General features: G+C 40.3%; 9 protein-coding genes, 1 non-coding gene and 1 pseudogene across 33 annotated transcripts; 6 read left to right on the top strand and 5 right to left on the bottom strand.

Annotated features, from left to right (window-relative positions):
- Positions 1 to 109,687: 109,687 nt before the first annotated feature.
- On the bottom strand, positions 109,688 to 134,284 carry HSPH1 (heat shock protein family H (Hsp110) member 1). 3 transcript variants are annotated; one of them, XM_069467380.1, is made up of 19 exons: positions 133,968 to 134,147; positions 131,201 to 131,258; positions 128,871 to 129,011; positions 127,981 to 128,103; positions 126,138 to 126,237; positions 124,717 to 124,850; positions 124,019 to 124,263; positions 123,132 to 123,360; positions 121,532 to 121,638; positions 121,151 to 121,284; positions 118,769 to 118,977; positions 116,941 to 117,072; positions 114,318 to 114,455; positions 113,624 to 113,749; positions 112,001 to 112,108; positions 111,789 to 111,908; positions 111,412 to 111,573; positions 110,398 to 110,554; positions 109,688 to 110,147 (listed from the first exon to the last, which is right to left on the bottom strand). In XM_069467380.1, exons 1-19 carry the CDS (start codon positions 134,072 to 134,074, stop codon positions 110,119 to 110,121), a joined length of 2,559 nt encoding a protein of 852 aa, XP_069323481.1. In that variant the 5' UTR covers positions 134,075 to 134,147; the 3' UTR covers positions 109,688 to 110,118. The 3 variants fall into 3 exon arrangements, with proteins under 3 accessions (XP_069323481.1, XP_069323484.1, XP_069323482.1); XM_069467383.1 differs by having other exon boundaries at positions 109,688 to 110,554; positions 133,968 to 134,284; XM_069467381.1 differs by lacking the exon at positions 116,941 to 117,072 and having other exon boundaries at positions 109,688 to 110,554.
- A 26,395-nt stretch (positions 134,285 to 160,679) lies between these two features.
- B3GLCT (beta 3-glucosyltransferase) lies at positions 160,680 to 255,858 on the top strand. Its single transcript, XM_069466956.1, has 16 exons — positions 160,680 to 160,751; positions 162,993 to 163,497; positions 176,494 to 176,543; positions 181,611 to 181,653; positions 187,422 to 187,531; positions 200,640 to 200,716; positions 201,201 to 201,312; positions 208,007 to 208,143; positions 215,145 to 215,208; positions 219,813 to 219,932; positions 221,490 to 221,559; positions 228,231 to 228,344; positions 230,214 to 230,313; positions 242,505 to 242,624; positions 250,464 to 250,608; positions 254,694 to 255,858. The coding sequence occupies exons 1-16, from the start codon at positions 160,680 to 160,682 to the stop codon at positions 254,859 to 254,861; spliced, it is 2,007 nt and encodes a 668-aa protein (XP_069323057.1). The 3' UTR covers positions 254,862 to 255,858.
- A 111,042-nt stretch (positions 255,859 to 366,900) lies between these two features.
- Positions 366,901 to 535,874, top strand: RXFP2 (relaxin family peptide receptor 2). Its single transcript, XM_069466955.1, has 20 exons — positions 366,901 to 367,145; positions 367,424 to 367,508; positions 480,236 to 480,305; positions 497,143 to 497,289; positions 499,759 to 499,836; positions 502,654 to 502,759; positions 503,550 to 503,621; positions 512,018 to 512,089; positions 512,660 to 512,731; positions 514,573 to 514,644; positions 515,861 to 515,932; positions 518,673 to 518,744; positions 519,708 to 519,779; positions 521,345 to 521,416; positions 521,525 to 521,596; positions 524,042 to 524,113; positions 526,794 to 527,023; positions 527,645 to 528,055; positions 531,477 to 531,695; positions 535,615 to 535,874. The coding sequence occupies exons 1-20, from the start codon at positions 366,901 to 366,903 to the stop codon at positions 535,872 to 535,874; spliced, it is 2,571 nt and encodes an 856-aa protein (XP_069323056.1).
- Positions 535,875 to 565,605: 29,731 nt separating this feature from the next.
- Positions 565,606 to 964,342, top strand: FRY (FRY microtubule binding protein). 3 transcript variants are annotated; one of them, XM_069467740.1, is made up of 62 exons: positions 565,606 to 565,788; positions 663,609 to 663,781; positions 777,165 to 777,364; positions 796,902 to 796,955; positions 810,975 to 811,114; positions 814,730 to 814,820; positions 815,043 to 815,122; positions 815,240 to 815,320; positions 821,876 to 822,044; positions 824,728 to 824,820; positions 824,912 to 825,010; positions 826,679 to 826,780; positions 836,902 to 837,005; positions 837,460 to 837,568; positions 839,223 to 839,309; positions 844,954 to 845,125; positions 846,577 to 846,709; positions 850,148 to 850,255; positions 859,573 to 859,831; positions 861,129 to 861,311; positions 863,224 to 863,310; positions 865,515 to 865,774; positions 866,460 to 866,649; positions 867,255 to 867,379; positions 869,585 to 869,642; positions 870,513 to 870,604; positions 870,898 to 871,070; positions 872,139 to 872,299; positions 873,849 to 873,959; positions 876,118 to 876,272; positions 884,128 to 884,227; positions 884,542 to 884,713; positions 890,088 to 890,344; positions 890,829 to 890,975; positions 892,084 to 892,252; positions 893,211 to 893,301; positions 898,561 to 898,643; positions 902,281 to 902,431; positions 902,990 to 903,093; positions 903,822 to 904,007; positions 906,103 to 906,301; positions 907,749 to 907,870; positions 910,649 to 910,836; positions 911,852 to 911,946; positions 913,147 to 913,754; positions 914,655 to 914,752; positions 915,114 to 915,284; positions 917,888 to 918,028; positions 920,830 to 921,009; positions 922,778 to 922,939; positions 925,219 to 925,293; positions 927,896 to 928,066; positions 934,613 to 934,813; positions 935,400 to 935,561; positions 938,322 to 938,488; positions 939,688 to 939,877; positions 944,561 to 944,710; positions 945,834 to 945,932; positions 947,897 to 947,980; positions 955,003 to 955,113; positions 960,570 to 960,772; positions 961,259 to 964,342. In XM_069467740.1, the coding sequence occupies exons 3-62, from the start codon at positions 777,245 to 777,247 to the stop codon at positions 961,515 to 961,517; spliced, it is 8,892 nt and encodes a 2,963-aa protein (XP_069323841.1). In that variant the 5' UTR covers positions 565,606 to 565,788; positions 663,609 to 663,781; positions 777,165 to 777,244; the 3' UTR covers positions 961,518 to 964,342. The 3 variants fall into 3 exon arrangements, with proteins under 3 accessions (XP_069323841.1, XP_069323838.1, XP_069323840.1); XM_069467737.1 differs by lacking the exons at positions 565,606 to 565,788; positions 663,609 to 663,781 and adding exons at positions 733,952 to 734,464; positions 931,592 to 931,600; XM_069467739.1 differs by lacking the exons at positions 565,606 to 565,788; positions 663,609 to 663,781 and adding an exon at positions 733,952 to 734,464.
- A 4,359-nt stretch (positions 964,343 to 968,701) lies between these two features.
- ZAR1L (zygote arrest 1 like) lies at positions 968,702 to 975,052 on the bottom strand. The gene is given in 4 exon segments (XM_069467379.1): positions 968,702 to 968,845; positions 972,129 to 972,203; positions 973,818 to 973,910; positions 974,411 to 975,052. Coding segments are annotated over 4 exon segments (954 nt in total).
- A 3,558-nt stretch (positions 975,053 to 978,610) lies between these two features.
- BRCA2 (BRCA2 DNA repair associated) lies at positions 978,611 to 1,030,858 on the top strand. The gene is made up of 22 exons (XM_069467378.1): positions 978,611 to 978,677; positions 981,187 to 981,435; positions 982,363 to 982,471; positions 983,087 to 983,133; positions 983,224 to 983,264; positions 983,480 to 983,591; positions 985,264 to 985,313; positions 986,945 to 987,056; positions 987,875 to 988,993; positions 989,913 to 994,886; positions 997,058 to 997,153; positions 1,002,500 to 1,002,569; positions 1,010,003 to 1,010,433; positions 1,010,940 to 1,011,121; positions 1,012,881 to 1,013,068; positions 1,014,784 to 1,014,954; positions 1,015,443 to 1,015,797; positions 1,020,729 to 1,020,884; positions 1,020,995 to 1,021,139; positions 1,027,797 to 1,027,918; positions 1,030,367 to 1,030,571; positions 1,030,821 to 1,030,858. Exons 1-22 carry the CDS (start codon positions 978,611 to 978,613, stop codon positions 1,030,856 to 1,030,858), a joined length of 9,039 nt encoding a protein of 3,012 aa, XP_069323479.1.
- Positions 1,022,131 to 1,022,447, top strand: LOC138382765 (small ribosomal subunit protein eS27-like). Its single transcript, XM_069467376.1, has one exon. It carries the CDS (start codon positions 1,022,146 to 1,022,148, stop codon positions 1,022,392 to 1,022,394), a length of 249 nt encoding a protein of 82 aa, XP_069323477.1. The 5' UTR covers positions 1,022,131 to 1,022,145; the 3' UTR covers positions 1,022,395 to 1,022,447.
- Positions 1,030,859 to 1,040,935: 10,077 nt separating the features above from the next.
- On the bottom strand, positions 1,040,936 to 1,065,350 carry LOC138382990 (NEDD4-binding protein 2-like 1). Of its 8 annotated transcripts, XM_069467730.1 has the most exons (6): positions 1,065,001 to 1,065,350; positions 1,055,629 to 1,055,699; positions 1,047,192 to 1,047,319; positions 1,046,795 to 1,046,883; positions 1,044,536 to 1,044,612; positions 1,040,936 to 1,043,445 (listed from the first exon to the last, which is right to left on the bottom strand). In XM_069467730.1, the coding sequence occupies exons 2-6, from the start codon at positions 1,055,637 to 1,055,639 to the stop codon at positions 1,043,187 to 1,043,189; spliced, it is 564 nt and encodes a 187-aa protein (XP_069323831.1). In that variant the 5' UTR covers positions 1,055,640 to 1,055,699; positions 1,065,001 to 1,065,350; the 3' UTR covers positions 1,040,936 to 1,043,186. The 8 variants fall into 8 exon arrangements, with proteins under 8 accessions (XP_069323831.1, XP_069323830.1, XP_069323832.1 ...); XM_069467729.1 differs by lacking the exon at positions 1,055,629 to 1,055,699 and having other exon boundaries at positions 1,040,941 to 1,043,445; XM_069467731.1 differs by lacking the exon at positions 1,065,001 to 1,065,350 and having other exon boundaries at positions 1,040,941 to 1,043,445; positions 1,055,629 to 1,055,716.
- LOC138383098 (small nucleolar RNA SNORA16B/SNORA16A family) lies at positions 1,057,139 to 1,057,272 on the bottom strand. The gene has a single exon (XR_011233543.1). It is a non-coding gene; the product is annotated as a small nucleolar RNA SNORA16B/SNORA16A family (small nucleolar RNA).
- A 2,959-nt stretch (positions 1,065,351 to 1,068,309) lies between the features above and the next one.
- On the top strand, positions 1,068,310 to 1,068,358 carry LOC138383092 (U7 small nuclear RNA; annotated as a pseudogene).
- LOC138382764 (NEDD4-binding protein 2-like 2) lies at positions 1,068,350 to 1,141,239 on the bottom strand. Of its 13 annotated transcripts, none has more exons than XM_069467362.1 (10): positions 1,141,061 to 1,141,239; positions 1,138,777 to 1,140,026; positions 1,129,666 to 1,129,790; positions 1,125,217 to 1,125,305; positions 1,124,747 to 1,124,823; positions 1,121,808 to 1,121,954; positions 1,075,412 to 1,077,174; positions 1,072,664 to 1,072,749; positions 1,071,145 to 1,071,189; positions 1,068,350 to 1,068,657 (listed from the first exon to the last, which is right to left on the bottom strand). In XM_069467362.1, the coding sequence occupies exons 2-9, from the start codon at positions 1,140,024 to 1,140,026 to the stop codon at positions 1,071,166 to 1,071,168; spliced, it is 3,561 nt and encodes a 1,186-aa protein (XP_069323463.1). In that variant the 5' UTR covers positions 1,141,061 to 1,141,239; the 3' UTR covers positions 1,068,350 to 1,068,657; positions 1,071,145 to 1,071,165. The 13 variants fall into 13 exon arrangements, with proteins under 13 accessions (XP_069323463.1, XP_069323464.1, XP_069323472.1 ...); XM_069467363.1 differs by having other exon boundaries at positions 1,141,126 to 1,141,239; XM_069467371.1 differs by having other exon boundaries at positions 1,129,716 to 1,129,790; positions 1,141,126 to 1,141,239.
- Between the last annotated feature and the right edge of the window lie 12,194 nt (positions 1,141,240 to 1,153,433).

The raw sequence follows: 1,153,433 nt of genomic DNA, 5'->3' as shown, positions 1-1,153,433 counted from the left end.
CTCTATTTATGTGGGTTTGTATTTGAACTCTATTCCATTGATCTATGTTGTATCCGTTCGCCAATACCACATTATCTTGATTACTGTAATTTTAGAAGTTTTGAAATCAGACAGTATGAATCCTCTAACTTTGTTCTTTTTCAAAATTGTTTTTGCTCTCCTAGTTTCTTTTCTCTTACATATAAATTTTTGAATTAGCTAGTTGATATCTACCAGAAAAACCAGACTTCTGTGATTTTTATTGAGATTATACTGAATCTATAGATCAAATGAGGGAAGAACTGCCTCATAATTTTTTGTTGAAAGCTGGACATCATGTGTAGGATGGTAGAGACTGAGACAGTTTTCATGCCTGAGAATGGACATGTTTTTTTTCTTCTGGGCAGAATTTCATGCTCCTGCTACAGTAGCTGCTGTCCCCAAGGCCTCTACTAAGAAAGATGCTTTCTGCTAAAGTTTACAAATCCCTTTTGTGAGCTCCTGTCAGAGACTGGGGGGGCAGGAGTCTATGAAAAAAAATCTGCAAGAAGGTGTGAACTCTCCCAATGTCTGCAGCCCCATTGAGTCCACACCCTCTTGCCAGCTTATACTCAGCCTCTATCCAATTATTAAGTATTCTCGCTGAATTCTTCTTTCTGGAGTCCAGCCATTTCTGTCCCAGGTAAGCAAATGATAGTTGCTCATGTTGCCCTGCAGATACCTGTGTTGCTCTAGATTTGATTGCTCTGTAACTCCAGCGCTCTGATGGGCACAAGAAAAGATGTGAATGTGCAATGTGTCCAGTTTTCTCTTGTTGTCCTCGTAAGGTGGGAATCACACCTCTTCTGGAGCTCTAGATTCCTGAGCGGTTTGAAATTGAAAGTCAGAAGTAAGGTTTTTATTTAAAATCATCTGTCTTTTAACAATTACCAACTAATTCAAAATTTTTAAATGTGCAAATCAAAACACATCTTGGATATGGAATGACTCGCAGGTGTCCTTTGTGACCTCTGTTCCCAGGGTCCTGCTACATACCAATTTGTGCCAGTTTGGGGCCAAGGTGATTCTCTACACCTGTTTAGCCATATTAAAGGTGTAAGTCTTGCAACAGAAGTCTTTTATTTACTAACTTTTAATAATTAATTGATGGTTATAAATTGGTTAATCAGTCATCAGTTATTAACTAATTTTTATTTTTTGATTTTATTTTGTTATTTTGTTTAATTTCTATTATTTTTATAGTAGCTATAAATGCCCATAAAATACTTTGAATAACATTTAGATGGAAATGTATAGGACCCCTATGAGGAAAACCCATAAAACTCACTGGGGAACATAAAGTAAATCTTGAGTAAATGAAGAGCCATCGCAGTCTTATAAAGGAAGAGGGAATAGCATATTCAAAGACTCTGAAACAGGAAAGAACCTCTTAAAAAGAGAAAAAAATGGAGAATCCTGAGTTCCTCTCCTGTCTCAGATGTGGCCTCGGGAAGGAGATGCCGCTGCCATCTTGCAACCAGGATGAATGTGAGGACAAAGGCCCAAACAGCGAGGATAGAAAGGATATTTGATTTAAATTACACCTTGAATTAACTGACTTTGGAGAGTGCTCTACCACCAAGTTTATGTTGTAAGGTAATTAATTTTCTAAATGTTTCGCACTGTAGATCTTTTACGATTTGTAGCCAAAAGCATCTTAACTGGTACTCCTGGTTTCACAAGACCAGAAGGTGGAGCTTAACCCATAACTTAATGGTTTCTTTCACCTTATTTGGAGAAATAGCAATTACCCAATCTTTCAAGTGTATTGTTTGTCAATCTTAACACTAACTTAATATGTTTACAATTTGTTTCTTTCAACAGTCAAAAAACAAATTCTTCTGCCAAGCTAAAAGCATATTTTATCGTAGTCACCTAAGAAGAAACAGATCACTTAATTATGACATTTCATCAACACTTGGCAAGTAGGAAGGATGGGTTGAAAGACTGCATTGGAAATATTCTTGAGCTTATTTTTCTGCTAACATGGAAAAGAAAAGATTTATGACAGGGCAAGGTGAGAAGAAAAAACAGATACCTAATGGTCAGGAGAATGAGAAATTAGACAGAAACTTAAATATAAAGTACTCTACAGTCAAAATGTTTGAAATGAAGCTTGGTACCTTAATTAACCAGATTTTGAGATAATGAGTCTGTATCTTCAAATGGTTCGTTCGGCTGTCCTTACAGCTCTTTGAATAGGGTTATCTTTATTCAATTAATGCTTCTAAAGAAGCTTTAATTTTACATTAATCAAAAGCCCTCATGATATTCTCAAGATTTACGCAAATTCAAGGGTTTTTTTTTTTTTTTAAGTGCAATTAAGTTATCGAGGCAGAGGCTCTGATTACAGGGACCAAATTCCATGGCAACAGCCCATTAAACATGCCAAGGCTGATGCATGGCTGTACATCCTTGTTTGCACCAGGCCTGGGGGGCAGGGAGTGGTCAGGCCCTGCAATGAATGGGACTGACCTCCCTCTACCTTCCTCCTCAGTAGCAAAGCCTGCTTCCTTGACAACATAAACAGTTGCCTTACACTACCTGTTTGTAGCAAACAGCTTTCTGCTTGAACCCCAAGCTAATGGAATTCTAGAAAATTCTATGAGCTTAAAAAAAAAAAGCAAGGAATGAAGATAAGCTTTCTTTACCTGTTAACATGAGATGTTTCTAACCTTCCCAAAGCAGAACTTGTTCTTCTCCCTCTCCAGTTCACGATACAAGACAGCAAACCCTCCTAGGTATTCCTTTACTGATTGGAATCATATCCAGTCGGCCCTCTGGAGCAATCAGAATGACCAGAGAGATGCCTCGTGAAGAAAGGCGTGCTGTTTTCTTGCTGGGAGCAGCCAATGCTGATGAAGTCTCCTCGCGGTGGAGGCACTGTCTGTGCCAGGACTCCTAACCGGAGTACGTGGTAGGCTCCTCCTGGCTCCACCCCCCAGGTATGCCAATCCCATCACGCGTGAGGTTGTGGGGAGGGGAGGAAATGTCAGGGAGTGAACAAAGAGGAAAATAACTCTGGAGTTAAAGAACTCTCTCATCATCTTGCCCAGCTCGGGTGCCGTCTGCCATCCAAGATGCAACCCTTGAACACCCCGTCCCACTCCTTCCCCCTTCCCATCTCAGATGGCAACACCATTCTTCTCTTTCTCGCAGACACACAGCAAGTCCTGTCGGCTCTATCTCGACAGTGTAGCCATTCGGAATCCAGCCCTCACTTTCTCCCCGGGAACCTCCCAGCCCGCCGCTGGTGTCTCTCATGTGGACCTTGCAGTAGCCTCCTAATGGTCTCCCTCTTTCCAGTTCTGTCTCCCTGCATGTCCTGCGTAGAGAGTGATCTTTTTAAAGCAGCAGTTGGATAACGTCAATCCTCCACTCAAAACCCTGCCATGCTTCTCATCTCATTCTAAGTAAAATCCAAACTCAGAGACACCCACGGTCTGCACCTCTGCCTGTCTGCCCTCACCGCTACCACTCTCCCTCGCTTCTCTGGGACCACATCGACCCGCTCATAGAACATGCAGGGTTCCTGCACTTGCTCCCTCTGCCCAGGTAGCCACAGGATTGTCCCCTCCTTCCTCACTTCCACCAGGAATGAGCACGATGCTATCTTGCAGAGAGGCCCTCTCCAACTACCCTACCTAAAACAGCAACCCCCAGGCCTCCCTCTCCCCTTAGCCTGCTGTATTTTTCTTCATACTCCTGAATTCAACAGTGAATATATATTTACATGGCAAAACTATATGAAATACATACTTGTATTATATGCATTTTATGTTTTTCTTTATACTACTGTACTTGTCATTATATCATACATTAATTAGTTAATCAATCATCTGTCTTCAGTATACAAGCTCCATAAATGTGAATTGATCTCTTTCCTGATGAACCCCAGCACGTAGAACCGTGACTCGTGCAATTGAAGAATGAATGAATGGCCCTTCCCAGTTTGCCAGTTGCTTCCAAATACTTCACTTACTTAATCCTCCTACAACCCCTGAAGTGTTGTGATCCCACTTACACAGGAAGAAGAAAGTCCAGATAGGACGTGACTCACCTGACAGTTCACAGTACGGGATACAGCCATGTCTGCTCTGAGATGGGCCAGCCCGGCCCTCTGCCCTGACACGCAGGGGTCTTTGAACTTCACCACAGCTCTGTCACCTGTGCCCTCTCCTAACTTTTATAGGAAGCGTGGAGACGTACATGTGAGATATACCCACTATAGAACTCTGACATCAGTTCTCTGTGGTGGGCATCTGTGCAGCTTTGTTTTGGTTTGTTTGTTTGTTTTGCCCCAATAGCTGCATTACCCCTGTTTGGCACACAGGAACTCTCTCCTGTTATTCGCTCTGCTTCCTCCTCCTCCTCTAAACATCAGGGTTCCTCAGGACTCAGCCTGGGCTCTCTTCTCCATGTGTGCTCTCTGGGTAGGAAATCTTGCCCAGGCTCCCGTCTCGTGTTTTTAAATGCCATCCACATGCTGGCAACCCTCCAAACGGATAGCTTTAGCCCCGACCTCTCCTCTGAGCGCCACTTCTGGACATCTAACTGCCCATTTGACATCTCTGTTTTCATGTCTCAGAAGCATCTCAAATGTGACATGCCCCAAACAGAACTTTTCATATTCTCCCAAAGCAGCCGGTCCCCAGGCATTCCCATCTTAGAGAATGGAACCTCCACCTGCCTGGTTGCTTAGGACCTGCCCAGAGTCTGTCTGGACTCCCACCTGCTGTAACTACCCAGCCCAACCACTTTTCTTCTGTTCAACATGGTATCTCGCATGACATTCCAAGGCCCAGCCCATAATAGGTGCTCAATAAATATTTGTTGGAAGTTGATTGAACATACTTGTACAGTACAAAACTTGCCTGAAGAGTGGAAACATGAAAGTTAGAAAGAGCATGAGGCGTACACTGTGTAGCATTCTGATAAAGGTGTTCATCCTGGTACGGGCTGGAGGTAACATTTACAATACTTTGTGAAAGGTATAATGCCATTCTTTCTCCTCAATTCAGACATAATATCACCCATCTTTGGACAGGACTTCCACGGGCACTAAAAGAATGATGGAGATAGAGTCTTGGAATTTACTTGGGGCTTCTCACAGATACATTGGCCTCCAGAATGCTCCTGGTGGCAGTGCCGTGTTTGGTGGTGCAGGGCACAGGGAGAGGCCACCGTGAGTTGAAATTGTAATGCATGACCTGGATTTTCTTGCAATAAGGCCTGTGATCAGTGACTGCTGCAATGGACAGCTGAGGGATGTTGTTCTTCTCTTTTCTATCATCAAGAATGCTGACTGCCTTGATGTTGGAAAGATAGGGGGTTATATTAGTCAGCTACTGCTGCATAACAAGCACCTGCAAAATCTTAGTGGCATAGCAATGAGCATTTATTTCACATGCATCTGCAGCTTGGCTGGAGTGGCTCATTTAGGCTGAGGTAATTCTTCAAGCTATTGATCTGGCCAGGTTTGACACAGGTAACACTGTCCCACATGTATTTATTGAGGTCACAGCTGAAGGGGAAGCAGCTACCCAAGGCAGGTTCTTCTCACTGTGATGACAAAAGCACAGGAGGGAAAGTGGAAACTCTTGAAGTCTTTTTAAGCTTAGGCTCAGAACTAGCACATTGCCACTTCTGCCAATTAGTCCAAGCAAGCTGCAGGACTAAGCCCAAGGTCAAGGGTAATACACGATGCCTTTTGTGGGAGGATCCACAGAGTTATCCAGGGATGGTGGGGAATTGTGGCAATACTTCAACCTGCCTGAGTATATACTACACATGGAAGAAAACAAAAGGGAAATCTTGGGCTCAAGTGAACTGATCTAGTCCAGGGTAGAGCTGCATTTCCTTTATTCTTGGCTGCATCTCACTGTAATTCAAACTATACATTCTGGTCCCTTTGGAATAGACACCCAGATATAGGTTCCATCCCTCCCAAATCCATTTATTTATTCAGTAATGCCTGAACTACTTTCCAGGCTGGTGCCCTAGATGTTGATTCCTCTAGTATGGTTGTTATGGGAAATATTTCATTTCACATCTGCTGACACAATTTGCTGTCTCTCTCTCTAAAAAAAAAAAAAAGATAGAAAGAGGCTCATATTCTGATGGCTGTAAAGGATAATGAGTAATTTATTCAGAGCTATATACAAATCAGACTATCGTCTCCCAGACAGAATCAATAATATAATTTTAAGCCCACACACATTTACAAATGCTAACACTCCAGTGCAGCTGGGTTGCCATGGGCAACCAGGGCATGCCAGCTCGTGATCTGAAACAGGCCGATGTCTCCCAGCCTTGTAGGCGCTCTGCAGACAGAATTGGCAGAATCCAAGGGAGCCGAGGATGTTAGAGTCGGCTCTGATCTGGCCGCCACACAAATGCACCCCTGTGATGGTCCGGATCAGCTCTTATCTGAACTGCTTAGCTTTATTGAAACTCCTGTTTGCACAGGACTGCCTCAAGATCCCTTTTGTGTCTGTGTTGAAGCAGACAGAAGTGGGGAAAACAGCCAAGGGCAGGCTCCAGTCCACAGGGGGTAGATCAGAGAGGTGGGCCCAGTGGATCTTCCCAGTAAGAGGGCTGGTGGGGTGTTGGCAGCTGACTGGGAAGGCAAGAGCATGAAACAGGAAGGCAGGAAGGGGAGGAGAGGGTAGCCTGGTACATACAAACACTGGGAGAGGGTGGGGGTGGGGAGGGTGCACAGGAATGACCCACCATGGTTCCTCTGATTTTTTCTATCAACCTTTGTGCACAGTCTCCTCTGAGGTACTAACTAACCTTGACCAGCACTGCCAGACGCTTGATTCCTTGTGCACAGGGACTTCAGCAACACTGACATTCCTAAGTGAGAACGTGACACTTCCCCCACCCCCAATCTGTCCCGAGGGACCCCTTCTCTGAGCAGCCCCACCCCACGATGTCCCCCATGGCTCTCCTGAGCTCCAGACCTAGATTTCCAGGTGCCCAGTGGACCTCTCTACCTACATATCTCAAAAGGGGCTTCAGTTTCCCCTTAATTAAGAGAAATTATCTTAAACTGCGTACTTTTCTCATTCCCCTTGTTGTTCTAATAGCCTCTCCCCATTTATGTCAGCCAGAACCCTAGGGCCACCTTTTGTGTCCCCCAGCCCACACACTCACAGAAGCCTGCTGTCGCTCATGTCTGTCCCCACTGCCTTGTCTCGGTCTCCCCGCCCCACCGCCATTCTGCCTGAACTGCCGCAGATGACCTCTGTCCCTGCCAACCTCTCCTTCCTGCCACAGAGGAAATGGTCTTTCTAAGATGTCTCACTGAGATGGCTCTTCATTTTCTTAAGGATGATGAAATCTAACCTCCTTACTATGACATGCATTTCCTTTCAGGATCTGACCCTTCGAATTTCTTCTCTCTTCCCCGTCCCTGGCTGGCAGCACGATTTCCCCCACACTCGCCCACTAGCAGCCCCGTGACTACATCCAGCAGCAGCTCACCGTGGCCTTGGCACTGCTTCACGTGCTCCTTCTCTTCCCGGAAGGCACAGCCCCTCTTGTCTGCCTGGAACACTCGAACTTATCCTTCCACCGGCCTCTCCTTTGGGAGGTGGCTGCCCACCCCGACCTCGCCAGCCAGAGTTAAGCGCTTCTTCTCGGTGTGGTTTCAGGGCGCCCTCTGACATAGCACTTACTGCAGTGTAAAATTATTGGCCCACCTCTCTGCCCTCTGTCTTGTCTTCGCCATCTCAGCATCTAGCACAAGCTCTGGTACCGGTTACGTATTTAACAAATGCTGGTCAAAGTGAGAGAATGCATGAAGAAATGAGCCTAGAGTCCCAGCCATGCTCCATCACTGTGCCCACCCCGAAGAAGATTTACCTCTTCGGATAAATCAGATTCATGCTAGTGTGTTAGGATATAAATGAATTCCAATAACCCATTTCACTTGATTTCAATTTGGCAAATATTTATGGAGCAATACCATGTACTGAACCCTAAAGAAATACCAAACGTAACAAAGTGTAGCTCTCCAAGACTTGACACAGCTAGCACAGTTTTTCCTCAAAGGAGATGTCTTTAGGTGGTACGTGATGAGATTTTAAAAATTTTAATAATGGTATGTTTACATTCATGTGCACTAGGAATATAACAAGCACATGAAATCCATGATTTCGTGATTATTCTTGTTTAGAATGAGGCTAAAGTAGGTACTATGTAAAATAAGTCAGGCTATTTAAAGAAAAGTATTCCATAAATAGCACAGAAATGGCAAAATCTGTGCAGATGATGGACACAAGGCTAATTTGTAGAGAGCAGGAATTCAGTAGGGGAGGAAGATGTAGCCCAAAGACATATGTTCCTAATGGAAAGACAGGGAGGGGAAAATTACTTCTGACTTTGGGGACAAGTAAGGCTTCATGGAGGAGGTGGCATGAAGCTGGGCCTTGAAGGATGGTGGAAATAGAACTAATGCTGAGCAGTGAGGTTGGAAATGGATTGTGAGAAGTTAAGACCTGGGTTTGTTCTTTTTGCCTTAGTGACCTGTGCAGATAATACATCAAAAGGATCTTGCCCAAAGGCAGGGATCTTCATACTGTGGGTGAGATCAGTGGGTTAGGCAACTGATTTGCAGGGATATGACTGGCATCTAAAATAATGACAGATGACAGCTACGATTAGAGTACATGTTCCAGCGTGAGCATAAGCCGCATGAAACTGTGGTTTTCTAAGTAAGCATTGAGTCAGGATGTGAAATGGGTCGCAGTTAGGAAAGCCTGAAACCCGCTGCCCTCGTGGGATGTCCCCTTCAGCCCCAGTGGAACCTGACCGGGAGTCTATTTCTGGTCACTCTCCCGTCGGGGCATACAGAAGTCTCCGTGTAGGTTCTACTGCATCCTTCCCGTTGCCCAGCAACGTTTTTCTCAGTCAGCTGGGACTACGTGAGGAAGTTCTGGTAACTGTCAGAGGATGGCAGAGCTTGGTGGGGCATTTCATGGTTGAGGGTGAGTTTTTAACTGACTGCAGCCAGCCTGGGTTTTTATTGAGGTAAATTGATATGCAATAAACTGCACATATTTAATGTAGACAATCTGGACATAAATATTGCCGATGAAACCATCACCACAATCAAGGTAACAGACATATCCAACAACCTCCAAAAGTTTCCTTGTGTCTGCGTGTGTCTGCGTGTGTGCGTGTGTGTGTGCGCGCGCGCGCGCGCGCGTGTGTGTGAGACCGTGTGCAGTAGGAGCACTGAACATGAGATCTACCCTATTACATTTTCAAGTGCATGATACAGTATTGTTGACTACAGGCAAGTTTCTGTGCAGCAGATAACTAGAACTAACTCATCTCGCATAACTGAAGCTTTAAGGAGGTTCCTCAAAAAATTAAAAATAGAGCTCCCATACACGATCCAGCAATCCCACTTCTGAGCATATACCCAAAAGAATTGAAATCAGGATTTTAAAGACATATCTGCATACCGTGTTCATAGCAGAACTATTCACAATAGCCAAGATATGAAAATAACTCACCTGGTTTTGATCCATTGCTAATCGGGTTAGCCAGCCAGGAGACTGCAGTTTCCCAAGCCATATTGCTTGTGGCCGGACTGGGTTTGGCAGGGTGCCTCTGAGGCCCGAGGCTCCTCGTTGCCATCGCGCAATAGTGACAGGATCTGAAGCTCCCAGCATGAGGCGTGTGTGGGCTGGTGCAGGGCCCAGGCTGTGCGGGAGGACGTCCGGATGAAGCAACTTCAAAGTAAAAGGGATGGCTCGGCGGCACATATTTAAATTCACTGCAGGAAAGTAGGCACGCAGCAGCTATTTTGAATTTGTGTTAGAACACACGAGAGCCAAGGTTGCTCACTGAGTAGAATACTGGCTGTGGATCCAGGAGATGAAGATGTTCGCAGCTCCACCACTCACTTCTTTGCCCACAACCGTGGGACAGAGCCCAGGGAAGACAGCAGGTGGCACGACTGGCCCAAGTGCGAGCTGGTACGAGTTTATCATCAGCGTCTCCGAACTTCTTTCATCTCTGTGGACCCCAGACTTGTTCCCCCACCACCCTAGGTCAGCTCCTTCATATAGTACTCCTCCCTCTCTCAAGGTTCTGCTCCCAGGAAAAGTTCTAGAAGTTTCTTTCTCAATCTGGTGTAAAAGACTGATCATAACTCACATTTACCTATGTAGACATTTTTGTATTTCAGCAAGGCTGAATTCCTTAATGCCACGGAGTTACACTCCAGCTGGACTGTCTGGGGACAGCCCCTGTGAGGGGAGGGGACTTCCTTGACACAGCAATGTGCAGCGCGAAGTAGCTCGTCATTCCACCCGTGCGGGCGGTCAGCGTTGGTTGATGCTGCTTAGAATTAGATTTTTAAAGCTGGAAAGAACCTGGTCAAATGTCCTTCCCTTAGAGACAAAGAAACAAACCTGGAGGCCTGGTGTCACTTCAGTTCAGTCCAACAGGTATGTTGTGAGCACCTGCTGTGTGCCAGACACCGTGCCCGACCTCAGAGACACAATGAGTAACACGATGTGGCACCTGCCCTGTGTCTCCCCCCGCACACGGTCGGCATTCCCGCTTCTGCGGCTGGGGCCCGTCACCGAGAGTGGGCAGACAGGCCACCAGTGTGGGCAGTGCTGGAAATGATTCTTTAATTTGACAGAACCATGAAAGTGACTCATAAAGCACTCCCTGAAGGATACGGTCATTGTCAGGTCCCTGAAATCTTGGGAGATAAAGTTAGAACCACGGGGCAGGGATTTGAGACACAAACCCAGGACATTTGTAGCTGTAACCTTCTCTCAATTCAGTTGAATTCAACAAACGTTTGTTGAGTGTCTATTTGTGCCCATTACTGAGAAGGGTACCAAGAGCACAAGGATGAATGAGACCCAGCTGCTAACATAAGAAAGTCTCACAGCGAAGCACGCTGTACTTTTCAAACTGCAGGTCTCAGCCCACAAGCAAGTCATGAAATCGGTTTAGTGGACGATAAGCACAACTTAAGAGGAGAAAAAGAGAAAGAACAGAATAGAATAGAAAATAAGCACACATTACACATGTTAAAGGACAGGAGTGTTTTACAAAATGTGTGTGTATATATGATCTATCACATGCATGGATATATAAATTTAACAGATTCTTACTGAGCACTGCGATATAAAAGAAAAATTGAAAGTCATGATTTACAGTATATACCACTGGGAGGGGTGATGTTTCAGGCTTAGGTGGCTGCAGTAGAACCAACTAGTGTGTAAGGTAATAGACAGTAATTCCGAATAACAGATAGCCACGAAACCTCAGCAGGAGACAACAGTGTTCACAACCAGGTTTCTTGGGTGCCTGCAAGTCAGCTGGAGAGCACTGTCCACCGAGTTGGTGGCTCACGTGTCTCAACACCCGCAGGCTACCAGCTGATCTAAGATGAGCTTGGCTGGGGCGACCAGGGCAGCCTGGCCACACTGTGTGTCTCCCCTCTCCTAGCAGACCAGCCTAGGCACGTTCTCATGGCAATGGCATGAGAGGACATGCCCAATTCTGCAAACACGTCTCACGCCTCTGTTTACATCACGTTTTCTAATTTTCCATTGACCAAAGTCACATGGCCAAGCCCAGAGTCAGGGTTGGGGGAGCATTGTTCATCACGTGGCGAAGAGTGTGGCCACTTTCACAGTTTACCACAACACTGAGCAATGAAATTGGATTTGCTCTGATTGATCCTGTCCCCAGGCTACTGGCCCTCCCTTCTCTGATCTTGGTTTCCACATCTGGTGCTTCGACCTCCAGAGGGTACAGCTACAGCCTTTGTCCCCTTGGCAGCCTAACAGGTGGAGGAGTTACAGCCTTGAAAGGGGACATAGGACAGGACTGTAGGGACCTGGCCTCTCCTGGCAGGGCAGGGCTGGGGTGCAGAGCAGTCAGGAGGGAGGCTGTGAGGGAACCTGCAGGAGGACCCTGGCAACAACTGGGAACATCTCTGTTCTTCCCAGTTCTGTCCTCGGTTCGAGGGGGAGTTTCAATCAACTTGTTACAGAAAGAGGATGAGTTAGTCCCATTTCTCACGTAGAAAGAAACAAGGCTTCCATTCTTGCTACTAATCTGTGATGTGACCTTAGGCAGGTCACTTGGGCCTCAGTTTCCCCCACTGTAAAGAAAGGGGAAAGAAGCCTCCTTCCAGCTCAGGTCCTCTCTGTCCCGTTCCCCACTGCCTTGCTGATGGTACCGACTCGGTGCCTGAAGCCCCACCCCTCCCTCCAGTGCTCAGGACAGAGAGAGCTAAACCGCAGTGGCACTTCCCCACCGAGTGTGAGTATTGCCTCAGATTCCTTCTCAACATCCTCCACTAGCACAGTTAGCAGTGCACATATGCACGGTGAGCCCTGCCATACTTATTTGGTAAGGCAGGAGAAAACACCTCTCTTTCTCTCTCTCTCTTTTTTTTTTTTAAGTCAGTAAAAGGCCATGGAATGTACCCACGCAGCTGGAAAAGCAGCAATGTATTTATTTTAGAATAATTTAGAGAAGCAAGCTGGGAGACGCTTTGGCTGTTCCTTGCAACAAATTTGGATCCTCTTAAAAGCTTACATCAGCTGTGAACTATCCTGATGGTGGGAAGTCTTTAATACTCACTGGGGGAAGGGGAAGGATGGGACTCTTCAAAGGTCACCATGACTTTTAACTATTTTAAAAGAATAACAAAGGAAGAATACCTTCAAGTAAAGGAATTGAGGTTCACTTTTAGGAGACCAGCAACTTGGGTTGGAACAATCCACTCTGATTTTCAGACTGTCTGGATGAGAAGAGACACAAGTGATAGTGGAATTAGAGACTTGCAGGTCCACACCCTCTACCTCTGCTCATCCACCTGCGTTCTCCTTGAAGCTGGCATGGGAGCCAGCCTAGGACCTCAGGCAAAGGCCAGAGAGCAAGAAGGAGAGCTGGGCTTGAGTGACCTGTGAACAGTGCAGATCGCCTGTGCTGGGATCCTAGTTCCAGTACATACTAGCTGTGGGAAGCCCAGCAAGTTCATTAACCTCTCTGTGCCTCAGTTTCCTGATCTATAAAATGGGGACAATAACTATATCTCCCTTGCAGGGTCGCAAAACTTCATAGATATGTGCATGTAAAATACTCAGTGCCTGGCATATATTAAGCTTAATAAAGGTTGTAACATGGCTAAAAAGACAACCTCCCTGTAAGCCTCAGCTTTGGGGGGTTTGAAGGTTCCTGGCACGATCACCCCCGTCCTTTTTTGCTCCTCTTCCCTTGGCTGAGCAATACCTGGTCTCCATGTGGACACAGAGGCTTTCACAGTCTAAGTTCACTGAAGAACTCCCTATCGCCTCCCCCATTTCCTCTTCCTCCTGACAATCTGCTGGGGAATCCTCTGGATTTCAACCTGGAGAACCCCCAAACCTTCTGGAGTTACTTTGTCTTTTAGAATCTTAAGACCACTGGGTCGTATCTGTCTGTTTTCCGAAGCTGTAGAGACAGCCACTCAAGAAACAGATTTTCAAAAGGGTACTTTATGCTATGAATTAGTCAATTCCCTTGTCGTAGACGTGAAATTATCCCTAAACCACCCTGACAGAGGAGACTCTTACAGAGAGAAGCAAAGAGATTCTGGGTTGTAACAATAGGAGAGCTCATTTGTAATGCAAATGAGCAACCAGCAGGCAAATGAACCCTTATGGGAAAACCACTCTAATCATAAAACCCGCTTGCTTTGGGGAAACTGCAGTGTAAGGACAAGCAAAATCATAGTTCCGTGAATCCCCTCTAATATAGGATATTTGGGAATTATCCAGGTAGTTTTCTATGAAATTGCATTTGAACGAAACGAAATGCACTGCTGGTCAGTAGATAATATCTTTAAAAATTGAATCCACAATTGTGGACTGAATTATTTATGGTTGTCACTATAGCTATGATAGTTTGGATATGAAATAGGCTTTTCCCTCTGTTTTTATTTGTAGGAAAACAAGTCATTCAAGCTTTTTAGTGATACAATGTGACTTGCTGTCGATGGCAGTTACGAATTTTCGAGCCCTGCCAAGCACAGGAGTACCCAGAAGGGACATATGTTTTCTCTGCTTTGTGTTCCAAATTTGCCTTAAAAACATGCAATTATGTGAAGGCCTGATTTATATTTTCAAGGAAAAAGCACAATAATGGCCCTGTTTTGTAGCTGTGTTTCTCCAAAACGTATTTATATTGCTGCCTTTAAAAAAGAAGTTGGCTAATGATCATTGGATTTTCGCTTTCCGTGGTGACATATGAAAATTTGATGAGGTCTGTGAGATTTAAGAACTGTTTTCTTAAGTGCAAGGGAAATTTAGTTAACATAGTTTTGTGCTGTGAGCCTGACAGATCTTCTGTAGTTACCTTTCATCCATTTCCTCATTTTTGTGGCGGGTGGGAGAAGGCAGGCGGGAAGTGTTAGTGCATGTAGCCAAGAAGCAAGGATGGATGGGTAGAATGGCCCAGAGGGCAAAGAGTGACCCGGGGCTGGCTCTGGAGGCTGCGGGCGTGTCCTGCTTGTATGTTGGAGGTGGGGCCGGCTGGGATATTTGTTGGAGCCGGAGAGATGTTTGTTTGGCTCTGGGGAGAAGAAGTTGTAAAGGGAGAAAGTGAGGCTTTTTGGTCTCATTTTATGCTTAAATGAAAATTACTGTAAAGCCCTTTATAAATTATATAATCGTGCTCCCCTTAGATTTCATACCCTTCACCACTATTATTAACGACGGCTTTCACTCCACTCCCGGCAGCATTTCCAGGCAATTTATTGAAAGAAGACAAGTTAGTCTCTCTCTGGATTGGGGAGCCCCCTCCTGGGAGGCAGGACAGTTTTGGTTTTTTTTTTTTTCCTGTTGTTTGTTCTTTTTCAGTAATGCAAGTAGAGAAAATTGAAAGGCCAGTTCCACATAATGAGGTAGTTAGTGGACAAGTAATTGCTGCAGTATAAAATTTCAGGAAATACTGAAGCTAAGAGAAAAACATATTCGGGTGCAGTGGAAAGATGGAAGTTTGCAGTAGGGATAACATATTTACTATATGCAATATGTTTTGATTGCTTTGTACAAAGCTACAAAATATGCTTTCTTTAACTTATGGACTAATAAAGTATTTATATTGCACATTTAGAATCATAAAGGCTTAGAAAAATATTTAATACTATGTGAAAATGTGAGATAATAGCATGTCTTCCCTATAATTTTCTAATCTTAAGGGAAATAATTTTCAAATCCTTAAAACATTGTTTCACCTCCTGGAATTCACATCTAGGGTTCAGGATGAGGCATCACACACATGCTCTTAGAGGCATGATCTATTGCTAAAGCTCAGACCAAGTACATCTTTCTCACAGGTGCTTTATGTGAGCCTGGGAAATTCTCACCTGCTTTTTTGGATTCCAGAGAAGATTTGGTCAAAGGACAATTTGAATTCACTCAGTGGTAATGTCTTTTGTCTGATAAGGGAAATGGCCCTCAGTTTGATGGAATAACTTTTGCATGTATTTAAATACCATGAGATCTTTCTCTCAGGCTTTTGAATATTACCTCCTAGGTTCAGGTCTTGCCAGAAGAGCCCTATTGGGAAATTTTAAGCAGAACCTTCAGTCTGAGTGTTTCTCCATTCTAGAGTTGGGTTTTCAATTTTGTTCCTCCCTGAAGCAAATTAAAAAGTAATTGTGAGGTCATTCAAGACCAAAGTTGAAAGGTGCTTCAATTTTACAAGACTGTGGAATAAATGGTAGATCTCCCGATAGCTACGGTGTCAGTGTGAGTTTTATGGCAAGGCTGGTATGCAGAGATTTTGGAAGATGATCCTATTGGGGAAAAAGCCTATTTCCACCTATGCTGTCTTCCTCAGGCCTCATGAGATGGTGCAAGAACATCAGAGCTTGACTTGGCTATACCCACCGGTGACGGTTTATTCATTCTAGGCCAGAAGTTTGGGGGTTTTCATTTATAAAAGCCGAATTGTTGAGATAGTACCTAAGAGACTGATGGTAAGGAGGAGATGTCCTCTGATGGTCTGTTTACTGAGCTAAGGACAAGAGACTAAAAGAGAACCAGTTTCCCTAACACCAGAGTAGCACCTGCCTCTGGCCACATCTTCCGAATATTTACCCCAGAAAAAAAGAGAGGACAGGTCAGTCCCCCAAGGCCTCCCCTGGCTGAGCACAGGGTGAGATGGGTGGGGGGGCAGGGGGTGCTCTAAGCCACTGCTGCCCTTCCCTCTGCAAGGGGGACAGTCCCTCTCCAGAGAGACAGTCTCTGGAATTTGAAATGGCAAAATAATTGCAGATTTATTTTTCTCATTCATCCTAGTTCTTCTTTCCTCTCCCAAGTCAAAGCCTAGCTACCTTATCTCCCTCTCCTCCCGTCACCTCTCCCCCTCCTCCTCCCTTCAGCCAACCCTGCCACAGAATTTGGGGTTGAGGAATTAATTGCAATCGAGTGGGGGTTGGAATATCCTGTTACTTGCTTAGCTATCTCATTGGCCTCATAAAGAGAAAATATGGGTTTCCAAAAATTGTATTCTATGGGCATTACTATTAGCCTTATCCATTTTTAATTTATTTTCTTTTTGTTTTGCTGAGATCGAACATCAAGTGACCCTTGAAGAGCTACAAAACTTAAGTGCACTCTTTCAGGAAGGAACTGACCAGGTGAATTTTCAAAATCTTCATCTGGGTAAGTTGATTCTCTTTCTGAAGGTTGATTTTTCAGGGAAAAGTATAATCCCTTTAATTTCTATACAATATCAGCTGGGTGTGGTGGCTCATGCCTGTAATCCTAGCACTCTGGGAGGCCGAGGCAGGAGGATCACTTGAGGTCAGGAGTTCGAGACCAGCCTTAGCAAGATCAAGACTCCGTCTCTACTAAAAAAAAAAAAAAAGGAAGAAAGAAAGAAAGAAAAAAAGAAATTAGCTGGACAACTAAAAATATATAGAAAAAAATTAGCCGGGCATGGTGGTGCATGCAAGTAGTCCCAGCTACTCGGGAGGCTGAGGCAGGAGGATTGCTTGAGCCCAGGAGTTTGAGGTTGCTGTGAGCTAGGCTGACGCCACAGCACTCACTCTAGCCTGGGCAACAGAGCAAGACTTTGTCTCAAAAAAAAAAAAAAAAAAAAATTTATACCATATCAATGAAGATTAAATTATTTTTAAATTGTCAGTCCTTAATGGAATTAGAAATAAATAGTGAATGCATCAGAGAGAAATGAACAAATGAGATACAGGTTAGAAGTTGACAGAGTTTAGGTAAGTCTAATTAGACATTCAATTCTTTGGACACTTGCTCCTAGACTAAACAAAATGCAGCTCTGTTCATAGCTTGTTATTCATTTTTGCTTCTAGGAGTATGAAAAGAGAGGAAGATAGCTGCTGGATCTGGAAACTTTCAAATGTGTAATGAAACAGAGTATGAGGTCACAGAATAAAGTAAATGGGTCTTATAAATAAATGTTGGATCGTTGAAACCACAGTTAAAGCTTTAACCATATGAACCAATTAGGCTTGATGATCTATCTATAAGATCACTCTCCACTCTAAACTATAATTTCTACTAAGACCCATTTGATTTACTGAACAATTTATATGGGAAAATATTTTTAAATTACTTAGTGCATGAGACCAATAAAACATTTAGAGACTTTTCTTGAAAAGGACAAAAAGACTCCTTTTAGATCATTGGTTATTTGTATATGTGTTTTTTTCCCTAAAGAGTTTGGGCACTCCCCCCTGACCCCCAACAATCTGCTGGAATTAAGTATTTTAAACATTCTCTTTGCTAACATCTTGGTTAGCCCGGCTGTTAGCCCAGAATATGAAATCTTACTACATAAGGTTGTACTCATATCATAAAATGCACGTTACAAAGGGTCAGGCTGTTTAAGCGCTGTTTGTTAAGGTTTCATGATTATGTCTCAAATTATAGAAAAAAAAAGTATTCAAGGTAAAGCTCTATGATCTTGTCCCTGGAGTTTGGACAAAAACACAACCTTGCCAAACCGCAGGCTGACGAAGTTCCCCGCTGCCCTTCCAAGTGCCACGCCCAGATCTGATGGCTGCCGTGAAAGTTTGGGCATCTTTACAGCTTCACCTGCTGTGGGAAGAGAACATTAAATAACACCTATTTTTTAAAAAATCTCCTCACCTGTCTTGGTCTATTCAGGCTGCCATAACAAAACACCTTGCTTCCCGGCTCCCGGACAGTGCCTTCTCCCTGTGTCCTTGCACGGGGGAAGGGACGAGGCTCTCTCCGGGCCTCTTTGGTAAGGGAACTAATCTCACTCATCAGGGATCTGCCCTCACGGCCTAACCACCTCCCATCAACCATCACAACGGCGGTTAGGATTTCAACATACGAATCTGGGGGGAACACAAACATTCAGACCATACCAGCTTCATTTGTCTAAAACTAAACAAATAACTCCTGTTGGGAAAAGAGAAGAGTGTTTTAAATGGACAAATTATTAGGTGTTTTAACAATATCTCAGATCTTTTGAACTAAGGCGGTATAATTACCTATATTTTTAGAATGCCCGCCTGGTCATCTACTCAATTCCCTCATTCCTTTCTCCCTTTCCTCCCTCCCGTCTCCCTCCCTCCCTCCTTCCTTCCTTCCTGTCTTCCTTCCTTCCTTCAGTAAATATTTACTAGTTCCTGTGGTGCAAAGTAGGTCAAACATGGTCCCTGCCCTTGGGGAGATCAGAGATGCCACAGAATTGAGCACCTGTGGGAGCACCTACCCCAGATCAGGGAGTCAGGAAGCCTCCTGCAGGGTGACCCTGGGGCTGAGTTTTGAGGGATGAAAGGAATTGCTCTTTATGGAGGGAGAGAGAGGCAAGGCCTTCCAGGCAGAAGGAACGGTATTTGCAGAAGCTCAGAGGCAGTACTGCCAATTCCACACGTCCAGGAGAATTTGTCCAAGGAGAGACGGTGAGGGACCAGGACAGACATCATATTATCTGGAGTCATTTGTACTAAGCAAAATTTTACCCAGCATATCACTAAGGAGCTATGAAACCATTTCTTTCTTCATTTATTTATCAAAGTTATTGATTTCAGACCGTGTGCCTACACTGCCTTAGGATCTTTATATATTTTAGTTCATCAGTCTCCAGAATATCAGAATAGCCCTGTTCAGAAGACATTCTTCTTCCTGTTTTGTAGCTGAAAAGACAGTGGTGTACAGAATCTGAGTAACTTGCCTGAAACCCCTCAACCACTAAGGAATAGATTTGGGATTCAAACTTGGATCTGCCTCAAAAGTTCATTATATCGGTTAGGATTAGGTTTAACTGCAGGTGACAGAAAACCCTCAACTTCCAAGCCTAAGTGAAATAGAAGCTTTTTCCTCTCTCATGTACAAATTCAGAGGTGAGTGGCTTCATGAAATTGTCAGGGACCAGACTCCTTCTACTCTGCTGCTCTGCCGTCCTCTGCATAACGAGCCTCCTTATGGCCCAGGATGGCTGCTCAGGCTCCAGCCACCATGTTCTCATTCCAGCCAGCAGGAAGGGGGATGTGGCAAGGAAAGATTCACCTCCTCCCTTTAAAGACAACTCCCAAAAGCTGCCCATGACACTTGCATTTCCAACATTTTAGTCAGAATTTAATCATATGTCACATCTAGCTGCAAAGGAAGCAGGCAAAAAGTGGTCTTTATTCTGGCAAAGCATGGATAAAAGTTCAAAGTTGGGTATTCTTTTAGTAAGGAAGAATGTCTAAGGGGAACAACTAACACCTCATGTACTCTGCACCATTCTAGAGTTTCTTATTCTGGTACCTGCTAAGAACCAGGAAGTATGTCCTTTGTTCTTTCTATGAAATACTTAGTAAAAATTCCATGCCAAAAGGTGGGGGATGCTCAGAATACATTCAAGAAGGGCATAATGTATAGGATGAAAACTTCAGACATAGGTGGCATCTAGAGGAGTGGTGGACTCAGCCTAGAAGCATACCAAGCCCCGTGGCCCCCTTGGGAAGCCAAGAAGGTATCCTAACTTTCCTGGAAATGTTGTACGTGCATGCTCCTCCTTTTAATCTGACAGCGGTCTGCAGTTACCTGTGGCACAGAATTCATCATTTTGCATTACATCCTTGGTTTGCATGTCTGTGACCTTACTAGACAATGCCACTAAAACATACCTTTCAGCTCTGAAGCCTCAGCATTTGGCAGTGCTTGGCATACCACTGGTGCTCAATTTGTGTTTCTTCAGTGAGGGAACCACTGTGTGGAGCAGTGCTCAATGTCCCTCAGTGTCCCTCTGAACCACGTCCCTTCATGCAGAAACACACCTCGTCAGCTCTGGGCTGCGCGGAGGGAGCCGGGTCTGCCCAGCGCAGCCACAGTGCTGCAGGGCCCGGGAGAGCCCCGCTAATGGCCCTCACCTGCTGCCACCTTGTCCAGAGCTGCAGGGTGCCCAGGGGTACGCAGGCTCTCCCAGGCTGTGCCTCATGGTCACAGGGGTGGCCTTGGGGCCAGCCTGAGTCCTGTGTGTGATTGTGCTCATCCTGAGTTTTTCTGTTTTCTTTTCCATCTCTGACCCTAGGCTCTTGCTGACACCATACCTCCAGGTGTTTTGGTTTGTTTGGACATTTATTCCATTTTTTTTTTCCTGGTCAAGTGAAGCAGTGGGAGTGCATCCTCGTCCTTTGAACTTGCTTTGCTCTTTATCTCAAAGTGGGGCCCCCAAAACGCAGTCCAGTCTTTTGGCTGGAGCTGACCCGAACCGAGTGGGACTTCTCAGGAGCACAAGCACTGAGGAACACACAGCTCCTCCTGCTAATGAGGGCTGGATTTCAAAAATACAAGTTCTAGGAGCCCGGGTCTCTCACTGGGGAAGAGTTTTGGTGTCAGTGTGCTGAATTCTGATTATCAGTCCTATTAATGTTTTGGAGCAAACATTCCAGAGAGTAGTAAGCATTTTGAATATGAAATTCATAGGTTGGAAAAATGAAGATTCCCCTCTCCTTCTTCATCCCTTGCCCCAACAATCTAGTGAAGTCTACAAACAGATTTATTTTTTCCTCTCTGGAGTATTGAGTAAATAGAACAACTTTTCATGAAAGTATGAAGCAGTGAGCAGAATTCAGTGGGTAAGTTGGATTGTATTTTGTGAATCAGATTTGAAGTGTGAAGAAACGTGCACAACATCTTCAGTTCCAAGCCTGTTCCTTTCTGGAGGACTCTTTGACCTTTAGTACCTTTGCCAATTTGAGGTTGACTGAAGGGGACGTGCTTGGTCATAATTTTCAAATTCTTATAATATCAGGCTATACTTGGAGTAGATAAACCAGGAATTTCAGTAGCTGATCAAGCTCCAGGAAGGGTATTCTAAAGCCAAGGATTGAAGGACACATCTACCACTTCACCCAAAAGCAGAAGTGAGCAAGAAATCCCATGGGAAGATGACACCTGATGACAATCAAATCAGTGAATCCATGTACGGTGTTTAGGACAGGGACTGTCACAGAATAAATCCTCAGCAAATATTACCGTCATTATTGTTACTTTCCAATTCAGGTCGTATAATAATGGGAGGCTGAGACATCCGCTTTTAACATTCTCGGCCATCATGTCTGTCCGTGCCCTTCCATTGTTCTAGGAGGGATTAAGTTCTAAAATGACAGGTTGAGCATTAAGATTCCTCTATCCAGAGCTTTGAGATACAGGTGGTCTCACTGTCATCTGCTTTGAAGAGGAACATTCAAGATTCCAAGCATGAGAGGGAAGCTTCCAGTGCAGTAAAGCTTTGGGGGAACAGGAGAGATTTCCCAGGCCTGAAATATCCCCTCCCCCTGCCCTCTGACTGCAGAATGCTTTTCGGTGGGCATGCTGCCAAGATTTTAAATCGGCTCCTATCCTGGCAGGTAGGAACCGTGGAGTCGGACCAATGGGGACCCACCTCTGGCCAGCCACTTGTTAGTGGTTTGATCGTAGGCAAGTTATTTAAGCTCTGTAAGCTTGAGTTTCCCAATTTGCAAAATCAGGTGAGCAATAGAACCCATCTGCCTCAGTTATCTGGAGAATTGAGATGAAGGTCTACGTTGCATGGAACGCGGTATACTCTCAGTCGTCACTGTCACCATCTTTAGAAGAAGACACTGGCAGGAGAAGTAAACTGAGCAGCTGGGTGACAGACTTCCGGGCCCAGCTGAATAGGCACACCCCGTTATTACCCCCAAGTGTGGGGCAGCCAAGTTCATGTGCTAATAATTATGTCATGTCCAAATAAGGGGTTATCCATTCCCTGATGGTAAAGAGAATTTTCGAAAGGCCGAAAGACAGTGGGTATTTAATGAATTGCCCTTTCTCCTCCAGGCTGGCTTCTGCACGTATCTGCAGGTAGAGTATCTGGGGCGAGCGAATGCTTTGGCCCGACAGAAAGAGGCTTCCTTCCCGCTGCCCGCTGGGCTGCAGAGACTGTCGTACGGGTGTCCTGTGCTGCGCGTTCTCTGTATGCCTGACGACACCTTAATCATGATCAGAGAAGATGGAGCTATTTATTTCTGGTCCCTGCAGCTGAAGTTGAAAAGAAGAAAGCTGGTTTTTGTATGTGATTTTCATTTGATAAGGATGCTGAGTGCTACAGTTTGATTTTATTTGCTATTTTAAACTGCTCCTTAAGTGGCGTGATTACATAAATTGTGTCCTTGAATATAATATATTCATGTTGGGTTTTGCTAGTCTATGGAATGCAAATAAAATATGATCTCTCTATGTAGTACAAGATAAAGCTTCATTTTGCTTCTAAAATCAGGTGGAGTGATGAATTACATGTGATTCCATCATGTAATTTATCATGTCTTAATGAATGACAAATGGAAATGAATTTTCGCTTTTCCCTCTGCTAATGGTTATATCAGTTTAGGCAGCTATGCCAGGGTTTCTCTTCAGAGAACTTACTGAATCACAAAATCTGAAATTCAGAAGACAAAAAGCATCTGGGTGTCTTCAAAACAGTATTGCATTAAAAAAAAGGCATTTGGGAAGTACACTTAGGAATAACAACGCCTGACCCATTCCAGGATGTATTCTATCTTTAAAGTCATTCTTTTTTTTTTTCATTCAACAGACATTTGAGCCCCTGTGCTCAAAAGAGTCCAGGCTCTGTGCTGGGTGCTGAGGATACAGAAACCCAGTCTCTGCCCTCAGGAAACTGCAATCTACTCTAGAAGTCACAGCTGTCCGAAACCCCTCAGGCTGCAGAATCAGCCCCCCCCCCACCCCAGACAGAGGGAATAAAGTTAGTTCTCCAAATCTATGAAAAAAGTTCTTTCTGCTAGAAGGAGAAAATAAACTAAGGAAAACTCTATGATGTTAAGCATGCATATTATTAGCAAGAATGGCGTGAGACAACTGAAATTGTACTCAGAAGGCATATTCGTGTTCATCTCCACCCTTCAACCCTTTAGGACAGGTCCACAGCCAGAAACCCAGGTGGCTGATGGGTGTCATCAGCATGCCACACTGCAGGAGCTGATCACTGGGACCAAGTGAGTGACAGCAGCTCTTCGACCCAGGAGTGAAAGATCACTGTGTTAGGGAATCCATTTCCATGTGTGAGTTCACACAAACACAGCCAGGTCTGCGTTGTGAGGATAAAGTCATGAGACTATTTCCGAAAAATGCTATAACTCATCTATCAGTAAAAGCTGCTGTGCAACGTTATTGCCTTGTTTGGCCTATTGCAGTGACGTTGTCATTGCCTCCGGCACAGACCGGCTCTCCTTTGGGGATGACTTCCGGAGCCAAGGTATGAGCCAGTAGAGAAAAACATCAGCCTTGGTACTTTTTAGTACGCCTTATTTTAAATTCAGAATAGTATTCCTATTTTATTACCTACCAAAATTCAGTCTCAAGCGCTCAGGACTGCTTCGAAAAATAAAATCCGCAGTAAAAACATGATTATACTCACTGCTGAAGCGGAAGAGCGGGTCTCAGGCTGGGAAGGGAGGTCCTGAAGGTTCTGATTAGTGGCAACATCGTGGAAACGAACGTGCGGAGTCCCGGGCGATGCTTGGTTGACCTCAGTCATGGGCCAGGGCAAAGGGGGTGCGGCTTGGTGGGAAGGAAGTTTGGAAAACTTCAAGGCTGAAGCAAAAACAATTGCAACACTAAGAGGTGAACCATGATCCTGGTGGGCCTAGAGGGAGGAATTAGGCTGTTTAGGGTTGGAGTCTGGGGGCGTGGCTACAGGAGGGGGCGGGGCTTGTGACTTCCTCTCAGCCCCGCCCACTGGAACGCCCCCCAGATTCCTTGGAAGCTCAGCCCCTTGCAAGGGTTTTCTCCTCTCCACCTTGTCTCTTCTGGAAGTCGCCGAATCTCTAGATTTTAGTCACTTTAATGAACAATTAATCCAACCTCAGCCCATCCAGACTATTAAATATAATTAATTTTAATGTTATGTTTAATAAATTATATATCGGTTAATATAATGTTTAAATAATTAATGTGTTTATTAATACACAAATATAACTAATGCAATAAATATCAACTATTTCAAAAGCAACAAATTTGAATTTGTAAATTCAGCCCAGTTTGATTTTTAAAAGTACACTCAACTTTATCATGTGTTTTACCCACACCGAAGTTCAGAGATTGAAACAGCAGCTTAGTAGAGACTCTCTGAGCTGTCAACAGGAAGCTGAGACAAGGCAGGTGCCACTGGAGGCAGGGAACCACGTTTGAACGGCATGACAGGTGAAAAGGAAATGGGGAAAAAAGCATTTAACACTGAGGTAAAGGCTGTGGAACTGAGATGACCCATGTGTGTTCCATGGGAACAAGTCGAAGCAGTAAGTTGTTTTTCTCTCACCCACAAAATTGTTCTTCTCTCGATCAGCTCCAAAGGAGACCGGCTAGAGCAGGAGGGAAGGGGTCCATGGCACAGGTTAGGAAGGGGGGAAGTCGGGAGACACCAGGTTAACCCTTTAGTGTATAGAAAAAGGCCTTCAACCCTCCAGTTGGCAGAGCTAATTATCCCTATATCGCCAACACCAAACAAGAGTGCATATGTTGAGTACTTAGCAAGTCCCAGGTATTGGACTGAGCACCTCTCACACATCATCTCATTTAATCCCCATCATTCGCCTATAAAACAGGAACTGTTGTGATCCCATTTTACAGATGAGGGCACTGAGTGGTGAGCTGGGATCTGACCCCACTGCTGGAACCCAGAGCCCGGGTTGTTGAAAGCCGTGGCAGCCGCCTGCTGGGGAAGGACCAGCCCTGTGGCCAGGTTTAGAACTGGGCCAAAGAGATGCTCCCAAAGGGGGGAGCTGGGAAGGATCCCCAAGCTCAGCTGGAGGGTGCTTGCGAGGGCAGGCACTTCACAGGCCAGCTGCCTCCGTTTTGTGGGACGTGTGGAATATAAAATGTTTCTACAGAAGTGAAGTGTGCTTCACTCCAAGTGTGCTTGATTTTTGAACGGAAACCGTGAAATCCAGCGGTATGAACTCTCTAACTTGGAGCCTTCCTGTCAGCTCGGCGGCCTGGAAGCTGCTCCTCCGAAACTGCACTACTGGCCAGACGGGGCCGCCTCCAGGGCAGGAAGGCCAGGCTGTGGGCAGCTGTCACCGGGGTGTTGGAACCTCCCTGCCTCTCTCCTGGGGCAACCGTGCTCAATCCGTGAATGTCAGGGTTCCATGCAGCCTGTCACAACCACTGACACACAGCAGAGAGGGAGCTTCCTGCATCTGGAAAGGAGAGGGAAGCCCGAGAGGTGAAATGATTTTTAGAGTCACGCAGTTATGAATTAATCTATGTCTTAAATGTGGCTGGATTAACTTTCCTGTAGCTCAACTCTAATCACGTTACTCTGCTTCTTAACGCTCGCCAAGTCCCTCTCCAATATGGTAATACCCGCACTCTCTGATGGCATTCGAGTCCCCTCTGCCTTTCCAGCTGTCACCCTGCTGTGCCTACAGGCCAGGGAAGCACCGACCTCACTGACCTAACTGGACCAGATTGCTCAGGCACTGTCACCCCACGCTGTCCCGGTGCTGCTCGTTACCCAGCCAGCCATCCATGATGCTTATTGAGCACTTACTGTGTGCTGCTGCGGTTGGACGCAGGGGATGCGCCCACGGATAAGGCCTGGTTCCCAGCGAGTCATTCAGTCCACATCTTGCTAACTCTCCACTCTTTACAGCTCAAGTGTTATGGTGAAGATTGCCGGAATCTCCTTCACACCCAGAAGCAAGCGCCCCCGGGAGCTTCCCCAGCCTGTAGCTGTGTGCAGGCCTCAGTCACTCAAGGTGGCACGAATGCCTTAGGCTTTGCTGTCTACTCTCTGGCCCCTACACACCGAACGGCACATAGTAGGTGCTCAAGAAACCTTTGTGAAGTGACCAAGTTTGAAATCTCTTACTAAAGTGGGCAAAGGCAGGGTCCAGTTTCATTTTGCCTTTTCCTCCCCCTCTGCCTCCTTTTCCAGATAAAAGTCTCTCTTAGCCGCTCAACAATTGCAGTGAAATAGTTCTTTCATTCCTCTCTTTCCTATCAATCATTTTGCCTATTGACAAGTGTAGAGAAAAGTTGATGGATTTAGAAGGAAGTGATTGAAAAGCAAAATTGTCACGGAGTGGATTCTCAGAGAAGAAAAGCGTGGGAGAGCCCACCTGTCCTGCCCAGCCCAGCCCAGGCACCTCTCAGGAAGTGCAGGGAGCGCTTCCTCCTCCGGCCCCTGCCCCCTCAGCCCAGCTCCTCCCCACCCCCTCTGATTCCCGATGATTCCTGCCCTGAAGGTGAGGCCACCTGTGCTCCATGACAAGGGCTGGGATGGCCCTGCAGCCTCTCCCTGCGCTGCAGGTTCAGACAGGGCCTTACTGAGTGCAGGAGTTGATGGGCTTTTGCCCAAGCTGACTCCAACAGTTCCCGAAAATGATAGCGTGTTATCACATCATCAGCCTGGGGGCTCTGGGAAGGCGGGACTGGGTGACGTGAACGCAGCCTCCGAAGCCTGAGTGATCTGGCTCATTTCTCAGCCCTTTTACTCATCTCGGGGGACCTGACCAAATCATTGTCAACCGCAGGTGTCTCAACTGCAAAGCAGAGATTATAAGACTCGCCTTACTGAGCAGTGAAGATGAAACGTGCGTAGATAAGGCCCCTAACACAGCACTCAGCTGCAGGCACTCCGCACACGGAACGCCCCCTCCCTATTTTTTAGTTGTTTTTTTTTTTGAGACAGGGTCTCATGCTGTCACCCCGGCTAGAGTGCAGTGATATCATCACAGCTCGCGGAAACTTCAAACTCCTGGGCTCAAGCCATCCTCCTGCCTCAGCCTCCTGAGTAGCTGGAACTACAGGCATGTGCCACCACACCTGGCTAATCTTTCTATTTTGTGTAGAGACAGGGGTCTCAAACTCCTAAACTCCAGCGATCCTCCTGCCTGGGCCTCCCAGAGTGCTAAGATCACAGGCATGAGCCTCCGTGCTGGCCTTCTCCTCCCCTTCTAATCCTACATGCTGTGAAGGCCAAGAACACTGTTTGATGGCCCTCAGGGCTTCTGTCCCCCTCACCTTGCCTTCAAAGCCACCCAGACCCCTCCCTCCCTGACTTGGGAGCTCTAGCTGCTCTGGCCTCATTCAGCAACTCAGACTCGCTCAGCTCTTTCCTGTCTTGGGGACTTCGCACATGCTGTTCCCTCTGCCTGAAACTCTGTGCCAGCCTTTCCCTTCAGGTCTCAATTGAAATCTCATCTCCTCCAAAAGTCCTTTCCTAATCACCTTATCAAACTATGTCTCCATTGACCCTGTTCCTTTCTTTTATTGCATGTGTCATAGGCTGTGAGTATAGATGGTGAATTCTTTGTCTGTTGCCTGTCCCATCCTCTAGATGGGGAGGGCAGGACCACATCTGTTTTGCTCCCCACTGTAAGCTTAGTGCATAGCACAAAATAACTGCTCAGTATTTTTTTAAAATAAAGGAACAAGCAAAGGCTTAGACTCTGAAGTCAAATCTCACTTAGAGTCCTGGGAAATTGTCTGAAGTCTGTGCCTCAGCTTCCTGGTCTATAAAATTGGTATAATAAAAACAGTACTCACTTCATCAGGTTCTTGGGAGGGTTTCATGAGATAATATTTGTCAAGTAGTAATCTGGCACACAGAGGGGGCTTTATAAACACTGGTTTCCTTTATTATTATGATTACATGAAGTCTTGACAAGTTGGGGCTGGATGGAGAACATTCTGAATTCATCAGAGTCCTAGTGACACTGTGGTCCCAGGCAGTGATGAGGACCCTGTTCTGCCCCTACCACTCCTGGGGCTTGGAGCTATGTGTGTGTGTGTGTGTGTGTGTGTGTGTCCATTGCTATGGGCTAGGGATTTAGGGTTGGAACACACAGGACACCCAGCTCCAAGGAGAGCACAGTCTGGTGAATGTATTAGCTTGCTCAGGCTGCCATAACAAAATACCATAGACCGGGTGGCCTGAACAACAGAAATTCTCCAAGATCCAGGTGTCTACCAATTTTGTTTCTGGTAAGGGATCTCTTCCTGGCTTGCAGACAGCTGCCTTCTCACTATGTGTTCAAATGGCCTTTCCTCCTTGAGTGAGCAGAGAGGGAAAGGGAGAGAGCTCTCTGTTGTCTCTTATAAGAATGCTAATCCTTTTATGGGAGCTACACTGTCATGACCTCATCTAACCCTAAGGCACTATCCCCAAGTACTGTCACGCTGGGGGTTAGGGCTTGAACATATGAGCTTGGTGGGGAGGCAGGCACAGACATTCAGGCCACAGCAGTGAATGCTTACTGCCTTGGGGGTGCACTCTAACCATGTCACGCCTCCCTCGCTGAGGGCTCACCTGGGATGGAGCCAATAGCATTGGCTACACACCAGCCCCATCAACCAGTGGGACTGTCTGTTGACGATGTCATCCCCTGAGAGCCCCTCCCTGTGGTCTGGCATCCCATCAGAGGGCTGTCTCAAGAGACTAGGGGTGAGTGAGGTTCAGGATGCTTCTCTGCTCCTCTGAAGTGGAGACTGGTTTTCTCTTTCCTTCTTTCTGATGTTTAGCTTCCGAACACACCCAACAGAAAACCGATTTGAAACAGCACTTATAACCCATTCTAACTCCCACAGACTGGACATGTGTTTGTGTGGGACGGGGCTGGGGGTTGTGTCCCTGTGTCACCTTAAAGCCTCACTTGAGGGTGGCTGGCTTGTTCCTTACTGATTTTCCGGCTAAGCAACCAGAGCATAAACTTTGCATTTTATCTCCATTTCATCTCACCATCGCCTCTCACACCCAGACCTAATCACTTAGAGCAATATTAGAACCAACATGGTATTTATCATAATATCCCGGGAGAGTGGAGTTCTGGTAAGTACAATGATAGCTAGTTACGGGGCCTGAATGCTCCAGGGAGCATTAATCATGGTGTCTGAGTGCATTTGTGGGAGCACATTGTAAACTAATTACCACGTACGGTGCTCACTCTATCATTACCTTTAATATATAATTTCAAATACAATGCAACTTCTGTTTTGTTGCTTTCACACTGCTCTAGACACACTCCGAGGTGTGCTTCAGCCTTGAACATTTTAGATGCAAAAATAAAACAGGAAGGCAAGAGAAATATTTTAGATCAGTGAGAAATGTACCTGCCTCACACAGCCCTTGGATCACAAGACATTTAACACCTATTTTTTGACTAAACAAATAAATACATTAAAAAAAATAAGTAATTATTTTTATTCCAGCCTGACCTACTGCTAATCTGTCTGTTAACCCAGGGCAAGACATTGCCCTCTTTGAATATAAAATAAACTAACAACAGCAGGGGAAAAAAAAAAAACCCAAAAAACAAAAATTACTTTACTAGGGGACAGGACATTGACTTACTCCAGAGGATTTCTTGGAAGAAAAACTTAAAATTTTAGAACATTTTATTAAAACAATGTATCGGTAAGAGCTCAAATAGAGGTTGGCTTCACTTCCTAAATTAGAGACCTTCCTTGTCTGTTATGTGTCACGAGGATGTTTGTATCTTGAATCCTATTTCTCCATGTAATGAGCTCTAAAATGGAGATTTAAAACACAGCGCTTCCCCAGAATGTTTGCACCCTCGTGGGGGAGGCAGACACGCCAGACCACCTGGACAAGTGCGGACTGAGGGCAAGTTAGAGGTGTGCACTGGGGGTGGAGGGGCCCAGAGAGGGACTGTCCCTCCGGACTGGGGGGCAGTGCTGGGGGTGCTGACAGCACAGCCTTCCTGGGGGAGTCACTGCTGGGCTGGAGGACAAGTGTGTGGGGGGTAGGGGTGGGGGGCAGGCTCAGGGACAGAAAGGACATTCCAATCCTCAAAGCAGAATGAGCCTGGTGTGGTGAGGGTAGGGGTGGGGCCGGGGACCTGGGAGGGGGCTGGGAGGCATTGCATTCTCTGGAGAAGCCCAAGTATTTTGGAGTGAAAGACGCCTTTGAAGGAGAGAAACAAGAGAAGCTCAGGAAAGACAGATGGGGAGGGGGTGCAGGGAGGAGGTTACTAATGAAGGGCCATCTATGCCCTGCTAAGGTCTCTGTCCTTCGTCCTAAACATTGTGCAGATCTTCAGGGGATGTGAAGGAGGCTCACGCGGGTGGGGAGCCGGGGGAAGGGCCAGGCGGGAGGGTCCCGCAAACATTCTGAGGCCTGAGGCTCCACATCTGCAAAATGGGGGGTTTCTTTTGAGGAGTCCACGAATGAACAAGCGTAAAAGCCCCTTAACTAATGACTGGCATCTGGTGAGTTCTCAGTAAGTAGCAGCAATCGCCATGACGATTACCCAGATGAGCAATGCTGAAGGTAGCCAGTCAAGGTTGAAACAACAGCTGGGTGGGGAAGGAAATGATTCCAGAGCTTCCCGGGCGGGCGGCCGTGTCAGCTAACTTGTTACTGGCTGGGGGCTCAGGGCCGAGGGCAGCGGGCAGAGCAGCTCCAAGTCTGGGGGACCCACGGGGTGCTCACCACTCAGGCCAAGCGGCCGTTCTGTTTTGCTCAGTGTAGGTGAGATGATCTTTAAGATCCCTTCTGCTTGCTCTACCCTCATCCTCTCTCCAATGCCATAACCACCGCGATGCAGAGGAAGACCAGGGTGGAGCCCAGGATCTCAACACCTCACCCCTCCACCTACCTGGGTGTCTCCGCCTGTGCTTTTCTGTCGGGTTTCTCTCAAGTACGATGCAGCCCTAGTTCCGAGTAGCACACAGTTGTTAATACCAAGCTTGCGCGCACCAGGCCTGGGTGAGGCAAAGGCCGAGTGGGGAGTGGAGGTTAAAGGGAGTGGACACAGGCCTGAGCTCAGCTGGAGGAAACAACTTTTAGAGGCCCTCAACATCCAGCCCTGCACCTGCCCGTCTTCAGCGTGTTGGCTGCACGTGTGTAATTCCACTCTTCCTCCTCTCTCCTCAAACCCACCTTCCTCCCAGCTGACGGCCTGTGTCTGACCCCACTGGGAACATGCAGTCAGGTGGGAACCCCCCAGCTCCCGCCCCTGCTCTGCCTCCCTGCTGGCCACCCCCACGGCCTTTGCACGTTCGGCCCAGAGCAAACCTCTCCACTGAGGTACCAGATCCCAGCATCTCCCACGGGCTCACAAATCTCCCTTCATTTTCCCTCAACTTTTCATTCTCCACTGGCTCCTGCCCATTAGCTAATAAAAATGCTGTTGTTTCTCCCACATAGAACAAACAAAATCCTTCTCTGTATCCCATTGCTCTGCCAGCTAGTGTCCTGTTTCTTCAGGATAACTCTTTAAAAGAATCAAATCACCTGTACGTTGTCTCCCCAGTCTGCTGTCCCCAGGTTCCCCTACCTACCTCTGTCACCAAGCTGTTCTTTCTGAGGTCCCCGGTGACACCCACGCAGTCAGCTCCTGTGCTCCTCTTAAGTGACCCGCCAGCCACGTTTGATCTAGCGGATCCTTGATACTCTTTCTTCTCGGACACCCCCTCTTTTTTATTTTCCTTCCATTTTCCTGGCCCTCCTTCCTGGTCTCCTTTGCTGGTTCCTCCCCTTCTCCCTGACCTCTGACCCTTGGAGCATTCCCAGCTTCCCCAGGTCCTCTTCTCTGTCTACACTCATCCCCTTCGGTTTCTTGGCTTTAAATATCACCACTGTGCTGGGGACTCCCAAGGCTGTATCTCTAGCGCAGATCTTTCTCCCCAAATTCCTGACACTTATATCCAGCTACCTTCTCACCGTCTCCACCTTGAAGTCTGCCAGAAGTGTGTACAAGCACGGAAGCAACGACTGTGGTGGTCCCTCCTGCCTCGGCCTCCCAGAGTGCTAGGGTTACAGGTGCCCCACCAATTCTCTCCATTTTGAAGGGGAAAACCAATGATTTATCCTGCTGCATTCCAGAGGGGGGCGGGGAAGAGGAACGGTTCTTTTAAAAATCAAAAGCAGTTGCAAATATGGAGATGGTAAAATCATTAGAATTTATTATAGAATACCAAGATTTGTCAGAAATGGGCTCACTTATCATAATGCTTTGAAATTTAGAAAAGTTCAAAGCAACGAAATCTGGAGCTGATCCAGACGTCACTGGGCACTTCCGATTTCCTGGCTCCCTTGTTCTTTCCCGCGGCCACATGCCGAGTGTGCTCGGGTCTGGGGCCCTGTCCCAAGCTCTGTAAGAAAACTTCAGGTTATTAGATGTGACAAAACGCTGTCGTGAATCCTGGCCGCAGCTAGTTGGGTAAAACTCCCCTTTGTTTTCCCGAACTCCCAAATGGGATGGTGTCCTCTGCTTCCTTTGCCGATATTAAAATACACAGATTAGCCAGAGAGGAGAAATTACTGAAGAAAGAAGGAAATATCAATCCTAAATTGGGCCTCTTCACATCTTAAAAAGAAATCGAAGATAGCCTCTTTGAAGACCTCAGTCTTTTTAGATTATTATCACCCATGTGTGTTGCTGTTGCCGCAGTGAAGTGTTTCAGATGCTTCTAATTCCTGGAATCTGGTCTCTTGCCAGAGCTGCAGAGCGTTATGAATAATTTCTGGGCTCTCTTACTCAGGATGGATGTGTTTCTGGGATTTTTTTTGGCAGAAATGCCATTGGAGTCTATCTCTCTTAGAGAAGTCAGCGGTTTCACACTTTGAAGCGAGATAGGAGACTCCTTTCCGGGCAAGCAACAGCAGAGCGGAGATCTCCACTGAAGGCAACTCTTTCCGTTTTTCCAGCAGTCTTGCAGTGAGAAAACTACGCCGGCATCCAGGGGCAAAGATTCCTAAAAGATAAGCCAGGGATGCAACCGCTGTATGTTGTGGCTGATTTTAATGTACTTGGAATAATGTTGCAAGTGTGAATCTCAGTCCATAACTTCAGATGTGCAAAAAATAGAACTTATTTTATTTTCCAAAACTGAAGTTCATTTCTATTTTGAGCTCCCACCACCCACCGTAATACCGGTCATTTCAGGGGTTCCCTCCCTGACACTGTGCAATGGTTCTGGGGCCCTTCGGTGGGAAGCCATCTGCTCTTCATCATGGGGCCACACAGGGGCTGTGGCTGTCTCAGACCCAGGACTCTGCACGAGGCTGCCCATGGCACTGTCTGCCTCGAGCTGTTGCAGTCACTCCTCCTTGGGGACTCATTGCTCCCGTAGCCCTTTTGGGAAACTGGGCCTGAGTGCCTGCTGCTGGGACCCTCAGTCCTTCCCTCTCCCTCCGTCATACTTCCTCTCCTCTCCCTGCTCTTTCCCCAGCCTGGGGGCTCTCACTCTGCTCAGGGGAATCTTCCTCCTTTATGCTTCCCCGCTCAGTCTCTGCTCACCCTCTGTTGAGGTTCACTCGAATGTCACCTGCTCAGAGGGGCCCTCTCTGACCTCCTCCCTGCAGACACACTCCCCACCTCTCCCCAACCCAGACCATAATCTCTCATTGCCCCTCCCCTGCCCTCTTTATCCCCACAGCACTCCATCATCGGACACACGGCCTGTTTGTTTGATGTTTACCCATCATCTGCCTCCCTGCATTAGAATATAAGTGTCATGGTGGAAAAGGCTTTACCTTGTATATCCCAAGGGCTGGAACAATGGCTGGTGTGTAGTGTAGGTTCCGTGAATATTTGTAGAGTGAAGGAACTACTGGATTGGGGGACGTGCCCAGACTGTGCCAAGCTCTGTGCTAGACACCAACTTTCATCCCACTGGGAGTGCGGCCACAAGAGTGGGGGGTGGCAGCCCTGAGTTTGGCTGGGTGGCGACAGGGGCACAGAAATCAAGGAGGCCATAGCAGAGGGTGTGTGTGTGTGTGTGTGTGTGTGTGTGTAGGGGGGATGTGATGAGAGTACTGGGACCAGGAGAGGGAGCCCAGTGGCCTCCAGGACCAGGCTGGTCACGACGCATGTCTGGAGGCCAAGCAGCCGAAGGGGAATGAGTCCCTGAGGAGTCCGGGTGCAGCGTCCGGGCCAGGCATGGCACGTCCAGACTCACTGCTGAACCACCATCTAGTGCAGACTCACAGTGATGAGGTACTGTCCTGGGAGCTGACCAGGACACAGCTATAAACACAGAGCACTTTATAAAGGGCACTTTTGAAGCATGTCTATTCCACAAACAGATGCGGGCCCTGTTTTCAGAGATAAAGATATGGAGACAGACAGATAAGCCCTGTTCTCTCAGGGAGCTCACACTGTAGCAGGCAGGCCAGGCAATATGCAGAATCCACAGGCAGGATGTCAGACAATGAGGGCTAAGGAGAACAAGTATGGCACAAGGGGCACAGCTGGTGCATGAGAGGAGCTTGCAAGGCCAGCCTGGGAGTGAACAGATGCATCCTCAGCAAAGGTCCATGTAGCCTACGGTGGGCCCAGCTCTGCTCTGGGCACTTGGGATATGCTAGCAAAGAAAATAGGCAAGAACCCCTGCTCCAGTGGAGCCTGTTTCTAGACAATAAACCATCCACATCATACATGATCATACAGGACATTAGGACACAGTAAGTGCTATGAAGAAAGACGGGCCAGGGCAGGGCACCAGACATCCGGGATGGTGATCGTGTGCAAGCTGGGGGCAATAGGAGCTGTCAGCACGGAGAGAGGATGTTGAAGCCCTGTGGCTGACGGGCGTGTTTGCCAACAGCTCACATGCAGGTGGCGAGGGCTGAGCCCGGGCACCCCAGCCTGGGGAGAACAAGGTCACCTGCGGCTGCCAGGAAGATGAGGCCCGGCCTTTGCACCAGCTTGAGCAGCACAGAGGCCACTGCTGACGGGCAAGACAGCTTTTGTGGAAGGTGGGGCCAAAGCTTGATGAGAACTCTGTCAAGAGACAGCAGGAAGGAAGGGAGACGGCAGTATGAACCTCTCTCGAGTAACTTTGCTGCAAAAGGATGGAGAACAGTGGGGTGATTGTTGGAGGGGAGAGGGGGGCCAATACAAACTCTTTTTTCTTTTCCTCAATGGGAGAAATAGAGCAGTTTGTGTGCTGATGAATGACCCAGTGAAAACTGGAAAGTTGAGGATGTAGTGGAGAAAGGGAGAAATGCTTAGTGCTAGCCTTGTGCAGGCGGGAGGGTGGGACCCCTGCAGGGCAGAGGGCTCCCCAGGGAGCAATGCTGCAGCTCACATGGAGGGACCCGAGGGACCCAAGAGAAGGCTGCGTGGCTGGCCGGTCGAGGGGCAGGGGCGTGTACATGTGCAGTGGTGTCTGGCAGAGGGTCTCTGCCGAGGGCTTCAGTTTTCTCGGTGCTTTAGGAAGCAAGGTTTCATCCAAGAATGGGGACTGGGGAGGAGGCGTTGGAGACTTGCAGAGAGAGGAGGAAGTGAAATGGTCTTGGAGAGTGGGAGATGACGGATGGCTGCCAGGAAGCACTGAGAACGTATTTGTGGTTTGTGGCTGTGAATTTGAAGTCAGACCACTCTCTGTGGTTTGTCTCCAGCCACATTTTCACGTGGATGCAGGCACGAGGTAGGTGGAAAGTCAGATTTAACCAAGGGCGGCGTTTTGCCCAGCAAGAACAGACAAGGAGAGAGAGCAAGGGAGTTGAGGGTAGGTTGGAGGAAGGGGTTATTATTAACATAATCAGCCATGAGTTTAAGCCAGGTGAGAAGGAAAATCAGGCATGAGAGGGCTGGGGCCAGGCATGTGTGTTGGGATCCGTGGGTTGAAAGTCCCAGTGTCCGAGCCGGAGCACAGTAAAAGATTAACGTGTGAGAACTTCCCGGGTAGGCAAAATGTGTTTGTTTACGTTTTTGTTTATTAATAACAACACTGTCTAAAAGAGAATTGGACATTCTTACAGCAATGAATATAGAATAGAATGAAAGAATATACACACATACACATTTACAAACAGGTGAAGGCAAAAATTATACATATGAAAATAAAGTCAATGAACAAAACATATTCCATAGTGCCCTAAACAATTTTTAGAAATGAACAACATATTTCTCCTCCAGCTTCCTTGATTCCAGAAAAAAGGAGGGAAACAACATCCAATGTAGGCTTTATAATGTCTGTAAAATAATAATAATTAATTTGTTAATTATAAATAATTAATAATAATAAATGATAATTAAGATAATAATTAAGACATACAGATTTCTGATATCGACACAAGAAAGAAATATCTCCAGTAGATTTCCCCTGTCTTTGGAAATAAAAGAGCAATAAATAAGTCCAATACAAGCTGACGAATTATTTGTGAAGTTTAATGGAGCCACACAACGTCAAACAAGCCTTATGGTTGCCATGTTGACGATTCCCAGACGTTGGTGGGTCCACCTCTTGCATCCAATCAGCCCCTTCGCTGGGTTTTCACAAGATGTCCAACCACACCAATCACAAATCATTTTGTGACTTTTGTAGACATTACTGAGGGTTTGTGGGGTCACTGAAAAGTCACGCTACTCAGTGTCTCACCTCCAGACTCCCCACTCCCAGTCTTCTTCCCCCTCTGTGCGAGCCTCTTCGTCCCTTCTGCCTGCCACCTCCACCCTCGGGCAGCCCCACCCATGCCCAGATGCTTCTCCACCAGGGCAGTTTCTTCCCACCCTCTGGCCCTGGCACCAGCCAATGGCGCCCAAACCCAGAGCATCCACCCAAAGCTGGGGGTGCAGCAATTCCCGGGAAGCATCTGGTCTCTCTCTAGGAGGAATGTCCTCACTTGCCACCTCATACGCTGGGTTCGGGGAGCAAGGGGCCCCTGCCCCTGTGAGAGAGACCCGTGGCCATGTCGGGGAAGTCCCTGCCCCTCCTTCCAGGCCGCCGGCGGGCTTGGAGCTTGCTCCACACAGGGCTCTGCGGCAGAGCATCTCCCCACAGCTCTCTCTCAGCTCCCACTCTGGTTTTATAAATAAGTTTCTTATTTTAATTATGAATCTGCACAGTGGAAGTAGACGATTAAATGAAGAGAATCTGAAATCACTTCTGATCTGGGCAAAGTAAACAAGCGCCTATTTCCATGACTGTGCTACAAATAGCACCCGGGCCTGACATAAAGGACATTTGTCGGATCCTCCGCCCCCAGCCCCCACCACGATTGCTGTTCTTGGTGTCTGAGGATGCTGTTTTGTTTTTACATTCTCTGCTTTAGTTCCATGGGTCCTGGCAAGTGCCCGATTCTCTACGGCGATGACCAGGTAGGTGTAGGGGGTGGAAGGAGAGTTGGAGGCACTGAGTCAGAGGCCAGAAGACCATCTGCCATCCTTTCGGGGAGAAGCCAGGGGGAGGGCAGAGGATAGGAGCATCTGCGTCTCAAAGCTCAGGCAAAAACGAAGAAGAAAACGGAGAGAGACGTGAGGCGTTAGCTAAATCAGGAGGGAGCGCGCTTGGAGTGCTCACTTGTGTACCTTGTACTCTTCTCAGAGTTTTCCATTCAGTCCTCACGACAGCCTGTCATTGCCAGCTGTGAGAATGGGGAAACTGAGGCACCGAGCAGTTCTGCAATTTGCCCAGGGTCCTATGCCCCTAGGTGGTGGCGCAGTTGGGATTTGAACCCAGGCTGGACAACCTGAGCCTGTGCGTTGCCCCACCAGGCTTTACTGCCTCTCAAGCAGGCAAAGGGGATGTTTCCAGGTTCGCATGTGGAGACATGGGTGGGGGATGGGGACTCATTCTGAAAGCATTAGAGTTGGGGCACAGGGGGAAATGGCACATCTGGCTCACCTCCCCGGGGCAGGGGAGATTCTTGTTGGTCGGGCCAGGAGGGAGGAATGCTTTCTCTGTGTATTGCTTCACAATTAGAGATAAGGCTTAAATGCAAATTCCCTTGGGCGAGGAGACACAGTGATGTAAGCACGACTGAGGGGGAATGATCAGCTATTCTAGAACAGGTTTGGACCGGGCAAAGTCACAAGAGGGCACCAGATTCTTGCATCAAGAAGGGAATAGAGGAAGAATGAGAAGAGAGAGGGCAGACATTGAAATGCAACTGGTTGCAATTCCTGATTTTGCTCTGTTGTTGCCTTTCTCTCTACTCCCTTTTAAGCCTTTTAAAAAATGAGGATTAAAAAAAAAAAAAAAAAAAAAGAGACCCCTGGCAGAGAGCAGATGCGCGCTTCTACAGAGACTCAGGCCCCGGGCCCCGCGCGTTGGGAGCCAGGATGACCTGCGCGCCACCCGACTGTGGGGGCGCCGTCCACAGACTAGGACCCAGATGGCGCCCTGGGGCTGTGCTGCACAGCTTCCAGGCCTGGAGTGCCCCTAGATGGACGCAGGCACAGGGATGGGATGGCAGAGGGAAGGCCCGCCTTGGTAAGTCGTGCCGTGGTTGCCAGCCTCAGGTGACTGCACACGGGCCTCCCTGGCTCTGCTCCTCTGCCTGGGGCTCTCCTGGGTGCGGCCCAGAGAAGCCAGGGCAGGTCCAGTGGCGCTGCCTGTTGGAGAGAATGCAAGTTCATCGGTAAAAATGCAAACGATTCATTGCACTGCATCCTTCTGAGGGACTGTGCTGGTAGCAATAAGTGGCTGCTCCCTACACCTGTCATCGCGGCGCGCTGCTCACTTGGTGTGAAGGCCTGTCACACTTGAGGTGTGCAGACAGCAGCCGTCATGAAGCCGGCCCGGCGGACACGCGATCATCCACTGCCCCCTAGTGGACCAGGTGTGAATGGGCCGATATACTGCGTTTCCGCTTTGAGGTGGGTTCTAAGCAAATCGGGGTTGCATTTTATTACAGGCATGGTTTGCGGCTTTTGCTGCTTTAGTCTATGTTGCCAGTCTCTACGGTGTTTAATTAACAGCCTTGAATTGGAATAAAATGTCAATCAAGGGTGACTCTTTGTGGAGCTATATTTGAATGTTAAAAAGTCATGACATTTTCTAACATTCTTAAGGCCTCAGATGTAAGGTCTCCTTGGATGCTCCTTTTAAAAACAGATTTTCATTAGGTTGGAAAACGGCTTAAAGTCAATGTAGCATCAAAGAGCTCATGTTGCCATCTAGCACAGCCATAAGTTGTACATGGCAGAAAAACAAGTTTATTTATAAGCAGAAGCACTGACTCTGCCCTGATTGTCACCTACCTTATCTGCCACCTAATTGTCCTTTAGCAGTTTTCAAGGTTTTCCCAATTTGCATATTTCCTGATTGTCACCTATCCCCGGAATTGGGGACCCAGTCGTACTCAGCATAAGGAAAGCCACATCTGCTCTGTGCTGACAAAGGCCAGGAGACCTTGGTTCACCAGCACATATTTATTACCAAGGCTGTTTTGATGTGTGACTGTTCTTGAGGCTTCTTTAGATTGTTGCACCTGGACCATGCACTGAAAGACCATTCGGTAAGGTTCGTCAGTGTTAACCTTCAGCACACTAAGAACCCTGTTTCTTTAGAAGTTTGTTACATTTGGCCGTTATACCTTTTCTGAGACATTTCTTCATTGCCTGGAGTTGAATGGATTTGGAACTATCCCAGAATTCAGTGACTTCATTGTTCTCACCTGATGGCATATCCAAGGTGCTAGAGTGACTCCGTTTCCCCAGCCTGCACTCCCTCCATGAAGATCTCCACTGGAAAAGTCTGGGCCACCTGTGCCCCAAGGCATCCCTCATATGTGTGGATCAGAGTCTCACCTACACCTGTAGATTGTGGTGCTAGTGATGTACCACCTTGGGAGAACTGAGAAAAATAATTCCTCAGATAATTTCCTGTGCTTTGTGGTTCAGATGAGGAAACTAGGCTCAGAACAGTGATAAAAGGAGTGAGATCTGGGTGAGATTGGTGGGGGGATGGCACTGTATCCCCCCTGGGACAGCCCTGTTCAGATAATTCATTTATTTCAGGCTGACTAGAGGGTAGACTTTGCCCTGATGATAGGAAACTTCCAAGAGAGAAAAATGTGTTAGTGAGGAAGCTTTGGCGTGTTGACACAGAGCAGAACTGAAATTTTTCCACCTGGTGTAGATCAGAAACCGCCATGAGTGAAGTGCTCCGGAGTCCTTCCTAAGCAAACTGTCGTTTTCCCCAGAATGTCACAGGAAGTGCTGCTAGTGATTCATCAGGTTAAAGCTTAGCTTTGCCTCCTGAGTCAGAAATAAATGGAAGCTGCTGTTCATGGTGAAGGGTGACGGCTCACTGCTGGCCCTTGGGCTCCAGGGCAGGGTGGAGCAGAGCTGCTGACTAACTGATCAGAACGTTCCAGCCACGACACTGGAGTGGCTGCTGAAGAACACAATGAAACCCTTGCCCGTGGAAACTTTGTAATACAAAAATAAAAATAAAACAGGCTTGGGGGTGCAACTTACCAGAGTGAAGCCTGTCAGTGGAGCTGCCTTGTCCGTAAGTCTCCACTGCAGCCCAGTGAAAACCCTCCGGCTGCCATTTTCACGGAGTTGGGCCAAATGCCCACTGAGCGTCTCCATGTCATCAGACCTGGCTGAAATCAATCAGTCAATGGGTTTCATAGCTTGCAAGGCCCCCAAACTGAGTGGTCATCTGGTCTACCTCTAAGCCTCTGAGCTAATATCATCTCTAGTGATGTCCTCAAGCCAAGACGGAATTAAATGCTAGGGGTGGCGAGACGGGAAGGCAGAGTGGGGTCATGACTGACAGCCAAGGATGTGCTTTCATCTGCCTGGGGACTTTAAAAACCAACCTAGAAAAATCAAGACAAAACACACACAAAATGATTTTTAAAGTGCAGATAAAAAAAAAAAAAGCGCAAAGAACAGAACCAGCATTTCTGCTTTCTAACCTTATACTGCTGCCTCATCCTCCTAAGATCACCTGCCTGCCCCCCTGGCCCTGCTAGGTGTGTGAAGTGATACGGTAAGCAGCCCGGGGACAGCCCCTGTTCCCAGCTGGCCGTCATTCAGCCGAGAAGCCGGCTTTCCTGGAGGCTCCTGTCGCCACCCCCTCTCCAGCTGATCTTGGGCCAAGCTGCCTCCTTGGCAAAACCGAACGTGTTTTATGTAAGGGTTTCAAAGCTGCCGCTGCGGCTGCTGCAGTAGCTGTAACCTGGCCTTTCATGTCTCAGTCTAGACAGATGCATGATTGAATAAAGGATTCATCCAAGCTCTGTGTCACATTGGCCATCTGGAATGTAGCCAGCCCCTCATTTAGCAAATTGCTCTGTTTAAATGCAGCTGCTGTGTCTCAACGTTTATGCTACCAAGACAGATCTCATGATTCCTCTTCCTTCATTTATCTAAGCCGCTCCTCTTAATCTGCCTAGGAACTTAAAAGGCTGTTAGCGCATGACAAGGCACTTGACCTGCGTGATTTCCAAGCCAAGGGGGAGCATCCGTCTTGTGCTGGGTCGTCCTTTCCTCAAAAGCAAGGGCACCTTGCCTGTGCTCCCGTCTTAATGAAGGCTGCCTTTATTAAGAATCCCATTAAGCTCCACAGCACCCGGCCGTCTGACACTGTAAATATTACCCTTTAGAAAGGCGGCCTGGCCCTGTGCACGTGCTACGTGGTGGTGAGCGCTGGCCCTGGCAGGAGGGTAACCTTAGACCCCAGAGCTCTGTGCAGGGAAGGGCGTTGTTCCATGGTGCCTCTCACCTTTTGGAAAGATGGATTACAGCCTTTGGCAAATAATGTCAACAAAGCCCCTGAGATGATTTGAATAAGAGTTGGAAGCAAAATGATTTCAGAATAACAATGAGCTCTCAGGTATTTTACCTTAGTTTTCTTTCTTTCTTTCTTTTTAAGGAGGCAATGCAAGAAAGGAGACAACGCAGGCTAAGCAATTTATTGTCAGGATGTCACTGGTCACTTTGGCCTGATGCTGATTATTATCTATTATTTATCAAGGCAAATAATCCTGGTGACCACTGCTTTCATAAATTGCTTAACTCCTTTGGGATCACAATATTATTAAGTCTTGAAGCCAGAAGCCAAAACCAGTGAGTATTTATCAAATAAATATCATGTTCTCAGCCCTTAGCTAGGACCATTGGAAAAGTAACAAAACAGCACAATAAATGATCTTTGCCATTAAATCCTTTCAGGAGACCAAAAAAAAAAAAAAAAAAATACAGGAGTATTTAGCACAGTGAACAGTGAGGATGTGGGATTTGGAATCAGATCCCTCGTGCAATTTGGGGCAAATTCACCTTCCCAACTTCAGTGTCCTCATCTGCGAGATCAGGTGGACATTTTTCTCTTGGAGTGACTTTTAGGAGTGATCGAGTCAGTCTTTACGTACAGTAAGAACTCAGCGGATCCCACTAATGGTAGTTACAGGACGCAGGGTCTTGACTACAAATACTGGAGGAATTCGGAGGAAATAAAGAGTGTTTTAGACCAGGCAAGTGAGGCAAATCTTTATGAATCAGCTCGACCCTGAAGGAAATACAAACTCTGGGTGGGGAAAGGGGATCCGATGAATGGAAAAATGTGAGCAAGACACAGAGCCGGCAGGCGAGGAAGGAGGTGGGCAGCTACATGGACCAAAAGAAAGGGCTCCCATTTTCGGGCGTAGGGGTGGAAATGTCGAATGAACGGGGGCCCCATTGATGGAAGACCTGGAAAGTCAAGCTACAGGGGCCTGACCGAATCTGACTGGCAACAGGGAACCATTGTGATTTGTTTAGCAGGAAAGTAGCAGAGTGAGAGCCATGGATTGGAAAGATTTCCCTGGTGCCAGCGAACAGGGTGAAACGCAGGCTGGGAGCCGGGTCCGTAGCCAGGTGCTATCCCAGGCTGAGGGATGAGGGTTCAGTGGAGGTGGCCATGGGATGCATGGGATGGAATACAGTTGATGTCACCTTCCACACGCGACGGACCGGATGCCTCCATGAACACCGGGCAGGAGAGAGGAAGAAAAGGAAAGAGATGCTGTTTTTCTGGAGCACCTTTTCCAGGCTGACACTAGGCCACACACGCTCTCAACCGTTCTTGTTCCTCTAGCTCCAGGCACGGGCTCCTGATCCTGGACACGAGAGAGGCAGACCCTGGGAGCAAATGGAGCTGCTCGGCTTTCCGGCCGGCTGAGCTAAGGCCGGAGCTTTGATGTTACATATGTTGAGAATGAGGTGACTTTAGAACAGTCCGGGTCCTCCAAGGGCAAGTCCCTGTTGGAGGTTCAGGGGAGAGATGTCGGGAATGTCACTGGCTCAGGGGAGACAGCAGAGCGGCAAGACTGGAGCACTGGAGGGAGGGGTGCCGGGGGACTGAGACCCCCACCTCAGGGGCACAAGGAGCAAGCTGAGAGCGGGAGCCACGGGCACAGGGATGGCGGGAGGGAAGACGTGATTAGCAGCTGAATATCCAGGGAGCTCGAGGAAGATGAAAGGCTGAGAAAACCTCCTTCGATTTATTAGAAATGGAACCAGTGGTGAGAAAAATGTCAGTGCCGGTCAGGGTGAGAAGCCAGAGTGCCGGGCTCTAATGAGGGAGTTTGCCGTGAGAAAATGACACGTTAACTAGGAGGAGAGACACGGTGACAGGGGAACAGTGTACAGTGATGTCTTGAAATAAAACGCCTTTCTGAATGGTACTAGAATGGCATGAAAAAGTGACAGAACCTAGTGATGCTGATGTAATTCCCATTAATAGATTATGCGCTGGAAAAAATCTTACATAAGACACGCTCAACACAGAATTTGCGGAGGGTTAAAAAAAAAAACAAACAGCAGGTCGAGATTTTGTTTGTACCCAGACTGAGGTAGTTCAGCAGGCAAATGACACTCCCTGCTGTGAACTTGACTAAGACCATAGCTTGTTCCAGGGCTGATCTACCCGAGCTCAAAGATCACGTGACATTCAGCAAGTCCAGCTCTGCTACTTAAGACTTCTATTACCTTGGGGACGTCATTCAACCTCTTTCTGCCTCAGTCTCCTCCTCTGTAGAATGGAAATAAAGTTGCTGACTCCATAGGATTATCGTGCGGATTTAATGAAATAACACATGCAAAGCATTTAGCTAGCGCCATGCCAGTGCCTGGCACTTATTCGACGGATTCTCCAATCACTCTGATACTGGAAAATGCTACAGTAACTCCCACCAACAAATTAGCAGAATTTATTTCACTCAGGAGACAGCAGGCTTTGCTGTTACACACACTGGCTATTACATGATGCCAGTTTTCCTCCATACCAAATGCCTTCCAAGTGAAGATGGCTGCAGGAAACATGCTCCAAGCTCATGACCACGTGCTGGGCAGCTCCCCTGTGACCCTGAGTCTTGGCGTGTGAACAGTGTGGTCTGGCCAAGCTCATGTCCACTCAAGGTGATGGCAGCTCCAGTTTCTCTTGAATGTGAAAGCCCATCTGTTTGGGGAGAAACAGAGAAGCCTGACACACTATTGACTCCCTTTTAAACGGAAAAAATACTGGTGGTGTTTCCACTGCGAGAGTACACGCTTTTAGTGCGTGGGAAATAAATGGAATCTGTTGTCTTTTTACTTCTGGAGGAAATTTATTTTTCTTTTCTTTTTTAAACTGTATTGCAGGGATGTGTGAACATTCTGTTTTTGACATCTGTAGGTGAACTATTAAGGTAAATATTGAAGTTTAAATGTAATTTCCAGAGAAGCAGAATAGCACTTCTTTAAAGCAAGGACATAATCTCTTTATGTAACTGTTGGGGTAAAGGAATACACCGGCAAATGCTCTCAGGATAGCTCAGGATTTGGATTTGCTTTTCCTTCTCCTTTCTAATTTTCTCAGCTTGCAACTTCACATTCCCACTCCCTGATGGATTCACTTCCCTGCTTTGTTCGGATGCCGCCCTATCCTGGCTGCAATGCCACCGTGGGCCTCCAAAATCGGTGCATTTATTCATTCATTCAAGAAATGTTCCTGAGGATAACAGGTTCAGGGAATAGAGGAGTGAAACCAAAACTAGTCACAGGAAAAGTCAGGATAAAGATTTCAACTAAACATAAAATATTCAGAGGATCCCATATAACATATTAGTATTAATCACCCCACATTAGTCACGGTAGGCAAGCTGCTACAACAAATAAGGCCTCAAGTTCAGTAGCTCCCCATAATAGAAATTTATCTCCTGTTCACGGAACAGCTCTTGCATGCATCAGGAGGGTGGTCTCCATGTGGCGATTAGGGACGCAGGCTCACCTGGGCTTTTGAGCCTCTGCACCCAGGTACTGTACTGAGGAAGAGACGGAGGGAAGGGTCACCCAGGATGACTATGCCTGCCAGGGCTGTGCGTCACTTCCCCCGTGTTCCACAAGTCAGCCTCGTGGCCATGACAACTGTGACAGAAGCTGGACAAGTTGAACAAACGCAGAAAGGGAAATGGGTTTGGTGAACAACTCACTAGCCGGTCTTTGCCACATAGCATGAAAAATAAGGTATCAAGGAAACAACACCCTGTATGTCCCCTGGGAACTTTTGCTGATGGTGTGAAAGCTCCTTTGTCATCAGGAAACTCTCTTCTCCCTCCGGTACCTCCTTGCATTCTTCTCTGCCACGGCCCAGCCTGCTGCCTCCGCCTCCTCGCAGGCTCTGGCCCGGCGGTGGTCACAGCCTGCCTGTGCTTGCCGTGCTCTGTGTCTTGCTTTACAAACTTCGCATCCGGAATGTGTCCTTCCCTCCATCCCAGCTTTTCAAATTCCTCTCCCCCTGCAGTGCTCAGATCTAATCTCACCTCTTCTAGAAAGCCTCCCCAGTCACAGCACATGGCCCCCCTCGGTAACGCGCCTTGTGCGCGCCCTCCCAGGCCTTTCCCAGTCACCACCCAGTGTCGGGTTTTGCAGAGACGTCTTCTCTTCCCGACAGATTTTACGCTGTTAGAGAGGAGAGCCCCTGACATCTGGTAGGCACACGATACTTCATTCCTGGGGGGGCAGAGGGTGAGAGAACACAGCACGTGAGCCCCAAGCTCTGGTCCCTGTAGGAGTGTCCCCTGCAGCTTGGCTTTGACAAGGTGGTCACTTCTGTCTCTGCCTTTGCTCACAACCTGACAACAACAACACCCGGACCCCCTTTCCTCCCGGGGGGCTTGGGACTCGAAAGAGGTAACGCAGGCATGTCCAGAGGGAGGACGGGGCAAGATTAGTCACCCAGCTCACCCCGGGGGTGGGCTCAGGCTGCAAACCAGCACCGGCCAGGGAGGCCAGAAACACCTGTGTCACGCTGACGGGGCAGGGAGGGGAAGGTGTGGCTCCCTGTGCTGCTTTTGGAAACCGGAGAAAAGTTTCCTGAAATGAACAGGAAGGGGTAACTCAGGAACAAACATCCTTGGCTTTTGGCTTTGACGTTAGCTAAAGAATACCTTTTTCCAAACCAAAAGCAAAGACTAGCTAACGTCACTCTGAGGTGGCAACACAAGCCCTGCTTCCAACAGTGCTCGGCTGCCCTGAAGACCCCTAGCACGCCCCCCCCACCTGCCTCCTCGAGAGCCTCTGCTGTAGCGTGGGACTCAGGTGCGCCCTGCGGGGGGCGGGGTGAGTTATGGCGGGTGGCAGGGGGAGCCCCACCTGCTGACAGGACAGTGCTGTGATCCTGGCCACCCGGAGCCAGGCCAGGAGTGTGACCTCCTCCAGCTTCAGCCTCCCCACAGCTAAAACCTGGGGGCAAGTGCAAGCTGCACCCTGGAGGTGTGGAAATGAGCTAATTGTTAATCCAACGCTACACGTTAACTATAAATATCAATTCGCCCACCGTGGCCTGTTGGTGACGAGGCCAGGGTTCTTCTGAATGGATGTACCACGGCCGATTTTAAGCTGTCAGAGACAGTTGAAAGCACACTCTCTGCGGACCGGCTCGTTTCCGTTGGAAGGGAGGGGACGATTCCCTTTGCAGGACTGGGGACTGAAATCCAGGCGCCTCTTGCTCTTCCGTGCCATTTCTGGGAGACGGCAGGAAGGGAAGGCCCCGTGCCCCTGCTTCAGTCCCGCCCCCCTTTGTCCTGGAGATGACGAGTTTGTGGTTTTATGGACGGAGATGTCCGTGGAGATGGTCGTAGGTGCCCTGGGAATGGGAGTGAGAGCCGCACGGCGCGTGTCCACACAGGCCAGGACCCCGAAGCGGCTCATCCGGGACTTCCTCTCGGGAGGGCGCTGACACACAGCCCAAGCTGTTGGCCAAGGGCCATTCATTCCGGCAGAGGCTTCGGCAAACCGTTGTCGGTGACTGGGGCCCTTGAGGAAAGAGCTGCCTTGGCCAGGGAGCTGGGCAGGCCACGGTCACACTCTGGGGACCAAGGTGGGGTTTGCTTCTGGTGGAATTTTCAGAGGTCCTCTTGCCTTCATGGGACATAAGCTCGCAGACACCACGGTGAGAGTCACAGAGAAGCTTTATCCACCCCCAGGCACCCAGAACTTTCACAGACACCCCTCCACAGGGACAGCCCCAGATAGCCACAGGCACCCCCACAAAGCTCCCAAAGCCAAACACACAGACCCCCGCCAAATGCCCCACAGACACTTCCATGAATATCAACATGCCTGCTCCATAAAAACCCTCACATTCACCCCACAGACACCCCGCAGTCACCCCTCAGTCCCCTCCAGACACACCTCACACACCACATGACACCCACGAGATCTCCACCAACACCCGCAAGGATGCTGTTTAAAATACACCTCAAACATCCCCAAAACACTTTTAAAAACACCCCAACACCCTGGCAGACACCTGCAGCACAGGTTTCCACACACTCCCTCGTGACACTGGCCCGAGGGCAGCTCCTGTGTCACCCCTTGAACACTTGCTGCAGAACACGTACCCCTCCAGCACAGCCCCATGCTCCCTGCACTCACACAGGGACGCACCACAGTCACACGTCAGACACCCCTCATGCCAGACATCCCGACATGCGCCTGCACAAAACACGGATCATGTGCACACACACAGTCACCACACAGATCCCTGTGCGTGTGCACACACAGTTACCCACACAGATCCTGGGTGCACACACACACAGAGTCACCCACACAGATCTCCTGTGTGCACACAGTCATCCACACGGATCACTGTGCACACACACAGTTATCCACACAAACCCCTGTGCACACGCATAGTTATCCACACATCCCCTGTGCACACACACAGTTATCCACACATCCCTTGTACACACGCATAGTTATCCACACATCCCCTGTGCACACGCATAGGCACGCACACAGATCCCCTCTGCACACACCCTGTCACCTACGCAGACCCTTGTTCACACACAGGTATAGACACAACCCAGACATACAGGTCGCCTCCACCCCTCACGCAGCCTTCTCTCACCACCGAGCATTCCGACATGCTCCCACACAGAAATCCTCTCTGTACAGAGGTCTCCACCAGACCCCCCAAAAACCCTCCACTCCAACACAACTGGGCACAGGCAGAACCTCACTGGACTGACAAACTCGGGGCAAGACACAGACAAACAGACATCCTGCTGCATTCTACAGTTTGTCATTTCAGGCAATCTTCTAGCTAGAATCTGGAAAAATCAATAAAAGACATTTATTGCAAACAACTGGGATGTGGTACAATACTCTGGTAATGGGGGATGGAACAAAAAAAGTGCTCAAATGAGATCCAATGACGCGTTCCTCCACTGCTCTGGCTGCCCGAGGGGAGCAGGGGACTAGGCATCGCTTTGCCGCGATTGTGAAGGCAGAGCAGACTGACGTGTGGCTCCTGGACAATGCTGGGTCCGCCAGCCCCGGAACAGCCTTGTCATGAAACGGGCTGCTGTGACCCTTGGGAGGTGGGGGTCCTCGTCCTGCCCTCAGAGACAGATGTCCCTCTCCTGGTGGCGGACACCTCTGTGCAGCTCTGCTACTGGGCCGCTTACCATCCAAAAGGCAAAAAAAAAAAAAAAAAAAAGACGTCATGCTTCCAAAAAATTCCTCAAGATTTTCTTAGAAAATAGGTGCTTCCAAAGAGGGGTATAGGACAGTGGGTGTTCGAAGGAGGAGGGGCAGACGCGGGAGACCCAAAAGAGAACAGGAGGACACAGAAAGGGATTCGAAGGCAGGAAATAGCCCAGCCAGCTGGCGGCCATCTGGGAGCCGTGCAGAACGGGAAAACCGAGTTGTCGAGTTCCTAGCTGGTGGGTACAGTTGATCATGAGAGAAGCTTACTGCTCTGAGAAACAGGAGAGAAGCCAGATTCTTGCCAGTTATTTAAAAAAAAAAAAAAATCCACCGATTTCCCTAAGAACTGGATGGCAGTGAACTTGCTCCTGTCTGGGTGAGTGAGCTGGGACCTCCTCGCTTTAAGGAACGTCAGAGGCATCCGAGGCTGGAGTGCCACAGAGCCCTACTCCCCGGGTGCTCGTGCAAAAACAGTGAGTGAAGACCTTTGGTTTTTAATTTATACACAGGTTTTTTTTTTTTTTTTTTTTTTTGAAAGCCTCAAATAAGACCAGAAGGCAGGCCAGTAACTGCAGGATAAGCTGTAAATCATGGTAATTGGTTATTTCTATTGTGATAAATATTCAAGGTAAATTGTATGGGTTTGTTAGTGGGCTGTCTGGGGGGAAGCAGACAAATCACTATGCACAGCGTAATATGCAAAGACAGTCTGCATCCACTCAGCTGTTCTGCAGAGAGCTGAGGACAGTGCGTTCGAAACGAGGCTCATCATGTCTTTGCCATCCACCAAAAATAGCGTCTCTCCTCTCTCCTCCTGACTCTGTGGATGGCACCACCATACGCCTCGTTGCCCACGCCAGCGAAGCCATCCTAGCTGCTTATATCCCGTATCCAGGGACAGTCATGCGTCGCTTAACAACGGGAATACGTTCTGGGAAACGCACCGTACGTCATTCTGTCCTTGTGCGAACATCATAGGGTGTACTTACACAAACCTAGATTATATGCATATTTTTATTTATATATATTTTTATATGCAAACCAAATCTCCCGGCACCATTACTGAATATCAATCATTTCCCCTATTTGATCTGTTATGCCAATACCAAATGCCATATGTCAGGTTTCTATGTGTGCTCCATTACGATCTGATGGGACCACCACCGGTTATGCGGTCTGTTGCTGACCAAAACGTTATTATATGTACATGACTGTACTTAACCACCAAGTCCTGACAGTTCTATCTCCTTAATACCTCCAACCCACGCCATCCTCACCCTCCCCACGGCCACTGCCTCCTTCAATCTGTCAGTATCTTCACAGCAAGAAACTTCTAACTGGACTCCCCAGCCCCAATTTCAAGTCCTTGCAAATCATATTTTCATTGGGTGATTTTTGTAAAAAACAAAAATGCAGCTAATCTCATGCTCATTCAGCAAACATTAATTGGGCATCTACACGTGCAAGGTTTTGCCCTAGGTGCTTGGGATACGTCTGTGAACAAAACCGAGACCTTGACCCTCATGGGATTCCAGTCTAGGGGGAGGAAAATGGCAATAAACACAATGAATTATACGATATTTTTGAATGTGATAAGTGCTGTGGAAATTAAGCAGGGTGAGAGGATTGAGAATGCCTGGTATGCACAGGTGTGTGCGTGTGCACACGGGCGTGTGTATAGTTTTCAATATGGCGGCAAGGATGGGCCTCATCGGAGGTTGGCATATGATCAGAGGAGGTGAGGGAGGGCCATGGGGGCCGGGGGAAGAGTGTTGTTTGTGGGGAGAAGAGCCAGAGATGAGCCCTAAGACAGAACATAGCCTGAGGCTTCAAGCAACAGGTAGCAGGCCAAAGTGGCTGGGGCAGGAGAGGTGTAGGGTGAGAGGGGACGGTATCAGATCAGAAAGCTAAGTGGGATCCAGTGACATGGGGCCTTGTGATGGGTGGTGCCATTGCAGGTTTAAGCTGTAGATGACTTGCTCTGATCAGACCATCACTCTAAGGGTCATGGTGACTCAGACCGGGGGCAGCAGAGAAGATTGCGAGAAGTGGGGATGTTTCTCTCCCGCTCAAAATCCTTCAGTGATTCCTCTTAGCTTTTAGATAAAAGCTAAACTCTTCAGCGTGACCCACAAAACGTTTCAGGATCAGAGCTCTGTGTATTTTTCCTGGTTCGTCTTTTGTTGGTGTCTTCACACCCTCAACAGCCCATGTTCTGACGCAGGCAGGCTTCCAAAGAGCACCCTCTTCTGTCCTGGCCCCACGTGTCTGCACCAGGGCCTTCCTCTGCCTGACCGTGGTGCCCTCTGGCCCTCCACTGGGCACCTGCGCCTACGGGAGGCCTTCCCCTCCCCTCCTCTCCTGACCATGCGTCCTCAGTGCAGTCTTGAGGTGGCTGGGATGACAGCCCTGAGCCAGAATGCTCTATCCACAGTCTGCCTCTCTCACTGGACGGGGAACTCCTACGGCCTGGGAACTGGAGCTTTTATTTTCGAATCCCTAGTAGACCTTGGAGGGCTGGATGAATGAATGGGTGGGTAAATGGAGGGTGGATGGAGAGTGGATAGTGCATAAATGGATGGGTGGATGGTACGTGGTTGGATGCTGGATCTTTCATTGGATCTTGAATTCAAGGGATTTGATTTTTAGTTTGTAATTAGTTAAGCATTATAAAATGCCCAAACACTAACTATAAGACATTAACTTCTCCATCACCGGAGAGATGGCTGAAGGACTGTGTGCGGATAACTACTCGCGAGCATACGTGCACGTCAACTGCACACGAAGGCTGTGTTGCTGGAAAGCTGACTATGAGGGTAATTTTAGTAAGTGCCACCTTATTTGCCCATTGACCAGATAATTTCAGACATGCTTTATTTCTTTGACAGGCTAGTCAATTAGCAGCAGTTCACACTATAACTTTACGTTTCTTAACACTTGTCTTTCCCTGCCAGCCTCTGTCAGATACATCATTCATTCAGCTGAAAGTGATTGATTTCTGCCTGGCAAAGTACTGAGGAAAATCGTTTCAGAAAACGAGGAGTCTTTTTGCATTGCATACGCATCTCCTAGTTTATCTGTTTTTCTAGCGCTGTCCTTGCCCAGTCTAGGTTTTAGGGTTTCCTTTTCTTATCCTGAGAAACGCTTGAAACTGTTGACCGTAGTTACAGCAGAAGCAGACGTCTCAGCCACTCCTGTGGTTTCAGGGGGACACTGGGAGGCAGGTCCCTGACAATGATTAGAGACTGACTTCTTGTCACCCGTAACCTTTTTTTTTTTTTTTTTTTTTTGACAGAGTCTTGCTCTGTTGCCCGGGCTAGAGTGAGTGCCGTGGCGTCAGCCTAGCTCACAGCAACCTCAAACTCCTGGGCTTAAGCGATCCTACTGCCTCAGCCTCCCCAGTAGCTGGGACTACAGGCATGCGCCACCATGCCCGGCTAATTTTTTTCTGTATATATTTTTAGTTGGCCAGATCATTTCTTTCTATTTTAGTAGAGATGGGGTCTCGCTCTTGCTCAGGCTGGTCTCAAACTCCTGACCTCGAGCGATCCACCCGCCTCGGCCTCCCAGAGTGCTAGGATTACAGGCGTGAGTCACCGCGCCCGGCCACCCGTAACCTTTTGATGACAGAACCAAGAGAAGCAAACTCCCCGCAAAGTGTCACTTCTTCACTCAGGCCTTTCCTCCACAGGAGTACACAGTAGGCTGTGTGGAAAATGAAACAAACAATAGAGCACGTGTTCTCAGAGATGTCTGGGTTTGAACGTTCCTCCAACCTGGAGTGAGCACACTGCAATCAGAGGGTGAATGGCAGGTGTGAAGGATTCCGAGTGGGAAGGTCCCAGGCAGGCATCTTACCCAACCTGTAACTCAGCAGAGGCAGGATCCTCTCGGCCACATCTCTGAGAAACGGACATTCCAAACCGGCCTGCCCCTTCCACGAAGACGGAGTTCCTTTCTCACGAGCTGGTCCCTTCAAAACGTGGTCGCCGTGCCTAGGACTAGAAGCCACAGTGGATTTGTGCTTCTCCACAGCAGTCCTGCAAGCTAGACGGCCATGGGGGCAATCCCTTCCCAAACAGGAAGGAAAAACGACCTCCAATGTGTGCTCTGTCCCCAGATAAACTGTAGTTGCAATGTGGGGACATAATAAAAATATGTTCAAAGATCCAAGATTTCAGAAATTTACCTCCCCAAAACCACTGAAGGATTTTCTTTAGGAAATGATGGAGCAAACTGGAAACACGGAGACCCCAGCTACAGGACACAGGAGAGACCGCAAAGCAAGTGGGATCCCAGGGTGACCGTGAAGGGAAGACCCAGGGTGGCCGCTGTGCACCAGGCACAGCGCAGCCAGAGCCCTTCAGAAGACGAAGCTGATGGGCCGAGTACTCGATGTGGCTAAGCATCTTGAGAGGACATCTGGACAGCTGGTGAAGGATACTAAGTACTCAGAAAGCAAACCAAAGCAGGGAGTCAAAGGATAACAGCCAAATCTGAAAAAGCAAGATCAAGCGACGCGAGCCTGCTATTTAGAGACTAGAAATAAACACCCAAATCATCACCTGAGACCAGGGAGTACGGAGGCCTTTGGGGACTGAAATGGAGAGAGGAGTCCAGCTTCTTAAACTTGCGGAGCTATTTGACTCTTTAAGCAAGTGCATACAACTACCACAAAAATAAAAATAATTTTTTTTAAATAAGGAAAAGGAAAACAAACAAAACGTAATTTCCAAAACAGCTCCAGTTTTCAAGTGTTTGAAGATGAGTATTACGTCTTCCCTTCTCTCAGGCAAACATTTCTAGTCTTCTCAGCCGGCCTTCATCTGACCTTGTTTCGGGATGTCTGGTCATCCTGGCGCTGTCCTTACAGTGGTGCCCTGCGTGCTCACGACCGGACTCCACGGCTCCACCTGGCCACCAAGGCCTCGTCCACGGGCATATCGCCCCCACACCCAAGCCGTGCACTCCTCGTCCTTTGCTTATAAATGGGTGTTTTCAACCTAAATGCATGGCTTTCATTCCTACTGAATTTTATTTATTTTTTGCATTTATTCTATTTGGCTAAGATCATTTTTAAAAGCTGGTATTGACATCATAGATTAGCAATCTCTCTCAGCATTTGTCATCGATAAATTTAGCAGTGCTTCTCTATATTCATCCAAGTCCTAGATGAGACTGTCGAGCTGGGCACGACCGAGAACAGCCCTGCAGCATGTCACTGCAAACCTGCCCGCAGGGTGGCGTCACCTGGTGTCAGTCACTGCACTCCGAGTAGAGGTGTTCACTCGTTCGCTCAAAAGATATAATCATGTCTACAATATACATCGTCAAGGGGAAAATAGAAAATAAAAACCTGCTGGAAATAACAGTTTCAGGAATTGTTGTCCCTCTGAAGAGTCACATCAGGACAAGTCACAGTATCCATCAGTTGCATCTGGGTAAAAAAGAATAAATGTGTCAGGGCTTTGCTCCAAAATGGCCAGTCCCTCCCCCTAAAACACACACACACACACACACACACACACACACGCAAACACACACACACACTGAAACAATTGCTCAGTGCATCTGCTAGGAGCAAGAGTCCCAGGTGGCAGAGGTCTTCCACAGCCATGGGGCTGGGCTTGTAGTCGCCCCTGCCCTTGTGGGGTATAGGGGTGGGCTGTCAAAGGCCACACACACAGCTCAGCACTGCTCTCAGGGGTCCTGGACAGGGGCAAGGACTTGAAGTCTCAGTTGCGTTGACAACCTCCTCCAGCCCACTTCCTCAAGGATTCATGCTGGTGCTTGGATAAGCATTAGATTATTTTTTGAGAAGATGAAAGATGAAGTTCAAGGTGAACAATTGGCTGACGGCACAAATTCACCAAGCCAGCACCATGGAGAACTGTTGTCTGGATCTAACCAAACTGCTATCACAGTAGATGAAAAAACTGATAGAAGAAAGACCTTTTAAATCTCTCCCATAAATGCCCTCAAAAGAGAAGAACAGCTTGTATCATACATTTTCCAGGAAATCTATCTGCTTCAATGCTTGCTGAAGGGCAAAAAAAAAAAAAAAAAAAAAAAAGATTATGAGTCTTGTGTAAGTTAAAGGAATATTGGTGGATAATACAGAAACTATTATCAGAATGAAAAATAAATGACAATCAAGTCCTTATTTTATTGACTTTGTCCCCATCAATTAACTCATGCCTAAGGGACTGAATCCACATTTCCATGCAGTAATCCAGGAAGTTTAAAGTTTTTTCCTAAAGTTTTATCTCTTGAAATATGAATGCATGTTTCAAATCAATTACCTTTGATTTCTGTTCATCACCATCCCCTTCATCCCACTAAGTCTGTAAACATGGCTGGGTTTTCGCTTCTGCCCCATTTTCTGTCTCGGAAATCTCTTCCCAGGAACTAAATGTATCCAGAGAAAGACAAGGTAGATGGAAAATGGGATTGTGAAGGACAGGTTAGTGGAAGGGGGCCAGAAAAATTTTCATTTGAGAGAAATTTAAACAGGAGAGATTAATTGACCAAAAACAGTGAGGTGAAGGATTCTCAAAGTACCACAAGGGAAGGAGCAGGCTGGGAAGACGTACTTGTTACAGTATTTGCTGTATTGTTGGGGAACAGACGCATCAATAACAACACCAGACTTTTTAAATGGCTTCTTGAAAAGTCTTTTCAAAAAGAGATGTTCCATTTAATGGAGGAGATCAGAGGCACTGGAGTTTGCTGCAGAAGCCTAGTAAAGGTGCACAATAAAATAAATCTGCAAAGACAATTCCACAGGGAAAATGGAGGTTGTCGAGCCATTGGCGTTAGTTTCTGAGGCTGAAACAAGACAAGGAATAGATCCTGGGAGTTCTGAAGTTTGGAGAGCGACAGCTACTCAATCTAGCAACTTTTTGGACTCTTTGGCTGGGTGGGTGGAGGCTTCAGGGGCTTGTGTGGGAAGTTCTAGAAAACTCGGCAGTAAAGAACTTCATCCAGCAAAGGCGTCTGTGGGGCGTGAGGAACCTGGCGGGACGTTCCTCTGGAGGGACAGGGAGTCCTCACGCAGCCTCTCCCTCACTCCCCCGCGAGCCACGGAAGTCTAGCGAGGGTTATGGCCAAGCCAGGAGCGAGCGCTGAGAGGTTGGTTATCAGTTTAGGAACCACGAGTTTCTTCTACTGCTCTGATAGGATCACTATTTAAGAAGATTCTCGTGAAATAACTTTGGAGCAGATGGAAACATACAAGCTTAATGCTTAAAAAGTAGTTGAAAGTAATGAACAATTTAAACAAAAAAATACACTGCCACGCTAGCAATTAAAAAGTGCAGAGGAAGAGAACTTTATAATGATATACCTAATAAAATGGAAAAACAGTTACTAGAGGGAAAAATCCAATATTGGGGCTGCTTTGGAGAAGCCAATGCACCTTCATAAGTGCTGGCAGTCTGTATAAAAGCATCTTGCCTGCAGGCACCAGTGACACCTCCATCACCATTCCAGGTTACATCTACTCGAATATTTTCATTTATCTCCAAGGCTCCCTTACAGTTCTAAAACAGTCTCTCACTTCTGTGTTGTGTTCAGCCATGAGAACATTGATCGTAGATTATTGAGCACAGTTAGTCTGTCCATTAAGAATGCTTTAAGCTGCAACCCAGGATGTCTGGGTTTGAATTCTGATGCTGCTACTTGCTAACTTTGGCAAGTTACTGATCCTTCTGTGCCTCAGTTTCCTCATCCTTAAAAAGAGAATGATAATAGTGCCTATCTCTAGGGTTATGTTGAGGACAAATGGTTTAATATGTATAAAGTGCTTGGAATAGCACTTGACAAGAACTTAGTAAATGTTTGCTATTATTAAGTAACAGAAAAAAGTGACTGACAAAGAATAAAGGATATATCTTTCTTTAACAAAAGTGTCAGGATATAGGTGGTTGCTGGAACTGATTTAGCTTATTAATGGTGTCAAAGAGCCTTGAGTCTCCATCCTGTCATTTCACCGTCCTTAGCACATTGGCTTTTTGTCCTTCAGCCCATGGCCTCATGATCTCACAATGGCTGCTGTAGCTCCAGACACCTCAACTATGTTTGGAATCAGGAAGAAGAGGGCCATCTAGCAGAGAGGAAAAACAGACAGATATAGACACACACACACACACACACACACACACACACAAAGCATCTCACACTAATTTCATATTTTATTAGAGAGTACTTTTCCCAGAGCACCTCTGCTGATTTCACTTTATTTAATTAGCCAGAAGTGGGTCACATGAGGCCCCTAAAATGAAGGGATCTCTGCCTTGGTTCTGTTGGCAGGGAAGGAGGCAGAGCATGCCTGCTGGGTAGACAACCACGGTGTTCACATTTAATCATTCCTTGTGGCACCAGCTGCTTTGTTCCTGCCTCAGTGGGGGAAGGACAGCCTATCTCAAGCACTCGTTTGAATCAATCAATTATTCAAGAGCTTTTTATAACATATGAGGTCAGTGATGCCACCATCTGCCTTCATGCACGATGGCTATGAGCAAGGTCTGCATGTTTGTGGGGCTGACTTTGAAAGCCTACTGTCTTTTTCTAAATGGCTGCTCAAGCCCCAGCTGGAAGACACGAGGGTAGTCCCTGGAGCCCTCACCCAGTCAGTATTTGCTGAGTTCTTCTCCCTACCCGGCCTCAGGGGGCTCTAAATAAAGCCCTCTCGCCTTCACGTTGTACACATCTCATGAGAAAGTGAGAGCAGTGCACATCACACGTGGCAACTACACGCCTGACTTTCCTGGAGTCCAGAAAAGGGAGCTCAGTGGTCCGGCATATTCCGACAGGCCCCATGGACAACTTCACAAAGCCTCTGAGAACAGGGGAATTTACACCAGAGAAGGAGGCTGGGGTGGAGGGGACTCCTGACCCTAAAGAGAGCCCAGGAAGAGGCTCCTTGTTGGGATGAATAGGATGGGGGAGGGACAGTCTTTCTTATCTTTTGAGATTTCTATGTTTGTCTCCCTAGAACTTGGAAGAAGATGCCCAAAGTGGAGAACATGCCAAACATCACCATTAATAATGCCATGACCTGTCCAAACATAAACTATATCCACTGGAAAGTGCATGGAGACTGGGTTACTCATGCAAAAAAAAAAAAAAAAAAAAAAGTAAATTAGAATCTGCCAGCCTGTCCTTTCTCTCTTTCTGGGTATATCCCCCAGGCAATCAAATATATAAAAATAATATGTATTCTTTAATAAGCCACCACTGGTCTGGAGACAACTTCATAAACTTAGTGGAAAACAAATAAAAGTAAGTGTTGCATGACATACACAGAATGATACAAGGAATGATAACTCTCTGATTTCTAGGAGCTGGTGAAGTTGGTCAGTTTGAACTTCCTGGTGTGATGGGTTTGGGGGTTCTTGCCCCAGGTGTGAAGGTAGCAGATGGGGTTTCTTTCCTCTTCTAGGAGCAGGAATGACTCGAATGGCCAGGGTGACCTAGGGCCAACAATGTGATTATTGACATGAGATCAACTCATGGAGATTTCTACAGGTGTGAGAAGCTAAATTGGTATTTCTCAAGCATATCAAAAACAAGACATTGTCCTTCACGTTAAGAGAGCCCAGAAACCAAATGCAGAGTGGACATGCTGTCCCAAGGAGGAGGAGACAGAGTGGGGTCCTTGGGGTGGACAGGATGAGAGGGGCCTACAGGGGGCTCACGCCAACGCCTCTTACCTCTTTCTAAACACGGCAGGCTTCAGCCAGGTAAGAAGATTCTTCACTGTGAAGCCTTATGCAAGACAAGAGTGGTAGGCAATACGGAGTGAAAGGAAAAACATTAGGAAAACTACCAAATTCATTTGAAAGGTGAAAAGGAAAATTAAAAGGGAAGAAAAAACGGGCCAAGAAAATAACATTTGTCTAAAAGATGAAAACCAACAAAGTTTCAAAAGCAAAGAGAAGAAAGCAAAACCCCAATCCTGCAGTGGAAAGGAAACGTGAATTAAGAAAGCGAGATACAAAAAGAAAACAATAATCTCACTAAACAAGCAGTAACGACATGATGCGTTTCTTGAGGATGGTTGGAATAAGGTCTTTTTCCCTTTAACTTTATTGAGATACAATTTACTTATCCTAAAGTTCACCCATTTAAGTGTACAGTGTATTGATTTTTAGTACGTTTAATGAGCTGTGCAAATCCCACCATAATCCAGTCTCAGAACATTTCCATCCCTCGCGCCCCTCCCCAGCCCAGCTCCAGCCAACCACTAATCTACTTTGCGTCCCCATAGATGGGCCTTTCATGGCCCACGTCATGTGAATGGGATCATACGATGTGTGGCCTTTGGGCCTGGCTTCTTCCACGTAGCTAAGGGAGCTTTGCTTTGTGTTGGGTGTGGACATTTTGTCCTCCTGAACCGCCAGCCCCAGGCTCCTCTCTCCCAGACAGCCCCCCTGACCTGCCTTGCCCTCGTCGTCCCTGTGTGCCTCGGAAGGGGGAAGGAATGAGACCCAGACACAGAGCCAGTGCCGCCCAAGGGGTGACCTCGTAGCGATGCAGGGTCTGCACGGTGGGGAGAAAACAAAGCCGGGCGTTGGCCTGGGCAGCGCAGAAATGGGCCTTAGAGAGAGGAACAGGACAGTGGGAGAGGCCCCAGGTCTGCTGTCCTGTTCTACCCAGCGCCCGCGGGCGTGTTCGTGACCTTGGTTCCTGGGTGCACTGCTGCGTGAGCCACCTTGGAGGAGCCTCGTCCAACACAGAAAAGGCGCAGGACAGCCCCAGGGGCCTGCAACGCTCTGCTCTGTAGGTGGCCCTTCAGCCCCTCTGTCCTGTTGTCCTTTCACTTTAAATTTACTTTTCCTCTCCTTCTTCTTTTGGGTCTCTGCTTGCTGAATGTTGTGAGGGTTAGACCCAAAGGTTATCTTCTTTGCAGCCTCCTCGGAGCCTCGCTTCCTGCCTGCAATGACCAAGTGATGTGCACCATCCTTTGCAGCTAACACGTTGCTCTTCCCACACTATCATGGCTTTATCCAATTTACGTGCTCATATCCTTAATAAGGACTTCCTCTGGGGAAGAAGTTGGCCCCAGAGGAGAGGAGCCGCCCAAACCCCGCCGAGTGTGGCCCTTTGCATCTGAGACCAGCTCCGGCTCTCTGTCCGGTCCTGCCCGAAAGCCCTGGCTCCCCAATCCCTGCACATCTGTTTCAGAATCCAGCTCTCGATTTTCAAAGCTAGAGGGGAAAAGAGATTTTATTCTTCCCAGTATGATACTCAGCAGACCCTCCAATTTAAAAATGATTTCTAGGGAAGGATAAATTGTTTTCCCTGTAAAATCCCTGCAGCTATGCAGGCAACATTCAGATTTTCTCAGAAAAATCTAAAATTGGCAGTAGAGACTTCAGCACGGTCTGTCAGACAGTGTACCCAGGAATTGTCTGTTCTGGTGTTAGCCTTGAGCGAGTGCAGTGGGAACCGACCGTCACCCAATCCACGCTCCGCCGAGCCACCCGCGTGTGTCTGCCCACACAGATGTGTGCTTCTGGAAAGGTTCCTGTCTTCCAAACAAACAAGGGGCTCCTTTCTCCCTTGTGAGCTGTGTTTCAAAAGAATGCTTTAGACGTTGTCACAAGCTCCTGTGACCTAGTAGGTGATCTGATCAGTTAGCATTTACTTACTTTTCTATTTCTAGCTGAACCACTATGATTCTATGGAAGCATCATTTCTAGCTGCAGCCGCGAGCCCGCTGCTCTAGTAACAGGTACACGCTTGCATGCTCGCCGCGTCTGCGATGCTCATTCTGAGTGTCGGATCCTTGGACGTCTCCCACCTTTATCATTTCTGCTTCGTGACAGGCATCCCACACGCTGCTGGTGACTCCTGGTGCAGCTCAAAACTGTGACATCCTCCACTGCTCAGCGTGCCTTTAGTTTCGTAAGATTCACACCACCGTGTGGCTGCCGGGGAGGCAGGGAGAGGGGGGTGGGACCACTGGCTTCACACACCGAGAGCTGCAGAGATATGTGGTGAGTTGAAATAAGAGCAAAATACACTTCAGTAATGCCAGGCTGAATTGCTGGAGAATATCTAATTGCTACCGTAATATCGACACAGGGCAGTCAATATGGGGCCGTTGTATGATGGCGGTGGGGGGGGGGGTTGGAAATTTTAAAGAATTTTTAAGAAAGGCCTGCTGGATGGAACAGCTCTTGGTGAAAAGCCAGAACCCGAGGACACCTGGAGTTGCGAAAGCTACACTCAGACCAAGGGAATTCTGAGAAAGGCCAAGGGAGAAGCCAGCTCCCAAATTTGTCCCTCCGTCTACAGCCCCCAGTGAACGCTACGTCTGGCTGGGGACTTGACGAGCTGATCCTGGGTGTGTGGGGTGAGGCTGTGCTGTTCACGTGGGCGTCACTTTGTCTAGACCAGACTGAGGACATACAGTCTAGCACTGGGTGGACTTCGAGAGCTCAGGCTGGTTCAAATTTGAACCAAGAATCCAACCCGTTTATAGCAGACCATGCCCCGGATACAGCTCAAGGTCTGAGCAGACGCAGACCTCTGGCTGGCCTGCAGCCCCTACATGGAACACTCCCTTAAGGTCAGACACTGCACTAAGCGCCCGGCACGGATTGTCTTATTTCATCTCCATAGTAACCTTACGGCTTAGATCCCACTGTTCACCCCATCTTACAGGTGAGTAAACTAAAGCCCAGAATAATTAGGGTAATTCTCAGGGCCTGTTTTTTTCATTGCATTGAAAGACACCCAACTCAAATTGACTCAAACAAAAAGGAGAATTTTTGGATCACTAATATAACCCAGGAAAGGCCAGACAGCAGCTCCATGCTGGGACGTCCGGGAGCAGGGACCCCATCGCTGCTCTGTTTCTGTTTCTGTCTCACCCAACCCCCGTGTGCTCATTCTCTCAGGTGGCCATGAGCCTGCTTCCCCCAACAGGGACAGGCTGCTGCTCTTGCCCTCACCACCCGAGAGAGGGTCTCATCGGACCAGTTTGGCTCAGGGACAATGAGGATTCAGCTGACCAGGGAAGAGCAGGGCGGGAAAACCCCAGCAGTGCCCACGGTCAGAGTGTGGGAGGGCGACCCCCTTTCCAGAAGCGGGGACAAGGAGGAGAGGTTCACTAATGACAGGAAAGTGAAGAGTGACTGCGCTGAGTCACACACTCAGAAGTAGAAGGCAGAACGCCTGGCCCCAGGGCGTCTGCTTTAACCCTGGGACCCACAGCAAGGGCATCACTTGGGACAGAGTTGGAAAGGCAGAGCCTCGGGCCCCAGAACTACTGAATCCGAGTCTGCGTTTGGAAAGAGCTGCAGGTGACACGTGTGAGAGGCACTCTGTAATCACAATAGTGTCCTGCAGTGTTTCCTAACAATGTGCCCTTTGAAGACCTTTCTGGTAATTTTTCACACGTTTTGTATTAACCTTTATCCTTATTTTGTGAAGCTCTCAAGAGTGTGTCAGAAAGCCCCGTGCAGGTATTCAACATCACCATCACCATATTTAACACTCCAGTCGACACTGATGATGATTCCTGACATGTGTTTGGCACTTACGAATTTTCAGTGATGTTCCTTGGGTGCCCATTGGAATCACCTGGGGGACTTTAGAAAATCTGGTGACCCGGGTTTTACCCTCAGAGATTCTGACTCCATTGGTCTGGGATGAGGCCCGGGAAGGAGACTTTTAAAAGCTTCCACGGAGATTCTGATGTGCGGCTAAGAGTGAAAACCACTGTTCAAGAGGGTGGAGCTCAGGCAGCTGTATTTTTTAGATGCTTCCCAGTGACTTTAATGTGCAGCCAAGGTCAAGAAGCACTTGGGTGCGTGACATCATTGGATCTTCACGGTACCAGGTGAGACATGAAGTGGGCACATCCTCATTTTGCAGGTGAGGAAACCTAAGTCGAGATACATTCGCCCACCAGGTCATTTACCCGGAAGAGGTGGAATTGGGACTCAAGTCCAGTTTTTCTGACCCCTAAAGCCAGGACACCACCTGCCATTCCCTGGGCTTATTCAGGTCCTGAGACTTGTTCTGGGACAGCCCAATTTCAAAGGGAAATTCTAAACCTGGAGCAGAATAAATGTCTGACCTCAGAGAAAAGAAATGTGATCACTTTCCCTTGGGCGTTGAGAAAGGTATAAAAGCTGACTGAGCTGCGGCCTTTGGTCTCCTTTGTGGTCTTTGCTCGGACTCCCTGCGTCCCTGAGCAGAGCAGCGGCAGCAGGAGGCAGGAACCGGGAAGAGCCCAAACACAGACACTCCTGCAGCCGCCCAGCCAGGCCCACCTGCTGGGGAGGAAGGAGAGGCAGGGAGGGTCTCAGCTGTGTATCTGTCAGTAAGAGGATGGGCATGACTTGGGTCATTCTTGCTGGACATCAGATATTTCATCTGCCGGGATTATCTCTGCTTTTTTCCCTAAATTGCCTTTAACTACCTTCTCCCTCTTCCTCCTCCGAGCTTCACCTCCCCCACCCTCACCCCACCGCACCCCTGGACTTTAGGGGCCTGGTTTGAACTCTCCAAGCTGTGCATTTGTAGTGCACAAAATAGTTAACACCATTTTAAGCGACTCAGCAGTCAGCCACCCACACAATGACGCCAGCCTAGCTGTGCCTGAGCCTTTCTGAGCCTTTGGGAAAGCTGAAATCCTGGTTTCCCCCTTCCTTTTATCCTTTAAAATCAGTTCCGTTTGCCATTGAACATTCTGGAGGGTCGGTAATGACAGGCACCCAGGTCTCAGCCTCCTGTGGAATCCCACCTCGCTAGGACTCTGCCCGGAGACCCCGCCAGTCCCTGGGTCACAGCCCAGATGCTCACGTGGTCCTTCATGGAAAGCTGCCTTTATGAATTTCTGATTCACTGACATTTAAGTCACCAAACTGTTAGAAAGAGATGTGTAATGGTTAAGGAGTTTCTTGGGAACTTTCATTAGACTTTCTTGGAACTAGGAACTTTGGTTCTCTAGTACGATAATGGATATGAATCCTAAGAAAGTGAAATTCAGCCTTCAGAGGCTGAAGCAGCTCAAAATTCAATATTTGGGCAGATCAAGAACAATGACTCCAGAACAAGAGAGCCTGAGCTGGGTGCAATGTCTCATGCCTGTAATTCCAGCTGCTTAGGAGGCTGAAGCAGAGGACTGCTTGAAGCCAGGAATTCAAGACCAGCCTGGGCAACATAGTGAGACCCCATCTCTAAAAAAATAAATTAAATAAAACATTAGCTGGGCGTGCTGGCGTGCAGCTGTCCCAGCTACTCGGGAGGATCACTGGAGCAGGAGGATCGCCTGAGCCCAGGAGTTCAGGCTATGAATAGCCACTGCACTGCAGCCGGGGCAATATCTTTATTTTTCTCTAAAAGTTAAGAAAAAGAAAAAGAAAAAGTAAAAAGGAAGACTGAGTTCTATCCTTGGCTCAGCCACTAACAGAGCTGGATGTTAGGCCTCAGTTTCCCCTCCAGTTCAATAAGAAAGTTGGATGCAAGTTGTAGGGCCCTTCCGGCTCAGAGGCACAGAGTCCCCATGCTGCGGCCGTGTCCTGTCCGTCCCTTCTTCCTCCTCACATCACTGAAAGTGCTTACAGCTCTGAAATGCTACGATTTCATCCAACAAGTGTCTCTTGAGAGCCAGCAAACCAGATCATAGGAAGGATTCGCCCCCAGATCAACATCATCCCAGTGACTTGTTATTGGGTCTTTACAGTGTGCCAGGGGTGACCCTGAGCTGAGGACAGTGAGCTCAGGGAGCCTTTGGAGAGAAACTCCTGGAAGGAGTTCCTAGACTTGCCCTGTCCAAGGCCTCTCCTGTCATTCTCTCTAGAACTCCTCCCATCCGGCCTTTGTCCCCACAGAGCCACCAGGACCACTCTGCAAGAGTCTCCAGTGCCCGTCATATTGCAAAATCCACTGGCCAGTCTTTGTCTCATCCGCTCACAGCATTTGAAGCCACAGATCACTCCGCTTCCTTCATGTCCTTCTCTCGCTCGGCTTCAAAACCCCAACCTCTCTTGCTTTTCCTTCCACCCCCTGGCTGCGCCCTCTCTGTCACCCTTGCTCGTCCCTCCACATCTCCGTGACTCACTGTTGGAGCCCCCGGAGTTCAGCCCTTGGTCGTCTCCTCCACGTCTGCATCTCTCCCGTGATGATCCTTGCCAGTGTCCCCAGTGCCTGTCAACTCCCACGTTTGTCTCTAGCCTGGCCCCTCCCTGAACTGCAGTCTGGTGTTGCAGCTGCCTGGGCTTGCTAGTGGACGTCTCCACGAGGACAGGTCATGGACACCAAGATGAAGTTCAAACCCAAACCCGGATCTTCTCATCACACTCACCCCACTCTCTTCCCCGTCTCAGTTGGTACTAAGTCCACCCTTCTCCTTGCTCAGGCCAAAACCTAGTGGTGACCCTGGGCTCCTCGTGCTCACAACCCACATGCAGCCTATTGGCTCCATGTTCGTGATACACCCAGGGTCTGGCCCCTTCTCACCAGCCCCATGGCTACCGCCTAGTAAGAATCACCATCTTCTGTGCCCTGGGCTACAGCCAGGGCCTGCTCGCTGCTCTCCCTGCTTCCAGAGAGCCCGGACAACCAGCAGTCCGATCCCTGCGGGTCCGACAGTGGCTGAATCTTACTTTTACTCAGAGTAAAAGCCCAAGTCTTCCAGGGCCTGTGTGTGGACCCAACCTTCCCCTCCCTGGCCTCATTTCCTCCTTCTGTCCCTCACTCACCCTGTTCCAGTCACACTAATTTCCCTGAACATATGTAGGCTTTGCCACAGCTCCTCTCCCGTGCCTGGAAGGTTCCGCCTGCTGATGTCCATGTGGCTCAATCTTTCACCTTCCCCAAGTCTTTGCTCCAACGTCACTTCTAAGCACAGCCGACCCCGCCTACTTTATTATATTTTGGAGCTGCCCAGCCCCTGCCCCTGGCGTTCCCAATCCTCCTTACCCTGTTCTACCCTTGTTTAAATCCAGACATCTAATCACCTTCTTACACGCTGTGTCATTACCTACTGTGCTTGTTGTTTATGGTCTGTCTTCCCTCAAAGGCAGGGACCGTTGTCTGTTTTGTTCCCTGTTCCATCTCAAGGGCTTAGAGTATGCATGGCACATAACAGGTGCTCAGTAAACAGCAGCTCAATGGATGTATTTGTAAAGTTAGAATTCAGAGCTGCACCCTTCTCTCTCCCAGAGCAGTGCTTGGGAGCAGCACAGTGCAGGAGACCCAGAGGTCTCCCTGTGCCCTCTCCTCTCACGCCTCCCCATGCCCCCCAGCTCACAGCCCACCTGGCTGCTACGGCCAGGTGTGTGTGTCCACTGTGTGCCACGGCACCCAACCCCCAAGTGGGTGCTGGAGAGTCATGACGTGTCAGGGAGTGGGGAAGTGATTCGCCCCCTTCCTGCAGTTCCCTTTGCAGAGCTCCCGTCTCCACTCGGGTGGGAGCCCTTCCGCAGCACGATCGGGCTCCTCCTTACACTCCTGGACTGCAAAACTTGCCCTGAGGTCAGCCACCTAGTCCCAGAAAGGCTTACTCAGGCACAAGGGGGAACACTGCTACAGAAGAAACCAGCAATTGCAGAGAGAGCGCTGCAGGGAGAAATGCCCTTGTTTATTTAGCACAGGAAAGCCTGGCTTCATTTTTTTTTTTTTTTTTTTTTTTTGAGACAGAGTCTCACTCTGTTGCCCAGGCTAGAGTGAGTGCCGTGGCGTCAGCCTAGCTCACAGCAACCTCAAACTCCTGAGCTCAAGCGATCCTCCTGTCTCAGCCTCCCGAGTAGCTGGGACTACAGGCATGCGCCACCATGCCCGGCTAATTTTTTCTATATATATTTTTAGCTGTCCATATGATTTCTTTCTATTTTTAGTAGAGGTGGGGTCTCGCTCTTGCTCAGGCTGGTCTCGAACTCCTGAGCTCAAACGATCCGCCCACCTCGGCCTCCCAGAGTGCTAGGATTACAGGCGTGAGCCACCGTGCCCGGCCTGGCTTCATTTTTGTTACCATATGCAGGGGGACATATCTTGGTCAAGGCTATAGAGAAACCAGGGCTGGGCGCCGAGTGTCCTCCCACCTGGGAACCTGAGCAGGGGTCCATTTTGTGACAACAGGTCCGTGGGCTCCAGTCCCACTAAAGACATCGGTGGAGGCAAGGGGGTAAGATTCAGGGAAGGGTGGGCAAGAGAGGCCCCAAGACCCACCTTGACTCAGGAAGTGGGAGTCTGAGCTTTGGGGCAGCTCACTCACCTCGCTGTCGGCCCCGTGGGAAGCTCGGAGCCCAGGGCTGTGGAGGTGGTGTCTGGTCAGCCCTGGTGCTGGACACCACAGGGACAGTCAGAATCGACCTTCCTCCAGTACCCGGGTCCCTGCAGACTCACCTGCCAGTGAGCGTGCTGGGGTCTGAACCTGCCTCCACTCTGCTCTAGGTTTCCATGGTGACTACTTAAACTTTTCATCATCCTTCCTTTAGACCTTGGAGGAGAGCTATGCTCCCGGTTTCCACGACAACCATTTAAACATGTATCTCTGTCTGGCTCTGTTGGAAACGAACTGCTAGAGATCATGCAAATGAACTGGCTGCTCTCCCTTTCCTTGGAAAAAAATAAAAATAAAGTGACACACCTGCTTAGAAGTTTCAGATCTCTGCTCATAACGACAAGGGTGATCGTGTCAACCTGCTGTTTGCTGCATTGCTTTGACACTTTAAGTGCTCACCCGGAGTCTCAGCTCACTCTGCCGTCTTAAGCGATTACACTCACCACTTATTCTCCCTCCCCTCCGCCTGGCGGGATGAAGGGCTGCAAGTTCAAGGCTGTTTACCCCCTTACTGCCTGTGAAAGGGGGAAGGGAAGGACAGGGCCAGAGTGACTAGCCAGCTGCCCTGCTCCACCAGCCCTTGGCCACTGAGGAAAGAGGCCCTGAAGAGCAGAGATGTCACCTCCAATCACTGTCGATGGGCTGGCCAGGGGCAGCCCAGGACTCGGATTGCAGCCCCAAATAGTGTGGAAATCACACACTCCAGTCATTTGGAAACGACCCCACATTCTCCATTGGAACTCATGGAATGGAGAGCAGCCCCTTGTGCCTTCAGGGCTTTGGGCCAGTAAAAAGGACAGCACTCAGGAGAAGTGGGAAGATAAGAGCACCCTTCCCCCTCCCACATGCTCCCCTGAACTCCACCGCAGCAAGGTGCTCCCAAACCAGAGGTCTCGAGAGGCAGCAGTGGGCTAAGGCAGCCACGGACAAGCAGAGTATTTAAAACCTGTTTTGAAACTGGGTAACCAACATTTACAATTCAGGAAGTTTCCAACGAAAATAGAGATTTCACATCAGACATGGTGGCTCATGGCTATAATCCTAGCGCTTTGGGAGGCCAAGGGAGGAGGATTGCTTGAGACCAGGAGTTTGAGGCCAGCCTGGGCCAAGTAGCGAGACCCCATCTCAAAAAAAAAAAAAATAGAGACTTCCTACTTCTCTTGAAAAATCAGCAGATCCACGTTGTTGGAGTTCTATTTGGCAAGGGTCTGCTGGAGGGAGCAGCACCCGCCCCCACGGGAAGTGTGGACTCCCTCTGAGTGAACTTTTCTAAATGGCAAACTCTTTTCCCTGACTCCTGGAACATAGCTGGGCTTGTAACTTGTGGTAACAGGCACAACACTCACACAAAACCAGTTCTCCCTCGACTAATAGCTGAAGTCACACACGAAGGAAGAGAGTTCTTTCCTGGGGAGGGGGGAGTGGAGGGAAAAGCTGAGGATTGTTCTTCTACCTTCTCTGCCACCTTGGACAAGGCGGAGGTCGTGATCAGGGAGAACCAGAGGGTGTGGACGGGAGAGGCCTGGCAAGTGTGCTAAGGATTTCCTTCACCATCTGCTGGTGGCATCAGTGTCTGAAACCCACAGGGAGACCTTGGATTGCTTCTGCATGATGCCACTCGTTTGATTCTGTTGTTCAGTAGACTCATAAACCAATGAGTCATTTGATCGAAAGCATCTGTCGGAAGAATTGTGGGACAAAATTGGCTGGTTGGTTGGTGGAACTGACAGGTCAACTCAACGGGCCCCAGTTTAGGTGCCAGACAGCCCTGGGTTTGATGCTCAGCTGCACTGTTTCCTCGATGACAAGTTTCTTCACCTCTCCAGGCAGGGTGTCCCGACCTGTGAGACGGAGGTAAACACGCTTGCTTCACAGAGCTCCTGGGAGGCTCAAGCAAGACTGTTTTGGGAGAGGCCCTGGCACTTAGTAGGAATTTAGTAAAAGTCAGTTTTCTCCAAATGAGATGACACTCTTCACGTCGCTCTCTTTCCCAGGTGACTCTTCTTGTCTCTTTCTAGAGAAGGAGGGGCAATCTTACCCACATCATTTTTATTCTTCAGACTATCTGTGGTTTAACACCTGGGGGGTGAAAGAAGGAAATACTAGTGTCGCTGAAAATGAACCTGGGACCTTTATGAATCAGCAGCGTGTCGGGAAATTGACTAACCATATTAAGAAACTGTGTTTTGTTCTTCTGTGAATATTGTTAGGGCACTCTGTGGAAACAACAAATGTCAAGCAAAGGATGAAAGAGATAAGGAGTGCTAGAAACAGTGTCAAAAGAGAAAAGGCCACGCTTTCCTGGTTTGCCCCAAAGGCGAGCAGAGTGTGATCAAACAGTTTTTTGTACCTGTGAAGGAAATCGAGGCATTTTCATTCTGTAAGAAAAAGAACTTGCTGCTGACAGGGGGAATGGATCGCATAATCAGAGTCTGGAATCCTCACCTGCCCAGGTAAGTTGTCTTTCTCCAAGGAAGAGTGCTGTTGATGTAGTGAGGTACACGAAAGCAGGATTGGGGGCCGCTAATTCCCTGTTAGAATAATCTAAGAACCACTGTCCAAAATTAATCTCCCATACACACAGCCTGGGAAACTTCTGTTTGCAGCCCTGGAAGATTCATTCTTTGGCGTTAATTACAACTCATTTAAAATGTAAATGCCTTGCAAGGACAAAAGGACTATGAGGAACCATCATTCACCCACATTTCAGTATGATTTTCTTTAATCTGATTGCTGTCTTCCTACAGTGAACCGCTGTCCGTTGTAGAGAGCAAATAGGAACATTGACGCACAATCGATGTAATTTCAGTGTTCCCTGCCCAGGTGGCTCTAAGTTCTCCACTGGGATTGTTTGGCCCCATCAGAGTTAATGACTCTACCATTCCTAAGGTATAGCAGAATTGACATAAAAGAGCAGGTGTGATTGACATAAGAAAACAGGGATTGTTCTAGAAAACCTGGAGTGGGGTAGCGGGTTAGCAAGCAGTATAATCATTGAAGGCACATTACTGTCATACCCTCAATGGTATCATTGTGCTCCTTGGGAACAGTGCACACCTTTCACCACGTGTCCCTGCTGAGCAAGTGCTCAAGGAACACTTTCTTGATGGAAACAGTAAGGGCCGTTTCATTGATCCCCTACTTTGTACCGGGTACTAGGCAGCACATACATTATGTCTCAACCTCACATCCATCCCACATACAAATAAAGAAACTGTAGCCCAGAGAAAGATTAAATAACTTCCTGGAGGCATCAGCAGAATCAAGGTTCAAACACAGGTTTGTTCTTTCCACTGGGAAGTGCTGGAGACGGAAGGAGAGTGGGTAACGGGGAGTTGATTTCTTCTGCGTTGACAGCAGGAATCCAGGGACGAGGACAGGTCACGTAGGACATACCACACTTCCCAGCGGAGCCTCCCTTCCAGGCACCAGTTGGGACTCCACAGGGGCCCTGTGCTCCTCGGCAGCAGCCCAAACGGTGCTGTGTCACAAGCAAGCATGTGGGATCTGATGGCATCTCCACCGGCTTCCAGCCAGGTGATCCTGAGTGAGTACTGCTGCCTCAGTTTCCTCGTCTATAATGGTGATAACAGGAGGACCCGTCTTCTAGAGTAGTAACACAGATTGAAAATGAGATACTCCACCTAACATATTCAGCACAATGTCAGATGCATAATATTAATAAGAAAGCAAAATCATTTTCTTTGCGCTTCTATTAACTTAGAGTCCCATTTGTCTGGTAACTGACCACAGTTTGCTGACTTTCCAATGACTTTGTTATAAAAAGACATTGTGCTCTCCTTTTTAGCCGCAGCCTTGTCTCTGTCTTCCCTGCATCTCACCGTCCCGCTACACCAGCCCCGAGACCCAGCAAGGGCGCCATGATGCCTCGGAGCTCCTTAACGGACACTTGTATTAACAACCATTCCTCCCAGATTTTAATACTGTACAACAACCTGCCATAGAATCTATTCCAGCCCCATGCTGGGCTCTTCCTCCTGCATCCTTTTATAGTGATTATTGTCAGCAGTTGCAGAAACAAAGCCCAGGCTTCCTCTCACCCTGAGTTATGTCGCTGTAACTGGGTATTATTTGCTTCAATCCTTTTATCGCACAAGATATATACTTGTGTGATTTCAGAGGGAGACATAACCCTCCTCCAGGCTGAATAGAACTGCCAGATCCAGGCCGAGTTTAGTCTTGCATTTTTATTTAGAAATAGCAGATAGAGCTGCCTGTGTTCATCTGTTCTTTCTCCATTCTAGAAAACCAGCAGGTACGCTGAGAAGCCACACGGCTCCAGTGATCTACGTCCACATATCTGCCGAGGACAACAAAATATTTTCCACGTCCACCAACAACACAATTAAGGTCTTTCCCCTTTTACGTTTTGATGCATTTTCCAAGACATTTTCAGGTAGACAAAGTATTCCTTTGGCATTTTCCTTTCCCCCTCTTTGACAGTGGAGGGGCCACTGCCTCCAGAGATACCCAAACGGCGTTCACCTGTGTGTTTGCTTTGGAAAGGGAGGATACATTCCCTGGGCAATTGAGCTTCTAGGAAACTTGCCACCCCTGGTGTTTTGTGCTAGGGTGAGCAGCCCTCCTTGCGTACTGTCCAAGTAGTCCCTGCCGGGGACAGAATGGGACCTCAGGGAGGCAGTGGCCCTCGGCACCATTGGTTATCATCTCGTTTTGCAATACACATAGGGCAAGTGGGCCCTTTCTGAGGTGTCACCTGTAAGGCTTAGAATTTCTGACTCCGGTGGAGAGAGTAATACCGCCATCATCATTTCCTTTGCCTTTGCACCTCTCTTTATGCTTAAAGTCCTATCCACCTCCAAAATTTGGTTACCTCATGACCTTCATAATGCATTATTTTTTATTTATTTTTATTTTTATTTTTTTTGAGACAGAGTCTCGCTTTGTTGCCTGGGCTAGAGTGAGTGCCATCGCGTCAGCCTCACTCACAGTAACCTCAAACTCCTGGGCTCAAGCGATCCTACCGCCTCAGCCTCCCGAGTAGCTGGGACTACAGGCATGCGCCACCATGCCCGGCTAATTTTTTCTATATATATTTTAGTTGGCCAGATAATTTCTTTCTATTTTTAGTAGAGACAGGGTCTTGCTCTTGTTCAGGCTGGTCTCGAACTCCTGACCTTGAGTGATCCACCCGCCTCGGCCTCCCAGAGTGCTAGGATTACAGGCGTGAGCCACTGCGCCCGGCCAATGCACTATTTTTTATACAAAAAGAAGTCTCATTGACTTGCTTCATTTATCATTTCACATGTTTTTCCAGTGAATATGACAAGTTTTCATAATCCATCTCCTCCCCTGGATAGTCATGGAGCCAGAGGGAGGGGGTTTAGAGTGAACCACAGGGATGTGGGAATCTAGGAAGCAGATCAGCGTCACTGTTTTGTGTAGATACATAAGCCGCCTAATCAGCCAACATTACCTAGACTGATCAAGGGAAAAAAAGGGGAAGACTCAAATGACTAACATCAAGAATGAAAGAGGGGATATTACTACCAACTTTAAAGAAATAAAAAGTGTTGTAAGGAAATACTATGAACAATTATATGCCAACAAACTAGATAACCTAGATGAAATGTACACATTCCTACAAAGACACAAACTATTAAAACTGGCTGAAAAAGAAACAAAATCTGAATATATCTATAAAACATAAGAGATTGAATTATTAATAAAAAAAATTACACAAAGAAAATCCTAGGTTCAGAGGCATCACTGGTTAATACTGTCAAACATTGAAAGAAGAATTAACACTACTCCTTCAAAAACTCTTTCAAAGAAAATGAAAAAAACAAAAGAGGAGAGAACACTTGAACACTTCCCAGCTCATGCTATGATCCCAGTACCTTGATGCCAAACTCAGATGGACACCACAAGAAAAAAACAAACAAACAAAAAGCTACAGACCAGTATCTCTTATGAGTATGTATGCAAAAATTCTCAACAAAATTCTAGCAAACTGAATGCAGCAACATATAAAAAGAATTATCCAACATGACCAGGGTGGATTTATTCCAGGAATGCAAGAATGGTTCGACATATGAAAATCAATGTAATATACCATATTAACAGAATAAAGGACAAAACCCATATGATTATCTCCATAGGTGCAGAAAACGCATTTGACAAAATTCAACACCCTTTGATAATAAAACCACTCCACAATCTAGGAATAGATGGAAGCTACCTCAACCTGATAAAGGGCACCTACATAAGTCTCACAGCAAACATCATATGTACTGGTGACAGATGGATAGCTCCCCACCCCCAGGACCAGGACCAGGAAGCAGACATGGCTGCCTGCTCTCACCACCATTTTTAAATCAGATTATTTGCTTTTTGTTTTGCTGTTGAGTTGTCTGAGTTCCTTGTATATTCTGGATACTAATCCTTTTTCAGAAGAATAGTTTGCAAATATTTCCCCCCATTCTACAAGTTGCCTCTTCGCTCTCTTGATTGTTCCCTTTACTGTGCAGAAGCTTTTCAGTTTGATGTACTCACATTTGTCTATTTTTGCTTTTGTTGCCTGTGTAGAACATAAGAAACTCTTAATGCTCAGCAATAAAAATATAAATAGCCCAATTTAAAAATGGGCAAAGGATTTAAACAGACATTTCTTTTAAAATGACCAATAAGTACATGACAAGATGCTCAACATCATTAGTCACAGGGAAGTACAAACCAAAACCGCAACAAGATACTTTTTCACACCCATTAGGATGGCTAAAATAAAAAAAACAATAACAAATGTTGACAAGGATGTGGAGAAATTCGAACCCTTATACATTGCTGGTAGGAAATTAAAATGATGTAGTTACTTTGGAAAAACATTTTCTTTCAAATGTTAAACATTCTCAAATGTTAACATAGAGTTACCCTATGACCCAGCAAATTCACTCCCGGAGATAGACTCAAAAGAATTGAAAATGTATGTTCACACAGAAATTTGTATATAAGTGCTCATGGCAGCATTATTTATAATAGCCAAAAAGTAGGAACAATCCAAATGTCCACCCACTGCTGAATGGAGAAATAAAACGTGGTACGTCGGTACGATGAAGCAGTACTCAGCAACAAAAACAAACGAAGTACTGATACATGCACGACATAGATGAACCTTGAAAACACTATGTTAAGTGAAAGCCAGCCACAAAAAGCGTCACATATTGTTTTATTCCATTTATATGAAATGTCCAGAATAGGCCAATCCATGGAGACAGAACGTAGTTATGTATGTAGTTGCCGGGGGCTGGGGTGAGGTAAGAATAGCAGTGGCTGCGAATAGGTCTGGGGTTTCTTTTAGGGGTGACGGGAATGCTCTGACGGTGGTGATGGCTGCACAGCACTGTTGATACCCTGAAAATCACTGAATGGTACACTTTTAAAATGTGAATTTTGTGGTATGTGAATTATATCTCAGTAAAGCTTTTTTAAAGGGGTAGGACAAGAGAAGAGTTAAGAATGACACCAGGGTTTGGGGTGTAAGCCAAAACTGAGACAGGGGACATGGAGGGTGAGAGGCACACACGACCAGGAGGATCTCAGCTGCAGATGTGTTGGATAGAGTCATCTGAGTTTAGGGGAGATGTCAGAGCCAGAGATATAAATTTGGGAGTCATTAGCATTTAGATGGAATTTTAAGCCATGGAATGAATGAGATATCCAAGGGAGTGAGAGTGAGCAAAGAAGAAAAAAGCATCAGAGATGGAGTCCCGGGCATCGTGACGTCCTGGGGTGTTTCTGGGTGTGGGTCCAGTACGGCTCCTGTGGAGTGGGCTTATGGTCCATCCCATGGTGATGATGAGGATATAAAATTAAGTTCGTGATACAGCCAGGACCCAAACTCAATCCAGTCTTCTGAGCAAACTTGATTAAAACAGTAAGATCTATGAACTTTGGTTTATTGTTTATTTTGAAAATCAAATTCATCCAAAGACATCATCTGAAGCCACAAAGTTGGAGACGTCATATTTCTAATGAGCTTTCTTTTTACCCAAAACTTGCCATCCTCAGATAATCATAATTCTGTATGTGGGGACACGTTGTCTATCCTATTTTCTTTTCCTAGTGCCACTCCATCTCCTTCCAACCTAAACTCATGATTACAAGATTAGCATCTCGCCTGTGATGATTCAGGCATATTGAATCACTTCCCAATGTGTATTTAAAATATATTGAAATCCTATCCTGGAAATATGGCCTGTAAGTTATTTCAGAATATATTTATTCCTATCAAATAAAAACTAATCAACTAGCAGCCAAACAGCTAGATTTCTAGCATGCCTGATCAGATAGTCCTCATTCTTTGAACTGATTTTTCAGCCCAAATATTTTACTCCTTTAAATCATGAGGACACACAAAACATTCCAGGAGTCTGCTGGTTTCTGGCATTCTCTAAAGGAGAGTAAAGTGACAGATGCAGATTTCCTTTTTCACTTGTTATTTTCTGTGAATTTAAAATTGTTTGCCCCGAAGTGGGCTGTTTTATGTCGACTGGAATTAGGATGGAAAGAAAGTTATGTCTCGCAAGGAAGATAGCATGGTGTATTAGCTAGGGTAAGGCTTGCTGCTATAACAAACTCCATGTTTTCCATAGGTTAACCCAATAGGAGTTTATTTCTGTCTACCGTGGCAATCCAACACCAGTGTTCCCGGTGAGTGGGCAGCTTTGCTTTTCTCCCAGTCAGGAACTAGGTTCTATCCAGTCGGTGGCCCCACTCTGCCGTAGGTCCTCAGAGTCCTCTGCACCACACACAAGAGTTGCAAGACTAGAGAAGGCACGCCTGCCCCTTCCAAATCCCAGCCAGAAATGACACACATGGCTTCCTCTCACATTCCAGGGCTGAGTTCATGACCACCCTGGATGAAAGAGAAACCGGGAAATGCCTTAGTTTGGCAGCCACTTCTCAGCAACAATTTTGCATGTGGACAGAAAAGCGTGGATTTTGGGGGGCGGGGACAGAAAAGCGTGGATTTGGGGGGCGGGGACAGAAAGCTCTGGAGACATACAACCTCGAGTTTAAACTCTGAAACTACCACAAGTACACGACCTTGCGTGAGTTATTCAATCCTTCTGAACTGAGTTCTTTCATTCTTTGGAACGTAGGTTTACTCTTTTACAAAATGGGAGAGAGACCCACCTGTGGGGTAGTCGTGCTCATTAAGGGTAATGATAGAACAAGTGTGCTCACCACAGAGTAGTTTTACCAGGTAAAACTCATTTGAGCCCAAGAGACAAAGATCTAACCGAAATAGTTGAAGCTAAAAAGGGAGCTGTGTTGGTTATTGAAGCCAGATCACAGGACAGATGGCCTCGTGGGCAGCTGGGTTCAGAGACGGGCCTGCTGTTGGCGTACTCTCCTCCCGCGCTTCTCGCTCTCCGGTACACACTGGCCCCTCGGCTCCTGCTGCAGAAAGCTTTTCTCCCTCCACATGGTGGCGAACAGAGATGCCCACAGCCCTGAACTCACGTAACCTCAGCCTCATTCCCAGCTGCAGCTGGAAAACCCTGAGGGAAGGACACGGACTGACCAGGTGGGTTCAGAGTCCACCGGCTGCAGTCAGAGGGGCAAATCTCTCAGGAAAAGGGACAGTGCGGTGCAGACAGTGGAGACGTCTGTGATGCGTAACTGGTGGCAGCTCTTTTTATCTGGGGGATTTCATGCCGTCTTGCTGAGTCAACCTCAACTTCGGTACGAAGAGTTTCTCTGCACCTTTCCCTTCTTGGACCTTGGTGGGGGTCCCTGTATAGCGTCCCCCTCTCCCCGCCAGGCTCCACAGTTACCTCTGTGCTCCTCCCTCATCAAAACCCTCCCTCTCTCAGAAAGCTTATCTCATGGCGGGAGAAGAAAATCAACAGATAAAGGGATTCGCAGGGAGGTGTAAGTGACGGATAATAGCTGTGTGTGTCACCTTTTATCGAGGGAAATGAGCATCTTCCAACAAATCCATATTCCAGAAAGGAGGGGGTGCCCACTGAACAGGCAGCCCCGCGGATCCCCTTTTCCGTGGGTCGTTTCGCTGTGGTCACTGCTGTCGTCCCCCTGCCGCCCTCCCGGGATGCCCAGCCCCCCCATCTAGCCACAGCCTACAAGCAGATAGAAAGACAGGCTGGCACTTTCCAAATGAGTTTGCCAACTGCTGGCGGGAACTGAGGAAAAATAAACACAGAGTATAAACACGACAAACAAGAGTCTGGCGTAGGAGGTAAAGGCTTCGAATCTCCTCACAGCTCACAGCTAACTCGCCTCCTGGCGACTGAGAGGAGAGGAAAGAAACTCCACCCAGGCACCCCCTGCCCACTCCAGCCTCTAAGTTTCCCTGAACTTGACCCCTGGTTCAGCCACCTGCTGGCTCTGTAAACTGGGGTGTGTTATTTAACCTTGCAGGGACTCAAAGGGCAACACCCTCCTCCCAGAGTTGGTCTGAGAGCGCTAAGCTGCGGGGGGCCGCTATGACAAAGTGCCACCGGCTGGGCGGCTGCAACAGCAGAAACGCTCTGTCTGTCCCGCGGCTCTGGAGGCTGCAAGTCTGAAATCAGGACGTCAGCAGGATTGGCTCTTCCTGGGGCTGCGGTCAAGAATTTGCCTCCTTGGCAAAGAAAACGGGTGCCCACCTGCCTTACCTCTTCACCCTGAGCGAGGTCACTGAGGAGCACCTCCCCTTAGCATGGGGGACAGTCGGCTCCGGCTGCCTGGCCCTGCGGGAGAGCTTCAGTCCTGCCTCCCAGGTACCCAGGAGGCATCTGGTTCAACCCTGAAGCTTTACAGAGAGCAGACAGAGGCCTAGAGAAGGGAAGGCACTGCCCAGGGCACACAGGGAGTCGGGGGCAGAGTCTCAGGATGCCAGCCACGGCCTTCTCTGTGCTGCGCCACGACCACTGGAAAGGCTGAGCTCTCTGTGACTTCAAAGGCGAGGAGGAGCCTTATGTTTAAAAAGAAAAACAGTGGACAATAGGAGGCACATTGACTAGTCTCCCTTCTCCAGAGCCTGCAAAGAGGGCTTCTTCCAGATGGTCCGAAGGGGCCCAGTGGCCTTGAGGTGAGTCACACCCCTTCACTCAGGCCCTGCAGGGGAGGAGCTGTACCCCGCCCACCTGGCAGGGCTGGCAGGGTGCCTTGAACACTGCAAGGCCCTCTCTACACTCCAACAGTACGAACAGCCCGCTCAGGGCTCAGGCGCAGCCCACTATCCCGGCCTGTCGTCCCCTCTTGCTGCACTGACACAAACACGTTCCTCCTCCCCCTCGGCAGCTTCCCCTCAGTGCTCAGCAATATCACCAATCCAAAGTCCAGAGTTTATGGGAACTAAGGAAAGGAGGTAGGAAAGCTTTTAGAGTGAATATTGTAGTTTGCATATTTCAAATCCTATCTATGTGATAATGGCGACTGGATTTCCTGAGCCAAGAATCATGATGTATATCTCCTTAATGTTTTTTCTTGATCTGTGAACATAGGCATAGGAGGAGTCTCGAATACACTTACTGCACTCATCCATTAAATCGTATGTCAAGAATTAACGTTATAGAAAAGTGGTCAAACCTCCCAGCACCCGAACTGCACTGAGAAGTCCAGACTGTGTGGCCCCTGCCTCTGCCTGCCCCCTCCCTCTCCAACTTGCTCCCCGAGGCCGTGCAACCGCTTCCGTTTCAGGACTAGAGGACCTGTGGCAGACCAGTCGCCAAGTCACTGCTGCAGCCGGGCTCGCCAGCCGGGCTCTTCGCTCAAGATGCCAAACAACCAGTGGAAACACAGAAGCATCCGTCAATCAACCTGCTGTTTGTTCTACAGGACAGAATTGTGTAGAGCAAACAGCCTGTGTGATTGGGTTTTTTGGAGGGAAGTGACTGAATTCCACTTCATGGCAAGCCCAGCTTCCAGTTCTCGTGCCAATGCTTCGGCGTCAGATAACATGCCCTCCCTGCTCTCGCACAGGAGCTGCGTCACCTGCACTGAGACTCGGCCCTCACCTGTCCAGTGACAGCTTCAGGGCGAGGCAAGGGAGATGAGCAGGAGCAGGGAGGCTGCTGGCTCCACGCCCGGCACGTCCTCTCTGGCCCTGGGCTCCCCATGGCCTTCCCTCCTCCCCACGCACCCGCCAGACTCCACCTTTGCTTCCCAAAGTTCCCGAAGCTCCGGGACCATTCATGAGAAAGTTCTAAACCTCCTTATGCCAAGTCCTGCTCTTCCTTGGAGAGGATTCTGTGTGCACTGCAGGCCAAGCTCCTGCAGACATTTTATATTCGTCTCCTCCCTCACCCCTGCCAACATTTCTATAAAGGACTCTGTTTTGCAGATGAGGACATTGGTCCAAAGGGGTTGGGTTGCTTAACCCTGAGGGCTATCAGTTCTGTGGTCCGACCTCCAGGGACAGCTCCTGCGACAAGGCCCCGCATGCTCCGGTGTGCCCTTCACACCTGGGTGCCCGCGGGAGTCACCCTACAGGGCCTCCCGGGATCTGGCCTGGCTTTGTCCCCACTGTGAGCAGGAAGCACTGCCTTGCGGGCACGAGGATTCACAATGGGCTAATACGTTTGTGTTTATTTGGGTCAGATGTAACTTAATAGTGAAGAAGGTCTGTTCTGTAGTCTCACACCCTCCTGCCCTGGAGAGGAGGTGTGTGCTCTCAGCTTTCACGTTTGGCAGCGACTGCGGCTCACAGCGTGCCAGTGATGTGTGTGACAATCCGAGCTAGTGCCACCATATCCGTGTTCTCATTTAATCCTCCAAACAGCCCTGGAAAGTAGGTATCATTACCCCTGGTTCACAGATGAGATAGTTGGGGTTTTGCACAGCTAAGCGCCTTGCCGAGGTCACAGACCCATCAGCTGAACCCGGAGCCTACCCTCAGAACCATTCTTTCCTAGAGTGGAGGATGCCTCGTCCTGGTGCCCACGTCGTGCAGTCGGCTCAGGTTTTCCTCCACTCTCTGCTTTTCGTGAGCAAGATCTGCCCCAGAGCCTCGCCTGGCGCTGTCCCACCAAGAGCCCAGGGTGTGCTGCAGGGACACCCAGGCTTCAGGCACTTGGTCCGCTGCTCCGAAGCGTCGCTAAGTATTGAATCCTGCTGTCTCAGCAAGGACATATTTGAAAGCCTGAGCCTGACCTCCCCGGCCTCCCCTTAGAGCCGAGCAGCGTATTCTGGGGATGCTCTGTCCCTGGCAGTAAGCCGTGGGGGGATCGATCCTCCTCCACTGATGACTGGGTATTGTTCGGACAGTCTTTTGTGAAAGCCAGATGGGAGAGCACACAGCTTCTCCATGGCTCGCACTGTGGGCTATATGGAAGGACAGTCCTGGTGGGATTATTTCATTGCGATTCTCTTGTATGGTGTAAAAGGATTACTCCAACCCTAAAGCCTTGTCACTCTAATGTAGGTTTGAAGGGACAGAGCACTCCACGGCTGCTTCCCCTCACACAGGGACTCGTGAGGACCGTGCCATCTGCATCCTGCTCTGGTTCAAAGGTGGCCCGCTGGCGTGACAGCACAGTGCTGGCCCACAGGGGCAGGCGGCATGATCAGTTCTTGCTGAATAAGGAAAACACGAAAATCCCATGATTCATGTTCTGTCCTGGCACTAATGGGCAGCCACACCCCAGCTACACTCACGATGTTTGATTGTTCTGAAACCTCCTGGTATTAGTTCAGCCACTTTCTGAATCACTGGCCCAGGCTCCGGCGTTCCAAGCAAGTGGCCCTGCGGCAGGCGGCCACGCCCTCTCTGCTCCTTCCTCCCGGAGCCGTAGTGCTGTGTCCTCTTCACAGTTACACTCACTCCAGCTCCTCTGCCCGGGAGACTGGCTTGTCGTCACATGTTCTCGCCCAGTTTCCACTGCAGAGATCAGGGATCACCATGGCTGTATTAAGTATCATGAAAAATAGATTACAGTCAGCCCTCTATATCCACGAGTTCTTCATCCACGGATTCAGCCAACTGTGGATCAAAAATATTCCAAATAAATAAATGCATAGCAGTACAACAATAAAAAATAATACAAATAAAAAAACAATACAGTGTAACAACTATTTATGTAGCATTTACATTGCACTAGGTATTATAAGTGATCTAGAGATGATTTAAAGCACACAGGAGGATGTGCACACGTTATATGCAAATTATACACAATTTTATATCAGGGACTTGAGCTTCCTCTAATTTGGGTATCCTTGGGGGTTCTGAAACCGATCCCCTGTGGATACTGAGATGTGACTGTAGCTGGTCTGTTGGTCAAAATTTTTTTTACGATGACTGAGTCTCAATACATCTCAAAGAAGGTGACTCCCTGCATCCTTGGGGTTCGGGCCCATAAGCAAGTGTTTATCTGCCATATTTATCAGAATCGCCTGTGACTCCAGTGAAGTGGATCTTTTTACCTTCTCAGCATGCTGCACATTCCTGTCCCAGGGCTCTGTCCAGCCTTTTCCCACGTACATCCTGGAGCTTTCCCTGCCTCCTTCTCTTCTCTTCCACATACCTTAGTGATCCTTCAATCCTTTGAGGTCCAGCACAGGTCTCAGTCTCCTTCTTAGAACTTCTCTTCCCTACCCCGACTGGCGCAGGCAGCTCCCTCCCTGACCACCCCATTTAGTCCCTCACAGTGTGGGTGTTTGGTCTTTTCCCGTGAAGCCAGCAGGCACTCGAGGCCATGGATCTCAGTGTCTGTTTCATCTTCCTTCCTTCTTGATCTGTCAAAATGCTGCTTCTTCTTCAAGGCACAACTCAGCCGTCAGCTCCTCTGGAAAACCTTCCTAGATTCCCGCCATCCAGGCAGAATGAATGGCCTCATTGGCACTTGGGCATCTAATTCTATGGTAACCCAGCCCACCTCCTCTGATAACGTTACTTTTGATAAGCATATTTCCCATGGCAGTAGGTGGTAAGTAGAGGTTGAATGGAGATATAAATATCTCACAGCTATGACTGTAGCAGGCATATGCTGCTAATCGACTCTCCCAGATGGATTGAATGAAATTGCTGATTTGGGTGTCTGCTCACCTTGCTGTGTGAAATCTTTGAGACATCATATGTCCACTGTCACAATCCATAGCGTCTAAGCCACATTGCAGCCTTGACATTTGAGAAGCCTGAATTTATGGCCATCCCTATACTACCTTTTGTCCATTTGGTCATAGAAACAGAGTGCTAGGGGCCACCAACTTTCAGTGCCTCTGAAAATGTTCGAAAACTGCACAACGAAAATGAATAAATGTTCAATTAAAATTTTCCAACATATTATATGCCATATTATATATGCAACTTAACTTATATGTAGATAGTTGTATATGATATGGAAGTTTATTTTATAAGAATAACATAAATAATTTGTTATCAACAGAGCTTAAAACTATAAATATTATTAAAATTATTTTAAAATGTAATAGCAAAATTTTGTTTAATGGGATGTGGTTGCACTTTAATAAGTTTGGTTGGGTGGAGTCTCCAAGAGGAAGAAGGCCTGGGCCTATGAAGTTCTCAAAGGAGCCTGCCATGGTATAAAACTCCACCTACGGAGTGCAAGTAAGGTATACCTAAAAAAGTATAAATAGCACTGTTAGACTTTTCTTGAGTCTTTAAATAGAGCCCTGAAGTTATTCTGAAAAACATTTTCATTGTTCGCTTCAATCTTTTCACTTCCATTACCAGCAGCAGACAGCTTTCCTATGGGATTTTTTTTTTTTTTTTTTTTTAAAGAAATGAAGATGCGTCTGTTTAAGCACTTAACAGGAAACCTGAGCCTAGAAAGGCAGGTGGAGAGGGAAGACGCCTCCCTTGGGTGCGGATCCTGGGCTGCCTGCCCGGCACATGCCCTCCTTGGCGCACCCCTCCATGGGCCTCGCTACCAGCCGTTGGGTACTTAATCCACATCTGGTCCTCAACCGTATCATAGACAGCTGTGTGCGGTGGAACTTTGGGTTATCCCCAAGTGGTGGAAACCACTGAAGTGAATGAACCCCAGCAACGCTAAGGGTTTATTGCAGTACTGTGGAGAACAGATAAATGCACCTGACTGCGTGGAAGACTTCCCTAGGAATCCCAGTGGAGGAGGACAGAGGGCAGGAAGCAAAGTGTGCACCACTGAAAATCTGTTCTCAGGGATTTGAAATCAACAAGTGAGAGGATGCCTTCTGGCTCTGGCTTGGAGATCCAGAACTTTCTCTCAGATCAGTGGCATTGCCTCTTTACAAAGTGGCAGATCAGAAGGGATACTCAGTGGTCCTGAGAAAGGATGTTATCCCGTTGTGGCTTCTCTTCCCACATTGTCACTGCCCTGAGGGTCACCGTCAGAGCTCTTGGGTGCAGACTCTAGGATGCCTGCCCCAGAGGAAGCCCTTACTCTAGGGTGGGCACTGACCTCAGCTAGTCAAGAAAGATGCCACTCAGCTGCCTTGAAGAACATTCTCACTCAAAGGTTGTTCAAGGGATGGAGCAAAAAGAAAGTGATTTCAAAACCAGAACTAGCTGGACTGAGTGACACCTTAAGGCCAAGAGTTTAGAAGACATATTTTCCAAAACACAGGTTGCCTTTCTCCTTTGGCTTTGCCCTGATGGTGAATAAATTTGGCTTCTCCCAATTCAATCCACACCTATTTTTTCTGAGCCTAGATGCTCAGATTTTTAGCCTGTGAGTTCTAAATCTTCTAATCTCTTACTGAGTGTAACAGGCTGAATTGTGAACCCCCAAATTCATATGTTGAAGTTCTAACCCCCAGTACCTCTCGGAATGTGACTGCGTTTGGAGATGGGGCCTTTAAAGAGGTGATTATGTTCAAATGAGGCAGTTAGGGTGGGCCCTGATCCGATCTGACTGGTGTCCTTATAGGAAGAGGAGATTAGGACACAGAGAGAGACCACATACGTTTGTGCACAGAGGAAAGACGTGGGAGGACTCAGCGGGAAGCGTCCATCTGCAAGACAAGAAGAGGACTTGGAAGAAACCAAACCTTGAGGCACCTTCATTCTGGACTTGCAGCCTCTAGACTATGAGACAATAGATTTCTGTTGTTTAAGCCCCCTGGACTGTGGCATTTTGTCATGACAACCCTAGCAAGCAAACGCATTCAGGTAAGCTAACTTTTACTGGAAGTACAAATACTTCCAGGATTAACTTCTACGTTTAATATCTATGACACCAGACTTCTAAATGAAAATTCCCTCTAATTAGAGAGCACATCTCTCTAGGTCACTTTTTTCCAACTTTCTGACACCGATGGTAAAAGTATGGGACTTTGGAACAGGAAGACAGTTGTCTGAATTTACTGGGGCTCACGGCAATGGTGCTATCACTTGTCTGACCCTTGACTCCAGTGGGAGAAGGTACGGGCCCTCTCTGGTGGCTCCAGCCATTTGGTGGGATGATCCCTGCCACGCTGTCCAAATGGGACAATATTTCCTAGGCTAGTTACTGGGGACAGAGATGACTGTCTGGAAAATATGGAGCTATAACAGCGGGCATTGTCTGCACACTGTGAAACACGGCAAGTCGCTTCTACTAAGTGTTCCCCATAAAATATTGATGCAAGACTAGGCATATGTAGTAAATGTGAAAAAAATCAAATGAGGTAGAACCTAGGGTGCATGTGACAATGCCACATCCTTTTTCTCTGGCATTGCACTTTACTTAATGAGTCTACACTTGTATTTGGTGGGATGCTCTTCACATAAATGTATGTGCTCCCGGCTGTGCCTCACGCCCTTGTGCGTTCACTGCCTGCTGTAAAACTGCTTTCTTAAGAGAGTTTAGCTCTTCCAGACATTTTAAACATCACATAGGTAGGTCAAAATCTAGATTAACAAACTAAAACCGAGTCTGTTTTGTTGTTATTGTGATATTTTTTCCCCAAAGCTGCTCACTCCATTCATTCATTTGCTGTGTCTGTTGTTGGTAACAACTTCTCTAATTCTGGCCTATAAAACTCCTACAAGAAAGATAAGTTGCAAACATTCTTCAACTATCAGAGGGGAATAAATGAAGTCAAAGTAAAAGAGACACGGATTACTCAAAATCATGAAGCTAAAGTCATGAGTCTCTGGTTCCTAGTTCTGCCTTTGACCTACCTGCCTTCTTTGTACTTGGGCTCATTAGTAGGTGCCTTCGGGTCACACCAGGAGCAGGTGAGCCTCTTCCCATAGCTGAGCAAGGGTAGAATCCGCCTTTATGGCAACAAGGTAGCAGTCAATCAACAATGCTTCAAGGACTTGGAAGGCACCTAACGGTGGTCTGAAAACGCAAAAGTAACTACTGAGGTTTCTCCCTCTTATGAGTTAGATTAGATCAACATACATACGCTTATTCAACAATTAACAAAGAAAGAAATTTGATATAAGATGATAATGTTGTAATCTTTCCAGAAGAAGAATAAAGTGAAGTCTGTGATTGCACCTACTCGCAGGTGAACCAAAATAAGTGATTTATATTCACTTGGCTATAAAAAGGGTTGTATGTAGTGGGGCATCTTTTTTGATACAAAGTTTTTCCTAGAGAAGAAAATGTGTCAAAGCATTCCCGAGGGTCCCAGTTGCTCCCTGGTGGTAATTTGGGCAACTAGGCTCTTCCAGAATACGGGAGGCAATTCTCTGCACACTTTGACAACTATTTAGACATAGTGACAGAGAGCTCTGTATCTCCCCCACCAAATGCTTTACTAAGGAATAAATCAGACTGGAGTAATTAAATTCAGCCACCACAAGTCAAAGAATAAAAATCCAATAGATTCCTTCCTGAACACTAAAAAATTAAGGTAATTCTTGGTCAATTTCTCCTGCTCTGTGGTCCAGCCATGCTCTTAGGATCAGGTAATCCTTAGAAAGGCAGCTGCTTGTGTAGAAATTATGGGACATCCTGTTCCTGTTTCCTGGTTGTTTAAGCACTAGTTGAAAGACTGACCCTAACTTATCAAATCACATTTTATCTTGTTCTTCTTTAAAAAATAAACAGAAGAGATTATATTCTTGCTGTCTTCTTTTATCACATGGATGTGGTAAAATTAAACCACAGTATTAATTCCATGCAAAGATTAAACAGCTGAAAAGCTTAAGTATCAAAAGATAAAATTCTGTTACTATTATAGGTGCATCCTAGTTGTTGGATGCAACAGAAGAATAACTGTGTATTTTGTAAGGGAAATGTACAAAATGGTGATATTTCGAAGCCCTCCTTCAGACTGATAGCCTTCTCCTTTCTCTTTCTCTGTCGATTTTTTTTTCCTTTTAATATAGATTTTGGAGGTTGTGATATAAACAGAGGAGTCTCCTTCCTCCTCCCTCCCTCCCTGCTTTCCTTTATTCCACCCGTCTTTCCTTCCTGATTTCCTTTAAAAACCTTTTAACCTTGTCCGTTGCACAGTTTCTTCCCTCTAGTTCCCTTCCACGGGAAGCGGTGCCAGTTGGAAAAGTTATCAGGGCCTGAGAGGGCATCCCTGGGAATCCAGGCCGGACTGTGCCTTGAACACCTGCAGCACCCACCTGGACTCGCACACCTTGCCCAGTGTTCGTAGCCTTCATCGAGGCTGGCCGGGGTCCCTCCTCCTCCCCAGCCTGCAGAGTCTTGCAGCTGGATCCCGCATGCCCTCACTCCAGCCTCACCGGAGGTTAACCAGCCTGCCAGCTGTCCCTCGTGTAGTTTCCTCCTTCTTCCTCCTGTCTTGTCTTTATGCCCTAGTTCCTCTCCAAACGGAAAGAGGAAATGAAATGTCATCCTCAGGCAGCTCTGCAGAAAGTCAAATTTTTTTAATGGCTTAGAGATGGGGAAGGGGATTAAGAGACAGGGAAGAAACTGTGCAGTTGAAAATGCTAACTAAAACTAAGTTTTAAATCTGCCCATGGCGTTTTATTTCCCCTGCTTGCTATGCTGGGTGGTCATGGATTTCCAAATGTCTTTAAACACTGTAAATTCTTTATTCATTTGAAAGTGCACTGCATTTCACAGCCTAAGCTTTGCACCCTCAGAATGATTTGAGAGATGACTACCTGAGAACTCTCGGTGCTGAATTTGTCCTTTGGAATTACAGGTTGCTAGGCTGACGGCTTTGGTCTTGGCGCATGCAACGGCTCTGGGTGTTATTATGAAGGCAAAGCTATGCAGACCATCCGAGGAGAGCTTGTCAGTTGACATATGATTTGCTGAAACGCAATCACCCAGACGTCAGGAGTGGATTGCTTTTTATTCCCACTGGCACTAGGGGAATTTGCTTTGACATTTTGAAAATCTGCATCACTGGTGGGGTGAGGAGTAGGGTTATAAAATGTGCCAGCACTGTCTCTCTGAAGTTCTGAGAGTGGGCAGCTCATTTATTGCTTGTACAACGTCTCCTCTTTGGCTTTGGATACAGGACGCACCACGTGACTTTCATCACTTCTGGAAGCCACAGCCATGCTGGCAGGGTGACCTGGCGAGCCCTGGTCCACTGTCTGGTTGTCACTCACACAGTGGCACATGATGAGGGACTCCTTTGTGCCAGGGCTTCCCCCTGAGTCTCCTCTGCCTACCTCAGGTGGTCACAGTATCTCAGAAGCCTCGGCTATGGCAGGATTCATAACTGGGGTCCAGGGAGAGCCAGGAGCGCTGACTCCAGGCAGCTGCTTCCTCTCTGGGAAGAGCAATGGCCCCGTGTTCAGGTTGGCCATGAAGCCAGAGGAGCAGGCTCCATGCAGCTCCCATGAGTCCGGCTGGGAGTCCTGAGCTACAGGAAGGCAGGCTCAGGGCGTGGCGGGTGTGACTTTCCTCAAGAAAGCACCTACTTCACACTTCTGCTTGCTGGCCCAAACTGTATATAGTCACTGTGCCCTCCTCAGGCAGCCAGAGAGCCAAAATGATGACATTCCTACTGCCCTTGTTAGGGGCCCAGAGCCAGGGGACCCGTGTGGTTTTTACTGGGACAGAAAATGCCCTCAACTTTCCATAGCTTCCCAGGACTGAATGATCTCCCTCAAAATGTTCTGGATGCCCAGCCAGTAAGACAAGTGTTAAGAAAGCAAGGTCACTGTGCCCAATCGACTGCCACTGTCCCACCTCCCTTGTGCCCCCTGTAAATATTACAAAATGTACGAGTCACTAGAATGCAAATTACATGAAGACAGATCTCACTGTCTTTTTGCTGTGGTTTTCCCAGGACCTAGCTCAGTGCCTGGTTTATAGTAGTTGCCCAATAAATATGTTTCCATTCAGCCACATCTGTTAAATGCCTATTGCGGACCAAGTGTGTGTTGTTCACTAAAGGTGCTGTGATGAGCAAAACCAAGCTCAGTCCCTGCCTTCATGGAGCCTGCAGTTTAGGGAACGTTGAGTGAAAGAACAAAGTTATGCAGAAAATGCCCTGCGGGGAGCCATGGCCCTGCCAGAGCAGCAGAGGAACGTGCGTCAGTCAAGTTCATAGTCAGTCAATTCTCCATTCACTCAACACGTATTGACTGAGCACTCGTTTAATGCCATCCTTAGAGGACAGGCACAGGAGACACAAACGTGAATGAAATGTGATTCCTGGTCTCAAGAATCTCTCAGACTGGCGAGGAGATGAAAAACTGAGGGTACAATAATCATACAATGTGACAGATGATACAATAATGCACAAAATGCCGGAGAAGCACAGAAACGGGAACTATTAACGTTGTGCCAACATCATATGGGGTATTAAACGATTACTAAGACTTTTCCAGGAGGGCAAGCGAGAGAAAGGCCATCTAGCCCAGAGGAAAGCGGTGAAGCATGAGCGAGGTCTGGAAGCGTGAGTGGCATGTTGTTGGAAGGAGTATGGAAAGTTCAAGAAGCTGCAGCACCAGGTGCAGGAGGGAAATGAGGTTGGAAAATTGCATTAGAGCTTGAAAGCCAAGCTAAGGTCTTGTCTTAGTCTTCTCTGGGCTGCCAGAACAAAATGTCATAGACTGGCTTAAACAACAGAAATTTATTTCTCAGTCTGGAGGCTGGAAGTCAGAGGTCAGGATGCCAGCACAGCGGGGTTCTGGAAGATCCTCCTCCTGGTCTGCAGACGGCCGGCTGCCTTCTCACTGTGTCCTTACACAGGAGAGAGCAAGCTCTCTGGGGTCTCTCCTTGTAAGGGCACCGCTCCCATCGTGACAGCCCCACCCTCATGACCTCATCTAACCCTAATTACCTCCCAAAGACCCCAGCTCCAAATACCATCACACTGGGCATTAGGGCTTCCACATGTATATTGGGGAGGGTGCAGATGTCTAAACAGACGTGTAAACTTCATTCTGCAGACAGGGAGGCCATGGAAGGGGGAGGCCAGACGTGAATACTCACAGACTGTGGAGGGGCGGCTGGGGAGACCTGGCAGCCCAGGCTTGTGGGCAGGAGGTGGCTGTCGACCTCTCTCCAAAAGTCTCACAACACCACCTTCTCAGCTGCATTTACGCAAAGGGGCATCTTAGGTGATCATGGATAAGTCCTCAAGGGACACGCTGTGGTGAGGGAGAGAGAATATCGAGGGAGAGGACCAAGGGAAGCTAATTCTCTTCACACAGTAACTGCCCAGCAATGAGAAGGGTGGAAGGACGATGGCCAGAGACTGAACTCTGCAGCGCTGGTCTTTGAAATGCATTTTGGTTTCCTATCTTTCTTAAGATGCATATCTGAAACTCTGCTTTGGAGGGGAGCAGGTGCTTTCAATTCCTAACAGCACATGGGAGCCACAATGGGAGCAAGAGGGGCAGATGGGAGCCTGCAGGGACTGAGTCAAGGTGCCCCCTCCTGCAAACATAGAATGTGGGCTGTTGGGAAAGCAAACCACCTTGGCCTTGTCAACAGTCTGCTAGCCAGCACTGCTGGGAGCAACACTGCCCTGGGAAAGGGAAGGCCCTAAAGGGTGCGGCCCCTCTCTGGCTGACCCGCACACAGACCCCCGTACTGAGGGATAAAGGCTCCAGGCGAGCCCCTGATGTGGACAGCCACGGCAGGAACCCCCTCTGAGTCCTCTGTCTCAGGGATCAAATGAAGAGTGACTTGGGATTTGATTTCTTAACTTGTCCCTGTTCCTTTTGCAGAACCACAGGCCCAAGGAGGACATCGTTTGCGAGGCTCAATGCCCGCCTCTTTGTCTTGCCCCCTTCAGTTATGACGGGGAGATTATCTTGTGGAACGTCGTCTCAGGTCATGTGTGCTGCCAGCTGCACACTCCCAGCCCCTCTGGTGACCTGGACCATACAGCAGGTAGGCGAGGGGCAGGCCCCATGTCTACTCCGGCCCTCCTGGCCTGGACTCTTGGCAAGTTGTCGAGAGAGCCTCAGTCCTGGGCCCGTGTCCAGTTAGAAGGGGTTGGCCTGCTTTCAGGTTTGACTCGTCAGATGGAGATTCCCAACGCCGGAAGGGAACTGAGTCCAGTCGCTTAGCCCACATCCCGGGCACCTCCGCTTCCTCCTACCCACCCCCTCCCTTGCTGCCTCCCTCCAGCTAGCGAGCCTGCTCCTCCAGCCCAGCACAGACATCAGCTCCTTGTGCTTCAGCCAACTGTGTGTCCTCAGGCTTTTAAGCCACCCTCATCCTCAGCCCCCTGCCATGTGGCCCACGACCCCCTAGCCTCATGTCCTTTCTGCTTGTATATTGTATTGCAAAACGTTTCCCCAACCTCCTACCCCATTTCCCCTCATTTTTTCTGCCCTGCTTCCACTTCTCCCTGCTAATATGATAATGGGTTCATTCATTCATTTATTCATTCAAAAAATATGAATGAACACCTGCTGTGTGCCAGGCACAGTGTTAATCTTGGGGCATGGGGCTGGTAATCACAGCCCTCTCCCTCCAAGTCCTGAACCGTTTGATAAGTACACATGGGAGACACGATCTGAGTATCTGCCCCTCTCGCTGCTGGCCGTGCGGGATTGGAGAACTGGCTGGACCCCACAGCCAAGTGGGCTTCCTTCCTGCCCCTCCGCCCCGACCTCCGGAGTCTGGGCCCACACTTCCCTAGCAGCAGTCTGCAGACACGCAGCTGCCAGCAGCCAGGATCCACCCTTCACACCCACGGAGCCCCAGTAGGAAAGACACAGGGAGTTGGGCATGTTTGCTTAGGAAATTAGGAAGCTCTTGTAGCTCCTGAAGCCCAACCAGCAAATCCTAAGAGAGCCCTGAGCCCCAGATTCCGATCCCTTGCTTTAGGCATTTGATAACTCACTAGCCAAGGAAAAGCTCTAAGGACTCCTTCAATCAGAAAATACCTTCGAGCCGCTCCCATGGGCATAACCCCACGGGAAATGCAAGGAGGAGGCAGAGATACGGGGCCTGGTGCTACTCTCAAGGGGCTCATGGTCTAAATTCAGCCCTCGCTGCCACCTGGGAGACACGCTGGAGGGCAGTAATTAAAAACAAACCACTGGATACCACGAGATTAAAAAGAAATTCTTACCTGTAGATTTATCAGTGAGTCTATTCCTATCCACCCTTCCTACACATATTAATAAAAAGGGTTATTCTATGAAGCTTTTTCAGAGTGTCTAAAAATTTTAAAAATCTTTGGGAAAAAAGTGGTGGCATTTCCTTCTAAAGGTTTCTTTTCATCGCCATTAAAATGAAAACAAAGTCAGTGGCCAAGAATGTGATATTGACCTTTCAGCTAGCAGTTTTAATGTAAAACCCTGTTTCCAGCAATTTATTAATCAAAGCTATGTGACTGGTGGTTTTGAGAAACCTTCTTTTGCTCCAAAAATGCAAAACCAGTCATAGCCACCAATCACTCACGCTTTTGCATTACAAAAATTGCAAAAATGAGATGGGAATATGTGAAAGTTCCCCACCCTTCCAGGAAAGAGCGGTCCTGGCTCTCCTAGAAGGTCAATCCCAGACAGAGTGGTCTTTTCCACATGGGAGTGGTTAAGAGATTACCATCTTATGTGAAAAACTGTCCGGACAATTCTTCCGAAGTCATTCTCAGGAAGGAGGGGAGCCAAGAGAGAGAAGCAACGGCACAAGCACAGCCAGAGGAGCTGGGAACACACTCATTCTGCCGACGCGCCCACATTTTAGCTTCTTTCTTCTTTCTTCTTTCTTTGGGGATGGTTATTCTTCCCCAGATATCAAAGGGAAAGAATTCCAGAGTGAAACCAAGAGACCATGAGATTTCAGCCAGGCTAAAGTCCAGGAAATCTGTGAGTTCACTGGGAGACTAAGGCATTTTATCTGGGAAAACAATACAATAATTTTTGTTGGGTACCTCTTCTGTGTCAGTCATTTTCCCGAGTGCTTTGAATACTTTATCTCATTTTGTGCTCACATCTCATTTAGTGAGAGAAATGTGCTCTTCTACCCATTTTCATAAACGAGGACATTGAGGCTCGGGACTTAAGTAGCGATGGTCGTAACAGCTACACGTGCTGAGCGTCTCTGTGCCCAGCCCTTTGGGTTCATGAAATCCACGCAGCCTTCACAGCAAGGTCCTGTAGCCCTAGTCATACAGTGTCCCATTTAATCCAGTGTAGGACCCCATGAAGTAGGAAGTCTCCGTAACACAGACGAAGAAAACTGAGGCTTAGGGAGGTGAAATGCTCCCTAAGATCTCGCCCAGGTAAGTGGGGAAGCCTCCCGCACCCCATTTCTCTGCGCCCCCGCAGAGGTGGTGTAGACGCTGCTCACGGCTTAGCTGTGCTGGGGAGATCTGGCTATGACATCTCCCTCCCTGCGGCGTCCTTCTCTGCCCACACCCCTGCATCTCTAAGATTCCAGACCGAATGCTGCTTCCCTGCGACGCTGTCTCTGACCCCTCTCTGCTCCCGCATGCGCTGATGGTGTTTTGCGCATCCTCCCAATGTAGTTCTTGCTAGTTTGGTTCAAATCTCTGCTTCCCCGTCTGTCCCCTGCACTCAGCACAATGCTTAGTCCCTAAGACGTAGTTCCAAGATGTAGTTAACAGACTTCAACAAAAAAATTTTTAACTTTTCTATGTCTCCATTTCCTCATCTGACAATAGGAATAAGAATCCATCGCCGTGTGGGACAAAGTCTGAGGGGAATGTAAAAGGTGCCATGAAGCCTCATCAGTGTTGTTCCCACCCAGGGGGTCCTGGGCAGGGGCACCCCGTGGGAAGTGACCTCAGAGTGCCAGGCTGACCCCAGAGTGCCCGTCTGTCTGGGGTGCTCAGATCTTCCAGGTCCTCGCTCCAGCGCACGCCAGGTCTCTCTACAAAGGTTTAAGGGCCCCGGGGTGACATTGAGGTACCCTGATCTGCCAGGGCCATTAGCCTTCCCATCTGACCTTACACCAACAACCAGCGTGGCCACTGCCACCAGGCGCAGCTACCTGAGAGAGAGAGAGAGCTGTGAGTGTGTGAGAGAGACAGCTGTGAGCTGTGTGGGGCACAACCAAAAGTCTCCCCTTCCTCCCCAGGCCCAGACGAAGCCTGTCCCGCCTGGCCCTCCTGAAGGCTTGAGCAGCCCAGCTGTGGCCGCTGCGCTAAGGCTGGTGGGCGGGAGCCGAGCAGAGCCCCGCAGAGGGCTGCCCAGCTCTTTCCTGAGCCAGGCCTTCCAGGTGGGTTGGGCTGGGCAGGGCCCTCAGCCTCCGCCCCCCAGCTGATTCCCGACAGCCTCATTCCCTCTGGAGCCCAAGGCTGAGTAACGGCCAGGCCTGCTCCAGCCCGCTGCAGCCTCAGCCCTGGCCTCGGGGGCCAGGAGTGACACCCATGACTCCCAGTGACGTCCCCCTGCCCCAGCTGCCTGCTCAGAGGGCTGGCGCTGGCAGGGCCCCAGGCCGTCTGCGGGTGACCTGGGCTGCTGGCCATGCCCAGAAGAGTGTGGTCCCCAAGGACATCATTAGGTCAGACTGAATAAATGCCATGCGTGGCCTTTAAGGGGCAAGTCCACAGTAGCCACAGGCAGCATGCAGGGAGCCCGAGGGAGGGCAAGGGAGCACAGCAGGGAGCCGGCAGGCCCTAGAGGTCGCTCTTTGCATGCGGGAGGAAACCGAGACCCTGGAGTTGGGGAACAGGCTCCTGCGCACAGATGTGCCACTAACTAGCTAGGTGGCATTAAACAAATAACATGAGCCCCAGGCTTCAGTAAAATGTAACAGGTAGGCCAAAGTCCAGCTCCAAAGCTCTAGGATTTTAAGTAAAATCTCAAGTTAAAAGCAGCCACCAAAGGCTGGGCACAGTGGCTCACGCCTGTAATCCCAGCACTCTGGGAGGCCGAGGCGGGAGGATCGTTTGAGCTCAGGAGTTCGAGACCAGCCTGAGCAAGAGCGAGACCCCCGTCTCTACTAAAAATAGAAAGAAATTATATGGACAACTAAAAATATATATAGAAAAAATTAGCCGGGTATGGTGGTGCATGCCTGTACTCCCAGCTACTCGGGAGGCTGAGACCAGAGGATTGCTTGAGCCCAGGAGTTTGAGGTTGCTGTGAGCTGGGCTGATGCCACGGCACCCACTCTAGCCCGGGCAACAAAGCGAGACTCTGTCTCAAAAAAAAAAAAAAAAAAAAAGCAGCCACCTGTGTTGTTCTGGTTGGAGGGGGAGGCTCCAGCGTGGGTCTTTGGTCCCGGGTACTTGGTGGCTTGTGTTCCCCTCTCAGGGGAGGGAGGCCACCTCCTCCCTGAGTCTGACTCACTGCCCAGCCCCAAAGCTTCCGGCCTGTTGGCACCGGTTGCCCTTGTTTGCCTCTCTGTCCCCACGCTCCTCTCTGAGGCATCCATTGCTTCTGCTTTACCTGGGTGGGGCTGCAGAGCACCCTCCTCTGCCCTGGGAGAAGAGGAGGATTCTGTGGTCCTTTAGGGAGCTCCCAAGAGGAAGTGCTGTGCGTGGGGCTCCCACTCCACAGAGGCTTTGCTGCGTGAACACCCACACCACAGGCACGCATCGTGACAGGCCAAACAGAATCCCCAAAGGACTCCTTTGATTGGCAAGTCCCACAGTGTGTTTAAGGTAAATGCACAGCCCCCCAAACCGAAAGGCATGGCTTACACCAGAGCACAGATTGGACTTGCCTCTGTAGCCAAAGGTGGAGCCTCTGTCGAGAAGCCTGCCCTGATTAGCAGCAAGGAAATGCAGTACTGTGCACAACCCAGCTGTCACATCTGAGAAGGACAGACCCAGAACATCCAACCCATGCCACACACTGGCCGCTATAAAATGCATTTAAAAGCAGGGCATCCTGACGAATGAAAGGATGAAATGATTGGTTTAATGCGAAGTCTATGAAAGTCAAAGTCAAAGCAAGAGATTTTGAGAGGGCCCTGGTCGATGTGGTCTTGATTTAGAACTCTGTGAGATATACGGATCGCCAAGGAATGCCTGCCCTTTAATAAATTCAAAAGAAGGTCATTTCATGAGCTATTGCTCACCGACTGTGTTACAACTCAAAGCAGAACACCTGCCTCTGCCAGCAAAACAGCGTCGTGGGTTTTTCCTTGGGAGCCTCCTAGAATACTGATCACACTGTGTAACCTAGTCACCGGCTCCTGCTTTGAGCCCCGAACATGTTCAAAGCAGGAAATAAAGGGGCCGGGCAGATGTCTTGTCAGAGCCTCCTGCGTCTCCACGATCTTGTTCCCAGCAGCATTCCCGAGGTTACACAGAGGCACTCTGGTAGCTCTCTGGGGACACAGAATGTGTCAGTATGGGCTGATTTAGGAATACAGTGATTTCAGTGTGCATTTGATACGGAGAAAACAAATGTGCTCATTAATTTTGATAGACCCGCCATTTGGAAAACAAAAGCACAGACAGAGGTGGAAAGAGAGGAAGGAAAAGGATAAATGAGGGTTCTTGGGGCGTGTGCTGACATGGACAAAATCTGGGGTTTGGACAACTATGCTCTCCACAGCAGAAATCCACATGCAAGTTCAAGTGTAGGGAGGAGGGAGCCAAGGAGGTGGGGCTGGGAGGGGAGGGGGAGGTAGAGAGGGGAGGAGGGGCGGAGGAGGGATGGGGAGGAAGGACACTCAGTTCAACAAGATCAGAGTAGTATAATTTATATGATGTTTGCTCTCCAAGGGTGCAAGAGGGGGAACAAAGTCTTCACAAGTGACCTTGATCTTATGCAAGGAAACCGTAGGGTGATTCTCTTTATTATTCTGTCCAATTCGACTGTGGGTACCTCAGGACACAGTCTGTAAATTCTTTCCAAGAAAAATACGCAGGAAAAAAAGAACCTGGGCCCTTATTTAGTGTATCTGGGCCAGGCGATGGGAATCCAAATTGTAAAATTACAGAATAAAATGTGAGTGTCACTATGTATGAGTTAGGGCTTCCCGGGTTCCACTCTCAAGTTCACCTTAATTAGCTCGTGACCCCTTCCAGCAACCGCGTCCACGGAGCTGTCTGGAGAAGGGCGGGATTAGATGGCCTCTACGTTTCGTTCCAGCCCTAAACATTTTATGTTTCTCTCAGTGTCTGATTTGAAAAAACTGAAAGTGTTGATTGGATTTTGGATGTCAGTAGCGATTCTTCCAGGATGCCAGAGATCAAACACGAGCACAGAAAAATAAGTTGAATGCAGGAAATCACTCACCTGGAAAATATCACACATGTGTTGGCAGTTTGAAAACAGAGTGGAAAAGGCTCTTGTTATCCCAGGGAGTCAGGCAGCCGGGATCTTGTTCTAGCACAGGAAATCCATGTAACCAGCAGGTGGTCTCTGTTCCCTGTTCCCAGCGTGACTGTGGGCTCCTGTTCCCATATCCGTTCCTTCTTTCAGCCTGAAAAGACCGCTAACCTTCACTCTCCAGAAGATTCCATCCTTGCAGCTGAGATGAAAGGAGACATGAGCCGACGGCGTGCATTTGCGACGGCAGGTCAGTGGGAAGCAATGGCCAGGTCGCAGAGCGAGGGCCCCCCTGAAATAACGCAGCCTTTTGGCTGAAGCACTCAGGCCGCCGTGTCATCTGCATGAGTCATTGTTCCTTAGCCCCCAGTGTGTGAGTATAACTGAGGTCACAACTCAAACCATGCCAGTTGGCTGTCCCACCTGCAGGATGCAGGACACTCTCAGGTGCCCCCTGTGTCACCTGGTCATTGCACATGGTCAAGGCCCCCTCTCAGAGCTTCAGCCCGAGCTCTGTGGCCAATACTGCTGCCCTCAGTGCCACTTGAGGCAGGACAGCCTCCCTGCTCCTCCCGAAGGAGCCCTGTGCAGCCACTGCCCTCCTGAGGCTGTGAGGTTGGGGGAGGCCCCGGGGCTCCCAAAGCCATGGAAACCTGGGGTACCGCAAAGACCCCATGTGCCCACCAGCCTCCCTCACTGGGATGCGGTGGTTCTGCAGAGAAGCGGGGCAAGTGAGCGCCTTTCTCCCCAGTTCTGGGAGGTGTTGTGTTCCCCGGGCCTCACACCGGCCTTCTTAAGTCCCAGTCGCCAACAGGCCTAAAGAAACAGCCCCTCCAGCTGCCGCTGCTCCTCTCACCATGGGGTTTGGACATAAGCTGTGGGGCCACGTGAGTGATGGCACCGCCTGGCCTCCCCGGGTCCTTGGTGAAGCGTCTCCACGGTCTTCAGGGAACAGGCTCCTTCCACACAGTTCTGCCCATCATCTTAGCTCTTGCTCGTCTTCACGGTCACCTTTCAGCACACACAGCTTCGGGGGCCTCCTGCCTTCTGCACACACTCCAGGAAGCACTAAGAGACAGGGCGTGAGGAGTGGGGATCCAGGGCAAAAGTGGAGCACCTTCCGGCTGGATCAGCACCCCTGGCAGACTTTTCCAGAGGTCTCGCACACTTCTGCTCACATTTCATGGGCCAGACTTTGCCCCTTGGCCACTCCTAGCTGCAAGAGAAGCTGGAAGTTCTATAACTAAGGAGAAAGGTGAGAAAGGAACTCTGGTAGACGACTAGCAATCTCTCTTCCAGCAGGTCAAAAAGTAAAATGCTTTGGACGTTGTCAGAATCAGAGGGTGTCTCATGTAGAAACACCATCCACCGCACTGTGAGTTTCATGCCAGAAAATGGCTGCGAGCCATGAATTTGGTTTGGGAGAGTTGGTTTGTTAGGAAATGCATTTGGGTTATTGTCACAGATTTGTCTTTGAAAACAAGATGACCTTGGGAAAGCCATTTAAAACTCCTTTTGGTGCACCTGGAGATCTCCCAGGTGGGTCTGGAATCCACAAAGACCCCTTCGAGATGGTGAACAAGACAGAATGTTGCTGCTGGAGTCTGGAAAGGGAGGGGGCTTCCCGTCCCAGATGTCTGGGGTTGGACATTAGCAGCATCTCCGTCACCATCGTGGCAGAATCAGTACCGTCCGTTAAGCACCTTCACAGGATCTGTTTTGGTTTTAGTTGCTTCTCTCTGCAGAGAGCTTGCACTGCTGTAGGGTGTGAAGTGGGCAGAGGCTTCCAAATAACATAAATAACACACGCAGCAGGAGACAGCCAAAATAAGAAGCTTCTACTACTCTCACTTCAGTCCACTCCTAATAAAGGCGGCACAGAATGGTGCAAAGAAAGTCTGGGCTCAGAACTGGTTGTGATCCTCTCCCACTGTTTGTCGAATGGCTAAATGAGAGGAACATAAAGTGAGAGAGGTGAACAGTGGAAGAAAGAGGTCGCGTGGGCTGCTCAGAAGGTCCCAGCCTTGGACGGAGACAGCAGAGACCCTCTCATCCAACTCCATCAACACCAGCGGTTGTTGGGTTAGTTAAAAATATATATCACATGTCACATAACAATGTTTTGGTCAACGACAGACTGCATATGCAATGGTGGTCCCATAAGATTATAGCTTCGTCTTTTTAGTGTACCTTTTCTATGCTTAGAGTTGTTTAAATACACAAATACTTACCATTGTGCCACCATTGCCTGCAGTCACATGTTGTACAGGTTTGCAGCCCAGGAGCGATAGGCGATAGCATCGAGCCTCGGCGGGCAGCAGGCTGTCCCATCTAGGTTTGCGTAAGCGCACTCTGTGATGTTTGCAGAGTGATGAAGTTGCCTAATGATGCTTTTCTCAGAACCGATCCCTGTCGTTAAGCGATGCATGCCTATATCTTTTAAGGCAGAGAACCACTAAAAAAATGATACATACATCTGTAAACATTTTATTTCCATTTGCAACATTAAGATGCACATTCATCCCCCAATCTTTTGATGTAGTGCCAAGACTTTTGTTTTGATTGAGAGACAAGTGCAGCAGAGTCTTCTGTAATGCATTATATACGATTTTCAATTTGTTTTTTTTTTTAAATACAGCAATAACTCAAAGATATTTGCAAAGCAATACGAGTGCATTATCCTTCCAGGTTTTTATAATTTCCCCCATGCTTTGACAGTGGTTTCATCTATCCTCAAGTCAATATCACCCTTTGGCCTTTATCTTAGCTTTCACAAAGTTTTTTTTTATTATTTTCACACTGATTTCATCAATTTTCATTTTGTTTAAATAAATTCATCATTGCAATAAAATGTACAATTGGCACGAACAGGTTTGAGAAAAAACACAGCTGATTCTTGTTAAGCACACAACTCAACCCCTCACTGCTGAACAGAAGTACGTAGGATGCTCTCGCTCCCTACCAGACAGAGTTTAGAGGGCTGTGGGCATTTGGCAGGGTGCTGACAGACAGTCAGTTAATCCATCAACTCAGTTGAGAGAGCATCTACTGCAGTAATCCTTTGCGCAACAGGGATTCCCTAGAAATCAAACCGATGCTTTCCCTGGGCAGCTTGGCTGTGGGACCAAGGACAGGGAGAGAGGAGGGAGGTGCTAACCCCGTGGTTCGTCTACTCACGTTCGTTCTACAAGATACCTCCCCTACCTTGTCTTAGTGGGGCCCAACTTCTCAAGTAGCACACACCTTATTCAACGTCAAAAAGCTGTCGAGGATCTTCTACGGGGACAATCTTGGACATTTAGATAGGGAATTACTGAATTTCTTTATTCAGCTCTCACAACATCCCTGGAGATGTTCTATTTTCTACCTCTACTTTACAGATGAGGAAACGGAGGCTTAGGGAGGACATGCAATTTGCCCAAAGCTAAACCACTGGTAGGTGGCAAGGGAGAAGCAGGTCCCACAGCTCTTGCTGCCACCCCACGGTGCAAAAACCCTGCCTCAGAGAAGGGCTCTTATACGAGCGTAGTAAGGAAGCAGCGTAGCTCGCAAATGCTCCAAACACATGGAAGCTGTGGGCAACTGGCAGGTCATTGTGGAATCAACTGTTCCCCTGCAAAATGCAGGCCCCAGTGACAGTGCTAGTGTTAATTTGCTGAGACACATGTAGGCAGGGGTCACCTTACACAGAAAGGGAGAGAGGTGGCCAGGAGCAGGTGCTTCCCGGGCTGTGCAGGATGAAGTGAGGCACGCAGAGGTAGACTGGAAATCACTTCCGAGAAATGGTACCAGGAAGGTGGAAGGATGGGCCACGGATGTGCATGGAGCAAAGGGGTGTAGGACACCACTGGGCTCTCAAAGAGGAGGAGCTGACTGAGCAGAGATTGAGGGACAGGCCAGAGAAACCAGAGACAGGTGGACAACAGTGCCACGCAGACAAACCATGCCCAGGAAAGGGCGGGTAGGGCTAGCTCGTACCTCCCGATTGATTAAGGGCATTCAGATTTGGTCTCAAGGTTTCTGTTGAAAACTGTGAATACCTCCAGGGAATTTTGGTCATCATTTCCCTCTCCGATAGTGGCTGAGCACCACTCTGTGCCTGCCACTGTGCTGTGATGCCACCATGAATGGAACGGAGTCTGTGCCTTGAAGGAGCATACACTCCGGTGGGAGACGGAGGAGTCCCCAGGCTTGCCTCTCCCCCAACAGGTGCAAGCATTGTGGGAGCGCCAGCCAGGGAGGTCCTGCAGGGACAGAGTCATGCTGAGACCTGAAGATGCGCAGGTCGTGGCCCTCTGAAAGGGAGCTTAGAGAGAGGGCAGAGCTGCTACAGCACGGATGCACCTTGAGGACGTTCCAGTGGGTGGAATTGGCTGGCCACGGGAAGGCACATCCTGTGTGATCCCACTGACACTCGGCACCTAGCATGGTCAAATTCACGGAGACAGGAAGTAGCGTGGTGGTTGCCAGGGGCTGGGGAGAGGGGCGTGGGGAGCTGTTGTTTAGTAGGTATAGCATTTTAGTTTTACAAGATGAAAAGAGTTCTGGGGATGGGTGGTAGTGATGGTTGCAGAGCAACATAAATGTATTAATATTACAGAACTGTGCACTCAAAAATGGTTGCAATGGTAAATGTTTGTTATGGGTATTTTGCCACAATATGAGAGAGGGAGAGACAGAGGTGGGGGTGGCAGTGACAAGGATGGGAGTATGAAGGGGGAGAGTCTGAGGAGTGGAGTAGGTGGCTTTCCAAGGTGTTTAGAAATGCCCAGGGGGGAGGAAAGAGGTGGCGAGAGAGGACACAGTAGAGGGGATCAATATATACATGCTTTTGCTGATGGAAAACATGCTGAGACCTTGCTCCATTTGGGGTTTAGGCAGGGGCAGCGCTGGCCCCCAGGCGCCCGAGAACAATGCATCCAGCACTTCCTTCCTTCTGTCCTCTCGCACTTTCCCTTCCCGGAGATGTTGCCTACGTGTAGGCTCTTGGCTATCTATGGGGAAAAGGCAGATTTGCTTGATTTACATTTTCTTACACAGGAGAAAGAGGGAGGTGGAGTTGCCCAGAGGAGCCCTGATCATAAAGCAATTTCCTTGTCTGAGTTCTAAAAAGACCTGGCTGCTATTTTCTTTTCTTGGCAAATTCTCACCTGTGTAATCAAAAGGTCTGACTGAGATGCTGAGACGAAGCTTTGCCCGAGAGGAGCAGAGAACAAAGCAGAAACGATTTCAGCCAAGGCGGGCTTCCTCCCAAAACAATTAGAGCTCGAATGTAAGCGAACAAATCGGATTTGAGGTTTTTCTTTCTCGGAGGCTGTTATTTCATTGAGAGGGGAAAGCACAGGGCTTGGGGGTGGAGGCGGGCAGCTAGTGGCTCCCCAGGTGGCTCCGCAAAGCCCCAGCCCGTCCCTGACAGTGTCTGCCTGCAGGTGGGCCTGGGACGGTGTGGGGAGAGTGAGGCTGTTGGTGAGATGTACCTGACGGATTTGGAAGGTTACTTTGTGCCAGGCCAACCTCGTTCAATAGCCCAGATGTATCCTCTCATTTATCCCCAATCCTGCCCCTGTGCATAGATGCTATTATCATCCCATTTTACAGACCAGGAAAGTGAGGCTCCGGGAAGTTGAGTGACTTGCTGATGGCTAACAATTAAGGTAGTGACACAGGAGAATCCAGAGCCCACTCTCTTAACTACCAACAACGCTGATGCTCAGAGTGGAGGGAAATCAGCTCTGGAGTAAAAGGCAAATTGCTCTTTCTTCTCCAACGACGGAGCTAGAGCAGCCACTCTGAAGCTGTAACAGAGCAATCTCGGGCGATAGCAACAGTGAGACAAAATGAACAGCAGCCTGGCTGCCAGTTACTGAGCACTTACTACCTGAGTCCATTCACTGACATCATTCAATCCTCGCAGCACCCTAGAGAGGGTGCGTCCCATTTTACAGATGAGAAAACTTATCCTCAAAGAGATTGTTTTACCTAAAGTCATACAGACAAAAAATTCGAAATTCAAACTTTAATTTGTCCCCAAACACTGGGCTATAAATCTCTACCTGTAATGCAAAACCATCATTTTGCAAACGGAGACCTTAAGGGGCAGAGAGCCCATGACTGCAAAGCTAGGTAGTCTCTTAGCCCCTCCTCCAGTCTGGCACTTTCCAGTACCCTCTCCCCATGCTCTGGTCAGTCCATGACCAGTACCCCTCTCAGAGCTGGGCAAGAGGGGCCCCGCCCTGGCCATGCCCCCACCACCACAGGGATCAAGGAGAAGTGTGCACCCAACCTCACCCCCTTCTAGACCACATGGAAATCCCGTGCCCAGACGGCCCCAAGTCCACATCCTGAGCCCATGCAGCCTCCTCCCAGATCGGTCCATTTGACCACACAGTCCCAGGCCCAGAGAGGTGGCTGGGGAGCAGGTGCTCACTAGGGCGCAGACGGATATCGGACATGCTGGCTGGGATCGGGGTGTCCATGCATATGCACGTCAAGGTCCCCGTGGTGAAGAAAGAAGCTAGGGGTGGAGGGAGAAGGGGACCAGCTGGGGGCTGTGAGCCAGGGGACGGCTCTCCCTGCATTGCCACGTTTGCCATGGAACTACGAGGACCCCAAGAATTCAACATCTACACAGGCCTTCTGGGGCCTTATGGAGTGGCTGGGGTAGGAGGATAGAACAGTCAGCTCTGTTAAATGTTGATTGAACAGTTGTTAACTTTGTATTTCACTTTAAATACTGGGCCTGCCTTTGTGCTGGGCCTCACTCTGGACCCAGAACATCTTCGGGGTGAGCCTGCCTCTGCCTCCCCTTTCAGTGCTCAGACTCCTCTCACCCCACACTGTGGCCTCCCCCCTCTTGACAGCCCACCCCGTGCACAAACAATGCTGGATTCTCAGGGGCATGTGAGCACGTGTCGGTACCCCCAGCGGTCTGGGTGACAGGGTGCCCTGCGTCCTGGCTAAGTTGCCTGACGTTATCCCAGCGTTGTTCTGACCAATCAGCCATTGGCTCCTGCAGTCGGGCGCCTGTGGAGACCCTGGACGTCAGAAAGGACTCGTGGTTACCCACAAGGAAGCCCAAGCTCAGCAGCTGAGGCAAGATGAGAAACGTATCGGCTCATCGGCCCATGGGGAAAACCATCATCGGGGACTTAAAACCCCATCAGGACGGTCTTTCCGTCTCTTGGGTCTGTGCTGCTGCCTCTTCCTCCCTCCCTGTGGACCTGCTCTCTCCGTGCTGCAGCAGCCGGGGCCACAATGGCCTCTGGGTTTCACTGGTGGCTTTTTCTCCACAGACAGACTGATTCTGAGTTCCCTTTGGTTCCAACTCCCAAATCGCTGGCAAAGGGACTTGCTGGCATCTCTCGGATCAGTACTATCTTTGGCCCAGCCAGTGACGGCTGGGGGCTGCCTCCTTTAAAAGCAGCTGCTCTCACAGAGCCGTGGGGGTGTGGAGGCCCCGCCACTACCGGGGGAAGAGGAGGGCGCTGGGGACACAATCACAGGTCTCCTGAGGCTAGACCGCGGGTTTCCATTGCCACAAGACCATCAGACTGTGCCTGTCTGCCTTCCTTCCTCCCTCTCATCCTTCCTCCCTTCCTTCCTGGATTTGAATCCCCATTCCCTCCTTCCCACTGAAGCCGGGCTCCAGAGGCACGGAGGGGACCAGTCCCTGCCCCGGCACCAGCCTGCTGGTGGGGCCTGGACATCTTACTTTGTCCCCTGAGCCTTGATTTGCTCGGCGGTTGGGGGGCCGTCTCTTCCCCACGCAGACTGCCCCCTCTCTCTCAACCCTAAACCGCCAGCCTCCCTTGCCCGGACCCCTTCCTCCAGCCTGCTTTTTATAATCCTTTCCACAGTGGATTTCTCTCTATCCAATAAGTATTCCTTTCTAATCCTTGATTTTGGACCAGAGTATTTAGAGTTCAATCCTCGGGGTCACAGCCTGCCTATGTGGCACTATAGTAAGTTGAGAGACCTGTGTTAACGCCGAGGGCAGTGTCCGCCCCATTAACTAATCCCTCAAGGAAATAATGCCATTATATGGAGCCAGCGGTTCAAAACACAATGTGTCTCTATCAGGCACCCGAGCAGAGTTCCAGATATCTCTGGGTGCAGCTTTCAATTTGGCCTCAGGGGAGGAAATGGGGCCAAGCAGTGGGGGGTCTGGCTTGCTCCTTCCCTGGCTCCTCTCTGGCCCCTTCCATGCCCTCAGCCCTGGGCCACCAGCGTCCTGCTTTGTCCCTCCATCACACCCTGCAAGACAGGGGCAGGGACAACAGCAAACATTGCCCTCAGGTCCTTGGACTCAGGTGGGGGCTGTGGGGTGGGGCTCCCTGAAGAAATGAGTTTGGGAAATGCTAGATTAAAGAGAGCTCAGTGGGTTTGTTTGCCTCAGGACTTCTCTGAGCCCTTCATACTCTCAATTGCCTGGTAATCCCCCAGAAAGGAACAGTTTCTAAACACACTTGCTGGACAGCCTCTTTCCCAAGGTGCGTCCCGTGGGAATACACTTTGGAAACGCTGTTTGACCGGCAGCCATGCGCATGAAGGTGCAATCCATGCAGCCTCTGCTGTGTGAAGCCATTTCTGTCTAATTGCCAGCTTCTTTTGCTTTCAAGTTGCTAAAGAGCTCCCAGTCTCTTCTTTCAATTCATCCTCCCAACAATCCCTTGAGACAAATATCATTCCTCAGGACAGTGGAGCTCAGAGCGGCTCCCCTTGTCCCAAGTCTTGCCTCTGAGAAGCCCAGCAGCAGTAGGCTGGGCAAACGCGAAGACTCCTGAGGAACAGACAAGGAAACCGAGGCACAGAGAGATAATCTGCTCACGTTCATGAGCGAGATGGCAGCAGAGCCAAGTCTGGGGTCCACACTTCGGAATTCCTGGATCAGTCCTCTTGCTCTGCGCACAGAGGACGGCATGAGGCCCTGCTGGCAGGCGGGGAGGCGCGTGGGGTCTCGGCAGCAAGTGTGAGGCTAAATGCTAGTGCCTGACGTTTGAGCAGGGGCCCAGGAGAGTCTGAATCTGCCCTGCCAATGACCCCTTCTGGTGGCATCCCAGAGGGAGACATGCAACAAGGAACAAGGGGACAAGGAACCAAGGTGCCATTTCACTGTTAGCTGAGACACCTGGTAGTCCTCAGAGAGTGCTCCAGGTAGCTGAGCTGGAGGTTATCTCAGGCTGAGGGCCTGAGCAGGGGCCTTCCCTCCTCCCACACAAATCTTCCTGCCAGGAGGCTGAAGACACTGGTACAAGTGACCCACCCCCTAGCCACCAGTAGACGAAGTCTAGTCAGGATCCTGGGCTCTAATCAGTGGTGTTTGAGGAGTGGAGCTGTCTTCTCTCCTCCTGTCTGGGACGATTCAGAGTAGCTCTGCTCGGCCAACCCTCAGCCACAGTCGGCCTGCCTTTCTAGGATGCGTGGGTAGAAGGAAGGGCCCACTGAGTCGGAATCATGGTCTTTACTTGAATGCTCAGGGTGGGCTGGCTGTAGCTCCTAGAAGCATGGTCAGGTCCCTCTTCAGTCAGAACAGAGGACAGGATCAATCTTCTTGGCCCTAGAGGACATCCTGTCCTGCCTTGCTCCTGGGCCCCCTCCCTGAGATCCCCCCTCCCTGAGGTCCTCCATCTCCCACTTCCCCCTTTCGGAGCTCAGATTGACCCTGGGCCTGCGCTCCCTCACCCTCAGTTCTAAGGTCTCAGAGTCTATCCTGTGGCTTAGATACTAGTTAGTCTAAAACAATTTAGCTGGCTTGACATATCGTGCCTACCCCTACCTTGCATCCTGAAATGTTGCCTTTCAGCCTCCCCTTCCTCTCCTGTCTCCTAGAGATTCCCATGAAGAAAGGTATCATTTGTTTGCATCTTCCTTATCACTGGAGGCATTGCTAAAGTCTTAACTAATTTAATTACTTGCTTAATTTTCCTAGACAACAAAGCCAGAGCGATTTGTCTGGGAGATTCCTCTCTGATAAAACAGTCAAGAAACCTTTGCAAGAAAGATCTAGGCAGTATCTTTTTCGCATTGGCTGTGGAGCTCTACAGCAGGCTGAATAGTGGCCACCCAAGATACAAGTTGTGAACGTGACCTCATCTGGAAAAGGATTTTGCAGATGTGATTTAAGTTTAGGATCTTGAGACGGGGAGATTATTGCCCTGCATGTCTCAGGTGGGCCCTAGTGCTATCCTAAGTGTCTGTATAAGAGAAAGGTGAAGGAGATAAGAGAGACACGTGGGGAAAAGGTGATGTGAGGAAGAGAGAGATGTGGCCGTGAGCCAATGAGTGCAGGACGGCCAGCAGAAGCTGGAAGAGGCCAGGAAGGTTCTCCCCTAGAGCCCTCGGAGGGAGCACGGCTCTGTGACACCTTGGTTTCAGACTTCTGGCCTCCATAACTGTGAGAAATAAATGTGTGATGTTTCATGTCCCCCCCACCCCCCAGGCTGTGGTTGTTGGCCCTAGAAAACTAATACAGACATTAAGGTTTCTGGAGTGGGGCACAGTTTTCCTTCTCAGGCATGCGGAGTCTGGCCAGTGCTTACCTGTTCATTATTTCATTTGGTCATTTAGATAACATTTCATGTGTGTGCTAGGCTCTGTGGGGAGTGGTGGGGACACAGGACTAAGCAGCCCATTGCTGTCCTCCAGGAGGAGCACACAGTCTAGCAGCAGAGAGAGATGCAAGCAGATGGCTATGAAGTCACGCTTTAAATAAGACAGGAGGCCGGGCACAGTGGCTCATGCCTGTAATCCTAGCACTCTGGGAGGCCGAGGCGGGTAGACTGAGTTCAGGAGCTCGAGACCAGCCTGAGCAAGAGCGAGATCCCGTTTCTACTAAAAAATAGAAAGAAATGATTTGGACAGCTAAAAATATATACAGAAAAAAGTTAGCCGGGCATGGTGGCACATGCCTGTAGTCCCAGCTACTCAGGAGGCTGAGGCAGGAGGATTGCTTGAGCCCAGGAGTTTGAGGTTGCTGTGAGCTAGGCTGACGCCACGGCACTCTAGCCTGGGCAACAGAGTGAGACTCTGTCTCGAAAAAAATAAAAAAATAAAATAAATAAATAAAATTCAATTCTTAAAAAAAAAAGCATTTATCCAAATTGGTACATGTCTTGGAGACTCTAGGTGATTACCAGGTATATACCACAATTGCTTGACTCAATCACATTAATATGTATTACAATCAACATGACTATTTTTCCCACATCCAAAAATGCAGTTCTGAGGTCCCCAGACTAACTATAGCCAGCTCTGCCATTTTTTTTTTTTTTTTGAAATACTGATTCATCTTTACAGAAAAGTGATGCCACAAAAACTTCTCTCATTTAATAAAAAGACTGATTTAGGCCAGACTGATGCTTCCTTTATTATCAAGTTCTATTTTGGGATAGAAAGAAGTTTTCCCATTCATATAAATTTTTTATGCACTTCCCAATCATACACATAACACTAAGCTATCCTCACCTCTCAATGGGCAAATGCATACCTATTGAGTGTACATTAGTGTGCACTAAAAAAAACTCAGGTAATTTAAGAAAAAACATAAAAGAGACAGATTACAGATTTAAAGCTTCTAAATGATAAACCAAAGTTAAATTATAAAGCAGCAAAATGCTGAATAGCTGACAAATGGTTAAGATGCTTAATAAGAACATTTTATATAAACATCCCAATATTACAAATGGGAAGGAGGACAACATGCAATTCAGGAAAAAGAGGCAAATTTTGAAATGCTTAAGTACATATCAAACAAATCACAAGCTACCTAGTATAGGATTAGAGTGTGGGCTTTAAAAGTTGAGTAAGTTAACAGCTGGTGTTTATTTTCCCAACTGATACTTCCTGTGTGATCTTGTAAATTATTAAACCTCCCGGTTTGCTTTGAAGATGACTCTCTGTGAAGTACCTGGCATACAGTAGCTAAAGATTAGTAGTATAATAGATTGGCTACAGTTAAAAGATTGATCCCTCCTCCTTAAAGGAAAGGTGGCCCTCATTTTAGAAACTGCTGCACCCTAGATTGTAGATGGTTACTTGTCATCTACCCTAAGCGCATGCATGTTTTCAACCCACCCCACCCCAAACACTATTTCAATTTTGTCCTTAGAAAATAACCAGATAGACAAAATTCACTGCAGCAGTATTTGGAAGAGCAAAAACTTGGAAAACACTTAAATCCACCAATAGTGGGATTGGATAAAATTCTTAAGTATGTCTTTATAATGAAACTCACTACAGGCACATAGTTGTAACACCTGACTACAATTACTGAGAGTTCCTTGATAATATAGTTTTAAAAAAACAGCGAACACTGTATAACATACACCCACACTGATACAACCCACCATTAGGGGCTAAAAGCTTGAAGGATATGCAACAAAATGTTTTTTTCTTTTTTTTTTTTTCCCTGGGTGGTGGAGCCTTAAGTTCTATTGACTTCATAGTATTTAAATGTTTAAATGTAATAAACATTTGCTACTTTTCTGTCAAGAACAAGCCATTTTCACTTAAGAAAGAAATAGTATGTATAAAGCAGCAAAAGGAAAATTGGATTTTCACACTAACTTCATTTCTGCTACAAATATTCACATTCTTCTCCCCAGTCTCTTTTTAAATCAGTGACAAAACTAAGAGTTTAGAAATGACGCCGTAAGATGAACTTTATTTTAAAGCTCATAAAAGTTTTCACAATTAGTTACAACAGGATCAACATTTCTTCCATTTCACACCTTCACATGACAATGTACTGTATAGTGAGAGATAATTTTAAAGTTTTTGTTCTGCATGCTACTAACACATTTCACTAGCTTTTGTTTTACTCATTGAATTTTTAATATCAAAGCAAAAAGTCATATTCTATTGGACAGAACTGATTTTAGAAAGCCCTTATGAAATCAGACTTAGTCTTGTTTATAAACATCCACACCAACACACATGCTGAAATGGAGAGCAAAATGCAAGAAAACTACCTTGGCAGGAACAAATGCTTAATGATTTTAATCACAGCCTTCTTGAACAAGCAGTACAGTTTTTTTTTCTCCAAGACAAAAGTCAATTTCATCCTCAGTGATACAAATGGTAAGATTGCACAGAAGCTTAGTATGAATTCACAATTCCACAGGAATCTGAAAGTTACCAAGGCAATTTTCCCTTTTAGGATCATAAAGACTACAGACTTAAGCTTTTTTCTTTTTCCATATAATACACAAAATTTCTAAACATCCTTAAAAAAGAAAATATAAATAGTCTCAGTATGTTATGTTAGAATCACATACTATGGCAAAAATATTTTATTAATAGAAGGAATAAGCCAATTTAATGTTATCTAGTCCAAGTCCATATTAACAGAATTCTTCTCATTAGGGTAACATTCACCATTCTGATGTGGAGGTTCAGCACCGAAATTATTTTTGCCTTCTAAATCTTCTTCCTTTCTATCAATATTTGGGCCATTTGGAGTTCTTTCCAGTTTGGGTGACTCAATTTTTGGTTTGGGTTGTGTTACGACAGGTTCACAAGTGTTGTTCAATTCCTAAAGAATGCAAGTTATCAGATTAACTCAGATCCATCCAGTTCATTTTCAACTTCCTCACATACCTGACCCAATGTTTTTCTACCAACTCCAATTATACATCAAAGAATTCCAATTTCTCGTAACACTTGCCCAAAACCACAGCTTTAAGCCTGACCAAACAAGAATGGAACAGTCTTCTAGGATGTGTCAAGGAACTTGCTAGGTACCCTCCCCTTTAATCCTGGCAGTAGGAACATGGTTCACAGAAGTAAATAACTTCAAGATCAGGAAAACTGTGAGCAAAGAGCTGGAATTCATGTCTATAGCTTCAAAATGATAGTAGCTTAAAAGGCCCACTTTTCCTTGACTTTCACTGTGTCTGAATAGCATTCCAGACAGAGAGCATTTCCAACTTCCTTCAAGTCTCACACATTCACATCAGGGCCTTCCTTGATAAATACCAATCTGGCTCCACTCCATAGCCTAGAATTTCCTAAATCCTTTTCCCCCTACTTTATTTTCCCCCACAGCACTGACACCGTCTGATACATGACACATACTTGTTTACTGTTGGTCTCCCTCCCACTAGAATGTGAGTTCCACAGGGGCAGGGACTTGTACACTGAATGTTTAACCCTGAGAACAATGGCTGGCACGTGACAGGGGTTCAGCAAACATATTTGTTGAACTGAATAAATGAAGAAATGAAAAATCAACAGAAACTTAGAGATCTTCTATCTTTTGTGATACAATAATAAACCAAGAAAAAATGGTCTCAGTTAGGATGAGGAAAAATGGCTGCTTAAGGTTCAAATGATTCCAATTCAAGTCCGTAAGAGAACACCCAGCAATATAAACGTGATAGTAACATTCACCTTGATTTTTGCTTTAATTTCCTGAGCACGTACAACTGGATCCTGATTGAGACTCTTCTTAGCCTGAGCATTCATGACATTATTCATCCACTCCATCACTTCATTAACAGACTTCTCAACCTTTTTCATTTCAGACTCATCAATGTGGTTATATTTCTCATCCTGAACAGAAAAAGCAGTCATTCTGTAGAATTAAGTATTTAACAGTCACATCTAATTTGACCCAGCTTTCCATGTGGTTCAAATCTACCTCTAGTCTCAAATACCATAATTTTTCATTTAAGACTATTTATTTGTGATGAGGATTCCTCAACTTAAATGTTAGCTCATTAAAATATAGGCAAACTTCCTCACTATGTACAAAAAGACTGACTTACCTTATTTCTGAAGTCAGCTGCTATCTTGGCATAGTGCTGCAGCCTCTGTCCTAGTTCTTCAAACATCTTTGGCCGTTCTTCAGCTTCTTGAAACCGAACTTTAACCGGAGTGCCAATTTTCTAAAATAAAATGTAGTAAGTAGTTGTCATAATCTTAAAAATCTATAGTTTAAAATGCAGGTATCACTTTTCAGGGGGAGAAAAGGACCTACCATTAGCTCTTGCAATTTATCCACATACGCTTGTTTAGCTTGGTCCTCTCCTTCTTCATAGAGCCAGTCTTCAGTCTCTGTGAGGAGTCTCAAAAAATTTTGATGATCCTTAATAGGAAATATGACAAGATTAGTAGCAATCTTAGTTCAGAAGTTTTCACAACAAAACAGAGGCATTCTCAGAAGTGTTAAACATTAGGTAGCTAATCTTGTCTAAGAAAGCACTTTGATTAGCTGGATTCTCTTCACTAAAAAATACCAAGGAGCAATTAAGCTCTACTATTTATTAGCTTCACACAATATTTTTACATGAGGAATTGACAGTTATTCTTTGGCTTCTCTGTCTTGTTACGGTGACATTTGGGAGATTTTAGAAAACTGCTCTTATTGACTTACAATATTGTAATACTCTATCTTAGAAGCCCAATTTTGGACAACCTATACACTGAAATGTGGTTATAAAAGAGCAATTATTTTCTACTCCCTCAAACAATTAGGTCTTTGTTAGTTACTTTTTTACACTTCCACAACTATCAAATACTGAAAGAGGAGCTAGATGAATCGAAAAATCCAATCACTCCACATAGGAAAAAAAATCACTCCTAATCAATTCATCTAAGGTATGTACTTCTACTCTAGCTTTGGGAAATCTAGCCTAGTTGGGCTGTCCCTACTTTAGAATCCCAAATAAGAAACCTAGGAAATTTCAGGTCAGAGATAAGAACCTAACCACAGTATAAGATAGCCCAAGGATCTTAGGACTAAAATAGACTCTGAATTTCAGTTTAAATGATCTGTAACTTCGGAATTAATCCCCAAACCAGGGCCAGGAGCAATGGTTCATGCCTATAATCCTAGCACTCTGGGAGGTCAAGGCGGGTGGATCGTTTGAGCTCGGGAGTTTGAGACCAGCCTGAGCAAGAGCAAGACCCTGTCTCTACTAAAAATAGAAAGAAATTAGCTGAACTAAAAATATATAGAAAAAATTAGCCGGGCATGGTGGCACATGCCTGTAATACTAGCTACTCAGGAGGCTGAGGCAAGAGGACTGCTTGAGCCCAGGAGTTTGAGGTTGCTGTGAGCTAGGCTGACGCCACGGCACTCACTCTAGCCCGGGCAACAGAGCGAGACTCTGTCTCAAAAAAAAAAAAAAAAAAAAAAAAATTCCCAAGCCACCCTAGATTGTATCTAGCCAATTTCCCCCCCCCCCAAATCTCATCTTTCACAGTTGTGCTTCTGGAATTTACTCACACCCATACTGAGTGAGAGTCAAGAAAAGGGCTAAGAGACTAATGGGGCTTTATAAGCTCTGGAATGACCAAGTCTTATAGGATAAAACAATGACAGAATGCTACCAAGGGAGCAGTGTCATGGAAAAAGGTTTGAGGTCTTTGAAAGCAAGGATTTTCTCTTATTTATCTTTGTAGCTCCCATAACTGTGATGCCATGTGATGTCAAAGAGCTACTGGGGTACACCACCATAAAATAAACTGCTCATCACTAGTGAGTCTCTTTCTCCATGACTTTGTTTTCTGTTTTCAAAAAGTTCAAGTTACATAATCCAGTAGAGATTTAAATGTCAAATTTGATATTAAACACTTTACATGAGACAATCAAACATACCTGCTCAGATATAAATTTTTCATATGGTCCACAAAGCTTATCTCTGAACTCATACACATATTCCTCCACGGCATTTTTGGCATCATTTCTTTCTTTTTCCAATTTATCTTGCATTATCATCTTACCCTGACAAGAAACAGGAAGTTATTCCAGTCTTCTAATAACTCAAACTAAATTTTAACTATTAGACTCCAATGCTAAAAAGAAAAAAATCAGTGATCACAACGGAACAAATGACTGTTAACAGTTCCAATTTATACCTCATAAAACTCTTCCTACAAACCCTACAGAGATCTTCATTTTCTAAATTCCTATTCTGAAGTGTTTTTATTTAAGATCAGGTAATAAATTATATGGCTTTCACATTTCAAATTTAATACTAAGCAACTCAGTGCTTAAATGTAATTGTTTTTCTGCATATGGTTAAAGGATTGTCTCATATTGGAATACTGGCCAATGTACAATGGTTACATTGCTACAGACCTCTCTAATAAGGATGAAAAAAAACCTCAACAAAACTTATAAAAAAAAATTAAATTGAAAAATCCATTAGCTCTGGCTTCATTCTATCCTTAAAACTATATACAACTTGGGACTTGGACAAGAATTATAACCATTTATCTATTAGAAATACGGGTAACAGGGCCAAACAACTAAATATTCCAAAATAGAAATATTTCATTGAAGTACTTACCTCTGTCTCAATATACATGTTAAGTAGGTCTTTCCCTAACTGCCAGACCAAGTTGGCTTCAATAGGTAGCTCAACATTCACCACCTTTATTTTGGGTTTTTTAGCTTCTGGAGGCTGGTCAACTTTTTTTTCATTTGCCTTGGGAAGGAGGATAAAAACAATGGGAGGAATTCTTAAATAATCCTTGGTAAAATAAAAAACTTCCCTATCATACTTACTGATGACTTCAGCAAAAATAAAATCCCTAAAATCATAAAGTGGCTAGAATCTGTAAGATCAACTAATTCCCACTGCCCATTTTAAATTACGATTGCAAATAAACAAATATGTTGTACTTCCTTCAGAAATTCACCAGGATATTTTTCTCTTCTCATATTAAACTTATTCTCTCCTGCTAAAGTTTTTCTTCATAGGTCTTTACTTTCTAATCCCTTTGAGCGTTTCTGTGAATCCCAGAAGTCAAAATTATTAAATTAACCTTATCTTTAAATTATAGAATCTAGAACCTGCCACCTAAGATAGGCTTTGACCAATGCTAAGCATGTTAGGATCAACTCAATTCCTATGTTTTAGGCCCTATATCCCAGTATTATGCCAACCTTAATTACAATTAGCACTATGCTGAGTGCCTTTAAAATTTCCTTACTGAACTTGGAGATTATATACACACACACATATTATTCCTACTATCTGCCTTTGAGTTGCACCTCTTCTCATAAGCAACTCTGCAAGGTTAAAAGAGTCTTAAAGTACCAAATGGAATGATGTAGCAAATGCTAATAGTTTATTGCAGGGTTTTCAAAATACGTAAATACAGGGCTAAAGAAGTAGGAATCTCCAAGGCCTTTAATTTTCCAAGCGTTTTCTATGTATTTCCATTTCTGCAGGTTCCTGCTAGCACAAATGACAAAGAACACAAATGAGGAGACTCAGCTGCATGATAGATTAGATGACAACTAAGGTGTAAAACATGTACCCTGATGGGCTAGGATGGTAAGATGGAAACAGACTTGCTCATTAGACATAATAGTCACTGCCACAGGATAAATTTGGGGAGTTAGGAAGGATGTTAAGATTCTAGGCACTTTATCAAAGAATCTGGGACTAGAAAGAAGTCCAATGACTTGCCTAAAATTATAGAGATGGAACTAGATCACATGTTTCCCAGACTTATTTCAGTGTTCCTTAGAAGTCACACATCTATCATGTGCTGTAAAAGTTGTATCACTGTGGAAGAGCTAGACAGTCAACCTGTAGTCCTCCCTATGTCTTCTTCCTTCTACTGCACATAAGAATTTTCCAACATATTATGCAAGCTCTGAGGGCATGATCCATAAGAAAGAAAAACGAATTAGATGAAACATACACCTACGAAGACACAGCAGTGCAACAGATATTCAGGAACAAATCGATGACAGTACATGCATGGCAGTTAAGTCAAAATAAAACTATCTGACAGTATAAAATTAAACCAACAACTGACAAAACTAGTCTCAAACAATGACATTCCAACATGGAATGGATGAGGAACCCTCCCTGAAAGGGTGTGTGACAATGCTCCGAAGAGCTTGAGACTAGTGGTCCTACCTATGTTCTCCCAATACCATGTTCTAGATAGGTATTGAGACTATCAGCACAAGTCAGTTAATGTTTACCCTAAGTCAAGGGGAGTGATGTTGAAATTAAGCAACTATTCTTCCAAATAATCACCATCATAACTTAACTGGAAAAAAGAGAAAGTGGCTTTTGGAAACTAGAGTCAGGACCTGTAACTCATATTGGGAGCCCCACAAGATCAATCAGGGGATGGGGAAATTTAAAACTAGAAACTTTCACCTAGTGTTAAATCTATTTTGACCTCAATGAACAATTCTCTAATTTGCCTGAGGGTAAATAACTCTATCCTCAGAAAGTGAGAGAAACCAAACTACCAACAACAGGTTAGTAATTCACAAGCAACTTGCACAGAGAACAAAGTTCTACAAAGCATATAGTGATCTGGAGTAACAATGGAAACACTTCAATATCCATCTGACCATGAATTAAAGATCTGATTATAAACTGTCATTTTTCAAGGGACACAACACCACCATTTAATTTAGTTCCCAATACCTACTGCGGAAGCAGGGCAAAGGAATAATTGTTTTGAAATGCAATCTGGTTATTACCAGACCATCATAATTAATTTACTTAAATGTGACAGATGACTTGAGAGGAGAAAAAAGTTTACTAGACTCCGATAGCCCATGTATTTATCATCTGACTGATGCAAGTGAAAACTAATCATGTAGCACTGGGATGTATCTATTTCTGCCTCTGATTATCAGATATCTCTGCCCTTTAAAAGACAACAAATGCCATGCATCAGTCTCTTGTTACTTGGAGTGGCAGTTAATAAAGAGAAGCTTTCAGTTCTAAAGCAGGACATTCACTTCCCTTAGTTGAACCTGAGTACCTCTACATGGTTTCAGTTGAAAAATACAAAGAAAATTTATTAAAAAAAACTCCTACATAGAATGAAATCACACTTGGTGCTTGCTCTTAAAACTGCAGATTGAATGATATCATTAATGATTACATGTTGCAACATTGTCTAATGGAATGAACTAGAAGAGTCACTCACTTTGTCAGCATCTGGGTTTTTGTTTTCTTCTGAGGTAAGTTCAGGTGAAGGGGGACACTGTGAGGTTTGTTGACCATCAGTTTGTACCTGGGGCTGTGTTCCAGCTTCACTGTTGTCTTGCTGGACATTTTTCTGAAATGAAAGCCCAGGCACAAAGGATGTAGAAAGCAGGTGTACTTGTATAAATTTAAAAAGTTATAGGGCACCAAAGACAGTACACTCAATTTCTGAAATCTTAACAGGTGGGGAGAAAAGGTACTGGAAAAAAACAAAATGAACACAAAGTACTCAAAAACTTCTTAAAAATTCTAAACCTGTAAGAAGTTCTTTGAATGATAGCAGTTAATATAGTTAAATAACACAAGTAAATGTTTGATTGATGTAGTGACAATCAAGAACTCTCCTTTAAGAAACTGTCATCTAACCTCATACAGATATTAACTCTCAAAAGCACCGGAAATAGGTTACTACTCCAGGCCTCTTTCCCAGAAACAAACTTCTGAAACCTTATTTCACCAGCAGCCACCATGCATCTCGACGTATCTCCATTTTAGTTTACTAAACAGCAACATAAAATAGCCAACCATCAGTTTTTCAGGGTTCATCATTTCAGCTTATAGATACCTAAGATTCTGTCCCCAATTTCTTTTCATGATCCAGCTGTTTACACCTTGAAAGATCTCAGGATAAAGAATAAATGCTATATGTTAACAATCCTGGTTAAAAATTTGGTAAAGAAGAAAAATGAACCCTAAGATTTCTCTAATTTTCTTTTTTAGTAGCCCTCAATCCTAATAAATCAGTGTTTGCTATGATCTTTTCCTATCTTTGGGAGAAGCCTGAAATATTCTAAGTTAACTACCTTCTACCCACCCTGAAATCTCTCATATTTTTCTTTCAAAGCTTCAAGATTCTAAGGCAGACGCTGAAGTACTTAGAAGGAGCATGTCTGATATCCAAAAGGTACTAGGAGATTAAGAAAATATATGGCACTGGTCATTTAACTCATTATACTGAAGAGTTTTTCTAGATGAGAATAAAACTAAGGTTCAGAATGTTAATGTTCCTTAAATGTTCTAGAATGGTAACAATGACCACCAGATACCACACGTTCTGACATCTTAACTGAAACAGTATACTCGGCCTGCCTCTTAAGCTATTTCTGATTATTCTCCAGAAATGAACTGTAACTGCTATAATACTTTGACCTTCCAAAATTCTTCTGTTGACCATGCAAAACTAGCACTCAAGCTAATGGAAGTCTAAATTAAGATGATGAAAATAACAACTCTTATACTATATACTTCTCTTCCTTCCTCCCACAATATACAAAACCATGTGAATAAAAACAAAAACAAGTTCTGAAATATCAAAGCCAATTTTGCCATACAATTAGAAAAACCTTTAATATTGGTAAATATTCCAGAAATGACAGTTTTTGTAGCAGTCTTTTTCAGTATCAGTCAACATTTGACTTCTCAATATGTGGTCTATGTCTTTAAAAAAACAAAACCAAAAAAAAAGGCCAGGCGTGGAGGCTCAGCCTGAGCAACATAGCAAGACCTAATGAAACATTACCTACATACTCTAAATTAAACTGTCATATACTGGTCCCTTCCAATTAAGTTATGCAGAATTTAGTCACAATTCAATGAATTCTAAGTTGTACGTTACCATTAACTGGCAAGTGCTATTATCATTACCCAAAATTCTGGTGAAAATTAATTATGAAGAAAAACACTTATTTGAACTCTTCCCTATCCTTCTCCTTTATCTTAAAATTAAGTCTACTCTGTATTCACACACAAAGGTTTATCCGCAAACTTACATCAGTGTCTGAGTTTTCTGGTGGTCTCTGATTCAGACATTCCATGTCTGCTTCAACAGAAGACACTTCATTCTCCTCAGTTGGGACCTTTTCCACCATAGATGCTGTAGAGATGGTGAAGATGCCATGGGTGTTGACTCGCACTTTAACTTTCACCTTAGATTTTTCTCCATCTTTCTGTGCAGAAACATTTTGAACTACAAAGCGGCCTAGAACAAAAAGAAACTGACAATTTTAGAATTGAATCTAAATCTCTATAAAGGAGACAGATAAGAAAAATACAAATGCTAAAAAAATGAAGCTTGAAACTGCTGCTATTTTTTATTTTATTTTTTTTTTTTTGAGACAGAGTCTCACTTTGTTGCCTGGGCTAGAGTGCCGTGGAATCAGCCTAGCTCACAGCAACCTCAAACTCCTGGGCTCAAGCAATCCTTCTGCCTCAGCCTCCCGAGCAGCTGGGACTACAGGCATGCGCCACCACGCCTGGCTAATTTTTTCTAGATATATTTTTAGTTGTCCATATAATTTCTTTCTGTTTTTAGTAGAGACAGGGTCTCGCTCTTGCTCAGGCTGGTCTCGAACTCCTGAGCTCAAACGACCCACCCGCCTCGGCCTCCCAGAGTGCTAGGATTATAGGTGTGAGCCACCGCGCCCGGCCGAAACTACTGCTATTCTAAAATTCTCTTCCCACTCTCTACTAAAGTGCTTTGATATATACTACAAATATAACCTCTTAACACATACTTCTAAGTATACAGTATACTTACAATACTTAGGATTAGTCTTAGTATGCCATAAAAACTTCCAAAGGCAAGGACATTGTTATAACTGTTTTATTTAACACTAGAGGTAGACACTGTAAGATACTGATAAAAAGTAGTCCTTTCCTCCTTCTATGCTATTTCTTCAGATGGGTGAGCACAAACTGGATGTGAAAAATCTGTTAGGAAGCATAAGGCACATGATATCAAGCACATGCTGAATTTTAATCCTATTGTTTTTTAAGGCATAATGTTCTCCTGATTAAATAATCAAAATATTTTGCTACATTTTAAATAGTGGAGGTGAGCCAAAACCTGTGTCAAACACTGAAATTAGTATGTGTAATACAATAGTTCAGAACATTATTGAGTAATGGTTAAAAGTGTAGACTTTAATCCAGACTGTCTAAGCTTGAATTCTGGCTGTGTGACTGGCTACACATTACCTAATCTATACTTCTGAGGATTGAGTACAGTACAGTCAGCACTTCCTACAGAACCAAGTTCTAAACGTATATCTCCCCATCAACAGTATTGTTATTCCGGAGACCACTAAACGAAAAGTATTTTGAACCTATTATGTGCAAAGGTCTAAATGAGATTTAACTGCCTTGTGTTTAAAGTGCTATGTATACAAACACACAGAAAGTTACAGATTTAATTACCAGGTCATTGACAAATGACAGAATACACCTTGGTTAATTGTCAAATCACCAGTTCAGGAAATAATTGCCAAGAGATCCATTTAAATAAACAGCATTTACTCTGGGGTATCCAAGACAAGTTGCAGGAGAGTGGCATGCAGGATGGCTTGTAAGTATGTGCAAGGTTTTCAGTTTCAGTGAAACACGAACAATTAGATGCCGTGCAAAAGAGCTTGGATTTTACCTTCTATACGATGTGAAATTAATGTGTAGAACCCCGTCTATCAAAATCTTACAGTCTATATGTAACGATTTCTCAAACTATTTTCCTAACAATAAATTCATGAAGACTGTTTTAAAAACAAAACAAGAACACCACAATTCTGGGTCAGAACAGTTTAGCCTTTAAGTAGTAAGAAAGAAAACAGAACCGACCAGGCTGGACTCCTTCAAGCAATTTATGAAAAGGTGTGGGGCAAGGGCGAGTCCTGAAACATCTGTCAATATTGGCCAATTTTACCTGTGGTCTGTGAAAGAGACAGTTACTACGGGTAGAAGTAGATGGAGTGTGTCAAGTATCCCCCCAAAAAATGTACCAAAAAGATGCACTGTTAGAAAACATTATAATACAAAGGTACATTTGAGAAGTAGTTTCACAATGGTATCTGACACAGGTTTTAAAATAGAAGTAACAGCCTGAAAATAAGATTTCACCTAGAGGAAAGGTTATTAAAGAAAACACTATAAAGTGTTCCTAAACATATATATTTGAAAATCAGGTTATTTCATCTCTATAGGCCAGTTTACTCATCAACAAAATGAAACTATTCTCCATCACCACTATTCTAAATAGAAAATGTCTCCACAAGGAATTATGGTCCCCTCAACAATGCTAAGAAACCTTTTTAAGTTTGTACACTGAATTATAAGCCACACATTTAACTAAAAGAGCAGAATATGTACAATTAATTGCTTACCTATTTTTGCTTCTGGGTATGGAACTCCTTGAGGATCAGAATAGAAAGCTTCTAACTCAAAAGGCCCCCTTCTCAAGAAGGTGAGAACTTTGGAGAAAGGAGCAGGATGGTTTCGACTAAATACTTCATGAACACTAGAGAGAAAAGGAAAAGGCATTCAGCAGATCAAGTATTAATGCCTGCTGTGCTACACAAACAGAAATACACTCTAAAATCTTTATCAATTCTATCTCACCATTTACAATTCCAAAATGAGAGAAATATTTTAGATTTGGCTGTTGAAAGATTCCAGGTAGATTAATAACTACTATAAAATTCATTGGTTAATTTTTCTTCTTTATATTAAAATATGGTATGTGAACATTATTTTCTGCTACATACCCTTCAGTATCTTCTGAATCATGGTTCCAGACCAGAGATATTGGAAAAGGAACCGCATCTGTGACGGAAAATTCTCTAACTTTATATGCTGGAGAAAGGATCGCACACTTAAAAAAAAAAAAAAAATTATCATGAGGTATGAATGGTTTCCACTCATATTTTAATATAAAACTCAATTCTAATGGGTGGGCAAGTTTTTCGTTTTTAAACTCAAATTCAAAAATTGTTAACAGAATACATCATCTTATTAAGCATAAAGAATGTATTCACTGTCTAAATGCTATGCTAATTACTACAAAGACAAATGATACAACAATCTTAGGAGCATGACAATTAAACCTAAGTTTCACAGGGGCTTAGAAAAAAACACTGTTCTTTCCAGAACATCTTGTTGATAGCAATTTCAGTGATAAATTGTATCACTTTGAATATTTACATAGATATTGACAAATAGCTCTGTGCACATCACTTTCCAAATGTCTAAGAAACTGAAAAGGGTAAAACTCAAGATGTTCATATTTTCAAGTAATTTCATAAATGAAGAAAGCAATAACGAATTCAAATTGTGGAAAGACAATACCCAACAGGTGAAGATTCATATATAGACAGGGCACATAAAAACAACTAACTAATGACATGGAACAGACCAAACCAAGGGAAAAAAGTCAATTCAGCTGTTTAGTATAGGTTCCTTCAAAAAAGCCAAAATTAGCTCTACTTCTGAAGAAAGTATAAATGTCACACCTTTGAGAGAGTTAAGGAGGCATATTCCATCACGAAAGAAAACGCAAGAACAAAAACCCCATAAAACATGATGTATTATGACAATCCAATGGATTATCATTAATAATCGGTGTCTACATATTCTTCCTTTTATAGGTGTGAAAGGACAATAAATTTAAATAAATACCTTTATCTACAGAATCTTGCTTTATGTTTAAAAAAACCTGCTAATTAGATCAATACTCAAACATGTTAACTTTAAATTTTAGTTAAAACTATTTAGACTTTATTTTACTATAATGTCCTAAATATAAACGAATTTTTATTTTTTTTAACCAATAACTTACACATTTGGTGCTTTTGCTTCACCAAATTAACTTCATGCTTTTGGGCTGCCTTTTTATTTGATAATCAGATTAAAAATCAAACTGGGGGTAAAGGAGGGTTATCTGTTTTCTAAAACCATTTGTTAACTAATACTCTTAACTCTGAAAACTCCCACAAATCAGTTCCTTATTACACAAGATTACCATTCTAAATTCCCTCCTATGTGCTTTGTAACAACTGCCACCACCACATAAGCTAATTATAGTGCATCAGCTGAGTTTTCTGTGATCCCCTCAGAATCACACCTGTTTCTGATCCCCGGTTTGAGAAAAACCAGGTCAGTAGTTCTTCTAATCTAAATTTACTGGATATTTTCCAGATTTGAACATCCTTGTCTCCCCAAAGCCTTCTGGGGTTTATTTAAAAGTAACTTCCTTCTGCTATCTAATTAGGCACAGGGCTCTGTTTATTTTATTAACCCACCACGATGACATAAAATGGAAACTATTTAAGGGATGTATTTCAAGTAAAATCAGGGCTGAAAAAGTACCTGTAACGCACATCCTCTGGCAACTGCTTCATCTGCATTGAGTGTTGTGCTAATATCTTTGCCAAAGAATTTGGCAATTCTTTCTTTCACGGCTGGAATTCGTGTAGCACCTCCAACTATCTCAACGGCACTCACATCGTCTACTTTGAGCTGAGTCTGTTCCATCAGTGAATGAAGGGGTACTTCTACCTTTTGCAGAAGTTCAGCACAGAGTTCTTCAAATTGTGACCTTAGCAAATAAGCGGAACACCTTATAAATTGTTAGAAAAGTCGTAAGACCAATCCTGTCCTACTTTTTAAATAATGAGTCTTACAGCCCAATGAATTTCATTCCCCGCCAATCCCTGGATCCCACATGGGCCAAGTTTAACTATATTATAGTTTGTACTTTGTTACAAAAAGTTGTATGTATGTATACATAAAATACACAACTTTCATTGTACACATACATACATACAAAATGGGTACAAGAAAGGCCATGGCGAAGAAAATCAGTTCTACTGGTATTACTGGAAGATATCACTTTTATATTCTTAAGATTGCCATTTTACCTTCTAAATGTTTCATGCAATCTGGTTCCCACTACTTTCAATAGTTATTTCTATTCACTTCATTGTATCTCTATGAAACTATTACTCAATTACTGGCCCAGAAATACTAAAAAATGAAAAATACCAAAAAGATTTCATCATGGGGATAGTGAACTTATTTTTTAAAAAACTCTCTTTGCAGAAGTGCCCCTAGAGCTAATGGTGATAAACAACAGTCTCTCCAGCCATGGGCCATGTAGCCCACAATCCTGAAATGCAGGCCAAGGCTCACAACACCCCAGGCTACAGTTTCAGGAAAAAGTTCCATCTATCTCATCTGCAGAATTCGAGACACACCTGTTCATCTTTCCCGAAACATCTTTGTCATTCATGAAGCATTCGATATTCAGTGGTAGGTCTGTACTGTTAGAGCTCATTAGCTTTTTCAGTTTTTCACACTCCTGATACAGACGAAGGAGTGCTCGTATTTTCGATTTTGCATCCAACTTGTATTTAGTTTTAAATTCTGCACAAAAATATTCTACTAATTTTTCATCAAAGTTTTTTCCTCCTAAGAAAGGATCAAAAGCTGTTCCCAGTACCTAATTTAGTTAAAACAACAAATAACCTGGTTATTTTCAATCACATTTGCAAGTAGCATCTCAAATATTACTACTCAACTGAAAACTAAGAGGCTCAAGACTTGCATTTAAATCATAACATGAAATCCAAGTCAGAAATTTAACTACAAACTCCAAATGTAACGCTAAATCTAAGATTTTTTTAAATTTTTTACTTATAATCACCACACAGAAGATTAAAAAAAAACAAAAACAAAAACACTTTTCTTTTCCTAAGACAACTTAAGTATGCTAAGATAACTACATCATCTTTATGGAAATCAACCCTAGCAACAATTCCTCGTTAAAAGTCTTTACCTAAAATAACACTTACTACCAAGAAGAACAAGCATTGTGAAAAGGCTCAGTAGCTTAAAGTAAAAATATGAGAGTTTTAATATGTTTTGGTCACTTAGTTCCAATGTATCACTTTACCTTCAATTTTCCCTTGTTAAAAGCACAGGCTGACACTTGAAAGGCTGCGTGTCCCATATCAACAAAAACCACTATTCGAGGTTTCTCATCCAGGCTCGGAAGATCCTGCTTATAAATTCCGTAATTCAAAGCGACTACAAAAAATAAGTATGTTTCAAATCTTTGGTTCATACTTCCTTAGGAATTTCATTGTTACATATAATCACACATGCAGGAAACTTGACTATACTTGAAACAATTAAAAGTGAACACACTCTCTTTATACCTGACTTCAGACTGATATTCTTGGAATCAATTATTATTCTCTAATTTTAAAACAATGCTCAATCACTTTTCAATATATGGAGAGATGTGCTAGACAAAACATACATGATGTGAATAAAACAAACTGTAACCACATTTCACAAATATCAGACTCATTATGCAATACTTACATTTTAACCACACAACCTGCTAGGAGACTGCTTATCCAAAAGAATTAAAAACTTAATACACAACTACAGCAACTGCAGTTCCTACCAATGTTTTTTAGATTGGAGGTAGATAACTTATTTACCTTAAAGAGTCTATGTTAATTTTCTTTTTCTTTTTTTTTTTTGAGACAGACTCTTGCTCTGTTGCCTGGGCTAGAGTGCTGTGGAGTCAGCCTAGCTCACAGCAATCTCAAACTCCTGGGTTCAAGCAATCCTTCTGCCTCAGCCTCCTGAGTAGCTGGGACTACAGGCATGCGCCACCATGACCGGCTAAGAGTCTGTGTTCATTTTCCCTGAACTTTGAAACTACTGTATTTCTCAACACGTATATCTAAGAACATGTCTTTAGCAATACTTAAGTTTTTCAGAAACTTATTAGAAATATGCTAAGAAAAAATCATAAGAACTTTTTTTACTTTTTGTATCAGAGTAATAAACTGATAAAAGCCCTAGGAGGAGTGAACAGTGACTGCTCTGCTCACCACTATTTCCATAATACCTAGCTCAATGTGTTCAAATAGTACAGGCTTAAATATCTGATGAAAGATCACCTCCTAAGTACAGTTCAGAAAATATGAGTAAAAAAATTGTAACTAAGTCAATACTTGTAGCCAAAGTATAGCTGTGAAAACTAGACTAAGATTTTGGGAAAACTTATTTCTTAACTAGAAAAGCAATGTACGGAAATAAAAAGTTACATCCAATCCACCTAATTCAAAGGATTAAAAAATATACAAGAATTTTTTAATGAAAGCAAATTCTTAAGTTTGATAAAGCACCAATTTCTTATTAAATGGAAGTATTTTAAGAAGAATTTTTGCTTTCAAATCTAACCCATGTTTTATAATAGGCTGTGATTCCACATCTACATGAAAGTACTAACACCCAGGGTACCTTAAGTCTAGTTTTGATAGTATATTCACTTCTACACAAACACTTTTTCCTTACCAGCTGTCATGTCATTCATAAGTCTTAAACAGTTTAGGCCAACAATCTGTGCAGCGTCTAACACAGATCGCCTCTCAGCATCTGTGAAGAAGGAGGGAACCTACAAAGAAGAAAGAAAAATTTTAACTTATCTAGAACACAAAAAATGTTTACAAATTCCTCACAAACCACTCACAATAAATTCTCAACAGCCCAGCTAAGTAGGTGGCTAGCCAAATCACGAAACAGGTTTAGCTGTAGACTCAGTTTCTAACAAGTTCCTCAACTTTCAGAAACAGTAATTACTTCTGAAAAGATTGTCCTAGAATTATAGTGTCAAAGTAATTTTTACCATAACCAAATTTTAACCTGAAATAAAAATTAACCAGGATTTTCATAAGACATATTGAAAGTTACTTAAATCTAACAGAAAAGTTTAAGTGGACGAAGTACTGCTTCCAAACTAGAAATATTAGAAAATTACAGTGCTAAACCAAGATTTAGTGTTAAATATAATTAAACTACAGGTAAAGACTATATGAACTTAAAGATAACACAGAGCTAATTCTAACATGTGCCACTACCCTTCAGCTGCGCTTCACCAAGTTCAAGCATTAATACACGATGGAGTACTTTTAAATTCAGAAGACCTGTTAAGATTACAAAAACACTTCTTGGCAAAGGCCTTTGATTTTACTAAGAGCAAAAACAGCTCAAGGATTGAAGTTTCTTACAGCATTGACCTGTGTTCTTCTAGCTGTAATTCTTCTATCTTCTAGGGCAACATTTTAACTAGGACACTCTTCAAGAAAAAAGTATCTAACACCATATTCATAGAATCCCTTAGATGAAAAGTACCTAAAAAAAATTTAGTGCACTGATTATTCAAATTTTCTTCTAAAGTATTTGCAGATGCTGGAGAGAGAATGGGGCAAGAGCAAAGATGGGTCTTTGCTCACCTTCCAAATCAGAATATCCCTTTCACCAGTTTTTGGTATTAGATTAAAGGAAAAAAAGAGAAAAAAAAGTGTCAGAAAAAAAAAAAGAGTAGAGAAACCACTGACTTATGACTTAATTCTTTAATTTTGCCAGAGATTAATATTTTTCTAAGTAACAGCCAGATATTCCTTTGGTAGAACACTTCTGTCTTACAAGGGCAAAAGGAGAAATTTTAGCCTTTCTACCCTCTATTCTTTCATGCTCTAGAATACGCTACCATAAAGGTTTTTTTTTCACTCATCTGGGCAGGCCACACTGTTCACTCTATAATGCAGAGACCATGCTGTAGTTAAGCACAAGAGCATGACCTACAGGAGATCAAAAGTGACCCAGGACATTTGGGAGAGAATTCCTAACTGCCTTTTTGGTGTCCGAATAAAAGATAATTTGTCCATTTCAAGTATTCCTTGATAATCTAACTAGCAACTGTCCACTGAAATTAGTAGGCTTGTCAGTACTAAAAATCTAGGTTTTGTCACTACCGATAGGCTAGGTTTTAAAACTCCTAACGCACTGCTGCTCAACTGAGGGTGGAATTCTTTAACCTGTGAAAAAACTCCCACAAGTTGTCTGATAATATAGCAACTAATTACATTAGAATACCACAAATGCTACCAGTCAATCTGTATTTTCAAAAAAGTCCCACAGAAGATGCTGTTTTATGCCCCTGGTCAAGAACTTTTGCAGCTTCTGGCTAAAAATACCACTTAAACCTACTTTGAAATGCTCTGGAACACCATGTTAATACTGTCCCTAAGAATTTTGATCTCTAGTAAAAGAACAGCTTTTCCACATTTGATATTTAAAAGTAATATAAAGAAGGCAAATTAAAAGACAACACACTGGCTTGCTGAATTATACTTACTGAAATAACACAATCTGTTACTGGTTTCTTGAGGTTGTTTTCAGCAGTTTCCTTTAGCTTAGTCAACAACATGGCTGTTATCTGCTCCACGCTAAACAGATGTTCTTCGTCCATGTACATTACCTATATTGAACAAAAAAACATTTTAAACATTGTAGTATTTAAGCTACATGCTAATATTAACTTCCAAATATTACCACATATTCTCTTCCACAAAATCTTTACTGTTATAGTTGTTCTGGAAAGAAGAAAGGGAGGAAAAAGAAGAGGAGGAGGAAAGGAAAAGAAAAGGAAAAAAGGAAGAAAGAACTTTTACCTACAGATGAAGGGGAGGGGTAAAAGCTAGGGCAGATTTCCCCTCAGCCACAGTCCTACTCAAAACATAGAAGGTAGTCAATTTCTACTCTAACTGAAAAGATGAATCACTGGGATAATTATTATTATGTGAAGAGATGAATCACTGGGATAAATATTATTATGTGTTGAACACAAGACAAAAATGTCCCTGCAAGTTTAAAAAAAGATTTCTGGTTGTATTACACTATCACTCTCCAAACAATTACAACTGGGCTGTCTTGAAACAGGCTTTTGTTTGATACATGAACACAATGTAGATTTTTTTTCTAAACACCAAATAAACTTAAATTTTTGCAATTGCCAAGAAGTTAGAAGAAACACAAGTTATAGCAGTATATACTATTTGAATCACTTCCAAAGACAATTTAGCATGTATCTATTACACTTTAAAAGGAGTTGGAAGAAAAAGAAACAGAAAAACCACTTGTCCAATTAAGAAATTTGAATTAAATATTTAATAAGTTAGTACTTTTCTCTATACACAAATTAAACAGTCTCTTATTAAGAAACCTCAAGTTGCTCAATTACATTACCTTTACTCCAACTCCACCATTTTTCAACGGAACCAAATCGTAACTTAAGTTTTCCTTCTCCTTTTGAATGAAGGGGTCACTGAATGCTCGGCCATGAAATCTCTTGAAGTTAGACACCGTATTGTTTGCATGAGTTATTTGCTGCAAAAGAAGTTTGAGATTCAAAATTTCTCTCTACCACCTACCAGTACCTTAAAGCAATTTTATAGCTAGCCACTTCACAATGCAAACCAACCCAATGGATACATTTAACTATCCCTGGGGCTCATCACTTTCACTGAGTTTCCCATCAATGTACAGATTTATAATTTCCTTCTTCTCCTATAGAAAATGCCAGAAGGTAAGCAGTGAGAGGAAACAAGAGGCAACAGTGTGACCAGACTTTAAAGCAGATTTAAAAATCTACAAGATAAAACTTAAAGATAGTGACACTATCACTAAAGATATGGAAAACCCCCAAGAACTGTTAACAACTTCATATTCCTTACCTGCCTGCCCCTCTCCTCTCCTCTCCCCACCCCCACCAAACTTGTAAAATTTAACACCCAATGAATAAGTGAATAGATTTAGAAGCTCTACAGTCAAATTACATTTTTTTTAGAGAGTCAATTTTTATAATAAATTGTTAAGAGGTCAGGGTAAAGATTTTGTGCCAGAAAACATATGGAGTGCTACTTTCCCTAGTAGCAATGGAATGCTAAAAAGGTAAAAGAGGCAAGAGTAATACAAAGTTTCTAATTTTCAACTGAATGTTCATGTTTTGATTATTTAGGAGCCATGGTTTTTAAATACAAGACACTGAACCTATACTACCTTACACAATCAGTGCAGATGTTTGTTAAATAAGGGCATACTCAAAACTCTCGAGCAGCTATTTTTAGCAACCTATATATTGAAAGTGGACAGTCATCTCTCAGGTAAATACATCAGGTTAAGGAGAAGTGCCTGGTTTGAAATTCAAGAAAACTGGAAGGAAATATGCCAAAAATGTTACGAGATTTTTTTTTAATCCACCATTTTGGTCAAATATTTTAGGGTAAACTCTATATTAAAAAGTTCCACATTAGAGAATCTTTCCCTTAAAGGGGTCAGTAGGAGCATTGTTGAAAATAATAATTAAAATATTGAAAACTGAAGACTTCTGAAATTATGAGGTTGAAAATACCACAACAGTTTATTTCATATATTTTTTTCTCTGATATACGGAACTCAAGCAAGTTTTTATATTAAATTTCCTTGGAATTCTAAAACTGAGATGAAACATGTCTACCGGCCAGATCTGAGCCTCGACTGATTCTCCTCAGCCACAAAGATGCAACAGTATCCTGAATGGGCACATTTAGGGGGACTGTGACTCCATTAAAGTCCCCCTCTCCTTTCAGCATGTTATTTTAAGTGTAACTATTTCTCTTCTTTCCTTTTTACCCCCTCTTTTGTCATGTATCTCTTCCAACCTAATTAGCCATAAAGTAGTATTACAATATATTCCAAAGTTTAGGATTTTGTTTCCTTATTAGCAGTACTATTTTCTGTATCTATAAAAATGCTTCCATTCTCTTTCTTAAAGCCTCTCAAAAAGTATCTTTTTTTTTTTTTTTTTAACTTTTTCTCTCCACATCTCCACAGGGTCTAGACCAGTGCTGTTCAAGAGAATTACAATGTGAGCCATAAACGGGAGCTACACATGCAAATTTTCTAGTAGTCACATTAAAAACTAGTAATAGGTTAGATTAATTTCAATAATTTATTTAGCCAAATATATCTAAAAAATTATCATTTCAGTATAATCAATACAAAAAAATTGATGATACAGTACTTTGCTTTTTTATTTCATTACAGATCCTCAAAGCCTCACGTGTATTTTGTACTTCAATTTTGATTCAGATCACATTTTAATTCAGCAATGGCTACCATACAAAGCACAGGTCTGGACAAAAAGTCCTGCCTAGTTACTAAGTAACCTGAAAATGCTTTTAAACACAGAACTTCTAAGAAGTTCCTTCTATAAAAGAAATCTTTTAACTCTTAAATGAGTATCATGGGAAACTTCAAATGAAAATATTTAATGTCTTGTTTATAGTTTTTAAAATGTAAATTAAGTTAAAAGGTGGCAAAATTTAAGGTTGCCAAGTTAGAAAGTTAAAGTAGATCTTATTTAATAAAACAAAAGAAACAAAAAGGGAAAAGTCATGATGAGGGTTCATAAAGAATACTTGAATTACATTTTTAAAACTCAGATGAGCTTAGAAACTTCATACTTTTGTCTCTTGAGATTTTCCTTCTACAACCTCTTCCTTAAAAAGTGATCAGAATTCTTTTGAAGAACATACCTGATTTTTGGCTGCAACTCCAATTGTTCTATTTTTTGATCCAAATGATATAACTGATCTAGAAAATACACAAACAAAAATGTTTCAAAAATGTTAAAATGCATACATGTAGACATTTTACACTTACAGGAGGGAAATTCTACCATAAATTTCCTACTCAAGCCAGAGGTGGACAAGTATAGCACAATTTTGGAGTCTACAGCTTTTGTCACATACTCAAAGAGGGCTTCCACTTAACTGCTGCTCTGAGAACCCAACCTAGGTGGCAGTCCTATCGTCCCAAATGTCTCAAGTGTAATCCTCCAGGTCCCCAATTATAAGGAAGTGAAGATTAATTCTGAAAATGTTTTCAATAATTAAAGGGTCTGTATTAGCTTGACCCCACACACAGCTAACAAAAAATGTGATGTAAACTCTACCTTTCTAAAGTAAAATATGATGTAACTCTACCTTTCTAAATATTTAGATTACATTGTAAAGAGTCATCAATTCTGTACAAATCTAAGCATCATTGTCATACCTATTTTTGTCCTTATATACCAACTACCTCTTTAGGAATCAAAAGTTTTTATGTACACTCATGCAAGTGAACCTAAGTTATACCTCTGGAGTTTAAAGAACACAAAAGAGGTTCTTATCTGGAATACTGTATTTGAGAAAGCCCAGTAAAAATGATCAGAAAAAGTACCACAGCAGAATGGAATATAAACATTGAGGAGGGAATAATCACTTATACTAAATCTGTTTTGAAGAAATGAAAAGTGATTTGTAACTGTGAGACAGCCTTCTCAGCAATGGAAAATGGAATACACAGTAACACAGAGCAGAGACAAGCTCAAGAAAAGTCTTCTGAGGAGGAGGTAAGTGAATTAGGTTTTGGATTAGAAGAGTGAGTTAATTCCAGATTACTAATCCAAATGGAATCTAATTGTAGATTAGTTACTCCTACCTAGGCAGGTAGGAGTAATGGTAAATGAGATGAGCAAAATGGGAATATACTGACAGCATTAAATACCACGCTAAATAAAGTTTACATTTGCTGTAACAGAAACACCCTGAACCTACATTATCTGAGCAGGTGCTAAAAAGCATCCTAAAAGGGAAGTGTCCAAGCAGAGGACCTTTAAGAAACCGTCCAAAAACAGAGTATCATGCTAAGCTTAGAGTAACTATACATTTGCAGAATGGATCTTCTGGAGAATCAAATTAATTGTACTAAATAGGAATTAAGAATGGCCAATGCAATTGAGTCAAACACATAGTTTAACAAGCACATTAAGGGGAACTCCAACATTGCTCTCGGTTTACGTTTTTCAGAGGCATACCTATTATCTTTAGTTTCACACAGTCGTCTCCATAGCCACATAACACAATTTTTTTTTCTACTCTCCTTTGAACAGCTTTCCTTCTTTCATTGGATGTAAGAAAACACAGATGGAAACCCCACCTAGGCATGAAAACTGAAATACTCCTTTCTTTCTTCCTAAATTCCAATTACAGAGCCTGTAGCACAGCGAGAAAGACTTAGAGCTGCAGAGGTCAATCTACGGGTTGCTGGGGAGAACTGTCTTCCCAATGTTACTAACATTGACAAATAATTTATTTTCTGATTTTCCATTAACTTTCATAAACATTCACCTGCACGCAAGTAAATCAGCCCATTCTGCCTTTGGGTTCAACGTTTTACTTTTACACTTTCCAGCTTGGTCTTGAGGGCATTTGAAAAAAAAAGACCTACGGTAATTTCCTTGAGAAAGAAGTAGTTTTAGTTTTCATCCATGCACACGCAAAGTATATTTATATATACGTATATTTATATACACACACTCTACATGCGGGTATATTTTTATATATACACACACATGCTCTCTTCAGAAAATAACCACCCTCAAAAGTTGCTTTTTAAAAGGTTGTCCTTTGCCCACTCCATGCTGCTGTAGAATTTAACGTTTAAAGCAGTGACAACATCCATCCTCTAAGGGCGTTCTAGCACAAAACTATGTAATTTTTATTGTCTCTTTTTGGTAAACTGTTCAAAATAAATAAAAATACGGTCTAGGATTCGTCACGAATGGCTCTCATACAATAAGCAAAAAAAAAAAAAAAAAAAAAGGTAATTTACATCTTTCGAAAATGATCCCGGGCACCAAGGACAACGTTAGAAACCAAGAGATTGGGTAAGAAGAGAAGGATTAATCCTTCATAGAAGTGATTCTGTGGTTGCTAACAACAGTCCGCCAGCTAACCGGACAAGCAGCGGGATAGAGGCTCTAGAAGCTTCCAGTTCATTTCGAGATTCACAATGCGGGGAAAAAAAGGCTCGGCAGCCCAGGCTCCGCGGTGCGCAAAGATATGCGCGGAGGGAGAGGGACAAGCTGGGGGCGGCTCAGCCAGCTCTGAGAAGCCGGGTGGAGAAACGGGGGCGGCCAAGGAAGGCGCAGGCTGCAGCTTGCCAAGAAAAGAGAGCGAAGTCCCGGACTTTGCATCAGCCTGGCTCCCAGTAGGAAGCCCGCCCAAAGTGACGACCCTGGGAGACTCGACTCTCGGACACCCCTTGCCCCCAAGCATCCCCAGGACACCCCCCTCTCCAATTTAGGGCGACAAGCTCCACACCTCTCTTTGGGAAAGGTCCCTCCCGGCCGGGTCGCAGCTCCCCACACCGCCTTCGCTCGCCGCGGTGTTTCGTAGCCAGCCCGCGAGCCTGGGGGTCCCCACGCTCTCCAGGCCCCAGAACCTCCCCCCAGGACCCCCGCAGACTGCCACTTACGGGGTGCACCGGTCGCTGAACTCGTTGGCGATGGTCTCGATGCCCCCAGCTCGGGCCACCGCGATGTAGCAGCTCTGCGAGCCCACGTCCAGCCCCACCACCGACATGGCCGGCTCGCGGTCCGCCTCCGCCTCGGGTCTGGGTCTGCGTCTGCGTCCTCGGCCACCCGCCTGCTCCTCCGGTCGCCGCTTCCTGCCCCGGTTGTGCGCGGCTGAGCCCGCGAGGTCTGCCCGTTCCTCTGTCACTCGGGTGGACTCACGGAGAGTCGGCCTGTCAGGCGTCTCGGCTTCCCCGGGGGCAGCGACGGTGGCAGAGGATTAACCCTGGGCGAGGGGGCGCTCGGGGTCCGCGGCTCGCTCCGCAGCTCGGGAAGACTACCGGCCTCACTCCGCCGCGGCTCGCACACCAGCGCCGGCGCCGATCTACCGACCCAAAAGGGGAGGTCCCAATTCCTCAGCTTTATGTATCGCACTGATGAGAACTTTCCAGAATCTGCGGCATTTACTCACCGGCGCCTCCACCGGCCCCTCCACGTGCCACTTCCGCTTCCTTCTTCTCGAGCCTTCTCGAAAGATTCTACCCAATGGGTGCCTGGTCCCCCTGAGAGCGGCCGCCGTTGCCATGGTGGCAGGAAGGCCGCTCCCGCGCCATTGGTTCAAGCAGCCCAAGTTGACCTGCCTCCGCCCCCACCCGCCCTAGCTAGAGGCTCTTTGCTGTCCTAATAAAACAGGCAATGGAAAAGGACTCGAAAACAAGTAATATTCACAATTTACTATTGGGCGGTGGTGTCTGACCCCTAGACTCTAAAGGGAGATTGAGCGAGCGGAGATAGACCCCCCATTTCTGCGTGAGACCCCAGACCCCAGGTCGCTGAGGAAGCGGCCGACTGTCAGGAGAGCATGTTGGGAATTGTAGTGCGGCTGGGAGACGAGCGCGCCGTGTATGCTGGGATGTGTAGTCCTGGCCCCGGTGCATGCTGGGATCCGGCTTTGTCTTGCGGGACTCGAGGGAGAGGCTGGGTTCTCTTCCAGCGCGTTTGCGCGCGTTCTCTGGCAATAAACGTCATTTTGTTTGGTATTCACTTCTATTATTGTCTGGATCACCATAACTGGTGCGTTGCGACTTAGAAGAAGGAACGTCAGTTTAAACCGCTTATAATAAGCAGAGGGTTTATGTTAAGTGTTCTTGTATTCATCAGCCGGCAGGATGTTCTTTTGTGGAATAAAATGTTATAGTGGTTTTTTTTTTGAAAGCAGTTTTTAGTTGTGACGTAATCTGGAAGGCTGTCCACGGTATTACTTACTGCCTATTTTTGATACGTCTGGTTTAAGCCTAGCCTGCCGTCCCCAGCCATAAATTAGTACGTAAGTTTTGCTTCTTGTTTGATATGAAACATCTTTTGTTTCTTTCCCTGAAAAGCCATGTCCCCACTAACTTATGTTCAGTAAAGAGACAAGCAAAGTAAGAAAAGTAGAACTATGCTGCTGATATTAGCAGGTATTTCATACCCTTTTGTGTCTTTTTAAGTTTGCTTGGGATCCCGTTTACCTTACCTCAGACACTTGGAAATAAACCCACTTCAAACATGTTATTGGGTAAGTGTGTAATTGGATAAGGAATTGTGACCTAAAGTTAGAAAAATCTGCCTCATAGGGCAATTTCTCCTTGTCCAGCAAGACAAGTAGGTTAGGCAAGGCAAGGCCACAGGCCCAGGTTTATATTAGGGTGCATGTAAATTGTATGCGCTCTTTGATGGCCTGCCACTTGGGCAAGTTACTTAACCTTAAAATGCTTCAGTTAACTCGTCTTTAAAATGGAAATGATTATAGCAGCCATCTCGGGGTTGTGTATTCTTAAGTTTGGAAATATGGTTAGCTATAGCTATGGTTAGCTATAAACATCTCCAACAGTGTCCCCCTTCCCCATCCACCACCAACTTTTTTACATATCAAAACCTTATGTTAAAATCCATGGAATCATAGCAGTTTTGAACAGAAAGGACCTTTGAGATTATTTGGTCTGCCTCCCACATTTTGTATGAGGAAGCTGCTGTGCAGAGAGGAGAAATGAGCAATTCTGTCTTTGGAGCCAGACAGATTTGGGTCAGTTTCAAATCCTGGCACTCACTACTAAGACGCTTTATATAGAAGAACCCCAGCCCTCCTGGAATTAAAATTCATGGGCTTGAATCCTGATTATTCTTCTTATTAATTTGTGAGCTATGTGACCTTAAAATAATTACTAAACCTTCCTGTGTTCCACCTCATAGTGTTTATGTAGTGATGGAAAACATATAAAGCACTAAACATATACCATTATTGTGTATTAATAATATTGCCTACATACTGTCTTGTGTGTTCTTTGACAAATTCCTCTTTGCCCTCAGTTTCCTCAACTGTAAAATGGAAATAATACCTATTTTTGCTGGGAGTTTGGAAGGATTCAGTATAAATAAAACATGGTAGTAAATAAAGTCTGATAGTAAGCATTTGATATACTGTAGTAATAGTAGTAATGCTGTGCAAGAAAAGCCAGTACCTGAACGTCAAACTCAGCTTACACTGTTGTAGATGCTCAGTTGTATAATCAAGTTATAGCCACCTCTTATTTAATCAGTTTACCTTAACTATTTAGCAAAACAGGTGAGTGATGAAAGAGTGTAAGAACTATCACAATTATTACCTAATTAAAAATTCTTATTACTTTGTATATATAATTTTATATATTTTTATTACATTTTTATTACACAGTTTCTCACACTGTTTATGTGATAGTATATCAGAAAATTTACAAAGAAACTTAGACCAGGTAGAAACAGTCCTTACAAATTCTTGTTAAGTAATTATGGATTCGAAGGTAAATACAGAATTAAAAGGAGCTTAATCTGTCTGCTATCAGCTACTATTACAACTATTGGGTTTTATTCCACATTTGTTTTAGAGAGCAAGAAGGTTCTCAAAATTGGAAGCAGAGGCAGCTCCCAAAGAATAATAAAAGAAAAATGCAAAACTGAAAGAAGAGAAACCCAAACAAAAATGCCATTCAAAGAGATAATATACAGTAGATATAAAAAGCTGTGACAAGTTTCCTCGAAAGGAAGGAAGAGATGGGCAAAGGAGTGGATATGTAGACAGAGTAATAAACATGAACGTGCACGTGACCTTCGACCTCTGTTATCAATCAGTATTTTGGTGACCTCTGTATCCAGCATAATGAGAGGTGCTGGAGAGTTACAGAAGTGGTATAAAACTTGTTCTAAATCAAGATGCATTTTGTTGGCTTCGCTAAAATGCCAGTACATCATGAATTCTAAAGTATCTGAAATCTTGTCCTTTTTAGCCTCTTTTGATATTTGCTCACAAAGGATTTTTGTTTTCTTCTTATATAGTAACTTAAAATTTATCTTTTACAAGTTAATTGGTTCTGCTAAAACCTATTTTGTCCTTTTAATTTATGTTAGAATGATCCTCTAAAAATAGAAATGCATCAGGAAAGTCATGCAGGGAACAGAGACTTATACAAAGGTAAACACAGTCTGGGCATAGTGGCTCATGCCTGTAATTACACCACCTTAGGAGGCCAAGGCAGGAGGATTGCTTGAGCTCAGGAATTCGACACTAGCCTGGGCAACATAGCAAGACCCCAGCTCTACAAAAAAATTTAAAAATTAGCCAAGCATGATGGTGCACACCAGTAGTCCTAGATATTTGGGATGCCTGGGTGGGAGGATCCCTTGAGTCCAGGAGTTTGAGGCTGCAGTGAGCTATGATTGTGCCACTGCACTGTAGGCTGGCCAACAGAGTGAGACTCTGTCTCTAAAAAAAATAAATAAAATAAAATAACATAAAATGGTAAATATAGAAGTGAGGTAACTTTATCCTATCTGCTAGCAGCCAGGATATAGGAAAAATATATAACATGTTTCTTCCAATCTAAAAAGGAGCATCGTATTTATTAATATAACAAATATGGCTAACAACTCAATGTGTAGGAAAATGTTCATGGCTGCCCCTCCAAACTCACTGTGAACCACTTTCCCACTGGAACACCATGCTCAGGCACACTGGCCACCTTTCCCATGTCAAGGTTTTGCACTTGTTCCCCTGCCTATAAAGCTCTTTCTCAGGCTCCTGGCTAGAGCCTTCAAGGCTCAGTTCAAACCTACTTCCCATAGAGAAAGTTCCTGAATGCTCACCCAGTAAGCATATTACCTTTCCCAAAGGAAGACCTATTTTTTTGTTCAGTCATTAAGGAGAAGCTGGTGCCAGCCTTGGCTCCAAGGGTAATCACTGATTGGCTTATGCCAGTCAGCACATCTCATTCCCCTTGGCCACAGTCATAGGTTCAGGGACAGGCACGTGACCTAGGCAGGCCAATCAGGGTGACTCTCAGGCTTAGAATGCCAGGATGTGCTTTTCCCCTCTCCATCCCCTTTCCTTCCCCTCCCTCCATCCTTCTTCCTCCAGGCACTGTTGTGTGAGATTATGAGGCCCAGAACCATCACAATGACCTTACTACATTCCTGAGAAGGAAACTGACACATAGAGGTGGACAGAACTAAGAAAATTACAGCTGGAGCTGAAGACTTAAGTCAGTCCTGAGACCCACCCTCACTGTGGATTTAAGTTATGTGAACCATGGATTTCCTCACTGTTTAAGCTAGCTTGAATTGGGGTTTCTGTTACTTGACAATATTATCGAAAGTGTTTCTGTTACTCTCTATCATTATCCATTTATTTCCTTCACAATATGTACCACAATAAGCAATGATCTTGGTGTGTGTGCCTGTGTGTGCACATGCACGCATGTGGGCACGTGTGTGTTTTACTTCCTCTCTCTGAATTATATGGCCCAGAGGGCAGTGACTTTTTCTTCTTTACAGTGCTCTATAGATGCTCAATAAATATTTGTCGAATGATTGAATGAAAAAAAGTATTAAATAAACGTACTGGGAAAAGGGCCATTTATCAACTTTCCTCTAATACAGAGTTTCTCAACCTTGGCACTGTTGAAAATTGGGGCTGAAAATGGGGCTGAAAAATTTTTTGTTGTGTGGGCTGTTCTGTGGGATGCAGCCCTGGCCTCTGCCCACTAGATACCATTGGCAAGGTCCTAGCTCTCCCCTCATCACCTTGTGACAACCGAAAACAACTCCAGACATTGCCAAATGTCCGTAACAGAGAAAATTGTCTCTGGTTTAGAGCTACTGTTCGCAATCTATAAGTTTTGATTCAAGCCTGATACAAAAAGGGCATAGTTTCAGGACATGTTTTTGAGAGAAAATAGAGTGCTGTTTGGTTTCTGAACCATAGAGGATGGGAGATGGGAGAACGATAACCCAGCTCTGAATGAGTCGGACTACTCCAGCCTGTGTTAGATCCTACAAGAGAGGAGGGACATACGTCTCTCATTTGGCTACAGGACATGCCCACTGTTGTGAAAATGTGCACTGCTCACTCCGACAAGATAATCTTCACTGCGGTTGAAAAGTATTTTTGTGGTTATAAATTATTTCCTTCAGAAATGTACATATAACTCACTGTTTTCCTTTGCCTTAGCTTCCTTACTTATGAAATAATAATTAGAATGCCTGCATAGGTACTGAGAATTATTAAGTAATCTTTACATTTATGGTTACCTTAGCCATTTTATTGTAGTAGAAAAGAGAGAGAAAGTTAATACTTGGATACCCAGGATCATTGTTGCCCTACATGATATTCTGATTTTCCATCCTGGGAACTAAATTCATATACCAGAAATAGATCACTCCTTTCTGCTCTTTTCTTTGTTTCTTCAGCACATGTGAGAATAAGGGAAAGGGAGAAAGAGTAGCCGGTGTCTTTTCTATTTTGAACTATAACAGGGTAAATTCAAAGTCCTTATACATAAAGGGGAGTCATTTCAGCACAGACTCTTTGGGGTTGCCCTGTTGAAAGGGAGCACCTTCATTTTGGGTGGAGAAATAACCACCAACTGTTGCTGTATTTTTCTATGTGTCAGATAGATTCTGCAGCCAGGATGTGTTTGAGCTCTACGGATGTTAGCATTATTACAGATGCCCTCACTGGGCGACACATTAAGCTCTTGGAACCAAGGTGCATTAAGTTCCCCAAACGAACTAATTATCCATTTGAGAGGGTGTGAGTAGTAGAATAAATAACATTTTGAGGATCTCTATTTATTGAGCGAGTCAGAGTGTTCTTACTTCATGTATGCCAAGGGAAATGAAATTCCTCTTTCCAAACACTTCACAAGAGCCGACCACCTGATTGCAGAGTTACATCTCGGCAAGGATGGACGTAATCACACAGGGTTCTTGTCTTGTGGTGAGTAACTAGAATAACGTGGGAACCAGAGATGTAACGAAAAGCCATGCAAATTAAAATTGCTTTATTCCCTGATGTAAAGGGGAAACAGCAAGAAGGGAATTTCTTGCCAATTCTCAATGATGAGGCCCTCAAATTATTCCACATGCCTTTCAACCGCATTCTACACCAGCAAACAGGATATTAAGATCTTAACGTATATTAAGAGACAGGGGTGAAGCTCCTTAGAGGAGATATATAGCTCCAACTTCCTAGAAAAAAACACAACTAGAAAGTTGCCATTGCTGACCAACAGCCCTGAAACCTGCTGTTTAAATTCTGAAATGTGAGCCACAATTCTGTTTTTCCTGAGGAAGTGTGTAAATTGTTACTTTTCATTTAAAAAAGTGTACTCTCCATAAGTGTGTTAGTTCACCTGATTTTCTACTTGCAAAGACCCTCTTAGCAGTTCACCATTTACCAACTCTTTTTTATATTTTGACAACATAAAACTTTCCCCCTTTGTCTCTGAAGACAGGGGAACAGTGCGAGACAAAGGGCAGGAGAGTCTGTCTTGAGCTCCTTGTCCCTGCCTTCTGTACCTGTCCCCAGCTGCCCCATTCCCTTTCTCCAGGCCCAGGCAGACACCAGGAGCCGGCTGCTGCCTCCCAGCTCCCCAGACCCCCTTTCCTCAGGGCTCCGGGCTCCGCTGTGCCCTCCTTGCGGGGAGAGACCCTGCTCATTCACCTTTCCCTGCGCTGCCTGGGCCTGGGCTGTGCCCGGAGAGTAGCAGTCCTCGTGCTGTTTGCTGCTGGTAAATGCCTGCGCTGCCACCTCATAAAACAGATGCTCCCAACTGTTCCCGGCGATATGAAGAAACTAATTCACATGGATTTAAGTGTCCGTTCCCAGAATGGACATATTTTAATTAAATGAATTCCACCTAAATCTCTCTCCAGTTGGTCTTCCTGGAGGCTGGATAGGGAAGATACGCGAGGGGCGTGCCCCCTTATGCTAGACTGACTGGTACATCTTTGTGACTTCTTTCCAACCCACCTTCCTCTCCCTCTTCCTCTCCTAGAAAAAAGAGGGATACAGCTCCACTTTTCCCACCCTGCTCAGCTACCTCAGATTTCTATCAGTTATTCAAATTTTAGGGCTTGTTTACTGATTCCCCAGAGGCTGTGAGCTCCTGAAGACCATACTTTCCCTTGTCATTCATAGGCATTGGACAGACCTTTGTTGAATAAGTCAAAGAATGCTCCTTTCCTTTTCTTTCCTTTTTTCCTCTCTTCTTCACTTTCTTTCTTCTTTGTCTGTCAATCAGTTACTGCTGTTTGTTTGTGTCTCCTAAATGTCCTGGAATGCAAATCCCTGACCTAGCTCTGCCAAGGTTTGTAAGCTATTTATGCATGTTCTGTTCCTGATTGCTTCTGGGCCTGCCGCAGGCTGAGACGCCTACCAGCGAAAGGGGCCCAGCCCTTCTTACATCAGCAGCTGCAAGTCAGCAAAAAACGTGCCCCTCATGCTCTGCTAGAATAAACCACTACAAACCATTTTCCTCTGGGCCCTGTGCTGGCCTTGCTTGGCTTTCCAATGAGGAGGATGCCTCTTTAGGAGGAGGAAGTATGATGCAGACATATCACCTTTGGTGGGAGAGGTACAAGAAAAGGATTTTTCTACTCCTCTGGGGTACTGGAGGCCTGACCCTTACTACTGTGACCATAGCATCTCCTTGAGGATCACATTTGTCCTTGAACAGACTCCAAACTCTTCCCTGGGGGCAGAGGACAGCGTGTCTGTCGTGGGTTAGAGGATATGAGGCTGCTTGGCCAGGTTGAGGGGGTGTGGACTATGCTACTGAGGAGACCTTTCACGGACCTCGTTGACTTTTTTCAGTATCAGTGGGTCTCTGTGAAATTAATCATGACAAAATAAAACCAATATGGCCAAACATTTATGCTTTTAAATATGTCCTTGCAGAACTTATAGACTACATAATGAAAGTACCTATTAGCCTTCAACTCGAAATGTTTTCTTCTAACAAGTCAACTCTGCACTATCCTCATGCACTGTAATCTGGATGAGCTCCTACAACTCGGCAGCCCTTCGCTTTGTGCCGGGGATATGATAACGAACAGCCCGAGTACCTGCCTTCCAGGAACCAGAAGGGGAGTCAGCTCTTAGAACTGCAGCAAGGCTCGGGGCCTGGCCAGCTGGGGCTGTGCATTGGTGTTACAGTAATAACCACAAGACAACACGCTAGACTCTGTGTCTGGACCCAGGCAGAATTGGGTATAAATCCTACTATCTGCAATCTCTCTTGGGCAACCTAACTCCACAAATCTTACCTGTAGGATATGGATAAGAAATTCTACCCCATTGTGGTGGTGTGGGGACCAGCTAATAAAATTATATAACATAAGCAAGATGTCTACCACAAAAAGAGAGCACAGTGAGAGCCATTATTGCCTTGATTACTAATATCTTTGTCACCTAAGTCACTTCCAGGTAGCTTCTTTCCCCTCACAGTCCTCTCCCAGCGTATGAGACAACAATGAAATTGTTTACTTATCCTCATCTTTCATAGTGTGCTGCTCATATTGCATGACTACTTCTATAATCGACAGTCCACAAATTTAAAAAAGTTAGATGTGAGTTAATATCCTCGTAGAATACTCTAAATCAGAGAATCAGATTTTAAAGGGGAGGTTGAAATGCCTCTTTTCTGTTGTGAAAGACTTATAAAAATATTCTGCATACCACAGATTTTTGAGTTTGTCACTGTCCTGGAAAGGTTAACTTTCTTTTCTTTACCTTTATTTCTACTACATTGTTCTCATGGCCCTCTTCCCAAGATTATTTATAACTCATTGTGTTTCGATCAGTGGATTGGCGGAGTGATATTACTATGTCTTCTAAAGGGATACTATCGTAACATGCACTAAATGGACTAGTCACCCACGTTTGTTCAGCACTGGAAGTTTCCCAAGCCTATTCATCCATCCATTCATGCAACAAATAATTGTGGAATTTCTCCCATGAAAAGCCATTATGTAAAAGTGTTACAGTTGATTCAGAGATCGTTATCAACAAAGGAAAAATGTTTGCCTGCTTGCTGGGGCCCTGGAGGGACCTGTGTGCTACAAGAAGTTGTGGGTGAAGCCAAGGGCTTAGGGACCAGAGAGGACTGAGTTCAAATCCCAACTCTCTCACTTTAACTGTGTGTGTGACTCTGGGAAGTAGCTTAAGCTTTCTGAGCTTAAGCTCATAATTTTCATCTTCAAACTGTGGATCCTCCATGATTCATTTGACAAATACGTCCAGTTTGTGCTAGGTACGGCTCCCCCTCATTTATTTGTGCGCTCTCGTTAAATTCTCACCACGGTGCTATGAGGAATCTAGACTGTAGCTCCTCAGCAAATGCTATTGGATCTCCCCCGGTACTCCTAATTGGCATATTCATTTAGCAAACTTTGAGTGCCTGCTACGGGCAAGCCCTGTGCTAGGAGGCACGTGGCTTAAAGCAAAAAGCGTTAAGGACCATACCTCAAGCTTCTCAATCTAGTTGGGGACACAGTCCACAGACATATAACTATCCAATGGAATCACTGTAATGACAACTCTGTGCGTAGAACATTCATTATTGGAGACAGAAGTGAGACATCTAGCCCAGCCTGGGCCAAGGGTATGGGATGGGGACAGAAGGCAGGTGACATCTGTGGGGAGGTGAGTAGGATGGAGGAACGGTACTCCATTTCCCTGCAGACCCGGCAACTACAGAGGAGATGAAGGGTACCTGAAAGCAGAAGCAGGTTAGTGTTTCTGAAGTTTAAGGTTGAAATATGGAATGAGCAACAATAACAACAAAAATTATGTAAAAACAGAAGCACAACACAGAGTGGCACATACTAATGATGTGTTTCCAGGTTGTCTGAGTGCTAAAAGATCAGTAAGGGTTCCAATGACCTTTTTGTAATAGCAATGGCTCCCTAAGAAATTAATCATGATAAAATAATACAAATATAGCCAAACCTTTGTGTTTTAAAATATATCCTTAAAATTACATTGTGAAAATTCCTATTAGCTAGCTTGTAACTTTTTTTCTAATTAGTCAGTTCTTCCTCAGGCAGAGTAATCTGGATGAGCCCAATTCCCAAGGCCAGCACTTTTAAAAGCGTGTTGGAATTTGGGCTGGTTCCTGTAGTTGGTTGGCACAACCTTCTTATAATACCCCGATGGTGCTTTGTGTCCTGGACTGCTTCTGGAGGAGAGTGACCCACTGTCCCCAACTCAAGCCACTCACCATACCACTGACCCCAAACCAATGGTCACCCCAAGCAGGACCAGGGATGGGATTTGACTGGCTGCAGGCCCAGAAACACCACAAATGGAAAAGCAGATTAACCATGAAAAAGAAATCCTTGCTAAAGCATTTATGGGCTAAGAATAAATCCAGGTACACCTGCGACTAGAGGAGTCGCGGCATGCATAAATTGCAGAAGGCAGCATGCTTATGCAGAGAGTGGGAATCCCAGGCATGTGAATTTATTCTCTTTGCCACCCAGGGGAGCCAGAGACTCATGAAAATCTTACACGACGCTGTTGAAGTTACAGACCAGGGCAGGGGAAAACAGCATTTTAGTTTGGACTTTTGTAGTTGCAGGCAACAACAAAGAAATCAACCAACCAACCAAACAAAACAACAGAAACAGAAGGGAATTTATTGATCCACATAACTTGGACGCTTTGGTTGTGCATCTGGTTTAGGCTCAGCCAGGGGCTCCAGTGACATCATCAGGACTTGTTCTTTCTCCGTCCACCTCTCAGCTGGGCTCTGCTCTGTGTCATTTTCCTTATCAGATGGGCCTTCCCTGTGGGGAAAGGCGGACCCTTGCAGCTCTGGGGTGACAGTTCTTACAGCTTGGAAGAGAAGAGCCAGTGGATGTGAGCTGGTAGCTCTGGCAGAGTCATTCATTGTGCAGGGTCACCTGCCCGCTCTGGAGGAGAGTCAAACCACCAGGACCCCAGGATTGCTGCAGAATGGGCAGGGGCTGCCACCCAGACATGCCAGGCAGGCAAAGCCCCCGACAGCTGGGGAGAAGGGCCTTCCATTCGCCGAGCCCTCTGCGCAGTGCTGGTGTCATGTATGTCTTCCTAAACAATCTCCCACGGTCCCTCTGAGAGGGGCAGCTTCCATTACCATCTCCATTTTGCAAAGGCCAGTAAGGCTCAGCTGGATTAAGTAATTGCCCTAAGGACAAGCAGTAAGCTGCACAGCCAGGTGTTAAATACCGAAGCCCCTGCTTGACATGAAGGAGAGGAACGTGAACGGGGTCTTGGGGGCACTGGGCTCGGGGGCTGGAAGCCTTGGAGGTGGTGGGTGGGTGGGGAGGCAGGCAGCGTGAGAAAACAGAACAAAGTGTTTTTAAGTCATTCCTTCCCTTTCTTCAGGCAGAACCTAAGCCAAAAGATCTCCAGCAGGTAAACCCCAGGGAATGGGCCACAAATTTTGCCCCATTAGAGGCACAAGTTAATATCCGGTGCTGGCAGTTTGTGGGAATGGGAGGGGCTGAGGCTTCAGGAGTCCGGGCGGGGCAGTCCTCAGTCTGATCTCACACAGAGCAGGTCACTGGTCCCCGCTGGGAAGTGGCCCAGGAGGGTGTGAGGCTGCTGTTGGGTGCAACTCCATTCCCAAGAGGTGCTCTTGTCCTCTGGGGCCTCAATCTGCGGTTACTCAGTCTCCCTGGTAATTGAGACCAAGCTGCCAACTATTGCCAGAGGGGCCATGCTGAGTCCAGCAGGGGTGGGGGCAGCCCACAGAGAGGAATCTCCAAGCCAGTTGGGGCAGAGAGGGGCACTGACTGGAAGCAATGGGGGATTAACTGCACTTAGAGTGTTTCACTTTAAAACGCGAACTAGAGGTCTCTGCAAGGCAAGGGTTTGTAATGAGAAAAGCTGGCATTTCGGTTTCTCCTTGAGGACAGCAGGCAGTGGGAAATGAGATGACACCCAGAGCCGATGTGACCTGGAGACAGATGAAAGCTGAAGCCGGAGGAACCCAGGCCTCGCTCTTGAAAATTTGCTCCGTCTGTGACTTGACTCTAGTTATTGTGGGATCATAGCCGAAGCTCTAATTGGTTCTGTGCTATTTGCATTTCTTAGTTTTCTTTTTATTTTACCTAAGAATGTTTAAACATTATATTTTGTTTTAGCCGTGCTAAAAAGAGGGGAAAAAAAAAATAAGAAGAGAAAAATTTTTGTGAGCCGTGTTGGCATTGATGGTATTTGGATGGCCTGGACACCCCCAGGTCCTGTCCTGCCACAGCCACCTCCTGGAGTTTCTATAGAGGACAAAGTCAGGCAAAGGAAGCCCATTTCTATGGGGCCTTTGCTTCAAATCCCAATGTAGAAATCCGGTGTGGTGGTGGAGAGGATCCCTTTGCCTGAGTCAACGGCAGGTCCACACACATTCACTGCTCTGATATTCATTCAACAAACATTCACTGGTGTCCATCAAGTGTCTACCAAGTGCCAGGCACTGTTCTAGGCATTGGGTGTTCAGCAGTAAATAACACAGACAAAACCTTTGCCTTCGTGAAGCTGATGTTCTGATAGAAGGAGATGGACAAAAAAAGAAAAAAAAGAACAACTTGCTGTAAGTGCCATGAACAAAACTAGTACAGAATAAGGGGACGAGGGTACAGGGGATAGTGGGGTGTGTGTGTGTGTGTGTGTGTGTCTACACGCATGTGTGCCCACACACACACTCCTACTTTAAATAGGGTGGTAACAAGTGAGCAGAAACCTGAAGGAAGTGTGAGAATGACCTACAGATATCTGGGGGAAGGGATTCTGAGCAGAGGGGAAAACACACAAAGGCCCTGGGGTAGAACCCTGGCTGGCAGGTTTCCCGAGTAGCAAGGAGGCCTGTGTGCCCTGAATGAAAAGCCAAAGGCAAGAGTGATAGGAGAATGGGTCAGAGAGGTAGTTGGGGTCTTGGAAGATCACCTAAGGCCTTGTAAGACACGATAAGATCTTTTATTTGCCAGTGTTAACAAAATGACCATGAGGAGGAAGGGAAAAGAAAAGAAGAAAACTTTATTTTCAGAGTAACAGTCTGCAGATTGGGGAGCACAGCCTCCGGGGGAACTGTAAGCACACACCCCACAGAGGCAGCTAAGCCTTCCAGGGTCTGTCTTACACGTGTATTCATCAGGTTTGGGAAATGTCTATGAATATTTATAGGAAAGTCTAGCATAGCGGTCTCCAACCTTTTTGGCACCAGGGACCAGTTTCATGGAAGACAGTTTTTCCACGGATGGGGGTGGCGGTAAGGAGGTGGGGGGATGGAGGGTGGGCGGCAGGGTGGGAGGTGGAGCTCAGGTGGTGATGCGGGCAATGGGGGGCGGCTATAAGTACAGATGAAACTTCACTGGCTCGACAGCCGCTCACCTCCTGCTGTGTGACCAGGTTCCTAAGTTTCATGGAAGACAATTTTTCCACGGATGGGGGTGGGGTGGGGGGCCCAGGGGGAGAGGCAGAGCTTAGGTGGTGATGCGCAGCCTGGTTCCTAACGGGCCACAGGCCAGTACCAGGCCGTGGCCTCGTGGGGTGGGGACTGCAGGTCTAGCACATGTGCAGTGAATTAACATACATGTAATGCACATCCCATGTTCACTTTGGGGTGGCGTTTTAACATTAAGATGAGGTAGAATTCAGCTCTTTATGTCAAAAGGTGAACTATAGGGTACAAAGAGATTTTGTGCACAGTCTTTGTAAAGTGGCTGGAACTGCCTTAGGGACGGTAGCTGCATATCAGAAAGGAATGTTTATAAGGCTGGTCTCCCGCCAAACTGGTGCTGCTGGCAGGACCCTGAAGGCAGGGGTGTCCTGGTCAGCTGGCCTCAGGCAGTCCATCAAGGTCGGTTGGGCAGTGTATCTCTGGAACAGGTTTTTGCCTAATTGCAAGAGGAAAACTTCATGGCAGTTAACAAACCTTAGAGTAGTTAACAATGTAGGTGTATGTGACCAACCCTTTTCCCTGCTATGGCTGCTTGTTTTCTCTAGAGGCTCTTACCTTAGCCACAGAGAGTCCGTCTCATCTGCCAGCTGGAAGTACAGCGTTGACACCTCTGAGTGAAATGCAGAGCAGTCAGAGAGTTTGAGCAGAGGAGCGGACGTGATCTGCATGATTCTCTCAGGCTCACTTGGGCGCTGCCTGAAGTCTAGAGCGGCGCCACCCGACAGAAACGTCACGTGAGCCACAAATGTGAGTCGCATACGCCATGTAAAACATTTTTGAGCAGCCATATTAAAAGGTAAAGAGACATGGGTGACAATAACCTTAATACACTTGCTTTAACCTAATATATCTAAATTATTAACAGTTCAACATGTATTCAATATAAAAAGTATTATTGAGGTAATTTACATATCTTTTTTTAATACATGAAATCTTTGATATCTGGGGCACATTTTACTCTCACAGCACATCTTAATCCAGAATAGTCACATTTCAAGTGCTTAACTGACCCACGTTGCTTGTTCCAGATGGTGTAGGGCACAGGTCCTCACCGTAGAGCACAAGGTGACGCAGGGTCACCAGGAAGGATGTTCTTGCAATGATCCAGATGACAGGTGAGGGTGAGGCTGAGGGCAGAAGCACTGCAAGGACCAGCACTGCTGAGAATGGCTTCTCTTAAGGCCGAGGGTCAAACTTGCAGACTGTCACCCCTGCCCCCTGAAGGAAGAGGGAAGAACCCCCTTGGGAACAACTCCAGCCTGACGTGTGACAGCCACATTGGAGGAAAAGAGTCCGACAGAAGATCTCAGCGCTGAAATCCTTTCCTCGGCGCACTCCACCGCTCTGGAGCGCCCATCGCCTCTTTATCCCCAGATTGTTGTGTAGAACTTCACATTCCTTATCAGCACTCCCCCACATGGCGTGCTCTGGGTGGGGAGCGGGCCAGCCTTGTCCTCCTCTGGAGGCCACAGTTTCCTCATTTCTGTTCTTGGCATTGTTAAACAGAACTAAATTTGGCTCGAGGATGCCTTATGTAACCAACTGCAACCTAACTTAGTAAGCAGTCTAACTGAAAGCCTAATTTAGGGGCAGACTCTGGTGCCACATAGCTGCGTCTCAGCCAATCGCAGGGGCCAACTGACTCAAATAAGGCAAAAGGCCGAGTCATAACCAATTAAACTGTCTCTGTGTCTCGCTTCCGTTTGCTGCCCATAAATGCCACCTGACCACGTTGCTGGCCAGCGTTCTAGAACCTGGCCGGTTCTGAGGGCTGCCCAATTAGCGAATCGTTCTTTGGTCAATTAAACTCTGTTAAATATAACTTGTCTAAGGTTTTCCCTTTTAACAGCATGTTCACCCCAATGCATTTGATGATTGGGCTAACCCCAACCACCTTTGTGTTGCTCTCCCAAGGAAAGGCTGGGGGAGAATTCTGGGTGCCCCTTCTAGGGCCACACTGTGATTTTCATGAACCCCTTCTTCCACTGAAAAAAATACATAAATATATATGTATGTTTACTATTGGGTTGGTAAATAGATGAATATCTTGATATTATATATTTAAATTTTTTTAAATGTGAAAGTTCCTTTCCTTCTGATTTTAAAAGAACATAAAACATTGTTGTAAACCCCTAAAAATACTGTGAGCCCTCGGCACTGTGCCTGCTGTGCCGAATAGAGCAGTCGGACCTGGCCCCGTCCCAGAATTGTCCTCCCCATCTTTTGTGTGCTGCCCCCACGTCCTGAATCAGTAAGGTGGACATTTAAGCCCCTCAAGGCCTTTATGAATGTCACCTAGATGTGGCTCCAGAGGCCTCTAAGGTGGATCAGGACAAGACATCAATTGTTATACTCAGGGTCACACTCTACAGTAGGCTGAGAGGTCAGCAATAAGCTGTTTCAATGCTCAACTAAGTTTGCCTGGCAGGTTTATATAGAGAGCATGAGTTATGAACCCAGCTCAAATAATACAATGCTGGCATATAAAATAACCCAAACTTTGCATCAACATACAACATTTTTACTGTATGGACCCTTTCGTTTTTTCCCCCATAGAAAAGTTAAAGTTGAAGAGACACACAAATAAATGACATACTTTTCTCATTTTCCCCTGTTCTACGCAGTCTGGACAGAGAGTCTCGGGTGCCCGGTGGATGCTGGATTGTTCACTCAATTGCCCAGCATGAGCTACCTACCACTTGAGTTGCTGTAACTCCATCATCAACTTCTGTACAGTCACTGGGCAGTTCAATTGTAACTTGGTTCTCCTCCTTCCAGGCACATTGTGGGATAAGGCTTTCCCTTTAAACGTGTGGCTGACCATGTGACCTACTTTGGGCAACAGAATGGGACTAGAGGTACCGTGTGTTGCCTCCTGGTGAAACTCCTAAGACAGTGTGCAGTTTACCATGTTCTCTCTCCTTGCGGTGGGTCTACCATGTTGCTGACGGTGGAGGTGGAGGCCTGTGTCTCTGAGAAGCTCAGCCTCCTGCCAGCCTGAGACGGACATGCACTGTGAGCAAAAATAAGCCGTTTCTCGCTGAAAGGGTTATTCGACAATGAAGCATAACCTAACCCAAAACACTTCCATAGTTGCATTTCCAGGTCTCTTTTGTGCCTCCCTTTCCTAAAGTTCTTGATGGTCAACATAAAAGATAAGAATGTAGCAGCATGTGTTAAATTGTAATACTTTTTATCCATATTGAGTGCCCTGCTTGTGGCGACCTTTACTATGAAAGGGGGTAACACCCTTTCCCTGTTCAACTCATGTTTGGCCATGCAACTTACTTTGGCCAGTGAAATGTGAGCAAAATGATGCATGGTTTTCTGCAATTTTCCCACTCTGCCACACCTACTGCTAATTCCCAGGAAGAGCCAGCTTGGCACCCTGGGTCCTAAGGTCAAGATGATATGAGCAGAGCTGCACTTGGCCCTTGACAGTCATTTAGTGTAAGAGAGAAACAAATCCTTATTATATGAGCCTCTGAGAGTATTGGGGTCATTTGTCACTGTAGCATAGCAGAGCCTAACCTGACAGATACACACCACTACCTCAAACCCACACAATTTAGAAAACTCCAGCAAATCGCAGAACTGAATATTGCCGTTCCTGCTGAAGAGGACTCTTCAGACCTTCTCCTCATTCTAGGCCTCCCCCACCATAGAGGATGGAATGTTTTAACCCATATTTGTCTTTACACTCATTCCATTTTTATTTCTCCTTCAGAGATGTGTCAGGTCCACTCGTTCCATTTTATTCATGCTTTCATGGGAGGGCCTGCTGGTCTGACTGATTACATTCAAGACCTTTCCTAACCTGTACTTTGCTCCTTGTCTTAAAGGTCAGGACTGACAGGAGACATGTCCTTTTTGACTTCCTGCCTCCCCAGAGCCTTGCTGCCGAGGGCGTACATCATTCCTGTCTACTCGATTGCCTGGGCAGGTGGACTTGCTCTGCTTGGCAGACCCAGCCAAATTAGCTTCGGAAGGAAGGAGGAGGAAGCAGCAGACTTCACTCAAGCATCCTGGAGTCCAGCAGTGGGGTTATTGGGGCCTGCCCTGTTGTTGTTCAAGCAATACTTTGGCTACCGTTCTTTGGGCGTATGACAGGAATGAATCCCCAGAGGGAAGAACGGATGAGTGGTCTGATTACCCCACACCCCAACTCCTTTAATAGCAGACACAGTCTACGTGTATCAATTTCCTTCTCTATAGGTCTCCCACACAGAAGCAGCATTCCAAATAGCCTATGTATATATTCATCCATATTATTGTCACCAAATAGCCCTTGGCAGAAATTTAATGTCATCTTGAGGCAGAAGTAAACAGAGAACAAAAGAAAGAATAAGTGCTCAGTCAAGACCCTTTATAGGCCTATTTCAAACTGCTCTTTTTTCAAATTAAAAAAAAGGCTATGATTGGGGGGATTAATTGGAAGAATGCAGGGAAATGAAGCTGTAGAGTCGACTCACATTCTCCCAGTCACCGCCCCACCAGGCAGATGCACGGTGAGCACGGGGACATAGCTGTCCTCACCAAACTCACATGCCTGACGATTAGCACATCAGTCCATCGTTGCCTAGTAGCTCTGCCATCGGCAGTATAATTTAAACAACTAGAGAGAGCACTGTGGAGGACCACAACACAAAGTATTTTTTAAAGATCCTATTTTCTGCAAGTATTTCACAGTCAGATAATTCTCATAAGAAAAAGCACTGAGCCTTGAATGCCCCAACTGAATAGAATTTTCAGAAATGGGAATTGTGACTATTTAAAGTATATTCCTATTGTTTCTCAATCTCTCTCTTTCTGTCTCTCTTTCTCTGATTCAAGACCTGCTTGAATAATTGGGCTTTTGGCTTTTGGGGGGAAAGACTTTCACATTTGCAAATTAATGACCCAATCCTAGCTGAGATGGTAATGTCCAAAGACTTCATTTAATAAACAAAGCTAGAACTGGATCTTTTAAATAGCCCTAGACCCTGGATCGGATTGTCATTCATTTATGCCCTAAGGCATCAATCCGTGACTGACAGAAGAGAAAACCTAACTAAGCACAAGTGTCGACAGTGCAAACAAAGGAAGGTAAATTCACTTGACTTTTAAACTGCAGGTATTCAGATAAGTCAGTCAAAACACCAACTTCTGTAATCTAGCATTACTGAGGAAATTATGGGAACTTGAAAGTATCTGTTTTAAAAAAAACCCCTATTTTTAATGTTATTAATATATGTTAGTTCAACAGGTATTTATAAATACCTGCTTTGTGTCCGGCTCTGTGTGGCTACAATGGCAAATTAGACAGGGTATAGAAACAGAATTATAATAGAATGTGAGAGGTGCTACGAACATGATAGAAATACGTACAAAGAGTGTGCACCCTGGGCTGGGGGTGGGTGTGGGGACAAGACAATCTATTGAGATATGAGAAAAAAAAATATTAGAACTTGTCTTTATTTTTCATCTCCTACTTTCATTTTTTATCTTTGTGTGTTTTTAGATATAAATAACTGGTATTATGTGCGGTGGTGGCACACGTATGATTTATAACTAGATATAGGTAGATATTGTGCATAGCCAACTGCTCAGGGACTGCTACACTGTTTAGCACTGCCCAGGGAGGACAGAACAGGGATACTGCAATTCGATCTGAGATGTGGAGGACTCAGGGTGAATTCCCTGAATAAACAATATTTGATCGGAATCTTATAGGAGGCCTGTGATTTTGCCAGGCTGAAAAATAGGGGGACCATTTTAGTCTGAAAGAAAACAGTGGAGTGTTTTCTCACATGGGTGAAAGAATTTAACACTTATATAAAATGCAGTGTGGCCCAAGAAAGTCCTGCATCCACGGGCAGGGAAGAGACACATGAGGGAGGAGAGAGGCAGAGCTCATGGAAGAAATGTTGAGACCAGAGCATGAAGAATTCACGATGCCAAGTTCACGAATCTGTTTTTACCCCACATGGTGAAGGACAGGAGGGGAGGAAAGAGAAGGATGCAGTGGTCTCCTGGATAATTAGACCTTTCCATCATCCCACTGGACAAATCTGTGGGATTTCTTCTTAGTTATGATGCTAAGAGTGGGTCTCCTTCTGTTGGAGGAATAATAATAATAATAAAAAAAAAAAACCCCAAACAAAAAACCCTGCCTCACTTAGCATATAAAATGTAGCCCTGAGCAAGAGAAGCCCCTCATATTTTAAACAACTGGGCCATAATGAGTCCTCTTGCAGTCCACAACCAAACCCATATTGTTGGTTCACACAATATCGATCTCAGACATATGGTTAGATAAGTGTTCTCTTTGGACTCACTCTTTTTTCTACGCCTAGTAATATTTTATTCTTGTTACTAGAATCACAAATAACCAAATCACGAAAGCAAATGCCCTCTTGAACAATCTGCCGTACTTGATACTGTGGATAACCTCTTTGTACTAGTCATGGGTCCCCAAATCATGCTGGAGATGGAACCAGGGAAACTGCTGCCAGCCCTGGATGCTTACAGTGTGGCTGACACCAAGACTGGGTGCACCTGCTGCTGCTGCCGCCATTCACCAGAGTGCACCCTGCAGCATCCCTAGCTTCTTGCTCAGAGCCTGGGCATGAGTGCTGACAGGCAGAGTCCAGGTTGTGCCCCTGCTTCCTAGCTGCAGGGGAGGCTATGGAGGTCATCAGGCCTTGCCTAAAAAGATGAGGAATTCCCCAAACATAGCAAAGGGGCTCAGATGCTGGAGAGTCAAAAAGAAAGCTAAATGTCCACTTCCTTTCTCTTTCTGAAACACTCCTGTATTGTTTCCATGACGCTGCCTAGTCTGGTTCCCTCCTGCCTCTCTGACTGCTTTGCCACTAGTTCTCTTCCTTATCAGGAGAGCCCTTGTGGTACCATAGAAAGACATTCAGTCTTTGTCCCTGGTTCCTGGCACACAGCTCCTAAAATCCTTGTACTTTCCTGACTGATATGGGTGGTACAAGCCTCTTCTGTTCTAATGAGGCAGCTCTTGGTGAGATCCCAGACAGCTTCAGGATGGGGCTGGTTGCCAGAAAGACCAAGCTTTGATTAGTAGCTTGGAACTTTCAGCTCCACACCCACAACATTTGGGGAGAGGAGAAGGCCTGAAGATTGAGTTAACCACCAATGGCCAGTTATTTAATCAATCGTGTCTCTGTAGTGAAACCTCTAAAAAAAAAAAAAAAAAATCCTAAGCTATGGGGTTTGAAAAGCTTCCAAGTTGGCCAACACATCCATGTGCCGGCAGGGTGGCACACCCCAACTTCACAGGGACAGAGGCTCCTATGCTCCTAGGTACCACTTCATCTGGCTGTGTGCATGTTTTATAGCACCCTTTATGATAAGCCAGTGAACATTAAGTAACATGGCTTCCTGAGTTCTGGGAGCCATTCCTGCAAATTATCAAACCTGAGAAGGAGGCCGTGAGAACCCAGAATTTATAGCCCATTAGTCAGAAGTGCAGATGCCCCTGGACTTGCGATTGGTGTCTGAAGTGAGGGCAGCCTTGTGGGACTGAGCCCTTTAACTTGTGAGATCTGATACTAACTCCAGGTAGGAAGTGTCAGAATTGAATTGGATTCTTGGACATCCAACACTTGTTGGTGTTAGAGAGTTGGAGAAGTGGTGTTGGAAAAGACACCAAGTTTGATGTCAGGAGGAAAAAAACCTAACAGCTCCTAAGATGGTGTCCCCAACTTGGTGTTCTGCCAACTGCCAATTTGATGAGTGTCAGTCTCTCAACACAATGGTCCCTACAGACTACAGAGCAAGTCCAGCTTTGTAAGATTGCCATTCAAGGCCTCAACAGTCCTGTCTCAACTTCTTTACATGTTCAAGCACTAGCTAGTCTAAGATTTACTTCAAACATTTAAGCAAACTAAGGGTTGTTATCTCATGGGGATAAAAGAAAGAACAATATGTTGATTCCAGTCATTCAAAGGTCCTTTAAATTCTGCACCTGTAATGTTTCTCCATGTGATCTCTTCTCCGCTGATACCACCACCCTACTTTAGTTTCTCCCTGTTCTCAGTTGGCCCCCTAAGGTCCTTCGTGAAGCATGGCAGCTTCCCTGAGCAGACACAATGTGCATCTCAAGATTTGGGGTTTCCTTCTTTCTTCTATCTTACATCCCTCCCAAAGTATCAATGTACAAGGCAGAGAACTGCAAACAAGACTTGCCTACTCTTGAGAACCAATGAACATGACACTTTAATTTAAGCAAGATAATTCCAACATCCGCTTGACTTAATGCTAGCAATATGCTATTTCTACAAATTCTATTTTTCATTTGTGTAAGACAGTTATGCTACAGCTATTTTATTGTTATTGCAGTTGGGAAATTATGATGAAAATACATTTTTAGAAAAAAAGACATAAAGCATATTTTGACTCTAGCTTCTTCAATTAAAATAAATGATGTCTGTATCTTTTTTTTTTTTTTTTGCCTTGAGACAGAGTCTCACTCTGTTGCCCAGGCTAGAGTGCTGTGGTGTCAGCCTAGCTCACAGCAACCTCAAAACTCCTGGGCTCAAGCAATCCTTCTGTCTCAGCCTCCCAAGTAGCTGGGACTACAGGCATGCACCACCATGCCCAGCTAGTTTTTTCTATATATTTTTAGTTGTCCAGCTAATTTTTTTCTATTTATTTTAGTAGAGATGGGGGTCTTGCTCTTGCTCAGGCTGGTCTCAAACTTCTGAGCTCAAACAATCCTGTCTCCTCGGCTTCCCAGAGTGCAAGGATTACAGGCGTGAGCCACTGTGCCAGCCTGTATCTCTAAGCCTAACTGTCTCCTAGTTGATGAATAAGAAGTCCTCAGGGTCCTTTGCCCTCCTTTCCTGTGGGCCTGGTCAGCTGTCCCCTCTCTCCCTGGGCTTGCTGCTGTCTTCTCCAGACAGCTTCCCTGTCTTCCTGTCCTAGCAATACTTTTCCTGACACAATTAACTGTGGCCACACTAGTCTGCTGGCCATGTCATCTTCATTTTCCTCCCTCTTCCATTTCTACCAGTTTGGATTCTTCCCTCATTTCATGACCTCTACTCAAATCCTACCTTCTCCCTGAAACCACACTCCACTACCCAAGCCAGAGTTTTCTTTCTCCCAAGAACACTCAAAAACACTAAATTTATCTGGATTTCTTCTCTAACTGCCTCGTTCAGTAATTATTTGTGTGTGGTTACTTAGTAAATAGGAAAAAACTGTACAAAAGTCCGATGACATTATTTGTAGTTTTATCTTTTCAAATGTAGTATTTTATGAGTTCCTGAAGGGCATGTTTCATGTCCTGGCATCTAGCATAGCATCTTTTCAGAGCAGAAGATGAGGTGTTTCAGGCTGGGAGCACAGGGGAAGCACAAGACGGTCGGCAGTGCAGTGTTCACCAGTCCCCAGCTGTCCTCCGCCCTCCCCTTCCCATCCCTCAATGAGCCATGAGCAGAAGTCACTTGTGGCACTTTCACCGGATGGATGCATCTGATTGCTGGTGCCTGGCCTCCAGCTTGGCCCCCCCCCTGCTACCGTGACTGTGGAGGATGTGAACTGAGACAGAGCCAGCCCAGGTCACTAACAATGGGGAACAGCTGTCCTGGAGGGTCACTCGGGCCAGCCGCAGACTTGGCATGACTAAGAAAGCCTTTGTTATGTTAAGCCACTGAAATTTTTGGGTTGTTTGTTACCATGACATAAATTTGCCATTGAACTGATACTTATTATTTTAAATCTCTAATGACTGGGGGTTTAATTAGGTAACTTTGAGCCAAAGTGGGCAACTTGGAAATCTGGCACCTCGAATACAACAGATCTAAAACTAAACAGGGAGTGATCTAGCACAGTGGGTAGGAGGAAGTGTCTGGAGCCAGATTCACCAGGGTTTTAGTACTGGCTCCCATAATTTACAAATGATGTGTCCTGAGCTGGCAGGTCTCAAACTTTTTGGTTTCAGGACCCTTTGACACTGAAAAATTATTGAAGACTCCCAAGAGCTTTTGTTTATGTGGATTATATCTATGGACAATTACTGTATTAGAAATAAAACTGAGAAATGTAAACATATTTATTAGTTCATTTTAAATTTACCACAATAAACCCATCACATGTTAATATGCTGTATTTTTATGAAAAATATATTTTCTAAATGAAAAAAGTTAGTAAGAAGAGTATCATTGTTTTACCTATTTTATTTTTATTTTATTTTATTTTTTTTTTATTTTATTTTATTTTTTTTTTTTGAGACAGAGTCTCACTCTGTTGCCCAGGCTAGAGTGAGTGCCGTGGCGTCAGCCTAGCTCACAGCAACCTCAAACTCCTGAGCTCAAGCGATCCTCCTGTCTCAGCCTCCCGAGTAGCTGGGACTACAGGCATGCGCCACCATGCCCGGCTAATTTTTTCTATATATATTTTTAGCTGTCCATATAATTTCTTTCTATTTTTTAGTAGAGGTGGGGTCTCGCTCATTGCTCAGGCTGGTCTCGAACTCCTGAGCTCAAACGATCCACCCACCTCGGCCTCCCAGAGTGCTAGGATTACAGGCGTGAGCCACCGCGCCCGGCCTTGTTTTACCTATTTTAAAATCTCTTTCATGTCTGCTTTGATAGAAGACAGGTGGAGGCTCATACCTGCTTTTCTATTTTAACTATTGGGATATGTTGTTTTGGATGAAGTAAATGAAGAAAATCCAGCCTCAGATATACATTAAAGACAGTTCTGGCTGTTGGTATTTGACCTGCTTGAGATTCAGTTCACTAATCTGTGAAGTGGGAATAATAATAATCCTTTCCTTTTTATCTTTTTGTTGAGGGTTAATTGAAATAATTTATTTGAACGTAACTAATAGAATGTCTAGCTTATAGCCTGTGTTCAGTACATATTGGTTTCCCTTCCCTTCCTCTTTTCTCGTAATTTTTTAAACCAACCATTTCACTTCTCCTTCCCCTCTCTAATCCATCCAGACCATTGCCACTGAATCTTCTCACAGCCTCGCTCGTTCATTAAACCAGTACCCAACACACAGGAACTGGGTGTTCGGCATGTGAATCATCATATATTGAAATAGCCCCTATTTCTCTGATGGGGTAGCTGAGTTAGGACACAAGGTCGGCCTTAGGAGCTACAGTCTTGAATCGGGGTTTTGGTCATCGCCTGCTGAGACAGCCTTCCCTCTCTCCACTGCCTTTACTGCCCGGATCCAGGGAGGGTCCGTCTCCTTAGCACGGAACCAAAGACCCTCCTGATGTGGGACCAGCTTCCCCTCGGTGTTCCCTCGGTGCTGGACAACCTGAACTCCCCTGTCTCCGAACTCTCCCAGCTCCTGGCTTCCACAACTGTGTTCACCTGACCCTCTGCTTGGAACGCCCTTCTCCCCTTCTCTCCGCCCACAGCCTACCTGCCACTGGCAGTCTCTGTCGGCCCGCGGATGGAAGTGCTTTCCTTCTCCCTGCCCGTCTAACTTCCTTCCTACATTTCTTAGGGGACTTAATTGTTCTAGGCGGGCTCGTGTTTATTTCTGCATGTCTTGGTTCTCTTAACTTATCTCCCCTGGGTAAATGCACTTTCCTCCCAATCTTAGTAGATCATATGAGGGCCTCATGTGTGCACTTGCTTTGTGACACGTTTGTCCATGGATACATAAAAAAAGATGTGAGTTTTTTTATTGTTGTTGTTTGTTTGTTTGTTTTTGAGACAGAGTCTCACTCTGTTGCTCGGGCCAGAGTGCAGTGGCATCACCATAGCTCACTACAACCTCAAACTCCTGGGCTCAAGTGATACTCCTGCCTCAGCCTCCCCAGCAGCTGGGACAACAGGTGTGCGCTACCATGCCCAGCTAATTTTTCTATTTTTTGTAGAGATGAGGTCTTGCTGCGTTGCTCAGGCTGGTCTTGAACTCCTGGCCTTAAGTAATCCTCCTGCCTCGGCCTCCTAAAGTGCTAGATTACAGGCGTGAGCCACCACACTCGGCCTGAAAAAAGTTTTAACTCATTATATTGAGCTTATTAACCAGGATCTTGGTTTGACAGAATAGGTTTTGCCTATAATTTTTTAATAACTTTGGAAGCAAAGTGAAACAAGCTCCTTGAGGGCACTGGAGACAGCACTTTATGTCACCATTGTATTATTCTTCCTGAGCACCTGTGGGGGCAGGGGGAGGAGCCCTGACCCTGGATCTACTCTGAGTGATGACAGTTTTCGCTAAGTCTCCTTTCCTCCTGTCTTACTTTTCTCCCACGGGGGATAAAGAGTCTCTTGCTTCCCTAAAGATTAAAGCATCAGGTGAAGTGACAAGTGGCTTTCCTGTTACCCCTGGGTGGGCACTGATTCTGGGGGCATGGGGGCGGATAGCAGATGGTGAAAGTATTATACCGCACGTCTGATATCATAATGACCTTATGTCCTGGAGACCCAGTTTTAGACATTCTCTTCCCCGGTCAGACCCCAGGCCTGATTCTAGGTTTGGGAACTAATCCCTAAGAACGCTCATAATGTATAAAGCTACTTCTCTGTGTGGGAAGAGGGTGGTCCTCCTGAAACGTGTCCACTGCTCATCTGCTTTAGGCCTGAAACTGCGTGAGAGGGCCGGGAGAGGCTGGGCAGAGCTGGAATCTGTCCCTTGGTCTTTGCTGGTATAGGAACAGGGTACCCAGGGCCCCTTCCACGGCAGGGAAGAGAGGCAGCAGGCTGGGTGGAGCTGAGTGAGAAACCTGGGCCACCTTATTTCCCCTCCCTAACCCGCCACACTGCTTTGGGCTGATTTGCTCTGTGTGTGTGTGTGTGTGTGTGTGTGTATGTGTGTTGTGCCTCTCCTCCTTTCCTCAACCCAGGAACCTGCTATTTCTCTAAGACCCTGAACTACAGTCACTTCTTTTCTGACTGATTCCAATGGCCCTGTTAGATTCTGCTTCTCCCCGACGTGTTCCCACCTACCTGTGCTACAGCGCTTATCACATGATGGTACAATTAGTTAGGAACATCTTTGTCTTCCTACCTGGACTGTGAGTCCTTGGGTGCAGGGCCATGTTTTACGCTTTTTAAAAATACCTTTTCCAGAGCCAAGCAAAGGGCGCATCAGCTAGAAGGAGTTCCCCATCAGGTGAATGAGTGAACGTGTGGGTGTGGGGGCGGGGGTGTTCCAGCCTTTTTGGCCTAAAGTATCCTTGTTATAAAATCAGAGGCCATCTGTTTGGAACTTGTTCATTAGATTATTTGGCCGTCTATAGTTTTCTGAATATGTTTTTATGTTCTTTTAGTATTTAGAAAATTCTTTCAAAAATTACCAGCCTCTTTTAATCAGGTTGCAACAAGGTCCCCCCAAAAAGAGGTGGCTTCTAGCTTTTCCCCCTGCCCTTCAACAAGGAAAGTTCCAGGTGCCAGAATGGGGGTCACAGCTGGGATTAAGGTGAATGAATCCCAAGAAGGTAGAACTATGGCCTGCTCTTTTTCTCATCACAATCTTAGAGTTCATGAGATTTGTTTTTTTCTACTGAAAGTTGTCCCCTTACACTTGGTGTTGCAGGCAAACATTGCCATTTCAGGCATCTTTTAGTGTCCTTAGTGGGAGTGCGTTTGCTCTAGGAAACGCTCTGAACTTCCGATTGGGAGAGAGAACTCCCAGCAAGTCCATTTATCATATGACTAGAGAAAGTGAAAGGCAATCCTTTTTAAAATGTGAGTTATGGAGCTTTGTAATGTGCCGTTTATCTATGTCTACTGTGGAAAGAAGAATGCCAGGGCAAGTTTATTACTAAAACTGTGTGCTCTCCATTGTGTTTAGGGCTCAAATTTCCACATCTCATTCTGGTACATAGTTAAATCCTAACATGATGAATTTTGATGAAAACATTGATTAAATACCAATCATTGCTTAATTATTAGTTTTCTTCAACACACCTTGGTGAAATGTTTAATATCTAACACATGCAAGGAATGTTTTCTTAGAAGAAAGCTAAACAGCTTTGGAAATTAGAAACAATCTAGAACTCTCAACTAGGCAGGTAAGTTTTAGAATTTTCCCAAGAAGGATAAAAGTGATCAATGCAGTTGACCATAAATTTGAAAAGCTTGACTAAAAAAAAATGAAATGGAAGGATTTCTACATTTCTTTTTCCTCCCATCAAAATGGTATTGACATGAGATGACAAACTTTAGGTGAAGGAACAAAATGGCACTATTTGCATTTACACTAAATGGGTAACACATGAAATATTTAGTTCTCAGTTTTAAGAAGTCAACATAAACCACAGAAAGAAAAGCCATTGTCTCCAGACTTTATTATAAAAAAGTATTGCAGCACTTACTGCATGAACAAGCGGAATACCATCCTAATGCATTAGAAGCAAAGCCTCCCCAAAGGTATTCAAGTTTATAGGGCTCAAGCCAACAAACATTTAGCCAGCACCCACTTCTCTATCTCCCCACATCCTACTTGTACTCCTGGGGCCTGGTAATGGTCCCTATTAAATGTTTAACAAGTAGGGGAATGTTGCATGCCCATGTGGAAGATACTGGCATTCCTAGGGTACTAAGCAGAATTGTAGGCACATAGTAGGCATCCAAAAATCTGACTAAATATGAATGAAAACATGGACACTGCCTTCAGGTCACAGTCCAGGCCAGGAAGGAGCACTTCGTCCTGTCTACTTCACTGGAGACAGACATAAGGCTTGGGGGAGGCACAAGGGAGTCCAGAACCATCAGGGGGTTTCTAGTTCTTCATCTGTAATTGCGTCCCTCTTCAGTCCACCAAGGTATGACGGGGCCAGTCCCCTATCGGGCCACTGCTCTGCCTGGCTGGGGAGGCAGCCCCTGGACAGTCCTGTGGGGACAGGAGGGACCCTCCTGATGAAACTTCCCCATGTCTCTGTATTTCAACTTAATTAATTTTTATCACACGTTTTGCATAAAATTGCACCCTCCCTCTTCCATCATGGTAAACACTTAAAATTACATTTATAGAAAATTACATTTACACAAACTTATATTAAAAGCCAAATTCCAGGCCTAGGCTATTGGCCAAATTTCATTTAAAGGGGATACTAAGTAAATTAGCTGAGCTGATTAAAAACACCTTCATCAAAGTAGAACATTGGTGCCAACAATATTGAGTTGAATTATTGATTTTTTTTTTTACAGCAGATGGTACATTAGCAGGGAAGAAAGGTGATCAGGCTCCCTTTACTTTGGGGGGAATAAGAGGCAACTACTGACCTGCGGCTGGAGATCCAGCAAGGGAGGCACGGAGTGAGAGGCACGAAGGGAGAGGATGGGGCCCCTGGGGAAGGAGGGACAGGAGAGGTGGAGACTGGTAGCCGGAGGGAGCAGAGGCCAGACGCCTGGAAGAGGGGCGCTGTCCCGGCGGAGCAGCGGCCACCTCCACTCGCACCCGTCGGGCCGGACCCCAGCCCCGGCCGCGAGCCCGGCAGGCGCTGGAAGCGCGCACAGGGGCGCTCCCGCTCGCGGCCGCCAGAGGGCGCGGCCGGAGATGGCGCGGCGGAGCCCGCGGGGGAGGGGGAACCGCGGAGAAGGGTCAGCCGCGGCGGCAGGGCGGCGGCGGCAGCGGCGCAGCTCCGCTCCCCGCGCGTCTCCGGTCCCCGCGCCCAGGTGGGGCGCGCAGCCTCCGCCGCCGGGATGCGGCCGGCCGCCGGCCGCGGAAGCCGCCTGGCGCTGCCGGCGCTGCTCGCGCTCCTCACCTGCTCCCTGGGTAAGTAGCGGGCGGCCGGGCGCGAACGGGCGCGGCGTGGGCTTCGTGGGCGCAGCCGCCGGCATCCGCGTCGGAGCGGGGAAGGAGGCGCCGGCGGCCCAGCCCTCCGCCGGCGCCCGTGTCCCGCCGTCCGGTCCCCGGCGCGCGGCGCCGGCAGCAGCGCCCTCTCGCGGCGCCCAGGTGGGACCCGGCGCCGGGACCCGGGGCGCGCCCGCCGGCCCCTCTCGATCTCCGGGTCCCCACCCGGCCGCAGACGCGATCTCGCCTCCTTCCGCCGGGGCCCGGGCCGGGCAGGGCGGCGGAGCGCGAGGGCGCGGCGCCCACCCCCACAGGAAGCGCGGAGCAACTGTGCAACTGCGAGAAACTTTGAGAGAGGACGGCGGTCCCGCCCCCCTGCCTTCCGCCCGCGTCCTGCCGGCCTGCGCGGGCCGCCCGGCCCCGGCCCCCGCCCGCTCCGCCCGTCCGGCCCGGGGCGAGAGGCGGCGCCCCGCCGTCCGCGCGCCCTGTGCGGGGCCTTCCGGACACGCCTGGCCCCCGAGGATCAGCGGCCAGCTTGGCACCAGCCCTTCCCGGATTCCGACCCGGGCGCCCGCGGGGCCTCCGTGTGAGCGGGCGTGGCGCGGGCGACGCCTGGGGACCCTTTCTCAAGTCCTGGGTCTTCGTTGGGGACAGCAGGACACGTCTGGGAACAGTGCTTGCGGGGCTCCTGCTGCCTTAGTGCCCATTCCTGTTTTCCCTCCGTTCTGCTCACCAGGACATTTTCCCCTTCATCATAAAACGATGTGATAAAAGTTAAAAAAAAAAAAAATCCTTGTAATTGACTTTCATGATGAGATTTGTTCAAGTTTGAATGCTTGGGCGAAAAATTATTCATTTTTCAGACTATTGTGTTGTTCTCAAACCCAGACTGACTTGTGTTTACAGTCTGTGAAAAGGCAGTAATTTCAGATTTTTAGAAATGGCAGAATGGTGCGATTTAGGAAAAGACGTGGCGTTACTGCACACAGCTTTTGTTAGTCCACCGGAACCTTGACAGCCGGTTTTTATTTGGATTTAATCTCGTCAAATAAGGACATTGTTTGCTGCTTCTGTGTACCCATGGCATTTCCAACTATAGGCACTCAGTAAGTGGGAAAATCGAGTGAGATTAGTTGGTAATTAATTGTTCACATGCATGATTAATTAGGCAACAATGTTATTAAAAGTATTAGGGCACCTTGGGCAAAGAAGGCTATGCCTGATGGTGGGGAGCAACTGAATTTGGCCGGTGATCTGCTTATTAGAAGAAACAGGCGTTGCTGGGTGTCAGGGCAGGGAAAACCGGAGGCTGGAGGTTTGGGAAATTGACTAGGTGACTCTTGGCTGCATCAGTTGGCTTGTTGCCTGGAAGTTTTGCAACTAACCAAATGGGCGTGTGGTAACTGAAATTGGCATTCTATTTATAGCACTGCACTTTATAATCCTGTATTGGAGGTATAATATTTGCATATAATATATTCGATATATGGGCTGAAATGCACAATTGTATTGCTATATGCATCTGTTTTTTACAACCCCTCAGGGAATATTTGCACTGTCCAAATTTGATAGTACACTGAAGGACATTCAGAATGAACTAAAATGTCAACACATTTTTAGAGATGTCTATTAGCCCTGTGAAGTTGTCAGATAAGCACAATAAATAAGACATAAAACACATTAAAAGGTCCCTGTGAGACATTTGGGCTTTGTGAACTGGCTTTCCTGGTTTGGTACAGACAGGAGGCTGTGTTCCTCTAGGTCTGAAGTAAATCAGGAGAAGCTTTTATTGAGCTCTGCTTTGATGTTAGGGGAGGGGCACCAGCGTGTATAGAGATGTGGTCCCCACTCGTGATGTTCTCGAAATCTTGCTGAAACAGAATATGGCAGGAGTCCCGAGGCATGTGAACGAATCCTGATGTTTATAAATACCTTAAATATTCCTGCATGACATTGGTCTGACTGTATATAGTTTAGTTTCCCTACAAACTGGATCAGATTTATTTATGTTTTTAGAGAAAAGTCTTTATAGAAAATTTATTTTAAACCCATATGCATATACAGACAAAATTCACTGCAACTTCAGTTCTAACGCCTGGCACCAGTTCCAGAATAAGAAGATTTATTCAAACCTCTAGGTCACCACTTATTAGCTGTGTAGCTTTTAGTGGCTTTGAGCTTCAGTTTTCTTGTATGAATGGGAGACATGGACTAGTTAGATAAAATACTAGGACTTAGTTTTAACATATTTATTCCATTGTAGCAGAGACTGGTAACTGCCTACTCGCTAGCCTTTTGTCCCTTCTTTTCTTAACAAAACTCATATAACCAGGGTTGAGGGGAAGGCTGGAGGAGTGGTGGCAATGTGAAACATTTCTCACTCAGTAGCCTTTGCAAATAGGGGTAGACAGTGAGATACCTGTAGAAATTATTGGGTGGGGCTCCTGGCAAAGCTCATTCAAGGCGGCTGGCCCAGCTGGGATGTCTGCCTTTTTGCCTTGTTTCATCCTCCTTCTCGTTGCCTCTTATGTGGATCTGATGGCTGGAGCCATGGTGGCCATCTTGTGACAGGCGGTGACCTTGAAGACAGAAGTCAGTAGTAAGGATGGTGGAGCAGAATGACAGGACAGGACAGAATGACAGGATGCCAGGTGGCTATGGAGTGCCAAGCCAGCCCTGGATCGCCTGTTTCCAAACTTAAATTGCACGAGACTGTATGCAGCCCAGCCTAATCCTAATTTATAGAAGAAGCTTATTTGAACCAATGGTATTGGTAAAATAATAGGTATTAGCTTTCATTTTTTTACATTCCTGTCTCTTCTCTATCTAAGCCAAGATTGTATTTCTTAGCACCTGCCAAAATTAGGGGTGATTTTTCATTCTGAGCCAGATCTTTCTCAGATTCCTTTCATTGCAGTGAGTCAGAAATTTTAGGACACCAAGCGTCAGACTTAATTCCAGGTTGTTTTTGTTTTTTGAGTTTTTAAAATCCTCTCTTTTATTTCATAAGCAGCATGCAGGTATTACTGGCACAGATTTTAATCTTCTGAATGGATCATTTGTTGCCCAGGATCCCCAAGTTGGCACAGCCTCCGTGGTCACGGACTGGACCCAGGGGAGTTTGCCTGCAGACCTCAGGCAAGCCTGGGGTGGGGTGGAGAGGGAGGAAGAGCCTCTGCTCCACATGATGTGGGTCAGGGAGGAGATGTTCAGACCCTTTTGTTAACTTCCTCAGAGGCAAACATTGTGGGCCCGGTACTGGAGCAAGTCTTAATAATTGGCCTTATTTGGAGCCAGGTTTTTTGCTTTTTATTAGATACATTATAAAGCAAGCAAGCAAGCATGATTTCTAGACATAGTGGTACTATTTTGGGGGAATTTGCAAATGTTATATGTTTTTCCTCTTGTAGCACTATGTGTAACCCATCTTTGGCATTACATAGATTCTTGCTTGAGAACAATATACTGGAGTCCCCATAGGTTAATCTCACCTTTCCCATGATAAAGGAAAAGTTGTGAGTATGAGGGGTTCATCAGACTCATTGATTGAGGTCTCTCTTACTACCATGATTTCAAAGTTTTCGTCAAAACTTTGAAGCAACTTTGAGCAACTTCCCAAAGAAACCTGATTCAGTGGAGGTGCTGATTTGAACTACTAGAAAATGTTAATTTTACAGTAATATTAAAAGGAAAAACTACCCAAAGTCTGTTACTTATTCAAAGAGTGATGTGGGATACCTGCCGTGTCAAGCATTGGGATACTGCGGGAGCAAGGCAGTCTGTCTAGTCTGTCTCTGCCCTTGTGGAGCTTGCAGTCTGGAAGGGAAGATGATATTAAACAATAATGGCACCAGAATGAATTGCAGTTCTGCTAAATGCTGTGAAAGAACAGTTCAGGATGCTGGGAGACAGCTTTCGCTGGGTCTGGGGCAGTGGTTCTCAGCAGGTAATGATATTGCACCTCAGAGAATGTCTGTCACTGGAGATTTTTTTGGTTGTCACAGGGGCTGGTTTGGCAGAGGATCCTGCTGGCATCTAGAGCCAGGGATGTTGCTGAACATCCTATGATGCACAGGACAGCTCCGCCCCCACCATCAAACAATTAATTACTGGGTCCAAAACGTCAGTAGTGCCAAGGCTGAGAAACCATGGAGTAAGAGCTCAAGGCGGGCTTCCTAGAGGATGTGACTTTAGAGCTCAGACCTGCAGGGGAGGCAAAAATCAGTTAAGTGGCAGAGGAAGAGAGCTTGCTCAGTGAGGGACGGAGGCTGGTGCTGAAGGAGTCAAGCGGAGAAACGACAGAGGCCTGGAGGGTCTGAGAGAGGGGCCAGCAAGGTCAGTGGGGCCAGGTTCGGCAGGGCCTTGCAGACTAGGTGACAGATTTTGAGCTGTGTCCTTCCGGCAGCGAGAAGCGTTCAGAGGGCTGTAAGGGGGCAGTGCCTGATTTGACTTCCATTTTCTGAAGCTCACTCTGGCTGTCCGGTGGAACAGGAGTAGGAGGGGCCCGCGTGGGCGTGGGGGACTGTGCTGGGGACAACCAGGTGTGAGATGATTAAGAATCTCTAAGTCTTGGTGATCGATTGGGTACAGTGGGCTGGGAGAAAGGGTGGGGACAGGGATGAGTCACCGATTTCTGTCACTATCTCTGGAAAGTCGTGCTGTTTACTGAGTTAGGCACTAATGGGGGAGGACCAGATAAAAAAATCTTTTTTCATTGTGGTTCAATATTCATGACAAAATGTATTAAATGTAATAAATTTTAAGTGTACAGTTCTGTGGCGTTAAGTATCCAGACATTTCTCTGAAATGTACTTTGACTTTTATGGGGAAGTGAGGCTGAGAAGTTATTTTGGACAAGTTGAGTTTGGGGTGCATGTGAGACTTCCAGGTGCCATGTCAGGTGAGTAGGTAGATATTTGGGTCTGAAGCTCAGAGGAGAGGTTGACTGGGGAGGTATTTGGGGGCCTTATCTTAGATGTCAATTTGAGTCGATTTTTGTGTTTTTTTTGTTTTTTTTTTCTTTTTTAGAGATGGGGTCTGTATATATTGTCTAGGCTGGACTTGATCTCTTGGGCTCAAGCGATCCTCCTGCCACAGCCTCCCGAGTAGATGGGACTACTGGTGTGAGCCACTGAGCTCCACTTTCCCTCCCTCCCTTCCCTCTCTCTCTTCCCTCCCTCCCTTCCTCCCTCTCTCCCTTTCTTCTTTTCTTTTATAGGAAAAGAGCCTTGATTGACAGAATACATTTATTTAAGCTTTTACTCAAAGTGTATGTGTACCAAAGATTTGGTAGAAGTTGGGGAAGAAAGCAGTCTTTATTTGCATGCTGTAAAGCTGCAGGTTTAGGGAAAAAATGAGTGTAAGTATCATCAAATAAGATTTGAATGTATCTTAAGTATAGCAAATGCCATTTTCTCCTAGAGATATAACTTATTTTCACTACTAAAAGAATATTTTATGAAAGTGAAAAGATGATATAGTTCAGTTTACATTATTGCTCCCCGTAAGAAGCTCAAGGCTCTTTATATATCACGTTGAATTTATCTCCTCCAAATCCTTGAGGGGAATTATGGGGAGCTTGCTCTTTGTTTATGAGATGAATGAAGTAAAGGAAGTTAAATGGCCAAGGCCTGTTGTGAAAATAGCTGTGTTCAGTTCCCTTGAGTTCCTGGCTAGCTGTCCACTCCAATGCCTGTCAGACTGCAGCACACATGAGAATCATCTCAGTGTCTTAAAGAAGCCCCTGTTTGTTAAAATGCAGATTCCTGGGTTCCAGCTCCAGATTTTCTGATTCAGAAGATCTGAGATGAGGCCTCTGGGTTTGTATTTTTGACAAGGCCCCCAGGTGAGTTGTCTGAGCAGCCGGTTGTGGGAACCCTGCCTGGGCCACTCTAAGCCTGGGACTGTTATTGGGTGATTTTTGTGAACATCTGTACAATATAAAGATGATCAATGGTTGCTTTGTCTTTAAAATGAAATATGGGGTTGTTTTGGAGAGAGGAAAATATGGCATCGAGGCCTACCGCTCATCAATCCAGCGCTTTGTGTACTTGGGAAAGGAACTGGAAACCCCAGAACTCAAATCGAGGAGAATCTTTCTCTGGTTCCAGCATCATTTGGCAGATTTTCAAATGCTACTGGAGGGACCATAGTCTGTGGAGCATGAGTTTCAAAAATTACAGCAGTGAGTTGTTTGAGCAAAGGTTTTTGGACAATATACAAGTAAGTTCCTGAAGGCTTAGGGCGTCTCAGATTGTGTATCCTGTGGTCCCCAACCCTGGGGCCCTGGCCTGGTAACGGCCGTGGCATCTTAGGAAATGGGCCTCATATCACCACCTGAGCTCTGCAACCCTCCCAATGATACCCGCCCCCCAGTCCGTGGAAAATTCCATGAAACTGGTCCCTAGTGCCAAAAAGGTTGAGGACCACTGGCGTATACCATGAATTGAGTGGTACTGATGGGGGAAAGTCCACTTTTTGTAAAAGTTAAGATACTCAAAAGTTAATTGTAAATTGTATTTTTATAGATGAAGCCTAATAGTTAATTGTTCACTAATACACTTGCAATTTTAAGGACTTGCACAAAGTGCTGTTTTGTGTGTGTTTGAATACTTGCTCTGTGTTCCTCTTTGGTGTGACCAGGGACTTTCCGACCCTTCCTGTGACTTAGGCTATGGAACATGCGCGCGCGTGTGTGTGTGTGTGTGTGTGTGTGTGTGGTGGGGGGAGGCTTGAATCTCAACCCCAAACTCTGTTGGAGTTGGAATTTTCTGGTTTTCATATCTTGAGTGATTGTTTAAATTGAGATATGAATCTAAGAAGGCAATGATCTTTTTCTCCTAAATATATATAGTTATTTCCTATCCATTTTTTTTCCCATTTACTGCCCTTCCAATATATTGATCCTGTCAAAGTTGGTTGCCAAGTGAGGAAAAACCTGTATTCCAAACTCCATTTTCCCGTTGACATCTGTGATACAACAGGAGACGAGTTGCAGACAGAGCAAGATGAAGGTTGAGTAGTTGCGGCTCAGAGGAGTAGCGTGTCTTCAATGAGCTCCTTCCTCGCTGCTCTGCGCTGGCTGAGTCACTTTGTTAATGCTGTGGAACCCATGACACTACTGAGATAGGGGTTCCCTAACCCCAAATACTGTCCAGTCGTCACCTTGCCAAGGTAGCAGAATTGTGCTGGCATCTTCCCCCGTAAGCAGATCTCTTTTCATAAGAGCGTACTGTTTGGTGAAATCTCTGTAGCGTTTACGGTAGGCCAGGTGCTGCTCTGAACTGAACTACACCGGCTCCTTTTTTTTTTTTTTTTGAGACAGAGTCTCTCTCTGTTGCCCAGGCTAGAGTGAGTGCCGTGGCATCAGCCTAGCTCACAGCAACCTCAAACTCCTGAGCTCAAGCGATCCTCCTGTCTCAGCCTCCCGAGTAGCTGGGACTACAGGCATGCGCCACTATGCCCGGCTAATTTTTTCTATATATATTTTTAGCTGTCCATATAATTTCTTTCTATTTTTAGTAGAGATGGGGTCTCGCTCTTGCTCAGGCTGGTCTCGAACTCCTGAGCTCAAACGATCCGCCCACCTCGGCCTCCCAGAGTGCTAGGATTACAGGCGTGAGCCACCGCGCCCGGCCTAAACCGGCTCCTTTAGTTCTTGCTTCCTTTCCCCACGAAGGGAGAGGCTGCTGAGCTACTGAGTGGCAGAGCCTGGGTTTGAGCCCAGGTGGGCCGAGTGTAGGCTCTGTGTTCTGACCTTGTGCTGTAGGACTAGTCCAGCCCGGCCTGGGGCCCGGTGTCCCCTACTGCTATGTCTTTCTGTTGTCCCATGCTGCCTTAAGGACAGAATGCCTTGGAAAAACTCCTTTAAAGAATTCCCTAAAAATTCCTTAATCAACTGCCTTCTCTCCTGCTTCTCCCTACCTGGCCATTCCTTTTGTCTCTTGCAGTTTGTCCCTGCAGTGGGGGTTCCCCTGCCCCATCCTTGGGTTCACACGCTGCCCTGGGTGACACGTCCAGGCTGCGGCCTCAGCTCCTGTGTGCGGTGGTGGCACCCGTGCTGGGTGCTGTCATCTCACCCCTCCATGCCGGCCACAGAGGGCCCCAGGCTGCCCTGGGATGTCTTCCTGTGAGTGTCCTCAGAATGTCAGAGCCGAATTGAGCTTCCCCACACAGCTGCCACCTCCTTCATTCTCTGCCGTGTGACTGTCACTCCAGCCTCCCGGTCACTGGGGTTGGAGCCCGGAGGCAGGCTCCTGCCACCCTGCCCAGACCTGAAGTGCCCCTGCCGACTCCCGTAGTCCTTTCCTGTCCCCCTGCAGCCACTCCACACACAACCTCGAGAAAGCTGTCTTGGCCACTCACCTCAGTGTGGCTTCACCCCCTTAAATGCCTCACACAGCTGTTCCTGGCCCTCAGAAAAGACCAGACACCCCAACACCGGCCCCTTTCCTGATCTGGCCCCTGCCAACCTCAGCCTCTTCTCCAGCCTGTCAATCCCCACCCAGGGGTCCCTGCCCTGTCACTCCCCCCATCAGGTTCCCACCCCAGTCACCCCCAGGTGTCTCTGCCCCTGTGTGGGTTGGTCCGTCCTGGGCTCCCGTGTGGGTGACAGACCCCCTGTCCTCTGGTGTGGGGGGTGCCGCACAGTGGTGACCTCCCCAGCGTGTCTGCTCCTGCAGGGGCAGCGGGTGTGTCGAGGAGGGTGAAGGGGAGGCAGGCCCTACCCCTGTTGCTGGGCCGTGGGTGCGTTTGTTTCTGTCCCCTGTGCTGCCGTGGATCATCTTTGAAGCAGTCGCTCAGGGCAGTAACCTGGCTGTGGGCCGTGAGTCCTGGAGCTTGAGGCCCCCAGGACCTGGGACTCATCCGGAAAGCTCCAGGGAGAGGGAGCCGCTGGCGGCTGGAGCTGCAGCGCTGGGGACACGTTTTGTAAGTAGGTCACCGGATAGAAAGTGAGTCCCCAAAGGCTTCCTCCTGGCGTGGTGGGAGGAGCCAGAGAGCCTGAGCTGCATGGCTTCTAGGAGGTGTCCTCGTGAGCTGTGGCCTGGGTGGCAGAGCCACAGGCACCGGGCTTTGTCCCCTCCCTCCTGGCTTGTGTGCAGGGCACAGGCACCTAGACACTGCCCAGACTGACAGTGGCACCGCAGCCATCAGCGTCCGCAGCTGTCGCTGAGCTTTGTACTTTCTGAACCTTCATGCCCCGGCTACGCACCCCGGCTGTGCCCTCTAAGGGGGCGTGATTTGCACCTGAGCTGTTCCCTGTCATTTGTGTTTCACCTGGTTTCTATGATAGATGCTCCTGGGAGAGTTTGGGAAGACGATCAGGAGGATGGGAACAAGATCAAGTTAGGAGGCACGGTCCTCTTTCCTGCCTGGGAGTGGGGCCCTCGCCCCTCCCAGGAACAGGGAAAGATAGTTAATTAGCGCTGCTCAAATGCAGTGCAATTAATTACGGGCCAGTTTTCTTGCACCCGGGGGCTTAAGCTGGCCTAGAAATCGTAGTCCCAGGTTAGTTGTAAAATCTTGATTTATCTCCCTGTATAGGTGTGCTAACACATTCATTGGCTTGAATTACTTAAAGTTATCATGAAAAAGGTCCAATTTCTATTGCCTGCCCTGATTTGCACTTTAAATATAGTTCCCTGTTGCCATCACCAGAATTCATGTTGAAAATAGAAAAGGGAAAATTACTTTTAAACAACAATTTGACATAGAAAAGCACGATTTACCTTGGAATATTTCTCCAACTGCACAGTAATGCACTAAGCCTGAGTTTTCAAGGGTATTTTTCCCTGCTGAATCTGGAAATTAATATGAAAGCAAACAGCAGACATTGAGCCCCAGGGGGCCACGCCTTTGTGCCCCTTGGTGGGGGCAGGAGGGGGTCTGTGCCTCCCTCCCTCCTCGCTCTCCCCAGCCCAGGCCCACAGTGTTAAACTCTCCTGTTAGACTCGTTGAAGGCGACAGGCAGATGAAACCGGGATTTTGTTGGGAGGACTTCTGTAAATGACTCATTATTTTAAGATTGGATTTATTAGTGGTATAGCATATTCTGTGCCTTCAAAATACATTTGGTTCCTTGATGGTTTCTTTTATTTAGATTATGGAAATGTACGGATAAAACCAATTGGCACTTTATTTTTAGTATTCATCTAATGAGGATTATCTTGCCTTATGATTTGCTCTTATGACTGAAAGTGTCTCTGATGCATTTCTTATGTCATTGCTTTAAATAGTATATAATTTATATCCATCATGGGGAAAAAGGAGTTTTTAATTTCGCAACAGAGTGATGGGGAGAAATGACAGACTTTTTTTTTTTTTAAAGGCTATTTTAACTCCAGGTCCGTGTGTGTTCGGATAGAACTAGAATATGGCTTAACTTCAGCTCAGTTAAGCCTTGTCTGAATAAAGGAATGGTGTCTTGATTCTGACAAGCAGGGTTTGTGGAATTCACTTGATTTATAGGCAATAGCCTCCTTCTATGTAATTCCTACTTTAAACAGTTACGTTTTCAAATAATATTAGCTGCTTATTCATGAAAGGTGATGCATTAGTAATTCTCAGGACCAGTACCAGGTAAAGACACCTTTCCTGCACTATGGTTGGTATTCTAAGGGCCGGGTGGCTTCTGTGTTCACGTACACTCCCTTGTCATGTAGCCGTCTGGCCTTGCAAACAAGTAAGGTGAAAGTAAACATGGGTTATTAGATGATGTCACTGAACCTGCTAAATTGAGAAAGGTATTTTACTTGATAAAAGAGGAAATTCTAACTCGGAAATCTTTGTTTGTGTTTGGAATTGGGAATTGATTGGGGTTGGGGAGATGGGTTTTTGAATCAAAGTGATGCATTAGTTTGACCACAGTTTTTATATCCTGCAAGTTCTCAGAATGTTCTGTTTTCTGGAACTGTGGTGCAAAGCAATGTTAACGTGTTGTAACCTCCAACTATGATATTCATTAAGTAATTCTATTTTTGATACCTTCTTGAGGTTTCTCGATGTGCATATTAGCTTGGAGGTAAATACGATAAAACAAAACAAAAAAATTTAAGTACCCAGGAGCAGAATTTAATGGCATTTGGGGTTAAATCTCTCCTTTCTTCTTAGAATGTGATGCATGATTTGGGCTTTGCTTTTCCTGTGTGTGTGTGCATGTGTGTAAGTGTAAAAAGTGCGAAAATAGTTCAGATCCCGGTAAAAATAAATTGAGGCCCACTAAACTCCTCCATTCTTCTGGGTTGACACTGTCTAGGATAAGAATTAGGCAGTCCTTAAGTGGTATGAGCCTAGGGCCATAGTGAACACTTGCATTCATTCATTCAATGAGTATGTATTGAGCTCCTTCTGGGTGCTAGTTGTGCTCTTGGTGTGGGGCAAACAGTAAATCAAACTATATGCCTGCCCTCATGGAGCTTACAACAAACTGATAGATAAGACAAGTAATAAATATATTTAAGCATATCTGATGTCAGTGGCTGCTCAGTGCTCTGGAGCAGTGGTCCCCAACCTTTTTGGCACCAGGGGCCGTTTTCATGGAAGACAATTTTTCCACGGGGATGGGGGCATGGTTTCGGGTTGATTCAAGTGCATTACATTTATTGTGCACTTTATTATTATCACATTATAATATACAATGAAATAATTATACAACTCACCATAGGTCGGGGCCCCCTCTCTGGAGGATAGTGAAGCAGAGTGAGGCGGAGAAGGAGGGTGTGGCGTTGAGGGTTCACCCTTTCATCTGAGGTGGTCTCGGGAGGCCTCGCGTCCTCTCTGCTGTTAGCGAAACTCCTCACGTAGAGGTTCCCTTGGCTTACATTTCAATTTCACCCTGCCTTTCGAAATGTCATTCTGGAAATGGAAACGATTAAACTATGTTAGTCATTTGCTTCTTGGTGCGAATATGTTTCAGATTATTTCCTTTGAGCAAATGTTAATGGAGGATTTGAGGCAGTGGATGTCTCGGGTGGGAGTGGGGAAGGAATTAGAAGGAATCCGAATGGGCGAAGTTGTCTCCTGGTCCGAGTAGGGTCTGCTCTGCCACCCAGCTAGCCCTGCCGCCGACACTCGTTATTGTTCCGTGGTGTTGCCTCTCGGACCCGGGCAGGGCATCGCTGCTCTGTGGCCTTGCCCCTTTCCTCCTGGGAATGCTAACTGGGGACAGCAAACTCCATGCAGTGCTTTCCTCTTAGCTCTTCAGGTGAAATGCACTTGAGGTTAAGGTATTATTTTTTGTTCTGTTAAGCTTCCTGTTGGCTTATCATTTTGCTTTACATTTTCAAAGTGTTACTATCATTTTGCTATTATCATTTTTAATGCAGACCTTACATGTATCTCTAGGGATATCTTTGTCTATTATGGGCTCTGACCGAAAACATTAAATCATTGTGAGTGGGGAGTGGTTTTAATTCCCCCCTGCTCTCCCGGCCCCATTGCCTTGGTAGGTTCTGTCAGGACTTTGTGGGGTTCTGCGCTGGCTGATAGCAGTATCTGCACCACACTTCTAACCCCACAGCCCCTAAGAAAAAACTTGCTCCAAATTTAGCTCTGCTGCCTGCCAGGCTTTGGCAGTGATTGTGAGGGTGGGAATTTGTACTTCTTCCCTCTGGATTCTCAGGAATTCTCCTTTGCTCAAGAAGACACCAGAATTAAGGTTTCTAAATAGTAGCATTTTATATACATCTATTGTGTAGTTTATATCTATAGACACAAGTGGCACATAGATGCTAATTTGTTCGAGGTACTGTTTCTTTTGTTTGGTAGCCTAAGCATGTTGGCTTCGTGTCGATGAATAATTTTAGGTCTGAGACGAAGAAAGCCAGTAATACTAGTTTGCAGCAGTGCAGCTGCTTAAAAATGAGCAAAACGTGTCTTGTTAAAGTATCTTTTTTTCCTTATCATAAGCAAAACTGTTGAATGTGAGAATGAACCTGGATTGCTAATTTTAATGTGAAAATTTTTCTTTTTTTTTTCCAGCTTTTGCTTTGGTTTCTGAAGCTACAAAGAAAGAGGTCACACGGTCTCAGGTACTAATTCTAATGATGAAATCTGCTCCTCCCCTCTGAGATTTGTTCATATTTTCTTGAATGGGAACAGTAGTGGTTTCATTCTTCAATTGTTATCATGTTTCTCTCTCTCTCTTTTTTTTTTTTTGGTTATATGAATTAATATAATTGTGGTCAACATAGACTTTGAAATCTTAACAGCAACCTATAGATAGACTTGCTTAAAAAAAAAAAAATCCTTGAGGCAGATCCACTGGGTTTTAAAGTCCTTTTAAGAAAAAAGGTGTTTTGACATAGCATTAGACATGTTAGCAATCTTGCTTGGATACCATAGTTTTCCCCAGTTGTATCATGGCTTAACCGTGGGCTTAATTTTCCCAGTTTGTGAAAGAATTTTGCAATCTCACAGGGGTCACACGAGTCTGATGACTGTCACCTTGAAGGTGGTGCCGTGTGAGAGGGCATGCTGGGGGACCCCAAAGGTGGCTGTGCTGCCAGACTCCTTGTGCAGTCAGAACCAGAAACCTAGGCCTGGGGGCCTATGGAGAGAGGGCAGCGCTGTCCAAATCTCGAGCTGCTGCTTCATCCCTGGTTGCATTCAGGAGCCTCCTATACAGGTTTACTAACTGGGCTTTGCACTAGATCAGTTTAGCATGTGAGAAAGAGAAATAATATTTTAAATATCAGTTGTTTTTATCATTAATTAAAACTCAGTAGACTCTATTTTTTACCACACAATTGGTATAAAAGCATTTTTTAATAGAATGTTTCTTTATCAATAGAGTGTTATCTCTTATAACTATACTATGGGAGTCCTACACAGGGGAAGTGATAATAATTTCTTATGATTTTAAGACCTTTTATGGTTAGTAAAGCACTTTCATGCATTTTATTTAATTTGATCTTCTCAATGATCCTGTTATTTCTAAGCAAAGCACATATTCTCATTTAAAACAGAGAAAACTTAACCTCAGAGAAGTTAAGTGATTTGACCAAGGTGACATGATTATTAAAAGGTAAAGTTAGAATCCAAATTTTCTGAATCTTTGAATTTTTCACATGGTAACTGTTTCATATTACTCAGCCCTGTGTGTGTGTTTGGCAATGATAAGCATTTTGTGTTGAATTTAAAGTGCTCCCTAAGGGTTATTACAAGGGAATTAAAATTTTGTTTAATGAATTTAAAATTGTAGTGCATGTTTTCAAAAGTATGAGAAGTATATCCTTTGCTTTAAATACATACATAAATATAAACAGAGATAGATCAGGTGAGTCTTTTAGTGTCATTTTTTTGTGCAGAGAGGTTAAAACACTTGAAAAATGTCATTAACTACATCTGTTTGTAGGCTAGACAGCCATGAGGAAGAGGCAGTGATGAAATGTCTGCTATGCACCGTGTCTGAGACTGGGAGATGGACAAGAATCAATTTGTCCAAAGTTGGCCAAAGTCTGTAGATGAACCTGGAGATAGGATTTAAGGCTCTGAACAATAACATGGATTTTTCAGTTATTATTAGTTTATTACTCACGGCAGAATTGACCAGGATCTGCCCTGACATTGCTACCCTGAAACAACCGCCTTCTGCCCCCCTCCCCTCCCTGCTTGCCTTGGTCAGGGGCCCTGGGCAGGCTGTCTGTCAAACGCAGGGCAGCCCTACTCAGGGCTGGGGTTCTCCCCCGACAACGTGCAGGCTCACTGGTTGGCCTGGGGTTTAGCTTGTCATCAGGGTCCTGTGTGCTGGTGCCCTGGTGTGCTACTGGCTGTGGCCTGACCTCTGGGCCCGGCTTCCTTCCCCAGTGCCTGGTGCCTGGCAGTGTCCTGGATTCTGACCTGCGACAGCTGTTGGGGGGGCTGCCCCTGCAGGATTGTCCTCCGGGCCACAGGTGCTGCCTCTGCCATGGCCGTGTACCTGTCTTCAGCCTGCAGTGTTGCCTGGTCTTATATACCACAGTGGCTTGTGCCACTGCGCACGAGTGACTTAAGAGTGGAGCTGGTCACTGGAGCCAGAGTGCTGCGGTTCGTCTCTTTCCCCACTGACCAGCTGTGGGACTTAGTGAGTCTTGCTGTGCTTCAGCTTCCCCATCTGTAAGGTGGGGTAATAGGACCTACCTCAAAGGGCCGTTTTGGAGATTAAGAGTGTGTGTGGGTGTGTGTGTCAACTTAGAACTGTACCAGGCCCTATTTAAATGTTTACCTGATAAGACAAGAAATGTCTTATGTAAACTTTCAAGAGTTTACATAAACCATCTGTTCTACCTAAACAAATGGAAACGAAAAGAGGAACTGTAGTCCTGCTTTTTAACCCCTTTTATCAGTTAAATTTCTTTTACGGTGGTAGTTGCCTTCATATGAAGCAGTAGCCGATGATGATGGTGGTAGGAGTAGCAGCCAGTGATTACTGAGCATTTGCTTTGTGCAGACACTGTGCACAGCGTCTTATCATCTCATTCAACTTACAGGGCAGCCCTGTCGGGTGGGTCTTGTGGTTATTGTTCCTATTCCTGAGGACACCGAGGCCTGAGCTAACAAGTGGTGGAAGCAGAATTAGGACCCAGGCCTCATACTTAGACCTGGGTGCACTGATGAGCACTTCCTGTTTATTTTATTCAGAATCTAGAAGGTGGTGGTGCATAGTCATGACCGGGTAGAAGATTCTATTTTCCTTCCCTTTCCTCTTGAAAGAGTTCATATCAAATTCTTTTGAGGATGTTCTGTCTTCTTTTAATGAAGAACTTAAAAACTAAGCATTACATATATGGATTGCAAGTGTTTAAATCGACTGTGGCTTAAAAAATGAAATCTGTGCCACAGGGTGACTTGGATATGTCTTTTCCTGGCTGGGGTAGGAACTGTCTGTGGCTCAGATGCTTTAGGAACAAATCTCTTTTATATCTGAGGAGCAGTTCAGTTGACTTATAAAACCGTGACAGTGAGCACATTTTGATTGATATCGGTAGTCAGTGTAAGAAACGTGGCAGCAGAAATAATGAAATAAACCACGTGTTTTCTTCTTCTTAGGAAAAGCTAAGCCTTTTCACGAGCGAAGCTGGAGACAGAATTTTAAGTATTCTGTTAATTCATTCATTTCGTCTAATTTTCTTTCTCAAAGGGGAAATTAGTCAAGACCATTTTGGTTCCATCTCAATTTACCTAATTCAACTGTTCCTTGGATATTTAATTTTTACAGTTTACAAATTGAGCCCTTTGAAATGGCTAATCATTTCCTAGCTATTGTGTCAGCCAGTCTGAGCTGCAGTGCTTAATAACAAATGGAAAGATGTATAATTTTGGTTGCTTTTCTTTGATTTCACAAAGAAGCTGGTAGAAAGTCCAGCTGTTGTTGCAGCTTGTTTAAGTTGCTCGGTCTGGAACTATAGAGTTCCAGATATTTTTCATTTTTCAACTTGTTGATAAAGGTGACTTTTGTTGTTGATATTACTTTTAGCTTACTGTTAAAATATGTTCACGTCTAATGACCCGTACTTCCTAGAGAACATCTGGGGAGGAAGGCCGGGCACATGTTACCATGGTGCTGTGAAGAAGGAGCACTGGGAAGGAGCCAGGACACCTGGGATTTAATCCTGTTCCTGTGGCTGGAGTGACTGCTGGGGCTTGGGGCAATCCTTTATCTTTGCTGAGCCTCTGTTGTCTCATTTGTGAAAGGGGAGTGTTGGGTTGAATCATCTCCAATGCTGTTTTTAGATCTAATGATTCTCTTTTTCCATGAGCCTCATCTGGCAGCCAAAGCGGTGGCCTCCCCAGGAGAAGGCGGCTTGGCCTGGGACAGGTGGCAGGTTGACAGTGAGAGCCGAGTGGCGCCTCCGGAGCCGAAGCCAGCTCCTTCCCTGAGAGCAGTTTGTCCTGGTCGTCCTGGTCAAGAGCGGTGTTTAGAGGATGGGAGACACAGGGAGTCCACACGTGCTGACTTACGGTGATAACCTGGCTTTGGCTCAGTGCATTCAGAGAATAGGGTAGAGATTTCAGTCTTTCTTAGTGGGTTCTTCCAGAAGCTACATGTTTTATTAGGATTAAGTGAGGTGTCACTTGATCCTGAGAGCTAACAAATCAGCATGTAACTATGGGTTCTTCTCTACTTAGTGGCATTTCTATTCTTGAGACAAAGGTAATACAGAATGTGCCACTGTGCTTGGCCCTCTCTCCTCCCTGTCCGTCGTCACGGTCCCTTTGGCTTTCTTAGAGGGCACATCTCTTCGTGGATACATCTCTTGGCTTTTAGGCTGCTCCCAGTTTTGTTGGTAAAGGCTCACAATCACATTTCACGTTGCAGTCTGTGAGGAAAATTGAAGGATATTTGCCACCGTCCAATTGTCATAATTATAGCATATGGCTGCTGAAAGCAGAAAAGGGCAATTAGGGAGAAAATTCCTCCTTAGCCTGCAGAGAAGACAACGAAAATGGCAGATTTAGCTGCTGACGCTTTGCACTTTTCCAAAGAAATCTTTTGAGAGTTCCTCCCTTGAATTAGACAGAGTCAGGGTCAGGAGTTTCTGTGCCCACGTCCAGATTTCTGTGTTGGGGCTCTCCACACTAAGGCGCCCCTAACACAGATGCTCATGAATTTTGGTGACTGCCATAGACCGACCTCCTCTGAGGCCCTTTGCAGGCCCCTAGGGCTGCTTCTTAGGTAGGAGAGGACATCATGGTAACATTTTAGATGACAGGATGTCTGAGCCCAAAAGATGGTAAAGTACAGTAGTTAGTAGAGCTCATCTTCATGAGGAGCACCTGTCAGAATTGAGGCGCTCTGATGTTTGCAAATGCCTGATAGTTTACAAGGTTTTTAAAGTGGACCCTTCCAAGAACATTATCAGCCAGTTAAGCGTTCACTTTACACAGGACGAAAGAGTTTCAGCTCAATTAAGTGACTTGCTCATGACCACGTGAGAAAGGCACAGCCCTATCCAGAGGTCTGTGGTGATGCAGAAGTCCCTCCCTGCTGCTTTGTTCCCTTAGGTGTTGGCTTCACTGCTCCAGGAAAGCAGTAATACATGCCATGTATTTATTCAGTTATTGCCGGCTTTGTTATGTGATGAGCTTTATCTTTTTCTCTTTCATTTAAAATACAGGGTTTGGAGAATGCAAGTGGTGTATCGAGGAGAAATGACATAGGTAAGTTATGATTTTTTTTTTTTAACCTCAGAGTATGTACTCAGGTGTATTTTAAATAAATTATATTTCAGTAAAATGATTTTTTTCTGTCTGATTTTATTGATGCGGCAAATATTGTCCAAATATTCTGTCTTTGGCCCAGATTTGCCCTCATGAAGACTCGTGGAGAACACTTTTCAGATTGACATATTGGCATGTGATATATATTGGAAATAACAGCTAATATGTTGGATTTATTGTAATTCCCTCAGCCATCATTCACTGAGCTTCCAGTAAGGGTAAAGCACCACGCCAGGTGGCGCTGTGCAGATTGCAGAGATGGAGAAACATGGTCCCTGTCATTGGGGGCCCACACTGGGGGGAGAAAGGGACAAGCTGTGGCCCTTGCTGTGCTGTCCTCTGCCTGGAGCCAGTCTCTCCACTCACGACTCGCACACACCTGCTTGCCTTGTGGGAGTTAGCTCACCAGTCACAGCTGCCGAACTTGTCTGAGCACCATGGCCTGGAAGCTGCTACCCCCTCCTCTGTAAGGCATCGTACTTCCATCTCAGCCCATCCGCACCCTTGTTTGTGCTCCTCTTAACCCTTCCCCGCGCCCCCTCCCCAGTGTATATCATAAGCATCTTCAGGGATGTGACCATGAATTAGTCTTTTTATAAAAATTTCATGGGAAGCATGCCCATGTGCTGATGGGGACGGGTAAGGTCGCACCTCTGTGAGTCGGGGTGGATCTCTCCCGGAAGGGTGTGAGCTTTGTCAACGTCCTCAACCCAGCGTAGGCCATGGAGACCTGGAAGGTGAGCTCTGGACGAGAGGGAAGAGGAAAACATTCCTTTCTAGGCTTTCCCGTCCTGGGCCTGGATTCTGTAGAAGTGCAAGAGACACCCCTGCCCTCCACCCAGGTGGAAGATGGGGGATGACCTGTGCTGGGGAGGCTAGTCCGGGCCCCAGAGGGGCCCACAGGGTGTGGGTGGGGGGCTGCAGGCTCTGAGAGAGCTGTATTTAAGGGGCCACACTAGTTCATTGCTGCCGCTTCTCTACAACACCTTGCATGGTTCAGCCACTCCTTTCCATGTGGAGATTTTCTCTCTGCTGCCAACCCTGGTGGCTTTGGGCATCTGTTTGTATGTTTATTTTGTGGGAGCTGATGAGTCTCTGGTTATTTAATGAATTAATGACCCAGGTCTGGAACATAAGCTTGAAACTACCTTGGACAAGTAAATTTACATTCTTGCAACTGCAAATGGCAAGTCAGGTGGTACCTAACTTGGTGCCATTTCATCTGAAAAAGACCCAGGGGGCTTCTTGGTCACGCCCTTCATACGAGAATACAGGACGAGAGGCTACTGTCGAGCTCACGCAATCGCAGCCACACCAGTAGGGGCAGAGTGTGCAGACCCCAGGCTGGCAGCACTCAGGGCTGGGCAACAGCCTCCAAGCACGGACGGGGTTTTTCCCTTTTTTGGCTCCCTGCCTAATGGATAGACTCACTAGTACACAGTTATTCTCACAACGTAAAACACAGTTGGAGTGGCTCTTCGTGTGTGTGCGTGTCTGCATATTTCTCTTTCAGCTTTAAATCACAAGGCTGCCTGTTATTCACTTTCTGTCAGAAGAACACTGTATTGATTTCTCATGAGAAGTACACCAGCATGCTGGAATCCATTCTTCTAGGTCATTTCTGAGCAGGAAGATTAGCACTTACTAGGGTGCTAGCCCGTGATAGGTGCGCAGCAGCTGAAGAAATAGCGTTTGGTTTCCTTTACTTTCAAAGAAGAATTATTTCTCTTCCAGGCGTCCTTTTCTAACTGTCTCCTTGGTTCTACTGCCCTTCCCAAGTGCTCTCTGCAGCTCGCTGTTGGCTTCAGTACTGCATCGGTCCTTTCTGTATCCTTGACTAATTTCTTTATCTGCCCCTTCTAGCCTGTCACTCTGATCATTATTGTCAGGCGCTTAGCGTGCGACCCATTTATTGCACATTCCTGGAGGAGAAACAATGACAATCCATCTTGAGTTGTGACAGTGTTTGCTGAAGGCAAATTGCAGTGAGTTTAAAGAAGTGCAACCAGGATGATAAGGAAACAGTGGAATCGTCTTACTTAGCTCTGTCAACCGGGCAGTGGGAGCCTGTGAGTCAGGTGGCGGGTGGCACAAACGGAAGACAGCTACCAAGATAAGCTCTGGGATCTGGACTCAGCCAGAATGTGATTCGACTGAGGGAGGGCTTTAGGCTCTATGTCAGAAAGTATTTCTTGGTGCTGGTATAAAGAACAGCTGGAATGTAAACCTGTGAGCTGTTTTTAGCACCGAACTGCTAACTGTGCTAACCTAAACAGAGCATGTAAGTGGTCTTCCGTGGTTCATTAATGTCAGGGGTGCGGGAGCTGAGCGCCCCCTTCCCTTTAGCCTTGTCCTTGACAATCCCCCACTATCCTGTTCCTCAGCCATACCTAACCATTAATACTGTCCAGGCCTTAAGCTCGACTCTCTGCTCTCTGTCCCAAACCTTCACTCCCTCTGTGGGGAAGCTCTTTCTACCCTCTTTTTTGGCCTGTTCTTACTACATAGTATCCCCAGCCCCACCTCTAGGAAGGCCCCATGGCCTGGGGCCCCACTTGGCTCCTGGTACCCTTGCCCTGTTTGAAAGCCAGTAACCTGCCATGCAAGCCTCTTGGCAAGCACATGAGTCCTCCATGATCTGATGTGGCCGACCCCGCCACCCTCTTTAACGTCATCACCCACTATGCCCCCTGCATCGTTTTCTCAGAACCCCTGGCAGAAACTGCGCATCCACCCAGGGATGCTGCAGGGATAAGGCAGGCTGTGGGCTTTTGATAACCCCGCCTCCCTCTCTAGTCGGCTACCCTCTTTGTGTGCATCTGCAGAAAAGGGCTGCTTTTTAAAGGAAGCTCAGGAAATACCTCCTCCCGGAAGCTCTCCGTGCACTCGCCACCCCTCCTCTGTGCTGTGGTGGTGCCCGGTGCTCACTCTGGCTTTCCACCTACTGCTTTGTGTTATATGGGCCGTCCCTGAACCAGTCTCAGACCCTTGCTGCAACTGTGCTCACTCATCTTTGTACCCCAGAGCTCAGAAGGTGTTTGCTGAATGAACACGTGGAACGTGCGTGATTGAAGTACAGGAGAAAGGGAGGGGCTGGCATAATTCCTTGGTAGCTGTGTTAAAGAGAGGACAGACACAGCTCACAGGGCATGACCCAGGAATATGAAAACAGAAAGGATCTGCTTTTCTCTTCCTGTGAAGCCTCTTGCCCGCATGGAAGAGCTGTTGTCTTCGTGAGAACAGTGGGTGCTTCGCTGAGCTGGTAGAAGTGGCAGGAGCTGGTTACTGTGGTGAGCGCAGGACTAACCTTTCGACAGATGGATCTGCTCTTTCAGAAAATTTATTGTGAAATAATTTGAACATATAAAAAGTTACAGAGACTAAAATAGTGAACATCCATGTATCTACTACCTAGATTGAGAAATAAAACATTACTAACTCAGCTGAAACCTTTTAACTGTTATCCTGATTTGCTGTTTATCATTCTCATCTAATCTTTTATGCTTTCACATGATTTGTATATGTATAGTACATACCCATTTTGTATATATTTTTGTGTTGATATTTTTGCTTAACTATTGATTTATGTAGTTATTGTTTTGAAACTTTTTTTTCAGCATTGTATGTGTGGGATTCGTCTACAGTATCCATTTGGATTGATACATACAGTGCTGGTTAATTTTTATTGCTGTATAGTATGCCAGTTTATGTATCTTATTAGTAGGTAAATGGGTTGCTTCCATTTTTTTCCTTTCACACAGTGCCACCGTGAATACTCTTGTTATGTATCCTGGTGCCCACATGTGAGGGTTTCTTAAAGATGATTAATAGTGGAATTTCTGGGTCTCTGGGAGCGTTTATCTTCAACTTTATAAATTTTGCAAAAGTTTATTCTCTGAAGCTTATTTACCCCATTCTTAACAAAAATGAATCTTTATAATTCCTTTTGATATGTCAGTTTATATAATATTTCGAATGTTGTAGATCCAAGGTAACATTTCATTTGATACATGACACCCACTTAAGCCTTATCCATGTGTCTAGTGTATAAAGCCCAGAAGCCAATTTAAAATGGAGATGGTTATATGGAAGATTCATATTCATATAAACTCCTAAGGAAAAGGAATTAGGTCATATTCAGTAGGTTGTGCAGCATTTCCTTTCACATTTTTTATTGAGTTTTAGCCAAAGAACATTTTGGGTTATTTTTAGTATCTAGATAGCTCACTGTGGAGCTATCTGTTGGATGAGTATTTGAGTGAGTGAGTAAATGCATGAAATCCTAGAACTGAACATAAGAACAATAAAAAATAATGGAGTAAAATTAAAACCAAATTATTGTCCCTGAGCTGAGGTGTTGGAAAAAAAAAAAAGACTTGTGTTGGGGGAAAGGTCCTCATGTAGATTTGTTGTAAACCTAGCTGGAGGCTACAATTGATGTGCGTCTATCTCCTGCCACTTCCCTGCCTGGTGGCTGGGTGCTGATGCGGTGGCTGTTTCTGTTTCTTTATTACAAGTTCAGAACCTGGGAGGCCTACTGAGCTTCTCCAGTGTGTGGCCTGAGCAGCTTCCTCTGTTGGCAAGTGCCCTGGTGGCCTTCCCCAGCCAGGTGTGCAGGACAGACTCAGGTCTCCTCCTGCCCACTGTCGTAAGAAGCTGGCTGCCTTGAGGCGAGTGTCTAGTGTTGTTGCCTATGGGCTTCTAGGCCGCACTGCTTGCCAAAGCCCTGCTGCTGTGGAATTGTTGTGGCTGGTTTTCTGGAGATAACAGTTAATCCTGCCTGTGTGCCTTGTGATTAGGGTAGGGATTATAGAGTTATTTATTTGCAAACCCTTGTGAACTTGTGGGACATACACAGTCACTGTTGAGCGTCACCTTAAAGGGCCACCCAGAACATTCTGGAGGTAGTGTAGTAGTGAGCTAGGGCTGCATAACAAAGTGCCAGGTACTGTGGCTTAAGCAACAGAAGCTTACTGCCTAACGGTTCTAGAGTTTAGAAGTCCAAGGTCAAGGTGTGGGCTGGCAGGGTTGGTTCCTCCTGAGGGCTGTGAGGGAAGCTGTGTTCCAGAAGACACGTCTTCCCCACGTGTCTCCCTGTCATCTTCCCTCTGTGCATGTCTGTTTCTGTGTCCAGTGTCCCCTTTTTATAAGGACACCAGTCGTATTGGATTAGGGCTGCCCTAATGACCTCACTTTAACTTGATGACCTTTGTAAAAAGGCCTGATTCCAAATCAGGTCACATTCTGAGGTGCTGAGGGTCAGGACTTCCACATATGAATGTTGGGGGACACAATTTGGCTCCTAACAGGGAGCAGCACAGTGTGGGATCATGTGGGGTTGTTAAGAAGCTACTTGTAAACATTAGATTTCCAGCTACTAGGAAGGTTAGTGTTCTAGACATTTGCATGTTTTCACACATTTATAGGCATTCTTTTTGACAGATGTAGGAGCAGATTCACAGTTTGGTACCATGGACTTGGTCTAGTATAGTCAGCTTATTTACTTGCTAACTTCTAGGAAGGAAGTTTTGAAATCGGTTTAAAAAGAGAGATTTTATCTCTAGAATTACATATAAATTGATTTTTTCCCCCTAAGAGTTTATTGCCTGAAGGCTTGCCTTGTAGCTGTTGTTTTTTTCACTTGTTTTAAAGTTTATTTCAATTGTTGTTAAAAAAGAAATACCTGAAAACTTTTTTTTTTGTTCTAGACTTAAAAGGAATTATATTTGTCATCCAGAGTCAAAGTAATTCTTTTCATGCAAAGAGAGCAGAACAATTTAAAAAAAGCATCTTAAAGCAGGCAGCAAACCTTACACAGGTACGTAGAGATGGTTTGGGATATCTGCTAATTATGTATTTCTTGATACATTTATGTTTTCAAAGCGCTTAATCTGTAGAAAATCAATTTTATTTAGATGAGAATAATTCTTCTGACTCATTTTGCTTATTTAATATTGACTATTGTTGAAAATGCTTTGGTTAATTCACCATGCTCAAAGCACCATATTCTAAATTATTGTGTATGTATTTTTTAATTTAAGAAAATTATATAATTGTGTGGGATTATCGTGGCTTTGTCATGAAATATTATAAAAAGAAGTGGAAGAAGTAACTCTTAAAGGCAAGGTTTAAAATAGCAGAAATAATTTACGTTCAAAATTTTGATAACAAGTTCTAAGGCAATTTTCATGTTGAAATAACATTTTCATTAATCTTAGTGCAGAGCTTCCTCTAGGAGTCTCTTAATCTGTTTTTTTAATTGGATGTCATTAATTGAACTTTTGATTTGATTTATAATGTAATATCCCAGAAGGATTATGGAGAGAAAATTCTACGCATACAGGTACATTTTAATAATGTTTAAAATAGGCATGAGCTGAATCTAAAGCTGCTTTGAATAATGCTGAAGGTTTGGGGTAAGGAAGATCTACCTTCTCACACTGCCCTATAGGTGCTTCCTCCTCCAGCCAAGGGAAATAAAATCCCCTTCCACAGTGCCGCACCATGTTGCTGTGGCCTTCAAGACAAACGTGCTTCTCTGTAGATAAATTGCCCTCTCTGTGTTCTCTCTGGAAAGAACTCTCTGACAAGAGACATGTGCGTTTGACAGATTGCTTTCTTTCTGTTGGTGGGTGCTGGAAAATAAAGGGTTGGAAATCTTAAAGGAAACACCAGCAGGCTTGATGGTATTGAAGGCAAAGGACCTGAGAATAAGGTTTATTGTGCTTCATCTCTAAGTGCTTTGCATACAGACCTCACCAAACCCCCTGCATCCCTGCCGGGACGGCTTCTCTCGGTTGCCCCAAGCAAACCCCCTGCATCCCTGCCAGGACGGCTTCTCTCGGTTGCCCTACTTGGAGCATCCTACTTTCTCAGGGAAGAGGAAAGAATTTGGTGCTATAGTTTTTCTGGTAATGAAAGCTACAAGCAGCTTAAAGAGTTTAAAATTCTTCTTTTTCGGGAAACCTAACTTTTAGAGATCTTCTTTTACTAAACCTTTCTGGATTTCATCAGAAGGCACCCTTGACTGGCCTAGCTTCTTCCATCTGCTCTGTTAGAGGCACTAGTGTGGCAGTCAATGTGTCAACACAGACAGCGTGACAGTGACTTAAGGAAGGTGGAAGAGTTACTCCTCACCAAGCAGTCCAGAGGGCCGGCCTGGGCCACCAGCTCTGCCCCAGATTCCTCTGTCCTGTCGCCTGTCCTCATCTATGTGGTTGGAGTTGACCTGCACTCTGGTTCCAGTGTGTGGAGGCCAAGCAGCTTTCTCTTAAGGATGTGCTTTGAAGTTGCATATGTCACGTCCCTCGTGTTCCTGTGTCCAGAACATAATCGCATGGGCACACCCAGGCTGGGAGATACAGTGTCTGGCTGGGTGGCCTCGGGTCCAGCCAAAACTAAGGGGTTCTCAACACTAGAAGGAAAAAGGGAGGATGGATATGGGGGGGGGGGGGCAGCTGATCTCTGCCAAAGTCGGGATTTTGTTTGCATACCAAGGGCTCACCTAGTCTGTAGGAGAAGCTATCTATGAACCTCTCATGCATTCATTCGCTATTTCGAGACTTACTGCGGGCAAAGTACTAGGGATACAAAGAGCAACCCGCGAGGTTCAACCCACAGTGCTGGGGAGGAGACAGGCCCATAGCAGGCAATTTTTAAAGCAAGGTGGAAGTTCAGCGGCAGAAGGGTGCCCTTGGGAGCACACAGGGGGAGCCCCACCACAGCTGGGTGGGGCAGGGGGAGCTGAGGAGGGGATGTGGAACTCAAGGAGGGATTTCTGAAGGAGCCGAGCCCGGAGCCCATCCTGCCTATTAGGCACCAGCTAGGTGGAGGATGGGGGAGGGGAAGGACGTCCTAGGTAAGGAGGAGAGCGGGTGAGGCAGCCAGGTGAGAAGCAGCAGTGTGAGGTGTGCAGCATCGCTGCGGGTCTTTCACCAGGGCAGTTTGAGAACCACGGGGCTGGGGAGAGGGCTGTGGGCCTGGCCAGGGGGCGGGAGGGGCGCTGTGGGGCCAGAGAGGAGGGAGATTGGCATGGCTGAAGGAAAAGGCAGGAGGCTCCCAGCTAGGACTCAGATGAGGTCAGGCTGCCGCATGAGGCTAAGGGTTTGAGGGTTCAGAAGGTGAAGATGACTCCAGGTGTCATGGATCACCTCTGAGGTGAAGGTGTGAGTGGGCAGGGGCTGGATGTTTGTGTTAAGCTCAGGAGAAAGGTTTGTGCAGAAGATGGTAGATCTGAGAGTCAGCAGCATACACAGCAGGGGCTGGAAGCTTGGAGATGCTGCTTCCAGGGGGAGCTGTGGGCCCCGGGGAAGGACCGGCGTCTGGGGCTGGGCAGAGCCAGAGCTGACTGAGGGACGGTATGAAGGGACTCAGGGAGAAGGGGCGGCATGGGATGCCAGGGATCCCGAGGACTGTCCTGTCAAATAGCCGTCAGGAATGCAATATTCCCCAGAGAGCTGCTCAGAGGGTCTCAGACTGCCCGACTGGAACCGCGGCCTATGCACTCACCTCGGATGCTTCCCAGGCAGAGTGCTCTGTTGTTGCTGGTGCTGCTGCCGCCATTGCTGTTGTTATTATTTTTATTTTAATTCTTAGTTGTGGTTAAAAAACCCCATAAAATTTACATCTTGAATGTACAGCTCGGTAGTACTAAGTAGATACATGTTGTACAACTTATCTCCATAAATTTTTCATCTTCCCAAACTGAAACTCTGCACCCGTTAAGCAGCCAGTCCCTGGCAACCATCATTCTACTTTCTGCCTCTGAGAATTTGACTTTTCCAGGTGTGTCATAGAAGTGGAATCACACGGTGTTTGTCCTTTTGTGACTGCTTTATTTCACTTAATAACGTCGTCAAGGTTCATCTGTGTTGTAGCATGTGTCAGGATATCCTTTGTTAAAAGGCTGAACGTAATTGTTTTTATTTTGGTGGCATCTCTCTGTTGTTGCAGGTAACCTCAGTCCACTGTGATAGACATTGTCATCTGACCTGTTTTCTGCGTGCTCATTGGGCATTTTGCATGAGCTCCTTTGTCGTGTACTGCTCTTTGGTGTATCTGTCCTGCCCTCAGACCCCAGAAGGATGCAGGGCCTGTTCCCTACTCCTCTTTGCACCCCACCCCGTGACATCGAGGGGAATCCCAAATGCACACAGTACTAGAAACTGTGTCTCCATTGATGAATTGTTCTCAGCTCTTAAAACTTAGGAAATAGCCTCATTTCTCTAAAGTAAATTATTTAACTTTTCTAGTACTTTAATTATGCTTCTGTTTAACTTTACTATGCTTATCCTTAATTTTCATTGTCCTTCATTTACATTTGCAGTTTAGACAACCTTTTGAGTAGGGGACTTATATTGCCACTAGGTGGCAATATTGGTTTTACATTTTAAGACATAATTAAGTAATATCATTAAGCACCCTCCAGCATTTAATTTCTGTGATAGTAAATAGAGTCTACACTAAAGTGATGAGGAGACCTGCCTTTACTTATAGGATAGTCTGTTGTTGTTATTCTGAAATTCTTTCCTCGAATGGAAGCTGGCTATGAGTGCTGAAGTCGTGACGACAAAACTTGAACACTTGGATCTCATTTGCTCACGAGACCCAGAGTGTGCTTAAGGCTTAGGTGATTTCATGTTTGGATTAGCAAATTCTTTTGATGGTTGAAAATGGCCAGAAAGATTTCAGAGTTTGTAATTATACTTGATATTGGATCATTTTTTCCCTTTATAGAGTTTTTTTAATGCTACATACGTGATCAACTGTCCACTTCATTCTATGAATAGCACTTTAGGGATCCAAAAATTATTGGCAGCTAAAATAGGGCCTGTAGACAATAGTTAGGGGCAATGATGAGATTCCCTGACCTGGGACGACATGAAAATAGAGAAATAAGATCATCTTCTGAGAAGTAAATGCTGAAATTCACAAGCATGGGGAGGCAAAGCCACTTTAAAGAGGTAGGATGGCTCCCCTAGTTAACTGGAACCTGTTTGAAGAAATTGACATACCCTTGAGAAAGAATCTGTGGCTTCGTCAGCCATGGCAGCTGAGAAAGGGCAGGTCTAAGGGGCATCCCCAGCGCTGTGGTGGGAGCTGGCACCGGGCAGGGTCCAGTGCTGTGGCCTGGCAGGTGTGCGCTGTGCCTCTGATGGACGGGACGTCTGGGGCCCTCGTGTCTCCTGGCACCTGAATTATGAGGTCATCAGAATGCGATTTTGGATTCTCCATAGATTAGCCCATAAAAGTTGCTTTGTGAGAGAGAAATCAGCAGTAAGTTTTTTTCATCTGAATATTTATCTGATAGCCCAAAATATCTATTCCTCCCACAATACCAGATGTCTAGAACTGCTGTGTATTCATTACTCCTGTCAGGTTGCACTTGACTCTAAAGTCTGCCAAAAAATTAAGGTGCAAAAATTTAATGGTTTCTGTGATGATGCATCTGCTTCTAGCTATTCTCTTTGCTTTGCAAGTCAATGCCTATGCCGGTTTTGCCTCAAGGTGCTAAAATGCGGTCTTATTAAAAACACAAACATTTTTCATCATTAAAATGTGAATATAGAAATAAGAAAAAGCCCAGACTAACTTTGTATTGGAAATTTAATACTGTACTTGGAGTTGTTACTAGGGTGGTGAAACTGTTTCCCTTGTTTTCTGGAATAGTTTGGGTCATTGTAAGTTGTCATTCCCATCTCCAGTTTCGAAGCTTACAGTGCAGTTTATAATGGCTTTGCAGTTTATAATTACATGTTTCTTCTAATCTCTAAGTCGGCAGACTGTCAGTTCTGTTCTGTGTGCAGAGTTCTGTTCTAGATTGCTGTGGGGCAAAGGGTTAGAAAGGAATGCAAAAAGGATATTCTAGTTCTTTGAGTTACTTCTTAGATAGGTGGCAACTATTGCATAATATAAATGACTGTATCACTAAAGCAGAGATTAGAAGCACAGAATAAGTGTATTTAAATATTTACTCAATAGTTCAGGCACAATGGAACATTCTTGTAGTCTCAGCTACTTGGAAGGCTGAGGTAGGAGGATTGCTTGAACCCCAGAGTTCAAGTCGAGTCTGGGCAGCATAATGAGACCCTATCTCGTAAAAAAAAAAAAAAAAATATATATATATATATATATATTTACTCAACAAATACTAGTTAAGGATCTACAGTTCTATTAGTCACTTTTGAACGTAAAAGGACATCCATGGACAATACATGCAGCTCTTGGAAGTGACAACACACATTTGAAGCTGTGTAAGAAGTACAGCGATGTGTAAAAAGTGTGAGTTGCATAGTGCTAATTGTGCATGTGAAGCCTGAGAGGAGGAAGCGGGGAGACTTGTGACATCAGGTAGGAAAGACGGGGAAAATTAGCTGGAGGACACAGAGCACACATAGTTCTGGAAGAGGAAGACATGAATTGCACGGAATGCCAAGTGGGAACGGGCATGTGTAGAGGCACAGTTTGTGGGACGAGGGATGTGTGTGTTGGGAGTGGAATGATGATCTTTTTAGGTTGGAATGGATGGAAAGGAGGGTTGGTGAGATGGGGGATGTGGCTGGTGAATATGAGGTCCCTAAATGCAAACCTGTAGGTGAAAGAATACAGTTTCTAAAGAAAAGCTGTTTTTTTCCTGAGTTTGCTTCCTCCTTGTGTTGCAGATAGAAGGGTAACGTGAAGTTATAAAGATGGACTGTTTAAGGAGGTGCACAAACAAAAAGCAAGTGGCAGTGAGACTAACAGAAACCCATAGGGAGAGTTTGTGCCTTGCTTTGCTAATAAGTCAGGCACTTGAGTTTATTTCATTTTAAATGCCTGTGATGTACACAGCATCTGTGTCAGTTGTGATTTGACTTTATCTTTTTAACTTAAAATTCCTTCCTGAGTAGATGCTTAGATGAAAATTCTTATATATTTTTTACATGAAACAGGAGCACAAACAGCTCAGTCTCTGGGGATGACTCTGTTGGAGTCTTGAATTTACGTTGTGATGGAAAGGCTGGCATCTGGGAGTCTTTTTTTGCTTTCCTGCTGGAACCTGGGGTCCCAGGCTGAGATAATCTTTACTGTAGCAAGTTACACTTACCAAAGGGTCCTATGCTGAGGTAATCTTTACTGTAGCTTCAGAAGTGTATTAACACCTGCCTGAAATTACAGAAACCCTTGTTGTCCTCCAAGGGAATTTCACAATAAGGCTAAATTGGAAACAATAAAGGAGAGAAGATAAAACATAATTGCATTGTTTCTAGCAGGTTCTAGTAAAACAAGGATCCAGGCACCATTTGAAGATGCTGATGTGTGTACTTTAACCTTAGTACAAGGCAAGGGAATCGCTTTGTGTGGGTAACAGGGAAGTGAACCACTATGGGAGTGTTTGGGGAGAGGGGAGGACGGAGCTTAGAATGAAAGCAGGGGCTGAGAAATGGGCAGAACCAGGGATGAATTATGGTTCCAGTTTTTAAGGCAACCTGCAAAGATAGAAAAAAAAAATCCGGAAGTGGGAGATACTTAAAAGGGTCTTATTTTTGAGGGAGGTACAGGGGTCAGATTGCATTTTCTGCTTTAGGTCAAATGGAGCTGACCTGGCTGCTTAGAAACTTCTCCACTCTCTCGCTCCTAGCTATAGAGCTTTTGAAGAAAACAGATAATTCTAATTTTGTTGCCTTCTTTTATGGTAAGACTGTAAGCTTTATTTGAAACCTGTCAGAATCTCAACCTTACAAATTATTTGTTTTTCTTGTTTGCAGAAAGTTTTAGAAATTACTGTTTTCTTGAGAAGTGTTAGGCCTTGGCTCGTTAGTCTAAAAAAAAAAAAAAAAACACCACTTCATTTCCATTTGATAATCTAGGAAAGTTAGCAAAGCCTGGCATTTTGTATTTTTAGAAATTTTTTATTGGCAGGGAGACAGTGTGAGGTGCTTCATTAAAAGGTTAACTTAGAGAGTCATGAGCGTGATTTGTTGCCTTGGCTTTTTGACACCATCGATCAGTAAACTATTGAGGTGAATGTACGTAGTTGGACGCTTACTTACTTACTAAAGGGTCATTTTTTTTGTAGAACTTAATAGGCATTAAGTAATCATATTAAGTTATTTATTAAACTGGAGACTTTATTACATTGTCGAATAAGAATGTATTCATCTGTTCATTTAATAAATATCTATTAACTATTACTTTGTGCAAGGGCCTGGGCAAGATGCCCCAGGAGAAAACAGAATTTTTTTTTTTTTTTTACACATTCTTTCACTGAAATAACACTGTCCTTTTTCACATATATAGCTGGCATTCTTAGAAACATCTTCTATACATGTGTCTTTATATAGTATATTCCATGCACCACAGGAAATAGAACATTGAGGCTCAGGGCCTGGGTTGCTCAGCAGTAATGAAATCTTCACACTCTTTGGAAGGCCACACCATGAACATTTGTCTCTTTTGGGCTGGCCAGCATTTGAACCCCTTCCCTGGCCTGGAGAAGTCGACCCCGTGTGTCTGGAGGGAGCCGGGGCTCTGCCCATGGAGGCAGGCAGGGTGTGTGATGCCCAGCAGGGGTGGCCTCTGCAGCGTGTGGGTCACTGTCGACTGTGCTGTACACAGTGACCAGAGCTGGGATGGTGCCCGCCCTCCAGGAGGTTCATTCTAGTGGGGAGCAGGATGGCCCCACGGTGGGACTGCTGCATGAATCAGCGCTAATATGGCCTTACGAGAGCACAGGCAGGGAAAGCCCCGACTGTCCCTGGAAATGCCAGCGAAGGCTTTGTTAGGGCATCTGAACTAAGCCTTGAAGAAATAGTGTTAATGAGAGTTTGCTGGACTCCTGCCTGGGCAGCTGTGGGGACCACCCCTGAGGGAGGCAGTAGGTTGAGGTGAGGGTCTCAGTGGGTTTCGGTGACTGGATGAAGAAGAGGAGGATGAGCTGCTCTGTGAGCCAAGACGATGAGTTCATGTTTGGAGAGGTGGAGTTTGAGACGCTGGTTTTCAGTGCCGGTGTTGGGAGCAGAGACAGAGTTGGCAACTGCGATAGTAATCAGAGCTGGCTTTCGTCCAGCGCCCGTCACCAGCATCCTTTCACTTAGTGCTCATTTTGATACATTGTGCTGCGCTGTTTTCAAGCACCAGCTCATTCAGCTCTCTGAATTAATTACTGTTATTCTTCCTGTTTTGCAGAGAGGAAACTGAGGTTTAGAGAAGCTTACATGCTCACATCAGTGATAAATAGTGGAACCAGGCCCATATCTCATTTCTGATGGGCTCCAAAGTCTATTCTGTCTTCCTTGCTGCTTCTTGACACGCAGGTGGGGCCGGGATCACCCATGCAGGAGAGCAGTGTTGGTTAGGAGACCGTGTCCTGTTTGTTTGCTATACCACTTTACCCGGCTTTATGTCTTTGTAGGATTTATCCCTGACATTATATTGTAGACGTTTTTGCTTGTTGCCTGTCTCCCTCATTAGAACATGAGATTCAAGAGGCAGGGACTCTGCCTGTCTTTTCACAGCTCTTTGCCGTGTTCCCAGAACAGTGCCTGGCACGTAGTAGTTGCTCAAATAACATCATAAATTCAGTAATAATGTTAATAGGCATTACATGCTTACCATGTGCCAAGTGCTTGGCGCGTGCTGTCTCACTTGATCCCCTTGGCTATTGTCATCTCCACACAAGAGAACAAAGTGACAGAGCCACAGCCAGGATAAGGAGCTTGCTCGAGGCCACGTGGCTGAGAAGAAATAGAGCCAGGATTTGGATGCAAGTACGTTGGGTCCAGAAATCAGGTCCTTAGACACTAAGCTTTACTGCCTTTTGTGAGTGAATGAATGATTAAAATAGATTTATAGGAGCCATAAAAATGTACTTAGTAATGCATTTCAAAGTAAATAGTTTATAAAAAAAAAAATTTATAGATAAACGAGGTAATATTTTTTCCTGTTGGGAAAGGATAGTGATTAATACAGGTACCTGGAAGAATCTTTTTTCTTTTTTGATATGGACTCAGATTCCTGGAAGGTGTGTCATTGTAACATCACCTATAATCTACTGGGGTCCATAAATGAATACTAGATTTCTAAAGGCCACTAAATCTGTCTGATTTATGTTCCAAACAGCATATTACACATCTCTGTTATCCCCATAAGACATACCTACCTCTTATGGAAGAAATTATAATAGTAAACAGATGTTAATTTTCATTATAATTTATTTGTTGGTTCGAAAGCTCAGTTCAGTGCATATCCCAAGAAGGATATGGTAGTTGGAATTTGGAAATACAGTTGAACTGGAATCAGTCTTAAAACAGAATTCAGTTTTTTAGAAACTTTATCTAATACTGAACAAATGTATTGGCTTTTGCTTTCTCATTTAGCACTTGGTCTGAATAATAAGACTGAAATTAGACCATAAACCCATGTACATCTAGGCTAATAGGTTAAATGAAGGTAAGTACAAATTACAAATGCTGGGAAACGTCTGTTTACAAGGGAGAGACCAGCAGCTTGGACTTAAATTGTTGAATTCCTTCCAGACAAGGGCAGAAAGACTAAAGTGGTTCAGAACCAAATCTATGGAACAATGAAATTATTTATTATATTTTAAATATTCATCTGCTTTAATCTATATTCAAATGTTAGCTTTTTCTTTCATACTGTTAATATCTCTAAATACAATTTTTTAATGGTTTTTCCTCCATGTCAAGAATAATGGGCTTTCTCTAGTCTCACAGAGCTTTGAGACCACTCAGCTATGACATGGGCATCAAAGCCCTCTCCTAAATGAGGCGATGAGCATGCATAAGAACCGACTAATGAATTAGGGTGTTGGTTTTAAAGTTCTTTACTCGCAATAATCTTTAGCTACTTTAAATATGAATATGTGCCTTGATGACAAATACATTCAAAGGAAACACAGAGTGAAAGTCCAGTAGACTTTCTGTCTTCCAAGTGATTGTGATACTGGTAGACGCTGATGACGGAAATAAAGGTAGACTTTGATTCAAAGAGACAAGTAGGTTGACACAAAAGTTTAAATTGCTGCAATCAACCTTTTCATTTTCTTTCCCTTTTCTGTCATTTACCCACATTTGATCATTTGTATTTTTAGCTCCTTTGTAGCTTGCCTCTGTTGTGGCATTATCTCATTATTGAGAGAATTATGAATTATCTTTTAGGTTTGAAATAGCAGCATGATCAGGCATCACTGGATTGACAGCAGACAGCGCGTGGCTGCGTGCATGAGTGCCCTTACTCTGCCTTTATTCCAGACAGCCCCTGGTGATGTTGACGTGACACCTTCTTACTTTCCCCTTGATTTTTCATTTGAAAACTCTTAATTATCCATCCAATTACTTAACTAAAAAAAACTTGCTTTGCACCTAAAAATGCTATAGGCTGGTAACACAACACATTTAAGGAAGTTTAAATCTTATGGTGATAGATGGAACATAAGTTATTATAATTCCAAATGGTAAGAATTGAGATAAGAGCATTTGATAGAAAATTTTATTGTGACCTTTTTGATTATTTATCTTTGAGGTGCTAATACATCTGAGTGTGTGTGTATCTGTTTGGGTCTGTGTGTGTGTGTGTGTGTGTGTATGTGTGTGTATGTATGTATATGACAAGAATAAAAGCTCTCGGGTGTTTTTGGGGATTTGTAGATTAAAATTTATTTATAATTGAGATGACCTTGGCTTAATCAACAGTGAATCAAGACCAGGTTTCTGATTATAAAGGTAGAACCTACTTTGTATTTTTAAGTACTCCACACCTTTGGGGAGTGTTATTAACAAGGCATGCTAGTTTTTGAAATGTTTCTATTTGCTGATACAGGAATACAGAAAATTTGATTGCTGTTCTTGTGTTCCCAAACTGAGGCAAATATGAAATCCAGTATATGGTTTAGTATACAAAGAGTAATGGAGCTAGGAATGACTTTAATCAATTGATATTCCATAGTTTATTTCAATCTGGGATTTGATTTCCTCTTCGTACCAGCTAAGCCTTTGCCTGCTGCATTTTTATTGTTGTGATGGAAGTTATTCATAAGCCTGTCTTCTAATCTCTACCAGGAAGGCGCCCTTGCAGCCTTTCTGCTGGGGTTACCGTCCAGGCATGAAAGGAAGCCTTTTCGCAGTTAATACCTGCTGATATTGCTTATATATACATGTATCCTATCACTAGGAAGTCCAATACTTATTTGGAAGTAAATTTTTGAAGTCCATTTATTTTCCCTCAATTTTAAAAAACTTAACTGTTTTAACTATATTAAAGGACTTTGAAAACATATGTTAATATCTCATTATTCTATCATCTTGACACATATTTTTCATTTTCTGGTTCTCTTAGTCTCTGTTCATATATGATTTTGTTTTACTGTTGGCATCATTTCTGTTTTTTTTTCATTAAACTTGAAGACATTTCCATTGTACTAAGGTTGTGATCATAATTTTAATTGCTACGCAATAACTCATCAGCTAGCTTTTTATGTAAAACTTTTTAAAATATTTGCTATATTTCTTTTCTTGTCTAGTTCACATTAGCATTCTCCCATAATTATTCCAAAGTTTTATGCAAATAGTAACGTTGTCAGTTTCTTTATACATGATTTTTGGCTCTTATGTAATCCTTCATGAATATACATATGTGTGTATATGTGTTACAATTTTTAAAAGACAATGGAAATTACTGCATAATTCAGAAGCAACAGTAGGAAGGCCCTGAATTATTTATATTGGGTAACTGCTAATTCAGTCTTAAGATTTCCTTTCTTTCTAACATGCTACATTGTTTATCTGATTTAACCTTTGATTACTGTTTTTGCATTTCATGTTTCTACATGAAAGTTGAAATAAATACTACATAAAAGAAATGAATGAGGTTTATTTGATATTCAATTCCAAAGATTTATATTAAAAACCATTTTCTTCTTAAGTAATAAATATACATGAACTTTAAGACTGCTGTGGAATCCACATCAGTATAGTAATATTTCAGATATTTAGACACTTATTCTTAAATTCTTTTGTTTGTGATGGTTACTAGGAATATAGTTTTATAGCTAGTGTAAAACAGAGGTTATAATAAAGTTTGTTGGGAGAAGAGGTTCAAGCATATCAGATATGAAATTTCTGTCTTTTCACTTTTGTAACAACTTGAAATATAGTGAAATATAGCGAATAACACTCATATCCTTAAAAATATTAATTTCTCTTTCTCTGCGTGTGTACATGTTTATGTAACCACAGTTGTGCCTTATTTCTGAATCTTGGTTCCTCCATGTATATAAATTTATAAATTTCATCATTGTGACGTTCCCATTATTGTCTGAGTAATTAAGGATTATATCTCTAGTATGTAGACCAAAACTTTTTTATTACCATGTTGTTTCAATGTCTTTAGAACACTTAACAAAATTTTTTTCACATGAGGTAGATGAAATATTCTATCCTCTTGTTTAGCCAAAGGGTTTTACTTCACATGTGTTACATATGTCGTGTATGAAATAAAAAACTCTTTTTGGTCAGGAGTTATCCCTGACCACTTCCCCAGGCGCTTCCCTTCCAGTCACCTTCCCAAATCTGCAGATTTAGGTTAGCTCCGAGTGTCAGGGAGACCCTCCCTGTGGGCCTGGAGCCCTGCGGGGTGCCTGGGTGGTGGAGAGGTCGTGTGGATCCAGCCGAAATGCTTCGCGGCCAGTAGGTCCTGGGGAGAACGAGAGCAAAGAGTGGTGTGAAGATTCTGGGTCAGGTCTCGAGAAGTAGCTGCATTTTAATGAATTAATATATAGTCATTGCATATTAATTATATAGTATATAATATATGTTTAATTAATATATATTAATAATATAGCTGCATTTTAAACCGAGCCTTTTTTTTTTTTTTTTTTTTTTTTTGAGTGGTCAGTTCTTACTTACGTTCTTTTATCGTTGTGTTTTCAGGAGCTCCCCAGAGTCCTCCTCCTCCACCAGCTGGCTGAGCAGGAAGGTGCCTGGACCATACTTCCGCTGCTGCCACAGTACGTTGAACCCAAACGTGTAAATCACGGGCGTTTCTACCCAACACCCTCACACTCCCTAGTTTTCTTATAAAGAACGTGTGTTCTTCCTCAGTAAGTGAAGTAAATTGGAATTTTACTTTTTACGATTACTACGTTAACCAAATTTCTTGACGACTGATTCTTAATGATGAATAGCTGTCATTTTTAAATACGCTTTTTTCTTAAAAGATAAAATACTTCAAGCTGATATTTGAACCTTATTTTTCTTCTGAACTGGTGGTGTTATGGAGAGAATTGATCTTAGGAACGCTAAATGTTTTATAAACCATTGCTGTTGAACTTTCCTGTAAGCTGAAAGTATGCATGGAAGAAAAATACAGCGGGAAAATCTAAATATCTTGCCATTCTGTATGTCCTCATCCATTTCCTACTTACCAGTTTTAAAGCTTACTGTAAACTCATTTTACAGAGGTGGTGACTATAACCTCTTTCTTCTCGTCAGCTTTTCTGTAACGTACAGCAGAAATTCGTCATGGATTTTCTTCTGTGAAGAAGAGACAAGAATACAGATTCCAAAACTCTTAGAAACACTCAGCAGATACGACCCCTCCAAGGTGAATGTAACTTCAATGCCAGTACTTATCTTTTGGGACAATGCTTCAAAGAAGGTTTAATTTTGATTAAGAGGTTTTCAAATCTACTAAAAACCACTTAATTTAAAATTAAAAAGAGTGAAAGATTGTTGAATATCTGGAAGCTGTGTTAAGTGATTCTCTTTGAGGTTTGTAGCTTACAGAGGGATGGAACTAATGAGCCATTTTAAGGAAAAAGAGTGTTTATGCGGGTTAGTAATTTCAGAGAGTTAAAAACGACAAGCTGCAATGCAGAAACAGCCTACCTTAGAAATAAACTTAAATTGGTTATTTCTCTTCATTAGACAGTGATGACATTTTATTTTATTTTATTTTATTTTATTTTTTGAGTCAGAGTCTCGCTCTGTTGCCCGGGCTAGAGTGAGTGCCGTGGCATCAGCCTAGCTCACAGCAACCTCAAACTCCTGGGCTTAAGCGATCCTACTGCCTCAGCCTCCCTGGTAGCTGGGACTACAGGCATGCGCCACCATGCCCGGCTAATTTTTTCTATATATGTTTTTATTTGTCCATATAATTTCTTTCTATTTTTAGTAGAGACGGGGTCTCGCTCTTGCTCAGGCTGGTCTCGAACTCCTGACCTCGAGCGATCCACCCGCCTCGGCCTCCCAGAGTGCTAGGATTACAGGCGTGAGCCACCACGCCCAGCCGACATTTTATTTTAGATAGAAATATTTTTTGAATACCAATTGCCTATTGAGGACTGTGGATGGCAGGGGCCAGAGCAAAACAGACAAGGACCCTGACCACATGGGCGGGATGGACTGGCAGGCGAGGACAGGCCGTCAGAGAAGCATTGACGGTTAAAAGCGAGACGACTACAGGAAGGGAGCACAGGGCACTGTCAGACACATGCAGCAGGGCATTGAACCTAGTCTGGGAGGGTCAGGGCAGGACGTGACATCTAATCTGAGTCCTGTCGGATGAGTAGGCCTTGACTGGAAAGGAGGAGGGTCTGCCAGGCAGAGGGAACACTATTGGAGAAAGAATGGAGGTGAGAAGGGGTGCATCTTGCATCAGAGGAACTCAGTGAAGTTCACTACTGCTTTCATATTTTGAAATCTTATTTTATTAATGTGTGCAGATTTGATATAGCAGTTGGATCTTGTTTACCTCAAAATCCCTAGCCCTGAGCAGAGTGCTTAACACTTAGCAGGTGGTCAGTGAGTATTGCTGGGCCATATGCAAAGGCTTGATAGGTTAACGGAGCTGCCTTGGAGGTATGTCAAGGGTAAATCAGGCTCATTTGTTTCTCCAACAGAAGGCCAGGTTACAATCTCATCACTTTATGGAGTTCTTTAAAGTTGGGATAAGCAGAGTTGGACCCTTCTGGTACCACTGGAAACTTGACCCGCCCGTATCCTGGTGCCTACTCCCAAGATGAAGCAGGTTTAATGAGCATACGGGGAATGAAAGGCAACCTCTGGGTGCCTGCGTGGTTACTGATGTAGATGGAAAAAGTTGGGCAACAGTGATCATTAGGTTGATTTCTCAAACACTGGAACGTCTCTGACTGTAACATTATCAAAATCACTGCTTTTGATGACCTTTAAATACTGGAAGGATCCATTATGATTTCTCTTCATGCTTTTGATTTCTGGGAAGCTACAGATATAATTGAAGGAGAAGGTCATTAGATTTAAAGAAATAATTCCTTCAAAGAAGAGAAGAATTATGAACCCGTCTCATCTAGTCTGTTCAGATGATGCTGACCAGCGTCTCTGCTCTTTGCCATGTTTTATGTAAACCATTTGTTAGGTTTTTATGTTTCCTTTTGACTTGAGAAAAACTCCCAGATCTTTTTTAGGTTGTAGGAGTTTTAACCTCCTCCTAGTGTTCGTTTCACCTGGAGATTATTTTTCCATTATCTGTAGCTCTAATTCTGTACAGAAGATGGTGACTCACGGTGCTTTTTAATGAAATTGGGATGATAAATTTAAAAGTTCAAAGCAAGTTCATGAAAAGCAAGTACAGAACAGAGGTAAAAGGAGACATTTCCCCCTCTTTTCTGAGCTCTGCCATGTGGAAAAAAATATAGGAATGCTTTATTTCTTTTGAAACTAGCATTAAAGAATAATAAAGATTACATAATGTTGAAGTTAGCTCAAACCAGTATGACTTTTTTCCCCTGCTGTTTGAAATCTTAGGAAAAAAGCAAATGTGGCTTTGATATTTGCACAAATAAGCTACAATAAAATAATAATTATGTAGTATGTTAAGAGTATCACGTATTTTGTTTGATTCTGATTTTTTTCTTCTGGTATCTTTTAGTCATTCTTACTAATGTAAATGTATACTGTTATGTAATATTTTAAATGTAAACATTTAATCTTTATTAAAATAATTAAACTTTGCTAAATTGCTGTCATAGGTGATTTCTATAAATTTTCATATCTTGGTTGAAGTCTTTCCTTTTTTCTCACAATATGGTTTTTTTTTTTTTTTTTTTCTGTTTTTAGGCAGAGTCTTGCTCTGTTGCCTGGGTTAGAGTGCAGTGATGTGATCATAGCTCACTGCAGCCTTGACTTCTGGGCTCAAGTGATCCTCCTAGCTCAGCCTCTTTAGTAGTTGGGACTACAGGCATGCACTACCATGCCTGGATAAGTTTTCTGTTTTTTGTAAAGACAGGGTCTTGATATTGCCCAGGCTGGTCTTGAATTCCTGTGCTCAAGCAATCCTCTTGTCTTGGCCTCTCAGAGTGCTAGGATTATAGGCGTGAGCCACGTACCTGGCAGTATGCTCTTAATATACGTGTATTTGATAAAGTGTGTTGACTTTTTTGATTTACTATTAATAGAGGTTAAATGCAGGTACTGGGAAAAAGTAATTCTAAGATACTAGTAGAACATTGTTTGAGTTACTCTTTTAAATTTATCTTGATTATAATTGTCCTTTTCATGAAGTCATTAAGAAAGTCACTAAGAAAGACTGGGGGAGTGGCTCTTAATTAATATAAATTCTATATTAATTTCTCCCTTATAATCCCCACTAAAATATTGAAAAACAGTCATATATACTGCATAATAGCTGAATGTTACAATTAGGAGATAAAACATAACAGTATGTTTTGCATAAAATTATGTTTGGAATAGGTTTTAATATTGAAAGATTGGTAAGAAAGTTTCCAAAATCTGAGGTGTGCATTTTCTTTATACAAACTATGTGGTGATTTTCGTATTGGTTAAGGTTTAGTAGTTTGATAAAGAGCTATATTACTAACTTTTTTAAATGTTGAGTTTTCTCTTTCAAGCTGAGGTCATTTGCCTTGGTCGTTACTGAGCATTCTTCTCATCTAGTAATGACTAATATCCACAGACAAAGTATCAAGAAGAAAGTCATCATATGGATCTGTGAATCTAAACATACAGTTTTAACGTTAGATTTAAACATTAATAGGTGTCACTCATGTTCAGTTATGACCTGTTGCTGAATTGACCAAAACTAGAACTCTGGGAGGTATTTGGGATACAACCACAAGCAGAATAAAACTCTTAAGAAATACTTAAGAGTACTTAAGTACTGTACCCTTCTTGCTATTATATTCTGAAACATAATAGTGAGGTGGCACTGGTTGGATAAGAGAGAAAATATATAAAACTCTGAGAACTTAGAGTACTTGATTTAAATTATGTGCTTTAGTTTCTTGACTGGGAAGGAATTGCCTTTAAATCTCTCCTGGGCTTGTTCCATTTGTTTAACAAAAAGTTATTGAGCACCCGTTAGATGTTAAGGTGTTCTGGGAATACGACAGTTAACAAAATGGACAACATTCTTGCCCACAAGGAGGTGATATTCTTGTTTCAGGGGAGATGATCAATAAGCAAAGATGCAAATGAATATATAATGTGTCAAATGGTAATAAGTGCTATAGAGAGAAATAGGCAGAATAAGGGGATAAGGGGTAGATCGGGGGTGGACTTACTAGTCTATATAGGGTGTTCGTGTGAGCGGAGTGTGAAGGAGCTGAGGGAGTGAGCCACATGCTCCTTACTCCTGTATTGAACTCCATGCTTAATAGTAATATCCCTGCTTATGCAATAGAAACCTTAAACTCGACATGTTCAAACTGAACTCTAATGCCTTCCTAAACATCTTCCATTTTCAATCTTCCTTGTCTCAGAAAGGGCATCACTGATTATCCAGCTGCTCATGTGGAAACCTAGGACTCATGATTGGCTTCTTTTTTCCCTTCAATTCCATGTTGGCGTGTCCAGCTGGGTCTATTACTCATTCATCTTCTCTCTGTATTTATTACCACCACTTGGTCCAGGCTACCATTGTGTCTTGCCTCTACCATTATTAGAGCCTCCTAACAGTTTTCCTGTTCCAGTGGTTTCCCATTTCACCTAAGATATTGCTGGATATAGCATGCTAGGTTGACAGTAATTTTCTTCCATCACTGTCAAGATGTACCATTATCTTTCAGCTTTCATTATTTCTGTTGAAAAATCAGTTGTATACAACTGTGTATGTTGCTTTTATTCTTTGGAAAAAAGGTGTATACGTATACTGTCTTACCTCCCTTAACCCTCGCCCCCTGCCCTAAGCTGATTTTAAGATTTTTCTCTCTTTGGTTTTCAACAGTTTTACCATTATGTTCTTCTGTGTGGTTTTCTTTGTATTTTTCCTGATTGGAACTTACAGAGGTCCTTGAATCTATGGCTTGATGACTTTTGTTAGTTTTAGAAAATTTAAACCTGTATTTCTTTAAATATTGCTTCAGTTCCGTTCCCTCTCTCCTCCTGTCCTAAGTTTCCAATTTTGTGCATTTTAGACCCTTTCACTGTGTCTCACTGTGTCTGTGTCTCATATTGCCTTAAGCTCCTTTCTTTACTGTCTTGCTTTTGGTTTCCTTTTTGTACCTCAGTTTGGATATTTTTTTACTGACTTGCCTTCCAGTTCACTAATCATTTCTTCTATTGTGTTTAATATCCTTTCGAATTCCTAACTTTAGTGCTTATATTATTCAATTTTAGGATTTCCACTTGACTGTTAGTTAAACATTCTAGTTCTTTGGTATAATTTTCCACATTTTCTCTATTTTATTAAACATATTAATCATAGTTATGTAAAAGTCTTGTTCGATAACTACAAAATCTGATTTATCTATGCATCTCTTTTTAGTTCTCATTTTTTTTCTTTCTTTTTGGTTTGGTTTTATTCTTGCCCTGCCTGGTAATTTTTGACTAACTGTCACACATTTTATGTGAAAAATCAAGGAGGCTGTGGGTGATAGCACCTTCCTACAGGAGGAGTTAATATTATTTGGGTTGTAGACCTTGGTTGAGTAGGTCCAGATCCCTTTTCCTGGTAGATCCTGCACTCTGGCCTTGGTCTTCCCAGCGCTACAAGACTATGCAGGGCTTTGCTCAGCTTTGTAGCCTCCCCACAGCTGCTTTCTGCCTGGTTCTTGCTCTTTCTGTTGGCTTTTATGCAGCCTAGGTCATTAAGGCAAAGTTTGTTCAGACTCTTGGGCTCATTTCTCTGGGTTCTCCTTAAATCTCTACTCCCTGGCAGTCTCCGGCCCCAGCCCCTGTCTCCTAGTCCAGTGAGACTGCACGAGTCCCAATTGCTGCTTTTGGCTGCATGCTTCTCACAGCTCCAGGAATCTGCACATTCCTTGAGGGAAAGAGGAAGCCAATGTGAAGCTCCTAGGGGTGGGCTTTCCGATTCTGGGATCTGAGCCCTTTATATCCTATCTGCCTTTGTTGTTTTCTGATGGCGTCAATCATCTGCTTTATGTAATTTCTCCAGCACTTATTTTTATTCTCAGTGTAGAGTAGGTGTGATCCAGGCTATCCCACCATGGCCAGAAGTAGAAGTCGTTGCACATAGAATAAAGTTTATGCTCCTGTCCTCTGTCACATAGATGGTCTGCCTCCCGCCTGTCTCTCTCATACCTTGTTCCCCACACCTAGTAGGTCCAACCATTCTCGATTTCTTTTTTCATCTAGTTTATCAAGCTTTTTCCCACCTCAGGGACTTTGCATTAACTGCTGTGACTGCTCTTCCCTAGAGTTTTGCACAGCCAGCTCCTAATAATATCAATATTATTTCAGCTCAGTTCACTTGGAACATCATGAGAGATTACCCGCTCTCCAGGGCAGCCCTTGGTCACTCTGTTTTGTCTGCATCACAGCACATTTCAGTCCATTCCTGAAGTTATTCACTTGCCTGATTTCCATCTTTCCACACTAGTGTAAGCTGTGTTCCTGCCTGGTGTGTGGTAGAGTCTCAATACATATCGTTTGCATGAATAAAATAGGCACTGATTCTGGAAGGAATGTTTCAAATTCTTCTTTGAAAATCACAGTGGGGTATAAGGGAACACTATTTTTTTTTGCCTTAATAGTCTTTTTATATGGAATACTCTATAAAATACCACTTTTATACATTAATGATATAATGATGACTAACATTTTGTTCATCTTGATAATAAGATCTTGAACTATTTTGTTTATATACAAAAATTATGGTATTTTTATTATCACAATAATGTTAATTATATTTTTGCTTAAATTCTATAGAAATATATATTCTGTGCTAATAACTATCACCCAAAATATTTAGCTAAAATCAGTCATATAACTTTTATTTTGGTCTTAAATGTGAAATGGCTTTTTTAAAAAAAATGACATTTTATATTTTTATTTAACAGGAATGGTTTTTAGGAAAAGCGTTACATGATGAAGAATCTACAATAATTCACCATTATGCCTTTTCTGAAAATCCTACAGTTTTTAAATATCCAGACTTTGCTGCTGGCTGGGCCCTTAGTTTTCCACTTGTAAACAAGTAAGAATTTATTACACTTCTTTTTAGGGGGCAGGGGGAGTGTAGATCAACTTCTGTTTCAGCGAATATTATAACTGATGGCTCTCAGGATCTCAAATAGTTTTTTAGCCAGAGGCAGCGTGTGGTGGTGTGGAAAGACCCGGCCAAGGAGCCGGATGTCTGCGGGTTCTTGCTTCAGCTCTGCCACTTATTAAACCCCTGAGACATCATTCAACCTCTCTGTCCTTCTTACTCACCGGCAAAATAAGACAAATAATAAGTTGTGAGACTAGGGGAGAGCACATAAAGTGCTCTAAGAACTATGCAGGAAGCGTCGTTACCATTGTTAAGAGACCTAGTTAGCCACAGGTATAACTTTGATCGCCAGTGAGAAAACAAATCAGTAACACGCTGGGGTTGGGGGTTGATGGCTGGTCACGTGCGTGGGTGTGTGTCCCTAGACACGGGCGGGCATTGGGGACAGCTCGCGGAAGGCACAGTAGGTAGTCATACCCAGCTATTTGTGTGTGTGATCGTAGTGATGCTTTGTAAGATGTGGAAAGTGAAGATGGTTAAGTTGTAATTCAGGAGAAATATGGTCGTTGACAGGCCCTTTCTCAGTCTGAATACTTCAGATACATTGTTATATGTTTTTGTTCTTTAGGGGATAGAAAGTTGGAAAAGCACTTGTGGCTTTTGTATCTTCAGAGATGAAGGGCTTCTGTCATTAAGTGTCCCGTTTCTGGGGTTTGGGGACTTGAAAAACTTTTTAGGCCATTGTAGATACATATAGGATATGAGATACCTTATCGCTGAGGGCTGGCCAGAACTTCTTGACGACTCCCTTCACATTTGAAAGTTCCCTGCAGTGTAATACCTGCCTTTCCATTGTGGAATCCAAACAGCACGACAACCAACCCCTCTGTGTTTTCTAGCCGTCCTTGCTGCCAGGAAGCAGCTGTATGCCGTAGGTTCTGTCAGGTAGACACACTCTGCAATTCTTTTTGGGAACTGCATTGTGTGGGGAAGGGGACAAAGCACAGGGGACCATTTGGCTTGCGTGGTCGTGGCAGAGGAAGGACCATTCGGGGGTCGGCTGCTGAGACTGGCCTCGTGATGCAGCAGGTTCCTGATGTTGGCAGAGTCTGAAGCTCCCAGGCTGCTCATTTCTGTGCCGCACATCTCGGGGTTGTTCTTGGAATCTCAGCTCAGAGTCTCCCTACTCAGACTTTCCAGTAATTCTGTGAGCCATCTATATGCCTTAATAAATGCACTTTGTGCTTTAACTATCCAGAGTGGATTCTTTTGTCTCCAGCTAAGAGCTTTGGCCCGTGTACCCAGTCTTGGGCCTGCTGGGCAAGGATGCCCTCCTCCCAGCTTGTGCCAGGCATGCCTAAGAGGCTCTGCACAGTTCCCCCTGCATTCTTGGAAGGCTCAGGGAGAAAGGGGAGGGGAAGACAAGAAGAGGTAGTTGTCATTCCCGTCTCACCCTCTACTGGTTTGCCTGATCTCTGTAAAGCAGAGCAGCCCAAGGTCATATGTATTAGTTAAATGAGCTTTGGTTTGCTGCAGCCTGAAGACCAGGAGCTCCCAGTATGCTCTTTTCCTGCTGTGTCCAGCAGCCTTGGGTTTGGGGGTCAGTTCAGCTCCCTTTGTTTAGTCTGGACTTTTAAAGAACAGAAGCTCTGAGCTGCACCCCCTGGGCTGAGGCTCTGCTCTCGTCCCTTTAGGATTCTTCCCACCCTCGGCCACCAAGGCTTCCTCTAGCCCTTCCTCACTCTCTCTCTACTTTGCTTCATGGCATAGAATAATTTGGTCTGATTTCTCCACCGGAAAAGTCCCATGTGGCTGTCATCACTTTGACTTGGGAGTATGAGCTCTTCCTAAGCCTGTTTCTATCCTGTCCCCGTAGTCCAGCTAAGTCCCTTGAGAAAGGAGCAAGCACAGCTGTAACTGCCCTGTGAAATGATGTGAGAAACCAGTGGACGTAGGAAGACCCTGTACAGCAGGCCCAGGGGTGTAACCATTTCTCTGAAGCCCATATACCTCCTTTCTCCATCCCTGTCCTCTGCTCCAGGAGGCCTGTCATCCCACAGGCAAATGCTGCTGGTCTGCAGAGTTTCGCCTGCCTTCTTCCCATCACAATTTCCCCATCTTCCTCTAGCAGAGGCTTCTTGGAGACCTCAGTTCAGTTTTATTGGTTTAGGTGTTAGAAGTGACTATTCTTGCTTCCTTGTTGACTTATATTTTTAACCAGGCGGATGGAAGTGATCTCCTTTGACTCCTAATATCCTTGTATAGGATGTTTGAGCCCACACTCGTATTGCTTGACGTGCTGGAGCTATAGTCTCACCTGTTCTGCACAACCTCTTGAGTCTATGGACTCTGCCCTCTGACCTTGCTGCTCATAGGTACAGAGGCATGTTCTGTTGGTCCTGGTTGGTGCTCACCCCATAACTATCTCCTGCTCACCGTGTGATGAGCTGCCAGGGACCTTGTGAACCAGGGTCGCAGGTTATGCACTAACTAAGATGTTAGGCTTGTTAAGGGGAGACTTCATGGTATGGGTTATGTGACATTCTGCAAGGTGGTCGCACAGGAGACCACGGGCCCATGATTGCCCTCCCTGCTGTGTTTTTGTGAGGTCATTGAACATGTATCTATTGGCAAAGGAAGGTAGCCAAGAGCCCAGCTTCCACAGGGGTCTCAGATCCCCCGACTGAACTGTGCTTTCTACTGGGAAAGGAGAGAGAACCGAGGGCCTCGTCGCTAGCAGGGTGAGTAGGTATGTTAGTCTGTTTGGGCTACTACAGCAAAATACCATAAAATTACATGGTAACTTATATGGGACTTATAAATGACAAAGTTTATTTCTCATGATTCTGGAGGCTGGAAGTTCAAGATCAAGGTGCCGGCAGATTCAGTGTCTGGTTCACGGCGCCTTCTCGCTGTGTACTCACATGATGGAAGAGCAGAGGGATCTCTCTCTGGCCTCTGTCATAGGGTACTAATCCCATTCATGAAGGATCTGTCCCCACGACCTAATCACCTCCCAAAGGCCCTGCCTGCTGATACCATCACCTTGGGGGTTAGGATTTCAACATGAATTCTGGGGGGACACAAACATTCAGACCGTAGCATGTCGAGAACTATGGCTGAGGGAATTAGGGCAAGAGACTAATCTTTTGCACAAAGTTCAGGAAAGTCCCAGCACTTTCCCCGTAGACTCAACATGGGAGAGGAACGAGGCACCAGATAACCTTCCGTATTCTGTGTTGCCTGCTCTTCTAACAAACTGTAGAATGTGTGTAGTTAATTAATATCCACGTTGTTCTCCCCACCTCCCCTCATTTTCCCCTGCCAGCAAAAACAAAACAAAATAAAAACATAGACTCTAACAGAGCATGAAATAAAAAATTCTAGTTATCTGAGATCATATTTCCTTTTTCTCCTGATGCAGACAGGTAATCAAGCAAATTAAATGATATAACCCATCGGGCATAACAGCTATCTGGTGGCCAAGATGGATTTAAAATGGTTTTCTAATAGGAGGTTCTTACCTACTCTTCAAGACATTGGTATGACACTTAGAACTAAAGGAAGCATGAAGGATCCATTAGACCCATCAGCTGTAAAATTGGATCTTCCCAATTGGTTTTTCCCCAATTCCAAAGCTAATATCCTGACTTTATTTGCTCCTTTTATTAGGAACTATATCAGTTAGCATTCTTTTGGATGCAAGTAACAGGAAACAACTCAAACTGGATTAAGGAAATACTGTTATATTGGACACGAGGTCTGTAGGTGGTGGATGCAGGAGTTCAACAGTGTTATTGAGGACCCAGGTTTTCACTGTCTCTCCTGCCTGTGGTGCACAGCATCAGTTTACCCTAAATCTGGTTCCCCTTGTGGTTTGAAGACAATGAGGGCTACACATTTCCTATTTGAATCCAACAGTAGAGAGCCTGTCCTCCACCACGCAAGGTGAATGCTTATCCTCAGTCTGGTTGGGCCACCTGCAGGCAGGTACCAGCAACTGGGACGATTAATAGTTGCCAGGCAGTTTCACCGCTTGGCTTGGTCCAGACTCCAGACTCATCATGTTCTGACTCTGGAGCCCATTTAATTGTTGGGCTCAATAGTTAATCAAAATCAGGATGTGCTTAGGAAGAAGGAATGGGCGACTCTGTGTTGCCTAGGCAACCGACAGTGCCCACTACAGGACTGTTGATTACCTCTGTCTCCTTTCCCTGACTTTATGTCCCACTTAGTACGTAGGGCAACAATTTAGAGTTACCTAAGTATTTCTTCTGCCCAAGTCACCAGGACAACGGGTTACTTAAAGACGTTTTGTGATACCTACTTTTTAAGACTGTTTCCCATGAAAAATATTATTTGGCCTAGCAATCCGACATCAGTGAGGTTTGAATTCACACTGCTCAACATTTCCTGGTGATCCGTCCACGTGATCAATAAAAAAAAAAATACTTGTATCTTTGGAGAAACTGTCATTAATTTCCAATAACATGTTTTCCGCAAATATGTATTGTTATAGAATCCTATAATGGTTTTCTCTATTATTTTCCACCAGAAAACCTTATGTGGATTTTGTTTAATATCTTGCTCTGTTGAGTGGTTCACAAGTGGGACTAGAAAAGTCAGCTGGGAAGTTTGCTTGTTATTGAGTCAAAGGGTCCCTCAGTCTTTTTGTACATCTGCAGCCTAGCTGGTTGTGTCATTAGAACTGTGCTATTGGGGGCACGACTTAATACCTTCTAAAAATTAGGAAAGCTGAAACCAAATGTCATATTTACCAGAAACGGAATATTTAATAAGGTAACATTTTATTCTAAGTAACTGGAATTTCTGGCCTTTGGCATTGTTGGTTACTGAAATTAGCATTGGAAAAACCCTGTGCTATCTTACTTCACGTATAGAAAAATGAAACCTAGCTACCACTATTAATGATTGTCTTTTAAGTTGGTTGATCACCCTGCATACTCTTAGAACTTCAACACATTTGCAAGGTGCCTGCCTTAGGTGTGAGGTGGCTTTGAGGCTAACTCCTCACCAAGATGTTTGTGATGTATAGGTGACATGACTTGGCTATGGTGCACTCCATGGGCTGCGAGAGAGATAGCCACTTAAGAATATCAGTCCTCTAATCAGTCCTTGTCTGTCTCAAAGAAATTCTAGCAGTGGTTTTCACATTTTCTCCCTCGGAGCTCTCCCTCAAAGAAAAAATTTCAAGAATTGGTTGAGAAAGAAACTTGAGATGTCAAAAAATGGAGAGCATGTTTAAGGCCAGAATTCTAAGGTGTTTACTGCCTGTTACGGGGGGCGTATGAAACATGGCCATCCAACAATGGACGTCACTTGCTGCTTAGTTCTGATCGCAACTTGTGACCCTTGCCTGTGGCAATAAGCCTGGGTATGACTTTTCCTCTCATTCAGTCTTTGGAGTCTGAATGAGATGTGAATTCTAACTCTTTGTGGTCTGATCAGATTTTGAAGGCCTGAGGCCTGAGTCCAAATTCCAAAGTTAGCTTGATAGAGTTTACTTATTAAAACTGGCTCCACTGGGCAGCATTCAAATTGGACAAGATCCCACTTGCCAGGGCAGATTTTTTCTCTTAATGTATATCGCAAATGTGTCGAGGATGCCGGCTCTGAGTGCTGCCCACTCGTACTCACGGATCTGTGGGCAGATGCTGAACAGGAATGTGACAGGTATTACAAGGGGCTGCTTTTAGTCCCAAACTATATTAGCACCAACCATGAGACAAATGTTTTATAACACAACATAAATTTAACCTATCTACCTTCTTTATCTTTCCTCTAATCAGAAATGAATTTTTAAAGAACTATTTCATGGCCCAAACAGACTAAGATGTAATTAAAAACTCAATAAAAAAATTTTGAAACTTACTACTATTCTTCCTTTTTTAAAATCACTATTATATCTTTGTAGTTAAACTAGGTATTAGGAGGTTGGTAATGGAAACTGATGGTCTAGTCTCCAGCTCTGTAAACAAATACAGAACCACATGGTATTCAAGTGCTCTAGGAATGTAATTCTACCCCAGTCAGCTTGGAAGGAGAGAGTGTATTGCCCTCGTTCATTCGTTCATTCGGGGGCTCACCGAGTGTTTGTGTTGCCCAGGTACGGTGGGTGGTGCCAGCAACACAAAGTATAGCACAAAGAGGGATGTGTGCACAGAGGTTTTAATGCATATGACAGCTGCCAGGGCTGTGCTTTGTGCTCTCGGAGCAAAGGAAGTTTCCACTTGTTCTGGTGGGCAAGTCTGGAAACGTTTCGCAGAGAAGGTGTCCTTGAGTTTGGTCTTGAAAAAGGAAAGTTTGCTAAGTAAAGGTTGGATGTGGGCACAGTAGGCAGATGTGCAGGGCAGGAACAGTGGGGAGGCGTGTGTTCTGGTATAGCAAGTGGGTGTGAGACTCTGGGGGGGGGGCAGGTGTGGGGACCAGGCTGGGGCCCTCCAGGCTGCCTCGGGAATTTGAGGCTTTATTCTCCATGGGAAAAGAGCTGTTGAAGACTTTTTAAACAAGAAAATGACTTGAAATAAAACTGTTGTTCTTCCCTGAAACCACACATTTTTTCCCCCATCAAAACCCCCTTGATCTGTCATTCATTACGGTAGGAGACAAAAAGTAACAATGTTTCTCTCTCAAGCACACTTTTTTTCCCCTTTTCTTTTTCTTTCCCTGTCATTATTTAGTGTAAGGAGTCAACAAACTTCATGGCTTTTCTTTTTCAAGGCATCTTATTTATTGTATGGTATCTTACATTATCGGGCAGATGTTGAAATTCTACATTTGCAAGAAGTCATTTGCAAAACCATTGCATTTTCACAGTCCTTTCCCTTAGGGAAATTAAGCTGTTATTTTTATTTTAAAATTTGTATGTTTATCTGTTTTCAAACATTAAAAACTCTCAGCAATGTGTTATTCTTGTTTGACACTTCTTTTGGTTAAAAAAAATTCAAATTGTCTCTATTTTCTAGGCTTGCCAAGAAATTAAAGAGTGAATCCCTGAAATCCGACTTTACAATAGATTTAAAACATGAGGTATGTCATGTTTTGTTTGGTTAAAAGCCTTAGTAATCCAGAATTCACGTCTTTTGGTACAAGAAGTGTTTTGTATTGCCTAATAGTGCACTTTCCCCACCCACGCGCATCTGCGCCTGCAGAGGTAATTTTACAGCACTCCCGTGAATCAGGTCCTTCTATTTTAAGCTCATTTTAGTTGTGTAGGTGAAGAAAGAGCAGTGAAAAGGTTGCCTCTTGTGATTCATGAGTCTTTGTTTTTAAGCTAGATAGGTGGATCCAGAGGTTGATTTCTAAAAACATGCAAAAATGTCGTCAAAATCCCTCTGATCTTACGTGGTGCGTTGGGTGTACATGTGCTGCTCTGGAGTGTGTGTGTGTCCCCCACTGCACCAGTTCCTATGTCGAAACCTAATCCCCAGGGAAATGGTCTCTGGAGGTGGACCTTTGGGAGGTGGTTAGGTCATAAGGGTGACGACCTCATGAATGGATTAGTGCCCTTAGAAAAGAGGCCCCAGAGAGCTCCCTGTCCATCGTGGGAGGACACAGCAGGAAGGTACCGTCCGTGAACCAGAAAGCTGGCCCTCACCAGACACCGAATCGGCCAGCACCTTAATTTTGGCCTTCCAGCCTCCAGAACTGTGACAAATAAATTTCTGTTGTTTATATGCCACCCGGTCTGTGGTATTTTGTTATAGCATCCCGAACAGACTAAGACACATGCCTTTGTCATGTGTCTGTGCCTGGTTCTCTAGAGTGGAATTGAACCAGTTGGTCCCAAGCAGGCAGCCACGATGTGCCTGCCAGGGCCCCCAGCACCTCTGGTTCTTTGGCATTTAGTGGACATCTGTGACCAGTTATCCTGGAGGCAAGTGGCAGCTGTCCCATCATTAATCATTCCTGAATCATCATTAAGGAGGCCTCTTTTTGCATTTCATTTATGGGCATGTCTGACTGCCCGAAATGGACTTCCTCTCACTCTGCAGGAATCTGTATCTTAGGACATTGAGGTAAATCCTGACATGTAATTCAGCCCAGCAGTGTTGGCAGCCTTCTGGAAGAGAGACGGGCACACACACGACTTTCTAACTTGGCTGCCTTGGAATGATGAAACAGCTTCTTTGAGAAGAAATATACTATTCAAAAAATCATTCTTGTCTTCCACAAAGAGGAAAGAATGTCTTGTTGAAAATCAGGATCTGCTGAGATAGGTTAATGAAAAGTCAGAGCTGGTATAGACACCCTGGTTTGGGAATCTGTTAAACATTGAATACATGTACAAGAGAGTATCTCTAACATGTATGAGAGGTATAAAGGTCAGTTAACCAAATACCTAAGCAGCCCACCTGGTTCAAGAGGGAGAACGTAACCGGTTGCCTAGAGGCTGCCTATTCGCTTCTCCCCAGTGGAAGCCCCCCCTCCACCTCCCAGAATAAGAATAATCTCGAATCGTCTTTCTCTCCTTTACTCTTCTTCCTATTTTATGACAAATGAGTGAATTTCTGAATAACATATAATTTTGTATCCTTTTGGTTCTGTGCCACAAATGTTGCTCTAATTTGAGACTCATCCACGTTGGTACATGCAGCTCCAGTCAACTTACTGTCACTGTCTGCAGTGGTCTCCCGTGCACCATAGGAACTTACTTACCTGTTGTCCTGTCAGCAGGCTTCTGCACTGCTGCTGCCTTTTGCTACTGCGATCATTGCTTCTGTGAATGTTTTCGACGTGTGTCGTGATGATCGTCTGCAAGAGTTTCTGTAAGGCAGAGGCTGTGAAGCTTTTTTTGACCGTGACCCACTTTTAAAAAATACATTTTTCCTTGGGACCCAATATATTTCTGTGTATTGTTATTGATTTCTAATTTAGCATTATTGCACTCTATGTAACAGTCATTTGAAATACTTTTAGGCTTACTTTATGACCTAGTTCATGTTCAGTTTTTATAAACGGAGAAAAGGATGTGTATTCTCTAGGGGATATAATATTTTTATATTTTTTAGTATTAGACCAAAGAAGGTATTAATTGTGCTTTTCAGATATTTTATTTCCTTCGTTTCTTCCTTCCTCTGTTCTGCTTTTGTTTTTCTGCTATCACTTACTAAGGGAGGAATATGGAAATCTTCCTTAATAATGGTGGATTTGACAATTTCTTCTATGGAACTAACAATTCTTGTTTTTTATACTCCGAGGCTATGTTAATTAGGTGTATAAAAGTTTAGGATTATTACATCTTCTTAGTGAATCTATCTTTATCTCTAGCATACTCTGTCTTAATGTTTATTTCATTGACAGGAATGCTGCTATCCTGGCTTTCTTTTGATGTTTGCCTCATAATCATTTTTTCATCTTTTTCTGTCAATCCTTTTGTGTCCTTATCTTTTAGATGTGTCTCTTTTAAAGAGGATATGCCTTTTTTGTCTCCTAGTTTGACACTGTTTATCTTTAAACCAGATAACAAATTTACTTTACACTGATTATAATTACTAATAAATTTGAATTGATTTCTATTACTTTATCTTCCCCCCATTTTCCATTGTTCTTTTTAAAACTTTCATGCCACCTTTTGATTTTGTTTTCTTTTTTAGTTCGTATTTTCCTCCTTTACTGTTTTGGAAGTTCTGTCTCTACATCTGTACTTTATTGGTTATTTTAAATATTTTAACGTGCATTAATGACCTAACGAGGGCTAATTGATCAGTATGCAGAAAATTCAAGGGAGTTAGAATAATTTAACTCCGGTTATCCCACCCCCAATTTATATGCTATTGTCCAGTATTTTTGATCTGGTTTTTTTTTTTTTTACCTGACACTTAGGTATTATCATTACTTTATGCAGTTAACATTTGTATTAGCTTCATCATAGATTTGCCAGTGTTTTTCTTACCGTTCGTTCCATCTTGTTTCTTGGACCTTCCAATTGGGATCATTTATATTCTTCCTGAAATCCTTTAGAATTTCGTTTAGTGAGGTGGTAAATTTTCTCAGCTTTTTCTCCTTCAAAATATTTATTTCAACTTTGTTCTTGAAGCATAGTGCCATCAAGTGTACCGTTCTAGATTGTCAGTCATTTTCTCTTATCACAATGGTATGATTTCATTATATTCTGGCTTCGGTTATTGTAGTGCTGAGAGATCAGTCCTTAGTCTAATGTGGTTCCTTTGTAGGTAATTTATCATTTTTCTGCCTACTTTTAAGATTCTTTGTCTTTGGTATTTCACAGTTTCACTAAGATATATCTAGATGTAGACTGTTTTTTCTAATCCTACTTAAGATTCATTGGGTCCTTCCATAATAGGATTATTAAGCAATATTTGAAAATTCTCAGCCATTATCTTTTCAACTGTGCTCTCATCTCTATTTTCTCTGTTGCCTCCTCCTGGAACTTTAGATGTATGCTAGAGGTATGAACTTCTTTTACATTTTCCACGTATATTTTTTGCTGTGCTACCTTTTAGAGAATTTTAGGAGCTTCATTCTTTAGTTCTCTAAATTTTCATCCAGCTGTGTCTAATATGCTATATATCCTACAATATTTTTATATTAATTATTAATACTTTTTATTTCTAGACATTTTATTCAGTTATTTTTTAAATTTACTTTGTGTAATATTTTTAAAAATAATTTTGCTCACATTTTAAAGTTTTTTTTATAAAAATATATTAAGCATAGTAATTTTATAATTTGTGTTTGATAATTCCAATTTCTGAAGTCTTTGGGTCTGAGTAAATTATGTCTACTGACTCTTGCTCATCATCTCCTTTCTTTGTACTTTTCGTGATTTTTCTCTGAGTGCTCTTGTTCCTCTGGAAAATTCCTCTGAGGCCTGTGTGAAGGTTGTGGGTTACTGAGCTTCTGCCTGCTGCTGTGGGTGAAACTGAGTTGGGACCACTTGAAACGACTCTGTTTGGGGTGTTTTTGGACCTTAGAGGTGGCACAAATTAGGGAGGCCTGGCTTTGGTTGTAAAATCTCAGAGGAGGTTTGGAGATTATTTCTTCCCTCCATTTGGCTCCATGGTCCCGGGTGTATGTGGGGTTTGCTGTTGGCCACACCCCGCGGTGGCGTGGTCACAGGCTTCACTCTCCTCACTCCTCACAGGAACTCGCGTTGTGGGAGGTCACTGATGCCTGCCGGGCAAACTACCCCGGTGCCCTTCGCCCAGGGTCTCACTTTCACGGTTTTGTGCCAGTTTTGCAATACGTTTAAAAATGATTTTAAAGACATTTTATCCAACATTTTCAGATGTTTTCAACAAGTTGGCTGTTCAGGGTGTGTAGTTACCCCACTGCGGGAAAGCAGAGCGTAGATGGTATTCTCTCACATCTCTCTGTGCTGCTGTAGAAGGTGCTCTTCCCTAAACCGCTGATTGATGACCTTGGGAGTTTTTGGAGGTCGTAATATTGATTCATAGTTAATTGCTTACTGTTAACAAAAGACTAGATCCATCAACATGGAATTGCCACTTCTTAAGTAAAAAAAATCCTGTCGAATATTGACACATTGATATGGTCCGATTTAATGCTCTCTATAGAAGTTGTGTTCTGCTTTCCTTTAAGATATTTTGCCCTATCTTACACGTGCGGTGTTGCTGAGTTCTTCATTGCCCGTCTCCTGTCTTGGACAGATTGCCCTCTACATCTGGGACAAAGGCGGAGGGCCTGCCCTCACCCCGGTGCCTGAGTTCTGCACAGACGGCGGGGACTCCGACTGTGCTACCACATTCCGTTCCTTCCTGCCACTTTGTGTAAGTAACACAAGAAAAACTGCCCTGCACATCAAAGGAACATTTATGTGCTGTGTGTAATAAAATCAACCTTTGCCCTGTGCCCAGAGAACTATCCATCATGTCTTTAGTGACAACAACACCGTAAGTTAAGTGCCGTTGTTTGCCATCTCACGCATGAGAGGAGAGAGGCACAGAGGAGGTGAGCACTTGCTCAAGGATGCATGGCTGGAAGTGGGGAGCGAGGGTTCTGGCAGGTTCCCTCTCGCTCCAGTGCCTCTGTGAGGTCCTGTTCGCCCCAGCTCTGCAGAACCGGTGTGCCCGGTTATTTCTTTGGTTGATGGTATAGGATGTGTTGATTGGAATTTCTGTTCCATTTCCTGGAAAGGCAATTTCCAACATTTTCTGTGACACCCAAGCCTTCTCCATGAGCTCATTGCCTTTACTCTCTCAGCAGGGGACCCTGCCTTTGATCTCACCTGCGGCCATCTAGGACTTTCAGAATAAACTTACTGGTCATGGCGGACCCTTGGTCCAGTCCAGGATGAGCCCGAAGACCCTGAAACTCACTAGGTTATTAAGTTTTCATAAAGGAAAATACGTTCACCAACCTCAAATGTTTGTTATTCTCAAGTCGGTCACACAGAAGTTTGTGCGTGCTGTTTTAAAAGGCAACACAGTATAACATGGGGGAGAATCTGTAATGTGTGTGCATCTCCTACAGGGAAAATCAGTCTTTCTAGATGCAATGCTTGCTTGCTCTTTACTGTCTCTCCTGGTGTCTTGAGTGACATGACAAAGCTGTGGCTAGATGTCACTGTAAACCAGGCCCAAATGATGTGGGAGTTGTGATTGAATATTATTACAGGCCTGAGATAGGTAATAAAGGTATCAGGACACTCCCCGCCCCGCTCCCATGAAGGCCTTGCCTGTGTGTTGTCGACAAATCCCTCTGTGTGGCCCTTTCATCTGTGTGATCAGCCTGGGCTCCCGGAACACCCCACCCCACCGCCCAGGTGTTTGAAGTAACCCTACCTTTGGCGGAGCACTGAACATCCTTAGCCCAGACTTGGGTAACCAGTAAAGGGCCATAAAAATACTTTCAACGTTACAGTTAGGCTGGGCCCAGAAAAGGGAGTCATCTCTTATTTTGCACTGCAAGATGCCCCTACTTCCTTCTCTTTGTCAAGATCTTCACAGCTGGAGAAAGGAAAGGGAGTTAGCTAACATTTATTGGTCACTTACTGTGTGCTCAGTAAATATGTGTTAATAATAGCAGCCTCATGGTGGTTACTGCTCCCTTTTTGTAAGTGAGCAGACTGAAGTTCCGAGAGCTTAAGGACCTTGTTAAGGTGATGCGGTCTGCAGGGCGGAGCTGGAAGGCAGGTCCAGAGCTGGCTGACTTCAAAGGCTGTGTTTTCAGCTGAACTACAGTTCCTTTTCTTCCCTAAAACTTGTCCTGGAAATAGGCGTGGTATCCCTGACATGGGTTAATTTGAACTCTAGAGCATGTGAGATCTAATGTGGGTGTGAAGATAAGGCTGACTCATGTGTGCATATATTTTTCTTGTTTTTTAGGGAGAACCAGTGAAGAAGGAGAATATTTTTGTTGCAGTAAAAACATGCAAGAAATTTCATGGTGACAGAAGTATGTTTTAGGTTATTCATTTTTATTGAACTTTTAAAATCCAAACTGCCTTAAAAAAAATAAAAACCAGGTATAAACTCAAGAAAGAAATAATGACAAATGGGATGTTGCAGTGAGAGCCGTTCTGTATTCCTCATTGCACCACTGCAATCACTAAGGCCAATTAGGAAGCACAATTTGGTACGGAAACACGAGAGCTCATGGGGGATGCTGTTTACAGCAGTATTTTAAGTTGGAAATGGAAAAGCTCAGTTGTGGCAATCTTGGAGACACTGTGAATTAACAATCCGTTTTGTCAAACAGTGTCTATTATATCCATGCACAGTCTCTGAACTGTATAAAGAATATTAGAGCGGATTTCAAGGTAACAGAGTGCCAGCAAAGAATCTTTTCTTGAAGACTTGTTCCTTCTTTTTATATCTATTTCAAATGCACACATTGGAACTGTTTAATAAAGATATGTATTTGCTCACGAGTAGATACATTGGAGAAAAAGAAAAAGCTGCCTTAGAAACAGTGATCTCTTCTTAAGGAAATCCTGGCATGCGATGAATGTTGTTTTTATTCAAGTTTTTGGTGTCATTACAGAATTCTGCCAAGTTATGGTGATAATGTAAAAAAAAACAAAGACCGTCCTACATATAAATAGACATAATTTCTCTCTTTTTGTACCTTATTTCAAGCAGCGCTTTTCTGAAATTGAAAATTAGGCAGTCTTTTGCATATTCTAATTTTAGCACATATTTTAATTTTTTTCCATGAAAAGACTGTCGATTTCACCAAGGATGTGATATTTATGTAGGAGAGATTTCTAAACCAGCTGTCATTTTCATGGGATTGGAGCTATGGGGGGAAGTTCATTTATATATTTTATGTGATAATATGTATATAAATTATATTTTAAAGGGAACGATATTTTAAAAATAAAAGAATATTATAATATGGGATTAAAGTATTGTCTAAGACATCAACATCAATAAAAATCTAGTTATAATCTATAATATCTTAAAAGTACATTAACTATAAACCTTTATATTTGTCTAAAATAGTCATGTTAAATTCCAAATTCTATTAAATCATCCTAAATAAATATATGCATTTGTTATACAAGGAGTCCTAAAACACTATGAAGAATCAATATAGCAGTTAAAATAAATTTTTCATTTATCATAAATTTAACCTGAATTTAATATCATTTTGCTTTTTTCATGATCTGGAAGGGCTTTGTGAGATGATTTTGACAAATATCCTTTTTAAAAGGTGTCAGGGAAATTAACTGGACTGCATTTTATTTTATTTTATCTTCTTTTACAGCAAGCAGAAGTGTTTGAATTGATATAATTGATCTTGAAGCTGCCCTTGAAGTAGTGATTGCTTTCGTAATATTAATGTTCAGAATGGTGGCGGTGGTATTTTTTTCTTCTGAAACTGATTTTGCAAGTGATAATGAAGCCATAAAATTAGGGATACTCCTGTTGTATTTTTCATATCCTACAAAAATGAAGAAAAAATTTTTTTAATTTAAATTTAGTAATTTTGAGTAATCTTACCGCTTTCCTACTTTGCATAAGGTTGAGAGGTAATCTTTTTAGATATCTATGAAATGCTTTTATGTTTGAATTTTGAGTCAAAGGTCTTTATAAATTACGAAATCTTAAAAACCCCATTGGGAGCGTTATTAAAAACGAACTTCCTGAAGCCAGACGCATTGGTTTGCTGCTGTTAATTTGATTCTTGGGGTCATGAAAGCATGAAACCTAAAAGGTATCATGAAGCTTTCGCAGTTGGGTTTCTGTGGCAAACCATCTTTCAACTTGGATGTGTTTGTTTGAAAAGATAGTCTAAGGCTGCAGGATTTTAGGGCCCTGATGTCCATGTTGCATGATGGAAGTGAAGCTTGCTAGGCCATTGGGTTCTTCCTCTCTTTTTAGAGGTCAAGACTAGCCACCACTTGGCACAAAGAATTGTCCAGTAATCATATCAGTTACAATGACAACGCCACAATAACCGATTCTAACTACTAATCTTTTTTACATTTTCTGGTGTGTTTTTCACCTACATTCTGTCATCCAATTTCATGTTAACAGTTCCTTGTGATGTGATAATTATCGTTATTCACTTGATATTATAGAGATGATGTAGAGAAGTATGGAGTGATACACAACGGGCCTAATTTCTTGTAGCCTATTGAGCAGGGGAGCCAAGGACTCTGGTTTTCTGGCTCCTAACTCTCAGATTCCTTCCACCATGGCACAGCTATGCTGTAATCTCCTTGGATGTGTCACGAACCCAACACTTGATAAATGGTCTTTGATATTCATGTTGATGCCCTGCTATGCTCAAGGTCAGTTTTGACTTGGCCAGAAGCTGTGAAAGTGGCTTTTCATTTTCAGTAGCAATGGGGATGGCGAGGAATTGAAACCCGCACAGGATCTAAAATATAGCTGGAGCTGGGAATTTATTCTGGCACTCCTGCCTTAGCATACCACCGCTACAGTCTAGCAGAATACACAGCCTGGGGTGCTTTTTCACTTTTCTTTGCCTGTGCACTCTGTGGTAGAAATACTGGAAGTAACAAAGGCTAAATGATAGTGAAGAAAAACAACATGGGTAAGAAACTGTATTTATCTTCGGAAAATTGAGAGTGGGCTATACTGATACTTGTGGGCACACTGTCCCCAGGCACTAAGCAGAAGAGGACACTGGCGATGGCCCCCACTGCTGGTTTATTATAGTGTTGGTCACCTCCCATGATGAGGATGAGGGAGGGAACACGTTCCAATCAAGTTTCTAGTCACTGCAGTCATGGCAAGGGAAAATATACATTGAATTGATTTTTTATATTCTCATGGAAGAATTGATAATAAAACCAAGTTCTAAAATGAAAAAAATATTTTAAATATTGTTTTTTTTTTTTTGCCTAACAATGAAACGTCTATGTAATTGCCTTTGTCTGGATTCTGATTTAAATGAAACATAGCATTCTTAGGACATGATTAGCAACAATATATTCTGTTAGAAAAAATATATTCTATCTTTTGGTTCAAGAAAGTAATACATACTGACACCATTGAAACAGCAACACTGAGAGGCAAGCATTTAGTAGGGTATTAAAGAAACCGTAAGTATTCTATAAGGTGAGGAGTTGGGAATAGCATGTGAAATTATATTTAAGCAAGGAGATCTCTGGAGTTTTAATATTCAGGTTGATTACTTCCTCTTGGGTTATATGTTTTCCATGGTGTGATGTGAGCTGTCAGAAAACCTTAAGAATTTTCTTTGCATCATTTTGCCATGCGGTTCCTGTGCATGTCTCATGTACCTGGTGACAGCCACTGTCTTTGTTCATCAAACGGTGCCTTGTGGGACGCTCTTCTCCTGCAGTCTCCCTCTAATTAAAGAGGTTAAATTGCTGTGTGCTCAGTCTTTAGTTCCTTTTCACAGCTTCCTGAGCTCTTAAAAATTAGCACCTTATTCCTTTCAGATTTTTTTTTTTTAAAAACCTGTTTGCTATCTTTATTGCTGTGATCTTGTCTAGAAGAGGCGAATCTGAACAAATTGATTAAAAGGAGTGTTTGGTGGCTGGTGTTCTCTGATTAAAGAGGCTTACAGGTACTGCAGCACAGTCTGCTTACTTAAGAGATGAGGCTTGAATTAAAATGCAGCCAGATGGAAAGCCACACTCTAATCAGATGAGGTGATTAGATTAATTATTGAAGAGCGGAGGAGGGGGTCAGGTGTTGCCTGTTTTCAGTTCTTTCCCTGGCCATTGAATCGCAGATGTTCCAGATTGCCCTAGAATGTTATTTTAGATCATCCAGGAGGGATGCTTTTCTGTCTTAGAATCGGAGCACACTCTGTGTGTGTGTGTCCTGAGCCCTCTTCCCTAGAAGAGAAGTGCAATCGGGGTTTTATTTGTGGACGCTGACACACGAGGTCCATCTGCCAGTCAAAAGGAGCAGATTCCTTAAAATCAAAACAGCCATTCACATTTGATTGTGTTTGCGTTTTTTATAAAGTGTTCAAGCATCAAGTTCATTGTCATTTGTAATCTGAGACAATTTTGCAAGTCAATTTCCTGGTGGTAAAAATGTGTGTTCTGTCCTCATGGTGAGACACATCTCCTGCTTAGAGTTTAGAAAATTCTAAGGAAGATTTATGCCATCTGTGCAGCTGGGGGTTTTTTATAGTAAAATTTTTACTTTGTTCCAATTTTAAGTTCTCCGGTGGCAAACTTTCTGGAAAGAAGCATTCACTCTTATTTTATTATGTGATAAAAAGTATGCTTCTCCTTATTGAAAATGAGATACTATATCATGTAACTGTATTGAAATATTTTCTCAAAGTTTAATCTCTTTAGGAATGCAATGCCTCAATACAACATAAAATATTTTGTAAATAATAGAATGAATTCATTTTAGAATTTAAATAATGCTAATAAAATAGACCAATATTTTAAAAGTTTAACCTATTCAGAATCAACCCTGGTTGAAGATAAACCCTTAACCTCCTATTATAGAAGACTTAAGCTTGGCTTTAAAGTCTTTACAGCTAGTAGATAGGACAAAAGCATGGGTATTATATTAATGAGGGGAGAGATGATACAAAGTGCTAACTGCTTTGTGTATTATAGAATCATATTACTTTAAAATGGTTGGCCTATTTTTAAGTGATTAATAATGGTTGTACCCGTACCAGAGGATGAATTGCCATTATGAATAAAACCATCCTTTAAACTAGTTTCCAAAAATAGCCCTAGGCCTTTTATTGAAATTCCTATAAAATTTCAGTCGTCATTCAAGTATTTATTAAGCACCTACTATGGCCTAGGCACTTTCAGGTATTGGGGAATGAGTCATACACATAGTAATTCTTACCTTTAGTGTAAAATCTGTTTCACCTGTTTCAAATTAAACCTGAAAGGGTATAGCAATTGAAGAGCTAGCTCATACTTGATTTTAACTTCATTTAAGTCAACTAATTGAGAAGAAGCACCTGTGCTGTTTAACAAACCTATTAGAGCGAAAAGGACTGAAGGCCTAAGGGCTGAGGAATTGAAAGCAGCGTTTGCACAGCCTGCAGGACCCATGCTGGGGACTGAGGAAAGTTCTTAACCTTTCCTCGCAGCTGCTTCCAGCATTATGCAGTGGAGGACATTTAACCCAAGAGTGTGAACTTTTTGTGGCTGCAAACTGCAGGAAGCCCTTTCTGGGGTAAGTCCTCTTATTATATGCAAAGCAAACTGCTGCTGCAGTGCCTGGGTTGAGATTTTTGTTCTGCTGAAATCTGGAAGTAAAACAGATTGAGGTTTTTTAAAAATTTCTTTTTCTTTTCTTGTCTCCCAGCAGCCCTATCTATTATTTAGTGTGACTTTGACCATTTTGACATGGGGAAATACTCAGAACTATCTCCCTTTGTGTGGTTGCAGAAAAATTCTATTTTATTGTATGAAAATATTTAATGGGTAATTCGGTGATAATTGTAGCAAATGTCCAGAACTGATCATTGTTTTTCTTTCTTAAAAGCCAATGAATAATGAATTATAAAATGATGCACTTTTATATTTTATATATACGGGCTTTCTGAGGATTTTCTGATGTATGCAGCTAAACACTTAAATTTCACATTGCACTGTCAGCTTTTACATATAATTTGTTTTGATTTGGGCCTAGAAAAAGGGAAAGGTACATGATCTGATAAAGTCTCAAAAAGTTAAGTGAAAATTTGGTTCATCAGAGTTTAGATTCTTAACAGGGTGTAAATTCTAAATGTGGTCCTTCCTATTTAAAAATCAACAGAAACCTTTTAAAATTCAGAGATGCGTAGAGAGTAATTCTTTTTATAAAGTACAGAAGAAAATAATTACTTGGAGAGTTGCTCAGGTGAATTAAGTAGTGATCAGTCTGCGTGGCAGGTATGCAGACAGACCTACCTTTGAGCATCTAAACCTAAAATGCAGGAAACCAGGAAAGTTTTCTGCTATTTGTGTTTATTATGTTAAAACAATTTATCTGTTAATGATAGAGTTTTAAAGTCTGCAGTGGTTCTCAGCCTTATTTCTTGCACACTTTTCAAAAGTACAACATCATAATAGCAGCCGTCATGTGCAGTAGTTCTCAGTGGCGAGGTCATGTCCTTTGTAGGGATGGAGGGTCCTGTTAGAATCTCTGGGTGGGGACATGGCATAGTTTGCAAAGGTCTTCCCACACTCCTTTGTGTTACGAGGGATGAATTTATATATCAGCCAGAACCACAGTGAATGTTAACATCCTTAGAGGTATTTGTATTCCCCACCTGCCCAAAAACACGTTTCCAAATATCCACTTGTAGGTACGTTAAATGAAATAACCTATCGGGAAAAGAGAAAAATTAGCTAAAATTAATTTAAACACAACAGTGTAATCAAACTAGAAAACTTATTACTGTATGGAAGTAAGTGTATTTATCACCAGGAATGAGAAATACTTGACTGTGGAGGATATTGAAAGGTTTTAGTCGTGCTGTCCTCAGCAGTGTTGGCACTTCTCAGGGTTGAAAGCAAGCTCTGTCTTGGAATGCCTGAAGAACAAGTAATGTTTCTCTTCCTTTGCAGGTGATTGTGCTGCTGTTTTGAGTTTTCAAGGTTGCCTGTGTAACTGTGCCAGTGATTGTCACCTCTGTAATTTTTTCAGTACCCATCGTAAAGCAGACCTGGGAGGGCCAGGCAGGTCTCATCGAGTACTACAGTGACTATGCCGAAGGTTCCATCCCTACGGTGGATTTGGGAATTCCCAATACAGACAGAGGTGGGTCCTTGATTCTTACTACTCTCCTTATTAAAAATAGTAAATTAAGTTAGGATAAAAATGAAATATTTTATAAGTACTATAATTTTTGTTTCATGAAAGTTTTTTTTTCCTTCTTCCCCCACCCAACCTCTTTATCCACAGATACAGACTGGTTCTTTCAGATTAAGGGCTTTATAGTACAAACAGTTGCCCGTTTTTAGTAGGTTATGTGGCTACCATTGAGCACATGCAGTTACGTTAGCGTTTAATGGCAGATTTTTCGTACCTTCGTAATTCATCGCGGCCATAATGAGGCATCCAAAGTTAATTTATCCCACACATAGCTTTTATCCTCAAAAGCCTTATAGTCCAGTTTGCATTTTGTATGTATCTCTGAATAGCACCTAACCATATTCTATACTGGTTATAAGTAGAATGAGCTCTATTATATATGTTAAAATTTAATTAGTAAATTGTTGGAAGTATACCTGCTTTTCTCTTCAGATTGCAGGTTTTCTATTTAAAAACCTTTTTATTTCAAAAATGGAAGTGTAAATTTGGCCATTTCATCTTCAGATGTTCTTTGTTCATCTTAATTTTTATCCAGTGTTCCTGCCACATTTTTTCTTTAGTTTTTGGTTCTCCATAATATTTTATGAATAAAAAAATAAAAGTAGCGAGCTGATTATCTTGTTCTATACTTTATCTTGATTATTTTATGTTAGTGTCACTCATAATTCCTTGATTATTACAGTACCATGTAAAATCAGATATGTCATTCCTGTAGTTTTCAAGTCTACTAACAAGGTTAAGGATATTCCTGAGTGAGTCTGTTGCTGTTTGTTTCAGGAAAACTATTTTATTTTATTTTTATTTCAGCATATAGGAAAACTATTTTAGATGGAATTTTCTTTTTTTTCTTGTTAACCTCACTTTTTGAGACTTCAATTTAGATTGGCTTTAATAATTTATTTATTCATGCATTCCTTATTTGATTTCTTCATTTATTTCTAATCTGACCATATTGTTACCTATGTTTATATTCTATTTTATTCCAAAAGGAATTTGAGATGGCTTTGAAAAATATATATTATAACGGTTAAAAATAAAGAGATCAAGAATAAGGAAAATAAAGGTCAAATAGAATGGTTAGATATTAATTAATATTAGTTTGTTCTCCACTGAGTCACCAAATGATTAGCCAAATGAGGGACATGTTCCTATCTGTCAACTTGAGTTTTCTTCCCAAGCATTTGCATCTTACCTCAGTCCAGGCATTTACCATTAAACCATTATAATTTATCTGTTGGCATTTGAAGGGTGCCTGTTATTAATCAATGTATCTTTAGTGCATATCTTAGTACCTGCCACAGTGTCTGGCATGTTAGAAACTTAGTAGTAAATATTTACAAAATAAATGAAGATATAATCTTCTACTTTTGCACCATTGCTTGCCTGTGGTTGCAGAATTCTGATAGTTCCTTCAGAATAAGCATATCTAAGAAAAGCTGCCAGGCTTCTATAATTGCTGTGAGGCTTACAACTTTGTTTGTCTGGACTGAAGATACTGATTCTGTCTCTGCCTCAGCTTATCTGTGTGACCGTGTGTAATCCCCCCAGTCTCTCTAGGTCTCCATTTCCTCCTGTGTGAAATGAATGGCGTAGACGTCATGATCTGTAAAGTTCCTGCTGGTTCACTATGTCTATGAAAATTAGAAAAGGCTAATTTTTTTTTTAAATTTCAAATTAAGGTGCATGTTGTCTTCCAATCTCTTATTTACAGCACTTTAAAACTGAAAAAAAAAAAGAAAAAAAGAAGAAATTAAATGAATTCTATATATTGTAGAGAAAATAATGTATTTTAAGTTTTCTTCTTGCCTTTCCTAGGTCATTGTGGAAAGACATTTGCCATTTTGGAAAGATTTCTGAATCGTAGCCATGACAAAATAGCATGGTTAGTCATTGTGGATGATGACACATTGATAAGGTAAGGAGTCATTCTCATCCTAAATGGTTTTAAATTCTACATATATTTATATTTAAAAACTATGATGGGTACTTCTTCCAGCCAAAGTAGAGTACCAGGAATGGGATTTACCCTTCCATCTGAAACAACCTCCCAGAAGAACAAAAATACATGAAATACAGGTTGTTAAGATATCAGGCAGCAAGGGGCAGCGATCCCTGAGTGATGTGGTGCGAATGAGGTGAGCCTGTGGCTGCCCTAGCTGGCTGACCCAGGGAGGCCATGTCACTGCTGAGGGAACCAGCAGACTCTGAGTGGAGGGGAGGGAGCTGAGAGTCTCAGGAGACGTAGACTGGTAGAGTTTGCAGGCTGGAGTGCCAGAGAGAAGAGCTGCACTAAAGGAACTTTGGAGATCCATGGAAGGTCCCCCTAAGTATTCAGTGGAGTGTTGATTAGGGCATATGTGTGAGGAAAGGACCCGAGGCTGGGGCAGGAACTAACCAAAATGATGAGAGGGAATTGGGCCTGACACTCACACAGGGCTGGGTGTAGAGCCTGTTCCCACCAGCCAGGCTGGGAAACCTGTTATTCACAGGGTAATGGGTAAAGTGCGTAAAAGGGTCTTGCCTCAATAGTGGGGAATAGTTAACCCTGGACTAAGCCTAACAAATCTGAAAAACAAGACCCAAAAATATCAAAGTTTTTCCAACTAACAAGCCTGTAGCTGAGAAAAAATCTCAAGATTTGTAGAAATACAAGAATACTCAGCACCCAAGAAGGTAAAATTCCCAATGCCTGCCATCCAGTCAAAAGTTGCCAGACATGCAAAGCAGTAGAAAAATAATGAGGTGAAAAAAATCAGTTTATTGAAAATGTTCTAGAATTCATACAGTGGTAGAATTAGTAGTTATCAAACTGTTACTATTAAACAGTTATTATAACTCTGTTCCATATTTTCAAAAAAGAGACATGGAAGGTCTCTTAGTCTTAAGTCTGAAACCATGTGTATAGCGATGAAAACTACATTGTTGGAGGTGAAAAACCCACTGGATGGGATTAACAGCAAACTAGGCATTGCAGGAGAAAATATCATGAACTTGTTGTATATGTTATAGCTGTTCAAATAAAACACAGATGTAAAAAATAATTTTGGAAAATGAACAGAGCATCACTGAGCTTGTGGGACAATTTCAAGTGGCCTTGTATATATGCATTTGGAGTCCCCAAAGAGAAGGGATATGTAACAAATATTTAAAGAAATATTTTTCCAAATTTGAATGAAAACTATAAGCCTACAGCACCAAGTAGCTCAGTGAACGCCAGGCACAACTGTGAGCTCAAAAGCAGAACGCAGCCACCTCTAAGAGTGCAGTGATGATGTCATCTTTAGTAACATCTTGTCTAGCATTTATTGCATCTGTAACTACATCACTTGTGCTATCAATCTTTAGCACAGCTATTCCACCTGAAACTTTTGCCAGATATTCACTTACTTTTTCTTTTTTATTCGTAGTTACTAGCAATAATATCTAACTGCACAATGATGTCTTAAAAATGTGGTTTTTAGTTTGAGCCTTGTTACCTTTTCCTTTCAAGACTCTAACATCACCCTTGGTCACAATGAACTCTCTAGCTTGTCCTAAGTCATGAGGCTGAATAATTGCAAGATTTAGGCTCAGTCTTTTTTCTTCATGATTAACAATAGCCACATCTTCAAGTTGATCTTTCTATTATAACAGAAACCGGGAGCTTTGACTTGTGGAAGACCAACAAACATTTGGGGACATGAAAAATCTTAAATGTAAAATTCAAAAACTAAACAAAAAAAAATAGTGGAAAACAAAAGGGAAGAAATGAAGCCAGAATTTAATGGACTCAAGAAAGAAACAGAAGAAAATGACAAATTCATATCTGAAATTATGACTGAATTATAAAATATTAAAATGTAAACAAATTCAAATGAAAATTTAATAAGGGACATGGATGAAAATTAGAAAAGCAATCAAGAAAATGAAAATGGGATAAAGAAGTTAAAAGGGTTAGAAGAGTGGTTGAGATTAACGTGGCAAAGAAGTCCATTACATGTGTAACTGGAGTCACTGATCGAAGAAAATCAAAAGAACAGAAATAATATTTAAATTACCAGAAATAAAAGGAGACCATATTCTATATGTTGAAAGGGCTCAGTGAGTACCATGGGAAATAGACCTGAAATTACCAGCTTCTTCACATATCTTAGTAAAATGATTAGATTTTAAAGATAAAGTCGTCTGAATCTCCAGGCGCAATGATGAAATAACTAAAAAGCAAGAAAAGTAGATGAGCATCAGACTTCTCAAAATAATATAAAAAGCCTGGTAAGCAGTGGAGGAACATTTTTAACAAACTCAAAGAAATTATGAATCACAGATATATTTTTTGGTAGAGCCAAGCTGTTTTTGCTAATGTTTCCTCATTCAGTTTTATCTTCTTTTGAAGGTCATAATTCTTTTCTTTTACAATTTCAATGTCCTTGAACTATTTATTTTCTTTTTCCTGGTTCTGATTTTTATTGTATGTGTTCCAGTCTCAGCATAGCAATTTCACCCTGCCACCCTGTTCGTACTCAACAGATCTTATTCTTTTTCATGACTATGAGAAACCTCAGAATTCATTTTCTTTTGCGCCATTTCTGTCTCCTTTTGTCTGCAAAGGTTATTGGTCAGAATCCCATCTTATAACATTCTGGCATTCTGTTCTCGAGAAGGTTGCCTCTGGATGTCATTTTGCTCTTGTACTGCATTTAGGACGTCACAGCAGACACGGATGAAGAGATGCACAGGGTGGAGTACAGGGTGAGGGGCGCAGAGCTTCCACGCCCTCCCTGGGCGCCACCCTCCAGGAACCTCCTCACGGTCAGCTATGGGGAAGCTCCTTGTTTTGTGTTTAAATATGTAAAATATTAGCGTGCTTCCTGCAGCAGTCAGAGCTCTTCAGAGAGACAGGACCATGGGACGCACGTGGGATGGAGTTCAGTGGGGAGGGCTGGCTCACGTGAGGGTAAAGGTGAAGCTCCAGCAGGGGCCAACAGGCTGTCTGCAGGGTGGGGATGAGCAGAGGCAGGCGCGGGGCTCAGTCCAAGTCTAAAACCTCGAAGCCAGGAAAGCCAGCAGTGCAGCCCCCAGTCTGGGCTGAAGGCCTGAGAGCGCCGAGAGGCCGCCGGTGCAAGTCCCAGAGTCCAGAGGCCAAAGAACCTGGAGTCTGAAGTGCACGGACAGAGGGTAAAAAGCATCCCGTCTGAAACGGTGGGGGGAGAGGACACTCAGCAAGCTGAATATCCCCCTTCTTCCGTCTGCTTGTTCTAGCCGCACGGCAGGTGGTCGCCTGGTACCCCCATGCTGAGGAGGGGTCTTCCCCTCACAGTCCACTGACTCCATGTCAGTCTCTTCTGGAAACATCCTCGCAGACACACCCAGAAACAATGCGTCACTAGACATCCCTCAGTCCGGCCAAGATGACACCTAATATTAACCACCACAAGTCCACCCCCTTGTCCACTTGGCACCCATAGGCTTTTCCTTAAACCTTACTTGGTCTCCAGATAAAGATAATAGCAAGGACAGAATTCTGCCTAATGTAAATCAACTATCCTTCATCCAACTGAAAACGCATTAATCCTCTAACTTAAGCACTGTTATGTAAAATTAGCAATACTTAAATGCTGACATGAAGTCAGTAATTCTTATGTTACATAACAAAGGAGTAAGAAAGGACATAAGACAAAGGTATTTGCTTAATAATACAGGTGTCTGTGCGCACACGTATTCTCAACAAAACAAGGAGGAAATACTCAAGACAATTACAGTACTTGGTTCTGTAACAGTCACGTGGCTGTCACTGGTATCTATAACTACCTTCTTCTGCCACCTGTTCTGTATTCCCTCTGCCTGCAGCAAGCACCCCAGCTGCTTGTGGCTTTTTACCTGCAGGAGTGACACAAACCTTCATTCCTGGAGGCTCTGGGCCACTCAGTCCTGCCAGGATTGGGTCGTTGCATCTCCTGTTGACCTAGATTACAGGGCAGGGTAATTCTAAGAGATGAAGGGGTCTCCTGCATTCCAGACCTGCTCTTCCTCACCTCTGCTGTGGAGTGTAGTCCACTCTGCCCTTGGTAGTCTCATCAGTCACCCCGGCCAACACCGGAAATCCCTTCTTAGCCTGCTGACTCGGAGGCATGAGGGGCCCGAAGCGGCCAGCTGGCAGTCCTAATTTCCAATTCAATGGAATCGCTGTTGTGCCTCCTGGTAGAAGTACACCTGCCTCTGGAATTAAGACCTCTATAGCCAGCAGAACATAATATCGTAGGAATAGGAAGCAAAAATTTTGCTAGTGGGTCACTAGGGGTGATGGTGATAGTGCCACTCTCATTCCTCCTCTTGATTCCTGGACCCATGGATCCCAGCCATGGGAGAAGCAGTACCACGTACTGGATGCTGATTTAGAACATAACCAGCCTTCTGGAGAACTGTGCTCTAGCCCTGTAGAGCACTGTCACCTGGCTGGTGCCATACTGCAACTTGAAAAGACCATTGCACCATTCTATGAAGCCAGCTGCTTTAGGATGGCGGGAGCATGGCTAGACCAGTGACTGTCACAAGCATGAGCCACTGCTGCACTTCTTTGGCTGTGAAGCGAGTTCATTGGTTGGAAGCAATGCTGTGTGGAATACCATGGAAGTGGATAAGGCATCCTGTGAATCTACAGGTGGTAGTTTTGGCAGAAGCATTGCATGCAGGAAAGGCAAATCCACATCCAGAGCAAGTGTCTATTCTAGTAAGGACTATTGCCCCTTCCACGATGGAAGTGGACCAATGTCATCAACCTGCCACCAGGTCGCTGGCTGATCGCCAGGAGGAATGGTGCCGTATTGAGGGCTCAGCGTTGGTCTCTGCTGCTGGCAGACTAGGCACTCAGCGGTAGCCACAGCCAGGTCGTCCTTGGTGAATAGACGTCCATGTTGCTGACCCCAAGTGTAACCTCCATTCCTGTCACCATGGCCAGTGTTCATGATCCCACTGGGCCACGATGGGGTGGCTGGGGAAAGAGGCTGAGTGATGTCTACAGAACAGGTCCTTCCATCCACGTGATTATTGAACTCCTCCCCTGCTGAGATCACCCTTTGGTGAGCATTTACATGAGGCATAAATATCTCCACATCTTGTGCCCTCTCAGAACTAAACTTAAGAGGGGGTTCTAGGAAGATGATGGAATATGAAGCACCAGAAATCTCTCTCCCTGCCTAACAACTGCCACACTGGTGGAATCTGTCTGGAGTAAATATTTTCAAACTCTGGAATATATCAAAGGCTGGCAACTTCCAGGAGAAGTTGTGGCTATTTTCAGTCAATGTCAGCTCTTAGCACAGTAGCCCTGTGGCAGGCAGCTGTGTATGTGTTCCCAGAGCAGATGGGGGTTCCCATGTTCATGGACTGGGAGACTGAATACTGTTAAAATGTCAATACCACCCAAAGCTTTCTATAGATTCAATGCAATCCCTATCAAAGTCAAATGATACTTTTTGCAGAAATAGAAAAACTCATCCTAAAATTCATATGGAATCTCAGAAGACCCCAGGTAGCCAAACAATCTTGATAAAGAAGAACAAAGGTAGAGGACTCACCCTTCCTGATCTCAAAACTTATTACAAAGCTACTGTAATCAAAATAGTGTGTTACTGCTATAGACAGTCCAATGCAATAAGCTCTCACATATATGGCTAAATGATTTTTGACAAGGGTGCCAAGACCATTCAATGAGGAAAGCCTTTTCAACAAGTGGTGCTGGGAAAACTGGATATCTACAGACAAAAGAATGAAGTAAGACCCTTACCTAATTCCATATACAAAAAATAACTCAAAATGGATCAAAGACCTGAAACAATACAACTCTTAGAGGAAACATAGAGCAATAGCTTCACAACATTGAATCTGGCAGTTTTCTTCATATGACACCAAAGGCGCAGGCAATAAAAGAAAAAAACTGGACAAATTATACATCAAAAAATTTTGTGCATCAAAAGACACTGTCATGATTTAAATGTGTCTCCTAAAATTCTTATGTTGAAACTTAGTTGCCAATGTGATAGTATTAACTTAAGAGGTAATTAAGTCATGAGGGCAGATTAGAGCCCTTATAAAAGGCTTGAGGGAGTGGACTCGGCCCCTTCAGTCCCTTCTGCCATGTGAGGACATGGAGTCCATCCCCTCGGGAGGAATGCGCCATCTTGGAGGCAGAGGGCACTGCTTGCCAGACACCGAACCTGCTGGAGCCTTGATCTTAGACTTTCAGCCTCCAGAACCATGAGAAATACAGTTCTATTGTTTACAAATTACCCAATCTGGGATGTTTTGTGATAGCAACACAAATGGACTAAGATGTGCCATCAACACGGTAAAAAGACAACCCACAGAATGGGAGAAAATATTTGAAAATCATATACCTGATAAGAAATTAGTATCCAGAATATATAGAGAACCCCTAAACCTCAACAACAAAAAAGCAAACACACGATTCAGAAATGGGCACAGAACTTAAACAGACATTTCTCCAAGCAAGGCCTACAAATGGCCAATAAGCACATGAGAAGATGCTCAGCGTCACTAATATTAGGGAAATGCAAATCAAAACTACAATGAGACACAACCTCACACCCATTAGGATGGCTACTGTCAAAAAAACCCGCAAAAAGACAAAAAAATAACAAATGTTGGAGAAATTGGAACCCTTGTGCACTGTTGGTAGAAATGTTAAATGGAACAGCCTCTGTGGAAAACAGTATGGCAGTTCCTGAAAAAGTTAAAAATAGAATTACCAAATGATCTAGTGATTCCATCTCTGGTTATACACCCAAAAGAATTGAAAGCAGGGTCTCAAAGAGGTATTTATACACCCATGTTCATAGCAGCGTTAGTCACAAAAACTAAAACGTGGAAGTAAGTGAGTGTCCATCAAGAGATGAATGGATAAGCAAAATATAGTACATCCATGTTTTATCTGTAGAATGTTATTTAGCTTTAGGAAGGATATTCTGCAATATGCTACAGCATGGATAGACTTTGGGGACATTATGCTAAGTAAAATAAGCAAGTCACAAAAAGATAATTATTGTATGATTCCATTTATATGAGGTATTCAGAGTAGTCAAAATCATAGAGACAGAAAACAGAATGTTTCTGTTGCCAGGGGCTGCAGGATTGAGGGATGTCTAGTGACGCATTGTTTCCGGATATGTCTGTGAGGATGTTTCCAGAAGATTGATTTTACTGCAGAATTGGAAACTGCATCTTCAAAATGTCTACACCTGGATACAAAGATTCGAGTTCTTCAACAGCAGTTATTATCTATGAAAATAAAACAAAAGAAATGTGAAAAACTAGAGAATAAAAAATTGGAACAAGAAATGGTAAACCTTAAAAGTCATAGAAATTAATATTGTAGAACACGGTCAAGTAGAACAGTATAAATGGGAGACTGAAGAAAGAGCACGGCAAGATGTAATAGATTAAAAAAATAAAAATGTATTTTTCCAGATACAGTCATCTCAAGAAAACTTAGAGCAGTTAAGAGACAATAATATTGCTTCAGTAAGAAGTCAGAGTGGAATAATAGACACTGGAGACTCCAAAAGGTGAGCGGGGATGAAGGATGAAAATACCTGTGGGTGCCAGGGACACTGTTTGGGTGATGGGTTCACTAAAAGCCCAGACTTCAGCGCTACACAATATATCCACGCAACAAAATCGCACGCATACCCCCTAAGTCTACAGAAATACAATAAGAAGCCAGATGGAACTCAGAATTAAAGATCTAGAATCTGAATTCTCTAAAACGAAACTTCTCAAGAAGACTTTAATAAAACCAAACTGGAAAAATATAAGCAACTCTATGTAGAAGAATTAGAAGTTAGAAAACCATTGCCAAATAAACTAAACAAACTAATGCGAGGCTTGCAGGGGTTAGTACGAAATTTCTCGTGGAGAAACGGAAGACCAGATCTTCATTCACCGCTTGTACTATGAGCCCAGTCCTACAGTCAGCTTGTGCTGGAAATCTTGATAGTTTGGTTCTCGACAGAAAACATACGCCAGGAGGAACATTAGTGCTCTCTCCCCCAAGTCCACAGACTTCAAATGACAGCGTGGGCAGCTCTGTGACCAAGATGCAGCAGGAGTTGGAAAAACATAACGAGAGAACTAGAAGCTGCTGCTGCCGACTTGGAATGTGGATCCTATGGGGCTTCTCCTCTGGGGTCTACCGAAGAGTCAGATCTAAATCAAGATCTAGTTTTGAAAACATCATGAGAATATGTCCAGATTTTAAGGAAAAATCCTGTGTTCTGAAAGATAATAACATTGTATTACTGGACTGTTTACATGAAAAAATAAAACTAAAATAAATCAACAAGGACAGAAAAAAATTAAGGATGGGGAGAAAACTGAAACAGAAGAACCCAACTGTATTTCAAGTGAAAATATCACACTGAAGGCAAAATATAACTAATGTAAATAACTTTTGAAGGCATTGTTTAAATATATACCTTCATTCAGATGTAGGAAGAGGAGAAGAATTTCAGACAAATCCTGATTTTTTAGTAGGTCTGACTTTTGAAGTGGTGTGAGTGAAGCAGTTCTGAAGTTATTTTAGATAATGTAGGTTTGAAAAAGTGTTAATACCTGGGGGCCAGGGCTCTCGCTGTGGGAGAGGGAAGTATGGACAATAGAGTAGGGCAGGCCCAGGAAGAGCCCTGTGGGAATGGAGTGGAATTGGAGGAGTCTGTAAGAACTCCCGATTCCTAACGTGTGTGTGTGCCCACATATGTGCTTCCTAGGTCTTTCTGCTGCAAGAGGCTGGAAGCAGAGATATCCCAGTAGCACGGAGAAACTATTGCCTGGACCATTAGTGCTGCTTTCCCCACTTAAAAGGAACGAGGGCTTCTCAGAGAAACAGCTGATTCCTGGGCTGAGGCAAGGAAGCTACAAGAGGCATTTGGAACATACTTTTATACCAGAGAGTAAGGAAGTGCTAAAAACAAACAAAAAGAAAGGAAGAAGCAGCCAAGTGCATGTCCAGGGGACTCAGAAGTGGTTCCATTAGCTGTAATTAGAGACAATAATGAATTAAGAACTATTAAAAATTAGGAAACAGTGAGTTCATGTTTTTACAATAAATAGATAGGTAAATAAATAACTGGGGAAGAAGGGCATCATTATCCTCTCGCTTACAGGATAATGATGAATTGTGACAGATAAATGTGCCAAGTCATCACTTTGTAAGCATCATAGCAAAGATTGGTTCAGGCAAGAATCATTAATATATGCGGAGTTAGGGGTCAGTTTTGATGAGGACCAGGATATTTGCATGTGTTACAGTATCTGCCTTAGAAGTCGCAGGGGAAATGTAGCTACTGTTACGTGGAGAAACCATACAACAACTTGACTGGGTGATCAAAGTGAATGTTGCCAACAAAGGACAGAGGGACATCGTGCACCACAGGCAGCCTGGCTTATGTAACTCTGTGACTGGGATGGCATAACTTGAACATTACCATGAGGACACATCACATAAACCCAACGTAAGGGTCACTCTATTAAAAAAAAAACAGGGGCCTTGTAGTATTCAAAAATACTATTGTCTTGAAAGACAGAGAGAAGCTGAGGAACTGTTTCAGATTACAGGAGATTAAAGTGATGTGATAAGTGCAGTAGGGGATCCTGGGCTTAGTTCTGCACCGGAGGGGAAGAAATGCTATACAGGACATTATTGGGTCAGTTCATAAAATTAGAATGAGTGGTCACCTGAAATATAAGCATCGTGTCAGTGTGTCCAGCTTTGGGTTATTATAATTAAGGCTACTGTGCACCTTAGTGTGCAAGTCTTTGTATAGACATTTACTTCCATTTCTTTCAATTAAATACCTAGGAGTGGAATGTCTGGAACATTTAGCAGGTATCTATTTCACTCTTTTAAGAGACTTATTGTGTCAACATTAAATTTCCTGAAGTTGCTAACCTCTCCTGTTCTTAGGAAGTCAACATTGATGTATTTAGGAGAGGGCATGATGTATGCAAATTACACTCTCAACTATTTCTAAAAAGAGAAATATATGTATACATAGATATTACATATGTACACATATGTGTGTATATAGAGAGAGAAGAAGGAAGGGAGAATGATAAAACGAATGGGGTGAATGTTAAAAATTGGCAAATCTGGGTAAAAGGTATATGACATATTTGTCCTATTCTTATAATTTTTCTACTTGAAATTATTTCCAAATAAAAAGTTTAAAAATAAATGCCATAACAGTCTAGGGTGGAACACCTTCTGGGTTTTATTTATTTATTTATTTATTTATTTTTTTGAGACAGAGTCTCACTCTGTTGCCCAGGCTAGAGTGAGTGCCGTGGCGTCAGCCTAGCTCACAGCAACCTCAAACTCCTGAGCTCAAGGGATCCTCCTGTCTCAGCCTCCCGAGTAGCTGGGACTACAGGCATGCACCACCATGCCCGGCTAATTTTTTCTATATATATTTTTAGCTGTCCATATAATTTCTTTCTATTTTTAGTAGAGATGGGGTCTCGCTCTTGCTCAGGCTGGTCTCGAACTCCTGAGCTCAAAGGATCCGCCCACCTCGGCCTCCCAGAGTGCTAGGATTACAGGCGTGAGCCACCGCGCCCGGCCTGCCTTCTGGGTTTTAAAGATCAGCATCGTGCTGTCAAAATCCGTCTGCAGTGCTAAGATGCATTGTGTGCTGGTTTTGATGGCGCTCGCTCTGAGCGTTGCTGTCTGTCTGCATTTCTGTGCCTCGGAATTGCCTGAAGTGGTCACGGATTGTCAAGTGAAGTTCTTTTCCTGGATCGGTAGCCAAATCCCCCGAGATGGGTCTCCAGGTCCACCTGCTTTATCCACAGTGCCCCTGTTTAGCAAACATGAAGTGTACGGTGGATCTCAGTCTGTGATCCTTCCGCTTTACAATGATACTGTGAATACGGACACGGTTGGTGTCATAAGGAAAAGAAGCCCAGAGATGTTAAATTCCGTTATTATAACTTCAGAAAAATATTAAAGGTTGGGGGTTGAATGGATAATTTTACAATATGCAGGAGGAAGAGAAATGTTATAAATTTCTCATTTCTTCTCAGGTCTAGAATTATATATAAATTTGCCCCAGAGGGCTTGGAGTTTTTGCAGAGCCTTTTACCAACCAGCGACTACAGTTTCCTTAGAGATCTTTTAAGACTAAGTTCTCCACCACTGAATGATGTCCACGCATTTACTTGTCTTCCTCTGCAGAGCTATTTACTGTATGATTTCCTGAAGGCTGATTCCAGATTAGGTGCTTAGAAAGTTTAACTTCTGTGCCCAAAACAGGATAGTGTTCAGAGATGACGTTTTCTGGTCACTCAGTCAAGTTATCAGAGAGGCCTTGACCTTCAGACAGGTATAAACCTCATCGGCAGACTCGCAGACTGAGGACCAATCCTTGTCAGATTTTTTTCATACATTAAATTAGTTTTCTTCACTTTCAGCTTTAGCTGTTTTAGGTGACACATGACAAAGGCAGAGGGGGCCAAAAGGTATTGAGAGGTATAAACAAGTCGACACAGTAAGTTCACGGACTGGGGTGGCCTTGTTGAGGGGACATAAGCACAGTTGTCCCTCGTCGTCTGCGGATTTCTAGGAAAGCCTCACTGCCCGAATCCTCTTCCCCACCTTCCTGACACGGACCCTCCCCACAACTCAGTTGTACCACAAAGGCTCCTTTTTAGGCCATCAGTAATTTTTTTTAAAAATACCAGGTCCGTCTGAAAAGACATGAGGATTAGTTCACTCATGTGGAAACAGCACTGGCAGGAATGACATGTGTAGCTCACTGGCCGCCTCCACCTCAGTGACCGGCCACCCGCCCAGCCAGACTGGGCAGCGGGTTCTGCAGGGACGTGTTAAACTGGGGAGTGAGCCCGTTTCTCAGTTTCTCTTCTGTTTCCAGTGGTGCACACTGTTCGTGCATTTTTTTTTTTTTTGGTCTTTTAAAAAAATCCACTTCTTCTATAGGTGACTCTAAACCATTTCAGTGTAGTATTACACAGTGGGATGTGAGAACCATACACTGTTGATTCTGAAACCGCGTTTGAATGAAGTAATCCTGACTTGTGTCCCCTTCGGCATCCCAGCGTCTCCCGGCTCCAGCGCTTGCTCAGCTGCTACGACTCCAGCGAGCCCGTGTTCCTGGGAGAGCGCTACGGCTACGGCCTGGGCACCGGCGGCTACAGCTACGTCACGGGCGGAGGAGGGTAACTATGGGCTCAGCCTTCTGCCAGCACTTCGAACGTGAACTTCCCTTCCCGCTGGGAATGTGGGTTTGTGGCCCTGGGATCCCCACTGATGTGTGGGTGCTCTGTAAATGGTAGCTGTTACTTTCACAGGAAAGTGAACGTTACATTGATATTTGCTAAATATGAAAAGAACCTACAGTAAAGAATATTTTACCCTTTGAAGAAATGATATAAAAATATATGTCTGTGTACTTGGTAGAAATGTCCCTGTAATAGCGATTGCTTCTAGGTAGCCAACTAGTTTTGGTTGTCTGTTTAAATGAAAAAAAAAAAATTGGTTATAGATTATAATTTCAGAAAATAAGCTGTTAGACTTTTAAATTATCCAGTGCTTAATAAATCACATTTGGGAAAAGAGTAGTGTAAAAGCTTAGGCTTAGGCAATTAAGTGATGTTTCTGTAGGATTTATAGGTTTTAGATAACAGTTAAAAATCAATATTTTTAAATGAAGCATCTGCCTAATCTCTTATGAGGAAAGATTTTAATTTGATTTATATGGCTAAATCAATTAAGCAGTTAGTCTTTTGTATTACTTCTATAGTCTTTACTGGTGAGGTGTATAGGCAGAATCTTCTTATCGACTCTAGTCATTTAAATTCATTCACCAGATGTTAAATGTCTACTATGTGTTGGGCAGCTTCTAGTGTAAAATCAGGGATTATAAACTTTGGAAGGGTTTAGGACCTTATATTCCTACTCTGCAGTCCCCTAGACCGGAACGGGTCCTACAGGAACCTGCAGGATCTGGAGACATTACAGATGCTCTGGTTTGGCCTATTCAGTGGTGAACATAACACGGTTGTGGAGGTGGCTCTTTTGTGCAACAACCAAGCCAGAGCTGCATGCTCTTTGTTAAGCAATGGCTCGCATCTACCTGAGGTCACTGGCAGCAGGAGATGGGAGTCCAGGGAGGTGTTTGAAATGACACGGAAGAGTCAGGCCAAGGAATGTTGACCTCTTCAATTTAAAAAAAAAAAAAGTTCAAGCTATGTGCAGCCTTACCTTACGGTAACGCGTTTAGCTGTCTTGGTGCGGAGTTAGGGCTGCTTGACGACCAGGGCATGGCACCTCGTGAGCTAGGACGCTCCAGTTTTGAAAGGGGTCTGTTATTTGCATATGGGCTTGTATGCTTTATAACATCCTGGTGTTCATATAGTACTTTTAATGTAGAAGTGACTTTTTGTGTGATTTCTGAAAGCAAGCTACTTTGTTGTCTTCCCGGTGTATTGGATTTAGCTGTTATTTCTGAGACTGGCACTCGAGGCCTTCTGCAGCCTTGCCTTACCTTCCCTAACCAGGACTGCCTTTTGTCACCTCAGTGGGGTTCATTCATCCAACTAGCCTGGGGTGTGCCGGGTACTGGGAGTGCACAGAGCAAAACCACGTGGCCCCTCCCCGACAGGAGCTCACAGGCTGGTGCCATATTTGGACAAACGTCGTGTAACTGTCACTGCTCCCTTCTCGTGCCCGTGGAAGGCCCTGCCAGACCACCAAGGTGGCACCTTTAATTCCTGTGTTCAGCCTGTCCTTTCTCCTGGGTATTTCTCACCGCCTCTGATTTTCCCATCTGAAAACTTCTCCCACCACCACGCCGCCTCCTTCCTCCCTGGTGGAACATCTCAAGAGCTCACGACTCTGTCTCCGTTTCCTCAGCTCTGCACTCAGCCTTCTGCCTAAACTCTCTCCAGTGTCTCCAGGAACCTTGCTGTAGCCGAATCCATTGGGTTGTTTCCGTGTTTATCTCATTTCCCCCTTAGCAGCCTGTGACACAGCTGGCAGTTCCTTGACACACTCCTTTCCCTTGCTTTCCAGAGCTCCGTCCTCTCCTCCTTCATTCCTGTCTTTCCGATCAAGCCTTCTCGGTTCCTTCTTTCTCTCCCTGCGGTGTCTGCGTTCCCAGGTGTCTTCTCTAGCCTCCCTCCCCCGCCCGCTCTGCGTTCTCCCCGGGCGATCTCATCCGCCCCCGGCTCCGTGCTGAGTGTGCCCCGGTCTCCATTCCAGCCTGGATGCTCTCCTGACCTCCTGGTTCCCAGATCCACCTGCTAAGGGCCCCTCCACACGGGTGACTCACAGCACATCGCACTCAGCACTTTGTCGTCTCTGACTTCAGTCCCAGTGTCCCCCTCCCAGGGAGGATGTCGGCGTGTGCGGGTTGCTGCCTCAGGAGCCTGTGAGCCAGCTCTCACGCGTGTCCTTCTCTTCCCACCCCCTGCAGTTGACTGCGTCACTGGGTCACGTCAGTGTTTGCTCCTGAAGATCCCTCCTGTCAGTACTTCTCTCCATCTACGGTACTGTCGCCTAGTCACCGTCACCTCTTGTGCGGGCTCCTGTTCTCTCCACTTCTTGTCTTACTCCCCTGCACACTGCTGCCCCCACTGTGGTCCGGTGCACCTCTCCAAAAGCAGATCCGATCTCCTCTCTCCCATGCTTAGGGGCCCGCAGTGGCTTCCCATGGCCTTAATTTTCCCCAAGAGTGTGAGCCTTTCCTACTTTTTGGCATCTAAGATGAAGAGATGATCATTCGATTTCAACAAAGGTCAAGGTGATCTGGGTTTAGGCCTCAGTTTCAGTCGCCTGTCGTTCACCTAATCAGCAGCCTCCCTGGGTGCTCTGCGGCCCCCACCTCGGGGCTAAACGTCTCGTCTGCCCCAGGCCCCGTCTGCCCCCAAAAGCTGCCATGGCCTGCTGCTCCCCTAGGAAGGATTCTTCTCTCTAGAAATGCGTTCACCTAGGTTTCCTGGCATCCACCTCTCTTTAACAATTCCGTAGATGGGTATGAAGTATGATTTTTACTTTGCTTGGATTTTTCTTTGCCTTACCATGGTATGGAAGTCTTTGCATCCTTTGATATCCTGACTGTAAGCAGAACCTCTCCCATTGCCTATGGGATGGAAGTCCACACTCCTCATCAAGTTGTACAGGCTTCCCATGACCTCGGATAAGGTTGTTTTAGCTTTCCGGCCCCATCCATCTATACCCTCATCTTAAAAAATTCTTGCTGAACTTGCAGTTTCTCAGAAGCACAATTTTTTTTCTGCCCCCGAGATGTGGCATCTGCTGGTCTCTACAGAGCATTATTTCACCACCCCGACTTTCCGTCTGGATAATTCCTCCCCGTTCTTTTGGACTCGATATGGCTATGGTTTATTTACTCCGGAAAGCCTTCAGCCCAGTCTAGCCTCTCAAGTCTGGGTTTAATGCTTTTCTCAGTACTTAAGTAGTATGTTATGAAAACTGTTACCATTTAATGGCCTATTTGTTTTTCTGTTTTCCACTTAAATTACTCATTATTTGAAGGCAGCACTTGTGTTCCATGGCTTATGATACCCCCACTTGCAAGCATAGGACTCATTTCTTTCAAGGTACAGTGAATAAATGAATAAACAAATGCACGAACACTAGGCCTTGATCTTTATATAACTAACACTGACCAATGTGATGTTCTGTTTTTTACAAAGCACTTTTACAAAGACTTGGGAACATTCTTTATGAAATTGTCTCTTATGTCAACCTTTGTTAGACGTGTCAGACATAGTGTTGAATGGTTTCTCTAGGATAACAGTAGAATTTTCTGATGCTCTAGCCTGAGAACCAATATGCCTCTTTAAACAGCAAGTCAGTATCAGTGGCTTGTAAAACCAATTCATAGACCATAACCAGCACTTAAAAATAATTACATATTGAGTGGAATAGAACAAAATGGAAAGTATCGGAGTGCATTCCGTGTCATAAGGGTAAGTATTGTGTTGTGGAATTTTTGTTTCAGTTTTATACTTGCACACGTAAACACACACATACACAAAACCACCTCGAAATGGTTGCAGTGTGAAATGTATTTCTTGTCTTCTGACTGTGGGTTACAGTCAAATGAGTTTTTGAAAACCACTGCCTTAAACCGTCCTTCTTAGGTCCCACTTGCCAGAGCTCAGTCGGAAGCGTGGGCTCCAGTGACGCACGTGTAGGTATATGAAAGCGAGGCCTTTGCACTATTTGAATCCAAGTGTCTTTCTTTCACTTTGTTGCTTACTCCATGAAAGTTGGCATATTTGGAGAAAATTAATTGAATGATTGTTTCTTTTTGAAAGTATCTATTTACACACAGGAGTTTGGGTAGGAAGCTGCGCTCAGGGTGTCATTAGCCTCTTTGGCAGTCTTGGGGACAAATGACTGAACCAGAATTGGATGGGGACAGTGTCCTTGGAAGAGGCCCCTGTGTCCCCAGAGACAGCCACGGGCTGTTCAGCTGCTGCAGATCCTGAGAGGGTGGGTGTGTCCCCTGCCCGACCCCTTCTGTGCGTGTTCCCTGTCTGCAGGCGTGTGCTGGAGCGAGTCCCAGCCTCCCACTCCCATTTTCTTATTTTAAAATTTTATGTATGGTATATTAAAGGAAATCAAATTATTAATCGTGTAGCCTTTCAACATCTTTTTAATATTTAAAAGTTGGTGGACAGAGCAGACCACAGTTCTTTTTTACCATGATGTGATTGGTAGTTTTCCATCTTGGGGAGCAACTTCATTTGGAAAGAACCCATCAGCATACTAATACACAAGTGTTATTAAAGTCTCATGTGCACTTCATTTATGTGAATAATTAATGTAGGAGTGTTCCACGAGAGTAGGCAAAGCATAAAATAATTACTAATTAAAATTTCACGGTTATATTTTATCTTCCTATAAAGTTAGTTTTTATAGAGAGAGCTGATCAAAATAAAAGGCCTCCTTGCCTCCTTATTCTAATAGACGCTGGCAGAAAAAAAGTGTTTTTACTGTCAGCGCACATCCCCTCCCGTGGGCCCTTTTCTTGGGGTCAGTAGGTCGAGCCCACGTGGCTGGCTGGGTGCAGGACGCAGAAGGTGTTGGCCTGGGAGGCCCCCCTGGGGGACAGCACACTTTCTAAGAGAAAGGCCATTTGTGGTGGCTTTTCAAACTTGCAGCTTTGCTTTTTGTGTAGTTGACAGGAACTTTTTTCCTTCTTTTTGAACAGTCCTATTTCTTTGTATCATCTTAAGGAAAGAGCTGCTTTTTCCTCCCATCTAGTCCAGGGCAGAGTGAGCCTTTTGCGCTGCTGCGTTTTTGGTGATCGGTCATCAGCATTGGCTAAACTGCACGGAGCCGAGCCTGGCTATGTGTGGGGTCAGTGCTTCGGAATCAGCGGTTGTGCTGAAGCTCCCTGTCCTTTCTCCCTTCTTACTAGACTGGTTCCTGGAATGCTTCCTCCCTTGGGAAGAAGATCTTTGCAAAGGCAACTTCATTCTCACTTGTTTGATACGTCACACTTTTATTGAGTGCTTACTGTGTACAAGGGCCTATGTTTGGCAATGGGAACATATGGATGAGTTTTAAATAGTTTTGCCTTAAAGAAAGTCTTTGAGACTGACCTTGTGAACCATTTTAGTCCCTTCAGCCTTTTCAGCTTTTGGGCTATTTATGATATGAAAAGATTCATTTCTACTGTAGGACCAGAATGGAAACCGGAAACCAGTCTATATTTTAATTTTTAAAAATTTTTAAATTTTTTTATTTATTTTTATTTCAGCTTATTACAGGGGTACAAGTGTTTAGGTTACATATATTGCCTTTGCCCCATCTGAGTCAGAGCTTCAAGCATGTCCATCCCCCAGACGGTGCACACCGCACCCATTAGGTGTGTATATACCCCTCCCCCCTCCCCTGCTCCCATCTGCCTGACACCCTATGCATGTTACTGCTATACGTGCATGTATACCACATTTTATTAATCCACTCACGTATTGATGGGCACTTGGGTTGTTTCCACATCTTTGCAATTGTGAATTGTGTTGCTGTGAACATTCTAGTGCAGATGTCTTTTGTATAGAATGTCTTTTTTTCTTTTGGGTAGATGCCCAGTAATGGGATTGCTGGATCAAATGGTAGTTCTACTTGTATCTCTTTGAGGTATCTCTATATTGCTTTCGACAGAGGTTGCACTAGTTTGCAGTCCCACCAGCAGTGTATGAGTGTTCCCGTCTCTCCGCATCCACGCCAGCATTTATTGTTTTGGGACTTTTTGATAAAGGCCATTTTCACTAGAGCTAAGTGATGTCTCATTGTGGTTTTGATTTTCATTTCCCTGATGATTAGAGATGTTGAGCATTTTTTCATATGTTTGTTGGCCATCAGTCTATCTTCTTTTGAAAAGTTTCTGTTCATGTCCTTTGCCCACGTTTTGATAGGGTTGTTTGATTTTTTTCTTGCTGATTTTCATGAGTTCTAAATAGATTCTGGTTATCAGCCCTTTAGTCGATGTGTAGCATACAAATATTTTCTCCTATTCTGTAGGTTGTCTGTTTGCTCTCATGATAGTTTCCTTGGCTGTGCAGAAGCTTTTTAATTTGATCAGGTCCCATTTATTTATTTTTGTTGTTGCTGTGAGTGCCTTTGGGGTCTTCTTCATAAATTCTTTCCCTAGGTCAATGTCTGTAAGAATTTTTCCAATCTATTTTTAAAAAGAAGAGATTTGTCATGGTAACTTGGTACCAAAGTATTGGAAAGGGCGGGAAGACTGAAAGAGAGCAGGGTGGTTTTGCCTAGTGGTCAGCGAGTATAGAAGGCTGGAGGAGCAGCGAGAGTGCTGGCCCCTGGTGCCCACCTGTGCAGCACTGCTGTGGCCCCTGCTGCTGGGGGGTCGTGACACTGTGTCTGAGCTGGACCCAGGGACGGGCGCCCCAGGTGCTCTGCTGCTCATGCTGGCTCTGCTGGGGCTTGTGGCTGCCCCCCTCGCCTGCCTCTGCCCCAGAGACCACCAGGGCCGGAAACAGACAGCCTCCCCAGTATTGGGCCCCTGGTCAGATGAAACCAGGACTCAGCTGGCAAGGGAGGCTGGAAAAGTTTGTTGTAAAGTTTCCAGCCTCCTGCAATGCTGAGGGGAGCACAGGGAGGCTGGAATGGGCCAGAGTTCCGCCAGAAGGTGCCTGGCGTACCAAATAGCGCTGTGACACTATTCGAGGCGAAGAACGTCCTGTGCTCACGCACTTGCCCTCTCCTGCCCTCACTCTCTTCCTACCACGGTCACCTTGAGGAAGCGTCTGTGAACTGGAAGCACCAGCACAGTGGATGGTTTTCCATTTAGATTTGATCTCATTGTCAGTCACGACATTAATGAGTAGGATACCTAGTACTGCAGGGCACATCTACCTGATGGGAATGTCGGCAGATTTTGTTATTGATCTCGTTGAGGGTTTTGAAATGAAAGAACCATTCTTATGTTCCAAATTTCATATTAGAAGAAGAATGTTGCATAGTATCAGTCTGTAAGAAATGTATGTAAAAGTAGGTAGGTAAACATCTCTTAAAATTGAGATGTATTGAAGGATACAAAATTACAACTAGATAGGAGGAATAAGTTCTAGCTTTATACCACTGCAGGATGACTATAGTTAACAATAATAAATAGTTTCAGTTAGCCAGAAGGAGGCTATTGGATGTTCCCAACACAAATGATAAATGTTGGAGATGATGGATATGCTAATTACCCTGATCTGATCCCTTGTACATTCTATATATCGAAACATCGCCATGTACCCCATGAATATGTACAATTATTGTCAACTAAAATATTAATTTTAGAAATTCCATACATTTAAAAAAGGGATTTTACCTCCATAGAAAGCACAAAGATATTTTTTCCCAAGTAACTATTGAATATAAAAGACGACTGACGTGAGCATCTTTCAGCTTTGCCAGCCGTGTGGCCTCTCAACGGTAGTTCTTTGTTCACATCTACCGTCTCGGCGGAGCTGCTCTAGCTAACCCCTCTCTCTGCCTGTTCCCGCTAGGATGGTCTTCAGCAGAGAAGCCATCGGGAGACTTCTCGCCAGTAACTGTCGATGCTACAGCAATGATGCCCCCGACGACATGGTCCTGGGGATGTGCTTCAGCGGGCTGGGGGTCCCTGTGACACACAGCCCTCTCTTCCACCAGGTGAGAGGTGGCTTTCATTCCTGCCTCCCAGGGAGTGGGGGGCATGCTCTCCTTCTCGCTTGAGGATTCTCCCTCCTTCTCTTCACACATTCCGGAACGGTCCTAACAATGTGTTGACAGCTCCAGGAGGACATCCTTAACAGACCTCTTCTCCTCTCTGACGGACACGCTGCACCGCGTACACCGTAAAGAGGGAGGGCAAAACGTCTGCAAAACCAGGTGGTGTTTGACCAGTAGTGACCTTGCACGTAGGGCCAGTGAAAAAATGCTCTTTTTTTTTTTTTTTATTCTTTTCAGTTAAAAAAAAATTGACATTTAAAAATTTTTGGATGCTGCCTAGAAATATAAAGGACTGACCTAATACTGTCCTACTCATCACCGAGTGTGTGTAATTCTGCACCATCCTCAGATTTTAACGCTGTGCATCAGGCAGTCATTTTTACCGGGCTTTCCCCCCTTTGGTTGCTATTAAACCGAGAGGCTAAAATCTGTTAATTTCAATATAGCATCGCAATAAGCGTATATCCTGGGGGTTATGGGAGAGGAGAGATGAGACGATGTTTACCTGGAATGGTTAGTATTTGCAGCCTCACCATATTGGAGTTTGGGGATTAGAGAAGGAAATCCTTCTGCATTATTTTTAGTATGTTTTAAGAACCAGGTCAGTGAATTTTCTTCTAGGAGTCATAGCAGATACACACAAACTAAAAATAACCCTGGGCCAACTCCCCTCTACTGTCTTCCTTCAAGAAATGTAAAGCTTTTCAAATTTGAAATGTGTAAATGCATGTGTGATTTAAAGGCCCTCCCTTATATGGAAAATAGAGTCTTCATGCTTTATTTAGTACCAGTGGCAAACGCTGTCATAGCAAGATAGAGGATTTAGTGTGACAGAAATAGTACTACAGAAAACAACTTGAACAAGGCAGAGAAAGTGCTTGCCTCATCAGGAAAGGCAGAATCCATTTCTACGTCCTTGAGACCGTAAGGGAGGATAAAAATAGCCCTTTAATACAAAGAAATGTGTGAGAAACCTCCTTCCTGGTACCAGTTGGAAGGCACTTATTCGTCCTTTAAAACTGTGATCCCCAAACTCCAGGCTGTGGACTGGTACCAGTCCGTGGCCTGCTAGGAACCGGGCTGCACAGCAGGAGGTGAGCGGCAGGTGTGCGAGCGAAGCTTCATCTGTATTTACAGCCGCTCCCATCTGTCACATCACTGCCTGAGCTCCACGTCCTGTCAGATCAGCAGTGGCATTAGATTCTGATAGCGTGAACCCTGCTGTAAACTGCGCATGCGAGGGATCTAGGTTGCCTGCTCCTTATGAGAATCTAATGCCTGGTGATCTGAGGTGGAGCTGAGGCAGTGATGCTAGCTCCGGGGAGTGGCTGCAAATGCAGATGATCATTAGCAGAGAGGTTTGACTGCACAGAGACCATAATAAGTCAATTGCTTGCAGACTCATCAAAACCCTATCAGTGAGTGGCAAGTGACAATGTAATAATAATAGAAATAAAGTGCACAAAAACTGTAATGCACTTGCATCATCCTGAAACCGTCCACCCCCCTGCTCCGGTCTGTGGAAAAATTGTCTTCCATGGAACAGGTCCCTGGTGCCAAAAAGGTTGGAGACCACTGCTTTAAAATCTTGAGAGCTCTTGCCCATTTTAAGCCCGTGTATTGTGTTAGGATGACTGAGAAAAGCAAGTTATTCTCTGTCATTCCCTCTCTTGTTCTATCTCATGGTGTTTCACTCATTGAAATAGTAGTTAAAACTGTTGGTGTATAAGGGAAATAATTTATCAAGGTGAGTGTGACAGGTCTCAGATTTTCACAGCAGCCCTTTTCAGTTAGGGAAGAGTACATCAGCAAATAAAATGATAAGGGGGAAAGAGAGAAGGAAAGTCATCTAATTCTTAAGCAAAAGTCCTTTGAAGATAAAATTCAAAAATTAAAAAGAAATTTTCTGTTGCCCATACTTTAGAACTCTTGATTTCTCTAATTCACATAAATTTAAAACCCTTTCAATATCATAAAATGTTTAAAACCTATCCTCCCCAACAGATAGTGCTTTATCTTCTAATCTTAAGCCTCTTTTAGAGAGTTTGGTATGATTTGGACAGTATTTTCCATTTGTAATGTTTAAACACTCATCCGAACAGTGCATTTGGTTATATTGACAAAGAAATATGAGGAAAAGGGATAAAATTTAAGGTTCCTGATCATCAGAGATAGCGTGGACATTTGGAAACAGTCTCAGGTACAAAGCGGCCTGGGCCACATTCTGTCTGTTTTTAGTCAGGGAAGGTTGTTGTCAATTCATAGGTTTAGAAGTGGACTCCAAGAGCTGTCTAGTGCTTCCCTTTGTTAAAAGCAAAGTATCTAGAGCATGTGATTTTCTGTTCTTCCAGAATTAAATGCCACTAATGGATACGGCAGTGTACAATGGTTGGTGAATGCCCAACTCTGGAACTTTGCCAAGAAGTTTTAGACCACCGTGATGGTGGGTCAGTTGTGCAGGGTGTAAATCATTTCTCGATACAGCTATGAAATGATTTGTCTAAGGAAATACAATTTTAATCTCCATTTGTTGCTCTGTCCAGTGTGCTCTGGTCTTTACAGATAAGAGGTTTCAGTCTTGCCCGATGTGTGTCTGTCAGACGCAGTTAAGCCGCCTCTCTCTTCCTGTGCACGGCTGCCCAACGCACTCAACGTCTGTTCCCCAAGTCCTTGCCCACCCCTGATCCCGCATGTTCGGGATTTCCTTTTGGCATTCTGGACATAGATATTGTAAGGCTGGTGGCAGGCACCCCTCCCTTCCCTAATGAAAAAAGAAGACGCCCCTCCTATTCCTCAATACCCACCCCAAAACTGAAACAAAGAAATTCCTTACTCCTCGAGCCGACATCTCCTGGCTGAAAAAACTCCCATCCCCCAGCCCTAAAAACATATATTAACCCACTCTAACTTCTGTGCCTTGTGACTTCTCTGGTTCCACTCGTGGGACCCTGAAGCTCGCCCGGGTCCCTCTCTTGGGACTTGTTACTCCCACCTGGGAGTGCTCCAATAAAGCCTCTTTACTTATCCCTTTCAACTCTGCTCGTCTTTCTTTCTCTGGCACCGGCCACTCCAAAAAACCTTACACTTGGTGCCAAAACCCGGGAAGGTGCTTTGACTTTCGGCTGCGCCGCCCTTCCCATGGACTCCGGTCTTAAAACCTTACAGATATGTGATTATGAGAGTCTGTATGGACTTCTTGGTGTTACAGATATCTCTGAATGCATTTCACTTTTCTAGTTTTGTTAATATGTTTCCATGACCTTATTTATCAAAAATGACTGGCACATTCTAATGCACAGTAAGCCAGCTCTTTACATGCGTATGTGGGCTCCCTGAGATGTGATTAATCACTTCTGGAATCTGCATTAATAGAGGGATAGATGTTAAGGATTTATTTTTTTCCTGTTAGATGCATTTGTATCTCCAATAGTTCATTTTTAAATGTGAAAAACAGGCAAGGATTTGTTTCCATTGCTTTTACATTCATCTCCCCTTATCCATGGGAGACACAGTCTAAGACCCCCAGTAGATGCCTGAAACCTTGAGTAGTACCAAACCTTACACATGTTATGTTTTTTCCTATACATACATATCTATGATCAAGTTTGATTTAGAAAGTAGGCACAGCAAGAGATTAACAACAATAACTAATAATATAGAACAACTATAGCAATATGCCAACATAACAATTTTTCTGTTTCATGTGGAAGTCGTAATAGTAATTTAAATGACTTACCAAGTAAAGCTTTTTGCATTTATTATTATGGTTGAGGAATCTGCCAGAGTCAAGATCATGGGACATAGAAGCAAAAAGCAATGTATTTGGGATATTAAGGTAAGCAAAGAACCTTGAGTTAGAGGGAAGACAGTCGAAAATATTTCCCTTTTTGCTTTTAGATTCCCGTAACTAACATCAAATGGTGAAGAAAAAAAAAAAAAACCCAGCCATTTTATAAATTCAAATGCTTCTCTGCAGCGAAACTCTTTTCAATCAACAAGAGAGCATAACTCTGTTCTTCCTGCAGGCCCGGCCAGTGGATTACCCTAAGGACTACCTTTCTCATCAAGTTCCCATCTCGTTCCACAAACACTGGAACATCGATCCAGTGAAGGTCTATTTCACGTGGTTGGCTCCCAGTGAGGAAGACAAAGCCAGGCAGGAGACACAAAAAGGTTTCAAAGAAGAGTTATAAACCATGGTGGCCTCTGAGCACAGTTTGGGCAGGAAAGCTGGACTGTGGCGTCGTCCCACTGTGCTGTGCTCACACTGCTCATGTCTGCCGAGTGGCATTGGACGGTTCCTGACTTTAGGTGGAAATTATGTATATGGTATGTTTTGATTGGGGAAGAAAAGGAGTTGAGGGGAAACAGATTTTTTTTTTTTTCTGGGAAAAATCACTTGCTTTTGACTTATGCAGTTGTTGTAACACATAGTGATTACTGTGCATTTTTCAAGCTGTGATACAGCAGCGTTATTACTCTCACAGGAAAATAAATGGTGCCAGAAGTCCTTCTCCTGTTTGCTCTCTTCATTGTACTGGAAGGTTCAGCTGGGCATGAGCCGGGAGAGATGTGACTGTCTATTCTATACACACATAAAGAAGAGTGAACGTCTTTGACATGGATATTGCCAATGGGATGAACTTTTAAACCACATTATTGATGATGAGAATGATTTCCTGGGAACTCAGTAGGAATAATGCTATGTTAAGGATCATTCATAAAACATCATGAGAGGCTAGATATGAAATCCCCTGTAGTCTATAATCGTGGATATGTTTTATCTATTCTTTTGCTGTTTGTGCCTCGTAAAAGAGAATAAGAGATCTTCTGCCAGAGCTTCCTATTTCTTGAGAAGTTCGTCTGTGTTCTATTTCTCCCTGAAGCCTATCTTTATGGCCTACTTGTAACATGAAAGTGTAGCGGATGCTGCCAGAAAATAGTGTCCTCAATATTTTAAAACAATGTTGACATGATTTATTCAACCCAGCAAGCTCTGTGTGAGTCTCAGGAAGTGAATTAAATCTGGACCTGGTGTTTTACTCTAGTTCTTCTTTGAATGTTACCTAGTGACTCTCTCCTGACTCAGAATGGACCCCTCAGTGCGCCGTGAAACCCGTGAGGAAGGACAATATGGTGATCTGGCAGTTTCTCTGGGTTCTTAGAGAATGAAATTTGAACATAGTATTTTGAAACAGTTCTAATTTTGAAATTATATCTTTAATATATAGTAATTTAACACATTCAGCATTAATGTATAAAAAGTACTCTGTATTTTTTTATGTTTTTAATTATGTGATTCAGTTTTGTAAAGGTATTTGCATACAATTTAATTTTAATGTTTTAAACTAATTTTGGTAAAGTTAGTTTCCCCTCTTTCTTTTCTTTCTTTTTATTAAAAGCACTATTCATTAACTTTGTTTATAATGCTTTTTATAGCCAAGCACAGAGTTAAAAGCCATACCACCAAAAGTACCTGTGTGGTTTTTAAGAACATATTTTTTTTTTTGCAGCTTAGATGACTCGTTTGCAAAATGATGCAGTAGTATTTACCATTTTTCCAAATCAGCAACTATCAGAACTAGTGTGTTGCCGTGACAACGGAATCCATTGGATTAAGTTTTGTGAAAATGGACCTTGTGGCCCATCCTGGGAATGGGAGGAGCAGCTGTATGGGAGGCACCAGAAGGATCTCTAGATCCCACCAGGTTTCTGTGCACAGCCTCAGCTTTGCTGCCATCCTAGCTGGGGTTGTTGGCATCGCTCCCACGGTAGTCCCCTTCCGTCATCTGTAATAATACTCCTGGAGGGCCCTGGCTGCCTGCACCTGCGGAAAAGAGTCTTCGGTTCTTCTGCTCCTGCCTAGTAATTGTCACCACTCAGAGGACCACATGCTCACTTGACGGGATCGAATCCGGCATCAGTATGTGAAGATCCACGTCGGGTTTTCTTCTGTGGTATGATCAGTGCCTTCTACTGACGCAGGAGCACCTCCTCTGGTACTTTTAGGTGTTTTGTTAACTATGTTTACTTTTTGGAACTGTGTAAGTCTAATCACGAATAAAAAGATCTTTGCCTACGTTTGTGATTTCTCAAATGTTGTGTTCACTAGTCTAGACTAGAATAGAGAGGGGAGGATGGGAAAGGAATGAACGAAATCAGAGGAAAAAGTTGGCAACTCAGTAAATACAGTTTTGAGAGAAAAAAATTAAAAGCTACCCTTTTAAAAGAAAACCATCAGAAGTTGAAAATGTATTTATACAAAGTTGATAAAGCCTTCATGTTTTATTATATAACAAATCAGAGATGTTATTTTAGAACCGTTTCCCATATCTGAAGAACTCAATTTTGAGTCTGACCTTTCCAGGACAGATATTGTTCTATTCATATTTCCTTTGGTGTTAAATAGGGATTCCCTTCCAAATGGCTATTTTTTAGCCTAGGGATGTTAACATCAAGGATTTATGTGTGGTATAACTGGAATGTCATTTTTGCTTTTAAGCTCTTTCTGATGATATAGTCAAAGCAGGTTGTCTGTGTAGGATTTTTACATCTTGCAGCTAAATCAGAAATTCAGACACAAAAATAGCCTTTATTGAATGCTTGGGAACGTGAGACATTAGCATGCTAGGCTATCAGTGATGCCGTGCATGGGTATGTAAATATCAGTGCTCTTGAAAACCTTTAGTGTTCCCATATCCATATCCATTATAATTATTTATGCATATCTCCTCAAAAATTAACATAGATGACATTTGTAAGAATGTTTCTATGTTTTCCATTTATAATCGTAGATGTAATTTCTATAGAATAAACAAATCTATCAGTAGATTTTCAGCAACTGTTTATTAGACACTCACTATGTGCCGGACATTCAGGTGTTGAACCTAAGAATACTGAGTTATAGAAATGCCCCCTGTATTTCTGGAGACAAGATTTGATTTCAGAAGTCAAATAAGGCTTTGCCTTAAAGAAAAAATAAATGTGTTAGTTCAAAAGCTGCCTCGTCTCAGGAGGGCATCTCGTTGGTCAGTAATAGCTGCACTTCAAAGAGACAGCTGTAAACTGGGCCTGTGGTTCTCACCTGTTTTGAAAGACAAGGCAGGCCTCTCCCTTAGAACCAAAAGGTTGCCGGAGCTGACAGGCGAAGACCCCCGGAGATGAGAGCTGATCAGATAGATATGCTAATGCCCAAGCCGGGCCCAGACGGAACCACGCGGTTAAAGTAATTAACACAAAGCACAACCCATGTTGACTTCTGAGATCATCTCTGTCTACAAGAACACAATCAGCGGAGCGAAGATGTCTCTGTTTTTTGCTAAAGTAATAGCCTTATCTTAAAACTTAGAAGTTTGCCCTAAGAAGATTTTATAACTCATTGTTCCCCTAGTTAGAGTTAGTTAAAGGATCTGTAGTAGCCTTTTAGAAGACTTTGACCCTAAAGCAAACTGCCTGTTAGTATGTAAGGGCAATGGGAGCCTGTATCTACCCTACAAAATACCTGTGTGGAGTTTCAGTCTTTGATATATTTTATGCGGGAAGAAATATATCCATCCGGATACCCTCCTTATATCTATTATCCTAAACCTTTACTTTATAAACTATATCTTTGGCTCTGTGTATTATTATTATTTTACTTTTATTTCTGTTTCCTACTGTTTTTTCATCCTTTGCAATGACCCCTGCCTGAGAGACCTGATCGGAAGATAGAGAAAAAGCCTCTTTGCGGGGAGCGTAGCTAACTCCCCGCATTCAGGGATGCCCCTTTTCTGTCTGATTCCCCACTCTGTCCCTGCTGTCTTTGCAGACCTGGCACATAGTAGGTGCTGTTGTTTCATGTTCCCGAGCATTCCACAAACACGTCACCTGCAAAAGGTGTCTTTCTCCTATCTGTAGAATAAAGTCAAGGCTTTGTTTCTGGTGCTAATTTAGCTTGTGTTTTCACTTTATTCACTTATTTCACAATATTTTGAGGCAAAAGGGGGAATTTTTGTAACTGTAAAAGGGGCAACTTAACAGGAAGACATAACCATCCTAATTTTGAATGTGTCTAATGACATAGCTTCAAAATACATTAAAAAAAAAAGAACTAAAAGCAGAAGTAAAAAATTCAGTCATAGCTGGAAATACAGTGATTTCAGTAATTTATAGTGCCAGCACAAAAATCAGTAGAATTAGTAGAACTCCTACCAAACTTAGCCTAATTGACGTTTATAGAATACCACACTCAATAGGGGCAGGATACAGGATCTTTTTAAGTACGTGAAATGTTAGCCAACATAGACCACAATAGGCCATATGTTAAGGAATTAAAAACTTTATTATGTAATTAAAAATTTAAAACTTTCTTGCAAAGAAAACTCTAGGCCCAGATGGTTTCATCAGTGATTTTCCCTGAGGCATTTAAAGATGAAATATTGTATTAAGAGTTTATGTTACATAAACTCCTTCAGAACATTGCAAAAAAGGAAACATTTCCCAACTGGATTTATGAGACCAGAATTTCCCTGACACCAAAATCTGACAAGTTAAAATCACAGGCCAACATCTTTCATGAACATAAAAGACAATGATACTAAACAAAATGTTATTCAGCAACATATAGAAAATACATTTAAAAGGACAGCAAATCATGACCAAATGGGTTTATCCCAGGGATGCAAGGCTGGTGTAACATTCAAAAATCAAATAATTCACCACAATAGAATAAAGGAGGAAAGTTGGGTAACTATTTTAATAGCTGTTGCAAAAAGAAAAAAGCATTTGATAGAATTCAATAGCCAATCATAATAAAAACTCAGAAAACTAGGAAGACTAGGTAGATTCTTCAATATAATAAAGAGTAGCTACAAAAAAACTCTACAGATATCATAATACTTAATGTTTCCACATTGAATTATTTCTCCCCTGAATTTGAGGAAAAGACTGGGATGTTAACTATCACTCCTTCTGTTCAACATTCCCAGTCAGGGCAAGAAGGCAAAGAAAAAAAATAAAACTATATGAAGAGTAAAATGAAGTAAAAGATGATTGTATACAAAGAAAATCCAAATCATCTTATAAATGAATACAGTAAGATCACTAGATACAAGGCTGTACAAAATGAATTGTATTTCTACATACTATCAATGAACAATTAGAAAATAAAATTAAGAAAACAATGTCATTTAAAATGGCATCAAAAATATGAAATAAGAAGTAGATTTTAAATGTTCTCGCCACCAAAAAAAAATTATGTGAAGGGTTGGATATGTTAATTAGCCTGATTGTGATAATCATTGCACAGTGTATACATATATGCAGTCATCACATTGTATGTCATGAATATGTGCAATTTTTATGTGTCAGGTATACCTCAGTAAAGCTGGAAAAATTATTAAATATCTAGAAATAGTAGAGTTGCAAGACCTCTGCACTGAAGACTATAAAAGATAGGGAGATATCAAAAATGAATTAAATAAAAAAGGTTTATTTCATGTACTGAAATACTCAATAGTGTTAAAACTACAATGATCTCAAATTGATTTATGGCTTCAGTCCCAATCAAAACCTCACATTTTTTTCATGTGTGTAAATATTGAAAAATTGAATATACATGGAAATGCAAAGGACCTAGAATAGCCAAGCCAATTTTGATGACAAAATTTGAAGGTTTACATTAACAGATTTCAGGACTTACACAAATCTATAAATGTTTTATTGGCATGAGGATAGAAATTAGATAAATTGAACAGAATATGGAGTCCATACATATATGATCATTTGATTTAAGACAAAGGCATACATGCAATTCATGCAGGAAATGATCTTTTCAAAAAATGTAGAGAAATTAGGTATCCATATGGAACAATATGAAGCAACCATTAACTTTGATGGACTGTAGACATCATATTGAATGATTAAGCTATAAAGCATCTAGAACAGTTTTCAACTTGGGGCCTTTGGCCCCAGGAGACATTTGGCAAGGTTTTGGGTTGTCACAACTGGAGAGGAGGTGCTGCTGGCATCTGATGGCCAGAGATGCTGTTAAACACCCTGCAATGCACAGGGGCGAGCCCCACAACAAAGAATTATCTAGCCCCAAATGTCAATACTGCCAAGGTTGAGAAGCCCTAGTCTGTAAGAAAACTAGACTAGAAGAATATCCTCATGATCTTAGGTAGGCAATGAATTATTTAAACAGGTCATAAAAAGCACTATCCATAAAATAAGAAATGGATGTTTGATTTTATTTTAAATAAAACCATTTTTTTTTTTCTATCAAGGAAAAGGCAAGTTGCAGACTGGAGAAGATGTGTGTGACACATGCATCTGACAAGGACTCTGTGACAGGCGACTCTACATAGACCCCGTGATCCCTGACTCCTGGTATTCATGCCCTTATGTCATTCTCTCCCCTTGAGTTTTAGTGGGACCCGTGAATTATTTCTAACCAATAGGATATGGCAAAGGTGGCAGGACGCATGTGCTTATGTGTATGTGGTTATGTTCCCTAAGCCTGTAATGCTTGTCTCATGGAGACACTCTCGTTTGTTGGCTTGGAGGAAACAAGCGATGTTAGGAGAGCCCACGTGGCGAGAAACTAACCGTAACCTCCAGGCAACAAGCAGCAAGCAATTGAGGCTCACAAGCTGACAGCCCCCAAGGAACTGAATGCTACCAACCACCACATGAACTTGGAAGAAGATCCTTCCCCGTTTGAGCCAAAGATGAGACCACAGCACTGGCCAACGTGCTGACTGCAGCACTGTGAGGGACCCTAAAGCAGAGGGCCCAGCTTAGCCGTGCCAAGACTCTTGACCCACAGAAACTGTCAGATAATAAATGTATATTGTTTTGCACCACTAGGTCTGCGGCAATACTGCTGTGCAGCAGTAGATAATACAGACTCAGAGCCAGGGTTTCTCCTACAGATCTGAGACAAACACAACCCAATCAAAAGTATCCAAAAGACTTCAACAAGCACTTCTCGAGAGAACAAATGTAAATGGCTCATACATATATTTTAAGTGCTCAGCATTGTTAGTATCATAGAATCACACATTAACCCCCCAGTGAGATATACTACACGCCTACAGCAATGGCTAAAGCTAAAAAGACTAACGCTTCTGAGTGTTGACAAGAATGTGGCTTCTTGTAACGTGTCGCTGAGAGTATTAAATGAACAGCCACTTTGGAAAACCGTTCAGCAGTTTCTACTAAAGCAAACCAACCATCTATGCCAGGGTTCATTAAACTGCAGCCCAGGGGCAAAATCCAGCCCACCACCTGCTTTTGTAAATAAAATTTTAGTACATAGGCATGCCCATGTGTTCACTTACTGTCTGTGGCAGAGTTGGCTCATTAGAACAGAGAATGTATGGCTTGCAAAGCCTAAGCATTCGCTATCTGACTTTTCACAGAAAAAGTTTACTGTCCCCGGTCTATACTGTGTCTTAGCGATCCCTAAGTTCCACAAAATGCAATGTTCAAGAGAGTACATGGTAGCTTTATTATAACAGCCCCACACTGAAAAACCCTAACTTTCTGCCAAGAAAAGAGTGGACAAATGGTGATCTATCCATATAGCAGCATACTTCACAGCAATCAAAAGGAGAAAACTACTGGTAGTCATTACAACATGAATGAGTCTCACAGGTATATTGAGCAAAAGAAGACAGACACAAAACATATATGATTTCATTCATATGAAATTCAAGAATAGGTAGAAATAATAAAAGTTGGAATAATGCAAACTTCTGATGGTGGGGTATATACAGGGAAGCCTCCTAAGGCACCCTTTCTAAGGTGTTGGAATTGTTCAATGTCTTGATCAGTGTGTATACATAAATAAGAAATCATCAAGTGTACACTTTTTGTACTTTATTATGATGTCCCTCCATTAGGAAAATGCATGTTTATTGTAGAATATTTGGAAAGTATAGACGAGTTTAACAAAGCATTTAGAAATTCATGCATAACCTAGTATTCAGAGGGCAATTACTCCAAACTCCTTCTCAGTGACTCCCATCAGCAGGTACACGATACTGACTGGTTCTACCAAAACATCAGTCGTGATCACCTGGGCAAGTTAGTGTCTTCCAGGCTTCTCCACATAAAGCAACCATATTCCCCTTTGTATTTGACTTGCATTTTGTGAAGAGACAGTTCTGAAATTATCCTGTTCTTCCTCAAACCTCCACCCACCAGAATTTGGCATCCATTGACGGCTCTTGTTTGCATTGCTAGAATATTTTTGCACCCATTTTTCATATTTCAAATTCAGTATTGGCCTCAACTTCTCCACCAGGCACTGGTAGCACTGTGTGGGGTCTCCTCGGCTGCTGAATAGTGACATGCTCATTACACACTTAGATGCTCAAATTTTTCTAGATTTGGCCAGTGGGGTCCCCTTCAAGCTGGTTCCTGTTCTTTTTGTCCCCATAATTCTTTGAGCATTGTCTCATTTTGTGGGGGCGGGGGGGGGGAGGTTGTGCTTTTTCTAATCCAGGATCGCAATCAGCTATTTCTCTGAAGAGCTCTGGTTCTTTTTAGTGAACGATGATATTTAGAAACCAAATTAGGGTACTCAGTGTGCTTCATTGCTACTGGACTGTCATTGTTTCTAGGCCCCTTCAGCAGAGAGAGCTCTGAAAATATATGTATACACATATACATGTATATATATTTATACATACACATGCAACATCTGCAACTGTTTATATATCTATTTGTGTGTTTATATTGAAGATTCCCAAGTTGATACTGATGCATCTGGTTCCAATTCAATACTAGAGCAACGTCTAGACTATTTATTTTTCATTTGGTAAAAGCCTTCTCAGAGATGATTTGAAGCCTTTTTCAACTGAGGCTTAAGGAGGAGAGAAAAAAGCCGAAACTCCAAGGCTAGATATAGGCAATATATATTGCATGGAAATAAATCATTATTGGCCTTCTGTAACTTGTTTATGCACAGGTCGCCTTTGCTAAGTATAAATATTTGCTGAGACCACAATGGCTCAGAGTTGCATTGCTGCACAGAGTAAAGCAAGTGTATTAGAACCTGAACGGTGGGGCAGAGTTTGGCAACAGCATGGCAGGATGTAGGAGGTGATGAGAGGTGAAAGGTCTCCCAGAGAAAGGGATTCTTCATACCCCATCTCCAACTTAGCCTTTGTGTGCTCTAGACTGTATGTACCCACTTATAGATGCCAAGAAGTGGCATCTAGTTTCTGGCACTTTTTGCACAACATCCAGCTTCTGATAACTTGTTCCGAGGTAAGGTTTATCACAGGTGCTCCCGGGCGTGTTTTCTCTCTGCCCTAGTCCTCACCTTCCTTATGATGCTGGCCATTCAGGGAGTGCCAGAGGCTGACCTCCTCTTGTCTCCCCAAGAAGCGTAATGGTGATGAGGTTAGAGTTCCTGGAGGCACGTTTCAGACTATAAGCTGGAGGTGGCAAATGGTTAGCCTGTTGATTAAATCTGGCTCATAGAAATTTTGTTTGAACCAATTTTAAAAAATTATCAGTTTTCAAACAAAAATCCGGATTTCTGGCTTTTCTTGAAAAATGTGAGGATCTGGCAAAAAGGAGCCATATTCCCAGGCCCTGATACCCAGCTGGCAGTTTAGGAGCAGCAAGTATTCTCCAAGGTCCCATTATTTCCTGCCTTCCCGACTCATTGGCATTTCCTAAGTGATGACTTCCCCCAGAATCGTCAGCACAGGGAAGGCTTATCAGAGGACATGGGACTTTCTTCTGCTCTGCATTTCCTTTGATCCCACAATTGCTTTTCTTATTTCAGGGCCAGTTTAGGACCACCAGTCTCCGTGGAGGCGGAACTCCAGCGCTACAGGGAGAGGCCGACTCTGGGCCAGTTAGGGGAGATGAAGCGGGGGAGGAGGGCGGGCATTACCAAGACCAGACTTCAAGTTCATGTTTGAGACAAAAGTAGAAAAGAAACCAAGGCCTCTCAGCACCTGGACTCTTCATCCTGCCATGTGGCTAGTGAGCAGAGGAAGAACAAAAGAGTCATGGCAGAGGGGCTCAGAGAGAGGAGCACACACCTGAGCCGGATTTTTCTGGTTAGCGTGGGGTCATTTGAACGTGTTGCAGCTAGTCACGTGTGGATGGGAGTGATGTACGTCGCTTCTAAGCCCAGTGTTTGCTCCTCCCTCCCCATCTTCATCACAATCTCTTCCCTGCCTACAGAGTCAGAGACTCAGTAGAGGGTTCTGAGGCCTGAGAAGATGGATGGGCTGCATGCTGGAAGGAGCGGGGGTTCCTGCATGACTGTGTGGAGCAGAGCGCTACCCCCCTCCTCCACAAGCCTCATCGGACTCTGATAAGAACAATAAGTAAAATTCTCTAGTTTTAAGCTATTGAGATTTAGGGGTTGTTCAAGCAACTGGTATGTCCTGTCTAGGACATTGGTGTTGACTAGTATACAGGTTAAGAGTTACTAAGGTACTTCTAGAAAGTTGTTTCCTTTGAGGTCAAATTTCTCGAAGAAATGTAGCACACCCAACTACTTCTGCTTCATCTGGTCAGTGCCTTAGTGCCAACAATCTGGTTTCTGTCACTCATTACGAAGTGCGCTTTCTAAACGTTGTAAATGCCAAATCCAAGATACTGCCCAGTCTTCATCTTAGTTGTGCTCCTGCGCTATTGATGCTATTGTCTTTATTCTTTTTCTTCAATCTTGTTCAGCCTTGAGTTCCTCTACACACAACTCTGGAGATAGACTGTTCCATGTCCCAATTCCACCACCACGTACTAGCTGTGTGACCTTGGGCAATTCCTTGCCCTCACTGGGCTCATGTGCGGGCTCTTGTGGGGATTCAGTAAGAGAATGGCAGGCTTCTGGAACAGCGCCAGAGCTCAGAACATGTTAGCCACTGCTACTACTAATCATGCAGCATCTGGATTTTATTCTTCTCTGGCTTTTCCTCTGTAATTTTTATGGCTCCTTTTTTTTCCTCTCTCTGCTCACTAATGGTTGTTTTTTCCAAAGATTATCTATCATCTTGGATCTTTTCTCGTTGCATTTCTTGCCTGTGTCTGACAAACTTATGTCAGGTTCTGAATGTTCTACTAAGTTGCTTTATTTCTAATTCACAGTTATCGTCCACCTATGAGCATAGACTTTCCTCCTGGGCTTTGTGACAGACCCTGGGAGGGACTGGGTCACAAAGGGAGAACGCCCCAAGGCCATGAATTGGGTCATGTGTTCTGTTCGCTAGAACTGAGTGACCAAGCCACAGTACACCCCAGAGATTTAGTAGAGACTTGTCGAAGGGGAAGCGACCTCTCTCTAACTTCCGAGGCCTTTGTACACCTGAAGACCGAGAATTCTCACTCATCGTCCTTGTAGAATTCTCTCCTAGGGAGAGCCCAGTCTGGAATTGTTTCAGTTGGCTTATTTATTTTTTTTAGAATGGGTTTCCAAGGGTGTGATCCATAGAACATTTCACCTTTAGGATGCTTCCCAAAAGGGAACTTTCAGAGTGAAGTGATTTTGAAGCACGCTACTGGAAATTCTCAGAGCGCATTGGTCTACTAAAGGCTCAGGGAAGCACTGCTGCCAAGAAACGAGGAACTTACTTAAGTCAGCCTGGCATCTCCCAAGCTTGCTTGGCCACAGAACCCTGCTGACATCGGCCTTCAGGTTGAGCCTTCAGTTGCCACTAGGGACTCAGCAGGGGCAGCGGAAGAACAGCCCCAGTCGCCTTGGAGCCACTTGAGGGGAAGTGGGTGGCACACAGGCCAGAGAGGGAGGAGCCAGCGCTGCGAGGGGCAGAGAGATGTGCCCCGTGTCCCGGAAGTCAAGACGTCTGAGATTAAACAAAGGCAGTGCGTGGTCAACCACGTAAAATGCCACAAAATGTCACAGAGTATTTGTTCATTCCTACATCCAGTTGTCCGAAATGAATTTTTTTGGATTACTGGCACCTACCTAGGGATTTGTGTTGGATGCCTGGTTAAGGGTTTGTTTAGTGGCACTCAACGAGAGAGACCCAGTTCCAGCTCTTGTGATCAGGGAGCCTGCAGGGACTGAAGGAACTGGCAGCAAGCCAAGGCCCTGGCAGGACAGCTGGGACTGATGGGCGCCGCAGGTCTGAGCAGCCCTGAGAGCTCAGGGACAGGCCATCACGGAGTGGGGAGCTTGTGGGACTTTGGGTTCTTCTGAGTCTTTCACGACAGCTCTCAAAGCAGAAGAAGAACACCCAAGAAGCTGGTGAAGAAGGGGACATGGGCACACTGGGTCCTTGGAACTAATTAGAGAAATCTCAGAATAATCTTGCCTCTTTGGCTATTGGCTCAAAGGAATAACTCTGGGAAACAATGATGAAGTATACCGTTTATTTCCTTTCACTTGGGTTCCCCGGGAATAAATAAGGCTGGCATCTTTTAAAAAGTGCTTTCAAAAGATCTGGAAAGAAACTCCAGAGAGGAGAAAAACTTCCTGCCCATTGTAGCTCCCTACAGGGAGCATGACTCGCACTGGGGTTGGGGCCCTTGTTTCTCCCACTAGAAGCTGAGGGGCGTCACAGTTTCTCGCAAGGATACCCCTATGTGCGGCCGTAGGGCGACAGCCACGGCACAGAGTCGCGCAGACGAAGGAAGCCCAGGATCCAGGAGCCCCTAGCAGGTTCGTTTCATTTAGCTTGCCTAGTGTTATAAAACTTGAATTAGTTGCCAACATTTAAAAATAGGGAAATTTGGCATAAAACGTGGATTTCTAACTACGCTAGAAAAACGTGGAGGGTCTAAACAAATTGGCTCAGTCTGAGGAGCCATTTCCCCCTTTAAATGGGCAAATACTGTCTTTCTACAGATTCACTCATTTGTGTCACTGTCTGGCCCTTGCAGAGATCTGAGTTTGTAACCTTTGCTATGAAGCTCTGTTGAGATTGATAATTTATATATGCATATATATACATATATATATATTTTAAATCATGTTTTCAGGCAACCTCATGAAATCTGGGTTTCTTAAGCCCCTAGAACCAGCAATAAAAACAAACGGGTCAATCTAGCCCTTTCAAATTCTTCTCAGATATCCCTGGGGTCCCTTTGGAGATGGGTCTCCTGGTTGTCAGTACCGGCATCGGTCACTCTTGCTCTCGTTTTTCTTGACGCATAGGGCCCAGTGTTGTAGAAACCACTATACCCAATTAAATGATGGAGATTAAGATAACATTTACTTCGCAGAGTCATTATGACAGTTAAATATGTTTGTCAAGTGCTTCAAACAGGGCCTGGTACATAGTAAGCGCTATATGTGTGCTTACTGAATAAAAAAACTTGAATGGCTGTCAGTATTTAATGAGGTGGCCAACGCACGTTTGCTTCTTTTCCTGTTGTTCTTTCTCCAGTCTGGGTCCAAGCCCCAAACTGGCTTATTCTTCAGGCCGCTGTGTCTGTTCTTGGTCCTGGTAATCAAAAGGCCTGTCACCCTTGCCTGTTTTATTCTCTGTGTTCAGATGTTGCTTAAGAGTATGCCCCTGAGTCCTCAATGCCTTATGGAGATTTTTGGTGAAAAAGTCCTTTAGCTTTTAATTTGCTCTTGATTGCACCTCCTCTTCCTCCCCACCTACTGCAGATGTGTCAATGTGGTGCCTGGTCAGAAAGATAATTTAACCCACAGAGATTGGGCGACATTCAAATTCGCATGTCTCCTCCCAAAACACAGGCCTCCTGCCCCACTTTTCTCTTCCTACAGGGAAGGGTCTACGGCTGTGTAGCTACAACTTGCAGCCAGGTCCTGGGCTGCTTCAGGAAGCCCAGCGCCCCAGAATCCAGTGATTAGCGCAATTTGGGGCCCCAGGCTGACTCTTGGCCTCAGCGTGCTTGGTTCTTTCTCAAATTGGGAGTCATCTTTGGTGGCTTTTGTGCCCTAGTTGTCTTCACAGCAAATCTGCATATATTCCTTGTTGGGGCAGAAAATCTCTCCAGGGTGGTAACTACCTTCACCTGATTGCCAGTAATCAAAGTTGGAAGGATCCTCAGCAAGGACATGTAGTATAATCTCTATTTTCTGCCAGACCTCTTCTTCCCACCCCCAAATCCCAGCCAACTCATGGCCAAATACAAAGGCAAACTTTTGTTGCATCAGTAGTTGTTTGAAGAAGGGATGGATACTGCTGTAGAAAGACCATGCAGAATATTAATTAATCACTCAAGTGGGCACCCCGTTTCCAGGCAATAAATATTTTTTTTTTCCTGCTGAGAATAAGGAAATTATCTTTCTTAACTCTTTTCTTTCTCTTTTTCACATTCTTGGTAGAATTTCTTGAAAGTATATTTATTCATTATTTTCCCTGGAGTATTATATTTTATTATGACTTTAGACATCACCACAATAAAAGAATAGAAATATACTGTATAAAAAAGCATTCTTTATACATAAATGTTCCATGTAAATGGCTTGTGTATATAATGTGTTTAAAGAAATGATACTTGTATGACATTGTGCACATGTACCATGGCAGCACCAATTACTGTAAACTCAGCCATAAGGAAATGTGTGCCCACTAGGCTAGGTATTTTATTTAATTAAGATACTACCCCTATGAGCCAGATAACAATATTTCCCTTTCATAGATGAAGAAATATTCTTCAGCAAATTTAGTCACTTGCTGAAAGTCACACTATTGGTCAGTGGCAGAGTTCAGATCCAACCTCAACCCTAAAGGGACGAAAGGCTGAGACACAAGACAGTGTGCACAGAGCACACTTGGGCTGACTCTTCATGAAATCCACAGCCAGGCTGGGTCTGTTGCTTCTCCCCAGATAGTTACGAGTCAACGATGTTGGCAGATTATAAGGAGGGTGCCCCGACAGTAACACGATACGGCAGGGATATCAGAGGGAGGAAAGTAAACGTAATAGTTCTTTTGCGATTTGAGGAATGGACTTAGTATGTAGCATTTGACATTGATTAAAGCATTTTCCAAAAGGACGTGGAACCTAGGCCAGTGATGTTCTTCTTTAAAAAATGTGGTTCTAGCAGATTCAGTCTCAACACTTTATCTAAGGGATGTGTGTGGAAGTCTCTGGGCCGGTCGAGAACACAGCTGCAGACCCTGGGGCAGAATGGGCCATTAACACGGAGGTGGTGGGGCGTGTCCTGGCCAGGGCAGAAATTCAGCCCCACCCAGGGCATCACGGACATGGTTGTCAATAGCCATTATTGTGGGAAAGGACATCGTGGTTTCCAAGCTGTCAAATATCAGGAAGACTGCTCAGAAATCCTCAGAAGTATGTTTCTGAACCAAAATGGCCTATGAACTACTTGCGTGCTTCAGTTAGTGACATCTTTGGGTCATTTTGACATTGGTCTTTTACATAGAGCTTAGATACAGGGCAGCAAAGAAAACAATGCCCTCCATGTGAGCGATGTGTACACACAGCAGCCGTGCTCACAGTGTCGTTTCTTCTAATGAGTGGTAACAAAAAGTCGTAACATTACATGGAATCTCATCGTGGCAGTCTGGGAGGGAGCCAGCCTGAGGTGGTCTCCCTGCACACGTTTCTGGGTGCCGGCTGGGTCACGTCTCAGCACTCCTGTCTCATTAGTGTTCATCTGTACTGAGATTCCCCACAGGGTCTTGCTAGGGCTCCCCACCCCCTCACACAGCAGGGCACTCGGGGGGCGGCCTGTCTCTGTCCACTCTGGGTCCTTGTGGCGTCCAGAGCCCCTGTTGCTCCAGTGATGGCTTTGCCATGTGCCCACGCGGCGAGCCTGTACTACGTCTCCCAGAACTCCTTTTCCTCGTGTGTTTCCTGTTCGTGCGGGTTGCAGAGATTCTCTCCCTTGGAGAGCTGGAGGGAGGAGGGAGGCCGCAGCCGGTTTGCGGCACACACGCCCTTGTTTCTCCTCTGCTCATTCACCTCGCCCGTGGGAAGCAGGAGCCCGGCCTGCAGTTGCTCTCCCTTCCTCTCCATCCTCCTGCGTTTGTTTCCCTGACTCCTGGCTCGGGTGTGCGTGTTCAGCTCCTTGGATGAAGAAATCCTGGGCTCTGTAGGTGCCCTGCTACCAAGGCCAGAGGCAACAAGAACCTATACGGGTCAGCCCAGCCTTTTGGGGTTCCAGCTTGTGCTGTGGGGTTCCAGCAGGCCTGTGGGCTCTGGGCTCTAGCGTTAGATGTGGACACGGCTTCACGAGCCTGCATGAGTGCATAAACCAATTCCCTTTTAATAAATTCATGTTGTGTATCTCCGGCTGGTTCTGCTTCTCTAACTGAACCCTGACTCGTACACTTCCATGCTGCCCTTTGTCAAGCTGGGACCCCAGGTCCTGGGATGGAGCCTGGCTATGCATATGCCTGCAGCCTGTCCTCGCCGAGGCCGATCAGCCACACGGCTATGTGTGGTTCTCTGCCACCGCAGGACCTGTGGCGTCTTTCCCTTTCCTCGGCTGGGAGAAACCTGCTGTGTGACTGTGCATCACCTTCCCCCGGGAATATCTGATGTTATTTTCTCGGTGGGTGGGACCTTTCACAAAAGACGAGGAGAGTGTTTGTTTTCAGGCCACTTCTCTATGCCCCTTGGCCGTGATCCTGGGGGCACCCAGCAGCAGCCTTCGGACTGACCTCCCTAGTTCCACGGCTGAATTCCTCGCACCCATTCAACCCCCACGGTGACATTTCTAAGGTGCAAATTCTGATCATGCTGCTTCCCTGAGCCTCCCGATTGCTTAGAGGATGAAGTCCAAGCCCCTAGCATGGTGTGTGATGCACATGGCCTGTGTCACCTGCCCCAGCTCCCAGTGTCACCCAGCTCTGCTCACATGTCTTCTCTCTGCTGCGTGTCCCCCTCCTCCCCTGGCTGCCTCCTCAGGGGCACCCTGAAATTCCCAAATGCAGGAGTCCCCCTGCCCCAGAACCGTTCCTCAGCCACACCACTTCCTTACTGGCCTGCAAGTCCCCCATAGCAGCCTGGGCACGTGGCAATAGTCACACTTGCTCAGACTTGTGAGAGGCAGCAGAATGCAGTGAGCGGAGCCCAAGCGCCCGGGCGTGAATCCCAGCTCTGCTACCCACTCACTCCTCATGTGGCCTTAGGCAAGCGACTCGACCCTGCCATGCCTGTCGTTCTCAACATGTGGCGTCAGGACAACAACAGCAGAACTGAACTCACAAAGTGCTGAGGACAACATGAGTCCAAATGTGTCAAGTGTAGAATGGCACCTGGCACATCAGAAGCACTCAATACATGGTAACCATCATCTGGACTGTGCTTCTATCTCCTCACTCCATGGTGAGCTCTTTGAAGTGAGGGGTAGGCAGTATTTATAGTTATTACCATGTGCCAGGCGCCGTTTTATGTGTTTCTATTTTATCCAATCCTCACAAATGCGGTAGGTGCCAGCTCTCCCTTCCTCCCTCCTTACATATTTAAGTGTCACCCTCCTCCCCTCTTGCCATCCTCCCTCTGCCCTTCCTTCCCTCCTTACATATTTAAGTGTCAAGCCTGTGCTACTACCCTATTTTACAGATGAGGAAACTGAGTTGCATGCAGAGAAGTTGAGGAGTTTGTCTGCATGCACACAGCCGCCCAGGCAGCAGCCCTGGGTTGGAAATCTCACCGCCTGACTCTGCAGTTGGTGAGGGCAACATGGCACCATGTCATTCTTCTTTTTGTCCACAGCAGGTAGCATCCTGACGGCATTTGGTGTTCACTAAGTAGCTGTGAAATGAATGACTGTGAGTAAATGAAATGAAAATGAGGGACACACGAGTGGGGGGCTAATGAACTCAGATTTGGACAAAGGCATCATGTGCACTGAACCCAGGAGAGGGGCGTGTGGCAGAGGAATTTGGGTCGTGCGGGCTCCATGTCGAGCTGCCCACCTGCCAAGCAGACAGGGCCATCCTCGAGGGCAGGTGCACCAGCTCTTTCAAGCTCAGTCTTGGCTTTCACTGAGAATTCACATTAAACTGAGCAACCTGGACCAAAATCTTCATTTTCTTTCCCGGAGGTGACTGATTGGTGTATTTGGTTTTTTAGCTTCCCTTTTGTCCTCCATAATTCATCAAATATTACCCCATTTCCAGGATTATGTCTGTCAATTCCTTTGTGAGTTTTGCTATTCTTAGCAAGGATGTAAAATAATTAGCTGCTAGGGACTCTCTTCACTGCTCTCATAGTTGAACGTCCTCTTTAGCACCAGTTTGAGACCTGTTCTCCCTGACGCTACTCCCTGGGGAAAGGCCACATCCGTTTTGGTGGTCGGCAGAAGGCCAACGACGCTTTGTCAGGCGGAGATGCCTGCCCTGACTGTCTTAACTGAAGTTATCCCCCACCGCCATCCCTGCCACAGTTCCCTGTTTATGGCTTTAGTAACATTTATTCTCTTTGCAATGATCAGAAGCATAAAAACTGTGTTTTCGTTGCTCCCTACCAGAACGGAAGCACTACGGGGGCAGAGCCTGGCGTGTCCTGCCTGCTGCTGGTGTGTGCACTGGAGGAGACTAGCAGACACCTGAATGGGTGACATGGGTGCAGGGAGTTAGCTACACTCCCAGCAAAAATTGAGTCCCTTTGGCAGGGGTCGTTGCAAGGGATATGGAAATAATAGAAATAGAAAATAGGGAATATAGAAATAGAAGACACAGAGACGAAAGTACAGTTTTTATAAAGATGGGGAGTCAGGGGTCCTCCAGCATTCCTGTGAGCTGTGAGGCCACCAGTGAAGTGCTGCATCAGTATTTATTGGTACAGCGATCGGTTGCCAGGGGTAGCAGTTTAGGTTTAAAGTCTCCCAAAAAGCTTCTAGAGATCCCTTAATTAACTCTATCTATGTGAGCAAATGGTTACAAAATCTTTCTAAAATAAACTTCTAAGTCTTAAGATAAAATTATCACTTAGCAGAAAGGCTAAACAGAAATACAGTGGCTCCATATTTCTTTATCTAGTTTCTTGTTGATTGAGACAGGTAGTCAGGAGTGAAGCAGGAACTGTTCCCTAGGCTAATTGCTTTTAGCTGCAGGTGTCTGTCGGGCGGGCACTCTTTGATCAGTTCTCAACCTGTGGCCCCACACAGAGCTTTGTCATACAGAAGCGTCAGGCACAAGCCGACAGATCTGAGACAGCATCGCCATGGAAAGAGCTACTGATCGGTGAGATGCCCTCTTGAGGAGAGGCAGCTTTTGATACGTGAATGAACATGTTCACATATTCCTTCAGGGCAAAGTCCTGCAAAACTCCTGAAATCATTCATGCCTCTATAGGGCAACACATGGGAGCGCAAGAGGCATGCAGAAAAGGAGAAGATACAGAAAGAGGATTGAAAGCTGTGAAGCACCCCTAGGGGACCCCAGTATCCTGTACTTATTGCTACCAAAGAACTTTCCTTCTGTGTCTTAATTTTCTATTTCTTTATTCCATTGTTTTCTATTCTGTTTCCACTACAGTAGAATAGGAAGCTTGGTAATGCTCGCTCACTTTTTCATTCATTCCTTTAACTCACTCATAAAAGATTTTACTTGTGTCTAAGCCTGCTGCATCAAAGACATAGTTACCTTCCCTTTTGTCCCAGGAAGGCTATATTTATAAGCTGTTAGCTACAGGAGAGCAATGTGCTTCCTGCAACCCAGCCTCAGTTCCCAAGGAAACCTTCATTAACCTGTTCATGGGTTGAGAGGATTAGAATTTTGAATTTATTTTACCACTTTCCACAAACATTGCAGTGATAAGGATGACTTTTTAAAAAAATGAGACTGGTAGCTGATATTTCTTTGCACTGTAAGTAGGATGGTTTATGTGTTTCAAACGTAAATATAGGTAAACAGTCTACATTCAATTATGACAACAAAATATTTTCATTTTTTATGTTTCATGGTATAAATATTTTATTTAAAAGTTATTTATTTATTCTTTTTGGTTTCGAAGACCAGCCATGCTCAGGATATATGAAATATGGGGAAAAATTACTTCTCCCTTAGGAAATCTTGAGATCAACTATTAATGTAAAACAACGATTTCATCTAGTCAGATTTAAGAATACTGGGTGCTTACTTTAAAGGTGATACTTGTGAATATTATTTAGAACAGTCTGTTGAAGTATCTATGAAGAACAGTCATGTCATTTACGACGTCCTTCTTGTCATTATGGTAGGTACCCCCATCATCTCTGAGCACTCACACTTTACCATCACGTCCTTCTTCCCTTCACTCTCCTCCACTTCTCCCCACCTCCCAAACCACCCCTTTTCCTCCCCACCATCTCCCCTGCCTCCATCACCAACATCAAACGCCCTTCCACCTGCCCCTAGGCCTCTCCACAGACCCTGCATCAGCTCCACTCAGCCCTCCTCCCGTCTGCGCCTTCCCACCAGCTCCTTGATAATGGTGCGTGGAATCTCCTCATTAGCGCCCCCAAGCGTTCCCGAGAGCGGTGTCAGAGCACATGCCTGGGCCAGCAGAGTTGTCTCAGGTGGCAAAATTTACACTGGGAAGGTTTTTCCAAGTCATCTGTTTTTAACTTTTCTCGAGTCCAAGGGGCTGCACTGTCACTTCTCTTTCATTAACATCTGGGAATGACATTCATTTGCACACAAAATAAGAGAATTGTTGGTTTCTTCCACTTATTTCACCTATTTTCGATTTAAATACATTTTTTTTTTTCATTTTTTCCACATGGCGTTTCTGGACTTTTGAGAGGTAACCCTTTATCTTTGATTCCACAAGGTTTACAATGAGAGAAATGTCAGAAGTGGGTGATTTGGATTACACCAAAAGTACCACGGATAGCTGGAATACTTCCTGTTGCGTTTTTTTTTTTTTTTATCTAATTGAGAATTTTTATGTTTCTTATTCTGTAACATCTGCAAGGTTTAAAGCTTTGTTCTTAAAAATGATAGAAGTTTGAAACATCACCCTTTATGAAATGGTTTTTTGTATCCTCTGATATGAGTTTGGGATGTGGGCATGCCATTTCTTTTCAGAAACCACTTAGCTTAAGCTCGGAGCTTTTTGTATCATTTCTTCCAGGCGAAGTGATCCTTTCTTCCACCTGACACAATGAGTTTATCTGAGAGGCCAACCGAGTACGGTGCTTTACGGTGCAGGCGCGAGCCGTGCTCAGGGCTTCTCTGTGACTGTGGCCCCTTACACCCGGCACAGCTAGCATGGCCTGTGCCTCTAGTGTCAGCTCCCGGTTCTGCCATCTCGTGATCCTTTTCAGAGGTGACATTTTTAATGAAAAAGGGGTGTGGCTGAGTCAGGAAAGGGAGTTCCGCTACCACCTCAAACATCTTAAAAACCCTCACCAATGTACGCAGCTGGAATTCCAGCAGAACTGAGGTTTCTGAACATTGCTCTCTTCCTGGGCAGTGTAGTGTCCCCATGGCAGTGTGGAGTGGATTTATCCCAAACCATCTGAATCCAAATCAAAAACTGGAAAACTTCAAGGTAAGAAATCAATGACACTAGAGTTCCATCATGAGGCTACGCAGAGGGCTTATCGAGGGATACACATAAACGTTTCAAAATGAAGGAGCGTGAACACAAGGGGATGAACACAGAACTCATGCTTTCTCCAATGAGGAGAAGTGAAAAGTAGTCATTATAATTCCAAGTCTAGGCATCCCAAACCTAATCCCTTCAAAAAGTGCAATACATGTCTCTCTAAAAAGTGGCATTAAAGCTATGACATCCCAAAGAGATGACCAGCTAGTCCTCCCCAAGGCCTGCTCTTCCCTGCACATGTCCTTATACTGGGGGAGCAAGCCAGGGCCTTCCAAAGATCTTTCTAGAACAAAACTTCATCCTGCTACGACACTGCCTAAAATCCTTTCCACAGTCGCTCACTGCCTGCTGGGTAAAGTCCAAGCTCCCTCCCCTGACGGGCCGGGCCTTTCCCCACCTGCTGGTGCTCACTGCTCTGCCCTGTGATGCAGGCGTGACCCAGGGCTGGTTCCCCTGATGGGTCACACTCACTTCCTGGACTCGGCGCACAGTCCTTTCAGAATGCTGTTCCCTGCTGCCTCTCCCGTTTGCCCTGCTCATTCCTGTGCAGTTTAGACATCCTTCAGGAGCTGCTCTTAATTTCCCATGGTGCACCTTCCCTGCACATCGCACATTTATTACAGCACCACTGTGTCTATTTTCATGTCTGTCTAGATCATGAGGCTGGAAGCAATGAGGACAATGACTGTATTTTCCTCATTATATCCCAGAATCTGGCACACAAATATCTGGTGACTACATAAACTCTTAGATGCTGTGTAAAAGAGGCATTTTGGGTTCGATGTCTCTTGAGGAGGCTATGGATAGGCAGGGAGATGGGAGGACAAGGTGAGTCAGAGTTTGGTGGAAGGATTCCCATCCTAGCGGGACAAATTGTAGCCCAATCAGGGAAATAAGACTCAGACCAGCTACCATGCTGGTGGATTAAGGGGAGGCTCGGCGGACCAGTGAGCACTCCAGAATGCTCTGGAGACACGTCACATAGCATACTTGGGGGGACGAAGTGGTCAGGGAGGGTGTGAGCTTGGCTCCCAGCTCTGGGTCAGCCGTCTTGAAGACCTGTCCAAACACACAACCAAGGTGGAGAATTGCACCGAGGAGAGTTTGATTAGCCTATTTTGATTCCATTTGTGACTGAAAAAGAAAATGACTTAATATACTTGGAATGGCCCATGCAGTGTCATAAAAAAAGGGTCCGAAATGTATACAGGTTCAGAAACCAAAGTGAGGTTAGCACTGAGGGCTGTCCAACTCCTGAGGAGACGAACGGCCACGGTCAACGTTTGGAAACAATTCAAAGCACGGTGGGTCCCGCCTGGGAGGTGCTGTGAGGAAACAGCACTCGGTAGCCCTGACATTATTCTCAGGGTGCCTGGAAAGGTCATATTTCCCCAGCGTATCTGGAGTTCATTTCCAGATCTCTGAATTCCTGGCTAGCACAACCACCCAGCTGAACGTTTCAGAGGCGCTTCACGTTCACCATGTCCCTTGTTTCCTCTCTCCACCCTGCCTGTCGCCCCCCCCCCCACCTCGGCCCTGCCTTTCCTGGTGAAACCAGTGAAGGACACCCACTTGTCCAAATGAGCTGGCGGCAGGTGACCCGCAACCTCTCACCCTTGCCGGGTGACCCTGAATCCCTTACCCGCTCCTTAGTCAAGTATCAGACAGCAAGTTCTCTTGTGATTACCTGCTACATTTCTCAAAAAACCATTCATTTTAGAGAAGGATTGCTACTCTTAGCTCCTGAACTAGCAAGTTAGCTTCCTTTCTAGATTCCCTTGCTTCCAATATCACCCTCTCTGATGCATCTTTAGTGCCATCTTTGTGACATTCCTAACGTGACATTCAATTTAATGAGCGACTCTCTAGCTTTAAGCACAATGTTTCCCTGCTGTAACTCCTCTGTGGGGTCACCTCTCCTTGTGACATGGACTCCCAGGACCACAATCGCCTGCTGCTTCCTGCTTTTTCCCCTACAACACTTTCCTGCGACACTACTTTTCTTGCGCCTCCCTTGCCGAGTCTTGCAGGACCACGCCAGACCATCATGAAGGGGAGGGTGAGCAAACGTGGCATTATTTTCAAATACTAAACTCAACTTGCCTCTTGAGAAAAGATAACTCAGTCTTTTCTCAGTTTCAGCCTTTCCAATCTAAGCCAGGGATTTTTCTCAGCCATGCTCAAATGTTATTTTCTCAATCATTGTCAAGTTCAAAGCTTATCATTGTAGGATAAATGCTCTGTTTCTCATGGCTTCTGTCCTCTCAGTTTTCACCTGCCTTTCTTCTTGGAGGTGACATGAGGACTTTGGGGTCAGGGAGGAGGAAAGAAGGGGGACTGATGTCTTTTATAGCACTAGAAAAGGGGTGTCTGGTCCCCACTGGGCACTGTTTGAGGTGCTTCATCCTGCTCAGTCTATGGGCATCGCTGTCTGTCCTGGCAGTACCTGCTGCAGCATGGCCTGGTGGCCTGGGCATCTGGTGCCTAATGCTGGACCCAGCAGGATGTGACCCTCCCCTCCTGTGCTGACCCAAACCCCTACCTTTGTCCTCTGTAACTTCCCCTTTCAAGTCTCAGACCTTTCCTAGGTCACTCTTCCCCTCAGAATTCCAAAATCTCCTTGAGGACTCAGGAACATTAGTCAGCTTCCTCAACTTCCTTCCCATTCCCATGGGAATGGGGCGGGTGGGGACTGTGAGGTCCCTCTTTAGCCTGCGCTTAGCTGTGGCCACTCCCCTGCCCTCTTACGGTGTGGCCACTACCACCCCAAACTTGGAATAAGCCCTCAGAATAATTAACCCTCAACAAATTTCACTTATTTTCCATAGGTTTACTAATCTGCCATGTGGAGAGACGGCTTGGGCAGTGATGACCAAGGCTCAGTGGTTTACACAGTATTATATATACATGTAAGATGCAGGTGAATGTCAGGCCACAGACCTCAGACATATATATTTCAAATGTAAAGCTCACTTTGTCTTTTAAGCTGTTGAGCTGATGGGGTGATGGGAGCTCAATCTCAGGCAAATTAGGGATTCTTATCCCTTTAGCTCAGGGTCTTGTCTAGAGTCAAGGGTTTTACAAAAGAGTCAAGAGATCCCACTGATGCACCGTGTCACCTGGTGATATGGTGTCTGCTGTGATGTCCACTGTTGCATTGGGCCCACAGCTGTCGGATTACACGAGGTGCTGCAGGGATGTCCCTGGGTCTCCTCCTCTGGCCCCCTTTCAGTTCCATTGCGACACCGTGTCTCAGGCACACAGAAACCAGCTTCTAATTTTCAGCTAGTCTGCACTGCATTGGAGCTTTCGCAGGTCATCTGAGGCCCTGTCTTTCTAGATGCTGCCTTTAGCCGTCTATTTCTTGGAATCTAGCTCTTGTCTAGGGGCTTCCCTGGGAAATAAGGCACAGGTCCCTTCTTCCCATGGTCCCACATACCTCTCGGGACATGAGCTGGAGAGCGGGGTCAGGCCAGCCCACACAGCCCCGTCCGCTCTCCCACCTCCAGCGGGAGGCATCTCTTGCTATCTGTGGGGTGCGGGGAAGAGTAGGGAGTTTGGATCCTACCCACCAGGTTTTTCTCCCGAATCTTTTAAGCCAAAGGCTTTTCTGTTCCCATAAAGGTCTAGGCTTTTGAAACTCAAAAGGCAGGAAGACACTCTTTCCCCTCTGCTCTCTGTCGCCGTCACCTCTCTTTGCCAAGTGCCCTGGGCCCTACTGAGGCTCATCGCTGAGGCCCCGGCCTGACTGCCGAGAGGAGGGAAGGTTCAGGCTGCAGCTTGGGAGCCAGCGCAGGCCGGTGTTGTCCCGCACCCCGGTCCCCTGCTGCTTCTGGACGTCTACACTGGCATGTTAGACGAGGCGCTGTGCTTTGAGTCCCGCTTTACCCGAAACACCCGTACAGTGGGATCTGGGGAGGCAGGCCTCCTCTCCTCTTGGCCTTCAGTGGCCGGTCGTGCAGTCGAACCAGAACTGTGTCACCTTCCCTGCCGCGGAGCAAACCATTTCCAGGCCTAATGCAAAAGCTGAGTTTGTTCTTTTCTCTTTAGTACTGGAAAACCTAGGGGGCAGGGATCTGGGTGGACGGGAACATGATGGAAATGCATCAGGTGGCACCCAGAGAGGCCAGGCTCTCGTCCTCCAGCCTGCCGCTCGCTGTGTCCCCCTGGGGAGGCAGACGTGGAGCCCAAGCGCTCCTGTGAGCAGGAGGAGAGACGCAGTAGGAACGTCATCAGGCCCGGGGAGCTGACTCACGCCTCTCCTGAGAAGTTCCTGCAACTGCTCATGGATGTAAAAACACGACAACGCTAAAAACCACCGAGAGCAAACAGAGCACGGACCGAGAGGAGAACTCCCGCCGAGAGCAGGCGGCTTTCCCCAAGATGCAGGCTGAGATCTCCGGTGAGGAAGGCCACGCTTCCTCAGCGGCGCCCCCTGCTGCTGCCGCGCGGACGGGCACACGCCGTGCACTTTCCGAGGGCCTCGCGCTACTCAACACATCTAATCTTCACAACAACTCTGTGAGGCAGGTGCTGTTGTCATCATCCTCTTTTTCAGATGAGGACAGTGAGGTGGCAAGGCGTGACGTGCCAGGACGGTGCAGTAGGAGGTGGCGCTGGGACATGGACCCAGGCAGGAGGCGCCTGGAGATCCCGGTCTTAACCCTACAGCGATGACGGCACCTTCAGCGCCTCCCCCTGTGGGCGGCCTTGTCACCCACACAGAGCTCGGCCCTGGAGTTTGCTCCTGGGACGCAGCTGTCACTTGGGACCTGGGGAATCTGTGCTTCAAGCTTTGCCACCAAAGTGCTCCTAGGGCAGAGGAGGCTGAATCGACGTCGTCCCCACCTCCCTGGCACCAACCACATTCTCCCGAATTTCACTCCAGGCCAGCCCGAAGCTGCTCCAAACCAGTGCTTCTGTTTTTGGAAGCTCCTGTTTTGTCTTAGAAATTCAGGCGATTTTATGACTTACTGGAGAGCATATCCGTGTTTGTTTTTGTACGGCTCCCGTGTTGACGAATGGCAGTTGTGGATTCAGGTTGACAGACTGGGCACAAGCCTGTCAACAAGACCTGCTCCTCTGAGGGACACAGACGTCTGGGCAGACAGGGCAGACGGCAGGGAGAACAGCTCCATCCTCCGCGGCAGGGGGGGGTCTGAGCTGCCAGGGCCCCCGTGTGGGCTTGTAACAGCAGAGTCCCAGCACTCGACACTGTCCCCCCAGCCTGGCCTTGGGGGCTGGGGTGTGTGCCGGGGCTCCCCTGAGTGACGTGCCTGCGTCACCCTCAGTGTTAGGCCAGCTCAGACACAGGGGCGGGAACGTCCTCCTGGCTCGTCACCCTGGGTCTCTCCAGGAGCCTGAGACCCTTCCTGACTTTGGAGCTCTGCGCTCGAGCAGATCAGATACCCACAGCGCCTTTGGAGTCATGCCATGGGAGCAATCCTGCGTTTTAACAATATTTCCTCGGATACTTTAGGAGAAAGTACACATTTTACCCAGCGGTTGTGTGGCCCCTGGCCCTCCCTCTGCCACTCATGTCCAGGCCTGAGCACCCCTCTTCTTCGGGAAGTCTGAGGATGCCAGTGTAGTATCGGGGCTCTGAGCAGAGGAGCTTTGGGAACCAGACGGCACACTGTGGAGGAGCAGTTGCCACGGGGCCCGTGCACTTGGCACGGATATACAGAGCCGTTTGCAGTCACCCACGGCCCCACACCCTGGACCTCAAGCCCACACGGGTTCGCACACGCAAACAGGAGACAGAGATTGGAGAGACGGTGCAGACAGTCTTCACCCCCCACGGGGGGAGTCATTTTCCAGAGTGGGGAGCTGAGTTCCGTCAGTTGTGGCTATCCAGGCTGATCGGGGACTGTCCACGTTCCCGCTCCTCAGGGCAGAGCGGACTGTTGCCCAGGGACTTCCGGCTGTTGACTGATGCGTCTCGCTTGGAGCCAGAGGCCACACCAGGGACCACAGAGGGCGTCAGCCATGAGTCCATCTTTTGATGCAGCCCTTAGCGAAAGCAAAAACCATCTGAAGCACTTTGAACTCTTCCCGCCACGGAAGCTGGAAAGGCAGCAAACCTAGCAGGCATTTTCCTTTACACAGCCCGGCGGAAGCTGAATTGTGTCGGCGCAGGTACAACACACTCCTAGGAGCAGTTAGAATCATCACACGTCTTGCCAACAGACACTTTAAAGGGTGCTGTCAAGACCACAGCTCACAATTACAATCTCATGAAGGGACCTTTCTCTGGCCTGATCTCCAGGGATGACGTGACAGCGTGGCTTGTGAGTGTCCCTGCCTGCCGCGTGCTGCCCGCAGAATGCACATCTCCGCACGGCTACAGCAGGGCCGGCTCTGGGGGGAGCCAGGAGGGCCTGATGTCCAAGCCTGGCCCTGCCCCTCAAGGGACGCGGGATGCCGGGCAGGCTCTTGCCGCTGGCTAAGGCAATCCCCTCGTCTGCAGAATGCTCACGATCACATCCGACTCACAGGACTGTTGTGTGACACAGGTTTACACTGTGTACGGGGACACAGTTAGTATTCAATGGCTTTCATTCAAACTTTTACTGCCCAAACTACAGTTACTAAGAAGCAAGGAAGAGGCTTGCTCTTAAGTTCCTGTGCTCTCTTCCTTTTAATTTGAACATTTTTCATGTTGTAAAATAAAACAGCACACAGAAAAGTGCATAAATGCATGCAGTTTAACAAATATTTGTAAAGCCAACACTTGCGTGACTTTTCAAGGCAAGGATATTAGTGATGTCCAAGGAGCCTCTTGCAGGTCCCTCCTCTCCCCTTCCCTCCCCCCCGGCCCCCCCTGCCCGCCCCGGGCCCCTCCTCCTCATGCAGCTTCCAGAGCTGGGGCAGCTGCGTGGGGAAAACCCTGCCCTGGTGGCCGCTGCTCCCCTTGCAGCGCAGTACGATGAGCCCTGAGGATGGCAGGAGACCCGCTCCCCCGTCCCCACATCCCACACAGCTGCGTGAGCTGCAGCGCCCCGGGTGGCCGCGGCTCCTTCCCAGGACAAAGGGGCAGCTGCGAGTCACGGCACACCGGGGAGTCAGAGTGGGCATACCCGGGAGTCATAGTGCAATCACTTTTTATTGCTGTGTCTCCCGACTGTCTTTCCTAATCCATTCAGAGACCAAGCTCTGTTAATTCCTTCTCTCCTGGTGCCTCTAGGCTCCTTCCCAGGGCCCCACCGAGTCCCTGCAGAGAAGCGCTGGCGACTGTGTCTCTGTAGGTGCTTATGTTTTGGACATTGCGTCCCACAGGGATTTTATTTTCTATCACATCTGGACACTCTTGTCCCTGAGTGTATTAATTCTCAAGTTTGGTTTAATCTTATCTGGACTTTGGTCTCAAGCATTTCCAAAGTCTGCTGGATGACTCAGGACAAGCGCCTCTATTCTGAAACACGTCCGGCTTCATCAGTTGATTCAGTGCCTCTGTGGACGCCGGGGTAGGTAGGGGCACAGGGCCCAGCCCTGCCATTTGGAGTAAGATTGTCCAGGCAGGGCAGGGGCAGTGGGTGGTCTACCAAGGCCCCCCCGGCCCCCACCCCCTGCACAGCCTCCAGCGGTCACTTCAGGAACACGCTGGGTGAACTCAAGTCTAGGAGCCCTCGGGCCACGTGAGTGTGGGGCTGGGTGGGTCCTGGCTGGACAGCGAGGTTGGTTACACAAAGGCTGACAGGGGAATTCCGTAGCAAGTAATCCTGAGAACTTAAAATGGCAAACCCCTCATTCTCACGACCCACCCAGGTGGCATTTCTACGAAAGCATGTGAGACAGGTGACACCAGCTGTCTGCACACAGTCCCGCAGCCTTTGGGAGGCGAGCGCCAGGCAGGGGTGCCGGCCCTACACGATGCGTCAGGAGGCCTGGCGGGGGTCCTGGCATGAAGGTCAATGTTTGAACATTGGCTCCAGAATGTTCTGGGCACACATAATAATCACTCATGGATGTCCACATAAATGGGGGCTTTTTCAAGGAACAAAGCCTTAAAATACAGTGAATTCTTAGTAAAAACTTGCTGAACTAAAGTTGAGTTATGTAAGGCTATGCTTTTTGGCATTAAAACAACTTAAAAGTGAATTCAGCTTACCAAATATTTTGCCAATAACCAATACAAATTTTGGAGTCTTACTATATATGAACCTGCATTCCAGTAGCTGAAATTGTAAGTTTAGAGATAGAAAGAGGATGTGTCTGAATGCAAAAATCATTTTCCTGTGGAACTGCAGAAAGTACTATGGAGCTATTTTTCTAAGGCCTCTGGAAACTGTCAAATCTATTAAAAATTGGGTAGGTGAATCGTATTTCATTATTGCCCTAGATTATCTTCCTGTTAATTTAGCAAATGAGAAAGTTAAGTGACCTCTTTGGTGAATTAACTATCTTGCTAATGTTACTGTATGATTTTTCACATGGTCAAGACCAAGCCAAATCAAACACGGACAGATGGGCGGTCGCATACTACCTCGTGAGTGTACAACTGAAGGCATCCAGAGAGGAGGCGGGAGCACTCTCCCGTGGGAGCATTCCTTATCATTCATTTCATAATATGTCAAACATTCCAACTGACTTGGTAAGGACAGGGGAGGTGGTGAACAAGACAAAAATATGGCTGTTTAGAATTACAGGTTCCCTGTTGGCCTATAATATCACTACAGAATTTGTAGTGTGCAATAGAGTTAAACCTTATTCTTTACACACCCAGAGCACTCATTCTTCCATGTGTTGTGCAAACACATGCACGTGTGTATATGAAGTTAAATCTACATTAAAAGAGTATGTGGGAGCCAGGGAGGAGGGAACAAAACGCTGAAGACATAGAGACAAGAGCACATAGAGAACTGACTGATTTTCAGTGTAGCTGGAGAGCAGAGGAGATGTGCGGTGGTGGCAGGTGGTGACAGGAGGAAATATAAAGCATCTGGAGAGGTAAGCCAAGACCGGATCCTGCAGGGTCTTGTAAGCCAAAATAAGGAATTTGGACTTCATCCTAGGAGCAATGGAGGACCTTTGAGCGGTTTAAAACAAAGAAGTGACATGATCGGATTTGCATTTTGCAGAGATACTTTGGTCTGCACTGCGGAGAATAGATTGGAGGGGCAAGAGGCAGGGAGTTGGGGGAGCAGTTAGGAAAACAATACAGGTAAAAGTGATAGAATATACGGTTTCCCTCAATGTCCACATTTCTGGGCATCATATACTGATAAGATGAAAAGTCAGATGGAAATTGTAAATTGGAAGTGTTCTGGATAATTTAAACTGTATCCTGTGGAACCTGACTTCAGAATTAAAAACTCTCTGTTTCAGCTCTTTCTGTAATGCCGTCCAGCGTCTGTCCAGAACAGAAGGGATTTAGGATGTGATTATTGTGTGTGTGACTACTTCTCAAAGTGCCTTTGAATCAGCTAGGTTTTAATTATGTTAAGGATAGCGAACACTGATGTCTTTTGATACTTCTGGCGAGCAAGTAAGAGCCCAAGAGCCAGGAATCGTCATAATCCTCAGTCATGATGAGTGGTTGAATTCATGGCTTATTTTTGCTCTGAAAAAATTCAAATTTCTCAGCAGGATGAACTTACCCCTAACTATGGTGGCTTGCATTTTTTAGCCCTATTTTAAAAGATTGAAGAATGTTAGGAGAGAATACGAGAAAAGGTTACCCGGGACAATCTTGATGATTTTGTAGGACTTTGTAGTTTGGGACTGAAGGTTTTCTTCAGTCAGTAAGAGTACAGCATTAGTTTTGAGGCTATTTTTCCTATTTTAAGGACATCCTGAAAATATACACTATGTGTTTGGGTTCTGATGTACACAACTACATATTTTATGCAAATACTTATATATCCTGGGAATAGTTGGCAAGAATGATTAAAATGCTATCAGTAGTTTTCTTCACACTTTAAAAATCATTCTGCTTTCAATTCTCCAATTACCCATAATAAATCTCTCTCCTCTCTTAATTCCTGAGGGAAATCACTGGAGAGGAAACTTGGTTGGGTTTCTTTGGAGAAGGGAGATAAACCTAAGACTTTTAGGACATAATTTGGCACCTAAGAGACATTCAGAAAAATAAAAGCTATATTGAGCTATACATTCTGTCAATTTTCTCAAAAACTCCATTTCGACCCTTGAAAACCAGTTTTTCTGTCTGAAACAAGATTAGCTGGATCGCTTCTCATTCTGGACCTAACTCACCATGGGCGTGGCCTCAGCCACTCATTTTTTTCCTTTCATGACTGTCCAGGCCCCAGTGTCCGCAATCCCCACCCCCTGGCTGTGGACCGTCCCAGTCCGTGGCCTGGTAGGGACCGGGATGCAGAGCTCCACCTGCACCCCCCCGCCCCGCCCCCCGTCCATGGAAAAATTATCTTCCATGCACCCAATCCCTGATGCCAAAAAGGTTGGGGACCCCTGTTCAATGTGACAGACCAGGCACCCTGGAGGCGACATTCAAAAGACTTCTGCTGTCCTTTGGTTGCCTCCTGCCTAAAGTTGGACATGCAGTAACACAATTGGTGTCGGTCAACTGACTTGAGCCCTGAAGGCAGCGCAAAGATGGGAGGGTGCCTGGACAAGGGCCGGGTGTGGCGGGTTCAGAAGGAAATCCTGACGATGGCACATTCCCAGAGAGGCCGGTTCGTGTGCTTGCTGTTCCCACCTTTGCATGCACCCTCACTGTGCAGCCACATGCGTGAACTGTGGCAGGTGTAACATACATGAGAGGTGGAAAAGAAAGTGTAAGAACCAGCCTAAAACTTACAACAGTGGGGAAGACGACACATATGAAAGTTAAATAATTGAAGGCTGTGTATAAACACTGGAATAAATGAAGTAGACTTTTGGGGGTATGTGATGGGCTCGGGGGAGATCAGGTGCCTTCCAAGGAGGAATGAGGCGGGCGGGGTCTTCAGCAAGGCGGCGCTGGAGAAATCCCGGCAGAGGCGACGTCCTCCAGGAGGCACAGAAGAAACAGCGACATCAGAAAAATCACAGAAGCATGAGAGCACGTAACACCAAGGCTCTGATAAGCTTTGGATTATTAGCATAATGGACAGGGAAGAAGGGACAAGAGACAACACTGGAGAGGGAGGCTTGGGCCAGATTGTGAAGAATCAAGAATTTCACACCAAGAGTTTAACTTGCTGACAATGGGACCTCACCCAAGCTTTTAAGTGGGGGAAATGCCACACGCCTCACACAGTTCAAAAGAGGAAAAGATGACAAAATGAGGCTGCTCTGATATTAGACTTCAGTGTCTTTTTTCACAGTGGGGGAAGATTTCTACCCAGCGCTGCCCCGTGTGCGAGGGGACATGACGGTAAAGGAAACAGACTTGGCGAAGTGCCCTTCCCTGGGGCCTGTCCGTGGGGTCCCGAGTGTCGGGGAAGCAGGCCGCCTAACGGGACAGGAAACCTCAGCGTCAGCCAGAGCGTGGTGGAGCACAGCGGAGCTCCCTCCCTCAGCCCGGCCAGTCCCAGCACCTCCCTCCCGCCCTCCCCCGTCTCCTCATCTCGGGGTCGCCCTCCGCAGCTTCCCCCAACCTCCCCAAGACCCAGGTAAGAACAGAGGTCGGAAAGTCAGTGGCCTGCCCAGTTGCACCCCGCAAATCGTGGCAGAGTAAGAATCAGAGGCTGTAAACTTTCCTTAGAGTCACGGGGCCTTTGCCAAAGGTGTGAGCTTCCACCCCAGGGGACTCTCCAGGAAACCTAAATTTCCAAACTCCTCGCCTGTCTCTGTAGACTATGGTGTCTACTTTTCCCTCTTAACTTCAACCGACTTTGGAGTTCAACACCCTGACTACACCTTCCAGACCCCTCTTCCCGTGGACGCCAGCTCCTGTTATCTGGGTCCTGCTGGCCCTCAGAGGAGGACAATGGGGAGGGACAGCAAGAGGCCAGACGAGGTCAGCAGCAGGATAGGGATCAGTACACTGGGTGGGGCCAGTTAAGAAACAAAGAAACGAAATGACCAGAGGTGGGCAACCACCTCTCAGTGCTGGTCTGAAGGCCTGCTGTGTAGAGGTTTGTGTTAACCCCAGGCACAAAATTGGCAAAATGAATCTGTCGTCAGCTACTGTGGCAGGGGTGTGGCTGGGAGGCAGGAGGGAAGCTCGTTGCCCACTGCCGCGTGAGGAATGGATTAGTGTCCAGGTCTTGGACCAACGGGAAAACTTTTCACCTCCTATTTCAAGCAGGAGCTGACGTTTTATGCTAAAATTTAAACCCAACCCCCATTTTTCTTTTGGTCCAATAGGAAGTCCCTTTGAGTGTATATTTAGCTGCTGAGATGGGTTTAAAATACCTGATTACCATAGTGCGTAAGAGGAAGCCCGGACCCAAAGAGAGAAAGCAATTGCCAAAGAGAACACAGAAACAGGCGCGGCCTGCTCCCTGGCCCCCCAAACCTCACCCCGCAGAGTGGAGGGAAGCAGAGCACCCCACAAAGTGAAGGAGAAAGAGGGTGCACTTAGAGACTGTGCTTCCAGCAACTGCCTAAGCCAAGTCCAGGTCTCAGAAATAAGGACCCCAAAGCAAAAGCAGGATCCCCAGTGAAGATCTGATCTCTGGGGCAGGGAACATGTGACGGAAGGAGGTGGATTCAGCCTGACCTTCAGTGATTCCTCTACCCGCCCACCCCTCATCCACGATGAGCTCCAGACTCAGACCAGCACCCACCATGCAGCCCTTTTCCTTTCCAGCCTCTTCGCTGGCCAGTGAGCACATACACACTCCACATTGCAGCCACCCTGCTCTTCTCCCTCCTCCCGCTTCTTCACCCAGCAAAAGCTGCATTTTTCCCCCTCCTGACACCTCTTCCAAAATGTGCTTCAGGATTTCCAAGTGCGTTTTCATTTGTGATCTGAATCCCCCCTGCTTCTAGGCAGGTTAGATCCCTTTGCTTCCAGAAGCACCTGGAGGGAGGCAGGGTGACTTCTGTCACACAAGCCAAGCCCAAGTGTGTCACAGCCTGTCTGCCCCCTCTCCTGCCCTGCTGCCAGCTCCCCTGGGTCATCCCTCCATCGACACTGGAGCGCACGTGACAGTTTGTTCCTCTACCCTCCTCCTCTGGGGAAGGACAGGGCAGCTGTGCTCGGCCCACCTTCCCGGGAGCTGCCTGGCCCTGCTGCCTGGCGGACGTGCGTGGCTGCTCCGTCACATGCAGCTGGCTAACTTTCTCCAATAGCAAGGATTTTCTCTCAGGACAGCTATACTTTTCCCCTTCAGTCGGCCTGATTGCTTTTGGGGACACCGGGTCCCGCAGAAATATCTGAATATACATTGGTTTCAAAGGTCCCCACTGGACTCCTGCTCCTTCAGGTACATCAGGAGATGTGGCTGGACATTGCCGTCAGTGACAGTTAAGAACGTCCCCAGGGTTCTGTGGCAGTTGAGAAGTGGGTCGGCCTGCAGCATTGAGGCTGATCTCTGGGTCAGAGGGCATGAGGCTAAGGTTCCAAGGCTCCTGGCTCTGGCCTGGGTAAAATGCCCTTTAGCATGTGTATAACAAACTATGCCTCATTTTCATTTCACAGTGTATGTTTGGTCATTTTCAACGTGTCCATTTTGCTATTTTCATAGGAAGTCCTACCTGGCTTCGAGAATTCTCGGTATTCCCCTGTGTCCACACTTGGGTCGTGGGGGCCTCCAGACGAGGTTCCCAGAGTTTAGGAGCCCGACCCTCGTGCCCGTGAGGCCCCCACTGCATGGGGTGGGATGTGGGACCCAGGGCAGGTGGGAGCTGGCGAGCACAGAGGACGCCTGCCTGCACAGGGATCGGGGACCCAGGCAAAGGTTGGGGTCGTGACGGGGTCAAAATTCTGTCAAGACCTGCCAATAAGCATAGGCAAGAAAAGGACATAATTTTTTAAAAAGCTTAAAGTTAACCATTTTCCTCTCCATAGAGTGTTTACTTCATTGTTACCTTTTTTTGGGAAACATAATACAGAAGAATACATAAAACCATCTGTACAATTTAAAGGATAATTATTGAGCAAACAGCTATGTAACCTAACAAGTGTTTTCTGCAGAGGCAGAATCTAGTCCTTGACCTTGACTGGTGTGAAACGTGCAGGGCAGAGAGTGGCAAAGGGTGGCGGGAACGTGTAGACGTGCAGCGGTTTGGGGCAGGCAGAGTGGGGGCGAGGCAGGTGTGTAATCACTCTGGGCTGCACGTCTTCAAAGGCTGATGCCAAGAGCAGTGCACCAGGGGCAGCAGATCTGTGCGCTCGTCCTGGCATCTTCTTATGACCGCGCAGGGCGCCCAGTCCCGCTGACCCTTGCTTTCCTCAGCTGTCAAGCAGGGTCACGGTGCCACCTCTGCCTGTGTCACGGCAGCACTGTGAAGGGGAAAAACATGGCTTACCTGAACTCTTTGAAGACTGAAATAGTATTAAATTTAAATTCCATTGTTCATCCTTATTTTCTCATTATGTAAGGTACTGTTGCTTAATATTCTATGAAGGTGACTTTTGGAATCTGATGATAGATCTTAATTGTCTTGGGGAATTGGGATAGATTTGGGAAATTTTAACAATCTCTCAAAACATCTGGTGCAGTAGCCGTGGCAACGATTTGTGAGAATCAGAACAGCTGTCAAGATGGAAACCGGGCTTTGAGCTTTTCAACCTGCTACAAACACACGCCTCTCTCGCTTACCTTAGAAGGGTTCCGCTTGCTCTTAACACTGAGTTCCTTCTTCTTCTTCTTTTTTTAAATACAGGTCAGGAGACACTCACTTCCTGGTTGGTTTTGCTATGAAAGGGCTGTTTGTTTTTATTCCACCAGGATGTGTAGGACTTGAGTCTCTGTGGTCTTTGCCTTTGACTGAAGGGAGAGTGGTCCCTTTTGTTAGCTTTTATGCACCCATAGTTCTATTCCAAATTTTACAATTAAATAGAGTGTATCTATAAAGGAAAAACAGAAATTACAACTCTAGCTTTTTTTTTTTTCTTTTAAAATTCTAGGCGCCAATTAATGAAAGCTGTAGTTTTAGTGTGGCTTACTGAGCCAAGATGTAGGGTATCTCTTACAGCTTTCCATCTCGGTCTAGCTGAAAGTGGCCACCTGCATTTTGAAGAGTGCCTGGGCTTTGAAGTCAGGCAAACCAAGATTAAATGTTGGTATATATATCCTTCTGATTATTTTTCAGTGTGCAAATCCACATAGGCAAAATAAATCCATGTTTTTTCTTTTTACAAAAGTAGGACCAGATTTTATAACTTATTTAGGAATCTGGATTTCCACTTAATTATTTATAATGAATATTTCCACATTGCTAAATATTCATCTGCAGCTTATAATGACTGCATAGTATTTTTGTATGTATTTAACCAACACTTCATTATTTATTTAGATTGTTTTTAATCGTTTGCTTTTATAAATAATTCTGCAATTAGTACTACTTAGTGCTTATTTCTGATTATTTCACTAGTATTAAGGACAGACATAGGAGTCTTTTTCAAAATGTATAAATATTTTTAAAAGTTTTTCTTAATACTGTGAAATAGCTTCCAAAAAGATTGTCAAGAAAGGAGAGAGAAACAGTATTTTTGTACTGATGGGAACGACTGACTGAGGGGACAGAAAAACTGATGATCAGAGAAGAAAGAGTAGTGGGATCAATGTCCTTGAATGAGCTGCAAGAAATGGGATCTTCGTGCTTGTCTTAGTCCATTTTGTGTTGCTACAAAGGAATACCTGCGCTGGGTAATTTATAAAGGAAAAAAGGTTTATTTGGCTCACAATTTTGATGGCTGGAAAGTTCAAGTTTGGGCGTCTACATCTGGTGAGGGCCTCAGGCTGTTCCCACTCATGGAAGAAGGCCAAAGGGAGCTGTTGGGTGAAGAGATATCGCATGGCGAGAGCAGAAGCAAGAGACAGTGGGGAGGTGCCAGGCTCTTTTTAACAAACAGCTCTTTACAACTAATAGAGTGAGAACTCACCCCAGGGTGGGCAATGTATTCATGAGGGATCTGCCCCCATGGCCCAAACACCAACAGAAAGTTTAAAGGAGACAAACAGCCAGACCACAGCAGTGCACCAAAGGGCACTTTAGACAGGAACAAGGAGAGTTCATCTCAGGTAAGGAACAGGAACGTAGAGTCTGTGGCAGAATGTGCTAGTAAGTTGATGGTGTTAGCAGTCAGAAGTTCTATTCTGATTGCTTCAGTTTTCTTCCTGAGATAGGAAGGAAGGGCATGAGTTGGAGAGTGAGAGTGCAGGAGAAGATATCGAAGGTTTGAGGTGAGAAGAGAGGATGTAAAGTACAGTCAATTCTCGGTATTTGTGAATTCTGTATTTGTAATTTCAGCTACTTGTGAAAATTAATTTGCAACCCCAAAATTAATACTTACAGTGCTTTTGTGGTCATTTGCAGACATGTACATGCTCAGAGCTGCAAAAAAATTTGAGTCATCTAAGGTGCATGTTCCCAGCTGAGATTGAACAAGGCCACACTCTGCTTCTTGTTTTAGCTCGTACACTACAAACAAGTGTCTTTTTTGTGGTCTCTTTAAGTGCCACATTTTTTGTGCTTCTCATTGTTGACTATATGCTTAAAATGTTCCCCAAGTGTAGTGCTGAAGTGCTGTCTAGGGTTCCTAAGTACAAGAAGGCCATGATGTGCCTTATGGAGAAAATATGTGTGTTAGAGAAGCTTCATTCAGGAATGAGTTATAGTGTTGTTGTCTATGAGTTAAATATTAATGAATCAATAATATAGATTAAGTAAGGTGTCTTTAAACAGAAACAGACATAAAACATGGTTATATACATATTGGTTGTTGCAAATGTTGTGGCCAGAAGTTTGCAGGAACCTAGCTCTATGTTTCCCCTAGGACTGATGGTTCAATGTTTGTTAATTCAGCGTTCCTGACAATTTTACGGAACATAACTATTCTACATAGTGAGAATCAACTACACTTGTCTAGAAGAATAGGAGACAAGTTAACACAATTGTTGGGCAGCCGCAAGGGCCCACTAGACTTCCAAGATCATGAATTTAAAGTAGGATAAATCAGTGCAGTTGTGTGTTTTCCTCCATTAGTGAGTATGGTAAAGCCAGAGGGAGGTTGGGAGTGGAGGGTGTATGCAAGGGAGTGATTGTGATGATTGTCCTTTATGGTCTATGTCTGTGTATAGACATCGCAAAAAAAAAAAAAAAGTTAGTGTCAAGAGAGCCAACCGTAACTTTTGCTTCAAAAAATAAATGAACTTTAAAAAATACTTTTTTCTCTGGCATTCATCCATAAGAATAAACAGTTTCCTATGACACATAAACTGTGACTAATCTCTTCGGTTAGTAGAGACTAGGATTTGACAGCTACTGAAAGGACACTAGCTTTTCCTGCATGCTTTGTGCTCACTGAGAGTTTCCTGGTAAATCAGGAATTGCCACTTTTTTCCCTCTTTTTAATGTGTGTTGTTCAGGATTTTGTGGCATCTGGGGTCAGTTGGTCAGGATTGGAATCCGTGCTCCACCAATTACTAGCAAGACAACTTATCTCTTTAAAACTCATTTTTCTCATCTAGAGGTAATGCTAATATTCTTTATTGGGTTATTTAGTAAATTTAAAAGATGATATTTATAAAGTGCTTTGAAAGTAGTGCCAAACACATAGTATGTAGCCATAAGCTATTAGTAGTTGCTGTGATTATTATTATGATATTGGGAAGCTGGTTAATGGTTAGGAATGTAGGAAGGGATAGTGGCCAGTCTTTACTTCGGACTATATGGATTATGTTCAAACTGGAGAAGAATGAGTCTCGACTCAGACTTGGAGAATGTCTCGCCAGGTTCACAAAGAGCTCACTTGGTATCTCAATATCATAAAAAACCAAGATGTCAGAAAAAGGGATATTCTCAGTACATGTACACAGCTATTGGCCTTACACCTTCGGCCAGGTCCCAGGCTGTATGTTGGCTCAGCTGTGGAAGAGATATGGAAAGGGAAGAAGGAAAGGGAAGAGATATGCAAAGGGAAGCCCCTGTCCTAGTGGCTGGATGGAGAGGCCAGACAACGGTCACTAGAACATTAGCAACACCCTTGAAGCTGTCTGGGCTCCTCCTGGTTTCTATCCATCCCCTGGCTGGGGCATCCAGACTGCTCTCATCAACACGTGGCTTCCAATGCCAAGTTCACAGCATCTGCTCTAGTTGTTGTGTACCCCAACCACTGAGACAGGGGAGAGAGAATCTGGAACCAATGTCTTCAAAGAGATAGGCTGAAAGTTGCACGGATCACTTCTCATATCCTTTTGCCAACACGTAGTCCTTTAGCTATAACTATCTGAAGAGAATACACAGTCTACACAGCTGGGTGGCCATGGGTCCAGCTAAACTTGGGAATATTCTGTTCCTACAAAAAAGAATAGGCTTAGGGACACTGGGGACAGTTTGCAGCCAGTTAGTCCCATATAGTGTATTCACATGTTCAATTTTACAAGACAATGCCAGAGTGTTTTTAAGAATGCTTAAATCAATTTCCACCCACCAACAGGCATACAATTTCTATTCATACACATCATCAACATAATTGCAACAGTCAGGTGCCTTTTATTAAAACACTTAACATGTGTAAAGTGGTATTTCATAACATCTTAAGTTATATTTCCCTGTTTCCTAATGAGGTTGAGTATCTAACGTCCACTGGAATTTTTTCTTCAGTGAAATAAATACCTGTTCAACTCTTATGCTCATTTTACCCCATTGGGTTGTTTATCTTTTAATTCATTTTTAAGAGGTTTTAAGACTTTTGTATAAAATTCTCCATAATGACCATTGATCACCTGTGTGTGTTATAAATGCTTTCTTGCTTTTCTGGCTTGTCTTTTCACTTCATGACATCTTGTGTTTAACACAAGCTCTTAATCTTAGAGTCACCATAATTTTAGAGCACCTGGAATCCTACGAAACCATCGTTCTCCTCTTTCCCCAATGGTGACATCTTGTATAACTATAGTACAATGTCAAAACCAGGAAGCTGACAATGGTACAACACTGTTAACTAGATTTCAGACCGTATTTAGTTATCACCAGCTTTTAGATGATCTCATTGTGTGTGTGTAACATACAGTTTTACAGGCAAATTTTACCAAACTTTCAAAAAACAGATTATTCCAATCATATATTAGATTGTATCACATGAAATATCAATATTTGGCCAGTCAAAAATTGACTATGAGTAGTAAAACATTTGATATAAATATGATTCCAGTTGTAATATTGAGAATTTACAATATCGTGCTCTTCAGTTTTGTTTGACTATTGAAGTGATTTTTAAACTTTTTATTTTTTTTACAGAAGTAAACAATGTGGTTTCTTTGAAAGAAATGCAAACTTTGTATATCAATTTATATTAGAATATCATACAGTTGAGGCAAATAGAAGCATCATTTGGCCTTTGAAAACATTTTTAGCAAAAGGATTATCTAACAATAGCTGGAAAACTTTATTCTGGGAATTTGATTTTCAAAATTGAGCCTCAAAATAGATCCAAGTTTGTCTTAAGTAAAAATCACTTAAAAGTTAACTCACCAAAAAATAACTAAGAGATCTGTAGCAGACTACAAAGCAGACTACTGTCTACTAAGACAGTAAATCAACACGTGGCTACAGTAGGGAAATCGGAAAAATTGGACAAATGACTCTAAAATTATTTCAAAGTAAAAAGCTAAAAGACACATGGGGCTGTTGTTTCCTAATTTTATTTTCATTTCAATTATTTTTAAATTTTTTGTGAAACAGATACAAAGTGTGTAGCGTTTACGTCTCAATCCACCTCACTGTTGCTTATGCTAACTAGAGAAGAAGTCCCTTCAAAGGCCCGTGTCAAAGAAGCAAAGTTTTAACATCTATTTTTCTCAAACTTTGCTCTACAGAATTTGACCTTTATGATAACAAGAATCAAGAGTATCAATGGTTGTTGGCTACAAAAAAAAATCCCAAGAAGGTTACCCACAGTTCTTTGTCAGCCATCTTAACTCTAAGTTAGTATAAATAATCTAGTCTTGATTATAATTAAAGTGGCCAGAATGGATGGTGCCATCCACGCAGCGATGTCCAAGGAGCTGCATAAAGGTAGTTTCACGTTAATGACGGGAGGTAATACTTGAAGTATTAGTGCAGCAAATCCTCTCACAAGCTTTGCACCTTTGGGTTTCTAATACCAATTGAATAGCCCTTTTATTCATCTGGTGCCACTGCTTCGCAATTCCATTTCCAACCCCTGGAGTTTCAAAAATTACTCTACACTCTAATCTAAAGTTCCCTTTGTTCCCAGGTGGAGAAGCATCTTGGCAACAGTCCGGCGGAAACCTTGTTGTCTCTCCCATCAGTGTGGCGTTAAGTGCACTCAGCCCGGCATGTGGCCCTTCGCTCGTCATTTTAATGGGTCGCTGGGCAGCTGCTATAAAGGGAGTCTGTCCAGGAAACAGTATGATCGGAGACCACATTCAAGAGAGGCTCACAGAGGAGTGATTATTAGGAGGCTTTTAGCTCCTATTGAATGTCATCTTTTAAAAAAGTTGATTGTCAAAGGCTTTGAAAATAAATAAGCCATCTTGTGAATTGACAGAGTCCTGTCCACCCTCTCTTTTTCTGAGGGATAAAGGGTCCAATTTCATTTATGCATTTTACTAGAAAGCCAATAGTTTATAGCCACTGGGCTACTCTCGATTTTAAAAGTCTATTTCTAATGTTCAAAAATTAAAATGACAGACATATTTTCCCACATTTTGCAATTTCTTTTTCTGCCATGGGTGACAGTGTGGGCCAGTGCTAATCTACATAGTCAGAGAAGGGAGGGAGAGGGAGGGATTCTTTAAAGGACACAAGATCATAGCTAGAGAGGAGGAGGAAAAAGATGGCTCACTTGAGGCATCGCTTGTCAGACTGTCCTGTCAGGAATATAGGAATTCTGACAAAGGAGAAAGGAGAAGAGATGCAGAGTGGGTGTGGATCATAAAGAGAGGTGCTGGAGCCTGCCAGGGGTCTCATGGGGGAAAACTGCAAAGCAGAGAATGTAGAAGATAAAGGAAAAAAGATATCGGTGAGGATCAAACCAAGAGAAGCTCTGAGCCCAGTGGAAGGGTAAAGGGGGATCCGTCTCACCCTTCCACAGGCATTCAGTGGCCAGTGGGCTACTGAGTTTCTTGGAGACACAGGAGGGAGGTGTGTGAATTTGACTCAGGTGGTGAGGAAGCCACGTGGACAGATCTGACAGTAGAATACCGGGGGAGGGGGGGTGGGGGGCTCCGGGATGCAGCGAGCTAGGAGAGCGCCCCCCTATAGGAAAACTGCCCAATTTGATTAGGGTGGATTCCATGGCACACCCCTGGGTGCTATAACAACCAGGCATGGTTCCCCCACCCAATCCAGCGGGGAGATCAGTTTGTGCTAAGAAGTAGGCGAGCAGCTCCCTCTCTCCAGCAGGTGTGCACTCCAGGCTGAGGCATCCACAGGGAGTGGGGCCCATGCCTCTTTCTCTGTGGATTTGTAGTGGACCTGGGGTGCCCAATTTGGGAGTTCCCTGCCCTCCAGCATTTCATGAAGATGCACACTAGCAGAAAGACACACAGCCTGGGAGGAGGGTAAGAGCTGGGCAGTCAGATTGTGAATCTCAGATGGCCCCGTCTTCATAAGCAGACTTTCTGGCTGGGTGAAGCCACTTCAGCCCCTTCCTGGTGGCTTTTCCCAGAAGCTTGGAACAGAACATTAAAATCTACTCTTTTAGCAATTTTGAAATGTACAATTCATTATTATTAACTTTAGTCACCATGCTGTCTGTGCATAGATCACTAAAACTTGTTTCTCCTAACTGAAACTTTGTACACTTTGACCAACATCTCCCCTCCCCCACTAAAGTCTCTGGTAATAGTCATTTTACTCTTTGCTTCTGTGAGTTTGACTTTTTAGATTCTATATATAAGTGAGATCATGCAATATTTATTTTTCTGTGTCCAGCTTATTTTACTTAGGATAATGCCCTCCAGGTTCATCCACATAGTCACAAATGACAGAATTTCCTTCTTTTTAAAGGCTCATAATATTCCATCGTGTGTGTGTGTGTGTGTGTGTCTCACATTTTCTTTACTCACTCATTTGTTGTTGGATACTTAAGTTGCTTTTATATCTTTGCTACTGTGAATAATGCTATAACAAACATGGGAGTACAGATATCTCTTCAACATGTTATTAATTAGCATATTTTTCATTTGGCTTGAAGAATACCCTTTACAGTTTTTGTAAGGCAGGTCTAGTGGTGATAAACTTCCTCATTTTTGGTTTGTTTGAGAAAGTTTTTATGTCCCCTTCATTTTGTAAGGATAGAATTTCTGAGTATAGTATTCTTGGTTGACAGGTATTTTTCTTTAAGTTTTTTGAATATCTCATCCCACTCCTTTTTTTTTTTAACCTACAAAGCTTCTGCTAAAAAAATCTGTTGATAGTCTGATAGATGTTCCCCTGTATATAACAAGTTGCTTTTCCCTTGCTGCTTTCAAAATTCTCTCTTTGTCTTTAACTTTTGACAATTTGATTATAATGTGTCTTGAGGTAGGTTTCTTTAGCTTCATCCTATTTGATGGTCATTGGGATTCCTGGATTTGGATTTCTTTTTCCTTCCCCAGGCTTGAAATGTTTTCTGCCATTGTTTCTCTAATCATATTTTTTGTCCCTTTCTCTTTCTCTTCTCCTTCAGGAACTCCAGAAATGTGTATATTATTCTGCTTGATGCTATCCCATAAATCCTTCAAGCTATCTTCACTTTTTTTAATTCTTATTTATTTTTGCTCCTCAGATTGGATGATTTCCTATGATCTATCTTCCAGTTCACTAACCCTTTCTTTTGTTTGATCTAGTCTACTGTTGAACCTCTCTATTGAATTTTTGACTTCAGTTATGGTTCTCTTCAGCTCTATGATTTCTCTTTGGAACTTTTTTATATTCTATGTTTCTCTGTTGAAATACTCAGTTTATTCATGCATTGCCCTCCTGACTTCAGTGAGCATTTTTAAGACTCTTCTTTTCAATTCACTGTCAGGTAGATCACATTTCTCCATTTCATAGGTTCATCTTCTGGAGATTTATCTTGTTCTTCTATTTACCTGTTTCTTCATATTGCCCTGTTTATTCATTTTTGTTGACTCTCTGTATTGGTTTCTGTGCATTAGATAAGACAACCACCTTTCCCAGTCTTGTTAGACTGGGTCCTTGTAGAAAATGGTACTCACCAATCAGCACAGCCAGAGATTCTAGGTACCTCTCAAGTCTTTTCCTTGTTCAATCTGTTGTCCTTGTTCTTAGGGTTAGCCAAATCATATTAGTGCCTTGAGACAGGTGAGATAGAGGCTGGTCCCTCAAGATGCAGCTGGAAATGTTGGAGTGTAAGATATGTGTTCCAGTTTTCTCTTTCCTCAGGGAGAAGCTGAGATTAAGAGTTTATCTCCCACTCATTCTGCTCTACTCCAAAGACAGTATCTATGGCCAATGCCTATAGTCTCATTCAGACTACACTTTCTGATCCTGGGGAGATAGCTGCTTAGTGTGCAAATTTAAAAATCACCTTTTTGTTCTCTGTGGTCTCAGGAGACTCAGGAATGTAGAGCACCATCAACTCCCACAGCTAGGTAATTCAGAAGCCAATCCCTCAGGTGGGAGCTGTAAAAGTTGGGGCATTTGGTGCCTGCACAAACTACTTCTGGGGAGAGTCCATAGGCCTAGATTTATTGCTGGAGCAGGCCAGGAAAGAAAGTACCAGGAGTGCCCACCCTCCTACTCAGGCTTGCAAAGGTCTCAAAAACTCTTACCAGGGAGAATCGGCAGGCCTGGATTTATTGCTGGAACAAGCTGGGGAAGAAGGTCCAGGGAGTGCTGTTTTTCCTCTTCAGGCTTGAGGAAGTTTATCATTTTATCTGCTTTGTAGGCTTCCAGAAGCAGGCCAGTTAGAAGCCAGAATCTCAGGCAGCTTCTGGAAAAGTGTGCAGACAAACCTCTTCCAGGGAGAAGCTGGAAGCTAGACTGAACCCAGGAGCTACAGCTGCTGGGAGTGTTCACGCAATTCAAGAACTTCTTTTTTCTTTGTGTTTCAAGGAAATTCTCTAGTGCAGAGTCTCTGCTGCTTCCCAAGCAAGGTGATTTAGTAGCCAAACCCTACAGCAGGAATTGTAAGAGATGGGGTGTTGTGTGTGTGTGACAAACCCTTCCCTCCTCAGGAGGAAGCTGGGAGTTGAGGATTCCTTCCCAACTGTAAGGAGCTGCGCTCAAGATGGGGTTTGTCTATGAGTGTGTCTCTGCCTTTCCTCTCTGTCTCAATGTAAATATTTTCTCAATTGTTTGGTGTGTAGGAGTTTCTCGTCTAGTTTCTAGCTTTCTTGTGGAGGAAATTAGCCCACATGTAGGTGTTTATACGGCGTATCTGTGGGAGGAGGGATAGTCAGAAGTTCTCTATTCCTTTATGTTAGTGACGTCACTCTCCGGAACTGTGGGGTTCTGAGCAAGTGCCTTGAAATAGGAGAATATGATAAATGGTTCTTAAGGTCTTAATCTTCTCAACTGATTGTTTTGGAAAATATGTTTTGGAATAGATATCTTTTAGAATAGTGGGCTCGGCACGGTGGCTCATGCTTGTAATCCCACCACTTTGGGAGGCTGAGGAGTTTGAGACCAGCTTGGGCAACATAGCAAGAGCCTGTCTCTACACAAAAAATTTAAAAATTAGCTGAGCATGGTGGCACACACCTGTAGTACCAGCTACTTGGGAGTCTGAGGTGGGAGGATCGCTTGAGCCCAGGAATTGGATTTGGAGACTGCAGTGAGTTATGATCCTGGGTGACAGAATGAGACCCTGTCCCTGCCAAGAAAGAATAGCTAGCACCTAGAGATAGAGATACTAACAAGGAGGATGTTCCTGAAGTATAAATGGCAAAGATTTGATCAAGGCAGGCAGTTTTCAAAAATAAACATAAAGGATAAATCCAAGAATTGACATACTGTATACATAACCACCATGTTTATATTTATTTTTCTCCCAACAAGGTATTATTCTATATCAGATAATATGTAGCTTACTTGGGTAAAAAAAAATACATATTAAGCATTTCTAAAGCATCTGGAAAAATACCCCTTTCCCCCATCTGTTCTAGACGGTTAAACATATTTTGGACTACTTGCATTTTCTACAGTAGTTTCTTTGGACATTAAAATGACTGAATTCTCCAAGCAGAAAATGAAAACCCTGAAATAGAGGCAGAATAACAAGTATTACTTCTGTTCAATCAAATATAGAATTTAGATGCACAATTAAACTGCTTCTGTTTATGTGCTTTAACATTTAAATCTTTTTACCCCATAAAATAATTGAAACTACTGAGTGGAAAATAATCAGTTTGAGACCAAATAAAATGGGCCTGGTGGTCTCAGGGATAAACATATTTAGTCAACTAGTATTGGTAAAATCCATTTTTATGTCTAATTTTGGTAGTAAGCCTTTAGGTCAGCATCGAGTTTGCACTTGTGCCAAGAGCTAAAGCAATGTGGCCCAAGAAAACAGCTAAAACATGATGTCTTCACAGTTTCTAACTTCAGCCCCATCTGCTTGAAAATGTCTGCAGTGGTTCCCAGAACAGCCTTTAGGAAACATTGAGGCATTTGCAAGGGGAAAATATTTCTAAGGACAAAATAATTTTCAAAACTTTCAAAAGAAAAGCCAAATGGTCCTCTAAGCCCTTGCTACTCAAGGTGGGGTTTATGGGCCAACAGCATTGACTTATCTTGGGGGCTTATTAGACATGCAGAATCTCAGGCCCCACCCAAACCCACTGAATCCGAATGCTCATTTGAACAATATCCCCAGGTGATTCACGCTAAAATTCAAGACAATTGAGTCTGTTATAAGCTTTTTGAACAGCTTTTTATTGAAGGGTAAGTTGCGGGGTGAGAGTTACACGTTTTCGGAGGTAAGTGTTGATTCTTTGGGAGGAGGTTTTTTGCATTGCAGGTATGCAATTGAACATCATGCGGGGAAAATGTAGAAAAAGAAAAGGCCTCTTTGAGAAAACAGGCTCTGGTGGCAACGATGCTCAGAGCACTAACCTGCGCTGCGGCACGGCAGAGTTTCTGGAGGCTTCTGGGACACTTAACAAGTTCAAATGAAACCTGTCTGTTTCTACATCAGGCAGGTGGTGTTAATGCTTCCTCCATAACTACATGAACCCACCTGTTTTTGTGGTTACGCATTTATAAATTAATAACCATCTTCAAGGAGTTAATCTTCCAGCCCTTGATTAGACCAAGAGGAAATGATTAGACTGACAAACAGTCTGACTTTTTAATTGCACAAAAAACATTTCCCTCCTCCCATGGGAGGGACACAGATGGCTCCATAATCCAAGACCTGGACAGATGCTAACTGAGAAGTGTAACAGGGTCCAAATTCGGGTTTTCTCTAATTTTTCAAAGTGCAGTTCTGGCCCAAACCTCTGGATACACACAGAACCCGGCCAGTTACACGCTGTGCAGTACAAGGAAATCCTTCCCGTTTTAGTCTCAGGACCCCTGTACGTTGTTTCAAGATTAGTTTTCTGGCTAAAACTTTGTACTTTTTGTTCCCACAGATCTTTATGGGGAGGACAGACAGATCTGACTGCTACAGATGAGCCGAGGTCCAGGTGGCCAAGTGACTTCATGCTGCAGATGGAGCCCTGGGGTGGCCTCTCATTTCTCTTCTTGGCTGTCTGGGTCTCTCCCAACCCTTCATGCTCTCAATCTTGTAAAGGTAACTTTCATGACCTTCAGTTGGCTCATCAATGTGATTCCATTTAGAAACGATTATATAAAGTGATACCTAAATGTCAAATAATAATGGTAGTTTAACCATCTGCTTTAACTGATCACGTACCCTGACATTTTAGGACTTTCTCATCGTGCTCTGCTTGGATATTTAAAATGTTCTACCCTGAATCATCTTAAAGCTTCTAAAAATTCCACCAGTGAATTACCACATGGAAACTTCATGGAATCCCTAAGCTCCAATGTCCTGATATAAGGGACAGCGAGGACCCGTGGGAAGAATGCTGGCTTTGGACCAAGACACAGGAGCCAGCGTGTTAGTCTGTCACTCCCAGCTCGGTCATCTCCGGTGAATCACTAAAGCCTCACTGAGCCCCAGTTCCTCACTGTAGTAGGACAGAATAATATCCACTGTATAGTTTTCTGTGAGGATTAAAAGAGATAGCCAAGGTAAGTCACTTAGCAAAAACACCGGTTACTTGGCAGGGTATCAATTTGATCCCTCTTTTAAGTCCCCTTTCTTTTTCTTCATGAACAGTTTCTCTAGCAAGCAGAGCCTCAGTCACAGCCTATGTGCTAAAGCTTTGTTGAGTGGGCATAATTCAGGGATGCAAAAGTGAAGGAAGCAGGTAAGTGAGGAAGAGGAAGAGGATGAGAGGGAGCAAGTACACAATGGCGCATCCCCAAGCTGTCCAGACTTGACTGGAAAACACGCTGGTTGCTCAGCCATGCAGCACACGTCCAGAGAGGGCATTTGGAAACACTGGCGCTCAGCAGAGTCTCCCAGGAAGGAGGAAGGAGAAGACTCTTTCTGTCGGTTCCTTTCTGTCTCCTGTTGCTCACTGGCCAAAGCCTCCCCGAGTTAACATTGGGGTAATAACTCACGTTTCTAGGTTGTTTTTGCTACAAGAGCAGTGAGTGGCATTGATCCAATGAAAGGGCATGAGCCAGAGACATTTTATGCCTGCCTCTCTGCAACTTGCAACCTCCTCCTGGAAAGCCAGTGCATTGAGTGGCTGAGGGGGCTTGGGAAGCCCCCAGGATCTGCACCTTAGCAGTGACAGGAAAGCTCAGGGCGAGAGGTCAGAACTTTGCAGTGTGAGGCCAAAGGTGTGAAGTGAGGCACATCCTGGTCCTTCCTCGAGCAACACAGGGCATCAGGAGCGGCTGCTTGCTGCGGCAGGGATGGGGCTCCGTGAGCCTGTCTCCAGCAAAGATGGGCATCTCCTTTCTCTGCCAACAAGAATGTCATTGGTGCCAAGCGATTTTCCTGCAGAGTCACCTGTAGCACTGAGCAGAAAATCATGGCCAGTCCAATCTAAGAAGTGCCTAACCTGGGTCTGGTATTGTGAGACTAGGATACGTGGGCTTTCAACAATTTACAGCTATAGAGGGATGCAAAAATTCGCTCACGACACAGTTATAACCTGGGTCAAGTTTATTTTTAGTGTCCCTCTAGTTAAAGCTCAGGAGAAAGGTTGGGTTTAGAGACCTTGATTTGTAGAGCTGATGTGTTATCTGCCTGACTTCAAAGTCTGTGCTCAATCACATCAGCACAAAGCTGGGGGTGAAGCCACGGACTGAATGTCATCACCCAGCAGGAGCACAGACAAGGCCTAGGGCCTCCGAACCCGAAATAACAAAGCAAAAGGCCATGGAAGATACTGAAAAATAAGATTTTAGCAACAGAAAGAGAACCAAGAGACAGAAATCAAGAAATTAAGATAGAAGAGATTCTCAGATGGAAGGGAGTGATCATCAGGGTCAGATGAGGCAGAGAGGCCAACCAAGCGGAACAGGAATGAGAAACATGGTGATTTTGTAACTGCTGCCTGGACCAGAGCAATTTTTGTGGCAAGATGGCGGCTGAAAATATTGTCGAGGATTGAGCAGTGCAATGAAAGTGAAGAAACAGAGCTAATGTATTTTTTTCAATTTTTTTTTTTTTTTTTTTACTTAAAATTGGCAAATAGGAAAATGAATAAGGAAAAGTTTTGGTAGCTTGAGGGGGAATCAGAGTTGAAGCAAGGTTTTTTTTTTGTTTTTTTTTTTTTTAAAATAGCACAACTCATTTATTTAATCTGCTGTGAGACCACTGAGTTGTTTCCAGTTTTTGAAAATTACAAATAATGCTGCTGTAAACATTCTTGTAAATGCACACGGGTACTGTTTTGGTTGGGCATCTCTGAGAGTTGTCATAGTGCATTTCAATATTCAATTGATAGCTCAATTTATTGATATGTCAATTAGATCATGTTGATAAACTATTATTATTTTTGTGAGAAAGTTTCTGCTTGTTCTGTAAGGCACTGATAGAAGTACGTTAAAACCCACAGTCCATTATTGATGTATATTATGATAGTTCTCCTTTTACTTTTATTAATTTTTGCTGTCTATATTTAGAAGAATATACAAATTTTGAATTGCATATTTAAACATATACAGATTTAGAATTTAAATAGCTTCCTGGTAAGTTGAAATTTTTATTGCTGTGAAATTTCCTTTTTATCTCCAGTAATATTTCTTGTCTTAAGGTTTTCTTTATCTGATATTCCCTATCTTTTGCTTAGGGTTTGGAAGGAATATATTTTTTCTATATTTTTACTTTCAACCTTTCTATGCCCTTCTCTTTAAGATGTGTGCCTTGGAATCAGAATATAGTTGTTTTTAAATCCTATCTGTTCTGATCATATGTTTCCCTTTCTAAAGCATTTATTCTACTTAAATTTATTGCAACAATCTAGAATTAAGGTATTTTTGAGGTGGTGGAAGCACTTATGCTATTTGTAGGCAGGAGGGAAGGAGAACCTAAAGAGATTGAACATGGCAGGGAGGGAAACAAAAGTGATGGCGGATGGGGCAAGTTCCAGGGGTGATGGATGGGGATGACACACAGAGTCCACAGCACAGGACAAAGGAGGAAGCCTGGGCGGGTTGGTACAGATCTATGTTTGGGGATGTGAAGGCAGAGAAAGGTTATCTCTGCTGATCTCTATTTTTTCTCCTAAGGTGGGAACAAGATTATCTTGGTCAGTCAGCTTGCTATAAAAAAATAATATAGACTGGGTGGCTTATAAACAACAGAAATTTATTTCTCCCAGTTGTGGAGGCTGAGAGCAGAGCGGCAGCAGGGTGGGGTTCTGGTGAAGGCTCTCTTTCTGTCTTACAGACAGCTGCCTTCTTGTTGTATCCTCATATAGCAGAAAGAGGACAGGAGAGCTCTCTGGAGTCTCTTTTGCAAGGGCACTAATCCCATTCATGAGGGCTCCCCTCTCACGACCTAGTTACCTTCCAAAGATCCCACCTCCAGATACCATTGCTTGGGGATTGGGACTTCAACATGTGGATTTGAGGGGGACTCAGACATTCAGTCCCTAAAGGTCTTCTGCTAAAATATCTATAATCAGAGCTGAGAGCTTTAGGGACAATGACAAGTTTTGGAAATGCAACTGTGGAGTATGAGAAAAAAGGGGGTAGTAGGAGAGATGCGTTTGTTTGGAGGGTGAGGGAGAGTCTTCTGGCAACGGTAAAATCCCACCCCAAGTAACTGTCAATCTGTCAGAGTAGGAGACCAGATGCAGGGGCTTGCAGATTGTGTGCAGGCGTTAAAGTAAACAGCCCTCAGGCAGAAGCTAACTAGAGGGGCTGACAACTGAAGGCAAGAACCGGCTTCAACTGGCCTGTCAGCTGTCTCGTCACCTTACATGAACTTTGGCTAATTACAATATCATTTACGTTGCGGTTTTAAAATTTTTTCACCCTTGAAATCACCACGATCCGAGACACTATATAAAGTATAAAAATGGGAGGGAACCCAGTTCTAGAAATTACAATCCAAATTCTTAGTAAAAGCCAACCCCTCAGCCTTGAATGTTCCTCCCCTCAATTAGCAAGACTTTGAAAGACCAAAAATCACTTCCTCCCAATGCAGCTGCTCATTCTCTGCTCTCTCCCCTTCATTTTCAATAATGAAAAACAAAAAACCAAAAAACTGTCGCTAGCTTGCCTTATGTGATGCGCCCTGAAATTCTTTTCTTCCCACCATCACCAAGAACCTGGAAAAACCTGCACTGGAAGGCTGCTAACTTACCTGCCTTTCTCCGGAGTCTCTTATCCCCACATCCTTCTATGTCCACTTTGTCACAGCTCCCAGGGGGCAGCTTTCCCAGCTGCTGCTAATGCTGATGCTCTGATTAAACCGGAACTTTGGAAGGAGTCTATTTGGAGTGGCAGAAGAATGACTTTTTTATATATCCCTCTGACTTTTGTCTTAATGTGTAATCGAATTTGATTTTTTTCATACAAGCTGTACTCCCTGTATTCACTATATTATAACATTCCCTGAATTTATACGGTGGCTGATTTACTAAGGACTCACTGTGTGTGTCTCATGGCAGGACGGAAGGATGGGGAAGGGCGTGGTTGGGAAGGAGCCTGGCTATACTGACTAGCACTGAACTCCGTGGCGCCTATCACAATGGCGAGCTCGAGGTTCCCTGACGCTCAAGAGCTAATGCGACCTTCTGTTGGCTTTAATGTTTCCCAGCTTTTCCCTACTCAGCTCCCAAAGCAGAGCATCCTTAGCAGAAAATCCTTGCTATTAATACTTGGTGAGACGGAAGATCCCAGTAGTTAAATTCATGGACTCGGGGGTCAAACTGGTTCCAAAGCTTGGCTTCATCCCTTACACTATGTGTGATCTTGAGCAAGTTCTTTACCTTCTCGAGCCTCTGTTTCTTTACTTGTAAAATGAAGATAAAATGATACTATCCTATGGATTTTTCATGATGAAAAAAATGAGCATATACTTTGCGATGGTTAATTTTTCCTGTCCACTTGGCTAAGCCATCATACCCAATTATTCAGTTAAGCACTAATCTAGGCGTTGCTCGGAAGATATTTTGTAGAAATGATTAACATCGACAACCAGTTCACTTTAAGTAAAGGAGACTATCTTCTGTAATCTGAGTTGGCCTCATTCAGTCAGTGAAGCCTGAAGAGCGAAACTGAGGTTTCCGGAGGGAGAAGCAATTCTGCTTCCAGGTGGCAGCGTCAGCTCCTGCTGGAGTGTTTCCAGCCCGCTGGCCTGCCCTAGGGATTTTGGACTTGCCAGTCTCACGATTGCATAGGCCAATTCCTCAGAATAAATCTCCGGCTGGATCTATATCCTACTGGCTCTGCTGGTTTGGAGAACCCTGCCTGATACATGTGTGTAAAGCATTTAGCACAGTACCTTGCTGCTCCTCGGTCCTCAGGAAGGGTTGGCCTATTATTGTTATTTTATGCATATCTTATTAGCATAGAGGATGCTTTCTGCAAGCATGGGCTGTTAGGGGGTAACCCCCGTGAGAAGGTGGGCTCAACAGTCATTCAGCCTTGTCATACTTCCTGAAGCTATGGCATGCCTCTGTTTTGCTTTACTTTGTTTTCCCTGTGCAATGCTGATGCTCTCGATGCTCTTCCTAAAGTGTTAAGTCTTGTAACACTCCCTACTCGGCAGCGGATTTTCTCCCTGTGCTTCCTTGACAATCCCTTACAAGGCCACCAGCCACCAAGCTGCACTTCAGCCTCAACCTTCCATCTCTTTCCTGCTCTGCGGCGCCAGTGGCACTGTTGCTTGTGTGCTCTGTGTGGTTACTTTACGAGTCAACATCAAACCCCAGAATATGCCATAATAGAGGAAGAAGCAACCAGAGAGCTGAACTTCATTCCAGCTGAGCCAAGCACCCTAGGAGACACTGGTCCATGGGCTGAAATCCTAGAATAGCACTTTACTTACTGCACTCACTCTATATAAGAAAACATTTTTTTTAGGTCCAGAATGTCAGATATTGCTAATTTCATATGCCTCACTCTAATAATTGCATTCTTCCTTACTGGCGTGAAGTTATATAGTCTCTCTATATTTTATAGTCTCTCTGTATTTTTAATAAAAACATCTCTATGATGAGAGTCTTGTAACAAACCAGTGCTGTACAGGGCAGTACTAAGCAACATATATGTGTTGTTACTGTTGTTATTCTCATTAGACTTTAGTTACAGAAAAAGGTAATCCAAGGGCAACCCACAGTGAACAGCCACTTTCCTGGTGTTTGTCTTGGAGAGGGAGGAGTGGGCTAAACGTGGAGGCCAGGGAAGCACTCCCATTGCCATTACAGGCAGGCTTGCAGCAAGCTGTGCCTCCAGCCCAGAAAGCTGTCACTGAGCCATGTGTTTGCTCCAGCTGATCCAGGTATTTACCCCGGGGATGGCTGAGTAGTAGGTGCCCTATTTTCGGCTCTTCCCTGCCAGTGAGCTGTTTTCCCTGCTCTGTGGATTTTCAGTACAGATGGCACCAAAGGCCATGTGGAAAAACGCTAAGCATATATGTGTATAGGCTTTTGCAAAGTAGAAAAATACTGAATTTTAAAATGCTATCTTATACATCACACCACCTACAGAGACTACCGAAGTGTCACATCCTTAATGGATGCTCAATAAAAATATGAGCTGCTGGACTATGTGGGCTTCACTCCTAGTTCTGTCACTGCCTAGTTGTGTAACCTTGGGTAAGTTAACCTTCCTGTGACTCAGTTTTCTCATCTGCAAAATGGGGATAGAAACAATCCCCTATCTTAAAAAGTTGTGGTGGGATAAAACTCGTAAACTGTGATGCCAGGTATATAAAAAGCATGGTATATGTACAGACTATTGTTATTAGATGAATGACTTTTAGTATACAGGAGACGTTTTAGACATTTCAAATTGTGTTACAAAGCAGAAGAAAAATACTAAAACAAACAATCCACAAATTGTCCAAACTCCAAAAACTATACAATTTTTTTTTCTTGTTTTAGAATGGTATTGCTTACTGTGTGCTATTATGTAGGTCATAGCCCAGCTTAGGTCTCTGGGTTTCAAGAGGACTGCTGTTACATTGTTTCTGCAGTTACCCATTTCTTCCTTCTGGCCAGGATACATCTTTGACAAATGTCTGCAATGGCTGATACAGTCATTTCCCTTCCTAATGACCTATGGCTGTGGCAATGATATTGTTTATTAGGCTCAATCAACAAGATAACTGGTACATCCAGATCCACCCACTTACCCTGAAATTAGAGGCTGTATCTATGCATTTTTTCCAACAATGAGTTAAAAATGAATATATTTGGCCTCCTTTGCCCATATATTGCTACCTGACATTTTAGAACCTGACAGTATGTAATCATAGAAAAGTGTTATTCTTTGAAAACCATACCTTACAAGAGAGCTGAATAAGAACTCAGAGGAACCATAGGCATCTTTATCAGTTATTTTCAAAAATTTTCTTGGAGGAAGTTTGGGATCTTGACACTGCATGATTTTTCCTCACTGCTCTGAAAACTGCATTCAGATTCACCCCAAAGCTACTGAACTTGCATCAAAGAATTCAGCCTAGGAGGAGAGAAATGGCTTTTTCAACAAAAGTGTTAAAAATAACTTAAATTTCTAGGTTGCCTTTCTTCTGAAGAACTCATAAAGCTGTTACATGATTTGGTGAAAGGATTTTTATCCAGAAGGATTTCTTTTCTTGGGTAGCATTTGATTGATAAAGTTTCTCAAAGTTTAAATACATTTCTGAGTATCTTTCTCATCTTTTTGTTGTTAAGTTTTCAGGTTGAACACATTTCAATTTAGCTTATGGACATCTATTCCTTTAAAGAAAAACATCAATGCAAGAGCTGAGTCTCTTTTCTTAGCTCCCTTATCATTAGTTTCTCTGGATAGCACTTTCTTCCCAAGTCCTTTTTTTTCTTGTTCAGCCACTCCTGACTCCATCCTTCCGTTTCATTTAGCGCACCCCCATCCAGGCCAGGCGCTGACAGTGCCGCACTCCAGGGCTCTCGGCTTCAATTAACAGCTTTACGTTTTAATAGAGTGTCATATTCCATTACCTAATGCTCAGAACCTCTGGACTTGGCTGTTCCAGGAAGCTGAATCTTTTGTTTCCTCCCATTGTGTGATGATTAATTTCATTATCTGTAACTCCTGGCCAGCCTTTGCCTGCACACATGCGATTGTCCCTCGAACAACACAGGACTGAGCTGCTCAGGGCCACTTACACACGGATTTTCTTCCACCTCTGTCAGCAAGACCAACCCTTCCTCTTCCTCCTCCTCCTCCCAGCCTACTCACTGTGAAGGTAATGAGGATGAAGACCTTTTGATGATCCGCTTGCACTTAATGAATAGTAAATATGTTTTCTCTTCCTTATGATTTTCTTAATAATATTTTCTATTCTCCAGCTTACTTTATTGTAAGCATGCAGTATGTAATATACATAACATACAAAATATGTGTTAATCAACTGTTGAGGTTATTGGTAAAGCTTCCAGTCAACAGTAAGTTATTAATACTAGTTAAGTTTTGGGAGAGTTGAAAGTTATAAGCTGAGTTTTGATGACATCATAGTGGCACCCCTAACCCCTGCATTCTTCAAGGGTCAACTGTATTTGTGGTGTCAGGGCATTCAACTTATATTCCTATACCTCTGAGTTCTCAACTTCTTAATAGTTTTCAGCATTCCTTAATTTCCTTCACATTACCCAAATTTTCCAACTCTGTTTTATTTGTATATTATAAAAGCAAGTATTTCTATTTTTGGAATCTTAATTTTTTTCTATTTTAAGAGCTACATATGTTCACTGTAAAAACAAATTAGAGAAATCTTTCTGTATGAAAAAAATCAGATAAAATCTTACCTCAAAGAGATTAACAATGCCCTTATTTTTGCTAATTTTGTTTTTAACAAAAAAAATCAAAATTAGAGTCATACCTGATAGGAATGAAGTTTAAAAAAAAACAGAACTAAAAGAGCCAGTACACTCTGCATGATGGGCCAGATATTTATAGATTTTGCATCTGATTTTAAAAAGTTTATAATATTTTGTGAAATTTCTGCAAGGCTTATTTCTTTAAAACAATATTCTTCAAAAAATGCACAAGTTTATTGTTGGAAAGCATCCGAGAATTTAGGTACTTGTGAGTGCTCATAAAACTTTAGGCCCTGAGTGATGGATTGTGTTGCCTGTGACTTCAAACGAAGAAAAATGATAACAGACTGTGGTCTCTGGAAAGGGAAGGGACAGTTATAAATATAACAAACCTTGGGATATGTGTGTCAGTCAGGGTTCTCCAGAGCAGAACCGATGGGAGGGGTGTGTGTGCGTCTGTGCACGTATACATACGTGTGTGTCCATACATATGTGTGAGTGTATATACATACATATATGTGTGTGTGTTTATATATATAGAGAGATTTATTTTAAGAAACTAGCTCACATGATTGTGGGGACTGGCAGGTCTGAAATCAGTCAGGCAGGCTGGCGGGGGGGAGGGGGAAACTCAGGGAAGGTTTCTGTGTTGTAGCCTTGAGGTGAGGGAGATCAAGTTCTGTATCCAAGTAAGTCACTCAGCAATCTCTTAAATAATTGTGCTCCTTTATGGTCTCCAACTAGGCATTTCGACACCGAAGGCTCAAAAGATGCTTGCTTGACTGATAGTAAAGCAATGTAAATGGTTGAAGAACAACCCCCTCGGCGACAGGCAGTGGAACTGATCGTCCCAGAATCTGATGGTCAAGTTGTGTCTCTTTTGACTTTGATTTTCTTCCGGGCTCTAGATCTAGGGTTATGGTGAGGCATGCTGAAAAGAGGTCTGACGCTAAATAATTATCTAGTCCAACTTCCACTTTTTTTCTCTGAAAAACTTTGTGGTTTAAGGTTAGGCTCTCTGGGCTTCAGACACCTTGCTTTTAAAATGGGATAATAATCTCGGGTAGCCCAAATTGTAAAGTCTTAAAGGTAGTGATCTGGATACAACAGATTCTTGAGGCTCTTTTCTTTAATTAGTTAATTACTATTTCTTGAGCACTTGTGTGCAAGGGGCTGGTATGATAGGACAGAACAGGACAGCGCCACTCCTACGAGTCTGCACTCTATGCTTTGAGCTGCTTATCCCGTTGGACCAATTGGCCTGGAGGAATCAACCCTTTTCTTGCCTCTTGCAAGTCTCTGCAAATCTAGAAAATGTATTGAAAGTGAAATCATTGATATCTGTCTCATCACTTTATATTTTTGGAAAATGAAGATGATTTAAAAAAAAAAAAAACACAACTACTTGACAAGGCTGTGCCAAGGAAGAAGTAAAATGTGACTTTGAAGGGATCTGTGCAGTGTGAAAGTCTTCAGCAAAGTAAACGATCATCACTACCATTTGTTCCGCAGGCCCAGCGGTGCCTTTTCCTGCTACCTTGGTCTGAGAGGAAGAGAGGAAATGGAAGTGCTGGTGACTTTTCATGCCATGCCTGCCCTCTAGTGGCTGCAATCCCCGGCTGCTTTATGGAAGGGGCGGCCCAGAGTGGGGCAGAGGAAGCAGGTTGGGCAGGCAGTGATGTGTTCAGCAGGGAAATCACCTGTCCTCAGCCTTGTCCTCCATGAGAGACATCGCCCACATCCCTTTACCTGTCCGCAGTACCTGGCAGAGTGGAAGCACAAGGCTTTGGAAGTCAATAGGCCTGAGCCTGGCATTTACCACTGACCTAACTCAATTCACCTAACCTCCTATTTGCATAATGGGAAAAATAATACCTGACTTGAGAGGTGTCGTGAAGATTAAATGAACTAATTTATGTAAATAGTCTGCCCAGTATCTGGCACATTTTAAGAATTGTTAAAAAAGCTTTTACTCCCTTCAAACTTTATTTATATGTTGGGGTTCATCCCAGCTACTTGGAGCTGGGAATATATAGTTAGTCCCTTATATTTAATCTTTACTCTGATCATCTTAGTTGCATCTCTAAGAAGCAGAATATTCCCCTTCTAACCCTTTCAAAGAGAAAAAAGTTTCCCTGGAACTGATACATCCCAGAATTACAGGGCTGGGTAAATCTGCTCATCTAATCTTGTTCTCATTTTCCTTCTCAGATTTGTAGGTCTACTTGCTGCTTTAACCGGGAGCTGTGTCCTGCCCAGCAGGGCTTTTGAATGGAAGGTCTTATGAGTCTGCGAGGTAAGGAATTGTCTTATTTTCTAGGCAGATGCCCAGGAAGAGCCTTCTTCCAAAGCTGAGTATGAGCGATGTCCGCTGGGTAACCACCCTCTCCGCTTCCCTCTGGTCCACGTCCAACACCAAAGCGCTGAGGCAAATCATGTCTCTCTCTCTGTGCTTCGCTGGAAAGGGGCATATCGAAGGAAGGAGACCTAATTTGCCATTTGCAAGGTGGATTTCTTAGTGTTCTCAGAAATTTTCAGACATTTGAAGGGATGAGTCTTTAAATCTCGCAGTGGTGACAGGGATGAGCTCCTGGATATAATGTGACAGCAAAGCCTCATGATTTTTTTTGATAGATTGTGGGGTGTTAGAGAAAGAGGGGAGTCAAGGATGAGCCCAAGGATTTTGGACCGAGCATCGAGCAGGGTCAAGTTGCCATTGCTAACATGGGAAGACCGTAGGAGGAGCTGGTTTGGGGAGGATAGTCAGGAGTTGGATATTGGACAAGTGAAGTTTGAGGTGCCTAATATACATGCAAGAGGGGAAGACAGTTTGATGTTTGGTTACACCACCTGGAGGTCAGGGAAAAGTTTAGGCTTGAGATAAAAATGTAAAAGTTTTCAGCGTACAGATGGTATTTAAAGCCTAGATATTAGATGAGATCACCAAGGAGCAAGTACAGATAGAGTAGAGGTCCAAGTACTAAGCTCTGAGGCACTCCAACGTTGAGAGGTCACGAAGGTGGGGAGTAGTTGAAGGACACTAAAGGGAATGGGCAGTAAGCCAGGAGTCAATCCAGGGCACCAAGGAAAGAAAGCACTGCAAAAATAGGGAGTAATCAACTGTTTCAAATGGCATTGATAGGTCAGGTAAGGTGAGGACATAGAATCGACTGTTTCATTTAGCACGTAGAAGTCATTACTAACCTTGATAAAGCAATTTGGACATAGTGTCTGCTCTCGAAATTATAAAATCAATATTATAACTTGTTAATTTGTTTACAATTCTTTCTATACCACCGATGTGTGAACTTCTTAGAGGGAGTATGATGCCTCACTCACTTCTGTGTCCTGGCAGGCTCAAGGAATATTTGTGGAATGAATGTATAAATACATTAAAAGTGGTATTTGCCTGGGATGTCCACTGTAAAGCTTTCATTACTCCAGGACTATTGGGCCAGAAAGAGACTTGTCACCAGACAGTTGAGCATTTTTTCATACACTTGTTGGCCATTTGTATGTCTTCATTTGAGAAATGTTTATCAGGTCTCTTGCCCGTTTTTTAATTGGGCTGTTTTCTTGCTATGGAGTTGAGTTCCTTATATATTTTGGATATTAAACCCTCGTCGGATGTATGATTTGCAAATATATTTTCCCAAACCACAGGTCATCTCTTCACTGTATTAATTGTTTTCTTTGTTGTGCAGAAGTTTTTCAGTTTGGTGTAACCCCATTTGTCTATTTTTGCTTTTTTTTTTGCCTGTGCTTTTGGAGTCATATCCCAAAAATCATTGCTCAGACCAATGCTGTGTAGTTTTCTCCTATGTTTTCTTCTAGCAGTTTTATTGTTTCAGGTCTTACATTTCAGTCTTTAATCCATTTTGAGTTGATTTTGGTATAAGATATGAGAAAAGAGCCAATTTCATTCCTCTGCATGCAGAGATCCAGTTTTCCCAGCACCATTTATAGAAGAGACTGTCCTTTCCCCATTGCGTGTTCTTAGCATCTTCACTGAAAAGCAATTGACTGTAGGTGTGTAGGTTTATTTCTGGCTGAAGCACTTACTTGGATTCCACAGACATGCTTTCTTTCACCTCTGAGTCTTCTACAGGTTTCCTCCGTTTGGGAAATCTTCTTGTCTCTATGACTGAACCACCTCCTTCACTTATCCCTCTTTTTTTTTCCTGGAAATATGACATCTTATCGGTTAAGTTTCAGTCCTGTAGGAAGCCCGCCCCGTACCCCACGTCTGAGTGAGACGGTGGGAGGCAGAACAGTGTGGCTGCCCACAGATGCACATGATGCCCCAAACCTGTGCACAGGTGACCTTACACAGCCTAAGGGGCTTTGCAGATGTGATGAAGTTAAGACACTGAGACGGGACGGTTATCTTTGATTATCTGGATTGGCACAAGGTAATCACCAGGGTGTCCATGGAAGGGAGTGGGGAGAATCAGAATCAGAGAAGGAGATGTGACAATGGAAGCCTCTAGAAGCTGAAAAAGGCAAGACAAATATTCTTCCCTAAAGCCTCCAAAGGAACACAGCTCCATGGGCACCTTGATTTAGCTCTGGAAGGCCCACTTCGGACTTCTAAACTCCAGATCTGTAAGATAATAAATTTGTGTTGCTTTAAGCCACTAAATTTGTGGTAATTTATCATAGCAACAGGAAACTAATACAAATGGCTTTCCTTGTGTTTCCGTATCTTCCTCTTCTTTTGATGTCTTAACACTTGAGACTCTATTTTTATAGCTTTATTACTTGTTCGTCTCCCAGTAGCCCATAAGATCTGAAAGAGAATGTACTGAATCAATCTTATTCAACTTATATTCTCAAGGACCAACATTGCTCTTGGTACGTAACTGGTACTAAATTAATATTTCTTGGATGAACGCTTGTCAAATACGTGGAAATACTCTATTTGGTTTTCTGTGTTTCTCAGAGGATGCATAGTGATGAGAAGGTAAGTATAGCGTGTTTTTGTGGGCTTGCCTCGATCTTGCCTGTGTATACTATATAGGAGGAGCCACAGCTACTGCTTTTTCTCCATGGGATCATTCTTAGTTTGGTTTGCTTGGCTTTGTGCAACTGGAAACTGACTCCCTAATGAAGTGCCTCTTGCCTTTGCACTTCCGCGAGTACAAGATCACTGATTATGAAGAATTAAAATGTAGATCTTTCTCAACTACCAGCCTCTCTGCTCTGAACTCAAACTACTTATGATTGGCAGGTTAGTGACCTCAAGCTACTTATGATTGGCAGGTGACATAAGAATCATTTTGGGGAGCTCTGAAAACTAGATATTGCCTGGTCTCGGGCTGGACCTGCAGTATCAGAATTTCCAGGAGAGGAGTCCAGTTCTCCAGGTGATTCTGATGCAGATCCAAGTTTGGGAACCGCGCTCAACCCTACAGCAACATGAGGTGCAGCTGTCACTTCTGCCACTAGATGGCAGGCTTTACTCTCCACCCTGTGGTTACAGCACAGAAAACTTGTTAGCCACCACCCCCTCCCATCCTGAGGGAAATTCAGGATGGGTTGGAACAAGTGCTAGGATAGATAGTTTCATATGCTTTGTCCATTGAGCCTCACATCAAAAGTTAGGAATCATCACACCCAATTTACAGAAGGAGAAACTGAGGCCCAGTGGGATAACACAGTAACTGGTTGAACTGGGCCTGAAGGTCATGCCCTTCCATTTAACCATGCTGCCTTACTCTGATTGGCTTAGACAATCAACTGGCATGTAGGAGGAGTTCCATAAATATTCGTTTAACACATTTACAAAGAAACAAACAAACTTAAGCCTAAGAGCAGAACCAGGTGAAATCTCTAGGTTCCTTTCAAAATAATTTTGTTACAATAATTTATCTTTATTTTATTTCTGTTTTCCTAAAAGAGCAAGGAGAAATAAAAAACAATTGAAGGTGGTGCCTTTTAAATTTCCTGGCTAGTCTTTGGAGATGAATAAGCAAAAGTCTAATGTTGGACATACTGACAAGATAATCACGTTCAGGATGACGGGCATGGCCACCTATGGATCCTGGTGCTGTGAGCCCAGAAGGAATGAGGCCCAGTGAGAGGTGTGGCTTTAAAATTGTGTCCCTCCGAGCCAGGAAGCTGGAGGGGAGCGAGGGAAAGATGGAAGGGAGAGGACATTGGGTCTTTCAGCCCCTGTTCAAACAGAGCATCTAAATGTCATCAGTTTATGTGTTGGCGCTCCATATAAGATTCTGTTGGGAAAAATCATTTCCACTACCATTAAAAGGTGGGAACTATTGACCTAGGGTCATCTCCCAGACTGATAAACAACTGTAATATTTTGTGTAGAATTTTCATCTGCAGTAGCAACATAGATAGGTTCAATGAAACGCTCGGAATTTATTTTTAAGATGTTTCAGTTATGGAAAAATGTTTAAGATTATCAAGAAAAAAAGAAAATAGGACACAAAAACAACTACTTTGGAAATCCAAAAACTATTTAAGTAAGAAAGGGGTCCAGATAGAAGAATTCTTTTACCTATTCTGTTTATCTTTTCTGTTAAAAGCCAATAAGATGTATTAATACAAATGATGGGACTAAAAATGAGAAATCCCTCCTTTTTAGCTATTCTTTCCTGAATCAGGGACATGACTATGTGACAAATGACCCTGTGAAGGTGTGTGCAATGCCCTGTATAATCCAGATCATTGTAATCAGGAACGTGGCTCAGTGGGTTTATGTGCCGGTTGCTGAAAATTCCCCCCACCTCCCTCCTGCCACCCTGCTCCGATTTTAAAGAGTGTTGGAAAGGAGATGTCATAAAGACTGGGATCATCACAGTTAGCTTGTGTGATTACTACTGTGTTTTCCTGTTTTAGCCGCTTAGGATCAAAAAGTAAAAAGAAAGGTTAGGCAAGAAATGAGTATCAAGTATAACATAGGATTGGAAACAGAGCAGCGGTTGGGAAAAATTGGAACCACATTTCCATCATCCGGCTCCAATAACCAAAGGAAGCAACCTTTCCTTCTTTGGGAACTCTGTTTCTCTCTGGAGTGTTGGGAGGCCCAAGGGTTGAGACCATGTGGCCTCCAGGCAAGGCCATGACTGGGTCCCCCCTGGCTCTGACAGCCCCCTGCCACTTTTTCCCCTTAAACTACACCCATCTTGAGTTTTTCACAGGATGCAAGATTGTTTAGGGGCAGAAGGTGATGGTAGCATTTCCTGGAGATTTTGGACACGCACCCAACCTCTCCTGGTAAGTTTGAAGGTGCCTTCCCGGCCCTTAGGACAAAGGGGGGAAGAATTAAGACCTTTATGTTTTAAAGAATAGAGCCATTTTAAAAACTTCACCAAATAGTTCTATTTAGAATAGATATTCTTATTTTCCAGATATCTAGTGTTCTCTAGTGTTGATACTCTAAGTGTACACATTTGAATACTCCTGCATATTTGACTGTTTTTTAAAGAAGTTTTTGTTTCTTCTGGCAGGAATGCAGACCTGGTTCCTAAGCTGTAGCAGAGCAGAGCAGAGGCAGCTGACGCATGATCCGAAGTGGTGTGAGGGGCTTTCCCTGATTGTTCCTTCTGTTGCCCAGTGAAGTCACTCTCTGTCTTCACAATATCTTATTGTCTTCTTATTTGCAGCATTTAACTCTTGAGGTATGTCATTGTCTCTCCCCTCACTGTCTCTCCCCCCCTTCCCCATTAGAATGTACATCCCACAAAGGTGGGAACCTAAAACAGTGCCTGACCATATAATAGTTGCTCAATAAATATTTGTTGAAAAATGAGGAAGAGGCTTATTCTGACAGTGAGAGGCGCGGGCGGTGCTGGTGGGCAGGGTTGCTGCCCTGGACGCAGCCTGGGGAAGGGAGTGTGGTGGGCAGGACAGAAGGGAGCAGGGCCTCGTCCAAGATGTAGGAGTCTCAACACCACGGCTGTAACATCTAAATGTTTCTGGAATGTTCGTACCTGGGGCACCTCTTCCTCCAGTTCCCAGTATCACCCAAGCCAAGTCAGTGAGTCAGGGTGTTGGAGGCTGTTCAGCGTTACTGTAAACACTCAGTGTGCTACAGCTCTGGATGCAGAAGCTCAGATTAATGAAAACTGTTATGAAGTTTTTACTAAGGACTGTTAGATCTTTCTTTTCTCCAAGTCTTTTGGAAAAGGGAAGAGCATTTTAGTACATATAAATGGAATGACAAAGAGAGGCAAAGATTTAGGTCTTTTGAAAATGAAGTGGATTTTTTAAGAGTTAAGGAAAAGAGTGATAATTTCCAGTTTAAAAGCACTGAGTGCAAGGACAATTAAGCAAATAAAAGTCTCACTTTTTGAACTCAGAAAGTGATAGTTCATTGACTTAATGGATTTTCAACTCAACAAAATTGCATTTTAAAAAACAACTAATGCTGTCTTTCTCTTGACAAGTATTTTTTCTTTTTTTTTTTTTAATCTCAGCCTTTTTTATAAGCCCCAATGTTTCTTTGCATTTAGGCAGGCTTCTGCATATGGATTTTGGTGTGAATGTAGCTAGTTCTCAATTTCTTTCTATATCCAAATTGCTATTCAGAATTTTTTTCATATAAGCATGCTTTGAACTGGACCATTGATTTTTACTTATGATAGTTCATTAAACTAAAGCAACTTCACGGACTCTGAACAAAACTTGCTCTATAATAGTGGGAATACTGAAGGTCACCCAATTATTAATACCAAAGGGCAGAGGGCATAGAATATGCTAGAAGCAACTCTTGCCTGGTTATAATTTTGGCTACTGCTGGCTCTGACTTGCATTATGTGTAAAGTGCAGGGAGTTTGTAAACTATGTAGCAAGGTTTTGATGAGGTTATGTGCAAACCTCAGGAAGTTCAAATTTGACACAGACTGTCCTGGCTCCTTCCTGGCAATGCTGCATTTTTGCAAGGAGGTAGCGAGTTGCCTGTGACCACCGGGAGATATGGAAGGAAACCTGGGAAAGTTGAGGCAGAACCCTCGAGATGTGGCTAACCAGACAGACAGGCTGGTGTCTGGGCTCTCAGGATGGGAAACAGAACAGCACGTGCATGTCTGTAGATTGTTTCCAATTTGAAGAAAACTCCATGATAGACACCTTTTATGTACTTTCTGAAAAAGAAATTCCGCAGCACTTTGCATTCATATTTACACTTTTGGAAACGTTCATAATCGTAGCCCCAGGAAGACTGAAGAAGATGTTTAAATTCTGTACCTGGACAATGAAAGTGTTCAGGAAGGAAAAGAGATTATTTCTGAACGTATGTACGTCTGCATTCCATGTTCCATATCTGGATTCTAATCCATGCTGTGATTAAGCAAACTGTCTGATTCTCATTCATGCCTTGTGTTTATTTTGGGGCTTTTTTTTGAGGCGATATAATTATTGGATTTGAAATGTTCATGCACCATCATAATATCACAGACAACAGAAAAGCAGTATCCATCTAACTCCACTCCCACCACCCACTTCACTCCCTTCTTCCCAAGCAAGCAAATACAGCCGCAAGTGTACATACCATCGATGAGAGAGGAAGTGGAGGGGAAACGTGTGTATGCAGCTGTACAGGCACCGGGCTGGCACTGGGAGAAATAATCTGTCTGCCTGCTGCGCTGGCCAGCAGTGTAATGTTGAAGTTAGTTAACGTCTCAGGGCTGTAATTTCCTCACCTACAAAATAAGAAGTGTAGGCCAGATGATTATTGTGGTTCCTTCGATGCAGGGGGTGTCCCGTGAAGGGAAGGAAGCCCCCTGAACTCGCCAAGCGGGTTCTTGGCTTCTTGCAGGAGCCAACCAGCTACGGGAACGTTTTTAATGAGACAGAGACAGAGACAGAGCCTACTCCACAGACAGACTAGGGATCCTTTCCTGAGCAGGAGGGAGACACCTTATGGGGCAATGGCAATGTTTTTTAATGTTCAGAAATCCTGTACGTGACCAGCATTGTGTTGAGGTCAGGCCATAAACGTTAATCATAAACTGCTGTCACAGAAAGGTGAGCACAGACAGTTTGTAAGGCACCTGGCTTAGTAACTCATCCATCTCGGGGGGTCCTAGGCTGGCGACGTGCTGGCGACTTCCTCGTTTTGGGGCAGTTAGGGTTTGGTATTGGCCAAAATGGCAGCACTCAGGCTCTCCGACCTTCCTTTCCTGCCTTATCCCTGCGTTACCTTCTCGCTCAGATTCTAGGGTTAAAGTTCAGAGAGCAGCAGGAAGTGGCCATGAGAGGGCAGCACACTGTGGACTCTCTCCTTTGTCTTCTCAGGAAGGCAATATTCCCGTGGTGAATTATAGCAAAGAACATCCAAGAGGTAAACATTTTGTCTTCACTGTGAATACAGCTGCCAAAAGGAAAGGGAGAGAGAAAGAGACTAAAAGGAAAAGAGTTGTGATTTAAAGGAAAGACAAAGGAATTTTATGTTGTGTTCACACACTGTGCATCAAAATGCATGCTTATGGCATATGCATAGGTAAAAAAAAGGTGAAAGAGGATAAGCAATTTATGAAAAGGAGAGAATATTTATGCATAATCCAAATCAATCTGCACGGTGTTTTATTTAAAGGATTACGTGATCCAGAGTGCTTAAGAAATGAGCTTGTGGATGATCACGTTTACCCAGATACCTAAAGGTTAATAAATCTTTTACATTTTGTAATTCGTTTTTAATGGGAAACTTTTGTTTTGCATTTCCTCGTCTTATGAGGCAGAGTAGACTAAATGGAATATAACATTTCAGTATAATTAACGCTTGGGAATAGAGATACCAGTCATTACTCAATTCGTGTTCAGATTATTCGTTGTGCTGAATTCGTAGCTCTCAACTCAGATGGAGACCTAGATTGAGTGAGAGCACGGGCTGGAGGAGCACAGACAAAATTGTGGTCCTCAAATGAGTTTTTGCTTTTGTGATTAGCGCTTTGGAAATTCCCTGTTATCACTTTGCTTCACAGTCATCTGCCTGCTTCGCATATGAAGGTGGCCCGAGGCTACCACAGCTAAATGAAATCCTGAGACGGTAGCGTAGTTGCCTCTCAGAACGTTAATGGTCTAATTAAGACGATCTTTCTAACGGTTGCAGTCGGGTCCTTTTGCTTGTAAGCAGTTTTCAATACACTGCTACGCACATCCAGGACCACAGGCCCCTTCTCAGCGTGGCCACCCCTTCTCTCTGTCTCACTTGCAGTGTCTCTTTATAGTCACTTCCGCCAGTGCTTTCGGCTTCAGAGTATAAAACAGCCAGTCAGGGTCCTCTTCGCCTTCTGGTCAGCAAATCAACCAGGTGTAACGAGTTAGTATAATCTTTAGGTATTTGACTAAAAAATTTGGTTTATTGGCTACTGGACATTCAAGAGCCATTTTGCTAAAGAGGCAATTAAAATCATTAACAAAACACATCTATAATATATCAGCCATTATTATAGTTCTATAAATATATTGAATTTGTTGGTTTATGACATATATCATTCCCCCCTTCCCCAAATTTTTCCCTACATCCAATGGGCTCCTATAACAATTGCAGGACCAGGCCCCCAAGGTACAAGGAGCATAGACAAAAGAGACCAGTGACATTGTGCCTCCTTATGGTGAAGCCTGGCACCATATGGGAAGTGTATATGGGTTTGTTGGTTTGTTTGCTAAACAAACAAACAAACAAATCCAGCAAGCCCAAGTCACACAGCTGAGGAGAAGTAGATTTGGGGTTATTTCATTAACATCTTAGATGTAAATTTGCCTCAACATAAGCTATGACTTAAAACCAACAGAGGCATCACAATAACAATAGGTTCAAGGCAGTGTGTATTAGAATTCATAATGTTTTCCCTTGTTTCTTATTGTTTACTCATGAGAAATGTTTGGTTTTGCCGCATGCATAAGCATGATATTGGAATTCTTTCAGCTTTATTATTTAGCATAAAACTGTCTATTATTTTTTGTTTATATGTACTTCGGCTCTACATCTATAAATTAATTTCAAATTTATTGTATCTCGCTACTTGTTTTTTTCAATTTTTACGGATATATTTACTTTGTCCAGAGTACTATGTAAGAATCCATTTACATTTTACATATATTTTATATTATGATTGGCTTTTCAGGTACTAGCATTTTTGGAAAAGCAAGATTCTTATTTGCATTTATAGTATCCCATAAAAGATGTAGAATTTTATTCATCAGTAGATTTGTTGCAGTTTATATTTATTGATGTCAATATATTTCTTTTTAGCCACATGGTTTTAAATATTTCTTTTTAGCCACATGGTTTTAAACCTTTGGCCCAGAATTGTTGGAATATTGCTGCATCTATAGGTTTTGATTTTTGTGTTGGTTCTAATGAAGCATATACTACATTTTTATTAGTAAAATAATCTCTTTCCTACAAAACCACAATAAAATCACTTTCAATACTTAAGTATGATAAAAAGTATTTAATTTTTTCCCCAAAATTCTTTATGAAACCTAGAGGTATCTTGTGCTCAGGCATGTCTAACACGTGTGTGTTTGGTATGTATAGATAACAAATGTTACTACCTGAGTTTCATTCCTTCAATGTTTATTTAGCATTTCTGAGTGCTCTTCTGTGAGACACACATCCACTCCGACAGCAGGCACAGCTTGAGAACTGGTACTCGAATGAGTATCAAATGCATGTATGTGTGGGGTTTTCCAGGTCCACAAAGGGCCACTTCTCATATTTTATCATCAAACTCCATCACTGTTTTCCTTTAACCAGATATCGTATTATAGGAGTAATGGACCTATAACCTTAACATTTTAAGTAAATCCAGGTGTGAAATATTATCCAACAAAGTAGAAGAGGATCATTCATCCTGGACATTTTTATCACCGTGTGATTTGGGTTCTTAAGTGGCCATGATATGTGATGACCACATGCATTTAGTAATTTTAAATTTCTGGTTCATTCACTTTCACTTAACAAATTTTTGTGTTTAACTATTTTTTTTTAATTCAAATTCAGACATACTCAGAAGAGAGAAAAAGTGGTTTGTTTTCATAATGTTACTATAACACAGTGCAGAAATGTCTTATTTATTTATAACTTGAGATTTATGCCACCACCTAATTCCAAAGGGGATTTGAGGTGGTGCATGGAGATGTTGACTTTGCTCTTATCTGAGGGCCTTAAAATGTAATTTATGCTGGTTGTTTTGTCCCATATATCTACTCCTTCTTGGCATTTGGTGATTAATGTCTGTGAGTGGAACAAAACTTATACTGAAGGTATAAAACATCCTCTCGTCTGTGAGGCTTTGGCAAGCACTGATAAAATTGCGAGAGGAAATGATTTGAAATTGCACACTAGGCGCAAAAGAGTCAAATGGCTGTTTTACTTTTAAAGAGGAACTTCTATTGAAAGTTACAATCCCTTTGTAGAAGGCATTTCTGCTAGAAAGCTGTTCATGCCTTTTCCTTTGCTCTCTTTGCGTATGTAACACCCAATCATTGGCGTCCCTTTAAGAAAAGAAAATGCAACTGATGCCAGGCAGGACTGTGCTCTGTTGCATCATTCCTTGTGAGCTTTAGGAACTAGGTGACACATTTACACCTTTGTGTTTGCTCAATGTCATACTGATAAACTGTGCAAAAATAAGTCAAATAAGTTTGACGTCGGTAAACAATGCAACTCTTGCCCTGATCTCTCTTTCCAGCTTGTTTTCTCATATGATCCATAGGAAGTAGAGTAAGGAAGAAAAGGGGGAAGATGGGGATGGAGGAGCAGGAAACCAATCTGGAAGGAGCAGCTGAAGCAGACAGGTGCGCGGTGTTTCATTCAGTGAGCGACTGGCCACACATTCAATGGGCTGGCAGATAGACGGCTGATGGCTGTTTTTCAACATGACTGACTGGATGTTCTGACTTAGTAATTTCTTTTGGCAAAATGGTGAAGCAGCTGAAGTTGTCTTCACTACTCATTCCCTTCTTTTTCTGTGCCGCCCTTCCTCTGGGTGTTTCTTTTTGTCTTTTCCTCTGGGTACTCTTCTGGACGCACAGCCCACCTCCCACAGAGCCAGGCAGGAGACGCAGAAGGAAGAGTCCCGGAAACAGAAGGAGAACCAGACCGTGCAGAGGTGCGGCATCAGTTAGGGGCTCTCTCTGCACATCTGGGAGCCACAGCCCCTGTGGCCTGCAGGGAGGCCCAGCAGGTAGTGCACTCTTCCAGCCGGTTCTCAGCTTCCTTGTTCACAGGACTGGGAGGGGCATCTTCCAGGGGTTCTGAATCAGAATCACTTGTGCTTATTAAAACGTCATTTTCTTTGGTTCTACTGTGGATCACATAAATCACAATCTCTCTGGACAGGGCCTAGGAATCTGAATTTTTAACGATTCCCCCAAGGTGATTCGGAAAGATATTAAATCTGATGCCCAGCGGACTCTCATCTAGATTATTTCTTACTTACTACTCAGCACTGATATTCTACGGTTCCAAGGCCATTCGAACTTGTCTCACTTTATTCCTTCTAAAGAGAAGCCACAGATGTCCAGCAGGAACTCTCTGAGAGCCTCGTGCTCGTCAGCCCTGAAATCTGCACACGCCTCCCTCAGCACGTCGTGTCTTGGCAGGCCTGTGTGCAGGTGTGGATGGGTCACGTCTCCATCCCCGTGGAGCTGGGAGGCCAAGCAGCGAGAGCCCACTGGGGGTGTCCAAACGCGGCCTAGCAACAGATTCCTGTGCGTGGCACCAGGCAGCACCAGAGACACTCAGGAGCGGCTGAATGAGGCGCCCTGCTGCAGGCCAGCTGGCATTTCCACGCAAGGAGATTGGCAGCAAGATGAGAGTCAGGTCAGGCTGGAGAGAGAACATTCTGGTGACATCAAGAGGACCAGGCATCTGGGGAAAGGAGCGTGCTTGGGCAGACCATGCCAAGAGTCTGAAGGGGTCAGAGGCCGAGTCAGCCTACTGCTGAGAGAGAGCAGACACGCTCAGAATGACCTGTGTGGCCGGGCTGCCGGGGCGCAGGAATAGTCTGCCACCCTGAGAAACTCCGTTGACGTAAAGTCCTGGAAACGTGGCCAGCTCTCCTCTGAGAGGAGCCAGGTCCTTGTCTGACAATCCTTTGTTTTTGTTTCTCATGGCTCATTAAAAACAAAATATAACTTAATCTCTCTAGGCCTCAGTTTTCTCATCTGTAAGATGTGGCTGTTCAAGTGGATAATCCCTCCAGTGTCTTCCAGCTTTATGTTTCTATGGGAACAAAACAAAATAAATAACAGAGACGGGAAAAAATAAAAAGGGATTGCTAAACAAGATCGTTATGCGGGGAGGTAGAATTTTCTGGAGAGGCAAAGGGCAGAAGGAAGGTTTGACCGCAGAGGAAGTGAGTGCCGCAGGCCAGGTGTGGGGCAGGGCTGGCTCCAGCGTCCCAGGTACACACTTCGGACTTGGCACCACAGAGGAGCCAGGAGGAGGTGGGTGCTCAGCTTGAGACCATCTAAGGTCAAGGTCCAAGCAAAACTACTCCGTGCAATCACTGCTAAGACTATCCCCCAAATACAATGGCTCAAACTCCTCAGTCTGCTTTCATGGCTCCGTTGTTGCTTACACGGCTTTGTGTAAAAAATGCCCAAGCACTAACGGCTTCTGGGAATATTCCCTTTGCTCAAATCCTCAGCAATGGTGAGCACGAGCCTTTCAAATGCCAAGTACACTGTCCATAGCATTTTTTAAAAGTCTGAATAAACAGAAAGAAAATTCAAGGTGCATGTTCCATTCAGTTCCCCAGTGTGCTCCCAGTGTCTGGGCGGACAGGGCCTGGCGGGTCACCGTCACACGTGGCTCACCGCCCGCAGCTCTGAGCCCTCCCAGTCAGGAGGAGGGCGGTTTCTGCAGCACGGGCAACAGCTCTACCATGAAGCACCAGATGAGATGCCAGTTTTGATGCTTATTTCCCATGTACCAAGAGACGCAGCCAGGAATGGGGCCGCATCCCAGACTCACATACACAACCGTTATTTTTGAGCTTGGACTGTAGAAAACCCATCAGCGCCAATTCTCTCTTCAAACAAGGTAACCGAAACCTCTTCTAATTCTTAAACTCACTTCTTTATAATTACTGGCAACAGGCACGGATGTCCCTTCACCGAGGGCTTGTTCCTATCCAACTTGGGGTTAAGACACGTCCAGATCGGGTCCCTCACACTGGGGGCTCCCACTGGAACATGAGACTGTGGTCACTGACTTGCTCGGGGCTGCACCCCCCACCCCCAGAGCTCTGTCCTTGTCTCCTGTCTCAGACGCCTGAAATGGGTGTGAGGACAGTGACATGCGCAAGTCACTTCTCACTGGCTTAGAATCCTTACTCTAGGAAAGTGAGACTACATGCACTTTTTGTTTGTTTGTTTGTTTGTTTGTTTTTTGAGACAGAGTCATCTCACTCTTATGCCCCAGGTAGAGTGCAGTGGCGTCAGCCACCGTAACCTCAAACTCCTGGGCTCAAGCGACTCTATTGTCTCAGCCTCCCGAGTAGCTGGGCCTACAGGCACGCACCACGACGCCTGGCTAATTATATACACTTTTATAGCAACTGAATACCCAATCCTTAACGTACAGAACGTGGGACACATTTACTCATAGAAAACTTTGATCAGAGATGGTTGCTAATCTAGGTCGGGAGGGCTTAGGTAGACCCGAAGCAATGCCTCTCGCTGATGCTAGGCTGTCTTTGGGAAGAAAAGGGCAAGACCTGTTAGGTATTTTCTTACTGATGTGAACTGAAAAGCAGGCTTTACCTTCTCTACGATTGTCCAAATAACTCATCCTTTTACAACTCTGTCCTATCTGGAATTTATCCTCTCCTACCCCTTACCCAGTCTACTTTATTTTGATTTTGATTATTCCAGGTGTGGAATGATTTCCTTGTCCCCTAAATGCCAGATACTGAGGGTGAAACCTCATTTATATCCTCATGGCAGGAGCTGGAAAAAAAATTCTTATTTCCTCCAAAATTTGTCTTGTCCCCCACACTACAAATTAGAAAATATAAAAGTGGTTGACCGCTTTCTGGAATTTTGAGTGGATAATGCCCCCATGCCTGGAAAGACCTGGAGTGCTCCTGGGTTGCCAGGATGGACACAGGCTCATGGCAGGGGCTGGGGGCTGGGTGGTCTGCATCAGTGGTTTCCATGTCTTAGCTTCAGTTTTATGTTTCTCTCCAGGAGTTTTAAAAGTAAGCTAAGACCCACTCAAAATGAAGCATGGCCATTTCTGTCAGTCTAAAATGAAGGAGGAAAATGGGAAAATAATAAACGTTTGTATTCAGAGAAATAGATCTGAGGCCACAAAATGCCTGTCTCTGCCAAATCCAAACCCAAACCCAACATCAGGATGCTTTTGGCCAAAGCCTGACCCAGAACATTCCTGTCTGGGATGGCTCAGATTTTGTTCTCACATTTGTTCTGTTTTTCTAAAACCCGAGATTCTTCTGGAAAATCTAATACTGATACAATGTCAAAATAGAACCAAAGTCTTAAATTGGGTGACCAAGGCTCCCAGGAGGAAAGAAATTATTTTCCCCTGAATAGTTTTAGCTGACTGTGGCATCTGGTTCAGGTTACAAAATTCATAGAATCAACATCTAAAAACAGGTTTCTTTTCTATGTTATAATTTTTCCTTCTCCACGTGCTGCAACCCACTAAAAACTGTAATTTGTTAATATTCTTAATTTCTTCCATTTTTCTCTTCACAGCTCCATTTTACATCCGTGATTCTTGTTCCTATATATTTTTTTCAGTAATGCCTTGAATTCTTACTGCTTGCTACTTTTTGATTATGACATTTTGATGATCTCTTTCTTGTTGGCTTGATGGATGTCTTTGTTCCTGGTTCTTGTCCCTGTGTTGAATGCTCCATGTCTTTCTTTTGCAATACGTCATTTCGGAAAATTGGGCTTTAATATTTTCCAACTCTTTTTTTTTGACACTGTTTGCTATCTCATGTTTTTAGAATGATACTTTTACTAGTTCTCAAGTATTGCCAAAAGAAATCAATTAACATTTTCTCTAGACTTTATCTTGGACATAAAAAAGATAAATATATTTCTTCATGCTAAAAATGGAACAGAAGATTGTCCTTGTGTTCATCTTGGTCAATTCAGATTTGGGATTTGAAAATAATATCTGTTGAGGAAATTTATGAACAAAAGAAGGCTACTAAGAAAAAAATTTCAAGAATTAAATAATGTATGCGAAAAATCATGTGGTAGCCAGATTATTAGAGAAATAATTTTTTACTGTCTCAGACTATATAAAAACTCCAGCACTTAAAACAACACTGTCTGGTCTGAATGAGTAGAAGCAGAATATTCCTGAATGCATTTGAACAAACTTGCACTTTTTATGCTCATTTGTAAATATATACTTGCAAATGTCATTAAAAATAATTATTAAAATATATCTTGAAAGAATGAGAGTCATGTTACATGAAATTCTATCATCTTCCTCTGTCATAACATCTCCTTTGCTTTAATATCCTTAGAAAATTCCTTGTCTTACAGCAACTAACCCAAGTTATGGAATAAATGCTGAGATGAAACCAAACTACTGCAAAGTAACATTAACGAGACATGGTCTGCTTAGTTTTTCCTCCGGAGTCTCATTATTTTAATACCAGAAGTTTCAAATCAATTTCTTTTTCCATTAAGAGTACCCAGAAGCTATAAAATCAGATATTAGTAATGGGGAAGATTTATTACAAAAGTTATATATTGAATTTTCTATTCCTAGAGACCTGATATAGTTAGATTTGTAGTGAAATTCTTGTACAATTATCTTGGAGATTTTTTAAAATAAAATCAACACTATTTTATCTATCCAAATATGTTACAGCCTAGCAAAAATGGGCTTAGAAATCTTTCATCATTAATACACACTCATATCTACTTGAAAATCCTTAGTACCTGTGAGATTTCCCACTCCAGTCTTCTCTTTATACTTCATTTAAAAAATACTATTAATCCCCTTTTAAATTGCATTTTTAAAGTAATATAGGAATATATTCTATTTGTGAAGAATTCAGACACTGCGGATTAAGCTGGTGTCTCTCAACCCTCCGCTTTCAGTCTTGGTTCCCTTCCTAGATAGAGTTAACCAGTGTTATCAGTTCTTGAATACAATTCCAGATCTTTTATTTCTTCTGTGCATTTCCATCCATATCTCTATTTATATCTACAGCCACATAGCCATTTGGGCACTATAATTACAATAACTAATGCCTACTTTTTTCAGAGGCCTATTAAAATATTCAAGTCCTAAAGTTTCTTGTTACCTCTAAAGTGTAAAAATAAAACTATAAAAATCTTAAAGTAATGTGTAAAACTATCAAATTTAACATTGCCAAATTTAGTATTCATAAACAAGTCATTATGTTGGAAAACAATGGGCAAACTTGATTCTCTTTACTTCACAAATGGTCCCAAGTATGAATGATAATTATTGAAAGATCATAATTAATTGCAAAGTAAATAAATTACTTGTAATGAAAATATTTTCAAAAGCAAAATTAGAAAAATCTTTCCTAATTTTTATGACAAAAATTTGTATTTAATTTAGGAAAGAGGTCCAAGATTAGGTGCAATTGTGCCTTCACAAGTTAAGATTGTGTAGAGCCTACAAATTTCTTAACATAGACCTTTAGAAATATATAGTATTCTTTTATGTCAAGTATTATTTTATATTCGCTTTGCTCACGCAAATGTTTTAGAGATTTTCAATGTGAGTAGACATATATCCACCTCCTTGTTTTCTAGCTGACTGCAAACATTTTTCACAGTGCTATTGGGAAGCGGGGGGTATGGTGGAGTGTAGTTATCATGGGGATCAGTGGATAAAGCTGGGACTAAAGACCATCAAACATAGCAAAAATTAAGAACTATGTGTGATTATGAATAAAAGTCATGAAAAAGAAGCTATTATATTATACATAGCACACAACAGGCAGCGTGGGAAAAATCAGCACGGAATATGAACTCAGTCATTCACTGACTCTTAGTGCATATTGCTGAGATTCTAGCATGTGCTCCTCACCATGCTGGGCGTTGGGGATATGGTGTTATATAAGGCAAATCACATCTTCATGGAGCTTATAGACTAGTTGAAAGGACAGACACTATACAATAATGCATAATTATTATTACTAGTATTACAGGGATAGTAGAAGGAGCTATCGCCCATGTTAGGAGTTCAGCAAGGTTCCTTTGAGGAAGTACAATTTAAACTGGGCTTGATGGTTGAATAGGATTTTGCCCAGCTACATGGAGGTGTTAGTCTTAATTGGGGAAACCATAGCATTACAGGCTATGGGAATAGCACAGGGGAAGCCTTAGACGCAAGAGGAAGTGTGGCCATATGTATATAACAACAGGCAGGAGAACAAGGAGGCAGGAAAGCTTGGCAGATGTCAGAGTCTGAAAGGTTTTGAAAGTGGGCGGGGAGCTTGGTCTTGCTTCTAAAGGCACTGGAAAATCATGCTGTGGCATGACCAACTTTTCCTCTTAGAAAGATAACTGGAGTGGTCGTGTGATCGATGGATTGGCAAAGAGCCAGCCTAGAAGCAAGAAGACCAGTGTGGAGATTCTTGCAATAATCTAGATGAAAAATGAAGAGGGCGCAGGGAAGGGTGATGGAGAGACATTCACTAATGGAAGCTGCAGAGCCAGCCTGCAGGGCATGTCTGTGCTACCTCTTCTTGCTCCTGGAAGGTCCTGGATTAGAATAAAAGGTTTGGCTCATCTTGCCTCAGGTGACCCAGCATTTGGAACGTGATGCTACACAGCAGAGGAGGTCCCGTGTGTAGGGGGAAGACGGGAAGACTGGGTTTAATTACCCGCACAGAGTCGCCTACACGTGTTCCTTTGATCCTACAGCAGGAGTCAGGTAACTGGCAGCCTTTGGGCTTCCCACAGAAAGCTTCATTTTGCCCACAAAGTGCCTTTATTTTTAAAATGAAGTAATTATCAATATTTTAATATTGTGATATTTTAAATTAAAATTTGGACTTTTAACCAGATCAGAAAATCTACTTCCTTCTTTCCTTCCTTTCTATTTAGAAAATATTGTAGCACCTCTTAAAATTAACTGAGACTCCCAAATTGTCACAAGTGAAATCCTGTGATGCTGTAACTCAAAACCAGGATAGAGCAAGTGTTGTGCTAAGTCAGGGGTTAGTCCAGGTTCTGTCCTGATAGGTGTTATTTGGGATTAATTTTGGTGTTACTTTGCATCATTGTTTCAGTTTCCTAATATGTAATATAGGTACAATAGTAATAATACTCTGCCACTGTCATCCAACTGGTGTAGAGATTATTTAGATAGGATGGAAACACATTTTGGGAAGAAGTGTCCTCACTTCCTTCCACCTGTAGTATGGGACACATCCTCAGGGGAGTGTTGGTAAACTGACTCTCTGGAAAAAAAAAAAAAGATTCCAATTTATAGCATTTGCCAATTTCTGTGGTGTAAATAACCCCACCATGATTGACTTCAAACCATCAGTGGTTTAATATCTACCTTGCAAAATTTTTGAATATTTAACAACTGGTTTTTGATACAGTCTGGCTTTAGCATACTACTCCATATAACTAAGACTCTCAGATCATAGATTAGATTAGATCATTGTAAAATAACATAATAACTTAATAAAATAACAAATAAGCCATTTTTGACGTGGACAAAGTGAAGATTATGCATAACCCTCACGTAAGTCCTTCCATTGTTATATGTGAGCAGCCTTCTAGGTTTGGATACCAAGAATGTAGGGAAAACATGGGCAACACATCGACTTTTGAAAATACTTGCTTACCTATCTTACAATAGCTAACAAAATAAGATTGTGACCACCCAGTTAGAACTAAGTGGCTGCAGTGATCTCTTTCAAGTCAATTCTTTTGTCTTAAGTGAAGTGCTGAAAAAGTAATAGCAATCGTTACTACAGCTAATGTTTAGTGATTGCTACTTGTCTCTTCCTCACAGCCACCTCATGTGGCATGTAATTATTATTCCCCATGCTACACGGCAGGAAAGTGAAGCCCACGTGTGCAGCTGGCAAAGGGAGGAGGAGGAATGCAACCATGGGGGCTTGGTGCCAGCCAGGGCTGTTTGCCGCCAGTGGTGAGTGGCCGCTATTTCCCTGTGAACGAACTTCAGCATAGCCTTGATATAAGTTAGCATCGTCAATGTTTTCAGCCTGTTCTGCCAATGGAAATAGCTAGTTGTGTTTATCACAACACGGTCATGTTCCTTTCTACTCTTGGTGTTACCGCAGGAAGCCTTCTTGAAAAATTCTGCTCATTAAGCGAGGAAGCTAATTGCTTTCTATTAATGGCTCAGATATTCATCTCATCATCTGATTTTAATTTAGACTATTTTATCCATATGGTAATTGCAGATTCCCCTGCACTGGATGTGTAGCAGGATAGCATGTTTTCTCCAAAAGAGTTGAAATAACTGATATAATATAACCTCATGGTATAAAGCAAACACTTGTTCCTTATTTACTGTCTACACAATGCTTCTGTCTCTGTCCCTACACAAAGTTCTCATTTGAACTTTGATTTTTGTATTATTGTGAATATCCTACAACTAGAACATTACATTTTTTCTTTACACCAAGAACGAGAGGAGAATAAAGTCTAATGTGAAGTACCTTTTACACTGAGAAGGAGCACCAATCATGTTGTGAATTTGGGAGCAAAGTCTGTTTTTTAAACGAATGGTGGCTTACAGAGAAGGGGTATAGAGGAGAGTGGGCTGGAGGTAATGTTTACAGCAAAGCAAAAGCTACGAGGGTCTGAGCTGCAGTTCAGTTTTCCCAGGGAAACAGCTGAGAAAAATGACATAAACAGACTACATTCAGGCAGGTCTCAGTTTATTGGAAGATTTCTGTTGTGCAGAACTGTTTATTGTTATGTTATCTCATGCCCTGTTTGGAGCTGTCTTATATAAAAATAAAGGAATTGGGAAGGACGGGGCACAGAGAGGTCCGTGGGAGGATCCTACCTACCTGCTTCATCGTGCAAGGCTTCCCCAAACCTCTTTCTCAGTATACCCCAGTGACGGTGTTTTCCTGTGTGTGTGTTTCCTGCTGTATACACGTAGGGCATGTTGCACACGTCCTGTCTGCAAGTAGCCGTCCTTCAAAGGGCTTGATTTGCCCCGTGACCTGTCAGAGCCTGCATTGCATGAGCAAGCACAGCAGGGTTAGAATCTACTGGTATTTTAAAAATTGCCTCCTCTAGATAATAGTTTCTGCTCCCTGCCTTGCTCTCTCTTTTAACAATTCCATTTTAGAATTGTAAAATTATTTTTGGAAGTAAATGATGGCAAAATATAATCAATAGACACCCAGACCAGTCAATGCCATAAGACTTTTATGCCTTGATTTAGGCTCTACGTTCCGACATCCTCATTTTCTGTGTTTTGCATTGTGGAAAGTACTAAACGAACAACGAAAGTGAGAAGCAGTGAAAAGTAAGGGTAAAAACGAATGCTTTCATTGGAGTCTTTCTGGTTCAGTTTGGTACAAAGGCAATGGAAGTGGTACTTCAGCTGGAGTTAAAGTTGTACGGCATGGAACTACATAAGGAGAAGTTTTTAAAACATTTCCAGTTATAGGAGAGGTATTCATATGGTGAATGCTTAATTATATTTGTCATATATTTACATTTTTCATTTTATTTCACTTTCCCAATTTTAATTTTTCTTTATGTAATATATGCACAGTGTTAAAAATAAGAAATGAGGTTTGTTACCTAGTTGGTGCTCAGTAAAGTTCTTTTGCATGAACACGTGGGTTACTTAAAGAATTATAAGCCCTTCCTCAGGCCTAGGCCTAGCTCCAGTTGCCAAAGACTCCCACTCTTGAACAGTTTTTGTTAAGGTGGTTATCTCTCTGTACCCTAAATAATACATTTATATCATTATTTCTTGATTTATACATTTAACACCTTTCTATGAACTCCTCACTGTGAAAGATGAGGATTTATCCCCATAATTTACCCAAGTTTCTATCTCTCTGTTCCAATTTTTGGTAGTTATTATTTTGGCTCTGTTGCTTGCCTTTGTAACTTTAAATATCATATTCAAATTTCTATTTCTTGTGTCGCCAGCGTAAGCTACTGTATCTTGATGTTAGCTGATGGGAGCACCCACTGCCTTCCTGCTTTTCTCCATTCTTCTTCAAGGTTGATGATGTTTATATTGTTTTGTAAGTACATTTAAATGTCAGGGATTTATTCAACGAGTTATCTCTAAAAGTTGAAAAGCAATAAATAATGTTTACATAAATATAACTATTTGCATTTTGTTTATTGCCAAGTAAACTAGTTCTAGGATGATGTTTCTTTCTCCATAGGGGTGCAACGCCCTGACTACGGTGTCACCTGAAGAAGACAATTCACAGTACCTTAGCTAAGTGGATTTTCTTTTCTTATACTTCCTTTATTGTTTGAAATCATGTCATAGTTTACTTTGCAGTGTATTTGGACGTGCCTTTCTTGTACAGTTTTGTAGCTTTCTTAGCTGTTCTAATGAATTCTTCCCTATCTTGTTGGGAGTAGAAACATGTTTTTGTTTGTTTTTATTTTCACCACTTTTTACTAATGTAAGATAGTTCTGTAGTCATGGTATATTTCTTGGAATCCATCCTATTCCCTTTTCTTCTTAGAATCCAATGACTTGTTATTTTAATTTGTACCAGTTGCTTCCTGGACATTTTGCATAACTGTCCTGTGGGGAACATTTTCATTGAGCTCCTCGGTAAGGCTCGTTATTTCTTATATACCATGACTTCTGTTCTCTTTACTCATGTTCTTCTCAGAAAACATGTATGCTAGGCAAAGTTCTGAGCCCTTTAATATCTAAAAATGATTTTGTGTATCTTAACCCTCATTGAAAATTTACGTATGGATATAGCAGTCTAGGTTTAAAACCATTTTCCCTCAGCAGTGAAATGCCATTGCTCCATTTTCTTATGGCATTTAGTGTTGATGAGACATCCACTTCCTGTATGAGTCTCATTTTCTGCCTTTTACGTTTTGGAAATTTTAGGGCCCTCTCTTCAGCACTTTCAAATTTCATGGTAATATGGCTAGAGGGTTTTTAATTTTTTCATTACTTCTTCCTGGATCTCTATGGACTCTTAAAATTTCCTGGTTTAGTTTCTCTTATCTTATATAGCCCAGTCTTTCAGTTCCATATTCTAGAAGATTTCCTTCATTTTAATTTTCCAAACTTCCATTGCATTTTAAAATATTTCAAAATCATGTTTACTTTCTAAGAGTTCTTGCTTGTTCTTAAAATTTCTATTTTATAGTGTCCTGTTCTTCTTTGGTGTACAGAATATATGCTTTCTTTAAACAACTCTATTGTGGTACATTTACATACTATAAATTCACCCAGTTTAAGTGTACGGTGATTTTTAGTAGAGTTAAAGTTGTATGACCACCGCTACAATCCAGTGCTAGAATATGTCCATCACCTCAAAAAGATCTCTGTGTCCATCTGCCCTCAATCCCCATTCCTGTCCCTATTCCCAGACAATAACCGATCTGCTTTCTGTCCCTACAGATTTGCATTTTCTGGACATTTCATGTAATGGAATTATACAATATTTACAATATTGTATGGGATTTACAAAAAGTATACTTTTCACCAGGTTTCTTTTACTAGCATGTTTTTGAGATTAAGCCGTGTTGTGGCAAGTATTAGTAGTTAAGAAATCAACTACTTACAATCCAAGAAAAACGTCTTTCTTGCTGAATAGTATTCCATTGTATGGATATACTACATTTTACCTATTTATTCATCAGTTGATGAGCATTTGAGTTTTTTCCCAGTGTTTGGCTGTTATGAATAATGAATAATGCTATATGAACAATTGCATTGAGTAGACATAGGTTTTCATTTGTGCTATGTGGATATCTAGGAATAAAATTGCTGGATCATGTGGAAAGTCTATGTTTAACATTTTTTTTTTTTTGAGACAGGGTCTTGCTTTGTCACCCAGCTGGAGTGCAGTGGCATGATCATGGCTTGCTTCAGCCTTCAACTTCTGAGCTCAAGTGATCCTCCTGTCTCAGCCTCCTGAGTAGCTGGGACTACAAGCATATACCACCACACCTAGCTAATTTTAAATTTTTTTGTAGAGACAGGCTCTTGCTATGTTGCCCAGGCTGGTCTCAAACTTCTGGGCTCAAGCGAACCTCTTGCCTCATTCTCCCAAAGTGCTGGGATTATAGGCATGAGCCCCTGTAGGGGGTTAACATTTAAGAAATTTTGATTAAATCCAAATTATCAATTTTATTCTCCTAAGGATCATGTTTTTATTGTTGGACCCAAGAACTCTTTGCCTAACCAAGGCCATGGAGATAATTTTTCTATGTTTTATTCTAATAGTTTTATAGTTTTAGCGCTTACACTTAGATGTTGGTTTCATTTGAATTAATTTTTATGTCTGGTGTGAGGTAAGGCTAGTCTTTTATGCATGGGGATATCCAATTGTCCCAGGACCATTTCCCCAATAAATTCCTTGAAAGTTGTCAAAATGTTGTCAATTTGTCAAAAATCAATTGATCATTAAAGTAAGTGTTTATGTCTAGACTGGACTCAAAATTCTGTTCCATTGATCTGTATATTTATTCTTTTGCCAGTACCACACTGTCTTGATTTCTGTAGCTTTATAGAAATATTTTAAATAGAAGAATATGTTCTTCAGCTTTGTTCTTCATAATTTTTTTTTCACCATTTGGATCCTTTGCATTTCCATATAGATTTCAGGATCTGTTTATCAAGTAGCCTGCTGTGACTTTGGTAGGGATTGTGGTCAATCTATAGATTTATTTGAGAGAATTACCACATTAACAACATTATTTCTTCAAACATTTATTTCTGACTTTTCATCTCTCTGCACTCCTTCTGAGATTCTTTTTATGTGTATGTTAATATGATGTTGTCCAACAGTCTCTGAGGAGATTCTGTTCATTTTCTTCATTCCTTTTTTCTGTTTTCCAGAGACAGCGACCAGAGCTTCCAGTGGAGTCCTTTGTTCCAAGATAGCCACTTGGATTCTTAGTTTCTCCAGCAGAGGGAGATTGATCTCCATGGAGGACTCTTTTGATTTTAATGCACAGAATCACCAGCATGTACCTCCAATATGTCCCCAGGTGGTAGACCAAAGCTCTGTCAGACTCCTCTTTCTAATGAGGGCTGGGCATGCTTTCCTAGTCCCCTGTCACAGAGGAGAGCAAACAACAAGCTTGGCACCATTTGGGAGTGTTTCCATCCGATTTCTTGCTACTCAGCCTCTATTTAATGCCTGAGAGGGACTACTTAGCCCCTCCTGTCCTCCCATCACTTGGGAATTTTCTTGTATCCCTAAAGCTGAACCACGGAGCACATCACTTTCTCTTCCCAAAGTGTCATTGTCTGATTTTCTCACTGTACCAATCTCTGTCAGGAAAGAACCCCAGCTTCATAGTGGGTGGCAAGGAGGAAGCCTGCCACAGCTCCCATGAGCACTCCATGAAAGGGGACAACAAGTCCTAGGGATCAGAGCAGACAGTTTACTTACAGCACAGAAAATAGCAGTAGCATAATAGTGCCATTTTATCTTGTCACCTGTTCCCAGGTGCCATGGGGGATATGATGGGCCTAGATAGAAGCTCTGCCTGAAGGGAGTTTCACAACGACTGAGGAACCTGGGGTTTAGGGCCCAGAACCTTTTGTAGCAAGGAGCAAACAAGTCAGTCCCTGCTCCCTTGCTACATGGAGGAGCAAGTAGTTACATGGCCAAGAACCTGTGGTTACTTTCACTTGTTAGTTGCCTTCTCTATTTGCTACAGAAGTCACTCATGTTCAAGGGCTTCAGGAGTGCTCAGAGCCCAGAGAAAACTGCCTTCTCCAACAGTGATAGCAGTGAAGCTGGTGGAAATTGGTTAGATTTAGCATACATTTTTAAAATAGAGCTGATAGGATTTCCTCAAGCATTTTACTATCATTTTTTAATTTTGGTATTAAGAATATATTTACCTCATAAGTCAAGTTAGTTGTCTCACTGATGTATGTTTAGTGCCTAGGTTGTCCCCTGGTGTGGAGTAATGTTCAGTAAATATCCTATGACTGGTTGGATGAAATGGATTTAACTATCAGCTTTATTATCAATTTGTAAATATTATTCTCGGTGGAGCCATGTAGTGTACTATAATCATATTTCTTCTCACATGGAAAAATTTGCTTTTGCTTGGGTTAATCATTGCCTCACTTTTTGTCTGCTCAGGTAACTAAATACTGTCACTGCTTCTTAGTTCTTACACATCTGTTTTCTGTGGTTCTCATATGAGGAATCCTTCTTTCTTATAGTTAATTTACATCCTCCAGAACATGACTGGAAAATGGCCCATGGAAAATACACTTTTGAGGACTTTCTTGTCTGGAATGTTTTTATAATATGCTAACACTTGACTGAGCTGAGAGATTGGTTGGGTATAGTGCTTTAGAAATCAGTTTCTTTCAAAATTCCCAGGTATGTTCCCTTGGTCTTTCAGCTTCCAATGTTGCTATTGAGAAGTTCCAAGCCATTCTTTGTGACAATCCTTGTGTGCAACATGTATTTCCCCCTCTGGATTATATATTGATCACCTATATTCTAACAATTCACAACAATATTTCATTCTGTGTACTGGGCATTTAATGAATTACTCCTATAGTAATTCTCTTCCATGTATTTTTTATTTTCTCTGTGGAACTCCTGCTATTTAAATATTCTTATCCTCTTAATTTTTTATATTTTTTCTTTTATTTTTTATCTCTTTGCTTTTTGTTCTACCTTTGTCCCACTTTCTGGGAACTTTTCTTCCCAGGAATTTTTATATTTCAAATCTTCTTCTGACTTTTTTTCTGCTGCCATACATTGTTATGAGTTGCATTGTGTCCACTAAAAAGATATGTTAAAGCTTTTACCCCAAGTACCTCTGAATGTGACTTATTTGGAAACAGAGTCTTTGTAGTAAGTGGAGATAGTAGGGTGGAACCTAATCCAATATGACTGGTGTCCTTATAAGAAGAAGACAGAGAATAACATATAATGACAGAGGCAGAGGTTAGAGTGATGCAGCTATAAGCCAATCCATGCCAAGGCTTGACAGCCACAAGCAGAACCTTGGGAGAGGCAAGGAAGGACTTGGGGAGTGTAGCCCTGCTGACACCTTGATTTCTGAATTCTAGCTTTCAAAACTATGAGAGAATAATATCTGCTCCTTTTAGCCATCCAGTTTGTGGTAATTTGTTATGGCAGCCCTAGGAATCTGTCCAAGATTCCTTTTCAAAGTATTCTTCTTTTTAAAAATTTTACATTGTGTCTTTCCTCAAAGGTCTTTTATTTCTTTCTTTCCTATTTGTGTGATATCTGTCTTCCATGTTATAGCATTTTACCAAAGTCTAGTATCTTAGCTCTCCATTTCATTTCAGGAATATGAAACTGAAACACTGATTAGAAGCTCCTTGTGTATGGGCAGGGCTCATTGAGAGTGATGGGCTGAAAAGCTTCCTTGGGGGACCCTCTAATTTCCTACCTGGGAGGGGAGCTAGGGATCTCTCTGCCCTGCCCATTTAGTAGATTTGCTTTTGTTTGAATGTCCCCAAGGCGAGTGCACCTCTGGTTCAGCCTTGTCACAGGATGAGGCTCCAGTCTCCTCCTGGGGATGAGTAGTTACCTAGCTGTGGCAGACGTCTACTGCTTCTGATACAGATTTTTGATCAACTCTTTGTTTTCAGCTTCTTCTGTGCCCCATTCTCAGAGGTGACTGGTGCTTCTACTTCTCCTGGGTCTGGGGTTCTGCAAAATCACTCGGTTTGCCTCTGGCCTTCCACTGGGATTTCTCCACTGCTGTTTCAGGTTTCAAATTTTTCCAGTCTATAAGATCAACAACTTTTTGTCCATCTTCCACTTAGCAAAAATTTATTGAAGTCATCTCTTTTCCTGTTTACAACCTTTAAAAGCTCTCTTTTTAAAAAGTGGTGCTGTAGGAAATAGAGGTAAATATTGAATTCACCATGTTTAATCCCAAATCCCATTGTTTTGAACCTTTCTTTGCCATTATCTCTTCACTATAATTTTTATAAACAGCAAATTGCCTTATTGAAAATAATCTCATCTAAGAGTCTTCACCTTTTACAAGGAGCTTAATTAAATAATGTGACTCAGTATACTTGGATTTATGTTTTCAATCGTATTTTGTTCTCACGATTTACTGTGCTTCTTTTTCTCCTTTCTTGGCTTTTACTGAATTGATGCAGTTTTCCTCATTTCTTTTAATTTTCTAGGCTTTTAGAAGTTACCATGAGATGTTCGTCAGCGTGCTTACTTAGCATAGTCTAAGCTAATCAATATCGCTACTCTTCTCCATAACAATATCAGGATTTTTGACCATTTTAGCTCAGATATTTTCTAACATTACTGATGCTCTGCATTTTAATCCTATCTTGTTTGTAACAACCATTCATCATTATTATAATTATTTTTATGGTTAAAGTTTATTTGGAATTACCTACAACTGATCATGCTTACTATTGCTTCTTGTATTCTATTCCTTTTTTTGTTTTGATTCCTTTTTTTCATATTTTCTTTCTTTTTTATCTCCTATTTTCATTTTAATTTTTCTTCTTTTTCAAATGTTTAAACAGAGAGGGCCTGTTTAAAATTAACATCTCATTTATCTTTTTAATCACTTTTGGAAACTATTTTCCTGTTAGGAAACATTCCAGATACAATAAATTTTACATTTTATTTACATATTGTGTCAGTGTGTTGGATTTTTCCCTCTGTCACCAAAGATAAATGGATAACTCCTATGCTTCATTTGGTAGTTGGTAAAAAATGTAAGTACAAATTTCAGGAAGAAAGTTTGAGGGAAAAAGAAAAATAGAGAAGAACAAAAGGAAAAGAAGAAGAAGAAAAGAAAGAAAGAGAAGAAGAAACATATCTCTTTGGTGTTTTCAGATATAATTTTCTTTGTATATCTTATTATGATACTGTATTCAAGAGACCCTAGGAAAATTTTTAGTTTCTTAAAGAACAAAAGGAACATGGGCTTTTATTGAAAGAAAATGTGTTCTGAAGGACAGAAAGGAAAGGGACTGTCTCTTTTTAGAGTGCAACTGCTATGGCAATCTCATAAATAGCAATTTAAGTCTCTCCTCCTCTCTTTTGTTTAACATCAGCTATTCTTGAATAATAAAAGAATAGGTGCGTACAATAACTTTTAAAGAAATTCTCAGTCCTGTTACAAAAGAACTTCTTTATTAATGCATTCATCTGAATTCTGATTTAACAGTTCAAATTAATTTATTTCAATAAATATTTATTGGCTGCCAATACAGTTGCTCTTCAAGGAGAAATGCTTTGACCAAGAGAAGAGTTTTAAAAATAGGAGATTTGTACTCCAAGACTCTTTTGTGCTGGAGTCAAAAGAGATGTGCCCTTGAATGGACTCTGAGTGTCCTTCAACACAGTAGATGTGGTCAAGAAAAATAAACCCAAAGAAAAAAATCTGAGAAAGACCACAGATCTAAGAGGCATGGCTAGGGTGTCGGCTGCCAAGAGTGAATGTAACAGATGGACTTTTGCATTTGGGGCTGTTCTCAGAGTTACCTGGTTGTATCTTAAGTGACTCAAGCATGGAAGGAATATAGAATAAATATTCCAAGTCCAAAGGGTACACGCATTTTATCTTCACAGCCTTCAAGATGAGAAACACTAGTCAGGGCACATATTTCTCTGAGCTTCCTCCTCTTTATTTGTTAACAAAACAAAATGAGGTATGACTTGGTGATGAATGTAAGCTTTGCAGTCAGACATAGATAGTCCACGTCTGGCTCAGTCATTTACTACTGATTTAAATATGGGTAAGTTACTTAACCTAAGCCTTTTAAAAAATGTTTGCTTTTATTCTTGTTGTAAAGCTGTGAAATGAGGATTATGAAAATATCTGTCTCATAAAGTTGTGAGATTGACATAGTGTAATCCATTAATGCGCTTAGCCTCAATGACTGGACAAAGAAAGCTTCTGTAAATATTACTATTGTTGTTATTGTTTCAGTTAAGATTTTGATGTATTGCCATGATATCTGAAGATCAGTTGTTGTAGTAATAATAATAATAATACACAACAGAAACATTCATCAGAGGCCATGAATAGCAAGAGCCTGGTAATTACTGTAGCTATTTTACCTTACCCATTTATAAAGCATTGAAATCAAACTGTCTTAACCAAGTATTCTCAAAGCTATATACACTCACGCACTAAAAGAGGAGGGACAATTTATGGTATATCTTACTGGGGTTCATTAAAACTTGGTCCTTTTTTTCATCTTGGACATACAGGAGTCTTTATTTTCTAGCTAGATGGTGTCATGTGGCTTTTTCTGCTCAATGACAAGTGAGAAAAAAATGAAGCATCATTTTGGTTAAGTCAGTAAAAAGCCCTGGAGATCCTCTGGGTGTCTCTTTTGCATGTGGAAATGGTGGAACCAGAAGATGTAAGCAGCTTGGATGGCTGGATTACTGCGAGGAGGAAAGCCCATCTGGAAAGTCAGCCAGGCCCACGGTGGACTTTGCATGTGCGAAAAAGTTTTACTATTCGAGGTACTGAGATAATGGGGCTATTTGTTACAGATGCACAGCATGGGGGTCCTCCCTAATACACTGCTATAACGCTCAAAGTTACTCTTCATTTTGCAAACTTTAAATTCAGAGAGTTAAGTAGCTATAAGACAGAGATCACCCAATCAGTAGCACAGCTAGGACTAAAATCCTATTTCCAGGTTTCTTTCTACTACATTGCTCTGGCTATTGCTATGCCATACCTGACACTTAATTTGCAAGACTACTATAAAGAACAGAGATAAAGTAAGTAAAGTGCCTAGCACAAGACCTATCCCACAGTGGGTAACTTAAAAAATGATAACTAATGTTTTGATTCTCTGTTTGTAAAAACCTATTACTATTGCCCCACACTTCTGCCTGTGCCAAACACACTGATTAATGCCCTCTAATTCTGAACCTATATTAAACTAGAAACTGATAATGTATCTCAATTTGGAAGCAATTACATTTTTATAGCTTAGACTGCTGGCGCAGAATCTATACTTCACTCCATTTACATTCATTTAACACAAGAGAAATGCCTATCCATTTTTCAAATAATGACAGAAGATTCATTCACATTTTAGGCCTCTAGAAACTTTTGAGGATTTATAAAATCAGAAACCAGACTCCTAGGAATTATTTTGTCATCATCCCTTCTTGGTCTTAATTCCTCTATCTTTGCAATCTCCTCTAATCCTCATCCTTACCTGTGTCCTTTGTGGTGTTCCCCTTGTCTTTTGAAAGAAGTATTATCATTGTAAATTCCTTTTGGCATACCTAAAATAACATCTGGCTTCAGCGTAATTCAAGGGCAGCAGAGGCATTCAAACTATTAACCGAAATATAGTATCTTCAGTTCAGAAAAGACTTTAAAGCTCATGCAATTCTAATTCTAAATTAGGTCCTAAATTCTCATCCAAAAAAATGCCTCAAAACTACCAGAGATGCTTCTTTAAAATATTGATTCTTAGCTCCATTTTAACCTGCCATTTTTGTAATAGGGATTTTTATTACAATTGAGCACAATCCAAACTGCTATTCCACAGCAATTAAAATTATGTACAACTGATATAAGATAGATCTTTCGGACAGAAGGGAAATCCAAAAACATACCTTGTTATACAACTTAAAATAATAATAAACAAAGTATGATAAATGACTCGGGGGGATGAATTATATAAATTATTTCCTTTGAGTAAAAATAGTAGTTTATAAAACACATATTAAATTACAAATGGATCAAAGAGGCATATAATATAAAACAATAAACAAAAATACATTTTTGAAACAAATACACTTTAAAAACAAAATATATTTTAAAAATTTTAACCTGATTTCAAAATGCAGAAAGAACTTCCTAAGTATAAAATAAATTTTAAAAGTCCTAATGAAAAATTGATCTATTTGATTTCACGGACACAGGCAAATATTTTGTATGCACACACAAACATAAGTCTAAAAGTCAATCAAGATATTAGGAAAACATTTACCTCAAATGTGATAAGCAAAGGTTATTTTCCTTAATATATAGGCATGTTTATACTTTAGAAAACAAAAACAGTAAGAAAAAATGAACAGGGGACATTTGAAGGATGATTCATGAGAGAAGAAATGCAAATAGCCAACAAGTATAAAGCATGTTTAATCTCACAAATAATTAAAGACATTCAGGATAAAACAAAATAATGAGCCATTTTGGGTTTAGCTCATCAAAGAATGTACCATTAGAAGGTAATCAGAAATAGGAATCAAAATTATGTACATATATGTTCATCTGATTGCTACCTCAGTTGAGTTATTTACATTGGAGTAGTAGAAACAGTTTTATTTTAACATAAACTTGAATCATAAATTACTGCTTTTGATGCCTTAAAATTATTCTAGGTGCATAGTTCAAACAAAAATTACTTTGTATGCAGAAGATTGTCTGTCATGCACTTGCTTGGTCACACACTAGGCAATGGCATTCAATTTATATTGATCCCAGTCTTAAAATTCTCAAAGCTGGGAGAGGTGACACGACCAATTCCAGCAGGATGAAGGACTTTTACTCAGGTCCCAAAATCTAATTGTCAGAAGCTCTGGCTGATGACCAAGAGAAACTATGTACTCCATGTAAGAAAAAACTTGAACTAAATTTAACCAAATAGGAAACGCAAAAGAGTCCTGATACTTCTCAATATACCTCAAACTAATATTTTGAGTTCTACAAGAAATGAGGAAGTAATGATGACAGGCATAGATTACAAAAGTATCTGCCACTCTGCTGGTGACAGATGTTAATGGCTCAAAGCGATTTACAACAATATTTAGACTAAATAATATAGAAGATTTAAATGAATGCATTATGTGTTATAATTTAAAACCCAGTAAAAGTATTATTAAATTAAAAATGTATCTTAGAATCAAAAGCTTCCAAGATCAAAGAGATATAATACACACATGCATATAGGCTCCAGGAAGGACATACAACAAAACATTAAATATAGTTATCTCTAGATTATGGAATTATGACTACTTTGGGTTTTCTTTTTTCTACTTTCCTCTCCTGCCCAATTTTCCATAATGACCTTTTTAATTTCATAAAACCAGGGTAAAGAAAAGTATTTTAAAAGTGATTGAATATCATATACACACTATTTAACTCTTAAACTTAGTCTAACTGTAGTAGTCCAGGAGTTTGTCAACCTGAAATAATCCAAAGGATCAGAATCCAGGTAAAAGAGTTTATTCAAGCACAAAGCTGAGAATAGCCACTTAGGTAGCAGACTCCAAAGGAATGGGGTCAGTGCTCCGAAGCTGAGAAGTTACGTTCTTACTTATAAAGGCAGAAGACAAAGAAATTTAACAGGATTGCATTTTCCATACAAGGCTGGATTATGAGGTACAGCAATTTGAGTATTAATAGTTACATCTTGTTTTCTCTTCTTTTTCCAACTTAAAAGAGTATATTAACATTCCATCTTAGGCAATGTGATAGTCATAAGGTTTTTGTGTAAGAGAAGTAATAGAGAAGTTGATCTATGAGGAAGATCAACAGTGAAGAAGAAAGAAGGGATCTTCTCTGGTGCCCTTTAGTCTTTTACAACATTTTACAAAACAGTGGAGGTAAAGAAAAGGCTAATTTATAATCAGAGGAACAAAGGTTACAGTTGCCTGTCACATGACTTGAGTTTCATAATCACATTCCCTTAAAGCTCAAAATAATTTAAAGTTCCAACAGCTTTGATTTTTGAATTACTTATTTTCACAAGGCCCAGGCCAGGGCAGGGGTTGGGCAGTGAAAATGAAAAGGAAGGGAGGAAAAGTGTATGAGGCAAATGTTAAAAAGTGAGAAGCAGTTGAGTTTGGCAACTACAGCTACATTTCCTAGAGATGGTAGAGACAGGAATGGTTCTGAATTTGTGATTGAAAGACTGGGAGACAGAAATAGCATTATCTTGCCTGTTTAAGGGGGTAGAAATAATGAGGCATGTTTGAAGCATGTTTGAGCTGGTGAGGCATCCATGTGGTAATGCCCACTGGTTATTTTTGTGTTTTCAATCTCAGGATGCAGTTTTCTTCTGCAGTCATGGGTATGACTCAGAGAAGTCCTTATTTTTAGGAATGGAGCACATTATAGTGGTTAGCTATAGGATTTAACAAACTGATATAATATGCTTTAAAATGGTAGAAAAATCACCACAATATCATTGACAAGAGGAAAATAAATCAGAGTCAAAAAACATTATTTTCACATCCTTTTATTTTCCAGTCGAGTGTTTAATCAGAATCGATTTGCTAGGTTTGTGCCTAGCAAAGCAGCTATACTGCTCAAAGCAGCTATACCACCCACTACTAGCAAACATACAGATGCAACAATCTTATGGATGGTGAGTTGACACAATAATCTATAGAAGAGAAAATGATAATATAAGGAAGTAAGTTCTTTGTTATGGCTAAAGAGCCTGTAAAAAATCAATTACTTAAATAAAACTAATATAAAACTTTGAAATAAAATAATCTTTAGAATTTAAGTTTCATATTCTTAATTCTCAGAGGTGTAACTATTAACAAATAATGAATAACTTTTATGTCAACATGAATTATAGTTTACAAAGCAATTTAACGTCTATTATCTCAGGTGGGCATCTTGAATCTGTGAAGAAGTAGGGATCATTTTATTACCATGAGGACTTTAGGGCCCAACTAATAAAAATGGAATTTTCTATTTAGGGATTCTGATTTCTGAGTTCAATATTCCTTTCATTATAAGGTTGTGAATAACAAAGTTTTTAAAAATATGCATTGTGGGATAATGCCTTTCCTAATTTCTTTTAATCATTAAGATGAAAGTCTGGCTTTTGAATGACTTAAGATTTTTGATTCACAGTTTATCAATCAAGGTCTACTCAGGAAAACAGAAATAGCACCAGTTATTCTAACAAAAATAATTGAATATAGGGACTTGATTAAACAGGTGTTGAAGGACTAAAAAGGTAATGCAAAAATAGTAACTGCAGGCAGCAGCTATCACCGCCCGGGCTGGGGAGAATAAAGGTCAGTTGGAAGTTGGGTTCTCATGCATGGAAATGGTAAATGGCTGAGGAGATATTGGCATGCCCCTGACAGTGTCTGCTAATGGTATTTGCAGAGAATAATTTATTTTCTTGGTATTACTACTTTCATTTAATTTGTTTTATCAAATGCCACTAAAAGTTGAATATCATCTTTTCAGAGTTTTGAGCTATTCTGAAAACTAATGGTGCAAAATCCAATTGGATAAGTTAGTGGCACAGGATGGGTGAGCTGTTGGAAGCAAAACCCCCTGGTACAGGAAGTAAGGAGATAATTGACTGTAGAGCAATTAAAAATAATCATAAAACCAATCAAAGCTCAGTTTGCTTTTCATCATCACAATGCATTAGCAATTTTAAACAATGATAAAATACTCTTCCCTCTTCCCTCATGGGTGAACCACTTCCACTCCATTCCTTCTGTATGTGCTGAAATAAGTTGCTGTAACTTCTAGGAGAATATATTTATGGTCAAATGGATTTAGAAACCATTGTTTTTCAAGGCTGTGGATTCTGCACCTAGCCTGAGGAATGGCTGCACCTTAACATTCTAAACCACTCCTGCAAGTAGCCCTGATTTCCGCAGCAATGCTGAAGCAAACTGCTACAGTTACATTCAGCACGTGGCTGAGTGGCAGCTGACCACACAAGAGAACTCTGTGCATCTGCTGTTGACAGTTACTAGCCATCTTGCAGAGGTGAAGTACCTTCCTACTCTATTGTTGAAAAAATAAAGGATTGGCAAATATGAAACCTCAGTGCTCTTTAAAGATTCTTGCTATTGGGGTGACTTTCTTCCACATGGTCACACAGAGAGCCAGGTCATCGCTTCCATATCATTTCTTCTCCACCCCCATGTTGGGGAGTTGAATCACTGCCCTGTTCCTGTGTTGGCCCATGGAATGCAGAGGGCAAATGATTTTTTTTTTTTTAAAACAAATGATACAGAAGAAGTATATATCCCTTTCACTCATATTACTCAATCTAAAATATTGTCTAGGAAAATTGAGCATGTAATCTCACAACACAAGTTTCAAAGAGATTGAACACATACTCTGGATCTGTCACTCAAGAGAAGGACACAAAAACGTCATTTCTTCAGAGTCCTGTCCACTCTCTATACTCCATTGCCAAGCATGAGAAAACCGCCTGCTTAAAGAATTCTTCAGTGAGAAGCCAGCCCTATAGAACTCATTCACCTGAGGGAAGCTGGGAAACCTAGTCTCCAGCTAGGTGGCCATGGGCTCAGTTTAAATTGAGTTAATATGGAAGAAAAGAAGAATAAATTGGGGGGAACAGTTAGCAGTTTGCCACAAACGGTATGTATTCACAGATTTTTAAAATAATCAGATCCTATCTCTCAGCTGAATAAATAAGACTTAGCCGACAGCCAAGACAGCAAGTTTTAGTGACAGCTTCTGGAGATTGTGAAATTGACAGATTAGTAAATATGTATTCACACAGACGTAATGAGATCATAATGTCACTATGAAATCAGAACTCTACACTTGCATTTTATTTCAATACAGTGTTTTTCTAGCCAGATAGGGGAAAGCTCATTTATTCTTCCAGGTGTAAGAATAATGCAAACAATTAAAATACAATAACTTGCTTCACACTTGGAAGACCTATATTTAAACAACATGAAAATAAATTAATAAAATAAAAATAAGAATGAGAGAAAGATAAACAATAAATAAGTAGAATGCACACAGTAAGATAGAAGCTATTAGCCCCCAAATATCATAGTTACTTTAAATGTAAATGTGCTAAATGTCCCAGTTAAAAAATAATCTCCATCACTGCTGCCTCTCGTTTTGGGTCCAAATAAATGTCAATGCTGTTGTGTGGCTGTGAGAAATTCATATTATTGGAAGTCTGCATTCTTTTTGTTCATCAATGAAAATAATGGCAAACATTTATTAATCACTTGCTGTCAGCACCACAGTTAACATGCACTATCTTATCTTCATGACAACACTGCAAGGTTATTATCTCTATTCTAAAAATGAGGAAAGTGAGGTTTACAAGTTTGAGGACCTTGCACAGATTTACTCACAACACCTGAGACAGGTTTTGAGCTCAAGAGCTCCCAATATTGCCACCGCGCTTTGCTGCCATGGTTCTCAAACTTCAGTGTGCACCAGCATCCCATAGAAGACTTGCTCAAACAAGGATTAATGGGCCCCACCCCTAGAGCTTCTGGTTCCGTAGGTTTGGTGTGGGGCCTGAGATTCTGCATTTCTATCAAGTTCCCAGGGGACGCTGATAATTCTGGTCCAGGGGCCACCCTTTGAGAAGAGCTGCTCTATAGAATGATTCCCTGAGGGAATGGAATTGAGCCTAGTGCAGACCAGTGACTGGCCCTTTAACTCCTCTACCAAAGTCTGTGTATCTTAACCATCTTAGACATCCAACAGGACATAAACCTAACAAAACCAACCGCTCTGCAACTTCAACTGACGACTGGCTGCCATATAGCTCATGTTTTCTCTTCTCAAACATTTTTGATAATTAGTGGTTAAATAATGACTTGGCAATACTCCTTCAATGTATATGACGGTGGAGCAATCCTTGTTTTTCACTGCAAACAGTCCTCTTTCCCCTTTTTAAGTTCTTATTCCTCTACCCTCCCCTTCCCCCAGCCTCATTACCAATTCACCCCCAAAGCACAAGCAGGCTGTGTGCAGCCGGTACAAGGGGAGGCATTCCTGCTTTTGCACTCTTCCTTTCCCATGGCTACCGTTGCTTCTCTTCCTCCCCAGTGGTGTTGAGGTCTCGCAAATATCTCAACAGGGGCCACCGTGTTACTTTTGTGATAATCTATTTCAGATGAGGCAGCACAAGGTTTTTCTGGTCTGTATGCTTTTGCTAACCTCACCACTCATTCTGACACTTCACCACCCACTCTTCTTAGTTTTCTTTCCTTTTCTCAGAAATAGATAAGTAATATCAAAAAGATTTATTGATTCAAGCTCTGCATGGTGTAACCTTTGTCTCTGGAAATTTCAAAGCTGCTTCCTAGCTGAGTACATCTTAGGAGACTGTTCCTTTTGTTGAGTGAATACTTCCCATATTATGAACAGTTTCACTGCAAAGTGCTTTCAGTGCTCTCTGCTTACACTTATGCTTTGACAATTTTTGCTTTTAAGGCTAATGGTATCTGGTATAGATTACATGGTCTAGCAAACAGCTAACATATCCTGAACATTTCCTATGTGCCAGCATCTGCACGGAGTGCTTCACACGGTTTACATAATTTAATTCTCATGATGACTCTATGGAGTAGGTACTAATATTATGCCTATTTTACAGATGAAGAAGCCATTTCTAAGTTGGAAGATTAAGTAACCAAGGTCATACAGCTGAACAGTAGAGCAAGGATTAAAGCTCAATTAAAATCCAAATACGTTTTACTCTGAAATGTTTCATTGCTGCCCATTTATTCACCTGCCAATTTATTAGCAAATTCACATAATCACAAACTGCACACTGACTCCAAGTCATACAGTATCTTCCAGCTGCCTTCTCTTCTTTCCAATTCTCTTTCCATTCCATTCCATTTCCATGTTTAGGAAAGGACTTTCACATCTACAGGTAAAGGTACGGATGGGGAACACCACTCAACAGATTATGGCTCTCTGTGACAGTTTAACATGCAGTCACCTCCTTTTCCCTGATATCAACTGAAGGCGTCGGTTGGCCATGACAACAGAATCGCTGGTTTCAGTTTCCTGCCTTACAAATTTCTTCCAGTGGCCTTTGGTTTTCCCCTCTTAGCAGTTTCCTTCTGGAAAGGGCTGTTTGCGGGTGCATCTCCACCCAGGGAAGAGAGGAAATCCATCCGGACTTTCAGAAGGGCCTTTAATTAGTTTCAAATCCAAGTTGAAGTTGTTAGTTTTTCTTTAGGAAAATGACATGTTACTGGGAGGCAGGTACAGGCAGAAGCAGCCTGGGTCTCTTGTTTCTGTTGCTTGTTCTCTGTTTCCCAGAGATCCAGTTTCAGGCTTTGAAAATTTTAATAGTAAAATCAAACCCACCAGGAAAGACAATCAACACCCTGAGAAGGAAGGAGCCAGGGGAAAGCAGATAGCTTTCTTTGCTAGGGGGTTTCATCAAATTTTCCTGATTGTGTTTGATTTCCACTTTTAAAAGCTACCACAGATTGCTGTGTTTATTTTTCAAGTTTCCATTTCTAACATATGACCCTCATTTGGGTAGCAAAGTAAGATTAATTCCTTGCTCCTTTGAACAACCTCTTTTCTGTTACTGCAGAAGAGAAATGAGGAAAAGTGGGCTAAACTTGTGCTCAAAACTGAGAATATACATAAACTAATGCTATTTTGCATGAGCTTGTATTCCCAAATTATTTTTAACTCTGTATTTCCTCTTCATTAAAAGGTAATCACTATCTTTGCTCATATATATAGTTTAATTTTGCTTGTTTTTGAACTTTATATAAATCAAATTTACAATATGTGTTCTTTTGGATCTGATTTCTTTCACTTGATAGTGTATCTGTGAGATGTAGCCATGTTGTTGTATGTTGCAGTAATTCATTCATTTTTACTACTATGTAGTATTTGTTCATGATTATGTGAAGATTTATTTATCCAATCTCTTGTTGAATGATATTAGGATATTAGGGTTATTTCGTACTTGAGGCGCTTGCTAGTCATGCTGCTATGAGATTCCTATACATGTTTGTGGTGCACGTATGTGCTCATTACTGCAGGATGTACAACAGGAGCAGAATTGGTGGGTTATAGAGAACCTCTGTGTTCCATTTGATTAAATAATACCAAATTGCTTTCAAAAATAGCTGGATCATTTTATTCCCCCACCAGTCGTGTATGAGGGTTCTTGTTGTTCCAACATTTGGTCTTCTTGTCTCCAGATGCTTGAAGGGATCCTTCCCTTTAATGCCAAACTAACATTTACTGAGCCTCCTTCCTGCATGATGACAGGGAGATCGGCCTTTGTAGAGAGACATTTTTCTCCCAGTAATTTCAGAGACTCTCCAGAAAAAGTATGTGTGTCCTGTAGATCTCTCTTGGATGTCAGCTTGGTCTATATTATGTTCTAGGCTGTTGCTTCACTCCTTGCAGGTGGGTTCTTACCATTGTATGTTCTCAAGGCCCTACTGAGGAGACACAGTGAATGGCACTCTTCCTGTGGGGGAAGTGAGTGAATTGCAAGAGACACATTTTAGGGAATAAGGAATGAGTGATGGATTCCATCATCCAGACTGAAGGTTACCTGGAGTCTAGCTGAACGTAACCAATAGGAGGCAAACAGTAGAGGTGGTCAGCCTCGGGTTAATATCTTCCAGGTGATTTACCTGGGACCTCTGCCTTCCACCTTGCTGCTCAGTTCCTTTGACTCAACTAGGCTTTTCTGGCTGGTGGGCATTGCTTGTGCCAATAATGCCATTAAATTTGGGCAAGAGGGACTCTAGCCCTAGGCATAGTCCACCTGTTCTGGCCCTCCTCAGGCTGTGCTGCAACCCACAGGGCAAGGAGAACTCAGGGTCAAGGAGACATGACCCCCTTCTACACCATACTCCAGGTACCCAGCGCCCCAGAATACCCTGTCCACACAGCCCCAAGCTCTCTTTCAAAGCACGTGTGGGCTTCCTCTCTGCTCCTGTGGACCTGAAGCAGATATTACCTGTGTGTGCATTGTAGGCCCAGACAGCCAAGGGGTGTCTTTTTGCAGGGGGTGTGGGTGACACATTTGGATATAGGGGCTGTGTTGTCCCCAGGCATGTGTGCAGGTCCCCTTACCCTTCTGGACTGAGCTGAGGGTGAGAAGAGACAGGGCAGCTTCGGGGAGCAAGGAGCCTGGACCAGTTCTCTCTATACTGCCATATGATAGTGGAGAACTCTGAGGAGCCGAGAATACTTAAAAGTTAAATTTTCATTAATCAGCACACTTGAAAGTTGGAGAAAATCCCTGTGTTAATTTTCAAGCTTAAGGGAAAATGTGGAAAATTTATATAAATGAAATTTTGGCTCAACAATCTAATACAACTCTGCAAATAAGTAATTGCCCACTAGCTCCAGGCACCTAAAATAATGGAAAACACCAAAGAAAGTGTCAGCAAAATGATAGAACATATATATCAATTTCCCCCTTAAAATTATAAAGGATTGGTGAATTATATATGTATTAAGATAAAGCAAGAATTTATCCTCATGCGAGGACAGCATTAAACACCCTGCTGGATGACTCTCACTGGGGTCCGGATGGGTTAGGAACTGCTCTGCACAAAAGAGTGGGGCTGGGGGTCCTGGGATTTTAAGGGTCTAGGGTCAGTCCATGAAGCACGAAATGTGAAGATAAAAAAACAGAGGGACAGCAGGCTGGGGGGTGCTCAGGGGTTGGAAGAGGAAAGTCAGACAATCTCCCCACGGTGGGAATTATGGGAATTTTGAGAATGGCTTAGAGGTCTCTAAGGCTGAGACTGAATTTCAAATTATTTCCCATGTTTTGTGAGTTACTTTCTTGCCTTCCTTCTATAAAATTTTAAATAAAATGTCTCTACATAAAACTGTCTCATGTAGGTAGCATTTGTGGGAATCAAGAAGGGGAAACTATGCTTATTTAGGGTAGTATAAGACAAAGAGGAAAAACCAATCATAAGAGGAGAAACACAAATGAAGTGGAAAATTCTACAGAGGCAAGAAATAAGAATAACATGACTTAGAGAAACAAAATCTCCTTTAGAATCTTGGAAACTTTGATTGCAGTGTTGTTTCCCATCATTAGTGGGATGCATGCTGAGCTATTTTAATGTAAATGTCAAGGGAAAGGTGATTCCGTAAGGCCCAGGGTTTGGGGACATCCATCTGATGGCACCTGGGGCATCTTTACAAATTCGCTGTCTTTATTTTACAGAGAGGTTTTTTTATAGAATACAGTACATACGGAACTGACTAGAAATGATTTAATTCTTCATGGAACATGAAGTTTCAAAATAAATAGGTTTGGAGACTAAAAGTCATGATGGATTAGCTATGGGCTTTAGTCAACAAGTATTTTTACATTTTCTCCGTTGTCAGCAATGTACCTATGCTGTGAGGGACACAAAGATATGTGAGACACAGTTCTTGCTCTACAGGAGGGAACACAATTAAGTCACATAAAGCACTGAGAGGATTGGGTGCTTAGGCTTGTGCTGCAAAGGCCGCAGGAGTTCAGCAAGAAAAAAGAAGAGCTGAGATGTAAACATCCCGAGAAGAAAAGTTGAGCGGTACCATGAGGGAGGGCAGAGGGTGGGAGACTGGAAGCATGTGGTCTTCCAGGTTGAGGTCACAGCCCACGCACAGGCACAGCCACAGGAATTCAATATGGCGCAAGGAGTACCACGTACACTACAGAACAAATGAGTTGACCCAAGTAGATGGTTCTTCCACGGGAGGAGTCCTCAGATACTGTTGCTAATGGGTTAGGGAAGACACTGAGAACTTTAAAAGACCAGGTAGGGGGTCTATGACAAGCAGTGGGGAACCCCTGTATATTTAATAAATGGCATTTTAGAAATATTCACCTGGCAGCAGGCTGTCGGATGGCCACGTAAATGAGAAACTGGAGGCAGGAAGGAAACAGTGGCCCAAATCCAGGCACAAATGACATGTGACCAGATGAAGATTGAGGGATCACAGTGTAGTCTGAGGAGCCCAAGAGACTTTGCACATTTAGAGCCCAGTTCTATTTAGCATTACACCTTTAAAAGCCTTCCCCAGATAAAAAGACACCATTTAACGGAGAGTTGGCTATCACTACCATCCTATACTCAATACATATTTTAAACTTTTTTGCATTTGAGTGCATTCTTCATCTAACTATAATAGAAGCCCCTTTAAAGAAATCTACTTCCCATCTGGGGTAAATTTCCTGCTCATGCATTTTTATAAGCTTGAGATAGACAACCTATTTCACAGAAGGATCATGCATTATGGACCACTGATAGGGGAGGTGAAGATGAAAACCCACTACTATTTCATCTTTGTGGCTTCTGTGGTCACAGAGTGTACAAGATGCGGACACACACTGTGTACAATGTCAGGTACCCTGCTGCAAAATGGCTCTGGGCTGGCAGGGCTGGTGACAGCTCTTGTGGGTTTGCAATGATAGTTAAAGGTTGATGAATGAATACAAAATGCATCACTAGTATTGTCTAAGTGATGTGACATAATTTATACTCCAACTGCAAAACCCTAATAAATCCAGGCCAGTGACAAAAAGATCCCAGATGTTGGCCCATTCTGCAAACTACATACACGGACCTCAGTGAATTTATGATCTCTGTGTTTTTGACAACTTTCTCCCATTTTGGAGATTAGTTCCTCACTTTAACTCTATCCTGCAAAATGTGCAAGCTAAAACTGCCTCCCAAACCTTCTTCATCATTAATCCTCAGATGAATTTCAGCATTTGAAAATGCTAACATGCCAGAACGTTAAAAAAATACGGTTTTGCTGTCTGTTTTATTAATCACTAGTATCTTTGTCTCCCGAGATAAGTGCAGCATTAATCAGAAATTCAGGACAGCATTCCCCGTGTTGATTTAAGCGGGTTTCTGGGGTCACTTTTAAAAAGTATAAAACATTTGCTCATTATTCTGCATACACTAAGTTACTAAAAGGTTATTTCGCATTTTATGATCTTATAATTCAAGCTATAGTTTTAGTCCTTAATTAAAGAAGGATTAGGAAACATAGCAGCTACTCATTTATAGGTAAAAGGGCTTTAATTATATTGATATGAAATTGTTTTATAAATGCAAATAGTATGAAGGCAAAGGCAGGAAAAAGGAAAATATTTGAAAGTGTATCCAGAGCGCCAAAGTCTCATAGAACAAATATTTTAAAAATATATAAATGAAAGAAAAACCTCATGGAGCTATTAGCTATAGACTTATAAGTTTTAAGTTTATCAAAGCTAGCCTCAGGATCCTAGGTTTTTGTTTTCAACTATTAAGCCTGTAACCTGGGTACTAATGTGATGAATAAAATAAAGCAACAGGGTTTTTCGTAGATGTACTTGTTGGAATGAAGATAATTTAATAAATATAATTGCACTCAAATAGTTTAGTATAAGCAATTACCACTAACTACTGGTAGAGTTTCTCTTTCATTTCTAATGAAGAGTTCAGAGGGAGGATAGTTTATCTTGAGGCACCAATTTAATTTAAAAGTTAATGGGAATAGTTTTGGTTCTGCCTAAAAGATTTTCATGAATTTTCATTTCATCCAACTTCAATGCGAGCAATGTTGTTATCATCTGTTTTACTTAGTTCTTCATTGGGAGGGTGTACTAGCCTGCCTTATTGTCTATAAAACCAAGCAGCTCAGAGGGCTGAGCTGAATCAGTGATGAGTACCTTGCACCACTTTGTACAAAACAGTGAGACTTAGCTTCTGTGGATTTTAAATTGTTGCATGAAATCAGTCAGGACCTCAGAGCATCACTGATCAGAGGTGTTCCCTATGTACTTGTACTCCCAGAAGCACCTCACACAATGCCCAGTTGTTAGTTAAGACTGAATAAGTGTTTACTGAGAGAAGAGGTGAATGCAGGTTTTTGTGTGTACTATTTTTTGGTCACTGTTTTTCTTTCTACACACAGGAGAAAAAGGCTATAATACGTGAGTAGAACAATTTGATACTAAAAAAAAGCAATGGTTAAAACCAATGACACATAAAACTGTCTATTGTGCAAATCTTCACCACCAAAGCCACCTCTGGCCACAGCACAGGACTATTGAGGGACCTCTAATCTATTCCAAAAGCCACAGGTGATTGACAATTATTAATATATTCTTTCTCTAGCTGTGTAATTTTAATCTTAACCGATTTGCTTGCCTTTGGACAAGAGAAAAACAAGCCATGTTACAGTTTGCTCACAAGCCAAGAAGACGGAAGCCTTTTAATTCTATCTTCATTAGTGAAGCTATTTACATCGCTGTATTTCGTGCTTTGAAAATGCTTGAAGAAAGAGAGGTAGAATAATGTAGCAGATAAGAGCTAGGAAATTTCTGCTCACATATGGCTCTGCGGTGCGACTTTGGGCGAATTAACTTCTCTGTGGCCCAAGTTCCTCACTTGAAAACGAGGATGATGATAATAATAGTATCTAACTCCAGGATGTTGTAAGGATTGAATAAACATAGATAAAGTGTGTAGACAGTGCTTGGCCCATAATAAATCGCACATAAGTATCAGCCATCGGGGTATTGGGCTTTGCAGATGCCAGGAAGAATAATCTGTTTACCAAGAACTGCAACAATTTCATGAAAGTGAACACTTTGTTCCAGAAAATAATACAGGAGACGTACAGTCCTACAACACCTATAAAATGAAAACACTTTATAAACTCATAGTTATTGAATTCCAGTATTCTACAAGCAGAGATATTGGTAGCATGTTGAATCGGAGAAAAAATGAATTCCAGGGAGAGTTGGAAGAGACTATGGTTTAGAATGGTGATTTCAACCTTGCTTCATGTTAGAATCACTGGAGGAGGCCTGTTAACTCATGTTGTGGGCCCAGAGCTCCATGTTTGGGAAACTCCCTAGGTGATTCTGATGCAAAATGAAGATAGAAAGGAGACTCAGAGAAGACAGCAAGCCAGGATCTGGGTTCTAGGGTGGGAATGAGATTTGAATAGGCAACTCGGGCGGTAGGGACCGCAGTGATTTTCACTCAGCATTACTAAGCCACAAACTAGAGAAAAAATCATTTGAATCAGATCAATCCATCAACCTGTTACTGAGTGTTTCTGTTCTTGGGTCACATAAAAATGTGTTTATTTTCAAATGTTCATAATCTTTTGCTCTGACATAGGGTGAGAATAATTGCTTTCCTTACAGAAAGTTAAAGCCTTAGGTAGTAATTACTTCATCGCAGCGAGTCTTGCTTTCCAGACTATTAGCAAGTACCATTTTTTTACAGTTGATCCATCAATCTATCATCTGTCCATCCATTCTAAGTCTTTTGGCAGCAGATATTTCAATATATTAAAACAAACAAAAACCAAAATGAGCCTGGTCTTTGGTGCCTCCAAGCCCCCACCCTCCTGGTTTGTTAAACCACTTTGGTAAGATAAAGTAGAGGTAAAACAAGGGAAAGGTTTACTTTGATGGGAGAGTAAATTTAAACTTTGTGGAAGTTTAAATTTGAAAGGCTGAACTAGATTTCTGAATCTTTGTAAGTGAAACTGATGAGATTAGAATTAATTGCCCCATTTCCCGGGATCAGGCCCCATCCAAATTGAAAGTGAGATTTTCTGAAAACTTGACTAAAATTAAAATTACCTCATAAGGTAAGCTTTAGAAATGGCAGAGAAAACTTGACGTCAGGCATATTCACATGCTATATATACACTAGAAAGAATGGGTCAGGATTTGGGAAGAAGATTTGAAAGTGAGGGTGTTGTATCTTTTGAAATTTGGTCTCATCAAACTTTATTAGTTTATAGTTTATTAAACTTCCAGAATACAGATATTCTACTTCTGGTACTCAGTGTTCTCTATTTCAACCCAATTTTATTCACACTCTAACCAATGAATCCGGTATCATATTTTTAAAAAACTTTGTCTCCTCTCCAATTTGTGATGTTATTTGGAATTCTTATATATATATGATAAACTGTTTGGAGACTTAAATTATTTTAAATTCATATATGCTGGGTTATTCCTGGACTGTTTATTTTGTGACATTGATTTACCTCTTTATTTCTGCATCAGTAGCAAGCTTGGTAAGTGTTTCTAAAGTATATTTTAGAATCTGGCAAGATGACTCCCCTAGATGTCCTCTTCTTTTTCAAAATGTACTGAGCTATTTTACCTATTTGTTAATTTACCATTACTTAAAAAAATCTTTTATCAACAATTTTTAAAAGGCTGTTAGAATGCCTATGGAAACCATAATAAACTTATATATGATTTCGGAAGCAGCTAATGTTTCATTATGATATCTGCCCATCAAAGATCAAAGAACGTGGTGAACCTCTGCAATTATTAGTTTCTCACACCTCTCAGGACAGTGTGCTTTTGTTATTGCTTAGAATAGTCCTGGCTGCTTAGTGAGTTTTGTTGCTATAGCGACAAAAAAGAAAGTGCTATGGCACTTTCTAACTGGTTCCTGTTGGCATAAATGAATTTTTTACTTATACATATATATATGGTTTGTAAATTATTGAAAGCTTTTCTTTCAATTAATTGACCTCTTATTTCTGTTTTGTGTCTTGCATTAGCTAAAACTTCCAGAACATGTTGAGAAATAAGATTATAGCAGGCTTCTTGATTTTATTTTAATTTTATTGGAACTTCTTCTAGTATTTTCATTCTAAGTATGACTCTGTCTATGGCTTCAGATAGATGTTATTTATATTATCACATGAGAAACTACTGAGATAGCCAGCCTCCAAGATGCCTGTAATGATTCTTGCCTTCTGGTAGTCACCCTTTTGTGTGGTCTTGTCTCCTAGTAAATAAGGCTGATGTGTGTAACCATGTGAAGGATATGAAGTTATGTGACTTCTGGGGCTGGTTCACAAAAGACACTGTGGTTTCTGCCTGGTATTTTCCCTGATCACTCATTCTGGGGGAAGCCAGCTGCCATGTTGTGAGAACACTCAAGCAGCCCTTCAATGGGGAGAAGCTGAGACCTGTCAACAGCCGGCTCTAACTTGCCGGGCGTGTGAGTAAGCCAAGCTTGAAGCAGATACGCTGCCCCATTCCAGCCTTCAGATGACTGCAGTTCTGGCTGGTACCTTGATTGCAACCTCATAAAAGGCCGTGAGCCAAAATCATCCAGCTAAGCCACACCCGAATTCCTGACCCAGAAAAACTCTGTGAGATAATAAATGCTTCTTGTTTTAAACTGCTAATGTGGGGGTAATTTGTTATGCAGCAACAGATAGATGGTACACTCCCAAAATCAGATTTCAAAGAATTCATTTATATCACTAATGGTAATATATTGAATGCCTTTTCAACATCTATGAGAGGATTCTTTTTTTTCCTTCTTATTTGATCTACCAAGGTGATGCTTTATTTCATTAGCTTTCCTAATATTAATCTATGCTTGTCTTCCTAGATAAAGTCCTCTTGATTATGGCAGATTATTATTTTAATAAACTCTCTAATTTTATTTTCTAGTCATGTATTTAGAATTTTGTGCATGAAAATTAATAAATGGTGTTGACCTATACTTTTTATTAAAATAAAGATGATCCTACTTTCATAAAATAATCTATTTTTTTTTCTTTCTATTCTTAGTTAGAATTTAAATGGAATCATCTGTCCCTTGAAAGCCTAAAGACCATGACATCTTCTGAGCCAGGGCCTTTTGGTTGGGCTTTCTTTGATAATTTTCTTGAATTCCTTCATATTGACTGGCCTACCCAGGTTTTCTACTTGAATCCATTTTTGAGATTTGTTATGTTTACAGAAAATGTTAACAAAACCACCATTCAGATTATTAGCCTAGATATTTGCTTTTGGTATTATTTTTCTCATGGGTTTCAAAAATCTAGCTGAAATAAGAAACGAATGTGAAGAAACTAAATCCATTAGCAAAATTAAACATCCAGTGGGAGGAATGGCTATTTCTCGATGCATCCCCTGTCACAGGAACAAGCTCTGGGGAATGACTTAGCTATTTTGTCCAAGTCGAAATGTACCCCACAGACAGCCGAAAGATTCAGAAGGAATTGGATCAGTGGATCAGGAATTGGAATATAAGGAAAGCTGAGAAGCTAAATTAAGAGGGAAGCGTACTCATAAATCTTGCTTGCTGCTCATGCCCCCAAAGAAATAAAGCTTTGTTATTGATGGTTGACGTAACACATGGAAACATTAGGCCACTGATGAGAAATTAATTATATGACGGCTACCACACTTACCAGCATGAGATACCAAAGTAAGAGGAAAACTGGATGTACGAAGAGGAAAATAGAAAGTATTTTCTTTGCATTCCTTTACGGGATCGTGATGCTTGCCCTCACTCCGGCCTGTTAGCATTCTACTCGTGGCTCAGTCTGGGCTCCAGCTTCCCTCATGGTCATTGGTCTCACTAACACCTCAGTTGACATGAAATAAAGGCTTCCCCTTGGCCTGTGAAGTTTAGAGCTCATTCATTTTCTGAATGGCTTAAACTAACTGAACTCTGTCGCTTGCTCAGCACTTGGAGCTCTGTTCAGAAAGGTTTTTGATGCTGTCAGTACCATTTTCCTCTCTAACACCCTGAAAATTTTATCAAAGGAAAATTTCAATGTAGGCAGAAGTTCTTCCCCCATACTGCCGTCCTTAATCAGCACTTGGGGAAGCGTTTGCTCATCTGCTTCGGCTTCATGTTGTCATGTCACGCGAGCCACACACTCCAGAAATCCCTTAGTGCCGCAGTGTCTTCTCAGTCATTTCTGTGACAATCCCTTCCCCCACCAAGAAAGAAAGGTCAGGAGAGACGGTCACCTTCCCCTCTGGCTTCAGCTGGCTGGCTGGCCGTGGACACTGATGATTCATGCTTCTTTGTTCCCCGCTCTACCGGCATTTTCCAAGTCTGGACTTTTTGGGGGGTGGTGGGTAGGGGTCAGTGTGCGTATGTTTCTGAAAGTTCTCTTGTGTCACTAACCCTGTCAGCGATAGATCCTCCTGTTTTGTGCTCACGGCCGCAGTGGCAATGTAACGCTGTTCCTCCTTGCTACGTGTTTTCCTGAGGCCACTGGCGATAGGGCTTTCTGTGTTCGTGAGGCTCAGCACCGTGAAAAAGCTGTTGTTTTACCATTCCAGATCAATGGATGGTTTTAAAAAAAAAAAATCAGCAATGTAGGGGTCCCGTGGTTACCACAATAGAAGCTAATGAAATTCTTAAGCCCTCCATAATCCCATAAGAACTTTAAATGCTGATACCTGTCAAGCGTTTGCCGTGAAGGGCTCTTTAAGAATTTCCTGAAGGATTAATTTGAGGCCTGATGTTGCTTCGCTGCCCCTTAGCAATCAGGTTAATTAGTGCTTTTTTGAGGAATTACTCTTTTTTTTTTTTTTTTTTTAAAAAAAGCCTGCTGCTGCAAATTATATTAAATAGTTTCTCTCTGAAAATAACTTTTCTCTTGCTTCAGGTTTAAATTATCTGCCTGATTTATAGACTATTAACATACTTTACTCCTTAATAAAGAAGTCCTCCCAGCTGAGATTCTGAAAGTGTTCTCAAAGTGACAGTGAAGCCAATCCCGGAAGGAACGTGGTATGTTACCAAAGCAGAGGACGATTTGTTCCCTGTATGGTGCTTTTTTTTTAGTTTTAAAAAATATAAAATGAAGGAATATCTTGATAAACTTCATCTCTCATCTCTTTCCTATTTTCTGCATCAAGTTCAGTCTTTGCAGCTGACTTCACATTTGTTAGCACACGCAGGTCACTTAGAATGGCAAATATTGTTCAAATATATTGTTATAAAAAGGGGGTGGAATGTGCTAATTATCATTGCTTATTAGTAGGAAAATACAATGGTATCCTGTTTTTGTTTGTGAATTTGGGTCAACTGGCATTGATCTCTGCCTTCCTCACCACCAGATGAGCCAGATGAAAATGTTCACTCGGAGTGAATTTGTGCCTGTACCACTTAGTGAGAAAGATCTCATGATCTGCCTCATGGTACCATTTGTACCATCGTCACAAAGCTTTGCTTCCCAGCCTTCAAGGGGGCAGGGAGTTTAATTTCTGTGTGCGTTGCTTTGCTCTCAGCGTGTAATTTATTGACGTGACCATGACATGCCTTTCAGCTGCAGCACAAACAGAACTCGCTTCGTCTTATGCTCTTGATCCCTTCTGCTAAGACAGCTTCTGTATATTTAGTCACCCACATACACAGCAAATGCGATGGCATTCTGCCCTGGTTTATCCAACATCCTGCCACGTTAAACACGCTACAATTATTTGTGTCAAGTGTAATTTTTAGAAGTTTTACAAGATCAGAGTGAGTTATCTCCCTGACAGCTTACTCTAGAGCCTGAATCCAGAAAGTATTGAGATACAGAGTTAAAAGACGCTGTCTTGTAAAGGAGAGAGAATGAGGGAAGAACGCAAAGGCAACAGAAAGCAGAGGAGGAAATGAGAGGTTTCCTTTATTTCAGAGGCTAGTGCTCTGCCAGATAGTGCTGCCAACATGAGCTGCAAAGCACAGGACCTGCTCCGTAAGTTCTTTCTATAGTGTGCACATTTCAGGACAGTCTCTGTGTGTTCCCACAGCTGTTATTTTTAGAACCTGGGACGATTGTAAACATTTTTCCCCTTCTAGGCAGTATTCTGCATTTGCATCAGGAGTAGCTGAGACATCTTGAATTCCTAGCTGCCAAAGAGAGCTTTTGGCAGCTGTTATGCCGCAGGAGTGCTTTTTCTGTGGTGTTCTCCAGGGGGGCACACACAGGCCCTCCAGATCCAAAATATTCCTCACACTGACCTGGGAATATACCTGGGAGGTTTGAACCGAAGACCTTATGGTATCTGAAAGGAGTAACAACGTAGCTAGCTGGAATATTAGCTGTAATTAATTTAGCACTCCTTGCTCCCTGGCAGAGGAAATGAGACCCTGAATAGAAACATTTCCTGGGCAGAAGTGGGAGAGGTCTGGAGCTCAGAGCTCCGTGAGGCTTGGCCTGCAAGTTGTTTAACTGTCTGCTTCCTAATCACATGTTGCCCATCTCTCACGTGCCAGCACTGTGCCAGGTGATGGGGCCACCACATTGAGTCAGCGCCATCAGGGGCCACCATGGTGGCTTTGAGTGATGGACACAGCTGACAGGGTTGGCAGGTGTGGGCTGAGGGGCAGGGTGGGTGTCCTGAATTTCTGTGCTGAAGGCATACAGCCTGAGGGCACTTGGCCAGGCTGGAGCAAGGCAGACTCAGAATAAGAACCTCTTCCTGTTAACAAGTGCTTTTCTGCCTTTCCCCCAGTAAGATGTCCTAGCAGTGCCTCTCTGCGCTTTGCTCGCTCACTTATCCACAACCAGAAACATCTCCTCTGACATACCAGTAGTACAGCTTTCTTCCCTCGCTCTGAGTTCTTCTCAAGAATGGCAGACTTGAAACAAATCTATCAGAAATACTGTCTAGACAGCTGGCCAGAGGATGATACTAATTCTTCCCTAACCTTCAGAAAGCAGAAGCACTTTGATTTCACCTGAGTTAAAAATAAATTCTAATGAAATACCTGATGCAAATGCAGAAGTACCTATTGGCAAAATTCACTCCATGCTTTGAAATTAATTCCAAAGCACACTGGCATTTATCTTTGATTTAGAAAGGGGAAAATTGCTTTCCTTTTTGTTCTTTAAAATTTATGCAACTATTACAGGGGGGAAATTAGAATACTGAAGTATAGAAATTGAATTATAATCCAGCACAATGCATTTCCTTTCCCAGAAAGTCAAATGTCATTTGCATTTGAGATGATGAGCCTCCTGTGGAATCTTTATAAATAATTTTTTCTCTTTCTTCCTCTTATATTCTTCAAATTAAATTTTTGTCATTTGAGGAACTCTAGGCATTTTCCTTTTATTCAGGCTGCGCTGTTATAGTAATCAGGTTCTCTGAGACATAAGTGGGTCACATGAATATATTTCAAAATAGGATTCGGGGCTCACAAAGAATGATATGAAAATTACTGGGGAAACAAAACTCAGGCATTTGATGATGATGATGATGGTAAAAACCTGATATTGCCTAAAGTGGAACATGAGGCTTTGGGTTTACAAATTAGGGGGGTCATTGCTGCCTTTCCTAAGAGCAATGAAGGTATTTATTTCTTTATAAGATCTTCTGAGCATTAAGTGAGATTTACATCAATTTTTCTTTTTTTCTGATTGCAATTGGTATTTTAAAAAATGTATACAGAGGGATGGGATCATTATAAAGTAGGGCTATGAGAGTTTCTGTCCTAATAGGGGTTAGAGCTCACTTTGTGACCTGGCTTGCAAAATCACACAGCACGTAACAGTATGTCTCTTAAGATAGAGTTTTTATTCACCTATGACTAAGGCGCACCCAAGAGAAATGGAGATGGACGCAGCTGAGGCAATACGACAGATTTCACTCAGTACTACTGAAGCAGGGGAGAGAGGCTCCAGTAAAACCAAGGCCACCTACAAAGGCAGCGAAGACAGCTGGGGAGTTAGGCCAAACTGCAGGGTGAGGGTGTCAGTGGGCGGGAAGTTACTAAGAGAAGACATACAGAGCCTCTTGTTCCAGACCAGCCAGGGATTCAGACATCAAGGGTAGGGGCGAAGAATTTCATCAGATAACAAGGGTGGGGGGAGTTTCACTAAACTGAGCAGAATTCTTGCTAAAACTGGGCTCTACAGGCCGAGAACAGAGCCCAAGGGTGAGGTCTTATTGAAAAGAGGGCTCGGAGGAGCCTGTCTAAAGTTTGGTCAAGGACAGAGTCCTTATCAGGTGGCACGTAAGTATCACCCCATCGGGCTGCTGCTGCTCGGAGAAGCGCGCTTGAGACACTGCTCGAGGGACCTTCCCATTTCACCACCTCTCTTTGAAGGTGCTGCCGGGTTTTAGCCCACGGGCAGCCCCATCTCTCAACATACAGCCACCCAACCCCGCCACTTCCAGATGACAGAGAACAGGTGTGTGTGGGCACAGGTGCCGGGTGGGGGTAGTGATTGGCAAAGCAGACCTTCGCCAACAAATCACCCAGCCCGGCCCTTAGTGAACAGGAATCCATGAATGAAGCAGGAGTGGGTGGAAATGTCTACAGAGGTAGGGGTGGGGTATGTGCCAGTTCCTCTTTAAGTGTACTTGGGAAGTGAGATAGATTTTCAACATTTAGAAAATACATAAAATAGGTACCAGTTTAGAACAAACGTTTTGGTTGCCTGTTCCTCACGTGGCGTGGGTCAGCCCTAATGCCTGCAGAACTGGCCTGGTTCCCGCCAGCACATTGGTTCTCTTAAAAAGAAGGTGAGTTTAGAGCTGAGCTCAGGGACTGCTGAGATGGGAATTTTCCTGACCTGCCTCCTCACATGCGCCTCTGGGCCTTTTCTAACGGGAATTGTCAGTTATTAATCACAGAGAGAACAGCCGGAGGAGGTCAAGCTGTCTCAGTCAACCCTCCGCCATGTTTGTGGATATTTTCAGCTCACTTTGTTAAAGCTTGCTGCATTTTCTATCTTAGGATAGATATTAAACTTCTTGTCCTAGAGCAATTTCTACCATATTTATTTAATAACTAGATTTGAATACTGGATTTCACTCCATAAGCTAACAGTTCATTGATCTGTCCAACGAATCTTTATTATGAGCCTACCATGTTCCAGGTGTAGGGATTGATGGGAGGAAAAGAGTCCCCAGGCCCACAGAGAATAGAATGACAGGAAGTGGCATTTTCTGGAAAGGAAAATAGGACAAGGGAAGGAGAGGAGAAGGAGGGAGGAGGTGACATTTGAACAGAGACTTGAGTGATGTGGGAGAAAGGTCTGTGTGAAGAGCTCAGGCAGAGACAAGCCATTCTCTTGGTTTTCTCTCCTTGGTCTACAGTGGATTTTATCTAGTCTACCTCTTACTTCAGTCCCAGCTTCAAGCGGACCAGCCTAGAGCTCAACTGCATGTCCCACCTCTTGCCACCTGAGTGCTGTCTCCCTGCTGCACAACTGGCCACACATACGCTTGTTGGTCACCAGGGTTGATATCCACAAGGATGGCGGATTTCAGCCTCAGCTTAACACTCTGGTTTCCAGCTTCCCTTTTTGTTTCTGCCTCTGGCCTTTTCCCCACTTTACATTTTAACAGATGTTTTCCTATTTTATCCAGCATTTTGGGGTATTTTGTATCGTGAGATCTAGTATGGCTAGAAAAGGAATTCCATCTTATTTAATCTTAACAGTCCTGTGGAGTATATATTTTATCCCCATTTTATAGATGAGAAAACTGAGGCTTGGAAAGTTTAAGCAGAAGCTTGCCCAAGATCACACAGGTGGCTACAGGGTAAAGCGGATCTAAAGCCCAGAGTTGCCCCTCTTTGATTTCTCCCTCTGAATAAAAAATGCTATTTATTGCATGCTTGGAATAAGAAAATCAACTAACCCAATGTGTATATGAAAACTTCGCTCTAGATCCCCGTTAAGCTAGATCCTTATATGCATTAAGTTTACATAAAGATTGAACTTTATAAAAAGTTTGTAATTTTTGGTACATTGAACTAGAAATAAGTCTAGCTAAACTGGCATTCTCTAAGGGATATAACTTACTTGTCCTCCCTCCTCTGGCCCCTGGAATCTCAGCTGCAATGGTTGGGTTGAATCTACCCAGCCTAGGTATGGATCCGTAAATACTTGTGTGTCGCGGGGATGGGCTGGGTAGATGTGTGGAGAGAGTGACATCTTCGTGGATTTCATGAAGACGACCAAAGGATTCAGCGAGGCAGAATGAGTCACACTATGGAGGGAGGACCATGCAGAGTTTTCTCTGCAGGCAACCTCGGTGTAGTGATTCTCAGCGGAGACGCAGGGCAGCACCGTGGGGCAGAATGGTCTCAGAACTGGAGCCGCTGAATCTGGATTGGAATCTCCTCCTCTTACTCGCTCTGTGACCTTGGGCAAATCTCCCAAGTGCTCATAGCCTCTCATTCATGTCTAAAGTGGGAGTAATTTAGATTGATTAGGAGGAGAATTGTGGAAAAACCTGGATCGTGTGCTGTCTCCTTCTTGCTAATTGAGTGTGTCAGGCTCTCTCTTCCTAACAAACTATCGTGTCCTTGTGTCTATTAAAAGGCTGTGCTCCAAAGTGTAGGATGTTTCCATCGAAACGGGTTTAATGAGCAGTTTTGACAAAGGATCAAATATGATTTTCTTTTCCCCCCACGATCTACCAACTGCACTCTGTGGAACACCCTTCCCCACTGATAAGGCTGCCTTAAGGGCATCTCTTCCAGATACGATCACACTTCAGCAACTCGTGGTTGTTAAAACAGTTTCATTCTAGTTTTCATGATTTAGTTCTGTTCAAATATTATTCTCATATTCTCAGGGTCGGTTTCATGGGTGTGTGACTACACAGTAGCTAAGGGTCCTGTGCTTGGCCGTCCTCCTGTCGCACTGAAATTCTTAAGAATTTTAAACAAGGGGACCAGAATTTTCATTTTGCACTGGGCCCTCCAAATTCTATTGCTACTCTTGCGTATTCAGTTTAAGCTCTTCTCCTTCTTCCAGCGTAGGTGGACTTGGGACTCAGGTTCTTGGAACAGGGGCGGGGCCACCACGTGTCCTTTCCCACCTTCTCTCCCTCTATTCCTTCTCTGCCCTTAGTCCTTTGATGTTGGAGCAGAGAGGACAGTGTGGAAGACAATAGTCCCCTCTCTGTTGATAATTGAACTAAACTGCTTCTGCCTTTTTGGTGTGGGAGGGGAGGTGGCACCTCCACACCATCTATCTCCTGCCACATATCTCTGCTGCGTGCGCTATGGGGATGCATGGAGTCTAATTGCTGGTGTGCATCCTCTCTGAACTAGACTCTGCAGAGTTCAGTGCCTTCCTTCTTAATGCAGCAGGCTCCTAGCTGAAATCCTTGCACTGTTGGTAGCCCATAGTCATGGACCAGCTAGTCGAGACCACAGACTGAGTTAGTGGGTGCTCAAGGGCTTTATTCTGCTCACTCCTGTCCCCCTACTATGGGGGATTAGCCCTGAAGGTGGAGAAACAGTTCCAGAGCTCCTCAGAGGCAGCAGAAGCAGCCAAACCTCAGCCCATATGCCCCAAGTGCTAAGGTTTGTTGTGGGTTAAACTGGGCTTATTTCAATTAAAAGTAAAAGTAACCCCAAATGCAAATTGTTTTAGAGCACTTAGTCCCCATTTACTCATATCACTTAGACAAAGCAACCTTGGCAGTCTATGAGACAATTCTATATCGCTTATTAAGTTGTAGATATTTATACCAGGTTTCTTAGGCATCTGATACTAAGTCTTTCTCCTTAAATTGCTGGAGAGACATGACATCAAGATTAGCTAAAAGAAAAGTCTTGTGCTGATCCAGAAGCTTGGTTTCAACTTCTCTGTTTCTTAATTGTCCTGGTCCTGCTGATGCTCCTCATGTGGCCCTTTCTTCCTGACCCTGCTATCTAGGCTTGTACTGAGGCCTTCATTATTATTTGAAGAAAAGCCCATGACTTTTTTAATACAGTTAGTCAAAGTTTACTTAAAGCATTGTCTTTTTTTTTTTTTTAATCTATACAGTTTACCATCCATGCTTGCATGAAATAGGCTATCAAGGATACACTATATTCTCAGATAAGTAACCAGTTTTCAATTTCTAAGAAAAAATGCTGACTGGTAATCAGTGTGGTCAGGGAGTATTACTGGTTTCATGTCCATGCTCTCTCACGGGACCTTCTTGGGACCTTCTTGCCGTGCACTGATCCTCCTGGAATGTGAACATTAGGCTTCAGGGTCTGTTTTCCATAAACTCCTTTTCCTCCATCCCTTTCTCCTTCTCTTCCTCCCTCCCTCCCTCCCTTTCTTCCTTCCTTCTGATTCAAAGAGTTTTGTTTTGTTTCCACAAAAATAAATACTACATATTAAATTACAGTCTTCTTTGTTCATTAAGCTTGTACCATTCCACCCTCTTGCCAGAGAGCGAATCTCCATAGCAACTTCGGTACGTATTCTTCTGGTCGTGTGTGTGTGTGTGTGTGTGTGTGTGTGTGTTCAAGTATGGCATTGGTTTGTGCACTTTTTAAATGGACATGGATATCATTAGACTTTATATATGTTAGCCTATCGTTTCCTTTTTTCATTCACCATTTTCTTTCCCAGGTTTACCTCTGTTGACTAATGTGTTAGTCAAGGACTGCGCTGTTATTTGGTGAATTCTATTTGCCACATTTTTTACTTTCCCATACTGTTCTCTTTCTATCCATCACTCATTTGGAAATAACACATTTTGTTTTCATTATATCAGTAGTTCGCACTGAAATTTAACACATGTATTTTTAAAATGTCTAAACCGGTATCTTAATCCCCCCGCTGAACCTCAGACTATTTTAACTACTATTTTAACTATTGTCTCATATTTCACATGTACCTGGTTTAACCTTCAAAAGTAGTTATTATCATAAGAAATGATTAGCATTTACAGTCAGTACTTACTTTGAATTACCAATAAGTTTATCATTTTTTTGCTAAGTATTTCTTCATTACATCTTTGGTTGTTCAATATTCTTATCCTACGTATGTGGGAAGCATTTTCAGTGAGTGTCTGTGAGTAGTAAAGCCTCTCAATACTTTTATGTTCCAGAATATCTTTACTTTGTCTTTATTATTGAATGATATTTTAGTTGCTTATACAATTTTTAGGCTGACAATCACTTTATCTCAGTGTTTGAAAATATTATTTCATCATTCTGATAACTACCACTGTCTAAGGAAATCTATTGTTTGAAGCTGTAATTGTCATTTCTTGGAGGGGGATCTGTCTTTTATCTCTGTAGCAGCATCTGAGACTTTGTCTTTCATGTTTTGGAGTCTCACTCCCAAGTACTGATTTTATTTATCTTGCTTAATGACACTTTTATAAGACTCCCATCTTTTTTCAATTCTGGAAAATATTCAGCAATTTTCTCTTCAAATGTTGCTTTCCCTAATTCTCTGCATTCTCTCCTTGCCAAACTCATACAGGATATACATATACATTAGACCTTTTCATTTTTAGCCTCTGTGTCTCTTCATTTTGCTTTCTTTTTACCCTCTGTGCTCCATTTTGGTTGATATTTTTATACTTATTTACCTGCATTAGTCTGCTGGGATTGTCATAGCAAAATACCACACATTGGGTGGCTTAAGCAACAGAAATTTATTTCTCACAGTTCTGGAAGCTCAAAGTCCAAAATCAAAAACAAAACCTGTGGGCAGGTTTAGTTTCCCTGGAGGCTGCTCTCTTAGTGTGCAGGTGGCTGCCTGTTTGCTGTGTCCTCGCATGGCCTTTCCTCTGTGTGCATGCAGCCCTGTCTCCTTTTTATTCAAATTTCCTCTTCTTATAGGGATACTAGTCATAGTGCACAAAGGCCCACACTAATGGCCTTGTTTTAATCACCTCTTTAAAGACCCTATTTGACCTGGTCCATGCCTGTAATCCCAGCACTTTGGGAAGCTGAGGTGGGAGGATCACTTGAGGCCAGGAGTTCAAGATCAGCCTGGGCAACACAGCAAGATCCCATCTCTAAAAAACAAACAAAAAAATTAGCTGGGCATTGTGGTGTGTACCTGTAGTCCTAGCTACTGGGGAGACTGAGGCAGGAGGATCAATTGAACCCAGGATTTTGAGGTTACAGTGAGCTATGATCATGCCACTGCACTCCAGCCTGGGCAACAGAGTGAGACCCTGTCTCCTATCTCCAAATGCAGTCATATTCTAAAGTACTGGGGTTTAGGACTTCAACATATGAATCTTGAGTGAACACAATTCAGCCCTTAACACTACCAATTTTACTATTTCTCACTTTACCTAAATCTAGATTTTTATTCTTTTTTAAAAATTTTCAATGGTCATGTATTTGATTTCAAGAATACTCTTTTTGTTCTTTCAAAGGTTTTCTCTTTTATTTTTCACACTGTCAACATCTCATCCTATTTCTTTCTTTCATTAAACATTTTAGACATATTTATTTTAACTATTTTAACATTTCTTTGTGGGGGTTCTATTATCTTCAGTTCTTGGGAAGGTACATCTTCCAAAAATGTCTCTTCTCTTGACTCTCTTTGTTTTGTTTTTTCATGTCACTTTTATAATTTGTATTGTTATTATTTTTTACTGTGAGCTCCCTGTTCATCAGGTGTCTTCTGAGGGAATCCTCTGTGTGCTGGCTATGACTTACAGAGTGATTTCATGTTTGCCCATGTTGGGAGCACGGCGGGCTTCCACTGTGCCGGATCATTTTTCTGTTAAATTCTTAACTTAGTGTCCCTCCGCCATGCAAGTGTTATGAATTCAGATGCCGTACATGTGCACGGTGCAGGAGAACAGTTCAGATTTCTCATGAGTGGGTCTTTTTCTCCCATATTTCTTAGGGGACAGCAAACTTCCCATGACTTTCCCACTGGAGTTGCCCTTTGAGACCCCTGTCTTTGGGCGCAGGTGCTGGGACTGGAGCTCCCTCCCACTCGGCCTGCCATCCCCGTGTGTCAGGTCCCACACATGGGAAGCCTTTGGCTTCAGCATCTGCTCATCATTGTGACTTGCTTGAAATAGGCTATCAAGGATACACCAGATTCTCAGATTCATTTCTTGGTTTTGAGCTGAGCTCTGTATTAAACACTTCTTTGTTATATGCAGCATTTCTGTGTTCTGGAAGTTAAAAGAGGGTTTTTTTCCCCTTTTCCTGTATCAGCTCAGTCAATTTCATTGACCTCAAAGACCTGAAATGCTGGATCATCATCAATGTCATCCTTAATGAGGTCTGCTTCATTTAACAGAAGGTGCAGAATCCTGCCGCTTGGCTATGGATTACCTGCGTGGACTTTTCCTTCTCCTTGATTGGTTCTGCTGCTTTTCCTCTTTGTGTTCTGTCCACATTGCTCCAGTTGGAAGGCCTTTCTCCTTATGTTTCTTTTGGTGCAGAGAATGATTTTCATTTTCAATCTATTTCATTTTAAATCTTAGCATGGATCTGCCACTGGGGCAAAGCACAAATGCATTATTTTCCCTATTGAATATGCGCATCTTTCCTTGTGGCAGCAATCCAGAGTTTTTAACCTTTAACCTGTCAGCTAAAGAATGACAAAGTTCATAAATTTGGAAAGGAGAGCTTTATTTCTTATAAAGGGTTGCAGCGTACAGTCTGGCCATCTTGCAGGCTGGGAAGCATAACCCTGGGCCAAAGCTGAGAGCAAGCACTTCTAGGAAATGGGATTCTGAGTGGGGTGGCCAAATATACATGTTTAATAAGCTATAGGAGGAGTTTTGAGTATTTATGAAAGGAGAAACATATGCATGTGCAATTGAGCTTCATGCAGTTTCATGGGATCCATGTTCAAAAAAATGGCAGTATTAACATGACCTGAAGGTGGAGTTTTTGGCCTCTGTGGCCAAAAAGTGAAGAAACGACACAAAAACCCTCACTGTGCATCTTCCATAGACTGGCCAGAACCACGCTGTGGTCAGTGGTCTCTTATCCGGAAGGAATGCTGGTCAGTCGTGCTGAAACCACAGTAAGGGAGGAGCAGCATTAGGCGGTGGGTTGAAATCGGAGGTGGAGCAAGTCTTTCCAAAGGGCTGGTTTCTATTTGGCCCTTAGGGTAGAAAGCTTAATTGTGGTTAATGTGGTTAATGGGGGGAGGTGTGTCTGACCTCTCAACCTGAGATGGCCAAGATTTCAGTTTTTAGGGTTTCTCTGGCCAAGAGTGGGTCACCTTGGCCAAGAGTGGGTCCATTCAGTCAGTTGGGGTAGGGGGACTCAGGATTTTATTTTTATTCCTCAAATCCTTTTACATCCAGTGTTGGGTAGATCATATACTTTGACCTACATTAGCTCACTTGACACTCTTAAGATCCAGTGAAATAAACCAGGCACAGAAAGACAAATATTGCATTTTCACACTCATATATGGGACCTAAAAATAAATTGATCTCAAGGAGGTAGTGAATAGAATGGTGGCTACTAGAGGTTGGTAAGGGTGGTGGGAAGGGGTAATGAAGAGGTGCTGGTGATGGGGTAATTCTGTTGAATAGAAGGAAAAAGTTCTAGTGTTTAATAGTGCAATAGGGCAACAATAGTTGACAATAATTTATTATATTTCAGAATAGCTAGAAGTTTTCAAATGCTCCCAACATAAAGCAATGATAAATGTTTCAGGGGAATCATGTCCCAATTACCCTGATTTGATCATTATATGTTATATGCTTATATCAAAATATAACATGTACTCCATGAATATGTACAATTATTATGTATCAATAAAAAAAATCCAGTGTAGCTATTATTAACTTAATTGTGTAGCTGGGAAAACTGGGCTGCAGGGGATAACTAACTCATCCAAGATGAGTAACTTGTAAGGTTGATGAGGCTACTTCCTCCACCTCGCAGGAAGAACTTCACCAGGAAACAGCCCGGTGGGGTTTGCTGGCTCATTTCCTGTCTTGTTATGACAGTGGGTGGAATTTGCAGGGCTCTCCTGAATCCCAGAACTTGTATTTATAAACCCTCTCAGAGAAACCTCTGCAGGATTCTGCCCTTTATTTTGCATATCTGAAACAACACCAAAATCCCTTGGAGATGATTATGATAATAGATACAAGGATGATTCTGAGAAATGCATTCATTTGCTCTCTGAAAAGCTGTGTGTTGCCATTTTAAACTTCTTGGAATTCTTATATGAAATTTCTAGGGTATACTTTTTGGCACCAATTGCTACAAATTTATAGCAAAGGCTTCATAGACTCAATATATTTACATGCTGATGTATGAGTTTGATAATTTTATATCATGGAATATTACATATTTTCATCTTCAGAAATGCAATTGGCATACTGATGTAAAATTCATAAAATGCAGAAGATTGCTTTGGCTCTGGTCTTTGTAATGTAAGCTTGGTGATACCTTAAAAAAAAGTATTAATGTTCTGTCTTTAGGCCCTCAGTTTTCTCTATCATCTGTCTCTCCTGCTCCTGCCATAAGTAATTCCCTGAAATCACCCCCGCTTTCTGTGCTCTCCATTTCATTTTGTCTTGTGGAGTTAATGACAAAGGAACTATTGGAAGATTTTACGGGCAACTCCGCATTTCTTTTTGGTGTCCTCAGGTGCTGGACGAGGCCACCCCTATTTATGTCTTTTCCTTCCTTATCTTTTACATGAAAAAGGGAATTGAAAGGCTTTTCCATCTGCCCTGCATTTGCCTTGTGGCTTCAAGAATATGAAAACTAATCAAAGTGGAAATTGCAGATTTTTATAACATCTAACAGCAGGTACCTTTACTTTTAAAATACAGAAAGAAGAAAATGGAACAGAAACACAATTGACAGTTAAAGCCACAAACCTTCAAAGTTTCATCTCTAGGGTCTCTTAAAAAGAGAAAGCCTGTGTGCTCTGGAGGATTTTACTCCTGGGATTTAATGTATAAAGATGCTTCGATGCTTCCAAAGGGTTTCATGTCTCACAGTTATGGGCAGATTTTCTCAAAGTTGCATTTTGCCCAATACAGTGTTCAATATTGTCTTCACATCAGCAATTTCAGCTGGAGCTACACTTTAATGTCTTTTAGACCCTGAAATCACTCATCCTGCTACCCTATGAAATGCCAGTTTTACAACAGCTGAAACTTTACCTACACACCACTGACTGGGTGAAGAAAGGAAATAGATGATGATTTTTAATTACTACCTTGAGTCAGTCGCCCAGTAACACCTGCCCACTTACTGTCCTGCAAACAGTTTTTAGGGTGGAAGGAGAATTGTGCTTATTTGGGTTACTAAGGGTAAACGTGTGTGTGTGTGTGTGTGTGTACCTGAGTTTGTGTTTTGCTATACTCCCTGACTCCTTCTGTAAGCTTTGACTTCATTTTTGTCAGTTCCAGGGTATCTGTTCTCAAGAAAAGAAATTTGAGACACCTGAATTTTTCTCTGTATTTATTGTCTTACTCTTAATCTTTAGTGTCTCTCCAAGTACTTACTGAAAACATTGTGTGACACTGTTGTCCCCAATCCTTGGGCCCTGAAGTCCCTACCAGTCAGTCTTCAGTGGCCTGTTAGGAACCGGGCTGCACAGCAGGAGGTGAGCCGCAGGTGAGCAAGTGAAGCTTCTTCTATATTTACAGCTGCTCCCCATTGCTCGCATCACCACCTGAGCTCTGCTCCTGTCAGATCAGCACTGGGAAGCAGCTGCAAATGTAATAAATGTAGTGTGCTTGAATCATCCCAAAACCATCCCTCCCCCAACCCCAGACCGTGGAAAAATTGTCTTCCATGAAACTGGTCTCCGGTGCCAAAAATGTTGGGGACCACTGGTGTAACATATTTCAAAAAAGAGTGTCAAAGCCTGATAGCATTGCTGAGAGAATTAAAAAAAAAAAAATCCTCCAGAGAAAACATCTGACACACAAAAAATATCATAAGTCTCATTCACAACAAGAAAAATAATCCCTTAAAAGAAAGTGAGGAAACCACTGAAAAAGAAATATGATTTTGGATGTCGCCCAAGACAAACTGAATCAGAGGAATTAATTTTAAAAGCATCTTATGGTTTTTATTGATACACAGCTTAGCATGGAAGAAATGACCAGGTCAAGAATGGTCCTTGTTTTTAGTAAATTAGGCAGGATGCTCCAAAGCAGTGGCTTGCTCTGATTTTTGAGTTGTCTTTTTAAGTATCATATTTATTTTATGAATTCTCAGTACTTTACGTGACTTCCGACCCTCCCATCCTGCTCACGGCACAGCAGGCAGGGCAGAATTCAAGCTTGGTGTGGATGTGTCCAGCTTCAGGTCAGTGAATCAGCAGCTGGACCAGATCCTGAATTACAAACTTTAAATCATGGTCTCACTGATCTACAGCCAGGGAGCTCAGCCTCACCATTTCTAGGTATAGGCTCTTGATTTGTGAACCAATACCTCAGCAATTAATCAAGAAATAATTACTCATGGAGCACCTCTAATTTGTTTTTTCACTCTCTGGGACTAAGTGAGGGTATCCTTTATCTGTCCTTGTGTAGCTGATGCTAATCTGGTTGGGGAGATGCATTGTTTAATATGTATTAGAGCCTAAGCAATGAGCAAGATGTGCAAGTCAATGTTATCAATATAATTAATGTTGTAGAGATGAAACTTTCTTTGCATTCACAGAAGAGGAAGATCTATGAGGATAGAAACTATTTAGGAAGGCTTCAATCAGAAAGGAGGTTAAATGAGCCATAGGGAAAAGGAGATGCAGTATAGGCTGGAGAACAAAGTACAAATATATTAAGGCAAGATTTTTGTGGAACAGAGTGGTAAAACATAGAGTAGAATAGCCTACGTAGGGAACATAAGATTGGGAGAGAAGTGTAAGGTCACTCTACACCTCCACCCTCATGTTCCTGCATAAATCTCCATATATCCTAAGCTTCAGCCACTTTTGACCATTTGTTATTATCTTTGTCCATTTATTTATTTATGTTTTAATTCAATCGCCCAATGAATATTTATGGAGTGCCTACCTTGTGCTAATACTTTACCAGTCACTGAGGGTTCAAGGGTGAATAAGTGGCCATGATAGCATATTGGTTACGAGCATGAATTTTGGAATCAAATAGACTTGACTAAAGGCCTGTCTCTGCCAGTTACCAGAACAAATTATTTAATTTCTCAAAGCATCAATTTTATCATCAGCAAATATGAATACCTTACAAGTTTGTTATAATTAATATTTTGTCTAGCCTTCATTCCTCCTTACCAATTTTCCTTTATAGAATTATTCCTCCCTTTTCCATGAAGTTTTAGGATGTTTTCAAGTGGAAAGTGTTTGATGTGTGAGTCATCCAGTGGGCAGTACCTTGTAGATATCATCTTAGATTTCCAGGACTTCCCCGATTCCTCCTTCTCCTACAGACTAGTTGTTGAGCTTTTCCTTTGATTCTGTGAATTATTATACAGCTGCACCCTCCTACACCACACAATTTTTCTTTTGGTATTTAAGTTAGCAAGCCTCAGATTCTATTGCCAATGTATGCAGATATTATGAGAACTAAACAAAATACACCAAATAAGGCATTTAACACAATCAGTCGCATGTGAGTGCTTAGTTATGCTAGCTATTATTATAATTATATTTATTAAGACTGTCATGACCTCTGCCCTTACTGTTCTAATAGTGCAGGGGGTAATGTAGAAAGATAAACGGGGTCATGGTGTGATCAGTTGTGGTTGAGGGAAGCAGACAGTGCTCTGGTGCTCAGAGGGAATGGACTTTACCCAGGCCAAGGGGCCAAGGAACACATCCTGCGGAAGGGACAGCTATGCTGAAATGTGAGGCATCAGCCAAGGATAGCTAGACCCAAAACTTTGGCTGGGAAGAGTCCTGAGGTAGAGAGGGGGCAAGGAAAGTTACTAAGGCAAGGGATCAATGTATATGAAGATCTGGAAGGAAGGGCAATGAAGCATCCTAATGAAGCTGAAGTCAGCTGCTCGAGATAATGGTGGGAAAGTAACCAGTGTTGGAATATGCAGAGCTTCCTAAACCAGGTCCAGAAGTGTTGACTCCGTACTAAGAGTATGGAAGAAGTACTGAAGGGTTTAAAGCATGAGTGGTATGATCATGGTCATACGCCTTAGAAATCTCCCTCTGATATGGAAGAAATGAAACTTCATATTTTGCCTGGACTAGAGCTCCCCAAACCAGCCATAATCTTTCTAATACTGATACCTATATCAAGACAGAGACAGACTGAGGAGTCAAAAATGCTTTAGCTAAACAAAGAATTCACTCAGCATTTATAGGTTGAAATTAATTATAGGAGAAATCAGTTCCTGTCTTTTTATAACTTAAGTGGAAAAATATAATCTTATATAACAAATGTGATAGCATAAATGGTCAGACTATTCAACCCTATAGCCCAAACAGTTATATACCTTAGAAAGTCTGGTTTTTATCTCCTTAAATATTAGTGAACACAGGAAGATGCTCCATAAAGTGAAAACCAGGAGAAGATGCTGCCTATCTGTGATCTTTAGAACTTGCTGCCAAGAGTGCTGCTAACTTACTGTGCTTTCATGGCCACAGGGATGTAAACATCCCACAGCCTCTTCTTCCTCACCACTCCTGGAGGAGCAATTTCAAGGCAGTGTAAACAGTCCTTCATGCACACAGTGCCTGCAGGGTTACTGCCACTTTCTTTGCAAGGCCTCATGCTGAATACTGTGGTAACTTACTGCTTCTAAACCAAGGTCAGTCAAAGTTGAAACAGCATCCGTCTTGATTCTATGTTAGCTACTCTGTAGAGAACCAGCTGAAGGCAGACAAGATTGGGAGCATTTTGGAGCTGACGGTCATTTGGATTTGAATAGTGGAAATGGGAATGTGTTTTAGAAACCCTGAGGAGATGGACTGAGTGGAATGTGGTGATTTGTTGGGAGAGGGTGTTGAGGAAAGAATGGGGGCAAAAATTCTACAAGTGCTATGGAGTATAGAGATAAGCTATGCCCAGTTCCACCCCTTGGATTCAGGATTCATGTTTTGTGGCTATGGGAGAAACAGCATCATGTGTTGGTGACTGGCTCAAAGCATATACTGGGGCCTCAACCAAGTCTTCACTGGCTCTGAGTTGACATTAATACTTGGGGCATAAAATGCCACTGTGTTTCTAAGGAATAGAAAGATCTAGGTTTAGGTATCAATTCTGCCACTTATTAACTGAGATCTCAGGTACCTTATTGAACTTGCCTAAAATTTTTTTTTACTCTTATGTTAACTAAAAATAAAAAAAAAATGGCAACAGGATATTACTTGGGTCAATACATGGATGCTGAACACACCCAGGAAAATGATGAATCCTGAGGTGGAGAGAAGGGCTTCACGCCAGGTGCTCAGTGAATGAACAGAGTGGTATCAAGGAGAGCAGGGGGAGGGAAGTACAGACAAAGCACATGAGCCTCTGTGGTGTGGGGACTTTACCTGTGTGACGGTGTTAATGCCACTTGGTTCATTCCCTCAGCTGGAATGCTTCACCTTTCGTATAGCAATTCTGCTCAGCTTTGAGAGATCAGCTCAAATGCCACTTCCTCCACGAAGCTTTGCGTGTTGGGAGTTACCATGAACCTTACCTCAGTATTTACTGAGGACTAGCTATGAGCAGGGTCCTGTGCTAAAAATGTAATGAGGTCGAGCTATCAAGCCACAAAAAGACAAGAAGGAACTTCAAATGCACATTGCTGCGTGAAAAAAGCCAGTCTGAAAAGGCTGTATGCTGTGTGACTTCAACTATGGGACACTCTGGAAAAGGCAAAACTATAGAGACAGTGAAAACATCAGTGGCTCCCAAGGATTCAGGAAGAGAGAGGACAGGATGAACAGGTGGAGGGCAGGGGACTTTTAGGGAAGTGAAACTATCTGTATGGTACTATAATGGTGGATATATGACATACATTTATCAAAAACGATAGAACTGTACAACACAAAAGAGCAAACCCTAATATAAACCATCAGCCTTAGTTAATAACAATGTCTCAATATTGGCTCATTGATTGGTTCTAACAAATGTACCACACTAATGCATGATGTGAGCAATAAGGGAAAGTATTGGGTGGGAGAGAAGGAGTATATAGCAGCTTTCGGTACTTTCTGCTAAAGTTTTTTGTAAACTTGAAAGTGCTTTAAAAATCAAGTCTATCAATTTAAAAACTATATAATGGGGTCTGCAGTCTATTGCTCTAAAATTGAAAATCTTTCTGGGCAGAGATGCCCACAAAATAATTTGCATAAGAATGTGTTCTGCATGAGTGCATAGACAATAATGATAAAAATTTTCAGGTAAAAAAAGTCATCTTTAAGGACTGAAGCAAGGCATAGATTGGAGGGGAGAGCTTGGATAAAGAAAAGAATTGAAAGGGAATTCTGAACCAGCCAGGCCAGGAAATGGTAGTATAGTCATGCTTCGCTTAAGGATCAGGATACACAGTTCTGGAGCCTAAAAGTCCAAGATCAAGTTGTTGGCAGGGTTGGTTTTTTCTGAGGCCTCTCTCCTTGGCTTATAGATGGCCTTCCCCCTCTGTCTTCACATGGTCTTCCGTCTGTGCATGTTTGTGTCCTAATCTGCTCTTCTTATAAGGTACCAGTTATATAGCATAAGGATCCACACTAACGGCCTCATTTTCACTTAGTTACCTCCTACCTTCTAATACAATCACATTTTTAAGTACTGGGGGTTAGGACTTCAGCATACGAATTTTGGAGGTACATAATTCAGCCCATAACAATTGCCAATCATGTCTCCCCTGAGACAAATGCTGACCTCTTCCTCTGGGACCAAGGGTAGGAGATTAGGAATTTATTAGTTATTGTTGTTACTTAGTAACAGCAACCAAAATAATAATAGTTAGATTATATTGAGCATTTACTCTTGGCCAGGCACTAGACTAAGTGCCTTAAGTATAATAGATTGGTGATGTTTGGCTCAAGAGCCCATTATAATGTTCTTTGTCCACTTCACTAACAAATCAACCTTTCTTGTATTTCAAGGATTATGCATTAAGGAGGCTCATTGTTGGGAGACAATTATCCATCCGTGGGTCTTTTGTATTTCTGCATACATCTTACAAGCAGAGGTGCCGAATGCCTTTCTTCTGGACTGTCTTTCCAGAGATATTTGTATAGAGAAATGCCTTGAAAGATAGAGGTACTGTATTTCTCAGGAGTAAAGAGCTGGAATGATTACTGCTTATTATAAAAGGTTTGTGTTCCCTAAACTCAGAGTTCCTCTTGTGTAATGCAACCTATAGTATATGCTGATTTTCCCTGGTCCTCCATGTATCATCCTGTAAAAATTGGGGCTCGAGAAACTGGAGCAAGAAAATGTTTATACTCTAGCTACTGCTATTGCTGTGAGTAATAAAGTCCTTTGTCCCTGACTCGGAAGTCTTGTATCTTCTACAGCATCCATGAAACCATAGCAAGTTGACATGTTAGCTTGCAGGTAGGGTAAAATATAAGACCCTTCACAGTTCTTGGTACTCATTGAATCTGTCCATGTGAGTAGGTTAGGAATAGCTTGAGTAAATTCTTTCCTCTGAATGGTTACAATGACCAGGCCAGTTTTGAGGGAACATAGAGTTCCTGTCCACACAGAGGAGAAATGAGCCAGATTGTGGAGGAATTGGATTCCCTGTTGGATATTCTGGTAATTAATAGAAAGTCATGGAGTGATTCAGAAGAGGGTGAAGGTGTGTAGGACAATAGGTCAGGAAGATAAACATATCTCCCATATTATCATCACTATTAAAACCTATTATTCTTGATCTGAGCTTGTTAAATGGCCAGTAGTGGTATCAAAGAATGAACAATGTTCTGAGCTGTGTTTTAGGTTTTCAAGCTGTCAGAAGCACTTTCAATTCATTTAATTGTCTTCAAATCAGTAGCAACAGGAAGAAAACAGATAAGCTGCTATTACAAATCTCAGAAATTACATTTTTTAAAATAGTAGATGGGGAACAAAAGATCCAGGTTACAGAGAGAAAACATTTTAAAACAGTTTATTCTAGGATCCATTATGTCTGGAGTGATTAGCAATAAATACAGATAACGAACAATGTCTCGCTCCTATGTTTTTCATTTTTTGCAGTTGTCTAAAACTTTGATCTAAACAGTGATGTCCACACAAATATGAAGGTTTACACTTTAAGACATGGTCTCATCATAAAGCTATTTGTCTTCATGGGTTTTCATCTCTTTTGGTTAAATGGAAAGAAAGCTGGCACTTACAATAGAGAGGACAGCACAGTCAAATGCCTTTCCGAAGTTTCTTCAACTGATTGGTTACCTCACCAGAGCTGTTTGTTGAGTTTATTAGGCTTTAAATTCAGTTTTCTAATCAGCATACAGAAGGATTTACAATACAGCACTCCCCATAACCAGTACTGTCAAATCTGAGGAGATTTCTCACTAGTTCTTCATACTGAAATATGACTCTCTTCTGAAAGGGAAACTCATATTTCTGATTTTGTATTTTTATAGATTGTCTCTTCAAAGAGGGGGCTTAAATTATTTTGTTTTCACATCAGTTTAGAGAGTTAAGGCTTCTAGAGTCTGCATTGAAGAGATTCAAAGCTTTAAGCCAACAGTGTTCACATTCATTTTACCAAAGACTCCATTTGCAGAAATATTAACCAAAAGGGACTCATGACCACTATAAAATTATCTGAGGAATAATATATATTATTACAAACATAACTATAAAAGTTACGTTAAAAAAGCAACTGGAGAACCTAAACTGAGTTTTATGGCTTAAAACTAAGAAAGAGACCGGGAGAAAATCTAGAAACTCTTACTTCTGCTGACAAGTGAGAGAAGCATACAGAGGGGAACTTTCTGGCTTAAAATAAATAAACAAATAAATAAATACATATAAATAGACTTTCTATTTAGGGAAGTTTTGAGTTTAAAGGAACTGAGTAGAAGTACAGAGTTCTTACGTATATTCTTTTGCCCTCCTCCCTGCCTAGTTTTCCCTATTATTAACATCTTGTATTAGTGTGGTACATTTGTAACAATTGATGAGCCAATATTGATACATTATTGTTAACTAAAGCCCATAATTTATACAGGGATCCACTCTTTGTCTTGTACATGTTACAGGTTATTGACAAATGCATAATGACATGCATCTACCATTATAGTATCCTACAGAATAGTTTCACTGCCCTAAAAATTCTCCACTCACTTATCCCTCCCTTCTTGTGCTCCCTCAACCCTCTGGCACTGATCTTTTTACTGTCTCTATAGTTTTGACTTTTCCAGAATGTCATATTTGGAATCATACAGTATGTAGCCTTCTCAAACTGACTTCTTTCACTTAGCAATATGCATTTAAGATTCTTCCATGTCTTTTCATGTCTTGATAACTCATTTCTTTCTTTCTTGAAATAATATTGCATTGTATGGATGTAACAGTTTTTTTATCCATTCACCATTAAAAGACATCTCGGTTGCTTTCAAGTTTTGGCAATTATGAATAAACTACTATAAACATCTGTGTGCAAGTTTTTGTGTGAACATAAATTTTCAACTCATTTGGGAAAATACCAAGGATCACAACGGCTGGATTGCATGGTAAATGTATGTTTAGCTTTGTGAGAAACTGCCAAATTGTTTCCAAAGGTGTGTACCATTTTGCATTCCCATTAGCAGGGAATGAGAGCTCCTCTTGCTCCACATCCTCACCAGCATTTGGCATTGTCAGTGTTTTGGATTTTAGCCATTCTAATAGAATGTGATGGTATCTTATTGTTAGTTTAACTTTCAATACCATAATGACATATAAGTTGAATATCTTTTTACCATTTGTATATCTTCTTTGGCAAGGTGTCTGTTCAGATTGTTGACCCATTTTTAAACTGGGTTGTTTGTTTTCTTATTGTTGCATTTTAAGAGTTCTTTATATAATTTGGATGCTAGTACTTAATTAGATATATGTTTTGCAAATATTTTTCTCCTAGTCTGTGGCTTGCTTCTTCATTTCTTTACAGTGTCTTTTGTAGAGCAGAAAATTTTGATTTTGATGGAATCCAAACTATCATTTTTTTTCTTTTCTGGTCATGCTTTTGGTGTTGTACCTAAAAAGATCACCAAACCCCAAGTGCGCCTAGATTTTATCCTTTGAATTCTTCCAGGTGTTTTACAGTTTTGCATTTTATATTTAGATCTATGATCCATTCTGAGTTAATTTTTATGAAAACTGTGTAAGTTGTGTCTAGATTTTTTTTTTGCATGTAGATGTCCAGTTTCTTCAACATCATCTGTTGAAAAGACTATAGCTTCTCCATTAAATTGCCTTTGCTTCTTTGTTAAAGATCAGATAACTGCATTAGTGTGGTGTTCTGCAGTGAGAAAATCTATGCAAACCTATTCACAAAAGCTAAGGGAGATGAGAGGCTGAAGAGAGAGGCTGACAAATCCAGTTACTCAGAAAGAAACATTTAATAGGGACTTACAAACAGAAGTCGTGTCTCAGGCGGTTGTGAGACAAGTCCCCATCCACTTTTATTCTCCAGACCCAGGGCTTATATACCATAGGGAATTCGCCCAAGGACAGGTTTCATGGTAAGTATGTGTTTATGATAACATGAAGGTTGTTTTGACCTAAGGTCAGTGTTTACCATGAGTATGCGAAGGTAGAAACCTTAGAGGCATTCCAGGAACAGAGGTTAATCAGAAGTCGACATGGTAGGTTAGCAACCAAGATGAAGTTGCTTTAGCCACCACATGTAGGTCTATTTCTGGACTTTCTGTTTTTTCCCGTTGATCTATTTGTCTATTCTTTCACCACTACCACACTGTTTTGATTATTGTAGCTTTATGGTAAGTCTTGAAGTCAGATAGTCAGTTTCCATAAAATAATGTGCTGGAATTTTGAGATTATATTGAGTCTATAGATCAAGTTTGGTAAAATTTAGATCTTGATGATATTGCATCTTCCTATCCATGTACATAATATATACCTCCATTTATTTAGATCTTCTTTGTTTTACTTTATCAGAATTTTGTTGTTTTCTTCATATAGATGCTGAGCATATTTTGTTAGATTTATACCTAAGTATATCTTTTTTTGTTTGATGCTAATGTAAATAGTATAGTGTTCTTAATTTCAAATTTCAGTTGTCCATTGTTGGTATATAAGAAAGCAATTGACTTTTGTGTATTAATCTTGCATTCTGCAACTTTGCTATAATTGCTTGTTATTTCCAGAAGTTTCAGATTTTCTACATAGGTACTCATTTAATTTGTGAACAAAGACAGTTTTATTTCTTCCTTCCAATCATATATGTTTTATTTCCTTTTCTTGTATCATTGCATTAGCTAGGACTTCCAGTATGATATTGAATATGAGTGTTGAGAGGGGGTATCCTTGTCTTTTTCCTGATCTTAGCAGAAATGCATCTAGTTTCTCACCTTTAAGTATGATGTCTTCTCAAATGTTGAACCAGCCTTGCATATCTGGAATAAATCCCACTTGATTTATTGTGTTGTGATTTTGTTGTATAGCTGTGATTGCGATTGTGTAATTCTTTTTAATGTATATTTGGATTTGTTTTGATAATATTTTCTTGAGGATTTTTGCCATCTATGTTCATGAGAGATATCGGTCTGAGGTTTTCCTTTCTTGTGATGTCTTTGTTAGGGTAATGCTGGCTTTGTACATTGAATTTGGAAGCATTTCTTCTGATTCTACTTTCTGGAAGAGATTGTAGAGAATTTGTATAATTTCTTCCTTAAATGTTTGGTAGAACTCACTAGTGGTACAAATGGGTCTAATGCTTTCTGTTTTAGAAGGTTATTAATTATGGATTCAACTTCTTTAATAGATATAATGGCCTATTCAGATTGCATCTTCTCTCTTTTGTTTTTAGCTAGTTTGGCTAGATTTTTACAATTTTATTGATCTTTTCAAAGAACCAGCTTTTGGTTTTGCTGATTTTGTCTATTAATTTCCTGTTTTCTATTTCCTGATTTCTGCTCTAATTTTTTATTGTTTCTTTTTTTCTGCTTACTTTGGCTTTAATTTGCTCTTCTTTTTCTAGTTTCCTAATGTAGAAATTTGGGTTACTGATTTCAGATCTTTTTTCTTTTCTAAAGTATGCACTGAGTGCTATAAATTTCTCTCTAAGCACTGCTTTCACTGCATCCCACAAATTTTGATAAGTTGTATTTATATTTTTATTTAGCTCAAAATATTTTTAAATTTCTCTTGAGACTTCTTCTTTGATCTATGTGTTATTTATAAGTTGTTTTAATCTCTAAACATTCAGAAAATTTCTAGCTTTCTTTCTGTTACTGATTTGTTGAATAGCTCTATTGTGACCCTGAGCATACTTTATATGATTTATATTCTTGTAAATTTGTTAAGGTGTGTTTTATAGCCCAGAATAGGCTCTATCTTAGATAAATGTTCCACATGAGCTTGAAAAGAATGTGTGTCCTACTGTTATTGAATGAAGTGTTCTGTAAATGTCAATTAGATCCAGTTGATTGATGGAGCTATTGAGTTCAACTATGTCTTTACTGATTTTCTGCCTGCCAGATCTGTCCATTTCTGATAAAGTGTGTTGAAGTTTCCAACTATAATATTTGATTTATCTATTTCTACTTGCAGGTCTATCAGTTTTTGACTCACGTATTTTGACACTCCTTTGTGAGGTGCATATGCATTAAAGATCACTAAATGTTCTTGGAGAACTGACCCCTTTATCATTATGTAATACCCATGTTTATTCCCGACAATTTTCCTTGTTCTGAAGTCTGCTTTTTCTAAAATTAATGTATCTACTCCAGCTTTCTTTTGATTGTTGTTATCTTGATATATCTTTCTCCATCCCTTTGTTTTTAATCATATGTTTTTATGTAAAGTGGATTTCTTATAGATAGCATATAGTGGATCTTGCTTTTTTATCCACTCTGACAGTCTCTGTCTTTTAAGTGGCATACTTAGACCACTGATATTCAAAGTGATTATTGATACAGTTGGATTTAAATCTACTGTATTTGTTACAGTTTACTATTCATTACCCTCCAGCTTTCTTTTCTTTTTTCTTTTGTCTTCTTCTTTGTGTTTTGTATTTCACTTTTTTTCCTTCCTCCTCTGGTTTTAATTAGGCACTTTATGAGACTCCATTTTCTGTCTTTTATTAGTCCAGTTGAGAATAATAAAAATGGAAGATTTTATTTTGCCTTTATTTATATCTTCCCTAATGCTCTTTCTTTCTTTATGTTTATCCAAGTTTCTGGCACACATAATTTTCCTTTACTCTGCACAACTTCTAAGATTTCTTGCAAGGCAGGTCTACTGGAAATTCTCTCAAATTTTGCTTGTCTGAGAGAGTCTTTTACTTCATTTTTGAAGGAAATTTTCAGGAAATAGAATTTTTCAGGAACTTAATTTTTCAGGAAATAGAATTCTACGTTAATAGTTTTTTTCTTTCCTCCATAGGTAAGGTTTTTTTCCCTTTGGATTCTTTCAAGATTTTTTTTTTCTTTTTATTTTTTTTGGTTATCTACAGCTTGAATATGATATACCCATGTGTATATTGTTTGGTGCTTATCATGCTTGGTGTTCTCTGAGATTCCTGGATCTGCGGTTTCATGTTTGTTATTAATTTTGGAAAACTTCAGCCATTATTACTTCAAACATTCCCTCTGATCTCTTCTCTCTTCTCCTTCTGTTATTATCCTTATACACATGTTAAACCTTTTGTAATTATCTCAGTTTTGGATATTCTATTCTATATTTTTCCCTTTTTTTTTCCTCTTTGCATTTTGGTTTTGGAAGTTTCTATTGACATTTCTTCCATTTCTTCACTGATTCTTTGTTTGGCCTTGCCCAGCCTAGTGATGGGACCATCAAAGGCATTGTTTATTTGGGTCAAAGGCAGGCCTTGTTAAGAACAGAATGCTCTGGGTATATTTCCAAGTGGCTATTTTCCCCCTCCCCCTGCCAGAAGCACAAGGGAATTTTTCTCCAATCTTCACTATTAGAACGTGGTAGGACTCCTGGAAGTAAAACTCACCAAAGTGTGTGGCTTCCTGAAACTGGGCCCCTGGGGTTTTTAACTCTCAATCTTGTACACACTGATCATCCAGCAACTCATTAATTACAACTTAAATTTTTCCACTCTGGCATTGGCTCCGGTGGTGTTTTCTATTCCTGGGCTTTTCTGCTCAAGTAAGTTGTGATGCTATAAGCCTGTCTGTTGCATCAATTTTGAGGGCAATGATTTGCCCTGTGACCTCCATTTCCTGAAAAATCTAAGAAGAGTTGTTGATTTTCAGTTTGTTCAACTTTTTTCTTGTTGTGAGGCCTGGAGTTGTGACTTCTAAGTCCCTTACATCCCAGGCTGGAAACTGGAAGTCCAATCTTCCATTTGTGTTTGAAAAAGCACTTCTTAAGAGGTCACGTGAAGCTAGTCATTGCAGAAAGATGTGTTAATGTCCCGAGCTGCCTAATAACTTATCAATACTTTAAACCAATGTTTAAAAAATATTTGTTCAACATTTACATTTTGGGAGATGGTAGCAATGATTAATGTTTTATTTTTTCCTCGTAAGAGTGTTTTCTTCTTGAATAGTAGTGAAGCCAATAAACAATTGGTAAGGTAGGTAAGGAGACCCGAGTTAATGGCACCATATATCTGATTCATTGCAAGAAGGCTTTAGCATCCCTTATATATTATAAAACAAACCTGAGATTATGTTACTATCTTGCTTCTTACCGCACTTAAACTTTGAATTCCTTACCATGCCTATAAGGCTCTATGATACCTTGCTCTTATCAGTTTTTACCTACACTCCCATATCTGTCTAGATTCTCCTATTTTCTCACTCTGCTCCAGTCAAACAAGCCAAGCTTATTGTCAACTTAAGACGTGTGGACTTATTATCTCTGCCTGGACTGTTCACACTCCAGATCTTTCACGACCAGTACCTTCTCACAATTCATGTCTCAGTCAATAGTCACCTCCCCAGGGAAGCCTCCCTTGTCTATACTACCTGAAACACTCAGTATCAGCTTGCTCCCTTCCAGGTAGACTCCACCATACTCACCTGCTTTGCTCTCTTCGCAGTTTATAACAGTATTGAGATTGTTTATTTCTTAACATCCTTGTTAATTTTCTGCCTCACCAATATATGGCAAAAACCACAAACTGCCTGAACAGTCTTTCCTCTAAATCAGCTTCTTAGCCACTTTTGGTGGGCTTCATTTTCAGGTATGGATTGAAGAAGGAGACAGAGAATACCAAACTCACCCAACCCTACCCTTCCTATACAACTCTTGCCATTGTCCAGTGGGGCTAAATCAGGAGCAGGTATATTCAACATTGAATTAAAAAATATGCACCCCCAGAAGATTAGATGGCTGAACACTGTGAAGTCACTTAATTCCCTTCTCAATATCTATCTATTTTTCTTTCATGCCAAGATAACTGTGCTTTGGTCAGGAAGATAATGTATCCATCAAGAGAAAATGGATCATGACTAGTCTAAGGCCAGGGGGACAATCCCATTTTCCATTTATCCAGCTTCTTTGCAGCCAAATGTAATCATGCGACATAGTTTTGACCAGATTTGTGCAATATCTGCAGATGTTTCTAGGGCAGTGTTTATATTTTGTTTAGAGGGAAAATAGCCAGCTAGCATTGTTTCTCCTCCCATACCCCCTTTTCTGTCTTTCTGGAGCTGCAACAACTTTTTAATATCAATGAGGTAACAAGTTTGAGTTCAGAAGTCTGCACACTGAGAGTGATAGAGAAATAGGTAGAAAATGCCTGAGTCTCTTACCTAGGTACCTACTTGCTACATTCTACAGATGCTCCTCAACTTACAATGGGGTTACATCCTGATAAACCTATTGTTTTGAAAACATAATAAGTCAAAAATTCATTTAATACTTCTAACTTCTTGAGCATAAATAGCTTTGCCTTGTCTACCTTAAACATGCTACTTACATTAGCCCACAGTTGGGCAAAAATCATCTAACACAAAGCCTATTTTGTAAGCAATTGTTGAATATCTCATGTAACTTATTGAATACCATACCAAAAGTAAAAACAGAATGGTTTTATAGGTTCTCAAAGTACAGTTTCTACTGAATACATATCACTTTCACACCATCATCAAGTTCAAAAATTGTTACGTCAAACCATTGTAAGTTGAGGATCATCTGTACAGGTAAGGTATTTTTTAACATGCAGCTGCATATATTCATAGCTTATAGTGTGTGATTCTTGGAAACAAGAGTGCCACAAGTGAGGCATAGCCATAAAATGTGGAAACTGATTGAACAGAGAAGATGGAGCAATGATAGGTGAGGACCCAATCATCCCAGGCAAAAAAGTGTGTGACCAAACATTTGTCCAAACTGTCACCTTCTGATTCTTGGCATAGACTCTGCCAGCCAGGACTAAAGTGTTAGAGGAAATGTTAGGGAAATGTAAGGCAAGTGAATACTCTGAAGAATGTCTTAGTCTATTTGTGTTGCTATAAAGGAATACATGAGGCTGGGTAATTTATAAAGAAAAGAGGGTTACTTGGCTCTTGGTTCTGCAGCAGAAGCACAGAGCCAGCATCTGCTCTGGTGAGGGACTCACGCTGTTTCTAACCATGGCAGAAGGTGATGGGGAGTTGGTGTGTGAGGAGGTCACATGGCCAGAGAAGAAGCAAGACACAGAGGGCAGTGGGTGCCAGGTTCTTTTTAACAACCAGCTCTTAGGGGAAGTGATAGAGTGAACATACTTATTACTTCAAAGATGGCACAAAGCCATTCATGAGGGATCTGCCCCCATGACCCAAACACTTCCCAGCTGTGTTTGTACATTCTCCTATTGATGGACAGTGAGGTTACCTAAGGCGTTTCTGTTGGGAAAGATGCTGCAGAAATATACTTGAATGCATTTCCTCCTCTAAAGATATGGGAGTTTCTCTTGGAGTAAGTATTAATAGAATTGGAGTTTTTGGGTCATATGGCCTGTAGGGTATTTTTAACTTTACCTGATGATGTCAAAATGTGTTTTGTAGTGGTTGTACATAATTACACACCAGCTAGTGGTGACGAAGATTTCCATTTCTCTATCTAACCTAGTAAAGTCACACACTTTAAATTTTGCCAATCTGAATAGAGTGAGATGACGTTTGCATTTCCTTGATTACTAGCGAGGTTATAGATCTTTTCATGTCAATTGGCTATTAGTATTTCTTCTTCCGTGAATTGCCTGCTTGCCTTCTTTACTTACTTTTCTTTGAGTTGTTCATCTTTCTAATTGGCCCTTGGTATGAATCCTTTGTTGCTTAGGAATAGTGTGAACACTTTGTCCTAATCTGTAAATTTAGCTTTTAAATTTCTTTGTATCTTTGCTATATAATAGTTTTTCAGATGAAGTCGAAATTGTCAATCTTTTCCTTCATACTTTGCATTTTTATGGCTTCATTAAGACATCATTCTTGTCCTAGAGGTCATATTTTCTTTGATGTTGCTCTAATTTTTCAAGTTTGGTTTGTCAGCCTTGCTTAGTCTGCATGTCTGACACTCTACTTGGGATTGTTTTTGCTCTTTGTAGCACCAACCACAGAATGTGCAGTTCACCTAGGAATTTCCCCAAGAGACGTAGAGAAGACAATTTCATTGCAGAACAATCTCCTCTTCCCACTGGTAGTGCAGTATGGGAAGCAGTTGCTTGGTGATGGGTGACTTTAGTGACCCACGGCATAGGGGTTGGAGAAATACAGCATGGAGCACACAGAGCGGGATTGGGAATTGGGAACTTTCTCCCAGAAGGGCTATAGGGCTTGCCCATGGATAAATAAAAATCAAATGCCCCGAAGCTCCCCAGCCTCAGAGGAAATTGGACACAAAATCTTAAACCAAAAGGTCAACATAATCAGAAACTTAGCAAATTTGTTTTGCTTCTAACTGGTTGCTCTTAACCAAGATATTTCCATCTGTCCTCCTTGTCCTTGTATTTAAACAAATGTCTTAAACACTGGGCACTTAGTACACTGGACAAGATTAAAAGGCCACTATGCTCTTTTATTTTCAACTGCACAGAAATTCTATTCTTTTGTTTGTTTGTTTGTTTTGATGGAGCAGTAATTTGAATCATGGGACAGGAGAAAGGTCAGAGGCAACCCTCAGGAATGTCAGGGAAAGAAAAAATTCTGAATCAAAGTTGCTGACAATTACGTATTTTATATTTCAGTGCATGTTGTAGAATGCAGAATTAGCTATTGCCAAAGGATATTTTTTCTCGTCCTTCATCTGTAAGGAAATTGACAGCCTTATATGCTATTATTTATCATTTATAGCTATAAAGGAAGGCCATAAGCTAAAAAATTAATGAATTAGTCCACTTGTGCCTTGTATTGAACAAAATAGAAAAGAAGTAAAATTAATGAATTAGGGACCTAGTACCTGAAAAGAGGGAGTAACAAGTAACTTATCCTTTGGCTATACAACTATAAACCTGTACAAAATATACAGAGCAACCATCTTTGGGCAGTGGACAATGGGCAACACAAGATGTGATCTTTGAGAAAAGAGAAATACACAAGATGAGCTCAACACTCATCCTAGCTTTCTGTCCGGGGCACTTTCCAAACTGCAGCACAGAGAAGTGAATCCAGAATAGAAAGCAGTAGTATGGCAGGGCAGAAGAAACTTCTGAATCCAGGGCTGCGAGTGACAAGGAGATGTGGCTGAAGGTAGGGAATTTGGGGGCCAGTAGTAGGAGATGAATTCAGAGGGAAAAGAACATCAAATCCTTAGGGCTTGGTAGGCCACTGCAAGAATCTAGGTTTTTACTTTCCATAAGATAGAAAGTCAATGGAAGTTTTAAGCCAGGCAGTTCTGACATGATCTGACTTAGGATTTAACAGAATCACGTTGGGAACTGTGTTAAGAATGAATTGTAGGAAGAGCAAAGGAGCAAGTGAGTTAGCAGATCAGTTAGAAGGCTATTGCAATAATCCAGGGTGAGAGGACAGTGGCTTTGACCAGTAGTACAACAGAGATGGAGCCCACTGGAAGCGATCAGACTCTGGGTACAGCCTGAAGGCTAAGCCAACAGGATGTGCTGACGGATTGGACGTGGGAGGGGAGGGAAAGGAGAGGATCCAAAAATGCCTCCAAAGGTCTGAGCAAAGGTCTGGCAGGATGGAGTTAACATTTCTTGAGAAGGCAAAGTCTGCTGGAGGAGCAGATAGATGTTGTAGGGGAAGAAGAGGAACAATAAATTTTGAATATAAGTTTGAGATATTTATTAGATATCCAAATGGAGATGTCAAATAATTAGTCAGATATATGAATGTGAAGTTCAGGGAGAGGTCTGGGCTGGAGACATGAACTGGGAGTCTTCAGCATTTTACCGTATCTAAGTCCATGGGGCTAGAGGGAATTATCCCATGACCAAATGAAGCTAGAGGGAAACAAGGAGATGTACGGACCAAACTTTTGTACACTCCAACATTAAGAGGCTGGGAGATGAGCAGGACCAGGTAAAGGGCCATATAGACACAGGTATGGGGATATGTGATGACAGAAACTTGTGGAAGTTCTGCTCTGATTGCTGAGAGTAAAAGCAGCCTCAGGAGGAGGAACCACTCTCTTTCCCCCAATTTTAAGGACTGTTAACTCTATAAAAACTCATACTCATTGGCCAGATCAAGAGAGAATCTCCCAGCCTGGTTCTGTTAATACCAGGAACTCTCAAATGTGATCTAGATACCTCTACTGACTGGGAGGAGGCACCAACTGTGAGAAAACACAGGGACAGGCGACAGCTGGATTAGCTGGGGCCAGTGGTGGTAGAGGATATTGAATGGATTACGTGCTTTCACAAGGAAAGATCAGAGGGAACCGAAGTAGCACTGGGCAATTCTTACTGTGGCCCTTACAACATTGTGGGAAGCAAGGTTAATGAGCTGATTATGAATACTATTGCTTCTCTTCTTTTTTAATAAAACTTTAACTCAGGCATGTGATTGAAGACACATTATGGTAAAATAGCATTTTTCTTTTAAAAGACAAGAATGTACATTGTAAACAAAGAATAATTTTATTTCAAAGAATGTTCTTTTAACTTGGCCATGTGGTCAAAGGCACTTCTGTTGTGGAATCATTGTGGCTTGGTATGACATGGAATGAGTATATTTAGAAAGCATTTACTTTGGACAAATGTGACAAATTTGTGCAGTTGCACACCATATGCTTTTCATTTTGCAATAATCAATTCTGAGATTTCTATCTTCCCTGTTTTTCCTAGGCAGTCTTTCCTGAATGACAGAATTTAAAAATTGCAGTAGCCATCTTTAGTTGCTTATGACGCTCTTTAGTTCTTGTTTTAAATACTGGCCTTCTGGTATGTTTCAAAACCTTTGACTTTATTATTAGTAAGCTATGTATAGTGGCTTTTCCTTTGAGGTTTCATCATTGTATTTTTAGGCTTTGTCTATTATTAAAAGCATTCAATACAAATTTGTGAATGGATTTGATTCCTGGGCTTGTCCCATATAGAGTAGATAATCAGCAGTTTTGCTGCTGATTCAAACACAGGGGGTCCATATCAGCTTGGAAAAAAAGGAATGGCCTAATTCCTGTCCCTATAGTTCCACTGTGGGTTTGAATTAAGCGTCTGGTTTTTGGAGGGTAGGACTGAGAGAGAGAGATGATAAGCTTAACGGAGAACCTTTGTATTAGCCACAAAGAACTGACCTGTGCTTCCTTTAGAATCACATAGGCAAATTAGGAAACTGCTTTTAGTCTTGCCAGACAGCAGGATATGATTTATAAAATTTGTGCTGTTAACAAGGACCCGAAAATGCCCTTAATGGAGTAGTTCTCAGCACTCGCTACACAGTAGAATCACCTGGGGAGCTTTTAAAGGTCTCCATACCCAGACTACACATGAGATCAACTAAATCAGAATCCCTGGCGGTGAGATATCTGTACTTTAAAGCTCCCCTGGAGATTCTAATGAGCAGTCAATGTTGAGAACCACTTGAATGTTAATCTTAAGGACGTAACACCTACCCTCAATTTTTTGAATTATAGCAAAAATGGCATGGCACACAGCAGTCCATGGTGTGAACTGGCTGTTTGAGGAGCATATATTCTAACATGAGCTATGGCCAGAAGGACAAAATAGCTCATGTGCTTGAGGCGTGACAATGCAGATGGCCCTGTGATTTCAGGAATTATCACGGAATTAAAGATCTGGAAGCAATCCTTAGGCTTCCATACTCTAACTGGCTGGTTTTACAAATCAGAAAAACAAATGAGGTTACAACAAGCTGGTGGCTCAGGCAGATGAGGACATCAGTGTCTCCACTCCCAGGCCAGTGCCCTTCCCACTGGCTCCATTCATGGCAGCTCAACCCTCACGTCCAGAGCTCATGTAGCCCATAAGTTCCTGAAACCCAGAATGGCTGAATTCAATTCCTCTAACTCATTCTTGGAGAAGAACTTTGATAGAGAGAGACTATGGGTCAATATTTCATTCATATCTCTAATTTATTCTTTAAAGTATTTACACTTTGTTATTATTAATAGTTTCTCTCCATTCCAAACAGGGTATCCTGGAAGTCTATCCATTTGGTCTTTGAAATCTTCCATCACAGCTCAGAAGTGATTTCTCTCTCTCTCTCTCTCTTTTTTTTTTTTAATGATCACTTATAGAAACATACATCTCTTGGTCCTTTATCCCTAATCATTTACCATAGTAGTATCTATTTGTTCATATGTACATATATTTTTTTCCTCTAATAAATTGTTAGTACCTCAAAATCTCACACAAATTTGATACTCAATATAGGCTTTCAGATTTGGATTGTATTTTAATATTTAACTCTATTTATATTTCCCTTTCCATATTTTGTTACCATGCTAGAGAAAAATTTTACATTTGTGTAACAATGGAAATTTGAGCTCGAAATGTGAATGAAATCTAAATCTAAACTTTGAGCTCTAAAATGCAGCCTTTCATTGGCTTCCTGAACCAATTAGGATGTTTCAACTTCTTTTAAAAAGCATAGGTGCTGGGGCCTCCTGTATGAAGCTGTTGTCAGTGATGAGATTATCTGTCATACTAATTGTTCATTTTCCACCAAAATCTTTCTACCTGACGTTTTTCTTCCCAGAAAAATATGACCTTCCTATCACTATGATGTCAATTATAGTGAAGCATTGTCTCAGCAATGTGTCTCCACTGTAGCTTTGGTGCAGCGATCTGGGAGGTTAGGGAGAAAGTGACAATATTTAGCAAGTGAAAAGTCAGCATGTGCTAACAAGAGACTAGAATGCTGGAACTTACAGCTGCCATAGTTCAGATTTCCTTCCCCATTACTCAGTCCCTGGAGAGGATTGAAATACTATGATGCCTTATTAAATAACTGTCACCCTTACCTCTGGGACCCATTTACCAATTTAAAAAGCAAATTTAATGTCTCAAAATACCTCTTTCTGAAATTTGTCTTTCTTGTTAAAATTTAGCTTGAAAAGGAATATTTGCTTAATGTTAGTTTCTTAAATTATCCTAGTTGTTTTAATTAGAATTCTAGTTATAATTTTGATTCCATAACTCCAAATTACCTGACTGAATGGAAGTTCTTTTGAAACAAATATTCAAAACAAATCATATATCAATATCATATTAATAAATGTTTTGTGTATATGTATATATACACTAATTCTTGGAAAACAAAATTGTGCTACTGTGTTAATTCACTTCAGGCAGTGGCAGATTGTAAAAGCTTTAACAACTGGCTTTCCAAATAAAAGCCTTGATTCATAGCATCTGCTAATTTCTGTGGTGTAAATATTCCTACTGTGTCTGATTTCAAACTACCACCATTACATCACTGAACACAGAGTTGGGAAGAGATGCAGGCAGTTGGCTCTTGTGAGCTGGTGTGTGCCAGCTCCAGTATATCTCCACGTGTCTCCATCAAATGTTTTTCTCTACATCTTCCTAGTAGAGAGACTTTCAATTGTGTGATTATCACATTAGTAACTAACATTTTAGAGGCAGCTCAAGATAATAGGAAGAAAACAGGTTTTAGAATGAGATAGGCTTGCCCTGGCTCTATACTTACAAACTGTGGGAACTTGGGCTAGTTTCTTAGCCTCCTAAAGTCTCTCTGTCTCTTTCTATATGAGAGGTGTTGTGAAGATTAATTAAAATTAGGTCATCCTTTAACAGTACTTCCAACAATGAATGATAAAGAGCTCAGGAATGTACTGGCAGAAGAGGAATCCAAATCTGGTTAACACCAAAATTATTCTTTTAAACAAATATGTATTTTTTATTTTTAAATTAGTTTTTCAAACTATTCTCTCTATAGAATTTCTTATTCTATCCTGTGGTTTTAGTTATTCTTAATCAGTTTTTTTTTTAGATTCATAAAGTTAAAGAACCTCACAGTAGGGCTATAGATGGACATTTGGACAGAGGACACTCCTGGCTGTTTTTCTGATGACAAGGGTGGGAGATGCCTGGTGACAGAGTAAAGCCCCTTGGAGAAATCGACCATTACAAGGTTTATTTCTGCTGAAGAGTACAACATGTTACACCTCAATCTTTTCTTTTTGACCCATACAAATAGTCTTTCTTTACTCTTCCTTGCCTAATCACATGTTATTTAAAAACTATTTTCAGAATTTCTGTTTTAAAAAATGAACTACGTACATAGAGCATGACATGGATCTGGATATGACTTGGTGCCCAGGAAAAGGGGAAATTAGTCTGAAAATCTCATTATCTCAGGATTTTAAAAACACTATAATGTTTGCTCTTTCAGGCAGAAGTTTCCCTGTTGTAAGGAACAGACACTCAATCCAAAATAGCTAAAATCAAAAATGGAATTTGTTGGCTCACATCACTCGGAAGTCCATTTGGTAACTTCAACATTAACCTGTGGCTTGCTCAATGTGTTCATGAGATGCCATTGAGTCTTTCTCTTCTTCCCTTCCCTGTCTCTCTCCATTTCTCAGCTCTATTAACCTTTGATTGTCTTCATGTAAGCCAGGCCAGGCTCTCCAGCTGTGTAAAAAGATGGTCACAGCAGCTTGATAGTCCTAAGAGGTGATTATCTCAGACAAAGAGAGCCCTCCTTTCCCCTCCCTGCCTTCTCTCCAGCATCTGAATCAACCCCAGAATTAGCCCTGTAGGATCAGATGCCCAGGCCTGGGGGAATCACCGTGCCATGGAGATGGCGTATCCTGTGGGCCACTCTCTGTCATAGGGAGATAGGAGCCTGCTATGGTTTGAAGGTGTCTCCTCCAAAATTTGGGTGTTGCCAATGTGACAGTATTATTACCAAAATTAGACACTTGTCCCTGTGGCTGAACGAAGAATGATGATGCGTGGTTTGAGGAAAAAGAAAGGGAAGTTTATAAATTTGCCAGCAAATGAGGAGGATGGTAGACTCTTGTCACACAGAACCATCCTCTTGCTTTTAAGCAAAAATGCAGAGCTTTTAAAGGTGGTTTTAGCTTCAGGCTATTGCTGTTTGACTATGGTTGATGCTCTTGGTTGGCCTTATCACGCCCTTTGCCCAGACAAATCTGTTGAGACATCTCCTGTGGTTTAAAACAAAGAACAAATAACACTCCTCTGCCCCTCTGCTTACTGGCCCCAGGCAGGAATTCAGGTTTTAATTCCCCAAAAGAGTAGGGGAGGTTTTGAATAGAAAACTTATAATACATTTGGCCCTTCTTCAGGCCCTTCCTTCTGTTACAGTATTAAGGGGCAGGGCCTTCAGCAGGTGATTAGGTCACAGAGGCTCCAGCCTGGTGGATGGGGTTAAGGCCCTTATGAAGGGGGCTTCACGCAGCTTTCCTCTCTCACTTGCTCTTGTGCTCTTCTGTCACGTAAGGACACTATGTACCCCGCCACTCAGTCACACAGCCCTCGCCAGACACTGAACCTGCCGGTGCCTTGATCTTGGATTTCCCATTCTCCAGAACTGTGAGAAATAAATTTCTGTTCTTTATAAAGTACCCAGTCTGTGGGATTCTGTTATAGCAGCACAAATGAATTAAGACATAAACTGGTACCAGAGAAGTTGAGTGTCACTACTTAAAAGAAAGCCTGCAAATGGGGAAACAGCTTTGGAATGGGTAGAAGCGGGAACAGTTTTGAAGTGAAAGCCAGAAAAAGCCTGTATTGCCACGAATGAAGCACTAAGGACAATTCCAGTGAGGGCTCAGAAGAGGAGAGCTGCAGAGAGAGCCTCAGTCTTCTTGGGAATTATCTGTGTGGTTGTGAACAGGATGTTGGTAAGGATGTGGACAGTGAAGACTGTTCTGATGAGTTCTCAGATGGAAATGAAGAACAAGGTATTGAAACCTGGAGGAAAGGCCCTCCTTGTTATAAAGTGGCAAAGAACTTGGCTGAATTGTCTGTGTCCTGGGACTTTGTGAAAAGCAGAACTTCAAAGTGATAAACGAGGGTATCTGGCAGAATAAATCGCTAAGCAGCAAAGTATTGATGGTGCTCTGTGGTTTCTCTTAATTGCTTATAGTGAAATGCAAGAAGAGAAATGATTTAAAAGTGAAAACTATTATTAAAAGGGAAGCAGAATATAAAGATTTGGAAAATTCTCAGCCTGGCCATGTAAATATTTAATAATAAAGGAGTGTGTTTAGGAGAGAAAACTAAGGGTATGTTCAAGAGATTATTTGATGAGGAGATTCTTGTGGCTAGAAGGAACCTGGGTGCTATTCATCAAGACAATGGGAGAATGACCCTGAAGGCATTTTGGAGATCTTTGAGGCTGCCCCTCCCACCACAGGCTCAGAGCACTTGGGCCTGGAAGGAAGAACAGTGCAAAGGGAGGGGGCTGGGGTGCCCATGGGACGTGGGGCTCAGGCAGAGAACTGCCATCAGGGTGGGGGCACTGCAGAGAGCCCTCACTAGGGCAACGTTTAGTGGAACTGTGGGGGCAAGGCTGCCCTCAAGGCCCCATCACTGTCGAGCTACCAGCATGCAATGCCAACCTAGGATTGCTGCAGGCACCTCGCTTCAAACTGTGAGGGCCACTGTGTGGGCTGCCTGGGGACAAGGCTGTCCAGGACCGTGGGGGGCTGCTCCCACCTCAGTGTTTCTAGAAGGCAGCACATGGAGTCAAAGAGGATTATTCTCAAACCTTAAGATTTAATGTTGTTCACCCTGTTGGATTTTGGACTTACGTGCAACTTGTTACTCTTCTTTCCTGTTGCTCCTTTTGGAATGGCAATGTCTACCCTATACCTGTCCCACCATGTACCCTGGGAGCATATGGCTTGTTTGATTTCACAGGCTCACAGCTGGAGAGGAATTTGTCTCAGGATGAATTGTGCCTTGAGTCTCGCCCGTATCCGATTTAGATTAGACTTTAAAGTTGATGCTAGAATGAGTTAAGACTTTTGGGGGCTATTGGGACAGAATGAATGTATTTTATAGGTGAAGAGAACATGAACTTTGAGAGGCCAGGGGCAGAATGCTACAGTTTGAGTGTGGCATCTCTAAAATTCAGGTGCTGCCAATGTGATGGTATTAAGAGGTGGGGGGGGGGGTCTTTAAGAGGTGATTAGGTCATGAGAGCACTGCCCTCATAAATGGAATTAGTGCTGTACCTGTAACAGGTTCCTTTGTCTGATGCTCAGTGAGTTGCCCAGGATGCAGCAGAGAAAGAGTTTAATAATCGTAGGGCAGTCAAATGAGGAGAAGAAACCTCAGAGCTGCTCCCTGAGAGGTTTTGGAATAGAGTTTTTAAGAGGTCTGGATGGGTGAGGAGCGAAGTGTGGGGCTTACTGATTGGTGGAGAAGTGGAGTCATGGGGAGAGGAAGGGAGATGAAAAGGCCACATTCTTGTGCTGAGTCAGTTCCTTGGGGTTGGGGGCTGGTTGTCTTCAGACTTGTTGGCGTCAGCACTTCGGCTGGAATTCAGGATCTGAAAAACACCTTAAGCAATTCTGGAGCACAAGGGTCTTATGATTCTAGCTCAGAGGTCCTATCTATGGAGCAATGGGGAAGCAGGTGGTCAGCACGTTACGTGACCCTCGGTCAGTCGGCAGCTGCAGGGGAGGGGGTCAAAGTGGATCAGCACACCCTGGATAATGCCTAACTATAATCCTGCCTAAAGCCTGGCTTGTAATTCTCGTTAACCCTGCCAGGGCGGTGTCAGTGCCCTTATAAAAGAGGTTTCATGCAGTGCTTACCTCTCACATGCTCTCTCCTACCATGTGAGGACACAGAGTTCCTCCCTGAGGGGGCAGCTCTCACCAGACAATTGGACCTGTCGGTACTTTGATCTTGGGCTTCCCAGCCACCAGAACTGTGAGAAATAAATTTCTGTTCTATAAATTACCCAGTTTGGGGCACTGCCCTTTATAGACAGTCCTCTAGAATCACAGGGAATAGGAGGGGACAGCTCCCCTGTGAAACAAAAGCAAAGAAAACAAAAAAGTAAGGCATGTGCAGCAAAGTCATGCAGTCCAAGCACTCTACATCTCAGGTGGTCATCTGTAAGCTTAATAAATACATCCGGAGTTAGTCAACTCTATCATATGCAGCTGCTGCTCCTAATAAAAATATCAGTAGCAACCATGTGTTGAACTCTTAGAAGCTGACAGCATTGGCTGTAACTCCATATCATGTACTCCACCTGCCACCCTCGAGCTACCCTGCCCAAAGCCAGCAGCTCCACTGCCACCTGCTTCAGCAAAATGGGAGCTCTAGCAGAGCCCCTTTCTCACACAGTTCTCCTCCCAAGGGAATACTGCGCAAGGCTCCCGATTGTCAGAGCCTGGCTCCAATGTCCATACCATACTGGCAAGGGACGTTGGGGTTTTGAGTTTGGACTTCTGCATTAGGCAGAAATGATGGGCACCAGGAATTACAAATGTCTACTTGTCTTCCTAATACTTACAATCTTCTAATGTACTTACACTGTCAAATCAAAGCATAATCTCTTTTAATGCAACTGAATAAGTTAAAACTTACCCTATCCCCCACAAGGAAACAACCCAATAGTGTCTCTTTTGCATCCAGCTCCAAATTCAGGAATTCTGGGCCAAGTCCATTTTGAGCAAATTGTTTCACCCCATTTTGGTATTCTGGAGCGTCTGGACTAAACCTGCAAAGTTCACCATCACAACACACCCTATCTGTATTAGGGGAATGGAAGAGATAAAAAATAAATTTGTTTAAAGGTATTATCATTACATGATAACAAGAAGAAGAAAATATGGGTACATGTCATTGTCTTCATTTCAGCCACTGGTTGATAACACACAGTTTTTATCACTTTCCTTTGCCAAATCTTTCATGTTCCCTGGGCCCACGGTTAGCACTTCAACTTGTCTGAGTTTGTTGCCCAGTGGATGGTTCCAAACTATTCCTGAGACATCTAGGTCCTCTCTAGTCCCTTCTGTAGGAGGGGCTGTAGCTTTCTTTGCAGATACTGAGGTGTTTCTCCATCTGTTACCTAACCAGATAGACACAAAATTTCAACTCTATAAACACAGAATAATGCAATGGAACAGGATTGGAATTACCCTATACCCAGCCTAAGTCAGTCAGAATCAGAAGATCTGATTGAGAGCAAATGTTCAAGTCATGGAGGAAGATATTCTACCAGTGGTCACCTGGGCTGGTTTTTGGTTCTTCTGTTTTCTGGAAAGTTCTCCAGTCATCTCTGCACCTTATGTAGATTATTAACCAATAAACTCTTTGTATATTTATTTACTAGGGCATCTCTTTATTTTAATATGAAGAAATCAAAATTTTTTTATACATTCTTTTTAAGGTAAATTGGTAAACAACCACGAAACACCAAAAAAAAAAAAAAAAAAGCAAAACTCTTTTGGTCTTTTTTTCTACCTTTAGTTATGTGCTTGAACTAAGTTTTCCAAAAATCTGCTGAGGGAAATATTATTGCCTGGAAATTTTTTGATGGCTGGATCTATTCTATCTTTTCCTGTGTCCACAATCTCTATCAGGAACAATCTGACCCCAAAAGTACACTTGCTTTTATCGATAAGCTGGTAAAAGTGTCAATTATATATCATAAAATATATATATCAAAAACACAAAAGTATTATGTGTTGGGAGGGACCTGGGAATGAAAAGGAAGGAATGGAAATATATGTAATACCTCAACCAGATCTGTTTCTTAATCATTAAAACCCTTTTTTCTATTTCATTGGATATAATGAATTTCAACAGAAGCAAAAAAAAAAAAAAAGAGATGTGGGGCTAGTTAATTCTAATTTAAAGTTTGACTTTCTTTCAGAACTCTAACTAATATCAAGGAGTCCTGGACATTTCAGCAATTATTTTCAAAGAAGGAAAGTTAAAGAGCAATATGTCAGAATTGAAAATGAAAAGTATGTAAGTTCATAATCCCTCTTCTGAGGCCCTGGGAGTCATAAGTGTTTCAGTATTCAGAATTTTTAGCACTGTTCTAAGGCAGCATCAGTAATGAAACATATTAATATCTCTGCATAGAAATGTATGAATATTTATATAAGGTGGAATGAGTAAAGACTAACTATAACCTCATGTCAGTTAGGGTCAAGTTTTGTGGCCAAATGAGTTCAGGTCGGACCAGGTTTAGTAGCCAAATGAGTTACAAAAAGATTTTCAATTTTCAGAGCTTTTTTTACATTCTGGAGGTACAAGTAAGAAATGGGGACCTACACTGAAAGGAACTTTGGTTTTCAAGAGCTTTACATTATTGTCAAGTGATTTTTCTTTAGGGCTTTTATACAGAATCTCAAATGATTGCAAAATGCTATAATTAACTTTCATTATGAAAAACAAAAATACCTTTAATCTTTAACAACACCTGTACTGTGCAAATAATATATAGAAAATTAGAGAAAACTAAAATTATGTCTATTTTAAGTATATCAAAATCAGTAGAACACCAGTGTGATTCTTTTGAGATTTTGACCATTTATAATTCCACAAGGAGTTACGGCTGCAAAAGAGTGTGAAATTCTGCGTAGCTGTATGTTTTGTGGGTAGACAAGGGGAATAGCTAAGAAGTAGATCTTTCCCTCTCTTAAATTCTAACACATAAATTCAGAAATAAATTGTTTTTCAATTGTAGAATGTTAAGATTCTAGCTGATTCAGATATTTATAACTTCTAGTTATACAAATATTTATATTTTATTTTAATGAAATATATTTATAATTTTAAAATTATTTGTTCATAATGAATTATCATTCATAATATTTATAATTTTATATTTATATAATTTTACTTATTTCTAATATTGTAATTTATAATATTATACATAATTTATTTTATAATATTTATAATGTATTTCCTCTACTCCTACTCAGACAATTATATACTTACCATATTCACTCCCTTCCCATTTTGAAATAGCTAGAAAAAGTCTGGTATTTCCCCCCAACTTTGAAGCAATAACAATGACTGTTGACAATGTTTTATGTAAACAGTTAAAAACATCAATCAGTTCCATAGATAGCAACTGAAAGGTCTAGATAAAAGCCCTCACTTAAAGGAATACGCTTTCCTTTCAGAATAACTCTGCTTTTCCATTGGGGAATTTCATAAAATACTATACATATCAAGCAAAGAGTGTGCCACTCGGCGGTGAAACTTTGGCAACTGGTTCTAAACAATCCTGTTAAAGTGACGCGGGGACACTGAGCATTTTCTGAGCCCCCAGTGTTCTGCCAACCCATCGACATGACAGTGAGCTAGAAGTGGGGTCTAAAGAAGCTGTCTGAGATTTTGTTTGAAATAAAAATGTTTAAATTTCAAATTGAAAATTTGGAAAATGATTTTTGGAAAGCAAATGTGTTGGTGTATGAGACTTTAAAATATTTAAACCCCGTGGCTGAAAATAAAATAATGGAAAATATAAACAAAGGTAAAGGACTATGGAGAGATGCTTCCATATTTACAGTAGCAAATAAGGTTGAATGGCCCAAATATGTAACACAAGGGAAAGGCTTCTAAAACCATCATATTCATACCATGGAATAGAATGTAGCCATTAAAGCCATCCACAAAAATTAAAATAACATGAAAAAATGCTCATATTGTTAAGCAGAAAAAATTTCCAGAAATTTACGTATAATCTTAGTGATCATTTCCAGGACTAAACACACCTGCTTTATTTCCCAACTTGAAAGAAAAATCTCTTAACCCAAATATCTACCTCCTAAATCATTTCTCTGCTCCCTCTTACTGTAAATTGTCTTGAAAGAGTTGTAGATGCTTGTTTTGTTTCCTGAACCTATTGCAATTAGGGTTTTCGCCCCATCATTCCACCAAAATCCATGACCTCTATGTTGTCAAATCCAGTGATCAATTCTCACTCCTCACATGCTGCAGCCACTGGCAGCGTTTCATACAAGTGACCCACGTTCTCCTCTTTGACTCACTTTTTCTTCTGGACTTCTAGAACACTCCTCTGTGTTAATTCCCCAATTTTACTGGCCAACCCTTCCCACTCTCCTTCGCTGTATCCTCTTCAACTTCCTGCCATCTGAACCGTGGAGTGCCCAGGACTCAGCTCGCAAACCTTCCCCCCCAGTAGAGTCTACATAGTTGAATATCATCTGGTCTCATGACTTTAAATGCCACCTATGTGGTGATGACATTAGCCACCTCTCTCCCCCAACCTATGTGACATCTCCACTTGTAGCTTCTGTTTTCCTCAACTAAATTTGATTTTCCCACAGACTTCCTCATCTCAATAAAGGGTTTCGAATTACTCAGGCCAAACATTTGGGGTTCATTCTTATCTCTCTTTTTCCTTAAAGCCTGTATCCACTCCCGCAGCAGATGCTTTTGACTTTATATTTAAAACATCCCAAATGTTCCCAGTCTTCTCACTTTTACATCTACTTCCCAGGTGCTAGCCCATCATCTCACATCTGGCCTCTTAGCATCCTCTCTTGCCCTCTCTTGCTGTCCTTCCTCCACTGTAACCCCAGTGAGCTTTGTGACAGGTATGCCAGAGCCTGTCACTCCTCTGCTCTCACTTCGGAATCTTCCCATCTTACTTGATATTGCGGATCAACACTCGGCATGGATTCTAAACCTCTCCAGCATACAGAGCTTAAAATTACCTTGCAGTTATGTTCTGGACACACATTAGATTTTGCCGATTAAGATGAAGGCAGAAATGACGCTGACTATATCGCTGTCACCTTAAATGCTGCTGCTGGCAAGCCACAGTGTGAACAGTATGGAATGTTTTTTGTTTGGGTTTTGGCTTCTGCAGCAGCATCCTAGTGTCCAGGAACCAGCTTAGTGCATGCAGACAAGCAATTGCAGAAGCAGCAGCTTCCTGATCCCTGAATTGCAGTTCCAGCTGTGCACTTAAGAGGACAGATGCAGGGTGGCCTCTAATTCCCCACCTTCCTGAGCATGGCAGAACAGCTTCCACGGTGCTTCCTCGTGGGGGACTTTTTCTGGAAGTATTCCTGGAGGTCTGTCTGACAGCTTGCGTCTCCAGCCCTTCCGAAGATTTTTTGTGAGTGTCAAATTCACTGAACTGAATTCCTTTCTCCTTCAACTAGCTAGAGAGGTTTCTGTTCTTGGCTACCCAGCTAATATGCCACACACTGGAACCAATCCAGAGTCCCTCCTCTTACCTGTGAGACCCTGTGTGCCCTGGTGCCTGCCACCTCTGTGGTTTATGATCTTCCACTCTCATTCCAGAAATACAGACAGAAAAATAAGCATATTGTTAAAAGGAAACAGAAACAAAGAAGATATAGCCGTTCAGTTGCATTCATAGTGCTACTGCTTACAAATATATTTGCATTGCCCGGAACAATAAAGTAAAACACTAACTGTAACAGCATTCGAGGGCATTGCTAATCCTAAGAGAAGATTTTGAAGCCTGCCTCTTCCGGGAGTTTCCCTGGATTTACTCCAGCTTAATAGAATCCCTGTTTATCTGCTCTAGTCAGTGTGGAATACAGATAATCTCCCTGATGTGAACACTGTGCTTATATGCCATCACTTTTCTGCTTGTTTTTCCCTTGGTGGGATTTTCAGGTTATTTTCAATAAAAAGTAAGAAAAGGTTTTTTTTTTTTTTTTCTTCACATGAATTGCTATTAAGGCTCGTACCTCTCATTTTGCATTTGTTGTTGATATTTATATTTAAAGGAATTTTACATTTGAGTTTGTACAATTTCCATTGACTGGCTTATGTCCTCCCAAGGACCAGTCCATACAGACTTTATGGATTCCACATCTGTCATCCTCAGTTTTTTGTTGTGAATTAGACCACGACTTAGGGGATCTTATTATTTTAGCTACCTATACTACTGGGGCTAAATTCCACAGCCAACCAGCTGTAAATATGCACAAACAATTAACAATACATTGAAACCTGGCACAATGGGGAATTCACAAAGCTATATTAATCTATTTCCTTTTATGCCAAATTAACAATGAAGTCTAGTATTTTGAATTGCAAACTATATTTATTTTAGTTTGTGTTTGAGCCCCCAAAAGGAAAACACTATTTATGCTTTAATGACCCTTTTGATGATATAAGAATATTATTAAACATACTAAAAAACACTCAGTTCCTTTGAATTAGTACCTAGTTTTGATTCATTTTTTTTCCCATTCACAAACAGATGGATAGTTTGTCCTAGAAGTTCAGATTTGAGAGTTAGATTTGAAGTAAATGCTAGAAATATTTTTATTACTAGATATTTGTTTTATGAGGCAAAAGAGTTCATGCTTAGATGAACAGCTTGTTGATACGCTCCAGGGACCTGTGATTACTGAGTTTGCTGGTGTTCTGGAAGGAGCACACTGCCTCCACAACTCAGGTCTGTCTAGCTGTTAAAGTGGGAATGCCCAGCCAGGGCAGGGTAGATGAAGATGACTTCTAGCTTTGAGGATTCTGCCATTGTGCTGGTCGAGGGCCCAGAAGGCAGGATTCTTTTTGCAAAAAGCTGTAAACTAAACTCAATAAATGCTTTTTTTTCCAGATGACCAAGAAATAATCTTATTGGAAAAATGGCCATATTTCCACTTTTCTAATAGGAAGAAACTATCTCAAACCAATAAAGGTGATATAAAGAATTTAAAAATAAAAGAAGAAATGATCAAAATAAGGATGATTGGTTATTTTATAGTTTTCCTATTAATATTGATTTGTCAACGTCCCTCATGAACATAGATGCAAAAATTCTAAACAAAATGTTGGCAAACTGATTTCAACAATACATTAAAAAGATAACACATCATGACCAAGAGATGTTTGTCCTAGGACTATAAGGTTGTATTAGTATTTGGGCATAACAATAACTCCTTATTGAGTTGTAAGGTTTATACGAGATAACCCACTTAAAGCAGTTAGTACATATAGTATTTAAGCTCAGTTAATCCTCAGTAAAGTTGTCATTAGCTATGACAACTACTGATGGCCCCCAATTATTTTTCCTGTGGAGGTACTAGGAAACTAGATCCTTTTCTGAGTGAGAGGCCAGTACTTGAGAGAAATGATGAAGGCTTAGATCAGCTACGGAGGGGCTTGGGCTGACCTTGATGTTTTAAAATAATTTATGGGCAGAGCCAAGGGGCTGCCTAACATGGGAATCCAAGGATTGCTATGGCACCAATCCCTGTGGTTGTATCAAAACCCCCAGGAACACTGGGATGTTCGTATGTGAAAGTGGGGAAGGCAGTTTTTAGAGCCAGGGTTAGACCCTGACCAATGAGTGCAGCAAAGGATGGTAGTGTGAAAAGGACTGAGGATACTTACGGGAAGGTCAATGGGACAGATAATGTTCTGGATTGTGCAAACTGCTAATAGAAAAAAGAGAGGTTGTGGGGACTGATAGCCGCTAGGAGAATATGGAAGGATCAAGAAATTGCAATCATTATGAATGAGTAAGAACAGTTGCAAAGGAATAATAAAGAGGGCAAAGGACAGAGGCTGCAGTCATAAAAAGAGTGGCAGAGTCTTTACGTCCTTGTAACTCCCACCCCTTCATCCCTTAGTAAGGATCTCCTTGTTATCCTAGCACACTGTTGCTCATGTAAAATCTATGTTTCCCAGACTTCTTTCAAGTCAGGCTAAGTTCCAGCAACTGAGATGTAGACAGAAGGGTTGTATGAAACTTCTGGAAATTTTCAAGGGAACGGAGGTAGTGAGTTCCCCTCCTTTTCCTCCTTCCTTCCACCTGGAATGCAGATGTAATTACTGGAGCACCAGAGGCCATCTTGGCCCCTGAGGCAGCTCACTAAAGATGGGTGAATGGTAACACAGAAGGCCCTACCTGGTCTTCTGAAAATTTTTTGTTTGTTTGTTTGGTCTGTAGGTGAAGGAGATACAAAGCCCCATATAGTTTAATTGGCTGTTACTTTGGGGTTTATTATTACTACCTGCTGAACCTGAACCTAACACATTAGAGTAAGATACCAAGTTTAAAGGTTTCTGAAGCAAATTATTGTCAGGATGCCCAGGCTGAGGCTGTGAGAATTACAGGAAATGTGAGCATATATCTGATGATCACAAAGTTTTAAATTATATTAAATCTATGCCCCTGTAGCTTTCATCAGTTGTTTTCATCTTACCATACATATTATATCAAGCCAAATAGGATTGATTTTATTATTTTCCCTCCAGACATGTGAAGGCAGCTGCTGTGGCTCAAGTCATCATCTTTATAGGCCACACGTGCCCTGGTTTGTCAAGCTCTCTTTATGTGACAAAGCTTTGCGTTTCCTCCGTCTGAGTGTGTTCTTGTCCCTCCATCCCGCTCTTCCAGCCTGAGGTCGGAACCTGGACGCGGGGCGCAGGTGTGGGTCTGAGCAGGCAATTCTCTCCGTCACTCTGCATGACAGGCTGCTATGACTTCATTGTCTTTTCCAGCAGGTACATCACGTTTTTTGTTCCTATGAAACTTTGTTTTGACTAGACTACGTGTCTTTTCCACCCACGTTGCTGTTAATGCCACATCTCCAATATCTACTTGTGTAGTTCTGATAGTTTTCAAGTGTAAGTGTGCAGCCTTCTGTGGCTGGCCCTGTAAATTTTATCTTGGAAGATTTGACTCACTGCTTCAGCCCATGGAGATTTCAGAAAATCTAATTCTGTCACCCATGGTGCTCCCCCTCTGTAAGCCTTGTGCTGTTGGAAGCTTTGATAAGCCTGGTCTCTGTTTCTTCCTCTAAATCTCTGATCAAAATGTTGGACAAGGACCTTCCTTGATGCTGCCATTCATCAGTCTAGTCCTCAGAGTTCAGGGGAGTATGATTTGCAGCAAATCATTGTTTCCATGACTGTATTCAGGATTTCTTAGCTCAAGAAAAGGAAAGCTTAAAAAAGCTTCCTAAATCATTTGGTCACTCAAGGCTATCTGGAGTGGGCAAGCGTCCAGCTAGCGTCCTTCTCAAGGTGCCAATAGTTCACAATTGTCAAAACTACAATGTGTCAAGCACCAGCTGTGTCACTTTTCCTTATGGCAAAGAGGGGTGTGCAAAGTCGCTAGATTTTATGCCCAAATTCTGCAGGTGGACACTGTGGGAAGAGGTAGCCACATATGCTCATCCTATTTTAAAGCATTACTTTGGAATTGCACCAGTGATCACATGAGTGTACCCGGAATTGTGTGTCTTCATTTATAAGCCATGTTGATTTGGATCCTCTTTCCTACTCTGTGTTCTCACCAAGCCAAAGAACCCAAATTAGCCATGGTTTGTGGACTTTCAATTTCATTATGCTCCATGAGGGAAGAGTGTTTGAAATTACACAAACCATCATCGGCTTTTAGGAGATCTTTCTCCCCTTTCTGGTTGGAGGGGCCAGATGCCAGTTTTTGTTTCCTAAATGACACATTCTTAAAATTAGTTGCCTTTTCAAAGCTATTTAATCCACCCAAGCAGTTTTGTCTTTTAAAATGTTAAAACTATTAAGCGTTCTTATTTTCCACAGTAGGGAACAAATTTATTTTCATGCATTGAGGACTCGAACCAAGGGAGATTCCAAGTTGTTGTGTGTAACACCAGTGGCAGGGGTGATGGTATCACCCTCTTCACTGGCTCCTAAAAACATTCAAGCCAAGGAAGGATAAATGGAAATTTCTGGAATGAAACTTAAGAGTTTAATAAGAACACACTTTGTGCCCCTACGAAACAGTTGAGGTCTTTAGGCATCCAGAAGCTCATCTGATTATATCCCAATTGTGGGGGCCTGAGGACAGTGGAAAGTGGCTCATGGACAGAAGAGGTGGGCAGGAGATTCTCTAATCTGGGATTTCATGTCGAGAATCAATCTGGTCCCAGCTGTGATAGCCTAAGGCTATGGCAGAACCCAAACTATTAGTGTGAGTCTGTCTTGCATGTAAATTTGTTGAGATCTTCTTAGCTCATGTGTAGCTTGTGGTCTCCCCACAATGACCAGGCATGGCTGTATTTCACAGTTTCCCAAAATAGAGACAGATTTATATTTTTTGTTCTTGTTAAATTCTTGTGTGTCAGGCATACTAGAAGATTTACAAGCATCACATTTAACAAAAACTCTCTGAGGTAGATATGATACGTTATTATTCACATGCTACACATGCAGGATGTGAAGATCGTGTTGGTTAATGAATCCTCTTAAGGTCATGCAATTGGGAGCAGATGAGCCAGGACTTGGATTCAGGTCTGCATGACCCCGAATCCTAGTTTATTTCCACTATACATGCTGCTTCCACTTGCTCCAAGAGAGGATTCTTCCATTTTCGGCTTTGCTCATGGAATCTGGGGGTAGAGGCCGGGGTCAGAGCAACCTTGAGAAGGTGACAGACAGCCTAAAATATCTGTCTAGTTCTGCCCAGCGCGTCTTTCTGACTCATGCCCATATGCTTCCTGCTGAATTCTCTCACATAATTCAATTACTTCAAGGTCCATAATTTCTGGGATTTGACCCTGACCTGACCCAGGGTCTGGTCTTGCTCATGGCGGGAGGGTTTTTGCTCCACTTAGAGAGAAATATTATGAAATTCTCTCTGGCTCATTTATCATTTGTAGTTCTATGTGACCACAGGCTTAGTCACCAACAAGCTGCTCACTAGTAAGTGGCCCCACTTCCTTAGAGTGTCATGACCAAGGGAAATTGGGATCAATACGTGACTTGGGTCAAATGTTCCAATAGGGGCATGATATTAACTCACTTATTTTTCATGATGTATCTGTGTCTTGTTCTGAAGAACAAGGAGTTCTTTCTTACAGACACGTAACACTTGGGCATTAATTATGGCACTTGGACTCCAGGAAGAAAAACAGCAAAGCCAAATGATGAACAAGGTAGTAACTCTAAGAGTTCATCTGAGTCAAAGTGTTCTAACCACCAGGAGACAGGTTCCTATCTGGCCCAAAAGCAGCCTTCCTTCCTTCCAGAGATTCTGCTGTTCCCGTTGAATTTGCTTTGGCCTAGACTTGTATTTTTTTTACTGTCAAAATCCATTTTAAATACTAACCAAAGTAATTGTGGATTCTCAAAAACCTCCCTAATAGATGAATATCAGGAGTTTCATAGAAAGAGATGTTATTGGTTACATTCAAATGGTTTCAAAATACAACATAGGAAATGTAAAAGAGTCTAAGACGTGTTTTGATTTCGGATCCGTCAAAGCAGATCAAGCACAATAATCAGAAATAACAAGATGATAGCCCATCCTGTCCACATCCAGATCGAAAATGTGAATAAATCCAAACTTAGGAACTCTATTAGATTTTTAGAACTGTTGTAACAAAGTACCACAAATTGAGTGGCGTAAACAACAGAACTTCATTATCTCACAGTTCTGGAGTCTGGAAGTCCTAAATCAAGTTGTTGACAGGACTGGTTCCTTCTGAGGACTGTGGGGGAAGATCCATTCCAGGATCTCTGGCTTGTAGGTGGCCTTTTGGGTTTCCTTGTGATTGCTGTGGGCAAACACAGAAAGATTTATTCTTGTTTGTCTTTTAAAAACATCATTTTGACAACTGAGTGGAGAATGGAGTGCTGTGGGGGACAGCAAGAACAGAGGTAAGAACACCACTTGGGGTCCAGAGCTTGCTGAAATGTCCCAGACCAGAAATCGTGAGGGTGTGACCTTAGGCAATAGCAGGGGAGAGGCTGTATTACTGATAAAACTTCTGTGAATCAAAGAACACTATCAAGAGAGTGAAAAGGCAATCTACAGAATGAAAGAGAATATTTGCAAGTTGTGTATCTAATAAGCTTCTATTATCTATAATATATAAAGAATGCCTATGCCTCAACAGCAGAAGGGCAAACAACCCAATAAGAATTTGAGCAAAGAATATGAATTGACTTTTCTCCAAAGAAGATATATAAATGGTCAAAGCACACATGAAAAGAAGCTCAACATCATTAATCATTAGGGAAATGCAAATCAAAACCACAATGCCATACAACTTCATATTCACTAGGATGGCTGTAATTAAAGAAAAAAAACACAGAAAATAAGAAGTGTTAACAGGAATGTGGAGAAATTGGAACCCTTGTACATGGCTGGTGGGAATATGAAATGGTGCAGCTACTGTGGAAAACCAGTTTGGTGGTTCCTTAAGAAATTAAATATAGAACTATCATGTGACCCAGCAATTCTGCTCCTAAGCATATACCACAAAGAATTGAAAACAGAGGTTCAAACAGATATTTGTACACCAATATTTATAGGAGCATTATTCACAATAGCCGAAAGGCAGAAACAACTCAAGTTGCCACCAACATATTAATGAATAAATAAAATGTAGTATAGTTGGCCCTCTGTATCCATGGGTTCTACGTCCTTGGATTCCACCAACCTTGGATCAAAAATATTCAGAAATAAAAGGTTGTGTCTGTATTGAACATGTATAACCTTTTTTTCCCCTTGTCATTATTCCCTAAACAATACTGTATGACAACTACTAACACAGCATTTACATTGTATTAGGTATTATAAGTGATCTAGAGATGATTTAAAGTACACAGGAGGACGTGTGTCTGTTGTATGCAAGTACTATGCCATTTTACATTAGGAACTTGAGCAGCTGTGGATTTTGTTACCCACAAGAGGTCCTGGGACCAACCCCCCACGGATACTGGGGGATGACTATATATACAGTTGATTCTCATTATATTAATCCATGGTAGTTATGTTTTATAGTCACTGCAAAAAATGAATTAGTGAATGCTGAGTCATTGTTACTAGAGAAATACAGGGTTAGGTTCCTGGGAACATCTACTCACAATATTTTCATCAACTAATCAGTGTATAACCTTGTTTTATGTGTGTTTCTGTTTAAAGACACTTGATTTAATGTATATTGTTGACTCCTCAATAATGAACTCATGGACAATAGCACTCATGCCTGGATGAAGCTTCCCTAACACATGCATTTTCTCCATGAGGAAAACCACAGCCTTCTTGCCCTTAGAAGCCCTGACAGCACTTCAGTACTGTGCCTAGGGGCCATTTTAACACAATGACTGCCGCACTAGAAAAAAATTTTTTTCTTGGGGCCATGGTATTTTATTATGAAAATAGAATAAAAACTTTGAAAACAAAATGATCCTTTCTAATTTAATGACAAATTTAATGAAAAAAGAAATTCATTGACTTCTATTCATTTAATCTACGTTTTTAGAATTAATTTGTCAATATTAATTGTAATAAGAACGTGAACAAGTAAGATTTTCACAAATCAACTGCAGGGTTTTGCCCAGGTTTTGCTTCATGAGGCCCCAGGCTCAAAACTAGTGTGAGTTAAATACAACTCACATGGCAGTCAAAGTGTTAAACGATGAAATCACCAAAAAAAGCACAAAAAATGTGGAAAACATGTTGCTAAACAGACCACAGAAATGACACGTGTACAGTATGAGAGCTGAAATGATCAGAGCATTGCTTTGTTCAGCCTCAGCTGAGAAGGTGAATGTCAGGTGACTAAAATATGTTGCCACTCTGTGCATGTCCACAAATGACCACAAAAGCCCCTTGAATATGGATTTTGTGGTCACGAATAAATTTTAGCAAGTAGACAGATTCATAAATATGGATTCTCTGAATAGTAAGGATCAACTGGACATACCATGGATTATCCAGCCTATATTCCTGTAAAAAGAAATGACTCATGCGGCAACAGGGATGGACTTTGAAAAGATCATGTTAAATGAAATAAGTTAGACACAAAGGGACAAATATTATATAATTCCACTCACATGAAATTCTATAATAGACAAATTCATAGAAACAGAAAGTATATTGGAGGTTACCAGGGGCTGAGGTGTGTGTGCTGGGGGACCGTGGCGGGGAGTTAGTGCTAAATGGATATAGAGTTTCAACTTGGGGTGATGAGTTTCGGAAATAGATAGTGGTGATGATTGCACAATATTGTGAATGTGATTCATTGAATTACACTTAAAGATGGTTAAAATGGCAAATTTGTTATGTTTTACACAATTAAAAAAAAATTTTAAAAGACACATTAAGAAAGACATAGTAACCAGTTGCCTTTAGGGGTCAAAAAGGAGTGGGAGTGCAAGCATGTTATATCTTCAGCTCTCGGTGAAATAAGTAATGGGATTCAAAAAACATTATTTCATTAGTATCGTAATTGTTACCATCTTATCTGACTTTGGAGCTCATCCCTCTCAGCACTGTGACAATACACATGCAACGGTCCTTCTGCATGTCACTATGAAAGTCCCTAACGGTGAGTCATAGAAAGGATGCAACGAATGACAGTTGAATCCTCTATACAAGGCAGCAGGGACATATATTTAAGTGGAAAATCCGAGGTTTTATGGCCTACCTAGTGGGATATTAATAAAGCTGAGTAAGCAACTTACCTCTATTAACTAGTCCTGCGAGCCCTCTGCTTCTCTACACATGATTACCTCCACAAAATGTTCTCACTTGTGTATTGATTCAGTCTCCTGTGCGGTTGCTAACTCCTTTCTCTTTACTTTCTCGAGGGGGAAAAGAAAATCAATTCAGCGTGGCTGGAAGACATTCGGCTTTATCTAAAAGTGATCGATGGCAATAATTTTCATCTCTGTTATTCTCTTGTTCCAAGAAGCTGAGCTTCAAAAAGCTTTTCAGAAAAAAAAAGCAGATGGTGGAGAAAAACATAAGGTAATAGTACCTCTGGGGCAGGGGCTCAGAAGAGCTTTGCGGATCATTCAAGGGCACACTCAGAAGGCAACTGCGAAAATACTTTATACGTGAGCAAAAAGAAACATTTACAAAGAAGCTGAGGAAAATAGGCTTTTGACTATTTCTCATGTTTAATGCATATTTAAAAACTGAGGTTTGGTCATGAGTCTTCAATGAAAATAACCATATGTTTGCTACATGTTTGTTGGACAGCCTAGCAAGTGCCTTATAATCTGAGGAGATGGGTGTTCTGATTGTACTTCTTATATTACCAAAGGTAGAGTGTAGGATATCTTGGAGGACAAGATTAGAAACATTGATGTTGCATTCTTCATGACTTTTTCTTCTTTAATATGTGTCAAAAATGCATACTTTGTTATTTGCCAATGAAGCCTTCTATTTTAATTCTACATTATATAATGATAAAATGAAACATTTAGGTATTTGCAATGAATTGAATGTCTGTCTCTCCCCAGCGTTCATATGTTGAAATCCTAACCCTCAATGTGATGGTGTTAGCGGGTAGGGCCTTTGGGAGGAAATTAGATCATGAGGGTAGAGTCCTCATAAATGAGATTAGTACTTGTGTGTGTGTGTGTGTGTGTGTGTGTGTGTATTTTTTATACATATAAAAGAGAGCTACCTCACCCTCTTTTCACCATGTGAGGATACAAGAAGACAGCATTCTGCAACCCAGAAGAGGGCCCTCACGAGAAACGACCGTGCTGACACTCTAATAGTGGATTTCCAGCCTTCAGAAATAAATTTCTTTTATCAGTAAGCCAGCCAGCCCATGACTCGTTGTTATAGCAGCCCATATAGACTAAGATAATATTGAAATAAAAATTTCAGTTTTTAATCTGAGGGGGAAAAATAACAATCTTAGACAAGTTAAACTGAGGATTTCTTATTGGGAAATTAGGTGTTAACTCTTATGTGTCAGTCTCTGTTGCCTCAAACCTACCGCGAGTGACAAACGGTGGCTCTCTCTGCCACTACGGTAGGTCAGACATCAGGGAATCTCTGCAATGTGAAGTCATAGAACCTCGTTATGTATTCAAAAATATAAGTTTCTTTCCTTGTTCTTGTTACCAAGTCAGACTCTGGAAATTGGATCAACCAGGTTTTGAGGGTTGAATATAATTTACTTTTAGAGAGTGTTAAAAGAAAAAACTTTAGACAAATTTAAGAGTTTGAGTAAACAATGATCCACGAATCAGGCAGCACTCAGAACCAAGAGAGGTTCAGAAAGCTCCACTGTGCAATGTGGGCAGCCAATAATCATAGACAGAAAACAGAAGTAAAGTACAGAATTGGCCTGATTGGTTACAGCTAGACATTTGCTTTATTTGGACATGATATGATCAATTGGCAGCCTGTGATTGACTGAAGCTCAGCTGCTTGTGGTTAGCTGAGACCTAGCTATCTGTTATAAAAACATACTCCTAAAATAGGTTTTTGTTCAGTTATGTACTAATTTAAGTTGCAGTCCCTTACATAGAAACTCAAAGTAGGGAGACAGCCTCCCTCAGACCAACGGCCTCATGCTTACTGAATTTAACAATAGAGAGGCTTTGCTACCTCAGCTTTCTGTGAACAAGTACGGATGCACATGAACAAGGAAGAGTTTGCTCTTGTGTACCATGAAAGGTGAACAACTTTCTTGAGAGGGAAATTCTACATTGAGTCTTCTGGGTGCTGTGTGTGAGCATTAGTGTGTGTGACGGTATCTGATCCAATCACTAACCCTCAACAAAATGGTCATGGGTTACTAAATGGAGGAGTCCAGGGGTAAGTAGGAATGGATGGTGTTCATTGGCTCATGTGCCACAAAGACCAAGAGTACTTGGTCTTGGAGAAGGTGAAGAGATACTAAGAGTGACTCTGCTCAAGTCTGTGAAAGGCAATCCAGTCTTCCTAGAAAGTGGCATGCAACAAAGAAAAGAGGATGACACACATTTAGAGAGAATAAGGGAAATCAAATCAAGGTAGAAGAATATGATACATGCAAGAAAGAGAAGGCTGTTACTGTTAAATTACACCTCCAGAGCTACGTATCATCAGGCATAGGGCTCTGCCCTCAAAGGTGATTAGGACTTTCAAATAAAATGGAATATGAAGAAGTGTTAGGGAGGACTTCTGTCACAGATGGCAGAGGAGGAACAAATGAATTGGGGCTGCTGGGAACTCATGACGGCTGGCTTCAAACAGCCTGATGTGGCTGGTCAAGGGACCTGAGAGAACACTGGGATCAACTTCCTCTTTTTTAGCATCAATGTGAGGCCTGGAGGAATCACATAAGCTGAGCAGGATCAAACCCTTAATCAGTGCTAACTCTGCTCAACACTGCTTTGGTTTTACCATGTTACTCATGGGGGAGCTATTTTTAAGGGGCGCATAACTCTGGGAAGGAATAACATATCCTGTCTGCAAAACATTCCCAGAGCACACGAGAATCACAACTTACATGTACTGAGCACTTATGAGTTCCAGGTGCTGTTCTGTGTGCCTTCACACGTATTAGCCCATTTCAGCCTCACAAAAAACCTATGAGGGGGCCACTATTACTATCCTCTTTTATAAATGAAGAAACTGGGACACAGACCCAGGAGCTAGGTATAGGAAGGATTAGTTTTGTGCATCATCTTTGAGTATAGAGGGAGATTATTTTAAAAATATTCTTGCCACATACAGGAATTAACATCTTCTCAAAGTATGTGATTACCCCAAGAGAATCATATTTGTGAGGAATCATAGAAACCAATCACCATGACCATTAGTCATTTTCATTATGCTAACAGAGCCACATTCAAGCACATTTAGAAGCAGGTTAGCTCACTTCTTAGCTATATTCTTTCCTGCTTTCCTTTGCCCAGCCTGGCTTCATTTTCATATTTTAGATTATATATAAATTGTGCCCTAGGACACAAGCCACAGAGTACAACAGTATTTATGAATGTTCAACCAAGAGCATCTTTTGAAAAATGTTACCAATTTCTGAGTAGTCACGTTCATTTATTATAAAATTACTCCACAATAAATTCAAGCCAAATACTTTGAAAAAAGAAAGGATAGAGAGTTTCCACTTTAATGTTTTTGTAAGGGTGTGCAAGTCTTTTAGGCAATATAAACCCACAATACCTTCCCATTCACTTCCTGCTCCTATTTGAGGAAAGGGGTAGGAAAATGCCAGCAGCAAAAGTTCTGAAGAGCAGACTAGAGCAGCGGTGAGCACAAGAAGGGCACTTTCTGTCTACATGAGTCAAGGTTCTCCACAGAAACAGAACCAACAGGATGGATAGATAGATACCTCTATGTGGGTATGTAGATAAATTAAAAAATAGTATAATATCCATAATAAAGAGTTTTATTTTAATGAATTGTCTTATATGATCATGGAGGCTGAGAAGTCCCATAATCTGCAGTTGGGAAGCTGGAGACCAGGAGAGCCAATAACATAGTCTGAATCTAAAGGCCTGAGAAGCTGGAAAGCCTATGGTGTGAGTTCCAGTTTAAGTCCAAGTTCAAGGGCAGGAGAAGACTGATGTCCCAGCTTGAAGCTAGGCAGAGAGAAAATTCTCCCTTATTCAGCCTTCAATGAATTGGATGAGGCCCACCCATATCGGGGAGGGCAATCTGCTTTACTCAGTATATCATTTCAAATGTTAATCTCATCCAGAAATACTCTCGCAGATGCACCCAGAATAATGTTTAACCAAATATCTGGGCACCCTGTAGCCTAGTCAAGTTGACCCATAAGATTAATCATCACCTTATATTCTTCTTTCCATCTCTATGGGGTACTTTGGCTCCCAGTGAACCACACCTCCTGATATTCATACTCTATGTGCCCTCTGGGCTTGACTATGTATACAGTTTTAGTTACTAGTACCTTAGTAAGTGTGATGAAGTTGGAAATTTTATAAGCATTTGCACAGTGCATTGTACTCTCGGAACATTCCTTTCTGAAACCCAACCACCATGGTGTTAGGAAGCCCAAGTAGCCACAAGAGACACCTTTGTGGAGGAGAACTGAGACCTCTGGTTGAAAGCCCCAGCTAAGCTCCCAGCTTGTGGCCTCTACCAATCACCAGCCATGCAAGTGAGGCCATTTGGACATTCTGGTTATTCCCAAGCCCCACTTGATACCACATCATGCAGAAGAACAAATGAGCCAATCCACAGGATCATGAGGAATAATAAAAATTTTTAAGCCAGTGAATTTGGGGATGATTTGTCACATATCAATAGCTAACTGAAACAAGCCTTCTGCACTCTGCTAGTCCAAACCCTCATCAATTTACTTCTGGATTACTGTCATACCCTTGGAACTAACTCTCCACATTCAACTACTCCAGTGTATACTCCAAACTCTAATCAGAGGGATCTTTCTAAAAACCATCGATGGCTCCCCAGGGCCTTTAAGATAAGGTATAGTTTATAACATGGGACACAAAGATGACTATAGTCCGACCCTTACTTATCTCTCCAGTTTAGCCTATTACTTTACTCCAGCGCTCACATTCTACCAACGCCCAGTCATTCTTGAACTGTCCTTCCCACTTTGACTTACCATGCCAACTCCTCTGTACCCTTCAAAACCCAGGCTGCATGCCCCTCCCCAGGATCCTGTAGCATTCTGCTTACCTCCATTATAGCACTTACTTGATGTACTGCAATTGTCTCCTTTCTTATCTCTTCCCTTATTAGACTACAGACTATTTGAGGACATGGAATAAATACTTCACTTCTGTGTCCAACACTGTCCCCAGGGCTTGGAGCATTGTAGGTGCTCAGAATGTGCTTGCTCAGTGAATATTATTTACTCCACTCTGCCATCATTCTAAGATAACACTGCTTACTTTTTCCAGGCTTATTCTTACTCCCACATTAGGGACAGATGGGGAAGCTATTGCTCAGGAAAAAATGATTTGATAAAGTCACATCTTATATTCTAGAATAATGTCAAATGGGTGGGAAAAAGTCAGGTTAAGCCAGATTTCAGAGGAAAGCCAAGCTACAAAGGTGGGGACATTGCTAGAGACAAAAGTTTAGAGCTTGAATAACTCCTGCGCTTCTCCAGAATTCATTTCATATTTCACTTCCTCTGAGACATCTGACTGCCAAGAAGACTAGGGATGAGCTCCACATCTGTAGATACAAAGAGTTAAGAACTAGGACAATAAAACCAAGTGAAAGCATCCCTGAATCAAATGTGGGGTGGTAGAGATGGTGCTTCTGAGTAGTTGCACCAAATTCTGGCTGCTTGAGTCTATGACCCTGTATACTATCAGAAAGGCAGGAAGCAGGTGGAGCAGCCTGGCTGTCAGGGTAGGTGCAGGGCAGGTGCTATCGGGCAGCTTAAAAGCACAATAAAGAGAATGATCAGGGCTCGTGGTCTAAGGAATAATGGTAGGTTTAGGATCAAGAGGGCTAATAATTTGGAACTATAGAATGTGTGGTGACTACAATTGTTCTAGGTCACGTGGTGTAATATTTCAGTAAATGCTGTGAAGTCTTCTATCTGCATTTTTAGTGCTCTGGTTAGAAAGTGCTGGGCTAGCAACAATGCTGACTCTTCGTGGTTGGGGGATTTAAAACCCCTTAAGGGATGTGTATCAAATTTGCCTGGAAAACTTGCTAAAAATGCAAACAAATGTCAGGACTTCATCCCAGTGAGCTTCTGAGCAAGCAAGGAATCTGCACTTTAATCCAACACCCCAGGCAATTCTGACATAGCCAGTCAGTACCACACTTGAGAAACGCTGACTTAATACTTAGCATGATTTTCTGGCTCAAGAACTTTTGGAATTCGTTGACATTTGAGAGGCATGCGCTGCTAAACAATTCTATATTCCTGTATCCCCCAAACTCAATCACCTGAGGCAGCTGGAGTAGCATGGTTTGGTTTTACATTACATTTTCCTTCCTGAACATCTCACTTATATTCTGAGACACATCATGGGAGAGGAATTCATTTTGTTTGTTCCCAGTTTGATCAACTGAGAATGAAATACGTGACACTCCGGCTGCCTCAAACCTTTATAGAAAGGTCTGGAAAATATATACAGCCCCCGCACTCCTACACACACTCATTAAAAATACATTATAAGATCTTTCCAGAAGGTCTTTTATACTTTTAACGGGTAACAAGATGCAAAAACATCAGTAGAGAATGCAAAATTAAAGCACTGATACAGAATCCTGTGCTTTGGGTTTACAAGGGGGAGCCTGGAGCAAGTAGAGAGGGCTACATCACTGCCACACAAAGAAAGAACTGAGATCCAAGTGCCACCTGCAGTCAGCATTTCAAGTCAAGGGGCACACAGGCAGGTTTCTTGGCAACCGCATGTTCTTCCTTCACAGACCTCTCAAGTGGCACGTGCTGTTTTGTAAACCACTTTCCCATTCTTTAGCTTGTCTGCCAGAACAACCATCTAGAAATCTGGGCTCTGTGATAACGCTAATAATAGTGGGGCAGAAATAACTTCATAGTAACCCTTTAGTCCAGAGAAGGGAGAGTGAAAGTCTTTATTCACTTTTGTAAGAACAACTATGACAGAATCCATTCTGGAAATGATTGTTGTGTTATTTCTGACTATAACGTTTTATTTAGAGGATAATGGTTTAAGGGGAATAGCAACAAACTGAAAGCGGAGGATGAGGGGTTCTTAGAAATCTTTTAAATATGAGAAATGCCTGAGAAAGCAAAGTGCATACCCACCTTTAATTGTTTAACTGTATTATGAAATACAGTATTTTGAGAATTCTGAGATGCACATCTTTTCACATTTTAACAACTCTAACCCATCCAAACAGCAACAAGTCAGATTAAAAGGTAGAACAATACCAATATCATTGAAAACTCCTAGGTGCCTCTTTTGGGACACATTTCACTCTCTTACCTTCCTGGGGTTACCACCATCTTTATTTTTACAGTTATCATTCCATTTCCTTTTCCTATAATTGTATTTTATATGTTTGTATATGTGTCTTTACAAATATGTTTTATGTTTTTGAGATTTTATGATGGATACTGTGCTACAGATAATCTGTCAATTTCATTCAATGTCATTTCTGAGATTTATCAATGTCATATATTATTTCATTGTTTTCACTACTGTTCAGTACTCCATTATGTGAATATACCAAATTTATCCATCTTCTACTGAGGATATTTGGGTTGCTGCCATTTGTTTTTTTCTACTATAAACAATACTACAGCAAACCTTCTTTTACATGTTAAAACCTATTGATTTATAGAAAATATTTCTTAGGTTATCGGCATAATTACTTATATTATGTGTGCTACAAAGATCTTCTAGTTTGTGGGTTGTATTTTTATGTTATTTATAGTATCATTCTTATTTTTTTAAGTTTTATTTTTAATTGACACATAATAAGTTAACATATTTATGAGGGACTATGTGATGTTTCAATACTTGTATACTTTGTGTAATGATCAAATCATAGGAATTAGCAAATTTATCATCTCAAACATTTTTCATTTCTTTGTGATAAGAATTTCAAAATCCTCTCCTCTATCTGTTTTGAAATATACAATAGTGTTAACTACAGTCATCCTACTGTGCAATAGAACACCATAGCTTATTCCTCCTGTCTGACTGTACATTTGCACACATTGACCAACCTGTCCCTCTCCCCCAACCCCTTCCACCAGTCCCTGATAATCACCATTCTACTCTCTACTGCCATGGGATGAACATTTTAGATTCCACATATGAGTAAGATCATGTGGTAGTTGTCTTTCTGTGTCTGGCTTATTTCACCTAACACAGTGTCTTCCAGGTTCATCATGCTGTTGCAAATGATAGGATTTCATTCCTTCTTATGGCTGAATAGTATTCCATTCTGTATACACAACACGTTTGCTTTATCCATTCATCTGTTGATGAACACAGGTTGATTCCTAAGTGTCCTGATAGTGCAACAATAAACATGAGGGTGCAGATATCTCTTTGACATACTGATTTCACTTTCTTTGGGTATATACCCAGTAGTGAGATTGCTGGATCATATGGTAGTTTCTATTTTTTCATTTTTTGAGGAAACTCCATACTGTTTTACATGAATGCTGTACTAATTTATATTCCCACCAACAGCATACAAGTGTTTCCTTTTCTCCACATCCTCATCAACACCTGTTATCTTTTGTCTTGTTGATAATAGCCATTATCTCTAACTGGAGTGAGGTAATATCTCATAGTGGTTTTGATTTGCATTCCCCTGAAGATTAGAGATGTTGAGAATTTTTTTCATATACCTGTTGGCTATTTGTAAGTCTTCTTTTCAGACATTTTTATTCAATTCTTTTGCCCACTTTAAAATTCAGATTATTTGCTTTGGTTTGGTCTTTTGCTATTAAGTTGTTTGAGCTCATTGTATACTTTGGATATTAAACCCCTGTCAGATGTATAGTTTGCAAATATTTTCTCCCATTCTATAGGTCTCTTCACTCTGTTGATTGTTTCCTTTGCCTTTCAGAAGTTTCTTAGTTTGATATAATCCCATTAGTCTACTTTTTTCTTTTGTTGCCTGTGCTTTTGAGGTCTTATTCAAAAAATCCTTGCCTAGACCAATGTCATAAAGCATTTCTCCTATGTTTTCTTAGCAGTTTCATAGTTTTGGTCTTACATTTAAGTCTTTAATCCATTTTGAATTGATTTGTGTATATGGTGAGAGATAGTGGTCTAGTTTCATTCTTCTGCATATAGTTAACCAGTTTTTCCAGTACCGCTTATTGAAGAGACTATTCTTCCTCTAGTGTGTGTTCTTGGCATCTTTGTCCAAAATCAGATGGCTATAGATGTGTGGATTTATTTCAGGGTTCTCTATTCTGGTCCATTGGTCTGTGTGTCTATTTGTATGTTTTAGTTACCATAGCTTTGCAGTATATTTTGAAGTCAGTGTGATACCTCCAGCTTTATTCCTTTTGTTAGAGATTGCTTTGGCTATGTGGGGGTCTATTGTGGTTCAATACAAATTTTAGCATTGTTTTTTCTATTTCTGTGAAGAATGTCATTGGTATTATGATAGAGATTGCACTGAATCTGTAGATTGCTTTGGGTAGTATGGACATTTTAACAATATTAATTCTTCCAATCCATGAAACAGGATATCTTCCTTTTATTTGTGTCTTCCTCTTCAATTTCTTTCATCAGTGTTTTATAGTTTTCAGTGCAGGGATATTTCACCTACTGAGTTAAACTTTTTTTTTCCAAGATATTATGGGGGTACAAATGTTTTGGTTATATGAATTGCTTCCCCTTGATTAAACTTATTGCTGTGTATCTTTTTTTGTAGCTATTGTAAATGGCATTTTTTTTATTAATTTCTTCTTCAGCTAGTTCACTATTAGTGTAAAGAGACACTACTAATTTTTGTATGCTGATTTTATATCCTGCAACTTTATTGAATTCTTTTATTAGTTCTAACAGGTTTTTTGCTAGAGTCATTTAGGGTTTTCTATGTAAAAGATCATGCCCTCTGCAAACAGAAAGTTTGACTTCCTCCTTTCTTATATAGATGACTTTTATTTGTTTCTCTTGCCTAATTGCTTTGGCTAGGACTTCCAGTACTATGCTGAATAGAAATGGTGAAAATGGGCATTCTTGTCTTGTTCCAGATCTTGGAGAAAAAGCTTACAAGTTTTCCCGGTTCAGTATGATATTAGCTGTGGGTTTACCATATATGGCTTTTACTATGTTGTGGTACTTACCTTCTATGCCTAATTTGTTGAGAGTTTTTATCATGTAGGGATGTTGAATTTTGTCAGATGATTTTTGCATCTATTGAAATGATCATGTGTGGGTTTTTTTCTGCTTCATTCTGTTCATGTGATGAATCATGTTTATTGATTTGTGTATGTCGAATCATTCTTGCTTCCTTGGGATAAATCTCACTTGATCATGGTGAATATTTTTTTAATGTGCTGTTGAATTCAGTGTGATAGTATTTTGTTGAGGATTTTTGCATCCATGTTCAGGGATATTGGTCTGAAATTTTCTTTTTTTGTTCCATCCTTTTCTGGTTTTGTTATCAGGTAATGTGGGCTTCATAGAATTAGACTGAAAGAATTTCCTCCTCTTCAAATTTCTTGAATAGTTTGAGAAGAACTGGTATTATTTCTTCTTTAAATGTTCGGTAGAATTCACTAGTAAAGCCATTGGTCCTGGACTTTTCTTTGATGGGAGACTTTTTATTACTGTTTCAATCTTATTATTTGTTATTGGCTTGTTCAGATTTTCTATTTCATGATTAAATCTTGGTAGATTGCATATGTCTAGGAATTTATTCATTTTTTTCTAGGTCATTCATTTTGTTGGTGTATAGTTATTCATAATAGTCTCTTATGATCCTTTGTATTTCTGTGGTATCAGTTATAATGTCTACTTTTTCATCTCTGATTTCATTTGAGTCTTCTCTCTTTTTTCTTTGATAGTCTGGCTAAAGTTTTGTGAATTTTGTCTATCTTTTCAAAAAACCAACACTTTGTTTTATTGATCTTTTAGTATTTTTTGTCTCTATTTTGTTGATTTCTGTTCTGATTTTTATTATTTCCTTTTTTATACTAATTTTGGGTTTAGTTTTTTTTCTAGTTCTTTGAGATGCAATATTCAGTTGTGTATTTGATATCTTTTTTGAGGTTCTGTCTCAAAAAAAAAAAGAAATGATTCAGAGAAGGTGAAAATAAAGATGAATAAAGGAGAATCAGGCAAATGCAAGTACATAATCAATCAAAAAGGAGAGATTACAATCTTAATAGCAAACAAGGTGGAAGTCAGGTAAGAAAAATTAAATGAGTCAAAGATGGGAACACTAAAATGTTAATGAAGATATAAGATTGTGAATATTCATCTATGTGTAAAATAATGAAGCCATAATATTCACAAACCAGAAAATGAGGAAGAAAAAGATTAACAGCCCAGTAGAAAAATGGGCAATATATATAAAATGTGTTAACAGAAAAGCAAATACAAATGGCTCTTAAGCACATGAAAATACAGACATTTTCATTCATAGTAATATAAATGCAATTTAAAATTGTAGAGAAATCATGTTTCATCTATCAGGTTACATATAATCCAAAAGATTGATAATTCACTGTGGGACCGAGGGAAAATGGGTACTTTCCTAAGCTGTTGGTGGGTGTGAAAATTGGCACATTCCCCACATTGCCCTATAGAGGTCAATTTGGCAACATTATGAAAACTTCCTTTGCATATATCCGTAGGCCCAGCAATGCAATTCAGGAGGTGCTGAATTTAGTCTGTAGATGCACCTGCATGAATGTTAAATAATAAATATGCCTGGTTATTTATTCACTGTAGTATTGTTTATAGTAGCATAAGATTTGAAATAGACCTGTGTCCACTAATAGAGGACCAATAGCTCATTCCTACTTTCAAATACTATGCAAAATTATTTAAAAAAATAAAAATAATTCTATATGCTGATACAAGAAGGAAAAAAACCTTCAGGATAATATGATACGTGAAAAAAACAAGGAGCAGAGCAGTGAATACAAATCTTTTTGTCTAAGATTCTGAGAGAGAGGAAGATATACAGGCATAAAGAAACTACCAAATGTGCATAAGAAATCAGTAGCAGAGGTAGGTGGGATGCAAGGGAAACCATTTGCTTTTTGCTTTTTTATTTTGTAATTGTTTAACGATGTGAATGTATTATCCATATAAAAGTTAATTTACAATATATTAATATAAGGGGAAGATTGTTATAGTACCACTACATTTATATTTTTTCCCAAGTTATGATGTTTAAAAAAAATGCTGTCATCTATTATAACTGTTAAATCATAAAATAAAAGAAAGGACATCTTGAAACAAATAAGCAAAAGCAATAAAGAATGACATTTTTAAAGAATAGTCTTTTAAATTGATACAAAATTATGTTTTTCTCATTTCACTGTAGACCAGTGTGCACGTCATCACTACCCGGTGCCGGCCCACAAGGAAGCGTGTGGAAACCACCAGCAGAAATGGAGGGAACAGGGGAGCTCTTGATCATAGAAGAGATACAAGACTTCCTCTGGAACTTCATGGGGAGGACACTGTCATAATGAGATGCCATAATTCTTATATATTAATATCTACATATCTGTATCTGTATATATTTATACCTTTATCAAATCCTGAAATATTTGGAATGATCAAAAAAGATTTAAAAATTATAAAGACAAAGATTAAAAAACAAACTCTAGCAGTTGAGGTCCAAAAGCTAATCCCTCAAGTGGAGGCTGAGGTTCTCTGTGAGCCGGGAAAGTGCGCCTCTCCAGAACAATGCTGTTGTTCGGGCCACGCGTTCTTGGCTGCGGCTGGCTGCGGGACACCCTGCTGGCCCTGGGCTGTGGAGCAGTGCATGGGGTCCATGTGATGGCCAGTAAAGGACACTTCCTTAGGTCTGGGCGCTGTCTCTGGACTCTCCTGTCTTAATTCCCTGCCCCCACAGGTGGTTTTGAGGGATGAGGGATCAAAAGGTGTGAATTCAGTTTCGCTATCCCCTGCAGTTACATGTAATTAGGGCACAGAAAACCTTTCTTAGTTTTTGGAAGGGGCACTTACACATACCAATGTCTAATTTGCCATAATATAAAAAGTAAACTGAGGCAGAAGAACAGATTGGTCTCCAATGACAGTAATAATGAACAATAACAGCTAACATTTGCTAAGCCCTGGCTATGCCCAAGTTGTAGTTTAAGCTCTTTGTACGTGTTACATTATTGAATCTGCACATCTCTATGAGATGGGTAATATCCCCATTCTTCTAAGAAATTATGGAGGCACTGAGGCCTCAGGAAGTTGAGGCCAGTTGTACCAGGCCATGCAGCTAATAGAGAACCCTTTCTCTTTTGTGTTCTATGCACAGAGACACCATGGCAGCAGTGGAAATAATTCTGGATTGAAAGTAAGATCCCAAATTCTTTTTATGGTTCTAGCTTCTAGGTAAATTGTTTTATTTTTATTTTTCCAGGTCTGTTTGTTCATCTTAAAATTATAGAAATGGAGTTTCTAACACAGTCACAATCTAACACAGTCTAATGTAGACATGGTCCCCAGCTGGTGCTTACTGAACTGTGCAACTCGCCAGCCCACCCTGGTGCCTCCATCAGTGCACAGAGTGATGAGAGAGTTCCTGGCCACACTCTGAGGGTATGCCACTTGAACTGATGCAGTGCCTAGTTCTGGTCCATAGATTTCTATAGGTGGTGGCCCACTGTAGTGTGTCATGCCAGAAATACTGAAATTGCCAGGGATATAGTAAGCCTGGGAAGAAGATGGGCTCTTCCAGTCTTGCTCTGTCCTCCATGGCCCTCAGCTGGTGCAGAAGGTCTCTGTAGTTCCTGTGACTTAGTGGGAAGAGGCTCAGGGAGACAGCCACTGTGGAGCTGGCCGGTGACTGCAAGTGTGTGGTTGGCAGTGTCCCACTGCAGGGACCAAGAGGAAACACGGCTGCCTCCCTGATGGGGGATGTCAGTGATTGAGAATGTCAGGGTGAGAGCAAATACCACCCTACAGAAAGCACACGCACCAGAGATCACCGCATTGGCAGAGCCATCAGCATCAGTCTAAACCTGAGTGAGACCTCAGGCAACTCCCCATGAGCACCGTGAGTACAATTGTGCAGGAAGATGCCTGAGAAAACATCCATAACCTCTTCCTCCTCTGCGTTCTAAGAACCAGATCACTCTCCTCCTGAACTCCAACCAGGAATATGTAAGTTTTGACTCACATTCTGTATTGAAGATTTTAAAAACAAATAGGACTCATGTGTTATGACCGGAATGGGCCTGTTCTTATAATCAGAAGTGACAAGAAAGTTATGTAAATTGTTTTTAAGGGGTTCAGCAATAAAAGGGACATGACACAGTATAGTTGAAAGTAATAAAGGGAAAAAATAAATCCATTTCATATTTATATTCCCAAGAAGTTAAAATTTGTCAACTTATTAGAAAACATTTATGATACAGCAATTAAAAACATGGTGTAAGAGGATGCTGTCAATAGCTCCCAAAGTTGTTCTAGCCTTTTTCCACTCTTTTGTCCTTCTTTCCACAGAACGGCTTACCACCATGTCTTTTGATTAAAAAATAAAAAATAATAATACCTTTGCTGTCGGCCTGTTTTAAGCATTAATAATATAAATGTTTAATAATGGAAGGTGTTATTATCACTATTTCTACCATCTTCCAATTGGAAACATGTTTTCTATATTATTTTTGCCTTTTTCTTTTTTTTATTTCAGAATATTACTGGGGTACAAATGCTTTGGTCACATAAATTGCCTTTGCACTGCCCACGTCAAAGCTATAAGCATGCCCATCCCCTAGAGAGCGCACAGTGTACCCATTAGGTGTGAATTTAGCCATCTATTCCTCCCCTCTCCCACCTGCCTGATCCCGCATGAATGTTACTTCTGGATGTGTGTGTGTTGATCAATTAGTACCAATTTAATGGTGAGTACATGTGGTGTTGGTTTTTCCATTGTTGTGATACTTTACTTAGAAGAATGGGCTCCATTTCCATCCAGGTTAATAATACAAGAGGTATTAGTTCACCATTTTTTTAATGGTTGAGCAGTATTCCATAGTATACATATACCATATTTTATTAATCCACTCATGTATTGGTGGGCATTTGAGTTGTTTCCACATCTTTGCAATTGTGAATCATGCTGCTATAAATATTCGAGTGCAGATGTCTTTTTTACAGAATGTCTTTTTTTTCCTTTGAGTAGATGCTCAGTAATGGGATTGCTAGATCGTATTGTCATCAAAGAGCAATAGTTTGACCTCTTCTGCCCGCATTTGGATACCCTTGATTTCCTTACCTTGTCTGATCGCTCAGGCTAGAACTTCTGGCACTATGTTGAATAGAAGCGGCAATAGAAGGCAACCTTGTCTGGTTCCAGTTCTAAGTGGAAATGCTTTCAATTTTTCCCTGTTCAGTATGATGTTGGCTGTGAGTTTGTCATATATGCCTTTTATCATTCTATGCCTACTTTGTTAAGTGTTCTTATCATAAAAGGATGCTGAATTTTTTCAAATGCTTTTTCTGCATCTATTGAGAGGATCATGTGGTCTTTGTTTTTACTTCTATTTATGTGGTGAATTACATTTATAGGTTTGCGTATGTTGAACCATCTCTGGGATGAAGCCCACTTGGTCATGATGGATTATTTTTTTGATGAGCAGCTGAATTTGGTTTGCTAGGATTTTACTGAGAATTTTTGCATCTATATTCATAAGGGATATTGGTCTGTAGTTTTCTTTTTTTGTTGAGTCCTTTCCTGGCTTTGGTATCAAGGTGACGTTGGCTTCGTAAAATGTGTTGGGAGGATTCCTTCCTTCTCAATATTATGCAATAATTTCTGCAGGATAGGCACCAGTTCTTTGTAGGTCTGGTAGAATTTGGGTGTGAAACCATCTGGTCTGGGATTTTCTTTGTTGGAAGATTTTTTCTTGCTGCTTCAATTTCAGTATTTGATATTGGTCTGTTCAGGAGTTCTATTTCTTCCTGACTGAGCCTAGGGAGGCTGTGTGTTTCTAAGAATTTGTCTATTTCCTCCACGTTTTCAAGTTTATGTTCAGGGCTCAATAGTCATTGCAGGACTATTCACAATAGCCAAAATATGGAATCAACCCAAGTATTCATCGATAGATGAACAGATAAAGCAAATGTGGTATATGTACACAAGGAATATTATTCAGTATTAAAAAAAAAAAAGAAAATTCTGTCCCTTGTGACAACATAGATGGAATTGGACAATATTGCACTAAGTGAAATAAGCCAGGCAAGGAAAAACAAATACCATTTGTTCTCACTTAGGTGTGGAATCTAAAACAATTAAACTCAAAAAAGCAGAGATTAGAATGGTGATTACTAGAGCCTAGGGGCTGGGAGGTGGAGGGAGTGGGGAGAGGATGATCAAAGTCTACAAAGTCTCAGTTAGATGGGAAGAACAAGGTTTGTCTGGTTTTTTTTTTTTTTTAAAGATCCATTGATATCTGTATCACAGCATGGTGAATACAGTTAATAATAGTGTTTGTATATTTCAAAATTGCTAAAAGAGTAAATTTCAAATATTCTCATCACAAAAATGACAAGTACAATATTTGAGGTGAGAGTTATGTGAATTAGCTTAATTTAATTATTCCACATTATATTCATAGATACTAATATCACTTTGTATGTCATAAATATGTACAATTATAATTTGTCAATTTACAGTAAAAATTTTTTTAATTATGTTTTTAAGTGCTCTAGGACAGTGATTTCCAAAACACCTTTAGCTGTGGAGTGGTTTGCACAAAAGAAGTCTTATGTGGAAGCTCCATAATGAAACAGAAGGAAACCAAATCCACCCTGGAAACGGAGGGAAGAGGTATCATCTGTGTTCTAACTAGGGTTTAAGGTGGATGTGTCTGTTCCCAGGGATGAGGGCAGAGTGGAAGGTGGGGATCTGAGAAGAGTGGGAAGACTTGGCACAGAAAAGAGTCTGCTAGAGATAATGAAAGAATTGTCTAGCGAAATTCCCATTTGTCTTCATTTGGTGGACATTTCTTGTAGGTCTCTTTGATGATAATAAATAATTCAAATATATGCAATATCTCAAATATACATTTACAAAGTTTAAAAAATTTTGTAGGGCACATATGATATTTTATCTTACTAACTAGCAAAACCAGCCAATGAACTAAACAGAATAGCCATTATTATTATTAGTTCTATTTCACAAATTAAGCAATATAGCCACAAGTGAGTTGGCATATTTTTAGAAACATTTGCAAATAATTACCCAAGTGGTAAATTGTATTCATAATGAATTTCATAAAACTGCTTTAATTGGAATTATTTAATTCATATAGACTATTGAATTTGAGTTTAAATCCATTTAATAAAAGAGGAAAATAGTGGGAAATTGCTTAGATTATGAAAGATTTCTCTAACTATTCCATTTACTCATCCCTGATCTGATTTTTTTTTGAAAAATCATTTGTTTTGTATCCAGAGCTTGTCCTGTGAAATTTGCCTTAATGTGCCCTCAGAAGCTATTTAGTTCTCCTTTTCTGTGACATATATGTACAATGTTTTATTTTATTTTAGACTCTGATATAACCAAAGTCACTCTTGGAACTAGATTTCCTCTGATTAAGAAGTACATGAAACATGGAGCCAATTATTTCTGTGCAAACTATTTAAATACAGTGATTTTTGTTCACAGAAGGAGGATCGAGAGAAGCTGAGCCATCTGGAATCTAGAGAATTGAAGAAATGCATTGGGTACAAATAACAGGAAAACGGGAAAGAGGAAGCTGTCGACTTTTAAAAGTGGTGACTTTAAAATAACTTGTTTGGAGATCCAGTCCTGCTCTGCACATTCCAAAGGGAGACACTTCCTAGAGTGGCCACATGATGAGCTCTGTGAATGAACTCCCCAGTGAAACAACCATGACTGGTAAAAATTGCGTAAAAAACAACCATTTAAAGTCTCTGAAAATTGTTCTACAGTGATACAGAAAACAAAGAAACATTTATTCAAGAAACTTATTGTATCTATTGATTCAAGAACAGTGAGAGTCTGCAGCACTTAAGTCACAATCTTCTTCCCCTCTATTCCCCCTCCCAGCTCAGTGTGATGGAAACTCCACTGGATGAGTGTGGCCAAGAAAACAAGCCTCCCTCTCCTCCAAACTCCAAGTTAAGGGTGCTATCTTCCCCAGGAGGAAAAGGCAACCAGCACTTTTCATCACCCCAGTTTCATGTTGCACAGGTTAACTTCTAAGCAAGTGTTGCTGAAAGATTGAGACTCCCTTGCTCTACCCACCCCCACTTGTAGGGTGGAGATTCTACCCCAGCTGTGTTAGACCAAGAATACTGGGGCCCAATTGCCCTCACTTCAGCTTACTTATAGGGTGGAGATTCCATGCTGGGAGAGGCAAGACAAGAAGACTAGAGGCTGTCACCTCTGTCCAGCATCCTGCTCATAAATCAGGGTTGTCACTCCAAGGAAAGAAGATTGTTGTCCTTTAACCTAGCTCAGGAGCAGTGGCTCAGAGATCTTGCCCAGGGGCAGAGGCAGCCCACGAGAACAGAGAGATCCAAAGCTCTACATAAAAGAATTTTCTTTATTTGGAAGAAGTGGAGAGGTGCAAGCCTGAGGGTGCTCTCTAAAACAATAAAAATTTTGGTGGTAAGTTCCTGAGAGGAGGCTGATAATTACTTGAAAGCTATGAGTGAAACTCTAGGTCTATTTGCTCACCAGAGAGAACCACAGAAAGGGCTAGCTAGGAAAATCCCTCCAGGGATCAGAGCAAATATCAAAGACTAGACTCAAAAATTATCCCTGAAAAGGGGGCTTAAATTGGATAAGATGGTGGAACAACTTATGTTGCAGGACTCCGTTGGAAACCAAAGAGCAGTCAGCTGACACTTAGTGAAGCCTAACATCTGGTTGTGATAAGCCTCAGGGAAAGACTCAAAGTATAGACAGGAAAAAGCCCTGCTAAAACCATAGTCCACCCAGGGTGACCATGTGTATGTCCAATGCTGTGGCCTCTGAGGGACAAAACCAGAGGCTCCATAACTGTCAAGGGGAGTAGACTTAAGTAAAATAGTCCAGCCAAGCTGTTAAACCAATAAGCAAGCAAACAATAAGTCTCTGGCAGGGGATCAGTATCCAGAGTTGCTATATTATTTTAAATGCCTAGCTTTCAACAACAACAGAAAAATTATGGGACATGCAAAGAAACAGGAAAGTGTGACTCAAGCACAGGGGGAAAAAAATTTAAAAACAAGCAAGCAACAGAAACTGACTACAAGAGGGTGAAGGCAAAATGTTATATTTAACAAATTTAACAAAATATAACAAATTTGTTAAAGTTAACAAATGGCTTCAAAGGAGCCATTATAAATATGTTAAAAAAAACTAAAGGAAATCATGCTTAAAGAAGAAAAGAAAGGTATGATGACAATGTCTTGTCAAATAGAGACTAGTGAGAAGGTATAACTTATTTAAAAATGGAAATTCAGGAATTGAAAAGCACAATAATTGAAATTAAAAATTCACTAAAGGAGTTCAACAGAAGATTTGAAATGGGAGAAGAAAGAATCAATAAACCTAAAGATAGATCAATAAAGATTTTACAATGCAAACAACAGAACAACAACAACAAAAAGAATGAAGGAAAAAAGAAGAAAAAAGACACCTATATAACACTCCATGGTCTTCTCAAGTGCACATGAAACATTCTCTGGATAAAACATAGGCTAGGCTATAAAACAAGCCTCAGTAAATTTAAAATGATACAATTATACAAAGTATGTCCTCTGCCTATAATGAAATGAAATTAAAAATAACAGAAAGAAAATCAGGTTATTCACAAATATATGGAAATTATATAATATACTCCTAAATAACCACTGAATCAAAGAATAAATCACAAGAGAGATTAGAAAATACTTTGAGATAAATGGAAATGAAGACACACATACCAAAACTTATGGGATGCAGTGAAAGCAGTGCTTAGAGGAAAATTCATAGTTGTAAATATTTATATTAGGAGAAAGATCTCTTATCAATAGCCTAATCTGACACCTTAAGAAACTAGATAAAGAAAAGCGAATGAAACACAAGGCAAACAAAGAAATAAAAAAGATAGAATAGAAATAAATAAAATAGTGAATACCAAAACAATAGAGAAATAAATGAAACCAAAAGTTGGTCTTAAAAAGATCAACAAAATTGACAAACTATTAGGTTAATGGACCAGGATGAAAAGAGAAAAGACTCAGATTACTAAAATCATTAATTAAACAGGGGGTATTACTACCAACCTTACAGAAATAAAAAGGACTATAAAAAGGCTATGAACAACTGTATGACAATACATTAGATAACCTATATGTAAAATAGAAAATTCCTAAAAAGACACAAACTATTGAGATTGCCTCAAAAAGAAATAGAAAATCCTCATAGAACCATGACAATTTTTTTGAATTAGTAATCAAAAAACTTCCTACATGTAGGTATGCACCCATCCCCTCCCCCCACCCCCATCCCCCCCAGTCAGAACTTCAAGCATGTCCATTCCCCAGGCAGTGCGCATCGCACTCAAGTAGGTATACACTCATCCCTTCCCCCCAGCCCCCACCTCTGTCTGATACCCAATTGGTGTTATTCCCAAATGTGCACTCAGGGAAACCAGTTTGCTGGTGAGTACATGTGGTGCTTATTTTTCCATTCTTGGGATACTTCACTTAATAGAATGGGTTCCAGCTCTCTCCAGGAGAACCAAAGAGATGCCATATCGCCATTATTTCTAATAGCTGAGTAATATTCCATGGTATACATATACCACATTTTGCTAATCCATTCATGAATTGATGGGCATTTGGGTTGTTTCCACATCTTTGCAATTGTGAATTGTGCTGCTATAAACATTCGGGTGTAGGTGTCTTTTTTATAGAATGACTTTTGTTCTTCTGGGTAGATGCCCAATATGATGAGTGCTATGTGCACTGTCTAGGGAATGGACACACTTGAAGCTCAGACTCGGAGGGGTGGGGAGGCATGGGCAATATATATAACCTGAACTTTTGTACCCCCATAATGAGCTGAAAAAAATAAAATAAAATAAAATAAAATAAAATAAAAAAACAAACAAAAAAAACTTCCTACAAAGAAAAGCCCAGGACCAGATGGTTTCACTTATATATTCTACTAAATGCTTAAAGGATTAACAACAATCCTTTACTAACTCTTATAAGAAACAGAAAAAGAGGAAACACTTTTCAACTTACTATTTGAGGCCAGCATTATTCTTAATATCACAGCCAAACCAAGACATCATAAGTAAAACTACAGAACAATATCTCCTATGAATATAGATGAAAAAATCCTCAAGAAAATACCAGCAAACTGAATCCAGCAACATGTAATAAGGATTACACATATTACCAGGTGGGATTTATTCCAGGATTACAAAGTTTAACATCTGAAAGTCAAGAATGTCGATGAGGAATTAGAGATAGCTCTTTGTAATAAGAAATAGGTTGAATCCCAATTTTGTCATAATTTATCCTACTAGCTGTGATTTTCCAAACATTGCTTAACCTTCTGTGCTGCCATTTTCTCACTTATAAAATTATTGTAATATACCACATCAATAAGCCATGCGATCATCTCAATAGATGCAGAAAAGGCATTTGACAAAATTAAATACTCTTTCATGATAAAAACACTTAATAAACTAGGAATAGAAGAAAACTTACTCTAGCTGATACAGGGCATATATGAAAACCCATAGCTAGCATCGTACTTAATGGTGAGACTAAATACTTTTCCCTAAGATCAAGAGCAAGACAGGACTACTCTATTCGATATTGTACTGAAGATCCTAAGCAGGTTAGTCAGGCAGTAAAATAAAATAAAAGGCAACCAGATTTGAAAGATGTAAATATGAGACCTGTCCGGAAAGTATCCAGCCATTGTTAACATAACAAGAACAACTTATGAACCACTTCTAGGCATGGATCATAACAATCTTCCTAGCTACTCCCTTGCTCTTTCCCCTTCAGCCTCACTGATACAAACAAGCAAAGCAACTTAAGCCCTGTGTGGAAAATGGCCACACCAAAGGCAAAAGAATCTTGGGTCCCTAAATCGATGCTTGGAGAAGAACAATATTTCTGCTTGGGATTTCCCCTATGAGAGCCATAATATTAATACATTTTGAGATTTGTGTGTTACAATAGCTAATGTAAACTTAACTAATATGAATTCCTAAAAAAAATAATAAAGGAAATGTCATCCTTATCTATTAGAAGAAAATCATGCAAAAGACATGTACAAAAAACTCATACCAAATTATAAGTGTGAATTAACTCATGAGCCTGTGTTAATCTGATAGATGTAAGTCAATATTATACTTTATTTATTTTCTGTCACTTCTCTATGTTGTGTTTCTGAGTAAGGCCTATCCCTAAAACCTGACAGAGAGGGAACTGGCTGTTCAGCCTCATAGAAATGTGGAGATATTTCTTAGCCTGAGCCTTGGCAACATATCTTGAAAAGCAAATATTCTATTTACTCCTATAACATTTAGAAAAATATTGTTAGCAGACATTTTAACATGGTCCTCTTTTTTACTGGGCACATCACTCGCAGATAAATGGCTTCAATACAGCTTACCTTTTTTTTTTTTTTTTTTTTAATGTAGGCAAACATGGTTTCAAAGGCTTTCCTTGAAGAACTTTTATTTCTTCAGCAAGGCTTTTCTCCTTTGGGGAACCGGGAGAATACAAAGATAAAGCTCACAGGAGGGAAAATGAAAATCAAGATACTCACATGCAAAGGTAAGCAAGGCATGATAAGCATTTTATATTCTTGAGAAGCTTTCAATATGAAGAGTATTGATTTATGAATACAGAGTTTTATCTTATTTCAGTGTCTCTGACTTGGGTATTTTAACTTCCTAAGATAACATTTATCTCCATCAATATTTTCCTTGACTATGGGGACTCCTGGGAGATGAGCTAAAGTCTGTAGAAATCAGATTACTTTTACATTCCTTGGACAAAGATGAGAGCATTTAGCTTTCCAAACTGTGTTGTAAATGTAACGTGATTCTGGGAAACTAATTGTCATAAGAATTGATATTATATAGTAGATTATAATTACCTGAAAGAAAAAACCTTTCTGAAATATGCCTGGCCTGTCTTAGGATAAAATGATTGCTTAAGAACGTAGAGATGCCGTTTAGTCAAAATGTAAGATATATGATCTAGATGACTGGCTATTTTTGACTGTTATGTGATAGCTCTGAGAATTATATAAAACATAAAATTTAAAATCAGGGTTACCTGCCCATCTTGCCTAGTCAGAGACTAATGCAAAGTATTGGAATTCTGGATTGTTGCAACAAACACCAGCTGATGCCTGTCTAGATTTTTCCCATCCAATTCATCACCATGCAACCAAAGCAAGAGTCTCTCCCCAGTATAAAGCCACACGGTGGACCAATGTGGCTCCCAGTTGTCCACAGAATAAATTCCAACAATCTTCACATAATTTTCAAGAAATGGTATCGTCTGGCTTTGCTTATTCTTCTCACTTCTATCAGTGATTGAGTGAGAAATCTTAATTTCTTGGGGTAAAAACATTAAAAAGTTCTTATTTATTATTCTCTTTTGCTAAATCTCTTTCCATGGTTATAGTTCATTTCTTTTTTCTTTTTGTAATTTTATTGAGTGGGTCATACATTACTGCAAAATTCTAAAGTTTTGTAATGGCATATAAGAAAAATAACTCTATCTTCCACCCAGTTACTCACCGTGAAGGCAATAATTATAACTTATTTCTTTGTATACTTCAAAATATAGTCCAACTATAGAAGAATTTTTTTGTCTTGACACACAAATGGTAGCATAAAAGACACAGTATTCTTTGTCTTGCCTTATTTCATTGTCTATGTATGATTTATATGTTTACAGACATTCAATGCCAGTCCGTATAGAACTATTTCATTTTAATTAATTTCATAGTATTCCATTGTATGGAATAAAAAAACCCTATTGCCTTAGTTTAGATGCTCTAGAAAGTAGAACCTGATGCACGAATTTAGTGCTCACACTTTGAGAGGCACAAATCTGGGGCAATGTGAGGGAAGAGGAAAGTGAGGCAGAGCCAAGTGTGAGGACGCTTGATGTGATGTGCTGCCTGTGGCCTCCTGCTTCATGACCAGCCTGAGGAGACACAGCAGGGTGCTTAGTTCACATGACACAGGAGACTTCCCTAGAAGGATTCCAAGAAGGAAACACATCTCACTGTAATCCACAATGGAGGAAAAGGAGGCCATGGTATCTGTCCATCTCCGTTCTGTCACCTCTTTTCCATTGGTCAAGCTCCACCCTCAGCCTATCTCTGCACTTTTTAGTGGTGTCACCCGGCCCCTCAGCAGCCACTCAGGAGACCAGGTGTACGTCTCACAGTCTCGTATTTTATCCAAATCCAAAATTGTTGCGATGATCCCTTGTGGTGGGGAAAGTAAAGAGAATCAGGAAAGGACCACAAGCTTAATATCTCAATAGACATAGTGTATAAGAGAATTATGAAAAACTTAGTGTGGTTGGAGAGGATGAGGGAGAGAGGATGTATCAATTGATTGTCATTTACATTTGTTTTACATTTAACAATGCAGCAATGAATATCCTTCTTTCTGATATTAAGTGTGATTATATCTGTAGGATTCTTCTGAGAACTGCAATTGTTGAATCAAAGAGAAGGTACATTTAAAATTTTTGCCAAATACATATGTGTTTATTTGATTTTCTTCTGCTCAGCGTTTAATGAAATTCTTGAATCTGTGGCTTATTATCTTCTATCGGTTTTGTAAAATTCTTAACCATTGTGCCTTTAAATATTGCTTCTTCCCCCATTCTCTCTCTTCTCTATTTTTGGGACTTTGATTCATGTCTGTTAAATTTTTCCTTCATGTCTCATATACCTCTTCTGTTTCTGTCCTTTGGTCTCATCTTGCTTCTGCTTGGATATGTTCCAGTAGACTATGCCTCTCTTCTGCTGTGTCCAATCTGCTCCTCAGCCAACCTGGTGGCTTTTTAAAATCTAAACTTGCCACATATCAAATTTACCATATATGCTGCTCCCGTCTCTCTGGAATCTTGGCCCTCAAGCCTTTGAAACCATGGTTACCCTAAACACAAATTTTAGTCTCCTCACGATAAATAGCTGCAAGTTATTCTCTGTTCCCCAGCTGCCAAGCTGCCACGTTGCTTTCTGCTGAGCTTCTCAGTCTCTCAGTTTCATGAAAGTTACACATTGGCAAGCTCCTTGCGGGAAAAATTGTTGAGGACTATGGGGCTGTCCTCAAGGTGTTTCCATTCTTTCCAGGATCTTGGTCTGTTGGTGGGGGGACAGGAATATATTCAGTTGACTCTTGAACAGCATGGGTTTGAATGGTATGCAGATTTTTTCCTGTCTCTGCCACTCCTGAAACCACAAGACCAACCCCTTCTCTTCCTCCTCCTCCTCAGCCTACTCAACATGCAGATGATGAGGATAAAGACCTTTATGGTGACTCACTTCCATTTAATGAATAGTAAATATATTTTCTCTTCCTTATGATTTTCTTAATAACATTTTCTTTTTTCTATTTTATTTTAAGAATATAGTATATAATACATATTACATACAAAATATGTGTTAATTGGATGTTTATGCTATTGGTAAGGCTCTGGTCAAAAGTAGGCTATTAATAGTTAAGTTTTGGGGGAGTCAAAAGTTATATGCAGATTTTTGACTGTGCAGGGGGTTGGCACCCCTAACCACCACATTATTTAAGGGTCAATTATATGTATGTCTTGTTTTATATACATGTATATGTATAGTTTTATAGAAAGAGAGAATACTAGAGCATACATAGAAAACTAGAATGCACCTATTTATTTATCTATAATATATTGGTCTCTCATTTTTTCTGGTTTTTCTCAGTGAGAGGGTAGTGTGATACAAAACATTTCATTGTGAGTATAGTGTCAGTGAAAATCAAAACTAAACTCTTGATGTGTGTCCTAAATTAAGAGTGACATTAATATTTTGAGGATATCCTGGAATTCCAGGAACATGTTTTCAATGTGGCCCACCTCTGACTGGAGTACTATGTTAAATTTAATGCCCTGCATTGTAAGAGGACTAGTAGAAAGAAAATAAAAGATAAATAAAAGAAATTGTATGGTTGGGAAGTCAGTATAAATAGGAAATGTTCTAAAAGTGTATGGAGAAACTTATAGATCATGCTGACAATTTTAAAGTCTATAAAAAATAAAACTGTTAACATTCTCATCCAAGAAAAAGATATATGAAATAAAGTTTGAAAGGAATTTATATATATAAATATATATGAGAGAAAATGGATGTGTAGGATCTCTTTTAGAAAAGAAAAACTGGCAGTATTGCCATAAAAAATTAGATATGACCTGCCCTTATAAATTGAACAGAAACTAAAGTCTAACTTGACAAATTATTATAAACTGTAAAAGGTAAAACTTTATTGTAAATTGACCTTTAATTATATAGCTGGGCCCTTCTATTTTTAATTAATTCATGTATCCATGCATTATTATAATACTGGAATAAAACAGAATTTAGTATCAATTCTATTCCTATTTTTCATTTTTTATAGATGTAAATGACAAGAAATTCTGTTACATAAATTTAAAAATGGGAGTAAGAGGTTTTTTTTTTTTTTTTTTAAAAAAAATAGCAACGACAGTTCTTAGAATTCTTTCTAAATACATGCCAAAATTTGTATAGTGATCAAGTACCAAATATTTTTGCAAAAGTGGCAAAATGTTGATAATTTTTGACGCTGGATGATTGTAGTGTAGGAATTCATTATACAGTTCTCACTACCTTTGTGTATACTTGACAATTTCCATAACGTTTTTAAAATTACTTCATGATCTATCAGTTGATAACTTTATTAGGTTCTCTTTAAATTTTGTTGAAAGCAAAGAATTGAAAACCTACTGGCTTTGTGAAATGATTCATTACTTAGCCATTAGAATCATTTATTTTCCCAAGACAAAAATATCAATATTTTCAATTATCTTATTGTTTGGGATTCTTAAGATTTTTATACCTCAGGGAAATTAGTGCATCGTATTAAGATTTGGTCAGGTGAAAGGTATGTGTTTCTTTTGTAAATTTGAAGTAGGGCAATGGCAAAAGGAAGAGGGAAAGGAGGTACCTCTCACCGTGGGGTTGTTCTGGGCAGATTAATTTCAGGGAAAAACACATATGAAAGTTGAAGATCTTGCCAATTTCTTTAAACTCTCTTTTTCTGGAATGGGTTTAATTCCCTGGGTATTTGCATAATAATTTGAAGGCTGCTGGTCTAAGCCACATTTCTCTGCCCATCACCTCCCACCCCCATCAGTATTTGTTGCATTGGTATAGGAGCTTTGCCTTTGTAACTAGGAGACTGAGGTGCTTTATTTGAATGGAAGGCCTGGTGTCTGTCCCAAAGTAGCCACTTCCACTGGGTTTGAGATCTTATGATTGAAGGGATAAGGACTAGAAACTTTTCATGAGACTTGGTGAAATTCCAGATAAGGAGTGAACAAAGGGGTGGAAGCAATGTGGTATTGTTCGAGAGAGACATTATGAGACCCTGGGCACAGACAAACCTTCCAGACCCAGATGTTAAAATAGGTCAAAGAGAAAGAGTTGGAACTCATGTCGGAGTAGCTGGCTTTAGGAGCAATTATAAATGGCATCTTTAGCCAGCTCATTCTAAACTTTAACGTGGGTGGTAAGTGGAGGTATGGGGCCTTAAGCCATTGTCATTTTGTTGTTATGTTAATTTTGTAATCACAGGTTATTGATGCCTGAACTTAGAGTTATTCTAAGACAATGGGTTCTATCCAAAGTAGAAGTACATTGTAGTGTTCCTTAGAAACCTGAGATTCCTCAGAGGGCACAACACCATCCTGGGAAGGCACCTTCCTCTCCCTCAATGAGGGCAGTTCTAATTTTATTAGTTTTGTATACTGGGGCTTTACATAAGATTTCATTTGGAAGAAGGGTTAGTTCTACTTCTGTTTATTTTATAGGAACATGAGTTTGGGAATCAGTGCTCTATTTCTAACCTTAGAGAAGTTACCTTAACTCTTTTGACTCTTGGTTATCTGTAAAATGAGAACAATTATGCATTCCCTTCAGTGCTATCATCTATAGTTATTTCCCAAAGTTTAACAAATTTTAGGAACAGGAGTTACTTTAAAATATCCCCTTTTAGGTATGGGTGAACAATTGTGTAATTATATCTATCTAAGGTTAAACAAATAAATAAATCTATTATAGATCATGAGAGTCAGATTTCTCACTGTCAGAGAAAAAAGTTACAAACTCTGTGGAGGTATTGATGTGAACAGGTGGTTTAATAGATGATGGATGGATGCAGAAGCATATTTAAATATGCATTGGTATTCGTACATTTATTCCAAAGCTCTGCCCGCTGAGACAATAAAAAAGCAGTGACATTATGGTACCACAGAGCACATCTAGTGCCCAGATCTTGGTTTCTAAATATGATTCTTCAATAAAAGGAACTCGGGTGCCTTGGAGAAGTGATTGATTCCAGGGCTGAGGCAGGGAAGATACAAGATAAACCTGGAGAATCTAGCCCAAACCTATGAAGTAGCTACTGGTATTCCCATTATACAGATCACCTTGGACAAAGTTGAGTAATCTGCTTGAAGTTTCTCAGCTACTAGTAGGGGAGCTCAGAGGCAGACCCAGATCTGTCTAGCATAGAGTTTGTGCCCTATTCCCTAAACCGCACTTCCTTCCTAACCAGCACATTTGTACTTAACTGCTTTATGTCTATATATTGATGTCCAAATTGACTATGGGCCTGGGGTTTGAAATCAGATGTTACTGACTGGTCTCACCTCCAGAAAAGGTATGAAACTTCTGGCCAAAAGCACTGAGCCCACTATAACTTTCTCCATGGTTCAGTCAGTAGGGCATCCCAGAAGCAGAAATTGCTAAGAACAATAGACACAGAGATATTAATGCTGACTCCCTGAATTTGGAAGTAGACACAATCTAGTCAATTATTGTACAACTGTTTTTTGGTGGTGGGGGGTTGGTGCCACAAAGGATTCCCTTAGAGAGCTAGAGGTGAGTTTAGCATTTGAACACTGCAGCTGAAAGGGTCCTGAGGGACATTTCAGTCATTGGAGCTGTTCTCTAATGAAGCCAGAAGCGAGTCTGGTCACTTCAACCCACCACATCCCGACTCCCAGAGGTGTTAATATCTACTTCTAAAGTTAATATGCTGTCTCAAAAGCCAGAGTCCTTTGTAATATGCACACTTTTTAACCAACTCATTTATTTCCTTGTATGTAAGACAAATATTTATGTTCCCAAGGAAGCACAAAGAAATATAATCTCTGGAAGCATTTTCATAAGAGTATAAACACTGGAAACAACACAAATATCCACTAATACAATGGTAATATGATTTATTAAATAGTTGTAATATGAAATATTATTTATTTATTTAAAAGCATGAGGTAGATCTGTAGAGTTACTTGAAAAGATTTATGAGATATATACATATAATTAAGTGAAAATGCAAATTACAAAAAAGTTTATATACAACATCTGATTCCCGTCTGCACAAACCAACACAAAAATGAAACCTATATATTTGTATATGTACATATATTATGTCAATACATGAAAGTGGGCTGAAATGACACACAGTAAACTGTTACAAGTAATCATTTCTTGGGAAGGTAATAGGAATAATGAGAAGGAAAGAGTGAACTTCACTTTTTATTCTCTATGCTTATATATTATTTTATTTTTATAATGTGGATGTATTAACATATTAATTATAAAGATTTGTTCAAAATAGTGTTTTTTAAATAAGTCTTACCTTCTTTAAATACAAGGAATTACTGAAGAAAAGAAAATATAATAGACCTAAATTCCAGGTTAACTATTCCAATGACCATTATGTAACTCTAAGTGAGTTACCTTTTAAACAAAATTAAAAGTAAGCAAAGATGAGGCTTTCAGGGATTGTTAAATGTGTTAATGAGCAACAGAACCAGACAATAGAATTAATTAAGTACCCCCCAATTTTAAGATAAATGTATGAAAATATCAGAGGAGATGGGAGGAAAAGTTATATGAGTTTTAAAAAAATCTAGTGATTTTCTTCAGTAATATTTTAACCTTGTTGCATGAAAAAAGAAATGAGCACTTAAAAACAGCTGCTTTCCCAACGTGGGTCTAGCTCTGGTCTAAACTGAGATACAGACCCTTAAATTGAGGTCTGAACTCCTGGGCTCTAGATTTCTCTGGCAACAATGACATTGGCCTTTTAAAGAATATCATGCATATAAATGAAGGAATACATTGAAGGGAACCAAATATTTCAGATTGCATTGATTTTGGAAACTATACAATAATGACAACTGCGAGGGCTATCTCATGTTGGGAGTCATGTGCTGGGTTTTGAACCCAGGTGTTTGACCTAAGTTATCTCAATTAGTCTTCATGACATCACTGTGAAGGGAGGGTAACTGCACTCCTTTTATTGAATCAGCAGCCAAGACTCTAAGAGGTTAGAACTTCTGAGAGATACAGAAGCTACACTGCTAAAAAAAAAAAAAAAAAAATCAGGCACAGATAAGGAATGCAAGCCCTGGACAGATGAAGAGATCTGTCGTCTGCTGGATGAGAATGGAACCCAGGCCTTCGGCTTTTAACTCTTTTATTAATACTTCATGGACTGGCACATGTTCTGTCCTCTGCCTTGTCTCCCGCACAAAGTTGAGTCATGACCAGGGAAAACTCTGGTTTATTTTGAATAGCTCAGGTAGGACAGCAGTAACACACGTAACCAAGCCAAGCCTAACTCAATAAACACAACTCTGAAATCATCACTTCATTGGTCACAAAGCTGCACATGCCTTGGAACACCCAGCTCACCCACCTCTCACTCCAACTAGGTCTTTCAACAGATAATAAAATTATTTCTGCCCATCTGGAAAATGACTTCTTTTGACATTTCTGAACCATGTTGAGTTTTTATAATTATGAAGAGAGATGACAGCTTACCAAAATATTAGTTTGAATCAATCTATATGCATTCATCACATTAAATATATATTCATCACATCAGGTTGTATATCACTGATCAGTAGGTTTCCATGGCAGTAATCAGCAACAGGGTTTTGTCATTGCTGTTACCACCACTGCGTGCACTGGCCTAACGCAGATCCTGAATCCACCCAGCACCACATCAGCGTTGGTGTCTGCGTTAGTCAGTCGTTACAGCAGTGTGGCAAATATGAGTTTGGGTCATTACCGTTGGGGGTTAATTTATGATGAAATGGTAAAAGATGGGAAGGGAGAAATGAGAAACAGAGCCCATGGGAAATCAGAGGGCTGTGTCAGTCAGGGATCTTGGGTAAAAGCTACACAATTTGGAAAATGGGGAGAATAAAAGGATGCTAACTATTGGTCAGACTACAGCTAAACCCTGCCACAAAGTGAGTATGGTAAGAACACACCTGTCACCATCACCAAATACCAGATTCCCATCCCCGAATATTAACTGAACTTTCACTGTCTTCAGACTCAACCAGATCAGATAATCAATTTCAGAGTGCCTCATTTTCTTTGAAATCTATTGCCCGCAACCATTTCTGTGTCTGTTAAGTTTCCGTCTGCTGATTCTGGAAAGAAAGGGGAAGAGGAAAGGGGAGATGTTATAAAACATATTGAAGGGCTTTCAACAAACTAAAGAAGCAGGCTTGGAAAATGGGTGGAAACAATGAAAGGTAGGAGCAATAAACATCACCCTTTCCCCTCCTTCCCATCTTCTCCCAAGAAAAGACTGTTCAGTGAGGACACGATTCCTGCCCACCACTGGCTGCAGCAATGGACAAGAGATGCCACAGCTATACCACTGCCCTCAGTACCTAAAACCTAATGCTGCTGTGGCTGTTACCAACTCCTGCCCCCAAAAAGAATTCTTTATGGCCCCTGCCTCTTCATTTGTCTAGCTCATGATTCAAGATCCAAGGGCAGTGCTGCTGACTGGTCAATCAGTGCTATTAATAGCTCACATGCCCATGCTCAAGCTATAAGGGCAAAGAAAGTGCATAGTTGGGGTTTTCAGTTTCCATATGAGTAGGTCAAATTTACTTACCATTAAGACTTAAAAGGTAAGAAATTTTCAAACATAAGAAGAGGTTCAAATGTCAGATAAATGGGTGGGGAAAAAAGACAAATGTCTATTCCAAAATGGGAGAGGGTTTCACCTGATTTCTTGCATTAGAGAAATCAAGGATCACATGAACTAGATCCAGAACTGAATCTCATCAATATCTTGTAGTTTGAGGCTCTACACACCAGCTGACATTACCCCAGGGAGAGAGAGACATACATGTACAATTATTGTTATTTTTTAAATTGTCAGTATTTTGACTGTACTGTGGTCACTGTTTAAATTATATCATTCAGAGCTTTCCCACATTGTGCATCATCGATGACAAAAATGGGACATTCTGCCTCTTTTGCTTGGTTTTACTTCTCGGTCTATAGGAGAAATGTACACTTGATTTCAAGTGATTGATCTGGTGTTTCCCTTCTTGTCTTTTGCTCTTCTTTTTTCTATACTATATTATTTCTGCAAGAGGGGCTTTTTTGAAATTTATTGTTTCCACATTTGTAAAAACTTCACATTATTTCTTTTTTAGTTATGAGATCTCCCAAGGGTTGTGCATTTATCACTGTAGCAGGTTCTGAGGACCTGCCTTTCATTGATCTTACTGACAGGAAATGCTCCTTATGGGCAAATCTTCCCCAGACCTTTTCTATTTCTGAACAAAGAGCATTTTGGGAGCAATTTGCTCAAAGTCTACTCTTCATTCAGAAAAAAAAAAAAAATACACCAAATTCCTAGTTTTGCATCTCTGATATTTCTTGTTTTTCTGTTAGTGTCGTTAGACTTGCTCTTGTAACTATCTGTGCATGGATCCAATTTTCTCATTCCAATACCTTGCATTTATATAATACTCCACATTATCACAATTTTATACCAATAGGTAAAGAATCAGACATCCAACAAGGTTGAATAACTTGCTCTACACCTTGCAACTAGCACATGGTAGAATCAAGATTCAGATGCAGATTTTCCTGCTCTACATCCCTGTTCTTCTCAATCTACCTCAGGCCTGACATACAGTAAGTGCTCAATAGATGCTTGTTAGATACAAGAACAACTTGGAAATTAAATAAAATGCATCAAAATATATTTTGTGTTTTCCAGGTAATATTTGGTTATATGAGCCTTTCATATTTAAATCAACTGATTAAAATTTGCTATTGCTACTTAACCAAGTACTAGTTTAACATCTAGATTCCTTGGAAATTCTGACATTGGTAGCTCGGGTAATTTTTGTCATTCGGAGAAGTCTCAGAAACACTCTTTTTCATCAACCAACTACCAGAAAAACACGGAGCTTGGTCCAACAAGAATAGGGTTGGATGTCATGGAAGACTCAGTAAACTTCCTGAATCATTTCATCTGGAGCCTGATGAAAGTGAAAACATCAATCAACTGGCAAGATGATCTTTTCTCATTCCTGCAATAGTCCCTATCTTTGCCAAATTTCGTACAACCCCCAAACCAAATGATTTTTCCTTGTCATCTGTATATGCTGGCATTCTAGAGACATGGCCTAGATCATACAAAATGATCATCCTTTCAACGTTTCTCATGCTTCTAACACTGTACTATGTATGAAAATGTCAGGGGCTGTATTAGTTTCCTAGTGCTGCTGTAACAAAGTACTACAAACTGGGTGGCATAAAACAGCAGAAATTTATTCTCTCACGGTTCTGCAGGCCAGAAGTCCTAACTCAAGTTGGCAGGGCTATGCTTTCTCTGAAGGTTCCAAGGAAGTATCCTTCTCTGTCTCCTCCAGCTGCTGGTGGTTGCTGGCAATCCTTGACATTCCTTGGCTTGTAAATGCAGCGCTACAATCTCTGCATCCATCTTCACTGGCCTTCTCCAAAAACTGTGTCCAAATTTCCTTCTTGTAAGAACACCACTTACAATGGATTTAGGAAATGCTCTAAATCCAATATGCCCTCATCTTAATTTCATCTGCAAAGACTCTATTCCCATACACAGGTTCCAGGTGGACATGAATGTTGGGAAGACACTATTCAATGCAGCACAGGGGTTGAGAAATACTTGTCCATAAAAGGAATAAAATGTCAAGGTCTTGTGCTTTGGTCTGTGCCAAGAAGGAATGCAAACAATTGCTTTGCAGAATGATCCCTCCTTCAATCTTTGAGTTATAAATTGAGAACAGCATTTCACTCCAAACAGAGAATTTAAGCATTTCTTCCCACTTCTTTTATGTTTTTCCTTAAAATTGTTACCACATTTTCTGGTCAAATATTTCTATGACTTAGTAAACTAGATGCATGCTTAAAGTTTTTACAATGTCTTCTTCCCCCACTCTTGTTGTTTCCTTATCCTCTTGGGAGTGGTGCTTTTCTCCAGGTGGACCAACTATTCAGAAATCTAGTAAGATTCAACTGCCAAGGATTAGTAGTGAATACCTTCTCTGGGAGATCCCTAATCAGGACTATTGCTAGAAGAATGCAATGTACAGTGTGAAGCCCCCTCTGCTACCCCCATCTCCAGAGATATTATTTATACAAAATCTGGTTCAAATCAACACAAAGGCACTCTCAGAGGGAGAAAAAGACACAAATTTTCTGAAAAAGGGCATGTTTCCCTGTTTGGGTTAAAGAGCATCTACAAAAACCTACAACATTTATCATAGTTAATGGTGAGAAACTAGATACTTTCCCCTAAGATTAGGAACAAGGCAAGGATGGCCTCTCTCACTACTTCTATTCAGCATTGTACTGGAAAGCCTCGCTAGAAAAAAGAAACAAAAATACTACAGAAGTCAGAAAACAATGAACAAAATGGCAATAATAAGTCCTTACCTATTAAGAATTACTTTAAACCTAAATGAATTTAAATTTTCCCATCAACAGACATAGAGTGGCCATCCTTTGATCCTCCAGGGGGCTAGGGTAGGAAAGATCCTTTTAGGTTAGTCACTGTTACATGTAGGCAAGGCAAAGATTGGAAGGATTTTCTTTTATCTGTATTGGAAACAAATTGAGGAAACAAAACCCACAGTAAGTCGTAGTCAAAAATTTAGACACAGTATTTGAAAAATAATTATTTTGTTTGTTAAACATTTTACTAAGGCCTAATGTTAAATCACATTCAATTATACATTCATTAAATCACCTTCAGGAAAATAAATAATTTTATCAAACCAGAACTGTTCAAAAAATGAGATCAATGTAAAGATCACCACAAAAGCAGCGGTCACATTTGTCTGTCAGGAATGCTTTCAGATAGCCTGGCAATCCTCCAGTGAGGGCAGTTTTTCAGAGCTGTGCCATGTTTGTGGCTGTGCCACTCATGTTGCAAGAGGAAACTTCTCTGTCTGGCCACCACTGGAATATTCTGTAGCAAGGCTGTCCTCGTCTCCCAGAGTGTTTCTAGAGGTTTGAATATGGACTGAATTTTACTGTGTGATTTTGCAACTTAAGTCTTTATGAAACTTACATATGTTTCTTAATAAATGGCAAATGGCTTGACTGTTATATGTCTTTTTCTTTTTCCTTTTTTTGAAAAAAAAAATATTTAAAAAAACTATCTTTGATGTCTTACCTATTCATGGAAAAATGATGACTCAACCAGCTTTCAAATACAAAGATATTGCTATAGTCTTCTGCATTTATCCCTCTGCCTCCCAATTTCAGTTATTCGGGACAACAATGAGCCCACTCAGTGCATGATGATAGAGTAGATCCACCATTTAACATGCATGTTAAATGATATATGCATTCACCATTCCTAATCGTCTTCATTAAAACTAAAATATTTGGACAACATTCAAAACATCGATTTTATGTAATTTCAGGGATCTGAAATGCTTGGGAACATCCCACCTAAAGCTCTGTCTACATACTACCATGCAATATAAATTTCTGGATTATGTAAATCAACCCAAAGATAATAGTCACTGATTAACCGCATAGAGATAAACGTAAAGGTATTTTCATGTCATGCTATAATCTTTCTCTAAAATGACACCAACAAATGATCTCCTTATTTTGTTTACTTTTTATTAGTGACAATTTCCATGTCTCTATTGTCTCTATTTTTTTTTTTTTTTTGACACAGTGTCTTGCTCTGTCACCCAGGCTGGAATGGAGTGCAGTGGTGAGATCATACCTCATTACAGCCTCGAACTCCTGGGCTCCAGTTATGCTCCCATCCCAGCCTCTAAGAAACTAGGACTATAGATAGGTATGTACCACTATGCCTGGCTAATTCTTAAATTTTTTTGTAGATATGGGGTCTCACTATGTTGCCCAGGCTGGTCTCAAACTCATGGCTTCAAGTGATCCTTTTGCCTCAGCCTCCCAAAATGCTGAGATTACAGGTGTGAGCCACTGCACCTGGTCCAAGTCTCCATTTTTTATTCCATTTTTAGTGACTGGAGTTGCAAATTTTATCTTTCTTTCCAAGATCAAAACCACATGTGCAATGCTCTTTCTGGGATAATTTAACAAACTGATTTTCACTTTTTTACTGTAATAACTCATAGTAAAGGCATTCTGATTTTAATGGCAGCTCTTAGATACGTTATTCCAGAGGAAAAAGTCTAATGGTAGAAAATCCATGCAGATTGTCTATGAAGATGTTTTAGATTAGATTGACATTTTAGCACCGTTATAATCTTGTTTGTCTGTATTTAAGGTTGATAGATGTGTGATATACACACATTGTGTTATCCTTCTTTCTTATAAAGATTTCATTTCTTTAAATGAAGGAAGATGAAAATGTAAACTGTGATTATATAGCTAGTTACAAATGGTCTTGATCAGCACTGTCTGATATAAATATTTTATGTATAAAATTTTAAATTTTCTATTAGCCACATTTATAAAAGTAAAACAAAAGAGGATAAATTAATTTTAATAATCTACTTTAAACCAATATACCTAAAATATTATCATTTCAAAATATAATAAATATTAAAATTATAGTTGAGATATTTTAATTCTTTTTGTACTGTTTTTGGAGTCTGTTTTGGTTTTACACACACACACATTTCTATTTGAACTAGCCACATTTCAAGTGACCATCTTGGACAGTACAACAAGTCTAGTTACAGTGGTGATTAAGAGGGGGAAACTGGACTTCAGGTGGATTAAGAATTGCAGCTAGTATGATATAATAAGAAAAATGTGGGTTTTGGTTACCTATATTTAAATTTCAGCTTTCCTAATTAACTAAGAACCTTTAGAAAAATTACCTTGAATTTCTCTGTCTGTCTGCATATTTCTCAAATACAGATAATGTTGTTTCATCTGGTTATACTTAAGATTAAATGAGGTAACATGCATAAGTCTTTGGAAAATGCAGAAAAGCCAGTGTTCAGAGCACAGGGCTCTCATGGGGGAGGGAGCCTTGAAGAAAATGAGAAACCCCAGGAATCCAGGAAACTCAGCTGGAAGTGAACTATTCTGCAACTAGATTCCCTCTGGGAGGTGGGTTGGATGGAGACTGCTGTGATGGTTATTGACAGGAAGAAAGATGCTCTTGGGTCTAGCAGCTGAGGATTCAATGCCAACTCCACAGACCACTGACCGATGCTGAGGGATGCACATGCTGCCCACGTGGAATCCTCTGGGTCTAGTGGAGTTGAAGCTCAATCTGCAAGATTGGAACTTGGTGTTCCAGTCTCTTGTACATGGCTCAGATGAAGCTGGGTTTTGGACAGAGATTCACGCTTCTATTTTTTAATAGCTAGAATAAGATGGGGTGGGGAAGATAACTTTATAGTTCTATTGTACTATTAAACAAAGTCTTGTAATTGTGAAAATTGATAAGGCAAGGAATACAGTCTTTTCTAAGAGAGAAATTGGAGGGGAATATAGCCTAAGAATATCAAGCTGGTTTGATGCTAAATCAAGGAAAGGATGTACATTTTACAGTAAAAATAAAAATCTGAGTTCAATGGGCAATTGTCAAGAGGTAGTGGGAAGGAGGCAATCTTACCATGATGAAAATAGGAAGTTCAAGGTGCTGGAGTCATTGAGGAGGAAAATGTGCACACAGGTATGTAATGAGACAAATTAAAAATAACAGAAATGTGTTTGTTTCATCAAGTATCGAGAAAGACAAGATGGCTTGAAAAACAAACCTTATAAATATGTAATAAATTATATGTCCCTCAAGAGAGAAAGCCCAGAAATGTCTGTTTCCTGTTACACAAACATCTTCATAAAAACACCAATGCAACTAAAAGTCTTTAGAGTATGTATAAGTGAATAAATAAAGAAATGGGTAAATACATGGCTATTCAATAGAGTAGAAATAGAAGTTGGAGAATGAGAAAAAGAAAGGAAAAAAATAAGTATCTAGGTCTAGTGGTGGGAGGAAAAACCTAATTCCATCCTGTCAGAAGACTGTATCTCATAGGACCAGGAAAAAAACAAACCAAATGTAGCAAACCCAATGTACAAAGTTAGAAGAAGATGTTAATAGCAAAAACAGTTTGATGTTTTTGTTTCATTTTGCTTGTTCCTTTTTTGATGGTGTTGGAATGGGTATTACTACTGCTGGTGTCCCTCTGCTTAAAGAAACTTACTGAACAAACATCCATTTTTACAAAACCAATTAATTTTGAAGTATTAATAGCTGTGTTCTCCTTAAAAAATCATCCTTTCTAGTACTTTTTTAAAGCCCAGCTATTCCAGTAAGTGGGAAATAACTGAATTGGGAAAAATGATTGAGAAACGAGTGTCTTTTCTTATAAAAATAATTTGAGGGATGGGTGGATATAAAGTTGAGTTCATTTCCTAGCCTGTGAAAATAGCTGAATGCAATGACTATGTTCCACAGTGTCACCTAGTGGTCTTAAGGGACAGGACCCAGAGCTGAGGCAAACACTGGGTAGACGTACTTCCGGCTTCAGAAGCCTGCCATTTCCGAGAGTAACCTTCTCTTTTTATTGAAGATGGGGGTTTAACAGAATTAATAACTGCCCTCAGAACTCGGTGTTGGGGCCAACACTCTCCAGCTTAACCTATGCTGCTGTGTCTCATAGCACTGGCCTCAGTTATTTTTATAAGCTTTAAGTCAGAGCTTTGGGTTTCCACACATTTGATGTAAAACTGCTTAGTCTTGTGTTTTTGAGATTTCTGAGAACAAGATAGAGAAAAAGTCAGAAAAATAAATGCATGGCTTTATGCAAACATCATTTCTAAGTTTTGTGGAAATGATGTGTCCACAAATAGCCTCATTCTCGCTTCATGCTCTCACTATGTCTCCAATGTTTGATTGTCACTGGATTACAAGTCGTGGGCCTCACTGATAGGGCTATGCACTATCCTTTGTTTGTCAAGACTGTTAAGGGCCAAAAGCTTCAAGACTACTGACTGTTATAACTTTTGGCCATATAACGTTAAAAGCTGAAATTTTAACATTGTCAAAGCTATTTCCATAATGTCATAATGTGAGTTTTGTGCCGAAAAATCATTCACCTGCTATCTCGCTTCTGTAAAACTGCTTGCTAAAGACAGTGCCCCAAGTGTGGGAATGCAGCACCCACGTTCTGCATGACCAAGCCCTAAACTGCCCAGATCCTGTTGCACCAGGACATGAGAGTGATGTAATGCTGCTTTTGGCCCCTGTAATCATGCTTGCTCTGCCCCAATGACTTTTCACTCACAATAAAAGCTTTCTGCTTCAAAAGATCGCGGCTGCTCTCTGTGCTGCCGCCCCTGGTGGCGGCGCAGGGAGTAGTCGCTGGCCAGCTAATAAAGACTCCTAATTTGGCTCAATTCGGTCTTTAGGTGGTCATTTGTCCCGTCTCAGACCATAACAAAGACACTGTCCTTTGTTTCCAGAATCATTGTATAAATGTCCCTTAACTGACTTACCTGCTGTCTTAGTTCCTTCTCTGTTACTATGACAGAGTATCACAGACTGGGTAGTTTATAAGGGAAATAAGTGTATTTTGGCTCATAAATCTGGAGGTTGGGAAGTCCAAGAACATAGTACCAACATCTGGTGAGGGCCTTGTGCTGCTTCATAACATGGTGGAAGGTATCACAAGGCCAGAGAGGAAGCAACAGAAACCTGAGGAGGCCAAACTTGCTTTTATAACAACCTCGTCTCACAATAACTAACCCCCTCCCATGAGAACTACCTCATTCCTGAAAGAATGGCATTAGTCCTTTTATGAGGGCAGAGTACCCATGAACCAAACGCCTCCTAAAGCAGCGGTCCCCAACCTTTTTGGCAGTAGGGACTGTTTTCATGGAAGACAATTTTTCCATGGACTGGGTTTGGGGGGTGGTGACAGATGGTTTTGGGACGATTCAAGTGCATTACATTTATTATGCACTTTATTTCTATTATTATTACATTGTAATATATAATGAAATAATTATACAACTCACTATAGGTTGGGGACATCTTAAAGGTCCTACCACCTCTCAACAGCATTACATATAAGACCAAATTTCAACACGAGTTTTGGAGGGGAGAAACCACATCCACCCCATGGCACCTGCCTATATCCTGAACCCCTCAGAATTTGTCCACCACATTGCTGCCAGTCCACTTTCTAAAATGTCAATGTGACACGTTGTTCCTTGCCTAAACCCTTTATGGATCTCTCTTTGCCTTCAGCACAAAGTCCAAATTGTTTAAGGGACATGTAAGGCTCCTCGGGACCCACCCCCACCCACCTCCCAGGCTTGTCTCCTACTACTCTTGCTCATATTCCAAGTCCAGCCAGACTGGGCTTGGGGGATGCAGACCACAGTCCTGGCTCGTGTTGTTCCTACTACTAGAACATTCTTCCCCTCTCCCTCTCTACCTGTGTTATGCTTGTCCTTTGTCCTTCCACAACCTTAAACTTGGGTTGGGAACCTTCTCAGAGTATTTAACATGATCCATAATGTGATACTTAATATGGCATTTAATAACTACTTATATTTCTACCCCATTATACTATTAACTCTTAGAGTATCTTATACCTTATCCCCAGTGCTTTGAAGAGTGCCTGGGACATACGTAATCTTGGTAAATATTTGAATACAAGAATATATGAATGATTTGGTCAATGGCTTGCTTCTCTGCCCCTAACACAACCAGCCAATCAACATAATTCCAAATTAAAATATGATGTGACACTTAGTGGGACTTACCTGCAGTATGAAACCACAGAATGAAAGACAGCGAAGAAGATGTGTCACATTCTAAAGACAGCTCACAGCAATACTCCCACCCAGGCCCTACTGCAGCTGAGTAGGGAGTTGTTCTGCAAACAGACTTAGAGAAATGTAAGGCAGTTTTTCCAAAGGTTGACAGTTAATTAGGGAAACTAATTTCATTCTGAAAATTCTTGAGAAGTATTTTCCCATAAAAATATCACATTGACATACAGAATTACTTAAAATTAATTGTGAAATCTTAGATCAGTGCACAAAATATCTAAGGAAATATATCAAATATCTAAGGAAATCATTTCACTTTAGAAAATTCCTATTGAATATTATATCCACTATATTGTGGAAATTTGTTCTATTTCTTTGAGTTTACCTAATTGAAGAAAGCCCTTTCTTTTGATAAAGTAATTTACATACAGACTCATTCCAAATTGTCTTTATGAAGAAGTTGGTGAAGTAGATATTATTTCACTTTTTGCAGTGAAAAACACTACCTGATACTTAGAAAGGCTATTAATGCCACCCTTATAAACACTGGTGATTTCTATTTATTTATTGGTTTCTTTTGATTTATTTCCTATGAAATGCTTGTATGGAAAGAATTTTTAGTATAATGAATGATCAAAGAAAATGATAATATATTTTGTGTTGAATAAATAAGAGAAATTTTAATGCTCTTTTTACTTGCATCAAAATAAAGTAAAAGAGATGTGTAATAAAAAGTGATGTAAAGTTTTATTTCAGCTCTTATAGGACATGTTTGGGGGCAATAAATGTTTATACTATATGTCAGTATTTTTGTTGAAATACAACTCGATTAACAGAAGGGGATTTTTTTCTTATTCAATGTATCAAACCTGTGAGTCTCCTCCTCAAAGAGATTTTATAGAGAATATTTTTCATATTCATACGAAATAGATTTAGTGGACTTTTAAATATGTTGAGCAGTCTTCGTAAATATCTTAATGGAAGATAAACTCTGGTTCATACAGGAATGGTACTTTGCAGTTTATGTCTGAATTTTCTTGCTTATGGCTTTTTAAAGATATTTTGTGATATCTGAAAATAACCTCTCATATTTTGTGCCATTCTCGAGATAACAAACATTGGAAAGATCCAGACAGTGCAGTGAACATATGCTTTCCATTATACCTGCTGAAATGGTGAGCATGAATCACATGTATTTCTATTTGGTTTATAGAAGTATGTTCCTCCATGCTCAAATTTCAGTTGTAATCAAACTATTTGTTAAATGAGAATGGAACTATGGAATCCTTTATTCTGGTTCCCTCTTGCTAACTATTAATAGCTATGTGAATAGGGGCACAATCTCTCATGTTTCTGGGACTCAGGTTTCTCCATTGTGAAATGAGTTGAACTAGATGATTTCTAAGATCTCTTCATTTTTATAGAGCTTGAAAAGTGATCAAATGAATTACCATGTAAAAAAGTATACTTCACATTAATATTAACAGAATATTTTCCTCCCTTGAACCACCAAGATTTTACATTTTCATAATTCAGAATTTGCATAGCGTGCTCTCTGCAATGTTTTTGTCCCTGTGTAAACTAAAAACAAAGTGAATGGAATCTATTGAGAGGAAGTATTAATCTTATTTTTCTATGAGATTAGAACCTGAAGAAGAGTGTCCGTTAGATTAGCACTTGGTTACAACTGCAATTATATACCCACTTGCCAAAGTTCCCCCAAATGTGTTTCATACGACACTAGCCCTACAGTGAGTTAACAGATACTCTGCTCTTACAAAGAGTCCTGATGTCCAATAATTTGGGGAAATGATGTGCCAGCAAAATGAAACCAGTCCTATTACCACGTTCAGAATATTAAATTTGCCAACAGTAATTTGATTCTCCAATACAGGAATCTAGTGTTCTGTGCAGGGGGGTGGCTGGCAGCCAAATCAGTAGGGGACCCTTCCCCATGCCCCTCCCCCACACACAGCTGCCCAAGTGAGTAATCAGACAACAAGATTTTTGGCCAGAGCTGCCAGGTGTGTAGATATTAAACCAAACCCAGGCTTGTTATGAGAAGTAGAGAGGGCAGATCTTGAACCGGTGCAAAAAAGTTCAATTTAAGCAATTTGTAGTTCAATTTAGAGAAAGACTTTCCACGAGTTAGAGATAAGCAAAAATGGAAAAGACTTTTTCTGGAGGCAATGGGTTGTGTTCACAGGAAATGTTCACACTGAGGTAATCAGGAAGTACAGGAACCAGATACTCTAAGCCTTTCCCAGGAGAAAGGTGGAATGTGCTTTTAGTTAGGGGGACCCTGCTCATAGCTGCAGACACCTTGTGAGGGTCAGTAGCTGACTCAGTGGGGGCCTGCAGGCAGGGCTCTGCCATCCAGTCATTTTGCGGGAAGGGAATGGGGAGGGACCCACACCAGGGACAGAGCTCACCAGTGTGGCCTCAGGCCCAGGCTGACTCTGAGGCCAGAGAGGGGGTAATGCTCTCCCCTCCTGCCTTGCAGTTCTTCCTGACCTCAGCAGTGCCCATGTCTGCCAGCGTGAGACAGAGGGGAGATTATACATTACACATTTACTCCTGGATTTAACAAATGCTATATTATATTATTCTATTTTCTCCATTTCCAATTAATTAGTAGCAAAATCTATACAAAATACATTATAAAATGTAGCTTTATCTTATACATACATTTTATGTGTTTGCTATAAATTTCACTTTGCATAATCAGACATCAAACTAAGTTCATCATTATAAGACATTATGGGAAAAAAGCAAACTAAACAACCTTAGGAATATCGCTCAGCTGTAATAAAGAAATGATCCACAATAATTTCATAGAGAACTTCCATTTTATCAAAATTTTATTTTTGATAAGTGAATCCAATTACAGCTCTGCTTCTATTAGTAGCTTGGGATTTTTTTTTTTTTTAATGATCTTCATGCAAAACCTCTATGTTTAAACTGCCTGCGGTGAAACTCCTTCAACTGTCAAAGAAACAGTTGAGCTATTAGTATGTTCCTCACAGATTATTTTCTACCAGCTTTAGAGTAACTTGATTTCTTTGTTCTCCAAATGTTTGCCATTGCCAGTGGGGTACATTAAGCATATTGTGACATAATTAACACTGAGTGCTCCTCAGAAAGCAAAGAAGGGTGGGTTTTGCTTTGTTTCATTTCTAACCCTATGTATGGACTCCATCTTACATGCCACCATACCCAAACAAAGGTGCAAAAGCATGAGCAACCAGCCGAACAGCCCATCTCCATGTCATTGGCCTCGGATCATCCAGTTGTTTCTAATGCTCCAAGGATGTCTGAGGTTCCTGCTCAGACTTGCCCTTCTTCACTCCTCTTTGTCATTGTCATCCCTGGCCCCTCCCTCCCCACTCGCTCTTATTCATAGATGACTGTATCAACTGAGCTCTTGCTTCCTTTCCCCGCTGCTCCTGCCTCACTCTCAGCAAACTCAGTATCCACGTAGACAATTGATTCAGCATCTCAGTCTCTGAATGCCTCAGGCACTTTGCTTCCCATGAGTGTCACTTCCCCCTACCTCAGCAGCACCTCTAGAATCTTAAAAACCCCTGTCCCTGATAACCACATCCTTCCCTTCCAGCTCCCTACCCTATTGTGCCAATCCAGAAATTCTCAGACCATCGCCCAGACGGTTTCCTACTCTCAACCTTCTCCTGGTACCCTTGTGGCCATTCTGACTCATCATAGATCCCAAGGGCCATGATTATAGGCTCAGCCCCCTCAGTCTTCCCTCTCTTCCTCTCTTCACTGGCCTTGCAAAGCTGAAACCCTACATAAGCCCCACAGGCCACCTGCTTCCCAATCGCCCAACACCAGGGCAAATACACCATTAAGCAGACTCACTTCTCTTTAAGTTCATGGAGAGAATTTCAAATGAGCACACAACACTATCTGGCAATCCTTGAATACATGAATAAATGTACTCCTCCAATACATTTGCTTGTCTACTCTCCAAAATGACAATTTCCTACCCTCTCCCTGCTCAACTCTGCTCACCATCTGCACTCACACCAGTCTTCACCCTTTGCAGTCTTTGCTTTGACCAGTGACATGGCTTCATATGTAACTAAAATAAATAGAGACAATCAGATAGGCACAGGATTGGCTCACTTTGCCTGGACTCACCTAGATTAAGAATATTGCTACTGGGTCCAATGGTGGATCAAGGTAGAGAATATACTTCATGAAAGTATAACTATATTTTTTGTTTACCTGAGTTTGTTAATTGAGAACATTATATCTGCAATAAAAGTAGGCTACTTGGCAGTGTCTTTAAAATCTTCACTAGAATTTTTTTTTAAATATCACTACATGATACTATAGTTAGCTGCATTCCTAGGTAGTCAAATAAAAAAATTCCAGCATTTTTTGAAGGGTCAGTAGCAACTAGAAAATCATCTGAAAGGCTACAAAGCTCTATTCTTGGATCTGTCTCTTTGATATTTTTTATGAATGAGTTGTATGAAAATACACAAAGCCATTTTATCAGATTCACAGATGGCAGAAAGTTGGAGGCAAAAGCTAATACACTGGATAAAAAGACGTTGGAAAAGATTTAACATGCTACAACAATGGGATGAAACAAGATAAAATTTAGCAAGAATAAATATAAAATTCTTCACTTGGGTTTAAAGATAAATCTGTGATGCAAGTACAGGATGGAGAATGCTGAATTAACAAAAATAAACATACAAAAGTAGTCTTGCATTAACACAGAATGTATGTATTTATGTTCATCACAAAGAAAGTAATAGACACCCCTACCCTGTCATAGGCATAGGCCAGACCTCAGCTGGAGAATTGAGTTTAATTCTGGGTATTTAAAATCAAGAGAGAGATACAAAGTTAAAGCCTACAGTTCATCAAACAGAGGGAAGATAGGATAGTGAAAAATGGAGACCTTATGGTGAGAGCAAAGCACGTATTTGAGAGGCTACAGAACAGATCCTTCTGCAACTGAAAGACAAATCCAAGATTATCTGGCCTGGTTGAGTCTGGTGTCCACCAGAATCCCAGCCCTGCCAGTGACTTACCTTATAAGTTCAGGCAAGTTATTCAACCTCTCTAAGCCTCAGTGGCTTCATCCACAAAAACTTTTGGGGTACTATTATTAACAACCACCTCATGAACATGGTATGGAAACCAAATGAGTTGATAATCCATTTGAAGCAATTAGGCCACTCCTGGCACATAATAAATGCTAAATAAACATTTTTATTAGGCAAGGACAGACCTGGCAGAAGGTGTAGGGAGAAAAACAGATTATTGCTCTGTTGTCCAAAGTTGGTGCTTCCAAAGTTCCGTACGTTTTATGTTCAGAAAATATTTCTCTAATTTGAGAGGTATTGCTGTTACTGTGTTTGCATTTTGTATTTCTTGTTGTTGCTGTTGTTTAAGCCAAACAACATTAGTGCTAGTTAGGGAGAAAAGTCCAAAAGAACTGTATGTTTTTCCTACATTCAGTCCAGAGAACAGAGGGGGAAAGGTGTCTCTGAACATATTCAGGAACCTTAGCAACAAGAACCATAAACAGAAGATGAACATGGGGAAACATTGTAGGATCTATCTGGTTTCTGTCTCTTTTTGAAAATCTTTGCTCTTGTCTTCATGATATAAGTTTTGTTTACACAAGGGTGACATTTCTTTACCTGCTACAGTCAAAAGGACTGGAGGCCAGTAACTTCCTGTGGGAGACACTCAAAGCAGCTATTTGGCTTGAGCCCCTATCACTGTGTAGCTTGTCCCAGGCAGAGAGCTGTGAGCCTCTCCTGTAACCTCTCAGGAACGATGTTCCAGTTCCTACTGCTCCAACAGATAGGGTGCTTTGACCTAAATCCCCCTCACTAGTGTTAACCATGTACTCCCCTGATTTGCCCCTGGAGGAGAAATAGAAGTGCTAACCCCTCCTCCTTTAGAAACAGTACACTTTGCAAAATTAGCCAGCTGCTTTGTTTGTTTGTTTCTTTCTTTTTGTTTTTGTATCCTAGATCCCCTCTGATGGGCTATCTTAGTCCATTTTCTGTTGCTATAAGAGGATACCACAGACTGCATAATTTATAAAGAAAAGGAATTTATTTCTTACAGTTCTAGAGGTTGGGAAGTCCAAGAGCATGGCACCAATATCTGGTAAGGGCCTTCTTACTGCTTCATAATGTGGTAGATGGCATCACATGGCAAGAGGGCACAAGTGTGCATGCCAACTCAGGCCTCTCTTCCTCTTCTTATAAATCTACCAATCCCCTAATGGGGTCCCACTCTGATGACCTTATCTAATCCTAATTACATCGTAAATGGTCCACCTCCGATTAACATACGAATTTGGGGGATTAAGTTTCCAACACATAAAATTTAGCAGACACATTCAAACTATTACATGAGCATTGCAATGCTGCTAGATATGTTTCCACTCTTCTCTGTATTATCAACTTCCCAACATGTCTTTTTAAAAAACTCTTCTTCTTCCTCTAGTCTGCATCACTCACTTTATTCCATCCTTTAGAATCAAACTTTTTGAAAGTGTGGTCCTCAGTGTCAGGTAGATGAAATGGTATTAGTCATATTCTGTTCTCCAGTTGGTGGTAGGTGGCGATATTCATTTCATCACTATGTTTCATACACACACACACACACACACACACAAACACACACACACATATATTACATACATGCTCTTACAAATATCAAATAAGGCAAAAAAAAAAAAAAAAAAAGAGAAAAGAGTAGTCTTTATACATCCCTGTTGCCTCATTGTCTATTCACTCCTGAACCCACTGGAAACTGGACCCCTCCCAGCACTTCACTGAAATTTCTCTGCTAATGTGACCAATGGCCTCCTTTTTTTTTGAGACAGAGTGTCACTCTGTTCCCCGGGCTAGAGTGCCGTGGTGTCAGCCTCGCTCACAGCAACCTCAAACTCCTGGGCTCAAGCAATCCTCCTGCCTCAGCCTCCCAAGCAGCTGGGACTACAGGCATGCGCCACCATGCCCAGCTAATTTTTCTATATATATTTTTATCTGTCCATATAATTTCTTTCTGTTTTTAGTAGAGATGGGGTCTCGCTCTTGCTCAGGCTGGTCTCGAACTCCTAAGCTCAAAGGATCCACCAGCCTTGGCCTCCCAGAGTGCTAGGCTTACAGGTGTGAGCCACTGCGCCTGCCTGAAAAGGGATTTATTAGGGGAATTGGCTCACTTAGCTACTCCTCAAATGATCACCATTGCATGCATATTGGGGAGGCCTTGGAAATGATGATGAAAGGTCTGGGCATTTATTATTAGTTTGCACTAGCTTTGTGGCTGCTCATACTTTTAAAGAAAACATAAAGTACACAACCTTGAATTAAATATTCTAAAAATCTACCTCTTTTCTTCTGAGACACAATAACCTGCAAGATGAAGTAACTTCCTCAAAGACACAGCTAGGGATTTCAGTTTAGTAAAATAAGTTTCTAGAACTAGATTATTTTTAAATTATTCAGAATAAGATTCAAAATTAAATAAAGAAACACATATCTAATATTTAAAGCAAAGACTTTGTTTTGTCTAGCAGAGTTCAGATGTTGACTATGGTATCTTACATGAGTGAAGATATAATGTTGATTGCCAAGATAAACCAGAGATAAATAAACACAATTATGGGAAATTTCTTCTGACATATATATATATATAAAATCAGACTTGAATTTCTGCTTTGTAGCTTGAAGCCATATATGCAATAATGTTTGAAAGATTTATTGATTCTTCTAAAAGAGAGTAATTTTCCCCAGGAACTAAGAAATAGTACCTTATGTTTATGGTGGGGAGAACATCTGTTAATCATGACGTTTTTCTTAATTCAAGAGTCTTTAAATGAGCAAAAAGAGAGCATCAACCAATAAGAGAAGCAGTAAGACACCAATAGATAAATGTGGAAAGAACCTACGCAGAAAATACACAAAAGAGGAAATATGGTTAGAGAGATAGGGAGGGGAAAATGAAGGTTTAAAAGTTATAATTGGAATTACTATGAGAGAAAACAGCATTTTGTTTAGTAAAACACAGATGGGCCATTCTGGATGTGAAAAGATAGCCCTGGGAAAAATTTCCCCTTAACTGAAAATGTCAGTCTGGGGCCTAAAGCTTTCCTGTCGGAGGTCCCTTTACCTCTGTCTTGCGAGGTCTGAAACTGAAACGAGAGGAAGGATAGGAGGATAGAGCAATCTAGCGAACGTCTCCATGTCTCCAGAAGTCCCCCTGAAGGCCACTCAGACACCGGCTCAGGAAAATGCCTCTTTCCTGTTTCTGCACAGATTCCTTTCTTCCTTTATGTCCTGGCTGTCACCGTGTTGTTTCCTATTGCACTGGTCTGGGCTCAAATGGCTATATCTCCATTTCCACGTCCATAGCACCTTGGTGATCTGACTTAGAACACATCTGCATTATTCATCTGCCGTATTTGTCCAGCTCTAGTTATGTCTATGCCAAATCTGCTCTCATGTAGACCCACGTGAATGTTGAAATGGAACATTCTCCTCCAGGGTTTGTTCTTCAGTGCATGGTCTTCCTGGTACAGGCTCCCATTTCTTCAGAAACATCTTTTCTGTACACATAAGCAATCTCTCCTCGGGGAGGAAGTGGAATCTGGGATTGTTTCTGGCATTTGGAGAAAGAGAGCAGTTTCAAAGGGCCTGAAAAGCTCTTCCCAGCCCTTCGGAAGTCAGGGGCTCTCTGATTGCCGTGTGCAATCTGACACAGACCTCGCCCACCCAGGCACTCGGGGTTTTGCTCCCAGGTTTTAATGTTGAACTATTTTACTCTGACTTCTTTATGAGTTACATACACAGGGATATGCTATCTCAAAACCTGGCCTTCCAGGCCTTCCTAGCTCTGCTTTTTCACCAACTTTAGCCCCAACCCAGTCACCGATCTTACCTGATTTGCAATGATATCCCGAGGGAATCCCAGGGCCCTGTGTAGCACAAATATGTCATCTCAAGTTAGCGTATGACCAGAGTGAAGACACCTCGAAGAAAGAATATTCTAAGATAATATATGTTTCTAATCATAATGATCTGTTCTTGATTTATACAATATGGCTATGCTTAGAATGAGGATATTATTTTCTTAGAACATCTCTCTCTCTTTGAAAGCTAAAAACAAAAATGACTAAATGTCTTTAGTATTTAAAATAAGCTCTTTAAAGGTAAGTGGTATTGGGGAAAGAAACAAAGTGAGGGGTTTCGCTTACTTCAATGCTGTTATGTTAAAATCCTTTGGGGACTTTTATCCTAATGATATTTAGTTCATCAAGCAATTATAAAGAATGAAAAGATCTTTTTCTATGAAGGGCTCATAATTGTAAAGAGACAAATCAATCAAGGTTAAAACATAAGCTTCTCTTTCTTGTTTTCTGAGAACTATAAAATATTAAATTTATCAATGTACTCACAGACTACATGAATCTTAAGTTTCCTTCTAGGAAAGAATTTTTAATTCTTTTACAAAACTAAAACTATTTGAATTTAAAGCTATTTGAGCTCTATACTGTGTTGATTTTTCAGTGAGGAAAACTGTGCGAAAGAAAATGAAAAAGAGAAAGGCAATCGGAAGAGAAGAGAAACACACAGGGTGATTATGAAGAGAGAAAGATTGATGAAGGAAAAATCACTCATTTACTTAACCAGCAAATATTTGTCAAGGGTTTCCTCTGTGCCCAGCGCAGTGCTGAAAAGGAGAAAGAGGAGAGCAAGAAGAAAGGAATCAAAAGAACGGGAGAAGCCTAGTAGTTTCTGAATGAGAGGAGGTCCAGGGTGAGGTGTTGTTCCCTAAGGCTGTGGTGTGTGAGGTGTTACCAGCTGGAAGAAAGATGAAGCCACTGCCCTTCAACATTTTGTTGAGCTAAAATCTGCAGTTCACAGCTCTCCACAACACTTCATTAAGCCTTCACAGACTTTCCCTAAAATTTAATAATCCCAGCAATAAAATCACACTGGGGGCTGCATAAGCTCTTGCCAGGCCCACACTCATATAGCGGGTATTTGTCAAGAGTCAGAAGAACTAGGGCTGAGGGCCAAATTTGGCCCATGGGCTGAAGGTTTGCCAAACCCAAAGTAATCCAAGGCGTTGGTCCAAAAATATTCTGCAGTATGTGGTCATGTCCTGAATTCAGTTTCATATACTAGAAAAAAAAATGTAATCAAGGATTACTTTTTTATGGCATGCCAACCTATTTATATTCCTAAAAAGTACATTAAATGAAAAGTGCTCAATTACTGATGAAATATACAATAGGTGCCTATTGTAAATTTTAGCAAAGACTCAATTCATTAAAATGAATGAGTAAAGAGTTTTTAAATTGCAGAATTAGTTCAATATACTGCTAGCCAAAGACACACTGTGAAGATGTATCAGACTGTCAGTGCTTATTTTGACAAACGAGGTTTTCTGATTTGTTCAATGACCGTGACTTTCTGGATTGTTGACACTGTTTTTCTCTCTTACTCCCTTAAGAACAGATCAGCCTCCCGCCCTCCCTTCCTATTCCTCTCTCTCTCTCTCTCTCTCTCTCTCTGTAGTTTTCTGATATCAATCGTTCCCAGAAAGAGCTGGAAAACATCTCTGAAAAAAAGCAAAGCAAAGAAATATGAAATACATCTTTGCTTAGCATATTGAAGAAAAAAGTTTTATAAAGCTGTAGTTTTCTTATATAGCAATCGTATTCAGTAAAGTATTTATCATTTAGACCTTTAAGCTAAAACAAGGAAGAAGAATTAAATATAGATTTCTTCATAATTTCTTACAACCTATTTGCATTTTGTAAAATTATTTCACTGAAACTGTAAATCTTTCTTTGTATCAAGGCTTTACTGTATCATAGAACATGATTTTCCTGATGCCTTAGGACCAAATGATTTTCAGACAAAGACATTTTTGGTTTATAATGAAAATAAGAGCTATACACCCACTGATCTAAGAAGCTCACCAAACTCCAGGCATAAGAAACATTAAAAAAAAAAAAACAAACACAAAAAACTACACTAAGTACACTAAGGGCACATTATAATCAAATTGCTTAAAACCAGTGGTGAAGAGAAAATTTTTTTTTTTTGTTGTGGAGACAGAGTCTCACTCTGTTGCCCAGGCTAGAGTGCCGTGGTGTCAGCCTAGCTCATAGCAACCTCAAGCTCTTGGGTTCAAGCAATCCTTCTGCCTCGGCCTCTCGAGTAGCTGGGACTATAGATGTGTACCACCATGCCTGGCTAATTTTTTTTCTATATATATTTTTAGTTGTCCAGCTAATTTCTTTCTATTTTTAGTAGAGATGGGGTCTTGCTCTTGCTCAGGCTGGTTCCGAACTCCCGAGCTCAAACGATCCACCTGCCTTGGCCTCCCAGAGTGCTAGGATTGCAGGTGTGAGCCACTGCGCCCGGCCAGAGAAAAATCTTAAAAAGAACTAGAGGGGGTAAAAAACCCATATTACATACCAAAGAAAAAGATACAAATGATCAAAGACTTCTCATTGAAAACAATAGAAGAAAGAGGGCAGTGAAGTATCATCCTAAAGCACTGAAATTAAAAAAAAGAAATGAAAAATCTCAGCTTTGGGAGAAGCTGAGATAGTCTATGGAAAAATTTTAGATGGTAAGAACAAAGCATAAGATCATTTCAATAGATGTATAAAAAGCAGGTGACAAAATCCAACACCTATTCATGATTTAAAAAAAAAAGAAATAATGCTCTGGTTTCTCTTCAGATCGCATAAATCTTCCCCTTTTAAAAAAAAAGAAATAGAGGTTTCTTTCTATTCAAACTAAACTAAGAATAGAGGGAAACTTCCTAAACCTGATAAAAGGCATCTACAAAAAAATTTACATCATACTTAATGGTTAAAGATTAAATGCTTCCTCTTAAGACTGGGAACAAACAGGCAAGTATATCCACTCTCATCACTTCTATTCAATGTTGTACCGATGGTCCTCGCATATGCAATAAGTCAAGAAAAACATACAGAAGGCATGCAGATTGGAAAAGAAATATAACTGTCTTTATTGACAGATGGTATGATAATCTACAAAGAAAGTTCTAATTGGTCAACGAAAAGCTACCAGAATTAGCAAGTATGTTTAGCAAACTTTCTGTATATGAAGTCAATACACAAACACAATTGTATTTCCATATGCATGCCAGAAATTAAAAATTGGAAATAAAATTTTATTTTTAAAGATATAATTTACTATAACATTTAAAAGGATGAAGTGCTTAAGGATAATTTTAACCAAATATGTGCAAGATCCATATACTGCCAACTACAAAACATAGCTGAAAGAAATCAAAAAAAACCTAAATAAATGGCCAAAAGATACCACATTTATGAATCAGAAGACCCTGTATTGTTAAGATAAATTCTCCCTAAATTTATTTATAGATTGCACACACTCAAATCATAATAACAGCAAATGTAGAAATTGACAGGCTCTTCCTAGAATAGTCCAAACAATTTTGAAAAAGAGCAAAGTTGGGGGATTTGATTTAAAGACTTACTACAAAGCTACAATAACCAAGGCGGTGTGGTATTGGCAATAGGATAGATGAGAAGTCAATAGAACACAATAGAAAGCCCAGAAATAGCCCCACAAATATATGGTCAACTATTTTCAGGGTAAGTCTATAGGGAAATGATAATCTTTACAACAGCTGTTGCTGGAGCAAGTAGATAGCCATATGCAAGAAATTGAGCCTTGACTCGTTTCTAATACCATAAACAAAAAATAACTCAAAATTTATCATAGATTTAATTAAATCTAAGAGCTAAAACTTACATAAATACATACATAAAAATTGATGATTTTTATTGTATATAAGCTATAACTCAATACAGTTTAAATATATATCTCCATTATTACACACAACACATTTTCATTTATATTGAATGCTACATTTAAAAAAATGAGTTAAAATAATCTTCTCCTAGAAAGCTAGTATTTTACAAAATACTCAGTTCAAATCATGACCTCATCTAGGATCCAGAAGGTTTATCCTGGGAAAGTCTTATAGATCAAAATTCTCCATTTTATAAGAAACCCAGAATTGCATATGATGTTTCAGTTTTTCAGGAGTATTCCTATATGCATCTGCTATATGCACTAGAGGCTTCATAGATTACTACACATGGCAATAGGTATAATAATTTTAATTTCAATCAATCCTTAATACAGTTACCTCAAGAAATTTGTTTACAAAACACTTCAGCAGCACATAACTTAAGGTAAAATTGAACAGCACAAGAATAAGGAAGTGACAGAACAACTCTGCTAAAGTTTCTTAGAAAGTAAATATTTCTTAAGCACCCAGCTCAGGCATATGTCATAGGAATCTATAATGACATAAGTTTTGATGGGGTTGGGGGTGGGTAAGCTCACAACTAATGAACACAGTGAGTGTTGTGGGGGGGAAGGGCTCGTCTCAACTCATGGTTGGGATGTGGCAAAGTCATAACATGTAACCAAAATGTTTGTACCCCCATAATTTCATGAAATAAAAAAAAATATTAAAAAAAAAAAAAAAGCCAGAGGCCAAGCCATTCCTGGGAAAACTGGTATTTACTGCTGAGCCATGGATCATTGTTCTGTTAACAACATCTGCATATGATCCTGCCTGATATGGTTGTTGATAAGGCTGTATGACCTTCTATGTAACTGGTTATTAAGCACCTCAAATAGAAAAATAACACTACTAGGTGTGAGGTGAATGACAACTGTAATTATTATCAGCATGCTCTGGGAACAGAAAAATTTTCTCACTCTCTGATCTTCCCTGAACACAAAAGAAAAAAAATTATACACACACACACACACACGCACATGTACACATATATAAAATTCCAGAATTCCCCTTATTACTTCCCTGGTCTTACTCAAAGTATGGCAATGACATTTGGAAACACTTCATTGTCTCAGCCTATTTTTCTTAACTGTTCTCCATCGTACATGTTCACATAGTAAGTGTTTGGCATTGATAGTTCTATGTAGTTTCTTCCTCTTGGCATATTCACTTTTCAAATATTGTGTCATTCAGCACATATCTGTGATGATGGGTCCCCTCCCTCTCCCATCCTCTTAAGTCATCATATTATATGACATACATATATATGTAATATATATAAGATAATGTGAATAATATATGTTAAATAGAGCTAAATGAACATCATGGAGAGATGTGAAGATACAGGAGGAGGCATCTGCAGGCTACAGAGGCATGTGGAAAGGGAAGAAAATACAGATTCCAGACAGCCAGCCGTGCTGTATGAGATATATATATATATATATATATATATATATATAAATTTCAGGCCATTGTTGGCACCAACCAATGAAATCATTTCTCTGTCTAATATCTCAGCCTCGATCTCGGCTGCCTTGCTGAATCTCTTGAGGTTTCTTGGTCCTTACTAGAGCTCAGGGGACTCCTCAAATAAAGGCTTAGAGAAGTCATCCATATATGTGTCTGCCTCAGAGACAGCTCTGTGATTTAATAGAGAATTTCGGCCTTTCCCTGGTCCTGTGCTTGAAAAAGTCATGCTATTTGGCCTCATCAATTTGACTGAAATTAGCAACTATATATCCCATGAAAATATAAAAGCATTTTCACAGAGTTTAGTGTTTTCCCCATTTGTTTGTTAGCTTTGTGTGCCTTGAATACCCATTCTGAAATCCATAGCTTTGTATTGAAGGATCTAGTTAATTTTCGGCATATAATTGTTTACATAACCTCACCTACACCCCCTGGTATTATAATTTTTCTTTTCTTAGCTCTCTCCCTTGTGTTTACCCCAGTGAAGCTGGTGCATGCTAGTCACATAATAAATGCTCATTAGATAGTAATCTCACATTAGCTGTATGTAGCCCTAGTACGTTGACTGCCTTAGAATTTTAATAACTTTTAAATAAGGCTTCTAATGAGTATCTCCTGCCATATAACCATTGAGTGATTTTAAAATTTAGATTGCAATTACCTTTAGCTTTTCAATCCCTTTATTCTTAAAGTATTTAAGGAACTATTTTTACAAGTGAAACTCCTCGCTTCCCTGGCCGCACCTCCTACCTGCGCTCTGACCTCTATTTCCACCCGCTGGCTGGGCTTTGCTGTCCGTCCCCCTGGCCTCTCAGACTCCACGTGGAAGAACTCACTCACCATCATCCCTAACCTAACCCTCCTCTCCCTAGGTCTGTCACCCCCGGGCTCAACCCAGAGACCTGAGAATCACCTTCTCGCTCTCCCTTCCCTCCCATGGGTCATCGCCCCGTCAATTCTACCTCCGAAATAAATCTCACATCTGTCCCCTCGTCCCTGTTCCCCAACCACGTCTTCGGTTCACGCCTCGCAGGACTAGTGCAGTACATCTAACGCGTCCTCCTGCCTCGGGCTCTGTCCCCTGCCACACCCTCCGCGCGGGCCGTGCCAACTACGCTCCCCTCCTTCATTCAAGCTTTTCAACAACTCTCCCTTTTCTGACACGCGAGGTCTACCTTCCTTCCCATGGCTTAAAAACCACTTCACACACTCGCCCCTCTTCCGCCAGCACACTCGACGTCCTCCCACGGCCCCTGCACCCCAGCCCGTGGCACATGCCACAGCCCCTCGTTCTTCAACGTTAACGTAAACTCAAAGTTGGACGAACGGACACATCAGTAAGCGAAATAAAAATACCCAGCCTGCATTGTTCCACGATTGCCCAAAGAGGAGCAGAATGAACTCTTTGAATAATTTACTCTGGGAAACTTGGAAATAGTATATAATGTAGGATACATTCCCAAAGAAGAATAGCTCTGCAAAGAAAAATTGAATTTATGTACTAATTTATTCAATATACATAGCACATGCTTCTAGGTCAAGCACCCCAGTTTTTGCTTTGTAAAACTAAGGATTAGACTGATGATTTCCAGACCTATCTGTCCGAGTTAGGTTTTACTGTGGCAAACACAGCAGCAAAAATAATGCTTAGGTCTCAATGCTTTACGACAATAAACATGCAGGCCTGGCCTATGGGTCTGTGGCTCTTCTGGGCCTGGCTGGACTCAGGTTCAAGCATGCTCCATGTGACTTTCATTCTGGTTAAGGAATGGGGGAGCACAAAAGGCCAAGCCATACTGTGAAAGCATACTTAAGGCCTCTGCTAGAAGGTGGCATATGTCACATCTAGTCACACTCAGCTGGTAGAAAACAAGTCTCATCACCAATGCAAAAGTCAGCATACACTACCTACTGAGAGGTCCTGCCAAGTCATACTGCAAAATGAAGGGGTGCATAATCCTTTCACAGAGATTGGAATAATTGGGAACAATAATCTAATGTAGCATAATTTGTCTGATGTATTTTTTTAGTATCTACCCTGTTTTTGGTCTAGCCGTGTACGTACAGGCAGCATTCTCTCAGTTTCACGCAGGTGCAAGAACTGCTTTACTTCCTTTTCCCTTCAGCCTTCTATGGATGTTTCTTAATACCACTGGAAGAATAGCTGGCACTGCTTCTTAATCTCTAAATCCAACAGTCAGGACGGACAGAGCTCAGGCTTTGCCTAATGACTTTCACAACGCAGATCGTTCCCTTCCCTGAAATGCCAACAAACTTCTTGTCTGCATCTTTCATTTTGGTTCTTACTTAACTTTTCAGTGCATCTTGTGCTTGACTGTATTTAACGTTCCCTTTAAAAGATCATTTTGCTGGGTGCACAATCTTTAGTTGCCAGTTATTTTCTTTTAGCACTTTGAGTATTGCTACACTTATTTTGGCTCCCGCTGCTGCTGTTGACAAGCCTGCTAGCTTTCTCGTTTTCCCTTTGCAGGCAATCTGTCTTTTCCCTCTGGTTTCTTTTTTAAAGCCTTCTCTGTATCTTTGATATTACCCAATTTCAAAACCAAATGTCCAGATCTGGATTTGTTTTTATTTTTTCTGCCTAGTAGAAAGTTTTTCTTCCTATATCTAGAAATTCTTGTATTTTATTCATTCTAGAAAATTCTCAGTCATCATCTCCTCAGATAATTGTCTTTTCTTCATCCTCACTAGTGTCTCCTCTGGGGACTCCAGTTATATGTTGAGACTTTTCATGCTTTCTCCCAACGTCTTCTTTCATTTTTTTATTCCCTGTTCATCTCTATGCCTTCTGGGTAATTTCTGCTCCCCCTTATTCAACTTGTTTTCTCAACTGGGTCTTGACAGCTGTTTAGCCTATTCATTGAGTTTTTAAATTCTGAAAATACATTGTTCATTTCTGAAAATTTTTTGGTTTCTTTTTGATGGTTTCTTATTTCTTACTCATTCTCATGATTTTGTGTTTTCCCTTTAAATATTTTATATTCTATAACTTATAATTTCAATATTTGAAGTACTTGGGGTTCTAAATCTATTTTGTTTCTGTTGACTTTCACCCATGTGCAGTTGGTTGATCTCTGATAATGAACTAATGGTTGATGTTAACCTGGGTAAAGTTCAGGGGTCTAAACTGAGGATATTTGACAGAGTTTGTGTTTCCTTTGCAAAGGTGCCAGAGGGCACCACCTTTCATATGAAGACTGTCTTCAGCTTGGTCTTCTAAGGAGGCTCTGGCTCAGCTCTCAGGCTTGGCCTCTGACCTGAGGCTTGGCCTGAAAGTTGCAGTGCTGATATCCGCATTTGTTTGCAAGGCAACCTTGCCTTTTACATTTGTTTGCTGTGCTCCATTGCTATTTCAGCATCTGGTTTTTGCTTTGTCTTGTGTTTTCCCTTTAAACTGATTCTTCTCATTTTGAAGGCTCCAGAAATGCAACAAAAATTATGCAGGAGCTATTACAGTATTTTCAAGCAAGAAGTTCTTTCAGAGTATCTAATCTACTGTACTGCCAGTAGTAGATGCCTTGGCAATATTTTTACTCTGGGTTTATGGCTGTGCTCCTAATAGCTGAGCTTGCCAAGAGTTGAAATTCCCAGATAAATGCAGGAGCATGACTTAAATTATTTTAAATTTAGAACATGAGAATTAGAACACTTAACTTTGACTTTCTTGATCAAAACAGACCCTATACCAGGACTGGTATGTTCAACTGATGGGCATACTATGCTGATGTGATCATGTGATTCAGTTAGGTTTGCTCTGCCCACAGGGTGCATATAAATCTGTTTCTGCTGTTAAAATGTTACTCAAAATATCAATCTTGTTGAATGAGGACTTAATGCTACAAATGCATATATAAAGGCTAACATAGAGTTATAATCACAAATACTTAGCTAGTATGGCTGAATTACTAAGGTTTTACTATAACTTGATTTATGATAAGGAAACTATTCAAGTGAACATTGCCACTGTTGGCCTGCTATCATGAGCTTGAGATTCTGATATTATTATTCTATAATTTGTCTTTTTGAGGAAAAAACATATCCATTAATGTAATTTGTTCATTGAATATCCCATTCATTGAATGTCCTTTTCCCCGAAAACAGAAAGTGATACTAAACTACTAAAAAAAACACAAATTTTGTGAATAAAAGACTATATAGTCTGTAGAAGTGAGAGGTGTTTACAAGGCTATACTATCATTAAGTGTAACAGGTATTTAGTAAATATCTTGATTGAAAACAATAATTTGGCAAGATAGTGAATTATAGCCTATACGTAAACAATTACACAATTCTGAAAAATGTTTTAAAATCAGGGTTTCCTGACCATATTGAAATAAATTATGTTCTCAATTTAAGAACTTCATATTTAACAGTGGCTTCTAAGAGGTACATAAAAGTTACAGTAGAAACTAAGAAAATGCCTGCACCTTCCCTCTCCACAAAAAAATAGATAATTAGTACTTTTAGTAAATAAACCCCTTTGAATTAGCCAGAATGATATTGAATTGTGCTACATGTTAATAGTAAATAATATATTCACATGAGCTTTTATAGTATTATTGCCAAAAGTATGGGTGCTTCCCACAGGAGATTGGAATAAAGAAATGAGTTGATTCAGGCAAAGATCAATAAAATACACGTGTGCAATTTGCAGCTAATATCCAGTAATGAATCAGTTTGCGCAAATCTCCCCTCTCAGCTCTGCATGGGACACTCTCAGGAGGCTCCTGACCAATTGTGTCTCTAAGAAGAGGGTAAATTCATTAACTCTTATTTAAACATATACATTATAGCCCTGTGTACATTTCAACTATTTAAGTTTCAGTTCAAACAGCTGGATATTCACACTAGATAAATGAAAGTTAAAACATATTAAATGAAATGGCTGTTTCAATGCTTGTATTTTCCACCTTTAAAATACAATGAGTCAAAAATTTTAACTATTATTTATAATTATTGAGTTCTGAATTTTTGTGTTAATACTTCAAAGATGAACATTGAAAAGCCTAATAGAAAGGGATAATGAGTCAACTTTTTAGCAATTTAAATGTACTGCTAAACTTTAATATTCATGAAGTCTAAGCTAAGTTCTTTGAAATCTTGACATTTCTACTCTCTCCAGAAATTGCATTTTAGTGAAAAATATATTTAAACTTCAAGTAGACTTGTGATGGACAATTCATGATATTTAATTGCACCTAAAACTTCATGTTCAAAGTTTCAGTACCAGAAACTAGCATCCATCATGTGGGCAGCAGAACACAAAATATAAGAAAAACAAATCATTCCTGATTTTTTTAAAAAGTGAAGTAAGGGCAATTTTTCTCTAAAAAGACCTCGAGGTTAGTGAAGGAAAAAAAGGTACTTGAAACGTAAAAAAGATCTTGAAGTATTTCTTTTCATCTTTTACTTTATTCTCTTTGTTGCTTTTTCTTTTGGTTTGAAAGATCAGATGAGAAAGCATCTAAATGTATCTGGAAGTTGTCGTAGGGAATTTAACTAACTTCTTAAAAGAGAAAAGAACTAACTAAATTTTGTGATAAATAAAATATTTTTATTTCAAATTCTGTTTGAATTTTTATTCTATCAGAGCTAGAATGAAAAAAAGAACAAGGAAAACCCCATCCCTTAAGATTTATGTTGATGATAACTACCACAAGATAGTTTTTCAAACAGTGTTGTTCGAACAGAGTTAATAACAACATATAAGAGAATCTGTATCATTCAGCTACAAAATCCTTTGTCCAAATCAGTACTACAGACTGCTTTCTACATAGATATTTCCCAGTTAGTAAAATCTATACTCAGACAAGGAAATAAAGAAATTCTACAACGTCTTTTTGGAAAAGTCTTTATGATTACATCAACAGAATGAAAGTCTTTGTAATTAGCATCAGTAGAATCCTAGGACCAAAAGACCCTTTCTATATTTTACATGTACTAACTATGCTGTTTAGGATGCTGCTTTCAGGTTGTAAGAACTAAATTATAATTAATGTTTGCTAATAGGTGTGCAACACAGAATTGAAAGCAATAATAAAATTATCCACTTCAAGAAAAAAAGAATATGATTATGAGGGTGAAGTTCAAAATATTGTGTGGATACTTTGAAGTAAGTAATTACTTAACACAAGGCCATATATTTTAATTATTGTTACCTTCTAGATGTCATTTGAAAACATGTAAGTGCATTTGAACAGAAGTGGGTGTCCTTTGTGTCAGTAAGCACCTTTTTGTCATTTGCTTATTGCATGAAAATATGCTTGTGAAGAGTATCACAACCTACCCCATGTAAATCTGTATCTCTTCATATTGAAGAACTTCTATAGATGTCTGGATTTAAATAAGAGCGAATTGCTCCACATGCTTTGAGGCTAAAAAATTTTAAGTAATTAAAAAATGTTTCTTCTCTACCAATATATATCTTATTTATATCTCTCTTTATACATCTTAATGAATTAATGACCAAGAACACAACTGTAGATTTCAAATAAAACGAAACAGAAAAGAAAGAACGAAAAAGACAGGCTGCGAGCGTAGTGACAGGAGTCCGTCTCCCCCCGTGCCAGGGCTGGCTGTGAGCATGCTCAGACACATGGGAGGCACCGAAGTTACTATATCAGAACTCCTTCAGAGGTATGAGGAGGCTATGTCTAATAACTCAATTGCTGTAAACCTGTTGTTATTTTTCTGGTCTTAAGCATTTCTTCAGCCTCAGATTCATTGCAATGTTCTTTCTACTTCATTTCATCGTTCTGGTAGATGTCAAAGGTAAGGCTGCTGCTTTCTCACTTTAAATGATTGCAATTCCCAAAGAATACAAAATTTCTATGGAGTTCTATAATGTTTGTAATAGATTCATTATGGTGTTTGAAAGGCTGACATCAAATTTGCCTTGTCCTTTTCATTATCATTAATTGCTTGTAGTCCCATACAGCCTAGCAATTTTTAGATGCAACGAATTTTTCATGGAAACACACTTTTATGTTATTAAAGCTGTAGATAAAATACTTTTAAAAACACTGTCGGCTATATCAGTTATAATGGAGATTTTTTTTTAGCATTTGTTTTAGAAGTATGACAAATCAATAAACTAAAACTGTTTCATGAAATGTCAATCTGTTGAAATATGTCCATAAAATTTATGTAATTGTTAGTATCTCTGTTTCATTGTTAAATCTAGTTAGATGGGACACGCCAAAGCCACACACAAGTCTAAAAAACAGTATTTCTCCCTGAAAGTGAACCTATCTAAAATAAAGTTAAAAAATCTATAAAAGTTCATCTATTTAGATAATTTTCTGTTTGTTTTCAGTTGTGGACATATTTATTTCAAACTGTTAATTTTCAAGTCAGTGACATTTTTATTGTAATGTCGACCAAAAAGTAAAACTTAAATCTTCACTTCGTTTTAAAGAAAGACATTTGTTTTGTTGTGAGCGTGTACATTTCACCATGCTGAAGATAAGCTGGGGGTATTACCATTATTCTTTAAAAGTATCTCTTTTAATTCATATTTTTTCTTAAAGACTTTTGATAAACCTCTGCGAATAAAGAAAGTTCAAACTTGCAATTACTCTTATTTTCTGAGAAATTCGTTTCAGGGTTTTTAAATATTCAATTTCAGTAAGTGAATTCCAACTGAATATTTTTAATCTTAAAATAAAATGCAATATTTATGAGCAATCATCTTAAAACTTCTAACAAAAATTTTTTAAAGATTTTTAAAATATCTAAATTTTATTTCGAATTTAAAATGATACTAAAACATTGTTTCAAATTATTTAAAAATGTTATCCTCATACACCTAGCATGATTTTTACTTTGCATTTTAATCTCTCTTACATAAAAAACTCAGTATTATCTAAGGAAAAACAATATATGAATACATCTTGATACAATACAGTCGTAAAAAGCAGTCTATGTCTTTAAGGTCTTACCTCAGAAGTTCATGTCCTATCCGTATTTGAAATGTTCAATTTTATAAGATTTTTTAAGAATAAACAGTTACAAAGTAGGTTCTTGGATTTAAGACATGTCACAGAGGTCATTTGTGCTCTTAAAAAATTCTTTAATGTACAGGACTGTAACTATAGTTAAGCAGTTTTATTATACTGCTGCTTTTACTACTGAAAACGTATTTAATTGATTTTGCTTAAACCCTTTATGAGATTAAAAAACATCTATTACTAAAATAACATTTTATGATTTGCCATAATGTAATTGTTCCTTTAAGAAATAGAAAAAAAGAAATTTCAAACAGATAATTTTTGTTTGATTTTTATTTCTAAGTAAACGCCATATTTCAGATCCTTAGTACTAACCTAATAAATATTTATTGACTAATTATAGTTCTCCAGAAATTTTTATTTTCTCATTTTACATTACTTTTGATTGCTAATTTAAACCTTTATGTTTGAAATAATTTATTTTCAAAGACATATTAATCAATACATTGTCTTACTCCTACTTATAAAAATAATAAGCATTTGCTATATAATTAGCAAAATTTTTCTTTTTCACAATAAAATTATAGATGGTTAAAATGGAAGGTTCTGGATAGTAACTATACAAAGGTTATTTAGCATAATGTAAGAGTAAAGATTGCTTTTTAAATTTAAGTAAATATTTGTGATAGATTCTTAGGACAAATGTTAACAGAATGAAGTTAGAAATTCTATGATTGTCTTGTCTCTTCTGGCATGATCAACCTGGAGTGCCTATGGAATGAATGATCTTGACTGTCTTAAGCTACAGACACTAATAGATAACTACAGATAACATATCTTATTATTTTACATATATTTATCAGTAGTTTATTCACTTTGTATCTGTTAATCAATCTCAAACCACTTCGAAAAATAAAGTTGTTTAGAGGACTAATTAAGGACAATATTACAAATCAAAAACATGTGGCTTATATAGGAAATTAAAAGCACCAAGTATTGAGGATGCTACTTGGGAACTACCAATTGCTACTTACTCAAATAATTTGCCTAACCTCCAAAAAATGCGGTCCTCCAAAGCAGTGCCCAAGCAGCATTTTGAGGTGAGCAGTGTTTGACTGCCCCCTAATGGCCAAGTTCAAGGCACAACGTTGACGGTTCTTTTCTAACCGATGTCAGTTCAACTTGGCTGCTACTTGAGAAAAGCTTTCCAACTGAATTTTAATTTCACACCCGTACATCCTTGCTGCGGGCAGCTGTGAAAATCAATTATATTTCAGGCCAGTCATCCTGAGGACTCGCCTGCTTGAGGGCGGAACGGAGCCTGCTGTGAGGGAGAAGGGAAAAGATCTGGAACCCGGGAGGTAAAGCCTTTAGAGGTCCGTTATCTCTAAAGACATCGGCTAAACACGTTTACTCATGTGTTCGTCTTACTGTCAATGTATGTGACCACATGTAATAAAAGAGTTTTAAGGCCTCTCGCTTGAAGTGACAAAATTGCCTGCCACTTGAATTTTAGAGACAAAACTGGGATGCTGCTTTCCAGTAAGTTGATGTTGGAAAATTACCCATGTTTATCCTGGAAAATAGTAGCCTGGATAAAATTCAATTAGCAAAGAATGATTTTGTATGAGTAGTTATGTAAAGATCATTGCACAGAGTTTTTAGGAACTTATATCTATTTAAGAAACAAAACGGCTTGGTTGACTTATTTGGCAAATACATGAATTAATGTTCATCAGGCAAAATGAATGTGTTCATTTTACATGAGAAATAGTAGTGAAATTAGAGGCAAAATTATCTTTTAAAAAACCTGTTTTCTGCGCTTTATTCATATTGCATCAATTTCTCACCCCTAGACTTCCATGTGTTCAGTATGTATTTTTTTTTTTAAAGTTTGTGACGAAGGTCAATATTGCTATTATAAAAGTACCCTCAAACCAAAATAAAACAATTGATTCGGCACTCACGTGATAAACAGACTTTTGAATGTTTTAAGACTAGAAATGATTTGCAATTGGAAAATTAACTTTATTACAAAATAAAAAGCATTTAACATATGTTCAAGGTGATTGATAAAATTCTAGCCTGCTCCTTCCCACTGTTCTTCTGTCTTGGGCCCCTTCCTCTGCTCCTGTTCCTGCCTCTCTCCTGCCTCCCCCACCCTCCCCACCATGGCTCTCTTCACATTTTCTCTTCTCACCATTTACTCTTCCTCCTTCCAGATGCATCTGTCTTAGATACCCTCCTGGCCTCTCCTCCCACCTTTTCTACATCTCATCTTCTGGCTCCCATCTGTCCCTCTCTATCTGGTTTCCTGGCCTCTGAAATCTCCCTCTCTGGTCTCCTGTCTCTGCTCTTTAACTCTTTGCTCGCTAAAGTCTTCTCTTACCCAGCTCTGCCTTTGTCTTTGCTACATCCCATTCTCTCTGATCCCCACATCTGCTCCATCCCGATTGTTCACATCTGTCTCTTTTTTTTCCACCTTGAAATACATCTCTCAATTTGTCCTTCCTCAAATCCTCCTCGCCTCCAGTCACCTCGTGTCTTTGCTGAGCTTTCGCCCCAGGAGCTTCCTAGATCGTCCTTGTCTCCCTGTTTTTGGCCTTTGCCCCCTTCCTATCATTTGCTTCCATCCCCAACGTGTCCTGGCCCAGACAGTGGTCACCTTTTCTGTTGCTCAAATTGCTGGAACACATACCCAACACAATCAAACAAGAATTATGTCTTCTTATTATTTCAACATTGAGTGCTCCCTTCTTCCAGGTCCATGGTGATTTGTCTACAATTCTGAAATCCAGAAAGCTCTGAAAACTGAAAGTTTGATCATTTTTGTCTACAAAATCTGGTCAGAATTGACCAGAAGCTATTTAGTATCTTTAGTCATGTGCTTACTGTAATATTTCATACATTGTGCTATGAAAAAATGTTAATGTGTTTGATTATGGCATTTTGCCCCATAGTTGGAAATGTTATATAATTTATAGCATATGCATTGTATTAACTTTCTAAAATTAAAATATTATAAATTTTGCAACATCTCTCTCCAATGGGTCTCTTCTGCTAAAGTGATACAGACCTTACTAGCAGTCAAGCCTGGTCAGATCACCAACTGCCTATGCCACGTCAACTCAACAGTTGTGTGGCGACTATTTGCTTTGCCCAGGGAAGTTCAGTGTTAATCAAATGTGTTTGATACGGAGAAGATGATGTTAACTAATTCTCCCTTTCTCTGATTTCAGCTTATTTTTTATTCCACCTCTAGTTTGTTTTTTTTTTTTTATTTCACTTGATTATATTTTTCATTTCAATAATTCCAACTGTATTTAAAGCTGTCTGTTCTGGTTTTATAAACTTCCATTTTTATTTCATGATGCTCTTCCTGTCATTAGTTCTTTGAGAATTTTAATCATATAGATTTTAAACTATGCTTTAAAGCTCTATCATCTCATGATCCAGTTCCAAATCTCAGGTTCATTTGCAGAGGTACCACCTCTGCCTTTGTTCCTGGCCATGGGCACGGGGCATTATTCAAATCACAACCTTGGGTGGTCAGACAGAGCGAGGCCATCCCCCACCCACTGCCAGGGGCTCAGTCCCAGTGCTTGGCTTCACGAAGGACCCAGCCCCTGCCGGTGGGGCCGCATTCAGTCCCTTTCCCAAGCTGGCATCAAACCCAGTCCCAGCTCCCTGTCCCACCTGTGATGACATCAAAGAAATAGATTCTAGGAAGCACTTCAGCCCCTGAAGATTCAAGAGGTCTAGGGTGGGGACTCCGCATATTTAGGAAGCACCCCAGGTGATCTGATGGCCCTATACAGTCCACAGATCACGCCTCTGGAAACACTGGTATTGCAGTTAGCACATCAAAATATAAATAGGGATTTTTTTTCTGTAAGAGATTTTAACATTTTTGTTATACTCTTTGTGTATATCAGGATTGCTAGTTGGGTTCACCTGTATGATTTAACACATTAATCCTACTTGAAAAGGCGTTTTAAATTTGAGGGTTGTAGGGGCCGATTAAGTATTTGGCAAAGGACTAGCTGAACCTACATTGTCTAATAATCAATATCCAGCTTCTTTACAGACAGTGCAACCCCAAAGTTATAAATATTATGCAAGTTTACCTACAGCTCATTCTTGATGTTAATTACCGGTCCTGCCTTTAGAAAAAATTAATAAGCCCATAACACAAATGGCTAAGGAAGAATCTCTTCTGATTTGGGGCCAAATCCTCTTTCTCATTTATTACCCAGTTGTCATTATCCATTTTTTTGTTTGATTATGGCCCAGCCGTTGGACATCATCTTGGTCATTGCCTATCTCTCTGTCTCTTAGTCATGTCTTGCCTGGGACATTCTGTTTCAACCATATAGGCTAAAAATAGTATATTTATTACTGCAGATATTTGTACTCCTAATTTCCTTTTATGTAAATTCATGATATACAAGAAATTTAGAAAATATTGATTCTTATCTATTCTGCCTTGAGGGCCACTGCAAAAAAAATATTCCTTTAAAAGCCTCAAATTCTGTCTGAGGGTGAGATGATAGTCTTTATGTAAACTTTATTATAGGCAGGAAAAGGATAGTAACCTATACTGAGTGTTACCGAAAAACTCTGTTCTCTTATTCAAAGCCATTTCCTTTACGGCTGTTTCCTGTTTCCCAGTTTAAAATACTGCTCTTACTGTAATAACTAAAGCTAAAATTATTTACTTGGAAAAAATAAATTGCCCTCTCTAACAGCACAGGGTTTCACAAATGTGGTGTTATTTTTGCCCATTATATGTGTGAATTGTAAGTTTTGTAAAGAATAAAGCATGAGGCAACGACCTGTGCGGTGACCTGCTTTCCATACTAATGTGAGCTACATTACCCCAACCTACATAGAGTTCCCTGGAAAATTAGGAGAGGCCTAGCCATCTCTCCTCTTCCATAGTAGATGGCTTCAAGCAAAAATGTCAATAATAATAAATAAAAAACCCTGATGTACTGATGTAAGACAAATGAAAAAGGAAAATGAGCATAAAACTTCCATATGTACTTAACCCACACTGATACCACAGTCAACAGGTGTACCCCCAAGTGTGGCCTTAGCTTCTGACGTGGACGGCCATCAAAGTACCTACATGCTTCCAGCTCCCACGTATAGGGATTTAGGCAGATGTCACTCACATATAGAAACAACATTGCTATTCCTGAAAATGTTAACTAAGTTTAGACAATAATTTCTGAGGCATTTGCTGGGTGCTAAGAACTGACAACTTTTCTAGCCATTGGGAGAATCAAAATTGATAAAATAAATTTCTTTTCAATAATGGGGTACAGTGAACTATGGGAAAAAAGAAAATATCTGTAATTATAAATGAGCCATAAATACTACAATAGAGTAATATGCATGATGGTTTGGGATGAAAAAGAGAAATTTTGTACTCTGGAGTGGTCTTGGAAAGTGTCAATAAGGTTTTCACAGAAATGACTTCTGAGATGAATATCAAAGAAAGAGGAAGTGGAAAAGGAGAAAAATTGCATTTGAGATACAGAAGAGCACATGTTAAAATCTCAATATTTTATTATCTTAAAATCAGGGCTTCCAGGAATGTTTTGCTAACTGAATACAAGATAATTGGAAAAGTAATAGAGAACTATCTGCTGGTTGTACTTGATCTGAAATCACTTTGGATGCTTTAGTTTGTTCATTTTTAAGACTATATAGTCTTCGTTGAAGAACATGTCACACAATTTTAGCCACTTTAATTTTCAAAAACATTTGGATTGTTTCCAGTTTGGGCCTATTGTGAATAATGTTTCTGTGAGTATTCTTGTATGAGCCTCTTGGTGCACATGTGCATTCATTTCTGTGGGCACACCTAGAAGCAAAACTGCTGACTCACAGCGTTTGCAAAGCTTTGAGTTTAGTAGATGATGACAAACTGTTTTGCAAAGCAGCTGTTCCAATTAACATTCCCACCAGTGTATGAGAGATTGCATAGCTTCACATCCTCACCAAATAGTGTAGTATTGGATTAAAAAAAAGAAAATTATACCCATTCTAGTCATCTGTAGTGATATCTTATTGTGGTTTTGATTTGCATTTCCCTGATTTGAATTAGATTTAGTACCTTTTCAGATGTTTTTAGCCATTTGGATATCCTCTTTTATTCAGTAACTATTCAAGTCTCCTGCCCATTTTTCTATTTACTGCTAATCTTTTCCTTATTGATTTGTAGGGTGTCTGTATATGTTCTCATTACAGGCCCTTTGCAAATGTCTTTTACCCTGCAGCTTGCCTTTACACTCTCTTAATGATTGTTTTTTCTTTGTTTTAAATAGAAGTCCTTAATTTTAATGTATTGTAATTTAGATATCTTTCTTTCATGAATAGCACTTTTGTTTGGTTTTTCTTTTTTTGTATTCTCCTTAAGATCTCTACCCCATAGTCATAAAGATTTTCTCTTACGTTATTCTCCAGAAACTCTATTGTTTCACCTTTCATACCCACCTGGAAGTGCTTATCACCTTCCCACACTGCTCTGCAATGCAAATGTTCATGGCTCTGTCTTTTTCCAAACTTTCTATTCTATTCTGTTGGCCTATTGTTCAGTCTTTGCACCAATGCCACACTGGCTGAATTCTCATACCACTATACTAAGTCTCGCTGCACAGATGACAAGTTCTCTTACCTTGTCTCCTTCCCCAAGACTGGCCTGGCTCTTTGTGTCCCTTTGTGTTTCCACGTGCCTAGGAGAATCCACTTCTCCATAACCCCTAGGATTTTTATTGAGATTGTTTTAATCTACAGATCAATTTGGGGAAAGAATTGACATCTTCAAAATATTGTCTTCCATTTATTTAGGGCTTTTATAACTCTCAATAATAGCATATACTTTACATAAGTACTGTGTACATTTTTGCTAGATTTATGCCTAAATATATAACACTGTAGATGCTATAGTATAAGTTGTGTTTTTTAAACATCTCATTTTCTAATTGTTTCTTGCTGATATATAAAAATACAATTGACTTTGCAGAAGCCTTGCTAAACTCTCTAATACTAATAATTTACTGTTTTGGACTTTTTATGTTCATAGTCATACCAGCCATGAATAATCACAGTTTCATTTCTTCTCTCACAGTATTTATACCACTGATTTACTTTCCTTGCTTAACTGCATTGGCTAAAGTCCTTCAGTATAATAAGGAATACATACAGTAATAGTGGACATCATTGTCCTGGTCCCAATGTCAAACAGAAAGCCTTCAAAAACTCACAGTTAAATATATCATATGGTATGGGTTTTTATAGATGCCCTAATTAAATCAAGTGAGTTACCTTCTATTTTTAGTTTGCATGGTTATTTTATTTTTTATTTGAATAGATTTAGGGGATACAAGTTGAGGTTCTTTACATGTATATATTATATAGTGGTGAATAATTATTTTAAAGTCAGGATCTGAGCCACACGGCTCGGTTTCATCCCTGGAGTCGCTCCTAAGCAAAGTTAAAGACAAGCGACAAACTGGGAGAAAATGTTTCCAAGTTAGAGAACAGAGGGCTAACCTCCTGAAAGAATTCTGGTCTCATTGCCAGATTCTGTTTTCTCACACACGGCTCCAAACACTGTTCCAGACCACTGCTGTCACCACAAAAGTTTCTCCCGATCATGAGCATGCGTAAGTTACTTCGTCCTTCATAAAGCTACATGTATTCCTTTGAAAGGACTGTTTTTTCTTCTGTGGATATGTTCTCTCTAATTTTTAACTATGTTTCTTATAGATCAATATTAAAATACATGGCAACTTAGAGCTTTTTAAAACATATCCTTATTTGACAAACTAAAACATTAGCAACTTTTTGCAAGTCCCTCTAAATTCTTTGAGTCCTTTTATTGGTCTAAGAAATGCAAAGCCTGGACACCTCTGACCTAATGCACATCAGTGACATTCAGGATATTGACAAAGAACAAGGAGCTGATTAATTAAGAACATGAAGAGGGGGAAAGGAACCTTTAGAAAATAAGGAACAGGAAGTAAACCGGGGCTGTGAGACATCACAAGGCCAAGGGCAAAAAGTTTTCAACTTGGTGAATGTGGTTGGATGGGCCAAAAGCTGCAGGAAGACAAGTAAGATGAGGACTGTAAAATAACTGTTGAATTTAGTAACAAAAAGGATGCTGATGATCCTGGTGAGAAGAATTTCAGTGGAGTAGCAAGGCCAAGACTGGAAGCTGTGGATTTAAGAATGAGAGGGTAGTAAGGAAATGGAGATATTGACTTGTATGGTACTTTCGAGAAATTTAATTGTGAAGGGGAGAAGAGTGTGTCTGTCTAGAGGCATGTGGATATAACAAGATTTGGCTTGGCTGACTGGTTTATGTGATTGTTTTGAAGATGAGAGCTGATTGAATAAGACCATTGTTAAAAATACAGGGAGAGATAGAGATATTGAAACTATAGGAAAGAAAGGAAATGATTAATGAAGAAAGAGTATGAGAAAATGAGGTCAAGTGGAGTGTAGAACACAGATGGGAGGCTTTACTGTGGACGAGAAGGGAGACCTCCATCCTTTGTGCATCCTAAAAGGAGCATCCAGGGCCCTGGACTAGGACTGTGTGATTTCCATAAGGCTCTGCACAAGGAGTCTATGTGAACAGCACCCAAACTTGTGGGAGTTTTGTCCTGCCCGGACACATGCAGCAGTCTTGGATACAGGTAAATTTGTAAGACGAGGCAGAGCGAAGTGGCTGAAACCTGTAATCTCAGCACTCTGGGAGGCTGAGGCAGGAGATTGCTTGAGACCAGGAGTTTGAGACCAGCCTGGGCAACATGGCAAGACCCTGTCTCTACAAAATATAGGGAAAAAATTAGTGCACGCTTATAGTCCTAGTTACTCGGGAGGCTAAGGCAAGAGGATTGCTTGAGCCCAGGAGTTCAAGGTTGCAGTGAGCTATGACTATGCTACCACTGCACTCCAGCCTGGGTGACAGAGAGACACCCTGTCTCTAAAAAAAAAAAAAAAAAAAAAAATTTAGATAAAAAAAAATTTGCAAGTTGATGGAAGTTTTTTGGGTTTTGGTTTGGTTTGGTTTGGTTTTATCTTCAGGGTAGCATTTTAAGGAATATCCTGTTTGTACTCCCGCTCCCTACACCATGGCTGGCGAAGAGAACCTGGGTAGGGGCCGTCAGAAGGAGCCCTCAGATCAGCGTGGGCTGGGAGACCCCGTCTGGGGTAGGGCCTCCACTATGGTGGAAGACAGTCTGAGGTGGACCAATTCCAGCCAGCCCCCCCAGGCCTTTACTCATCCTCAGATGTTTATAGTTGCTTGCACAAGACTGGGATGAGGCTCCCAGAATGTTCTAGAGCCAAGCTGCCCTCCCACCTGTCCCAGGTCCTTTCCCAATCACCCTACGGAGAATGGGTCAGTGAAGCCCAGCCCACTCAGGCTCCCCCGACAGACTCCCAGACCTCCCGGGCCCAGGAGGCTCCCCGGAACCTGGTGGGGGTAGGAGGAGATTCTCTGACAACTCCCGTCCTACCCGCTTTGGACAGCAGAGCAAAACAAGGGAAAGTGAAACAGTTGGCAAGTAGCTGCGAGTCAGAGTGAATCCCTGAGCATCCGCCTATGTATGTGCTCATGGTTGGGGCGAATCTTGGAGAATGCCAAGAATAGTGAGAGTTCCTTGAGACAGAGCAGTCGATGAATCAGACAGGAATCAGAAGAGAGACGCTAATAAATAAAGGTATCACTTTCTCTCCTTTCCACGTTTTCCGTGCCACCGTCAGGTGTCAGCTTGCCTATCTGCTCCACGGTCACCCTCCCATGGTCTTCACCCGCCCCACTCGTGTGTTCTCCGAGGTCTCTGTGCTCAGGGAGGTTTAAGGAAGAAGGTGGTCTCTCACATCATGCCGAATAAGATGGGGTATTTAAATACTAAAAGATAAGCTTTTTAACCTAAAAGAATGCATCTCTAAAAGTGAAGTTTAGGCAGTTTACCAGTGGACAGAAGAAACACTCTTGGGAGAGAAGCCTTCCTTGTTTCCTTACAACCCATCAGGGCCGCAGCGCTCAGTTTGTGACACACACAAAGGCACCCAGCAAGGCGGGTGCGGGGCTGAAATCCGTCCCTGCTGACAATGATGTTGGCAATTCGAAATTCCCTTTATTTTACCAATTTAAATCACAATGTGTTGTGCCTACCCTCTGTTCCACAAACTCAGGCACCCTTTCCCCAAATCTGTCTGTTCAAACATCAGGCAATCATCAGAAGAGGGAGATAGGGTAAAATTTCATGCAGAAAATATGCGTGTAGAGTCCCAAGGGGCTTCACTGGCATGAGCTGGTTGGTTTGTGCCAGAAGAACACTGCCGAAAATAGGGGTTTAGAGAAATTCAGCTAAGGCAGGAATCTTTGAAATGGGAAGAAGATGGGGGTAAATGTGTGAGTAAAACTGGATCAGAATCCTGTACAATGACTGATGTGGCCCAGCTGTCAGGGCAGGGAGGACCAAACAGTAGCATAAAAGCATTAGATTTCCAAGTTTCTTTAAAAAAAAAAACAAAAAACACAACCAAAAGGCCAATTTATCTCTACGCACCTTCACATAAAAGCCTTTTTAGAAAGTCTTTCCTAGTTTCCTTGAAACAATAAAATATGTACCCCACAAAGGTGGGCTTTGAGTGAAACTCAAGACTCTCCGCAGAAGTGGGGGGCTTCGGACAGGTGGACTCAGGTGGAGCTGGATTCACCTTTGCCTCTCACTGGAGCTGCCCAGAACGGTGTTGCTGTTCCCGCAGAGATCCCAGCACCTGGGGGCCAGGTAGGAATGGACGTTGTCTGCCTTATTGACTGACATCAATCCCGGCACATAGTAGACACTCAGTTAACATCTCCTGGATGTTAAATTAATGTTTTTTCTGGTGCTGCAGTTAGTTGGCTCTTTAGAGTCAATGGCACAGGCTTCATCTGTGATTTCTAGTCACCCAGCAGTACCACCGAGTTCCTCAGTGACGATGTCGTCTGAATTGACTTGAACACCCCCAGGAGTGGTGCACTCTGGGAAGTGGCCTCCTTGGCCAACACTTTTCCCAGTGCTCTCCCAGGGCCATGGAGTCGTCATCTTGTCATGTCTGGCATTAGTGTGGGAGGTCTCAGCCAGAACACCAGACAAAGAGGACACAGACTTTTTTTTAGCTTCATGTAGGACTAGCATTGGCAGAGAACCAGAGAAAGCAAAGACTCCATCGATTCCTGAACTGAGGAACTAAAACATTGTTCTCACCTGATGTTTCCCACTAACCCGGGGAAAGTGTTGGAAGGAAGCAACAAATATCCCTGGGCAGCAGTCCAGTTGGCTGCTAGAAGCTATCAAAAGTCATTTTAAAATCCCTTTTCATAGATGCATCCAGGATATTGACCAGAAGACAGAGGAAGGACCATTACTGAGCAATTCACTTTCATATGTTCGAACCTCCCCTCGGCTGTGTGTTTGGCAGGGGTCCCGTGGAAACTGCTGCCGAAGCTATCAACATTGCTACGACGTAGGCATCCTCGCTTTTATAATCCCCAAGTTTCAATAAAAACTGTCTCTTTCCACTTCCACAGATGGCAGGGAGAACAGACAGCAGAATATGCTTTCTCCAGACAGTTAGGGATTCTTTTTCAGGACGTGCCAAACACAGCAGGAGTTCTTAATTATTTTTTAAATTGTATACTGACAGAGCAGAATGATAAATGAAGTATGTGGAAGACTAAACAGTATTTTGTCATCAAAATAACAACATTAGTCTCCTTTAGGAAGCTTAAATTTTGAAAAGGGCTCTTCCTTCTAGTCCTTTTTTTTAATTCCTAAATGACTCAATTTATTTGTTCATTTAAAAAATTGAGCACCAAGGAAGACACTAATTTAGACAATAAGGATTTAGGGCACAGAGAACAAGGGGTAGGGAATATATTTCACTTATTTATCTTCCTTCCACATGAAAGTTATATTTTGAAATGTCTTCTGGAAGACATTTCTCTGGGGTGGAAAATAGAGAATTACGAAAAATGCAATTGGCAGATTCTATTCGTACATGGTCAGTCCTTCCCTTCCTCTTCCTTTGCCCGTACTTGCTAGATGCAACTCAATTATTTTTTGAGGGAAAAGGAAATGATTCAGATCCTCTTCTGTGACAGCTGACTGTCTGCCTCTGCCTGTAAGTGTGTCTGCACTCGTGAGCTGGGCATTTGGTGGGGTCCAGCCCTCAAGGAACTCACGGTTAGCTTCATGAAAAACCCCAGAAGGAAGCCCAAGATACCACCTTTAAAAGAACTTACTCACACAGCCTCAGCTTTTTATTTCCAAATTCTGTTTTATCAAATGCTTGGTCATGTCTCCTAAACATGAAGAAAATATTACTGTCAGGAGGCTGTAAGGACATTTTCATTGTTTATCATTTACAACCCTCCGTCAGCTTTTGAAAGAGACCTGAGGCTGCTTAACATAAAAATCATATATGCTCATGTGGCTTTTAAGATAGAATCATATGAAGTGGAAGAAGCTTATAAGATAGGCCCTTTTATATCTTTCATAGAAGTCACATTTAAAAAATCATGAAATGCTAAGATGCAACAAACTTCCATTTTACATAGAGATTCCTTCTTTAAGTTCTATTTTCTTACCTGGTGTGGAAATTCTCTAGGTGCCAACATTTACCCAGGGTGACAGTGGGCCAGGTGCTCCCAGCACTTCACAAGCACTTGCTTTTCTAGTCCCCAAAGCATACACACAAGGGAGACACATTAATTCCATTTTAAATATGAGGAAACTGAGGCTTAAAGAGGTTAAGTAGCTTGCTGGAAGGCACACAGCTAGTGAGTGGCAGAGAGAATTCTAATCCAGGTCTGATGGTCTCTGGAGTGCATTAGCACCAGCGAATACTCTCTAATAATGGGTCACATCCCATCAGTGGATCATGACATCAATGTAGTGGTTTGTGATCCCTTTTTAAGTGAATGAGATAGAATAGCAATGATCAGAGTTCATCCCACATAGTAAAAGGTAAGTAATATTTCAAGAAGTTTTGTTTCCATCGTGTAGATGTGGGTGTGGGTGTGTGGGGTGTGTGTGGGTGGATATGTGGGGTGTGTGTGGGTGGGTATGTTGGTCAGTGTGGGGGGGGTGAGTGTATGCTGGTGTATGGGCATGTGTGGGTGTGTGGATGTATGGGTGTATGTGAGTGAATGTGTGGGTGTGTGCTGGTGTACGTGGGTGTATTTGGGTGTGTGGGTGTATGTGGGTATATGGATGTGGATGTGGGTGTGGATGTGTGTGGATGTGTGCTGGTGTATGTGGTGTATTTGGGTGTGTGGGTGTATGTGGGTATATGGATGTGGATGTGGGTGGCTGAGTGTGTGGATGTGTGCTGGTGTATGTGGGTGTATGTGGTTGTGTGTGTAGGGTGTGGAGGGTTAGTGTGGGCGTGGGGTGTGTGTATGAGTCTGTGAGGGGTGCATGGGTGTGTCTGGGTGTATTCTGGATTGTCATACAAAATTTATTTCTAATTGTGAGTTACTGTCTTAAAAAAATTTCAAAGCCACAACACAAAGATATATTGACTCCCACTCATTCATGTTCCAAACACAGGAGGACTACTAGTTTTTATAAATCTGCTTTCTATAGAAATCTTTACAAGCAAGAAGTTAAGGGATTTTGAAATCTATGACTCAGTATGCCTCTCCCTGCGTGAACAGGCTTAACAAGCCAGCCCCAGCACCATGCAGCGGAGAAGTCTGCCTAAAATAGTCACAGACTTGACTGGTCTTATGCATGGTGGCTGATAGTAAATCTTTCATCCACCAGGGCAGCAATAGCAGAGAAAATAGTTTTTGCTTTTGTAAGAACAAAAAAGCAGCGGGTAGAAAACACCCCAAATCCGTGCTCTGGGGCTCCCTCCTCAGTCAGGGAAGGAGTGTGCACCTTTCCATCTGATGTTCTGCTGTCACATGCCTGGGAGACGCCCAAATTCATCAGAACTAAACCACTAAAGCTCAAATAATCCACTTACCGTCTCAGATGATATCACTGAAAGCCTAACGCGCACTTGTAATTGAGCCATAGCTTTAGTGCCTAAACTCAAACTTTTGCCCTCTAACAAGTGGCATAATTTGTTAAACAATGAGGGCCAGGAGGTGTTACCTGCTTTAGGAGAGTCCCCTGAGGGGTTTGGGGGGGAGGACATCATTCCACAAAGCAGCATTTACTTGGAGAACCCAGACCTCATAAGGACACTTTCCCCAAAACCAGAGAAGTCACTTCCTAATCATTATTTGGAGGTAATAATACCAACTATACAGAGTTGCCATTAACATTAAATAAAGTAACAAGGAAATACTCAGCACAGAGTAGACGATGCTCCATGAACGTTTGTTCCCTATCCTTCTGTTATGTTAAAAATAAAAAGTCATCCCCCTCACAGACCCAAGGAAATTCCTGATCATAATGCCAACCTTTGGTGATGTGGTTAGGAGCACTGTGCCAACACCCCTTGCTCCCTTCTGTGAGTCATGATGAAATACAGCCATCCCTGCGTCTACGTTCACTCGATGTCTATGAGGTTTCAACCTCAACTCCTTTTTAAAAAATGCATGAATTTCATAATTTTACTAGCCACTTTACAATCGTATCTCTTTGTTTTCTGGAAAGTACTCTCCCCAAATTGAAAGAACGTCTCTTACATATAAACTTCTGGAATTGTCTTGGTCATGCTACCCACAGATATAGTACTTTTGTAAATGTTAATTATATTTCCTTTCTTTACTCTCTTATTGAACCCAGCAGTTATTCAACTCTCATTGGTCTTCTCTTATGTACCCTACGTAAGAAGATTATTTTTAACTGACCCTCATTGAGGACTTATGATCCCTGAAATAAATTCAGGTTCCGGATTCGATTGATATCCTCATAGCACAATGGTTAAGAGTGGCCGCTGGTGTCAGAGGGATGACTCAGATTAAGCCTGTGTCACTTTCCAAACAAATGACTGTAGGCAAGATATTTGACTTCCCTAATTCTGAAACATGAAAGATAAATCGCCCAAACCACAGGCTGGTTGAAGGATTAACTAAGATATCCACTGTGCAAGGTGCCTGGCACACCAAACTCAAGGCGTGTTAGATATTATTGCTTAGTATTATCTCCCCTTATTCTAATGTGGTTCTGGATTTCTAACTCACACCTGAACTTTCCTTTTGCATATATATTTTTATTATGTCACCTCAAATCCTTCTCGTAAAAAATTAATAAGTAAATAATCTAAATATCTATTGGATCCTAGTAGCTTATGATTTTGCCTTTCTATTTCCAAGAGTGGACAACTCCTTGATTTCATACCAAAGTAAGGCCATACATTTGGTTTTGTTTACTAAGACCTTGCAGCGGAAGTGAATTCAACACGAACCTTGCTCCCATTCTTGGTCTAGCTGGTGTTGAGTGGGATCGTGGTTTGAAATGCTATCATTAAGAAAATTGCTCCGAAAAATGTGCATTAAGAATAACACCAGGCAAACTCAATTCATGGGGTTCTTGTGAAAATTAAGTAGGACAATGTGGACAGATCTTGGCCATATTAACACTTTGTTTCTCTTACGTGAGATTTTTGTCCTCTTTTTCACATAGATTTCGCACTGACTGAAGGTAGGACGATCGCTCCTTTGTGCCAAAAGGGATATTTTCCCTGCGGCAATCTCACCAAGTGCTTACCCCGAGCTTTCCACTGCGACGGTGAGGATGACTGTGGGAATGGGGCGGACGAGGAGAACTGTGGTGAGTGCCCAGTGTGGTCCCACTCTGCTGCCTCCTTGCTCTATGGACTCCCCAAAACTGTGGGCAAGTTGGATAATGACTTTACATAATGACCTTGGAGAGCCGTTTGGGTGTTCTATAGGCACTGTCTTTGTAATGAAAACAATTACCCATCAATTTATTTGTGATGATGACCTGAATTTTCACATAGGCAGTATACTTAAATCAGAAGTACAGTATTATAAAATGTTATCTTTTATAAAAATTGAAGTTACATTTTAAAATCTACCTGGGGACCCACATTTTAATTTTAAAGGGCTTCCTATGATTATTTCCTTATGGCGGATAATTTGGTTTTGCTGCAAGAATATCCACAAAGTGTGAGTGGGTCCCTCTAGAAAATTAATTGATTGAGCAGACGCATACTGAGTGCCCACTCTGGGCTGGGAGCTCCAAGTCACTGGGACACAGTGTGCTCGAGGGAGACAAGGGTCCTCACCTTGTGGAGTTCGCACAGACAATGTGAACTAAGATGACAACAAACCTGTACACAAGTAAATTAGTCTCAGAGAATGGTAAGTACCACGAAGAAAATGAAACAGAATGATAAGATAGAAAGTGACTTGGAGGGAGAAGGGGTACTTTAAGGATATAACCAGAGAAAACTTTTTTAAGGTGATGACATTTGAGTTAAGAACTAAATCAAAAAAAAATAAAGGAAGCACAAAATATTCCGGAGGAACAGAATTCCAGCAAAGGAAACTGCAAGTGCAAAGGCCCTGGGGCTGAATGAAACAAATGACGTGTTTGAGGGACAGAGAAGCCAGTGTGGTTTGAACAGAACGAGGATATAAATAGAGGACAAAGGTGTAAGAAGAGGCCAGATCACATAGGGCCTCACAGGCCAAGTTTAGGTCTGTAGAGTGAGACCGTATGTATTGTCTGGTCTAACCTACCTATTGTTCTCTAGAGGAAACTGACATCAAGAGTGGTGGACATGTCTAGTTAGTGACAGAGTAGACTCTAGAACCCAGATCTGAATCTGAAACTATCCCTTGTGTTTTCTGCCACACGGAGCTATCTCTCTTTGGCACTGCCCAACCATCCATCAAAGAGCGGCAGCAAAGCCTGGGAACACCAAGCGTCTGTCTGTAGAATCTGCTCTCCTGCCCCTGAGTACTCAGACATGCTTCCCTCTCATGGAAACAGCCTCTGCCCACACTTCCCGTGGATCACTCCTACTCATCCTTCAGAACCCAGTTCAAGTATCCCCTCCTCCAAGAGGGCTTCCCTGGCCACCCTGAACCTGTATCATTGGTCTAAGATGGGTATAGTTTCTCTGTGTTGCCACAGCAACCGGGGCATCTCTGTGCAACTGCACTAAATAGGCTTCCCTATCTTCTCACTCTATTTCCCTTCTTGGACAGGAACTCCATGAATATAGGCCCGTGTCTTATTTGTTTTATTGTCACCAGAGCTTAGAACAGTATAGTACAGACTAGGCACTTAATCAATGCTCAGTTTTGGGGGCAGCTCTCTGGATGCCAATGGCCAAGTTACTCAAATTCTTGGCTTTTCCTCTTTGCTGCACGAGAATCAGAGACCATGAGTGTTTATCAACCTCATGAGGATGTTCTGAACCCAAATTAAATAATGAGCGTGAAGGAGCATCATAGTAGAATCATTGAGGATATTAATAGGAAATAGAAATAAATTAAAGATGCTAGGATCAAAGGAGCCTGTGAGCAATTATTTAAATTTACTTATCTATTCTGGTGAAGTTCAGTATCATATGTTATAATGTATATCTTATAATTTTTATAGCATATGATAAAGTAACAATACTTCAAAATTAGGCCTCCTTTTTAAAAAATATAATTTATCATAGAAGGGAAGAAAATTTGGCAAATGAACAAATCATATTTACATATGACAGATTGGCATATGACAAATTGATACTAACATACGCCGAACTGAGAAACTGTTATTTTCCTCAATAGGACTCAAAAGCCCTTATTAAAAAGAACTTTGTTTTTGTTTATTAGAAAAGATCAAGTGACATAAATTTTATCAGAACTCAATATATCTATCAAGTATGTATCAACATATATTTATGTAGTAGTATGCACATGTCAAAAATAAAATTCAGATTATATTTTCTTCTGAGGTCTTCAAAATTAAAGTTAAACATTTAAAATGTCAGTATTAGAAATAGGTGATATTTTCTAAGACATTTATATTTATGTAAAATAATTATATATTTGCATTATATATTTTATGATGCATAAATTTGAAGTATTTGTCATTGTAAACAAAGAGAACCCCCACAGATGTTTGCATAGTTTTTTCTCCCTTACTATTTATGTATTTAAAATATAAATCATTCTATTACTTAAACAAATTTTTAATTTCATTTCATTATCAAATTTTGTTTGTAATGTGGTATTTGATTTCTAGAATAACTGACGCATGTCAATCACCACTTCACAGGTGACACTAGTGGATGGGCGACCATATTTGGCACGGTCCATGGAACTGCTAACAACGTGGCATTAACACAGGAGTGCTGTAAGTGATATTGGTTCAAAAATGGCATCAGCTTTGCAAAAAACATGATTTGTAGTGCAGGGATTTATATGGGTAGTGTGATAAATTCCCTTCAGAATTTCCATTTCAGTTCAGTGTATTTCACTGGCTAAGCAGTCTGCTGTCAGTCTGTGGGGCTGAAAAGATAAAAAGAAGAAAATGACCATCTCTATTCATGCTATTTTTATGTATTAGTCTCTGATTGCAAGAATATAAATATTGAATAATTGTGACCGACAGCAAATTCTTATTCCCTTTCATTACTTTCTTCAAGAAACATACTGAGCACCCACTACTCTCCAGCCTTTCTTTCAGGCACTGAGAGCACAGTGATGGTTCACATGAGGCTCCAACCCACACACACCTCACGCTGTGGCAGTAAAGACAGGGCCCTGGTTGCAGAAGCAGTGAGGACAGCATTAGTGCTCACAGGGAGGAATGGTGTTTGCACAGGGAACGTGGAAGCCCACTGGAAGAAATGATGGCTCTGCCAGGGATGGGAAAGATCCCCAGAGAGGATGACATTTGACAAGGACTCTGAAGTCTGTGGATGGAGAGAAGGATAAGAGGTAACAGGAGGAGCGGGGGAGGCAAGTCAGCTCAGCACTGATGTAGGTGAGGAAGGTGCAGAGCAGGCTGTGCAAGGCCTTTTCACAACGACTCTGAGTGCAGGAGGTGGAAGTTGGGATCCAAACGGAGAAGGCTGGGGCTGGCCCATGAAGGGTTTTGGGCGCACACTTTGGAGGGTGGCCTCTATCCGGAAGAAAGAATTATGTTCGTGTGTGTGTGTGTGTGTGTGTGTGTGTTTGTGTATATAGGTAGACAGAATTATGTAGGTGAATGTGCAATGACATACATACATTAGTATGTATATATATAATGTATATTTTAAATACTACACTGACAGCATTTCGTGCACTTTATAATACCAGTTTACAAATACCACTTATTGTCTACTTTGTTATACACAAGTAAATTATGTAATTAGAAATTTAAAAAGGTAAGATTAAAAATCAGTATAACTGGAAGTTTGAATAGTTTCTTCCTGAACCTCAATGGGGTGTCTTGTACACATCCCATTTTGGAGGTCACTGCTGTACACAATGGGCAATCATTAAAGGTGTGGGCTTTTTTATTTGGTTGGTTTTGGGTTTTTATTTTATTTTTTTAATGAAGAGGGAGAGCACATGATCAGAGATGTATATGAGGAAGATTCTTCCATCATCATTGCAGAGAATGGATTAGAGCAGTGGGTCTCAGCAGAGACAACCATGACCCCCAGGACTGTTTGATGGTGCCTGGAGACATTTTTGGTTGCCCCAGTGGAGGGGGGCGGGTGCTGCTGGCATCCAGTGAGCAGAGGCCAGGGATGCTGCAGAACGTACTACAATTCCCGGGACAGCCTCCCATGACAGAGAGCAATTGGCCCCCCAAATCAATCATGCTCAGATGGAGAGGAAAGAATGATGGAAGAGATAGTTGATTGTTAGGTTTATTGCAATGTTCAGAAAATGCCAGTGGGAAGAGTGAGGTAGAGAGACATGCAAGAGGCATTCCAGAAGGAGAATCCACAGAACTTGGGGGCGTGGCTGGCTTGCAGGTGAGGGAGGGTGAACAGTTATGCCTATGCTTCTGGTTTTAGCAACACACCCAGCTTGACTATATGAAATTCTTTTATTGGTAAATAAGTTTCCAGTCACAGGTTTTTAATCTAATAGTATAACCACTATTCCAATGGTGGTTATGTCAATAAACACTGAAGTAAGCATACTAAAGTTATCTTTAGGGAGTTGACTAATTAATATAGACAAGATAAAATACATTCCAAAACTTGTTATAGTAAAAGCATCTTTTGCATTAAGTACGCCTGAAAGAAGCAGGGAAACTGGAAAGAACTTATAATTATATTAAAATAAAAAATATAAATTTGAAAATAACTTCCAATTTCTTAGCTCCACCAGCACAAATACCCATAGGGTCAGAAATCAGGGGAGAAATCAGACTCCAGAAATATTTGCGTGTACTCTCTCTCTCTTTTTTACACACACACACACACACACACACACACAGTGACTAGTTTCTCCATAGATTTCTCATTCTTTTATATGCCATCATCTTAATTATGTCAGTTCCCTCAGAGTGATTTCTAAAGCCTTTTTCTTTCTTCTGAATACTTCAGGTAGATGGATCTTTGGTTTTCTCAGCTTTAAAACTTCTCTACAACTTTTATCTTTCACTTTCAACTTTATAGTAATGGAAAATAAAGCACCAAAATGAGAGACTATGTGACTGGATGGGTTTTAATAAGGTGCAAGGGTGGCAGTGGCAGAACCTGCATTTCACTCTTCCTGCAGCTCTCACAGAAGTCTGACAGGGGACAACATTGAATCTGGTTTTAATCCACCAGCATTTAATTGAGCAACTACTTTGTGTTATGAAATTGAATTGAATTGACTCAGTCATATCCATTAAGGTTTACCTAATCATTCTATGTTTTTCATTGAGGAGAACCTAATCTTGCTTCACTATATAATTTTATGCCATTTAACATTTCTGTGGTTTCTTTCCAATCACCTGTTAAATGCCTCTGAAATGGCTACTAGAAGCTAGATCTGAGAAGGCCACATTAGTGTATATTTGATTACAAGAGAATTCTTATTTGCCTTTAAAATGGGCTTAATGAGTATATTTTAACAGATGCAAATTCTATACATTCAATGAAAAGAGAACAATGTCAGTTATTATAGACAAAGTCATAATTTATTAGTGAGTGAAATCTTACTCTTTTTGTCCCCCTAGTTCTAAACCAGTATCCACCACGCTGTGACTGTCAAGAAACGGAACTGGAATGTGTAAATGCTGGCTTAAAATCTGTGCCAATGATTTCCAGCAATGTGACATTACTGTGAGTTGAACTCAATTCTTGATAGTATTTGTCCCTAAAGTTACATGAAATGAAAACCTGATAGTGTTGCTTGTATATTAGCAAAATAATAGAAACTCTTTTGAAAACCACAAGTGATCAGAGAATTCTGGATGCTTCCTATCCAGGGAAAAAATGTGTAAATGCTGTATGCTAGATTAGCCCAGGGATCATTTAGCTCACAAATGTCTGTGGTCTGTAGTTTTTATTTTCAATTACTTTTTAATTTGTGCATTATTACTAATGTTCCTGTGGTGAAATGTTAAAAGGAAAAAAAAGGAAACACCTTGCTTATTCTATCTCATTTTTAATGTTGGTAATTTATCCAAGACTGCAAAAAGATCCATGAAGCTAACTGTGCCATATTGTGCAAACTTTTCTGTACTTTGCACGAAGTTTTTAGGAGCCTCAAGAATTTGCAGTCGTGTCATGATTTGGGCATGAATGAGTTGGTTAGGATCTTTGGCTATTTTTGGTTTTGTTTGTTGTGTTTTGCTAATTTCCACAAAGAGTAAAAGAAAAAGTTAAATCACCATGGACTTTTCTAGTCTATTATACTAACTGGCTACACTTGTCAAATATTTGCAAACTAATTTTCCTTTATGAATTTTTCATTTTCCCATGAAAAGTTTTTAGTTACTGTCATGTTCAAATGTGTGTTACGTACCATGGAACATCATCAAAGAGTCTCTTCCCAAGCATGCAACTTCTAGAAAAGAGTTTGGTTGGCCATAAAAATCCATAATGAAGTTTGCTTTGCATATTATTTTAGGTCTCTTAAGAAAAACAAAATCCACAGTCTTCCAGATAAAGTTTTCATCAAATACACAAAACTTAAAAAGATGTAAGTAGCCATTAATAGTGTATTTATGGGAAATTCCATTGTGATGTTCGGTTTAAGATATTTTTGATCTAACTATAAAATGAAATATCAAGTTTATTATGTTTATCATTACATTGATGTTTCTAAATGTAATTAAGATTAGAAAATAAAGCATTTAAAAGTATATTATCTTTTCACTTCATAATTTAGAGTAGCTGAACTGATTTTGTTTAAAACTTTTCAGAGCATTAACTTGGAGTTGAGATAAAAATAACCGAGTAGAAAAATACAGAGTTCTATGCTTTTCCTCAAGATTATTTGGAAATGATTCAGAAGCACTAGATGTACTTTTTAACTTGGAAAAAGAGGGATCGCATAAACAGAACAGTCAGATCATCTAAACCACATTATGATAGGATACAGACTGTCTCCCAAGGTATCAGGAACAAAACCACAATAGCAGTACAATCAGTGATTTTGGCATAGTTGAGGAAAGAAAATATCAATGCATAGGACATGGTCAGCAGATGAGAAATAGCACTCAGGGCCAGGCGGGGTGGCTCACGCCTGTAATCTTAGCACTGTGGGAGGCTGAGGCTGGAGGACTGCTTGAGGTCAGGAGTTTGAGACCAGCTGAGCAAGAGTGAGACCCCATCTCTACTAAAAATAGAAAAAACTAGCTGGGCATGGTGGTGTGTACCTGTAGTCCCAGCTATTCAGGAGGCTGAGGCAGCAGGATCACTCAAGCCTGGGAGTTTGAGGTTGCAGTGAGCTATGATGATGCCACTGCATTCTACCTGGGGTGACAGGGTGAGACTCTGAAAAAGGAAGGAAGGAAGGAAGGGAGGGAGAGAGAGAGGGAAAAGAAATAGTATTCAGTGAGAAAGAAGGGTCCGATAGGCTTCCAGCGTCATCTAAGACAGAAAACTAGGATCTGGGAAACATAATACCTCCCTAGAGATGGTCTCTGTTGGAAGGCAGGGATGGATCATCAATCTCCACCATGTTTTCATGAACTTTCTCTTAATACTATCCATATCCCTTTGCTTTGATTCTCTACTCACCAAGCAACCTTATGATGAGAAATTTAACTTCCCAACTTCTTCATACTAAAGTATTTGAAAAGTTTCATTGAATAGGGAATAAAAGGATTCTCACTAGTGGAATGGGACACCTCCTATTTATTTAATAAATTGAGAATATTCAGGTTCATGTATCAGCCTTTTGTAAGTTGGATTAGTGTCTGTCTGTCCCTCTGGGCCCAGTCACTCTGGGGCACTGGAGGGGCTACACCTGCCAAGATGATCATTAGATAACAAAATTAGCAAGATAATGCTGTACATGCTATAAAACTTCTTGGCAGTAACATCATGTTATTGTTTTATCTGTCAACATCCAGCATAGAGGAAAAGGTTTCTAGAAATGTAAAATTTGTTAAAAATCCAGGAACAAAAATGGTCTGAATCTTTGCTGACACTGGACAAACATATATGGTTTGAAATACTATCAAGGATTCCAAGTTCATGAATTTAGGTACAGAGTCCTTCATACAAGAGGGGAAGTCACTAAAGGAAATCCACTAGGTAGATTCTCATAAGAACATAGATTTGATTATTTTCTCTGTAAATCTCAGCTGCAGTCAGACCTGCTGCTCCATCCCAGAATATGCAGTCATTTTGTCATTGTCACACTGGGGTAGCTACACATTGGCTCTGGGCGTCCAGACTCCTCTAGAGAGGAAACCTTAACTACACTGCTTCTAGTCTTCCTGGAAATTCTTAAAATCACACTTTCATTCGTTTAATCAATATTGTCCTTGGAACTGCCTGCATAATGCTCAAGGGAGGAAAAATAAAACAGCACTTGCAGAAAGGAAGGGAAAGATTCTTGTTTTAGAGTAACAATTTAAATTCTATAGTCTAAAGTCATAGAAGTTTCAAAATTTCTACTTAAATCTCCGTATTATATACAAGGTAACTAAAGTCTACAATGGTTATCTAAGATTTACAACTCATTAGGGGAAGAGCCAGAATTAGAACCCAGGTCTTCTCGTGTGCAAGGTAGTGCTTGCTTTACCATAATGAGAAACTTAGAGATGGAAATAAATTGTTCTAGCATTTAACTGCTACCAACACATATTGTCCTCCCCCATGGAGAATTCCCTTTTATATCTTTTGGTTCCTAATTTAGGGAAAGCTGACTTCTTGGGAGCAGAGGGGTCACGAGAGGACCAAGCAGGAGAGTTAAAATTAGATTTCTCAGGCCAAGTTCTTTCCTGGTCTACTGATCTGTAGCTTTGTTCTATGCCAACACTTGCCTCTCATGGTACCTGCTAGCCCATTAAGGGAAGAATATGTAAGCATTTTGATAACTCAAGTCCCAAATTTCCTAATGAAAAAAGATGGAGATTAACCTTCATTGCCAAGATCAGCTAGCAACTTCTCCAAATAAATGTTTAATTCTACTTTGTCTGAGAAAACTTAGACACCACATCATAACCTGAGTATCACCCAGCAGGGCTTCTCCCCACGCAAGCTGTTCTTTGATGCTTTCTAGGCAATTTAATTCTCCCAGAGACTCATAGGAAAGAGATTAGGAAACTCTCATCAATAAACATTCAGTAAGTGTCTGCTATTAATATATGTAAGATATAGCACAGGTGAATAAACACAATCCCTTACATTCATAGATCACGTTTTTAAAGTTTACAAAGAATTCCAATATTTGGAATTATCACTTGGGCTTTGATCCTAAAAGTTCATAAGATGGAACAGACACCATTAGCTCCCTTTCAGGAATCATGAAACCCACTCTTAGAGAAAAGAGGTTGTTTGCCTAAAGTTAGACAGCTGACAAGTATTAGAGTTTGGCCTCAAACCCAAACCTTCTGACTGTGTTCCTTTGGAAGCTGATCCACGTGGTCTCAGAATATTGTTACTGTCAACAAATCCTCCCAATAACTAAACTTTGGTTTGAAAGTAACTCAAGTTCTTTACAGGCACTGCTCAAATATCCTAAAGCAGCTCATAAGCTCAGCAATCCTTCTTTTAAGCTCCCTTCCTCCCCACGTCCTTTACCCACATGCCTGCCACTCTTCCCAAACTCCCAGAAAAACCTCCCCCAGCCCCGGTCCCACGTCTCGTCCCACCTGTCCATCTACTCTCACCTTTTGCTTCCCAATTGTGCACACAACAGCCCAAATAACCAACGGGGCAAAAACCAAACCATCACCAGGTAAGGGTGTCGGGGAAGGGAAAAACAAGATGGGCATCAGCTAGAACTCTCGGTTAGCGGTGGCAGGAGAGCAGAAGCTGGCAAAACCCACATGTTCATTCATTCTTTCAGCACATATCTCCTGATACCTACATGGTGTCAGGAATCAAGGCTATAACAGTAAACAACACATATGAAAGCCCTTTCCTTGTGGAGCTGAATTTCCAATAGAGAAAGACAGTCAAAAAGCCAAATATAAAATCTAACCTAATTTGCTAGATGGCAATTAGGGCTACAGAGAAGAATCCAGAAAGAGGATTAGGAGGTACTGGGGAAATGGCATTCCAAGCAGCATGCTGATAAATTCTGTTCATATTACTACTGCCCAATACTTCTCTACAGCTCCCTGTCATAGGATCTACCCATGAGATGAATCAGAACATCTAATCCATCTTCTACATAAGTCTACAGATATTTAAAGCAAGTTGTCATCACCTGCCAACCCTACCACAAATCTCTTCTCCAAGAACCTTGGTCCCTTAGATGTTTCCCCAGGGGACCTGGTTTCAAACCTGTTTGTCATTCTGATCACACTAATCTGCATACATTTGACCATACTTGCCTTCACCTGTGATATCTAGAACAAACATAATGTTATCACTGTGACATGACCAGGGCAAACAGGTAGAATCAGCATCCCTTTCTTTCTGAACTCTATGTGCTCAAAGGTTATATTGCTCTTTTGGTGTCTCCTTGATACCCTTAAATCCTGGTATTCTTGCTCCTACAATTCCTAGTCCCATGCCATATGTGTTACCCCCTTAGTGATGTGCACTCCATCCCGTACTTGTACACTTAGCATCTGAGAGGTAGTTGTGGGTCCTTAAATGTATTCCTAGTCAGTTTCATCCTGTTAGATTCAGCTTTTCTTGCCAGAATGTGAAGATCTTCTTGTATCCTCCAACATATTCACTATTCCTCCCAGATTTCTGTCATCTGCAAATAAGATGAACCATCTCTACCCAAGTCATGGAGTAAACTAAACTAAAGGGGACAGCACCAAATTGTCTTTCTATATTCTTTCATCATCATCCTTCAGATAAGGATGTGTATCATTCTTTATTTTGTCCATAAAAAAATTACAAAACCACTTGATCAATGCCTGACAGACATACACCAATGCCTATCACACAGTTTTTGTGTGGCCAGTCTCTCGAGGAAGAAAATGAAGTGCACCTGACATGCCCTATTTCTCATGAACCGTCCTGTTCACTTTCTCTTTGACATGTTCACAAAGCAGCATCCTAATAGCCTGTTCTATGGTCTTCCCAAGGCCAGCATTGAGCTCATCCTGCTACCGTTTGTGAAACCTACTTCTTTGCTGTTTTGAAAACTCAAGACATTTGCCGTCTTTAACTGTCTGGCTACTCATCTTTTCCCCAGATTCCTCAGCAATTGATCATGATTTGATGTTCTAGTTTTGGGCATTTCTCAGTTTCTGGGAGACACTGTCGAACCAGAGGGCTTTCATTCATTTTGGTTAACACATTCTACCATCTTGGATTTTCACTGCCCCTGCCCTGTAGCCTTTCTGTTCACTTCAGTCCTGAGACCATCTCTTTGAGAAGACAGGAACAAAGTAAGAGTTGAGAAATAAGTGGTTTCTTGTTTTATATTATCCCAAAACATCATAAAGAAGGTCCCAGAAAGCAAGATTAGACTTTTCCTTAAAATTTTCTTGCTTCGACAATATAACTAGAAATATATTTTTATTGCTGCCCTACAGTATTCTTTACCGTCTGAGTTGGGTCAACTTGACTTGGGTCAATTATAATTCCATTTTCATAAAACCCTCACTTTCATCCTTAAATTTTGAAGGAAATATTCACTGACCATCATACCCCCCTTCTGAGCTGGATTCCTCCTTGTTCTCTCCTGGTCCATGTAGCGTATGTTGTAGCATACGTGGTAAGGACCCAGTGAGGATCAATGAGTATTTGTTAAGTGAATGATGGTATAGGGCTAATACATAGGACTAAAGAGAAGGCAGGGAGCATCTTCAGCAAGGAGAAAAAGAAACATGAGCAGAAACACTCGGTTTGTGGAGAAGAGAGTAAGCAGGCAGTTTGCCTAAAGAAAAAGCCTTCCCACAAGAGATGACAGAGATACGCTGGCAAGGACATTGCATCACAACCGTATGGACGCTGAATGCCAGCTAAGGCATCTGGATTTTGTTCTGTTTGAGCAGGGAAAATACATGTGCAAGTATGTGTTCTAGACTGTGTTGAGCTAATAAAGTTAATCTGCATCTTTAAGTTGTATTGGGATATATGCTGTGAGGTCACCAAATTTGATGTCAAATAAATCTCCAGTCCGGAATGTTCTAAATATTCACAGTGGAGTTGAGGTCGTTTAGGCGCCCAGAAAAACAAATTCCTAAATCAAAATTAAATTTTAATTGCCAGATGAATAAATGTTGCTCGACTGATCTGAAAGCTTTTCTATCGATCAGTTTATTCATTTCAATAATCTTTTAAAATGGCAGGCCTTTCTAAATTTGGGGTGGGGGAAGCAGTTTCAGATGACCTTTCAGAGAAATAAAATACAATTTATGGGATTGACTATAATGCTTTATCACTGCTACCATAGAAACCAACAGCAGTTCTCCTCCTCGTTGTAACATAAACCTTATATAAAGGAATTCCTTCCTAATCTGGGTTCTTGTTAAATGTGCTCATTGGCAGCAAAATGCGATTCAAGGTGTCTGCCTGGCTCTTGAATACAAAATGTCACATTTAAAAATAGCCTCTAAACATGCATGTCATTAAAGCATTTATTTGCTTTAGTTTCAGGTACATAAATTCCTGGCGTTTCTGCTTGAAAAGTCCTGACAGCTGAAACAGCAGGAATTCATGAACTAGTAAGTTATTCTTAGAAAAGCCATTCAGCGTAAAGTATATTAACTGGGCTCCATGTCTCAGCTCTGAATAAAAAGAGGGCACCACTTGCCAAATTGTCGTGTTTCCAAATTTCCCCTCACATTCTCCAAGCAAAGAAAAAAGTAGGTACTAGAGGATGGAGTTCAAGGTCAGCAGCCTAAGTTTAAAACATGGGAGTTAAAACTCTAGTTATTATTTAAGGAGTTTGAGTCTTGATGTCAGTGACGACAGATAGATTGTACATATCTGATGAGTTGTGCAGATCATTGGTTTTACTTTTTCTTTCCTTTGACTTATAAGACAAAAGCATAGGTCAAAGTCAAAATTTGCAACTGCACCCATCTCTTCAAGATGTGACAATATGTAGGTAAAATGTGGATTGCACTCTTGAATTAATCGTCTTGAATAAAATGAAAATAACACTCATGAGGTATTGAATTTTATATTTAAGAGGAATTTCAATACACCTACATTAGAGTGTTATGTTCTTTTTCTATTTTTATTTGCTACTGTAACATAATTGACCATCTTAATTTTCATCACATCAGTCCAAGGGCTCTGAAAATGCTAAAACAATTATCGATCTGTGTGGGTTCATCCTATTCATAGCAGAATCTTAAACCAAAAGCAGAATTTATGCTACACCGTGAAGCATCTTGCCACAGACATGGTACAAGGGTGGGGGATTGGGATGGCACAAGATCACACTAGGTTTCAAGTTGACTTTGCAGGATTGAAATGGATGCTTTGTGTCTCCCTACAGTGTAATGCACATGCTCTGTAGTACCAACCCTTTCCACATGGTGGTACACAGAGAATATTTGTACAGAACTTTGGGTAAAATACTGGGTTTACTGATAACTGGAAGCTGATTTTGGCTTTACCTGGCTACCTTGAGGTCTGAGGGAGTCAGTATCCTGAAACTCCTGTAACACATTCATGACCCAAGAAGGCAAAGGCAAGGAAGCTCTGTTAGGGAATAATTGTGGTATAACAAAATTCAAAGTGCAGCCAGGTGCTGAATGAGCATGTGCTGGACCAATAATTTTACAGTAGAGTGTCATAACAATTAATACAGTGTTGTGGCTGGGTGCAGTGGCTTACACCTGTAGTCCCAGCACTTTGGGAGGCTGAGGCAGGAGGATCGATTGAGGCCAGGAGTTCTAGACCAACCTGAGCAAAATAGTGAGACCACATCTCTAACAAAAATTTTAAAAATTAGCTAAGTGTGGTGGCACACAGCTATAGTCCCAGCTACTTGGGAGGTTTGAGGTGGGAGGGAGTATTGCTTGAGCCTAGGAGTTTGAGGTTGCAGGGTTGCAGTGAGCTATGATCGCGCCACTGCACTCCAGCCTGGGCAATAGAGCCTGATCTTGTCTCAAAAAAAAAACAAACAAAAAACACCCCCCCCCCCAAAAAACAATGTTGTATAATATTTTAGGAATTAATTCAAATCAAAATAAAAAAATGGAAACCATTCAAAAGACTATGTAGTAATAGTAATTAGTTACTACTAGTGTAGATATAGCCTGCCCTGACTGCCTTTAGAAAATAGGAATTAAGGGCTAACCTCTCATTGTATAATGAAGACAGGATATGGAAATTATTTACTTATATACTCCTGCCAGTGCTATGATCGAATCAATACTGTATTGTTCAGTTGCTTTGGAAGTTAAGTGAATCATGATCCTGTGAGTTGAAGTTGGCCTACTTGCCCCAGTTCACCTAGTGATGTTCTGAGAAACCCTGAGCACATCTCTAATTCCCCTTGTGCTTCTAACTTTGTATCTTGAAATAGAAAAGAATGAAACTTGCTCCCCCACCTCCCATTCATGGGAATAGAATGAAGAGAATTGAGGAATAAAAGGTGCAACTCTGTGCTGAAAGAGTAAGAAAGCTCAGCAGTGAGAGGCTGGCTAGTCTCACCTGCCTGGCAACTCCTATTGGTCAGAACAAGACAGCTGCCATGGTTCCAGTTTGCGGAAGCCAAGACTAGCTCCTTCCCCAAAACACTAGAGTGCAGGGGTAGGGATCAGAGATGCCCAAATCTCATTGCATGGGTACTGTGAGGACAGCATGCATTTCGCTAGTTCACGGCCACCTCCAACTGACAGCGTCTCTACTCTCCAGCATGAGAAAAGCACCTTGTACTTTACAGGCCAATTTCACAATTGTCTTTAGGTTAAGAAAGTGGAGAGCACCTTTGACATCCTAATAAAGTTCATAAACCATAATCACCTGACTCTTCTATCTTATTCCTCCCAGATTTCTTCAGCATAATTGCATTAGACACATATCCAGGAAAGCATTTTTTGGATTATTTAATCTGCAAATATTGTGAGTAAGCTCTTTATCATTATATTATGGGTATAATTTTAAGTTAAGACTAAAAGAGTAGAATGATACTTTTTCAAGGGTTGACTTAGTTGTAGGGAAATGGGAGGAACAGGTTATCACAAAGTACTTAGATTAGTTATTACACTGAAAGGACTATTAAAAGAGTCCTACTTTTGCCAGAAGACATGTAAAAGCTCTTTTCAACCTTGTCTTCTCTGGCTTGAATCACTTCCACAATATATTAGCCTTTTGAGTTTACTAAGGATATGACCAAAAAGGACAAAAGCAAAAATTACTCCACAGAGTGAGTCATTATACTCTAATATAATGTAATATCCCAAAACATTATGTTTGGCCACTTCCCTTACCCTGGGCCTGGTGTTGCACACACTGGACTTGTGGCTATGTGTACCTCCTGGTCGTCCCTTGATTTCTCTGTTTATCCATCAGAGCGCCTTCACGAGCAGATGCCCATACTTTATAATCATCATCAGTGGCTTATATTCTAATTATATGTGATGAAAATGTAGCATTGAGTTTGTCTGATTAACTCTCCCATGCTATTTGTAGATATCTCAACCACAACTGCATTACAACTCTCAGACCTGGAGTATTCCAAGACTTACATCAGCTAACTTGGCTGTAAGTATTCTAGCTTTTATTTCCCCATAAAGGATCATAGTCTTAATGATGTACAACAGTGCTCATATAGCTTCTACTTATTGATGTATCTTGTTTAGTATATTTCTTTTTTTTTTTTTTTCTGAGACAGAGTCTCAACTCTGTTGCCTGGGCTAGAGTGCTGTGGCATCAGTGTAGCTCACAGCAACCTCAAACTCCTGGGCTCAAGCAATCCTCCTGCCTCAGCTTCCTGAGTAGCTGGGACTACAGGCATGCATCACTATGCCTGGCTAATTTTTTCTATATTTATTTTTAGTTGTCCAGCTAATTTCTTTCTATTTTTTTTTTTAGTAGAGACAGGGTTTCGCTCTTGCTCAGGCTGGTCTTGAACTCCTGAGCTCAAAGGATTTGCCCACCTCAGCCTCCTAGAATGCTAGGATTACAGGCGTGAGCCACCACACCCGGCCTAGTATACTTATTTTTCTGATTGTCACATAGTCTGGAGCACTTTACCCAAGCAATTCAGACAGTGGCACATCAAGTGGTAGTTGTGTGGAAAGGAAGCTGGCTGTGCTTTTCCAGGTGGCCTTCTGAGCCCAGCAGTAGGCTTGCTAAGCCGTCCCTCCATCCAGTTCACCAAGAGCCGGTTTCCTCAATCTCAGCACACTGGCATTTTGGCTCACATAATTCTTGGCTCGGAGGGAGGGCCAGGGGTTGGGGAGACTATGTCCTGTGCATTATAGATGTTTGGCACCATCTGTGGCCTCTACCCACTAGAAGCCAATAGTCCATCTCCTTCCCCAAGACTTGTGACTTCCAAAAATGTCTCCAGACATTGCCAAATGTCCCCTGGGAGGAAAAACTGCCCTCCATTGAAAACCACTGACCTACAGAGGAAGCAAGTTCAGGATTTGTTCTGATTTCCAGAGCATCAGAGCAAAGTCTAGCAATATGGTAGCTCGTGGCATTTCACCACTTCCCAGGCTGAGCCACCAGCTCCATTCCAAGGAGTCTCACATCAGACGTCTGTGCTTTCATTAGAAAAATAAACAAAGGGCGGTTAGAAGGTTCTCTGTGTTGTTTGCCCATTTTCTGCAAGTTGGCCTGGTCTGGAGGAAAAGGCCAAGGCTTGGCTTCCTCCAGACCCTGTGTGTGCCTGGCCCTATGCTTAATCTCCCTGGGCTTCTTTTTTCTCATCTGTGAATTATAATTCTTTTTTAAGAGGGATGTTGTAAGGATTGCAACAATAGAAAGGAGACTTATTTCCCCTTAGTCTAATTTCTTCTACCAAAATATATTGATAGTTAAAAACAAAGGCTTGAATTTACAAATATTTTCAGTCTTTCACCTGCAAAGCTCTTTATGAATGGTTTGACAGCAATTCATTCATTTGTGCAGACTTTATTGAATACATCATTAAAGCACCGTGAGACCAAAGAACCACCTATGATTCCCCACGAATTTTATTTTCATCCATTCTTCATGTGGTTAATCAGTAGGCCAGAGCATGTACAGAGCCCATATTCATTCAGTATGTGCTGCTGGTGCTGGACCCAGGTACTCAGATGTGAAGGATTATAATTTTGGTCTTTAATGCCAGTGGGAGGTGGAAAGAAAACAATCGGAACCCAATTCAATAAGTGCTGTGATGGAGTTGTAGCAATTTGGAGGAAAGAGTTGCTCTAACTATAGGATGAAGGAAAATCTCCCAGGGAAGTGACACCTCAGCCACATATGGAAGGACACAAAGGAGTAGGCCAGTTGTTGTGGGGAGGCAGGATTGTCATGGGCATTTTATTTTTTCCTCATTTTATTTGACAAATATCTCTAACACTGGGATGTTCTTTGAAATGTTTTGTCAGAATTCTAGATGACAATTCAATAACCAGAATTTCCCAGCGGTTGTTTACTGGATTAAATTCCTTGTTTTTCCTGTAAGTATTCATCCACCTTTCAATATATCTGTCTATAAATTACAATGACATCTAATACTAGTTTACAAAAAGAACTTTAAAAAAATTAAGCCCACTTTAGTTTTTATTAGTCAAAACCTCTCCTGTATTTCCAGCCAGTTACTGTTGCCACTTCTTGGCCATGATTCAAAGGGAACAGCCAATCAAATTATAATGTATATTTTAAGCCTACTAGTTGATTTTTTTTTTGATCCCTCTTAATTTCCTTTAGTCCTGAGGCATGTTTTTATTTGCAGAGGTTTACCAAAGATAGTATTCATTTTTATATCCTAACTACATTTATATTTATTACAGTCTTCCAGGAGGTCAGTTCCAACTCCATTTTTAACAAAGGAAAATATGCCTTTGCCCAGGAAGAGTCACGGAAAATTCCAAAATCTTTGTCCTACCAAGAGAGCTATTCTTGCAATTATATTTTCACTGTTTATTAATACACTGGAATGATTTATCAGTAGGGGATTATTGTGTTCCTTTATAGCTGATCACATAGCATCATTATTTTTCCATTTGTCAGAAGGGACCACAATATCATAAATTAATTATGCAATTTAACATACTCATGAGTTGTTTTCTGTCCCTAAATTCCCCACCCCCGCTATCACTACTTAGATTTAATGCAGTTTCCAATGACGCCCTTTAATTTTAACCTTCTCTCCTTTCATACAACACTTGGCCCTTTAATTTTATAGATGATTAATGGCCCTCATAAGAAGTGATGAAACTTTGGATGCATGGCACTGGAAATGATTACATATGTGAAGTTTACAAGGAAAATTACCATGAACCTAAAAATTATTACCCAATATATACTTTTGCTTCATCTCATAAAATTGAAGCTCTGACTGGGGCGGGGGGCAAGGGCAACATACATCACCTAAACATTTGTACCCCCATAATATGCAGAAATAAAAAATAAAAAAAATTAAGCTATATACATTTATTACTAGGATATGTATCATATTTATGCATTCATAGTTTCTTTGACAACATCTGTTTCCTAATCCTTGCCAAACACATATTTAAAGATCATTTGGAAGAAGTAGTTATGTATTAATATAAATTCTTCATCCTGATATATTGATTTTAGCATGCAAGTTAATAAACCGTAGAATAATAAAAATACTGTCCTTAAAGTGGCACATCATTTTGTTTCTAATAACATTTTCTTTTTGTAAAGGTCTATGGTTAACAACTACCTAGAAGCCCTTCCCAAGCAGATGTGTACCCAAATGCCTCAACTCAACTGGATGTGAGTATTCATGCAGGATTTCATTTGTTATTTGCCCAGATCAGGGAAACTAGCCACAAAGTTAATACAACATTATCTAAAAAGTCCATCCAGGATTTCTCTCCAAAACCAAAATCTCATCATATTACTTCTCTGGTTTAAAAATCCTGTGAGGGTTCCCAAAGGTGTGGGGGTAAAGTTTAGCCTTTCCCCTTGAGCACCCAAGACCTCATTTTCCATCCCTTAGCCCATGTAGTCTCTTTCCCTGCCCCTCCTCCACACACCCCTTTCTTCCAGATGTGTAAAACTACTGTTCCTACAATCAAGTCCCTAAGCATATATTGTTCCTTGAACTTGAAAATCTTGCTCCTTTATTCTTTTGGCTAACTCCAACATTTCCTTCAGAAGTCAACGTAAACATCACCTTCAGAAAGCTGTTCCTGACACACCAACCCATTTCAGCAGCTGCCTTTGTCCTCCCCTTGCATCACGACTCTACCACGCCGCCCAGTTTCTCCACCTCACACCTGTCTCAGGGCAGTATCATCATATAATCATTGGGTTATCTGCTTGTCTCTCACATAAGGTTACATAAGTTCTGGGAGGGCAGAAACCTATGATATGATTTGCTACTCCAGCATTAGGACAATGACCAGCACATGACAGATGCTCAGTAAACCTTTGTTAGCTGGATGTGCTACATCATTTCCACTCCCTGTTAGCTTTTAACCAATACCTGTCTGCAGCGTTCATTTAAGTTACCCCATGACTTCACCACCACTACCCACTATTCCGTCACATACACCTTCATGGTCTCCCGCAGCACCCAGGGCTGTCACGGCCATTGATTTCCTATGCTGTGAAAATGCTGATTGTACCATCCTTAGAACTCTTCTCATGGTCAAATCGGAGAACTCTATATCCACAAGGTGATATAGTTTTTGATTCTCTCTGAACCAACCTCAAAATTTCTTCTTATAACACTATTAGAGTGTGTTGTGTTTATTTACTGACTTTTATTGTTATGTATTTATTTATATATCTGTCTGTTATCAAAGGGCTTTTAAAGCAATAAAGTCCCATATGAGTGTGCCACTATTAAAAATGGGAATAATGAACTGAAAACCATGAGAATAAAACTTGTTAAGAGTGGGTGAAAGTAAAATACTTAGAAATTAAACAACTACACATACACACACACACACACACACACACACACAGTGGAAAACCAACAGGAAATAGTAAAGAGAGCAGGAAAATATCAGGGCCCCAGCCTGCTACCCCTCCCCAAAATTCGCATCAACAACAAGGAGGAAATGGGAATTCTCATTTTCACTGTAGGCTTAAAGGCAGGAGAATACCGCCCTGAGGAGGCTTCTCTTTCTCCCTCACTTGCTATCGAGTGGGACAGTTGCTCTCACAACTCCAAAGTATCATATTTGTGAACACATGAGAAAACATATAATCCATTCTATTTAACAATATTTGGACGTGTAAGAAAGGACAATGTTTATTATATTTAATCAGAGTATATTGAGTGAAAAAATATAGAGTTCCTGTAAGAATTTCCAAGATGGCTTTAAAATAGGATTTAAAAGAAAATGACAAAGGGATTAGAGATTTTAGTGTGACCCATGAGAAACATTCAGAAGCAGAAAAATATTTGGGGAAGCTTGTAGGAAGCTGACTATAAAGGGAAATTAGGAGACTTGGCAGAAAAGTCGGCCTTCTCTTATTCCCCCGCACTACTCAGAGTGTGAATGTCAGAGTGTTCCGCAGGGTGTTGCTCAAGTACGTGGGATGCCCCTGTCCAAAGGAATCACCTGGCAGAATGAAATGTCCCCACTCATGCTTCCCCAGTGTCAGCGTGCGTCATAAACAACAGCAGGACCTGCTTAGACGCAGATGGTTGGACCTCAGTCCTGGAGTCTCTGATTCAGTAGGTCTGGGGCGAGAATCTGCATTTCTAACAAGTTCCACATGGCACTTAGGCTGCGTCCCTGTTCCCTGCCAGTCTGAGCAGACTTGGCATTAGCATCTTTGAGGCACAGTAGAAAGAACCTGCGTTTTGGCATCACGCAGAATGAGATTCACATCCTGACTCTGGCGTTCAGTATATGCAAGATAACGTTGGCCTCAGTTTCTCTTACAGCAAAACAGAGGCACAGATATCTACCAGATGCTGGGGAGAATGTGAGAATATAATGATCAATGAGTCCATGGATACAGAAGTTAAGTTTCTAGGCTTTAGAATCTGACTGATCTGGGTTAGGTCAATTCTATCACTTACTAGCTGTGGGACCAGAAGTGAATCTCCAAGAGCCTCTGACTCCTCTTATGTTAAATGGGGCCAATGGTGCCAACCTTGCAGGAGTGCTGTGTGATGCATGCAGAACAGCACCTGCCACTGTTAAAGCCCAATAAATGGGAGTTTATGGTGGGTTGGGCAATGTTATAATTAATAGCATGGTGTTCAGCACAGCAAGACACTAGCTTACTAAATGTGAGAACACAGTTCAGAACTGTTATATGAACAAAAAACATCTCTAAAATTTGGGGTCACGTGTGGCCTTCTGGATCCTTGAGTGCAGACTTTTGAGTGAATCCAAATTTTACAGCAGAGTTTGGATTCAGTCGAGGGGCTGCACTCGGGGATCTGGAGGGCCACATGTGGCCTTGAGGCTGGAGGTTCCCCAGCCCTGTGTCTAAACGTATGATTTGTACAAAAATATTAAAAATATTTTTCCTCCATGACTTTCAGGGATTTGGAAGGCAACCGGATAAAACATCTTATGAATTCCACCTTTCTGTCCTGTGATTCACTCACAGTGCTGTAAGTATACAATGGACTTCAATAAATAAATGAGTGGAAACCCAGTAGATTTGAAAATTAAAAGAAAACATTGACAAAAAAATTTAAAGTAGTGTTTTGTTTACAGCATTGGTCTGAAACTGCAATACTAGAAATGCACACATTGATTTATTGATTTTGATGTTGGGGCTGAGCCTTAAGTTGCCCACCATTTAGCACTCCAGCCTCTGTCCTTGTTTCTAAGGGGAGTCATCAGTCTATGACCTTCTCAGCTGCACTGGTACCTGAAAGTTCCAGTTTCCTAACCCCACGGTCACCAATGAAATGAAATAATATATGTGAAAGTGGTTAGCTCTACGATGATTAGTTGTTACTGCTAAGGACTCTTATCACTGGATGTCTCTCTCCCTAAAAAAAAAAAATTATAATTTCGTGCTTAAGGAGAAAACATCTAACGTATTCTGATTGACCAAAGATTCTGACTGGTGACTGTGATTGCTGACTATGATTATGATTTTATTGGGGGGCGGGAAGGCAGATGGATCAGTCAATCGGGACATTTGCCCTGGTACGCTTCAAAACAAGTGTTTTGGTTTTGTTGTAATTATAGGTTTCCACATTTAGTAAGCACTTAGCAATGTTTGTTGATTGGATGAGTGATTGGAAAAAAGAACCGAAAAAGGAAAATTAGAAAGAGACGTGTTCTAAAATAATCAGAATCCAAACCAAGTGTAGCTTTACAGACCACACTCAGCATCTCAAATTGCTCATGACAGCACTTCCTGGAGAGAACCTGGGGTTGTCCTTGGTGAGAAACTCCTGCCTTAGGTTCCACACGGAAGGATGAAAGACGCCTCCCTTGGAGACTTCAATGAAGGCTTATTACGTTACACTCAATCAGTGGCCGTCAGTGGCATCTCCCAATGAGAACTGGTTACTACAGCAGACACAAACCCACGTGCTGATTCTCGCCATGTCTTACAGGTTTCTGCCTAGAAATCAAATTGATTTTGTTCCAGAGAAGACATTTTCTTCATTAAAAAATTTAGGAGAACTGTAAGTAGCATCGTCTACTAGGAAAATATGATTGCTTCTTCTAACATTATAAATTTAAAGGACTAGTGAGACTGCTTTTCCACTAGTAGCAATCAAAATCCTGTAGACTATTGGATATTAAAGAAAAGTTAAGAAAATCAACGTTATCCTAAGGTCTAAAGCACATTCAAATCAGATATGGATCTGGCCTACCCTAGTTTCTCTGTTTCCTTTGGGAGATTTCATATATGTGTGTGTTTGGGAGTAAATGAGTTTTTCATAGTTTCTTAAATGCAGGGATCATTTCTCTCTAATGACTTGAGTACAGTTAATTGTCAATAAATGCTTGCTGAGTGAATAACTGACTGGCTGAAATAAAACTAGTTATAACTGAACAAAAGGACAAAGATGCTTATTAACCCTTGATAAATTATGACATCTATAGCAAGTGAAATGAATACAAATGTCTGGAATGAGGATTAGGCTCGTTGAAAAATATTCAGAGAGTTCATGGAATTTTTTCTGTTCAATTACATGTTTTGTAAATGGAAGCCTTTTAAAAAGCATTTGTCTTCCTTTTAATCCATTGCTCCCCACATGCGTATCATTGGAAGTTAAAAGTGTGTGACATGACAAACAGTGGTGATTAGGGTCGAGAACTCACCCTCCTGATTGAGGCCTCAAAATGGAAATTCATTTCTTATTTAACCTCTCCTCCATTCTTTATACCTTCTTTTGAAATCCAGAAAGGATTGGATAAATAACTCAGTAAGAGTAATCTAAAACATAGTTCATGAACAATTAAGATGATTCAATATAATTAATGAGCACCATAAATCACATCCAAAAATATTTATTAAGTGCCTAGTATGTGCGAGGCACTGCATTAGTACCAAAAATATTGTTATTTTAGGTCAAAAACTTAAAGGCAGCTCGCTCAGAAGAGACTTCCTCTCAGAGGCATTCCTGGTCAGACTCTGGAGTATGAACATGGACTCGAGTTACAGGCAGAGGTTGGGGAGCAGCCCAGGACATACAAAAACATATCAAACTCTCATTCTCTTCTACAAAAATAGCCCTATATAAGGATATATTAAAAATTTGTGAACTTATCCATTCAAGAGTGTCTGGGAAGATACTAAGTGGCCAACACTATCTTAGCTGAGGTGCAAAATAGATACAAGACGTAAGACTGGACCTCAGAAAGTTTAGCTGGATAAACAAGAGATCATGTATATAAAGCAAGCAGGAATCACAGAAGCGTAAGTGGTAGAAGTTGTACAAAGAGTTCCTAAAACAGAGGAAACTAATCAAAGTAGATACTAAAGCCGGGTTGAGAATGCGTTGGAGAGGGGTGAGAGGAAATTCCAGACAGGAACTGGATGACCAGGATGTCCCATGTCCATAAGTGATGGAAAGCATACCCATTTGGCTGACACATGGCCTTGTTGCGTAACAAGTTATCAGGTTGGTTAAAGGATTCATATTTTCTGTTACATCAAATGGGATGATGATATTAGTGAGGAGCAATAACTATGTCATTTATTTCCAATGTAATTGCTTTGAATTTTCACTGTCATCAACAGGGATCTGTCTAGCAATATGATAACGGAGCTACCACCCCACCTTTTTAAAGACCTGAATCTTCTACAAAAGCTGTAAGTTCTTCTGCTCACTATAATCAGATTTAAATAGCAACACCTTGAGCTTCCAAAATAATAACACCCTCGTGCTTTTTTCCCCTTCCTTCTAATGGTAAAAAAAAGGAACCTGTCATCCAATCCTCTTTTGTATCTCCACAAGAACCAGTTTGAAAGTCTTAAACAACTTCAGTCTCTGTAAGTGAAATATTATAATTATGCTATTATAATTTTAGTGGTAGTACTTTATTTAGAGACACATTTATTTTTAAATGAGTATTTCACACACAGGAGCATGCTTTCTCAGGCTGTTACGAATATCACTGTTACTATCAAGTACCTACTAAATGACAAATACGTCTCATTTTTTTACCATTCAATATGCAAAGGCCATTTCTGTGTTTGCAGATACATATAGCTCCTTCTTGAAAGCTGGATTGATATAGCAAAATCTCATCCTACAGTTTTCACAAAGAATTAAATTTGCAATAATTTTGTTACTAAAAGATTGGTAAAAACAAATTATGTAATACTTGCCTGCCTTTTCCTTTTCCCTTTCTTATAAGAATCTATTTGATATTGGTCTACAGTACATGCTTTTTACTTTACAAGAAGTAAAGAAAAAAACTATCCCACAGATGTGAACATTCGGACAATAAATGTTGCATAGTATTTTTAAATGTCAACCATATTATGTCTCAATGATGTCAAGAATTCTGCTACTTATCCTTTGAACTTCATGGTTCCTTTCCCATGGATGGCTATTGCTGGCTAAATATGTTTGTTTGTTTTTAACACAGAACATATTACATTACCAGATTTCAACCTAAAGAATTTCTTCATTTAATTCTAAAGACCAATCCTTAAAATCACTTTTTATTCTTGCTAAATAGTTTTCTATTGGAAATTAATACAAGATTTAGGTACTGTCTCAACAGATATTATGAGCATCCACTGATGTAAAAGACTTGGTCCCTGCTCTCAAGAAACTAGAATATTAAGAAACCCAAAATACTAATAACTCATTGTTTTTAAATAGAACACCAGAATTCAGGATGTGGACGACATGATTCTTCCCTTCACTCACCACAGACTGCATTTCTGAAAACCAAAAGATCCAGTCACCACATAATATTTTTCTGAAAGCCAAAGCAGTAACTATTTACTCCATACTTTTCTTTGTTTTGTTCCTTTCTTTATGATCTCATTGCTTTTTCTCTAAGATTCATTCATACATTTGTTTCACAAACATTTACTGGTCACCTACTTATGCATAATTGGGATAGAGTGGCCTCTGCTTTTTAGGAATCTATAGAGGAGTGATCGAATAATCACACAATCTATGTAAAGCTAAAACTGTAATGTATCAGGGATAATGCTAGGGAGTAAAAGAAAAAGGAGGGAAAAAACCTTTTAAAAAGGACTTAGCGTTTCCTGCTAGAGGGGCCATGTGATGATTCAGCAATATAATAATAGCTCCCCCAAGTTTCATTTCTGACTTCTGAAGACAAGACTCACTGGTCAAAGGAAAACTCAGAACCATGTTGATAAACCCTTTTTCAGATTAGCCAAAAAGAAACCAAGTGAGATTCAGACATCTTTCCAGATAAACATTAAAAACAAAAGGCTTCTCTCTTTTTAGATTGTGCTCTCTCCATCTGCTGCCTGAGAACATGGAAGCTCTTAATTCACACCATCCTAAAGAGGTCTTCAAAGTATCCATATTTGTAAAAGCTTCCGGGTAAACTAAGAGTACAGAAGTGATCAATGGAGCCTTTTGAGGCCATTTTTATGGGCCAGGAGGAATTAAAGGAATTATGCCTTCCACTGGTGTCTTAGAAAACAACTGTCCTGAATTAGAGCACCTCTGGCTACCTCCATGGTTTCCGGCGCTATAGACACATAGGTCAGAAAGAAATGCCTATATTTAAATCCGGATTCTCTGTCAGGAGCAGTGGTTTATGCCTGTAATCCTAGCACTTTGGGAAGCCAAGGAGGGCGGATAGCTTGAGGCCAGGAATTCAATACCAACGTGGGCAATAGCAAGACTCCAGTCTCTACAAGAAACAGAAAACTTAGCCGAAATAATGGCTTGCTCCTGTAGTTCCAGTTACTCAAGAGACTGGGGCAAGAGGATCACATGGGCCCAGGATTTTGAGATTGCAGCGAGCTCTGATGATGCCACTGCACCCTAACCCAGGCAACACAGCAAGACCCTGTCTCAATAAATAAATAAATAAATAATCCATCCAGGTTCTCACAAAACTCACTTCACTGAAGCTCTCAGATTTGAAGTATCAGCTCCTGAATGAAACCCTTTAACTATCATGGCATTGTTTAAAAAACCAAACAGAGCTAATTTCATAATCACACAAATCACCACTGCCATTTTAAAATCAAAGAAATGAATGAACATGTTCTATTAGAATGTAGTTTTGCAGGTGAAGTGACAAAGTCAGCTCCAACTCACAGGAGGCAGAAATAGAAATGGCAACTTTCTCAGATAGTGTACTGTAAAATTTTCATCCTAATTTGAATTGGTAACATAAGATCTTGAAGCATTATATTTCAGCTATGAAAAAGAATGTAATTATTAAAATATTTATTCTTAAAAACATTAAACCTATTGTGCCTATTTTCCAGAGACCTGGAAAGGATAGAGATTCCATATATAAACACACAAATGTTTCAACCCATGAAGAATCTTTCTCACATGTATGTATGCATAAAGAATGGAGAAGGAAGCATGGTGAAATGTTTCAAATGTTCTCATGTAAACTGTCTAATGTATCACTGCAATGTGTTTATATGCAACAAAAGTTTTTATTGAGAGCTTTTTAATTTTTTCACCTTTGGTCCCTGTTCAAATAGAGTTCAATATTATGATGTGCCAACATGAATGACCCTTCTCTCTGGAAACATGCTGTTTATCCAATTGAGGCCCAATAAGAGATCAGGGTACCAGAATGCCACATATTACACAAGATGAAGTCACTGGCTAAATGGTACTCAGGAGACCTGGAAACATTAATTCACTTCACATGATGAGCAGTCGGCTACACTAAGATTTGAGCCCTTAGGAAGAAAGATGCTATATAAATTCCAGGTGTTGTTACTGTTACTAAGTGCACTACAAAATGGAGGTAACTAATCTTTATAATAGTTTTTGATAAGTCACTTTAATATATTTGGCTAAAGTGCACTTGTGTAAGTTATGTTAATATATGTGTTTATAACATGATCATTTCTTTATCAACTGTATAATCTATGTATTCATGATTTCCAAAATTAACCATTCTTATCCACAAAAATAGGGAGGATTCAATGTAAGACTACAAGTTGGGTGCAGCAAGTGAATGACATGGTTGATATGAAGGTGCCCTTTTGGGAGAACATTTTGTTTATGTCTGTGCAGTAGGTGTGATTACTAAAAGACAAGTGTTTGATGCATAGCCACATGATTTTGTTAATTTCTTTTTCTGGGGCACCATTAGATAAATATTTAATGGGCCTATCATTTCCTTGTTCCAAAAAGAATGTGAGGTCTTCTTAGAGTAGAGAAATTCAACCTTTTTAGAACTTGATAGAGAAGCTGCTATTTTAAATGTAGACACCAGGTCAAGGTCAGGAAGTGCCCACTGATAAACAGAAAACACGGTAGTTAGCTTTGTTACTTCCCTCCTAAGTGACCTACTTATTCTTCTTTCATCCTCCTTGCCCTTCACTTGCTGGAACACCTCCACCTTCTCTCCCCTATCCCTTCCACCCTACAACCAGTGGTGTGACCACAGTGGGAGGGAGGTCAAACCACTGAGAGACCCTCCGTGGCTCTATCTGAAGACAGAGGACATAATGGAATCCTGAAGGAACCAAGAGGTCAAACCAAGTGTGTACCAGGGACTCCAGGGAAGGAGAAGAAAACAAGAGGGTTAGAGGTCGAGTTCCTTTAATTGGATGCTAGATATTAGGAAGCCAGACTGTATGCTACTTGAGGACAGGGATTGCCTCCTATTTCTCTCCCTGACACACCCAGCACTTCATTATTCAGCATCCATTTGCTGATCCAAGGAGTATTTGTTGAATCCCTACCATGTGCCAGGCACTGTTCCAGAGGCCGGAGACACGGTGATGAGCAAGAGAGAGAATGTCTGTCCCGTGGAGCTTCCACTTAGCTTTAGGATCCAGAGGGTAAATGTGTACACAAGCAAAAAGTAAACAAGTGCTGCAGAGACAAGTCAAGCAAGATGAGGATGGAAGGAGGACGTAGGTGGTTTAGATGGAAGTCAGAGTGACGTGACAGACATTTGAGCAGATCTGAATGGAGGGAGGGGCAGCGCTGGCAATAGGGGTGGAGAACCTTCCAGGCAGAGGGGAAAGCAAAAGCAAAGCTCGATGAAGGGCAGGGGCCTGGCTTGCCTAAGGATTAGAAGGTGGCTGGAGTGTCTGGGTCAGGCAAGGGATACAGGGCAGGAGGCGAGGTGGCTTGGGCAGCCAGGGGTCCCTGTGTGACAAGATGCCTTGAGGCTGCAGCAAAGTGAAGCTTTGTTTAACTTGCTGGTCTAGAAACTGAATTGGGAGCGGATCCCCCCCCCCCAAAAAAAATGGATTAGACTGAGAGAAAAGAGCAGAGAAATGAACTGAAAGAGGTAGTAAAAGAATAAAAATAGAATGAGTTTTATGAGAGATAATTCTGAATGCACAGGTTTCTGGGATGGCCATAAGCTAAAGGACCTCGCCATCTCCAACAACTTCAGGATTTCCCCGTGCCCAGATCATAACTACACTGACCACAAGCAAACCTATATATTCCCCTAGAAATTGTTTAAGTCCTTCCAGATCCTGGTAAGAAGTCCGTGTTTAAAGTGGCTGCTGCTTCTCCCAGCCCCAGTGAGACCGATTTTCCCCAATCTCGGAGCCCCCCCCCAAATTCCTGCCACTGCCAGGGAAGAAGTAAAGTGAGCAGACCTCAGGGTTTAAATCTCAGGACGAGACCGGAATATTTTAGGTGAGCTACAGTAGGTTGTTTATATCCCAAACCCAAGCCCCTGGCTGTTTTAGAGATCAATTGAACAATGATAATCTACTTTTATAATCCCCTGCAGAATAATCCCATATGACCGGAAAAAAAATACAGGTCCTGAGATTTCAAACTTTCATGTCCTCCCCAATGCTCCTCAGCCAAGCCAGTGACTTTCTGTGTCCTTTAGTCCTATCTTGAAAAGGACACTGCCTAATATGTAATGAAGAGCTCTCTAATTATGTAAACACTGCTAAACAAAAATACATAACCCTAGCGAAGTTGCAGACCTAGCATAGAGTTGCAGCCCTGAGAGGATTGCAACAGTAGTTTCTGTATCACTACTGTAAAGTGACTCTTTTTTCCCTTTGACTTTAGTTATTTCAAAAACTTTCGATACTGCTCCTATGTTCCCCACGTCCGAATTTGTATGCCCTTGACTGACGGCATTTCTTCATTTGAGGACCTCTTGGCTAACAATATCCTCAGAATATTTGTCTGGGTTATAGCTTTCATTACCTGCTTTGGAAATCTTTGTGTCATTGGCATGAGATCTTTCATTAAAGCTGAAAATACAACTCACACTATGTCCATCAAACTCCTTTGTTGTAAGTATGTTTTCTGTATAAATAGATTTAGGATATCTTCTGTGAAAGCATATATAGATATGTTTTCAACAAATGGCATTTAATATAAATTATATATACTGGGCAATTTTTTTTCCTAAATATAAATGTGCTGGTCTTTTGTGGCTCTGTTTTAGGTTGTATGATCTTACAGTGACTTGTTCTTGGGGGTTATGTCTTAGAAATGGGTAAGAAGGAGCTGATGAGTCAAGTGATTAATTCTGGAGAAAGTTCTGTGGGTTCTAAAACTAAGCTTGTCTAATTTCAATCACAATAACACCTATGCTTCTCAAGCCCAGATAATAATCTTTATTAATTATGCAAATAACACGTTTACTGTTTAAAAATAGCCTCCCCCCACCCTGAAAACTCCCTGTCCCTTATTTTTTAAACCATAAAACAAAGACATAGTGTGGAACTTTAGAAATAGTACAGATTTTGAAGTGCATTGGTATTGAGTCTAGTAGGTGTTTGCATTAGTTCATCTAATACAGGGTGAAGGAACTAGACCTAATCAGAAAACTAAAATGCTAGCAATAGACTTAGAAACCTGAAACCAAGATGCTGGAAACTACCAACATACACCTATCGATTCTTCCACAGGTGCTGACTGCCTGATGGGTGTTTACTTGTTCTTTGTTGGCTTTTTTGACATAAAATACCGAGGACAGTATCAGAAGTACGCCTTGCTGTGGATGGAGAGTTTGCAGTGCCGCCTCTTGGGGTTCCTGGCCATGCTGTCCGCCGAAGTCTCTGTCCTGTTGCTGACCTACTTGACTTTGGAAAAGTTCCTGGTCATTGTCTTCCCCTTCAGTAACATCCGGCCTGGGAAACGGCAGACCTCCGTCATCCTCAGTTGCATCTGGATGGTGGGATTTTTAATAGCTGTAATTCCATTTTGGAGTGAGGATTATTTTGGAAACTTTTATGGGAAAAATGGAGTATGTTTCCCACTTTATTATGACCAAACAGAAGATATTGGAGGCAAAGGGTATTCCCTTGGAATTTTCCTAGGTAAATTATATTTATCATTTCCTGGAAAAACATAATCTTGATAGAAATACCATAAATTACAGCAAAGGTGGATTTGTCCATTTCAGAAACTAATATAGTCAAGACTGTGTCCTTTTTTAAGGAAAAGTTCTTGCTATTGTATTTTTTGAAGTTTTTATTAAATTTTTTGTTATAGAGATTTAATGTGGAAAACAAAGACATACTATCAGAATCTCTGGGTGACCTTTTTATTATCCGTAAAATCCTTTGATTTCATATTTGTATGCATTGACTATTGGCTGGAGGAATTCTAGTTCAGTGCCTAGTCCTGTAACCGTACCAAGTTATTTGAACTCATTTTTTTTTTGACAATCTAGTTATGAGTTAAAGAAATAATTCCAAAGTTCTGGAAACGTACTAGCAGGAGATATCTGAATGGAAATACCAGGAAGATTTATTGTCTTTATTCAATGTAGCTCTTAAGTCAGCAAGGTAAAGATGTTTCATAAAAACTCTTTCCTTTTCAGTTTTCTTAATTCTTTCTATTTATTTTTAGAAAAGAAGACCCTACATTCTCTTATAAATGAACGACAATTTAGTCCTTTAAAATTAATAAATGTTTTTCTATTTTCTAATATGTATCACTCCTGCTTATAATTAAGGCCATTTCCATGTGCTCTCTTTAACTAGGGCAGTATCACCATTTTGACTCCCCTTCCCATCTCTTCTCATCCAGGCAGTCAACAAGCTCTCTTGTTCTTTCTTTTTCATCATATGGTTTTCATCAGAATTTGCCTGTCTTCCTCCCAGTCTCTACCCACTACTGTTGCCTTAGTTTAAAACCTTCCTACCTCAACCCTGAATTATTACTTTAGCCCTTACCAGTTTTTTGACCTCTGGGGCCTTCCTCCTCCTCTCCTTTATCTGTTCACTACAGCTGTTATAATCTCCCTGAGCATCAAAAGGACTGTCTACACCTCTGCTCAGAGACCCTCAATGGCTCCCTACTACTATCAAGGTCAAGATTAAATTACTTCAAACTCATCATGAAACGGTCCTCACCATTGTTGCCAGTTTTTCTTCTTCTACTCCTTCTCCTCCTCTGAAAAATGAAACATTTTATCTGCACCATTTTAATAATACTGCTCACTCACTATCCTGTTTGGTAGCTCTTAGTTCATAGATATGTCACTCCCAGGATATTGTAGGCTGCTTTTTGTGTTTCCTCATGACTCTATTTCCTCACTGATCCTAGCACAGGTGCACTTAATAGAGACACCCCCAACACACACACACACACACACACACACACACACACACCATTACATTCATTGATTCAACAGGGATTTATTCAGCACCTACTATAGGCTATGCACTCTGTTGGGCTCTGGAAATACAACAGATCCAGCCTTCACAGACCTTACAGACCATGGAGGAGGAGGCAGACGAGTCAACACATCCTTACGGCACCAGCTGATAAATGCCATGATGGAAGAGGACAGAATGTTCTAGGAGGCCCAGATTTGAGGCTCAGGGAAGGCTTACCAAAAGAAATTAATCTAAACTGAGACCCAAAAAGATGAGGAGGTATTGGCCAAATGAAGACAGAGGAGGGTGGGGTGAGGGCTGTGATCCAGGAAAAGACACAGTGCATTCAGAGGCCCAGAGCCAGAGAACCGGGCAAGAGGAAGGGATAAAGACGCTCAGTGTGGTGGATCTTACAGTGAAGCCATGGAGGTCAGCCCAAAGGGGCCATGAGCCTGTGATGTATTCCAAATAGACAGAGAGTAATACACGCACGCACACAGACACACTCTTTCTCACACCATCATTGTCATCTATTTGCATGTGAAAGGAGTCCTAGAGCTCTAGATAAAATACATTTTTTTCTATTTGAAGACTATGAGAATATACAATTTTAAACTAATTTTTAATTTGAGAATGGTTTTAGTTTTAGAGAAAAGTTGCAAGACTAGTACAAGTTTCGATATACACATTGCCCAGTTTCCTCTATTGTTACCATCTTAATTCCTGTAGCGCAGTCAGAACATACACTTTGATCCTTTCTATAAGTCTGTTTTTAGAATTTAGGCCAGAGGAGCATCTTCTAACAGAGTGATTTTATTTTATGCTTAACTAAACTTTCTGACAAGAGGCCTAAGACAAACTAGTTTTATAAAATTTTACTATATGGCTTTATAGTGAGATTCCATGGGATATGAAATGCTTGGGATAAAAATAACAGATCACCTTGATTTAAAGTATTTTCCCCTAGAACTTATCAATCTTACGTACAGTCTAGGTTCAGATTAGCATGTTTAAAGCAACTTTGAAAATATATGCAAATTTTATGTTCACTATGAGGAATGAGATGGTCATTCTTAGGACTTTTATTACAGCAAGAATAAAGCAAACCAAGTGACTAAGAAGCCAGCATTAAAGGGGGTACTGACATTAAGCGAGAATCTTGTAAATATATTGGCCTGCAAAGAGTGAGTCATATAGTTGAATTTTAAACTTTTTTCTTATTTCTTTTTTCTTTTCTAAAATGAGTCTAAGGGGTTCTGAACCACAGTAGTTTAAATTACTGTGAGAAACCTGAAGAAAAATAAATAAAAATGCATTTTTGTTCTAATATTGTTCTTACTTAAGACCAAAAGCCATGAGGAATAATGTTTATGAGGCAATTATGCTCATGATAAATTCTAAGGTTATGTTATTCATATTTATAAAATAAGGAAATGGGGTTGTATTTTTTTTTTTTTGAGACGTGCATATGATTGCAGGAAACTTTAAGGTTTGAATTTGCAGAGAGCTAAAAATAAAAAGACTTTTTCATGCTTTAAAAAAACTAGAGTTTACTTCATGACATGTAAAGATCTGAATTTTAGATCTGCAATTCTTCATAAGGAGTTTATGTATTTGAAATCTCTTTTTAATCTGCCAAGCCCAATTCCCTTAGTTTCCTTGAACTTGGGGTTTTAGCCGAACACCACTGGGTTTATATTAAAAACATGCTTCTTCAAATTGTCAGTGTAAGAAATACCATATTTAGCATCTAAGTACAGGTTGAGCATTCCTAATTTGAAAATCCAAAATTCAAAACAATCTAAATCTGGAACTTTTTGAGCACCAATGTGAGGCCACAAACGGAAAATTCTACAACTGATGCCTTTGCTTTCTGATGGTTCCATGTACACAAACTTTGTTTCATGCAAAAAATTATTAAAAACATTATTCAAAATAACCTTCATTCATAATGAATTTTGTGTTTAGATGTAGGTACCATTCCCAAGATATCTCATTGTATATGCAAATATTCCAAAATCCGAAACACTTCTGGTTTCAGACATATCAGATAAGGGATACTCAACCTGTGCCACAATATTTTTACTGTTGACTTATACACCTGAGATGTTAAGAGCTGTGCTTTTCCCAACAGGTGTCAACTTGCTGGCTTTTCTCATCATTGTGTTTTCCTATATTACTATGTTCTGTTCCATTCAAAAAACCGCCTTGCAGACGGCAGAAGTGAGGAATCACATTGGAAGAGAGGTGGCCGTTGCAAACCGTTTCTTTTTTATAGTGTTCTCTGATGCCATCTGCTGGATTCCTGTATTTGTAATTAAAATCCTTTCTCTCTTCCGAGTGGAAATACCAGGTCAGTCTCTCCTACCATTGCCAAGAACATTGTGCCTTCTTTCGCATTTGTTTTGCCAAGGCCAGAATCTAGGATGGTGCCTCTCACATAGTAAATTTTCCATGAATACCTATGGCTTCCATGCAAACGGTTATTATTTCCTCCAGTGTTTTAGGATCAATATTCTAAAATAGAAACTGGGTAATGGTGCTATCCAGCCAGGAATAATAAAAAACAAGAGCTAGAGAGAAACCAAGTCTAAGTATCCTGCTTCTACCTGAGCTAGATAGTGGTTCTTAGCCAGGAGTATTCACAAAAAATCAAGATATGCATGCCCAGGCTCCACCCAGGTCTCTGGTTTTAGTCTCTAGGCGCTAAGGCCTATATACGGGGTGTTTTGCAAAAGCTCTCATTGTGGTTCTGAGGTGGTGGTTAGAACCACCAGTCTATTCCATGGTCCTAACCATGAAAGGTCACACTGGGCTCTGTGGAGTGCTGGATGTTCCGTAGAGGCACCTGACACATCAAAAGCCCTTATGAACGAGTGATGAATGGTGACGAATGCACAAATGACAAAAAGTTCTAACAACCTATGTCCCTCTGGCTTGTGCACAAGGTTGTGAGGCCTTGTCAGATGCCTTGCTGCAAAATGCCACACAACATTCATGGCATCCCCTTAATCTATCGTTTTCATCTCCACAACAAGGCATTGACATCCCTCAGGCCATCTAAGATGCGGAAGCGAAAATCAGAACAGAGAAAGGGGCTGAATACTAGGGAGCCTTTGCTGGGTGGTGAGAGCAGAAGTTGTAAGGATTTGTGGGCGATCACTCAGGGAGAGCTTGTAGTACACGAAGAGCAGAGTGAATTAAATACTAATGGACACAGATGTTCACTTGAGGAATAGTCTCCAATCTATTACTGCTACCTGGTTGTCTCAATTTTTACATCCTAACATCTCACATTCAACAGGACTAAAATGCCCATCAGCCTTCCTTGCTCATGGAATAAAGTGCAAATGCTGGATTAGCATTTTAATATATTTTTGTCTCCACCCCACCCTCGTACATTCTATGATCTGGGCCCATGAGAATGATTGGGCTTTTTTCCTTCACTTTTATGACAAGACATCAGCCTTTGCTGAAGAGGGAGCCTTTGCTCCATCTGGATAATAGGTTCAACCTCTGAGATCCCAGCCCACTGAACACCCCTTTTCATCCCTCAAGGCTCAACCCAAATACTCCCCTTTACACAGTGCCTCTCCTGACCTCTCCGCACCCCACTTCCATCCAAACCAGGTGCTTAAATGTCCAAGGCATTTCGTTTGGTCCTCACTCGTTAGCCTTGTGTGAACTCCTCACAGCGGCATTAGTTTGAATGATTCTTCTGCTCTCTTCAGATTATAAACTTCAGGAGGGGGATCATGTCTTACTCATCTTTGCATTTTCCACAGTACCTTTCTTATAGTGTTATTTAATAAATGCATTCTAATTAGAGTAGCTGAGCTGGTCCAAGAGTGGTAGAATGGGGGTGGTCTGTCCCATCAGCCTCCCCCACTCCTGTGTCCACACCTGCTTCCCCGTCCCGTGCCATTGCGTCTCCTGGGTGTGAGGGGAGGCAGCCTCGTGTGGTGGAAGAAGGGCCCGGCACTGGGTGAGCGGGAGTCCCAAGTTCCCCTCTTGACCCAGCCACTGACTCATTGAGGGAGCTCAAGGAGGTCACCTCACCTCCCTTCACTGAGGCTATTTCTAGATGGTCTGTCAAAGTCCTTCCAATGTGAGTATTCTGTGAGTCTGTTAATTCCTTGAGTCTTTTTCTTTCTGTATTGGTAGCCTTTTATGTCCTCACGTGGTCTTTCCTCTGTGTGTGCATCCCTGGTGCTTCTTCCTGCATCTGAATTTCCTCTTCTCATAAGGACACTAGTCAGTTGGGAATAGGGCCCACCCTAATGACTTCATTTTAGCTTCATCACCTCTTTCAAGGCCCTATCTACAAATACAGTCAGACCCTGAGGTACTGGGGATCAGGACTTCAACATATGAATTTGAGCAGATATGATTCAGCCCATAACGCGCTCTGATTTAGAATCAGGAGATGTCTGGTGAACAAGGGTGTCTGATAGCAGCAGAAGTCATCGTCACCCTCAGAGACGCTAAGACCCTTTCAGATCATGATAAGCTTAATAAATACCTCAATAACGGGAACTAGAACAGGAAAAAATGTTTTGTGGAAACAGTACTGGGCCATGCACCAGTCTTTCTTTACACTTATGGTTCAATACTTTGAGGTTAGAACACTTTGGTGGACCTAGGAGAAAAGTCCTTATCACACTTGACAGAGTCCTTTCTTGGTGTTGTAGGAAATGCTGCATTCACTGACCTAAACCCACCCTGTCCCCACCCTCCGAGAACCCTGGGTCTACTGGTCATGCCATGCCATGTCACTGATAGTACATGGGGTTACCCAAACACAGGCCAGCTTTAGCCCTCCCATGTCACATTAGAGGGTCTCTCTGAGACTGAACGGGACATCCCCTTCAGAGTGGAACTTACGTATGGGACTTACGCAGCCTATTCGTCTTGGCCCAGTTGAAAGCAGGGGCTGTTAGGCACTGTTTTCTATGAGGATGGGTGGGATTGATGATCACAATTCCCTTTGGGGACACAACAGACAAGAAGCAACTTAGTCTTTCTTCAATCATTAACTCTTCAGATCATCTGAGTTTTTAAAAATTAAGGACAAGTAATATAAAACTACTTAAGTCTAAATATGGGCTAAAATACAGATTTTTTTTTCATTTCCATATTCTTTTCAGTTAAAAAAAAATAAGGACAAGAAAAAGGTCGGGAAAAAGGAAGACAGTTATAGAAAAGGATCTGGGAGGGATAAAGGAAAGGAGAAAAGAGAGGACGGAAGGTCAGATCCGCAGTCAGAGAAGAAATGGAAAAGAAAGACACAGTGAGGGTCAAGAGAACAACATAACAGTGGTTAAAGGATAAGAAAATCACAGGCTGCAGAGGGAACAAAGGGTAGCGAGAGAAAGCATCATTGGCCTTTCTCTCCAACTCTTCATGAGTTCTTGTGAAGACGTGGGAGGAGGCACATGGTGGGGTGGGGTTTGAAAACAGGTCTCAGTGCTGAAAGGAGGGTCTGCAGAGCCCATTCTGGCCCAGCCCCTTAATTCAGCGAGCCAGTTATCACCAGTCCCTTCTACAGAGAAGGCAAGTGAGGTCTAGGGATCATAAGTGACTCGCCCATGTTCACCCAGCCGAGACTGATCTGACCACAGGAGCGGACTGTGTTTAAAGGAGGAAAACACATTTCATTCTAACCAACAAATGATACCCTCAGGAAGGACATATTCCAAATTTCTCCTCAAGAAGAACTTTTTGTAGCTTATTTCCCCAAATATTAGCATTTGTAAGGCTTCACACAAGAGGATTTCAGCAAGTTTGGAGGATGCACTCCTCTTTGCTCCCCAACCCTTTTCCTGGGATAACAGGATGGAAGGTACGCCAGGACAGGCCACTAAGCCTTGTGGACTGGGTGGAGTTAAGACCAAGATCAGAGCTGGCTGCTGGACCAGAAGTTTCCCGAAGCCTGTTTTATTGATTAAGAATTATTTTCTCATTTTCTTATTTTTTATAAAGGAAGGCAATAAAAATAAGAAAAATACATTATATAGCAATTTATACTTTAAGAAAATGTTTTCACATATTTGCTCTTACTTGGTCTCACAACAACCTACAATTAGTTACTAAAACTAAGAAAATTTTAGTGATAAGACCTTAAATTCATAGCTCCTGTGCCCTTCCAACAAAGAGATTTTCAATAAGACAAGAGAAAATGTAAATGTACTCTCATAAATAACTGAGTTATTTGCATTTTATGTCTATTTAAAACTTCAACCTTTTTTCCCCCACTTTGTTTCCTTCTCCAGGCACAATCACTTCCTGGATAGTGATTTTTTTTCTTCCAGTAAACAGTGCTTTGAATCCAATCCTCTACACTCTCACAACCAGCTTTTTTAAGGACAAGTTGAAACAGCTGCTGCACAAACATCGGAGGAAATCAATTTTCACAATTAAAAAAAAAAGCTTCTCTATATCCATTGTGTGGACAGATGACTCCTCTTCACTTAAACTTGGAGTTTTGAACAAAATAACCCTGGGGGACAGTATCATGAAACCAGTTTCCTAGTAATAGTTTTGGATCTCTGGACTTTCGATGGACTACCTAAAACAAGGGACAGCTTTTGGAAGATGACATCTGCAGTGCTTTTTCATCATCACCAACAGCAAACCTTTCTGCACAGAGAGCACCACAGAACGGCTTTACCAACTGTGCTGAGAACTGCGCCAGTGTTCTTCTACTCCCCCTTCCATGCCTGAAATGCACGAGTGAATCCGTGGATAGTGGGCTGAGATGCAGTCGGTCTCTAGCTAGCCAACACGATCAACCCACCAGTGGATGCCCACAGGTTGGCACCGCGTGGTCTGCTTTCATATCGAGTTGCACTGTCCATAAAAGAAAAACATTCACGACATCTTATTCCAGTGTGGCCATAATAACATAAATCTAACATCTCTTTCCTTTAGCAGTATCAAATAAAACCATCAGCATCCTGCTGAATTGATGGTAAAGGATTTCTGAGATGTTCAGCCACCCTAAGTCCTACCCTATGGAGGTTGGTGGAGTAGCCACTTTGAAAACAAAACTTCATACAAGGTTGCCAGGTCTAACATATGACCACAGAAGCACACTGAAGAGCCTAGTGCCATTCACCTTTTTGGCTTTTATTTAATGTCAGAAGAGCTGAGATCTTCAGATATTTTTCTTAAGGTTTCCTAGGGCACAAAGGAAAATTGGGCATCTCCACTACCAAAAACTATACTTTAATATACTTTAACATTTTTTAAGTATAATTTTTTCATAGCCCTAACCCTATGGCTGCAAGTTCTGCTTTCATAGAAGACACAGATAAGGGGTATTAAAGGGAATTCAGGAATCATGGTTTGATTTGGAACCATTTACTTACTCAGATAAGTTCCCATTATTTTTAACAAAAAGGCAAGTAAGTTTGGATTTGTTTTTTGAAAATGAAAAATACTTGTGAAGTCCTAGGCATTTTTAATACTGAAAGTTTATACGTGAAAAAAGAATCAGGTAAATAAAATTATATTTTGCATTTGTCCATATGTTATTTAAGCTTACCAAAGACCATGGGTAGGGTCTATTGACTGTTATGCACATTTCTCCTGATAAAGAATATAGCTGGGAAAAACAGCATTTCAGCTCACAAGACACATCTAACATTTTTCTTTCTCTTCCCTTTTTGCCACAGCATGAGGCAGTAACTTAATTTCTTCGCTGTTCACTTCAGTGCAAGTTCCTTTAATGAGACAAAATATAAGCAGTTGACGGAAGACAGCTTATCATCCACTGTTTCACATTAAATGGCAGGCATGCCCTTTATCTCATAGCTTCCAGGAGAGAAAGAAACTCAGAGTCTATGGGTCATGGCCATGCTGGTAATTCACTTGTTATTACTTACTGTTGACTACATACATAACACGAGTTCCTTCATTTTAATCAAGTAAGATATTTCCTACAGAAGTAAAATCTTTTCATTAGGATTCTGAGAATAATGTTCCTACCCACTGACTAGGCTGCCCTTTTCCTTATGGCTTCAAACTTTTCTCCATCTTATCTCTTCAATATGATGAATTGCTTCCCAACTTGTTTTCTAGATTCACTGACATTTTATCAAAAGTCCTTTGCCAGTAGCATCAGGAGCATAAATAACGGATAGACCTTGAACTTGGGGTACTTCAATTTCAGCACAAACATGAACTGTTGTTTGCGAATGTCCACTCTGCTGCTAGTGAGCAGTGGGCATGAGAAGCACAAGGTCAGGTGCTTCAGGGAAGACAGTGGCTACGTGGAGAGATGGAAGCTATATATACTGGTCAGCAACATGCCAACAAATGGTGTCAAGTTGAAATCCAACAGCTGACTGATGTACAATCTTATTCTGTACTGATGTCCAGATAGAAAACCATTAGAAATGTGTATGATTTTAGTAAATAATAGTCTTTTATCTGGATTGAGTGAGACTTTTTGTGTTAGGGCGAACCTCTTTTCTAAACTCAGTATTTCTATTATATGTGGTCATGAAAATACCACCTGTGATCATGAACCGTTTTCCATGATAATATAAACCATCAATTAAATATCACTCTAGAATTTAAGAGGCCATAGACCGTGCCATCTCTGAGTAGAAGAGGGCGAGGGTCAGTCACCTGCTCCATGTCCTAACTATGCCTCTGTATATGACCAGCATCATGTCTTGAAGGGGATAAGGAAAGGTACACTAAAAAGTCAATATGGAGATGTGCAGAGGGTATGTGTTTAATCTGTGTCAGACATAGTTAAGCTTGTTTACATAGCTTTGTTTCATCCTTGAGCCTCACTTCTTTTCTTTACCAAAATATCTTATGTCCATTGCAGTAACTGAAATAGCCTTTTGATGGTCAGGGGCTGTAGGTGAAATTACAGATACTGGAGCTTAAGACACAGGTAGCAGTATCACCTGCTGCACTCCACCGTGTTCCCCAGTTCCACAGCTCCATTTACCTGGTCTCCATAGCATCATGAAGCCACAAAAGCAGACCCATCATGCCAGTGTTTAGCGCTTAAGGATGACTCTGGTGCAAATCATTTGGTGATTTGCTACAGATCTGCTCATGCTACATTTTTAAGAATTTATCTCACCCCAGGTGATTCTTTTTACTATGCTTTGCCATCCTCAGGTTAGCAAGCAATGCAGAGATCCAGAGAAGGCACATGATAGAAATGAGAAATAGTAGCGTGCCATGAATTATAACTAACCTATTATTTTATCAATGCTCCAAGGGGGCCTAATGGAACTATATCTACCAGAATAAACAAGGAATACATGTGAGACATATTTCTTTTAAGTTTTTGCAGTGTAGCATAAATGGGCATGCATTAATATAAAGATGCTGTAGGCCACTTTACTCAAGAAACAAAATATTAATTAAAGATAAGTGTATTTTTTAATTCCCTTACTCTGGTGAATAAGAAAGGGAGAGTGATGACAAAGATCTCTTTGTACTTCTCTGTTTATATATTTATATGTTTATATGTCAGTTTTCTGACATCCTGTTTATGCAAGATGGAAGATGTATATTTAATAATGACAATGTTCATTTCTGAACCAGGAATGTGAAATAAAATTAGACTCTTGTCCTTTTAAATGGCTTTTCAATAGAAGACTTTAAAGTCCTTGAGAAATACTTCCTAAAGCCCTGTAAGCTGATGAAACCTATTGCTCAATATATTTCACTAGAATAGTCTTCTGGATATTTCCCCACACGCCCCACATGGGAGAAATAAATTACAAATGAAGAAATAAGGAACAACAAGGCCAAGTTACAAAATCGCACATGCAGGAATTCGAATCTCCTGCTGTCTGAAGCCCATGGTGACACTTCTTACCTCTAGGCTCTGAGTGAACTCATAACTATTAATATTTTGAATTGTAAGCTCTTAACTACTTTTGATACAAGAATAAATTATTTCCGGACCAACTGGGACTCAATAACATGTTTACCAGTTCAACGATTTTCTGAATTCATGGAGCTAGAGTGATTGCATCAGTGAAGACTTTGTAATGAAAGCCTTACCCTTCCCTGCTATAAAGGCAACTCACATTTAGGGACAGGAACTACAGGGCCAAAAGTCAGGGGGCTAGAGCTGTAGTTCCAGTTCAACCATCAACTGCTTACTGACCTCAGATAAATACCTTTAAATCTCTTCTCTTCTCTATAACCTAGTTTCCTTATGATCATATCACATAAAACAGAAGTGGGATCCCCTTTCTATTAAGACCTATTACATGGATAAAAACCACATGCTGAAGGTCCAAGTGCTCAGCATCTAAAAATTTACATCAAGTGCAAGGATCATTCAACTCTCAATTTCCCTGGGATATTATACACTTTTCAGGAAGAATTAATGCAAAGGACACCAAAGTTCAGAAATGCACTTCTTCCAGGGGAGGGTTCCAGGGCCGTGTGAAAGGGTACTGAGCAAACCTCAGACAATGAAACTTTTCTAAAGCATGGCAGCTTACAAAAGTACAACAGTAATTACCACTTAAAAATTAGGTGGCCTTATTGCTAGCAAAATCTAGGAATGCAGACATCAGGATGATTAACATGCAATCGTTGTAACTACAGATCACAGACCTACTATCTAATTTCCCCATAGAACCAGGATAGAACATGTGATTCTTTCTTTTTTTTTTATTTCAGCATATTACAGGGGTACAAATGTTTAGGTTACATATATTGCCTTTGCCCCACCCCAGTCAGAGCTGCAAGCCTGTCCATTCCTCAGACAGTGCCCACTGAGCCCATTAGGTGTGGACATAACCATCCCCCCTTCCCCCTCCCATCTGCCCAACACCCGATGAATGTTATTACTATATGTGCACTTCAGTGTTAATCAGTTAATACCAATGTGATGGTGAGTACATGTAGTGCTTGTTTTCCATTCTTGGCATACTTCACTTAGTAGAATGGGCTCCAGCTCTATTCAGGATAATACAAGAGGTACTAGATCACCATTGTTTTTTGTGGCTGAGTAGAACTCCATGGCATACATAACCCATATTTTGTTAATCCACTCATATATTGATGGGCGCTTGGATTCTTCTCACATCTTTGCAATTGTGAATTGTGCTGCTATAAACATTCTAGTGCAGATGTCTTTTTTACAGGATGTCTTTTTTTCCTTTGGGTAGATGCCCAGTAATGGGATTGCTTCTCAATCTTTATGAACTTCCTCTTTCTCCTCTTGTCCCTTAAAATTATATATAAGTTTCTGAAGTGTTACTCTTGGATCCCTGATCTTTGCCCTCCACACACGTCTCCCTGGCTTCAACTTCTCTATGGCTGTCATACATAAGTAAGTTAATTTTTAAAACTCTCTTTAAAAGACATACATACAAATAGAAGGAGCTTATTTTGACTGTTATTACCAAATATTGACACTCACTTTTTAATCGCATCCACCAATTATACAAAAACTTTTGTTGAAATTTCTATCCTCCCTCATAAGACTAGGCTATGCTTCCAAACTCATCTAAAAACTGATGCATTTTTGTATATTTAAAAAATAGGTTCAAGTCCTACATAACTATTGTTTGGAAGACTTTTTGGATAGGATACAAAATCCCATGAGCTTAAAATAAATAAGTGGCCAGACTGGAGAGGGGAGAGGACGATATTTGCGGCTCCATATGTAAATTTTCTCTCAATCCATTATTTTCAGACCAAGCCTTCAGCTTACTTAAACTTTTTATTTTTTTAAATTTTTTTTTAAATTTTTTCCTGGACCAAATCAGAATGTCCACTGAAAGTATGAAATCTAGAAGGTGATCTTAGAGATAACAAGTGAGAGTCACTGAATGATGGGATGAAATCCTCACCTCATATGATGGTTGTCTTAGAGGCCAAGGCAGTGCTATTAATTGATTATCTTTCTTGTTTTTATGTCACAGGCAATGGCCTAAGAGACTAGTGTTGTATATCCTGTTGCTTTTGAAACAGCAAATCTTTTGGTCATCATCTTCCACTCTTCCGCAGCTTATGCTTTTTCTTAATAATGCCTGGTTCCTCAATTCCTTTGAATTTTTTATTTCTACCATCTTGGCTTGCTTTTTGTCAGCCAATAAGAAAAGAGTTGGATAGAATGTATGATTCAAAAGTAAGAAGATTTTTTTTTTTTCCCAAGACGGAGTCTCACTCTGTTGCCCAGGCTAGAGTGCCATGGCATCAGCCTAGCTCACAGCAACCTCAAACTCCTGAGCTCAAGCAATCCTCCTGCCTCAGCCTCCTGAGTAGCTGAGACTATAGGCATGCGCCACCATGCCGGCTAATTTTTTCTATATATTTTTAGTTGTCCGGATAATTTCTTTCTATTTTTAGTAGAGACGGGATCTTGCTCTTGCTCAGGCTGGTCTTGAACTCCTGAGCTCAAACAATCCACCCGCCTTGGCCTCCCAGAGTGCTAGGATTACAGGCATGAGCCACCGTCCCCGGCCTAAAAAGATTTTTTTTTGAGAAAGTGAATCACTCCAAAAAGCATACATCTAAATTTCTATTGCCATTCACTCACTCACTCATTCATTCATTCAACAAACAAGCCTTGGGAAGCTACCTGGAGCCAGACACAGTCATGTCCAACAAGATCATCGCCAAGGGCAGGGATATCACACCTCAATAAAAACACCACTAAGTTATGAAAGATTGTATGCAGTATATCACTAAAATAAAATTTTAAAATACAAAAAAACAATAAATCCCATACATATCCCAAACATGAGAATAATATACAGTCATGTGTCACTTAACAATTGGGATATGCTCTGAGAAATGCATAGCTAGACAAATTTTGTCATTGTGCAAACATCACGGAGTGTACTTACAGAAACCTAGACAGTATAATCCACTGCAAACCTAGGCTATATGGTATAGCCTGTTGCTTCTAGGCTACAAACCTATATGGCATGTTAGTGTACTGAGTACTGTAGCACAGTGATAAGTCTTTATGTATCTAAACATATCTAAACACAGAAAGGGTACAGTAGAGACATGGTATTATAATCTTATGAGATCATAACATTATATGCCGTCTGTTGTTGACTGAAATGTTATTCGGTGCATGACTGTACCCTATTTCAAGAAAAGACTTACCCCTGGGATAGGAGAAAGAAAGAAATATTTTTTTAATTTGTTTCTTTAACAATTGTTCTAAAATCAAAAAGACCTCAAGCAAATATGACAAATATGATTCATCTCTTTAATTTTGCCAGTGTATACATTTTTATTTGTTATATTAATTCATAAACCTTTTTGTAGTCATAGCATCTTTTAAAATTAAAATGTAAGTGGCTCATGCCTTCGCCGTATATATAGCATAGAATGTCCAGAAGTCTTTTCAAGATTTCTTTGGAATTTTAGGGGATTTACAAGTGGCTGTATCAGTTCCTGTGCTGTGAGCATCTTTCCTTCTCCCTTGGCTCTGGGCCTCAACTAGCCTTGATTGCCTGGACCACAGGCTTCAGTCCTCGCTCGATATGTTGATTTCACCACCACACACACAGCAGAGGGAGGCTTAGGGCAGGGTGAGTTGTCCCTCCATACCCTATATGGTTTTACAAACACACAGCTACTGTTTATGGTAGCCTTGTACTGATAGTTGAGAATAATGAAGGATTGTAGCTCAGTGAAATACTTAAATAAAATATGTCCTAAAAGCTCATTCAGCCATTTCTACCTCTACATTAGGCCTTCATTGTTTCCATCTTGGTGTTTTATCTTACACACGCGCACACACACACACGTGCACACACACAAACACACATACACATTCTTCCTACTCTGACTGCCAGTCTCCTACTTAGGAAATCCTGCTACTCCCTTCTGCAGAATAGTTTTGTTCTTCACCCTTGCCTCAAACTAAGTTGCTGCTTTTGTTTGTCTGTTGTTTGTTTTTTGGTTTTTTTGGTTTTTTTTTTCTTTGAGACAGAGTCTCACTCTGTTGCCCAGGCTAGAGTGCCGTGGCGTCAGCCTAGCTCACAGCAACCTCAAACTCCTGGGCTCAAGCAATCCTGCCTCAATGTGCCGAGTAGCTGGGACTGCAGGCACACATCACCACATCTGACTAATTTTTTTCTGTTAACATTTTTAGTAGAGACAGGTTCTTGCTCTTGCTCAGGCTGGTGTTGAGCTCCTTCAAACTAAGTTTTAAGCCTACCTTTGCATATACAACATATGAATGCTTTGCTAAATAAACAAGGGCTTTCTTTCCAAAGCCTCTTCAGTTTAGCTGCACAAACAAGAGGAAAAGCTTTGAAATTATAGATTTTCCTTTATCGTGATCAAATTTTATGAAAGATAGCATCTTCCTACAAGTCTTTCTGAAAACCGAAGGAAAACAGTATGAAAATTCACTCTATTTCTCTCCAGAATAAATCTGTAAGAACAGTGAGTCCCCTCCAGTTCCCCCATCCACAATTTACCCAACCCTGCTCCATACTCACATATGTACAAATGTCAAAAGCCCTGAAATCTGGGTCCATTTAACATAAGGGCAAATAATCCCATACACCTTAGTTTATACTGAAGATATGTGTGCATGATGACCTAGTATTAGAATGAATGTCCATACTGATGATGCTTTAAATGTGTATGACCTTCTACAGATTACAAGGAACTTCTACATAAAACAACCTGCAAAGAAATGCATAGCATCCCACAAATAATTTTTAGCTAGACAACAGTTCCCTTGAATCCTAACACAGTGTCTTTTCACTCTACCATGTTGTCTCTAATCCTACCTCATCAAGAAAAATTAGATTAGTGTCAGGGTACTATAGAATACAAAAGGTTTCAGAAAAAGTTCATTTCAGAATTTAATATTTGATGAATAAATGAATATCTAGAACAACGCCTAATAGATAGTAGGCACTCAAGAATAATCTGTTGAAGGAATAAATGAATGAATGAGTAAAATTCATTCATTCTTAGCAACTGAAATCACAATCTAGTTATCCAGAATGAGTCAAGGATGTTGAATGGCTAAATTATGATATTCAGGACAGAGGGCGATTCCTTTATATGTACAGATACGTATAGAGCCATAAATTTTCCGTAGCTGTCATTCTCTTCCTTGCCATCTAATTGTACATAAATCCACATGTGTAGATTATAAGCAGATGAGAAACATACCCAGGGATATATGAACCCTACCTAGAGAAAGACACTGAGACTCAGATAAGATTGTTTTACAGAGTCATGATTTACTCCATAGAGCACCTTTTGTGTAATCCTCAGTGAAACCAGACTTTCTTAAAAGAAAGAAAATGTCTGACATCCTTCTTCCTGATGCTGAACACAGGGATAATAGGAGGTAAAATCAAACCCTTGATTGTGACTCAGTAAGGAAGAAAAATCTGTTCAGAGAATAGGACACATCAGGGAATAGACCTTGGTTCCAAGCTCAGGAGGGACTCCCTGGTGGCTGAGCAAACAGCAGTTTTTTCTTTGGGAGGATTTGCTTCAAAGAATGTAAGAGAAGAGAGGGGATTCAAAGAGAAAGAGTGAGGATCGCATTCCAAATTCCTGATACAAGTATTGTAATTGAAGCACATTGAAGAATTTAGAACATTAACCAAAACGTAAGCAATCCCTACCTAGCAAAAATGCCAGAATGCCATTAAGTCACCAGCAAAGCACATCCTGGAGAGGAAAGGGGTCCGATTTCCCATCAAACCACAGAAATCCTGGAGTGGGCTCTTGGTCTAGATCCACAGGAAGCGTATAGAATACTGCCAAATGTTGAGCTTATGTAATCGTATTAAATTGAAAACTTGCTAAAGGATACAAACATCTTGTGATAAGTTAACATGAATACCAAAAGAAACAAAATCCCATTAATTCAATGCAATTTTGAATTAGTAAATTCAAAATTTGAATCCGTAAATATTGAGGATTTTGAGTCAGTAAATATTGAAGATACAATTTAAAAATTAACGATTTTAAAATAGCTGCTAGCAAAAGAGATCGTGTCTTTCCTACAGGTGGTTTGAAACGTAAACCATAGCTTTCCTGGAAATCCACAGGGGCTGACTGGCTTTGCTCGGCAGCTCTACTCTGTAGTTCTGTAAGTCCCCCGACTGGCTGCGGGACCACGAGGCTCACTCTCTTGCCAACTGTGGTGCCGGGAAAACCATTAATTGGTGTTCTGTTTTCCTTTCTTTTTAACAATGCAATTAGTATTGCACAAACTAAATTATGGCAATATTGAAAGAAATTTAAATAAAGAAATAAAAATCACCCGCAATTCCACCATTTTAATATAATGACTATTTTCATTTAATTCTTTTCTTTCCCTTACTGTGTACATATACGATTTTTCACATTGTAAACTCTGCATACATACAATTGTATTGTGCTGTTTTTCTGTTTTTAGATGGTAAAATTTCTTCATGATGTTACACAATTTTCATAATTGTTATTTTTCTAGATAGACGTGCATAATTTTCCATTGAAGTATTAATCCTAATTGATTTAACCACTTCTCTGCTGTAAAACATTTTGGTTCTTTCCAAATCTGTCCATTCATTCAGAAAGCATGAAAATGATTTTTTTTATGTGCCAAACACTGTGCTAAACACAAGGGACATAGAAGAAATGGTCCCTGCTCTTGAGAAGTTTATGTTGAAAGAGACATGCTCTCACTACAGGACTGAAACACAATGCAAAGGGCACAACGAAAGGACCAGAAGTCAGAAGGTTTGGGCAGTTTTTCAGCAGCTCGATTAGTATTTCTCAAAATGCTTAGGTAGGGATATAAATAGTTGATATGAGAAAACAGGGTTCCAGAGTCAAGTAGTTTTGGGAAGAGAGAATGAAACAAAGTTAAACATAGTATTTTAAAAGTCTGTGCTTCTAAAGACCGTGTGTGCCTTATGAACCTCCAGGAGATGTCGTCTGTAGCATCTCTCACATTTATTTGATCTCAGTGTCTGTAGCATCTCTCACATTTATTTGATCTCAGGATTCACTGCAAGGCAACCGTCAGACAGAGGATCTACCAGGCAGACTCTGAGGAAAGCCACTCTGGTCTATCATACAAGAAATGTCCAAACTGGCAGAACTCATGAAACAGATCACTCCAGAGTTTGAGTTTGCCAGTTTCATTCACAGCATCATCATTGCGAATTTTACAAATTAAATAAATAAAATGTCCCCTAGTACTGAATTGATTTGCTGCTAATGTTTTCTAAATGTTTAAATTGCTTGTTGTATCCTCCAACCATGAATAGATACTATGTGTTGAATTGTGTTGCCCCCAAAAGATACATGTTAAAGGCCTAACCCCTGGTACCTGTGAATGTGACCTTATTTGGACATAGGGTCTTTGCAGATGTAATCAAGTTAAGTTGAGGTCATTGGGTGAAGTCCTTAATCCAATATGACTAGTGTCCTTATAAAAAGAAGGAAATCTGGACACAGACACAGACACACAGGGAAGACAGTCAAGTGAAGAAGGAAGCAGAGACTGGGGTGATGTTGCCACAAGCCAAGGAATGCCTGGAGCTATCAGAAACTGGGAGAGACAAAAAAGGATCTTTCCTTACAGGCTTTCAGAAAGAGCATCATCTTGCCAACAGGACAGATTCAGGCTTCTAGCCTCTGCAACTTTGGAAGAATAAATTTCTCACCTGGCTTGGGGGGTAGAGGCAAAATAAAGATACTGAGTCAAAGAGGACAAGTTAGGATGAGCAGTTTGGGAGGCCTCGCTACTCAAAGTGTGGTTGAAGGACCAGCAGCAGCAGCATCTGAGAGCCTAATGAAAATGCAAGATCTTGAGCCCCAACCCAGACCCATAGAAACAGAGCCTGCATTTTCACAAGCTCCCCAGCTGACTGATACCACACTAGGTCCAGATGCACTGCTCTAGGGCACACTGATGTGGAATCAGGCACTGTGCTCTCGGCAGTGGGCTTATGTTGAGCATAAAATCTTCTCTTCTGATTCTTCTGTAACACCAAGGCTTAGCTCCTTTTCTTTTGGAATGTAGACAAGTAAAGCTGAAACTGAAATGGTGAGATATGCAGAATGTGGGCTAGAGTTTTCTGTTATTACATGGCCATTATCAGCAAGCATTCTCGGAAAGGAAGCTTCTAATTGAGGCTAAAGTGACTACAGACTTTTTTTTTTTTTTGAAGCTAAGTAGAATGAGTCACAACTCCGCCTCCTCTTTGTTCTTTGTGGTGACCGCAGAGATATGCTACCCACTGCATGGCCCTTCCAGGATGAACTAACTGTTATTCCAGCTGCTGTGAGTGCAGTCTGCAGCCTTCAGTAGTCAACCAGCCCCTTCAGGGATTGCCTCATCTGCAGAGAACCACCTCACCCAAGGTCATGCCCTCCCAAGGGCAGCTGGCACCCAGCAATTGAGGTGGGTGCAGCTATTTCAGCAAAGAGCAGTCCAAGGCATGACGGCTCCGATGGACCATCTTTGATCCAGAGCTCCTCGTGGCCTTGGCCCAGGCTGCCGGTCCTGCATCCCAGCTCTTCTCCCTCTGCCTAATCTACTTCTGCCCTCTTCCTTCTACAGGTGTTGATCTTCAAGGCACTTCCTGTAATAATACACCTTGAACCCTAAACTCTGTCTCAGAGTCCGCATGCTGGCGATACCTGTGATGTATCATGAAGGAAATAGAGGGTTGCCAGGCCCTAGGGTAGAAGTAGAACATAAATCTCACACTGGGCATCGAAAGGCCTACTTCAAGTTCCAGATCAGCCACAGAGAGGCAGTGTGGTCTTGAACAAGCCTCTTATTGTCTTTGAATCTCAAATGTCTGTAAGACAAGAATAATTCTCCATCTATCTCACAGGGCTGTTGTCATGAGGACTTAATGATGAGATAATATGTGCTTGGGAAAGCCCTCTACAGAGTGCAAGACATGAGATAACTTATTATTAGTCAGTAGATTTTAGAGTTTGTTTCATTTTTTTTTTTCTTTGCCTATTGCTTAAACCCATCTTTCTCAGCATTAAACCATTCAGATCACTCTAGAAAAATATTTCTCTGGGCTTTTCTCACATTTGGCTGAGAATGTAAATCTTAAAGGTTCATGAAGAGATGTCAAAAATCAAAAATTCAGAGTGAATGTCAAAGTCCTCTGCAAAATTTATTTTTAGCAAAATATTTCTGGCTGGGCACGGTGGCTTATGCCTGTAATCCTAGCACTTTGGGAGGTCAAGGTGGGAGCATTTCTTGAGACCAGGAGTTTGAGACCAGCCTGAGCAAGAGCACGACCTCATCTCTCCAAAAAATAGAAAAATTAGCTGGGCATGGTGGCATGTATGTGTAGTCCCAGCTACTCAGGAGGCTGAGGAAGAAGAATCGCTTGAACCCAGGAGTTTGAGGCTGCAGTGAGCTATGATGATGTCACTGCACTCTAGCTGGGTCACAGAGCAAGATCCTGTCTCAAAAATTTTTTTTTTCTATGAAAATTATTTGTCACAATACACCCAAGGTGTGGGCTACATGAAAACCTAGTCTTGGGTATGAACAAACTAAGAGAGTTCACAGTAGACACTTAAGAATAGCTACAAAGGAAATATGTGAGCCCTGAGTCCTGTTCATGTACATAGTAAAATGGTTTTATGCAGAGGGGGGCATGTTGATAATGTTTCAGCCCATCCTAGCTAGAGAATTTTGTAGGTAATCATTGGTTCATTTTTCTTTCTGCTTCTGACGTTTTTTCATCATAATTAGGAGTCTCATCTGAAAGATGGTAACTCAGTTGGAAACCAGAAGAATGATGGACATTTCCATTCTCAGTGGAAGGAGAGACTGATAAAGCAGGGGCTGGACACAGTGGGGACAGCATTTCTTCAGTTGAAAAGTCTCAACAGAGCCTCATTCATTGCAAAGTTATGCCTACTGTCTCTGACAACTGTCCTATCCTTCCTTCCTATGTACCTACCTCCCATCCTACCTAGCTTTCTCTCTCTCTCTCTCTCTCTTGCTCTCTCTGGGAGAGAAATAGTCTCAGACTTGTGTAACAATTCACTTACTTGTAAATTTCTATAAAAGAAAAATTAAGAAATATAATAAGGACCCCTATACCTTTGGCAACCTTTGTGTTTCTCATTTCTATTTACTAAAAAAACACATTATTAATTAAAAATTATAACTAAATTTTCAGTTGCCCTTTAGGCTCCTGAAAAGTACTCCTTTGCAAAAGTGCTTAGCCTTTGCTAAGGGCAATGATCTTTCATTTAGCCCTTTCCCAGTGTTGATAAGGACAAAGCATATGCTATTTAAAAACCCACTACTGAAAGTGGTCCTGCTCCATTAAGGCCAGAGAACAAGCAGGGACAAATAATCTCTTAAAATTTATTCTATCCCCAAAATATTAATAAATGATGACTAGAGAAGATGAGGGCCAATTTGACAGCAAATAGAAGGAGGCTTAACCTAAGCCGAGAGAAAAATGAAAAAGGCCAAGTTGGTTTAGGTGTCCCTTCTCTTCCCTGTTTACCTGTTTTCTGTTCCCCTTAGGATCTTCCAACCATTCTAAAGGTTCTCCCTCCTCACATTCCCCTGGCCTCCCAAACTCCTCATCCTACCTTGGCCCTCCTTGACCCCCATATCTTTATTTTGTCTCCAGCCCCGACCCAGGAAGTGCACTCCTTCCCACCCACACCCCACCCCAATAGTCAGTGGGTTCCCATGCTCTCTGGACTTAACGGCCAACTAGCTAATCCAGAGGCTAACTAGTCTTACAGAAAGAGGCCGGGTGGGGATGGGCTGCTTCCAGACAATACATAACATGTGCATGTTAATAATAACCCCCTAAAGACGCACGGTTCATGGGGACCATTTTTACCATTAGTGATTCTCGTGGTGGAGATACCAGACTTGACAGCTGAGGAGGGCCAGGCAGCAGCGGGGGGTGGGGCAGAGATATCCACTGGAAAGAGGGAGCTGGCCAGAAAGGCCACCTTCACCCCAAGGAGGTTCCTCCCAGCCCTAACCTTTTGAAGTGGAGGTCCTCACCTGCTATTTCCTTCCTTCCAAGTTCTGGGAACACTGATACTATCTTGCCAAAGCCTCTTGGTCCCCTTAATTCCCATTGGTCTAGTACTATACTTGGCTTTAGAACAGAGGGAATTTCAGTGTCTGACAAGGACGATCTCCTGTGATCTAGCAGTTTTAAAAGATAAACTTGCAAAATGAGAAAATCAAAAGAACAATTATGCACTGAAGTGCTGAACACCACCCAAAAGATAAGTAGTAAGTACTCAACCGCATTTACAGCATTTTAACTTTCATTTAAAAAAAAAACACACACACGAAGCTTTTAGACTCCCTCAGTTCTGCACTTCCTGAGGTAAAAGCTGTGTGAAAAGAGTGACGTTGCCAAGGGTGTTTGGAGCTGATCCGCAGAGGAATTAGGCAGCAGTCTCTTGTGAGAAGCACAACACCCATTTAGAACAGTTAGGAAGGGCGGGAACCCAGCAAAGACGACTCAGGGGAGGACAGAATGGCTCTAGGAAGTGAGGAGGGGCATATGGAGAAGCCATAAACTGTAGGTGAAAAAGCACCAGAAAGGAGTCAACAAACACCACTCCAAACAACACAGACTCACCGCTCATTTCTTAGGTCTTTCAGCACGTGCTCACAGACAGCCCGGATCCCCGGGCACCTGCAGCATAAAAGCCGACATAAGCAAGGATGCCCTCCTCCCCCAACCCCTGTTCTGTTCTTAGAATTAGCAAACATAAGGCCCGTATCACTCTGATGTTCCCCCGAAGCCTGACTATCCAAAATGACCAAAAGCAACAGTCATCCACTCATTCAGAGAAAAGAATGGAGAGGAAAATGAAAGGATAAGGACTAGGGAGACAGATTTTACCAACTTGCACATATTTCAGAATGATCTTTATGCCTGCCTCCCACTTAGATGTAACACATGAACAAGATTCAAAGAGATAGTTTTTCTCCCATTAACATATGCAGATATCTCTGCTTTGCACAATTAATATTCAGTATGTTTGAAATCTGGTCAAATTTATTATAAGGGAACTTTCGTTTCTGAAGGACTTGTTCATTGAGTTATCACTGTACAAAGAAAACATTAAAATTGCAAGACTTAGAAGAACAAAAACAAGGCCAGACATGGTGGCTCGCGCCTGTAATCCTAGCACTTTGGGAGGACAAGTTGGGAGGATCATTTGAGGCCAGGAGTTCGAGACCAGCCTGAGCAACATAGTGAGACCCAATCTCTACAAAAAAAATTTAAAAAATTAGCCAGCCATGGTGATTCATGCCTGTAGTTCTAGCAACTCTAGAGGCTGAGGCAGGAGGATGGCTTGAGTCCAGGAGTTTGAGGCTGCAGTGAGCTATGACAGCACCACGGCATTTCAGCTTGGGTGACAGCGTGACACCCTCTCTAAAAAAAAAAAAAAAAATTAAGCCAGATTGCTGATTTAGTCTCTGTTTTCTAATAACTGACCCAGAAAAGAAAAGCTTAATTTCCTAGAACATAAAGTAGAAATATTTCCATGTCTTTGCCTATTAATCAAATATCTTAAATCCAAATGTATTAAGTATGTATACAGCTGATGTTAAATGAAGTACATTATTTCTGTAATAGCTGATTCAATAGCTATTACTGAATACTACAGAGATGTCTACTATTATGTTTGTAAGCACAACTATAATGGATTCTGAAATATAATTCAAAAATCAATATCTGAAACTATTTTAAATGCATACTTGGACATTATTCATTCTAGAAGCATGTACAGCACATTCTCTAGAAAAATTAAAGGCATACATACTCTGTCAAAATCAAAACTATATTTTCAATTCTGTCTGCATGATTTGATTGTACAGGAATAATACTTCGATTTAACCAATTTAGAGGAAGAACTCTATGATGAAAGAATATTAAACTTGTGTAGCTTAGCCTTAGATTTTCTACAGCTAGAACTCTGTGTCTTAGTAACATTTACCTACCAGAAATATTGACTAACAAATAAATGAATAAAGTAAAAATTAACTATAAGTTTCTTTCATCTTAATGTTTCTGAAAAAGTACAGAGAAAAATCTGTCATATTATGAATAAGTTCAATATTGTTATTCCCTGACTCTACAATAGTTAATTCATTTTTCTAAGGTATGCTTGGAGAAAAAAGGTGATGACTTAATATTGTATAGATTAAATCTATGAAAAACAATCACTAAATAATAAAGCAAAAAAATATTTAACAAATAAATTTTTTTCTTTAAAGTCCCTGGAATTTTAGGATACATACTGAAGGAACAAATAAAAAATATATTTTGCTTTAGATGAGGTTTGTAATTTTCCTTTTAATGCTTATTTTTAAAGAAATTAAGACTCCTTTTTGAAAAAAAATACTGTATAATTATATATTACTTTAAGATTTTTAATTCCTGCTTTGATATATAAACAGATTGTGATCAAACTAATTAATATATTAATCTGGTTCATGACAAAATGACAAGTCAGGCTACAATTGATTTACCACTCATGATAGTTTCATCTTTAGTCTACAGTTGGATATAAAACTGATTTATTTTTCTGAGCAAAGATGTATTGAGAATTTCATTTTTACTTATTTATAATAATTGTTCAACATTTCCAAAATCCTCAAAATTATATATTTTATTGATCCTTTGGCACTTTAAAACCTGTAATTCAGGTACATTTTTGCCATACCTCTGAAAATTATACATTTACAATTTATTGTGCTTTTAGTAGGTATTTAATCATGACCTCAAATCAGAAGCTTTAACTGTAAAATACTTAGAGCCTCTTACTACAGAACTTGGTGGGTGTTGGTTTGAAAGGACAATTAAAGAAATACATCATTTAGAAATACATAGTCCACAGAAACAATTAATGAAATACATTAATATATCACAAGAAACGCACAAGGTCTTATATCTACAGGCAAACCGAAGGGATAGGCTGCTACCTCCTTAGAGTAGCTTTCCAGGCACTGAAAAGCCACCGTCAGACCTCCCTTGGCCTGCTGGTAGTGAAGCGGAGGCTGTGTGCAAGAAAGAAGCCAAGAGCAATTCTGCCCAATGGTGCTGAGGAGACCTGGACTCACATACCTGCAAACTTTCAGCCCCTAAATCCCAAACACGATAGGAATTCTCTTCTTCTCATCTGTCTATAACCCTCAAGCTACATTTTACCTATCCATCTTCAAGTGGCTATTGAGTTTAATTTAACCTGATTTCACATCCATCCATAAACTGTCAAGGGAGAAGCAGGCTGTTGGAGCTTTTCACACTGTGCACACATATGAGGATGGTGCCACCCTGATTTTCACCTCCGCAGGCCTTTGCTTTGGGCCAATCTCTTCATGAGCCACCCAGGATGCCTAGTCAACAAGTATACATGTAATTTTTATCAGCAGAGCTCCAGAGTTTGGTCTACCTATTTTTAATGTTCCTGAGTATTAATTTCTGACAGTTCTTGAAATTCAATGCGTCCCAGCTCTGAATCACATTGAAGGTGTGGGTGCAGAGCACAAAAATTTAGGAACCTCCCTAGAGCTGAAAATGCTGGAGTTGCTCTTTAGAACATAGCATATACATGATTCTTCCAGAAGTCACATATCTTTTGACCTAATAAAAACAGAAAAATGCAAGCCAGAAAAGCGAACTGAATTTGCAAAGCTCGCTAAGGTGATTAAATCTGCCATAAATGCTTCTCCGTGACAGCAAACCTGTCCTGGAACAGCCTTACATTTATTGCATTAATCATTCACGTTGGAGAACCTCTAGTTTTATTTTGTCACTAGATTAACATCTTCTGAAAGAAGTAAAGAAACTGCTATCATATTAAGTAGCCCAAGACAGCCTGGCAATTAGAGTTTTTAAAGGTGAAAAGATGGCAGAAAGCCTTGTCCTTAGCTCGCCTGCGAGATTTCCACTTGCCCATCTACACACCATGTTCTTTTCAGCAACTCCTTTCCCATCGATTCTCATATTCCCTGCAACTGGTTCTGTGCTTGCACAACAAATACACTCACAGTTGTTCCACAAACTCAAATTCCCATGAAAATCATATCAAATAGTAATAAAGGAGGGAAAATTTATATCTTTTCAGATCATACTGCTTGTCTTTATATCTCCTAAAAAAGAGAAACATGCATTCACTCATTTATTCATATATTCAAAGGGGGAATACTATGTGCCCTCTTTTTCAACAAGCTCATAATTTACGGAAGTGGTTTCAAAATGTGGGTCAGTGATCTCTTTTGGATTTCAATGAGAATAAAAGCTCTTCCTAGGAAAATGAATACATCCATATATAATAAATTTTTAAATATAAAGTTTTAGGGAGTTGACAACCACCTATGGCCCATTATTTAGCCCATGTTATGAATTGAATATTTATGTCCCCCCAAAATTCATATATTGAAGTCCTAACCCCCAATGTGATGGTATTTGGGGAGGTAAGTAGGGTTAGATTAGTGGAATTAGTGGTTCTCTAAGAAGAGGAAGAAAGAGATCTCTTGTTAGAACCACAGTCCACATATCCACTAAGAGGGGATGAATCAAAGATCTGCATGTGGAATTTACTTGGACTCTGATCCATGTGCTTCTCTCCTTGGCTGATTTTAACTTAGATCCCTTCCAGATTATTATTATACTGGAATACACCACATCTGTGAGTATAACAGATTTCAGTGAGTTCTGGGAGTCCTTCCAGTGAATTTATGGAAACTGTGGGTTGCCTTGGGGACCCTCTGCCTTGCAATTGGTATCAGAAATGAGGGTAATGTTGGAGACCCACATACACTGTGTTTGGTGTCAGAAATGAGAGTGGTCTTGGGGATTCCATAACTCTGTACCTATTAAGCATTTATGACTTTATAATGCTATCAAAGAAATTGGTCACTTTTGGAGGGTATTAGGAAAACCATTATCTTAACTGGTAAACAAAGGAAAGATATAAGCATTTATTTTGACTTAATTATAGGAATTATACTACTCTATAACCAAAGAATAGATTAGAGGAGGTGTGCACTTTTTTAAAAGTAAGGCAAGTAAAAAATGAATCAGTAATGACCAAAATAGAATATCACCATTTCGTAACCCTTAATGAATTAGTAGATTTAGGCACTACATACCAGCAGTGCCTGAAACCACAAAAAGAGAAAAAAACAGATAATATATGCTTCTTGCTGAACGAATACCACCACCACTTTGCAAAAGGAATCAAACCTGAGCCTGATCAACTATCTGAATCCAGGTACCAATTTGCAGGAAATAATGAGGACAGAGACAATTGTTAAACGGCACAATGACTACTATGCAGCCAACAAAATCCAGATTGTGGGAAACTCCATTGTTCAAACTGCACCAGTTCTACAACAGATAAATTGCAAAGAAAATAAAGGGATAGAAGAGAAATCTGGACACTAAAAGAACCTTATCAAATTATAAAATGGGCAAGACTCAATGATAATGTCTGGGGATGAAAATTTAGGTGATATAACTATAAAGAAATTGAGAAATTGATGACTATGAAAACTGGGCTAATGTGAGGGAGCTGTGATTGCACAGGCACATGGAGGCACTTCCTGGGTGGCTGGAAATGTTCCATTCTGGATTTGATGGCTCAGTGGTAGTTATGAACGTGTTCCCTTGTATAATTTATTAACCTACACATCTCTTTTGTGTGGTTTTCTTTACTTTTTGAAGTTGATTTTTGAATTCAAGTGCAAGGCTTACACTTACCCCTACTAAATTATATTTATCTCATGTCTCTAGATTCTTAAGATGTTTTTGGATTCTTATGATGTTACCCAACATGATTGCTACTCCTCTTGGCTTAATGCTATCTAAAAATTCAAAGGCAAATATCTTCACCAAAACAACTAATTAAAAAAGAAGCTGGCCTGGTCTGGTGGCTTAGGCCTATAATTCCAGCAATTTGAGAGGCCAAGGTGGGAGGATCTCTTAAGACCAAGGAGTTCAATACAGCCTGGGCAACATAGCAAGACCCAACCTCTACAAAAAATTTAAAAATTAGCCAGGTGTGGTGGAGTGCACCTATAGTACTAGCTACTGGGGAGGTTGAGGTAGGAGGATTGTTTGAGCCCAAGTATTCAAGTTGTAGTGTGCTTGCATCACGCCACTGCATTCCAGTCTGGGTGACAGAGCAAGACCCTGTCTCCTGTTTAAAAAAAAAAAATGAGCTTACAACCTAAGTTCTAAATTTTAGATTTTGATTGGGGTGGTACTTGCACAGGTATATACATTCATCAAAACTCACCACATTGTACACTTAAAATGAGTATGTGCCTCCTTCACTTGTTTGCTTGGTTGTTTTTCCTTTCCTGACAGCAGGATGGCTGGGACTCGTTGTGACTCATCCTCAATCATGCAAAACCACCTGAACATGAGGAAGCAACTTGTTGGACGGAACCTGAGCCCCTACGTGACCATGTGGGGTGGAGATACTTGTTGACTGGGAATGCTCACCTTCCACTCTTACGTGAGACAGAAACAAACTTCTTTCATTTTTAAGCCACAGTATCGTTGGGGGTCTTTGGAACAGCAGCATCATCTATTACCCTAATGTCCAGGGTTGCTAACTCAAGTGCCTTTAGGTGCCAAGCAGGGAATGTAAATATATAAAGCAGCAGGAGTAAGACAATGGAAACTGTGGTGAGTTAGAGAGTACATACTGTCCTAAAAGCATTCAAATTTAAAAAAAAAAAATTATTTTTCAGCATTATTTTTCAGTACTGAAAACAAAATGTCTGCAGGGCTAAATTTCACCTGATGGCTAGCTATAGTTTGCAATTCCAGGTTAATCAGGCAGATTTGAGTAAGATTATTCTTCCAGCTACAAATTGACATAATTGTCTTATATACATTTCTTCTTTTTGTATAGAAGTACATCATAAGAGACCTAAGCAAATGACTTACTAAAGTTCACATATTTTATTGTTTAGAGTATAACCTACACTGCTACCACATGGAGATTTAAAAATTCAGTGGCTCAGACAAAATAGGGGCTTATTTCTCTTTAATACACAATATGGAGAGCGATAGGTGGCTTTTCTTCATGAGGTCATCCAGGGACCCAGGGACCCTATGTTGTTGCTTCACCATTCCTTGAGTGTTGTTCTCACTACTTAATTGAAGTCTCCTCACCACTAGCAGCCTGCAGAAAGGGGGAAGAGGAAGCTGAGGGGAGAAATCCCAAGGCAGGACATGTGGCTCCTGCTTGCATCCTGGTGGCCAGACCTAGTCACAGGGCCATACCCAGCCACAGTGTGGTCTAGAAAGTGGAGTCTCCACCTCAGCTGTCATGCTCCCAGTGAAAACTCAGGGGGCTCCTTTAATAAAAGGAAGATGGGGAGAATGTTTATTGGGGAACCATTAGCAGTCTCTGCTACATATCACTAGTCTAATAAATTTCTGGATGATCTGATATGACTTATTCTTCCATAATCTCTGCTGGATTCTGGTGGTCCTTAAATTCTATTAGGTGCTCACCTCCAGACTTCGAATAACCTGGTCTAGATCCTAACTCAGAATCACTGTCAAGTTCATTAGTTTTCTTTTGCAGAAATGGCCTCTTTTTGCTTTAGAAAACTGGGTTTCACTTTTATTTTCTCCCATTTCCCTAGAGCACTCACTTCTTAGCATTATTCAGAGATCACACCTTGGTGATTTCCTTCTCAGCCACTCCCGGTGCCATGAAATATAATTCTTACAGGTCAAGAGACAGAAGAAGAAAAAGGTAATGTAACCATTTCAACTAGTCTAGTAAATAAGCAGAATGAAAGAGAAGGTTAAGAAATTTAAAAAGGATAATTAAATTTCATTTTTGAGAAGAGTTTAGCTACATCAAGAAAAGGCCTCAAGACATTTATTAAAAAATGGGTAATGATCTTATGTCACTCTCCTTTATACACACATATCCATTGAGTTTTATTTTTATTTTATTATCACTTAAGGTAACTAGAATTGTGAACATCAGCTTCTCTGAATAATGACTATGAAGTCTTCCAAAAGAAAGGCAAGGGCTATAATCTTAGTCTAAATTTTTAGTTGTCCCCCTCATTAAATGTCAAAACAGTAGCTTCTTTGGGACAACTATTCTTTATTCCGCTGAAGAGCCATTTTAGCGGTTGATTCTAAATAACTATATATCATGCTTGATTTTCCTTTCACATACTATGAAAATTTTTTTCTGATTCTCTATGGCAACTACTAAAATACATCAAGCCTATTTCTTTTCTCTCTTAAGTATGTTATCTATTTTGCTAGGGGAGAAATTTGGAAATACACAAAGGCAGAGATAGCATAAGCATTTTAGGTTAACAGAACACATACAGTTGTCCCTTGGTATATGCAGGTATTGTTTCCAGGAGCCCCACATATATCAAAATCTGGGTGTACTCAGAAACTGGATATAGGCAAAGTAAGCTCTCCTTATATGTGAGTTTACCATCACATGAAGACTGTATTTTTTGTCCCATTTGGTTGAAAAAAATTCACATATAAGTGGACCCACACAGTTCAAACCTGTGTTGTTCAAGGGTCAACTGTATTGCAAGCTTCATCTCTCAGTACCCCCTGCACACTTCCTCCACATCAAGTCAGCTTACTTTTTCCTGGAACCCATACACATTTTTACACCCTGTCACTTTCCTGGTGCCATGTACTCAACAGGGAATGTTCCTGCTTCCCCTTTCATTCTCAGATGTTGATCCTCACTCATCCTTCATTGTCAGCTCCAAATCCACCGCCATCATGATGTTTTCCCTGATCATCCCAGACAGAATCAAATGTCCTTTTTTCAGCTAGGGAATAGCTGCCCACTGCTAACTTTTTAAAGAGAGCGTGTGCAGTTGTATTATATTTTATTTTTAAAAAACTTCATAGTTTTCACATTTACACTACAAGTAAGATGATTCTTTTTCATCAGGTTATCATCGTTGTGGTCACTATGTGCTGCTATGCTTCCTTTCCTGGAATCTATCCATAGGTAAATTGGTGGTCCTAGAACAGCAAAGAACTTCAGGATAGATGGTTGGAAATACCAGGGTCTGCAGACAGCTCAGCAGGGAAGCATTTTGATTCCATCCCAGTCCTGTGCTTGGATGGCTTTTCACTTGTAGAAACAGGCCCAAGCATCCTAAGGGAAAATAGATCACTGTCTCTGTGACTCTGGCCCTGGCCCTGGAAAGCAGGAAGCCTGCTTGAAAAGGCTGCAAAGCCACGACTCGGGGCGGAGTTGACAGCTGACAGCCAGCCTAGCCGACCCAGCAACACACTTTCCACTTCCCAAGGACTGTTGCCCACATGTGATCATATGTGACCCAATTAGGTCAGTGCTTTTGCTCAAATTAGTTTCTCCTGAATATATTCACAAAACTGTAACGTTCATCTACTTTTGCTTCTATCAGTGAATAATCTTTACTCACGTAGAGCTCTTTCTGCTGGTGCTGATCATATTTGATAATATTCACAGAGTAGCTTATTTATTTTCATTATCTCATTTCTTCCAACCCATAATAACTCCTTGGGGAGGAACAACATCTGCTCCTGTAAGAGGAATCGCTACAGCCTTCCTGATGGTTTTCTCCAGGCTTTAGACTCTGGGGACATTAGCACTTTCCCATTCTTTTGGATTCCCTAGATTTCTGCTCAGAAATTTATGGAAAAGAGAACTGTAATGCTGAGGTGTTAAGTAGATATCAGAATCCAGTGAAAAGAAAAAAAAGCCTAAGAGGAAGTACTAAAAAGAAGAAAAGAAAAGAAACAAGGAAGAGTTAGAAAAGATTTCAAACACTTTTAAAATCACTAGTAAATTATCTCCTGAGGGATTAAAAATTTTGTAATAAATATTAAAATTTTTCTGCTCCCGAGTATTTAGCATATTTACTGTTAAAATATTAATATTGGTGTTTCCTAGAATGAGACTGACTTTTAAATTTTAGGTGTTCAATTCATAGCTTAAAGTATGGAAAGAGTTAATGTAATTCTCTAATGTTCTTGCAACTATGTCCCAAAGCCCTAGAGAGCACATGCTGTATGGTCCAATTAATATCCAAATTTCATAATGCATTCAGCACTATAGACAATTAGTATTGAAAAAAATGATTCCCTTTCTGATAATAAAAGGACTTTGGACATTTAACAAATGTTCATTGAGGCCCTACTGAGGGTGAGAAGAGGGTGGAGGGAGTAAGAATAGGGATGGGAATGCAAGTGGGAGGAGGGGAAGTAAGGACAGTAACAAAATGCAATACAGCTTGAGTATCCCTTATCTGAAATGTTTAGGACCAGAAATGTTTGGGATTTTGGATTTTTTTGCATTTGGGGATATTTACATATATATATAGTATGTTGGGGATGGGACCCACATCTAAATATAAAATTCATTTATGTTTCCTATACACCTTATGCACATAGCCTCAAGGTAATTTTATACAATATTTTTAAATAATTGTGTGCATGAAACAAAGCTGTGTACATTGAGACATCAGAAAGCAAAGATGTCACTTATCTTGGCCACCCATGTAGACAATCTGTGGTTGTGTGGCATCTCCATCACTCCTGACTCCGAATTTATACACTGCTGATAAGCGATCATTTTCTTACACTTACCTACACATATGTACTTAACAGTAAAAAATATGTGACATACCATTAATACAGTGAAAAAATGATGTGTTCAAGGTAATGAACAGCGTAGCAGCATCACCAGAATACCTGTATTGGCTGTTAAACAGCAGCAACGACAGACAACGCCAGGCCTTCAGTCTCCACCTACAATGCTGTGATTTGTTCAAACGGTTACTGAACACTGCATTTTATTTTTTTAGGTGAGAAGAAACATCAGAGCAGTTGAGGGAGTAGGAAGTGGGTCCACCAGGGATGAGGAAGCATTCTTCTGGACGGCTTTTAAAAATGTTTCCTCCGGAGTCATCTGCCTCATTAACAATGGTTTTTGACTCAGAAGTTTCTCTTTGATTTTACAACTGACATGATTTCTTTCTTTGTTATGAATGTACCCTGCTCTCCTTCAATAAATAAGCCCATTGCATATTTTCACCACGTTGTCTCTAGGCATCTTTTCTGCAGAGTTAACACCGTCATCTTTATTGTCACTGTTACCACAATCGCCTCGATTCAGAACCATTTCAGCTATTGCACCATTGGTCAATGAATTAACAACTGGAGCCTCATTATATATGCTAAAAAACTTCTCCAATATCCACTTCTTTCAGCTTACTGATGGATTCAAAGGTATATTTCTTGAATATGTAAGGAGGTCAGACTTTTCTTTTTTTTTTCACACTTGACATGTGAAATCCTTCAAAGTCACCACCTTGCTCATCATCATCATTGAACATAGTCGCAGGCCAGAGGTTGCACCAGGCATTCACAGCTGTGTCTTTAGTCACTGTGTTCCTAGCAATGGCAAAAGGAGATATGGCATTTTTCATGCTAAACTCCTTTTGAAAACCTTATACCCATGCCTCTGTTCACTGCTGCTAGGATGCTGGTCAAGACAGCGTTTTTATATTTACTCTTCATGGATCTAGGGATACCCTGGTCACATGGCTGAATTAACAAAGTCATATTTGGGGGAAAGCTTATGGCATAAACATTATTTTTGGTGAGAATTTAGGATCAGCAGACCAGTTGTTAAGGAATAACAAAATCTTGCAGTCATCATCCAGTTTAACTTCCCTACAGTGAGTATGAGCCATTGTTACAAAATGTTTGGGAGACCAATGAGAAAATACATCCCTGGTGATCCATGCCTTTTTGTAAGGACAATAATGGATTAGTAAGAAATTCACTCCTTGAAAACAGCAAGGATGCAAGCTGTTGCCTATCACAGCAAGCTTACACTTACAGGTGCCTGCTGCATCAGTACATCCCAGCTCGGTTATTCCATCCTTGATATCCTTAATTCCCATAAGAGCTGTCTCATCAGCCGTAGCCAGTGTCTTTCTTTGGCAATAACACCAAAAAAGTGATGTTTCATTCTCATTGCAGACTAATTCTGGTAACAGATTTTCATCAGTGATGACCTTGGCAAACTCATCAATGAATTTCACTGCTGATTCATGACCAGCAGGTGCTGTATCACTACAAATCTTTAAAAATTTAATGCCATGTCTTTTCTTAAATTTCTGCAACCAACCAGACCATTGAACATTTACAGTTTCCTTCAATTTTCAGTTCATCACAATAGATCTTTGCTCATCTCAGGATCAGCATGCCATCAGTGGCACGTGATCACTGTGTCACTGACAGATTTACTCTTTCAAGATATGATCAAGATCTTAATTTTTAGCTTTATGCTGTGTTTTTCTAATTTTCCTTAACTTCTGTTCATCACTTTCAGCACAGAGCTTCCACAGTGTGTCCTTCTGTTTCTTCAGGTCACATATGGTGGTCACGCCAACATCACACTCTTCTGTAAGACGTTCCACACTTACACCGCCGTCCAATTTCTCTAACAGCTTGACTTCCTGTGCTACAGGTAAACATAAATGCTTCCTCTCTTTCTTATCATTGTTACCAGGAGGGGTATCTGCAGGCCTTTTTGACATTGTTAACAATATCTTTATACCATAGAGCAGAGAATATGCAAAAAAACACAGTGACTAATGCATACAGGTTTTGGCCCCATGAGGGGCACCCAGCCTGCACACAAGCGTTTTATTTCCCTTTGTGTGCATGCTTCTCTGGGGGATCTGAGTGTGCATGAAAAAAATATATCACAGCTGAAAGGGGCTTGCAGAGTCTTTTTTCCCTAGGAGACTGAATAAACTATGTGTTGTGCACCTGTGTTTTGACTGCACATAAGATCAGGAGTGGAACTGCAATGCTCAAAAAAAGTTTCAAATTTTGGAGCTTTTCAGATTTTGGATTTTTAGATTAGGGGTGCTCAACCTGTATCTGCTTTCAAAGGTGTTTATAATCCCATGAGGGATGGAAGGATAAACGGAGGAAAAGGGAAGTGCTGTCACTATGCTGACAATTGTATACTGACAATAAAAATAGGTAGACTCTAATTTTTAAATTGCAGAGTCACTGTTTTATAAAGGCTGGAATCCAGGATTTTGCTGCACAGACTCAATGAGGAGCCAAGATCATAGCTAAGTTTTTTTCCTAGGGCCTGTAATATTTCTACTTCCCAATCAAAAAGTAGGTAGTTCAGAGTTGGAACCCATTCTATTAAGTGAAGTATCCCAAGAATGGAAAAATAAGCACCACATGTACTCACCAGCAAATTGGTTTCCCTGATCATCACCTAAGTGCACATTTGGGAATAACACCAATTGGGTATCGGACAGATGTGGGGGGTGGGGGGAGGGGATGGGTGTATACCTAGATAATGAGTGCGATGCCCACTGTCTGGGGAATGGACACGCTTGAAGCTCTGACTCGGGGCGATGGGGGGGGCATGGGCAATATATATAACATGAACTTTTGTACCCCCATAATAAGCTGAAATTAAAAAAAAAAAAAGTAGGTAAACTCCAAGAGTAAAATGGAGAAAGTTTTTTTAGCTCAAGGGTTCTCAGCACTTCTAAGGAACCTTCCCAACTTGAAAGTCTGACAATGTTGGGAATAAGGGGTCCATAGTCAGAAGATGGAGTTTCAACCCAGCTCCATCACTTAGAAGCCATAAAGCCTCGAACCCATCCCCCTCACCTCTCTGAGCTTCAAAGGAGAGAATGGACAAAAGCTGTTTGTATACTAAAAAGGTAGAAACAAAGGTCAGTGGGTATTACTATTGTTCCCTTATAGGATGATGAAATGGGTTTAAATTAAGACCATTCACCAAAATCACACACTACACCAGGGATAGGAAAGACCCAGAAGGAATACAAAATGTACTTCATAATTAGTCTTCCCCTCTTGAACTGAGCTCTAGTCCACAGTTCTACTTTGTGCTGTGAGTAACTGTCCGGCTTCACTTCCTGCCACACCTCCCACACTCAGCTACCTGAGCCACCGCTAAGGTATTGCACATACTCCAGCCCCTCCATCATTGTGCCAAGGTCCTTCATTCTATTTCAGTATCCTAAACATGGCACTTTGCCTCTCTAGAGTAACACTTACCTTATTATATTATAGACTGGTCCTTCAATAGACTGAGAGCTCCTTGTAGATGGATCATGCATTATCAATCTTTGTACCCATGTCACAGTAACTTGGTAAAGTTGGACATGGTTTGCTGAATGGATGGGGGCTAGCATACAAATCGTAATTTCCACCTACAAAACACAGAATTGTGACATATGCTTATGTGGATTTCTCCACAGCACTATCACTCTCAGTGCATTTTTAACAGCTTTATTGAGATACTATTCACATACCATAGAATTCACCCATTTAAAATGTACAATTCAGTGGTTTTGGGGGTGTTCAGTTGTATATCTATCACCTCTATCAAATCGCAGAACACTCTAATCACCCTAAAAAGAAAGCCTTGTCCATTAGCAATCACTCCCTAGTTACCGCTTGCCCTAGCAACCATCAATCAACTTTCGATCTCTATGGATTTTTAAAATTAATTTCGTGCTATATAGTATACATAACATTACACATTAGAATACATCTCTTCGCATGACTGAAAAGAAATAAAATCTGAGGCAGCTTTGAGTTAGTATAGAAGTATGGAATCAACGTCCAACAGCTCCATGACCTTGGACAAGTTGTTTCACTGGATTTAGTTTCTTCATGAGGTCGAGAAGGTGTGTAACGGCACCTTCAGGTTAAGAAACAAACAAGCAAACACAAAAACAAACCAACCAACCACCTTTACCTATAATTCCAACACTCCACCCTAGACAGCCTTTCCTGGGCTTCCGTAATAAATGTCTCCATATAAATAAGATTTCACACCAGAGCTGGCGAGGCCACTGCCCTCCGCGCGCAGGGCCCTAGAGATGTTTTCTCTTTTTCTTTTCTTTTTGGCCGTCTGTTCATCTCTGGGATGGCAGAGGAGGCAGAAGCCGCAGAGCTCATGAGAAGAGGCCCAGCGCGCGGTGCCTGCAGGAAGCCTCGCCCAGCCGGGGACCCCACCCTCCCGCGGCGACCCTGGAGAGGGCGCCAGGCAGCGCGCCCCCGGCGTGGGCGGAGCGCGACGGGCAGGGGCGGAGCCAGCGACTCCCACGGCCAATGGCAGCGGCGGCGCGTCCCGGGGGTCCGCGGCTCTCCGGCGCGCAGGGGGCGGGGCTGCGCTTGACAGTGGCGGTCGCCGGGCAGCCGAGCCCAGGCGCAGCGAGAGCAGCGCGGCTCGGGCAGCTCGAGCGGCGCAGGCGGCGGCGGCGCCGGATCCCGGCGGCTCCGCAGCTTGGCGCAGCGAAGTAGCCTCCGGCGGTGGCGACAACAGCGGCGGCGTCCGGGCGATGCTGCGGGTCTCGTCAGGCGCCTGTGTCCTGGCCTCTTCCTAAGGTACCAGCCCCGATCGCCCCCGCGCCCTGGGGACTCGCAGCGCCCCGGGGACTCGCAGCGCCCGGGAAGTGGCTCTGTGAAGCCGTCGCTCCCGGGGCCGGGTGGGGGGCCGGGGAGCGGGTGGGTGGGGCGGGCTGGGCGCTGTCTGGGCTGCCTTCCCTCTGAGGAAGAGGGTGGGGGCTGAGGGAAGCGGGATGGGGGGAGGAGGGCTGTCTCCGGGCAGCAGCTGACGGCATCCCCAGGCTCCATCCTCCGCCTGCCTCCAAGTGGTTTGAAAGACGTTTTGTTCCAGGAGAAAGTTTGATGCCCAGACTCGAGGAGCCGGAGTCAGTGGTCCCTCGGGCTCGCGCCTTTACGGAGAGGCAGCCCCCCCTACCGTGTGTGCCCGTGCTCGAGTATGGGCACATGGGAACTCAGGCCACTTTCTGACCCGAGCAGCATTTCTGACACAGGACCTTGCTCGAGAAAATCCCTCTGTGGGAATCCTCCTTGGGGAACGGGCTTTCTGGGGATTGCTTGAAAATAGCGCAGCAGGTTGTCAATGGCCCGATATTCTCTCGTAGAATGGGCTCTACCGATACCTGTGCAGTGAGAGCTTCAGAAATTTAGATCTACCTTACCTTTTAATTAAAGATCCCGGAACACCAATGTGTCCAAATTGCCGGTGATTGATTCTGTCAATATTTTACTATTTTCTTATTGCCACATGCTTTCGTTTGGCTTTCCCTGAGTGTTGGGAAGAGTGTGTGGAAGTCATGGCCCACCTCTTAGGGTGAGAGGTGGGAACAAAGAATACAAAACACGTCTATCCAGTTGAAGATAGGAGAAAGTTTCAAACTTCAAATCCTAATAGATTGGGTGGGAATTATTTGCTTTACGAAATGTCCTCTAATGCAGAGAAATGATGATTAAAGTTGAGTTTTTTACTAGATTGTAGAAACACATCTATTGTAACGTGGCTCAGGGTACAGGTAGTAACATGTAGATATCTAATAGTCTTGCAATTAGCAGATCTCAACAAATGTATGTTAAATTCTATTTAATTCTCATCTATCTGATTCCTTTCTGATCACACATGTGGATTCTCACATTTACTTTTTTCTTTTCTTATCCAGATACATTCACACTGTAAGACAACTTCATAATACCTTCAAAACACCTTAGTCAAGGTCATCTCGGTCTTGTCCATATGATTTACCCCCAGGCCAGAAAACATCGTATCTGTAAAAGCACTTACATCTAATGAAACTTCCTTAGTGGTGACACAACAGTGTCCATACATTGAACACATTCTATGTGCTAAACACATTACTAGGTGTCTTACATATATTTTTACTGACACAAAACATCTCCAAACATGTAAACTGCCTTCACCCTTTCAGATGAGTTGGCCCCAGAAGACAAGTAAACAAGTGTTTCCCTCACTGGCACTTAAGGAGCAGTCTCTACCCTCTCAGTCTTCCAAGTCTATTTTAGCTCTGCACATGGAAGTAAACCCTACCGGTTGGCGGAAACACATCTCCTGCAATGTTCACACTGGCACGAGCATCCTCCTGTACCAACTGTCAGAGAATTTCTGACACAGGCCAGCCTCCCTAAAATGACTGAAATGAAATCTCTGGGGAAAGTGGGATTAGTCCAGGGAATCCCTGAGTTCTCCACTGCTGACCAGACAGGAAATTAATGTGGGGCCCTAGAACAGGAAGCAGGCCTTCCTCATAGTGGGAAATGCCACATATATGGTGCAGCCTATTGTCAACACTATTGAAATATGTGTTCAACATATAGAAACCCTTTTATGTGTTATGGTGGTAGATGTGGCCACACACCTATTCCTGATTTGCTACTTACTTTTACATTAAGGCAGTTGTTGCTTGGCTGACAGGTATAAAAAATGGATGTCACGGTTGTAACACAGTACATTTTGAAGCTGTGCCTTAAAAAATTTGTCTTTTATAATCTACAACCATTGCCTTATAATTTCTCTTCCCTAGGGGCGTGTGTGTGTGTGTTCTCTTCTTTGGTATGATTTTCAGCTCTCTCTGGTTCCAAAATCACTTGCAGTACTAAGCTTAAAAAGAAATAAATGCATTTTTGAGCTGTGACCATATGCTGCCTGGAAACATGTCCTTATCATTGGCATTTTACACATGTTACTCTAGTGCTAAAATCTCAAAATCCTGTATGCATGCTTTGGGATTTCAGATGGACCCTCCTTTCTAATTATTTCGCTCCATCCTCCATAGCAGTGTTGAGGTCTGAGTTTAGAATATAGCCTCAGCATCTCCACTCTAGTATCTCTAAACTGCCAAAAACTGAAGTAGCACCAGTTAAAGTTGGGAAAGTAGAATATGAGGTTTGCTCATTGTCATACGCTTGTATTAGAATGGAAGATGTGTCAAAAACATGGTAGGGAATGAGTGAATGGACATCTTTAAATGACTAGTGATCTGAAAAACTATACCAAATCATTGAAATCATAGTTTGCCTAAAGTTGTGCATGTGCAAGTACCTCATAACTTAAAACTATTCAGAATCAACAAACTTCTCTGCATTCTGTTCTACTTCTAAAACTTCTCACTAACTAGCAATTCATCTTTATTTCTATATTTCATCAAATCTAAAATACCATCAGTTTTAAGGCATAGTATTATTTTTATGCTATACAAGAAGAAAGAGAAAATACTGCCAATTTTGTTGTGACACACCACTTGAATGACAGTCTTTCATGGCAATGCATGAATAGGTCACCCTAGTCTCTCATTGCAGGTCACACTAGTCTCCCATTGCTTTCAAGTTTCCTTCATCTCTTCCATGGGTTTTGGTACTTTTTCCTGACGATACCTTCGGTGGCATTGCTTGGAACAACCCATTTGCCTGAATCTCAGTAACAAACTATAACATAGCTTCATTAAGTTGTGTCTTTCTATCTTCAGTCTGGTAAAGCATTTGGATTTTTCTTTGCAAAGTAATATGGAAAACCAAACAAAGACAAATGTTTCCTTTAGTAATATAACATTTCTGCCTCACTGCTCTGTTTCGGTGTCTTCATGCACACACAGTAACGTATCCTTGCAGTGCCAAATCATAGTGTAATCTTTTTGAAACTATTTAAATGGCAATTAAACAGAACACTCAGAGTGCAAACAATGCCTATAACTCAGTAGAGGTGAAACAAAATGAATAGCTGTGACCAAGTTTATGTAAGTACAAGAATATTACAGTTGTGCCATGAATACTGCCAAGTTGTCAGCAATTTTAATATATAAATGTTAAGATATATCCTGATGTCAGGGTTGTTAAAATGTGGAAAAAATAACCTTGTCAATAAAATGTGTTAATCTGTGCTCACTTAGTCTCATGAACCCTAACCTGCCTGCCTTCTTTATGTATTCATCCACCCATTCATTCATACAGTCATTTATTTTGTTGGACTTCAAGCTCTAGCAGGGCAAGGACTTTTTCTGTCTTGTTCTCTACTATATGCCAACCACTTAGGACAGTTTGTGACACGTAGTAAATCTGTTCAGTATGTATCTGTAGAAGGAGCAAATGAATATACTCCCATGGAAGACATAAAGACACATCGAGTAGCTCACTACCCTCCTGCTGGTTAGAACACGTATTCCTAAAATTTTGACATTGACAGGAATGCCAAACATAGAAAAGGGGAACAGGCCAGCATTAAGTCCTTGACTAGATTTACAGAGTCCTATTCAAAATATTTGATGCCATTACAAAACTAGTTCGAGATAGAAGAAATTCCACTGTAGCTCTTACTGATCTTTGGCCACAGAGGGAACATGTAACAACTTACATCTTGGTCCCATTGTATGATCCAAAATCATTACTTACTTAAACTCTTCCAATTTCGCATACTTGTCCTATTGCATGTTTAACACATACCAGAATGAACAGGGAACTGTTTTTTCCTTCAGTAGGCCCCTCTGAAACAAACTCAGTGCTGGCGACCTTGCCTGGAGGTACCTCTCCAAGAAGACGTATATCTGCTTAAGTACCCTACCTTACAGTCTGTCTCTTTTTCAACCTCAGAAAGGGCCATCTTTACATTTGGACATGTTATTAAAAAAAAAAAAGACAAAAAAATAAAAAGAGAAAGACAGAAAGAAACCTTGCTGGGCAGTACGGATCTCCATCTGTCACGCCTCTGCTTCCTCACTGTTGCCTGCTCAAGCAGAGTGCACTTCTAGACCAAGGACGGGAAGCTAGGTGAAGAAGCCAATGGAAGGAATGGCAAGGTAACTACCTTAGCATTCCCGAGGATCTGTAGTGAGTTAACATTACGCAGATAACCCCATACTCTGACTGCAGCAGCCAGACCTGCAAAGACACACCCAGCTTCCAGTCAATGACATGTGGAACCCTTGTACACATATCTAACAAACTGAGGTCATGAGTGGATTTCAGTCTGTAAGCTCAGGACAGGAGAAATGATGTGGCAGAATGTCATTACTGCCTGTCCCCACGTACAGGTCAAGTAATGTGGCATGGTGGTAGGTGCTGTGAAGGGACATGAGAGAGAGCCCAGAGCTGGCTCTTTCATGTAGTAGAAAATAATTATTAATTAAATATTTTTGTTATATACTGAAGGAACTTACATATAATTTTTTTTTAAGTATTGTTAACATGAGCCAGACAAGGTAATGTAAATGTCAAAAAAAAAAAATTTAAATTTGTTTACTGAACACAGAGGGTGGGATGAAAGAAAGACAAAATAATCTGAGCTGCCAACTCTATAATTATGTGGGATGTTTTAATGATACCCAGGATTTGTTTTAATCAGGTATGGTAGGACATGCAGACACAGAAATGACTGTCGTGAAGGAAGAAATTTATTCTTCTCACAGTCCTCTAGAAGCAAGAGGCACAGCACATCATGAGGCATAGGGGGGCACAGCATGCCACGCAGGGGGGCCACGTGAGGAAGCACCAGCATCAGGCAGGAGGCAGGGCAGCGAGGGAAAACATGGGCAAGAGCCTTATTGTAGTTTCCATGGGAAGGAATGAGCAAGGCAGGATAAGCAGGTTTAGAATTGGCTCGTTTGAATAATTTCAGCAGACTCTGAATTATAAGGGCTGTCCCTAGTTGTCTGGGACCTGGCCCTGGGGTGACTAGGGAGGGGGATTAGTGGCCCAGAGTAGGAGAGCCCAGTAAAGGAGGTGGTGGGGCACGGGCTCTGGATTTGTTGGTTTGCATATGAAGGTGTGCTTGTAGGTGAGTCCTTTACTATCTCCAGACATTGGCTAACCCTGGGAGGGGAAGTCCTTCCAGGTCAGCAAGCCCCCAAGATGTCAAAACATCAGAACACAGAAAATAAAATTCATGGTTAATGCATGAGGATTTTTTTTTAAATGGTCAGCTAATGAATTAGTTCTCATGTACACATGGGGTATTCAGCCAAATGTGCAGAAACACCTAGTTCTGGGTCTGACACATGGTATTCACTCAGTAAACATTAATTAAATCTGAATCGTGGTGCCAGATGGTCCAACCATGCTAACACTCAGTCCTTGATGGATACTGTAGTCAGGTGTGCAGTGTTTATCTTGAGGAAAAGACAAAAATGAGAAACTATACATAACGTATCCCCAGGTGAAAGATAAACCACCCAGGATAAAAAGGAGGCAAAACACTGAAGTCTTTTAAAGCATTAGTGAACCCATAAACAAATACATCTTTAGTTGAAAGGTCTTAAAGTCTATAAGATAATTATATGTCTGGGGTAATTCCTTATTTAGTATGGATTTGGAATGTCAATAAAAACCAGGAAACATGAAGGTTACATGCAACCTTTAAGAGATATGTTTCTCAGAGTAAAATTAGAGTTTCAAAGTGAATTGTGTGCTTCAGATTTTGTTCTCAGTAGTAGGCTTCTAAATCTGAGTTACTCAAAACACCATGACACATACTTTTCTTCTGGACTATGTGTCAATATTAATCAGATGATAAAATGATATATTTACACACATATAGTAACGTTTACTTTTTTCAGAGTTATATGAAGGCAATTAACAGAATACGTGGTAGTGACATGTTTAAAATTCGCCTGTATTAACTCTATTGGAGGGTGACAGTGAGAGGGATGGATGTGGGGTTAGACTCAGGACATTACTTACAATGTTGAATGGCAGGAGTGCATGAAGGTGGGTGTGTTAGGGCTCCCTGCTAAGTAAATTAAATGACTTGTTGCTATGGTCAGCCTCATGACTTTTCTTTATGTAGTTGGTTAATGATTATAGTGCCTTTAAAGTCTGATGACTTTTCCTTAGAATCTTGGCCATGTACCAGAAGAAACAATAATGAAAATATAAACAGGGGATCTATAACAATCTAAGAAGGGTAATTCCTTCATAGTAACTCTAAGATTCCCCTCTGCTTACAACTACTTTCACCTTGTGGTTTTATACACATCTCCTTTTCATTGTGTAGGAGCTAATCTGTGCTGATGGAAACTGTATATGAATGTCTTGCTGGAGCACAGCTGCTCCTCCATTGTGTTTCCAAAATGTCATCATAACTGTTTAATTAAAGTGGCAGTGTTAGCCTAAACTGGCCAATGAAAGGATTTCTGCCTGGCTTATGTTGCTGAACTGAGTTTGATGTTGGTCAGGACAGCCCGTGGCTATATCAGGTGAAGCATATCTCTTAACCTAAGAGACCTTTTTCAATCCAGGCTTCCATGGCCTTTTAACAATTCCATACACAAATGAGGTCCGTGTAAGAAGGGAGTATTCAGTCAAATGAGATAGTATGCAGAAATACTCACAAGTTCTTGCCTTTCTGAAGCCTTTTCTTATATTGAAACTTATAAGTTCAACCTCATAATGGTCATGGGTCAGGGGGAGGGATCAGAGACAGCCTTCCTGGAGCTGTTCTAAGTATTTGCATTCTATTAATGTTTTGGCTGTAACCTTTATGAATTTGAATTGTGCTCATTTGGAGATGGGGTGGGAAGAGCCATACCTTGCTTATCTTTTTAGTCCTAAAACCTAGCAAAGTGCCTGCAAATGGTAGGAGCTTAATAAATGTTGGTTGAATTAAAAAAATATTGGTTGACTGGTTGACACAGGAATTCCCACCCTTTTTTGGTGCAAGAATTTCTATTTATTATGAATAAAAGTCCTCACAAAATACTTTATAATCTGTGAGTTAAATCATCTAGAAAGAAGAAACAAGAACATCAAAACTGCTTTTTAAAATACAAATTGAAGTCATGAAGGTAAACTTGCCTTAACAGATTAAAAAAGCTAATACAAGTAACCATTACTAAAATTCTGTGATGTTTGATTGAAAACTTGACAGATTAAAGATAATAGTATAGAAATTCCATATTTTGATTATTTAGATTATTTAGTGAACTTAATTTAAAACATACAAATGAGCGACAAAGCCTTGAAGAAAGGATAATTTACTCAGTGAAGCTTGCTAGAACAATGGAATAACAGTTTGAAGAAGAGGAAATAAGAAAAATAATAACATATTTTGGTCATAACCAAATAGTACAATAAGTTTCAAATAGGCCATAGTGTTAAATGTTGGGGGAGGTGGGGGAGAAAGAATAAAAGAAAGAAAGCAATGTATTTATCCAAAGTATGAAGGCAATTAAGATTTTTCTGAATATTCATGGCATCTTACAAAAGAAAGATGGATTGGAATAAAGAAAACTCAGAAGTAATGAGATATAATAAAGTAATTCTAAAAGGCACAGTGACAAAATGAGGAAGTACCTTGGTGATGAAAACTTATCTAAGCTATGTAAGGAATTGATGTGAATATAGGCTGTGTGGTGTGAGCACTCAGGCTCTAGTCCATGGTGATTGAGGGAGATCAGTAGACATTTGGGACATGGAAATGCAAATGTTAGATCACTACATGATAGGTCCAGATGACAAAACATACATATTAATACTAATTGCCACCCCTTGCAGGTGTAGCTTGTGCTTTGACAATAATCAAAAGTGATTGGGAAAGTTGGAATTCTGTGTCCACTGATTTTTTCATTTGTCAAACTAGTTAAACAAAAATAACATCTTTGAACCACCGCTAAAGAAGGTAAATTGTAGGGACTTTATTCAGATACCACTTGAGGCAGAATTAACTATCAGGATTTTCTTCTTTTACTTTGATGTCTTTCCAGACAGTAGAAACAAATCCAACAAAAGACTTTAGTTTGGACACTCACCAATGCTAGTGGCACATTAGACGGTGTTTCTACTTTAGTCATATCTCTTAAAAAGACACTTACCTAAAACAGTATTGACGCTTTTGAAATTTGATCTCAATCCCGAGAAATTTTCACTTCAGCATTGTTTTTCTTCTGTGGGAGCTGGAGGTGAAAACTCTGTCTCTGTGAGTACCACATGGAAATGGAGAATGGCTTTCCTGACCATCAGAATTATCATGATAGGGGCTGTAAGTCCATGGAGACATGGTTATCTTTCATTGGGTATGTTTTTGGAATAAAAAGATCTTTGACTCTGACTGAGCTGGACTTCCTACCCCTCATCCACAGAATGAGGAGAGAATCAGTGACTGTTGAAGGCTGTGTGGTTGGTATCCCTTTGAGGACTTTACCTTCTCTCCTTATATCATTCAATCCCCCACAATATCCCCCTGTGCGCTAGACCCTGTTTACTGTCTCTATTTCACAGATTAGGAAACTGAAGAACAGAGAGGTTAAATATTTTTCCCAAAGTCACTCTGATAGCCAGTGAAGAAGCTGGCAGAAGAACCCAGAGTATCCTCAGAATTATGCATTAAAGCACCACATTATATGCTCGTGGTTTGTGCTCTGCATCTCTCCGCCTTACCTGCCTTGTCTGTAAAATGGGGCGGTTCATTTCTACCAGGCAGGTTTCTTATGAGTTTACAAGATAATCTGTATAAAGTATCTAGCACACTGTGATACAGTTGTTATTGCTGCTTTTGAAAATGAATGTAATGTAACAGTCTGGTGAAAGCTGCAGATATTTTTCTTCTCTTAGACTTAGCACAGCCATGTCCATTGCACAGCCGTCCTACCTTAGCTGTTCACTGTCACACATCTGCAGGAGCTTTCTTACTGACCTCTGTAAGTTCAGTCTAGAACCATGTCTTCTCCAGCAAGATCTGTCTTTTCTTCCTTACATGGAGGGACTAGATGAGTGGGAAGCAGAAGTGGAAAAGGAAGCATTTAAAAAGGGAAGGGGGCAGAGTGCAGAGCGACTTTATTCTCTGCAGGAGGTTGCACCCACTCAGCAGAACAGTGGAATTAAATCCACCAAAAGTAGAACATGTGGAGAATTTCCACTCAATACGCTGGTGCCAAGATTGAGGAACTATCATTATTTGCTATCTTTTGAGTACTGGGTATTTGCTATCTTTTGAGTATCTTCTCCAGTAAGAAGAAAACCATAGGCAACCTCTAGTTTACTGTTGAGGCACTGACTACATAGAAAAAAGTGTATTTAATTACAGGCTCTGCAAGATCTCAAGTAGTTAGAAGATCTTATACATTCTTGCAAATATACTGTAGCCAGTGAAGCCTACATTGTATTCTCCTGACCTTTCCTTAAAGAGATCCTGGGGCAGCCACTAGTTTTTAGAAAACAGTTATCAAACTGCTTTTTTTATTCTCAGAGGTCCAACACTATGGGTATGTGACATCTGATTAACACATTTTTAAATACATTTTAAAATACATTTTTAATGTCCATACATTTTAAAATATATTTCTACTTTGCAAGAAATATGTGTTCTATGTCAAAAATTCAAAGATTTAGATAAGCAAATAGAAGAAAATAAAAAACATCCATAATCCCACCTCCTAAATATAATCATTATTTGCATTTTTGAATATTTCTTCCCAGATTTCTTTTTTTCACATATAGATATATTGTTTACAAAAACAGAATCATCTAATATACTGTTTTTATAAGCTGCATTTTTTGCATAGGACAATTTGTACCAAATATATTTCCATGATAGGCAATCATTACCTAGATTTTTAGACAGACGGAAGTCATCAGACCTTGGTTCTTGTGTTTTGAGACACTGGAAAAGCATCTACCCAGCTCCAAGGCTCAGGACTTTATCCTTTTCTACATATGACATACTCCCTGCCCCATGGAGTTTTCAAGTCACCAAAGCTTGGTTTCACCTGCTAAGTGAGAGCTTTACATCTGGACTCCTGCTTCTGCTCAATATTCTTGTCATTATGCACATCCCACTATTTTCATAACCTACAAGGGGTCTCAGTTATCCTGGTGGTTCTGACATGGAAGTGCAAATGAGTTTTTTCTGCCTTGCATCTTCTGGTAGATGAATGTCAGGAGATACACAACCCTGCCAACTGGCCTCTTAAAACCAAGCCCATCTGCCCATAAAAACTGCCATTCGTAATGCTGACACCCTCCACATCTTATAATTTCCATTTCTACAGCTGGCTCTCAATTATTGCTTCTCCTGGGAGCCAAGATGCCAAAGATAATTGAAACCCATAGATAATAACCAAACTTCATGATAGTTTAAATCTCCCCATCAATATTTCAACTGGAGCCACTCACAAATGAACTGATTTGAGTTTCTTCCCCCTCTGCTCCTTTTATTTCCCCCTGATCAGCCCCTGATTCAGAGCCTAATGAGCAATTCAGTAGCCAAAATTGGGTTGCCAGAGAAACAAGCAGACCAGCCTCTGAAACCTCCATGTCAGTCTCTGAAACCTCCACGACTGCACTGAGAGTGAGGAATACGCAGTAAGGTGTTTGATACCAATACAGTCAGACACTATTCCTTCTTGGCTATTTATCCAACTATATTGCTCAAGAACACATATCTTGCTTTTGTGCTATCAAGTTTCTCCAAAAGCCCATGAAAGCTCTTCAAACATATTTCAACTAATTAAGGTTCTTTTTGTTTCTACAGTACCCTGAGCTCCTCTTTCTTCACTCTGCCTCCATCCTATCCCCAACATTCTGCAAAAACAATAAATGCATACACACGTATAATGTGTGTATATAATACATATACATATATAAAATACACACATATACACATTTTTATATAAAAGTCATCATTCTCTAGCCATATATATACGTATATATATATATGGCTAGAGATAGGGTCTTGCTCTGTTGCCCAGACTCGAGTACAGTGGCATCGTCATAGCTCACTACTAGCCTCCAGTATTTTTATTCTCTTGCCTTCCCTACTGTGCAGCACTGAGCCTTGAACCAACTCACCAGCCACCACCTGTGCCCAGGCCGGGCCAGCCCCTTTTCCTCCCTGGCCAGCATGGGGCATCTGCTTCACCTCTTTAGCCCTCTCTCCACCCTTCACTTCCTCCCCCACCTTGAAGTCTTGGTTGCCACACCCACTCTTCTTTCAACATTTCCATTTCTCTCCCCACAGCCCCCCTCACTTGTATATGATGCCTTTTCCTATTCCCCCGATATTTTTGTCCCCTCAGTGACAACATAGGATGTATCTGAAAGAACACACTTTAAGGCCATCATGGCCTTTTCTGTGACCATCACAACTTTTAAAAGTTTCCTTACAGCACTACCTGTCTATAGAGGTTTTTTTTTTGGTTGGTATTTTTTTGTTTGTTTGTTTTGTTTTGTTGTTTGTTTTTCCCCCTTGAAGTCATTCTTTGCTTTGGCTTTCAAGGCGCTCTTGCAGCTAATTGGGTTGTAACTCTAAGAAAGGGTTTACTGCCCTCTGGTTACATCATAGATACTGAGAAGGACCATTTTGATGTGGGCAATGCAAAGCACTTATTTCTGAACATGTTCTCCCCATCTTTGCTTTATAAGTGGCTTGTTCTTCAGCGGTAGTGGTGATTCGGGTCCTGTGGGACTGCTCCAGTCTATTTGAATAAGCTATCAATAACATTAAAAGCTTTCCCAGACACTGACGTTTGCCAGCACTTACAGGCTAGTGCAAATTGGATGAGTGCCTTTTTGGTGTTTTCAGTTTCTCCTCAGTGTTTGTTAAACATTTGAGGTATTTATCAGAAATGTCAATTGGACACAAGCACATTGTAATATTCACTTTTAATTGTATTTTTTACTGAAACCATAGAACTTGATTTCTTGTTGAACTGTGTCCCTAGTACCGGAAAGGAATACTGGAAGTGTTGAAAAGAAATTATTTGAATTACCCACATTTAGTAGAAGACAGTCAGAGCTGGCACAGCCCCCTGAGCTTCCAGCCAGGGTTGAATGCTGAAGGCTGTTGATTAGGAGTCAGAGAGAGGAAGAGCCCAGAATCTGTGCCATCCTCTCACTGACACCCAACAAAGTGCCCCAGGCCCACTAACCCAGCGAGGGACTGATGCCAGCTGGACCCTGGACTGGGAAACAAGAAATACAATTCAAAGCTAACAAGGGCCTGGGGGAAATGGCCATAGCACTATTGATTTTATCTGGGTCCTGGTTGAGATTCAAGACATCAATGATTTCTCCCTTGAAATCTTTGTGAAACATGGGCAAAAATGTGTGTGCTCTTTTATTTTCCTTTCTTTTCTTTCCTTCCTTCCCATCTGTCCTTCCTTTTCTTTCCTTTGAAGGAAATCTGTATTTTTGATCAGTTCTCAAAGAAATCCACAACTAAAAGTGTTTAAGAACCACAATTCTAGATATTTTCCCCTTTAAAATATCCTCTTCTTTGCTGATGATAAGCACGTTTTATTCCAGTTGCTCCTGGAAGGGAGGAACTTTGATGTGGCTCCCGCAACCCCCAAGTTTAGATACTGGGGGAGATAAAACATTTTGAGCCCAAACCTTTTAATTTCCTCAGCACTTAGTGAATCCAAGAAATCACAAAATTAGAGGGAGGATGCTCTGGTGAGGCTGAACAGCATGGAGGGTGATACTGTCATGCCCAGCATGGTCTGAAGGCTGCGGGAAGATGCTGAACTGTGGGGCTCCATCTAACTTTTATTAACAAATCTTTATTATTTTGGCTCCAGTGGGCACAAATTCCTACAGCTTTGATTATGGTTCTGAATAGCTATAGTTCCAAATATACCTTCATTATTCTAAAATTCTAAAATATACCCTATGGATACAGCCATTTTTAAAATATATATTCTTTTGGATCATAAATGCAATGAGAATTTATTGCATTTATTTTGTTTTCCACTCAGGACATAAATTCCTCAAGAGCACTGACATTGGTCTATGGAAAGAGTCTGTGCTTAAATGACATAAATAAACTAAACAGAATCTCCTTTTTAAAAGTGATTGGCCTGCAATAATATGAATCAAAAGGAAATCAAATCATAATCAAGTCCTGTTTCATATGCAATTAGGTTTTGAGAGTTTGAGTATTGTCACATGCTGTTTATGATGAATTGACCCAATAAACATACAGGAAAAGTTTCTGGATTTTTGTGGATAGATTTATTTATTTTCAAAACTTTGCAAGGTGGTCTCCATTTTACTTAAACACACATTAAACACAACATGCTTCACTAAGAGAAGATCTTCATCGAAGATTAACCAACCAAAGCCAAAGAAAGTGAGGAGTGACTGCTGTTAATTAAATTATCCTGCAGGTGATCCTAAAACATTACTACTTAAGTGCCAAATAGATTCTTATGTTTACAAATAGAGCACTTTCTTTGGCATCAGCAGTAGCTTAGTGTATTGTTTGGAGAGTTTATGCTTTTTTAAAAAAAAAAAAAAAAACCAGACCACATTTTTTTTTTTTTAATTCTGTCATGTACCATTTCTCAAGTACAATAAAGCCTCATCTATCCATTATGATAGGGGAACATGTTCCACATACGTTAGTTTTTCACATGGCTTAAGTTCCAATTTTGGGGGAATCTTTCTAAAATGAAGACATGCTCCTCTGTCTACTGAAGCAAATGCTGAAGTGAACTTTCTCGTTTTTGGTTGGTTTGTGCCATCTGTGTGAACATGGCAATGTGCCCTCTGGGGCTGTAAACCTATGTATGCGGAACCATTTGTCCATTAAGCGAAGCTTCCCAGATGTGTGTGCTTTCTTACTTATTCTCTCTGATTTTTATAGACCTGTGTCCTCCACAGATTGTCATGGTTACTTTTTATACCTGCCACAGTATCCTTTAATGTACAGCTGTTTCCTACAGTTAACCTGGGTGGCTCTGCACCTCTCCAGAGAACTTTAAAAAGGCTACACTTTAAAAAAAATGGGAAAAGATTTAGGATTGACAACATTGAATCAGGATAATGACACTGGTTTTAATTCTTCTCAAAATGTTAAAGGATAGCTTCTGGTTCATTATAATGAAATTGGTACATTTCTAAAATATATCTTACAATTTGTAAGTTTGTACCCTTTAACTGTAAGTGCCTAATCCGTTATACAGCTCTACTTGAGGTCAGTCTATTAGTTGTACCTTGTCCAAAAATCTTGGCTTAATTTATGTTGCATATTGTATATTGTAAATAACATGAGTGACAAAATAATGCAATTAATAAAATCCCAAATGGATATAAAATGGGAGTTTTAATGAGCTCACATCACTCTGCATGTAAATGTAACTTTCAGTAAGCAGAGAAAGATTTAGATATATTTAGAATTACATGTTTCCCAGGTATAAGGAACTGGCCACACACTAAAGATGAGGACTTGGTTTATATGCTAATATAGATACGAATATCTACAGAAATAATCTTGCATAGTGTATGCTTAACAATCTGAAAAAAATTATTTTATTTATTTTTGATTAACTTATCCTTTCATGGAATGAAGAAAATATCTTCATATTTTATTACACCTCTTACAATTTTATTTCATAATGCTCTTTTCAGCATTGCAAGTAGATACATTTTAGTGTATAAGAAATTAAACATCTACAGTGTGCTTGCCTAAAACTTCTGTGTAGTTGTGGTGGCAGTAGCTAGAAATAACTAATTTGATGCTATGTGGTTAGGTGAAAACATGTTTCAGTTATGTAGAAAAGTCTGGTTACTACAGCACCCTCCACCTTTGTCCAAGAGAAGCATTTCTTTATTTCTTCTTTTTTTAGTTCCAGACTAGAGTTGTTCATAGTCTTTTTGTGTTTTTTCCTCTGTGAATGTCTATCACTTGGAGATATGGCAGTTGTTCAACAAAATTGATTACTCTGCAGGTTTAAACCAGATAATTTAGGTCCCCAAGCCATTCTGGACAGAAATATTTAGTTGCTTTTCTATACTAATCAAGTTCACAGGACAGTTTACTATCATCCTTTTCCTTTTTAGGTTTATTTATAGAACAAAATTTGTATTTTCCTCTGAAATTATCAGTCCATTAGATCATACATCAACCAATGGTTTATAAGTTCCATTTCCCTGATGTTTACCAAAGTAGCACTTCTACCCACCTCCCTTGCTTTACAACAAAGCGTCCTGGGGTTTACTGTGCAAAATCTCTGCCCATTTGGACCCAACTTTAAGATTGGGTGAGGAGAGGCAGACCCTCCAGACAGTGGCCACCAGCACAAGCATTTGATTTGGGGGCCGACTTGGAAGGCAGCTGAGCAATATGGATGCGGCACTGTTCCCGACTCCCCACCCTTCTCTAGAGTTAGGCCCTCGCAATGATGAGGTCTGGTGAACCGCAGTGAAGAGGGAGGAGATCACGCTGCCAGGCAGTAGAACCAGCATCAGACAATTCCAGGCCTTTGCTCACATGCCTGATAACTAATCTCAACCCCAGCAGCTTGACCAGGACCTGGTACATAGTAGGAGCTTTGTTTTCTTATCTATAAAATGGAGATTATGATGCCTACTTCATGGTTTTTTTGTAAGGGGTAAACAAGAGAATATATAAAGTGCCCAGAGCTGTGCTTAACACATAGTTGGCTCTTGTTATAAAAATAAAGCCAGAAGCTCATAACTAATTTAGCTATCTCTTATCCAAGGCAATCTGGTCTCTCAGTTGGGGATGGTGATGGAAGGAGAGTGGAGGCCTTGGCTTTATTATTTTTAAGTTGTCTCTGAACTGAATGCTTTCAAGTGCCTTGGGTCTGATTGTTTTTAAAACAAATGTCATTCAGAAAAAGTTGAAAACAACAGCATAGATTCCAACAATAAAGCAGTTCAAAAATCTCTCTAGCGTGTATGAGAAGCTGGCTTCCCTTGTGGACCCACTGCCGCAGCTTCCCCTGGGAGAGCAGGCCACTTCTTCCCTTTGGGGGCTGAATGGAAAATCACGAGGCTCTGGGTTTGCAAGTGAGAGCCTTGTCACAGTGCCACTTAGCTGGTCCAGGTGGGAGCCTGAGTAATCTAGATAAGCCATTTAGATGAAGTAAAAAATCAATAGGTCAGCAAGACCCATACCCAGAGCTAGAGTGACATGAATCCTCCGGTGTCATTACTGTTAGCCAGAGAAGAGCAGTCAGAGAACACCACTCTGTCTGCCCTACTGATGGGGGATGGTAATTTCATCACATGTGACTTTTGATTATAATACATTAATGAGATCTGCAGTGAGGGGGAAACGAACCTCAGAATGATTTTGGGGAGTGTGTCTGTGTTTAAGTGGCATCCTAATGATTCATAAATTACCCACGGAAGATGCTATAATCAGCTAGACCATGCTGGCTTATCAACATCAGGGCCATGTATTGTGTTTCTGCATTTCTAATTTGCTTACCTGGAAACTTGTATCATTAAACTAAAAGGCATCCATATTTTGTGTCTTTGGAGGAAAAAAAGGAAAGAGTAATGATACTTTAGAAAATGATCTGACTTGACTTTACCCAGGAAATGATCTTTTCTCACTAATTTTTCATTCCAGCCTAAAATAGCTATGCCCATGACTCTATAATTAGAAATATAATATTCAAATCCAGGCACTAGGAAAAATGTGAGACTCATTTTGTCTACCCCTACATGTGCTATATTTGTTTGGTTTATTGTCTTCTTGCTCAATGAAGGAAATTTATTTAAATATGAGTGTCAGAAAAATAAAATTAAATGGTTTACACAATTTACCATTTGGGGTATATTTCATTTTTATGCTAGTTAATTGTGTTTTAGGACATCAGACACAGGAAACGTTTTTGTGTAGTATTACATAGTAATTTTTTAGCCCACAGAAGTATTGTATTTTGAACTCATATGACAAATAAATACTTCTACCCTTAATGTCTGAAGGGAGACTACTCAGTGTGATTTCCTGTGCATAAAAGTGTGTCTCACACCACTCAAAACATGAAGATTAAAAGGCCTTGTAGTGCTATAAAGTTGGTTTTGTGTTTATATCAACATCAAATCCTAAGGTTTTAGAAATTAACTGCTCCAAAATAACATAGTGTTTACTAAAAATAATTTTTAAAACCTATATAATCTTTATAATATAAAGCCTTATGATCTCTTACAAATAATCTTTACTAGACATTTTCCCATAAGCAGATTGTGGCCTGGTGCTTGGACTTGATATTACAGTATTGCAGACAATGTTTTCTAAGACTCTACAATGGATCAGAAAGAATTTTTATGCTGATATATAATTCTAGAAAAGTGTGAGGTTCCATGGACCTCAAGGCTACACTCTCAGAACTCACTCCCATCCTAGAATCCACTCACCTCTCCACTAGCACACACCAGCTAGGCCCCAAAATCAGCCAGGGATGTGCCCTTGCCTAAGAGTGGCATCATAAAGGCAGGTAGAAATGATGCAAGAAAAGTGCAAGACAAAACTCCAGCCCTTGAATAACTCAAGGCCATTGAAGACAGAAGTTGAACTTGCAAGAAACAATGAATGAACAAACAAGATTATATAAAATTAAGTACTCAGTTGCATGGAATGCAAAGTTGTTTCCATGTTCTTAGGAATGGATTTAAGCAGGGCTGATTTTGTTACAAATAAAGAAAATCAAGCTCTACAGTTCTCTGTGGTAGCACAGAACTTCCCTGGTGGGTTAGATATATTAATATATTGATATGATGGCAAGACTGGAGCTTGGTACTTCTTAGTATTCATTCATGATTTTAATGGCTGCAGCACATGACCCCTAGGGTGGACATTCCTGAACCACCCTAAATTGTGTACTTGACACTATGGTGGTTTAGAAAAGGCTATTTGATATCAGCCGAGAAGCTGCACTTCATCTTAGGTGAAGCCAAGTAGCCTGTATAGAAATGGGTGGCCTCGTCACAAAAAACTACATGATAAACAAATGTTGGTCTATAATCCTCCCAGTAGTGGTGTAGGGAGGAGAGAAACCCTTCCAAGAAAAATTTCTTGCTGATTTCAGCTTTTCTTAACTCTGAAATTAAAAGTGTAAATGTGCCTGAATCAGATTTAATTGTATCAGATATCCATATCCACATGATTGGGAGCAAAAATATGATTATGCAAGGAGAAATGTGTATCAGAGCACTCTCGAGAATGTGTTACCACTACCTACCTTAGTTTAGCAATACCTTAGTTCAGAAAACGTTCATCTTAAAATCTCTCTGACTAAGAGAGATCCCAAGTGACCAGTGGGATGCACTGTCAGTGGCGACCAGGAGAAACCAGTGTGGACTAATTGCACTAAATGGTTTTAGTTACTTTAGTGTCTGTAGTAAGTCTCCCAACTTCACCTGCAGTCATTTCATGATCGTGAATTCCTTGCCAAAGCACACAATGAAATGATGTGAGGAATCTGGTTTCTTGCTTGAATTCACCTTTTTTCCTTATCTAAATACTTTTCAGTGAGGACAATAACTTAACACATTGAGTTCAGTGTAAACAGGAAATCTGGCAGCCATAACTGTACTAAGAACTAACTTTGCAAAGCCAAGTTTTAATGAGAAATTTGCAAAATAATTCATCAGGAGGCTATTGTCCCTAGAAAATGAGGCAGGTGCACCCCACACTGACGTGTTATCTCTTTTGGCTCCTGAGGGCATAGTGTTTTATGGGCTGATTGTCCTCTGTCCTCATGACCAGTAAGCTTCTCTTACTGGTGACCCACCAATAAGAGAGCGACCCAGAGTTTCCAGGATCAAAGAAAGAAGTGAATTATGGAACTCACTTCATCTAGTCTTGCAAAACTGCAGGTCATGAACCATTCATGACCCAACAGTGGATCAGAAAATCAATTTAGTGAGTCAAGGCTGCTATTTCTAAAAAGTTAAACTAGACGAAAAATATCAAAGTGCATCATGTGTTGTAAGGTTAGATATTTTGCAAAAAAATATGTACATGTAAATTTGTGTATACCTATGTAGGTGGAGAATTATGATATAATATGTATTTCTTACTATGGATCTTGGTTACAGAAGTGTGAAAGCCATTATTTTATTTATTTTTTTTGAAATATGGAAAGACAATATTTTTCCAATTTTAGATATAATGATACAAGAGAGTGTATTTCTTTATGCATAGGACAAATAACACCCCTGGGGGAATAATGAATTGATTTAAAGTGGCTGTATTCAGACAAAATAAATGAATGTGCTTAGATATATAGCCCCTCAAAAATACAACATTAAGCATAAACTGTTTGATATTTTACACTATAGGCTTAAGTATCCTGAAATTTCAAAGTTCAAAATGTCAAAGTTCAAAATTTCAAAATTACAGTATTTATAACTGTATTTTTTTTATACACTGTTAAGGTATAGACAAGTCCATTATGATAACCCAAATAATTTGAATATTTAAACATTTTAAAATCACATGTTAAAATTTAGAATCTTGACAATAAAAAGAAAAAATAAAATCTAATAAAAAAGGTACAAAGGAAGTCTACAGGTTCTCCCAAGCAGCAAAGAACACAATTGGGCTATTTTAAGGCTGCCACCAATATGTTTTTCCCTATATTGTCATAGAAATTCCATAAAGCCCTGTTACTTTTGGTATTTGTGTAGTTTTCTTCACCTTCCACAGTGGGACATTTATTTGTTTTGTTTTTGGTGGGGCTGGGAACATTTTACTTTAAAGACTTATTATTTTTACTTAAAATACGCAAAACAATGAGGCAACATAGTTAGGAACACACACTCTGGAGCCAGACTGCTTGGATTATGTGAGCTGGAGCTAGCTATCCCGTCAATGCCTCAGTTTCCTCACTCAAAAAATAGGTAAAAGATCACTGTCTATGTTAATGAGGATTAAATACTTATAAAGTCTGGCACACAGGAATTGCTCTCTGAGTGTTTGCCATTGTCATGGTGCCTACTGAGCCTTCATTTCTTCAACAAACATTCCCTGAGCTCCCAGAAGATCAGACACTGGACAAGGGATAAAAAAGCAGCCTCTGGTATCCCAAGAGTACACTGGGCAAATCAAATTTCTGGACAGATGAATAGAAGCAGTGATGTGGAAAAGTTAACAGTCCATCTGGTGATGAGGGCAGGGTGTGCTGAGATGGACAGTGGGGGTTAAAATCAGCTTCTCTAGTGCTATTTGATCAGTTGAAACAAAGTCCAGATGTTGACATTTATTTTGGATTTTGCCCTCAGCAGTGCAGCCTAATTCTTGGCCTTTTCCTTCCTTTCCATAGTCTTGTTTTTCTTAAAGAGGTCAGCCTTAATGGTGCCGTTGAAGAGCCGGGGTTGTGATGGAGATGTAGCTGATCGCATAGGACTTCACTTGGCAGGTGTGCTTCTCTCAGCACTGATCCATAGGCCAATCACATGCCTCCAGTTGACTGGCCTACCTATTGGGGACAGAAAGAATTACTGCTCTAGCTTGCACACTTCCGTTCTGCCCCTTCCCAAGCCAACTGCTGCACTCATGCAATGCTCCAAACATTCTGTAAGTCATACTGGATATATGGCACAAATCCCCTAAAGTACATTTCACCAGTGAAAATGTACAGTTCTGATTTCCCAGTAATTTACCACAGTGTGTATTTACTAACAAAGTCCATATTATGAAATGCAAGTTGTGCATTGAGAGCCAGGGTTGGGAGTAAAGGAGCCCTTTCAGAGAAGTGGCAGAAGTCTCACTTGTTATCACTTGGTAAGCCCCAACTAGGAGCATCCAAATATGAATCAGATACCCAAGGAGCTCATGGTTGGGTAGGGGAGACATATGTGGCTACAAATGTTACAAGCACAATAGTGGAATCATAAACAGGTTTCACTGGTGGGTCAAGGGAGGGAGTGGTCAGTTATGCTTGGGGTGGGGAGGTGCTATTAGAGATTCCTTATGAGGTAGTTACCACAGCAAGCAGCAGCACATATCAACTGAGGACCTACTGCACGTGGGACGTGGCACCCAGGGGCTGTATCACACGCCAAGATGGAACAGTAGATAGGTAGACCAGGAAGCCCACGTAGCTACATCTGGTCCAGCACTGTACAACAGACCCTCTCTGAGCTGAGGTCATATTCCAGCCATCAGCATACAAATATTCGTGTTATTTCTATTTCTATAGGGATGCTTTAGAAGTTACTCCCCTCACGACCAAAATTGAGAGTGTTTATCTAATATAAACTGTGCAGGAGGTGCTGGAGTAAGCAAGTGAAAAGTAAATCCCAACCCAAAAGGCCAACGTCACCAGCAAAGGAAAGCAGAAACTTGATCCAAGTAGAACCATAGAATGTTAACAATGGAAAGGAATGTGGACAGAAGCCTTGGGAAGGAGCGTGACGTTGAGTCAAATGAGAGATGATTAATACATGGGGAATAAATGCAAAGCATTGAAACTAAAAATGAGAAGGTCAATGTGATGCAAAGGGGAAGCATTAAAGAATTCGAGTGACTGAATGAAATGGAAACTGACTTTTTAGGTGTTAGAGACACAGATGGAAAGTTCAGGGGTTCCATCTGGGAAAAAAGGAGGAAGTTAACCTATTCTACGTGACCCTTCTTAGGCCGATAACGATAATGTTGAAGGGAAGGGGAGCGAGCCTCAGTGAGAGAAATAAGGGAGTTATTTCCAGGTTGGGATTAAGAAATCAAGATGATTAAATCAATCCAGGATACTGTGTGTGGAATGTGGTGGAAGCAATGAGAAGACTGTCTTACCAAATTGTATCCTGAGTCGGAGACATCCCCAGATCGGGGTGGTAGGGATATGTGCACATTATAGAAAATAGCTGGTTTAAATGGTTCAGGAAGGTGGCATGAAACCAAAAATAAAACAAATAATGAGAATTACAATAACAAAACCTAGCCTGTAGAGGCCTCTGCATATGCAAGCTTTAAGAATAAACTAAAGGGCATTAGGTTGCTTCTTTCCAAGCCACACTAAGCATCTGGGTGTGCCCACCTTCCTTTTATATGAGCCAGGAAAAGGTACCAGATCTAAAAATAAAACAAGGAAGACCCCCCCCCAAAAAAGTGAATTTACCATTCAGAAAGTAAGAATCAGGTTTCAATCATTTAGTCATTAACTTATTTATCTCCTTTTTTTTAATGGCCAACCCACTCCTCATCTAGGTTCACACACACACACATGCAAAATTGTTCCATCCCTCTCTCAAAATCTGCCTAGGATGCCAGATTGTCTTTATAAGACTTCTCTCCAGATTTCAACAAGAACAGGCACATTTGGATCATTAAAGGCCATAATATCTAAATTTTGTGCACATTTTGCCTGTTTTGCTCCTGCTGGAGCTGCTTCTTGAAGTGCTGGAACCACTGTTTACTCTCCTCTGTAGATGTCTCTTTGGAATATATTTGCCAGGGGACTTTAAACATTGTGCCATAGAATATTACTTGATATTAATAGCATCAGTTGTATTTATAAATTATCAAATGTAAAACATGAAGCACAAATTGCCTCATTTCTCCTGCAGAATCAAGTGTCCTTCCTGCTGTTCAAGTCTGCATTCTCTGTCTGCATTCAAGGTAATTAGGCAGTGACATGAATAATCAATCAAAGGCTGGAAAAGTCATTTCAGCCTGTCAATGCAACATGGAGTTGCACTGACTTTGTATCCCTAGGGTGCTAATGTGACCCTAAGGAATCAGAAAAATGGAACCCATCTCTTTTGTATAGGTTTCAGGAGAATGGCAAGTTATTTAAGAAAGTTGTGGAACCTTCCATGAAAATACATCTTCAATACAATTGAGGCTGTGTGGCCAGAAGGGGCAAATCAATGAGAGTAGAGTTAGAGGAAGATGCTAAAAAGGGGAGAGTCAGATGACAGGACTGAGCAGCCTCAGGGGAGAGTCCTGGTAAGTTGTAGACAACAATCTTGGTCAAGTTACATTTGAATTGTGGATGAGCTGCCTCATAGAAGATGCTGCAGAGATAACAGAGAGGCAAGGTTCTGCGGGATGAAGAGCTCTGGGGTGGACAAGAGAATTGGGGACCTAGAAACATAGGGTGGATGATAGAATTTGAGTACAGGTAATCAATAAAAAAGGCAGGTGGTAGACAAACAGTGAAATCTATTTTTAAAAAATTCACACAAGCAAGAAGCAGCAAAGTCTTTAAGGCTATGTCTACACTAAACTTGGAAGTGAAGTCAGAGAGTCCAGAACATCTATTAGCGTTCACTGAAATCCTACAACCTGGAGTTCCCCAAGAAGTTTTTGAAACGGATGCTCCGTCTGCATTCCAGGTAGGATATTTTGTGATGGGTTCTGTTTACTTTGTGTTTTGATTCCCTTATGGAACAGTCCACCAGAGTGCATTCTGGAACTCCATTTGATCTTTAGACCGTTGGGTTCCTTTGGGATCTGAAATAGGAGCCTTCTAATGAGTTTAAATTTATGAATGACCTGCCTCGAACATGCAGTTGGAAAGATTAGTGAGAAATCCTGGTATGGGCAGTGCCATTGAGAAAATTTCAGGGGAGAGATTCAAGCATGAGGAAAGTCTGGGCTAGAAAAAACCACCGATAGTTTGATGAGGATAGAGGTACAATAGAGGCAATTAGCCTTGTTCACAAGAAGTCAGATGCTGACTTTAATTAAGAAAAGGTAAAAAAAGCAAAAACTTTTGTTTAAAAATGTAGTAACATATCAGAAAAGAAAATGGTGATTATCACAGAATATATCCCAGGTTTCTGTCAAAGGGGAGGAAAAAAAAATGAGTGTTATCAGGAATAGCCATTGGGTCAAAAGAGGCTTTTATGAAAATTAGTTTGAGAAAGTAACATTCTTAATTGATGGCATAAAATGTTGTAAAACATTTCCTGCACTTTCTTGTCTTTTTATTTAATTACTCAGTGTCCTCTGACATATGTCAGGGCATTAATGATTTTGTAATATTAGTTATCTGTCCAAGTTTTATATTATAGATGTACATGTATATATGTGTGTGCATTACACAATAGAGCAAGAATGTGAGCCTGTAACTTCTAGTTCAGTTTTGAGATTCTTACGCTGGGTTGCTTCCCATTAATAGAATTTAAGATGTATTAAATAGTAACCAACTGATTATGTTCTGATCGTTGGTATTTAAATGAGGAAATAGTGGGATTTTTTTCCCTTTTATTTCTCTATAAATAAATTGTTGTGTGAGTTTAAAAATTTTCTACTTTAGTAGCATACTAGAAAATTCAGGGTGTTGGCAGAATGAGAGCCCAGTTGAAATTTTAGCTCTGAAATAGACTCATTTTTCCCTTGCCAGTATAGGCAAATCTACAGGGACCTTTTGTTGCCAGTCAAATGGAAAAATCCTATTTTAGAAATCAACCCTGACTATTTTTAAATAGTTTTCAGTCATTACTTAATCAAGGGCATAGCTCTTGATCTGCTATTCAAAGGATTAAACACAAATCTGGGCTTCAAGTGAAATGTCAACAAATGTCACAGATACCCTACGTTGAAAAGGCTAAGTTGTGCAGCTATCATAATTAATACTGGAGCATCTGAGATACATTTGTATGACACTGGCCATGTATTTTGAGCTTTTTTTGGTAAATGTCTTAAACTCATTTTAACAATTGTTTGACATAAGATATTGTAAGGGGGATCTAAATGCAGTTTGAAGACTTATTTACATTGAAGTCTCTATCTATGCTAAATAAAGTCTGCATATGGCTAAAACAGTGTTTAAAGTATAATGTGTCAAATCATGACCATGATTGATGGATGACTGGACATATTTCCAAATATACCCATACCTTTAGTTTAAGGGTAGTTTAATTGACTGCAGATTGAATAACAAATGGAACTGAGATGTAGTGGAAACTTGAAGCTAAGTCAGATAAAGAGCACTCGCGTTACCCTCGGTGTGGACCAGAGTGGAAGAGGAATCTGTGATCCTGATGTCGTGATAGCTAACCCTGAAACTTGATGCTCGGCCTATGACAAGACCTAATCGAGTGTATGCACAATATTTAAATATGTTCATTTTGAAAGGACTCTCTGTGACTACCTGAGATATATGCATTGTGGATCATAAGTAGATAGCTAGCTAGTCTTTTCAAAAAATATAGAGAATAGAGCAAAAGCATGGGTGTGTGTGTGAGTTCTACGGATGGATGTGTGTATACGTGTATATGTATGTACGTGTATATATCTCAGATGGCTGGAAATCATTCTCAAGTTGTTTCTCTGCTTTTCAAATACATTCCTGCACAACACTGAAGTTGTAAATAGTTATAAATACCCCTAGGCTCAATAGCATATGGATGAGAGCCAATTCTCGGTAGATAATGCCTGAGCTTATTTATTAAAACATAGTTTTGCTTCTTCTTTATCAGTTTTCTTTAAAATAAATAAAGGCCATGGAAAGCTTTTCCAGTGATTTTTTTTTTTTTTTCATTTGAAATTAACTGTTAGCCTCAGGCCATGTCGGGGATAGGCATCATAGAACCCCAGGACCAAATAGCTATCCTGAAATTAACATTTCCGACTTTGTTAGCATTTCTAACATTTCTAACTTTGAAACGTAATTTCTGTAGGAGCCTATGGCTCAAATTTGATGTGTTCAGAACTAACTCCGAATTTTCAGATCATCAGGGAAATGAAGTTTATTTCATGAGGAAAAACCCTTTGCCTAGTTAGGAACATAAGCTCTGAGACTTCACTATTCATGTTTCAGGGTTTATCTACGATATTATAATGGCTATTTCTGAATCTGTTCCTGCTCAGAAAATCTAGATTTGCTTCTAAATTAAAATTGCAGTATACAAAAAAAAAAATACAGTATACATAGTGGTAGGAGAATAAAGATACATGGTCTGGATGCAGTGAGTTATTTCTAAATATTGCCTTTAAACATAACTATAAATACATTACAGGACAAAATATTAATATTAAGTGATTGATATAATTTTAGCCTTTGGGCTATCATTATGAATGCAGTGAAATCTCATTAATTCATGCACAATTTGGAGTTGGTTATTTGAGATCTTGGTGTAGTCTCCAATTTCTATATTTAAAATAAAAGAAATAAATAGTGTGGACAGTAAGAAGCAATATAATGAGTGTCTCTAAGTGCTAGGCGCCACATGTATGTTATATAATTTAATGATCACAAGTAGCCTCTGAGGTAGATGATATTATCTTTATTTTACCAATAAGAAATCTGAGGCTCATGGTTTAAGTGACTAACCAAGGTCATGTATCTGAGGAAGTGGATTGAGGATGTGAACTTGGGTACTGTGCTTTTTTGAGTACCAAGCCTCTTTCTAAGTTGCTTAGGAATTTTCATTCCTTTATTCAACAGATGTTTCCTGAGCAACACCATGGGCTCACTACGCTAAGCGTTATTGTTGCAAGCAATATGCTTACTCCCCTATTTACCAATCATTCTTATCTGGGCACTAGAGCAGTTCTCTCTAGATGCTAGCGCTTTCCTAGACTTGCAGAGACTCAGTATATGCATTTTAAATATTCATATCCTAGTAATTTATACTCTTCCAGACTCGTGCTTATCTCCTGGTAGTCTAATTAGTGCTATTTTACTGCACTTAATTTTGTGTGTTCATGGAACGTCTTACTACTTAGAATCAGTATTTGCCATAGGCCAGGATTAATAAAGTCAAGACTTAATAGTAGCCACTTCCTGATAGTATTGTCAGCACAGGCTCCTACTGAACCTAAATCCTGGAAATGTTCTCACATACTGAGCCATTGCTGGCACAAATGAAAACCAAATAGACTTTTAGGTAGAAATTCTTAGAATCTTTTATGAGTGTCAGGTAGGAGGAAGCAGCTGTGAATATAGATTATTTTAAAAACTAAGAGCAAAGTTTTTCTTGTGTTTGTTCTGCCAGCTTCATGTTTCAGAAAATAACTGGCTCTTGTGATGGTTAAGTTCAGAAAAGAATGTAATGCTACCTTCTGGGCTTTGAATTTAGTGAGCTTTTAGGTTCTTAGAGGTGTCTAAAATATTTCTCACCTATTTAGTGAAACATAAACATTGTTCTTATTGTAATGCACAGGAAGGCTCAGCACAGTTCCTGCCATGTGCAGACAATCTTGCTATTTCATCACTCCTGTTATGTTAATTGTGACTTCTTTAAAGCCTCTCTTTAATCTATGAGAGACACTGAATTCTAAGTGCCCCTGTGAAATGGCAGTGAATGGAATTAGGCAGGCAATTAAGCAGAAACAGAAGCTTCATTGACATAACTAGACTTGACCATATACGAGAGCTGTCTGGAAAGTATCCAGCCATGTAATGTGTTCTCATTATATTCATGATGTCTAGATACTTGCTGGACAGCCCTTGTATATTTTAGAAAAAAATTAGCTCAAGAGATGAAGAGTTGAAATATTTTAAAAGATGTCTAGGGATTTGTTAGCAATGTATATCATACCATACCATTTTTATCTTGGAAGATGATGGAGTTTTACAATAATAAAGGCTTCCCCAAGCCTATAATAAGCTGATGGGTTGTGTTTTCTCTTTCACTATGTGAAATTTCTACTAATAGAGCTGGCCCTCATTTAATCTATCCTCTTACCTATTTCATAAAGCATGTCCTTTTGTGTCCCGTGACCAAAATGGAAACAACTCCAATGAGAGCTTCACACATAGTGGAATGAGGCATTGATGTGCCCATTGAAAATTTCATATTTTATCTACTGCTTGAATGTCAGTCCTATATACAGTGATCCTTTGTAGAAATAATTTATGGACCTAGAACCTATGGCATCAGGCTATTTGGACCATCATAGAAAATATTCTTTATAAAAATAGGTCAAATTGAAAGAAATTAGGAGGTTTTGGGGTGGATAGAATAAAAGAAGAAAGGGAAGAAGAGAGAAAAGAGGGAGAATAAAAGAGGGAGACGAAGAAAGATGAACATCTATAGTGTTCCAATGAAGTTGGAGGCCACCCCCAGGAATTTCTCTAATAGTTACATTGATAAAAAAGAGTGACAATTTGTGCAATTACCAGATTGCACATTCAGCTTACACATCTATGACTTCTACACATCTAAAATTAGAATCTCAATTTTAATACATCTCATTTGCTATGAAAATAGTAGTAATTTAGGTGGTTGTCTTTGCCGCATACGCACACACAAAAGACCAATTAGAATGATTCCCTTGTTCTTGGCTTAGAGCACTTTGTCCAAAACATGCTGGAAATTAATAGTGATTCACTTATTTAATTAAGTTAGAAGACTTTTAAAAAGTAATTTATCCAATAAAATCATAGACTCATGGCCACTATGAAATGCTAATTATGCTGGCAGTCGTTAAGCCTTTAGCAAAAAGAATTGTGAAGAGGATTTACATGAATGGATTAGATTTCATTTTAAAGTGCATTAAGTGACATAAGCAAATATGAAAAACTTACATTGTAACTTACCAAGTACCTTAGGTTACTTGTTAACTGAAAATAGGAATTAAATTTGCAGTAGTAGTAAAGTTTCAGAGCAATCTTTAAGTATGTTGTTTTAGTATATCCACTGGAGAGCAAATGTGTTTTAAAATGATATAAGACCTGTGATGTAAGATTTTCTTATGTGACCTGCAATTTATATAAATGATCAACTTTCCCCTTGGGATTGTTTCCTTGCTTAACAAATGGGGTTTATGGTTATGCATTGTAAGAAGAAATTAATGACATAATTCAAATGCTAATTTCTTATGGGGAGAAAATTCCAGATATTCTATGCTAGAAGAAGCCCTAAAGCAGCACTACCCAATAGAAATATAATGAGAGCCATATATGTAATTTTAAAATTTCCAGTAGACACATTAAAACAAGTAAAAAGAAACAGGTGAATTCATTTTAGTAATACATTTTCTTTAACCCAGTATATGTAAAATATTATCATTTTAGCATGTAATCAATATAAAAAATGTTAATGGGATTTTAAAAAATTTCTAAGTCTTTGAAATCTGGTATTTTATACATACAGCACATCTCAATTCAGACAGCCACGTTTCTTGTGCTGGCCCCATGTGGCTGGTGGCTGGCATGCTGGGCTGCACAGCTCTACAGCAAAGACTTGCGGGGCCAAGATGAGAAAAATGAGTGAAAGAGGCCACCTGGGCCTATAGCAAGCTGCGACTTTCTGTATGGGCAGAGCTGCTCTCAGCTCAGCCAGTTCCCGCGTTAGCCCTAGTGCTGCTAGATTTTCTGAAGCCAGAAATCCAGAGTTCTATAGGAAATTTCTTGATATTTAAGTGTTGGCAACTAATTCAAAATTTCAAAACATCATACCGGGCTGGCCTTCAGGTTGCCAGTTTGTGGTCTCGGTTCCCATCATTTCAATTTTTAAACTATATAAATAAGGATCTCTGACTCATCCAACAAGCTCTATTAGGGTTTAGTGAAGAAAGGATCCCTTTTTTCACAAATGCACGTGTGTTTGAACATATTTTTAAATTTATCGGATGTGTTCCATACTAGAACCTACTCAGTGGCTGCCCTTGCCCCCTTTATGTGTTCACGGAACCTACAGCTGGAAAGGCTCTGGGTGAAGCACCCCATTGCTCTAGCTCACTGCATCCCCCTTTTTTCCACATCCATCCTCCGTAGCTATTTGTTCAGTGCCCCTATTCCGTGTCAGATGCAGCCTTCTCGAGGGCAGGCAGAACCTACCTTGTTCCCGACTGCATTCTCAGCACCTGAATGAATGAATAGGTAAACAAATAGCCTAAACCCCAAGAGGAAGTGTTGGCAAGGCTGTGGGGAAATTGGAACACTTGTGCAGTGCTGGCGGGAATGTAAAATGGTACAGCTGCTATGGAAAACAGTGTGGCAGTTCCTCAAAAAATTAAAAATTAAACCATCAAATGATCCAGCAATTCCACTTCTGGATATATGCCCAAAAGAATTGAAAGCAGGGACACGAAGAGATAGTTGTACACCCATGTTTGTTGAAGCATTATTCACAATAACCAAAAGGTGGAAGCAATGCAAGTGTCCACTGATGGCTGAATGCATAAACGAAATGTGCTATATACATACAGTGGACTATTACTTTGCCTTAAAGGAAAAAAATTGTGACATATGGTACAACATGGATGAATCTTAAAAACATTATACTAAGTGAAATAAGCCAGTAGTGAAAAGGCAAATACTATGTAATTCTACCTATTTTAGGTCCCTAGAGTGGTCAAATTCATAGAAACAGGAAGTAGAATGGTGGCTGCCAGGGGCTGAGGGGAGAGGGAATGGAGAGTTATTGTTTCATGGGCACAGAGTTTCAGTTTTGCAAGATGAAAAGAGTTCTGTGGAGGGATGGTGGTGATGGTTGCACAACAATGTGAATGTACTTAATGCCACTGAACTGTATGCTTAAAAATAGTTAAAATGGTAATTTTATGGTATGTATGTTTTACCATAATTAAAAACAAATAATATTTTTTAAAGACCGAAAAGGTTAAATGACTTATCCAAGACTACAGTGTTGTAGTCTGGAGCTTTTAAAACTCTCCCAGGCTATTTGTAGCATTTTTTGAGGTAGCATGATAGTAAAGGAAGACCTCAGAGCTGGGACCCCGTAGACCCAGACCTTGGTAGGTCACCTGGTGCCCTGGCACCTCAGTTGGCATGCGTGTCCAGTCCTATCTTCCGGAACCAACTGACCAGTAAGGTCAAAATGACAAAATGAAATATGTGTGAGAAAAACATGTGACCTAGATTAAGCTGGGCCAAATTTATTATATGCTGGGGATTAAGAGATTAAAAGAAAATCTGATGATGTAGGGTAATGTAGCAAATGTGCTAGGGCTTATTGAACTGATGCCCCAGCAAAATCATTCCCCAGTTCAATTAAAATAACTGATCGAACATAAAAGTTTCCCTAAGTCACTGAGCAAGTTTGTTTCACTTTTTTGTTATCTTTATGATGATGATGATTTTATTTTTATCATCTTCTGTGTGTGCTAAAAATGCCCTCGGGGTCAAATTCTTCTTCACTTCTTCTCAGAGTAAAGTGAGGTGGGAAGAGAATCCCATGTGCAATTGGATATCTAGTGTCCAAAGGTGGCCCCCCCACCCCCAAGCACAACATCTTCAGTGACCTTTCCAGGCTCGGTAGCTATGTGAATATCTGTTGTTCACAGTAACCAGATTTCAACAGAGACGAAGGCACAAGCATTTAATATTTCCATTCTCTAGAGATTTGCTTTGTTGGGAAAGCAAGACTCAGTTTCTGTCACATGTTGTGTTAAGTCTTACTGTTGAAGAGGACATTATCTTGACATCAAGAAAGCAAACAAGATTCTATACTAGTTCTAAATCATAGATGGCCAGCCCCGTTTATCCATTCTTATGTTTTAAAAATGAACACAGCTCAACGCTTTGCAAGTTGCTACTTACAGACAGTTTCTTCCCATTGTTTGAGAGCCTTAAGTCATATCAAATAAAGTCAAGGTTGATTAAAAGAATTAAATGTAGAAAACAAAACCGTAAAAATCAAAAAGAAAACATATATGATAAGCATATCTTAGTTTGGGGAAAAGTAGTTATGGCATAAAAGCAATGAAAAAACTGCAGAAGAAAAACTGCATTGTTAAATGTAACTGCATAGAATTTCTACATCTCAGAAACATAAAATGTAAACACAAATTAGGAAAATATTTTCAACAAATATGATAGACAAAGGGTTAATATATAAATAAACCTTTCAAATCAATTTAAAAAACACTACCATCTTAATAAAATGATGGACAAGGGACATGATTCAGGACATGATTTTTCTTCACAAAGAATAAATGTAAGTGGCTAATAAATGTGAAAAAGTCATTCTTTTTAGTATTTAAAGAAATTCAAACTAAAATAAGATGAAGACAGTTTCTACTTACTAAATTGGCTTTTTGAAAATAAAATAATCCTGAATACTGGCCCAATTACAAGGACTCCTTCATATACTGCTGGCAGGAGTATAAGGTGATACAACCTTTTGGAAAGTTATTTAGTAACAGTGCTATGAGCTTAAATGTGTAAAAGTAATGTGTAAAAGCATAAGTAATTGCACTTATAGGAATCTGTCCTTGGAAAATAATTAGAAATGCCTATAAAGATTTATATATAAGGATGTTCAAGCAGAATTATTTATAATAGTGAAAAATTGAAGATCATCCAAAGGAACAACAATATGGAATTGTTTATATAAATTATGGTTCATCAATGGTGACATTAAAAATTAGGGGTTTGAAGAATATTTGTTAAAATGAGAATATTTATTAAAATGTGTTCAATATAAATTGTGCGCAATTGTATTATGTGCCTTTGTGTAAATGCGTAACAATAGAATATCAGTGTTAAATATATGTGTATGCACTGAAAAAAGATTACATAAAAATCAGCAATGTGTTAGAAACAGTTCTCGCTAGATGGCCAGATTACAAGTAATTTCATTTTTCTTTATACTTTTCTGCCTGTTCCAAATTTTTTAGAATAGAAATATACTATTTTTATAAATAGAAATGAAGTTTTCAAAGAACCAAGTTGCTCACAAAACAGATTTATTGTGAAGAAAATTCTTCATCTTACTCCATAAACTTTCTCCCAATACCATCATTTATTTCATAGTAAATGACTCCATTTACGTTCCCATCTCCATCAAATTACCAAATTCTACCTCTTTGTCCTCAGTGTTCCCCAGACTTGACCTTGCCTTTCCCCTCCTGCAATCTGCCCAGTAGTTTGGACCAGGTCCTCATTACGTTTGGCCTGCTCAAAAGCCTTCTCTGCTCTCCAGTGCCCTCAGTCTGAATCCTGAACCCAGCCCAGCATCCGGGATTCTCAGTAGCTTGCGCCTCACTAGCTTCTCAGGCTAGTCCTCGAACTCCCTTACACACCCCTGTGCTTTCACATCTCTACGGTGTTCCTTCTGCTAGCAATACCCTTTGTGCATTCATTCCTTCAACGGACATTTACTGAGCAAATTCCATGTGCCAGCTGCTCTGGGGCACAAAGATGAATGACACACAAGTCTCTGCCTCACAGGGGCTCCCAGCTTGGGGACACAGACGAACATTTTGTGTGCTACGTTCTAGGTATGTTAGTATGTCATCCAGGGGTGGGATTGTGATGTGAAACCAGGGCTGCCGGCCTCTAAAGCCCTGTTGCTTCAAGGGAAGGAAAGGGAAGCAGCTGCGGTGGTCTGGTGTGACGGGCACCTGGGTATCTGTTGGGGAGAACGGGAGATGAGGCTGCGGAATGGCTGTGTCTGCCGGGCCGAGGTGTTAGCACTGAATCCTCTTGGTAACGGAACAACCATGGTTAACAACCAATACTGCATGCCAGGCTCTGTTCTAAGTGCTCTGCATACTGCCTCAGTTCTTCCCTATGACACCTTTATGAGGTAAAACAACTTTATCTTTCTATAGATCAAGAAGCTGAGGCACAGAAAGATTAAGTGGTTTGTGCAACGTCACACAGTTACTGTTTGGCTTCAGAGTCTGAGCTCTTTATCACTGGGCTTTAATAATTTATTTTATGTGTTTAAGTTGTCTTGTCTCTGCAAGTGGATTCTAAAGCACGAAAGGGCAGAGACTGTCGTGGGCACTTTTGTCTCCTTAGCAGAGCTCTGTGCGTTGACCTAAGTACACGTAACGTACACCCAGTAAGTATGGATGGAATGGACTTGAGCCAAAAGTTTTCAAGGTCTCCATAAAATCCTCCCACTTGCTTTGATTATCATCAACCTATGTTGTGAGGGAAAAGTGCAGAAAAAGAAACGAACTATATATTCCACATCTTAATTCGACATCGCATGTCCTTCAGAAACTGATAACACACCTGAGCAGGCTGAATTCACACGACATGGTCCCTGCCTCACAGCCAGGGTCTCTTCAGGTTCGCAGCCGTCATAGCAGTTGCCTTGTTGAACCCTCCCCTCATTTGAAACCGTAACTTGACTGAAAGTCTCATGATTCTGGAATGTAAGAGATTCCCACTTTCTAAACTCACTTGTTCTAAGCCTGTAGCTTTTGGGAGGGAGAGAGTGAGCCCTGCCTGATCAGATCCCAACATAATAGAGTTGGAACGTGTAAGTTTAAAGGGAATGCAATGCAAATGAACACTTGTTTCCTACTTGAGTCTAGAGATAAAGCAGGCAGCGCAGAGCATGTGTTACGTTTTGCCTTATGGGACTTGGTTGATTGAGCTGCACAGACCCAGTAGGAATGTCCCCAAAGACTTGCATGCCTGTGTGCACAAAGAGTGGAATATGTTAAGCCTTTTCTCTTCACTCCTCAACCCCTCACCCTCACTCACACGTGTGGGAGGAGCAAGCTTCCATGGGGTCGTGTAAGGACACTCAGATTTCTCATTCCAGCCATAGCATCGCATTTGCTTTAACAGGGACAGGGGGTGGAGGGGACAGATGAGGAGAGTGACATCACCCACCCTTTCCTACCCTGACTTTGTCGTAGATTTCCCTGTCACAACAAAGCCCTCCTCCTTCCTCAGTAATCACAATAATGGCAGCTAACATTAACTGAGCATGTTTACCAAGCAAGGTTCTGCATTCTATTGGGAGACCAGCACATATAACCCTTGATGCGTTGTTCCAATCTGCATTTACCAATTGCAGAAACTAAAGTTCAGAGAAGTTTAATTCATTGCCTGGGATCACAAAGCCAGGAGACGGAGGAGGCAAGACTCGGATCCAAGCTGTCTTACTCCACAGCCCAGGCTTTTAGCCTTTGAACTGTCCTTTCTTGGCCCTGAAACCTCTGGCCTCAAAATTCTTCCTGCTTCCACCTCCAGCCAGAACTCATTTATCCTTCTGCCAAATTCTCACAGTGCTTTATCTGTGTTTCTTTTATTGGGCTTGCTAATTTTAATGTCTTATTATTGTCATCTATATAAAGGGTTCACTTTTCCTATTCTGGTGGGGGCAAGACAGAGTTAGTTTCTTAATCCTTGGTATATTCTCCACGGCACCATGTGTATTATAGAGCCTCCTCAGACATGGAAAATCAAGGGTGTTTCTGACCAGATCTGCCCTGTTTAAGTACCGGCACCTTGATAAGAATTTGGGTGTCTATACAACTACCTGTAGGAGTTCTTTAGCTCAGATTTCCTAAAGAAAAATAAAGATCTAGCCAAGAAAGACTGAATCATGATTTCCCTAACAAAAAATAAGCAAATCGTATATCGTAGTTCACCGTACACGGTCTCTTCCTTAATGCCCCCATCCCTTGCTGTCCTAGCACTCACTGCTGTCCCATCTGCTCAGATCTCTCCTTGTTTATGGTTCAAATTTTCTGATCCTTTTCTGTGGGTCTCATTTGTTTTGAGGCAGAGGTAAGGCTTCCTTGGATGCTTTATGGCAGGCTGCAGAGTTGCTTCCATCTCACATTGCTTCAGATTCAAATTTTAAAGGATCTAGTTGTCATTAACTGACTTTGAAGTTCTTGTATTACATAAATTTATACACCACATGGATGTCAAAACATTCTGCAAGATGCCTGATGCTGCTGTTTATTACACCAGAAATGCCTACTCCTTCTCTCTTTCTCTCTCTCTGTTTCTGTCTCAGCTCCCTTTCTCCACCTCTTATAAGGCTGTTTTCCTATAATCCTGCTTCTTGGGCTGTGACAAATGAGAAAGGGTTGAAGTTCATATCCTGATCTAGTTTTTGGAAGAAAAGAGCTGTTTTGAGGATGAACCCAGCTCTATAATAACTCCCACGTCTCACCCTTAAACATCTTTCCCAATGTATTGCTCAAGATTTTTCTATTTTTATCTTTAACCATTTCATAATCACTGGGTCTAAGCTGTACTGGCACAGTGTTTTGTTCATAATCATGCATAAACATTTAACGATAAATAAATCAGTGTGGAAAAAAGGAAGAAAAGAAACTAGAGTGTCCAGATTCACTGGGACAAGCGATGTCACTGCTGCTCCTCAAAGCACAACCCTAAGCAGGATGTCCAGTGATCGCACCACCACTGGCACCCATCCCTGATGATTTCAGTACATCACAAAGGTGCTCATACCTGTCCTGAGGGCAGTCTTGATGTCCAGGCTGCCCATATGTGGCAAAATCTACAACTGGCCCAGATACCGCTGGCACCACCTTTGCCTCCCTCCATCAGCACAGCAAAGATTCTAGCAAATCTGTAATATTGTCCCTGCACCTTGGTGCATAGAGTCACATACTGCTCCCCACAAAAGGAAAATGATATGGTTCCCTCTGTGTTATATTTGGTAGAAAATGCTGGTGATAAAGAAGTCTCCACAGCCAGGCCCCTTGAGTGATAAAGTTCTTGCTTTTGCCACCATGTCCTAAGGGAGTTGAAGGCACTGGCACACCCATGGGGATGAGGTTCTGGCAGAACCACTCAACCCTGCTGGGCCTGGTGCTCCATGACTGCCATGGCTGAAGACAGAGGCATGGTCTTGCCACTTGCTGAAATTCAAGAAGACTAAAGAGAAGTGGCCCAATAGGGCCACTGTCGATAGTCAATGCCAGCTCACTGGCACTGCCACCAGACCAGGTCCTGCAGTGGTTCCTCAAGGGGCAAGAGCAGATGCACCTCCCCTGAGTGTTGCAATCTGTCTCAGGGGTTCTAGTGGCATGGTTATCTCATTTTACTCACACAGTCTGAGAACATCATCCTGCTACCTACCACTATCTGCCTTGGAACAGATTGTAGAATAAGCTACTTCATGGACCTAGACCAAAACCCCCTTGAGAGCCAAGGCCTGGGTGCAGAGGCAGTTCTACTGGCCCCATCTCCTCCTACCCTCAGGGGGATTCCTCTCTCAGGCACCTCTTCCATCTAGCCTGGGCAAGGTATGTGAATAACCTTGAAAGGGAAGGGACTGGGGTTCAGATCACTTAACCCAAGAAGTCTCTGCTTCCAAGTAAACTAGTGGGTGCAACTGGCTATATGGGAGAAAGATTCCACCTAGGCACAGTAAGCTCCAAATGCGGGCACAGGGAAGGGACTGGAGCTCCTCTGCTCTTCTACAGGGTCTAAGCCCAGGCTTTGTGTCAAAAATGTACAGTCACATAAACCACTATCTCTTTGCCTGTAAAAGGAGGGGAAATCCTATAGTCATTGAGTCCCACAGGTTTCTTCCCAGTACATTAACTTTTTATTTTTAGTCATCTCTTTTCATTTAGAAAATTATTTATTATTGGTATAAATTGTTTGTAAGTACATATTTGCAGAAAAATATTTTTAAATTTTTCCATATACAGTTGGAACTCCATATCCATGAGTTCTACATCCATTGATTCAACAACCAATTGAAAATATTTTTTTTAAAAAGGTAGTTTCATCTGTACTGAACATGTACAGATTTTTTCTTGTCAGTGTTCCCTGAACAATACAGTATAACAATGATTTACATAGCATTTCCATTGTATTAGGTATTATAAGTAATCTAGAGATGATTTAAAGTACATGGGAGGATGTATATAAGTTATATGCAAATACCACCCCATTTTATATCAGAGACTCAAACTTCCATAGATTTTTGATAAGTGAGAGGGTCCTAAAACAAATTCCTTAAGGACACCAAGGGGTGACTGTATATAAAAGACTTTAATGTATAAAACCTTTCTTCCAGAGAATGAACGATGCCATAATCTAACACTTAGCATCTAGAGTTTATCAAATAAGTAGAAACTTAGATGCTGCTGTGCACTGTTTCCTACATGGTGGATTATGGAAAACTAGTGGGGCATCATCATTTTTAATGACATAGAAATAGAGTTGAGTAGAACAGAACAGAATAGAAACATGAGTGCCTTACACTTGGTAAGGCTAAGTGTTATTTCACAAAACTTTATACCAGTTCTATGTTTATGTAAGTCTGTATTTACGTGTCAATCGTGCACATACACAGATCAGTCATTCACATGTGTCTGCAGCTCCTGGGGCTGTGTGTAGAAAGCCTGTCTCATGGGCTACAGTCACGCCAAGGCTGAGAGATGCAGCTCAGGGGGCTCGTCGTGGCCCCTGCCATGCCACCCCCGTCACAACTTGCTTCAGCCACTTTGGATTCTGCTTCCCTTTCTCTAACTTTCAAATGCATTTTTTTTTTTCTCTTAAAACCAGTCATGCATTCCTGACTGGTTGTGCCATCTTTAAGCTCTTGTTTTTTCATTCTTGCAAGATGACTGAGGGGAAAATCAGAAATAGTGATAAGCAGACACTAGATAAATGGCATTTCATCATTCCCACTTGAATATCGTATTAAAAATAATTCCTTTTGCTATTTTTAAATGTTGCTCCACTTAATGTGGTATTTCTACTGTTCAAAACACACGCCCATAACAGTGCCTAATGCATGCTAGTGCATTGGTACATCACCCTGCCTGAGTGAGTTTTGCAGATATCCATCTGCCTACAGATTACTTGGGGCTGGTCAATATGGAGAGGCCTCAAAAATGCTTAGGGATGTTCCAGACTGGCCGAATTCCTTGTTTGGGGGTGCAGTGTACTACAGAAGTTCCATGGCACCAGTGAACAAACCTTTGAATGTTTGTAAAATGAGGAAACAGTTAAATTTCTACTAAGCACCAGGCACTCAAGCATGTTAATCCACAGCATGCACAAATGAAAGGCACTGCGCGTGCACAGACGAAAGACACTGCGCGTGCACAGACGAAAGGCACTGCATGTCAGTGCCTGGTGTGTTTGGAGAATATCACTATCAGATATAGCAATTCATTTCCTTAAGACAGAACTCAGAGTTGAAAGGAGGTTAAATGAAAAGGAACACAACAGTGCCAGGTTTCCAGCCCTTTCTTTTGTGCTTAAATATTAATAGGTACTTGGCATAAAAGCTTACGTAGCTTTCTAATCCCTCAGGATAGTGGCAGGACTGTAGGTTGGATGTGCATTGCTAATTCTCCGTTTGCTTGTCTTTGGTTACTCAGCATGTTTCACGTCCCAAGATGATAGTGTGATAAACCAGCAGTGTCCAACAGGTAGAAGCAGGTGAAGATGAATCTCTTATGACCTGGATTTCTTATCAAGTCCCCTGGTCTACACAAAATATAAAAGGAAGACAATACATTTTTAAGACACTTTCTATACCTTTGCTCATGGAATTGAACAGGGCACTATTTAGCTGGGGTTGGGAGGAGGTCTAGGCTGTGTGTTTTTAATGCATCAAAAGTGTTGTTTATCTAAAAATAAAGATTGACATGAAAACATCCCCAAAGCAAATTAAGGTAAGAGAGTCTTATTTTCCAGGGGAAGGTGAGGCAGAAGGCTTGGGTTCTGTGCTCTGTACTAGCTAGGTGACCTCAGGCCGGTCACTACCCTCTCTGATTTCTGCATCTCTATAGGGTCTTGCAAAGCAGCTCTGAGCATACAGTGAGATGCACACGTGGAAATGGTCTGGACCCTGAGCACCATGTCACTGACTTTTTATTATCTTTTTATTGCCTAGGTAACAATATCTTATAACCCACATAATTTAACGTGTAAGGCTGTTCTGCCTTTTCGCATGGTTCTCTGTGATTAATGGCATAGAAGTCTAAAAGTGCAGGATGTGTTGTCAGGCCTCTCACTTGCTCGTTTGAGACTTTGTAGTGCCTACCACATCGGAACAGCCTGTAAATTAGCTTTTCTAATCTTAGGCACATATCAATTATTCACCAGCCTGGCTCCGCTTGTACTTTATCTTATAGAATTCACCGGCAATGTTGCACCACGTTCCTAAATCTTAATCTGAAACTGATACATTAATATTAGGTTTCTGGCTGGGGCCTTCGATTATCCTATATGTCAGCTGATTCTGAAAATAATTTTTTTTCTTCCCTTACACATGTGCAATTTTGTATGAAGGTTGAGAAACTAGCAGGTGGCAATTATTTTCTACTTTTCAGTGTCAATTTTGAGATCATACTTCTGATGTTATCAGTCATTTAGCTTTTCAAAGAAAGAGAATATATAAGCAAGAATTTCTGCTTAAATTTATTTTATTTATTTTTTTTTTTTTTGAGACAGAGTCTCACTCTGTTGCCCAGGCTAGAGTGAGTGCCGCGGCGTCAGCCTAGCTCACAGCAACCTCAAACTCCTGAGCTCAAGCGATCCTCCTGTCTCAGCCTCCCAAGTAGCTGGGACTACAGGCATGCACCACCATGCCCAGCTAATTTTTTTCTATATATATTTTTAGCTGTCCATATAATTTCTTTCTATTTTTAGTAGAGATGGGGTCTCGCTCTTGCTCAGGCTGGTCTCGAACTCCTGAGCTCAAACGATCCGCCCACCTCGGCCTCCCAGTAAATTTATTTTAAACACCATGTTGTTTGTAGTGTTGAATGAAATAGTATAAAATATGTTCACTTCTCTTTTCAAATAAATGTAATTCAAAATTACACATATTAAAGTTGTTACTTTTCATTGCATAAGGAGAAAATTACATACACTATCAGGCTGTTTTCATAAGTAAAGCATAATTTAGTATGTTATGTCTATGACTGTTGGAAAAAAATGACATGGACATAAAGAAATTCATTCTGTTTATAATTTTTTTTTTCTTTTTTACCATGGATGCCAGCAAAAGGATCACGTGATGTCCTTAATGGGCTCTCCTGTCAGGATAGATAATTATACTCTGAGCACCTCATATAAAAGACCTAATGGTGCCCAAAGAGAATCTAACCAGCTCAGAAAAGGAACAGAGACTGCAAATACAATGTTAATAGTCCTAATAAGCATGTGTGTGTTATCTTTGGGGTGGAAGGGCGCCCCATGGTTCATGCTCAGCCTTCAGTATCTGCTGAATGACTTCCAATTTGTAGTCATGAAAATTAGTGGATGATTTCTCATGAGAAAGGTAACATTCTTACAGGAATGTCAGAACAACACAATTAGACATGCTCTACATTTATCAGTGCGTCTGAAGCTGGGCCCATGAGTGTTGCCCACCAGTGACATTGCTGCTGATTAGCCCAGGTGGAGGAGAGAGGAAGTGAGCTACAGTAAGGGGCTTTCACAGCCTGGATAATCAGGTATTGGAATTAGTGACATTTTAAAAAACAAGTTAAAGTTTAAGTGTATCAAGTATTCAATGAAGGAAGTCAAAGTTACCATAATTGAACAGCATGAAACATTTTGTCTGTAGTTTGACATCTTTAGAACGGCAAATGCATTCTACAGGTGCATCTTTAGTGCTTTGTGATGATATTACCGGGCATTTTTAATTATACTCTTGGAGAGATTACATTGTATGAGATAAAATATTCTGAAACATTTCTACTTGTTTTTATGAATGACTGGGTGTTATTTTTGACAATATTTTTCTATCCAAATCTTTCCATTTCTTCTTAAGATTTTCATGGTAACAAATATCCATATATTAAGCATCTATTGTAAGCTAAGCACAGTGTGAGGGCTGGGGATATTAGTCTCAGTGTCTGACATAGTGCTTAGTATTTAGAAGACTCTTGATATTTAGTGAATAATTGCATAAAAGATGAATAAGGTACATTCTGAGAAACTTGACAAACTCATAATCTAAGAGCTGGGTCAGAAGGTGGAGGAAAAAGACGTGGATTAAAAAAATCACAATGAAACAGAATTCAGGGCTATAATAGTTATCAAAAAGTACTGTAAGAATGGGTGGCAAATGAAAACACCTCCAGAATATATTAAAGGGAAGTGATGCTTTGTGTTGGTATTTATATTTATAGATGTTCTCTTCAAGGAGTATTCAAAGTTACAGCAAAGTATATTTGCAGGGAAAAAAAGAAAATGAGACACATTCAGTATGGTTTCCCCAGAAAAAAACAATAGAATAGGAATTTGCATTTCTATACAAAGTCTTAATTCCCAATATTTTTTCAAATAATGGACACAAGCATCATGTTTAATCGGCCATTTACCATTATGAATTATATATCTTACTATTACATAGATTAAGCTTCCTACCATATAAAATTACATTAATATGACATGATATTATGCTCAGTTTTCACCTTTATCATCCTTGCTATATTTTACTACAATTATTCAAAAGGTCAAACAATTCAAGGGGTGGTAGAACTGAGATTAAGTTCTGATAGGCATCTTTGTGTGGGGGGGTTGTAAATACTTGGGGTTTCTTGATAGCTTGTTTGAGAAATTCATATAAACAGTATTTTATACTTTTCCCTCTTTCTCATTTTGAATTGTTCTGAAGCAGATATTCAGATTAGAAAACTAGTATTAATCTTTCAGTATTTGAAGATAAATCCTTTCTATGGGCAACATCTCATCTATAGCAGCTAATTTACCCTAAATTCCAATAAAATGCATAAACCAATGGAATTGTACGTTTTAATTTTATTGTGCTTTATTTGCAATAGCATTGCTCCTTACTGTTTGTGTTCTTTTGTACTTTTTTTTTTTATAGTGGCAGGGTCTCACTCTTTTGCCCAAAGTAGAGTAAAGTGGCCTGATCATAGCTCACTGTAACCTCGAACTTCTGGGCTCAAGGGATCCTCTCACCTCAGCCTCCTGGGTAACTGAGACTCTAGGCACATGCCCAGCTAATTCTTTTTTTTTTTTTTTTTTTTTTTTTTTTAGAAATGGAGTCTTACTGTGTTGCCCAGGCTGGTCTCAAACTCCTGGCCTCTAGCAATCCTCCTGCCTAGGCCTCCCAAAGTGCTGGGATTACAGGTGTGAACCACCGCACCTGGCTACATAAGGCTTTTAGATTGTGACTTTAAGTTGGAATTTTAAGTTAGTAGGAACTTGGGAAAACAAACATTAGAGATGTTCAGGGGTGGGAGAGATCTCTCTGAACTGGAGCAATCAGTGAAACATTCTTACAGATTTGGTGCTTTGAAGAATGGGCAGGAGCAAAGGGCCTTCAAGTTAGGGAGAATGTTTTGTGCTCGCTCGAGTCAAGATTTAAATGGTGTTCAGTGCTGAGCTTGAAGAAAAAGGTGCCTTCGTGTAATTTTAACGGGAAGAAAATCAGAAGATAACCAACCTTAGAATTCCATTTAAAGAATGGAGTTACAGGCTTGTTGTTAGGAGAGGCTTCCTCATTCCCCACCCCTCAGGACCCTCAGTTCTGAATGTCTCTTTACTCAGAGGTCATATGTCTGAAATGACGCTGTCTGCAGAGGGAGGCTCCCAACCCCTAGGCCTTGTCTGTGCCCCCCGGGGGGCCGTGGCGGCTGCGCTCTGTGACTCTGACAGTTCTGGGTGAAGAGGCTGCCCCTGCCAGAGGAGGCAGCAGGGCCGTCTGCGGCTCACTGCACAGCCCTGGGAGTAGGAGCTGTTTTCCCACCGTGAAAACAGGGACTCCACCCTCAGAATAAAGCAGCCTTCATAGCTACTTAACTAAGGAGCCCCGTGGGACTTCTGGGAGCTAAAAACCACAGCAGAGCTTTCTCCCGACAGGGCATGGCTCTAAGACAAGAAAAAGAGATAATTTTAGACCTCAACTTTGACCTCATGAATAGAAGGAGAATTACGTAAATAAAGAAAAATAAAGGGAAACTAACTCCTAAGAAGCAGAAAATTGGTAGAGTTTAAACGGCTCAATCCTAAGATCAGACATAGTTTTAAAAATATATATTGTTCTTTTTTATTGATACATAATAGATGTACATATTGTAGGGGTAGATGTGATAATTAGATACATTCATATAATGTGTGAAGATCAAATCGGAGTAATTGGGATATCCATAAGCTTAAATATTTACCTTTTCTTTATGTTAGGAACATTGGAATTCTTCTCTCCTAGCTATTTGGATATGTACAGTAGATTAATAACTATGGTCACCCTACTGATCTATCAAACACGAGGTCTTATTTCTTCTATCTAACTCTATGTTTGTATCTATTCAGACATAGTTTTAAAAAAATTCCCTAAAAACTAATATTGAAAATTGGGGAGTTTAAATCTCAACCTAGCTATCATTACTTTTATTTTATTTGTAATGCTACATGGATTAGGGGCTGCTTAACATTATATGTTATTTTGACATCTGTTGTTTTATTTATATTTTGCTTTGAAGAAACAGTACACAATGCCTCGTATATTCTACCCTTGAGGGTATTCATTTCCTACAGCTGCTCTAATAAATTATCATGAACTTGGAGACTTAAAGCAACATAGATTTATTCTTTCGTAGCTCTGGAGGTCAGAAGTCTAACATGGGACAGCACGGCTGTGTTCCTTCTGGAATCGCTCTAGGGGAGACGACTCCTCTTGCCTTTTCCAGCTCCTAGAGGCTGCCTGCATTTCCTGGCTCATGGCCTCATGCACTCTGACCTCTGCTTCCCTAGTCGTGGCTTCTTCTCTGAATCTGATCCCACTGCTTTCCTCTAAAAGGACCCTTACTATTGCACTTGGGAGCCACCCAGATAATTTGGGGTAATCTCCCCGTCTCAAGATCTTTAACTTAATCTCATCTGCAGGGTCCTGTTTGCCATGTAAGGTAACATACTCACAGGTTCCAGGGATTAGGAATGTGGACATCTGTAAGGGGCTACTCGACCAACAGCCTGGACTGAAATCAGACCGGAGAAAATGGTGAAAAGTTGGAAGTGGAAGGTTATGCATGGTCAATTTGTCCTTGTACAGAATTCTGTAGTTTAATCCATTTTATATAGGACCAATGAAAGTGTATTCAGGTGTTATGATCGGAAAGAGGGGGCTTGTCCCTTAACATTCAAGAAATGTTTTAACGCATGGTCCGGTCCATCATGGTCACTCATTCTGCAGCGTTTGATCCATTATCCAGCACCCACTGGGTGCCGCCACAAACTCCAGGCAAACCACAGTCGAGTCAGCTCATTTCCTCTGGGTATACAGGGTGTCTTTTGCCTTATATTTAGCATATAAACTGGTTGTCAGCCCTGTCCCAGAGGAGTAACATGAACTTGTGGTTTTAGCACATCACATCCTTTAAAGGACAATAACGTTTTTCTGGCTTCCCCTTGTGGCTCGTGGTCACAAGACGGTGTGGAGAGCAGCAGGAAGAGCGTCTGCGGCAGAGAGCTGCTGGGAGTGGGGGCCGAGAGAGCAGATGGCACCCTCGCCGAGAGGACAAGGTCGTTCCAGGTTGCCGGGTGACTGACTCGAACTGACAGTGCCCGAAGGAGCTGCATGTGGAGAGGAGGTTGGAATTCCGTTGCCAAGGCAGAGTCCCTGCGCCCAGGCAGATGGAAGAACTCACAGCCTGGGGTGTGACGCCAAGGGCGGGAAGGTGGGGGCACCTGCCAGACGTGGAAGCTGGAAGGTTGGGAATGAATTAACAATGCCCAGACAGATCCCAACAGCTCCTTGGATGCTGCTGGGCACTCACATTCTCCTCACACTGGAGGTGCTTCTGCCAGGCCAGGGGCCCTGAGTCTGACCTCTGTCGGTCCCATCCTACCTCTGCCAGTCACGTGCTGAGGATTTGTTGATGCCTAATTAAAAGCCATATTTACTGAGTATTTTACTAATGTGCCAGACATTACTATTAGCTCTTTATGTGAGTTATGCCATTTAACCCTCAAACTACATATTGAAAGTGCTCCTATTGTTTTACAGAAAATGGGCCCAGAGTGGTTAAGTAACTTGCCAAAGGCCACACAGCCAGTGGGTGATGAAGTAGCCTCTAAACCCAGATAGCCTGAGGCCAAAGCCCAGGCTTTGCCCACCTCTGTGCCCCACCGAGATAAAGTGCTGCCTGCTCTTGAGGAAAGATCTTTAAGAAAATTCTAATGATAACGCAAACACTTATGAGAGCTTTACGTATATTAATTCATTCAATCCTCAGGACACTCCTGAGGTAGGTTCTGTCATTATCCATGGAGAATGAAAGCAGGGAGGGGTAAAGTAACTTGACCAAAGCTCACACTCGTAGGAAGTGGCAGAACTGGGATTTGAAGCCAGACAGCCTGCCTGTGTGATCTTAAAAGAAAATGTATTATCTTTGGGATACAGGGATAACACCCAAGTTATGGGCTGAAATGATGGAACTTATTAAGATTGTGGAAGACACTGTAACTGGTGCAATGTGGAAATGAATCTAAGAAAGATAAAGGCTCCTTCATTTCCTCAGGGAGTTTGCAACCCCAGAGAGATGGCACAGACGCAGCCAATTATAAACTCAAATAGTTTCTAAAACTCAGAAGACACCATGACAAGAGAAAAGGAGCATTCTGGTGCTCCAGAGACATCCCTTCTACACAGACAGGATGGTGCCAGGCACCTCGAAACCTCTCCTCTTCGAATTCCATTGTGCGTATAATGGGTGCCTTCCTGTGCAGAATGCTTGGTTGCACCACTTCCTGTAGAAAATAAGAGTCTGAGGAAATACAGGAGGCGACGAGGGTGCTAGCTTAAATTGAGAATGAGGCAAGTTAGTTGGCATCAAGGAGGGAAGTGCCCCAGGCACAGGGACCCATGGGTGACAATGCGAGAGGGCAGACAGGACCATGACGAGGCTGGCCAGAGGGAACGCACCAGAGGGGCAGTGAAATGAAGGATGTGAAACGAATTTGTGATGGACAATAATAACAAGTTCCTTGGAGGCCTTTAACAAAGGAGGAAGAAACAATTATTAACTACAGAAGTGAGAGGAGGAATACACTATAAAGATTCTCTACAACCCCATCTTTGGGGTTTACATTTTTGTTTAGGAGAGCTTCATTCTTAATTCTACTCTGTAGTGAATACGCTATCATGAGATTTGATTGTAATTTTGATTTTTGATGACCAGACATGAGACTTGTGGACGAGGAAGGTATTCATCACAGAGGAGATATAGTCATTACTACTCCTGCTGTAAGAAAGAACCACAATCTTAGTGGCTTGAAAGAACACACATTGTCTTACAGTTCTAGAGCAGAAGTCCAACACGGAGCTCACTGAGCTAAGATCCAGGATTCCTTTCTGGAGACTCCAGGGGAGAATCTATTTTCTTGCTGCTTCCAGCTTCTAGAGGCTGCTCACTTTCCTTGGCCTCTTCCGTCTCCAACCCAGCCCAGGTCTCTCTGCTGCTGTCCTTTCTCCGGCTCTTTCTTCATAATCTCATCTTCTTTTTCCTTTCTCTTCTGAGATCTGGATTCTGAAAGTCTTGGGATTATGCCATTCTCTTCCAAAATTGTGTGACCAAGGGTGGATGCATTTCAGCTGGGGAGTTATGAGTGAGGATGTGGTGATAATGTTGAAGGGGAAGAACTGGAAGCACAGGAGGTGTGAGCAGTCCAGAAAAGGAAGGGAGAGAGAGGATGGAGCACCAAGAAGGCCATCTTGGTGAGTCCGAAATTTTTTGTTCGTAAGAAGTGTCAAATAAATGAAGCTTATTTAAATGCTTCTAGAAACAAATACACTGCTTGTATTATTCAGAGGAAGTAATTCATGATAAAATTATAAATAAGTTGAATGATTATTTATTATCCTAGGTAGTGCTGATACATTGGTATCGCAAAGACTTCCCTGTAAAATCTGGATTCTGGTTTACTTATAAAATTATTAATATATTTCTCATATTTATTTCCCACCTCCTTATTGCACTTCACATTTCTGGGAGAATATAAAAATTGATCTGTATCAAACAGAAACATGATTTTGGCAGCAAAGTAGGTTTCCATTAAAAATAGAGCAAAGTAGACCAGAAAAAGAGGTAGGCAGATTTTGTTACATTTATTTTTACCTATTTCCTCAGTTTTTCCTGATTTATTTTAAAACCTGGTCATGTGGCACAGAATTTGTATTTATGGTTAAATAAATATATCCATCAGGCCCAAGTCCTGATTTTGTTACATTTATTTTTGCCTATTTCCTCAGTTTTTCCTGATTTATTTTTAAACCCTGGTCATGTAGCACAGAATTTATATTTATGGTTAAATATACCCAAGTTCATATAAGGAAAATAATGCTAATCTTGGTTCAGGTGGTATTTTAAAATTTTAACTTTCTCTATTGGTTTAGTAGCCTTTGGCTTTTTTTTTTTTTTTTTTTTTTCCAGGCTTTGTGCTCAAATAAAATTGCCAGCTCTTCCTCATTTTTCTCACTTCCTATATATCATTAAAGCTTGAAAAGGTGCCTTTCCGTACAGGGTGGTATTCTTATCCCTTTACTATTCTTTCTTAATTCCATTTTACCTTTCTGGCTTAACCATATGTTAATTTCATCTTTTCTCTAATGAATAACTCCTTCTGGCTCAATGGATAAGAGAAATCAAGCAAAACTTCACCCTTGAAGTAAAGTATTGGACTAGTTTATACACCAAGTCTCTTTTAAAATTCCATAACTGTTTCTTTTTTAATTCAGGCACATTAGTTAAATTCTAACTATGAGCAAGCAGTATCAAAGGCCCATAGTTATATGCTTTTCAAAATAAAGAATGGCCATTGCCTGTAGTTTTACACATTCTAGTAAAGAGCATTAGTAGGTCCTCTGTTTCTGCCTCAAACATTAAGTGGTGTAATGCTCAAAAATTGCAGGAAGATGACTAGGTTTGGGTTAGTAGTTAAAGAAGCACAACAAAGACAGTACAGACTGTGTTTGAGCTGTGCTTGTTACATTCAGGTTTCAACTCATGTGCCGACCTCTTGTGACTGAAGTGCTGTGCTGAGAATTCTGGGTCTGTGATCTATTGGTAATGTCTACATGGGTGCAGAAGTTGAGAGTGGAAATATATATGCCACATATCTTCTATCCTTGCTAAATCTAGATGAAGTCAACATTACAGCCTTTCTTTTTTTAAAAATCAGCATGACTTCGTGGAAAGAATGAACTTGGGCTCAATCAGATCAATCTGGGTCCAAAACTTCAACCACACATTTATCTAGTTGTATAACACTGAGAAAGCTAGTTAACCTTTCTGTAATCTATGAAATGTGTATAATAAAACCTGTATTACATGGTGGTTGAAATAATTAACCAAAACTATACATATAAAGCACCTGGGCCCTCATAGAACCTCATAAATGATATCCGGAGTGGTTGGTTCCTGTTTTATCTTCCCACATTGTCACTCACCTTTCTCTCAAAGTCTTCAGGTCACATGGCTCCAGCGGGAGGGAGACATAGCCGCCCCCGCGATCACATCATACTCCTCCTGCGCCGCAGTCATTGATTCAGGGCTAAGCTTCTGACTCAAATCAGACCAAACCAAGTCTTCCCTGGGGAATTTGCAAACTGAAGCTGGGGAAAGAGACACTTTCTCTCTGTTAGCATGTGGTCCCAGAGCCATGGGTTCCCATCCACATGGCAAAACCTATCTACAGGGACAAGAATAAAGTCCGAATGCAGCATCTGAGAGTCTAGTTCCAGTGACTGGGACTCCTGGGGCAGCCCTGGACCCTCTCCTCCCGAGGCCTGGGGTTTGGTATTTTCCTGTGATTCGTAAAGCTCCATCCCACACCCCCACCCCATATAGCCACTGTGGACTGTAGACTTCTGGTCTCCTTTAACTTTAAACTAGATCCAGACTCAAAACAGTTCTGACTCCTGTAGTAATTATTATTATGTCTGTTCTTAAAGAGTTCAATTTCTGTAGATCTATCGCTTAATTACATTATTGTTCCTCTCTTGACATTTTTCCTGTTTTTCTGGTATAAGGAAGCCTCAAATCCAAAGTGGCTTTCAAAGGCTTTTCTTCCAAGCATGTCATATTAAGTAACTGGGCTATATTCACTGATGATTTACATATTGGGAAGATTTGCAGTGGCATAAGTAGATAAAAGTTTATTTCCTAAAATAGGCATTATTGAGTGGCCTGTTAGAAAAATTTGGTACCGTGTAGTGCAAACAAAGCCACAATCATTATTTTAGAACCTGTTAGTGCTCCACAAAGAAAGCTCCACTCCACGGGACAGACTGTGCCCAGTGTGTGCTGGTCCTGGGGCCTGTGTGACCCCAGGAAAGCCTCAGCCAAACGTGTCAGCCTGGTGGAAACCAGAAGCAGGATGCATGGCCTTCTCAGCTCATGGGGTTTCATCTTCATCATCCTCACCCTCACCCACTCCAGTGTCTGCCCGTGGTCCGGCTTCCAGAAGTGTCTGTTTGACTGGTCAGAACCACAAATAGAGAGAGAACAGCCCATTAAACTAATGCATCTCTCCCCTGAATGTCACCCCAACCAGCGTCCCTCCCTCACCAGCATCTTCGGGTTTCCTCTGTCTAAAAGCATTCAAAAGGGCTGTTCTCAGCATTCTTAAGAAGAAATCTCACTTGACCTTGTGTTTCTTTCTAAATTAAGAACGATTTTTCCATAAGCTACATGGAAAAATCAGATCCATTGCTTTTAGTTTATTATTCACAAACGAAAATGACCCTTGCCCTTGAGAAATTCCCTATATTATTTTGAAAATTCATAGAAATGAAATGGTTGGAAAATCACCAATTCACACTATTGTAATTAGGAAAACTGAAAAAGAGGCAACCATAAGAGAGTCCTTTTTCTTGTCACAGTGGTAAGCATGAGTAGACCAAACGTTTGTTTAATTTGCACTTTAACTAAATGCCTGCATAATCCTTACAGCCTGTTATAGCAATTTGGCTTTTCATTGATTTTTAGTCATTCCATCTTGGTTGGTTATTATAAAGAATAACGTTATTCTTTATAATAAATTAATTAAATAAATAACTTTATTTTTTGTAAACTCTTCATGAAGCAAATTTGAATTATGGTGGGTTTTGTTTATTTATTTATTTATTTTTTTTTGGAGACAGTCTGGCTCTGTCACCCTGGGGTAGAGTGCAGTGGCTTCATAGCTCATTGCAACTTCAAACACCTGGGCTTAAGTGATCCTCTTGCATCAGCCTCCCTGAGTAGCCAGGATGACAGGTGCACGCCACCACATCTGGCTAATTTTTCTATTTTTTCTTTTTTTTTTTTTGTAGAGACAGGGTCTCACTCTTGCTCACTCTGGTTTCGAACTCCTGACCTCAGCAATCCCCTGCTTCGGCCTCCCAGAGTGCTAGGATTACAGGCATGAGCCACCACACCCCGCCTGAATTGTGTTTTTATAATTGTCTGTAGGTTCCTAGATGTACATTAAATACTTAATTGATGCTTGATAACTGAATAGGGAATTACAGAGAAAATAATTTCTTTCAGAAACAGCTGGTCTAGTGGGAACACTGAATAAACTCAAAGATGTTTATAATTTCCCAAAGAACATCCAAATTAATAATTTAATAAGCTTTCACTTTAAAGCTGAACTAGAATGCATTGAAATTCTTGTGTGCACTAAAATTACTGTGTTCCCAAAACACATGGAGGAATGTAATATGTAGAACAAGCATAGCAGGCAAATAGAATATTCTGGTCAGTACTATGATCTGTTTAGTACAATTTCAGAATTCTGTGAGCTTAGGAATCTTTTAGTCCAAGTCCTTCATTTTGCAGATGAGGATAGTGAAGCAGAAAGAGAGGTGATCTCAGACAAGCACACAAAACCAGGAGAAAGCTGTATCTGAAAACCTCAAACCCCTGACTACCACTTTGTCAAACAACTAGCATGAATTGAAATAAGCCAAGCATGAAACTTTTTGCACAGTTCATCTTGATGCTACAGAGCTATGTGCATGCTGGAAAAAACAGTGGAGTCAGAGTCAGAAGGTCTCACATTGAATTCCAGCACTCAGTCTTGCTCATGGTGTGACCTCTGGCCTGTCCTCAGCCTCTTGGGGCCTCAGTGGTCTCACGGCCACCTCACAAAGTGGGTTTGAGTGTTCAATGAAACCATGTGTGTGAACATATTTTGTAAATTGTAAAGCTCCCTATAAATGTAAGGTGTTATTATTTTTGTTGTTGGGATCTTCTATTGCCTTGAGACCTAAGAACATCAGTTATATGGAATTTCTGGTAGTATTAGAAAATGCTAGTTGAGGAAATGCAGAATACACCTGATTTTACTCCACACTTACTCACTGAATGATGTAATTTTAATACATTTTAAAAAGTAAAAGCTGCTTTTAGAGTAAGCTTTTTAAAAAAGTGTGATTTTAAAAAAGAAAGAAAGAAAGAAATGGCTCTGCATCTGGAGAAATAAAGACAGACATTGGAAAGTCTTCTGTTAATTTCTTAACCAGGTGTCAGATTTTTAATTATTTCCTCTAAGAACAGGTCTATTAACTAACTTTCAATTCTCCTTCACAAACTGAATTTTCATCTCTTTATTGTGCTTCTTTCAAATTTGGCAGCTCTACATGAATATCAATTAAGGTCGGTGAAAATGTTGCTCTCCTCTCTCACCACTGGAAATGGAGAATAGATGTATTACTGCTGTTTGGAAAGTGCTAGATTAGGCACTTAGGAATGTGGCTGCTATGGGGAAATTTAAATTGTTACAAAAACAGTAATAACAACCACAACTCATGACAAGGCTGTCTCTGAGGGAAAGTATGTTTGGCAGCTTATATGTCTTCCTGTGTTCAGAGGGCAGAAAGGAAGCTACCACCAGCAGATCAACTCAATGGCTCTGCAAAATGGAAATTTCCCTAGCTTGGAAATGTGGAGATTTTCCCAAAAGACAATTGTTGGGGGACAGAGCCAAGATGGCTGACTAGAGACATTGCTTTTCGTATCATCCCATCTGGAAGGTAGAATATTGGACTGAGGAAAGCAGAAAGCAGTTGCAGATCAGGTGTGGATCACAGGGAGAGACAGCAGAGACATCTGGGGACCCAACCGAGAAAAACTGTGAAGCTGAGAAAGAAGATAGAGAAAAGAAGACAGTGGCATGGTCCAAACCCAGAGAGATGCGGAGCCCAGTGAAAGGGTAAGGGGGCTTCCCCTCCCCTACATAGGTACCTTCCATGAGCATCAGGACATAAAACAGTTTGGAGGCGCTTCCAGCCTCCAGAAGCCCAGACACGGCGGCAAAATAGGAATAGTGAGGAGAGCCAGCGATCCACAGGAGTTTGGGTGTTCAAAAGGGACACTCCACAGGAGAGTGCCATGAGAGATGGGAGTGCCAGCTTTCTCACACCTAGACACTTCCTCCTCTGCCCCCCTACCCCAATCACAGCATTAGAGAGAGTAATTTTAGCTCTCGGGCAGGCTGGTAGCCACAGCAGCTCCCCACCCATTGCAACCATGAGAATGCTCTGAACTGAGTAGCACAGGAATGGCTTCGTATCCACGGTGGGTGTGTGCTCCTGGCTGAGCTCACCACTGAGAGCAGGGCCTCTACAATTCGAGAGCTTTCTGCCCTCAGGCTTTTTGTGGGATCACACACTGGTGGCTCAGACAGGCAGGCCAGAACTGGTGCCCCCCAGACATGAGAGTGGTGCCAGAAGGCACAAGGGAGACATCTTGGTCCTGGACTCAGATGGCAAGGAAGCCCTCATGGACATATCCAATGGGAGAGTGTGTAGGGGCACTGAGGAACAGGGATCTGTGAGCATGCCTATCCCCCACCCCCACTAGAGAACTGCCATATTGGATAGGGGTGTGGCACTCAGAGTGAATTAGCATAGCCCCTGGTTCCCATGACAACTAATGCCTCAGGCATGCTGGCTGAATGGAGCAGTGTTCCCTTCCCCCACTCATTACAATAGGGTGTGCAGCCTGAGCCAAGAAACTCATGAGCGGCCACTTCTCCCGGGTGGGCTCTTGCTCCTGGCAGAGGCCCCTACAGACAGATAGGCCTACCTCTCTCCTCTTGGGGTCTTGTGGTAGGACAGGTGTACACAATTGGGGATCCCCCCACCTGCTAGTGTCCCACAGAGGTGCATGCTAGTGGGTCAGACACACGGACTGAGGGGTAGTTCAAGAGCAGGTATGCACATGAATGGATCTGATGGGAAAGTGCTGTGGAGTTACTGGGAGCAAATAGGGAGGGTGCCCACACTACCCCACGGAGAAACTACAATAGTGGACAAGAGCAGAAAGAGCCTGGCCCAAAACCTTAGCTCTCAAGAGATTAGGCATCCCCCTTGGGAACAGCCTACCTGGCTTGAGAGAGTGCCCTGAACTTCATACCAGCAGTTCCCCTTAGTGGGTGGCTGGATAAGCAAACCCTGAGACCAGCAGAGACCTTGCAAAGCCTCTCTGGCTCTCACAATCCAGCCAAGATTCGTCTTGCTCCTCCCCTTATCTCAGGGGGAGTAGAGATCAGGTAAATCCCTGGGAACTACAGGGTCCATTCTAAAGCGTGGGGCATTTGTATGACCCACCTGGGGGACCACAGCTTACCACCAGCACAAAAGACCATCTCAGCAGCTGGCTCTTCAATGCAAACATCAATCAATGACATGGGGAACAACCCCATAGCTAAACATAGCACCTTCCAACTCAAGGAAACAGGGAGTAGCTGATTCATACTCACAAGTACCACCCCCCATCACTGAGATTAAGCTGTGGAACCTAACTCACTACGCAGTTGGGAAGAGGTGAAGACAGCAGGTCAGAGGTAACCCAAGAGGTACATCTAATCTGCTAGAACACCCCATAGGCAACTCAGGACCACACTCCTCTCCCCAGAGTGCTTATGATCTTTAGGGACCAGGAGACAGGCCCATAAGCTATGCCTAGCACCCCCAGGTCTCGACTGAGAGGCTAGATGGGAAGGAAGCAGTGAAAGAACTCCAGAAACATGAAAAATCAGAGCAAAAGGACATCCATAAAAGAAAACAATAACTCCTTACCAATGTATGCCAAATAAAAAAAAAAAGATTGAAATGACAGATGAAGAATTCTGAATATAGATTATAAGGAAGCTCAATGAAATATTAATACAAGAGAAAATAGAAACTCAACACAAAGAAACCAGAAAAACAATTCAGAAAATGAATGAAAAAATTATGAAGGAGATAAAATTATTAAAAAACAAACAGAACTCCTGGAAATGAAACATTCATTCAAGGAAATACAAAACACAGTGGAAAGCCTTAAGAATAGGCTAGATCAGGCAGAAGAAAGAATCTCAGAGCTTGAAGACAACACCTTTGAGTTAAACAAGTCAGTCAAAGAGAAAGAACTGAGAAGTAAGAGGAACACATAAAACATACAAGACATATAGGATTATGTAAAGAGGCCTAACATAAGAATCATAAGCATCCCTGAGGGTGAAGAAGAAAATACACAAGGGTTGGAAAACCTATTTAAGAGAGTAATTGAGGAAAATTTCCCTGGCCTTGCTAGAAATCTAGGTATCCTCAAAGGACTCCTGGGAGATTCATCACAAAGAGGCAATCACCACAACACATAGTCATCAGACTGGTCAAAGAGACACAAGAGAGGCACTCCCATGAGCTGTAAGGTGAAAGCATTAGGTAACTTACAAAGGAAAACCCATCAGACTAACTGCAGACTTCTCAGCTGAGATCTTACAAGCCAGAAGGGATCAGGGTCCCATTCTTAGTCTTCTCAAACAGAATAATGGCCAGTCCAGAATTTTGTATCCTGCAAAACTAAATTTCTTATATGAGGTAGAAATAAAGACTTTCTGAGACAAACAAACACTGAGGGAATTTGTCAAGACCAGACCTGCCCTGCAGGAAGTGCTCAGAATTGCATTATACATGGATCAGAACAATAGACACCCACCATTGTAAAATCATCCCAAAGCTAAAGGTCAAAGCCCAGATATAACAATGGCTCAAAAAGTAAAACAAAGCAATAAAGTTCTACCCAACAGGATGAACAGATTTATGAACAAAAATCCACTCCACCTATCAATTCTTTCAATAAATGTGATCGCTTGAACTCCCCACTCAAGAGACACAGACTGACGAATGGATAAAATAAAATAAAATACAAGTATCTGCTGTCTCCAGGAAACACATCTAACCCACAAGAACTCATTCAGATTCAAGGTAAGAGTGTGGAAAACATTATTCCATGAAAATGGAAGCCAAAAGAAAGCTGGGGTAGCCATTCTTGTATCAGATAACATAGACTTCAAATCAGCAAAAGTAAAGACGAAGATGGTCATTATATAATGGTGAAGAGAACAATTCAACAAGAAGACATAACAATCCTAAATATGTATACACCTAAAATAGGTACACCCAGATTCATAAAGCAAATCCCACTTGATCTAAGCAAAATGATAAAGAGCAGCATTGTAATAGCCAGGGACTTCAATACTTCACTGACAGAATGGGACAGATCCTCCAAGTATAAAATAAGCAAAGAAATGATAGACTTAATCAGAACTCTAGAGCAAATGGGCCTACCAGACATTTACAGAACATTCTACCCAAAAGCCACTGAATATATGTTCTTCTCATCAGCTCATGGAACATTCTCTAAGATTGATCACATACATGTGATAAAACATGTCTCAACAAATTTAAAAAAATAGAAATTATATCATGTACCTTCTCTGACAACAGTGGAATAAAATTAGAAATCAATTCCAACAGAAACACTCAACTCTACACAAAGTCATGGAAATTAAACAACCTACTGCTCAATGATTATTGGGTAAAGGAGAAAATTAAGATGAAAATCAAAATATTCTTTAAATGACAAAGGGGACACAAGTTATCAAAATCTGTGGTATTCAGCAAAAGCAGTCATAAGAGAAAAATTTATAGCCTTAAATGCCTGTATCCAAAAGACAGAAAGGTCACATCAACAATCTAATGAATCATCTCAAAGAATTAGGAAAGGAAGAGCAAAACAATCCCAACACCAGCAAAAGAAAAGAAATAAATAAAGTCATAACAGACCTAACTGGAAATCAATAACAAAAGAATTATACAGAAGATTAATGAAACAAAAAGTTGGTTCTTTGAAAAGATAAACAAAATCAATAGGCCTCTCACAACATTAACCAGCAACAGAAAAGAAAGGACCCTAATAAACTCAATCAGAAATGAAAAAGGAGAAATTACAACTGATACCACAGAAATACAAAATATCATCTCTGAATACTATAAAAATGTCTAAGCACATAAACTTGAAAACGTTGAGGAAATGGACAAATTCTTGAAAACACACAATCTTCCTAGGATCAATCAGGAAGAAATAGAACTCTTGAACAGACCAATATCAAGTAACAAAATTGAAGCAGCAATAAAAAAACTCCCAACAAAAAGAAGTACCAGACCAGATGGTTGCACAGCTAAATTTTACCAGACCTACAAAGAAGAACTGGTACCTATATTGAAGAAATTATTTCATAACATAGAGAAGGAAGGAATCCTCCACAACTTGTTCTATGAAGCCAATATCACCTTGATACCAAAGCCAGGAAAGGATATAACAAAAAAAGAAAACTACAGACCAATATCCCTTATGAATATAGATGCAAAAATTCTCAATAAAATCCTAGCAAACTGAATTCAGCTGCACATCAAAAAAAAAAAATCCACTACAATCATGTGGGCTTCATCCCAAAGATGCAAGAATGGTTCAATATATGCAAATCTATTAAATGTGATTCACCACATAAATAGAAGCAAAAACAAAGACCAAATGATCCTCTCAATAGACACAGAAAAAGCATTTGACAAAATTCAGCACTTTTAAAGATAAGAACTCTTAACAAAATAGGCATAGATGGAACATATCTCAATATTATAAAAGCCATATATGACAAACTCACAGCCAATATCATATGGAATAGGGAAAAATTGAAAGCATTGCTACTTAGAACCAGAACCAGACAAGGTTGCCCACTGTCACCACTACTGTTCAACATAGTGCTGGAAGTCCTAGCCAGAGAAATCAGGCAATACAAGGAAATCAAGGGTATCTAAATGGGGAAGGAAGAGGTCAAAATATCACTCTTTGCTGATGATATTTAATCTTATATCTAGAAAACCACAAAGATTCTGCCAAGAGACTCCTGGAATTGATAAATAAATTCAGCAAAGTCTCAGGTTACAAAATCAATGTACACAAATCAGTAACATTCCTATACACCAGCAACAGTCAAGCTGATAACCAAATCAAAGACTCAATACCTTTCACAATAGTAACAAAGACAATAAAATACCTAGGTATATATTTAACCAAGGAGCTAAAAGACCTCCACAGGAAGAACTACAAAACTCTGAAGAAGGAAATCACAGAGGCTGTAAACAAATGGAAAAACGTATCATGCTCATGGATTGGCAGAATCAACATTGTTAAAATGTCTATACTACCCAAAGTGATTTACAGATTGAATGCAGTCCCCATCATTTTTTGCAGATGTAGAAAAAATAATTCTATGCTTCATATGGAACCAGAAAAGACCCCGAATAGCCAAAGCAACATTAAGCAAAAAGAACAAATCGGGAGGCAACTCCTTACCAGACTTCAAGCTGTACTACAAAGCTGTGGTCACCAAAACAGCATGGTACTGGCACAAGAACAGAGACATAGACCAATGTATCAGAACAGAGAATAAGAACCCAGAAACAAAACCATTCTCATATTGCCATCTGATCTTCGACAAAGTAGGCAAAAACATACACTGGGGAAAAGAATCCCTATTCAGTAAATGGTGCTTGGAAAATTGGATAGCCACATGTAGAAGACTGAAACAGGATCCACACCTCTCACCACTCACAAAAATTAATTCATGGCGGATAACAGACTTAAACCTAAGTCATGAAACTACAATAATTCTGGAAGAAGAGTTTGGAAAAACTCTTATAGATATTAGTTTAGGCAAACAAGACCCCAAAGGCAATCACAGCAACAACAAAAATTAACAAATGCAACCCAATTAAATCAAAAGGCATCTGTACAGCCAAGGGAACAATCAACAGAACAAATAGCCTACAGAATGGGGGAAAGTATTTGCATGCTATATATCCGATAAAGAGCTGATAACCATAATCTGCAAAGAACACAGCAAATCAGCAAGAAAAAATTAAAAAGTGGGCAAAAGACAGGAACAGAAACTTCTCAAAAGAAGACAGACCCAATGGCCAATAAACATATGAAAAAAATGCTCAATGTCTCTAATCATCAGGGAAATGCTAAATCAAAACCACAATGAAATGTCCCCTAACTCAAGCGAGAATGACTTTTATCCAAAAGTCCCAGAACAGCAGATTCTGGAGTGGATGTGGAGAGAAAGGAACACTTTATACCCTGTTGGTGCAACTGCAAACTAGTATAACCTCTCTGGAAAGCAGTATGGAGATACCTCAAAGAACTAAAAGTAGACTTACCGTTTGATCCAGCAATCCCATTACCAGATATTTACCCAAAGGACATTTTATAAAAAAGACACTTGCACTCAAATGTTTATAGCAGCACAATTCAAAATCACAAAGATGTGGAAACAGCCCAAGTGCCCATCAATACATAAGTGGATTAATAAAATGTGGTATATATATACCATGAAGTATTATTCAGCCATAAAAAAAAAATAGTGAGCTAATACCTTTTTGTAACAGCCTGGATGGAACTGGAGACCATCCCTCTAAGTGAAGTATCACAAGAATGGAAAAACAAACAACACATGTGCTCACTATTAAACTGGAACTAACTGGTCAACAATCATAGGGTAGTAAAATTCAACAGAAATCAAGCAGGTGGGAGAGGGGAGGAGGGGATAGGTAAATTCACTCCTAATGAGTACAAAGCACACTATCTAGGTGATGGACACACTTATAACTTTGACTCAAACTGTACAAAAAGCAATTCATGTAACCAAAACGTTTGTACCTCCTGTAATATCCTGAAATAAAAATAAATAAATAAAGACAATTGTCTAAATAAAAATAAAAAGAATAAGAATTTTGGGGTGATACATAAGTGCCTGAAAAGATTCAGTTGCAGGTCTACACAAAGTTGACCTCGTTTTTCTGTAGTAAAATGGGGATAATTTATCATTTGAATCATTGAAACCTAGAGATAATCACCAAACTTTATTTAAGCCAATGGTTTTAACTTTCTTATCAGGAAAAAGTGTCTTCTACAAAGGGTAAAAATTAATTGATTTTAATCTTACCTCTTTTTTTTCTGCACTGAATGGCCTTAATTTTGAATAAATCGAGAAAAAGTAGGAAAGACAGTGAAAGGCAATGATTATTGTTGATCAAGCCAGTTTTCAATGTCTGTATTACAACATATGTTTATAAGGTTAGAAATATTTAAGTACACGTTTAGGTGATTTAGTTATAGAAATAAGAAAAGTCATTAGCTATAAGTAGTGAAAAAGTACTTTAGACTTTAGAAGAGATAGATTATGTACCTAAAGTACTTACTGCGGGTGTTCATGGTGTGTGGCTGTAATTTCTGTTGCTCTGCGTTTGTGCACACTCCCTCCTCTGCTCAATATAGTGCTGTTTCCCACCTCCCTGGTCACTCTTCTCGCATCTTACTAAGAAGTCTGGTAGTAGCTGCCTACATGGACCTCCCCACTTAGTTCTCCTGTTCTCTGGATACCAGATTCTCCTGATTTCCTCATATTTCGCTGGCTGCTTCTCTTCTGTCTTCTCTGCTGGCTCCTCCTCCCTTGCCCAACCACTAAATGCTGTGTCCCAAGACACTGCCTCCCAAGCCCCCTCCTCTTCGTTATCTACACACTCTATGGAGGTCATCTCTTCCAATCCTATGTGCTGTTCATACCCAAATCTATATCTCTGGCCCTGGCATCTCCCCAAAATATTCAACTCTTATCCTAAATGCCTCCACTTGGAAGTCTTTGAGGCATCTCAGGCTTAATGTGGCCAAAATAAAAGTCCATTCTCTATCAAATACCTTTTCCTCCCCCCGTTTTCCCATTTCTGTATATAGCAGCAGTATCCAACATGCAAACCTAAAAAAACAAAACAAAAACAAAAACAAACAAACAAAAAAACTAAGGCTTATCCTTGGTTATTTTCTTACCTTCAGCCTCCACAGTACCTTGAGTCCATTCTATCAAACCTGCCTCCCAAACAGATGCCAATCCAGCTATTGCTTCCCGCTTCCGTTATCAACACTCCAGTCCAAGTCGCCCTTGTCTTTAACACTTGCCTGTGGCAAGAGCCTCCCAATTTTATCTCCCTGCTCCCAGTCTTATCTTCTTTCAGTCAGTTCTCCACTTGGCAGCCACAATGATCTTTTAAAATCATAAATAATATTGTCTCATACTCTTCTCCTCAATTTATAATTTCCCAATGGCATCTGATCTCACTTACAATAAAATCTAGACTCTCTGCTTGGTTTATGAAGCTCCTCACATCATATGCACCTTGCCTAGTTCTCCAATATCATTTTGTATCACTCTTTCCTTTTTACACCCCAACTATACTGATTTACTTTTTATTTCTCTACTACACCAAGCATGTTCCTACCACAGGGCCTTTGCATGTGCTGTTTCAGGGATGGAAGCTCTTGACCCCTTATATTTGTATGGCTGGAATCTTCTTAACCTTCACATCTCTGCCTAGTTTACTCCTCAGAGTTGTCTCCCTGACACCCAATCTAAAGCCACTCCATTTCAATTCTCTGCGATGTATTTGTCTTACTATCAGACATTTTCTTATTTATCTATTTATTAATTTTTCCTTTTTAGTCTATGTGTGCATGCATACATATAACTATACTACAAGCATTATAGGAGCTTGGATCTTGTTGGTTTTATTCAGCCCAATAACTTCAGTACTTAGAACAGTGTACATACTAGGTGCTCAAAAAACATATTTTGAGCAAATGAATAAACCGATGCAAGCAAGAGGAAAATATTCTAAATGGGAAATTAATGACATTTTCTGTTTTATTTCATAGGGAGGTCTTGGCTGATCTAGCTGAATTTCTAAGGACTAATCAAAAAATAAAACAAAACTGAAACTGATTCAATTCATTGAAAACTCTTCCTTCTGCATTTGTGATTGAGGCCTCTATAAAGCAGAAACATGATGGCACTGAAAATCTGGTAAATTTCTCATTAGATGCATGGAAAGTTAATGCAACTTGGTGACATGATCATTATGACCTTGCCACTGTTGGGTCCTCATTCACGTGGTCAGACTGTAGCTCAAACTCTAATTAAGTTCTGGCCAAAAATGGAAAGTTCTTGGAGTACTAAGAACTGCCCCAGTGGATGCCCCAGTTCTTTTCCCATTCTTTTCTCCTTTTCCTGATGCAAGATGAAATGGAAAGCACAGCAGGACCAGCAGTGGAATTCATTCTCAGTCAGAATTAGCCAGATCATGGCTTCCCACCTGTGTGGCTAAGCTCCTATCTGCATAGGTTTACCTGCCTCTCAGCTAAGCTACAGCCCTTCCCTAAGGAGATTTCTGAGGCCAAACCCATTGACCCATTTAGAAATTCAGGGGTAAGGAACTTTCTGTTTATTTGTCATTGGAGCACTACTTATGGCATTCCAATCACGTGACACTCCTAAGACTATAATTACAGAGTTTTGTTTGAGAAGAATAAAACATTTCTTGTTTTGATTTATCCTTTTGGGATTTAGTATTGAAAATAGTTTTATCTGGTTTTTTTTCAACCCCATTGAGCTAAGTTACATGATGTTTAGTCAGTTCCCCATTCTTCCTTTCTCATTTCACAATTGCAAAAGCTACTGGGTAGTTTTCCTCTGTTTTGAGCCCCACCCTTCCTGTTGCTAAGCAGATGAACTGGATTACATAAATTGTCAATTTCTCAGCTGTGACGATGAAAAAGACAGGACAGCAGGAGCCAGAAGTGAGGACAGCTACTTCTAGTACTTGGGATTCAGGATTAGATGGACAGACAGCCAAAAGGCAGTAGGTGAAGTTACAATAAGTTAAAAAGTTGGATTTATAAAGTTACCAACTAGGAGTATTTAGAAACAGAATAAAATACCTAATTGCCCTAATTTTCTTTCTATACATTTTCAGAAAGACCCAAGCAAGCACATTTTCCTTTTATTAATGGAATTTTTATTTCTTGAAGTTTCTTCTCCATTATAAAAGCAATTTCTTATCATGACCAAAATTATAGAAGAAAAAAAAAGGACACATAATTCTACTACTTTAATACAAACCCTATGACATTGGTTGTATTTCCTTCAGGGATTTGTACTCATTAGGATGGATTTATTTGTTTGTTTGTTTATGCCTAGTTGTAATTTACATGTTTATCCATTGTTTTAGATTATTTATTGAGCTGCAATTATTAATTTATTTTAATATTTCAAGTTAGGTGACTCCTAAATATGAAGACAGTTCTAAATCTGTGTGTTTCTGCATTTTTGACCTACAAAAAAAGGGCCAACATCACTTCTGGCAATAAATCTTCACTCATCTCATTTATTCAACTTCTTTTTAAGAAAGCAGGTTTAATAATGGCAGGTATCCACTAAACATTCCGCTCTCATCAGGTCACCTGTAGCTTCCCATGGAACTTGCCCACAAAACAAGCACTGACTAGGATTACAGAAGTTTCCTTTTCAAGCCCTCCTGTTGAGCAACTTCATTCACCTGTGTGTCTCTAGTAAGTGTAATGCTTGCTCTAGCTCCCCACAGCGAGGTAAAGTGTATATGGGCATAATTAGAATACCATCTGGTGGTAAGATGTTGTAAGATCCACATATTTGGTTTTCTTTGATGAGGCATTCCCCTCCAGACATATTAGTGGTTTCCCGAAGTGCTCCTTTGCAAATAGCTATAGAAACAGCAAATATGAACTAAAAAAGGCATGCTGTGAATCAGACACCAGAGGGCGCCAGAGTAACGTTATAATGTGCCTCTGCTTTCCCTTAACTCGGCCATTAGAAAAGAAAATAAAGCTTTTAAAATAATACAGTGCCTTGTCTTGAACACATTTGTTTGAAGTTACACAATATAGCTTTATGATGTGAGTCAAACATTTGTTATTATTTATCATTTTAGTCAATGTCTTCTCAAAAGCAGGTCTTTTCTTCCCGTGCTGAATTTAAAAAAAGAAATTCTAACAATAGTCTCCTCTTAGTTTTCTGGTTTTTTTGTTTTTTGTTTTTTTTTTTAAGGAAAATACATTCTTATTCTTCCAAGATTGTGACTTTTCCCTCTCCCAAGAGAGAGCCATGTGTGTTAAAATTTTTAGCAGTTCTAGTCTGCTAGATACTGAGGAAATGAATTATTTCCAAACTTACTTTCAGAAATGTAGGATTCAGTCATTTGATCACTATATGCCTACTGTTGAATTTGAAATATTAATAAAATATGAGTGCATCAGGATAAAGTTGCAGTGCTGAAAACATTAAGTATGGATAGTTAGAAGATTAAACTGGCATTTATTCATAACCATTTTATTAATAGTATGACCAGAAGGCTTTATTTTTCAGTGTTCAACTATCTTAAAAGTCTGAGGTATTTTTGTTCAGCATAATTTACTGAAAAGTGTGTATCGTGTGCCTGAAATTTATATGCCTAACGGTGTCTTTTGAACCATCCCTGCCTTCAAGGACCTGATAATCAACTTGCGGAGACAAAAGATTCACATGACAATTTACACAGTTCAAGATGTGAATAACATATACCAACCACATGAGATTTTGCAAATGTGTATCATGTAAAGTATTGCGTGTTTAAACGATGGAGATGCTAGGGGACTAGAGGAACTAGTTGGGCTTGAAAGATGGGGTACTATTGAGTTAGACAGAAAGCAGGTATTAGCAGAAAAGCGTGGCCCTAACGCGGAAACAGACCACAGCGCATGCGCAGCAGTACCCCACACATCTTCCCTTCGTCTTCCCAGGGAGGTCTCTATCCACAATTGTAAATATCATTGTTTTTAGGTTATGTCTTTGTTTTTAATGTTGTGGTTTGTTTGGGTTTGGGTTTTCTGCTATTTTCTTTTTGGTTTTGGTTTATAGTTTGTTTTGTTTGTTGCAGTGGTGGTTCTTTTACCAAAATAAAAATCCTGACAGTCTTTCCAATGGCAAACCATTCCCCATCCACGATATGACTGGTATTTTTTCCAGCCTTTCACGCTCTGTTCCAGCCAGATGGGTGTGTGCTGAGGCCTCGAATCCTCAGCCTTCCCACAGCGCCGCATCTGAGGGACACCACAGATCTTGCTGTGCCTTGCCCTGTGCACCGCCAACGTGCCCCCCGCCCTCTAGGGACTGAAGTTCTCAAGGCAGAATTGTGGCCTGATTCCATCTTTGTAGTCCTAATGCACATTAAGAACTCAATAAATACTTCTTTTTTAATTAAAATATTTTTATTAGTACAAGAGCAGTATAAATGTATTGTTGAAAATTAGAAACTACATATAAGCAAAAAAAATTTTGAAAACACCATAATCCCACAACAATTTACTATTACCACCTTGATACCTGCCCTTCTAAACTTTTTTTCTATCCATCTCTGTATTTACCTACCTTGCTATCTATCTACTTATCTCTCTACGTATTTTTTTCAATGAGATTATACTGCACTCATCGTTTTATAGCTCATGTTTTTTCATTTAGTAATCTCCACATTTCCATGTTAATAATTAATTGATCTCCACAGGATGATTCTTGTCAGCAAACTTGCTGCATAAAATCCCCCTGGGGAATACTTGCTAAAATGCAGATTCCTGGGCCCCAACCTGGATCTACAGATTCAGAATCTCTGGGGTTATGGCTCTGGAATTTGTGCTGTAGCAGACACCTGAATGCCCATATTCCAGTCACTGATCTACAGCATCATTTTGGGAGGCCAGAAGAGATTTCCACTGTCCAGACAGATATACTGCAATTCATTGAACCAATCTCTACAGTTCAGTCTTTCACTATCATGAGCCAGGTGATAAACATCATGAAGATGATAGACATTCTAAATCTCTATAAATATCAACACATATTTATTTGTTTTTAGTATAAAAAGTTAAAATGTATGCCCAGTATTGAGAGAGGGGGTTTTTTGGTTACAAAGTGGTATGATTCCAAAACCACAAAGCAAAATCATCATAAAATAGGTTGAACTAAAACTACAGCAGAGGTATATATCCCTTCCTTCCTTTTTTCCTTTCTTACTTTTTCCTTCAGCTTTGGGTCCCGGGAACATAAATCTAGGTGTGTGGGCAGCCAGATGACTCAGGTCCCCAGATACGGCGCTCCCTCCTCTCATTTATGTGGACACAGTGACTAGGTTTGCATCTGTGAATCCTTTCGACATCTGCTGACAGATTCTTTCTTAACATCGCCGATTAAGTTATAATCGAGCAACTCTGCCCAGCCCGTATTATTTCATCCTGATGTGTCTTGGTATAATGTCCAATTCTCCAAGTTCTGGGCTGCCTCAGGGAAAAAGTCAGCCCAGAAATTTTTCGTATCTACTTTTCTGCTTTCAATTATTTTTTTGTGGTTCCCCCGTTTCATGATGCAATGTCGGTGGAATTAAACTTGAACAGCTTAAAATTAAGTAATTAATTCCATGAAGCTTCAATTATAATTACTAATCGATCCCCACCCACCTGGGTGACACCAGGTGAAAGTGCGCTATGAAGGACAGATGGCAAAGCTCAATTTGGCCTGTCACTTATAGGGTTTAGGTAATTAGGTTAAAAAAATGTTTTTCGAAGATCTCAGATGGGCCACATTTATCTAACAGGTTGAATATGAATACCTAGACACCATTAGGTTGATATTTTTAATCTATAAGACATAATATTACTGGATTCTGTTTCAATACAATACATAGTTCTCATATTTATTGAGACCTCACTTGGAAAGCACCAGTACCATGCTTGGCACTAGAGATTCAGTGGTGAATGAGAGAGACATAGTCTCTGTACTCTTGGAGTTTACAATCTAAGGAGATCAAAGGCCAAAAAAAAAAAAAAAAACCCTAGGCGATTCCTATAAACACGGTAGGAGATTACATAGGATAGGAAGAGCAAATTAACTCAGACTCTGAGCGTTCAGAAAGTCTTTTCCTGTGAGTGTTGTCCTAACAACAGTCTAAAGGACAAGCAGGAACAGGTCAAGAGAGGGCAGAAGATGGCTAAGGCAAAAGGAACAATATATACAAAACTCATGAGCCACCACATTCAAGGAACTGGAGGAAGCTCACTATGAGTTGTGCACGGAGGCGGCCCGAGCTAAGCTGCATAGGTAAAGCAGGCCAGGTTACACAGGTCCTTGCAAGCCTGGCAAGGAGTTTGGACTTTATTATGAGGACAAAGGGGAGCCACTGAAGGTTTTAAGAAGAAGAGTGTTACCATCAGATCTGTGGTTTTAAAACATCACTCTAAAGTAGGAGGAATGGGTTGAAAAGTTACAAGACTAAAGACAGGACAGGAACATCCTGCAGTAACCTGGCTGAGAGATGCTATTGACCCAGGAGAGAAAGGATTCACTTTTTCACATTCATGGAGTATGACTATTTAGCTGGTAGTATTACACCTGATTTATAACATTGCACATGGCTCATACTATTCCTACCAGAAGCCAGGTGCTCTTCTATACAAATAGTTTCTGTACTTTTAGAGCTTATGTTCAAGTGAAGAGAGACAGACAATAAACACAGTTTAAAACTTAATACAATAGCAGTATCATTCACAATAGGCAACAGAACATATGGAAACAACCTAAATGTCCATGACAAAGTAAATGGATTAGAAAAATGCAGTATACATATAATGGACTATTATTCAGCCTTAAAAAGGAAGGAAATTCTGACACATGATACAAACTGGATGAATCTTGAGGACATTATGCTAAATGAATTAATACGATCAAAAAGGACAAAAACTACCTTATGCCATTCATATGAGGTACTTAGAGTAGTCGGATTCATAGAGATGAGAAGCAGAATGTTGGTTGCCAGGGGCTGGGAGGAGCGAGGAATGGGGAGCTAGTGTCTAATGGGTGCAGAGTTTCAGTTTGGAGGGATGAAAAGTTCTGGAGGTGGATGGTGGTGATGGTTGCACAACAACGTGAATGTACTTAATGCCACCAAACTGTACACTTAATTAATTGATTAAAATGGTAAATTTTATGTTATGTATGTTTCCCACAATTTAAAAAAATAAAAAATAAATTAACAAAAAAATGTCATTCTTCCCAACATCCAACCATTCTGTGAAGCTATAGGGTAAAGAAATGCAAGCAAGAGTGGCCCAAAACTATATGTTTCAGGGAGATATTTTTCTCTGGAAAAAAAAATTAACACAGATTGTGGTAAATTATATGAAGAAATAAATCAGATGATGCAGGGGAGAGCAGTTTGGAGGGGCAATATAGGACCGGGGCTCTCTATTTAGGTGGGATGGTAAGAGAAGCCCTCTTCAAAAAAGTGACATTCATGCTGAAACCTGAAAGAAAGACAGCCGTGCACAGATCTGGTATAGGAACCTTCTGGGCAGAAAGAACAACAGGGACGAAGGCCCTAAGGTTTTGATGAGCTTGACAGAGAGAATGAAGAATTGGTGGGGTTGTGGGGTAGTGAATAGAGAAGTAAACGGCGGGAAATGAGGTCAGAGAATGAGGCAGTAAAGAGGCTCCAAAGGCTTTACAGGTCAGGGAAAGGAGGCAGATTTTATTCTCGCTGCAGTGGGAGGCACTGCAGGGTTTTAAGCACAGCAGTGATTAAGATCAGACTTTTTGTAACAAAAGGATCACCCTGCTGTGAGATGATAGGCAAAGGTGAGGTGGGAGACGCTGGAGGTTGTCAGAGTGAGAAGTGATGGTGAGATACGGAGAAGAGAATGGATTTGAGAGCTGACTGTAAGGCTGATTCCATGGGACTCAGTGTTTGACCACTGAAGGTAAGATATGTAATCCCCCAGTTTCTTGCCTGGGCTTCTGGGTAAAACCTGGGAACCTCCCTGCTGGTCTAGTTGGTAGAACCCTACGTTCACACTGTTGAGGCCTGGGTTCAATTTCTCATCAGGGAAGTGGTATTTATTTGGAAGGAAGACGTAGTACCAGATACTCGCATTGGCCTCAGGGTCAGAGAGGTTTGGGTTTCAGCGACCATCACTTACTGACTCTGGGAAAGATATTTCATCTCTTTCACTTTTTAGTCTGAAAATGAGGCTAATCATATGAAATCTGGGTATAATGGGCCCCCTAAAAGTAATTGATGCCCCTTCCTCCTGCAAGGCCCCACTCACCAGCCTTCCTGGAGGAAAACCATGGAACCAGGGGCTCAAAAGTGAGTGATACAAAATTGTGCCTAAAGGATCAATCAGGCAGACATCGGAAGACACTCCAATTCCTGCACTTCCCTAAAGAAGCTGAAAAAGAAAAGAAAAAAGTATAGACCTGTTTCCTGCAGCTAAGCCATAGGGAAGCTGTGCGCCAAACTCCCAGACATAAGGTCAATCACAAACGTCTAAAGCCTTCTGGCAGCAACCACAAAACAGGGTTAAGTAATGAGGGAAAATAAAGATCTCATTCACAATAATAACAAAAGCTAAAAAGTACCTAGGAATAAATATAAAAGATATTCAAGTCCTTATGAAGAAAACTATAAAATATTACTGAAGAACATACCAATAAAAAGATGTAAATGCAAGAAAGATATATCACATTCTTAGAGGGAAAGACTCAATATCAAAGACAGTTTTTATCAAATTGATTTTAAAAGTCAATAAAATTCCAATAAAACTCCAAGTAGGTTTTGTGTGGGTGTGTGAGAATGTGGAATTTTACAAGCTGATCCCAAAATTCATGTAGAAAGCACCAAAAAGAAATACCTAGGGCATGTCTGAAGACCTATCTGGAGAGGCTTGCTCTGTAAGATATCAAAACATATTTTAAAGCCATATTAATTTAGTCAGAGTGTTATTGGTACAGGTATAGAAATACAGATCAAACAAAATAGAGAACACAGAACGTATTTATGCATATAGAAATCTGATATAAGGCACTTGATATTGGCAGTGTAGATCAAGTAGGGGAAATGACTGATAGTAATGATGCTGGAATATTTGGTTTTCTATATGAAAATATATATATAATTTAGTATGTTATATATGTATTAACCTCATAGAACATACAAAAGTAAATTTCAAATGGATAAAAAACTAACAACAAAAACATAAGGAAAACATCTTCAAAATCTCACATTATGGGAAGATTTCTCAGACAGGGCATAGAAAGCACAATCACAATTGATAAGTCTGACCAGATTAAACTTAAGGATGTGTGTTCAAAATGAAATGTTAAGCAACATAATGGGAGAAGATATTTGCATTGGATATACTTAATAAATAGTATCCAGAATATATATATATATATATATATTTCTTTTTTTTTTTTTTTTTTGAGGTATGGTCTCACTCTGTCACCCCAGCTAGAGTGTAGCAGTGTCATCATAGCTCACAGCAATCTCAAACTCCTGGGCTCAAGTGATCCTCCTGCCTCAGCCTCCGGAGTAGCTGGGACTATAAACGTGTACCACTGTGTCAGCTAATTTGTCTATTTTTTGGAGAGATGGGGTGTTGCTCTAGTTCAGGGTGGTCTCAAATGTCTGGCCACAAGCAATCCTCCCACCTTGGCCTCCCAAAGTACTAGGCTTATAGGCATGAGCCACCACACCCAGCCCAGAATATATTTTACAACCATAAATCAATAAGATATAGAAACAGCCTAATACAAAACTGGGCAAAGAAAATGAACGTAAAACACACAGCAAAAATTTAATTGGTTATGAAAAGAAGCTCAGCCTCCCCAGTTATGAAGATGTAATTTATAGGCCTTACAGATACTCATGCAATTGCTCAAAACCCCTGTGATGTTTGTGGTAGGTCCAAGACTCAGATTTTTAGGAGTTCACGGGATAGCAGTGGGATTTGGAGCTAGATGCCACATCAATGCCTAATTCTTTCACGTTTGCCAAAGCTTAGAAGGTCAACCACCAGGGTAATATAGAATTCAGGTCTTAAGCCAAACCACACAGAGTTTTAAAGAAAGCAAAATTTGGATGAAGACTTGATGACACAGAAGGGTACAATGCTATAGGCATGAACAACCCAGGGAACATCACAGCTGGTGGACAGGAAAATCACAGGAAGCTGGGGCATAGGCTGAAATCTATGCCCCGTCCACCCTAATGCCTGTTAGTGTTGGGTGAGAGAAGGCTGGAGCCCAGGGCAAGCTGTGCCCCACGCAGAAGGCAGTGACTCTAAACATGACCCAGTACACACCTCTGGCCTCCTGGCCACCTGTCTCTGCCGCAGAGGTGTGTCAATCTTAAAGGGTCAGCAGTGTCTCTTTAGTAAGACTAAGCCCTCAAAGTCAGAATTGGTATCCCCACCCACGCAGTGTGGGGATTTGTAGGTGATGCCACTCTCTCATTCAACACATAATGACTGAGTGCCTCACACGCACCAGACACTGCTATAGGAGCCTGGGATACATCAGTGAACAAATAGACAAAGACCCCTGTCCTCCTAGAGGTTCTCTAATGGGGAGGGGGACATTATAAATGATCAAAGTAAGTATGCTATTAATCTCAGGCCCCACCCAGACCTATCAAAAAAATAATCTGCATTTTAAAAAGTTCCTATGCTGATTTGTACATACATAAATTTTCAAGACACATCATGGGTCTAGGAATCATTTGCTTTCCACCAAATCGATGCCTAACCTGTTCTTGGTTTCGGGCAGTTATGCCATCTCGTGGAGGTGGAGGTGGAGGTGGGAAGAGCATTTGTGAACAGGTATTACAGGCAACATTTACCAACCCATTCTGAATTTAGGACTACTTTTCATTGCTCTAAATATGCCTATTTCTTATACTGAGCAACAGGTAGCTATAATTAAGGCAACTTTAATGGCAGCCAGTGGTTTTGTTATTTTATGCACCTTGCTATTTGGGGGTAATTTATTTTAGTTCTGGTGTATCTAGTTATACTAAAAAATATTGAATCTTTTGCTAAATAAAGACGTACTCACTGTTTTTTTTTTCTTCATTGCTAACATAAAGAGGTAGGCAGACGGTGAGAGCAGAAGGTGAGCAGCTGGAATGGCCTGAAGTGCTTTCTGCCCTCCACACTTCGGCTTCCACCATCGCCACTTCCAGAATGTTCTCTTCATGTTTCTCTGCCAATATAAATCCTATCCGTTCTTTGACATCTTGTTGCTGGTTAGTTGTTTTCCATTAATATTTTCCTGCCCATCCCAAAATGAAGTAATCATCGTTTACTTTCAACTCATATAGCACCCACTGTCTCTGCGATTGATTCTGAAATGAATCATGTATTGATTTATGATAGTTCTTCCACACTTACTTTGAACTGTCACTTGCATCTTGTGAAGTGTCATTTAGGTTTTAGATTGTTGTTGATATGTTCACACTTTTATACCATATCTTCCAGTGTAGATTTTAGATTTCTAAGAACAGCAACTATGTCTTAGTATCTTCATGAACTTTTATTAATACATTGTCTTGTATAAAATAGTCATTCTATAAATACTTGTTGATTTTAGTATGTGTCTGTTCTACGAGTAAAGAAGATTTTTCTTTTGAAAGGTCAAGAATCTAGTCTATCAATTATAAAATTGGGGGCTGACATCACTCAGATGTTTCTATTTGTTATTGGAATAGAGCTTTAAGTAACATTTTAAGGGTTGGAACTGAATCATATTCAGCGTGGAATGACATTTCTCAGGTTGCTAAGTAGAAAGAAGTCTTTGAATGTGTGCTGGTTTGTTCCTAGTATGTGAGATGATAGGAACTGAATTACTCTTTGAAGAGCAAGGTAAGTGGCCTCTACCATTGGAAAACAAGTAAAGGGAATTCAGAATTCAAATTAAATGCTATTTATTTTTAGTAGTATGTCTCTTGCAAACTGTCATCACCAAACATTTGAAAGAAGGCTATAACCCAAGTCTAAACAGCATTGTCACAAAAGCAGAAAGATTGTGAAAAGTATATACAGTGATTTTTTTCCCCCTATGGCATAGTGGAAAATCAGTTCCATATTGAAAGTAACACATTTCTCAAAGAAATGGCACAGATCACTACACTAAAACGTTTAATCAGTTTATGCCTAACTATGCAGTTTACCCAAGAAGAGAACATCGGGTACTAGGAAATGATTGAGAGATGTGCTAGAGGTAAGATAAAGGTTATTTTTTCCGTGTATTCTTATTTTCTTCAAAAGATGCACATTACTACTACTGTATCCTTTTTCCTCTTTCCAAAGACTTCCCTTTATTTTGATGGAAGGAAAAAAATGGGCTGTCCTATTCTTCAGTTTGTTTTTAATAGCTTAGCACATCATTCTGTGCTACATTGGGCCAACTGGAATCTTGCTACAAACTGAATTTCCAAACCTCTAAGTGGGATGAGCTGGAGTTGTCTACAGAATTGAAATTTTGGAAGATGGAAAAAGCAAAAAAAAAATTCTAAACACTAAAAGCTTATTTTGGAAACCATGTAGACTCCTCCTCTTCCATGACTTTTCTAGGCTCTTCACATTAACTATAAAGTTTCACTTTCTAAAAATATATTTCCTGCTTATCTAACCCAGAGTAAATAGCAACTAGTGTTTTTATGAATTTGAATTGTAGCAGGTGAACAGCCGTACTCAAATTTTCAGAAATCTGGTTGACTCTACTTCTCAAACTCGTGCATACCTCAAGATACAAAATGGACTTGGAGAAAATGGCCAATGTCCAAAAAGGATCCTGTCACACTCAAACCAATCTTCGTGGTCATACATTTCCTCCTGAGAATGAATTTGTACTTACTTTCATTTCTCTATTTGGTTCTTTGAACGGTAGATGTATTTATCCACATATAAATACCAGGCAATAGGTGAAAAAAATTATACTTGGTACTTTTTTGCAAGATATTTACTGTGACCTTCACATGAGTAGAAAATTTAATGAGCATATTAAAAATGGTTTAATATGGTTATCTTAAACTACTATGTAAAGAAAAATTTAAAAAGATCTAAATTACTGATTATTTGACTTAGGCAGCAGTGAGTTGTCTCTGAAATATCTAATCCGTGCCTCGAATGTTATTTGATGGAGTTTTGAAAAAATTGAGCTAAATTTAAAGAGGATTGTCATTTAACCACAAGACATTTAAGCCACTTATTATATGACAAAAGGTTTGAAAAAATAAACTTATTAACAGAGGTTTCACAGTCTGCCTAGAAGAGACAGCAGACTCATTAGAGGAAGGAAGAATGAATTTAGAATACCTTCAGTGTTACTTTCTTTCTATGTGAAATTATTTTTAACATTTTCATTGTATTCCCATCCTCTTGGAATTTAAAGAATTAAACAATCTTACTTTCTTAACAACGTGGGCAGAGACTAAATGGGCACTTCGAGGCACTGCCATTTGAGTGGAAGAACATCTTTCCTCTGAATATAAATAAAGTAGTGAAACAGGAAGGAGAAAACAAGAATAGGAGGCGTTATTAGAAAGACCATTTCAAATAGTGAGAGGAGGTTTCTCTCTACTGCTATTATTAAATGCAGGGACCCAAGAAGGGAATTTTATTTCAACCAACTGACATATGTTTTTGGTTCAGGCTCTGGCATGATTACAAGCCAGCTCAAATTAATTTCTTCATTCACTAAACACTTACCAAGTACCTTTTTAGACCAAACACTATGCTATCCCACAGTGGATGAAATACACACAGTTTCTACCCTCTTGCAGCTTACAGTTTACTGGAATGTTCTTTTGGATGCCCTCTGGGTTCAAAGGCCAGGGTACCCCAATGCCCAGGCAGTCTACACAGTATTTCACTCTTGTGGCTACTTGAAAATCCCCTCCTTGAAAATCTCTTCTTCCTTGAATTCCAAGATAATATTATCTTTAGTTCTTCTCTAATTCTAGTTGCTACTCATTCTCTTTCCTTTTAATTTAAATGTTGCTGTTACTGGGTTTACCTTAACCTTGCTTACTATTCTAAATGCTCTGTTTTGGGGCAATCTTCTATTTTCTTTAGTTTCAGCTATCATCTAGATATCATATTCTAGTGACACCTACATAATCCACAGAGCAGATTCTCTCCTGCGCTCTAAACCTCACATGAGCAGTTCCTGAATATTTCTAGTCTTACCTCTCAGGTATCTCAAAGTCTACATCGTCCAAACTGAACTCATCTGTATTTTCCCAAACTTTTGCCTCCTCCTAGTTTACTTTACTTAATATCGCTATTCATCTTTCAAGCTAGAAATCCTAATCCTGGGGTCATAACTTTGACCTCTCCCATTCTCACAGTGTGGCTTCCCTCTAAAGACTCCCAAGCCTGTCATTTAGTTCTATATATTCTAATTGTAAAATCTCTTTTTTATCTGTTCAGTTCTCTACATCGGTCCTTGTCCCAATCTCAGGTCATCATCTGCTACACGTTGCCTTGTAACTAGGCTCCCTGCATCCAGCCTCTCTCTACCACCTCCCTGCTGCTCTATGGTATATGGAAAGAGCACAGGTGTGGAACGGGGGAGATCAGAAGTAGAATCTTGCAACAGGATTGCTGTGAGAATGCAATAATGCATGCACCGTGCCTGGCCTATAAGTACTTTCTCCTACTATCGTCACTCATTTACCCATGTTGCCACTAAAGTCATCCTTCTAAAATAGTGACATATGATTTCATTCTATTTTTGTCAATTCCCCAATACCGTATGTCTTACATACACTTATATGTATTGCATGTGCACACACACACACTTTTCTTTACTAAAAAAGCAGGATCATATAAAATATAATACTGTATAAGCTGTTTTTAATTTTAAAAATATTGATAAGGCACTATTTGAGCCAGGATCCCTGAAAGATATCAGTAGCCACCACTCTCAGTGCCTTGCCTCACACCCCTGTTGGCTGATCTCGGTAGATACCCTGGGAACACTCCTCCTTCGTGTCTCAAGCACACACCAAGGCATATCTCCTGGTTTCCACCCACCTTTCCTGATACCTCAGAGGCTCACTGGGCTCAAACACACTCGCATCCCAGAAGTAACCCTTAACCAGGGGAGATGGGAGCCAGTGTAGGAAGTGGATAAATGTCCCAGCCCTCTGTCCTTCATTAAGACAATCCGTGGGCACGTCTGCATGGTTCCTCGTGAGTCCTCAGCAGGAGTGACCCCAGCTGCCCACAGACTTAACTGCTCCACCATCATCCTTTATTGGTTTCTTCTCCTTCCCTGTCTTGTCTCTGACTCCCTAACTCCTGTATCTTTGGTTCACCTCCCAAATAAACCTTGAGCACCCAAGTTCTTCTCAGGCCTTACTTCACAGGACCCTGAACTGGGACATCATCAAACAGTTGCAGATATAATTATTTTAAAGTGTGATGAGAAGAAGGATGAGTATAAGATATCATGAGAGAGTATGACCAGAGAGAGGTTTTGGAAAAGGAGACCTAACAGATGACTATGAGTTGGCCAAGGGAAAGAGGAAGGGAGTCCATGAACATCTTTCCATATCAATAAATATACATCTGTATCTTTGATAATCTATCACTAAAAAACTCATTGTTGTTTTATTTGCATTTATTTGATCATTATTAAGGTAGGACATTTTTATATGTTTGTTGGTTACTATTTATTCATTCTGATGAATTGTTCATGACCTTAGCTTACTTTTCTGTTGGAGTTTATTAATTAAATAAATATATATTGAGCATCTACTATTGTTCAGGAACAATACTAGCAACTATTTTGTTTACCATTATAATTTAAGATTATTAACTCTGTATTTATCATATGTGTTGTGAATATGTTTCCTATTTTGTTGTTTGTCTTTTAACATTGCTGATTGTGTTTTTATTGCCATATATATTTTGTGACATAAATGGTCAAATCTACCAATCTTTTCCTTTATAGTTCCTGTCTGCATAGCCATACTTTGAAAATCTTTCTCTACCCCCATGATTAACTTTCCTGGTGATTTTTGGGATTTCAACTTTATCACATTCTGAATTTTTACTAATGCTTATATCTGTTTCTAGACTTTCTATTCTGTTCTTTTAATCTTTCTGATAATTTGTGCTCCCATGTTTTAATTATTATGGTATTGAAGCACATTTTCTTGCCTAGGAGTATAACCCATTCTTAATATTTATATATATACACACACACATTACATATGTATTAGATACATATACATAATTCATGTATATTACGTATATGTAGTTAGCATAACTGTTGATATTGATGTAATCATAAACTTATAGATGAGTTGCAAGAATGTTACAAGGAACTCCCTGTACACTTTCCCAGATTCACCAATTATTTACATTTTACCTATTTGCTTTATCATTCACATTATCTCTATCTCTTCTCTCCCTCCCTCCCTGTTTCTCTGTCTACACAAAAACACACACACCACTTTTTTTTTGGTTAGCTATTTGAGAGTCATTTGCAGATACAGTTGCAGTACAAATACCCTAAGTACTTCAAGGTCTATTTCCTAAGGTCAAGAGTATTCTATTTCTACAGTACATTTTCCAAATTAGAAAAACTTTGGAAAATTTAACACTATCTAATGCACAATCTATATTCAAATTTTGTCAATTGCCGCAGTAATGTCTTTTATGGGTATTTATATCACCACCACCATCACTACCCTCCTTCCAGCCCCCCAAGTCCAGGATCTAATCCAGGGTCACACGTTGCATTTAGTTTTTTAGTCTCATTAGTCTATTTTATTAGGGAACAGGAGGTCCTCATTTTCTGTCTTTCTTGACCTTGATATTTTGAAAGACTACAGGCCAGTTGTAGAATGTTCCTCATTTTGAGTTTCTCTGATGTTTCCTCGTGATTAAATTCACCTTCGACATTTTTGGCAGGAATATCATAGTGGCAATGTGTCCTTCTCATTATATCATATCAAACAGAATGGTGGCTTGTGCCATTACTGGCGATGTTAACCTTGATCCCTTGATTAAACCAGTGTCATTCAGATTTCTCTGATTCTTTTAGAATCATTCTATCAAGTTCCCAGAAAACCCTATTGGAATTTCTATTGGAAATCCACCCGATTTATATATTAATTTGGAGAGAATAGATGTTTTCTCTATTTTTAAAGTCCATTTTTCCTTCTCTCAGCAACATTTTATAATATCTTTTCTTCTTGTAGTTTCCACAAATTTCTTCTTCAGTCTTAAGTTTTTAATATTTCTCATCATAGTCGGAAATAAAATTTCTTTTTCTTTTTCCTTCATATTTTCTATTTTGTTGTTGCTAGGTAAGATAGAAATTGATCTTTGTATATTTGTATAACTACCTTACCTATCCCTGATAGGTTTTAAGATTTTTTTTTTTAGGTGAGTACATTTCCTTAAGGTTTTAAGATTTTTATGATTCTTTTTTATTTTCTAGGTAAATAGTCCTATTATCTACAAATAATAATGTTTGTGTCCTGGGTTTGAATTCTCTTTACACTTGATTTACTAGTATCTTATTTAGGATTTCTTCATCTAAGTGATATCAGACTGTAGTTTTTTAACATTGCTTGTTTGGTTTTGGCTCTGTGTTTTTCTGCTTTTTGTATCACAGATATGTGAGTTTTGTTAAGTGAATTAGAAATCTTTCCATCTTTTTCTATTCTCCAGGATGACTTGAGCAATATAGAAGTATTTGTTCCTTAACATTTATTTATAAAATAATTTGGCACGAGTGGCTTCGGGGAAATTGTGTTTTATTTTTCAATCATTGCTGCAATATTTTCCATAATTATTTATATTGGGATGTCAAAAATTTTCTTGAGCTATTTTGGTAACAACTTTCTGTAAGATTTATTTCTTAAAAATTTTCAGACAGGCACAATGGCCCATACCTGTAGTCCCAGCTGCTTGGGTGGCTCAGGTGGGAGGACCATTTGAGCCTGAAAGTTCAGAGTCCAACCTGAGCAACATAGTGAGACCTCTGTCTCTAAAAAAAATTTTTTAAATAAATGAAAATTTAAAAATTTTTTCAAATTTGCTAACAGAGTGTTTATATTATTCATCTATTTCTATGGTTGTATCTCCTTTCTTATTCCTAAAGTATTTGTACTTCCTCTCAGCTTTAATCTTTACCTTTGGCACAAGTTTTGCTCCTTTATTGTTTTAAAGAGCCAACTCTTAATCTGTCCTACAGTTTTCTAATTCACTAATTTCTGGTTTTATATGTCTTTTAAATCTTTCCTTCTCCATTTTCTTTATTTTATTTTTTGTTTTATTTTTTCTTACATAATAAGAGCACCCATTTTCTTTAGATTTGTGTTATTTCTCTGTCATCTTAAATCATATATTTAATTCACTTATTTTAATTTGTTCCAATTTAATAACATAAATCTTGGTTTTAAAACTCAAAAATTGTGTCTCATAGAATCACAAATGTTTTAGGAGTAGAGGGAATGGTCAGAACCATAGAATTCAAACCTTTCATTTTACAGATTTGGAAAGAAAACAAGTTCAAAGGCTTGTTTCACAGCTAGGCAGTTGCAGAACCAAAGTAAGGATCAGACAATTTTCCTGATCCTCTTTCTCTACTGCATCACTCTGCCTGGCTTCTTAACCAAAAAACACATGGGAATACAGCACAGGGAGATCATTGCTAGTGGGAATGTGACCCACCTGCCATTGCAGGTTGGGAAATCCTTCTGGAATGGCCGGGATTTAAAGTAGCCAGCTAAGAGCTTTTGGAGCAGGCTCTGTTTTTTTGTCTCTCTGGAACAGAGGTTAGTTTGTGTTGACACAGGGCGAATAAATAAACCTTCTGTTGATTCAGGTAGGGTTCAGGGCACCTGTCTTAAAGGACCAGTACATTCCTTCAGCAGCCCAGCTCCAGGCTGGACCTCCTAGAGAGAGAGCCTCCTCTTTCCACGAAGGCTTCCTGTGGAGAATCACACCCCCTCATCCCACCTGCCATTGTTCCATCAAAACCTGATTGCATTTTCACCCCAGAACCCCTTGGAAGAAGAATTGACACCTATTGAATCAGCTTTCTCAGAGCAGGGCCAATAAGCTTACCAGCAGGAGCAGGAAGAGCAAAACCAACGGAGTGTGAGCAGCTGCCTTAATAAACAGTCCAGCCTGTCTGCGACCAGCACACTCGCTGTGTCTCCTTTCTTGCCCTGGCTTGTATTGGTGAGAAGGTGCAGTGGGGTGGGGCAGCAAGCAAAGGAGTAGTGTAGACACGGATTCAAAAATGAGTTTTTCTTCCTTTTTACTTACCTAAGCAGTTGTGATAGTTAAATAATTATTTAACACAGGATGTTGATGATCTCAAATAATGAAGGCATGAAAAGATGGATGTGTATGTAAACGTATGTTTTATACAAACACACACATGCACACACATACACACACAGAAGGGCCTGAAACCCAAGAGAAACTTACAGTGGAGCATCTTTATGTAAAGTGAGGAATATTTTGTAATGGGAATATTTATACTCCTTTTTTAAGTCTCTGTTTTGTCTAGGCTTTCTACATTTTATGTAGAATAGTGCTCGATATATTTTTACTTCTGTTTTTCTGCATTGCATGAAGATAAAGGTTTTACTCCTGTCACCTGAAGTTACCAGTAAAATTCAATGCAGCTCACAAAGATTCAGCGTCGACTGATGTTTATTAAAGGCCAACTCTGTGTCAAGCTCTGTCTCCAAGGACTTTCACGAGAATTATTTTGTTTACTCCTCTGCACCCACTTTCGGCATAGTTGATGTTATCATTCCTGCTTTAAAGATGAAGACACAGAAGTTCAGAAAGGTTAACCAACTTACCCTAGATCTCCCAGCTAATAAGTGCCAGAATCTGGAATCAAACCCAGATCTTCTGATTTCAAGTTCTACATTCTTTCATCTGCCTGCCAGGCAAGAGCGATTTTACACTAGGTGGTAAATTCCTTAAGGTCTAGGATAATGTCTTGTTTACTTTCATGCAGTATGTTGTTAGCCGTATCCCAAGAGATTGTATGTTTTGTGGTGTATTATCTTTTATTAATTTTATTCATATGTTAAGAATTCCATAAACAGTCTTTAAGAGGTCAAATCACAACACTATAAGACCTTTAAAAACTGACCGTCCCCTGACCCGCCCTACATAATGAGTTTTTTGTTCCAGAATTATTCCATGCAATTTGATTTACAAATCGCAAGGGTTGGGAATAAGAAACTGTTTTTACTTAACAAATACTAAGTCCCAGGCAGTGTGAGCTGCACTTTCTTCAGGGTATCTTACCTAACCTTCAGAACAGCTCTGAGACAACTGACTAACCTACTGTGGGCTCCCTGGGCTATGTCTCACCCCACAGGGCTGACTCCCAGTGCTGCCAGAAACACTTTTACTACAAAGTGTCAAAAACATTAACAAGATGTTTTATATACCGTGTGAAAATACAGCTGTGCTTCAGAAGTTCTTTCTTCTACTCATATCATAAATTGATTGGTTATTGATTAGACAAAAATGAAGGTAAAGGAAACCTGCACCCAACAATTTATTTTACAAAATCTGGATATTCGTCACTACTCTTTTCCTCCTGAAAAACGGATGTACATCTTACAGATTTATTTTAATATTTTGTAGCTTTTAACATTTATTTTAAATTTTGTGGCAGTTTAGAAGCTATACAAGCAGTACATGATTTTAAGTAAATGGTCTTAATTTGGCCTCCCAAATATGATATTTTATCCTGTCCACAGAATGGCACATAGATAACCCTTTGAACTTGTGAGCAGACGGCACTGTCTGCCGCATTTGTGAAATTCAGCACAAACACTGGATCATTCGTTGGCACAAATTCTGTTTACCAGTATTTTGCCTTTATTTGTTTCTCTATTTAAATTGCTCATTAAATACATATGATGGAAATTTCATCTCTTTTCCTTTCCACCCCTTTCCCCTTTTCTTATTCAAGGCATTCCCTGGCTATTCTTTATAGTAGCCAGACAGTTAATCTGGTCCTATAGCATTATTCTCCTTGGTTCATTAAAGCGTAAATTCCTCAGGAACTTTGCCCAATTCTTTTATTCCCGCTTCCCACTGCTGAACTTATATTTCTGATACATTAAAGGGCCCAATAAATGTTTGCTGCATTGAGTGGAATGGAATGTAGCACCTGCTCCCCTTGGTGGATATCCTGTTTGTGCCTCCACGTGCCCAAGCTGCATGTTAGAGACAAGCGCTTACAGAAGCGAAATGAGGTTCGCGGGGAGGCACAGTTGGTGGTGGCAGACATGACAGACAGACATGGCTTCTACAATCCCGCCTGCTTGCCCCCTTCCTCTTGCTGTAATTAAACCTTTACCCTCCTTTGTCCCTCCTCTCTGTTTGGAATGGGGTTGTTGTCATTGTCCAAATCCATTGTTGTCATGTAGAATCTAGAAATACCAATTCAATGGAACAGCACTAGAATCTACTTCCCTTTCTTCCTCTTTTGCAACTAAAAAGAAAAAAAATTACTTTTTTTTTTGCACTCACTCGTTTTGAAACATAACCAAAGCAGTTGAGAGTCACATTTGAGCCATTTGTAAAACAAGAAAATCAACCTTATAAGGTTAGAGTCAAGGTGTTTCAACCTTATCCTTCCATATCAGCCTTTTACCTGAATATTTCAGTTGATCTTGTTCTTCTTTCTTTTCCTCTAACTTCCTTTCTTCTGCTAATGTCAACTAGTTAGGTATTTGTGTTCCAGTGTATTAAAATGTAACTCCTAAGTCCCAAATTGTTTATAGAACTTGCCAGGAGTCAGAAGACAGAATTCTCCTCTATCCGCCTTTGCTGCCTTCTCTTAGCCTTGGGTGCCTTCTGCAAGAATGCACTGCACCGGGCAAGGCAGCCCCGGGGAACTCGGGAGGATGTGCTTCCAGTTCCACAGCCCCGCAAACATTTACTGAATGCTTACTGTATGCTACGCACTGTACATACAAAGATGAGTAAGAAACGAGTTACGTTCCAGCAAAGGAGACTAATTCAGAAGCAGATGATTATAAAACAATGTAGGAAACAAACACAGTGGCAGATGGTTGTACAGAGTGAGGTAGGAGCACAGAGGGACAACTGAGGCAGCCTCAGAGAGTCAAAATGATTTCTTAGTGGAGCCTGAGAAATCAAAAGAGGTGTCATGTAGTGCAGGGAGCAAGGGAAGGGAATTAGGGAATGAGCAGAGGGTTAGAAAAGGACTTCAGGAGGAGGTGGCAACAGGAACTCAGGCATAGACTGAGAAACAGCTGGGGCTGGGAAGTGTTTGGGGCATTAACTACCTGCAGTTGAGTTGCTGAAGGGGCAGTTTAAGAGATGATTGTGAAGATGTGAACTAGTGCCAGGTGATGGAGGAAATGCTTGGTCATGCCAAAGTATTCAAATGAAGCTAACATCATAGGCCTTAGGGAGCCACTAAAACAATTTAAGCAAGGGAATTAACTTACCATTGGTCTTTTGGATGGAACCATTTGACACCAAATTTAGAAGAGTTTGACAGGCAGAGCACTAGAGGCAGAGAGAAAGCTGCTACAGAATCTAGCCATATGTTAATGGAGACCTGTATTAGGATAAGGGTGACAGGAGAACAGGAAGTGATGAATTTTAGAAGGTAAAATTGGCGGCACCTGGCAAACAGTAAGCAAGTGTGTGTGTGTGTGTGTGTGTGTGTGTGTGTGTGTAATGGTGGTGAGAGGAGGGAATTTAGAACGAGTTCCCAAGTTAGAAACTTAGGTGACCAAAAAAATGCAGGACAGGTAGCAATTTAGAGATCATGCTGTTTCAGTTCTTGTCAAGTTTACTGTGTAATTCCAATTACGTGACGTTCTGGAAAAGGCAAAGCTGTAGGGACAGGAAGCAGGTCGGGGGAGGGATGGGGTGGCCACAGAGGGGCAATGGGAACTTTGGGGGTGATGGAAATTTCCAGTATCCTGGTTGTGTTGGTGGTCACAGCACTTAACAAAACCCATGGAATTGTAGACTAAGGGGTAGATTTTAGTTTGTGTAAATTCTCTTTGAATAAGTCTGTAGAAAATAAAAGCAGCAGAGAACTCCTGAGGTTTCGTCCTCTAAAGCCTGTTTTGGGGTGGCAAGTCCCTCTCTCTGGTGGCCTTTGCATTGAGTTTGGGGTGATCCTGAGTATTCAGATGGAAATGTCCATCAGGTGGTTGGATGAGGTGTTAACATAGATTTGAGAATTGTATGTATTGAAAGAACACACAGCTAATACTTAAGAACGAGAACCCAGAGCTTGATTAAATTTTTAGCCATCAATGAACAATACCTGTTTAAAAATCCAAATCTGCTCAGACATAGACACAGATACATAGGTACAGATCCACACATATATACGTGTGTGCATGCTATTCCCTCGCCCACTGGAGATCAGTCCAATAAGAAGTATTCTGTGAAGCATTGCATCAGAAGAGGTGTTTGCAAGGAATGTAGACAAAACATACACCAAAACCACACACCTCCTCCAAAAAAAGAGTGGCGCGTGTAGAAAATTATAGCTCTGAATCCATGTCAAGGAAGAGTGTTTGACAGCTACAGGATATGAAAAAAAGATTCAAATGACTAACTTGTTTGGTCTGGGGAAAGAAGAGGGAATGTTCACGAGAAGCCAGAACCCCTTGTATCTTCTAGTATCTGATAAAATCACCTTTAATATATCCACCTCACAACACTAACAATGTATGTTAGCCTGTTTGCCCAGCTGTTTTGTTTTTACCCTAGTAAGTATGAAACTGTACATATATTACTTCTTTTTAGATCTGAGAATTTACTAAAGTTATTTTGATGTTTTAAAGCAGAAGTTAAATTGTAGACATTTTCTAGGGATAAGAAACTTCATTTGTATATCTGTATAGTGTGATGCATGTGTGTGTGTATTACCTCCCAAACAATACAAGGAACTTTAAGTGATTTAAAGAATTTGATTTCTTAGGGCTCCTCTCCTGAAATGGTAGAAGAATAAACATTGGTAACAGTTGGTAAATATTATATTTTAATTTCAAGTCTGAATTACATTAAGAATTCCATGCTAGCTTTTCTAAAATTCTTAAGTTTTCAAAAAGTTCAAATGTCTTATTACTATAAACTTTTTAAGAATTATTTTTCAATTTAGAAAAACCACGGTTAAATTCCTGGCCCTTCAAATAAATAGTAAGCAGAAAATAAAGTTCTGACAAAAACAAAGACATGAAAGCTCAAGCTGAGCTATTCTTTTGAGAGTTTCAGATGAATTGTTGTGGAAAAAAATGGAAAACCACAAAAATAATTTTTATTAAATTACTAGTCAAACTTCTATGTCTCTGTAAAGACCAAAGTAAAACCACAAGCGATCATAGTTGGAAAAAAACTGACCTCCCTAATAGGATAGATAGCATTTCATCAAGGTGGTGTGATAGCTGATCCTTTGTGGAGAAACTTGTTCGACAACAAGAAAAATACAGGTTTGTGTTTAACACGGTAATTACTGATACAGTGAGAACACTGTTGACTTTCAGTTGTTTTCTGTCTCCTTTGAGGACAATCTGTAGAAAAATATAAACCATATTTTGACTTCATTTGCCCCCTTCTCACAGTGGTGTGTCCCAGAAGAGTGAAAATTCATGTTTCTTTCTTTCTTTACCTGTATAAATTATAAAGACAATTCATTTGGTTTGTATCAGACTCTTGAGCCTCATGTAAGTTATTTGAAATTACTTCTCTGGCCCACCTTCTTTAGCACATAAAAGTGGTTGATTATGCTTATTACATAGCATTAAGGCCTGTCCTACTTGCAGGGGAAGGGGGCTCAGAGAGAGCAAAGTGCAGGAATTTAAGGCACACCATAAAGCTTGCTTTCTCCTGCCACGGCCTGCCACGAGGGCCAAGTGCCCATTAGGGAAGCAGTTTTGTGTTGAGGCAGAGCTTCCTAAACTTTGCTTTGCAGAACATCAGGCCTGAAGGATACCAATAGTTGTTACATAGATCAAAAGAGGAAAGAAAGTTCTCTATTCAGCTGTTTGGAAAATGTCAGTTAAACAAAGATAAGCAGGGTTGTTTCTTTGCTGCAAGATCCAAGAACCTTCAACATACTTCCTGAATCTATAACAGAGGATGATTGTTTGTAGAATTTCCTAGACGGTTCTCATCTGGGTGCACCTCTGAGACTAGGATGTTCACAGATTGGCTGTTTGAAAATGATGGGTTAAGGCGCTGACTCCGGAAGTCCTGTGAAAGCCTGACTACGTGACAGCAAAAAAGGAATTAAACCAGAGGCTCCAGCTGGTGCATGATTTTAGTTTCTTTGGCCCACACAGTGTTTTTAAAAACCTAAGGTCAACAGTTACTAATCAGGATATTTCAACATAAATAATGCAGGTTATATAGGCTTCTCTTAAAAAGAAGATGAGATAAACTGGGGCCTTCAGTCCTCTGGAGCCACAGTCCACTGGGTCTTGGGAAGAAGCCACTGCCTGAGGGGAGAAATGTTCACCCCGGTTTTCAGCATCTACAACCACTTGTTCTCTTACACCAGACATCACTCATTTATCTCACTTGGGTGGCTCCTGCGAGCCACGTGGTACCATTCACATAGAAGAATTCATTCCACTGGCTGAGAACAGGCTCCGAGGTTGAGTCTGGGTGGGTGGTAGACGGCAGGACAAAGCTGAGAGTCTGGAAGCAAATATGCCAAAATGTTGACAGTGGTTGTCTTAATTGCTGAGGTTATAACATTTTTTCTGCCTCCTTTTATTTACCTTTTTTGTGCTTTCCAAATATTCTGCAACAAACGTGTATTTCCTTTGTAATTAAAAGAGAGAATTTAAAAAAGACAGCTAAAAATACTCTGAAATACAGATTTCATTTTTGAGGTTTGGCTACTATGAAAATTTCTGCCTTCCTTTAAATCCTAATTACCGATAGTGTTAATAAAATGAGTAAGATAAGTATGAATTTGGTACAAAAGGCCAAAAATAGATCTGCTTCAAGAGTTATCTTAACATCCTATCTTTCAGCTATTCATTATAAATGAATAATATAAATCTTTGCTTGTATTTTATGGAGGGATAGAAAAAAATGTTGATTTATCTTATATGAAGTTTGGTTTTTGATATTTGGGCCTTTCCTAACTTCTAGAATATAATATAAAATAAATCACCTTTTTATCTAGAAAATGATAAAAAATAAATAGATGGATAGAGAGAGAGATCCATCTGACATGATAGGGGAGGCTGGGAGAATTGAAGTGGAAAGTTAAGGCCTACCTTACTGGTGAAGGTGTTTCCTCCCCTGTAGAATGGAGATAATGTTAGTACCACACTCCTAAGGGTAAGTGAAATACTGCCTAAGAAAGGCCTAGCACAGGACCTGACCAGGGAAAATGCACAGTAAATTATTATTACCAGCATTGGATTAAGAGCGAATGGTGGTTTTTTTTGCTATTTTTAATATTGACTTCTAATACTGTTGGGTAGTGATATAAGAATGTCTTACATAGTATGACGACATAAAACAAATTGGTATTTTGAGATTTGTTTCGTGGCCTAGTACATAACCCACGTTTTAAGATGTTCCAAATAAGTTTGAGAAAATAATATTTGGGGGTACAGCATTCTTTGTCCATTAGATCAATATTTTTAATTGTGATATTTAAATCTGTATTCTTACAGACTTTTTGTTTGCTTCATATCAGTTTCTGAGAAACTTTCTTTTTACTCTTGTGTACATGAGGATATTAAAAAATGCTAACCATATAAAGTTAAGTTGACATTTAAATGGCAATGAGTTATAAGCTTTTTCTACTGACTACACCTGAAATTACACAGAATAGAGCTAGCTCAATGTATAAAATGACTAGGACTTTTCAAATATTTTTCTTTAAACGTGTGGTGTCACCTCAACACTCAGTGCAGTGTGAGATCCGGCTTCAAAGCTGTTTAAGGTATTCATGCTACACTTACATCTGGAGAGTTCATATAGAATAGTCTAAAGAACATGAGCAGCATCAGAAAATGTTACAAGAATTTCCAGATCAGCTCATTTTGTCTAGCCCTCTGCTGTCTAGCAAGGCGGCACCTAAGCCAGCTAAGATAACCGATGTTTATCCTGATCTTGAAGTTCTTTAGGCTAAAAGACTTCATAATTTTTGTTGGTAGCTTGTGAAGAAACTCATTCTGTCAAGAAATGCCTTCTTTCTTTCATTTCAGCTTTTCATTCATTTACTTCTTTCTCTCATGTTTGTTGAGCACCTTCTCTGGGCAACTCACCATAGGGATGAATGTGTTATTTGGAATGTCAAAGGAGGCATTCTTCAGACATTCTTGGAGTTTTACTGTGTATAAATTAAAACCTAAAGACATAATTCAGGGTAAGAAAATCCTTGTCTTAAGTGAAAAAGACATAACTCTTGGGCATATGTATATTTTTCATTCACTCTTGCTACAGATGATGGAATCAGAATTATTTGCACTTTTATTTATTAACTGTTTTAGCTGGAGTCCAGGACATTTCCAAATTCTTGGTCAAATGCGCTGGGGGAAGGTATAGCCTTGCCTTTTAACAAAGTTTTATTTAGGTATAATTGACATATAATAAACTGCACTTGTTTAAATTATACAATTTGATTAGTTTTGACATGAGTATACACCTATAAACCCATCACCACCCCTTCATCCAGTCCCTTGGTGATCCATCCCTCCTGTCCCTCTACCCCTATGGCCAGGCAACCACTGATCTGGTTTCGGTCACTGTAGATTAGTTTACATTTTCTAGGATTTTATATAAATGGAATCATACAATATGTAAACTTTTTGGTCTGGCTTCTTTCACTCAGTCTGATTATTTTGAGATTCACCCATGTTGTAGCATTCCTTTTATTGCTAAATAGTATTCTGTTGTGTATATATTCCACAGTTTGTCCATTCACTTGTTAATGGACATTTTGTTTCCAGTATTTGGCTATGATAAGTAAAGCTGTTGTGAACATAATATACAAATCTGTGCCTTCATTTCTCTTTGAGTAGGTACCTAAGAGTGGAATGGCTGGATCATATGGTAGGTGGATGTTTATATTTTTCAGAAACTGTCAAACTTTTTTCCAAAATGGTGTTACCATTTCCCATTCCCCCCAGCAGTGTACGTGAATTCCAGTTCTTCCATATTCTCCCCAACACTTAGCATGGTCAATCTTTTTCAATTTTAGCCATTCTAATAGATAGGCAGTGGTGTGTCACTGTGGTTTTAATTTGCATTTCTTTAATGACTAATGACTAAAGTACACATTTGCATGTACTTCTTTGCCTTCTGTATTTTGGTGAAGTGTCTGGTCACATATTTTGCCCATCTTTTAATTGCCTTGTTTGTTCTCTTATTATTGAGTGTTGATAGGTCCTCACACATTCCAGATACAAGTTCTTTACCAAATATATGCCTTGCAAATATTTTCTTACAATCTGTGTCTTATCTTTACATGCTCATCACAATGTCTTTCAAAGAGCAGAAGATTTTAATTTTGATGAAGTCTAATTTATTAATTTTCATTTTATGGATCAGAGGTTTTGTCCTACATCTTCTTCTAAAAAATATACAGTTTTAGGGTTTTCAGTTAGGTCTGTGGTCCATTCTGAGTTAGTTTTTGCATACGGTGTGAGGTATAGATCAAAGTTACTTTTTTGCCTATAGATATTCAATTGTTCTATCACTATTTGTTGAAAAGACTATTTTTTTCTCCACTTAATTTTCTTGGCACGTTTGTCAAAAATCAGTTTTCCATTTATTTATGGGTCCAATTCTGGACTCCATTATCTTCCACTAATTGTTTTTTTCTTCTTCTATCTTTATGCCAGTCCCACACTGTCTTTATTGTAGCTTTATGTTAAGTCTTGAGATCAGTAGTATTAATCCTCTAATTTTTTTCTTTTTGAGGTTGTTTTGGCTATTCTTGATCCCTTGCATTTCCAAATGAGTTTTTGTATCAGTTTGTCAATTTCTTCAACAAAAATACAGCCTGTTAGGATCTTGCTTGGGAATTTGGAAAGATATCTTAACAATATTGAATCTGCTGACCCATGAACATAATATATGTGTTTACTTAGGTTACTTAGGTTTTCTTTAATTCCCTTTAGTAATATTATTTTAATTTTCAATGTATATATCTGCCACATCCTTTGTCAGATTTATCCCTAAATATTTGATATTTTTATGTTTTTTAAAAAATTTTATATATTTACTTTTTTATTTTATTTTTTCCATTATTTTCTTTTTTTATTTCAAAGACAAATACAGCAACAACAACATTAAATAATTGTGACTTAATTATATTAAAAAGCTTCTGCGCAGCAAAGGAAATAATCAACAGAGTAAACAGACAAACTACAGAATGGGAGAAAATATTCGCAAACTGTACATTAGATAAAGGGCTAATACCCAGAATCTACAAAGAACTCAAACAAATCAGCAAGAAAAAACAATAACCCCATTAAAAGGTAGACAAAAGACATGAGCAGAGGATTTTTTAAATTTTAATTTACAGTTTTTCATTGCTAATATAGAAATACAATTGATTTTTTTTTTTTTTTTTGAGACAGAGTCTCACTCTGTTGCCCAGGCTAGAGTGAGTGCCGTGGCGTCAGCCTAGCTCACAGCAACCTCAAACTCCTGGGCTCAAGCGATCCTCCTGTCTCAGCCTCCCGAGTAGCTGGGACTACAGACATGCGCCACCATGCCCGGCTAATTTTTTTTCCATATATATTTTTAGCTGTCCATATAATTTCTTTCTATTTTTAGTAGAGGTGGGGTCTCGCTCATTGCTCAGGCTGGTCTCGAACTCCTGAGCTCAAACGATCCACCCACCTCGGCCTCCCAGAGTGCTAGGATTACAGGCGTGAGCCACCGCGCCCGGCCAGAAATACAATTGATTTTTATGCATTTATGTTGTATCCCACACAGCCTTGCTGAACTCACTTAATAGTTCTTTTTTGTAGATTCCATCAGATTTTCTACATAGGTGATTATTTTATCTGTAAATACAGTTTTACATCCAATTTGGATGTCTGTTATTTCTTTTTCTTGCCTGATTGCACTGGATATGACCTCCATTAAACATTAAATAGAAGAGGTAAGAGTAGACATCCTTGCCTTATTCCTGATCATAGAGGGAAAGCATTCTATCTTTCACCAAGTGTGATATCATCTGCAGGTTTTTCAGAAATGCATTTTATTAGCTTGAGGAAGTTTCATTGTTCTTCCTCTGTGGAGTGTCTTCATCAGGAATACCACCCTCTAATCAGATGAAGTTTATAAAAGCGGTATTATAATGATAAAAGTACCATTTAATTTGCCTAGCATTTATGTGAACACATGTAATTTCTCAACTTGCTGTTATTTATTATCTATTTTGTACAGTTCTTAACAACATTTTTGGGGCCGGGCGCGGTGGCTCACGCCTGTAATCCTAGCACTCTGGGAGGCTGAGGCGGGTGGATCGCTCAAGGTCAGGAGTTCGAGACCAGCCTGAGCAAGAGCGAGACCCCGTCTCTACTAAAAATAGAAAAAAATTATATGGACAACTAAAAATATATATATAGAAAAATTAGCCGGGCATAGTGGCGCATGCCTGTAGTCCCAGCTACTCGGGAGGCTGAGGCAGGAGGATCGCTTGAGCCCAGGAGTTTGAGGTTGCTGTGAGCTAGGCTGACGCCACGGCACTCACTCTAGCCTGGGCAACAAAGTGAGACTCTGTCTCAAAAAAAAAAATAAATAAAAAAAAACAAACAAAACAAAAAAAAAACATTTTTGGGAGGGAAATGAGCTAACCAGGCATAATTTGGTAAGTTATGAAGGGTCAAGATGACATGCCAAAGGTGAAATGCTTAAGGAATGAAGCTCAGAAGTGGCCAGACCTATTGGGAGTCTGAGGCAATAGCTGAGGGGAGAGATAATGAATACTGCCACTGGGCAGTGCCACAGGGTCAGGGAAGAGGACACAGATCAAAAGATGCTTAAGGAGTAAAAATGACATGATTTGGACAGAGTAATTTCAAGCTTTCTGGCCTGGGTAACTGGGTAACCCACTGGTCATGCCATTTCAGTGAAATATGAAAATTCAGAAATTCAGGAGCTTTATGTTTGGAGGGACCAGCTTTGTACATGCTGAGTTTCCACCAGGAAATAGTTGATATGCAATTGAATATAGATATCTAGTGGAGAAGTTTAGGATGGGGCTTGGACTTAAACTTCATCGTCATGCATCTGAAAGTTGAAATCATAGGTGAGAATGACTGATGATGATGGAGCCACTAATGCACCAGCCATCTCAGTCACAGTAGTCACTTGCCAATCTGGTTCTGGCAACCACATTTCTGAGGTTACACTGTCTAGTATTTGAACAACAACAGCAAAAGAAGTCAAAAGCTTCAATTCTTTTATGAATGCAAATTTCAGTTCAATCCCTTAAACAGAAGAATAAGAAAACCATCAGTCCTTCCTCTCATAGACCATGTGCATGTGTTGGGGGTAGTATAGAGAGATTTGTTTATGTTGTACCCTATCACCAAAGTGATCCACACAAGCCCAGAAAAATGTGCCCTTAAGCCTTACCTTAATTTGAGAAAAGGCCAGGCAGTTACTGGCATTTTGCTGAGACTTGCACAGTTGAACAAGGAAGAATGCAAGTGTAAATGAAGTTAGATTTCATGCCAGTAAGAACTGGTTCTGAAGCTTTTTTAAAAAGGTGCAGTCTGCGTGACATTAAAAATTGTGTAAGAGTCTGCTTCAGCAAATCCCTGTATCACAGTTTCTGGAATAAATAAAGATGGTTCAGGAGAAGGATTACTTACTGGAGCCAGAATTTTTTAAATGTCTTTTTAAATTTTGTTAGGAATTAACAACTTGTTTTAAAAATTTGAAGCCATTTTTTTTTAATATATGCTTTTTTCTTTAAATAGGTATCTTCCAGGTGTCTAATTTATGGTGGTGTTTAAAAAATATATACTAACACCGCATTGTTTTTCCTTCAGCCCCCTATTCTCTCGGATTGCCAGATTTTGTTTTTCCAATGTCTGTACTTCTGCATAATACAAAGCCCTGCCTGTTGCAGGTGTGAATTGCTATACTTGTCATTCTGTGGACATCTGATGCTAAGTCACACCTGAGTGCCATTGCACAGGGTCCCCTCATCTACCTTGTGAAATCACTACTTCTCCTCTGAGAAACCTTCCCTTCCCATCCCCCTCTCATCAGCAAGAGTTGACTAAGTAGCTTTTTTGTGTCACCTCTGCACAGAGTGGTCACTCTGTATTGCAATAACTTATTTATTATTGGTCTGCTCCCTTTCCAGATGAAGAGATTCTTAGAAGTAGAGATCTTGGACGTAGCATGGTGCCAGACACATAGTGGATATTCAATATATGGGCCTGTCAAAGAGAAGAAGGGAGGAAAATAGACTTTTAAGGAGCCCCTGAAGAATCTGAGCATAAAGGAAGAAAAATGAGAGATAATAGTGTCATGGAAGCCAAGAGAGTAGAGAATTTTAAGAGGGCAAGAAGGACTGGTCATTAGTGTTAATTGCTGTTGGGAGCCAATGAGATAAGTACCAAACATTATTGTATTTTTAGGAACTGAGAAAAGATTTCCTCAGCCATAATCACACCATAGGTGACACTGCAGGCTTTGTTACCCACACCAAGCAAAGATGTGTTGGCAACAAGAGGGGGCTGGTGACCTTTTGGAGGGAAGCATCAATCAAGCTGCTTGACTTGATGATACCTATCATTCTGACATTTTATACTATTATTCTCTCCTAGTGGCAAAACCACTGGATAATAGTTCATCTCAGTTGAAAACTGAATAAAGAGTCCAAAAATAATAAATATTTGCAGGATATGTGTACAGCTGTGTCAGATTGACATTCAGAAGCTAATCTGGTGAATCCTAACAGTCCTAAAGCCTTCTTGGTGGATCCTCTGTAGAAAGGTGATAATGAGAAAGATGATTATAGTTGTAAAGTTCTGTTGTTCTCAATACAATTGTAGCTGTCTCACAAAAAACAAAATAATTCGGGAACGCTATTTATTAATAAAAGCTACCAATATCTGAGCCGAGGGGTGGTGGCTCATGCCTGTAATCCTAGCACTCTGGGAGGCCAAGGCAGGAGGATCGCTTGAGGTCAGGAGTTCAAGACCAGCATGAGCAAGAGTGAGACCCCGTCTCTACAAAAAATAGAAAACTTAGCTGTGCGTGGTGCCACATGCCTGTAGTCCCAGCTAACTGGGAGGCTGAGGCAAGAGGATCACTTGTGCCCAAGAGTTTGAGGTTGCAGTGAGCTGTGATGATGCCACTACATTCTAGCCAGAGCAACAGAGCGAGACTTTGTCTCAGAAAAATAAGTAAATAAATAAATTAAAATTTAAAAAAATAAATAAAAGCTACTAAAATTCACAAGAAAATCATGGCTACAAGGTGAGGAAATGTCTTTCTATGGACTATTTGAACATTCTAAGAGAAAGAAGATAATATCTTACTACTAAGAAGAATAAAATGTTCATGGAATAGTGACATCATTTAATATGAAATATACAACTTTTTGAAAGATAAGAAATTAGAATAATTCAAAAGATATTAATATGTTGGAGTTATGGGAGAATGGAGACTTTTAAAGCATAATGGTTATTAAAGTAGAAAATGTCCAATTATCTATTTTAAATTACTTAATTATCCTATAAATTTTGATATTCCTCTTATCTCAGAACCCAATATCATCATTCTTTTGACTGTTTGGGAAAAAAAATGAAATTCTCCTTTTGGCTGGTGCTATAAAGAGGGAGGGGCGGATTTAACATTACAACTATGGATATTCTCATTTAGACCAAGCCAAGCTGAATTTTCTGTGGTTGATTGTCGCTCATGTTGCAGCCAATTCCAATGTTTTGAAAGAATGATTTAGGTTACTTTTTCCATGTTCACAGATTTAATACCACTTTTGAAACAATAAAAATTATTTATATTTCTCCAAAATTTTAATAATAGCAAATTCAGGTTGTTCTCACTTTTCTCTGTTAAGGAAATCTACTAAATGAGCTAGATTCCTACCTGTTTCCATTCCATGTGGAGGGAGATGAGTTGGATGCAGCTGGGCCTATCAGGAACCCCTCTATCACTCTCTTAGGTTATTTTAGAGGATCAGGGGACTTGAGGTACCTCCAAAGTAGGGTAGAGGGTTTTTTTTTTTCCTAATTATAATTTAAATCTCAGGAAAATATAATACTTTTATCTAAAATGCATTTTGATATGAAAAGCCTCAACATGAGTACTTTATTATTAAAGTAAATTACTTTCTGATATACTCTGGCAAAAATCTAAACTCTCCTGCTTTCTCTCACTTTCCTTCCATGGACCTCAAAGACCTCCTGACGGCTCAGTTACACAGGGCAGGCCTAGTTAAGTGAGCTGGCTCACTCCCCAATCATAGAGTTGGTACAGGCAACTCTGCTTAAAACCAAGAATTGTTTTAGGAAAAGAAAGAAAGACTTTTGATCCCTTTTAGATGTCTTATAAGTTTAACAATGCAGTATGCTGGTACAGTTTAAATCATGGTCTTGAACACGCGCTTTGGAGTCAGGTAAAACTTATGTTCACATCTTCTCTCCCCCAATTTCTAGGTCTTTGACTCAGTGTCTCAGTGTGTTCATCTGTAAAACAGAACGATTAGGAGGAATCAATGAGACAATGCATGCTAAAGGCTTAGCACAGTTTTAAGTATGCAGTAAGTGACAGCTATTATTAGAATGAACTCCAGATGCATATATACTTAACTCTGTGCTTCCAGACAGCCTCTTAAGACAAAGATAAAATTATATGTGCACACTGTGCAGACATACCTGGTGCACACTATGTGTGATAAGTGATAATAACACCTTTCCCTGGAGACTCTATTTCATCTCATATATCCTCTTACATCTCATATATACCCTTTGGTGATACTGCAAATTGGGAAAGTCACTAAATGGCTGGGGCTTCTGCTTTGCCAGTTGCCAAATTCTCCCTGTTAGCATCCAACTTTTTGTGCCCTAGGACTCTACCTTGCTATGTTTTTGAAAATTAAACACCTTTCTCGAGGTTTTGCTCATGGAATTGTATTTTTCCCTCCTATTAAATCATTATCTCAAACTTTTAAAAATGCTTTACTTTTAAATTTTTTTTACTAGGGAAAAAAGTGTATTTTCATGAAGGTAAGTGAGAATCAAGCAGTCTCATAGGCTTTTAAAAATGGTTTTGTACAAATCACTCATTGTTTTGAAGTTCATGGTGCATCGACTTGACAAAGTAGTTCTAAGTCCTGGGAGGGAAATAGATGATTCTCAGAATTGGTAGAAATAACTTAATCCAATATATAAATATGATTGCTGGATTATGATTATAGTTACGATTGCTGGATTCTAATGGCAACTCTAATCTGGAAATAGCTGTTAAAAAATGTTTTCTTCTTCAGAAGAATCTCTTGTAGGTTGGAGACCTGCTGCTGAAAGGGAATGAGGAAAATAAAGAATAAAATTCCTATTAGTGTGGAAGTGTGTCCTCGACTTGGTAAAGAGACTCACCTCCTAAATTTAAAATTTCCTTGGCATCTAGGAAAACAAAGTAAACACTGATTTCTGAAATGACCCCTAAATCCTTTATAATGTTATAAGTCTCTAGTGGTCCCAGGCACTGGGAAGAGAAGAGGCAGATCTCATCTTCTTTATCTTCTGACTCACACTGCAACCAGACAAAACACAAGAGGGGCGTGTCTGTGTGTATGTGTGTGACAGAGAGAGAGAGAGAGAGAGAGACTGATTGATTGATTGATTCCTGATAGACACAGCCCAGGGGCATGGCTGGGAGGGAAATTACAGAGTTATGATTTCTGCACAAAGAAAAGAGTGCAGGACATTTCCACATAAATAGAGCAAGAGAGAAGGGAACAAAGGACACAAAAAGCAAAATCAGGAAGAGAAAGAAAGAAACTATGTGACAAGTCAAGCAGGAATCTTTAGTGATGAAATGCTGGTGTTTCTCAGACCACCAAACCCATTGGCCATTTTAGTAGAAAGCTAGGCGGAATCCCCGCAAGGATAAAAACATTCACTTTTTATTTGTGAGGTCACGCCTATGGCTAAGGCTTGTTTGCTCGACCTCTGACTCCCTGGCCAGACAGTGGGAACTTCTGGAGAAGCCATCTGCCAGCTGGGGCACAGGATGGAAGGGGTGGGTCAGGTTCCCGGCAGTGCTGCCTGACACACGCCCACAACCGGTTCCTTTCTGGTCATCACCAGCATCTCTCATCTCCCTCTTCCAGCTAACTTCCAGTTGGCGGCCGGCCAAATAAGAAATTGAATCAAGAAGGATGTTTGTTCTGTGTGTGTATGTAGTTAGAAACATGAAGGTATGAGGGAATGTGAAAATGCTTCCCCCAAACTGTTTAAAATCTCTAAGACTTTGGGAAATAATCAGAAAAATTAAACTTGCCACCTGCATAGGCTTTCGCTCCTGGACAGTGAGGTGTGTTTGCTTTATGGCATTACACCAATAAAGCAGAAATTTCACGCGGCAACCATGACACCGCTTTTATTACCACCCACCAGAGCACGGGCCCTGAGTCACATCTGTTCAAATTCCCCAGTGTTCTGCACCTAATGATTTTTTTTTTTTTTGATCTCTCCTCCGCCGTGCTATTAACTGGGGAAAGGAGGGGCCACTCGGTAATTCTACACCTGTTCAAGTCCACGCCTATCAACTTGCCAAGCTTCCCAAACAAGCGCAGGGCAAAGCATGATGAGAACATCCGAGTCTGGGGCGGCGGCAGCTGTGGCCGTGGCTGCCACTGGGTTTGGCTTTTCGGATTTTTGTTCGGAGTTTCTAATGTATGTCCTACAATGGCAGTTGATGACAGCAATTTATATTCCAGAACGAAGAACAAACTAAATTCATCTCAAAATGATTATAAATCTTCGAGACGGAGCAGCCTGCCACCTGAACTGCTCATAGGAAATGACATTAGAGGAAGACTTCAAAGGAACATTAAGAACTTGGATCCCATTCACCTGAGGCGCCCAAAGAAGAGACCATCCATATTTCCAGGTAGGAATTGTTTAAATCTGTGCTTTTCGGTTGAAACAAAAAACAAACCAAAACCAAAACAAAAAAAAAAGGGCACCACAGACTACATTTCATTCGTTACAATCAGATGTTCATTTGAATTTAAGTTGGGACGCATCTGAGCGCTTTAGGTAGCCAAATAAACATGTTTGAATGTAAAAGTTAGAACAATTCTTAGAAGTGAAAGCACCCTATCTACTTCCTTTTATTTTCTTTATTGATTGTAACATCTTTAAGGATCTGTAAATCGGCGTCTATTTTATTACCCTGGTATCAGCAGGACCGTGGAACTGCTTTGCTTGCAATCCTGAAAAATTCTATGCTGCATTTCATTCTCTGGCATCTTTTCTTTATTTTGCAAGATTATTGGATTGTTGAGTGAAGTTGATGTTTGTGTGCACCAGAAATTAACACCATTAAATACTCCAATGCATGCTTCAAATTCCTGTCTTGCATCAGAGCCTAAAACCATTTGTAGTAAAGGGCTCAATGAAACAATGTGGATGGTGAAATGTATTAGAGCTCAGGAGACACAGGGATTTCAGTCTTGATAAAGAGACTCTGATGTCTGCCTTAGATGTTTATGTGTGGATATTACAGATATGCGATTGTCCGAGATACCTGTGACTGTGAACCCTAACTGAACTACCTGAGTGATCACTGCAGAGTATGAATTATTTAGCCAACTTGGTTTCAATACTATTTGCATTGGAATTTCCAGGAAAAAGTGAAAGTGGCCTTTTTTGTTGTGGTTGATTGATTTATTGGGATCTTGTTTATGGAGGATAGGTTAGACTCAACTGCTGAGAGCTACTTCTATGAAGATAGAAAACCAAAAAATAATTAGGTTGAGTTTTCCTTCATAAAAATTATATTGACTTCCCAAACAGCTGACTCTTTATACTGCTTTCGGAAATAGCTGGATAATTTTGAGATGTGGGACTCAAGGCCATAAACTAAGAATTACATTTTAAGGAAGCTGTTGTTTTAATAAATGTCTTCAATTCAGTGATGCTGCCCTGGTGTCAAACTCTCCTGCAGAAAAGAAGCAAAGCCCAGGCTAGAATGGGCCAGAGGGTGTGAGTGTGAGTGTGTTGGGGGGAGAGGAGGGGATGCTGTGAAAACTGCTGGGGGGAGGAGCTGAAGTGTCTGAAGTATCTCACAAAGCACAGTCCTTTCTGCCTGTTCTCTTTCATCCCCTGAGGGTACCAGGAGCGCAGACCTGCCTTGTTTTCCTGAAACTGCCTGGCCCAAAGCGCTTTCTGATGAGTTGGTTCACTAGCACTTCTTCCAGAACCTTGTCCCAGAGCTGTTCCTTACTTTCTGCTTTTTCTTCTCTTCCTTTATTCTTTGGTTGAACGTGTCTGGATCCAGGCACGTTATAATTGGCCCTGCTCTTCTCTGCCACCAGGGACACAGCCCCACCCCCGTCCCTCATGATGGCTTCTCCTCCTTTCCAGACACCCAGATCCAGGAGGACACCTCACTCCTGCAGCCCCAATTCCCGCTTTGCCCTCACATTCTATATAAGGTCACCTGTCCCTGGCTGTTAGCTGCAGCCACAAAATTCTGAAAAGACTTCTTAGCTTGGGTCTTACATAAGTTATCCTTTCTAAGATCTTGGTTGACATAATTAATTTGACAAGGTGGAGATGTGAAAAGAGCATTGAACTTCAGGGAGCTGAGTTCTAGTCTAGACTGTGTCTCTAACCATCTGTGTGTGTTCTCCAAGCCCCTGTGGCCTTCAACTGTGTCATTTGTTTCTGGGTTTTTCTGCCCTCAGTGCTCTCCTTGGGGACAGCAGCAGGAGATGGACCCTTCCCCCCTCTCCCAACCTCTCTGCCAGGGTGTCCAGGGGGCAAGTTAGAGAGTTACCTGTCCAAAGTTTGAGCAATATTGGCTACATGGTTTATAAATTCCCTGTCAACTAAACCATGATTCCACTGCCGCGTGGGTTGCACTAACTGCTTTTCACAGTGGATGATTTAGAGGCGCCATTGGGCCACGAACCCTGCCACAGCACCTACACACCAGCTGAAATCAGAAATGTACGTAGACTGTGATAACCACTCCCATTTTCTATGGCTGTGCAGTTGCTTATAAAGGGTAGACACAATAGATGTGGAACCTGAGGGTTGGAGAAATTAAGGCACACCTCAAAATTAATAAATGTCAAAACAAGGGCTCAGACCTCACTCTTTTGACTCCAACATTGAAGCTGTTTCCACCCTATTCCACTACACTCTGTTATCAACTGTTAACATTTGCCTGATGAGACGCAAGACTTGAAGACACACCAGTGTTACAATCAGCTTTCACTGTGGCCCTTATGTGCACACAGACAACTTTATCCTCTGCCTCATAGTTTCATTCCTACACTGATTGATTGGGTGATCATTTCATTTATTCATTCACAAAATATTCATTTAGTTCTTGTACTGTGTTAGGGCTAAAGCTTCAGGAATCTAGCTACATATTACCCTTTTGTTCTTATCACCTGTTTCTTCTGTTAGGGCCATCTCACATGACAAAGAGTAATTGACCTAAAATGCAAATCTGTTTGTTTCATTCTCTTGCTTAAAATTCCTCAGTTACCACTGTTCTTAGGATAAAGTCCAAACTCCTTGAAGTGCTGTACAAGAGATGCAAAATCTGGCCACTGCTTCCGTCCCTGGCCTCTTCCCCAGCACTCCTTTCCCTGTTCCAACAAACTCAGACCTCCGTGGCCCTTCACATTTGCACCTCTAGGGTAAGTGCTGTATACCCTACCTGCACAGTCCCACCTCACTAATCTCTACCTTGGCTTTAGGGCTCAGCTTGGCATCCCTTCTTCCGGGAAGTTTTCTGACTCCCATAACTGGGTTGGGTCCATTCTTCAGCCTTCTCGTAGCACCTGGACTTTTCCCTATCATAGCACTTATCAGACATATTGTCATGTCTGTTTACTTGTCCGTATCTCCCACTAGCCAGTGACCCAGGGACCATATCAGTCTTGTTAGCCATTGTATACCTAGCACCTTTCACAATGCCAGGCACACAGTATGCATTCAATAAATATTTATTCAATTGACTCAGATTGCACTGAATGGAATTAACTCTTGGCATACCTTGTATGCTCTGCCTTCTTCCAGACTCTGTCCATGCCATTCTCCCTCACCTCCCAGCCCCAATACACACACACACCTGTGTTCCTGTTAGGCCCTTTTTTCCGTTCTTCACCTGGGCTTGAAGGCCCAATTATAGTCTCCCATCTTTTGCAAACATCCGGTCTTCTTCCTCTGGTCTCTTTTAGTTCTCCTTTATGTCAACCACCTCCTTGGCCTCAGGACTGCATTATATACTTAACTTTATGTATGTATAGAAACTCTTTAAAAACAGAAACTATCTCATTCATTTACTTCCTCAAAAGGTCCAATTGTCTAGGAGGGGGGGAATTGCACAAAGTAAGCATCTAGTCAACATCTGGTGGCTAATTAATTTATTTGCTGTGAAGCTATGTCTAGATGCAAGAAAGAATTAGTTGGCAGATAGAGATTGTCAAAGGGAATGGTCTTATACTGATTTTTATCACAGTATGAACTCCCGGTGGGAGAAGAATGTAAATATGAATTGTCTATAGTGTGTCATTCATTCATTCATTGAAAAAATGTGTTAGGATTCTACTATATGCCAGGAAAAAGTCTAGCCCTTGAGAATAGAGCAGAAAATCAGACGGTTTCTGGCCTAGGGTGATGGGAAAGAATTTTCCTATCAAGGTACCTTGCATATTGTACAACTCAATAAATACCTCTAGAATAAAGCAACGAATGACCCCCATGGTCAGAGCAGTGAATCTTTAAAAAGAAAACCAATACACTTTAAAATTATATTCATATAAAAACATCAAAAACTAACATTTTGTCCGCCCTTAAAGCAGCCTCAACCACAGAATGCTAGTGTGAGTTACTTGGCTGAGATTCTACATACAGTCTTGGGTCTCAAGAATTCGGGCACTAAGAGTCTAGGTCTCTGTGGCAAACAGACAGCCTGATTTCTCCCTCCTTCTGAAAGAACTTCAGCAGCTGAGTTCCTAGCAGTGGGCCTGGCTCAGTTAAAATAATCAAAGGGAAGAGAGAGAAGTGGTCCTGACACATACCATACCCATAGGCATGTCACAATAAAATGAGCATCTTATCCTGCACCTGGAAGAAAGTGGGGCCCAGGCTCCAGGTATGATGGATGGGTTGTTCATCCAGCACTCTTCAGCAAACAAGCTGGTGTGTTTAATCAGCTAGTTCTTAAAATATCATACCGATTTTATAATAGTCTGTTGTGAAAAGCAAGGAGTCATCTGTTTAGAGGAAACAGGCAGTTCCAGGTACTTCCTTGTTGCCTAGTCAGGGGACAAGTGTGATGAGGACTGCTCACGGCCCAGGAGGGCGGGGATCCCTGGCCAGGACTCACATGGCAGGTGTGCCAGCATGTAGGCTAGCAGCATCGTTTCTTGTTTTTAAGTCAAAGTTTTTTTCCAAGCGTAAGTTATTTTTTTTTCTTTCAAATCCACAGTCTAAAAAAATACAGAAAATCATGTTATTTTTATAATTAATGGATTTTGAGCATTTGGAAGGTAAAACTGCTATGTTCTTTTTCTTCCTGTATGTAGGTTTTTATTGCAAACACAAGGCAGTCATAAGAATAGTGGTGCCTAGATGCTTTCTGGCCTCCCTTCGGGTGAACGGCCTCTGTCAAGGGAACAGTGAAGACAGGGATCTGGGTTTCCCCTCCTCACAGGCACACGGAGGGCACTCTGTGATTAGGCATGCCTCCTTAGGTATTAATATTATGTTCTCTGTTGGCATTCTGTCATTCCGGGAGCCTGCAGACAGGTGCGTTTGATGATGTTTCAGTGGGCCCTTAAGGGACGTGGAGAACTTGGTCAGGGCCTCCATAAACACGTGCTGTGAAGAATGCTCCTTGGCATTGTGTTCAGTTGTCTTAGGCTGTGAGTGGGCTCAGTGGTTACACTTTGTGAGGACAGGGACCATGTCTCCTATACTGTGGTGTGCCCTGTAACACCTACTATAGGGTTTTGCATATGGTAGGTGCTTAAGAGCTGGTGAGGTTGTCAGGCAAGGTGGAACATGACGTGCGAGAGGAACTGTGTCACAGCCACTCTGCCAGCCACCACCCTGCCCATCTGGCCCCGTAACTTCCTTAAACAGCCTCTTCTAGAGCAGGCCATGCTCAGGGCCCAAAGGCAAGGGAGCCTCAGAGAGTTTGAACCTCTCCTCTCATGAAAGAACTTCAGCCCAAGAATTTCACAAAGTCAATATCTACATCACAACTGCGTTCAGGTTCTGATCCTCCATTTACTAAATGCATAACCTGGGACAAGCCACTTGATCTCTCAGAACCTGTTTCTTCCTCTGTGAAATGGAATGCAGACATCAATTTCACCGGCTGTGTTAAACCCAAATGAGATAACGCGTGACTATGAAATGATATACAGCTGAGGTTGACTGTGTTATTCTTTGGTGGTATTAAAGGTTGGGGTTTTTCCAAAATTAGTACTTTTTCTTCTAATGGATGGGTGGTGGGTGCAATCAGAACACTTGCAAATCTTCATGGTTGGAAAGATACCCAAAGTTGCGAATCAGACCCTCTGCTAATGTAAATTCTATACAAGGAGACAGTGCTAGAAGACCCATTCATTTTAATTTTCTCATAATAAAGGATGACGTGGAAACTCTTCTATGTAATAGATATTCAGGTATTTTCCCAAAGTGAATCATTATACTTAAGAGTATTGTCATGTGAGGCTCTGAAAATTGTACAATATTAGAAACATCAATATTTGTGTTTAATAAACTTACTTGTAGCCTTACTGTGTTTAATATTTCTCTCTTGTTTTGTTTAAAGCCTTGCTTTTGGAAATTCGGCCCTTAAGCTGTTTTTTGAACAAAAACTTGGAAGATAATTGGTTTTCGCTAGTGATTTTTAAAAACAGCTTATATGTAATATTATAAATGAGGTCACACTTGAAATTATTCTACTTAAATATTAAGAGAAATTAGACTTAAAAACTTTTAAAAGTCAAGAAATTTTGATTTGAAATTAGATATTTGTGGCATTTCTTATTCAAAAATAACAAAAGCTGAGGTAGGCTGCTTACATAAATAATGAAAGTTACTTATTGGAAAAGTTTATTAAAGGGATGGAGTTTTTATTTTGCTTTGTTTTCTTTTCTGAAAAGAAGCAAAAACAAACTTAATGAGGTTATTAGTGGTAATCTGGTGACTTTTCAGGCAAACAAAAATGCTGATACTGTCATATTTATATGCACGATTTATTGATTTATAAGCAAGGGGAAAATGTTTTTACCTTTATATGGGGACTGATAGGGAGCCTCGTATAAACAGAAATGTTAGATTTATAGCTCAACTTTAGGCTTTTCTCTCTGTCATGAAGAAAATACAGAGTTCTGAATTCAGGACTTACCATATGTGATTATATTGAGAAGTTACGTAAACAGGTTTGACCTAAAAGCAGCTCATTTTCATTTATTGCTCTATAGCTAATGCAGAGTTACAGATCTGAGAGCTCCCACACACGTTTCTCTCCTATTCCTAAATAATACTCTAAGTATATTCAAATTTAGACCATAAAAATATTTTTATATTTATGTAATTTTATATTTACTCAACATACTTCATTAATACTTGTTAAGCACTTGTAATGGTCTGTATAAGAAATGTGCTTTTTAAAAATGTTTGAGAAGAAAATGATCATCCAGGTATTCAGTTACATAAGAAATGGCCACTCCCAACATTCTTTGTTTCAAATAATTTGGGGAAAGTAACTACCTAAAGAATCTTTGCTTCAATTTTTAATTATAATGCTTGCATTCTCGTTTTACAATCTAGAAGAATATCACTTTGGGAGTAGAAGTTTACAAAATGGGGATAAAATGGACAGTCATTTTTAGGTCACATGAATGTAAAAACTCTCATTACAAGATGGTCAGAGTATTTTTCAGTCATAATTTTAAGTTTTGAATTTCCATCCTAAGTGGAGTTAATGCTTTTCCGCCGAATGACCGATTGTCAGTGTACCTTTGAACACCCTGGGAGTTCAAAGCACATAAATGGAGAAACCACCAAGATGATGTGTCTTTTTGTCCTTAGATCAGATTTGTTGATGCTGCTCCTTCAGCTGTCGGATAACTTTTCTCCCACCCTGACACATAAGAAAGACAAAAGACATCTTAATGGATAATTAATACTAGAGAGAGTTTTAAAATAACTAATTTTTATGGGCAAGAAAGGTACAATTTCAAGAAACTCTTTTTAGATTTTAAGTATTAAAATAGGTGCCCAAGGGTAAATGAAAGGTGTACATGAGACTATATCTATTCAACAAAAATCTAAACTATTTTGGTGAATGTCTATTGGGTCCAAAAGACTCAACAATCATTAAGACATTGATACACAGTAATGTGTTTTCGTGTCTGTTTTTTTTTTTTTTTACTCAGAGAGCAGAATGCATTCATTTGTGTGTTAATGCTTCTGTGGCACCAATATTTAAGCTTCCCTATTGCACCAGCTGATGGCAATACTGACACCATGTCATCTGGTACAGAAGCCCTAATTAGCAATGAAGCATATTCCTACAGGAAAGTCCCAGTGGCCTTAATTGCCCTCCACATCAGGATTTCTCTGGTGGGGGTTTGTTTTCTTTTTGTAATTTATCCCTCACCTCTACTCTCTAAAAAACAGCTAAGTAGAAAAGGGTCATAATTTGAATATCCCTCCTCACGACCCAACTCAGGAATGATTTCTGGTCTTTTGAGATCTTCCAGCACCTGCATAACTAAGGGAATATTAACTCACCAACTCAGGGCATTGGTTTTCAAACAACTGTGCAAATCCAAATTCCTGCAGGAAGTTTTTCAGAACCTACAGGCACTGGCCCTCAGATGTGATTTAGTATGTCTACACTGGGGCCAGGCTTCCAACTGCACTGTGAACATTTTCCAGGTGCATCTGATGTTTGTCCCATCCCCTGGTTGATAAATACTGACTTATAGAAAGTGGAAAAGATCTTCAAAGATCAATGCTATTCCTAAATCATTCCAAGTTTCAATGTAGGAAGCAGGAGGAAGCTATACCTGACAGGCCTCTATCATGGCCCCATGCAATCCAGTCCCGTCCCACGCACACACCCAACCACCACCACCCTCAAAGCTTGGATTATTCTTTGGCAGAAAGAGAACCTGTGATTTGAGCTCCATCATATACAAACTTCCTCCTGGTCTCTACTTGTGACTGTAAAAGCCAGAACTGCAGAGTGCAGAGGTTCAGACTCCCCTTCTCATGGTCTTTATTCTAACCCCTGCTCACACCAGGGGTTAGTTGACATATAATAACTGTACATGTTTATGGGATACAGAGTGATATTTCCATATGTGGACACAATGTGCAAGGATCAAATCAGGGTAATTAGCATATCTGTCACCTCAAACATTTATCATTTCTTTGTGTTATGAACATTCAAATCCTCTCTTTTAGCTTTTTAAGAATATGCAATAAATTATAGTTAACCACATTCATTCTACAGTGCTACAGAACACCAGAACTCATCTCCTGTCTAGCTGCAATTTCGTACCCATTAACCAACTGCTTCCCATCCTCCCCTTCCTCCCACCCTTAAATACTCACAATTCTGCTCTATACTTCCATGAACTTGTTTGTTGGTTTGTTTGTTTGGTTTGGCTCCCACGTATGAGTGGAAACATGAACCAACCAAGTCTTTTTAAATGGTAACAATGCATGTTTGAGACAGCCTATTCTAATAATTGGATGGATGAGTAACATTTTATATCTTAAAAATAAAAGCTCTCAACAATACACATAGTATTATAGAATACAGAAATGTTTAATGAAGAAAAGTTAATGAATGTTATCCATGATACTGAGTGCTTTGCAGAAACTGCATTATTCAGAAGTAGGGTAAACTGTAGTTATATATATTCTTTTGTTATTGAATCACATCTATCCAAAATAAATAGCAGTCTGAACAACTTCTCAAAAGAAATAATGCTTAATTGGAATTACTTGGATAAGGATGCCACAAATCATAATCATTTATAGAAAAGGCAACGCAGTTTTGGAAGACAGTAAACATCCCAAAGTTAAGGCCTTGCACTTTGTCTTAATTTCTGCTAAATTAGAAAGAGCTTTGCTGTTTCAAATATACCCAAGCTGTTCAGTTCTCCCTCAACTAAAAGTAGGTGACTAAAAACTGTGCTTAACCAAGCTTAAGTTAATATTTATAGTAATGATAGAAGCCATTTTATTGGCAATAAATCACTTTCTGATTTTCACACAAAACACTCCCACATGCACAAACATAGACATGCAGGATGAAGGGAAATGGCTAACAGTGATTTCTTTCAGAGACGACCTAAAAGGAAAATGCAAAATCTGTACCAATGGGGAATATGGAAGGACAAAAAGAGAACCCTGAATAATTTTTCTAACATGCTCAGCAGAGAGATCATTCACACACACACACACACACACACACAGCAGAAATACAATAATATGGCACCCATCTCTCTCAGCATCTCCCCCAGCGGGGATTATGTGAGGTGGTTTTTATTCTGAAAAGTTTATTGATACAGACAGAGCAAGATAATCGATAACCTGCAGATATGAAACTGGGTTAGGTGCTTGCCGGTGGGAAATGGGGGAGGTCCCTAAATGTCGCCTAGAGGTTAAAAGGGAAGGAAGCATGAGTGCAGTCGCTGCTTAGTTGATAAGTAATTGTTCCCTCTTTAAAAGGTTCTTTGAAAGTTTCCAAACATTGAAAATAGTGATGAGTTAATGTAAGATTGAATGAAGATTGGAACGTAAGATTGGAAGAATGGAAGGTTTCTGTTTCACCTTCCCCCCAAAACAACACCATCGAACACAAATTATATATGTCTACCCAGCTGCTGCCTTTGGAGGTTTTATAGAAACGTGGCAGTGGTGTGGAAAAGGAGAAAGAGGCAGAGAGAGAGATTGAAGCCCGTAAGGGTCCACTTGCCTCCTTGAAAGACCTCCCTAAGGCAGTTTGCATCTTACTGCTCTCAAACCATGACAGGATCTAGCTCTTGTAGTTGGGCAGCAGAGGTGGACATTGCCAATATACGAAACAGTGACATTCGGACAGAAGTCCAGCATTGCATGTTGCTTTCATTATGTTTGAAAATACAGTGTGTGGAAGGAGATGAAAATTTGCTCAAAAAATTGCTTACTGCAATCTCTCAGGATCTATAGTAGAGTAGTGTATTTATGATTTCACTTCTTTTAAATGTGGAAGTTTGGGACTAGCAAACACTAGAAAATGGATTAATATGTAAAAGTTGTGCACAAAATACACATTTATCATCTGACTGAGATTCTGCCCCAACCCAGGACATAGCGTCTATAAACCCCCTAATCTCCAGTACTCCGCGATGATAATCTTAATGTGCCACATTGCTGCATGCTACTCATTGCTGAATGGTGGCGCATAACATCTGTTTAAATGCTGCATAATAGAACTATGGTGTAGTTTAGGATTTTAAATCAAAGTTATAATATTTGAAATGCCATGAATTTCATACAAATGGCAACATTTCTCCAGTCAGCTTTTAAGGAATATGATTAGATGAGACAGATATTCCACCTTCAAAATATCTTCATTTAATTATTGGGCAAATAGGGAGAGTTACATAGTTTTTAAGAAAGCTATATGAATTCTTCAAGCTTGGATCTTGCCAAGTCAGGACATCAGTGAGCTATTTCAATTTGTTGTTGTCATCGTTGTTGTTTTAATCAATGATATGGCATCTTGGAAAACCTATGGCATTTCCTCAAAAGTTTCATTCTTATTTTCCCTCCTCACTATTTTTCTTACCAGATATGCCTTTGAGTCTTGGGGATTTACTATTTTTTTCATAGCTCAAGCTGCAAAAAGTGCTTGGTGGTTGTGCAGCTGAGGAACTTAGATAAAATAACTAACAATGGAGAGTCAAAGAATCGCTAAATTTTGAATCTGAAAGAAATCTTAGCCTCAAATTCAATGCATTCGCTTTACAGAATGAATGACTACAGACCTTCAAGACAGCTTACATCGAGGGTCTACTGATTCCCATAATGTTCTATGACACCGTCCTTCATGAGATCATCATAGAAACCTAGTTTAAGAACCTCTGGGTCATTTTTGTGAGCATGAAAAGTGAGGAGAAAATGACACCCACGTGTTCCTATGGGTCCCAGAGACAAGAGACCCATGCAGCAACCTGTGTTTATTAAACACCCACATGTCTACCACATGTACCACACGCTGTGGTGGGCAGGGCTGATGGGCGGGTGGAAGTTGGAAGTTTTCAAAAGCACGTATCACTCACAGTCGGGGAGACGCTGAGAGGTAAGCCTAGTCTAGTGCACAACATCAGGACCTCAACTGGTTTTATTTTTCAGTCTGTCCTTAGGAGATAAAATGTCTTTCTTTGACAAAAGCAGCCATCAAGTGAGAGAAAAGGAATTTTAGTTCAAGGTAATTTTAGTTCAAGGAAACGCACAGGAAACATGATTCTCCTCAGAGATGTGACCCAGGAGAAAACCAGGACCCTGCATAAATACTTCTTTTTTGAGGAAAAATTTTAGGGATATGTTCCTTTTGAAAGGTAACAGTCTACTAAATGTTCATAGTCCTCACAGACTGAGATTTGTTACTATTCCTATATCACAATGAGGAAACTGAGGACTACGGAAAATAATCTGTTAGATGTTAAGAGAGCAAATGTGAAACCAGATAAGAATTCACAACTTCTTAGTTTCAAGTTCTCCTTTGCCAAAAAGAAGTTTATTCCATTCTCATGTTCAAAAAGTTGTAACCAAAAGCAGCCTTACAACCATACATGTTAATTATTAAACAAAAAACATGTATCATTTTTTCCACACAGATCATAACCAAATCCTGGATTAAAAATCAGTTAATAAGCCTCCTGATTAAAGGGGCAGTGAATGGAGACAGTGGACTTGGTCTAAATGTGCCTGTGGAACAGCTATGGGCCTGCATCTGTCATTGAAAAGTGAATACTTTGTTCATTTGGGGGAAGTGGGTTCACATTTGTAGTTTGTCAGGGCTCAGTTTTGCCCCTGAAAAAGATGTCACCCTATTATAATCTGTGGTCCTTAGTTTAAAAAGATTTTTAACTGAAAGTTCTACACCTCTAAAGAGAGACTTAAGAAATAATAATTGCCTTGGGGAAAAGATTCTAGAAGAACTCAAAATAAAGCAGACTTCGAAAACAAATAAAAAGTTAATTTCTTCTAAGCGCAAGAGTTTAAAGATATAGAAGGGCATTTTGTTTAGTTTTGCCTTAACATAGAAGGAAAAGAAGATCATATGACTTCATATAACCCAATGTCAGTTGGGAGCACTTTGCTCTTAAAATTTAAGTAAAGATTAATCAAGCTTCCATTCAATACCTATGGAAAGTCTCACACCCAACCCCAAGATTTTTTTTGTTTTTTGGGACAGGGTTTCACTGTGTTGCCCAGGCTGGAGTGCAGTGGCAGGAGCTCCTGGCCTCAAGCGATACTTCTACCTCAGCCTCCCAATGTTCTAGGATTATAGGCGCGAGCCATTGCGCCTGGCCCCTAACTCAAGATTTTTATAACTCTTCAGGGACATATGTCCTTATGCTTAAGTTCCTGCTTCTGCTAATGTTTTGTTTGTTTGTTATTTTTGGCCATTTATGGATTTTTTTCATTATCTTCTCATATTGTTTCTATGCAGTACTATGTAGATTCAGTTCAACCTATGGCCTTGATTTCCACAAACAAAAACTCAACCATAAAAGCCTGTGAAGCCTGTGTGTATAGCAGATTCTACTGGACATCTGGAAAGACAAAGCAAATTCAGGATTTAGATATTCATTCGGCACAAACAACTTTGATTTAATAGTAGCGGTGGCTCTCAGCTGCCCTCCCACTTGAGATTTCTCCATGTTTGTTCTACCAGTATTCTTCAATCTCTGGCTATGATGATGGCTCTTTTGTCCTTTTCTTCTCCTATGTGTCTTTTCAAATTCCTTTCCACCACAATGTCCCCAGAATTTCAATCTCTTGTCCCCTATTGCAAAGAGCAATTCTACTCTTTCCAGCACCTACAACCAAGCCCTTCTTCACACCTATCATTGCACATCCTAAACCAATCACAGAACTCGTCAAAGCCACAGGGCCATCTGAGACGACTTCCTTTAAGCCCATGGTTACAACAAGAGTATCATCTGCAAATCTTCTTAAACATTCAGATGCTGGTTTATCAGGTTTGGGGTTGGTTTATGAATATGCACTTTTAATAGTCATGATTTCATTCTGTTAGATGGGATCTTCAGCTCCTTTTCTGAGAAATTCTGTAGTTTAACAAGACTCATCCTCTACAGGAGACAGTTGGAGTTCAGAGAGTATGTTTTCCCTTCTTTACATGTGGAATAAACCTATTCTAAACAAAGCCCTGGCAAGTCTGCCCTGTGATTGGAGTTAAACATCCCCCCATCATCCTGTTGCTCGGACCATCTTATTTGCCAAAGATCACACTCTTGTTAGAAGCTTTGTCAGTTAAAACTTTGGTACACTCATTAGTAAGGGATAAGACTCATATTTCTCCTATCTTAAGAGGATTTCTCTTGTTAGAAACATGGTTGTATTCACTTGAACAAGCTCAGTGACCTGTTTAGCTAAGGCACATAGAAGACAAAGCTTATTCCAGGACAATCCAGGGAACTTTACTTACAGTCTCCCAGGGGTGTATAACAGAGGGTAGTCTTAAAGGATCAGTGAGTAAGACCACCTTGAGTTAGCAGAGTTTCACATTACTTTCTATTTTTATTACCCAGCATAGTTTGTGCTAAGTTCACATTAAATTGGACAGGACTTAATGAGAGTAGCTTTTTTTCAACTCAGTTTAGAGTACAGCTATGTCCCTTTTGAAAGGTAATTTAATTACAAAAATCAGAATATGATCAGAGGGGGTCATTATCAAGCCAATAAATTATCTGTACTATGAATTAATAAATTCCCTATATAAATGCATTTTAAATCATTTGAGTTACAAAAATGTGATGTACACTTTTCAGGAAATTATCAGTTCTATTGTGTGAGGAAATATAGATCTATACTATTCCTAATAAGTTTACTGTCTTTTGGCATGCGTCTATCATCTTTCTACCTGAATTCTTAGCACTGTATATAGAAGAGCTAAGTTTTCCGGTTTTTTCTCTCCCTGAAACATGTATCCAGTGACCTCTGCCCACAGTGGGTGCTCAAGAAATGCTGATGCCCTCCAGGCCCAGAGCTGTGTTATGTTCTCCCCTTTTCCTTTAGCAGTGTGTGCATCTCAGCAATATTAATAATTTACTCCCCCGGCATGTCCTATATTCTTCCCCGTTAAGTAGGATAAAAATAATAGCCGATCCCAGGAACCGCTACTATCCTAAAGACCCCTGGAGTGTGGAACTCCATTTCTGAAGTAGTTCTCTCATCCACTGGTAGATTTTCTGCAACACTCTGCATTTTCTTTTTGATGCTTCCTCTCTCCTGTTTAAGCCCCTTTGCTTTCAGAATCAAGCTCACACTCTTGAGCATGACACTGAAGACCCAGGAGCCTTCCCAGTCTGGCCCTAAGCACCAATAAGAGGCTTTTCCCTGGCCCTGACCCTTCTCTGCACACTGCTCCAGCCACACCACACATGGGCTGTTCTCTGGCCCTCCTGTCACTTCGTGGGCGGATATGCTCACACAGGCTTCCTCATCTGCCCACCTTGCTTTTCTCTCTGACTTATATTCTGTTTCAAGGCTAAGCTCAAATGTCACTTTATCTCTCAAACTGTCCCTCCCATTCCCACACCCAGATAATTTAGTTGTAGTCCACCTTTTGTTCCATAGGTCTTCGCACATCCCGCTCTTACACAGTATTTAATTCTATAGCTGTGTATTGGTATCACCACCTCCCACCCAGCCTCCAAGGCTTTTGAAGGCAGAAATTGTGTATCACAGGAAGGAATGAATACTTTGCCTATCTGTGTGTCTTAACTACCTGCTCTGTCTTAGCTGTTGGTAACATGCGCAGAGTTAAGTTACTTTCTTAGAATCAATAGTCTTCCTTAGCATTAGTTTTCTGTTAAAGTAGTTTCCTTTCTTCTCTCCAAATCCCTTATCACTTGGATTCTTGTTATTTTACTCTTTCTTTAATATATCTCTGTTGAAAAATGTTTTGTCTTATATTATTAGCTACTTTAAGTCCTGTTCAGATTTATGTAAGTAAGAAGTGTAATACAGTAATCTCTGTGCACCATTTAAGCTAACTAAAAATCTTTTCCCATCAAAGGCAGCATCACTTTTTCCACTTGCCTCTCCCTACTGACTGCATCCTGGATAAAGCTGATGTTGGCTCTTCATCATGTGTCAATTAAGTTGCACAATGTTTTTGAGTCAGTATTCTTTACTGGTTTATCTTGCTCCTGCATACATGATTGGCTATGATTACTTGACAGTTTCTTCTTGTTTAACAAAGATTTACAAAATCAAAACTTCCTAATGCACTTCACTTTTGCTGGAGTCATTATGTATGCTTCTATTGCAGAATTGTTTTGTGCAACAATAAAGAAGAGTGAAGTACAAAGGATGAAAAGAGACTCAACAAAGGGAGATCATCTTAAACTTGTCAGAAAATAAAAGGGAATTTCCTAAAGTTATTAATATAGTGACACGTATATACAACATTTGTATTAATCAGGTGTAAATTTTTATCCCTAAGAAAATGTATTAAAATGCTGGTTCTTTGATGTATGGAATGGATTGTTTACCTAATGAAGCAACCTAACGAATATCTCTGGAATAACCAGCTTTACAACTGACAGCAAACTCCTTAAGGCAAGGACTTTATATGTTTGGGACAATTATACTTATTGTATATCAGCACTGTTTAAATATTTAATAGCAGTTCCTCCCACACCTATTCCTGGCAGGTCTAGCCTTCCTGACTTGTCATGTTCATAATCAAATATGTATTTCTACATTAATCAGTTGAGGTGTGGTGCCACTTTTCAGCCCAGGTGGGATGAAGCCATCTTCTCTAGGCTCAGCATGTGATCTGGGTGACTGGAATATAGATAATTAACTATGAATATCAAATAGTAGTCTTTCTTTTTAAAATGTTTTCATTTTTAGAGATAGATTGTTTACAGAGAGTGAGCTGTCTTATCTCCTAGTAAAGCAGTCACTGTTGTTGAAGTTACACTAGGACCAGGGCTTCATCATCCCAACTCTGTAACTAATTATATGACTTTACTTCTCTGGTTGTCAGTTTGCTTATTTGTAAAAAGATCCCCCTGGGCTAACTGCAGATGGTTCCAGCCCCACAGTTCCAGAGTATGGTTTATTTCCAGATATACATATTTGTGCTTATCTACTCAGAAGAAGCAAATTAGTTCCCTTTTAACTTTTTCTGGGCTACTTAAATGTTTAATCTGTTTCCTGATTTATTTCTTTAAGGGGATTTTACCCTATATTCGTTACATAGAAAAAGAGAGTCATTGTGGCAACAGATGGGATTTCCAAAGGACACATATACAGAACATTTAATTGTGTAAATTTTAAAAGAACCACAGTTTAATTGTGTAAATTTTAAAAGAACAACAAAATTTAAATGAAAAGAAAGAAAAATATCTCTCAGATCTGAGAAGCGAAAGTATACTACTTGTGTGAACTCTGTCCCTTGAGTTCTTTATCAGTAAAATAGGAATCTTATCTTTCTGATTACCAGAGAACAAGAAATGAGATAAAGACATAAAGGTCCATTGCAGTTACTGGCATTTCAGTTGGAAAGTTTCTCATATAAAGATACTGCTGCAGTATAGTGCTTCAAGTTTTCTGATGATGAGAGTGACTTTGTCTTCATCTACTCATACTTTCTCTCCTGGTCTCTCTGATGACTTTTGCCACAATTTCTTTGTGTCTGGCTATGTCTGGAGTGACCATTCTTGCTCATGCAAAACAGCATTGGTTGTTGTTGTTGCAGCAACACTAATCAGCCCACAGGAGGATTTAATCTGTTGTTTCCATCAATAGGCTGAGGTTTATCTGCCAAAAGTGAAGTAGTTAAGGCCCCATGAAAATACCATACAAACCCTTTTAGTTTTATTCACCTGTCTTCCTTTCTTATCTGGGAATTCCCAGTCCCTAGAAGTTTTGTTTATGCATGCTGAGGTTTCCAAGGGTGACTCCAGTGAACTGGGAAAGTCTTTTGGCCCAGGCCAACATCAAGATCATTTCTACCTGGAGCCACTTTCACTTTTATGAAGTTAAATAATCATTCAGAGAAGTGAACCTCAGTTAGGTTTTTATGCAGGAGCACTAAATGCTCTAGTTCCACTAAATCTTCAGAATTGGGTAACCTTCAACACCTAACAGCAACTACCGTGCTTCCCATTACAATAATTTATTCCTATGTTACTTTCACATTTAAATTATTAATACTATATATCAGTGTGTGGATATGCCCAGAAGCATATAAGCCATGGAGACTATTTTTAAATGCAATGTTTTATTTATCCCTCTGAACACCTTTAAAAATGTATACTTTTCAGTCCAGCAATCTCACTACTGAGTATCTACCCAAAGGAAAAGAAGTCTTTTTATCAAAAAAACACCTGCACTTGAATGTTTATTGCAGTACAATTCACAATCTCAAAGATGTAGAATCAACCTAAGTGCCCATCAATTAATGAGCAGATTAATAAAATGTGGTATATGTATACCATGGAGTTCTACTCAGCCATAAAAAGGACAAATTAATGCCTTTTGCAACAATTTGGATGGAAATGGAGACCATTCTCCTAAGTGAAGTATCTAAAGAATGGAAAAACAAACACATATACTCCCTATTAAACTGAAACTAACCGATGAGCACACATGTGCACAGAGGGAAGTAAAACTCAGTGGAAATCAAGCAGGGGGAAGGGCAAAAACCTACCTAACAGGTACAATGAACACTATTTGGGTGATGGGCACATTTATAGCCATGACTCAAGCATTACAAAAGTGATCCATGTAACCAAAGACATTTGTACCCCCTAATATTTTGAAATTAAAAATTAAAAATAGTATACTTCTTCCAAGAAGTCCCCAAGTACTAATTTTGACTTTTCCATCATTGACTAAAATCACCTTGCCTAATCCAATCTTCATTGTTGTATTAATAATACTTATAATTTTTATTGTTATGATCATTGCCCCGTATTTTTCTCCCCATGACTATAATCATAGAGTCACACAAAAATCATTCATTCATTCATTCTGCAAACAGTTTTGAATACCTACGACATGCCAAGCACTGCAAGATTTCTGCCGAGAAATCCACTGAAAATCTTATTGTGCGTGAAGAGTCACTTTTCTTTTGCTGCTTTCAAGATTTTCTCTTTGTCTTGACTTTCTATAGTTTGATTATAATGTGTCTCTGTGTGGGTCTCTTTTAGTTTATCCTATATGGAATTTCTTGAGATTCTTGTGTTTGTATATCCATGTCTTTCTTCAAATTTGGGAAGTTTTCACCCATTATTTTATCAAATAAGCTTTCTGCCCCTGTCTCTACCTACTTGCCTTCTGGAGCTCTCATAATGTCCCCTTGATGATGTCCCATAAACTCCTTTCATTCTGTTCACTTTTCTTCATTCGTTTTTTAATTTTGTTAATCAGACTCAATAATTTCAAATGACCTATCTTCAAAATTGCTCATTCTTTTTTCTGCATGTTCAAATCTGTTATTGAACCCTTCTAGCAATTTTTTCAATTTTTTTTTAGCTCCAGACTTTCTGTTTGGTTCTTTTTAAAATATGTTCTTTCTGTTCATGCATTACTTTCCTGATTTTGTTTAGTTGCCCATTTGTGTTCTCCTTTAGCTCACTGAGCATATTTAAGACAGCTGGGCTGGGTACAGTGGCTCACACCTGTATTCACAGCACTTTGGGAGGCCAAGGTGGGAGGATCACTTCAGGCCAGGACTCCCTAAGAGTCTCATCCCATTTTTTCTCAGGGCCTTAGATGTCCTATTGTATTCCTCTGCCCGTGATCTCTTGTGCTCAGGTGCCCACAGGTACAGTCTCCCTGCAGCTCTCACAACCCACCATGCTTGCCACTGCTTTCAGCAACCTTCAACTGATACCCAAATTATGCTACCATTCCCTTCATTGCTCCTAGTCAGGCCTGACAGAAACCAGTCCCTTGGGCAGCTGCCGGATAATCTATAACATTGCAAGCAAGTTCCACTCTTTTCCTTCTGTCATGAAGGAGGAAGCTGGAAATGGGTGGCACAATATGCTACGCTGGGGAGAGGATGGTGTTAAAGTGACAAAATGTCAAAACAATAGAATTCAAAAGTGTGGCGCTTTTTTTTTTTTGTATTAGACATTCAGTTGCTGCAACTTCTTAACTGGTTTCTGGAGTTCCTGCAAACTCTAGAAACTCTCTTTGGTCCATGGATGGTTGTTTATTTGGTATTTCTGTGGGCAAACAAGGGCCTAGAGCTTCCTAGTCTGCCATCTTGCTGATGTCACCCTTGCTCATGGGTAACTCATAAACCCAGGAGGCAGAGAGGCTAACAATGAGAATGAGATACACAGTTTTATGTTTAGAGAAAAATAATTCTTAAGATTATATGTTTTTTACTCTATAAAGATATACAAATATTATGTATCCATAATAACTAAAAATAAAAAAATACGTTTTTTACAAGAAAAAATAAACTTTAAAACTGAAGAAACCATTAGAAACCCATGTATTGGACTAGGTAAGAGATGTAAGGTCCTGAACTAAGACAAAGGCATATATTCCAGAATTACTGAGCAGGTGCAAGTCTAAGATTTGATAGCCTAGTGGAAGCATGGCCAGGGATGTGAAGATGGAGGAGATATGGAATCGCGAAATAGATGAGTAGGTTCCATTAACTGCGATTTTAGATAAGGTTTCTTAGCCTTTCTGAACTTCAGTTTTGTCATCTATAAAATGGGATGGTTGTGAAGATAAAAAGGATAGTAGATAAGAGACAACTAGTAAGCATTTTTGCCCATACATCTACCTCTGACCAAGGTATCTAGATTCTGTAGTTTAGTAGATAGTGATGCTACTAACTTGAAAGAGAGAATAGGAAAAGCACAAAACAGTCTTTTAAATTTCTGGGTTTTTTTCTTTAACTCCCGTGCTTCAGTAATAACACATTAGACAGGTTCATATAAGGAACTGTTTGCATTATATTCATTTTTCCCAAACAAGCTGTCCTAAGCATTCTAAAATCATTATTTGATTCCCAGAATATCCTCTTTAAACTGGGCAGTGTGCAAGGTCACTTTCAGCACACTGGTTGGCTCTAGGCTGACTATTCAGTAAATTTGGAGCAAAGTGATAAAAATAATTCCTGTCTCCTAGCTCTGAAGCCAATGCTTTATTATCAACTCTGAGGCCTTTTAAAAATTCTGTGAGAATCCCTCTAAATGGCTCTAATTTGATAGATTTACAGCCTTGTCAATATATGTATGCATTCATGATGACCGTTTAAATGTTATGTTAAGAGATTATGAAAGGAAAATTGAAAAAGAAATTTCACATAGCCCTTTTTTCCCCCGAAGGCACTGACCTTTTTATAAAATTATGTTTCCATAGGCTAAGATTCAAATTGCTATCAATACTAGAGAATGTAGGTTTTTAAGCAACTACTGTTTTATATGTACTATTATTTATCTAGCTTAAAGAATCTTAATGTCATGGCTAGTAAAGAATGAAAAAGAACAATTTTTAACACATTGCTACTCTAAATAAAAAAAGTTTTTTCCTTGGGGCCACAATATTTTACTAGGAAAATAGAATAAAAACTTTGAAAACAAAATCCTTTTTAATTTAATAAATGTTTGTTATTTTTTATCATTTTCTGTATGTGAGTTATATGTAACTTGAAAAATAGTTCTCGCGGCTCCCAAGGCGAAGAGATGTGTGAGTTACATATGCTTCACAAGGCTCCAGGCTCAAAACTAGCATGAATTAAATACAACTCACATGGAAGTTAATGTGTTAAACCTATTTTTTTAATATTATTTTTAGAACAATCAGGATAATGTGTCTAACCCTTGACAAATAACACAACAGTTATGATCTATGCATCAAATTTTAAAAGATAGTAATTTTGTATCTAGATAGTCCATTCTGTTAGGAGAAAAATCTATTGGCCTGTGAAATGTGAAAACTTGAAGTTGGGATGATCCAGGCTTCCAGCTGGGGAGTGATGTGAGCAGTTGGTGCAACCGTACCCTGGGCTGTTTCCTCTAAGTCACACCCCACCTTCCCACACCACCAAGAAATGGAATTTTCCACAGTCCTACATGTGATTTATTATTTTATATGTTTTGAATTATTTTCAAGAAAAATAGAAGCTATAAAAATATCAAGTAATAGCAGTATCTAATTCTTTTCTCCTTATCCTTTTGCTGTGATACATTTCCTGCATCTCATTTCTTATCCCATGAAGTAGCCAAATACGTCAGCAAAATGTCACCTCCTATAGAGAAAGTAACAACCACATCTTTTTTGGTACCAAAAAAAAAGACAAAATATGGATGGAATTCTTATTATAATTCATCCTTACGCACATAGGGATATTTTTGTTTAGCAAAGTCCTGATAGCTGGAAGACACAACTGTTCACTGGGTGATGCTTCAATCTATTTTAACATGTGATGTTGTGTTATTCAGAGATTTGACTCAAGAGCAACATAGGGCTGCATTTCTAAGGGATGACACATGGACATGCACAGACACAGATAATAATTTTGCCTAGTAAAGACTTATCTCTTAAAAGGCCTGGCTCAGATGATAAGATTGCCTCATGAAGTCCTGACGCAATGGAAGCAGGTGCTCATCTAGGTGGCTGCTGACCTCCTACACTCATCCCTGCATTCAGGGCGTTCTGAACTCTGAGCAGTTACGGAAACCAGCACCCCATTCTCTGCTCCATCTGCATCTCCTCTGCCACCTTCAACTAGATACAAAAGGCTTTGTCCCTCCTCGTTCTGTCAGTGCCCTCCTTGACCTAACTAATTCCAAAGCTCCTTCAGAACTTGGCTTAGGCATGACCCGAGCCCTTCTGGGAAGATGCTTTGGCATCCAAGCTAAGTTGGGTCTCTTTCTAAGCATGTCCTTTGCCAACTTTGGTTATCACATTTTAGTCACTTGCTTGTCTGCTCCATTGGACTGGGAGCTCCTTGGGGATAAATACCTTCTAATTTGCCTTTTTATTGAAAACACTTAGAACATTGCCCAGAACCTAGGTAAGACTCAGTAAGCATGAGTTAAATGAGTAAGTGGACAAATGAATGAGTGATTGTGTCCTGGTCTGTGAATGGCATACTGACATGGGTCCACATGGATTGTAGCCAACTGCTACTAACTTCCTTCTGTGGGCACAGTGCTTGGCTTTTTAGAGGCCTTCACTCATCTAATCCTTCAAACAACTCTATGAAATAAATGTCTTTATTTTCCCCATTCTATTAATGTGGTGAGAGCATGGAGGCACAAAGAGTTAAAATGACCAAGATAGCACTGTGGAGACAGATTCAACCTTAGATTTGTTGGGCCCCTTACACTCAGGCTGTACTTGAAGTTATGGAGCTGCTAATCACAAAAATGTATCAAAATCGTGAGGGCTGAAAAAATAGCTACAAATCTTTCTTTTACTACACTCTTTGTATTAATAGAGAAAAATATCGGCCAAGCGTGGTGGCTCACGCCTGTAATCCTAGCACTCTGGGAGGCCAAGGCGGGTGGATTGCTCAAGGTCAGGAGTTCGAGACCAGCCTGAGCAAAAGCAAGACCCCTGTCTCTACTAAAAATAGAAAGAAATTATCTGGCCAACTAAAAATATATATAGAAAAAATTAGCCGGGCATGGTGGCGCAAGCCTGTAGTCCCAGCTACTTGGGAGGCTGAGGCAGAAGGATTGCTTGAGCCCAGGAGTTTAAGGTTGCTGTGAGCTAGGCTGACACCATGGCACTCACTCTAGCCTGGGCACCAGAGCGAGACTCTGTCTCAAAAAAAAAAAAAAAAAAAGAAAGAAAGAAAAAAATCACATATATTTCTTAACACAATTCTGTAAATATTTTGGTTCATTTTCTTCAATCTTTCTTTTCACATTTAAAATATATTATCCCCTCTGTGTGTATATATATATATATATATATATATATATACAACATTCATACATTGTTTTCATAACCATGATAGTTAAAAGTGTGATAATATTCCATGTCAGTTGATATATGTAGCCAATTATCTGCTTTTGGACATTTTTCTCTCTCTAACAATACTATGATGAAAATATTTGTGCATATAGGGGTTTTTGTTATTTTTCCTTAGCTTTTCAGAAAGAGAATTTCAAAACAAAAGCACTAATTATTAATAGTAAAAGAATCAGGGGCCCAGACATTCACTATTTCTGTTTTCTAAAAGTGCTGTATATAGGAGAAAAAACTAATTGTGATGGGGTCCTTGAGGTGACCCTAATTAGCTGGGTATTCTGCCTTTGGGGAAATGCTCCAGATCTCACAACCCAGAGCACAGTGTGCAGAAGAACCCACAGTCTACACCCCATTATAATAAAGAATAAAATCTGGAGAAAACCAGTGTCCCATCATATTGCAAATGAAGGTTAGAGAGACATTTTCAAAAAGGGAGGCCACGTACATCATGAAAGTTTTGTGTAGAAGAGAGTGAACACTCCCAGAACAAAAAACTTGCCTACGTTGTTTCGGTCCTGGGGAACTTTATCCTGAACATCTCAGGAATTTAAAAACAAAAACAAAAACAAAACCACCACCAGCATCACCAGTGCCTGCTTTCTGGCGTAGGTGGCTCCAGAGCCCATTTTACATCTAGGTTTTCTTGAAACACTTCAGGGAGGAGACTGTTGACTAGTTGAAGATAGGGATCATTTCTGTTTCTGTGTTTTTGTGTTTCACACTCTATGTCAAGCACTTAGCACAGTACTTGGCACATAGTAGGAGATGCTGACTATATATTTCTTAAATAAGGTATAGGTGAAATAGAGAGTATATGCTTTATTAATAGGATTAGAAATTTTGGGTTTGTATTAAATATATATCATTTAGTTACTGTCTGGCTGTGGACAAGTGACTTAACCTTTTATAGCTTTAGTTTCCTTATGTAAAAAATGAGGACAGGGTGATTTCCCTGGCTGGTTACTTATACATTGTTCAGGTATGTAGTGATTAGTAAGAGGTATTCACACAGGGCAACATCCAAAGATCACCTACAGCCCAACAATGTCTTAAGTAAGAGATAGAAAATAGGTAAGAAGATAGGGAAGAAGTGTACAGGAAATGTAACCTTACCCAAAAGTAAAAGAGCAGTAGGAAAAATAGGAATAAGGTATGGCAGGAACTTGCCAGAAATATTAATATAACATAAAGGAAGAGTTTATTTGTTACATTATATTTTATTGTTTATATTATAAACAATATAAAGGAAAGAACCAGCATTTCTAATTGTTCTCTGGAATTCCTTACAGACCTGATTAATTATTTCCCACTTGTATGACATCTAGTCCCTTCTTTGGTTAGTCTCATTTTTGTATATGGTTTCTTTTTTTACCCCTAGGTAGATTATAATTATAGAACACATAAACAAGAAACATTTTATAACAGAGGGGTTTTGAAATATCATCTTTGGTAGATCCTGTCATTTTTTAGAACATGTAAAATTTATTTTGAAACTCCCATTTGGCTTTCAAACACTTCATGAAAGTCTTTTTAGGAGATTAATTTGGCATCAAATAGAAATTATAGCTTGATAGGAATCCTAGAATGCTAATGCATCCCTTGATTTAGGGATAGTGCACTCCATTTAGGCTGTGTGGCGTGTGTATGTGTGTGTGTGTGTGTGTGTGAGCATGGATGTGTGTAATTCAGTCAAATACTGTTACATATTGCAAATGCTGGGTGAGGACTCTAAAAAAACTAAAACTAAAAAACAACAATAACAACAATATTCCCAGGTCTCCCTATGGTGATCTGCTCAAAGACACCTCCTTATTTTATTGTCATTTCATATTCAAGGACTGCCTTCAACGCTGAGCCTCCTATAGAACATTTCATTCTGATTTTCCATGTACATTTCCATTATATAAACAGTACCTTCTATTTTATAAATTTTGAGTATTGATTAGAAAAAAACCTTGTCAGTTTCCATGTAGATCTCCAAGCTCTTCATCATCAGGTCATTGTACCAGCTTCCTTGATTCTCCCAAGAATGGATGTGCCTTTCCCTTTAACTCCTAAGATATATTTCCCTTGTTTTATTTGTGATTTATAAATATTTAGCTTTTTTTCCCTTAAATTAAAAAAAAATAATTATAAAGTACTTCAGAAGAATGAAAAATATTATAATGGACACCTATGTATACCCATCCTCAAAGTAAAAGATACTAATATTTAAGAAAATAAACCTTGCATATACAGTTAAATTTCCATCTCCATCCCTTCTCCTTTCCTCCTCCTAAGAGATAACCATTGGCTCCTGACATTGGTGTACTTCATTCCTGTAAAATGTTTTTGTACAAGGGGACTTCAAAAGCTCATGGAAAATGGATATTATGAAAAAGCTATGCATGGATTCAAAATTTTTTTATACCAAAATAAAATCATACTAAGTTATTATAACATGTCTGCACAGGATCTACTTTGAGGCACTGAGAAGGATAAGACATCAGTTTAAAAAAGAGCCCCATCAGAACACCATGAATTCTGCTAAAGTTGAAGAAAGAAGAAACATCAAATTTATGGCAAAGCATGGGTGGAAGAATGGTGAAATCACTCTTGCTTTATGAAAAGCTTATGAGGACAATGCCCCAAAGAAATTAGCAGTTTACAAGTATACAACTCATTTTAAGAAGGGATGAGACAATGTTGAATATGAAGCCCATAGTGGCAGATCATCCACATCAGTTTATAAGAAAACAATTCATCTTGTTTGTGCCCTAAGGCACATTGAAAAGGACCAATGATTAATAGCACAAACAATAGCCAACACCATAGACTTCTCAATTGGTTCAGCTTACACAATTCTGACTGAAAATTAAAGTTGTGCAAACTTTTCCACTCTATGGGTGCCAAAACCATTGCACCCAGATAAGCTTCAGAAAAGAACAGAGCTTTCAATGGAAATTTTAAACAAGTGGGATCAAGATCCTGAAGCATTTCTTTGAAGAATTGTAACAGGAGATGAAACGTGGCATCACCAGTACAATCTTGAAGACAAAGCACAATCAAAGCAGTGGTTACCAAGAGGTGGGAGTGGTCCAGTCAAGAGCAAGGGTCATGGGAACAGTTTATTGGGATGCTGAAGGCATTTTGCTTGATGACTTTCTGCAGGGCCAAAGAATGATAACATCTGCTTATTATGAGAGTGTTTCGAGAAACTTAGCCAAAGCTTAGCAGAAAAATGCCTGGGAAAGCTTCACCAAAGAGCCCTTCTCCACCACAACAATGCTCCTGCTCATTCCTCTCATCAAACAAGGGCAATTTTTGACAGTTTGATGGGAAATCATTAGGTATCCACCTTACGGTCCTGATTTGGCTCCTTCTGACTTCTTTTTGTTTCTTAATTTTAAATAATCTTTAAAGGGCACCCATTTTTCTTTAGTTGATAATATTAAAAAGACTACATTGATATGTTAAATTCCCAGGATGATCAGTTTTTTTTGGGATGTGCTAAATGGCCAGTATCATCACTTATGAAAGTGTCTTGGTCCTGGTGGAGCTTATGTTGAGAAATAAAGTTTGTATTTTTATTTTTATCTTTTAATTCCATTTTTCCATGAATTTTGTGAAGTCCTTTTGTGTTTTTACCACATACCTATATATCTATAACATTAAATCTCATTATGAGCCCAAGGCCTTATTCCCCGTCTCCAGTCAGCCTTGGAACTCAAGCTCCCAAGACCAGCCACTGCCCCCCACCCCTTCTCCAAGGGCTACCATAGTCTCACATCATGTGCTCACTGGTTTTCAATCTGGAGCCCTATAATTTCTCCTTCTTTTCTAAAAACTTAGCTATGCATGTTCAAAATTGTGTACTATTTTTCAGCCCACATTTCTGGGTGATTTTAGCAGGAAGAGTCTCATGTTATGTATTCTTCAACACTGCAGAAAACAGAAGCTCTAACTTCATTTGCATAATCCAATCATTTCCACTAGTAATCCTTCCACATCTTGTTTGGGTTTTTTCCAATTTATTTTTTAATAGACAAATAAAATTTATATATATTTATGGAGTGCAACATGATGTTTTGATATATGTATTAATATATATATACATTGTAGAATGGCTAAATCAAGCTAATTAACATATCCATTACCTCATGTACTTTCACGTCTGGTTTTAATGTTTTGGTGGGGCTATTCATAATACCATATTTTGTATTTATGCATATAATGGCCTGTATCTAGAAGAGTGAGTCCCCCAGGCCTCAGTTTCCCCAGTTATCTTCTAACTATAAAATTCGGGGATCATGAGGAACTATAACACGAGATGACAAGTGTTTGGTACTTGACAAAAGTTTTTACAATACTATTAACTAAAGGTTAGCATAATAATGCATAAAATATTTTATAGCAATTTCATTATAAAAACACCTTTTATTTCTTCTTTTGAAAAGAATACTTCCCAAAAGTGACTGTAGATATTTTCTTAAAAAGACACATGTGATCATGAAGTAACACTATTTGTTTAAGGGAACACATAGGTTTTAGCAAATTACCTCAAAAGTTTGCGTGCTTTTCCTTAATAATGAGCATTTTGTGTTTCTTTCTTGGCAATGCTTCTTTTGCCCTTATCCACTCCTTAGTGAAGATCAGTTCTAAGTTTTTAATTATAAGTAATTTACTTTGTGGGTTGAGAGAGTTGAATCTCGACTGATTACTGGCAGGATGAAACTAGAAATTCCAGTTAAGTAAAGTTTCACCCAAAACATTCTATTCCAATGGGGTCATTTTGCCTTTTAGAAACTCTGGCATGTGACTCTAACCCCTGCGCCAAGTAACACTTATGTTTTCCAGTGTCCCTAATGTTTTGCTGCAGCCTACATGTTGTTTGCTTAAAGGCCAGTACACTTGAAGTATACAGTGGCTTTTAACCAAAATGAGGAATGAAATTGAGTAATTTAAAATTCTTCCTGATTAAATGTGTTGTTGTGAGATTTGGGGAGACAGCACGTTCCTTGGGTTCTACTACCCATAACCACACACAGTTGCAGTCACCCGACTGTCCCGGTCAGCTTTCCCCCTGGGAGTTGAATGATGCGGGATTTGCCCCGTACAGAGCTCCAGAACCACCAGCAAAGTCTCTGCCAGCTCCCTGTCCCTCGCACTGAGGTTTGCACTTAGTCTCAAACCACGACTGAGACTCTTTTTATTTAAAAAAAATACTACTGGACAGTTCTATTTCTCCATCTGAAAACAGTTTGAAATACATTTCATATCACTCTGGGGATGAATATAAGCTTAAGAAAACTTATAATGATGGAAAACAAAGGGCCCATTAAAAGGGCTGTATGGTGGGATAACCCTGGCAGATGATTCTGAGAGGCTTAAGGAAACCTTAAGCTAGAAGTGAATCTAGTCCTGAGAGCCCTGGGCAAAGGTGAGCCTCTAAGGTCCTTGGTAAGCAGGAGCTGTAATTGGGGTTCTCTTTTGGAGGACGGGAAAAGAATTGAAGTGGCATCCAGACCAAGCAACAGGAAACCCAGATCCCAATCCTGGTTCTGCCTCAAAATGCCAGCATATGACATAGGGCAAGATGCAGACCCTGTGGTCCACGGTTTTCCTCATCTGGAGGTTTGTGGAGGTTAGATGTGATGACAGTGAGTCCTTGTCCATCTCTAAAGAGTGTGTACATGGCAGATGCCTCTCCAAATACAGCCAGTTTTAACTTTGTTTCTTTTAGTACTGGTCCAAATGTTGTGGAAGCTTGGCACATGTTGGTCTCCTGGCTGTTCATAGACAGGCTACTTTCACCTCATGGACTTATGCTGGGGATTGAGAAACCTGCTCCTCTATTCCCTAGAAGCCATTTTGTTTCCTCTAGATTAATTTCTTCATGTATTTACAGTAGTTCAATGCTGACACCAACTTTTTGACATCTCTTACTTAGTTTAACTGCCAAGTCTCTGCTGCTAATGTTCCAGTCTTATCACCATGCCATTGACCTGCTTCTAGGTCCATTTTATTTATTCATATATTCATTCAAGAAATATTAAGCACCTCCAATGTTCCAAGCTCTACATGAGGCTGGGACTGGGGTTGCAAAGTGGACAAGAGCACAGTTCCTAGGAATATATACATGTGAGCACTGCTCTGGTCGAGGTCAACAGTGTGTTGTGGGACCACATAGGAGGTAGTTCTTTGCTCTATTATGTGCTTACTAATAAAGACATAACAACAATTAAAGATGTAATATTTAACCAGTTATACTTAGAGTTGGTTTGCTCATCTATATTTACAGTCTTAATGGCGTATCTAGAGCTATTGGAATGCCTCATTGGTGAGCATAATTCTGGAGATGTGAAATTTGTTTAGCGTGTAGCTAAACATGAAGAGGAAAAGCAGAAATCTGGATGGCGGTATGGGGAAGGCTGGCAATTAAATACCATATTTTTCTGAAAAGAAGACGACCTTTTTATCTAAGTAATTTAACTGTTAAAATAGGGACACAGTTAAATTTGAGCAAATCAACATCCATGGGTAAAAGAGAGTCACTGAAAGCTAACATGTCTATTAATAGTTAAACACAGCATAGAATTCATTAAATCCAAACAGCTTAGTCAATGTAAAAGTGAGAAAGAATTTTAAGATAGAATATACAGTGCATGTAATGGAAATTTTATGGAAATTTGAAGCATATAAACTGAAAGCAATGACAGAATCGTACACTAAAAGGAGTAACGCTGTAGAAGCCACGCGTTAGAAGGGTGCTGGGTGGTGGCCTCAGCTGTTCTTTCTTCCAACCCAAGAATACCTTCCAGGATGCTCCCAATATATCTGTTGAATTATTAAATGGTTCTTTGACCTCTTCTGGAAATTTTCAGAAACAAGAAGCTTCCTTCTTTGCAAACTGTTCATTCTATGAATGAGCAACTCTAATTGTCAGCACTTTTTTCTCGTACTGTAATGAAATTCACCTGCCTCTACCCCCTACCAAGTCTGTGCCCTGAGCCACGTAAAGTAAGTCCAATCTTTCTTCGTTATGACAGCCCTTTTCAAGTTGGTCCTTCTAAGTTTCTCTTCTCAACCCAAGTATCTCCCAGTTTTTTGTTTTCATAATTTTCAATATATTGAGCCTCGGTTTGTCAAGGTCCCTTTTTAAACGTAGGAACTCTTCATTATGTACATCCAACTCAACATTATATTTCTTTCTGAGGGTTAGTCCTACCACATTAATGTTTATAAAGAGAGTTTAGCACTTTATTCCCAACCTTTCAGAGCTTTGGGTCTATCTATTCTGTTTACTATTTTCTGTTTAATTCACAAATGCTAATTGAGCACATGCTACTTCAGGCACAGTATTGGGCCCTGGGGACAAAAGGTGGATAACCCTCTGGCAGGAGGATTTTATGATGTTCTAATGGGAATGACAGACACATAAAAAATAATTGTAATACGATGTGTGATACATATATGAACTCATTGCTCTTAGAATATGGCACAGGGAACAAACTGCCTGGGGAAACTGGTAATGGCTAATCATTCATTTATTCATTCAATAAATAAGTATTTACCGAGAACCTTCCATGTGCAAGGTGCATAACAGACACCCATTTGTGTGGTTATGAATCTCCCCTAAGTAACAGGTATATATTTTTCTAGATTATCTATGAGAGTTTAATAAAGGATTTTTTGTGAAATTCCTTGCTACATTTCCTCAATCTTTTAATCCGGTAATTCTACCAGAAAGGAGGTTAATATAGTGAATAACTATTAGCTCTTAATGATCGCTGATTTCTTTTCAAAGTGCTTAAAAGCTACTTGTTTTGTAATTTGTTCTGGAATGTGAACAAAGAATAAAACCCGTGTTACAGTTTTACAGTTTCTAGAATATGCTTTTCACCTTTGAAATTTACCGCCTCGCTTTGTTGTCATTTCTCCACGACAAATAGCAGCATTTTTGTGATCACATCTGCAGCGTATATAGGATGCTCATTTGTGATTTGGGGAGGGGGGTATAAAAACTTGAACTCAGAGTGCCGGGGCGTTCTTTCACTCTCTCTCACTTATGCTAGGCTTTTATTCCCTCTAATTCATGTTTGTTGTAATTTAAAAATCAGCTTCACTGATGGAGAAGATAGACACAAAATACTTGTGAGGAATTCAGTACTCTGACCCCGGTTCAGAATTCATCCCTCCTCCATTCGGTGGGTATTCATGACTGCAAGCTTTCTTCCAGATGTGGGCCCTGAACAGACCAAAATATTCATTCTCTCTGCCCTCCCTGCATTCCCTGGTTCCGGCCTCATCCTTTCTCACCTGATCTTGTGCAACAGCCTCTTACCTCATAGCCCTACCTCCAATCTTGTCCCCCTTAATCCATCACTCCCAGGCCAAGTTCCCTGATATGAAAATCTTACTCCCCTTCTTAAAATTTTCATCCATCTGCCACTTGCAGGATGAAACCCAAACTCCCTAACTGCTGGCACATTATGGTCTGGTTTCTCCATCTCTCCACTATCCTCTCTTGCAACTAATTTTGATTCAGTGACTCTAATTTCTTTAAGTTCCTTCATTCTCCATGCTTTGTTTCCTCTCAGTATCTGGGAAAGGTCCATATATTGCACCACACACGTGCTACATGCCAAATACTGAGCTATGGGTACAACACACAGCACCCCGTCTGCAATGCCTTCCTCGTCCCAGTCCCTTCACCTGCTGCTCCCAGTCACTCTTCCAAACTAAGCTCATGTGTCACCCCCTGTAGGGAGTGTTTGTTAATACCGGGACACCACTCACCCCCATCCCCTCCCCACTAAGGCTGGCTGGGGGGACCCTCCCTCTGCTCCCGTGATACCCTGTGGCCACCCCCCACCCCGTCCCTGTTCTTACCACCTTGTGTGCCTTTCACCTCCAGACTAGCACTATCTGTTAGAAATAAGATGTGAACCACATATGTCATTTAAATTTTCTAATGGCCACAATAAAAAAGGAAATAGGCAATTTAATTTTAATACAGGCTATTTAAACCAATATGCCCAGTATGTTAATATTTTAACATGTAATCAATATAAAATTATTGATGAGATAGTTTGCATTCTTTTTTTGATTTAGTTTTTGAAATCTGATATGTACTTTACACAGCACATCTCAAGTGCTCAATAGCCACATTTGACACGGTAGCTACTATATTGGATAGTACAGGTCTAGACTCTGACTCAGTGAGGACACAGATCATGTCATGTGTCCCTAGCACAAAGCCCAGTGCCTGTCATGTTGTAGGTAACATGGAAGTGGAATAGAAGGGAGCAATCTGCAAATCATCATGTATAAGGCACAAAAATAATCTTTATTAAGGTACTTTTCCCTTTTGCATTCCTTATGTTCGATCTCTCCCTATTCTGCAAGGGGCACTTTTGTTTCTAAAGGGTTAAGTTTATTGCAACAGAAATACAAATTGTAAAAAGGAATTTGTATTTAGCTTTCTGATATTCAAAGCCAGGCTTTGTTTTTAAGAAAGAAAAGGGATTTTTTTTAGATTTTTGAAGCTCCCATTGATATTCCAAAATTTAGACATGAGACCAGGAGTTCAAGACCAGCCTGGGCAACACAGTAAGACCTCATCTCTACAAAAAATTTTAAAATTTAGCTGGGTGTGGTGGCACATGCCTGTAGTCCTAGCTACTCAGGAGGATAGTTTGAGCCCAGGAGTTCAAGGTTACAGCGAACAGTGAGTTATGATCATGCCACTGTACGCCAGCCTGGGTGATAGAGCAAGACCCTGTTTCAAAAAAGACATTATATAGTGGCAGGTATACAAATATTTGCTCATACTATTCAATATATACAAGAAAGTCCCTGACACCTAACCTGTCCCCAGTAAAAATAAAAGGAATTTTGTGTTAGTATACATAGTTATGTGCATAATGTATTTAGGACATAATAAAACATAAAAGAAATATCACTATTTAAGGTGGTCAAATGATTTAAATGAAACTGAGACCTGACCATAGTGTTCAGATAAAAGATGTTATGCTACAGAGTAAAAAAGACAAAGACTTTCTTAAAAAATTAAACTTAAAAGTAATAGAGTACACTAATTACATCCCAGGTTTTTATCCATCTATGCAAGAGATGCTTTAACATGTAGATTCTTTCTTCATCCTTGACCTCACTGAAAATGTTCAAGCACTCTGAAAAAAAATGTTGTAAGATAATAAACATAGGAGAATGCTATGGAGGAAGAGTAGGATTCAGAGGTTACTAAGTGAAAACAAAGGGCTGGTTTGTTGCTCTTTTAGTAACTAGAAAAGATCTTTAAGGCCAGACGGGATGCACAGGGTAAAAGAGAGCACCTGAACAAACAAGTATTGAATTTAGAGAATGCTTACAAGTCTGTGCTGGGCTACGTTCCCAAGACAGACTCAGAAGTTACCTGCCCTGCCAGGTACTTACTCATCTATCCCTCTCCGAAGGGAACATTTTCTCCATGACTGCATGAACTGCTTCTTGAATGCTCCAAATCTGACTTTTTTTCTGCATGCTTAATTAGCATAGTACTAAGTCTGACTTCTTACATTAAGCAAGTAATTTTTGATGGTGGAATGAAGCCAGTATTCCCCCAAACTGTCCAAATAGTCCCATGTAAAGAAAACACTTCACAGACGTTTCAGTGTACCTAAAATTAAGGAGTTATGTTCCATCTCTAGATTCAGGCTAGTGGCTCCTGTGGGAGAATGTAAATTCAAGGTGAATTAGAAGACATAATGAGATGCCATCTGTGAAATAAGAAATGCAGCACATTACTTAAATTTTTGGTTTTCCCTTAGCCTCCTAATCACAAATGTAAAAGAGAGGTGCTTGGCGTAGCATTCTGGAATAATGGCTCCTTTTGCCTTTCCATGTGATCTTATTATTTTGCATTTATGGAATGTAGATAAAATGCTGAGTGCTGCATTCTCCATATTTTACCCCAGGCATTTAACAGAATGTCAATTTTCAATGTACACACCTGCATGCAGTCAGTACTTACTACTTGGCAAGTTGAAGTCACCCACTGTGTACTCTTTCCTCCAATGAAGCTTCCATTATCTCACTCAAATATCTGTGTTGTCTATCAAAATGCTCTCAAGAAGTGATCTGAAACTTTTACATAAGACTAGCAGAGCAAACTGTCTCATTCAAGGCTTGGCGAGTGAATTGAACAATCGAGACTTCTGTGATGTATGTGCATTTGTTTATTTTGAATATGACAAAGAGTCTTGACGTCTGTCCTTTTCATGGGATGAAGAGAATGGATTAACTGAGGAGGAATGATGATGACTTATTGAGAACAATGGGCTGTTGTTTCTAAGAACAAAAAAAGGGTGGGCTTTTTTGTTTTGTCTTTTTGGCAGGAGAGGAAGGTCCTAAACACCTGGCATTCTTCTTGAAGAACTGTCAAAAAGGAATAGGTTGAAGTTTTTGGTTTGGGTGGAAGGTGGGTGAAAATGAGGAGTGCAGAACCTAACTGTTGATCCCCTTGGGCAGGAAGGGGACAGAGCTGCAGGTTCTGGAAGACATGAATCCCAAGTGTGCTTGGATCCAGCTTGCTGTAAGGCAGGACCTCAGAGGGAACGAGGCTTGGGCTCCCAGAAAGGCAGACAACTGCAGCTTCAACCTTGGGAGTTGAGCAATGGGGAAACCTAGGCCAGCTTCAAGTAAAGGAGGTAGAGTTACCATGGGGAACTTCACTTCAAAATACCCACTGTTCTAGGCAGAAAGGGGAGCAGGTGAGATTTGACTTCCACATAAAGCAGCAATGTCAGACAGCAAAGTGGTTGGTTCCATGCCCAACAACAGCATGTAGGGCAGAGATGGGGTCAGAGGACTTAGTGGGAATTGTTCACTTTAAAATGGTTAATTTTATTATGTGAATTTCACTCACTAAAAAAAAATAATAATAACATTTAGTGGTGAGGACTCAGGAACTAGAAATCTGGCAGTTCCTCTTGGTGGAACTGTCAAAGCCACTGGGGGTTCTGAAATGATCCAAGGGAAGGGAAGGGAACATCAGAGACCAATAACTAACAGTGGGAGCGAGAGCTAGTTCTGGCTATGATTTAATTGGAAAATAAAGTGTGACATTTACTTGACCCTCAAATGTTAGGGAGCAATGCACATCTATAATCCTATAGACAACATTTTTGCCCACAGAAATACAGTCTACAACTGTTTCAGTTCTCTATGAAGCTCCAAATCTTTCCTCACAGTCTCATTCCCTGCCATCTTCCAGCCACCCTGGTTCCATTGCTGTTTCCTTGTGTGCTCCCTAGTGACACTGTAATAATGCCAGTTTGGAATATGGAATATTTAAAATGTTTATATTGATATATAATAGTTGTACGTATTTGAGGATACGTGTGATACTGCAATACCTCTATACAATGTGTAATGATCAAATCAGGGTAATTGGGAGATCCATCACCTCAAACATTTATCTTTTCTTTGTGTTGGGAACATTACAAATCTTCTCCTCTACCTATTTTGAAATATACAACAAATTATTAACTATAATTTTCTTACTGTACTATTAAATACCAGAACATAATTCTTCTATCTAACTGTATTTTTGTACCTCTTAACCAGCTTCTCTTTATCTCTCCACATCTCTCCCCAGCCTCTGGTAACCACCATTCTACTCTCTCCCTCCATGAGATCCAATTTTTAGCTCCCACATATGAGTGAGAACATGAGATATTTGTCTTTCTGTGCCTGGCATATTTCACTTAACATAATGACCTCCAGTTCCATCCATGTTGCTCCAAATGACAGAATTTCATTTTTTATGGCTGAACAGTCTTCCACTGTGTGTATGACACCACATTTTCTTTATCCATTCATCTGTTGATGGCCACTTAAGTTGATTCCACATCTTGGCTATTGTGAATAGTCTGCAATAAACATGGGAGTTCAGATATCTCTTTAATTTATTGACTTCCTTTCTTTTGGGTATATGCCCAGCAGAGGAGTTCCTGGATCATAAGGTAGTTCTATCTTTAGTTGTCTGAGGAGTCTCCATACTGTTTTCCAATTTTTAATGGGTCCCCTGTGTGGGAAAGAAGAGCTTTTGGACAGGAGACCTACTGTATTCTCTTCTTCGTACCTCTTCATTTCTCCACCACCCAAGACCCCTGTGTCACAGGGGGTATTGTGTCTTTTAACACCACATAAATATATTAGATCTCAGTGAAAAAAATATTATTTTGCATTTTATCAATTAATCACTTTGTCATTTCTTGGTCTGATATATTCATTCATTACCCAACAAATATTCAACAAATACACCAGGTACTGTGCTTATCTCTAGGAAGACAAAAATGAGGTCATGGACTCAAAAAAAGCCCTGCAGCTCTGAAAGAAACTAAGAGAACAAGTTCCCCCAAAAGGCAGGCTTACCTTCAATTGTGAAAGATATTTGACTTTATGGATGCCTATTTACATTTGTTTGGAAGGTGCTATAGGCTGAATGTTTGTGTCCCCCAGCATTCTTATGTTGAAACCTAACCCCCCATGTGATGGCATTAGGAGGTGGGGCCTTTGGGAGATTAGGTCATGAGGGTGGAGTCCTCATGAATGGGATTAGTGTCCTTATGAAAAAAAGCCCCAGAGAAATCCCAAACCTGTTTTTTCCATGTGAGGACACAGCAAAAAGACAGCTGTCTATGAACCAGAAAGTGGCCCATACCAGACACTGAATATGCCAGTGCCTTGGTGGTTGGACTTCCCAGCCTCCGGAACTATGAGAAATAAATTTCTGTTGCTTATAAGCTACCCAGTATATGGTATTTTGTTGTGGCAGCCTGAATGGACTAAGACAGAACAATTCAAGAATATAAGTGATTTAAAGATGTTTTGAAGACCTATTTATGGTTTAACTCATTGACACAATATTGTTTGCTTAAACTATTGAACTTCAGTTTAAAATAATTCATAATCAGCCATTGTGGTGCCTTACACCTCTTTCATAGACACAATGGCTAAAAGGCTACATAATCTGAAGTGAGATCATTCAAATCCCCTTTTACAGTCCATTGCATCTCTAATTAGGAAGCATGCAGTGCCTGAAAGAGCATGTCATGGGAGAGGTGATTTGGCCAAAATAGGACAGCAAGCCCCAGGTGGGTCATAACTGCAGAAAGTCTGGATATAGGCATGTAAACATGATCCCTTTTTCTCTTACAACATAGGTGCCAAAGGAGGGAAGAACAATACATTGGACTGTATTCAGAACTATATGAGAAAAATAAAGGCCAGAACTTCGATTTCCTAAGAGATAAAGCCGGGTAGGCAAAGGTGACTGTATGTGCTAAAGGACAGAGACATCACCTGGGGAGATGCTGAATATCTCTCATATTAATATCTCTAGTTGTATACAAGTATTCTTCTGTCAACTAGAGTAGGTTAATGGGTAATTTAGTTTGAAAAATTGAAGCATAATAAAGTGTGTCTTAATTTAAATTCTGTGATTTCTGTGATGGAATTTCAATTCATTTCCACAGTTTTGCTCTTTTCTATAGTGATGTTTAATTTGCTTGTCAAGAGAGGGTAATACTTTCCTTTAGGTTCGTTACCTAGACAATGGTAATAGATTAGGTGGAAACTTACCTGACATGAAAAAGTACATTCTCGAATATAAATTACCCTTTCTCCATGGCATTCTGTTTGTGACTTAACTATTGCCTGTTTATGCTGATCTTAGCAGACCCTAGAGTTTACAGGGAAGAATGTTGTAAACACAGACTTAGCTTGAACAACAAAAAAATTTCCACCCACTGTATTGGTTGGCTAAAGGTTTTTACCTTGTGTTTTTTGCTTTGGAGTTATGTTTTATGTACTAATGTTTCCTCTATTATTTTTAGGATATTTGGAATATTACTGGTTATAACACATAGGTCTACCAATAAACAAGAATATGAAATATGCAAGAGTTAGAGAAGACAATAGTAAGAATGACATCTTCTATTTGTGTAGCAAACTACACATTCATATGCCTTGTCTTATTTAATTATCAAACTAAGCATAGGAGTCAGATCATAGGACTATTTCTCATTTGCAAATGAAAAACTTGAGACTCTGAAAGGTTATGTAATTTACTAAGAAACACTTTTATTATAAGTGGCATAGTTGGGTCCAAACCAAATACTTTTGACTCCAAATCCAGCATTAATTCCATCTCTTTTTCTTAAAAGTAATTACTTTTTCTATTTCTCTGAGGCAGTCCAGTTTTGGAATCAGGACTGAATCTGAATCCCAGTTCCTCCAATTACTAGACATAGAGCCCAGAAAAGGTACTGACCTCTCAAAGCCTCCTTGTCCTGAAGCCATAATGTCCACATGATGATGGACTTAACTTTTCCTTTTATGATGTTGTGAAGTTCAAATCAGAACATGCTTGTGAAGCTTGAGCATGCAGTAACCACTCGATCAAAATTAGCTATTTTTATTATTATTCTCGGGACAATTCTTAAGGAAACATGTTTTTTTTAAATTGTGGTAAAATACACATAACATAAAATTTACCATCTTAACCATTTTTTGTGTATAGTTCAGTAGTATTAAGTTCATACTCATTGCTGTGCAAATAATCTCCAGAACTCTTTTCATCTTACAAAATTGGACCTCTATACCCATTAAACACTAATTCCCCACTCATCCCTACCCTCCAGTCCATGCCAACCACCATTCTACTTTCTGTCTCTGTGAAGTTGCCTATTCTAGATAGCTTATATAAGTGGAGTCATACAGATTTGTCTTTTTGTGACTGGCTTATTTCACTTAGCATAATGTCCTCAGGGACATTATTCATGTTGTAGCATGTGTCAGAATTTCTCTCCTTTTTAAGGATGGATAATATCCCATTATAGGTATATACCACAGTTTGTTTACCCATTCATCTGCTGATAGATACTTGGGTTGTTTCCACCTGTTGGCTATCGTGAATAATGTTGCTATGAACATGGTGTACAACTATATATCTCTCCAAGACAACTACTTTTAAATTCTTTGTGGTATATATACCCAAAAGTGGAATTGCTAGATCATACATATAGTAATTTTATTTTTAATTTTTTGAGGAACTGCCATGCTGTTTTCCATAGTGGCTGTATCATTTTGCACTCCTACTAAATGTACAAGGGTCCAAATTTCTCCACACCCTCTCCAGCAATTTTTATTTTCTGGTTTTTTGATAGTGCCCATTCTTTTTTTTTTTTTTTTATTCAGCTCATTATGGGAGTACAAAAGTTCAGGTTATATATATTACCCCGCCCCCACACCCCCCTGAGTCTGAGCTTCAAACGTATCCATTCCCTAGACAGTACACATCGCACTCATCATGTAGGTATGCACCCATCCCCTCCCCCCACCTCATCCCCCCCATCTTAATAGGTGTGATTAAGGAGATAGATATTTTAAGAATTGATTTGAATAATTTCTACTCTTTTAACCCTGAAGCCTCAGATAGTCTGTCTGCCTCTGCTCTTTGGCAAAAAAAATGATCTCTAATCACGTGTAAGCCTCCAAGGCATAGTATTTCTGTTTGGCCCTTCTCAACAATCTTGTATCCATTTATACACTGAGGGTCAGTCTTTCTCTTTTTCCATTTCTTTCACAGAATGAATTTCCTCTGCTTCAATTTAATTGGCAGACGTAGTTGGGGGAATTCTCAAGTAATAAGTCAAATGTCAACTCTACTCTTCCAGGACTATAATTAAATATATGTTAGAATTTCTCATTCTGTCTTCCTTGCCTGTTAAGCTCATTAATATTTTTCTTTTCTTCTCTCTGTGCAGCATTCTGGATGATTTTTTTCATATATAGCTTCCAGTTCACCAATTCTTTCTTTCAGCTGTGTTGAATAATTTCAATTATTAAATGACTATATCTAGAAGTTTGTTTCTTTTTCTAATATATTTGGATTTTCCAAAAATTTCTAATTTCCTGCACTTATTTTCAAACTTGTCTTTTATTTATTTAAACATGGTGGATATAATTATTTTGGAGTCTGTATCTAATAATTCCATTATCCAGCATCCTTTGGGGGTAGATTTCTACTGTCCATTGTTTCTGGTAATTGTTCCTTATGGTGCCTTGTTTCCTTGTGTATTTATCTGGTTAGCTAGGTGTTTAGTGTTTTCCTGTGAGCTACTTCTTTTCCTTGGAACTTTGTGGGAATTCTTTACACCTGGGAAAAAGATGTATTCATACAGATACATTTTGCATTTCTTTCTACCAGGAGCACTACCTGAGAGCACTACCAGTCAAGAATTATTCCAAATTGAAGTTGGGGCTGAGATACTTTGGACTACCTAAGTAGTGTGAATTTGAGCTCTGAACTAAAATGAGAACGGGCTTATGAGTCCAAGTTCTCAGCAATAATTCTTTTTCTCTCTGCTCAGTGCCAAGATTTGAAACTTTTTTTTTTTTTTTTTTGCATTCCCCTCTGAGGGTGTGTGTCATTTTCCCTTCACTTACACTGAAGGTATAGCCCCTTTCAGTTTCAACTTTATGCTGGAGAGGAACTCTCATTACACTACTCCCATCTGGGGGTGCAATCTCTAGGCTTTTTGCCTGCACACTGTGTGGTCATGAAAATGAAAGCTAAAGTTCACCTAGTTGAGCAAGTGCCCCCAGAGAGAAAGTCAGCTACAGTGCTCCACTTAACTCTGAGTTCTTTCATACAGGTTTTAGGCCCAAGAATTATTTAGTCTCCTACTAATTCATCAATGCATTAAAGATGTTTGTCCAGAATGTGTAAGTTGTTTACAGAAGGAAGGTCGGCCCATATACCTATTCTCCATATTATCAGAAGGCAGAAATCCCTCCTCATATTTCTACCAACTTCATCTTTTATTTCAAATTTGGTACAAATTCAATAGAATTGGAAACTTGTAGTAAAAAAAAATTTGACCCAATAAAAATCATGAAAATATGGTTAAACTATTCCTTTAGAAGATTGTACTTTCTACACACCTGAGCTAGCTCTATAATTGCTATACAATAATTGCTATCCAATGCCATACTGCCCTTGCTTGCTACAGGTATATGTTGTTCAAGCTACCATCACTCCATAAGGTATATAGGACTCTGAACTTCTGGCTTGGTAGTGTCCAGAACTGCTATGTATTGGATTAAGGGTTGTCCACCCTAGAAGAGCAAGTGGAAATTGAGTAGGAATGGGAAGGGTCGGGGAGGGGGTAGGAGAATCTTTGGGACAAACCACAACATTATTCCAGAAAAGAAGGTCAAAAAGCAAAGGGCCAGAAGGTGTCCTCAACAGAAAGCAGTAAGAAAGATCTGGTTAATTAGCTTCCTGCCCACTCCCTGATGCTCTTGATAGAAAATCCTTTCACCTGGACCCTACTGCCCCAACGGCCCTATCCAGACGCAGCTGTATCCACTCAGCCCTCTGCCCCTCCCCTGCTCTCCTTCCCTAACCCGCTATCACTTTTCAAGCAGAAAAATTTCCCTCTATAAATAGGCATGCAAATCTTCCTCTGTGAAGGAGTTTTAAGAGCGTTTTGAACAAGACAAAGACATACTTGGAGCTGTTGGTTAATGCAATAGTTCCAAGATTTTTTTTTTTTTTTAAATTTCCTGGACCAATTACATGTTTAGAAAATTATTAAGGACTTAACAAAGAGTTTATTCATTTTTTAGTTTTCTAAGTAAGAACATTAAGGAAAAAGAAAACTACTGCAAACTAGTTTCTACTGCTGTATCAGTTTGCTGCAAAAGGAACTGTCCCAAATGTAGTGGCTTAAAGCAGCACATGCTCCTGTGGGTCATGCTTCACTGGGCCTGCTCACCTTGGGCCAGACAGCCCAGCATACTCCACTCACAAGTGTGGACCCTCAGTTTGGGCAGCTAGGATGGCTGGGGCCTCTCTCCTCATGGTCTCTAATCTCAGGAGACCAACCAGGGCTCGTTCCCAGTAGCAAGAGAGAAAACCCCAGAGCACAAGGCCTTTTCAAGCCCTTACCTCACCTTTGCCAATGTCCCATTGGCCAAAGCAAGTAACACAAGCAAGCCCAGCTTCTGGGGTTGAATAAATAGATTCCTCCTCTTGACAGAAGGAGCTACTAAGTCACATTGCAAAGGGACACACAAACAGGAATGAATTTGTGACCATTTGTACTGCAATCTGTTACAACTATAATCATCATTTCATAGAAAAAAAAGCATCGTACCAGAAAAAGTTAGAATAAAAGTCCCTCAAATGTAACATGTTTAGATTTATGGGGGAAAAAAAAACCTCACTGCTTTGTCCTTACTTGATTTTTCTTGATACCCTGGACTGGTGAAAACTTCATTCCTGCCAGCATCATTCCAGAGAACAGTGTTTGGAATTGTGATGTTAAGAAACTGAATCTGGCAGCGTTGCCTAGGAGTAGGGAGAAGGGTGGGGAGACTGGAGGAGGGAAGCCAGATAAGAACTCAGGTAAAGATAAGAGAGCAGGAAGTGGGTGAGTGGCCACTGGACTAACCAGGAAGGAGGGAAATGTGATACACAGCTCAGAGTGGGGTTTAGGTCCAGGATAGGATGAGGGGGGATGTGTGTGTGTGAGTGAAAGGATGGAGCCCTAATTCTGGGACTCCCACTTTGGGATAATCTCAAAATTTGATAATCATCCTTATTAGTTTTCTTTTATTGCATGACAAATTGCCACAAATTTAGCAACCTAACAACACCCACCTGTTACCTCACTGTTTCCTTTAATCAGGCATGGGTTAAAGCTTGCTCCTCTGCCCAAGGTCCCGCAGGGCCAAAATCAAGGTTTCGGCTAAGCAGGGGTCTTACCTGGAGGCTCTGGGGCAGAATCCACTCCCAGGCTCCTTCCCAGTGTTGGCAGAATCCAGATCCTTACAGTTTTAGGACTGAGGTCCCTGTGTCCTTGTTGGCTGTCAGTTTAGTCTGCTCAGCTGCCATGACAAAATACCACAGGCTCAGTGGCTTAAACAACAGACATTTACTTATTTTCTCACAGTTCTGGGGGCTGGAAGTCCATGATCAGGGTGCCAGCATGGTCGGGTTCTGGTGAGGGTTCTCTTCCTGGCCACATTCTGCTGTGTCCTCATGTGGCAGAGAGAGAGAGACAGAGAAAGAGAGAGACACACACACACACACAGACAGAGACAGAGAGAGAGAGGACATGCACAAGCTGTCTGGTGTCTCTTCTTTTAAGGGCACTAATCCATAAAACCAGGACCCCACCCTCATGACCTCATTCTAACCCTAATTACCTCCCAAAGGCTCCGTCTTAAAATGCCATCACATTGAGGGGTTAGTGCTTCAACATATGAATTAGGCTGGGAGCGGGGAACAAACACTCAGTCCACAGCACAGCTCTTGAGGCTGCCCGCCTTCCTCCTCCCCTGTCCCTCAGTCTTCAAGCCAGCAGTGGCACGTTGAAGCCCCCTGACGATTTGGATCTCTCTGTTCCCTTCTTCTGCCGCCAGCCAGAGTTAGCTCTCTGCTTTTAAGGGCTCATATGATGAGACCACACCCACCTAGATAATTTCCCTATTTTAAGGTCATTTCTGCCATCTAACATGATTCTGGGGTGATATCATATTCAAGGTTCTGGGGACTAGGGCAATTTTATATTTTCTACCTACTGCATCATTTCTTGTAAAGAAAAAGTGAAAGAATCAAGATTTTTTTTTCATGAAAGTGTAATTTAATTGTGTAATCACTATCACCTTACAGGATGATTCTCATTAGACACTGAAGATATCAAGTATAAGAAAACTCATTGTGTTAATAAATATAAAGCCCTTTAGGAATGATATCTCTTACAGACAGAGTGGAGGGTTGGAATGAGCACAGATTCACAGATCTGGAGTTTGAAATTACCCTCCCCCACTGGTCAATAACCTGCAACAAACATCCCTCTCCTCTGGGGGGCTTTATTAATTGCTGCCACTAGGTGTCACTTACACAGCTTGAGAGAAGAGAAGTTCCCTGAGGCTGTTTCCTCATTGCTGCGGGCTGTTTGGGCCTGAGACCTATGCAACCCCTGAGTGGCAGTTTCCAGAATGCACAGCTCCTGGTCCTTGGGCGATTCGCAAAGGAATCCAGCTCTTCCAAAGGTGTGAGCCACACATTTGAGTTTGCACCATCAGTGCAGTGGGGGGTGGGGGTGGGGGAGAGGCCTGCGATGCCTTTGTCATGTTTTGCGCCCCCTTCCTCAAGATACTGTGGCCTGGTTAGGGTTTTGGCAAGGAAGTAAAGTGCTTTCTCGCCCTGCCAGCCTCAGCAGTGTGGTTTGGCACCCTCGAGTCAGGCGTGCATGGTGTGAGCCAAAGCAAAACCCAAAATGCTGACATTGACATCACAACCGCTTTCAGGGTCCAAGGGTTAGGGGTGGGATTCTGTGTTGCAGAGGCTCCTGTCAAGCTTGGCTCTCAGGACCTGTAGCACGGTCAGTGTTGTCACTCGCTGGGTCAAACACATGAACTTTATTTAGACAGAGTCTAGGACATGGCAGGAGGGGGCCAAGCCCATGCAGGACGTCTGATTCCAGTACTACTGCGGGTGCTCATAGACTATAAGTGACTTGCAAAACACAACCCTTGCCAGGAACAGCTCTCTCCTGCAGGATGGAGGATGCAGACTCAGAAAGAGACGGCATTGCTAAATGTGCGCTTACTATCTGTGGTGGCACAGTGAGCTCCCATATGCGAGAGTGCAGGTCCATTTACACCTTTGTAGCACTAGACCCTAAAGACCTAAATTCTCTAGAACTATGTAGAACTTTACAACCAATGCCACTGAAGAAAATGTGGACTTCCCAAGTTTAAACGTTTATTTTATTAACTCATATCATCTCTGTACAGAAATCACTGAAGTTTCAACAACTTCATGTTAGATGGAATGTTTCAGTATTTAAAAAAACACACAGGAAAATGTAAAAGGTGGATTATAAGTGATTTTTTTTTTTTTGTTACCATGGTTTATGAGAAGGTTGGTCTTGAGACTTTACTCAGAGAAGCTACGGTCTGCAACCTTTTATGACTGTCTCAAAAAAGGGCTTTAGAAGATGAGGAAATAATAGGAAGACAAATTTTTGTTTGTTTTAAATCTGCCCAAGCAGCTAATGCAGTAACTGAATGGAACAGTCAAGGGCGGAGGAACAGTCGACGCAAGGGAGCAGGATCTGTGAACACCGCTTGGGGCACAGGCTGACTTTCCCTGACTTCCCTTGTCCTATGGTAGGGACCTGTTCTTTGGGCGAACACCTATTTCTCTTTGCCAGTGAGTCTCGGCTTGTGTCCAGAACATAGCATAATACACCATCATCTGTGCATACACCTGTCTCTTTTTAACCGAATTTCTAATTAGACTCTGTCCTCAGAGAGCCTTGTTTGTGTTCAGCCATGCCAGGCCTTAGTAGGTTTGTTTTTTATATTAGAGATATATTTGGTGATGAGAGACCTTTCTAGTACTTGCAAAGAAATAGTGATGATCCATGGCATTTTTGAGTTTTTACTGTGAGTTTTATAATCCTCATAATGACCCTTTGAGATGGATGCTGTCTTCCCAGATTAGCACCCCACTGTAGAGACAGCTGAGGCACAGGGGATTTAGTAGCCTTCCCAGTCCCATGGTGAGGTTGTAAACTAGCAGAATTAGCAACCCAGGCCGTGGCTCCAACCCCTGTACTCTGGGGCCTTCCAGGAAGTGTGTGTTCCCCTGAGTCTGTGCTTGTAGCCCAGCGGAATCACAGGCTAGGAGCCCGAAAGGGAAGTCACTGGCTCTTCACTTGTGTGAGATGAACTTTCACCTTCGTGTCTTCTTTCTGCTCCATTTCAGAGGCAGAACTGGTTTTTCAAAGCCTCAATTTCCTAATTGGTAAAATGGGTCTCATTTCCCACCCCGTGCTTAAAACTCCCAAGGAATATTACGAATCTCGAATAAGATGAGGTATAGTCACACACTCGTTAAACTATAATGCGTTATCTCATACGAAATGTCATCGTTAGTGTAATTCTGGCTAATAATTTAGCCTTAGTAAATAGATGAGGTCTAAATTCTATTTGTCCTTGAAACTACCATGTCATATTCTGATAAAGAATTACTTTTAGATTCTTTTAAAAATATCTAGCTTGTGTTTTGCTTCCTGACATATTTTGTGAGTTTTGTGTTTCCTGTGGAGGAAGGGGGAAGTACATCATTAAAAACAACCCTAGACAGCTTTCTTGCTTGGCTCTAAGGTGGCATTTAATTGAGAATCTCTAGTCCCAGGGCTGTGCTGACATCCTTATTCAGCCTAGTATATGGGAGCATTTTGAGATAAATTCTTAATCATGTAGAATAAATTCTTTTAAGAGCAAAGGCCAGGGAAAAATATGCTTCCTGGCCCCAATGGTTACCTTATTTGTACATGATAAAAGCTCTCCCTTGTAGGCTATTTTTTTCTCCCAGAATATTCAAGAATGTGAGTTACATGGTTGAGTTATAAGAACACTTTGAGAACACAGTAAATCAAATCTTGCTGCTAAAGGTCCATGAGTGTCACGACAGGTCCAGGACAGAGTGGCCCAGCTGCATAGACTGAGCTTGCTGAGGGTCCGGCAGCAAGCGTCACTTCAGAGATGGACAACAGGCCAGGATGCTCTTGATCTTAGAAGCTGCCCAAACCTATGTGGTAAAAAAATAAAATTACCACCAAGTAGGATGGATCACCTTTCTTAAACTCAGGCAAATATCTTTTTTTTTCCTTTTTAAAGGAAGAAATCAAAATCTATTAGTCACTCAAAAAAAGAGACATCTTCTGCTCCAAAATCAGGATTAAGTTTGTGTACAAAACACTTTTGTAGCTGGTAATACATCAAAGAACCATTTTTGTGGGTTAGCATTTTCCTTTCCTTCCCAATAAAATAGTTTGAGCTGTAACTTTTGTTCAAATTATTAATTTGTCAGAATTTATAGCCTAGACAATGTGTTCTTACTTAGCCTTATTAAAATGATACAAATTTTATTGTGACTCAATTCCTGCTTAAATTTCCCTATATATTAATCATAAAGTCCAAGATTATGTACCTCAAAATAACCAACACACAGATCCTTTTTATAAAACATAAAGTTCCTCTCTCAAATACTTAGGACCTTGTGTAGAATCACTGTAAAATGGCTTATAAAAGAGAATTGTGGAACTTCCCCAAATGAATCTATATTTATAGTTACTTACTGAGTGTATATAGATATGATTTTGATATTGATGTATAATGAATCAACTCAGTCGTTCCCTTACCGCCTGCCCTCTCTGGGAATCAGTTCCTTAAATGCCACTGCCTTGTTCTTTCCCTGTCCCCCTGCTGCAGCCTGCACTGCTTCTCTGGATGGACCATCTGCCTGGTGGCCCATGGGCAGGTGTGCCCCTGGGAATTAGATGAAACGTGTATACCTTCTCTGTCAGTTCAGTTTATTTAGTGTCAGGGCACTCCTAGTTTGCAAGAAACTACATATAGTATTTGCATATTCAGTTTTGTTGCCAACTCTTGAAGGCAAAGCTGTATTTTATATCTCTTTGGGTCCCCACTGTTTACTAAATATGTATTATTGGTATAAACTACTATATCTTCTTACTCCCTGACTCCTCTTTTGACTGAATTTTCTTGTTCCTCTCAGGCTGTCTGTAATAGCATCTTCAGAAGCTTTGTCTTTACATTTCTTTGTAGAGACTAGAACTAAAGATTTTCAACCTATTAGACCAAACTCCCCCATTTATAACATTTTGTCATACCTCGTTTACTACTTTGAATTTGAAGTGAAATTCAAAGATAACGTAACTCACCTATACATAAAACTTTTTAAATTCCTGTCTGTAGGAGAAAAGAGAAAAGTAAGGACAGTGATTCATGATAAACTACTCTGGATTTCAATACATCCGTCCTCTGGCACCATTACCTGGGAGACACCCTGAAATAGGAGGATGCGTACACCTCTCACAGAGCCACCGTCACACATCCCCCGGGCCCTCGTCCTCAGGCAGAATGATGCAGGCGCAGACCAGGCAGACACATTCCAAATTGATGATCAATTGTTAAAGCTCCGAACCCGACAAAGTACAGTCTTTCCTCAACTTACATACTAAGTACACTCCTTGAAAATTTAAAAGATATTAAACTTGTGCAAAAATGTTGTTTATATGTAAAACAGATTCCAGATGTAGATCGTTATAAGTAAGTTTTTCATCTACAAGGATGTCAGGGGGAGCATTCGAAAGTCAGTGGGACATGGGGCAATTGTTCATGGTGCAGGAGAGCTCCTCGCCTTGCAGGGCTTCCAGCAGCAGTTCTGCCTCCTGCCCATGAAACATCAGCAGCACCCTCTCTCATTGCTACAGTGATGGAAACCACCCCCAAAATTTCAAAGCACTGTTATAGAACATTGAGGATGCCTAGTAATGAATTTGGTTCTGTTTTATTAAAAAGTGTAACTATTATAGAAACCTACATTATAACCACCATCATACTGAATGATCACCATTTGTCTCACTGCTGGATTGTAAGCCTACTGAAGGCCAAGACCAGATCGTACTGTAGCCAGGGGGTCCAACACAGTGTCAGGCAATTCATTTGTGCTTGGTGGCTGTTGAAGGAATAAAGACTCAAGAATATCTGCTCTATTTTCAAAGGAACGGATAAACATACCACTTTTATCAAACTTCATTGTTAAGATATTATTGTTAAGCTATTAAATGCTGGATTGCACAAACCTAGAAAATAGCCAATGATCTGGGCCTAGTTGGAGCAGGTTATTTTTCTTTGTTTGTTGAATTTTTTATTAATATCACTTAAAAATAATATGTGAGAAAAGAGATGCTAACCACATTTACAAAATCTGTGGGTTTTTTCTCCTTTTTTTTAAAAAAAAAAAATCCCTTCCATTATTATAAAACTATTGAGAGCTTCTTGGTACAACAAGGTGGAGAAAAACGATGAAAACAGTCTCCATCCCCAAAGGCAGTATCATCCATTGAGAGTGATGGACGACACATCTAGAACTACTAAAGATGAGAGCCAAGAGCCATGTGGCATAGTGATGTCCACAAATACAATGAGAGACATGGGAAGAGATTATGAGTCATCAGGACAGTCAGAAGGCTTATGGAATGGTAGGACTTGGGCACCCTCTTAAGTGATGGGTAGAATTTGAACCGGCGAAAGGGACCACATTTTAGGCAAAGAGAAAAGAATGTGACAAAGGTTTAGGAGTGGCAATTAACCCTCTGATAGGCGGGGAAGACAGGCGTCAGGGCAGTGGCCAACGATGATAGATGGTGAGTAGAAGGAGGAAGAGTTTGCCTGTTAGGGGAAAAATGTAAGAAAAGCTGGTTGGGAGAGTGAAGGCACTGAAAGATTATTTCCTTTTGGCCAGAATTACTTAAAAAGATCTGTTGTTAATTGTATATTAATTTTTAACAATATTGTCTCCAGAGGTTGGTTGGTTCATTTTTTATTTTACTTATTTGTGTGAGTAAAAATGAAATGTTCATGGTCACATTTTGGATTGATTGCTTTGTAGTCATGTTAAGCAAGTATCCAAAAGCAAGAATTAGATCAGAGAAAATGTTATCTTTTGTTATGATTTTATATCATTTTAATTATTTTATTATATTAATATCAATTTTATATCATTTTACTATTATTTTTTATTGCCTTCATTCAGTTAACTAATGTTAGCAAAGATGAGGACATAAAGTTCAAGGAAGGCTCTGTGCTGAGCTAAGCTTGAGTTGGACTCATGAGTCCCTTACAGCTATGCCGCTTTAGGCAATAACTGAAGTCTGAGGAACTTCTTTAAAATGGGGGTAATACCTCACCCACAAACACACATAATATGGTTTGTGGATTAAGTGCCACAACAGATGTAAAATAGCCCATTATGTGGCACATAGAAGGCCCTTAATGGATGTTCGGTCTCTTATTGGATTAAAATAAGGTATTTAATGCCTTTAAGGTTAGGTACAATTTGTGTTCAGTCATGGAACTATTAAAGCTCATAAAAATTACATTTTATCAGGCAGGCAAGTGTTTACTATGAGTGACTTTGGCTTCACTAAACTTCAGTTTCTTTATCTACCAAACAGGGGTAGTATACCAAGTCCACAGAGTTATCATGAGGATTAAGCGAGATGATGCATGAAACGTGCCTAGTGTAGTGGCTGAAACATAGCAATCATGCAATAATCACTATTATTAGTATAATTATGCTATTATTATAATTATGCCTACCACACACTATGAGCATATGCGCAGGCCATCTCTATCTTTACTACAGTCCTAAGTGGTATGTATTATTAATGTTCTTATTTGTATATGAGCAGGAACTGAAGTACAGGGAAGTTAAGTGACTTGCTCAGGGTCTCCAAATGACTCATTGGTGAGGTTGGACTTGAACACAGATCCTCTGAATCCAAATCGGGTAAGGTTTCTACCGTGCCAGTGCTGCCTCAATCCTTTGCAATGTGCCAGGATAATGCTTTCCTTCATATCCCCCTTTAAAAATTATTTATACAACAGTCGAGATACGTCTGGGCAGAATAGTAAATGTTGCTTGGGACCCAGAGCCTGAAGTCACACCTTGTGTAGTACCACCCCTGCCTGGAGCTCCCTGCTCAATGATGAAGATAAAGATGGAACAGTTAACCCTGTTTGTAGGAACTCCTCTTTGTTTTCAAAGCCATCCCCCCAAAGCCTTGATGCTCACATTGTGGTCTGTAGCAGTTGGGTGGGAGATTTGACAGATAGGATTTATTCAACACAGTTCTCCTTTTCGTATTGATGACTGCTTCCTGGTAAACATGTTTGATTTATCGCCATCTATGTCATGGCCACGTGTCTTAATCTGGGTACTAAACAATGTTAATAGTTTTTTTGGTTCCATTTAGCATGCCAATATTCCCTATGAAAATAATATTTTGGAGGCACAGACAGAATATGAGCAAAGACACTGCAAACCTAGGCATATGTTGGGTTGCAGAAGTTGCCGTCATAGATCCATGTGTAGTATTGCTCTTGGCACATGACAGAATTTAAGCAAGTTGGAAATAAAGTTCGTGAGAGCAGGCAAATGTTAAACATCTGCCCAAGCGAATTATGAAACAAAAAATGTATTTACTGAAAATGTTTGTGCTTTTCAATTACCTGGACATTGTAATGCTCAGTATTGCTGAGCTGTGTGAAAAACCTAAAATCTTGACATTGGCATTGGAACTCACCTTCTTCGGTGAAGTGGAAGTTGAGGGTGTCCTGTCCCCCTTGCTCTTTTGCATTCAAGGACAGGCCTGTCTTTTTAAATCACTGTAAGGTTGTCTGGTGATTTTTTTTTTTTAACTGAATTGCTGTGAGAAAGTATACAGGCTCATCTGCTGGCGCACAGTCTGTGCCAAAAGAACCTTTGGATAAACAACAGCAAAATTCATGAGATTCCTGTGAGTTTCACTCTGTTCTTTGAATGCTGGCTTCTTGAAAGATCTATGGGCAGCCACAGGCACAGCTAGAATTAGGCACAGCCAGAATTCACCATCTGCCACTACTCTGGGGAGTATAAGAAGATGATGATAATTTTTAACATTATTAATTATTTATCATTAGACATTTATTAAGACTCACAGTCTTCTGCTCTTGGAGCTCATGCTCCAAATTAAACAGACATGAGGAACAGAAATGGAATGAGAGGAAATGTCTATCTCCTTAAAAAAAACAAACAAAACCCTGAAAAGATCTATCTTTCAGAAAACAATGTATAATAAATTTTCCTAAAAAGTTATTTTTTTATCAGATGTTAGGAGGTACAATGGGTGGATAACAAATTCAGGTTAAGGAAATGCAAAATATACGTGTATGGCCCTGATACTTTGACTAGAATCCTTCAGTGAGAAGAAATGTTTAAATGTAGACCTTTTCTATGAAGGAATACCTACATATCATTCATTCATTAGTAGAAGTAAAATCATCTTAAGAAATTTCAACATTGAATAAGAACCTGGAAGTAGTCTAACCGTGTGCCCTCTGTGAGAGACTTCTCAATAAATCCTCATAGCAGATGTATTCAGCTTCTGCTTAAATACCTCCCATGACAGGAAACTCATTATCTCCAGAGGAAATTAATCCACTCAACATATTTACTGAGCACCTAGTATGTGCCTGATCTTGTGGAGCTTACATCTAGCCAGAAGAGTCAGACAATAAAAAATAAATTCAATAAATAAGTAAATTCTATATTAGAGTTCATTCCATTCACAAATGTCTCTTTTTATCAAGAAGTTTCTCCTTATATTTTCTTCCATATAACGATTATTTAGGTGTTTGAAGAAAGTGTTTGTTGCCCTCTCAAAGCACCTCATTTTCAAGCCATACGCTTCTTGTTGGTTAAGCAGTTACTCACAGGTGTTAGTTAGCTAGGGCTGCCATAACAAAGTACCACAGACTGGGCAGCTTAAGCAACACAGATATTTATTTATTAATTCTGGAGGCTGGAAGTCCAGGATCAAGGTATTGGCAGGGTTGGCCTTTCTCCCTGGCCTCTAAATGGCCCTCTTCTTTCTCCCTGTGTCCTCACATCGTCTTTTGTCTGTATGGGTCCATCCTAATCTCCTCTTCTTATAAGGACACCAGGCATATTGGATTAGGATCCACCCTAAGACCTCATTTAACCTTAATTACCTGGTTAAAGGCCCTGTCTCCAAATACAGTCACATTCTGAGTACTGAGGAGTAAAACTTCAACATATGGATTTGGAGGGGGCACAATTCAGCCCATAACACATATCTCCCTTAGTAGGAACACACAGAAGAGGGAGGATAACTCCATGAAAAGAATCAGGCAGGACAGTCCTGTCCTGTGCTCTAGACATTCAGGTTACCTTTGATAGCCCCAGCATCGTTGACCGACATTGAACTTGCAGTCTATGAGAAATCCCAAGTCTTTAAGCAACTTGATTTTCAGTCATGTCTTCCTCCATCCTTTGCATAATTTATTCATTTGTTTAGTTATTCGTTCAATAAATGTGCCCTATGCACCTGCCAGGTGCCAGGCACTGATGCTGGGGATACAACAGGGAACCAAGGAGACATTGTCCCTGCCTCATTTGGAGCTTAAAATATATCATTGAAGGCTGTCAATAAACAAATGAACAAATGTATAATTACACATTGTGAGATGTGCTGTGAAATGAATGAACATATAAGTAATAAAAGAAGCACCCTAATTTTGATAGCTTCTTTGAGAAGGGGGAATGGCTAAACTGCAGAGTTTGTCATTTATCGTGGAATAAAATATTATTTTTAATATATTTGGCCCATTATTCCACCCTTCCCCAACCATTTATAAGACAGACCCTGGCTGTCATTGATTATATTTACAGGCCCCTCACCTCCACTTTATTCCCAAATCTGGTAAGTATGACACCTCTGGCTTCATCAAATCATTAATTAATACACCTAATAGGTCAGAACATAGAACTAACAATAACATCCATTAGCTACACATAGCTAAAGGTCTGGCCATCTTCTATAAAGTGGGACTCTGATTAGAAATATTAACAAGATTAAAGCTGCTCACTGCTAAGTTTTCTCTATCACTCGCCTGAGTCTTAAATGTTCCACTGGCTGTGCCACATTTATCACAAAGGGCCTTTCAAGTTGTCTGCCTGATGATTCTTAAAAGGTCAAATTCATTTAAAGTGTTCCACTGGCAATGTGCAAAAATGGAAGTTGTTTTCAACCTAACCGGAAAGAAACCATTTGCGAAACAGAAAGCCTACATTTCCCAGGGCCAAGGCTCAAAAGCAATGTTCATCCTCTCCTCTTAAGTGGACCTACCCTGCCTACGCAGGCCTGCTCCAGACACCTGAAGCAGCGTGTGTCCAGGCCAGGACTTGCCCACACCAGCCCCACGGTGCCCTCCCCGCCCTTGCCTTGGGCATCCTTGGCTCTAATGGCCAGTTCTGCACGTGCTGCCCTGCTCCGGTCTGGTGTCCCACACAGACAGTTCCCATGTTTGTTCTCAGCCATCGCACCCAGTATTTGGGTAACAGGCACCCCAGATCTCTTAACTGCCAGTCTGCAAAACTGACTTTCTAGCTGGGGTGGGGGGAGTTTGATGAAATTCAGAGAACGAGGGTTTGAACAAATCATATCGCAGGCACAGCAGCCTTGACCATCACAGGGTTGGCCACCCTGAGGCTGTGTCGGGAGAGCAGTGGAGAAAATGAAATGTGTTCAGAGACAGTCAAACCTGACTTTTAATTTAGTGTTGGATCATAGCTTGTCAAGGTTCATGAGCAGAGAGTTACTGGTATAAGCATTTGTTAATGCAGATATTATTTGACATTAGTTTACATGCCAATTTGGCACATTATATTATACATAGCATAGAGTAAGTTAAATTGTAACAAAATTTATTCATTTATTCATTGAATGTTCCTGGAATACCTATCACATGCCAGGCATTGTTCTGGGTATTAGAATTACAGCAGCAAATAAAACAGTCAAAGCCCCTGCCCTTGCAGATCTTATATTCTACAAGGGGTGGGAGACAGACTACGGCTGTTGTAAATATGTATTGTCCAGAGAGTGAAGCATGCTTTGAATAGAATAAAGCAAGGAAAGGAGGTTACAGTGACAGGGGAAGGAAATCTTAACTTATATCTGAGGATTTTTTCAGTTACCAAGCAAACACTTACCATGCTTCCAAGTGTTTGCATGTGTCAGGCCCTAGCAGGCAGCTGGTGGCAGGAGCACTGTGTGCAGGTGATGCTGTGCAGGGCAAGCGTGGCTCAGTCTGTGCTGTCTGGGTGTCCCCAGCATCCCAGTGGGGCCATGGCTGTCCACCAGCCTGCCAGTTACCACAGACGACGCCACAGACTTGGGGTTCAAGGAGAGCAACCACCCAGAACAAATGAATAAAACCGTAGCTGCTTCATGGTTAGATTTTTTGAAATGCCACCAGCATAACCTCAGTGGGTCCTCAGAGGAAAGCTTGCAAAACCAAGAACAAGGTCTGAACTCATTCTTTGACCATAACCGTCTTATGTGAATGCCTTACTTTCTCCATCTGTGACATTCAAAGGCTTTGTGGACCTTCACATGATGTGAAAGTGGATGAATTAACTAGCTCATCAGAGTAAGAAAGCCTCAGAGTAAGACGTAGTGGTCTTTCTTGGTTGGAGCTGCTCCTTTGTGAACGATCAGCTGGGTAAACGTGTTCCGGCAAAATTAAGCCTTGCTATTGACAAGTGTTGGGAGAGCATTATAAGATTTCATGGGTCATATCCTGCATCTCCCTTGTTTTCTAATGGCTGAACATATGGCATTTAAGGAAATTTTGTGATTAATGGCAGATTTTAAAATTACTCTCTAGAAGTTCTCTGTCTTGGATTGGATGTTTTAATAGAAACAAGATATTCCATACTGTCATGTGATTTTTAGCCTTTGGTTTGTATGAAACAATTGGTTGTTCTTTTTCATTGTTTCTGTAGATTTCTACAGAAAACCACCTGACAGCTGCATAGCAAAAGGTATTGAAAGGAATGCTGTCATCCCCATTGCTTCTGCACTCACCCACAAAAATAAACCTCCTGCTTATATTCACATTTACTTATTCAGCATGTTTTAGAGTCTGTCACATGCCAGGCACTATGCTAGAAATGAGGGGCATGGCCTTCCACTTCCATCAGGGAGCTCACAGTTTAATGGGGAGACAGAGAAGTAAACTAAAAATACAAGACCATGTAACAAGTGCTATTGGAGCCCAGAGGAAGAGCATTTCACTTGGCCGGGGGAAGTCAGTCAGAACTTCTCAGAAGAATGGGCGAGGGTTAGCGTTGGAACTAAGAGGAAAGAAAAAGCAGAATGCACAGCACAGGGCATAAGATCGGTCCAAGCATGAATTTTGGCGAGACTTGCAGACAGTTCCCAGGGGCTGAAGGTCAGGGTTGCATAAGTTAGAGCAGTGCAAAGGGGTCTTGTATGGCAACCAAAGGTTGGACTTTATCCCAGAAGGGGTAGAGAACCATTCTGGCGGCAGTTATTCCATGGAGCCAGATGAAGAATTACAAGTACCTTAATTAAGACAAGGATGGTGGAAATGAGGATGTGACAACAGATACAGGAAATATTTAAGACAGACTCGACAGGGCTTATTGAGTCTTTGGATGTGGGGCATGAGCAAGCAGGGGATTCTTGAATGCCTCACTTGAGTGACTTAGTAAATGGTGGTGTCATTCAGGCAGTAAAGAAGAAGATAGGAGCAGGGGAAGGAAAGTGGTGAGCTCACATTTAGGCATGTTGCATTTCAGGTCCCTGAGGAGTATCTGGATAGAAATGGACGGTAAGATGTGAGGAGGCAGCATGTGGATGTGGACCTCCACGGAGAGGTCTGAAGTGTAAAAGCAATTTGGGAAACATCAGGGATAATTGAAGGTATGGGTTTAGCTGAAACATCCTAGGCAAGATGTATATATGAGAGGGAAAGGAGCTGAATGTGGAATTCTGAGTTAAACTCTTGCCATTTACAGGGAGGGGCAGAGAAGCAGCCCCCTTTAAGGCCATGAGACCCAACAGTTACAGAGGTGAGAGGAGATCAGAGGAAACTAATGTCACAGGAGCCAAGTAAAGTGAAGGTGTCAAAAAATATTTGACCAATAATGCCAAATGCTATAAAGAGGTCAACTAGGGTGAGGAGCAGAAGGTTCCAGGGGGTTTGGGCAACGGTGGTTATGACACACTCATTCCCAATGAGCTGGAGTGGCAGTAAATTGGGGAATGAGTGGGTAGTTTTTAAGAAACTTGGCTGTGAGGAGCAGAGAGTGTTAAATAACTAAACACGAGGAGGGAGGATTGTCTGCGGCTGTTTCATAAGCTGTCACTGAATCCGTCAAGCTGATTTCTCCCAGCCCTACTGACCAAGAGCAGCAGGAAATGCCCTGCCCCCTTTATTAACAGTCAGATCAACTGGCTCTTAATGCTGTTTTAAAGGCTAAGGGCCAAACTTTTTTACATTACAACTCAGTCTTAGACACCTGTCCTGAGGCTTTCTGATACCTCCAGTTATTCCTAAGCAGAAAAAGAGTTTCAGAATCTTATTAGAGATGTCATGGTTTTGATGCAAGCTGTCTTTAGCAGAGGTAAAACCTGGCTTTGAATAGCATGGATGTGAAATAGGTGCAATGAGAAATGTCTTCTTTAATATGCAAGAAGTCATGGTGTTGAAGTCCCAGCTCCCTACCTTAACAGGCATTGGGGGGTATGCAAAAGGCACTGGATTTTAGTCCGTCCAGTTCTCCCACCAGTGAGGACCTTGGATAAGTCACTTGCAGCCTAGGCATGAGGTTGTCATCTGTATCACGGGTGGATTTGACTCAATGACTTCTAAGATCCAGCCCTCCTAGATCTACTGGATGTTGATCCTGTCTTCAGAGTTTCTTTCTGTTTTCCCTTTCGCCATACCTCCCGTGCGTTGCCTCTCCTCCCACACGTAGAGGTTCTGCAATTTCCAGGTGTACAACACACTGCTTAGGGAAGGAGCCCTGTCTACAATTGACACAGTTGGAGGTTGTGTCAGGGAAATGAGAAATCAAACACAGAGAAAATCGGGACTATTTTTCTCCGGCTTACTTTCCTTGGCTTTTCACCACCCTCTGCTGCCAGCTTACACTCCATCATGCTTCTCTTAGTCCAAGTGGGACTTTGTTCAAACAGATATCTGAGAGCCTGAAAAAATATGAACAGCTTTTGCATGGAGAAGAGTAAAGGCCTGAAGCAGCCAGGGTAAAGCCACTGACTCCCTGCCACTGGGTGGAAGACTTGCTCATTCATTCCTTGACCGGCATAGCTGTCCATTCAATAATTACTTACTGAGTACCTACCGCGTGCTGTGTTTATTGGGTTCACCAGTGTCCGAGGACACAGGAGTAAAATGGAGTCCAAAATAAACATGAAATCTACCTGGTGAAATTGATAATCCAAACATGGAGAAATCATTTTGAAAACTGATTACATAATAAATGCATAACTTCAAATTGTGGTAAGTGCCATTAAACTATTTGTAGCAATAAAAAAATGTTAACAGTGGCTCTGGATTTAGACCAGGGAGTCAAGGGAAGGCTTCTCTGAGGAAGTAATACTTAGACTGATGGAAGGACAAAGAGGATTTAGCCAAGAGAAGACAAGGAAGAAGGGCCCCCAGGCTGGTGGAACAGCACTGCTAAGCCCCGAGGTGGAGGGGTCCCAGGGGGCAGAGGGAGTGCAAAATGAGCCTGGGGAGGTAGGCAGGGACCACACCTGGAAAACCAGGAAAGCATGAGGTTATGGAAGCAGAGAAAAGAGAGTTTCAAAAAGAAGGGTGTGGATCAGCAGGATCAGCTGAGATGCCATTTAAGTGAAGGACTGAGAAGTGCCCGCTGGCTAAGTGGAGGCTGTTGGTCACCTTGGCAGGAGGGTGGCCAAGAAGTCAGCCTGGATGGGCTGCAGGGAGACAGGGAGAGGACCTGAAGGCAGTGTGTTAAGGCAGCTGTGTTGACACACTAAGCAGTGATTGGGAAATCAGGAAGATAAGGTAGAAATTGGAAGATAATGCAGGATAAGAAGGTTTTTGTTTTGTTTATTGATTGCTTTTAAGAGAAGAGGTATTGAGTATGTTTCCATAAAGGCAGGAAAGATCTGATAGAAAGGGGAAGGTTAAGGTGCAAGGGAGTAATCTGTCACAAGATTAGAGTTAAAAAAAAAATTAGAAAGAAGCAAGAGAGACCGATGGGGGTGAAGTCTGGAGAAGGAGGTAAAAATGGGGCCAGGAGAAGGGGGTGAAAGGGGCTTTGTGTTTTGGGCAGCAGAAAAGGGGGAACATTTCTTGCCATCTCAGAAGCAAGGTCATCCATGAGGAAGGGATGGAGGCGAGCGGACGGCTGCGGAGTGGACACGGGTGGAAACGACTGTTGCAGAGTGAGGGATGCTTGCTGGGGCGCTTGCTTCCCTGACCGGCTGGCGGGGTTTTCTTTTCTACTCACCACCTGCTCCATTAACGCTGTCCGTGTTCTTGGAAGGATATAAGATGGTGTTTTGACTTTGTGCTTCCGTTTTTCCAATGCCAAATTGTACCACTTTATAGAATTTCCTACAGATCCTGACTATTCTGACCTGGGAGCAAGTGCTTTCTGCTCTGGTAATTTTACTCCCTGTTTTATTTCAAACCAATTTCATGAGCCTTTCTTTCCTTTCATGTTTACTTTTTGAATTGCTTTGTACCCTTTGGCCTCATCCTTTGAAAAGCCCATGCTTTGGTATTTGGTGTCTCTTTTCTGGTTGCTGTTTGTAACTCCATCTCACAGTCCTGTCAGCCTTCCATCCCGTGTGTGCAGAACACGTTAGGAAGTTGGAATCTTTCATGCAAGCCCACTTGCAAAAATATCCAAATATTTTGCCTTGTGTGTTTCTTGGCATTCTCTCTCTCTCTCACCTTCAGGCAGCATTTGTGGCAATAACTAGAATGTCTGCGGGATCCCTCCCTTCCCGCTCTCTTCCCAACCCTGCTGCTGCTTTGTCGCCTGGCTCCGTATTCGATCGAGTTTCTGCTCTGTGTTCTCTGCTGGTGCCCCCTCCCCTCCTTTTCATAATCACCCCAGGTCCCTGCCGCTTTGCTGCAGACACCCACAGTCTTTTTCTTTCTCCCAACAGCAGTTGAAGCAGGGGGAGCCCTCTTGGCGGCACGCGTTACCTGGTTTGGGGTTCGTAAGTCCATACCAAGAATCTTTGGAAATCACAAAGGATGAGAAGGAAACTAACACCGTGTGAGCATCTACCTGTATTTCGGTGCATTTCTTATGCCAGCCTATATTAATCCTCACAGTAATCCTGCGGTAGGGAAGTTTGTTCCCATGTCATAGACAGATAAAGGAACCCCAGAAAGATTCGGTGACTTTTGAGGACTGTTTCAGGGCCGGGACTGGAAGCCACCTTTCCTTCCTGCCTGGTGCCCAAGGTGGCTGACAGTTATCACTGTGCAGTATCTAGACACTCACGAAATAGACCTCCCAGTGAAGGCGTGGGCTTGACCTCAGATACTGAGCTTCCGCTGTGATGTGACAGTGGCTCTCCTGGCATCTTTAGTACTGCAGTCCATACGGAAGGCGTCTCCACCACTAGGTGGCGATGTAGCAGCACCGCAAGTGGGTGCGATGCAAATTTAAAGGTGGACCTAGTGACAAGCCTTCTGGAGCAAGGGCGTTCAAACTTTTTTAAAAAATATAATAATTTATTGAGGTGAAGCAACATATAATTAGCTATTTTAAAGCGACCCTTCAGGGACAATTTGTGTGTTCCCAATGTTGCGCATCTGCTACTTTCATCTAGCTCCAACACATTTCCAACACTACAAAGTAACCCCCCTCAGCCACTGAGCAGATTCTCCTCCTCATTCCCCCTCCCTACAGCCGCTGGCAACAGCTAGTCTGTGTTCTGACTCTATGGATTTACCTATTCTGGATATTTCCTATATAATATGAAGCCTTCTTCTGTTTGACTTTTTAAACTTAGCATAATGTTTTTCAGGTTCATCCATGTCATAGCATGTATCCAAACTTCATTCCCTTCTATGGTTGGATAATATTGCATCATGTGTGTATACCACATTTTGTTTATTCATTTATCCCTTGATAGACATTGAGGTGTTTCCACCTTTTGGCTACTGTGAATAGTGCTGATATGAGCGTGCCTGTGCATGTATTTGTTTGAATACCTGTTTTCATTTCTTTGGAGTATATATATAGGAGTGGAATTGTGGGATAATATGGCAATTCTATGTTTAACTCTTTAAGGAACCATGAAACTGTTTCCATAGCAGCTAAACCATTTTGCATTCCCACTAGCAATGTATGAGGATTTTGAACTTTTAAATCCATGACTCACAATAAGAAATACATTTTACATTACAACCCAGTATTCACCTGTGTGTATGTGTACATAGATATACACAGAGAGAGAGGGAGAGAGAGAGAAATTTCATGGAACAGTCCTCACCCTTACTGTGTAGGATACAATCTAATGTATTCCTTCCTATTCTGTGTCATTAGAAAAATATCTTGGTTTTTAATAAAAATATCTAGGATTATGAAAAAATTAAGATCTTTCATCAGCTGGAAATTGTATCTGTACATGTAACTTCTTTGGAGGGGCTCATTTAATTCACAGTGATGACAATTTATATTTTATATTTTCAAACATGAATAATTTCTATCACATTCGAATGTGAGTTATACTGCCTGTGCTTAACATGGCATGAGGATCATAATTAACTGGTGTTCTATAGTCAAGCAACAACTTTGGGGACAAGTGTTATACCTGTGGTTTCTGGGAAAGGTCCAGTGATACATGAACCTTTTATCTTTAATCCAAAAGTCCAGCAGAAGGCCCACGTCCACATCCCTTTCCCTTACTCTTCTGCTACTGCTTGTTGTATGAACACAAAATTTAAATGATATATGTGAGAAATGATATACAAAGGTAAGGATATAAGAATTCATAGACAAAGTAAATATTTAAAAATAATTTTAAAGGATAAGAAAAAGGGAGAACTCCCTGGGGGAGCCAGGAAGGTGGAAAATAAGGCTTGAGGTAGGGTGGAGTAGTAATCCGACCACAGTTGCCACCCATCCTGTATTTATCCAGAGATGCCAGAGTGGCATTTGGATAAGACCCAGGCAAACCACCAGCACATTCCTGGAGCTGGTGAATGGCCACTTAAAGAGAAGAACACCCCTGGTATATGCCTAAACCCCAAAGTCCAGCAGGCTGTTACAAGGACCAGGAAGGGTGAGGGGCTAAGGAGGGACCACCCACTCTCTTGTCTGATTCTTGCACTGATGGAGCTCTGAGCATCTAACACTAGCACTCTGGGACTACAAAGCCCTTCCATCTACATAATCTCCCCTGAGATCATGAAACAACTTTATGTACAGGGCAGATAGGATAGTAGAATAATGTGCACCCTATAAATGAGAAAGAAATAGGGCAGACACAAAATGGATCACTGTGGGCAGCACCTGGTGGAGTGGGGCTGAGCTGACTGTGAGCTTGGATTTCTCCAAGGCTAACACCGAGGGTCAGCATCCACCTCTGTTCCTTGGGCTTCTCAGAGTGACCTCATTCACCCTGACGGTCTGCAAAAATCATTAACTCCCCACCTTACGTCTGCCTCCCAAGCTGAGCTGTGCAGTTGGATCGGCTCTCCCCACCAGCCTACTGAGCTGCTGCCTTCCATCATTAGACAGTTTCTGGCAGCCCCACCCTCCTACACAAAGCCCTGCCTGTCTGGTCAAAGTAGGGTGGTGATTTCCCACCCTTTCTAAAAACATGCCTTGTAAGGCTTTCTCTATGCTCCCAAATATACTTGCCCCTTCACAGCTACATTCTCTAATACTGTGAGCCTGAGCCCTGCCTGTGGGTGGAGACGGTGATAAATGGGCTTCTCTGGCTACACTATTGTTGGGCTTAGACCACAGTCTCCTAAAAGGCAGGAGCCGGGGGTCCATAGCAGGCAGCTCCACAAACAGATGGCCAGTTTGGAGACTTTGAGGTGAATTCAGAGCGCTCAGTGAGAGAGACACTTCTTTTTAAAGTGCTAGTTCCAAATAAAGTGATGCTGTACATTCCTTTAATTCCTTGGTTCCACTGTCCTTAATCACAGTGATAATAAACTGGCTTGTGGCTATTGTTTATTCCTGGTTTACAGAACTTGTCTAGCTGGATAGTTTCTCTTGGCTTTCCTCTGAGCCGAACAAAGCACTTTGATATTGCCTCATTACCTTCACAGTGGACGACTTGACCATTTTCATATTGATTTATCTCTTTCTAAGCCCCAGTTATTTTTTGGTCCTATGTCAGCTTCTCCTGCCAGTCAGCCAGCGTGTGCTTTCATGGATACCCTTGACACCAGCTTAGTCAAAACAACTGAGAAGGTTGCCAGAAAGTTAAATAATGTATGCCAAAGGCTTACGTAAAATAATTTGTTACTCAGTGCTCTGCTTCCCCCACGCCATGGTTCCTCCCAATAGTATGGAAAATCAAAGGTTGACCTGCTCTAAGAGACCAGGCAGTTTGGTGATGGGAAACAGTGTCCTTTCTTTAGTAGAGAAATAATGTGCCCAAGGTCATAGCATCAGGCTCAAAATAAGTAGAATCAAGAGTTTCCTAATTTCTAGTCCTTCAAAGTTTGTTGTAACACGTGATCACCCCCAGAAGGAGAAGAATTTAATATCTAGAAGAAAAAATATATAATATATGTAGTACATGTATAAAACAATTAATCAGAATTTCTAATTTCTCCCAACTTCGCTGATATAAAAATTGTAGACTTCAATCACTTTGTACATTAAATGGTACCTTTCAGGAAAAGTTTATCTGTCCCTTATGACTTAAACTCTAATATTTATTTTTGTGTGTGAAATTGGGAACATTGGTGGGAATATTTACTCTAGCCCTAAAAGGTACTTAATTTTTGTCACTATGAAAATGCTCCTTTTTGTTTTGTTTTGTTGGATTATCATTCATATGGGAAAGAACCAGCATTTTCTTAGTTTTCCTTTAGATGGCAAATCTAAAGGGTGATGTTGATTTTCATAAATATAATTTTTTTTATTCTGTTTAGAATCATCTATCTGTGTCTTTTTGGTAAATAATAATATGCAAAGCAAATGCTGAGGTTTTTTTTTTTTTGCTTCTTCAGAAAGAGCTTAATATTTAATAATCATTTATTAATAGTTGGCTACATTATAGCTAGTTATATTGGACCTATTTGTATCTGAGTGTAAATAATTTCTCAGGTTGCTCTTGGTATTTGAATATAGGATAGTAAAGTTATTAGTAATATTGTGTACTTTCATGATAAGCGGCAGCAGTGTAAATCCTCCTGTTTTCTCTTTGCACACATGTTTACAAATACAACATTAAATACTAAGTGTGCCATGCCTTTATTCTGCAGACATTGAGGTCAGATCTTCATGTGTGCAAAATATGTATGAACCACAACATCTCCTGGTTTGGGATCTAGGTAAATAATATCCAAATATGTAGAAGCCCCACTTTGAGAGGTTGATTAGAAGCCTAAATTAGGTAAATTTTGAAATGATACTAAGTTAGCTAGAATCTCTACTCAGATGGAAGTTTACCCTGGGCACCAAATATTAGAAGTACTAAGATATTAATAAATATTTTTTATGTGTGCACATGTTTAGACTTTCCTTACCTTTACAAATCTTCAGGTTTGTTGGCAGGTCCACCTTACCTTGGTAGCCAGCAGAGGACTAGAGGTAGGGACGCTCTGGGGTGGGCAGGACCCCTCTCTCCCTCTTTTCCTATCTGACTGTGGAGTTAGGGGGCATTTTGTGCTGCGTATTCTGGGTTCATTGCTCACTACAGATTTACTACTTGACAGTTTTCATCTGCTTACACACTCATTCAATCCTCCTAACAGACCTGTGTGATAAGCACTGATTTACAGACAAGGAACCTGGGCCCATGAGGTGCTCAACAACTTTGCCAGCAACACAGCTCCAAGATAATAGAGCAGGGACTTGACTCTGGTCTGCAGTATCACTCCCCTTCTTAGTATCCTTTGAACATTTGTTCCTGAAGTCACCATTCTTGTCTGGAACAGGGTTGGAAGAGAGGCTCAATTTTCCTTTCATCAGTGTGGGGGCCTGGGTTAACTGGAGCCCTCATTCCAGTTCATTCTAATGATGTCTCAGTGCCAGTTTTAGGGAGATGACCAGCAGGTGTGCCCCTTGTCTATATAGGTCCTCTAAAATACAGCCTAGAAGCCCAAGACCTCAACATTAAGCACTTAATAAATGTCGATTCTCTTGCCCCACTCTAGACCTGTAAAAACACCTTGCATGATGACAGGTGCGTGGAGAGGGCCGTCCACGGGTAGAGCAGCAGTGGGGTGAAATCCAGGCTTTCTTTTCCCCCCTCCCCCCGCCACTTCTCAGTAACTTTCATTGTTTCCCCCTGCTTAAATCCTTGAGGGCTTCCCAACGCACTAGACTAACATCCCGTTCCTTTGTCCTGACCCTCAGCTCCTTATAAAACTCCTTTGCAAGAGAGCTGAGTAAGGAAGAAAAAAAAAAAAAATGAATTCTGAGGCTATTTTTTTAAATGAAAACAATTTTAAGAGACATGATTTTCCTTGTTTATGTCTGAATCTGTGCAACAACAAGCTCTGCTTTAATGAAGTTCTGTTGCATTCAAAAACATTTAAATGTATTTCAATTCATTGAAAAAAATCATTTGCAGTGGATAGTAGTGAAATAAATGTTTTCAACACTTTCAGAATCTGTTTTTGTTAAGATTTATGTATGTGAGTTGGATTTTTTTTTAAGGGAACAATTATTGCATTTGATGCTTACCACATGAACATTGTGTGGCATCATTGCATATTTTTTCTCCAATGTTTCTTAGAATGGGGTAGATCAGCCCAAATTGTGTATCTAAAATAGGTCAAAAGAAAAGTTTATTTATCTTGACACTGTCCTTTAGGTTATTTCTAAAAGGCCCATTATTCTACTACTTGAAGAAAAATGAAACCCTTTTTCCATACTTGTCACTATTGATCTCAGCTGCTGTCTTTCTTTCTCAATCCAGGGGACTCTTAATTTGATTTGGAACCGTTCTTAAGATACAATATACAATAGTGGGAATAAAATATATTTAATGCTTTTTTGGAATTTGAAACTGCTGATCAAAAATTGATAAAGCAATTTTTTTATTGCATTAAGTAATTTTTCTTTGTTTCTTTTAGGATGCTAGTGAAACGTTTCTCTCTGCCTAACACATTCTGTGCATGAATGTACATGTCACTCTGTGACAGTAATTACACATGTGTACCCACGTGCACCCATCCACACAGGGAAAGGGGGCGGATTCCAATCCTAACCCAATCAACTCAATCAGATGCTTTAAAATCATTAGGTAATGGCTTTTGGTGTTGGCATGCACCCAGACAGTTTGCCTAGCTTTGTTTTCACATTTTTTTTTTTTTGAATGCCACACATTTTAGCCTTGAAAATTGTCAAAAATGCTAAAAGAGAATAAATTATGTATGAATTAAAACACAAACCTATTGCATTTCTGTTGCACGTTTTTCCCCCACAGGCAGCAGATAACACCAGGCAGGCAAGACAAGCCTGTTCACTCATGTATACACTCAACATATGTTTATTGCATGAGGACTTACTGTGTGCTCAGAGCTGTGGTGGATGCAAAACTGAGTAAGACACCGCTCTTCTGAAGGGAGAGATAGGACAGATGGTTATCACAGGAATCAAGGCAGGGGGAGAATAAATACCGTAGATTGTGGGATACAATCCACCCACCATTTACCACCCTCCTCCCACTCTGCCACACGGCAGGCTGGGACACAGGGATATAGGTAACCAGTGGGTCCCCCCTTTTTTGAAACACTCTGTTCTCTTCGTTCTTACTGACCACCCAGGACTACCACCAGCCTGTACGGTATCTTGGTCACAAAATAGGCACCCCTTTGTCTGGAGTGAGGATGGAAATCTAGTCTGAGCTCCACTCTCCAAGTTGTAAAGGGCTGATGCAGTCCCACAGGGTGGACACAGACCATTCCACCCCTTAACAACTGGGAGGGTGAAGCTCATACTGGATTTCCATCCTCACTCTCCTCACCTCCACTTCAGACCAGGTGGTCTTATTGAGACCACAACCTGTACAATGAATCAAATTAATGTGAAAAACACTGGCATTCTTCTCTAGACTCCTTTGGCGTGGGGCTACAGTCCCCAGGGAACAATTCCTTACCCAGGCTGAAGTCAGGCAGGAAGGCAGTGAGTGGGTTAGGAGAGTCGGGGGACCAGGATCACCTCTCTTGGTGATAAGGAGGGTCTTAACATTTCTTCCTGAACTTTCTTTAGAGAAGTTGGTAACTATGATTCTTGCCCTGCTTGTGGTTTAAGAAAACATTAAAAAGTTATGGTAAATGACTCGAGTTTAAAATTTGGTAGACCTAAGTGTTATCAGCTATATGACCTTGACCTTATTTTGTTACTCTAAGCCTCAATTTTCTCCTCTGTAAAATGGGCCTACTTCATAGATTTGATCTGAGGATTAAATATGATTAAAAATATGTATTTTAATACAATATTAACATCTTATAAATGTAGACATGTCATTAATTGTCATCACTCATCAGGCTGCTTTGTGACTTTTTTCCACTCTTTGCCACCATTTCCTGAGGCCTTCCACTCTGCCTGTATTACTGTTATCTTTCACTCAGCCCCCGACATCTGTGCCTAATTCCTTGCTTGAAGACTCACTGTATGTTCTCCTAAGAGTTTTAAGAAAGGAGCCTACATTTTCAAAGGTATGAAAGCTGAGATAGCTTTAGGTCATCTTAAATGACATCTAAAGTCACGTGGCAAGCCAGGGACAGATTCAGATTTTACTGTTGTGTTTTAAAGTGCCTCTCTGTCCAGGTGCCTGTTCTGACTACCTTTTTTTATAAGTCCCCTAGAGAGAGAGAGGAGACAAAAGGATAAATGTTTCATCCCTGCTTGCAGCAGGTGTCATTCTATTTGATTTGCAGGCCTTTCAACAAAACAAAGCCCTTTTCTGTTCTTTTACAATATACGCTCTCTTTAAAGGTACTCGAATGAGGAAAAAGCATACACTGCACAAGATGTCAGGTTCTGACAGACAGAAACTGGGCTCTTAGTTGCTGATTCACTCTTCGCAGGGAAAACTAGATGCCATTAAACATTCTTTTCTAAATAGCATTTAAATTTTTATGATAGTTTCTCTTCAAATATATATGAGTGGCATTCTCAGCAAGTTACTATGTTTATACTAGTATAGAAAACATTTAAAAGTCAGTTAAGTTCTCTTTTATGTAATCAACAGAAAGAATCTCTCTCTGTTTGAGTAATAATGCAGAATAGCATGTTTGCTTATTGCAGTTGATTTTAAATGTCTCCAACTTGCTATCCCCAAATAGTTACCATTGTTGTTCAAAAGTAATATACTTTCTAAACCACATAAGTAGTACAAAAGTGTATTTAACTTTTCAAAAAAAAAAAATTCTATCCTGGAGTCACTCAGGTTTCATAATAATAAAAATCAATTTAGCTAAAATGTAATGAAGTATTAACTATGTGCAAGACACAGTGCTGAGCAGTTTTCATGTCTAATGTCATTTACTCTTCTCAACAACTGTAGGAAGTAGGTACAACTATTATCCCCATTTTGCAGATGAGGAAACTAAGACTTACCAAGGTTTATAGTTTGCTTTAGGTCTCAAAGCTAGTAAGCGCTGGTGCCAGGTAGGAACCTGGGGTCCTGCCTTAAGAGCCCGTGCCATCATTAATTCCAACGCACTGTGTGATCTCCCTGTTTATTCATTGCCATCTAAGTTGGGGGAGGCACCAGATCAGATGGGCATGGATATTAAAGTTGTTTTCAGATGTAATAATTATTTCGAAGTAAAACCTTTGGGTCCCATTTTACTTAGAATCCATAGACTCAAAATACAAGTGATAAGAGAACATTAGCTCATCAACTCTAATAGGTGTATGAATTAAAAAGAAGTCAATCTGATGAGAGATTTCATCAGAATAAAGCACTATGAGTGGAGTTAGGAATCTGAGTAGTTGAATGTTTGTCTTTTGGGTAAGTGTAAGGAGTTTGGAAAGCTCATTATATTGATAAAGTGTCTCAGGGCATTTCAGGACATCGCTCTAAAAGTTTTATTTAGTGTTGAAATTTTAAAATTCTTTGTCTCAAAAGTATGTTAGACTCTTTCCCTTCCATTTTTCAAGTGAACTGTTGATCTAGGAAGTCCTATTTGTGTGTGGATTTGGGGAATCTGCCCAACATTTGCTATGTAAAATAATTAACATGGTTTATTAATTCTTTTGATTTTATTAATCATAAATGTACTGGGGAGGGGGAAGGATCTCATGGTTTATGAGATAGTTGGCCAAATCCCACCTGCTCAAACATAGCCTGTCATTATTAAAATACAATACTCTTATTTAATCCCCTGGTCAAGCTAAATGATAACGTGAAACAAAGCTAACCGAAATCAGGACACCTGATATCAAGAATTCATGAAGTAAAAAGCCTTTGTACAGCAAGGAATCTAATGCTTTTGCTTCTTATCCTTTAAATACAAATAAAATAAGCTTTTTGGGGTTTGGTGATTCTTAGAAATGAGAGGCTTGAGAAACAGATCCATGGTGGAGTCTGACATTCCGAAAACAAGCAGACTAAGCAGTTGGTTCACGCGGTCCCTTTCGGGTGCACACGTTCGGGCTCAGGTGCCCCTCAAAACGACTGCATTTCTGGGATGGGGAAGCACAAAATGCAGATTCCACTGTTCCTATGAAAGGAAAGGGAGTGGGGGAAAGCCCAGGTAAACATCTTGTTATCCAGCTTCCCTACTGCAATGAGGCTGACGGATGGGGCTTTTTAAAACGTCGCTGCAACCAGCTGCAGGGGTGCAGCCTTGCTTACCGCAGCGTGCTGCAGTTGTGTGTGTTTCAGGGACAGACACAAGGGGAAGTCGCAGCCAGAGCACACCCAGGCTGCTCGCTGCAAGCCTTGCTGGAGAGAGAGGATCCACAGCAACTGGGCAATTCCTCCCCCAGCCCAGGCGGAGGCCGAGCGGTGGCTCAGGTTGAGACAGTGGGCAGGGGCGGGGGGCGGCGCTCCGGGCCCATCCCTCGGCCTCGCGGCCGCCGTGTGGGCAGGAGGCAGCCCGCACCGCGTCGGGGAGGAAGGCCGGCAAAGCCTCCCTCCCGCGAGAAAGCTGATCGCAGTTCAGGTGGGGACTTCCTCGGGGCCGTACCTGGCTGGCGCAGAGCATGGGGGCGGCCGGCAGCAGGCGTTTCTGGTCATGGCAGCCCAGAAATGAAAGCCGCGGCGGCCGCCGCCTGTGAGCGCTGCAGCGAGAGCGGCGCCCAGCAAATAAGAAGCAAGTCCTGGACCCGGAGGAGGAGGAGCGGCCGAGCATCTCTCTCCCGCTCCTTCGTGTCCTTTAAATGAGGACTCCCTGCCACCGCCGGAGGTGGATCTGCAGAGCCTGCCTCTCCGCTCCTGACCCCGCGCTTACATCACTAACCTGTGACAGGCACATCTCCACGCCCGGTACCTGCTCCTCCAGCGGCTCCCCGTCCTAGGAGCCTCTTTGTATGCCGCAGACATGGCCAGCCAGCAGGATTCGGGCTTCTTTGAGATCAGTATCAAATATTTACTGAAATCCTGGAGTAATAGTGAGTAATAGAAAATAACCTTTTTTTGTTTGTTTGTTTGCTGGATGTTGCGTAAGGTTCGAGAAATTGAAATCTCTACTGGACACATATGTTTGTGAGCCCAGGAAGTTTTTTTTTTTTTTTTGCTTCCATCTGCTGTGAAAATCAAAATGTCAGAGACTTAACTAGCTTTCCTTAAGTGCAAAGGCTGCAGTGGAATTACAGTAGATTTTGTTTGATTAAATTTTCAAGTGAGATGGCCCTTCAGACTCTGGTGGAGCATTCCTGGCTGCATTTCCTGCCTCGATGTTTATTTGATTTATTCAGGCTGTATCTAAATATTTTGTGAAGTGTGGTTTAATCAGAGGGGTGTGGCAGGGTTTCAGAGTACTTTGTAATTGTTTTATTAGGGTATTGTCTGTAGAAAGAAAAGTACTTAATAGTCCAAAACCTAAGACTCATCCTTTTTGTATACAGAGGCATCTGTAGATTTATTAATCTCTCCCTTGTCCATGTAGATGATGTTCCGAATGCCATTTAATATTTGAATTTTTTAAAAATCTAGATGTTTGCTATAATCCAAATAGCATGCTTTTTTGAAACATAAACAAGTGAGGTTCTGGCCCTAATCATTTATTAGGGTATCAGAATATGATGGCTTCTGAAATTCCATTTCTGACCTACATAAAGATTTTAACCATACGCTAGTTCAAAAAGACAACCTCTAAGCCACTGTGGATCTGGAATCAAATTAAAATGAGGCCTTCAGGTGATCAGCAATGCCTTTTATTTTCTGAACAGTTTAAAAACTAAGTCTTCTGTATTTCACTGACAGCCTTTGTACTTGCTTTGGATAAAAGACTGGCAGGTATTACTGATTTTTAATTGTTTTAAATAAAAAAATTTTCCGAGAAAAATTTGATATTGTTTTAAATGCATACTAATTAACCTACCTGTACTCAAAGAGCTGGTGATTAATTATCTCCTTCACAAATGACCTGTGGCCAAGATTGTTCTTATGTAAACAAAACCTGGGCAGGAGAACCTGTGCCATAATTGCTTTGAGAAAAGAGCCAAAGTACCTTTAGCCTTAAGGTATTCAGGGATATGCATCTCCAAATGATATCTATAGAAACCATTTTTTTCTTCAGGTCATTTTGCACCACTGTATACACTATGGGGCTCATCTGAAGCTGCTTTTTCTACAAGTGGGAAGCCATTTGGGAGTAATACTGTTGCCCAAACAGCATTCTTTTATTTGTTATAGCCATAAACCATTTAACTTGGATTCCTTATTTGTGTAATACTTTACACTCAAGAATGAATCTTCCTTTGTCTATCCACTGTTTCATTAATGAAAAGAATTTGACATACAGGGTTCTTTATAGAGCAGTTTTCCAGTAACAAAAAACTCACTTGTGAGTTTGACATCAGTATGTAGTTTTTAATCATCACTCGATTATTCCAAGGCCAGACTATTTTCTTCCATCAGTTTTTGTCATTGCCCCATTAGATAGAAAATTATATTGTGACAATACTGAGACCAGTGGGATTTCTTTAAAAAATCTCTCTCGCCTTGTCTCTTTTCAAATACCCTTCCTAAACTCCTCTCTCCTCACCCCATCCGCGTACATCAGGAAATCCTTCAAAATGTTGATTTCTACTTTGAGAGTATCTATGACACAATTTTGAATTCTTCCAGTTCATTCAGCAAATATTTATTGAACACCTACTATGTGGCAGGCTATGGGGCTGTAAGAGGTGACTAAGACACAGTCTCTGCCCTACATATTAATTTCTTTATTTCAGAAGAGTGAAGTTGGTGGTTTTCCAGTGCTCCTTTGGAGGTCAGAATGTTTTTTAGTCCTTTCTTGAAAGAGGAAGAGGAAATATACTTTATGTTTATCTTCTGTAAGCTTGTTACAACACTAACCTGCTGACAACCTAGCATAGCTCTCCATGCTACGTTTTACATATTTTCGGTAGCAAAGAGAGAAAGGAATTTGTCTGTGTAGAAGGCAAAGTAGAAAACAGAAGCCCTAGGGCTCAGCCTACTCAGAGTAACCTTGGCTGAGAGGATGCAGCACGGGCAAGCGGCTAATTGTGCTGTGCACGCGCATGCCTGGCCTCACAGGTTTGCCAGGCGAGGATGCCCGCCCACATACCTGAATAGAGAAGCAGCCTCCTAATTATATGGTGGTGCTTATTTACAAAAGTGCAACAATTAAAAAGCAATAAAACAAACTCTATAACTATGGCTGACTGCTTTGCAAGGCATTAGTGAGAGGAAAGATGATTCCATAAGCATTTCCAGGTTAAGGTTTCCATTATTTTTTTTCAAATATGGCACATTGTGGGGAAAATGTAATTTTACATATATATGTCTCCTCCAAAGAGTTAACAAGCCAATTAAATGAACCAGTCACTGCCTGGTGAGACATATTAGCTTTTATTCGGTGTTCGTTTTGGCATTCTCTACTTCACTGGCACGTCCACTCCGTCAGGCTGCCCTTTCATTTGAGTGGAGTTGGGAATTACAATGGCCTTGATCTCTGGAAATAAAATGTCCTGTGTAGACCTCACTGCAGAGGTTTTCCTATCCCCTTGGACACCTGTCTTTTTGCTCTTCCCCACTGTGCAGTGACTCTTGCAGCCACCGCCCCATGGTGTTCATGGCCATGGCGCCCACCTGCCCTTCTCTGTTTAATCTGGACAGCTCAAGGGCTCTCCTTTGGATCAGAACTGCTCCCCAGCTCCCTCTGGCCCCTGAGTGTTCGGGACCTCCACTCAGGATCCACTTTGAGCTCCTCGTCCATCCTCGCTCATGTCGTTTTTCTTCTCCAGCCATGCTTAATCTGCTCACCCTCCTCTGTGTTTAGCTAACTTGCTCCCAAATCCATGCCTGTGGATGCTACAGCCCTCTAATCTGTCTACCTTCACACAGAATGCACAGCCGCAGAGCCAAATGGCCTTGGTTCAGATCTCTAGTTCCTGCGCTTGCTTGTCCTTGAAGAGTTAATTGACCACTCTGTCTCAGTTTCCTCATCTTTAAAATGGGGGCAAAAGTAGTAGGTACCTCATAGAAGAAAATGAAGTATTAAGATTTAAAGCACTTAGCACAATACCTAGCACATTGTAAATGCTCAATAAATGTTAAAAATAATATTAATGTATGCTAAATCTCCCCTCCCTTCTGAACCCACTTAAAATTGGATTTAGGCTATTTCTGCCCTTAGCCTTGGCATCCTCAGTGTATTATTTTGTGAGTAGTCAACACTTACTACACCCCCAGAGAAGGGAACTATGTGAATAGATGTCAAAATTAGTTGCTTGATTTAGGCCATTTTTTTCCAGATTTACTTTTTAACTTTACCCCTTTTTCTACCTCAGCTACTATGAGAATATTCCTACTTTCCCTAAGTTGTATACCTTCTAGAAGCATGGGATTCGGCCTGGAAATGTTCTCAGTGGCAGAAAGTCACCTTGCTCTCTTTGGTTTGCTACAGAAAAAGTTTAGAGTGGATAGTTCCAATCTATTTCCCTGGAAGGAAGGGCTTGCTTTGTATTACTGTGTGGAGCTGGTGTGTGTGTCCCTACGCCAGTCTCAGAGCTCCCAAAGGCTTCCTTGTGCTTCTGTTCACACCAAGAGGCCCAGTGAACATGGGCCTGAAGAATGAAGGTACATTCAGAGTCCATTCAACTCCTTGCTCTTTCCACTCTTTCTAATAACCCTGTGAGTTTATGTATTATCCACATTTTATAGATGAGAAAAAAAAATGAAACTTGCAAAAGTGATTTGCTCAAAGCCAGGACGCTAGTAAGTGCCATAAACCCCTCCCCGAATCCAGCTGATAATTGCATTTTTTTAATCACCCAAAGCACTTAAGTACTCTGTTGGAAATTTAGTGCTTTATAGGTACTTTCACTTTTTGTTGGCTGATGCCTCTGCCAGTTCTTAGTCTCTCCCACCTTCCCTCCCTCTGAAGCGCGCGCGCGCATGTTCGCGCATGTTCTCTCTCTCTCTCTCTCTCTCTCTCTCACCAGTGCTGGAGAGCACCATCCCCTTAGCACAGGCCTGTCTGAGAGATCTGAGTACTCACAAGTCTTCTCCATCATTACTGCAAATAATACATTCGCATAGGCATTTCTGTGCTCTGTGGTCATTTGATTAAACACACACGCACACACACATACATTTTATGAAATAGGATTATAGTGAAAAGGTATATTTCTTCTGTTAGGAATGTTTCATGTAGATTTCCACCCCCCCCCCAGTTTTAAAAGTATATATAAATACATAATTTAAATGACTCCAGTAAATAAAGTAAATAAAAATGTATGTGTGATCTTTGCTTCTTCTAGAATGGTAGTTTGCTTGTATTGCTGAAGTTTCTCTGATGTGTTGTTTTCCTGTTTGGGAAATAGTAGCAAACTCCTAATTATCTTAGCCGTGAGATCAGGGAGAATATTTCCAGAAATAATGGAACTCTATCTATAATTCAGGTATCTCATTTTACCTGATGGCTCTAGCCTGCTCCTCCATAAAACTATTATATCTACAGGATGGGCAGCACAAAAATGATTGAATTTCAACTTCTTTGCCTGCTTTTGCATGCTGCTCGATGAGGTCGCCAATAAGAACTGAAATAGTCAGAAAGGCAAATAATAGTAGGCAAGAAGGAGAGATGGCCCGGATAATTTTACGATCTGGGAACAGCTCAGGATATTAGAAAAAGTTGCCAATGTTTAGATGTTTCAGCTGATATAACATGCAAATATTCTCTTTATTTAAAAGGCATCTGTTCCAAAACATTTTAATACCCATGACTCATTAGTTTTGGATACAGTTCAAGGAATTGAATAGGTTACATATGTCTTGATATCCTATTAGTAACGTCTATATTTTTGAGCTTATGTGATATTTAGAATGAGAAGGTCTCAAATGTGAGTTTGGGCTAATGAGAAATAACATTTTACAGTGTTGGGGGCTGTTCTGCAGATTGACAGGCCCGTATATAAGATTTTTGTGCAGGTTCTGTTGCTGGTACTAAACCTTAAATTTATTTGGTGCCTTTATAGTTTGCTCAGCACCTTCAAGAACATGGCCTCATTTGATGAGTGAGATGCATTGATTATGAAAACTTCTTAAATGCTCCTAGTTTAGGATAAGACTTAATTCTTCCCAAGTTCAGTTTGTGTGATAAGAGATACCTATATGGCATCACGTAGGTATATTTTGTGAGTTTTCAAATCACCTGTAAATGAACAAATAATGATCTTAGTCCATGGTTTTTACCTTTGAATAGGATTTTTAAAAATACAATATAGCATGTTATTTATCACTTAAGAAGTACAGAGGTAAGTCCTTCCAAAAAATATATGTATTAAGATTTTCTGGATTTATTTATACCGTAGCATTTCTCTTGGTCCTCTTTTTTAAACATTTATAATTTTCCACCATGTGGTGCCTTCTGGGAAGCACCTATTATTTGCACACTGCCCCAGTACAGAAGGTTTAGCAACCAACCACTTCCTGGAAACGTGAATGGCATTTGTGGAACAAGATAATACACAGCTTAACCTCATTTTTTTTTCTTACTAATCCCTTTCCTTTGATAGATCCCATTCATCATATTCATTTAAATATTGCTCCATCATAGAACTGTTGGTTACACAAACAAGACAATGCTCTCTGAGCTGAAAGATTGTATCTCTCAGGGTTGGAGGAGCAATGGGAATAGGCTTTTCCATAAGAACATCTACCTTTTAATGATGTATTACACTAAAAATCTTACTACCTGAGCATTAATTTTTCTTGGTTATTGCTCCAACATGCCTTTCTATTTAACAGTGTCAGAGAAGCAAGGCAAACACTGCTCAATACCTGTTTGCTGAACATCGACTGTGCATAAGACACACTTTGTTTTGGGAGCTTCATAAATGTATCACACCTCGATCCTCTATGGAGGCTCTTAGAGCTTCCCTTCCTTCCTGGTTGGATTCAAAATTCAGGTATTTTAATGCAGAAGTTCCCAGGACTTAAAGAAGCATAGGGAGAGGTATCGAATGATGTTTCAGAGACACTGTAGGCTCTAGAGAATCTTATTTGGAAGGATGTCTTTGATAGATTCTGTTGACTTTAACTTTATGGATTTATACTCTCACTACATCAGAGAACAATCTGATACCTGGTGTTTGCAGGCAATGGTCTGTAAGAACACTTTCAAATATTTCTTCTAGCAGATGGCTAAAGGAGGAGAGGAAATGTAAGCTATTTATCCTGGACACTTGACCAGATTTCAGTATATGGAGCAGCAAATATGTCAGACAGGCGTTCTTGACATTAGAAAAATGAGAAGAGGATTGCCATGTTTATCAGAATTTTGCACATGGGGCAAATTTAAAGCCAATTATCCTTTATTTTGAGTGGTTCTTTCACTCTTGAGAATATTTGGGGGACTAAAGAGAAATGGTATGTGTGTGTCTGTGTGAGAGAGAAAGAGGGAGAGAGGGAGACAGATAGAATGAATTATAAATTTCCATAGGTTAAATTTAATGATCAGATACCTCACCTATATTCTTACTAAACTTTCCTCTTTTTCACAGAACATACAATCACAAGCATTGAAATGTTAGTCACCCAAAACTCCAGATGCTAAGCAGCGAAAGTTTATATTCTGCCAGCATATCAGACTCTGTAATGAGTCTGATTTGGTTTAATTCCTTTCTACTGTTTAGTCATTTGATGAGCTGCAGATGGAAATTTAAGCCAAAGCCATAACATTTCAGCTAATACTTTTTATGCTGCTGTAAGAATTTGTTGTCATGTCAATTTAAGGGAGTTGAAATCTTTTTCGAGAAGGCATTCAAATCTACATTAAGTGCTTTTATCAACTCTAATTTGATATACAACTCTGACTGCTTCTGCTGTTCTTAATCAATTGCAAAGTGCAAAGTAGTTTAGTCGTGGAAGACAGCTTTGAAATTCTAGGGTTTCTCAGCTAATGCCACAAGCACAACATTATGGAAATATACAATTAAATTTACGTTAAAATTTTTTTTTTTCCTATACTTAAGAAACACTAGGCTGACTTCTTTGAATTTAGCCTTAAACAGGTAAATATGTATTTTGGCAGTCATGAAAAGGATAGGGTATTAGATTAACTAGGGTGATACTTTAGTAAAATTCCATTGGAATGTTACGTTTATGCAGGAGAGATTCAGCCAATCAATAAAATGGTTTATTATGTAAGAGTCGAATCAATAAAATGCTTCAACTATACACATACAAGATTGGGTTTTTCTTCCCTGTTTTTCAGTTATTTTTCTGTGTGTGACCTTGGTTGTCTCCTTCTCTCACTTCCTTATACGAAGAGAACAAACCTGATGTTTTGTTTCTTACTGATTAGTATGAAGGGTCTAGAATACCTCCGCTGAAAAATGAGGTTTATGTAAACATCGTAATATTTGTCAGTTATTTCTCCTGCACCACCAGGACTGAAGGAGGTCAAGTTGTACATTATTGAACTTGACTGGTAAACAGAGGCTGGATCTCAAGCCTGGATTTCAGAGCTAGGGAAGCTTCTCGCACTAGCTTGCTTTTCAGCATTCTGAATATGAAAACGTTGTCACACTACACAGCCTATCAGATTCTTTCTATTGTTACTTTTTACAGTAAAATGACTGTATATCCAACCCAGTGAATTTGAACAGGGTGTCTCCAATCCGAAGTGTCAGTATTCTTGGTCTGGGCATTTTTTTCCCTACAAAGTGAAATACGGCGTTTATGGAAATTGTTGGCATTTTGGAGGTTTTGTGATATATGATCATACAGCTAAAGGACACTTTCTCAGGTTTTGATAGCTATCACAGTTAAACCATGTTGAAATAAAAAAGATCATAAGGATGCAAGAGGCTACTAAAAAATCTGTCTGAAATGTTGTTGGGTTTGTTATACCATTCACCTTTACTTAGCAGGCTACATGTAGGTAGAAAGCTCTATGACAGCGTTGAGGAACTGAAAAACTAAAAACAAGTTGCTCTAGGTGAATAGATTATCTATGGACTTAGGAAATTGTAAGCGGTTAAATTTTTACAAGAACAACAATTAGAAGACAAATTGCAGGGTTTTTTTTAAAAAAGGCTACTTTTCAATTTTTAGTTTCTGAAAAATACATTTGTAACAAAGCTCCCCTAAAAATGAGGCCTTGCAATTGAATGACAGTGTAGTCTTAGCTATAGCATCACTTGTAGTATTTTAACATCCCCAAAATTAATCTTCTACTTTTCTAGTGAGAAAATTTCAGCTTCCCTAGGGAGTTTTGAGGGCCACACACTGAGTGCTTTGTTTCACTCTCCTCGTGATTTGGTGGTGGCCCTGAGGCCTGTTGTCAGCTTCTCATCCAGCTTGAGAGCTCAAGACAACCTGTCTCCTTTCTGTTTTATTTGACTGAATACAGCTACAAGAAAATGGGAAAATCAGAGACAATTTAGCGTCTTGCCTGATGATTTTGCATTCCATTTCCTAACAACCCCCCAGTGCTTATCTTTATGGGAAACCTAATGCCAGTTCAGGCCAATTGAGCTATCAGTTTTGAAGGTGTTTGAAAACCTGACCCATTTTCGTCTGGCAAGTGAACTACTTTGTTTTTAACTAACAATTTAAAATGGTTGAACTTTAAGAACTATCAAAATTATGAATGATCTTGAAGATTTTATTACTTTTTTTCCTTTTTTAAAAATTCTAATAGATTTAGAGGGTGCAAGTTGAATTCTGTTATATGGATATATTGTATAGTGGTGAAGCTGGACTTCTAGTGTCTAGTACATTTTAAATATCCCCAAATCCCTTTTATCTCTGCTTCTTTTCTTTCTCCTGTTATCTGTTTTTTTTAGCAATCAGTCCTTACTACCGCTTTCTTAGAGTTAGGGGTAGAGCAGTTGAAATTCAAATCATATTTTCTACAATGTCAACTGCTTGAAGGAAGGAAGGAAGGAAGGAGAGAGAGAGAGAGAGAAAGAAAGAAAGAGAGAGAAAGAAAAAAGAAGAAAGAGAAAGAAAAAAGGAAAGAAAGAGAAAAAGAAGGGAAGGGAGGAAGAAAAGAAGGGAGGGAGGGAAGGAAAATACAAATTGGAAAATATTAAAGTAGAATTCTGAAGATCAGTGACTTTCATTTCTAAATCCCTCTGTTATTCATAATTCATTAACATGCTGTTCACAGTTTCAGTGTTATAGTTAATACATAGAACATACTTTTGCCATTTAGTAATTTGAAATGTTTATCATTTTAGGATGGTTTTCCTACAAATAATGGAATAACCTTATAAAGACTGAAGGAATAAAGACTTTTAATTAGTTTGCCCAACCCATAGCCTGGAGATGGGAGGTTCCAGGTGGGTTTAGAAGCTCAAGGACCCAGACCATCCAATCTTTTAACTTGTCACTGCATGATCACAAGATGACCACCTCAGTTCCAAATATCTTTGCTTCACTTATGTGTCAGGCAGGAAGGCAGCCCAGGTCAGGGCTTTCTTCTAAAAAGAAGATTTTGATGAAGCCCCGAGAAAACTTCCTCTTGCATCCTTCTGATAGGAATTGGGTCAGATGCCTACCCTTAGACCAGTTGAATGGAATTGTCAAGTTGACTTAGACAAATCATGGTTTGTACCCTGGCGTGGGGCTGGGTCCCCCTTCTGTGGAACTGAACAAAACAGATTCTTTTACCAAGGAAGAAGGGTAGCCAACCAATGGTGAGTGCCATAAAATAGAAACTGTACAATAGTAGATGGCTATTCATAACTCACCACCCGTTGTTATACAACATTGCATTAAAGGCAGTATTGGTAGATGATATGTATAAGCCCTAGTAAAATGTCAAGGGCTGTGTTGAATGCTTTGCATGCATCATTTCCTCTAATCTTCACCATGACACTGTTTTACACATGGGGGAAGATGAAGGAACTGTTTGTAAGTGGTAGAACTAGAATTCAAACCTCTGCTCTAGGATAAACACTAAACTATGCTGCTTCTCCTCATTATTTGCAAGATAAAGATACTGGATAACAGTAGGTGAAATTGATGAACCTCAGGTAGGAGCAGAATTATATTGACATACACTCTCTAGTAAGGTACCACAGTGGTAATTGTCAAAGAGCGATAGAAAAGCATTTTGAGAGTACCCAAAATAAAAATTCTGTATCTCTTTGCCTCCAGTTTCAGAAAAAGGAGCATTTCCTGATGTTTTCTTTCTTATGTCCGCTCAAAAAGAAATGGAGTCATCAAATCCTATTGAGGTAAATACCATGTTGTAGATGAAAAAAACAAATGCTAATAAATAAATAAGAGGCTTTCCCAAGGGAGTGCGTCAGTAAGTGATGGTGCCCAGATCTGATCTGCTCTGGCTCCAGAGCCTCTCTTGTTGGCAGCCCAGCAAGGGCCAGCCCTACCCGCCTTCTCTGCTCCTTTCCCACCAGAACGTCTGCAAAAGCCAGGTGCTCACTTGCTTGGTCTTGAGTGCAAGCTTGCAACTGTGATCCAGCTGCTGGGGAACTTCTGGAAGTTTTTCTTCCTGAAAATAGGAGGAATGCATCTTTTGCCACCCTGATTTACTTGGTACTTCCAGCCTTTGGACACAGTTTGTATAGGTAGCTGGGAAAAAAACCACAAAATTCTAATATCCTGAGATGATTTTAAGCTGAACATGAGTGAAGTTTCTGGCCTTAAAAAGAGTGTCAAGTGAAAGAGATCCACATAAATCAATAATTGCAGTAAAATATGACCAATAATCGACCCCATGAAACATTAATTCTGAATATGTGAATAAGAGTAACTATTGTTTGTACATTAAATATTACCCACTGGCCCCTAAGGCCAGATTTTCCCTACTCTTTTCCTGTGTTATTGATACACATCTCCAAAATGGGATCTTTTCTCACCAACCTGGTGAAGCTACGACCTCATCTGTCTTCTGCAGGACCCTTACTGGGCTCAGCTTCCTCACCATAAATGCTGAATTTCACTATTAGTCAGTCCTAGGCAAGAAACTAGAGTTCTTTTCAACCCTTCATTGTTGTTCATCCAAATGACTGCTAAAGCTTGTCATGTTTTCTACCCTAATGACATTTCCCACATCTGGCTCTTCGTCACCATCACCTCGGCCAGGGCCTGGTTCCAGGTCTTCATCGCCTCCCATCTGGAGCACTCACAGCTCCTCCTCGAGAGCTGTTTGCTGTCACTGCCTTTCCAGGACAACCTAGTGCTTCTCACAGCTTCGAACGTTGATTTTCACCTTTACTCTTGTGATTGTGCATCAGCTTCCGTAGGCAGGGATCGCACGACAAATACTTTTGATGTTGATGGTTGGGAGAACACTGAATAATTAAAGTATTATTGTGAACTGGAAGTCATGATCTGAATTAATTTCACTGATGATACATACCCAACCATTTGTTTAGGTAGGTTCAGGAGTTCCCTGAGGTGCAGAAATGAGCCCAGTCCCTGACCCACAGTCTGTAATCTACATACCAATAATGTCCTCAAAGCATTAGGCATAGTCACTGGCCGGGGATGGGGTGGGAGTACTACTGTAGTGCTGCAAACACAGTTGAAGGTGAAAGAAATGACATCCACTACTCTGTATTTTTATGCTGGTGAGATTTAAACAACCTGGATTTGACAAGGCATTGTGTAGAAATTGAGGGAAAGCTTGCCTAAAGTTAAGTAAGACCAAAAGCTAAGTATGTTTGTCTGGTTAATATATTAATGAGCTCAGGCAGAGGATATAACTGCTCATGAAGAATACACACTCCAATGATGGAAGACCCACTCAACAATTCTCAAGTGTCCCTCGTACACAAAACAACAGCCATCAAACTGGCCCAATGAGCTCATTAAATATCATATTGTTCTGCCAGACAAGGCCCTTGTTTTAGGGAGTGACTAAGAGACTGTCACTTCTTGGGCCAGGAGAGTAAAAATGCTCTTTGGGCTCTGAGAAAAGGATAGAGATAAATTGTTGATACTGTTCGTAGGACATCCCTCCCCATTTCAGTCTGTGTGTGATGGGGCTGTGTTTTATATTGAAAGATGACTACTCAGTTGATTTATTCAGCTCAGTGTTTTCATAAAGTTCTTGCTGTTGACCCGCACAGGGAGAGAAGGTTAGAATGCCTTTTGTGGACAGTGTTAAATCAATGCCAAAAGATCTACCCTTGCCTGCTGCTGCTGGGGCTGGCAGAGTTACGTGAGCTAAGAGCTCGAGTCCAAGCCTCCATCTCCTCCACTTTAAGTGGAAAGTTAACAAAGTCCGGAAGAGTCAGCCAGGAGTATCATCCCGTTTGGGTTATTTGCTTTTATTTTTTTCCTGTTGAAAACAGAAGTGAATCACAGTCTTCACTGAGCCCTGCTGCAGAGGAAAATGATGCAACACTGGTCACGTGGCTCAGAGAAGAAAGGTCCATTGTGCAAACCTAGTTCTTCATTGTGTTTCCATGTAAGGAGAGTTCAATACCCACACTGGCAAGCAACACAAAATGTGGGTCTTAATCTTGGACCCTTCTCTACGTGGAGAAGCCATGATGTTTTAGTTTGTTTTTGTCTTTCTCTCTCTGTCTTTTTTCTAACCACTAGATTTATTAATTTTTATTGTAATACAAAATATGGGAAGAATTTATTTAGCCTCATTTGAGTTACTTTTTACCAAACAAGAGTTTTTCTATATGATTTGGGACAGTTACGAACATGTGCTTTGCCTCAGCCACATATTTGCTATGTGACCTTGAATAAGAAAAATTCTGATTCTGAATAAAGGTACTAATGTAATAAAAAGAGATTCTAGATGATATATATGTTTTTATACATATACATTTTTAAATGCATGATATCTATATAATCGTATATATCTCTATAAATATGTATATGTATATCTACTCATAGAGCCATAATTGAGTTAATATTTATGAAGTATTTAGTATACTCACTATTGTAATTGCTTAATAAATGGTAGCCATTATTATTATTAATCCACTTAATTAATGCCTATCTAAATCCCTTTGTGAGTTAATGGTTTTGTCATGTTTGCTTATTGCCAAGACAATATGACCAGGAACTGAAGAGTCCTGGAGCCTTTCTGTGACAACTCCTTGACTTGGTGATGTAAACTTTACCATTCCCTAGGGAGGACATTTGCTAGGAAGGTATGTTTCTGGAACTTCAGAAAATAAACCATCTGCAGATGTCCAAGATGGAATACCTTCCTTCTAAATTCAGAGTTGTGTATAGTGACTGACAACGTAGCAAGGATCAGTATATGCTACAGTCTCGGCCTTTTCTGTGAGCATCGCATGAATTAAACCTGCAGCATGAGCTTTTTGGACCTATATATGAGTGTCACCTTCAGAGTGAAATCTTCTCTGACTTACCCACTTCCACTTCCCCTGTTCTTTCTACATACTTCCATTGTAGCATTGGTAATATTGTTGCATAACTGTGCTCTGCCTGTCTAAGTCCCTCCTGGGCTGAGAATTAACCATCTTTTCATTTCTATACTTTTCAGCACATTTTAGGGCACATTGGCCCTTGTTAATAATCTGTTAAATGTTGACTGAGTGAATAAAATTATTTGGGTGGGTATGGGAGATTTATGGCCAAACTTAACTAGCGTTTATCCCATCAGTGGATCAGTAGCCAGCAAGCAATAACAAATGTCTCTTGAGGTCTTTCTACCTTTTACTACAAGCAGGAACTCAACACCAAAGCTCAGCTATAAAGTCTCTTTCCTCTGTAACACTCACCTGGTTTTTTGTTTATTGGTTTTATTGGATTCAACAAACTAAATTGTACCATTGTGTTCACAGAACTCTGGGCAGATGTGTCCGTGAAACTCAAAATGAAGTTAGAGTGAAACAATTTTTTATTTGTGTAATGATCAGCCAACTTGAGAAAATATTTTGAGATAGATTTTTTTTGTTGGTTTGTTTATTTTTAAATCAGTACTGTCAAGGGTTGCTCTTTGTAAAAATATTAACTTTTTCCTACATTTACCTGAATGTAATTTAAGTTACAAGGATTTAATTTAACTTTGCTTTTAAACCTTCCAGCAACTTTTGCCAAATTGGAAGGAAACCATGTTCAGTAAAATCTACTGAGCTAATTTAATTCTTTATTGATCAAGGTCTTTTCCCATGTGGAGAATGCTGCTGCTTCATATTTATTTGGAGAAAGTGATTGCCTTACCAGAAAAAATAAAATTCTAAACGCAAAGATTTTATCATGATGATTAAGGTGCATCTACTCCAACAGCAGCCCAAATCTGGCATGCCTGAACAAGCTTCAGGAAGTGCCTGAGAGTGAATCACAGTCCTCCCTTTTCCTTCTTATCAATTATTAAACACTTACATATGTAGGGCACTGTGGTAGATAGAGTCCACAGTGACCAGCAGGCCCAGCACTTCCCTTCTATGGGCATCACGATCAAAGATAGCCTACTTTGATGGAAGGGGAGATGTAAGGAAGTTACAGAGAGAACAAAAATGCTGGTTAAACAAATGTTCTGCTTGTGCCAGGCATTGTGCTGGGACTTGGGATACTGACCTAAATAATCACTCAGAGAAGGAAGTGACTCATCATTTTAAGAGGGAGGGAAGAGGCTAAGGAATAGTTCTACAGAGGCTGTGACATTTGAACTTGAAGAATGCTGCAGAGAAAAGGCGAAAGGGCAGAGGGCAGAGCATGAGCACTTGCAGGTAGGTAGCAAAGTGCCTGAGCAGTTCAGGGATTGACAACTAGATCCCGAGGTCCCTGAAGGAAGTGACAGAGGTACGCAAGGCAAGTTGGGTCAGATGACGAGAAGCATTGAAGGACCTGCTGAAGGGTCCAGGCTTATCCTGAAAGCAGCAGGCAGCCCTGTAGGTTTCTAGGCAAGGAGCGGCATGACCACATCCCAGCAAACTCTGGGAGTCTTGACTGAAAGTGGGGGTAGGGAGAATCACTGCCAGGATGACCCAGGAAAGAGACGACAAGGATTCGAAGTAAAGTAGTAGCAGAGCAGTCGGAGAGGAGGGAACAGATTCAAGCCAATTAATTGTCTGGGATAGAATTGCCAGGGTTTGGTATCTTCCTTGGATCCAGCCTGAGTTTCATTTTAATGTACGATAGAAACATGTATAATTATGTAGCTCATACAAGCTGCTTTTTAAAAAAAATAGAGATAGAAGCAATTATTTGAAGAAGAGTGTATTGAAATTATACTCCGAATAGAAAATATACTCTTTAAATAGAATATTTGTGTTGAGGGTAAAAGGTGATGGTAGAGTTATCTTTTGACAATACTCAATTGATTGAATGCACCAGAATAACAGAGGGGAGTTTTGCAGCTGCTGTGTACAGGCCCTATTATATTCATTTCTTGGTTATTTCCAGGTTGTAGGAAAATAACCTTTGTTTGATTTTGTTTTTCAATGAAATGTAAAATTTAGGTGACCAAATGACTTTGAAACATTTAAATTCAAATAAGTATAATACCTAATGAATGCAGCCTAGCTTGCTGGGTTACTTTGGGATAGTTTTAGGGTGTCAATTCACATAATTTGCCTAACCACTTTTTACGTATGACAATCTCCCAGAAAAAAATGTAGGATAATTTTCACAGAAAACCAAGGCATCATGAAGGTCTCAAAGATAACACCTCTTGGCCGGGCGCGGTGGCTCACACCTATAATCCTAGCACTCTGGGAGGCCGAGGTGGGCGGATTGTTTGAGCTCAGGAGTTCGAGACCAGCCTGAGCAAGAGCGAGACCCCACCTCTACTAAAAATAGAAAGAAATTATATGGACAGCTAAAAATATATATAGAAAAAATTAGCCGGGCATGGTGGCGCATGCCTGTAGTCCCAGCTACTCGGGAGGCTGAGACAGGAGGATCGCTTGAGCTCAGGAGTTTGAGGTTGCTGTGAGCTAGGCTGACGCCACGGCACTCACTCTAGCCTGGGCAACAGAGTGAGACTCTGTCTCAAAAAAAAAAAAAAAAAAAAACACCTCTTAAGAAACATGTTCAAGATGATCTCTGTCAGTGCTTTTATTGCATTCATAGTTATCCATAGTTCGGTCCTATTGTGACACACAAGCATTATCAGTTATTTCACCTTTCTTTCTACATTCTAGGGAGAGCAGTGTGTTTTCCTGGACCATGCATAAATCACTCTAGGAGAAAATGTCTCCTAGTCTTAGGTGAATTTATGAAAGCACATTTTTCTGTAGTTTTATGCCAATTCAAACTCCATCCCATTTGGCTTAGTTGAATCAGATTCTACCAATGCCTCCTCCCTGCCCTTACGTGAGGAAGCTTTTGGAAGTTGTGTTAACTTTTATGGGCTGCCAGGGCATGACAGTAACTACTTCAGAATTCCACAGAGTGCTTTGGTAACAATTATTAAGTAATGGCATCACATAAAAAAGTAAGGCAGAGATGCACCTAACTCCTCACAATAATACAACAGATTATAAACCTTATACCTATATTATCTTGTGTGCTCTCAATTCCCTGAATGAATATTACTAAATAAAGAGACTTAAAATTAATTTTTAATTATACATCTGCCACATACAGCATTTTAGGAAGATGTGTCAACATGATATATCAGCATGTCAGTAGACTCTGAAAAAGCAACTTAATGAGGATTATTCAGAGACAAACTTATAGCAATACAGTTGAGAACAGAGATAATAATTTAAACTGAAAGGTGATACAGCAATAAAACTCCAGTCATGTGGATACATATTTAATTATTTCCATCTCCTTCTGATTTGGGAGCTCAAAATTATTTCATCCCAGGATGTAGTTGGATGAGGAAAATAACGGTTGCCCTTTTATTTGCTTAAGGGAGGCTTTGTGGTACAAGTGGGATTTTTAAAAGGTCTTTGAAGGAGAAGATGGGTTGGCAGGATTGAGGGAAAAGACAAGTCAAGCAAAAAGTGTGTCGCTGGGAGAGGAAGAGGCAGAGGAAGGGAGTGGTGACACGGCTGGCAAGAGCAGATGGAAGGGAACTAAAGAACTACCTACCGGAATGAAAAGAAGCCCAGCAAAAAACCATCCAGACATTTGCCAGTTTAACTTTCTGCTTAAACATTGAGCTCGTTTTCCCCAGTGCTTGAACTACTCCTGAGTTTCCAGATGGGTGTTAACTGTGTGAGACCACGACACTGTATGGACATGATATGTGAATGATTCTGTTGCAGTAGTAGAAGTCAAAATAGTGCTTGTGCCTGTTTTGCTAATGCAGGTTTGTATTAGGAAGTCACAATTCTTCAATACAATTTTAACAGCATTTCTTCTCACATAGATGTGGTTTCAGAAGATTAAAGATTTAAACAAATCAACTAATATTCATTGAGGTTCCACTGTGTACAAAACAGTGCAGCAGAAGCCATGGGGAACTGCAAAGTGTGAGATGCTTTCCACAAAGAAGCAGGCAAGGTGGAAATCTGTGGGATAGTTGGTAGGAATTAGGATGGTAGCATAGGAGCTGGCATAAGTCAATGTGTGATCACTGGTAATGTGGATGGTATATAGTTAGCGCTGAAGGAGGATTAAGACGTTAAAAATCCATTCCCTGGTCAGTTTCATATTTTTGGTTTTATATAGATTTGGATGCCATGTGGGAGTATTTAAGATCAGAAATCTCTTTTATGGTGTTTTTGCTTCTCAACTTCTAGGAGACAATCTGGTATAGTAGAAAGAGTACAGACTTCTGAGCTAGAAAAGCTGTATTCTAGTTCATTTCCCTGGCATTTATCGGGTGCACCATCTTGAACAAGTTACATTAGTGTCTCTCCTAGAGTGAGGATGAAGGTAACCACCTCCCAGTCTCGTCCAACCTGATAACTTTTTGAAGTGATTAATAAATGTTATTGAATCAGTAAATCAATATTTTAATCACTTATTTGTGAATACATATGGCTACATGCATTTTGCTTATTCATAAATACACAACACTGTGGTTTCTCATGTTTCTCATGGTTTCTCATGTTTATCTGCAAAAATTGTTCCCATATCTGAGCTTTATAACCAGTACTTTGGTCTAGAACAGTGTGCCCATGGAAATATAATGTCAGATACACATGTAATTCTAAGTTTTTTAGTAGCCACATTAAAAAGAGCTTAAAAACATTTGGAATTAATTTTAATTATTTTACCTAATCCAACATTTTGAAAATATCATTTCAATATGTGGTCAGCATAAAAACTATTAATGAAATATTTTGTATTCTATTTTTTGAGGAATAATTCTTCAAAACCCAGAGGGTATTTTACACCACCAGCATATCTAAATTTGAACACCAAATTTATCAAAAACACTTGATCTGTGTTTAAATTTAATAGCAATTGAAAAAGTAGTCTTAGATATGCAAATTATTCCAAACATGCTTACAATACTTCCAATAACTGAATCAAATATCAGTTTTAAAATTTGAATTTAAATTAATTACATTAAAGATAAAAATTCAGTTCCTTTGCTGCACTGGCCAAATTTCAAGTGCTTATTAGCTATATGTGGCTAGTAGCTACTTTATTAGACAACACAAGTAGAATTATTTCTAATCGTTTTTTCAGGAAGTCTCAGACTTTTAGGCATTAGAATCATTTTGTAATATAAAATAACGACATTCTAAGTCTGGATTTCATTTTGGGAGTTGCCTCTTACTGACTAGGCTTAGTAATGACTTCTGACACTAACCTCTCATTCTGCTTGCTAGATTTATGAGCTGTCCTGTGAATGAAGCTCTCTAGGTTAGCCTAAAGAATATATAGTTACTTCTACAATGCTCAGAACAATTGCTGTTTTTCCATAGTATGCATCTGACTTCATCATCTTTGCAGATGAATAGTCTGGATGTCAGGCTGTGTTACTTGTCCAAGGTCCCACAGCTAGTTAGTGGCAGAACATGGACTTACAGGTCCATGGTGCCACGGAGTTCATATTTTGTCTCATTTACATGCAGGTGAGTCACTGATGCCCTGCTTTGGACACTTAGAGTCTTACCTGAAGGAAGACCCTTTTCTGGGACATATTTTTTAATTCTCAAAAATATCATCAACCCAAAATGCAAGGTGGAATTTGGAGAAAAACATGAGATAGACTGGGTTGTCTCAAAAATCCTTCTTGGGCAGAACAGGATCGTGGGCAGAGGGTGGTGGGGAAAGAGGCCTCCTTAGTGGTAAAAGACTGTGTGGTTCTGTGCCTTCTCCTGGCTCCTCTACTGCACTTGTAAAGACAACAAAAACAAAAGTTATTGTGTTGTCCCCAAAATAGTGGTGCTCTTACTATGCACATATCTATGTAAAAATTTCTTTTTTTGGATTTGCTTCTAAATAAAACCAGTAAAAGTGATTCATAAGCACTGGGTGTTGATGGATATGGTATACTTAGCTGAATGGCTCCCTAAGATTCAGAGTATCCAGCTGGTAGACACTGTTGGAGTCTATATCCAGTCTTAATGACTGGTAAGTCTTAGACAGGTAAGTCTTAATGACTGGATAAAGAAAAAAATGAACTAATTCCCTGAGCTCCCAGCTTTAACCGTTTCATCAGAATTTATACACCTTATAGAAAAGGTTAATGTTTTAAGAACCAATCAAAACTTTCAAATTCAGTGTAAAAGATGCTTCCTTAGATGCAAATAGTTTACTGTTATCTTAACTGTGCCTGGACTTTAGTGAAAAAGTCAATCAGAACTGAACTCCCACTGTCAGGTTAATTTCATTAAGTATTTAGGTGTTTTAAAGGAAAATATGAAAATCTTGTAAAAGTTTTTATCTTTTACTGATGACAGGGTATCATACTGAACACATCCCTTTTTTGTTCTGTTCAGCTATTTGAGAAATGTCCTTAGGGACTGTTAAGCAGTTCCAGGAGGTATACTCTAAACCAAATGCTACTGCCTGCCTTTGTTGTTATTGTCATTAATTGTGTAAATACTTTTTAGAATTCATGCATTTATCAAGTGATCATTTTTTATATCTTGCCTTTTGATTTTCTGCGTCCAATTTGCTGAGGGTTTAAAAACTAGACAAAAAAGCTTGCTTGACTTGTATGTAAGTACGAGTTAGGCTTGGAGTGAGAACTTGCATTAGCCTTTGTATAGAAATTCGTACATAATTTTCTGACACTTATTTGGGGCAGAAAAATGGAACCTGTGAGGCTGTTTAAAAGTTAGAAACACATTAAGGACAGCATAAGCAAACTGCAAGGTTTTTTTGGTTTACTTCCTGATTCTTCATTATGTTTTGAGTTGTAGATATAAGGTAACCAGCTAGAGAGCTCTGTTCAAGATGGTGACTATTTTAAACTACTCTGTGCATTCCTCTGCCTGGGGAGACAGTTCGCTAGATACTCTATTATCATTTATTAATAAATATTCCCAAGGGCGAGCAGTAGCTTCCAAACCTGGCTACATTTCAGAATCACTTAGGGAAACTTTTTAAAAAGACAGATTTTAGCCTTGCCAGGGATTCAGATTTTATAGATCTTCCTGAGGCCCTGGAATCTGTACTTTTTATAAAGCTCCCCAGCTTTGAGTAAACTTTGGGTTTTTGTCAGACCCCTCTCCAAAAAATAAATGAATTAAACTCAAGAAACAAGATCAGTGCAATGGTGTACCTCTCCAAATGATGTGATGAAAAGACTGGGAGCAAGGGAAACATCAAGTTATGAGTTGCACATATAGTTATAGAAGTGGAAGATGTCTATAAGCTGATTAATGGAAATCACCAGACAAAACTTTTTGGAGAAAACGTGTTTAGAGAGTATTTCTAACACATTTAAGTTCTTTAACTTCTCATTAACATAGAATCCCTTCTGATCTTCCTCCCTGAGGTTGGGTTTAAGTGCACCTGATAGTATACTAGCAGATGAGTGATCCTTGGAGCCTCTATGCAGGTTCAGAAGTCTGTACCTAACAGTGTCACACACCTGGTTGGTAGAACACTTCCTTACCAGCAGCTTGGTTCCAGAGGCACCGCCCGTGCCAGAACAAACCAGTATTTTCCTAGAAGCCCTCCTAGTAAACATTTTCAGGTTGCATTTGTTTGCCGGATGTCTTTTGGTAATAATATGCTTGACAAATGCTACCTACAACTGGAAGCCTGTTTGATAGCCAGTACATCCCAGCACAATGACACATGAAGTTTTATGGGTCTCTGCCTTTGTTATGGTTTCCACAGGGAAGAGGCAAGGCTACAGGTGATGTTTGCTTATGTTGTGTTCAATTTGGTTCCTACCTTAAGACAGCTTCAGAGGTTTCTTGTCTCTTAGAGATTTGTTAATGCAAGTGAATGAATATATTCTGTACTATGTTATGTTATAGAAAAATAATGAAAAGCTATAATCCTTTTGACACTGACATTTATTGTTAATTGCCATATTTCTGTGAAAATATTTTAACTCTTGTATTTACTGAATTTCTAGGAAGACTAACATGTATGTGATGCTAAAATATAATCATTTTATTATTGAAATATTTTATCAAATATATCACGAACTTGTTCTAAAACCTCAGTGTAGAGAAATCTTGAGTTATAAGACCAATGATGAAAAAAGTGGTAAGAATCATCATCAGCTTACATCTGTTCTCATTTTAGAGCTTTGAATGATGTAGGTAGTGTTACAATATGATCATTTTAAATGTTGAATTTTTCTTCAAGCTGGAAAATATTTCTTGAGTCGGTTTCCCAAGGGTATTTCTTGCTTCCCATAATATAACAGAGTGGGTAGACTGCACAGTAAGTGTAGAATCCAGTAGGCTACATTTAATGAGAGTAGTTATATGATCTGTTAACCTTCATGCTGATAAGTAGCTGTCAGTTGGCCAGTAGCCTAGGAACACTCCTTTAGCTAGGTGAGCTAAACACACAGGAACTTTCTGGCAACTTCAAAGCCTGTGAAGGTAGAAGCATTGGGTTTGACTTTTCATTTGCACTTAATAATATTTGTAATCATGCTACCAGGCCACATGGAGGCAGAAAGGACATTTTTATGAATATTAGATTAACTGTTAAAGAAAAAATATCATCAGGTTTAAAGTCATTGGTTCAATAAATATTTGAGGGTCATTATGGAACTATCAATTAAACAAGCCAATAATCCAGTTTATTTTTTTTAATTTAGATTACATTAATATAGTTTAAAATACATGACATTTATTTACAATCATTGGGGAATAGTCTATAAGTAAACTTTTCCCAATCATGAAGCTTATCTCTTGAAATGTCAAAACATTTCAATTAATCATTTTGAATAGAGTTCTTTGTAAACTATATTTTACTTTTCTCTATATGTATCTGTGGTATATAGAATGTCACCATAATTTAATCATGTCTAAATGAATTCAGATCATCACCAAATATATGAGTTATTAGAGATTCTATATTATATGGATACCTTCAGGGTTTTTGAAATGTGAAGGGCTATTTCTTTTTATACTAAAATATCCTTAGGCTGCTAGCCTTTGTAAGTCTTATGTCTGCTTTTTGTTGTTGTTTTCTGATTTTCTATCAATAGCAATCGTCAGCTGACAGCTGTCACTTATTAATACTGTTAGTATGCCTGACTTTAGGAGCCTTCACCTATTGATGATTTGTTGCTTTTAACCTAACACATATGAGGGGAGATGGCCAGAATTATGTTTAATTTAGGGCAAAGTCAGCTCTCAGTGGGGATGGACCAGGTGAGATGGCGGACATCAAAAGTGACTACGCTCTGGAATTCAGCTAGGTTTTGGATATGTGAAATTTCTGGTTAGAAAACAAGTAGATTATTTGGAGGCAACTCTTAAATGTATACAAAGACAAGTACTCTAATGCTGCGGTCCCCAATCCCTGGGCTGTGGACCGGTGGCCTGGGCCTCAGAGCTCCACCAGCTGCTGCCCATGGAAAAATTGTCTTCATGAAACCCGTCCCTGGTGCCACAAAGGTTGGGGATTGCTGCTCTAATGTTACCATTGTTTAGAAGTCTCAATTCATATTAAGGAAAGTACTAGAATAAAAATTAATAAATGTAGTCTGATAAACCTGTATCTGAATGACCTTGGGCAATCTTAGTTTTATTCTTTTTCATCAACTCTAAAATGAAAATGATAATGTCTGCCTTATAAGATTACTACAAGAACTCGATGAAATAATACCTGGAGTGCCTAACATGGGATCTGGATCGCGTTCAGTGCCCCCATAAATGTTAGCTCCCTTTTCTACTTTTTTTCTTTTACTCCTCTTAAATGTTGTTTGGTAATTGGTATCTGTAAAAAAGAGTGAAAAAATAAAATGATAAGTACTTTTTTTCATGTCTCTATGAGGTTGTTTTAAGAAATGTTCTTCTAATTGAATGACAGTCACATCTTTGAAAGGTTGGTCTAATAATAGCATTAGAAACTTGAGGCTGACAAAGAGCAAATTTTTAGTGGGGTCTAGACTCCAATTTAGATATATTAATAGAAGGAGGAGGACTGAACCCTTATTCCTCCAAACACAGATGGATATGCTTCATGGGCACACTATTGTCTTTTAATTGTTTTAATTCCTTCTAGTAAAATGTAAACCGAATGCCACATAGCCACCTTGGTCAACTCTAAAAAGGCATGCTAAACGCTAAACGTGTAGGATGCTGGGGTATTGTGTGGCATCTTTGCCAGTGTTTAGCTCACCAGAATCACTTTAAGTGTTCGTTTCAGTAATTTGGACATTTTTCCCCTTCCTGTGAAATGTTTCAGTTCATCATTCAATTCTCCTTCCACGCTGTTTTGTAATTCCAACCTATAGTGCTAAGGAAAACCTTCAATTACCATGAGTAAATCAAGAATAGAAAATTACTTGGGTTTTGTGCTCTTCACAGCTGTGTTAGTGAAGAAATAGATTTTCACTGACTCTCCTAGAATTCCTCTGTCAGAGATAATGCCCAGTGAAAGATCAATTAGTCACACTTTTATTTTGTTTTTAAGTAACTTGCATTTTCCTTCTCAATCTCTTCATTAGCCTAAACCTGTTTTCTTTTGAAGGTGAAGCACTTAAAGTTCTCCAATATAGGCTTCTTGGTTTTATAAATTAAGCTTTTAAGAAGTCAGTTTAGGCTGTGTCTTTTTAAATAATATGACGATAGATTTGAATCCAATCACTTTTCTTTACGAGTTATGTCAACAGATGTTCAGTGTTTCATTTTCTTTAAGGGTGTGTGGTTTCTTGCTGACTCTTGGCTTCAAATAAGGATTCTCTGCTGTTGGTTTTGTCCGTAAGAATCTAAGCTGTTTAAAGCTGTTTGTACATGTGGCCAAGAGCCCCTAGTTTCCAAAGCAACATTCTATCACTCACCCTGTGTTATCTTTGCTCCTGCATTTCTTCAGTCTCAGGAACACAACGCCGTCCCGTCAGCTCCGTGGGGTAGCACGTGTATTTGGTATGCATGGGCTGTTTATGACGAGCTGTGTGGGTCGGGCTCATGTTCCTGGAGTGCTCTGAGCAGCTTTACTAATCTGTCAGCATAGTATGTTCTCGTGGATAAATATAGACATACGGGCACTCTGCGAGTTGTAGGTCACTGTCTTACTGTGCAGCTAAAAATTGTCCCATCGGTATGAACAGTCTGCCTGGACGAAAGGCCTGTTTTAGTTTGTCTTCTACTGTAGGTCTTTAGCACCTGACTAAAAATACACCTTGGACCAAAAATATAAAAGAGCCCTACCTTGTGGCTGAGACACTTATGGTGGCAGTGAGCAACGGGACCATGGAGCCCATCATTATGTTTTTTTGCTTTGGAACATAGTCAGTGTAGCGGTTCCAGACTGTTAGTTTGGGTTTCTTTTCAGGCTCATGGAGATTACAACTGCTTGTTGGAGACGATCCTGTGTGATCAGCTTCATAAAAGGACTTGGTAGGTATGAAAGGCTGTTAATGTGTGTGGCATGGCTAATTGGTTATTAAATGCCGAGTGTGGGAGGATTCTCCCGAAGGTTTCAATGGATGGGGTGGAGGGACATGCAGGGATTTGCTTATAATGCTACTACTGTTCAAAGACAGGAGTAATGTCCTTTAGGACTTAGACTTGGGATTGTTGTATTTCAGAGGCAAGATGTAGTCCTTTTTGTATATGAGTCTATGGAACAAGCAGCCGTGATGTAATGGAATTTTTCTGTGCACTCAACTTTCACTAAAAGATTTGATATGACTGTGCTGTAAAATTACTGATCCGTAAAAACAGCTAGTATGTATTTGGAAAATAGTTAATACTGTCATATTTAACGTTACATCAGAGGTAGGATTTATGCTTGATTTCTTCTAAATATTAATGTAAATGCCCTTACTTGTTTTGTTTTAAACATTGCAATAGGCCCAAAGCAATTTTCCCTTTGGTTTTGTTTTAGCTTTCTCCAACATTTAAAAAATGAAATGTTTCTCTTTTTTGTTTGTTAACTAAAAAACAGGACACCACGTGTTAACCAACATGGGGTCCAAATTGCATGCCACTGCTTTTCCTTTATCAGAGTAACAGTGTGGTTACATTAGTTCTAGCATAACACTTTAAGCAACATTGTACAACAGTTCCAAAAAATTAATGAGAGGAAACATTCATGACACAGAGTTAACTACATGCATCTTGGATATTGACTATTTAATTTTTTATTTAGTGAAAGTAGGAAAAGTTAATTTGTAAGTGGTAAAGACATACAACATCTTGCTCAAATAGAGGAGAAACATTTTGTTTATCAACGATCTGGGAGATTGAATTACTTGTTAATTATGCCACTGTACTATCTCTAACGAAACTATTAGAAATTTACATATGGTAGCATTCTGTTTCTCGGAATAAAATTTCTACTAGTTATCATTTTACACCTTACATTTGTGGTTTTATAGAGTGTGTGTTAGGGAACATTTTTACTCTCAGGAGATTTATTTTTTTTAATGTATAACAAGCATACAAGTTAAATGATAAAACTTATGGTTTGGGGTAAATATTTAAATAAATACTGCATCATGATAGCACTCATGTTAAATGCTTAATAATTCTATTGTGTGGTATCCCTCAGAGATGTTACTGACCCTTGCTGTTTTTCGGCTGAACAGACCACTCCTGTGGTCTGGTAACCATTTTGACCACTTTTTCATTCATTACCTTTCTTGCAAATAATATATAAACTTTACTTTCATAAGGGATCAGTAACAACTAATCGTTTCTGCGAATTGGTAAATTTAAACTTTTAGTGGACATGTATCAAGTGAAGTTTACATGGTCATTTTACATTTGCATAACTAGGAATTTAGTAAAACCTAAAATCTTTTTTATTAAATAAGCTGATATCTAAATAAATAAGCCCATATCAACCAGGAATTTAATAAACATTTTGATGTTGATAAAATCAAACACTAACCAGACCATAAAACATTTCAGTTACTCAGTTAATTCATTGAGCATCTATTGTATACACTGCACTGGGAGCATTTTGCTTGCTATAGATGTTAGAAATGTGTATTGTGTTATATATGTTTTATATATTATATAATGCAAATTTATAACATCTGTATTACACATGTAAATTATTATATGTATGTATGTGTATATATTTTATGATAGAACGCATATTGTAATGTAGATTGTACCTGCGTATAGGCATATAATTTTATAGTGTCATGCATATTATATTAACAAAGACATATGTAAGATTAGACTCCCCACATCATAGAATCCCCAAGGGGAACCTGGAGAGGAATAGCTATAACTTTGGTTTATGACCTTTATTTGTCAAAATACGGCAGCTGCTAGCACTGCCCATGTGGCAGGTGTCCGCACATCCAGTCTGCACAGTCTTCAGTGTCCCTGTATGTTGGGTCCTTGTGTCATGCACGCACCAACTCAGCTGCAGCAACACCGCCACTGGTGTTCTTCTCTTGCCCTTGATGTTTGACTTAACTACGGTTCTAATAAAACCACGAAGCAGGTTTTCATTTCTGGCAGGCCTCAGTCTAATGCCCAGATAATAGTCTGTGAATGACTGCTGGCCCCTCAGCCTCCAGAGCCTTTTGACCGTGACCCATAGTGAGAAACACACTTGACACCGTGACCCAGAACACACCCACATACATATCTGTAGACGCAGACGGAGACGGAAAGCAAAGGCTTTGTGAGACAGTGCTTACCCTCACTGTGCAGGATGCCATCACGCTGCTATTTCCTCTGCTCTTGTTTTCTATTTCATCAAAGTAAGACTGGTCAGCACCCACTAAACTGGTTTCATAATCCAGTAATGGTTCACGACTTGCACTTTGTCAAACTCTGCTTTAAAGATTCCATTAACCAGGCATTCTCAACATACCATTAGTCATGTTCTCAAATGAAATGACACGCTGTCATCCTTTTTGTAATATTCTACTTCTTGGTGTATTGGTGCTTTATCTGTCAGAGAGTATTGAGTCCTCTACCAGCTCTCGCAGTAGCCCTGATATGACTCTTGGGTTGAATGTAGGGTCTCTAAGCCAGAGACAATGCATGACCTTGTACATTGTAATGCTTCCTTACTCCTTAAAGCAGTGAGTATTTGTTGAGTACTGGGTACTAAGCCTAGCACTGTGCTACAGGTGAGAATAAAGAAAATTCCTTGCCCTTGTGGCAGTTAAGTGTAAGGGGGGAGACAGAAAACACATAGATAATATGTCATAATATGTCAAGAGGCAGCCAGAACTCAGGATGACAAGAAGGATGCTACAGACTGTTAGAGCGAGTACCAAGGCGTGGCTGCCCAAAACAGTCTTTCATAAAACGGGAAGGAAGTGAGCCAGTGAACCACCATGACATTTCTTCTTTTCTCCACTTATGTAATTCCTACAACCCTGCTGCTCCAGCTCGCCTCCACTGTGAAGCCTTCTCTGACTGTATCTATCATCGGTCATTTCTGTGTCTCAGCTTCAGTGTCACCAGCCCAGAGAGTCCTGCCCCACTCCCCCACGGTCACAGATATGTCTTCCTTGTTTCTCTCTTGCAGCAGAGAAATAGCATTTCCTATTTTGCAATTATATTTCTGTTTATTATATAATGTGTTTATTATATAATGTCTGTCTCCCCTGCATACTCCCTCAGCAATAGCACGATGCCTGGGGTAGAGTGGGGCCTTCAGTAAATACTCGATGAGTGAATTAATGAACAAATTTATGAATGACTCCTCTCCTAAATTCATGTGCTCCTCCATTGGCCATTCAGCCTGGCTATCCAAGCTTTTGCTGTTCAGTCTAGTGGCATCTTATGGCTGCATATATTAAATTTTTAAAAGTATTTCACATTATCTTTTTAAACCAATCTTTGTATTCTCCACAGAACTTTGCAGAGTGCCTTACACATACTAGGCCCTCAAGGAAAATTCATTATTAAATGAATTGATGAACTGTTCGCGCACATAGTCTTTTGAGATAAAAATATTTCTGAAAGGGCCCAAATCATACTTCAACATAGGTATGGTAAAGGCTGCCTATGTAAGTGACACCCCAGTGATCCTTCCTGTGTGCTGTGCGTGTAAATACTCCAGGATCGCGGCACTCAGCCAACACTGGTTATGCAGAAGGGTGCAGCCCTTAAAACCCATGCACACGCTCTTAAATACTCGAACCTATGCAATCAAACCCGGATTACAAATGGTGTTCCATTTTTATGTAGTTTTAATAATTTATTTTTTTTAAAAATGAGTTTCTAAGATAGCATTCCTACATTATTACCATCATAAGATGTAGGAAACTTTTTATAATGAGCCTTGTCTTTTGAAAAAATTGTTTTATTATGAAATGTTTCAAACAAACACAAAAGGAGAAAGAAAAGAAAAATATATAACATACTGCCATAACTGAGATTCTATAGTTATCAAGATATAATCATGTTTGATTTATGTATACCTTTTTCCTCTTTGTGAAAGTATTTTGAATCTAATATAGAGATCATTTTATTGAACCCCATATGATTAGTATGCATTCTAAGAAATATGGATATTTTCTTACCTACTCATAATGCTATTATCATACCTAACAAAATTGATCCTAATTTTTTTATATCATCTAGTATCCCAGTCCATATTCAAATTTCTTTCATTATCATAAAAATGTCTTTTAACAATTGGTTTGCTTAAGTCAAGATTCAAATAAGGTCCACGTATTACATTTGTTATTATGTCACCTAAGTCTCCTTTAATGATACTACCCATTTTTAGCTCTTCCGTAGAATTGTAGAAATAGTTGCGGTTTTTTTACAGAATGATCCTAATTCTGTACTATCCTTTTTGCTTCCTTATGGTGACATTGGATTTATTCCTGTGTCCCCATTGTCTCTAGTGAATGCATAGCAGTGCTAATGTTCTGAAAGCCTGATGACAATGGACACAGGACAGCATACGGTTCCCTCCCTGCCGTACTCCAAAGTCATTTCTGCTTTGTTACTGTGAGACTGAAGGCCACTCCGGCACTCCCAGGTGCACATAGCCAACAATTTTCAGTGTGTCATACAAGAACTCAGACCAATATCCTGCCACTGGTAGGGAATTTTGAGAAAGCTTCTAGAGACAATATTCTAAAAACACTTCTTCAGCACCTTAATCATCATAACAGTTCACCAGGAAACAGAGCTTTCAGGTTTTCTTTTGGGGCAAGGGTGATGTGATAGAGTTTCACATCCATTTGTATAAAATGTAGGATCTTCCTTTCTGTTCTGACAGGCACCATCTCACTTCCCACCCTCATTCGTCCTCTCGTGGTAGGTGCAGTCATTTTTTAATTTGTGGTGTCCTTCCAAACAGCCCCTTTTAAAATCCCATCCTACACAGCAATTCAGATCAACACTCTTCTTAGAAACCCTCTGGCTCCCAGTTGCCCTCTGAATAAATTCCACACTCATTGGCTTGCCACTCAAGATCTTAATTCTAATAATAAGAATTAGAAATCTACATTTTATAGGACTTAAGAATTTATTAAGTTTTTTATGTACATTCTTATTTAATTATTTTGTCCACACAAATACTGTATTATAGAATTGGATCAGTCCAGGGCAACAAATATTAACTAAGTGCAATGATTTAATGAATTGTGCCAGGCACTGTGCTAAGTGCTGAGAATAAAGACAAGACACAGTCCTGTCCCTGAGGATTCCACAGTTCCTTAGTGAAGACAAAGTTTGAACACATATGCTGAGATAGGGGTGTGCAGTGGGGAGGTGAGAGAGGAGGGAATGAGGAGAGACACTTAACAGATGGCCCCGTGCACTTCCCATGCTGTTCCGTCTGCCCAAGTTGCCCCTTTTTCATCTCTACCTGTTAGGATCCTACATGCCCTTCCTTTAAGACCTGAGTCAAATGCCACCTCTTCCACTGCCTATTCCATGGTCCAGAACAGAGACTACGCCTAGCACAGGGTTTGTAAAGTCAGACTCTCAGCGCATATTTCTTTTTTAAATGTTAACACAAGTCTTGCATTTACAGGGATGAGTAAAGACAGGCTTCCTCATTGCCCACTTGCAGTTTGGGGAGTTTCCAGTCTAGAAATTTAAATGGAACCAGAGAAGGAGTGGAGGTATAAGTGGAAAGTTCGGGGGTATTTATTTGTAAAGCTTTCCTCTGTAGAGAGGATAGATGATGGACTCTCACTAAATCATACAAGTTGAAGGGAAAGTGATTGTTAATTATTAAGTGTTTGAATTGTGGAACTTTTGAAGGCATCGTGTTTTCATGCATTTTCAGTGAGTATTTTTATACAGTTGTAGAACACTGGAGCTAGAAAGGACAATCTGGCCTGGCTTCTTTAAGAATAACGGGTAAGGACATTGAAGCCCACAGAGCCACACTAGAACTCCAACCTTTGACCTCCACCCAGTTCAGTGCTCTTTCTACTATATTTTGCCCACAGAGTGTTAAATTTGTTGGAATTAATGAAGTGTATCAGTTTTTCTATAGGGCAGCAGTCTCCAACCTTTTTGGCACCAGGGACCAGTTTCATGAAAGACAATTTTTCCATGGATGGGGGTAGGTAGGGAGGGATGGTTTTGGGATGATTCAAGCACATTACATTTATTGTGCACTTTATTTCTATTATTATTACATTGTAATATATAATGAAATAATTATACAACTCACCATAATGCAGAATCAGTGGGAGCCCTGAGCTTGTTGTCTTGTAACTAAACGGTCCCATCCTGGGGTGACGGGAGACGGTGACACCCAAAGTCTGTTGCTTATGTCCAGTCTACTCCGTAATCTCATTTTGGTGGCTGTCACTGCAGAAAACCCAGCTTCACAAAGATAGGATGTTGGAAATGGAAGGAGGCTTTTCAGTGCTTTTGTGGCAATCTCAGGATATTCTGCCTTGACTTTAATCCAGAATGTATGGAGATTTGAAGTTGTCTCAAACATACTTCTAAGGTCACCGTCATTTGCAGTCTCAAGCAGTTGATCCTCTTCTAGCACAGAGTCGATTCACCTGGCTTATTCACAACTGGGTCGAGGATCCATTCCTTCCCAGTTGGGGGTCTTTAGTGGTTGGGAAGTAATGCTCGAACTCTTCTGAAAGCTGAGATAGGTGATCATGCGCCAGCTGGGAGAAGGAAGGCCCTGGGTCAGTCTCTTTCAAAATCTCTGCTAACGTTTGAAACATGTCAGAAACCCCAATGTTCACTCGTCACCCCCATAATTCCAGTTTGGCTTTGAATGCAGCCATTTTATCTGCCGACTTGAACTCAGTTGTTGTTCTCCCCTGAAGTGACAGATTGAGTTTGTTGAGCAGGTTGAATATGTCACACAGGTAAGCAAGTTTTGCAACCCATTCTGTGTCACTGAAATGTGCTGCCAGTGGTGACTGTTTTTCTAAAAGAAATCTCTGGATCGGCTCTCATAACTCAAAAACTCTGGCCAGTGATCTACCCTTAGAAAGCCATCTCACTTCTGTGTGTAAGAGAAGACCCATGTGCTCCGCGTCCATCTCCTCACAGAGCTGCGCAAACAGATGTGAGTTAAGGACTTTAATGTGGTTGATAATTTTAATCACATCCTGCAAAACTTTGTTTAGTTCAGGTGATATTTTTCAGCTAGCCAGCATTTCTCTATGGATGACACGGTGTGTAGACTCACATTCAGAAGCAACTTCCTTGACCCCAGAAGTGACACCAGAAAGCCGTCCAGTCATGGCAGCTGCTCTGTCCGTGCATATACTGACACAAAATGATCAATTCAATTTCCCTGATACATAATTATTCAAAGACTTGAATAGCTCTGCAGCTGTGGTGTTGGTTGGCAACAAAACTGCACATAACCACGTAACCTCATGCACATCCTCCTGAAAAATATATCACACAAACAAGCATCGTTGCATTGTTGTCAACATTGGTAGACTCGTCAACCTGGATTGCGTACCACAGTGACTCATTAATCCTAACAGTCGTGCCTCAATATCGTCTGCTATTTCATCAATTCATCTAGTTATGGTGCTAGCCAGAAGAGGAACACGTGCCACCTTTTGAACTTCTGCCTCTCCTAAAAGTTCACAGCCACTGTCCTTAGCAGCAGGCAGGATCAACTCTTCACCAATAGTAAAGGGCTTCTTAGCTTTGGCAATGCAGTTAGCCGCTAAGCATGATGCTCTCAGTGCAGACACATTTGATGAAGTGGTGGCCTTCAATCATTGCTTCTGTTCTTCGTGTTCACATTTTTTTCTTTTGAAAAACTCCAAAGGCTTGTCTTTTAACGCAGGGTGCTTGGTCTCCATGTGGCAAAGGAGTTTTGAAGGTTTCATGCCCTCGTTGGATAGCTGGTCACCACATTATACAAAGTAGGCTTGGAGAATGTGAATCACCTGTTGCAATAAACTGTAATTTAAGTAGGACTCTTGGTATTTTCTTTCAAATGCAGCTTTCATTTTGTTGGCAGTCTTGGAGTCTTCTCCTGTCTCATCGTTGGGTCTTTCCCCCTTTCCAAAGAAGCTCTCCAGCGATATTTGTTTTTTACTCATTTTTGCTAGGGTTAGCTTGTGGGCTTACTGAAACGGTGGCTGAGACAAGTGCACAGTGCAGGAAAGAGGTGGACGGAAGTAGTAAATAAAATAATGGGTGGGCTATGCATGGACTAAAATAAGTGTCAGATTCTGACTTAAATCCTGCCACCAGATGCAGCTATACAATTGAAGTACATCAACTCACTTGCCACTGTAAAGCCTGCCACCAGGTGCAGCTAAATTGTCACTTGCCACTCACTGATAGGGTTTTGATATAAGTCTGCAAGCATTTGATTTATTATGGTCCCTGTGCAGTAAAACCTTTCTGCTAATGATCAAATGTATTTGCAGCTGCTCCCCAGCACCAGCATCACTGCCCGAGCTCCACCTCAGATCATCAGGCATTAGATTCTCATAGGGAGCACGCAACCCAGATCCCTCGCATGTGCAGTGTACAGTAGGGTTCATGCTCCTATGAGAATCTAATGCTGCTGATCTGACAGGAGGCGGAGCTCAGTTGGTGATGTGAGTGATGGGGAGCAGCTGTAAATACAAATGAAGCTTTGCTTGCCCACTGCTCACCTCCTGCTGTGAAGCCTGGTTCCTAACAGGCCACAGACTGGTACCAGTCCAGGCCCAGGGGTTGGAGACCCCACCCCAGCCCTGACACTGAATGGGGTGGGTGTGGGGGTCCAGCTTGCCAGGTGAATCTGATGTGCTAAAGATTCTGAGCACCAGTGATTCACATCGTAAGTCAGCCAGTCAAGTCTCTTTTAAAGTTGACATTAAAAAATTCAAGGCATTGTCCAAATGATCACAATGTGAATTCGCTGAGTTCAAATTAATGTGATTTTGCTGTATAAAATGAGGAAGTAGGGGAAGAAAATAGAAAGGAGAAGAAAATGTGACAAGAAGGAAGGAAGGAGGGCCAGGGAGGGGCACATGAATGAGAGCTGTTTGTCAGTTCTCCTGGGGAGAAAAAGGGAGTTGAAATTCAGGATTATCCTGCCTCTGGCAGGTTATTCAATCTCCTTTTGGTGAGAAAGGACCTTGAAATGTCAATGTAACCTCATCTTCCTTTGCTCACAGATCTTGGCAGACATTCTTTCAGGCTCTGATGACAGTACCTACTTTGAAAATCAGGGAAAAGTCCATGTAATCACATCTTAGCAGATGACAGACATTTATAAAGGAAATCACTGAGGTGTTACTGTCATTTCTCTCAGATAAAATACTGAAAGGGAGAGGAAAAGAGAAAGGAGAACAGGGCAGACACTTGATGCAAACTCTCTCTTGATTGAATTGCTTCGCTGTCTCCAAAGTATTCAGTCTTGGGGAGAACAAAGACAAAAACGGTTTTGAGAGGACACAGATCAGGTAAACAGAGAACTGTGCCTTCAAGTCCACTTGTTCCTTGTCGGAATTATAGGCAGTAAAAGGTTATAGCATCAGTGCATCTAGAAAAGGATGGTCTCTGGACCTTTCCAAGGTACATCATTAATCAGATTTCACGTATTTTTATGGTTCTTTGGTGCTCAATTCCTTTTCTTACTCCCAGGCTGTCCTGCAGCCCCTTGAATGGCTAAAAGGTGCGTTTTAGTTCAAGAGGGCAGACAACCTGGAGGTAGGGGCCACCACGGCCTGAGGATCTGTCAGCCTTTCTAGAAAATATCCGACTAATCTGTAGGAAGCCTCATTCTCCAAATCACAACATTTATATTTTATTTCATCATTCCTTAAAACCCTACAACTAACTTATGTCAAAGCCAAACCTATGGGTAGAGGGGACTTATTTTCAGTCAGTCTCCATCTAGGCAGCTGATTTGTTTTGAAAGACAGAGTGAGAATCTCATGTGATACCGCTACATCAGAGAATGATGAATGTATAAAAAAATGAGAATCTAAAGAATGGAAAAACACATGCCACACGTACCACTATTAAATTGGAACTAACCGATGAGCACACATGTGCACAGAAGGAAGTAAAACTCAGTGGAAATCAAGCAGGGGGGAGGAGGAAGGAAGGGATGGGTGAAAACCTACATAACGGGTACAATGAACACTATATGGGTGATGGGCACACTTATAACCCTGCCTCAAGCATAACAAAATTAATACATGTAACCAAAAACATGTGTACCCCCATAATATTTTAAAATAAAAAAAAATAAAGAAAGCCATAGAAAAAAAGAAAATCTCAGTTTATGCGTATTCTATCTAGATCTTCATGTGTAGTTTAAGGGTATAAATTTAGATATTTATAATTTAAGAGTAACATGAACTACTTATTTAATATAAAGAATATTCTTCAGCTTCCACATGAAAAAAAGAAAATGTAGTATAGACATACAATGGAATATAATTCAACCTTAAAGAAGAAGAAAACTTTGCAGTATACAACAACATAGGACATTATGCTAAGCGAAATAAACCAGTCACAGAAGGACAATATTGCATGATTTCACTTATATGAGATATATAAAATAAGCAGATTCATAGAATTCAAGAGCAAAATGTCGTTGCCAGTGACCGGGGGGAGAGGGAAATGGGGAGTTGCTAATCAACAGGCATAAAGTTTCAGTCAAGCAAGATGAATAAGCTCTAGAGATCTGCTGTACAATATTGTGCCTGCTGTACAATATAGTCAACAATAATGTATTGTACACTGAAAAATTTGTTAACAGAGTAGATCTCATGTTAAGTGTTCTTACCACAATAAGATAAAAATTGTTTTAAATGCATAAAAAATAAGACAGGGTGATATGGGAGGCTCACAAGATATGTTGTCAAACAGACACATGTTCAGATCCTGAGTTGACCACACTGTGACCGTGGACAAGTCACTTAACGTCTCTGAACCTGCATAGTCTTGTCTGTAAAGGGAAGATTCTTTGGCCTTCTAGGGTTATTTTAAGGATTAAACATACTAATTATTCTAGAGATGTCTTGTGAACATCCCTGAAAATTGAAGGCACATAATGTGAGAACTGTAGGAGAACTAAATAATGTAAAAGAAAGAAGGATGTGTGTAATCCATAAAAATGGAAGGAATATTTCATGTTATCTCTGATAATATTTTATGGAAATTAAGCAGAAATCAATTAAGCATGGCTTTGGATATTTTTTTTTTCTAAGACAAAATTGTTTGGGGGTATATTTTTTACCTGATACTCTTTTCTTGACATACTTTAAGATATATAAAATTATTTAAGAATCATCCATCACTTCGTTAAGCAATCATTTTCTGTTGCTCAAACTAATTGTTTCTCTTACCCCAACATTTTCCATTTCTTAATCGTCTTCTTCAGAGGAAAATAATTCTTCCTATGCTGTTTGGAGGGCTTTTGTTTTTCCTTTTTAATCCTAATTTACTTTGCACAACTTCCAGAGATTCTGGTCATTTTGAGTATTTGCAGTACCTTTGTACATGCCATTTCTTAAGCACCCTCATAAATGCATTAGTGGACAGTTTATTATTGTTCTATACACAGTGTGACACATTCTCATGGAAGATGCGTCATCCTTGGTTTGTTATGTTTTATGAAATGTTCCTGTAATGCCAGTAAACTAAGAAAGTCTTACGGGAAAAGAAGGATTTAGGGGGAAAATCGTGGTCCTGAAGAAAGATTCCAGCTCTTGATAACTAACAGGGTTTGCCTTCAGAACCTGAAAAATGAATGAGGTATTGAGAACTGGCAAAAAGAATAATTTATATTCAACTATGAACAAAGAAATCTCATACATTTACTTCTGTGTTGAAAGGTAAGATTACATAGATCTCTCTAAAGTAAAGTTGCTTAATCGGACCCCGCTTCTAGGAAGAGTGTCTACTTTGAATGGTTGGTTACCATATATAATCGCAGGGACACTTTAGGAAAAAAGGAAACCATTTTTTATTTCAAATGTAGGGGTCAGATTTCAGTAGTGGGAGCATCAGAAAAAGCGTTGAGTGTTTTGAAAAACTGGCTGTGTGCTTGTCTGTCGTTGCAAGCTGGTGAAAAAGCAGACAAAATCTCTCTTTCCCAAGGAACAGTGTACTTTGTGGAAGAAGGTAGGGAAGCCGTGTGCCCGTTGGGCATTTTGATTTATGCCCTTCATAGGTTGGTGAAAATTCCCATCTCCACCTAAACTGACACGCAGATATGTATGGTCAGTCCAAAGGACAGATCAGAAAGCAGATCCTGACCAAGCCACATGTGTCTGGATTCTCTTAGACACCAAGAATACACGCAGCTTTCCTTCCTCCCTGAAGCAGCTCCAAACTGTAGCATCTGAACGGCTTTGGGCAGAATACAGAAGAGCAGGTTAATAACAACCACTTATTCTGTTTAATTTTTCCTTTTTCTTTTTGAACTTAATTGTGCTCTAACGTTGTGTGTGTGTGTGTGTGTGTGTGTGTGTGCATGCACACGTGCATACATGCACACATGTGCGCATAAAAACTGCTGATTATGTTATTCTGCCTCAGTACAACGGAAGCTCCATCAGGGCAGGAACTATGGGCTCTGTTTGCCTCTATCTTCCCAGTGCTTAGAACAGTGCCTGAAATCTATGCACTTATTAAATGAATAATGGTTGAAATGAATGAATGAATGAACAATAGCTGCTAATGAGAGATGGTATTCTCTGAAAAATCTGGTCAAGAAAACCAGTTGCTTTCTTGCAACATCTACTGCCACTGTTAGCCTCTGGGGCTCTCATATAAGGAAACTCACTCTCTTTCTCTCTAGTATCATAATAAAAATGTAGCTGAACTATGAACTGTGGAGGTGTTTGTATTGGTGCTACAGTTAGGAGGTTAGTCATTCCTGGAAATGTTGGTAACTTAGGGAAAGTGTACTGAAGACCTAAGCCAGATAAGAGCAGCCAGCCTAAACATTAAGTTATTAGTCAATGAAATTGGCGGGGAGGGGAATAGAATCATGTTCAAAAGATCATCACTTTGGTCAGAGATAGATCTAATGAAGAGAAAATGAATGGGCTCCAAGTGTAAAGCAGGCTTCTCATAGTTTAAGGAATGGATCTTGGTTGATATAAAAAATAGACACTTGGTAAAAGAGGGAAAACATCTCCTGAAACTGTCCAGCAAAACCAATTAGGAATAGAATTTGGAATAAGAATAATCACAGAACATCTACAAAACCCATGTAACACAAAAGAAGGCAATGGAGAAAAATTAGGCCATATTTAATCCAAGATTAAAATGTCAATGAGAAAATATAAAGAGAAGACAAATTTCAAAAGGATTCAATAATTAGAAACCTGATTAATATGTGAAAATAACAGTCTTCCTCTCCACCCTCCTCGGCCCCCACCCCAGGAGCACTGGTTTGAATGACTTTTTAGAGCAACTGAGCTATTATGTGAAGAGAGAAAGACAGGAGGAAGAATGAAAGGAGAATTAGGGCAGATGGAGTTGGAGCTTAAAAATTCATCACGTGGATGCCACTGAACTGTACACTTAAAAATGGCTAAGCTGGTAAACTTTATGTGTACTTTTCCACAATTAAACATAAATAAAAAATATTGCTTTTAAAAAAATTATCATATGCAAGAAATTTAAATGGGAAAAAAATTTGAATACAACATGTTAAAATTTGTTGCTTCAAGACAAATATTTGGATGGCAAAGATGAGATAAAGATGACCTGTTAGGACTCTTATCAAGGGACATCTGTATTTCCAAAGATCTGGTGTTGAGAGAAAGCTGATCCTGGGGGGAGCTGGGTGGCACTGGAAGACAGAGCCCAGTGGAAGGCAGGGCCCTGGCCCCACCAGGTGGAAGGGAGGTCGTTGACCTGGCCCCTGAAGGGCGGGTGGATTTGCTTGAGAGGCTGAGTAAAAAGCAAGGAGAACACCCCAGGTGGAGAGGAATAGATTCAAACAGTCCCTGCCTGCATTTGCAAAACTGGCAAAGGGGGGGCCTCAGTGTGGCTGTTACTGCATCCAAGTTTTGTTTCGTTTTGTTTTTTCAATCAAAAATAAATTTCAGTTAAAAATTAGACCTATGAAGACATAGATTTAATTCTTCAGAGCTAAATTCTTAGAGGCAGTGAGTTTCTCCCTTTTATACACCAAAAGGTTTTTTAGTTTTCTTGTTTTGACATGGAAACCTCTTAGAAATTTATATCACTCTTTTTCCTACCTCATTTTTACCTTTCTGTGGGATTCAAGTTCATCATCATGCACATCAATGGCGACCGCATGCTGGATGGAGCAATCAAAGCCCCCAAGCCTGTGAGACAGTTGGATTCAGGCAACTGCATTTTTAAGTTCTAGCGTCTTTCTAAATTATGCCGCCTTTTCTCCTTCTTTTGCTACTAGCGTTTCTACCCACAGAAGTTACACCCTTCCTTTATAAGTTTCTGTTTCCAGACTATTGTGAACATAGAATCTGAACACATAATCTTAATTAGGTATAGATTTAAGACAAGCAAGTGCTGAGGGAGGGTCTGATGATTTTGTGTCTAATGACAATTAATGTTCTAATGTTTAGACTAGTGTGGACTTTATGACTCAATTTGGACCACCAGGGAACATGAATTTCCTGGTCTCGACTATATTGTCACCAAATAACTGAGGTACTGAAGAGTGCCATGTCATGATGTTTCCTTTTGAAACTTATCCTGACAAATGGCTAGGATTTGTTATAAATTAATTACGGTAGGATGAAGAGGTCCACGTGGGAGTGGACCCAGTTCAAGGACACTTACCCCATTAGCTTTCATGCATCTCCATCTGCCCAGGCTGGTCTGCGTTTGAAACTCAGAATGATGGGCGACAACCCCTTGAATCATTTGCTCCTCTTGCACAGGGCTCGGCTGGGCTGGGATAGCTCCAGCTCACTAAGGCTATTCACACAGACTTTTGTGCTCACAAAGAATTCTGGCTTTGAAGTGCGGGTAAATAATATTTCTTACAATAGCAGTGAAGTGGCATGTTAGCCTTTTAAATGGAAGGTTTGCCCGAGAGGTATTCGGGTATCTGGATTTTAGCTATCTGGTTCAAAATGCATCTTTGGAGGAGGACTGTTGGAGGTCACTCTTATGAAAGGGCTCTCACTGTAGTTACGACTACTTTTAGGCCCCAAAGTCATGCAATTATGGATCTTGTCTTGCAATTACTGTACGTATTACATCAACCCAATTATTGCTGTCATCTAGAAATGAATTAAATCCTGTGGAAAACCAAAGGTAATAAAAAGTTGTACTCCAAATAGACATTTTAGGTTTATAGTCCAGTCTCCAGTTCTGTGGCATGATGCCCTTGGTACATTAGGAAGATATCTTGAAATATGATGTCCCTCTCTAAGTCGGAGTTTGGGAGGCGTCCTATTTCTGCAGGGTGGCTGCACTGACAGAGTGGGAGGTAACGCAGAGGAGTGGTCAGGACTTTATTTCCATCACTTGATTTTGAATGTGCCCCTTTAGAATAAATAGTACCTTTTAGTAAGCTGCTTGTAGTATCTTTTAATAAAAGACTCTTCCATTGCAACTATGGCTCCCTGTTCTCTAAAAACTCTGACATACTGATTCTCCTCACATAGCTCCCACCCCATGAATCACTTTAAGACCTTCATAAATCAAGTCGGATGCCATTTTTAGTTAGTAACTTAAGGAGATTGATTAAGTGTTATCTGTGCAATGAATTCTGTATTACATCTGGGAGGCTACAGTCTTATTAGGGAACTTTTAGGGGATCTGGCTAGAAGCGTGTGTGGTTCAATAGCAGGGCCAACCCTAAGCAAAACCTAGTCTCCAAATGATAATTACTTTACTTGGCAGCTCTCTGTTGTGTCTTTCTTAGGTAATTTAGGATGCACAGGACAAAGCAAAACACCAAACAATTTGGGTTAAATGTTTAACTCTTGTTATGCAAACTAATCAGTGAAGATTGGCCTAGCAGAGGTAGGCGTTATAAGGCCAAGAGACCAGAAGTGGCACCAAAGAAAGAGCAGGAATAGATGAGCAAAGAAGAGTGGAAAGGAGCCACAGAAGAGAAAGAAGGAAGAACAAGTGAGCGTAGTGTGCTATCAGGCAGTTGGAGCATCTAGAGGACTTGGGCGCAGGGTGGAGGAAGACTGCTGAAGGCCCATGTGCCGAGGCTTGATAATAGTGATCTAGAGGTGTTGACAATTTCAAGCAGAAAAGCGTTATGATTAAAGCCATGCAAGAAAAAGATTAGTTTGGTATGTAAAGCAGATGAAATAAAGTCTGCAAGGAGGCTGCTACAATAATTTAGCCATAGATTTCCAAGGGCCTGGACTAGGACGTGGCTGATGGGAACAGAGAGGAAACAAGATAATATGCAACACATTTCATTTCATTTGTATGACTTGAGAGGCCATATTCTTACACTTTAGTGGTGGTTGAGATCTGGAAAGACCTGTCAGATGTAAGGGACCTGTTGGCTATCTGTCAGTTTCAGTGATTTACAGAGGAAGGGGTAGGAAGATGAGAGCAAATCATTAACATAACGTTGGAGACATGTTTGTAGTTCAATAAAGTAAACAAAATGTTGGTATGGCTTCCTCAGAATTTGGCGTGGGATAGAAGGTAAGAGAAGCCTTACATTTATTTGTAGTTATAAGAACGTTCAGCTTTCATGGAGAACTTTGTTCCCCTTTTATTATCAAAGACACCGCCATTCCTTTGATATCCAAACCAGTACCCAAACTGAAAACCCACTTTTTTCTTGACTCTTTCCCTTAATCTCTGTATCCAATCACCCAAAACTGTATACTTCCATTTGACTATATACCTCCCATATACTTCCTATTCTTAGCATTCCTGATGCCTCTATTCTAGGCCCACTTGATCTTACATTTCTTTCATTGGATATTAATAACTGACCGTCTTATAAATACCTAGGTGCAGGGGGGTGGTGCACGCTAGAATTTAACATGTCAAGTATCATAAAAAGTAAAAAAACACAAAACTTCATTTATGAATTAAAAAAAAATTTCCAGTAACTATGTAATTAACACAGTTGTCTGATTGTTGCATTCTGAATGGAGGCCATTCCCTGGGAGCCCCAATAGCTGTCTCCATTCAAGATCTAGTCCAAATAAAAATCTACATATTTTATAAAGGAGGAGGAGGGGCATCCCAGCTTGAACCAAAGGGCCAGTGAGAGTGAAAAGTTAAACCCACACCTTGGGGGGCATAAACTGGGCACTGCCTGAGACTTTTATCTTTCAAGAGATACATTGCTCTCTGGAGCAAGAGCCAGCTGGGCTTCTGAAAATTCATTCTTAGAGACTTCTAGAAGGATGACCCCAGAGTCTTTTTCATCATTAGAATGAAACACAGAAGACAGAGAGCTCCTGGCCATTAAGAAAACCTGGACAAGGAATTGCTTTTTTCCCCATGTACATTTTCTACCCATTTTCTAAATGGGACTACCATTTCCCTAGAATGTAAGAAAGAAGCCAAAAACATCTTAAATATTGTAAGATTTATCAGCTGTATTATGAGCTTGCTTTAGGTAAATATAAATTATGTAAAGCAATGTGGTGACCAAAAGAATTTTGAAATGATCAAATATGGCATCCCATCAACAGATTGTAATCAAAATAATTAAATTCTGACATTATTTCTAAAGAATAAGGCCAGGTTATATTAAGTGTAACATCCTTGATACGATTCATATCCTGATATTTGTGGTTTAACACAGCCCATGTGAATACGTCTGACATTATTTTCAGCCAGTAAGAATGTCCATTCTGTTTTTCAGCGTCTCCAGTTGGCAACGGTTATATCAAGCCTCCAGTTCCACCGGCTTCTGGCACGCACAGGGAGAAAGGTCCACCAACCATGTTACCCATCAACGTGGACCCAGACAGCAAACCAGGAGAATATGTCCTCAAGAGTTTATTTGTCAACTTCACCACTCAGGCTGAGCGCAAGATTCGCATCATTATGGCAGAACCCCTGGTGAGTCCGTGCCTTGAAACTTACCTCTTTTTAAATTCACCTGTTGGCTGAATATACTAGTCTTTACTGTTTAACCAAGAATAGATTGCTTTCCCCCTAATTTATAAAGGCTTTTTAAAAAAAAAAATCACAGGTAATTTTTAAAGGATAATAAATAGGTTTCCTGATTTAAGGAAAAAAATTTGAGTGTTGGAGACTTTAAAGCTATCTTCAGCACATATAACTCAGTAGCGCTTCAGTGCTGCATTTAGGACTAATAAGCATAATTTAACAAGAAGAGGTATTAATCATAGAAAATTGTGTTCAGATTCTCTGTTATATACATATATGTAATATATACATAAAATATATGTACACTTTAGGCAAAATCTTTTATCTGGTTTTTAAAGTAAATGAGGAAAAAAAATTGTTCAAGTGGCTTGTCTAGACTTCCAGTTTGAGAACATATGGTCTGGGGACTATATTGTTAGGGGAAGCATGTTGGTGAGTTGTTTAGAAACACCAGTTCGATTTCTGAAAATTGGAAGACAGGAAATTTTTGACTCACTTACCTTTATGTCTCTCATTAGATAGATGATGCCTTTGGACGTCAGTGTCTTTCTTTGCAGATGCTTCTACTTGAACGTAAGGCAGGCCTGTGTCCGCCTTATGTTAATTGCTCTAGCAGGGCTCTAAAGAGTGCTGAATCTCTAAAAGACAGTCAGGAAGGAAGACAGTGCAATTGGTAGATTCAGATTGCTTGTTTTCTGACCTTGGTAGAGGGCATACACAATAAGAGAAAAGGAAAGGAATTCAGAGTGACGCAGCTGTTTCTATGAAGCACGGCTTTGTACCTTCAGTGAGGTTACTGGGGCAATAAGAAGATAATCAGAGATTTGCTTTGCAGAATCATAACTTAAAATGATTAAGTGCAATATCACTGAGCCCACAAATCTCTGAAAATCTGTAACGGATGATGTACAACATCATAACTTAAAATATGAGAATAGAAATTCAAGAATGTCTAAACGTATTTACCTGAAAGTTACAAACTTTGCACTTTAAAGTTTTTATTAGATCAATTTTATGCATTCTATTAATAAAATTCTTTTCATATATTGAATTTCTGCAGTTATGGAAAATGTTTCTTGTTTCTACTGTTTAAATCATTCAGATTTATTCTTAGTACTACACCTTTTTCCCATTCATTCATGTTTTTGTGTTTATCCTACTCTTACTATTAACAATAGCTGATATTTATGGTGTACTCACCATGTGTCAGGCACTGTGCTTAACTTATTATGTCCTGTAATCTTCACAATGACCTTCGGTAGGTAATATTGATATCACGTTTACAGATGGGGAAAGTTGGTACAGAGAGGGTTAAATAATTGCCCAAGATCACACAATGTTGATTTAAACTCAAGCTGGGTGTCTTCAGAGCCCACCTCTGCACACCCCTACACTTCACTGCTGGTCTTTGCATTGCCTTCTTATGTAAAGAGACCATCACAGATACCATTGCTGACTTCTTAAACGGATGCAAGGCTCCCCTGTAACTTGATTCAGCCAAGCCAAGCATCCAAATTCCCATTGCCCAGAACAGGGCTGATCCTTAGAACCTTCTGTCTCCTTGAGAGGTACTGAGGCAGCTGGGCCTCCCTACCCTGGTGGAGGGAGTCCTCAGCTCAAGGACATAAGGGAATTTAAGAACACAGTGGTAAGGCACAAGGAAGATTCATTTCACTCCCGTAGCACAAGAAAAGTGCACGAATGGCCAGTGAAGGCTCTCCGAAATTGTGTATCCTAGTGAATTTTCCTGAGGAACTGGGAAGTTGTACAAAAGTTGAAAGAGATGCTTAGAAGGCTAGGTCCTGACACCTTTTTGTTTTCAAAATAAGAGTTTACTGTTATTTAAGAATTTATGAAGTCAAATAATTTGGGTTTAACTTTTGTCATCTTTACTCAGCTTGGAATTTGTTTGCGTGGAGTTTATTTTTCTTCTTGGAGTAAGCATTAGGTCTGAAAAACTCACATACACCACAGCATTCTTTTAATTAGAGGTAGCCATTTTTGTTCCATTCTATGACACAACTAAAATGTCCTCGAACAAGAAAAATTGAAAGGAAAAAGCGTCAGTTCTCATCATCAGCAAATCTTCCTTGTGTGCCCAGAGCGAAGCATTCCACTGGGTGCTGATAGCCAAGTAGACACACTTGATGTTTTTAGCTGAAGAGATATATCCAATCAATTTTTAGTATAGTTATTTTTTCTAAAAGAGACTTTCATTCCCCTTGTATTTTTTGGCAGAGATGTAAGCTTCTGTGCCATATCCTTTTCTTGTCTGCAGAAAAATGCTTAGTAATTTTCTATCCTTACATTTGCTTACTTATGGGACAGTCAATGTGACTGGATTCTGTGGTTTGTCACCTGATTCTAAGCGTGTAAATGTGCATTTGGCATTTTGTCCTGTAGCCATAGGAAGACGTATTATTTCTGAGGCATGTAGAGTACATTTAAGGTGAATTCTAATAAATGTCCCCTACTATTTCTCTTGCTGAGTTGGCTTCTTTTGGAAAGACATTGAATCCTTTAAAATGCTGAACTTATGTGGGTTTATCAAATCACAAAATTGTATTCTATTAGCCTTAATGTAACTAAAGTGTGGAGGTGGCAATGGTAATTTTCAAAAATGTGGATGTATAAATTCACTCTTTGGGGAACTACGAAGGAATCTGTATTTTGGGGGTTTATTTTTAAAAGGTTGACTCTTTCGGAAGTCCATGACAATTAGACAAATTGTGTGCAATAAGTTATGTACAACATTAAATTAAAATTTAAGGTTTTATTTATGTCTTTCCAATATCCAAATAGCTGATTTTAAGGGGAAAAAAGGACATGAAATAAAAATATTCTACCAAAATCAAATTTTAGATTTTTTTCTTGGTAAACATATTAAACTTGTTGCTCTTTGCACCCAAAAGATACTCAGGTCATGTACACAAATATTTATGGATACATCAATTTTATTCTATTTTTATTGCTTCATGAGGATGATTAATAGCAGTTGGTCTTGTCTAGTCTCATTACTTTACCTTTCCCAAGGAAAGTGTTCTAAAAGAGCTAAATGGGGTCATCTACGTCTTTTTTAGATTTTTATTTCAAAACATATAAAGAGTACGTGCAGAAAATAATATAGTGGATACAATTCCTTCTTGCATCTTACTCCTTTCCCTTTCCTTTAAATTTTCTTTTTCCCAAAGTACATCTTTTTTAATTCTTTAAGAAAGAGCCAGTGGGTGGTGAATCACTCAGTCTTGTTCATCCCAATGTCTTTATTTCTACCTCATTCATCAGTGATGGTTCAGCTGGGAACAGAATTCTAGGTTGACATTCATTCTCCCTCTGAACGTTTGAAGCTTCATTTCACAGTGTTGCCTCTATCATTGCTATTGAAAAGTCTGCAGTTGACTTTTTGTTTCTTTGTGGATTATTTACTTTTTTCCTAGTTTGCTTTTATGGTTTTTTTCTTTGTCTTTGATGTTCAGCAATTTCACTATACCGTGTTTGGATATGGATTTATTTTTATTTTCCTGTTTGAGACTCTTGTACTTCTTGATTTGAAGGTTTATATCTTTCATCAATTCTGGAAAATTCCTAACTATTAAATATATGAATATTGCTGCTTTTCCACTTTTCCTTTTCTCTTTTTTTGGGCACCCCTAGAGATGTATATTGCACCTACTCATGCAATATTGCATATCTTTTGACCCATCTTTTATTATTCTACCTCTTTGTCTCTTTCTACTGCATTACAAGTAATTTTTTCAGATCTATCTTCCAATTAATTAATACTCTCTTAGGTTATGTATAATCTGTTGTTTTACCCACCCATTGAGAATTTTAATCTTGATGACTTTCATTCCTACAAGTGCTGTTTGGTTTTCTTTAAAAAAATATTTGAGTTTTTATTGTCACTGTATTTTGCTCCTTTCTTAAGATTACAACTTTTCTCTTATGCCTTCCATCACCTTAAACATGTTTTTAGATTATTGTTTTTATTATGTCAATATTTGGAAGCCTGTACTTCTCTTTGTTCTGTCTGCCAACTCTTGCCTATGGTGGATTGCTTTCCATGCACTTTGAAAGTGTTCACTGTGAGTTCTTTAACCGGGCTTGTTTTTCTGTGAGTCTTGCTTGTATTCATGGCTGTAGGAGTATTTGTCCAGCATAGTTTTGCTTTTGCTCCTTTCTGTTGCCCCAGAGTTTATCACTGTCTGAGGCCAAATATTCTGTTACTTTCTTGGTTTGGAAATTTCTGCACCTGGCAGGTGATATACATGTAAATCCCAAACTCATGTACGAGTTTCAAATTCTTGGGAGTGATTTTTTTTTTTTCTTGTTTTTACATAGAACCCAAGCAGAGACCATTGGAATATCTTTTCATCTTCTCGATAGATTTTCCCTAGTCCATTGTTTAGGACCACACTTTATGTAAACTGTCTTATTTCCAGTGTCCCACCTCTCAAGGCTCACATCTTTGTTTCCTGTTCCCAAGTGGACAACAACAAAAGCCTCCAGGACAAGGAGACAAACAGTCCTCTCCCTGGGCAGCCACTATGCTACCTCCCTCCCTCCTGCTTTTCCTCTTTCTTTGCCTTTCTTGTGAACTCATTTCTACACTTTTTAAAAAATGTTACATTCCATTCAGCATTTCCAAGCATGAGATTTTGGGTTATCTTAACCCATCATCCTGCCTAAGTCCTCTGTAGAAGTCTTGGTTTGCTTCTCATGCAGATAAAGCCAGGGTGGGCCTTTGTGCCATGACATTTATGTGCAAGCAGAAGTTCCCAATTCTCCACCAATTGGGAGTCACCAATTCTCCCTCCTCTGATCTCGTCTATGCATTTTCTTTAAACACAACCCTGACCCTTACATTCATTGCTCAAAACCTTCATTTCATATCCTTTCAGTCCTGATTTGGCCAAAACTTATCTGATTTCCACTGTATACCTTTATGAACCAAACTTTCTCGTCTGCCACGATGCGTTTTCGCATGCTGACCCCTCTCCCTAGAATGCCACTCCGCTCCTCATCCTGCCCATCTTTTAAGGCTCAACATAAACGCCTCATCATCTATCTGAAAAGGTTTACTTGATTTCTTCCCTGCTGTCTGCACACAATCATGCCTGTGTGCACACACTCATACATACCTGTAAATCTCTACTTTATCTGAACCACCACATCATTCTCTCATGCAAACCATTCTGCCCTTGTTGAATTAGAGTAGTTAGCATAGACTAAACTACAAAATATCAGAGTATATTATAGGTTTTAAGGGTAAATGTTTTATGAAACTTTCATTTGTGTGTGTGCATACCAAGCCATGGTGTAAAATGTATTTTTTATGAAGAGGGAGCAGAATTTTTTTTTTTTTAAGTTGAAGAAGCACCATATTAGCCTATAAGTTCCTTGGAGGCCGTATCTGTGCTGATGCATCTTTTCACATGTACACACACACGCACATACCCCATAGTCCCATGCTTAGGACAGTGCTTTACATATAGTAGACAGTGAATATTTTTTGAATGCATGAATGAGTGAATATATGAAAGAATGAATAAATGAAGCATTAATCTACTAGCTTGAAGAGAATATTTTTGTTGGAAACTGTGTGTTTCCAAAGGTCATCTTGCTAACCTCTAAACTGATAATAGTGGATTTTGTTCTGTCCTTGTACTGGGCAGATGAATGCCCTATAATGTGCTGAGTGCAAGAGACATTGATTCTCAGCCTCCTACGCTGGGGCATCTAAGGATACCTCATTGTTCATCGATATGGTCACCTACCCCCAGCCCCACCCAGCAATAGGTGGAGAGCCAGGCTGGCTCTCAGCAGTCAGACGCAGTCTCAGAATATACACTCTCATTATCTATGAGTCGATCCATTTATATAGCATCTGTCACTATAGTCACAGGCAATTACCTTCTCAATAAATTCTTTTCCAAAAACAATACTCTCCAGTTTTTCAAAATTTAAGAGCTCCTATCAATTTGACTTTGTAGATTGAATGGCCAAGAAGAAATAAGGTTAAAAACAAAACAACTTTTCATTCAGACTGGACTTGAATTCCGATCCCACCTCTTTAGTGTTGTGTGGCCATGGGCCAGCCAATCAGCCTCCTTTTGTTCTCGTTTGCAAAATGGGCGTAACAGTACCTAGTTCATAGAGTGGTTGAGAGGGTTAGAGGTAATGTATGAAGCACTTGATATAATCCTGAGCACAAACGAGGTTCTCAGTTGTCCTCCTCATCACCTTCTTCATCACCATTGGAGAGCTGAGATGGACTAACCCAATTTTCTGGTATCTCTCCTTGGAAGTCATCCTGGTGCTTCCTCTCTCTGTGTTCACTCAAACAGAATGGAGGCTTGAACAGGGCAGTTAGCCGTTGCCATTCATCAATACTATCAGATGACTGTCCTAACCTCTGCCGTGGCACTGACAGAGGCACAGTCAAAGCTGCTTCCGGCAGACCTGGTCTGGGCTCCCCAGGTGCCGTGTTCTAGGAGATGATGAAGGCAAACAAATAAAAGGAGAAGTCAATGCCGCCCCCGCCACCCAACTATCTTACTGTATTTTCAGCAAAATACTTGAGGCTTATCCATGTGTGAACTGTGAAGACCGAGGCAATAGAACCAGGAATTCAAAGAGAGTCCACCCATGATGATTTTGTTTAATAGAAGGCTTTCAAAGAGGAAATTTCACTAGTTTTTCAAAGTAGGAATCTCAGAGACAAGTAGGAACAGCACAGTGCCAGGCCATGCTGGGAGGCCGGGTGGCCCAAATGTGAAAGCCTGCGTCATTCAAGCAAGTAAAGCAAGTTCAGAAAAATTTCAGCCACACTTCTCAGGCTGGCCTCTTCTGTCTACGCTCCTTCCTGTGACTGGGCAGATACACCAGAAACTTAGTTTTCCATCATAGCCTTGCCCCTAACCTGTGCTTCTGGCAAAGTCACTTAAATGTGATCCGTCATTGTTTTCTCATCTCTACAGTGATACCAGCCAGGCCCAGTTTTATATCCAGTGTATGTAGCAAATGAAATAAAAGTGTAATTAACTCTTGCATCTCTGAGTTAAAATTTGGGGCTCAGTGAGTCTACCCTGATTTAATCATCCATTGTCCTTTCAAGGAGCTACAGTGGAAGCTAAATCGGGGATCAGGCCAGAAATTCCATCTGGAGCTAGTCTATCAGCATAAAATGTCAACGGGAAGAAGAAGAAGAAATTCTAATTTACCTGACAAAGAGTTACTCAGAAAGAAAGTAATTTTTTCTCTTTTGACTTTGAAAGCTGGAAAAGATCTGCTTGACTTCAAAAGAGGACCCAACATACCTACCTTTCATCTTGTCCTTCAGCAGAGACTAAGATATAGTGAGAGAGTTGGGCTCATCTTCCTCTAACACTCTAGAATTTAAAAATATTTTTGTCAGGAAAAGCGACGTGAAAATCGGGATTTTTTTATTGGAATTGCTTAAGCCTTGATAGCCCTTATTCACAAAATGGTCAATGGACAAGATGCAGGCAGGATCTTTTAGATATTGCACCTGTGCTGAGTTGGGAGCATGGGTGTGGGCTGACGAGCAGTGTGATCATTCATAAAGGTGCTAACTGTCATGCTCAGTGGAGGCTTAAAAATAACAGAACATGAGCTAGCTCGTTTGCTGGACATGAAAGAAACAATGAAGGGAATTTCTGTTTTAAAATAAGATTAAAAGTAAACTAAGAGTAGCACAATATATTTTCTTGGGGTACAAAGTCTGAAGTATCCAGGATGCCAAATTCTATTGCATCACACATCATGAATCTGTAATGAAATGTGTCATGCCTTAAGACCAAACCTGTAGGAACGTCAGTCAGGGCCAACTGGCACAAACATGAAAAGGCCAAACAATTAGCTAATGACAGCATTGCTGCATGCTAATGCTGTTCCAGGTTGAGGCAGTCATGTCATTGACATACCTTTGATCTTTGGCCCCAGGTCTCAGGCTTCCAGCTCCTCCTGGGTGTCGATATTACAAAGCTGGCATCAGGACAACTCTCCAGTTAACCCTGAAGTTAAGCAGGACACTGTGCTGTTAATAAGGACTCTGGTGGGCCACCACCAACAAACTATATACAATAAGTGGTTCTAGTCCTTTTGATGAATTGGATTATGGTTCTAAGTAAGTAAAGCCTTTGGCAAGTGAAGTACACACCCACCCCAGCTTCCTCTTGTGAGTTTAGACCATATCTGATGAGAAGTAACAGACCAAGGTTAGGATATACTCTGTAGGTGTAAAAGGCTTTTTTTTTTTTTTTTACCTCTGGACCATATAGAGATTGAACATTAAACCATAGTTTTGTGTTTCGCCTTTCCAGATGCCTGACTACAGACTTACAGATATCTGAAAATATCTGATCCTTTCATCTAGAACCCTTTTTAATATTTAAGGAATTTGTGAATTGGGATATCCTGCTGTACTAAAGCACAGAATGACTGCCTCTAATTAAGTTTGGATATTTATATGGTGGATCTTCATAAAACCGATTGTTTTTAACCATGTTCATGGCCTTATAACCATTCACTAACCTCACCCATGTTTTGATAATATTTTATCGTGCTTGAGTTTGCAAGTTGGTGGTTTTTCTGCACTGACATACACTCCAGTCTTCCTGTACTAAGCAAATGTTACATGTCTGTTAACTAAGGATGTGTAAACGGCAGAAACACCAGCCTTAATGTCTCTCTGCACAGTGGAGTCAAGGCAGTTTCCCAGCAGAACAATCAGCTAGTCTTTTTGGCCAAACTCCTTTTTAAATAGAGGCTGCTGTTGCTTCAACAAACCTAATAAGGGAAATATAAAGAGAATAAAAATAATTTCTAGATTTAGCTCCCAGGTCAGTGTAGTGATAGCATCAAAGTAATGCTTTCCTGAAAGGAGACTAAGAAACAGTGCTGGTCAGATGGGGAATATTTATATCACACTTGACAACATACTGGCTTATTTTCAAATTATAAATAAATACATAACTTTTAAAATAGCCGTTTGTTAGTGAAGTAGCTTAGCCTGCCACCTCCCTTATATAATCTATCAAGACATTCACCAGAAACTTGAAAATTCGCCCTAACCCAGATACAAAGCATTATTAGTGGCTAAACCCAGAGACAATTGTTGAAAGATTTCATTTAGCTGCTGAATGAGGTGATCTTTCAGAGGAGCTCATAAACTCGCTTTTTTCTTGTATGTGGTTCAACTTTAAGTTTGTTTGGAATGAGTATATTTGGAATCACGTAGATGAAAAACAGTTCTTTTGTGGCTCCTAAACAGGACTTTTTCAGCTGTGAAATGAGATTTAATACAGTACCGTAATAAAAGTCCAATTGAACCTCATAGCAAATAAATGATGTGAAAAGTATCATGAAGTAATACAAAATATCAAGGGGCTTTTTACTTCAGTTTAATAGTATCTGATTCCATTCACTCATTGGTAAGGCCATAATTTTTATGTCTAGTGACTTTATGAGGAGATTATCAAAGTTTCCTCTTTTTGAGAAGGGGAAAGTTTATTCAGTCTAGATCTTTCTGATTATATGCTCTTTTTACTATTTACAAAGACATCTTTTTTAAAACATACAAATATATATATCATCATGTTTTAGAGTTACAGAAAATGCCAATAAAAGCACATTCAGTAATAATGGCATAATTCTAAGTACTGACAGCTTATTCCTTACAATCACTATGATATACTATTGTTATGTTTCCACACAACATTTTGCATTTTGACGTTTCTGAAAGTCATCAGTACAATTTTGGGCAGCAGCGATCTTTACTGTAGCATTGTAGCAATTTTAACCAGCACAAGTTTTGATTTCCATAGGTCATGCTAACAATTATTTGATTTATGTTTTATTAGCTATTTTTGGCTGTTGTTTCAGTATATATCTAGTATATTCCAATTATTAAAATTTCTTAAAACACGATGTTCCATTTGGTGATATTTCTGATGACCTTGGGAATTTCTACTCAATTTCTAAGTTGTCATCACATGGGTTGAAGGGAGGTAGGGTTGGAATGTTCCAGTAGGCTTTCCCAAGACAATTCAGCTCCGGGGAACACAAACATTTCAGGAGGAAGACTAGCCGAAGAAGGCCACAGAGAAGGAATGTCTGAAGAAGTGGGAGGAGAACAGGCGGGAGGTGGGGTGATTCAAGTGCAAGGAAGGGAGTGAGTGATCAGTAGTGTCTCATTGCAGCTGAAAGATCCAGGAAGAAAAATACTGAAAGATGGTCGCCAGATTTGCTGTTTGGAAAATTACTGGGGTCTCTGGGGAGACTCTATTTAGTGGTGAGAGAAAAGCCATATTGCAGGTGGTTGAAGCAAGAATAGGGGGGGAAAGGAAGGAAGGAAGTGTAGACCACCCATTGGAGAAGTGAGTGTGAGAGGAGGGGTAGAAAGGAAACCTCAGCCAGAGGTGGATGTGAGTTCAAGGAAGGCTCTGAGATGAAAAGGCTTCAGCATGAGGGTGGCTGAGAGAAAGAGGAGAGAGGGGAGGTGAGACACAAGCAGCAGTGAGGAGCCGGCTGATGGGGCGGCCAAGATCCATCCACACGTACTAAAGCCTGGTGAGTGAATATGGCGTACACCGTTACAGGGCTATGGTGGGTCAAATAAAATAAAAAACACCAACAAAACAGAATGTAACCCAGAAACAAAAGAGTAAAGGTTGCATCTTCTTACATTTCTTGGTAGCTGCTGTAGTTTTTTGGTTTTTTTTTTCTTTAAAGAATGCCTGTGAGAGCTGCTCTTTTGTTCAATTAAAATGAAGATTAACTTGGTGGTTGAATTTAATTGAAGTTTCCCCTCCACTGTTCAAATAATGGATTGTTAAATTCGGCAGAGAAATAAGCTCCACTGAAATGAGCAAAACCGTTTCAAATAGGATAGATTATCTCAAGAGATTTTACTTAAAAAAAAAAAAAAGTGCCAAAATATCCTTCTAGATTTGTATCTGCCTTCACTTTTCATAGCATAGGATACTGGACGGCATCTTACCCGCTAGTACCTTTAACTTGTTTGAGATACTTTCTACCTCATTCTATTGGTCTTGGTTTTTTTTTCCTCCAACGTTTTGGGGAACAATTGGTATATATTGTTTTTCTTAAGGAAATTCATTTTAGTAACTAAATAGAACAAAAGGGAAACAGTGTTGGCGGTTCTATAAGCACACTTCTTCCACAGATCTTCAAGAGTTTAAACTATTGCTCATTAGTTCTTACTATTAATAGAAACCTAGTCAGGGTGTCGTAGGGTGATGTCCATTTTTACCTGCAGAAACCGAGGCAGGCATCAAGTGCTCAGTCTTCTGCCAGAAGTTCAATGATCCGTATAGGCAATTGACAGGACCAGCATACATCTTCAGGATGAATCACACCCCTGGGTCCCTGATTGTCCCTCACATTGGGGGTGTCTTTTGGGGAGAAACAGTCAATATTCAGAACTGTGAGTCCTTGGGCTCACTCCTTACATTTGTTTCCAAAGTTGAATCAAAGCCGGCACAAATAAGATGTGAAGAAAAGAATATGTCAAACATGAAAACATTTTGAGCCCCATTATTCTTTGGTTCAGACTGAAGCAGGGTGCCTACTGCCCTGTGCTGGCAGTTGGGTGCACAGCTCTCTACTGAGAAGGGCGCCATCACCCGGGGACGGGGCAGCTCCCTGCTCAGCATCTTCCCATGTTGTGGTATAGAAGAGAGAGCCTAACTGCAGTAATTCCATTCTGAAATTCTTGTTAATTACTCAGAGCAGACATTTGTATCATAAAATTTCCCTGCCGATGGTATCAAAATCTTCAATTGATTATGCATAAACATGTTCTTACAATCAAAAATGCTGTAGTTTCAAGACTTGAGAAGTTTTGTCGTTGGTTGTTTTGCTGTGGTTTTTTTTAACTGGGTTGTTTTTATAGCCACCCCACCATTAAATTAAAAGGTTTCCTCTAAATTACATATTAAGAATAAAAGCCATTGTAATAATGTTAGGCTCTTTTTTTTTTTTTTTAAGACAGAAGGGCAATTACTCTTCATAATTTTTTTTCCTATTTTCTGTAATACAAATTTCTAGTTACACTTGGAAGCTTCCAGGAAACTGAAATTAAAGCTTTAATTAATGTCAGCAGGAGTATGCTCTGCCCCAGGAAAAGACGTAGAACTTAGCTTCAGCTTCTGAACATGATGAAAGAGGGCACATATTTTAATCTTATCTGATTCCAATACTAATGATATTAAAAGGAATTTTAATACTAGCAATTTTAGTCAATTTCTGAGTTCTGTATGCCATTCATCTTTCAGTCCTATGTTGTAGGTTGGTGTTATTTTTCCCCATTTTACCTAAAAGAGAACTGAAGCTTAGAGAGGTTAAGCAAGGTCCTTATGTTGTAAGTGAGGGGCCTGGGATTCAAATTCAGGCTTCTCAGATTTCAAAGCCCATGCACTTAACTGCTATATGCAACTGATGTAATAATCAAAAGACATTAAAATAGAATATTGGGCCAGATTGGTGATATATTTAACCAATTGAATAATCTCATATTAACTCCAATAACATTGCTAAGTTAAATACATTTATTGAAATGTCTCTGAGGGCAATAATGATTTGGATCTTTCTAGATTAGTGAAATCTTACCTGTGTGGAGCACACTTGGAATTTTGTTGGCGGGGGGCTGCCTGCCAAAAAGTCAGAGGTAGAAAATGATTTATTAAATGAGCCCCTTGTATTCTTCAAATAAAACACCCCTTGATACATAGACTCTCTCTAGACTTCTAACTGCCTGTGGCTGTCCTGTGTGGCCATCTTGATTTCCTCATAGAGATTACAGAGATACCTGGGGTGAAAAGACTGTGAAGTGAAAATGTAGCTAGTGCACACTGGCATTGTTTAAAATTAAAGTGGAGGTTGATAGCTTTCCTCTGCTCTTCTTAGGAAGATGCAGACATGAGAGTCTACTTTCAGAGTCTTTTTCTAAGTCTTCTTCCTTTTTTAAGAAGAGGGTGGGAAGTCTGGAATTCCCCAAGGTGTTAGAAGCACAAACAGGAACGTTGCTTTTTCCCCATGGAAATACCGAAACTCCTACAGAATTCTTCATCACAGGAGAAAATCCCCCTTCATCATAGGTGCTTACTGTCACCCAGTTGGCACAGCAGAGTGCTTTAATTCAGGGGGAGACTAAAAACTCAAAGGAAAGCCCAGAGTGCAGACTGAGAACTGTATCTCACCTCTCACACAGCAGGTGAGATAGTCGCCACCCAAATCCTATCCGTAAAGGGGGAGAAATGGATAGTGGGTCCCTTCTGCAACCCCAGCAGGAAAGGATAAAACATTGGATAAGTGCTATTGAAATAAGTTTTGAGAATGGCTTCTACTATCTTTAAAAGAGATATTATAAGGTTTTTCTTTTTAACAATGATAAGTAATACATCATGACCTCCTGTTTTTACTTTTTGTTTGATTGGTTTTTTATGGAGAATTTCAAACATAAACATCTGCAAACAGACTAGCATCATGAACCTTATGATCATCTTCAACAATTATCAACTCATGGCCAGTTCGATGCACACTCCCTGAACCTCCCCCAATATAATTTTAAGCAAATACTAGAAACCTAATCATCTCATCTCTAAGCATGTCAATATGTATCTCTAAAAAAATAAAGATTCTTCTTTGAACAAAACTGAAATACTATTGGCACACCTAAATTTTAATAATAATCCCTTAACATCATCAGATGTCCAGTAAGTGTTCAAATTGCCAGTTGTCTCATGAATGTTATATTTTCTTTTAGCAAATTATTTGAATCAGGATCGATATAAGATCCACACATTGCAATAGACTTCTTAAAAGATCACCAGGATCCCCCTCCATTTCTCTCTATCTCCCTCCTGGAGACTTATTTACTGAAGAAACATCTTTCTTTCCCACTGAATTTCCTTCAGTATGGATTTTGCTGATTGCATCTTTGAGGCACAGTGTAACATATTCTTCTAATTCTTGTATTTCCTAAAAATTAGGAATTACATCTAAAGGCTTGGTCAGATTCAGGTTTCAGTTGTTTGGTTGGTTGGTTGGTTGGTTAAGACTATTCTGTATTGTTTTTTGGTTTTTTTTTCCATCAGAAGGGACCTATAATGTCTAGGTTTCTTTTTTGTTATGCTGTGAACACCACTGATGTCCAGTGCCAAGTCTCCCAGTGTTTTTGGTTTTCCTAGGTCCTCTTTTGCTCACTGTCACCCAGTGAACTGGAGTGTCTGGTAAAGTAGAGTCACCACCTAAGGCCTCCAGCTTTGGATGGCTAAGAACTTTCAGGGATCCAGCACCCCAAAGTTATGCTGTTTCAGAATTATTTTGCAAAAACAACTATACTCAATTAATGAACCTTTAGCACATAAATAAAATTGTACAAATCTTAAAAGTATATGAAGTCTTTCTGTTCTTATTTGACATATACTGTTCTTTCTTGACGAATGACACCATTATTTTGAGCCTCCTTTGCCATATTCTGTTTTAACTTGTTGGTTAAATAGCCATTGTTTATTCTGTTATATTTGCTTTCCTACTTATTTAATGCTCTTTGGGAGCCAGGATGTTCTGAATGTACAGACCTTGAATTCTGTGACTCTGGTCTCCCCGGGAGAACCTCAAGCAGAACACGCCTCTGTAGTTCTCTTTCCTTAAGCAGGTCTGAGCCTTACTGATCTTTGCCCTGCATTCAGATGGGCCTCTTCTGAGCCGGGGCAAGTTTGCTGCTCTCCTTTTGTCTCTTTTTTTAATCTCTTCATTCTTTCTTCCCTCCTTCCTTTCTTCCCCCATTCTTCCTTTATTTTCTCTTTTTCTCATTCCCTCTTTCCTTCTCTCCCTCCTTCCTTCTTTCCCTCCTGCCATTCCTTTTTTCCTCATACTTTTTCCGTCCTCCTTTCTCCCCCTTCCCTCCTTCCTTCCATCTTTCTTTTTCTCTTTATTTTTTAGCCAGTGTGATATTCTCTCCCCAAGGCCTACTCTTAAGCCTCCTTTTATTGATAAAATCTATGCTGATGCAAAGATAATCTTGGTAATGTTAAAACATAAACTTGATTCTCTGTGCCCAAAGCTATCTTCCCAAGTGCATAGGGATATAGTCAGCCATTTAACAAACCCTGATGATAAGTCCCAACTGTGTACTAGGGTATGGGGGAGACAGACAAGTTACAACACAGTGGAAATGCTGACAAGAATAGATGCAAACAAAGCACCGTGTGATAACTAACAGGTGACTCTGCCAGGGAAGACTGGGGAGGGGCTTTGTCTTGGAAGTGACATTTGAACTAAGTCTTCAAAGAATATGACTGAGACAGTATACTATGTGAAATAGATAAGGAAAACTTGGGGTATTATTTTATTGAGGGCATTCAACCCAGGTTCTTGGCTAATGGACTTGACTTTTGTGTATAGCAACAACTTATATCAATTTTGCCTACCAGAGAAAGTGAGACTTGCAATATGTTGTTACCTTCATATGTATGTGAAAATGTGTAAGCGTAAAATGTCACGTTATCAGCTTCCCACCAAGTTTGTAGTGGGAAAAAATAACCTTTAGGCATGGGAAACTTTGGGATGTGGGTGGACATAGTCACCTTCCTTCCCCCGCTGTGACAGGATCCTCTTTGAGGTGACAGTAACAGGGGACTGCAGTGTGGGCTCCCAACGTGTGGACTCCTGAGCAATCGCAAGCGTCTACAGACCCACAGGTGTCCTGAGCAGTATGTTTTGGCTGGGTTTTATGATCTCCTGTGTCGGTGTGTTCTCATTTTTCTAGTACATTTAAAATACGTATTGTTGCTACTCTGGTACAGAGCCATTTCAAAGTGTCACTGAAGCCATAGCATTAGCTCTCTGTCGTTATGTATGTTTCAAAGAATAGACACTAAAATAAAATTACTATCTTGTATGTTTGGGATATGAGTATGTGTTTTGTGGTTGAGAACTTTTGAAAAATTTCTGGCATTATGAAGACAGAGAGAAGGTCTTAATGAAATAGATAGTGATTGTGGTTGAACAACATTGTGAATGTACTTAATGCCACTGAATTGTATACTTACGTATATTTTACGACAATAAAAAGTACAAAAACTTTCTAAAACTTAAAACAGATACACACACACAAAAAGGGGATCTTCATATTTGAAGAAACTGGACACCCCTGAACTAGAGCTTTTATTAATTTGCCAAATCTGTAGCCAGCACCAAGCGATGCTCTGCCCTGTGACTTTAAATGTTGGGAGAAACAGAGAGGTCACTGCATTTCTGGGGCTTGCCACCTCCCTCGTGGAGGCCGGGCTCAGCACATCTCCTCATGAATGTGTAATTCGGCAACGTGATTCTACACTTTGATGTGACTTCACGCTCTGGGAAGTGCTGTGAAAGGAAAAGCATGTGGGGCTTTGTAGGCTTGTAACAGGGAAGGGCAGACCTGGTGCTGGGGAACGGCTCAGAGAAGGGCTTCCCTGGGGAAGTGAGAGTTGAGCTGAAGTTTCAATAATGAACAAGGAGAGGTAACACTCATAAGAAGTAATTGACTAGGTTTTCCCCTCTCTGACTCTTCTCCCGCATGGCAGGAATCGTGTGTTCTTCAGTACGCCACCCAGCGTGTAGCATTGGACATACTGTGAACCTTTAGTCCCTGCTGAGTGATGACTCAATAAAGGATCGATTAGAAATGTTCATACTGGGTTTGTTCCAAGGAAATTTAGGGGACCCGATGACGCTTGTTTTCACTTCTTTAATTTTCATATTTGTGTTTTACTTGGTATTACAGAGAACTGCAGATGATATTATATGACATAATAACCTTTATATATACAGGAAACGCTTTCCAATTTAATTGCTGGATTTGTCCTCTTGTACAATCAGTTGAATCCGTTGCCTCTTTAATTGTTCTTCTTTGTTCTTATCTATATTTTTGTATCCACTCTCCCACTAGTAGGTTCTAAGTAGCATACTCTGAAGGAAAAATGTTTACTAACCCATAAGAACACAGTATTCTCTTTGTTTTAGATGAATACACATTTTGAAGCTGTATATTTTACAAATGAGACAGAGTAGTTGATTCAAAAGGCTCTTAGCGAAATTTCTGATATCCTGGATGAGCCTCCACATGTATTTCTTCAAGAACAAAGACTCTATGGGATGTGGGTGGGCTTGCATCTGCCTTAGGTACATACCATCTTTGCAAGTGTAGGACAAGATTGGAGGAGGGACTAGACTCACAATGAGAGGGTCTATTGAGCAGATAAATATAAATAGAGTCTTTCTAGGGCACCTACATTGGCCAAAGTAAAATTTATTCCTTTTTGATATATAATGTTTGTATGATTTCTAATCCTGAACCAAATTTTAGATCAGAATTAACTTCAACAGCAAAAACAAAATACAAATAAGGGTAAGTAATTATAAAATGCCTTGCTTGAAAGTAAGTGAAGGCTTCCTAATGTAAACAATGATAAAATGATTAGGGAGACTTATCTCTATAGATCTTGTCACTACCCAGATTATTTTTGCAGAGAGTTAGATGTGAAGCAAGACAAATCACATGCCCAAAATTCACCAATTACACTTGGTAAATATATGATTGGTACATTGTCCCTCAATACCAATCTAATACATAGACTTTATTTTGTTTCCAAATCCAGGGACTTAATGTATCACTTTCAACTTTTTATTATCTGTCAAGTCCCAAGATAAATACTAAATTTTTCAAATAAATACTATGGTTTTTATTATGTGGTTTCCATTGAAAACACAGGACCACTTATAGTATCAGATTCTTTTTTTAAAATTTGACAAATAAAAATTACATATTTATGATGTACAACATGACGTTTTGATATATGTATGAGTAAATCAATCTAATTAACATATCCATCACCTTATATTCTTATTTTTTTGTGGCGAGAATGTTTAAAAATCTACTTTCTTAGCAATTTTCAAGTATATAATATGTATTAGTCCATTCAGGGGCTATAACAAATTACCATACACTAGGTGGCTTATAAATAAGAGAAATTTATTGCTCACAGTTCTGGAGACTGGGAAGTACAAGACCAAGGTGCTGGCAGATTTGGTGTCTAGTGAGGGCCTTTTCCTCATAGATGATGCCCTCTCACTGTGTCCTCATGAGGAAGAAAGGGCAGACAAGCTCCTAGGGCCTCTTTTATAAGGGCATTCATTGCACTCATGAGGCTTCTGCCCTTGTGATATAATCGCCTCCCAAAGGCCCCACCTTGTAACACCATCACCTTGAGGGTTAGGTTTCAGCATATGAATTTGGGGGAGGATACATTCAGACCATAGCACAGTACAATATTATTAACTATAGTCACTGTGCTATACAATAGATCTCCAGAACTTATGCTTCTTGTTTAACTGAAACTGTATCTTTTCACAAACATCTTCTATTCCGCCCCCCCAACCCCCACGAGTCCCTGGAAATCACCATTCTATTCTCTGATTCGGTGAATTTGACTTTTTTAGATTTCACATAAAAGTGAGATTATGCAGTATATTCCTTTCTGTGCCTGGCTTATATCACTTAGCATAATGTCTTCCAGGTCTGCAGTCCTCAAACCCCAGGCCGTGGCCCGGTACCAGTCAGTGGCCTGTTAGGCTGCACAGTACTGCCTGAGCTCTGCACCACCTCCCCCCAACCCACGACAGCCCCTCAGCCCCGGTCCAGGGAAAAATTGTCTTACATGGAAATAGTCCCTGGTGCCAAAAAGGGTGGGGATCACTGCTCGACGTCCATCCATGTTGTCACAAATAACAGGATTTCTTTCTTTTTAAGGCTGAATAGTATTCCGTTGTGTGTATATATCACATTTTCTTTATCCATTCATCCATTTGTGGACACTTAGGTTGATTCTGTATTTTCACTATTATGAATAATGTTGCAATGAACATGGGTATGCAGATATCTCTTCAACATGCTTATTTCATTTTCTTTGGATATGTACCCAGTGGTAGAATTCTGGATCACATGATAATTTCATTTTTTAGCTTTTGAGGAACCTCCATACTATTTTCCATAATGGCTATTTACATTCCCAACAACATTATGCAAGCGTTCCCTTTTCTCTATATCCTGCCAACATTTATTATCTTTTGTCTTTTTGATAAAAGTCTTTATAACAGGTATGAGGTGATATCTCATTGTGGTTTTAATTTGAGTTTCCCTAAGCATCAACTCTTAATGTTCTGGTCAAAGAGGTATTTGTTAAGATGAACAGCAGGAATCATGGTGGTAATGATCAAACACTACACAGTAAGGTCAGAATAGCTAAGGGAGAATTTCTCACTCATTTAAAACCTGGCATCTTCTCATCCCATAAAGGGAGAAATGAATGAGAAAAAGTTTAGAAATAATTGCATTTTTTAATAATATTTAAGAACCTCTAACAATTATTCTTGTATATATTCTTTTTCTTTCTAGGAAAAGCCATTGACAAAATCTCTACAACGTGGAGAAGACCCCCAATTTGATCAAGTATGTGATATGCTATATATGTAGATTCTGTTTTTTATTTATTTCAAAATGCACAAAAGTCAAGGTCTAGATGTTTGCTGTTCTTGTATGGATGAAGATCTTCAAAGAGGATATGGGTATGTGGTCTTATGAACTGTGCCTTGCAGCATTCGTGGTTGTGGTTTATAGATGGTCAGTAAATGTCTATCAATTTGATAAGAAAGAACTGGAAAGTATTGGGATAATATGAGTAGACCCTCAATTGATTGTTTCCTCAGTCTTTGTATAACAGAATTAAAGAAATTAAGAAAAAATATTTTAAAGGAAATTCCATTCAAACACTTGAGATTCTTCTGAATAAATAGCATTATGCTATGATCACCAGAGAGCTTATTCTTGTTTTTATCCAACATCTTTTTGAGTGCCTACTGTTTGCTTGACACAGTGTTAGATACCGGGGACACAAAATCTAGGATAAGTTTTGGACCTTCAAGAATTCACAATCTTGTGAGAGAGAAACAATAAATATAAAACAGTACAGGACCTTAGATTCTAATAGAGAAAATAATACATGACCAAAACAATTTAAGACAGAATAAATACAAAGAAAATCCTTTGGAAGTAGGTTAAGACTAGGAAAAGGACATCCAACTCTAAACAGTAGTAATAAACATAAGAAATCAGGATCTAATAGATTCTGGTTCAGTAACTGCAGGAAGGCTCTAGGTACATTTAAGAATGATAGATACCAGGACATCAGAGGAAGCTAGAGATGTGCTTGTGATGTTTCCTAAACTTCTGCCAAAGAAGACAACATGTTCTTTAAAAATCTCAGTTGGTGCCAATGTCAAATACAAAATACTGCTGGATGTACCATGGTCTGATCTAATGTGATGTTTTTTATAGTCTAATGAAGAACACACAGAAAGAACGCTTTCTGTAGGGCTTTGAAATTGCCTTTAATATGGACATATCTCTGGCTGTACAAGTCCAGATTTGTGTGATCTAGAAACATCATAACTCACTGTGCAGATAAAATTCTCCGTTTTCTATTTGATGAGCCGTTCCCTGAGGGAGACCTCACAAGTTCATGCTTACGTTCAGCCTTCCAAGTCCAGAGTGGCTCTGGGCTTGCTCTCTGTGGCTGGCAGAGCCGACTGTTTTCTATAACACTGGGAAATGGACGATGGACCTCATCTCTCTGTGTCATCACACTGTCTTCTCTAGTCATGTTGTCAGATGCTGTTGTCATCTGGCAGGTGTTGGGGTGGTCAGAGACCCTTGGGGAATATGGTACATGATGTTTGGAGCCACCATTTTGGAAATGTGTCAAGTTGTGGCTCTTTGTGTTCTTTTTAAGAATGCAATATTTATCATCTGTCTTCTATAGTTTTTCACTCTGTTATATATTTTTTGTCCCTTTATCGTATTTAATTATCACTCTCTTTTCTTCAAAAAAAAAATGTTATTTTCCTCCAACTTAATGTACCTCTTTCTTTATTCTCTGGGAAAATAGTTCTTCTAAATTTTAACATTGCAAATAATAGTTATCCCAAATAATTGGTCTGAAACATAATTTCTCATTTATTATTCAGTTTTCTATTTCTGAATTTCAACATCGTGGAAAAGAGATAACTTTTGCAGTTTGACAGACTTGGGTTTAAATCCCAACTTTGACACTTAATTAGCTATGTTACTTGTAACATTGCAGCCCAAAGTCTTGTGAGCATCACCAGGAGCTTGTTAGAACTGCAGCATCTCAGCCTTGCCCCAGAGCTACTGCATCTTCATCTTAGCAAGACCCCCGTGACTCATTTGTACATGAAAGCTTGTACAAATCTCTGTATTAGAGACATTTTAGGAGTGAACCAATAGCAAGATGGTCACCAAGAATTTTCAAATAAGACACATAGGATTGTCCTCTGATCATCAAATCATAAACTCACACATGAACCATAAGAGAAGATAATCTGCAAAGTCTAATCATTTTGAAGAGATTACAGGACTCCCAGGCCATACAGAAGCTTGACTAAAAATTTGGTCCCCCTGTGAATTCAGTGAAAAAAAACAAAGTGACTACTGAAAGTGCCTGCTAAATTTGGGTATTGCCAGTGTGATAGTATTAAGATGTGTACCCTGAAGAGATGATTAGGCCATGAGGGCTGCTCCCTCATGAAAGGGATTAGATTCTCTTGTAAAAAGGCTTTACAGAGGGGGCTTGTCTCCTTTTGTCCTTTCGTCTTGTGAGGATATGGCGTCGAGGCACCATCTTGGAAGTGGAGAGGAACCTTCACCAGACAGTAAATCCACTGGTGACTTGATCTTGAACTTCCCAGACTCCATAACTGTGAGAAATAAATTTTCATTCCTTAAAAATTACCCAGTCTCAGCAGCACAAAACAGACTAAGATAATGCTCATCTACTGTTTCAACCAACAAATTTTAAGAATCGTGGCTCCATTGTCAAGGCCACAGGTATATCAAGGTCTCTTAGTTTTTTGGCATAAACATTCAAATTATGTAATTCTCCTTGTTCTGATTCCAAACAGCAGGATTTAATCTGGATTCCCACAGAGGTCTGTCTATGGGAAAAGAACTTGCTGGAGATGCCACCTTGAGTAGTATAGACTCCCTTGCTGTAATTGTAGGAATAGTAGTAATAGTAGAGGTAATATTTATTTAGTATTTTCCATAGGATAGGCACTGTATTAGTACATCCTTTGAACAGCATACAACTGGTTCTTGTTTAGAAGATATTTATATCAGTCTCTTTCCTTTAAATGTCACAGGCATGAATGATAGGGTATGTTGAGCTGGGCCTCTGCACTTCTACTGCCTAATCCTGGATGGGCCTGTTTACTCCTCAAATTAACTAGCCCATGATTCATTTTCCTCTTGCTATAAATAGAAACAAAAAAAATCATGTAATATTTTATAATTTACCAAGCCCCTTCTCATTCATCTCACTTGACATCACTTGATCCTTCCAACAACTCTAAGAAGAAGATACTATCTCTATATTACATTTAGTGAAAACGAGTCTCAGAGCAGTTGCCCAATATTATATGATTAAAACCTGAAGACTGGAATCCACATGTTCTGACTATAAAGGCTGTGCTTCTTACTCCATAACCTGTTTATGTTTCTGAAAACTAGGTTGATGGGAATTCAGATGGGAGTTTTCAACAGGTGAAGGATCCAAGATCCTCTATCAGTTATGATTAGATTTGGCTGCAAATGGCAAAATAAAATCTTCTTGAACAAGACAGAAGTTTATTTCTCTCTAATGTTCAAGAAGTGTAGAGGAAATCAGTTCAGGACTTATATTATTTTTCTCTTTCTCATATATACCTTATATTCCCAAGGCCCAGTATGACTGCTAGAGCTCAGCCATTACATCTGTATTCCAGGCAGCAGGGGAAAGAAATAGAAAAAGAATTATAAAAAAAAAAAAAAAAAAAACTTCCCCAAATTGCACACACCATTTCTATTTATATCCAGTTGGCCAGATCTTAATCACATGACCACATCTAGCTATAAGAAAGATTGGGAAATTTAGAGGCTAAAGCTTAATGTTTTCTTAAGTTCTCTTTTATATTTTAAATTTTTACAGTCTTAATTAACTATTGGCTTAATAGCTCTTAATTTAACCTCATTCCCAGAATTTTACTCTTCACAAATTTCATGAACGTGTATTTTACCCATTCTTACACAGCACCTACCATATGCCAAGCACTGTGCCAGCTTGTGGAAATAAACATGAAGGAAGCATAGTGCCTGCCCTAGAGGCCCCCAGCCTAGTGGGAGAGATTAAAAAATCTGTAATCAGATAAATGATAACCCCAGGCTAGAAGTAAGCTAATGCAGAAGGCCCCGTGTGATATGAACCCCCAGAGAGCAAGCTTTGCCCTGCCCTGGGAAGCCAGGGAGGCCTGTAGGGCTCAAGCAGGAGATGTTCAGAGCCCTGTGGGCTATACCTTCCAGTCCTTGCTAGTGAGAAAGTCATACCAGTAACAAGAACCAATAAAGGTAGAAGAGATTTCCGATTTTGAAGATGTATATTGCCACTAACTGATTTTAAATGACTAAGTTAACTATCAGGGCTTAGCATGTAAAATAAATGAAAAATTGTCCTGGCAATAAAGTTCTTTAATTTAGCAAACATTTATTGTGTACACATACACACACATAAAGCTCTGTGTGGGACAAAGATGTAAGAATGTGGTCCTCAGGAACCTGGGTCCCCAGGAATGTGTTCTATATTCCAGGAACTTCAGACCCAAAGAGGATGATAAGGCAGTGTACAAATAGCTCTGACATGAGCCCACATGTGTAAGAAGTGCCACATGAAAGGTGCAGACAGTAAACAGTATGAGACTTCAGGGACAGAAGACATGCACTTCAGGACCAGTTGCCTGGCTAGAAAAAGCTTTCTAGAAGAGAACATAGTTTTTCAGGTACCTAAAACAACAGAATCAATAGGATTTTTCTGGGTGGTGTTGATGGTGTGTGAGGAAAACAGGAAATTTCAGAAGAAAGGAACAGTTTATGCAAAGCCCCTAAACAGAAAAGTGACATTGCAAGTTATCTTTGGTGGACTGATAAATGGATTGATTTAGTTGGAGCAGAAGGCATGTACTGTTGAAAGATAATCTTAAAGAAATTAAGATTAAGGCAAAATCATACATTATATCTGATACAGATATAAAATGAACATGTACTACAGATTTTATTTAACTCATTAGTGAGGTATGTTACAACCAGTTCAGAAGAAAATCCAAACAAACAGACACATTTATAAATCAGGAACATTGAAATGAATGTGCAATTAGAGGCAAAACTGGCTTCTTCCACATGGAGGAGGAAATTGAAACTTCACTGGACAGTTTTTTCGTGTCTATAGACAAGAATTATTTTGCATTGCTATCAGTTATCTACTATTTACACAGCTTTGAAATAACTCAAAAGCATTAAAAGGTGTAGAGCCCCAATAGACTCAGACTCCTTGAGAGGTATGCTCTAGTTTTCCCTTGAGACACAAATTTTCCCTACAATCTAGGAGCGTTAGGAATGAGATCAGGCTGCATAGGGAGGAAGGGTTCTGACTGTGAAAGATCTTAATGCCAGTACGCTGGGACTTTATCCTACACATACCGGTATCAAAGGGATCAAAGTGGCAACTTGATGTTAGCTCCAAGGAGACAATGTCCATGAAGGGAGTAATGGAGAAACCCTTGAAGTCTGGAGGCATTTCAGGAGCTTGATATTGATGAAGATTTGAGGCTAAAAGGGCCTGAACTAAAATGGAGGCCATGCGACTCACAAGAAAGAATGATTATAAGCAAAATTATATAAGAAGAATCAATATTGGTTGAGTGAAAAAGGAACAAAAGGTAACTGTGGTTTTAAATCATGGTTGGTTTGGAGCAATTTCCATTCCATTCAATAAACAGTGAGTGCCTGAGCATACTAGGATCCATGCAAGGCCCTTGAATTCCAAAAACAAATAAAATAGAATTCCTATCCTCAAGGAATTCTCAATCCTAGAAGAGAGACACATGTCTACACAAGTAATACTGCAATGTAAAGGCTATAATAGAGGGAGGATCAAGTGCTCTAGGAGACTGGCATAAGTAACGAATTCTTCAATGCAAAAGCATAGACATATACTTGCAAGAAACAACAGCAAACAGGGAACCATGATCTCCCCAAATGGACAAAGCAAGGAACCAGTAACTGACCCTAATAAGACAGCAATATGTGAGCTCTCTGACCAAGAATTCAAAATAGTAGTTTTAAGGAAACTCAATGATCTTCAAGATAACACAGAAAATCAATTCAGAAATTTACCAGAGAAATTTAACATAGATTGAAATAATTTTAAAAATCTAACAGAAATCTTGGAACTAGAAATACATTTGCCAAAAGAAGATATAAAAATGGGTAACAAACATATGAAAAAATGTTCAACATCTCTAATCATCAGGGAAATGCAAATCAAAACCACAATAAGATATCACTTAACTCCAGTGAGAATGGCTTTTATCAAAAAGTCCCAAAACAATACATGTTGGCGTGGATGCAGAGAGACAGGAACGCTCATACCCTGCTGGTGGGACTGTAAACTTGTGCAACCCTTGTGGAAAGCAATGTGGAGATACCTTAAACAGATTCAAGTAGACCTACCATTAGATCCAGCAATCCCATTATTGGGCATCTACCCAGAAGAACAAAAGTCATTCTATAAAAAAGACACCTGCACCCAAATATTTATAGCAGCACAATTCACAATTGCAAAGATGTGGAAACAACCCAAATGCCCATCAATTCATGAATGGATTAGCAAAATGTGGTATATATATACCATGGAATATTACTCAGCTATTAGAAATAATGGCGATATGGCATCTCTTTGGTTCTCCTGGAGAGAGTTGGAACCCATTCTATTAAGTGAAGTATCCCAAGAATGGAAAAATAAGCACCACATGTACTCACCAGCAAACTGGTTTCCCTGAGTGCACATTTGGGAATAACACCAATTGGGTATCGGACAGAGGTGGGGGCTGGGTGGAAGGGATGGGTGTATACCTACTTGATGAGTGCGATGCGCACTGCCTGGGGAATGGACACGCTTGAAGCTCAGACTCAGGAAGATGGGGGGACATGGACAATATATATAACCTGAACTTTTGTACCCCCATAATGAGCTGAAATAAAAAGTAACAATAATAATAATAATAAAGTCATTAGAGGCACTCAACAGCAGAACGGATCAAGCAAAGGAAAGAATCAGTGAGCTTGAAAACAAGCTATTTGAAAATACACAGAGGAGAAAGAAAATGAAAATGAAAAGTAACAAAGATATAGAAAATTACCTCAAAAGATCAAATCTAAGAATTATTAGTTCTCAAGAGGGAGTCAAGCTAGAAAGAGAATACAGCAAGTGAATGAAGAATATATCATGTAGAGTTTAGGATCAGGAAGTAGAATCCACAAAAGAATGGACAGAAAAACTGTGGCCAAAAAAAAAATGGGAGAAACCCAGGAAAACACAGGTTTCCAGGGCAGGATGGCCCATGAAAGCAGCTGGTGAAGGAATATCATAGAAGATGCAGACAAGGAAAAACTGGAGGTTTGCAGTTAGCAGCTCATTGGAAGGTGGCTTTGAGAAAGGTTTTTGCTGCAGTGGCTCTTCGTTGGCATGTAGAATGCATTTTTATAGTTGATAAAGTAATATTAAATAGTTTAAGAGACTTGCTTTCACAGCTAAGTTATAATAGCTGATTATGATTGACAACACTTAAATAGAAAAGCAGCGTGCCAGAACATAATCATTGAACGAGTGGTCAGTTCCCCATGTGTGCTCTGTGGACAGTGCCCTAGGAATGAAAGGCACAGTGAGCTCACCATTTTACCTTCAAGTGATTTTCTTCTATTACCAAAATTTACAGACATCCTTTTTACATATAAAGGCCACAGCATTTTATTCCAGATTTTCCAGTGAAAAACAGCCAACCTATGAGTGTGGACCTTGGTGGGTGGTGAGCAAATGCAGCTTAAATATCCAGGTAACCCATTTTAAAAAATGAAAAGCAACACTCCAAAGTGATGCTTACCTGAGGGAGTTTGTGACCCTTACTTATGAAGAATGTATTACTATTAGTGACAGTCACTAGATGCATTTATATCTGGCTGCTGAATAAAGTAATAACTAAATCTTTATTCTTTCACATGCCTTCCAGCTACATGCATATGCTTTCTTGTTGATTTTCTCTGCCCTTGGCTTTTAGACTTTTGCTTACGTGGCATCTAATAATGACATAAACATACAATGAGTTAAATAATACAATTGTACACTGCATGATGTTTTTCTATTCGAAGTATTGCTCTAAGTTTGTCTCTTAAAACAGTCTCATACAGCAAGTGGAAATTATTTCCTCTTTGCATAGTAAAGTATGATTGCTTCCCAAAGAGCTTGTACCAGAACAATCAGAATCAGAATTTGAGTTTGTATCCTATTATCACAGATGTGTTGTCTCACTGTGCTTTGGCATTTCATAAGGAACCGTACAGAAGATAAGAGAAACTACAAGAGGCTAAGACAGGGCAGCATCATAGGAGAACCTGGTAAATAGTGCCATTTGTTCAGGAGACTTCAAGAGAAATGACTGCAAAAAAGGCCATTGGTTGGCCATTGGGTTTGTCTTTGCTGATCTTTCAGATAAAGGTGTCAGTAGCACGTGGCAAGAACAGAAATCAGATTTCAGGGATGAAGAAGCAAGGTGGCAGTGAATCAGGAAGAGGAAGCATCACCAATGCATGAGTGATTGAGACACAGCAGGAAGGAGGACAGATAACTGATAATTAGATGAGAAAGCGGAGAGCAGGGTCATTCGAGGGCTGCATGTGTTTTATGGAACTCTCTTACATTGAATGAAATATATGAGCTTAACAGTGTGACTTCCTGCCAAGGGTTGTGTCCATTTTTCACTTATGTTTGGGCTCCACACTTTTGTCAGTGGTTGAGGCTCCTGAACCTAACATGTGGATGTGTTGGTCATTATAGCAACTGGTTTTATTCAACTGGTTGATTCTGGTTCCAGAATAGTTACAAGTTACTATCCTCAGTGTCCCTTCTCATTGGCTTTGGAGTGAGCTGTTGCCTGCAGCAAACTCGGGGAGCCAAATATTGGCTACTTTGTGGGTCTAATGTGGGACAAGCACTGGTCAGGACAAGGTGCCAGGCAAGAGGCACTGTGTTTACATCTGCTGGAGTCAGAAAGCGTGGGAATACAAACTAAGCTATAAGGGTTCTAATGGAAGCCCCAAGAGTTTGTGCTTGGCTAAGCAGTAGGTGGGGCTTTTCTTTTGTTCCCACAATATACCTAGAAAGTGACATTTCTCCAGCCCAGATGAATAAAATTGTCATCAACTGCTGTTATTCATTCCATCATTAACTTAGCCTGTGATCTCATCACAATCATTTTTTGTCTGTCCTTCAGTTTCCATATTTGGAAATGAAAGAAGGAAACTGACATATTTTAAGGTCTACTATGTGCCCCATATTTTACAACATCTCATTTTGTCATCATAAATTGCCAGTGAAGTAAGTATTCTCAGTCCTATTCTATAGCTGAGAACACAGAGCTTCAGAGAAGTATTGACATGCCAAGCTCAACCACCTAATAAGGGGCAGAGCTGCAACTTGAACCCAAGACCATCTGATTGTCAGAATGTAACAGTGAAATTATGAAAACATGGCACATGAAGGGTCAGTCATCACATAAAGAGTTCTGAGAACATTAACTTGTAGTTATTTGCAATTCAGTGTGACTTACATTCTTTATTGGTGTCATGCCTATAAATTCCAGATAATTTGCTCAAACATTCCAAGAAATCTTTATTGAAGTTTTTCTTTAGATGTTATATTTTATGTACTTTTGTGGCAATTTAGTTTCTTAATGTGTTAAAAATGCCCTCTGTAAAACAGGAAACACATGGTAAATATATCCAAATGTCTTTAACAGAGCTAAAATCACATTTTACCGTTGTGGGTAGTAGTAATTTTCTGAAAAAGGAAGCAGATGCAATTCTAGTGTTTCAACATTGTTTCTAATGCTACAATTTGGTGAAAGGCTATTTAAAATGTATAAATGAAAAATGTAAGCAATTAAAAGGTAAAAACAAATTAGCTGGTATTGGATTTATATTAATGTTAGTCAGCATTTCTTAAATTATTCTCCAAGGGAACATTGTGTTCTGTAAAATGGACCAAGATGTTGAAGTCAAATAATGATCTTTTCCTAATTTGCAGGAAAAGATATATCTACTATATATATTTTTTTGTAATTTTAAGTTTTTGTAATAAACTATTCTTAAATCTTTGTCATTATTCATCAAATACTATAATCTAGCAATAGTATGATATGTGATCAAGTAAAAATAAATTGCATTTGAAATTACTTTAATATATTATTAAGTAGTATTTCATGGTATTACACAGTGAGTACCATGACCCCTCAAAGTTACTTGCCCACTGAAATTTGAGAAATTAGACCATCAGTGGAGTTACTTTAAAATTATTTGTTAAATGCACCATTTATGAAAAGTTAGCCTCATTACTGTAAAATGTGAAATGACTCAACTGAGTAATTTTCAAATATTTATATGTGAAGTTTTCTTCTTTGCATTTAGTAAGTATAATAAAATTCTTATGAAAAATCAGTGTCTTAGCTACAGCATAGCAGCCTCTTTTAGCTTATTTATACATAAAATGCCAAAGTAAACATTCAAACATTTACAAAGTACATTTAGTATTCCTCTCTATCCCCCCCAAAAAGAAAACATCAGTATGAAATAGTTCTGCAATTCTGTGCACTTCATCTCTTCATGGTGCCCAGTACCTAGCTCATCGATGGTGGAAGAATATGGTCATTTAAATGCAACAAGAACATCTTTGTAAACGGGCCTGCCCCCTTTCAGCGGCAGCACAGAGCTAGAATTCATCTCACCATTGGCTCTGCTTCCCGTAAATGAAGGACTTGAGTAACCAAGAAGCCAGCTAGACCTTCCTCCCTTCCTGAGCTTTGAGGGCCAGGTCTTTGCAAATTCCACCCTTCCTTCCTGAAAGTCTGGGCTCAAAAGGGCAGTAACAGAAAGATGGAAAAACACACACATCCACCCTATGCTGACCTTTCATCCCTTCTGAGATGGTCTCAGTGTTTTTGCCATGGAAAGTGCGCCCAGTAGATCTGATACCAAGAATGGCTTCAAGGTGACTTTTTAATTGAGAGAAAAAAATTATTTAAAAATTTATTATAGAAATTTGATGAACACTACAGACGTTCTCTATGGAGAATGGGGGTTCTATCTAAGAGCAGTAGCTGAACATTGTGTGTTCTACCCAGAGATGTTTAGGAGTCAAACATAAGTTTCTATCTCTTTTACAGGTCTGTAGCGAATAATGGAGCTTATAAATATCCCACATAAGTTTTTTTAAGTAAACTTTTAATTTCAGAATAGTTTTGGATTTACAAAAAAGTTGCAAAGATAGTCTAGGCAGTTGCTGGTTTCCCCTGTTGCTAACATCTTACGTTACCATGGTACATTTGTCACAATTAAGAAACTGACGTCGGTACATCATTATTAACTAAACTGTGTGTTGGACTTTATTTGTATTTCATTTGTTTTTCCCTAATATCCTTTTTCTGTCCCAAGATACCATCTAGGATACCTTATTAACATTTGATCATCATTTCCCCTTAGACTCCCCCGGATTTACACAAGTACGTTTAAATTACTGAAATATAATAGTAGATGTTTTGGGATTTTATTACATATGCAATAATTAAGACAGTTCAGCCACAGTCATACTCTGAATTGTAACCCATTTTTCCTCTGAGAGGAACCTCCTTCATTTCCTTATTCAAAACATTTTTAGATGACGGTGACTTAGGGAAATACCCTTTCTTGTGCTGGGTTAACATTTGAAATAATTAGTAAATTACTCCCTTGACACACCATGATTAGCCTTCTTCCAAAAAGTTACTGCTGTTACATTGATGGCCACAGCAGGAAAACGTGCCTTGACTGTGGATATTACTGGAGTGGGGAAAAGGAGGACTCTTTGTTAAAATAATTAGATTGTGTCTCAATTTTAAAAATATTAATGCTGGCTAGGTTCACAGAGAAGGCCAAATGCAATAAATGCAATAGCCTATTTATTTTTAACTTATATTAACCCATAACTAAAGATAATGTGCAATTTTGTATATGTACATACAACCATCATCATCAGAGAAAGAGCATGAAATAGGCTGTGAGCAGATAGAATCTGAGGAAGAAAGCAATGTTGTGTCCAATCTCAGGGCTGTTTTTAAATGTGACAGTGGAAAATCCTATCGACATGAAGCACTTTAGCTCCTTTGCTCTCATTTCCTGCTTTATAAAAGGAAGTTAAGCCTGGCCTGCTTAACTGCAGAAATATTTTAAGTTAACTAAGGATTTCCACTTCTTTTGCCACCTTCCCGGCACAGGTCGAGATTACCGCATGCGTGGAACCAGTGCAGTAACCTAATGCAGTTCAAGCATGTGCGTGTCTGTGTCTTCCCCATCACTCACTGCTGGAGAAACCTCCCCAAACACCTTTTGTACGGGCCTATGTCCCTGTGCAAAAATCTTTAGTGGCTTCCCACTTTCTAAAGAAGAAACATTTTCAACATTATGTTCCTTCACTCTGGCACACCAAATCCTTCCTACCAGCCAGATATTTCTTCTTTCAGTTCACTCAAAACCTTCATCACATTGATCATTATAATCATTATCAACAGTTACTAATATTTTGTACCTTCGTTACCAAAGGCTTTCCTGCCTCAGGTCTTTGCTAATTTTTTTCCCTTGGTTCTCATCTCAAATTTCTACCCTTTCTAAAATAGGCCCAGGTAAAATCCTACCTTCATTTCTCTTAAACTCCCACCTACCGTCTCCCTCTAGTGATTTGTCTGTCCTGAGAACCCCTGGTTTGAACATGCACTCCATATATTAGTACATCTCCTCCTGGTCTTATTTTCTGTATACACATACTTATATAATGTCTATACCAAATTGGGATCATACCAATTAAATAATTGCTCATTCTTTTCTCACTTAACATATCATGAGCATTTTCATGGTATTAAATATTTGTGAAATGTGATTTTTAATGGTTTCGTAGTCTACACCACATTCCACATCTTTTTAAGCCATTTACATATAGTTAGACATTTAGGTTGTTTCTATTTATTTATTTATTTATTTGCTGTAAGTAAGGCTGTCCTAAACATTCTTGCTCAGCTCTAATTATGTATTTGAGGTAAGTTCTAAGCTTGGCCCACTTGAAAATGATTGCTATTAGGTTCTTGATAGGTATTTCCAAATTACCTTCCAGCTATATTATACCTATTTTTTCCCATCAGCAGTGTATGAACATGTGCACTTTATCACTGCTCGTTAGCACTGGGTATCATAATTTGCTTAAAGTTTTGTTAACTAGGTGCCTAAAACCTATCTCTTTGTCGTTTTATGTAGTCTGGATACAAAGCCTGTATCAGAAAATATCTGCAAATATTTTCTTCCAGTCTGTGGCTTGTCCTTTATCACTTTGTTAACAGTATCTTCCTAAAAGCGAAAGCCTTTAATTTTGATGACTTTCAGTATATCAGATTTTGTCACGGACATTGCTTTTGGGGCCATCCGTAAGAAATCCTTGACTAATCCAAAAATCGCAGATTTTCTCCTTTGTTTTCTTCAGAAGTTTTATAGCTTTAGGTTTTATACTTAGATTTACGACACATTTTGAGTTAATTTTTGCATGTGTAGGAGATAAGAATTGAGGTTCATTTTTTTGTAGTAATTAACAAAAGATCAGGAATCTTTCCAGATAAGAAAGTTAGAATAACAAGTCTATCAAAGGCATGATTGTTGTTTAAAGAAGAAGGAATAAGTTTTCCTTTAGCCTAATATGGTAAATTATTGCTGCCTATTCATATCTTGAGTCTAACTTGGAGCATACCTCAAATTAATGGATGAATGATTATTGACAAAAAAACATACATTGTTATTACCACCTAGGTTATTTTGGGGGGTATAGATTTGCTTATTTCACCTAAACAATTAATGTAATTGTATTAATGTATTTATACAACAAGCATTTTTAAAGACCTAAGAAGTATAAGATACCATAGTAAATGAATGTGGGAAAATAATTTCTTTGCAGTTCTATGAATAACCTGTATGCAATTAACATCTGATTTCTAGAATGAAAGGGAGTCAAAGTAATTAACTTTGTTGAACCACAAAATTATTATTATATGAGGAACATCTGTCAGCATTAAGAGACTTGGGCTCTTGGGAATGTACTAATAAAGGTTATGAAAGAAAGGACTGTGATAAGTAAGAAAACGTGGTAGTGCATAGTGGTTGGGATTATTTGTGAAATAAAAAGTTTCTCGGTCACTGACAGTGCCACGAAAGCCTTTGAATGTCCTGCATTTCCCTCTGTAGGTCATCAGCTCCATGAGCTCCCTCTCTGAGTACTGCCTGCCTTCCATTCTGCGTACCTTGTTTGACTGGTACAAAAGGCAAAATGGAATTGAGGATGAATCACATGAATACAGACCACGAACAAGCAATAAATCAAAAAGGTACATTTCTCATGTGTAAGGATTATGGTGTGATTTTTTTTTAAGAAATGTAAATAAAATAAGAGTTAGAAGGGCATCTAGGTCCTTCTAACTTCTCAAGGGTGGCTTACAGGTGCTGCAGGGGCCCGCTTGTCTGTTGCAGGTAACCCACCTGGAGCACTGACCCCCTGCCAGCTGTCACAGTTGAAAATTCATCTGTGAATTCACAGCCACATTCCAGCACCAGTGGGGACAGGGTATAAGGGCCGCAGGTCACCGTCTTGCCAGCTTCTTTTTTCTGCCCGCTCCTCTCCAGTCTACACCCAAAGCAGAATGCTGGCTACAGGCCCTGCATGACATGCCGAGATATTTTCGTCCTTGTTCCAGTAACCTTGAGTGCTCAGTGTACTGTAGTGGGAAGGACACGACTGGACGTTAGCGGCAGTCCTGGCGCTGCCACTAATTAGCCTTGTGACCTTGGGCAGCTCACCACCTTTCTGTACCTCAGTCTCTGGGTGAGCAAATCGGGAAGTTAGGGTTACACCATCTCCGACTCCTCCTTCTGGCTGAGCATTTTGTTTATTTATTCTGTGGTCCCGTCTCTTGTGGGTTTGAAACATGAAACTTACTGCTACACAAGCGTTTCAGCAGCCAGAAAACTTAAGATTCTCATTAATGTGCATTCTCCATATTTTAGGTAAACACATATAATTTTATATGGAAATCAATCTACAGCAAGGCAGTGAACATAAGAAAGTTTAATACACTTACCTTTTTTAAAAAAATAAGAGAGATTATGTTAAAAGCAGTTAGATATCTCTACATGAATTGATTATGCAGCTTTTTAAAAATGCTTTTAAAGACAGTAAATTGAAATTAATCACTCAGAAAATCACTCACTTTTTGTGAATAGTTTATCCTTCTCATTTTTCTTGACAGTCCTAAATACTGTTTTTAAAAAAATGTAGACTTCTCTTGAAATTGAAGACCTGTAATTTTACCAAATTACATTTCATTTGAACTTATAATGTATAATCTTATAATGTGGTGTAGTTTATGCAAGATTCAATCATTTTTAATCATTTTGTTTGGGGGAGAGATTAATAACTATTTCATATTAAGTAATTTTTTTAGTTGAAGAAAGAAACTTTTAAAATTTAGATATAATTCATGTACTGTAAAATTCACCCTTTTAAAGTGTATAATTCGCTATTAGTATATTGGCAGGGTTGTGTAACCATCAACACTATCTAATCCCAGAACATTTTCTTCATCCCAAAAAGAAATCTTATACCCATTAGCAGTCTCTCCTCATAAATACTTTTTTAATCTATCAAATTTTAGTAGAATTTCAATTCTATATCTGAAGATGCTTCAAACCATGCGATTACTAATAAATTAATGAGATCATTTTGTTATTTTTCCCATATTACATGTTGGCTTATGAACAGATATTAAAACTTTCCTGGGGTTGGGGAACAGAACAGTTTCAGTGAGTTGAATTAAGTGAGTTCTGGTTTTGTTCCTCTGTTTTATCAGAATTTAGTTACTTAAACTAGATTTTTCATGAACTGATTTATTTATGGATTAAAAATGACAGGTTTTTAAATTGTGTTACTGATTATTTTTAGGAGATCAGAGTAACTACCAAGATTCAATACGGAATCAGAACAGTAAAATTTGACTTCGTAGCATTTTGGTTACAGTGGAATGTTTATAATGAGAGAGAGAATGTGTGCTTAGAAAAAAGCCAAAAGAATGAGGGTCTCTAGAGCATGAGATGTAGCTAAATGTGAGTTTCTGTTACCAAAAAAAAGTAAAAAAGGAACTTTAAGAAAGAATATAAACAACTGAAAATAGTCAAATGTGAGGGATATACATTGGGTTATGATTTCTAAGATTAGTATAATATTTTGACTGCCAAATACATTTGTCAAGTGCTTCTGGCCGTTGGCAGTTAAACTTCAAACCAGCAATAAAGTTGAATTCAATATTGGGAAAGTAGATGTCTTACTTCAATTAGAAAGCATAATGACTTATTAAATAAAATAGAATCATAGGTCTAAATTTTTTTTTTCTTCCAAGACCTGCTGCTTTCTCAGGGTCCTCTGGCCACGTTTGAAGATCCTTATCAGCCCTCCAGCACAGACATGCTCTCTCTGCTGCTGCTGGACATCTTTGGCAGTTCTCCTTCCCCTGGGTCTTTCCAACTGCCAGTTCCCTTATTCCGTGACGTCGTAGATATGGGGCCCGACTTGCGGGTGCCCTGCTTTGTAATGCAGCTGCATAGATCTTCCTTTCCCCCAGCTGGCAGTAGCTTTTTCTAGTTCCAGTGGGTCTTGAAGGACTTCAGACAGATGGTTCTGTCCACTACTCTACCTTCCTGACAGGGCTGTTCATAAATGATCCTGAATGAATGAGTTCCTGCCTTGTCCATACATTTCCCCTTGAAAGGTAAAGATGCACCTTCCCTTCTTAACCCCTCTGTCATCCACCAGCCTTTATTTGACTTGCTCAAAGTTAAAGAGCACTCCCGAAGCTCATTTTTATACCTTTAATATTACCTTCCTTCCTTCTTAGTCTCTCTTGGCTAAAGAGAAAAACGTTCCCTGTTTAAAATAGTCTTGTTTTATTTTGAAACTACCTTCCTGGCAAGTCTAAATCCTGTCATCCCTCCTCATTGGTTTTATTTAATATACGAGTATTGAGCATTTATATGTTTGGGAGATTATGCTAAACATATACATGCTCTGTCTTTTCAGTCATATAAGTACTATTATTATTATTCTCATTTTGTAGATGGAAAAATTGCTGGTAAGTAGAAGAGGCATAATTTTAAACCCGCGCTGTTCTGTACCAGAATCAGTGTGCTCTTAGCCGCATCTGTGCCAAGGAACCCAGCAGTCATCTCGTTTGTCTGTCTTTGTTGGGTTCCAAATGAGCCCTTAGTCGATGTGGTAGGTAAGCAGAAAATGAGGTGGGGGGAGCATTGCTGTCCTGACAGTTCTGATTCTGCTTTGCCTCTCCTACCTCTTCTTCCTTCTGCTTTTTACTGTTTTTCTCTTCCACCGCTTCTTCACTTCTTCTTTCTTCCTTTCCCTAAATCTCAACTGGCAAAAGTGCAAGAGGAAAAGGACAGGGAGAAGATAAAGAAAAAAGAAAAGCAATGCTGATCCCTTCTCCACCCATGTAGTTCTGTTCCAGTTGGTGGTCATCTCATTTCCTTATGATTTTCCTACATTGTTCAGCACTCCCTTCTCAAGATACTTTGGATGTACACCTCTAGTACGGCAGCCTTCTCAAGTGTGTATCACATATACAAGACGGTAGCTCTCGTGGGTTGAAAGCTACCTCGGAAAAGTCCACAAGACGAGGTTATAGACTCACAAATAGCTACTCAAGTTAACATGGTTGAAAATTTTAAATTTGAAGTTAAATATGCTGACTTCAAATGCAACATTTGTCCACTGCACCACGTTAATAATGAAAGAGCATTAGCATGTATTTACCACTGCACTCTTGTAATGATAAAATGGGTTTGCAGTCCAGTGGGGAGGAGTCCTAGATTTTTCATGAATTATGTCACTCTGAGAATACCTTCAGTGCCATTTAATGTGAATATGTTAAATTTTACAGTGATGAACAACAGCGAGATTATTTGATGGAAAGACGGGACCTTGCCATTGATTTTATTTTTTCTTTAGTATTAATAGAAGTTTTGAAACAGGTAGGTAAAAAGTTCATTGTTACTTTTAGGCAATATTTATTCTAAAAACTAAAATTTTGAATGTCTAAGTTTATTAAATTGTTTATGAATTCCAAATACTGAGTCATATGAATTATGTTTATTGATCGCTACTGATTGTCATATATAATTATTGGAAGTAGTGTTACTGCTCCACTATTTAATATCCCCTTCCAAATTAAGAGCTGTCTTTTTTCTTTTCAGATTCCACTTCATCCTGTAATAGACAGTTTAATACATGATGTTATTAACTTGGCTTTCAAGCACTTTAAATACAAAGAAGGGTAAGGTGATTTCACCCCTTTGAATGTTGAAGAAGTTGGGTGCTTAAAACCAAATCAATGGTTAGCTTTTTTCCAATGACCAGGGATCTCTAACTTGTCTAATTATACTTTGCTTAGGTACCTTGGTCCTAACACTGGCAATATGCACATTGTGGCAGACCTGTATGCAGAAGTCATCGGAGTGTTGGCACAAGCCAAGTAAGTGAGAGCATCAAAACCCTGTACCATGAGAACCTGAGTGCCTCCTCTATCCTCCCAGCCCTGACTAAGGAAAGGGGGTGTGTGAGCTTACAAGGAACCAGGGCTCTTTCTGCTACGTGTGCCCCATCTCTGAAACTGACTAGAAAGCTCATCCAAGGCAGGTACCAAGTAATCATTTTCACTTGGCAGTTGGGTCAGATCCCATCCAGAGTCTGTGGGTTTCAGGCTACAGCACCAAAGCAATGGGCTAACCAAATTACTTTTCTTTCTGCCCAAATATTCCAAAGAAGTTCATCAGTTTTTAAAGTTCTGTTTTCTATAATCCATGAGTGGGTGGTTACAATATATTATCCATAAGTGGGAAAATTCCATTCTAGAATGTCCCCTTTACTATAGTCCTTATTTAATTCAGCTGAGCTAAAAATGTCCCAGACTCTGTCATGGAAACAAGTCAAGGGGGAAATTCTCCTTGCTAAATTTATCTGGCTCCATAGCACTGCGTTAGCAGGCTACAACAAAGTAGTGTTAGGCTATGAACAATAATATACCTCTTCCAAAAGTGATGTCACACCCTCCTTACCCAGCTTCATTTTGTCCAACCCTGAAGCAAATTGGGCAAGATCCCGAATGCCTAGGTTGGGAAAAATGAGCCAGAGACATAATGTGAATCCACTCCAGAAGGCTAGCTTCAAGCAACAGTGATGCCCTGATGCTTGTGAAATGCAATCCTCAGAAAAAGATTTTTATCTTCAAGGGATGGAATTTCCTAACTTGGTAGCATGGAAATACATACTTTATCAAAAAAACCAAAATTTTTAAAAAGCACTTACTCAGCAACCTTACCTAGCCAAGGCATAGACAAGAACTTGGGAAATAGACGCCCCCAAAAAACTCCTTGGCATGATTTCTTTAATCTAATCAAGTTTATCTACATCTAACACATCAGTGTTAGAAGGAGAAGGAACTTTTGGAAGATGATACACTGACGCCATCAAGAAATATCAAGCTCAAAAGCTGAGGGCATCAGAGAGGAAAGAAACTGGCCAAAAAACATACCTAAGAATTAAACAATAGAGTTATCTGGGCCATTTTGCATGAGGCTATATTGTACTTTTATGAGAGCCTATTCAAATAATTGCGGTTCATGAGTCATTATGAAAAAAGATATAATGCATTTTGGAGAGATTTCCATTGCAATTGAGTAATAAAGGTATTAACATTTTGAATGGAAAAGCTGCAATTATCTGGCAAATTAATTCACATGTACCTACCTCATTCCTATCAAAGGTTAGAAAAAATGAGGTATTAATATGTACATTTGCTGATTTGTCAAGCCCTGAAAATCTCCACATATTCCTTTGTGATTACCCCAGAATAATGCTCTTATGCTATCATTTGGAAAGTTTAATATTCCAAAGATGGCTTTTTGTGTTTTTCTTAGTTTTTGTGAATTATGCATGACAATACTGGTTATTGTCAAATAACCTTCCTTAGCTACATGATTCTGAGTTGGTTGTGAATGTGTTGAGAAACATTGTCATAACTAAGCAGTAATCTAAGGCTGTAGGAATTTGGAATTTCCATTTTAGGTCAGATTTATGGTCCCCCAAGCCAGTGTTTGCATGCCAACAGTGGCTTTTTTATTTTCATGATGCCAATATTTGTCCCAATTCTGCAATAGTAGGGTGTAAGAAATGCCTCAGTTTGGACAATGCTCCAGTACTTTCCAGTCACTAGCGAACCCCTGGGCCAGTCTGCTCCTGTAGTAATCGTAGACTCTAGTACTCCCTGATATGTTCTCAATCAGTCAATGTGTAGTTAACAGTGATCGATAGATGGTACGATCTCAAACTAGTGTCACACCACAAGTTATCACATTACTTTTTTCTCAGTGGTACACCAGGACCATTACTTTATCAATGCTTTAGAAAAGTACTGTTTCTCTTGTTCCCAGAGGGTGGGAAAAAAGAATGTATGCTTATCTGGTATGGTGTGATTACCTTTTTTTTTTTTTAAGTAAAATTGAGTAATGCAATAATTTTAATTTTAGGTTGTATATCTAGTTCCCAATGGGAATGCTTATGAAATAGTTTCCTCATCATGACTAGTTATTAGTAGATAGTTTGGCATTTGAGTTTTAGCAGAATTTTTATTTATTTTTATCTTACTAGTCTAGTGGTAATGCTGTTCAAATTCCATCATTAAAGGAAAATATTTTTGCTAATAAGTAATATTCACACATAGTATTGACTTTTTCAAAGTAAATTAAGTTAAAATTCAATTTTTTTAAAGTACTTTGGTCAAAATCTGGTAGATTTATTGTAACAGTGATGACTGCTTCTGAGATTCATTGATGTTTTAAACTTCTTCTTATGTCACATAATCATTATCTATAAATTCTTATACTCTCACTTTTATAAGTACTATACATTTTAAAGCAGAGATTTATTTTTACATGAATTTTATAGTATACCAAAGACTGAGTAATCATTTAGTTACTATATTTACTAAATATAGCACTGAATAGTAAATACTAAAGGAAAGGTCATTGAAATATTTATTTTTCCCTAAAATCATTTTAAGGAAAAATATATTTTAAGTGTAAATAGGTTTTTGGATTACTTTTCTGCCAAAATAATATGTTTCTGTCCTTTGGGACTTTTAGAAATAAAAGATAGCCATATATATTTTTAAATGAGAAATAAATAGACATTTAGCCACTAACTCGTGAAAATATTGAAATAGTGAGTTACAGAAATAACCTCCTTTTTTCTCTCTCTCCTTGTTTTAATCATGGATTCAAAACGGAAAACAAACTTTTCTAAGTATCGTGCCACCCTTAAAACTATGACTCTAATCTATAACATTTTTCCCTCTAACCTCTCACATTTCAAAATTAAAGCCATAGGTTTCTAGTGTTTGAAAGTAGTGTGAATAAAAATACAATTTTTAAATATCCAGTTTGTAAGTATTACATTTTTATAATCTTGATTGAAAGTGTCACTTGCATTGCTTGCCCACTGCCATTTCTGCCTCCTCTCCTTTATCCATCTCTGCCAAAAGCCCTCTGCTCACCCTTCACCCCGATTCAAGTGCCTTCTGGAGTCTTCTCTAATTACCCAGCTGAAAAGAGCCCTTTCATTCTCCGAGGCCCTGAAGCCTCCTTGCGTGCTTTGCTCACCGAAAAGGCAGTGTGAACCATGAGCAAGCCATGTAACCTGGGACATTCCACCTCCCTGAAGGTCGGAAAGGTCGAGCAAAGTGTCCAGTGGTGCTAACACACAGTAGGCCCTCAGTAAATTATTTTTATTGTTATTCACGTGGCTCATGGTCAGTGCTATACTGTTTTCTCTTTCCAATTGAACTGTAAGCTATTCTAGACAGGGGAGGGACCACATTTCACAGTTATGACTGTCTAAGGCAGTTGGGATGTAGTGGAAATTACTGGAATTTGCATCAGAAGACCTGGGTTTGAGTCTCTTCTCTGTCACTGGGATCTTCCAAATCTGTTTCTTCATTTGTAAAGTGGAAATGCAGTCACCACCTGACTCCGTGGGTTGTTGTAAGGGTAAGAATGTAAAAGGTATAATGTGCACAAAAGGTAAAACAGCTTGCAAATGTATCTTATTATTGTTATTCTGAGTCTACACCAGTGCTTTTCAAACTTTATCACATCAGAATCACCTATAGAGCTTATTAAACACAAATCACTGGACTTTGTCCCCAGAGTCACTGATTTAGTAGATATGTTAGTCTGTCATAAAAAAGTACCCCAGCCTGGGTGGCTTAAACAACAAAAATTTACTTCCTCACAGTTCTGGAGGTTTGAGAGTCCAAGATCGAGGTATGGGCAGGGTTGATCCTGCTGAGGCCTCCCTCCTTGGCTTGAGGATGGCCTTTTTTTCCCCTGTGTCTTCATGTGATCTTGAACCTGTGTGTGTCTGTGTGCTAATCTCTTCTTCTTATAAGGACGCAAGGCATGTTGGATTAGGACCCACCCTAATGGCCTCATTTTAATGTAATTACCTCTTTAAAGACCAGGTCTCCAAAAATACTCACATTCTGCTGTATAGGGGACTAAGATTTCAACATATAAATTTGGGAGGAGGAGGCACACAATTGAGCCCTAACAGTGGGTCTGGGGTAGGACCAGAGGACTGCATTGCTACAAGTTCCCAGACAGTGCTGATGCTGCTGACCTGGGGGCCACGGTTTGAAAACCACTGGTTCCTTTAGCATAGAGATTAAGAGCAGGAACTCTAGAGCCAGACACTAGCTTCAAATTCCAGCTCCACCACTTACCAGCTGTGCTGACTTTATCAAGTTACTAAATCTCTGCCTCAATTCCCTCTACTGTGAAAAGGGCATTATAATAGTGCGCTGCATACAGAGTTGCTGTGAGGATGAAATGAGTGGCAATATGTGAAGCACACTGAACCATGGCTGGCATACAGTAAGTGCTGTATGTCTACTTGCTGCTGTCATCATCATCATCTTCTTCACCATCAATTTTTTTCTGTAAAACAGAAAAGAATGGTGACATTGAAGTTTGGAATTTATATTCCAAAATGTTCAGGAGTATAGTTGTAAAATCTCAGATAGATGTTATCTGATACCAAGTAGATTTTTATAAATTTTAATAAAGTTTGTATTTTAATACCTATGAATTTCCTAATCTGAAAAATTAATATATAATTTTGCAATTGATCGCCATGAGATTTTACTTATAAAGTAAACACAACTAGTATTTTCTATCATATTTTAATAGTATTTAAGAAATGTCAGAAGGGATCAGTTGGGCTGCTATCTTGAAAGTGCATGTTTTGTAGAAATCCACAAAATGCCACCACAGATTAGGAATATACCCTGAAATATTCTTAATTATGTTAGTAACCCATGAGGGAATATTTCATTCAAAAGATACTGAAATCTTCTTAAAGCTATTTCTATTTTCTGCTCTATTACCTTCTTAAAATCTTTTTTATTGAAAAATACACATAGCAAACCTAAAGGAAAATGCACAAGACAATTAAACAAATTGTTATAAAACGAACACCATGTAACTTCCCTATCTAAGCCAAGAACTAGAAATTGTCAGCACTTGAGAATCGTCACACCCCACTTGCCAACCACCAGCCCCTTGTACTACCTTTTTTTTTTGACACAGTCTTGTTCTGTCGCCTTGGCTGGAGTGCAGTGACGTCAGCCTAGCTCACAGCAACCTCAAACTCCTGGGCTCAAGCAATTCTCCTGCCTCAGCCTTCCGAGCAGCTGGGACTACAGGCATGTGCCACCATGCCCGGCTAATTTTTTTCTACTTTTAGTAGAGACAGGTCTTGCTCTTTCACAGGCTGGTCTCAAACTCCTGAGTCAAGCAATCCTCCCCCACCTCCCAGGATTACAGGTGTGAGCCACCGAGTCCGGCCTGTCCTACCTTTTGGTGAAACAAATGTCTATATGTTTGCTGCCTACTTTATCTGTCCTAAAATTTCTACCTTGAAATGTCAAGAGTTGTTCCAAACTTCTGAGTTTCTATTCACCTTTAATTTTTATTATCACAATTACCCTTTCTAATCATGCCTTGCTTCTAATTTTTCATGGAACCTCAGGCTAATAGTCTCAGAAAACAAAATATAATGAATCTTAGACTGTTTTCCTTGGGATGTTTGGGGGGGAATTGTTTTTAAACTAGCCATCTCAGAAGTAGTTTAAATAGTTTTTATGTGTACATTTCTTTACCCTTAGGTACTTTGAAAATCTGTTGCTACTTTCTGTCTTAGCCTTGAGAGCTATTCTTTTTTTAAATCGACATAATAATATTATTGCTCTTATAATTAGCATTATTTTACTTTCAAACAATATCAATACTTTAAGTTCGTTGACGATAGGAACTGTGCCTTATTTATTTGTTTTGCATTTACTAGATCAAAAAATCCTAATTCATATAATGGATAGCCCATTCATCTTTATCTTTTAGATATAATTTTAATTTTCCCATTACTGGATGTTTTTCAACCTAAAAATATATTTTCAATAATAATTAACCTAAAACTATAAAAGAAACAACAGAAAACTTTGGAAATAGATGTAGGAATATTTTTTGGCATTATTGGTAATACAAATCCAAAAATCATTTGCTGTCACTGTCAGAAATTGCTAACCTCGCATGTTATTGCTCATATGTTCATAATTGATACTTCAGTCCCTCAAGGTCTGCAACTATGTTGGAAGTGGCTAAACCTGGGGAAATGGGGCTTTTGGTCATGCTCAATTTAAGAGCTAGGCCATTCTGAGAGGGTCTGAATAACCCTGAATCTCCCTAACCTGAAGGAGATGTTGAGCATCTTATAGAATAAGAAAGAGAAAGGAGAAGAAAATTGGATTCTTTGCCAAATCCCAAACATCAAACCCTTAAAAAAAGGACGGCCATTGTCCTTGAACTGATTTGAAGGGCTCTGATCACTGTGGCCGATCACTCCCGGGAGCTGGAGGCCCTCACTGCAGTGACTTTCCTGCCCACTATATGATAAATCACTTACGTTCTCTTCTTAGATTCCCTGCTGTAAAGAAGAAATTTATGGCAGAGCTAAAAGAATTACGGCACAAAGAGCAGAGCCCGTATGTGGTTCAAAGCATTATCAGCTTGATAATGGGGATGAAATTCTTTCGAATTAAGATGTATCCAGTGGAGGATTTTGAGGCCTCTCTTCAGTTTATGCAGGTAATGTCTTGGGCAGGGAAGCTAAGGGGCTATCAACGTGAGCAATTCCCTTCCTCAAAACGATGGACCTGGAATATGAAAACCCATTTACTTGTCAATACGGAAAGACATCCTTCCATCAATAATTCATGCAGTGCTTTGTAACCAAATAGTACTGTAGCAGGCATACAATTTCATTTTTAAGCTTTCATATCATCTTTGGAGTAGAGTATGCATTGGGATTTCTTATTTGTTGGTATTTTTCTCTTTCACTCACTGGTACATATTGTTCTCCGAATGAAATATAGCTGATTTTTTTCACTTTTTAAAATGGATAGCATCGGATCAGCTACATTAACATTCACAGGCATGAAAACTTTAAATAATAAAGAAAGAAAGCTGTTTTATTCATCATATAAAAAGGCATCTTAATTTTAAAAAAATCAACCAGACTATACAGGTTTGACATTCATTGCATTCATCATGGTATATAACAAAAGAATTGTTGCTAAGGAGGATTTTGCAGAATGTGTAGCTCTTAGAGTTTACAAAATTTACGCGTCCGAAGGGATTTATCTCATGCTGCTGTGAATTAGATTTGGTGATGATCTCACCAGAGACTTTAGATGTTTGTATTATGAATACAGGCTATCCCATTTTAAACCCATAGGGATGGCTACAATCACAAAGACAGACAACAAGAAGTATGGGTGAGGATGTAGAGAACTTGGAACTTCCATACACTGATAGTATGAATGTAAAATGGCACAGCCACTTTAGGAAACAGTCTGGCAGTTCCTCAAATAGCTAAACCTAAAATTACCATATGACCCAGCAATTCTACTCCTAGGTGTATACCCAAGAGAAATGAAAATATATGTCCACACAAAAACTTGAACATAGATATTCATAATAGCCAAAAACTGAAAGCAACCTAAATATCTATAAAATGATGAATGGATAAGCAAAATGTGGTATATCAATACAATGGAATATTATTCAGCCATAAAAAGTAATGAAGTGCTGATACGTGATATAACATGGATGAACCTTGAAAACACTGTGCTAAGTGAAAGAAGCCAGACACAAAAGGTCACATATTATATTATTATGTGTGGACATTCCATTATATGAGATGTCCAGAATAGGCAAATCCACAGAGACAGAAAGTAGATTAGTGGTTGCCTAGGGCTGTGGATGAGGGGTGAATAGGAAGGTTGCAGGTGACTGCTAAGGGGTGCAGAGTTTCTCTTGGGGCTCAACAAAAAGTTCTAAATTTGCCTGCAGTCATGGATGCACAAATATTAATATACTAAAAGCCAGCAAATTGTATACTTTAAATGGATGGATTACCTGGTGTGTGAATTATATCTCAATAAAGCTGTTAGAGAGAGAGAGAGGCTGTGTATCAAACTTCTTGGGTTTTATTTAATTCAAGCTCCCACCTTCACCAGCTCTGTGACCTTGGCCAGTCACATTTAACCCCTCCCAGCCTCTCTTACCTTATCTACAAGGTGGTGATACCTTAGAGAGCCATTCTGAGGGTTCTTAGCACAGGATAAGCACTCAGTAACTGCTAACTACTCTTTTTTTTAAAGACTAGTCAAGTGCAGTAGTGAGAAGGGGACAATTCTATTATTTTTATCCCACTGTTATATTAATAATTCATGTATCTATGTACTTACAGACTTGAGAATATTTTCATACATATGCAAAATAATACAGGAAAAGGGACACTATCCGGGAATTGCAAGGCGCCATTCTGTGTAGGAAAACTGCCTCGATGACTCCCCATGCTGGTGTTTCCCATCTTGGGCTGAGGTCTTAATATGAAATTGGTAGACTAAGGACTTTAGGAACTGTTTTTGGCAATCTTCCCAATGGTAACTGAAAATAAAGGGTAATAGCTCATATAGCTGTTACTGTGTCATCAAATGCATGTAGCCTTGGACTCTTGAATGAAAACAATGCCTGACATAGACCACAGCAAGTTACTACTCATAAGGCCAGGGAGGGAACAGGGGCCAGCAGAATTCTGGGCGGGCCAACTACAGAACGAGACCCTGGGCCACTAAAAATACTTTTACATGGACTATCGTCCGCAGGCAAAGACATCCTTGCTTGAGGAACTATTCCAAAAGCTTCCTTGTCTGAGGTGGGGAAGGGAAACATTCCAGACTTGCTTATGAAACTATCTCAATAATAAACACACCTAAAATGTCAGGGCGAACAAGTAAACAGCTCTGTGCCCGAGGCTGTCAGGCATGGGGCCTAGAATAAGTTTAATGTCCTCTGCCTCTCTTCCCATGTTTACCTTCCCTCGGCATCTGTGTTTGTGGGCTAACCAAGGGCGCAGGGCCCCCCACACAGTAAGTAATCAATAGAAATTTATTGGAAGTGAATGCCTGAATGAATTAATCAGTAATTCAGTGGATATATGTGTGCTTGCTGGTTAGCAATGCTTTGTGCTTTCAGAACACTGATTTGAAATAAAAGTAGGAGAAGAGTTGGGGGGGGGGAAAGCCTTGCAAAATGTCATCGAAGCCATTGCAAACATTTAGATTTCAATATAAGTGTTTGAATCCAGTGATTTTTAATAGATTATGGAGTATGCTATGTTGATATGTATGACTGAATTAAGATCTTACTTTATGTGTACATTTCAATCTACTCTCCCTCCCTACATTCTGTTTCTACTTCCTAGGAATGTGCACACTATTTCCTCGAGGTCAAAGACAAAGATATCAAGCATGCCTTGGCTGGGCTTTTTGTTGAAATCCTTGTTCCAGTCGCTGCTGTGAGTTACATTTTCATTTCTAAAATCTTCAAATTGGATTACAGCATCAACAATTTCGTTAGTGTAATATTCACATACATCTCTATTTCAGGCTGTTAAAAATGAAGTAAATGTTCCCTGCCTTAGAAATTTTGTGGAAAGCCTATATGACACCACGTTGGAACTTTCTTCTCGAAAGAAGCATTCCTTGGTTAGTAACTACAGCAAAATCCAAAACCCAAGTAGAACTGCAGAGACTAAATTCCTAGTCAGGAGTCTTTTTGAGGGTCATAAGGACTCCACAGGTGGAAGAATTACCTACAGCTCCCTCAAAAAAGTGGTAGCATTTGAAATTTTACAGTTTGCATTTAGTATTGACCATGACTGAGTCACATTCATATATGGGCATTAGGCTGTGTCACCTCCAATGACCCTTCTAGTCCTAAGGATTCTGTGTTCATTTTTAAGATTGGCTTAACTTGATTTTTATTATATTTCTGAGAATTTTTTCCAATCTGAAGAACGAAGTTTATCATACTGAATAACAATTTCTCTTCTCAATCTCCCAGAGCCTGCACGGGCTAATTCCTATCCTGATACTCAGAATCAAAATTGAACCAGGCAGGAAAGGGAGTTGGGAAATAGATAGGGGCCCATAGGAGAGTTTCTCTGAAGGCCTGAAAAACAATTCTTGGGAAGGCTTTGAAGAGCAGCCTAGGAAAGTCTTAAATTACCACCACCTTTTATGCTCTGTGGTAAATAAAGCTCTGGTTTATGAATCAGCACGTGGTATACCAGCCGTAATTGTGAAAGTCTGGAGGAAGCAGGTTGCTTTGGTGTGGCTGGTTACCGGCGTGGTTTATGTTAGTCTCCAAAGCATGGACATCCCCACCATGATATGAGCAGATACTCAGAGTTGCTTTGCTTGTGATAGTGACATATTTGGTAATTTGTCTACATTCCATGGTAATTGTGACTAACTGCATGCATTTTTTTATCACTGATTCGCATTAGAGTTGCACTTGATGGTAGCAGTAGTTCAAAGTCCATTTAAAACTAAGTTAATTTGGAAAAAAAAAAGTTAATGAACTTTGAGCACTCAGTCTCATTGTGGCAACTATTTCTTGCTAATTCAAGTAAATAGGTGAGCCAGTTACATTTTTATCAAAATCTTCACTGGCCTTCATTTTTTGTGAGCTATAAAGATGTATGCTATCTGGGTTCTGCGTGTACGTGTTTTGGGTGGCTGTCCATTAGCTGTTCTATCTCCTCCAGTTGCTGTGGGAAACTGGCCCAGTTAGGCAGGAAAAGCACAGTAGCACCTCTGTTTATTTGGTCGTAAGCAAATTCCTCCTGTGGTTAAATTTGTCTTGGTAGAGTTTACTGAGGCAATAACATTTCTTTTAGGAATCCTCCTTAATTACAGGAAGGTTGCGTGCGAAAGAAAATATATACACCTACCTCTAAGACAGGGACAAACTAGAAGATGTTTATGAGCAAAAAAGCCAGTAACATTTGCAAAATTAATGTGCCTTCCTGCTTTTTTGTTTCTGGAGATTGAGAGAGTTATCTAAGATGGTAAGTTTGTTTTTGACATTCGTAAGTAAAGACTGAAGCAGTGAATCAGATTTCCACATTCTTATACATGGAACTTATTATTTTACACTATCCATAATTCTAGATTATTACATCCCCAGGATTATCAGACAGTATTTACAAAACGCTCACCTCTACCCTGTGCCCACTGGGCCTTGCTGTGCTGCGCAAGGTCCTGTTTCTTCTGGCCCACAGGGCTGCAGAGGTAGTGGGTGCAGAGAATGGTGCTACCTAGTTTGTTGAAATGGAAAGTATTCCCCTGACCTTGTCTCTTTTTCCTCAGGCCTTGTACCCCCTGGTGACCTGCCTGCTCTGTGTCAGTCAGAAGCAGCTGTTCCTGAACAGGTGGCACGTCTTCCTCAACAACTGCTTATCTAACCTTAAAGTGAGTATTTGTTGGCTCAAAAACAATACTTTATAAAAATTTACAGTGCAATTCTTAGGTTCGTTTATATGTTTCTGGGAGTGATTCCTGATGTTTGCAGGGGGGATTATCCTATGCTCTTAGAATAATGAAAGAAATTTTAATAAGGGTTCTTATGTAATATAGCCAGTTTTAGAATGTGACTAGGGATAAGAAAAATCCCTTCAGATTGGGGGAAAATAAATCTTTCCTAACAAGGATCTCTTTAAAGGTAGAATTAAATGCTCCTTTACATGTATCTGTTGTCACATTTTATCTAAATGATTTAAAAATAAAATAAGGGCCACGCTCAGCTGACAGAAGCCTGTGAATTGATTTCAGAAAATCACCTGTACCTACTCCATCCTTTCTCTCTCCCCTCCAGTCTAGGAAAATATTTGGGGGTTGGGGGGAAGCTCCATTCTGTGGAAGGATTGACCTGGTGACAGAGAGCATTTGCTTCCTGTCACTGTCATTTGTGATTGTTGGGAGGTATTCTAGCTGCATCGCAGTCCGTCAGTCCTACGCACTCACGGCTCTGCGGGTAGGCAGCACAGGGTCTGGGTAACACGAGGAGTAATGTCATGGTCCCTGGGACTGCTGAGTATCCAGCTAAAACAACTGTAATGATTACCTTCAAAACTGGCTTTATAAGTACAAAGTGGTCAACATATTTTAAGTTTTAGTGGCCTGTTGGGAAAAGACAATGAAATGAAAACCATTCCTAATACAAGTGCAAGCAGGATGTATTTTTCATACTTGTTTCCAGTTGTGTCCAAAGATGCGGTTCCATTTCTTTTATATGATTGATATTTGCTGCTTTAGAATTTTTTAAATATAATTAGTTAAAAATATTATATGCGCCTATACATGTTGCCTTGTTTTACTTTTTCTACAACACTTTAATTTGGTAAAGTGGTTAGAATTAATTATATTATTTTGCATTTACCACAATTACACAGTAATCTGCATTAGAGCTGCTTTAAGCGTCAACTATGAACTGGCTCTAAAAGCTGATTGTGAAATACAAAATTAGAATCATTCATTTTCTTCAAATTGGCAGTGAACTACAAAAGCAGTGGATAGAAAATTAAGCTTTTAGGTACTCAAAAATATGAAATAGTTTTCAAGGTTATCAGCTGTTGTATAAGGGCCACCTTCAGGTATTTTATTTGAGGATTTATCCATCTGCCATTCAACTCTAACATGCAGCCCAATGTCATTTTTCTTATTTGGTCTACTTTTAAGTTATCCAATTATTAGTTCCAGTTAAGTGTGGTTTTGTTTTTTCTTTTACATTTTACACAGATAGAAAGTGCTCATTTTGTTTAAAACAAAAAGGGGAATGATTGAGAATGCTGTTAGTGTAGTTTTCTGTATATTTTATGTTTAATGTATCTGATGAATTTTTGGTTAGAATTAAAATAGTATTTTGTATGACAATTTATTGCTGTAGGCAAAAAGGCCAAAAAGTTTTTGTCCAAAGTTGTTTTTGAAGCATAACAGAGCATCTTATTTTGGAAGTTACTTGCTTCAAAGTTAGAATACTGTTTACAGCTCTGTTCAGAGCCTACCAGATAGACTCCACAAGAGGGTTATCAACATAGAGAAGCAGGTCTGGGCACTGACAGTATTGCCCTATACAAACATTTCAAGCATTAGAATTTCTAAAAGAGAGAGGCAGTGAGATTAGAAGGAGCAGGTAGAGTCAACGCTGTAGAGAGACTGAACATGGAACCACATTCCAGAATTCAGTTCAATTCAGCAAGGATTTATGTTGGTGTGAGATGCCAGGAAGGTGCTGGCAGTGGGAAGGATGGGGGAAGGCAGCTCTATAAAAACTAAATGTAGAATAGAGTCCCTGTCCTTGAAGAGCTTAGGATTTCATTGGGGAATATGTAACGAAGTTTCAACATGCGCGCTGCAGACAGTGAGGGATGTAAAAGTTTGGAGCGGAGAGATACCTGTGAGATTTGTAGAGGTCACAGACCCCATGAATCATGAAAGAGGTAGTTATTAGGCAAAGTAAAGGCAATGATATTTTACTTTATGGGTAATAAACTGTTGGAATTCGCTACCCCAAGGCTAAAAGATATAAAAAGATCCTTGATGAGTTACAAATGGAATAAAATTGTATCACGTATATTTAGAACTACACCCAGTAGGGATTTGAATGGGACCATTCTAAAATGTCATTAATATGCAGAACACTTTTCAAACCTCCTCCTGAGTCCTTAATAGGGAAGAAACACCTGAGGAAAAAAACTAGCATGGCTTCAGCAGTATACTCTGTCTTGAATGGTTTCAGTATTTTATGGGATTTCGAACCGACCTTATCATTTCATAAGGGACCGCTAAACCAACCCTTCCCCCACACACCTTCCTGCAACCTGCCCTCCCTTCCCACCTCCTCCCCCCAGGTGCTTCAGGATAATGAACCCAGTGTCTGAATCCCGCATGTTGACCTTTGGTAGCCACCTTTGGTGTATTCTGCAGAGGTGAGCTGTCAAGGGAGTGGGGTGGCAGGAGCAGAACAGAAGTGTGTGTGAGCCTGGAAAACTGACCACTTTCAGAGTAAACAAGCTCTCAGATGCAAAGCTCGCTCAATGTCAGTGCCCTGGTTTGTCCTCAGTGTCAGTCTGTCAGAATCAGGCTGCTTTGGGAGCACGAACTTGAATTATTTAGTATTTATACTTAATTAACTTAGTCAACCATGTATTAGCAATATGCCATTGTAAAGCCATGAGAAATGTATGGTAGCTTCTCACCAACACATTCGCATCTTTGAGGAACTTGTGGTCCTTGGTGACCAACAATTTTTTCTGCTGTATATTTTATGGCAGAATCTGAATATACTGAGCTATAAAAAAAATGAAACATTCATTCCCTTCACATTTGCCATACCACACCTAACTCTGACAAAAGGAAATGTGCTTTGAGAACTTGATTTAACGGTACTTTTAAAATATAATAGTTATCATGTTCATAATAACTATGTATTAGTTTCTTAACCCTCAAAATAGATGTAATGGGGAGAATTTTTTAAATGTCTTATCGTTTTAAAAAATAAATATATCAGTGAAGCCCAGATTATAAAAAAAAAAAAGAACAAGCAAAACCAAAAAAAGAAACCGCAAAGGTTAAGAGACAAATTTATTAAATGATTAATAACTATAGTAATAGTGCTCATTCACTGGAGCTAGGCCAGTGACAGGGGCTTTATATACATTGTCATGGATGTCATGGCAACGCCACAGGTAACGTGGAGCTCTCCCTGTGCTTTCATGATGTTATTTATGTTTTTCTAAAAATTTTGCTCACATAACAATATTTCATTTGAAGTTTATGCATGATACAGCCTAGTTTTACAACTGGGGAAACCAAAGTACAGAACTAGGAAAGATTCTCCTTTTGTCTCAGTCACCACTTGCGCTAGGGCTTGAATGCATTTATGTAATCAGTCGGTCAGCTGGTCAACAATCCTTTACAAGTCGTCTACGAGGCACGGTTCCCAGTGCTGGGAATAAGTGATGGTTAAGGCTCTAACACTCCCTGGTCTCTTAGAACTTGTAATTTAGGGGAGGAGACAGACAGTAAGCAAGTAGATAAATAAATACATGAGGAAAAAAACTTCAAGTGGTGATAGCTGCTCTAAAGATCAAATAGGATATTAGGGTAGACAATGACCCACTCAAAGAGGGCAGGGAAGGGAGGTCCAAGCAAGGTATTTTGATTTCCAGTAAGAATCTCAAAGCAAATGTAGTTGCCATAAATATAGTTGATAAAACTTGTCTTCAGTAGTTACATATTTGTGTGTGATAATCACAATGAGTTTAAGGAGTGCTTTTTTTTTCAACTTTTCATGTAATAATAGTAAGGTTATTCATGACATTTTTATTTTATAGGTGGAGATGTTGAGTAATATAATTAAGGATTTCACAATCCCACAATCATTGCCTGAATGCATTAAAATGTATGGCATCATTTATTTTAAAATGACTACTATTCTCTCTGTAAATACCAAATTTAAATGGTATAGTAGGCCAGGCATGGTAGCTCATGCCTATAACTCTAGCACTTTGGGAGGCTGAGGCAGGAGGATTGCTTGAGGTCAGCTGTTCAAGACCAGCCTGGGCAGCATAGTAAGACCTCATTTCTACAAAATAAAAAAATTAGCTGGATGTGGAGGCACACACCTCTAGTCCCAGCTGTTCTGGAGGCTGAGGCAGGAAGATTGCTTGAGCCCAGGAGTTCTAGGCTGCAGCCTGGGTGACAGAGCAAGATCTTGTCTCAAAATATATATATATATATATAGTATTAGAAGCATTAATTTTCAAGATGTAGTTATTCTGATTTACTATTAACCTCATTCTATAACCGCAAGAAAATCTTTTTTTTTTTTGAGACAGAGTCTTACTCTGTCACCTGGCTGGAATGCGGTGGCGTCATCACAGCTCACTGCAACCTCAAACTCTTGGGCTCAAGCAATCCTCCAGGCTCAAGTGATCCTCCTGCCTCAGCCTCCCAGAGTTCTAGGAAGAGAAAAAGCTCTTATTTGTATTTCAGATCCATCAAAATAAAGGCACATTTCAAAGTGGAATTTATAAATTCTAAAAATGCACATAAACTAGGCCTAAAAATTAGTGATCAGATGACAAGTGTATTATTTTCCATGAATGCTTTATTTATCCAACCATTCAATAGAAAAATAATCTCCATAAATTGTTGATCTGATAATTTTAGAAATTATCCTAAACTGTAACAATGTGTTATTTGGATGATACACATCCAAAGGGGTGAATTATGATCAAAGTAAATTGATTCAAGTTTCAAAAAGAAATGTCAAAAAGATATGCAAAGAAATATAACAGAAAGAAATAGATTTACTTAAATGACTTTAATAGAAATGGAAAAGAAAACTAGAAAGTATTTGAGTATAACAAGATTAGTAGATTACTAAAATTCTTTATCCATCTATGTCAATGTCTTTACCTTACCATGCACAGGAATCTCTAAGGAAGCCTGTTTTGAATGCAATTTCTTGAAATCCACCTCTGGAGGTTCTAGTTTAAAATGTCTGAGGTGCGGCCCAGGAAGCTGTGTGTACAAGCATCACAGATGACTTGGTACAAATAGTCAGCTGATAGATCTTGGGAAATATTGGTCTATATCAATGATCCTATTGCTAGCCAACTTATCAGTGAGTTCAATTGTTCATGTTTGTCACTATTAACTCTGAATTGCTTTAATTAAATTAAAAGCAAATTTTAAAGAGCGTAGGCATGTTGTTGTGCAGGCTGACATGCCCCGTGAGGTCAGTGACTGGCGCAGAGTTGAAATGCAGTGAGTCCAGAGATCTGCGCTGAAACCCACTAGTTTCTTGAACAATTTTATCAATGAACCTCAGAGCCATAACACATATATAAATAAATTGTTAAGTAATTAAGGGAGATGTAGATTGGCCTTTTGATCTTGAAGCAGAGATCTTTGACAAAGAAATCAGTGGTCTGAGAAATATACTAAAAATGCCAACATCTTGAAAATATAGATCAAGCACCTATTATGTTAGCTGCCAAGGAAATACAAAGACAAATGAGGAAGACCTGTGTTCAAGTAGAGTAGGTCCCAGTGCATATGTGAGCAGCCTTTGTATATTATTAAGCTGAAGTGGAAAATTAATGCTTTGAGGACACTGAGGCCAGATTGCCAAGGTTCAGATTCTAGCACTGTCATTTATTAGCTGTGTGACCTTGGGTAAGTTATTCAACTTCTTTGTGCCCGAGGTAGGTTAATTTCGTCATCAGTAAAATGAGAACAATAACAGTATCTACGTTGTTATAAGAATTAATGAGTTGATATATGTACAGCGTTGATAATAACGCCTGATATAGTAAGTACCATGTAATATGTACATTCTAATTCCTGAGAGAACAATACTTATTAGAGCAGAAGTCAATTCCTATCCCAGCTGTCACTTACTAGCCTCATGACTCTGAGCAATTCATTAGGCTTCCCTCCATTATAAAATCCTTCAGTTGATATCGTGTTACATAGAGGCGCTTTTGAAATACCAAAATGCCATACAAGTGCAAGATATTTATTACTATAATGATATTATCATGAAGATTAGCTTCAGCTACATACCAAGGTTTGCCTTTTATATAGAATCTGTGTAAAGAAATCTTGCTTATGCCTCAAGTTGTTCAGCTACTACTCAGTTTGTTTTTGTTTTTTAATATTTACTATTTTTGTTTTCTAATATTTAATGTTTTTTTTAATATTTAACCTGCTATATGGCAGTCATTGAGGACACAAAGATAAACAAGCCAAAAGCCTGGAGCTCACAATCTGGTAGGAAACCTGTGAGTAAAGGGCTAGGATAGCATTCTAGGAAACAGAGAGCAGGGGTCCTTGGCGGCCTCTCTGGAGGATGGGGGAAGGAGAGGAGGGGCAGGGGAACAGAATAAGAGGGAATGACGCCTAACTGGACCTAAATTTTCCAAGTAGAGCAAGGGTAGGAAGGCATTGCAGGCACGCAGGGAATTGCAGAGGGGATGTTGCAGTATGAGCTGCACCTACACGGGGGGAGGTGGGAGGTGGTATAGGGAGAACTAGGTCACAAAAGGCCCTTCATGTGCCACATTATGAAGTTTGGACATTGTCCAGTAGGTGATTAGAAGCCACTTAAGGACTTTAAATGCAGGGAAGTAAACAATCAGTTTGTATTTTAAGAACATCATTTAACTATACAGACAGTGGAAGAGAGGCCAGGGAATCGGTTTAGGAGGCAATTGCAATGATCATGCTGTCATCTCGAAATGCTAACACCAATTACCAGTGCATAATCCATGGACAAAACAAAATAAAACCTAAGTCAATCACTTAGCTCTTCAGTCTTTATGGGAGCAAAAATATACAATCTCAAATATATTCTTAAGAGTAAAAGAACATCAGTCACAATAAGATGCACCAAAAAAGGTGGGTTGGAGGTACAACAAAAAATGTTTCCAGGAAGTTGAAGTTAAAACAGAAGTCACTGTTATGAGTCATTTAGACTGGAGAGCTCAGCTAAGATCCACAGAGAAACTGAGATGATACCCACCCTTCCTCGTCATGCTTCGCAATGTGAGTTAATGTATTTGAGAGAATTTCAGGTGATACACTATGCAAATCTAATACATTTTTATGTATTCTCAAAAGGGAAATTCACAAACGAGGAAACATTTCCACTAAAATAGAAGCTCCCCAAAGGTAGGGACTATTTCCCTTGGTTGCTGCTGGATCTCTGGTGCCTTATTAATAATAATACTACAGGCAGGTACAATGCCAAATACCCTATGTACATTAACTCTCCCAACACTCCTAGGAGTGAGGGAGGATTATCCTCTGCATTTCACAGACGAGGAAGGTCAGACCCAGAGAGATTAAAGAGCTTCTCCATGGTTAGCCCCACAGCTAGTAAATTACACAGCAAGGATGGATTCAAACCCAGTTAGTCTGTGTGTAGAATCTGCCTTTAACCACCATGTAAGTACACCATAGTTATTTGCTCATTTGGAGCAATTGGAGGAAGAGTAGTCACAATTCCTGAAATTTCTGAATGACAGAATATTTTAAATGCAATTTTACTAGTTTCAAGTCCCTTTAAGTAACCAAAGCATTTGAACAAATTATATCATACCTGTTATATTAACAGGCAAAAATAAATAAATAAACCTTTATATATAAATGTGTTCTTCTAAAAAACCAGGATATTTTTTTTCCTGGAGCTAGACAAGTAGTTATAAAGTTTATTTGGAAGAATAAACATGCAAGAATATCTAGGAAAAGTCTAAAAATAATAAAATAAAGAGCAACGGACAGTAGAAAGTAGGCCATAGTAGACATTGAAAAACATTATAAAACTTCAATAATTAAAATGATATGGTATTGGTGCTTGAATAGACAGAATTAATTAATAGAACAAAAAAAATCCAGAAACAGACCTAAATGCATATGGAAATTTAGATTTTTAGAATAATTATCACACTAAAAAGTTGGTTTTTTGCTATAGATATAAGAAGTCTATCTTCCCTAAATCTAAAAACTTCTAACTATAGCCTTTCCCGTAGAATTTATGTGGCTCATCATTATTCCATAAACAGTTTAAAGGTAAACTCTATCCCAGATAATTTCTAAACAATTGTGAATTCTACAAAAGTTAGTACCCAAACTATCTACACTAAGAAGAAAACAAGTAGAACCGTTATGACAAAATAAATAAATGGGTGGGGGAAAAGAAATAATATAAGGGCAAAAAGGTATAGGAAGGTTACGACTGGTGTCGAAAGACTGGTTAGCAAACATTCCCTGATCCCCTGCAGAATGGCAGGAATTCTGATAGATACCAGGGGTAAATAATGTCCCTTCCTTTTAGAGAACCCACTATTTATGTAGGAGCTGATTTTTAAGCAAAATCCCGTATGTAGGGAGCTGAAGCCTGTGCTAGAGGTATGCATGAGGGGCAGGGGACACTCAGGAGGGAAGAATTAGTTTTAATGGGATGGGATTCAGGACATCAGGGAGGAACAGAGAAAGCTGCACAAAGGAGAGGGATGGGGGCATGGGGTGGAGGACACTCCCAACACAGAAATGGAATGAGCACGGCCTAGCTTGAGTGTATGGAGCTCATGGGAGGATAGCAGGATGGGAGCCAGCTATTGACTGGTCAGGCGTGCCGTGCCAGAAATGGTAACTTGATCCCACAGGCATCAGGGAAACCACCCAATCTGTGGTTTCTGGCATAACATAGGACAGTGGGGAGGGAACTGACTGAGGAAGACTGTTGGGAGGTCACTGTAGCATTCTAGGTGACAGTGCTGCAAGCCTGAACTGCAGCAGAGGAAGTGGGAATGGATCAGATGTCAAATTCAAGAGACATTTTGTGGATAAAATCTACACTATTGGATGAAACGATGGAGTGAGAGTCAGAAGCGAGGAATGAAGGTGATGTCTGCTGGATAACAAAACCCATGCCCTCCTCTCTGGCTGATGTGTTACTGCCTTGATGCCCACAGCTGGTCTCCCTGCGTCTGCTTCATTGCCCACGCCACAGACACAAGACTTCCAACATAGTCTCGCCTGTCTCAGTGGCTCCCTGTCACCGTTATGAGACACCTGGTCTCATGGAAAGTCCCGCATGTGGCCCCTTCCTCTCAAGCCTCACCAGCCACTGCACCTTTACCTGGCCCCGCACTGGCCGTTCATTAACATTCAGATCAGTCCCAGGCTCCAAAACAGGGCTCCTGTCCATCAGCTTTCAGCTTCCCTGTGCTGTTGCCTCTGCCTGCAGATGTTCCCCCTCCCACCATTTTCTTACACCTTTCCAAGTTTTTAGGGCCATGCACCGTGGCAAGCCCAGCATAGCCACTCAAATATTTGTTGAATAAATGAGTATGTGAATGGATTTAAAGTTCATCTGAGTTTTTATCTTCTTCTTTACCTTCCCTTACCTTATTCCTCAAGTTTGCAGTAGGTCGACCTTCCTCCCATCCTCTGTCTCCTGTCCCTACCAGTTTGTCATACTGTCTTAGAGTTGCCCGTTTATTGTCTGTCTCCCATGCCCTGTAGATAGTGAACATATTAAGGGAAAGGATTATCTTTTCTCTATATATCCCAGGTTCTAGCACAGTACCTAGTACGCATTAGTCTCATTATGTATTGGAGGGTAATCAGATGGGATGGGAGTGGGGAGGAGGGGTTGGGAAATCAAAGGAATAACAGTGTTTAAAATGACATAGTCAACAATGGAAAGGATAGACTGGTGCTACAGGATTCGGGTTTCCTAGGGCTGGAGGGTGAAGGCAATCTCTTGAGGACTCACCTCGACAAAGGAATGACATGGCTTCCCCCGGAATTACTATGTCCCACCATCATGGCCATTTGGATTCCTCCTCATGGATTATTTATCCCATGAGCATCAAGAGACAAATACCCTATAAGTCCCAGATGATGCAATGTGCCTGCCACCGGCCTGGGGCCTGCCTTTTCCAGGCATTCAGAGAAGAATCATCTCCAAATGTCACCATTCTATCTGCAATCTTACATCTTGGTTTCTGTTGTAGAATAAAGACCCCAAGATGGCCCGAGTTGCACTGGAATCTCTCTACAGATTACTTTGGGTTTACATGATTCGAATTAAATGTGAAAGCAACACAGCTACTCAGAGGTAAGGAGATGACTGTGTTAATGGGAACCACATCACCCAGCCACTGTGGAGGGTGTTTTTCTTCTTTGCTGCACATGCTAACCCTGCTAGAAGCTGTTCACAGCTGACAGTTTCTAAAAGGTCTAAGTCCTAAGTAATATATTCAGGCTTTCCTTAGTCATTGGCTCAGCACCCATTGCAAAAATTCCATCCTCTCCAAGGATCAACAAGTTCTACTTCCAGGGTTGCATTGGCCACTTTAACAAAGGAAACAGCTACAATTTTCCAACTGCTCTTTGGTTTTCCAGAAAAATTTTTCATACAGTAATTATGCTAATGGAAAGGGGTGAGGTGGTTTGTTTTCTTTTTCTGAATCTCTCTGATACATAGATAAATGAAACATCTGCCATTTTCCCTTAAAGAACTGGAGCTCAGCCAATCTTGCTTGTTTTCTCTTTTCCCCCTTATCTTTCAGCCGACTTATAACCATCATCACAACACTTTTCCCCAAAGGGTCCCGTGGTGTGGTGCCCAGGGATATGCCTCTGAACATCTTTGTGAAAATCATCCAGTTCATTGCCCAGGTAATGGGAAGTTTCTGGCAGGGGTGATCTTCTAACTGCTCTCAAGCAGCCAGTCTCCTTCTTAGGAAGTACTGAAAGATGAAAAGTCTAAAATAACACCTTACGTGTTTAGACTTTTCAGAAAGGTTCTAAGTGTTTTCACACATAGCCTGTTCTTTTGCTTCAAAACAAATTGTGCCAGGAGTACATAAAGTGTTTTCAGCTTCTGACAGATGGAGAAACAAAGACGGAATTCAAGTGGCTCCTCTAAGTCACAAAGTCATAATTAGTAGAAAGGTCTCTTGACTGTTCGTCCCTGTTTTTTCCTGATTCTCTACTTTGGATTCTACAAGTAAAGAGGAAGCAAAGAGTCTGATGTTTAGAGGAAATCAAAAGAAGACAATTTAGTGAAATTTGAGAAGTGAATAATAATGCTCTAACTTTCACCCTGTGAAAAAGAGGAACTGCATAAGAATATTTGTATTTACCAAGCACTTACTTTTTGCTAAGAACTATCCTAAGTGCTTACGTGAATTAATTGACTTAAAACCTGGGCCCAGTAATAGTATATGTATTTTTTAGTATATAATTTACTTTTTAGACCCAAGAGTTATACTTTTTGCAACACTTTGGGAGTAAATGGTTTTATTTCACCTTTGACCTCCTCGTGATTTAGAGCAGAGCAGGAAAAGACTATTACTCCAGTGCAGCCGCTGCTGTGAGCCAGTTCTACAGCCTTAAGCCAGAGAACATCTTTGTTCTCAGTTTCTTTATCTATAAAATGGGGATGAAAATGCGTGCCCAGTGTGCCTGGGAATAGTGTGTGTTTACAAAGAAATAACAGGCATGAAAGTAGTGTTGAAGTACGATTGATACTGACGTAAAGATGTAAGCTTCCAACGTTACTTCCCGGACTGTTTCATATTGGATATCTCTCCTTGTGCTTGGTTCAGTGAAATGCCTCTATAATATTTGTACTTAGGAAAAGGACATTACTTGCTCTGCAGGTGGAAGAATAAATGTAGCTTTTCTACATGGAGTTCTAATGTGGCTGAGGATGTGCTTTGATTATTCTAAAATACCTTGTATAAAACGAACCTGTCATATCTTAGTAGCCACGGTCTTGAATTACTAGAATATGGCTTAAATGTTCACATTTAAGTAACCTTAATATGTCTTATGTGTAGATTATTCATCTCACTTGCAGAATTGCTTGTTATAATATGAGGCTAGGATTTTTAATGTTAGAGAATAAAAGAAAAATGATCATTTCACAGTGATATCTGTAAAAATACATTTTAAACTGAGTTTCAAGAAGTTACCAGTATTTGCAATACAAGTAGGAAGAGTTTGGACTGTTTGAAACAGACACGCCAAGTGTTTTGGTTCTTTGATTTTTGATTTATTTGTCATTTGTCATTCTGTGTGTTAGGGGCTAATTACATATCTTGCATAGTAAAGACATCCCCGCACACCACACGAAAACAGAGCAGCCCCCCCATCAGTTCAGATGAGCATGGTCTTCCTTCAGGGCTCCCTGAGGTCCATAAAACAGAGCAGCACCCCTGCTCTTCTAGCCACTGCCTGTTTGAGGCCTACGATGAAAATAGCCATTTTATGTCGAATTTGTATGTTAACATGTTCGTTTTGTTTTGTTTTCTTGTTTTCACTACAGGAACGTTTAGATTTTGCTATGAAAGAAATCATTTTTGATTTTCTTTGTGTGGGAAAACCAGCAAAAGCTTTCAGTCTCAATCCAGAGGTATGAATGATCCTTTTATGTACTTCTGACAGAGCGTGTATTCACAGAGCCTTACCTTTGCTTTGTGACTTTGGGGAATGGGGAGAGGGACGTCTTCTCTAAAAGTCTGTTTCTATGTCCAAAGTCAGATGATAGAATTTCAGAAGTACAATTTTGGATGAACAGACTTAGAATGAAATAGAGTTAGATGAAAGGTTCATGTGCGTTAATGTATTGTGTTCTTGTATAATAGAGTAATTCTTGCCAAAAAGATAATCTGTTGCTAAGTCAGGTTGTTTTATTTTAGAAAAGTCAGTGCTTTTACTTACACTAATTTGATGCAGATTAACAGGTTTAGTATTGAGAAATGAAACAGAGAAGAACAAATACACGTAATAATAAAAATACTACAACACAGGGAAATTTGCAACGCACACGCATATGTTTCTGTGCTAGCATCCCAACTCAGGGCCAGGCAGCCGTGGAAATGAGCATATGGTGGGTATCATACACGATGTGGAGTGGTGGGGGCTATGCACATGTGCAGCACATACAATTTCAAACTTTTAAAATCACGGCCAGCCAACAGAAACATGCCTGGCAAGCTGCCTCTTCATAGCCCTGTTCCTGTGAGATTGTAAAAAGAACATTGGACCAGAAGTCTGCAGAGCTGGATTTGTCACTTGCCGCAGGCTCTGCCACTTTTCCTAGCTGTGTGACATTTACCTCCCTGACCTTCAGCATTTCCAGCAACAAAATAGACAAAATGCTTTTCTAGCTTACCTCACAGAATAATTGTGATACTAGGAAAAGTACGTTACAAACTCTTAAGCAAAAAAAAAAGAGAGAAAAATTAAAAAATTAAATATATTTTATATATATATATAGTTCCTATCATCTCTGTGATAGTCTATCAGTGAGGAAGGAGACCCAGAGCCCAGAGGCTCAAACCCAGGCAGCTGTTTGGCGGCAGAGGGAACCCTGCCATTCCCATGCTCCTTCCCACCACACCCTGCATTCTCTTCTTGCTACTAAGGCTTCCACATATCTCAGGACAGCACAAGAAGCCCCAAAATGGGAGTTTCTGTCTGGTGTCTAATGACCTCATAGGCTTCTGGAATGGCTGCAGCCAGGGTCAGTGGGCCAGTGCCAGGGAGCAGGACCAGGGCTAAGCCAGTGGACAGGCCCACGGCTGCACAGTCACGAGTCTTCTCTTACTGGGGAGGTTCTCAAAATATTACTCATTTCTCAATAGTCATGGCTTCACTCTCTTTAACAATCAAGTCTCAAAATTACTGGATTGCTTGTCTGAAAAGGACATGTTAAAAGCTACCACCATCATTATCACTGAATATAAAATGTGTCCTTGATTCTTCTCTCAAACTCCTCATTCAATGAACAATTAGTTAACTGTACAGAAGGGTTGGGATTTGGATTTTAAAAAAAACTACCAATAGGAGCAAATATTTGGGTATTTTTCTTACATTTCTCTTGATCTTGTAGGATTATAAAATAATTTATTTATCCATCAGTAATTATACGCCCAAAGACATACCTATGGCCCCACTCAAAAGCAGACACAAGGATAGAATAGTCTATGAAGCAAATGTCACATGCTCAATGAAATATGCTGTAGGGCACAGTTTCTCAGGAAACAAATCCAGATTGGGTCTTTGAACTATTTTGGAAGTAGCTTATGCAACAAGGCCTGGAGATCTAAAGGGTTATGTTACTATAAAGTTTATATTGTACCACCACTCAACTGTTAGGTAATTTCCAGGTAATTGTCCTGTTTCAGTTCAGACCTAGATGACTTCCTATATACACCCTCATCATCATGAGAACTTGCTCATCTGTAAGAAGACTTTCTTGCTTATCAATTTCTCTCAGTTTTGCCTTGATCTAAAATAACGTGGAACTGGAAGTCCTACCCAGTGCTAGAGGCAAGAAGAGGAAATAAAAGGCATATCCATTGGAAAGGAGTAACTAAAAGTGTCTTTATTCACAGACAATTTGATTGTCTGTGTAGAAAATTCCAAAGAATCTAGAGAAAACTGACTAGGACTAATAAATGATTTTAGGAAGTTTGTAGGATATAAGATAAATATTTAATATATTAAATCAATGTATATCTATATTCTAGTAATTCCCAATTAGAAACTGAACAATTTATAGTAGCAATGAAAAATAAAATACTTAGCAATAAAGCTGACAAAATATGTGCAATGTTTTTATACTGAAAGCACAAAATATTTAGAGAAATCAAAGATGAACCAAATATGTGGAGGGAAACACTGTGGATTGGAAGCCTTAATGTTATTAAGAGGTCAGTTGTTCCCATATTGATCCATATAGATTAAACTATAATCCCAAGAATAATAATAATTCCAATTAAAATCCCTGTACCTTTCTCTGTGGAAATCAACAAGGCGATTTTAAAATTGTTATGGAAAAATCAAAGCAACTAGAATGGCCAACATAATTTTGAAAAAGAAGAATAAAGTTAGAAGACTAGCATGGCCTGATTGCCAGAAGGACTTGCTAGAAGGTTATACAGTAATCAATGCAGTGTAGTATTGCCAGGGGAATGAATGTAAAGACCAATTGAGCAGCAGAGATACTCCAGAAAGAGACTAAAACACATATATGGTTAATTGATTTTCAACAATGGTTCTAGATTAATTCAATGGATAACAAATAGTCTTTCCAATAAATAGTCCTGAACAATTGGACATCCACCTGCAAAATAAACAGCCTCAACCCATAATTTGCACTGTAAACAAAAATTAACTCAAATGGATCATGAACCTAATGTAAAATCCAACACTATAAATCTTCCAGAAGAAAACATAAGAAAAAATCTTTGTGACCTTGAAGTAGGCAAAAATTTCTAGGACATAAAAATCATAAACTATAAAAGAAAAAGTTGACAAATTGAACATTATCAATATAAAAAAAGTGTGCATTTTAAAAGTGGGGAGCCACAGACTGGGAGAAATATTTACAAAACACAAATCTGACAAAGTACTTCTATCCATATCTATAAAGAACTGTCACAACTCAATGGTAAGAAAATAACCCACTTTTTAAAATGGGCAAAATGAACAGCATCTTCACCAAAGAAGACATATAAATGGCCAATAAGCCCATGAAAAGACGTTCAACATCATTAGTCGCTAAGACAATGCAAGTTAAAACCACAGTATGATATGCTAGAGAAGGTAGAGAACAACCGGAACTTCATACTATTCTAGTAAGAATGCAAAAAGGCACAACCACTTTAGAAAAAAGTTTGGCAATTTCTTATAATTTAAGCACACACTTACCAGACACTTATGATCCAATAATTCACCCCAAGATATTTACCCAAGAGGAATTAAAACACATGTACACAAAAGTTTGTATGCAAGTATTTATAGCAACTTCATTCATGATCACTAAAAATAGGAAAGCAACTCATGTCCAATAACTGGTGAATAGCCAAACAAATTATGAATCATCAATGCAATGGAATACTATTCAGCAGTGAAGAGGAACAAACTACTGATACATGCAACAACATCTCAAAAGCATTATGCTAAGTGAAAGAAGCGAGACACAAAAGGCTATGTACAGTTTGATTCTTTTATATCACATTCTGGAAAAGGCAAAGCCATAGGTGGAAATTAGACAATGGTTGTCAGGTGCTAGGATTGAGGGCAGAGACTGACTGCAAAGAGGCATGAGGGGACTTTTGGGGATGATGGAAATATTTTGGATCTTGATTGTGATAATGGCTATCCGACTATAAATGCTTCTCAAAACTCAAAGAACTGTACAACTAAAATGAATGACTTTTCCTACATGTGAATTATGGCTCTTTAAAAAATAATAATGAAGTGGAGATTCTGGCTTGCAATAAATATATATTTGCCAGCAGAAACTTTTCAGGCATTTTCTTTAATCCTCAAATAGCCCTGTATGATCGATAGGTATTACTACCCACATTGTTTAGAAAGGAATCTGATATTTGGACTTGGAAAAGTTAAGTAATTTCCCAAGGCCAGACAAATAATAACAGGGAGATGTATGATGCGGAACTATATAAAATACAAAAAAAAAAGAATTATTTTTGAAATTAAGTTCAGAATGTGTACTAAAATATCCCATCTTACTACTGCCCTGAGTGTTGTCCAGAGGAAAGGAAAACTTAGAGAACTGGCCAGGGTGATTCATAACCTGAAAATAGGCTTGCAGATAATTGAGGCTTGGCCATGTATGTCAATCCACAGTTGTTATGTTGGTCCTGCATGTGCTGAATTGAACATTATATTTTCTTACCTAAAACATTGCTGTGTCTTGAGAAAAATACACAAGCCTAGAAAACGTTTCATAAAAGAACAACCAAAAGAGGAAAGTAATGGGGTTTGATATATAGTTAATTTTTTTAAGTTAATACTCATTCTAGAACATGGAGAAAGCATATTATTTAAGGCCATAAAATCATAAAGTACACATGGAATTAGGTATAAATGAGCCAGAGGAATTGTTCATCAAATCCTGGTTGAAATATCATGACTCTTTAAAGCTTGAGCAAATAGTTTAAAAATGAGTAGAAGTCTATATTACTCTACATTATAAAATGTAATAGTGCTCCACAAAATAGGGATTCAGGCAAATCCGACTTGGATGCCTAGCTTCCCACCCTACCTCAGTTTTCTAATCTGAAAAATGAGACTACCTTCCCCAGAGAAATGGGAACACCTTCCTTCCATGGCTATTTTCAGGATGAAAGTTAATGAGCAGTTCTGGATACATTTTAAGGACTCAATAAATTGTAACTAAATTATCATTATTAGAACTAGTAATTGTCATTATTCTCTTCTGTAGGTAGTAGTCTACTTTGGGAACTTATGACTTCATGAGGTTTGAAAACATCGGGGTAAATGTTTTACACATGGGTGTTTAATGAAGTACAGATGTTTTGGTACCTTCTTAACCTTTTAGGATTAGCACTATGGAGAGCAACTATCTTGCTGAGCCATCTTTCAGAGCCAGCATCATGGCTTACCTGAGCCTAAGGAAGGTAACAGTTCAGCCCAGAATGGCATTTCTTCTTATACACCCATGTGTTTTCATCAATAATAGCTTCTGTGGCATTGAATTTTTAAAATTTGTTCTCAAAACTTGCTGGCCTTTGTAAATCAAAAGTTAAACCTGCAATTCAGAGCAGGTGTGATGTTAATTTTGTGGTTCACATTTGGACCTCTGAATGTTTCCATTCAGTCTTTGTTAATTAACATATATGGTGTCTCTCTCCTTCGGGAGACATGTGAGCCTTTTGTTTACCTCAGTTTACCTTAGTTGCAGATACTCCAGAGGATGACCACCTATCCCTTTGAGAAACACCCAGAATCCCCTGAACAACATATGGTCTATAACCATCTCAAACATCCCCTCCAAGTCAGGTGAAATCTTCCCAGTTGTTGTCTTGTGATACAGCAACAAACAGTAACAGAAACGTAATTTTATTTTCATAGGTTTGGCCTACACTCTTGTACCTTTTAAATTATTTTCAGTACTTTCTAGATGCAAGCCAATCTTAATGTCTCTGGAAGACTGGTGGTTTAATTCCACTACAATAATGGGTCTTTTCTCTTTGTCATGAACGTCTTGTCTGCCGCAGAGAATGAACATTGGTTTACGGGCGTTCTTGGTCATAGCTGACAGCTTGCAGCAGAAGGATGGGGAGCCTCCCATGCCGGTTACAGGAGCTGTGCTCCCTTCAGGAAACACATTGAGAGTAAAGAAAACATATTTGAGTAAAACGCTAACTGAAGAGGAAGCCAAAATGATAGGTGGGTTTCAAACATATGTTATCATAGAACTGAGCCTTATTGTCTACAGCCATACCACCCTGAATGTGCCTGATCCTGAAAGCTAAGCAGGGTCGGGCCTGGTTAGTACTTGGATGGGAGAACTGAGTCTTATTAAGCCCTTAAAATAACCAATAGATACTTATCTTCAGTAAGATGCACTTTTAAAAAAATTTTTAGAAAAGTAGCTAATGAGACATTCCAACATTAATTGTTTTGATTGATTCATGCTGTGTTTTGTTTTACTGCCCTTTAAACTTTTTGGAACTTCCTGGTAAATATTTTGCCGTTTAAATGTTAGACTTTTATCTATGGTCTTTTCAAACCTATCATATTGATTATCTACATTTTTCAGTAAATTTCCAAGGCATCTATGTGCCTTGGTAGATAATCCTGTTTACAATTCATTCATTCATTTTTATAGTTCACTTTCTTCTTTTTTTCTCAGTAAAATTAGTCTAATCTGTGTTTTAAATATGCAAAATCCCACAGCATGCTAGGTTATATTGTGGGTTTAGAATACATGACACTATTTTCTTATTAATTTACCTATCTTAATCCAAAGAGGGGATTTTTTTTCCATTTGTTTATGTCTTACCGAGTACCCAAATGTAGACACCTACTACAAACTTTGTTAAGATAGTTCTGGATTCCAAAAACATGAGGGAAACACATGAGGAAGCTTACTGCTTTAAAATATTTATCTTTAGTTCTGCAGTGCTTAAATGAGTTCAGAAAGATTTAATGCTTGAGAAATAATCATTAATAATTTCATTAAAGTACAAATTTTAAATACAAAGCTATTTACTTTCCATTTGAATTACACATGTATATGTATTTTATACAAATAAATAATATAAAACATATATGCTATACATATTTATCTTCCATTGCAGGACATTGATGCTGTATTTAATGAGAGCAGTAAAAATAATACAGCTCAAATACATTTCCTCCAATTTAAAATTTGTGATGTGAAGTCATTTTACTTATTTTACTAAAAAGAAAATCCACACATATATTTGAGACAATAATATGAGGTTTTCAAAATCAGAAGCCAAAATGAGAATTATCCTTTAGTCATATAACCACTATTGATGGTGAATTTTCTTATGCTAACCAGAAACTTAAAAATTCAAAAGTAAAATTTTGTATTTTCTTGTTATTTTAACTCTTCTGGGAAGTATTTTCCATTGAGGTATTAGAATTCCTATTAATTGAATTTAAATGATTATTTGGTGAACACCCGCTAAGTGCAAGGCGCCATGACAAGAGCCATGCAGATGAGATTGAATCAGACTCAGCTTTCCTTCTGCTCAAGGAAGTTATTAATTCATAGGGTCTTCAGTAAAAAAATGTCCTAGAGAATAAATAAATCATAATATCCTTTGATAGACTTAGTGGAAGGTATAACTATAACGTGTGTTTTTCAGGCATGTCCTTATATTACTCTCAAGTACGAAAAGCTGTGGACAATATTTTAAGGCACCTCGATAAAGAAGTAGGCCGGTGCATGATGCTGACTAATGTCCAGATGTTAAACAAAGAACCTGAAGACATGATCACGTGAGTACTATGGGGACTAAGTTATCGATGAAGGTTTGTTAACCAAAAGACACAAGTAGAGATTCTTTTCATTTATTCTGTATTTTGTTCTCATCTTTTTAGAATCAGAGTTCTGAAAACTAGAAAGGATAGTAAAAAAAAAAAAATTGGCAATATTTGATTAACTATTAAAATAACGTCATGCCTATGATTGATCTATTGTGGCTGTGTCTCGAGTATCATTAGGTTAGTAAGTTAGAAAATGGGGCCTACAACTCACTGGTCCATGTTTTTCAGAAGTAACATTTTGTTCCCAAACTCTATCACAGTCCATGTGATATAGTGACAGCCCCGATTTATGAACTCCATGTTTATAAATCTCATCACAGTTCCTACTTAATAGCTTCTATGCAACTGTGTCATAGATTTAAGAAAGCATTAGTAGCTCTGAATGTGGAAATCAAATGTTCTTAGCCAAAATCTAAAGATCTAGATTTGGAATTAGAACTTGTATTCGCTATTTTTAATTAATTATAGCAGGGACTAGCATTAGGTTGTAATTCTATATTTTAAGACAGTTTGGACTTCATTGTTGGACTATGAATTAAATGACATTTGACAGCTGTGCCATAAACTTCCCAAAATACAATTAGAATAGTTTCCTTTGTCACCCAGCACGTCCAGCCCCAAATACCAAAACTAATCTGAAGACTCCTACCTATAATAGAGAAGTTCATGTTGTGGGTGTGCATTTTTATTACATGGGTAACATAGGCTCATGATTAAAACAAAGGCAAAAAATGCAGAATTATTTTAAATACATATTTATTAGTATCTAAAGTTAATATGAAAACCTCCTTAGAGCTCCACTTGAAATCTGTAACCATTCTCTGTCTCAGTGTGATTCCTTCCAGAACTTTCCTTATGTCAGTATAAATATACACACGCGCACTCATCTTTTTTTTTTTTTTAACAGAAGTGGGATTTTACAATGCATGTTACCCTGCAGCTTGCCAGTCATTTGATTTAAATGATAGGAAGATCGTGTTGCTTTAGACTTTTCAATCAAAATAATAGCAGAATCGAGATTAACCAAGGTTAATAACATTAAATATATTATCTATAGCTCTAGTTCTTACCTTACAAACTGTCACATTATCAATAAACCTTCAACCTCATTATTCTATATGCCTTGAATATATTAAAGATACTTTCAATTTGTAATGAAGATATAAGAAATGCTTTTAAAATTTCAGCCATATAGTTGTTCCCCTTAAAAATAGTTCAGAAATTAAAGAACTTTAAAGGAAACCTACATTTATAGTCAACAGACATAAGATAGGTTGAGGACCAAAACAATATATTCAAAACCTTAAAGAAGAAAGTAAGTACATATTTAAATGTAAATATAAATGTCTTATTTATGTTTTAATCAATGTTCCAAACTTTTCCTAAGATTCTTTTTTACTTTTTCCTATTCAACAGTCTGAAGACCTATAAATAGGGTTAGAGATATTTTTCATGCTAGACTTTAAGGCAGATCTCTGAGTGGAAAATATCTCATTGCCTCATTTCTAAAAAACAAGGAGAAATGTTAGGGAATCATATAAGCATTTAGAAGAGGGTGGAGGCCCACACAACACTAATGGAAACAGTCACTGAGTGGATATTTGAGGTCGGTCCACCACTTTCCCAGGCCCTGCTTAGGGTAGGAACTTGAACGTTGAGCATTCTGTGTTGCTCAATCTCCATTCCTCATCCCTTTTGTGGCCCATGCTAGCAAAAAAGGAAAGAAAGAAAAGAACAAATAAAAAAATAGTAATTTTAACATCTGTTAATAAATTTTCTTAATTATGTTATTTGGGAAATTCATATGCTTTCCATAAAAGCCCAGAGAGGAAAGACTGCAGTAGTCAGAGGAAATCATGCAGCAATTAGTTCTAATCTAGTCTTGCTTTATCATCTTGGAAGTCTGGCACAGTTCGCCTCACACTTAAGGCCAGCCAGGGTCATCTGTTTTCCGACAGATATAAAAATAATCCCAGCTGTTTAAGACATCTGGTGAGCAAGCTAGCAGAACTGTTTAAACTACTCACTGTGTTGCAAATGAACAATTAGAGAGATCACCAAGCTCTAAGGCTGCACAGCTATCGAGGATATCATCTAAAAACATCGCTTTCCTTCAGCTGGTTGGAAACCACTGTGCAACTACTTCCCTTCCAGAGTCCTCAAACAGCTCATGCAAAAAGTCTGTGCAAAGGGAGAGAAAGTAATCTATGACTGTCCACAAAAGCAGAGTATTTTAGAAGTCAACATATATGTGTTTTATTTTTCAAATAAACAGTTTTATATTTATTCCTAACAAATTTAACAAAAGCATGCTAAAAAGTTTTGTCCCAAAGCAAAGTTGCTGCTTGGCTATGATCCTTAGATTATAGAGAAGATAGATTCTGCTTGTTGCATTTCTGTTCTAACCACAGTTACTGTTCCAGGAAGGAATGATTTTTATGCTACTTTGCATTTTCACCATTGTGTTTGTGTCCTATGATTACATTAATTTGGTACCAATTCTATAGTTATTCTCAGAAGACTAAATCATCAGAGTTTAGATATGCTGTTACACATTGTCACTTCAGTTATTTCAAAGATTCAGTGGGTAGTTTAATTTTTCCATGAAGGTTATTGATACAATAAGTGGTTAACAGTCAAATAGTTACCTATTAAAATAACTAAAAGCTGAAATAACTTATCACAAAATAGACCTTTCTCCTTCACATTTTCCAACAGCATACAGAAGGCATTACTTACCATTAAGCATGCATATTCTCAAGAGCGTAATAAAAAGAAAGGAGGTATCTCCATAGGAGTCAAGCCCATCAGTGTAATTTTAAAAGTCAGAAATGGGTGCACAATTATAAATACTTTAGGATTTTACTTATTATGAAAGACTTTTTTGGGAAGCACTTGATTTTTTAAAGACAGGACAAGGGGCTCTAGGGGAGAAGCACAACTTATCAGGGAGAGATGCTTCCAGATGTCACACTTGTAAAAGGCACCCTTCCCTGTATACACTAAAATCCTATTTTTAAATGCAGACTGTAGGAATGATTGAAATACATTGTTTTGTGCTGATGCATTTGGGCATTCCTGTGATGCCGGTGTTTTAAACGCAGCCCACAGAGACCAAACCCATAGAACCCAAGCTGTGGTAAAATGCTACTGATGGCAGCATTTTTCTTTTCAGATTTATACCCCTGCCTCACATTTAAATTATTTAAAGTTTTATTAGAATGGGTCAAGCTGCAAAGGGCAAAAACATTTGAAAATAATATGGAGCCAACGAACGCCAGCCTGTGCTCCAGAGGGCATGGATTCTAGTCTTTGTTCACATATTTCATCAATTTTTTTTAATTTTCACAACCTTTTGACCTGTGTTTAAATTTTGTCTTCCAATTCTAGAGGTGAGAGAAAGCCAAAAATAGATCTTTTCAGGACCTGTGTTGCCGCTATTCCCCGACTGCTTCCGGATGGGATGTCCAAACTTGAACTCATTGACTTGCTGGCTAGGTAAGAGAGAGCCATAGTGAACACTATTAGAACAAAATTGAACTTAATCCTCTGTCATGATTCCTGAAAAGATAAAATAAAATGCGTAATGACAATTGACAAATATTTACTGAATGAGGTATTATTGTAGGTGTTATGGTATGAGCGGGAAGGAATAAGGAAAATTTTTTTTTATTTTACCTATGTTCTAGGGCTTTAAAATCCAATTTAGAAGCGAATATATAAACACATAAGGTAAGTAACAGCCCAAAGTCTGTCACTGTGCAAATGAGCGGCACAAAAAGTGCCGTATGTGAGTTCAGTGGGGAGAGGGATTACTATGGACTGAGGAAGACAGCAAGTAAGTCCTGGAAGAAGGTGGAACCTGACTTCAGAAGGGCAAAGGGAGTGGAGTGAGCGAAAGCTCAGAAGTGGGGCCAGATGGGCCTGGCTGGAGAAGAGGCTCCTCCAGGGTCAGTTCCCAGTCTGAGGCCCACGGGCCTTCAGAGGGCCCAGAAGGACGGTAACGGGATCCTAAATGAGTTTCAGTCCAGTACTGCGGACAGTAGCCCAGATCTTAACGTTTATCATCCCCTGCATCCTCTGTAAGAAAGCACAGTCCAATGGGAACCTAAAATGTATTTGTTTTGTGTGAAATTATCTCATTATTGTTTGGTAAGCTTAGTTATTTCATGTTGATCCGAAGCTCTAGTTGACAATGATATATGCCTTTAATTTAAAAATCAAAAGTGACTTATTACCCGGATGCAATTTGAAAGGCAAAAATCATTAGATACGTGGGGTTCATGGAATGAGGAAGAACAACAGTTATCACCGGTTTGGAAAAAAAGAAAGAAAAAGGAATTTAGAAACCCAACGATAAAGGAAAGAGAAAGAAATACAACTGGAAAGGTAGATTTTTCAGCTCCTCTTAAGTACTTGCTGAGGCGTTCGGACTGATGTAGTTTTAAGCGGGAGAATAATGTGATAAAAAATGTCCACGTGGGCTGTTTAATCTGGTGGTGGTGGAACAAAGGAAAGCTGGGAGAAGGATAGCAGATGTTCATGCTGACCAAATGGAAGATGCGTTATGCACAACCTAGTTTACCACATTCTCTCGCCTTCTGAGAGCACACTTTCCATCACCTGCCAAACACATCACCTAAGCTCACCTGGTGGCCTCCCACGGAGCCCCACGCCGCCTGGTTACTGTGGCCATGGGCCTCGTTTCCGTGAACAGCTAGCTTGGGCCCCTGTGTTGACCACCTCTTGCTGTCAAGGAATAGCATTCACAGCCTACTGCCCTCCCCGTTCCTCTGCCCTCCACGTGCGGACGCAGCCACTCCCATCCTTCTTCCTGGCACCCCTAGCACAAGGGCGATGCTGGATGTGATGGTTTCCTGATGGTCCATTACCTACAAAACCACGATTTCAAGCACCCGTGCTCGCTGACCAAAGCCTTGCGCCCTTCCAGCTGCCGATGTCACCCACCTCCATAACCTGTTTCTGCTGTCAGCAGCAGCCTTCAGGCCGTGGGTCCTTCTCTCCCCCAGTCCTTGCTCAGGACATCCTTCTGAGGCCCAGCGACCAGAATGTGAGTGAAGAGCACGTCCACTGGAAGCAGAGGAGCAGAGGGAAAAAGGGAAAAGTAAGCCTAGATCAAAATCAGGTTTCCGCTTCTGGGTGAGGAGAAGACCCCAGGAGGGACGAAGGGTGGATTTCCAGAGAATAATAAGTATGATGATTTGAAGGGAGGGAGAGGCTGAGGAAAAAGAGACTAAGACTGCAAGGGTCCCCCACGCTAATGCTGCGTCTCCCAGGACGAGGGCAGAGGCTGAATGAAGAGACATGGTGAGCCGAGCGCCAGAGCTGCCTGGAAACACACAGGAGCGCCTGCCAGCTTGCCGCGGACAGCAGGGACGAGGGCAGCGGGGCGCGGGGGCAGACCCGTGTTTCCCCAGAGGACGGTTGCCGAGTGGAAAGGCCTCTCTCCGCCGTCCCGTGAACCTCCAGAGGAGGAGGGCCCAGCATCCCAGAGACAGGAGGAAGCAGGACAAGAGAATGGGAAGAAGCAGACTCATCTAGAAAGCCTGAACTTTGTATCCTGCTCTGCCATTTTGCTACCTGTGTGATCTAGACAATACTTTAGCCTGTCTTTTTCCCTTGGTAGAATTTCGGTAAAGCTGGAATGAGACTGCCTACCCCTAGGGCTGCTGAGAGGGCTAAGGAGGGCGTGTGCACCGTGTGGTTCGTCAGCGGGAAGCGGCGTCAGCAGGGAAAAGACAGCTATCGGTTAAATTGAGGTGGAAGGAAAGTTCACTGTATTCAATAAAGGTCTAATTGCTGGTTATGTCCACTGAGGCCTCTGAAATACTGTTTCTGAATGGCATGCAGTGTTCTGGTAAGGTCCCTAATGCCATTTAGCTGTGAGTCCGTGCCGGAGACACCTACCTCTGGAGTCACCCTGAAAGCCCAGTCCAGGGCCGCCTGCGTGTGCAGAACGTGGCATCGGGTGTCGGGAGGGCAGCCGTCAGACGTGGCTGGAAAGCCAGCGCTGTCCAGAGGCATGGGGCGTCCTGTTTGCCATTATGTACCTTCTTACGGAGCCCAGAGCAACGGATGCTGTTTTCTTAATGAGATAACAGAACAAATAAATATTCTTGAAAGTTTAAGCCTTAGGAAGAAATCAAGAAAATGACTGAACTGATACAGGAAACCCACGGAGAGAACTTTTTCATACGCTTCAAAGAGGCCAGAGGCTGTTCCTCAGGGGAAGACAGAGCAAGTGACCTGCACACAGAGTCCTACTAACCTGGGAGAAAGTGAGCCCTTCAACCCCCTCGAGAGGGTCCGGGGACAAAAGTGAAGAAATTCAATAGCGATTGAGGACTTCCCGTGTGGGGAAGTCACTGTATACCCCGTAGTGCAGTCGCATTTGGATTAAGTTGACTCGAGACTATACATGGCCCAGCCAGAGACGGGCGAGACCTTTTATTCCAGACACTTCACAGCCACATCCATGGTACATTTTTACTTGAAAATGTGGTTTTCTTCATAGGTGGTAAAATAAGAACAGTGTTGACGCAGACTCCCTGTCCCTCTCAGCTCAGTTCCCCATGAGGAGGTTTAAGGATGAGTCCCACATAACTGCCCCCAGACCCCTTCCTGGCATTTTCAGTAATGGCTAAATACCACAGACAGTTGGACATCAGACTGTCATGATTAGTGTGCTGAATATGACAATGGTGTATGGAAAGAAGCTGGCAAAGCCCCTTCTCCAAGCTACTAGACTTATGATTTTATTATATACGTATTGCTCAGCCAGCTCGTAACAGCCGAGTGTGAGGGATCTTTCATGTGGGCCCCATGGAAGCTGCACAGGCTTTCCTGACATCCTGGTGAGACCCCTGGGGGTACTTCCTTCCCACCCTCTGCAGAGTCTGCCCTGCTGGGCTGTCTGGGCCGCTGAGGATTCTGCACACAGGAGGAGGAGCTCGCTTCTCTCTGTGGCAGTTGCTATCTTTTCTCACTCACTCCCCTCCCAGATGTTTCCTGCTCTATCCTTTGCCCACAGGAAGGACCGTCCCCCAGCAGTCCACAGGCTCCTGTCCTTCGTCACTTTCCGCAGTACCATTTATACTCTAAGGGTTTGCCATTCAATATTTACACTTCCCTTTCAAAAATTTGACTTCATTAATATGATACCTACCTCTTAGGATTGTGAGAATTGAACAGTGCGTATAACTCACTTAGCATAGTGCCTGATATACTGTAAGCTCTCAGCAAGTGTTAGTTATTCTTTGTGGGTATCTTCACATTTGAAAAACATATACCATGCCATAAAATGCATTTCATATACAGTATGTTAGGTAAGCTGGGCATATATTCATTGCTATTTTCAGACAATGATATTGAACTGCAGAAGCATAAATCTGGGTGCCCACATTTATAGACTTTTCCTGAAGCCACATGTCATTGGTTTTATGAAAAATAAGAAACGTATTTTATGCAGTGTTTTATAATTTATAGAAATGTCTTAGATAATGCATACACAATTTCACAGTCTTCTGTGGTTTCTGAAAAATATTAAACATTTATTCTGCTTTCACTTTCCAGCGTGTGTCTGTATTGTGGAAAGTGGTTAGCTGTTTTGAGTAGCTGAAAGCGAATTCATCTCAATTGTATATATTGCCTCAATAATTCACTTAATCATATTTCTTTCTTTTAATTGAGATGCAGTTCAAATCACATAAATAGATGGAAGTGCATTCTTTAATACCTCCAAGAAGAAATTTCCACTGTATCAAGTGAACTACTCTGATAGTTAACAGTCTGCCCATCAGCAAGCCCCTCCTTTTGGAAATCCTTGGCCGCTGGGCTTCACTTTGGAGCCGTTTATTCCTCCGATGCCCTTGTGGGGGTGCAAGTTCCTCACCTCTTCCGAATAACCTCTTGTTTATCTTGCCATAGTTTAGAAAAGAATCTTTCTCCTAATTGATCTTTTCTTATGGACACGATTTGTGAGTTTGAAATCACCCCCTTTTGATTCGCGCACCTCCATACAAGAGGATTATTAACAGCTACCAAGCCGATTCCATCAGAATCTGAAGCTCGCTTTTACAAAAGTGGTTTCCATTAAGAGTCATTTGTCTGACCAACAAGGTGGCTTTATCCAAGTTCTATTTTTTCCCCATTTTACGACGTGCCCTTCATTATTCAGCAACACCCTTGTCTGAGCTTCACGAGCCCTTGTGATCACACCACCCGCTTGCTCTCAATCACCGAAGTCAGGGCCCCAGGACAGTTGGCAGCGCCACCCGCGGCCCTGGCGGGGTGCAGCCCCATGTTTGCTCACTGACCTGGGCAATGAGAATCACGCCAGGCCCAGGCAGCGCTCCCGATCCCAGCTGCCTGGGAAGGACAGCTGCCATGGACGTTGGCAATACATGTTTCTTTCAGTATGTTTTACTGCTGTGTCCCCGTGGAAGCCTTTGAAGCCCCGGTGGTTTTCATTGTGTGTAGCCATGTACCTGCGACTCCATTTTGGGCTACTGAGAACCAGATCACCTTCCCAGAAATTTTGCCTTTGTTCCCCAAACTAGTCAAACTCCTTCACAAGTTGCTTTCTCCTAAAGTCTCTCTGTTCTCTTTTCAATTACTGCCGCCAAACTCTCCCAAAGGACAGTGTTTATTAGTAGTAGTACTACAATTGCACATGTCTGTTTTGCAGGGAAGACCTGTTTTTTCTTCTCCAGTCCAGTCTCCCCATGGGGATGGCCCGGCTGGGGGTAGGGGAACTGCTCTCTCCAAGGACACCTGATAGGACTTGTATGTCGTGGGCAGCTCCAGACAGCTTTCCTGCAGATCCCGAATCCTCGGAATGGCTGGACGTCATTTCCTTCTGAGTCTTGTTTTCCTGTTTTACGTTTTATAATGTTCAATCTCAGGTGTTTTACAAGCTGATCTGTGATTGAAATCTAATCAAAGTGAAAATGAAAGAGACCTGGGTGGAAGAGATGGCAAGTGCATCTGACAGGCGGCTCTCCACTCATCCGCCTCAAGGAACAAACACGGGAGGGAGCCTCGTCCTTCTCAGAGCGTATTGGCCCTAAGCCTTCATGTAAATAGACCATGACATGGCTTTTGTTCCTGGTACTTTCCTCGTTTCATAACTGCATTGGTTTACTAGGGCTGCCATAACAAAGTGGCACAAAATGGGTGGCTTAAACATCAGAAATGCTCTCACAATTGTGGAGACTGGAAGCCCAAGGTCAAGGTGTCATCAGGCATGTTTCCTTCTGAGGACCATGAGAGTCTATTCCGTGCCTCTCACGTAGCCTCTGATGGTTTGCTGGCAATCGTTGGCATTCCTTGGCTTATAGAATCATCACCCTGATCTCTGCCTTCATCTTCACGTGGTGTTATCCTTATGTACTTGTCTAACTACAAAAGTCCCCTTCTCATAAGGACACCGGTCATACTGGATTAAGGGCCCACTTTGCTTCTGTGTGACATCATCCTAACTTAGCCAATTACAACTTCAGTGACCCCATTTCCAAATAAGGTCATATTCTGGCCTGGCATGGTGGCTCACACCTGTAATCCTAGCACTCTGGGAGGCCAAGGCAGGAGGATAGCTTGAGGTCAGGAGTTCGAGACCAAATAAGGTCATATTCTAAGGTACTGGGGATTAGGACATCAACATATGAATTTTGTAGGGCACACAATGCAGCCCCTGACAGTGACCAATATTGTTACCATCAGTTAACAGTATTTAATGTCTGCAATTCCTGGTTATTATGCCATTTCCTGTCCTAAAAGAAGTGGTTTGTTTTCTGCAGAAGCTTATTTTCTAAGACATTTAGGACCTTGCCCAGACTTAAATGTAGTAAATAGGGATAATAAGCATAAGATGGGAAAATGACTTCAAGGGCTTGTCATAAACTAGTGTTTTCAAACCATGGACTGAAAAAATGACTCAAAGCTGCTTGGGAAGTGAAGAGGAGTTTTCTCCCCAAATGGGTGGGCTTCAGGCCTTTGGTATACCCCAGCTTTAACCGGAGACGCTCAGATTTTGTGTGTTATGTATTGGAGATTGTAGTAGTTAGGGTTTTCTGGAGAGAAACAGAAACAATAGGATGTTTATAGAGAGAAAGAGATCTATTATAGGAATTAGTGCATGTGGTTATGGAGGCTGGCAAGTCCAGAATGTGCGTGGTGGGCCAGGAGGCTGGAGGCCCAGGAGAGCCAACGCCACCACTCCAGTCCAAACACCAAAAGGCTGGAGATTCAGAAAAGCCAAGTTTCCCATTTGAACCCAAATAACATGCTGTAGAACCAGGAAGAACCAGTGTTGCGGATGAAGTGTAAAGGTTGGAGAATTCTCTCTCTCTCTCTCGGTCTTTTGTTTTAGTCAGGCCTTCAGCTGATTCAGTGAGACCCACCCACGTTATGGAGAGCAATAGGATTTACTCCAAGTCCACCAGTTTAAATGTTAATCCCATCTAAAAACATCCTCACAGAAACACCCAGGATAATGTCTGACCACTTATCTGGGTACCATGGTCAACAAGTTGACACATAAAATTATCCATCAAAGACCTCTACATAAAATTTTGTTCGAAAAAACAGATCTGCTGCTGATGGAAATAAAAAGAAAGTTTGCAAACTCCTGCCTTAGGCAATCCTGGATGGGAAGCTCCAGTTAAAGGCATCCCAGTTAAAGAAGGCCTCTTTCAGCACCTATCATCTACTTACGAACTGTAGTTTTAATTGCATAAGATGTTCCTGAAGAATCAGCTTAGATCTTCCTTCTCAGCATCTTTGCATACTTTACATGCTTTTGAGACAGGAGATGTATTCCCTGGCTCAGTGTAAATCTATAAACGAAAGGCTCTTTGTCTGGTTTATATTGTCAAATTTGGACCGATTGGTTTACTTCATGCTTTAGAGAATAAGAAAGGAATTTTATTATCAAGCTTTTGAAATACTGTCTATTCAATAGTGTATAACTGGGGCAACTTGTACCAGACTTGTTTTGTGGAGAATATTTTGGATTAATGATTAGAAGTCCTGGATTGAAATCCTGGCTCTTCCCTTATTAACCAAATGACTTTGAGCAAATTCTTTTACCATTCTGGGCCATAATTTCTTCTTCTACTTTTTGGGAATAATATCTAACATCTGCCCTGTTTGTAGGAGCCCCCATTGACTCAGCCACATTCTTCTCTAACACTGAACATCTCCAGGCTACTGAACCCTAGAAATTCTATCTTCTAAATATCTTTTATCTCCATCTGTCCTTGCCTTACTATACTTCTCTGCCTTGGGTCAGGCCCTCAAGACTTGTTGCTTATGTCATTGCAATGGCCTTAGCTGCTCTCTACCCTCTTTCTTCTCCAAGGCACCCTGCCTATTCCTGCCTGGCTCTCTTTGCTCAAATGTGAGTCTAATCATGTTTCTTCCCTTATAACTTTCAGAATAAAGTTCATTTTCTTCTAATAATAATAGCGAACTTTTACTGAGTGCTTACTGCATGGTCAGTGTGGTGCTAAACACTGTGCATGGACCATCTCAATGAACCTCCCAACACGTTTATGGGATGCAGTTACAGTTCGTATCCCCATTGAACCAATGAGGGATCTGAGGTTTACAGAGATTAAGTAACTAGCCCACAGTCATGTAGCTAATAAGCGACAGAGGCAAGACACTAATCCAAGCATTCTGACTCCAGAGCACACACTCTGACCCCCTTCCCTGCTGCATTGCCTCCTGGGCGGCCCACAGATCCTTCAGCGAGTGGCCCTCTTTCCTGTCCAGCACTGTCCCATACCTTGCTCTTGCAGGCACCACACCCAATAGACACAGCCGCTTTGAACTCCATATCCTAATGCTGTACACAGTGGGTACAGTGCATGACTCTTAGGAGGGTCTCAAAGGTATTTGTCTATTAAATCAATCAATGAAAGAATCTACAAAGCATTTTGTGAATTATAAGTCTCCATACAAATGTTGAGATTTAATATTGTCGTGAATATGCTGAAATTCTTCAGTTGACTAACTCAGAGTTTCTCAACCTTGGCACTATCAACATTTTGGGCCAGATAGTTCTTTGTCGTGGGGAGTTGCCCTGTGCTTTGCAGTATGTTTAGCAGTGTCCCTGGCCTCTACCCACTGAAGAGATGCCAGTACCACACCCCAGGCTGTGCAGCCAAAAATGTCTCCAGACATTGCCAAATATCCCCTGAGGAACAAAACCAATTTAGGACCACTGGCCTAACTCTCATTGCTGATTTTTACTGAACTTCTGGGTGAGTTCTTTAGCTTCTCTAGTATTCAGATTTCTCATGCTTAAAAATAGGGTTTGATACTAATTTATTCTGTAGTCAGCAATGTATTAAAATGTATTCGTGTACAGTACAGCTAAATGCAATGTGGTGTCTTGGATTGCATTCTGAATCAGGAAAAGGACATTAGTGGAAAACTGGTGAAATCCAAATAAAGTCTGTCATTTAGATAATAGCTTTGTACCAATGTTAAGTTCCTAGTTTTGAAAATGTATCATGGTTACATAAGATGTTAACAGTTATGTAAGAGGCTGGGTGAAAACTATATGGAAACTCCTTGTATTATCTTTGCAACTCTTCAGTAAATCTAAAATTAAAAGTTCTTTAAAAATATTCATTTAAGTCATGCACCAAGCAAAAAGTAAGGGAAACCCATTTTTCAGATGGAAGTAGAAGCAGAGACCTCTTAGTCTCTGGACGTATGTTCCCTCTTAGCTCTGGCAGAATCGTTCCTGAAGTAAATTATTTTATTGCCTTTTATTCATTTCACAGACTCTCCATTCATATGGATGATGAGCTGCGACATATTGCACAAAATTCCCTTCAGGGTTTGCTTGTTGACTTCTCAGACTGGAGAGAAGATGTGCTGTTTGGCTTTACCAACTTCTTGCTGCGGGAAGTAAATGACATGCATCACACACTCCTCGATTCGTCCCTGAAGTTGCTGCTGCAGCTGCTCACCCAGTGGAAACTGGTCATACAAACGCAAGGGAAAGTCTACGAACAAGCCAACAAAATCAGAAATTCAGAGGTGATGTTCACACTCTCCCCACCAATTGGTATTTTTTTATGTTCTTCACATGTGAATGAGTGGCAGCCCAGAGAACCTCTGGAGTTCTCACTTCCAGCCACCAAAGAACTTGCTCCTTGGTGGTAACTCTGAGTTCTTGCACTGGCATACATTGTCAACAAGAAACTCAGGGCTTGATACACCACATCAGGTTAGATTTGTTAACATCAACGAGGCCATTTACAGAGTAGAAATTTTTTTTCAGAGAATTATTATCACAAATCTATTTGTAAGAGCAAACGATTATAGGCCAGGGAGTTAGAGCTGGGTGTGGATGTGGATATATAAAAGTTAACTGTCTACTAGTTTTTTAAGTCAAAAACATATTGGTTGCTTTGTCTAATACCCACAGAGAAGACGGTGCAGTCTTGTAGTTTCCTTCTCCTTTCAGGCCTCAGTCCTAAATGGTAAAAATTGATAACATTTTGGAGAACGCGTTGAGGAAGAGTGTTTCTAGGAGAAGCTGGGCAGTGGTAACTTGGCATTGGCAATCAGCGGTTGGAGAAGGGGGTCTGCCTGGAAAGGAGCGTAACTGGGAATCTGAGGACCTTGGAGGCTCAGGGTAGTAGCGTTTGCAGGGACAGCTGGGTTCCCAGAGGGGCTGACCTCAGGGATGACATTCAGCCCCCTGCTCCTTCCTTGTATTCTACACATACCCGCAGATGCTACATAGAAAAACAAGGATTATATAAGCTTGTAAAAGGAAAAAGGAAACGAAGGTAGAATCTGCCCCGTTGTCTGGCTTGCTTTTGCTTTAGGTTCATTTGGTTGTGGCTTAGGAACTTTCAGAACTCATCACAAAATGTGCAAAACCTAAATTAAAATCTAACAGGCAAACAAGTAAGCAAGTCCGGATAGAAAGCAAATGTTTGAACATTTGATTTAATAGTATCCAAAAGTCTATAGAGAATTTAAGTGAAAACAAATTAGGCCACTATGATTGTATATATGGTGCAATCACATATGGTATAATGAAAGCAGTTTTGTTTTTATTAATATTAATAGCCTTTGAAAAGTTATTTTTCATCAGCAGTAACAGATGGTTGATGGTATTCCAAAGCGACAATTGATCTGAAAACCAAAAAGGGATCTAGGTTTCATGAATAATAATAAATTCATAGACATGTCTGGTTCTAAGCCATTGTCATTTATTTTAATATTACAAGGTCAAATGTTCCAAAAGAGGTACATATAAACAGTATTTCTTCTTCCATTGTTATTTTGCTGAACATAGAATGTCGTTCTTATTGCATAACAGCTGATTCCCAATGGCTCCAGCCACAGAATTCAGTCGGAACGAGGTCCCCACTGCAGTGTCCTCCATGCTGTGGAAGGGTTTGCTCTGGTTTTGCTCTGCAGTTTCCAAGTGGCCACACGTAAACTGTCCGTCTTGATACTCAAGGAAATCCGAGCCTTGTTTCTTGCCCTGGGTCAGCCTGAGGTATGGATTATTCTTCTGAATTTTCCAATTCATTTCTTTCAACTGTTTTGAAATTTAGATTAAAAACTACAAATAATGCATTCCTGTCTTATGTACTTGTGTGTCACACATGATGTCAACACATAATTTTGGTTCATTTTGGGGATTTTAATTATGTAATAGCATTCTTGATCTGCTAGAGATAAGTCGTATTTTCTGAGTGTTAGAAAAGACTGCTGGTATCTAGGGGTTACTGCTTTGATAAGAAGTGAAAAATTTTGAGATTAATTTAGGTTATGGATCATTTCCTTCTTGGTGTTCAGCACACTAATTATATCTAATTAAGAAGATACCATTACATTTATGTTAGAGAATAAACTTGAAAAAAATAATGCATCCCATTTAAAGTGATCAAGGTGCCAAACAGTCTGGATAACTGAAAGTTACTGAATCCTGATGATGGTAGAAAAATGGCATCAAAAGAAACATGTCCTCCTGAGATGGGAGAAGGAAGCCAATTATTAAGCGTGATCAACACCAGCTAACCTCCCACACTTGGTCAAGCGCTATACACCCTAGTTCAGAAGTTACTGCTCATGGTCTGCAGCACAGGTGGCCAAACCCTATGCATGAGCTGGTGAAAGGAAAAACAGCTTTTAATGTCACATGCTTCTTTAGAAAATTGCCACTTTCCATGTTTTTCTTTTAAATCATTAGTCTTGGGTTTATGATCCTCAATACAGTCACTGTTTTTATAAAATATTTTCAAGCTCATCACAGTCCTTTCTGTTCACATTCTTCAGACAGCTTTCTGATATATGTCAGGGCCACATCTCTGGCATCTGGCAAATGTATCTCTAAGACATGCTATGTTTTAGCAAGGTGCATTAAGTTTCTAATTATGAGAGTAAGGATAATAACAGTTGCCATACATGTGTCAGGCACCATGCTGAGTGCCTTACCCATGTTATCTCATTTAACCCTCATAACAACCTAAAAATCGATTTTGTTATCCCAACTTACAGATACTGAGACTGAAGTTTAGAGAAGTTAAATGCCTTACCCCGAATCAACAGCGAGGATGTGAGAGAGCCAGAAGTCAGAGCCATATGTTATACATATATGTGCCTCTTATGCCCCATGTTCTTAACTGCTAGTCAGCCGGATTGTGCCAGGGATGTTCTCATGTGTTGCTTTCTTTGACCAGCCACATCTTTCTTTAAACCACTCCCATTCACACGTGAATACAGTCATTCCCAGGAATTCCTATAAGGCTTCTAAGTCAATAATTTTATGTTTCCAAGTTTCTCTATAATAAAGGATGACAAATGTATATATATTCACTTATATATTATTATTCATGTAGAAGAATTTTCAGTAAGAAACCTTCTCTTGTGCCCTTTCTGGTTTGCTCCTTTTATGAAATGGCTGTACACCCCGTAAATACCACAAAGAGTATGTGGTCAGTCTTTTTCTTTGGAACTAAAATTCAATCACAGTCAACAATTTATAAGTTAATTTAGCAGACCAATGACTTCAAATAAGTAGCATTCTAATGGCCTGGCAAAACATGTTCTTGTGGGGTTTTCATTCCTTGAAATTAACAACAACATGAACCGTTTGGTGAATAATGTATGTCACTGGTATTTAGATTTCTCATGTACATGTATGAGTCTTCGAAATTCAGGGATATGTCTTTTCAGTACAATGTGAAATTGGAGCTCTAATTATCTTCCACTAAACTTGGAAGACAGAACTCAGAACCACAGGGAGTTTTACTCACTGCCTTTCACCATCTGGACACTCACTTTTCTGTGAGAAAACCCGTATCGCTATCTCACATGCTGTTCTGCTTCTGTACCAGATGGAGGTGGCGGGGTGGGTGGGAAGGATTCATTTTCCCATGGAGAGTAATCACCTCCCCTTTGTACAGGACGACGACAGGCCCATGATTGATGTCATGGATCAGCTAAGTTCTTCCATTCTCGAAAGTTTTATTCACGTAGCAGTTTCGGATTCAGTAAGTACACATTTGATCGCGATTGCTAGTGGCTCTTAGACATAAGCTCTGGACCTATCTGAAAGACAGAGTCAAAGAAAAATTATGTAGAAGAATTAGGCATTTATGTCAGCTTAATAAAGTGACCCAAAGGTACTTAGAAAAATAAGACTAGTTTTTCAAATGCTAGCTTATGAGACAGATAAATTTCAAACAAAATTTGAGTCTTAGGAATATAGATAATACTTTACAAACTTCAATTTCAGGAATTCCCCAACATTCTTAAAAGAAAATTAATTCACCTTATTCATTGTCCTTAAGACTTAGTATTGTACTTTTTACTTAATGTGTAACTTCTGTTTGTGTGGCCGCTTTATCGTTTGCAAGATGCTTTCACATTTATTATCTTATTTGACCCTTACAGTTACTGAAACTCAGAAATATTAAGGGGCGAGTCCACAGAAGGAAAGTGTTAGAGCCGGACTTGATCCTGTTTGGACTCTGAATCTAGGAGAGTTTTATCTGCTACCCAAATACATTCTTCCCTTTAAAACGCATATTGGCAGCTTTCAATTTCCTGAACAAGCAGAAGGGAAATTGAAACTGCTTTTAGTTATCTGACTTTTTAAAAATAAAAGTATAGTAATAGAAGCTGGAGTGATTTCAGTGAAATAACTGAAGAGAGGCAGGGCAGATGTGGGACTCCTGGCAGAATCCACATTGCTGATGCCTGATGCAGATACTTGTCGCATAATTATGAATGAATACAACACCTAAAGACATTTGCGAGCTTTCCCTGGCCTTCTCTAACTGAGATTGAACATAGATCCCTATTTTTGATAGCCCTGTTCTTGTTTATAGTCAGAATAATAATAATAATTACCAAAACAATTAGCCAGGCACTGCAGACTTTAACAGTGAGAATGAAGTAGACCTACTTCTTGTAGAATTTCAAATTGATTTTTTTTAATCCAGGGAGACAGACTGGATCAAATTGTTAGCTTTCATTATTTTATATACATATCTTACTTGCCTACAGATAACACTGTTATATTTTGTTCACGTGCTTTCCTTCTGTCTTTACCGGAATCACAGTCTTGAGCCAGGGGTACCTAGGTCAGCAATACTGAACTTAGAATGAAGCACAGAAAGGGGGGAAGAGGAGTGGGAGAAGCAGTGTCTGCTTTGGGCCAGGTGTTTCTACAGCTGTTAGCCCATGTAATTCACTGTAAGATTAGGTGAGATCAGCATTATAATTCCCAAGTCATAAATTAAGTAGACAGAGACTCTGGGATGTTCAGTACTTTTCCCTGGTCACAGGCTTTGGGCAGCACCTGTTTTGGAATCTCATCTCTCTGGCCCTGCAGCTCCAGCTCTGCCCCTTACAGCCCATTAACCATCGAGGCCACTGTTGCAGCACTCATACCCACAGGATCTGATAGACCTGACAGCTTAAAATGCATCACTTTACATACCTAACAAGCATAAAGCCCATTTCCTCTCTCATCACAACAGCTAGATTATTTGAAAATTGGTGTCTCCTAAACTGTGATTTATCTGGACTTAGAAAATAAAATTATACATAACAACTTATCAATATGTATATTTATCTTTCAAGAGGTTTTGAAATATATTATTTTGGCTTGCTATCCTAGGGCAAGAATAAGTTCGTATCTTATCTCCAAAATCATCAGTAGAATGCCCTTCATAAAAGGGATTGTGCTTAGCCATCTTTCTAAATCAAAGGGAAGGTATTTCAGACTAAGTAAAGCTAACAAAGAAAATCATAGCTTAAATATGTACTAACTGCAGGGATAAAAACACATTTATGAATCTTAAAGATGAATAACTTTTCAGAATTTTAAAATGGTAAATCCACGGTTGAGTTTAAATTTACTAATGCCATATATCTGTTCAGCAGATATTTAGTGAGCAGCTTCTGTGTACTGATGCACAGTGCTATGTGACAATTAACCTGTCAGAATATGCCCCCAGTCCTTAAACTTTGCACTTAAGCTGCTTATCCTCTAGCACAGGAAGCACTGATGACTACACACAAAGATCATATGTGGTAGGTGCAGGATGGGTGTTGCAGATCCAAAGCCAGCCCAGTGCAGAGGTGGTCAGGAAAAGCACTGTGCAAGAAGGAACGCTCAGGCTGAGCCTAGTGAGGATGAGTAACTTCAGTTCAGCTTTGATTCACCACCTACCCCTTGTACCTGCAGGCAACGTTACCGCTGACCCACAATGTGGATCTGCAGTGGTTGGTGGAATGGAACGCAGTCCTGGTCAATAGCCATTATGATGTGAAGAGCCCTTCCCATGTCTGGATATTCGCACAGTCTGTCAAAGACCCCTGGGTCCTCTGCCTCTTCAGTTTCCTCCGGCAGGAGAACTTGCCCAAACACTGCCCCACGGCCCTCAGCTATGCCTGGCCGTATGCCTTCACTCGGCTCCAGTCGGTGATGCCTCTGGTGGACCCCAAGTAAGGGATCCATGTGCTTTCCTCTGTTTTGCTGGTCTTACCGTTTGCCCTCTTAAATTTTCCTTGTATGCAAGAGATTGGGATATGATGATCTTCTCTAATTTCTGAACTTCCCACTAGAGAATTCTTAACATTGAATAAAATCAGATTTAAAAAATTTTGTCTAGAGCTAGGGTTTTTCTTACCTTAATAATCAATATGATTCTCTAAGTCTATATTCTCAGACTTTTCATGGTGAAAGAGACCTTAAAGCTCTTCTATTTGACTTCTCATCCAGTGCAGATATTCTATGAACAACATCCTTGATGGATAGTTGTTCAACTCTTTTTTTTTTTTTTGAGACAGAGTCTCACTTTGTTGCCCTGGCTAGAGTGAGTGCCGTGGCATCAGCCTAGCTCACAGCAACCTCAAACTCCTGGGTTTAAGCAATCCTACTGCCTCAGCCTCCCGAGCAGCTGGGACTACAGGCATGCGCCACCATGCCTGGCTAATTTTTTCTATATATATTTTAGTTGGCCAGATAATTTCTTTCTATTTTTTTTAGTAGAGACGGGGTCTCGCTCTTGCTCAGGCTGGAGTTGTTCAACTCTTTTTAAGCACTTCCTATGATATGATCTTTATTTAATACATGATATTTAAAATCCAGAACTTAGTTTCACTCTTGTTTTTGACTCCATGTTTCCAGTAGCCCAATTAATGCCAAGAAAACCAGCACTGCCGGCAGCGGAGACAACTATGTTACCTTGTGGAGAAATTACCTTATTCTTTGTTTTGGAGTTGCAAAACCCAGTATTATGAGCCCAGGACACTTAAGAGCTTCCACTCCAGAAATAATGGCGACCACACCTGATGGTACAGTGAGCTACGATAACAAGGTGACATGACATGCTTCAGAAGAATTATTCTGTAAGGTTTTTTTTTAGCTTGTTTGTCTAGAGTTCACAGTGCAAATTGCACTGTGCCTGCCATCTGGAGTATTATGGGATCAGACTTTCATCCTACACATTTCTAAATTCCATTGAGTGTTTATGTGAATAATTTATTACTCCTCCCTGACAAGAGGAGGAACTGAAGATAAAAATAAGTTGGGAAACTTGCTTAAGACTATAGAGTGACTTGTGTTTATTTGTGCCCTGAGGTTTGGTTCATGTCCTACATACCACATTTCTCTCACTCCTCGCCAAATAGTCACCTTTAAACCATGCCTGGATTATTTTGTTAAAGATGGTTTTGTAGACTTAAATGGTTTTAAAAAGAAGACTGTGATACAAAATGTTCTTTAGAATTTGTGTCCCAGGTGAGAAATGTATTCATTTTGCTGTATTCAATTTGTGGGGTGTTTTGCCGCCCCCTGAAATGATGGCAGTGCCTTGGGATGTGGTTCAGTACTTTGAAACTGTTATAATGGAATCACCTTTTGATTAAAGGAACCATTGGTTACCATGTTACCTCTTTTTCACTTTTAATCCACTTGTTTCAGGCCATAGGTACCCCTTCGGTGGGAGTTCTGTTAAAGCAGCTGGTGCCTTTGATGAGACTAGAGAGCATTGAGATCACAGAGTCCTTGGTTTTAGGATTCGGAAGAACAAATTCCCTTGTTTTCAGGTATAGTAGTCTCAATGAGTTGTTCTAACTTCATCCGTGCGGCTGCTGTCATAGTTCCGTGTTTTACTCAAGTGAGTGTACGTGTTGGCATGCGCCCGGGGAGTTCGTGAGCTCTGTGTGATTCCCTCTACTCCTGCTTTGCTTGGTGTGCATGTAACAAGCATTCCTTGCAACTGCCTCACATTTCACTTTCAGTCTAACAACTTTGATTTTACCTCTCAGATTTTAGTTCACTGGCAAGCTTTGTTTTAGGTAACTATAAATAAGATATTTCAGTGTCAATCCTCAGCCAAACTGTTAAGCGTCTGTAATGTCAAAATAATAACAGCCCACCGTGCCATTTACACAACAGACTCTTGAAGGTTGAGTGCTGATAGAAGCCTTTCCAGTGTGTTAGTTGACCTTTCCATGGGGCACTTTCTCTGCCTTAATAGAATCAGCACACAAGGCTTTCTGTACTCCTTATTCACATTTGCAGTCAAATTACCTCTCCATCTGAAGCAGCCAAAGCCTTTTGAAAGAGGCACCATAAAATGTTAGTTTGGGCTGCCTCTGATGACTTTAAGCAACCAAAGCCTATAAGGACAAATAAAATCTTAAACAAAATTTCCATGTAGACAGAAAAAAGAAAGCTGCAAGCATCTGGGAGTAAACCTATTCGAAAAATAAAGATGAATGAGACATTTTAGAGGCAACTGAAAAAGATCTGTTAAGTTATTCATGTTGAGAGTTGGTTTTATCCTTAAAAGAAGTAATTGTGGGTTCTGACTCCAGTGGGTGCTGGTTAACCGGTGTTTTACCAGTTATTGGTTAATTAGTTAAGACAAAGCACCATATAGAAATACAAGAAAATAACAATAACAGTCCCTGAAATTACCTAACATTCTTTCCCAAAGAACCTAAAACCCTTTTGCATATCTCACCCTCTTAATATTCCTAGGGGTAGGTAAGATTAAGCAACCACCTAGCTGCATGAGTCTGGCAAGCTGAATGTCTCTGGGCCTCAGTTTCCTCAAATGTAAAACTGGTATTAATAAATAAAAAATAAAGAAAGTGTATCTCTCCAACAAAAAATGGTCTAATAATAGATGTCATCTCATGGTTTTATTGAGAAGATATAGTCAATGTGAATATGCACATAGTAAACATTTGGTAAATGGTAGCTGTGAACTGAAGGAAACTATTAATGTTATTCCCATTTCTTTGATGAAGAAATTCTAGCATCTATATTGGGAAAATCAGAAATGAACACAGGTTTTCTGTCTCTTAGGGCAGAATGTCATAGAACTTACCTTCCTATCCTTGGATTTTCCTGGAGGGTGATGTCTAATAGCACAAAATATCCTACCAGGAAGTATAAGGTTTTCAAACATGTCACATACTATAGACAAAATAGCTTGGTAGTAATCTGACAACAGGCTAGATCTTATCATGTTGTCAGTTTTGAAATAGGAATTCAGAAGTTATTTCTTAAAGATTACAGCTAATTAAATTAGCAAGTATAAAGCGGAGAACTGGAGACAGTGGAGACAGGTGAAGTATATATATGCAAAATAAGATATATAGTAATGTGATCAAGACATATTTTTACTACACAAGAGAAAAGATATCTATGAGAACTTCACTATTTTAGTACTTGCCATAATTTGTATTTATCATATAGCTGAGATAAAGGAATTTATCTCTGAAATCCAAAAAGACTTTGTTTTTAAAATCAACTGTAAGTCAATCTCCTGGGCATGGATACCAAAGGTATTACCATAGTGATTGCACTCATCTCTTATCCTCTAATTGGACTCAAAATTTCTTGTGTACACTGGCTTAATTTTATTTATCTTCTGTTCCATAGCTTGTAATAAAGTGCTTTGAATTTAGTAAACACGTGGAAAATATTGTTTAATTATTCAGATAGGGTTTTTTACCATAGTGGTTTCCAGAATATTAAATCAAAATCAAGCCAATAAATATGTATTGAGCCAAAATTATATGCAGAACACTGGAACTAAGACCAACAACATGAAGAATAGGCCAATACCTATTTCCAGTTCACCACATGATTGGGAAATGGTGAGTTCAAGGGAGATCTTGATGTTAGAAGCAAAGTGAAAAAAGCAATGAGTTAGGATTGAATGGATACACGGCATTTAGTGGCCAGTCTGTTGTCAGTAACAATGAATTTCAAATGCTGACCTCTTTCCTCCATAGAGAATTGGTGGAAGAACTTCATCCTCTAATGAAAGAAGCTCTGGAACGAAGGCCGGAGGTAAGATTTTGAATTTAAATAATTGAAGCTTGGTTTATTTGGACACTGGTGTAAATTTAAATCAAGCCCAGTGGTTTCCCTAAAGAATACAAACACCCAACAACTTTTTAACAATGAATCTTAATATTTCAACTTGTCTTATTTTTATTATTTTTCAGTATTAAATATTTAGTATAATATGCTTCTATGGATTTTATATCCTAAATGTATAAATGCAAAGCAACTTAAGTAGTCATGTATACATTCTTTTGCAAGAGGTTTGCATTAAAATTGAATTTTGGTCTTTGTTTGCTTGTTGTTTACAAGGAGTCATATGGCCAAGAATATAATTTATCTCATCTGGCATATGAAGAATTCTCCTAAACATTATCTTCCCCAAAGTGAATTCTGAAAAGGACGAACCTATAATGTACCAGGATAAAATAATAAGAAGACAACTAAAAAAAAAAAGCTTCCCATATACTGGCTATGATACAAGAAATGGCAGAAATTTAGCGATTTGAATAAGAACAAACAGTGTTATCTCTGTGACCAGCATTGGTGGGATTACGAGTGTCCCTGTCCCTTTTCGCTTGTTTCAGATGCTTGAGCCTTTCGGCAGATGCTGGGAGCATCTGGGAAACAAGGCTTGTTAGCTCTCAACATTCCCACCTGATAAATACTTATTGACCCACTTATGATCTGTTTCTCTTACAGCCTGTGATAGCAAGCATTCTAAGAATTAGGAAGAAAGAAAAATACCTGTTGTCTTTTATGCTTAGAACATTGAAAATGACTTGATCAAGCCTACCTTTCATACAGTTTTCTAAAGCACAGTTAATATTGTTTTGCCAGTGTCTGTAAGTCGTGTTTTTACCTCTTTCTACACAGAACAAGAAACGCCGAGAACGGCGAGACTTGTTAAGGCTACAGCTACTTCGAATTTTTGAACTTCTGGCCGATGCTGGTGTTATAAGTGACAGGTAGGGTCTCAATTCTACCCAGTTGATCTCTCCTCACCAAACTGGTCTTTTCTGTCTCTGTCTCTCTCTCTTTTCTTTTCTTTGTTTTTAAATATAATACCTTTAACTTAGAAGAGTCAAAAAAAAAAAAAGCTTCCTTTTTCTTTTTTTCATATTCTACTTACGCTGCATATAGGTTAGGAACAAATTTAGTTTGTGATTTCTGCCAGTGAATCTTACTTTTCATGAAGCGTGTACCACTTTGACGTAAAGACCAATCATCTATCTAAAAGTTTAACTTTCCTGTATTCCAGCACAAACGGAGCCTTAGAACGGGATACATTAGCCCTTGGAGCTTTGTTCTTAGAATACGTAGATTTGACCCGCATGCTCCTAGAAGCAGAGAATGACAAAGAAGTTGAAATTCTTAAAGATATCCGGGCACATTTTAGTGCAATGGTGGCCAACTTGATCCAGTGTGTTCCAGGTATCGTGATACATCGTTACAAATTACTTTCCACCTTTGAAAAAACCATTTGTGTTATTATTTGTGCTTTCCTTTTTAATCCTACTGGCCTGTATGCAGTCCTGGGATAGGATTGTTTATTTATTTTAAGATACTTGGAACTATACATGAGAACAGATTGTTGTAACTCAGCAGATTTGGAAAGGGAACAATATGAATTAAATATGGCTTTGTGCTGGTCATTTCTATTCTTTGTTTTGGTTCCCATCTGAAAATGAATTTATGTGATTTCTATAGGAAGGAAGGAATTCAGAGGGAACATTCATACAGGCTTCATTATTTTCACATTGTCTCTGTGCTAATCTGTGAACAGGTAATTTCAGCAATATTCCTGCTCTAGGACTCTGCCCTATCAACATATTAAATAAAATTCTATGTAGCTTAATATATTTTACATTTGATTTAATATTATATTATAGAGAAAATTATCTTTCACAGAGCAAATAGGTATCGAACATTTTCATTCTAATAGAAGCATAGAAGATAAAATAGCTGGGCAGTTTGATGTAAAAATTATTCTAATTAAAAGTTTTGGGCATAATGACAAAAAGGCACAACTCAACTAATGTTTCTACTTCTCATTATTTCGATGTTAGTAACCTTCTTATCAATCCTCTTCATCTCTGATGACCCTAAATTAAGATAATGAGTCAATCTCTTCAGTTAGAGTGAAGTTCCACGAGTGTGTTTGGTCTACACTATATTTCAAAGTTCTTCCTAAAGGCAGACAGCATTTTCTATGTAAGCAGCAGCAGAGCGGGAAGTGTTGTGGTTTTCCTACATATTGATTAGAAAATAGTCTCTGTGGGTCCCACTTCAATCCCTGCTTCCCGCTCTGAGCCAAGGTGCTGCGGACTGCAACGCAAGGAGAGGAAGAGTATACTCTAAGAAAGAGAATTTGGCTTCACTTTTTAAATACATGTTTTATTACCTAAAGAAAATTGGAGTTAGGAAATGAAATTGTTCCTTTAGGAATTATATATAAAGACTACATTCAGTCCTGTACACGAACTCTGTTTTTCTCCCTAGTGCACCACCGAAGATTTCTCTTCCCCCAGCAAAGCCTGAGGCACCATCTTTTCATCTTATTTAGCCAGTGGGCAGGTCCCTTCAGCATCATGTTTACGCCCCTGGATCGGTACAGTGACAGAAACCATCAGATTACAAGATACCAGTATTGTGCATTAAAGGTAGGTGACATTATCCTCGCAGAGTGACTTTCATCAGATCAATGGTCTCTTTCCTTAAACTAACAACCATGCCTTAAAAATAAGGTTAAAATAAATAATGTGATATGATATAATAAAATATAAGTGCACATGCCAAAAAATCAAATGGGCACACACACACACACACACACACACACACATATATATATATAAATACTTAAACGGACTTCAAAAATTCCAAATAGGCACACATAAAGACAGATAGATACGTGTAAATATGTAAATATTCCAATTGGGCTCACAAGTTTAAAGTGTGAAACTTTTCCAAGCTCTCCCTTCTATCCAGCATTTCTCCTTTATGAAAACCATATATTTTTTGCTCATTTACCCCTCATGTAGCTGCCTTGTCAATTAACTTCCAACCTAAGGGGAAGAAAATAGATCTCCCCTCAAGTTCAAAAATCTACCAGGAGCTGCATTCCCTGCCTAGGCAATTTCTGTCCTAGAAAACTGCCAGAAATAAATTTCCATGCTACTAGAACTGTGCAAAATCTTCAGAAACATGACTCCTTTCAGTCTGATTTCCTTTAGAAAATTAACTATATAGCCACTCTGTCACATATACCATGAGTGGCTGACTCTCAGGTGGACTTTGTCTCAGTGGAGATAATTTAAACTATGGCCCTGATAGTCGGTTGGACCTGCTAATTACAAAATTAATCAAGATTCACTTCTCTTACCTTCCATGAATTCCTACCCCTACCTTTACAGGAACTAAAGTTTATATTTTTAATTTTCTTTACCTTTGATTAAAGATCATAATTACTTATTGTAATATATTTCATAGTTTGTCAGTTTAGTACATTAGTCAAATATTTATCAAAAAAACAAAATTTGAAAAGCTGTATTTCTCCTATAAGCAGAACTCACTTGAAATCATTGAAGGAATATTTATTTTAAATACTGTGAAGTGGTTATTTTGTTTTGAGTACTTACTCTTTCATCATAAAGAGTTTTTCTAATTATAAAATTATGTGTCCACAAAGCTAAATCTATGGTTTTCTAACTCACAAAAAGAGCCAAAGGCCGGGCACACTGGCTCATGCTTGTAATCCTAGCACTTTGGGAGGCCAAGGAGGGAGGATTGCTTGAGGTCAGGAATATGAGGCCAACCTGAGCAAGAGAGAGACCCCATCTCTACAAAAAAATGGAAAAATTAGCCAGTTGTGGTAGTGTACACCTATAGTCCCAGCTAATTGGGAGGCTGAGGCAGGAGGATCACTTGAGCCCAGGAGTTTGAGGTTGCAGTGAGCTATGATGATGCCCCTGCACTCTAGCCTGGGCAAGAGTGAGACCCTGTCTCAAAAAAAAAAAAAAACAAAAAAACAAATTTGAATCTGGTATTTTTTTATTAAATTTATTAAGGAATACTTTAAAATCTTGGGGAAATAACTGCTTTTAAAGGGCCTTCATCATTTATAAATCTGATTTTATGTTTTATAGAGTCAGTGGGATACCATTAGATTATTCCTAGTTTCATTTCCATGTTTCATTATGTTTTTGTCATCAGGCAATGTCAGCAGTACTGTGCTGTGGCCCTGTTTTCGACAATGTGGGCCTTTCCCCGGATGGTTACCTATATAAGTGGCTTGACAACATTCTGGCTTGTCAAGATTTACGTGTAAGTACTAGGCAAAAATACATTGTTTTTAAATGTCTTTGGTGTTCTGTCTCAGTTAAGTTACTGAGTTGTGCAAGCATTGTTCACAGCACAATCTCTTCACACATCAGCCACACAGTGTAGGGTTATGTGTTGTTCACATCACACTATGATGCATCAGAATTAAAAACACAGTAACATTTACTAACATTGATGATAAACTGGGTCACAAAGGAAGTCTCAAAAAAGTTCAAAAAACTGAAATGATATAGACTATATTCTCTAACCACAGTAACATTCAGCTAGTATTCAATAACAAAAAGATATGTAAAAATACACTTCCAGATAACCAGTGAGTCAAAGAATAAATAACAAGGGAAACTGGAAAATATTTTTAACTGAACAATAATGAAAATATTACACACTAAATTTATGGACCATAAATAAAACCTTACGTAGAATGAAATGTATAGCCTTAAATGCATTTGCATGTATTAGAAAGAGAAAAAGGACTGATAGTCAGCGACCTACGCATCCATCACAAGATCTTAGAAAAGGAATAGCATGTCAAACTCAAAAAAAGTAAAATGAAGGAAATAATAGAGATAAGAATAGAAGTTCATGAAGGAGGAAAAAATTGATGATCAATAGTCAAGAGTTGAATTTGTTAAAAGACTAATAAAGTTAATAAATCCATGACAAGTCTAATCAAGGAAGGGAGAGAAAAGCAAGGCAACAGAGACCTGGGCAAGAGTGAAGCTGCACGTAACCAACATCAGAACTGTAAAAGGGGAGGCATCACGACAGATGCCATAGACATTAAAAATTAAAGAGAACCTATGAACATCTTTGTGGCAATCAACTTGAAAATTTAGATAAAATAGACAAATTCCTAGAAAAACCAAGAGAAGAAGAAAGGGAAAATCAGAATACCCATATAAGTAATAAAGAAATTGAATCAGTACATTGAAAGTCTTAAAGAAACAAAACTTTAAGACCAGCTTTACTGATGAATTCTACCAAACATTTAAGGAACAAATTGCATGGATTTAATACAAATTCTTACAGAGAAAACAGATTAAGAGGAAGAGAAAACAGATGAAGAGGAAAGACATCCCAATACATTTATGAGACCAGCATAACCCTGATAATAAAACTAGAAGAGAATGTAGCAAGAAATAAAATTAAAAGGCAATCTCATTCATTAGCATAGATGTAAAAACTTTAAACAAAGTATTAGAAAATTGAATTCAGTGATAGATAAAAAATAAATGATTCATCATGATCAAATCGGGTTTATTCAAAAACTTCAAGGTTTGTTTAATATTCAAATATCTGTCAATCATTAGTGTATTAACTATATTAATAGAATCTCAAAAAGGAAATATATGATCATCTCAAATGCAGAAAAAGCATTTGATAAAATTCTACATTTATTCATGAGGAAAACTCCTGGCAAAACTAAGAATGGGAAAGAACATCCTTTTCTACCTGGTTGCAACTGGCAAGAAGGGTGGACAACTTGAGCAGGAGGCAGGACAATGTTACTATCTGAGGGGAATATAGCCTGCGGGCACCAGGCTTCTCCTGGACAAATGTGTGTGTTCATTCGCCACCCAGGATCTGACAGTAGCTTCAGGAATCATCAATTCAGTATCCTAGTCTATCTACTAGGCATTTTTTTTTTTCCATATAAAAGCCTCTGTTTAAGAAGAGTCTGTTGGGACTGTATTTCTTTTTGAAAGATCGGCAGCAAAGCTTCACGTAGTATATTTAGTAATCAAGCCTCATAATCATATTCCCTCTGATTTTTTTCCTTAAAAGACTTTGTATACATAGAAGATATTCTTTGTATATTAGATTTTTTAACCAAATACATATATTTTTCAGAAATATTTTAAATGCAAAAAGGAAACATTGCCAACAAAATCTTCATCATGTTTTCAGAGTTAAAAATCGAGAATGAGTGGGTCCTGTATAACATCTACACTGAGTCAAATTTAGTGTATACATTTCAGTTTTCAGTTGCAACATTACACCTTCTTAAAGATTACTTGACATAAAAATTAATCCAAAATTTATTTTACCCAATTTATATTGGCTAAGCTTGATCTTGTGTATTTCTCTAGAATATTCTTTCATTACATATGAATAATATTGATTTGCTCTGTGCATTCAGGTTCATCAGCTTGGCTGCGAAGTTGTTGTCTTGCTATTGGAACTTAATCCTGACCAAATCAATCTTTTTAACTGGGCGATTGATCGATGCTACACAGGTTCCTACCAACTTGCATCCGGCTGCTTCAAAGCCATAGCGACGGTGTGTGGAAGCAGGTATGAATTTCTGCAAGCGGTGGTCAGTGGCAATCATAATCAAGGTTGTGTTCGTGATAAGAATGATTGAGAGCTGACTGTGTTGCAATTATCTGAGCACAGTAAATTCTATGGGAATACAAAATGGCTCATATGTCCCCAGCCGATAATCTGCTCCCTAGAAGTTTGCGGTTACATTGATTTTTCTCATTTTATCAAGAAAGTGATTTGTGGTTGTAGCGCCCTTCTTTTTAATTGACTGGAACTTCACAGTGAAGCATTACAGCAGGATTTGAAAATGACGCAGAAGATACATTAAATGAACTAAAGGAATGTCTAGAAATGTTTGTGACAAGGGTGAACTGTAAGCCCTTCATGCATCTTTAGAGCAAAGAAAACCCAGAAAGTGACCTAAAATTTTTTGAATTCACTTTGTTCAAAACTTTAGAAAGGAAAAAACGAAAAGAAAATATGGCAGCCCAGATTCTATACATTACACTTTTAAAACCACTGCCCTTCTTATATAGATTAGTCATTCAGTGACACCATTCAGCTCTGTGATTTATTGAGTGAAATAATTTCATAGCTAATATTGAAACAGTTAATGAAGATTTTTCAAATTGCATAACCTATTCCCAAGAAAGCGCTTATGTATAAGGAAAATTGAGAGAATGCAGCTCGAGTTTATTTTTTAAAAGATTCACATACACTGTCAACTTTACTTTTTAATTAAATGTTGTATTTTAAATAGCTATCTTGAGCTACCAGATCAAGAGAATAAAAGTGAATTAGTTTTAAATTCCAACTTATTATGAGTCTAAATTAATAAGAACAGTATTTTAGAAGACATCTACTCTTAATAAACCTAAAATGAGCATCCTGTTTAAAGAGACAAGGTTCTCTTTAAAATTTTTATCTTTCTTTTATAGAGATAATAGATAACATTTCATATCTAAAGCTTTCATTTTCTATAATCTTAGTAGTAGAATTTTTATTACAAACTTTAATCTCCATAAAAGTTATAGCAGATGAATATAACCCGTCTTAAACTGTCTGATTTTCCATTGAGTTTTATTTGAAATAAGCCTTACTAAAAAATATACTTACGGGACATTACCAAAAGAACATTGTTGCAAAAATCTTTTTCCCCAGAGTGTTTTTTTTTTTATTATTTTCAGATATTTCAACATTCTAAAAATAAATTTTTGTTCATATGACCCTTTGATTTAAAAAATGTATTTAGAATCTGTGACTTGAATCTCTTTCTTTCAAAAATAAGAGTGATAAAAGTTTTACCTCTTCGCTGCTCTGCTCCCAGTGAACTTGGCTTGAACTATGCTAGTCAAATTTATTTCATTGCATGGCCATTTCATAAAGTATCACACTGCATTTCTCTGAATAAATCTGAGTATTTTTCCTTAGGGAGCACAACTAAATGCTTTATGAATTTTGCAATATAGTCTCAATTTCAATACTGTCTCTAGTCACAAAAATATTGGGTCATAAAACCTCTTTTGTTCCGAGTCGATATTTTAAGGTGTTATACTAAACTATTTTGGCTTCTTAGACAAATATGTCTATCTCTTTACATTCATCACACTCATCTATTCTGAAGGAAGGGAAGAGGGCTGGGAATAGCATGGCTGGGGCCAAACTGCCCAGACACTGGCCAGCACTTCTGCCATTTTTCACCACAGAGCATGTTCAGAATTTAAAGTTTTAGCTGTGGCCTAAATTTGTTCTTTCCCCATAAATTCCCAGCCTGTGTAGTCCAGACAGGCCTCCAGATAGGCTTGAGCAGTCTTTGCACTTACGTTTGCAGAACTTCTTTTCAAAAGCAATTCTGGTGTTTTCATCTTTTGCTTCATTTGTTTTCTGTAAGTCTGTATCTAAAAAAGCCATGAACAAAAGCTTCTCAAAAGAAGAAAGATAAATGGCCAATAAACATATGAAAAAATGATCAATGTCACTTATCACCAGGGAAATGCAAATTAAAGCCACAATGAGATATCACCTAACTCCAATGAGAATGGCTTTTATTAAAAAGTCCCAAAACAATAGATGCTGGCATGGATGTGGAAAAAAAGGAACACTTATACACTGTTGGTGGGACTGCAAACTAGTACAACCTCTATGGAAAATAGTATGGAGATTCCTCAAGGAACTAAAAGTAGACCTATTTGATCCAGCAATCCTACTCTTGGTTATTTGTCCAACAGAAGAGAAGTCATTTTATCAAAAAGAGACCTGCACTCGAACATTTATAGCAGCACAATTGCAAAGATGTGGAATCAACCCAAGTGCCCCTCAATTCACGAGTAGATTAATAAAATGTAGTATATGTATACCATGGAGTACTACTCAGCCATAAAAAAGATAAATTAATACCTTTTGCAACAATCTGGATGGAACTGGAGACCGTTCTCCTAAGTATCTCAAAAATGGAAAAACAAACACCACATGTACTCACTATTGAATTGGAACTAGCCGATGAGCACACATATGCACAGAGGGAAGTAAAACTCAGTGTAAATCAACTGAGGGGAGGGGGAGGAGGGGAGGGACAAAAACCTATCTAATGAGTACAATGAACACTATTTGAGGGATGGGCACACCTATAGCCAGGATTCAAGCATTACAAAAGCGATCCATATAACCTAAAACATTTGTACCCCTTAATATTTTGAAACAAAAAAAATAAAAATTAAAAAAGCAAGTAAATACCTTATCTCATGAAATAAGTTTCTGAAACATCATATGCCAACTGAATCATCTTTTAAGTTTCTCAAACAAGTTATCTGTTGAGTTAACTCCTACAAGTCATTTTCTAAAGCAAAGAATTCTTCATGTAAAATAAATAATTACCTCCTCCTTTTCAAATAGGAATGATTTATGCTGGATTTATTTTTAGAGGAATATGACAGTTATAAGCAGATTCATTTATTAAGGAACCACTTATAAGTGACATGAAAATACATAAAAGCTTGAATTTTTTAATACTGTCAATTTAAATTTTCTACCTTTAGTTTTAAAAGAGGGAATTAGCCATTTTTGCATAGTAAATTCATCAGTGTTCATTAACTGTGATAATGGAAAAAAAGTGGTTCTCTACATTCTTCTTTTTGGTTTCTTTTACAGAAGTACAGGAGTGTGTGTGTGTGTGTGTGTGCGCGCGCACGTGAATGCACACATGTGCTGTGAACTTACAGGTCTCCAGTCAAAACTATATAGCTGTGCTATATTGTGACTCAGGTGATACTGGGCTACAGAAAGTCAGAACAGAACTTGAATAGGACCAGGGGAAGTGAGGATAAAAGTAGAAAGTGATGGTAGAACTGGCAATATTAATTTTGCAGAATTTTTCATGAAATATGTTAATATACCTGATTAAGAGCTATTAAATGCATCTCAGTGCTATAATTTAGCACAAAAGAAAATTGCGTACTTAGGCAGCTTTAGTTCAAATAACTATTTGGCTTCTGTGTGTGTTCTTATTAACTTTCTCCTCAGCTCCAAATGAGATTAGCATAGAACAAATGAGGAAAATTTAGAAAGAGACTAAATGACTTTCCGAGGTTATAAATCAAGGTAAATAGTATATTAAAAGTAGGACATTTCCAATCACTAGTTTAACTCACCAGAATTCTCTTTATATTTAATTAAATACTGAAGCATTCCATTATTTTTACTTTCTCCCTCTAATATACTCTTAAAATATATTTAATAGGTGTTTTAGCATTATATATAAGATCAAAGTTTTGATTCTTATTTTGTTGGATTTATTTTCAGTGGTGATTTTTGTTGTCATTGTTTGTATGTTTGTTTTGCCTTAACTTTCTATAAATCTTTCCTAATTTAAATCAGGCTTAGAAAATTAGAATTTTTTAAAGTAAATGCCCATTTTTTAAGGGAATAATACCATCCATCCAATAACGAGGAAGATGCGTGAAGGTTATGCTTCACGAATCCCAGTCACACTCCCTAACTTGTGAGGATTAAATAAAACCAATCTCTTGGTGTAAAACCTAGCACATAGTAACCACCCTATAAACACTATTATTATTCACTAGTTGTTGGAGGGGAAAAGCTATGAAGTAATCCCCTGCATTAGCTAGTAAAATCTACTTCTTTTCAGAATATCTTAGAGCTATCCTGAGCTTTGTCATTTGGTTCTAGGTAACCCAGAGCTAGTGGGCACTTCCCAAATTCTTCAAAATCTCTTCTCATCCAGATAGTTTTATTTCTTGTTTACTTTTCGAGTCATAGCTACCTCCCATTTTTATTTTGATTTTTATTCTGTATGATCACAGCTGTCTTTATCTTTTACCCTTCCTGTGCCGTGTTGAATAATTAAATACTGAAAGGTATAAGGTTCCATTTCTAAGCCTAATTTAAACATCTAAGTACAGACATTTTATTTGTGCTGTTTCACTTATTTGAAATCTTCCCATTTTTTCCTTTTCTGGGTTTCTTTCATTCTCTATATCTATTATTTCTTTCAGTGTTTTTCCTCATGAATTTCATATCTCAGTCTTAAGCAACAAATTAAATGCCCTAATTACATGGTCAAATGCCTGCATAAGAGAGAAGCTTTGTCTACCCCTTTGCTGCCTTTAAATCCCCAATGACCCAGCAATGTTTTTCAGTGTTCTTATACACACACACACACACACACACATATATGTGTATATATATGTATGTGTATAAAATCCCTGTGTCGGAATACAGAGATGTAAGGCTTCTCTGCTTCTATGGGACTCAGAAGGAAGTTTCCTTTCTACTTTCTCAGTCAGAAAGGTCTATTTCCAGATACTGCAGTTTATAAAAATTCAAGATTACACTGGCTATGACATCTACTATTGCGGGCTGTCTGGGAGGCTGGGAGCACTGAATTCTTTGGAGTCAAACATATCTAGGAGTCTGGACTCGGTATACCACTTCTTTATGACCTCAGGCAAGTACTTATCTGTTCTAGGCCTCAATGGCTTGTTGTGAAGACTAAATAACAAATCTAGGTAAAGATCTTGGCCCAATACCTGGCACAAAGTAAACCCATCATAACACAGTGTCACCCATTGTTCATCATCATTCTTACCCTCATCATCGTCACCACCATCATCTGGGAGGAGTTCCCAAATTTCCCATCAGAGACACCAAATTTATCCCATGTTCGTTTAAAAATACAAGTTCTAGAAAAGTAATCCTTTTGGAGTGCAAAGTAGTAAAGCTATTTTGGAAGGCAATGTAGTAGCATCTACCAAAATTTTAAATGTGCCCTTTGACCCTGCATGACCTCTCTAGGAGTCTTTTCCAAAGAAATACTTGCACATTTGGTGTTCAAGGCACTATAATAATGAAAAATTAAAAGTAGTCTAAATGTCTATTAATGCATGTCAAAAGTTGCATTCCCCAAGAAACAGACTCTGAGATGGAGGTTCGAGTGCAGGTGATCTAGTAGGGTGTGCCCTTGGGGTCAACATCTATGGAGAAATGAAGGAACGAGGATTTGGCAGAGAAAAGAAAACTTCAGTCAGTCCCACCAGGGCTGCTGAGGAGTAGGCATGACCTTGGCCTAAGCAGAGCTCTTTGGCTGAAGGCAATTCCCAAGAAAGGAGTTTGCTCTGGGGTATGGGCTGCCAACACTGTAGTTGGAGGATTGAGTGCCTCATCCTGAAAGAAGGGTCTAGGTGGCACACCGCAGCATGCACTATAAGAGCAGTTATTTGTAATATCTTATACTGTGAAATACTTAGCAGCTATGAAGAAGACTGAAGTAAGCCTCATAGTTCAGTGGTAAAGAAAATCATCAAACAATACACACAGGTAGTAGAATCACATTTATGTTTAAGATCCTGTACATTGGGGGAGGGGTATTTAGGTGCACGTATTTGTGTATATACTTAGAAAAGGGCTGAAAGACCAAAATATTGACAGTGATTGCCTCTGGGGTAGGAATATATCAGCTGGAAAAGAGAAAGGAGTGGGGTGATTCTACATTTTATTCTATACACCCACCTACAACCAGCACCAACTTGCCAGCCTCATGAGTAAACCAAATTCACAGTGGATCCTCTCGCTCTATGTGTTGCTGGAATCTTTTAGAAGAAAAATGTACTCAGGTATTAGCAGTATCATAAAATAATATTTTAGTAATATTAAAAATAAAAAATGGAAAACCTTTTCATATGTTGAACGAATTCTCACTATCATTACTATCATTTCTCTCACTAATTGTAAAATGGGCAATTGGCAATTGTCTTCATAGTAGAACAAGCCCTCTAGAAGGGTGATTTCTGTTGCTTATAACAGAATACCCGAAACTGGGTGATTTATAAAGAAAAGGAATTTATTTCTTACAATTATAGAGGCTAAGAATTCCACGGTTGAGGGGCTGTGTCAGGTGGGGACTCTCCCGAGTCCTGAGGTAGGGCAGGGCATCACAGGGTGAGGGCTGGGAGCGTGCTAGTGCAGGTCTCTCTTCCTCTCCTTATAAGGCCACCAGTCCCACTCCCACAATAGCCATTAAGCCGTTAATCCATCCGTGAGGGCAGAGCCCTCATGACCCAATCATCTCTTAACAGTTGTTCAACCCACCAGGAGTTTCTATTATGACCTCTTTTCCACTATAAACTAAGAAAATACAGCAAAAAGATGTTACCTTTAAATAGTATTACATAGCAAGGGAAAAATGCACTCAGTCTCTATATTCTCTTTGGTTATAACACCAAGTGCCACATAATCTATTCTCCTCATTCTTATCCCCCCTCCCAGCTCTCATCTCACACATACAGTCAATTACCAAATCCTGCTTATTTTATCTCCTTAGTGTTTTTCAGATCTATCCCCTCCTCTGTCTCTGCTGTCCCTGCCCTAATCCAAGCCCATGTCAGTTCCCATTTGGATTCTCGTAACAGCTGCTGCCCTTGGCCCCTTACAATCCTAACCCTATCCCTAACCCTAACCCTAACCTAACAGCAGCCAGTGATTCTTCAAAAACCTCCCTCCCCTACTGCAAATCCTGCTGGGGTTCTCTGAAACTTTTAGGGTGAAGTCCACGGGCAGGTTATCTTCTAAACCCACCTACTGCCCTAACCCCATCTTCTTGTATTCCCCTACTTAATTCTTTCACTCAATCTACTACATAGAAATTCATTCCCTTTACAGAAGATATCTTGCTATTTCAGTCTTACAATCTTTCAAAATGCTGTTCTCTCTGCCTAGAATACTCCCATCCTACCTTTTCCATGGCCTGGCTAATGTCTCCTGGTGCTTTGAAACATTTTACTTGCTTCCTCCTTAGAAAGGTATCCCCTAACCCCACATGTGATGTAGGTGTCTCTCATCAGGATTCTTGTAGACACTGTAGATATTCCCATCATAACCCTCATCAGAAGTAGACAGGACAGCTTGTCTCTATACCTGAACTGTAAGCCCTCCTTAAGGATAGAGACCAGCCTCACTAACTTTGTATCATCAGTACTTTGTACAATTGTTTCTGATTATTGGTGCTTAAAAAGTTTAGGGGATCAAATGAAAATATTAATTCAGTGAGGTATTGAGAAATTGAGCACATATATTCTCTTATGTCCTTTTCACCTGTATTTGGCTTTCATTAAAATCTATTTACACTGGGTAGAGTTTTCTCTTCTTTTATCCTGGTATCACAATATTTAATTTTAAACACAAATAAAGTCACCTACTAATAAATAACAAAAGAAGAGGGCAAAATAATGGCCAAATGGGGGTGAGAATGTCATTAATAAGTGACTGAGGTCAGTGAGCCATGTAGAATTTTGAGAGGTAATGGTCTATCAAGATTACTGGTCATGCTGCCTTATAAACCATGCTGGTTTTTTTTTTTTTTTTTTTTTTTTAGGAATTATCCTTTCGACATAGTGACATTGTTAAACCTTGTTCTCTTCAAGGCCTCGGACACCAACAGAGAGATTTATGAGATCTCCATGCAGCTGATGCAGGCACGTACCACTCACTGGCACAGAAAACACTCATCCTTGAGCACAGAAAATAGAAATGGTAGCTGATCGCTGAATTGCTGTTTATTGATAGGGTTTTATTTATTTCTACATATCATTGGTGGACAATAAACAGTGAGAAAACACTTATGTAATCTTCTGTAAACATAGTAATTAACCGACGCTTTACCTTTAATGCTATACTAAAATAGGCATTAATTAGTTTTGTTACTTCTAACCTTTATTAAATACAAATGCTCCTGAGATGTCCGGCTTATGTTTTTCATACCATTTCTTACTTTCCTACGTCTTTATAGATACTTGAAGCAAAGCTTTTTGTATATTCAAAGAAAGTCGCCGAACAAAGACCGGGCAGTATTCTCTATGGGACGCACGGGCCACTGCCCCCCCTCTACAGTGTGTCGCTCGCCCTCTTGTCCTGCGAACTGGCCAGGATGTACCCTGAGCTCACGCTCCCGCTCTTCTCAGGTACCACACCGTAGTCAGTAATGACATAGGTGATCACTTCTGCACTAAGGAACGTTTCTTTTTAAATTCTAGTTTACTTTTACAGCCAAAATTGTTGATGCTAAATTTTCAGGTCAGAATTGCTGTGGGCTAAATCCAGTTACATATGAGAGTAAATTCTAGCATATCTTTAAAATGTAAAAAATAAATTGTTTATCTAAAATAGTATTGGTATACACATACATACGGCAAATGAAAAGATGCTTAGGTGAATAATAATACTTCTGCATACATTACATATGTAAATTTCCCAAAGAAATTGACTTGCCAAAGAAACTAAATATGGGCACTATGGCTCATAATACATACAATTGTTTTGAGTTGCTTGTTGGTGTTGGTGACGGTGGTGTTTTGTAGCTTATATATTGCCACATAGATAAATTGTTGCGAGTTTGATTTTTGGCACATCTTCATGAGCAATCTTCATGAATAACTTCTGTGAAAATCCATTTTTAAATAATTCATGTGTCAATTAACTTTTTGCCTGAGCTCATCTTGCAGCTTGCCGAGAGGCAGACTTTGGTCTCTTGAACTCATTGTCTTTTTGGAGTGAATAAAAATAAATTTTTATTTATTTTTGAAAGCATAGAAGGGGTTAGAGCCCCAGGACTGATAAAAGTTGGAGTGGAGAGAGCACAGAGCTGTCATCATCAACACCACTTGGTCCAGGTCCTCCTCAGTACCCCCCCATCTCTGCATCCCTGATTACAGTTCAACCTCCATCCGAGACGCAAAGCCACACAGCACTTCTCAACTCAAAACTTCTCTGCCCAACTGTCCTAGATACAATGGCTGGTGTTAATAATAACAGCTTCCATTTAGTGAATGGTTAATATGGGCCAGGCTCTGTGCCAGGCACTTTATGTGCATTGCATTTGTCACTTAGTCTTTATAACCCCTTGTGTGGTACAGTGGTTAGAACAGAGGCTCCAGAGTCAGGCAGCCTGAGTTCAATCCCTGGCTCCACTGTTCTCCACTGACCTTGGGCAAGTCTCCATTTCTTCATCTGCAATGATAAGAACCATCTTGTAGGGTGTTGTGAGGATTAAAACGGGCTAAAGAAAACCAAGCAATTGGCCTAGTCCTAGCATGGAATTATCACCACCAGCACCACTATCATCCCTATTTTTATACATGAGAAACTAAGGCTTAGAGATTTTAAATAATTTGCTCAAGACCATATAGCTAGGAGGCAGCCAAACCAGAATTAAATGTAGATCTGTCTTCCTCCAAAGCCAATGCTATAAAAATTGGAACTATTTAACTAAGGAAAAAAAAAAAAAAGTTCCTTTTCCAAACTTGCTTTCTACCTTTTCATCCAAGAATTCTCTACTCCAATCCCACTTAATCCTTGACCAACACTCCAGGCCCTGTTATAAATGCTTGTTTCTGTACATGCTGTTCCCTTTGCTGGTAATGGCCCTACCCCTCTCCCTAACGTCAGCCTTCCTTAAGATCTAACTTAAAGTCCACCTCTACTGTGCAGAACTCTCCATCTACTTGAGGCAGAGCTAGTCACCTCCTTGTTTAGTACCTTAAACAGTGGAGAGACCCAAGAAAAGCCTTTTTAGTAAATTAATTCTCTTCTTGAAAAACTAAAATTTATTCTTATTCACTTCAACCAATTTCGTGTGCTGCCTATGTGCTAGGCACTGTGCTTGATTCTAGGAATACAGAGGTGAATAAAACAGTCTCTCCCATCAAAGTTTCATAGTCTAGTAGTAAAGACAGATGTACAATCATGTGATTTTGATATAGGGCAGGAAATGCAATTTTTAAAGCATATGCTCAATGTATGAGATGGACACTGAGGCAGTAATCAATTTCTGGGTCAGGAGTATCAGGAAAGACTTCGCAGAGAAGCTGATGTCTGAGCTGCAATTTGAAAGAAGAGTAGAAATTTGCAGAACAGACAAGTAGTGATGGAAATTACCAACGAAGAGAATCGCATATGCATTGGCTTAGAGATGTAAAATAGCATGATGCATTTGGGGGATTATATAGAGCCTGATTTGGCTAACGTAACATGCAGGGAAGGGAGAAAGCTGGAGGTGGCCACGGACAGACAGAAATGCAGAAGTCCCATCTTGGAAGGCCTTGCATTGCACACTAAGGAGTTTGTAGGCCAGTGAGCTTCTACATGTGCTCTCTGAACCCCCCTTAAGAGCCCTGTGAACAGAGAGGGCATCCAAGCAAAGTGCTGGGGTTCTGAAAGCCACTGATGAGTTTCAAACAAGAAGACAGGGTGACAAGATCAGAATGCATTTTAGAAAGACTGGCTGCAGTGTGGGGGTGGATTAGAGAATATCCAGTCTGAAAAGAGGAAAGCAGATAAGAAACGGTGACAAAAGTCCAAGGAGGAAATGATAAATGATAAGGGCCTGATCCAAGATAACCCAGTGAGAGTGGAGAAGAGAGACTGAGTCAGAAGCTGCCGGGCAAGTGTACAGGAGAGAGTGCCTGCTGTGATATCTGGGAGGTCGCTGTGATAACCCTTCACCAATACAGGGAAACCCAATGCAGGGAGAGAAGGAGGTTTCAGATGAGGCAGAGATTAGGAATTCAGCTTGGGATATTGGGTGCAGGCCTCTGCTGGACATCCCTCTGTACAGACAGGCCTGGGCTCGGGGGAGGCCAGCACCAGAGACTCACGGAAGGATAGGAGGTGTTAGAGCCATGAGCACAGATGAGATCAGGAATGGAGAAAGCCCAGAGCGAACAAAAGGATGCACACACCCAACTTTTGCAGCCTGGGCCATGGAACAGTAAGGGAGCAAAGAAGGAAGGAGGGGAGAACACCCAGGATATAGTTTCATTGAAACCTAGAGAAAAAAGAGGACTTATAATAGAAGGAAAGACTAGGCAGTCCTCAGCTTCCAATGCAGTAGAGAGATCCCAGAAGATATGGTCTAAAAATGACCCTCTGGAATTCGCAATTCATTGGTAACTGCCGATAGTTTCCATGGGGAGGTAGCAGCAGAAGCCAGATTGCAGTGGCCTGGCTGAGAAGGAAGGAAAAAAGAGAAGTTGGCGCTCCAGGAGGCTGCAGAGTCAGAGGAGGAGTTTTTAAGGCTGAGCGAGATTGGAGCATGTTTGTTAGCTGAGGGGGAGAAGCTATTATATTAATAGTACGCTGGGAGGGGTTCGCAATTCAGGAGAGAGGAGATAAACAGCAAGTTTAACAACATCACATGCTCATATAATGAGTTGCAAGCAGCTTCGACCTTCATTTTTGTCAAGATTTTACCTTTTGGCTATTTTGATTTATGAGGAATAACTTTTTTAAAGTAACATGGAAAAATTAGGAGGTTATAATAGATTCCTAACTCTTGTTTTTACTGCCTTTACTATTATAAACCCTGTGGTGGGATTTTTATTGCCTGTAATTTCAGGTGACCTAATTACTTGTAAGTAGCCAGACAAGTTATTCAGGTCCCTCCCAAAGGAGCCAGAAAACATACGAGCATCCCACTAACATTGCTCACATTTTATTTAAATTGTTTCTGGAGGGATGAATAGGGGGTTGTTTGCATGTCTGCTGCGGTTTTTTTCTCTTTCCCTTTCAAAAACACCTTTACTGTCCAAAAGCTGCCTAAGTGCTTGGGCTACATCAGACAGACATCCCCACCCTCCCCGACCTCACGTCCAACAGACAAACGCAATTAACATAATAAATTAGCGAATTATGTAGTATGTTAGAAGGTGATCATTGCTACTAAAAGTCTGTAGATTTTTATAGCATTGTTAAAAGATAGGTATTTTTAATAGCTGCTCTCCCTCTGATTGGAATTTTATTTTTCCCTCTCCGAAGTCTTTCTAGTGGAGTTTAAATAGTTCTTCCACCATAAAACTAAACTGAATCTTTGCAACCAGAAATCATTTTCTTCCACTGAACCCCCAAAGCGTTCTGTGCCTTTCTTGTGCCATTTGTCGCTCCCTCCCTTGCCCCAGAGTTATTTGTCAACATAATTTGTCTCGGAGTCTCCTTCTCAGGGGCAGCAACTGTGTCATTAGTCAGTCTTTGCTGTCTCCATTGTGCCTAGGACAGTGGCTTGTACCTAGAAAATACCTAGTACGTTGGGATAAATGAAGGTTCTCATTTTATAAGGATCTGAGTGTGTGGCATGACAGTTCATAACATCGGCCATAACATTCACAGACTTTGAAATTAAGTAATTTTGAGGTTTTGACCTATATAAAACATAATAGCTTATCTCTGATTATTGTAGTGCAGCATTAAATATATTCTTCAAAATAAAAAATTATAGTTTTAATTTTAGGAAAATAGCCAAATCAATTACAGCTACTGTTTCAGGAATCCAGTGGCTCATCTTAGTACAATTCCTGGCATCAGTGTTGTTCTATTGTTTAGTAGCCATGAGCTAAGCGAGATTACGCATCATGCTGGCACCTTCATGGACCACGCTTTCTGATTTCCCTGAGGATAAAACACTTTCTTCTCTAGATATGAGAAATAGGAGATTATTTCACAGCCTACTGCATATACATAAAGCTGTGCTTCTATATCTGTAGAAAGCTTATTCAGATTATAAAATTAAATGCTGCTGGCAGTGACACAGTGCAAAATGCTCTCTGGTGAAATGACTGGGCTGGACATAGAGCTTCACCCTCTGACTCACTCATCTCACAAAGGCCAGCACAGCACTTGGCAGGCACCTTCCTCCTGCTCGGCGGGTTTCAAGTAGACCCCATGAACTGGGTTTATTCCTCTTGGAGGTCCACGTCTCACTTTTTAACAACAAATGTTTCATGGAATACACTGGGTAAGACATTAGGTTAGGGAGAGCTAATAATCACTGATAGAATAATGCTAATCACAATTTCTAAGAGCCTGCTGAGCATATGATTATATCTTTATCTTTACAAATAGCCCATTGTGGGACCCTATCAGCCCCATTTGACAGATGAGGACACTGAGAAGTTAAATAACTGGCCCAGGGTCACATGCAGCTCGTATGTGATGGAACTGTGACCTAAACACATGTCCCTCTGACTGCAAGTCCCTTGTTTTGCCCACTCTGAGATACCCCTCCCCTGGCAGGGGATTTGAACTCTGGAGGACTACACCTCACTCCACTTTTACCCAACCTGCGCTTGTCCCACGGTGCTATTCCTCTCTCCTGAAAAGGGCCCAGACATGGAAGACAGGCTTGCAGTCAAGCTTTGGTTTTATGATTTTGTGGCCTGGGGGAGCTTCTTTATTTGAAATGCTTTATAAATTGAAAGGCACTGTTCGATGTGCAAGTTGTTGTTCGTATTTTAGTTTATTTTGATGAAATAATGTCCAGCTCTCCCTCACCATACTTCTCTTTAGAGGTAAGCCAGCGATTCCCCACAACGCACCCCAACGGGCGTCAGATCATGCTCACCTACCTGCTGCCCTGGCTGCACAACATCGAGCTGGTGGACAGCAGGCTCCTCCTCCCGGGCTCCAGCCCCAGCAGCCCGGAGGACGAAGCCAAGGACCGGGAAGGAGAAGGGACTGCTGCTCACGGGCTGAAAGGGAATGGCTGGGGCTCTCCGGAAGCCACATCACTCGTCCTGAATAACCTCATGTACATGACAGCCAAGGTAAACTCGGGGGAAACGTGCCCAAAATAGCAAAGTTTTGTCATCAGAGACAACCCTGGATTAATTGAACCCCGGGCGGCAAACCCAGGGAAAATGGCATTTACCATCTAAGATCACACGAATGGGGATGAAGGGTGGTGACGGTTGCACAACCTTGTGAACTGAACTATACACATTAATGCCACTGAACTATACACAGAAAAATGGTTATGAGGGTTAACTTTACATTTGTACATTTTACCACAATTAAAAAAAAACCCTAAAATTTAAAAAAAAAATCCCATGAATAGGTATTGTGTATGACTGATTTGTGCGTTATAAATTGCTGTACTAAAAGATGGCATCTTTCTGATGAATGGCCATGTTTACCTCTTCTTATGATTTTGAGATGGCCATGACCCTCAAAAGTACTATTAATCAAACATTTTATGTCCGTACATTTTTCACGTGTCTCCTGGGCCGGTTTTTATTTTCTTTGCTACAGTACGGAGATGAAGTTCCTGGGCCAGAAATGGAAAACGCGTGGAACGCACTAGCCAACAACGAGAAATGGAGCAACAACCTAAGGATCACCTTGCAGTTCCTCATCAGCCTCTGTGGGGTCAGCAGTGACACAGTTCTCCTGCCCTATGTAAGTGACTCTCCGACTTTCAGGAGTGATTGTTCCTGCTGGGGCTCCCGTGTGCAATTTGCAAGTCAGAATGTGCTCTTTGCTCCACCGAAAATAGAGATGCCCAGTTATGTTGGTCACGCTAATCTCCCATGAGCTCATCGAAATGTTACATAAAAGTTCCCTTCTGCCCCCCAGACGCAGGGGACATGCGCTAGTGATGCCTCTGTCGTCTCCTTGCTCTGAGCCTTGGGACACAGAAACCTATTAAAACAGAGGGTGGGTATTTTTCCAACGGTCACCAAAAGCTGCCTTCTATAAACATTAGACCTGTTATGTAAGAGACACTAGGTAAAGCATCATATTATCACTAATAAAAATGCTTCATGTTTACATCTTGATGCCCTTAAAACAGAATAAAAACGCAGAGTATCCAGGTTTCTGTCTTCCAATTCAAGTGGTAGAAGAGAGATTTAAGCAGAGAGAAATCCCTCTGAGATGGTGGATATTAACTGTTGGTATTTAAAGGTGATAGCATCACCTGAAGCGCGAACTCAGTTGGCATTTCTGTGCTGGTTGTTTTATGAGAGGTTTTACGCCTCCTGCTGTTTCAAGCTACATAAGCCTCACTGTAGTTCACAGGCCTCAGGCTGGACTGTGAGGCCTACAATATCTCAGAGTTTTAATCCAGAGTTATTTCAAAAACTTAAAACCAAAAAACAGTTAAAACTCGTTTGTTTCTAGAAGGGAAGAGAATAGCAGGAGACTGGATTCCTTTTAAACAAAAATAACTAGCAGTTTTTTCCCAGGATTTGTTATAAATAAAATTCTTTCTGAAGATAAGACTTGAGATGGCAAGTTTTCAGTTTGTATAGAATCCACATGCCCCCAAAGTAACTTTTTTAAACTCCGCCATGAGAAAAGGTAAGGCCTTTCACAGCACACTCCTGTCAGACGTGCATGTGAAGAGAGGTGGATTTTAATCCAAACACTCGGTTCATCCTAGGATACACGAAGATCAGCTATCAGGTAGCTCCTGGGTGTCGACGTACTTATCTAAATGAGCGGGTTATCAGCCTAGCGTTTCTGTGGACTAGGCTCTGGAAAACATCGCTTGTTTTCTTCTCAGATTAAAAAGGTGGCGATATACTTGTGCCGTAATAACACCATTCAAACCATGGAAGAGCTTCTCTTCGAGCTACAGCAGACGGAGCCGGTGAACCCCATCGTCCAGCACTGCGACAATCCGCCCTTCTACCGCCTCACCGCCAGCAGCAAGGCCTCCGCCGCAGCCTCCGGTGGGGAGAGGGGCCGCTGGGCACATGTCTCGTCACGGGTCCCTGGGTTTGCCTTTATGTAGATCCCTGAAAGGATGAGTGTGCGCTTGTTACTGTTTCTTATTCCTGTGGAGATATTCGATTAAGAGATGGCTTAAGAAGTGCTGAGACTCTTAGGGCATTGCTTAAGTAATGAAATGATTCTATAAGGATGACCAATACCAGTGGCCCAATACTCCTCTGCCACAGAGCTTTTTACTTCAGGCCAGTCCTAGGCAGGACACTGGAGTCACTCAGGAATGTCATTTCTGGACCCTCCCTCTTGTATTTATGGGATTCCCTGGGTTAATATTCTCCCAGGGTTGACCAAAATACCCCTCAACAACATTGTCACTCTCAATAAATTGGTGTGTTGGCGTTGTTTCACAAAATACATACCATCATCCTAAAATTCCTTGAAGCTGGCTCACCTTCAATTTACCTAACATTATACCTGCCTTCCAATTCCTCTCCTCTGCTAGTCTCTCATGTTTGCCCTACACTCTGCTGCCCCAGCAACACTCCTACAGAGAAGCACCAGCCCAAGAATCAGAAGCTCTAGGTACTTGGACTTGCTTCACTAGCATTAGTTTAATAACTCCTGGACCCAGAAATCCTAAAGCAGCCAACAGCAGAGCGACTACTATAAATAAGCCCGTTACCTAAATGGCCAGGAAGGAAATGTTTCAAGAATGTTGTAGCCTGGCTTTACAAGAGAGTAAAGGAATTTGGTTTGACCATAACAGATGTCCGGGATTCTCCCATTTCAGTGGTGTAGGCTTGGAAGTTTGTTTAGAATATCTGAGATTGTACAGAAGAGGTAAGGAATCTTTCAAACATGAGATTTTATGGGAAATCCTTTCCTGGAATCACTTGAGACTTGAGCTTGATGCTTCTGTGTACATGTTTTTGAACGTTTTTCTTCTAATCCTATCTACAGGAACCACCTCCAGCAGCAACACCGTGGTTGCTGGCCAGGACAACTTCCCAGACGCCGAGGAGAACAAGATATTGAAAGAATCTGATGAAAGGTCAGTGTACAAATCTGACTTAACGTCCAGTATAACTTTCAGCAGTGGTCTATACAAAGGCATCAATACCAGTTTGTGAGGTTTCATAAATTATACACATACACCAAAATCCGTCTTTGTTTTTAGAAACACAGACTGACCTTCCGACTCTCTTCTATACATCCCTAAAGATAACAGTTCTTCCCTCACCAAGTCAGAGAAGAGAAAGATAAATAGGGGTGTTATTCTGGTGGCAAAATCTCACTCACCTCAGGGCTTAATAGTGGGCACAGACCGTCTGGAATAGGAGGGAATTGCCATGTGAAATGTTCAAATCTGCTTGTTGAACAATTTCTTCAGGATAGAGTAGATGTCTTGAGGTAAGTTCTGTGAAACGTCATTCTTATTTTATTTTTGCTTTCTCATGTCTTGTTTAACCAGGAACCCTGTCTTTTCTGCTAAATGAAGTCTCCATTCCCTTTATATTAGCACTTCAATGACATTAATAATATTTCTCTCACCCACATCTCTGCCTTCTCATTGCCTATGAACTACTCATAAGTGAATAAAATCTGTGTCAGTATTTCCCGTAGTTGATTGTGAAGAGCCGGGAGAGAAACCAGGAGAGAGAAACAGAATTCAAATTAAAAAATAAAAATCAGGATGACCCTCGTGGTGTTGGAAACGCCTTCATCTGAGCATTTTATAGTGAAACGTAACGAGGGAGCCCTTTCACTTGAGAAATTAGTAACAAGGATGAGACGTTCACAAATTCATATTAGAGAAAATGTAAAGGATCAAATAATGAAAATAATTCATTTAGCCCAAAATGGCCTGGGAAGCTCAAAATTCTCCCTGAGTGTCCTCAGATTTCATCAGGTGCGCTAGAATACAGCAGAGGCTAAAATGGAAGATTACGTGACGTAGGACTGTCTGTCTCTGCAGTTCCGAAGGCTCCTGCTCTAATTCAGGCACCTGCCGGCTTCCTCACTGCCTCTCTGGGCTGCTGTGTGGCCGCCAGCCTGACGCCCATCTGCAGGGGCCTTCCTCGGACTGGAAGCCCCACCCTGTGGATCATAAATTATAGACCCTGTCCTTCACGGTTCTCCCATAAAGGCCTTTCTTTCTTTCTTGGAAGGGAATAAAGGTTTTCATGCTCCACACATCATTGAAAGTGCAAAGTTATAAATTAGCATGTTTTTTAATCTATATTTGCTAGTACCTTCTTTGGAAAACCACCTCATGGTAAGAGTCACATTTCTCTAAAGATATTTTACTTTCTGACTGGAATGTAACATTCTTGATCATTTATTTAGTCTGAGTTTCCTATCTGAATTTTATTTGAGGTACAAAGATAATAGATTTCCACACATTAACGTCTCATTACAAAGGCTTCTTAAGGACCAGAGTTCTGAGTGTCCTGCCTAAGTTTTTAATTGTGGCCTTTGGCCTTAAGAAGACAGTTGTCTCCATAATATCAAGATCAGAGAGCACCTTCCAGAAAGGTTGTCTTGTTTAGCTCTGGCTCACCTGCTCTGTCACTGTATCTCTGTTGGCCACCAAAAAGCCTGAAGCCATTATCTGCTTATTTATATTTACACATCAGATTCTTTCATACTGACCGTATCTGTCTACCTATAAATATATTGATTGATCATATTCATCTATATATGCACAAACGTACATATATGAATATTCTGTCCCAACGGATACCACTATCCATTGATCATATATTCCATCTGCACTATTTCTCTACTGTATTCTTTCTTTTCCATGAAAGCAGGCTGGGACCTGAGCCTAAAATTCCTTCTTTCTCTTCAATCTACTTACTACCCTTCCTTCCCTGTAGTCCCTGCCACGTTTATTTATTTATAGGTACTTGTATCCATGCTCGTCTCAACCACTAGATCGTAACTCCTAGAGAACAGATACTATATGTCTCTTACACACATTTCTATCCTCAGTGATTAGCGCACTATGCTGCACACAGTAGGCATTGAAAAATGTTTGTAAGTCAATGAAAATAGGAGAAACTGCACAGCCCCGGAGGTACATAAGCCATCTGAACACCGTCCAGCCTCTGCTTGTCCCTCCGCTCACTAATCCATCACAGGAGACAGTGACTGATTCTGTTCTTTTTAGTCTTTGTAGGCAGAGTCTACAGAGACAATGTCATTCAGGAACAGCACCTGGGCTGCTGTCACACGGCTCCTGGGAGTCCTCTTCAAGGACATATTGTTGGTTCCAGGGAGTGCCATGGAGTTGGGCAAAGCAGCCGCCCTGACACCATGTTCTTTCCAGCTAGATTAATGGTTCATTAATGTGATTCTGGGATATTTAATAATACCATTCCTACTGGTAAAAACAAACAAACAAATCACATAGCTTATAGTAAACAAATCACATAGCTTATAGTAAAAGATCAGTAAAGCGAGGGTAGGAACACGAGCCGAACTACGAGGAGGGTGAGATAATTGTGTCAAAGGTCCTAACTGAAGAAAACTACAACTTATCATTAACCTAACTCTGAGGCCTCCATAGCCAAAGTAAAAAAAGAAAAATATAGCAAATTTTGTAACTTTCACTGTATTTTTTTTAAAAAATAAAATATTCATCAGAAATTACTAATAGAAAGCACCCCTAAACTCTAAGAAAGATTCATTATGTTCATTTTATTAGACAACAAAATGAACATAGATTTTTATTAAAATAGCAGTTTATAGCAATTTTTAAAACAGGCAGAAATGATCTTCATAAGTATTTTTAATATATCAACCCTTAGTAAAAACCTACTATAAATTTATAGTCCCACAAAACGATTTTTCAAAGGAAGCCAAAGCAATAAACTTTACAGCTGGATAAATTTTTGATGATCTGTGTTTGAAACAGAAGTAGAGATTAGATAATCTCTGAATTGAGAGTATTAACATACATTAGTATATATTAACATACTATTAATACAGTGGCCTAAATATTAATATGAGCTAAATCTGCAGGATAAAACTTAGGGAAACAGTTTATCCTTCTAGTTTTTCTCTTATTAGAGCTATTTTCATATGTTTCTTAAGACATGTACCTTTGATGTTAAAAGGATCTTCAGTCTACTTAATCCTTGAAACTCTTGGAAACTCTAGAGAGACCAAACCCAAAATAGGTTTCTTCAAAGTAAAGGGAAATAACAGATTTTCCTCTTGGGAGTCAGCTCTGTGCTTTTTCTTTGTCAAGCGTACATTCTGCTGCACTGTGGTTTCGTTTTCTCCAGCACGAGGGGAACAGTCTGGAAGGGGCTTGTTCCTCCCCTTCATTCAGCCCTACCTAACTCTACCTAACACCCCTTTAGATCTATCTCAAAAAGGAAAAGAGAAAAATTGCCATCCATTCTATCATTCTTCCCTGCCCGGGCACTCCGAGCACAATTTAAAACCCAGTGTACATCACAGTTCATCTGTAGCTAGGGACGCGGCGGGGCTCTCCGCCTGATGGAAATCTCCAGATGAGGCCTTCTTTCATCACCTGCTTCTGTTCCTTGCCGAATGATGTATCAGCATCAATAGGATTAAAGAATTTCTTCAGAAAGTAATAGGTTTGTCATTTTTCTAATTTCCTAAGTATCAGTCTGATTTAGACTGGTGCGTGGCCTGATTTGTACAGAACTACGCAGATGTCCTAGATATTCTGTTTTTATAGATTCACAAGGTAATAGCCCCAAAGATATGACAGTGTAGAATGTTTGAAGTCACTGCAGAAAAAAAATGGTGGCATCAGGAAGAGGGGAAAAAAGCTGTTGCAAATATCTAAGTGAATAAAACCAAAGTTAGTATAGTCTATTACATTTCTATAATTCAGCAAATCTAAATCACTGATGCAATATTCTGAGGTTATATACCTGGGACAAGGTGGGCATCTTAATGGCACATCCAGTACTTTTCCCAAAACATTATTCTCTGTACATTGGTGAGGACAGCTATAGCCCTGCATCTCTCAGTGTTCCAGAGGGAAATAGAGTGTTGAACTGTTACGAATTAAGTCAGAACACCCAATTGGTGATGTAGGGAGACACACCTCTTTGGGCTTAAATTTTCCAGATATTTCTAGATAGCCTTAGTTCTTTGCTAGCTGTATATATGTTGAGTAGATAAAACCTACCATATATCATTTTATATAATATAAATATAAACATACGATTTTGCCCCTGAACCACACCCTTCTTCTACCTTATAGGTCTTTGGATGATAAATATGCTATGATTTGAAAGCCTTCAGTGCCTGAGACAAGGCTTTCTAGAAGTCCAGTAGGAGCATAATAATTAATACCTTATAGTTGGATAGTGTCTTGCAGTTTTAGAAATACTGCCACATCATTTCTTCGAATCCCCAAAACAACCCCAATAAGATAAAAGGTGAAGTGTTATTGTTATTCTCTTTTTGCAGTTGTAGAAACAAGTTCTCCAGACAGGTAAAGGCCTTGACCAAGGTGACAGAGCTAGTGAGTGAGACCTCAGTCTTAGAGCCCTGTGTCCCATGCTGGGAGGCAGCATGGCACGGAAAGCAGCCTGCGCTGCCACCTCCCTGTGGTTGACACTGGACAAGCTGTTCAAGCTTGCTCATCCTCAGTTTCATCATCGTAAAGAAAATAATGCTTAACTCAAAGATGAGAGAGCAAGACCAAATAAGATAATGTACACGAAGTTGCTATACTTCAATTTTTTTTCTTTCTTTTCTGATTACTTCTTAACAAGCCATGGGAGAGACCAGCCAAAAGAGTCCCTCTGGTCCATGCTGTACCCCAACCACTACCTTCTGAACACTCTCAGGCTATTTTAAGGGAAACTTTAAAGCTGGGTAAAGTCCAAGATTAGCTCTGAAACTATTTTTATGTATTTCCAATTCTGTCTACTTTCACTTGTTCAATCAGCCAGGAAGTATTTACTGACTACCCACTGTGGGCCAGGCTATATGAATAAGGCAATCATATTATTCCATATCATGCTCATGTTCTTTCCAAAGCAAATGGTACCATTTTCCAGTTCAATTGAAACATTAGCCTTAAAATTTTTATCTTTTCAGGGTTTGAACCTGTGTTTTTGAGCAGAAATGACCACTGGCCCTCTCAAGAAAAAAAGAAATATTTGGGGTATAATTTTTACAGGATTTCTTTAAGGAAAGCATTATTGGAAGTAGCAGCCAAAAAATCAGCCACTATGTAATAGTATCCATCCATGAGTAATAGCACATACATACACACGTCAATATTTCACAACTGTTGTTCTTGTAATTGAAGGTTTAGTAATGTCATCAGAGCCCATACTCGCCTCGAGTCAAGATACAGCAATAGCTCTGGAGGATCGTATGATGACGATAAAAGTAAGTACCAACAGGCTGGTGGCTTTCAGGTGGGATGCAAATGGTCAGAGAATGAAAAATGAATATTTTTATTATTCTTGGTCTAATTACTAAAAAAGGCTTATAAATGTTAAGCAATCATTTAATCCAACAAGCACAGAGTCAGCATCTTAAAAGTTTTTTAAAAGCCAAACAATGGATAAATCAAAATTATAAAAATTCATATTACTACCCAATGCCATGTTTTTATATTTTTGGCATTTTTCATTGGTGAGGCACTTGGGAAAAGGCCAGTAAGACATTGGCCCATTAGAAAACAAATGGTGCGGTTCAGTTTTTCAATCTACCTTGAGAGTGGGTTTAGCCTTGAAGCTTTGTGATTCTGTTCACTCAAGACAGAACCTATTTTCACCCTGAATCTCTCAGCAGTGTAGTCTCAATAGTGAAAACCTTGCTCAGCTGGGAGATAGCTTTGTTACAGGAATTTCTTTTGGCAGTTGGGAAAACCGAAAAGGTCAATATATTCATCGATTTTGTTTGAGCCCTGGACAGCTTCTGTAGATACTGAGTAGATATGGGGTATGAATTATGAGATATGGTCATGAAATATAGGAATTCTGGAACCAAAGAATGTTCCCAGTGACATTTCCTTAAATATGCTAAGGAAGTCAGTAAACTGTCTTGTGGGATGTATTTTTCTATTTTGACAGAAATTGCAAATATAGTGATAGGTCATGAGTTAAGTTCCTTTTGTAAGTCAATGTATAGGTCTTTGTAGTTATTGTGTTGAATTGTTTTGTTTTCATGGGAAATGTGCAGATTCAGGTAAGAGCTAGGTGGTTATAATGATGCCACATTTCAGCTACTTTTGCTGTACTTTCTGAATGTACAAACAGGCAGGTCTTCTCCATTCAAAATACCAAGGGAAGGAGTGTCTGAAATCCATGTGTAATTGTCATGTTATAGCTTAGGTTTCAGCTACTTTCCTATAAGACTTTCCTAAACTGTCAATAGGAGGTAAAAATAAAGCTGTTCGTGTTTTCCTTCCTTTGTGTCCCAGCAGAAGACTACACTACCCAAACACTAAACAGTCAAATCTGAGCACTACAGACCACTAGTTCTAGAAGGAACAAGATTTTAGAGATGAGGAAAACAGTACCTGAGAAATGGAGAGTTGTTGGTTCAAGAAAAGTTACTGTGGCAATATTTGGTAACCCAAAATTGGAGTACAGAATAATTGAATTTTAGGCCACCTTAATTCTCCTCAGCACGTTTTTGCTGATTGGATATAATCTGAGAACATCATTGAAACAAAGAATAGTATATCCTTTCCTAACAGAAAACTCACAAGTTGTTTCCTTTTTATAAATTCTTGAATAGTCTCCCTTTTTTACTCCCCTTTCAAGTTTTGTTGAAGAGTAGATAATTACTTAGAGGTACATTTTGCAACTAATTTATGCCAACAGTTAATTTGCTGAAAATAAGTCATTCTGTAGGTGATTTACTGAGAGTTAGAGGTGAGATGAGTTACTAGTGCACCTGCTTTAAATTATTTCCAGGCTCAAGTTACTGTGGCCAGGCTTCACGGTATAGAATTCTAGGGTGCCAGTTGCTCATTTATCGCTGTATTAGAAAGAGCCAACTGTCACTGTTTCTGAGGGACATCCTGACCTTACTAGCTGAAACTCCCAGAGCTCACGTCCCAGGAGAAGTGGGGTGTTCCTGGTCCTAGTGCCTGTTCTTGTTCGAAGCCTCAGTTGTCGCAACAGGAAAGCATCCCTTCCACCGGCTCTGCTGACTGTTAGGGCCAGTGTTCTACATAGGACCAGCAGCATCACATCAACAACCTTTTACTACCTTTCAGAAGCGCAACCAAGAAAAACTATATTTGGGGAAAATTGCCTAAAGACAATATAATACATCCTTCTTCCCAATACGTGAAACCTATCCCAAGATTAAGCCCACTTGTCTGAAGCCACATGCCTGGGTCATATCATGTGTCCCCAGGGGAATTGCTTGTCTGGAATGCGCTGGCCTGTATTGACAGCATGTTAAGAGATAACTCCATGAACTGTGTCGCTGTGCTTGCTTTAAAGATATTGTTATGAAGTTAATTCACTGAACAAATATGTATTGATCCCCTACTACATGCCAGACGCTGTTGTGGGTAGTAGGAAAAACAACAGTGAACCAAATGGAGAAAGTCCTCACCCTCCTGGAACTTACATTAGAGTGGGGGAGGCAGGCAGAGCTGCTGAATCAGAAACCTGTGCACAGAGGTTTGGGGAGCCGAGAGGGACTAGAGCAGGGTGAGGGGTACAAAGTGATTGGGTGGGGTGGATTTAAATAGAGTGGTCCAGGCATGCTGCTGTGATAAAGTGATATTTAAGTGGAGACCCGAATGAAGCAAAGGAATGAGCTATGCAGCTGTCTGGGAAGAGCATCCCAGCCCTAGGGAATGGCAGACATGAGGGCCCTGAGGCTGGATGGACCCAGCCCAATCACAGGACCACAAGGAAGCCAGCATGACTGAGGGGGAGTGAGCAAGAGGCTGGTTACAGGGGATAAGCCAGGAGAGGAACAGGGGGAAGACCTTGTAAGGCCTCAAAGGCCACGGCGTGGATTTGTGGGGAGCCACTGGAGAGTGTTGTGCAGAGAAAGACACAAGACTAAACTTGTTTTAAAAGAATTGCCCTAATTAGCCGGGCATGGTGGCACATGCCTGTAATCCCAGCTACCCAGGAGGCTGAGGCAGTAGGATCGCTTAAGTCCAGGAGTTTGAGGTTGCTGTGAGCTAGGCTGACGCCACGGCACTCACTCTAGCCCGGGCAACAGAGCAAGACTCTGTCTCAAAAAAAAAAAAAAAAAAAAATTCATGTGTTAAAAGAATTGCCCTGGCTTCCCTGTGGAATGTAGACTGCACAGGGGTGAGGAAGGAAGCAGCAAGACAGTAAGGGCTTCTCTTAGTAGCCCAGGTGAGCCGGAGTGGAGACTTAGGCTTGGGGGAGTGATGGACATGGGGAAGGGTGGTCAGATTCTGGAGATGTTTTGGAGGCAGAGTTCACTGAATGTGTTGATGATGGCAAGTTACTGAACCTCTTTCCTCTCTACAAAATAGGGATAAAAATAGGTACCCATCATTGGGCCATTAAAATGTGAGATGCATAGAACAATACCTGCATTGCGTAAGCACTCTGTGCTAGTTCCTAATGTCATTACTGTCACCATCATCATCATGCTTTTGAGTCGGATGTGCGATGTGACCAGGAAGTCCGGTATGACCCGAATGCCCTTGTCCTGAGCAAACTGGATGTATGGAATTGTGCTTTCCTGATATGGGGAAGACTGAAGGAAGAGCAAGTTTTCATAGTGATGGGAATTTCCATGATTTAATGTTTTTCTTTGTGTGTGTCTGTATTTTCCTTTGCTTTATAATGAATAACTATAAATTAGTCAGCAAGTAATAACTAATTAAGTAATTACCTAAACAAGTAATTCTAACCCACTTGATCATGTAATTCATACTCACCAAATGAAATGGTTGGGAAGTTATTTTTACAAGCACACATTTTAAAATTCTTTCTAAAAATACCAAGTAGGGAAAACAAAAATATCCTCTCCCTAAAAATACAGCACACTTGCCTTTCTCACCCTGCAGATGATCCAATTTCTCCCTACACGAGCTGGTTGCTGACTATCACAGAGACCAAGCAGCCGCAGCCCTTACCAATGCCTTGCACCGGAGGATGCTGGGCCCCCCTGGTTGACTATCTCCCAGAGACCATCACTCCCCGGGGGCCACTCCACAGGTGAGCAGTGTGTACAGGGAGAGGGAAATGACCCCTTAGCTTCAACTGGACTTTTCTACCTATAAGAAGAAGAAAACCTATTCCAGGTCCCTCTAAATGAAAATGACCTTTTAAATCAGTGGGACCATGCCTGACTTGACTGCCTGGTCCCAGCATATTAGCAGAGCTTGGCCAAACCTTAACCAATGTGCAGAGCTGCCGTGTGGTCCTTTGAATTTCTCCTTGATATAATCTTGCTATGGATATGCATTCTGTGACACTTTTTAGACTGCAACCAACTTGAAAAACAGGGACCTTGTCTTCAACTTCTCTTCATCCCTCAGCTCTTACTCCCTAGTGACTAAAAGACTTTCCATTATGTGATTAGCTCAACCAATGTTTTTTCTGGTTGTGGAGCTCTAGGCTATGTCAGAAGTTAAACTCCATTTCCCTGGAATAAGAGTCTTACATAATTCTTCAAAAAGACTTAAAAGCTGCATTTACTTGTGACTTAATGATCTATCAGTGTATTTCCATCCTCTTCAGAAGTTGCATTAACTTCATCATTTCTTCGATCAGGTGCAATATTGCTGTAATTTTTATGACTGAGATGGTGGTGGATCACAGTGTAAGAGAAGACTGGGCGCTTCATCTGCCGTTACTACTTCATGCTGTCTTCTTAGGTAAGACTGGATCTAAGAAGAGTTCCAACCAAGAGAGTTAAAAACATGCAGAGGTAATCCACAGAGATTTCCTTAGACATTGACATCCTGCTTGTCTCATTTCCCAAATATTTGGTCTCCTCTGTTTTTCATTACCCTTTTGTGGCATCTGTTCTAAAATTTCAGTTGATCGGTCATTATTTGAAATTGTCCCATTTCTGTGATATAAATATGGTGGTACCCCACTAATGCTATTAGTATATCTATGAAGCTATCCAAAATAAGCTGGGCCTTTTTGAGGGTCTTTGGCCGAGGGGATAAATTTAAAGACATAAGACACGGTTGGTACACAAAGGGAAAGAATGCAGAACAGAGTGGGCCAAGCACCAACCTTTGTAGAGCAAAAATGGGAAGAGAAGACTGAAAAGTTCACTTAGAAATGAATAAAAGTAGAATCCTTCAGTAACAGGGATATCCAGGGAAGGAGGAATGCTAACCACGTCAGATGCTACAGAGAGGTCAAGAGAAGTCCATCTATCAGCATTTTATGAGAACATTTCACTTAAGAAATAAAGCATTTTATTTTTCCTAAGCCCAACTTCTTTATGTTGGTAACACAAACAATAACAAAGAAAACTAAACATTCTTTTAACATGTTCCTCCTGGGTATCCTGGAATCTTTACTATCCCTGGAATCTAAACGAGCTTAACGTTTGTTTATACTAAGAGATTCCACCGTTTTGTTCCAGGTTTGGACCATTACCGGCCTGAAGTCTTTGAACACAGCAAAAAATTGCTTCTTCACCTCTTGATTGCCCTGTCTTGCAACAGCAATTTTCATTCCATCGCTTCCGTGCTTCTGCAGACTCGAGAGATGGGTGAAGCTAAGACTTTAACCGTTCAACCAGCTTACCAACCGGAGTACCTCTACACAGGTAACGAGAAGGAGTGGCAGAGAGCCTGAGACAGTCACAACTGGAAAGATAACTGAAGGCCCATGAGCCTGAGTTAACTTCTCTCATGCTATTAATATTACCTCCAACTTTCCAAGTGATAAGTTAACAGCACAATAAATATACACCATTTCACTTCATGTGAACTTGTCTCTCAAAAGCCTTCCTTATTATTTTAAAATATTTTTCCTGATTATTACAATTGCTGTTCCCATCAAATGTGTTCCTATTGATACATGAAAAATTTAATTTCCATAGGCCAAAAGGTAAAAGTCTAGAACACCAAAAGGTAATACACAAAACAGTGGCTATCTCCAGTGCCTGAGTGCGCGTCCTGGCCAGGGTCCCAAGGTGTCACCTGTGCACTTTCTACTGCCCCTGAAGGAATTTTCATTTTATTGAATGACTGACTTTTTCCTAGATGGCACCATTAGTGAGAACCTATTAAAAGTCAAAATTTCTTCTTAGAAATGGGAACAGAAGGCATTAGCTAAATCAAAGAAATTATTCTGCTCTATGGAGCTGTTCATGAAAACTTTCTCCAAAGGGGTGATCAGTGGTTTTCATTTAGGACCAGAACATTTAAATATCTTAAAATGATGATGAAGATTACCAACAGAGCTCAGGGGTTGCCTTTTAAATTATTTTATACATTACGTTGGCACTGGATATGGTATGGCATTTCAGCGTCACTGGGTGCTTGCTTCATGACTTTGAAAAGGATGTACCTTTTATTTATCGCTTGTACCCAGTACTGTCTTGACTTCTAACAGACATTAACATATTTTTTGGAAAACAAATATGAAGTTATCATTAACTCTGAGATCTAAGGCCCGCTAACCTCAATTTAGGCTGTTTACTTTGAACCAAGCTACACTTAACTGAAAATAACCTATCAATAGCCTCTTAGAGACACAGAACTCTCTTTACTGTAGATGCTAAATTAAACTGAAAAGTTCTGGCTATTGTAAATCCTGAGAATAAGGATGTATGTGGACTTAGGCTGAGAAAATTGTAATGTATGTTAAGTTGTGTATCTCTGAGTGCATTAGTTTTGCATTCATTATATCACTGATGTGGTATAAAATGATTTAGAGTGGAGATTTACCCCACCCCCCAAGATGCACATGATGTCGTTAGGCAAGACAAACAATAGCTAGCTAGAGTGGTCGACTCCATAGCACACAGGGAATAGATGTACAATTTTTGTAAATATTTATTGAGCATCTGGTTTCAATGATAGTTGCTTTCAAATCCACACTAAAAACCTGTGTGATAGAAAGTATTGTCTTCGCCTTATTATAATACAAAAATGAGAACAGAGAATTATATAAACTCCATGAGTTTACAGTATAAGGGGCAGAGATGCTATTCAAACCTAGGGCGCCTCACTTCTAATTCAATATTACCATCAGACACACCAGGACTAGGTACTTTTTATGATGATTAAGTGGGAGAAAAGGGATGGTCGCATGTATACATTTTCAAACCCAAGGCATACCCAGATGTAGAATGTCAACCAAATATGTAGTGAAAAAACATAGTATTTACTTATACCACATTTTTTAATACCATGCAACATACTTTATTAAAATGTATTAATATACACATATTAAAGCTTCAAGGCACATTTGCTCAAAAAACATTATGTATAACTTACTCACCAGCCATTAAGTGACTTGTATTCTCAAAAGGGTTGCATTTCACATGTTTTAGTAGTCTAATATCTGGGAATAGTTTACTAAGAGCACCATTAGTAGTTGAACTGTTCCCTGGCCTGGCCTATGCACACATGTAAACATCCACACACACACACACACACACACACACACCCCTTTCTTTTATAAAAAGCATCAACTAGAACACCAGAGTAGAAAACAACAGATCACCTCCTGTTCCCGGATATACACTGGTTGACACACTAGTGCAACTGATTACAAAAGCCATAGCCAAAATCAAGTGTTTTCTCTCCAAAATTTAAATAACTGCACACTTCTCTGTACACCTCGGGACCTCATTAAGCATGCTGACAAGCACCCTGCCTAGCACATCCCTCCTGACCTTCTTCTTCCACCAGGTGGCTTTGACTTCCTGAGAGAGGACCAGTCGTCCCCAGTGCCAGACTCGGGGCTGAGCTCCAGTTCCACCTCCTCCAGCATCAGCCTGGGGGGCAGCAGTGGGAACCTCCCGCAGATGACCCAGGAGGTGGAAGACGTGGACGCAGCTGCTGAAACAGATGAGAAGGCAAACAAGCTCATTGAGTTTCTGACGACCAGGTAATTAGGGCTTGGGTGTCACGCTGCTGTTTGCAGGTTGGTCTTTTGAAAAAGTGCCAGTGCTTTAAACCACACAGATGGAAAAGTGATCCTGGAGTTCTGACAAATTCCTGTTTCTTTTCTAACTTGCATCTGCTAGTATCTGTGTAAAAGATAACTGGTAGAAGTTATCTAAGATCCCACTGATGTGACAGTTGTTGTGCAGGGGGGTTTCGTGATGCAGCAGATGGAGGCAGGAGACAGTAGTGCCCCGTAGTGAGCATGACTTTCATCATCTATTAGAGCCGCCAGGATCTGCAGCTCTGAGATATGGCCAAGAACATCACTCTGGAAACCAAGGATATTAGCCACGGTTGGCCCAGGAGCAGCTGCCAAGGGGACCATTGTCAGCTCATATGGTCCAAAGAGTCATTTGTAAAGGGAAGTCAGAAACCAGAAACAATAGGAAGCATTCTAGGAAAGGAATCAGGCTAATAATAAATCACAACCAAGAAAAACTGCAAGCAGTCCTGTTTTTTCAGGTCTTCTGGTTCTTCTAATTAACCATTTAGCTTGTAAGGCTTCAGAATTTCTAACACCTGAGGTCTGGTATTTGTAGAGGGCCATGCTTACCTGTGACCTGGTAGCATGCTTTCTTTCCTCAGTGAGTTAAATCCTAGAAATCTAGTCTGTGTATGTGCTGTCTAATATCTTACATGATTTTTCTTTCTATCAAGTAATGCAAACAATGCAAAAAGAGCATTTTCTTGTTACAAGTAATGACTCAGGTTATTTTGCGCAGCTGCCAGCTTAATATGGGGTTTAATGTGCAGGAAGCATAGGAAGGGGGCTGACGGCACGTTTCACACAGGGGGTGTGCACATCCAGGGGACTTCAGAGACCTGAATGGTTTGTCAGAGGAAAGGTATTGTCACCTCTCACCATCTGTCAATACCATGTGTTGGCAAAGGCTGTTCTCTGAAATTCTCCCACATGGCTCCATCCTATTATTATTGAAAACCAAGTAAACAACAGACGCTATGTCTCCAGGTTGGTTCTACAATATTTGGCAACTTAATGATGTGATCCTGATAAAAACCTTATCTCTGCAAATGCTAAAATGTGAAAACTGAGTCCATGTCTAAAGCTATATTTTATTTAGCATTTTATATCATTTTATTTAACAAACAAACACATGGCACCCAGGAAATGCCAAACACTGCTCTGGTGAATCGGGAGGTTTTAATTTTGTAAATAAATTTAATTTTAAAACATAAAAAACTATGCCTCCATAAATTAGCTAGATGTGTTTTGAGTGTGCTGGTAAGTTTTATAAGACAGAAATATACCCCCAATTAATTCGTAAAATTTTTAAAAATATATTGTACCTTTGGAGTCAGAACTGCATGTATGGGTTTAAAAATGCAAAATGAGTTATGTTCTTGACATTTTGTGTGTTTTGTTTAAGGGCATTTGGTCCACTTTGGTGCCATGAAGACATCACTCCCAAAAATCAAAATTCAAAGAGTGCTGAACAGCTCACTAACTTTCTACGTCACGTTGTGTCCGTATTTAAAGATTCCAAATCAGGTACTTCATCCTATTTGCCCAAATCCCTCTTTCAGCATTTTTCTGTAATGGAGCTCACTCTCTCTACACGCCTGCACACCTTGTAATGTGGTCCTGACACTCTACTTCTACAGCACAAGCACATTCATGGGGGAGTTTTGAAGCTTATTTCAGAGGCTGCCAAACTGAATGATAGTTAATATCATGTATATTTGCATCATGCTCTATTAAATAATTTCCCCAACCTCACTTTTCTACTTGCTTCATTTCCCTTGCTAGAATTAAACTGTGCCCATATTAAGTTTATTTAAAGAAGGCCGTGAGAAATAAATCTCATAATTGACTCTCATCAATCTCAACTATGAAAAATAGTCAGTCTGGTTAAATATCTGGCTAAAATGGTCAAACTGGTTTAAAAACAGAAAGGAATCTGTGATAAAATATTTTTGGCTTTAAAAGTGTTTGCTTAACAGTTCTTGTGCAAATGACCATTCAATATTCTGAACACAGTGTGAGTCCTAGTTAAACTATAGTAGCATCATAATACTTAAGTGTTTGTCCTCCGCGGAATTCCTGTCAGTTCCAACCTGGCTTGGGCTGATTTGTGTGTGAAATTTAAATTGGTTCCTCAACATGTTGTAAAACTATCTCTACCTTTTTTCTCACACCAGGCTGGCAATATTAAACACAGTTTGCTGGCTTTTCCACTGCTTTAAAAATTAGCACATTTCCCAGTTTGAAACATTTCAGATTAGCCACATCTCTTTTCATTATCAGAGAATACTTACAAGGAAACAAAAAGTACTGATAAACTGAAATGGGAAAGTCGTTCTAGGAATGGGATTGCCGTCTCTTGCTTTGAATTTCCCTTTTGGAATTTGCTTGAAATATTAAGACCTCAAAAGTCACTTAACAATCGAACACAAACCCAAAGAATGAAATTTACTATTTGTATGTGAACCATTAATTTGATTGTATAAAGATAATAAAAGATGAGAAAATATATGAATGCCTTTTACTGAATTCTCAGCAGGTACTTCAGGCTGCTTAAAAGCTAAGTCTTTTCTCATCTTGATCAAGTTATTTTTACTCACTCTGATTTCTTTGTACATCCCTGCTTTCAGCCTGTTTTCGCTATACACGCACACAATGTGTTCCTGGAAATATTCGTATTAGTCAGAATGGGATAGCTGCTGTAAGAAACAACCCCAGAGCTCAGAGGCTTAGCACAAGAGATTATTCCTGGATCGTGTAACAGTTCAGTGTGAGTGTTCGTCAGGTGGCCTTCCACGAGGTGCTTCGAGGACCCTCTAGCCTGTGGCTCTGCCACCCTCTAAGCTCAGAGGTCTCTGCTGGACCCTCTGCATCTACCAGCAGGTGGAGAAAGAGAGAGTGAGTGGAAGATTCCTCAGGATGTGTTGACCCGCCAGGCTTGAATGGGGCGTCCAGGGCTGCTTCTCACATTGTACTGGCCAGAATTCACACATGTGGTCACATCTAACTGCAAGGAAGTCTAGGAAGTGCATATTCACTGTGTGGCTGGAAAGAAAAGGAAAACTTTTCCTTTTCCCAAAGGATAATGTCATTGTGGAGGTGGAGTCCACAGTCCTACTAGCAAAGTTCTGGCCTTCAAGTTCATTATGATTTAAATAAGCATTTGCTCTTTGCCAGGGGACCTAACCCCCACATATAAAATGGACTAAGTGGTAAAATGTGACTTGATTAAAAAAAAACATAAAATAGTTTTTTGAAACACAGTCCATTCGTAAGTTATGAACTGCTTATGTGGATTTCATGGTATATTTACACCCTGAATATGTTTGAAGTCCATTTTCCAGGACCCTGTTTTCTCTACAGGAACATTTTCTCATATAGTCTATTTGTCCCTAGGGTCAAATAGCCAAGCTCAGCTAAGAACAATAACATTGAACTATCCCCTCTGGTCCACTTTCATGTGACAACCAAAGGTGTCAGAGAGCCCCTGGATCACAGAGACAGCCCAAATCACTGTTTTCATCCAGTCCTCTGACTCTCGTAGTCTGCTTTTCTCCCTGCAGAGAGAGGCGCAGCAAGTACACAATTTAATGACCCAGAATTCAGTCATGTTCTTTATCTGACATTTTCATTCCCATCTGATTAAATGGTTTTCTGATGACTGAGGTTACCTTTATGCTATTGGAAGAACAAATATTCAGGCAAAAGTTTAAATTATGTCTGGCTTCTTTGCAGCATCTACATTTCAATATCTGCGTATTTACAGAGCAAAGACTTTGGCACAGGCCTTAGTTGTGTTTGACTTGTCTCAATCCACTAGCAAACTCTCTTATGAAAAAGGAGTGGAAGTATTCTATGTAAAAAAGTAGTACGGAAGAATAACATAGAAAAATAGCAGGGTAGCAAATAATAATACATTTGTGACACATATTATGTGTCAGATACTGCGCTAGGCACTTTATCAGTTGTTTAAGTTTCACAACAACACTATGAGGTAGATGTTATTATTCATAAGGTAAAGATAAGATAACAGGCTCATAGAGAACAAGTTTCTTTCCCAGAGTTATAAAGCCCCTAATTCAAAACCGGGATTATCTTTTTCTAAAGCTTCGGCCTCTTTCTACTCCACTATCCTCCCTAAGATTTATTTAAAATTTGGTTTTAGTTTAAAATGGTTGATTTTCAAATAAGTGCCACCACAAGGTAGCTCTGTGCAGTTAGCCTGTTTTAAGCTTACAGGTAACTTTGATGCCCCAGAGTGTGCAGAGTAGAAGCTGACCTATTCCCCGGCTCTTATTGCCCTAGGTTTCCACCTGGAGCAACACTTGAGTGAAGTTGCATTACAGACAGCCCTCGCAAGCTCTTCCAGGCACTATGCCGGTCGGTCCTTCCAGATATTCCGGGCCCTCAAGCAACCTCTGTCAGCACACGCCTTATCTGACCTTCTCTCGAGATTGGTAGAAGTGATTGGAGAACACGGAGATGAGATTCAGGTATGGAAGGGAAGACCACTGAGCGCATGAAGGCTGGGCTCTCTTATGTCAGTGATGAGAGTTAACTTTCTTTGAACCTTTTATTAGAAAAAAAGTTAAAGAGTGATTTTTATATTTACGAAATCACTCCAAGGAGTGTTGTTCTAAACATTAGATAGTATCTAATAATGGATATTACCTCTTTTATACAATCCAACAACTGGAAATTCTTCAGTGGCTCCTTCTTTGTTGCTTTTGGAGTTGGTTTTATTGGGTGGGTGGTAGGGGAATTATTTTGTATCATTTTGGTTTTTTGCCCCCAACCTAGGGCAGTTATACAGTCTCCCCACCCAGAGCAGGGATCGCCATTATACCTGTACCAAGCATCACCCCTCCCTGTGTGGTTAGCCTTCCATAGACCGAGAAGAGCTGAAGAAGGAATGGAGAGAGCAGTTGCCACAGGAAGACCATGTAGAGAGAGCAGATATTCCAGAGCTGGGCAGATTGAAAGCCAAGAGCATTACAGGCTCTGCCCCTCAGGCCAGGCCCTTCTTTCCCAACAGAAATGTCCCTGCATCTCAGGAAAGCTGCACACCTGCAGACGCTCCCTGCTTTTCCTCCTTCTGGCCACCGGAAGTGCTGCCCAAAATGCCACTGAGGCACAGGGCATCCTATACCTCATCTCAATCTCTGCCTTTCAGACATTGTCACTCTGTGTCTCAAATGCCCACCCTCCCCTCAGCACGGGGTGGTGCTTGTCCCCTCCCTGTTAGATTTCAAATGAATTTGAGCTATTGAAGCTCTCAGACCCAGGGAAATAAATCTTTATGCTTATCTGCTAACTCCTAAGCCATCTGAATTTCCTAAGTGGCCCCTAAAATTTGTTTTTAGACTTCATAAATTAAAGCAGCAATGACTGTCTAAATTTCAATGATATTAACATTATTGGGATAAATTTTTCATTAATTAAATTTATCATCAGGAAGTTAACAGAGGCTATACGCAATCCGAAATGTCACCTTTGCATGTTTGGCAGGGTTACGTGATGGAAGCGCTCCTCACCTTGGAGGCTGCTGTGGATAACTTGTCCGACTGCTTGAAGAACAGTGATCTCTTAACTGTATTGTCCCGGTGAGAATCAGCTTAATGACGTTTTGAAATCAAATATACCGTACTGAATAGTTGGGAGATGCTGGACTTTGGACAGAGTACAAAGAACAAATCTCAGTTTTGAAATCTATTTATGACCTGAAAAAGTATGTATGATATTTTTTAATTTAAAAAAAGGAAGTTACAACACACACACATGCACACATTATAGAAGTATTTTTAAATGTCAAGAAAATAGACACCAAATATTATCTCTAAAAGATACAAATATTGATGATTTTTTCATTTCCTTTTTTATGTCTTTGAATATTTTTTCAAATTTTATATAATTATCCTATTTATTACATTGATAAATAGAACCTAAAACTAAGTATTATTTTTTCAATGAATACATACAAAGCCATCTGAACCATGACTATAAAAATCGTTGGAATAAATGTTGACTTTACTTGAAGAAATTCCTACCTTGGTACCTTTTTTTTCCCTCCTGCCCATGTTTAATAACCCATTTCATATCATTCGCAATTGCATGTTCTGTTTATGTCATTGAGCTCATCTGGCTTGAAATTGAGTCAGTAATGTTATCTTGTACCCATCGGGCCTGGTTTCATTTTTAAGTTGAATGCTTTTATGGGCAGGTAATTACATTATGACTACTACCATCATACATATTTATCTACATGAACCTACAGATTTATCTAAGTCAGTAAAAATTTACCAAGAATGTTGATAAAAACTTTTATTTTTTCAGCATGAATAGACATAGAAATCATTTTTTATAAGTACAAAAAATTCCTTTGACATGAATACTTACTAACTTCTTTATAGATAACATAATTTCCATTTCTGTTCTCCTTGTCAGTCACTTAATAGACTATTACAGTTTATACTTATCAGGTACATTTTATTTCATAATTATTCCTACCCAAATTCAAACAAAAAAATAAATGAACAATCAATAAACTTTGAGGTCAACTATTGATTTCTTGACACTTTCAATAAGTGGAAGTCGATACTGAGTTTTGTTTTTGTTTTATTGGTGAAGGTTTTCTTGTTTTGTGTTTCATGGCTTTAAGTTTAAGGATAAGGAAAAAGCAATTAATAGAAAGTAGCATTTCCAAAGAATGGTTTCCCTCCTTTAGTGTCTCTCTGTGGACTTGAAAGGACTCGTTTTCACTGAAGCGTTGTCACTCTATTAAACTTGTTTATTTTTATACCCAGGTCTTCATCACCAGATTTAAGCTCAAGCACTAAACTAACAGCCAGCAGAAAGAGCACAGGACAACTGAACGTGAACCCTGGAACTGCCAGTGGGAATACGGCCACTGCAGAACGCAGCCGGCATCAAAGAAGCTTCTCTGTGCCCAAGAAGTTTGGTGTTGTTGACCGATCCTCCGACCCACCTCGAAGTGCCACACTGGACAGAATTCAGGCTTGTACCCAACAAGGCCTCTCCTCAAAAACCAGGAGCTCATCCTCCTTGAAAGACAGTCTCGCGGACCCATCCCACATCAACCATCCCACCAACCTGCTGGCCACCATCTTCTGGGTCACGGTGGCCTTGATGGAGTCTGATTTTGAGTTTGAATACCTAATGGCCTTACGGCTGCTGAGCAGACTGCTGGCGCACATGCCACTCGATAAAGCTGAGAACCGAGAAAAACTTGAGAAACTCCAGGCGCAGCTCAAGTGGGCTGACTTCTCAGGGTTGCAGCAGCTGCTGCTGAAAGGGTTCACGTCCCTCACCACCACAGACCTGACCCTGCAGCTTTTCAGTTTGCTGACCCCAGTGTCCAAAGTCCCCATGGTGGATTCATCCCAAGCTATTGGTAAAGCCAACGTCGTTCATTCTCTTACAAGTCTGGTGGTGGTTGTGTTCGTCCTTGGTGTAAGATGTTGATAATACAGACTTACTGCTTTTAACAATTCTGCTTAGAAATGCTTCTTTGGGAATAGTTTATTTTTGCTCTTGAAATACTATCTAAGTCTTAATTATGTTATAGAAGATATTTTTAAGGCAATAGCATAAAAGGGGCAGAAATTATATATAAAATATTAGTGATTTCTTTATGCCTTCCAGAACAAACTACAGGTACTACTTCTTATTGCATTGCTCTTGTACAGACTTTTTCTCCGTCTTTTCTTAACTCCCCAATCTTTTATTTTCATTTACTTTTCTGTTCCTCTTCAAAATTCTCTTGGTTCCCCATTGTTTGGAATTAAGCCAAATCAACAAACAAGATTTTTAATATGATGGCCTGTGGCCCAGAATTCATTTCATGAAGCTAGAGCTTAACACAGATACTAAACCATTTCTCATCATTTTAAAGAGTCTTTTCAATTACATAACTAAGACTTAAATGGATTAACCTGTGTCCTCTCACACCAGTTTTTCTTAAAATATGTTTTTTTAATAAAAATTTCAAACTAGTGCTTCGGTTCAGTTCAACCTGTGCCAATAAAATCCGTGCCAGTCATCTTTAATTCACAAACATCATGGCAAGGTAACCGCTGTGTCTTAAAATTACAAATCTCCTGCAGTGGTTTTTTTGTAACTGGTGACATTGTGGTTGTACATTTTTCGTGGATTCTGTGTTAGATCATATTTAAGGTACTTCAAAAGACTGCTTTTGTATCACCTCCGAATCAAATCTTCAACATGCCTTCCCACTGTTAACAGTTAACACACACCGTGTTCAGCTGTCTCCATTGTATCTTCTCTGCTGCAGGGTTTCCACTGAACGTCTTGTGTCTCCTGCCCCAGCTGATTCAGCATTTTGAAAATCCCAATCAGTTCTGTAAGGATGTAGCTGAAAGGATTGCTCAGGTACGAGTTACGGTTCCAAACTCGGGCAGGTCCATACAGGCCTTCAGGAAGGCCCAATGTCAGCCAGAAATACCAGACCCAGAGAAAGCAATGCTTTTCTCAAAATCTGCAAATAATAACTGATATCACCAGTAATGTACATGTATGAATGGTGAATGCAAATTGTCTAGTTTGCTTTCATTATTGAGAAAACACTATTGAGAATTTGTGAAAATTATATTAGCCAACTTAAGCACTTCTGTAGCTACCAAAAAGTATATCAATCTACTTTCCAGACTGCCAAAACTTACAGTAAAATTGCTAACCTTTCTTCCTATTCACTGGGATATTTTATCCCTAATTGGTTTTCTTATCTTAAAAGGTTTGTTTGGAAGAGAAGAACCCCAAACTTTCAAATCTCGCACATGTTATGACGCTTTATAAAACGCACAGCTACACAAGGGACTGTGCCACGTGGGTCAATGTGGTTTGTCGCTACCTTCATGAAGCGTATGCTGACATTACCTTGAATATGGTTACCTACCTGGCAGAGGTAAGCTTTTAAATTAACGATAAAATCTATCATAGCTTCCATGGGTAAAATATTTATATAGAATGGATAATATACTCTTAACTTCCATTTATTGAGTATGTTTTACATAGTATATGATATAGTGCCATTGTGATAGATACTAATGGAATCATTTTAAATCCCTGCAACAATCCAGCGATATAGATATTATTATAATAAAGAATCTGAGGCTCAGCCAGGTTAAATAATTTGCCTTAATTTTAAGGCAGCAGAGCCAGCCATCGATCCTAGATATAACTGCCTCCCAAGCTTAAACCCCTTCTGTTTACTACAGTAATGCCTGTCAGTGCATGGCAGAGAGGAGAAAATTGTATCGTGATTGCTCTGGGTGTTCAAATCTCACTTAAGGAGTTACTGTGTGCCTTGATATGTTCAGTGGTTGTTAACTCTGAACTAATTAACAAAACATACATTCTGACATAAACTTTTATCTTCACCTGTTATGTTTGTTTTTAAAACTGGAATGGTACTTTGGTCATCATACCAAGGTGTTTCTAGCACATTCATTACAAACCCCCTACCCTGACTTCTGTGTGCCATGGTGCTAAAAATATTGGGCAAGAGATGAAACGTCTTCCATTTAGCACCTCCAATCCCCAAGTTTAATACACAAAGTCATGAAATCTATGAAGCAAATAATTGGTAACAGCTAAACAGCTACCTTGTTTTAGCATTTTCAGTGCTGCTCTTCCTCCCAGGAAATGCCTTCATACCTGTTGATAGGGCCTGTCAGAAGACATGAGGACAATCCGTCCTAGTTTTCCTTTTAGTTATGTCATCAATCTAGGTGCCAGAAGGTTAAAATATCAGCCATTTTCTCAAAGGGTCCACAAGCCTGAAACTGTCTACCTAGCAGAGAGGAGACGCCCCATCTGTCCACATTTATAATAATAGTTGATCCTGCAGGCTTTTGACTCACACTACAGACCAGCAACATGTGGACTGTATTCAGACTATCGACAGCCCAGAGTTCATTTGCTCTTTCTACACCCACATCCCCGGCATTTTAAAGAACCTCTCATAAATGCCACCTTGCTGCTTTTAATAATCACCTGGTCATACCTGTCCCTGCAAGAGTTACCAAGCAAGCATGCACATACTTCAGCACACAAGAAGTGCTGGGACAATCCATCCAAACACCCTGCTCACAAAGGCAGATAATCCCTGTTATTTTGTTGAAAAATATCAATTGACTCTACCTTGCCCAAAGTAGAACTATCTGGTCAGATGGATGGAGATGTGGATATGTTGTCTTAGTTCCACACATTTGAGAAATTGGTCTTTACAAGACTTTTCCAATTTACAATACTATAAACAATGTATAAATATTATTGTTTTCCCAGATCCCCACTAAATTTTATCATTCCATTTCATTTTTTTCAGTTTAATGCTTTTTATTCATACTTTCAAATTATTTTCATTATGTATTTCCTTTCTAGTGAAAATATTCATTTTTCCACACAATAGCTTTACATAATTGTTTATTTCCTCATTTTTTAACCACTCAGTTACTTCCTCTGACTACTTTTGATGTGGGATTTTAGTGTTTGGGATCATTTCTATTAATTATTTGTTCAGAACAATAAACTTATCATGATGGCTGTCATTTACATTTTCTCCTTATTTTGGTTTCCTTTTGGGTATTATCACTGATTTATTTTTTTTTCCTTGACTGAAAAAGCAGATGTTCATAAGAGAAAACATGGAAGGTACAGAAAAGTTTTTTAAAAGAAAGGAAAATTACCTAAAATTATAGACAGAAACACTATTAACTTTTTCTTATTTCTTTCTAAGGTTATTTCTGTATAACACACCCATTCACATCAATATTGGCATCTTCTAATATATAGAAATTGTGTATCCTTTGTTTCCTCTTAATATTACCTGATATCCTTTATTATTTTTAAAAATGCCATTGTATTAACTGCATGATATTTCATCATAAAATTTACTGGTACCTTACATATCCATTTCCCTGGTGTTCAATATTTAAATTGCTTACAGAACTTTCTTGTTTTGTTTTGTGCATAACTTTTTAACCACTATAAATAATACCATGGTGAAATCTCATACATAAATCTTAGTGTCTATGGTTTGGGAAATGCTCCTAAAAGTGTAATTACTATTTCAAAAGCTACAGACCTCTTTAGTGCTCTTGGTCTCATTTGCCAAATCATTCAATCAATATTTCCACTGATCGTAAGAATACCCATTTCTTTATCTCTTCCATCAGTACTGAATATTATCAATTTCTAGTCTTTGCCAGTCTGATAACCAACAGACTATATCTTTCATTTGAATTTGTAATTTTTGATAATTAATGGGGTTTAATGCTTTCCTTTGGAGGTTTATTTTCTTATATTTCATTGTGTGAATTTTATACTTATGTATTCACACCTCCCCACATAAGATAATGCCTGTTGATAACATCTTCATCTCTTTCCTAGTCAGGGTTTTATTTCCCCTGCTAAGAAAATGTGCAGTCAGAAAGGTATTGGGAGACATGGGCGCTTCCACGTGAAATCTGGGGTACGACTGACCGCGGCTGCCCTCTGTCCCCGCAGCTGCTGGAGAAGGGCCTCCCCAGCGTGCAGCAGCCCCTGCTGCAGGTGATCCACAGTCTGCTCAGCTACATGGACCTTTCCGGCGTCCCTGTCAAACAATTTAATGTGGAAGTTCTGAAGACCATTGAAAAATATGTGCAAGTGAGTATTTGGATAACTTCACCTAGCAACCAGACAGTCATTCCAGAAAGACTGAGGCTTTGCCTGTAGCCTGGCCACAAAGCTGTTTAGGTGCCAGGTGGTGCAGTCCTCCCTTGACATCCATGACACAGCAAAGGCAGTCAGGACTGGTCGTTGACCACAGCCCGAGTAGTAAGCTGCAGAAAAACACAGGACAAGAGTTTGGCCTATTCCCACGCCTGCAGAGGACACATTTCTGCCTACTGGGGCCACAGGCTGGGAAGGCAGGGGCAGGGTCTTATTTGCAGCATCCAATTTCAGAGAAGGAGAAGGGAGAAGGAACTTGCATGCGTGCCAGGTTCTAGGCTTGGTGTTTCAACATGTGAAGGGTCACGCAGAAGTTAAAATCATCACTTCAGAGTGGAGGGAACTAAGGTTAAGAAATTTGTGTAAATGCACTTGAATATACTCCAACAAACAAAAACTGTTGTGGGGATAAATAAGACAAAATGTGAATAGTTGATGAAGAATGCAAGGGGATTCATTATACTAGTCTCTCTGTTTCTGTGTATATTTTAATATTTCCATAATAAATAATCTTTAATTTAAAACAAAAAAATGAGAGACTGGCCCCAAGAACTCAGAACTCAGCAAAGGGTGGAGCTGGTATTTGACCCCAGTTCCACCTGGCTCCAAAGCCAGAGCTTTTCGGGCAGTCTTCCCAGCAGGACCCCTGGTGAACACCAGTAAACATCTGCAGACGGATTCTTTAAAGCTATACTCTGAGACTATCAGAAAAAAAATAAAGAATAAAAATTAAAATAAATATCAAAAAAGCAAACAGACCAGAACAAGTGTGTAGAGCCTGTAAGTTACTTTGAAACACATGACCACAGACTGAAGGAGGGAGACCCAGGCGGTGGGAGCAGGCAGGGCCACCACGGGCTTCTGTGGAGAGGGCCAACTCAAGAGCTCAGGTACCTTTTTCTCTCCATTTTATTTGCTCTCCCCTATTTATTTCTTCTCTGGAGTGTACTTGGTGAGTTTCTGAATTCAAGGGCAAATGCTAGGTTTTCTCTGGTTTAAACTCAATGACAAAGCCATACAGTATAAATTTTAGGCATTCTTTTCCATCTTCACCTCACCAATCACATTACTTACGGAAAATTAGTTCATGCTAAAGGTGATTTCCAAGCATCATTTATCATTTTTCAAGCGATATCACTCTAATACTTGTGCCACGTGGGACGAACGTTCAGTAATGGTTTTTCACTTCACTTCACTGGCAGGAGGCAGAGGGCCAGTTCACGTCTTTCTACTAGCCTGTGCCCCATCTCAGTGTTTTACTGGGCTGTCGTTCTGTCTTGGGCCTGTGGGCCATCGCTGGGACTCAGTATCTTGCCTTGAATTGTGGCTCATTTCACATTCACACCATGGCCTCCCTTGTGCAGAATTTAACAAGGAAGAAAATGTGTTTTCTTTCATGTGCTTTGACTGCAAAGCCTAGGCAAAAATAATAATAATAATAACTTTTATCAAGTTGGTGTGTCTATGTTTCTGATTTTTATGGGAAAAGCACCTCAGTCTGACTGCGGTTGTCAGAGAAACAAAGATGTGCCCTAAGGAGAGGAAAGGCGTTCCAGGGTGGAGTAGCACGAGTGAGGGCACAGAGGCTAAGAGACTTTGCCTGGTTCCAGGGACTGCAGCGGTCGCCCAGGGCAGATGACTCCTGCAGGCTGTGCTCAGAGTGTGGACTCTACCCTGTCCACCAGAGGGAACCCTTGAGAGAGTTTAGTCAGGGAAGTGGCTTGGTCTGAAGAGTTCTAGAAAGATCACTCTAGCTGGACCTGATGGGCTTAAACAAAGGCTGCAATCGGGGAGACCAGTTCAGGTGCCACTGAAACAGTCCAAGCAAGGTGGGAAAGCTGGTGCCGGCAGCAATGGAGAGGAGGGAGCAAATTGCCAAGACTGAGAGAAAGAGAAGAGTTAAGAACTTCCAGATTCCTGGGTGAGGTCACGAGGAAGATAAAAAGTGAGAAGAAAAGAGAGCTGAGGGCAGAGATCTGGGCATCCAGGAAGTAAATGGAGCTTGAGGAGCCAGAGAACTGGGAGGAGGACCACGAAGACTGGAAGCTGGAGGTGGGGCGAATTTTGAGAAAGAGTGAACTGAACGGCCAGTGGCATAAAATGCATTGGGGACTTTTTTTTCCCCTCCAAATTAAGAGATACCTCATTAGCAATAATGATATCTTATAATCTTAAACTCTTATGTATTTGAATATGGACAAAATGATCTTTTTTATTTACTGGTTTCCTAAATGTAGCTCATTTTATATATAATTTACCTTTTCATGTCATTTGCTTTTTCCTTTCCTTTTTTTTTTTTTTTTTTTTTTTGAGATAGAGTCTTGCTCTGTTGCCTGGGCTAGAGTGCCGTGGCGTCAGCCTAGCTCACAGCAACCTCAAACTCCTGGGCTCAAGCAATCCCCCTGCCTCAGCTTCCCAAATAGCTGGGACTACAGGTGTGCACCACCATGCCCAGCTAATTTTTTTCTGTTTTTAGTAGAGATGGAGTCTTGCTCTTGCTCAGGCTGGTCTCAAACTCCTGACCTCAAGCGATCCTCCAGCCTCGGCCTCCCAGAGTGCTGGGATTATAGGCATGAGCCACTGCACCTAGCCACATTTGCCTTTTTCTTATCACAGAATCCCCTGCACTGTTTTAAGTCAGTAAATTCAGATTGCTCATAAGAAGCTTCAGTAGTGATACATTAGCTTTAATAAAGGAAATTATTTTTCACCTTTGAATGTTTTGTTTCCTGCAGAGTGTTCACTGGAGAGAAGCTTTGAATATCTTGAAGCTGGTAGTTTCTCGATCTGCCAGCCTCGTTCTGCCTTCCTACCAGCACAGTGACCTCTCAAAGATAGAAATACACCGAGTGTGGACGAGTGCTTCTAAGGAATTACCTGGAAAAACTCTGGACTTTCACTTTGATATTTCAGAGGTACTTAGCCATGTTAATTGTTTCTGTGAATTTTAGCATAAATTGAAAGTGGCAGAGATCAAAAGTAGTTACCTAGAGAAAGGGAGACTTATTTCACATTTCTATTAAATGAAGACGTCTAAGGCCTAAATTAGATTCTGCTTTTTTGAGAATACATCGAGTGTCATATTCACTGTGGCTCTCAACTGGCAGCTTTTAAAAATAGAAACTAGCCTCTTTTATATTTAAGAAATGATTTCTTTCAAAGATGCTTAAAAATGGAATGATCGTAAGCATTTTAAACCATGACCTTCACTCATCCTTCGTCTGACAATGGGCACGTCATATCTTTGTATCCTCAGCCTTTCTCCCTGAATGACAGCCGGCCCAGCAAATGACTGAGATTTACAGAACCAGAATCCGCCTTTATGGCTGCCTCCCCAAGCCACACTGCTCTGTAAACAAGTAGAACTAAATTCTTGCCTTGGGGCATTGAAGCAGGAAAGAAAGGGACTAGGGACCTAAGCTACAGAGCTAGGAAGAAAAGAAAGGGCAAAAAGTGGTCACATCTACCCTGGTTTGTGAACAAATATTTGGAAGGCCTGGACTTAATATTCAAGTCTAAGGTATAAAATAAATTTGCTTTCGGGTCTCATACCCCGTGACCGTGAACCCCCCAAGCAGAAGCTGCGCTCTGTCCATCTTCGTGACTGGGCGTGATACAGTGCATAGCAGATCACTAATAAGTATTTCCAAACTCTGCTGAATGAATACATTCACTAAGAAACCAACCAGATTTGCTTATATGGAACCTAACTGTGCTATTACGTAGGTTATATCAAGCTGAGTTTTTTGACACGACAGTCCTATTGATCTTTTATCACTTCAGTATTCAGGATGAGATATATATTTTGCTGCCACTGTGATTCCTGCATCTGTCTTTACTATATAAATGATACTAAGGCATCAATTCAATCTTTGTCCATTTTTATCTTTTTTTTTTTTTACATTGGGAGGGGGAAAACCTTATTTTTATTCTTAGACTTGAGTTTATTCTGTTCCAAAGAGGTACGGAAAACATGTAGCCGGTTAGCTGCATGCCCCAGAGACCCAGACCTGCTCCAGAAAGATGGCCTCAGTAGCCAGGTGTAGCATTACCAGTGAGTTCTGCCACCCCCGAGGACAGGCCCACGATCTGGTGTCTGCAGAGGAGACCTGCTTGGGGCTAAAATTTGGGAGGTGCTGCCCACCAGCCACCACACTCCGGAGCTCTCAGGAAGTGAAATTTCTTAAGTGCTGCCCAAGTACCTGGCCCTGACCTCATTCATTTGAATAATTGAAAAGATATAAATAATTAAAAAATTTTTTTTAATAATTGAGAGCATATAAAGATTGATGATCAAAGGTTAGGAAGGGAGAAGGAATTTTGGTTTCTTGTTCTAACTATAAGAAATTTTTTCAAGCTTAAACAATGGAAAACTGACTATTTGGTTTCCTGTGCATTTTGCTTCTAATCTTTCTCAGTGGTTTCTAAAGCACATTGAAGAACAAACAGTCGGGCTTGTTGTCTGCTGCTACAGAGGGTGGGAAAATGTTAATGATGCAAAATGATTGAGAATATTACTTGCACATCAGGAAAATGAGCCTACTTGTAACACTGAACTTCTTCTCTTCTGATTTTTAATCAAATAAGCCAGTTCTCGGTTGCTTCTGGGGAGAGTGGTCCCATATACCACAGAACTGTGAATGAGATAGGAAAATGTGTGCTTTTGTATTGTTTCTTCTCAAGACGCCAATCATCGGGAGGCGGTATGATGAGCTGCAGAATTCTTCTGGGCGTGATGGGAAGCCCAGGGCCATGGCTGTCACCCGGAGCACGTCCTCCACTTCTTCAGGCTCCAACTCCAATGTCCTTGTTCCTGTGAGCTGGAAAAGGCCCCAGTATTCTCAGGTATACCATCCTAGACTCACAGCACTGGAAGGGAGTTTAGGGACCGGTTGAGCCCAACTGCCCATGTGACAGGGGAGTTCTCTGTTCACCACCCCAAGCTCGCCCATCTGGGTCTCAGCATTTCCATGGCATCCCACGGAAACCCATTTTCTCTCTGAATAGCTTATTACATTGAGTTGAAGTCCGACTCTTTTTTGCTTCTACCCACTGGTTCTGGTTTTCTTAACGCTTAGAAAACAAAATCTGATCTTTCCCATGGCAGCCCTTCAGACATGAAAAGAAATCCTGCCCCTCTCACTCCCCCCGGTGAGTCCTCTCCTCTGCAAACAGCACATCCTTACTTCTCCCAACCAATTCCACCAGACTTGGACACCCAAAGGGTCGAGGGGGCTGTAAGCCCAAAGACCGCTCTGGCTGCTGTCCTCAGGGCAGGAGCTTCATTCACGATGTCCACGCACAGACTGAGCCACGCAGACAGGGGTGCTGCCAGATTTCTCCGTAGTTCTGTTATCACAGCCGACGGTATGCACTCCATGGTGACTATGTCACTGTATTGATGCCATTGGGCTTACAGTCAAGTAAGCCCCCTGCATTATTCAGGGGTCTTTTGGTGACGTGACAGAAACCCACTGAAAAATTATCTTAAGTGGAAAAGGAATTTATTAACTCATCCAGCTTGGCTTCAAGCACAGTTGGATCCTCGTACACAAATGTCAGGTAGTAGATTCTTAGACTTTTTCTCTCTCTTTCTCACTGTCCCCACCTTGCCCTCCCAAAGTGTAGTCCCTGTTCCCCCACCCCTGCCCCCCAGTGACTTCATTCCCAGGCGGTCTCCTACTGTGGGAGGCACCGGCGACCTCTGGCAGCTCCAGATTTACATGGTCTTTCACTCTGGCCATTTCAGAAGGACAGAGGCCTCCCCTCTTTGGACATTCATAGCAATTCTATAAAAAGGAGTTTTTCAGGGCATGTGAGGGAGGCAGAGCCCCACTCAGTGGGAGAGGAGCCTTTCCCAAGATGAAAAGAGGGATGGCAACACCAAAGGCAAGGTGGGTGCTGGGCAGGAAAACGCTTTGTTTGCTCGCCCAGCGGTACTCACCTTCACTCTCAAAGGTTAGGTGAAAGGAACATACGGCCCAGTGCCTGCCGGGACATAGCAGGTTCTCCATGAGTGCTCGTTTGAGTTGTGGAAACCAGAAGAAAAATGTACAGCCCAATTCCACGTTCCTCTACATCGATTCCTTCCCAGAATTGTAAAATGACCACTAAGACTTAGGGAGATATTATTGGTTTAGCAAATCTCCTGTCATCCTTCAAGGCCCTCCTGTCTCTGACTTTGAATAGACACCGTATTTCCTGTCCCTTTTATAATTTGGAAAGAAGGATGCGGTGAACCAAGTTCCATTAAGAATGAAAATCTAAGAGTGGTATCGGCTCCTAGCAGTTTCCATGTAACAAATCAGATTAAAGGGGAGAAAAATCATTTTAAAGAGATTAGGGAGGTTGCTTTAAGAGCAGTTCTGAACTACATTAACATTTCTTTGGCTCTGGTTACTCTTTATTTTCGTTCTCAACTCACACACCATTCTGAGAGCTAGTTTATCTGTCATTGTAAAAATGTGGTGGTTTATAGAAGAATTGCCATGCTTAAAGGGGCTCGAAAGACGGTTTATGAAGAAAAATGAAAGGAATTGAATCTGTTTAACTTTAGGAAAAATAAATTGACAAATATTTAATATGGCTTACAAATAATTGAATTATTTCATTCTGCAGAAAGTAAAATTATTCTCCCATTTGAGGAAAATAGACTTGTGCTATAACATAATTTAATTTAGGTATAAGGAAAGGCTTGCTAATACCAAAAGTTGTAACATGCAAGAAAAGATTATCCAAAGGAGCGATGCATATCCACTGAAGAACCTGCACACACTCCTTAGGATAACTTAGACTAGCACTAGCCAGTGGAAATATAATGTGACCTCATTTTAAATTTTCTAATATTCTCCCTTTTAAAAAATGTAAAAAAGAAACAGGCAAAAGTAATTTTAATAACATATTTTACTTGACCAAATATATCTAAATTATTATTTCAACATGTTATCAATATTTTACAATTATTGAGATACTTTACATTTCTTCTTTCATACTAAGTCTTTGTGTATTTTACATCTCAATTCTTACTGGCCACATTTCAAGTGCCCTTGCCCAGTGTGGCCAGTGACTATGATATTAGCTCACAGGACCCCATCATGGAAACCTGTCTTGTGTTTCTTTTCCAGAAGAGGACAAAAGAGAAGTTGGTTCACGTCCTTTCTCTGTGTGGCCAAGAAGTAGGATTAAGCAAAAATCCATCAGTAAGTTATATCGTGTATCACGGTTATTTTGGTATCATCTCTCTTTTGCGTTTGGTCTGTTTTTGCCTTTGGTCATATACTGTAGAGGATTCAACCGTGAATGGCGAGCATGATGTACACCATCTTGATTAAACCCCTCCTGGGTTGGTTCTCCTCACACTATAATTTTTAATCTCACTGAGTTCAGAAACCATGAAAGATTTTGTTGGCTGTTTGCTCCAGTTTGTCTGTGAATACTCAGTTATTTTCATTTTTTAAATTTCTTGGATTTTTTTTAATAAATATACCTAGTCTTCCTTACAACATATAAGCTAATCTGTACTGACCACCATGTATGACATATATGCTCATTCCTTTGGATGTAATTTTACTCTCTGTACACACACTTCTTCCTGTGATGTCATTTTATTCACATACAATAAAGATGAAAATGATATATTATGTTTTTTCTCATATAAACTTCCACTGATATTATAGTAAAAAAAGTACCATCGGAATTTCGAATGAATGAATGATTGAAGTATTATAAGTAAGCTTCTGAGTCTTTTATAAAATTTAGAACATTTCAAATTGTGTGTGTGAGCATATTGCAGCAAAAACAATAAAAATGTCAGGGGCCGGTTTCACCAAGTATTTTTATTTCATCTATATCACAGGAGCTTTATTCTTTACAAAAAAGAAATAGCAAAATAAAGTAAGAATTAGCAAACAAATTTCTCTGCAGAGCTATTTAAGAAACTTCGAAGTGTATCTACTAACATAGCTCATGAGCAGTGAAATCTTAGAGGCTCATAAATACTTGCTCAAGTGCAAACTGATATCATCTGGAAAAGTACCCCAGCCAGCCATCAGCTAAGCTGGGCCTCCATTTAAGTCTCCTTTTGAGTGTTATTGATCAGTGGGATTGTTGCTGCTCCTGTGACATTATTTAGGGCAGAGGGGACAGGGCAGACAGAGCCACCTAGCCCACAACAGAAAGAAAGAGAGTGTTTTGCCTCTGCCCTGCAGCGCAGCCAGCGAGGCCTATTCTTTGTTGCCACTGTGGTTGGCACTTTCCCTTTCAGATCCATACCGTCTGCCCCTGTGCTGAGGCCTTTCCAGCTAGAGATAATTGACCTGTAGTACATTACCAGTAAGAGAGCAGCACTAACTAGGCACGAGAGCCTTCAGCTGAGGAAATCAGAACTCTTGTGTCTCATCTTTCGCAGACTAGTTGACTGGACCTCGAGGCTGTTTATCTCGAATACCCATTTGCAAGCTCTGTGCAAAGCTGTGTGTCATGTAGCATTTTATGAGAATACAGTACACATGATATGGCTATTCTTAAACACTAGAGAAAAAAAGTACATTTGCAATACATTCATTCTTTCCTTTTGAAAGATATTTGTTGTATTTAAATTCTTACAAAATGGTTTGCCTACTTTTCAAGGAAGACTAAGACATTATAATGGTTACAATAAAGTATATTGTTAGTTTTATTTAATATCAATCTATATTCAGTAGAGGCTGGATAGCAAAATATTTAGGTTCACTTGCAGTTTATTATTTCTACAAAGTTCTAATAAAATGGCTTGGTGAAAAGAACCTAAACATAGATGTTAATTTTAAAACATTAACATACTAGAGATTCTTAAAGTAAAAAAAAATGTTTTGGCCGGCGCGGTGGCTCACGCCTGTAATCCTAGCACTCTGGGAGGCCGAGGTGGGCGGATCGTTTGAGCTCAGGAGTTCGAGACTAGCCTGAGCAAGAGCGAGACCCCATCTCTACTAAAAATAGAAAGAAATTATATGGACAGCTAAAAATATATATAGAAAAAATTAGCCGGGCATGGTGGTGCATGCCTGTAGTCCCAGCTACTCGGGAGGCTGAGACAGGAGGATCCCTTGAGCTCAGGAGTTTGAGGTTGCTGTGAGCTAGGCTGACGCCACGGCACTCACTCTAGCCTGGGCAACAGAGTGAGACTCTGTCTCAAAAAAAGAAAAAAAAAAATGTTTTGTTTAAATCAACAGCACAGGAATTTAAGTATAAATTATGGGCATGGCTGCTCAGCTACTCTTCTATGAACAAGTACTGCAGTTTTTGGCTTCTGTTTCTTCCTGGTTTATTTCTATATGGGTTAAATCTTTTGCTCCCATAGTTCATTGATTCTACAACATATTTTGGTATCAGTAGTTTTTAAAATATTATTTATATGTATTTTATATGTACGTGTGTGAGAATATGTATAATTTCTAACTTCCATCAGTTCAGAAACAGTGGAACACCTTCTTGGCTGTTGCCATTTGTCTGTGAACACATGATCAGTTGTTTTACACACAAACACACACACACATACACACACATAGAGAGTATCTAGTCTTCATTAAGAGGCAGCAATTTGACTCTTGAACATTTTCCTGGTGCTTGAACTTGCGTCTTTGCAACGAGTTTAATGAAGGCACCTGTCCAACATAAATAATAAAAGAACATTCTAAAAATACCCACTTAAGGAATTAGGTGTGTACTGGAAATACAGTCCATGAAGAGCCAATTACAGTTTTTCGTAGCACAAACAACCAAAGGGAGAACAGTTTCTCAGGAGAGGACTCTTTTGATTCGTAGGTGATTTTCTCATCGTGTGGGGATTTGGATCTGCTTGAGCACCAGACGAGCTTGGTGTCTTCTGAGGACGGCGCCCGAGAACAGGAGAACATGGATGACACAAACAGTGAACAGCAGTTTAGAGTCTTTAGAGACTTCGACTTCCTGGATGTGGAGCTGGAGGATGGAGAGGTATGGTATATTCTCTGTAAAAATAATTCCTTCGATCTTTGCCTTAACTAATGAAACAGTTGCTTTTTACCTGCTAAATAATGAGTTTTTGTAACAAGGTCTTTAATTGGAAAGCTGTAACCTTTATTTTGAATCAGCTTATTCAAAGTACAGCAGCTTAACTTTGGCAAAAGTTACCACACCCTTCCTGTCTGAGCACACAGCAAAACCTGCCAAGTTATTTCTAAATGGCAAAGACCTAAGTTTTAATGACCACACAAAGACTGTGTGTGTGTGTGTGTGTGTGTGTAGTCCAAAGGTGAACTTTAAAAAAAAAAAATCACAAAAACATTTCAATTCTGAGCCTGTTCACTGGTACCTGGGTAAAATATGCTAAGCATTTAATTGTTTCAAACATGAAGTTGCCGTAATTCAATTACTTCAAAGCTTACCTGCTACAACATGAGACCAGAGCCTGAGGGAGCCAACAATTTTGTGCTGTGTTTGATGAAATAATTAGAACTTGAAACAAAATGCAGTGCACAGGAGAGAGCTCGTTGCTCAGCTGTAGCTTGGTGGCCAGCGTTCCAGACACCTGGAGCAGCTGAATTCAAGTCTCAACGGGCAAATGCAGATGCATTTGCTTCGAATGATAATTATGGTAATGAGACGCTTTCAGCTATGAATCAAGTTTTTGAAAACAGGGATTGGAAGGAGGAGCGTCACCTTGTCAGTCCCCTTCATTCCAATAGCTCTGGGGCATGTCCTGGCTGAGAGAGAGTCTTGCCTTGTGGGATGAAAACTCAATTCACTTAAGCGAGACTGGGTCAGGGAGAGATGCCCCGTACGGGGCCTGGGCCCATGGTTTTACTCAGCTCTTGTCTAACTGCACAATATATACCCAAAGGGATTGCATCTAATCCTATCATTAAAATGGAGGCCTGGATTCAAAGTTTATTATGTCCCGTGGTGAATATGCACCTCCTTACCTAACTCCAAACTTGGGGGAAATGATGCTTCAAGTAGCTGCTTCCCTAAAAGGACGTCAGTGCTGACCAACCCGCGTACGTCTAGTTGAGGTCAAAGAGCTCTCCGCTTTCACCCTCCCTTGCCCACTGACGACCCTGCGTCTGTGCCAGCAGGAGAGTCATGTCCTCAGAATAAAGAATGTGTTCTTCACTGATTCTTTCCCTGGAAAAAAATTTAGCAGACCCAGGCCTTAAGGAGTATAAAGGCACTGACTATAAAACATCCTTAAAGTAAGTGCCAGCTTAATTTTCACCTTGAGTTGTTCTAGACCCAATAAAAAGTAGAGTCTGCAGAGTTTTCTGTTAGCCATCATTAGTGACAGAGAAAGCATTCGCTAAATGCAGTAAGGACTGTTTTCAAAGTCTAAAGCAAAAGACAACTGTTTTGAATACTTTCAAAATCTCTCTGAGCCAGAGCTCAGAGTTCAGCTAATGTCAAAAGATTTGCTCCGTGATCTGGCTACTGAGCTAATGTTTACTTTTCGCTTGGAATTCAAGCTTGGGCACCCTCTTCACTCTAGAAGTTAAACTCAGGAGGGGAAAACTGATGAAGCAATAGAGGCTTCATTTTCCCACCTCAGCCCCAGAAAAATGTTTTGTGAAGTGACCTAGCAGGAATGATGGAAAGCAGAGGAATCAGATACAATTTCAGAACAACTAACAAATTTAATTTCTATCAAAATAAGGAAAAAAATCTGACACGCTTATCACTTAGAAATTAATATTATACTAATGTTTTTCAGGGACAAGAAATAGTGAATAATAGATTTTCCTTCTTCTCTCTCTGTCCTAGCCAACAACTAAAAAATCACAGGGATTGATTATTTTTATCTTCTATTATTAAGATTTTATAAGAAATTCAAGGGGCTGAGAATGTATATTTTATCCAAATAAAATAAACCATTGAAAATGTTTTGCTACTTCTCAATAAAATCATAATAAGGGATTCTAACGTGCTTACAGAGTAGTAGAATAAAAATGCTTGGACGTCAGAGTCCAGCAGCTCCAAGTCTGAACTTCAGCTCTGCCACTGACTTAGCCGTATGGATGCAATTCCTCTTGGTTTCTGCTTCTTTGTCTATTAAATGGGTATAATCATACAGGTTGAGCATCGCTAATCTACAATTAATATCCAAAGTCCAAAACTCTTTGAGCGCCGTCATGACATCACAAGTAGAAAATTCCACACCTGACCTCATGTGATGGGTCACAGTCAAAACTTGGTTTTGTGCACAAAGTTATTTAAAATGTTGTATAAATTTACCTTCAGGCAATGTATATAAAGTGTATGTGAAACATAAATGAATTTTGTGTTTAAACTTGGGTTCCATCTCCAAAGATATCTCACTATGTATATGTAAATATTCCAAAGTCCAAAAAAATGCAAAATCCAAAAACTCTTCAGGTCCCAAGCATTCTGAATAAAGGCTACTCAGCTTGTACCTGCCTGTAGAGTTGACATAGGATTAAATAAGATAACTTATGTATACCTTCTAGTATAGCATCAGGCACACAGCTGGCATTCTAAATGTTAGCCCTCTTTTACTGTCTTTGGTGAATAATTTTAGTATATCCTCATCTGAGAAAGTTAAGTGTATTTGGTTTCTAGATCAAAATACAGGTTTCAAAAAAGAAAGACAAGTTGTTTTTGCATGTCCATTCTTTTTTATTAAATAGTCTTAGAATTTATTGAATAATATCTGCAAAGGTTTGCCTTTGAACTTTTCAGAATCTTTAAAAGGTGTTGTGTTGGCCAGGCACACCAGCTCACACCTGTAATCCTAGCACCCTGGGAGGCCAAGGTGGATCAGGAGGTCAGGAGTTCAAGACCAGCCTGAACAAGAGCAAAATCCCTATCTCTACAGAAAATGAAAACATTACCCAGGTGTGGTGGCACACACCTATAGTCCAACTACTCAGGAGGCTGAGGCAGGAGGATCACTTGAGCCCAGGAGTTTGAGGTTGCAATGAGCTATGATGATGCCACTGCACTCTAGCTAGAGAAACAGAGTGAGACACTGTCTCAAAAAAGGTGTTGTGTCTTTGCTATTAATTGCACATTAGCAGTAAATAGGTCATGATTCACAACACTTTTAGCTTTGTGAGCAGGATCAGGTGATGCCACCTTTTTTCCAGTTGCTGACCCTCATTCATTTTCCCACGACATTTAACAATTTTCTCACGAATACATTTTTAGGCATTCCAAAAAAAAAAAGTGTTGAGGAGACCAAAGTTGTCACTGAAGTGGAAAGCTATTTCCAAAATTGTATTTATGATTTGTTACCCCAGCTACATCATCTACCACTAAGAGATTTGGCATTTCTAATATATCATACTGATTTTAGTGATTAATGTATGTTTGCCTTTGTATTTAAGTTGCATCTACTGAAATATATATTGTTGGCACTGTTAGTTGCTGTTGTGTTAGAACTAAGACAAATGCACTCGAGTATCTTTAATATAATCATTTTAAAAAGACCTTTTATTTGTTTTTCTGTCCATTCAATCTGCTACCCAGGAACTTCAGGTAAGATGATGCTATTTTTAATGCAGATGTGCCAGTAGATGTTTTGCATCATTGCAGAGTTATAACAACGTAATTGCTTTCCTCCCTTCCAGTATATGTATGCTTATTTGGTGCATATTTCCATTTAGGTGTGTGTGATATAAGAGGTATTTTTCTTGGCTGCTCTAGTATGGAAATGTTTTCTAAAACATAAGCATAATATTTTTTAAAAACTTTACATGCCTAGTTCAGGAAGTTGCATGATTATATCTCTTGAGAAAAAAATGAGTTTCAAATATGATCTATGGAAATCTTACAATTTCTGACTAGACAATTACACAACTGGATGGGTTTTGATGTTAAATTCTTTTATTAAAGGTGAAATCAACAATCCACATCTAACTATATACCATATATACTGTCATAAATTCTTTTGTTTTCCAGAAATTAGACGTTATCTCTATAGGGTGACTATATAAATTTTCATCCAAACCAAGGCCCCTCTGCAAGTAAAAGGAGGTGCTAATAATTACAAGGCATTAACCAGTGCCCTCCTGGGCACACTGACCTATGATCATGCCATATCTATGTGTATCAGACTTACTCTAGGTATTAATAGCCACATTTCAGAGAACATATTTTGACTACAGTGCACCCAAGTTCCTTCAACAATTCTCATATGACAGAGCTCCAGTATGAAAAAAAAATGTTTCAAAGAATATTATTTCCAACATTTCTAGAATGTTCAATCATGAATACTTTCCCATCTCCGTATAAATCCTGAGTGGTTTATGAGTTTGATAACTGACATACACAGATTGTCCATCGGGAATAGTTAGCCATCCTCTGCAGTTTCTCACACATAGAAAATCTGGCATAGTCAATAAAACACAGTTTTGACTGTTAGCTTTGTATGTAACATAAAATACAAATCTGACATTTGAGGGAGAGGGAGGATGGAAAGTGGCTCTCCTATTAGGGCTATTCCTGTACCATGCTGAGAAAGCCTGGTTGACATTCAATCACCGTGGGCTTTAACTAGGGCCAGACAACAATCTCAACCCCTCAGCCACCACCAGGGACATCATTTCAACACCTTTGCCTCTAGTGGAAATATCACATCCTCTAGAGAGACAGCCAGATCTTATTCCTGCAAGAATAGCTTTCCCTGCCTCCCTATTCTCATGCCTGATTTATTCAGGTCTTCACCAGAGCTGCCACCAAATCAATGGTAGCAGTGACCTATGTCTGGTGTAGCCTTCTCTTACCCGAGATGTCTATATGGCTCCACAAGCTCACAGTTCTATCTGGGGTTCAGTAAGGGAGACCTCCAGAACTGTTGCTTAAAATAGTTCATCCAACCCATCCATTCACTTGGTACAAGAGAATCAGCTTTGTGAACTTATGTTTGTATATTTTTCCCTGTGAGTTTCACATTCTTCTCTTTTAACTCTATATAGTATTCTTATTTTTCTATATCTTTTTCCTTTCTTTACACATTGGATTTTCCTTTTCTTCCCAGAACTTCGGCCTCATCCACATTTTTTTTCATTTTCTCACTGCAATAGCTATTTGTAAATCCCAACAAAACAGTTAAGCTTTTTCCACCAAGAAAAAAAAATACTTGGTGGTAATTTATCATAGCAGGTATGGATACAGAATATAGACACCATATTCTGAGTCTGCCTTCTCTTTATAATCAAACAGCCCTAAGAGCAATTGTAAATATCATAAATGGAGACGAATAATGATAGCAATTTCTGTATCATATCCAGAATGTGTTTAGGATTCGTACCTGTTGCCTTCCTTCATGAATAGCCAAAACAAACTTTGGAACACCTAAGCCTCTGTTACATGAGAGATCTGTGAGAATGGCAAGCTTGTGTCCTGAGGAGCTAGAAACAATAGACCCTTAAACCAGAGGAAAATTAATAAATTTAATGCTCCCTAAGTTTAATAGTAATTTGCATCTCTCATACTATTATGCTATTCTCTGAGCTCTCACCAAAAAAAGTTATTTTATTTCAGCGAACCATCAAGCAGTGTTTCAAATTACCAATAAATGAAAAGAGTCTGTGCTATATTTTGTTCAGATTACCCATTTGTCTAGGTTGAAATTTGCATATCAGTGGGCTAGGTGATATTTTTCTTCCTTTATTCCTATCTTAACAGACAGAAACATAAAACCCAGATTCATTTCTAGAAAAAAAAATTATCTTAAATAAACTTATTTAATATCTGATGGTTTGTAGAGAAAGTCTGAATACCACTAAAACCTTTCTTTAACACTTACACGGCCACTTAGGCTAGTTCTCAGTAAATCAAAATGTACAAGTCAGCAATAATATTTGGTACTGAGTCGGTTGTTTTGGGTCCAGGAGATTAACTCTATGTTGGGACAATTATTTAAAGATGAGCCTAAAGCAAAAGTGAAGCCGTAGCTGCTCTGGCCTCTGCATAGTGCATGATCCGTCAGACTTTGCCCAGCTGCTCTTTGACAGTCTTTAACTCTGCATTTTATCTGTGGAATCCACTGTGGCAGAAATAGGCTGGAATGTTACCTAATGCGCTCTACTTAATACCCAAAGGATTTCAGAATGTGCTACAAGCATAGTCCTACTTTTTCTCCTTCTGAAAACAGTACTAAACAGGGGCCAACCGTGAGGGAGGGCAGGGGGGCTTAAGGGGGATTGACACCTCTTTTGAAGTTGTTTTAATATTAATGGTCTCTTTCTTACAATTTTTAAATCTCAGATCATGTAGAGGATTTACCAAAATCAACTTTTAAAACATGTAATAATTACCCACCGTGCCAAAGAAAAGTATGTAATCACTTCTACCTTTGACTTTACATGCACTGCCATGCTTTCACTACTTTTCACATCAGGGAAACGAAAGTCTGGGTACCAAAGTAGATGAGGGCCTCAGAGTTGATAATGACAGTTTTGTTTCTAAGCTGTGACTAATGAATGTGAGAAGGTGTACGTGCAGCGGGATTTGGGCATAAAAAAATGGCTGACGGTGTGATTTCAGGGTGAGAGTATGGACAATTTCAACTGGGGAGTGCGCAGACGTTCTCTGGACAGCCTGGACAAGTGTGATATGCAGATTCTGGAGGAGCGCCAGCTCTCAGGAAGCACTCCCAGCCTCAATAAAATGAACCATGAGGACTCCGATGAGTCATCCGAGGAGGAGGACCTCACAGCCAGCCAGATCCTGGAGCACTCAGACCTAGTAAGTAGCGGCTCTCCCACTCCAGGAATTGGGAGACTTGTTTGTTTGTTGTTTTTTTTTTTTTTTGTAATTAATACAGGAGTGTAGTTTCCAGTTTCAGCTAAAGAAACTTTCCACAACTGCTGAACTAAAATCTGAACGGTCAGGTGGTATCTAATGGGTTCTAACTGACCAAGTCTTCTGGGTAGGTTCCAAATAAAAACAAAAGCTGGTGTACCTTGATGTACCCTGAAAGCCATCAAATCTTAAGGCCCCCAGATTTTTCCCAAATAACTTTTATGATGCTGGAATCTTTTTTAAAAATTCCTCAGATCTCTAACATTTCAGGAGATACAACAGACGTTTGGATGTGATTATCTGAAAACACAGGTACTGGGTTTTAGAGGTCTGTGCCGTAATAACACTAGATCACCAACTGCTGTGTTTAAGTATGAGCTAGTAACAGTGAAATATGGAAGTTAAAAATTAAAACCTATCAACCAACAACTAGAGAACAATGGTTTGGACTCCTCTGTGAAAAAATAATTAAAGCTTTTAAAGAATGGGAACTTCATACTATGTTTCGTTTCCTTTGCTTTTTACACAGATCATGACGCTCTCCCCCTCTGAAGAGAACAATCCCATGGAACTGCTCAGCACGGCCTGTGACTCGACCCCCGCGGACCCTCACTCCTTCAACACCAGGATGGCCAGTTTTGATGCTTCTTTGCCCGATATGAATAATCTGCAGATTTCTGAGGGTTCAAAGGTAAAGAGATTTTTGGCAATGATGATTGTAGTTTCCTTGAAGAAAAAAAGCACTTCTGATTCACTGAGAATTCTTAAGGGGTCAAAAGTGGAGGGACTATCTTTATCTTTTTCTTTCTTACTTTTTCAAAATAATTGACATTTGGGCACCGGAGCCCACGTTTTGAAGTTATTTTACCCCCAAAAGCTTGAGCGGCCATCTTCCCCTCAGCTGAAAGAGATTTGATTTGCGTCTCTTTAAAACCAAACGTGTCGCGTGAGCACTGCTGATGGATGGCAAAGCAAACTGGCGTGTCCGAGGCTCCTGTGACTGGGAAACTGCTGTGCCTTGTCATGACTTTTATAGAACAATATGCTAAGGAGGGTGTGGGTGTATCATGTATTTGGAGACATTTTTTCCTGTGTAGGAAACAATTACACAATTTGTATATTGATTCAGGGCTCGCCTTTTGGCGCACTATCGGAATTTTTAATGTCAATCACAGCTATTATGCCAGATTCGCACAAAACGCTTCTAGCCAGACTCTCTGAGGGAAAGGTAACTAATGGACATAATTGTCTTATTTTAAAGGGTTTGCTTTTGAAAAATTCTAACAGTTTATTTACTTAAATTTTTAAATTTATTTTAAAGATTTAAAGATTATTATTTTATTAAAATTTCCAGAAAATAGCCTGTCCATAAAACTATCCACTCGCATGCTGTGCCCACATATATGCCCATCAGTATGGAATTTTATTTCCCTATGGTAGAAATACCAAAATAATCTATTGTTGTTAGGATAGTTGTTAGGATAAATAAAATAAGGCATTCTTTATCCTGAGTGTGGTTATGGTTGTGTAAGTTCAAAAGAGAAAGTAAAATAGAGAAAAAATTATAAAAGTATGAATATATTCCTTCTGACATTTCTAAGGAAAAAAATATAATATTGGCTATTCTGTATTTTTTTACAGCATACTAAAAACAGACCAGAAATCTAGAAAAAGCTATGTGCTTTAAGCCAATGGCAACCATCAAATTGCAATTACCTAAAAATATTGAAGCTTAAATAAGAATTATTTCTAAAATTGCCCCATTGCAAAGGGACTGTGATTAGGATTCTTGGAGTTAGCAAAGTGCTTTTTTAGCCAAAAAAAAAAAAAAACACAGAGGAAAAAACTTAGCCTAGGTTAAAATGCCAGAATCCTAAGATTAAAAAATTAAATTTCATGCAAAAAAATCACAAAATAAATGTGATGTTATTAGCATTTGGTATTTCTCAGTGTTGGTATAGTCATTTTCTCCATTTTTCTATTTTGCATGATAAAATATACCGATTTCTCATATAAAGCACTGCCTGAGTAGTAGGAAGCATCTAATCCTACCAAGGAAAGGTTGGGTCTCATTTCTGAAGAGCTATTCCTGGGTTTCTGCAGTGCTTGATGTATCTGTGGTGTTAGAAAAAGAAAACAAAAGATATTTTTATAAGAATTCAGCCTTTCCCTAATAGATGAAGTTTATGTACACTATAACCCAGACCGGTCACCAGTGGCCAACCTCATTAGCACCACTGTGGCTTTAAAAAAGTGGAAAGCAGATATGGAGGAGCTTCTGAAACTCGGTATTTACCAGCAGTTCCTCCAAAGACACGAGATAACCCATCTCACTAATATATCTTTAACTTTTCTGTTAATTTTCCCTGTTAGTTCTAGATTCAAAATACTAAATACATACTAAATGGGTGGCCAGATGTCAACCCATGATAAAGCTCTAATTCATACACACTTCTGTTTTGCCTAGATTTTGTTTTTGTTTTAAGAAAATGACTCACTGAAACATGTATGTGTATTTTCTTCCTCTCCTCTTCTGATGTGTAATCCAGTTGCCTTCCTTCCTCTCCTAAAGAACAATCAGTCCTCCGCTGATTTCCCCCTGGCCCAAGCCCAAGCCCAGCCCCTTTTTCCATTTTACTTGCTCTGTCTCTTTCCTGCCTCTCACTCATCCCAGTTCTGCCTGGCCTAGAGCCCTTTCATTTTACTGCTTATTCCACATTTTGTAGCAGGGTAAGAGCAGACAGTCCTATCTGTTGTCTTCAAGGGGTATCATCAAGGGCAAAGCATGCATGTCAATGGATCTTAGAGGATTCCCAGTACAGAAAGGCCTAGCAACCCAGCAGGCTCAGGGGAGGACCCTGGAGCTCTCGTGCACACTACAGATATTTCGTGAACATCTACTGTGCCAGGCACTGATGATTCCAAACTCTAGTTTCCAGGGGCAAAGGGATTCTACGCTGGAGAACTAACTGTGGATAGCCCTGCTTTTAGAAGGCTGGGTTTGTACAATGGAAGGAGTTCTCATTCCAAAGACCACGGTGTTTCTCGTGCCAGCTCCGACTCTGATTATCGGCCTGATATTAGGCAAGTCCCTTTCCCAGGTGGAGCATCGTGTCCTCATCTGTAAAGTGTGGAGGTTGGACCCAGGGTCTCGATGGTCTTTTCTAAGTTTAGCATTTACACCCCATAAGCATGGGTTCAAACATGATCATCTACTGAGAGCCCCTGTGGGGACTGTTGGGAAGAGACTGAAAAGAAAATAAAGAATAAGCAGTACTTCAGAGAATTCCTGAGTCCAGTCTAGAAACTGACTGTATTGTAGCTAGAAAGCAAATGCCCTCCTTTCTATCGCTGTCAGCATTTCAGTCTTTTATTTTTTCTTTAGTTGAACAGATTGTCCTGTGTATATTCTCACATGTCTGGGGATTCTTTTCCCTTTTCATTCTTCCAGGCGGAAGCTGTCCGGGAGGAGGAGGACACCACCGTGCATGAAGATGATCTTTCTAGTTCCATCAATGAACTCCCGGCAGCTTTCGAATGCAGTGACAGCTTTAGCCTGGACACGACTGAGGCGGAGGAAAAAGGCAGTCGGGCACTGGACCAGTTTACTCTTGCAAGGTAACGGAGCCCTTGGTGGAAGTGGGTGGTGTGGGTGTACCTGACACTTGTATTGCATCCACACTAAAGCTAAATGTCACACTTGCACTGCTGGGATGTCCTAGTCCAAAGTGACATGGAACTTGGCAGGTTTTCAGCTGAGTTAGAATCATCTATCCCCATCGTAGGGCCTCACATAGAGCCAAGACAGGGTACCCACAGAAGAACTCCTAAGGTATAAACAACCTGAAAAGCCCAAGGGCCTGGGGCCATGGTCCAGCCCTTGTAAGCTTGAAGCAAGATCTGGCCCGCCTTGGAAATGAGTTCTTTCCACTTGGAGTGAAAAGACTAGAACAAGAGGCTCTTTATACACTAAATACTCTTCCTTAAGTGGGTGTCTTTCAGCCTGGTGACTGATATTTCGAAGACTAGTGAGATACACAAATAGAAAAAAATATGAAGAGGAATAGATCAAAACACCGAAGGTTAGACTAATGCAGCATCTAGAATAAATCACAAATAATAATGCTGCAGAGTTACTTCAGGATAAGAAAGTCAAGATTCTAAAATTACTCTTCTGAAAGTTAAAAATAAGAACTAAGCAAAAGCTCCTGACATGGCTAGACAAAGGCCTTCTGTTATGGTGAGCAGTATCTGTCCATCAAAGGAAAGGTTAAGGTAATACCTGGAGAAGAATCTGACTTTTCATTTTTCGTTCCTTGTCTCTCCTTTCTTGGTGCCTCTCTGTCTCTCCTACCTCTTCTTTGGTTTCCTTTCCTCCTGCTACCCTAGTGGCATTCATTAGTGCTCTCCCTCCAGAAGGGAAAAATTAGAAGATTCAAAATTTTTATTATAATTTTTTGTGGTGAAAAATGAAGAGGAATGAAAGTGCCAAAGCCTAGAAATTGGTGTTTACTTTGGGGCCCTGGTCTCTGGGGAACTGGGCGGCCCTTGCTGAAGGCTGCAGGAGGTACGGAGTCTGTAGAAAGGAAATCAGAAATGGGGGAATCACAGAAATTCTAGAGACGAAAATTCTATTCCCTAGAATCAAAGAAGAATCTCGGTGACCTCTGAGCGAAAGCCAAGTGCCCAAAGCCGAAAGGAAAGAGTGGGCAGGACGGCTACGTCCTCATGCTGACCAGCAGGGTTAGAATATAGGAACCCGGGAAAAGGATGAGAAGGACGTCATTTCTTGACATGGTCGTTTTCATTTCTTCCAGCTTTGGAGAAGGCGACAGGGGAGTCTCCCCGCCTCCCTCGCCCTTCTTCTCGGCCATCCTTGCTGCCTTCCAGCCCGCGGCCTGTGACGACGCCGAGGAGGCCTGGCGCAGCCACATCAACCAGCTCATGTGCGACTCGGACGGCTCCTGCGCCGTGTACACCTTTCACGTGTTCTCCTCCTTGTTTAAGGTACGCGGCTCCCTGACAGTTCAGAGGGCTCGGTCTCCTGGGGGAGCCAGGGAGCGCCTAATTTACGAAGGAGTTGTTTTGTTTCAGGATTTTGCTATTTCCTCCTCCTTTGTCTCTCTCTTTTCTTCATTATGTGTGCCTGGCCTGCCTTGTCTTTTATCTCCACCCCTCCCCTGCCCAGTGAATTCCTTAACGTGGCAGCCATAGCTGTGAACACCTGCTTACTCCTTTTAGTTGCTTTTGAACAGATGAAACGTCGTTCCTGGTGTTGTAGGTAGGTTGCTGTGCGTTGCAGATTTCTTTTTGACCTGGAGAAATGCCTCCTACTTAGTACCCCTTAAGAATCAGGCCAGTCTAACAACCGCTTCTCCTATGTGAACCACAGTCCCGTGGTCCATGCAGTCAATGTCTTTGTGCAAATTGTCAGAAATGTCCCCTCCTCCGGGGGTGCAGTACCAAACATGGCCAGCAGAGTGCACTTCTGAGCCCTCAATGAGACATGAAGGGACACCTAGACCTTTACGTTGAGTTTGAAGCAGATATTGACTGTGAAATGGCAATACTGGGAATGACGAAGCCACAAAACCACGAAGATGAGGTTGTAGGTGAAGGTTTGTTGATGTGGAAACGTGATTACCATATAATTTAAGAGAAAGCTAGTTTTTTAAGAAAAACACCATATACTGCTCCTGTTCTTGAAATGCCTAGAAAATAATGAAAATAGTATATCAGAGTTTCATTGTGTCTTCTCAGGGTGATGAGATTTGGGGTGTCTTTTATTTCCTTCTTTGTATTAATACTTTCTTTCAATTTCCTATTTTCCTATAATGAAAATGCTTTTCTATCAGCATTTTCCTTAACCTTATTTTTAATAACTCATTAAACAGAACTGCCACTGATAATACAAGGGGAAAAAACAGAAAGAAGCTGTCTAGTTCCAACTTTGAGTAGACTTGAATAATGGATGAATGGATGCACTGACTGGTTAAAATCTAGTTAAACTTGTGTAGATGTTGAGTTAAACTGAGTGTATCATGAGACAGGGACAATAATTTGGTTTGACTGAGGGAAGGGGCCCTCTAATCACCTACAGGAAGAGCCATGGCAGAAGGGAAAGGCAGGAAAATGAGGAATTATATCAAAAGTGCAAAATGAAAATTATGTCCCCCTTAAATGGGTTAAGAAGTCGGGGCCTAGGAGACCCCATTGGTAAAACTATCTTAAAACATCATTTCAACATTTCAGGAGCCAGCGTCCCTTGCTCAGGTCTGCTCTGAGATAACTGGCATTGTAGCACGGTTGCTGTGCGTTGCAGATTTCTTTTTATGGTATGAGAAAGTGCCTCCTACTTAGTAGCCCTTAAGAATCAGGCCAGTGTAACAACCGCCTCTCTAAGGTTACTTATTAATCTGTTATCCTAGTGAGCAGAAGGCTAGACAAAACTAAAATCATCTACTTTAAATAATTTCAAATTCAGGAAGACATTTTTAGTAATACAGAGTAAACTCTGTTTTTGAGCCTGGAGGCCCTTCTTATGGTCCATTTTTGCAGAATTGTATACCAATAGTACTGATAGCTGTAGTTTCTCACTTGCAGGCTTACTTGTGGCACGCTCTCTCAACTATTTAAATGGAAGTGAAACCTAGAAAGTTGAATGGACAAATTAAGGTCGTGTCTGGGATTAATTTGGGGCTGGATGAGGTGTGAGGCTTAAATCAGAAAACAGTTGGCTGCTGAAAGGTAAGAATTCCAGAAACTCTTTAACAGTAAGCCAGATTGAAATTTTAAAGCAAACTTCCCGAAAGCTACTATTTGAGGTGAATTTAATGTTAAGGAATCAGAAGCAAAGCAACTTATTATATTGTTCTAAAAGCTATTTTTAAATAATGATTAATAGTACATATTTAAGTTTGGCTGTGGTAGTCATTTTCTCTTATTACAGTTACTGGATTACTCATGCTTAATTTGATCGTCCTGAGCAACACTGTCCTCCGCCTAGAACAGTCATGTTGCCTTGTCCCCACGCTGTACTCCCAGTAGCATTCAAAGGCCTGATTGGGCATCACTTCCGTGAATGAAGCCTTCCTTTACCTCTCTCTCCCTTCCCCTGTCGCCTGGATCCTGTACTTGCATCTGCTACACTTGTCGCAATTACAATTACTCGTTTAGCTATCTGTCTCCCCAGAAGAGGGCAGGTAATGGTGCCTTGCTACCTTGATTTCTCAGCAGCTGAAACAGTTGCTGACAGAATAGGTGCTCAGAAAATGTAGAAAGAATAAATGGAAACCTTAAACATACAGCTTCTGACTTCATGCCGGTAGACAAGTAGGTTCATTACCAAGAGTGGCAGGTCAGCCATGGCCCACAGCTGCAGCCACCACCACTCAGCCCGACTTCCTCTCCCACCTGCCCAGGTATGCAGGTAGCGTGAGGAAGGCAGAAGGGAGGCCCCAACCTTTGCCCTCTACCCCCTGGTGCCTGGCAACCCACTAGTTGAGATACTGGTGAGGCGTAAGGAGAAAAGAGTTGTATGGGATGGTGGTTCCTGGGTGGAAAACAGAATAGTGAGGTAAGAATAGCCTTTGGAGTTAAACCAACCTAGGTTCAAATCCCAGTTCTGGCCGCTTACTGGCCTGGTAGACTTGGAGACAGTCCTTAAGTTCACCAAGCTTCAGTGTCCTCCATTGTACAATGGAAATAAAGATACTGTCTATGAGTTTTATCTTTTTAGGGACAGCTCAAGTAGAGAAACAGCTCATGCATCTGGCAGGCAGGCAGCACGTGCTGTCTGTTCCCATTGGGCCGCTCTTCCTCAAGGTCAGTGGCGTGTGCTCTGTGGCCCAGGCCCCCCACAGCCTGGTTCCTCTGGTGAGAGCCCAGGAGCAGCTGCCTGCCATGGAGAGTTGGGCCGCCCTGCCTGAGTGCTCTGGGCCTCCTCCCCTGGGGACTCTCTAGCCATTTCTGAGAGTGACACTCAGATCGTAGGAAACCTAAGAGACCAGAGCTTAACTCTCAAATGGTAAAACTGTGACTAAAGGAGTGAAAAGGCTTCAAATGTCACATCTGATGTCTTTTGTGCAGACAGTCCCTTCTCCTAAGAGGGGCTGATTTGACATTTGTTGTCCGGTAACAGTCAACTCTCTAGAATGCTCCTTTCACCACCCCACTGAGGAAATGGATTCAGTTTCCATAGCACCCACTGTCCTGAGAGCAAAGCAGTTGTGGAAAAGGGAGAAGAAAGTACTAAAAATTAAAATGCACATAAGCTGAGAGGTGGGGCTGGGCATCAGCCCTTTGGGGACTCGTTTGGGTTTGAATTTTGTTTTCATCAGTGTATTAGATCAATCACCTATGGAGCTCATCTGCAATAATAATTTTTAAAAATATATACCTCCTATGTTGCTTTTTAATATTACATTTAGCCTTAAGAACTTTCTCAACCCCTGTGAAATACTATGTGATTAAAAGCAACGCTGGAAGCAAAATGGGTACTAACATATTGCTGGGAATGAAATACATTTCAGACCTGCGGTCTAGCTGTTATTAACCACTTCTCATCTTCTCACCATGTCTGTTTACTGTTTTCTAACATTTTCCTGTAAGTATGAACACCATGTTTCCCAGTGTGTGGTTGGATTTTGGAGGAGGTGGGGAGGAGGTAATTGCAAAAAGAATTGGGTTTTAGAAACAAGGAAATGGTTTCTGCTGGTCCAGTATAAACATCTTTCCAAGTGTCTCCGTCATTATACTTTCTTCTTGTTGCTCGTGTGTGAGAATATCATTGCCATCGTCCATCACACAATGTCACCACATTATGTGATGTGTTTATATGCAACTCAGGAGAAGATAAAACTGAATTTTTATCCCCTGAATGTCACCTGCCTTTATATGAGGCTCTGAAGTTCCCTGATGGATCTAGTTTCAGTACAATGAAAAATAAACCAAAGCTTACCTTATGCTTAGGCAGCCTGGAAAGAACCCCAAACTATTTGGGGACCTGAATCCTAGTCCCAGCTCAACTGGCTGCTGTGCAATGCTAGGCATGGAATTTCAGGCTCCTTGAAGCTCTTACCTTATTGATTTGGAGTATTTTATTTAATTGCACATAAAACCAACTTAACACCATATTCCAAAATCTGAAAAATTCCAAAATTTGAAAAAAGCCAAAATCTAAAACACATCTGGTGCCAAGCATTTCAGATAAGGGATACTCAACCTGTACAACCACCCACACATTGGAAAATGATGTTTTAGGGAGAAACATTGTCCACACCAAATGATTACTTAGTTTAACACAAACATTCATTCTGCTCCCCTGCCCCATTACCCTTAGGACTCGTGTTCATTTGATATTTGTATAAATATTTAAAAAGTTTTTTTCTATTAATAACAATGTATTATATTTTTACAAATTTCTAAGAGTAGATTTTAAGCATTCTCACCACAAAAAATAAGTATTTGAGGCAATGAATGTTAATTAGCTCAATTTAGCCATTCCACAATGAATACATATTTTAAAACATGTTTATATGATATGTACTTTATTTGTCAAGTAAAAAATCAACCAATTAAATAAATTAATTTAAAAAAAAGAGATGCTCCCCCTCCCTCCCCCAAATTTTTTTATAGTACATAAGTTAAACTTGGCCTTTATAAATTTCACTTCACTATTCTGCCCTGCAGAATATTCAGAAAAGGTTCTGCTTCTTAACCTGTGATGCAGCCAGTTACCTTGGAGATAACCTCCGGGGAATCGGATCCAAATTCGTTAGCTCTTCCCAGATGCTCACCTCCTGTTCTGAATGCCCTACACTTTTCGTGGATGCTGAAACCGTGAGTATCCCAGTCCTGCTTTTGCAGCAAAGAGCCTGCCTGACTTATGGTGTGGAACTTCAGGGTAGCATGTTTGTTTTGTGGTTTGTTTTAAAGACACTTTCAGTGTTGTGGGCAGCACTGTGTTGTGATGTGACCCCCAAAGGCCTCTGGGTCTGCAGAGTAATTACTGTACATTGCCAGGGAATCAGGAGAAAGATCCACCCCTGTGCTCCCTCTGCATCCTTGGCACCTCTCTCTGATGACTCTGACTTTGACAGCTGTGCATATATGGTCAGATAACCCCTGGAGCTGACCTGGCCAGTCCCCACGATTCCAGGTTGGCCAGCCAGACGGGTCTTCAGAGACAACATGTCACCACTTTCCCCATCCCTCCGTCTCAAAGACTCACTGCCCTCAGGATTCACCCAGCCCAAACTGCAGTGATGAGTTTAAAGAAAAATTAAAACAGTCACTATCTGACAGTTGAATCATGGCTTTATAACTATAACTCCAACCCTGCAAGACTGATGAGCCCTTTGAGGGCAGAGGTTACGTTATCTTTCTTCACAGCCCTCATTCTATCACAGAACCATCACATATGCTCAATAATAACCAAGGTTCAGAACCAATGAGCATGAGCTTTGATTCTGAAAATCTCTGAAGGGTCAGTCTTTCCAAGAACCTGATTGGTGATTGGTTGTCTTGCAGCAAGGAATACAATATGAAAAATCATTCTGTCTTAAATGATTTAAGGTATAGATTAAATACAAAAGTTTGAAAGTTTCTTTGAAGATCTGTCTTCACACTACTTAAAGTATGATTGGATGATTATATCCGTGCATAAATGGACACCGTATGTTAATGTGGGCTTCTATGGGATAGTTGGGAAGACTTGTGTCTGCCTATACTGCTATTGGAAAAAAATCATTTCATAGGAGGCTTGGATTAGCAAGCTAGTGTTCATTTGCAATTACAGCTGATACTGGAGCAAAATCCCAAATTTCACAGCTTATTAAAATGGATGGCACTGTGCCCCCTTTATATTACTTCTAAATGTACTTCTCTTTTCTATCTGTGTAGTCATGCCTTTGTGTTGGTATCACTCTAATTGTTTTAACACAACCCATTTTCCTGTCTTTAGCTCCTTTCTTGTGGACTTCTGGACAAACTCAAGTTCAGCGTTCTAGAACTGCAAGAATATTTGGATACCTACAACAACAGAAAAGAGGCCACTCTCTCTGTAAGCTTTTGTGTTCCTGTGCATGTGCATTCAGTTAAAATCGAATGAACTCAACCACTATGGGAGGTGTTATGATTAACCTAAGATAGTTTCTTTAGAGAGTAGAAGACAGACTTCATCTTTTCCTCAGTTAAGGATTACAATTCCAATTTAATGGTAGTAGAACTCCATATACTATTGATTATATTAAAAATGGTATTTACAAAAAAGAAATTTTTCAGCTTTTTAGCCTTATAATGTCCCTACCAAAAAATTGGAAGAAATGTGTATCTGCTTAATATGTCACTTTATCAATGTTATAACTTTTTTCTCAGAGATTTGAAATTGTTGATTCCTTCCTTCCGGTGTTAGCCTCACCCAAAACCAGTTGTGGTGGATCTTATCTCTGGCCTCTTCTTACCCACTCGTAGGGGCTTTCTCCCACCCCCATGGCTTCTCTTGGCCTCGGATTTTGCACTTTACTTTTCTTTTCCTTCATAGATCTAGGTTGTAAGATGTTAGAGACAGAGTGATCTAGAAACCATCCATGCAAACCACCTGTTTTCTGACAGATGCACAGTTGCAGCCCCAGAGAATTCAGCGACTCACAAATAAGAATAATTGTGTGTAGTATCTATTGAGCACTTTCTATTACATGTCAGGCACTATAGAAAGAGCACAGGTTTTCAGGTAAGATGGACTTGGGTTCAAACCGCAGCTCAGTTACTTAAGGGTTAATGATGTTGAATAAGTTACTTACCTTCTCTCATCTCAGATGCATCACCTGTAAGCCAGGGGTCATAATAACTAATTTACAGGATTGTTGTAAAGACACAACAGTTATAGTAGTCATGGCAGCATCATTTCCTGAGTCCTTTTTATGTGTCCAACAACCTAACAACCTGCTAAGAGTTAAATCTCTTAAATTAAAGCATTAATGCTCACAACTATGCTGGGATCACTGGTATTACCCTGATTAGCTGGGAGGTGGAAGAATGGGATTGAAAGCCAGATGTATGGGATTCAAAGGTCCATGCTCTTTACCACGACACAATATTGCCTTGAAAATAGAAATAATATCTGGAAAACTGCCTGTCACAGTGTCATATATAGAGAAGATGTTCACTATAAAGTTACTGGGCTTGGGTTTGTCTGTTGCTGTTGTTGTTATTGATCTTCTCATGACCTGTCTGAGGGCGAGAGTTCTGACATTCCCTCATAACAATTCTCTTTGTCTTCCATTTCTATGGCTCTTTAGCTGTTACTGTTTTCCAGCTTCTCAGTCGTCAGCCAGTAGAAGTAACCTTTTCATTCTGGTTGGTGAACCAAACTAGACTTTGATGTCAAGTGTGAATTTTAATTCTTCCATGCTCATTGTTTCCTGCTCAAAGTTTCCTTTGCACATCTATCTGTGTTACTATCCCAGATGCCTAAGACCGGCAGAATCTCTAAAAAGCTGAGCTATTATCACAATAGCTTTTTTCTAGTGAAAGAGACTCGTCCCTTAGAAGTCCCTTAGAGGTCCCTTAAAAGCCACCTCAATATAACAGAGTGGCCAGTGTATCACAAGTCAGGTCATGTTGACCAGAATCACCAGGCCTGTGAGGAAGTGTTGGTTCTGCCTCCTAACCTCAAACATATGGAAGGTTTCTAGCCATATATATATATGAATATATATGTGTATTCATTTTCATTTATACATAAATTAGGAATGGTATGGTAAAACCATTCCCCATGGCGATATAGCATACTGTTGAAATTATATTTTTAAATGACCATCACCGAACCCATATAAACAGATGGTATCATTTCAGTTAATCTTTAATCCCCAAAAATGACCTTTTTCAAAAAGTCATTATAGCAAAATTTCATTTTACTATAATATCTTTAGAAGCTTAATAAATTTTTCCTGACAGAATTTATGTTAAAAATGTTCTCACGTCATCACTGGATGTACTGCTGTCTCTCTCTTTTTCTGACTACAGTGGCTTGCAAATTGTAAGGCAACATTTGCAGGAGGATCAAGAGATGGAGTAATTACCTGTCAACCAGGGGACTCAGAAGAAAAGGTAATAAAAGCCTGTTAGAATGTATCTTTTCTGTGCTCTGACATTGTGTGTTAGTTTTGATCTACCGAGAGGTGTGGAACTGGAGAAAGGAAGAGGCGGAGTGAGTCATCCCATACATTTACATAAACCGACAGAGTAAGACAGAATGACGTTCAAGCCGTGCATGACTGTGTGTTGATGGGATTTGGGGGGGGGGGGTTCTTCTTTTTGTAAAAGTAGAGGAGTAAAAATAACCTTTTTTGCTGGACACTCTAACTATACTAATCATTCCCTAATAAATCCATTCTTAATTCAGAATGTAAAACCAAATTCCATTAATTCTTCACTGAACCCCTTAGTTCCCTAAATGAAGAGAGTTTCTTTTGACCTTTTAGCTCTAAAACAGATTTTCTAATTTAGAATTGCTTTAAGTACACACCTCAGATCAGCATGCTGTGTAACAGTGTATAGACAGGCATGTGAGATCTTCCCAACCCTCAAACCCTACCCGGTCTGGTCTGGTCTTTGGCAGTAACCAATTCTAGTCATTCTTCACAAGTGATTTAAGTGAGGAATTGTTTGTGGAAGAGAATATAACTTTTTGCTGAGTATTGAGTATTTATTTTCCAGTTTCTGTTCTGAACATGAAGTCGTAGACATCAAAATAATGAAGAAAGTTTACACACCGATGGCCTATAAGCTGTAACCAGTTCACAGATATGTTTTGTTAAGTTTGCATTGTTTTTTATTAAGCTTGCACATTATTTTTTAATTGACCCTGCATTTCAAAATTTTTAATTTTCATATACATACATAACTTAAAAGAGGATTCCTGGTGTCTCCAAATAAGTAGATCTAGCAACCCTGTGCCCACCTTCCCAAGTAGCAACAATGAGCTAGAGCTAAAAATCAGCCCCCCACATGGACTCTGCACCATGCCCACTGCCCGCTGAGTTCCCAGCACTGGAGGCGAGGGCTGGGCACCAAACATCATGGTGCTTGGACTGTTTCTATTATAAGTACATCATGGTACTTATAATAGAAAGGTATTTCTCTGTGGCTAAGTCCCCAAAATTCAGAATGAAAGCTAGAGAGGGCTGTGTGTTTCAATAAAATGGGCAAGTGTATTATTTTATTTGCATATGTGAGAAATATCTGTGTGTATAATTATGCAAGCATCCGTCTGCTGAACCCACTCACAGTGGAGCGTGTTGGAGGAGAATTCTCAACGCATGTTCAAAACAACAAAATGAACCATGTTTCTAAGAAAAGTGTTGCTAATACTTGGGAAGTATATTTTGGGGAAGACATTTTTTAAAGGATAGACGGGATTAGGAAATGACTTAGGCTTCTTGGTGATTATAACACTAATTCCCCTAGAATAAGGGGCAGCATAAGTAAATAGGGCATCAAACAGTGAGATTTGCATGTCTCTCATGAGATCAATGTCACTCATTTGTGTAATAGACGCTGCTGTAGTGGTGTTTTCTCAGCCTGCACATAGCAAATGGAGAGAGAAATCTCTTCACAGTTTAAAACCAGAACTTCTAATTAAGGATTTGGGTTTCCATTGACCTCTCCACCTCTTGTGGAATTCATTCTGGAGTGGCTACTACGAGGTGGTTTAAGTTAACATAAATGGAGTCAGGGAGCAAAGTCTCTAGACGTCTCAGCTCTGGATTCCCCGGGCACCAGCTTCAGTCTTGTTGGCCCTATAGCTAATTAACAGAATTCATCATCCCAGTTCTGCAGAGGTGGCCCTGGAAAAGCTGCGGTGTTTCCACTTCATTTGTTATAAGTGATTTTAGATGACACATTCATAATTCAAAAGGTATTTCTGAGCACTATTTGAACATTTACTCTTTGGACTCAAGTACAGTAATTTACATGTAGCCCAGCTGTATTTCATCTTATTATACTCAAATCATCATTCCAACTCTTAGAGACTTTTTGGACACTAACCCTCTCTGTTTTGTATTTCCTATCTACATAGCCCATGAATGAGAATCCTGCAACCTCTGTTCTTACACAAATTGAACAAGTCAAATGTTGAATAAGACAAGACTTTTCTCCAGTTAGGTTGTGATCCATTAAACATCATCCTGCAGATACAGTCAGTCAGTTTTTCTTCTATAAGTAAATCTCTTTCCCATATTGGCTAAAGAAATCTCCGGAGTTAGTTTACAGATTTCTTGAAAATACTAAATACCTTAGGGTGTATAATCTGTATCATAGGCTTAGAGGTATTTATCTTTCAAAGCTTTGAAAGATATTTATGACCAAGGTCCAAAAAACGACTCAACAAAGATAATACAATAGTCATCAATGTGCCAGACCCAAGCGGTTTAGCAACAGGTGAGTACATACTGTTCCCACCTGCTTAGGAAAGTTCATCAATAGGCTAGGTTATCGAAATTTTATCTCATTTAGTTTAATCCCGTGACTTTAAGAGATTAAATATGATGAAAATAATAGCTAATATAGTACACTGTGGTTCATCTTCTGTCATGTCAAAAATGTCTTAGGTTTTCACTGACTGGTTATGTCATAAGCACGGAACCCATGTGAGAATACAGAGAAACCAGATGTGGCTATGCTACTGCTAATCAGCAAGAGTTAGATTATTCTGGGCTTCTTAAGCGGCCCGTTCCTCGGCCGTTTATGATCAATCAGTTCTTAACATCTTTGCTTCTTGATCTTTTTTCTCTCATTTTGAGAAAACATACCTCTAAATCCAATTTATAAATCAAGCCCTATCAGGAGTGCAGGTACAGGGCTTGAAGAATATCCTTGTGACCATATAAAACATCAGTTCCCAGCCAGGCACAGTGGCGCACGCCTGTGATCCCAGCATTTTGGGAGGCCAAGGCAGGAGGATCACTTGAGGCCAGGAGACAGAGATCAGCCTGTGATATCATATCAAGACTCTGACTCTCCAAAAAAAATTGTAAAAATTAGCCAGGGGTGGTGGCACATGCCTGTAGTCCCAGCTACTCTGAAGGCTGAGCAGGGAGGATCGCTTGAGCCCAGGAGTTTGAGGCTGCGGTGAGGTATGATAGGGCTACTGCACTCCAGACTGAGTAACAGAGAGAAATCCTGTCCCTTAAAAAGAAAAAAGGAAAAAAAAATTTCACATGTTCAAAAGAACCTAAAGTCACCGAAACACATAAATTTGTAGAGTTCTCAAGGGATTATTTTTAGAACTCGGATACAGGAAGGCATTAGCATGGGGGGCAGGGGGTAGGGGGAATGTTTTAACGTTTTCCATAAAATGAACACCCTAGAAAGGCATTTTTCACTATCTTTTTGGAACTCTAAATGCAAACTAGCTCCCAGCCTGTGGCCTAGGAAAAGACTCTGAAATAATAAATATGAAGGAAGCTTGAACTAGCCTACCTAAAAAGGAGAGTTTAGGAAGGATACTGGGAACTGGTATTTGTCACAGTTGGCCATCTCCCAAGAACCACGCTATTTTGTGCCCTGAGAGCTGAGTGGGAGGGATTCATTGACAAAGAAATTCCTTAGCACCAAGCTGGAGCTGAAAAGTTTCATTTGCCTGTATTGAACAGAGGAGATTTTACTTTAACTGATTTGCAGACCTCCCTGAATTACAACCTTGTTTTGGAAAACAATAAACAGACAGCAGTTTTCTTCACACAAGACCATGTAATTTACTCAGCACTTGCTTCATTCCACACTCCTGAAAAGTAAATTCCATGGTAGAAGCAGCTACTTGCTAAACTGCATACTAAACATTTCAGTCATACTTGCAGCTGTCCAAAAAGTCTCTGTGGTGGAAGTTCTGTGTCTGTGTCCACTAAGACTGGCCCTGTGTGCCTATCTGACATGACATTGTATGTCAGTGCATAAAGTTTGGATATAGAAACCTCTAGACAGAAACTTTTCTTGAAAATAGTAAATACCTCAAGTTGTGCAATCTACATCACAGGCTTAAAGGTGTTTATCTTTCAAAACTTTGAACGATATTTATGGCCAAGGTCCAAGAAACTATTCAGTAAACATAATACAATAGTCACCAATGTGCCAACCCCACATGATAGTAGCATTAGGTGAGGGAAGAAGAGACTCTTGGAGGAGGGGATGGGGGTTGTTGGTGGTGATCCTTTAATTACATTTGTAGATACTAATAAATAATAATGTAATAGCTTTATTTGTTTTATGTACTGTATCTTATAATAAAATATAATATATTAAACTGATGATAACCCAGAGGTTTTTTTTAAAATATCTTTAGAATAAGGAGTTTTTATGGTCAAAGATTAGAAACTGTTAGAAAAGTCCTTAAATATTTTGAAAATTCAGAACCAGATATATTAACCCATAATTAGGAATGGTCAAATTGATCCTTTTTAAAATGTTCTGCCAATTTGTGGTTATCTCTTCCCACATACCCAAATTTTCCTTAAACCAGTTCTAGGGTTATGATATGGTGACATCAAAAAATGGTAGCTATTAATATCATTGAACATGGCCCAGTTACAAATTTATATTATTTTAGACTAACGATCAGTTCCCGATTACTTTTAGAAATTGTCTATTGGAGAAAAATTATTATAAAAACTAAAATGCAGGAAAATTACTTATATCTCATACTTGTTTGAGGGTATACAATGTTTAGTCCTTTGAGATTACAAATTATAGCAGTCCTATAAAATATTCCCCATGTGGAAGTCAATCCAACTAAAGAAAATACCACTTAGATTGTAATTCTATTCAACATTAATTGGATGGTCATAGTTTAGTAGGTATGCCACTGACATCCTAAAGACTCTGCCTTAATTAGTGTAAAGCAATAGTATAATTTGTTTGGGGCTATTGTTCTGCAAATTACTCATCTGGCGTCCTCCCAATTTTACTACGTTCACATACTATGCACATTTATACACTAAAATCTTCAAGCAATAGAAGTTTTGATTTCTGGTCTCTAAGACTAACACAATCTAAACCAACTAACCAGAGAACCTTAAAGATTAAAAATTATGTTTTTTCAATGACATGTTTCCCATTAGAGCTTGTTTTTAACTGGAACGCTGTGCATGTGGAATGGGTACGACATTTGCAACCATTTATCAAGTTTGGGCGAGCAATGCTAATACTGCTGACGGTTCTGCTCTTGGAAGAGGGCCGTGCTTTCTGTTGCATGCAGACACTGACCCTGTACTTTCTTTCCTTTCCTTTGTTTCCTGTGCCATGCTTGCTGTGTAGCAAATGGAATCTCTTGCAGTAAGTTAACTTTCTTTCATACTCTTTGTCCATTTAGGCATGGACCCATAACAAACCTTATTTTTACCGTTACTGTTATATCTGTTAGCATGTTTTTCCTTTTTCATTTAATTTTATTTTATTTGGTAGATTGAGACATGGCAGTTGATTAGTAGCATTCTGGGCTGCTTTCGCCCCAACGTAGAAACCTACATTGCTATGAATTCTCATACTCTCAGTGGAATATTCTGAGTAATAACTACCATTATTTGGCACTTAAGAAAGTCAGAGTTTTCATAGCTAGATTTCACCCTAAATTGTGAAGGTAACATTGTTTTTAAACAGTACTTTATTTATGAGTCTCTGGCAGTTATCTTTTATACCAGATTTTAAAAGGTTTCCATAAAGAAAAGTTTAAATGACCATAAAATAAAATGTTTTACTAAAACAACCAAACATCCAGTTTGAAATAATTAGCAATTGAAGATACTTCTTTAAACTTAGGCTGGTTACCAGTATTGAGAGATCAATACATCTAAGCAGAATGGTTTTCCTCCTAAGGAGCAGGGAAGGGGCAGGAAGGAAATGTCATCGTTCAGGATAGTCTTAGCATGAATTTTAGTAACTTTTAAGAATTATGATCAAAAGTCTGTTAATAATAACCAATAGAATATTCTTCCTAAAACCTAAATTTAAGTTCTTGTGATTTCTCTCCCGAAATTGATGTGGAGGAACAATTTTAAGTCATCTCAGAAGCTCTCAATTCTGACCTGAGTTGTTCATAGTCCTTAGTAAAAGAAAGGCCCTATTTATCCTACCCCGCTGGAAAACTGAACAGTGCTTAGTGGAACCACATGTTTAACCCACTTTCACTGGTGACTGCTGGCCGTGAAGTTCTCTCTAGTGAAAGCCGTTCTTTTCCTTTCACAGAATCCCACCCGCTACCTAGGAACTAATCCATTCTTGGAATGAAATAGGCAAAGTGTAGAGGACACAGTTCAAAGACTAGTATGATCTTTGGCGTTGGAATTATTCATGATGTTTTTCCTCATTGTATACATAAGCCGTATCATAAAAACATTTTCAATTCCAAAGGTATCTATGGGGGCTGAAGGACCATTCTGTATGATTACTTCCTAATGTTCTTCCACAGAAAGTTTTGAATGTTTTCATAATTTCTCCTTTTTTGTAAGCATGTGTGGCCCCTTTTTTTTTATCTCTTTAGTTCAACAAATATTCATTGTGCACAAAGTAGAAGCATCATCAGTGAAACTGATACAGTATCTTAGAGGATGGCGTGACTGTTACATTTACACACACTTTAGGGAGAGGGTCTGCACCCCTCAACAGCAGCCAAAACTGTCACAGGAGTAATCTCCCAAGCCCAGGCGTCTACTGAATTTATAAGTTTAACACCCAGAACTACTTAATGTTTTCCCTTTCAAATATACTTTTAATAAAAAAAAATCTGTTTTTAAAAAAAATTTATAGCTTCTAAAAATTAAGACAGTCACTCAGCTATAATTTGTAGGCATTTAATGGGAAAATATAATGGAAATTTGGCAGTTCACTCAGTCCCTTTATAGCTCGTATCCTCTAGTCATCTTCCATTATAATAGAATATAATATTCTATATTATACCGTGGATCTCTCACTGATATTTATTGACTGGATTTGTTTTTCTGTTTTATTTGGAATGATAACAGCGAGTTATGTTTTCTTAATTTAAAAAAAACTGTGTTTGTCTCCACTGAGATTTCACTAGTGATGCCAGAATGATCCTTAATAACTATTTCTTCCCATGCAAATTCTCTCTCTAGCAATTGGAACTGTGTCAGAGGTTATATAAGCTACACTTCCAGCTGCTATTGCTTTTTCAGTCCTACTGTAAGCTCATCGGCCAGGTGCACGAAGTTAGCTCCATGCCAGAGGTGAGTCACACACGTCCCGACCCCACCCTGTTTATAGCTGCCCAAGTGATTTTATCCCCACATAATTATTTTGCTCAAGCGCAAGTCTGAAATAAATGTGTCTTGGATTTCTTTCTATTCTCATTTTCAAAAGCAGGGTCAGGACTAGGTGAGGAAAGTGAGGTGCCTCAAAATTTAAAGACAAGCGTAAGAGCGAGAACACACCCCTTCCTGTGTGTACGCCCTCGGTGCCCCACTGGGATCACCCCGATCCTGGCCCTGGGGCCGGGCATCCTTATTTGAAGAATTGCCTTGTGTTGTGATTTTTCTTCCTTACATTTAGCTTTTCGTACTTGCCCTTACATTGAGGTAAGGAGGAAATGTCTATCCTGTGTATTTGGTTTTCCTCAGTTTCCCTGTCCTACTTGGCATCAGGATGCTTTAATATTTTTAAACATAAAAAGTAAAATAATTTAAACATGTTACATGTTACTGCTGAGGGAGCCGAAATTTTTCTACATGTGAAGAAACACCACTGTAAACGTAGCAAGTGAAATGGTGGTGGTGTGCCCTGGGGGGTATGGAAGCGCAGAGGATGAGCACCTAATTTGCCTACAGGTGAGAAAGGTTGAAATTGGAGAGCTTTCTGGAGGAAGTCACACCCTGGTGCACTCTTAAAGGACAAGTTGGACTTAGGGAGATGAAGCAGGGGCTTGAATGTTACAGACAGCATGTCCGTAAACCTGGTGGTAAGGGGAAAGGAACGACATGCAATTTAGTATTGCTGGCATATAAAAATGCAAACCAAAAAGGAATGATGAAATAAGACCAGTGAGAGAGAGGGGAGGGCAGCATCATGGAAGATGCTGCACCCAGAAATATTTTACTTAGATCTCTAAGGCAGCTGTGCGGAGCGGGTATTTGATGACAGCTAGACTGGAAACTGGGAGACCACTTATGAGGCTGCTGAAACCCGACAGGAGAAGAGAGTTTGATCCAAGACAGAAGTGAGAGGTATGGAGAGGAGGAAGGAAATGTGAGACATGGTCGGGACAAAAGACCCATCCAACTGATGGGGGCGGCGAGAGAGAGGGAGGAATGGAAGACAACACTCAAGTTCCATCTCAGATGAACGAGGTGACCAGCGGTGCCACACCTGACACAGGGATAGAAAAGGAAGGACTGAGGCGATGGTACCTCCAGGCGATCAAGCCTCCTGCCTGCTAGCCAGTGCCTGAGTCGGGCTGCACCATGACTGACCTCGTGCAGGTGGTTGGGTATGAAGGTCTGAGGTCAGGGGAGAGATCCGGACAAAGGGCGCAGACGTGGCCATGGTTAGGAACAAGCAGGCGTCAGTGACACCATCCCAGTGAGAGCAGGGAGATGAGGACAAAGCCTGGGCAACCACACAGCCTCAGAGGGGGCAGAAGGGGGGGGTGCCACGAGAGAGGGAGAATGACAACCATTTTGCCATTTACTACTCACTTTGAAAAAAGGAAAAAAAAACTGTGTAACTTTTAAGTATACTTTCAGATGTTCATTTCAAAGGAGGCACGAGTCAACCTTCTTTGTGAGGAGCTTTTCACAACCAGTTTTCCTCTAGAATTAGAGGTTGTCAGATAAAATAGAGAACAGTTGATACTTGTTATTTATCACGTGGTCAAGATAAAGTTTGTTCTTAATCTAAGCAAGTACTAACAGGATCCCTGGAATCATCTTTGCTCAAGAAATAGAGGACACACAAATGCAACTCACATGTCATTTGCTATATTAAAAAAGCAATTGGAGTTTCATGTTAAAGTAGCAAATTATATATTACATACCATGTATGTGTGGGTGTATATATGTATCATATATGTAATTATTTTAAATCTACTGAACTCAATTATTAAGTCTAGAGAAGTTTTAAACACCATATATAAGTTATAAATATTGTATATACAGGCATACCTCATTTTCTTGCTCTTTGCTTCACTGCACTTTGCAGATACTGTGTTTTTTACAAATTGAAGGTTTGTAGCAACCTTTCATCCAGCAAGTCTATTGGTGCCAAAATGGCACTTCATGTCCTCTGTGTCACATTTTGGTAGTTCTCACAATACTTCAGACTTTTTCATTATTATTATATCTGTTGATGTTACTAGTGTAATTGTTTTAGAGCACCACAAACCACACCCATATAAGAAGGTGAACTTAATCTATAAATGTTCTGACTGCTCCACTGACTGACTGTTCCCCAGTCTTTCTCCCTCTCCTTGGGCCTCCCTAGTCCCTGAGACATAATAATGAAATTAGGCCAATTAACCCTATAATGGCCTCCAAATGTTCAAGAGAAAGGAAGAGTCACACGTCTCACTTTATTTCAAAAGATAGAAATGATTAAGCTTAGTGAGGAAGGCACGTCGAAAGCTGAGAAAGGCCAAAAGCCAAGCTTCTTGTGCCAAACAGTTAGCCAAGTTGTGAATTCAAAGGAAACGTCCTTGAAGGAAATTAAGTGCTACTCCAGTGAACACATGCCTAGTAAGAAAGAGAAACTGCCTTATTGCTGATATGGAGAAAGTTTTAGTGGTCTGGATAGAAGATCAAACCAGCCACAACATTCCCTTAAGCCAAAGCCTAATCCAGAGCAAGGGCCTAACTCTCTTTAATTCTGTGAAAGCTGAGAGAGGCGAGGAAGCTGCAGAAGAAAAGTCTTAACCTAGCAGAGGTTGGTTCATGAGGTTTAAGGAAAGAAGCTGTCTCTGTAACAGAAAAGTGCAAGGTGAAGCAAAGTTCTGATAGAGAAGCTGCAGCAAATTATACAGAAGATCTAGGATCATTGATGAAGGTGGCTACACTAAACAACAGATTTTCGGTGTAAAGAAACAGCCTTCTACTGGAAGAAGATGCCATGTAGGACTTTCATAGCAAGAGAGGAGAAGGCAATGCCTGACTTCAAAGCTTCAAAGGACAGGCTGACTCTTTGTTAAAGGGCCATTGCAGCTGGTGACTTGAAGTTGAAGCCAGTGCTCATTTAGTGTTCCATAAACCCTAGGGCCCTTAAGAATTATGCTAAATCTACCTGTGCTCTATAAATGGAACAGCAAAGCCTGGATGACAGCACATCTGTTTACGGTGTGGTTTACTGAATATTTTAAGACCCATTGCTCAGAAAAAAGATTCCTTTCAAAATACTATTGCTCATTAACAATGCACCTAGACACCGAAAGCTCTGATGGAGATGTACAAGGAGATTAATGCTGGGTTTCATGCTGCTAATACAACATCCATTCTGCAGCCGATGGATCATGATGCAATTTCTACTTTCAAGTCTTATTATTTAAGAATACAGTTCGTAAGGTTGTAGTGCTATAGACAGAGATTCCTCTGATGGATCTGGGCAGAGTAAATTGAAAATCTTGTGGAAAGGATTCACTGTTCAAAATGTCATTAAGAATATTCATGATTTGTGAAAGGAGGTGAAAATATCAACATTAACAGGAGTTTGGAAAAAATGGATTCCAACCCTCATAGGTGACTTTAAGGAATTCAAGACCTCAGTGAAGAAAGTCACTGAAGATGTGGTGGAAACAGCAAGAGAACTAGAATTAGAAGTGGACACTGAAGACATAACTAAATTGCTGCAATCTCATGGTAAAACTAGAATGGATGAGAAGTTGCTTCTTATAGATGAGCAAAGAAAGTGGTTTCTTGAGGTGGTATTTACTACTGGTGAAGATGCTGTGAACATTATTAAAACAACAACAAAAGACTTAGAGAATTACATAAACTTAGTTGATAATATAATAGTAGAGTTTGAGAGGATTAATTCCAATTTTGAAAGAAGTTCTTCTGTGGGTAAAATGCTATCAAACAGCATCACGTGCTACAGAGAAATCTTTCCATGAAAGGGAAAGTCAGTCCACGAGGCAAACATCATTGTTGTTTCATTTTAAGAAACTGCCGCAGCTACCCCAACCTTCAGCAGCCAGAACCCTGATCAGTCAGCAGCCACCAACATCGAGGCAAAGCTCTCCACTAGCGACAAGGTTATCACTAAAGGTTCAGGTGATTGTTAGCATTTTTTAGCAATAAGTATTTTTTAGTTAAGGTACATGTGTTGTTTTTTAGACATAATGCTACTTAGACTACAGTATAAGCATAACTTTTATGTGCATTGGAAAATCAAAAACATTGTGTGACTCACTTTATTGCTGTTATTGATATTCACTTTATTCCAATATTTTCTTTATTGCAGTGGTCTCAAACCAAACCCACAACATCCCCGAGGCTTGCCTGTGTATACATATATGGGCACACATAGTATTTAAATACTATGTATGTTTTAAATAATGTGTGCCTATATACACACACAATGTTTAAAACTTACCCAGGTTTAAAATAATTGAGAAGCTCACTTTGAAACTTAAAATTGTATACAAAATCAAGATACTCCAATATCTTATTTTAAAAGATTATCTCGGTAGCTTTTCAAGCTAGCTCTAAAGTAGGTACAGCTGTCTTCAACAGGCATCTGTGTGAAGAAAAATAGTCCCTCATGGCTTCAGTTTAATAACTTGTACGATGAGTACAAAAGCCGGGAATGAAGAGGAAAGGTGAAAGTGTTGAATAAATAGCTTTCCAAAGTAAACAGGCATCATCAACTCATCAACTTGTGTTACAAAAGGAAAAAAACTTATGAATTTCATGTCATTTTCTTAAATGCCCTTGAGATCAAATTGCAGAACAAATTGCAGCTGTCTTCCATAGTATATTTGGGGGCACTTAGAAGTGACATAGGGTTTCTCTTATGATTTGCTTTTTTAACACTCTGGATTTTTGATCCTAGTAAGCTTGAGGGGAAATATCTTTTCCTCTGTATCATTAACACTAAAATTACTTTATTATTCCTCCTTCTTCTCAAAATTGTCTTCAGTCTTTTCCCATGGCACAGAACCAATAGTGAGAAAAACTTACTATTAGAACAGAGTCCGTGTTCATAATTACATTTATTGAGCACTTATACATCAAACTGTCCTAAGCATTTTATAGACATTATTTCATGTAATCTTTAAATAACCCTGTGCGGTGGGTAATGCCTTCAGTCTCACGGGTGAGAAAACTGAAGCACATGAAAGTCTGTTAACCTGTCTGTGTTCCCATAGTATACCACAGAGTTGGCATTTGAACCCAGATCTACTCGACTCTTGAGCCTGTTCTCTTCTACACTTTCCCTCTGCATTTTAAATGAAGTCTTACTCTTTTGTATAAGGAGAGCCTCCCATCTATTGGCCCAGAGTTACTCAGTGCAATGCATACAACCCACCACCCCTGACACGTACCATGGAGTACGGTGTCATCTGTCCTATTTGAATTGACCAAGGTATTTAAGCCTGTGCTTAACCGGCCCCATGTGATCAAAGTTCTTTCCTTTGGGGTTGTAAAATTCCCCCTCCACCTAAATACAATATATTAAAAAAAAATTTTTTTTTAAACAGCTGCTGAATATGTCCCGGGAACTGAGTGACTTAAAGAAACACCTGAAGGAAGCCACCGCGGCCATCGCGGCGGACCCTCTTTATGCAGAGGGCGCGTGGTCCGAGCCGTCCTTCACGTCCACCGAAGCAGCCATCCAGTCCATGCTGGAGTGCCTGAAGAACAACGAACTTGGCAAAGCTTTGCGGCAAATCAGGGAATGCAGGTGACTCTGCTATTTCTTTTAGAGGTGGTTACAGAAACTGCACACCTAGTCGTTAAGTTTGTCGTGGCTAGGGACTAGCCAGGTTTGGATATTTCATATGTCACTTCTCAGATCTTTACCAGCACCATACCAGAAACACTTGGCATTTTGGTGTTGTATTCACATTCATTGGACCCAGGATGCCACAGCAAATAAGATAAATGTTTAAGAGTATCAGATTCCATTCTGATATTTTTATACTTTTGATATTTCATCAAAAACAATAATCAATATTCTAAAATGGATTATGTGATGTTTGCACAACTCTGAATATACTAAAACCCACTGAATCATGTACTTTAGATGGGTGAATTATATGGTATGAGAATTATATCTCAATAAAGCCTTTTTTTAAAAAAAGTAATATTCTTATACCAATGAAGATTCATAATGTCCCAACTTTGTGACAATAGTGCCTCTCATCTATGCTGTTCTTTTTGACTGCAGAAGTCTGTGGCCCAATGACATCTTTGGAAGCAGTTCTGATGATGAGGTCCAGACACTACTGAATATTTACTTCCGTCACCAAACTCTGGGACAGACGGGTACTTATGCACTGGTGGGGTCCAACCAGAGCCTGACCGAGATCTGCACCAAGCTGATGGAGCTGAACATGGAGATCCGGGACATGATCCGCAGGGCCCAGAGTTACCGAGTCCTCACGGCTTTTCTTCCAGACTCCAGCGTTTCTGGCACTAGTCTCTGACAGGAGCCTCCCGTCCCCCCTGGGTTCCAAGCTGGCGGTGCTGCCATGCTGGGGCGACGTCATTCAGTGTCTTCTCAGCCTTCAAAAGGCTTGGACAGACTGTTCTCCCTCTTGTTATCTGTAGGGCTTTTTCTAAAGAGGATGGCAGAACTTCCAACGTGTAGCAATACTATCAGAACCAAGGTAGCTTAGAGCATCCTGGGACAGACTCCATCGTCATGCTGCGTGGCACAAACGTGTTATCGTTTTATTCAGCATATGCAACTCACTACTGAAGAAGTGATTTCCATTGCATACCAAAGCCGACTACACTGAACAGTACCTTCCTTTCTAGAAACAATTTTAGATTGGCAAAAGTGCAATGTTTTCTTCACTAAAAAAAATTTTATATTCTAAAACTTGTACATTTCCCTTTCTTCTTCCTTTTTTCTTTTTTCTGTTTTTCCTTTCTTTGGTGGGCTGAGAAAGAGGCAGGCAGAATGAAGCTGGCCACTGAAAATTATAAGATGGTCAGAAGCTGACAGCCTGTATATGTGAAAAGGGAATTGTAAATGGACTACAATTTAATGTACACTGTAATTTGAATACAATTACTGTATCTAAAAGGAGCTGCTATGAAGTACCTTTCTTATGTTGCTAGGCTACTGTTTCTGAAGGCCCTGGATCTCTTTGCACCAAAAATGGTCCAGATAGACTCTTTTTAAGGATCTTGGCTGCTTTTTACTAGAAGGTTGCTTTTTTGAGCATATTTATACTACAGAAGGATGAGTGTTAATTTTAATTAACTTTGCCATTTTATAGAGAAAAATTATTCACAATATAAATTCCAAGTCTCTTCACCTGTCACGCATGCATGTTTTATTATAATATCCATTTGGATAGCTGGAAGTAGAACATAAAGGTAAAGTATGAGTTGTCACTTTGTTTCTTAAGAAATGTCATATTTTATTTGTAATATATATGTAAAGGGCCATTCTTAAGTTCTCTCCTTAAAATTAATGCTGTCGAGTGTCAGATGTGTGCATGTGAACTTGTTGCACATCAGAAACATATTCAAAGTTTATCTGTGTAACTTATTCACTCTGTAAATACATTTAAAGTTTTTGTGATGTAATCTTAATTGATATTCTGTTCAGAACTTTCTTTAGACTAAAAAAAAAAAAAAGACAAAATACATGTTGACCATGGATTTTATTTCTACTTAATGAAGATGTTTGCCTTGGACACACATTAAGTTTTGCATGTAGGTGGCCACTGTGACAACCCGATGGATTGCACCATTCGCATGGATCCCATGGGGGTCACGCAGTGCATGGCCCTGCGGAGCTGGAGGTAAGTATGATCTCTTTGGCAGTGGCTACCAAACAAAGACTGTGACCCTCAACCCATTCCGTCTGTAGTCAACCAAAGAGAAAAATCAGAAAAGAGTGAAAGCTCTAATTCTCTATAACCTATCATATCGAGCTGTCATCCTTAAAATTTTGAAATAGATTCTTTAATGAACAGGAAAAAGTAGTATGAGTTTTAATTCTGTCACCAATACCTATCAATTCTCCACCCCGCTAGAGAAACAGGAATACAGAGAGACATGCAACAATCTAATTTATTTGCTGTCTTCCTACTCATGTTTACGTGGACTAACAAGTATACTTGCTTTGCTAGCGTCTAACTACTGAATCATTAGCCGTCATTTTCTAGAAATAGCCTGCAGTAGGGAGTCCAAACCAGGGTTTTGTTTTTTTATTATGTTATTGCAGGTACAACTACTAGTAGATTTCAGTAATTTTCTGGATTGCTGTAAACATTCTGCTGATGATTTGTTTTTTTCAACTTACCTGAAAGATGATTTGTAGGAAACAACTGAATCACGATCTCTCTGAAAAATACCTCATAAATTAAAGGTTTCTTTGGTTAACCACAATAGCCAGCTTTCGGAGAGTTTTGCTGGGAGGCACGGTAAAAAGGACTGATCAGTCGTGACTGAACTGAGTACATTGTAATCTGGAATATCAAACTGTAGTCATAGGAAGTAGTGGGGTTTGTCTTGTTTCTTAATTTTATTTTTAAAAGGAGACATGTGAAAGGTTTCTTCTACTCTTCCTCTATTTCTTCACCTCTTCCTCTATTTCTTCACCTCCTCCCCCTTGAGTGGAGGTAGGAAAAATTGTGTAGGAAAGCAGCCCCTCCCCAGCTGAGCCAGCAGTGACTTTAGATCCACCGGTCACATCTCCTTGGCCACTGTGCTGGGCCTCTGTCACTGAAGCCTTCGTTTTAATTGCCTGCCCTCGGGATGCAGAGGAGCAGCGGTACCAAAGGAGAGGGCAGATATCTAATAGATGCTTCAGTGATAGAAAAGTGCCTCCTCGTATGTCAGCACCAAAACAGGATGCACTGTTTACCCACTGGCATAATAAAGCAATCCAGATAGGTGCTCTGTTACTTAGATAGAACTTCATTAAAATTATAGTCTCCAAATATAGTGTTTCAGAAAAAAGCACTATACATTTTAGAAGTATGTGAATGTGTCTTATTCCCACCAATAGGTTAAGCAAATGGGTTAGTGCAGCTGTGACATAAAGATGCTTGTCACTGTTAGCATCACACACACACACACACACACACACACGTGCACATGCAGAGTTAGGCCTTAAGGCTCTTCTGTTTCCAAGTCCTAACAAATGTTGATCTTTTCAGTGAATTGCAGAATTCTGTTACAGGAAGAATAAGGAAACCTCCAGGCTGCTTCCATCAATAGCTTACACCTGCTTCCAAATACCTGCCTTAACAACAACATAAAATTAGTGTCCAGGAGTAAATATTATGGTGTATTAATTATATTTCAATAAAACTGGTTTTTAAAGTTTTCAATGCATTTGCTTTGGATCAATTAATATTTGAATACCTATCATAAGCTGAGATGCTTTCTTCATTCAGCAAATATTTGCTGTGTACCCGCTCTGGGCTAGGCGCTGTTTTAAAGGATACTGCAGTTATCAAAACAGGTGTGGTCCTTGTTCTCGTGGCGCTCACACATTTTAGCGGGGGACGATGCATTGTCTATGGCAGGTGGTGGTAATGCCATGAGGGACAAAACGGGGATGGGAGGAATGCTGTTCCAGCTGACGCTCTAATAAGGCGGCATCTGAGTAGAGAGATAAATAAAGTGAGGACACAATGTGGTTGTCTGGGGGAAGACAGTCCAGCAAAGGGGGACATGCGTGCTAAGATCCTGAAGCAGGAGCAGGATCACTTGTTGAAGAGACAGCAAGGAAGCCAGTGACCAAGTGAAATGCATGAAGAGATGTTCAGAGAGGACAGCAGAAAAGGCTCTATGGGCCACAGGAGGGACTTGGTCCTTTGCTGAGCGAGATTGGAAGCTACTGGATGTTTGGGGGCAGAGCAGTGATGTGGTTTGACCTATGTTTTAAAGAGACTACTACGGGATGATGAAAAGGTTCTGGAAATAAAAGTTCAGTGGTGGTGCTTACACAACATTGTGAATGTACTTAGTGCCAATGAATTTTGTACTTAAAATGGTAAATTTCATGTTATATATGCTTTACCACAATAAAAATTCTTTTAAAGGACCACTCTGGCTATGTGCAGAATAGACTTCAGAAGGGCAGAGGAAGAAACAGGAAGACCAGTGAGAAGGCCCTGGGAACGGTGCAGCCACCAGGTGATGCTGGCGTGGGATAGTGCAGTAGAGACGGCGATGATTAGAAGTGGGCATGTTCTGGCAATATCTCAGAGGCAGGGCTGACGGCACTCACCAATGACATGTGGAATGTGAGAGACTCCCAAGTGAGGGCCAAACAACTGGAAGAATGGAGTCGCCATTTACTGAGATGAGGAAGGGTAAGTTTGGGAGGTGGAGATCTGGATGTAGTCTTCAGATGTGTCAACTCTCAGATGTCTCTTAAATGTATGATATGGTTTGGATGTTTGGCCCCTCCAAATCTCATGGTGAAATTTGATCCCCAGTGTTGGAGGTAGGGCCTGGTGGGAGGTGTTTGGGTCACGGGGATGGATCCCCCAGGAATGGCTTGGTGCCCTTCTTCTGCTGGGAACAGCCTGGCACCTCCTCCTCTCTCACTGCTCCCCTCTGCCTTGCACCATGAGTGGAAGCTTCCAGAGGCCTCACCAGAAGTAGATGCTAATGCTGTGATTCTTGTACAACCTGCGAAACTGTGAGCCAAGTAAACCTCTTTCAAAAAAAATTGCCCAGCCTCACATATTCCTTTATAGTAACACAAAAGAACTAGGACAACATCCAAGACAAGACGGTGAGTAAATGGGTGGACATGCAAGCCTGTTGTTGAGAAGTCTGGACATATGTGGTATTTCAAGCCCCCAGGGGAAAAAAATAGGATACTTGCCCATCTTGGCCAGTTGGTTGATTCTCTTACGGGAATCAGAGCGTAGGCAATGGGTTCGAAACCTTAGCAGCACATTAGGTCATGTGGGGAACTTAAAACCCTCCATACCCAGGTTCCCTCCCAATTGACTTAGTTAGTCTGAAGCTGTGCTCAAACTCTAGTACTGTTTAAGGTTCCCAGGTGATTCTATCCACTGCCAAGACTGAAACATCACTTTCTCAGTTCTCAAACCTAAGAATCACCCCAGGGTGCTTGTCAAAAAGGCAGACTCCCTCAGGTTGACACCTCTATAGACCAATTTGGTGAATCCAGAGCAGGGTCCCCCAAGTCAGCATTTTAATAACCACCCCACTTTGAAAGACATTGAACTAGGAGAAACTTACTACAGCAAAGTGCTCTTTTTTCTAAAGCACACCCCTAATCATTTTTCCACATAGGCTGCTTGTGTAGTGGTTCTATTAATACCCAAATCTGTCATTGGTCTTTTTGTTACTTTATTTCCTATTTGAGGTCACAGGAAGTGAGTGGATAGAATTCACTGCATCCACTTACAGATCAGTTTCCTGGCACATGTTTCCTTCTCTGTCACCAACTCTTCTAGCCTCGAACCTGCTTTCAACAGCAAGCTCTTGCACCAATGTTGGATTTGAACTTCAGACTCCAAGAACTTAAGCCACCTGCCCAAACTTCCAGGAGTCCCTGCACCAGGAGATGGAGAAAATTATTCCTTGCTCTCCACTACTATTTCCAACCCTTCTCATTTCTATTCCCAAAAGCCCAGAGACGTTGAAATTCACACCACTCAGCTATGCTAGACATTTCCTCAGCTCAACCCCTTCACCATCACCCAGTGGTGGCTGTGACCCTTGGCTGTATTAGAAGCCTCAGGGAAGCTTTTTAAAAATTCTGAGGTTCAGGCCCCACCCCAGATCCCTTAAATCTGTGGTCCCCAACCCCAGGGCTGTGGACCTGTACCAGTCTGTGGCCTATAGGAACCGGGCCACAGAGCTCTGCCGAAGGCACCATCCCCGGTCCATGGAAAAACTATCTTCCATGACACTTAAGAACAGGGGGTGGGATGTAGAGGGGCGCACACAGCAGGAGATGAGTGGGGGCAGGCAAGGTGTTCTATATTCACAGCCACTCCCCATCACTCGCATCACCACCTGAGCTCCACAACTGCTGGCTCCCAGGCCTGCAGAATAACTGTCTTCCATGAAACCTGTCCCTGGTGCCAAAAAGGTTGGAGACCAATGCGTGGCTTAAATCTTGCCGTGAGTGTAGGGCCTTTCCGTGACTCATTTGCTCCTGGGACAATTTTAAGTTGCAGTTGTGGATGAGAACCACTGATCCAAAGACCTCCTGCTCCTTGTCCCCTATTCATCGAATAGACTAAAGCTTCTTGCTCACAACCTCTTCTCCACCCCAAGCTTCTGGGACTTTAACATCCTCCGGGACAACCCGCACAAAATCCTTTTCCTCTCTGTTAACATCCTTACCTTCAGGCATCTTCACTCAGCTGCACCTTAGCCACCCGATTTCCTGGCTATACCAAAACCCTATCCACAGAAGTTCCGGAATCTCACCTTCAATCCCCGCCCCTCAGGAATTCTTCCAGTTCCCCTTTACTCCCTACCCCTCCAACAGCCCTTCTCCTATCACGGATCATGGTTTGTGCCCCTCACCTGTCTTCCCCTCTCCTTGGAACATGTGTCAATCCCATGGACCATCATCATCCCTCCCTAGCTGTCATTCTCATGGGATGCCTTACCCCTGTCTCGCACTCAGCAGGTTAGTCTACCTGGATTCAAATCCTGACTCTATGCTCTGACCTGTCTCCATCCCTCATTTATGACAAGGTAGAGTAGTTCAGAGCAGTTCCTACTTGATATGGCTGCTGTGTTGGGTTGCAACAATGCCCGGCACATGCAAAGGCTGTTTCAGCATTTGCTGTAATTATGGATGTTTGAGGACAAGGACCTTGCCCCTTCATCACTTCTATATTCCTAGTGCTAAGAGCACCAGTTTATAAGAGTTTGTTGAGTAAGTATTTATCCTGTTCATTGTTCCTCTTCATGTAATTCTGTGGTCCCCAACCCCCAGGCTGCAGACCAGTACCAGTCTGTGGCCTGTTAGGAACTAGGCCACACGGCAGGAGGTGAGTGGCCAGGCAAGTGAGCGAAGCTTCATCTGTATTTACAGCCACTCCCCATCACTCACATCACTGCATTAGCTCCGCCTCTTGTCAGATCAGCAGCAGCATTAGATTCTCATAGGAGCATGAATTCTACTGTAAACTGCGCATGTGAGGGATCTAGGTTGCGTGCTCCTTATGAAAATCTAATGCCTGATGATCTGGTAGAGCTGAGGCGGTGATGCTAGTGCTGGGGAGTGGCTGCAAATACAGATTATCATTAGCAGAGAGGTTTGACTGTATAATAAATGTAATGCGCTTGAATCATCCCAAAACTGTGACCCACCCCAGTCTGTGGAAAAATTGTCTTCCATGAAACCAGTCCCTAGTGCCAAAAAGGTTGGGGACCGCTGACATAAGTGACAATATCTACCGTTTCCCAATGCTATATTGATGTTTTTACCCAGGGACTGCAAATCAATGTGCCTTCATGGTCTAGTTCACATGCATTTATTTTATTCTATTCACATTGTACAATTGTTATACAACCTACAAAAAGTACAAAAGTCTAGCCCATTTTCCAATGCCAGGTCAGAGCCCAGTTACAAAAAAGGAAGACAGCACAAGTTACAAGTAGAGCTCAGGTGTCCCGTGCACAGCCACACTGCCCGTCACACGATGTATTTAAAGCTGTGAATATGGCCACAGGAGAATCTCTTGTCTTTGCAGCGACCACACAGTTCCTGTCGATGAGGCCTCCTTAGATCAATGTGTCTTTTCTTTTGAGGACAGGAGCAACGAGACTTTGAACAGGTCTTTGGAAAACAAGGAACAATTTTGGACGGTAAATGATCAAATTAGTGTTTCAAATGTAATCCTCAAATCAAAATACTTCTCACTACCCCTTCCCTGATATCCTCATCCTCCTTTGAGTCCTCTGAGAAGCCCAAGACCAAGTTCTACCGAGCTACTTATATCCCATTAAGTGCCACACATTGTTCAAGATGAGTGACCAGAGAAGATGTTCAAGAGAATATTGCTGAGTCAATCAAGACAACATAATATAAGAGAAAAGTTTTAAAAGTTGAATTTTATAGAATATCTTCACTCTGTAGGTTTTTACATTGGTAGCCAGGTGGGCGTCAGTGGCAGTGGGTGGGAACTAAGTGATTCGATTATCTAAATGGAAATGTTTAAAACACTAGAGCAATGTTTTTAAATCTCAACTAGGGGTGATTTAACTCCCCCAGCCCCACCCCCACCTCCAGGGGACACTGAGCAATGTCTGAAAATGTTTGGGGTTGTTATAGCTGGAAGGGAAGTATATTCTAGAAAAAGCTAAGTTTTCTTTCCAGACATGCTCAGTCGTTACTATGGTCTAAAATAGTGCCTTTCGCCCATTATCCCATTGCCGTAAATAAAACATTACATCCTACGGATACTGGTAGAGTGCCCTGGTCTCCCCTCCCAACCCTGCCAGTCTTTGACGTTGATAATCACTGCCCTATTTTCTATATATGTCCCACAGCCACACAGACTAAGTCAAGATTTACCTTTTTACATTGTAAAAATAGGCATTTTCTTTTTCTGAACAGGAGTCTTAAATAGGATTTATCAAACTTTATACTATAGTCACATCCTCTACTCTCCCACTGAGGAGTGTGTCTCCTTATAAGAAAATTCTAATAGCTAATACTCACGTGGTGTCTTATGTGTGCCTAGCACTGTTCTGGGAACTTTATATAGATTAATTCATTTAATCCTTACAATATCTTTATGAAGGGTTATTAGACACAGATTTGAAAATCCCTATGTTTAATATGTTCAAGGAAATAAGACTAGTAGTTCCAGCAGAACACTGGAAGTTTTTTTTTTTAAGAAATAAAAATTCTGGAACAGAAAAATATGATAACTGAAATTAGTATAGCTCAATGGATGGGTTTGAAAGCAGATTGAAAAAAGCTGATATGAGAAATAGAAATGGAAGGTACAACTATTATGTACCCATAATAATTAAAAATAAAAAATTTTTTTAAAGAAATGGAAGATAGTTTAATAGGTGATGCCCAGCCTAAAGTAAGGAGAGACAAAAGCATGGAAAATATAGAAAAGAGCAGAAAAGATCTGATATGAGTAATTGTATAATAAGAGAGAGAATGTGGAAGAATATTTGAAAAAATAATGGTTGATAATTTTTCAACCATTCATTTCCAAGTAATGAAAATGTTCAAAGGCCGGGCGCGGTGGCTCACGCCTGTAATCCTAGCACTCTGGGAGGCCGAGGTGGGCGGATCGTTTGAGTTCAGGAGTTCGAGACCAGCCTGAGCAAGAGCGAGACCCCATCTCTACTAAAAATAGAAAGAAATCATATGGACAGCTAAAAATATATATATCGAAAAAATTAGCCGGGCATGGTGGTGCATGCCTGTAGTCCCAACTACTCGGGAGGCTGAGACAGGAGGATCCCTTGAGCTCAGGAGTTTGAGGTTGCTGTGAGCTAGGCTGACGCCACGGCACTCACTCTAGCCTGGGCAACAGAGTGAGACTCTGTCTCAAAAAAAAAAAAAAAAAAAAAAAGAAAATGTTCAAGCTACAGATTCAAGAAACACTAATGAACCCAAGCAGAATAAATACAAAGAAACCATAACTAGGCACATCATTGTAAAACTGCTGAAAAACAAAACAGAGAGAAATATTTTTAAAGCAAGCAGATTTAAGAAGGGGAGAGAGATTACTTCAAAAGGCACTATAGTAAGACTAACTGCCAACTTGACACAAATAATGAAAGTCAGATCCTTAAAAGGTAGAAAGAACTACTGCCAGCCTAAAAATTCTATACCCAGCAAAAATCTCTTAAAGATATCTAGACAAATAGAATTTGTTACCAACAGACCTATGCTACAGAAAATATTAAATAAAGTGTATTCAAGTCAAAAGAGAGTGACCCCAGATAAAAGACCTAAGAGCAACAGAAAGAATAAATGTGTAGCTAGAACTAAATAAATACTGACTATATAAAATACTTTGTAAAGTTTAAAATATAGGTAAAATTAAACTACATGGTAGCAGCAAATAAATTAGGATGAAGTAATATGAAATTAGAGTGTCTGAAAATCACTGCATTGCTAGGGAGAGGTAAGATTAATAATTTGTTTAGACTTTGACAAGTCAAGGAGTCATGTTGTAATCTCTATGGTAACCACCAGAAGAACATTAAAGAATGACTATCGAGATAGAGGGGGAAATGGAATAATGTTTTTTAAAAAGTCAATTCAAGCAGACAAGAAAAAAAGAGAAAGGAGTGTAAAGAAATAGGAAGAAAATATATTTAAATCCAATTTAATAGGTAGTTATACTGACATATGCAAACTAGTAAGAATGTCAGACTAGAAAATCTGAGGATAAATCATTTATAAACTAGTTTTTAAAATATTCCTACTAATTATAGGAAAAGAAATATTTTTAACTAAGTGAAATATTTAGGCTTAAAAAACACTCTTGATTATGAAAATTAACTATGTCACACTTTTCTGAAAAGCTTAAAGTCAGGTTTCCGTCAAGCTGTTTTAGAGTCTCTCCCCCACCCCACCCCCTAAAAAAAACCTTAAGGACGTAATAGGAAGTTAAGGATCTCATCTAGGTCTGTGACTTTCTAGGCATTGGACACACCATGGAATCCAATCACAGCTCTAATACTAATCAGTCTAACCTTGGGCAAGTTACTTTATTTTATTGAACTTAGCCTTCTGATCTGTAAAATGGGGATAACGAGTATCACAACAGTTAAACACAGGAAATAATGCAGGTAAAGCCCTTAGCCCAAAGTTTGGCACATAATAAAATCTTAACTGCAATTATCTATTAAATTACTACATTCTAACTACACACAAGTGTGTGAGGAAAAACACACATCATACACAAACACGTAAGGCAACTTAAAATAGTGAATCCTTTCTTTCCCCCCAAAAAGCAAACTAAGTTTTATGCTCTCATTCCTTTTTCTAAAACATAAAATTTCAAACATAGAAAGTCTAACACTCCTATACCAATATCCAGTTCTATATGTAACAAAATATTGTAAATGTTCCATGTGCTTACCTGACATTGGATTGCTTCTACTCGATAAGGGTTAAAACTCTTTTGGCATTTGCAACAGAGTTGTTTGAAATAAACCTAAAGAGAAATTTGGTTGGTTTGTTTTTGTGTGTGTGTATTGTTTGTTTGTTTGTTTGTTTTTAAACAAGCTCTTATACACACACACCCTTCCTAGGCTGCCAGTTCTAAAGTAATCCATTCCCTCACCTTGTACCTTGCTTTTACCCAACCTCTACCCTCAAGGATTTAAGCTCTACTAGTACTATCAGTCACTCTTTCTTACTCTTTCAACCTCATTTTCTTTACCTGTAAAATGGGATACTGATACTTACTTTTTCTACAGTTCTGACAATTCCCCAATAACATACATGAAGTACCATCGTAGATGCTCATGGGAAGTAGCTGTTAATATTTTACACATTGTGTAGGCCAGACCGTTGGTCTTCTCCTTTTGTCCTGGTCTAATAGCCCTTACACATTAAGGAAGTATTTTTTTTCTTACACAAAGCCATAACGAAAGAAGGATCTGACTTTTGCCCCACCCCCAAGACAGTATTTCCCCACTTAAATTTTATATTACTAGGATCATCGATAGCATGCTTTCTAGGCTTTGTGCAATTTCCTGTGCACATTTCCTCCCTGCCTTTCTTGGTGAACTCCTACTCCTATTTATTCTTTAAAATCATGATGCTTTCCCTTAGCCAGGGTTAATCACCCCCATCCTGTGCTACTTCTGTACCGCTTGATACAGTGCTATCGTGTACACTGCCAAATTGCATTTTGTCTCCATCTCTCCTAAGAAATAAATTCCTTGACAACCAGTTCTATGTCTTGTTCTTTGTATCTAGTGCCTTGGAATTGTTTTTCTTCTGGCAAGAGAAGGGAAGTAATTTAACTTTAAAAATCTATTCACCTTCTGGGTCTAGTAAATGGCTAGTCTGAAAAGTCAAGTTTTCATTCAAATCTTAGCAAGCCTCTTTGCCCTCTCCCTCCACCATGCTTTAGTCTGTGGCAATATCTAAACATGCAATAGCACAGGGGACTCAAATTTAAATGCTTTTACAAGTTAATGAAATAGGCTCCGTGTAGACCGTTGCAAAATAAAGTGCACAGGCCAAGCAAGAGGAGGCAGAACCGCAAAGCTGCGGTCTCCTGTTTTGATTCTGAAATGAGGGTCTACAATGACCAGAGGCTGGAGTGGCTCATGAAAATCCAGCAATGCAGAATTTAATATGAAGTCTTTCCCAATCTTAACATGTTGAAAATTAACTCAAATTGCAGGGGGGAGACTTAGGCTTAGCCTAAGTTAAATCTCCAATTATTTCACTTATTGCCCCACCTTGTGGACAAACAGTGGAAATTTCCTAGAGCTAAGGCCCCCAACTGTTGAAAATCTACCAACTAAAAAATGGTTACAGAAAGTTCAAATGTAGATAAGAACAAAAGTTCATCTAAGTAAGCTGACATTTTGTCAAATATAATGCCAGGTTATGGTTCGGGAACTCGGGAGGACAATCCAATTCAGTTCAATCCAAACATTCATTGAGCACTTATGGCATGCCTGTTACTGAGGCTGCCAAGATGAGCAAAACAGGGTTGGGACAATCATACTCCACCAGGAAACAAATTCTTCCCCTATTGAACACCTGTGCCCACCCATCCTCCTCTCATATCCCACTCACTTTTACTTACCTTATTAGTTCCAGAAATGCACCACACATAAGCACTCTCCCACCTGGTCTTACAATCTTTACAGTGAAAATAGCCATATTTTGGTTCCAAAAACTGAAAATAAGGGGAGAAAGTCTTTACTATCTTGAAGGGGAAAAGCCAGGTCCTTCCTTCCTTATATCTTTGTATAAGAAAAAAAAAAATTACTCCCTTAACCTCACAACTCTATTAAGACTACTACATTACTTTAGCTTCTGCTCTCTTAAAGATTACCCTGGGATTCTTCCTGCTGCTGGCTCTCATACTTTTCCAAGCCATTTTCCAAATGCCACCAGCACCATCTCCCCAAAACAAAAGTCTGATTTCATATTCCACAGACTTGAAACCCTTCTGTCTCCTCAATCTCCACAGCAATGGTTACCAGACTTCTGATTTTCACCAGCTTAATTAGGGGCTTACCAAAACTTTACCAAAAACTTACAAAATATACAAGTCATGTAAAATACATGTTTTCAGAACTCCCCTCTCCTTCACCAAATAAGCCCCAGAAATGGAAAGGGGGGGAGAGAGGTTGGGGTTGGCAGAGAACCAAGAAGAGGGAAGAGAAAGTCCACCTAGAAGTTGGGCTTCCGCAGCGGATTGGCGGCTGCGACTCCACGCACCTGTCTGCTCTTCCTCTCCTGAAGGTGGGGGGCATCTTCCTCCTCCAGCTCATCAGGCTGTCCCGGCTCCTCCTGCCTGTCATCTTCTGACCTTGGCGTTGGTGGCTGCTGCCGGCTGGCCTGGGCAGGGCCCTGATGCTCCTTGTCCCCATCTTCCGGCAGCCTGATCAAGCCCCTGCGGCCGATGACCGATGAGTAGACTCCGCCGGCCGGCAGGGGCTCCCTGTGGCCGGTGCAGTCCCAGGAGGAGCGTCTGCGCAGGGTGCGGGGCCCCAGCGAGCACTGCACGGACTTGTCCACCCGCGGGCTCACCTGCACGCCCACCTCCCTGGTGTTGGCCTTGCACAGCCGCGGGCTCAGACTAGGGTTCATCTGGGAGAGAATGGCCTTAAGCTGCGCCCTCTTGTAAGGGTCCACGCAGTAGTCAGAGGCATTCGCGGGCACCAGCAGCCCTGGCCTAGCCAGGAAAGTGGGGGGACCCATATTTTGCCTCCAGTTGGGCTGTTTGTGCCCTGGAAGTCCAGGCTGACCCAAAGGCAGTGTGTTCCCATACCCCTGGTACAAGCCATAGGGAACGCGGACAAAGCGCTCCATCCTCTCACCAGGTGCTCAGGCACAGCCCAAATCTCCTAGTGCGGTTTGTGTCCTTGTTTTGCTTCCACCTTCATCCACCCCTTCTTTCTCCTGATCAAGTTGGCTCAAATTCCTCCGTGGCTTCTCCATTTATTTCAGATTCTAACGGGAGCTGCTGCTACACATTACCCTAATTGAAGGAGGGAAGATCTACCTATCTAGGGAGGTCTAATTGCTACCTGATTCCTAATTGCTTTTCCCTACCTCTTCAACTCGCTGTTCCTGAATCTTTTTTTCAAAGCTGTTTTTCATTTCCGACTTATTCACACATATGCTTTAATTAGCAATTCATTCATTTATTCCTCTAGTAACCATTTTAGATATCCCTTGTACATTGCTGGTGGGAATGTAAATTGGTACAGCTGTTATGGACAATAGCATAGGGGTTCCTCAAAAAATTAAAAATAGAGGTGAGGCATGGTGGCTCACGCCTGCAATCCCAGCACTTTGGGAGGCCAAAGTGAGAGGATCACCCAGGAGTTAGACCAGCCTGAGCAAGATAGCAAGACCCTGTCTCTAAAAAAAAATTTTTTTTTTTTATATGGGACTAGCATATGATCCAGCAATGCCAGTACTGGTTGTATAACCAAGGAAATGAAACCAATATTCTGAAGAGATATGTGCACTCCCATGTTCATTACAGCATTATTCACAATAGACAAGTTATGGGAACAACCTAAGTATATGGTGACAGATAAATGGATAAAGAAATTGAGGGGAGGGGTGTGTGTATATAGTGCTGAATGGAATATTATTCAGCCTTAAAAAAGGAGATCCTGTCATTTGCAACAACATGGATAAAACTGGAAGACTTTATGCTAAGTGAAATAAGCCAGATAGAAAAATGCTACATAAACTCACTTATACGTGGCATCTAAAAAAGTCAAATATTTAGGACATTAGATATGAAACTTTTGACTTTGAATCAAAAGTTTAGTTTATTATATCTCAAACAAGAAACAGTACAATTAATCAAAGTATATGCCTAAACTATCGACAGTTTTGCCATCTTAACGGTAGTTTGCTTATGACAGCAGCAAAGAAGCCTGGAGAGTGAGTGGCAATGAAATCCCAAAGGGTGCTTTCCACTTCTTGTTGAGAATTGGATATTTTTCCTTGCAAGAAGTGGTCCAAAACCTGGAAGAGGTGGTAATCAGCAGGTGCAAGGTCTGGTGAATATGGTGGATGAGAGAGAGTTTCCATGTCCAAATTCTGTAGTTTGAGCAGCATTATTTTTTGCAGCATGTGATCTTGCAAGAGGATTAGACTGTCTCTACTGACCAATCTCTGCTGCTTAATCACAAGCATCCTCATCATTTCATCCAGTTAGTTGCAGTAGACATCCACTGTAATAGACTGACTAGGTTTCATGAAGCTCTAGTAGATAATACCAGCGCTGGACAATCAAACAGACACATTAGCTTTTTAAATGAATATTTGGTTTTGGACTGTGTTTTGGCACTTCATCTTTAACCAACCATTGTGCTGAATGCTTGCGATTGTCAAAAATAATCCATTTTTCATCATACGTAACAATGTGGTATAGAAATGGTTCGCCTTTATGTCCTGACAGCAAAGAAAGGCAAGCTTTGATACAATTTCTCTTCTGATGCTCACTTAATTCATGCTGTATCCATCTATCCAGCTTCTTTACCTTGCCCATTTGTTTCAAGCGGTCCAATACTGTTGGAATAGTAATGTCAAACCTTGCTGCTAATTCACACATAGGTTGAGATGGATTCATTTCCACTACAGCTTTCAGCTCATCATTATCCACCTCCTAAATCCAGCTAAAGGCTCTCTAAGTCCTACAACAAACCAGAATTAAGCCTTGTGCTAGGCATGTCACGGACCCTGTGAATTCAAAGATGAGGTCAGGTCTTCCAGGTCACTTTGTGGGGAAGACAGGCACACAACACAGCAATCTGTACCTTAAGAATGTTGAAAGATTCTGCTGAAGCCTGCAGAGGGATGTACCTAACACTGCATGAGCGAGCTAAGAGGGGTTTCACAATTTTGCAAGCGAGGAAAGGGGCTCAAAGAAGGTCTTGAACACCCGCTACCCAAGAGCAGTCCTCCTACTGGAACTAAGGTCCTAAGGTCCTGTGACTTCAAACAGCCCATCCCACTACCACGCAGTCGGGAAAGGAGTCATCCACAACCACAGGCCACTTTAGGCTTTTCTAAGATCGGCCCACTTTGGGGGACAGGCCTTGAGGGAACACCGTCTCTGAGGTCAGAACAAAGCCTTTCAAAGGTCCCACACCCAACCCAAACATGAAAGGGAGGTGGGACTTGGAATAGACACAGAGGCCGTACCTCCAAGCAGGGCGGTCGGGCATTCTGAAGGGACAAAAAGACAACACGCACTCCAGCTCCTGCTTTACTCGGTCCAAAGCTAACTGTTATGGCTCTAGCAATGAATTCCCTTTTGCCACACTGGGCAGAGGCGGCGCCGGTGGGGCAGGCGCCGGCCTGACTTCCGGTGGTGCGTACGCTGCGTGCCGCGTCATGGCGTCACGTGGCCAGAGAGGGCTTTTGGCGCGAGCATCTGAAACGCGGCGGCAGAGGCGGAGCTGCTGGGGCGCTGCGCGTACGCCCGGCCTGACGCGGTGGGCCGCCGCAGAAAAGCCCGAGGGGTCAGATTGTGATTTTAAGTACTGGCGCGGTTTTTGTCAGCCTACTCCGGCCAAAAAAAGAGCTGCTGCCCTTCTGGAGCGGGTTAGTAATGGCTGGGGTGGAGACGGGCGTGTTTTCCGCGGTCCCCGTCTTCCAGGACGGCGGGGGTCGGATTTAGCGCCCGGGGTCGGAGCTGCGACTTCTTGCCGGTTTGTCTCTTCCAAACCCCACCCTTGCCTGAGAGAAAAGTCCCTGTCTCGTTGGCAAATTCCCCCAAAGCAGATTCGAGCCCTGCCCCTTTCCTGGTACCATTTCCCAGCTGCGGTCCCGGCCTTTGGGGCCCACCAGCCGCTCAGGGTTTGCGTCACTGCTTTCTAGGTGTCCCGGTCTGAAATTTCTTTAATTGGAAACTTTACTGTCACGGAATATTGCTATTTTGGAAAATGTTTTGCAGCTTCTGGGCACAGTGTATCTGCCTTACTTAACCCCCAGGTAATTGCTATATTCCGAAGATTGACTGGGAATTAATCACATGGTGTTTGTCTCGAGCAGGAACCGTCTATAAATGCGCAGCCACTAGCCACACTTGACTAGTTAACTTGGTTAAAACGAAATAATACTAAAAATTCTGTTCTTGAGTCACACCAGGCACGTTTCAAGTGCTTAACGTGGCCAATGGCTACTGTGTTGGACAGCACAATTAGAATGTTCCCATCCTCTGTTCTGTTATTGTCCCAAAAGATGGGACTGAGGTAGAGTGTAACTTCAGGCAGCCTTACCAGCGCATCTTATTTTTTACCTCAGAGTCATTTAACAAGGAATGCATTGCTATGAAGTGTATTTTGGTTTTCTCTTTTGCAGACTTACATACCAAGCATTGGAGTGATACTGTAGATAAAAATGCCTGTCGGATCCAAAGAGAGGCCGACTTTTTTTGAAATTTTTAAGACGCGGTGCAACAAAGCAGGTATTGACAAGTTTTATGTAACTTGATAGAACGTTACACCGAGAAAATGTTTTCTGAAAAATAAATTTGCATGCTTGCTAAATAGAACCCAATACTTCACAGTTTTGTTTATACCGTACACTGTTCCTTATGGAGTCATAAATGCAGTTAAGAACATAATTGTGTACAGGTTAACCAGGTGATTAACATAGAACCCCCAGTGGATAAAGTAGACACTGGCCCCTTGATTAGCAGTAGGAAGAATTGTTTTTAAAGTACTGCTGAAACATCAGAAGCATTGATAATGTTACTTTATGGCAGAAGTTGTCAAACATTTGGTCTCAGGACTGCTCGCACTCTTAAAAATGATAGAGTACCCCCAAAGAGCTTGTTTATATAGCTTAGCATATTAGAAATTAAAACTAAGAACTTAAAAAAATATTAAAGTAACAAAAACCCATCACGTATTACTATAGATAATGTTTTTTATGAAAAATAACTATTTTCAACAAAATATACAAATATTTTCAATTAAAATCAAGGTGTTGGCAGAAAAAAAGAAACATTTTTGACAAAATATAGAGTGGAATAGAGTTTTTTTTTAATAATTTTGCGGTTCTCTTCAATGTCTGGCTTAATAGAAGATAGTGGGATTCTCATCTGTCTGTATTTAATCTGTTGCAGTATGTTGTTTTGGTAGAAGTATATGAAGAAAATCCAACCTTGTATAGCTAGGTAGTTGGAAAAAGGAGTATTTTAATAGTCTTCAGTTATTTGTGGATATTTTTCATTATTAGTCTGTCTTGTACTTTGAATAGATCTTTCAAAGATCTAATATATATATCAATGGATCTTTCCATGTTGTAACATCATGCACTGATTGTTTGGAAAGTACTGGTGTTCTCAATTACATAGATATTCCGAATATTGACACATTACATTAAACAGTACTTTAAAAAATCACATTCATTAATTTCACTACGGATTTCATCAGAAAGGTCTTTTAAGATTGAGAAGTCAGCTACTGTGAGCCACTGAAATTCTAATTTTCATTTGAAGGCTCACATTTTATCATTGGCAATAAACTCTGTTGTTTTCCTTGTAGTAACAAGCTCACTTCATTCGTTTGTGAGAAAACGTCCACCACGTTATCCAAGTTGGAGTAACTTAGTTTGTCTACCAGCTGTTCTTTCAAGTAAAAATGGCTTTTCATGAAAACAGCTATAATTCATCTCACAGCTCATCACATGAGTACTTTTCTAGACAACTGTTGTACTTCAGCACACAAAAGTGCTTTATACATATTTGCCATGTTGTCAGATAATATTAAAAAGATGTGTTCAAGTTATCAAGCTTTAATAAAATTAATTTTTACTGCCTCATTAGGACATTCTTAAGTTAACTGACATTACTATTTTTGTTAGCAAGGCCATGGTGGTAAAGAATATAGTGACTACTAGTATAGTTTGGTGCCACTGCCTTAACTCATGCAAATACACCAGCAATTTTATCCACCATTATCTTTGCACCACAGTATAAGTACACCGTGTACACCATGTACTGTATACAAGTACAGTACACCACAGTACAGTACACAGTACAAGTGTCATCATCATGAAAAAGGCAAATGATGCCATAGTGTTATATGAAAATAGTCTAGACCTTTTGAACTTCATGAAAGGGTCATGAGAACTGCTACTACACAGGATGGATAGATCATAATAGAAATTTTGTCATTTCCCTTTGAAAGGGAATCTCCTTTTTACCATTTTATTTGAGAGTCTACATGGTGTTTGTTTGTTTGTATTTTTTTTTTTTTTTTTTGAGACAGAGTCTCGCTCTGTTGCCTGGGCTAGAGTACCATGGAGTCAGCCTAGCTCACAGCAACCTCAAACTCCTGGGCTCACGTGGTCCTCCTGCCTCAGCCTCCCGAGTAGCTGGGACTACAGGCATGTGTCACCATTCCTAGCTAATTTTTTCTGTTTTTAGTTAATTTAGCTAATTTCTTTCTACTTTTTTTTTTTTTTTTTTTTTTTTAGTAGAGATGGCGTCTCACTCTCGTTGAGGCTGTTCTTGAACTCCCACCTCGGCCTCCTAGAGTGCTAGGTTAACAGGTGTGAGCCACCACACCCAGCCTACATGTTTCTTATACCCTTAAATTTGCCACATACACTCATGTAGTCTTCATAATTATTTGAATTTTATCTATGAAATGCATTCTTACTGTGAATGGTTTTTTACTCTGAATTGTGAATATTAGGATAGAAAATAAAAATTAAAAATAAATAAAAAGCTAATATAGCTAAGGACTATATTGTAACTTTTGCAAATTGTTATACCTTGCTACAGATTCTTAAGATCGTAAGATTAATGATCTTGCTTAGTTGATATGCCTTAACAAAAATAATCCAGTCAGAATCTCAAGTATCCTTTTCCTTACTGTGATCGTTAACTATGAATACTTTACTGGCTCATAAATTTTTCTGTGTCATTGGTTAAAACTAAGGTGAGATTTTTATTTTGCTTATAGATTTAGGACCAGTAAGCCTTAATTGGTTTGAAGAACTTTCTTCAGAAGCTCCCCCTTATAATTCTGAACCTGCAGAAGAATCTGAGTATAAAATCAGCAGTTATGAACCACACCTATTTAAAACACCACAAAGGAAACCCTCTTATCGTCAATTGGCTTCAACTCCAATAATATTCAAAGAGCAAGGTCCAACTCTGTCACTGTACCAATCTCCTGTAAAAGAATTAAATAAATGCAAATTAGACTTAGGTAAGTAATGTGATGTGATATACTGGGGAAAGATACAAACTAGAAATTCAGGCAAATGTGTGTTAAAATATCAGCTATTTCATTAACTAATTGTGTGATGTTGGATAAATCAGTATCTCTGGCTTCGCTTTCCTCACATGAAAAATGGAGATGATGAAAATAACACCTAATAGGTTTGGAATAATGAAGTAATGTAGGTAATTAATGTTCCTTTTCCTCTCTCATTTGATTAATACATTTTGCCAACAGATTGGCTAAATTATGTCTTATACCAAAAAACCTAGAACTTGTTTTCATGTTGAACTAAACTATATTTCTACAGGCTATCACAGAGGGCAGAGAATATTTTTATTAATTTGTTATAAATATCTCGATTTGGTAGCAGTTTCCCTGGCCCAGATGCCACATATTTCTAAGCAATTATGTAGTCAGATTATACATTCAGTCATTCACATATTTATTACCTACTTGACATAAGTAACATACTCTCGAAAGGTTTGTAGCAGAAGAGTGATATGTTCAGATTTGGTACCTTGGTAGGCTTTCAGTAAATGTCTTTTCCCTTACTCTTTTCCTCCACGATACCATAGTACTGTGTGTAACTTAATAATAGAACGTAACACATTCTACTTGTGTATAATTTTTTAAAATTTCCCCTACTGGATTATGAACTCTGAGGTTAAAGTTTTATCTTGAATTGAAGCACCCAAAGGATTTTATGCATATTGTATGCCTAATATGGTTGGTGGTTGGGAAGAAATTCCTTTTTGGGGGGAATCAGCAAACTTAAAAACGTTTTCAGATTGAACTCCTTATTCTTTCTCCTTCACAGTATAGATGAGACTTTTTGCTTTTAACTAGTTCCAGAGAATGAAAATTTGTAATCCAGGGTATATACATCCTCACTGAATTGTTGTATTGTTCCAGGAAATAATGTTGCCAATAGTAAGCATAAAAGTCGTCGTACAATGAAGGCTAAAATGGATCAAGCAGATGATGTTACCAGTCCACTTCTAAATTCTTGTCTTAGTGAAAGGTATGATGAAGCTGTTATATTAAAATATTTAAATGAAATATTTTCCTACATATATTTGTTTTATGGAGATGAACCTAATTTTTATGCTAATATTTTGGCTGAGAGCCTGAGATCTTCCATAGAAGATCTTAAATCTTTAGGTTGAGTCCTTTAATAGAATAATTTTTACATCAGAAACATAAAAGTTGTTTTTCTTATAATATTGAATTGGCTGGTTTGTTATATTCTGTGACTTTTTAAGTAACAAAAATAATGATGAAAAGCAGTAAGTTCTTGAAATATTAGTTTAAGATAAATTATTTGTGTACTTTGACTCTTTGGAGAGAATATGATGCTATTATAGATTTACTATACATAATTTTTAAGTTTAAAATACACAATTCCTAGAAACTGAAATTTGTGAGTACTTTATTGTTTTCTTTGGACATGTTAAACATCACTTAGTGGTTACTTAATTCTTCATGAGAGATTTACATTTAAAACGTAATATAAAAATATTAAAAGATAGTATAATTCTAACAATTGACATGATTCTTTTTTTAAAAAATTATGTTCTATCTCTTTTTGTCATTTCTGTTATTTTTTGAATAATTGGAGGGATTTGTTTTGTTTTAGTCCTGTTCTACAATGTGCACACATAACACCACAAAGAGAAAAGTCAGGTAAGATTAAAAATAAGGCTTTTTGTTCTTAGAATACTAGAAACATTAATAAAAATAAAATTTAATAATTTTCTTCTTTTTTACCCCCAGTGGTATGTGGAACTTTATTTCATACACCAAAGTTTGTGAAGGTAAAATATTCTGCCTGGTTTATTTTTATGATGTAGTAATTGAGAATTTGACAATGGTATCATACCTTTGTCCTGAGAATTACAGATCTGTACCTAGCATTCTGCCTCACATTGGCATTTAGTAAATGATAAATGAAAAAAAGAATGAATGAAAATATATTCTTAATCATCATTGCATTTCTCTGAAATAAATAAACTATTGTCTTTCTTTCCAGGGTCAGACACAAAAACATATTTCTGAAAGTCTGGGTGCTGAGGTGGATCCTGATATGTCTTGGTCAAGTTCTTTAGCCACACCACCCACCCTTAGTTCTACTGTGCTCATAGGTAATACTAGCAAAATGCATATTTTATAAGAAAATGTAGATTAGATTGATAAATTATCATCTCTAATGTTTCTGTTAAAAGACAAACATGAAAAGAAAATATTAGATAATACTGTCTTTAAGTGTGTTAGTAATTCAAAATAATTTTATTCTATTTAGTATACATTAGGATAAATTACAAATACATTAAGTGGTATTCTGTAGGTGTTAAGCATTATATTTTAGTGCTGTGTCATTAATCTAGAATAGTTTTACAAATGCTCATTTACCTATACATGTAAGCATTTAAGAGCCAGTATTTGGTGTAACTGAATTTTTTACAAATCATTTTGATACCTTGGACATCAAAGCAACATTAAATAAGCTTTTGTTCTCTATACTTAAATCTGTTCTATGGGTCTGTATTGCCAGTAGTATCAAATTGAGATCTTAAATTTCACAATTGTAGTTATACAACTATGAGATTAACTGGAATGTTTAATTTATCCATCCATTGGACTGTAAGCTCGTTGCTGGCTCACCATAGTTTTTCTTATAACAATAAACATATAAAGTTAAATATCTGTAAATAAATATGATTAAATACAGTGTGAACAAGTATTAATATTTGGAAGTTCATCTAAACAAATATGTCACAATTTATAGGTAAAACATGAAAAATTGGATAATAATGGAGAAAAAAGTAAATATTCACCAACAACATTGGTTTTTTTTTTTAGAAGATACTGGGTTAGATCATTGTTTCTCAAATTGCAGATCATGACCCATTAATAGTTGTGAGATTTATGAGTCATACACATTTTTTTAATGGAATAAAAAGAATAGAAAAATCTGAATGCATCATATGTAGTTAGGGTTGCCAGATTTAGAAAGTGAAAATACAATACATCTAGTTAAATTTGAATTTTAGATAAACATAAATAATTTTTAAGTATATTATTTCTTGGGACATACTGAGACTAAAAAGTTATTCATTGTTTATCTGAAATTCAAGTTTAATGAGATGTCCTGTATTTTATCCAGCAGTCCTACACGTAGTTAAGTTTGTTTTGTGAAATTTTTTTACTTTGTATGTAAGAATACAGAGTCATAAAGTATATATGTGTTAGTGTAGGTTGTATTCAAAGCTTGAGTTTAAATTATACCCAAGCCAGGATTTTATTTTGTTTATTCTAGCAAAGTAACATTCCATTTTGATTCCTCTTTAGCTGGGAGTAATTTTACTTTCTTCTTTTGTTGCTTAGATGAAATAATATGGTTAAAAACCATTTTGAGAAGTAAGAAGCGTTTAACATACAGTGTGCCTTTAGGCTGTATTATTGTCTAAATAAATGCTAAAGTCTCCAAGCTTTAGCTTTTAAGTCATGACCTCATAGCTTGATCTGATTTTCCAAAGTCATTGAGGACAGTACAGTCATAAAGTCAGAATCACCAAACCATAGTTTCTTACCACTTTGTGAGTAGTACTAAGGAAGTGAGTATAGCTTATTCACTATGTTAATTGACCTTTCTAATTACTGTACTTACATCAATTCATTTTGTTTCAAATGTGTCATTTAATCAAATTGTATTTGTGCTTTTTGATGTCTGATTAAAAAATACATAAGTTTTTGCATTAATTTTAATGTATAATATGTAATATAGTACAGGTAAATTGAATTTTTATTTTACAGTGAGAGGTGAGGATCCATCTGAAATTGTGTTTCCTAATGATACTACTCCTGTGAGTAAATATGATAAATTTACTTATACATTTGAAGTGTTTATAGTTTTGGAAATCCTTGATGAATGTTTTTTGTTTATTTTGTTTTTTTGAGAGAGTCTCACTCTGTCACCCGTGCTAGAGTGCCAATGGCATCAGCCTAGCTCACAGCAACCTCAAACTCCCGGGCTCAGGTGGTCCTCCTGCCTCAGCTGCCCAAATAGCTGGAACTACAGGCCCACACCACCATGCCTGGCTAATTTTTCTACTTTTAGTAGAGATGAGGTCTTGCTCTCCTTCAGACTGGTCTTGAACTCCTGACCTCAAGCGATCCTCACCCCTCAGCCTCCCAGAGAGCTAAGATTACAGACATGAGCCACCGTGCCCGGCCTCCTTGATGAATTATTTTGCATTTTTATTCCCTAATCTATAATTTCTCTAAGCTTTTGAGAAAATCTCTAAATGTGATCCTATATGTGATTTTCCTTGACTTCCTATGACACTCTGCTGTCTCTCTAAAGTTAGAGAGACATTTATATATTCATGGAGAATGCATTTTGAGACCCCCATGAATGCTGAAACGTAGGATAATGTCAAACTCTATATGTATGTTTTTTTTCTACACATACCTGTGTTGAAGTTTATAAATTAGGCACAATAAGAGTTTAACAATAATAACTAATAATAATAAAACAGAACAATTATAACAACGTACTGAGTTATGGGAATATGTGTGCACTCTCAAAGTATCTTATTGTACTGTACTCATTGGGCAGCAGCTTCCTCATCAGCAGACTCTGCCTCTTCAGTAATTTTTATATTTTTCAGTCCAAACCTATTTCTGCATCCATGTATCCATCACTTACTTGCAATAAATGGCTTAGTGTCACTCATTTCAGGAGATCCCTTGCTGAAGTCATTCATATAGGCTCGGTGCTTTCTGATACAACATGTTGCTGTCAGTTAAAACACTGTTCATGTCTTTCAAACCCACAAATTTAATGCCTTTTTTATCTTAACACTTATCACACAATGCGGCTGTACCTTTTGCAGTTGTAGATGAAACTGCAAAACTAGCATGAATTTCTTTTTTCCTCCTTCACAATTTCACAGATAGGAGATTTGTTCTTACCACAGATTTTAGCAACCTTAGCATATGATTTTTTTTTTCTTTCCTTATTAAGTCAAGAATTTTCATCCTTTCACCTACAAGAAATACTTTATGGCTTCTCTTTGGCATGTTCAAATTGCCATCATCACTACTCTTGCACTTTGGAGCCATTGTTAAGTAAAATAAGAGTGACTTGAACGTAATCACTGCAATACTGTGACAGTAGATCTGATAACAAAGACAGCTACTGAGTGACTAACAGGCAATTGTGTATACAGCATGGATCTGCTGGACAAAGGGATGATTCACGTCCCAGGTGGGATGGAGCAGGATGGTGCCAGATTTCATCACACTACTCAAAATGGCACATAATTTAAAACTTACGAATCATTTAATTTTGGAATTTCCCATTTAATATTTTTGGACCTAGATTGATGGCAGTAACTGAAAGCTTAGAAAGTGAAGCTGCAGATGAGGGGGGAACTACTATATGTGTGTTGAGAGTTTTTATACTAGTGATTTTAAACTATAACTTTTGCAGATTTTGAAAAGCTATTTTTCTAACCATGCTGAAAGTCTGCAGAAAAATGATAAACCTATACCTTCTGTGACAGACCATGGAAACAAAAATCAAAGAGAAGCTGGAAGAAATGGTAAGTGCTTCTGTTTAGTTGAATTACTGTCTTTAATTGACATCATTGAAGGAATGCTCCTCTTTTCCTAGAGAGAAAACACGTTGCTTCTACTTTCTTTGCTGAAGTAGTGTTTTGTCTCAAGGCATTGAAAGTAGAAACTAATTTGATTTAGATGATAATATTTAAACATTATACTAAGATAGTACTTACTATTCAATATATTGTTGTGAGGCACAAAAGCAAAATAAAACCTATTCCTTAAAATTTTCAGGTAAAAATAAGATTTATCAGTAACAAAATATGAAATCATTTTTTCCTAATTTGAAAATAAATATTGAGATATATCACAATTTACTCACTCAGGTCATTAGAATATTGAATTTTTCTTAGTATATATGTGTATGTCTGCATAAATGTGTAGGATTGGATATCTGTGTGTCATGTATGTATGTATATACATACATAAAATTAGACTTTACTCTCAATTGCAGGGACACAAAATTGACTTGGAATATCTGGTTTGATAGGTCTTAGAATATTAAATTGTCTGTATAGTACACTTAGGTGAGTTTTAATTGTGTAAAGCTAGTAAAGAAAGATTATTAGGGATTGGAGTATAAATAAAAGGCGAATCAGGCTTTACCAGAAGGACAGGGAAGGGTGACTAGCCAAAAAAAAAGTAGCTAGCATGCAGAATAACCCTTTAAATGCTGCATATGTATTATTTAATATATACCATACATACTGTTACTATTAGAAAGGTTGTGAGAATAATAGAAATTATATGGTTGTATTGTAAAATGTTATTAATGTGTTTCTGTTTTGAATTTTAACAGGATTGGGGAAAATGTTAGGGAATTCATTTGGTAAAGCAAATAGCGGCAAAGATCACTTTGGAAAGTCAATACCAAATGCCCTAGAAGATGAATTCCATGAAGTAGTTGCAGATATTTCTGAAGAAGATAGTTTTTCATTATGTTTTTCTAAATATAGAACAGGAAATCTAAAAAAAAAAAGAACTGGCAAGACTAGGAAGAAAGTTTTCCATGAAACAAAAACTGATGAATGTGAAGAACCTAAAAAACAAATGAAAGAAAAATACTCATTTGCATCTGAAATGGAACCACATGATAGTGATCCATTAGATTCAAATATAGCAAATCCGAAGCCCTTTGGGAATGGAAGTGACAAAATCTCCAAGGAAGTTATAGAGTCTTCAGCCTGTGAATGGTCTCAGCTAACTCTCTCAGATTTAAGCGGAACCCAGATGGAGAAAATACCGCTACCGCATATTTCTTTTTGTGACCAAAATAATTCAGAAAAAGACCTAGTAGATACAGAGAAAGAAAGTACCGATTTTACTACTTCAGAAAATTCTTTGCCACATATTTCTTCTAGTCTACCAAAACCAGAGAAGATGTTAAATGTGGAAACACTGGTAAATAAGGGAGATGAACAGCAGCATCTTGAGTCTCACGAAGACTCCATTCTTGTGGTAAAGCAGGCAATATCCGGAACTCCTCCAACAGCTTCTCCATTTCAGGGTATTAAAAAGTCTATATTCGGGATAAGAGAACCACCTGAAGAGACTTTCAGTGAAGTTTTCTCAGGTAACATGACTGATCCAAACTTTAAAGAAAAAACAGAAACCTCTGAAATTGAATTGGAAATATATGCTATTTGCTCACAGAAAGAGGATTCTTTATGTCCGAATTCAATTGATAATAAAAGCTGGCCAGCCACTATCACAGATACTTCTGTACCTTTGAAGAATGCAGGTTTAATATCCACTTTGAAAAAGAAAACCAAGAAGTTTATTTATGCTATAAATGATGAAACATCTTATCAAGGGAAAAAAATACAGAAAGACCAAAAATCAGAAATAACTAACTGTTCAGCTCCATTTGAAGCAAATGTTTTTCAAGTACCACGTACATTCACAAATGTTGATTCAGGTACCGCCCCCCCCCCCTTTTTTTTTGGCAAATAATGTATGTAGTTTTATGGATGGTGGTTGCTTTCCTTCTGTAGTTTTTTTCTGGTTTGTTAAAATCTCTATATCGTATTCAATTTCAGGCAGTTATCTATATACGTTATTGATTAAGCCTATGATTACCAATGTTTAAAATCATTTCATTCAAACCTGTTGGGTCGGTTTGCATAGTATATGTATAATCATCATTCTTGAGACAGCTTTTCATTCATAAACATTAAGAGCTTGGTTACTTAATTCCTGCTTTAATTTTAAAAGTGTTATTATATGCAAATTGGACAACTCTGTAAGTATGTGTTGCTGTTTACTATGTACTTTCTCTAAAGCATGTAGAAAAAGAAACTAATTGCTAGCTAAACTTAATGTAAGCCGGTTCTAAAATAGTGATTGTTTTTTGGTCACATAATTTTCTTAACTATTTTAGAGATTGCTTAGAGTTATTGCTCTATTTCTGGGTCCCCAGAGTGTACACAGTGAGACTCATTTTTTGTTTTAGCAACAACTCACTTATCAGGAGATAAACTGTATGTTTAATACATTAACTGCCATGTGAGTTGTATTTAACTCACTCTAGTTTTGAGCCTGGGGCCTTGTGAAGCATATTTATGGTAGCTGGCTGCCTCCTTGAACTAGATGCTAATTTTGATTAAGTTGATACATATTACCAAAAAAGTACTTAAGTCCTATTTATCTTTGCCTTAAAAATGTAGCAACTTCAAAATAGAGAGTATTAAAGATCCTCTCTGATTTCTTAAATCTGACATTCACTTCTTTTCATGTAATTCCTGATTTAAACACTACCTTTCTAACTTAGGGAAAACAAGTGAATGTGATTGACAGTACTTTAACTTTATTTTGTCACTTTGTACTTTTATGTTTAGGTTTGTTGCATTCTTCTGTCAAAAGAAACTATTTACAGAATGATTCTGAAGAACCATCTTTGTCCTTAACCAGCTCTTTTGGGACAATTTTGGGGAAATGTTCCAGTAATGAAAGCAGTTCTTCTAATAATACAATAATCTCCCAAGATCTGGGCTATAAAGAAGCAAAAATTAATAAGAAAAAATTGCAGTCATTTATAACCCCAGAAACTGATTGTCTGTCATGTGATCCAAAAAGTGAAAAAGTTTCAAACATAAAAGAAAAGGTCTTGGCTGCAGCATGTCAACCTGCAATACAACATTCAGAAGTAGAATGTAGTGGTATTCACTATCAATCTCAGAAAAGTCTTTTATATGACCATGATAATACCAGCACTCTTATTTTAACTTCTACCTCCAAGGATCCTCTGTCAAACTCAGTTGTGATTTCTAGAGAAAAGGAGTCATACAAAATGTCAGAGAAAGTAAAATGTAAGAATTATAAAGCTGATTTTAAATTAACCAAAAATATTCCCATGGAAAAGAATCAAGAAGTATGTTCTTTAAATGAAAATTCTAAAACTGCTGAACTGTTACCACCTGAAAAATATATAACAATAGCATCACCTTCAACAAAGGTACAATTCAGCCAAAATACAAATTTATCAATAATCCAAAAAGACCAAGAAGAAACTACTTTAATTTCAAAAATAACTTTGAATCCAAACTCTGAAGAACTTTTTCAAGACGAGAATAATTTTGTCTTTCAAGTAACTAATGAAAGGAATAATCCTTTTCTAGGAAGTACTGAAGAACTTCATGAAGCAGACCTCAGTCACGTAAAAGAACCCATTCTCGAGAACTCTACCATGGTAGTATATGCAGACATAGGTGACAAACAAGCAGCCCAAGTGTTGATTACAAAAGGTTTGGACTCATCAGATACAGTTTATGGTTTTACAGAGGAGAACAGAAACAGTGTAAAGCAGCATCTAAAAATAACTCTAGGTCAAGATGTAAAATCAGACATCTCCTTGGATATAAATAAGAAATCAAACAAAAATAATTACATGGATGAATGGGCAGGACCCTTATATCCAGTTTTGCATCACAATTTTGGAGGTAGCTTCAGAACAGCTTCAAATAAAGAAATAAAATTCTCTGGACATAACATTAAGAAAAGTAAAATGCTCTTCAAAGATATTGAAGAACAGTATCCTGCTAGTTTAAATTGTGTTGAAATTATAAATGCCTTGGCATTAGATAATCAGAAGAAACTGAGCAAAGCTCATGAGTTTGTTTCACAGTCAGTTACTACTGTATCTGCATGTGTACAGAGTAGTCTATTTGTTTCTAATTGTGAAAATAGTCACATACCTCCTCAGATGTTATTTTTAAAGCAAGATTTTAATTCAAACCATAATTTAACACCTAGCCAAAAGGCAGAAATTACAGAACTTTCTACTATATTGGAAGAATCAGGAAGTCAGTTTGAATTTACACAGTTTAGAAAACCAAATCACATAATACAGAATAATACATGTGAAGTGCCTGCAAACAAGATGACTCTCTTAAATACCACTTCTGAAGAATGGAAAGATGTTGATCTTAATGTCACAATTAATGTCCCATCTATTGGTCAGGTAGATAACAGCAAGAAATTTGAAGGTACAATTGGAGTTAAACAAAAGTTTACTTGCTTATTGGAAAACAACTGTAACAAAAGTGCTTCTGGTTATTTAACAGGTGAAAATGAAATGGAGTTTAGAGGCTTTTATTCTGCTCTTGGCAAAAAACTGAATGTTTCTAGTGAAGCTCTGCAAAAAGCTGTGAAACTGTTTAGTGATATTGAGAATATTAATGAGGAACCTTCTATAGAAGTAGATCCAAGAAGTTTCTCTTCAAGTAAATGTAATGATTCTGTTGTTTCAATGTTTAAAATAGAAAATCATAACGATGATAAAAATTTAAATGAGAAAAATAAATGCCAATTAATATTGCAAGATAATATTGAAATGACTGCTGGCACTTTTGTTGAAAATATTGAAAATTACAAGAGAAATACTGAAAATGAAGATAACAAATGTCATGCCACTAGTAGAAATACTTATCACATAGAATCTGATGGCAGTGATTCAAATAAAAATGATACAGTTTATACGCATAAAGGTGTAAATGACTTGCCAGGTACTGAACAGCACAATCTTAAATTACCTAGCCAGTTTGTGAAAGAGGGAAACACTCAAATTAAAGAAAATTTGTCAGATTTAACTTGTTTGGAAATTGTGAAAGCTGAAGAAACATGTCATGTTGATACTTCAAATAAACAGTTAACTGCTAGTAAAATTGAGCAAAATATAAAAGATTTTGGGATTTTTGATACATCCTTTCAGACTGCAGGGGGCAAAAATATCAGCATCTCCAAAGAGTCATTAAATAAAGTTGTAAATTTCTTTGATCAAAAAACAGAAGAATTGAATAACTTTTCCTTGAATTCTAAATTACTTTCTGGCATAAGTGAGAACAAAGTGGACATTTTAAGTCATGAGGTAACAGACATGTTTAAAAACAAAATATTAAAAGAAAGTATCCCAATTGGTACTGGAAATCAATTAGCAACCCTCCAGCAACAACCTGAATGTGAAATTGAAAAGATCAAAGAAGTTACGCTATTGAGTTTTCATACAGCTAGTGGGAAAAAAGTAAAAATTGCAAAGGAATCTTTGGAAAAAGTTAAAAATCTTTTTGATGAAAAAAAGCAAGATATTAGTGAAATCACCAGTTTTAGCCAAGGATCAAAGATCCAGAAGGACAGAGGGGACTGTAAAGAAGGGCTTGTATTAGCGTGTGAGACAGTTGAGATAACAACTGTCCCAAAGTGTGAAGAAATGCAGACTTCTATAGATGATAAAGAGAAAAACCATGTTTCTAATACAAGTGCAGTGTTACCTGGGCCCTTAAGTGATCATTTATATAGACAGTCTGAAAATCTCAAAACATCAAATAATATCTCTTTGAAAGTTAAAGTACATGAAAATGTAGAAAAAGAAACAGCAAAAAATCCTACAACTTGCTGCACAAATCAGTCCCCCTACTCAGCTGTTGAAAATTCACCTTTAGCATTTTACACAGGACATGGTAGAAAAATTTCTGTGAGTCAGGCTTCACTATTTGAAGCAAAAAAATGGCTTAGAGAAGGAGAAGTGGATGATCAACCAGAAAAACTAAATACTGCCAAGGTTATATGTGTAAAGGAATACCCGGGAAATCCTTCACATGAAAGTGGTTCAAACAGTATTACAATTGAAAATGACAAAAATCATCTCTTTGAAAAGCAAGATTCAACTTATTTAAGTAACAGTAACCTGTCTAACAACTATTCCTACCATTCTGATTCTTGTTATTCTCATGAGGTATATAATGATTCAGGATATCTCTCAAAAAATAAAATTGATTCTAGTATTGAGCCAGTGGTGGAGAATATCGGAGATAAAAAAAACACTAGTTTTTCTGAAGTAATATCCATTGTAAAAGAAGCAAATGCATACCCACAAACCATACATGAAGATGCTTGTGTTCAGACACTTGTGACTAATTCTTCACTATGCAAAGATGAAAATACAACCACTAAATTGTCTGTATCTAATTCAAATAATTTTGAAGTAGGGCCACCTGCATTCAGCACAGCCAGTGGTAAAACAGTATGTGTTTCACATGAAACAATTAAAAAAGTAAAAGAGATATTTACAGACAACTGCAGTAAGGTAATTCAGCCAAACACTAAATCTGGCACTTGCCAAACAAAAATCGTGGCAGATTATTATAAGGCATTAAATGATTCAGAGGATATTGTTTTTTCTAACTTTGATGAAGTTGTTGATGAAGAATGTTGTATGCATTCACATAAGGTTTTTGCTGATGTTCAAAGTGAGCAAATTTTAAATGATCCAAGTATGTCTGGATTGGAGAAAGTTTCTAAAAAAGCACCTTGTAATTCTAATCTGAAAACTTCAAGTGTATGTAAATTTAATACAGGGAAGCTTCCCAAGTCAGTGTCTTCTACAAATGCTTGTGGGATTTTTAGCACAGCAAGTGGAAAATCCATACAAGTATCAGATGCTTCATTACAAAAGGCAAGACGGGTGTTTTCTGAGATAGAAGATAGTGGCAAGCAACTCTTTTCCAAAATATCCTTTAAAAGCAATGAAGGATATTCAGACCAGTTCACAAGAGAAGAAAAAATGATGCATATCCCCCAAAATTTAATACCACCCCAAAAAGCCTTTTCATATAATGTGGTAAATTCATCTGCTTTCTCTGGATTTAGTACAGCAAGTGGAAAACAGGTTTCAATTTCAGAAAGTGCTTTACACAAAGTTAAAGGAATGTTAGAGGAATTTGATTTAATCAGAGCTGACCATACTCTTCAGCATTCACCTACATCCAGACAAGATGTATCAAAAATACCTTCTCTTCATTGTATTGATAAGAGAACTCCAGAACATTCTGTGAACTCAAAAATGGAAAAAGCCTACAGTAAAGAATTTAAATTATCAAATAACTATAATATTGAAAGTAGTTCTTCAGAAAATAATGACTTTATTAAAGTTCCTCCACATCTGTCTCAGCTTAAGCAAGATGAACAACAGTTGGCATTAGGAACCAAAGTTTCACTTATGGAGAACATTCATGTTTTGGGAAAAGAACAAGCTTTACCTAAAAACATAAAAATGAAAATTGGTAAACCTGAAACTTTTTCTGATGTTCCTGTGAAAACACATTTAGAGGTTTGTTCTACTTACCCCAAAGATTCAGAAAATTACTTTGAAACAGAAGCAGTGGAGATTGCCAAAGCTTTCATGGAAGATGGTGAACTGACAGATTCTGAACCACCAAGTCATTCTGAACACTCTCTTTTTACATGCCAAAATGAGGAAACAGTTTGTTTAAATTCACGAATTGGAAAAAGAAGAGGAGATGACCTTGTTTCAGTTGGTAAGTGTTTATTTTTACCTTTTGGTTTGCCAATCACTATTTTAAAAATGTTTAGTCCTTAGCAGTCCTAGTATTCTAGCAATTAGAGTACTATAAGCTGAGCATATTTGTTCAACTTTTATATGTAGTTGGGGAGGTGTGTGATTTGACTTGATATCTCTGAATCTATATACCAAGAAGTTATGTTTTGAGGGTCTCTTAATGCATTTTTAGAGATTATTAATATAGTTATAATTGAGAAATTACTGTTGAGTTTCGCTAGAAAAGTTGAAACTTCATGTTTTAACAAAACGTGCACAGTACCAACTTCTTAACTGTTTTTGCATGTATAGTGGAGGTTCTGGCTTTACTCTACTTCTCTGAGCCTCAGTTTCCTTATCTATAAGATACCAATGACACCTCCCACAGAGTAATTATGAGGACAAAAATAGTGTTATCTAAAGCACTGAGTCCTGAACTGGACACATAGTGGTCAGAGAGCGTTCAGAAGGCATTGGTTTGCCTGCCATTTTTCATCTAGGAGTTGATCTAAAAACAGTATCCTTAGAAAATAGTATCATGATCTTAATGCTATTTGGGCTATATTCTAACTGCACTTTTAAGTGTATATCTAACAACTTTGTTCAACTACAGTTATATGTCGCTTAACAACAGGGATGCATTCTGAGAAATGCATCCTTAGGTGATTTCATCATTGTGTGAACATCGTAGAGTGTACCTACCCAAACCTAGATGGGATAGCCTACAACAAATCTAGGCTATATGATGTAGCCTGTTGCTCCTAGGCTACAAACTGTACGTGTTACTGTACTGAATACAGTAGGCAATTGTAACATAATGATAACTTTGTGTATCTAAACATAGGAAAAATACAGTAAAAAATTTATAATTGTATGGGACCATTATTATAATCTTACAGGACCACCATTGTATTTGTGGTCTGTCTTTGACAGAAATGTTATGTGGCACATGGCTGTATTAGGTTAACTGGATGTGTATGTATTTTTCCTGTCAGTGTCTCTGGGAATAATCTTAAATAATTGAATGTGTTGATTAGTTACAGTTAAAGTAAATGCCAAAACTAACTCTCCAACTTCTGAGTGGATAATCTTTAAAAACCTATGGTCTCAGGTCACCCACATAGTTCATTTTCAAGGTTAAAAATCACCAGAACAGAACCTCTCAAACCATCGACGTCCTATGCATTCCCTTAGCCACATCCTTCCCTAACACTTCATTGATATTTCGACCTGTCTGCGCTATATTGGTTCCCAGACAGAACTCATACTCAAAAATAAAAAGAATTTTTGATTTATCCGTGGTTTCTCAAAAATTGCTCTAGAAAAAATTTGAAAGATAATCACAAGCCAAAACATGAGTTTGAAAGAATGAGGATGTACCTTTACAATTAAGAAAATAAGTGTCAAAGTGAAATGTCAGAGATATCAACCGTCAAACTTAGTACTTAAGGAAATTGGACATTCCATACTTAATAACCTAATAATTTGGTAATTTTAAAAAATCTCTTAGTGACTCTAATTTAAGGACCTATATAATAAATTCCTCCTTAAGTTTAATGCCCCCTTCCTTGCCCAAGTGTATTTGAAGAAATTTTGTTCGGCCTTATTGCCAATAAACCTAGAATTATATTTGTGCCAGTTTATTGAAAAATAGCTTATCTGTGGTATCTGATAATATCTGTTAATCTCTAGACACTATTAAATAGTGGGGTTTTTTTATTTGTTTGTTTGTTTTTATTTAAAGAACCTGGGCCATGGCAGTGAGAGCGCTGAATCTTAACCACTAGACCACCAGGGAATTGTGGTATTTTTAAATGGTGAAAAAATAATAGAAATTAAATTGACACTGAAAACTGAATTTTCTCTTTCAAAGTAGAATGGTCACTATTTAAATTATAATTATTATGTATTATGATGTAGAAATGCATAACCTGAATTATGATTTAATCTTACCCTCTTAGCCTCTAGAATTTTTAAATGAGTATTACTATTAACATTTTAATGTAATTTGGTAATTAAGAGTCAATCCTTACAAATTTGGTAATTAATATATTGTATGAGTCAGTAGTTTTAACAATGGACTATATGGGCTTTTGAAAAATAAAATTGATATTATTTGCTTCAAAAACATGTATGGAAATTTATTTTTAGGAGAACCATCAATCAAAAGAAACTTGTTAAATGAATTTAACAAGATAATAGAAAATCAAGAAAAATCCTTAAAAGCTTCAAAAAGCACTCCAGATGGTAAAATCTGCTTTTTATTTGTATCTTCCCCTTCATAGATGCTATATTTAATAGTCTTAAAGTTGTTTTTTCATTTCTTTTGGATGTGTATATTGGAAGAGATTTACAGTGTGGTTTAATTGTTAAATTTATATCTTGCTTTGTTTGTTAAGTGGACTTTTCCTTCATAATACCTAGTATGATGGCAAGGTAATTAGAAAACGTGAACTGATTATAAAATAATGACTTTTTTATTTTACAAAGGTATAAGAATTTAGTGAAATACTGATATAATAATTAAAGCTCAGATTTTAGAGTCCAGTCAGGCTTTGACCCCCAGCATTCCCTTAAAATCAGTCTTTCCTAAATCACACAGTGATCTCCATGTTGCCAAATCAAGTGGGCATTTCTCAGTCCTCATTTCACTCTGTCTTTTAGCCACATTTGGCATAGTTGATCACTGTTCTCCAGATCACCACTTTCTCTTTGTTTTCCTTCTACATGGGGCAACTCCTTCTCCTCTTTGTTTGGTTATTCTTCTTCATTGTTTTCTTACTCTAAATAGGAGAGCCCCAGGGCTCTGTCCTTAGATCTCTTTCCTGCCTAAACTTCATTAGCTGCCAAAGTTGTATGCAGCTCTAGCCTGTCCCTGAATATCAGATTCATTCATTTGCCACTTGATACATCTCTACTTGGATCTCTGATGTGTATCTCAAAGTTAATATAGCTAGTATTGAACTCCTGATTCCATCCCTGTCTCAGACCTGCTCTTTCTCTTGTCTTTTCTTTCTCATTCTGCCAGTTGATCCCATCAAAACCTTGATATCCTTTACTTTTTTGTTTCCTCATACCTCAGCCAGGGTTGGGGAACCTATGGCCTTCTGATTTCAGGATTGTTCTTTTTTGAGCACCAAGGGAAGCAAGAAAAGTTTTATCTTTCTTTGCTGCACCCCTTTTAACAGAAGGATTTGTTCTATAAAATTTGGATTCAGTCAAAAGGCCTCACTCAAGGATCCAGTAGGCCACAGGCGGCAGAACTCATCAATAAGTCCTGTAGATTCTGCCTTCAAAAGTATAACCAGAATTTGATCATTTATTTTCCCTTCTACTCTTACCACCCTCATCCAAGCCACTCTCATAGCTTCTATCTGATCTCCCAACTTTTGCCTTTGCCTCTGCTCAGGCTATTCTCATCACTGCAACCAGACTCATTCTTCTGGTCAGATCATGTTACTTGGCTGCTTAAAACTCTGTGGCATCTATGCTGTTTAGGCTGAAATCCAAAGTTCTTACCATGGAATGCTTGAAAATAAAATATATGTAATTATTGTTCACTATATATTTGGTTTCTGAGTTTGGATAGTAAGGGATAATTATATTAAACTATAGAGGCTTAATTCTGAAACATGGATAAATCCCACAAGAAGTAGGAACATTGTGGAATTTTCTAACTCATCTCCCATTTAATGATAGAAATTTGAAAGTTATCTTAAAGACAAGATGGTTTGAATGTCCAGAAAAGTGCACTTATTTCTGTCTTTCTTTCTGCTAACTTACTGGTTCTCAAACCTTAGTATGCACAAGAATTCTGAACAGGGTTGAAAACTAAAACCATGATTACTTTTCTCAATGAGAAGTATAAGTAATTTGTAGGATAATTTTTACTGTATTTATTACTTGATAAGCTATCTTTAGAACCTGTTTAAGATGTGACTCATCTTTAGGTATTAAAAGAACGGTATTAAATAGCAGTAGGTATATAGACAAATCTTGTTTTTCTAAAACAATTAGTTTTGGCACAGTCCTAGGGAGAAGTAGATAGAAGAACATGTATTTAATTCCAACAGTGCTATTGTTGTTACATAAACTATTATCATAACTCCCCTTTTGGAACTATTTTGAGCCAGTAGATATTCAGTATTCATTTGATCATCACATCTTATTTTTTGTTTTCAAAGATTCTTTTCAGCAGTATCATTATCCACCACATGCCAGTGAATGACTCTTTTCCTTCTAACTTTGTGTTATGAACGTTTTCACAGAAAAGTTGAGAGAATATAATGAATGCCCACTACCCACCACCTAGATTCAGTAGTTGTTATTTTGCTATGTTTATTTTATCTATAATATATAGATATATGTACATATAGTAATATATCTGTATATAGGTATGGGTGTACATATATTTTTGCTGAACCCTTTGTATGTTAGCTTCAGACTTAATGACATTTTATAATGATAGAGCTTTATCACCAAAGAAAATTTCTTAATGTCTGATATAATCTAATCTGTAGTAGTCCTCTTGCCTTTTTTTTTTTAATTTCATTTCATTTTCTATGACATTGACACTTTAAAGTGACCAAGCCAGTTGTTTTGTAGACTGTCCTACATTCTAGACTTGTTTCCTTGTGGTATCATTTAACTTGTTCTATTCCCCATTTGGGTAGAAGACTTGAATAGGATTAGGTTATGCATTTTTGGCAAGAATGCCTCCTAGAAGAGCTGTGTATGTGTACTACATCATATCAAGAGGCACAGATGTCAAATGATTTGATCACTTGGTTAGGATGCTAACTACAAGATCACTTCACTGAAAAGGTATATTTTCTCATTTGTAATTAGCAAGTAATCTACGGCATGATACTCTGGTACTTTGAGAATATCCAGATTACTCAGCAATCTTCACTCACAATTTTAACATCCATTGATAATATTTGCCTGAATTAATTATATAATTGGAGATTGAAAAACTGGTTTTCAAATTGTTATTCCTTACCCATTTATCAGCTAATAATCTTCAACAGGGAAGAGCTTTCTCTTAACAACTAGGGATTAACTATAGTTCTACCTGAAAAGGCAAAGTAAATACTTAATTTTTCCCCTCTAATTACAGTTTTTCACAGTAAGGAGTGAGTTAATGTAATAGTCACATTAATGATAGCAATTTTCTTTGTTGACTAAGATTGATTTCATGGATTTTTATAATGTATATATAAAGTTTGTAGGTAAAACACGTTATAAATAATGTACTTCTTTACAAAAATAAAACATCCTTTTTGATGTTCAAATCATCCCTAATTTCGAAGGAGAAACCTCTTCAAACTGTTTCCCAACGGCCCAAGGGTTGTTTGGGGGTTTTTTGTTTTTTGGGTTTTTTTTTTTCTTTTGACTATACATTGGTTAATTTTTGAGCACTTCCTTGTTTTTTTAAATTGAGGTTTGTGTGCTAGGTATGCTACTGCTGCTGGTATCACTGTTTTTATAATGCTGAAATTCTTATTTGCTTTATCCTGTAGTAGTGGTTTTCAAACTTTTTCTTCTCAAAACTTTATACTCTTAAAAATTGATGGTCCAAAAGAGCATTTGTTTATGTGGATTACAGCTATTGATATTTATCATATTAGAAATTAAAATTGATAAAGTTTGATAGCTGTAATATACATTGGTCATTTGGAAAATAATAGTTCACTGAGTTAGCAGATCTACCGTTAACAGTTTTATTATACAGTATTAAACAGTTACTTTTGTTAATGTCATTATTGATCTAATAGGGAAAGTTTAAGTATTGGAAATATGTCAAGCTTGCAGAGCCAGACACAGGGTTCCCAAATTTCTAATTTTCATTCAAAAGCTTGAATTTTACCACTGGCAACAAATACTGTCACTTGTTTTCCTTATAGTTGACAATCTCATTTCATTCATTTTTGAGAAAATGTCTGCTGAATACCCAAGTCTGAATAACCAGTTTGTTGCTTATTCTTTCAAGTAAAAATAGTATTTAATGAAAAAAAAGTCTAATGCAGTTCATAACTCATCATGTAAGTTCATTTTCTTGAGAAAAATCACACTAAAGTACACAGCAGAATACACCAGTAGTGCAAATATCAATGCAGTGAAAAGGACATATATAGTAACATCTTAGTATTATTATTAAGACAATTTTTACAACTTGGATTCCCTAAAACGGTTGTAGTTACCCTGCCCTCCAGGTTCCATGGATTATCCTTTGAGAATCACTGTCCTACAGTATATATGTAATAATTTTAAATTTATAATAACCACTAACAATAAAACTGCTAAGGGAAATTTAAGAATTCTTTGCAGTTTTTGTCCTTAGAATATAGTGGTTGAATATCCCTTACCTGAAATGCTTGGGACCAGAAGTGTTTCAGATTTCTTTTTTTTTTTTTTTTTTTTTTTTTAATTTTAGGTTGTTTGCATATACATAATGAGATATCATAGAGATAGGACCCAAGTCTAAACGTAAAATTCACTTATGTTTCATATATACCTTATGCACATAGCCTGAAGATGGTTTTATACAATATTTTAAATTTTGTACATGAAACAGTTTTAACTGTGATCCATCACATGAGGTCAGGTGTGGAATTTTCCACTTGTGGAGTCATGTCAGCCTCAAAAAAGTTTCGGAGTTTGGATTTTCAGATTAGGGATGTTCAACCTATATATCATTAAGGATGTACAGTCAAAGTACTGTGTTTACATGTCACTCAAAATAATTCTTTTGTGTGTACTTATTTGACAATTAGGTTAGATTCGTTTGTTTCCATTTTCAATATTAAGCTTTGCCTTTTCTCATTTAATTTTACATTTGAATAAATAAAATAGTTCATTTATCAAAACTACAGAAAGGTATACTTAGAGAGGTTTTGATTCTATTCCTATCCCCTCCATACTGTTATTCACCACCTTCCCTACTTCTTGCTCACTCTAGGTAACTATTTTTAATGGCTTATGGTTTTTGGTTTATCCTTTCATGATTTCTTTTTATAAAAATAAGCAGATATGTGTATACGTATTCTCATTACCTTTCTTTCTTACTCAAAAGATATGGTATATACACCATTTGCACCATGTTTACTGCTTGTTGTTTACTTAAGAATTTATTTAATGAGTATACAGAGATTGTCCTCATTCTTTTTTATGATTACATAGCAGTTGATCATGTGGCTCGATTAGTGTATCCTAGTTTATTCAACTAATTCCCTACTAATGGACTTATTGAAGATTAATAGGTGCAAGTTATATACTGAAAGTGAATAATATCTAAGCTTAGCTTCTAAACCTTCATAAGACTAAATTTTAAATTTGATATTTGTATTGGCAATTATTAATAGCTAAAGCCTTCGAGTTATGATTGTTAGCATCAACTGACTAAATTTATACTGATTTCTTTTGTATGTTTGTACTGTGAGTTATTTGGCATACATGCTTTGAAAATTTTAAAGTCTACCATTGTCTCAAATTTTTGTGTAAATATTTACAGTAACATGTAATAAAGATATGGAAAATGAAATCTCTTATTAGATTTTTATTAATATATAATGTAAAATGATTTTCTTCTAGGCACATTAAAAGATAGAAGATTGTTTATGCATCACATTTCTTTAGAGCCAGTTACCTGTGGACCCTTTGGGTAAGACATGTTTAAATTTTTAAAAATTCTAATATAGTGTAGGAAATGTCTGGTTTTTTAAATCAATATGTCTAAAAATAATGGCACCAAAATTAAGGAAAGAAGTGAACACTTCTCTTTTGGAAACCCTGCATCAGGATGAAATAATTCTATACTTTGGTAGTATTTTATAGTCTTCTTCATATTATTATTTCATTTTTTAGTTTCATAGCAGCTTTGCAAAGTAGACAAACAGATTTTATTCTAATTTTATGAGTGAGGTACTGAGGCTGAGAGGAATTAAGGATTGCTCAAAATCAACTGTCAAAAAGATAGCAGATATTAAAAATAATCTTCTTATCTTTCCTCTCTCCCTAAATCTTACTAAAATTACTTAAGAGAATTTTTTTTAACATGTAATTCCCAAGGACAATGATCAGAAGAAACAAACAACAACAAAAGTTTGGAAGCCAAAAACATGAATGACTTAGCAAGCCTGAGAAAGCTAAAATCTGACCTTAGAGCAGTGGTCCCCACACTTTTTGGCACCAGGGACTGGTTTTGTGGAAAGTAATTTTTCCATGAATGGGGGTGGGGAGGGGTTGGGGGGCAGGGAGTACAGCAGTAGACCTCAGGCAGTGATGCAAACAATGGGGTGAGGCTGTAAATACAGATGAAGCCTCCCTGGCCCCCTGCTCACCTCCTGCTGTGCTAACAGTCCATGGACCAAACCGGTCTGTAGCCCAAGGGTTGGGGACTGCAGCCTTAGAGCAAGCAGAGAAGCCACCCACTTTCCCTTAAAGAACCCAAGAAAGGCTCCAATTGGCAGCAACATGTACTTCTGAAGGTGGGATAGAAAATAGGAAGATTGGTTGAAATTCTGTTTAAGAAGTGTCTGTATTTCCTCCCCAACAGCAGATAGGCAGTCATCTTTCTTCCCCAAGAACAGAAGTTTATTCTCTGGAAACAATCAATTGGAAGACTTCTGAATTGGGGATAGGCTGGAGGGAGGGGACACCAGGCACAGTTGAGGGAAGGGTACTAAAAACAAAAATTAAATACAAATTAATGTATCAAGCAGTGAGCCTCCTTCTCACACTTAGTCTCCCAAATCTTAGCAGGCAGGCCCTCTGGGAGGTAGAAGACTGGAAGAGTTTTTCCTAGGGAATATGACCAGCACAATAGAAAAGACCTAAAAATACTGACAGTTGGCAGTACTCAAATGGAGCAGATAGCTGATCATCAGACAGCGAAGTGAACAATTGACAAGCACAGAGCTTCCAGTCAGTGATTTAGTTCTTCACTTTTAAATAAGAATAGATAATCAAGGATCACTAGTCATTGGAAGAAAGTTGCTGTGAAAGATAGTCACCAAAGTACAAAAACCAAAGCAAAAAGGAACTTAGAGAAAATAGACTATGCAAGAAGAAAACTTCATAAAAACTTACTAATATTCTTAGGGAATAGGAGATATTACAGCCTTAAAATAAGAACAAGTAGCTATAAAAATTGCTCTTAGAAATTAAAAATATGATAGCACAAATAAATTAACTTAGTAGAAGTTATATATGGAAATCATGAAAGCTCCCAGAATATAGAACAAAATGAAAAGGATAAAATAAGCAATGAAAAGATAATTAGAAAAGTCAGTTCTGTGTGTCTAATATCTGAAAATACAGAGTTTGAGAAGGAAGGAACAGAAGAGAAATGAAGAAAGAATTTTTTAAAAATAATTGTAAGTTTTACCAGTACTGAAGGACATGAGTTTTCTTGATTAAAAGGGCTCACTGAGTGAACACATGAATAAAAACGGCACAGTAAGGCACATTCTTGTGAAATTTTAGAATACTAGGAGCAGAGGGGAACTTTAAATTCATTAAAGGGGGGATAAAAATCAAATAGTTTCATGAGTCATAGTGTGAATTCTTATCAATAATGTAATCTAGAAGATTATAGATTTTACAATGTATAATACAGAGCAATGCCTTCAAAATTCTAGAGAAAATGACTTCCAACCTAGAATCCTAGCACTGACTAAAATACGTATTAACTGTGAGGGTAGATACTTTTCCGGTTCAAAGCACTTTCTAAGGAAGCTAGCCAAAACCAGTGGTAAATCAGGAAGGAAGAAGATATGGGACTTAAAAAACAAGAATTCAACATAGGAGAGAGGCAAAGGGAACCCTCAGGTTGATAATGAAGGGAGATCCCAGAATTATAGCTGTGTTGCTAAGTCAAGAAAGGCACCTAGACCACTTTGGAACCGAAGAATATAGAGAGGTCCGTGAGAGAGTTTGCCTACAAGATAAAAATAAAGCAGTACCTGAGTGTTTTAATGTATTAGGAAACTTCTTGGTAAAAATGGTGAGTTAAACATACTTGTCTACTTTCTTTGCCCTCAAAATTAGACCAAAGCAACAGTGAAGAAACTTGTACCAAAATCAGTGAAAATAAGAGAGACCACAGTAACTAAACTTTTCAGAGTGCAAGAGAAAACTGATTCAAAGCTGGTAGTGGATACAGCAGAGAACCAACCATTCTACGCTAAAGTCTCAAAAGTTCAGGAGTTGGTGCCTCTATGTATCTTCACAATTGGGTGCTAACAGAAAGAGGGAGCCAAAAAATGTTAAAAAAAAATAATAATATGTTTGAGAAGCAATCAAATGCACTCCTTCACTCTGTGAAGCTGGGCAGCTGCCTCTTGCCCACCCTGACAAAAGACTAGAGACTTACTCTTTAGAGAGGGTACAGTAGAGGGGCTTATTGGTGAACACAGTAGCCACAGTTGACAGAAATAAGTACTCAAAAACAAGGGGAATAAGTTCATGTATACATATTGAATGTTGGGGATCTCCCATCAAGCCCTCTTCCCCTACTCAGCTTCCAGAATGTAGACAGCCAAGTTTCCACTATTAGAAATTTCCAGTCAATCAATCTACAGCGTATCCTACAATCAACAAGTTCCATCTTTGACAAAGGGCTTTCAAACAACTTTTTGGCCTTCTACTCTTAAATATAAAGACATCCAGAGACTACTGAACATCAGAAAAAGCAAAAATACAATAACCAAAAAACTAATGAAAACAACTTAATAGAAACACTATTTTATTATTTCTTCTTTTAAGGAGAAGAAAAATTTTTTGAAGAACAAAACTATAATTTATGAACAGAATAAAAAGAGGTTATATAATATATACCTGAGAGTTTAGATGTGAATAAGTGATGAATATGTCGAAAATTTTTTTTAAATTTTTAAAAAAAATACTACCTCAAGAGAAAGCAAAAGTTGTAAAGAAAGGAAATACAATCATAATATATTACATGTTAATACTACATATACTTTATACCAATATAACACATTTAGCTGTAAAAAGTGTTTAGCCAATGTAAATGTTGAATATTGATAGACTCAAGTATATAACTTGAGAATATGGGGAGAGGTGAAAGAAAGTGTATGCATATGTACCAAGGTGGCAGTGGAGTTGACAAACAGCTAAATCTTCATTTTCCATAGAGGTACCTCAATAGAAAAAGTGGAGAAAACAAGCAGTTACAGAGATGTCATTTAGACATAATGGATACAAATATAGAAGAATCTAAAGTTGTTGAAAGTGGTTACAAAACCTTTTCTAGCTGGCAAATTTTTAAGCCCAAAAATTTGATTGAAATTGTTTTAATGTTACCTTTTCAAAGATAACTACTTGTGGAATTGTTGAGAAGTCATTGAACTTTATTTCTGGAATATATTTTTTAGCAAGCTGCATATATATATATATTTTTTGAATGTAGAAAGCCAGGTGATTTTTTGTTTTCATTTCTTTTTATCAAAACACGTTGTAATATTAAATAATAAAGTAAATGCCTAATTATTTATCTGTGTATTACCTTAAATTACATATGAAATGGGAAAATAGTTTAATGTATTTAATAAACATTTTTGAAAGCACCTCTAATTACCTAATATGTACTGTGCTGATGGCTATAAAGATAAATAAGTCTAACTCAGATTGCTAGTCTAGGAACTAGGCATGAAAACAAGAATTATAATGTGATATAAATTCTAAAATAGATACAGTAGTAGTGATGTGAGAACAAAGAAAAATTGGCAGCTAATTATGTGACAGAAAACTTAATGGGAAAAGTACTTCAGAATGTGAGGAATGCTTGGTTAAAGAGGACATTCCAAATCTTAGAATTTGGTTGGGGGAGAAGGCCCCTGGGAGGAAACAAAAAGAAATAGGGAGGTTAGAACCAAATAGGAAGCTTCCTGTGTGTCATTCCTGATAAGTTGAAACCTAGAAAGGTGATAGGCTGTCCTTGGAAGTTTCTAACAAGAAGAATGACATAACCAGATTTGTGTTTTAGAAATAGATCAAAGCAAAACTGTTGCAAGGAGATTAGTAAGGAATTAAAGGTCTAGCAGAGGAGGTAAAGGAAAATGAGTGGGAGATCAGTTCATTAGGTTTGGCTAGATTGTGACTGAGACTGGCAAATTATCTCCATTTTGATTCAAAGCAACATCTTGAACATAACCTGCAAAGCAAACTGCTCATTCTCACAGTATTCTTCATATTTAAAAACAAAGAGTAAGAAGGAGATCAGTGAAAATTTTGGGAACAGAAGGTTTATTCATTCTTGTGCACCAGTTCTCATCTAGATCACTTATGCAAGGAAACCAGTCTAGCAATTTTCCCCCCCTCTCCTGCATCGTTAATTTTTTACTCTCTACTGGATTATTACTATTTCTGTCAGCATAAGCAATTGCTGTAAATCTCTCATCTTAAGAGGAGCCTTTCTTGACCACTCTAATCTCAGCTTTGCTCCCCTTAATGCCCAGCTCGTTTTGGAATTGTCTCTGTTCACTGTCTCCACTTCATCTCTTCTGTGCTCTCCCAAATCCATTCCCATCAGTCTTTTATCACTACCCATCAGCTCTTATCAAGGTTGCCAGTTACCTCCACATTGCTAAATCTTGTCATCTCTTCATCCTCATGTTAACCTGTGAGTAGCATTGACACAATCACTTCTGCTTTCTTTTTTTTCTCCTTTTTTTTTTTTTTTTTTTGAGACAGAGTCTCACTCTGTTGCCCAGGCTAGAGTGAGTGCCGTGGCGTCAGCCTAGCTCACAGCAACCTCAAACTCCTGAGCTCAAGCGATCCTCCTGTCTCAGCCTCCCGAGTAGCTGGGACTACAGGCATGCGCCACCATGCCCGGCTAATTTTTTCTATATATATTTTTAGCTGTCCATATAATTTCTTTCTATTTTTAGTAGAGGTGGGGTCTCGCTCTTGCTCAGGCTGGTCTCGAACTCCTGAGCTCAAACGATCCGCCCACCTCGGCCTCCCAGAGTGCTGGGATTACAGGCGTGAGCCACCGCGCCCGGCCGCTTCTGCTTTCTTAACACTTTCTCTACTCTTCCTTCTGGGACATCTGTTATTTCTCCTATTCCATTAGCTGTTCTGTCTCCTTTGTTTGTTCTTTCCCTAACCACTAACTGTTAGAGTCCTCCAGGATTTAGCTCCAGATCTCTTCCTACCCTTCCTCCCTAGTGATCTCATCCACTCTCCATGGCTTTATATACTGTCTATTTGCTAATATCTCCAAAATTAGTATCTTTAGCCCCAGATCTGCCCTCTAAACATCCAGTTACCTAATTGACATTTTTATTTGGGTGACTAGTAGACATCTCAAACTTAACATCTCCAAAGCTTATGTCCTTTACCCTAATCTATTTCCCAATGAAAGTAAAAGTCTAACTCTGCTTTCAAAATATATCCAAAATCAAATCACTTCTCAACACTTTCACCCCTGATGCCCTGGTTCAAGTCATTATAAACTGCTAGGATTATTTCAATGGAACTGGTTTCTCTGCTTCTGACTTAACCCCCCACCACCATACACAGTGAATTCTCAACAGAGAAGCCAGAGGGATCCTTTTAAACATAAAACAGATTTTGTAATTTCTTTACTCAAAACTATTCCATGGCATCACATCCCAGAGTACAAGCCAAAAGCCCGTACCATAGTGTTCAGGTTCTCCATGATCTGGCCCCATTACCACCTTTCCAGACTCACCTAACTTTCTTCCCCTTGCTCTCTCTATTTGACGCACACTTATGTCTAGGCCAATTGACATGTTTGTTTGTTTCCTTCCACTGGAATGCACATGCTGATTTTTTTTTTTTTTTTTTTTTGGTTGTCAATGTGTCCCCCAGCAAAAAAACGCCTGACACATAGGAATTCATTAAATACGTGATGAATTGATAAATGGCTAAACTAAATGAATTCTAGGGTAACTTCAAGTTCCAGATGTGCAGGATTTGGCAAAGGGAAATCTGGGGTTTTCAACCAAGTGTCAAGTATCAGGAAGAACACGTAAGCTGCTAAAGGCAATGAATTTAATTTTGGACATGTTGCATTGAGATGTGTGAAATATCAAAGTACAGATGTCTGATGTTTTACACAGTTTAAATATAGGAACAATACCTAAGGGAAAAGTTGGGCATGAGGATAAATGATGTTTTTATTATTAGATGGGTGATAATTTAAGCAATGGAAATAACTCACATCAGCCTGGGAGAGTATCTAGGGAAGAAATCCAACTTTGGAGACATGAATGTTTTTAAGAATCAGGAAGAGGTAAAACCAGTAAAAGAAAAGAAATAATTTGAAGAACAATGGTGGTGAGGATATTAAAAGAAGGAAAATGTGAATTGTCAGGAAAGTCAAGCAGAATGAGTTTGCATATGTGTGTATGTATACATAGATGCATGTGTGTGTTATACACATGCATCTTAGAACAATTTCTGTAGAGCAGTGGGAGAAATGAGAGTTCACTGAGTGGAAATTGAGGAAATGAAAATAGCTAGTCTAGATTACCTATTAAAGGAAGTTGACCATGGAGGGTAGGTAACAGTGAGTATTAGCATGAGGCAGAGATAAGACTGAGAAGAACAGGGTTTAAAAGGTGGCCAAGGCTTTTGGGCTAAATGTAAGGGGCGCTAAAAACTATAAACAGGTAGAAGGGAGAGAGGTGGGATAATAATTGAAAGAGGAGAGCTCATGAGGAGACTGAGTTATTAGATGGAATAGGGAGTTCAGGTTAAGGTATGAGCCAGAGAGAAGAAATCAGGTAGATATTTCCCTGGTAAAGGAGGTAAGTAGAGGGAGTACTGTGGTAGAATTGGAGGGGACACACACTGAGAGAGTCCACGTTTGATAGATTCTCTTCTATTATGTGAAGTAGGTTGTAAAGGCAAAGGGTGGGCATTAGTGCGTGAAAAACAGTTGTAGCCTTGAAAAGTGTGGTACTGTTTGGGAATGACAACCCTAATGAATCCAAAAACAGTTACCAGAATAGGATGGCTACGTAGCAGTTGAGAGTCTGCAAAAAAAAAAAGACATATTCCCGAACATTTACTGGTCAGTAATCAAATATTTTCTGCCCATTGCAGCACAACTAAGGAACGGCAAGAAATACAGAATCCAAATTTTACTGCACCTGGTCAAGAATTTCTGCCTAAATCTCATTTTCATGAACACCTGGCTTTGGAAAAATCTTTAAGCAATTTATCAGTTTCGAGGCAGCCATTTTATAAAGTTCCTGCTAAAAGAAATGAAGAAATGAGACGCTCAGTTACTACAGGCAAACCGACCAAAATCTTTGTCCCGCCTTTTAAAACTAAATCACGTTTTCACAGAGATGAACAGTCTGTTAGCAAGAATATTAATTTGGAGGAAAACAAACAAAAACAAAACATAGACGAACATGGCTCTGGTGACAGTGAAAATAATATTAATGACAATGAGATTCATCAGCTTAACAAAAACAACTCTAATCAAGCAGCAACTGTAAATTTCACAAAGTGTGAAGAAGAACCTTTAGGTATTGTGTGACAATTTGTGTGACACATTTTTGCCTTTTGGTTAGATACTTCTCTTATTAAATAATGCCCTGGGAGTTTTCTCCCTTTTATGGTTCTTAATAATTTCTAAACCTTTTTTAATGCTTTAGATTTTCTAAATCCAAAGATTAGATTTAGATTATTCTAATATTTTTTTCAAAGATGACTACTTGTGGACTTTCTTGTTAAAAAAAAAAAAAAGCTATTAGACACATAATCTAAGACTGCTATTACCAGAATATATTTTTTATCATACTACAAATTTTCTTCAAAAATTGAGATAAAAATAATAAATATATTTCTATTCTTTATATAACTTTACAAGTTGAAACTTTTTCATCCATGAAGATTTAAAAGGGGTAGGCGGTCCCTTTTTCTCTATATGTAAAATTAGAGCAAAGTGATATGTATAATGTTACAAAGCAGGGATTGTGCTTTTTAAATTTATATTCAATTTTATTTTTGCTAATTATTTGTTTTTTAACAGATTTAATTACAAGTCTTAAGAACTCCAGAGATATACAGGATATGCGGATTAAAAAGAAACAAAAGCAACATATCTTTCCACAGCCAGGCAGTCTGTATCTTGCAAAAACATCCACTCTGCCTAGAATCTCTCTGAAAGCAGCAGTAGGAGGCCGAGTTCCCTCTGCATGTTCTCATAAACAGGTACACTTTTGTGTACAATACTTACAGTTTTTTGTTGTTTTTTTTTTATTTCATCTCATTATGGGGGATACAGAATTTCAGGTTACATACGTTGCCCATGTACCGCCTGTCCCCCCAAGTCAAAGCTCCAGGCGTGTCCGTTCCCCAGACAGTGCGCATTACACTCATCATGTAGGCATACACCTATCCCCTCCCCCCGCCCTACAATACTTATAGTTTTTATAGCAAAGTGTAATTAATATCTACAATGGAGAGGTGTAAATAATATTGATAATATTAATAGCTAACATTTATTGAGCATTTCCTTTTTTTTTTGAGACAGGTTCTCATTCTGTCACCTGGGCTAGAGTGCAGTGGCACAGTCATAGCTCACTACAACCTCAAACTCCTGGGCTCAAGTGATCCTCCTGTCTCAGCCTCTCAAGTGGCTGGGACTATAGGCGCATGCCAGCAGCTCTGGCTAATTTTTCTATGTTTTGTAGAGATGGGGTCTCACTGTGTTGCCCAGGCCGATATCAAATTCCTAGCTTCAAACAATCCTCCTGCCTTGGCCTCCCAAAGTGCTGGGAGTATAGGCATGAGCCACTGGCCTGTATTACCTCATTTAATCCTCATAACAACCCTATGAGATAAAAGCTCACTTAATGTCATCATTAGGTTCTTAGAAACTGATTTTAAGTGAAATGACGTAAAACGGAACCAATTTTTTTCATCAATGTTATATATAGATGTTTACAGTCATGATCCACCATGTCCAGACTACTGAACGTTTTCTGTGTGCGAGGCACTCTTCTAAGCACTTTACATGTATTGGTTATATCTCACACAATCCTCACAACCACTCCAAAAGAAAGGCACATTATTTTGTCTATCATTTTGCAAATGAGAGGACTAAAGCATAAAGAAGGTTAAGTGACTGTTCCAAAGTCGCTTAACTAGCAACTGGAAGAGCCACAATTCCAAAGCGAAGAGTCTGAGTCAAACTCTGAACAAAGGAAAAGATACCTTGGGTTAGACATGCTGAGGTGAAAGTAAGCACCTTGAAAGTAGGCCAGGCCGGGCAAAATGGCTCATGCATGTAATCCTAGCACTGTGGGAGGCTGAGGCAGGAGGATTGCATGAGGTCAGGAGTTTGAGACCAGCTTGAGCAACAGCAAGACCCTATCTCTACTAAAATAGAAAAATTAGCTGGGCATTGTGCCACGCACCTATAATCCCACCCAGCTACTTGGCAGGCTGAGGCAGGAGAATGGCTTGAGCCCAGGATTTTGGGGTTGCAGTGAGCTATGATCACACCACTGCTCTCTGGCCTGGGGCAACGGAGCAAGACTGTGTCTCAAAAAAAAAAAAAAGAAAGGCCAGACCCATGTACAAGTCTGACCTCCTGAGATCATTTTCCCTGAAATACTTAAACTTTTGCCTATTTTCCTTCTAAAATTTTGAACTTAGAAGATTTTGTTAAGCATGAGAATTTTTTATCCCCAGAATAGTGCCCTAGGGCAGATTTAGCAAGAAGTATATACACAGGGGGAGTGAAAAAGGTACATCAGACTCTTGAATGTATGGGTCATTATAATGCAATACAATTTTTAGCTTTCAATACATATTAAATATTTTTATATTGAATATTCTAGTATTTAAATGAAAAAATTTTGGTAAATTAAGTTTTGGTTTGTTGTAATTGTTTTTATTCTGTGAAGCATGTTCATTTTGACCTTTCTTTCTTTCTTTACCAATTTTTTCTGTTTATTTTGTGCAGCTGTATATGTATGGCGTTTCTAAACATTGCATAAAAATTAACAGCAAAAATGCAGAGTCTTTTCAGTTTCACATGCAGGATTATTGTGGTAAGGAAGATTTATGGGCCAGACAGGGAATACAGTTGGCTGATGGTGGATGGCTCATACCCTCCAATGATGGAAAGGCTGGAAAAGAAGAATTTTATAGGTACTCTGTGTAAAAAGATTTTGTATTAACTTTTATGTATTTCATCATTTCTCTCTTCTTCACAAGTCTCTCTTTCGTCTCTTTCATATACCTTGAACTAAAAGTTGACTAGAAATCAAATTTTTATACATTGAATCATTAAGTACATTGGTGGTTCAGTAGACATTCTGTTAATCTTTTGAAAAGTAAATATGGTTTGTCCTGGGATTTAATAAGCTGAATTTTCTTAAATTGGGACATTTTTCTTATGCATTTACAAAATAGAGCCTGATAAGAAAAGTTAAATTTGAAATGGCCTTATGGTAGACTCCTCACGTGTACACACAGATTTATGTCATATTCTCTTTGATTGTATATTTTAATAAATATAAATATTATAGTATTTAATAAACACTAAAAGTGAAACAGAAGTATTTAAATATCAGGCATAACAAATAACTAGAAAAATCTCGGTGCCTTAAAACATTAACAATTTAGAAACTGTATAACCTCTTTTGATTCTAATGTATGGGTTTTTTTGTTTTTTTTTGAGACAGAGTGTCACTCTGTTGCCCGGGCTAGAGTGCCATGGCGTCAGCCTAGCTCACAGCAACCTCAAACTCCTGGGCTCAAGTGATCCTCCTGCCTCAGCCTCCCGAGTAGCTGGGACCACAGGCATGCGCCACCATGCCTGGCTAATTTTTCTATATATATTTTTAGCTGTCCATATTATTTCTTTCTGTTTTTGTTTTTAGTAGAGATGGGGTCTCGCTCTTGCTCAGGCTGGTCTCGAACTCCTGAGCTCAGACGATCCTCCCTCCTCAGCCTCCCAGAGTGCTAGGATTACAGGCGTGAGCCACTGCGCCTGGCCTTGATTCTAATGTTTACACAAATGTAATTAAAACTTTTTGCTATCAGAGATACATTACTTCATGCCATTGGCAAAAGATGGGAATCGTTTTTCTAGCACCTTTATTTTAAAACTTTCTATGCATCTTTCCAGAGATTATAGTTTTGGAAAGCAGTAAAACATTTTCTTCTGAATTTTTTTTAACTTTTTTGGAGTGTTTTAAAACGGAAACGTTATTTAGATGTTACACATTTCTTACATAACGAACATCTGCTATAGGTTCTATAAGAGTAGGAAAAGTATGGTAAAACAGTTGTATTATTTTCTTACACTACGTAGACTGCATAATGTAGAGGTGTTAAGAATGATTACCCTGTAGTCAGGTGAGCAGAGTTCATAAAGTTACAGTATTGCTGTTATTATTTATTTTTTGATCATTCACCAAATATCTTTTGATCACCTACTATGTGCCAGGTACTATTCTGGGTACTAGGGAGAACAAAGCAAAACAAAAAAATCCCTGCCCTAATGAGTCATACATTCTAGTGGGCATGGAAAGCACAGAAAATTTTTTAAAATAATAAGTGAATTGTATAGTATGTTAAAAAGTGAGAAGTACTATGAAGATTGATAAAGCTGGGAAGGTAGTAGAGAAAGTTGGGTGAGGAGAGGTAAGGTTTAAACAGAATAAGTAGTCAGGAAAGCTTTACCACATTGGTGACATTTAATAAATGACTTGAAGGAGATTTGAAGGATAGATCTTACATTAATTTATAAAAACTTATTGCATGTACAATGTAGTTTTTGTACAGAGAATAGTTGTCATTGTTGTATTCAGTATCATCCTATGTGTTTTTATGATACTGTTCTACCTTTATTTATTCAGGGCTCTATGTGACACCCCAGGTGTGGATCCAAAGCTCATTTCTAGAGTTTGGGTCTATAATCACTATAGATGGATTATATGGAAGCTGGCAGCTATGGAATTTGCTTTTCCTAAGGAATTTGCTAGTAGATGCCTAAGCCCAGAAAGGGTGCTTCTTCAACTAAAATACAGGCAAGTTTAAAACATTACATTATGTAATTATATGCTGCAGTATGGTTCAGGCTCTGTGCAGTCTGTGACTTCCCCATCAAAGATGGTGCATGAGCCAGTTGTCGGTGACAGTTGCCATCCCACGCTGCTGTTCATGTTGTACAGAGCTGTTCTCTTGTCATCCCCCACTTAAGAGAGATCACATATACACCTCTTGGTTCCCTCTTCCCCTACCCTCTTCTTAACCTCTTGGTTTATGAGAAGAATATGAGTTACTAATTTGATCCACTATTCAGAGATTGCTAATAAAACATTTTTGCTTGTCTTTGCTTTTTAGTATTAATATTTTAACAATATAAAACTTAATATATTACTGGCTACAAAGTTTTAAATTCTCTTTCAGTGTGTCTTTGAATTTAATTTTTATTCTCAATTATTCAGTGACTTTTTTAACAATGGAATGCTAGAGTCACAATTCCTAAAATATGCATTTTTCTGTTCATTTGTAGATATGATTTGGAAATTGATAAAAGCAGAAGATCAGCTATAAAAAAGATAATGGAAAGAGATGACACAGCTGCAAAAACACTTGTTCTGTGTGTTTCTGACATAATTTCATCGAGCAAAAATATATCTGAAACTTCTAGCAGTAAAACTAATAGTGTGGATACCAAAAAAGTGGCCATTATCGAACTTACAGATGGGTGGTATGCTGTCAAGGCCCTGTTAGATCCTCCCCTCTCAGCTCTCTTAAAGAACGGCAGACTGACTGTCGGTCAGAAGATTATTACTCACGGAGCAGAACTGGTGGGCTCTCCTGAAGCTTGTGCACCTCTTGAAGCCCCAGAATCTCTTATGTTAAAGGTAAATTAATGTACATTCTTGATAAAAAATAGTCACTGATTGAGTTAATTCTAGAGAGGTTTTACATTTAAAATTTTAAATTTACTTATGTTGTTAAGGATGCTCCATTTCTTGAAAATGTACTGATATTCTTAGTATAAGAAGCAGATTCTTCAGACAGTTAAATTTTTTGTGCTGTTTTTGGGAGAGCCAGAGATATTTCTTAAGCTCAAATAATACAGTTCCAATTAAAGAGCAAGTTTGCACTAGATATTCAATTTTGGTACCTATAGCTCTTGCTGCCACCTTGTTCTTAGCTTTGCTTCCGCCCTGATTACTTGGTCAGATTCCTATTCCAGTGTAATTAGAGAATTAGATTTCAGTGGTTCTCAAATATATAATAAAATATACCTTTCATCTCTATGTAGATTTTAAATTGTATAACAGGACTTTGCCATGTTAATAGTCTGCAGTATTGCTATCAGAAATTACTGATAACACTGCACATTCAGATTCACTTATAAAGCAACCTCGTAGAGAATTTACTTTTGTTATTCTGGATTACTCTAAGGAGAACATGGTATACATTAAACATTTTTTTTTGTTTGTTTTTTTGTTTTGGGTTTGTTTTTTTTTTTTAATTTCATCTTATTATGGGGGATACAGAATTTCAGGTTACATACGTTGCCCATGTACCACCTGTCCCCCCAAGTCAAAGCTCCAGGCGTGTCCGTTCCCCAGACAGGGCGCGTTGCACCCATCATGTAGGTATATACCCATCCCCTCCTCGCACCCCCCTCCCTGAGTCAGCACCGTCAAGTATGACCATTCCCCAAACGGTGCGCAATGCACTCATCATGTAGGCATACACCCATCCCCTCCCCCCACCCCCCACCTCAGTCTGATATCCGATTGGTATCGTTCCCAGATGTGAATTTAGGTGATGATCAGGGAAACCAATTTTCTGGTGAGTACATGTGATGCTTGTTTTTCCATTCTTGGGATACTTCACTTAATATAATGGGTTCCAACTCTCCAGGAGAACTATAGAGATGTCGTATCTCCGTTATTTCTTAAAGCTGAGTGATATTCCATGGTATACATATACCACAGTTTACTAATCCATTCATGTATTGATGGGCATTTGGGTTGTTTCCACATCTTTGCAATTGTGAATTGTGCTGCTATAAACATTCGGGTACATGTGTCTTTGTTATAGAATGACCTTTTTTCCTTTGGGTATATGCCCAATAATATAAACATTTTTAAGGTAAAGAGATATTTTATGTGGTGTTAGCTCCACATTGGATTGCTTTTTACTGAAAGCATTCCATCAAACTGAAATAGGCTTTTGTTGTATGTTTAGAATATCACAGTTGCAGTGGCTTTCATTTTCCTTTTGTTTTTATCAGTTCAATGTGTATGCATAATTTGAAAACTCAAGTAATACAAGGCCTATGACGAAAAGAAAAGCAGTCGCTGGCACAACCCTCCCACTCCCCTATTCATGCTCCCAAGAGGCAACCATTTCCAATCCCGTTGGCTGTTTCTTTGGCTTGTACTGCTATGTCATCTTTTCCCCTTCAGTTTAAACAGTAACTGTTAATTTTCTGCTAGGGAAGATGAAGATTTAGTTCTCTTACACCAACACTGCCACATACTTCTCTTTCTCTAACTTCTGCATTCTAATATAGCATAATTTTTAGTGAAGGCTATATTCAGTGTATACAGTAAATGACTATGAAAAATATTTTTGCAACTTAGTACCTGACATGCCATAATCGCATTTCCTTTCTTTACAACTTACTGCTTTCCACAGAGTTATTAACTGTCTTTTTTTGTTTGCTTTTCTTAATTGTCTGTATCCTTATCTCTGACTCATTCCCACATTGGAACTATAAAAATCCTCCCCAGTATGTTGAAATACCTCCATCAGTTTCATCTCTTTTTCTTGGGGACTCCCCTAGACCTCTTCATACTCGTAATCCATTCTGAAGTGGTTATTTTCATTATATGCTGCACAGCTCTTATTCTGGAAATTCTTCGCACCTCTTTTCTGTATTAAAAGCCCTATTTCCTGGATTCTATGGCATATTTCTAGACTTCCTAGTTCTAAGGGCACACAACTCCAGAGGCTCTTGAGAAAGGGAGCATACAGCTTTTTGATATCTTTTTGTAAGATTGGCTAAATATAGAATTCAAGGTTGAAATAATACCTTCACAATTTTTAAGATTTTTTTATCTTCTTGAATCTAATATAATATAACTCCTGCTAAGTTCAGTGCTGTTTTTATTCTTAGTCCTTCATTATGTGGTCTGTTTTTAAGACATTTTTAAGATTGTTTTGTCTCCATTATTTTGAAGTTTGTCAATAAGGTACTTTGCTGTCTTTTCTCTCTTTTTTTTTTTTTTTTTTTTTTTTTTAAATCTAGATCGTAGATACTCACTAGCATTCAATCTAGAAACACATGTCCTTCATTGAGTTCTGGAAAAAAATTTTTTTAAGTGGTTGTTTGATAATTTCCTCCCATCCATTGTTTTTATTTTCTCTCTTTTTTTTTTTTGAGGGGGCAGCATATCTCCTGATATTTGGACACTAGGCCTCCTGAAGTGGTCCTCCAATTTTCTTTTCTCCTACTTTCTATTTTATTGTCTGTTTTTATTCCAACTTCCAGGTTAGTTCTTAATTTTTTCCTCTAATCTTTAAGTAAATTTGTATATACCAGCTTAATTTTCATTTCTCAACAGACCTTTATTATTCTCTAAATGTTTTTCTTTTTTTGTCTTACTCAGTTCTTATTTCATAGATATAATACCTTCTCACCTTTCTAAAGCTATTGATTTTTGTTTTATTTTAGGTTTTCCTGCTCCCTGTATTTTTTTTCTATGAGAACCTCTTTTTTTGTTTGTTTGGGTCTCAGCTTGGAGACTTTCCTCAATGGTGACCATTGGCTGATCTTTCCTTTTCAATAGAGTGGTACCATTGAGCTCACTACAAGCTCTGTGTGAGATGGGGCTTGTCGGCTTAGAGGGTGATAAGGTGGGAATTTGGTTTTTTAATTAGGAGACCCTCAAATATTAGTGACTGTTCTGAGACCTGAGCAGAGAAAGGAAACTATTAAGAAGGCACATGTTCATTCAGCATTAAGGATTTTCATTGCAGGTTTTTGGGGTTTTTTGTTTTTTGTTTTGTTTTTTTGAGACAGAGTCTCACTCTGTTGCCCAGGGCTAGAGTGCCATGGCATCAGCCTAATTCACAACAACCTCAAACTCTTGGGCTAAAGTGATCCTCCTGCCTCAGCCTCCTGAGTAGCTGGGACTACAGGCATGCGCCACCATGCCCGGCTAATTTTTTCTACATATTTTTAGTTGTCCGGTTAATTTCTTTCTATTTTTTAGTAGAAACAGGGTCTAGCTCTTGCTTAGGCTGGTCTCGAACTCCTGACCTCGAGCAAGCCTCCCACCTCGGCCTCCCAGAGTGCTAGGATTACAGGCTTGAGCCACTGCGCCCAGCCGCAGTTTTGTTTTGAATATAGCATCTCACCTGACTCTAGCTGCTTTTTCCTGGTGTTCCAGAGTCAACGATATGTGTGGTTCAGTTTCTCCAGAAAGTAAAGTCTTGTGGCTTTTCTTTTTTTTTTAGAATGAGGGAGAGACAGCTACCTGGCTGCTTGGAAAAGGAGAGGAAATCTGGAGTTTTAACTATCTTTGTACAAAATTTCAACCACTCCTCCTGTTTTCAGCCCCACCTTATGCTCCTGCCTTCAGAGGTACCTGTTGCCTCTAATTTGAGTGTTTTCCTTCAATTATTTTGTTTCATATTGACTCCTTACAACTATCTTTCTGGCTGAGTAATTTTGGGCAGGTTGTATAACTTCCCATATACTTCAGTTTTACTTATAAAATTGGGAATAAGTCTTGGGGTTGTTGTGAGGATTAAATGTTAATATATGTAAAGCACTTAACATAACGTCAGGTACCATAGTAAGAGCTCTGTGAGTGTTTGCTATTTTTATTAGCTATAATCATTCTTGGGCTACTTTGTCATTTACTTATCCAACAAATTTTTAGCTTCCAAAATTTTAGTGATAGCTCCTCTACTGTTCTCTTTAGTTCTCTTTGTCATTGTAGGTGTTTTGAGGAAGCCTAGGTAAATAAACATATTTTAATCCATCATGTTTAAATTGAAGTCTCTTTTATCTATTTATAATAGAAATATTTCAATAGCTTTAATGCCATATAGCAGTATAAATACTACTTAAGAAGTATTATATTTTGGCCAGGAATGGTGGCTCACACCTATAATCTGAGTGCTTTGGGAGGCTGAGGCAGGAGGACTGCTTGAGCCCAAGAGTTTGAGACTAGGCTGGGCAACATAGCCAGACCTGGTCTCTACCAAAAAAAACTTTTAAAAAAATTATCCAGGTGTGGTGGTGTGCACCTGTAGTCAGTCCCAGCTACTTGGGAGGCTGAGGAAGGAGGATTGCTTGATCCCAAGAGTATGAGACTACAGTGAGCTATGATTGTACCACTGCACTCAAGCATAGGCTACAGAGCAAGACCATGTCTCAAAAAGAAAAAAAAAGTACTGTATTTTGAAAATATTTTCACTTTCACACAATTTTTCTACTTATTCATTTCCTTACTAATTTTCATAAGACTTTTAGAAGTACTTTATAGCAGCCCTAAAAGATTAGAAACTTTTGAGGCTGGACACGGTGGCTCACACCTATAATCCTAGCACTCTGGAAGGCTGAGGCAGGAGGATCAATTGAGGCCAGGAATTTGAGGTTGCTGTGAGCTAGAGTGACGCCCCAGCCCTCTAGCCTGGGTGACAGAGCAAGACTCTGTCTCAGAAGAAGAAGAAAAAAAAAAAAAAACTCTTATGAAATCTGTAATAGAATTGAATGTATATTTAACTTCTAAATCAATTTATTCATTACTTTGCCCAGATTTCTGCTAACAGTACTCGGCCCGCTTGTTGGTACACCAAACTTGGATTCTTTCGTGACCCTAGACCTTTTCCTCTGCCCTTGTCGTCACTTTTCAGTGATGGAGGAAATGTTGGTTGTGCTGATGTAATTATTCAGAGAGCATACCCTGTACAGGTATGATATATTCTTGAACTTACTGTGTATTTCTTTCTTTTGAGACAATTAATTTGAATGTTCCCTCTTTACCATTTTTGTGTGTGTTTGTGTGTAACACATTATTACAGTGGATGGAGAAGACATCATCTGGATTATACATATTTCGCAATGAAAGAGAAGAAGAAAAGGAAGTAGTAAAATATGCAGAGGCCCAACAAAAGAGACTAGAAGCCTTACTCACTAAAATTCAAGCAGAATTTGAAGAGCATGAAGGTAAAATGAGTTATATGTTACAAATTCTTTATTTTTTACATGAGAACTAAGTTTCAGAGACTTCCAATTTAACATTTATAATCAAGTGAGTTGTCTTTATTTTTGAATAATAGATTACTTTTCTAATTCTGAATCTTAATTTTTTAAAAAAAATATTACACTGATATACAAGTAAGCATTGAACTGACCCCAAATTATCACATCGTTATTTAACACCCTGAGCTTTTATTACTTATAATTATCTTAGGCAATAAAACCTTGCATACTAACAGTACTTTTCAGAAATCTTAAGTATACTCCCTCTTAAGCTTCAGTCCTAAAGTATCGAGAGTATCCTTTTTTGGTACCAGAGAAAGAATAGCAACAAGGGAGAGAACTATGAGATTATTTTCCTCTAAGCCTTTTGTCACTCTTTTTCCTCAGTGTCCTTATCTACATTATATAAATTTTGCATTTTTGTCATTATAGTTATTTTCATATGTTGTCATACCTGGAACTAGGACTTGTTATTTCTGTGCCATCAATTTTAATAATAAAAATCATAGCATTTTTTATGTTTAAAGGACATAAGTTTTACTTTATCCAGTCTACCTATTTTTGTTGCTGAAGGTCTTATGCTTTCCTTTGTTTCCTATATTCCTGAATTTACTAACGTTCTGTTTAACTTCATGTCCTATATAAACCTGTAGAAAGATTAGACTCCTAATACTTTATTCGCTTAAAATTATCATTAGCTCATAGTGTTTTCATGAATAAGTGAATCATGAAGTCATTCACAGGCATACCTCAGGTATATTGCAGGCTTGGTTCCAGACCACTGTAATAAAGCCAATATCGCAATAGAGGAAGTCACCAAATTTTTTGGTTTCCCAGTAGATGTAAAAGTTATGTTTACACTATACTGTGGTCTGCTAAGTGTGCAATAGCATTATGTCTAAAAAACAATATACATAACTTAATTAAAAAATGCTGTGGTTTCCGGCGGTGACGGCCTTCCCACGAGAACATGCCTCTCGCAAAGGATCTCCTTCATCCCTCTCCAGAGGAGGAGAAGAGGAAACACAAGAAGAAGCGCCTGGTGCAGAGCCCAAATTCCTACTTCATGGATGTGAAATGCCCAGGATGCTATAAAATCACCACGGTGTTTAGCCATGCACAAACAGTAGTTTTGTATGTTGGTTGCTCTACTCTCCTCTGCCAGCCTACAGGAGGAAAAGCAAGGCTTACAGAAGGATGTTCCTTCAGAAGGAAGTAGCACTAAGTATCCTGCTTGAATGAATGGGAAACCATCCCAATAAACTAAACACATTTTGGATATAAAAAAAAAAAATACTGTGTTGCTAAAAAATATTAACGATCAGCTGAGCCTTCAAGTTGTAATCTTTTTGCGGATGGAAGATTTTGCTCTGATAACTAATGACTGATCAGGGTGATGGTTGCTGAAGGTTGTGGTGCCTGTGGCTATTTTTTAAAATAAGACAATGAAGATTGCTGCATTGAATGACTCTTTCTTTTATGAAAGATGATGCTGTTTGATAGCATTTTACCCAAGGTAGAACTTTCAAAATTAGAGTCAGCCCTCTCAGCCCCCCTGCCACTGATTTATGAACTAGGTTTATGTAATTCTCTAAACCCGTTGTTGTCATTTCAACAGTGTTCACAACATCTTTACCAGGAGTAGATTCCTTCTCAAGAAACCACCTTCTCTGTTTTGCTACAACAAGGGGATCCAGTTGTCATCTGTGGCATATATATCTTGCTCTATAAACCTATATCTTGCTCTTGCTCTATAATCCTATCTTGCATCCCCTCAATAAATTTCACCTCATGCTTGCCTTAAGACAAAAAGAAAGAAAGAAACCACTTTCTTTGCTCATCCATAAGAAGCAACTTCTCATCCATTCAAGTTTTGTCATGAGATTACAGCCATTCAGTCCCGTCTGCAGGCTCCACTACTAATTCTCTTGCTGTTTCCACGACATCTGCAGTGACTTCCTCCACTGAAGTCTTGAACCCCTTAAAGTCATCCAGGAGGGTTGGAATCAACTTCCTCCAAATTCCTGTTAATGTTGATATTTTGACCTCTTCACATATATCATGAATGTTCTTAATGGCATCTAGAATGATGAATTCTTTTTTTTTTTTCCAGATGGTTTTCAATTTACTTTGCCCATATCCATCAGAGGAATCACTATGTATGGCACTATAGCCTTACAAACTGAATTTCTTAAATCCTAAGTCTTGAAAGTTGAAATTACTCCATGATCCATTTGCTGCAGAATGGATGTTAGCAGGCATGAAAACAACATTAAATCTCCTGTGCATCTCCATCAAACCACATGGGTGCACATTGTCAGTGAGCAGTAATATTTTGAAAGGAATTTTTTTCTTATGAGCAGTAGATCTCAATAGTACTCTTAAAATATTCAGTAAACTATGCTATAAAAAGATGTGCTGTCATCCAGGATTGATTGTTCCATTTCTAGAGTACAGGCATATTTAGCATAATTCTTAAGGGCCCTAGGATTTTGGGATGCTAAATGAGCACTGGCTTCAACTTCAAGTCACTAGCTTCATTAGCCCCTAACAAGACAGTCAGCTGACCTTTGAAGCTTTGAAGCCAGGCATTGACTTTTCTTCTCTAGCTATAAAAGTCCTAGATAGCATCTTCTTCTAATATAAGACTGTTGCATCTACATTGAAAATCTGTAGTTTAGTTTGATCAGGTCCCATTTATTTATTTTTGTTGCTGCTGTGATTGTTTTGGGGGTCTTCTTCATAAATTCTTTGCCTGGGCCAATGTCTGAAAGGGTCTTCCCTACATTTTCTTCTAGGATTCTTAAGGTTTCATGCCTTAGGTTTAAGTCTGTTATCCATCGTGAATTGATTTTTTTTTTTTTTTTTTTTTTTGTTGAGACAGAGTCTCACTTTGTTGCCCAGGCTAGAGTGAGTGCCGTGGCGTCAGCTTAGCTCACAGCAACCTCAGACTCCTGGGCTTAAGCGATCCTACTGCCTCAGCCTCCCGAGTAGCTGGGACTACAGGCATGCGCCACCATGCCCGGCTAATTTTTTCTATATAGATTTTTAGTTGTCCATATAATGTCTTTCTATTTTTAGTAGAGACGGGGTCTCGCTCAGGCTGGTCTCGAACTCCTGACCTTGAGCGATCCACCCGCCTCGGCCTCCCAGAGTGCTAGGATTACAGGCGTGAGCCACCGCGCCCGGCCGTGAATTGATTTTTGTAAGAGGTGAGAGGTGGGGATTAAGTTTCAATCTTCTGTATGTAGCTATCCAGTTTTCCCAGCACCATTCATTGAAAAGAGATTCTTTTCCCCAGTGTATATTTTTCTCTGCTTTGTCAAAGATTAGATGACCATATGCAGATGGTTTCATCTCTGGATTCTCAGTCGTGTTCCAAAGGTTTATATCTCTGTTCTTGTGCCAGTACCATGCTGTTTTAGTTACCATAGCCTTGTAGTACAGCTTGAAGTCTGGTAGACTGACACTTCCCAGTTTGTTCTTTTTGCTTAAGATTGCTTTGGCTATATGAGATCTTCTCTGGTTCCATACAAAGCATAGAATTATTTTTTCTAGATCTGTAAAGAATGATGATGGTACTTTGATGAGGATTGCATTAATTCTATAGATTAATTTAGGTAGTATGGACATTTTAACAATGTTGATTCTGCCAATCCATGAGCAAGGTAGATTTTTCCATCTGTTTACATCTTCTACAGTTTCTTTTCTTAGTGTTTCGTAGTTCTCCCTGTATATGTCTCTCACCTCTTTCATTAAATATATTCCTAGATATTTAATTTTCTTTGAGGCTATTGTAAAAGGTACTGCATTTTTTATTTGAATTTCTGCTTGATTGTTATTGGCGTATATGAATGCCTCTGATTTGTTTGTATTGATTTTGTATCCTGAGACTTTACTGAATTCATTGATCAATTCCAGGAGTCTCTTGGTTAAATCCTTGGGGTTTTCTACATATAATATCATATCATCAGCAAAGAAAGAGTTTGATCTCTTCTGCCCCGATTTCGACACTCTTAATTCCCCTCTCTTGTCTAATTGCTCTAGCAAGGACTTCCAGCACTATGTTGAATAGAAGTGGAGATAGTGGGCAACCTTGTCTGGTTCCAATTCTGAGTGGGAATGGTTTCAATTTTTCCCAGGAAACTATCATTAGAGCGAATTGACAGCCTACAGAATGGGAGAAAATATTGGCTCTCTACACATCCGATACAGGGCTGATAACAATCTATCTAGCACTCAAAAAAATCAACAAGAAAAAATCACATAACCCCATCAATAAATAAGCAAAAGACATGAACAGAAATTTTTCAAAAGAAGAGAGAATAATGGCCAGCTAACATATAAAAAAAGATGCTCAACATCTCTAATCATTAGGGTAATGCAAATCAAAACCACAATGAAATATCACCTAGCCCCAGCAAGATTGGCCTTTATCAAAAAATCCCAAAACAACAAATGCTGGCAAAGATGTGGAAAGATAGGAACACTCTTAACACTGCTGGTGGGACTGAAAATTAGTGCAACCTCTGTGGAAAAGAATTTGGAGATACCTCAAAGAGCTAAAAATAGAAATACCATTTGATCCAGCAATAGCACTATTAGGTATCTACTGAAAGGAAAAAAAGACATTCTGTAATAAAGACATCTGCACTCGAATTTTATGGCAGCACAATTCACTATTGCAAGGATGTGGAAACAACCCAAGTGCCCATCAATCCATGAGTGGATTAATAAAATATGGTACATGTATACAATGGAATATTACTCAATTATAAAAAACGGCAGTGATCTAGCACCTCTAATATTTTCCTAGATAGAGCTTGAGCCCATCCTCTGAAGTGAGATATCACAAGAATGGAAGAATAGGCACCACATGTACTCGCCGTCAAATTGGCACTAACTGATCAACACTAAGGTGCTCACACAGTAGTAATATTCTTTAGGGATTAGGGGGTTGGGGATGAGTAAACTCACAACTAATGGATGCAGTGAGTGTTGTAGCAGGAAAGGGCACGTCTCAAATCATGGTTTGGGTGTGGCAAAGTCATAACATGTAACCAAAATGTTTGTACCCCCATAACATCCTGAAATAAAAGAAAAAATCTGTAGTTTAGTGAATCTGCCTTCATCAGTGATCTTAGCTAGATCTTCTGGATAACTTGTTGCAGCTTCCCCATTGGCACTTGCTGCCTCATCTTGCACTTTTATGTTATAGAGATGGCTTCTTTCCTTAAGCCTCATGATCCGACCTCTGCTAGCTTAAGACTTTTCTCCTGCAGCCTCCTTGCCTCTCTTAACCTTCATAGAATTGAAGAGAGTTAGGGCCTTGCTCTAGATTAGATTTTGGCTTAAGGGAATGTCATGGCTGGTTTGATCTCCTATCCAGACCACTCAAACTTTCTCTGTAACAGCAATAGGCTGTTTGACTTTCTTATTATTCGTGTGTTCACTGGAATAGCACTTTTAATTTCCTTTAAGAACTTTTCCTCTGCATTCACAACTTGGCTGTTTAGGACAAAAGGCCTAACTTTTGACCTGTCTCAGCTTTCTTTTTTTTTTTTTTTTTTTTTTTTTGTTGAGACAGAGTCTCACTTTGTTGCCCAGGCTAGAGTGAGTGCCGTGGCGTCAGCTTAGCTCACAGCAACCTCAAACTCCTGGGCTTAAGCGATCCTACTGCCTCAGCCTCCCGGGTAGCTGGGACTACAGGCATGCGCCACTATGCCCGGCTAATTTTTTCTGTATAGATTTTTAGTTGTCCATATAATGTCTTTCTATTTTTAGTAGAGACGGGGTCTCGCTCTTGCTCAGGCTGGTCTCGAACTCCTGACCTCGAGCGATCCACCCGCCTCGGCCTCCCAGAGTGCTAGGCTTACAGGCGTGAGCCACCGCGCCCGGCCCTGTCTCAGCTTTCAACATGCCTTCCTTACTAAAATTAATAATTTGTAGCTTGAATTAAAGTCAGAGACGTGTGACACTTCCTTTCACTTGATCACTTAGAGGCCATTGTAGGGTTATTAATTGGCCTAACTTTAATATTGTGCCTCAGGGAATAGGGATGCCTACAGAGAGGGGAAAAGATGGGGTAATGGCTGGTTGGTGGAAGAGTCAGAACATACACAACATTTATCAGTTAAGTTCACCATCTTATATGGGTGAGGTTTGTGGCACCCAAAACACTTACAATAGTAACATCAAAAGCTACTGATCACAGAGCACCATAATAGATATAATAATGATGAAAAGGTTTGAAATTTTGTGAGAATTACCAAAATGTGACAGGGAGACACAAAATGAGCACATCCTATTGGAAAAATGCTGCAAATAGACTTGCTTGACACAGGATGCCACAAACATTCTACTGGGGGGGGGGCAATATTTGCGAAACACAATAAAGTGAAATGCTATAAAACGAGTATGCTTGTACTTAATGTCCAAATTACTCAAAGTAAACTCTGTATGACATTTTTTGACCATGTCAAATTTTCCGCGAAAACTTAGCAGGTAAATGGTTTATTTTTTAATCTCCCTTCTTTGGATATTTTGTGCTTGATTCTCTAGTTTTAGCGGTTTTTTAAAATTTTGATTTAGCTAATAAGTGATGCTTTTTTTCCCCCCTAGAAAACACAGCTAAACAATATATACCATCACGTGCACTAACAAGACAGCAAGTCCATGCTCTGCAAGATGGTGCAGAGCTTTATGAAGCAGTGAAAAATGCACCAGATCCAGGTTACCTTGAGGTAGGTGAGAGAGTAAGAGGGCATATAATGAGCTTTGATCTTCATCCTTTAAGATGGGAAGTGTATTAACTCCCTGGCCTTTAGTAATATGTTGAAATGTTGCATTTCTCAAAGGGAACGTGTACATTTTCTAGGTTCCTCAGTGATACACCAAACCAATGTGGTATACTTTCGATTTTATACTAAGTGGAGGATGGGAGGGTTCAAGAATTTTAGATATTAAATGTAGTTTAAAATACAGGCAAAACTTGTTCAGCTTTAAGATAAAACAAATATCTTCAAAGCACTGGCTTAGTTTCCATGTTCTTAGCTCTTTCTCAGGTTCTACCTAGAGCTTATTTCATAATCCTCTACCTTAACAGTACTTAGGCAGGAAGATTTCAGAAGCATTAAACTATGTTAGAAATAGCATAGCCTTTAGAATCATAGCTCTGCTATTTATTAAGTAATCAAGTGGGAATAAAATAGCTATAAAATGGATATAAAATTTTTAGGAATAAATTAGGTAATATATATACAAAATTTCCATAAAAATGTTAGTTACTATTTTTATAATATCATTTCATATATTAAGATAAGCTACCTCCTAAACTAAGTTTTTAACACATTAACTGCCATGTGAGTTGTATTTAACCACGCTAGTTTTGAGCCCGGGGCTTCATGAAGCATATGTGACTTACACGTCTCTTTCACCTTGGGAGCCACATGAACTATTTTTCAAGTTGCATATAACTCATGCAGAGAAAACAATAAAAAATAACAAATTTTTCATTAAATTAGAAAGGATCATTTTGTTTTTGAAGTTTCTATTCTATTTTTGTAATAAAACACCATGGCCCCAAGGAAAAAAATTTTTTTCTAGTGTGGCAGTCAATATGTTAAACACCTGGATGTCTATAATAATTAATGGAAATTCTAGGATTAGTTTTCCAGATAGAAAGGAGAGAGGGGAAATATTTTACGTAAACTGCTGGCTGTTTATTGATTTTATTTGATTTAATAAATCTTGTGAATATAGCCTTAACTTTCTTAAAGAGTGGAACTACAAAATAAACAGTACTTCATCAGTAGTGTGAGCAGTACTGTTCTGAATAGAATTTCCTCCTGTTCTCAAATGTTGCAACTTGGGCTCTCCCTGTGAGAAGTAGTCCAGTTTTAAAGCCTGTAAGTATACTTGTCAGAAATCTGTAAGTTGAGGCTTTATTATGCTTTCCTGAAAAATTATTTGCCTCTATCTTTTCTAATATTATTTCATTTGCTGGAGTTTGTGCCTTCTTTGAATCATCATGAAGATAGTTTTAATTTCATCCACCAAATTTAACAAAGTATTTTTAGTCTGGTTTCTTTTATAGAATTTACTGATATTATAAGGAGGAAATAAAGAGGCAGAATAACAGTTAGAGGACTAAGTTCTAGACTTGGTCCTGCCACTCTGTAACTGGACAAGAGATTTGTCACCTCATTCCCACCTTCTATCAAGGGAAAATTTCAGAGTAGTTTGTCTCTAAGGCTCTAAGTGTTTATAATTCTATCAGATTTGACTTAGATAAAATTATTGTATTAATAATTCTCGGAGGAAAATGTAACCATCAATTTCTAAAATAGCCCTGTTAGAACTTTTCAGTGACAATGGTGAATGTTGTAGGCCTTCTGAAATCACAAGTTTAAAAAAATTATGTTTAAACGTTGTCTGCCTATTTAGAAAGACCTTTGCAGGATGCAGAGATTGTATAGGCTTCTTCCCAGTACAGATTAGGACATTAAGATGTGTGAGGCAGCAGCAGTCTAGTATGTTATATGTCTAAATTCCATTTCCTATTTTGTTTATTTATTCATTTATTTATTTTGGTTATGCTGGGTAATATTCCCAAGAGGTACAGGTAGGAATTTGCTAAAGTGAGTAAGAGAGAAGTGTAGAGACAAAGATTAAAATGTTTGTAGTACATGTTTGTTTTAAATTGTATCTCCCGTTGCAAAGAGCTAATGAAATTATACGACAGAGGCTAAGAATGAAGGTTCTTGAGCCAGCTCTGCAAGTTTTCTTTGGACCTTAGTTTTGTTGTCTATAACATGGAAACACCTCATAGGATTGTTGTGAGGATTAAATGAGTTAATGCATTTACCACACATAGGTCTATTTCTCAAGTATAGTGAGCATTCAGATGTTAGCCATTTATAATGTATATGGTGCTGATTATGATTATTAGAGTACATTTATAATTAGAGGATTGTTTTTGCAGTAGGGAAATTTGTTGAGAATTAGTAACAGTAACCTGAGAATTAATTAGTAACCTGAGAATATTATGTGATAAACTGAGTACAATAATCCACACCCTTCAGATGAACTCAATTCCGTTGTATTTATTCTCATTTAGAGTGATCTAGTTACAATAGATGGGACTTTTTTGTTTTGTTTGCTTTTTATTCCAATATTTTAAATGGTCACAGGATTATTTCAGTGAAGAGCAGTTAAGAGCCTTGAATAATCACAGACAAATGTTGAATGATAAGAAACAAGCACAGATCCAGTTGGAATTCAGGAAGGCCATGGAGTCTGCTGAACAAGGCGAACAAGGCTTATCAAGGGATGTTACAACTGTGTGGAAGTTGCGTGTTGTAAGCTATGCAAAAAAGGAAAAAGATTCAGGTCAGTGTGTAAATGTTTTGTTTTTATCACTTTTGTTAAGTTAAAAAATAATCTTATTAATAAAATGATTACAAATGCTAGGTAAAGTATAAAGTTAGTTTATATCAGAGGAGCAAAATGGACTACCAGTGCCCAAAAAGTGATAATACAATCCTTAGTCTTTATTATCTGTTTTGATTTTTAGACAAGAATTTTAATGATTATCAATTCTTCCCATTGTGTCTTTTTCATATTTTTCTCAACAGTTATATTGAGTGTCTGGCGTCCATCATCAGATTTATATTCCCTGTTAACAGAGGGAAAGAGATACAGAATCTATCATCTTGGAACATCAAAATCTAAAAGTAAATCTAAAAAAGCTAACATACAGTTAGCAGCAACAAAAAAAACTCAGTATCAACAACTACCGGTACAAACCTTTTGTTATAATTTATAATTTTGTTTCCTTTTTTATTATAATTTTTCAATTTTGATAAATGCATATTAAGTTATAGACATTCCAAATATTGAATGTTTTGTTTTTTATAGGCTTCAGATGAAATCTTATTCCAGGTTTACCAGCCAAGGGAGCCCCTTCACTTCAACAGATTATTAGATCCAGACTTTCAGCCACCTTGTTCTGAGGTGGACCTAATAGGATTTATAGTTTCTGTTGTGAAAAAAACAGGTAATGTACAGTGTATTTAATTGTAGCTTTTTATTGATTCTTTTAAAAAACATTGTCTTTTAAAATTTGCCTTCCTTATGATTAGTTGGAGTTACCAGCTGGCAAATTTGCTAACTAGTGATTTGAAAGTAAGCTTCTTTTAACAAACTGATTCTTAATGAAAAGCATTTCTACATTATTTCTAGGTCACAATTTATATCCCATTCCGTGCTACTTAATTTTTTTAATTGCTAAAAAAAGAAACATTTTGCAATATATTCCTAATTACTAGACAAATAATTATAATCTACCTTTGTAGTTAGCTGAGATTCAAACCTCCGATATCTTCAGCTTTTACTACTCACCAGCACCTTAGCTAATTCATCTATATTTTATGCTTAAACATGACATTGCACATTTCTCTTTCCATATATCTTATCTATAAAGCCATACTCTCTTGTTTACCTAAGTACTGCACAGGTGTCAAGGCCCAGCCTTGATTCCTACTTAAGCATAGAGCCTTCCATTTATTTATTTACTTAGTTATTTTTTTTTTTTTTTTTTTTTTTTTTTACTTAGAAACAGTATCCTGCTCTGTCATCCAGGCTGGAATCCAGTGGCGCAACTATAGCCCACTGCAACCTCCAGTTCTTGGGCTTGAGTATCCTCCTGCCTCAGCCTCCTGAGTAGCTGGGACTATAGGCATGCACCACCATGCCCAGCTAAATTTTTAATTTTTTGTGAAAGTGAGGTCTGTGTTGCCCAGACTGGTCTCAAATTCCTAGGCTCAAGCGATCCTCCCACAGTGCTGGGATTACAGGCATGAGCCACTGCACCCTGCCTCCGTTTATTGATTATATATTGTATTCCAGGCACCTTAACCTCATCTCCTAGCACTCTCCCCCACCACTCTCTGATTCTACTCCAGCCATAGTGGCACCTTCCTTACTGCCTCATCTTAGAGCCTGTGCACTCACTGCTCCCTATCCCAGAAATATTTTCCCCAGAGAGCCACATGGCTGGCTCTCTTGACTCCTTCAGGTTTCTGGTCAAATGAAACCTTGTAAGAGGCCCTTCCCTGACCACCCTTTGTAAAAAAGCAGTACCTCCGCTCCCCAGCCCAGCACTATTTCTCCCCTTTACTCTACTTCATTTTTCTCCGTAGCACTCCTCAGCACCTGGTAATCTATATTTATCTGTTTTTCTCTCTCTCTTCTATAATACAAGCTCTATAAGGCAGGGACTTTGTTTTTGTTGTATTCTCAGCTCTTAAAACATCATGTGGTATAGGATAGGGTCTCAAATATTTGGGGGATTCCTTGTTTACCATCTGCTGTGCCATGGTTTTTCCCTTCCTTTGTTCTTTGGCTAAAGTTTATTGTCAATCTTTTTTTTGAAAAGACTTCAAGTGTACCATATTCCATGAGGTCCTCACATGTTTGAAATGTGTACCTGTTGCCAAAATTTTGAGACTTTTATCTTGGTTAGATATAATATTATGGAATCATACTTTTTCCCCTTCCCTCAGCACTTTGTAGAAATTGTTCTTTTGGCATTGAATAATCTGGGAGCAGCCTGATTTTTTTTCCCCCCATTTAAGTAATTTTCTTTTTTGAGGTGGGGAGAGACAGAGTCTCACTCTGATGGCCTGGCTAGAGTACACTGGTGTCATCTTAGCTCACTGCAACCTCAAACTCCTGGGCTCAAGCGATCCTCTTGCCTCAGCCTCCCAAGTAGCTGGGACTACAGGTGCACATCATCACCAGCGCCCCCAACCCCAGCTAATTTTTTATATTTTTAGTAGAGGCAGGGTCTCTTGCTCAGGTTGGTCTCAAACTCCTGAGCTCAAGCGATCCTCCTGCCTCAGCCTCCCAGAATGCTAGGATTACAGGCGTGAGCCAATATGCCTGGCCTGGGTGATTTTCTTTTTATGCCTGAATGCCTGAAGATTTATGTTTTGAAGTACAAAATTAAGCTATGTCTTGGTATAAGCATTCTGTATACAGTTCTCCTGGAACATGGGATGTTCTTGTAATCTCTGGATACAGTGCTTTCTTTATTTTGGGGAAATTTTATAATATCTTTGAGTGTATCTGCTGTTCTATTTATACTGGAATCCTTACTTTAAGAATGTCAATGAGCTTTATGTTGAATTATTTTTCGTTTTGTTTTATCTCTTCTCCGATTCTATTTCTTTGTCTTTTCCATCTTTATTCACCATGATTGTATCCAGCCTTTATGTCCTTGATTTTATTTTCTGCAGTGTTTTATTTCTTGCTATGTGTAATGCTTGTGTCTGTCCCATTGTATTGATATATTGATGCCTTCAATTTATTTCTTTCATCCTACAATCTCCTTTTCATCTTACAGGGCTATTTACCATCTCATAGTCAAGCTTTTATTTTATTAAATATGTGTTCTTAGTAATAGCATGAATCAGTTGTGAAGAATTTAAGAATTTTCTTCTATTCATTCAGTTTTGTTTCCTTGTGGATTTTGCACTTTGTCTTTTGCTGTGCTCTTTTCTCCTTGTTTTTAAATGTATTTTGTGTGATTAGTTGTGTTTTAATCCTTCATGGGTTTTTCTTTGACTATATTATGTTAATATGCCACATTGTTGCCATACCATTTTATTTCATCTTGGTCATACTTGGGTGACTCTCTTTGTATATTTTATTGTTAGAGAGTGGATAACTTATTCATTTATTCAATCAATATTTATTGAATGACTGTTATGTACTAGACACTGTTCTAAGTGCTGAGTACATATCAATGAACAAAACAGACAAGAATCCTTGCCCTCATGGAATGAATGTTATAATGGGGGAGGGGGATCACAAACCAAATAAATAAGTGTTAATAATATATATAAACATTTGTATATATAGTTTTCTTAGTGAGTGCTAAGGAAGAAAAATAAGTAAGGAAAAGGAGATAGTCTCGGGAAAGAAAGAAGTATGTCATTTTAGATAGAGAGGTGAGGAAAGACATCACTAAAAAGTTGACCTTTGAGTGAGGCATGTGGACATCTGGGGAAGAACATTCCAGGCACTTAAAAAGGCCATGATGCAGCAGGAGGATGCTTGATGCCTTTAAGCATTGGCAGAGGCCAGAGAGTGAGCAGTAACATCCAGGAAGAGAGGCAGTGAAGGACCAGGTCATGCAGCGGTCCTTGTATGGACTTTAACTTTTTACTGAGAATGACAGAAGTCACAGGAAGGTTTCACATAGAGTCTGCCTTAGGGTCACAGGATCACTCTGGCTGTTGTGTTAAAAATAGGCTGTAGGGGGCGTGAGGGTACAGAGACAGAAGTCATTTAGAGGCTCTTAGAAGCATTTAGGCAAGAGATGATAATGATCTGCCAGACAAAAGCAATGGCTGTGGTGAGAAGCAGTCAGATTCTGGTTGTATTTTGGAGATAGAGGGACAGTGTGGGATGGTCTGAGCATCAGGAAAAATGGAGTTTCCACTTAGTGAAGAAGACTGCAAGAAAAGCAAGTAGGTGGGGAAGGTGGGTGCTCAGTTGTAGATGGTTAAGTTTTAGATGCCTATTAAGCATCTAAGTAGAAATGTCTACTTGACAGTTGGTTACATAGGAGTCTGTTCAGGGGAATGGTCTGAACTGAAGATATGAATTTGAAAGTCATCAACTTAGAGATGACATTTAAAGCCATGAGACTAGATGAGGTAACTATGACTATGGGAGTAGATAGAGAAGAAAAGAGATCCAAGGCCTGATTCAAGCACTTTGATGCAGGTTGCTTCCAACATTTTATAATCACAGACAGTGCTTCAAGGAGTAACTTCATTCACAGGTGTTTTCATGAACTTTGTTCATGTGTATTTTACTATTGTTAGAGGTCTATCTTCAGAATGGAGTACTAGAAGTGGGATTGCTGAGTGGAAAGGTAAATGCATATGTAGCTTCGCTAGGTGTTCCCAAATTTTTCTCTGGAACAGTTGCACAGATCTGTACTTCTGCCAGCAATGTGTGAGTATACCTGCTTCCACATGGCCTCGGTAACAGAATGTGTTGTCATACTGGCATTGAAATTTTAACAATATAAGCAACAGGTCATTTTGGAAATCTTGAACTTTCTGTAACTTCAGCTGGTTTTATTTGTTTTTGTCATTAGAATATACCAAAATGGGCATTATTAGATTCCTTGCATTTTTAAATTTTCCAACACATACATAATACTGACTTTTTTTTTTTTCATTCTAGGGCTTGCTCCTTTGGTATATTTGTCAGATGAATGTCATAATTTATTGGCAATAAAGTTTTGGATAGATCTCAATGAAGACATAATTAAACCTCATGTGTTAATTGCTGCAAGCAACCTCCAGTGGCACCCAGAATCCAAATCAGGAATTCCTACTTTATTTGCTGGAGATTTTTCCGTGTTTTCTGCCAGTCCAAAAGAGAGCCACTTTCAAGAGACGTTCAACAAAATGAAAAATGCTGTTGAGGTAAAACTACCTTTCAGCATTACCACACATTTTGATAGTTTCCTATTTTGATAGTCAAGTATCAAGGAAGTGGCTTTTATGCAAATTGCATAGTTTAGATAGTGTTAATATATAAGGTAAAGTTTCATTATAAATTAATTGCCCATCAACCTCAGGAGATGGGGGAATGACAGCTACCAGGAAGAAAAGAATGATTTGAAGGGAATTGAGTTAGGAGAAATTGTAAGTAAGATGTTCAGAGATACAAACCATGTAGGCAAACTGGAAATTGGTAACAAGGATAATACCTATTATCTGTGAGTTCATAGCAGTTGACAGTGTAATTAGTTAATAATATATAGATTACAAGTTTACATTTAAACTCCATATCTAGTGTCTTAAATAGTTTGTACTTCTTTGGTTTGAATTAATCTTAAATAAGAGGCACTAAAATTATTTTCCATAGATCATGTATGCATTTTATGCTCAAATCTATATATGCATCATGTAATAATATTAGCTAATGTTTATTGAGTGCTTACTATGTGTTAGGCTTTGTTCTAAGCCTGTCTTATTTAATTCTTCCTATATCCTTATGAAGTAGGGAACTGTTTTTCTATTTTATCAGTGAGAAACAGATTAGAGAGATTAAGTGGCCAGGATTCATACTTAGGTCATCTGGGGCCGGGCACAGTGGCTCACACCTGTAATCCTAGCACTCTGAAAGGCTGAGGCAGGAGGATTGTTTGAGGTCAGGAGTTCAAGACCAGCCTGAGCCAGAACGAGACCCCGTCTTTACTAAAAATAGAAAAAATGAGCCAGGCATAGAGGCATGCACCTATAGTCCCAGCTACTCAGGAAGCTGAGGCATGAGGATTGCTTGAGCCCAGGAGTTTGAGGTTGCTGTGAGCTAGGCTGACGCCTCGGCACTCTAGCTTGGAGGACAGAGCAAGACTCTGTCTAGAAAAGAAAAAAAATAGGCCATCCAAATGCAGAACCTACACTCTTAACTGCTATGTGATGCTGCCTCCCAGTAAAATTTTCTATTTCAAGAATTGGTAACTAGTAAAGAATCCACAAAAAATAAGCCTCTTAATTCTGTAGTTTAATATTTGAAATAAGTGTTATTCAAATTTTATGTAAATTATATTTTAAGAATATTAGAGTAGCTAGCTGTATAAAGGAAGCTTGTTAATATTTTACCTAAAGATTCAATGTGTATAGAGTCTTTATCTAGTCTAACTAGATAATACTCTTTCTAGTTTTTAAATTGGGGATGGGAGTTGCATTCATTATTTGACTCCCATACAGAGTACCTACTGTTTACCTCCAAGGTTTTCTATGAGACCTGTTCAAGGACAGTTCCCTAATCCTGCTGTTTTTAAAGTTTTACAAAATACTGTCATGAATTAGGTTGAACCATATGAAATTGCTGGTATTTGACTAGTTGTGATTTCTCAAACAGTTTGATTTAGTTTAGCCTGTACATTGTTTCAGTTAGTTCTTGGAATAGGCATGAGGTAGGTGAGGCAGTTCTCTCATTTTACTAACCTAAGGAGTATTCCATAGATGTTAGATGGTTTCCAGCTGTTAGGTAGTAAATAGAGCTGGAACTTGAGCCCTAATCTTCCAACTCCAATCCAGTATCATATGGTACTTTTCTCATTAAACTAGATAGCTGGGGAGATCTTTTTCCTTCATACACATACATACTCAGTCTCCTTCATTTGCCGTCTAATTTTGGGTGTCTCATTCTTTTTTGGTCTGAATTTTTATTTCTGGCTTTAAAGGAAATAATTTCTGAAAACATAAATATGTGGGTTTGCAATTTACAAAATAGCTTTTTAAATTTATTTTCTTAGAATATTGATATATTTTGCAATGATGCCGAAAACAAGCTTATGCATATGCTTAATGCAAATAATCCCAAGTGGTCCACCCCAACTACAGACTATACTTCAGAGCCATCCACTGCTCAAACAGTCCTTGGTACAGGAAATAAGTTTCTGGTAAGTTACTGTAAACTTAAGGAATATTATAAATATTATATATGGAGGCAACAATATATTCTGGTGTATACCTAATAAACATGGTAAAATGTAATTAAACTTATTTAAAAAGTGTGATAGTTATGTGGCTCCTATTAGGTATAGATTATTTGGAATTTTAATCTTGTTATTGAAGCAAGAATGTAAAACTCTTTGGGGGCAAATTTCACAAACAGGTGCTTTTGTTTTTAGCCTCCCAAATCCATGTGATTGAAAAGCCTTTTTTGCCTTTTTCTTTTTGCTTAAAGAACTGTTCCATACAATTAGAGTTATTTCTAAGCTCAGTTTTAACTCATTAAATTACAGTAGATGCAAATTAAGCTAAAGTCTTTAATATTTGCTAAAGGCTAATTCTTAAATAACTAACACTTGCTAAATGTATCTATATTAACTCATTTAATCCTCATAACAACCCTAAGAAATAAAAGCTGAGTAAGTCTTCACTTAATGTCATCATTACGTTCTTGGAAACCAATTTAAAGTGAAACGACATAGAACGGAACAAATTTTTTTCACCAGTGTTGCAAGATAATGTAGAAGGAAATGACATTTTTCAAGGACCTGCTGTACATCGTTTCACTTAAAGTTGCAGTTTCCAAGAACTTGTTGACAACATTTAGTAAGGACTTACTGTATTGTCCCTGTTTTACAGATGATAAGACTATGGTATAGAGAGAGGTTAAGCAATTACCTAAGGTCACAAAGCTAGAAACGTAGCTATTAGAACCCAGAAGTGTGCGTTCTTAAAATGGCTTTAAAGTGCTTATCTTTGTTTAACCTATTAATAATTTAAAAGAAAAGATTAAAGCATAAGTGACATCCCTACCTCCTTTTTTTAATCTTTTACTATGAATATTCTTCATCTTTTTTATGTCATTTTTATATACTCTTATGCAAAATTATTTCCTTCTGGAATAGGGATAATACGAATATCTCTTGAAATTATCTTACCTATTACCAGTTAGGGGCGCAAACACATATGTGGTATTTGTGTGCTTAAATATTTTTAATGAAAAGTTAACTTGATTTTGTTTTATATTTTAGTACATGATTATGATAGGCTACTTTTAATTTTTTATTAGATGCCTTCTCCTAATAGTGAGATAAATTATCAAAGTCCTTTAACACATTGTACGCCAAAAGGGAAGCCTGTTTCCACGCCTGTATCAGCCCAAATGACTTCTAAGTCTTGTTGTAAAGGGGAGAAAGAGATTGAAGACCCAAAAAGCTGCAAAAAGAGAAAAGCCTTGGATTTCTTGAGTAGACTGCCTTTACCTCCACCTGTTAGTCCCATTTGTACATTTGTTTCTCCAGCTGCACAGAAGGCATTTCAGCCACCACGGAGTTGTGGCACAAAATATGAAACACCTATAAAGAAAAAAGAATTGAATTCTCCTCAGATGACTCCACCTAAAAAATTCAATGAAATATCTCTTTTGGAAAGTAATTCAATAGCTGATGAAGAACTTGCATTGATAAATACCCAAGCCCTTTTGTCTGGTCCAGCAGGAGAAAATCAATGTAACTCTATCAGTGAATCCACTAGGACTGCTCCCACCAATTCAAAAGATTATCTCAGAGTGAAAAGGCATTGTTCTACATCTCTGATCAAAGACCAAGAGAATTTCCAAGCAAGCACAAAAGATTGTGAGACTAATATGCAGGACACAAGTATAATAAAAAATATATCTAAGAGATTGCAAAGGCGACAAAAACAAAAATGACAATAAGTTAGTTATTGACTCTTAACCTTTCCAGTTTGTAAGATATATACAGTTTCAAACTGCACATCAGTATTTACGTTGCATAACAAGAAAGAAACTAAATAATTTCAGGTGTACCTAGGTGTTTGTATGTCATAGGGATTGTCTTTGTATATTAACATACTTTTATTTCAGTTGTAGATCTTAAAACTGTACATTTATTAGCTAATCAAGGGAAAAAATCTCCTTTAAATCTTTATGATTGGATTTCATCACAAGTATTATTTTACAAACAAAATAAACATACTCTTTTAGATTGTGTCATTGATTAAATGAAATGAGGTTTCTTATTACAGTTATTTTGACATAGATAATTCCTTTTCGTTCCTATTTTAGGGGATTATTTTTTTAGAGGTAACTCACTATGAAATAGTTTTCCTTAATGCCTGTGTTGGTTCTGCTGTAGTTCTATCCAGTTCAAAAGTCAGGATGAATAAGATATTACAGTGGTGTTTTCTTTTCACTGATTCTTCATTCTTAAATCAGAATGTCTACAGAAAAATAGAACCTTTAACTCCTTTTTATGATTCCAATGTTATCTCTGAAATTAAATTACTTCAATTAAAAATTCAAATACTTTAAATCAGAAGCATATTTAATAGAGCTAATTTTTTTTTAACAAAATGGTCATCCGGACTGAAACTTCTGAGAACATCTTGCTTTCAAATTGGCACGGTTTCTGCCTGCTTTATTTTTAGCACTATCACAGGACCCAGACATACTCCCTTTTAAACCTGCCACCAAGCAGGTTAGTTCAATTTAAGATAATACTTCCATTATCTTAAATAATGATATCTGAAATAAGCTCTTATGCTTTCTTATGTTTAATAGAGAAAAGGGATATAGTAGTTCTAACTAGGAGCTAATAGCATGGAGAAGTTCTTAAAGCAGGTGTTTTAATATGTCTTAAATTTATATATAATATCACATTCTCAAATCTAATTATAAAAACATTTCAAAGCCAAAAATAAGTCCTTTCAAAAATTGACATTTTTCCTTCCATAACCGTGATCTATGATTTTTCTCTCCTCTAAAAAGCATTAACATAATAGTCTATTCTGCTATTCTTTTTAACTTAAGCGTTTTGTAAGTCTTATTAACGTGATTTAAGTTTTAGTCGTAAACAATTGAGTCTTCCCATACTAATCATTTTCCCAATGATCCACTCTAGAGAAAGGAATAAAACTTGAGTCTCAGGTGAACACAAAGAATTATAAGAATTTAACCTTTTCTTTTTTGAATCCTTAGAAAAACTGCTAATTATCTCCTCCATTCTTATTCTCATTTAGACTACCCATTATAGAGAGATCTAATGCACACAGTCCTTTTTATAAATTGTAAGTAACATCCAAGCTATATGAACAAAGTATGAAGTTTGAGTATATGTATATATTATCCCCCGAAGGTGACGATTTAATAATTACAAAGTCAACATGTATGATAAGAGATAAAGGGTAAAGCAGTTTATTCAACAATCATTTAATGAGAGTCTATTGCGTATATAAAGCACTTGCCAGCTGTATGAATGATGCAAACAGTAAACACAAAGCAATACGAGTCAATGTTGAGTGTTCAAAAAATTATATAAATCAGGAGCCATGGGAGTTGAAAACTAGATCACTTCTATATGGGATAAAGTTGGCAGCATTTAATCAATTTTTATGTTTCAAACCAGTATTTCAGGGGTCATCTAGGAAAAGAGACATAAATAGGCCAGAAAACTATTCTTCAGAGCTATATAAAAGCTCTCGATCCATAACCAAGAGCCACTGCTCCACAGTGGTCACCCACTTAGCCCAGGTGAACCTAAATCCCTAGGCAGCCAGCCAGCCAAATCAGGAGGGCTTGGAGCTGGCCCTTTTGACAGCTCCTGTGGAGTCAAGGTAATTCCCACTTTGGGCTCTGTGACACTTCTCCCCTCTACTAACCTCTATGAGTCAAGCCATCCATATTGAGCTGGTTATGCAATAACCATTTTGACTGAAATACCTAGGATTACCTGAGCCTGGAAAATAGCATCATTAAGTGGATTATTATTATTAGAGAGTTATTAGGTGTTGTGCTTGGACACAGAACTTAGCAAAACTATGATAGTTAGATTCATTAAGATTTACCATTTTTTGTGAGCCAAACTTCGTTACTTAAAAGAGATATCAATTTTAAAAATGTTAATGAAGGGAAAATTACAGATGCATTGCTGGTAGTCATCAAGATGTTGAGTGGATTTTAATAGTGTCAGATAATGGAATGTTAAAGTAAAATAGTCTTTCTAATTTATGCATCAAATAATTTATATAAGCAAGTAAAATACAAAATTCTTTTGTCTTTACCTTTATGCCTCCTATGTATTAAAGAAGACTGGCAAATAAGCTTATGATACAGAAAAACATTATTGTATAGTTGAATTCCTTGGGATTTAGGTAATTAAATTCTTATATTGTCAAACAAAAAAAGATTCAGTGACAAATCCATATAAATGCAATACCATATACAATTTTTAATAGCCATAAAAGCACCATTATATAGGACACTTAAAATAATACTTCACAGAACATTAGAAAGAAGCTGTCGGCTAACAAGAAGAAATAGAGCGTACACCCTACATGGTCTTACCTATCATGGTCTCACACCAAATTAATCTAATTCCAACCTGTTGGAATTTAATTTGGATTCATAAATTCAGTATCAGTGTAAGAGGGACATTCTGGAGTTGTAGTAGAGCTCTATTGTCTTAAATAATGCCACATAAAACATCAACTGCTCATTTTGTCATGAGCATGGCTTTTACATATCCCTGTATGACCTGTGTCTGGGGGTGCCTAATTCCTTGCACTCCCAAACATTTAGCTGCCAACTAATTAAACACATGTTTATAGACATAATTTTAGAAGTCGCTTAATTATTCCTCTTACAAATTGGTGTTTTATGAAGGCAGGCTTATTTTATTTACACAATTAGCACAACAGCCAAAATTTATTCAGGTTTAATCCTGTTGAATAAAGTGGCAGTTAAAACACAAAGTATGACTTTAAATGATGACACTGATTTTCCCCGGTAACTTGTATAGCTATTAAGGGTTCCACAAATATTTTTAACAGTGATACATCATTAAAATAAAGGAATGATTTCCCAATATGTCTACTTTAAAGGACAGTGTTCCCTTAGATGTATACTTTCTAGCATATTAGTTTTAAAGGAAAATCAGTGTCATCATTAAGAGTCACACATCTTACATTTTTGGATACATAGATTATCAAATTAGCAATGGCACTAAAACTTCCTGCCCTCCACTTCTCCTCCCCCACCTTTCCAACTTTCCTGATGGAGATGAATTTCCTGAAAAAATAGATTACTTCAGAGAAAGTGGTACTGAAGCTTATATATAATATAAACATTTCATTTCATTTATGAACTTATGTAATTGATTATGTTCTTGGGTATGTTCTCAGGTTTTGGTTTCAAATTAATTCTTTCTCTAGAGAAAGAGACTGTTTAATCAATCTGCAGAATTCCCAGTATCAGACCATGCATATAGGAGCACTTTAACAAATGCTTGTTGAAGATAATGAATATAATGACTTCTGCTCAGAAACTTTTGAGTTCAACTATGTACACTGGAATTAGAGCTCTGACTAAAACAGAACAAAGAATAAATACCAAAAATTGAAGTAAAAACTGACTTAGGAAAATTTTGAATGGCTGTAAGATAGGCCTCTAATATCCATGGTGATAACCACCCCTTCTGTTGAAGGAGCTCTCATTTGTGAAGCCGCCATGAGCCCTCCGGTTTGGAAACTCAGAATAGGTATTCCAGTATCCTGCATTGTTGGAAGGCAGTGCATTATTCCTGTCCTGGTTTCTGTTCATTCTGCTCGGTTTTTCTGCATGAAGCACACTGTGAAAGGTAACATCATGTTCATACCGTTCTTTCATTCGAAGTATTTTTTCTCTTGGAACTCCATGAATGTTTCTTCTACATGGAAAAAAATGCAAATAGTTATTTAAGGCAGGATATCAAAATGAGTTACTTGCATTTCACAAGTCTTGTATTACTGCGTAAATACTACAGTCCCTGTTCTCAAAAGTTAACTCTGGTAAAAGCATGTCTTGTTATGTGGGTCTCTTTCAGGCTCTGCTCCTCATGCTGCCCTGCACACCCCACACCACCCTGAGGCTAGCAAGGAGCTGAAGCTTCAGAAAGGCCTTGCTTCTGGTAATCTCAATTATGTGCTTCAAGGCATAAAAGATAATCATATATTTGCCTGTTGATGACATGCATCTATCATCTATTTATGTCAATCAGTCCTTGACATGTACTTTTATGAGATGCTTATTAAAACAATCTTAAATTCTAGTGGGCACAAGAATCAACTGGGGATATATTAATAGTTAGAAATGGAATTACCAGAGTTTCCAGCTACAGAATGGGGTCCATGAACTAGGATTTTAACCACAACCTCAGGCGATTCTGATGGAAGTGGGCCATAGACCCACTTTGAAAACACAATCTGCTTGTAACCATAGAATGAACCAGCTTTACTCCTAACCAGTAAATTCTGATCTTACTGATTATGTGAAGTCATTGACATTATCAAATAACACAGAATATCAGAACCCATGCACTCAATCAATAAGTTAGTATTGGACACTTGCTTTATAAATTAGAAGCAGCATCTAGACCATAAATGAACCATAGACTGCTCAACATCTAAAGATCTTTATTTAGCTCAAATGCAAAAACACCATTGACATGTGCAATCCCATGCAGAGGAAAGTGCTTTTAAATGTACATTAATGAAGAAGCATTTTAGCAGAATGTTAAATGCATCCTTTTAAAGGACCAAGTCCAAGCCAAGATTTAGCATTCAGCATTATATTAGAAAACTGACCCAAAACTAAAGTCTTCACATTAATAATTCCAAAGTTATCAATTTCCAAGAATTACCATTTTTGGCCTGAAAACTACCATGTCCATTTCCAGCCTGAAAAGATTCTTTTGTTCGTTCTGAAATACCTGAAAATAGCAGGATACATAATGAGGAACTAGAAAAACAAAGAAGTACCTTGCTAACTCTTGAACGTTGAATTTCCAGCGAGTGTCAGGTTCTCGGAATATAACTTCATAGTTATTTTCAAGTGCCTGATTTTTCAAAAGTACATAAAACATTGAAGACATAGTATGTATGTTTGGGAATGTTTATGCTGCCATTTAACATTTACTACAAATCTTTTCTAAAATTTCTTTTGTTTTACCAGTAATCCAATGCCTTAATTTATCATAATAAATTTAGTTGGTTCATTCCCATACTTAGCCATTCTCAGATGATGTTATGATTCCCAGTGATAAATTTGGTCAGTTTTATCTAGTCTGTAGGAAAATTGTAAAGGTTCTTTGTTTTGGACATCTTTAAAAATAGATGACTGAACTAGTTTAAAAGGTTCTGAACACAGGTGTGAGCAATGAACTCGGGGGCTTTTCAGAGTCACATAATATGATTTACTTCTGTCAACTGCCTTGTCCTATTCCTGATACCTTGCTTTAGAAGGTGAGAGTGCCATAGGAATGGAGCTCACGAAATAAAAGTGGTTTCCACATACTATACATAATCTTCCCTTCAAAAGCAGCTGTCCCTGCTATGCAATACTATTTGGTTCAAGGCACGATGGCCCATTTCCTTGAGTTTAGAAAACTATTACAATTCCATATAAACATCCAAATATTCTTTGCATTCATAAATTGACTACTACCTTATCTAAAAGTGAACCTTCTAGTATCACTATTGTTCATTGTGTTGTAAAATACAGATTGGAAAGACCTAAGTAAAAAGATTTCCTCTCCATTCTTTACATGGGCACTTCTAATTAGGGAAGGATTCAAACAGCATAACTAGGGGCCGGGTGCGGTGGCTCACTCCTGTAATCCTAGCACTTTGGGAAGCCAAGGCAGGAGTATCACTTGAGGACAGGAGTTCAAGACGAGCCTGAGCAAGAGCGAGACCCCATCTCTACTAAAAAAATTGGAAAAAATTAACCAGGCAACTAAAAATAGAAAATATTAGTGGGGCGTGGTGGCATGCACCTGTAGTCCCAGCTACTTGGGAGGCTGAGGCAGGAGAATCACTTGGGCCCAGGAGTTTGAGGTTGCTGTGAGCTAGGCTGATGCCACTGTGCTCCAGCCCAGGTGACAGAGTGAGACTCTGTCTCAAAGCAAGAAAAAAAAAAAATAGCATAACTGGAAAACATCTAATTTCTAAGTCTAATTAATAGCTGTGGATGGCTAAAAAAGATTATACATGTCCAGAAAATAAAAAGTAATATGACTTCCCCTAAGCTGCTCCCAGTTAATCCCTAACTCTTGGTTTTGAGTTGTGCCTTAATTCACTCAACTATTCACATTCCTGTTCATTTCTTACCAAAGCAGACTCTCAACATGAACTGAATGAAGTAACCGTAAAATTGTTGCTCATTCTTTCCTATGTTTACCAAAGTCCCACAACCTCCTCATTAGAGAAAAGCACACCTGTAGGTATGCTGTTTTGCCCAAAAGGTAAGAAGAAACCTAAAAACATGAGCCCAGCTTGGGAGATAGTCACTTCACAATTAAACAGGCGGGGGGATTCAATGTGACACTCAGTGTCTGCGTCCTGCCCCACCCGTGTGGTTCTGGATCTCTTCTGTCTATACCCAATAGGGAATGAAACCATTATCACAAGAGATGAAATATGTCTGAAAAAAGATCAGACAGAGTTCAAAATTAGAGACTAATGTGTACACTGTTATATTCCTCTTATTCTGACAATGGAGAGCTGAGTAATATGTGTATTTATATTTGTATTCTATCTCAGTAGGTTTACAGTGTTAATCCTAAATCTGTTTTTAAATTTAAAAATTCTGTTGCCCTGGAACTAACAGGCAGCAACAGTGCACAGGGCTGAAATCCCCGCTCGCCAAAGGTGGAGCTGTCCTGACACAGCCTGTCACTCTACTAGTAGTGTCATCTACTCCAACATCTCTTTGTACATTTCAGTGGGTGCTCTTCTGTATGCCTCCCCTTAGGAAAATAATTAAGACTTAAAAACTATCAAGAATTCAGATCAAGGACTACTTAAAAATTCTACCCTGAAGTGAGATTAGCATCTTAGCAAATTTCAGCCATTGTACAGTAGAGAAACACTAAAATAAAACCTCTTTACCTGCTCCCAGGAGACCTACTGTTAGTAAAGATGAAATCATGGAAGATCAGAAAAAGAGGAAAGAACAAATGATTCATTTTTCTTACAAAATGTCCACAACTGAAAATTCAGAATGATACTTCTTCCTACCATGACTGCATAGGGCTTCATTTCCCAGGCGTGGAGGTTGGTATTATCAATAATAATGGGGGATATGCCATTCCTCATTGCTTTTCTTGCTGCAACACAATGTTACATAACAGTGAACAACATGCAACAATCAGAGAGAAGGGTGAGGTAATCCGTATTTGTCATTTTGTTACAGGATGTCCTCATTACACAACTTCAATGCCACTTATTTCAGAACCCATTATCAATAATTTTCTTTTTCCTGGAATCTAAGAAGGTTATGGTCTGGCATTCTGTTTTGGGGGGAAAATGGCAGAACTTTTGGTTAAGCTCCTTCCATAAAACTTATTCATTCTGCAGCAGCTACAATCTATGTACACAATAGGGTTTCCCAGGAGTTTGGAAAGGAATTTGTCACCTCTTTTTTGGTTCCATTCATGAGCTTCCTCCAGGAAGTCAGGATTGAACTCATAGGCACCATCTTCCCTGAAGAAAAAATCATCCGTGCTGAAAATCAGGGCTCTGGGAAAGTCATGTTGCAATTGTCTGGAAAGTGGAAAAATGAAAGAGAATTTTTTTTATTATATGCATAATCCAGTAGAAACAGTTTCCTTCCATCTCTAGCATTTAGCAATTTATAATTCTGAGACCACCAGGTTTTGAGTTGTTGAATTTCAATTTTAAAAGAGATGCTTATTATGTCTAGAAGGCACCACTCCCTGACAGGAGGCAGGAGAGTGCTGAGAGGCGGCTCTGTGTGTTGCCAACCCTTAAACCTAAGAGGTGCTAGTCACGGCCATTGACTTCTGCAGCGACCAGGACTGACTCAAGATGGGGGTATGGTGACTGTCTTCCCTCCTGGGCACTGGTCCCCATGCCATTCCTCTCGGAGGCACCAGTGCCCTCCCAAGACGTGCGCGGGGGTGCCAGGCCCCCATGCTGCCGCTCTTCCCTTGGCCCCTAAACTCTTACCTGGCCTGGGTCCCATTTCCTTGGAGCTCTGTTCTCTAAAAGGATCCATCTGAGAAACTAGTTGAAATGTGGATAAAGGTGAGTTGTGTGTGCTGTCCTGTTAGGTGACATATTTATATTTTAACAATTACCTAAACCAAATGGGGAAAAGCACAACAGGAGAAGGAAAGAGGTAGACACAACTCTCCCCTTACCGTCCTAAACCACTACCACTCTGGGTCTAAATAGGAAAATATCACAGAAAAAAAGCTATCATGGAGTTTTTAAACTCCCCTTTTAAAGCAAAAACAAAACAAAACAAAAAAGTGTGTTGAGTTCTGTACAAAATAACTTCAAAGAGAAGAAGTTTCCATCTGAAATCCTTACTTGGACTATTTTTTGGCAGAAGGTAGACATTATGCTCAGTAGTAGCTGAGGCCACCTCAGCCTCCTTTGCTCATCTGTAACAATTGAGCGTCGTCACTTGCTCATCTGTAACAATTGAGCGTCGTCACCCATCTTTGTGAGGTGATGACGAAGCTCTAGTAACGTGGGAAAACAGCGAGCACAGCACAGAACACAGCGTATGTTTCTTTCCTTTTTCCCTACACAGCACTCACCAGTGTCACTTCAAAACAAATGCAACCAGTAAATAGAAAATATAGTCACGTGGGCCACGCTCAGAAAAAGAAGATATTTAAGAGTTGGAGAAAAAAGGTTGGAGAGTGACAAGGGCAGAAAATGCAAAGAGAAGGCAAAGCTAATCAACTTCTTTGTTCTTCTTCTTCTTCATCGAGAATTATCTTTAATCAGGAAGGAACAGAATAAGCACGAAGCATTGGAGCCACAGATGACAGAGTTGCTCGGGCCGACGTGGGTTCAGTCCTCGAACATCCAGTTATGTGACTCCATCTCCCTAAGCTTCCGTTTCCCTAACTGTGAAACACATAATCCTACCTATTAAACTGGGCTTCTAGTAAGACTCAAATGGGGTAAGGTGTGGGAAAACGCTGTGTACCCTGTAAGACACTTCACAAACGTAAGGTGCTGTTATTTTGTTAGTAACATCAATGAGACCAAATTTACCAACCCAGACTGTTGATATGCCATAATAATAAAATACATTGGAGTGTATGTAAGGTAATCTTGGCGGTATTGTAGTAAATGAGAGATGAAAGAAAAAAACAAAGCAAATGCCTCGATTTTTTAAAATGAGTATAAATATACATTACAGAATCGGTAAATATCTGTCAAATTCTTCAGAAGGCTTGATAGCATTTAGAAAGAAGGCAGCATAGACAGATGGCTGAAGATGTAATTACCAATAATATATTTTCTTCTTCAATGGACTATAGTGGTAAACAGGGAAATTCACTGGACATATCTTGAGTTAAACAGGAATTTGGGTGGCTCACGCCTGTAATCCTAGCACTCTGGGAGGCCGAGGCGGGAGGATTGTTTGAACGCAGGAGTTCAAGACCAGCCTGAGCAAGAGCGAGACCCCGTCTCTACTAAAAATAGAAAGAAATCAGCTGGACAACTAAAAATATATAGAAAAAATTAGCCGGGCATGGTGGCACATGCCTGTAGTCCCAGCTACTCGGGAGGCTGAGACAGTTGGATCGCTTGAGCCCAGGAGTTTGAGGTTGCTGTGAGCTAGACTGACGCCCACGGCACTCTAGCCTGAGCAACAGAGTGAGACTCTGTATCAAAAAAAAAAAAAAAAAACAGGAATCTGACAGTCTTTCTTGATACCTTTGTGGGAAAATGTGGACCAAGAGGTAAATATATTTCAATGCCCAAAGAATATGAGTTAATCATCAAACCCATTAGATACTTATTGAGCATTTAAACGTGTGCCAAGTGCAGCATGAAGTGTTAAGGTACAAATAAAGTAGCTGCTTTCAAGGAATTCACAGCCTCGCCAAGGAGCCAGCCCTCCCCCCAGCTAGCGTAGCACACAGCTGTACGGAGGAAGCACCAAGAGAACTTCGGAACAGCCAGTGCTGCCAGGGAAGGCTTTGTGAAGGAGATAACCTTTGACTTGGACCTTGAGGGATGAGAAAACTGTTGCCTCTTGGGGGAGAGGCTAAGAGCATGGCAGGTAAGAGAAGGAGGAAGCTAATGCTTGAGGGCTTGTTAGGGTCCAGGGACTTTAGGGGAAAACAAGAACAAAGACACTAAGGTTTAAAAGAAGCAAATTGTCTTTGAAACACCGTTTTCCATTCTGAGTGTCACACAATTTAGAGAGAAACTTGGCAAGCTGGAATATGTCCACAGAAGAGTGACCAGATAAATACAAGGCCAGAAAACCATGGAAACCACATCAGAGGAGCAAAGATCATCAAAGAAATGTGAGATGCTTACGGTGAGAGAGCAGAAGATACAAGTGATAGGAGGCCTGGCATGGGGTCACACGCGTGTAGCTGTGTCACCAGACTACCCGGGGTGGCGACAGAGCAGTGGGGACAGAGGCCTGCTTCACTCTCTCTGGCTCCCGCACCATCCACGTGGCCTCACACCCTCACGAAGCCCAACCCAGGCCTCTTCCCAGATGCAGTATTTCAAGGGGCAAGAGAAGCAGCTGCTTGCTAGGCTTCCGCCACCTTCTTTGGGCAAAGGAAGCCACTTTGCTGGCCCACGTTGTAGGGGTGGGACAGCTTCTTGATGGAAGGGGGAGCCCAGAAAATGCGGCCACTTTACTGCAGATACAGAAAGTGGCATGAAGGAAGAGAGAAGAATAAAGACGATTTGATGAAACAAATGCTCGCAGTTTCCCTATGAATATCGATTGAGTTTAAAGATAGATAAACTGAAAAGTCCAAATCATAGATCCAAACTTTAACCTCCAATGCAAACAATTATTATAAATACACCTGAGGAAAAAAAATCAAAGGGTAGCACTAGATGCATTTTCAGGTATATATATTTTATATTTGTGAACACTGTACACTTTTAAAATTATTTTCATCAATATTATTTATTCTAAATAATGAAAGTTATGTTCAGAGGTTAAATAATAGCATGTAATGTACTTCCCTTATCTTGTGTGTACTAAGTTAAGCAACTATGGTACCTGGTTCCATTTTTTTTTTTTTTTTTTTTGGACCTAGATTTGATATCCCTTTGAAATCTGGTTTCGTTTGTTTTTCTATGAAGTCTGCTATTATAGGTTTTGTTTTGTTTTTTAAATATTTTCAGAGTTGAAGTTATCTTTTCATATATATATATATATATATATATATCCTTATCTCTTGTTCTCCTCTTTATGGCTTATATTACTGATTAGACGTTAATATTCTGTTTCCTTCAAAAAGACTTTAAGGCATGAGTGTCTAATTCATATTTTATTTGAATCCTACTCCTTTCTAGAAAACAAAAATAAAACATGTAACTACTGTCCTTTTTGACTGCAAAATTTTACCTTCGAGTAAAAGTTAAGTTGTTCAGGACCATAATGGGGGAGACCACCTTCTCATCGTCTCCTAAGACATCTCTGACTGTGGGTTCTACCATCCTCCTAATTAACTGGCAAAAATAAGAGTGTTTTCCACCTTTAAGGCTCTAATGGATTCTTTTTTTTTTTTTTTTTTTTTTTTTTTTGGTGTCTGTAGGATCTTCCTGAATGACCATTCCTTCAAAAACTTGTTTTATCTTCACCTAAATGTTAAATTAGCACTGGCAGCCACAGTAGCATGTTGAATATGCAGGACAATAAAAACTCTACTAGCTAAATAAGGAACTGATTAAATAGACAATCTTGAGAGTCTCAAACTTAAGTGGAAGCAATAAATACCATTCCATCAGCTTCAGAAGTGATGAGGAAAATGCCCCAGCTCTATCTTTCTTTATGGTGGTCAGGAGCCTCAAGCATTAGGGAAATTGAGAGAATGAAAATAAAAGAAAAGGGAAAAAATAGAAAGACAATTACTTCCACATAACCTTCACCTTCCCCACTCCCCCCTCGAATTCACTTAAAATCACTACTATGAGAGAAACTCAGGTACTAATCTTCATTTCACAACTTATTCTTTTGTGTAATTCTTTATTTAATAATAACCATAGAAAGATATTTAGATAACTATTCAGCCAGTCACTCACTCACTCATGGAGAAAGTCCAACACTTCTATGTCATTTTAACTTGATCCCCAACGTTTTATTAGGGAAATTTTCAAACATGGAAAAGTAAATAGAATAATAGCGTCAATCCTCATGTACCCATAACCAATTATCATATGGCCAACCTTGTTTCATCTACTTCATATTTCATTTCACCAAATATCTCATCAGTGTTCACATTTCCCTGGTTGTCTCCTAAGTGTTTTCCTCCAGTTGGTTTGTTTGAATCAGAGGCCAACCAAGATCCACATAGTGTATTTGGTTACCATGTCCCTTAACTCTCATTTATTCTCCTTCCACAACCTTTTAATTAGAAAATGTACAAACCTAGAGAAATAAACTGAAAAACAGTATAATGAACACTGCTTACGCTTCATAGTCACCAGATGCTCACATTTCTCCTTTTTTCTGTCTCTCACATATATATTTTTGAGGAACCCATATGAAAATAAGTTGCTGACATCATGACACATGACTTCTAAATTCTTTGTCAAGTATCTCTTAGGAATAAGAACAATCTCTTGCATACCCTCAATTCCATTATCACATCTAAAAAATTACCACTAATTTATAATACTAATGTTAATTTTTAAATTTAAATTTTTAAGTGTCCCTGATGATCCTCAAAATATCTTTCATAGGTTTCAAGTACTGCATTTAGTTATTATATCCTATTAGTGCCCTTAAATCTAGAACTGTCCTCATGCCCTTTCTGTTTCTCTAGTTGGTTTGAGAATGCCCCATAGTCTCGGTTTGTCTGATTGTTTCCTTGTGATTAAATCTAAATTAAACAGTTTTGGGAAGGAAAGTACAGAGGTAATATTTGCGTACCTCTGACTGCACATAACAACAGTTTGTCCCATCAGGCTAAGTTTGATCACTTGGCTAAAAGGTGGTGTCAGCCAGACCTCTCCGCTGGAAAGGGGCATTGGAAAGGGGCTTCCTTTGTAATATTGAGTAAGATGTGGGGGTGACACTGGGAGCCCATGGAATGATCCTGTTCTCCAGTGACCTTTTCCTCAACAATCTTTACATATGTTTCTCTCATCACTGCCTGAATCAATGACTACATTAAGAATCACAGAATTTTGAATTTCTCATTCTCTAATTTCCTCTATATTTACTAGGTGGCATTGCCTTGGAAAGAAGTTTTTATCCCTTCTTTTTAAATCCTTACCATTGTTATGATGTTCAAATTGTTCCAAATTTAGCCAGTAGGTACCTCTTCAAGCTGGCTCTGTGTCTGTCTACACAAACTTTAAGAATATTGTTTTTCCTTTCTGATTAGCAAAGAAATACATATTCATTGCAGAAAATTTTGAAACAAAAAAGTGGAGAAAAGAGGGGAGGTTCCTATATTCCCCCATCTAAAAATAATTATTATTAACATTTTGCTCTTCTTTCCAGGATTGAGATATAGATATATACATCCAGATATATATGATTTCTTTTTAGCACATCTCTTGTTACATAAAAACAGAGACATAATGTAGAGCATACCAAATTTTCACCAAAATTTTTTCATAGCAAATTACTTCCCACCTCATGAAATATTCTTCCATGACATTATTTTTAATGATATGGCATACTTATACTTATTCATATGGATATACCATAATTTACCTAACCAATGCTCTGTGTGTGGTTAGGCATTTAGTTTGTCCCCAGCATCTTTGATTACCAGCAAGATTAAATATTTTTTCTTATGTGTGTCGATCATTTAGAGATATTCTTTTGTGAACTGCATTTTCATGTCCTTTGGTTAATAAAGCCTCCTTATTGGGAGGTTTATCTTTATTATTGAATGTCAATTTCTCAATTGCATTCAGTAATTGCTTTTTAATGTTGTTTATAATAATCTCTAACATATAAAAGTCTAAATTTTAAAAAGCTTTGTCTAGTCACATGTATTCATCTTTTATTTTTTAATTTATGCCTTTGATAGTACATCTAGAACTGTCTTTCCCACCCAGGATTACGTAAAGATATCTGTGTTCTATTACATTTTCCACCTCCATCCATCTGAAATTTTATGTTGGTCTGTGGCATTGGTTAAGGATCTAACTTGATTTTTTTCCACACAGTAACCTGGTTATCCCAAAACCACTGACTGAATAATTCATCCATTCCTCATTGTTTTGAAATGCTTTTTATTACATACTAACTGACTACATATAGCTGGGCACTGTTACTGGACTTTCTGTTCTGTGCCACTAAGCTGGATGTGCAAGTTCTTCATTATCTTCTGTTCCAATATTTTCTTATTTTCTTGATTATATTTTGTAGTTGACAATCCTTCCTTTCTAAAATTTATATTTTTAAACTCTTTTCTTGGCTAATTTTTGTCCGAGAAACATTTCTGAACAATACAAAATAAAAGGATATACCTTTCTTGTTGTCTTTGATCCCTCTCATGGTTGCCTAAAATTGATTATTCCAATAAATTCAATAAATTTTCTTTTTTTATAAGAGTGCTAAGCACTGAATAAAGAGATTGACTATATTATCTCACCTTAACCTTTATAATAATTTATATTTACATAATAATATTTATAGTTAAGTATAATAAAGAAACTAGGGCTTCAAGAGCTTAAATAACTGGCTTAGGTTTACACAGCTTGCTGTGGTGCTGCCAGAATTTCACCCCAGGCTATACAGAGTCAAAGCGCGAGGTTTACATATTGTGTAAGCGCTTGTGAATCTGAGAAAGCCTTTCTGTTGTATTCACACATTAGCAGCAAGGCTGGATGAGAATTACTGGATTACAATCTTTTTCCCACATCTTTTTCAAATACAGGTTTCAGGTAGAAGTGGGTTCACCTGCATTGAGCAGACACCCCCGATAACAGTGGCTTAAATAAAATTAAGATTTCTATATCTCGTGTATAAAAAAATCCAGAGATAGAATCCAGGGCTTGTATCCCAACTCCATGATTGACATGGACCCCAAAGTCTACCATCTTTCTTAGCACGTGGCTTTCATTCTTGAGGGCGCCTTCTGGTGGGCACAGGGTAGCACTGCAGCGCTAGCCTACACATCTATATTCCACAGAGCAGGAAGAGGCAAGGGAGCCTTGAAAACTGTAGTGGGCACATTGCCACGCCCAACATAACAGGGTTGCTAAGGAAGAAAGGGTAGTTAATTAACAGCTTTTGCAACAGTCTTCCCAGGATATGTCTAGGAATGAATTTATTTTTTATCACTTCTGAATCTTCAAGTCAAAAATATGTTCTATTATATCTATAATCGTTGCTTTGGTTATATTTATTCTCGTTATATTTGGTTATGTTTATTTTCACATTTGTCTTCTACATAGCTGTTTGATTTTCTGCATGGTGATTCTGCTTAACTCTATCTCTAATAGACTTTAAAATTCCAACATTTACTTTAGAGTCTTTTAAAAATATATATCTCAATTAGCTCCTTTTTAATTTTCTGCTTCTTATTCTTAGCCTTATTTATTTTATGTCCTTCATATTTCAGACTCCTTCTCATCATTTTCTTTTATCCTTCATGTCAGAGAGAGGAATTTTTGAGAAAAAATTTAAATATACAGAAAGACAATGCAAATAATATAACAAACACCTGTATCCCCACCACCTGGAGCTCATAATCATTAACATTTTCTCACATTTGTTTTGTTGGCTTAAAATTCAACCATCCCCCACCTTAACTCTGGCAACCCAAACACCTTTACTATGCTTCACCGTCCCCTTGTCCACAGCACTTATTACCTCCTAACATAATATACATTATCCTTATATTTTACATCCATTTCCCTACCTCTGGCACATAAGGTCCACAAGGGCAGGATCTTTGTTTTGTTCACTGATGATTCCCAAGTACTTAGAACACTGCCTGGAACATAGTAGACACTCAATAAATATTTATTGAATTAAAAAATGAAGGAGCAATACATTTTTTTAGATCTATTCATGTTGACATATAGACTTAGTCCATTCCTTTTAACTGCTACATAGCACTCCATTGTCAGCAAAGTAATAAACACAGCTAACATTTATTAAGTGCTTATTGTGTGCTAAGCATGACTCTAATGGCTTTCCATTTCTCATGTAATGCTCAAAGAGACCTGGGAAATAAGCACTGTCATTAAGCCCCACGTTACAGATGAAGAAATTAAGACCACTGAGTGGTACAGCTGGATGGAAACCGAGGCTTCTGGCCCCAGAGCCCCACATTAACTGCTATGCTTGAGCACCACAAAATAATCAGACCACGTTTATTTATCCTTTTCTCTAGCGACATTTAGGGTGCTTGCAATTTTCCCTGTCATGAGCAAGTTTCAGTGGGCTTCATTATGCCTCTCTCTTGTGGACATTCCCTGGGGATACCGACATCAAGCGGAATAGCTGTGGGATCCTTTTTTTTTTTAGAGAACAGAACAGAGCAGATGCTGTCTAAAATGGCCTTCTTTCCTTCAGAAAATATTGTTCTCTGATAGAATATACGTTCCATGAAGGCAGGGATTTTCTCTCTTGTCCGCTGCTCTATTCTAAGCATCTAGAAGAAGGCCAGGCACAAGAGACACTCAATAAATACTTGGAGAATGTATGAATGCCTCTCGCATGTAATGCTCTCTTGCCCAAAGTATGTAAACTCTTTTATGAGGGAGAATTTCTACTTACTCATCTTTATACAGTGAAACTTTTACCCAAACCTGAAATTTACCCCTAAAAGGAGACTGGGGGTAAGGATTCTTCCTGGATCCCAGCACTTCCTCTGGATGCTGTTGGAATTCTCCTCCAGGACTTTAAACGGGGAGGCAGAAACAGGTTCCATGGCCCAGCAGCCTGAGACCCGGGAGGGAGCCAAGGCTGCAGATGACACGGGCAGTCTCCCCTGAGGCCTGGTGTGGCCTGACCTTTGTGGTGCTGCCAACCACCTCGCCAGGGCTGAGCCCTGCCCTTGGAGAGTCAGACCTCAATCACTGCCAGCCTCACAAGTGTCACCAAGCCACAGTGTCTAAGGGGACGCCAGTGAAGAGTTCCCGATCTGTCCTTCTCTCTCTTGCCTTTACCCCTCACATGCCACCAAAGTAGGTCGTGTTTCTAAGATCCAGAGCCGGACTCCCAGATGGCCCTCATTCTCATTTGTCAGTGCGGCCCCTCTTACTCCATCGTGCAGAAATTCCTTTCAGTACCTTGCACGTGAACAGCGCCCTTCTGTGGACGCTCGCAACAGCGCGGGTTTCCCGTGTTCGTGTTCTGTTGCTCAATTCACCGTGCTCAGATGAAGGGACCAGGCACACCCACCTCAGCACTAACTTTTCTTAAGCTATCTTTTCCAAAAACGTTGTAGATTAGTTACAGATAACAGAAGAGGCTATAGCCGTACAGGAAAACTGTCACTTTGGGCACTCTCTTGACTGCTGCTTAAATGGGAAAGCAGCTGCATCTTTGATCCTAAATTTTAAATTCCTTTTTAGTATAACTGCTAGGTAAAGGGGCTGACACATCAAACATTTTCACATGGAATCGTCATGTTGTGTACTGAACTGGAGAGAACTGGGGAATGAGTGGCTCTATTCCTGCTTTTCTCCGCTTCTTTCTCATCTGTTCTCCACATCCCATTCATTCTTCCACGTTTCTCTTTATGTGGATAATCTCCTCTTTGGTCTTGTTCTTTACTCAAGGCCATGCTGACATCTAAGCTCCCACCTCTTAGGAGGCTTCTCACATTGCCTTTCACTAACAGGCCCATTCAACTGATCGGTGAAGGCCTATTATGTGCCAGGCCTTCTTTTAGGAGCTGGACAGAATAAAGCTCCTGATCTCGTGGAACTTACGTCATATCTCATGAAGCTTATGTTCTAGTAAAAGAAACCGATAATAAATAAGTTTATGTCAGGTGGTGCCAATGCCAAGAAGGAAAGAAAGCAAAGGTGCAGGGCAAAGAATGGTGAGAGGCGCTACTGCAGGTGCAGCGAAAGCCCCTCGCAGACCCTCTCCTTCAGCATCCCCTTAAACCGTGTGGGAAGAGAACGCTGGAAGACCCTGGCTATACTATCATACTGCAGCAGGGCTCCTACTGACTGCGAAAGTGACGGAGGGGTGTTTCTCCACAACGTCCCGGGGAATATAAGACCACTCTGCTTATTATGAAATCTCCTGGGTCTCAGAATCGAATGTGTGATTCTCCGATCCTAATGTCTTCATCTATAAAATAAAAATGATGTCCCAGGATCATTGTGAAGATTCAATAAGCCAGTGTCTATAAAAGGCCAGGCACAGTCAGCACTCAGTAAGCGCGTGCTTGTTTTTCTTTCTCCATTTCTCCCTTCCCCTTTCCCAGACTCTTACCTTGATAAAAAACAGATAGCCTTCTCCCCAAGCCATACACATGATCCGACAGAGAGCCTTATGAAGGAACAATTAGAAATTAGACTCATTTTTCTTTATTATACTACTTCCTCAATCCCAGCGAGCCTATGTATCTTTAGATAACTTGAAGCAATAAAAAATAATTTCTCATTGGGTTCATCTAGTCTGAAGGGCCCTAGACAGGTGCCATTGTACAAAGAAGGGCTCATTGAAATGCCAGGAAGGAACCAAGGCATTACGCTAAGTTAGAGAGATCCTCCCAGGGGAGCAGATGAGGAAGAGACTTCAGACACCCTTGGCAGTTGGGAGTTGCCGCCAAACATCTCTCTCCAACTCATCATAATCAGGATAAATCTGAACACTTATTTAAAAATCTAAATCTGTTGTCTTTCCAATGCCCCCAATGGACCACATAACAAATTTCCTGGTGAGTAATATTTTTTATACTAGGAAAAAGATATCATTAATATTGACAAATAACGAAAAAATGTAGCTTCCTTACCCTGACAGCTGAAATCCAGGTTAACGTAGCCCCCTTACTAGGGCCTTTAAGTGTTTTTCATTACACAACAGATCAAAACCAGCCTCATTACCCTTTGACCAGGTAATTCCCCCTACCCTCTTCCTTTGGGCTTGAAGAAAAAGCTCTGGATTAGAAATAAGAATTCATCCCTATGACCTTGAGCAAGATGTTTAACTTCCCAGCGCTTACTGTCTTGGGCTTGGACTAGATGAACTCTGAGGGAATTTCTATACATCTCCTGAGCTTTGCCCATGAAAGTATTCTTCCCCTTTCATTTTTTCATCCATTTCTACCTCCCCTCAAATCATAACCCACCCCTGCAATATTTGATTGCCCCAGTTCAGCAGGGTCTTCTTCCATTGTCCCAGGAATATGAGGAGGGTGAATCTCCTGTATAGTTGGGCAACCTTTCCTCACACAACCTTTCCAGTAAGTGATTACAAACGCATACTGTATATTCTCACTCTTTGTTAAATATATACAGCATTTCCAGTCCTCATTCATCCCAGCCTCCAGAAAGAGGTTGCAAGGGCTCTCAGCAGTGGGGAGAGGAGATTTAAGACCCACCTTAGGAAAATCATGAAAAATATGAAAAGCTAGGAGTCATTTTCCAAGTAGACATAAGTGGCTAAAAGATGTCACCTGTCTGATTCTCTATTGTGATAGTCACAGAGTTGGAATACTGCAAATTTTCTACTCTGATCTTGCTTTTGTTAATAAAAGTCCTGGCCCCATAAGTAAAAACACCGAGGTTCAGGCCTGCTGGCCAGGAGCACCGTGGAGCAGAGTATGCTTTGGGGTCCCACTACTCACTACTGAGCCAACCGAACCAGCCCCCTGTTCTCACTGATTCCCACATCCCACTGTTTATTGGCTATAAAGTACACCCTGGTCCCCATCTGTCTTACCATTGCATCGTATTAGGAAAGCATCCTTGCACTTCCTCAGAAGGCTCTAGTACCAAGAAATAATGAAAAGGTATTTCTCCTGATGGAAAATTCCATGTTATCCAGAGATATGAGTAAGGAGGAAAGACAGCTGTCAGAAAGCATCCTTTGAGCCTAACTGAATCCATGTTACAAACCATCTGTAATGGTGCCAAAAGAAACCAGAACATTGCGAATGATGCAGCATGTACTGGAGCATGGTCCCCAGACTTTGCTTTGATTGATACGTAAAGATTCAAAACAATGCTGAGGAAATGACATAAGGTTGACAACTTTTAGTTTTTCAAATAAGGCCATTTTTAAAAAAAGAAAGGCTACCCTCTACCATTGCCATTTCATTTCATTTTAAAAGGACGTTTTAGTGGCACACCCATACAATGGGGTGTTCCATTCGTCCACATAATGATGAAATTCTGTCACACGCTACAACATGGATGAACCTTGAAAACATTAAGCTAAAGTGAAAGTAGCCAGATACAAAAGGACAAATGCTGTATGATCCACTTACGTGATGGCATGTAGAGGAGGCAAATACACAGAGACAGAGAGTAGCTCCGAGGTTACCGGGGGAAGGAGGAGGAAGGAATGGGAGTCATTGCTTAATGGGCACAGAATTTCTGTTTGGGGTAATAAAAAATTTTTGAAGTAGTGGTGATGGTTGCACAACATCGTGAATGTAATTAATGCCACTGGATTGTACACTTAAAAATGGTTACAATTGCCAAACATCTTAACAAACACACACACACAGTGGAAAGCACAGAGGTTCGTCCACAGATGCTTGAGGTAGGAGGAAAGGACAGGTGCAGATCCACGTGACTTTGTCAGTTCGGCTGTGGAAACAGACTTCTGGCTCATCAGCAGAGAGTGAAAGGGTCTTGGGATGGGAATCTTATTTCTTCTGACAACAGCTCTCTGTTCAGCTTTTAACGTTCCAGCCCTGGGTCTACCCAGCCAGCACCCTCACTGCCACGAAGCCTCCACTTCGGTCAAAACCAGGAGAACCCCCAGCTCCTTCCCACGTGAGGAGTGTTGCTATTCCCTCTCTGCTCGGCCACATCCTCCCCGTCCTCAAGGCCAGCTCAAGAACCATCTCCCCGTGGGGGACAGTCTCTCTCCCTAAGGAGCCTGCGTTTTCCTCACTGCCTCCCTGGCTTGAACAGCAACAGCAGGTGAGCGGCTGCTCCACCGGCCCTTACTTACCCAGGGCAGTGCCAGATTACTGCTTTGCACGCGTCATCCTGTGAGGCGCCTTCTCTTAGCCTTATTTGGTATCTGCCTCACCAAGCAGGTGCCAGCAGTCTCCTAAGTACCCAGTGACCACCATTAAGTTATTGTTGATTAGTGACTAATAATTAACAACAGTTGGTATTTATGTAGAAGGCGCATTCCACAGTGCTTCACATACATAGTCACAGGTTACTGTTTACCAAAGTAGCTGAAATTCTACAAATAAATTTATTAATGGAATATTAGATCCATTTTAATGAAAAAGAACCTGAGGTGTTGAAGATCTAACTGACCTATGCTAGGTAATAAAATTAATCAAAATTAATAAAATAAGTCACTAAAAATCCATGGATAAGAGTTTCATAGTATATGTCCAACTGAGAATTAACCCAGGGAAGACTTTTTATACACAAAATGACATTTAGTTAGTTATGTAATAAAAGCTTTGTCACACAAACTTGGTCTTTCTAGCCAAGCCATTTAACAAAAGATTTTACTTACTAGTGCCTTTATTTTCACCTTTAAACAGTGAACAAGTAGTATGTATTTGTTGTAGAAAAGTAGAGAATAAATCAGGGGTGAAAATTCGTAATCCCACTACGTAAAGTCAACAACTATCAATAGATATCTATCTTTTCATATATTTTTCTTAGAATATTGTAGACCCCTTTCTTTGAACAGAAAATGGGATGGGTGTCTGTATCTTTGTAACAGGCTTTTTAACTTAATGGGGGCTGAATATATTTGCATGTCAAGTAGCTATCTATGTTCCCATTAATGACTGCATGACTTATAAGCCAAACCTCTACTTTTGTATAATAATTAAGTTGCTCACATTTTTTGTGTCATACAAAAAACTGTGAACATTCCTCTATCTTCGTGCACTTGTCCAATTATTTCCTCAGGATGGATTCCTGGATGTAGATCTTACACATCAATGGTAAGAACCTATTTTTAAAACTTTTTTTTAAATGAAATAGAGGTGACAAAACAGATTTAGGAGGCATACTAATTTTTTAGTACTCTGATGTACTTCAAAATTTTTAAACCAGATAAGATTCCAACTTCTTTTTGATAAAGTCAAAGAATTTAAATAAGTGTTTTCCACATTCTAGCCACTTCAAACTATGAAAAACATATACAGGTGAAAAGTATAGAAACCTAACATTGATTTGGAAGACAAGACATATCCTAATTTCAAAAAAAGTTTTATTAGTTCTTTAATCAAATGAGAAGTAAGGATTAAGCAGAAAAAGATGAACCCACATTTGTAAAAAGCGATTTCCTCCAATTTTTAAAGAAAAAATTTTTTATTCTGATTTAAGAAATACATGTTCATTATAGAAAATTTGGAAAATACATATCATAGAGAAAACATGAACTTCCCAGAATCCAAGAATACACAAATAATCTTACAGTTTTACTATTTTCTATACACATGTGTTTTTAAACAATTTGCCATTCTCTACTCCCTCACCCCACGCCCCAAAAAAGTGGGGAAGGCAGCTCCTGAGGGCCACACAGGAGACTTCCTCCCCACCACCCCGTGCTCACTGCGGCCTGCCTGCTGAGCTGAGGCCCTCTCCTGGCTGACTTCCCAGGGGTATACAAATGCACGGCCCACCCCAAGGCATGCCAAGGCTCCTCTGCTCCCAGAACCGCCAGTGCCCCGGCGTAACAGAACTCAAAGTCAGCTGCCTTCTTCACTGCAGAGCCAGGCTTCTCCCCAGTAACACTGAACATTTATCTCAGCTCATCAACAATTTAAGCAGTACCTAAAAACTCTAAAAATTTATATAGCACGTTAAAGTTTAAAAAGTCCTCTCCCACACATTTAGTCTTCACAACAACCCTCTGAGGCAGACAGAGCAGATATTCCCATTTAACAGGAGAAGAAACTGAGGCACAGAGGGGTTCAGTGACGAGCAAAACTGGAGAGGGGTTGAGCTTGGACGTGGAGCCATAAATTGACACCAAGCTCAGAGCTCTTTGCCTAGCTGTTATTAGCAAACTATTTTTAAGTCTGACAAGTGGAAATTAAGAGTCAGAAGGATGTTCAATAAATCCCCTAAACTAATCTCCTCTTAGTAGACACATACAAGGAACATAAAGCCCCGAGAAGCTAGGTGATTGCCCAAAGTCACCAGCTAGTTAGTGATGAAGTAGATCTAAAGGCCCAATCTTCAGACTCCCAGGACAGGGCTCACTCCAGTCGTCCCTAGAGATGTCCTGTAATAAGCTGGTCTCTCATCCGGTGTCTTCTGCTTAGCCAAATGTCAGTCAGGAATTAAAATCCTAAAAGTGTAGAATGTTAGAGCCAGAAGGGACCTTAAAGACCACCCAGGCAACCCCCTGGCTTTACAGATGAGGAATGTGAGTCCGAACCCCTGATGTTCCAAGTGACACATCTTCCACCCATCATATTACTTCCCTTCCAAATACAGTCAGAAACAAACTCTAGCCAAAGATGTTTACTTCCTTTTTTGACACTCAGTGTTTGATAGGCCACAGATCAATCACAAAGCAAAAGTGAAATTAAACAGGATTTGACATTCAGAGAATACTTGGTTGGTAACAGATGTACCCACCATGACTGTATCACAAAATAACCACGTTCTGCTGGGTCCAAGGTTCCCCATCTACCGCTGTCTCCCACTTCCCCAGTGAGCCAGAGAGGGACTATTGAAATAATCCGTGGAAATGTAGCAGTATTCTTTGGCCAAAGGCTCCTACTCCACAAATCAAGCAGGAATCCTAATTAAAACTGGCAGCACCTCACCAGGGCTGTCACAGTTCCCTGACACCCAAAGGACTCAGCCCCTCCTCCTAAGGACATTATCTGGGTACCATCGAAATCGGCACGTGACTGTAAGCCACCTTGATTCGTTAGCAGTTCCAAAGTCCTATGGCTAGCCTTAGCTCTCCAAGGAGACGGAAAGCTCTTGAAGGTAAGGGACCATTTCCTCTACTGAACAGCTACTGCGTGCCAGACACTGTGCTTGGCAGGTGAAATGGCCCCCATGTTCAAGAAACTTGCAAAACGATAAGGAGAAGCAAAACCATGTGCAAAACTAAGCGCAGTCAGAGGTGTAAACAGGAAGCCAAGGAGTCCAGAAGAGGAGCATCTCCTGGCGGGAGGGGTAGTTGCCCGGGCTTACAAGGCTAGTAGAATCAGTCGGGCAAAGCGAGGCGGGAGCGCAAGCCAGGCAGGTGGGCCGGGGTCGGCCACGGCAAGGAGAGAAACAGTTCACCGTTGCTGGAACCTCACTCAAGCGCAAGGCGGGGAGTGGTGGGAGTTCAGGCTGGAGCGGTGGGCCTAGCAAGGTGGCAGCAGGCAACCAGCCCGCGTAATTCCCGCTGGCTTGGTACGCGGTGCGGGGGCCGCTTACGCAATTCGCAAGTAAACGAATTTGGGCGCCCATGGCGAGGCTCTGTCAATGACGGTCTGTGGTGGCGCCGCCAGCCCCCCTCCCCGTGCACCTGTGCGCCTTCGCAGCTGCCAAAGCAAACGCAGGCTGCCCGAATCCGCCAGATTTTCAAAGCGGGCCGCAAGCCCCGGGCCACGGCCACGGCCGCCGGGCCCCCAGCCCCCGGACCCCTGGTCTACGCGCTCCAGTTAAAACGCCTGTTGACGCACTGTGGCGGCTGCCTGCGCGCTAGCGGGCGGCCGGGCGGTTTTCTCTGCAGTTGCCACCGGGTTTTCCCGAAGAAGAGTCCCTGCGGGCCTCCCCGACCCGGGGCTGGGGGCGGCGAAGACTGCCGCGGCCGGCTGGCACTAGGCCGGGCACGGCCGCGGGGAAGCGGCCGGTGCCAGCGGGGCTTGCGCTAGGCGCAGTGCCGAAATCCGTGCTCCCGGGCAGCGCAGCGGGAAACAAACACGACGGGCGCCCTCCTCTCCGCGCCCGCGGCCGGGGACGCCAGGGGTGGCGGCGGCCCCCGGGGCGGCGGCCCGGGCTCCCCGCGCTGCCGGGCTCGGGCCGGGGCCGGGGCCGGGGCGGGCGCCCGCGGCGGGGGCGCGAGTGGCGCCCGGGAGCGGCTCCGGGCAGGGGCGCGCTCGGCCCGGGCTCTTGGTGGCCCCGGGCCCGCGCGCCGGCGCCCAGGCCGCTGTCATTACCTGGCCAATGTGGTTTTCCCGGAGCCCGGGAGGCCTCGCAGGAGGTAGAGGTGTTTCCTAAAGCTCTGGCGGCGCGGAGGTGTCCCCCGCGGGGGCGGCGGCCGAGGCGGCGGCGGCTGCTGCTGCTGCTGCTGCTGCTGGAGGCTCAGCCTCCCAAAGGATTCAAGAAAACTGTCCTCCATGGGGAGGGGGCTGGCTGCGAGAGCCCTGGGTTCCCTTTCCTGAAGTCACGGTCTTGGCCAAAGCTGTTGTTTTTGTGACTCTCCGGCCATGTGATAGATGGAGGGGCGGGCGCTCGGAGCCCAGCCCCTCCTCCCCACCCGCCTGAACCGCGCTGCGGGGGAGGGGGCTCCCTACCTGGAAAGCTGGGGACACTGGGAGACTGACAGCCCGGAAAACGCGGGTGACGCAGCCCCCCGCACCACACCACCCCCGCGCCGCCTCCCCGTGCCTGCGGGTGCCCTCTGCCCCGAGGGAGGGGAGGGCGGGGAGGGGGCCCGCCCGATGGGACTCTGGGACACTTCCCTGCCGCTTCTCTGAAAGCCAGGCCTCCTGCCACGGCCCTCCCCACCGCATCCCCGACCGGCCTAGACCTTGAAAGTGAAATAATTTTAGTTGACGATTAAAGAACGTGAACAGCATTTGGAGTAGTAACAGTAAAGGCCACTGTCTCCCCCAGTTTGTGAACACCAACCTCTGGCCGGTGACACCACTCTCCCAGGGGCTGTATCTTTTCTCTTTTATCCTTCCTTATCGGCCTGCCAAAAATATTCTTAGAAAGCTTTGATGCCTCTACATAACTTCCCATCTCTTCCTCCTCAGAAAAAGCACCCCTGAAAAGTCAGATTGACTTATGAACAGTAGCGTAAGGGCTACTGCCCCGGCGCCTGCTTTGTGCCACCTGAGATGTGGGGGGCTCTCTGAGAACTTGCTCGGATCCTGGGGGACAGTGGCAGAGCTCCCGAAACCATTCATAGAGAAGTATCCAGACTCAAGTTCTAAGTCCCAGGAAGTAGTGAGCACTCATTGGTTGCTCACCACAGTGGCTCTCCAATAGTTCACACTCAGGGACATGATGGAGTGATCCTGTTTTCTGAACCAAAATTCAACATTCGGAGAGAGAAAGAAACAATATTCAAAATCCTCGAAAATCCAGGCTATGTGGTGGCTTTGGCTATAAGTAAATAAATTTTGTTTCTGGCAGGTAAGGTATGAAAATTGTGAAAAGGAATTGTGAAAGTGTGAATTCCTTCTAAAACAAAACACAGAGGTTTCACAATAAGCTTTAGGAGGAGGCTGTTCAGCTAGGGAGGGGCTCGGTGCTGAGCACTTCGCCTTCCCCTTGGCATTTCCCTCTGGGCCTGGGGCGGGGGTGGGAGATAGCCGCTCTCCCTTGGAAATCCCTTCCCAGCATGGAGGAAGTAGACTTTCTTGATTCTTCTTAGCGCTGCTAAGAAACAAGGGAATTTCAAAGGCTCCTCTAAATATTAGGGGAAAACCATAAGGAACAGAAAAAATATACATGAATCATAAAAATAGTGACACTTATAATCTAAGTGCCCTATCATACTTCTCACAGGCATGTTTCTGCCCAGCCTCAAATACAACCTTTTCCATTTTAGACCTGAACTGTCCAATATGGGAGCCACTAGTCACATGTGGCTATTGAGCACTTGAAATGTGGCTAGTGCAAATTGAGATTAAAATACACCCTGAATTTCAAAGGTTCAGCATGAAAAAACATCTCATTAATAATGTTTTATATTGATCACAGGTTGAAATGATAATGTTGGGTATACTGGGTTATACATTATTAAAATTAACTTCACCTGTTTTTCTTTCTTTTTTTTTTTCTCTTGAGACAGAGTCTCTGCTCCGTGGCCTGGGCTAGAATGCTATGGGGTCAGCCTAGCTGACATACTTCTCCCCCAAGGTGAGCATCATATCTTCTATATCCATGGCACCTAAATGGCCACTGTGCACCGGGACACTTGGTATAAGCTTGGAGAAGGGAATCTGGGAAGGAGGGAGAGGAGCACAAACCCATTTCAATAAAGCCCCATTCTGGAAATTAGGGCAAACTCATAAAAGCAGGGGCTGGAGAGAGCTGGGGGCATTCTGGACCCCTCCACAAGCCTGGACGGCTGTTCAGCCGGTGTGCACCAGCACGGCATACACGCACTCCAGCACTGGTCCTGCCCACACTGTAGCCCCTGGCAAATATTTCTAACTCTATCCTTGGATACAGCCATGAAGGTGCGAATTCTAATATACTCGTTGGAAAGCCATAAATGCTTTGCTGTTGATGGCTCCTAAGAAAACAAGAATTTGCCCAATGCCAGGGTCCCTCCCCAGCTGTCTGTACTTAAGTCCCTAATACTAGTTGGATCTGCCCTCAAACCATCCCACCCTTGGCCAAAGGTATGTCTAGTTTGTCAGTGGCTCTAAGAGCCTACAGAGTTCAACAAACACTGAAGACCACTGTTTCTGTCCAGAAGAGACCTACAGTCTAGTAGAAAGATAAGCTAAAAACTGTTTGAAATTAATTTAAGGAAAACATCGCACGATTTTCTATAAAGCACTAAATTCCTAATAAAGGTGGCAGATTGAACACAAGTATTTAATCTCTACTCCCTCCTTGAAACCTTACTAAAATGTAAGGAGGAGTGGTTTGGGCTTTTTTTGTGTGTTTTTGGAAGGGGGTGGTTGTTTGTCATGATTTTTGTTTTAAGCATAAACTATAAGAAAAGAGAGAGATCACAGCAACAGGCCGGGCGTAGTGGCTCACGCCTGTAATCCCAGCACTCTGGGAGGCTGAGGCGGGTGGATCACTCGAGGTCAGGAGTTCGAGACCAGCCTGAGCAAGAGCGAGACCCCCGTCTCTACTAAACATAGAAAGAAATTATATGGACAGCTAAAAATATATAGAAAAAATTAGCCAGGCATGGTGGCACATGCCTGTAGTCCCAGCTACTTGGGAGGCTGAGGCAGGAGGATCGCTTAAGCTCAGGAGTCTGAGGTTGCTGTGAGCTAGGCTGACACCACGGCACTCTAGCCCAGCGCAACAGAGTGAGACTCTGTCTCAAAAAAAAAAAAAAAAAAGATCACAGCAACAATATTTTGGAAACTAGAGAGCAAAAGGCCAAGTGTTGATGGATTTGGCCACAATAAGCCTCTGAATTACAGAAAGCCAAGAAATAACACAAATTATGCAGCATAACCCCTACCTCTCAGCAACTGGAGGATTTGAGGCTAGAGATGGGGCTGTGAACCAGGTCAACTGAAAGTCTGTTTAAGAAACAAACATCCAAGCATTACAGCTCTTTTAGAATTGGTCTAGCAGGTTTTCTAATCCTGATAGAATTTTGAAAATAAGGTACTCAAGTTTCCTGTGCCTTGTTTTCTTCTATCAGACAGATTAAATCATAGCAAACATCTTCAAAATGAGACAATAAAATGTTCAAATTGTTACCTCTTTCGTTGAGTTTTTTATTATTCAGATAACTTAGCAAGAATGGCTGGACAGATTATCCAAACGAATTTGGTATCCAATGGGTATGTCTCTGGAAAGAATGAACCCTTTGGGTCGGCACCGAGCGCTCTGACTTTTCCGGAGGATCAGGATCTTCAGCAGCACAGAAGGGCAGGAGAGCTCAGCTACAAACAAACACAAGCCCAGACAAGGCCAACAAATCGGTGACACCAACAGAGTTTGTTTTCAGGTTCCCAGCCTTTGCTTCTCCAGCCATGCCACACCCACCCTAGGACTCCACAGTCTTCCCCAGTCCACGCCCTGCCTGGTCCGGCCTCATCCAATTGTCTGTTCTGACATTCCCAACTTCCTGTCCCCAAATTGAAACTCATTCTATATCCCATTCCCTGAGGATCCAGCTATTTACATTACAAAAAATTACTAACTGCACTAATTCATGTAAATACATTAACATGTTTACTAGGTCAGTATGTTCCTCTCCCGTGGAACACAATTTCTATTTTGCCAGAGGGTATTTCAAAGGCCATGCTTTAACCCAAGGAGGTATTCAGGGGAAGGGAATTAACCCTTATTAAGGGCCTAATATTTTTCAAATTTTTCAAATATTTTTCAGGCACTATGCTAAGTACCTTGTACAAGTTATTTTATTTAATCTTCACTTAATATTGCCATGACAGGTTGGTATTACATTTTTTACAGGTGAAGAAACCGCGGTGATGTGGTCCATTTGTTTAAGGTCACACAGACGGTTTGAGCCGTTTAAGGATGGGAACCCAATCTCTTTCTAGCACTCCACCCCACTTGCACAAAGGAAGTCGCCAAATCCAACACTCAGCAACTCAGCCGGGAGAGCATTTCAAAATAGCCAGGACCTTGTGGCCCCCAGAGCCAACTAGATTCTCTTGCTATTTCCCTCTTTCCAAATTTCTATTTACCCCTTAATACCCACTGGTCAATGCACTATGCAAAACACCATACAGGGAGGCCCCTTCTCAATATAATTGTTAAAAAATCTGCACCTAGCTACAGCACTCATAAAATTCCCTAACAAGAAAAGATTGATAATTAGGGGCAGAATGCTTTGTGAGATCAGGTTCATAGAGGCAGTTCAGTGTACATGTGAAAGATCAACATAAATATCAAAATTATAATCCCGAAAGTGTCCTTGACACAGAACATCCAAATTTAGCAGATAGAAAAGACTCCTGGACTTGGCCACAGCTAAATATACCCATGCTTGTCGCACGCTGCTTGTACTGGTGTCTCATCACACTGGGGTACCCGCGGGGAACTGCATTCCCTGGAACACAACTTCAGTCGGGGATAGGCTAGAGGCCCATTCAGCCAAGTCCTCACCCAGCATGCTGTGGCACTCATCGTAATCCCTAGGACGGAAATTCCATGGGGGCAGGAATGTTTTCACAGCTATATCCTCAGTGTGTAGAACAATGTCTGACATGGGGCAACTCAACAAGTGTTTGTTGAATAAATGAATGAACGTCTTCACCTCCTTTCTCTGGAATTCTTCATAGCCTCTTATCTCGTCCCACATTTATCCCTCATTTTCTAGTGGTCCCTCTAAATCTCTAAACTCTTCTCTAAATCTTTAGTTCTTCTTCCTCTTCTTGCAACAGAGGTTTGAAACAAGCAAAAAATGTTTGTATTGGGTATATGTGTATTTCTAGTGGAGAAATGGAAACAGTACTCTTAGAAATAAGAGTTAAAACAAGAAGGCCGGGCGCAGTGGCTCATGCCTGTAATTCTAGCACTCTGGGAGGTCGAGGCGGGTGGATCGCTCGAGGTCAGGAGTTCGAGACCAGCCTGAGCAACAGCGAGACTCCGTCTCTACTAAAAATAGAAAGAAATTATCTGGCCAACTAAAAATATATATAGAAAAAATTAGCTGGGCATGGTGGAACATGCCTGTAGTTTCAGCTACTCGGGAGGCTGAGACAGGAGCATTGCTTGAGCCCAGGAGTTTGAGGTTGCTGTGAGCTAGGCTGACGCCACGGCACTCACTCTAGCCTAGGCAACAAAGCGAGACTCTGTCTCAAAAAAAAAAAAAAAAAAAAGAGTTAAAACAAGAGAGAAAATATATAGTAAATGTGCAGTGCATCCAATTCTTATCAAATGCAGATACATGTAATACTAAAATTGCAGCAGCTGTGTTCATTTCATAATTTAGATTTCTTTTAAGTGCAGTGTGTTTATTTTAATGTCAGCTTGATGTCAACTTTGAAATATAACATGAGTTTCTCTATATGTTCTACCTCTTTTCCTAGAGAATCTTTTAATATTTAAATATAACCTACACTCCTAATTCCCAGCCCTCATCATATACCAATCTAAGGAGAGAAATCTCTCAAAAATTGTGTGTTGACAGAATGCTCTAAAATATGTTCTAACCAATAAAGTGGGAAAATAAATTTGGAAGAAACAATCTAAGCTCTGTTGTATTTCACAAAAAGATCTACATTTAAAGGAAATAAAAACGTCACATGTGCAGTAGCACACAGGGTTGCTATGGTAACAAACTGCATTTTTTAATATTTTACTCTTCAATCATGGTTCATATGAGCTATTACAACCAAATAATGTCAACTTCACTTCCTTCTGATCATATAGAGGTCTCTGGAATAAGCTGTACTTACAGTTCAAGGAATTCTCTTTTTTTAACCAATCTTCTGTTGTCTTTTCTAGGAATTATAATTAAAATACAAAAAATAATGATTAATATTTGGCATTGAGATTAAGTTTGCATAGTCATTTTACTCATGTAGGGATGCTCGTAAAATGACAAAAGAAATAAAACAACCACAAATGTCAATTTAAACTTTTAAAATATTGTTCTGTGTGTGTGTATGTGTGTGTGTTCTAAGTAGCAATGAGGTCTCCATGGGGAACAAGGAAGAATAAGAAGTTTAGAAAAATGCATTTGGTTTTACTAAATGGACACATAAAATGGGTCCACTTTTCCCACAGCTGTGTTTATGTGAACAGTTAAAAAATGCCTACTATCCTGAACTATTAGTTCTATCATGTTTCACTAAACTTTGATTTTACAATTTATTTCAAAATGTACCCCAAGCATTGCCTCTGGGCATATTTAAATCCCTACCAGTTAATGTGAACAGCAGCCCAGCCACCTCCACTATGTTAGGGAGAACACTGGCTTTCCTAGACTCTCCAGCGTCTTTCTCTTCCTCCAGCCGCCTGGAAAATGGCAGCCCTCAGAACAGTCATGTCCTTCTCCATGACCAATAATCCTGTCTTGCACTACGACCAACAGGTCACGCCAGTAATGAGGTGATTCCAAGTCAACCACATGTAAATCTACTTTGTAGCTGCTGCTCCATCATAACAGGGCAAGGCTGAGGGTTAGATGGAGAAAAGATGTAATGAAGAATAAAAAACTCTGCTAAAATGGGCACCTCAGTCACCCCCCTCATACCTGCATATACCACGACAAAGTTAGGGAATTCAATGCAGCTTTCTCTTTGGAACTCATTGAAAGAAAATGTGCCTATATTACCCACCCATTCACACACATTGTTTTTCTGATTTAATAGAAGGGACATAGCATTTCCCTCTTGAGTTTGATAAACAGATCTTCTCCAATTTTACTTTTTTCATTCCATAGTTTTTAATTTAAACATAATAATTATACACATTTATGGGACACAGTATGATGTTTTGCCACATGTGTACATTATGTAATGATCAAATTAGAGTAATTAGCATATCCATCACCTCACAAATTTATCATTTCTTTGTAGTCAGAACATTCAAAATCCTCTCCTGTAGCTATTTTGAAATATATAATACACTATTCACTACAGTCACCCTACTGTGCAATGGAATGTCAGAACTTAAATAATGGAATACTATTTAGCCATAAAAATAAGAATGAAATCCTGTCATTTGCAACAACATGGGTGAGCCTGGAAGAAATTATGTTAACTGAAATAAGCCAGGCACAGAAAGACAAACACTATGTGACCTCACTCATACGTGGAATCTAAAAAGTTGATCTTATATAAGTGGAGACTAGAACTGTAGTTTCCAGAGACTGGGGAGGGTTGCGGTGGGGAGAATAGGGTGAGAGTCTTCAATTTTATTTTTAAAGAAACCAGTTAGAGAAGGCCTTCTTTGAAAGCCATAAAAACATACCTCCACTGATGTCTTCCACTGCAAATAGATCATCTTCAGTGTCTTCCAGTCGAGGGGAACTACATAGTCATCGGGCAACAAGGACTCTGTTAAAAAAGCAGGGGAACAAATTTCATCTCTAATGTCACAGTTTTTTACCCTAAATGTGAAGATATGCAAATATGATATCTACCCCACCATAAGGTAAAAAGTCTGGTTTTGAAGATATTTCCATGATGGCTAAAACCATCAGATCTCGATTAGTAAACACTATCCAGACTCAACGAAAATTCTTATTTTTGTATGTGCGTGTGTGTGTGTGTAAGTGTGTGTGTGTGTGTGTATATACACACATATAAAATAATATGTACCTGGCTGGGCACTGTGGCTCACACCTGTAATCTCAGCACTTTGAGAGGCCGAGGCAGGAGGATCGCTTGAGGCCAGGAGTTCAAGGCTGCAGTGAGCTATGACCTCACCCCTGTGCTCCAGCCTGGGTGACAGAGTAAGACCCTATCTCTTAAAAAAAAAAATTATATGTATCATAGCTCATATTCTCATGTAAGTATAAATATATAACATTTTAATGCATACATAATAGCTTCAAGTGATGCTGTCACAGGGCATAAAATTTAGGTAGTCATTATTTCCTGTGACACGTATGAAACATTACAGCTGTAGCAAGTTTAGTCTTTTTGCAAATTGCTTCTTCCAGATGAGTGTCTGGGCGGAAAATCCTCACAGATAATTAAGATGCTCAGAAACAAGTCCAAACGTTAACATACGCATATCAACCAACCAAACCACAGAAAATACTTTTCTTGTACTCACGCATTCCTAGCACTATGAGTAGCTTGGTTTTCTAAGGCCTATATATGGTGCTACCATATAAGCCCCCTGTCTGCAGAGCTCCTGATATGGGGATTCCAGTCCTTTGCCCTATTCCCAAGGCCGCTGACCATCCGCCAGAGCTTGGCTTGTCCAACCCAGCCAAACAAATCAGTTCACAGCCTCCACTTATGGCTCCTTCCTTCCACTTCTTAAGCACATGCCATTTCCAAATGTGAAATTCTTTCCCTCTGCTTTTCTTTCAAGCCACATTCTTGCTCCCGTGCATAAACACTGCTTATAATCCACTTCACATTGAAGGTATCTCAGAAAAAACCATAACCCCATATTCTCTTCAACAATCCTTTTAGCACTGCTAACCTCACTCATAAAATATTCATAAGCTTGTCATTTATATTTTCTACGTGCAGTAATTTTGTTTTGTGTTAGTCTTGTCTCCCTATTTAGAAGGTAAGCTATTTGATGAATGAGGTCTATTTCCTTTAAAAAGCTTTCTGAAGTTTAATTAATGGATGCTTGATCATTGCTGATTATCATGATATTGTGCATTCAAGGGAGGAAGAGGTTTAGAATCTTTTCACAATAGTACCTCCGTGCTTTCTGGTGCTGATCTAAGGCAGTGATTGTTCATCTTTTGGGGTCATGGACCCCTCTGAGAAGCTGATAAAATTTATGGGCTTTCTCCCCCAAAATGGCAGATAATAACACAAAAAATTTGCATATAGTTTTAGAATATGGACCTTGGACTAAGATCCCTGATCTAAAATGTCTTCAATTATCATTTAAAATTCCCCAAAGCAAATGTATTTTGATTTTGAAAAGTTGGTATGTTTCTTTGGTGCATCTAGGAGGATAGAAAAATTGCAGCAAACAGTTAAGATGTGATTATTCACAAAGTTTATAAATATGATAAACATGATGCCAAAACCCCAAGAACAGATTGATAATTATGACTCCTTGGCCCTGGGACTTAGCCAATCTTAGTTCTGAGCAGCTGGAACCAAGTTTATCGGGAATATCAGAAGTCTAGGGGCAAAGTGAAAAAACTCAGGGGACAAGCTTTGTGACAGAACAGAGCCCCAGGAACACTGGTAGGTGTAGAAGAACCACACATGATAGAGTGGAAGTGCAGAAATTGGAGCTTTGGCCTCTTAACTCTTACAGCTTCTGTCTCCAAGGAAGAGTACTGGGAAGTATCAGCCATTGAGTTACAGACAAGGAAAAGTTGGATACGTGCTGTCTCCTCTTTAAGATATTTAGCATTTTAAATATGCTTATTATTGAGATGAAACTTATTTAGAATATTAAAAAATCATATTTTTGCTTGTTTTATTCACATGTGGATTGTTCATTTCCAAAAATAACTATCTTAGGAGCCTGAAGGAACCCTTGAAGTCAACTAGTCAGACTCCCTCCTAATCTCTTCAGTCTCCCTCTCAGGCTGCCTTTAAAAAACAAATTCAGCTCTTTCAGATATCTTTTCATCGTTTAATCTTTGCCATCCCCTTCTGCGAATCTTATATCTGGGAGCTGGCGAATGAGAAAGAGAAAGAGAAGAGCATGTGCCAAACAAGGGAAAGGTAGAAAGATTAAAAAAAAAAAAAAAAAAAAGCAGCCCATCTCTATTTGTTACATAATCAGTTTGCCTCCTCATCCTTCATTCTTCCCAGTGGCTTTGAAATTGAGAGTTCAAGTATTCTGCAAACTCAAAGACATTTAAGGAGACTATTGGTGGCTGGTGGGGTGGGGGCTTTGAAGGTCAAACACCACTTGCTATGGGGCCTCACTTCCACTGCTGAAAAGCACCATGAGATCACTAAACTGCACGACATCACCAACACCAGGCGGAAACACCTCCAAAACTACTTGCTTATGTTAAACTAGATCTTTTTCTTTAGCAAAAACAAAAACAAAATTTACCCATTGGAACTCCTGGAGATCCAAAAAGCGATACTAGCTGAGAGGCAAACCCTCGTGATAACGGTAGCCCAAGGGAACCAAAGTCAGCGCTTGTTAAGTCGTGGCCATCCTCGGTTGGTAGGCGTTCTGAGTACTTAGGTTCTTCCCAGCTCTTCAGCTTTTCATCAAACCTTTCATTTAAAAGGTGAAGATCAGAAGTGGCCCTCAAAGAGCACAAAGTGTCAGACTGGCTACTTAAAATTTCTGAAGAAATAAACTCTACGTCGTTTAGTTTATTGCCTACTCTTGTCTGAGATTCGAAAGTCAAAAAGAGTTTCTTCTTTGTAAAAGACATCTTCCAAAAGCTAGATATATAGCGTAGCACAAGAGAAGGAATAGCATTTTTGTAAAAATAGGCAGAGTGCCTTAATCTGTTAAATGACAGGCAATGAGAATAAAACTGTCCACCAATAAACAGAGGGGGAACTTCCATAATATGAAGGTAAAACCACGATGGATGATGATGAAAGGTCATAAGTTTCTGCTTATTCGCCTCTTCATTGTTTATTTCTGAAATTCTACCTTTTTCATCTCCCAAAATAATTTTTAGTCCATGGTTTTGTATTAACAGGTCATGTTTCTCCCTTTCTTTTTCTGCATTAATATAACTCTGTCCCAGTAAGTTAAAGTTTGGTGCCAAATTAAAAATCCTTTTCTGCCTCCTTTTCTTATTCTTTGTGGATTCTAAGGCATTCTCTGGTATATCCAGTTGAGGTAAGCATCTTTTGAAGATATTTGTTTCTGTTTCTATGAATGAATCCATGGTTTCAGGTGGAGGTGAAAAATCTTCATTTTCTATCAGTAGCTTCTCCTCCATCGATATTTCTGAACTGTGTCCTGGTCCTGATGCTCCTTCAGAAGTGGAGATCAATTTAATCAGTGGCCCCCTGCTGTCAGGACAGGCCAGCTTACGTGATCTATCTTTCTTCGGTCTCTGTTCACATATAAACTTATGAGGTCCCTCAGGCCAGCCACCAAAATAGGGCTGTCTATCGGAGTCCCACTGTAATTCTCCACCAGATAAACTGGCTGTGAAAAAAGCCCAATCACTGTTTCTAGTTGCAGGTTCTCCTGGTTCCTCTGTTAAGACTTTATCTGAAGTTCTGGATCCATGTTGATGGCACAGAGTTGGTTCATTTGGGAGACTTTGATCTACCATCTCTCTCTTCTTCATAAATGAGAATGGGGTTTCAGCAAATAGGTCCTGGATGTCTAAGGCTGCGCTCTGCCTGTTGCCAATACGCTTTGCTACCTCCAGGCCAGGGCAGTCATCACTCGTTTCACAGGGAAGGTTTTGAGTCAATGTTGAGCCAGTAACAGAGCTTTCATTTGACATCAGTGACAGACTTAGAAACCGGTCGTCACCTTCCTGGGGGAGGTAATTCTTCGGTGTGTTGTCCAACTCAACTATAGACACAACATTTGGAAAACTGTCTTCAGGGTCTACGTTTTTCCATCTTTGTTCTTTATAGCCATTCACAAAATCTCCTACTTCATTTTGTGGACCACCAGGGAAGGGACACTCTGATTCTCCTTTGATCTCTTCAAAGTCTTCCTCTTCACTTTGAGATGAGTCCTGATCACCTGGTGTAAGGCAATTTAAGATTTCAAATGAGTTTTCCTCCATAATTTTACTCTGACTGTTCTTCTTTTTGTTCCTTTTTCTGTTTCTCTTCTGTCTGGTTTTGCTGAGCCTGTGCCAAGTTGTCTTTAAAACTCTTTCTCTGAAATACAAAAGAATTAAGAAAATTTATAACAATTATATGCATAACATTAGCAAACTATAACATCATATTCTTCACGTGCAGATGTAAAAATCTTTAGCATAAGAAATTCTGGAGTGTGCATGTGCTTTGTATTATATTTGAAAAAAATCACTTTTTAATTCAATTATCAAGGTGTTTCTATCCTCAACCCACCAGAGACGCTAAATCTGTAACAGTGAAAGACTGCCTTTGTTTTCTAATGTGTAAATCACTCAAAGTATATGGTATACAGTTTTTATCTTAGGTTTTAATTTTACAATTATTTCTGAATATAAAAGTTACAGCCAAGTACAAATTATGGTATCTAGTACTTTTTAAATGGCTTTAATTAGTATATCTTTTGTACATGTATCCATCTTAGATATTGGGCTAATTTTAAGTGGCTTTGTTAAAGTATTAATGGTGCCAGCTGTCAGGATAATAAGAATTAACAACTTGATTTGGGGGAAAAAAATCACTTTTAAAAAGAAATGCTTTAATCCTATAAATTAAAAATGAGTAGAAAGTTAAAGCTAATATGCACATAACCGTTTCATAAGTCAATAACTTTCTGAAAACCTAATATTTCCTTTAAGGAAAATATTTCATATACAGTCATGCGTCAATGGGGCTACATTCTGAGAAATGTGGCACTAGGCAATTTCATTGTTGTGTGAACATAACAGAGTGCACTTACACAACCTAGATGGCACGGCCTACCACACACCTAGGCTACAAACCTGTACAGCATTTACTGTACCGAGTACTATAGGTAACTGTAAAACAATGGTAGGTATGTGTGTATCTAAACATATCTAAGCATAGAAAAGGTACAGTAAAGATGCCATATTGTAATCTCATGGGACCACTGTTACATATGTGGTCTGTTATTGACCAAATTGTTGTTATGTGGTGCATGACTATATATGCAAAACCTACCACTAAATATCTTGGATTTTTTTTAATATCTTAGATTTTGAAAAAAATTGCTGTAATAGTCACAGAATGGCACAATTTTAGTGACTTTGATAGCTAGGTTTTCTCTGGACATAAAGAATAGTTAATATTGAACAGCTGAGTCCAGAATTTGGATGATATGCTTCTGTCTAGCTAGTAGTTGTTCTAAACCAGAGGCACTACTTTGTGGGGTGTTTGGAAATGTGTGAAGGCATTTTCGGTGGTCAGAATGACTGGTAATGTGTTACTAGCATTGGGCCCTGAGGCCAAGGATGCTAACCATCTTGCAATGCCCAGTGAGTAATGATCCCACCCGAAAGAGCGATAGCACTCTCACATAGCACACTGAAAGTTCATAGCTCCCCTTAACGGACAATAACATTTGATCCTAAGAGAAAAAGGAATATTTAGGAAATTTTCTAACGTAAAATATAAAGGTAGTTACGCTGCCTTTCACCCTGGATTATCAGAGTCAGGGACAAAGTGCTGATGGAGACATAGTAAAGTGCAGCAGGGGAAGGACAACAGACATAGCTGAGGGGGAAAATCCAGGACAGAGGAATAGAAAAGCAAACAAGCAAACAAACATGGAAAAAGGAGGCCACGATGAGGAAAAGAGTACAGTCAGTTCACTGGCTGGGTGTTGGACAAGTGGGCTTATTAAACCTTGCCCTGGCCCCTGGCCTCGTTTATTCCATTCCATGCTCCTGGGCAATTGTCAATAGGCAGGACACATGATCACCTTGTTCTCTGTTACTTAATTGCTGCTGCCCTTGTTTACACATTCCTGGATGTTGGTTCAGACAGAACACTAAGGAACACTAATGTACCTAGACACAGTTGTGATGGGGCCTCTACAGAAAGGATGTCACGTAAAGAATGCCATCTCTGCTAGGAGCTCTCCTTCGTGGCCAGTTCTACCTGATTCCATTGAAAGCTCTAGTTGAAGTGAAAGGGGCAACATCAGTTATGAAATTCTTGCTGCAGACTAGTATGTCGTTCCAAAAACAAACTCCCCTGTCTTTGCCCCAGTGTGAACCAACCTGTTGCAGAGCAAGGAGAAAAAGAATGAACAGAGTTTGCTGTTGGTTTATTTATTCGATTAAGTGGTAACATACTGAAGACTTAAGACTCCCTCAGCACTGGTGATTCTGTGGCACTGAATACACTCACTGTGCAGCCACTGTGCCTCTGAACAGCTCTCTGCTATACAATGAAAGACAGCCCTAATCTAGGGAAATGGAGTTACTAGAACATGGCTTACCACCAAAATGTTTATAACTCCCTGTGCCGTTTGAAAGACTAACATCCACAATTCTACTTTTTGAAAATTGGCTTTAAAAAACTATTTATTATGCACTTACTATGTAAGGACTGTTTCATTGCTTCACATATACCAACCAACTCACCTAATCTTCACAACTATGTGAAGTAAAGACAAGGCTAGCTTTAACCCCATCTCACAAAGGCAACTGAAATACAGAGAGGTTAGAGAACTTGCCCAGGGTCACACGGCCAGTGGTAGGTTCAGACCTAGTCTGACTGGCTCTAGAGTCCACACTCTTGAACCATTATGCAAAACTGCCCTCAATTCAAAAAGAGAATTGTATAAAGCACTTCCTTCTGTTTCTCCCTCCTCTCATCTTTAAACCCTCACATTTGCATGAACAGAGATACTTGGCTGGCAAGTGTTGAGGCCTTTTCATGAGAGCAGTACTTGGGCTTTAACCCCTGTTAGCACTAACCTAATAGTGTCTTCAGACCTTCCTCTTGTCCTCTTTCCTCTTTGCTTTCTCTGGATCCAATCAAAGAAGAAATAGCAACAGGAAGTTAGAGGAGATACTTTGGAGCAGGAAACCCGCTCCCTGATCTGCCCTCGTGTGTGTCGAGGCTCCGTCTGAGCAGCGGGAAGGCCCTCCTGGATTGCCCAGGCTCAGATAAACAGATGCGCACAAGTGGCTCCTCCTGGAGTTAACTCATTCAGCATGGGGTGAAGGTACTGAGAAGTGATCACATTCTGGATAATTTTTTGAAGGATAAACAAGCACGATTCAAAAACAAATTGGATATAGGGTATGAGAAGAAAAGATTAAGAATTAAGTATGAGTGCAAGGATTTTGGCTTGAATAGTCGGAGGATGAAGTGGCCATTTACCAAAACATAGAAGTCTATGCAAGATATGGGAGAGAACTGGTAAATCAGCTGCCTCCAAGGTCGTCTCAGAGTCTGAACCAATAGACCAATGTGTCCTGATGGCAGATGTCAGAAAGTGAAAAAGATGAGGGCTTTTCTAATATTCCTCAAGAGTTCCTTTGTTTTCTAAACAGATTACAATCATGGAAAATAATTAGGACCTGCTAATGATAACAATCCACTACGACTACAGAAGTGAACACTGGATCATGAAAGAATGAGATGACTTAAAAAAGAAACTATCAGAGTCTGGGAGATCAGGTCACTTAGGAAGGAAGTTTGCTAAGAGTTCATCGCAGGAGTCTCTAAGGATTAGAATTCCACCTGCAAACACAACGAAATGCCAAGAGGTATAAAAACCAAAAGACTGACTCTACGTGGAAATACGCCAGAGACGTGCAGCAGCCCTGAACCACTAGAGCTCTGTATAGCTACCACGCCTGTTCAGAAACAGTGGACCGGGCCTTCTGGAAAGGAAACACAAACCAGTAACAGTGACTTGTGAAGCTCCCAGGAGGAAAGAGACTTGGTGGTGAAGGTGGTAACTTCTGTTGCAGTATGTATGCATCTGAGGTGGCTAATCGGTAGCTGCTTTCTCTTCAGGAATACCTTTCTATAAAATGAGAGAGGCTCCGCCGGGCGCGGTGGCTCACGCCTGTAATCCTAGCACTCTAGGAGGCCGAAGCGTGTGGATCGTTTGAGCTCAGGAGTTAGAGACTGGCCTGAGCAAGAGTGAGACCCCATCTCTACTAAAAATAGAAAGAAATTATATGGACAGCTAAAAATATATATTAAAAAAATGCCGGGCGTGGTGGCGCATGCCTGTAGTCCCAGCTACTCGGGAGGCTGAGGCAGGAGGATTGCTTGAGCCCATCCATGAGTTTGAGGTTGCTGTGAGCTAGGCTGACACCATGGCACTCTACCCCGGGCAACAGAGCGAGACTCTGTCTCAAAAAAAAAAAAAAAAAAAAAGTGAGAGACTCATCACAGCTGTGTCAAGGCTTGTTAAACTTGACCTCACTTGTGCTGATTCATTTAGAAACGAACGGCACCCTTAGAAGAAAGAAAACATCATTAAATAAAAGTCATGGAGAAGAAATCAGAAGAGTTAGAGAGAGGCACAGGCTAGCTTTAGAAAAGAAAGGCGGAAATAAGAAATGTACAAATGGTAACAAACACATCTGTGATGAATAAGATTTTGCTTTCTCGATGATGGCTTAGAATCCAAGCTCCTGGGTAGGGGCAGTGTGTGCCTCTCAAGAACTAGAGAGAGAGTGTTTGCTCAGAGACAAGCTAACCTAAGTGAACTGTGACCTGAAGACAAAGATGAGGGAGCATCCAGAGAAAGCTGGAGAAAGTGAGGGGGGATGTACTGTAACAAATAGTCTTCATGAAAAAAATAATCAAAGGGGCAAGAAACAGGGTTTCCCATTGCCGAATCCTATATACTAATTCATGATCCTGGGCAATGAATGAAATAAATCAGAGATTAAAACACACGCAAATTGTAAAAGAAAGGTCTCTCAGCTTTGTGGAATGACTGTGGCTGAAATAACCCAGGCCTGGGTCCTGGTCCTGGCTCAGTAAGCCAGCAGTGGGACCTCGGGCGAATCGGGTCTCCTTTCTAAAATGGGGATGATATTACCTGCTGGCAGAGTTGTTGTAAGGATTATTAATTATAAGTGCTCTTAAATGATCTCTATATGTCATATCTCAATTACATGTTATGTAATTGACATGGCGGATCAACTGCTTCTCCCCATTGCCCCTGTGCAGTAACGAGTGACGCTGAGGGGACACTAAATGCTAGACGCTGCTTTCTAGCACAACTGCACCCTTCTGCTCTCACTGTTGGAACGTACATTTACAAGGAGTCAGATGAGTTTATTCCCAAGTCTGTTTACACCATTCAAATTTTACTATAATTACGTAGTTTGTCTCACTAAAGAGGAAGTGCTAAACAATTAGGTATAGGATAGGATAGGTAATAGGACAACTATAACATTTGGTTAAAAATCATAACAAAGACCTATGATTCTTCACTCCTACTGCTTTGAAGATTTCTTTGGGTTCCCCCTCCAATTTATACCAATAAAAACTAGAAATTCTTACATTACAGGTATGGTTCATGCATGAAAAAAGATAAACTACACTGAACAGAATCATTTATCATTATATAATGATTCCTTACTTTAATCAACTTTTTCAATGAACTACCAGCTGCCTGTCCCAATCATGTTAGAAAAGATGACTTTTATTATAAATAAAGCACCTAGCACAATGCTTAGCACAGTGGTGGGTACTTCATAAGTGGCAGCTCTTATTTTTATTATGTATTAACAACAAAAACAATCTTATAAATTCCACCAAGATCCGTGAGATGCAATTTAAGAATAGAATGTGGCAAAGGGATACTTACAGTTTGAAAAAACAGTTGAGTTAAAAAAACTAGAAAACTCTCCAAAATTGTGATTTAACATAATTGCGAATGATTAGAAGTGGATAAATATTTTTCTAAAAAACCAACTAAATGGCCATATATATATATACAAACCAATAAATCCATAATCTTTATCAGAGACTAAAACACCTTTGTCAGTAGTTGATAGAATGAGGAGATGAAATAAATAAATAAAGATATGGAAATTATAAATGGCACAGTAATGATTCATATAATGGACACATACAGAACACTGCATCCAACAATTGGAGAAAACACATTCTTTTCAAGCCCACGGGTAACATTTATAGAAATTAACTAGGCTAGTCTCCACAAATTTCAAAGAATTACTAATGTACAGACCACACTTCCTGTCCACAATGTAGTTAACTTTGAAATTGGTAATAAAAATTTTTTCAGAAAAAATTTTAAAACATTGGAAAATTCATAGGTAGAAAAATTATAATGAAAACATTAAAACTGAATGACAATAAAAATACATATAAAAAGTGATACTTAAAGAGATACTTGCCATAAATATTCACATTAAAAAAGGAAAGACACGAAATTAATGAGTTAACCACACAATTGAAGAATAGAAAAAGAGCAGAATAAACCCCCAAAAAATTTTTAAAAAGAAATAGAAAATAAACATACTATACACAAGATCAATAATTACAAAAGTTGGTTATTTGAAAATATTAATTAAAAACACAAACATCTGGTGAGATTAATCAAGAAAGAAAAAAAATTAGTATTAGGAACAAAAAAGAAGGCATAATTGCAAACCCAGAGAAATTTTAAAAGATAAAAGGATTAATTCTGTGAGCAACTTTACACCAATAAATTTAAAAATTTTAGTTAAATGTATAAATAGCTAGAAAATATGAGTTATGAAAACTGACTAAAAAGAAATATTATAGAAAACCCAAATAGTCTTATAATGATAAAATAATAAAAGTTAATTTCTTTCAAACCAAGGAAACTCCAAATCCTGGTGACTTTTCAGAAAAGTTCTACCAAATATTCATGGAACTGTTTATTTGCAATCTTATGCAAACTATTCCAGAGAAAAGAAAAACAGATGATACCTCCAGCTCTTTCACGATGCTAACATGGCTTGATAGAGTCAGGAAATATCCAAAAATAAAAACTTTCAAGCGAGTCTCAGTCTAAGTACAAAAATCCGAAACAAAATATTAGCAAACTACCTCCAGTAATGTATAAAATAGATAGTACATTATGATTTTACTGGATTTAGCTCAGGATTCAAGACTAGCTTATACTAGAATATCCATTAATGTAATTCAACACATTAACAGGTTAAAGGAGAAAACACATATATAAGCATCTTAATCACTAAAGAAACTGTTTTATTCATTGTCCATCCATGACTTTAAAACACTCAAAATCTAATTACTATTAAAAAATAATCCATGTGACTCTTAGTGAACCAGGTATAAATAAGAATTTTCTTAATTAACAATGGACACTAGGATCCTGTCCCAAGCATCACTATTAATGGGAGAAATATTGGAAGCATTCATTTAAATCAGAAACAAGACAAGAATGCCTATTGTCACTATTTCCATTCTACATTGTTCCTCAGCATCCACGGGAGACTGGTCCTAGTGCTCAAACCCCTGTGGATACCAAATCCACAGATGCTCAAATTTCTTATATGAAATGGCATAGTATTTGCATATAACCTACATACATCCCCTTGTATACCTTATATTATCTCTAGATTACTTATAATACCTAATCCAATGTAAATTCCATGTAAATAGTTCTTATTCTATACTGTTTAGGGAATAATGACAAGAAATAAAGATTCTACATATTCAGTACAGTTGCAACCATCCATTTTTTTCCAAATATTTTTGATCTGCAGTTGGTTAAATCCAGGGATGTGGACCCCACAGGTATAGAGGGCTAACTATACTAGATTCCCAGACAAAACAGTTAGACAAGAAAAATAATGAAACAATGTAAGAACTACATAGGAAGAAAAAAATGGTTATTCTTGGAGATGGCATAATTGTCTGGGTAGGCAATTTAAAAAATTTATAGACAAATCAATAGCATTAATAAGAAAGTTTTAAAAATGTAGAATATGAAATTAATATTCCAAAATCAACTACATAAGTGATGTTGGCAAAATGGCAGCATAACAAATTGTAATCCCATCTCTACAACAGCAGTGAATAACTGGCAAGGACTGTCACGAGCAACTTTAGCAAATGCTGACTTTACATGAACTCTTTTAACTGTGATAAAAGAGCTAAAAGAAACAATGGCTAAAGAACTAAAAAAAAAATCATAAGAACAATGTCTCACCAAATAATGCATATCAATAAAGAGATGGAAATTAGGAGAAGGGGCTTTAAGATGACTGACTAGATGAATCTGGCACTTGCCTCCTCCACAAAGAATCAAAATAGTAAGTAGACAATCAAACTTCAAACAGAGGATCTAAGAGAGAACACTGGGAGTCAACAGAGAAGTGACAAGAAAGACCTGAGGCAAAGAAGGAGCGGGAAGCAAGGCAGTCAGCCTGGCTGGGATCTGCTGGGATCCTGGGAGGCCCCCAGTGCAGGGAACGGGCAACTGGGAGCTCCCGCAGTCCACATTCCCACTGCGGACTCTGCAACCCTAGTCATGGGAGCCCCTCAACTCTTGCGGGCTCTGAGAATAGCACAGGGAACTGCCTGGAGACTGCACAATGGCATTGCTCCAGAGACGCGGCTCACACCTGCCAAGTCCTAAGCAGCTGCAGCATGGCTCCATTTTGAAACCGCATCCCGCCCAGGGACCCAACACCCCTGCATCTTCACACTGCTGCAGCTCCGCTGACATCCCCTCCGACCCCGCATCCACCCAGAAGGCTGCAGCAGCGCAATGCCGGTTGGACCCAGCAGAGCGGCAAAGTCTTTAGCACTCCAGCACACATAGTGTTCTGCACCCTAGGGGACAGGCAGTGCAGCACACCAGAGTGGCTGTCCCCAGAACAAAGGGGGCTAAAGTGTGCACTCCCTAGGGACTAAGAACCACCTACCTGGGGCAGCTACCACAGACAGCAACCCAGCCCCCACAAGCAGCAAGGCTATGGCACACACGCCCTGAGGACAGGCTCTGCTGCCACCGGCTACAGCCACTGCTGCAACCTCTGGGGCAAAAGCAGGTGCCACTGGCAGTAACCCTGTCCCCATCAGTAACAGGGCCACTGCACACTTGCATGCACCCAATGACTGGTTTTACCTGCTGCTGCCACCACTGCTACCACTGCCAGGGGCTACATACAGCACATGCTCCCCAGAGCCTGAAAACTGCCTGCCTGTGCTAACCTCAGGAGCAGGGCTGCAGCACACTTGCATGTGCCCTGAGGACAGGCTTCCTACACCAGCTGCGCTGCTGTTGCACCGACTCAAGCACTCTGCTGGGGGAGCCTGGAGATCACCCTGCCTGGCCCACTGCAGCTAGCACCTGAGCGCACCACCAGAGGGTCTAAGAATACCGCCCATCGGGCCTAGCACTCCCTCCCCCCAGTACTGCCTGAGCTCACCACCTGGGGCCTGGGGACAGGCTCAACCATCCTGCTGCTACTACCACAGCTGGCACCCATCCACACGCGCTACCTGGGGGCCTGGAGACTGGCCCGCCCAGCCTATCACAGCCACCATTAACGGCAACACGTGCTGCTTCAGAGCCTAAGGGTTGTCCCATCACTGCTCCTGCCATCTCCCACATCACATACGCTGCCCAGGGGACTAATGACCTGCTACCTGCCCAGCATACCACTGCCACTGCTGACACCTGAGGAAGTTGCCCGGAGGCCCAAAAATCAGCATGTTCAAAACTGGTAGTGCCCACGTATGCCACCCAGGGGCCCAAGGACCCTTGGACCCCTGGCATGCTTGGCCCGCCACTGCCACCACTGGGGCTTGAGGACTGGCTCACCAGGTGTCTCTATTCCCAGTGAATCCTCACCACAGCCTCCACTAACAACCACAGCCTAAGCCACTAAGGAAACCACAGACACCATTGACACTGGAAAAAGAACAAAGTTGGAGGAATCATATCATCTGACTTTAAAATATAAGGCTATAGTAACCAAAACAGCATGCTATTGGTATAAAGACAGACACATAGACCAATGGAATAGAACAGAAATAAATCCATGTACTTACAGCCTATAGCCTACCGATTTTCAACAAAGGTGCCAAAAATATACATTGAGGAATAGATACCCTCTTTAATAGATGGTGCTGGGCAAACTGAATATCCATATGCAGAAGAATGAAACTGAACCCCTATCTCCACTATATGCAAAAATCAATTCACAATGGATGAAAGACCTAAACATAAGACCCAAGATATAAAACTGCTAGAAGAAAACATAAGAGAAACACTTCAGGACATTGGTTGAGGCAAACATTTTATGGCTAAGACATCAAAAGCAAAAGCAAAAAAAGGAAAAACAGACAAACGGACTATATTAAATCAAAAAGCTTCTGTGTAGCAAAGGAATCAACAGAGTGAACAGGCAGCCTGTTGAATGGAAGAAAATATTTGCAAACTATTCACCCAATAAGCAGCTAATGTCCAGAATATATACAAGGAATTCAACAGCAAAAAAAAAAAAAAACCCAAATAATCCCATTAACAAGTGGGCAAAAGATCTAAACAGACATTTCTCAAAAGAAGACATACAAATGGTCAATAGGTATATAAAAAATGCTCAATATCAGTAATCATCGGGAAATTGCAAATCAAAACCACAATGAGATATCATCTCACCCCAGTTTGAATGACCATTATTAAAAATACAAAAAATAACAGATGCTGATGAGGATACACAGAAAAGGGAACTCTTACATACTGTTGGTGGGAATGTAAATTAGTATAGCCATTATAGAAAACAGTATGTAGATTTCTCAAAAAACTAAAAATAGAACTACCATATGATCCAGCAATCCCACTACTGGTTATTTATCCAAAGGAAAGGAAATTATTATATCAAAAGGATAACTGTGCTCCTATGTTTACTGCAGGACTAGTCACAATAGCAAAGACATGGAATGAACCTAAGTATCCATCAACGGATGACTAGATAAAGAAAATGTGATATAAATACATAATGGAATACTGCTCAGACACAAAAAGGAATGAAATACTGTCATTTACAGAAACATGGATGGAATTGGAGGTCATTATGTTAAGTGAAATAAGCCAGTCTTCAAAAAACAAGTATCACATATTTTCACTCATATGTGGGAGCTAAAAAAGTGTAGCTCATGGAGGTAGAGAGTAGAATGATACTGATCAGAGGCTGGGAAGGGTGTGAGTGTGTGTGTGTGATGGATGAAGAGAGGGTGGTTAACGGGTACAAATATACAGTTATATAGAAGGAATAATTTCCAATGTTTGATAGTAGAGTCAGTTGACTATAGTTAACAACACTATAGTGTATATTTCAAAACAGCTAGAAGAGAGGACTTGAAAAGTTCCCAGTACATAGAGATGATAAATACTCAAGGTGATGGATACCCTAAATACCCTGACTTGATCATTACACATTCTATGCATGTAACAAAATACCACACGTGCCCTATGAAATGTACAAATACTATATTTCAATAAAAAATTAAAAACAAAACAAAACAGAGCAGACTTGAACAGGCAGGAGAAAGAATCAGTACTTGAACTTGAAGATGGGGCAACTGACATTATGCAGACTAGTTAGTACAAACAAAAAGGAATGAAGAAAAATGGAGAGAGCCTAAGAGACCTGTGGGACAGCATCATGCTACCAACCTAAGCATAATGGGAATCTCAGAAGGATACGAAGGGCACATACAAGGGATCAGCAATAAGAATAAAAGCTGATTTCTCATCAGAAATTACAAAGACCAGAAGGCAGTGGGGTGACATTTTCAAAGTGTTGATAGAAAAAAGACTGTCATCCACAAACTGTACATCCGGTAAAACTATCCTTCAGAAATGGTGGAGAAATTAAGACATTCCCAGATAAACAAAAACCATGATCACTGCTAGTAGTCCTGCCCTACAAAAAATGCTAAAAGGAGTCTTTCAGGCTGTAATAAAAGGACACTAGACAGTAACTCAAATCCACATAGATAAATAAGGAACAACAATAAAGGTAACTACAAAGGTAAATATAAAAGTAGATATTTGGTCTGTAACTCTTCTATTTTTTCCACATGATTTAAAAGATAATTACATAAAACAACATTATTATAAATCCATGCTGATGGACATACAATGTATAAAGATATAATTTGTGACAATAAAACAAAAAGGAGGGAACATAGCTATATAGGGAGAAAAGTTATACATAATTGAAACTAAGTTGGTATTAATTCTAATTAGATTGCTATAAATTAAGATAGTAAATGAGCAATCACTAAGAAAATAATTTAAAAGTATACAGTAGAAAAAATAAGAAGGTACTCAAAATGAAATTATCTAATACAAGAGAAGCCAGTAAAAGAGGAACTGAGAAACAAAAAAAGATATAAGACATAGAAAACAGACATCAACTGTATATACCAGTAATAACTAGCTGGAAAATGTAGTTTATAAAAGGTGTGTGTATATAATTTACCATAGCAACAAAAAGTATTAAGGTACTTTGAAATAAACCTAACAGAAAATACACAATCCTATATGGAGAAAATTATAAAGCTTTACTGAAAGACATTAAAGAAGACCCCAAAAAGTAAAGTGAAGAAATGCGTACATTTTTGTATTGGAAGACTGAATAAGGTCAGAATGTCACTACTTCCCAGATTTTCCTATAAATTTAACATGAGTACAGCAAAAATCTCAACAAATTTTTCAGGAAATTTAACAATATTATTTTAAAATGTATGTAGAAGAGCAAAGGACTAAGAATAGCAAATCCATTTCTGAAGAAAAAGGATAAGGTGTGTGTGTGTCTGTTGAGGCAGAGGGAACTTTCCCTACTAATGCATGTCAAGCCTCGTTAGAAAGCTGTAACAATTAAGACAGTTGGAGTTGAACAAGGAACAGAGAAATGGACAAATAGGACAGAAAAGGGAATAAGACTGAGGGAACTCATGCTCCTACGTATAAGACCTATTACAACTAATGTCATTAGGATAATGTGGTATTATAACATGAATAAAGAAATAAATGGAATGAAATAGTTATTGACCCATGTATATATAGAAATTTGACTTATGAACAGAAGAAAATGCAGGGATGTGGGGGTAAAGACTAATAAATTGTGCTGGAACAACAAGTTACCTATAGGGAAAGTATAGAAATTAAATCCCTCTATCATACTACACATAAAAATAAAATTCCACAAGGATAAAGTCATATATAAAAATAAAAACTGTAAAATATTAGAAGGCATATTAGAACATGTTTTATTCCCTTTCTGTGACAGGGAAGTTTCTCAAATAAGATTTAAAAAAAAAGACATCAATGGAAAAGATGGTTACATTTGTTTACATTACAGAAGAACTTTAGATTCAAAAGATACCATAATAGAGTAAAAAGGCCTGCCACAACTTGGGACAGGTTATGTCCAACAGTGTGCCGGACAGTAACTGGTGTCTTCCATCTGCACCCTAACCCTTCTCTTCTGCCCTCTCTACCCTCACCCAGTGGAAATACAGAAATTATACTCCCCAGGCTCCCTTGCCAGCTCATTTCCTAGGTTCTGCAAATGGAAAGTATTGGCAGAAAATTGGAAGTGAGAGTCTCAGGAAACAAAACAAGGTGGTTTTATTTATTTATTTTTTTCCCTGGCTTCTGAGGGCAGCTCCAGCAGGGTGGCAGCAACAGAGAGTGAAAGCTCCTGAGCTGCTGTTGAGGAAGCTCAATACCAACAGCAGACGTCTCAGCAGTGCAACCAGTAATCACGGGCTGTCGGTAACAGCATTTCTGCTTCACTCTTCGAGCCCTAGAAATAACTGCAGCTCCTTGCATGTGTTAATCTTTGGGTAACTCATTTGCTTCTCCAGCCCTTCCAAAAATTCCCTCTATCTGAGATACCTAAAGTGGTTTCTGGTTTCCTGATTACATATAGACCACTAAATAATACATACAAGAGACAAAAGATTAGTATTTAGAGGACTAGAAAGAACAAGAGTACAAGAAATCCTATAAACCAATAAGAAAGATAAATAGAAAAATAAGCAAAAATCATAATAAAGCATTTTTACAGAGTAAATACAAATGGTCCCAAATATATAAAGTTCAACCTCATTAGTAATAAACTAATTTAAATTAAAACTACAATAAGATAAAATTTCATATCTGCCAGATTAACAAAATTTTAAAATCATTGAAGACCAGTGTTAGCAAGAATCTAGAGTAACATATTCTTACTCGCAGCTGGTAGAGGTAGAAAGAAGCACAATCACTATGGAAAACACTGTGACATTACTTAAGAAAAAGCAGCAACTTTAAAACTTTTTTGACTGCTACTTACAATAAGAAATACATTTTACAGCCTTTTTCAATACACATACACATACATACAGCCACAAAAAAAGTTTCACAGAACAGTACTTACCCTTACTATATTTTATATATGAAGCACACTGTAAAAGCATATGTAAAACTATAATGCATATATAAAACAGAAAATATATATTTTCTGTTTTACTTTTATGCTGGTTTCAATATACCAAATTGATTTTGTGACTCTCTAATGGGTCATATCCTACAATTTAAAAACTATTGCCCTAGAGAAATTCCAGCACCTGTCCACAGAGCATTCTTCCTAATAGCAATATTCTGGAAACAACCCATCCATCTATCAAAAGAATCAACAAATTGTGGTATGTTGCTAAAATAGAATAGGATATTATAGTGAATATAATGAACAACTACTACCTGCATTAGTATGACTGAAAAACAGTGTTGAGCAAAAGAAGCCAGTCACAGAATACCCATATCATGATTTCATTTGCAGTAAGTGCAAAACCAGGCAACCCTAAACACTACATTGGCTGGGAATATACTAAAAGAAAAGGAGGGCAGTAACAAATACAAAACTCAAGAGAGTGATTTCCTTTAGGAAGAGGGAGGGTCTTGTGACTAGCAAGGGTCTTCTAAGATATTGATAATATTCTATTCCTAACCTGGGTAGTGGTAACACAGACACTCATTTTATTATTAGTCTTTAACCAAATAGCTACATCTTATATGTTCTTTTGTGTGACATATTTCATAATAAAATTTTTAAGTAGAAAAGGGAGTCTTTCCTAAGAACTCACATGGATTCACACTAACAAGACTTGACAGAGTTTATTTCATTTTTTTAATATATCTACATTTATGCGTATGTTTCTAGATATATATGCATATCATATATATCTAGAAATATATACCTGCCTATGTGTGCGTGAAAAATCCAGACACTGCTACACTGTTTCAGGAGAGCAAAGATGGCAATCCCAAAGTCTATGGGAACAGGTGACATCAAGGGGTCCTCCATTCAAGTTCCATTTGTTCACTACCTCCTCAAGATTCGAAGAAGAGGGGACGCCAGGATTTGCATGGCCATACTGTTCTCACGGTAGTCTTGGGACCCTGCGGCGCTGGCAGGGCCCTGGGCCTGAGGCTAGCTCAGTTCCTTCTTTGATAAAGTCCCCAATATTAGCAGATAAGAGATTTTAATAGAGCATTTTTAATAATCTCTAACAATATCCTCATAGATAAAAATGAAACAACACAAACTTGATACAGTAAAATTAGATAAATTGTTAGGTTGATATAAAACTGCCATTCTTCCCCCCCTCCTCCCTTTTTTTTCCCCAAACTGCTATTCTTATAGGTCAAAAATAGTTAAGGATTAACAATGTCATATGATTCAACCTCATATACCTGCTAGAGATGACGTGGAGATGAAGATATGGCAATCAATTTGAAATGCGTAGGAAGTAGACTTTACAGGCTTGGTGACTGATCATTGCTGTGGGAGAGGGCATTATTCTACAGAGAAAAGAATCAAGATTCAGACAACCAGTAGGTTAGTCATAACGTTAATTAAGATAGGTAGTACAGGAAAAAGAACTGTTTGAGAGTTATAATAAGTGAGTTGAAAAAGAATGCATTTGCTCGTAGACATGCTGAGTTCCGGAAGGCCCTTAAACTCACAAGTGGAAATGTCAAACAGTGAGAAATACGCATAAAGGTCCCAGGTAGGAAGTAGGGGCTAAAGAAAAAGTTATATGCGACAATAAAGAAGTGGGATTGAAGTCACGTTTGAGATGGCCTTAGGGTTGAATAAGGAGGGAAGACGAGACCACAGAACAGAACACTGGAAACAACATTGCAGAGGTCACTGGTGAAAAAGAAACCAAAGAAACAAAGAGAAACTAAAATAAGAAGAGTATATGAAAAGAGGAATATTTTATAAGCTGAAAGAAGAGGTAAGCTCAAGAAAAAGAGAAGTCAACAATGAAAATTTAACAAATATTTATTGAGTGCTATGGTGTCCCAGACAGTGTAAGATAAGGCAGCCAAAGAACTGATACTGTCCTTTGTTCTCTGTCAGTATTTTCATCAGTAAGCTGAAGAACAACCGTAAAGATGTGCTTTATCATATTTTCAAATGAGAGAAAGTAAGGAGAAATAGCTGATATAAGATGACAGAATCAGGACCCAAAAGCATTCCAATATACTGGAGTGACGGGCACAACCTCACAAAAGATGTTTAAGAGGGATAAAAATACGGTATGTATGACAAACTCTTGCCAAAAACATTTAACCTAAATGTAATCAAGCCTCAAGGCCTAACTTCCACTTTACAAGAAATGCAGAGGCTGGAGGAAGATGTTAAATGACACCATGAGGAAAACAATCAGATAAATTCAGAAAATAGGATGTTATACAAGAAAACTGGCCTGAACTCCTAACAGGACAGCATCGTATCATGGGGGGATTAAACAGAAAAGCTGGAGGACTGTTTAGATTAAAAGTGGCCAAGAGGGGTTCTATGGGAACTCTGTACTATCTGCTCAACTTTTCTGTAAACTTTAAAACTGTTCTAAGAAACTTAGTCTAAAAAAATACAGAGAAATGCTGAGTCAGTCACTCAGAGAGAGAAGAGTGAAGAGAGAGTTACTAAGAAGACTTCTGTTTTTTTGGTTCTTACTCATCTGGTACTTACTGCAAACTCAGCAGTTAAAGCTGTAACACTTAACTTCCGTTTTGCTGTGCTGGTTTTCTTCACATATAAAGCCACTGGCAAGCATGAAACAGTTTCAGTTCTTTTTGTTTCCTGACACTCAAGGGAAGTCCGAACAGCTGAGCCACCTAAGTCTCCCATGAGAGGCATGTTCGTCACCCACTGGCACTGCCCAGAGCAAAGGTGCCCCAAACACCCAAAGGCCCTCTCCCTAGTAGTAACAGATCTGCCACCTGGCCTGCACCTCTGCCTCAGAGCTGGCCTATTCCAAAGTTTCCATTCTGCAGATGAAGAAACCAAGGCCCAGAACAGTCCCACCTGTAAGATGAGGCTGGCTGGGTCTGGGCGAGGAGCTGGTCTCCTGACTCCTAGTCCACCACTCTTTCAACGAACGTGAAAACAGCCCGGCAGACATCTACGCCAGCACCGCCTTTCAGAGACTGAAACAATTCCTGAATATCTAGAGCTGACCTGTCCAATACTGTAGTCACTAATACGTGGCTACTAAGCACTCGAAAAGTGGCTAGTTTGAACTGAGATGTGCCGTAAGTATAAAATATGCACTAGATTTCAAGGAGTTAGTATGATAAAAAAAGGTAAAATATCTCAAAAATAATGTTAAATACTAAACATTGAAATGATAATATTTTGATATACTAGGTTAAATAAAACATGTTATCAAAATTAAAAAAGAAAAACAAAGACAACAAACAACTAAATGCAATGTGTGAACCTTGACTGGATCCTATCTGGGGAAGAAAAAAATAAAGCTATAAATAACAGTATATTCATTTTCTATTGCCACTGTAACAAATTCCCATAAATAGGGTAGCTTAAAATTATACAAACTTATTATTTTACTTGTTGTTATTTTTTTCTGTAGGTCACAAGTCCAAAACAGGTCTCACTGGGTTAAAACCGAGGTTTCAGCGGGGCTGAGCTCCTTGCTGGCAGCTCTAGGCGAGAATCCATTTCCTTGTCTTTTCCAGTTTCCAGAGGCTGCTGTTGGTTTTATCTGAGCTTATTTGGTGACTTACAAAAATGGAAGTTAATGTCATGTTTAACTTTGTAATTAGAGCAAATCCTCATTTTCTACCCTGCTTAAAGCAGGAAAATACTTTCTCCAGTAGCCTCAACTGAGACCTACTAATGCCTCCAAGACTGAAGAGAGGATTATATTCCTAGGATGACTCCAAATCTGAAAAAAGAAAACAGAACCCAAACACAGAAAATTCACAGTTCTGGGATTTTGCAGGGAATAGAGACAGGATGGTGCTTTTTTACTGTTTGGGGGGTCTCAAATGACTCTTCTTACTTGGTCATTAGTCATATCAATGTTCTTCATCATGCTTCCCATGTATGTTTTACATATATTATCTCATTTAATCTTCACAACATTCTTAGGAGGTAGGTATTATTAACAACTTCATTTTACAAGTAGAAGACACTGAAGAGATTTAAGTAACTTCCCCAAACATCTGGTAAGTTGTTACAAACCTTACAAAACATGTAAGGTTTGCTTTTTTTTTTGACACAGAGTCTCACTTGGTTGCCCCCTGGTAGAGTGCAGTGGCATCATCATAGCTCACTGCAACCTCAAACTCCTGGGCCCAAGCTGTCCTCCTGCCTCAGCCTCCCAAGTAACTGGGAATACAGGTAAGTGCTATTGTGCTCGGCTAGTTTTTCTAGTTTTACCAGAGATGGGGTCTCACTCTTGCTCAAGCTGGTCTCAAACTCCTGAGCTCAAGCAATCCTTCTGCCTGGGCCTCCCATAGGGCCAGGATTACAGGCATGAGCCACAGTGGCCAGCCTAAAGTTTGCATTTTTAAAAACTGTGTAATACTATTCCCCCATTCATCATGATGATTTATATGGTCATGATGAATTACAAGGATTCACAGATTTCAACATTACCACTATTACCTGACTCATCCTCCTCCTGTTATACTAAGTAGCGACCGGATACAAAAAGGGGCAATGATTTCTGCAGATGTAGAATAAATTCTAGTAATTTGAAATAATTAACAATGCCTTTTGATAGACTAGTCATACTAAAGAAACTTCAGGTTATAAAGTGGTTAAGCCAATAATCAATAGGGAAAAATATAAAAGAAAGCAAAAACGTGAAGTCTAAAACAGTAACAATAAAAATGCAAAGTGTTACTCACAGAAATTCTTCCTAATTTAACTGGCTATTTATTAAGAAATTTGCATACGTAAGAAAAGACACATGACTTCAGAAAAAAAGTCTTTTCACATGTCCCCCCAAAAGGCTTAACTCTGACAATTTAAAAAGCAACAAATTAAGTACTAAATGACTTTCTGAAAATGATAGGAAAAGAAAAATGTTATATATCATGTTTAATTTTACTTTTTGTTCTAAGTCTGAAATAAGAGAGGTGATATCTCAGCACGATCTCATACGCATATCACCCCTACCTACCACCTTTGGATTTAGCACTTTCAAAAGATGCTATTTTAAACATCCCAAAACATCAAGACAAATTTTTAAAAATAACTTTTCCTACATAGCAAATATCTTTAAGCCAAGCTGTTTTCTTATCAGAAGTTAGTATCATTAAAGTGAAAATTCATTCATATATTATGCTTGAAAAGGATATTATTAATAGTACCCATTCATATGGCAAATGAAAAGGTATTAATTTACTTACTTATTGGTAAATCCCATTAAATAGTAGGCACTATTAAGATAGATAGCCTGATATACTACAACATTTCAAGTTCTCAACGTGTTTGACACACGTAAAAGACACAACTGTTGTTTTAAAATAAATTTAGCAACTATGTTTCTAAATCTTTTCAAACATGAAAGAAGTATCATAACTTCAAAGAATAAAAAAATTTCCAAACCCAGATGGCCTTATTTTTAAGCTCATCATTTATGCAAAGAGAAAGCAATGAGAGAGCAACAAAATGTGTGCATGTTTTGTATCACTTATTTTTTAACATTAAAAAATTATATACAACCCAGCCATTTGACAGACAATAATTCCATTCACTGGAGAATAGCTGATACTCCTAGGTGTTTTTTAAAAATAAATGTGCATGTCAATTTCTGCCTTCCATGTATTGTCACTGTAAATAAATTACTACTATTGTACTAAGCTACAAAGAGTTATACCTTAAATGACTTCAAATGTATAAGAGTTACTTCCTGGCTCTATTTCAAACAGCTCTATGTAGTTAAGCTTTTTTAGTTCTTCCATTTGCATTTTATAGTGTTTTGTATCCTCAAATGTTTTCAGGCTGTCATTCCTTATCTTCTAATTTCTTATTCTTCTGAGATTGCCCTAAACCTTCACTACTACCATGAGCTACTGCTAAAATACTTGGGGTAGAGAAACCATTAAACTAACCTCATTGAAATTTTGTGCAAAAAATGTGAATTGCCTCAAAAAGTGGAGGCTTTAAAAGGTACTGCACAGAGTTTTGGGTATGCAGAGCATGTTGACATCTACTTTAGCTAATCAGAAACCTCTTTCTTTCTTTCTTTTTTGAAACAGAGTCTCGCTCTGTCACCCCTGGTAGAGTACGTCATCATAGCTCACTGCAACCTCCAACTCCTGGGCTCAAGCGATCCTACTGCCTCAGCCTCCCAAGTAGCTGGGACTACAGAGGCACATCATAATACCTGGCTAATTTTTCTATTTTCAGTAGAGGCAGCATCTTGCTCTTGCTCAAGCTGGTCTTGAACTCCTGAGCTCAAGCAATCCTTTCCCCTCGGACTCCCAGAGTGCTAGGATTACAGGCATGAACACCATGTCCAGCCAGAAACCTCTCTCTTAACTTTAGAGATTTAAGTCATGTTCCAAACAAAGTTTGTAAGGAAGTGACAACTGAATAAGCAAGCTGTTCCTGTATTTGTGTTAGGTGTGAAAGTGCATGTAGCACCAGATCAGGAACACAGATTCTCAATGTATACATATATACATATATATACATATATATCTCTTGTTCTTCACACAAACACAAAAGGGGTCTGAAGGATGTACACCAAACTATTAACCCTGTCTAGGAAGTAGAATGTAAAGAAGATGAGGAGTAAAAAGGGTTACTTTTGCTTCACCTCCTCTGTACCAATTTTTTTAGATCCTTCTTGAATTATTCATAGTTGGCCTGTGTATCCGTGGGTTCTGCATCTGAGGATTCAACAAACTGTGAATTAAAAATATTTGTGAAAAAACCCCAAATAAAAAATAACAATAATTTTAAAATTACAAAAAATATATCAACTATTTACATAGCATTTACATTGTATTAGGTATTACAAGTAATCTAAAGATGAATTAAAGCATCTGGAAATACATAGTTATATGCAAATACTACACCATTTTATATCAGGGACTTGAGCATCAGTGGATTTTGGTACTTGAGAGAGGCCCTGGAATCCCTCGGTATCCTTTGGACGATTGCAGGAATAATTTATACTTAGGCTTGTATGTGTGTCCAAAAAGACAATGCAAGCACAACAGATCATTTCCACACTGCAGTCGGGATACCTGTCCTTTGTACCTGTCAGTCATATTTGAGGTTCTTTTTGCCACAAGAAATGCTCAGAGCACCTCCTACTTATGAAAGATGTTGAGCCTAAGAAATATTGATTTATAGAAATGCCCCCTATATTTTTAGAGACAGAAATGATTTCAGGAGTCTTGCAAGCTTTGCCCTAAAGGAAAATGTAAACGTGTTAGTTCACATATCAAAAGTTGCCTCGCCTCAGGAGGGCTCTCAATGGTCAGTAGCTGCTGCATTCCAAGGTGAGGCTGCAGTCTCAAGCCTATGGTTCTCACCTGCTTTGAAAAACAAAGCAGGTCCTGCATAGAGCCATGGGATGGGGAGCTGATCAACAGACAGGCCGCCTGAGATGACAGCTAATCAGAGATAAAAGCTGATCAATAAGATATGCTGCTGGAGCCGGCTCAGATGGAGCCATGAGGTTACAGTAAATAGCATAAGGGACAGTTCATGCTTGACTTCTGAAATCTCTGTTACACAATAACCAGAGCCAAGATGTCTCTGTTTTTGCTAAAGTAATAGCCTTATCATAAAAGTTCAAAGTTTGCTCTAAGATTTTATAACCCATTGTTCACCTGGATATAGTTAGTTAAAGGATCTGTAGAAGCCTTTTAGAAAACTTTGACCCTAAACCAGACTACCTGTTATTATGTAAACCCTGTTACCCCTGACAACCGAAACTCCGTACACTATAAATACCTGTGTAATACTTCAGTCTTGGTTGCATGTCTGGTGGGAAAGAGATGTAATCCTCCGGGCACCCTCCTTCATCTGTCTTCATAAATCTTTATTTTATAAATTATATTTTTGCCTCTGTGTATTATTTTTATCTGTTTCCTACTATTTTTTCATCATTTGTGATGACCCCTGTCTGAGGGACCCGAACTTTTGCTGGGAGCGTAGCTAACTCCCTGCAGAAATCTGCTCAACATATAACCACCTCTTTTTTCTCTCCCTCATGTCACAGGTAACAGCATGATTTTAAGTCATGCTTCAGAGTACACCTATATGTTTCTTTCCCTTCTTGCTTGCAGTTGTCCACTTTTTGATTCGTGACATACTACCTCTTAAGAAGGCACTAGCACATACATTGCCAGTGGAGTTGAGATCCAGAAACTATAACCTTTATGATGGCTGGCTGCATTCCTGGATCTCAACAGCGGCTTTATGTTTCCCTTTAAGTTCCAAAGGAGAAACTCCCTAAAAAGTTGAATCTGTGATGGGTGCAAGTCTATGATCATTAAAGATCAGATACTGTCATTCTCCCACGGACTCTGGCTTTCCTTTTTTAAAAAGAGAGGGTTCAGACTCATTTTCTGGTTGTCTGCCAGGCTTGACTTCTTTGATTTAGTTTTCACTCCTCCATCTATCTGTGCATCATTCTGCTACACATGTAGAAGAATTAAATGTTGACTTTCAGTTGTGTAAAAGAAATAAAAATCATACCTATGTATACTGTATTCATGGTTTAAATTGGTACATGATCGCAGTTTTCCTTAGGCTTTTATCATCAGTCAATATATCGCCATATTCATTCAACAAAATAGTTGACAAAAGATTATATAACTTCTACTTTCTTTCTGACTATCTAAAGGACTCAGGATGCTGGAGATTGCTGAGTTGGATGAGTTCCCAGCCCCACAATACCAAAATCACAGCAAAGCATCTGTCAAGGTTTCATATTAAAATGCTTAATGTGGGTACAAAAAACTTTGACTAGGCCGGGCGAGGTGGCTCACGCCTGTAATCCTAGCACTCTGGGAGGCCGAGGCGGGTGGATCGCTCAAGGTCAGGAGTTCGAGACCAGCCTGAGCAAGAGCGAGACCCCGTCTCTACTAAAAACAGAAAGAAATTATATGGACAACTAAAAATATATATATAGAAAAATTAGCCGGGCATAGTGGCACATGCCTGTAGTCCCAGCTACTCGGGAGGCTGAGGCAGGAGCCTCCGCTTGAGCCCAGGAGTTTGAGGTTGCTGTGAGCTAGGCTGACGCCACGGCACTCACTCTAGCCTGGGCAACAAAGTGAGACTCTGTCTCAAAAAAAAAAAAAAAACTTTGACTAAAGCTGAGCCTATCTTTGATCATGTGTCATGCTATTTTTAATATATAAATTAAAAAGGAAATCAACCTTCATATAATTGCCTTAGAATCTCCATGAATTTCTCTGGTTAGCCAAAGTGGCAAATGACAAGGATTCAGACTTACTGATGTACTATGAAACATTACAAGCTCCTGTTACTCACTGTAATACTCAGTGGGAAGGTTTCTGGTATGAAAATGACTGAAAGGCCAGAGTCCTTCCACTGACTGTGCGTGGTTATTTCACCTCTTTGGAGTTCATTTTCCTAAACTATAAAATATGAGATATGAACAAGATGCCCTATAAGTCCCTTTTTAGCCCTCTAACAACCCATTTCTTAGCACGTTAAATACTGTCAAATAGAAACCAATGATATGTTTAGTATGTTTTACAAAATTCAGAGTATCCATAAATAGCATCTCATTAGCATTCCAAGTATTCATAGGAGAAAACAAAAAAGATATCTTCATATGCAACATGAGTCAAGAGCTGGGACGGCAACTTGCAAAAGGTCACAAAACTGTAGCATGAGAACAATGATCCTATTTTCTTGTTTGTGATTGCAGTATTTTATTCACTACACTATCTTTGCTGCTGTTTTGCTATACTTAGAAAACAATGTATTTTAACCTTTCTCACTCCTAATTAGCCAATTTGCTCTCTAATATACTCAAATTTAACCTCCTTATTTTACTATTTGAAGTCTCCCCAACATTCACTTTCCCCTTAGGTTCTACCATTAAAACAATTACCAATAATACTTTCTCATTTGTTTCCTAAGTACCCACCTTAGGGTTCCAGGTGCAGTATCTGTCTCATTGTCTACATAATTTCTAATAACTTTCTACATAAATTTTAACCATAAAAAGACTGTCACTACCATCTCTACATTCATCCATGTTTGAAGACTGTATTTTTAAACAGATCCAATACACCCAAGCATCAAGTGTCTAAAAAAGACACCAGAGATTCTTTGTACTGTTTATTACAATGGTTCTGGGTCTTTCTCCCTCTGTGATTGTTCTTTCCTTCCCTTTGAGGATTCCCAAGCTCCTAGCCTTGAAATCAATGAATAAAACTGGTTTCCCAAGTTCTCTAAAGACGTTGGCCTGAACATGCCTTCTGCATCTTTCCACTTCTGACTTTCATCAGCCGACTATCCTGCCTTACCTGTGGTCTCTAAAATCCAACCATGTCTGGCCAGAACCTCAAGCAAGTCCCTTTGCTCCCACTTCCTCTGCACAAGTTTTCAGACTTGTCCCTAAAATTGGCAGATGTAGAAATACAACTACTGTTAATTCAACATGTACAAGTGAGGCCACAGTCTACTCCTTGTACCCAGGAAAGAAAGGTTGAGGTGCAAATTCTAACCTCCGATAGGTTCTAACCTCCGATAGGTTCCAGCCAACAGCAGAAGTGAGAGAGGTGTCATTCACCTATCATTTGGCACTCTCACCTCACAGTCTCTCTGGGACACTACCTGTCTCAGAAAAGAAGTAGGAAAAAACTGGAGAAACTGGTCAACTTTCTTACGCACAAACTGCCATGGATGCTCAAGAATCCACGATTCTCAGAGCTTTACGGGCTAACATTCAGCCTGTAAGCCCAGTATTCTCGTGGCCTAAGCTTGTTAAAGTACTAAAATTCTTCATATCATTTGGCAAATAGCTCCCTGAGCCCCCTCCTAATCCTGCAGCCCAGTATCTTCAGGACCCCCACGGAACGATCAATGAGTTAATGACTGGCACCCCAAAGAGCCCACAGGTTCCTCTCTAGCAGTAACCAGCCTCCATTCTGACTGGTTAGTACCCCTGCAATGAACCCCCTCAAAGTTGTGCCCCCTAGACACTGCCTTCGGCTTCCTTTAGAGACTCTCCATGACTAGCCTGTGCACTTCCTGCTTACCCCACCCAGACCTGGGGAAACTCAAGTGGGTCTTGACAGAAACCTATCTAGCACTAGCCAATCCAGCAACCAGCCAACAGCTCCTGTTCATTCATGTCTCCCCTGCCAGAGCTGGCCTGGAACCCAGCAGGAGATATGATACTGGGGCAGTGGCACTGGCACCTCAGCAGGCAAATGTCCGGTGCCCTTTTGGCCCCCAGCTATGACTACTCACCACTGATTCCCCAGAGTTGCCTTCATGTGGTTACCTGTGGGAACTGCAGCCTGCGCAGGAGTTCGGATGAGACAGCAAGGAAGAGTGATGTGCTAGTTGGCAGACTGGCCCACCGTACTGACTATTACATAATTTAAATAATACCTCTGCAAAAAGGCATATGCAACCAAGCTACCTCTGGTTCTTAACTACCCTTCTCACATATCTGATGACGTAGCCTTGGTGAGAAAGTCAAAGGCACTTGTTGACCATGCCAAGGGGTGGGTCATTTAGCTGATACGCCCGCAAATTCCAAATCCTGACTGCATATTCAAGAACTATCTCATAATAATTCCTCACTCACAAGTTCAAAATAAGAAATCTTGAATCTGTCAGCTACCCCAAGAATATGGGTTCTGACCTGACAGTCTCTCACTATTCTTGCCTGGGATTTGACAGGCCAGCTCATGTTAGGGTAGGTAGGGTTACGTGGGGGTGGGGTAAGGAGTCCACACAAATTAAAGTGGACTCCTGCTTCTCAAAGAAAACAAGGTCTTTTTTAATTAAGAAAAAGAATGGTTTGACTGAATGACATACTTGATAAGCTGGCATCCCTATCAAATGGATGTATTCACTTTCAGAGTGCAGTTCAGATTTTCTAAAATACAGAGAGAAACATGAGTTCAGGAGAACTGCATCTTCCCCTGATAAATGCCAGTGCTTTTTAATAGGGAAAACAAAAACAAAAAATAAGCATCTTTGGCTCTACCAAGACCAGGGTAGCCTCATGCACTAACTGTGTAGAAGGGCTAACCATTCTACTCATCTCTGTTTAGCTCATTCGGAGAGGACTACATGCTCCAAATTTTTAGTTTCTTCTAACTTATATACTAGACAACTGAAATGATCCAGCTGATTCTCTGTCACATGATCTGGAAAACTAGGCAACAGCCGAGGTCATATCACACTAAGAGATGTTCTACCCCAAATCCTTTGTAACCCTCTGGTCACCACTGAAACTAAGACAAATGATCAACCAAAAGATGAGTAAATATGGGGTATGCCTGACCAAGCGTGGCTACCAAAGAGCAGAAAGCTAGGGGAGAAATGGAGGAGACTACACCATCAGAATGGCCAGATGTACCTGTCCGTAGAGTGAGCCACACACCAGTCTTACGGCTTTGCCAAACCACGGCACCCTGGCAGGCTGCCTTGGGCCACTCGAATTACTCAACAGAGAAGACAAAATGTTTTGTGGCCTCTCAGTTGCTAGAATGTCCATGGATGTTTCCTTCTTTCTATCACTACTGTCACCATCAATATGTTCTGTACCAAACAGTGCTATTCAAACTATTGTGCATGCTGATGCCAGTCCACGAAGTTTGCCACTGATCTACAAGATAAGTAGAGAAATTGAGAATAAGTTTTTAAAAAAACTTTTTATAGAAATTTTGACAGGGTAATTTTTATATCTGTTGAATTTTACAAAATCTTTGACTTGGGCCAGGCATGGTGGCTCACATCTGTAATCCTAGCACTTTGGGAGGCTGAAATGGAAGTATTGCTTGAGGCCAGCCAGCCTGAGCAATGTAGCGAGACCATGTCTCTACAAAAAATACAAAAATTAGCCGGATGTGGTGGCGCCCACCTGCAGTTCCAGCTACTCAGGAGGCTAAGGCAGGAGGGTCATTTGAGCCTGGTAGTTTGAGGTTCCAGTGAGCTATGATGATGCCACTGTACCTTAGCCTGGGCAAGAGTGAGACCCTGTCTCAAAAAAAAAAAAAAAAAAAAAAAATTGGCTTGTATTTTTAAAGTTTTTTCTAGTAATCCACTTCTTTACCAAGATATCAGATTGTGATGGACAAGAAATTTTAAAAAATTTATCTTTCACCACAAACAGTCCAAGAAGTACCTATCGAAAGCCAATGTCACTATGTCATACTTCTGCTGGAATCTCCAGTAATTCCCATTATATGGAAGACAAAATCTAAGTTCATTAACATAGTGTTTCCATGTTCTTAACCTGGCTCCTCACTACTTCTCTAGAGTAGAACTTCCCAACTAGTGTGTTTGGCAATGTCACGAATGGGTGATAGACCACTAAAGGAGCCTATGGCAGTTGAAGTTTCTAAGCCCTAGGACCAATAGCCTTGGGAATAGTAGCCTAGCCCACCTACTTCAGCATATTCTATAAATCTTGTTTTCTGGATGTGTCATAAAGTGGAAAAGGTTAAGAAGCACTGACGCCTGGAGCTATCGCCTACATTATAAACCAAATATTATGCTCCACCAACAGTGAAAAGCCTGTCTTTCCCTCACATACCGAAATTTGTATTTCTAGCTCAGACCTCTCCCCTGAACTCTGAACATGCTACATACTTCACATCTCCATTTCAATGTCTAGGAGGCATCTCAAACTTAACATATCCAAAACTAAATACTTATTTTTCTTTCCAAATGTCCTCTTCCTATAATGCACTATTTAATACAACTCAGTAAATTGCAATTCCATCTTTCTCTCTCTCTCTCATACCCATCATTTGATCCATTCAGCAAATTCTGTCTTTAGCTTCAGCCACTTCCTACCATGTCCACCTCCTGACTAAATTCACTATCATCTTATCTGGATTACTGCAAGAGCCACCAAACTATTAATAATCCCCGCTTCCACCTTCCTCCCTAACGTTGACCTCAAGAGAACAGCCAGAGTTGAATTAAATGTAACTTAAAACATAAGTCAGATCATGCCATCCCTTGTTCAAAACTTCCCAATGGCTTCCCATCTCAAGCAGAGTAAAGAGGTACATTCCTTCAGTAATTTACAAGGTCCCATATGATCTGGTTCCTTATTCCTCTTTGATCCTCTCTACTCCTACTTTACCCTCTGCTTACCTGGCTCCAGCCAAACTGACCTCTTTGCTATTCCTTGGCCACCCAAGCACAGATCCACCACATCAGAGCTTCTACTTGCAGGACCCTCTGCCTGGGCTAATTCACTCTCTCACTTTCTTCAAGTCTCTGCTCAAATGTTATTATATCTTAGCATTTAGGCCTTTACTGCTAACCCCAGGAAAAGTGGCACCCATTCCCCTAAGCCCCACCCTCCCTGTCCCCTTTATATACTTACTTGTCGACTGGTTTAGGATCTGCTTCTCTACGCTGAGTAGAGGAAGGCAGAGGCTTTGTCTATTTTGCTCACTGCTATATCTCTCACCTAGAACAATGCTGGCACATGGTAGGCAGCCAAGAAATATTATTGCATGAATAAATTACATTACTGTTTCCTGCCTCTGAGCCTTTGATCATTCAGTTGCTATTGCCTACAGGCCCTTTTCCCATATTCTTACCCTCTTGCTAAATCCCACTTTTAGACTAGGCTTAGGCATCAATTCCTTCAGGAAGCCTACCCTGAACCTAGCCCTCCACTTTTCACTCATTCACTACCAATCCATTAACTGAACAGTGGAAAAGTAACTCCACTGCTACTTATTCATGCAGACAACAGAATTTTACTACCTCTTCTCACTACTGGTTCATATCTCTCAATCATATTCTTCCAATAAGAAAACACCATTCCAGCCCTAATACCTACGGCTTCTACCTATTACTTCCCTACTGCACTAAGCACTTCTATTACTAATACATAACTGCATAAAGTGTCTCAAGAGTCAAAATACACCTAATATACTTAGGGGAAAAAATATAAAGCATTCTGATATACACTAGGCAAGGCAATGCAAGGAGGATTAATTTGTTTTCCAGAACATGTTTCCCATGTTCTCATGACTGCCAAATGCTAGAAGGCTTCTTCTGGGTTTATTAAAGTCAATCCCATCAAGTCTCAATTCCAATTTATACTTATCATGTTCTTCGCACTATTCTTCACCTATATGGACTCCAATCTCTATTCTATACCTTGGCTAAGCCCCCATTTTTCTAAATGTAGTAATTTTTACTTTGGTTTAAAAGTAAAAAATAATGAGTGAGTCAATAACAAGGGTATGACGTTATTAAAAATTTAGAATACTATTATCCTTAAAAATAAACAAATGTGGTAACAGTATATCTTAAGATATTATAAACGGACTCTCTTACCCTCCAACATATGCCCTCTTCCCCTCTATCTACTAAATCTTATGACAATTCTGTCCCTTTCCTGATTACTATAAAAATGGAAAACCAACATCCACTCACACTGAAGCTTCCATCTTGAATGAGTCACTTCACAGGAGCCCAAGCTAAAATTACCTAACAGTTTCACATAACTACAGATAAGCTGGTATCACACTGTCACATGAACATTACACAGAATGTTATGTGTCGAAAAGGGGGAAAATGTCTCCACAAAAAACAGATGAGGGGAAAAAAAAAAAGCTTACTACTTTCATTAAGCTTGACATTAAAAAAAAAATTCCTTTTTTGTCTATTAAAGAAATGGGTTCACAGGGGCTAGCCAATACACTGCTCTATGAAACTAATACTACCAAATTTGTCAGTAAAAACAAAAATATCAATTTGATCACGTCCTATCAACAGTCCACATAACAGATAAGAAAATCTTGCCAGTATTCATGATAAAAAGGCACATGCATCATCATCATCACAAATTGTTTTGAGCTATTTCACAGATTAACTTCTATTTATGCTAATAAGGAATATGTATATCTTTGATAAATTTTTATCCTTCTAGACCTCTCAGCATTTCTAATTACTATAAAAATCAAATGGTTTATTTCCTCCTCTGCCCATCCCTATTGTGTATCAAAGCCAAAGAGGTAAAATCATCAAAAGGCAAACAAAATCACAGAATTTCAAGGCTAAAATCAGAGCTAATTCAGCCTGAAATTAATATACTCACTCACTCCATCAATAAACCTATGTTGTAACTAAGAAGGTATTATCTTCATTTAATTATGAGGAAAAGTTTCAGAAAATTAAGTGACTTGCTCAAGTCGCAATCGGAACTGCAACTTAACTTCAAATTCTGCAATTTCAAACTCGGTGTTGTACTAAATTGGAGGTTTCTGTCTTCCTCTGCCCTTTCCAACAATCCCTGAGATACCTGCAATGATCAGTCTGAAACCACGGAACTTAATTGCTTTGTGAACACTACCAGTATCAAGCAACCACTATATACTTTTAATGAAACACATTCCATTTTCAGAAAGCTCTGAATACTGGAAGTCATTAAAAGTACTTATATTACACTAATCTGCCTCAAAACATTGGTGGAACAAGACTTAATTAAAGTAGCATAACATCTTTATCACTGTTGCTTCTTAAAGTTGGCAACAGAAATAATTTCTTGGGATATTCATCCTAGCATCAAGCATGTACCAAGTGTTTAATAGATGCTTAACACTGAGCCAGATCCTAAGGATATAAAAACAAAGACACAATCCCTACATTAAAAAACCTAAGTTCCACAAAGCAAGCCCAGTTCATGTTCTATACAAGAGCCATCAGGTTTCCACCATCTTCCCTTCAGTTAAGCTACACATTCAAGAGAAGGAGGCTTACCTTATGTACCCTTGTATTTCCACCACCAGCAAATAGAACAGTGCAATAAATGTTCAATGCAAGTCTAGATAATAAGCAATTTCTTAAAATTTAAAAGCTAAAGCAACTTTTTTAAGAGACAGGGTCTTGCTCTGCCGCTGAGGCTGCAGTGCAGTTGCACAATCACAGCTCACTGCAGCCTCGAACTCCTGGGTTCAAGCACTCCTTCTGCCTCAGCCAAATAGCTAGGACTACAGGTATACGCCTCCATGCCCAGATAATTTTTTAAATTTTTTTATAGAGATGGGGGTCTCACTATGTTGTCCAGGTTGGTCTTCAACTCTTGGCGTCAAGCAATTCTCCCTCCTCAGCCTCCCAAAGTACTGGAATTACAGGTATGAGCCACTGAACCTGGACAAAAGCTAAATTTTTAAGCTACATAAAGGATATACAAGTTAATTCTATCACTAATTCCACCTAATCAGTTTATCTACTCAAAATAGTCAGATATAGATTGTAAGCTACAAAACTAAGGTAAAACCATCCTTAGAAATAATTTTGGGCCAGGCGCGGTGGCTCACGGCTGTAATCCTAGCACTCTGGGAGGCCGAGGCGGGTGGATCGCTCGAGGTCAGGAGTTCGAGACCAGCCTGAGCAAGAGCGAGACCCCGTCTCTACTAAAAATAGAAAGAAATTATATGGACAACTAAAAATCTATATAGAAAAAATTAGCCGGACATAGTGGCGCATGCCTGTAGTCCCAGCTACTCGGGAGGCTGAGGCAGCAGGATCGCTTAAGCCGAGGAGTCTGAGGTTGCTGTGAGCTAAGCTGATGCCACGGCACTCACTCTAGCCTGGGCAACAAAGTGAGACTCTGTCTCAACAACAACAAAAAAATAATAATAATTTTGTCCAAGAATTCTGAACCTGGGGTCCATTGATGGACTTTAGGAGATACATAAAATTCTAGAAATTTTTGGAAAATAGCAGCTGGATTAGAACCCAAATTAAAGAGAACCATTGAGTAAGTCAAATGTCCTCATTTTACACATAAAAGAACTGCAGACGACAAGAGAATTTCTCTCAAGTGCCCCTCAACTAACTAGTTTCAGAGCTGTGTATTAATTTGCTAAGGCTCCCATGACAAAGTACCACATACTAGGTGGTTTAAACAACAAAAATTTATTTTCTGTCTCTTCTGAAGGCTAGAACTCCAAGATCAAGTTGTCAACAGGGTTGGTCTCTTCTAAGGCATCTCTCCTTGGCTTGCAGGTGGCCATCTTCCTCCAGTGTCTTCACATGGTCTTCCCTTGTGTCTGTGTACTAATCTCTTCTTACAAGGACACCACTCATATTGGATGAGAGCCCACACATGACTTCATTTTATCTTAATCAGCTCTTTAAAGGCTCTACCTCTAAATACAGTCACATTCTAGGTACTGGGAGTTAGCACTTCAACATATGAATTGGGGGTGGGGAGACACAATTAAACCCACAACACGCTGTCCTCTGGTCCCTCAAAATTCATGTCCTTCTCACGTGCAAAATACATTCACTCCATCCCAACAGCCCCCAAAGTCTTAGCCCATTGCAGAATCAACTCTGAGCCCAAAATCTCATCTAAATATCATTTAAATCAGGTATAGGTGGACTCAAGGTATGATTCAACCTGAGGCAAAATTCTTCTTCAGCTTCACACCTGTGAAACCAGACAAGTTATCTGCTTCCAAAATACACAGTAGGACAGGCATAGGATAAACATTCCCATTCCAAAAGGGAGAAATCAGAATGAAGAAAGAGGTGGTAAGTCCAGGCAGATCTGAACCTAGCAAGGCAAATTCCATTAGATTTTAAGGCTCAAGAATAATCCTCTTTGGCTCCATGTTCCATCTTCCAGGCTAATGGGTGGCAGCCCTGCCTTGTGAGCCCACCAGTGTGGTAGCCCACTCCTTCAGCCCTAGGCAGCAGCCCACCCTGAACCCTCAGGCCTGAGACCTCTGGTACCATGGTGGCACTGGCAGCCCTGTTGGCCTCTGAATCACCTTCGGGTCTTCCCTATTCTTGAAGGATAATACATGTTCACAATCAGATAGTTCTACTAACTCATTTTGTAGAATCCCTGGAAATCTAAAAGACTTCCTTAATTTTGCCCCTTCTCTGTCCCCTTCAGTCCCAGCCAGGAACACTTCCACTGGTATAACCCCATCTCTATTTCTGGTTTTTGCTAGTTTCTGCTGAAATGGTTTCTGCTGAGATGGCTGACTGGATTCACAAGTCACACACCCCTCATCTTTTTAGCAAATGCTTGTCTAGCAATAACCTTGATATTCTCTCCTGGATGTGCTCATTTTTTGCAATAGACAGACTGAGAATTTTCCAAATCTTCAAGTTCTGGTTCCTTTTGACTTAACAACTTCTAGTTCAATTTCTCTCTCTCCTCTTACATTTTACTACAAGAAGCAAGGAGAACCAGGCCACACCTTTAATGCTTTGCTTAGATATCTATGCTAGATATCCAAGTTCATTACAAGTTCATCTATTTTCCACAAACCACTAGAACACAATTTGGCTAAGTTCTTGGCCACATTATAAAAAGAATCACCTTTTCTCCACTTTCCAATAACTATTCCTTATTTCCATTTGAGATCTCATCACAAACACCTTTACCATTCATATTTCTACAAACATTTGTTGATGATATATGTGTACCTCTAAGATGACAAGAGACTTTCTCTAAATCTCTTCTCTTTTCTTCTAAGCCTTCATCAGAGTCACCTTCAACATCTCTATTTCTACCAACAATCACTTCAAGGCAATCTAGGTTTTTTCTAACATATATGTATACCCATTACCTAGTTCTAAAGCCACTTCCACATTTTTGGGTATTTATTACAGCAATACCCTACTCTCCGGTACCAAAATCCATTATTAGTTCGCTAGGGCTGCCATAACAAAGTATCACAGATTGGGTGGTTTAAACAACAAATCTATTTTCTCACACTTCTAGAAGTCCAAGATCAAGGTGTTAGCAGCATTGGTTTCTTCTAAAGCCTCTCTCCTTGGCTTGTAGATGGCCATCTTCCTCCAGTGTCTTCACACAGTCATCCTTTTCTGTGTCTGTGCTCTAATCTCCTCTTAGAAGGACACTACTCATACTGGATTAGAGTCCATGCACATGACTTCATTTTATCTTCATTACCTCTTTTAAGGCCCTATCTCCAAATACAGTCATATTCTAGGTTCTACAGGTTAAGACTTCAATATGTAAATGGGGAAGGCATAATTCAGCCCGTAACAAGCTAAAACTACTCATCTTCACTTACTGTATGAATACTGAACACCATTGTTTCCCAGCCACCATGCTAGACGATGACCATGCAATGGTGAGCGAAACAGGTACAATCCCTGCCTGATGGACTTAAAAATAATAGAGGGAAATTATCATATACAAATGAATAAAGAAAAAGTACATGAGAGCATATAAGATGTATTTTGGACCTCACCAAGCTTGCTATGTCCAAAAAGGCTTCCTTGAAGAGCTCAACTCTGAAGGATAAGTATGGAAAGGGTGTGTGTACTCAGAATTTTTCAGGAAGAGGGACCAGCACAGTATATTCCAGGAATTGAGAGGTGGCCAGCAGGGGCTGGGATACAGAAAGTGAGAAGAGAATAAAACATGAGATCGAATATGAAGGCACGGTGACATCATCTAGGGTCTTAACTATCACATTTTGGTTTTAGGTTTTTATCCTAAGAGCAATGGGAAGCAACTGAAAGATATTAAGCATGAATATATTTTGACTTTAAAAACATCACTCTGACAGAGAGAGAGAACATGGGGCTTCTAAGGTACTAGCAATGTTCTATTTCTTCATCTGCGTATTAGTTATATGGATATGCTCACTTTGTGAAAATTCATTGAATGATGGCAGTCAAAAGGGGAGAAACAGATCCAAGAGATATTCACGTGGCAAAATCCACAGAACCCGTTTGATAGACTGAATATGAGGGGGAAAGGAAGCATCAAAGATGACTCCCAAGATTCTGGCTTATAGAAACTGATGGACGGTAGATCCATTCACAGTGCTAGGAAATGCTAGAGACCCAGGTTTAGAGAGATCACAGGTTCAACTGGAGGAGGCTTTCAGACTTAAAAGTGGAAATGTCAGGTAGGCAATTAAATATACAGACTGAAATTCAGAGGAGAGGTTTAAAAAGAAAACACATTTAGAGGTCAATATTGATAATAGAACCAGTGGGTATATAAAACCATTCAACCAATATTTAATTATCTCCCACAGCACCATAGGCACTGGCTTAGATTTTGTGTACACAGCTATGAACAAAATAAACACGTTCTCATTGATCTTATATTCTAAGAGTAGTTCGGGACTACTGCCAACAAATCAGTAATAAATAACTTCAGAACTACAGGTGCTATGATGAAAACAGGACAATGTAATACAGTGATGGGGTAGGGCTACTTTCGATTGGAATAGTCAGGGAAAGCCTCTCTGTGGTGTCAACATCTCAGGTGTGACCTGAATGTTGAGAAAACACTAGACATAGGAAAAGTAGGAAAAAAGCATTCAACAGGGAGAGAAAACAGCTAGTGCTTAAAGGACAAGCTTAGCATGTCTGAAGAACAGGCAAAAAGACCAGTATAGACTGACTGTAGTAAATTAAGACTAGTATACGACAGGGTCAGAGAAGACGTCAAAGTCCAGATAATGTGGAGTTTAAGCAAGGAGTGATAATATCTATGTATTTTTAAAGAAATATTTTAAATTATAGATTACTCTAGTTGCTCTGTGGATAAAATTATAGGGTGGCAAAGATAAAAGTGGAGAGATCATGTCCACGTGAGAAATGATGAGATCACATGGGAAAAGCTAAGAGTAAGCATATAAGAATTTCTAGAAGACTTAAGGAACTCTAAAATTCAAAGACCAAGAGGAGAAGGTGGCAGCAAAGGAGATAGACAAGTAGCCACAGCGATATGAACAAAACCATGATGTCAAGGAGGCCATGGAAAGTATTTTAAGGAAATCAAAAGTTAAATGCTTGCTGAGTAGTCAAATAAGATGAGTAGAGAATAATGCTCTACAATACAAAGGAACGTTCTGGAGACCTCAAAAATCAATTTTAGAACAACGATAGGGACAGAACCTAAAACTGGAGTGGGCTGAATATTACCAGTGAGAGATAAGGAAGAAAAGAAAATGGGTGTAATAGACAGCTCTTCAGAGAAGTATGGTTGCAAATGAGTTGTGTCAAGAAAAAGGAACATTTAGGGATGGGAGACCTGATCAGTGTAAATGCTGAGCAGACGGACTCAGGAATGAAGTCGAAGTTGATATTACAGAGAGAAGGAATACTGACAATATATAAAATTTCCTGAGAAGGAAAGAGATGATGCAGTCCAGAGTACAGATGAAGACATTCACCTTAGACCAGAGGGGGCTACACCCTCTATAAACAGATAACAGAGAAGACAGGACGGATACAAATGCAGGTGGAACTCAGACTGCCCGACTCTAATAATGTGTTCTTTGCACTAAAATCATCCTACAGACATTTGGAAAGTATTCAAAGTAGGACAAGAAAATAACCAAAGGAAAGTTAAACTGAGATTACTTAGCTTTAAGAGGCAAATAATCACCACGGTATTTTTCAAATATGGGATAATTATGTAAACATAAGCATCATTACCAGCTATTCTTTATCGCTGAAAAAAGATAAGTTCAAACTGAAAAGAGATTCAAGCACTTGGTTTTTTTTTTGTTTCTTTTTTTTAAAAAAAAAGTTACACTCAGGACCACAGTTCTTTGGAAGAAGTGTTCTGAAAAATGATTATGAACTTTTTGTTGTACCACTTTAAGATTAGGAAAAATACCCAGAGTATTTTTCTCAGATAGTCTAGAAATTCTTCTATAAAGTGTTAAAGCAAAACGCTAGAAAATAATCTCAAAAGGACCTTAAAACCTTATAAGAAATGGATAATCAAAAGCCTCAGACTTGCTCTACTTATCTGTATTCCAGGATTTAATTACTTGATCGTAAATCACAAATCTAAGGACTACTCATGAGGTTAAAATCTGGAACACAGGGAGAAGGTATGAGTTACTAAAAAAAAAAAAAAAAAGAAAAAAGAAAAAAAAAGTCAAGTCTGGAATGAAAGGCTCTGAAATGGCATTAGATACACCAAGTTAAATGGGTGAGCTTTCCTCTCTGTTGGTCTGGACACCATCTCCCCTAGTAAATATCAAACACAATTAATTCATGCTCCATTCTCCATGTTACCTATACAGGCTGAGCATCCCTAATCTGAAAAGCGCCAAAATCCGAAACTTTTTGAGCACCACGTGACACTCAAAGGAAATGCTCAGTAGAACATTTAAAATGTTCAGGTTAGGGATGCTCAACTGGTACGCATTCTAGAACTATTCCAAAATCCAGAAAAAGAAAACCCTAGAATCCAAAACACAACATTCAGGTCCCATTTTGGATAAGGTATACTCAACCTGTATTACAAACTGCCCAATAAAGTTGCTCTTCTTTGATATCAAAAGGTTGTTTTAGAGAGAATAATGTATCTAATATTCAATAAACAGTTACAAAATCCTGTTAAAGGATAAAGCTCCAAAGACACAGTTGTGACCAAGGATAAGATCCCTGCTTTTAATTAATTCAAAATGTCTAGCCCAGGGCTGCTATCACATTTCTGTAAATACTACAATTTACTTATATTCTAAATGAAATGTTTTAACTGTGTCTTTGCCCATTACACTGAACTATATTCCTGTACTCTCAACACCATTACATATTGCTTACCAATTTCCTGAACTGAAAAACTATTTTAATCTATTCATGAAACCAATGCCTTTTCTTTTTTTATGAAATCTTGCCTATTTGAAACAAAAATTCCACCTCCGGTTGGACATTTCAAAACAATAAACGAACACAAACTACTCTTAAGGAATAAGAAAAACCAAATAAGACCCAGTTTTTCAACTTTTTAAGTTAACTAAAGCAAAGCAAGGCAAATACCCAACAGTAAAAATTCTTCATTCTGCACTTAATCTAATCTGTAGAGTCTTATTATTTAATATATTATTTATAAAGCAAACTTAAGTAACCCTCTCCTTTACTGTTCTTCAATTTTGGAAAATTAACTTAAAACATCATAAAAGAATAAAGATCTTTCTAATTGTTATAAAGAAAAAACTCCTTTAGTTCTTCAGAGATTCAGAAAATTGATGTAATTTCTATGACACCTACTACTAGCACACAAGTAATAAATGGACATAAAAGAAAAATAAGTAGAACCACTTACAAACAGTGTTGACCTATTTTAGGAAATAATGCCTGAAAATTAATCATGGCAAAAAAATCCTACTTACATAATTTAACAATCTATTTATTGAATACTACACATTTCAATTGCTAAAGTCATAAAATATTAAAATTAATTTTGTCTTAAAGCACAACAGCATACATAAACAATTCAATTTTTCAAATGTTGCTGAAATATGATTATCAATTATATAATTATGTATAATTTGTAGAAAACATTTAAACATTAAATGCTATAAACTTCTCTTTCAATCCTGACATTTAAAAATAGAATTCTAAATGGCCACGTAGATTTCTTCACTCAACTTCACTGATACACCAATATATTATCTTCTAACCCCATAAATTAAAGGTACCATAACGATGTAATCAACTCTTCACCAGCATGTCTTTCCTACTTTAAAACAAAACTAAATTAAAAAAGAAAGATGACTATGTGGCTTAAAGATAATACAGGATATAGTGGAGATAGCATGTCTGACCTAGATTTGAATCCCAGTTACATCTCTTACTAGAGAAATTATGTTAAATAAGTTGTTTAACCTAAATTTTTGTTTCCTTTTTATAAAACCTTTTTAGAATTGTTACGAAAATTTAGAGACTGTAACAATCACATTTAGACTGGGGCCTAGCACTGATAGACATTAAATAAATAGCAGTCATTTAAATGATTATTAAATTAAAGCTTGTTGCTGTAAAATTCCTATTTTTTTTGTAGCAACATTGCAGTACATAAAGAACCACCTGTAAAAGTTCAACTCAAAATAATAAATAACTATCAGCTTTCCTTCAAAATCATTCAGTTCTTTAAGGGAAACCTTTTATCATGACATATTAGTGAATTTCCATAATAGTGAATTTCCAGCTACTACTCTGACATACAAGACAATCACTAATCCCTCCTTTTTCAACTAAAGTTCATCATCATGATAAGTTATTGTAAAATTTTTTTCTCAAACCCATACATTCAAAGTCTATGCCATGCTTATGAGATTCCCCACCAATGATTAACACAATAGATTTTTATAAATCTTTCCAAGCATTTTCATATCCAAATTCTATCTCACCCACAGGGGCCAGGAAACTAGAGCTGTGGTCTATAAGCTTAATTTGGTTAAATAAGGATCATAAAGAACAAAGAGGTCAGTAGAACATAGGAAGGAGAAAGAGATTATCTCTAGTGTTGTCAGTTTTACCATCTCATCATCTTCATTAAAAATGTTATGAAGTTACAGGAAGATAGGTGAGCAGAAAACGGATTCAAGAAAGAAAGAAAACATATACACAGGAAAAGACTATGAAAGAAAAAAAACATAATTTCTAAGATTAAGAAAAACAGAAAAAAAAAGAAGAAAAAAGAATAACAGAAAAAGGAAGAGCTCACAATCCCTTCCCAAGTAATTTTTTTCCATTTTGTTATACTACAAAAACTGAAGAGTTCAGAATTACAACTGAAGAGACAGTAAGAAAGTTGTACAATTATTGTAATAATTACTAGCTGTAGATGAACTAACCCTCAAGGTAAAACTTTAATTTTACATGTACTATCTGAAAACACATTTAAAACTGCAAAAGAAAATAATTCAAATAATAAAGTATATCTCAATGGACTCTACTAAACTTGAACACAATTTTAACCATCAATGAACAGATCATTGTGTTTTTCCTTAGTTAATAACAAACTTGAGAGGCAAACAGCCCAATAGCTCCTCTCAAAATCTTAAGATCTTCCCATTAATTTATAAAAAGTAGTTCAATTTTTTAAAAAAAAATGGAAATACTAACAAGTGGACCAATACTCCCACATGAAGTCTTGAGTTACTCACCAAAGCAGGTATAAGGCTTGCTAATGTGACTGTCTCTAGTTCTAAGATTAGGGGACTATGGTTGTGTCCATGTTACATAAAATAATCTATTTTTTTCCTACTGGAATCTAAGATAGCTTACTGAAATTAACAGATTTTTTTACTGGGAAGTGTATTATAATATGTAATTATTATAATTATCACACCTGGAATGTGTCACAGTTATCCTTCACAGAGCAAAATTTGTCAGGAGGAAAAGGAAGAAAAAGGTTATTTCTAATATGAATAACTAAAATGAACTTCTATTAAATGTATAAAAAGTCAATTAAAACAATCCAACACACACAGCCAACTTCTAGAATTGAGAAAAACTCTCTATTTACTGTTAAGGTTTTCTTTTCAAAGAGTTATTTGTGCTACTCCTTCCCTCTTGTTCCTGTGCACAATTTGATAGCGACAATGTATAAAGAATTTCCACAGGAGACAGTCAAAATTACTGCTTATGCACATGTATATTCTGTTACAAAAATTATGCCATTCAGTGTAGTCTGAGATATTGAATATAAATTGTAACCATTCTTTTAAAAGTTCTATTAACTTAGTTGCAGATAATCATAATTATAAACTATTCAAGGTTTGCTCTGAAATTTACAAACCATGCAAAATTGAAAATTTCTTAGGCTTAAAAGATTTGGCAATTTGAATCAACTAAATCCAATCAAACTAAACACTGCTTTGCAAAGTAAAAAAGGAGTAAGAAGACACACAAGACAATCACTAATCTCTCCTTTTTCAGGATCTATTGCAACAAACTTAATACTACTTCTTACCATCCTAAGGACAGGGTAAGGAGAAAAATATGGTATACATACAGGGAAGCAAATTGTTCTAATGGTACCTTAATTTAAAAAATAAAATAAAAATTGGTATGCCATCTTATTTAACTTGAGAAAGAAAACCATCACCAAATAGGATACTCATTAATCCTTAATAAATCTCTCCTTCCCAGTAAATTTACAAAGATACAGCTAACAGTTTTAACGGAAAAAAATTTTATTTACAAATTGTAGCCCCTAAAACTTAATTCTAAAAACCACTAACTCAACATACTCTGTCTGTTGCCACCAAATTACTTATTCTGAATGGGCACTGTAACAAAACTAATCTAATACTTTGTTACGATTATAGACTAAGGTGTTATTCAATGTGGGCTGCAGATGTAAAAGAACCAAAAAGCAACAATACAACTTTAGCCCTTATTAATTATTACATTCATGTCAGAATACTACCTTAAACTTCAATAAACACTGGAAAATCTGTCAGGTAAAGGCACTAAAAAACATATAGCAACTACATTTCCTCAACATTTTCCAAAGAGAATACCATCAATTTTCTTTATAAATACTTAGAAAACTACTCTCAGAAAATCAGACATTTCTGCAGTAAAAAAATTCAAGTATAGTCAAAACAAACATTTCATAATCTCTGGAATCATAAACTTTCAAAACTTTATCTATATGTAAAAATGAAATTTTCCAGAATCTATTGATTAATTAGAAAAGAGATAAGCAAACTTCAAATACTTAAATCAAACTTATCACTCCAACAAAAAAATACAGCCTAATCTTTCGTAAATAATCTTACTTTAAAACAGAAAAATATAAAAAAACAAACATTTTCTTTTAGAAAGGTGAATACTGAAAATAAAGATTACATAATTAAAGCAATACCAAAAGTTCAACTTAATTACTACATAAGAATTTTTACTAACAGGATTAAGACATATAGAAAACTATAAATTTGTTTATCAAAAAGGAAAAGAAATTTTTACACTAAGCCTATGAAAAAGAACCCTAAATATTAATCTTACTGAACCAAATTAGAAGCTGTATTCTAGTTAACGAAGATGTATTCCATCTTAGTTAAATATGATGGCTAATGCCCACTTCATTCTTTGTGATGGAAATCAGGTTAGAATGGGGTGTAGCAGTGGGTGTGGGGTGTATTCCATTGAGACCATAGCCAGGCCAGTGCCATGGCACCTGTAGTCCCAGCTACTCAGGAGGTTGAGGCAGGAAGATCACTTGAGCCCAGTTCAAGTCCAGCCTGGGGGACATAGTCAAATACCATCTCTTTAAAAAAAAAAAAAAAAAAAAAAAAGACTATCTCAATAGAAAGAAAATTTTGATGAGAAATTGGTAAATGTCACATTTCATAGATTTTTAACACCAAGCAATGATGTAAAATAGTGATTTTGGTATCTTTCACTACATTTTCATTCCTCCATTCTGTTATTGTTAAAAAAAAACTAAATTTAAATTAGCCACAATGCTTGGGGAAACTATTAACTATTTTTCTACCTTAAAAAAAACTGAAAGTCACAATGTTAGTTTCCTTGCCTCCATTAGCATCTATAATTTTAAAAATTAATTGGTGGGGGGGGTGAAAAAATTAATTGGTAATGATTAACGATCTCGCAATGATTTTTATTTCTCAGAAGTACTAGGAGATGAAGTTGAATCTGAAATAAATCTAGAAATTTATTTCAGGCTTAATATGAACATGCTTCCTCATAATCTGTTTCTCCTCAAAGTTACTTCCTCAAAACAAATTTGGTTAAGAGTTATTCAGAAAACTATAGATTTACAGTACTATTACGCTTAAGTGAAGTTTATGAAGACAGAGGGAAAGGGACACATAATATATCTAAGCGTTGTGTCATCTGTCCCAAAATTAAATCCTTTTGTATAATTTTCAAACGGTGCTAATTTACATAATAAAATACTTGAAAACACAAGTCCAGATACCAACAAGTATTACTGTGAAATACTGAAAACAGATGAAGACATAAGTATATAAAATATATATACATTTACACACAAAACATGAGTTAGCATATTCCTACATCAGATTTAGTTCAGATGAACAAATGTATACAAACACACACATATTAAACAAGATAAAGGTAATACTTACTCAAATGTAAACAGAACTAAATAGTACAAATAAATAGAAATCATATTCTTACTTCACTAAAGGCAATGTAAAAAGGCCTTGTTGGGAGTACTGAATCTAGTTTTAAGCCTCACAACTTTAAAAAGTAATATATGAGAGAATATTTAAAGTTGAAAGAACAGCAAAAGATTTTAAAACAACAGAGAAAGATCATGGGATTCATGATGGGCTTGTTTGGGAGAAAGTTTAAAGGCCGTGAAATATTTATGAAAAGATATAAAGAATCATAATGATTAAATAGCATTGTAATTAGCTGAGGTCTTTTTCCTAAAAAAAGAGCAAATGAAAGCAAAGATTAAAGAAACATTTTCTATACAACACTGGGAAGAAAGGTATTAAAAGAGGCAGTAGTGTTTCTTTCCTCATGTTGCAAAAAGAAATGCTTAATTATCTAGGATAGTCCAGGTAAAGCTCTGTTTGAAGACAGGGATGAATTACAAGGCCTGTGAAATGAATTCCATCTCAGTTTTTTAATTCTAAGTAAAGAAACACAATCTAATAAAGAAAACTATCCAGTGAGAAAATTACAGTTGGCTCTTTAGAAAAATTAGTACTAGAAGAAACATAATATTCCATAGGACAAATCTTACCAATGCTGTCCAAAATATTTTTATATTAGAATTATAGTGCATTAAATTGAATACATAGTGAAACATTATTAGAATCACCTGAGAAGTTTCTTCTAACTACACAGTGCCTTGCCTCTTTATCCTTTCCAGAACTTACAAGTGCATGGGGGTAGGGAGATGGCTTGAGAAGGAGGATGAGGAATGTGTATGTATTACATGATGAATATGTACATTATGGAGAAAACTCCCCAGGTGATTGATATACCTACTGTCTACCTTTGCTGGGGAATTTGTTTGAACTATGTGATATGCTGATTATAGCTTAAAAATAATTTTGTCACACAGATGAATTAGCTGAAATACAATTTTACCTGTATAATGAATAGGAGAATCAACTAAGGTGCCCTATAACAAGTTAGTATTTCTTGCATATTTAAGATAGTGAAGGAAAAATACTAAAGTTTTATGAAAAGTTAGATTTAGGTATGAACTATAAAAAAACTGTTCAACATTATCTACAAAATAGATAAAATTAGTTTAAAAATCAATGGTAGAAAAACATCCTAGTTCCTACCCACTATACTACTCAGGTGTTTTCATAACAGCCAAAAGTATTACAACAAAAGATTATAAAAACATTTAAAATACAATTTTATATAATTTTTATTTACACTTTAAACAACTTGCTGGGAACATCCTTTGTGAGGCAACGTAGGTTTTTTTTTTTATTTGAAACTATTTAAATTTCAAGACAGTCTCACTAATTTTTCTCAAGGGCAAAAAACAAATGTGTTAGCTGAAAATAGCCAACTTAATGATTATTTGCGACATAAACTTGTTCATGTGAGCCTAGAGAGCCTCCCCACCTCTGTCTCCCCTGTGGAGGAGGAGGTCTTTGCGTGTTTTTGTGTGATGGTTCCACTGAATTCATTACAATAGAGATGGACATTTGATATTCATAACGATCCAACATCTGAGCAATCTTCTTTCGAGACACACCATGTTTATTCCTCCTACCAAAAAAGAAAAGGATTGTAAATCTTTTTTTTAGAATGTGTAGGCTTAAAGATTAAACTGTTTCAGAGGAACAGCATATAGATTCTAAATTATATTTTGCAAATAAACATTAGAAGATATATTTCATTTACCCACATTTTATATAAAAAGTTTTTAACAATGTTTTTTAAAGGTTTAAAGACACCATAAATCATAGCCAAATGTTAATGATATCTTCTTCACACAGAACTACCTAGTCACTGAACCTGACTATATATCCCTCCCTCGTTTAATGACAAAAATCAAACATTATTAGACACTACTTTAAGAATTATACAAGGATTGAGTGGACTTCCAGGACTTACAAAAATCCACATAAAATATTTATTACATTTTAAAACTTATTTTATGACAGTTCCTCTTGTATTTTTAAAATTTATTATCAATACAAAATTATTAGTAGAGACAACAATTTGGACATCTCTCACAAATATCACGTTGAGTGAAAAAAAACTAGACACAATGAAAACATACTGTATGATTCTATTTTTATATATATAAAAGTTTGATAAAAGGCAAAATTGAACTATAACATTAAGGCAACAGACATTGGCCGGGCGCGGTGGCTCACGCCTGTAATCCTAGCACTCTGGGAGGCCGAGGTGGGCGGATCGTTTGAGCTCAGGAGTTCGAGACCAGCCTGAGCAAGAGCGAGACCCCATCTCTACTAAAAATAGAAAGAAATTATATGGACAGCTAAAAATATATATAAAAAAAATTAGCCGGGCATGGTGGTGCATGCCTGTAGTCCCAGCTACTCGGGAGGCTGAGACAGGAGGATCGCTCAAGCTCAGGAGTTTGAGGTTGCTGTGAGCTAGGCTGATGCCACGGCACTCACCCTAGCCTGGGCAACAGAGTGAGACTCTGTCTCAAAAAAAAAAAAAAAAAAAAAAAAAAAAAAAAAAAAAAAAAAAACAGACATTATGGTAAAACTAAGTAAGAAAGTGATTATGATTACCAAGGAAAAACAGTGGTTACCTTTAGAGAATGAAAGGTAAATGGGAATAGGAAGAGGAATGCAAAGAGTTTCTGAGGTGCTGGTCACGTTCCCATGACGTGAGTGATAGCTAAACGTGTATTGGTTTTGTAAGAACTTTAAGTTGTACATTTATATTTTATGTACTTTTCTGTATGTGAGTTTATATGACAACAAAAAGTGGTTTAAAATTTATTCTTGACCTTCAAAGAACTTTTGACAATTTATTTTACCCTCATAGTTTTCTGTAACTTGACTTGGACGTGACAAAACACACAGAAACATATTTTACATTTAATACTATAGTTCTAGATGTACTAATGCTAACTCATCTTTCCCAGAAAAAAGCCACAAAGTAATGTTTACTTTTCAAATCTGATGCTTACACACACGAGAAAGCAAAAAAAAAAAACCAAACAAAAAAAAAAACAAACCCACAGATCCAAGGTTGAAAATTCACAAGATATGACTAAACCAATAAGATGTCAAAATTAATGATTCAATTCAATTCTTTTCAAAAATCAAACTATGCCAGATACCAGTTAAGCTGGCTTTGTTATGTAAAGTCACTTATATTAAGAAAATAATAAATTTCAACAGTCCCTCAAATGTAAAAGAAGCCATAACTGTATAGCAGTTTCATCATTCATTTATTTAGCATAACTCAAATATCAGAGTAAACTTCTGTCTCTTCCACCTCAGGTGGATACACATACACACAGCTAGGCAGGCAAACAAAATAGACATTAATACTAATAAATCTATCAGTTTATCTATCTATAAATGAACATACAGCATGCAAATCAGAAAGAGAGAGAAAGTGGCCAAAGAATGAAAGGCAAGGGGGAAAGAATTATATTAGTTGGACCCCATACACAGAATAACAGCTTGAAGCTAGAAGAGGGCAAACTGAAGTGCAGGGGCACGAGGGAGGGGGACGGTGGCTTAAAAAAGGGGTTGTGATCGTTGCACAACTCTGTGAATATACCGAAAACACTGAATTGTATACTTTAAATGGGTGAATTGTAAGTATATGAATTACATCTCAATAAAGTTGTTACCAAAAAGAGGGGAAGAGTGAAAGTGAAGAAAGAAAAGAGTCATAGCCAGGAAAAGCAGTGACAGAAGGGGAAAAGCATAAACACAAATGAAAGAGCAGGGCTGACAATAATACAAGTCCACAATCTATCAGCACCAGTTCTGAAATCCAATAGCTCTGAAAACTCAGTTTTCTGCTGACTCATATGCAGCAAAACCTATCCAGATCTGTACTCATTTGAAAGCACAACCTCCTCAGAATTGATGTTAGATTATGCAGAATCTTATTTACTTAGCTGACTAGTCGTGATCTGCTGCAAAAATACTAAGATGTTTGATTGTGACATGCTGTCCCAAACTCTGGAAGGGGCATTAAATGATTAGGTATATATGCACTATGGTACCTTTCTAAAATTCAAAAACACCTAAATTCCAAAACACACCGATTCCAAGGATCTTGCTATGGGATTATGGACCTGTAGTTGTAAAGATGAAAAAGAGAGAGAAAGATGGAAGCACAAGGTAAAAAAGTGATGGGGCCTAAAATGGAAATGAGAAGAAGGTGGAAGGATAATGCAGAGAAGTGGCCTGGCCAAAAACCAGAGGGAAAAGTCCTAATTTTACCCTCAAAGTTCCTAGGACCTACACTAGCATTCAATAAACTGTAAAATGATGCAGGACATCACAAAGGAAAAAAAAAAAGATAAGGATTCAATAAAAATTCAAGTGCCTTACTTTTCTAATTCTTCAGGATCAAATTTCCACCAAGTTTCAGGTTCATGAAACTCTACTCTGTATCCTTTTCCTATGGCCTATACAAAGGAAAGGAAAAGACAAAAACCCAGAGAACACTTCTTAAAGTAAAAAGAAGGCAGACAGATATAAATTTCATTTAGACAATACTTCCAAATTTTCTCAACCAAGAAAAATGTTACTTTATAAAATAATATGGTTTATAAAAATTTTAAGACTACTTAACTGGACAAATTCCAATTACTATTCTCCAGGTCAGATAAAACTAACAAGATGAGCTTATTCCTTACTAAGCACCATCCATAGTTTTTTAAAAACTAAGCAAACCAACAAACTTCTTTAGAAAACAAGGACAAATGTTTTAATAATCAAGATCAAAGTGACCAAAATTTCAGAACATAAAAAAATTGAAAAGTATAAAAAATGAAAACTCTCTCATATTTCATATTTACCATTTCCACGTACGGTTTCATTTCCCAAGCTTGTGTATTAGTGTTGTCTATTATAACTGGAGATCTCCCCTGATCAATAGCTTGTTTTGCTGAAATAAAAAATAAATTTAAAAAATAAAAACAAAAACTAGAATTATTAGGTTAAAATACACAAAATAAAGTTTTAAACATTCATTATGAGGAAATTTACTACATCTCTGTACTTAAAACTGTGCAATCTTGAGTCAGTTCCATTAAGAAAAAAAAAAAAAGAACTCCACTAGATTAAAAGGGAATTAAGGAGACATAACCACATGCCAGGTGTATTCTCCAGAATGGATACTAGTTTTGACAAACTGATTGTAAAAGACATTTTGGGGACATTTTATTAAACTTAAAGGAAGCCTTGAGTCTAGAGCTACCTTTCATTTATGGGAAATACAGGAGATAAAGGAACAAGTTACATCTGAATATGGGCTGAGCATGAGAAGAGATGAAAATTTATTGACACAGAAAGACGGAGATTGTTAAATGAAAACAGCAAGTTACACGACAATAGTTAAATATGATCTTACTTAGGTCAAAATACAGAGCTAGGAAGATTTACTAAGATATTAAAAGTAGTTATCTGTAGATGGTGGGAATATCTGCATTTCATGTTTATCTGTATTTTCTAATTTCCTACAATGTACAAATAACGGTTTTGAAGAAACAAAGGTTTATATTTTAAAAAGTTATGGATTTATCATTACTTACCATCAAAACTTTATATACCAAATAGCTAAATACCACAGTTCAACTGACTTTGGGGAGATGTCTCAGGACTATGATCCTCAAATTGGGAGCTGAGGTAAAAAGGAACTTTTCTAAACTTTATCTCCCTATCCCAATGCCATCTTTTCTACTATAAGGTGAGAATCATTGTCACAGAGAGCCACCAGTGTTAATGACAGGAGTGTATATACCCCCTACGTATACCAAACAAGAAAAATGATTATGATTAAGAAGACTTGATAAAATTTAAAAGGCTGAGACAAAAAGCAAAGATGAGGAAATTTTCTCAGGACTTAGAATTCAACCAAGAATTCCACTAAGTTCAACATAATGAAAACATTTATATGGATGTCTAAAATACAATTCTAAAGGTCAGTTAGAATAATGACCATAGTGGAATATATTTTTGGGAGAAGATGTCTCTAAATACCAAAAGAAATCTAGAATGTGGGTCATGAATAGGTTACTACCATCCATTAGTGCAAGGAGCATGATGCTATCATCTCATCCAATCATAGGGATCAAATTTTCCATTAAAAAAAAAAAAAACTTATGGAAACCATTATCCAATGTCTGATAGTTAGGCTCAAACATCCAATGAGTTGTGTTCTAGAAAAGGAGCTTATTAACCAAATAAATCTCAGATTTGCAGGAATGGGGAGAGTATCCTCTTTTCATAAATAATCATCATCTAATACCACAGTCCAGTGCACTCCAGAAGAATGGAGCTCCTAAGTAAACAATGTTTGACTACCCAAATAATGAGAGTAGTTTTCATAAACAAAGTAACTATTATAATACTCTAAGAAAGAGAAGAATGACACTTTGGAGATGTTTTCAATTTATAAGTGTTCTAAAATTAATTTAGATTCTTCTAATAATAAACATGGGGCAGATAGATTTTCCCAGAATGGTGCCTGGCATTTAAAGGTATCCAAATCTATATTTATTATACTGATAAAAAATCCAACAGTTTATCCAGACACCATTATTCTGTTCAACAAGTACAATCAACATAATTGACATGGCATAAACATTTTAATGAAATATTCTACATTAGTATTGCAAAGAGAAAAAATGCCCCACACAAATTTCCTAGTCCACAAAAGGTATAATAGTTCTGTCTTTTTTCATTCCCTTTTTCACCTAATCTTGTTCCCCTTTAGGCCAAACATAACTCCAAACATTTTTAGAATTATAATACTATCATTATTTGATTTAGGCAACAATGTTCTATGGCATTTTAAAAAATCAAAAAAGAGGACGAGCACAGTGGCTCAAGCCCATAATCCTAGCACTCTGGGAGGCTGATATAGCAGGATCTCTTGAGCGCAGGAGTTCGAGACCAGCCTGAGGGAAAGCAAGACCCTATCTCTACTAAAAGTAGAAAAATTAATCAGGTGTGGTGGCATGGGCCTATAGTCCCAGCTATTTGGGAGGCTGAGGCAGGAGGATCGCTTAAGCCCAGGAGTTTGAGGTTGCTGTGAGCTAGGCTGATGCCAGTGCACTCTAGCCAGGGTGTCAGAGTGAGACTCTGTCTCAAAAAAGAAAAGAAAAAAGAAAAAGAAAAAAAAAAAAACAACTATGAACTTTAATAGGATGAAAACTTTTTTTTTTTTTTTTTTTTTGAGACAGAGTCTCGCTCTGCTGCCCGGGCTAGAGTGCCATGGCATCAGCCTAGCTCACAGCAACCTCAAACTCCTGGGCTTAAGCGATCCTACTGCCTCAGCCTCCCGAGTAGCTGGGACTACAGGCATGCACCACCATGCCCGGCTAATTTTTTCTATATATATTTTTAGTTGGCCAGATAATTTCTTTCTATTTTTAGTAGAGATGGGGTCTCGCTCTTGCTCAGGATGGTCTCGAACTCCTGACCTTGAGCGATCCACCCGCCTCGGCCTCCCAGAGTGCTAGGATTACAGGCGTGAGCCACCGCGCCCGGCCTAGGATGAAAACTTTTTGCTCAGAAATATCCTCACTGATATTTCTTACTCTAATTGACAATTAAAAGAAAAAACACTTATACTTTTTTCTTGTATATACTACCCTTTAGGGCAACCCTAGTTAGTAGCTTTAGTTGAGAGAAAATTCATTATAGAAGAATTTTAGCTATTAAACATGGAAGGAACAATGGACCTAAAAATGACCATTTTGCAACTCTTAATGAAATAACTGACTCAGGAAACAATTTATGGTTGGGTAAAACCATCAGATACACGGTTGACAGGGAACTTGATAACAGAGGGAGCAGGCCATTCCTGTGAAGCTACTCACTAAGGTTACCACCACTAAGAGTGGGACAACTAAATATTTGCTTGCCAAAAAAACACAAAAAAAGTTGAACTGAATCAAGCCTCCAGTCTAGAGCAAATTTCCATTCACAGAAAATACAGGAGTAAGAAGAGCAAGTTAAATGGTTACCAGTAGGAAGCAAACAGAAAACTACAGAATATGTAACATTCTATAGTACAAATGACCTCATTTCTGCAACAAGCTAACAGGATGAAGGTTAAAAGAAGGGAAACTGTTATAGATTAATATAATTAAAAGAAACATAAAACAAAATGTATTTTGAGGATCTGTTTCCCCTTTTTAAGACAATAGGGGGAATTAAATTACAGACTAGGTAACATGATGCCACGGAAGTAGTATCTTTTTTTTTTCCAGAACTAATAAACAGGAAGTAGGTATCTTTTTTTAAATGTGTCATAATGGCATTGCAGTTAAATAAGATGTGATTAAGTAAAAAGGTTAATTTGAAATGTATAACATATGAGGTCTAGAATTTGCTTTAAAATACTTCAGCAAATTATAATAAAAAGGAAGGGAGATAAAAACAAAAAGGATAAAGCCCTTATGTCACAATCTTGATAACAGATAATTCTGGTAATGGGTTTATGACATTCATTATACTCTCTCTAATCTAGGTTTAAAATTTTTCATCATAAAAGCTATTTAATCATCAATGTATTCATCTTCAAAAAAATAGCATACACATTTATTTAAACTTCTAGATCAATAGGTTTCAATTCAGACTGCACATTAGAACCATCTGAAGAACTTTCCAAAAACAAAAAACAAAAATCATCAGTGCTTAGGCCCCACTCCATATCAATTAACCAGAATCTCTGAGGCTGAGGCCCAGACATAAGTTTTTTTTAAAAGATCCCTAAGTGATCCAAATATGCAGCCTAGGTTAAGAAACTCCTATTAATGATGAACAGAAATTGAGCAATGTCCTCTAAAAATCTATTAAGTAGGTTTCTTGTAGAGCAACATCAACGAGAAAAAACTTCTAATATTCACGGCCATTAAGCCTTGGAAAACATTAGCATTATTCTCAGGGAAATACTTCGGGAATACATAACACTACCAGAGTTCTCTGAATTTACTCATGAGGTGTAAAATAAAGCCTATCAAAATATCCCAAAACTCTAATATTTTACCAGCTTGTATTGGCACACTATTTATAGTTCACAAAATGTTTTATCTAAGTTCTCTGCTTTACACAACCCCAATTAGGAAACGTAAGTATAATTATCACCACCTCTAACAGATGAAGAAACTGGGTCTCAAAGCTATTTAAATGGCTTGCCAAAGTCATTTAGCTGGTAAAAATCTAAGTCAAGAATAAAACCTAGGTCTTCTGACTCATACTCAAATATTCTATCCCAGGAGACTTGGCCCAAAACAAACCTCTGTTCTGGTTCCAGTCATGGGCATCACCAAGTTGATTAACATTATACCTGTACCCATCTTGATGGCGAAAATAGTCATCAGTGCTGAACACAATGCCATCACGACTCTGACCAAGCAGAATTCTGTTAATAAAAGAAATCATAAAAGTGCCATTTATAAAATCTATAACCATTAGGAATAAACCACACAGGAAAGGTTATTAAATGAATTTCTGATACTTACCTGTAAGTATATTGCAAATAGAATGCCACAAGAGCTGAACAACCTTAAAAAGCTTTCAGTTTTCAAATACCACTTCACACCTAAATCTACATAATTAACAGCCAATGTCAAAAACTTTTTATTTAAAAAAAATTTTTTTTTGGAGGCAGGGTCTTGCTCTGTTGCCACACACAGCTAGAGTGCAGTGGTGTCATCATAGCTCACTGCAACCCCGAATTCCTAAGCTCAAGAGATCCTTCTGCCTCAGCCTCCCAAGAAGACAGGACGACAGGGGTGCACCATCAAACCTGGCTAATTTTTCTATTTTTTTGTAGAGACAGGATCTCACTCTTGCTCAGGCTGGTTTCGAACTCCTGACCTCAAGCAATCCTCCCATCTGGGCCTCCCAAAGTGCTAGGATTACAGGCATCAGCCACTGTACCCGCCCTAAGATTTGTTTTGAAAATGTGACACCAACTTAAATTTACAAGCAATGGTGATATTCACAAGCGTTCAGAGGGTCAGAGAATTCTCAAAACCAATGACTCATGAAAGAGATTGGGAGTGTGCTAAAACAGAGAAAACACAGGAAGATAATGATTTGGATCCAACAATAACAACACAAAGTATTTTGTTTTACTCCTCTGCCTTAGCCATTAGGCAACTGGATACCATTCTATAATTTTGGGGTAAGAGTTGGGGGCGGGGGTGGTGTTGGAAGATGGTAGAAGGGATTGAAAGTAAAAGAATATTGGCCTGGGATGATTCAAGAAAAAGTAGTGAGAAGGATTTCAACTATTAAGATGAAAAACATGTCATCTGTCCTTTCAGCTTATATTAACAATAAAATCATATACAGGCATACCTTGGTATCCATGGGGAATTGGTTCCAGGACCACCCCCGGATACCAAATTCCATAGGTGCTCAAGTCTCTGACATAAAATGGCTGTTTGCATGTAAACTATGCACATCCTCCTGTATACTTTAAATTATCTCTAGATTACTTATAATACCTAATACAATGTAAATATCAAATAGCTGTTATATTATATTGTTTAAGGAATAATGACAAGAAAAAAGTCTGTACATGTTCAATATAGATGCAATTTCTTTTCTCAAATATTTTCATGGTTGGTTGAATCCATGTGGAACCTACAGATATAGAGGGTCAACAGCATGTTTTATAATAAAAATAAAATCATATGTATCAAAATAAAACAATTTAAAATATGTATTTCCACTTCAGAATTATTGTTCAAATGACTTCAGACAAACCAAATGAAAGTTAATAGTCTGAGTTGTTTGCTTCTTTGGGGGACTGGAGTTGGATTTCTTTTTTAAGCAGCCATGATTTTTCCAAAATATATACATCTAACATATTTGGCATCTTATCTGCTTACACACATAACCTAGAATATAGAAATGCCTTGATATTAGCATTCTAAATCAAAGTTCAATTACCTAAAAGGAGATTTTGATCATAATCCATCTGATACCTAATTATATTCAACAATACCAAAAATCCAGACATCACCTTTCCTAGATACCCAATGCTTCCTTTTTTCCCCTACTCAATTATACTTTACTAGCAGATGATTTTTAAGATGTTAATAATACCATACTTCATGACTATAGTAGTTTTTGTATTCAAGGAATGATTTAAAGTCTCTAGAATTAAAAAAAAAGACAGGGAAGGCACAGTAAATCAATTTATATAATCAAACCACATCAACATCAAACATGAACAAACATCTATGAAGAATATCTTCTTAAATATATAAATCATACCTATAGTGTGTAAGTTTAGCTTGGAAAGAACTTTCCCTCCCAGAAAGCACAGACTATTCATGCATCTTTTTCAAATGCCCTGAATTACTTCAAACTATGAAGCTTTACTTTAGGGACTTTAAAAAGTACCTATATAAATCTAAGGATATCTGATGTTATACTAAACATATGAACCAAAAATAAGTTCCTCAACAACACTAGTATTTTCAAAATTCTCATAGCCAGATTGTATCAGAACTCTCTCAAGCTAAGTCAGGTACTATTAATAAAATGGATCCTCAGAATGTCAAAATTTAGGACCATGAATAAATCAAACATCTAATTTTAAAAAAATCAGGCCAGGCGTGGTGGCTCACACCTGTAATCCTAGCACTACTCTGGAGGACGAGGCCAGAGTATCGCTTGAGCTCAGGAGGTAGAGACCAGCCTGAGGCAAGAGCAAGACCCCATCTCTACCAAAAATAGAAAAAATTAGCCAGCCATGGTGGTGCACACCTGTAGCAACAGATACTCATGAGGTTTAGGCAGGAGGATCACTTGAGCCCAGGAGTTTGAGGTTAATGCAAGCTAGGCTGATGCCACGGTACTCTATCCGGGGCAACAGAGCAAGACACTGTCTCAAAAAAAAAAGAAAAAAGAAAAATCATTTCTGGCCTCAGTGACCACTATTATTTTTTCAAAACAATAGCTATCTTTTGGAGAACCTATTATGTGCCAAACTTTTTGTTTTTTTTTTTAAATAGATGGAGTCTCGCTCTGTTGCACAGGTGGGTCACAAATTCCTGGGCTCAAGCAATCCTCCCACCTCAGGTAGGTAGGACTACAGGCGTGTGCCACTGAACCTGGCTCCAAACATTTTATATACATCTATGCCCTCATTTAATCCTCACAACAACCCTGATAATTTGATATTAAACAAATCTGGGAAGAAAAATAATTTTAGAAGTTAGGCCATCTGAGTTACACAGGTACTAATGGGAGAGCCAATATAAGGCATCTACCTAAGCCCCAAACCAACGGCCTACAGTGATCCCTGCCTTCTGGTAGTCACACCCTTTTATGATATCCTTCCCTGGAGTGTGCTTGGGTTTAGTCACTAGTTTCTACAGAATAGAATACGACACAGGTGATATCACTTCTGAGATTGCAAGAAAAAACGGCGGCTTCTGTCTTAGACTTGGGCTTTCGTGCTTTCTCTCTCACTTTGACAGAAACCAGCAGCCTTGCAAATGGAGAGAGGCCCAAGTAGCAAAGAACTGAGGGAGGCCTTTAGCCAGCAAGGAACTGAGGTCTTCAATGCAATGTAGCTGAGTTCTGTCAACAATCTTGTGAGAGCTCTTAGAAGCAGACCCTTCCCAAATCAAGCTTTCAGACCAGAACCCTGGCCAACACCTTGACCACAGCATTGTTAGTCCTTGAACCAGAGGCACCCAGCTAACCTAATCATACCCAGATTCCTAACCACAGAACCTGTGATGCAACAAATGTTGCTTTTAACTAAGTTTTAGGGTAATATTATATGATCATGAATAACCAATGTACTCTGTGCTTATTATTTCTCACTTAAGGAACAGGTGAACCCTGTTCCCAAAGACAGGCCTACAAGAGAGTTCATTTCCATGGTTTATTTCTTAAATTTTCTAAGAACTGCATATTATTTGCTTTAATACATCCATGTGCATTTAAAAGTGATTTTCAAAAAAAAATCTGAGCATGAACCCTTTACCTCCTTACTGAGTGTCTTTGTATACCCTTACCCTGAAACCACGTTATTACTAGGGCACTTCACTCTCTAAACAGTCCTTGAATTAAGAATAGAGACCTATATAAAGAAATAAATCTTTCCTCTAGAGTTTAAATTGAGATCTCCTCCTCAAAAAGTAGGGAGAGGAAAAAAGAAATCTCTGCCCATTTCTCTTTAAACTATGATACATTTATTAGTTTCTATGGTTGCTACAACAAATTACCACAAACTTGGTAGCTTAAAACAACAGTAATTTGTCTTACAGTTCTGAAAGTCAGTAGCACGAAATCCATTTCACTGGACTAAAAACAAAGTATAGGTAGGCCTGTATTCCTTCTGGAGGAGGCTCTATAGAATGTTTCCTTGCCTTTCCAGCTTTTAAAGGCCAGCTGCACACCTTGGCATACAGGCCCTTCTGCCATCGTCAAAGCCAGCAGAGTCGCATCTTCTCTCCTTTCTGACCTCTGCTTTTGGTCCTTATATCTCTGACTCGGATACTCCTGTCTCCCCCTTATTAAGAACCCTTGTGATTACATTGGGCCCACTCAAATAATCCAGTATAGTCCTCCCATCTCAAAATCTTTAACCTAATCAAATCTGCAGAGTCTCTTTTACTATGCAAGGTAACATACACACAGGTTTTAGGGATTAGAACATGGACATCTTGGGGGGACATTATTCAGCCTACTACAGTAAATATCCACAATAGTTTTATAAAACAGACAAAAACAAAACAAAAATCTGTTTCTTCAAGTCCTCCATTTCTCTCCCACTGTTTTATGCATTCCCTGAAATTATAAAAAAAATTCTACATTTTCTTCTAGTTTTTTTTATGTAGTCTTTTATCCATCTAGAAACTATTTTTGTGAATGATGGTAAGGTAGGGTTTTAAAAATCTTTTTCTATACTGACAATCAAATATCCTATTACCATTTATTGAACGTTTTTACCTACTGATATATTGCAAAGTTCTATAGTAACTTTAGTAAGTTTTTTTTTTTTTTGAGACAGTCTCGCTTTGTTGCCCAGGCTAGAGTGAGTGCCGTGGCGTCAGCCTCGCTCACAGCAACCTCAAACTCCTGGGCTTAAGCGATCCTACCGCCTCAGCCTCCCGAGTAGCTGGGACTACAGGCATGTGCCACCATGCCCGGCTAATTTTTTCTATATATATTTTAGTTGGCCAGATAATTTCTTTCTATTTTTAGTAGAGACGGGGTCTCGCTCTTGCTCAGGTTGGTCTTGAACTCCTGACCTTGAGCGATCCACCCGCCTCGGCCTCCCAGAGTGCTAGGATTACAGGCGTGAGCCACCGCGCCCGGCCTATAGTAAGTTTTTAAATAACTTTTGATAGCTGGTAGGATAACGCTCATCACTTTTTTCAAATTATTTTTATTACATTTACATAACAAATGAACTTTAGAATTTGCTTATCAAAATTCATACAAAAATCCTTTTGGGATCTTGGTTAAAGTTTCACTGAATTTATAAATATATTAGAGGGAGAAGTGACATCTTTACTTGAGTTGTCCTACCCATAAAGACTCTATGGCCAAGCTATGAAAACCTACTACGTCTCTCAGAACCATCAGTAAAAACATCTTGAGCACTTACCACGTTGGAGGCAGTGTGGTTTTAAAATGAACAGGGAAGTTGGGAGTTAGCCCTGGACTTATAAATTTCTAGTACTTACAAGACGTATGATCTGGGATGAATTTACTAAACCATTCTGCATCCTTATCTATAAAATGAGAAATTAAGATCTACCTGCTCTGAGAACAGTGCCTCACACTGTAAGCACTCAACAAATTATAGCTATTATTACTGTAAGAGGGGACATTGGGCAAGCTCCTGGGAATTACAAAGTTGCCAAGCTTAGATCTCTGCTCACAATCCAGATGACTAAACTATATTAATTATAAGGATGACTGTAATTTACCTTAAAATACTTTAGCACAGACAGTGTAAGATCACGTAGATGATTTAAGCTACATCCTAAGCGCAGTTATCCCGATCAAGAAATCATATCCCAAGTTTAGTACAAAGACTCTCCAAAGGTGGCTACAAAAGGTTTTTACAAGTGTCTTTTTATCTCTCATCAACTCCAGACTTCGTGCTAATAATGAAATGGCTTGTTTATGAAGATACACTCTCATTGGTGAAATCAGTACAGTACAAGAAATGTGGATTAATATTTCAAACCCCTACCCCCCTTCCTGCATGAACACGGTATAAGAATCTAGTATAATCTATAATCCACACCCCTCGGAACAACATTCAAGGCTTGATCCCTAAAGGGTCCAGCATCCAATCACGGGGTCAGAGGATTCTGTTTGCCTGATCCCAACTACAATGGTAACAAAATTCTATAATATTCTTGAATTCTACCTCAAATGAACCTTTCATAAAGGTGCTGTCAGGTTCCTAAAAGGACAAAGAGTTGGCACTTTATCATACCTACAAAGGTTGTATGACCTATTTTGCACTGACTTACTCATAAATATTTAAAGTCTGTACTCAGTGTTAGCATTTAGTCTTAAGACATACTTTCATTAAAACCTGGAAGCAAAGTTGTGGGGGAACAACTAAGCCAACCAAATTGGCTTATGTCAATTATCAAGAAATAAAAAGATAATGCTGTCTTATATAGCTTATGCTAAATACAAAGGCAAATACTACATAAATGCAGAAGGAGGATTACTGAGGACTGAGATGATAAACCGAAGTCTCAAAAAGTGGAGACATTTAGGAGAAACGTTAAGTAAACAAATGCCTGAGAACAATGGATGAACAAGCCTGTCTTCTCCTGTAGTAGAGAACAGGTACAAACAAGTCCAAGGGTAGAAAGATTTGACAATGGAGAGGTGGGTAAGGACTAAATGAAGAAAAGGACTTGAACACTTTACCAAAAGAATCTGAACTTTATCAAATCGCCTATACTCATTACCAGATATCAAAACTAAACATCACTATCTTTTAATTTAGGGCTTCAAATTAGCTCCACTCTGATCCACCAATTTTAACCTTTTTTTCCCTTCAAAGCTTGTTTTGAAAGCTACGAAACCATTCCTCACTAGAGAATATGTGGCTTTATATTCAATCCCAAATAACCAACCTCACTTCATGCAAAAGTACTGAGCTATCAGCCAGGTGCTGTGGCTCATGCTTGTAATACTGGCACTTTGGGAGGCCAAGGCAGGAGGATTGCTTGAGGCCAACTCGAGACCAGCCTGGGCAACAAAGCTGGTCATAGGGCAATTCCATCTCCACAAAAAAAAAAAAAATGCGAAAATTAGCCAGACATGGTGGTTTGGGCCTGTAATCCCAGCTACTCAGGTGGATGAGGCAGAGGATTGCTTGAACCCAGAAGTTTAAGGTTGTACTGAGCTATGACGACTCCATTGCACTCCAACCCCAGAAAACAGCACAACACCTTGTCTCCAAAAAAAAAAAAAAAGTGTTGACCTAAAGAAGTACTCCTGCCTCTTTTACCAAGCTCCCTGAAGTCCGTAGTCAGGTATAGGACTATACATCCAATAGATATTAAAGTGAAGACATAGAAAAATACACTATTGTTTTATTCCTAGCTTGAGCTCTGATCTCTTACCAGTTTTTATAACTTCTAAGTCACTTAACCTGAACTATTTCCTTTAGCCTCTGCTCCTTCTATAAAATGAAAATACAACCTATCTCACAACATTTTAAAATACTCCGTAAATTGTAAATAATGATACAAATGATACTTGGTAATACTTATCACCTCCATTCTTATGTCATATACCTATTCCTCAAATACACATATTACAATAATCACCTCTATCATCTCCCACTACAATTATGTCTCCTTGAAATTCTTTTGAATTACCATTACTTTATTCACCTTTAGTTTCAACGTACTCCAATATGTTGTCCCAAATCTAACTTTTCTTTCTTATGTTTCTTCTATATCCACTGTTAGTCAAGTCGTCCTAACTAGCAAACCCCTTCAGCCAATTTCCAAGTTTCAATTTTTTATTTTCTCTGATATTATATCCTAAATCTAGAAGACTGCCCATGTTTGTGAGACAACCCCATTTTACCTTCTATCCTATCTAAAGAATTGAAATTTCATCTCCTCTACAAAATCTTCATTAACGTAAAAGCAATCAAAATGCAAAGACCAAAATTTAAATTAATTCACAAAGATCACAATTTATAATCCAGCTTGAAATCTTTATATCATAAATTAAACCTTTTTTTGGTTTTGTTTGTTTGTTTTGTTTTTTGAGACAGAGTTTTGTTCTGTCTCTGGCGGGCGGCAATCTCAAACTCCTGAGGCTCCTCCCATCTCAGCCTCCCAAGTAGCTGAGACTACAGGCATGGGTCACCGCGCCGACCAACTTTTCTAATATTTCAGTAGAGACAGAGTCTCGCTCTTGCTCAGGCTGGTCTTGAACTCCTGAGCTCAAGAGATCCTCCCGCCTCGGCCTCCTAGAGTCCTAGGAGTGGCATGAGCCTCTGCAACCAGCCTAAACCTTTCTCTGATTTCTGTTTCCTGAAGAAACTTTTATTTAGATTGTTTAGATCATCTTGAAAGTAAATATAAAACACTTCCAAAAGGCTTCCTCGAACTTTTTTTAACCTCAAAAATATCAAATTTTCTTTTTCTCCTTGTCAGGCATAAACCATCCTATATAAACTGCAAATAATTTGTATTGCTTTCTTTATGTTATCTTTCACAACTGCAGAAACGTATATTTTGTTTTAAAATGTAAACAAAATATTTTGTAATACAATAAAACATCACCAGTTCTAACTCCATTCAGATATTGCTCACTTCAAATTCCTCACATTTTATGAAACTAAAAAAAGGTTCCGTGTGCCAATCAATGGTATGAACATGGCACAATGCTTAACACATTCAAAATTCCTTTCCTTCAATTATCTCATTTGGTCTTCAAAATAATTCCAGAAAAATTAAGTAACATTCGTTCCATCATCAGATAGCAAAACTTGCCCAAGATCACAAAGTAAGATAACTGAGTCAAAACCCAAGTCATCTAACACTACGTCCAACTTTTCTTGAATAGCTAACTCAAAAGGGAAGGCCAACACAGTTCTCAAATAGCATTTGCTTCATCACTGTCATAATTATACATGGCACATCTATTTTTAAAGCCCATAGCAGAATCTAAATATAAATACATATGCCCATTCTCCCTGCTTCTGTCAGAAAACATCTTTTCAAATATTTACACTGTCATTTGCCATTCTCAAGTATAACAAATTAAAAACTTTTCTTCTACTAAGAACATGAAAGCATGTCATTGATTACAAATATCATTTATGATGTTTAAATAATGAATTTCCAAGTATTCACTTGGTATTCTTTACTTACCGAGACAATGTTGTTTTCCCAGAACCAGGCAGACCTCTTAAAAGAATAAGTAACTTCTGCAATTTATTTAACTTTTCCTCTTGAAACTGCTGGTTCACAAGCCTGTCTGCTCCATTATGTTTGTCCATAGAAGGATCTTCCCAGTATCTTTCTCTGATTTCACAGAAATCGTTACTCAAACACCCATCGTGCATATTGTAGCCATGTCTAGAGGGATGAATACTACTGCTAGTCTCACTATAGTCAGTATATTCATTGTTCTGATCAAAAGTCAAACAATTCCAGTTAACATTACAACTATTTACATAATATCCATTTTGCATCTGAGAGTCATCTTGGGCTTGAAAAATATTTGACTGTGGATTTTGTGGAGCATTGAATCTTTGAATATTTAAATGATAGTTCAAACTAGGAATAGGAGGACCACGGGGTACTATAAAGGGATGCATTGACTGCCATTCAGGCCTGAAGGAAGGAAATGCAAAGTCACAAAATGTAGGTATTACTTGTCCATTGCAGGGATATTTGCCTGGCTCATTCTCCAAGTTCTGTTGATAACCACAATGTGACTGAAGAGCACTACTAAGATCTTTCTTTTCTTCATCAGATTTTAAGAGATCATTACTATGGCCCTGATAATATGGAATAAATTGTTCCTGAGGAGGTTCAGGTTCCTTACAACTGCTTTCCAAATCATCTTTTTCATTTTCAAGCTCTTCAATTTCTTTGTAAAACTGGAATAATTCATTGTCAATCTCTGATTTTTTAGAGTTAAATTTCTGTTTCTCTTGTCCTCTGTGATTTATACCACTGAGAATGTCTGCCTCATTCCTCCTTTGTTTACATTTCTTTTTCTCAGGGGGTTTGTAAATGGGTCCTATAAATGCTTTACTTGTGCTATATATCTCATCTTCTGTGGATAGTAATGGAGGACTTGCATCCTGTAAAATTCGTGAATCAGTGGATTCAACATTATCTGGTCTATTACCAGGCATCTCATCATGCAAAGGTCTCAGCAAATGTGTAGTGTTGGTTTTGTCCTCCTGAGAAGAACTATGTCCTCTGACATCAATGATGGTCACAGGAACCCAATCATTTCCAGTTTTCCCTTGGATTCTGTGAAAATCAGCACTACCATGATGGGGGAAAACATAAGCCTCTGAAGTTGACTTCAATTTTTTATAGAGTGGTTCACCTGTTACTTCTTCCTTAGGTCCCAAGAATTTAGCTTCAATTTCACGATAAGGCATCTGAGGAGTAAATAAATCATACAATTATTAGCTCATATTTAAAACATCTAAACAAAAGTTTCTTCATAAACAAAAAGTTAGAAAAAGACATTTAAATTTGTGATATAAACATTTAATGGTAACACCTTCCCAAAATACTACAGTCAAACTGTAATTTTATAATTACTTATTAAAGTACTCTCATAACATGATTTATAGGAGAGATCTCACTGAAGTAAATATCCTTTTTTAAAAAATATACTTCATCTTTAATCTAAATGATCCATTTCTGAATTTAGAGAATTTAAAAAATTTAAGTTTAGAAAGTTGAATCAATAATATTTATTTTGATGATACAGATACACAACTGTGTATTTAGAAGGAAAGTAAAACTGCTAGCCACGTTAATACATATCCGAACTGGCTGCGCTACATTGCATTCTAAATGTCTTCTCACTTAAAACCACCCTTTTTGGAGTAAATGGTTCCAATTCCCAAACCTCTGACAACCAATCTCCTTAGCATCCAAATGTTAGATTAACTGAAATGTCAGTCTTTGTGGGCCCTTCTTCTGTGAGTAATTAGTGTAAATGTGGTTCCCAAATGGGTGTAGCGCCTTAATTTAGAAAGAAAAAAAAAGAAACAACTGTGAAGAACCCCATCCTCCCGGAAACAGCTCCTCTCCTCAGCCAACTCTCAGCTTCTCATTTCTTCATTCGAAATGTGTCAGAAAAGTCCCGACGAAGAGCAAAAGGGCTGCGTTAACACAGTATGGCCTAAAAACACCCTCACCCCCTTGCCTCCTGACCTCCAAAGAGGGCTGCCTGGGCAAAACTGCGTCACCCAGTTTCTTTGTCCCAACGAAGACAGGTTCAGGTCCCGTCTAGGAATTCTGGAGGTCTCGGAGGCTCAAAGGTTCACTCCAGCTTCTAAGTTTACAGCTAATAATCTAAGGGGTCCAGCCAAACCAGCCAGAACCCGAGTCGCTAATAGAAGAAGTAACCGAAAAACGACTCCACCACCCCACCCTCATCTAAAATGGGGTGTCTACTCACCTTACTCTACAGCTCTGCATCGACCTTTACCTCCCAATAAAACCTTCTCCTAGAAAGACACAAACCTTTGTGAAGGTGAAAGGAAAGCCAAGACCAGCCCCTAAACGGAGATCTGGAGAAACTAAGAGCCCAGCCCTCAGGATCTGAGAAACAAGCCGCACCTCCGTACGCAAGATGGCGGCCACCTCACAGTTACTCAGGCAGGAATTACCGATTCGCGCCACGCATTGTGGGAATTGAAGTCCGGTGTTCACGCCAGTGCTGTAAACCTCACTGCATGGAGACTTGGTCTCCCAGAATCCACTGCGTGGTATACACGCCAATCTGGCAACAAAAGTAGACCGGAAGTAGTTCCTAGATCTGGAACAGGAGCTATGTATAATAGAAACACCAACTTTGGCTAAAAAAAGCAGCGACCTCCTCTGGTGTTCACCGCTGAAGGTAAAGAGAACACGGGAACCTGGCGTTCCGATATAAAATCATAAGCCGCTCTCTAGTGCATGATTTTTCGGCTTTCCAGAAGACAAAAAAATCAGCTGACTTTTCAAATGGGACTCAATATTTGGTATCGCAGTGTGTTTGCCATGGTTTCAAACGAAGACCACGAAGCATTAATTTTAGGCTCATACTCTTCTGAAGGAGAGAATCACTGCATGTGTTATGGGGCTGGAGGTGGGGGCGATAACAGATAAAAATCCGAGAAAAACCATTTAGTGTCATGTCGCTGTTTTGGTTTTATAAATATAGGCCAATTACTGAACGTTTCCATTAAAAGAGTGAATAAGTGAAAAGCGAGCGCTGGGTAAGAATAAGTGTTATGTGGCTGTTAAATTAAAAATAAATACAAACCGAACAACTGGTAATCCTCAACTCAGGGCCCCTTTTTACTTCCTGGCGCCTCTCCACCCTCCTTAGACTGGCTCCCCGCACGCCCTTTTCTTTTGGGTTCCTGAAAGGGAAACTGCTCATCTCTTCATATTTAAATAATTCTTTCTGTGGGTATGACCCTTTCCCACTCCCAACATGATATCGTTTTAATTTATAAATATAATAGTTAAAATCACAGTCTGGAACATATGTATTTGATTATTTAACTAAAAGCTTTGTGACCCAGAGTGTGCACCAAAGCAATTCACCCCCTTAAAGAGAAAGATTGCAAATTCCCACTACGACTTTTGTCTGTTTCCTCATGATTAGATTCAAGTCATGCATCCTCTTTTGAAATAACCACATAAATGAGACTGTGGCCTTCTCAGGATATTATATCAAGAGGCACAGGATGTCTATCTGTTCATTATAAAATGATATTAATCTTTAATCCCATCAAGATATTTTCCAGTTCCTCCTCAGTATATTTTCCCCCTTGCAACTAATAAGTAATCTGTGCGGTGATACTTTGAGACCAAGCAAATATCCTGCTCCTAGTCAAACTTTGCCTTATGGTTCAGATTCTATGAATCTTGGGTTTTTTTCCAACTCCTTCTATAGAGAAGAGCCCTGCTAATTTATTTATTTGTTGACTATCAGTATAAATTTATGGATTCCTTTTTGTTCAAGGAGTTATAATCCATTTCTGTTCTTACGTATTTATTGTTAATAGACTATTTTTAAGACAGTTTTAGATGCACAGAAAAACTGAGCAGAGGGTACAGAGTTCCCAGGTACCCCTCCCACACACAACTTAATTATTGTTATATATCCATTATATATTAGTTATATAACTTCTTTGTTATTCAGATTTTCTTAGTTTTTACCTATTGTCCTTTCTGTTCCATGATTCAATCCAGGATACCACCTTACATTTAGTTCTCATGTTTCCTTAGTCTCCTTTTGGCTATGATAATTTTTTGGACTTTGCTTGTTTTTGATAACCATGACAATTTTGAGGAAAACTCGTCTGGTATCTTGTAGCATGTCTTTCTATTGGGATTTCTCTGTTGTTTTTCTCATGATTAGACTGGAGTTACGGGTTTTGGGGAGAAAGAAAGACTACAGAGGTAAAATGTCATTTTCATCTAATCATCGCAAGGGCTTATATTACCAACATGATTTATGATTATTGATGTTGAACTTAATTGCCTGGCTGAAGTAGTGTTTGTCAGGTTTCTACATTATACAGTTACTATTTTTCCCCTTTTCCATACTATACTCTTGGAAGAAAGTAACTGTGCATAGATCACATACTGGGAGAGGGAAGTGCTATGGTCTGAATGTCCCCCAAAATTCGTGTGTTGAAACCTAATTGCCAATGTGATAGTATTAATAAGTGGGGCTTTTAGGAAGTGATTAAGTCATGATAATGGAGCTCTTGGGAATGGCATTAAGGCCTTTACAAAGGAATCTTCACACAACAGTCAGCCTTCTTGCCCTACTTTCTTCTGAGATGTCAGAACATAGAAACAAGGCACCATCCTGGAGGCTGACAGCAGTCCTCACCAGTCACCAATGCAGTGCCTTGATTTTGGACTTCCCAGCCTCCATGACTGTTTGAAATAAATTTCTATTCTTTATAAATTACTCAGTCTGTTATATTTTGTTACAGCAGCACAAAGAGACTAAGACAGGGAATATGCTCCACCTCCTTTAGTGTAGAGTATTATAGAGGAGAAAAAATCTTTTGCCTCTACCCTTCTAGGTTCTCAGCTGGGGCTCTGTAACAAAAGTATACAAATTAATATAAGTGTTATGTAACATGGAAGCCTTCATAAGGATATGAAGACCCCCCCCAAATAGTTAAACTTGAGTGTTTTATACTAAATTTGATGAAGACAGGAGTCATGGAAAAATGTGAAAGGACAAAGGGAGTATGAGCTAACTGTACTAAACTGGGGGTAACTTAGCAAGCCCTGTTTGTTTAGATTCCTCTTGACATCCCTCCATTTTCAGAAATAAGAATGTTCCTTTCCTCCAGGTATAGGGAGAACACCTTTCACATCAGAATCTTGTGACCTATCTTAGGGGAAGGTCAAAGATCCCTTCCTGCTCCTTTCATTTCTCAAATTTCTTCAGCTTAAAACATCCCGTATGCCAAGATTGCACCATAAACTAATAAATGAATTCAGTAAAGTTGCAAGGTACAAAATCAACACACAAAAATCAGTAGCATTTCTATACACTAACAATGAACTATTAGAAAAAGAAATCATGAAAGTAATCCCATTTATAATAGCTACCAAAAAATAAATAAATAAAATAATTAAGAATACATTTACCCAAGGAGGTGAAAGCTCTGTACACTGAAAACTATAAAACATTGATGAAGGAAATTGAGCAGAAATTAAGGAGAAAGATATTCCATGTTAATGGATTGGAGGAATTAATATTGTTAACATGTCCATACTGCCCAAAGCAATCTACAGATTCAATGCAATCCCTATCCAAATTACAATGATATTTTTCACAGAAATTGCAAGAACAGTCCTAAAATTCACATGGAACCACAAAAAAGCCCAAATATCCAAAGCAATCTTGAGCAAAAAAAGCAAAACCAGAGGCATCATACCAATTGATTTCAAAATCTACTACAAAGCTATAGTAATCAAAACAGCATGGTACTGGCCTAAAAACAGACTCATAGACCAATGGAACAAAATGGAGAACACACATACAAATCCACACATTTATAATCAGCTCATTTTCAACAGAGGCATCAAGAACATACGATGGGGATATGGCCATTTCTTCTATAACTGGTGTTGGGAAAACTAGATATCCACATGTAGAAAATGAAATTAGACCCTCATCTCACACCATCTAATAAAATCAACTCAAAATGAATTAATGACTTAAATGTAAGGCCTGAAATGGTAAAACTACTGGAAGAAAACAGGACAATAGCTCCTTGATGTTGGTCTGAGCAGGGATTTTTTTTTTTTTTTTTTTTTTTGGTACAACTCCACAAGCACAGGCAACAAAAGCAAAAATAGACAAATGGGGTTACATCAAGCTAAAAAGCATCTATGCAGCATAGAAAACAACAGCATGAAGAAACAACCTAAAGAGTAAGAGAAAATATTTGTAAGACATATATCTGACAACAGGCTAATATCCCAAATATATTTAGAACTCAAATAATGCAAAAGTAAGAAAACAAATAACCCAATTAAAAATGGGCAGACATTTTATATGACTAGACATTTCTCAGAAGAAGACATACAAATGTTCAACAGGTATATGAAAAAAATGCTCAACACCAATAATCATCAGGGAAATGCAAATATAAACAGCAATGAGATAATCACCTCACACCTGTTGTAATGGCTACTATCAAAAAGACAAAAGATAATAAGAGTTGGCAAGGAGGTGGAGAAACTCCTGAGCTCAGGTGATCCTCCCATGTCGGCCTCTCAGTGTGCCAGGATTACAGGCATGAGCCACCGTACCCAGCCTGTGTGATATTTGTAAAATTGGGATTGCACTATGAATTCATAAATTAACTTAAAGGAGAACTGATATATGGGTAATATTGACACATCCTAACAAACAATAGAAGTATTTCTATTCGTTCAAGTCTATTTTTGTGTCTTTCAGGAACATTTTAGTTTCCTTCACACAGGATTTGAACATTTATTGTTAAGTTTATTCCTAAGTTTTCCTAAGTATTTTATCTTTAAAAATTTATGACGTTTTTCTTTCATTGTATCTTCAAACTAGTTATTTGTGTAAGTTAAGGCTGTTGATTTTTTCATTTTAATTTCACGTTCTACCATCTTACTGAATTATTTTATTGTTTGAGTGAGTTTTAGCATTGATTCTCTAGGTCTTAACAGGTATGCCATCATGTCATCTGTAAACAGAGGTTGTTTTCCTTTTCTTCTTCTCCATTTTCAATTCTTACACTTCTAATTGACATCTCTTGTGACATCTCATCTCTAATTGACATCTTTACTTTGGCTAAAAAGTCCAGCACAATATAAAAATGGAGATAGTGGTCATCTTTGCCTTGTTCCTGACCTTGATGGAAATGTCTTTAGTGCTTCTTCATTAATTAAAATCTGGCTTTTGGATTGAGCTATATATTTATTTTATCATGTTAGGAAGTATCTAGCCATTCCTATTTTCTCAGTAGTTTTTATTAGGAATGACTGTTGAATTTTGTTAGTGTTTTGCTGTAACTAGATATTGATATGGTAAATTATGTTAATATTTCTTAATATTAAGCAATCGTTTCATTCTTAGTATAAATCCTCTTTGGTCATTATATTTTCTAAATTAATATTGGAGATTGTTTAGGATTTTTTATTTATATGTAATTTATTTATGTGTAATACTGGTTTATAATTTTCCCTCTTTTTTTTAATCATTTCATCAGGTTTAGGTCTCAATGTTATACTTGAAGTGGTAAATTTCCCCTGTGCAACTATCTGAGCCTAGTGTTTTATGTGGAGTATTTCCTTGGCAATGTTCTTTATTTTTTTCTATTGAAATTGGTAATTTTTCTATGTTTACATAATCAACTTTGGTAAACTATATTTTTTCTGTGAAATTATTCACTTATCTAGGTTTTCAAATTTATTTATATACAGAAGTATAATACAATCTCTTATGTTTTAATTTCCTCTGTGTCAATAGTTATTCTGCCTTGTCATTTCTTCTTGTACATTTGTACTCTCTTCCTCTTTTTCCTCATTAAATTAGCTAGTGATTTCTCTAATTTGTTGATTTTTTTCAAAGAACTCAGGCTTTAGTTTTAAATGTTATCTATTGTTTTCATTCTTAACTCATTAATTTCTGCTTTTATTTTTATTATTTTCTCCCTAGAGCCTTCATTTGGTTTACATTATAGTTCTTTTTTATAGCTTTTTGAGTTGGCTAGTTAAATTCATTTATTTTCATTCTAAAAAACTTTACTGGTGTGTTTAAGGCTATGAATTATCTTCTGATCACTACTTTAAATGTATTCTACCTTGACAAGGTGATGCACACCTGTAGTCCCAGCTCCTCAGGAGGCTGAGGCAGGGTGATCGTTTGAGCCCAGAGGCTACAATGCACTCAGCCCGGGCAACATAGGAGACCCTGTCTCTAAAAAAAAAAAAAATTATTACATATATTCTGATGTTTTTCCATAGATTCATATTGCTTTTCATAATTTATATAATTTCTGTTTGCATTTACCAAGGAGTTTTTTAATTGGAGTTTTTAAAATTTCTGGGAAGAAGAATTTTTTTAAACTTCATTTTTAATTTCTATTTTTATTACAAAATGATTACAGAGCACTGTGTGAGACAAAGTAGCAAACATAAGAAGCCATGTTTGCTCATTTCTGCTTTAACCCCTGACTTTGTGACAAAATACAGCTCTCCCTAAGAATTCCTTGAAGACAAAATAGAATAGAGCTCATGTCCATGTCCCCCCACATCTGTTGCCTGAGTCACTATGTTCCTCAAAAGAGAAATGATCCTATTCCTTGTCATTTCCTACTTGAGATAACATCTGATGGGGTTAGTGTTTATGCTTCTGTACTCTATAACCAGATGTACTCATACACCCAAACCTTGATGTGATTCTGCTTCAATATTATGTAACTGAAGAAAATGACAACATTCATAACTTTGGAAAGGAGAGCTTTATTTCTCATAAAGGCTTGCAGCCTGTGGGTGGCCATTTCCACAGGCTGGGAAGCAGAGCCTGGGCCAGAAGCCAGAAACAAGGGACAGACAATGGGAACAGAAATTTATGCTGAGCTGGGTGGCCAAATATACATATTTAACAAGCTATAGGGGGAGCCATGAATATTTATGAAAGGAGAAACATGCACACGCGCAGTGGATCTTTATGCCCCTTTATGGGGTCTGTGTTCAGAAAATGGAGGCCCTATGATAGCAAAAGGTAAAGCAAGGATAAAAGATTGGTTTCTACTTAGCCCTTAAAGAACAAAGCCTGATGGCTGTTGACAAGGGTGGGGATATGATGAGGCGTATCTGACCTCCCATCCACTCATGGCTGGGAACTGAGTTTTAAGATTTCTCTGGGGTTCCCTTGGCCAAAAAGGGGTCTGTAAAGTCAGTGGTGGGGAGGGGGCAGGGCTTAGGATTTTATTTTAGTTCATAGTAACTTCTGAGCAAGTTTGATGTAATTTCACATGTACTGAACAAAATATGATAAACAAAATATTATATGTGCATACAGTGGAGTATTATTCAGCCTTAAAAAGGAAGGAAATCTGTCATGCTACAACTGGATGAGCCTTGAAGATATTATACTAAGTGAAATAAGCCAGCCAAGAAAAGACAAATAGTAGGTGTGATTCCATTTATAGGAGGTACCTGGAGTAGTCAAATTCACAGAGACAAAAAGTAGAATGGTAGGTGCCACAAGCTGGCGGAGGAAGGAATAGGAAGTTCTTGTTAAATATGTATAGAGTTCTAGAGATTGGTTACACAATAATGTGAATATACTTAACACCACTGAACTGTACATTTAAAAATGGTTAAGACAGCCAACTTTATGTTATATATATTTTATCACTGTTGAACATTTTTAAATTTTAAAAAGAATGATATAACCCTCTCCAAGAGTAGCTTGTATCTTTGTGGGTGAAATCAATTAGTTGTTGGTCTTGGACTCGTCTTACATGAGTGCTTGCTTGACAATCGGTAAGCAAATTGATCATTTGTGGAATAGGCTACATGGGGAATTGAATTTCAGTGAATTGGCTTTCAGAAGATTGGCCTGCTTCTCACGTCATGCACTAACCATATTGCACACTAGGTGCTTTCAGACTACTCTAGCAGAGAACGCATATGCAATAGTGTGCAAAGGCCAGGGAAGGGAGCAGGACTGAGGGAAGCAGACAGAGTGACAGAAGAGTGTGAAGGGCCCCGGGGAGAACATAACTCAAGGAGGCGGCCACTGTTCAGTTTAATTCAACCGTGTGGCCAGATCCTTCATTTCTCAAGGAAGGCAGAGATTTATATACTGTACGTATGGGAAGTTTCTCCATTTTTAAATGTTGTCAATGAATTCAAATTGTTTCAACACACTCTGTTATGTGGGAGTGGGGATGTCACACATAAAACCATTTGTAGTCAAAAATGGCCTCTAGGTCACTAGTTTGCAAATTCTGGGGCTGTTTTATGTATTTATACCTTTGTACATGCACTTCTTTTTTCCTGAAACACCCTTTTACCCTGTGTCCTCATCCTGCTGAGTGGATGCTTACTCATCCTTCAAGTCTCAGCCAAAATGTCACAGTATAGGAAGATTTTTTTCTGATCTTTCCTTATATCCCTAGGATGAGATGGCACTTTCTTTTTTAATATTCAATGGTATCTATTTTTACAGCTTTTATCACAGTGAATCTGTTTTTGTATCTCTCTCTTACAAGGCCATACACATCTCAAAGGCAGATTTGACATACATTTCTATACTCTCAACATCTAGCACATTGTGACAATGAACAGTCATATGTCTTCCTAAAGTCCAGATACTTTATGCTTGTAGCAGTTCCCCAATCAACCAGTCTAGGCACCTAAAGAAATGTTAGTTTAGTTCTTAGTAAAGCCAAGTTGACTAATTCATTGTTTACTAGGTCAATTAGAAATTCTTTTAATAATTCAGTGCATCTTATTTGAGATTGTCAGATGCACTAATTTGTGCTTTTCAAAATATATCTTCTTCCTCTTTATTTATAGTAAGAATTACTATAAATAGACCTTGTCCTATTTTAGACAGTTTCTCAGTAATCATTGACAGTGATTTGGCAATTTCATTCATAAATTCTCTTAGGATTCTCAAGTATTTTTAACCTGGGTCAAGAAATTGAACTCAGGGCAGCTGGGTGATCTTTAAAATCTTTTAATTCATCTCGAGTGTCATTTCCTCCATACTAATGCTTCATGTTTATATGTTTTCATTTTCTGACCAAAGATTAGTCACTTGATGAAGAAATTAGACACAAAATATCCGAGGAGTTCCACTTTCCCAGTGTCCTTTGATCTTCTTTCTTTTAACAATTGTTAAGCCATATTTTATTGTCCTTGCATTTTTTTGTTCATGTGGGACTTTAACTTTCCCATTAGTATTCTTATGAGTCAGGACTGTCCTGGGTTTTGCGCCATCTTTGAACTTTTGTGCATAGTGATAAAATATCTTAGTCCATGAGAATGTTTCCTACCTATGGCATATATTTCATTTCTTAAAAAAGCCATACATTTGGTCTCTGAAGAAATACATATGGTTTCTTTAGGGACCTCCTGTTTTCTTTCTCCTTGGAATTACTCATGTATGCAAAACTAAAATTACACTTTTTAGAGTTTGCCAATACTGTGAAACCATCTTTTCTTTATATCATATATACAGTTCTTATTATTTTTAGCCTTTCTATCCCTGGTTGGCACACGTTCATTATCGATAGGATCATTTTCTCCTGGATTCTCATCACCTCCTGGTGCTAATCTGTGCTGGTTGATGACTTGGTTGTACCTTTGGAGCCAGGCCGTGACTAAACTTCATGTCATTTCTTCTAGCTCCTGTTCCATTCTGATATGTAGGTGTTGAGAATGACCCCAAGCCTATTTAGCCATTCATAATTACTGAGTTTTTTGTTTTGTTTTGTTTTGTTTTTGCCATAAGTAGCTACCCATACAAGAGGGCTATATAAGGCTCTCAGCCACAATTTTGCTACAAGATTATAAAGAAAACCATCCCAGACTAAATTCTGCTGCATATGCAGACATTTATTAACAAACTGCCACAAAACAGAGCAACAAAAATTACAGGCCTGTTTTGTAAGCTCAATGAAGTCCCCCCTTTCTCCTTCAAATGTGCTAATCACAACTGACGTGAAGAGCTCATTATAACCAACACAATAATTGAGGTGAATTTGGTTACTTTATAAATGATAGGCAATAGGAATCCTCCAAATTAGTGGCTGAAAACAAACTTTTTCAGAATAAAACTTCATACCCCTCCAAAGATTACCCTGTTAATGCAAGGGTAAGAATTATTTCTATATTTCTACATATCGACACACCTTTCTCTGTATCTACACATACATCTTGAACACCACTAATTCCATCAACAAAAACCCATTTCTGGCCGGGCACAGTGGTTCACGCCTGTAATCCTAGGTCTTTAGGAGGCCGAGGAGGGAAGATCCCTTGAGGCCAGGAATTTGAGAACAGCCTGAGCAAGAGCAAGACCCTGTCTTTACAAAAAATAGAAAAATTAACTGGGCATGGTGGTGTACACCTGTAGTCCAGCTACTTGGGAGGCTGAGGCAGGAGGATCACTTAAACCCAGGAGTTTGAGGTTGTAGTGAGGTAGGATGATGCCATTGCACTCTAGCCTGAGCTACAGAGCAAGAGTCTGTCTGAAAAAAGAAAGAAAGAAAGAAAGAAAAATAAATTTCTAACATCCAGAAAGCTAATTAACAAAACTGCAAAACTCTGGTGTTGAACAATCAGAGGTGAACAGAACAAAAGTGAACATAGTAATCACCTTTGAAAGGTGGCCTTTTTATTAAATGTTAGCTGACGACCTCTGAAACACATGTTCCTAATTAGACAAGTCTTAAGGGGTAGATTTAACTAACACAGAAATTGATACTATGTTGTTTATGCTGAAGTATTTGGGGAAAAAAAAACCAGTCAATTTACAACAGGTCATAAGCAAAGCCCCAGTCATTTGTTTGTCCTTCCTGCCTGAGGTTATTGCCCTGCTCCCAGGATGACACCAGCAGGTGTTTTGTAAATAATAAAATGATATGATTACTTCCTGATTGTGCTTAGTGTACTTGTTTCTGAAAGTGACAGTGTGAGCAAATCCTAAGCAGAGAAGTTAGGGAGAATCTTCACCTGAGGTTACAGTAAGGAAGGTGATAAGGGCACAGGTGGAATGAAGCCCCCAGGTAGAAGTCAGTTTCTCAAGTTGGACGGGGTCAACTTTTGCTGCCAACTATTAGATCTTCTAACAAGTATACTCTCTGGTTACAGGCTTCATTACCCTCTTTCGTCTTTCAGTCCATCTTCACAGAAAAATCAAGACTTTACAGTGGATATGGAATACCACACTTCACACAAATAAAACCATGCTACAGGCTGGGCCGTTCTTTGTCCTTCCAGTGTTCTGACTACCACCATGCATGAAAGGTTCTTTTGAGTCAGATCAATAGTTTTTCGGAGGCAGAATTCTATTCCTCTTCATCGTTGGCATTAGACAATCAGAATTCCTACTGACTTATGGCTGGGTGCCATCCCAAAGGGTGTGGGCTACAGTCCTCGTTCTAGTCTTATCACTTGTTCATGTAAAAGTGGGGAATGTCTCCAAAATATTTTAGCTTGAATATTTTTAATTTCACCAGTGAGAATCCATTTATAACATCCTTCATGATGCTTCCAAGTCATTAGTTTTGAAAGCCATTTGCTACATTAATGAGCAAAGCAGTGTTGATGGAGACATGAATAACCAAAAAGGTGGCTGAACCCTCCTCTGCAACACTGTTTCTGATATAAGGCTAGCTGGCTCCCTCCCCCTCACCATATGAATGACTGATAGAATGCTGGCTGTACCTACAGTGTAGTTTTAACACACATTTATATCATCTTGGCTATGTGAAATATTTTAAAGTCAATTACAGACATCATAACAATCTCATAGCCATACTTTAAGAAAACTCCTTTCTTATTCCCAGTTTAAACCCTGCTACAATCAAGCTTCCATCTCCCACTATACCATGTAAACTGCCTTCACTAATGCCTCCTGTGAGCTCCTAACCTCAGTTCCTTGGGCTCTTTTTGTCCGCTCCTTAGACATTTTACTTTGCTTGGTCATCACCTTCTTTTTGATATTTTCTCCTCCTACCTCTCTGTTCCTGTTTTGCAGACTCCTTTTCCTTCCCACTTGTTCAATATCAGTGATCTTAAGAATTTTGATCTCAGCTTTCTACTTTTCTTAGGTAATCTCTGTATTCTCCTTGAGTGAGTTTGTCTAAGCCCAAGGCTTCAACTAGTTCTTCCACACTGAAAACTCCCAATATCTTCATCTGTAACCTCTCTCCTAAATCCAGACAAATGCATCTATTCAATACCACCATTTGGAGGTCTTCCAAGCCAATCAATGTACCATGTACAAAATTGAATTCATCATTACCTACCCCACTTCCCCACTACAAGACCCGTTCCTCTTGCTGGTTTTTCTATTCTAAATCAATGATGCCACTGTTTTGGCCCTTTTTGTGTTGCTCTAAAGGAATACCCAAGGCTGGGTAATTCATAAAGAAAAGAGGTTTATTTAGCTCATGGTTCTACAGGCTGTACGAGAAGCACCTGCTTGGCTTCTGTTGAGAGCTTCTGTGATGCATCAAAACATGGTGCAGAAGGTAAAAGGGAAAGCGGACATGTGCAAAGACAGACGAAATCCAAGGGGCATGCTG

Source organism: Eulemur rufifrons, chromosome 4 (genome assembly GCF_041146395.1).
Source record: "Eulemur rufifrons isolate Redbay chromosome 4, OSU_ERuf_1, whole genome shotgun sequence".
In the NCBI taxonomy this organism is placed as follows: Eukaryota; Metazoa; Chordata; class Mammalia; order Primates; family Lemuridae; genus Eulemur; species Eulemur rufifrons.
The sequence above is the reverse complement of the archived record's forward strand: the minus strand, read 5'-3'. Positions and strand labels throughout refer to the sequence as shown.

Bases quoted from the DNA above. Each gene is read 5' to 3' on its own strand.
- HSPH1 (XM_069467383.1), bottom strand. From the start codon at position 134,074: ATGTCGGTGGTGGGGCTGGACGTGGGCTCGCAGAGCTGCTACATCGCG. The intron at 113,750-114,317 runs GTAAGTACTTCA...GTTTCTTGTCAG, and splicing joins ACATGTATATTGAGACAGAG to GGTAAGATGATAATGCAAGA. The intron at 111,574-111,788 runs GTAAGTCAGTCT...TTTTCTGTTCAG, and splicing joins CAGCTGACTTCAGAAATAAG to GATGAGAAATATAACCACAT.
- B3GLCT (XM_069466956.1), top strand. From the start codon at position 160,680: ATGGCCCTGTTAGATTCTGCTTCTCCCCGACGTGTTCCCACCTACCTG. The intron at 163,498-176,493 runs GTAAGTAGCGGG...TTTTTTTTCCAG, and splicing joins GCTCCTCACCTGCTCCCTGG to CTTTTGCTTTGGTTTCTGAA. The intron at 228,345-230,213 runs GTGGGTCCTTGA...TGCCTTTCCTAG, and splicing joins AATTCCCAATACAGACAGAG to GTCATTGTGGAAAGACATTT.
- RXFP2 (XM_069466955.1), top strand. From the start codon at position 366,901: ATGACTAAGGCGCACCCAAGAGAAATGGAGATGGACGCAGCTGAGGCA. The intron at 512,090-512,659 runs GTGAGTAAGCTC...TGCTATTTGTAG, and splicing joins TTATTTAATCTGCAAATATT to ATATCTCAACCACAACTGCA. The intron at 518,745-519,707 runs GTAAGTATACAA...CATGTCTTACAG, and splicing joins TGTGATTCACTCACAGTGCT to GTTTCTGCCTAGAAATCAAA.
- FRY (XM_069467737.1), top strand. From the start codon at position 734,395: ATGGCCAGCCAGCAGGATTCGGGCTTCTTTGAGATCAGTATCAAATAT. The intron at 825,011-826,678 runs GTTAGTAACTAC...CTTTTTCCTCAG, and splicing joins CTCGAAAGAAGCATTCCTTG to GCCTTGTACCCCCTGGTGAC. The intron at 871,071-872,138 runs GTATCGTGATAC...TTTTCTCCCTAG, and splicing joins CTTGATCCAGTGTGTTCCAG to TGCACCACCGAAGATTTCTC.
- BRCA2 (XM_069467378.1), top strand. From the start codon at position 978,611: ATGCCTGTCGGATCCAAAGAGAGGCCGACTTTTTTTGAAATTTTTAAG. The intron at 988,994-989,912 runs GTACCGCCCCCC...TTTTATGTTTAG, and splicing joins ATTCACAAATGTTGATTCAG to GTTTGTTGCATTCTTCTGTC. The intron at 1,027,919-1,030,366 runs GTAGGTGAGAGA...AAATGGTCACAG, and splicing joins CAGATCCAGGTTACCTTGAG to GATTATTTCAGTGAAGAGCA.
- LOC138382765 (XM_069467376.1), top strand. From the start codon at position 1,022,146: ATGCCTCTCGCAAAGGATCTCCTTCATCCCTCTCCAGAGGAGGAGAAG.
- LOC138382990 (XM_069467729.1), bottom strand. From the start codon at position 1,065,182: ATGGAGGACAGTTTTCTTGAATCCTTTGGGAGGCTGAGCCTCCAGCAG. The intron at 1,046,884-1,047,191 runs GTGACAAATTCC...ATTGTGTTGCAG, and splicing joins TGAATGGAACCAAAAAAGAG to CAAGAAAAGCAATGAGGAAT. The intron at 1,043,446-1,044,535 runs GTACTTCTTTGT...TTTTCCATGTAG, and splicing joins AACGTTCAAGAGTTAGCAAG to AAGAAACATTCATGGAGTTC.
- LOC138382764 (XM_069467362.1), bottom strand. From the start codon at position 1,140,026: ATGCCTTATCGTGAAATTGAAGCTAAATTCTTGGGACCTAAGGAAGAA. The intron at 1,072,750-1,075,411 runs GTAAATTTTGTT...CTTTTTTAACAG, and splicing joins ATCTCCAGGAGTTCCAATGG to AGTCCTTGTTGCCCGATGAC. The intron at 1,071,190-1,072,663 runs GTATGTTTTTAT...TATAATTCCTAG, and splicing joins AGTGGAAGACATCAGTGGAG to AAAAGACAACAGAAGATTGG.